We start from the raw sequence: 1153433 nt of genomic DNA on the forward strand, positions 1-1153433 counted from the left end.
TAAAAATTGTTGGTAAAATAGGATTGGCTTCAAAATTATCAGTTAAATATAATTCAGTACTTGCTTGATTTGACTGCAAGCTTGTGTTTTTGGTTGAGCCTCTGGATTTCAGAGTCTGAGTAGGTGGTCATTGTGAGGTATGGGGACATGTTCTCAGTACCTAGACCAGCAGCTATAAGACAGAGACAGGCCCACTATGGACCCTTCTTCCTTGACTCAGCTTTGCCTCCTGGCTATTCTGGGAGGGTTTCCATCCTCCAAACATTTTCTCCCTGGCTCTGTCTTTTATCCTGACCTCAATAACTGGTATATAAATACAGGACTCAAGCCCTGCTTTTCATAGTCCTCTTGGGTGCCACGTGGCTATTTGGAACCCAGGATGACTAGGAAAGACATTGGGTAGGGTATTTGTGCTATAGTTTGGAGAGACAGGACTAGCTGGATTTCCTAGGTTGACTAAGAATCCCTAAGTCTAGCTGGGAAGGTGACTGCATCCACCTTTAAACATGGGGCTTGCAACTTAGTTCACACCCAACCAATCAGAGAGCTCACTAAAATGCTAATTAGGCGAAAACAGGAGGTAAAGAAATAGCCAATCATTTATTGCCTGAGAGCCCAGCGGGAGGGACAAGGATCGGGATATAAACCCAGGCATTGCAGCCAGCAACAGCAACCCCCTTTGGGTCCCCTCCTTGTATGGGAGCTCTGTTTTCACTCTATTTCACTCTATTAAATCTTGCAACTGCACTCTTCTGGTCCATGTTTGTTACGGCTCCAGCTGAGCTTTTGAGCTTTCGCTCACCATCCACCACTGCTGTTTTGCCGCTGTCACAGACCCGCTGCTGACTTCCATCCCTCCTGATCCAGCAGGGTGCCCGCTGTGCTCCTGATCCAGCAAGGCGCCCATTACCACTCCTGATTGGGTTAAAGGCTTGCCATTGTTCCTGCATGGCTAAGTGCCTGGGTTCATCCTAATCCAGCTGAACACTAGTCACTGGGTTCCACGGTTCTCTTCCATGACCCACGACTTCTAATAGAGCTATAACACTCACCGCATGGCCCAAGATTCCATTCCTTGGAATCCGTGAGGCCAAGAACCCCAGGTCAGAGAACACGAGTCTTGCCACCATCTTGGAAGTGGCCTGCTGCCATTTTGGAAGTGGCCCACCACCATCTTGGGAGCTCTGGGAGCAAGTACCCCTGGTAACAGTTTCAAAATTATTTTCAGTAATTTAAAATTTTAAAGTCAACTTTTGTTAAATTAATAGTCATAAAATGCCTGAGTCATTTTTAAATAAGGTAAAATACTGAAATATTAGTTATCAGGCATGAGTTTAAGTCTATATACCTTGACATATTATTTTTATGCAGTATAGAAAAGCTAAATATATTTAGATCTGTTAACAATAATTTAGGAAAATGTCTTTCTAAAAAACTATAAACTTGTTTTTATCTATAAATACTGATATAAAACAGTTCAAAATTTCTTCCTAATATTTTCACTAGAAATTAGGGTTACTGAGAGTTAAAATTGGAGTTAATGTAATTAAAACTACTAGATATGAAAAAAACAATTATTTATACAGAATGTATAAACAAAAGCAAGATACGCTTTTGGTGAGGAAAGTTGTAAAGGCATAAAAGTGTGTGTTGACATAAAAATAATTTTGTCTAGTGTAGAAGTTTCTTAAAAATTTCAAATTGAATACGAAATAGGTAAAACTAAATGAATATAGAGAGTTTGGAAGAGCTAGAAAATGTAAAACAAAAAAGGGTGTATGAAAATATTGTGTGGCTATAAGATGACAGATCTGATAGATTTATAAGGTTTTATTAAAATTAGCTTTAGTGTTGATAATATACTAATCCAAAAATAAAATTTGGTTTTCTCTTTTGAACAAAAATTTTATGTAGTGTTATTATGTCAGTAAAATGTTTTTGTTCACCTTTTGAGTAAAAAGCAAAAAATAAGAAACAGTGATGAGAGAGAGACATATTCCATCTCATGCTCTATCTCTCAGGTATTTTGATTGTTTGGGAAACCGGGTCTTCTCTCAAAGAGTAAAGGTTTTTGCTTTTTTTCAAAATCTTTAAATTATTATTTCGGCTACATGGATGATCATTATTTTACAGTGGCCTGTGATTCTATTTTGGTTAAGTGTTTTAAAACACATATTTGACAGGTTTCCTAAAATCAAATTTCATCTTCATAATTAAGTCTTTTTTTTTTGACCTCTAAAGTTAGGATGCTAGAGAAGGTCCCTGCAGCATCCAAAAGCGAGAGAAATAGAATTATTTGATGTGTTAAATTACATGGGAAGCCTTATCAAATAAGAAATGATGTTTAACCTTCTTTGAGTTGTATTTCATAAATATGTTATTAATATATGTTCCAAAATTGTATGGGACTCCTAAAATTCTGATATGTCTGGGTATAGACTATCTATCACTCATAATTATGGTTAATATGTTAAATTATTGTAGGCCACAGAAATAACCAAATTTCCTTGTGGATTGTGTCCTTATGCCTATCTTAAGTCATTTCCACAGTTAATTGCTTAATTCTGATGCAGTTTCTGAAAACTTCACAAGCAAGCAAAATCCTAGAATATTGTGTCTTCAAAGAGGTTTGTGAAAGGATGGAAAGGACACTGATAAACATTCTTGAATATAGGTTTCTGGTAACTACATGACCATATAATTTGAACTGGGTAAAAATTCCCTTTATGATTCATTTTATAATAAACCAGTAAACTAAGTAGGTGTTTTCCTCAGTTTTGTGAGCTGTCCAAGCTGAACCCAAAGAAGGGCTTGTGAGAATCTCAGTCTCCAGCCAGTCAAAGGACAGGTGACAACCTACTACTTGCAATTGGCATCTTAAGTAGGCTAAGTGTTGTGAGACTGAGCCCTCAATCTGTGGAATCTACACCATCTTCAAGTAAATAGTTTCAGAATTGAATTGAATTATAGGATATCCATTTGGTACCTGCTTGGAAAATTGATGGGGTGGGGGCAGTGAGGAAACCTTTACATTTGGTCACAGAAGTGTTCTATGTTGAGTTTGAGACTAGAAAGCAAAAAAAAAATTTGTCTTTTCCTTTACAGAATCTAAGCGCTCAATAGAATGACACCACTGTGTGGTCAAGAATGGAGAAACCCAAGAAACTTAGCATCCCAATATTCAGGTGTCTTCAGTATCTAAAAATTCTTTTACATCCATGCTTTAAAAGAACTTAAAGTCATTTGATAATGAAAACAATACTTCCAGTTTGGTGTCTAATACTTTTACTTCCCAGCAGCATAATACCACTTTGGTCAGGTTGAACCACTGCACAATTTTGCAGCTCTTTCAGAAAAATAATGAAAACAATTGGAAAGACATGATGTACATGCAAATGGTGAGAAAATGATACTATTGTCCAATCCTTCCCCGTAAATGTAAAATATCCTTAGTTCATCTCCAAACTGTGTATTTATTATAAGCCCTTACATCAGGGATTTTGTTTCTTTCAGTTTTTGTAGCACCAAATAGACACAGTGGCTAACAAGAAATAAATCTGAAAAGTCACTGAAATATTTATCACATGTCAGAAATTTTCTGGTCTGTACCTTTAACCATGTTCCTGGCTTCACACATTCTTCTTAAGAGTAAGCTATAACATAAGATTGAGTTCTCACCCTGTGTTTGCTACTGATGTGATTTGTTTACCATGAATAATACTTTGTTAATATCTTTTGTATATTACTTTACAATTTCCAAGTATTTTATATACAGTGACTCACTTAGTGACTCATTCATTTTAATGTAATGGTGTCCCCCAAACCACAGATAATGATTAGACACATGAACTCTTGTGTCAGACTGCGTGGGTTCAAATCCCAGTTCCACCTGCTAGCTGTGTGACCTTGGACAAGTCACATAATATATCTGTGCTTCAGTTTGTTTATCTATAAAATGGAACCTACTGAATAGAGTTGTTGAAGGGATTTAGTGAGATAGTCCATAAAAGCACTCAGCACAGTAGCTAGAAAATAGAGCTGCATAAATGTTAGTTATGAATAAATTACTTACCTACCTCACTGGGGTATAACCGTGGTTTATAGATAAACTAAGCAGCATTTTTGAGCAGTGGTTTTAGAAAAGCAAGCTCACACAAATCTGTGCAGGGAGTATTTCATGACTTCCATGGGGTGAGGAATTTTATTTTTTCTATCAGGTGTGAAGAGGACCCAATGGACAGTAAACTCTCTAGTTATTGCTAGGGTAAATGTTGGAGAGTTTCTCACAGTAAGCTCCAAGAGGGATTGTGTCTGTCTTGTTTGCTGTTGCATTTCCAGAACCTAGCATGCACTAGGTACACAATAAGTATTTGTTAAATGAATAAACACATGGAAACATCTGAGTAAGTATGTGATTAAACTTCAGCTTAGTGTATTCCAGGAATCAAATATGAAAGGATAAATGATCTTTTGAAAATAGGAAGAGATTTAGGGATGGTGTCTCCAATTATTATGAATTTCTTAGAGAACAGTTGTTAATAAATATCAAAGGGGATAATATGCCTGATGATCTTTTTATATAAAAATGAAAATATCTTTTATAAAATTTAAAAATGGGGTTTTATGTTTGAATCATTCCTGCCAGATAATTCAGGAAGCTTGTATAAAGAACTAGAAAGGTTGAGTTCAACTCAGCATAAAAACTCTGTATCCCCAAACATTGTTCCTTATCCACCGTTCAAATGTCCTCAAATCTTTGAAGCCTTTAAAGTAATTAATGAAATTTCAAATTCATACATCTAAAAAGTTTTTATATAGACTCAAAATATGGTTCTAACCATGAAACTTAGAAATCATAGTGACAATCAGTATAATATAAGCTGGTAAAATTTGTGAGATTTTCAGAAGGCAAAATCCATGTTTTTTGTCTATTCACTGATTCAGCCATTTATTCATCCAACAAATACCGAGTGCCTACATTGTGCCAGGCAGCGGTCAAGGCAGTCACAGCCCTTTCTCTATAGTTTTCCAGCTAGAGAGGGATGAGATGGGTCGGACCACCCCATATTTTGGAAGATCTTTTTCTATGGTGGCCTCCCTGAATCTTCAGAGCATTGAGTTCTACGTTGTCTAAAGCTGGTCTTATGAACAGGCTGTGTCTGTATGATAAAAACAAACTAGTTAAAAGATGAGAAATTTAGGCATTATTCACACATCCACACATATCTATAGATGTTTAAAATAATGTAGACAAAATATTCCACCTCTTGGGGTCCTACGGGCACAGTTGAGTAACATGAAATGAGATAAGATCAGTTTGATGTCACAGTTGAAAACTGCATTTGTAAATCTGTGTAATCCATCTCTAGCCAAGTTCTTTGGAGACAGTCTAAAATCCTTAAAAAGCCTCTGCATGCTAGATTTTGCATTTAGATCTAAGTATTGTCTTAAAAGATTGTGATTGTTCACATAACTGGAGAATTCCCTATTGACTACATGATTGAGGAAACACAAAAGTCTGTTATTCTTTCCAAAGTCAATTGTAACTTAAGCTCATTATCTCCCTGCAGATGTTCTATTTCAAATGACAACAGAATCAAAATGTAAATGCTCCAGTGAAAAGGCTTGGAAACTCTTTTACTGAACTGTGCTCTATGTATTTGTCTTCAAAATCATAGCAGGAAAAAGTTTAGAAAAATCTATCCCACCGGCCACTGACCTAAAAAAGGGAAAAAATTAAATTTCACCAGGATTTCTGGTGATATCATAGCAGTTTTTAAAATTATAACGTTTAATACCTAATTTGTTTATTACATTGAATTGAGCTTCATGTCAGAGCAATGCAGGTTTTTATTTTAATATAATTTGGGACATGTCAGTAGCTCTAATATGATCGTTAATAATGAAGATAATTAGTGTAATACAAGTTGTGGTAATTTCCTTCTTCTTCTGGCTTCAGTGAAACTTAAGAGAACCACAGGTGGCTTAAGTCTTAGTGATGGCTACCTCTGATTAAAACTTTAGGAAAAGACTTACATTTCAACCAACAATATTTTACTGAAGGAAAATGGTCATTTGTATATGAGACCACTCTGACGTATAATCCATCCTTAGATGTCCTAGGTGTGATGGATTGCTTCCTTACTTTGACAAACAATCTGGTATGCCTTTATCAGCACTTAACATTAACCAAATGAAGCATAAATACAAAGGCTTCTAGAAAACACAAATGTAAACTATCTTACCGTTTGATAGTTGTTTCTGTAACACTGTGACAATATTTGTATTGATGTGAAACCATATGATAACTTTAATTTTGACCAAACATTTATGACTAAGTGAAAACATACTCACTCACCTTAAGCTCCAAATTTATACAATGTATTGAAATGTGTTGAAATGACCATTTTCTCATGACAAGGGTTCAGTGATTTCCCTTCATGAGAATCCTGTGGCATTGCCTGAATAGCTTTAATATATCTTTGTTAAATGATAACTAAAATATATGTTTTATTAAATTTTTCTTATAAAAATGTGAACTATCTCTTTCAAACTGAATAATACATCGTCTCCATTCATTCCCTTTTATCATGCTTGTCCTTTTTGTAAATCTATTTTACATAACATACAGGGTCCTAACTGCCCCCACCTCACCACCCCCGTTCTCTCTAGTAAAAAATGATATGTATTCAAGGATGGGAATCTGTTATCACAGGGGGGCATTGTTGAAATTAGCAATTGTCCTAGTTTCCTTGCTGTTTTTCCTCTGGTGAGGGATGCATTGTGAAGAGCAGGGAAAACCTGGTATTGACAATACTATCACCCAACAGGGCATAATAAAATGTGCTGGGTAGTTTTGATTGGTTTTGTTTTATTTTCAAGAAGACAGTCTAAACTGAGCTTCATACATTTCTATTTTGGGGGATTATCTGAAGTGTCAAATTGTATTGTATCTTGGGGAATCAATTTCTGTATTTGAGAAAAGGGAACATTCAAATATTTGCCTGTGGTTTCCTGATCTATTTTGAATACTTCAACTAAGCAATTATTCTTTTCTTAGGTTCATTTATGTGCTTAAGGTATTCAAATGCCCAAACAATTATTGCTTCCTATTTATTTCATAAAGTAAAATCAGACTTAGGTGCCTAGATTTACCATAAACCAAAAATTATGACCTGTAAATGTAGTTCTAACAGATTATTTTCCAGTGAATGATATTTTCTGAAAGATGATATCTCATTGTCTATTTACCTATGGGAATATATTAACAAAGTTGGTGATTTTATTTTATTTTTTCTAGAGGAAGCAGCATCTGCCATTCACAATATTGATATCACTGGTTTCCACCTGCCCAATTATAAAAGAAATAATACTTGTTTATCTTAGAGTGCCAAAAATATCTAGCTTATATTTGGGGAAATTGACCTAAACTTTGTGTGACACAAATATTTGAATATATATGCACATATAATTTAGTTTTGCTAAGCTTTAAAATATGAAATAGGCTTCTATGACAGCACATCAGTGTGAGTAGAGTTTAGATTTCTTCAGTGTTTATCAATCAAAAAGTATAAAACTCAACAAAAAATATTGAGAGTGGGTTTATGTATATAACATACGAGAATCTGTTCACGGGGCTAGGTCCTTTGCTAGTATTCTCTTACTAGATTCTTAATACTTGGTAAGAAAAGAACCTAAGTTGTAACAAATGCACTCTGATAATATATATTTTATAGAATAAATATACATTGTACTCTGTTGGAATTAATAGATACAAGCAATAATTAAAAACTACAGTGCTAGAGTTCCTACACTTGCTTCTAACAAACTAAAAGTTGAGCTAAAATTGGTCCATTCTATTAATGCATAATAAAATTCGTGGAAACAAAAGAAAAAGCCGATTGCTTCTAGAACCTGAAGAAAATATAAATATAGTATGATACCTTGCGATTTTCAAGAGGAAAACAGGTTGAACTTGCAATTAACTGGAATTCCAATTCAGACAACTCAGCACTATGGATTGTGGAGCAGGTGAGGGTAAGGAGCAATGTGTAGGTTTCACTTTGAACTGATGCAGTTTGAATTATAGCCTAATGAGGGGTTTGCTAATACCTGGAAAAGCTATGGACCCAAGATTCACTCAATCTTGGCCCTGGTGATTTATTTAAAAGTCATAGACTTTATTCTTCTTACACTGTTTCAGTTTGCAGACTAGAAAACCTCTCCCTCTGCACACTGAGAATTCCCACTGCAGTGAATGGAAGGTCAATGTATGTAAAGCCCACGTGAGCAGTGGCGGTTCAAGCCCAGAGAAAGAAGGTGTCGAGTTGCCTTGGTAAAGAATTTATACACCATGTGTTCACAGCTTCTTGACAGGTATAATTATCAGTGTTGTCTTTTACTATGTGCTGGGATTCTGAAGCACGGTTTCAAATTTGTGACTATCGGATGTTTGATCAAGTAGCTTTCCCTCAAGGGCCTGAAAGAGAAAAAGAGTGAAGAGAAATCAGTGATTAGTATTCATTTGTCAACTACAATATGCTAAAAATATCAAAAGAGCATATGCTATGTGAGAACAGCAAGGATTATTTTGGGTGCTATCATTCATGCACCATCTTCCACATATGAAAAAATTCGTTTGATGTTTGCAAAGGAAGTAATTATCAAATGAGGATGGAAAAGCCACAGTTGTTCCCTAAAATGAAATAAAGAACACCAGTTTGGAAACATTTCAAATGTAAAACATTTCCTTCTTCCATTTCCAGATGATTCTATTTTTCCTCATGAAGGCAAAGAATAACCAACATTTATGTTACGACTCTTAGGGCTTTTAGTAGTGCTTTTGTTGAGGTAGAAGCCAGCAAAACCTCTCTCTGCTAGGCTGGGAGCACCAATATTCCTTCTCTGACGTGGACATTAAATCTGTCTCTCTTCATAAGGTCAGTCTGACACCACATGAAACAGAGTAGGCAATTACCTCTATGGTCAGATTTTGGGGAGCAGTCTTGCCAGATACTACCCCCATACCTGCCACTCTTCCACTATTAGAGGGTCATTTCTTTCAGAGAGAACAGTGATTTTTACATCTTCGTTCTCAAAGCTGCAGATATTTTTATTTCAATGAATGCCAAGCACCATATTGAAAACAGATTTTAACAAAATTGTTCTGTTTACTTTGCATCAACACTCTCCAGCTGTCATGCTTTAAAGAGATGTGCCCAACCTCCCCTGGGGCCTACTGAGTGGATTGAAAACCGTGCATAAAGCCATTGTGTTTCCTCAGGAGTCACCAACGAGATATTATATAACAACACATGAGCATTAACATTTTAACTATTATAATATCATCACTCCAACTACTACTTCTATCACTAATGAAAATTTATTGAGTGCTCACTAAGTGTCACATATTTTGCTAAGAGTTTCACATTTTTTTTCATATTTAATCTCCACAACAGACCATTTTACTGAATCTTAGATTGAATAACTTCCTAAAGGTCATTTAGCTACAAAGTGACCAGAGATCTAGACTGAGTTCTTTTTTTTTTTTTTTTTTTGAGTTGAAGTAAATCTTCACTTCCCAGACTCAAGTGATTCTTCTGCCTCAGCCTCCTGAGTAGCTGGGACTACAGGCATGTGCCACCACCCCCAGCTAATTTTTGTATTTTTAGTAGAGATGGGGTTTCCCCATGTGAGCCAGTCTGGTCTCAAACTCCTGACCGCAGGTAATCTGCCTGCCTTGGCCTCCAAAGTGCTGGGATTACAGGTGTGAGCCACCGTGCCTGGCCTAGAGGCTGAGTTCTTAATGAATTAAATGATAATATAACTACATGTCCTGAAGGAATGGGACTCAGAACAGGGGAATTTTAGTAAGTCTTGGATCTCTTCATCTATCCAGGGCAGGAGTCAGCCTGAGAGAGATCACTGGGCATTCAACATGTGGGCCACTGACATACCTGTTGGGAAGAACCAGCTGCAACAAATGTTAGTATTGCCCTCAGTCATGATTTATAATTTAACTGATTAACAATTTATTTTTAAGAAAAGCTTCTTTTCCATATTAGTGTGTCTTGTTGATCAAATTGCCTACTAACTCTTAAAAGAGCCATTGTGGTAGGCAGAATAGTGCCTCCTCATCCACTAAATGTTAAGTCCACATCCTAATCTCCAGAACCTATAAATATGTTTGATTACATGACAAAGGGCAGTTAAGGTTGTAAATGAAATTAAGATTGCTAAGAAGCCTATGTTAAAATAGGGAAATAACCCTGGATTATTTAGTTCAATCCAATGTAATTAAAAGTGGAAGAAGGATGAGTCAAAGAAAAAAAATCACAAGAGAAATTTAAAGAATATTTTGAACCAAGTAAAAATAAAAAATAAAAATGTTTTGATAAGTTGTGGGAACCAAAAAATCAATCATCTATGCTTCTTCCTTAGGAAACTAGAAAAAGGGCAAATTAAATCCAAAGTAAGCAGAAGAAAACAAATAATAAACATTAATGCAGATTAATTTTTCATTAATAAAAATTAATGTGGAAGAAATCAATGAAATTGAAAATAGGAAATTAATAGAGAAAATCAATGAAATCAAAAGCTGATTATTTAAAATGATCAATAAAAACCAAGCACTGTAGTCCCAGCTACTCAGGAGACTGAGATGGAAGAACTATGTGAGCCCAGGAATTTAAGTCCAGCCTAGGCAACATAGCAAGACCCTTCATCTCCAAAAAAATAAAAAGACGGATAAAATCAATAAACTTCTAGCCAAGCTAACAAAAAGGAAGAGAAGACACAAATTATTACCTCTATTAGAAATGAAAGCAGTCACATCACTACAAATACCATGGACATTAAAAGCATAGTAAAAAAAATACTATGAACAACTTTATATCCACCATTTTGATAACCTAGATGAAATGGACAATTCCTTGAAAGACACAGTCTGGGCTGGGTGCGGTGGCTCACACCTGTAATCCCAGCATTTTGGGAGGCCGAGGCTGGCGGATCACCTGAGGTCGGGAGTTTGAGACCAGTCTGACCAACATGGAGAAAACTGGTCTCTACTAAAAATACAAAATTAGCTGGGCATGGTGGCGCATGCCTCTAATCCCAACTACTCGGAAGGCTGAGGCAGGAGAATTGCTTGAACCCAGGAGGTGGAGGTTGCAGTGAGCTGCGATCGCGCCATTGCACTCCAGCCTGGGCAGCAAGAGTGAAACTCTGTCTCAAAAAAAAAAAAAAAAAAGACACAATCTGCCAAAACTCACATGAGAAGAAATAGACAATTTGAATAGGTCTATATTTATAAAAGAAATCGAATCAATAATTAGTAGCCTTCCAAAGCAGGAAGCACCAGACCCTGATAGGTTCACTGGAGAATTCTACCAAAATTTAAGAAATAAGTTATACCAATTGTCTATAATTGCTTTCAGCATATCAAATAGAAGCAGAGCGAATATTTCCTAACTCATTCTATATGGCCAGCATTACATTAATACCAAAGCCAGACGAAGACACTGGAAGAAAAAAAAACCAACTACAGACCAATATCTCTCAAGAACATAAATTTAAAAACCCTCAACAAAAGTTAGCAAATCAAATCCAACAAGATTTAAAAATGTTAATGACCTTAATGTCCATTCAGAAGAGATTGATTATTGTATACCTAGAAATTAAAACTTTACACAGATATTTAAAATGTAGACCTAAGTCTACTAATGTTAACCATATTGTTTAATTTTTAAAAATCAGGTTATAATTTAGCACATAAAATATGAGTGAAAATAAGCATATATATATATAAACACATACATATAAACATACATATATAGAAATAACATTTCTGGAGAAAAACAATGTGTATTAAAATGAAGTGAGATTATAGCTGAAAAGTTAATTTATTCTTTATACTTCTCTACTGTCTAAAAATTTTGCAATGAAAAAGTGTCACTTTCATACACAAACATCAAATGTAAATCAATAGAAATAAATTAACAGTTTTACAAGCACCAAGACAACAACGAAAGTGAAAGAGGGGGACAGAAAACAGCGTTGTGATGAAGGCAGAGGTCAGAGAAATGCAATGTGAGAAGGATTCCACTACCGCTACTCGTTTTGAAGATGGAGGAAGGGCCCAGGAAGCAATGAATTTTCCCTCAGAGCCTCCTAAAGCCCAGTAAAACTGTGTTGGACTTCTATCCTACAGAATTACAAGATATATTTTTTAAATTGTATATTCAATTGGCAAATAATAATTGTATACATTTGTGATGTACAAATAAATTTGTGATGTATAAATATATTGAATTGATGTTTTGATATGTTTAAAATGTGAAATGATTAAACCAGATAAAATAATTAACACATTTTATCACCACACATACTTATTTTTTGTGGTGGAAATATTTAAAAGCTATCCTTTTAACAATTTTGAAATAGATATTATTATTTAACTCATCATTCTGTGCAATAGATCACTAAAGCTTATTCCTCCTGTCTAACTGAAACTTTATACCCTTTGGTCAACTTCTCCCCTTTCTTTCCCTGATCACCCTTCTCCTCTACCTCTGATAATCACTATTCTACTCTCTACTTCTATGAGTCTAACTTTTTTTTTTTTTTTTTTTTTTTGAGACAGAGTCTTCCTCCGTCGCCCAAGCTGGAGTGCAGTGGTGCGATCTCGGCTCACTGCAACCTCCACCTCCCGGGTTCAATCTATTCTTTTGCCTCAGCCTCCTGAGTAGCTGGGATTAGAGGTGCACCACCACACCTGGCTAATTTTTGTATTTTTAGTAGAGACAGGGTTTCACCATATTGGCCAGGCTGGTCTCAAACTCCTGACCTCGTGATCCACCCACTTCGGCCTCCCAAAATGCTGGTATTACAGGTGTGAGCCACCGCACCTGGCCGAGTCTAACTTTTTAAGATTCCGCTTATAAGTGAGACATGTGGTATTTGTTCTTCTGTGCCTGGCTTATTTCACTTAGCACAATGTCTTCCAGGTTCATCCATGTTGTTGCAAATGAAGGATTTCCCTCCCTTTTAAGGCTGAATAGTATTCTGTTATGTATATCCATTTAGCTGAAGCTGGACACTTACGTTGCTCCCTTATCTTAGCTATTGTGAACAATGCTGCAATCTACATGTACTGCAGGTATCCTTTTAACATGCTAATTTCAATTCATTTGGATATATCCCCAGAAGTGAGATTGCTGGATCATATGGTGGTTCTAATTTTAGTTTTTGAGGACCCTCCTCCATATCATTTTCCAAAATGGCTGTATTAATTTACATTCCCACCACTGGTGCACAAGGATTCCTCTTACTCCATCCCTTGCAAACACTTGTTATATTTTTTCTTTTTTAAAATTTAAAATTTTACTTTTTTTTTTTTTTTCAGAGATGGGGGTCTCACTGTGTTGCCTAGGGTGGACTCAAATTCCTGGACTCAGGCAATCCTCCTGCCTCACCCTCCTCCTCCTGTGTAGCCAGGACTACAGGTGCTTGCTACCACATCTGGCTTTGTCTTTTTTTGACAACAGCCATTCTAACTGGTGTGAGGTGAAACCTCACTGTGGTTTTAATTTGCATTACCCTGATTATTAGTGACAATGAGCATTTTTCATGCATCTGTTGGCTATACCTTAGGCTTCTTTTGAGAAATGTCTATTAAGTCATTTCCCCATTTTTGATTAGGTTATTTGTTTTCTTGCTACTGAGTTGTTTAAGTTCCATACATATTTTGGATATTAGTCCTTTATCAGATGTATGGTTTGCAAATATTTTCTTCTAATCCATGGGTTATTTCTTCAATCTGTTAATTGTTTCCTTTGCTGTGAAGAAGCTGCTTAGTTGGGTAGAATCCTGTATGTCTATTTTTACTTTTGTTGCCTGTGATTTTGGGAAGGTATCCAATAAATCTTTGCCCAAACCAATGTTGTGGAGCGTTTCTTTCATTTTCGTCTAGTAGTTTCACAGTTTCAAGTCTTACAGTTAAGTTTCCAATCACTTTAAGTTGGTTTTGTTATGGGGTGAGATAAGGGTCCAATTTCATTCTTCTGCTTTGGATATCCAGTTTTCCCAACACCATTGATTGAAGAGATTGTCCTTTATCCATTGCATGTTTTTGATACCTTTGTCAAACATCAATTAACTGTAAATATGTGGATTTATTTCTGGGTTCTCTAGCTTGTTCCATTGGTCTATGTGTCTGTCTTTATGTCAATAGCATGTTGTTTTGATTACCATAGCTTTGTAATAGACCCTGAGGTCAGGTAGTGTGAAGCCTTCAGTCTGGTTCTTTATGCTCAAAGTTGATTTGGCTATTTCATGTCTTTTGTGGTTCCATGCAAATTTTGGGATTTTTTTTTCCTACTTCTGTGAAAAATGACATTGGAATTTTGATAGTAAGAGCATTGAATTCTACAGCATTATAGGAAACAATAAATTTGTGTTATTTTAAGCTACTATATTTGTGGTAATTTTTATGGTAGCCATGGAAAGCTAATGCATCTTTGAGGATGAAGTAATTTGAAGTATGGGGTACTATTTTAAAGGTAATCGATAAGGGTGATTTGGATAACTGCATAAGACTGAATCCCCAGACAGTTCACAAATATGTCTGTGAAGTGGGATCAGGAAAAGTAAGGGTGGCAACATGAATAAGAGCAAGAGGCTTTAAAGCCCATGTTCCTGGGTTTGAATCATGGCCCTATTACTTGTTATAATAGCTGTGAAATGTTAGGTACATTGAAAAAACTCCTATATGCTTCAGTTTCCTACTTTATTTTTAAATTTTTTTAATTTTTAATTTTTGTGTGTACATGATGTATATATTTATGGGGTCTATGAGATGTTTTGATACAGACATGCAATGTGTAATAATCACATCATGGAAAGTGGGGTATGCATCCTCTTAAGTATTTATCCTTTGTGTTACAAACAATCCAGTTGTACTCATTTAGTTATTTTTAAGGGTATAGCTAAATTATTATTGACTATAGTCACCCTGTTGTGCTGTCAAATACTAGGCCTTATGCATTCATTGTGTTTTTGTACCTGTTAACCATCCCCACCTCCCTCCCCACTCCTCCACTATCCTTCCCAGCCTCTGGTAACCATCCTTCTACCCTCTATCTCCATGGGCTCAATTGCTTTGATTTTTAGTTCCCACAAATAAGTGAGAATATGTGATGTTTGTCTTTCTGTGCTTGGCTTATTTCACTGAAAATAATGATCTCCATGTTATTGCAAATTTCTGATTTTTTTTTTTTTTTTTCTGAGACAGAGTCTTGATCTGCCATCAAGGCTGGAGTGCAGTGACATGAACTTGGCTCACTGCAACCTCCAGCTCCTGTGTTCAAATGATTCTTGTGCCTTAGCCTCCAAAGTAGCTGGGATTATAGGCATGTGTCACCAGCTCTGGCTAATTTTTTTTTCCTTTTTTTTGTATTTTTACTAGAGATGGGGTTTTGCCATGTTGGCCAGGCTGGTCTCAAACTCCTGGCCTCAAGTGATCCAGCCGCTTTGGCCTCCCAAAGTATTGGGATTACAGGTGTGAGCCACCGTGCCTGGCATGAATCTCATTCTCTTTTATTGCTGAATAGTACTCCATTGTGTATAAGTACCACATTTTCTTTATCCATTCATCTGTTGATGGACACTTAGGTTGCTTCTAAATCTTGGCTAATGTGAACAGAGCTGCAGCAAACATGGGAGTGCAGATATCTGCAGTGGGAACCTCCAAACTGTTCTCCATAGTGGTTGTACTAATTAGTTTACTCTTTAAAACAAGATTAAACATAGTACCTAATCTACATAAGGCTATTGTAAAGATTAAGTAATTTAATATATATGAAGCACTTAAAAGAGTTCTTGGCACACACTAATTGTTTAATAAGTGTTAGTCAGCTTTATGATTATTTCTGTCCGGTGTTCTGCTTGGAAACTCTGGGTTCCTTGCATTCGATTTTATTGGAGTCATCCCCTGGAACTTGGTTTTCTCAGTGACTAGGCTGATAGTTTTGGTAATAATTCCCTGGATTAGATCATCAGGATCATGCATGTGGTAATGCTAGAAGAAGGTAGAGAAGGGTTTTAAAGGCAGGCAAAATAAAGAAAATGGGGGGTCTTTAGAGTAGGAGGAAAAAGAGATTTGGTGAGGCCACTGGCAAATGCCAGCAACTTTGTAAATTTAATAAGATACAGGCTGGTTTTGACTGGAATGAATTCTCCACCCTAGATCCAGCCATGGAGGTCAGGGACACGATTTTGGTCTTGACTTCCTCAGAATGTTGATATCTCCAGAGATATTCCTCTTTCTTCTTATTTTTATTTTTTGAGAATCTGGGTGAAATATTATATACATGGAGTCACAATAAAAAACTGAGGTGCTTCAAGCTGAATAAATATAACACTCTGACATGGTTTGACTGTGTCCCCACCCAAATCTCAACTTGAATTGTATCTCCCAGAATTCCCATGTTGTGGAAGGGACCCAGGGGGAGGTAATTGAATCATGGTGGCTGGTCTTTCCTGTGCTGTTCTTGTGATAGTGAATAAGTCTCACGAGATCTGATGGGTTTATCAGGGGTTTCTGCTTGTGTTTATTCCGCATTTTTCTCTTGCCGAGACCATGTAAGACGTGCCTTTCAGTCTGGGCATGGTGGCTCACATCTGTAATCCCAGCACTTTGGGAGGCTGAGGTGGGTGGATCACCTGAGGTCAGGAGTTCGAGACCAGCCTGACCAGTATGGTGAAACCCTGTCTCTACTAAAAATACAAAAATTAGCCAGCCATGGTGGCAGGCACCTGTAATCCCAGCTACTTGGGAGGCTGAGGTAGGAGAATCGCTTGAACCCAGGAGGCAGAGGTTGCAGTGAGCTGAGATCGCACCACGGCACTGTAGCCTGGGTGACAGAGAGAGACTCTGTATTAAAAAAACAAAAAACAAACAAAAAATAGTGCCTTTCCCCTCCAGCCATGATTCTGTGGCCACGTGGAACTGTAAGTCCAATTAAGTCTCTTTTTGTTCCCGGTTTTGGGTACATTTTTATCGGCAGCGTGAAAATGAACTAATACAACTCTTTCTCAAAAAAAGTGGGTATAGCATGAATAAAACCCGAATTCATATTCTCTGTTAACATTTCTAGCATATTATTGTACAACAATAATTTTTTTACATTTTAGAAAATGTAATGTGTATCCTTCAATATTATCAAATATAGAAGTTAGGGGAAAAGACGATTGATTTTTACTTTAAGAGAGTTTACAATTAAAAGTAAGCATAAGAGACAAATTTCCTGCACAGTACTTGCATTAAATCTTTTTTCCACTTGTATTCACAATTTACCATTGCTAGTTGCTTTATAACTTTTACCATCTCAGATAAAAAAAAACATATTATTTCTAATTTCAGAGTAGAAATTGCATTTCATTTGATAAACAATAAGATAATATCAGACAAGTATTTTGATTTTACTTGGTTTTTGCTTGACTGGTTAAATTTTATAAAAACCTGAGATGCTTAAAGTCTAATAGTTCAAATTAGCTTCAAACTTTTCTCAGAAGCAACTTAGTAAGAATTAGCAAGTGTGACAATCCCATTTAGTCCTTAAAAATCAAATTAATTAAAATGTAATTAAGAGCTAATGTAAGTCTCTTTGACTGAAGTCACCATAAAATCCATGAATGACATGACTTGGATGTATTTTATTTGTACCTGAAATGGTCACTACAGTTTTATCTCAATGTGTGTGTATTGCAAGTGCCATCTTGGCAGGCACAAATAAAAATTTCATGTTCACTTAAATCGAACTCTACTATATCTCATGCCAGAAATAACATAGTTTGTATAATAAATGCTTTTTACTAAAAATACTAGTCTGTGGTGGTGAAACCATAGGAAATTTAATGAAGATGGAGTTTTTTTTTTTTTTTTTTTTTTTTTTGACGGAGTCTCGCTCTGTCACCCAGGCTGGAGTGCAGTGGTGCGATCTTGGCTCACTGCAAGCTCCGCCTCTTGGGTTCACACCATTCTCCTGCCTCAGCCTCCTGAGTAGCTGGGACTACAGGCGCCCGCCACCACGCCCAGCTATTTTTTTTTTTATTTTTAGTAGAGACGGGGTTTCACCGAATTAGCCAGGATGGTCTCGATCTCCTGACCTTGTGATCCACCCACCTTGGCCTCCCAAAGTGCTGGGATTACAGGCATGAGCCACCGCACCTGGCCCGAAGAAGGAGATTTAATTAAGATGGATGGAACTGAGAAATGGAATTGAGTAATATGGCTGAGCAAATAATTCTGGCCAAGTCGCATACTTTTAAAGATGATTGAATTAGCATAATATTGGAAGTCTTTAGTAAGACCTCAGAAATCTGAATGGGAACATATTTCTTTCAAAATACTTGCGCAATTTTACTATGGACCAATGTGGCAAATCAATTAGGAGAATTGGTATAAGTCTATATTATCAAGGATGAGAGACAAATGAGTTAGCAAAAAGAGTGTAAATGTTTAACTAAGGAATAATGCGTTGTCATTACCACAAAAGAGATCTTTAAGAGTTCTAAAAGTACAAATGTAAAGTGGCTTTACATTTGGAATGGATAACAGAGAAGAAGGATGTGGACAAAATGACTCGTCCTTGTCTGTCTATAGACTTCTGTCTCAACTACATCATCCTAGACCAAGTCACCATATTTCCTGCCTGGACTACTATACATTAGCCTCCTAATTGGTCTCTGCTTCCACTCTCAGTCTGCAATAATCTATTCTCACAGCAGCCAGAGCAATCTTTTTAATAAATCCAACCATGTCTCTCCTGTGCTTAAAAACCTTTAGTGGCTTCCAGTGCAATAAAATCTAACTTCCCTCAGTGGCTCACAAAGCTCTCTGTGACCTGGTCCCCAGCTATCCTATTGACCCCATAGCCACCACCACTGTTCTTCTGACTCACTATTCTCTAACTACTCGGGCTTTCTTTCTGTTCCTCAAACATGCCTGTCATAGAGCTACTGCATTGGCTATTTCTTTCTCTTTTTAGTCTCTTTTCCTGGCTTCTTGTGATTCAGTCTCATCTGCAATGTTACCTCCTTTGAGAGATCTTCCCTGATCACACAGTCAAGTTGCTACCAAGCAGTTCTCTATTTAAACCCCCTATTTTTACTCTGCAAAGTACTGGTCCCAATAGGATATTTTTATTTACTTGTTTATTTGTTTATTAACTATCTCATGCAACCAGAATGTAGGCATGAGGGCAAAAACTTTGCATTATTCATGCCATTTTTGCAGCTCATGAAACAGTGCCTCGCTTGTAACAGTGTCAAATAAATAATGTGCAATAAATGTATTTCTTTTTTTTTTTTTTTTTTTTTTTGAGACAGAGTCTCGCTCTGTCACCCAGGCTGGAGTGCAGTGACGCGATCTCCGCTTACTGCCAGCTCCGCCTTCCAGGTTCACGCCATTCTCCTGCCTCAGCCTCCTGAGTAGCTGGGACTACAGGCGCCCGCCACCATGCCTGGCTAATTTTTTGTATTTTTAGTAGAGACGAGGTTTCACCATGTTAGCCAGGATGGTCTTGATCTCCTGATCTCGTGATCCACCTGCCTCGGCCTCCCAAAGTGCTGGGATTACAGGCATGAGCCACCACGCTTGGCTCCCAATAAATGTATTTCTTAGGATAGAATGCAATTTTAGATAAAGATACTAAAATATGGTACATATAATAAAAAATAGCAGCCTATGAAAGATAGATAGATTGTTGAATTCCCAGGATTGTTGTAGGACAAATCCCTATCTTTTCCCCCTTTTTCTGTGTAGCTTCTTCTTTTCATTTTTTTTTGTGGTTTTTGGAGACAGAGTTTCACTCTTGTTGCTCAGGCTGGAGTGCAATGGCTCGATCTTGGCTTACTGCAATCTCCATCTCCCAGGTTCAAGCAATTCTCCTGCCTCAGCCTCCCAAGTAGCTGGGACTACAGGAGCTAATTTTTGAATTTTAATAGAGACGGGATTTGACGATGTTGGTCAGGCTGGTCTCAAACTACTGACCTCGTCATCTACCCACCTCAGCTTCCCAAAGTGCTGGGATTACAAGCATAAGACACTGCTCCCAGCCTGTAGCTTCTTCTTTTCACAAGTGTCACAAACAATTAAAAGCCTCATGTTATATCCAATATTTCTGTTTGTGCAAATAGTAATCTGATGTTGAATGACCTAAAACCACTATTACCCACAATCATTTTTCCAAGAATATTTGAAGTTCACTTCAAATACACATTCACAGACATCATAGTGTAAAGGTAGCTAACAATATGAACTGTCTTCTTCAAAGGATAGCAAGGAAAATTTATATAACTCCAGAATATCTGATGTTGGCAGATGAAAACCTGATAGAGTAAAAAGGGAAAGAATTCTATGTTTCTGTAAATGCCGTCATGGGAAATCCACTGAAGCTATTTTAGCTTCATATTTTCATCTAAAAAACTTTTTATTGATACTTGCCTTGAAGGTTTTTTTCTGAGGATTAGGGATAAAATGTGATAAGGGCATAGGGCATAGTAGGAACTTCTAAGATGGGGTCTCTTAACATTTTTTCTTCCATTTTCTTGATAATATACAGCAAAACCTGATTTAGTGTTCTTTGTTACAAAGTGGAATTTAGAAAAAGGCAGGAGAATCTTAGACACATTTTATTTCAACTTTACAACTTTTTCAAAACTCTTAAAGTTTTATTTTTCATTGACAAGTAATAATTTTATATATTTATGGATTATAATGCGATATTTCAATGCATGTATACATTGTGGAATGATCAAATCAGGCTACCAAAGTTGTCACCACAAATACTTATTGTTTCTTTGTGGTGAGAATATTTACAGTCCATTCTCTCAGCTATTTTGAAATATGCAATATAGTATTATTAACTATAGTTACCAAGTTGTATAATAGATCATCTTAACTTATTCCCCTTCTACCTAACTGAAACTTGTAACCTTTAGCTAAGACCTTTTCCCTTTTCTCTGTCTACCCTCCTCCCCCAGCCTCCCAGCCTCTGGAAACCACATTCTACTCTCTACTTCTATGAATTAAAGTTTTTCAGATTCCACACATAGGTGAGATCATGTGGTATTTGCCTGCCCATGCTTGGCTTATTTCACTTAGCATGATGTTCTCTAGGCCCATCCACGCTGACAAAAATGACATTTCCTGCTTTTTAAAGGCTAAATATTAAATGGTATATGTCTGTGTGTGTGTGTGTGTGTGTGTGTGTGTGTGTGTAGGTAGATATAGATATCTATCACATACTTACCACATTTAAAAAATGTATTCATCCCTTGATAGCACTTCAGTTGTTTTCATATCTTGGCTGTTGTAATAATGCTGTATTGAACATGGGAGTGCAAACATCTCTTTGACATATTGATTTCAATTCCTTTGAATATCTCCCCAGAAGCAGAATTGCTGGATCATATGGAATTCTATGAACTTTTTTGAGGAACCTCCGTACTGTCTGTCAAATTGGCTGTAGCAATTTATATTCCCACCAAGAGTGTACAAGGGTTCCCTTTTCTTCATATCCTCATAGCACTTGTTATCTTTCCTCTTTTTGATAATAGCCAAATTAAAAGGTATGAGGTGATATCTCATTGTGGTTTTAATTTGCATTTCTCTGATGATTAGAGATGTTGAGCATTTTTTCATATAGCTGTTGGCCATTTGTATGTTAGACACACTTTAAAGGAGCATCCGCAGAGAACTTCAGAATCTCTTACAGCATAGACAGTGGCAGGTCTCAGCTTCATTCTTTTCGGTGGGGCACTTTTCCAATAAATTGCATCTCAGTATTCTAAAGGAGATCTTTCCAGGGTCAGCACTATAAGGTTGTGCAGTTAATACACTGTGTAAAGGCAACTGGCCAACAGGGTGAGTGAGGCCTGGAATCCAGCCCACACTCTTCTCCTTAGGATCTGGGTTTGCACAGAGGCTGCATTTTCTTAATTTGTATAAAAGCATCCTAGAGCCTGTACTTGCCCCTTTCAAAGTATATCATTTTCCAAATTATCTTATATTTGTGGAGAATATAACTGAATGGCACATAAACTATCTTGCTTATATACTTTTAGATAACTGTCTTTTGTTTGATTGATTTTGTTTGGATTATTTAAATCTAATGATTTTGTTTCAGCTAAGAAAATATATTTTAGAACATATCTAAAATATATTTTAAATATATTCATATATACATATATAAATACATATACATATGTGTGTGTGTATATATATATACTCCTTGTATAGAATAAGTCACTTCTCACCTATGACATGTGGTTTTGTTGTGTTTGTTGCTGCTGCTGCTGTTGCTGCTGCTGAATTAGCAATTGCTGCTGCTGCCGACGCCTGGCTGTTCGTAGCTTTTCAAAGCGAGCCTCCATTTCTTCCAGAACTTTTGGGGTGTATCGCACCACCAGCTTGACGCTGTCTTTAGCAGCCTTGAGTAGTTCCACAGCTTTCTCATGGTGTTCTCCTTCCACACTCTGAAAATACAATGACACTTCTTAAAGGGAGGAGGTTCAATGTTCTTTTCCCTGGAGACAAATCTGAAATTAATATCACATTAAGAACCCAAAATTTAAAATTTTAAGAAAACATGGCAAATGAGTTATCTTACCATCATCGTTATTATTTATTACATTGTGGTTAAACTATAAGCAGGTTAGGCTGCACTGGGTCACAGAATGGACTGCATGGGGATTCAGGTCATGAGGGTGAAAAGCAATGAAGACCTAAATTATAATGCTGACATTAGGAATGAAATTTCCAAATTTTATCTGGAAGAGTAAATGCACTAGTCAACAAAATTTTGAAAAAAATTAAAACATAGTAACAAAGAGGAAATTTCTCTATCAGATATTAAAATTTATTAAGAATCTACAATGATTAAAGTGGAGTCTTATTGTGTGTATAAAAGAGATAGTAGAACATAGCACAGAGTCCAGAAGGAGAGTCATCACATGGAAAGCTTTATTTATTATTAATGTGGACTTTAGACCAAAGGAGAAAAGGACTATTAACTAAATTAAATAATACAAAATAATGGAGACCCAATCTCATACGCTAGGCTAAATATAACAGATTAATTAAAATTTAAATGTAAAATAAAAACATAAAGTAACTAAAATAAAAGAAAGGTGAACATTAATCATCTTTCAATAGAAAAGGAATTCTTAATTTAAAATGCCACAGGAAAAATAACCACAAAATCAGATGTGCACAGTGTAAGTTTCTATGTCTCAAACACTGTAAAAAAAAAAAAAAAAAAGGCAAATAAACCAGAAAAACAGTTTCAGTATATGACTGTCATATACTTAGTGCAAAAGGGTTTTTTTTTCTGGTTTATTTGCCCTTTTTTGTTTTTTTTGAGACACAGTTTCACTCTTGTTGGCCAGGCTGGTGTGCAATGGCCCGATCTGGGCTCACCGCCATTTCCGCCTCCTGGGTTCAAGAGATTCTCCTGCCTCAGCCTCTCGAGTAGCTGGGATTAAAGGGGTGCAACACCACACCCGACTAATTTTATATTTTTAGTAGAGATGGCGTTTCACCATGTTGGCCAGGCTGGTCTTGAACTCCTGACCTCAAGCGATCCACCTCCCTCAGCCTCTCAAGCTGCTGGGAGTACAGGCATGAGCCACCGCACCCAGCCTGCCCTTCATTCTTCTAACAAGTCAATAAAGATCTAAGCAGAATGAGCAGTTGACATGCATGGACAAAAAATAAAAAATATAAATGGACAATAGACCTCAGAAAAGATATTCAAACTCCCTAGTAATCAAAGAAGTATAGACCAATATAAAAATAAATATATAGATTTTTTTTTTTTTTGAGATGGAGTCTTGCTCTGTTGCCCAGGCTAGAGTGCAATGGCGCGATCTTGGCTCACTGCAAGCTCCGCCTCCCGGTTTTATGTCATTCTCCTGCCTCAGCCTCCCGAGTAGCTGGACTACAGGTGCCCGCCACCACGCCCAGCTAATTTTTTTCTATTTTTAGTAAAGACAGGGTTTCACCATGTTAGCCAGGATGGTCTCGATCTCCTGACCTTGTGATCCGCCCACGTTGGCCTCCCAAAGTGCTGGGATTACAGGCGTAAGCCACCGTGCCTGGTCAATATTTCATTTTTAACTTAAAAATGATAAATATATATTTTAAAATTTGGTGTACAGACAAGGATGTAGGAAAATTGGACTCAGACTGCTAATAACTTAACAAAAACTGGTGAAATTTTTCTGGAGGGCACTATCGTTATGCATTGAATAAGCCCTTATTATAAGTGAATAATTTTATATTAAGAAAAATCTATTCAGGATACAATCAAATAGGCACACATACTTATAAGATAGATATAGAAAACAAAAAACAAATCAATTCTTGGCTTTTGAGTTTCAAAACAGTCTTTTGAACATCATGGCATAGACAATACTTGGAGAAACTATGCTTCCTCTAAGTAAACACAATGCTGCTTTTTTCCCAATCTTCTGAAGATTCTCCAGGTTAGGATGATGGAGAAGCAAAAAGAAGAAAGTTGTAATTAGACTTTGTAGGACCCTACATAAGGAAACCCTGGCTCCTGCCCCTCCGAGCGGATCACCAGGGCAGATGACAGAACCCTTAATTTACAGGATTGAACTGCCAAGGCCTTTTTGCCTTGCTTCTTGGGTAAAGTACAGAGAAAAAAAATCACTGTGCAGTGTGATAGATGGAGACTGAGATAAGATTAAAGAGTGTCAGACCACCTAGGAGTCACACTGAAGAGGCAGAGAAGGCCACCTTCAATTGTTTGACATTACATTTTCACAATCCAAGCAGAAGGGAAACTCAAAAAGATACTAAATTGAGTTACAGAAAAATAAAGGAAGTGAAATCTTAAGCACCCTTGAATTATACCTTCAGATTCATAATTTCTACTGCAGATTTGGAGACTTAAGGGATCATTTGATCATTGGCTTAGCCACTCAACTAATATGTTTATTAAGCATTTATTCTATGAATTATAGTCTACTATGTTTCTTGAGAAAACATGAAAGGAAGGTAAACTTTGACAGCATCGTGCAATATAAACCCTATTTTCAGTATGTTTGTAATTTCTTTATAACTGGTCCCACGATGATTTGTTAATGCATATAATTTTCCTTTGAAAGGAAAACTTGGTGATTTGGTTGTCTACATACCCTTCTCTAATTTCTTTTTTAATATTAAAACTTACATGTTTATGTTTTAATAATAATGGTTCACCCATTTTCTAGGCCAGATCATCAGTCTGTAGACTTCTTCGTGGCTTTTGTTCTATTTGCTTTTATTTAATAGGGTTGGAGATTCTAGGCCAGACCTTTAGAGGCCCATTATCTCTGTTTTGGCACTGTGTCTGCGATTCAGTTGCTACAGGAGGGCTGTGGTACTAATGTGTGTGGGCCATTAGGCTCTCACGGTGGTGGTGAAGAGTTGAGAGAAATACGGCTGGCTGGTGCACCACACACCAGGCCCTGCAAAACCATCAAGGTTATCCACTTCCAGTCTCTGCTCTGCCCTCTCCCACACAGTTAACAATGTATCAAAAGCAGACTCCACAGTTTTCAATTCCAGAAATTTTGCCTTCATGCTTTATCTTCAGTTTAGACAAGGACTCAGATTCTCTTTAAGGCTCAACAGAGTCAACAGGTCTCTTTGTTTGGCTCTACTGTCTTTCCCACCAGGACACAGAGCCACTATGAGAGATCTGGGCAGTGTCACAGTTCCTCATTTGTACTACTGAAATGCTTTACTAACATCCTACAAATTATATAATTAAGCAGCTAAGAAGTGAATTTTAGAAAGATATTAAGAAATATAAGCATACTTGAAAAATTTTTATTTCAAACACTCCTCAACTTTGCTTTTTAATTGTTTTCAGAAGCATATCTTAATTCTTGTCTTAAAGATTATTTTTGTGGCCTTTTTTTCCCCACTAGCTTTGCCTACTTTGTAAATACTTTTGAGTACATATGCTTGTCTCCTTAACCTATTATTTATCTCTGGAGTGCTTTTAGTCCGTCAGTATAACTTTGTAATAAGAATAAGGCAGTTTTCTCTTCTTCTTTCTTTCCCTTTTAAGGTAAGAACAAGAAATCAAACCATCTTGCCACAGAAGTCTTGTTGCATGAATAAAAAGAAGCCAAAAGATCTACTCAGTTAGGGTATAAATGTTGATGTGCAAGCCCTTCACAGGTATTCCTTGAGCCCTGAAAGTTCAGCATCTATTCTTGCTTTTGACTTAGTCTGTGTCTCACTCTTAATGAAAGTATGCATCATTTCTAGCTAAATATTTAAGACATATTTTGAAATGTGATAGGTTATTTATAAACAGTTAAGCTATTTTTATCAAAGCTGTATATACAAGCACTCCTGATTCAGAGTTGTCTTTTATAAGAACCAGTGTAAGTTTGAGCAATCACTGAAAACTTGTAGCACCAGCTTCCTACATAGGCTGAGAAGGTGGTTCTTATATGACTTTAAGAGCTCTAAAAAGACTTCTTATTTTAAAGTGAAACCCCCTCCTCCATTTAAAACCTGAAATTCTATATTTTTAAGTTTTATCCCCTTGCTTTAAGAGTTTTGTTGTACCTATTGCATTAGCATAAATTAATTTAACAAGGCCTTGCAATGGACATCTGGTAAAATTGGATTTTATTAAGAAGGTGAGTAGTGATGAGAACAGCCTGAGAGTATATGGTAGGTACCCAGGAAATATTTTGACCAAAGAGAAGTATAGCCTAAAACAGAAAAACCCCTAAAAAGAAATGTTACCTACCCCACAATTATGCCTAGGCTGGCCATGAGCATACATGAAATGAATTAAAATGCACTATGAAGACTGTACTTTCCTATCCTGAAAATGCTTCTATCTTTAGCTGATAAATCTTTTAACAATAAACATAAAGATTAATATGAGGTCAAGCACAGTGGCTCTTGCCTGTAATCCCAGCCATTTGGGAGGCTGAGGCAGGAAGGAAGATTGCCTGAGCCTAGGAGTTCAAGACCAACCTGAGCAACATGGCAATACCCCATCTCTACAAAGAATTTTTATTTTTTAAATAGCTGGGGCGAGTGGCACGTGCCTGTGGTCCCAACTACTTGGGATGCTGAACCAAGAGAATAGCTTGAACCCAGGAGGTCGGGGCTGTGGGGAGCCATGTTTGCATCACTGCACTCTAGCCTAGGCAGCAGAGCAAGACTCTGTCTCAAAAAAAGAAAAAGTATACACACACACACACACACACACACACTATTATATACATTAGTTATTATATACAATAGTTATATATATATGGAGCCTTCAAAAAGTTGTATTACAATAAATACAAGCTAATAAAATACTAAACTGATATAAAAACCATACAAACTGGATCTCCTATAATATTGATATACAAAGAAATATATTTTCATTTAGGAAGCTGGGAAAAAAATAGCTCAGTAGATAACCAAAGGCATACTTGTTTCATCAGCAATCTCATACAGCAGTAAGCTCTAGGCAGCTTTCAAATTAGTTAATTTGATTGAAGTTTAGCAAATCAATGGCTGGTAAATGAACCAAGGTTTTCTTTGCTTCGTTTTGTTTTGAGATGAAGTCTTACTCTGTCACCCAGGCTGGAGTGCAATGGCACGATCTTGGCTTACTGCAACCTCCATCTCCCAGGTTCAAGCAACTCTTGTGCCTCAGCCTCCCGAGTAGCTGGGACTATAGGTGCCTGCCACCATGCCCAGCTACTTTTTGTATTTTTAGTAAAGACAGGGTTTGCCACATTGGCCAGGCTGATCTCGAACTCCTGGGCTCAAATGATGTGCCTGCTTCAGCCTCGCAAAGTGCTGGGTTTACAGGAATGAGCCACCGTGCCCAGATTCAACCAAGTTTTAAACATGGCTGCATTCTGTTCATTCAATAGTTTTTCTATTCGTATACACTGTGAGATATTAAAATGGCAGCTTATTTCTGGTATGCTCGTATTTCTGGTATGCTCAACTTCCTGGTTGATTAAGGATCATCCCTTATAAGAGAGAATTTGAATTGCACTACATACATGAATTTGCTCATGACATGTGCTCTCTCTCTCCCGCTTCCATAGAGGGTTAAATTTTGACCCTGGCTAGATCTCAGATGGAAGCAATGCCTGCCCTGGGAAGCAATCATGCGATCTGTGCACCATCAGTCATCAACTGGCTAAGTTTTTAGGCAGGTTTTTCTCTGTGGGAATTACATAGATATCATCTTGATCCAGTTTTCTGATGTGTAAGTTACTTAAACACTTTGTTGGACAACAAGAGTTGGCTAGACCTTGTAGTTATTCAAGGCATACCTACAGCCAGGTTTATGCATAGATTCCTAAATAACATCAGTCATTCCTTTAGATTAAAGGCCAAATGATGTTATCATCATTTGGAGTAAAGGACATCAAGGGTATTAGGTAATTATACCTTAGTGAATTAGATAGCTCAGAAACACAGAACATTATACCTAAAAAGACCTTTAGAAATAATCTCATTTATGTCCTTATATCTTAATACTTAAGGAAACAGACACCTAGACTGGCTATGACTTACTCCATTTTATAAGTCCGTTAGTTGTAGGTCTGGGTTAGAACTCATTTTTCTTGATGACTGCTCTTTCAACAACCCTATGCTAATTTTCTAGCTTAACTAATCCCGAAATGAAATACATGGAGTGTCATTTTTGTGTGATGCAAAAGGATAGGAACTAATGGCAAGAAAAAGATCTGGCAACTCCTAGCTCAAACGTGTGAGCTGGAGTGAAGGAACAGCATGGGGCTACCTGAAGGACTCACTACTACTAGGATTAGGGGGTTATGATTCTCAACTTTGAAAAGGCCCAGTATAACCAAGCAAAGACCTATTCCTTTCCCACAAAGATAACAGTGATTATTTTTTTCTTATGATAGTTTTACTTTTGTTCCATGAAGTTCTTTTGTTTGTTTGTTTGTTTGTTTTCTTTTTGAGATGGAGTCTCGCTCTGTCGCCCAGGCTGGAGTGCAGTGGCCGGATCTCGGCTCACTGCAAGCTCCGCCTCCCCATGAAGTTCTTTTACTATCATTTTATTTTAAGAGTGTGTGTGTTCATACATATAAATGTGTGTAAACATGCTTGTGTGTATATGCATACTGTAGTTTTTATTGACCATTTATTAAGTAAAAGGCTGTTTTCTGTGCATTTTATCTAATCCTTGCAACATATCTGTTAAAAAGGTAATGAAAAGGTTAAGAAATGTGTCCTAGGTCACCAGCTAGTAAGTCGAACAGATCAACCTGAAATGAGCTTTATTTGTTTCTAGAGTCGAGGCTCTTACCTACCAATCCTTAATCTTAAATAAAATAATAAAGAAAAAGTAAGTATCACATTGGCAGTTTTGCTTACTCATAGAGATGTTTAGGCCAGTCATTCTTAAACCTTGACATACATAGAAGTCAACTGAAGAACTTTTTAAATATAGAGACCTAGGCTCTTCCCAGCCTTGCCATATTAAGATCTGTAGCAATATGACCTAGGAATATATAAATACAAAACTCTGGTCCAGCCAGTCAGTCTCTGACATGTAGATTTGTGTTTGGACACACTACTCTAAACCCAAATAGAACTAATCAAAATAGTAAAAGTCATCTTAAGGGTTTCTCTACAACCTTACTACAGAAAAAAGTGTTGGTTAGATGAGGGAAATCTTATGATTTTGCCTTGATGTAGCTCTATAGTTGGCATTTTTGATCATTAAAGAAAAACAATGTTGATTGGGTATTTAATTAAGAAAGAAATATCTTTGAATAAGCTACAGGATATAAAATAATGCCTCCTTATGCACAGTTTCAGTTACCCAGGGTCAATCAATGTCCAAAAATAGGTGAGTACAGCACAATGGGATATTTTGAGAGAGAGAATGAGACATCACATTCACATAACTTTGATTGCAGTACATTGTTATAATTGTTCTATTATTGTTAATCTCTTACTGTGCCTCATTTATAAATTAAACCATCCTAAATATGTATGCACAGTAAAGGAAAAAATGTAGTATACATTATTCATAAAAGAATTTTATGATGTTTCATCTTTCCCTTTTTTCAAATGTGTTAATTTTCCTGTTCTAAATGTAGTCTTTTTTGATTAAGAAAAGTGGAAAATGTATTAAAAGTATCACATTTATCTCTTGGAAAAATATGCTAATGATCTCCCATAGTACTTTGTTCTTGCTTTATGCTAATATCTATCACAAGTGCACTATAATTTATCAGTTCACCATCATTCTGTTGCCACCAGACTGTCCAAGAGCAGGATGAGTCTAATTTATTTATCTGTGTGTCCAGCATTTATTATGAACTCAATAAATAGTCAATGAATATAACATCAATATAAAATATAAAGTCTTACAGGCTAAGGAACCAGTATTGCCTGGGTTTGAATCTGAGCTTCTTCCCTTACCAGCTCTGTGAACACAGACAAGCTGCTTAATATTTCAAAGCTTCACTTTCCTTGTCTGTAAATTGGGCATCATAGTGTACTTAGTTTATAGGATTATTATGAGCATTAAGTTTAACATACATAAAGCACTTGGAACAGTGCCTAGGATTTACAAAGCGTCCAACAAACGTTAGTTCTTTGTTGAACTATTTTCTTGTTGATGGTGTTGCTTAGGGCTTTAGATGTTTACAGACAGCAGCAACAAAATATGATTTTGCCTTTGGTGTAAGTAGAAGTTTTCTTTATATTATTTGGGAAGCAAAAGTTTACCAAGTAAATTAATAGTGTATGGGGCTTGTTAGAAGAATGTTTAAAACTATCTAGGTGAATCCACTGCTGTTAATCATCCTCAAGTAATTTAGTGGCATCATTTCCATTCATACAATTGATATGCTAATTACAAATGATCATTAGTTATTCATTAAAACTGTTCCTCTCAGTCCCTCAACAATGTCATGCTCTGTTAGGTAAAGAAGGAACGTGCAGGAGATTTACCTGATAGGAGCATGCATAATGTGAGGGAACTTGAGAGGGGAAAATCATCAAATAACTAAACACCACAAAAGAGCAAGGAGGTTAATGGGAAAAAAAAGTGTATATAATTATACATATTCTTATCCTGTGAGAGCAGTTAGAAATAGAATTTTTGAACCATGAAAGTGGAGAATGCAGAGCATTATCAGTAAGCCTGGGGGCAGAAAACTGAAAACGAGCAAAAAAGCTTTAGAAAAAGATCAGTGCCTTCTAGAAATCAGATATTCACAAATCTAACATTTGGTTGACCTCAGCCCACCTTTCAGATCTGGAGACTAAAACTGGAAACAATTGCAGCTACTACATCCCGGTGGTAATGCTTTATAGTAACTGCTTGATCCTTGATGTCTGCACCAAAAGGGGGGAAAAGTCCTGATGGTTGTTGGAATGAAGATTAAATACACACACGCACACACACACACACACACACACACACCTTCAGGAGTATAAACATGAGCTTTAGAGGTCTGAAAACAGAACAAAGCTGCCTGGGAAAATATTCCTCGAAAATGATACCTTTAAATCAGTCTACTAATTCTTGAGTGGTGGGTTTCACCCAGGAAGCAGGGATAATAGAGAACACTTACCAACTGTGATTCACACTGGTTTATCTCTGAGATGCAGGCTGTGCACCCCCGTGCTCTCCTAACCCATGACACTCTGTGACACTACACCCCCAATGAGCAAAGGCTTAGAAATGTACATATTCCTAAGCAGAGTGTTGTGACCGCCAGTTCTCATTGTTTGCCTCCAGGTCTGCAAAGGGTTATGGAAGTGGTGATCACCACCATCCCCTACATATCCGCCAAGAACTACCTCCTCCATACTCACCCCATTACAGCTCCACTTACAAAATGCAAATACATCTTAGCCACTAAAATTCACTGTGACTTCTTAAACCACCAAAGCCTTAGCAGAGCCAGGGTGCCAGGGCAGAAAGGCCAGGGATTGGGGTCAGGAGGATCTGGATTTGAATCTTAGACAAGTTGCTTATTAACAGTGTGACCTCTCCCCTCTCAGATAGGGACTGTTCCAGTTTTAGCACTGAAAGTCCCAGGAAATGCATCAGGCCTGGGCAAACTAAGATAATAAGTCACCCAAGACACAAGATGTTGCACATGTGCACAGTGCATAGTAGTGCCTGGTAAATTTTCCTTTTTTTTTTAAATTAAAAATACTTTATTGTTAGCAATGCTAATGATCATCTGAGCCTTCAGTAAATCATAATCTTTTTGCTGATGGAGGGTTTTGTCTTTATATGGATGGCTGTTGACTGATCACAGTAGTGGTTGCTAAAGATTGGGGTGGCTGTGGTAATTTCTTAAAATAAGACAACAATGCAAATACATGTGATGGCAGCTGCAGCCAGTCTGGAGTGGACACTGTGAAGACACCAGCTACAGTGGGGGAGGTGCTGCAGGGCTGTGGGCTTTAGGGAGCCAGTGGGAGCCAGCAACAGGCGGAAACCCCACCCCTTCCAAATTGGAGGGGTGAGAGCCCCACCCTCTTGGGCTCAGCTGCAGTTGCCCAGCTGCAGGTGCAGACCCAGGCATCTCTGCATTCTCAGGGACCCATGAAACCCCTCTCCCCTTGCAGGCTCAGAAGTGCCTGCTCCTGCTGCCTGGCCTCTCCCAGCTGCCTGTGCCGGCTGAGATTTCAGAGCAAAGTTGATACCAAGTGCAGGCACTGTTGCAACCAGGCCAGACGTGTGTGCACTCAGGGGAGCACTGACAAGCCAACCCCCTGACACCTCAGCACTCTGTGGACTTTGGGCACTGATGAGCCCAAAGTATTAGTCCGTTTTTACACTGCTAATAAAGAGACACTTGAGACTGGGTAGTTTATAAAGGAAAGCGGTTTAATTGACTCACAGTTCCACATAGCTGGGGAGGCCTCACAATCATGGCAGAAAGCAAGAAGGCGCAAAGCTACATGGCAGCAGGCAAAGAGGGAATGAGAGCCAAGTGAAATGGGAAACTGCTTATAAAACCATCAGATCTTGTGAGACTTATTCACTACCACAAGAACAATATGGGGGCACTGTGTGCAGTGGCTTGTGTCTGTAATCCTAGCACTTTGGGAGGCTGAGGTGGGTGGATCACCTGAGGTCAGGAGTTTGCGACCAGACTGGCCAACATGGTGAAACCCCATTTCTACTAAAAGTACAAAAATTAGCTGGGTGTGGTGGCAGGCGCCTGGAATTCCAGCTACTCAGGAGGCTGAGGCAGGAGAATTGCTTGAACCCAGGGGGTGGAAGTTGCAGTGAGCCAAGATCACGCCACTTCACTCCAGCCTGGGTGAAAGAGTGAAACTCTATCACACACGCACACAAAATAAAAATAAAAGGGGTAACTGCCCCAGTGATTTAGTTATCTCCCACTGAGACCCTTCCACAACACATGGGCATTATGGGAGCTACAATTCAAGATGAGATTTGGGTGGGGACACAGTCAAACCATATCAGGAAGGAAAGCCGAGGGGGCCTAAGGGTGGCTCGGCACAGGACTGTAGGTGTCTCTCAGCACAAAGAGCCGGGGTGCCACGGGCATCAAGGATGGCAGGTTAATGGTGGCAGGAGGCAGGCAGACTCCTGGGTGGAAAGGGGTGGATTGCTGGTGAAGCCCCACCTTCAAGCCAGGGACAGCCTGAAGCCCGGGGGCTGGGCTGCCTGTTCAACGGACCAGAGTGAGAACTTATGGTGCTTTCTCTTGGTCTGCCTATGGACCAATCAGCATGCACCTACTCCCTTCTGAAGCCCATAAAAACCCCAGATTCAGCCAGACTCATGCAGATGATGGGTCAACCAGTCTACAGAGAGGAGCTACCCACTGTGGGTCTCCTCTCTGCTGAGAGCTGAGCAGATGGTGGGACAACCTACCTGCAAAGAGGAGCTACCTGCCGTGGGTCTCTTCTGAGCTGTTCTGTTGCTCAATAAAGCACCTCCTCGCTTTGCTCACTCTCTACTTGTTTACATACCTCATTCTTCCTGGACATAGGACAAGAACTTGGGACCTGCCAAATGGCAGGGCTGAAAGACCTGTAACACAAACAGGGCTCAAACATGCCCCTTGCTCATAACGTTGTGGGTGATGAGAAGGAGAGAAGAGCTACGGCCTTTTGGGGAGCCCAGACCTAAGAGCTCCCCGAGCCAGGGTTGTGACACCCTCTTTGGGGCTTTGCAGTTCCTGGCTACTCCAAGCTTCCAGGCACCACTGCAGTCCCTGGTGCCAGGCATGGAAGCTGTTTGTGGTACACCTGGTCCAGCCACAGCCTTCTAGGGAGCCAGCCCCTGTGCCAGCGCCTAGGGCTGCCCACCCTGCCGCAGCCAGCATGCCTGACTCTGTGCAGTGGCCGGACTCCATGCTCACTTGCTCACACACTCCTCACCACTCTGCATCTGGCTTGCTCCTGGTAGGCATAGGATCCAGGCGAGTAGCAGAAGCTGGGCACAACTTGCCAGGCTGAATGTGTGGAATGAGCCCAGCAGGCCCGAGCAAAATTTGGGCAAAGGCGACAATGGACACAGAGGCTTCCAGCCAGAAATGTGACACCCCAAGGATTCTGTGACACATGGAAATTAAATAATCTGCTCCTGAATGATTGTTGGGTCAACAATGAAATCAAGATGGAAATTTACAAATCTTTGAACTGAATAATAATAGTGACACAACCTATCAAAACCTCTGGGATACAACAAAAGTGGAGCTAAGAAGAAACTTCATAGCATTAAATGCCTACATCAAAAAGTCTGAAAGAGCACAAATAGACAATCTAAGGTCAGACCTCACAAAACTAGAGAAACAAGAACAATCCAAACCCAAACCCAGTAGAAGAAAAGAAATAACTAAGATCAGGGCAGAACTAAATGAAATGAAACAAAATATACAAAAGATAAATGAAACAAGAAGCTGATTCTTTGAAAAGACAAATAAAATTGATAGTCAATTAGTGAGATTAACCAAAAAGAGAGAAAATCCAAATAAGCTTAATTAGAAATGAAACAGGAGATATTACAACTGATACCACAGAAATACAAAAGATTATTCAAGGCTACTGTGAACACCTTTATACACATAGACTAGAAAACCTAGAGGAGATGGATAAATTCCTGGAAATGTACAACTTTCCTAGATTAAACCAGGAAAATATAGAATCTCTGAACAGACCAATAACAAGCAGTGAGACAGAAATGGTAATAAAAAACATTGCCAACAAAAAAAAAGTCCAGGACCAGATGGATTCACAGCTGAATTCTATCAGACATTCAAAGAAGAATTGGTACCAATCTTATTAACACTATTCCACAAGATAGAGAAAGAGGAAATCCTTCCTAAATCATTCTATGAAGCCAGTATCACCTTAATACCAAAACCAGGAAAGGACATAACAAAAAATTAAAACTACAGACCAATATCCTTGATGAACATAGATGCAGAAATCCTTAACAAAATACTAGCTAACCAAATCCAACAACATATCAAAAAGATAATCCACCATGATCAGGTGGGTTTCTTATCAGGGATGCAGGGATGGTTTAACATACATAAGTCAATAAATGTGCTACACCACATAAACAGAATTAAAAACAAAAATCACATGATCATCTCAATAGATGCAGAAAAAGCTTTTGACAAAATCCAGCATCCTTTATGATTAAAACCCTCAGCAAAATAGGCATAGAAGGGACATACCTTAAGGTAATAAAAACCATCGACAACAAACCACCAGCCAACATTATACTGAATGGGAAAAAGTAGAAAGCATTTCCTCTGAGAACTGCAACAAGACAAGGATGCCTACTTTCAGCACTTCTATTCAACATAGTACTGGAAGTCCTCGCCAGAGCAATCAAACGAGAAAGAAAGGGCATCCAAATCAGTCAAGAGGAGCTCAAACTGCTGCGATTTGCTGATAATATGATTGTATACCTAGAAACCCTAAATGTTATTTCTTTATAAATTTTTTTAAAAAATCAATAGCCAGGAAGGGAAGGGGTTTTATCAGAGAATGCGTCATTGCCAGCATGAAGAAGGGGAAAGGAAGGAGAGATCTGAGTGATAAGAAAAGTTTGAAACAGTTAGGTTCGAGGGCAGTTAAGTCATTTTTGCCCACTCTGCAATTCTGCCAAGACCCTAAGGGCAGACCTAGTGCCATGGGGCATTATCTCCTTCTGCCACTGCAAAATCCCAGGGATGATACAGCCTGGTTTAAAATGTGAAACTAGCTTAGAAAGAGTACCCAGAATCAGATGAAGACTTTAAAATGTTTATGAAGCAGTGTTGTGTACCGGGATACTGATTGAGATCCCTCAGAATAAGTAACAAGGCCTACCCTTCAAATTGTTTTCCCTGACTTTTATGACAGGTGGGCTGTTACAGTGATGGAAATAGGGCTGAAGCTTGGGAGTTCTATAAAAGATTTGCAACCTAGAAAAAGGCTTAGCCTATAGGAAGTTTTTGAGAAATCTTATTTCCCTAAGCAAGGAATACATCATCCTATCTCCTCTTCCAAGATGACAGCAAGTATCATGGGCAATGACATCTCCTAGAATTCCGTCAATCAGAATAGATTTTTTTTTTCTGTAAGTATCCTACTCTAGCGAGCTCACAGAGATCATAGTTTTTCAAGTGGTGTCATAAGACAACAATAGATTGCTGAAATTATTCAACCAAACCCTTCAAAAGATACACTTTAAATATCTAGCCTGTTTTATAATCCTAGAAGCCCAGGCAATTTAATATAAAACATCAGGGGGAAATACAGAAAATCTGGGCAGAAGTTGTCTGAGCCTGGCACTGTCAAATGTGTTTCCTATAAAGTGTAAAATGGCATGGACATTTATGTTGATGTGTACCATGAATAATAAAACATTAATAATAGCTATAACATTTAATTTAATTGGAGAGATTCAACATTGCAGATGCTTTCTTGCAGGAGAAGTCAAAATTTAAAGGCTATTTCAGGTTTATTGTCCAATATCTCTGTAGCTGTGCATATAAATGTCTTTTCCAATTAAATGTACACCCACAGAATATCCTTTGCTTTTGTCACCATTGATTTATACTAAGATCTTTTGCTTATTTTAAATGCTCTAACTGGCTCTAACCTCCAAAGATTCTTTTCAACCCTCTTCTCTAGTTCCTGCTATCACTAGTCATGCAGCCACCCAAGTTGGACCCTCCTGGGGACATCTTCCCTCAACCCACATCCAATTAACCACCAATACTGGCTGATATTAAAGCATCAATTACCACAATTGCATCTCATCCTCTCCTCCCTCTTATTTCTTATGATTTCTTGCCTGGATTTCCTCCAGCTTCTCTCTTGTCTAAATGCTTCTACCTATTCCAGCCAGAGTTACTTTACTCCTTTTTTTTTTTAGATGGAGTCTTTCTCTGTTGCTCAGCCTAGAGTGCAGTGGCATGGTCTTGGCTCACTGCAACTTTCCCCTCCTGAGTTCAAGCTATTCTCCTGCCTCTGCCTCCCGAGTAGCTGGGACTATAGGAATGTGCCACCATGCCTGGCTAATTTTTGTATTTTTAGTAGAGACGGGATTTCACCATGTTGGCCAGGTTGGTCTCGAACTCCTGACCTCAAGTGATCCTACTGTCTCAGCCTCCCAAAGTGCTGGGATTACAGGCGTGAGCCACCACCCCTGGCTGAGTTGCTTGGTTTTTGCATGTCCTTGCTTAAAATCTATTGATGAGTAGAAAGAGCACAACTATGATAGGCACTGTCCTTGAGGGCAGGGACCTTGCTTCATTGATGGTTTATCCCTGATACCTAGCACAGTGCACAGTACTCATCCAATGTTTGTTTAGCTAATCTGAAGAGGGCTGACTTTAAAGCTTAGGTCAAAGATTACTGCTGTAAGAAGGTTATTTCATTTCCCTGAGCCTCTCAGTTCCCATATATGCAAAATGGCATTAATAACATCTCCTTCAGGGCTGGCACAGTGGCTCAGGCCTGTAATCCCAGCACTTTGAGAGGCCAAGGTGAGCAGATCACGAGGTCAGGAGATTTAGACCATTCTGGCTAACACGGTGAAACCCCATCTCTACTAAAAATACAAAAAATTAGCTGGGTGTGGTGGTGGGTGCCTGTAGTCCCAGCTACTCGGGAGGCTGAGGCAGGAGAATGGCGTGAACCCGGGAGGCGGAGCTTGCAGTGAGCTGAGATCCTGCCACTGCACTCCACCCTGGGTGACAGAGTGAGACTCTGTCACAAACAAAGAAAGAAACAAACAAAACATTTCCTTCACAGAAGTCATTTAGGTTTATATGGACTACCTGTGTAAAGTGCCAAGTACTAAACCTGGCTCACAGAATGTACCCAATAAATGCATTACCCCATACATATTTTTCAATTTTCTAGAAATGAAAATGAAAACATCCTGTATCGTGCAAAGCACTTCCCATGTACAGGCAGGTCCAATTCTATTTCCTAATATTAATCTTCAACATAGAAGCAACACTATGCTTTTGATTTCAGCATGTGTTTTCATGTTTCTATAATCTCTCAGTTTTATTCCCTCAGTGTAGAATGTCCTTCCTCCACTCTGTTTTAATAACCCCCCACCCATCATTCAAAGCCCATCCCAAACAGTACTTATTCTCTATTATGTCACTTTCTTGCTCAAAATAAATAGCAAACACTTTATGATGGTTTACAAGGACCTTCACTCTTCACTCCCAGCTGGCCTCTATAACCTTATGTCTAATACTCTCCCCATCATTCATATTCAAATCATTCTGGGCGTTTTTTTGTTCTTGCTTATACCTAGTTCATTCCTGCCAGAATTTTGTATGACTAGCTTCTTCACATAAAGTTCTCAGCTACAAGATGCTCAACTCTACTATCAGTTAGGGAGATGCAGATTAAATCTAAAATGAGATCAAAATCATTCACATGCTTAAAAAAAGAATGTATCCCCAAGGATTTGGTGAAATTTATATCTTCATAAAACATAGAAGTATAAATTGATATAGGCCTTTTGAGTCAATTTGGCAATATCTATTAAAATAAAGTATATCCATATCTTCCTATCCTGGCTTGCATATATTAGGATCTACCTGAGAAAAATAGTTACTCATATACATAAAGATTTTCATTCAAGCAGTACTCAAAATAGCGAAACAAAATTAAACAAAAAACCATTTGGTTAACAAACTAAATGTCCATCAACAGGGGAATAGTTAAATGCACCATATATAGAATATTATATAGAAGATTTAAAAAGGTCTATGTACAGATGAGGCAAAATCTCCAAGACATTATTAACCAAGAAAGCAAGTCATAGATAATACGTATATGTAAAAATAGCAGTGCATTTAAGAAAATTACATATAATAATAATAATAATAGTAGCTTATATTCATTGAGTATTTACTATCAGGTACTGTTTCAAGGGCTTTAAATGTAGCAAAATAGTGACTTCTCATAACAACACTGCAAGTTATGTAATGTTATCATCCCAATTTCATATATGAGGAAACTGAGACACAGAAAGGTTAAGTAAGTTTCCATGGCCACACCGTTAATGGGTAACAAATCATTGTCTGGAGGCTGACCTCTTAATCACAGCCCTGCATTGTCTCATATGTTTGTATTTAAAAATAAATAAATAAGTAAATAAATGTGGTGTGTGTGTGTGTGTGTGTGTGTGTGGTGTATGTGTGTGCTTGAATACAAAAAGAAACGTTCAGATGTATGCTCACTACAATGGTGTTTCTACGCGTGGAGAGAGAGAGGAGCTGGAACGGATTGAGGAAAACAGTTAAAGGGACTCTTTAAAAAATCTGATTTTAGTCTTTCCATACTGAATTATTTAAAAATTTGCTAAGAATGCATTTACATATTTATTGTATATTTTTAAATACAATAGCCCAGTATCATCCCATAAGGATCATGGGAGGAAAGGTCATTCTAGAACAAACCAAAGAAGGTGGGACAAAGGATAATTTTGTTTAAATAGTACTTTCAGGCAGAGCTTTCAAGTAGTTTGGGCAAAATAAGTCCCCCAAAACAAAAGCAAAAATCCCTACAACTATAATTCTATAATTGCCTGGGTAACTCAGGTGAAATGAAGGGATTTTAGCAAAGTTACCTCAAAATTTACAGATGTAGAAGTATAGTCTGTGGGAGCTTCAAAACCTCAGTCACAATGTAATGCCAATGATATTCTGTTTGAACTTTCATGACTGAATGGTTTTTCTCCTGACATTGTTAATTTGCTGAAACCAAAGTTTTCCTTTCCTATATTTCCTCTCAGTTGTTTATTTGTCGGGGCCAGCATATCACTTATACGGCATGGCAGATCATTCATGGTTCAATATATAGGCTATAAATCCATGTTTTCAAGGAATAATGTTCAATGGAAAAATCATAAGGAAGGATTATGAAATACTTCATGTTTAAAATTTTGCTTTTCATCTAATGGCTCCTGAGATTAAAAACAAACAAACAAACTTGCAGTGATCTCAATCTTGATAGATGTGAGATTCCACAGAGAGTAATCAGTTGACCTAGGAATTTTTCTGAAAATGAAATGAGTTGGCTTTGTCTTTCTTCTTTGGTACAATTACTGTTGATCTTATCCCCCTTCCCCAAATAATAATGTGTCATAACAAAGAAACATCAATATTCTCTACATAATAGATCATAATGAGATAGATAATAATGAGATCTGTGTTTCTCTCACTAAATATTAACTTACATCCACATCTGGTGGCCCTGCCTTTAATTCTGGCCACTTCTAAACCACTCTTCACATTGCAATCATAGTAATCATTCCAAAATGCACTCTCGTGCTTAAAATAATTACATGTGCCTGTATTGCAGATACAGGCCGAAGTCTTTCAGCCTAGTGTACCTCACCCTTTGTGATCTGGCCCCTGTGTATATTTTCACCCTCATTTGCTAATCCATGAAGGTCCAAACAGGAGAACATGCAATTTTTTCTTGTCTCTGGGCCCTTCCTTGTGATGTCTCTTTCACCTTCCTCACTGCCTCCGTTCACCCGCTTGCTTAAATCAATGGCTTGCTGCCTTGATTATAAACTGGCAATGATTATAAGCACTAACATTTATTTAGTACTTACTACATGTTCAGGAACTGTGTTATGCCATTTAAACACTAAAATAGAAAAACTAAGTCGCTTCTTATATTATCATCTTTTAGCAATGAGAAAACTAAGGTTCAGATAAGTTAGCAAATTATTCACCAAACTCCACCAATGACATTGAGTTTGTGCCCTATAGGGATTTACTGAGAACTAAAGGGCCCAGTGCATTTAGAGTGCTCTGCAGACGCTTGGCTTAGAAGCCCTGGAAGGAAGTATTTTCCATTACTTTTGTTACCAATGTTGTTACTACATTTGGGGGTGCTTGCTTTATTTCTAAACTTAGTGTCTCGGGATTTAAAAATTACCATTTTAACACAATGGCACATATAATTGAGTAGAAGATATATTTTTTAAAAGTTGATTTTTTTTAATTAGAAAAAAACTAAAAATTGAAAATGAAAGTGAATTACTAACACTGAACTCATTTCCTCCTCCCCTCTACTCCAATCCACTCCAGTTTCACTGGTTTTTCGTTGCTTCTCTCGAATGCCAGTGCCCTTCAAACCTTAAAGACTTGGTGTTGACGCTTTCCTCTGATGGTCACAGGAGAATGATCTGAATGTTCTTCCCTAGGTGTGGCTCACTCCCTTATCTCCTTTGACCTCCACCTTGAATATCACCCCCTAACTGAGGCTACTCTGACCGGCACCACACTCTCCCTGCCATGGCATCCCCTAGCCTCCTTACACTGTACTGATTAATTTTCTTGGCACTTGCCATCTCTAACACTATATGGATTTCCTTATTTATTTTGTTTATTGCTTATCTGCCATACTAGAATGTGAACTCCACAAAGGTAAGGACTTTTCTGTCTCTTTTTTTTTTCATTAAAGAATCTTGACTGCTTCAAATTGTACAATGTAGATGCCTAATAAATGCTTATTGAGTGACTGAGTGAATGACTATTGAAACTGGCCAAGCAATGTTATATAGCCTTGTTTGGCTACACAGGTGCTTTAGATACAAGTTCATGTATATTTTGTCGATTTATTGCCCCATCTAACATCTCTCAAACTAAGGCTTTGGTGGAGTCACTGAGCAGTTAATATATTACTGAAAGCAGATGAATGTGCTTGGATCTAGGCAGAGTAACAAAACAAAGACAGCTAAAGTTAAAAGTCTGACCCAAGGTCTCACATTCCTATAAATAATTGATAATGCATCAGGGGAATTTTAATGAATATATTTGATTTGTTTTATTTACAAAATAGACATACTAAAAGTTGCACATAATTATTAATCCTTTTCTAGAAAAGTAAACAAATTTATTAGAGACCAAGCAGACTGAAAGTGATTGGGCTTCTTTGTGAAACACTGCCAATATACGCAAAACTATATCCAATACAACTGAAGGAAAATATATTTGAAGCAATTACAAATCCTGTCCCATAACATGATGTGTGGTGTGATAACCAACATCATACAACTTTGCATTATCCCTCCTGCCAATTTCATCTAATAAAACACGACTCATGTGAAATGGTGTGTGCCCTAGGTTCCTATGGTAATTAGCTCTGTCTAAATTGCTATAACATGGGCAATGATATTTAAAGTTGCTCTTACATTGCCTAAGAGTGCATAGCAAAATAATAATTATCATGTAATTTAGATTTGCAAAATGTAAACAGATCATGGCCACAAAAATAAGGGGAATTTCAGGATGAGTGGCTGTGCACTGTCTAGCCTGGTGGCCAGTCTCATTTCAGATCCATTGTAAAACTGAGAGACAGACAGCATTCAGGTACCCTGCATGTTTTGGTTACAGACTTTACTGAGTGGTCAAATAGATACTGTGTCTTCTAGATTTAGGCAAAAAAGAAGAGTGGTGAGGCTTTGGCATATTTCTGTTCATGACATATTGGCACAATATTTCTACAAATCACTCAAAGCTAAAGCTAAGGCAATTAGGAGTAGTGCATCCATTTCTACTTATGAAAAACTTAACTTGGTGTTTCTAGGATAATTAGATCAAAGTAAGCTCCCTTAGGGTATGATCTATGTTTTCTTTAAACTGTTCCTTTCCCAGTGCCAGACATGGTACCATGGTTAATAAATCTTATTAGCAGTCTGACTGAAGATTTTAAAGTGATATTCTTACAATAATGTTTGCCTGTAGAGACAGATTCAATACCAAATTTAATAATGGCAAGCTGTCAATTGCTTTGCCTTTGTCATCCATGGTAATTGGGATCAACTCTGGTGCTCCTCCACACAGAACATTCGATTGAGATCAAGCCTTGGATGAAATCTCTTTTCCAGAATGCTCCTCATTTATTGAATCAGAAGGAGCCTGGACTTACCATTTGAAGGTGGTAGGAAATGGCCACCTTCAAATGGGAAGTCTAGGCTCCTTATGATGGCTCACGGTAGCTTCTGTGACATGGCTCCAGCCCATCCCTTCAACTCTACTCTTTAGCTACAAACATGTTGATGCTATGACTTGGTAGAAGTCCATTCTATTCATATTTATGGCATAGTGTACAATGTGTGCATTTTTCAGATTTTAATATTGTAGCTACTATATGATTTGGAACTGTTTTCATGAAAATGAACTAATTTAGTTTAAGATAGTGATTCTCAACCAAGGATGATTTTGCTTGTTAGGGGACAGTTCACAAGGTCTGGGGACATTTTTTATTGTGGTGACTGGATGGGGAGGGTGTTACTGGCCAGGATAAACATTCTACAATGCACAGAATGGCCTCCCCCAGAAAGAATTATCCCATTCAAAATATCAGCAATTTCAAGGGTGAGAAATCCTGGTTGACAAATGTAATTGAGTGAAAAGTTTACATAATATAATTTTTAAGTGTTCTACTTTGAAATGCTGTCAGTTAGATAGAGCTCAGTTAATTAAATTTACATCTTGGAAAAGGCAAAACTAAATTAAAACCTATGCCCTTGTTTATGTTCATATGGCTGAGCCACAGACAACACAACCTCCAAGTACTCAGCTGCTCACTCTCACCTGAACCATCTTTTCTGCTGTGTCAACAAGAGGCAAGATCCTTGTCAGAAACCCAAGAGTTCTTGGTAACTTCCTATTCTTCACCTTGCATATCCAGTCAATCACCAGTTCTTGTTTATAGTCCCGTTACATCCAAAGTCATTTTCAAATCTTTTCCTTTCTCTCCAAATTGCCCCTCTTCCAGTTAAGACCTCCACCATGTCCCTCCAGAACTTCTAAGAGTGTCCTGGTTGATCTTCCACCTCCAGCTTTTCCTCCATGCCTTCACACACCCTATGCCCACATGTTGGCAATTGCCAGAATAACCTATAAAAATTCATGTCATTTTGGCAATTTCCTACCACTTTCAAATGTTAAGTCCAGGCTTCTTGTGATGGCTTATGGTGTCTTCCATGACGTGGCTCAAGCCCATCCCTTCAACCCTACTCTTTAGCTACAAATATGTTGTTTCTTATATGTTTCTGTAGATGTTGTCCCTCTGTCTAGAATGCCCTCCATCAACCTATTCATTCTAACATTCCATAGATAACTACTATTTATCCTTTAAAATGCTTCTTATTATATACCATTTCCTCTACAAAGGCAGAAGTTGTTGTTTGCTTATTTTTAAATTCTGAATTATCGCTACACTGTCCACAGTACCAAATGGCAATAACCGGCTAGAATTGTAATAGGGCATTTCTCCTCTAGATTGCCATCTTTCCCTCTTGATTATCTCTGCTCACTTATCTAATCTCCTTCTGGACCCTAAAATAGTCAAATTTAACCACTCCTACTTCCTGGATAGCCTTTTGCAAAACCAAATCTAGTACAATGTCATGTTCCCTTGACTTTCAGAGGTAGAAGCTCAGAGACTGCCCAGAATCCTCAACTCTTCTGATGTCACATTTTACTTGATTTTTAAGTATGTAAGGACTACCGCATATATAGTGATTAGTTCAGAATGAAAAATCTATGTTGAAATGGTAGTGCTGGGTGATAAGATAGGTTCAGGCTGATGCTAGATTAAATCTTATATACTACATATACAGATTTTGACTTCAGGATCTAAAGTCTTATGCTTTGGTTCTTATTCAAATTTATATTCTTAAAGCTTAAGATATGCTATATATTTACACAGTTGTTGGTGATAATAGGCACCTCTGTAAATAGAAAACATGACTTCTCTTGAGAAGTGATTTGGTGTCACTGAAGGGCAAGGTCAATAATTTACATTTCAGAGTAAGGTTGGCTGTGATAAAATTAGCAACTAATGATTTTGTATCTATGAGAGTAGAGAAAGAAACCCAAGTAGGAAAGGCCTATGATCAAATGTGATTCATTTGCAAATTTATTGAAACAGCCCATACCTCCTCGCTGAACTTAGAAAGATGTAGTTCTAATACCACAGTTGCTGATACTCATTTCCCATATCTGAGACTCAGCAACCAACATTTGAGTTAAAGTTTGGTTATCTCACATGAACCTGTCAGCAATCACATGTGGTTTGTGACATGTCATCTGATTGCCATATGTATCAGTGTCTTCTGTTTTTGAGAATATAATTAAAAACAGAACAAGATATAAATCCATTATGGAAAATTATATAAACCCTTAGACTTACACTTGGCTTGCATTTCACTAGGTATACTCATGTAGCTGTGGCATATTAACATTCCAACCTTGCTTTAGGCTAGTGCCAACAGTCTGTAGACCAGCATAAATAAGTTAGAAGAATGTTCCTCCCAAGTTAGGCTTAAATTGAATCATTGGCTTTTCACTAATGTTTAAAGCAATCACTGGTAATTGGGCTTGGTGAGTTCCACAAAATATAAATGATGCTTTTTTGGACCAGCACAGGATTTCAAGACAAATATTCTATTCATTTGAGATAAACCACACATTTCTCAGCTAGAACAGAAGAAGGATCATTACTTGGTTTACATATTCTGTTTTTGTAAATTAAGGAAAAATGTTGCAATAGGAAACATGGAGAGATGCATCTGGAAGTTTGGTGAAAGGCTGTTTAATAATAATATACAGCAACAATGCTGTGTAATTGTGGAAGCATAAGTCTTATCTTTTAATGCTGTATTCATCATTTCTCTTTTTTATCCTAATTACTATTAGGAAAGGTAGACAGGACAGGTGTTGTTACATCAGTCCTGCAGATATAAAGACACCAAAAATTCCAATGACTTGCCCATAATCAACCCACCAATGACAAGGATCCAATTGCCTCTGAAATTAGAGTATTTAATGGGGGACTTTTATTGTCTCTTGAAGATAAACAAAAAGCAGAGGAGATGACTTAAACTGGGTGGAGAGTCTAACTCTATAGGGAGATAAAATTATAAGAAAGAAAAGACTATTATCTGATTTAAAAGAAAAAATTTATAGTTACTGGGTATTTAAAAGGTATCCAGCATAATGCCAGACACTCTTACATACTTTCTCTTATTTAATCTTTGGATTAAACCTGTGAGAAAGATATTGCTATTTTTGCTTTACGTATGACAAAATAGAGTCTCAAAGAGTAAATAAACATATTATGGTTAGAATAACCTTAACTCCTGAGAAACCATAAGAACTTGAATTTGAATGAGTCCCTTTTGAAATGTTGAAAATATCAATTTACAATAAAGTAAAAGTTTGTAATTTTTCATTAAATATGATGACAGAAAAAAAGGGAAAATTGCTCTTAAGTTGTTATCATATGCAATATCCTAGTCAAGTGATTTAAGGATATAGAAAGAAAATTTCAATACAAAAAATAATAATAAGCTAACAGAAAAAAAAAGTAGAATACATTTCATTTCGTAATGAACAGCCTCAGGATGTATTAGAGACTCTTGGCATATCATCAGATTTCAGAATGGATTTCAGATTCCTAATGCACTTAGAGTAAAATGAAAACTTTTGGGTACCAACCTGAAAACTCCATTGGTTGGCTCCCAATCAGTTCTTCAGCCTCATCTTATCCCACTATGTATACTTTAGTCACTTTGTTCTTTCAGCTGCTCCTACATGGCAAATCATGGACTTCCTTATCTCAAGACCTTCATACAAGCTCTTTCTTATGAAAACAGACTCTTCTCCTTAATCTCAGTTTAAATGTCACCCTTCAAAGAGGCCATTTCTAACACTATTAAAAGTAGCTCCTGGCATGGTGGCTCAACATCTGTAATCCCAGCACTTTGGAAGGCCAAGGCTGGTGGATTGCTCGAGCTCAGGAGTTTGAGACCAGTTTGGGCAACATAGTGAAAGCCTGTTTCTATCAAAAATACAAAAACTAGCTGGCATGGTGGCATGTGCCTGTGGTCCCAGCCACTCAGGAGGCTGAGGTGGGAGGATTGCTTAGTCTGGGAGGCAGAGTTTGCACTGAGCCAAGATCACGCCACTGCACTCCAGCCTGGGCCACAGAATGAGACCCTGTCTCAAAAAATAAATAAATAAATATGTATATATATATTTTAAAAGTAGCTTCTCTTGTTCCATTACATGGCTCCTTGTTTTCTTCTTTCCCCTCTGTAACACTTATCACAGTGTTTAATTATGAGGCCATGTTATATTCTGAAGTATTAATTCGTGTTCTTTGTGAATTTCCCCTCCCATTCTGCTTCCTTCAGCCCACACCTTAGGAGTAAAAAAGGACTGAAAAATATCTGAAGGTCTTTGCTGTGCAGCAGAATGTTTTGGCTGCATGTTTTCACGTACATTTTTTTTTTTTCTCATCAAAGACCAGGCAAGATGGGGGGCGGGGAAAGAAGGAAGAGGAGTCTGAATGGCTTTATTGACTGGATAGGCAGAAGTAGAAGGAGAAAAGTCTGAAAGTGAAAAGGGAAGAAACAACTTGCATTGTCAGAACTAGGAGTAGAGTGGAAAATATTCAGTGTGTGCTGTTTTGAGACTAGAAAACCATTGTGCCCATGCTCTGTGGACAACTGGTCCCATTCCATAGCTCTATACACTTGTAAGCACTCTAGATTTAGGATATTTACACATTGTAGAGGACTGGATAATTTCTCAAAGATATTAATATCAGGTCCTATTCCCCAGAACCTGTAAATATTACCTTTTATAGAAAAAAAAAAAAGGTCTTTTCAGATACAATTAGGTTAAGGATCTTGAGATGAGGCGATTACCCTGCATTATCTCAGTGGGCCCTAAGAACTCACAAGTATCCTCATAGAGGGAGGTGGGAGATTTGGCGCAGAGAAGAAGGTAATAATGTTACCATGGAGATAGAGATTGGAATGAGGTGGCCACAAATCAAAGAATGCTGCAGTCACCAGAAGCTGAAGGGAGCAAGGAACAGATTCCCCAATAGCACCTCTAGAGGGAGCACAGCCCTGTTGATGCCTTGGTTTGGAGCTAGTGAAACTGATTTGGGATTTTTGGCTTCCAGGGCTGTGAGATAATACATTTCTGTTGTTTAAAAACCACCGTGTGTGGTAATTTGTTATAGCAGCCATAGGAAACTAATATACACATAATGGAGTTAAAAAATCCTGTTACTGTGACCAGTGTGAACCTGAACAAAATCATTGGGAGCATTTCCCTTAGGCTGGGATAACTGATGGATATGTTACATTTATATGTATGTATTTATCATCATCATCATCCTCATCATCATCATCATAATGTTCTTACTCTCTACCAGATTATAACCCTTTTTTTTTTTGTTTACCACTCCATATCCAAGACTTAGCTCAGTAGCTGGCACATAATAATTTCTCTACAAATAATTGTTGAATGAAAGAAAAGCATTGCTAAAATAACAGTACAAATAGAAGGAAAACACAAACAATAAATGGTAAAAATAACTATGAGAAAGACTGCACCAGTAACTAAACTGAATAGTCAAATACCCATTACCAGCAATCTAAATAGAGATTTAGGTCAGTCTGATCCCATGTGTGGGAATGCTTCCCTCATTTAGAGACTTGCCCTTTAGCACCAACTAACTGTGAGTGTGTTCTGGCACTGGTACACTATCAGCACAATCTCGTGTATGCTCAAAGCTCAAGTTGGTGTATGAAGGAATGAGAGACCTGGTGCCCATTCTTGCAGGCTGAAATCACAGGGTGGGAATGTAGTTGTTCTAACCTGTGAACTATAGTTACCTGTGCTATTGAGAGAGCATGATATTTCCCTGTTCTGCTTTTTAAATTAAAAGATCTCTTATTGTGAGCCAACTCAGAATGAAGGGGGGTAGAATACTGCCTGCTCAGTGTTGCAAAATATACCAGATCATGCTGCATTGTTTGTGCTCTTCTGAAAGTGACTGGGATAAAACAACATAAATGTACTTCTCTTGGCTTCTTCATAAATGTGAGTGAAGTGTCACATGATGTCATGCCGAGAATAAAAATTTTCAGCACTTAGAACTGAAATTTCAGCTTGCACTCCTATTTAATTATAACCTAAACAGTCCCCCACTCAGCTTCTGAGAAAGGTAAAGCATCTGCTAACGACTTCTAGGAATAGAGAGATTGTGAGAATAGCTTTACTTGAGGTCTCTTAGCTGGAATTAAGCTGGGGATCTGTGTGCCAGGCCTATAGGGGAACTGAAGACTGAGCTTCTGTCTTTCCCCTCTTCATGCAAGCACCTGCTCCCCTCTAAGGGCCAAGTGGCTTTAGAGAGTGCTTGTGGACCAGGGCTGTTCAGTTAGCCGGGAATGCAAAGTGCCTGGTGCAAACTGGAATAATGCAGATATGGAACAATTCAAACACATTCAAACCAAACTCTTCACACATCTGCAGTGGTGAATTAGAGTACTGAGCCATTTGAATCAGAGTAAATTCCTTTTCAAAACCTTACTATCTTTAGAAGTGGTTTTTAACTTTTTAAAGGTCAAAGTCTCTTATGAGTAGTTAAGAAAAACAACTGATCTCTCTCCACCAAAAATTTACTTATGCAAACCCATAAAGGCTAAGAAAACTTGATCTTTTCTACATTGTACATGAAAGTACTAATTTATTAATGGCTAAGATATTTATTTACCTTAAATTATGATTAATAAGGCTAGACTGCCTGAGTTAGAATCTCCAGTTCTGCCATTCAGTAGCTGTAGGAGATTGGGCAAGTTGCTTGATCTCTCTCTTCCTCAGTTTCTTCATTTGTAAAATGGGACTGATAATAATAACACCTACCACTGAGGATCATTACGGGTAAATAATGAATTCATTATGTAAAGTGCTTACAGCAGCGTCTGGCATTCAACAAATATATATAGAGCTTTGACCAAATACAGGGACTGTTCTAAGAATTGGGATAAGGCAATGAATACAAATTACTGCCATCATCGGAACATGCATTTTATTGTGGAACTTAAATCTTGCAGTGTAGTTCATAGCAATTAAAAAAACTTTTTGTTTATGTTTTCTCTTTGTTCCGACACAGATAAATAAGATCTTAATACAGATTTCCCCTCTGGGATGCTGTAGCTTCACAGAGCTCGAATCTACAGTTCTAATTTTTATTTCATCTTCATCCCACACCTGACAGCCATTCTGCATAAGTAATTTGGGCTGTGAGTACTTACTTTCAACTTGATATAGGTATTTATAAAATGTAAAAAAAGCCGATGGCAGGAAAACAATTTATTCTGTCCCATCCCTAAACTTTTATTCACTCATCTGTTATGCTTAAAAATCAATTAGCAATCTGTATACACTGTATAGACAATTTTATTTAGTTTTAACTGTAAAGCTAGGTAAATTCAGCTGCAATTTCCCACCAATGGTGCTCTAAGACAATGTTTGCATTTCAGAAGCAAATGAGGGCTTCTTTTCAGTATGCCATATTTTTTTTAAGTCCTCATGCTTATATTTTATCTTTCTATCCTTTTCTTTCCTGTTCCTCACCTGCCTCTCTCCCATCAGTACCAGTAGAATATCACCTTTTGGACTTTCTTGCTTTATAAAAATAAATAAATAATTATAGATTTAAGAGAAGTTGAAAAGTAATGTACAGGGACATCACATGCATCCTTTACCCAGCTTTCCCCAATATTAACATCTTACAAAATCATATTAAACCAGCGAATTGGAACTGGTACAATTCAGAGAGCTGACTCAGATTTCAGCGGGATTTGTTTTTAACATAACCAGTTATTACATTTGGTAAGCATCAGTTATGATTGCAGTAAAGGTTGAAATCCACTTTCTCACCTGCGTGCACGTGTGCACGTGTGTATTTGGATGTGAGTTCATGTGTGCTTTTGTGTGTATCCATTGGGTTGTGTGTGTGACAGAGGGACAGAGAGAGAGAGGGAGGAAACACTCCTGGCCCTACTCTTTCATGAGACTGTGTTTCTGAGGAACAAATGAGAGAACATAATGTAAATACTGTTAAAAAAAAACTATAAAATACTAAATAAATAAAACATATATTGTGTTAGATTTCTCATCTTTCCATTCAGAAAAAAATGTCTTATGAATAGGGTACACAGAGCATAGGTAGAGCCTACTCATCTGCCTCAGAGTGTAAGGCAGCATGTGTGTGTTGGTCAGGGGAGGGTTATATGGTACTCTCAGCAAAATCCCATTGGAAGACATAGAATCACATAGTTACAGACTTAGAAGGGACTTTGGGGCCAACCATTCCAACTCTGTACATGGTACTCATATTTTGAAATACTCTGATCAGGTGGTCTCCTAATCTCTGATTAAAACTTCAAATGATGAGCAAATTCTGCCTTATGATTTAGTCACTCTCCATTTAGAGAGCTTTAAGTGTTTAAAAGCTCTTTATTATAATAAGATGACTACCCCATGACTTTTACACACTGGTCTTGGTTCTGCCATCTGGTGCCCCATACAATGGATGATAGCTGAAGACAGTCATCATTCCCCTAAATATTCTCTTCTCCACTATAAACAATTCAAGTCATTCTTTAACATGTTCCTCATATACAAGGTTGCTCTTCTCTGGGTGAGCTTATTTTTCTTTGCAAGGATGGAATGAGCACAATAGGGTGTGAGCTTAAGCCCAGGAGGCAGAGGTTGCAGTGAGCTGAGATCATACCACTGCACTCCAGCCTGGGCGACAGAGTGAGAACATGAGAAAGAAAGAAAGAAAAAAGAAAAGAAAAGAAAGAGGGAGGGAGGGAAGGAAGGAAGGAAGGAGGGAAAGAAAGTACGAACAGCACCCTCAAGAGCTGGACCAATCTCTTTCTGTGTTCTATACAAGATATTTATATCAGAGCCCCTACAATCACATTATGCTTTGTCCCCCTCCCTCAACTTGCTTTATATTCCTCTTGAAATCAACATTAAAATTCCCCAAAATTTTTTTCCCCAGGCTTTGATATTTAGTTGTTCCTCCCTGATTCTGCATATATGTAGCTAGTTTTTTTGGGCACAGGAGCAGGACTTCATGAAGATTCTTATTAAAATAGGCCTATTGTACCATTCTATTGAGACTTTTTATATCCTGACTCTATCACTAAGTATATTTACGGTTGCCGCTGGCTCCACATTGGCTGCAACCCTTATAAATAGTCCTTGAGTTCTCTCTTAAAATTGCGGAGAAAACACTTGAGCATAAAAGGGTGAAAAGGAGATCATTAGAAAGCTATAAATTCTTACTGTAACATTTTGACCTCCTATTAATGTTAAATTTTAATTCAGCATTCAGTTGTAAGGTTTCACTGAGGATTGATATAAGAAGTAGCCATACACCAAAGGCCTCTGTATTTTCTATGGAATTGTATTAGGCAGTTCAATGTCTCATTTGTAACATTCCCATGGGAAATTTCTCTTGGTGCCTAGGGATAGAAAAAATTTTCTGTCCCAATGATTGCTGAGCTGACATGAGTTTCCATCTGTTTTTGACTTCTAAGAAGCTAGGAGGAAAAAATCAATTGTTCAATTACTGTATTTTGTCTTTATTTTTATTTATTGATTCCCCCCCCTTTCCATCACACTTTATAACCTAACATTCCATGTTAATAGTTCTGTGTGTGTATATATATATTTCTGTCCTATTTAAAAAGTAAAGAAATTATTCCATGGACATTTAAACATCTGAAAAGACATCTGATGTGTTGTCCTGCTTATCTTTGATTGTTTGTCTAGTTTTATATTTTGCCTGCATTTAGAAAAAGGATATGTCATGGATCTGCCTAAATATATATATAATCTAAAGTTCAGAGAACTTATACTAAAGTAGTTAAGGTTTGTTTTAGCCCTCCAAAGCACTTCCTTTCATAATTTCTCAGTTTAGAATGGCATGTTCTGAAAATCTTCCATATTTAATCTCCTGAAATGGTACCTTATTTAAAGCCAAAAATATAAATCATTCAATCATTTGCTAATCTTTTCTTTTTTGGCCTTTCCATTACAGAATTTTTTTTCATTAAATATTGTTACCTGCCTAGAATTATTTACACTGATAAAACCTCTGGGCTCAGTGTTTGTTAGAAGCCCAGAGTTCTAGAATTGGATTAACTATTATTTGTGTGACTATGAACAAGTCACTGGGTCATGAAGTCTCTTATTTACAGAAAACTGCTTTTTGATGAACACCTGGTCAATATTAGGCATTGTTAAAGAGCACATAACTTACTTTTAAACAGTTTAAAATAGGTAGTTTATAATATATAGTTTGACTATATGAATGTGTAATACTTTAACCTTCAACTTTAGGAGCTTAATAAACCAGTCTAAGGTAGTTAGCCAGCATTATATTGGAAAGGTAATACTCTAGAGGTGGCTACTATATGAGTAGCTGTTTCACCTACTTCAATGAAAAAATGATGCTTTACTTATTAGCAAGAATATGTCAGAAATGGATTTTCTTTGGTGAAATTAGTAGCCCATTAACTAGCAAAATAAATGTTATAAATGGAACTTAATTGGTAAAATGAGAGGTTTAAATATATGTGGGATATTACAATCTTGGAGACATTCCTCACCTTTGCATGAAGAGGATATAAAAATCTTAGGGAGGCCCATGGCCTATACCATAGGATTAATGACCAAAGTTTGATCACTAAACTACCCTATTTTCAGCTGTCAATCTAATAGGATTTCTGATTGTCTGATGCTGAATATAAGGGTAACAAAGTTGTCTCATCTGCCTCACGTGAACCTTTTTCTAAGGTTATGATTAGAACACCTAAATGGACAGAGACCTGGGGTTGTATCAAATTTATGGAAGGGGTTGTGAGTCGAACACTGCCTTCTTGCTAATTAACGTTTGCTAACATATGCTTATATATGTAGCAGAGTTTGCCATAAGACTTACTTTTAACCTAACTAGCAAAAGCAGTACCACTGGGAGGTTGTTAATCCTCACCAACCTCAACCTTCACCAGTAGCCACATTTACCTGTCAAAGGTTTGTATGACCAAATTAACACAGGATAGCTCTCAACAAACATTTTGCCTCGTTTTATTCTTCATCAGAGCCCTTCAAATTAGTTACTATTCCCTTTTTTCAGATAAGGGGATTAAAGTTTAGGGGATACTAATCCATAATCATATGAATATTGAGTGGTAGAACCTTATGTGTTTGATTCCAGATAAGGTAACTGCCACCTCCCAGGTATATCAAAACATCATTGCAAGGAATGGGTAAGTAATTATGAAATGCGTACAGTGTGTTCCCTGCAAATGTTTATGCTAAACAAAGTCTGTTTAGCTCCCTTATAAGAAAGTTCAAAGTCAACCACGTATTAAATTTATTATATATATATATATTCTTACTTTACACAATTATAATTACTGTTAATATACTTTGAATTTTTTTAAACTTTTCATACTGTTCTTAAATCTATACCTTATTTGATTTATATAATATATTCAGAGAAATTGCAAGTTCATACTCTGGGGCATAAGCCTCTACGTGACACAATTGTGTGACCTAGCTCTAGAGTCCTCTACCAGAAAGTTAGACTCTGAAATTATCACTTGAAACATGCTTTGAAAAAGTCACAGTTATCTAAAGGTCAATAAAAAGCTTATCTCAAAACATTATTACATAGAAAAAAGTAAATAGTAATTGGAATGCTGAAGTTATATAAAATATTAATGGGTTGAGAATTTTGACATACATTAGAGGACAGCAGAGTTGAAGGAATAGTTTTGGGTTCTATGAAACTACTAGTCAGTCTAAAAATAAGAAACATGAATAAAATTCAAGATATGAATACAGAAGAATTTCATTCCACAGTTACCAATAAAATATCATGTTCCAATTACATTTGATTTTGGATATTGTGTCCCAAGCATAAATCAATCTGGCCACAAATAACTGAAATTGAGTTTATATATTAAAATCCTTAAGTTCTTAGAAAAAAGATCTTAGGTTAATCGAAAGGTAACATTGATAAGTTTCTGTTTATATTTCTGAAATGTATGCTTTTAGGTAATTTATGTCTAATATAAGTGGATGTTATAGGGAGAAAATGTTTGTTTCATAGGAAACAATTTCTTTAGCAACTCCTTATTACAAGTGGAAGTGGTGGCATCCAGAGAATATAAGTTATGAGAAAATGTATATTCATACTTTTACTTTAAAATGTTACATATTTTAATTTACTCTAATTTCATTTAAAAACGAAAGCATATATTATGAATAGGTAATTTAATCAAACTCTTTTTTGGAGGAAGGCTAATATGTTTTTATTATACTATAGCTGTAGATCTGGCTTCAAGAATTTTGAGGCTGGGCGCGATGGTTCACGCCTGTAATCCCAGCACTTTGGGAGGCCGAGGCGGGCGGATCACGAGATCAGGAGATTGATACCATCCTGGCTAACACGGTGAAACGTCGTCTCTACTAAAAATACAAAAATTAACCGGGCTTGCTGGCGGGCGCCTGTAGTCCCAGCTACTTGGGAGGCTGAGGCAGGAGAATGGTGCGAACCTGGGAGGCGGAGCTTGCAGTGAGCTGAGATGGCGCCACTGCACTCCAGCCTAGGGGACAGTGTGAGATTCCATCTCAAAAAAAAAAAAAAAAAAAAAAGAATTTTGAGTGCATTAGCCTTTTCATATGTGTTATTATTATATAAACATTAAAATTACCCTTCCTCTGTAATTAAAATGAAAAACCCACACACATTACAAAGTAAGGAGCTATATCTTTATTCTTAAAATGTATGTATTTGCTTATAGTAACTTAGGATAAAAAGTATCTTGAAATTACTGTATTCTTGTAAATGTTACTTGGAGTATTATGGGAAGAAAGTTAGCTAGTTGGATTAATTTCCTGGGATGTTTTTTCAACTCACTGATATTTATCATAACTGAACATAATGATATGAGACATAAAAATTAGATCGCAGCTTTTATAGGTTTAATATCCATCAATGCTTAGAAAGCTGGTTAGACATAAAATGAATATTTGTTCTAGGATTTCAACCTTGACTTCAGTAATAGCAGGGGGCAAACAAAAGAATGTGCTTAAGGAGAAAATCTCTGGTTATTTTATAAACATACCACTCCGTTCACTGATAGCAGCTGGTCTCCTCTTTTGAGGCCTCCGTGTCTTTCAGCCACCCCTCCAGGAATTATGCGAGAGATATAAATGGGGGAATTTTGCTCCTTTCCTCCCATCACATTAAAACCAAGGCCTTCATCAGTCTTTGGCAGTTCAACTACTCGAGGGTGGGAGTGGCCTTCACTAGCTGCAAAAGCTGCAACTGTTGCCTGAAAAAAAAAAAAGATGGTCTTTTGGTAATAAAATGAGGGAAATAAAGGCTAATCATATGCTTTGCAGTGGGTAGCTCAGGCAACTTCTCATATTTTTATAGTATTCTCCTGTGAAAGAAAGAACACAAAAAGCAGAGGACTTTTTTCATTTAGATGCCATCTAGGATTTCTTTCTTTGGTAAAGTCCCACTCATCTATTTCCAGCTTCCTAGGGCTTATCTGGTATGACAGAATTTTCCTGTCTTCATAAAAATCCTTTCCAGTTACCTTGGTTAGCTGCAATTCTTCCTATTCCTGGAGTCCAAATAACTTTGTTATATGTACTATCTGCTATTATAATTATTTTATACATGTGTTGACTATGAGCACCTTAAGAGCAGAGATGGCGTCTTGCACTCTTTTGTATGACACAGAGTCTAATCTGGTGCTTGCACATAAAAGTTCATAAGTATTTTTTTAATAAATTGAAGAGCACTTGTATGTATACATACTTTTGAATACATACGTAATCTTGCTATTGCCAACCCAAAAGCTTAGCAAATTTAACTTTTTTAAAAAATTAAGGATGCCTTAAAGAGAATGAAAACTAAAATAAAATAATAGATTCAAACAGATTATTGTTAGCTTATACCAATATTCCATATTATTATTCCATACTGAGAAATCTTATCTGGAACAGGATTTTTCTTCCTATATTATACATTAATATTTCAATTATTATAACAAAATAGGCAATATGAAGTCAATGATTTTATACCTAGATATACAAAACATCATTTAATATGGACATAATTTGTTTTAAAATTCATGTACTGATTTCATTAAATGAGTTCAAGAAAACAACTTACCATTAGTTCCCACTAACCCCATAGAAATAAAATAACAGCACTTAGGTAGTTTCTATCAAGAAATGATTCTGTGCCTGCTTATTTTTCACTTTTATTAATTCACCTTGATCACAGTTGATTAGATGCCTGCTATAAAGTGACTTACTCAACACTGTGAAAATATTTATTCCCAACGACTGTACCTTCTTTTCCACACACAGCATTATCACATCAATTTAGCATTATGCTACTGTCTGCATTTAGTGAAAGGTAGTGAATGACATGAAAACAATGGCTTGTTTTTAGCTACATGCATTTGCTCATGCAAACCTCGTTGTCATGCATAGATTTTAATGGCTGACATGGATGCAATGCAGACAGCCCAGAAACAACCAGAAAATACTGTGCTATTGCAACATTATGCTGCTATCCTGCTGTTCTACATGAATAAGAAATGAGAATGGTAAAACACTACACAATTCACTTTCCCCTTAATTAAACCACGTAGGGATCATTTTTCTGTGTGTGTTCCACTTCAGTACAAGCAAAGCATGACATAATGATAATAACACCCTCTTTTTTTCCCTGAGTTTAAACAAAACAAAACAAAACAAAAAAACCTTACAAATCTACAGTGTTCAGTTACAGAGTAAAAACTAAAAAATCAAGAGAGAAACTAAACAAGCGTTGATGTAACACAAAATAATTAAATGGAAAATTCTACTCATTTTCAATGGTTATTTCTTATACATTATTAGAAAAATAAAGTATTTTTAAAAGCAAGTCATGTTTCTATTATAACATTTGTGTGTTTGTAAAAGAAGAGCTGCATCAGTGATTTTAGTTTAAAATTGGTATTTCCTAATGGCCTATTTTCCTGATAATTTCCTGATCTTATCGGTATAACATTTCCATTAGTAGGGTCTCTACAGTCTCTGGATTTGAGTCTTTAAAGGGCAGATGTGGTCACTACTGCAAAAGGTGACAGGCGTTTTCTATAAGGTCTATGCCACATCCTTTCAGCAAGTTACCCACTGCTCAGCTGAATACACAGAAGTATCCTAGATCAGTGGGTGTCAGGTGAATTCTTTTCCTGTCTATTTGAAATCAAATCTTTAGACCGGTGCAAATAAATCTTCATGCACTGAATATGACACAGGTTCTTTCGGATCAGAAGAATGTGTCTGAAAATCATATAGTATTTCACACAATGAACCAGTAGATTTGCTTGTGCCAAATGGACATTAAGTGAGTTTAATGAAATCATTCTCCTTTCTTAAGCTACAGAAGCAGCAGAAACGTTCAATTTTCCATTAGGATTTTTACCTGAGAAGTAGTACTGGTTCTAGACTCTGGGCTGCCACTGATGTCTAAATTCTCTTACAGTGTACACACGAGAATACCTGAAACACACACGCGCACAATCAATTACTAGATAACTGGGGTCAAGTATATTTTTAAAGTTACTCAAGCCTTACCTTTGCTGTTGCCCTCGCACGGAATTCGGGACAGCCATTAACAGTTATCGTTTCATGCATATATTGATACACCTAAAATGTTCACATAAAAAGAAGAATGTGTAAGAACATGAAGAATAATAATTCTTTTATTGCAGAAAGAAAATTATATTTTCACTGTAGGAAAAAAATTCTTTATTGCAAAATAACATAGGTCTGATGTTTGGGAATGTACCTGATAGCACTCCTTAAACAGCAGATATTATTACTCATTGTGATTTTAGATACAATTACAGAAATCATTAAAATGTAGTAGAAAAAAATTGTTTCTTATAAACTTCCAGGGATGGGATTATAAAATCTTTGTATCTATGGTAAAATAAATAGCTTAATCTTAAACTAAAGTACAGAAAAAAAAAAACTTAAAGGATGCCTTGAGGAAGATGTTTGGAAAAAAGTAACAAGGTTAAATGTGTTGGACTATATGTTCATTTTGGATTTAAATAGTATACGTAAAAATTTATTGCATAATGCATAGCAATAAAAGTCCATTTGGTACTAGGCTAGAGTATTTTTGGGGAGTGATCCATTAGCTATTTCAGTAAAAAAGGAAAGGGAAAAACGGCAATCGAAGGTTGAAAGGTTTTTTTCTTCCTTTATATTAATCTTATTTTACATGCTTAACTCAAAAATTAAATAAGTGAATCCAACATTTGATTAATTCACCCATTCAACAACTATTTGTTGAGTGTCTGGGACTAATCTCTTCCCTACATTTTTGACTGGCTCATAATTTCTCAAATACATTTGGTTGAATCTCCACTAACGCTGACTCATCTTTCCCAGGTGACATGGTTAGAAGGAAATTGACAAAGTAGTCTGTACTAAAAAGGCAACAGTGGAATTCAGAATCTAACTTTTAGCTCTGAATCTCCACTTAACAATTATGAGGTGTTCAATTTCTATGGGAAATCTGAATGGAGACAGGAACAAGTTTCCAGAAGATCATTTATGGAATCTGAGATATGTTACTGCAAATTCTCCAGGTTACCTGAACAGCTGCTAAACGTACTTCCAGATTATTTCCTTGGAAATGCATTATTTTGTTTCATAGAGACAGCCTTTCCAAAAATAAATTATACTATTTGCTCTAATAGCCCATTTCAGAGGAGGATTTTCCCTGCCCTGCTTCTCTTGTAATAAACTCTCTCAAATCTGACCCTTCATTCCACCCTAGCTCATTATCTCTTGCTGCAAGCATTGCATTAGTGACTTAATTGGGTCTCCCTGCCATCAAACAATATACACTTTGGTGATCATCAAGTACCTACCTGACCATGTCCCTGCTGTGCTCTTGGCTGTCTGCTGCCCTTACTGCAAAGGTGATAAGGGCAAATACCTACAGGAGTCAAGCCACAGATAATAATGCCGAACTCAGCCTTCTCTCTAGTTTTATTTTCCTGTTTTCTTTTCTCCACCCCCACCATTCCTCAAACATATTGAACTCTCCAAGTTACCTAGGTCTCTGCACATGCCGTTTACTCTGCTAGGAATGCCCTTCCACCTGGCAGATTCTTATTCATCCAAATTTGATATGATGATAAAAGGTCAAATTCAAATATTGTCTCCTCTATTAAATGTTTTCTGCCTCCCTCAAGCAAAGTGAGTCTCTCCACAGTTCCTGGTCATCTGAATTTGTTTGAAGTTATTTTGGTTAACATTGCCAGGGAAAGTGACTTTGCCTGCATCCAAGGATGTTTATGAAGACAATCATTTAGCAAATAATTGGAATATTGTCATCAATTGAATAAAACAAAAGGTGATTTTGTAAGTGCTGGAGATAAATACCTGTACCTAATAAATATCACAAATTAAGAATAATTAGCCTTAAGACCCCAAATTGATTTTGAATTAGAAAGTGGGATATTCAAGGAGCAATACTGTGTAGTAGATAATTTCACAGACTCTGAAGATGGCTTGGAAGCAAACCGTAGCTGTACCATTTAATTGTATGATGTTTGTCAGTCACTTGATTTCTCTGATCCTCAATTTCCTCATTTTAAAAATGTGCCTTAAAATAGTAAGTAACTTCTAGGTCTGTTATGAGGATTAAATAAGATAAGAACAGTCTGCCATGTTTAGTATGTTTCCAAAAGTTAGCTATCATTGTTATGCTGTTGCTGGCATTTGATGTTTCTCATCTTATTTGACCATGGATCTTTTGGGGAAAATCTCCTAAGATGAGCAGTTCATGAACACTGTTTACATAGAATTGATCAAGGGCTGTAGTTATCAACTGGGGACAATGTTGCCCTTCAGGAGACATTTGGCAATGTCTGGAGGCATTTTTGGCTGTCATAAATGGGATGCTACTGCATCTAGCATGTGGTGGCCAGGGATGCTGCTAAATTCCTACAATGCACAGTGAAGCCTCACAGAACAAAGAATTATCTGCCAAAATATCAATAGGGCTGAGATTGAGAAATCCTGATCTAAGGAATTAAGCTATACCTTTTCTTCTTACATGCAATGATTGGTAAGCTGTAAAAACAGACTTGGATAGCACTGAGTAAAGGCTCTTGTAAAACATTCAATAAATATTTGTTGGAGTAAATTACCATAATTCTGGTATATATTTAATGAGAAATCACCATGGGCCAAATGTAATGCTAACCATTTTATATCCATGAGCTCGGTTAATTATCCTAACTTCTTATTTAGGCACTCTACACACAAAGACACTGAGTCACAGAGGTAGGAACATACCGATGACCACACAGCTAATTTGTTGCAGATTTGGTACAGCAACTCATCTCTATCTCCCTTCAAAATCTTTCCTCTTTCAACCATATCAGACTTTCTTATATTAAAATAGCATCAGATCATTACTATTTTGGCAGTATCAGTGTGAACAAAAACTTGCAGGTGTTATGAGCATTTCTTTATATTTTGAATAAAGGAATCTAGGTTTTATACAGTGGCTACCATTAAACAAGTGAGGGCTGCAAATATACAATGCAACAATTCTGAAACCAATAAATTCATTAGTCCAGAGTGAAATATCATTTTAATCTTCCTTATGATTATAATATATGAAGATTTAGTGGAATGAATCCAATATAATTGCTAGTCTTTTTTTTTTTTTGTCTACAAAACACAATAGATTCTGATTAGCTGGTTTTCAAAAGTGAGCTGAAGAGGACATGATCTGGTTGTAGAGTCAGGTCAAATCCTGGAGATATTAATTCTATTTCTATTAGCTGTGTCACCTTATGAACTTCCTTAGCCTCTCATTTCCTAAGGCGCAAAATATATCCATGCCTATCTTACTTTTCAAGGACAATTTTTAAAGTATTTGTAAAAATCTGAAGCAAGTTTTCATGGAAAGCCAAAGTATTTTACCAGATACCCTGAGAGAGTTCTTAAAGGGAAAATAGAAAATAGTTGTATGTGCTTTAATGAGGGGCTTATACGTGGGGCTTACAGACTCCTGAATTATTTGGGTCCCAGAATGTATGACAAACTTCAGCTACAGCATTTGTAAGTACATTTCATTGGTAAAATGGGTTTAGTTCCTAGTGTAAGTCAAATAATTCATAGAAACTCATAGGGGTTTTACCTTATATCTCAGTATTATTAATTTCCTAACCTTGAATAAATTGCACAGATTCAATAGCATTTTGCATGTTTAGAACTTATTCCAAGCTACTGAAAATTGAAAAAGATTAACTTAAAAAAGCAACAAAATTATAGTGAGTTGGTTCAGAAAGTTCATTTATTCATTTGTTCAGCTAACATTTATTTAGGAGCAATTCTAGTCAATGTATTAGGCATCTGGGCTAAATTATGAAAATAAAAAATAATGGTTGTTTTTAATTAATGTTTGAAACAAAATTTTCACTATAGAAGGGCTGTTTTCAGTTTTTTAAGTGAAAAATTTCCATTTTATTTTTCTTTATATTTAAATGAAAATAGTATACTTTTTCTGGATGGAAATTTTATCCCTGAGAGAATAACAAGTATAAATGAAGTACAAGCTTCACTTTAATTTATTTACCAAGTTTACATACACAGGTCATGCAAACATTATCACAATATAAACTTTACATTGCATAGTTCCTCTTGATCTTGAAAACCCTAATTGGTACAGAAAGCTAGGTAAGGGATGACAAACCTTTATTGTGAGTTTCTCATTCTGGATCTCTTTTCTACATGACTTCAAGTAACCTACTATCTGTGTACCTTAGTTGTCTATTATGTAAAAGCCTATATTCAAAGAGGCAATCAAAGAAGATAAAGTATGTGACTTCATAAACCATAACCCATTATTCTTATTATGCTTTTATTCTAATAGCTGCTATTATTTCTATTATTACTATTATATATATATATATATACACAAGATGCAATTGGAAAAGTGCCTTTAGAATTTAGTTGCTTAGCCAGCAGCAAGTTTGAAAAAACTTTGAATTTAAAGCTAGATTTTGATTGTTCTCTCTTCTACTTTTATAGTAGAGGTTTATTGCCTTTTGTATTTTGATGTTATTTAAAACTTTCTGCTGAGGCAGACACTAGACAGACTCATCTCACACAATCCCCAGTTTCAATCCCCTTCTCCCAGTATTGTCTGACCATATGACCCAGTTCTGTCCAATGACAATTCAATCGGAAGCAGGTGAGAAGCTGCTGGGAAAGCATTGCTCTCGTGGTGCAAGTGCTGTCTTTTCCCTGTCTTCTACTTCTTGTCTTGTGTGTGGATATTATCAGCTGTAGTGGCAACCTTCAACTTCACAGAGAAGGACCAAGGAAGTGTACAGATGTCAGTTCTGATTACATGGAACTTCTAAGTGCATGCAAAACACCTGCCTATCTCTGAATTTGTTATAACGAAGAAAAGCATTCTTGTTTAAGCCACTACAGCTGGACTTTCTGCTACTTTCAGCCAAAAAAGTTCCTGATTGCTATATTCCTCAAGTAAATGTTATATAGAACTATGCTATCTTTAGGGTCTCTTTTCTTCTGTTCCTTCCAATTCTGAAACTTATAATTTTGTCCATCAGAAATTAGTGCAAATTTGTTAATATGAGGGCCTACAAACCAAAAAGATAGCCTAAAATAATAGTTAAAAAAAAAAAGAAACTCTTTGAAAAACACTGTTAAAAAAATGAAAAGACAAGCCAACTGGCAGAAAATGTTTGCAAAACATATATCTGATAAAGGCTTCATATCCAGAATCTATAAAGAACTGTCAAAAGCCAAAAAGTAAACAACACAGTTAAAAATGGGTTAAGTATTTGAACAGGTACATTATCATGGAAGATATATGGGTAGCAAATATGAAAAGATACTCAACATCATTAGTCACTTGGGAAAATTCAAATTGAAACCATACTTAGATACACCTACACACTTATTAGAATGTGTAGGTTAAAAAAAAACATACTGACGATATCTAGTGTAGGTGAGAATGTTGGAGAACTAGAATTCTTTTTCTTTTTTTGAGACGGAGTCTCACTCTGTCACCCAGGCTGGAATGCAGTGGCACTATCTCGTCTCACTGTAATCTCTGCCTCCCAGATTCAAGCGATTCTGCTGCCTCAGCCTCCTGAGTAGCTTACAGCCGTCCACCACCACGCCCAGCTAATTTTTTTGTATTTTTAATAGAGACGGGGTTTCACTATATTGTTCAGGCTGGTCTCGAACTCCTGACCTCAAGTGATCCGACGGCCTCGGCTTCCCAAAGTTCTGGGATTACAGGCATGAGCCACTGTGCCCTGCTGAAGAACTAGAAATCTTGAACATTGCTAGTGGAAATACAAAATGGTACAGCCATTTGAGAAAACAGAGTAACAGTTTCCTGCAAGATTTAATGTAAGATCCACTCATCTGCTTCTAGCTATTTATCCAAGATAAAGAAAAAGTTATATTCATACAAAAACAATATGGAAATACTTATAGCAACTTTATTCATAATTGGCACAAACTGGAAACAACCCAAATAGCCTTCAGGTGTGAATGAATAATTAACTGGTGGTATAGCCATACAATGGACTACTTGGCATTAAAAAGGAACAACTGGCTGGGCACAGTGGCTCACATCTGTAATCTCAGCACCTTGGGAGCCTGAGGCAGGAGGATCACTTGAGCGCAGGTATTCTAGACAAGACTTGGCAGCATAGTGAGACCCCATCTCTACAAAATTTATTCAGAAAGGAACAACTACTCATATATACAGCAGTGTAGATGAATCTGAAATGCATGTTGCTAAGCAAAAAAAAAAAAAAAAAAAAAAGGCCAGACGTTATAATGATCTTATGTGACACTTTGAAAAAGACAAAACAATACGGATAGAAAGCAGATCAAAGGCTGCCAGAGGCTAAGGGTGGGGACCAACAGATTAGACCAAGTATGATGAAATTTTTGGGAATGTTGGAACTGTTCTATATATTCATAATCATGTAATGATTACATGATTGTATGTGATTATTACAGCTCTTAGAACAACACACTAAAAGGTAGAACTATTACTGTCTAAATTATACTTCGAAAGACTGACTTTTTAAAAAGCAAAAAATATTTTTTAAGACATAGGAAAGCAGAAAATATTTTAAAGAGACGAAAATATTCAGAAACTTAATCATGATTTCAGAAGCTAAAAGTAAGGGTTTGAAACATAAAGACATATATATCTAAGAATATATTTCATATAATAATAACATGACATTCATCCTCATTCCACAAAGTTTATCAGCATGGAAAACAGTAGATATATTTAATGGATAAGAACATCTCTTTAAAACATAGGATGCTCCAGAGATTTTGTAGTGCCTCGTTATAGATGGGTTGGCTACTAAAATGTCAATAGAATTACAATTAGCATCATATAAACCCCTCTCTATCAATGACTGGAGAAAAAAAAAGTAAATGCTTCAACAACAAAGTGACATTAGACCAAGTTATCTCAAGAGGGAAAAAAGTGAAAAGACATATAATAGGTATTATCAGAGCAAATGAAAGGACACATGGGAAAATGATGAGGTCTAAATCTCAGCACATTATAGTGTGCATTAAGCCTTGTTAAGTGTATGGCTTTTCTTAAAAAGGAAGTAAGAATGGTTTTTTAATAAGAAAAACTGTAAAAATTAAGATTAATATCTATACCTATTTACACTTTTTAAATGGATTTCTTGATTTTTCTGATTGGGAAACTCAGATAAGAGTTGAATAAAGAAAAATTATTTGATGTGGTATCTGACTTTAAAATATTTTAAAATCTTCATTACATTAAAAATAAAAATTTAGCTCCCCACACTCTTTTACAATTATAGGCCACCTGGGTAGTTGGACAACATTCATAATATTAAGCCATAATGTATTTATCATAATATAATAATACTGCAGGCTTCTTGAAAGAAGATTTTAGGCCAAGGGAGGTATCTAAAATAAATTTGGGGATCATTTGAGGCTCTAAGTTTAATTGCATTCAGTGGAATGGAGTCCATGCCTGCAAAATTAAGTGCCCTGATGTAAATGTACATACTGTACTTGATATGACTAGAATAAAATAGAAATAGAACTTAAGTCACCAACAATTTGGTCTGCTTGTTTTAGGAAGTTTTGTGAAAATAACTGATTCATCTACTAAGGAAGAGATGTTTTAAAAAATCTATTTATTGTCTTTTATCCTTTCATTTTGAAAACCTGGCAGCCACATATAAATTTTATATATTTTAAGCTATAGCTATCCATATAGCTTTCATATATCTTTTCTATATGCTTTTGTAACTGTGGAAAATATTGTTTAAAACTGTAGTGTTAGAATTCCTATAAACTAAAAAATTTAGGTTATGGAATTCGCTGCCTGCGGCCAGCCATTTTTTGCAAAAAAAGAAAAAAGAAAAATTAAATGGCAATCGTACAGACTGTATACAAGTCATGTCTACTACAGTAAGATCATCAAGGCTCAAATCGACCCAGTGAAAATCCAAGAAGGATAGAATTTCCAGAGTACTATCTTTCTACATTTCTCTGCAGCCATCAACTTCGATGAAAACATGTCACCCGTCGGACAAGAAAAAATACTGACAGGTATAAAGAAGCAAAGGACAACATCTTTGTTAGGTCGAAATGAGTTATAAAAGAGGGCTCCACCATTAAAGCAGATATTTGGTAGTATTACTGGTAAAATAAATGTGGCAAATTGGTTTTACCAGTTGACAAACTCTAGGAATAGGTCAAGGTCTTGGAGAGGAAGCATTCCTCCTAGGTTCAGTGGGAACTGTGCCATGTGACATACTCTTTATGTCCTCAAACAAGGACGAAAAACAAATGAACTCTCCAGTTTTTAGTCACAAAGGACATACAAGACCTTCGTGTAGGCTATTAGCTCCATTACTTTCATTGGTATTTTAAACCATGCTGATGCAGTGTAAAGTGCCTTTGGCTACAAAGTGCTTCCTTTCAGCACTGAAGAAGAAACTTCAGTTAACACTCATTAATATATCACTATTGTCTTCAAGAAACAAAATCAGCCTACCTCTAGAGCCTACTACTTCAGTCGTATCCTGACAAGATGTATCTGACAGCCAAGTTATTAATAGGATGGCAATACTTATAACTAAAAACAAAACAAAACAAAACAAAAACTCCACTGAATTTGACGATTGAAAACAAATGTGATGCAAACGTGATACTTTGGGATTAAAAACTTCCTGCCCATTGGCACACAATTTAGCCTCTGCACACCTGTTTATTAGTTGCCCCAATATCCTTATGGAAGGAAGATCTGCCCGTGTGGTTGATCAGCATGCAGGAACTGTACAAGGTCATGGCTTTACTAGTGGTATTGATAGTGTCTCTCAAAGGTTGGCTCTGTGAGATACACCTTCTTCTCTTTCTGCATCCATGTCACAAGAACTTAGGTGGGGGTACCTGCTTGCAGCCGACATAGCTAGTCTTCTCATTTTATATTCCACCTTCTAGGCCAAGCCAGATATCTTAGATTCAGAGTGGAGTAAAACAGATAGTTTACTTAGGCATCTGGGCCCAGTCTTCATTTTCCAATCTATATTTTATCAGAAAAAGCATCACTAGAGAAGATCTTGGTGCTTTCCATGCTGATAGCAAAGTGGTACTTTGTTTCCCATTTGGTTATGGCCCTTGTATCTGGCTTCCTTTGGTAGTAATCCCTGAGAAGGAAGGACAGAATGTGGAAGAGGATTTGAGCACTACTGGGCGCCTGGATAGAATACCATCTTAATAGCACTGAAACCTCATGTTTACTTCTTACAGCCCACAAGCATATTTCTGAGCTCAACTACATGACTCAGACATTTTGCTTCAATGTGATACATGCCATTTATGATTTGCTTTAAAGGACATTAACTAGACTGCAGATATAGAAAAGTCAAATTGAAATTATTCATAATTTATGACCAATCTCATGTCTTAAAGCCAATTTCTGTGAAAATGGTTTTACCAGATTGAAGAAAAATGTAGTCTCAAGTTGCAAGTCATCTCCAATGCTCAGATTAGATGAAGATGAGAAGGATTTTGGACACAGTGATGGCCTTAAATATCTAACCATCTGCCTAGCCAATTTACAAAGAAACTGGGCCTTTTTCTGAAATGATGTTTATAGATTAAGTTTAACGAGAAGGACACATGAGAAACGTCTCCAGCACTCTACCTCTTAAATGATGAGTAAAGGATGGGGAGACCCTCTAGGATGGTATTCTAGAAACACTTAACAGAGATGATTAAATGTCTCCTTGTGCCTGACAGTAAATGGCACATCCTTTTATTTGATTCTGGCTTTGTGGGAGCTCAGTAGGGAGGCATCAGGACTATAGGTACATAATATAGCACAGTCTTCAAAAGTGTCTACCAATTTTCAAATGTCCAGAAGCTATTTATATCACTTGTTTTAGGTGAATTAAAATGACCATGCCACACACTTAATTTTCCAAAGTAAATAGAATATACTTTGCTCAAATTTATAGTTTCAGAACTAATTATTCTATTACATAAAAGCAGAATAATTAGTTGTGAAACTATAAAACTGAAGAATGACTATAATTTTAAAGCTATGCTATTAATCTTAATTTCCCTACTTATTTTTATAATTGGTTTATATTTCCTAGTGGCTCTTAACATATATAACTTTAATAAAGTAGTTCACATTAAATAACTTGTACAAATCATTTAATAACTTCAAGGAAAAAATGAGATCACAAATAACAGGGTGTTTCTACTCTACATGGCAGGTGGCCAAGCCACCAAGAAGAAATTTTTTTTTTTTTTTTTTAAGTTGTTCAAAAAAGAATTCCCTTAAGGCAGCTGTTCCCTGTCTTGTCCTTGTTACACAGTCAGAATCCTCTGTGACAGGAAATGCCTGAGCAAAATTTTGGGAAGATGTCATTTTCAATTAGCATAGCACCATTAAAAGTGACTGAATTATCTTTATTTGCTTATTTTCGGTAAAATTCAAACAAGGTTTGGGGCTTCAAATATGCCTTAATTTTCACTGTTTGGATTACGTTGATGTGAAATTTTATGAAGGATTGTGAAGTGCTTAGATATTGGCTCAGCAGACTTGAAATTTACTAGTGTACTTAAAAGTTTGCTATTGTGAATAATGCCGCAATAAACATACGTGTGCATGTGTCTTTATAGCAGCATGATTTATAGCCATTTGGGTATATACCCAGTAATGGGATGGCTGGGTCAAGTGGTATTTCTAGTTCTAGATCCCTGAGGAATCGCCACACTGACTTCCACAATGGTTGAACTAGTTTACAGTCCCACCAACAGTGTAAAAGTGTTCCTATTTCTCCATATCCTCTCCAGCACCTGTTGTTTCCTGACTTTTGATTAAGAAAATGTGGCACATATACACCATGGAATACTATGCAGCCATAAAAAATGATGAGTTCATATCCTTTGTAGGGACATGGATGAAATTGGAAACCATCATTCTCAGTAAACTATCGCAAGAACAAAAAACCAAACACCGCATATTCTCACTCATAGGTGGGAATTGAACAATGAGATCACATGGACACAGGAAGGGGAATACCATACTCTGGGGACTGTGGTGGGGAGGGGGGAGGGGGGAGGGATAGCATTGGGAGATATACCTAATGCTAGATGACGAGTTAGTGGGTGCAGCGCACCAGCATGGCACATGTATACGTATGTAACTAACCTGCACAATGTGCACATGTACCCTAAAACTTAAAGTATAATAAAAAAAAAAAAAAAAAAGAAAAAAGTTTGCAAGGGTTGTAAAGTAAGGTTTACTTTTTAAAATACGTCTTTATCAGGTGAATATATTATCTAGGAACAATTAGGGATACATTGTCATTGTCACAGGAGTCATATCAGCTAATCAAATGAATGCTGAGGAAAAAATTTAACTCAGTGAATAAGAGCCAACCTGATTATTCAGTTGATTGAATTAAAATTATTATAGCTAATAATAAGGTTGCCAGATGTAGCAATAAAAATATTGGATGCCGATTAAATTAGAATTTCAGATAAACAATGAACAAATTTCTAGCTTAAGTGTGTTCCATATAATATTTGACACACAGTTAATACTGCATCATAAATGAATTAAGGTTAAAAACAAGACTTATAGTTTGGGAGGTGAGAGATGTTAACAACAGTGAGTATAATTAGGGAGCAAACAATGTAATTTGATGATGGTAGGCTCAGGTTGCAAAAGGTAGAAGAGGTCCAGTTTGATGTCATGGTAAAAGATGTGGGTTAATAAGTTTGATTTCAGACAATGTTGTTTGAGTCATTTTGTGATCTCTAGAAGGAGATGTTCAGTAGACAGCTGAATATGCAGGTCTAAAGCTCAGAGGGAAAATGTACGCTATAAAATATAATTTGTGAGTTATTTCTTTGTCAGAAGAAGCTTTGTGTATACTTTACCCTCTAGGAGAGATTGAGAATGAGAAAATGAGAGAATTTTGAGGGGCTCCAACATCTATTTATGTCATTTATAAGCCCAGCCTTAATCATATTGAACCTATTGAGCCAAGACATCTTTTTAAAAAAATTAAATAACTCACATGTACTCCTTTTTAAATGGATTATATTTAGGGGAAAACGAATACAATAAAACCCCAAATTTTTAAGAAATGATTTTAAAGTAAAAGTAATTCCTACACGCTATAGAAAATATGTACAATATAGATACATATAAGCAAGAAATTAAAATGATTTATAATTCCATGCCAAAGGACAACCACTATTAACAATCTATCATACTTACTTTTAATCTGTTTATTAGTTTTTCAAATCAAGCCAATCATTACATACTTTTTATAATCTAATATTTTGTTTTCTTTATTTTTTACACTATTTGGAAATTATGACATGTGAGTACATATTAATGCTTATTCTACTTAAAGCTTCATATTAGTCCAATTTGGATGCATCATAATTCATTTAATCAATCCTCTAATGAGGTGTTTTTTTTTCTTACAATCTGTAGAGCAAGAAATAACCTTGAATATCTGTGTTTTGTAAGTGTGAGAACATCTCTTTATGATAAATTCACTGAAGTAGATTACTGAGTCAAAAGTATATGCATTTCCAGTGTTGATAGATATTGGTATATTGCCCCTTTGGTAGAGTTTTGGCAGCCCAGTGTGTGCCAATAATAATTATTGCATCTGTTACCGCACAGACTGCAAGAAGTTTAGAATCATGTTCAATACTGAAATAAAGCTTAGTATTTCAGAAAAATTGACATCAATGAAAGAATGGATGTGAGACAAGTCATTCAAATTGCAACACAAAATGTTGCCAAACTCATAGTCCGGATAGATGCCAACTACTCTGGCCTTTTCCTTTAGCAGAAGGATGACTAAAATAGTGCCTCAAGCAACAGAGTTACCATTCTGTAGCTCCGTTGTCCAGCATCTGTCTGTTCTGATAGAGATCACTTTCCTTTCCTGAAGAGGGAGTCTTTACAGCCCTCAAGAGTTAATTCAGGGTGGTGAATGGACCACTTCAGCCTCTCAGTAATGCTGGCAGGAATCAAAGTCTTCAGAACCCAGAACAACAGGATAAACTACATCATTCTGGAACCCAGAGCAACTGGATAAACTGCACAGGAGTGAATAGAGAGCTGAAGTTTTCAGGTGTTCATGCCTGTTGCAGATACTCTTGATGCCCAGCAGCACTTTCATTTCTGACATGACACTCTTTTCTGCCACCTCCTTTAATAGATCTTTGATTGTGGAAATGTCATCTGAAAATGCTATGTTTGCATTAAGTTTCTTTTGAATGTTCTTCTCTTCATCAACTAACCTTGAGAGAACTGCCTCTTGCTCATGATCCACAAATATGTTCAGGTGCTCACATTTAGAGAAAGATGTCTGTATCTGGTTTTTCACCCTATTTCTCAGTTGTAAAGGTTTTCTATCTTGAGTGGCTACTAATTTTGCACTGTCTACAACTTTCCTTTCCAGAGACTTAATGTAACTGCTGAGCCTCTTCTGGTGATGAGAGGCAGCTTTCTCTCTGGGCCTCAAGTGGTGACTGACCCTGGTGGTCAGAGGGCTGAGTACACAGGAGACGTCGCACCTCTAGGTCTTCCTCACAGAAAAGGGTCAGGATCCGATAGTGCTCCTTGCACAACACGTTGGTGCCTGCCTCTTCATTTTGTTCCCGGTGATGTGGAGTATCTCGGGAGTTTCAGTCGTCCTTCCCTGCAGGGTGTTGCTCCTGCAGTGGCCCTCTTGGCACTGGTGACACCGGACAGGCAAGGGAAGCTGTCCTATAAATCCACCCAGCGCTGCTTGATGGAGGAGTGACAGAAGTTGTGCCCACATTTGATGGTGATGGGGTCACTCATGTAATCCCGACAGATGGGGCAGTTGGCTTCTGCCTGGAGTCCAGGCCTGCTACAACCACCACTGGGCCATGAATGAAGATCTGGACTAAAGTGAGTTTTCTTCAGGAAGGTTTAGTTGTGCAGATACTCTGCAGTGAGAAGCAGATACACCCTGAGATGCCACTGCCTTTACTGTCCTGACTGTCTGCTTGTCTTAATTAGTCAACACTGATGTCCCAGGGAGCCACTGATCCTTGGTTGCAAAGCGAGGTGCCCAGAGGAGCTCTGCTCATAACCTGCAGACAATCTCACATTTCCTGGGCAACTAGCTGCCCTTGGCAGCCCAGAGGATATAAAACCAATCTAAGCAATTATCTTGGTCAGAAAACAGACATGACTTAAAGATGACTAGTTCCTGGAGCAGGCAGCTCTGTGAGGCAGGTTTTTGAGAGTTGTCTCTGAAGCCAGTCTTGCACCAGATTGTATGTAACCTGATTTTTCACTTAAAATATTGTGAACACTTTCCCCACTAATTAAATATTCTTTTACATTATTTTAAAGGAGCCATCATCAATGTGATGGTATTAGAATCATTTGAAGACTTTTAAGATAATAGTTGTGTGACCCTCAAAATATATCTCAAAATAGAGAAATAGATGACTTGGTTATTTTCCAAAGAACTTACCAGATAGTTGAGGTTATAACTGTCTCAACTATCACCAAGTCCTTCAGCTTATACTAACCCAACAGAGAGTGAGTCACAATTTGGTAATCTGTAAAGCCTGCAAAAAGAGTTTCATCATATTTCACAATTTCCAGGAATCCTTTAAAATTATGGATCTTAACCTTTTATGTGATACAACTGTATACCTAGGTCTGACCTCTTTTCTTCAATTGATTATATTGAAAATAAGGACTACCACTGATTCTTTTTATTTGCAGGAATGTTGTATAAAGTCCCTGCAAAGACTAAATTAGCAAATTCTGAACCACTGTTTCTAGAGAAAATACATGGTTAGGTTTCTCTGAATCTCTGGTTACATTTTCACCAACAATCAATTCATAACAGTTTTATGAATGTTTTTTGTTTAAAGACATCTTATTTAATACATATTGTTGATTTGCTAACATTGAACTCAAGGCCAACAGCGCTATAATGCATGTCTGAACAAAGCTTATCTAACACATATTTTCTCTCTAAGGCACATCATCAACTTCGTGTACTGACAAACAGTAGATAGCACTTCAGCACTATGATGAGGGGCCATTTGAAACAGCAAAATCACCAAGAAAAGGCACAACAATGTGATGAATAAGGCACTAAATAGATGGCAAAAAGCCCACTTCATTACAAGTTGTTGTAACAGGAAGGCAGAGCATTGCCTTGTTCATCCTCAGCTGGGAACTTGAGTGCATACATTAGATGACTCAAATTTTTCTACAGAAAAAGAAGGTACAGAATTAAAGATTCCAGATTGGGCTTACCTTTACTAACACCATCCTGACTCACTGTTACCAAAATGCCAGACTATACTCTTCACAGAGAGGAGTTTTCCATTACATCTTTTCTCATGTGTTCTGTTACATTCAAGTTATGGTAAATGCACCACGCTTGGCTCTGTATAATTAATTTCACAAGATGGATGTCAAGACTATAAAACAATCACTAGGTTCTGATTTGTAGCCTAAGATGGGCTCTAGCTCTCACGCATGTGCAGCTTTGATAGAAAGAAAGAGGAAGGAAAGGAAGAAGATATTAAGGATGCTGACTTAAGGCTGATTTCTATTAGAGTTCTATTTCAAGTTCATTATTTCAACGACTGAATAGACTCTCACAAATAATGATTTAGTTCTCTGCTTTCTTGTAGATTAAACTAGATAATTGATATAGAGGCAGTAAATATGCATAATTAAACATACTTTGTTTATAGAGGTAGAGTCTAAATCAAGTTCTAAGGTTTGATCTACAAAAAGACAGTCAATGTGTCGGCTTAAAGAAGGGAGAAAGAGAGCACATAATCACCTATCCAAAGGTGCACATAAACTTAGCCAAGCCGCAATTAACCATAGCTTTTATTTGGCTTGAATTATCCAGATTTCCCAGGCCCTTTGACCTTCTATTCTGATGAGTGTTTAATTATATGTCCTAATGACCATAATGGCACTGTCACCCAAGGAAGAGAGAAAGAAGACTCATAATGACCTCATTGGTAGCAACATGTGAAAACATATCTTGATGTAGTCTATATGATGTGGCATTTTGACATAGTCCTCTTAACATAGAAAAATTACTTTAAAGCATTTTTTTAATGATCAAGTTATAGACACAACAGACATCTCTGGTCCTCACCCTATCCTATACCCCATCTGGTGGTATGGGTTATGATGCTTAACCATAGGGTAAGGACATTTCTTTTGCATATAAGCTGGAAACTCTTTTTTAACAGCTAACTAATGAATGATGAAAGGCTTGTTTGTTTGTTTGTTTTTTAACAACATTAAAATGTTCCTTTGAAGAAAAGGCAGCACCAAATATTTACTCAACCCTCAAAATGTATCTGGAATTTTGTTTTTGCAGAAACCTCACTGAATTGAGTGAAATTTCATGTAATTTTTAAAATAAAAAGATTTGTTAAAACATGATTTATACAGATCTTTTTTCATTATTTATATCTATAGAAGTCTCAAAAGACAAAGTTACACTCATAAGTTTAAGGGCATAATACTTGCAGCAACTGTTATTATTTCTGTGTTGAAATGAAATCAGCTGACCCAGACATAAGGCTTAAGATGACATGGCAAATCAACTCCAAGACTCAATACGCAAGGCTTGACCCCACTGCTCTAACCATCTCCACTTCACTTGGGATCTGCATAAGATTTTGTTAAAGTTGTTTCCACATCAAGATGAGAAAAAAAAAGAAATGAATCACTTTATTGCTGAAAAAAAAAAACAGCAAAAATGATGTGGAGAAAATAATGGCTGTTTACATTTGCCATTTTAGGATGAAAGCATTTGAATTTTTTGTTTTGAAAAATGATTTTTTTTATTTTCCAGGAAGTAGACATGTGTTTTCATTAGGAACATTGTTGGAAAATCCCTGCAAAGAGGAACATCTGCATCATTATCACTACTGTCAGAAAAATTCCCTGGCATGCAAAGCACTGAATGCGGCTTGTCTCAAGTAGCAGAGATGCTAACTCATTAAAAAGCCCAGACCTGAAAATGAACTAAACTTCATTTAACTTTTGGAAGTGATATGCCAGGTTCAATTATAGTATGGAAAAAGGCATCAAAACGCAACATTTTTTAATGTGAATAATATTTCATAAGACATTTTCTCTCTAAAAGAGAAAGTAGGTCAGTTTTATCAAAGTGAAAAAAGATGTGAATTTGAATACATTATTAACCTGTCTTTGGGGATGGCAAAAATCTGCCTTTGTATTTCCATCACCTTCAAATTAAATCCTATAAAAATCTAAGTTAGTTTGTAAAGGGGGAAAGGAAAGCTCAGAAAGTTTTAATTAGGTTGAAGTGCTTCATTAGTACTTACCCTCCATCTGGTATATGCTATCAATTCATGTAAATGCAAAGAATCTCTCAGACACTGATTATTCCTCTCACATTGCTCATTCATTTTTATTGGAGATAATTGTCAGCATAGCTCAGCATTAAAGAAAAACAACCTTCTGATTCCATGCCTGTTTCAAAGTTTATGGTGTCTTCTTTATGTTCTTACTGCCTATCTAAATGCATATTTTAAAAAGTCTTTCACCTGAATGAAAAGATTGTGTAGTCATATTTCTCATCTGTTAAGCAAGTTATCTCTGTGTATTACAAAATTAAAGAAATTCTACACTGATATGACCTATGAAATGCAAAGCACATTCATCTGTCATTTTAAAAAACAGGTTTGTTTTTTAAACTGAGTGGCCTATCCTGCTGTTGGATAAGAATAAGGATGCCTGCTTATATAATATCTACCCAGTTTTTATCATCTTACTTAAAGATGAAGTAGGAAATCAAGGCCTACATCTAACAACTGAGCAATGGAGAAGAGGATGAGATTAACAATAGCTGTGAGAAATCAAGGAGGTCTTCCTTGAAACTGGTAGTTTAGCAGCTGTCATATTAGATAACAATGTAGTGTGATCACAAACATGGTCAGGAGTTACAGTGCTGAAATGTCCACTTTGGGGCTGAAAGGTGACACAGATTCTCTGCAAGATGATGGATCCAGTGCATAGTGTTTTATGTGAGAAAGGACAGGCAGCTTCCCTCTGTATCTCAGATAAGGGAAAGGATTTAAGACATCGCTATGTGATCTGGAGAGGTAGATGATGATAAGCTCCCCTCCTCAAAATAAGTGACATACAGCCTTTCAGAGGATAGAGAATGTTTCTTCTGTAAATTGGGTGAGTCAAAGAATTGTTACCAGGATTCACAATAAGCTGTCAGGTTTGTGGCCTATGTCTCCCATGTGGAGTTTAAATCACTATGGGCCATTTCTTAGTTAGTTTCCTAAATTATAATTCGTGGGTCAGACAAGAGGTAAGGTATTAAAGGGCCTTAATCAAGGATTCAGCAGTGGTGTTTTAAAAAGGGTGTGCATGTGTTGTGTGCAGGTGGGGGGATTTGTAACAAGTGACAAAGATAACTAATCTTCCTCTCTTGAAATTAGATATAATAGAATCTAATATTTGTTTCTGTTATGTAGACATATTCTTCAAAGACTAAATTTAATAAAGGTGAAAGGAGTCTCTCACTTTTAATTATTTTACATAAATTATACTACAGGATATTTAATGGATACAAAGCTTTATCAAAGGAAATAAGCAGTGAGACTACTCCATCAAAAGTAGTAGGTACTTGATTACATTTGAATATGGTTCAAACTGATCTCTAAGTAATTGACTTGGAGTCCCTTTTGAAAACTATGAAAGCATTTTGTTGACTCTATTTTACTCTTCTTAATTTTTTTTTCTGTCTTATTATCCAGTGAACCTACTGGCACAAATAATGTTTTCAGTCTGGATTTTCTTTTTTAGTTTTTGTTGTTTCAGTTATGAAAATCTCAGATAGAAATGAAAGATATAATTCAAAATTGCTCAAACCATATGGTTTCCAAATGTTGCTGCATAATGGAATCACCTGGGGATTCTTAAAACATAGTGATGTCTGGCTCCCACCCCAACATTCTGATCAAATTGCAATGGGCTGAGAGCTGGGCATTGAGACTTTCAAAAGCACTCTATGTGATTCCCATGTGCAGCACAGTTTGGGAACCACTGGCTCAAACACTGAGAAAAACTAATAACATGAAAGTTCAAGGTAAAGAAAATCTAAGGAATTAGTTCAGAGACCATTTTTTCATGAAGAACACTAGGTTTTTACACCTCTGGAATTCTTAGAATGCCAGCTGTGTCTTTGGAGGCTTGTTCTCCTCACCATCTTCCAAAGGCTGCTGCAGTTCCAAAAATCACATGCAGAAAAGACAACACCCAGTGGAAAAGAGGGCATTACTGGTTCCCATGTCTCTCTTTTTTTTAATTTTTATTTTAGAGACAGAATCTCGTTTTGTCACCCAGGCAGTGATGCTGTCATAGCTCACTGCAGCTTCCAAATCCTGGCTCAAGGCATCCTCTTGCCTCGCCCCCCAAGTAGCTGGGGTTACAGGTATGTACCACTGTGCCCAGCTAAGTTTCACATTTTTTGTAGAGACAGGGTCTTGCCATGTTGACCAGTCTTGAGCTCCTGGCCTCAAGCGATCCTGCCACCTCAGCCTCCCAAACTGTTGGGATTATAGATGGGAGCCACCATGCCTAGTCCCATGTCTCTTTTAATAGCCATCATATCTTTGTCAGAAAGTCACCCTTGGACTTCCACTCATGCCCCATTGGCTGGATCAGCTTCACACCCTCACTCCTGACAAGGGAAATTAGACCATGACCCCTGCCTTAGATTAATCCAGTCAGATTGACCCACCTAGCCGAGGATAGAGTCACCCCTTCCCTGAGTCAGACAGGGGCTAAGAGGTGGGGGTATAAACCTGAACAAAATCATTATACCAGTTAGAGAGAGGTGAAAGAGACTGTTGATAGCAGCTCTGGAGTATCTGCTGTATTCCTTTTTTTTCATGATCTAACAGATAGCTTTCAATCTACTTGGATAAGTTTTCTCTTATGCAAATCTTCTATGAGTTTTCTTTTGACACGCTTTCTGTATGAACATTATGCTCCATAATAATGAGACATCATGAAGATGACAGGGTTCAGAGAAATATCAACCATAAATAACCCCATTCCTAGAGCGGGATGTAACGTCTTATAGTAAATTTCAATTGTTTACTTTAAAAAATGTTTTTCCCTCTTAAAAAAATTTATTGTGGTAAGAGCCCAATATCACTAAACATCAAGTATTTTCAATTTGTGCCTCGCTAGTAGTACTTCAACCCATCTCCTTAATACACAGAAATGTATTAAAAAACTGCTACATTTATTATATCTTGTCAATTTAACACAGTAGTATTTCAATTTTCATTTAAGTATAGTTAAGGTTTAGAGTCCACATAAAAATACTTATCCCTGAAATGTTACTACACTGACAGCAAAGCAAAGTGAAAGCTGGAAGCAGCTATTTCAGCTTCCTATAGTGAAATAACGGATGATTAGCAACTTGACTGCACCTTGGTAGCACTTCTTTTACTGATAATGTTTAAGTTGCCTCCCACAAGAGTGTAATAATCATTATGAGAGGCCATCTGCCTAGTACCAAGGTAATCATTCACAAAGTTCTTCCAGCATGTCACTGTTTGCATGCCCAAGGATAAAGAGACATCTGTCCTGCTGGTAAAAGAGGAAATCAACTGGCCGGGAACGGTGGCTCACACCTGTAATCTCAGCACTTTGGGAGGCCAAGGCGGGCAGATCACCTGAGGTGGGGAGTTCGAGACCAGCCTGACCAAAATGGAGAAACCCCATCTCTACTAAAAATATAAAATTTGCTAGGTGTGATGGCGCATGCCTGTGGTCCCAGCTACTTGGGAGGCTGAGTGGGGAGAATTGTTTGAACCTGGGAGGTGGAGGTTGCAGTGGGCCGAGATTGCGCCATTGCACTCCAGCCTGGGCAACAAGAGTAAAATTCTGTTTCAAAAAATCAATCAAACAAACAGATAACAACAACAACAACAAAAAACAGGAAAGAAACTGCAGGACTTACCTCTTTTCTTCATAGCCATGTGTTACGTGTCTTTTGATGTAATTCAGGTCAAAGTTTTCAGGAAGTAATTAATTCAGAAACCAGGAATGTTACCTGCCCAGCTGCCCAGCAGAGACCATTGCTAAGCTTTAATTAACTGAAGATAAACTATGTAGCAGATAAGATCACTAAAGACCAGTACTTGCCTCTGGGCTGGTTTCAGGCTGGGGGGCCCATATCAGATATGACTACTCTCAGGTAGCAAAACAGGATCACCCTCACAGAAATCCTAGAGCAGAGACTTTTCCAGTGTTAAAAGCTGGACCCACTGCATCTCAACTGCTCTGCACTTGACACTTAAGAAAGATGGATAAGAAGGCAATATGTAATCTAAACCATGACATGATTGCCAGCAAGAAGTTGCAAAGTGATGTAGAAGGTGAAGCTAAGGTGGCCTAAGTTTTGGCTAGGTGGAGAAAAGGCATTGGCATGTAGCACTTTAAACCAAAGTATCTAATATATACATATATATATATATTTATTTATGTGTGTGTATATATATATACATAAAAGGTTGTGTGGTATAGTTCATGAAACAAATGAACAGAATTCTAGGCAGCTCAAGTGAACACTTTGTGGGAACTCATGTTGACAGTTTAAGATGCATATGTTTTCTGGTCACACAAAAATATAGCATTTCTATCTGACTTGAGAAGATTCTGTAGTGGGGGGAGTTCTGTGGACCCATGAACATGTTCTATCACACTTCTAACCAGCTCAAACTGCCTGGTTGGATTGCTTAGTTGGCTGGGGGTGGATTCATCTTCAGGCAGAAGGCACTGCACTCCATCTGAGCACCACAGGAGAGGCTTGGCAAAGATCTGCAGAAGTGTGGGCAGAAAACCACGTCCATTGGCACCCTCTGACTTCTTTTTATCACACCTCAGGAGACCTCAGAATAGACATATACTTAATTTAAAAACTGTTGGGAATCATTTCATGGAATAACATGTATTTTTGAGGATTCTAAGAAATAGATGTCCAAAAATAGTATAGGTATTGTCAGAGATTTAAATGTCTATATAACTACTAAAAGCATAACTCAACCACATTACGCCAATGGTTTTTTTTTTTTTCTTTTTTTGCAAATAGTCTTCTTTTTAGTTTAAGAGAAGGCAACACTTGAATGCTCTCAACTCTGGCTCAACAATTGGGTAACTGAACATGACTTACCCTAACAGTGTTGCATGGAAACCTATCATACAAAATATACAATTATTGAGTCAGATACTTCCAAGAAGAATTTCTCATGAATTTTGGAGATCATGGAGAGAAAGCTAGCCAGATGTTTTAAAGGATTGGAAACCATGACATATGAGGAAAGTTAAAAGAAAGATACGGTATATTTAACTTAAGGAGAAAAAACTTGCCAGTTGCAAGGCTCTGGAAACTTCCCTAATTCCTAATACAGTGGGGCTTCTCCTAGGATCTCAATGCACATGGTATGTCCTCCCTGTGATAAAGGCACAACATAACAAAGAATATGTTAGGGAAAATCTTGTTCCATCATTATCACAATTAGTGCATCCATGCATATTATAAAAAGCTGGTCCTTCCTTAAAACACTGCCATTTGCCAGGGAATTTAATAATAAATATTTAAATCTTGGATGAATACAAAATGAACGACTCCCCTAAAGTGTGGATTAAATAATATTACTTGGTATCCTTGAGAATTTTCAGAGTTATTACTAATGTAAGTATACTCTCTCTTTCAATAAGAAGAAAGGTGAATTGTGCAAGTCCACATGATTGGAACTGATAGACATACAAATACTGGGCATGTCCTGGGCAAAGCATGGAGAACAAGAAGTTGTAAGATGAACAGAAGTGGGGAGCACAGAGGTCTCATCACTTCCGTTCTTCTTATAAAAACATGGAGGACTGAATAAATGTTCCAAAGATACACTAAATCATAACTTCCATCACAAATACCTTCTATATGTTTGGTACCCTCATCTACAGATTACTGGGAGACCACAAAGGGGTAGACAAAGTCTCTTGTAACCAGAAATTATGAACAGGAGAAAACTGTTGAGCCAAGACTATGGCCAGACTATATATAGTGGAGTCAAGAACATCAGATTGCTCCTCCAGGTGCTAGCTCCAAGTTGAAAGTTAATATTTCTTTGCATAGGGAAAGATATTTTGTTGTACTATGGTAGGTACATTCACATTCACAAATTTTGGGCCAAATTTACCTTTGTATGTGAAAACTTCAAATGTAATATGTTCATATTATTTAAACAGCAAAGATGCTAAGGAATTATTTGTATACCTCAGGGAAAGGTCAATGCAAAATTCTGCTGTAAATGTAAAAAGCATTCAAATAGAAATGATCTAAGCCCCAAGGTCATAAAAGTAGTAACTGCTACATTTTGGAAGGAGTCAGTGTTTGTTAGACAAAATTAAGACATCTCAGGCTGAAAATAGTGCGGGAAATATACCCATCAAATTCAGCTTTTTTTCCTCTTCCTGCCACATTAGAGGATAAAGAATGGGATGAGAGGTAGAAAAGAGAATATATCTGTGGTTATTTTGTTTTAAAAGACCAAGTCAAAGGTGAGGTAATGGAAAAGAATGGGTAATAGGAAATGTCCCTTGGAGTTAACACACAACATATACTGAGTGTATTTCCTAAATAACTTGTTACATTAAAATGAAATTATGTATATTGAATTGCAGTGTCTGAAATAGTATCTGTAAAAGGTATTTCTCTATTAGGAAAGCAAGTCAACAAGCTTAATTATATTGCAACTGCTTTTAAATCCAATTAAATAGTTTTATATATTCAAATTAGCTATTGCATTGAGGAAACCTACTCATCTTACTTTTTTTTTAGTTGTCATTATGTATATCAATCCCAAACACACTGAAATATACTTCAATAAGTATGTTTTTCTAACCATTATAAATATTGCTTTATCAAAAGAAAACCAATACTTTTAAATATCAGAATATTTGGCATTGAATAAACAAAATAGCCAGATAGAGACTAATTCATAAATATTTTGCTTGTAAACTCGTTTTGAATTAAGCATTTATTGTAAAGCAACTTTCACAACTAAATATAAGTATTGATGGTAAAAATATTTCTAGAATCTTGTAATAGACAAATGTAAACCTTTTTATCACTAGGATTTCAATGAGGAAAACATTTTTTAACTTCTACAACATAGAAATATTTTATAAAATATAAGAATATCAGTTGATATTTAAAGTATTTTTCTCACTGTTAGCTCATTATGCCTATTTAGCCAACTAAAGATAGCATAACTGTTTTGACAATTTTTTAAAGCTGTAGCTTAACAGAGTTAAATTTTCATTACATAGAAATTCAAGTTGAAGAAAATATGTTTGTATAGTTATATCTTAAAATACTGGACACTTCAATTTTTTTTCTTTGCACCTGGCAATAAAAGCATTATAAAGCCATAATTGGAACAATAATCAATTTCATTTATTTTTATGCCATTGTGATTAAATCAACATTTTAAGTCAACTCTTTATTACCCAAGTTTATCATTTCTAAGATGAAAATTTGAATATAAAGCATGACTCAGCAATTCTATTACTTGCAGTCCTTAAGTCATGGAGATCTTGAAAAAGTCCTCCCTCAGCTATAATGATGAGCCAAAATTAATTAAGGCAAATGAATATTCTAAATGAATCTCTTCCTCTTAACTATTGTTTAAATAATTGCTTATGCTTGACAAGATATTTTTCATGAACTATCAACAATGTGATTTGAATCACACTCATAATTACAAACTCCTCAACCATAGTAATTTATAAATTACTGCCCTCTCATGGGACTGTCTTCAAACATTTAAAACATTTATTATTGAGAAGTTCTGTTGAGCTATTATAGTGTATTCATAATTTTCTAAGACCTTAAATTTCTTCCAACCTTGTCATCTGGCTATTTTTTTTTTTATTATACTTTTAAGTTTTAGGGTACATGCATCATCTGGCTATTTTAATTTTTAGTTTTCATTGAAATATACTTGACAAAATTCTTTGTCACATTTGGAGGAAAGACATATTTTATAGCTTGTTTAGAAAAATCTAATTTACTCAGTTAATGTCTAGCATTCTCAATTCTCTCAACATGCGGCAGTAGTTGGCTCTGTCCTGGAGACAAAATAATTACTGTCCCATATATGAGGAGATCAAATTATTTTCAAAGAAATTTTTATAGAATCCAGTTGCAATTCACTTTCTAAAATACGGAGTCAACAATAACTGACAGCTAAGCAGGTGGTCACAGAGGAAAATTAACAGAATATCGTTTTGATCAGATGCACTGTAAGGTAGAATTCCTTAATTTTGCTTGACTGCCAGTAAACTTCTCCACATTGTATCCATATGGGCTTATATTCCTCAGAACAGTTAGCCCTGAGTATTCTTTAGAAAGATGTGTGTGGCACTGTTCTCTTTTTATGGCTGCTGTGCCTGTTGAGAGCACCAGGTTGGTAAGACCTGAAAATTGTGTAGGAAGAGGTGTGAAGCAATCGTTAGGGAAATCAGTGAAAGAAAAATAACCTAATCTATTTGGTGTTCCAGAAAGGCTAATCCCCTCTCTCCTTTCCTGACCTTAAAACAGAGGAACAGGTCAAGCACAGTGGCTCACACCTGTAATCCCAGTACTTTGGGAGGTAGAGCCGGGTGGGTCACTTGAGCCCAGGAGTTCAAGACCAGCCTGGGCAACATATCAAGACCTTGTCTCCACAAACAATTTTTAAAAATTAAGCGGGGCATGATTGCACAAGCCTGTAGTTCTAACTACTCAGGAGGCTGAGGTAGGAGGACTGCTTGAGCCCAGGAGTTTGAGGCTGAAGTGAGTTATGATGACACCACTGCACTCCAGCCTGGGCAATAGAGCAAGACCCTGTCTCTAAAAAAAAAAAAAAAAAGAAAGAAAGAAAGTAAAAATAAAACATTCTGATTTGAAATAAGAGAGGAATATCTTTGCATTTAACATGAAAAATGTACACCTGTGCATTGTCAACAAGGTTATGCTTTTGTTGGCTATCTAGACCTCAATGATTTATCTGTCATTAATGCCACTGGTCACTGGCCCATGTTTCCAGAAGCAAGATTGAAAAGAGGAAGAGGTATGTTACTGGGGTGTCTCTAATCCCTCACCTGGACTATTCTAAGGTAAATGGTATCTTATTTTTTTTTTTATTGTTTGGATGGTTACTTGTTTATCTGATTTTTATGTTTGCTTTTTTTTTTTTTTCACAGTCCCTGAAACACTGGGAAAGATGCCTCTTAAATTACTGCTATTTTGCCCTACAACTGGTAGGGCTGGGTTCTGTAGCTGCATTTCTAGGTGCTAGCAAATAGGGAATAGGCAGCAAAGTACTCTTGGGCTGGACTTTAGGCAGTAGGATACGTCTGAGATGTCCTACTGTTGATCTGGGAAATAGAAAATGTAGTTCAAAAGTTTCCAAGTATCAGGCTTAATAAAGCCTAGGAGTCACTTATTATATGGTGAACAGGTTGACATGGGAAAAACAAGGTAGTTTGGGATAACAAGATTACATGTCACAGATTTCTTTTCTCTCTATTTAAGAAAATAGGCTTTCTTCCTAACTCTGTGGCTATTGGTTGAAAATGGTTTTTCTGCCTTTAGTGCTAACTTACTAAGAAAAGAACTATGGGCACATTTAAATAGACATGCATATTTGTGGTAGATCCAGAAATACATTTGCTAAAGTTTGGACTTAAAAATACTAAATTATTCCAGAAAGGGCTGAAATTTTCTGAAAATGTCATAACTGTTTTGATGAAATAATGCCAATTATACAATGATTAGTAACTAAATTTTTTACATTGTTTCTTGAAAACTTGAATAACAAATATATGAGAAAATAGAATACCAAAAGACAATACATTGTGTTGTGTTAACTGAGGCAAAGAAAGGACAAAGAGGCATATATTTTAAAAATCATTGTTGTTGGTACAAATGGAACATATATGAATAGGTATTGTGGAGATGGGAATTATGGTGCAATTTTCCTATTTTAACTCATTACTGACAAGCATTAAAATAATGTTTCGGCTGGCCGCGGTGGCTCACGCCTGTAATCCCAGCACTTTGGGAGACCGAGGCAGTCAGATTATGGGGTCAGGAGATCGAGATCATCCTGGCTAACACGGTGAAGCCCCGTCTCTACTAAAAAATAGAAAAAATTAGCCGGGCATGGTGGCGGGCGCCTGTAGTCCCAGCTACTCGGGAGGCTGAGGCAGGAGAATGGCATGAACCTGTGAGGCAGAGCTTGCAGTGAGCCGAGATGGCGCCACTGCACTCCAGCCTGGGTGACAGAGCGAGACTCTGTCTCAAAACAAACAAACGAAACAAAAACAAAATACTGTTTCATTATTCCCACATTCCAGAATGTTCTGTTGTAGCTATTACCCATAACAAGTAAAACTAGAACTAGACTGGGACCTGGGATACTTTGGTTCTGGTGCTAACTCAGGCACTAACTAGGTTGAAAGACCACTTAAACTTTCTGTATCTTATTTTCTCATCCATAAAATTACATTTACAGTAGGTGAAGGTACCAAATGGATCAGTCTCAGATTTACCAACCCCCTGAATTTTTAATGAAAATATTTGCACATGTACATTTTTTCTGGAAAAAAAAGCCCATAATTTTACCTGATTCACAAAGAAGTTTATGATTTCCCAAAGACAAAGAAAGCATAGCACTAGGTGCTTTCTGTGGTTCCTTTTGACCCTGTATACATTACCAACTTTTATACACTTACTACACAAAACTCATGTGTTACATATCTGCACATTCATAAGAACGTACATATTTATGCAAATACATAAAGAACCCTGAAAATTTGGCTCTAATTACAGATCACTTTTCAAGGGTGGAAGCCATTTTAATGTAAGACGTTATTCTGAACTAGAAATGTTAGCATGTTTTGTCTGCGATTTCTATGAGCTCAGAGTCCCATTTGATAATACAAGATTGATGAAAATCAAAGATATGTTTGCCTACTAATAAAAATGAGTCATCTTAAGGAATTCTTCCATGGACCCAACAAATATTTATTAAATGCTTATTATTTGGCTGATATCATGCTAGGTACTAATTTTCTGTTATGATTAAAATAGACATTTTCTACCTTCAGTCTAATAAGGTAGATGACTATTACTTAAATCTTTAATTAACTTTAATAAGATAGATAGAGATCCACAAATTATAGATTTGAAACTGTTCTGTTTTGAGAGCAGTAGGCTGTATTCTATTACATTTTTGCCCCCTTTGGATCTCATGTGCAAAGAACAGAATTGGAATCAACATGACCTTTAGTTTATGGCACATACTCATCATTATACATTTATCCGTGAGTTCCTTGGTTTTATTATTTTTATACACACACACACACACACAGAGAGAGAGAAAGAGAGAGACAGACAGAGAGAGAGAGTGACAGAAACAAATTGAAATCTCCCACTGAGACAAAAGCTGGGATCACAAGTAGCTAGGATCAAAACTATGTGCCACCCCTGTTCCCCAAACTCATTCCCTTGGCTCTCACAGATGAGTTAAATAGTAATGAAGGGATCAGAACCTAGAAACAGATTCCTATGTGGAGACTATGATGGATAGTAAGGAGACAGACTAGGAAAACTTCAGTACGCAATAAAGGTAAATATCTTTCAGACACTGGGGTAGGGAAAGATTTCTGAAGTGAGATACCCAAAAAGCATATTTTAAACAAGAGCAATGTGAGCATTTAAAATTGAGAATTTTATTCATGAAAGATACCTTGAAGACAAGTTACAAAGGAAGAGAATATATTCACTATATAAACCACCCCAAAAAAACTACAAATAAGACTACATAAGAATATGTAAAAGCCCAAGTTAGTAGAAAAACACATGAAAGGATGTTTCACAGAAAAAGAAACACATATGGCCAAAAGGATATATTCAACAATCGACTGATCAAGTAAACACCAATGATAACTGTAATAAGACCCCATTGCATTGTACATTCCATTGGTGAAAATTTAAATGTCTCATATACAAGTGTTGGAGGTAATATGGATCCACAATTATACATTGTTTGACTGTGTATAAATTGGACTAATCAAGTTTGAAAACTGTTTGACATAGTCTCTTAAAGTTGAATATTCTTGGCCGGGCGCGGTGGCTCATGCCTGTAATCCCAGCACTTTGGGAGGCCGAGGCGGGCGGATTACCTGAGGTCAGGAGTTCGAGACTACCCTGGCCAACATGATGAAACCCCGTCTCTACTAAAAATACAAAAACTAGCTGGGCATGGTGGCACATGCCTGTAATCCCAGCTACTGGGGAGGCTAAGGTAGGAGAATTACTTGAGCCCAGGAGGCAGAGGTTGCAGTGAGTCGAGATCATGCCACTGCACTCCAGCCTGGCCAACAGAGAGAGACTCTGTCTCAAAAAAAAAAAAAAAGTTAAATATTCTTATACTTCATGACCCAGAAATTCCACATGTACACAAATACCCCAGAGAAGCCTTGGTCATCTAACCAGAGACACATGTATGTTAATAGTAGTACCAACCAAGATAGTGATAACCTGGAAATAACTCAAATGTCCATCTATAAGAGACAGTGATTTTATAAACTGTGATATCTTCACACAATGGAATATCACACAGCAGCCAAAGCGAATGAACCACAATGCAAAAATTATGGAATCTTAGCAGCATTATAGTAAGTGAAAGAGAACATTCCCCAAATATTTCAACAGTATGGTTATCTCTTTATAACATTTTAAACAAATAAAATTAAAATAAATATATTTTAGGAAAAAATACTGCAATCAGACTATATACAAATAAAGCAAGGAAATAATGAAAAAAGCTGGGATCAGTTTTCAGCCCTAAATCTATATTTCCCTATGAGACAAAAAAAGGAAGAAAGGAAGGAAGAGAGGGAAGAAGAAAGGAAGAGAGTAAGCTAGTAATCGCCTTACATATATTTGAATTATGAATGATACTAAGTTCATTTCTTTTTACATGCAAATTACCCCCAGGGAATAACAGCAAACTGGCTTAAAAATGTCTATTTGTAACTTAACATTCATTTTAGATGGCTTGTACAAATGAACTTCTTTCTCTCCATTTTTGGTGGCAACATTCAAGCAAGAAAAGGTTAAATGACTTGTGCACTGGGAAGAAAAAAAAAAAAACAGTTGTCATCCGTGGTGCCAAAAATAGAAGTTCTGATTTCCAGTCCTGTGATCTCAACAGAATGTTCACTCTATCTGACTGATATAAAATACAACTTCTCCAAGGACTCTATTATTTTAAACTACTGTGTAAGTACATGTAATTATAAGCTTCTGGAAATACGCACTGTTTATCATTTGTAATAGCAAATAGAAAGGCTTGGGCTGAGCATTTACCCAATAATGACACTAACAGCCTTCAGAGTCATTATAGACGATTTTTAAGAGTCTGTTTAGATATCCTTAAGATCACTGACCCATTAGTGCAATTATAGTTTAAGATGGTTCCTGTACTTGCTGCCAGAAAGTGACAAGTTGATGTTACAAACACTCTCTACACATCATTAAAAATGTGTCTTTACTCAGAGAAAGCTGCAGAAATAGAACTATAACTATACTTTAAAATTCTGTTCCCCATGGGTGATGTAGTCATTCTCTTTTTGTAATTCCTCTGATAAAATGATAAATTATATTCTCAGAAAATTGAATAAAACAAGTGTGTCTGGAGTTTGTTCCTGCTGGTGGGTTTGTGGTCTCGCTGACTTCAAGAATGAAGCCATGGACCTTTGCGGTGAGTGTTACAGCTCTTAAAGGTGGCACAGACCCAAAGAGTGAGCAGCAGCAAGATTTATTCTGAAAAGAGAAAGAACAACACTTCCACAATACGGAAAGAGATCTGAGTGGGTTGCTGCTGTTGGCGGACGTGGCCAGCTTTTATTCCCTTATTTGTCCCCGCCCATGTCCTGCTGATTGGTCCATTTTACAGAGTTCTGATTGGTCCATTTTACAGTGTGCTGATTGGTCCATTTTACAGAGCACGGATTGGTCCATTTTACAAACCTCTAGCCACAGAGAGCTGATTGGTGAGTTTTTACAGAGTGCTGAATGGTGCATTTTACAAACCTCTAGCTAGCCACCCAGCACTGATTGGTGTGTTTTACAATCCTAGCTACAGAGCACCGATTGGTGCATTTTACAATCCTCTTGTAAGACAGAAGAGTTCTCCAAGTCCCCACACGATCCAAAAGTCCAGCTGGCTTCACCTCTCACAAGTACATTTATTCTGTAGCATTATTTTTATCAATTTAAAAATCTTCATAGTACTTGTCTTTCTTACCCCATTCACACAGTCTCACACAGTTACATATTCCAAGTATCCATACATGTTCAGCCTTTCATGTAGATGCAATCTATGTGAAGAAAAACATAGATTGCTTGCTATGTAACTATAGATTCACAGAACCGGAAGGATCACAGGAGACTGACTACCTAGTGGAGCAGTGTTTCTCAACTGATATTATAGTCCCTTATTAATTAGTCTTTATTTGGGGGTAGGAGGGGGTGGGAGAGAGAGGAGATATCATGGACGCTAGAAAATCTAATGAAGTTTGTGAAGTTATCCCAAGAAAAATCCACTCATGTGTGTAAATGTTCATGTCATTTATTTATTTGTTTGCATTTGACATTGAGTTATTTCACATTTTACAAATAATTATGTGACTCATTTTTCTTGTAAAAATTGACCTCTTTCTAAATAAAACATAAATGCAAATTACTAACCAAATCATATAAAAAAAGAAAACATAGATTCTGCTTAAAATAGTTTTCAATGAGAAGGCTGTTTTATTTGGCTTAGTAAGAAGTTAAAATTTAGGCTACTCTGGAACACTTTGCCTATGGGATAGCCCTGCTGTGTCTATGGAGCAGCCCCCCCAAAAAAAAAAAAAAAAGGAAGAAGTTAAAATTTAGACTGAGCCTTCCTTTATAGGAAAATATCGGTGTTATTTTTAGTATCCAAACAATTTTTTATCTGTTTTAATAGCACTATGTGCTCAAAGTTGCAGCTCACACAGCTTTCAGTATCAAACAGAATTAAATTCCCTATCAGTCGGAGCAGAGCAGACTTTTATCAAGACACCTGAGCTTTCTCCAAGCTACTTCAGGGTGAATTCAGGTTCTATGAAACCCTTTGTCCTCAAGTCAAATGAAATTATTTTTGGAAAGCTAGTGTCAACAATGCAGCCTTTGTCAGCAAGGGAAGATGTTTGAATGCTTTCAATTTTATGTAGTCTAAGCAGAAATAACCTTTAAAAGAGTTTTGTAGTCTTTACAGATGTTTGTAGATCTTCTCCATGGATAAACTGACATGTCTTTCTCATTTTCAACTCCCTTGCCCTCACTAAAGTCTTTCTTTCAGCACTTTCATGTCAATGGAAAGGTCACAAGATTTTACCTCTAATTTCTTCCTCCAAAATGACAGTTGTTTCCAGAGCCACCCTACTAGACCAGAAAATCTGAAATTGAATGACTAGCCTCATTTTTTTTTGACCTAACATCTACAAGGAAGTCCATCCATGAATAAACCTCTCTTGTCAAATTGTTTTAAGATTCAGCTCTCTTTTACTTAAAAAATAGATAAAATGAAATTTCTGACCCAAGTTCAGCCAAGTGCATTAACATTTATTCATTGGAAAGCCAAAAAACTTCTGATAGTAAAAATAATACATTTTGCTTCATTCCCAAATAAAAACTTTTGAAACTCTAGATTTCTGGCTATGTCTGTGAAATTATTTTAACAGAGCAGGCAAAGCATCTTTTTAGAATAATTATCAGTGTCTTTCACACGAATGCATGCTGATGGTGAGGGCAATATGTCTCTATGAAAAGTGGAACCTCTGTCTTCACCAGATTAATTACGCTGGATGTTGCATAAAGAAACTCCATATGTACTCCATATGTACTTGCAGTATCAAGATTTTTGTTCCATTAGGAGTTTTGCTTGATAGACTCTGTTGGGAGGAGACAACACACACACACACACACACATACACACACACAGACACACACACACACACATCGACATTCAGGTGAGAGATAAAAATCAGAGTTTTACTGAAACAATCATAGTTTTCACTCAGTTGCATGCCAAATGGGAATGCCACAGCTGTTATTTTCACTATAACTGGCTTTGAAATATTGGCAAAATACCAGAGTTCAAGAGTAGGTTCTATCAAGTGAACAGAGGTGCTATTAATTTTTTTTTATTCTAACCAACCAACCAGCTCAAGCATTTCTAGAGTACTTGAAATGATAAAGCTTTCTCCAGTTATTTATGGTTTCTTTTGATTGGAAACATGTCAAAAGTTTCATGTTAGTGCAAATATAAGTTTTGGTAAATTTCCATCCTTTTAAAACTGAACTTCTTCTCCAGGGGAAAAAAATCTATATTGTGTGATTTATTTTCAGGATGCTCAGAAATAAGCTTCCTTGACTTCATCCTATCATTGGCAGGAAACTTATCACACAAGAAACAGTCTGGCTTTTGTGTCCCATCACATTTAGCAATGCAAATAAAATCAAAGGATATGTAGGAGCCATCAGCTTTCTTTTCTCTGACATTTGCCAACTTAAGCTAAGTTTAATGTGAACAGAAAGAGATATGCACAAACATAATGTCAGATGCATTTTCATTAATTCTGATGAATGCAATGCCATTCCAGATGTCATTGTGCAAGGATAGTAACTTTATGTGAAAAAATACATGCTACTCTGTCCATGTTTAAAGGAAAACATTAAAATATTTTAAAACAATAAAAATATTAAAACAATAAATACATTAAAAAATATTTTACCATAAACAATTTTTTTGCACAAAAAGCAAAGAAAACAAAATAAAGCTAAGTTATATATATATATGTACACACACACATATATATATATATGTTTGCTCTTACTTAACCTACAACATAAAGTCTGTATATGATCTTTAACTAAAATATCCCTTTTATAACGTGATCTGAAATACAGCGTCTAATCTCTGCTGTTGTTATATAGGAAGTTTCCTGTATTACAAATGAGCCCATTTGTAATAGTTATGTATTTCTAGTTATCCTTGGTTATCTGGTCATCCTTGGTTATTCTTCCATTTTTCATCCAGTGTTCTGGCATGGTTAATTCTCTTGCCCTTTATCCCATCAACTATTGGGTGGTAAATCTTATGTTACGCATTACTTTTCTCTTTATGTGGCTGAATATCACCAAGTTCTTAACTTCTTGTCATCTAACAAGGTATCCAGATCTCTTTCTATGCTGGTTGCCTTTTCCTACAACCACTACAATGTGTTAACATCTATCTGAAAATTTGGAGCCATCCATTTAAAAATATTGCATTTTTTGAATGATCAAGAATTACATACATAGGTATATATTTTATTGAATATATAGGAGTGAAATTATATAAAGAAATGCAATGCTAATGGTTTCTCTAAATATTCTTTTGGATTTTATACATATATGATCATATCATCTGTGAGTAATAACAGTACTATCATTTTTCTTTCATTCTAATACTTATACCTATTTTATGTTTTTCTTGACTTATTTTAGTAGCTAGGCCATTCAGAATAATAGTCAATGACAATGGTGATTCTTAACTATTATTTCTAATTTTAGCTTTTTATCACTTAATCCATCAAAATTTTTACAATAGCTACAATTTCTTAATTGTCAACTCTTTAAGCTAGGCACTGTATTAGTCAAGGTATGTAATCCGCTATCTCATTTTATTTAATCTTTCTGACAATCCTATGTAGTTATTATTGTCTTATTTTATCTTAAGAAAGAGAATAAGCAAAACCAAGATCGCAGAAATTAAGTAACTTGGCACTAGATTACAAAATGATGTGGTCAAGCAAGGATGTGAATCCAGATTTGTCACCATCCATTGCCAATATTCTTTCTGCACTTTTCTATTATATTACAATAAGCTATGATTCAGTATCAGCTTTACTTCCCCCCCTCCCTCCTTCCTTCTTTCCTTCTTTCTTCTCTCTCTTTCTGTTTTTCTCTTCTTTTTCCTTCTTCTGTTTTTCTTCCCTACCTCTCTCCTTCGCATCCTTCACTCTCTCCCATTCTTTCTTCCTCCAAATTCCTCTTTCTCCTATTATCCTTATTTTATCTCATATTGTCACTAATGAGCCAAGTATGTATTTTCTTAGGGTAATTCTGAATCTAAGTTGTATCACCCAACCAAACATTGACTCTCTCATAAAGCTGATTAAGTTTTCCTTCTATGTTTTCATCCACACAGTAGATTAAGACATTAATAGGCATTAATTTGAAAAGCATCAAGAACAAAAACTTGTGTCGTAATGCTACTTCTCATATGGTTGTGGAATTAGGGTGCAATAGCTCAATTTATTTTAATTATTGATGGTGGGGTAATGAATATAAATATACCAGTCTTGTGTGTTTTCTTCGATTCAGCTTATGGAAACCACCATGTCTCTTCCTATCTGTTATTCATTCCCTAACTTATCAAAACACCATACTTAGGGATACTGTGGGATCCTACTCTTTAATAATGATAAAATCCATTGATTGTGTAATTATTGGCTACCACACACTGTACTAGGTAGCTGCACATACATGATATTTAATTAGCAGGATCAGTGCAAGACTGGTGGTATTAGTCCATTATTTTAAACTAAAAAATACAATTTTAGAGAAGGGAAAAATAGGTAACCAAGTTGGGATTCAAACTTTGGTCAATTTGACCACAACACTACTCTAGGAACTTAGCTTCTGTCTCTGATCTGACAGAATGTCTCACAGTGACCTTTCCCACATAGCCCTCTTGGGAGGCATTGTGGTGAAAATTCCCATTCCCTTCAAAAAATAATTCTCATTGGGGACCAGGAGCACTTGAACAGTAGACGGATAAACTCCAAATATTTCTCCTATCTTGATTATATCTTTAAGTTCATAAGACAAAAAAAAATCTCTTTATAAAGATAATAATGAAAGTAGGAGAAAATGAGAGATAATCAAGAAGCAAATAAAATTTGTGACCTAAGTTTCTCAAAATTTTAAAAATTGTGAACCGTCTAATGGCTATAGGTACTTATATTGGTTACAAATTTCATATAAGTTTTCAAAGATGTATCACAGTTTATACAACATAGTTTTAAAACATTTTGTTTTACAGCAATTAAAGGATTGATACTGCTTATAACCTTTTGCCAAAGTAAATTTGGTTTGATCATTGTGTATCAATGTGTGTCAGGAGAGCCTGGGTAATGCTGATGTACACTAATCTCTAAGTCTTGGAGATTTAGAGTAACAAAGATTTATTTCTTGCTCAGACTACATGTTCATAAAAGGTTATCTAGAGTCTCTATTTTTTATTTTCTCGTTCTTAAACCAGACTGATTGATAATTTATCATATAAAACATTACTAGTCGTCTAGCAAAAGGAAGAGAACATGGCAAATTATTTACTTATTCATAGGCTCCCATGAAGAAGTGGAACATATAGCTTCTTCCACTCACATGTGATTGGCTAACGCAGTTATCATAACCATAGATAGCTTTAGAGAGGACGGAGAAATTCAACTGTAGCATGCACCAAGAAGTAGAGAACTGGCCCAGTTTTGAAATCCTATTATCACAAAATGACAGTCATTCCATATAGGGTTGATTTATTTTCTTATTCTATACTTCTACTACTTTAGAAAATACTAACATTCAATTTGGTGATTAGCCAAAGAAGGCAGTTCTTGGTGATTATGACATTGTGTTCTGCGTTTTTGCTTCAAACCTGCAAATAGCAGTTATAAATGTGAGAGTAAGTCCTTACAACAGACCACTGTTAGCAGCACATCATCCTCCAGGTCAATGAGCGCATCATCCTGAAAAGCAGGAGCATGAATATTTTACAACTTGGAAGATGATGATAGTACATAGATTTTTAATTTTTTTATTACTTTGGTTGCCACAAGAATTCCTTTGTACTCTGTATTCTTTGTATTGTTTGTATTAGATGTCTTCTTAAAATATGATCACTTATACATTTATTGATTTCTTTCTCTGAGGTGCAAAGAACATGAAGTTTTGGGGCAAAGTCTAATTCTTGACAATTGAGCTATTTGCACTGCAATTCAGTTGTCTTCGGGAATTCTCTTATTAAAAAATCAACATTTCATAATCGTCATATTTCAAGTCTATTAATAAGTTTAGGCTAATCTAGCTAATTAATACAGCATGAAGCTAAAACTTGAAGTCACTTGAAATCAGGGAAATGATCTTTACTGAGAATATCGGTACCATAAAATATTTATTTCATCTCTCATTCAAAAACTTGTGTAAATGTGCTCTTATCAGCCAGCACATCTCATTATAGAAAAGTAGTATCATGTGTCAGCCCATTTCTCTGCCATGTTCTTTAAAATCACTTGCACTGATTAGAAGCAATTTAAATATTGATCAGGGGTCTTTAGAGATCCTTCAGCAATAAAACATGACTAAGAAAAGTGTTGCTTACCACTATCTGTATTCTGTGAATGAAGATGTGTGAGGATTTGCATTCAAGTGTAAGTTATTTCTTGATAGAGGAATGCCTTTCTTAGTTGTGTATGTAGATGGTCTTCCTTCAGTACTGATCTCAGCATATATTTTCATGCTTCTTACAGGTTATAGAAAAAAATAGTTAAGGGAGCTTCGAATCTCTTTTAAGGCCATCTATTTCTAGTTAAAAAAATAAAATTTTTATCAAACTATTCTCTTCATACAGGTGCTGCACATATGCCAGGAGCTGATTCAGTGGTTTCATCCAAATGTAAAGCAAAATATGGAATTATTTCAACATATAATAATAACTACTGTTACACTTATGTAAGGCAATAAAAATATTTTTGGCAAAAGCTTGTCCTGCTTTCTTTTTTGAGCATAATTTATGTTTTACAATCTTGTTGGCAAAAGTGTGACCTGTGTCTGTTTTTGCTCTGGTGAGTGCAACTAAGAATGATGCCACTGTCATTTTTGTTCTTTTCTCTGTTTTGCATGACAACATTAATAACTTTCACAAGGAAAAGTATTAACTAGCAAATATTTCTGAAAAACTCAGATAACCACAAAGATTCTGAACATTATTTGAATAAAAAACTAAAACTTCAAAGTTTTTTTTTTTGCCAGTATTACAATCAGTACCCAAGACACCAGAAGAGGAAGTATTCTAGGCTCACTGTAATGCAACTTTGAGACATTTATTATCATACTTTATAGCTGCAATTTTCTTTACTGGCATTTGGTTTCACCTGCCTGGCAACATGCATTCATATTTTATATTTTAATTGAAGAACTTTTCACTAGAAAGATTCATAATATTATTCAGAATTGTTGTTTATATATTGCTACTATTATTATTTCCCACAGTAAATGTAAATCAACACAATAAGAATAATAAAGAAAATTCCAAACTTAGTTGAATGGTCCATCCCACCACAAGTCAATACAAAATTCAAATAGTCATTTCAACATACTTGTTTCACCTTAGTCTTCTTGAAACCATTAGTCAAGAAAGGATTACAATGCAGATTTGCTAGAAAGGCATACCAGCCTATCTGTATATTTTCCATTGCCTTAGACAGTAATGTTTAGTCAGTAGGAGGTTGCTACTTCAGATTTACCTGGGAGAGAATTAGTTAGATGTTCTTTTTAGACAAACTCAGCCCCCATTAATGATAACTATTTCTACCTGAATTTCTAGGTGGCTTCATGTGACCACTAAATAGCATAGACTACATGCAACAGTCACCTGTTAGGCAGTCCCTTCATTGGTACCAGAAGATCAACATTTCGTTTTATATGAATGATAAATCCTGGCTGGATCTAATTTAGCAGGCTAAATTATATTTTATCATCTGTCCAAGTAGCTAAAAACAGAAAATTAAAATGTAGTTCCAATCTTAACAATTTCAACTGTTTGTGTAGAGAAGACATGTTTTCTATGAAGAAGACATATGGCTGAATTTAGTTATTAAAATTTTAGTGCCATACCTCTCGAATAGCTGTACAAAACTCACTCTGAAGCACTTTTTTGAGGGATTGTAGCTTGTGCACTGGTACTTCTCCAGATTCCTGTAGTTTTTCCAGTAATTCAATTGCTCTTGCAACATCTGAATGAAAAAAAAAATGAAAATAGAGAAACCTAGAATAAATTGTATCTCATCAGCTCAAAGTACTATTATTCCAGTTGGATTATGGCATTGAAAAGCAAGTGGAATTAAACTGCATAATCAGAACTTATATTCATAGCTTTTTGGTCTCATCTTTTGGTAAAAGGTCATTTTAATTTGTTCCACACATTTGTCACTTCATACATTTTCTTTGATGGGATTTCATGTAATTTGTGTCATACAAATTAATTTGAATATTATGTCAGTAAAGAGTTGGACACGTCTATTATTTATTCTGATACTCCAATAACAAAACTAATTCATCAATTTTGCCTCTGAGGTGCTTCCTTTCAGTTCAACTTTTCCTTTCCCATTTCAGTTTGTCATAGCTACAACGTTACATGTATTACTATGATGAATGGATTGCTGTGTATCTCCGCAGTTTGTCTATAAACTTCTTGAGGGTGGGAACTTGTCTGGTTTGGTTACCATTGTATCCTCAGGGTATGGTATATTATAGTGATTAAAATTAATGCACTTTTTCCATTTCACTGCCATTGCATTATTTCAGACCCTCATCATCTCCCCTCTGTCCAATTGGAATTATTTCTTCTCCTCCAGCCTCTTCAAATAGTCCACACAGTTATTTTCCTAAAATAAAAGTCTGATCATGTGCCAATCTACCAGCCTTTAGAACAGTACTAAGCAAGAGTTTTCAATAACAATTATTTTAAATGCTTCTCTTTCACTTAACAATATCAAAGGTTAATGTATCAAGAAACATGTAGTCTTTTATAGACATAAAATTTAAAATTCCCTGGATTATTTCATATTGCCAAGAGAAAATAATTCAATAAAGAGTCATTTAAAAATACTTATGGGTGATCTCTTCTACCCTTGTCGCTACAGTAAATAACTCACTGAAAAGCCACTTAGGCATTTATGTTATAGGACATGAGGTTTTCGATTCCTAAGTGCCTAGCTCCAGAAAGCGTCCCACATCCCTGCCATCAGCTTATAAATTTATCCATTCACTCATCCATCCAGTATTTTGAGTTTCTGTTATCAATGCTTGGTGCCAGCTTAACAAGAGTATGATACTCCCTTTCAAAGCTCACAATCTAATGAGAAAGAAATATAATAGCACAGCCACCTTCAATAAAATTGTTAGCACCTCAGAATCTGGGTGGGGTTAGCATAGGTGTAAGTATCTAACTGAATAAAATAACAAAAAGTGACTTGGATGGGGACTGTCTTTGAAGTAGTAATTTTGACTGCCAATCGTGGGCCAAAGTAGCACAAATCATTAAATCAATGTGACACTGCCAGTTTCCAAAGTCTGTCTTTTAGTACATAAACAGGAAGTCTACATAGTCAACCGGACAAAACCAGACACTTCCGTAATCAATAAGGTACCAAGCTGAGATTTTATGCATTTCTAACTGCAAAAGATACTCTACCTAGGCTGCAGTAAGCCATGATTGCACCACTGGACTCCAGCCTAGGAGACAGAGTGAGACCCTATCTCTAAAACAACAACAGAGACAAAAATTCTACCTAGATGCCCATGGATGCATGGAACTCTCAGAGCTCTTTTTTTTTTTTTTTCCCTAAAACTCGCTCTTCATTTCCTTGGTTCCATATTTCTAAAAATTTCTTCCCCCAAACAAGCCGTCCTCTCAAGCAAAACTATGGTGTTTTTCACACTCCCCTTGCATACAGATAGTCGGCAAGTGCGGTAGATTCTATCTTGGAATTGCCTTTTGTAAAGAGCCCTATCACTCTCATGGAAGTCTTCATCATTTCTCACTTGCAGTACTGGAACATCTCCTAACTGATCTCCTTTAAATTAGCCTTCTTTTTTCAGTCCATCTGCCACATTGCTTCCATAGTAATTATCCTGAATGGTAAACCTAATTATTATTCTCCTGCACATCAAACCTTCCCTGGCTTCCCATTCCCTACAGAGTAAAGTTCAGAGCACTTAGGGTTACATATAAGGCCCTTAACAGCCGACTTCTTCTTGCTCATCTCAGAACACCTCCTCCTGTCCATCCTACAGTGGGGCCATCCCAAATTTTTGCTATTTCTAGGACATGCCACAGAATTCCACACCTATGTTTCGGCACATGTCATCACCTGTTCCTGAAATGCAATTCATTCATTTACACAGTAGTGCTAGCCCTGGGCTGTGCACAGGAGACAGTGGTGAAGGAGATAGCCCCTTTCTCTTGCTTTCACGGAACTCACAGGCTTGAGGAGCAGGGGTCACAGACATGCAATAAAGTGGGTGTGTTCTATAAATGAAGCACTACAGGCTTGTCCATGGAGGTATAACAAAGACATTTATCATCATCAAAGAAGTCAGGGAGGATCTATTTGTGGAAATAACTGCTAAGCAGAGTCCTAGGTAGGAGGTGTAAGTGGAGAAGGAGGGAAGAATGTTCAAGACAAAGGGAATAAATGCAGATCAAAGGCTTGTTAAGAGAGTGTGGGATATTCAAAGAAATAAAAGGCGTTTATTATAGCTAAAGCTGAAAACAGGGTGAGAGTAGAAAGAGATGAGTGGCGAGAGATGAGGTAGACAGAAATCACATCATGGTGGGTGTTCAAGGCCATATAAGGGCAGACTTGGCTTAAAAACTATCTCCTCAACAATGTCTTCCCTGACTCTCTGAAGCAGCTTCAGTTGCTATCATGTCTGCATTTCCACAGTTCTTTGTTCACTCATCTATTATAATAATTACTACCCTCTGTTTGCACGTACATCTCCCTCCTTTATCTCTGTGAATGTATACACTTCTTCAGATGTCAGAAACAAAATATCTCATTCATTGCATCCACAGAATTCCACATCCCTGTGTCTTGGCACATATCATCCCATGTTCCTAAAATGCAGAATACCTAACAAATATCAAGTGTTCAATGCATATTCGTTGAATGAATGAGGGATTAATTGAAGAGACTGGCTCAGGAAGGCAGGTGTTAGAGGTCTATGTCTGTGTGAACCTGTAACTTCTCATGAATCTAGAACTCCAGATTATTATCAGCCTTGGTTAAGCCTTGCTTGGATCTGGACTAGGAGAAAAAGGCAAGCCTAAATCTGCAGGCTGAAGAGAATTAGAGACTACACTGGGTGAAGTCCAGCAAAATTGAAAATGATACTATCCTGAATATTTTTAGTAGTTCTCAACCTGGGCTGTGCATTGAAATTATCTAGGGTGCATTTAGAAGTTATTAATGCCTGAGACCTATGCCAAACAAATTAAACCAGAATCTCCAGAACAGTGGTTTTCAACCTTAACTGCACATTAAAATCAACCAGAGAGGCTTTAAAAAAACACAAATGCCTGGGTCGGTCCCACCTGGAGAATTTCTGATGTGATTGGCACAGAGTGGGGGGCTGGGCATGGGGCTTTTTAAAGCCCTTCAGGCGATGCTAAAGTGCAGCCAAGGTTGAGACCACTGCTCTAGTTCGCATGGGTAATTTTAAAGCCCCTGTGTGATTCGAATATGCAGCCAGGGTTGAGAACCTCTGACACATATTATTGGTTCTAAACACGAATGTGTTTAAGAATCACCCAGAAAAGATTATTGAAATGCAGATGCCTAATCCTTACCCCATTTGAGAGATGTTGATTCAGAAGGTGTGAGGATAAGACCCCAGAATATGCCTTTTAAGCACAAGTTCAAAGTGATCCTTAGTGATTGTTAGTTTACAGACCCCAGAGAGAGAAAAGTGAACGAAATGATTTTTTTAGGTTTCTTTCATTCCAGAATTCCAGAAACCCTTGTACTCTCTATTATTCTTTAATACAGTGTGTAACATGGTGCTGAATGGGATTCTTTGAGGAGTTTCAGAATGATTCATAAAAGCCCACAGATGACAGCAATTAGTGCTAAGGAGGTCGTTAGCAAAGGCTGCTCATTGGAATCACCCGTGAAGTTTTTCAACCTGACCTACTACCACAGACCAATTAAACCAAAATCTCTAGGAGTGGAATCTACTAAACAAGTTGTTGTTTTTTTAATTTTTGTTTTTTAGCTTCCATATGATTTCTAAGACCATCAAAAGCTGAGAAAAATATTGTTCAAAAAAGAGCCATCAAGGAAACCAGACATGTCTCCATTAAGACTTATAAAAGCTGAGCCAACCCTTTTTTATTACACCACAGGCCTTTCCCAGTCCTCATAAGAGGTCATTGGGAGATAAGAGAAAATTCAAGAATTGTTAAATCATTAATTTGACACAGTACTGGGTCTTTTGCTTCTCTTCCAACAACTAAGTAAGGAAGGCTCTGACAGAAACAGTTGTAGCTAGTGGGCATGCCTGAAAGAAGGGAGGCTAGCATCTCTTTCCTCGTGGCATAGGCAATGAACTTGGTGACCCGCTTGCCCTCTCTGTCTGAGCAGAGGGAGACAGCTAAAAAGCAGTGCCCAATGGAGCCTAAACCATCTTGGGGTACCCCTTAAGCCATCTAGTGGGTACCCCTCCAAGGGAGTCTTGTAGTATAATGTCAGGGATACACAGCAAGTGGTAAAAGCCAACGGAAGTCTGAAAACCAGAAGTGGGAGAGATCAAGTTCCTCCAGCCAGGCCTAGCCGTTTTGGAAACAAATAGGTGGGAGTGATAAACGGATGTGAGGCTGGAGTTTTAAACAGAATTCTGATTCCCTTAAGTTCTATAAGAATATCAGAAACCTGCAAGGCTAGGTTCCAGAAGGAAGCAAAAGAAGGCTTCGAGTCAGCAACATACTTTTATTCTTAAATCCATTGGAATAAAGTGTGTGTGGTTTATTTATAACAGTTCCCTTAGGTTCTTGTTCAGAACCTCCTGATGCTTGTTTTATGAAACTCTTCTATTGATTAGTAACAAGAAGTTTGCGTTTACTGGTATAACTGGTATAACTGGTATAACTCAGATCAAGAGGAATATTAGATAAGAATTGGGGAGGCTGCCAGGTAAGCACAACGAAAGCAAGAAGGATTATTTTCCTAGAACCTACTCCTCCTATTGTCTGCCACCTCTGATGAATACCACTCTCCCAATGCATGAGGCAAATACTTGCATATTACACTTGCCCCTTTGCTCTCCCTCACACTCCCTCACACTTTCATCACACTTCTCAGAATGGTGCACAATTTAAAATTTATGCATTGCTTATTTCTAGAATTTTCGATTTAATAATTTTGGATTGCGATTGACTGAGGGTAACTGAAATTTTGGAAAGTGAAACCACAGAAAGCAAAACTACAGATAAGGGGATATTAAAAATTGAGATTAAAAAAAGAGAGGGAGAGGTGGAGCCTTAAAATCTGTTCTTTTAGTACTCATCTCAGATGATTCTGATGGAGGAAGTGGTTCACAAATGCACTCTACAGATCACTGAGTTTAATACATGGTCCAGAACAAAATGAGTTAATGGCCATCATTTAGTCAGTGCTTACTTGTCTTACTTAGATCACCATGTAAAATCCTTACTATTATATCAAGAGATTACTATTATTTATACTGCACAGTTAAAGAAAAATAAAAACAACTAAGGCTCAGAAAGGTGAATCATCTGGCCCAAAGCTATACACCTAACAAATGGAGAGGCCAGAATCCAAAACCAGCTGTGTCTGACTCCAGTGCCTGTGCTCTTGTTTATTCCTCTACCCTGCCACAGAAAAGGGATTCAAAATAAAATAATAAAGATATGGCAAATTCATTTTTTAGATACTGCAACATGGACCATTGTGAGCTTGGGCAAACAGTTATAACACTGCCGAAAGCCTCATAATACATAGTATTACCAATGTGTTTATAGTGATAACAGTGGATCATTGAAAGATGATCACATCATCATCAACTGCCTGATAGTAAAGTGCCACACTGTCAAAAGACTTCCTTCAAAATAGCTGGAACATTATAAACAAAACAAAAACAAGAATAAAATATTGGAACTTAAAAATATTAGAATTTAAAAGGGATGAGCTTACAGTGATCTAAAAGAGTTCAATTATTTTTTCATTCTCTTTTTTTTTATTTTACTTTAAGTTTTAGGGTACATGTGCACATTGTGCAGGTTAGTTACATATGTATACATGTGCCATGCTGGTGCACTGCACCCACTAACTCGTCATCTAGCATTAGGTATATCTCCCAATGCTATCCCTCCCCCCTCCCCCCACCCCACAACAGTCCCCAGAGTGTGATATTCCCCAGTTAGAATGGTAATCATTAAAAAGTCAGGAAACAACAGGTGCTGGAGAGGATGTGGAGAAATAGGAACACTTTTACACTGTTGGTGGGACTGTAAACTAGTTCAACCATTGTGGAAGTCAGTGTGGCGATTCCTCAGGGATCTAGAACTAGAAATACCATTTGACCCAGCCATCCCATTACTGGGTATATACCCAAAGGACTATAAATCATGCTGCTATAAAGACACATGAACACGTATGTTTATTGCGGCATTATTCACAATAGCAAAGACTTGGAACCAACCCAAATGTCCAACAATGATAGACCGGATTAAGAAAATGTGGCACATATACACCATGGAATACTATGCAGCCATAAAAAATGATGAGTTCATGTCCTTTGTAGGGACATGGATGAAATTGGAAAACATCATTCTCAGTAAACTATCACAAGAACAAAAAACCAAACACCGCATATTCTCACTCATAGGTGGGAATTGAACAATGAGATCTCATGGACACAGGAAGGGTATTTTTTCATTCTCTAATGATGAGTTTTCATGAACTCGATTGACATTTAGACTGTGGAATTTGACTTATGACTCATCCAAAGCTGGAACATGGATAATGATGCAGCTGGGTCATTTAAAGTTACTGTTCACTAATTCCACAAAATGTGTTGAGCACTCAAGCTAACAATATGAATTATCTATCCCAAAGCCATCCACAACCCTCTAATCGCTTGCCATCTTCTACTACAGAAACTGAAAAGAGAATGCACTTCTTTTTCCAGACTCTACTGCAATTTTGCAAAGTTGTTTTAAGTGTAAAGTCACTGGGTATGGCTTCCAGGAAGGCCTTTGAAATGTACAAACTTCTGGCATAAGCTTTCAACATTTTCATCTTTGCACCCTTCCTCTTTCCCCTTTCTTTTGACAGATATAATGCCTTGAAGTGCCTTGGAGGTAAAACTCCCATTTTGTGATCACGAAGATAACTGCCATGTGCTAAGGATGGTGGAGTAGGAAGAAGGAAAGGACACAGGCCTAATGTCCTCGCTGAGCTGTTGTACTAGCCCTGAACTGTCCAACCCCATGATTCTTGTCTGTGAGAAAAAATATATGCTTCACTATTTGGTTATCTGTGGCTTTCAACCAAATACAAGCTAGCTGCCAGGGGAGCAGGTGACTTTAAAGGTGCTTTTCTAGGTTTCCGGGATAATATTGATGCTATAGAGACACTGGAACAACCTACAGTGGTCTTTTGATTAAGATCGTCATGGAAGCCAATCTGGGAAAGGTCTGGAAAATGACCTTTGGACTGAGACTGGAAATGTCAGCCATGTAAAGATCCAAAGAAGGAGCATCCAGACAGGAGGACAGAAAGGGCAGAGATGCTAAAGTGAGGGAGTAAGCCTACATGTGGAAGGTCAGACAAAACCAGTGTTGGTGGAACACTGTAATCAAGGCGACAAGCGATAGTAACAGTGATGTTCTGGCAAATAAATAACACTGGCTACTGACTTATTACTAGTTTTTTGAGGTGCCTAAAATTTTTACCAAATAATGTTCAGTTTAAAAATCTAATACAACGACAGCACATGTGTACCAACAACATAAAATAAATGGTAAATAATGCTTTGTACTTCTATCACTGTGACATGAAAGGAAACTGTCAATTTAGAAGTTACTAATGAGACATGACAATCGATGTGTCCTACTCATCTGACCCTCATCTCTGCTTTAATCTGCCAACAAGTTGCCGTGTTCCTCAAATGCAGACTAATTGGCAAACCCAGAGAAGAACTGGTTCAAGTTAAATGTGTTCAAATTTTAAAAATTTACTCAGTATGCTATTGAAAATACCCAACTTTATATTTGTTATCAAAAACTAAATGATCATGGGATTTGGGACAACACTGAAGTGTATCACAATAAAAGTCTGACAATACTAGAGTCATGAATTTATATAACGACAAAATCCTGGCATTGACTGCTCAAAGTGTTTGTCAGACCTACTGCAACAAACAATATATGATACAAAATGAAAAACTATAGTTCTTAAGAGATTCTCTGGAGGTACTTATTTCATTTGAAATTGATTACCTACCCAATAAGCAAATCTTTAGGTGTACAAAGCTTAAGATGCAGCCTTCTTTGTTAAACAATTGCTGTTATGTGGTTAAAGTCAGTAATGCATTCCCAGTTTTCCTAGGAACTATATTTAGCATTTTTTTCTGTTTCTTCTTTCCTGTTTTTTTTAAAATCCTTCTTATTTTCTTTCCTAAACAGCTAAAACTGAAGTTTGATTTGCCTACTACTACCCGAGACATCATGAAATCAAGTTTTACCTTCCTTTCTGTTTCAGCTTTCATTTTTTCTTATTATATTTGATGTCTTTCCTTTTTTCTGTATTTTTACCTCACTTTTGTATTTAATCTTGTACATATGTTTTTACATCCTTACAGCCAACTATAGCCTTATTCCTAATCCCAGTGAAATTAGCTTATTTTATTTTTTCTTGTTCCCAAAAATGTAATCTGTTTTTACACATCTGAAGGAAGTTGAACAATCTACTGCCTGCCCTTGTTAGGCTAAATACTAGAACACCTGTTTCCTATCAATTTTGGTGTCCAGCATAGAATCGTGACAATTGCAGACACCTGAAAATTGTTTGTTGGGGCCAGATGCGTAATCCTGTAATCCCAGCACTTTGAGAGGCTGAGGTGGGTGGATCACTTGAGCCCAGGAGTTTGAGAACAGCCTGGCCAACATGACAAAACCCCATCTCTACTAAAAATAGAAAAATTAGCCGGCGTGGTGGTGGGCACTTGTAATCCCAGCTACTCGGGAGACTGAGGAGGAAGAATCACCTGAACCTGGGAGGCGGAGGTTGCAGTTAGCCAAGATCGTGCCACTGCATTCCAGCCTGGGCGACAGAGTAAGACTGTCTCAAAAAAATTTAAAAAATTGTTTCTTGAATATAATTGATTGCATTAAGTCAAATATTAAATATTGATTTATTATTTGCAAAATCAAAATATTGCCAATATTTTCTCTGATTCTGTAAGTTGTTTGTTTACTGTGTTGATAGTTTCTTTTGCTGTGCTGAAGTTTTTTAAGTTAATTAGGTCCCATTTATTAGGTTTTGGTTTTGTTGCAATTGCTTTTGATATCTTTATTATGAAGTCTTTGCTGAAACTATGTCTAGAATGTTATTTCCTAGATCACCTTTCAGGGTTTTTAAAATTTTAGGTTTTATATCTAAGTATTTAGTCCATCTTGAGTTGATTTTTGTATGTGGTATAAGGAAGGGGTTCAGTTGCAATCTTCTGCATATGGCTAGCCAGTTATAACAGCACCATTTATTGAATACAAAGCCTTCTCCATTGCTTGTTTTTGTCAACTTTGTTGAAGATCAGATGGTTGTTGGTGTGCAACATTATTTCTGGGCTCTCTATTCTGTTCTATTGGTCTCTGTGTCTGTTTTTGTACCACTATCATGCTGTTTTGGTTTCTATAGCCTTATAGTATAGTTTGAAATTAGGAACTGTGATGCCTCCAGCTCTGTGGCTTTTTTGTTTTTGGTTTTGCTTAGCATTGCCTTGGCTATTTGGGCTCTTTTGTGGTTCCATGTGAATTTTAAAATAGTTTTTTTTTTCTAATTCTGTGAAGAATTGTAGTTTGATAGGAATATAATTGAATCTGTAAATGGCTTTGGGCAGTATGTCCATTTTAATAATATTGATTCTTCCTATCCATGAGCAGAGATTGTTTTTCCATTTGTTTGTGTCATCTCTGATTTCTTTGAGAAGTGTTTTGTAATTCTGATTGTAAAGATCTTTTTGCCTCCCTAGTTAGCTGTATTTCTAGGTATTTTATTATTTTTGTGGCAGTTGTGAATGAGATTGCATTCTTGATGTGGCTCTCAGCTTGAATGTTGTTGGTGTATGGAAATGCCACTGATTTTTGCGCATTGATTTTGTATCCTGAAATTTTGCTGAAGTTCTTTATCAGATCAAAGAGCTTTTGCACACAGTCTATGGGGTTTTCTAGAATTATAGAATTATATAGTCTGTAAACAGGGATAGTTTGACTTCCTCTCTTCCTAATTTGGATGCCTTTTCTTTCTTTCTCTTTCCTCATTGCTCTGGCTAATCCAGTACTATGTCAAGTAGGAGTGGTGATAAGGCATCCTTGTCTTTTTCTCATTTTCAAGAGGAATGCTTCCAGCTTTTTCCCATTCAGTATGATGTTGGCTGTGGGTTTTTCATAGATGGCTCTTATTATTTTGAAGTACGTTTCCTCAATGCCCAGTTTGTTGGAGGTTTTTAGCATGATGTGATGTTTAATTTTATCAAAAGCCTTCTCTACATCTATTGACATGATCATATGGGTTTTGTTTTTAGTTCTGTTTATGTGTTGAATCACATTTATTGATTTGTGTACATTTGAACCAACCTTGCATCCCAAGTATAAACCTTTTTCGATCGTGATGGATTAACTTTTTGATGTGATGCTGGAGTTAGTTTGTTTACATTTTGTTGAGGATTTTTGCATTTATGTGTATCAAGGGTGTTGGCTTGAAGTTTTCTTTTCTGTTGTTGTGTTTCTGCCAGGTTTTGGTATCAGAATGATGCTGGCCTCATATAATGAGTTAGGGAGGAGTCCCTCCTTTTCAATTTTTTTGGAATACTTTCAGTAGGAATGGTACCAGTTCTTCTTTATGTATCTGGGAAAATTTGGTCATGAATCCATCTGATCTTGGGCTTTTTCTGGTTGGTATGCTGTGTATTACTGATTGAATTTCAGAACTTCCTATTGGTCTGTTCTGGGATTCAATTTCTTCCTGGCTCAATCTTGGGAGGTTGTATATTTCTAGGAATTTATCCATTTCCTCTAGGTTTTCTTTTCTTTTCTTTTTTTTTTTTTTGAAATCGAGTCTCGCTCTGTTGCCCAGGCTGGAGTGCAGTGGTGCGATCTCCACTCACTGCAAGCTCCGCCCCCAGGTTCACGCCATTCTCCTGCCTCAGCCTCCCGAGTAGCTGGGACTACAGGCGCCCGCCACCATGCCGGGCTAATTTTTTGTATTTTTAGTAGAGACGGGGTTTCACCGTGTTAGTCAGGATGGTCTCCATCTCCTGACTTCGTGATCTGCCCGCCTCGGCCTCCCTCCTCTAGGTTTTCTAGTTTGTGTGCATAGAGCTATTCATAGTACTCTCTGACGGGTTTTTGTATTCCTGTGGAGATGGTGGTAACATCCCCTTTGTCATTTCTAATTGTGTTTATTTGGATCTTCTCTTTTTTTTATTTATTGGTCTAGGTAGCACGCTTTCCATCTTATTCTTTCAAAAAACAAGCTCCTGAATTTGTTGATCTTTTGTCTGTTTTTTCATGCCTGAATTTCCTTCAGTTCAGCTCTGATTTTGGTTATGTTTTGTCTTCTGCTAGCTTTGGGATTGGTTTGCTCTGGTTTCTCTAGTTACTCTAGGTGTGATGTTAGGCTGTTAATTTGAGATCTTTCTAACATTTTGATGTGGGCATTTAGCCCTATAAAATTCCCTCTTAACACTGCTTTAGCTGTGTCATAGAAATTCTGGTATGTTATATCTTTGTTCTCATCAATTTCAAAGAATTTCTTGATTTCTGCCTTAATTTCATAGTTTATCCAAAAGTCATTCAGGAGCAGGTTAATTTCCATGTCGTATGGTTTTGAACAATTTTCTTAGTATTGATTTCTATTTTTATTGTTCTGTGGTCTGAGAATGTGGTTGATATGATGTTGGTTTTTTAATTTGCTGAGGATTCTTTTATGGCAGATTGTGTAGTTGATTTTAGAGTATGTGTTATGTCTGGCAAGATTGTTTGTTGAATAGAATTGATTGTATTAAATCAAAATTTCATATTCTATTTATGTAAGTATTTGTATTCACTAGTTAACAATGATACCATGTCAAACTCTATTTAACAACATTTAGAATTCTTACAAATATGAATTCTAAGAAGATGAGGATTTAGGAACTGGACTCCATCTTTTTATAATGATTAAATATAATTGTCTAAGTGAAGCAGAAAAGAACCGAAGGGTATGACTTGAAAATAGATTGGAGTTCATTTTATTAGCACTTATGAAAATTTTTAGGGAAGTAATTTTTTAAGCTTTCTGGGGAAGATATTTTAAAGTACATTATCCAAACTACAACAGTTTACATGCAGACAAACTTTTTTAGAAAATGAATATGATGGGCACTTAGGCACTACCTAATTAAGTACACTAGAAGTACAGCTGTAGGAATAAAATAAAACCACTATGTAACAGATTAGCAATATGATATAACTCAACAGTGCACTGCTGGCTTCCCATCCTGTCCATCCACACTATTCCTTATTTACATTCCATCTATGACCTCAATTGATTTTAGATGCAGCTAGGTGGAAAAACAGAACACCTTTCACAGAGCTTCAAGTTTAATTTAATTCGAAGTCTATGTATTTTACCTTTTCTTCCCTAATTTCTTATCGGTCTAATGATCTCTCAATAAGTTAAATAATTATTGCTGGCATGTTAAAATGCAAGCCACAAATATATACCAGTTGTAATATTTCCCTAACTTAGTACATAAAAAACAAACTACCTTTTATATTGGTAGTGTTCCATCTGTGCGCATTGTAAAACTTGAGAGATTTTTTTCCCTGTAATTATTATCAGTAAATCCCAGTACCCTTTTTTAGTGTTCAGGGAATTGGAAGAGAAAACCTATCAGGAAATTGCTGAAGAGACACCCCATCAATTGGGGTGTTTTTGGAGAGTTTGTTATAAAGAAACTACAAATTTAACTTTTCCTGTCCTCAAATACATCCTATACTAGCAAATGGATGAATATTTTTATCTAAACTGACACTTTGATATATAATTCTGCTGTAAAGCTCCTTAATAATGTTTCCTCTTTTACCTTATCATTACTATATCATACTGTCATCCGTTTTCTTCATTACTTTGAGAGTTGTATGATGAGGTTAGTGTGGTGCTATCTACATCTTTAAGAGGTAATTAGAGGGCAAAGTAAAGCTTGATGTTTGCAGAAGTTGTTACGGTGAATAGTACATCTATTTTGTTGAGAACATTATCACTACAGGGCAGTATAAAAGATTATTTATAGTTATTTTTTGTATATAGTGAAAGGCAGGGGTCCAGCTTCAATCTTCTGCATATGACTACCCTGTTATACCCAGGACCATTTATTGAAGAGAGTGTCTTTCCCCCATTGCTTGTTTTTGCCAGCCTTTTTGAAGATCAGACGATTGTAGGTGTGTGGCTTTTTTTCTGAGTTTTCTATTCTGTTCCATTGGTCTATGTGTCTTTTTTTTTTTTTTTTTTTTTTTTTTTTTTTTGGACCAGTACCAAAATGTTTTGTTTAATGTGGCTTTATGGTATAGTTCAAAGTCAGGTAGTGTGATGCCTCCAGCTTTGTTCTTTTTGTTTAGGATTGCTTTGGCTATTTGGGCTCTTTTTTGGTTCCGTTTGAAGTTTAGAATAGTTTTTTTCTAATTCTGTGAAGAATGTCATTAGTAGTTTGAGACGAATAGAAATGAATGTGTAAATTGCTTTGGACATTATGGCTATTTTTATGATATTGATTCTTCCAATCTACAAGTACGGGATGTTTTTCCATTTATTAGTGCCATCTCTGATTTCTTTCAGCAGTGGTTTGTAGTTCTCCTTGTTGAGATCTTTTGCTTCCTTGGTTAGCTGTATTCCTAGGTATTTCATTTTCTTTGTGGCTACGGTAAGTGGGATTGTGTTTTTGATTTCACTCTCAGTCTGGACATTGTTGGTGTATAGAAAGGCTACTGGTTTTTGTACATTGACTTTGTATCCTGAAACTTCACTTAAGTCATTTATGAGCTCTAGGAGACTTTTGGCAGAGTCTTTAGGATTTTCTAGGTATAGACTCATATTGTCACTGAAGATATATAGTTTGACTTCTTCTTTTACTATTTGGATCCCTTTTATTTCTTTCTTTTGCCTGTTGCTCTGGCTAGGACTTCCAGTACTATGTTGAGTAGGAGCAGTAAGAGTGGGTGTTGTTATCTTGTTCCAGTTCTCAAGAATGGTTTGACCTCTTGCCCATTCAGCATGATGTTTTTTGTGGGTTTGTCATAAATAGCTTTTATTATTTTGAGGTATGTTTCTTCAATGTCTAGTCAACAAACATTGAAGAAACATACCTCAAAATAATAAAAGCTATCTATGACAAACAGACTAGCCATCAAAGAAATGTACTGCTTTAATATTTAAACATTATCAAAACATTAAAACATTAAAAACCAAGTGGAGTACTTTATTTTATAATAATAAAATAAATTAACAACTGAGAGATAAAAAATTAAATGTAAGGGGCACAAGTGCAATTTTATTACATGGATATATTGAATAGTGGTGATGCCTGGGGTTTTAGTGTAGCTATTATTGTCTGATTGATGTATGTTGTACCCATTAAGTAATTTTTCATCACCCACCCTCCTATCCTTTCAAGTCTCCAGTGTCTGTTATTCCACACTCTATGTCCATGGGTACACATTATTTTAACTCCCACTTATAAGTGAGAACATGTGGTATTGACTTTGTTTCTTAGTTGTTTCACTTAATGGCCTCCAGTTCCATTCATGTTGCTGCAAAAGACATGATTTCATGATTTTTTATGACTGAATAGTATTGCATGGTGTATATATACCCCATTATCTTTACCCAATTATTCACTGATAGACACTTAGGTTGATCTTTGCTATTGTGTGATAAACATATAATTGCAGGTATCTTTTTGTTATAAAGATTTTTTTTTCCTTTTTGTAGATAACCAGTAGTGGGATTGCTGGATCAAATAGTAGTAGAGTTCCATTTTTGGTTCTTTGAGGAATCTCTATACTGTTTTCCATAGAAGCTGTAGTAAGTTACAGTCCTATCAACAATGTATAAATGTTCTGTTTTCTCTGCAGCCTCATCAACATCTGTTATATTTATTGACTTTTTAATAGTAGCCATTCTGACTGATGTATGATATATCTTACTGTGGCTTTAATATGTATTTATCTGATGATTAGTGATTTTGAGCGTTTTGGGATTTTATAGAGTAAGTATAAATCCTAGTCCTAGACTTTAGATATTTTTCTATGTTTATAACAATCTTTTAAACTTTTTTCTATGTGGGCAAGACCATCACTAAGCTTTTGTTTTTCTAAAATTAAAACGAAAACTTATGAAAATAACTCAAAATAATATAACTAAATTAATAATTTTAGCTTAAATAAGAGCATATAGTTGTAAAATTTATTTATTTTTAATCAACAAAAAAATTGCACACACATTATATACAACGTGATGTTATGAAGCATGCACATACTATGGAATGGCCAAACTGTGCCAATCCACATATGCATCAACTCACATGCTAGTCATGTTTTTGTGGTGAGAACACTTAAAATCTACTCTCCTAGTGATTTTCAAGAACACTATACAATGTTACTAATTAAAGTCACCACATTTAACGATAAATTTCTTAAAGTTATTTTTTCAATCTGAAATTTTGTATCCTTTGACCTAAATCTCCCTAGCCCCCACCTTCTAGTAACTACCATGATAGTCCCTGTTACTATGAGACGAATTTTATTGTACACATAAATGAGATCATGCAGTATTTGTTTTCCTGTGTAGCTTGTTTCCCTTAACATCATGTCTTTCAGATCCATCATGTTGTTGCAGGTGACAGGATTTTCTTATTTTTCAAGACTGAATAACACATGAAAATGTGGTATACATACACAATTGAATATAGGTTGAATATCCCTAATCCAAAATTCTTGTGACTAGAGGTGTTTCAGATTTTGGATATTTTTGATTTTGGAATATTTATATATACATAATGAGATGTCTTGGTGGTGGAACCCAATTTTAATCATGAATTTTTTTATGCTTCATATATACCTATACATGTAGCTGAAGGTAATTTTATGCAATATTTTTAATAGTTTTGTGCATGAAACAAAGCTTGTGTACATGAGATCAGGTGTGGAAATTTTTATTCACATTTTTTTTTCAAAGATTCAGCAATTAGTTTTGTGAAACATCTTTTGCTCCATGATCATTTACTTATTATTACTTGCTTTTATCTGTATTTTTTCTTTATAGTTTGACTAGCTGAGTGTGTGTGTGTGTGCGTGTGTCTTTTAATGATCCTACATTTTTCACAATTCCAATCTAGTGACATCTTGCTTCTTTTCATATAGATATCATTTCTTTCTACCACTTAATTTTGATATCTTCTTTAAAGTAAGTGTTGTTTATAATTTTAAAATTTCCAAGGATTTTTTTTTCTTTTGAGGCAGAGTGTGGCTCTGTCACCCAGGCTGGAGTGCAGTGGCGTGATCTCAGCTCACTGCAACCTCCGCCTCCCGCGTTCAAGCAATTCTCCTGTCTCAGCCTCCCAAAGGATATGGTTTTAAGAAGATTATACTTCTGCATTTTATATTTTAATTTTGTTATACATTGGTCAGAGAAAATTACCAGTGTTATTTCTCATTTTGGATTTTAATAGCATTTTTGGAGTTACATATGGTAAATCATCCACAGATGTTTAAAAATAATAGATAATACAGACACAAACATATATAATATATATGCTAAAGTTTGTTAAATGATTTAATGAAGTCTCAAATAGCCTTATTTTATTTTATCTCCTTGAGCTGGCAATCTTTGAGAAACTGGTTGAATTGCTAATTTTTCCCACTAACAGTTTTTGCCTCATACACATGTATTTCAAAGCTATGGGGCTAGGTACATAGTTGGCTCTAGGTTTAGGATGCTAATGGCATCTTGGTAACATTTCTCTAAGTTAAATATCACTCTTTCACATTTAATTTTGGCTTGAATTCTATTTTGACTGATATTTTAATATTATATTGCTGTATTTTTGTGTTAACTTTTTCCTAGTATTTCATTTTCTATTTCTTTATTTTCAAACTTTCTTTTTATGATTGTCTCTTTTTCATAGCAGCTTATTATTTTCTTGGTTGTCTCTGGTATTTATTTTCTAAAGCATATAATCAAATCATTCCATTAATTTTATATTCTTGGGGATAATTTATTTTAGATAAGTTCTTTCATAAAGATTGGAAGTCCTCAAAGAGCTAGTATTTTTTTGTTTTTATTTAATATTTGTACTTAAAGATTTAGATTAAATTGTATACCTCCATAATAAAATTGGTATTTTCATTCTCTTGTCAGTAGATACAGTTTCTAATAATAAGAACCTGTTTCTAGGGCTAGGTGTGCAGGTGTCTAAAGAATGGAGTGTTCTGCAAGGAAAAATGAAGAGCTGGTTTGTCACTGGGTGTGACAGTACAGTCACTCCAGGTCTTTGAAAATTGTCTGAGAATATTGCTATGCCTCTTTTCCTATCTCAGCTCTCACTCTACTATTTGCATGTCATACTTCAGAGAAAAAGCTGGGGCTTTAACTAGCAGCAAGTGCTGCTGTTTCTCAGTGTAAAGAAGTGAGAGACGATAGAGTGGATTCACCTAGTGATTCCAATTCAGTTATCAAGTGTTTGATCCAGGACTCTCTTTCACCTGTTGTCTTTGAGTTTATGGTTTTTCTTGCTTTCGTCGGGAGTTGGGGGGTTTGCCTTGCACTTGCTTTCTCAGGTTCATGCTTTGGGGTTCCTTTTTCTAAGAACCACACTTTGTGTCTGGCTCCTGTCTAATCACTATGGCATCCTGACACAGTGATTAGAAAGGAGCCAGACGCAAAGAAGGGAACATTAGACACCATGGCCTTCCTGAGGGTGCAGGGTGGGAGGAGGTGAGGATTGAAAAACCACCTATCAGGTACTATGCTGATTACCTGGGTGACAAAGTTATCTGTAAATGAAACCCCAACGACACGCAACGTAGCCATGTAACAAACCTGCATATGCATCCCTTGAACCTAAAATGAAAATCGGGAAAAAAAACAAAGCAAAACAAAAAAGAACGGAGCTAGGAACTAGAAAGGTGGGGAAGCTAAGTTTTCAGGACAGATAATTAGGAGGGTGTCTCAAAGATCAGACTTCCTGGCTCCAATCTCAATTCAGTATTTGCAAATTGTGTCTTTTCAGACAATTCAACCAACCTAAGTTTTATTTTCAGTGAAACAATGATCATAATAGAACATACCTCAGAGTGCGTGCTCTGTGTGTGTGTGTGTATGTGTGTGTGTGTGTTGAGGATTAAATAAGAGAATACATGAAAATACTTAGCATTGTGCCTGGCACACAGTGAATGCTTAATTCATTTTACTGTGGGTGATAATTGCCATTATTTTCACTCATCAGTCTGATTTTATTGTGTGCTATCTTTCAGGAATTCTTCAAAATGTCTTGTGTGCAGTAACACCCTTTTTATCTCCAGTGCCTTTTAACATTTATTATTTGCTTTATATCTTTTTGACAGCTATGATGTTTGGAATGGGAGGCAATAAGGACATATGTGCTTAACCTACTATCTTGATTCAAATCTTCCTTTCATTGGCATCCACTTACTTGGAAAATGCATTATAACATTAAGGAAAGAACAATGGACTTGGAAGTCAACAGTCCTTGTTTCTAGTCCTAAAATTGTAACTGAAATTTTTGAAATTTGTTTAATTTATCTCAGCTTCAGCATCTTTATCTATAAAATGAGTATTTGGACTAGTTTATCTTTTCTGGCTCTAAAGAATAAATGCTCTGCCTAAAAGGATTGTTCATTTATCAAGAGAGCTATTAAATTAATAGAACACAAAAAAAGGCTATGAAAAAAAGTGATAGAGGGCAATGTGAGTTCTAGAGAGAATGGATTCCATAGAGTGTTACACCAACCTGGCTTTTTAGAGGAGAATGGAAAATGAAGAATGCTTAAAGAGTAGGAAGAAATAAAGAGGATCCCTGTTTCAAGGGAAACTAGTAATAAATATAAGAAGGTAAAAGAAAAAGAATTATTTAAAAGTGTTCCAGATATACAGCCAAATTTAAATTCTTCTGTGTGCTTGATATTAATCAATCTGTATAGAATAGACAATTCAAATTGAAGCTACCCCAATGATAATCAAATCAGTACTCATAAATTTATAGATAAGCAAACCAAAACCAAGTAAGATAAAGTTATTGCCCATGACCTAAAAGTTGAGCATTTCTAAGTACTTAGCCTGAGATATCAGTGATGAAGTTAAAACCAGTACAAAGATACTCTGAATCCCAGGTCAGATCTTTTCCCCACTGTACTACTCAATATTTAATTAAAATTTTCCAGACTTGCTTTTTCCATTTTGTCTTAAATATAGATTTGTTTAGTTAAGATTTAAGAAATATAGACTTAGATTTAGTCTTAAAAATAGATTGCTATATATACAAACATGTACCAACCATGAGAATGATTCCAACATTTTCTAAATCAATACTCACATATCTACTATATCGATGTTAAAGGGTTATGAAATTCATATGTATAAGTAATACGAGTTGTAATAAAATTTGACCCAGGGGAAAGAGTCATTAAAATGACCTAAATAAATGCTACATTTTAATATATATAATTATATGGGAAGTATGTCTTATCAGAGTTAAATATCTATACACATATATGAGAATTTATTATCAAGTAAAATATAATTACTGGAGAGAGATGACTTAAGGTATTAAGACTAATAAGAGAGCTTACTGATGCAAGAAGAGCCATTTCTATACTTTTCTGCACTTGAGACAATAATGATAGATAATAAAGTTTACCTTTTTAAAGCTCATACACAAAAGGTGATATTTTAAAAAACAACATTCTAATAGAATGATCTCAGTGTAGTTTCAATTTGCTTTTTTCTTCTAAATACTAATGATGTTGACTATCTTTTCATATGCTTATTTGCCACCTGTATATCTTCTTTAGTGAAGTATCTATACAAATCTTTCATTTGTTTTTTTTTAATTGGTTATTTTCTTTTATTGTTGAGTTTTAGAAGTTATTTATATATTTTGAATACAAATACTTTATCGACATGTTTTGCAAATATTTTCTCCTAATCTCCTTGTCTTTTAATTTTCTTAATGTTATCTTTTAAAGACTAATACTTTTTAATTTATCATCCTTTTCTATTATGATACGTGCTTTTTATATTTAACCTAGGCAGTTTTGGACTAACTCAAGGCCTCAAAGATTTTCTTATACTCTCTATTGTAAAATAATATTGGTTTAGGTCTTACATTTACATTTTTGGCCCATTTTGAGTTAATTTTTGATTATAGTGTAAAGGATTGAGGTTCAATTTTTTGCATTTGGTTACCCAATTTTTACAGTACCATTATTGAAGAAAGCTAGCTTTTCCCCAGTGAGTTCCCCTGGTACAGTTGTTCAGTATCAATTAAGCACATATTTGTGGGCCTGTTTCTGGACCGTATTCTATTTCATTGATCCTACATATCAATACTTATACCAAAAATCACACTATATCTTAATTACTGTATCTCAATAGTAAGTTTTGAAATAAAGCAGTAGTGTGAACCTTCTCTGTCTTAGTCCATTGAGGCTGCTATTGAAAATACCATAGGCTGGATAATTTATAAATCATAAAATTATTTCTCTCAGTTCTGGAGGCTGGGATGTCAAAGATTAAGGTGCTGGGAGATTCAGTGTCTGGCGAGGGTCCACTTTCTCACAGATGGCATCTTTTGCTGTGTCCTCGCGTGGCAGAAGGGGCAATGAAGCTACTTGGGACCTTTTTTATAAGAGCATTAATCCCATTCATGAGGGCCCCACCCTCATAACTTAATCGCATCCCCAAAGGCCCCACCTCCTAATAGTACGGCCTTGGAAGTTATTATTTCAACATACGAATTTTGAGTGAACACAAATATTTTTACCATAACACCTTTCAAATTTGCTCTTGCTTTTCAATTCTGTTATTCTATGTCCTCTGCATTTTTGTAAATTTTACATCTAATGACAATTTTTACCAAAAAAAAAAAAACCCTAAAAACACCTGTTGGCATTTTAATTGAGATTGTCTTACATCTGTGTATTAGGTTACTGTGAAAGTAGTTGCAGTTTTTGCCATTACTTTTAATAATGATTTGGGAAAAATTGACATCTCTACAATATTCAGTTTTCCAATCCCTTGAACAATGGTATATTATTTCATTTGTTCAAGTCTTTAATTTCTGTCAACAATGTTTTGTACTTTTAGTAAACAATTTTTGCACATATTGTGTTAAATCTGACTCAGTACTTTCCTGTTTTGATGATATTGTAAATATTACCTTTTAAATTTAGTTTCTAATTGTTTATTGCTATTATACAGAAATACAACTGATATTTTTAAGATAACCTTATATTTTCTTCCATTACTAAAGTCACCTATTAATTTTAGTAGCTTTTTTGGCAGATCCCACCGGATTTTCTCCATAGACAATCATATTGTTGGTGAATAAAGACAGTTTACTCCTTCCATTCAAATCTATATTACATATGTATTTCTTTTGTTTACCTTATTGTACTGACTAGGACACCTCATAAAATGCTAAGTAGAAGTGATGAGGGCAAACATCTTTGCCTTGTTCTCAATCTTAAGAGTAAAGAATTCAGCCTTTTACCATTAAGTATGATATCTACTATAGGTTTCTTGCAGAAACCCTTTATTGAGATAGCTTTCTTTTATTTTTACTTTGCTAGGTGTTTTAAAATCATGAATAGATATGGAATTATTCAAATGCTTTTTCTACACCTATTGAGATGATGATATGATTTTTGTTATGGTAAATTATTTGGATTGATTTAAAATATGTTAAACCATACTTATCTTCTTGGAATAAACTCCACTTGATCAGAATACATTATCTTTTGTATGTGTATCCTTTTTGTGTATCTTCTGCTGGATTTGAGATGTTAAGATTGTGTTAGCCATTTGTACATTCATATCCATGAGAAATATTTATCTTAGATTTATTTTCCTATATTGTGTTTGTCTGGTTTGGGTATTTGTTAGGGTAATTTTGTACAACTAAAATGAGAAAAGTGATCCCTTTCTAGTATTTTCTGAAAAAGTTTGTGTTGAACTGATAGTATTTCTTTGTTATATGCTTGGCAGAATTCACCAATGAAACCGTCAAAGCAGGAATTATTCTCTGTGAAAATATTTTTAACTACAAATTAATTTTTAAAAACAGATTCTATTTATTCCTTTGTTGAGTTAAAACACCTGTCCAGAAGATGGAGGAAATATTTTGGGGAAAGTTTGCCTTGCTCAGTGCTATTCAGTACATATGTTCACTGACTCTATAATCAAAATTCAATCTTTACATACATGAAAATGTGTCAGAAAAATTTCAAATGTGATTTTAAGGAGGTTCTAGAGGGTGGAAGTTTGTCTATTTTTTTTTTTTTTTTTTTTTGGTGGGGAGAAGATGAGGTCTCACTATGTTGCCCAGGCTAGACATGAGCTCCTAGGCTAAAGAGATCCTCCCACTTCAGGCTTCTGGCAGCTGGGAATACAGGTAGATGCCACTGGGTCTGGCTTGGAAATGCAAGCTTGGAGGCTGGGTTGTAGACTCTAAGCATAAGGGATTAATTTTAAAATTTATAAACAAGACATTTAATCATATGGAAAGGGATATAACACCTTAATATTTGACCAAATAACATAGTATTTACTTGCCAAATGAAAACAAATATAATCTTAGACCACTAGATTTCCTGAAAATTATTCTTGTACCTTTTCTAGTTGGAGAGTCATTAGGATCTAATTGACTCAAAATAAACAAGCAAATGCAATAAATTTGAAATGGCTCATTCAACAAGATTTTGAATTTATAGTAAATAGCTTGGTATTGTTCCATTTGAGAGAAGATTAAATAAGCTTAGCTTTGTTTTATCTTTTGAACAAGATAAGATCCCAGTACTTAATTCACATTTTTTTAATGCAAGACAAATTACTCATACATAAACAAGTTTATTTGGAAGGCACTATTTTTCAAGTGGTATTAACATGAACTATTCCTGTCATAATTTACTGAGTATTTCTATCTTATCTTTAATAATACATACGTTGAATACGTTAACTCAGGTGCAAGTACTTCATCACATTTTATTAATGCTTTAAACATATTTATTTTTCTATTTATTAACAGATAAGAAAAAATTTAATAAGCCTTAGGAATTCCTTCTCTTATATGTGCATCTCAATGTCAACACTTACTAATGCATATACACAATGCAAATGAAACAGGAAATTAGTATGCTGGTTTATCAAGCACCAATTCAGGGCAGCCTTACTATCTTTATCTGACATTTCCATAATGGAATGCAAATTCAAATGCCAAAGAAGTTTGAAAGCAGTGACTGAGAAAAACACATTGTTTACCTGAAAATCATTAGTTATATAAAAGGCATTATGTTCTTCTCATGTATGGGGGTTGGGGGGGATATATAATACCTAATATAATAATTACATTCAAGAAACATTTGTAACTGAATTAGATATAAAATCAGTGTGGCTATTCTTATCATTAATCATAGATCTCCTTTTAAAAATAGACTCTAGGCCGGGCATGGTGGCTCACACCTGTATTCCCAACAATTTGGGAGGCTGAGGTGGGCAGATCACCTGAGGTAGGAGTTTGAGACCAGCCTGGCCAACATGGTGAAACCTCGTCTCTACAAAAAATACAAAAATTAGCTGGGTGTGATGGCTCACACCTGTAATCCCAGCTACTCAGGAGGCTGAGGCAGGAGAATCCCTTGAATCCCAGAGGCAGAGGTTGCAGTGACCCGAGATCGCGTCACTGCACTCCAGCCTGGGTGACAGACTGAGACTTGTCTCAAAAAAAAAAAAAAAAAAAAAGAAAGAAAAGAAAAAGAAAACACTCTATAGAAAATATATGTTATACGTATGTTAAAATGGAAAAGATCTTAAAGGTTACCCACGCCAGTCTCCAGAAAAATGCAAAAAGAAATCCTGTATGTGAGCTCACCTCCATACCTGCATAAGCATTTTAGAAATTCTAAAACATTAATTTCATTCATATTAAAAATAAGGACAAAACACTCATGTTTCTTATTAAAAATGTTCAGAATTTATTGTTTTTATTTGCAATTAAAATGTCAAATGCAAGAATTCACATGGCAGAGAGTGAGTTGAAGAAAACACAGGTGCCTAATTCACAAGCTACAAAAAACAGTATAAAGGTGACCATCTGGGGAAAGCTGGCTGACTTAATTTTCCTATGAGCTTACCGTCTGTTCCTTATTTCTCTTCCAGACTCCATATTCTGACCTTGAAAATGCATCTACATATTTTGCTACATGCATTTCCTTCTAACCATAAATTAACAGGTATTAAATAGATCTAATTATGCAAAGGATATAATACAACAAAGGACATATTGTGTTGCCTTTTTCGTAATCTCAGTTTAAAAAGGTTTTGTTTCTGGTGATGACGCTTTTCAGCCTTTTAGCCATTCTATAAATTCCTACACTTTCCATGATACGCCTGCAAGTGCAGACAAGCACAGTTCTAAGAAACAAATGCTGCTTCTAGGAGGGTGGTTTACAAGGTGTAGAAAAAAGTTATATGTCTGAGAATGTGGAGACGAGGAAACGGGAGCCTGGGATTGTGATCTTGATGTGTTCGCAATGAATTATGAGGCAATACCAGCCGGAGAAAAGAGAAGGCTAAAACAGGGAGGAATTCCTGGCTTATCAAAAATCACCGACTGCTCAAGTACCCCGAGTATGCCAGGATTTCAGAAGGAAGCATCACACTTTACTGCCATAGCGAATACATATGCTGTGTTTATTAGGTTTTCTTTTTATGTCTCAGTCTGAACACTGACAATGATGCTAGTCAAATAAAACATACTTACTTTCAACTATTTGTTGCCACAGCTTTTCTTCAAGTAGTCTTTTGTTCTATTCTGCATTATTTTCTGAAAAAAATCTATAGCTATTACTTCTGTAATGTTGCTAATTCATGCTCTACTTACTTTGAGATTATTCTCTATCATTATATATTATTTGGCGTCTATGCTTCTGAAACTTGCCTCTAACTTAGAACACTTTTCATATATCAGAGTCCCAATTTATGCTTGGTTGTTTCCCCCACATCTTAAAGCTCATTAAGTGCTGAGCTAAACTCATCAACTTCATGGACCAACATGTTTCCTCTTTGACTTTTTCCTTTTCCTCATTTTCACCTCATATTAGTCAATAAAGCATGCCATCAAGATCTCTTTCTTCCTTTCATTCCCATTACTCCTCCTCAAGTTAAGATCAGATCATCCAGATTACTATAATAATAGAGTCCAATATCCTCAAACTATTCCAAAGAATGATCGGGTTCCATGAACAGAGTTTCATCGTCTGCATATTATGTACCATTTGGAGATTCACAAAGTATATTGTAGCCTACAGTAAAGAAACACCTTCAATTTTGTTTAACCCAGTGTTTGGGAAACCCATTATTTTCTAATTTATTTTACCATGAAACTTTTGTTCAAGGACCATCCAATAAACTCTCTCAGAGTACTGTTTATAAAGCACGAATCTTCCCCATACATTCAATCCCGCAACCAATTTTCACATTAGTTAATAAATACACCAGTCAGATTAGTTCACTTCCTTACTCAGAATTTTCAAACACTCTCAATCAAACACTCCCATCAAAAGAAGCTTATTAATCTGCAACCTGCATGTTTCACGTTATCTTTCATGACTTTCTTCATATTGATAGCTGCCCAGATGTTAAGCTTAGCATCCATTGTACTAAAACTGCCCACAGTCATATCAAATAAATAGGTACCATCACTTGGCAATGAATTAACTTTTCACACAGAACTGTGAGACTATGGGCAACCTCTATTAATAGTTTCTAATGGTCAGGATTGTGGCTCATGCCTGTAATCTCAGCATATTGGGAGGCTGAGGTAAGAGGATCTCTTGAACCCAGAAGCTTAAGACCAGCCTAGGCAACATAGTGAGAATCTGACTCTACAAAAAATAAATATTTTTAAAATTAGCTGGGTGCGGTGGTGGGCGCTTGTGGTCCTAGCTAGTCAGGAGGCTAAGGTGGGAGGATCACTTGAGCCTATTGCAACAAAAACAAAAATTGACAAGTGGAATCTAATTAAACTCAAGAGCTTCTACACAGCAAGAGAAACCATCAAGGGAATAAACAGACAACTTACAGAATGGGAGAAAATATTCACAAACTATATATCTGGCAAAGGTCTAATATCCAGAATCTACAAGTAACTTAAATCAACAAGCAAAAAAAAAAAAAAAAAAAAAAAAAAATTAACCCCATTAAAAACTGGGTTAAAAGACATGAACAGACACTTCTCAGAAGAAGACATACAAGTGACTAATGAACATGAAAAAATGCTCATCATCACTAATCATCAGAAAATGCAAATCAAAACTACAATGAGATACCATCTCACACCAGTGAGAATGGTGTTTGTTAAAAAGTCAAAAAAATAACAGACATTGGCAAGGCAAGGCTACAGAGAAAAGGGAACATTTATACACTGTTGGTGGAAATGTAAAACAGTCCAGCCATTCTGGAGATAGTTTGGGGGCTTCTCAAAGAACTAAGAGTTGAGTTACCATTCAACACGGAAACTCCATTACTGGATATATATCCAAGAGAAAATAATTCAACCTACCAAAAAGACACATGAACTCTTATGTTCATCACAGCACTATTCACAATAGCAGACACATGGAATCAACCTAGTTGCCCATTGATGGTGGATTGGATAAAGAATATACGGTACATAGACACTATGGAACACTATGCAGCCATAAAAAAAAAACAAAATCATGTGCTTTGCAGCAACTGGATGGATGCAGCTGATTAAGCTATTATCCTAAGCAAACTAATGCAGAAACAGAAAACAAAATACCACACGTTCTCACTTATAAGTGAGAGCTAAACATTGAGTACACATGGACATAAAGATGAGAACAACAGACAATGAGGAATACAAGAGCGGGGAGGGAGAGAGAGGGGCAAGAATTGAGACTGCCTATTGGGTACTATGCTCACTGCCTGGGTGATGGATTCATTCATATTCCAAATCTCAGCAACATGTAATATATCTTTCTAACAAACCTGCACATGTTCTCCCTGATTCTAAAATAAATGTTGAGGGGGAAAAAATCCTGTTTACTAAGGCTTCCAAAGGCAACCAGAATTTGATCACTTGTCATTATCTTTTCTGCTACTAGCCTGATCCCAACCACCACCATCTCTGACCTGAATTTTTTCAATAACTTTCTTACTAATCTGTCTGTCTACTCTTTACATTCTATGATCAATATAGCTGAGTGAGTTTATTCAAACAGAAGTTGGATCATGTCACTAATCCACAAAATCCCTCCTGTGGCTTAGTATTTTAGAGTAAAAGCCAAAGTCTTTAAAATAGTAACCCTGAGCCTCATGCACCCCCTGCTTTCTCTCTTTCTCCTTCTCTCTCTCTCTCTCTGTTTGACTTCATTTCTTACTGTCCTTTGCCTTGTTCCCTCTGCTCCAGCTCTACTGAGCTCATTGCTGTTTGTCCAACACTTTAGAACATTACTGCCTCAGGGCATTTACACTCACTGTTTCCTCTGACTGGGCCATGCTTCTCCAATTATCCTGCTTGTTTGCCCCTTGTCCCCACCTCACTAGAATAGAAGCTTCCTGAGAGTTGAGACTGTGTCTGTTGTATTCACTGCTGCAGTCCCAAAACCTAGAAGAGAGGTTGAAATATATTGGGCCCTCAATAAGAATTTGTTGAGTGATAAGTGAATGCATTTACAAAAGAGTATACAAGTGCTTTGGAAGTAAAAGCAGAAGGATATAACCTAGGTTGCAGGAATAGGAAAAGATTTCATGAGGATTTGGAAACTGAGTGCCAAGAAGACAAGTAGGCATTTGCCAGATAAAGACAAGAAGAAGAAGGGAAGAGCTTTCCCGCAGAGAGAGAAACACACCAAGACTCTGAGGTAATTCTTATTTATTCAACAAATATTTGATAAAAACCTACAATGTACCAGGCTGTGTTCTAGCATTTGGGACATCTTAAGTAGAGGAGGAAGGCTATACACAAATAAACATTGGCATATGGTCAGTTAATAAGAATGTTATAAAAACAAATTAAGCTGGGATACAGAATGAAGAATGATGGGAGTAGGGAAAAGACAAATTAGATATGGTGGATAATACTTCTAGGGAGGTGACATTTGGGTAGAGACTGAATGAAGCTCAGGGTAAGTTATTATCTGAGGAAAAAGCATTTCTGGGCAAGGCAACAGCAAATTCAAGAGGAGAAGGGTATGCTTATAAATGTGAAAAATTAAAAAATACTTAAAAAGTGGTGAAAGGGCAAACTGGAAAAGAAACCATGGACCCAATTCCATAAAACCCAGCAGGCCAGCCATATTAAGAATATTAGACAATGGGAAGCCACTGAAGATTTGAATGCAAAGGATGACCAGATCAATGTCTCAGGAAATAAAAGCCAAACATAAACTGGCTGTTTTAATACTTAACTCACAATAGCTTCCTTTTAAGTTCAAAAGTCATTTCAGAAATAAGGCTATAGCATCAGTTTAAATGAAAATGGTGCTATTTTTTTCTGTGATACATAAAAATGGTATTATAATTTAAAATGTTTGTTTTTTTAAACTTTAATATAAAATTTGATGCCATTTTATTTGTAAAAGTATCTTTCTTCAGTATTCTTATATTTTTAAATAATCTTTTTTCAAATTTACCTATTATTATTTCAGTGTTATGCTCTTACTTTATAGTTTCTATTCTTTCACAATACATACTTTTAATAATTATAAATATGCTTATTTTATAGTCTCTGACTTTTGTGTCGAGATCTCTCCACTCTTCAAACATAACCTTTTCCCTCCAGATTTCTGTTCCCTTGGCCTGAAACACAGGCCTCATTCACGTGTTGGTTTGTTGTGTACACTGATTCACCCCATATTCTGGCTCCTCCTCATGTGTTTTTAATGTTTAATTGTGAGCACACTTTTGGAAGGGACTGTTTCTTCTATGGGAAACCAGTGTAAATAAATGTTTAAGAGTGCTATCTTTCATTTTACCATCTCCAGTATGCCTTGGCCTACGATTCATTTTACGTACATTTCTTTCTTTCATTGTTTTTCTTTTCTTTTTCTTTTTTTTCTGAGACATCATCTCCCTGTGTCATCCAGGCTGAAGTGCAGTGGCACAATCACTGCTTATTGCAGCCTTGATCTCCCAGACTCAAGTGATCCTCCCACCTCAGCCTCCCTAGTAGCTGGGACTACAGGCATGCACCACCAGGTCTGGCTGATATTTTATTTATTTATTTTTCAATTTTTTTTGTAGTGATGAGGCTGGTCTCAAACTCCTGAGCTCAAGCAATCCTACCCATGTTGGCCTCCCACAGTACTGGGATTACAGGCATGAGCCACCGTGCCTGGCCTTATGTATATTCCTTGAAAGGTGGATTCCTGAACCAAGTAGGTGGCATATATTTAGATCCCAAACTAGGTAATGCAGTTTGGCTTATGGGCATAATGCAACTCTAATGTCTCACCTCCAGTTCTGTATTGACCTCAGGCATAGGGCTGTCTGGGACCCCTTGCTCCCTTTTCATCTCCCTTCATCTACTTTTACTAAAGTATCAGCTCACACCTCTCCATTCCAGCTTTCACTTTCCCTTTAATTTCAGACACTTGGAGATTCTACTCCCTCATTTTCAATCTAAGCTATAGTTTTTTAATTGTTAAATTTTATCTGGCACGTCTTGATATTTGTAATGGAAGAGTTTCTGTGTTGGCTCAGTCTACCATATTAGAGACTCACTTAAAATTCATCTCTAAATTGGATTTTAATTTGAAATATGAGCAACAACAGAAAAATAGTTTGCATAAGCAAATACAGTCATGGACTACATAACAACATTTCAGTCAATGAGGAGCTGCATATATGATAATGATCTCATAAGATTATGATACTGTATTTGCACTGTACCTTTTCTATATTCAGATACACAAACACTTATAATTGTGTTACAACTGCCCACAGTATTCTGTGCAGTCACAGCCTGTACAGGTTTGTAACCTAGGAGCAATAGGCTATACCAAACAGCCTAGGTGTGTAGTAGGCTATACTATCTAGGTTTTTATAAGTACACTCCATGACATTCCCACAATAAAATCACCTAATGCTTCTTTTCTCTTAGAATGTATTTCCATCGTTAAGGAATGCATGCCGGTAGTTGCTGAGATGTACAAATAAGCACCAAAAATTAACCATGCTACAAAAGTGCTTTCTAAGTCTGTCTTCCCATCTGGGAACACAGTTTCTTACTCTGCTAGGTGAGAATAACTTATAGTTCATATTGTATGAGTTAACATTGCAAAACAGTAGTAGTAAAAGGGTGTAAAACCCCTCTAAGAGGAGTTGGAAAGGGAACACAGGCTCCCTGACCTGTGGGAGAGCTGGGAAGAAGAGACAGTGAGTACTATTCCAAATAAGTGAGAAAAATCCAGCTAAAATGTTTAACAAATTCAGGAAGGGCCAACTGTGAGCAGGGATGAGTATATAACCTTTGAGAGTGGCAAGCACTCACAGATTTTTTTCCACAAACTTCCACCGGGTGCTTCCTAGAAAGAACAGATCAGGGTGGAAAACAAGAGGTGAAGACCCATTACAACGGGGAGAAGGATAAAAGCCAAAAACCCTCTATCCCAGGAATGGGGTGGGAAAGAGAGGGCAGGAAACAGTCCTAGTCCTAAAATCCTTTGATAGTATATGTATATTATTATAGATTTCCTACCACTGGAAAGGGGCAGGGAACTCTCCCACATAAGACTCTCCATAGACAGAAGGCTGAATTTAGTCTGGCAGACCAAAGAAAGGCAGGATCCTGAGAAAGCCCTATGCTTGAGACCCAGACACACAGGGGCTTCCTAAGACTGAGGCTGGACCAGGACAACAGAGAAACACCTTCGTCTCCACCACCAAGCTCGTTCACTATCAAGTCACAAGCAATTGCAGTCTACCCCTGGGGGGAAGGTAGAGGGCAAAGAGACAGAATCTCTCGGTGACACAGGTGCACAGTGGAGCACCTCAAATGGTTAAGTTGAAAGTCAATATAAAATAGAACTTCTCTTTTTATTTTTCTTCAAGGCTTTATAAGCAGAGGTTGAAAAGTATTAGGCACATATAGTAAATAGTTCACAGACCAGTCTCCGTCCCAACTATTCAACTCTGCAGCTGTAGCAGGAAAGCAGCCAGTAGACAATTTGTGAGTAAATGAGCATGGCGGTGCTCCAATAAACTTCACTTATGGATGCTGAAATTTGAATTTAATATGATTTCCATGTGTCAAAATATATTCTTCTTTCATGTTTTTCAACTATTTAAATATGTAAAAGCCATTTTTAAGTCTCAAGATATATTTGATATCAGGACTGTAGTTTGTGACCTCTGGGTTAAGGTAAAATTGGTAGCAATAATTATGGGTTTATAGATACAACAATAGCACCGAAGATGGAAGGGAGCAATGGGAGGTATATTGTAGGTTATAAGTGATATTATTAAGAAAGACTGTGTTAAATTAAGGATATATACTCTAAACCCTAGGGCCACCATTACAAACAATACAAAAAAGACAGAGCAAAATAGGCAAAGGCTCACATCAACATTAGATCATTAAAGTATTATTTGAATATAAGCCAATTGATTAGAGCTCCATCACATTTGGAAAATTTACAGTTTACAAAGAGAAAATCTCATCTTTAAACATATTCAGGAGAAACTTAAAAAATATGCATAATTAAATTATATTCTTTAAAGCTCTGAAAATAATGGAGAGTGATCCAAGAGAAGTTTTGAAAACTTGTTAGTACATGAAAGACAGAGATTTCTAAATGCAGAGACGAAAAAATAAATAAAACTAAGCAAAAAAACAGGAATACCTTAATATGTACAATATTAAGTTGTAATATTGGCCAGATAATGCTATCTAGTTCTAATATCCATGTACATCTATCTGGCCTATGGCTAAACTGTTCAGCTACTTAAGACAGAGGATTGCTGAGGCCAAGATCATGTAATGATTGCTACACTCTCTTAGCTCCAGCTGTGGTACGGCCTGAATGTGTCCCTCCAAAATGCCTATGCTGAAGCCTAATCACCAATGTGATAGTGTTAGAAGGTAAGGACTTTGAGATATGATTAAGTCAAGAGGGCTCTGGAGATTAGGCCTCAGAGAGCTGCCTTGCCCCTTCTACCACATGAGGACACAGCAAGAAGGTGTCCTCTAAGAACCAGGAAAAACAGGCCCTAAACAGACATGGAATATGCTGGTACCTTGATTTTGGAATTCCCAGACTCCAGAACCATAAGAAATATATATCTGTAGTTTATAAGTGACCTAGTCTATGGTATTTTATTATAGTAGCCCAAATAGACTAAAGCAGACTGCTGTAACCAAATGCCATACACTGAGTGGCTTAAGCAACTGATGTTTATTTCTCATAGTTTTGGAGGCTGGCACTTCCAAGATCAGAGTGCCAGCAGATTCTACCTGACGAGGGCCTTCTTCTGGTTATGAACAGCAGCCTTCTGGATCTGTCTTCACAAGTCAGAAGTGAGAGGGAGATCAAGTGAGCACGAAGGCGTTGGGGAGGGTGGGAGGGAGCATGCTCTGCTCTCCTCTTCTTAGAAGGCTAATAATCCCATCAGGGAGGCCCCACCCTTCTGACTTAATGGAAACCTAATTACCTCCTAAAAGCCCACCTCAAATACCATCACATTAGGGGCTAGGGCTTCAACATATGCATTTCCGGGGAACAGAAATATTCAGCCTATAACATACACCCATCTTAACATTTTCCTATTGGTAGTTACCATGTGATGCCAAACTGGCAATATTTGAAAAATGTGTGACATCAGAAGAAATTAATGTCTGCCTGGTCACAGAATATCTCATTCATCCAGAGGCATGTATCTGTCAAACTCAGCTAAGTAGGATAGGTCTGAGAAGCCAGAAGGACGCAAATATTCCCTTTGAGTTCACAAAATAAGCATCTCAGCATTCCTTCAGTAATGTGCATTAAATTCTACTGCCTTATTTGTTTTATCTTCCACTGTTTACAAAAAGCCCATTTGCTAGAAAACATACGCTGTAATGAAATAGGAAAGGAAATAAATCCTATGCTTAGGTTAAAAATGGTTAAAAATAAAAGTTTTGGCCTACAGGAGTAAACATCTGTTATCTGTAAGTTTACTTAGGTAGAACATCTTTTCCAGATCGAGTGCTAGAAAAATATAGCATTACTTGGTCCACTTAAAATCCATATTAAAACCTCAAGGCATGTATTTTAATGATGATGGATAAGAACAGTCTATGTCTTTTAGGACATTCACAAGTAACATTAAAGGGATGTCACGATTCTCTCTTCATGACCGAAATTCAGGGCCTGCTACATTCCCAAATGCCTTTCTCTCCTTTCACTAGGGGGCCTGCTACATTCCCAAATGCCTTTCTCTCCTTTCACTAGGAGGCAAAGACTATCAGGAAAGAAGACTTGGGGCACTATTACCACTTTTCACTCACTTTTGTGAGCCTGTCAAAATTCCAGGTCCATATAAAGAAGTTTTGTCTGTGTATTACAGGCCACTGAAAGGTAACCTGAATGTCACAGTCATGATCTCTTGGTTCACTAGCACAGCCTGGGAAGAAGGATCAGAATATGCTGGTACTTTCTTATAATTTAATCTGAGATAGTTAATTTTAAGTGTCAATTTGACTGAATTAAAAGATACCCAGATACAGTAATCCCCCCTTATCCTCAGTTTCGATTTCTGTGGTTTGGGTTACCTGCAGTCAATCTCTGTCCAAAAATATTAAACGGAAAATTCTAGAAATGAATGATTCATCTATTTTAAATTGTGCTTTGCTCTGAGTAGCACAATGAAACCCCTTGCCTTCCATCTCTGTCCGGGACATGAATCATCCCTTTGTCCTGTATACACTACCTGCCCATTACTGTATAAGAAAAACAGTATACAGAGGGTTCACTACTAACCTTGGCTTCAGGCAGCCCCCGGGGGTCTTGGCACATACCCCCTTGCAGAAGGGGGGGCACTACTGTAGTTGGTAAATCACTATTTCTTGTTATGTCTGTGAGGGTGTTTCTGGAAGAGACTGGAATTTGAGTCAGTGAACTGAGTAAAGAAGATCCACCCTCACCTAATGTGGGCGGGCACCCTAGCTCAGATAAAACAAAAAGGCAGAAGAAAGGTGAACTTGCACTCTTTCTACCGGAGCTGGAAAACCTTTCTACTTTTGTCCTTGGACGTCAGAACTGCAGTTTCTCTGGTTTCTGGACTCTGGGATTTATACCAGCAACCCATTGGGGTTCTCAGGCTTTCTGTCTCAAACTGAGAGTTACACCGCTGTCTTTCCTGGTTCTGAGGGGCCTGTGGGTCTTCTCAGCCTCCATAATTGTGTGAGCCAATTCCTCTGATAAATCCTCTCTCTTAAATGTATAGCTGTATATCTTGCTGGCTCTGTGTCTCTGAAAAACCCTGCCTAATACACTGTCTATGAGTATTTTTGCCTTTTGTACTAAGAAATTAATAACCACTATTAATAAGCACAATCATTTATTTAACATCTGCTATTTTTCAATAATTGTGCTGGACCTTAAAAATATATTACATTTTTAAATTGCTTTACCAACATTGCTACGTAAGTTCCTTTTGTAAGAACTGTACAAAGTTCCGTCCTTTTTTTCTCATACAACATACTCTCCTGGTGTGCCTTCTACCTGTCTGTTCTTTGAAGTCTTTGCAAGCACCTGTGCCTCAATTGTTCCTTGCAAGTTCATGTTCCTCAGAGCTTGCTATAGATTCTATTACTGACCTATGCACTTGCTGTTGATAGTATAGTCTAGTGGTTAAGCTTAAGTTCTCAAGAATCAACCAGACTGAGCTCCATTCCTCCTTGTTTAGCCTCTTTATGCCTCAATTCTCAATTCTTCAAAATACAAATAATGTTTTGTATTTTGTTTGTTGTGAAGATTAATTGAAATGAAAGTTTGTTGTGAGGCTTGTTGCCTTATAAGTTTATTGTGAATATTAATTAAAATGAAACATGAAAAGTGCTAAGCACTATGTCTGTCATGTAGTAAATATTCAGTGTATGTGAGCTGTTGTTATCCTACTCAAAATATGTTATTCTAAATTATCTGCATAATAACTGTCTTCTTCCCTAGAATATTAGCTCTTTCCCTACCCCTGCCTTGGTACTGGGCACTCATTAGGCTATCATTTACTTTACATTGAATGGCTAAGCAAAGGAAATAATAATCAAAGGACTGTGTCACCATGCAAACTGGGTGTCATAATTCCTATATTAAAGATGAAAGAAATACAGTGTGGAGAGGGTAGCAATATTCAAAGCTTTCATAGATGGTAAGTGGCAGAACTGCAATTCAAATCCATATGTATCTAAATCTGAAGCCCATGCATTCTTTCATTTATTGCATTGGGGAAAATGCACCCCTGGGGAGAAGAAGTGGAGAATAAAATAATTGTTGAGCACTTACTATGGACTTGGTCGTGTTCTAAGCACTTGCATGTGTTTTCTCATTAGATATTTACAGCAACCTTATATGGCAGAGACTATAATTATTTTCAGTTTTACAGAGGAAAACTAAAGTACAGAAAGGATAGTAGCAGGTCAAGGTTATATGGCTAGGATGAAGCAGGGATAGACAGGACTGGGACTCAGCCATCTGGATCCAAATCTCACACCCCTAAAGCCATGTTTGCCTGTCTCAGCATTATGTGATGCATTGCAATTAAATAGAACTAAAAAGAAAGTTAAAAGTCACTCTTGGTTATATTTACCCCAGTCAGTTACTTAGTACACATTTGATATCTGTATATGATTAGCTTATCTTAGAAAAATAAAATAAGACAGCTGAACATCTACATAAACTCTAACTCCTGTCCTGAACTATCACTGAATCTCAAAGTCCATCTGTAACAACTTTTACGAATTGTTATTGAATTTTGTCTGTCCATTTCCACTAATATGATGTTCATTAATTCCCAGAAGGCACTGCCTGAGTCTAATTTTAAAGAGAATAAATGTAGGAAATTTTTTTCTTGAATAAAAAATGTCAGTTTATATCCTTCGCTCATTTACCTAGTTTTACCCTCTAAAACTATGCAATATTTGAAGACAAACCACTAATTTACTCAGCAAATGTTTGAGCACATATCTTTCAAGCACTGTGATAGGCAATGAGTACGGAAAGATATATATTAAAACATATTTTTAGGGTGACAGCCATATAGAAGAAAATTTCAACCTCATGTGGTAAGTGTTCTAATAGAATTATTTAAAACGTGTTAATTGAAACATCAAGAAGTATGTGATTTGGGGCAACAGCAGGATGGCAAATTAGGTGAGTATACAGGGCAATTTTTATTTGAACCTCCAGGCATCTCCAAGTGCTTCCTGCTTCTGGAGATACCAAAATAAACTGAGCCCTTGTCTCTTCATATAGCCTGAAGGCAGCAAACATTCTCTGTCCTTGTCTGTTGGCAGGAGGGTGGAAGCACATGATATCCAGGACTCAGCAAAGAAATAATTATCATTGTTGGGTAGTTACTATATGTCAGGCCTGTTCTATGTGCTTTATACACATTAACTCATTTAAAACCAACAATTTTATCGGGTCAGTGCTATTATTACTATTTTCCATTTTACAGATAAGAAAACTGAGACTTATTCAAGTAACTTTGAGGGAAATTGGAGAGCTATTAAGTAGAAAAGCCATGATTCAAACCCAGGCAGGATGGGCTCTGGAGTGTATGTTTTTAAATACAGAAAGATGTGACTTCCCAAACAATACAATACTCCAGAAATGAATTCTAGTGCAATAGAAACTTGAAGAAAATAGTATTAAAATGTCACTTTACAGTTTGCACAGTATTTTGCTGTCCATTATCTCATTTAATCCTCACGACAATCTTGTAAAATAGGCATTAATACCTGACTACCACCCTCTATCCATCTGTTCCATTCTCCTCTTTATTTTCTTTCTTCTAGTTACTGCTTGCTATTGCTTGCACCCTCCAAGATGATGATCATTGCACTAGCTCTTTCCTCTTCTCAAAGTGTTCTTCCAGATCGTCGCATGGTTGTTTCTGCTGTAATGTCACCTCCTTGGAGAGCCCTTCCAGAATCTCATGGTGTAGCTTTCAGTCCTATTCCACTGTTAACTTTTCTTCTCTGCACTTTGCTCTCTGGAATCATACTATTTGTTTACTTATTTAAATATTTTATCTGTTGACTTAACTAGAACATAAGCACAATCACTAACAGAGAATCTATCTTGTTTATTTCTGTATCTCCCTCCCTAAACATAGAGTAAACGTGACATACAGAAGGCATTCAAAAATATAATTTTAGCTTTTTTTGTTCCTATTTTCATTCCTATTTTTAAAATTCCTTCTTTATTATAAATTACTTTTCCATCAATTTTTAACTTATTATTTGAATATAAGGGATTGATTTTTTTTGGACACTATTTAGAAATAGGATCATTGATTTGTGCATATGAAAGGTTGTATAACCTTAGCAAATTCACTAATATTATCTAATAGCTTTGTAGTTGACAATCAATCTGGAAATAATTACTTTGACAGTTTCTATTTAATATTTTGTTATTTATTGTTTTATAACATTGGTTAAATCATTTTTGTGCTTTGTTTGATGTGATGTAAACAGAAATGTTCACTCTCTCACCTATAAATATAATATTTGACAATCCCAGCACTTTGGGAGGCCGAGGCAGGTGGATCACGAGGTCAGGAGATCAAGACCATGGTGGCTAACACGGTGAAACACCGTCTCTACTAAAAATACAAGAAATTAGCCGGGCATGGTGGTGGGAGCCTGTAATCCCACCTACCGGGAGGCCGAGGCAGGAGAATGGGTGAACCCGGGAGGCGGAGCTTACAGTAAGCCGAGATCGCACCACAGCGCTCCAGCCTGGGCAACAGAGCGAGACTCCATCTCAAAAAAAAAAAAAAATTGACATTGGCGGCATTTCATGCCTAGTGTTTGTCAAGTTAAGGAAGTCCTCTACTTAGAGATTACTAAAAGTTGTTTTTTAATCAGATATTAATGTTATCTTTCATCACATGCCTTTATCAATATATACTAAAATGATATGGTTTTTCTCCTTTAATCTGTTAGTGTAAAGAGTTACAGTAAACTATTTTCTTTTCTTTCTTTTCTTTTTTTTTTTTTTTTTTTTTGAGACGGAGTCTCGCTCTGTCACCCAGGCTGGAGTGCAGTGGCGTGATCTCGGCTCACAGCAAGCTCCGCCTTCCGGGTTCAGGCCATTCACCTGCCTCAGCCTCCCAAGTAGCTGGGACTACAGGCGCCCGCCACCACGCCCAGCTAATTTTTTGTATTTTTAGCAGAGACCGGGTTTCACCGTGGTCTGGAGCTCCTGACCTCGTGATCTGCCTGCCTTGGCCTCCCAAAGTGCTGGGATTGCAGGCGTGAGCCACCACGCCCGGCCACAGTAAATTATTTTCTAATGTTGAACTATCCTACTTTTTTGGACACTGATGGTTCTCAACTAGATGGGATAGAACTGCCTTTAAAAAGGGAATGTGGAAATTCATTGGGTATTTTCAGTTAACACAGTGTGATTCAAGCTGGCATTTAGCTCCTGGGAACTAAGGATACTAAACCTCTTATATGACAAATAAACTTAGCGCCCTAACTACCAATGGTGTCTCAGTTGAGAAAAACTGCTAACTGTGAATTTGTTTTTCATCATTTTTTTAAAATTATACTTTAAGTTCTAGGGTACATGTGCACAATGTGCAGGTTTGTTACATAGGCATATATGTGCCATGTTGGTTTGCTGCACCCGTCAACTCGTCATTTACATTAGGTATTTCTCCTCAAGCTATCCCTCCCCATCCCCCCACCTCCCGACAGGCCTGGCTGTGTGATGTTCCCCACCCTGTGTCCATGTGTTCTCATTGTTCGGTTCCCATCTATGAGTGAGAATATGTAGTGTTCGGTTTTCTGTCCTTGTGATAGTTTGCTGAGAATGATGGTTTCCAGCTTCATCCATGTCCCTGCAAAGGACATCAACTCATCCTTTTTTATGGCTGCATAGTATTCCATGGTGTATATGTGCCACATTTTCTTAATCCAGTCTATCATTGATGGACATTTGGGTTGGTTCCAAGTCTTTGCTGTTGTGAATAGTGCTGCAATAAACATACATGTGCATGTGTCTTTATAGTAGCATGATTTATAATCCTTTGGATATATACCCAGTAATGGGATCGCTGGGTCAAATAGCATTTCTAGTTCTAGATCCTTGAGGAATCGCCACACTGTCTTCCACAATGGTTGAACTAATTTACACTCCCACCAAGAGTGTAAAAGTGTTCCTATTTCTCCACATCCTCTCCCACATCTGTTTCCTGACTTTTTAATGATCGCCATTCTAACTGGTGTGAGGTGGCATCCCATTGTGGATTTGATTTGCATTTCTCTGATGACCAGTGATGACATTCACGTGTCTGTTGGCTGCATAAATGTCTTCTTTTGAGGAATGTCTGTTCATATCTTTTGCCCATTTTTTGATGGGGTTGTTTGTTTTTTTCTTGTAAATTTGTTTATTTGTAGATTCTGGATATTAGTCTTTTGTCAGATGGGTAGATTGCAAAAATTTTCTCCCATTCTGTAGGTTGCCTATTCTCTCTGATGATAGTTTCTTTTGCTGTTCAGAAGCTCTTTAGTTTAATTAGATCCCATTTGTCTATTTTGGCTTTTGTTGCCATTTGCTTTTGGTGTTTTAGTCATGAAGTCTTTGCCCATGCCTATGCCCTGAATGGTATTGCCTAGGTTTTCTTCTAGGGTTTTTTATGATTTTAGGTCTTACATTTAAGTCTTTAATCCATCTTGAGTTAATTTTTGTATTGTATTGAGTTTAATTTTCATCATGTTGTAAAACTTATTATTAACATGATTAATATACCAATACAGCTATTCTAATATCTTTTAAATAATCCCTGCTAGGGTATGCTGTATTAGTGTTTTTCTACATTATTAATATTAACTAGTTTTATATTTAATTTTCCAGAGAGTTTTTATAATATTTTGATAATTTAATCACACTGCTCATGGTGAATTTATTATTATGTTGGTGCAAAAGTAATTGCAATCTTTGATATTACCTTCAATGGCAAAAACCTCAATTACTTTTGCACCAACCTGATAAATAAAGTCCTCAATCTTTTCCAAATAAAATACTCTTAAACCAGATTATTCCAGTCAGACACCAGTACAATCAATATGCAATCAGCATTCTAATTTGATTCAATCTAATAAATGAAGGCTACATTCATTTCCTCTAAATTTTATCTCTTTTATTGTAACCTGCCATTCAAGCTAGGAATAATTTTAGGATATTGGCAGGGTTGGCCAAATTATTTGTTATTCCTCCTAGCTTAGTCACCTGTAAAGTTTGTTAAAATATATTCTGTGGTGCTCATTCAAAATATTGGTAACAGTGCCGAACAAGACCATGAACCAAACTTCCTTGGAGAAGTGTTTCTACTAGAAATCCAACAATGCAATCATCCACTTTATGTATTTCCACATTTTCCACAAGGTGTCTGTGAGAGTTGTGGGGTCATGAATATATAATGACACTATGGTATATGTCTGAACTTCTGCAAGGTCTACTCTTAGTGATTTTCCACGTAGCCTCTGGGATCACCACTTTCTTTTCTAAGTGCCAATATCTCATTCTTTTAAATATATATATGTATACACACACACACATTTTATATATATTTTAAAATATATATATGGGCCAAGAGGCAACAAATAGATTGCCCTATAGTTTCCCAAAACACCTTTGTCATCTTTTTGGAAGCCAGGTTATTTGTCCATCAGCAATTACTGCTCTTCTCCAATTTTTCTCAAAAATCACTTTCAGCAGTCCCTCAACTACATTCCCCATTTTTTCTTCATTATTGTTAAATAGACCCAGCTGTGATTTCATGCTATGTTTCTCCATCTATCTTATGGGTTTAAATCTTATAGCCATGTTGTGACTCCCATTATTCTATCTTTTTTTAGTTAAAGGTAATCCTTTAATTAATTTAAAAACAAAAGATCTTATATTTAAATATAACTATCTCCACACTGGGCAAGTAAACAAAAGTTGCACAAACAGACTTGGACTAGCTTTATTGTTTCTAAGGAAAATTACCATCAATGGAAATTAGACACCCTAGCTTTATGTCCAAGATAGGTAGATACTTGAATATAACTACAAAATAAGTTTCAATCCCTCATGATTTTTTTCAAGTGGTTTTCAGGCATATTTATTTTTATTGGACAAGTGTTTGAATTCAGTTAGTATATTACTTAGCAAAATTCAATCTTTTTTTTAAAAGATCTCAATTGAATAAACCAGAACTAAAGCATGGATGAAATTAATACAATTTTTAAGGTTAAGTTCACATTTGGTAGTGCAGAGTGAGTTCAAGTTAAATCCATTTTAATTTGTTTATTAGGACATAGTTCTGACATTCATGTATTTATGGTTAAAAAAATTGAAAAGCGTAGCTTATATATATGTGTGTGGAGGGGGGCAATTCTATAGCAACTCCACCCATTTAAAAAACCTTTTCAGTTGTATTCTGACATTAGCTTGTGCGATTCAATTCATAAGTTAAAACAGCAGGGTAAATGCAGACAACTGAAACAGGGCTATGACTATCAAAACCAACACCTCACATTCTTTCTTGGCCCTGGAGAGCACTACACTTTTAGGAGCCAGCTACATACACAGAGAGGCAAAGTGACATCCTAAGGTAGCCATTACTTTTGCATTATTTTAGGTTAGAAGGCTTTTGTTTTGTTTTGTTTTGTTGCATTAAGAATAATCCATGACAGCTAAGTCTTGCTAAGCCAATTTTATTCATTCATTCACTCATTCAATCAACAAATATAAAGAGCGTGCCAACTATGTGCCACACAATGTGCTGGGTTCTACATAAACAAACCCGACATGGTCTCTGACCTGATGGAAAGTATATCCTAACAGGCAAATGTCATGACTTTAAGAAAAGAACTCAAAGAGATACTGGCATTGTGCATATAACACCATCTCTAATACCCAGGACAACTTCCTATTTGATAGTACTCCCTAGATGTTTTCTTTCCTCTACTTAAGAGCTAGGCCTTAGTTGTGATCCCTGAAAAACAACACTCATAAGCAAGAGCATTAATTTCATAACTGACAGGAGCACACCAAATACATTTCAGGGCTCGGATGAATGACACACCAAACTAGAAAGGATTCACCAAATTTCTTATTTTTGTAACCAAAATGCTTTAGAGATTTGAGTCATTCTCTTTGTAACTTTTAATTATCAAATAAAAAACAGGCTGGGTGCAGTGGCTCTTGCCTGTAATTCCAGCACTTTGGGAGGCTGAGGCACGCGCATCACCTGAGGTCAGGAGTTCCAGACCAGCCTGGCCAACATGGCAAAAACCCGTCTCTATTAAAAAATACAAAAACATCAGCTGGGCCTGGTGGTGTTGCCTGTTGCCTCCTCGGGAGGCTGAGGCCAGAGAATCACTTAAACCCAAAAGGCTGAGGTTGCAGTGAGCCGAGATCACACCACCACACTCCTGCCTGGGCAACAGAGAAAGACTCTGTCAAAAAGAAAAAAAAAAAAAAAAATGGAAAACTCCTGGAGTGTTTTGTAACTATATAGTGTGAAAGGAAACACTCATTGATTTACAAAGAAATAAAAAAGTTCAGTTCAATTTTTTAATATTTGCTGGAGCCCAGAGAAAATATGAGAGAGCAAGCAAGCGCTTACTTGTTTGTACACTAAAACACATGCGGCTGCTGCTATGGGAAGGATTTAGGACAAGAGACATAAAATATAGTCAGCCCTCCTCTTTTCTACCCCTGATCAAAACACCAGGGCATACATCTTGAAAACGACATAAAGACTAACCTAATTTTTATTTTCCTTCTTCCTTAATCTTTCTCCGTGTCAAATTAAAACAAACAAACAAACTAGGAGTAAGAGAAGGGGCAAACCCCTCTGGAGTGTAAGCAAAAGCAATTTTCTGGCAAATACAGATTTTATAAAAACCGGTGAATAAAGCTGATTAGAAAACCTATAGGCTTCCCAGGGCTTGAATCGGAAGACGCATGAAGTAATAAGCTCTGCCTGCCTTGAAAAGTGAAAAGGGAAAAGAGAAAAACTGTAATGTATCACAAATTCTATGACAAGTGTGGCACCCATGGGATAGTTATTTGCATTCAATTTTTGTTCTTATGCTTGTTTTCCATAAGGTTGAAATCCACAAAATAAAAGTTCTTGGTTTTATAGCAGATTTTTTAAAGGACAAAAGTTTGATTTGTCTTAAATGAAAAGCACACTAGGATTTGTTTAATCAATATTTTAAATTACGACTTATTTTAGAAGCCAAGAAATAAAGATTTCCATTTTCATTTTTGCAACTTGTCCAAAATGAATTTAACTCACGGAAAAGTTAGATGATAGTAATACCAACCTTGTATCTTATGTAAGCATTTAAATGCAGATTGGAAGCTACTAATCATGTCATAAGGAAAGTATTAGAAATGTTTTAATTATTCATTTTTCTCCAAGAGTTGGTTTTGTATTATTCCTTCATAAGCCATGAGTATTCAAGAGCCATTTGGCTTAAAAATTAAGGGAACAGAGTAAGCAAAAGTAAAATTTGAAGAGTTATTTTGTATTATCTTCTCTGACCTTGAGATGAAAAGTGAAGGAGAATTGGAGCTACCATACTTTAGAAAGTCCCTAAATCCATGCGGTCTTTAATTCCTGAAGCATTTCTATGTTCTTTAATATCCACGTGTTAAGTATTAAGGATTGCATTCTGCTTTGTTCCCTTGAGTTTAGCTGAAGGTCATTCCTGGTTTTAAAGATTAAAATCTGAGCAAACTAACCTCTGATGTAGAGAAGAGTTGCTATGAACATTTTAAGGTCTGGAAGAGAAGAATTCCACACTAATCTCCTTATCAGTATCTTCTCTTTGTTACAAGGGTAAATGACATGTACTACTTTCTATACCACTGTCTAACATAAAATATTGGACTAAAATTGAATATATCTCCTCTTATGACCACTTGGATTCAACATGTAGATTTATGCATAGTGACATGTAAATTACAGTGCTCAGTATATTTCTAAAAATCGAATTATAATATATGATGTTTTAGCCTTGTAATACAAAGAAGCAAAAAGCTGATCTATAGATTTTCTTGGCATATATAATTAAATTTCTACCCCAGGATGCATAATTAATGCGTTATTATTTCTTGGTAATTTCAGTTTTTGATCATTTTCTTGGTTATAAATGTAAAAACTGAAAGACAGATAAGTTGTGACTGTGGACCTGCTTTTATGTATACTCTTCACTCTCTCCAGAATGCTTTTCCTAAGGATCTTATTAATCTAATACACCAAAACATAGTTTAAATTTTGCTTTCTCAGCGAGCCTTCCTCGACCAATGCTAACCAAACAGGCCCTTCTCTGTTATTCTCTATTCCAACCACATGTTTATTTTCTTCAGAGCACTTCAAATTTCAACTAATCTGAAATTCTAATTATGAGTTACATCATCTGACCCCCGGCTACCAACTTTACACATCCCATTTTTCATATTCTTCCCTCTCTCACTTTTTCACACTGACCTTCCTGGGTGTTCCCAGTATGCACAGGAGTTCCCCCTCCTGAAGACATTTCCCCAGGTATCTGCAACTTTGCCTCCTCACTTTCTACAGGACTCTTCTCAAATGTCACTGATTCAGGAGGGTGTTCCTTTACTAACACATCTAAAACAGCAGCCCCCATTTATAGCACTCTCCTTTACCCAGTTTTATTTCTTCTCCTTGGCACTTGTAGTTGTATATGTATGTGTTCATTGTGTGACTCTCATTAGCATGCAAATGCCATTAGATTTTATTTATTTTGTTCATTAGCACTGGCACAGTGTATAAAACAATGTTTGGCATAAGTCTGGTGCACAATATTTATTTGTTAAATTAATTAATTAAGCCCTTACTTATCATCCGTCTCTGCCATTAGACTCGTAAGGACCACAAAAGCAGAAACTTTTGTTTCTGGTATTCCTCCAGCATCTTGCATATAGTAGGTGATAAATGAATATTGAATGAATTAATATTTGCCTCTGTGTGTATTTTAATCTCCCTCTCCTAGTAGGTTCTAATTACCACAAAAAGTAGAATTATGTCTCTTTATCACACCAGTGTGTACCAATCCCACAACAGGGTCTGGCTTATGATAGGTACTCATTAAGTGAAGGATATCAAGGACTGGGACCAAAGCCAATAAGAACTTACAATGACCATAGCCACCCAGAGGCCTTTACAGGGTTGATCTCAGGTCTTAATGGCAGATCAAAAAGAGTTTTGGATAGGCACAGGGCCATGAAAATCTGAAATCACCTTGTTCATCCTTTTGGGGCCCAGCCTAGACCTTGAAAAAGCTTACTTCCCAGAGCAGACCCAAGAAGCTAGGTGCAGACTTCTGAGTTTCTTACTTTCAGATATATCTTTCAAATTTGGAAAGCAGTAAATCTAAATTTCGATCCCTAGCTTTGATTTGTTTGCTTAAAACATTTGCCCTGAAGACTATATCCATGTATGATGTCAAAAGGTAGCAAGCAAAAATAATTCAATTGTAATATAAAAATCTCCACTAAATAGTAGAGCAACTTGAAAATATCTCTTATCATCACTTTTTCATGCTTTTTCATTTGTAAAATGAAGATACCAAAAAAGAACTATCAGCTCTAAAATTGTGGATTATATATTCAGATTTGCTGGGATGCCCTTGGGAGGCTTTGTCAAGCACCTTCTTCCCTTCCTCTCCTTTGCCCACCTGCCACAATTCCTCTTGGTTAAACATCACAGTTTTAGTGAGCTATTGTTACTGACGGCAATCCATCAAGTGTATAGGGGAAAGCTAGGTTGAGAATCTCTGGCCTATGTTATCACTATCATCCTTTCCATGGTTAAAATACTGTGAATCTATGAAATGCACCTCAGTTCACTAGGAAATCACTATATTTTAACATTGCTTAAGTTACTGCTATCCTGAGTTTACTTACACCAACTTAACATTATTTTTTTATTGTACTGTGAGTCAGGGACTATAGCAGACACTGAGAATTCAAAGATGAATTTAGAAATGGTCTCTTCCCTCACGGAGTTCTATCCAATAGGGATAGACAAATGCAACAGAGTGTGATAAATGCTTTAATGGGGCCAAAGCAGCAAGTCAATTTAGAGCGCATCAAAGGGTACCAAAGCAGCCTGGGAGAGAGGTGATCTGGAAAATCTCCCAGTAGGTGACCAAAAACTGAGTCCTAACTCTAATTAATTGAATTATAGACTGCTAAAGCTGCACAGTGTTAGAATCATCTAATTCAAACTCCTGATGTGGCACAGAGAGAATCTGATGTCCAGAGAGGCTGATGTATGCAGAGTGAGTATCAGAGTTGCAGCTAGGACCCAGATATGTAATACTGGGTTGCCTCTTTAAAAATGCACCTTTTTTGAAGGGAAATTTTTAGAAACTTTTCCTTCATCAGTTTAATAATGAAAGTAATTAATCATATTTGAATAAGATACAGAGAACAATATTTATATATATTGACTTTATGCTCAGTGGTGATGCCAATAACCCATCATCTCTTGGTTATAGATTTTCCATGAGCTGCTGATGAATTTTTTTCAGACTCATCCACAGGGTAACCCTGCTTGTCTCCTGAGCTACTGCATGTACGTAATTACACTCAGAAGGACAAGTAGAGTTTGGCTGTGAACAAGAGCAAACTTTAAAAATAAATCTTAGTCCGATTAGCACCTCCTCTCATCAACTGACTGAGGCATCTAAGGGCTAAGGTAAAACCCAACATTGAAATATTTGTATTATTAGTAGTAGTGGTAGTATATAAAATGACTCAGGTATGCAATCTTCTTGGAGTTTTTGCTCCTAACATAGTCACTTGATTTGGGATGTTTAACGACTGTGATTTTGTAATGGGACAATATAAGAAGAGCTCATTACATTAAAACATAAACACTTGGGAAGCTCATAGTTTCTGATAGCTTGCCATCTGTTTGGTTCTTACCGGCAATGGATTTATCCTGCTTAGTGCAGATGATGATATTGTGGGTAAAATCATGGATTATACAATGGATTTCTGAGGTCTTTAACTACTGTTATTAATTTTGCCAGCTTACAAATCAACATCTTCTAATATAAAATCAATTACATTTTATTTTTCAACTCTTACCCTAAGAAAGGTTGCTATGGGCACCACATAACATCTGTTCTGGCGCCAACAGATTGCGTTAAAGTCACCCACAGTCTCTCCAAATTAAAAACCTCAAACTGAGTTCACTGGCTTTGTTACTGTACTCTCAGCAGGATGCTCTTTTGCCTTGCCCATCGTTCAGTTTAATCCTCTAGAAAGAAAATTTTTAGAGGTACATCGGACTAAATCATTTTCTTCTGAGTACACCATTTCCAAATGGCCGCCCAGGGTCCTAAATCCGGCGGCTGCGGAGAGGGACTAGAGGGTGTCCTCCTCTGCAGAGCCGTAGGACTCGAGCGCCTTCATCACTGGACGCTGGAAGCCAGGAAGGAAACCCACACACTCAGGGACAGGTATAACCCCACAGGGGTGCACCAGTGAGGCCCCGATCGCAGCAGAGGACTCCATCCCTGAGCTTGGTGGGGGCGTCCTGGGGAGGAAGCGAACACTTTCCCCGTTCAAGTCAGAGAGCAGGACTCACTGGGTGGCAGGTCAGAAGTTGAATTTTAACCCGACCTGCGCTTTGTCCCCGCGCCTTCCGCAGCCTGGGCGCCGCGGTGGCACCGAGCTGGGAGAGGACACGAGAGGCTGGCGCGGGAGAAGCAGAGAGTTGCTACCCACCGGGAGCTGCCGGCGGCAGGAGCAGACGCGACCCTCGCCGCTTTCGAACGCGAAGCCGCGGAGAGCCGATCTCGGCTGCTGGGGCTCGGCTCCCCGCGCTCTGCCTTGCCCTTTCGGCAGAGGGCAGCTCCCTGCCTGCTGCAGCCCCGCCACTGTGCACCCGGCAGCCCAGGGGTGCGCCCAGCCCGCCCCCCGAGTGGCCGCCGGGACTCCAGCAGTTGGACCGATCCTCGCCCTCCGGCGCCTGGACAAACTTCCTTCCTCCCGGGCCCCTGCGCCAAGCAGGCTGACAGGCGGCTCCCTCGCCGGTCTCCTCTGGGCTCCGGCCGGGCGAGCTTGCTCTCTGTCCCTCTCCAACCCCGAGCCCCTGGCGCCTATAGCCGTCCCCGCGCAGCGGCTCCAACAAAACCAGAGGACCGGAGACGACCTGGCGAGGGTCTGGGAGTGGCAGCGGGGACCCCAGAGCCAGAAGGAGGCGTCCCCTCGGCGGGGCGAGTACAGTGGGAAGGGGCAGCGGGAACGCAGCGGGGAGAGAAAGGGGAAGAAAGTGTTCTGTTCTCGGCGCGAACGCCTTCCTGGCTCGTCCTCGTTCCCCTTCTCCTCCTGCCTGAGCGCGTCCCATGTCCCGTTGGGAATTGGCAGGCGGGGGAGGGAGGAGGGGAGAGGGGACGCGGTGGCCTGGCGAGCGAGCCGCTCCCTTACCTCTGTCCAGGGTGAGCGGCTGGACCACTGTCAATGTCGCCATGTCTGCCGTGGGAGCCGAAGTGACGCTCGGCTTCAGCATCAGCAACCGCTCGTAGTGAGAAAAAAAGGAGGAGATTGGGGGCGGGGGTGGAGAGGGAAGACGGAAAGGAGGGGGAGGAGGGGGAAGGAAGGAAGGTGGTGGTGGTGGAGAAGAAAGCTTGGGTGGGTTGGTAGCCAGATGGAGACGCAACTGTTCCGCGGCGGCAGATCTTCAGTTGCGGTGCGGAGCTGAGCAGGTATCCGAGAGCGACTGCATCGCCGGGCTCTGGGAGGGAAGGCTCTGCCCTAGAACTTTGCTATTCCACCCCCAGGAGCGCTGGGTGGGTGTAGCTGGCGGGCTGCTTCCTTTCAACTTTCCACTCTAATAAAATGGTCAGAATATACGTGTGTGCATGCGTGTGCGTGTGTGTATCAGGGGAAGAGAGAGGATGGAAAGGGGATATGGGGAAGGGAGTGGGAGATGAGTTTTCTCAGATTAAGAGAAATTGCCAATCCAATAATCCCATCCCCTTTAGAGAGAAAATGCTTCCATTATCAGAAATGTTTGGGATGTAATTACATTTGCAGTTAATTTCTGTTGAAGTTTTTCGGAATGTTGACCTATAACGGCATATAAAGATAACTGACTAAAGGCCAGCGTTCCATCAGTAGGTGTTCATTTAGGACCTGAGTATATTGCCTGGAGAAAAAAAAAAGGCAAACCTCTTAAAAGTGCTTCAAAATAAAAAACGTGTAGGTAAGTTTCGATCGCTAAGTTTTTCTTTTTCAAGCCACTGTTAATACATTACCAATTCAGTAAATGTAGCTCAGAAACAAGTACAGTGTTCAGATTTTCTCCGAATTTTTTACATACCACATCCTGTAAACATGCCCCACTCCCCCTCACCCACCCAGCAACAAAAACTTTGCTAGTAATGTCCAAACTGATTTTGGTTGTCTATGACTACGTTTGAAAAATATGTACCTAGCACTTTTCATGTTGATTTCTAACCAGTGGTTCAGAGATGCCACTTATCGATTGATTAACATATATGCCAGGAATTGAGATAGAAGAGTTACATTGCCTTGTGCCACGCCTTGATTTAGGAGTTCGATTTAGTCTCCGACTTCCTGTAGCCTGTAATCTAGTGGGAGATGGTGTTATTAAAAACCTGACTTTAGAGTCAGTTGATCAGGATTAAATTACAAGAGCCTTCAAATACTGGCTGTGACCTCTTCGCCCCAATAAAAAGGCTACTTTCACTATCTTGTCATAGTAGGGATTCATTTCCTGACTACGAAATCAAGAAACATAAAGAAACCTTCTATAAGCTGAATAGGGGTGACTGTGGGTGCAGGATTGGAAATGACAAAGCTGCCTCCATCTTGTTTCCTGTGACAGAGCTGAATTGTTTGGGCTAGCAATAAACTCTAAAAGGCAGATACTGTTTTATAGCAAAATATTTGCATATAATTGATGCCATTTTCTTCTGATTACAGATAGGATTTCTGAAGGTCTTTTTCATTTTATAGTCTACAACTGAATTTTAAAAAACAACATTTCACCAATGTGGGAAAGCCAAAGATGATTGGCCATATATAGACTTAACAGACCCTAAAAACAAACCTAAAATAGTAGTTCGATATGCTTATTTTTATTTAGTATTTAAGAAAGAATGCTGATCTTGACATTTGAGTCTTAGTTATGTACTCTTCGGAAGTCACACAATCTCTCACAGATCCTGTTTCCTCCTCTGTCATACAATGGAAATAATATCATTCAATGTCACAGAGATCTGTCATATGAGGAAACTAATTCTACCTTGCAATCTCACTGAGTTTTGTGAGGGTCTAATGGAGTCATACATGTGACTGTGCTTTGAAAACAGTAAAGAATATACAAATTTATTTATACAAGCATACATCCCCTGGAACCGTGTGGTAAGCTCTGTGCTAGGTGCTAACCATGCAAAGATTAATGAGATGGCCCCCTTTCTGCCCAGTCTTGCTTGGGAGACAGTGAGCAAACCATAAGCTTCTGTGCAGTAAGTACTCTAAGCACTATTAAAAGGAAGTGCCCTTGGTGGGCAGAGGTTGCAAAAACAACTTTGGTTTTTTACCATTATTCACATGCCCTGAATTAAGCAACAGAAAGAAGTTGAGATGAGCGCAATGATACCAGAGTGTGTTACAAGCTTTTGCACAAAATTATTAAACCTCACTCAGTAACTGAGGATAAAAGAACATACAAATCCCTTGACTTCTAATGTAGTTATTTTACAACATCCTTTATTAGGGAATATGTATTTAAGCAACTTGATTCATCAGCCCAAAAGTCATAAATTGTACCCATTCCAACACAAATCCCTGATTGTGGTGTCAGTGAAGGTAGAGTTTTCTTTGTCTTTTTGTTTCCTGATGCATCCTCAGGACTAAACATTTCATAGCATATTTCTGGACTTCTGCCTTGAGCTTCCTATTTGAAATTTGCTCTGTCATTCTTTCTCTGTGTTGACTCTGTAGGGTTGTTGTTGTTTTTAAATCAAGATTAAAAGAGAAATTAAAAGGAAGCATAAATCACCATAAATTCATATGTTATTATTTTTAGTAGTGGAAAGTTCATTCCCTTTAGCTTATGTCTACACAGGTGTAGAAAATTACTAAAAATTCATTATCCATTAGAATTTGTTTTTATGAATAAATACTATCTCTCCAATAATATTTGTGAATTTCGTTTTGAGACATGCAGGGATATACTTGATCTAGTCACATGCCAGTTGCTTTGCTGTGTATTTACCTGAGAATTGTTAAAATATTTGTAATTATGCTTTTATCTTAGCTATTTGTTTACAAAATCACTACACTCTTTCATTAAATGATATGTAGAAATTTAGTTTAATGGTAACTATATTTTCATGGAGTTAACTAATTCAATAAATACTTATTGAGCACTTATATGTGCCAGACTTTGTGCTAAGTTGGTCTCTCCCTTTCTTTCCAGCCCAGAAAAGTAGGTATTTTTATGCCGTTTTGAAGATAAGTAAACTGAAGCTCACAGAGGTTACACAACTTGCTTAAGAATAGTAGCACCTGGCTTCACAATCTCCTGTGCTTTCCACTAAGAAACATCACACTTTGTTCTTTTTTTTTTTTTTTTTTTTTTGAGATGGAGTCTCATTCTGTCGCACAGGCTGCAGTGCAGTGACGCGATTTCTGCTCACTGCAACCTTCGCCCGCAGGGTTCAAGCGATTCTCCTGACTCAGCCTCCCAAATAGTTGGGCCTACAGGCGCCCGCCACCATGCCTAGCTAATTTTTGTGTTTTTTATGGAGGCGGGGCTTCACCATTATGGTCAGGCTGGCCTCGAACTCCTGACCTCAAGTGATCCGTCTCCTCAGCCTCCCAAAGTGCTGGAATTACAGGCATGAACCACCACGCTGGGCCTCATCACACTTTATTCTATGTTGTTGAAGATTTAGTGATTTCAGCCTTTTATTTCAGAATTCCAGATAAGTATATATATGTTTATAAAATCTTTTAAGAGATATATCAATATATATCTATTAAGATATATATCTTTTAAGAGATATAAATATATATTATAAATCTATTTTAATATAATATTAATAAATATATTTAATACATGTGAAATATATTTAATACATATATATGATATATTATATGTATATATACACACACACATCTTTTCTCTCTCTCTTTTATTTTGTGTGTGTGTTGGCTTGAGACATACTCAAAGAGAGGAATGGATGAAGGGAAGTTAGGTCAAAGGACAAAAGAACTATGATACTGGTTCCATTATATATACATATAGGTTAATATTCAAACAACTGCCTATTTGATATATAAAATCTGTTCTTAACAAAATCATTCAAAGCTATGTTAAGGTCGGTTTCACTTAATTGAATTTTTAAAAATTATATGACAAAATCTAGAGAAGGTTTGCATAGAGCATTAGCATACCAAGGAAATGTGTTTAGTTAGATTATAAATGAAGTATAATGAGCACAGTTTCATATGAGAAAATAGCACCTTCAAACTGGAGTTCTTTCAGCCTGGGTGTTAGAAATTGTTTTTGACTGATTCAAGATAACATATTATCTTTCTTAATTCATACAGCTTTGTCAAAATAGCACTAGATTAAGATGAAGTGCCAACCAATACTTTGAAATTTAAATGTTTATTTTTTAAAACCATCATAGAATATCTTACTATATTTAGTTTATCTTTTTTTTTTGATAACTACTTATTTGTCTGTTCATTCAACAAACACTTAATATACTGACTATATGCCAAGCACTGTACTAGGCATTGGGGTATTGCAATGAAGAAGAAAAAGTTCCTGTTCTTACTTGGCTTGTATTCTCTAAGGAAGAGAAAGTCAATAAACAAACAAGAAAGAGAGCAATTAGTGACTAAGTATTGTGCAAAGAATGAATAAATTGATGACTAAACTAGATCTAGAATAATGTCAGAATTACAAAAGACAGGGATAGGGAGAATGGCCTTATAGGGAGCAGGAGAGAAAAGCCAGGGATGAGGGAGCAGGCACAGTGTGTATTTGGGTAAAATCGGCAGTTCATTTTGGAGTATAATTAAAAAAAAAAAAAAAACAAGCCTAAATAGAGCTATTGAGAGTTAGGTGGTGGAAGGTAATATAATTAATGAACAGAAATACAATGAACCTTTCATTAATTTCTTTGTGCCAACCATACAATAAAATGTATGAATACAATCTATGCTAAGAAAAATATTTGTATCATAGCATCTGCATTAAAAATTACTAACTTCAGAATGAAGAGTTACTAATTCAGAGTTAGATGTTAAAATATTTAGGATGAAATTGAAATATTAAAAGTAAATTCTAAGGGTGGGCGCGGTGGCTCATGCCTGTAACCCCAGCACTTTGGGAGGCCAAGGCGGGTGGATCACCTGAGGTCGGGAGTTCGAGACCAGCCTAACCAACATGGAGAAACCCCGTCTCTACTAAAAATACAAAATTAGCCAGGCATGGTGGCTCATGCCTGTAATCCCAGCTACTCGGGAGGCTGAGGCAGGAGAATGGCTTGAACCCAGGAGGCAGAGGTTGAGGTGATCTGAGATCATGCCATTGCACTCTAGCCTGGGCAAAAAAAAAAAGCAAAACTATCTCAAAAAAAAAAAAAAGTAAATTCTAATTATTATTATTTTTTATTTTCTCCGAAAGAAATAACACTTCTCTGTTTTCACAGTTAGAAGTTATGACTGATCTTTTAATAATGAAATTTAAATTCAAAGCTTAGTTTTTTGTTTTTCTTTAGGCATCCCAAATTCATATTTACATCTCTCGGGAATGTCTAGAAATACAAGAAATATTAAACAAACTAATTTTTAAAAGTAAAGCAGTCTCTTCTCACATTTGCTCAGGAGATGATATTTCTAAACTATTAGAACTCACAAACTTTAACAATTTAAAAAAACATGTTTATTACCATTGTCATCTAAACATTTTAAATATATTTAACACTGAGTAAAAAGTTACACTTTTGTCCAACAAATTAAGCACCTGCAATATGCTAGGCACTATTCTGTGCCTGGAACTTAGTTTTAATGAAGAGAGACAGATAAAATACAAATTAGCCATTCAATCAGATAATCTTAGATATTGATTATCATGAACATTGATGTGTTGAAGCCTATTCACACTGTATGTGAGACCCAATAATGTGCATTTTGTCTCAACATCACTTTCAGTTATATCACATTGGTATCTTTTGATTGACCATGGTGGCAGTATTTAAACCATTGGGATTGGTAAATACTCTATTCCAATTTATTTTTCTCCCTCTAGAGAGCCACTTGTTAAACATTTACCAGCATACCACAAAGTATATGACGACAATAAAATAGGATGTTGTGATGAAATATACAGCAGGGAAAGAGGCTACTTTAGAGTGGTCAGGGAAAATGTCACATTGTACTTAATAGAACATTTTTTAAAATAACAAATCTGCACTGCACTTGATGTGTATGTACTGACTAGGACACAGGACTAGAGATGGAGTTAGAAGTAGGAGACATTCATATTTTTATGGAGTTTACAAAATAATTGGAAAATAAAAGCATAAAATTAATTACAAAATGATATATCAATAATAAACAATACTATAAATTTATATGTGTTAAAGGGATACAGAAATAAAAAAGGTAAGTGTGGATTGTGATGACTTTCTGGAGGCAATTTATGTTGACTTCCAGAAGAAACTTAGAAATATTTACTTTCTTGCCTGTAGATAGGAGAATGTTTTACCTTTGAGCAGAGAGAGCTACTCTTTGCAACTTTGAATCAGAGGATTGCTAAGTAGACCAGGAACTTCTTCTTCTTCTTTTTTTGCATTCCTGTATGTGTTTTATTTCATTTTTATTTTTATAAAATAAAAGGAATCTAAGGAATTTCATAGAAAACTAAAGAAAGAGGAGGGGCAAAATGAATATAATAGAGTCTCAGTGTGGCTGGGGAATCTTACCATGGTGAAGGGACGACACTGCCACCTGATACTTGGAAAGGACATTAATGATAGCTAGGACTTGTTTGTTTGGGACTCTGGCTTTATTTAAAACATGGTTAAAATGGCTTTCTCTTGAGGAGCACCTCAATATCTGACTTCTATCCCTTTAAATATAGCTTAACTTACTCCTTCCACCAGCAAAATTTATCTCTAATTTTGGTAGTATGGAATTAATGAAAGATATTAGGAAGAAACAGATGAACAGGCCATCTTCAAATTCTTCACATTCTTACACTGAACAGTAATTGGGGCTAGTAACAGAATTTACTCTAAGTGTGCTGGGAAACATACATGTCAGTAATTAGCAAGTTTAAGAGCTAAATGCACAATTAGCATGGACAGCACATTCAGTAGAGAATTCCAAACTCTCTTTAGTTTTTATCCTCCAATGCTCTAATTTGGAGCAAAAAAATGCTATAATTTTAGTTAGTTTATATTTAAATATCATCTTTCTGGGCCCAGCCTAAAACATAGAGTGCCCTTTTCTCAAAACTAATTAGGAGGATCAAATTATGCTCCTCTAAAACTGAGTTCCTTACTCTCAACTTCTGTGGTTTCCTGGCTTTTCTGGTCCTGGAGGAACTCTTACACTCTTGCCCCTCAGGTGGGCCTTTCTGACCCTGTAATCTCCTTATGCCATTCCTGAGTCTATGCCATTACACAAGGCAGATCCACTTCCTGAAATGCAGTATCTCTGAGAAGTTTCCTCTTCTAAAGTTTTCTTAATTTTGCTTATTGCTTTAAGCATTTACTCACATAATAAATCCAGTTGTGACTTGATTGTAGTCTTTTAGGGATTTAACTAGAATGGGAGCAAATGAGGCAATTGAAGATGGTTTTAACTCTATGTTAGTATCTCAAGGCTCCTGTCACCCAGAATATTGCATAGATTAATTGTGGTAAACCAACCTGAATATTTTTATTTAGACCTCAAATCAAAGAAATCCCCAAAAAGTAGAGACAGCAAGCAAATCTCTGCCATCTTTATCAAGGTAAGATAAGCAAACAAACTATTAACTCTTTTATATATCTTATATATTCTTTCCTTCACAAGAGTTTTTGTTTTGGAATTTTAAACATAAGACAATGCACATGTCAAACAATTCAAAAGGTACTGCAGAAACCCACTCAATCACAAGTCATCAATGTTAAGAAGGATTTTTTTGGTATATTTAATACCATATATTGTATGAAATATATATAACATATATTACACGTGCACATATCTTTTTAAAATTCCAAGTAGAATTCTACTGTGCACTATATTTTGCATATTTATTTATTTTATTTTAGTGATATTTTCATATCAATACATATAGATCTATATAATTCTTCTTAACTACTTCATAACATTTCATTAAACTAGCCTGTCATAGGTGTACTCTCCGGTTGTTTCTAGGCTTTTGCTATCTCAAACAGGGCTATGAATGAAAATCAGTCTTGTTTATAGCATCTTTATAAACATGAACTCCACTCAATTATGGCCTTGTCATTTTGAATAATCCAGTGCTAATGTGGCCATTTTCAATTTTGTGCTTCCAGATTATAATACCTGCAATGGATTTATTCCTGCTTCATTGCATGCATTCTTTCATATGCCATTTGTTACCACTTATTTATAAAAATGTCATATTTAATTGAATTTATAAAACCTAAAGTGATTAAAAGCAAAAAACTAGTCACCATAGACTGATGACAATTTTTCCATTTGAAATACGTGGTATCATGCACTATCCAGCTGACTATTCAGTAAGTCAAGAGATCATGACAATAATTTTCTACTAAGAAACAAATGGTATATATGTCTGAAGGAAGATAAAAATTAAAAGCCTGAAAGTACCGCTTTTTGCAGTGACTCAGGCCTGTAATCCCAGCATTTTGGGAGGCTGAGGCGGGCGGATCACAAGGTAAGGAGATACAGACCATCCTGGCCAACATGGTGAAACCCTGTCTCTACTAAAAATACAAAAATTAGCTGGGCCTGGTGGTGCACACCTGCAATCCCAGCTACTCAGGAGGCTGAGGCAGGAGAATTGCTTGAACAGGGGAGTCGGAGGCTGCAGTGAGCCGAGATCGCGCCACTGCACTCCAGCCTGGTGGTGACAGACCGAGACTCCAACTAGGAAAAAAAAAGTATGTATTTATCATGTACCACATGATGTTTTTAAGTATATACATCACGGAATGACATGTCTAGCTAATTAACATATGTATTAACTCATCATATTATTATTATAGTGATGAGAACACTTTACATCCACTCTCTTATGTCAAGAATACATAGATTACTAACTGTAGTCATTATGCTGTACAGTAGAGCCACTTTTAGATATTTGTTTTATTGAACATTTTATTTCCATTAAATGAAATAGTATAGGAACACAATGAAAACACAAAGAGATGTTTAAGTACTTTCATTTTCAAATAAAATGACATGTTGATTCATTAACTGAATTAAAAAGCTAAGTACAACTTAAAACAATAAATACTATTCTTTCATTAAATTTTATTAGTAGTTAGTAATGCAAAGACTATTTTAAAAGCTAGTGCATATAGTGCTCTCTACTGGCCTTATCTTTATTACAACTACAATCAGTGTCGAGTTTGTAGTTATATGGGAACCATCATGAAAATCTTCTATACTGCAACTACAATCATCGTCAAATTTGTAGTTATGTAGGAAACATCATGATAAACTTCTGTCTCCGAAGACTAATAGTATTTTAATTTTAATTTCTTTTTGTTTTCTCCTTTAGGGGTGTGTGTGTATATGTATGTGCATTCAAAAACATTCATTCTTGAACTTCTATACTGAAGTCAGTTGTGAATTCTGCAAATAAATTGCTGGCATACATCATCACAAATAATCATGTAATAAAGAGAAAATACAAAAAAGATGGATGTAGAACAATAACCAAACTGAAAACATTATGCCTTACATAAGTCAGTAGCAGCTACAATGCTTGCTTTTATTGTCTTTGGAGAAAACAAGTGAAGGCCTCCCAGGAGTAGAATGGGTGTGTGTGTATATTTAGGAAATCATGGTGGACAGTGACCACCATCATAAGCTCCTTTCTTTCTTTCCTCCAACACTCCTTACTTCCTGCACCATCTTCTAAAGACTCCAGAAATCTTACTGGTGCTTTTTTAAAGCTTAGGAAAAAATGTTGGAGTGGTTATGAAAGACATTTGCTTCAGGAGAAATAGAGAGAGAGAGAGAGATTGGTTCATTTATTCTATAATTTCATATCTAGTTGATACTAAGTGCCACATGCTGTGCTAAGCACTAAACATTGAGCAGTTTTCAAAACCACCAATACCCAACTGGAATTATTGGTATTTGTAGGAATTATTCCTCAATAATATAAATGCAATTGAGGAAAGTACATCGTGCAATGAGAAAGCCTGTAACTGGTACATAAACCGATCTGGGATTCAGAAAGGATATCTCCAGAGCAGTAACACTTATGGTATAACGTGAAGAATGAGTATTAGATGTTAACCAAACAAAGGTGAGGGTTGTAGAGACCATTCCAAGATCAGGTACCCTATGGGGTACCTTAGGCATGAAAGCACTTGGCCCTTTCAAAAAGCAGAGAGAAAGGTCAATGTGGCTTAAGGAAACAGAACCAGAGAGTCTGCCAAGCTAAGGTAAAAATAACAGGTCTTGAAAGCCACATGAGGGATTTTGGATTTCATCCCAAGAGAAATGGGAAGTTATGGAAGTAGTCTTAAATAGCAGAGTAAGTGAAATAAAGAGATTTGTATTTTCTTTAATATCTGAATGCAATGTGAAGAGTGATCAGGGTGCAGGGAGCAGGTATAAATTAGAAGTGACCATTAAAGAGGCTATTCAGCAATCCAGGTAAGAAAGTACAGTGGTTTGGACTACAAAGATGGAATTGAAATTCAATGAAGTGGATGGATCCCAGAAATGCTTGAAGGATAACACCCATGGCCTTTGGTAAGATTGTATGCAAGTGGTAAAGGAGACACGATATTAAAAAGTGCCTCCTAGGCTTCTGACATGAATGAATGGATAAATGGCGGTAGGAAATATTGAAGGAAAAATTGGGAAGAAAAGTTAGTTTTCAACTTATGAAGTTTGACATCAAAGCTTGACACTTTTGAGATGTCAAAATGGTTATGTCATAATTGATGAACTATGAGTCTGTAGCTAAGAAAAGTCCTGAACTAGAGGTATAAACTTGGAAACCATTTGAATTATAATTGAAATTACTAGAGAGGAGGAAACCACACAAAGAAAGACTACTGAATGGGGAGTGTCTCACACTAAACCCTGATGAAATCCTACATTTAAAGTTCATATAAAGGAAAAGGATCCAGGAAAGGAGAAACAAGAGGTAGATGGAAAACTAAGAGAGACTGATAACATACACAGCAAGGGAATACAAAAGAAATGGGCACTGTGTCACAAGCGCTGCTGAGAGAATAAGAGCCAACCTGAACAAAGACCCCTGGGTTTAGTGATATAAGAAACAAAGCCATGTACTGAGACCAAACTAGGTCTGAGAAGAGTACAGAGTATTGAAATAAATATTGCATAGAGGTTTTTTTTGTTTTTCTTTTTTTAAGTGTGTGTGTATATATATATATATATATATACTTATATATATAAGTGTATATATACACATATATATGTTTTATATATATATAAAACTTATATACACATATATGTGTATATATAAGTGATATACATAAGTTATATACATATAATGTGTATATATATGTTATATATATAGAAGTTATATATATATAGAGAGAGAGTTAATAAAATATATATATATATATAGAGAGAGAGAGAGAGAGAGAGAGTTAATAAAAGTGGATCGAGGTCCAGGTTTAATCAGTTTTTGAAGGATCTGCTTCACCTGAGTTGATGGATACTGCCTTGGACATATAGGTTCTTCCATTCTCAATCCTCTTAAATGCCAAAATATGGACTCTATGAGTAGCTTTGTGAATTACTTCTTTTAATAGTCTTCAAAGTAATGCGTAACACTCTATAGTTCGGCTATTGCTTAGTGGCCTCAATTTCTCCATAGAGCACTGAACTGATTTGGAGCAGATGATCTTTCCCATCATGACTGCCTGACTGAGTAAACGTGGATGGAGGAAACCCTCATGACTCCAGGAAACTTCCTGGTCAGGATTTTCCAATGTGGCCATCATTTTTCTAAAGCAATACACTGCTAATTCTATATTGTTTTATGATTAATGTTTAGTACATGATTCTAGGCCTACTAAAATATTTGAAGCTGATTTTTACTTCTTTATTTCTATTTGATGTTACTTACTATGCACCCATATACATTGATTCTGTCTTTGGTGCACACAGAGAGAAAGCAACTCAAAAAAAAAAAAAAAAGAAAAGAAAAGAAAGAAAGACAGCCCTGATATTGACAAATATATCATAGAACAAGTTGCATCCATCTGAACATGTTGCTCCAGAGTCAAGACAAAATATGAAAACATTTTTGAGCCATAATGGAATTTGATACTCATTACGAGTATCAAATTTAACCAACAGTGGAAAATGAAATGAGACCCAGAGAGATTATATCAACTGCCCCACTATTCCTAGTTGGTGAGGAACAGGGCTGAGACTGAAGTCCAAGTTTCAACCAGTCCAGTGCCCTTTATACTACACTGTGTTATTACACTAGATTGTAAATTCCACAAGTAGAGGGACAATGTTTGTTTGCCACTGCATATTCATTGCTTGGCATTTTACTGATACCCAATAAATATTTGTGAATAAAAGAATTAGAAGGCCAGCACAGTGGCTCACGCCTGTAATCCCAGCACTTTGGGAGGGCGAAGCAGGTGGATTGTTTGAGCCCAGGAGTTCAAGAACAGTCTGGACAACATGGTGAATCCCCGACTCTACAAAAAAAAAAAAAAAAAAAAATACAAAAATTAGCTCAGCATGGTGGTGCGGCCTGTAGTCCCAGCTCCTTCGGGTGGGGTTTGAGGCAGGAGGATCACTTGAACCCGGGAGGTCAAGACTGAAGTGAGCCATGATCACACCACTGCACTCCAGCCTGGGCAATAGAGCAAGATCCTGTCCCAAAAAATAAATAAATACATAAATAAAAGAATGAGTAAGAGAACAATATACTGCCCAGCAAATAATCTCCATTTAAAATACATTTTACAATGGAAAATCAGTTCAACTACAGTTATTAACTGCTCACTTTGTACAAGATGTTTTATCTACTATGTTCTATGGAGATTTACAAGAAAAAAATAAATAAAATGTGGCCCTTGCCTTACAGGAACTTAACATTTATCACAATTCTCTGCAAAACAGGGTAGGACATGGTAAGCACCACCATATATAAGAGATATGAACACAGTATTACATGGAACATGGAACGCTTCATGAATATGGTGGTATTTATGCTGGATCTTTTAAAACAGAAGAGTTTTTAGGTGGAGATAGGATTGAAAAACATTTCAGTTGAACTAAACAGAATGTCTAAATGTACACTCAGGAAATGATGGTATGTGTTTTATTATTGAAACAGTCTACCTGTCTGGAACATGGGAGACATGAAGGAAAGTGGAAACCTGTGAAAAGTAGAAAGAAGCTGGTAGAAAAGGGAAAAGAAAGATACCATAGGGGGCTCTGAGAGTTACCTTAAGGAGCTTAAGATTCATTCAGTCTAAAGCTTTTTGAGCAGGAAGGTGACAGGAGGTCCTTCTTGCCAGTGTATTAAAACTTATTATAGAAAAATGATGACGAATTTTAAAAAGGTATAATTACAGAATGTCAAAATTATCCACATGAACTAATGATATTCTATGTTAATATGAAGAGAAGAGATTCATTCTCAGGTCATGGAGACAGGACTTCACACCACACTACAGCTTGACTCATTGGCTGGATGGCCGTCCATACAATTTTCTTCAATGTTCGCTATGGCAGAAATGAAAAAAACATTACTTTTTTGAAGATTTATAAGTCTGACTGTAGAAAAATCAATGGTATACAAAGGAAAGTATGCAGTGGCCTAAGTGTAAAATTCTGAAGACCCACGTTTTCTTAACATCCCACACCTTTCCTAAAGTGTCCCTTTATATACCCCCAAATAACTGTATTCTTTTGTGAATACCCTTTAATTATAGTAGCTTATCTGATCCCAGGTAGTATAAAAACATGGTAATAATTAAGTCTCAAGATGGCTTAAGTATTAACAGACTTATAAATAAAGAACAACTATGAAATAATGAAAAAAAGCATGAGAGATTTTTGACGGAATAGGATATAAAAAATATTGGTACTACATCAGTGATGAGAGGTTCATTCTGGGAAGCTTTGGGGGAATTATTAAGGATACCTATTTATTTCAAGATGAGTTCTGAAATAATGATGATGTATTCATTTAGTTGAAATGTTTTGAGAACAATGAACTAGATGAAGAGAGAGAATGGCTATGGAGATTTAAACGGTGGTGCGTACACTGAGTCATTTATGTCAGTTCTGTTATAATTACCAATAATCCCAATTTTACAATAAGAGACAAAGCCTAAAGAAAATGTAAATATCATGGAGCCTATAGAAATGACAGAATATTATCACATGGGAAGAAGTTCTTCCCCCTTTCCTCAGGTCTTTATGTGGATTACATTGCCCCATAGATTTTTAGCATCATAATGTTTTAGTACATAATGACTGGCATTTTGATTCAGACTACTGGAAATATAAGACAAAGATGTGTGTAAGACAAATATTAAACATACACATGGGATTTATCTACCATTATCATGTGGGATGTATGCACATGATATAATTCTTGAAACAGAGTGTCTACATTTGATGTCAGTGGAACTTTCACATTAATAAATGAGATAAAATATTTAGGGAATAAGAGAGATGGTAAATGAGCAGGTTAACAATTTTGTGTTATGTGCAGCTCATAATTGTAGCTTTGTGAAGAGCTCCTACTGAGTCAATGGGAAGTGTGGGTAGAGGTTAGTGCCAGGTTAATTGTTGTATTCAACATCTATCAGGAGAAAAAGTGGAGATAAAATTGCAGCATTTATGTTTTTTCCTTTCAATTTTCCTTCATCTCAATACTTGTTAGGTTTTCTTCCCTTATTATTTATATCCATGTGTGAATTTTTTTCTTCCCCTCTCTCTTTGGTTTACTGAAGAAATATATGTCATAAAATTGACTTTCAAGGTGTTTAAAAAAATAAAGACAATGTCATTCATCTATTCATTTTCAATATAAAGTTGAAAATATAGTTCCATGGAAAATATTACAAGTAATCTGATGGAAAAATAGATTTTGTAAGGAAAGAAGTGTTTTACCAGCTGTCTCTGTGGCATGCTTGGGATTGTAGTACACCAACAATACTAAACCTGCAGGTAATTTTAATTATCATCTGACAAGTCATTTTTCTTTTGTAGTAGTTCTCTAGCCCTTTGGGATTCACTCCTCTCAATGACTATAGATGTTTCTTCCATGTAGTGAAAGAACTTGAGACTTCAAATGTGCAGCTTTCCGATTCTCTATGAATCTTCATCTTTGCAATGTGATTTAGAGCTGAGTTATAGTATAATTATATGTCAAGGGTACTACTATCTAACCTTTCATCAACTCCAGGTTGACGTCTTTAAATTTGAGGCTTGAAATTACTATACTATTTTTTTACTTCTTTCTTAATTCAGAAAATTAACATTTATGTAAATTAAAGAACATCTGCATTTTACTACTAGTCTGATTTTACTTCTCACCTACTTATTCTTTCTTATAATCACCTTCAAATTTTCCATATCTATGTTTGTTTTTACTTTCATCTCTTTTATCAATATTAATATTGCCTTTCTAAATTTTTACTTTCTGAGACATTCCATTACTAAATTTGGAAAGAATTTACACAAATCCTGAGGGAATTGATAGCAAAAAGAAAAATGAAACAACCTTCTGTGAACTGTAAATTTTCATGTTTATTAAATGCAAAAAATCATTCTTTAAAGAGGAATAAACAAAACTACTTTTGCTTTGTGTCTTCACCTTTTGAAGAGAGCTCTGAAAAAAAATCCATCAGATTACATACGTTATTGAATATTTTAGTGAAAGAAACATTCAAATTAAATTAGTAAGCTTTGATGTCATGTATGTGTTTAAAATCACTGTTGAATGCTTACCTCACTTAAGTTTTTTGGGAAAGAAGTCTATTTTGACAAAATAGTTATTTAAAATTGTAACTTATTTTTTATAAGTCTGAGTACATTCTATGGCAAGCATATATAATTATATTTGTTCATAGGCTTATTGGTGATTTTGAGGAATTTTTCTTTTATCTCTATGAAAACCATTAGTCATTCATTCATTTTCCTAGATATACAAAATCCAAATTCATTTTAAAATTTAAAATAAATTAAATTAAGATATCTTCCTGCAACTTGGTAACATCATTATCTCCATCAGATGAGATATTTTCAGGAGGGCATTACCTTATTGCATTGAAGGGATTATAAATGTGTTATTTTCAGAATGAGATAGATTTCTGTTGCACTTCTTTATCCTCTTGGTCTGAAATCCCTACTTAAGAATTCATTTAAACAATAAGAACACATGGACACAGGAAGGGGAACATCACACACCGGGGACTGTTGTGGGGTGGGGGGAGGGGGGAGGGATAGCATTAGGAGATATATCTAATGCTAAATGACGAGTTAATGGGTGCAGCACACTAACATGGCACATGTATACATATGTAACAAACCTGCACGTTGTGCACACGTACCCTAAAACTTAAAGTATAATAATAATAAAATTTAAAAAAACAAGCAAAAAAAAATGAGAACACATGGACACACTGAAGGAAACAACAGAACTGGGGTCTTGAGCATGGAGGGTGGGAGGAGGGAAAGGAGCAGAAAAGGTAACTGTTGGCTATTGGGCTTGATACCTGAGTAATGAAATAATCTGTAAAACAAACCTCTGTGACATGAATTTACCTACATAATAAACCTATATGTGTACCCCTGAACCTAAAATAAAAGTCTAAAAGAAAAAAAAAGAATTCATTTAGTAATATTCTGGTGTTGCTAATGGTTTAGAAGTTTTCCTTTGGACACAATAGCAATTGGTTATCAAACCACTGTCTAATTCTATTTGTATCATTGGAACATTTAGACGTTAAAAATCCATGAATACTTTTTCAGAAGATTTAAAATGTGAGAGTATAAAAATAGAATATAGACAACTGCAATTGATCCCTCAGCTTGACAACAGATGGAAATTTTTAGAGCTAAACACATTATTTCTATTATCTAGCCATAAAAGGAAAATATCATGATGACAAGTGCATTTATCAATTTCAAACTAGATTCTCATAATCCTCACCTTGTACCAGAATTTTTTCTGAGTTCTAAAATATAAACATCAAGACATACTTCTATTCATCTTACATTTTTAAATAATTTTAAGGAAACGATTCGGTTCCATTGATTAATACTTGACATGTTTCTATGAGCTAAATGAATGCTGAGAAAGTGAAAGCTCCTTACTCATTTAAAGTGCATAAGCTGCACATGGATAAGGCCATGTTTGGATTTGTTGTTTTGCTTTGTTTTGTCCACAAATCTGACATAGTGCTGAATGAAAAATGAATAAATGGGAAGAAGTTAAGGGAAAGAGGAAAGGGGCAAATGGATGAATAATACAAATATATTTCTAAGTGTTTATCTTATATCTCAAATTTTGTACATTAACTGCAATATAGCAAGCAGACTAGCGTTGCCTAAAAAAGTCTGAGTCCGAATGAATTCCTATGTTATCTGTAATTAGCATATCCAAGCACCCTGTTAGGGATGGCTGGCTTCTACTTACATTGTCTTTGCTTTACAGGCTGTCTGGAATTTTGGAAGTTACAGCGAGATTACTTCTAAAGGGTTAAACTATAAAGTTATCTACTAAGGCAAAATTTGCCCTTGAAATCCCTTATATTACCCATAAAACTTGATTTGGAAGATCTATACTTTTACATTGTAATTTGTAAATGCATTAAAATTTGAGGAGTACTGTGCTGCGCTTGAGGCAAAACAAAGTCAAAACTCTGGGTAGTGAGTGAGTGACCCATGTGACCCGTAGTGCTCAGTGACAGTATAGTTTAGAGATTAAGAGTCCCTGCTTTGAAATCGGTGTGCTGACTCTGAATCCCAGATCTATGGCTCAGCAGCTGTGTGACCTTGACCAAATGACTTAATATCTCTTGCTCCATTTCCACATCTGTAAAATTGGATTATAATTGTACCTATGGAGTAGATTGTTGTGATAATCAAATGAGATAATCTGTGTAAATGGTTTGAAATAGGGTCTAGCGTGTAGTGAAGTGTATTTGCTATTCCTCCTGACTTTATGGTAACTATAAAATTCCTAATAAAGAACAAATGATGGATGAGAATTATAAAATGTTTTTGTTTGCCTGCAGAATTTACTCCATTCTATTTTCATAAATCAGCCTCTGCAAACTTAATGAATATAAATAAATAGTTTCCTGGGAAGAGGTAAGGAGATAAATGTCACTGACACACAGTAGGTAATGCTTACTGGATATTAATCTAAATCTTGATTGAGCAGATAGATGCACATGCTATTCTTGGAAAAGATAGAACAATTACCTTGGCTGCCCATGTCCTATCTTTCCAGCCTGTCACTACCTTTGGAGGCCCTACTGAACAGGAATCAATCTTATGCTCTTAGGTATCAAATGCAGATTAAGTGAGAGTTACATTCTAAGCCCAGCTCAAAAGTTAAATATACCTGTAATGTAACTCCTTATCACTAAGATCTACCAGTTTAGTCCTCCTGAATAAATCTTTTTGGCTCATTGGCCAAAAAGCCTTTCCTGTCATAATTCCTGGCCACACCTCAATAGCATATCCAATCCCGGTTAGAATCACCAAAGGAATGGTTCTTCCAGGTGCTCTGCCATGAGGCCCCCAGGTTCACTTCCATACATACACACACACACCACACACACACACACACACACATTCCTTTTGTACCACCAGCTATTTAAACTTTTACCCCTTCATTACCATGATCTGAGTCCTTGCCTCCGATTAAGTAAGGGCAAGCTGTATTCTTTCCTACTGAAACAGTGGTGGCAGATGTATTCTCAGCATGTCCAGCTAAATATCTCATTAATTTAACCAATTTTTATTCAGTATTGCAGCATGTCAAAGATTATGTGGTGCACTTAATATACTAATAGGTGAGCAACATACACTGAATTCATGACACCTATTATCTCGTAGGGAAGAATGAACATTATATTCATAAATATTTGCTGCAATATATGAGATTGATACAACTCTGTAGCTAACTATTCTTTGTAGGATGGTCAGAACAAAGTATATCCTACATAAATTTGAAATATTTGTGTGCATTCGAGTATACGTATATTTTAATTTGAGTGACAAGTATAGTCATTTGATAAATAACCATTTTCATCTGTTTTACTTTTCATCTGTGAAAGAGAGAGGGTCAGGAGGAGTTTGATATTTTTCATTGATTTGTCTCATTTTACCAGTGGCTATATTATCTTTTTGAAGTGAATCTTTCCATTTAACTTTAAGCTGGAAAATGAGGGAAACACTGTTTCACAAACGCTGTACCTTTGTACTATATTTAAATAGAGATAATTATTTTTTCATCAACCTCATCTGAATATGAGTCAAGTTGCTAAGACATCAAAGCATGTTGGCCAAAGCTTATCATAATGATTTATAAATATTTGGACATTCTATAATGTCACCACAATGTTGCTTTTTTTCTGATGCTTTTCATTACTATAATGTAAAATAGGATTTGATAATTACAGAAGTAATGATAGCTACATTGATTGAGGGCCTACTGTATGTGCCAGGTACACAAAGGATATTTATTAACATTATTTTATTTCATCTTTCCTGTACCTTTATGAAGGTATTGTTTTCTATTCGCAGGTAAGGAAATTCGTACAGAGAGAGGCGAAGGAACATGACCACTTTCTCCAATAAGCCAGACTCCAAACCCCACCTTTCTTCTTTTCAAGAAACGACATTAAGGAACCCATCAGGGACCATAGCAACTTTTATTCACTGTTCAAAGGCTAACTCAACTATCACCATCCCAGTCTGTTCCTTGTTTATAGTTCTGATATTAGTATTCAAGGTTGGCAATTGTTTAAACACCAGCAGTTTACCTTATCACCAGGATTTGAACTGATACGACTACTTCTTTGAATAAAACTCTAATATGGACAAAGCAGATAGAGACACCATAATTAAAACAATGAGGCTAGAGATGGATTTATTTGATGTTGCAATGTATTTCTTTTAAAAACTAACACACTCAAAATGGTTTCTTTAGGTTTTCTCACAGATATAAATAATTGGCTATGAGAATTACCTAGTGGTTTCAATGCACCACGTATATGGAAAGGAATGTTGCTTCTTTTTCATTGAAATCTCTTTTCTTTGTGTATATGAACTATGCCAATCTTTAGATTCTCTTAAAAAACCTTCAAGCATTCTCAAAGCAGAACCAATATCTTAAAACATATTTACATTTTACATTTGGCTATTTCAATTACTGTGAATGGCTCCCTTTAGTTTTCACTGTCTTCATGCTTTGTTATGTTATTCCAATGCCTTTGAAAAAAAAGGCATTAAGAAGTTTGAGAAACAGCAAAAGACCATATGCTTTAATCCTACCTGGCTCTTTTTATCTTAATATTTCTTGCCTTGTTACAAAGTAATTTTTAACATATTTTTATTTTCTAAAATGATAGCTTTAAACCAGTGTAAACCAAGAACATCTATGTAATACCTCTAAGATGTCTGCAACCATTTCTTCATACAATCCCTGAGCTCCATATCTCCCCTATTTTATTTTTTATATTCTTTAAGGGAGATTTTACTTTGAAATGCCATTAATAAAACATTCTACCAACATATTAAAACTTGCTAACTTGTACCCAAAATTATCTTTCCTGTAAACCATTCAAATTTATTATTCTATCCTTTAATTTTTTATTATTTATTTATTTACTTATTTACAGACAAGGTTTCACTCTGCCGCCCAGGCTGCAGTGCAGTGGTGCAATCACAGCTCAATGTATCCTTGACCTCTGCGGCTCAAGTGATCCTCCCACCTCAGCTGTGACTACAGGTTCCCGCCACCATGCCTGACTGATTTTTGTATATTTTGTAGAGACAGGGTTTCACCATATTGCCCAGGCTAGTCTCAAACTCCTGGGCTCAAGTGATCCAACTGCCTCAGCCTCCCAAAGTGCTGGAATGACAAGCGTGATTTACTGTGCCTGGCCGAAACATTTTTTAATAACAATTTCATTGAAATGTAATTCACAAGCCATAAAATTTATCCATTTAAAGTGTGCAACTGAGTGGCTTTAAGTATATTTACAAAGTTTTACCACTGTGTATCTAATTTTGTAATATTTTCATCATCCTAAAAAGAAATACCATGCCCTTTAGCAGTCACTTCCTGTTCCTACTTCTCCTAACCCCTAGAAACTACTAATTTTCTCTCCAGATTTACCTATTCTATATATTTATATAAATGGAATCATACAATATGAAATATTTTACATCTTCCTTTGTTTATTTACTGTGACATTTTCAAGTTTCATCCATGTTGTAGCATGTACCAGTACTTCCTTCCTGTTTGTGACCAAACAAAATTCCTTTGCCCTTTTATTTTTATTTTTTATTATATTTTATTTATTTATTTATTTTGAGACAGAGTCTCATTCTGTAACCCGGGCTAGAGTGCAGTGGCACAATCTTGGCTCACTGAAGCCTCCATCTCCCGGTTTCAAGCGATTCTCCTTCCTCAGCCTCCCGAGTAGCTGGGATTACACATGCCCACCACCACACCGGGCTAATCATTTTGTATTTTTAGTAGAGATGGGGTTTCACCATGTTGGCCAGGCTGGTCTCATCCTGACCTCAAGTGATCTTCCCGCCTTGGCCTCCCAAAGTGCTAGGATTACAGGCGTGAGCCACCACGCCCTGCCTCCTTCGCATTTTTAAAAACTACATTTTAAAATCCATTTTTCAGTTAATGGAGGATATGTGGGTTGTCTCTACTTTTTTTGCTACTGTAAGTAATGCTGCTATGGATATTTGTGTATTTTTTGTTTGTTTGTTTTTTGTTTTGAGACAGGGTCTCACTCTGTCACTCAGGCTGGAGTGCAGTGGCACAACCATGGCTCACTGGAGCCTCAATGTCTGGAGCTCAAGTGATGCTCCTACCTCAAACTCCTAGGTAGCTGGGACTATGAGTGCAGGCCACCATGCCTGGAGAGACAAAGCTCTCACTCTGTTGCCCAGGCTGGTCTTGAACTAATGGATTCAAGGGATACTGCCACCTCGGCCTCCCAAAGTGCTGGGATTACAGGTGTGAGCCACCACACTTGGCCCATGTATGAGTTTTTGTGTGAACATAGGTGTTCCCATCTCTTGGGCAAATACCTAAGAATAGAATTGCTGAATCGCATGGTACAATTTGTTTTCCAACTGTAGCTACACCAGTTTACAACCTCACCAGCAATGTATGAGTATTCCAGTTTGTTTTCTTTTTATTTTCTTTCTTTTCTTTTCTTTTCTTTTTTTTTTTTTTTTTTTTTTTTTTTTTTTTTTTTGAGACAGAGTTGCTCTGTAACCCTGTAACCCAGGCTGGAGTGCAAAGTCACAACCTTGGCTCACTGCAACCTCCACCTCCTGGGTTCAAGTGATTCTTGTGCCTTAGCCTCCGGGTAGTTGGGATTACAGCCATGTGCCACCATGCCCAGCAAGTTTTTTGTGTTTTTAGGAGAGACAGAGTTTCACCATGTTGGCCAGGCTGATCTCAAACTCCTGACCTCTAGTGAACTGCCTGTCTTAGCCTCCCAAAGTGCTAGGATTACAGGTGTGAGCCACCACACCCAGCCCAGTCTTCCAGTTTCTCACCTCCTAGCCAACACTTGTTTTTGTCGTCTATTTTAGTCATAGAAGTAGGTGTGAAGTGGTATCTCACTATGGTTTTAATTTGCATTTCCCTAACAACTAATGAGGTTGAGTATGTTTTTATACGTTTTTTGGCCATTTATATATCTTCTTCAGATAAATTTCTATTCAAATACTTTACCTTTTTAAAATTAGACCTTTGTCTTTTATTGTAGAGTTATCTCTACAAGAGATGCAAAAGAATGAATATCCAGTTTTTCTAATACCATTTGTTGAACAATTATTTTTTCCCATTGAACTGTCTTGGCACCCTTGTTGAAAATTAGTTGACCATAGTATAAAGGGTTATTTCTGTAATAACAGCTCTACAATACTGGAATTCCCTTATTAGATATGTTATTAGCAAATATTTTTTCCATTCTGTTTTCTTTTTACTTTCTTGATGATGTTCATTGAAACACAAAAATTTTTAATTTTGATGCAATTCAATTTATTTATCTTTTTCTTTTGTTGTTTATTCTTTTGTTTTCACATCTAAGAAAGCCTAATCCAAGGTCACAGTGATTTACTCCTACATTGTCTTCTAAAATATTTAAAGGTTAAGCTCTTATATTTAGGTCTGTGTCCATACACATATAATATTTGTATATGGTGTGAGGTAGGAGATATGTCTTCATTCTTTACATGAACTCAATGTTTACTATTTTGAAGAACTGCTAAATTTTTGTCCAAAGTTGCTGTATCACTTATAATCTCATCAGAAATTTAAGAAGATTTCAATTTCTGCACGTGCTATTCAATACCTGTTATTGTCATTGTCTATTACAGATGCAAAAGAATGAATACCCAGTTTTTCTAATTCTATTTGTTGAACAATTATTCTTTCCCATTGAACTGTCTTGGCACCCTTGTTGAAAATTAGTTGACCATAAGTATAAAGAGTTATTTCTGGACTTTCACTTCTATTCCATTTATTTATATTTCTATGCTCATGCCAGTACTATACTCTCTTGATTATTGTAGCTTTGTAGTTAATTTTGAAATCAAAAAGTGTGCATTCTCCTACTTTATTCTTTTTCAAGACTTTTATCTATTCTGGTCCCTTGTATTTCAATATGAATGTTAGAATTCTAGGGGACAGCAAATCTCTTCAGTTTTGCTGAAAAATCAACTCTTGAAAGGCAGATTAATAGCAGAAAAGGCATACAAATTTATTTAACATGTATATGTGGGATCCTTCAGAATAAAGAACTAAAGATACAGGGGAAATTGTCCATTTTTATGCTTAGAATCAACAGAGTATGGACAGCTATGTAGAAATGTGATTGGACAAAATGGGTTTGATCTAATTTTCATGGACTGAGTGGGGAAACCCAGCAAGGCCTGTCTCTACATTTGTCTTGGCCTCTCTGAGCATGTATTCCTTTCTTCTGAGTATAGGGAATTCTTCTCTGGAATGGGGGTCTTATGATCTGTAGTCAAACAAAGTAAGACAGATAATTTCTTTATGTCCAGTTTTTGCACAGAAAGGGAGAGGAAAAATTAGAGTAATATTTTTAAGTTTTATGGTTCGTTTTCAGGAAGAGAGAATTAGTTTCTAAGGCTAGTCTTGGGGAAGAATGGGACTGAGACTCATGAGGGCAGGAGAAGGTCAAGGAAAAATGTTGCTTCTGAGGTCAGGGCTGAGGCCCTCATTTCATGGTATTATTTTCTGAGCCCCAGTTTCTGCAAATAAAGCAGTTGAGATTTTGATGGGAATTGTATTAAATCTACAGATCAATTTGGGAACTATTGTCATTTGATAATATTAAGTGTTGCGATACCTGAAGGTGAATATCTTTTCATTTGTAGTTACCAAGTGAAGTCATTTGGGCCTGGAATTTCCTTGTGGAAAATATTTTAGTTGCTAATTAAAACTTTTTACTAGTTATAGGTTTATTCAGATTTTTTCTTGAATTAGTATTGATAGTTTTTGTATTTCTAGGATATGTCCTTTTCATGTATGTTACCTAATGTGTTAGCATTCCATTTCTTGTAATATTTCTTGTTAATCTTTTTTATTTCTGTGAGGTAGGTAGTTGTTATTCTTGATTTTAGTATTAAATAATAATTTGAATATTTTCACATTTTTCTTTAGACAATCCAGCTAAAATTTCTATAAATTTTGTTGATTTTTTTCAAATTACCAACTTTTGGGTTTGCTGAACTTTTTTTTTTTTTTTTTTTTTGACATTGAGTCTTGCTCTGTCCCCAGGCTGGAGTGCAGTGGTATGATCTCGGCTCACTGCAACCACTGCCTTCCAGGTTCAAGCGATTCTTCTGCCTCAGCATCCCGAGTAGCTGGGACTACAGATGCATATCACCATGCCCAACTAATTTTTGTATTTTTAGTAGAGATGGGGTTTAACCTTGTTGGTCAGGATAGTCTCGATTTCTTGACCTCGTGATCTGCCCTCCTCGGCCTCCCAAAGTGCTGGGATTACAGGTGTGAACACCGTGTCCAGCCGGGTTTGCTGATTTTGATGACTGTTTTTCTATTCTCTGTTTCACTAATTTCTATTCTAATACCTATTATTTCTTTTCTTCTTCTTGCTTTGAGTTTAACTTGCCTTTTTTTTTTTTTTGGTTTCTTAAAATGGAAAGATGGGTTATTTTTCTGAGACCTTTTTTCTTTTTAAATACAGACACTTGTAGATATAAATGTACCTCTAACCACTATGTTAGCTGCATCCTGTAAGTTTTGATATGTTGTGCTTTTGTTCTCATTCATCTCAAAGTAATTTCCTTTGGGATTTCTTCTTTAAGTCACTGGTTACTTAGGAGTGTGCTGTTTATGTTCCTTTTATTTGTGAATTTTACATTTCCTTCCGTTTCCTTCCTTCTGTTATTCCATTTCATTCTAGTTGGAAAGCAAACTTCGTATGGTTTAAATCCTTTTAAATATACTGATAGTTATTTTATGGCATAACAGATAGTCTATACTGGAGAATGTTCCATTTATACTTGATAAAAGTGTGCATTCTGCTTTTACTAGGTCAGTGTTCTGTAGATATCTATTAGATCAAGTTTGTTTATAGTGTTTTTTGAGTCTTTTATTTTCTTGTTCTTCTGACTAGTTGTTCTATCCGTTATTGAAAGTTGAGTATTGAAGTTATTGTACTTTTCAACTCCAGAAATTCTATTTTGCCTTTTTAAATAATTTCTGTTTCTTCACTCATATTCTATTTGATTTCTTTTAGTTCTTTGAACATAATCATAATAGTTGATTTAAAGTCATTGTCTAGTAAGTCCAAATTTTGACTTTCTTAGGGCCAATTTTTAACTGCTTTTTTTATTTGTTCAGGCCCTGCTTTCCTGTGTGTGTGTGTGTTTTATGATTTTTCAATTTAAAATACTAGACATGTAAAATAACATAATGTTGTAATTCTGAAATCAAATAACGCCTCACTACCCAGGGTTTGTTACTGTTGCCATTTGTTGTCATTTTTTTTGTCGTTGATGCTGAGCAAAGCAAAGGACATTGCTTGTTTGATGACTTTCTTGGACTAATTTTGTAAAATCTGTGTTCTTTGTTGTTCCAGCCAGTGAAATTTCTTCTCAGTTAACTTAGTGATCAGTTAATAAATACACAGAGATTTCCTTAGAGGCTTGAACCAATAAGTTTCCAAATCTTTGTCAAGCTGTACTGTTTGTATTGTGGTCTATACCTTAAATGTTCCAGCACACATTTAAAACTCTGCCTTAGTCTCTACCTCCTGCTTGGAAAGGGCATCAACATCAGCCAAATGTGACAGATTAGAATTTTCTCAGGTCATTCCTGTATATGCACAGCCCTTCATATGAATGTGACCTTCTAGATTTTTAAGAATATGTTGGGCCTTTTCAAATCCCCCAGTGGGCATTTCATTCCCTTTTTCCCTTCTAAAATTCTTAGTCTGCCTCTTGCTAGCTACAACTGTTATCACTCCCTCAGCCAGCTGCAATGTTAAACAATTGTCATTATTTTCTACAACTTCCCTGGAGACAATACTCACATAGAGGGAGGTTTGAGTTAGGTCATATAAAGGCAAGCTCTAAGAATGGAGCTTTACTTAGAACCTGCTAGAAAAGTCAAATGGTAACATTTCTCTGGGGATGGCACTTTTAGGAAGCTCCAAACCCTCCATTGGCTGGTAGACTGCTGGTTGACCACTAACATAGTTGTGAGCCTGTTAGATTTCAATGCTGCTATGGAATAAGAAAGAGGGTAGTGGGAGTAGTGCAAGTTAAAATGTCAAAAAGTTCATTGTTCTTACTGAGATTCAGCCATTTTTCTCGCGTAAAAGCTGCGATTGTTGCACGTCTTTGGTTAATTTTCAGTTTTTAAACAGTTGATTTTGTCTATTATTGCCAGTTTTCCCATTTTCTCATTGCTTTTATGAGCAGCATTGTTTTATGACCTATTTTCAGGGATTTTTACTCTGCCATTATGGAAGTGCAAATTCTCCGTGAATGTCTCAGTGCTTTATTAATATCTCAAAATGGATAAATTCTACTCCACATCATTTTCCCCACATTTTAATGATCTTCTTATCTCAATGAATAGTCAAAATATTGATGAGACTTTATTAGCCAGAATCTTAGAGGCTAATTTTTGCACCTGTTTCTATTTCTCTCTTTTATTCCCCTATCGCATATTCAATCCATTACCAAGTGCAATGCATATTATTTCCTAAGTAACTCTCAAATCCATCCACATTTTGGCTCCATAGAAAACATGATGGTTTACTTATTATCTGACTCCAGGATACAATAACAACCCTTTAACTAATCTACTTGCATCTAGGCCAGTCCCATTTAATCATTTATCCACATTGTAGACTGCATGACATTTTTTTAAATGCAAAAGATGGTCATTGTCACTTTTGGTTAAAACTCTTAAATACATTTGTATCCTCTTAAGGAAAAAGATAAACTTTCTTACTATGATTTTTAAAGCTCATATATGGCCCAAACTGTCTTTCACCATAAGATATTAGCATATGTTCTTCCCTCTACTTGGAAAATTTTCCCTCTGCCCTTGGTTGAGTAAAGTTTTACTTAGTCTTTATTTATATCTTGTGTGACTCCCCAGGAGATTTTTCTAATTCTCCAACTAAATCACATAGCACCATTCACCTGTTTTTCCTAGCAGTTATTCCAAGAGCAATTTCACATTTATTCATGTGATTATTTAATTAATATTGGTTTCTTCTATAAGACTATAAGCTCTATGAAGGCAGAGACTCTTTCTGATTTTGCTTACAGTTGTATTCCCACAGCTATACCATAATGACTGATGTAAATTTTGTAATCAAGAAATATTTATTAAGTAAATGAATGTTGGTAAGTGATTATGCTAAGGCTATAATGGGACAAGAAAAATTAATTCCTTCCCTTTTAGCCGAGAAGTTAAACAGAATAACTATCAAGCAGCTAAAGGAATTGGTCTAAGTTTGTTTCTCCTTCACTATTTTACTCTTCATTGATAGAAATATTAGTTGTTTGTTTTTTCAAAGATCCAAACAATGATATCAGGCTAAAGCAAACATGTGGAGAATCTATATGCTCAATTTAGTCAGCATAATCACATTTTAAAAATTATTTTGACAATGAAGTTCCTAATTGCACAATATTTAAGTATTAATATATAGCACTGATAAGCTAACAAATATTTTCTATATAACAGACATTTTCTGATCTAGCATTATGGAATAGATAGATTAAATAATTTAATTATCTTGAGTTGTTTGGGAACTATCCGTTTTTAAAAAGTGTTTTCAAGGCAAAGGAAAGGTGATTTTAAATATTTTTCTACTATATTGGGGAAAGCCTTTGATAACACTGATCTGTGGTTAACTATATTCTAAGTTAAGATATAAAAATGTGTCTTTTAGTGGAAATATCATCAGTCATCTAAATTAGGGGTCCCCAACCCCCAGACCACAGACTTGTGCTGATCTCTGGCCTGTTAGGAACCAGGATGCACAGCAGGAGGTAAGTGGTGGGAAGAGGCATTACCACCTGAGCTCCACCCCCTGTCAGATCAGTGGCAGCATTAGATTCTTATAGGAGCACAAAACCCATTGTGAACAGTGCATGTGAGGGACCTAGGCTGCTCGCTCCTGATGAGAATCTAACTAATGCCTGATGATCTGAGTGACCTGAGGTGGAACAGTGTTATCCAGAAATCGTTCCACAATTGGAATCCAATCCATGGAATAATTGCCTTCCATAAAACTAGTCCTTGGTTCCAAAAAGGTTGGGGACTGCTGATCTAAATGATTGACTTGCTTTCTTCTATTTGTATGTATTTTAAAAAAGATTTCTTGAGGATTGAATTGGGGGTTTATCACTTTGCTTTTACCATCAGAGGCCAAGGGTGCCAATAACCCCCTATTTTGACATGACCTGACACAGCCCTATTGTAATATCAGTTTCCCTTTTAGAAAGATTGCCACCATGGCTTCATTTGTCTTAGAACTGTCATTTTATAACTAAGTATGTTGTCATGGATTTAAAATGCTTCAGATGACAGCTTTGGATTTCTTTGCTTAACTTTTTAAAGCATTCAAAGTTTAGCAATGTCAAGGATGAACTGTATGCCAATTTTAGATTTATTCTTGGCATAGAATTGTCCTTGCTGCACATTTGCTACCTGGAGATAGCTATTTCCTAGGAAATACATTTTTAATTTAGAGTATTTTTTCCTTCAAATGTAGAAAAAAATAGTTTTCTTTCTTATGCTGATTTTTTTTTCTCTAAATATACAAATCAACTGCTATGCCATTGTATTGCTCACTATAATTTCCCAGACATCATGCTAACTCTCTTACTGCTTTTGGGTAGTTTCTAAAATACAATACTCGAATTAAATATGTTCCCAGTAGATTTTACCCTTTAACTGTGTCCTTCTTTCTTTTTTATACTACTATTATATAGAACCTCTGAATGACTTTATTATATTCAGAGCATGACTGTTATGTCTTGCTATTTTTGTCTTTTCTACTTGAAATAGAGTTTTGTATTTCTCTAGCATTTCTGGGATAGGAGCCCATTAGTTGTAAATGCAAAATCTTCAAAAGTTTTCAAATAAAACACTTAAGCATAGAATATTACTGTAAGAGAATAAGCATATTTGGAACTTGTTTATTTTAATTTTCTTTGTTAGATCCATGGCGAAATAATTTCTACATCCGAATGTGTAAGAAAATTGTCATGAAATGTAATAACTTTTCAGATGTTTTCTGCCAAATATAAAAATAAACTTATACTTTAAAATAGTTTTAGGTTTACAGAAAAATCACAAAAATAGTACAGAGAGTTCACATATACCCCATACCTAGTTTCTCCTATTATTATCATCTTATATTAGTATGATAATTTTGTTACAATAAATATGACAACAATATTGGCACATTATTACTCACTAAAATTCCTAATTTCTTCATATTTCTTTAGTTTTTACTTACAACATTTTTCTGTCCAGGATTCCATCCAGGAAGCCACGTTACATAGTCATGGCTACTTAGCCTCCTCTTGGCTGTGACAGTTCCTCCAACATTCCTAGTTTTTGATGACCTTGACAGTTTAGAGGAGTACTAGTCAAATATTTTGTAGAATGTCTCTCACTTGAGATTTGTCTGATAGTTTTCTCATGATCAGAACTGTATCACATATTTTGTGGAGGAAGGCAAAGTACCAGTCTTATCACACAATATCAAGGGTACGTGCTATCAACTTGACTTATCACTGTTGATGTTAACTGTGATCACCTGGCTGAGGTAGTGTTTGTCAAGTTTCTCCACTGTAAAGTTACTCTTTTTTCCTCTTTTCAATGCTGTACTATTTGGAAGAAAGTGAGCATGCACAGCCCACACTTGAGGAGTGGACAGTAACGTTCCACCTCTTTGAGGGCAATGTCTACATAAATTATTTGGAATTCTTCTGCACTAGAGATTTGTTTGTTACCCCCTTATTTCTTTATTCAGTCAGTCATTTATATCAGCATAGACTCATGGACATTAATTTAAACTTTAAGTTATAATCCAATACCATTTTTATTTGTTTATTTATTAATGTACTTGAATTGCTCTAGCTTTGGCCATTGGGAGCACTTTCATTTGTGTCCTTTATCTTGTTGACATATCTCTGCTTTTTTTTTGGTTTTTGTTTTTTTAGCACCTCTTTACTTTCTGGCTTTACAAAATGCTCTGCTCCAGGCTCATCTTGTGTATTTTCTTTCCCAGTCATAAAATCAGCTATTTTTCCAAGGAGCTCTGGTTTGTTTTATTGGAGATCACAGTGCTAAGTGTTCTGTCATATTTTTTCAAACTAAATGGAGGGGACTGATCTTTCTTGAGCTTCTACTATAATCTTAAGCAGAGGCCAGCAAATGTTTTTTGTAAAGGGTCAGACCATAAATATCTTAGGCTTTGCAGACATATGGTCACTGTTACAACTACTAAACTGCTTTTGAAGCAAAAAAGAACTATAGACAATATGTAAACAAATGGGTGTGACTGTGTTTCATCAAAACTATTTTCAAAAGTAGGCGATAGGCCAAGTTTGGCCCACATTCCGTAGTTTGCTGCACCTGATTTAAGGGTGTATATGTGGCTTGTGAGTATGTAAGTGAAGGACAGAGTGCAAGGGAGAATGAAGGTGAGAGTGAAGGAGGAGGAAAGAGAAAGAGAGAGAGAGAAATACACTTTAGAGGGGAAAAAGTTGGGGATTAATTTTAAGTGGTATGATTATAAAACCAGTGTTATTTTAATTTTATTCTACTATCTTTCAGTCAACAGCTCTTCAAATTATGTTCTAGCAGTTCTCTGTATTTTTTTCCAGCTCCCAGAAAGTAATAGACTATCTCATGTAGACTAATCAGATATTGTAAGTGGTACAACTGTAACAGTGATGCTGGTTCTACATGTCATACCTGTGTATTGATCTTATTTATTTTTGGTCACATATTGTACAGTTAAGTACTATAGGTTATCAATAAAAAGAAGTTAGACTGGGCATGGTGGCTCATGCCTGTAATCTCAGCACTTTGGGAGGTCGAGGTGGGTGGATCACGAGGTCAGGAGCTCTAGACCAGCCTGGCCAATATGGTGAAACCCCATCTCTACTAAAAATACAAAAAAACTAGGTGGGCGTGGTGGTGCATGCCTATAGTCCCAGTTACTAGGGAGGCTGAGGCAAGAGAATCACTTGAACCCAGGAGGCAGAGGTTGCAGTGAGCCAAGATTGTGCCACTGCACCCCAGCCTGGGCAATAGAGGGAAACTCTGTTCCAAAAAAAAAAAAAAAAAAACTAGATTAATAAAACTAGCTTTCTTGGCTTTTTAAAATAATTTAATATAACTAGCCCAAGGAAGCTGTTTGATGAAGTATGCTGATTGAAAGCGTCATTCAAAGTAAATACATTTTTCAGTTAACATTGTTCACAACCAGCTACAAATCTGCGTAACTGTTTAATGAGAAGTCTTTTGCTTGCCAGCAAAAGCCGGTATACTGAGATGACAAGTTTAACAATAGTCTTCTCCAGAGTCTAAAAGAGGTCAATGAGGAAAAATGGATATGACAATTTAAACACAGAACTAAATCTTTAAAGAAAGAGAAGAATAAGGACCAAAGAAAAATTAAGGGACCTTAATGTGAATCATACTAATCTCTTACATCATTTAAGTCAATTTCTGAGCCAGATACTTTCCCTTTATATCAGTTCTATCTTTTCTGGATCTTTTTTTTGAACTATTCTTCAGTTTTAAGTCCTCATATTCACAAATTCTTCTGTGAATTTATAGTTCTGGATACTAAATTCATTGATCAAAGTTTCACTTACCAAGGCAGAACGGCTACTAAAAATAAACTTTGCTTCAGCTGTAAAACAAGGTTACCTGTGTAGTATATATTTTCTCCTTCAAACTGTTATAAATCATGGGTAATCAATACAGAGCTGGAAAAAAATAAAGTGTTCAAGGTACATCACACAATGTTTCTAGGCACGTTTTCTTTATGTAGGACATAACAGCTCTCTGTTATTGATTATACATTTTTATAATTGTTTAAATCTATTCTCCAAAATAGAACTCCAGCGAACTTTCTTAGACTGGCTTCAAATGAACTAAATCTCTCCTCCCATTAGGCCATTGATCAGTGATGGAGCTAAACCTACAGTGGAGTATTTAGATGAAACACCAGTTCATACAACTATTGACCACTCATTATATAATACTTCTGGGACAAGGACAAAGTCTGTGGGGAAACGTATTAGAATAGTGGAGTGGAAAAATGGGTATGAAGGTTAAATTGTTAGACTTTTTGGTCCAGGGTAATATTTCAGAGGATAATAATAGCAAGATTACTCTACTTGAGTAGTAATAGCAATAGCTGTGTCCATCAGTAAGGAAAACAGGAACCACTCTAGATATTTCAACAGCAGGGGGATTTAATGCAGGGAATTAGTTATAAAGTGGTTGGAAGGGCTGAGTGAACCAAAGAGTACAGGGAGTTATTCATGGGTATGGAGTTGTTATAACTCCTGGGCATGGAGTTGTTATAACTCCTGGGCTGTAGTACACCTTGCCACTTCTTGGCTGGTGGCTCTGCTCGTGCTAGTATTGCAGTTTACTGAGCACCTGGGAGCCACACTGCTGCTGAGGAGCTCATCTGACACTGCTGCTATTTCTGCTGAGGCCATCTCCAAAGGTAGGAAAATGGTATCTCTCTTCCTCTTATTTTCCAGTCTCTGAACTTAACTAGTAAGGGAAATGTAGTTTGCAGGCTGTCACTCTTACAATTCAAAAGTGAACATAGGGCATCAGAAATAGCACCTATGCCAAGAGAAAAATAATCTAAAAGCAGACAATATAACAGACACTATTTGAAGATAGATGATAGATAGATATGCATTTAATTTTCATAACAACCCTGAATGGTAGATATGGCTTTACCCCTCTTTTACTGATGGGGAAACTGAAGAATAAAGAAGCTAGGTAATATGATCAAAATTGACATAGCTATTAAGAGGTGGAATTAGAATTTGAACCCAGGTCATATGATTCTAGAGTTCACACCTGCAATCATTGTGATGCAAGAGAGGCAAACCACAAAATTGGGGCTTAGCTGGGGAGTGTTCTTGGCTTCACCCAGAGAAGAATTAAAAGGCAAACCTGGCAGTACTAAACAGGAACTTATATTGAAGCACCAGTGTATAGCAGCAGCAGAGCAGGACTGCCCCACAGCCAGGGAACCCAGAGTAGCAGCTGAGAGGCAGTTCTGCACTCATACTTACATCCACCTTAGACTATATGCAAATTAAGGGACAGTTTATGCAGAAATTTCTAGGAAGATGGTGGTAAGTTCCAGGTTTTGGGGTCATTGCCATGGAAAGGGGTAATAACTTTTGGGTGTTGCCATGGCAGTGGTAAACTGACATGGCAGGCTGGTGGGGATATCTTGTGGGGAGGTGCTTCCATCCAGGACCTGTTTTAGCTGCTCCTCAAATTGGTCTGGTGTCCGCGCTTCGCCTCCTACCTCAATTATACTACAATTCAACAAGTATAGGTGCTCCGGGCCCTCCTTCATATATCCAAGGGGAAAAGCCAGTCTTTTCCAGGGTCCCCTTCTAAATATTTCTGGTAAGCACCTCCCTAGTTTTTCATATGACCTGATCTTCGTTTGCCACAGCCATTGGCCAAGCTGGACCTATATGACTCCTCTTTTTAATGCACCCAACAATGTTAATAAATAATTTCATATAGATTTCCTTCCCTTGTCCTCCCTTAAGCCACTGACTGCTGTTACCATCATACTGGCCTCAGTGTGAGGACAAACACTGTCTCACCTGTTTCTCTGCATGCCATAAGTGAAAATACCTCACCCAAACACGGAATGGACCCTTGCTTTAATTTCCCACAACACGTCTAAAGACAAGACTCAGCAGAATTCCATTAAAGTCTAGAGGTGATGAAAACACAGAATAAATTACAGTTATCACGATATAAGGCTGCTTTGGAAGAGTACTAGTCCAGGGCCATCCTTGAAGAGTCCCAGTCACAGGGTACCTCCTGGTCTGGTTTCTGTCTTGCCTCTGTGTGGCTGGGGCCAGGTTACTCTTACCACATAGAATGTTTTCAAGTCTGTCTATTATCAGAGCCCTGGCTTGCTATCCAAGTCTCATTTAAGGAAGGAGTCCCTTGCTCACTTCAGCTTAAGACTGAATTTCCCAGACTTATTTCCTTTCCCTCGCTAAGAAAAAGTATTTAAAATCTAGGATGTAAAAGGATGACTGCACCTTCTTCTTGAGGCCTAAAAAAGCACTAACAGGTCTGCCCCAGGTTTATCTAATTCTCTAAGATTATACAGTTTCATTTGATTTACTATTTACTATTGATAGAGTACCAGACTCTGTGCAGTAAGATATTAACCTTCAGAAGGCTGTTAAATTGCAAATGATTTTTATCTAGTTGAGTTGCAAATAATTTCTATCTTATAGAAAACATAACCCTAAAGGTTACTTGTTTTGGTCCTGGGGCACATTAAATCATTTTGTATTTAATTTAGCAACATAATTTCAGCATTTTTTCTCTTTCTGTAATTATACATACTTTGGTCTTTTCTATACTACTTTGAACCAATTTATCCTTTGGTTTAATTCCTCCTTAAGGTTTTTAATGTGAGCTCACTTTATGTTTTTTGAGTTACATTTTTATCTTTTAGAAAATTATACTTTGACTGTCGTTTTTTCACATGATTAATAAAAACGGAAATGGTCACTTTCTTCAGAGCAAATATCACCACCAGGTTTACAACTGATATTTGTGGGACCTGGAGAACATTGCAAATGTAGGAGGTTCACATACAATATGACTAAATAAGTACAAGTTAGAAATCCGAACTTCAGACTACTACATGAAATATAGTACACTGTTCTTTTTTAACAAGCATCCCTTTATAATGAACACATTGAAAAATATGTATTAAACTTTAGTAACTCTTTATTATTAAAGGTCAAAAAATGTTTTAAATGACCAAATTTAAATTATTATAACATGTTCCTGGCTGCTTCATTAAAATGAGTAAAGTATTTGAAAGGTTAATAAGCAAAGCATATATACATATATTTATCAGTCATTAAGTATTTATTTTACATATTATTTTTATTGCATTCATGTCAACAAAGTTACTTATATATTGTTATAATCATGGCTTTCACATAATTTGTATTCTTTTGACAGTAAGACAAAATTAGACAACCTTTTCTGAATCATCAAAATGCTTAGGGTTTGTTTTAATAACTTCGTTTTGAAAAAGTATCTGAAATTGCTAATAAAGCTATAAAGCAATATTTATATTTGGAACTACCCTATAAAATTATATGTTCAAACATTGTAATAAGGGTAACATTTGAAAAATTAACACTTTACAGAAACTATCACATAAATAGTTCAATTATATACTTTTATACTACTTATATCAAGATTTTTACCCTCATAATGCATCATCTAAAACTATACATGTTTCTTCTTCCTAATTCTTCAATGCTAGAATAGTATAAAGAAAATTTAAAATAGAACTATATGACTCAAATCTTCCTGCATTAGGAGTATACCTTAAATTTATAATAGAAAGCTTTTTTTTTTTTTTTTGACAGAGTCTCACTCTGTTGCCCAGGCTGCAGTGCAGTGGCGCCATCTCGGCTCACTGCAAGCTCCGCCTCCCAGGTTCACGCCATTCTCCTGCCTCAGCCTCCCGAGTAGCTGGGACTGCAGGCACCCGCCACCACGCCAGGCTAATTTTTTGTATTTTTTTAGTAGAGGCAGGGTTTCACCATGTTAGCCAGGATGGTCTCCATCTCCTGACCTCTTGATCCACCCGCCTTGGCCTCCCAAAGTGCTGGGATTACAGGAGTGAGCCACTGTGCCCGGCCTAGAAAGCATTTTTTTAAAATAGAAATTAGTTTCAGTTTATTTGTACATGAATCTTTTTCTTCATCATCATGCAAATATTTTTCATTTATTTAATTTCTTCCTATTTTATTAGAAAATCAGTTTTGTTGACATTTTCTCATGCATTTTTTAAGTTTAGAAACAACATTTTCCCTAAATTTTTACATAGTGTACCTTACCCTGTCAAAAATTGAAGTAGCCAACCTTAGATTACTTACCTTTTTAATTGATTGCTGACATTATCAATGGCAAGCAACAATTTATACCAAACAATGACAGATAGTACAAACTCAAGGTTGATTTTATTTTTTTCAAAGACCATAGTTCACTATTTTTTTGTTGTTTTTGGCATTTAAAAGATTGTTTTAATATGTCTAATAGTCTATCCAATTATTTATAACAAGCCCAGTGGGGATTTTTGATACATGATAAACATACTCTGCAATTAAAGTTTATGCAGCAAATATACAACAATTTTGAGCACCACCTGTATAAAATTACAGGTAGATTAAAAATATTAACAAACCTTGAAACCTCAAATTTTCACCACAACAATATACAATTTTTATACTATTTCAAAGGTACAATCCCATACTTATATATATTGCATGAGATTCTCAGACGTATTATGGAATTTGTCAAGGAAGAATTCTGTGCTTAAGGTAGGTTCTTTATAATTTAATCTTTCTGGGTCAAGGCATGGACTAATGAGCTTCATTTAACAAGATCATGGTTTGGTATAATAGTTGGATAAATATATGAAATATAGAAATTCCACAAATTCCTCCCAAAACAGAATGAGAGCTTTAAGTATCCCCTTTTCTCAGCGCTTCTTGAGTTTAGGGTGGTTTCACTATTCACTCCTTATTTGAGAACCTTCTGTCGTTTTCTTTAATTCCTCTAGCATATATTGTTTTAACAGCACATACTTGATATTTCCATAGTTTGTCTGAGAGTGATAATAATGTGGCATTTGGTATTTTTATTTTATGAAATATGTCAAAAAATGTTTACACTGTTGGCATAGTTGAAGCCACATTTCTTTCTAGGAGGTCAAAATAAGCCATATATAGCACAAAGAATGATTCTAGCTTTTTGTCTACAATTCTAGAAGTACATGTTTGTTTTTTAGAGATGCGTTTAGCACTATTTCATGAGCTTCCCCTTGACAATTTTTTAACTAATTTAATAAAATGAAAAAAATCAACCATTTTTGAAACTTCAATTAAATCCCACTAAATATTTTTATAAAATATAACTATTTTGATTTCCAATGTTCAGTGTCCTGCTTAGTACCTCTGAAGATTTGGTATCACACTTTACCCATATTAGGTCTACTCAAGCACTGTCCACTAGAAATACAATGTGAGCCACATAAGTAGTTTTGAACAAATGAAAAAAGTAAAAATAAGAGGTAAAATTTTAATGATATATTGTATTTTAGTCAACATATCTAAAAGCAATGTCATTTCAACATAAAATCAATATAAAACATTATTAAGATCGATGCCATTCTTTTTTTCTCACAGTAAGTCTTCAGAATTCAGTGTTTATTTTGCACCTACAGCACTCTGGGCCAGCCTCACTTCAAGTGTTCAGTGGTCACATTGGCTAGCAGCTACCATATTGTAAGTATAAATACAGACCAATGTGAATTCAAATTTAAGAGAAATATGAGTGGTATTATAAAATGTTTTTCAGCCTTCATTGGTGACTCTCACAAATACTGCACATTTTGAAAGTACTGCTGAGGCTGCAAACTGGAACAGGGGGCAAGTAAATGGACACTCAGCACTCCAGGGTAATAGTATCTTGTTAGGCAAGGTCTCGTATGCCTAAGAAAAGGGATTCCACAAGTTAGTTAATTTATGTTTTCTCTTTCCGTTTACCACTCTTCACCCCTCAATTTGTCTCCTCAACTGTCTCAACTTCAACAGCAGCATCACTCATAAGCCTCCATACCTACTAAGAGCAGTTGTCTTTGTTTTGACAAGAGGTGTGAAGGAGCCTTTCTTGGGGCTTGACTAGTGTTTGTAACATGTAGAGCCCTCTTAAGTGCTGCATCCACCATTTACTCCTGGTTAAACTTGAAATAATTCTGATCCTCAGTGTCTAAGGCTCTGCTTTTTATTTTCCGAGTAACTGTCCAAAGAAGAATACATGAACTTTACAAAAACAAATACTTTGCTACTGCAAATCATCCTGCTGAACCAGTTCTCTCTCTCTGTCTCTCTCTCCTCTCTCTCTCTCTTCTCTCTCTCTCTGTGTGTGTGTGTGAGAGAGAGAAAGAGAGAGAGAGATTTTGGACAAAGAAAAAAACAAGTCTTCAGAAGTAGAGCTGTTATAGCTCTGATTAAAATGGACCAATTAATTGTCCCAATTTTCTTCAAGAACGAAACAGGAGTTAGAGAACTTGCTTTATTTGTGTGTAACAAAATAGCCTAATAAGATGCTCCCTCTTCCCCAACAAAGCAATCAATTCAAATTCCACCATTTCTCTGAAATTCCTTTCCAAACCTCTGTTTTCTCATTTTATCTGACCTCAGACTATAAGAACAGTGACATTTTTCTTTTTTAAAAAATTATTTTTATTTTAAGTTCTGGGGTACATGTACAGCATGTGCAGGTTTGTTACATAGGTAAACGTGTGCCATGGTGGTTTGCTGCACCTATCAACCCATCACCTAGGTATTAAGCCCAACATGCATTAGCTGTTTTTCCTAGTGCACTCCTTACCCTCACTCCACCCCACGACAGGCCCCAGTGTGTGCTGTTCCCTTCCCTGTCTTCATGTGTGCTCATTGTTCAGCTCTCACTTGTAAGTGAGAACATGTGGTGTTTGATTTTCTGTTCCCGTGTTAGTTTGCTGAGGTTAATGGCTTCCAGCTCCATCCACGCGCCTGAAAAGGACATGATCTTATTCCTTTCTATGGCTGCATAGTATTCCATGGTGTTTATGTACGACATTTTCTTTATCTAGTTTATCATTGTTGGGCATTTGGGTTGATTCCATGTCTTTGCTATTGTGAATAGTGCTACAGTGAACATATGTGTGTATGTATCTTTATAATAGAATGATTTATATGCCTTTGAATCTAAAAGAAACATAAACAAATTTACAAAACAAACAAACAAACAAAAACCCAAACAACCCCTTTAAAAAGTGGGCAAAGTACATGAATAGACACTTCTCAAAAGAAGACATTCTTGCAGGCAACAAACATGAAAAAAACCTCGACATCACTGATCATTAGAGAAATGCAAATCAAAACCACAGGGAGATACCATCTCATGCCAGTCAGAATGGCGATTATTAGAAAGTCAAGAAACAAAAGATGCTGGTGCAGTTTTGAAGAAATAGGAACGCTTTTACACTGTTGGTGGGAATGTAAATTAGTTCAAGCATTGTGGGAGACGATGTGGCGATTCTTTAAAGATACAGAACCAGAAATACCATCTGACCCAGCAATCCCATTACTGGGCATATACCCTAAGGACATTTTTCAAAATTGATATCTAAAGTGGTTAATGAATATTTTTCCAAGTAATTCATTTATTCACATAAACATATTTTATACTGCATTTGTTCATTTCACCACCATTCTAGTTGCTAGGAGTAAAATCATACAATCCCTATTTTTGGTCTTTTAAAAAGATGCATGTCATTGTCTGGATTATTTATTTGTCCAAGTGAAAGTATTTCTGTAGACAAGGTGACTTGGGAGAACAGAAGAAGGATGTATTAGTCAAGCAGGCATAGCATCCATTCCCAGTGCTATTTCTCCAGGGTAATAAGAATTAAATTCAGTTCCCCATATTAATCTGTATTCATTTTCCAACTATTGATGACCTTGAAACCATGAAACCACAATTCAACTGGGGGCTGAACCCAGCTGAAACTCCCTTCTAAGAATATGCTAAAGCCATAGAGAAAAATAAATTCAACCCACTTGGAGCCACATCTTTACAATTCCCACAACTGTCCCTCTTGCATAAAAATGCTGATTCTGATGGGGGGATCAATGCATTATCTGTTATTTCATATAACGTGCATCATCACTCCTCTTTATTTATGGGCAAAATGGTGGATTGAAAACAGCACAATTAATATTAAAGATAGTAACACAATGACTTTTAGAAATTGATGCTAAGAATACAATTTGTTAACTTCACACAGCCATTGACTTAACTGTCTATAATTGTAATACAGGAAAGGAGGGTGTGGGTGTGTTTCTGGGTTTGGGCGCCACAGCTCAGAAAATACACCAGTGAACCCTGGCCCATGAGGACTTACTAGAGTGTTCAAAAATAATGAACTCAAAAGGACAGTGAAGAGGAAAAAATCAACAGTATTTATTCTGATTTACTTAAATCAGAGGTGTGGTAAATTAATGTTTTTTTAATTGAAAATATTTATGAAATTTTTTATGTATTTAAAATAAAAATTGTATTAAATGTTCATTCTATAGTTCCTCAAAAACAATGTTAGCTAAATATATATATATACACACACATATATACACACACAAACACTCTCTTTAAAGTAGCTCAAAGAATGTTCACATATATTTTCCCATTTATCTTCATAAGAGTCCCTATGAGATACAGAGGGGTTATTATTATCACCTCCTTTGAAACAGGGAATGTGAAAGAACAATAGGTTAAATTAATAGTGGCAACCATAAATTGATTTATAGCTTTGAAACCTCGCAAAATAAAATCATGCTTAGTTTACAATTTATTTTTAGAAATAATGGCTTCCCGGGTGTTTTAAAGGCATTATTTATCACCTTAGACTTTATCTGATAATTGTAAAATGTAGAGGTTTTTCAATTACCCTAGAGGCTCATATTTTATTTCTCGAGATATAATCCACATAAGAAAATAATGCCTGAATGAAGTATGTAAATATTAATAGAATTTTGGTCAATAATTAACCGTTGAAGAAAATTCAACAATTTCTACATACGCATGAGTACTTGAGGAATTAATTTATGGACAAACGTCAAAAATGCAATTCACGTTTCCTGGTACAGCTTTACTATTCTAAACATACCTCACAAAATCATTCACTTTAAACTGTGTCATATTGAAATATTTCATGAGGATGTAAAATGGCTAATATACAATTCAGATTACTTTTATAACTTGGTTCAAATGGAAATATGGGGTGGGGGGACGTCCAATATGTTTTCGTTACAAAAAGAGACAACAAAAACACAGACAATAAATTAGTCTCTAAACCTTGCCTTAATAGACTGTCTACTCTTGTAGGCAACCGTTGGGAATGGTTTAATTTATGTCCTAGCCTAAGGGGGTATGCCAGAGAGACTTTCACATATGTTACAGTATTTAGCTTTTCCCTCTGTCTTCTCCCAGTATTGACATTATCTTTTCTTTGCTAATCTTAACATATAAAAAGGGTTTTTTTTAAAAAAAATAGGAGGCAAGATGATAGAATCATTTTTTTTGCTTTCTTTCCTCATTCTTCCTTCTTTATTTTTTAAATAAAGAGATTTTGTATGTATAATTTGAATACCATGAAAATGTAGGGTTCTTCATCTCCTGAATATAGTTCCTAGAAGAGAACTCTGTAAATGTGCTTCTTTAGCTCCCTTTAAGAACATGTATTTACTTCTCTTGTGAGGGTATGCACACTCCACATACAGTTTATCCTGTACTGATAAACTATATCTACAGCCATGGAGCCACTGCTATATCCCATTACATGTTGCAGAATTACTTGAACATAACTGAAGGTTGTATATCAAGGGCAGAATTTGATGGCACGTTGGAGATCGAAGCGTATCTGGAATGAGGAAATACATGTAAAGTATCTGGCACATTGCCTGAGTAGCACATCAAAAGCACTGAATAAATCCTGGTTACCTTTTCCTTCCCTCTTTCATATTACAGGTGTCAGCCAAGTCATTGTCCAGCTTGTAAAGCATTACGGTCTGTATTAGCATGTGTGAGAAGCACAGAGGGAGAATTTCTAACTTTCTGGGCTCTGAGGCTCAGTAACTGCCCTCGACAACAATGAGAAGCTCAAACCAACTGTATATTAGGCTTGTTGACCATTTAAACTGCACACTGTTAGTTTTTCTGAAGAGCTGTTTCATTTGCTGTCAACACAGAGCAAAGTGTCTTTGATACTACAAGGCACTTGAGCTTCTTGTCATTGACTCTTTTTTAAATTTAGTTTTGATAAGAATAATTCTCCTTTTCATAAAAGCATTGTGATAAAATGAGGATGTTTAGTGAACACAATGCTGATGACATTTTCAGATCTGAAGTGAATAGGCTTTATATGTCTCCATAACTAGATCATCACTCAGAGCCAAAAGCAGAAAATCAGATGGTCTTGTGATTCATCACAGTCCTGAACCCATCTTGTTCAGATGCAAACTATTTTGATTGGATTTGGACCAGGCTTGAATATTGGAGATGGAAGATGGGGGTGTGTGGAAAACTGGAGGGAGCTGATCAGATTCTCTGTCTGGAATCAATTTGGTTTACTATTTGGTTCTTCACAAATTCACTGACATCTTTGAGAGCAGTTTTCTGTCTTCTGCTACTTTTGTTTTTGTTTTGTGCAGCGCCTATTACAGTATGAGCTCACCTGAAGGAGCCCACTAATATTTCTAAATCACACTAGTAAGATAAAAAGTCTCCCCTGAACACTCAATCTAAGGGGACCCCCCAAGCACTGCATAGCCCATCTATCTATTATATTTCACTTGTTGCCTTTATCACTTTCTGACATTTTCAGTTCATTTGGTTTCCTGTTTATTACCTGGTATCCCCATGAGGGCAGAGCCCTCAGCACATAGAAAACTGCCTGAATTATTAAAGATATTAAATAGTATAAGTATTTGTTGAATAAATAAATAAATAAGTGAAGAATGCTAAGGTACTTAAGGATTTCCTTTTTAGGAAAGTAATTACCACTGCCAGGCTGGTGTATTTAACTTAGTTTTGAACTATAAACACACCCCTAGAAAATAATGAAACAGCTCTGCCCCGTCACACCCTTGAGTCTCCTGAAATAATACAAGGAAAAACAGGCTTAGTCTCCTAAAAATCTATGAGTAGTTCCAGCTAATCTTTAGTTCCATGAAACTGAAACCAAAGTAACTCTGGAATGTATCAGATATTAGGAGTTTGGCTCTAATTGAGTCAAATTAAGAATATGATGAACCAAACAAAGTGCAATTGATAGCATTATTTTGGGGACATAAAATTATTTGTTAGAAGGGTGCTGAACTAGGGATAAAGTCTTTGCGTCATTAGAAGCTACTTTTCATCAGGAGAAGAGTTAAAACAAATAGAAATAAAGGCTATTCTACTGTTGGTTGTCATCCACCATAAACCAACAATCTCCTAGATCAGGGGTCCCCAACCCCAGGCTGCGGACCAGTACCAGTCTACCGCATGATAGGAACCCAGCTGCCCAGGAGGAGGTGAACAGTGGGCCAGTGAGCATTATTGCCAGTGCGCATTATTGCCTAAGCTCCGCCTCCTGTGAGATCAGTGCAGGCATTAGATTCTCAGATGCACAAATGCTATTGTGAACTGCCATGTAAAGGATCTAGGTTGTGTGCTCCTTAAGAGAATCTAACTAATGCCTGATGATCTGAGGTGGAACAGTTTTATCCACCCCCACAACCCTGCCAGTCTGAAACCAGTCCCTGGTGCCAAAAAGGCTGGAGACTGTTCTAGATTATTACGGATAAATAGGATATGGAGCCTAAAAACTATTCCTTGTAATTCACATGCATAGTTGTTGGTAAAGAATTTCTGTTACTATACTGAAAGAGAAGCTGACCAGTAATGTGTGATCAGACTAAAACTCAATGTAGCAATGACCTGCATAGCCAAAGTAGTCAGCCTGATGAGGAATACATGTCTAGAAAATTATTCTTCTCTGTTTGATCACAAAGAGGTTGATATAATAGGGTCTTTCACTGGACTGAGAGGCCTAATGTCTATTTCAGGTTCAATGTGCCTAAAGAAAAAGTGTATTTGTATTATACAGGAGGTTATTTGCAGTAGTGAACACAAAAATGTTAGTCATTTAAGATAATGATTACTTCTCACTTGTGTTGTATGTCACCAAGGGTTAGCCTCGGAGCTCTGCACATCATGGTTACTCAAGGACCTAAATTGAAAGTAATTTCGTTAATTTATCAATAGGGTTGCTATTTCAACATCATGCCTCCCATTTGCCTTAGCAGGAAAGGTGAGCATGAACATTTGTTCTCCCCTCTGAAATGCTTCTTTCAAAACAGACAAAGAGACTGTCGTCCCTGCTCCTCACATTTAATAGACCTGTGCAGGTCACACAGGCATTCCTAACTTTAATAGAATATAGTTTCTTCTTGTCCATCCAGTAAAGCTTTAGTTATGTCTGCTACAACAGCTCTGAGTACGAAAAAAGTGTTACAATGGAAGCTGAGTGCAGCAGGGTGTCATAATGCAAAAAGAGAACAAAAGACTTAGCAGAAAATCTAGAGATATTGGCAGCAGAAAAAAAATGGGTATGGTGTAGTCAGTAAAAGGGAGCAGTGTCACCTCCAAATCTCCCTTCCTTTTCCTTCATTTAACTTTTGATTTCTCCTCTTTCTCTCCTTTTTTCTCTCATCCAGTATCTCATGCACACCACAAATAAAATTCTAAGGTTCCCCCTGCCCCAAACATCTGAATGGACCCAACCTCTTGGCCAAGGGCATTCCAAAATTAACCTGAAAAACTAGATCAGACCATGATGGGAAGGAGAGGTCCGATATGCCTCATTATGCCCTTCTTCCTTTTGGAATTCAAGAAAACCCAACCAGTATTAACATCAACATAGACAGTAAGTCTGATTAGAAACATTTACAATCTATTCTCTCTGAAGCCTGGAGGCTTCATCTGCTTGATAAAACCTTTGTCTCCACAACCCCTTATTATAACTTAGACATTCCTTCCTATTGGTAACAACTCTTTCAACCAATTGCCAATCAGAACATTTTTAAATCTACCTATGATGTGGAAGCCCTCACCCTCACCACCCCCCGCTTCAAGTTGTCCTGCCCTTCAAGATTGAACTAATGTAAATCTTACATATATTGATTGATGTATTATGTCTCCCTGAAAACAAGCCCTACCCTAATCACCTTTGGGACATGTCATCAGGACCTCTTGAGGCTGTGTCATGAGTATGTCCTTAGCCTTGGCAAAATTAACTTTTTAAATTGATTGAGACCTGTGTCAGATACTTTTGGGTTTACACGCATGTGGGATTAGGATATTGCTAAAAACTTGGAGGTAAAAAGATGGCGTATTCTGAATACCTAATGATGTTACTCAGATCACAGACCTGGCTCCACCATCATCTCAGGTCCTTTCAGGTTTTGGGGTGATAATGACAAGGCACATTCACATGTACTCATTTTCAGGTTAAGAATGTGAGGGCACTTTATCGCTGGCTGTCACTGTGGGTACAGAGTATGGGCTGATCTAATAGAAGGAGCAGGAATTAGAAATTTATCTCAACAGTCTGTAACACCCCATTGTATCATTTTCTTCCTTTCAGTGAAAAGATGTATATTTATTGACACATCATGGTAGCCAACAGACAGGCAAAGAGCATGCGTGGCTCCACCAAGCTATTCTCAAAAGGAGGCCAGTGGCTTTACCTTTTAAGCACCTGAGCTATTGAAAATATAGTTCTTCTCTGTCATCACTAGAGAGGCTCAGCTGGTTCACTTCACTTCTTCCCAGTCATACTTATTTAAATACAAACCCAAATGTACATCATCATAACAAATTACTCATTTTTTAGTCTAAAAGCTTTTTCAAATTTGGTTTGGTGATCATCTAAACAGGATCTTCGTCTATAAGCCATGCCTAAAATATTCACAGGATTTTCTCTGATTATAAGTACAAGCTGTATCTAAAATAGTTTACTGTAAAAAATGTAGAATGATATAAAATGAAATGCTATAACACAAAATAAATTACAATGTGCTAATTTTATTTTAGTAATAAAATTACAAAAGTAATAACTAATGTTTTGATGAGCATTTCCTGTGTGCCAGGCATTCTGTTGAGTCTTTTATGTAGGCATTCTTATTTAATCATCACGAGAAACCTATGACAGAGTTTCTGTTATTGTCCCCAAAGTGACAAGGGAAGAACCGAGAAATTAAATAACTTTACCAAAAGTTGGAGACAGGACTATACTCTTTGATATTCATCATGATATATAGCTAATACAAATGCACAAGAAGCAATGAGAGTAGAGGCGAAGTTCTGTCTAAGTTTTCTGGAAGAAATCACATCAATAAAACCTTTACAGAAAATGTGATATTTTGAGGCAGAACTTGAGAACCCTTAGTAGTTTGCCTGTCCTATAAGCATTCTAGGCTGAGGGAAAAACATGTTAGAATAATATGAAGTTTAGAGGAAGTAAAGGAAACTAAGACTCAATAGGTTAAAAGATTAAATTGCAAAGTGCCTTTTGAGCCAAGCATAAGAGTATATGGATTGTACAACGTAGGTGATGGGGAACTATTGAAGAATTATGAGCAAAAGGTAGCTCTGTATTATTTGCTTATGAAAAAAATAACAGCCTGTGGCAATGGAAGATGGATTGGAATAATATGGAAGGGAACTGTGGTGCTCACGCCTGTAATCCCAACACTTTGGGAGGCCAAGGTGGGTGGATAATTTGAGGTCAGGGGTTTGAGACCAGCCTGGCCAACATAGTGAAACCCTGCCTCTACTAAAAATACAAAAATTATCCAGGCACGGTTGTGTGCACCTGTAGTCCCAGCCACTGGGGAGGCTAAGGCAGGAGAATTGCTTGAACACAGGAGGTGGAGGTTGGAGTGAGCCGAGACTGCACCACTGCACTCCAGCCTGGGCGACAGCACAAGACTCTGTCTCAAAAAAAAAATATGGAAGGGAACTCTAGACTCTTTAAATATATTGCACAAATATAGGTCTCAGAATCAATTAGTATAAAAAAATATGAATTACAGAGCCACACAGACCTGGGTTTGAAACCTAGTTGTACTATTAATACATAGTAACTCTGACTGCTATAATATTTTTTAACTTTTTTAAAGTCTTTTTTTATCAGTAAAATAGAAATGACCACAATACTTACCTTATTAGAATTGTTTAATGATTTAGTATAATAATGATTATCAACCCCTTAGCATAGTGCCCTAAATATACTATGCACTAAAAGCAATAAGCTATTATTATTATGAAAATGCTTCCTATAGTATTTGGCATGAAGTTGGTTCTTGGGAATTGGTAGCCTTTTTCTGTACCCATATCATCATCTTTATCAATGTACTTACCTACATACCTCAGTTGTAGTACCAGAATGTATTGCAGATAATGAATTAGACCACTGACAAGAAACATAAAGAACAGAAAATAACTTTCTGTGAACTTTTTCTACAGGATAAATAATAGGAACCAAGACCCTTTCTCTCTATATATCCTCTTTCAAAGACCCGGTTCTCCCAGAGGGAATCAGAGAAGATCCTACATATTATACATGGGGAGACAGACATCTGATGAAAGCAAGAAGAAAATGTTATGGGCTGTGGTTTTTCAGGAGGTAGAAAGTAGAGCTTATTATGCCACAGGCCCTAAGATGGTGGCCTCAGTAAAAAGCAGGAGTGAAAAAATTTCCTCTTTTGTAAATATCTCAGATGAAGCTACAGCAATATCAATGCAAGGGACATGGTAGTATGAGAAAGGAAAATAAATTTTGATAGCTTCCTATAAAAGTTAATGTTTAAAGAATCTCTTATATGTATAATTTTGATTCCATAATACTTAAAAATATGTGTGTGGCATATCCTTCAACATATATATATATATATAATTTACACTTTAATTAGAAAAAACAAACTCTCTAAGTAATGCAAGAAGGAAAATAGCTAACACAAGGAGCTAGAATATTGGGAAAACATTGAGTATGTTGAAAGAGCAGAGACTGAGAAAAGCCACCTTAACTCTCAGGTCCACTGCAAGATTTCTGAGAGTCAGGCAACTGCAGTAAACAAGAATTCACTGTGTGTGTTTGTAGCTGCCTCTAGGCCAAAGGCAGATAATTTTTAGGAGAATTCCCAGAAGCCGTTTCAAAACTTCATATCTGCTGAAGCTCACATATATCCCACTGATGCCCCAAGAGCAATAAGACATTTTTAGCCTCTCTTAAGCTTTCTGTTTCTCACATGAATGCCTCTCATTGGTAAATCTAGGCCACAATCCAGTTGTGAAAACAGAATAAAAGGGAAAAACAGAAGAATTTCTAAATAGTGCTAACATGCCAAGAGTCAGAGATAGTGATGGAAAATAACTTTTATACTAAACTTGGTAGTATATTATTCCACTGAAAATAAGATATTCATTAAAATTTTAGCCTAGAACTTTTTAGTTTGTCAAAAGATTATGGAATTTATTTATAATGATATGTGTACTTTCAGCATATTTCTTTATACATTGTTTTAAACATATGCATACTTCATAGAAGATTAACATGCAAACAAATGTAGATATCAACTAGAATAGTCTTTTCAATGAATGATGCTAGAACAAATGGATCTCCACATGTAGAAGAATGAAGTTAAACCCTACCATACACCATATACAAATATTATTCAAAATGGATCAGAGACATAAATATAATATATAAATGATAAAAATTACCAGAAGGAAACATAAGAATAAATCTTCATGACTTTTGGATTAGGTAATGCTTTTTTAAATAGAACACCAAATGCACAAAGAAGTAGGTGAATCCATCCTCATCAAAATGAAAAACTTGGTTTCAAAAGACAGCATTGATAAAGTAAAAAGACCACTCAAAGAATAGGAGAAAATATTTGCAAATTATAGATATGATAAAGAACTTAATCGAGAATATGTAAAGGAGACTTATAAGTCAACAACAAAAAGATAAAGTCCCAACTAAAACACAAACAAAAGATGTAAATAGCCATATCTGCAAAATAGAAACAAATAAAAATATGTACACATGAAAAAAGATTCAAATTAGTTATCAGGGAAATTGAATCAAAACCACAATGAGATACCAAATCACATACACTGGGATGGCTAAAATAAAAGACACAATTTGAGCATCTGTAATCTGAAATCACTAATTCTCCAAAATCCAATTTTTTCTGAGCACCAACATAATGCAACAAGTGAAAAATTTCACGCCTGACCTCATGTGATCGGTCACAGTCAAAATGCAGGTGCACAATACATAGATTATTCAGTATCCTCAAGGGGAGAATGACATTTGCAGCTGCCTTCAGATGTGGTATATTTTTTCCACACCTGCCCAGTTCCCCCCAACAAGCATGTCCACAAAAGGTAAAAAAATGGCATGTGTGCAGGTTGGACAAACCAAATGACAAGTTCCCCATGATGCCCCAGGTGGGGCCAAGACCTACTTGCATTGCTCACAATGGTTTTTTGTGTATTCTCTCCTCTGTGGTGTAAAGGTGTTGTTGAAAATGTCAAAAAGGCCTGAAGGTACCCCTATAGATAACAGTGATAAGAGAAAGAGAGGCTATTTATGTTTTTCTATAGCACAGAAAGTCAAGCTGGTTGAGAAACTGAACAGCAGTGTAAGTATGAAACATCTTACAGATGAGTATGGTATTGGAATGACGTATGTCATGTAGCTGTATGACCTAAAGAAAGAGAAGGATAAGCTGTTGAAGTTCCATACCGCAAGTGATGGACAGACATTAAAGAAAAATAGAAAAACACTGCATAAAGCTAAAAATAAAGATCTTGATTATATATTGGAAGTATCGATCCATGAGTGTTGTAGTGAACACATGTGTAATGGTACACTGATCATGAAACAAGCAAAAATCTATTGTGATAAACTGAAAGTGGAAGAGAATTATGAATATTCAGGATGATAGTGGAAATTTAAGAAAAAACACAGTTGGCCAGGCGCGGTGGCTCATGCCAATAATCCCAGCACTTTGGGAGGCCAAGGTGGGTGGATCATGAGGTCAAGAGATCGAGACCATCCTCGCATACATGATGAAACCCCATTGCTACTAAAAATACAAAAATTAGCTGGGCATGGTGGCACGCACCTGTAGTCCCAGCTACTTGAGAGGCTGAGGCAGGAGAATCGCTTGAACCTGGGAGGCGGAAGTTGCAGTGAGCCGAGATTGTGCCATTGCACTCCAGACTTGTGACAGAGCTAGACATCGTCTAAAAAAAAAAAAAAAAAAAAAAAAGACGCGGCACTACTTTACTACTTTTTAAAAGATTATTGATGGTAAAGCATCTGCTGATCACAAAGCAGCAGAGAAATTCATTGACAGGTTTGCCAAGGTCATCAGTGATAAAAATCTGCCTCAGGAACAAGCCTATAATGCTGAAAAAACATCACTACTTTGGCCTCCTTATACCAGAACGATACTGACTACAGCCGATGAGACAGCACCTACAAGATTTAAGGATTTCAAGAACAGAATAACCGCTCTGCGATGTGCTCATACAGCAGACACATATCAGTGTAAACTTGCTGTGATAGGCAAACTTTTGTCTTAGCTGTTTTCAAAGAGTGAGTATCTTAGCAGTCCATTGTTATGCTAACAAAAAGGCATGGATCACTAGGAATATCTTTTCTCATTGGTTTCACAAACATTTTGTACCAGAGGCTTGCGTTGATTGCAGGGAAGCTGGACTGGATAATGCCTGCAAGATTTTGTTATTTCTTAAGAACTGTTCTGCTCATTTTCTAGCTGAAATTCTCATCAAAAATAATGTTTGTGCCAGGTCCTTCCCCTGAAGTGTGACTTCCTAATTCAGCCTTGTGACCAGGGTATGCTTAGATCAATCAAGATTAAATATAAAAACACTTCCTTGAACAGCCTGTTATCAACAGTGAACTGAGATACGGGTGTGGAAGGTTTTCATAAGGTGTTTATCATGAAGGATGCCAGATAAGCTGTTGCCAAGGCTTGGGCCACAGTGACTAAGGACAGAGTTGTGCAGACTTGGCACAATCTCTGGTCTACAACCATGTTCACTGATGATGATGAATATGGTGGTGACTTTGAAAGATTCCACATGTCAAGTGAGAAAAAATGTCTGACCTCCTTACATATGCAAAGAGTATACCTTTAGAGTCCATCGGTAAGCTGGAAGAGGTGGATATTGAAGAGTTCTTAACATTGATAATGAGGCTCCAGTTGTTCATATTGACCAATGGTGAAATAGCCAAAATGGTTCTGAATCAAGGTAACTGTGATAATAGGGATGATGAAGATGATAACACTGCAAAAAAAGTGCCTATAGACAACATGGTGAAAATGTATGACGGGCTTATTGAACTAGAGCAGCGTGCATTCATGACAGAACAAGAAATAATTTCAGTTTGTAAAATCAAAGATTTCTAAGATAAAAACTGTTAATGAGGCAGATGACTTTGGAGGAAACATTTTTAAAAGCCATCCAGCAGATTGCCTCCTCATGTGCCGGTTGCTCAACTGCTTCTGATGTTCTCACCTAAAAATAAGATGTACAATAATCTTATAATCAAAACACAGCACCGTAGGTGGAGTCTGAAAGCCTGCTGTTGTTTGTTGTTTTGTTCTTTAAGAGCTGATACAGGTATTCTGGCGATGCTGCTGTGCTGCTTAGTTACCCTGAATACATTATTTTTTCGCTGTATGAATGGTATGTCATTTTTTTTTTTTTACTGTGAAGTACTTACATGTGATTAAGTGTAAGAAAATGATTGCTTATATGTAGCATATAAATTCAGACTCAGAAATGATGGAGATGCCACACAAGCACAGTTTATCCACATGGGTGACTAAGATAGACGCCTTTGCTTTCTGATGTTTCAATGTACACAAACTTAGTTTCGTGCATAAAATTATTTTAAAATATTGTATAAATTATCTTCAGGCTATGTGTATAAGGTGTACACATAAATTAATTTTTGTGATGCTACTTGGGATTCCTCCTGAACATTTCTCACAATGTATATGCAAATATTTCAAAATCTGAAAAAATCCAAAATCTAAAACACTTCTGGTCCCAAACATTGCAGATAAGGAATACTCAATCTGTTCGAAATGTTGGTTAGGATGTGGAGAAATTGGAATCCATAGACATTGCTGACAGGATTATAAAATGGTTCGGTGGGGCACGGTGACTCATGCCTGTCATCCGGGCACTTTGGGAGGCCGAGGGGGGCGGATCACCTGAGATCGGGAATTTCACACCAACCGGGCCAACGTGGTGAAACACAATCCCCTCTCCACTAAAAATACAAAATTAGCCAGGCGTGGTGGTGGGCGCCTGTAATCCCAGCTATTCAGGAGGCTGAGGCAGGAGAATAGCTTGAGCCCGGGAGGTGGAGGTTGCAGTGAGCCGAGATCATGCCACTGCACTCCAGCCTGGGCAACAAGAGCAAAACTCCGTCCAAAAAAATACATAAATAAATAAATAATAAAAATAATAAAATAAAATGGTTCAACCATTTTGGAAAAGTTTGCCATTTTCCCAAAATGTTAAATACAGAGTTACCATATGATGTAGCAATTCCACTCTTAAGTATATACTCAAGACAATTGTAAACATATGTCCATGCAAAAACGTGCATATGAGTATTTATGGCAGTATTATTCATAATAGTCAAGATGTGGAAACAACCCAAATATCAGTTGATGAATTGATAAACAAAGCATCATGTATCTATGCAATATTATTTGTTCATAAAAATAATTTAGTAGTGATACATGTTACAACACAAATGAACCTCGAACATCATTGTAATGAATCAAACTAGACAAAAAGGCCATGTAGTGAGTGATTCTATTTATGGGACATGTCCAGAATAGGCAAAATAATAGAGAAGAAAATAGACAGTACTTTCTAGGGACTGAGGTAAAGGGGAAATGGGTAGTGAATGCTATAGGGTTTCTTTCGGGTGTGACAAAAATATTCTAAAATTAGGTGGTAATGGTTGTTCTAAAATTAGATTTTGGTAAATATGCTAAAAACTACTGGATTGTGCACTGTAAATGGTTTAATTTTATGGTATGTGAATTATATCTCATAAAAAGCTATAATTTAAAAAAATGACAGAGCAGAAATGTGAAAAAGAAAACCCTAAGAAGAGAATGCTAGCAATTTAACCTTTTATGTTTATAAGTATTATAAGCTATGAAATATTAAAGAAACTATAAAATAATATATAAGATGAATTATTTTAAATGTAAAGGTATAAAAAATGAAAAGGGATTTAGGGTGGTTTATGATTTAAATGATAAATGACCCCATGGCAATGATCATTGTTGCTTTGCACTGTAACCAACATAGTCCCAATACAATGTAAATGCCTACTCCATACTTGTTTCTTTCTTTCTTTCTTTCTTTCTTTCTTTCTTTCTTTCTTTCTTTCTTTCTTTCTTTCTTTCTTTCCTTCTTCTGCAACCTTGACTACCAGTGATTCTGCCACTCAGTCTCCTGAGTAGCTGGGATCACAGGTGCGCACAATCACGCTCAGCTAATTTTTGTATTATTTGTAGAGACAGGGTTTTGCCATGTTGCCCAGGCTGGTTTCAAACTCCTAGGCTCGACTGATCTGCCTGCCTTGGCCTCCCAAAGTGTTGGGATTACAGGCGTGAGCCACCACACCTGGCCAATACATACTTTTAATTATACTTCTCTTTCAGTTTTAGCATTGTTATTTTAAGAATGTGTAATGGCTAGCACTTAGCCTTAGTAAAACTAAAGACCTGGAAATGTATTCTATTGTTTTTTAAAGGTCCCAGCAAGGCCTTCAAAAGGGATTCTAAAATTTAAAATTCCATTACATGTACATTATAATAAAATAAAGGTGAGGCAATAAAGGTAAGGTAATACCATAAAATAAAGATAGTAAAATGCAAAATTCAAGATGCTAAAGGAATTAGTAAATAATGCTAAATTAGAAGAAATTTGGAAGAAAATATATGTTTTGTATTTATTAGGTTTCATCTAAAGCAAAGAAAGTTATTTTTAGAATCAGTGATATCTTTCTTATTTATAACAGTGCATGAAGATAACTAAATTTACTAGGAGAGAATGATATTGAATTATTCAACAGAAATACTTTAGGTTTTTTTCACAACGATGAAATGAAGAAAACGTAAAAATAACGAATCGGCATATTTGAGTTTTAAGTATCTAGATAAAGATGAATATTGGCCACATTTAAATTTCAAATAAGATCTATGATTTTCTTGGTTCAGCACTGTAGCAAAATGTTATTTTTCTTATGTACCAGTAATAAATACTTTATGTACAGTGGATATTTTCTCTTTCATACTTGCTAATTTAAAAAGAAAATGAGTGATAATAAAGTAAGTTGTGAATAGATTGCCATAGTATTCTATACAATCATCACTTCTTTTTTTACTTTAGCTATACTTATGCCTCATTTTCATTATATTTCTCTAAAATTCATTTTTACTTCTACGAACTCATCTTATTTCCTCTGTCCTATGATCTCATCTTATTACCTCTTGTCATTTTATGTGTCTTTTAGCATAATTCTCCTATTATATATTTTACTCATCTGCTTTGTTTCATAAATCTGTTTATTAGATATGAAAATATTTTCCTTTATCACCAAATGTTAAATCTTTCCTAAAACACTAGTTCACATACATGAAAAACTATAACCTGTCTTTGAAGTTAAGTCAATTAGAAGAGATTACTAGTAGCAGTTTTCTTTCACTTACCGGGATTATTTTAATTTTCTACCTCTCTACAGGAATCTGAATCATCTCCCCAACCCATAGGATTTTGGGTTCACTACACTGATGATATCTTTTTAGGATCTGGTGGCAAGAATCAACAAATACCCTAGATGCCTTGGTGTGACATACAATGTGCCAGATGGTGGGAAGTATTCCCCATGAAAATTTGGGCGCCTGCCACCATGGTGAAGTTTCTAAGTTGCCAGTGGTCTATGCCACATTAACTCATTCTCTACAAGGTGGAAGTTAAGTTGCTACACCTTACACACCCCTGCCATTGAGAAAAAGACCCTTTAGAGTCTGCAGGCAAAATGCATTCCCACCATTCCTACAGCCTGTACCTGTGATCTCATGGGAAGTTTTCTATAGCCAACTGTATGAGAAAGCTAAAAAAATTAAGGCTGGTTTACACATTAAAAATAGATTTGCAACAAGTAACAACTACACAACTATAACATAACAACTCCACTCACTGGGGCCCTAGAAGACAGCAGGGGCAGAAACTTGGGCAGTGCACTTCAATGGTAGTGGAGATGACTAGACATATTGATACATACCCATGGATGGATGGATGGTGTCAGTAGATTTCCTGAACAGTCATAAACATGAAAGGAAACTGACTTGAGGAGTAGTGACAAGGAAGTCAGAGGAAGAGGTAAATGGGAAATCAGCAAAAGACCTCTCGGGTCGTTACTTAGTGCAAATATATTTGTATCTCACATACACACTGCCTTGGCACAGGGCATACACTGCAGAGGAGTCTCAATAATCACATTGACAAGGTGACCTGCTCTGTGGATGTTGGAAGTCAGGCTGCCTTAATGCTCTTTGTTTTTAGAGACAGGGTCTTGCTCTGGTGCTCAGGTTGGAGTGCAGTGGCATGATTACAGCTCAGTGCAGCCTCGAACTCCTGGGCTCAAGCAATACTCCTACCTCAGCATCCTGAGTAGCTAGGACTATAGGGGCAAGTGCCACCATGCCTGGCCCTTTTTTTTTTTTTTTTAAGTTTTTTGTAGAAATGGGATCTTGTCATGTTGCCCAGGCTGATCTTGAACTCCTGTCCTCAAGCAGTCCTCCCATCTCAGCCTCCCAAAGTACTGGATTATGGGCATGAGCCACCACGCCTGGTCAATTATCAGTCCTTTTAAACAACCACCCCACTGTTTGCCCAATAAATTCAAGAACGAGTTGTTCAATGCAGCTTAAATGGAAATTATGCAAGAGTTAAACCATATGAGTGTAACCATTTCCAAGGCTAACCTGGCCAGGAAAGTTGCTAAGTAATGAGTTTGCCGAGAGCTGAAATGAAAGCTGAGTCGCCAATATGGTACCATTCTCCGGGACATCTGGTGGCAAACTGATTACATTGGATTTTTATGTCATACTAAGGGTACCAATTTGAAATCACTGAAATAGACACCGTGGGTATGGATTTTCCTTCCCAGTCCCATAATATTCTGTCAGAAACATCATCCTTGGATTCACTGAATGACTTACTCATTATCTGTATTTGTCTGTTCTCACACTGCTAAAAAGAACTACCTGAGATTGGGTAATTTATGAAGAAGAGAGGTTTATTTGACTCACAGTTCTGCAGGCTGTACAGAAAGCATGGCTGGGAGGCCTTAGGAAACTTGTAATTATGGCAGAAGGTAAAGGGGAAGCAAGCATGTCTTACCATGGTGAAGCAGGAGAGAGAGCAAAGGGGTAAGTGCTACACACTTTTTTTGAGACAGGGTCTTGCTCTGTCCCTCAGGTTGGAGTGTAGGGTTGTGATCTTAGCTCACTGCAACCTCTGCCTCCTGGGCTGAACCAATGCTCCCACCTCAGCCTCCCCAGGAGCTGGCACTACAGGCAGGTGCCACTACACCCAGCTAATTTTTGTAGAGATGGGGTTTTGCCATGTTGCCCTGGCTGGTTTCAAACTCCTGGGCTCAAGCAATCTGCCCGCCTTGGCCTCCCAAAGTGCTGAGATTACAGGCATAAGCCACTGTGCCCGCCCATGCTACACACTTTTAAACAACCAGATCTTGTGAAAACTCATTATCATGAAAACTAGAAGGGAGAAATATGCCCCCATGATCTAATCACCTCCCACTACGTCCCTCCCTCAACACTGAAATTATAACATGAGTTTTGGGTGGGGACACAGAGTCAAACCATATCACTGTCATTGGATCCCAAACATTGTTTCTGACCAAGGAACTCATTTGCTATGAGATTAGTGAGAGGATAAACTAACACAATGAGATTCACTGGTTTTACAAGGTACTCTATCACCTTGAGGTACAGTGAGAACACATAGGTCTGGAACCAGTGGAAGAAATAATAGTGGTTTGTTTTACTCTTAGTATCCTAATTCCTGTTCTAACAACTTTGGACTCTTGTTCCTAATGGAGGAATTATTCTACCATGGAATAAAACTAAATGTCTATGCAACTAGAAGTTGAGATTGCCATCATAATATGTCATATAAATGAACTAACAGGCAAATCAGGGGTGTACTGAACAGTTTGGGGTAAATGATCCTGATTATTAAGGGAAAAGAAGGTCACTGCTACACAGTCGGGTGGAATGTGGAAAACTCTTACTGCTTCCATCTACCATGGGAGAAATTGAGGGACAACTCTAGCAACTGAATGCAGGTAGGATCACCAAAGTTTAGGGCACTCCACCAAGGAAAAAACCATAGCACCTTAGGTGCCAGCTGAGGACATAGAATAGTCACCAGAAAGGGAAGTTCTTAATATTAATTATTGCTTTATATCTAGAGGCAGAAATTACTATAGTACTCAGGCATGCTTTCTTGCTTGATTTGCTGTGAATATATTTGTGTATATTAACCTATGTAATTTTTTATATCAAGTATTTTAGTGGTGGATAACCTGATAGTTTAGCATTTAGGTTAAAGTTTATCAAAAAGGATTGTTACCAAACTGAAATTTTACTAATTTGGGTAAAATAACTGATAGAATTTGTGATCTTTTCTTTGTATTGAGAGAGTAAATTTCTTTTGAATAAGAAATAATTCCAATATGTTAGGTTTTAGACTGTTGCTATTTTTTTTGGTGTTTGTATGTTTAAATATAGATAGAAAGATTTATATGGATGCTAAATGGCCAGAGGACTGACTGCTGCATATTATTTCTTTGAGAGAAGCCAACATGCACCCTTATTTCTTTTTCTGGTTGTCCTCAAATCACAGTGACTAGAAGCCTAGAAAATACATTCCCCAGAATCCTTTGCCAGCAGGTTTCCTGATTAGAGTTCACCAAGCAGAGGTTACAAAGCCTGAAAGTTGAACGAAAAGTGGAAACCATTATTCTTTATTCAGTGGGGAGATGTCTTGGGCTTCAACAGATGTGATGCTTTGCAGCTCCTCCGGATCCCCTGGAAGTTGTTCACCAGGTGCTATGGTGAGCTAAGATCCATGGTGAAGGGCTTCCTGTGATTCCTGAAACTTCCTAATCCTCTCATGGCTGGTGATGAAACTGAGTGTTCTCTATGATCGAGTAATAGCGAGTGTTCTTTATGATTGCTGCTCCTCCAGCCCTTTCTATGCATTTTTGAATCACTAAGTTCACTGTATTAAATTTATTCTTGCTTTAAATATCAGAGAGTTAAAAACAATTTTTTTTCTAATAGAACCCTGACTAATACCATGACATTGCTCAAATGAATCCTGAAAATTTTAGATTTGGCAACACAATTTGATTTAGCCTGCACTTTTTCAAATAATTGACAGGTCGACTCTTTTTTTTTTAAATTATACTTTTAGGGTACATGTGCACAACGTGCAGGTTTGTTACATATGTATACATGTGCCATGTTGGTGTGCTGCACCCACTAACTTGTCATTTACATTAGGTATATCTCCTAATGCTATCCCTCCCCTATCCCCCCACCCCACAACAGGCCCCAGTGTGTGATGTTCCCCTTCCTGTGTCCAAGTGTTCTCGTTGTTCAATTCCCACCTATGAGTGAGAACATGCGGTGTTTGTTTTTTTGTCCTTGCGATAGTTTGCTGAGAATGATGGTTGACTCTTAACACACTGAGCGAAATCCTTAAACAGGCTTTACAGGATGGGAAATGAGAGAATATGATTGATCATTGAGGAAAATGTAAAATCTATGACACAGTGCATACAGGATGGTGCTTACCTAAGATTATAATGGAATAGAAAAATTCCTATTGCCTACCACATCGTGACCATCCTAAGGTTGTGACACAACCTATTACTTTTCTATATTTAGATATACAAATATGTATCATTGTGTTACAATTGTCTACAGTATTCAGTATAGTCATATACTGTACAGGTTCACAGCCTAGTAGCCATAGGCTCCTATATATACCATATACCCTCAATGTGTAGTAGGCCATATCGTATAGGTTTGTGAAACTACTACACTCTATGATGTTTGCACAGTCAATGCCTAATGATGCTTTTCTCAAGATGTATCCCTGTCGTTGTCACGCTGTATTTTGAAATAACATTTCTTGAGTGCTTAGCTTGTGTTAGACTTTGTTCTGAGAACTTTACGTGCATTAGTTTATTTGATCCTGACAACAAACCAGTGAGGGAGGCATTAGTATTACTCTTACTTCAAGGATATAAAAACAAAGGTTTACAGGGGAACTTGTCTGAAATAGCATAGCTTGAAAATGGTGGAAACTACATTCATATCCAGGCATTCTCACTCCACAGACCTTACTCTTAAGTACTGTAATGTGCTGCTTTGTAATACAATTTTAAAAGGTCACTTCAAAGATACACAATCAATAAAAGCGATTAAAATGAATAATGCAGATGAACATAGGTCTTATATAAATTAAAATGTTTTCCGAGGCTTACTGTGTGACATGAATATGCTTCTTTTTGTCTCTTATCTTTTCGTGCACTCTTATTTCAACCACTGTTCTGGTTTTGGCTGTCTGCTAAAAAATAGTGATGATGGTTATGTTAATAACTAATATTTATTGAGCAGATATTCGTCAGGCACTGTACTAAACACTTCACATATGTATTTCATCCATTCTTCACAATAATTGCACTCTTGGCTACATTTTACAGCCTGGAAAGTTGAGGCTTAGGTGATTAGGTGATTTGTCCATGCAGAAGACAATATAAAATTATAACCCCACCTCCTTGCTGCAGGCCTGTCACTTACTCACCAGGTGACTGCATTTAGGAAGCTGCCAGTCTGAAGAAAATGCATTCATGTTCCTTGGAAAAAGCCCTGATCTCAGAAGGCGTTGATGAAATTCAAATTTAAGCTTCTCTCTCCTTTCTTCTCTCTATAAATACCTTTGTGAAAACAAGCTCATGCCCAGGACCTAAATTAAACTAAAGTGTCAAAGGAAACGAGGCCAGTAGCCTACAAGAAAATCTAGTTTCTGCTTTGTGACTAGTGGATTTTTATAGGACTCTATGTTTCTTGAGAAGAACTCTGGTTTATTTCCTGCAGTTTAAAACTTTTAATCTCTTAGTTTAAAAGAAGATAAAACTAACTGGGAGAAGGAGATGCTGCATACATTTAAGGCAGAGTTTTGCAGGTAGCTTGATGTTTGAAGTAACCTGAAGGCATTTATTTGCCTTTTCATCACTATCTTTCCCAAGAGATACGAACACCTAATTGGAGCTAGTGAGGGGAGAAAGCCTGGACCTAAGCCCTTTGAGGTTTCAGGCTCCAGAACTCTAAGAGGAAAAGAGGATTAATAAAGCTTCTTATGTCAGCAGATTGACATAGTACACATTACTCTGTGCTTCAATTTGATCTGCATTAAACACATCAGCTGGAGAACAGCCCTGTATCTGTTAGCTACCAGTCTTAGTGTGATCCAGATTCCATCTTTAGTACACTTCTGAAAATCCTGTTGCTTCTTTCAGAGGCAGTTATCTGCCAGGTGCTTTGTTATGCGTTCTCATAACACCCTATTAAACTTTGTGGCACTTACCACATTTGTTATATATTTGTAAAGCTATCCATTTTATATTTGTCTTCCTCCTTTGCCTAGAGATTATGTTATATTGTAGATTAGAGAAGTTGACTTTGTTGTAATTGTAAACTAACAATCAAAGGCTGTAAGCTACAAGGTAAAAAAAAAAAAAGGACGAGGAGGGAACACTTTTTAAAGAAGGCAAATCAATAAATGAAGCTTTATGTTTTAGAACTTCAGTGGATACAAGTATGAGCAGAAAAATATAAAAATATCCTCAGGTTAGGGAAGGCTTTGTCAATAATTCTAATTCTATTGACACACAATTATATGGTGTGGGAGCTGTTAAGCCATTGGTTTGAAACAAATTTAATTTGGAGACATTTGCTCCATTTAGATTGTTATGGTGTAAAGAATCAAAAATTTTAAGCTTGGAAGAAATTTAAATAACAGTCAAATATTTTAATTTTATAGGTGAAGAAGGTAGGTGCTCAAAGTCATACAATTATTAGTTTAAAAGCTGAAATTACAAGTAGACATATTATCAACATCAGTACCCTTTCCAATAAATGGAAGAAATTACTAAGTTTTAAAAATTTACATCAGCCAGTGAATGCCCTCTCTTACAAGCAATAGAAATAGACTGTGGTTTCTTTTAATAGAAATAAAATTTACAGAATCATTTTAGGAACTTGTTAAATAAAATCCCTATCAATTAGGCTTTAATTGACTTAACCAAGTGGCAGACTTGGGTCAAAACTCCACCAACTTTCTAACTGCAGTAAACTCCCATTCTTACTGGTGATTGCAATGGCAGTGTGGGAAATGGGAATTAACATTGGCTCAGTGTACCAATTCCTTTAAAGGTCTGAGCAAATCCCTTTCTCCTATTACATCCTATCATAGGATGTAAAATCTGTCATCAATAATTTTATATTGCTTATATGTTGAAATTATAATGATTTGGGTACATTTCATCCAATAAAATATAAAAGATAATTTTATTGCTTACTTTTACTTTGTGGCTATTAGAAAATTTAAAATTGCATGCAAGGCACATATTTGCAGCTCACATTGTTTCTATTAACAGCCTTCGCCAAAGCACAGTAATGTGGGTAACTGGTAAGTCACTCTAGGAGAGCCAATAATTAGACCCAATATTTGAGGTAACACATGGAATCATGAATCTCTAGGAGGTGTGTTTATATTGATACCTTCAGCCCAATTTTAAATAATATTACTTCCTCCTTTGTTACATGCTTTCAGAATTTATTTTCATTAATATTTCCACACATTTGCAGAAATAAGAACCAAAGTTCTGAAATTCTTTGAGCCTGTGAGTCTATAATTTTGAAACCATGTTGATAATGGCTTCAGCAGGAAGTATGGAAACAATGAAAGATGTGCCGTCGTTGGATATGAAAGATACTGTCTTAATTTCCCAGATAACACTCATGTAAGGAAGTTGCAGCATTTTAAGTAAATGGGAAGGAGTTTCTTTGTCTGGCAATAGAAGGTTAGTGGGATTGAGGAATGAGGGTATTTCAAGTCTTCCAGAACCTCTCTCATTTACCCGTCTCTTTTGTGTCCTCACTCTTTCTCAGTCAATGCCGTATATCTCATGTAAGAGAATTAGCAAGACCATGATTTTAGTGATATTATAATTTGGCAATCAAATTTTGGTATTTGGCTAATTCAGTACCAATGCTGTAAGAGAAATATTTTGGTTTTTTTTAAGTTTTAATTTTTATTTTTTAAGTACATTAATAGAAAATACCAGAGTTTCAGACTGGCCCTCACGTTGATGGTTTAGGGAAGTGCTGTTAATAGAAACAATATGAGCTGCGAGTATGTGCCTTACATGCAATTTTAAATTTTCTAGTAGCCACAAAGTAAAAGTAAACAAATAAAACTATATTTTATATTTTACTTAATGAAATGTACCTAAAATATAATTTCAACATATACGCAATATAAAATTATTAATGACAGACTTACATGTTATTATTCTTAAACAACAAGTCTTCAATATCACTGGTATATTTAGCCATATGGGACTAGAGGGTAGAACAGCGTGGGTTTCATTCTCTTTCTCTCTAAGCTTTCTGTTACGACTATAAATAGCCACCTGTCTTACAGTCTTGAATTCCTCCTGCCTTGTATACCTTAGTTGCTAATTGCTAGATTTCCAACTGTTGATAGTTACAGGAGATTTTTATTTCCCTTCAGTACTCTTTAGGCAAGAATCCTCATTTCTCTATCTACTGCCTACAGTCTATTCCCAAATACCAATTTCTTCACCAGAGTTTCTGTAGTAAGCAGCAAAGCCAACTCTTGAGAAGTTAAGCAGAAATTGTTTTCTGGATGAATAATGATTAGTTCAGAAATTCACAGGAAAGCTAAAGATTCAGTCTGAGAAAATAAGCATGCGCCGAAAGGTTAGGCATCAATGAACACAACCAAGGTCGTGCTAAGGATACCATTCTTGGCACCTCTGCAAGACTCTCTCAATATTGCTATGCTAGAGTCGATTGGACCTGCATCTTTGCATCACCACCTCAAAATTCAAAGTTGAAGCTGAAGCACTTCACTGGTCAAGCATCATGATCTGGCAGCCAAGAGAGTCATGGAGATGAGATATCTAGATGCTTCCATTTCTGTACTAAGAGGTAGAATTTTCTCATTGCTTAAATCAGGGGAATTCTTCCCAAATAAGATGGCTGGTAGGATATGAGATAGAAAAAGAAGTCACTCCACTAAAAAATCACCCAAGAAATAAACATAGTAGAATAATTATTTCCTTGTTTAAGGCAAATAATTTATAGTGTCATTAATGTGCTCAATAAAAACTAGGGGCCTACTGACTTCTTTAAAGAGAGAGTTTATTCTTTTTTGTGATTAAAATTATATTGTCAAATATTTTAAATTTCAAAAAGTAGTATTTCTGGTTTAATAAGTCAAATTTTAAAAGTCATAATCTTTCCTAAAATAACAAGAGTTAACAGTTTGATGTGATTTTTTTTCCCATTTGTGTGTGTGTGTGCGCTCACACACGTGTGTGCCAGGAGTGATATTTTAGAAGTTTCTCTACCTGAATTGTTTTGAAATGGAAAACAAAATTCCATCTATTCTTTTTTTAAAATTGATACTATATTTATCTTAGAAGAGTCTATAGAAATATAATGATATTATACATCTAATGACAGTGACTGAGATTTAAAAATTTTTGTTTTTTTATTGTGGTAAAAACAATTAACATAAAATTTACCATCTTAACAAATTTTTTTAATTATTATTATACTTTAAGTTTTAGAGTACATGTGCACAATGTGCAGGTTAGTTACATATGTATACATGTGCCATGCTGGTGTGCTGCACCCATTAACTCGTCCTTTAGCATTAGGTATATCTCCTAAAGCTATCCCTCCCCCCTCCCCCACCCCACAACAGTCCCCAGAGTGTGATGTTCCCCTTCCTGTGTCCATGTGTTCTCGTTGTTCAATTCCCACCTATGAGTGAGAATATGTGGTGTTTGGTTTTTTGTTCTTGCGATAGTTTATTGAGAATGATGATTTCCAATTTCATCCATGTCCCTACAAAGGACATGAACTCATCATTTTTTATAGCTGCATAGTATTCCATGGTGTATATGGGCCACATTTTCTTAATCCAGTCTATCATTGTTGGACATTTGGGTTGGTTCCAAGTCTTTGCTATTGTGAATAGTGCTGCAATAAACATACGTGTGCATGTGTCTTTATAGCAGCATGATTTATAATCCTTTGGGTATATACCCAGTAATGGGATGGCTGGGTCAAATGGTATTTCTAGTTCTAGATCCCTGAGGAATCGCCACACTGTCTTCCACAAGGGTTGAACTAGTTTACAGTCCCACCAACAGTGTAAAAGTGTTCCTATTTCTCCACATCCTCTCCAGCACCTGTTGTTTAGAAAAAGAAGGAATCCTCCCTAACTCATTTTATGAGGCCAGCATCATCCTGATACCAAAGCCGGGCAGAGACACAACCAAAAAAGAGAATTTTAGACCAATATCTTTGATGAACATTGATGCAAAAATCCTCAATAAAATACTGGCAAACCGAATCCAGCAGCACATCAAAAAGCTTATCCACCGCGATCAAGTAGGCTTCATCCCTGTGATGCCAGGCTGGTGCTATATATGCAAATCAATAAATGTAATCCAGCATATAAACAGAACCAAAGACAAAAAACACATGATTATCTCAATAGATGCAGAAAAGGCCTTTGACAAAATTCAACAACCTTCATGCTAAAAACTTTCAATAAATTAGGTATTGATGGGACATATCTCAAAATAATAAGAGCTATCTATGACAAACCCACAGCCAATATCGTACTGAATGGGCAAAAACTGGAAGCATTCCCTTTGAAAACTGGCACAAGACAGAGATGCCCTCTCTCACCACTCCTATTCAACATAGTGTTGGAAGTTCTGGCCAGTGCAATCAGGCAAGAGAAGGAAATAAAGGGTATTCAATTAGGAAAAGAGGAAGTCAAATTGTCCCTGTTTGCAGATGACATGATTGTATATCTAGAAAACCCCATCATCTCAGCCCAAAATCTCCTTAAGCTGAAAAGCAACTTTTCAGCAAAGTCTCAGGATACAAAATGAATGTACAAAAATCACAAGCATTCTTATACACCAATAACAGACAAACAGAGAGCCAAATCATGAGTGAACTCCCATTCACAATTGCTTCAAAGAGAATAAAATACCTAGGAATCCAACTTACAAGGGATGTGAAGGACCTCTTTAAGGAGAACTACAAACCACTGCTCAATGAAATAAAAGAGGATACAAACAAATGGAAGAACATTCCATGCTCATGGGTAGGAAGAATCAATATCATAAAAATGGCCATACTGCCCAAGGTAATTTATAGATTCAATGCCATCCCCATCAAGCTACCAATGACTTTCTTCACAGAATTGGAAAAAACTACTTTAAAGTTCATATGGAACCAAAAAAGAGCCTGCATCGCCAAGTCAATCCTAAGCCAAAAGAACAAAGCTGGAAGCATCATGCTACCTGACATCAAACTATGCTACAAGGCTACAGTAAACAAAACAGCATGGTACTGGTACCAAATCAGAGATATAGATCAATGGAACAGAACGGAGCCCTCAGAAATAACGCCACATATCTACAACTATCTGATCTTTGACAAACCTGAGAAAAACAAGCAATGGGGAAATGATTCCCTATTTAATAAATGGTGCTGGGAAAACTGGCTAGCCATATGTAGAAAGCTGAAACTGGATCCCTTCCTTACACCTTATACAAAAGTTAATTCAAGATGGATTAAAGACTTAAACATTAGACCTAAAACCATAAAAACCCTAGAAGAAAACCTAGGCATTACCATTCAGGTTATAGGCATGGGCAAGGACTTCATGTCTAAAACACCAAAAGCAATGGCAACGAAAGCCAAAATTGACAAATAGGATCTAATTAAACTCAAGAGCTTCTGCACAGCAAAAGAAACTGCCATCAGGGTGAACAGGCAACCTACAAAATGGGAGAAAATTTTCGCAACCTACTCATCTGACAAAGGGCTAATATCCAGAATCTACAATGAACTCGAACAAATTTACAAGAAAAAAACAAACAACCCCATCAAAAAGTGGGCGAAGGACATGAGCAGACACTTCTCAAAGGAAGACATTTATGCAGCCAAAAAACACATGAAAAAATGCTCACCATCACTGGCCATCAGAGAAATGCAAATCAAAACCACAATGAGATACCATCTCACACCAGTTAGAATGGCCACCATCTTAACAAATTTTTAAGTGCACAACATTGTTAGCTAGAGGGACGATGTTGTACAGAGATTCTCTAATTTTGATGTTGCCAGTCTTAAAGTCCCTAAGAAAAGGAATCGTTCAGTTCTTAGAACTGCTTAAACTGTAAATTAACATTTCTGTTAATGTCAATGTCACTCTGCTTGGATTTAAAACACATTTTTTATTGCCATTTGTCATGTCATCATTTTAAAGGTTAGAAAAAATGATTTATACTATACTGCAATCTTTCCCATTTCCATTTTCTCTATGTAATGAAAGGTGAAAATGGCAAGACAGTTTAAATGAATTCTGTGGGATCAAGGGACTGTGTAGAACCTTGTCATAACCAACCAGTAGAGCCTCTTAATCAAGAGGAATGTATGCAGGACACAACACAGCTGAATTTCAATCCAGGAGCTGGCAGACACAGAGCAACGGAGAACTAAGGAAATTTAAAAATGAGTTGTAATCTAATTTTGATTGACTCTAAATGGAGATTGACACAAGGAAAATCAGGTGCTGACTGTTCCAGGTTGCCATCTATTATTTCTGAGAAAACTCAGAAATTATAATGTATTATTTCTGAGAAAACTCAGAAATAATAGATGGCAATCTGAAACAGTCAGATTTTAGGCTAATCAAAAACATTTATTAAAGCTAACAGAGTTTTTGATTAGGACAATATTCTAGTCATAATGTAAAGGTAAGCCTAACTTTACAAAAAAATCAGCTATGATTTCATTTGTTCTATTTCCTCCTCTGTACATTATAATTAACATTTGTATTAAGTGCCTACTATGAACACATACTGAACACCTAATATGAAGCCATATACCTACATGATCAATTCAACTTCCGTATAATGATTTGAAATGCCAGTTTTGTAAATGTGTCCCGGCTGATTATATTGGAAGCAATTTGATGTAATCAGCCAGCTAAGTGACTTATCTCCACCTGGCATATTGCTACTTTCTTCACCCTGCATCAGTCACTAGTGCCAAAATGAGCTATGACTCCAGCTGCTCTGGCAATGATGCCCATACCTACTCAGTTATAGAGCACTTTGCTTCATTAGACACTGAGGAGCACTTTAAATAGTACAGCAACCAACTATATTTAGGGTCTTTATTTCCCAGAGTATTATACATGCCAAAAGATAAGGGGGGAAATCAATAGAGACAGACTGCCTTATATTTTTCCTGCAGAGTATTCTTGGCAATGAGAAGCAAGTCACCATGAGGATGACTGAATGAGATACCAGAGCTCAGGGTAAACAGAAGCAACCTATTACTAGCACATCCGGTTTTGTTTTCTAGCTTCTAGCATATTTCTACTCATTACAGCACATGTTCACCTCATCATTTCACTGATCTTTTAATATCTGCCCTGTGAACATGAATCCCGAGTACTAAGAACTTCATTCATATTTTCTGTTTCAATATTCTGCTAAATAGTATGCTCTACACAACTGCATACATATTATGAGGGAGTCCAGAAACTCATATAAACTTACTTTTGTTGGCAAATCATGTTAAGTGCTCTTGAAGCTTACCTGAAAATGTATATATACCTTCTTCTATAATGTCCACATCATTTTAGGATTTAAAAAAAAAATTATTCAACAAATATTTACTGAGAACCTATTACATTCCAGAAATTCTTCTAGTATCAGTGGTTAGATCATGAACAAAGTTATATAATATCTCTTATATGAAATTTACATCCAAGTGGGGTGAGGCAGAAAACAAACAAAATATAAAACATGAGATGGTGATAAGTGCTATGGGCCAAAATAAATCATGCTAGTGGGTAGCGTATATTGGAGGTATACTGTTAAACAAGATGGCCAGGGAAGGTCTTGCCAAAAAGGTAACATTTAAACAAAGACCTGAAAGGAGAAAAGGATCAAACTTTTTAGATACACAATCAAGTCATTAATAAGAAAATGGATGACTGGGTTTATGTGACTGGAGGTGAGCTACATAAAAATGCATTAATGTAGGCATCATGTAAATTATTAATTCAATAACTTCTGGGGTAGTTCTTTTGACAGAAATAATTAGCTTACTCTTAGAAGCAGATTCCACACAGTGCCTGTAAACTATTAATCAAGTAATAATGGGAGGTTAGAATAAAAACTGTGAAATATGGTGTGTTCAAACTTTTAACCAAACTATAGTGTTGGAACTTAACCAAGCAGAAAGTAGCAACTTTTAGAAGTAATGATATATGATATATGATAGTTCAAAATATGCATGCAATATATATATATGTGTGTGTGTATGTGTGTGTGTATATGTGTGTGTGTGTGTGTGTGTGTGTGTGTGTAGAGAGAGAGTGAGAGGAGAGAGAGACAGGGTGTCATTCTGTTGCCCAGGCAGGGGTATAGAGGCATGGTCATAGCTAGCTGTAACCTCAAACATCTGGTCTCAAGCAGTCTTCCCACCTCAGCCTCCCAAGTAGTTGGTACTACAGGTGTGCACCACCACACCTGACTAATTTTTATTATTATTATTATTTTTTACAGATAGGGTCTTGCTTGTTGTCCAGGCTGGATTCGAACTCCTGGCCTCAAGCAATCCTCCTGCCTTGGCCTCCCAAAGTGTTGGGATTACAGGTGTGAGCCACAGCACCTGGCCCGGAGGAGGTACTATGAAACCATGATGAATAAAACGCTCACATGTAGAAAGCCACAGATTGAAAAAGAGTGGGTCTTCTGTATTGATCATCATTTAAAGCCTATTACCGAAAACATGAAAATTAGGAACTGGATAATACTTTTTATTGAGATATTTTTTAACTTGCATTAATAAATATTAGTATTATTCCTCATTTCCTTTTTAACTGGAAGGCTTTTATTTTATATTTGAAAGCTAAAGGAGTATAAGAGTCAAATTTTGATTTGATCATACCATGCAAATTAATTGAATTAAACTTGTAAAATAAGTCACAGAATAGTTCATGAGGCTTATAAATAATTAATGAGTCTGGTTTAAAAAAAGGGAGAGACTAATTTAGTGATTTACTTTTCTAAATATTGAAGATATTAAAATAGATGGCTTGCTGCATTTTTCCTTGGATTCATTTTATTTTTTTCATTATTCTACAAAATATCTTATAATCCAGTTATCACTGTTGGTGATTCCCTAGATATAAACTCAATTTAACAATTAAAATTTTAATTACACAATGAATAGACGTAGGATGCTTGAACATTAATTAACTTAAAAGTAGGTTAGTTCATGAAAAAGTTTAATTTAACATTAACTTTAGTAGAGAGGAGATGCTACAGAAAGTATATTCATATATTTCAGTGAGCAGAGACTTTAGCAGAGAGAAAATATCCTTTCTGCCATAGCAGATTTAAATCACTATAAATATTTTACAATCTCAGTTTCCAAGAAAAAAACCAAAACATAGCAATGGCTTAGTTACTTATCTTCTCATTGCTCTCTCATAAAAAGCATCAAGGAAAATGGGAGTGGGGGATGCAGAGTTCACAAACTGTATCTTAGATACACCAAATGTTGTATAAACTACCACAGAATAGAAAAATGGAAAATTGTTTTCTATAATTTTCAATGTTAAAATGCTTCTGAGTTCAAATAAAGATTCTCTTTCTCATTGATGCAAATCTTCTTAGGAGTATGTAGAATAAAAGAGCCTATGAAAGTGATTAAAAATCAATAAACTAATAACCTACCATAATCACATAGAGTTATTCAATATTATTCACAGTAATTCAAGGATATATTGATCTTTTAAAATGTGATTATATCATCAATGCATTATGAAATAATATAACAAATTCAACAAATAACCAAAAAGGCATAAAATAAAATTTAATACCTAGAATTGGTGAATGCGGATAAAAATTAGGCAAATGTGATATCATAGAAAGCTCAAGAAAGAAGGATTTCAATATCAGGTTCGGTATTGGTATTATGAGTTGGAATATGATGAGAAATTTTTTAAAAAGCCACTTTATTCAGTAAGATGGAAATCACTATGATGTTGATTAATGGACTTTCATGGAATACTGGGAGCAGTGGAAGGAAAGAATGGGCAGTAGGAAGTCAGTAAGTACAGACAATCTGGTGGCGTTTGACTATGAGGTCAACAACATAAATAATTAGATTGTGTGGCAAACAATCCAATTTCTTTAGAATCTACTTTCAAATAACAAATTTCAAAGATTGTGCACTCATGATTCTATTATTTATAAAATTTGTTATTTCTTTCTTTAATTCACCAGTAGCTGAGCAGCTACAAGGTAGAAAGCATTGTACCAAAGGATTCCAAGAAGATCTAAATTCCATTCTATCTATGAAGAGTTTGTATTCTAGTTCTGGAAATTAAAATAGTTAAAATAAAGAATAGAAGGTTTAGGGCTGCAATAATTTTTTGTCCTGACAAAAAAACACATAGCAGCAGTATATTTCCCATAATTATTTCTTGCAGGCCATAGTTTAAAGCTGATCCCAGCAAAATGCACACTAATGCTTTTTAAATTGTATCGTGTCTAGAATATAAAGGTAGGGATATTAAATATGTTATACCATGATAATGTGTAATGTCACTAAACAAAAGGCAATTATTTAAGCACTTTAGGAAGTAATAAAATGAAACTGTAAATCTTTCAAGAAAAATTGTTGGTTATTCAGAATTCCTGTTTACATATCACAAGTCTCATTCCTTCGGTAAATATCGACCTAGTTTTAGTAACATTTTTGGAGAGTACAAATAAATCAAAATCTTCAAACTTCAGAAAGAACAGAACTGGATTAGGAAAACAAAACTTGCAAAAGTAAAGTTGGAAAATTAAGTATTGATAGTTCAGACAAATTGGTGCAAAACTGTTAATTACAAATATAAATTTTTAAAAAATTTTTTGACTACCGACCTTGTGTAAGTTACTATGACGTGAATTGGGAGAAATACATAAAGGAGTAATAACAGTCTGTCCAATCACATTTCATAGTCTAAAGTCTCAAGCATTTCTTGTAGTGTGGATCTCTGGGATGAATTATCTCAGTTTTGGCTTATCTGAAAAAACGACTTGATCAGTATCATTGAAGAATATTTTTGGTAGACATAGAATTCTGATTTCTTTTAGCACATTAAAGATGTAATTCCATTTTCTTCATTTTTTGTTCTGATGAGAAACAAGTCCACACAATTCATACTGCTGTTCCCTTTAATGTAATATATATATTTTCCCTCTTGCTACTTGAGATACTCTCTTTATCTTTGATTTTCATTAGCAATTTGATTATGATGTCCCTAGATGTACTGTTTTTGTATTTATCTTATGTGGAGTTAGCTACGTTTCTTGTTTTTCATCAAACTCGTGAAAATTTTGAAAAATTTATCCAATATTTATCTCTGCCCTATTCTCTTTGTAGAACTCCATTCACCTGCATGTCAGACCTCTTAGTTTATAAGACTGTGCTCATTATTTTATAACCTTTTTCTCTTTCTTCAGATTGTAAAATTTCAGTTGATCTATGTTGAAGTTCACTGGCCCATCTGTTACCTCCAGTCTGCTTTTAAGTTCATTGAAATATATTTATTATAGCATCTTTAAAAACTATGTCTATTTCCAATATATTGGCCATTTCCAGTGATTTTCTATTGAATTTTAAAATTTATTGACAATGGGTCATATTTGGTTGCTTCTTTGAAGTCTAGCACCTTTTGTTGCATGTTAGACATTGTGAAGCAAAGTTGCAGAAACTGTGCATTTTGTTATCTTCCTGTGAAAGTGTTTTTGTATTCTAACAAACAGTTAAATCACTAGTCACTCTCTTGATTTTGTGGAGGTTTTGTTTAATAATTTGTTATATTGTTTTAATATCTGAAATGTATTCTTTCACTGACTGATCTTTTGCTAAATCTAGCTGAAATATAGTGGGGACTGGCTATAAGCCAGAAAAAGAACCGCTCATGAATTGAAGAACTTTAAAAATGTACATTCAAACTGAGAGAGCAGGGAAGAAAGCAAGCCTGCAGCTGTTCCATTGCCCACAGGATTAAACACATTCTCCTGAGACTGAGATACATCACCCTTCGTATTCTCATGCCAGGGAATCTTAAACAGATTTCTCATCCCTGTTATATTCTGCTAATATCCAGCGGCAGAACCTAACTCATTGCAAGACTCAGAGCTTTTGCAATGCTGTTTTCTACACCAGGGATACTCTTGTAGCTAATGTCTTTCAAACACTGTTCATATTATTCCCTCATGAAACTCCACCTAATTCTATCAAATTAAATCTTACACCCTGAGATCTTTCACAATACTTTTTTAAAAATATCTTTATTACAGGTTTTAACTTACCTTATTAGTTCTGGAGTTCTTGGTGAGCATTAATTCATTTATTCAGCAACAACTATTGTGTGTACAATGTATCTGGCATTGGTCTGGGTTCTCAGAATGGAGGAGTGAAAACAATAGAAACAAATTCTGGCTGGGCACTGTGGCTTGTGCCTGTAATTCAAGGTGTGATTGTGAGGCCGAGGCGGTGGAGGGGTGAGGTATCATTTGATACCAGGTGTTCAAGATTAGCCTGATCAACATAGGTAGACCCCATCTCTCCAAAAAAAAAAAAAAAAAAAAAAAAAGCCAGACGTGTTGGCACGCATCTATAGTCCCAGTTCCAGTTACTAGGGAGGCTGAGGTGGAAGTATCGCTTGAGCTGGAGTTAGAGGCTGCAGTGAGCTATGATGGCAACACAGCACCCCTCCCTTGGTAACAGAGCCAGACCATGTCTCCCCACCGCCAAAAAAAAAAAAAAAGAAGGAATAATTTCTGTTCTCAGTCTAGTGGATCATGTAGGTAGATCTTTTCTTCAGGAGTACTAGCTAGTAGTTACAGCTTATGTGAGAATGGACTTTGGAATTAGATTGCATTGCTTGAAGCCCATCTTTACTGTTTTTGAGGTATGTATCCTTAAGCAAGTTACTTAGATTCTCTGTGTTCCATTTTCACCACTTGCTAACTGTGGGTAACATTTGGTAGGTTTTTTATGAGGATAAAATGAGTTAAAATGTGAAAAGCATTTAGAATGGTGCTTGGCATATTAAATCTCAATACATAATTGACATTATGAGTTTTGTCTCTCCCACACCTATATAATTTTTAAAACGTAATAGGTGATAACTACATACTGTTGGATGAATGAATAAATAAATGAATGAATATCTATGCTTCTGGATTAAAAAATACACAGCATATAGCAACATTTTATACTGCTTCTCTCTTTTCTATGTATTATAACAGAAGCTCTGGCTAGGAGGTGTTATAAGTAGAAAATGGCTGAACTACCTTAATTTTATTTGTTAATGTAATAACCGAATTGACCCCTTCTTTACTGCTATGGTCATATTTGCTCATCTATTCTTTCAACAAAATTGTTTTTGTGCTCTTCCTCATTAAAAACAAAAATGTGACATTCCTTTACATCAGGAATTGACATGCCAGATGAGAAAGTGATATATATTTAATTATATATAATAAAATCTAGTATACAAGGAGTACATGAGGGAATAGAATGAATCACACATTTAAAAGCATACATAAACTACTTTAGCATATATTAATTTAAATAATATGAAATTACCAACATTTTTGACTATTCAAATGGCAATTTGATACAGGTCAAAATAACAGACCATGAAAAATATATTCCATGTATCAGAATACTATGTCAGTTTAGAAGAGAGAAATCTTTCAACCAGGATGATCAAATAAGACTTTAGAAAAGGAGTCAATTAGAATAGATTTGAAGAAAAAGGTAGAGGCGGGGCAAGTGGTTGAAGGCAGTGATTCACCAAATGTGGTTCCACAATTTTAAATGAGCATAGGAAATAATGACCAGAAAACAGCTAACCTGAAAAAATAATGGTCAGGTATTTTTGTTAAATAGTTATTTTCAAGGAAGATGGTGGAGAGAGGGTTCTCATGTTTGTATGCTGGATAACAACCTATCACAAAAGACTGCAGAATTTACACCTTGCACAAAGGCTGTTGCCATCTTACACAAGAAACACTTCTGCAAGGACATCTGCCCAGCAACTGCCTGTCCAACCTCTGACTGACATCACCTTTGTTACTGATTTTTGTAGCCAAAGATAATGATTTTAAAACAATTATGTAACCCTCTTCTTTTTTCCTTTAAAAACTTTTGTCTTTCTCTACCTCCCTGAAAACACACATAGTTTACTATGTGTATTCCATTGCAATGCTTTATTCCCCAATAAATATCTTTTCTTTTTCAAAACAGTTATTTCATTTCATTTTCTTTATTTTTCCCACAGTATCTAACTCTCTGAAGTTGTAGGGATAAAAAGGAGAAAATAGCAGCTCAAGGCAAAGTATCTCCAACTAATGAAGTAAACATTCCTACAAATTAGGTTTTACAAACCTAATAGTAATTGCAAACATCTTATTATGTGTTCTATGTGATAATATTTCCCACAGGAAAATTTTACTTAATATAACTTGTAAAAGTCCAAGTGACTAATCTGGTTTTTCAGTATTGTATTGCATAGCACTAAAATATTCTCTATTAAGTCAGCAAAATTAAATTTTATTTTCTTGATTTACTTAGACAATTCATTTAATGAAATTCAACAGCATACATTTTTTCAAAAAACTTTTATACTAACAAGGTTTTATTGATCAATAATGAAACAAGCATTGAATTCTAAAATAAGCAAAATACATAAACATCTGTTCAATAAAGAAGAAAAAGCAACTGCTAATTAACTTGCTTAAAGCAATTTATTTTTATTTTTTATTTTGTTTATAATTTCAACTTTTATTTTAGATTCAGGGGGTACATGTGCAGGTTTGTGACATGGCTGTATTGCATCATGCTGAGGTTTCTGGTACAAATGATCTTGCCACCCAGGTAGTGAGCATAGTACCTGACAGGTAGTTTTTCAGCCCTTAACCCCTCTCCTGCTCTCCCTACTACAGTAGTCCCCAGGATCTGTTGTTCCCATCTTTATGTCTATGTGTACCCAACATTTATATCCCACTTATAAGTGACAATATGTGGCATTTGGTTGTCTGTTCCTATGTTAATTTTCTTAGATTGATGACCTGCAGCTCTGTTCATGTTGCTGCAAAGGATACAATTTTGTTCTTTATATGGCTGCATAGTATTCCATGGTGTATATGTACCACATTTTCTTTATCCAAGTCCACATTTATGGGCACCTAAGTTAATTCCATGTCTTTGCTATTGTGAATAGTGCTGCAATGAAGATACAAATGCATGTCTTTTTGGTAGAATGATTTATTAATATTTTCCTTCAGGTATATACCCAGTAATGGGATTACTGGGTTGAATGGTAGTACAACTCTTACTTCTCTGAGAAATCTCTAACTTCTTTCCATAGTGACTGATCTAATTTACATTCCCACCAACAGTATATAAATGTTTCATTTTCTCCACAACCTTGCCAGCATCTGTTCTTTTTAAAATAATAGCCATTCTGACTGGGGTGAGATGGTATCTCATTGTGATTTTGATTTGCTTTTCTCTGATCTCTGATGATTAGTGATGTTGACCATTTTTAAAATATTTTTGTTGGCTGCTTGTCTGTATTCTTTTGAGAAGTATCTTCGGGTCCTTTGTTCACTTTTTAATGGGATTGTCTTTTGCTTGTTAATTTAAGTTCCTTATAGATTCTGGATATTAGATTTTTGTCGCATGCATAGTTTACAAATATTTTCTTCCATTCTGTAGGTTATCTGTTTACTCTAACTACATACATTTCAAGGAATCAGCTCTTTGTTCAAAATACTTCATTTAACAGGAAAATAATAGAACTTCAGGACGCTCATACTTAAAGCACCGCATGAAGTTAAAAACAGTGTGAATTTAAAAGAATAGTATGCAGTAAGCTTTCATGCTTTAAAATACAAGAAATTTGAACACTAAAGATAGATTGCTGATATTTCTCACTTGAAGGCTTGGGTTTATGATTTTTTGAAATGGAAATTTCAAATGATGTGTATGTTATTTATGATAACGCCACTTAGCTAAGGGAGAATTATTATTATATTTTCACATTAATTGGTATGCCTTTAATACTGATAGTTATTTTTGTACTTGAATATAATGTGAAAATAAGCAAAATACCTATTTATTTTTTCAAATAAATTTTATTATGTATATTTGGGATTGACAACATTATGTTATACAATATAAATAGTAAAATAGTTACTAGAGTATACTATATATATTAATATCTTTCATCTCATATAAGTACAAGGGCAGCTAAAATCGACTTATTTAACAAAAATTATTAATACTATACTATTTTATTAACTTTATCCTCATGTACATTTGATCTCTAAACTTGTTCAACCTACATATCTGCTGCTTTGCATTCTTTGACCTGCATTTCCTCATTTCCTTTTCCCCCATACCTGCTCCTAGTAACCACTGTTTCATTCTCTATCTCTGTGTATTTGACATTTTAAAATATCTATCTATCTATGCATCTCACACATAAGTTTAATCATACAATATTTTTCTTTCTGTGTCTAGTTTATTTCACTTACATAATGTGCTGCAGATCCATCCATGTTTGTAGCAAATGGCAGGATCTCTTTTTTTAGGCTGAATAATATTTCATTTCATATATATATATATATATCACATTTTCTTTATTTTTCCCCCATCCATGAACATTTAGATTGTTGGCTATTGTGAATAATGCTGCAATGAACTGTAAATGCACTTACAAATTGATAATTTCATCTCTTTTGAATATATATTAAGAAGAGAGATTGCTGGGTCATATGACAGGGTTTATTTGTTTGTTTTTTGAGACAGAGTCTCTGTCACTCAGGCTGGAGTGTAGTAGCATGATCATGGCTCACTACAGCCTCGACCTCCCAGGCTCACACTGTTCTCCCACCTCAGCTTCCTGAGTAGCTGGTACCACAGGCGTATGCCGCCATGCCTACATAATTTATTTTTTTTAGTTTTAGTAGAGAAAAGGCCTCGCTGTGTTGCCCAGGCTGCTCTTGAACTCCTGAGCCCAAGCTATCCTCCAGTCTAGGCATCTCAAAGTGTTGGGATTGCAGGCATGAGCCAGCACACCCCTGCCGACAGTTTTATTTTTAATCGCTTTAGGAACCTTCATACCGCTTTTCATTATGACTGAGCTAATCTACATTCCCAGAGTTCCCTTTTCTCCACATGCTTGCCAACCTTTATTATCCCTTGTTTTTAATTGCCATTGTTATAGGTGTGAAGTGATATCTTCTAGTGGTTTTAATTTGCATTTCCCCTATTAGTGATGTTGAGCACCTTTTCATACATCTGTTGGTTATTTTTGTAACTTTTTTGGAGAAGTGTCAGTTCAGGTCCTTTGCGCATCTAAAAATTGTGTTGCTTTTCTGCTATTGAGTTGTAAGAATTGTTCATACATTTTGGCTATTAACCCCTTATCAAATATGTGGCTTGCAAGTATTTTTTCCCATTTCATGCATTACCTTTTTTTCTGTTGCTTGTTTCCCTTGCTGTGCAGAATACTCATTTTTTAAACAAAATGTCATATTACTGCTAACATAATATGCCCTGTCTAAAGTAGTAATTCAAAAATTATCCCAATATGCCAAATAATCTAAACATTGTTCTCTATTCCCTTACAGCTAACAGTTGTAGTCCTAAAAAAAATTATAAATAAAAGTGAATCTACTTGCTATTGGTGATTTTATAACAAACTAATGAGATAACACTATTTTGATGTTGTGGAATCACCTTTAAACTGAGATTTAAGGGACCTTTTTTCACCACCTGGGCAATGAGGGGTTTAGATTAGATTGTCTTTATCAGATCCCAAGTTTCATGATACTAATGTTAAATTCGCAGAGATTCTGAAGCTACTGTAACAATGGCTTAATAGAAAACACAAAGCTTCAGCAAGTCACCATGACACGTGTATACCTGTGTAACAAACCTGCACGTTCTGCACATGTATCCCAGAACTTAAAGTAAAATTAAAAAATTTAAAAAAAGAAAACACGAAGCTTATCTTTGCCAGAAGAAAAGCTAGATGTCTTCTCTATTTCTTCTATTTCTTTTGTTTCTCATAGTTTATCCGCAGTCTGTACACAAATCTTGTATTTGGAGAAAAAATCTATTCCCATGACATGAAAGCAAACCCTCTAAGAATTTTAAAGATTCAAAGTTATATGTAAAATATACAATGTGTTATCATGACAAAGAAGGTTTTCTTTCAGTAAAGGAACATTGGTTTAATATTAGAACCTTTATCAATATACTTAACCACACAAAGATAATCAAGAATAAAAATAATATGACCATCTCCATAGACGCATAAAAATTATTTGACAATGTTCAACATTCATTAAGGATTAAAAATTTTCTACAAATTAGCAATGAAAGGAAGTCTTTGTTATTGGGTAAGAGATATTTACAAAAAAAAAAAAATCCCCTCATGGTTAACATCATACTTAATGGCTAAATATTCAACACATTCCCCTTAGGTTGGAAGAAGACAAGGATGTCACCATAACCACTCCAATTCAACATTGTACTATAGGTTCTATATAGTACAAAAATCATGAAAAAAGCATAAAAATTGATAGTAGGGAGGTGAAACAGAGGACATGATTGTGTATACATAAAAATCTATTAATATTTATAAATAAATTATTAGAAATTAATCTAGCAAGGTGGCTAGATCATATTTAATACACAAAACTAAATTGTATCTCTCTATGCTAAAAACAGGATAACTCTAAAATATTTATAACAGCACAAAAATATCTAACTCCTAACCATAAATCTTCCAATTGATGTGCTAGACTTCTACAATACAAGTTACAAAATATGGCTGAGAGAAGTTTAAAATAACAAATGGACAGAGAGAACACCATGTTCCTGAATTGGAAGACTCAGTACTTGTAGTAGGCAGAATTGTATTTATTAATTTATTATTTGAGACAGAGGGTTGCTCTGTTGCCTAGGCTGGAGTGCCGTGGCGCACTCATGGCTCACTGCAGCCTCAACCTCCTGGGCTTAAGCAATCCTCCCATATCAACCCTCTGAGTTGCTGGGACTACAGGCATGCACTACCATCCATGCCCAGTTAATTTTCTTTTCTTTTCTTTTCTTTCTCTTTTCCTTTCTTTTCTTTCTTTTTTCCTTTCTTTTCTTTCTCTTTTCCTTTCTTTTCTTTCTTTTTTCCTTTCATTTCTTTCTCTTTTCCTTTCTTTTCTTTCTCTTTTCTTTTTCCTTTTCTTCTTTTTTTTCATTGCCTTTCCCTTTCCTTTCTTTTTCTTTCTTTTTTTTTTTGAAACGGGGTTTCACCATTTTGCCAAGGCTGGTGAGCTTCAACAATCCACCTGCTCCTGAGCTCAAGCAATCCACAAGCTTAAGCCTCATACCTGTCACACTGGGATTACAGGTGTGAGCCACTGTGCCCAGCCTAGTAGGCAGAATTTTCAAATGAGCCCTAATGATTTACAACCTTGCATAATCTACTCTTGACTGTAGGCAGGACCTTCAACCTGCTTCTAACTGTTAGAATATGGAAAAGGTGATGGGATATCACAGACATAATTATGTATTGCTGAGTGACAAAGGTGAAGGGATTTTGCAGATATACTTAACTAATCCCAAATTAGCTGAAGCTGAGTTAAGCAAAAGGGTGATTGAGGCAAACCTGACTCATCAGGTGAATCCTTTAAAGAGGGTCTTGATGACAGAGAAGAAAGTCAGAGACTCTTCTGATCATGGAGAAGCAAGTCGCCATGAGTTCTACGTGTTCCAGAAGCAAATACTGACAACAGGACCATGAGCCTCAACTGAGACCCCAGACCCTGCCAGCAATGTGATTGAAAGTTTGTGAGCCCTGGACAGAGAATCCAGATAAATTGTGCCCGGATTTCTGACTATGGAAACTGTGAGATAATAAGTGAGTGTGTTGTTTTGGTTTCCTAAATGTGTGGTAATTTGTTCTGTAGCCATAGAAAATTAAAACACTATTTAAAGATTTAAAACCTAACCCAAATTGATCTATGGATTAAACACCATCCAAATCAAAATCCTAGTATTTTAAAATTAAAATTAAAATTCTAAAATTTATAAGGAAATGCACAGGATTTATGTGAGTCAAAGACATTTTAAAGAAGAATAAATCTGGATTACTAATACTACCAAATATCAAGATACATCATAAAGCTACGGTAATTGTGAATGTGTGGTACTGATGCAAGGATAGATGTATAGATGAATAAAATACAATAGACAGTCCAGAGATGGGCCCACACATGTATGTTCATCTGTTTTGCAATAGAACACCACTGAAATTTGTGGTGACAATTATTGTCTTTTCAATCAATGGTACTAGGTCAACTGGATATTCAAAAGTAACATTAACCTTTACACATAAAAAATAATTTGAGATGTATCATACATATAAATGTAAATGGCAAGATAATAAAGCTCCCACAATGAAAACAGGAAAAAGTTTTTATGTGCCTGATGTGTACAAACATTTTTGAAACAGTTCACAAAAAGCAAACCATAAAAGAAAACATTGATAAACTGGTTTTTTATGATACTAAGATATATGTTCCACCAAGGACATTATTATGAGAGTGAAAAGATAAGCCATTGACTAAAATAAGGTAATTGCCTCACATACATACATCAGATAACTAATTTACAGAATATATAGCCTGTTCAATAAATAATCAGTCAACACGATTAAGATTAAGAAAATCAACCAATAAGAAAAAGATAGATCTCAATTTTATAAATGGGAAAAAGAAAAAACATTACAAAAAAAGAGGAGGTTCAGGTGTCCAAAAATTAAAACACGAAAACATGCTCAGCATCATTAGTCATCAGGGAAATGCAAATTAAAAGTGTAATGATGTAAGGAGATATCATTGCACAGAATCTAGAATTGTTAAAATTAAAACAAGGACAATGCTAAGTACCATCTTTTTGCAACTTGCCTCTTAAAAAGAACTTGGGTATAAGGTATGATTCAGGTTCTTGATTTGCAATTGAATTTGAGTTGGTAATATTAAGTCCTATTTTTCCTCTTTTTCTACATGTTAATATACGCATTGGACATTACAGATATTAACTAGTTAGCCTATTGAAAGAAAATTTGTGTTTCCTCAGGTTAACAACAGAAACTATGGTGCTCTTCAGTACAATGAAGAGAAGAATCAAACATGTTAGGAGAAAAAGCTCATGAATATCTTTTGATGAGACAATTCACTTATAATGTGTTACTTTCTATGAAAAGATGTGAAGAAATTTTTATAGATATCATGTCCTGGGAACTGATTATTGCACTTCTGTGTAAGAGTTCTTAGATTTTTTATTGGTAGTAGTGCTGTTATTTGTTTTCATTCTCTTTTCACTTGTTTGCTTGTATAAAGGACATTAAAAAAAAAGGAGTAAGTATAACGGCAGACTACTTCCACAGAGAAATGTCTTATTACTGCAGTAGTCTATAAGGGCTGCTACTTGTGTGTTCTGCCCTCTCAAAGTATAAGAATCTTAACCACAATTTCCATGAAACTCCCTATCCTCATAGGAGTCTAAAATAACATTAGAAAGTGTTCTTTGATTAAAATTATGAGAAATTGAATGAGAACGATTCAACTGGCACTACAGATAAAAAGTTTGCTACACAGTTAAGTATAATTAAGTAACCAACTATAAATAATTTACGGATTTCCCACGCTCATTATTAAAGCGCTTGCTCAGGTCCTTAGACATAAAGATAGGGAACTGTGTTTGTAGAGTGTCTTTTCTCCCCTTGTCCAACCTCTGCCGATCTCTGTATGTTCCATTTCCCTCCAGTCCCACTAAGCTCTGATATAGTATTGCTTCCTTTTATAAGGGCTTTTATTACTAATAGCAAAAGTGATACATCTATGATATATTTTATCCTTTTTTTGAACTATAGGATTCTTTCTCTTGGGTATAGCTGGGTGAATCATTCATAGTCATTTAACTTCAGCTGGTACATTAGATTCTATTTTTCAGGAACTTGAAACTGTGATTCAGAGACAGGTAGGCAGTCTTTGTATGTAAATCAATCTGAAGCTATAAACTCAGGAACAATGAGGCTCCTGTGTTTGGAAATTCATGCTAGTTGAAGAGCTCTGGACATAGAGCATAGTAGGGGTGTGTGTGTATGTGTGTGTGTGTGTGTTAGGGGATGATATAAATATTGATTCTTGTAGTGATTTATTCCAACTATAAAAATAACTTCTTTAAACGTTTATTGCTATAAAATGTAGGCATACTCAGGGGTTCCAATAATGTGTGCTACTACATTTGGGAGTGTAAAAATCGTTTTTATAAGTAACATCATCATTTTTAGGATTAAAAGAGTTAATATAGATAAAAGACTTAAAACAGTTTCTGACAAATAATAGACACTCAATAAATATTGTCTAATATTATCATTATGGAAAGCTGAGTTGATTGAAGTGACACAGAACCTCTTAAAAAAGCGATAAGGGGAAATGGAAATGACAAGACAAGGAAAAAAGAGACATGATGTGTTCATTAGAATATGTGAACATTTTGTCTTGCCAGTGCATGAGTGTCAGAAGAGTAGAAAATAAAACTGCACAGTGGCTCAGTACCTTAATAGATAGTTGAGTACTATAAAAAAGGAAGATTTCATCCCTTCAATTTTCTGAAATGTGCTTTTTTTAAAAAAAAAAACCACTTTCTTTTAATCCCTTTAAGTATAGAGCCAAAAAATGTTGCGTTGGAAAGTGTATCAGGAACACATGCAGCCTGAGAAGTAGAAGTGTTTATTCAGTTCATTTGATAAAGTAGTTTGTGAAATTGCTGGACTGTAGTTTACACTGCCAGATCAACTGTTGCTGAATAGTTAGTTTATAAATTTTTGCATGGGAAAAACGAAGGAGGATAATAGCAAAGAATTGTTTGGACCAAGATACATGATTTGGCTGTCCGTACAAGCCAAACTCAGGACACAAAATGGCAATGCTCTAATTCAGTTACGTAGAACAAATATCCTAGAATTTTTTTTCTAAGTTACAGCATATAATCTTGCCTTCTATATTTTAGATTGTGTACTAATAAAGTCATCAAATAAAATGCAAATAAAGCAAAAATAGTAGAAGAGAAATATTATCTAACTTTTATTTATCTTTTATTGTGTCAGAATCTCTGCTAAGTGCATTACACATGTTACTTCTTTCAATTCTACAGCCACTCTTATAAGGCAGACTGCAGAGGATGTTGATTTTGGCATCCCCAGCCATGATTTCTGTCTCTTCCCCCATTGAGAAGTCACTATGTGGTTTAAGACTGAACCTACTCCAGATGCACACTTTGGTCTAAACCAAAATAAGAATACTCCTTTCCATTCTTATTTTCTTTCTGCCATAGTATCTTTTTTTCTTTTTTTTTTTTTTTAATTGAGACAGAGTCTCTTTCTGTTGCCCAAGCTAGAGTGCAGTGGTGTGGTCATAGCTTACTGCAACCTTGAGCTCCTGGGCTCAAGCCATCCTTTCCCCTCAGCCTCCTGAGTAGCTAGGACTACAGGGATGCATCACTACACCAACTAATTTTATTTTTTAATTAATTAATTTTTTTTTTGGTAGAGACAGGGACTGACTGTGATGCCCAGGCTTATCTCTAACTCGTGGCCTCAAGCAATCCTCTTGCCTCAGCCTCCCAAGCACTTGGATTACCGGATAAGCTGTAGACATGTTTTTAAAGGTGGGTATGTGCCTGTAGGTAGGTAAATCTGGATGAAACTTGGGGCCTTGTATTTGAGGGTTGAGGGAAGAGTATGTCTCCTTTACTCTAAAAGGAATAGTGTGAGATATGAGGCTCACAACTATTGCAGCTGTTTGGCTTCCCCTTGGTGAGCCAGCATTGGCACAAACCTTAAAAAAATGAAGCCAAGGCCAATGATGAAAGTGTTCTTGAAATTTCTGAACTCTCTACTTACATGAGCCAACACATTTTGGTTATATCTGGTTTGAGTAGAATTTTGTGAAACTTATAACTAAGCATCCTAAATGAGTCATAGGCATATTCTTATCCCTACTACACACATGGAGAAAGCAAGATTCAGAAATGTTATGTCATTGCCTAAGAAAATAAGTCCTAGAACTAGGGTTTGGATACTGTAAGTCTGAACTACAGAGCCATGGTGCTTAACTGGTAAAGTAGATGGCCTTCCTTAATGATAATGGGACACATTATAGAATTTACTATCGGCATATTCAAGGAATTTTAAAGAACTGTTTCTTATTATTTCTTTACCTAGTTGATAACATTTTGATGGTGAGTTTTTAAAATTTAGTTTCTTTGGGTGAAGTGAAAGAAAGGATTGAGATAATTATTTGGATGTATTGAAATGTAAATACTTGGGTTACTCTGTTTAAAAAAGGAATTTTGAAAGCATGAATGATCACAATAATTGTTCCATATATCTAACTTGGAATCATTGTTGGGCTCCTGAGTGTTCTCTATATTTGATGCATTGAACAGTCTGCTTGAGGAGGTATGGAAACAGTAAGAGTATAGAGGATTAGAAGTTTGGAGGTCTTTGATTGAATTCGGGTAAGTCCCTGAAGGGCTCTGTGATACTGATCAGTCCATGAGCCTCTTAGTATTTTCTTCTGTTAAAAAATTACTTAATACTTTCCTCACCTGCTTGTTGAACAGATGAAATGTGATACTAGATTCATGATTGGCAAAAAAATAATAACTCAATAAATGATATCTAAATCAAACCATCAAAAATTTTGTAAATTATTTACATTATAGGGCCTATTAGAGTGCCCAATATTTAAAAATTCTTCAAGCACTTGTGTTCTTCAGATAAATGATGTTGGTAATATATTCATGCCTTCTCAACAACATAGCATAGCACTAAGAGCAAACTGATAGTTTTATTGGCTACATTTGCATATTTTATCACCCTTAAAATTCCATTTTTATTTTATTTTGTTGCATAGTTTATGGGAAAGGATATTGACTTTGTAATCATAGAACTTATAAAGTTTAAATCTTGACTCTGACTCTTACTAACCATACACATTTAGCAAGTTGCTACCTTCTCTTGCATGGTTTTCTGCAAATAAAGAATTTTTTTTTTATTCTGTGGAGTAAAAGAGGGAATGACAATAGATGACTTCAACCACAATAAAAACATAAATAATCTGTAAAATGCCTTACATAAATTAGTAGTTACTTTGATGTTCATTTCTGTTTGTCCCTCCTGCCTATCTTCTCATTGTCACTAGACACCACTTCAGAGTATTCTTTTATGTATGGAGGGATAAGCACCTTTTAACTTATTCTCTTTGAAATCTGAGAAAATTGGGAAATCTAGAGTATGTCCCATCAGAACGTGCTGACAATAGTTCAAAGTGAGGTTTAAAACTGAATCAAACAACATTTCCTCCTATGTTTCAGACAAATTAATTAAATTCTCCTAAATACCATTGGAAAATATCTCTTCAAAAACCTCACCTGGCTTAAGAAATTCAGGTCCTTTTGGAAGTCTTTGTTTAATTTTTCTGCAAAATTTAAAACCAAACTTTTCATAATCACTAGAATGCAAAGATTATAATTGTATGTTATTTTGCTGCATGTGCATGCTTACACACACACACACACACACACACACACAGAAACCATACCCGATATAATGTATCTAAATTATACAGAATCAAAATATTTTATTTATATATATATTAGAATTTTTATCTTAAAAGCATGAATAATTGCCTTAGTTCTCCATTTTTCATGTGCTTCAATCAACCTTAAATTTCATTCTTTAACTTTTATTGCCATTATAATAGACTAGGACTACATAGTATATGTTAAAGAATTTCATTCTTTAACAGTTATTGGCATTATAATAGACCAGGACTACATAGTATATGTTAAATATGTTTTAAAAAGTGCTTTATAATGCATTATCTTCACCAAGGTAAATTGTAGTTCTCTTTTAAACAAAAAAATGATGTGCCGAATGATAATAAGTTAAATGTTTATTTTTATGGTGTCCTATTTCTATTACAAACAACAAAGATCTTGAGAAATAAAAGATCAAGATAACAAAGCAGTAGTCTAAAAGAAAAGCTGAGCAGGTGCAGAGTAATACAGTATTCAGGGCAGGGTAATGGTAACCTTTTCCTTTGGGCATTTGTGGCTTATATATTAAGCATTAGTGCAGTGTCTGTGAGAGATTGACTTATACAAAGAACACCAAATTGGAAGTAAAGGCCCACTTAAAGGAAGTGTATATTGGGTAGGGACTATCTATCATCTGTGCTCCCGAGATCGGTTCTAACAAGGGACGATATTAGTATGCAGGCATTTGTGTTTCATTTCTTTTCCAGGTTTTGTTCTTGGAATTAGGTATCCCCATGAAACTCATTAAACCTCCTATTTCTGCAGCCAACACTCCACTCAGGATGAATAATCTAAGGGGTAAATGGAATGTTGATATAAATATGCAAGCGTTTTTGATGAAACATAACATAATAGTAACTAAGAAACTGAAAGAGACTCATAAGCACGAAAAAGAACATTATATTACTTTATTATGTGTAGTTATGGGAAACTGTAATCTGAGTTTTAAATGCTTGTTGAAATACATGTTAGAACTCTCTAAAATTGTTGAGTGCTCATACAGATGTAAGACAGTATTAATATAAATACTTAAGCATGAGGATAAGAAAAATCAAATAAATAATTGTAAATTTATTTTCCTCAATCACCTTTAAAACAGGGTCTTACATACAAGGTAACCACAGGAGAAGGAGTCAGTATTTAACACATTCTTTGGGGATATTTGGATATCACTCTGAAAGAAATTATCAGGGATTCACATATTCGTGAAAACAGAGAAAGTGGACCATCCACTCTGAATGAGTAATTGTGTAATATATCTCAAGGAAACGAATTCCAAAAAAAGATTTTGTAAAGTGACAATTGGCACAACAATTAACACTCGTCACGCTGGCAAAAATTAATGATTCATAACACTCGTAAGGAAGTAGAACTCATACTTTGTTGGTGATAGTGTCAATTTGAAAAATTCCTTAGGAGAGTAATTTGGCAATAGCCGGTGAATTCGAAAATAAGCACACTCTTCACTTCGGTATCTTCATTCTGGGTGCTGCCATAGAGATTCATGTGCTCATCTGAAATCCAGTGAAAAATTGGTTTCAGTGTGGATGCTGACATAACAAAAATAAATGAAATCTATTCCTTGTGGATTAAAGATTCAAATTTAAAAACCAAAGCTTTACCAAATGTTAAAAAATGCATAGGACATTTATTTTTCTTAATGGGCAGAGAAAAAAGCGCAACGAATACCACAAAACATATATGAAAACTTGTGGAAATATACCATGTTAAATTACAAGTTTTGTTTCAAAAAGGGAACTATCAACTAAAAGATGAATCTTAAACTTAAAAAAAAGAAAATACACAAGATATTGTTTTCCAATATATAAGATATATAAAACATATGAGCAGATAATTCACTAAAAATGATTTAAAAATATATTAAAAATGCTAAATCTTTAAAATGTTCTTACTATATCAAATGATAAATATGTGAGGTGATGGATATGCTAGTTAGCCTGATTTAACCATTTAACAATGTATACAGGTATCAAAACATCTCATTGTACTCTACTTATATATACAGCTATTTGTCAATTAAAAATGAAATAAAAATTTTCAAAATAAAAATGCTAAACCTCATTAATAAACAGAGTTAAAAATTTAAATAACATTTCTGTACTATTTCACCTCCAATAAATTTGCAAAATTGAAACAGTCTAATAATTAAAATGTGAGTAAATATATGTAGACTATTAATTCTCCTAAGATATTAATGTGAATGTAAACTAACACAACAATTTTAGATAGCAATTTGGCAACATTTAGCAACTTTAAGATGTGTGCACACTTTAACTAATTGCACTTCTAGGTCCCTCAGTAAAACTCTAGCACATGTGCTCGAAGTTACAGATACAAAATATTCATGAGTACTTAAAAAAAAAATCTGATTAGCTTTTTAGTTATCACCTTATTTCTGAGTTTTTCTAAATGTAATTTCATGTTGTATTTTTCATGTATGTATCTCTTAAGTCATTTTTGGTGTCTTTTAGTTCATTTTAAAATAGTAGGTGTAGTTTTGGTATTTATTTATTTGCCTATGTATATAGATATATATTATGTGTGTATGTATGTATCTAAAGCATGTCTTTTCTGGGGTCCTTTCATTGCATATTTCGTTCCTTATTTTATTTTTACCTATGGAATTCAGGTTTAATATTTTTGTCTCATTTATTTTTGTGTGAAATTCATGTTCCTGGACTTTTAAAAGGCGTTTGATTCAGATGGGTTTTCTAACTTCGCAGAGCTGCCTCTTATGTAGTTTCCTGTAGTAGCTGTAGTTCTGGGTTTTCTTTGTCTCTCAGTGCTTTCCAGTGGATACCTATTGGCTGTCTGGGTGCTCTTCTCTTCTCACACCCATCTGTGCCCTCACTGCTTTGCTCTCTTTCCCCCTTTCTTGGCACCCACCATTACAAACACACAGACGCGTGCACAGATCTTGTGGCTACTGCTGATTTATCTCCCAATGCGTTTATGTGTCTTTCAATATACCTTGTCACCTGGTATTTTAATAAAAATTGCCTGTGGATTTGGTTTTGTTAACTAAATGCTTTTTCTGATTTTATGTGAGGATTTGGGAAGATTCAAAAACTAAGCTGTCACTGAAGCCTTTAAAAATACTAACAAAGGAAAAATTCAGCAAAGAGGAAAGTGGATAAATTGTAATATACAATAAACTACCACAATCTTTAAAATGAACTAATTAAATGTACCTAAATCAATATGAAGAAGTTGTTTTAAAATGCTGGTCTTTAAATATCAATCTGACTGGGTACATCATATAAATCTTTCCCATCTCTTTCTTGTCACTTCTAAGAATAATTTAAAAGCAAAAAGGAATTTTAAACAATATGTGCATTCATTAGCTGCATAACAAACATAAAACTCAGCAGCTTAAAACTACAGTCATTTATTATTGCTACCACATCTGTAGGTTGGCTGGGCTCATCTGTGCAACTCTGCTTCAGGCTGTGGTGACTGTGAGAGCTCTGCTTCTCCATTCATGTCTTTGTGTCACTTGAGGTAGTTATCCTTCATGTGTCTCTTATCCTCCCTGGACCAGCAAGCTAGCCAGGGCATGGTAATGTCAGAGGCTAAAACATGAAAGTGGGAACTTGGAGACTGTCGAGATCTAGGCCTGGATCTGGCAGAGTGTCACTTCTACCCATACATCATTGGCAAAACCAAGTCACATAGCCAAACCGCAGGTCAATAATGCCTATGACAAGAGGGTGGAGGTGGGGACAGATGAATAAGTGGGATCAAAAATCCAATCTACCAAAACCTGCATATTCTATTTTTGGCAAATATATGCTATAAAAATAACTCTCAGATTTAATATTTTATGTAAATCCTCCTAAAGCAATTGAGGTCAGACGAGAGCTTCATGGAATAAATCGAATAAGAAACATAGTGGATCCAGTGGCACTAGATCTCAGAGGGGGGAAAAAATCCTGTAGGTAAGATTTATTCCCAACTCTAACAGTCAGATCTTTTCTTTGCCACCGAAGGTGTCAATAAATGCTCTCAAGTTCTCATTTAATTCTAAAGAGAAATGGAGGCATAGCCTCAAAATGAATCACAGAAGCAAGCCATAATTGCAGGAAGCAGTCTGTCTCTGTCGCAGCAGCAATGAAGCAATCTTTAGTGTATGGAAACTGGATAGCCTGCAACTCTAAAGAATGCCAAAAATTTTAACAATTGAAGAATACTTACCAGAAAAATGTATAATTACAATGCAGGTGAAAATTGTGGCCTAAAATTTTACCATACATTTAAAAAATAATAAAGAAGTGACCTCTGCGAGGAATATACAAAAAATATTAGTAAAAAGTCTACCAATGAATGTAATTATCTATTGTATTCTAAAAAATTGCTAATAGAAGAGATTTTATGTGTTCTCATCACACACACACAATGATAAATATAAGATAATCCATATGTTAATTTGCCTGATTTAGCCATTCTACAATGGATATATATTTCAAAACATGTTATACATGATGAACATAAAGAATTTGTATGTGTTAACTTAAAAAAATAGTGCCAAAAATAAATAGAGGATTTATACTGTGAGGTTTTCTAATGTTCTCTTGCTCAAGTAACAATTATATTTCGAAGTTTCAAATTAGATCTTCCTAAACCATATAACATTTGAAAATGTATTATGCTGAGATTATTCTAACAATAAAACTATAGCAATGCAATTATATAAATATTTTAAATTATAAATGCCAATGTCTTTTTATAAAAATAAATACTTGTCTAGAATTGTTTTCTATTTTAATACTAAAAGTCAAATAAGTGGTAGAAGAAAACCGTAGAAAAAAATACAACAAGAAACTATGGGAATGCTTTTTCAATAAGTATTCTTTGAAATATCACAGAAAACAAATGACTCTATTAAAATAATGAAGCTAAGATAAATATTTTATAATACATAAGATGAAATGTACATACTTATCTTCAAGATATACCAATCTAGAAGATATTACTTCAGTTAATAACTTAAAAATTATTTTGAATTGTTATTCAACTCATGTCACAAGCCCCAAAGCAAACACAACGTTTATGTTCATCACATATTTTATAAAGACAAAAAAAAGACAAAAAATATTAGAAATCAAATGAGACAGCAGAGCTCAAAATCAAAGTAGGAATAAAAGAGCAAAATCATTTTAAGAATGTAGAAAAAAATGGGAAAGAAGGGAAATAGAAATCATGAAAAATAGAAATGAGAAAAATAAATACTATAGAATAGAAATAGAGACCTACTAGATATAGAGGGCCCAAGATATGATTCATGATAGCAATCTCTGAAAAAGAAAACTAAATTAATGGGTAGAAGAAGATATTTAAAGGTATAATTCAAGAAAACTTTCCTGAAATGAAGATTTGAAATCTACATACTGTAAGGGCAAACTCTGTGCCGGAAAAAACAACTAGGAACAAGCAATAATGAAATATACCAGTGTCCTAGCAAATTCACTGTACTGCAGTGATAAAGAAATCATCTTTGGGCTAATAGGTAAAAGATCAAGTAATGTATATCAATCTAGGCACCCAGAAGTTGTTATTGTTATAAATATCTAAACAATTAGTGTAGCATCAACATTTGTAAAGAAAAAAGAAAAAAAAAAGAAATCCATTAAAAGCACACAGGAAAAAGATATTAACTCAAACACACTAGAGGAAAGAGATGTTAATTCAATATTCTAAGTCTTATTTACTCACATGTATTTGTTGCTATGGATTTTCCTCTGAAAATTGTTTTATCTATATGCTATAGGTTCTGATACGTAGTGTTTTTATTATTGTGGCTTTCAGATAATTCAGTACATTTGGTTTATAATTTTTCTTTTTCCAAGAGCTTTAAATGCTTTTTATCTTTAATATTTGATTGGGAGAGGCTTTGGTTTTCTGGTGTTATTATTAATTACTATTTTCATTGCATTGTAATCAGATAATCAGACAACATTGAGTGCAGTATTCCCACTTGGAGATATTCACTGAGTTTTTATTTATGTTACAGTATGTAACCAATTTTATTATCTTCATGGTGCAGGGTTATATATCTATACATACACATAGACATGTACACATAGATACATACATAAATATACATACATATAATATCTGTTATTAATGTTACTAGGTTTAATAGATCTAAATACATAAGGGAATTTAGTAATTTTTTAGATGACATCTCAAATCAATGAAAAAATATATAGATTATTTAGAAAATGGTGTCAGGACAACTAAAAAATAACAATGTTGGATCCATTCCTCACACACTATATTATGATAAATTCCAAACAAATCAAAGATGAAATATAAAAAAGATAAAAATTTAGAAGAAAATATGTAGAATTTCAAAATAAACTGCAACAGAAAAGATTGATAAGTTTGACTAAAATTAAAATTAAAAAATTCTCCATAAGAAAAAGTCATAAGAAAACTCCAAAGGCAAATGATAAAGTGAGAAAAATATTTGTAGTTCACAATATTGACCAAGGGCTTATCATCTTAAGACATAAGGTTTTCCTGAACATTGATATGTCAAAATCTAATAACCCAATAAAAAATTGGGCAAAAGTGATAGAAAATACAAATGGCTCTTAAATATATGGAAAAATACTCAAGCTTGGTTATGACAGAAGAAATTCAAATGAAAATACATATAGATAGATTTTTTTCACCCTTCAAATGGGCAAAAATATTAAAGTTCAATAATACAACAGAAATAGTAACATGTGGAAATTGGTATTCTCACATACTTCTGTTGGGAGTGCAGAGCAATTTAGCAATATCAATTACAATTCATACGTATATACCTGTTGAACTAGCAGTCTTATTTCCAAGAATTTATCCTGTAAATATAATCATGTAGGAAGCCCTTAATATGGGCCCCAGTGATCCTGCCTCATTGGGGATTTTCACACCTTTGTATAATTATCATTCCCTTGAGTGGGTGTTGGACTTACTGACTTATTTCTAATGAGTAAAATATGGCAAAACCCATGAGATGTTGCTTCCAAGATTAGGTTACCAAGAATATGACTTGGGCTCTATCTATCTATCTATCTATCTATCTATCTATCTATCTATCTATCTATCTAATTTATCTATAATCTGTTTCTATCACACTCCCCTCCCTCTGGCAGAATTATTAATAGCTCTGGAAGAAGCAAACTGGCATGTTGTGAGTGGTCCTATGGGGAGATTCATCTGACACAGAAGTAAGAAGTAAGACCACCCAACAGACAGTGAGGAGCTAAGACCATTAACCTCCAAGGAACTGAATTTTGCCAACAACCACATGAGTGAGCATGAAAGCAAATTTGCCCCCAGTCAAACCTTCAGATGAGAACACAGACATGGTCAACCCCTAATTATAGCCTTGTAAGAGTTATTGAGACAGAAGAATATACCTAAACTAAGACTGAATTCTTGGCTCACAGAATTCATTATACTACAATAGCTAATTCATATGTGTAAAATTATGTATATATTTGTTATATACTGTTGCATTATTTGAAATTGCTAAAACACAGAAACAACATAAATATCTATCAGAAGAATAGCAGTTGAATATGTTAGGGGACATTCATAAGATGAAATGTGATACTACACTTAGAAAAAATAAGAATGTTCTTTATGCACTGATATGAAAAGATAATCCACATATAATTAAGTTATAAAAGCAATGTACAGAACAGTGTGTATACCATACTACCATTTGTTTATGCATTTAAAACATTTCTGGAAGGATACACAAGAAACTAGTAACCATGGGTACCTATTTTTGGGGACTGAGGTGGGTGGAAACTGGGTGTCTAAAGTACAGAGGTGGGAGGAGGACTTTTAACTCTGTAACATTTTTCACTTACTGACTATGAAACCATGTAAATAGATTAGCTATTCCACAAATTAGTTAATTGTTTAAATGCTTAAATGGAAAAATAAGTAAAATATATGTAACAGAAATGAACTTACTTTTAAAAAACAAAACATAATGTTGAACAAGAAATAGAATACAATTGGGTATACATATATACCACATAGAACACAATTTGCTTTTTCTTGTTATTGTTATACAATACAATTATATAACAATAATACAATTTGCTTTTTCTTATTGTTATATAAGCAAATATCAATAAATTACATATTACTGATTTCCCTGCTATTAAAATTTATACAAATATGTATAATTATTTTAATATTTATATTTTAATATAAATATCTGTATATATTGAATAAATACATATTCCATATACTAAATATATATTAAAATGTATTTTAATATCAGGCAAATAAATAATATGTAATTTATTGATATTTGCTTATATAGTAATAATTCAGAAGTATAATGGTAATGATGCTCAATTTCAAATTTAGGTTCCTGATTATTTTTGGAAAAAGGAGGTGAATAGGATTGGGAAAGGGGACCCAGGGAACTTCCACTGTATCTTTTATATTTTTATTTCAAATTAGGGCATATAGATTGAAAAAGTTCAGGCCAGGTGAAGTAGCATGCCCAGTGCTTTGGGAAGCCCAAAGCCCAGGTGGGAGGATCCTTTGAGCCCAGAAGTCTGTAGTGTGCTATGATCAAGCCACTGCACTCCAGCCTGGGCAGAAAGACCTCATCTCTAAACAAAAAAGAAATAGGAGAAAGCTCAAAGAAGAACAGATATATGGATATACTTAGTGATTTAAGGTAAATAAATTATTTTAGGAAAGTCATTTAAACATATTTTATATTTTAATGATATTAACATTATCTGTGATTCTGTAAAAAATCATATAAAATTTAAAGGTGGTTATAAATGGAATAGTCATTGGACCTATTTAAGAGCCTTCATACAAAGAAACATAAAAGCTCATGTAGCCATCTTCAATATTAGAGACTATGAAAGTAAAAATGCCAGTGTGATTAGGACCCATTCATTTTTAATTACTTTACTAAGGCAGTTTTATTTTATGTTCAAATTAGCAAATGAATCTATAATGTAGCTGAAGATCACTTAGGATAAACAAAGCATTGTAAGCTCACTATAACAACAAAAACTAACCAAACCAAACAAAAAAGTATAATATTTCAAGCAAAGCAGAACCAATAATAAGTATACACACTAAAATATGAGTAATTCTTATAACACCAACTTAATAAAATCTGGGTATTTTTCTGGAAATCAAGTGTCTTCTTGTTCAACCTATTAACCCAGTATAAGAATAGTCTCTATAAGACCCCTGAAGGATGGTGTTTCAGTTTTTATTTCTACTCAGTTGGTTCTAGTTATGCCCTCTTGGCTATGCAGAGCACATTCAATTCCTCATTGTATAAACCCTTTCAAATATTTGAAAACTGTTTAAAATATCTTCTACGACTTCCATTTCAAAGCTATACATACATAATTCTTAATAATTTTTTTGATAAGTAGTCCTGGTGTTGATAAACCGTCTTTTAAAGTGCTTCAGTTTGTCAAATTCCTTGTAAATTTGGTCCTCAACATTCACTCTGTGACTACTCTACAGGCAGAATTTAGGAGTCAAAGAGTCAGCTGCTTACAGGTATTAGATACATCAGGCTTGGTGTAGATCATAGTGAATTAGACTGCCTACCATTGTTTAAATACAGTACATTAGTCAGATTAACTGCTGTAACAAACATTCCCCAAATCTCAATGATTTAACGGAATAAACATTTATTTATTTTTATGTTGCAATGAAGATTAGCATGGGAACTCTGCTCCATGTAATAAATAGCTCAGGGGTGCTGGGTGCGGTGGCTCACGCCTGTAATCCCGGCACTTTGGGAGGTCGAGGCGGGAGGATCACGAGGTCAGGAAACTGAGACCGTACTGGCTAACATGGTGAAACACCGTCTCTACTAAAAATACAAAAAATTAGCCAGGCTTGGGGGCGGGCACCTGTAGTCCCAGCTACTCGGGAGGCTGAGGCAGGAGAATGGCGTGAACCCGGGAGGCAGAGCTTGCAGTGAGCCGAGATGGCGCCACTGCACTCCAGCCTGGGTGACACAGCGAGACTCCATCTCATAAATAAATAAATAAATAAATAGTTCAGGGGTCCAGGCTCCTTCCTGTACTGCCCCCATTATCTATTACATCTATTCATCTATAGTTGAAGTCTTCCAATTAAATCCTTTGTATGAGTCTGGCTTACAGGATAAGAAAGTGGTTATTGATCATCTTATAGGCAATTTTTTCTGTGGTCATTCCTCAAAGTGACATACATACTTTTAACTATATTTGATTGGCTCGACTCAATCAAACAGCCATACCTAATTTATTGGGAAATTCAATCTAGTTCTGTGCTCAGAAAGGAAAAATAAATAAGATTCAGTGAGTACATAGCATTGCTTTTCTCCAGAGGATGACAGATAGCCAGCTCAAAACTATTAATAGCACATGGGTGTGTTGGCTCAGTGTTCCCATATCTTTAAATTTTCAAGAGATACTGAAATTTTGTTTTTTTCGTTAATGTGACCTCTCCTAATTTTTAAATGTTGACAACTAAATTACTCTTTTGAAGACCTTGTGTGAGCCAGAAGAAAATATATGTCTATGAACTAGATCCAGTCCATAGGTCAACAGTCTGCAAACTTTGGACATACTACAGCATTCTAAGAGTGAGCATTGAGGGTTATCAAAGTTCAAGATCTCTTCTTTTATGGACTGCAGGCACACAATGTTTTAACAGTGTGCTACCATGATAGTTGGAACCCATAAGAAGAGTTAGTGCATGGTGCCACAGAAGCCAAGGAATGGGTGAGATTTTTGTATACAGCAGTAGTCAACAGGGTCACATCCAGTAAAGTAGGATGAGAACTCAAAAGTCATTGGATTCCACAAATCAAAAGCTGAGGCCAGCCACAACCCCATAGTCAAGTCATGCTTCCTGTCCTCTTGAAAATTGCAGTACAGTTGGAGAGAGGCTGCATACAAACAGAAGTGCCTTCAAGATAATACAACCTGCACTTTAGGAGGCCGAGGCAGGTGGATCACCTGAGGTCAGGAGTATGAGACCAGCCTGACCAGTATGGTGAAACCCCATCTCTACTAAAATACAAAAGTTAGCTGGGTGTGGTGATGGGTGCCTATAATCCCAGCTACTTGGGAGGCTGAGACGGGAGGATTGCTTGAACCCAGGAGACGGAGGTTGCAGTGAGCCAAGATCATGCCACTGCATTCCAGCCTGGGTGACAGAGTGAGACTCTGTCTCAAAAAAAAAAAAAAAAAAAAAAAAAAAAAAAAGATAATACAACCCAGAATTTGTGGTATAGATTGACTGCAACAAAATCCAGAAAGATAAATCATCATTCTGAAGTGTGATAGTTAAGAAAAGCTTTATGAGGTAGGAGAGACTTGAAGTAGGGCTTGGATAATTTAATAATGGAGAACCTGAATATATTCACATAAAAGTGGACATGTGGTAATAAAAGAATGAACAGGAATTCTAAAAAGCTCAAATTAACCCTCAAGTTCTGCCTTAAGTAGCTTTCTGGATGTCAGAAGCTGTTGATTATTTACCAATCACTATTGATACTTTATTTTCTGTTTTTAGATTGGCACAGGACTTGCTTGCTTTAGGTTTGACCATATGTCTAAATCCTAGCTAGTGGATATAAGGAGAATAAGGTATGCAACTTCCTTGAAATGCTTTCAAATAGAGCCATTTTAAATCAATCTCTCTCTCTCTCTCCCTTCTTGCTGGTTAGAATGAGCATTTAACTGCTGAAGCTTCAGCAGCTATTGGGGCCATTGAGGTGGACTTTGAAATGATAGCCCCTTATAGCACAGAAGCAAGAATAAGGAGCCTGGAATAGAAACATTTGGACCCCTTGAATGGGAGAAAGAAACAACTTGTCTCTTGTTTATGCCACAGTTATTCTGTTTGTTTATTGTTATTGTTTTCTTTTTCTTTTTGCATTTTTTTCTATTTCTGGACATGTGACTTCACCTCCCTGAACTGGAATATCCTTAAAATGAGGGACATGAATTTATTTAGATAGCCCAAATGATGACTGTAGTTTAGCACTCTGCATGCTTCAGCAGAAAATTGTTTAAGTCTACTTCAGTAATTGTACCATGTCACAGATTTCACCAAATCTTGTGTAAAATGTAAAAATTTAGGTATTTGTTTGGATATTTTCAAATAGATATTTCTCTTGAGAAAATATGTGATGATATACATCATACTTTATATTATAATAGGAATTAGAATAGAAAAAAGATTCCAGTTCTACTCATTCATTAATATCACACTAAAAACCAACAATTACATCATTAATGATGGTGTTAAATTTTTTATAAATGATTCTTTAAAATTGGTGATTAACATTAGCATCCGTGAAGTCAACATTTCCCAAAGTCAGTTCATTTGAATACAAATCTTGATAAGAAACTAACAAAATATGCATACTGAAGTAAAATAATTGTTTATAGCACCTTTTTTGGAAGTCAACAAATAATAATTGTATATATTTATGGAGTACAATGTAATGTAATGTTTTGATATAGGTATACATTGTGTAATGATTCAGTGAAGCTATTATTTATATTTTTATCTGACAGATTTACCAAAACACATTATAATAAAATCTCTGAGGCATTTCAAACAAGCATATAAACAAAAACATTTATCTTTGTTTAATCAGTTATTTCTCTGACATATTTGAACATAACAATATTTCTTTTCGAAAGAGGGCTTGGGAAACAGTTCTAGGTGGTATACTTTTCCAGAATTCTTTCTTTATATCCTGCTGCTTCTCTAGTAAAGTAAAGAAAGCCCCAAGGTAACAGATAAGTTAAAGTTAGTTTGGTATTTCACAGTACATTCCACAGGAAAACGATAAACTACAGCTTCAGGTTCTTGGAGGAAAACAAGAATGATCAGCGAGATCCATTTAGACACTGCACATTTAATTTTGCCTTTTGGGCTGTGTTTCTTGGAGGCAACGCTGAGTTTTGATTCAGAAGTACCATTATCGTATTATGAGCATCAGTCAGACATTTGACATAGGCCAGGGGCTTTATGTCTGGGGAGAGAAATTTTAAGAAGAGAATTTTTTTTAGTGGTTGCTTCTAGGCTTTTTTTTCTTTTTTCTTTTTTTGGCTGTAAACCTTACAATCTTACAATGTTACACAGGCTATCAATTTTTTATTTTATTTTATTTTTTTTTTTTGAGACAGAGTCTCGCTCTGTAGCCCAGGCTGGAGTGCAGTGACGCGAGCTCGGCTCACTGCAAGCTCCGCCTCCCGGGTTCACGCCATTCTCCTGCCTCAGCCTCCCGAGTAGCTGGGACTACAGGCGCCGGCCACTACGCCCGGCTAATTTTTTGTATTTTTAGTAGAGACGGCGTTTCACCGTGTTGGCTAGGATGGCGTCGATCTCCTGACCTTGTGATCTGCCCGCCTCGACCTCCCAAAGTGCTGGGATTACAGGTTTGAGCCACCGCGCCCGGCCTCAAATTTTTTATTAATCAGTAAAAAATGGAAGCAAGAGACTAAAGTGAAAAAAAGTACAATAGAATACAAAAAAAAAAAAAAGCAGTTAGTGATTGGAAACACCTCCTTTGTGGTACGGCATAATTTTTTTGTTGTTTTAAATGTTTTGTCTACCAAGAGACCTTCCACAGGGACCAGGAGATACCATCTGGTGATTTTATACAGTATTACTAGAAAAAAAAGCTCTATTTCTCCCAATTGTAATATGTCTAAAGATCAGTTTTTTTGACATTTCAGTAATTGTGCCCAGGAAAACAGGTTTTTTTCTTTAGTTTCTTTTTAGAATTTAAGAAAATAGTCTAAAAGCTATTTTCATTATTTAAAACACTAAAGCTATTTTCATTATTTAAAACACTAAAGCTATTTTCATTATTTAAAACACCTACACAAATTTGTAGTACCAAAGGAATGGAAAGTAAAACTGATACATATCAAGAATCATAAATCCATAAAGTTGTTGAGTCCAACACATTTTGAGAAGTGCCCTCAGAAATTAACATTAATATTTTTCATCTAGAAATCATGATAGCTATCAAAAACTACAAAGGGCCATGTTACAAACATGTGGATTTTGAATATATAGAACCGTTGGTGGGTTTTCATTTATTCAATTGCTTTACAAATGGGTGAATCAAACATCCAGTAAGGTTTTCATTTTAATTTAATTAGGACTTATAATTCTCATTATAGTAAAATGGGTGCTAAGAACACCTAACAGAATGCCTTTATAGACACATAATGATGACAATGTAGGATTACTGATTCAAAACTGCTCTTCCTGGGGAAGGCCCAGAAATCAGTAAGTGGCAAGTAAAATGTGAAACATTTGCTTAGAAACAATTTGTCAACTTCATGCTTCAAAATATATAAATGATCATGTATAGATGTGTTTGGTAATGATAATCATTGAGTTATGTTGATAGGTAAAATATGGGATATGTTGTGCAGGGAAAAAAAGAACATCTGTAGGAGGTCAGACACGAGACTACCAATTTTGTTTTTTACCCAAATTGAATTCCACTGGGTTGTTAATAACTTGACTAAGAGGTGACCATTTCTGTTTATTTTTGGAACCTGCATATTTTACGTGATTACAAAATGTGATAATGCATATGCAACTCAGACTGGAAAATACACTCAGCTATAGACCTAAGGGTTGTATTTTTAGTTTGGATTCAAATTTTTATTTGCCCTTCACAATATTTCATGAAGACCTTGAACTTATGAACCCATACCATTCTACATGGCTGGTTTAACATGTGCAATGTTTGATTGCTTTTCTGAATGGCCACTAATATTAATTTGTGTATACAGTTCAGAATATTCTATTTTGAAATCCAGCATAACATTTCATTTCAATCTACTGATTTAATCCTCTAGAGAGGACAGAGGCTATTAAATTTTCAAAGCCTCTCGATGCTATTCCTGTATCTAATAGAAATAGCCAATTGAAAATAACTACCGTGGTTTCCCCAGGGATTCTAACTGTACCTCATTACATAATGTTCATTTTCTGAGACATAATGTAATCATAATTAATTTGGGGCTTATTAAATTGCTGTACTAGTCTTTATGGATGATTTTTTTATGAGAATAAATCCTTAAAGTTTCTAAAGAAACAATGAGGTCCTGCTTGTTGTTACTGTCATACAGCTGCTATTGTGAAATGCAGTGCTTTCAGTAAGTGAGTTTCCTAGGTGACAAGTTGTTTCTTTAAGTATCAAACATGACATTTTTAATAACATGTATTTTAAAGTCAGCTATAGACCTGAGGTCTATATCTAAATTAACATTACAATTAATAAAAGTAAAATGAAAATAAAATAAGCATTTTACTTAAGTAAACAGTTACCTACTTGCTTTTATAAACAAAAAATATCAAGCGTAATCTCGCTCTTAACAATTTAGAGTCATTTTCATGACCATCGATTTTTGGCTTAGCATTAATATTATTGTTTTTCTATTCCCCCCTTATTGTTATTTAGTTATTGTGTAATATTTTAGTTTGCCAGTGCATTGCTGAGCACATGGGAAGTTTTTAAATTTTATGGAATGAATATATGAATTCCCAAGTGAAGCTTTCAATTATTCTCCTTTTAACTTGACATAGTCAGCAAAATAAGATAAGCATGATTGCCAAAAATGTGTATTTATTATATTGAATGTTGAATCAAAGGACCAGCCAATAAAGAAGATACTCAAATCTTGAAATACTTATTATTTTGTTGGGCCAGAATTTTTTTCACTTCCTGTAAAGTTCTCAGATTTCTTACAGGTGTTCAAGTTGCCAAAGGTTGAAGTCACCACTGAATGAATCAGATTTTATTTCAATGAGAAAATGACATGTGGAAAATAATGCATTGTGCCCTTGGGCAATACCAATATTTTAACAAATACAGGTTGAGTATCGCTTATCTGAAATGCTTGGGACAATAAGTGTTTTGGATTGTGCATTTTTGCAGATTTTCGAATATTTATAGGTACATAATGAGATATATTGGGGATGGGACCCAAGTCTAAATATGAAATTTATTTATGTCATATACACCTTATGCACATAGCCTGAAGGTAATTTTAAACGTTTTAAATAATTTTGTGCATGCAACTAGGTTTGTGTACATCAGATAGCAAAGGTGGTACTATCCCAGCCACCCATGTGAACAGTCTGTGGTTGTTTGGCATCACCATCATTCCTGACCCTGAATTTATATGCTACCCATAAGCAATCATTTTCTTGTACTTATTCACACATAAATACTTAGCAGAAAAAAAAAAGATAATGACAAACCACTCATACAGTGAAAAAATAATGTGCTCGGTGTAAGTTAGTAGCACTGTAGCATTGCCAGAATACCTACATCAGCTGTTAGACAACAGCAACAACAAACAAAGGTAACCTTTTAGTTTCTACCTGCAATGCCATGTTTTGATTAAAAGATTACCGTACATTTGTTTTTTGTTTATAGATGAGAATAAACGTCAGAAGTAGTTGTGGGATCAGGAAGTGGGTCCTCTAGGGTTGAGGTGGCATTCTGCTGGATGGCTTTTTAAAATGTTTCCTCCAGATTTATCTGCCGTATTAACAATATTTTTTGTCTTAGAAGTCTCTTTTGATTTTATAACCTGACATTATTTCTGGTTCTCTTATGAATGTGCACTATTCTAGTCCTTCAGTAAGCCCATCACACATATTCACCATGTTGTCTCTAGACACTTCTGCAGTGTTAACAAGGTCATTTTCACCATCGATATTATTATGATCACCTTGATTTGGAAAAATTTCAGTTATTTCATCATTGGTTGATGAATGAACAGCTGCAGTCTTATTATTGATCTTAAAAACTTTTTTGATATCCACTTCTTCCAGCTTACTGATGACGCTGAAGGTATCTTTTTGGCATATGAAATGAGGTCAGACTTTTTTCTCATTTGACATACAAAATCTTTCAAAGTCACCACCTTGCTCATCATCATCACTGAATATAGTCAGAGGCCAGAGGTTGTGCCAGGCACACACAATTGTGTCTTTAATCTCTGTATTCCAAGCAGTGGAAACAATATATACAGCATAGTATTCTTCATGCTAAATGCCTTATGAAAATCTTCCTCACCCATGCCTCTGTTAATGGCTGCTAGCACACTATTGAATAAAGTGTTTTTGGTCAGGCTTGGCGGTTCATGCCTGTAATCCCAGCACTTTGGGAGGCCGAGGCAGTCGGATCACTTGAGGTCAGGAGTTCAAGACCAGCCTGGCCAACATGGCGAAACCCCATCTGTACTAAAAATATTAAAAAATTAGCCAGGCATGGTGGTGGGTGCCTGTAATCCCAGCTACTCAGGAGGCTGAGGCAAGAGAATCATTTAAACCCAGGAGGTGGAGGTTACAGTGAGCAGAGTTAGCGTCACTGCACTCCAGCCTGGGTGACAGAGGGAGACTCTGTCTCAACAACAACAACAACAACAACAACAACAAAAAGTGTTTTTATATTTACTCTCAGTGACCTAAAGTTTCCCTGGTTATATGACTGAAATAATGACATTAAATTTGGGAGAAAGTACGTGGCACAAACATTATTTTTGATGAAAATTTTGGCTAGAGGATGATCAGAAAGTTGCCAAGGAATAACAAAATTTTGCAGTCATTATCTAGTCCAGCTTCCTGTTAGTGAGTATGAGCTGTTGGTATAAAATATTTGTGAAACTAATGAGAAAACATGTCCCTGGTGATCCATCCCTTTTTGCCAGCATAATAATGGACTGGTAAGAATTCACTCTTTGAAAACAGCAAGAACGCAAGTTTTGGCTGATCACAAGTTTACACTGATGTGTGCCTGCTGCATGAGCATATCCCAGCGCAGTTATTCTGTCCTTGGCATCCTTAATTCCTGTAGAGGCTGTCTCATCAGCTGTAGTCTGTGTCCTTCTGAGACAATAATGCCAAAGCAGTTATGTTTCATCAGTACTATAGACTTGTTCCTGGTCAGATTTTCATTAGCAGAATGATGAATGAATTTCTCTGGTGCTTTATGATCAGCAGATGATTTATCACCACAAACTGTAAAAATAAATGCCATGTATTTTTTAAAATTTCTGCAACCATCCTATTGAACAGTTACCATTCCCTTCAACTTTCAGTTCATCGTGATAGATCTTTGCTTCTTTTATGATCAGCATACCATTAAGTGGCATGTTTTCACTGTGATGTTGATGGATACACTTTTTCAGTATGTGATCAAGATCTTCATTTTTAAATTTATGCAATGTTTTTCTATTTTTCATTGGCTTCTGTTCATCACTTTCAGGATAGAACTTCAACAGTTTATCCTTCTGGTTCTTCAGGTCATATGTAGGGGTCCAACGCCATACTCTTCTGTAAGACATTTCACACTTAACAGCACCGTCCAGTTTCTCCAACAGCTTGATTTTCTGTGCTATAGATAATCATAAATACCTCTTCTTTTTCTTATCATTACTAGCAGGGTATCTGCAGGCTTTTTTGACATTATCAACAATATCTTTACATCACAGAGCAGAGAATAAGCAACAAACAAACAAACAAAAACCACAATGAGTATGTCTTAGCCCCATGTGGGGCATGATGGGAAGCCTGTGGTTGCCATGTCTGTCCACACATATCATTTTATTATCTTTTGTAAGCGTGTTTGGCGTGGAGAAGATTGGGTGTGTTTAAAAAGATACATGGCAGCTGAAGGGGGATAGGAGGAGTTTTCCCTTAGGATTAATAAATAAGTTGTATGTTTGCACTTAAGTTTTGACTACGGTCTATCACATGGTTGGGTCAAGTATAAAATTTTCCACTTGTGTCATGTCTGCACTCTAAATGTTTTGGGTTTTGGAGTATTTTGGATTTCAGATTTTCAGATTAGGCATGCTCAATCTTGTATGTGTTGCCTTGAGTGGTTACTATATTTACTCATTGTTAGATATAGACAAAATGTCACACATAAAAATTAAAATCTCTTCTCTTTCCACATATGAGGCTAGAATCAAGTCTAAATAGTAGTTCCCTGAGAGGATAATATTGCATATGTTAAAAACTGTAAGATTTGTGAGTGTTCTGTCGGAAAGTCTCCAGGTTTCTTTATATATTACCAAACTGTTCTCTATGATTTGGTTATTATTGATATTTCTTGGGCTGAATACATTGATACTCTGAATATATATGTATACACACATATATGTCTAGACATGCTATTGTATCTATACTGTGAGAGACTGGGATGTATCTCTAAAACTCATTGTGTTCATATACTTGGAGTCATTATTTCCAGCCTCAATGATTTAATTAAGCTGGTAATAAATTAGACAATGATAAAAAACAAACAAACAAAAAGTAATGTTAGATAATCATTTTTAGAAAATATCTGGACTCTTTTGCAATGATTTTTTCATTTACATTGTTGAATACTTTATAAAATATGATTACATTGGGACAATTATTATATTTCCCTTTTTGTGTTTTCTTCTCTTAGTTTTAGAATTTTTTGCCATAAAGTTTTGAAGAATCAATCCTAAAAGATGCTTTAATTTTAATCTACAATTCTGATTGTAATAATTTTATTTCATGATTCTTCCTGAAATTTTGAAATAAAATGACAGATAATTAAGAAATAGGTATATGTTTTTAAGATTTTTAAATGGATTTCAGTGAAATGTGTTTTATGAAGAGCAGCACAGACTTATTTTGTGGTACTGATGTAATCTCCAGTTGACAGGCTGTCTTGGATTTAGATGGCACCTGTCTAAAAGCTGGAAAGCTTTGTGCTCATAGAACCTTAAGTTAGAGTCTGCAGACTCCTGAATCTGAGGATATTTTCTATGGTTTTACAATAGCTTGATATACACATTTTAAAATCTGTGCTTCATTTGTATGTGTATGCTGAGTAGTAATTTTCTTATTAATAGTTTTAAATTCAACAAATAAAAATTCAAGACTTAGAAAAAAGAGACATCAATTCCCTACATTATAAAGAATGCCTGAGAGGATATGATCCCCTTGAAGCTGATTACAGGGTAGACATACATCTCAGCCATTCCCCATTATTAACCTAGTCTCCATCTCACCCTCAAATCCACTTAAGCAGAACTCCAGGGAATAAAGGGAGTAATTCCAAATTGTGAATTACTAGGCCATGGAAAAGCATTGTGGCTTTCCCCCTCTTTGCTTTAAGACTGGGGACATCATGCTTACCACATCCAAGAGAGAAGGCCTCAAGAAGTAACGTTCCCAGAAAATAGAAGCCAACATTGGTATCTTATTGCTCAGTTTAATGTTTCACATGCAGCGAACATGGAGATTTGTGCCTATCTGTGCAGAGGTAAGAGTATTAGAGAAATTATGAAAATAAATTGGATTCATTAAACATTTCCCCAAATTATAGGCTTAATATTTTTTTCTGAACCTTGCCTTTCTTTCTTTCTTTTCTTTTTCTTTCTTTCTTTCTTTCTTTCTTTCTTTCTTTCTTTCTTTCTTTCTTTCTTTCTTTCTTTCTTTCTTTTCTTCCTTTCTTCCTTTTTCCTTTCTTCCTTTCTTTCCTTTCTTTCCTTTGTTTCTTTCCCTTTCTTTCTTTCTTTCTTTCTATCTTTCTATCTTTCTTTCTGAGATGGGGTCTCTCTCTGTCATTCAGGTTGGAGTGCAATGGCGCGATCTCGGCTCACTACAACCTCCACCTCCCAGGTTCAAGTGATTCTCCTCTCTCAGCCTCCCGAGCAGCTGGGGCTACAGGTGCACATCGCCACACCTGACTAATTTTTGCATTTTTAGTAGAGACGGGGTTTTGCCATGTTGGTCAGGCTGGTCTTGACTCCTGACCTCAGGTGATCCACCCACCTTGGCGTCCCAAAGTGTTGAGTTTACAGGTGTGAGCCACGGTGCCCTTCCCTAGTTATTTCAATAAGATAACACAATTTATCTAAACAATTTAAACATTGTATAAACGTTAATAAAAGTAACTTTAAAAGTAAAATTGTATTAGAAATATATAAATATTATTTTTTAGAAATAACTTTTTTAATGGGATCAAAATATCCAAAAGAATTAGTTCAGCTATGCAGAGACGCATATTACTTAATGTCAGAATGCAAAAAAGTCAACATTAATTCCATTCTATTTTTCATTTTTATAGTTATATAGGTGAAAAATACTTTCATAAATATGCTGATATTAATCACAGTATTTTTAATATAAGTATCACTTAATTATTTGAGTCCTATGTTATAAGCAAAAAATAACATAGTAATTTATAATAATGATTGTTAATAACATATTAATGGATAGCTCCATTAGATCCTCCTTCAATTTTGTCAAAAGCAAAGAATTTGAAAGCCACTGATTCCCAAAAGAATCTATTATGTAGTGGTCAAAGTCATTTATTTTCTCCATATCTAGGAAGTATTCTGAAATGGCTTTACTAGGGTTTATCAAATGACAATTGTCTGTAACTATTACTCTTTCACTAATATCTAGTTTAGCTGAAGAATAGCTAAGACTTAAATAATATAGTCTTTAGTCTTCACCATGTGAATTGGAAGAAATATTTCTTGATATGACTTGACAAAATAGATTTTAACTACCTTGTTGCATAAGCATAGAAAATCAGAATTTATAAAAATTTCATCCATGGCCTTTTTCCATGGATAGTTTTTGATCATCTCAAAACATGTTCAAATTGTACTTAAAAAACCTACTTCCTTAACCTACACTGCTTCAACTCTTCAAAGCTTTTCTTTTCAGCTAATGTCATGTCCCAAAGGTGAGTGTTGAGAATACCTGAAGAGAACTGCTTACATTTAGATACACAGAAAAAGCTGTTTTCCATACTCAAAAACTTTAATAATATGCTGTTGGCTTTCCTCTGGTGGAATTCTCTCAAAATTAACACATTCTTTGATAGTTGTAGGAAGATGGAGAAGTGAGGTCTTTAAATATTAATTATCAATGCCAATCTGTTTTAAATCCTTTTCTTTCACCTTTAACAGAAATATCTATCACATAGGGAAAACACAACTCCTAAGATAGTTTATGTTTCCTTGGTTATCTATTAAAAGTGATTTCTTTTCTTAGACTAATATTTCATATTAACTTTGTTTTATGTCTGGAGACGTTTTGAGGTGTGTGCCTTTCTTTTGTGAAGCAGGATAAAAGAGATAGGAAGAGGAATGTGGAAGAAGGAAAACTACCTTAATTTCTTCCACAGATTCACTCTCAGATAGATCAGTCTTAGGAAAAAACGTATATGAAATTGAGTATATGGAAATTGATATTCTTAAAGCTATCTTTCTCTTTTATTCCTTTTAAAGTTTGGCGTTATAGGTATTTCCAACCTGAGTCTGAAGACTGACCAAAGGGTATTGCAAAAGCAGGGACTGGAGAAAACTCAAACTCTTTTTGTACCCCACCAATTCAGATTCATCAATAACCAGATGAATAGATGGATGGATAGTTGGATAGAGATGGATGTATGTATAAAAATTTTTTTGACAATCGGATAGATTCCTTTATAATCATGCAACTGCCTTGCAGTTTCAACATGTTTGTGTTTATGGTCTTATTAGTCCAAGATAAGAAACTATGTTTAGTAGTTAATGGCAGTATTTTCCAATCTAGGGTCCATACATCCTTGGTGATCCACAGATAACATCCTCAATTTTCTGCAATTTTTCATGTCTGAGAAATCCTGGCTAATAGACGTGGTCAATAAGAGCTCAGGCCATCAGAGCTAGTCACACATGAGTCAAATTATAGCTCCTCCCCTTACTAGCTGTGGATCTTTGGGAAAGTTACCTTCCCCGTCTGAATCTGCTTTCTGATCTGTAAAATGAGAAATGTAATATAAAATGTTCACTTCCTTTTATGTTGAATTAAGAGAAACATTTCATTCACCCATGAAAATCAGAGAGCCAAATATGCTACTTCAGAATAACAGAAACTCCTTGCTATTCTGATGTTTGGGTTCTGGATATAATTAGTAAAAATAAGGTACAATACTTCAAAACTAATGGTACTAGTTTTGCTAGCCATTGTGATAAAATTTTTTTTGTACACTTAAAGAAGGAGAAATTTTTATTGCTAAAAACTAATCAGCCCAGCAGCTAGCAAGTAATTTTGTTTTGTAATAGAAAGTAGAAAATATATTCATTTCATCAGATAAATTTAGATGAGGATTAATTCTAATTGGAATATGTATTTTATGATATGATTTCATAATATGGCTTTTAACTATCAACACAGCTTTTCATTAAATCAGACTCCTTTGAAGCCCAAATTGTTCTTTTTCTATGATAGGAAATTGTCCAGTAGAAATATATTAGCAGAGAATATGGAGTATGTGGGAGAAGAAATTATTAAAAATGAGCAAAAAAAATTTTATTTTATTCATTATTATTATTATTATACTTTAAGTTTTAGGGTACATGTGTACAACGTGCAGGTTTGTTACATATGTATACATGTGCCATGTTGGTGTGCTGCACCCATTAACTCATCATCTAGTACTAGGTATATCTCCCAATGCTATCCCTCCCCCCTCCCCCCACCCCACAACAGTCCCCGATGTGTGATGTTCCCCTTCCTGTGTCCATGTGTCCTCATTGTTCAATTCCCACCTATGAGTGAGAACATGCGGTGTTTGGTTATTTGTCCTTGCAATAGTTTGCTGAGAATGATGGTTTTCAGCTTCATCCATGTCTCTACAAAGGACATAAACTCATCATTTTTTATGGCTGCATAGTATTCCATGGTGTATATGTGTCACATTTTCTTAATCCAGTCTATCATAGATGGACATTTGGGTTGGTTCCAAGTCTTTGCTATTGTGAATAGTGCTGCAATAAACATACATGTGCATGTGTCTTTATAGCAGCATGATTTATAACCCTTTCGGTATATACCCAGTAATGGGATGGCTGGGTCAAATGGTATTTCTAGTTCTAGATCCCTGAGGAATCGCCACACCGACTTCCACAATGGTTGAACTAGTTTACAGTCCCACCAACAGTGTAAAAGTGTTCCTATTTCTCCACATCCTCTCCAGCACTTGTTGTTTCCTGACTTTTGAATGATCGCCATTCTAACTGGTGTGAGATGGTATCTCATTGCGGTTTTGATTTGCATTTCTCTGATGGAGAGTGATGATGAGCATTTTGTCATGTGTCTTTTGGCTGCATAAATGTCTTCTTTTGAGAAGTGTCTGTTCATATCCTTCGCCCACTTTTTGATGGGGTTGTTTGTTTTTTTCTTGTAAATTTGTTTGAGTTCATTGTAGATTCTGGATATTAGCCCTTTGTCAGATGAGTAGGTTGCAAAAATTTTCTCCCATTTTGTAGGTTTCCTGTTCACTGTGATGGTGGTTTCTTTTGCTGTGCAGAAACTCTTTAGTTTAATTAGATCCCATTTGTCAATTTTGGCTTTGGTTGCCATTGCTTTTGATGTTTTAGACATGAAGTCCTTGCCCATGCCTATGTCCTGAATGGTATTGCCTAGGTTTTCTTCTAGGGTTTTTATGGTTTTAGGTCTAACATTGAAGTCTTTAATCCATCTTGAATTAATTTTTGTATGAGGTGTAAGGAAGGGATCCAGTTTCAGCTTTCTACATATGGCTAGCCAGTTTTCCCAGCACCATTTATTAAACAGGGAATCCTTTCCCCATTGCTTGTTTTTTTCAGGTTTGTCAAAGATCAGATAGTTGTAGATATGTGGCATTATTTCTGAGGCCTGTGTTCTGTTCCATTGGTCTATATCTCTGTTTCGGTACCAGTACCATGCTGTTTTGGTTACTGTAGCCGTGTAGTATAGTTTGAAGTCAGGTAGCTTGATGCCTCCAGCTTTGTTCTTTTGGCTTAGGATTGACTTGGCAATGCAGGCTCTTTTTTGGTTCCATATGAACTTTAAAGTAGCTTTTTCCAATTCTGTGAAGAAAGTCATTGGTAGCTTGATGGGGATGGCATTGAATCTGTAAATTACCTTGGGCAGTATGGCCATTTTCATGACATTGGTTCTTCCTACCCATGAGCATGGAATGTTCTTCCCTTTGTTTGTATCCTCTTTTATTTCGTTGAGCAGTGGTTTGTAGTTCTCCTCGAGGTCCTTCACATCCCTTGTAAGTTGGATTCCTAGGTATTTTATTCTCTTTGTAGCAATTGTGAGTCAGAGTTCCCTCATGATTTGGCTCTCTGTCTGTTATTGATGTATAGGAATGCTTGTGATTTTTGCACATTGATTTTGTATCCTGAGACTTTGCTGAAGTTGCTTATCAGCTTAAGGAGATTCGGGGCTGAGACGATGGGGTTTTCTAAATATACAATCATGTCATCTGCAAATAGGGACAATTTGACTGTCTCTTTTCCTAATAGAATACCCTTTATTTATTTATTTTGCCTGATTGCCCTGGCCAGAACTTCCAACACTATGTTGAATAGGAATGGTGAGAGAGGGCATCCCTGTCTTGTGCCAGTTTTCAAAGGGAATGCTTCCAGTTTTTGCCCATTCAGTATGATATTGGCTGTGGGTTTGTAATAAATAGCTCTTATGATTTTGAAATACATCCCATCAATACCTGGTTTATTGAGAGTTTTTAGCATGAAGCACTGCTGAATTTTGTTGTAGGCATTTTCTGCATCTATTGAAATAATCATGTGGTTTTTGTTGTTGGTTCTGCTTATGTGATGAATAACATTTATTGATTTGCGTATGTTGAATTAGCCTTGCATCCAAGGGATGAAGCCGACCTGACCATGGTGGATAAGATTTCTGATGTGCTACTGGATTCGGTTTGCCAGTATTTTACTGAGAATTTTCGCATCAATGTTCTTCAGGGATATTCATCTAAAATTCTATTTTTTTGTTGTGTTTCTTCCAGGCTTTGGTATCAGGATGATGTTGGCCTCATAAAATGAGTTAGGGAGGATTCCCTCTTTTTTCTATCCATTGGAATAGTTTCAGAAGGAATGGCACCAGCTTCTCTTTGTACCTCTGATAGAATTCAGCTGTAAACTGGTCTGTTCTTAGGCTTTTGTTATTTGGTAGGCTATTAATTATTGCCTCAATTTCAGAGCCTGTTATTGGTCTATTCAGAGATTCAACTTCTTCTGATGGTAGTTTGTATTTCTGTGAGATCATTGGTGATATCCACTTTATCATTTTTTATTGCATCTATTTGATTCTTCTCTCTTTTCCTGTTAGTCTTGCTAGCAGTCTATCAATTTTGTTGATCTTTTCAAACAAACAAATCCTAGATTCATTGATTTTTTAAGGTTTTTTTGTGTCTCTATCTCTTTCAGTTCTGCTCGGATCTTAGTTATTTCTTCCCTTCTGCTAGCTTTTGAATTTGTTTGCTCTTGCTTCCCTAGTTATTTTAATTGTGATTTTAGGGTGTCAACTTTAGATCTTTCCTGCTTTCTCTTCTGGGCATTTAGTGCTATAAATTTCCCTCTACACAGTGCTTTGAATGTGTCCTAGAGATTCTGGTACATTGTGTCTTTGTTCTCATTGGTTTCAAAGAACATCTTTATTTCTGCCTTCATTTCGTTACATACCCAGTAGTCATTCAGCAGCAAGTTGTTCAGTTTCCATGTAGTTGTGCGGTTTTGAGTGAGTTTTTTAATCCTGAGTTCTAATTTGATTGCACTGTGGTCTGAGAGACAGTTTGTTGTGATTTCTATTCTTTTATATTTGCTGAGGAGTGCTTTACTTCCAATTTTGTGGTGAATTTTAGAAGAAGTGAGATGTGGTGCTGAGAAGAATGTATATTCTGTTGATTTGGAGTGGAGAGTTCTGTAGATGTCTATTAGGTCCTCTTGGTGCAGAGCTGAATTCAATTCCTGGATATCCTTGTTAACCTTCTGTCTCGTTGATCTGTCTAATGTTGACAGTGGGGTGTTAAAGTCTCCCATAATTATTGTGTGGGAGTCTAAGTCTCTTTGTAGGTCTCTAAGGACTTGCTTTATGAATCTGGGTACTCCTGTATTAGGTGCATATATATTTAGGATAGTTAGCTCTTCTTGTTGAATTGATCCCTTTACCATTATGTAATGGCCTTATTTATATCCCTTGATCTTTGTTGGTATAAAGTCTGTTTTATCAGAGACTAGGATTGCAACCCCTCCTTTTTTTTTTTTTTTTTGCTTTCCATTTGCTTGATAGATCTTCCTCCATCCCTTTATTTTGAGCCTATGTGCGTCTTTGCACATGAGCTGGGTTTCCTGAATACAGCACACTGATGGGTCTTGACTCTATCCAATTTGTCAGTCTGTCTTTTAATTGGGGCATTTAGCCCATTTACATTTAAGGTTAATATTGTTATATGTGAATTTGTTCTTGTCATTATGATGTTAGCTGGTTATTTTGCTCGTTAGTTGATTCAGTTTCTTCCTAGCATTGATGGTCTTTACAATTTGGCATGTATCTGCAGTGGCTGGTGCCAGTTGTTCCTTTCCATGTTTAGTGCTTCCTTCAGGAGCTCTTGTAAGGCAGGCCTGATGTGACAAAATCTCTCAGCATTTGCTTGTCTGTAAAGTATTTTATTTCTCCTTCACTTATGAAGCTTAGTTTGGCTGGGTATGAAATTCTGGGTTGAAAATTCTTTTCTTTAAGAATGTTGAATATTGGCCCCCACTCTCTTCTGGCTTGTAGAGTTTCTGCTGAGAGATCAGCTGTTATTCTGATGGGCTTCCCTCTGTGGGTAATCCGACCTTTCTCTCTGGCTGCCCTTAACATTTTTTCCTTCATTTCAACTTTGGTGAATCTGACAATTATATGTCTTGGAGTTGCTCTTCTTGCAGAATATCTTTGTAGCATTCTCTATATTTCCTGAATTTGAATGTTGACCTGCCTTGCTAGGTTGGGGAAGTTCTCCTGGATAATATCCTGCAGAGTGTTTTCCAACTTGGTTCCATTCTCCCCGTCACTTTCAGGTACACCAGTCAGACGTAGATTTGGTCTTTTCACATAGTCCCATATTTTTTGGAGACTTTGTTCATTTCTTTTTATTCTTTTTTCTCTAAACTTCTCTTCTCGCTTCATTTCATTCATTTGATCTTCAATCACTGATACCCTTTCTTCCAGTTGATTGAATCGGCTACTGAAGCTTGTGCATTCATCACGTAGCTCTCTTGCCATGGTTTTCAGCTCCATCAGGTCCTTTAAGGAATTCTCTGCATTGGTTATTCTAGTTAGCCATTCGTCTAATCTTCTTTCAAGGTTTTTAACTTCTTTGTGATGGGTTTGAACTTCCTCCTTTAGCTCGGAGAAGTTTGATCGTCTAAAGCCTTCCTCTCTCAACTCATCAAAGTCATTCTCTGTCCAGCTTTGTTCCATTGCTGGTGAGGAGCTGCATTCCTTTAGAGGAGGAGAGGTGCTCTGATTTTTAGAATTTTCAGTTTTTCTGTTCTGTTTTTTCCCCCTCTTTGTGGTTTTATCTACCTTTGGTCTTTGATGATGGTGACATACAGATGGGGTTTTGGTGTGGATGGCCTTTCTGTCTGTTAGTTTTCCTTTGAACAGTCAGGACCCTCAGCTGCAGGTCTGTTGGAGTTTGCTGGAGGTCCACTCCAGACCCTGTTTGCCTGGGTATCAGCAGCGGAGGCTGCAGAGCAGCAAATATTGCTGAACCGCACATGTTGCTGCCTGATAGTTCCTCTGGAGGTTTCGTCTCAGAGGGGTACATGGCCATGTGAGGTATCAGTCTGCCCCTATTGGGGGGTGCCTCCCAGATAGGCTACTCAGCGTTCAGGGACCCACTTGAGGAGGCAGTCTGTCCGTTCTCAGATCTCAAACTCTGTACTGGGAGAACCACTACTCTCTTCAAAGGTGTCATATAGGGACATTTAAATCTGCAGAGGTTTCTGCTGCCTTTTGTTCGGCTATGCCCTGCCCCCAGAGGTGGAGTCTACAGAGGCAGGCAGGCCTCCTTGAGCTGTGGTGGGTTCCACCCAGTTCCAGCTTCCAGGCCACTTTGTTTACCTACTCAAGCCTCAGCAATGGCGGGTGCCCCTCCCCCAGCCTCACTGCCTCCTTGAAATTCGATCTCAGACTGCTGTGCTAGCAATGAGCGAGGCTCCGTGCGCATGAGACCCTCTGAGCCATACATGGGATATAATCTCCTGGTGTGCCGTTTGCTAAGACCATTGGAAAAGCGCCATATTAGGGTGGGAGTGACCTGATTTTCCAGGTGCTGTCTGTCACCCCTTTCTTTGACTAGGAAAGGGAATCCCCTGACCCCTTGCACTTCCCGGGTGAGACGATGCCTCACCCTGCTTCGGCTCATGCTCAGTGCACTGCACCCACTGTCCTGCACCCACTGTCCAACAAGCCCCAGTGAGATGAACCCGGTACCTCAGTTGGAAATGCAGAAATCACCTATCCTCTGCTCACTCATGCTGTGAGCTGTAGATTGGAGCTGTTCCTATTTGGCCATCTTGGAACTGCCTCCCGTTCTGTAGGTTTTAACATGTTTCTTAAATACATCTTTCTTTAAAAATAAAAATAAATATCTTTTTAAAATATTTTAAAATTTTTTTGCAGAATCATATTTTCAGGATTTAACATTTGGAATTATAAAGTTCAGGATTATATATTTCAGGATTTTGATTGGCTCATATCTGTAAGCTACAAAAATGAAAACTTATTATCCTATAAAAGAGTTAATACAATATTCAAATTGATTAACCTAAGGAATGGATTATTAATTGATTCATCTATGCTATCTGGAAATAATTCAATAGCCCTAGTATGCTTGAAGTTTTTCTCCTGATGTTAGGTTTCAGAATTGTCTGTTTTTGTGATTTTCTACCTAGGAAAGATTCAGCCTACTAGTTACGATCATGCCCTGAATGACTTCCACCAATCCTTTCAGATGTTGAATGCCTTCCTTTATCTTCAGCTGCTCCCAGACTCTTCTTATTCTCTGCTTGGATATTTGCCCAAATGATTAATTCAGTGTATGATGTTCATTCATTCAGGTAGTCTCCTTAACAAAGAGCTATTAAATGTCAATTCTATGTCATGTATTGTATTAGTCCGTTCCCATACTACTATAAAGAACTGTCAGAGACCGGGTATTTTATAAAGGAAAGAGGCTTAATTGACTCACAGTTCAGCATGGCTGAGGAGACCTCAGGAAACTTACTGATATCATGACAGAAGGCAAAGAGGAAGCAAGGCACCTTCTTCACAAGGCAGCAGGAAGGAGAAGTGCTGAGTGAAGGGGGAAGAGCCCTTTATAAAACCATCAGATCTCGTGAGAACTCACTCACTATCATGAGAATAGCATGGGGAAAAGCACCCCCATGATTCAATTACCTCCACCTGGTCTCTCCCTTGATATGTGGGCATTATGGGGATTATGAGGATTACAATTCAAGATGAGATATGGGTGGGAACACAAAGCTGAGCCATATCAGGTATATATGAATAGAAAGGTCAAGAGAACAGACAGTTTTTTGCCAGATATCATGATGTTTATCTTCAAATGGTCAGATATAGAAAATAAAGAACTAGCACACTGTAACACAGTAAATAAATATTATTCTAAATAAGGATGTGTGGACTAAGATGAAAATAAAACAACGTGACAATCAAATCAATGATTTCTGTAACGAGGTGATATTTAAATTAAGATGTGAATTATAGGAAGAAATCAGCCAAGCAGATATCTAGGAGAAGAGCCCTTTAGATAGAGGGATGAAGGGACCAGTAAGGGCAAGGTCTGCATGGTGGGAACAAGCTTGGCATACATGGGAGTTAGAACTAAACAAGTGATGTTGGAGCATATTGTGGTTGTGACATGCAGTCTGATAGATAGAAGTGGGTTGATTATGAAGACTTTATATACTATGGAAAGAAGTTTAGATTTTATACTAAATTCAGTTAAGAGTGATTGGATGGATTTCAAGAAAAGAAGAGATATTATCTTATTTATACTTGTAAAGTTTTGGGGTTCTAACCCTCCTTATTATAATCTTTACTAAAACCATTTGCTACTAATTCTGACATTTGTGACCAACATCTCAAAAACAGAGATAACTGCACCTTTAATTTCCATTTTAATTTCATGGAACTTCAGTACTGGATCCCCCCTTAATTCAAGTTCAGGAAGCCCTTTCTTCTAGAATCTTTATTTTATTAATAGTTTTACTTGTGGGTTAAACAGGCACTTAATTTCTCAACCATTTGCAGTCTTTGCTCATTTCCTTTTGAATTCTGCTTTTGGGAAGTATCTACCAACAATGACAATACAACTTTAACACCTCAAGCCCCATTTTGAACTTTTTAAGGAGTGGGTTGGGTCCTATACAAACATCTACCAACAATGACAATAAAACTTTAACATCTCAAACCCCATTTTGAACTTTTTAAGGAGTGGGTTGGGTCATATACAAATCAAAACAATTTTAATGTGGTCAAATGATACCAACTGTCCCTCATTTACTGTCACAACATATAATTATTTTACAAACTGGAGAACAGTCAATGGCTATTCTAGGCCCAGGGCATGGAGCCTGCCCAAGAAATATCTTAACCTTAGTAAAATATCAGTTGCTTATTAAAGATATCCCTCTCTCTCCCTCCTTCTCCCTTCTAAAATATAGCCTCCTTATATTATCAAGATCATGTCTTTCCCATGTAAATTATCTGCAGTAGAGAAACGTTAAACAGAAACAAAGAGGGGTATTCCAAGATGGCTGAATAGGAACAGCTCCAGTCTGCAGCTCCCAGCATGATTGATGTACAAGACAGGTGATTTCTGCATTTTCAAATGAGGTACCTGGTTCATATCAATGGGACTGGTTGGACAGTGGGTGTAGCTCACAGAGGGCAAGCCAAAGCAGGGCATGGTGGAGTGTTGCCTCACCTTCTACACACTGCTTTAAATGTGTATACACTTTGGGAGGCTGAAAATATACTGACTTTCAGGGCTTAAAAAAAGCCGAAGTGCAAGGGGTTGGGGGATTTCCCTTTCCTAGCCAAGAGAAGCTGTCACAGACTACCTGGAAAAAACGGGATACTCCCGCCCAAATACAGTGCTTTTCCCAAGGTCTTAGCAACTGGCAGACAAGGTGATTCTCTCCCATGCCTGGCTCAGTGGCTCCCACGCCCATGAAGCCTTGCTCACTGCTAGTGCAGCAGTCTGAGATAGATCTGCGAGACAGCAGCCTGGCTGGGGATGGGGCATCTGCCATTGCTGAGGCTTGAGTAGGTAAACAAAGAGGCCAGGAAGCTCGAACTGGGTGGAGCCTACCACAGCTCAACAAAGCCTACTGCCTCTAGACTCCACCTCTGTAGGCTGGGCGTAGCTGAACAAAAGGCAGCAGACAACTTCTGCAGACTTAAATGTCCCTGTCTGACAGCTCTGAAGAGAGCAGGTCTTCTCCCAGCATGGCGTTAGAGTTCTGAGAACGGATAGACTGCTTCCTCAAGTGGGTCCCTGACCCCCATGTAGCCTAACTGGGAGACACCTCCCAGTAGGGGCTGACAGACACCTCATATAGGTGGCTGCCCCTCTGGGACAAAGCTTCCAGAGGAAGGATCAGGCAGTAATATTTGCTGTTCTGCAGCCTCTGCTGGTGATACCCAGGCAAACAGGGTCTGGAGTGGAACTCCAGCAAACTCCAACAGACCTGCAGCTGAAGATCCTGTTAGAAGGAAAACTAACAAACAGAAAGAAATAGCATCAACATTAACAAAAAGGTCATCTACACCAAAATCCCATTTGTAGGTCACCAACATCAAAGACCAAAGGTAGAAAAAACCGCAAAGCTGGAGAGAAACCAGAGCAGAAAAGCTGAAAATTCTAAAAATCAAAGTGCCTCTTCTCCTCCAAAGGATCACAGCTCCTCGCCAGCAATGGAACAAAGCTGGATGGAGAATGAATTTGACAAGTTGACAGAAGTAGGCTTCAGAAGGTCGATAATAACAAACTTCTCCGAGCTAAAGGAAAATGTTTGAACCCATTGCAAGGAAGCTAAAAACCTTGAAAAAAGATTAGATGAATGGCTAACTAGAATAAACAGTGTAGAGAAGACCTTAAATTACCTGATGGAGCTGAAAACCCTGGCACAAAAACTTCACAATGCATGCACAAGTTTCAATAGCCGATTTGATCAAGTGGAAGAAAGGGTATTGGTGACTGAAGATCAAATGAATGAAAGGAAGTGAGAAGAGAAGTTCAGAGAAAAAAGAGTAAAAAGAAACAAACAAAGCCTCCAAGAAATATGGGACTATGTGAAAAGCAAAAATCTACGTTTGATTGGTGTACCTGAAAGTGATGGGGAGGATGGAACCAAGTCGGAAAACACTCTTCAGGATATTATCCAGGAAAACTTCCCCAACATAGCAAGGCAGGCCAACATTCAAATTCAGGAAATACAGAGAACACCACAAAGATACTCCTCGAGAAGAGCAACCCCAAGACACATAATTGTCAGATTCACCAAGGTTGAAATGAAGGAAAAAGTGTTAAGGGCAACCAGAGAGAAAGGTAATCTGCCCGCCTTGGCCTCCCAAAGTGCTCGGATTACAGGCATGAGCCACCACGCCTGGCCAATATGTGCTAGGTAATCCCAGCAGTTTTGTCACCACCAGGACTGCTCTAAAAGAGCTCCTGAAGGAAGCACTAAACATGGAAAGGAACAACTGGTACCAGCCACTGCAGATACATGCCAAATTGTAAAGTTGATGCTAGGAAGAAACTGCATCAACTAATGAGGAAAATAACCAGCTAACATCATAATGACAGGATTAAATTCACACATAACAATATTAACCTTAAATGTAAATGGTCTAAATGCCCCAATTAAAAGACACAGACTGGCAAATTGGATAAAGAATCAAGACCCATCAGTGTGCTGTATTCAGGAAACCCATCTCACGTGCAAAGACACACATAGACTCAAAATAGAGGGATGGAGGAAGATCTACCAAGCAAATGGAAAACAAAAAAAGGCAGGAGTTGCAATCCTAGTCGCTGATAAAACAGACTTTAAACCAACAAAGATCAAAAGAGACAAAGAAGGCCATTACATAATGGTAAAGGGATCAATTCAACAAGAAGAACTAACTATCCTAAAAATATATGCACCCAATACAGGAGCACCCAGATTCATAAAGCAAGTCCTTAGAGACCTACAAAGAGACTTAGACTCCCACACAATAATAATGGGAGACTTTAACACCCCACTGTCAACATTAAACAGATCAACAAGACAGAAGGTTAACAAGGATATCCAGGAATTGAATTCAGCTCTGCACCAAGAGGACCTAATAGACATCTACAGAACTCTCCACTCCAAATCAACAGAATATACATTCTTCTCGGCACCACACCACACCTATTCCAAAATTGACCACATAGTTGGAAGTAAAGCCCTCCTCAGGAAATATAAAAGAACAGAAACTATAACAAACTGTCTCTCAGACAACAGTGCAATCAAACTAGAACTCAGGATTAAGAAACTCACTCAAAACCACTCAATTACATGGAAACTGAACAACCTGCTCCTGAATTACTACTGGATACATAAAGAAATGAAGGCAGAAATAAAGATGTTCTTTGAAACCAACAAGAACAAAGACACAATGTACCAGAATCTCTAGGACACATTCAAAGCACTGTGTAGAGGGAAATTTATAGCACTAAATGCCCACAAGAGAAAGCAGGGAAGATCTAAAATTGACACCCTAACATCACAATTAAAAGAACTAGAGAAGCAAGAGCAAACACATTCAAAAGCTAGCAGAAGGCAAGAAATAACTAAGATCAGAGCAGAACTGAAGGAGATAGAGACACAAAATTTCCTTAAAAAAAATCAATGAATCCAGGAGCTGGTTTTTTGAAAAGATCAACAAATTGATAGACCACTAGCAAGACTAATAAAGAAGAAAAGAGAGAAGAATCAAATAGACGCAATAAAAAATGATAAAGGGGATATCACCACCGATCCCACAGAAATACAAACTACCATCAGAGAATACTATAAACACCTCTACGCAAATAAACTAGAAAATCTAGGAGAAATGGATAAATTCCTGGACACATACACCCTCCCAAGACTAAACCAGGAAAGGGTTTAATCTCTGAATAGACCAATAACAGGCTCTGAAATTGAGGCAATAGTTAATAGCTTGCCAACCAAAAAAAGTCCAGGACAAGAAAAATTCACAGCCGAATTCTACCAGAGGTACAAGGAGGAGCTGGTACCATTTCTTCTCAAACTATTCCAATCAATAGAAAAAGAGGGAATCCTCCCTAACTCATTTTATGAGGCCAGCATCATCCTGATACCAAAGCCTGGCAGAGTCACACCAAAAAAAAGAGAATTTTAGACCAATATCCCTGATGAACATCGATGCAAAAATCCTAAATAAAATACTGGCAAACCGAATCCAGCAACACATCAAAAAGCTTATCCACCATGATCAAGTGGGCTTCATCCCTGGGATGCAAGGCTGGTTCAACATATGCAAATCAATAAAAGTAATCAAGCATATAAACAGAACCAACGACAAAAACCACATGATTATCTCAATAGATGCAGAAAACGCCTTCAACAAAATTCAACAGCTCTTCACACTAAAAACTCTCAATAAATTAGGTGTTGATAGGACATATCTCAAAATCATAAGAGCTATTTATAACAAACCCACAGCCAATATCGTACTGAATGGGCAAAAACTGGAAGCATTCCCTTTGAAAACTGGCACAAGACAGGGATGCCCTCTCTCACAACTCCTATTCAACATAGTGTTGGAAGTTCTGGCCAGGGCAATCAGACAGGAGAAAGGAATAAAGGGTATTCAATTAGGAAAAGAGGAAGTCAAATTGTCCCTGTTTGCAGATGACATGATTTTATATCTAGAAAACCCCATCATCTCAGCTCAAAATCTACTTAAGCTGATAAGCAACTTCCGCAAAGTCTCAGGATACAAACTCAATGTGCAAAAATCACAAGCATTCTTATACACCAAACAGAGAGCCAAATCATGAGTGAACTCCCATTCACAATTGCTTCAAAGAGAATAAAATACCTAGGAATCCAACTTACAAGGGATGTGAAGGATCTCTTCAAGGAGAACTACAAACCACTGCTCAACAAAATAAAAGAGGACACAAACAAATGGAAGAGCATTCCATGCTCATGGGTAGGAAGAATCAATATCGTGAAAATGGCCATACTGCCCAAGGTAATTTATAGATTCAATGCCATCCCCATCAAGCTACCAATGACTTTCTTCACAGAATTGGAAAAAACTACTTTAAAGTTCTTATGGAACCAAAAAAGAGCCTGCATTGCCAAGTCAATCCTAAGCCAAAAGAACAAAGCTGGAAGCATCAAGCTACCTGACTTCAAACTATACTACACGGCTACAGTAACCAAAACAGCATGGTACTGGTACCAAAACAGAGATATAGACCAATGGAACAGAACAGAGCCCTTAGAAATAATACCACACATCTACAACTATCTGATCTTTGACAAACCTGACAAAAACAGGAGATGGGGAAAGGATTCCCTATTTAACAAATGGTGTTCGGAAAACCGGCTAGCCATATGTAGAAAGCTGAAACTGGATCCCTTCCATACACCTTATACAACAATTAATTCAAGATGGATTAAAGACTTCAATGTTAGACCTAAAACCATAAAAACCTTAGAAGAAAACCTAGGCTATACCATTCAGGACATAGGCATGGGCAAGGCCTTCATGTCTAAAACACCAAAAGCAGTGGCAACAAAAGCCAAAATTAACAAATGGGCTCTAATTAAACTAAAGGGCTTCTGCACAGCAAAAGAAACTACCATCAGAGTGGACAGGCAACCTACAGAATAGGAGAAAATTTTTGCAATCTACTCATCTGACAAAGAGCTAATATCCAGAATCTACAATGAACCCAAATTTACAAGAAAAAAACAAACAACCCCATCAAAAAGTGGGCGAAGGATATGAACAGACACTTCTCAAAAGAAGACATTTATGCAGCCAACAGACACATGAAAAAATGCTCATCATCACCGGCCATCAGAGAAATGCAAATCAAAACCACAATGAGACACCATCTCACACCAGTTAGAATGGTGATCATTAAAAAGTCAGGAAACAGCAGGTGCTGGAGAGGATGTGGAGAAATAGGAACACTTTTACATTGCTGCTGGGAGTGTAAACTAATTCAACCATTGTGGAAGACAGTGTGGCGATTCCTCAAGGATCTAGAACTAGAAATATCATTTGACTCAGCAATCCCATTACTGGGTATATACCCAAAGGATTATAAATCATGCTACCATAAAGACACATGCACACGTATGTTTATTGTGGCACTATTCACAATACCAAAGACTTAGAACCAACCTAAATGTCCATCAATGATAGACTGGATTAAGAAAATGTGGCACATATACACCATGGAATACTATGCAGCCATAAAAAAGGATGAGTTCATGTCCTTTGTAGGGGCATGGATGAAGCTGGAAACCATCATTCTAAGCAAACTATCACAAGGACAGCAAATCAAACACCGCATGTTCTCACTCATAGGTGGGAATTGAACAATGAGAACACTTGGACACAGGGCGGGGAACATCACACACTGGGGCCTGTTGTGGGGTGGGGGTAGGGGGGTGGGATAGCATTAGGTGATGCACCTAATGTAAATGACGAGTTAATGGGTGCAGCAGACCAACATGGCATGTGTATACATATGTAACAAACCTGCACATTTTGCACATGTACCCTAGAACTTAAAGTATCAGAAAATATATATATATATATACATAATTAAAATAAAACGTACAGAACACATTATAGGCCACTTTAAGCAATAAAACAGATAACAATAACATATTTTTTGGAAGCATAAACACTAAGATATACTAACAAAATTTGCACAGGTATAACAGTTATAAGAAGATGAACCATATTTGTAAAGAAATAAGTTAAAAAGCAAAGTGTATAAATGCATGCCAATATGGTTGGTAATTGTGTGCACCCAAGTTTCTAACTTTGGTATTTGAAATACTACAACAGACAACATAAGTCTTTTTGCAAGATCAATCAAAAACTGTTATGAGTCATCACCACATATGCAGTCACCCAAAGAGTTGAGATCTTGAGAAATTTTATCTTTCACAAATACAGTTTTACTAAGTGGACATCATTCCATTTATTGAAAGAGTTTTATTGTCTTTATGTACACAACCAATGCTTACACACAGAGTCAAAGATTTTAATGTACTTTGTGGAGTCAAATTAGCAAAAATAAATACAACAAATTTGATCTGAACTCTCTAAAAGTCTTTAAACAATTATTCCTCCTGTATTGGAAATGATAAACGAAAAATACACAACATAGAGAATTGTAAAAATCAATGCTGACCATTTAAAATAGTGGGAGAGAAACTAAAAAACAGGAAGAATATAATACCTAGGAATATATTTAATCAAGGAGATGAAAGATCTCCACAAGGAAAACTAGAAAACACTAATGAAAGAAATTGTAGATGACATGAATGGAAAACCATCACATGCTTATGGATAGGAAGAATCATTATTGTTAAAATGACTGTATTAACCAAAGCAATCTACAAATTCAATGAAAATCCTATCAAAATATTGATGTCATTTTTCACAAAATTAAAAAAATTCCCAAAATTTGTATGGAACCAGAAAGGAGCCCAAATAGCCAAAGCATTCCTAAGCAAAAAGAACAAAGCTGGAGGCATCACGTTACCTGACTTCAAATTATACTACAAGGGTGTAGTAAGCAAAACAGCATGATACTGGTATAAAATCAGACACACAGATCAGTAAAATGAATAGAGAACCCAGATATAAAGCAACATACCTACAGCCAACTGATCTTTGACAAACTTGACAAAACACACACTAGGAAAAGTTCACTCTATTGAAAAAATGTTGCTAGGAAAGTTGGAAAGCCATATGTGGAAGAATGAAACTGAATGTCTTTCTCTCACCATATACAAAAATTAACTCAAGATAGACTAAAAACTTAAATGTAAGACCTGGAACTATACCTATAAAAATACGAGAAGAATTCCTAGGAAAAATTTTTCTGGACATTGGCCTAGGCAAAGAATTCATGACCAAGACCTAAAAGTAAATGCAACAAAAACAAAAATAGACAAATGGGACTTAATTAAACTAAAAAGTTTCTTCACATTAAAATAAAGAATCATCAGAGAAAATAGACAACCTGTTGAATAGGAGAAAATATTTTCAAACTATGCATCTGAAAAAAGGACTAATAACCAGAATCTATAAGGAAATCAAACAACTCAACAAAACAAACAAACAAGATATAAATAGCCCCATTAAAGAGTGGGCAAAAGAAATGAACATATGTTGTGTGAAAGAGGAGATACAAATGACCAACAAGCATATGAAAAAAAATGCTGAACATCACTAATCATCAGAGAAATGTGAATTAAAACTACATGAGATGCCATCTTATGCTAGTCAGAAAGACTATTATTAAAAAGGAAAAAAAATGACAGATGTTGGCAAGGATGTGGAGAAAAGCGAACACTTATACACTATTGGTGGGAATGTAAATAGTACAGTCTCTCTGGAAAACAGTATGGCGATTTCTTAAAGAACTGCAAATAGAACTACCTTTCGATCCAGCAACCCCACTACTGCCTATAATCCCAAAGGAAAAAAACCACTGTATCAAAAAGATACCTGCATCCGTGTGTTTATCACAACACTATTCACAATAACAAAGATATGGAATCAAGCCGAATATCCATGAGTGGATGACTGGATGAAGAAAGTGTGATATATCCTACCCTAAACACATAAACACATACACACACACACACACACACACACATACACACACACACACACGCATATATAAATTGGCAACCTAAATTGTTAAGCAATCAACTACACTTTATGAAAAATATTATAACAAAGGGCATTTCTTTTTCTTTTCATAATCTGTTACCATGATAATGAGATAATTTCTTATATATTTAAAGTTATATTGCCAGTATTTGAGTACCACACAGTGGTATTAGTTAGGAATATGAAACAGACACAGAAACGAGATAATTCTTTTGGAATTATCTCTGCAAAAGAGTTAAAATCACCTTTTAAGGATTTGGGTTATTTGATTAAAATATTAGTAATTTTTATTGAAAATATTTGCCTACATCGTCGTTCCCTTCATGTTTTTCTCAAATAGAAGTAACTAGATATGGTTTTTTTTGTTAGTTCTTTTTTTTTTTTTTTTTTGAGATGGAGTTTTGCTCATTGCCCAGGCTGGAGTGCAATGGTATGAACTTGCCCCACTGCAACCTCCACCTCCCTGGTTCAAGCAATTCTCCTGCCTCGGCCTCCTGAGTAGCTGGGATTACAGGCATGCACCACCAACACACTCGGCTAATTTTGTATTTTTAGTGGAGCCGGGGTTTCTCCATATTGGACAGGCTGGTCTCAAACTCCCGACCTCAGGTGATCTGCCCGTCTCGGCCTCCCAAAGTGCTGGGATTACAGGCATGAGCCACCGCGCCCGGTCAATATGTTTTTTAATTAGAAATAACTTTCAGTTGTTTTGTTTTTTCAGAGATAAAAATAAGATTAGTGGAGGATATTTGGCTGCTAGAATGAACTGGAGTTGTAGAATGCCTTCCCATCTATTGGAATGTTACATGTTTTAAAATGATTCTTTCATCTGCCTTTTTCTTCTTCTTTTTTTTTTTAACTGCAGTTGCTATTTGGGAATAAAAAGAAAGTTTCAAAATAGGAGTTTACAATTTTATTACTATGTATGATTTCATTTTAGACATTTAAAAACTATTTTTTAAGCCCTGAAAATCAGTGTATTTTCCAGAAACCCTTTGCTAAATCATAATAAACTTGCAGTGTTTCTGCAGGGGCAAACTTCAGCTCAGCCCTGCTGCACAGATGAAGTACTTTATGCAAACCCCTCCACATATACTTGCTAAGTTTTCAAAATATTCAAGAAACCAGAAGCATGGAAGTTACAAGCAAACCTTTTTTTAAATTTTTTTGCGACAGAGTCTCACTCTGTTGCCCAGGCTGGAGTGCAGTGGCATGATCTCGGCTCACTGCAACCTCTGCCTCCAAGGTTCAAGCGATTCTTCTTCTCAGCCTCCCGAGTAGCTGGGACTACAGTTGCTCAGCACCACGCCTGGCTCATTTTTGTATTTTTAGTAGAGACAGGGTTTCACCATACTGACCAGGCTGGTTTTGAACTCCTGACCTTGTAATCTGCCCGCCTTGGCCTCCTAAAGTGCTGGGATTACAGGTGTGAGCCACTGCGCCCAGCCACAATCAAACATTTTAGTAGCTCTAATACTTGTAGTTAGACATTTGCCTCTTAAAATATTTAGGTGAAAATATAAATTTTGTGGCCAGCAGAATGCATTATTTTAAAATTGTTACAATTTAACTACTTTCTCTTTCTCTTTCTCTCTCTCTCTCTCTCTGGTAAAAACGTTAACCTCTACTAGTGATGACCAAACCTGGTAAAGATTGTAAAGTGGGAAAAACTGGATTGTAGGATCCTTATATCTTTTCTCTCTTTTAATTATAATTCCACTCTGTTCTTCCTTTGTATTTCAGCATTTTTTCCTTAGGCATTAGTATTCTTTTTTTTTTTTTTCTTTTGAGATGGAGTCTTGCTCTGTGGCCCAGGCTGGAGGCCCGATCTCCGCTCACTGCAACCTCCGGCTCCCGGGTTCAAGCGATTCTTCTGCCTCAGCCTCCTGAGTAGCTGGGATTACAGGCCTGCGCCACCACACCTGGCTAATTTTTGTATTTTTAGTAGAGATGGGGTTTCACCATGTTGGCCAGGCTGGTCTCGAACTCTGGACCTCAGGCGATCCGCCTGCCTCAGCAGGCATTAAGTATTCTGACTCCAGTTTTCTCCCCTCCCTTCATTCTTTCTTGAGCAAATTTCCACACCTTTTTATTCTCTCTGATCTTCTTTCTCTGCACTGTCTCCATTATTTTGCTCTTTCCATTTGCTAGAATGCTTCTCTTAAATAATTTTGTCAATAACTCTGCTTATGATGTTTTAAAATGCCATCCTGAATAGCATATTAATTATACCATTATGACATACAATGAAATAAATACTATGCATTAATAAGCTGGAGTTTTAGCATGCTTAACCATTGAAAAGATTGTGATTACCCTGTACCTCAAATTAATTAAAAATATAATTTTATTTTTTGAAATAATACAGAATTTATATGCATGCTTAAATTAAAATTGTTTCTTTTGAGAGGTTCTGTTTGTTACATTTTAGGTATGTTAATTTGCAGGGTTGAATTTTTAGATTATTTGGTTGTTCACTGGCTTGGCTGCTGTCCTAAATTAGCTTGGCTTGCTACTGACCCAATGCTAAGCAGTTTACACATATTTGAACCTTGCAACAATCCTGTGAAGTAAGATTATCAGCATGCAGAAACTGCAGTTCAGAAAACTTAATTAACTTTCCAAATTTTCACACCTAATAAGTGGCAGTAGTGTAATAAGATTCAACCTGAGACTTCATGGCTCATGATTTTAATCTTTTCATATGCTTAATGAGCAATCAACAGGCTCTTGGTGTCTTAATTTAAAGGCTAATAGTTTATCCTGAGGTACTGACTTGCATTTGACACTATTTACACTCGTCTGTCTGACTGTTTGTCCAGTACAATCTTCTAGTTCCACTGGCCTTGCTTGCTCTACCTGTACACTGAACACTCTCCAAACCAGACCCGCTGCATTTCATGGATTATGTCTACACTTATGCTCTCCCTTCAGCCTGAAATGGATCTTACAGTAACAATCTATTGTATACAATTACTTTCAAAAGAAAAAATGGTATACTGATGGGTCCAGAAAAAGTGGTTTCATCTGGCGATACGGGGGTCTAACTTTGCCTCATGTGATCTTGTAATCAGTTCCTTGTTTTTAAGCTCTGAACTTCATACTTCCTTCTGAACCTTCAGAGGAACCCAGCACCTCCAAAACTTGAGACATACCAGGTTCCTAAAGAGAAAATGGATTCTCCTTAGGAAAATCTATTTTCTCCTCCACAAGCTCCTCCTCCCACTTTTAAGTCGTATTCCACAGATTCATCTTCTTTCTATTCTTTCATTTGGTTTCTTTTCTTTTCTTTTCCTGTTCTCTTTATCCTTGTAGGATTTTTACCACGACCACCGCCCTCTTTGATTCTCTTTCAGTGGAGTTTCTTCAAGGAGAAGAATGAATGTGGCTATTCAATTTGTCATATTTTACTGGAATTCTAAGATCTTTTTTTTTTTTTTTTTTTTTTTTTAAAGTAGAAGATACTCAGCCTGGAATTAAAATCGTGGACTTTGGAGTCAGATTCCCCTCCTTGTTCAAGTTGTGGCACAGAGATAAAATGATCGTATTTGCACAGTATCCTGGAGTGAGTGACAGGATTAGAGTGGGTTTTCCCCTAGCCCTCCACCTTGAGGTGTCAGTAAATTGTATCACGGCATATCTGTAATTCAAAGCATCTGGGCTTTGAAATACTGGGCATCCATAAAGTTTGAATCCTGACTGTTTCACTTGCTAGCTGCGTGGCCTTGGGCAAGTCGATCTATCTCTATACTAGCTCCATTTGTAAACATGGGATTATGGTTCCCACTTCTTGGTACTTTCATGAGAATTACAGGAGCTAACATTTGTTTAAAGTGCCCAGTACAATGTGAACACATACTAGGTGCCAATAATAAATCTGTCGTTCTGGAGAGGACGAAGAGGTTAAATGGCTTTGTAACTTTCTCTGGATTTAAATGGTAACTGTGTCTTTGGCCATTCAACATTATTTGATTTGAGACCTTTGGAAGGACTAAAGTAGACTGCAGATGTCAGGGAAAAGTCTAGTGCCTTGCCTCTCAGTGGAAAGGGAGGTGGTTATTTAAAGAAATATTCTCTGTTTTGCATTACACTTAACCTCTGTTCTGTTTAGCCTTTATCTCCACATTATTCTTTTCCTGCAGAATCATTTGTTTACGGATTCTCAAGTTATGATCCTTCCCAAGGTCAGGGGCATGCCACTATTTCTCACCTCAGATTTGGAAATACGTATCTTTACATTTAAACCTGCAAATACTGTCACACCAAGACAGAATGTGTTTGGCGCAATATTAAGGCAAAAGATTGCATCTGAATCTCGCTAAAGCATGAATAATAGCGGAGCTTGACGAATGTTAAACCTAGACAGTACTATATACCACCTTTCTTTTTACATTTTCCCAGTTTCCTCTTTTGATTCATCTTTACTTACTTCCTATTTTTGTTTTTTGTTTATTTGTTTGTTTTGTTTTCTCATTAGAAAAGCCACAGAAACTCCAAGCAGGCAAATTAGAAGGGAGGCAATGCAACAAGTCCTATCTGTTCTCTGTCTAGATCACATGCAGAGTCTGGTCAGCAGGTGAATCCGCATCCCAGTGGGGTCACCTTTCCTGTGGCCTGTCAATCACCCCAAGAAGCTCTTCCCAATTTGTCTGGCACAACCTCCTTCCACTCCTCCTACCCTCTCAGTGGTCAGGAAATCCCGGAGCAGTCCTTGCCCTGGAGCTGCTTGTGTTTTTAGTAACCAGGGACTGAGCTGATTTTGAAAAATCAATCAATCAATAAATAACAATCAAAGAGCCTTGCCTCAACGCACCGAGTTGCTGGTTTCCTGCAGGTCAGAGGCGATGCCACCTCCACCAACGACCTTCCAAAGATTAAACCAGCCGTGTACAAACTGCTGGATTGAAAATGGAAAGAGATGGGCCGTTGGCCTCCTCCTAGGAGTACTTGTTTGTTGAAATCGGAAGGACGTTCTGGAGTTTGAGCGCGATTTTTCCGGGAAGGCTGTGGGGTTGGAAGTGCGTGTTGGGGTTTGGATCTCGTGCAGCAGCGCAACTAACCTGCTGCAACGGCGCTGTGACACCCCTGTCCCGGGGCCCCCACTTTAGCCTGTTGCTTCTCTGGTCGCTCCAGGTCGGTTTTTCCCGGCGACTCTAGTGTGGCTTCCAAACTTCTGGGCTCCGGGCTCACTTCGGAATTTGCCCCCGCCCCCTACTCCCTTCCCTCAGGCCCCAGGAAGTTGCAAGAGTACCATTTGTCGCACGCTCGGGGACCGCGGGTGGCCGGAGGAGATGAAACCGTCTTGGCTGCAATGTCGTAAAGTCACCAGCGCCGGGGGGCTCGGAGGGCCCTTGCCTGGGTCCTCTCCGGCCCGGGGAGCCGGTGCGGCCCTCAGGGCTTTAGTGGTCCCGGGCCCGCGGGGCGGTCTCGGGGGCCGGGGATGCAGGGCACTGTCCTCCGGCAGTGGCAGCGAGTACAAGACCCACTTCGCAGCCTCGGTGACCGACCCCGAGAGGTTCTGGGGCAAAGCTGCCGAGCAGATCAGCTGGTACAAGCCCTGGACCAAAACGCTGGAGAACAAACACTCGCCCTCTACCAGTTGGTGAGTGACTTCTGTGCCAACCCTGATCCCCCATCCCTGGTAACTTTTTGGGCGCCAGGACCTCCCTGGGACCTGGAATCTGGCATTCTATCACGAAAGAAAATTGAAACTGGAGATGTGTTCAGACCCCTCAATTCGTGTTTCATTTCAATTTCATAGTCAGTTCTCTTGCCTTCTGCTCTTGAGAGACCCTGTTACCTATTGTGAACACAGTGTCCCATAAACGGGAGATTTACCTGACTGGCAAGGTTCTGCTTTGGCAGTGGGAATATTAAGAAAACTAAAACAAGATCCTGCCTCCAGGGACCGCACAGTCTAGTAAGGGAGATACTAGGTAAACAAAGCAAACGGTACAATAAACTAGGGAATTATAACTAAGTGTCCTCCTACTATGGGGAGGGAGGGTTAAGAAAAGACTTCAATGAAATCGCACCCCATAAGGGTTTGGAAGGATGGGTGTGTCTTCTCGAAGTCGACAAGGCCCTAATTATCAAAGTTCTAGAGGTGAACAACAGCTTGAACTGTGACTGAGACAGTGACTGCCAATGATTGTGTTGGCTGGAGAGGTGGGAGGGGAAGTGGTGAGTCAGGGGCTAGGTTGGGAAGGGATTTATGTACTGTGCTAAGTAGCTTGGATCAGATCCATAGGCCTGTTGTGTATATGAAGCTGCAGTATGGGGTACCCAGAAAGAATACAGATAGATATAGGCCAGGTGATGTTAGAAGTCATCGTAGGAGTAAAGTCTTCTACCTGGAGTTGGAATTATAAGAAGTTATAAGCATTATTTTTTTTTGCGTTACAACAAACACAGACACATTGTAGAATAAATATCAAGCTTGCTAAGATACTGAGGGTGAAGCACAGTCAGTGATACTCTTAGAGTGTTGCTCCTTATGTGTCTGCCCTCTGGGGGTGTGATTGCTCTCATCTGCCAGCCATTAGAGAGGATGTTTCCCGTAAAAGTTTGAAAAACACTGCTCAGCAATGAGATGAGGGGAATGATATGGTCAGGTTTGCAGTGGACGAATGGCTCTATGGTCAGAGCAAGAAATCTGGAATGGAATTGGCTAGAGCCTGTTCTGTGTCTCCACCATGCCCAGTCCTCTCAAAAGTGTGTGGGGATGACATGGTGTTCCCTTTAGAATCTGAGCACCTTGCCCCTTCCTATCAATTATTTTTTCAATAGTATTTGATCGGTCCTCTTTTCTGTGCCAGACAGTGAACAAGATACTGGGTGTTCAACAATGAGTAAAACCTAGTCCCTGCTTTCTAGAAGTCATAAAGATTAAAAGCATGGACTCTGGGGCCAGACTACCTGGTCTGAGTTTGGCTTCTCGCAGTTACTGTGTGTTCACAGTCAAGTGACTTAATCTCTCTGTGTTTCACTTTCCTGAAATGCAAATATGGAAATAATTGGAGGCTTAACTTAGTAAAGGATGAAGACTATGTCTTTATACACTAGACCCTATACATGTTAGAGGAAGAATAGCTCTCTTTGTATTCTCAGACCATAATTATCTTAGGAGCAGGAAACTCTCCTAGTATTCCTCAGATGAAAGCACAGAGATTATTGCATCACTGTTTCTCAAAGTTCTGTGTACAAATATCTGTCATAAAATATGGTACTATAAATGATTTTATGTGGCCATCTCTATTATAAAACTAATGTGCAGAGAATTCAGTTAAGAAGCCACAGGTATATTCTAAATGAAAACCAGTGAGGGCCAGACCTAAGGCAGTGGCAATAAGAATGGAGGAGAAAGGACAGATTGGAGTGATTCGAGAGGACAATCGGGGATCAGCAAAGGCCCAGGAGAGAGCTTTGGAAGTGAGTGTCAATGTCCCAGCAAGTAGAGCTTAAGACCAGGAGATTTCCTTTTCAATAATTTGCTTTTTCTTTGTAATATCTAGTTGCTTGTCTACATTTTTTAAAATGGTGTGTATAAGATGTGTTTAATGAGAAATTTTGTGAAAGGGTCACTATATTTTTATAGATCACAATTTGATAACACTGTATCTGAATTCTTTATCTTTTTAGTCTTGAACTCATGCCCAGAAAATCAAAGTGAAGAAGTGATAAAAGTTTGACTCTATTTATTTCAGCAGTGCGATTCGATCTTACAAGAATTCTGGTTGGGCAAGCAAGGTTGGGAGGGAAGTAGACGTAGGAGACCAATCTTAAATTTCAGTTAGTCAGTAGTTTCAATTTGAATCTATGACTGCATTGGATACCTAAATGAAGATAGTCCTGATTGGTTAGCAATTTTCCACAAAGCAAAACAGAAGGGCAGACTGAATTTACTTTTATTTTGTTTGGCTTTATATCCGCAAGATCTAAGGCAGAGCTGGCATATAAATTTTTAAAGTGAGAGTCAACTAACTGGATACATAGCTTTGATGATTTTTGTTGCTATAAAACAAGACACCTCTTTGGGAGGTGATAAGTGGATTTAGGCACAATTTGGTGTGAAGGAGCTTTACTTACTTTCTTTGAAGCTGGGATCTGGAGAAGGGAGATATTGACAGCCAAGTGCTTAAGCAAAACAAGGCGAGATTACTATAGCTAATTGTTCTCTCCTCTGTGGATCTGGCATATGTGTAGTCACAGTCTCTGATGCCCTTTGGCTTCCCAGAGGCAAGAGGGATTCTTCATTATAAGCTTGTCTGTTTGTTGTTCACAAAAGTAAACTCCCCTCAGAACCCACAGGCTTATCAAAAGTCTCAGCATATAAATAGTATTGGATATTAGCTTTCACAATGACATAAGCTATGCAATATTTTATGCGTGCAGTAATATAGACATGGAGAATAAATCTTTAAGGGTGATATATGGAAGGGAACTTCCATTGTAGTGAATGACTTTATTAAATGCATTTCCAGTCCTGTAATTTCTAAGACCTTCGAAAAACAAATCCAAATTACGGGTAGGTGCTTTAGGGATTTATACGTAATTGCTTCTCCTCACAGTTTGGTGGTTACTCCATATTGTTAACACCTGGCTCTTTGGGTAATAAAGTCTCTATTAGAGAGACTTCAGTGGAGAACTGCAATCATAGTAATTTCTTCAGTCCTGGAACAACAAAGTGGATGTTTCTGGTTATTTTCTCCGGATAGACATCCTGCTGCCTGTCCTGAAATTGAAATCCAGCTGCCACTCTCTGAAGGATTAGTCAATTCACTTTTCTATTATATATTGTGGTTGACTCTCTGGGCCATCAATTTATCTCTTTCTATGGAAGCATTGCAATCCAATTTTAGTTTACTTTTATTTAAACAACATTCAATGATAGGATTCTCATATACCATTTGTTTAGAAATCAATATGTATTAACAGTGACTATAAACCAAAAAGGAAAAGACTAACTAAATGCAGATTATTAGAAAATAACTTAAGCTTGGCTAACATTTCTGTAGTCAAAATACTGTGGGTTTCTCAAAATGCAGGATCTGAATTCCTTACTAGCTGAGATTAAGGTTGTTTAATCCTGCCAAGTCTTAAAATGGCTTTTAAGAATTAAAGGACATCAATCATTCACCCACTGCATGTACAGTACAGAGAAAATGATGAAAGAGATAGTGAAGGAACTCACCACACAGCAGCGCGAAAGACATGCATTAAATTATTACAAAAGAGACTAATTTTAAATTTTAGATGCAGGGGTACATGTGCAGGTTTGTTATATGGACATATTGTGTGATGTTAAGATTTGGGCTTCCATTGAACTCATCACCCAGATAGTAAACACGGTACCTGGTAGGTTTTCGACCCTGCCCTCCTCTCTCCTTCCTTGCCTTTTGGAATCCCCAGTGTCTATTGTTCCCATCTTTATATCTGTATGTCTCCAGTGTTTAGCTCCCACTTATAAGTGAGAACATGCGTATCTGGTTTTCAACATGATGAACACTATTTAGAGTTGCAGTAGATGCTAGGTAATCCAACCTTTATTGGGGGATATGATACTGTCTTCTTTAGAAGGATCATGAGAGGGGTCTAGAGGAAATGATGTTTAAACTGAGATCAAAATGAGTAGGAGTTAGACATGTGAGAAGTGGGGAGGAACATTCCAGGGAAAGAAAATAGCATATGCAAAGGCCATGAGGTAGACATGTTTAGTAAGTTCCAGAAACTTAAAGAAGGTTTACGTGGTTGGGGCTTAAGAAATGAGAGAAAATTATCTTGAGATGGAAGGAGAGAGCCATATCGTGAATGGTCTTTTGAGTTATGTTAAGGATTTTTAAATTTTTTCCTGGTATAATACCTGTCAGGTAATACATGACCAAAATGTAAATTTCCTATTCCTTCTTCTTCACTGGGTCAATACAGGCTTGAGTTCAACTGTAGCTTTGCCGCTTACTCTGAGAAAGCTTCAATACCTTTATTTGCAAAATTAGAATCATGACGGTATCTATTTCTAAGGATAAAATTGGGTGAGAGAAGCTTGTAAAGTGCCTAGGACTGTCCCTGACACATACAACTAGATATGATTATCTTTGGAATATGAAAGAAATACTCCTATGAGCTAATGTGGTCCAATAAGTTTTGAGGGGAAGTGGTAGCATTTAGAGTGAATCTTAAAGTAGGACTTAGGAGGAAAGTCATTTATGTTCAGGGAACAAGATGACAAAAACATAGAGGTAAGAAAAGCCAAGTGTCCTTAGAGGATAGTTATAGTAGACCAGCTGGCTTTTAGTGGCTTGTCTGAGTTGCTGGGACTTACTTTCAGAAAATAGTTTCAGCCTGCTTTTAAAAGGCTTGGAGTAGCGAGCTAAGGCATTTGCATTTACTTCTTAGGTCACAGCAGGGCTGAAAGCCTGCAGGTAGGCTTTGTTTGACCTACAAGTTTTGTTTGTTTAATTTGTTAGCATTTAAATATTGGAAGATAAAAATCTAAATTTCCTGTAAAAAATTCAGCTTTTGGTCTTTTTTTTTGAGATGGAGTCTCACTCCGTCACCCAGCCTGGAGTGCAATGGCATGATCTCCGCTCACTGCAACCTCCATCTCCCCGCTTCAACCATTTCTCCTGCCTCAGCCTCCCGAGTAACTGGGATTACAGATGTGCACCGCCACACCCGACTGATTTTTGTACTTTTTTTTAGTAGATTTGGGGTTTCACCATGTTGGCCAGGCTAGTCTCGAACTCCTGACCTCGTGATCCGCTCACTCGGCCTCCCAAAGTGCTGGGATTACAGGCATGAGCCACCGTGCCTGGCCCTTGGTCTTCTCCTTAAAGAATAAAAAATGGGCAGGGCGCAGCAGCTTACCCATGTAATCCCAGCACTTTGGGAGGCTGAGGCAGGCAGATGACGACATCAGGAGATCCAGACCATCCTGGCCAACATGGTGAAACCCCGTATCTACTAAAAATACAAAAATTAGCTGGATGTGGTGGCACACACCAGTAATCCTAGCTACTTGGGAGACTAAGGCAAGAGAATCGCTTGATCTAGGGAGTCAGAGCCAAGATTGTGCCACTGCACTCCAGCCTGGTGACAGAGTGAGACTCTGTCTCAAAAAAACAAACAAGAACAACAACAAAAACCCGGAATGTCTGTCGGCGATGGGTCAGTATTCCTGCACAGCAACACTTGGCTGGAACTGAGCAGCTCTGACCCTTTAAATGGTGCATGTGCTTGTTTGTTATTCACTCTCCTCACCCCTATTGCATTATACTTTGCCTGTCCCAGCCGTTAACTTTTCCATTGTGATCATTTTTGTTTGCAGTGCCTCGTAAGGCAGTAATGATCCATGGAAACATTTTGTTAAGAAGGTGATAGGATGAAAGTATTATCAGAAGCCAAGTTTGACTTCAGATTTCAATATTTCTTGGTAGGTTGGGAAATGAGGGATATTGGGAAACATGGAGTAATGAGAACATAAAATAATGTGACTAATGAACTAGGGTAATAGCAGGAGGTGTAGAAAGAGAGGAACTTCAGGAATAAAAATTAAATTACACATAGTGACTTTTTGGCAGTGGGATGCAGGGAAGTAAAGACATGGTAACTGTAAGAATCTGACTTAAATGTCCAGATGAGGAATTGATGGGGCAATTAAAGTTACGAGGCTGAAAACTGGGAGAGAGCTTGATGTAGAATTATAGATTTTAGTATAAATCTTAAAGAGGTGAGAGGTAGAAGCTTATGAAAGTTGAAGTGAAAGAGAGAAAGAAAGGGAAGAGAAGAGAAAAATAGTAAGGACTGAACTTTGGGAAAAAGTGGGAGAAAAAACTATGGAAATGGATGGACATTCAAAGAAAGAGGAAAAGAAAGAGCAAGATAGTCTAGTGTCATGCATTGTAAAGGAGAGAAAAGATAAAAATAGTGGTCAAGGGCTCTAGAGATGCTTTGAGGCTATTGAAAATCAAAAAAAAAAAATCTGCTGTGACTCAGAGATTCTTGATGACTTTCTATAATATGATATCAATGGTGAGATGAGGGCCAAAGCCAGAATAGCACATTACAGAGTGAACTGGTATAGGCAAAAACATTCCATGAGGATATTCAACAGTGACAGGAAGATGAAACAGGATAATATATGGCAGTATGGTGGTATCTAGGTCAAGTAAAATATAGTTTCTTCATCATTCCTTATTTCCTCTCCTCCCTTTAAGAAGAAATCTATGTTTAAATGCAGAAGTGAAGAAATTATGAAATAGGAATGAAGGGAATTTTGCTTGTTTTGAAGCCTACTGCTCAACAGGACTCCTTGTTTTTGCAAGTTGAACTTTGTATGGTTTCTTATGTTATTTTTTTGCTTTTGCTGCTAGAAGTTACTGAAAGAAACAGGTTGCAAAAGTCTCAGAATTGGTTTAAAGAGTACTCAGTGATCTGTTTGTTCTTTTTAAATATTACAGTGATTCTAGTGAGCTAAATATCTCAATATTTGTTTGTGAGTCTGACAGGGAGGATAAGGAAGCAGCTGGAAAGGGAAAAGATAATGAATATTTGTTGAGTCCTTTCTCTGAACTATCAACTATACAATAGAGTCATGTATTTCCATTTATTCCTTCCCCAGATGCTGCAAAGTTAGTATTATCATGCCTTTTCTACATATGAGGGAATTGAATCTCAAGACCACACAGCTAGTTAGTAGAGGCTAGACCTGGGTTAGTATTAATAGCTCCAGTGGCTAAGCCCAGAATCTTTTCCTCCAAATATCAAGGCAACTGTTCCAGAAGGCAGGTTGCCAAATCTTGGCCAACCTGAAAAAGATTTTTGGCTACTAAATTGAAGGAGACCAAAGAGATATGAATTAAATGCAAAAGGTAGTTTCTGAATATTTTCACCATAATTGATATTTTTGGGGACAAGTAAGAAGCCAGAACAGGATTTCAGGATTGGATGGTGGTAATGTGTCAATATTAGTTTCCTGAAGTTGATGGTTATAGTATCGTTCTCTAGAAGAATGTCCTTATTTATAACAATTACATATTAAATTTTTCTAGGGTTCTTGGGTATCATGTCAGTAAATGTTTCAAAGGGAAAAAAAAAAGTACTTTATCTTGTAATTGCAAATTTTCTGTGAGTTTGAGATTGCTTCAAAGGAAAATAAATACAAATATAATGGGGATTTTATGTATCCAGAAAGCAATTTAATCCCCCTATTGAACTTTGGCTCTTTGGCAAACAAATGCTCAGCTACATTAAACTGTTTGAGAAATTCAGTATTTGTGAGATATTTTTAAAATTACATTTAATTCTGGTTTGAAGGTGAGAGTGTTATATAAAGAGGAAGAATTTTTCTCCTTTTGACAAACTCTAAATTAAATGAATTTATTCATAGCATTGTACACAGTAAAGGTATATTTAAAATATAAAATCATCATTATTTTATAGATTTAAAAATATTTTAAGAAGGTATCTGGTTGGCATGAAAAATTGCCTGTTAGAAATAAGGCCTCTCAAAATAACCTCATCAAGAAAGACCAGTTTTAAAAGATGGGCCTTATTTTATATTCTGAAGGTCAGCAGCTTGGTACTGTGCCGTATCTAATTTTCTCAGCCTGTCATGCTGCTGAACCTTCAGGACAGAACAGAGTGAACTACAGGAATGCTGCAATTACATAAGCAAGATGGATTGCCTGGCAAATGGCGCAATCAATGAACAATGGAAATTCAATCGGCTGTGACTGATCAACTACTAGGTGTTGGGGGAAAATCCACACTCTTATCACCTCCTGAAAGGTGGCTTACTTTTCTTTTGTCATGCCACATATTGTATTAGTTGAAAGGACAAAAAAATCCAGTGGTTGAAGTTATTTGCTTGTTCTTCTTCTTCTTTTTATTTTTTTTATTCTACTTTCATAAGCAACAAGCTGCAACTCCATGAGGGAGATCATTGCTTTCCACTGTGGTGTGACATTTGTAGGAAAAATATGTAGGAGGCTAATGAATCTTTGCAATTATATATATGAATGTAATAACCTCTCTAAATTACAGTTTCAAGTATATGTGAATGTGGAGCTCAAATCCTTTATCTAAACTACGTGGATAGGGAACTTGTTATATTAAAGGTATTAATTATATTTGTTTTTGTCAGTATTTTAGTTGAATGAGGTAAGGAACAGTGCATAGAAAGGATAGGTATTATTTTTATAATATCTTAGGAAAATTAAAGTTTGTGAATTTTGAGTTTGAAGGAGTCCAGTTGGAAATATGAGGATAGTAAAAAACAGAAGGTCTTTCAAATACTAAATTAGAGAGGGATAGAGTTTAATTATGTGGCTTTAATAATTTAAAACATTAATTGCCTTAAGAGGGAGGAAAGCAATTAAAGTCTGTAGGTCTTTGACTTATGACCTGACTCTGGACAATAGGAATACCTTCTCTTAAGGTGTTTATGGTAGAATAACAACACTTGCCAAGTATAATCTTTCAAGGTGTCATTCCTAAGTGGATGCAGCAGTTAAATAAAATAAATTTGGTAAGATGAAGAAGAAGGAGCAGGCGAAGAAGAAGAGCAGGAGGAGGAGGAAGGAGGAAAGAGGAAGAGAAGAAGAAGAAAAGAAGGAGGAAGAAAAAGAATGCTTAATTTCTACTGTAGATCTGGCCAGTATAGATATCTGTAGAAAAATTTAGTAAGACTAAAAAAAAATTAGTCACTCCGTATTATTGTCCATTTGCTAAATAACTTTAATCTAATGAGTGCATGGGAGCTTAGAAAAGTCCACTTTTGCACTAATCTCACTTTGCATTCTCTCCATACATTTTTTCTTATTTTCATAGAATTCCATTGATTTTCAATTGAGAGGCAAGTATTTTTCTATAATAAACCACAAATACCTAGACTGTGCCTTCCTCTAACTCTCCCTCCCAACTCTCCCTCCTTAAGTACAGATGAAGTTTGCCACTCTTATCAATGGGGTTTGTTGGATACCCTAATTTTGGTGGTTAGGAGGAAAAGGTATTGAGAATTAGTGGAGAAAACAAACTGATTTCTGGTTCAAAATCTTGGCTCTACTCTTTGAACAGTATCTTGGTCCAAATAATTATAATACGGAAGAATTATAAAATGCATACTGTGATGGGTATTACTATTTTTTGTGTTGTTTCTTTTCTCATCTGTTCTCTTCTGCTAGTATGTAGGAAGATTGGTCTTCCCCACATATACGTGATTATGCGATTAGCTTTGGCCACTGCAATAAGAGGAGCAAGGCTTTTCACTTAGTTAATTGCCAGAGCTTCAATTATTAGTTCTTTCTCATCTGCCATGGCCATTTGGAAGTACATGTAGAATAGAAGCAGTTTGGATTGCTAAGCAAAAACGTATAGATGACAATGTTTTGGGGAGTCTACCTGAACCCACAATGGAGTGGCATGAGTGAGAAATAAACATTTATTTTTGCAAGTTACTGAGATTTTGCAGTCATTACCGTATGGCATAATCCAGCCTGTCCTTACTGATTGACGGGTAAATAATAACTTTTTGACTGTTGGGATAATTTAGTCTGCTAAAGTACATAAACATTGTCAGGTATATCATAAAATAGCTAACCTTTTTATTATCTGTTATCATAAAAACAGCTGTTATGAAAACAGCTAACAACTAAGCTTTTTATTGTCTCCATAGTATGCGCTAGATACAATACTAAGTGTTTTAATTTATTTAATATTTATAACAACTCTGTGAGGCAGGGCCAATTTTTATTCTTGTTTAAAGGGTTTGGAAATATAGTTTCTTAAGAAACTTGCCTAAACTTATAAAACTAGTAAATAGCAGAGCTAAGATTTCAACCCAGGCTGGCTGAATTTAGCATCTGTGCTCCTAAATATATTCTATTGCTTGTTGAAAATAGTCTCAATTAATTTTAGATTTTTAAAAATTTTTTAACTCTTCTCCTCTGAAACTGTTTAAAGTTTTTACTTTTCTTTTTAAATAGTGATATAAGAAGAGTTTTTAAAGTTTGGGTCTACATCTTAAAAACATTCTAGATATGGAATAAAAAATAGCTGTTCTTTGAAAAAATAAACTTTTAATTTTTTATTGTGTATGACAGTCCTAAAGGTGGGAGGAAGGGAGCTTTAAATGAGTTGACAGCTTCTTTAGAAATGTTTCCTGGGCAGTAGAAAGCAATATTAATCTCTTCCTTAAAACTACTCTGTTGATTTTCTGGCTTAAGGAAAATCTATAATGACCACATTATTCATTGCTTATAGTATGCTTTAATGTTATTTTTATAAGAACATGATAAATAGCCTAATTAATGTATCTAATTATGAACACTTGGAAATTTATTCCTCCAACCTCTCAATAAAAAAATAGGATTTCTTTATATGTTAAGTTGTTGGTTTTATTTACTTTTAAATGCGTTGATGTGTACTATTTCTTTTTATTTTTCTTTCATTCTTTTTTATCTTGATCCTAATTCCCTTCTGCATTTTCAAGCAGAAGATATGCAGGTGGGGAAACCTTGATTAATGACATATGTTAAGTGCAGAGATATATTTCTTGGAAATTGCATTGCAACTGGCTCCCTTAGTTCTAATAAGAATATCCCATTTTTTTGGAATCCAGGGCAGGGTCAATGAGTTGTAGTGTCTCTCACCTGTGTTATTCCATAGACATTGCCAAACTTTGGAAAACAAATGATCTAGAAATGTTAAATGCTTCCTTTGAGTGTTTATGGGATGAGTCAAAAATATATGTGGAATAGAATGAGAAGGAAACTAACATGTGATTATTCTCTAGCTTGTTACTGAGTCATTCCTTTCTGTAACCTGATGTATTATCGTCAATAATGATAATGGTGATAGTAATAATAACAAAACAATGACAATTGCAAAGACTATAGTACTGCTGTTTTGGTACTAATTATGAAGAATTTGATTTGTGTCGGGCCCTATGCTAATCACTATATGTATATTATCTCTTTGAATCTTCCCAACAACTCTTATAATGCATTTTTATAACACTGTAAACAAATGCACAGAAAGATAAGTGGCTTGTCCGAAGTCATACAGTGGTGGACTTAGTTTTTTCAACCCAGTTGGGTCACACTGTAGAGCCTAATTTCAGTTATAAGTTGTAATTATGCTCTCTACCTTCTGTTTTACATAGCAGAACCTAGAGAGTGAAAAAGCATGAGAGCAATGTAGCATTCTTAAAAATGTTAATCGGGATTTAACTTCCCTTTGCTTTATTTGTTCTCTGTGTTTCTGTGTGTTTTCCACTCTCCTCTTATCTTAGAGAAATGTAAGTCCTCACTGTTTTCCCAGAGCCAACTTGCACATGTCTTTTTGATTTCGTCGCCTTTCAATGTCTCTAGGGATTTTATCTTAAAATCTTTAGTGGTTCTTTCCTAAAAAGCATTTCAATCTTGTTTTCTTTTAAGCAAATTTGGCAAAAATGCTCAACGCTCATCTACATTTTGTCACTTCACATCTATTATGTGAGCTCATACTCTATTGATACTTCTACCAATAATTTGATACATCGCCACTCAGTAATAGGAGAGTAGGGTTCAGGTCTAAATTACATTTGTGATCTTCGCAGCAGAATGCACAAAGCCTTCTGTATATATCAGTTGAACTGACATTAAAACTTCATCATATACAGATTTACCTTCTAATCCATCTCCTAAATCTGATTTTTTATATAAATTGCAGGTAGATACTACCTGAATCATCTATCCAATCAGAACCTCAAATAATCCACAAATCCTCCATCAAGGAACCAAAGAGTTTGAAGTTTTGTCATCTAAGCTTTGGGTCTAAGCTTTATTTTGAGGCAGTTGGCTTCCTTTGCCTCTCCTTAGCTCATTCATTGATCCTTAAGCTGTAGTAGAGGATATTTTATAATCCATGGGTTTCCATTTATCAAGACAAATACATATATACTGCAAGTAGGGAAAGTAGGGAAATACTTCACCTATGTGGGGGATTGGTTCCAGAACACCACCCACTCCCTGCAGATACCAAAATCTGCAGATGCTCAAATCCCTTATGTAAAATAGTGTAATATTTGCATATAACCTATGCACATGCTCCCATATACTTTAAATCATCTTTAGATTACTTGTAATACCTAAAACAATTAAGTGCTATGTAAATAATTGGTATACTGTATTTTTCAAATTTGTATTTTTTAATTGTTATATTGTTATTTAAAATTAATTTTTCTCAAATATTTTTGATTCACGGTTGGTTGAATCTGTGCACGTGTAACCTGTGGATATGGAGGGCTGACTGTTCCTATATGAGAATGAACTGGAAAAGTTGCCTCTTAGGCACATATGAGATTCCAAGGATCTCAGATTAAGAGTTGGGTTGATATTATGTTATCAGATTGTCATCTTTTAGTAAATATGTTAAGAAAATTAAAATCACAGAATGAAAAAGTGATAGCAATTATATAAAAATGTTGAATTAGAATGCATTTATGTTATCATAAATTATGATAAAATTTTAATATATTAGAGTAAAAGCCTATCTTGATCTGTTAAAAGCTTGAATTTTAGAAAAAATATAAAACTGATTTTATTATTATTTAAAAATATTGGGTCTTGACTGCTCAAGATCTCCTACATATGTCTAGCATCAGCATCATTTTACTTTGCTAGAATATTTCAAGAGCAGTCTGAAAATGTAATTTGTAATTACAGGCTTAGTAGACCTAATTTGATGAAATTTTCTCTTACCTTGGTTTACTTAATTTATAAAAATATTAATTTTCAAGTTTATCATTAGTAAAAAATACTTTAATAAGGAGGGTTTTAAAAAAATTAAATATTTCAAAGACAATATTTGATGGAAATCATATAATACCACTCTTAGATCAAAATCTCTTAAATTCTAAAAGATGATTTTACTCTAAGTGTGCATACCTGTGTATGTGTATGTTAAAATGTTACAGGATACAAAACATGTTGGTACATAATAACAGCATCACCTTTTACCATAGTAATTTAACTTCTTAAAAGCATCCTGAGTTCTCAAGAATTTAAGGAAAGTTAAGTAACTTGCTAATGCTCACTTGCCATGCAGAGATAGCAGATCTAGGATGAAAAAACAGACTTACTATGCTTGAGAATGTATCAGTTTCTCATTGTGTCACGTTTCCTCCCCAATTAATCCTATCTTATCCTCATAATACCAGTGTTACAGATTTAAAAACGAGCTGTGCATACATACATATATACATACACATATATGTTTGTTAGCCTTTTATATTTATAAAAGTGGGTTTTATTTTGTTTTTTAGCTCTGGAGTTTATTCATTTGTTAATGCATTTGTTTCTTCTTTATTTTGTTCATTCATCCAATATTTACTGAATGACCTCTATGGACCAGGCACTATTCCAGGTGCAAGATGAGAGTCCAGATAGAGTTTAACTCTAAAAACAATGTTATACATCAAGCGAGGAAAAAGGGCATTTTGTTTATAGTAAAATAGCATTCATTTTCCTGTTCAATAAAAGAAGAGTAATAACAAGTGATATGGATTATCTAGCTATTATTTTCTGAAAATAAGAGTAACAAAATCCATTTTATTCTACAATCAGTTCTACTCTGAATTGCCTTTGATTGTTGAGGTGTGAAAAACTAGAGCACATAGCATTCCATTTTGGTGAACAGTGGCCATTTTCTAACTAATGAATCCTTTAATAGATTAAAAAAACAACTAATTTTAATTTTATCCCTTTGTGCAGCCTCTCATTTTTTGTTGGAGGTGAAAACAAGCAGGAAGGCAAGGGAAAGACAAATCAGAAAAGAGAGAATAAAGGGAGATAGTGGGTTTCTTAGCACCAGCTAGATAATGAGATCTTGGATAATTGAGCAGGCTGCACTGTATTCAAGTTTCAAATTATCAAAATGTTAATGGGAAACGTTTCATCCAGGAATGTGGTTGGAGATAGTGGGGTAATTGACAAAAATATAATAAAGATGTACTTTGTAACATTGTTCTCAGATTATTTTGAGTATAAGGCTAGGAAAAAAAGGATAAAAGTTTTATGTTTTGCTTAGCATTAAAGTTATGTCCAATGGTGTCTATTTAGTGTAGTTGGATTTATCTTTGAGGCTATGTCTAGGTTATGTTTGTGTCTGTGTGTTTAAGGTTTTTTTTGGGTGCAAGGTATAGGTTGGACATTAGATGGAGATGTAGTGTGATTTAATTATCAAGGGAGAGGTTTTATAAATGCAAGGCCTAGGATTGAGACTTACGTTTAAATTGCTTTCATTGGCATTTATTTATTCAGAAATAATTCTGAGCCAGACGCAGTGGCTCACGGCTGTAATCCTAGCACTTTGTGAGGCCGAGGTAAGCGGATCAATTGGGGTCAGGAGTTCGAGACCATACTGACCAACATGGTGAGACCCCATCTCTACTGAAAAATACAAAAAAATTAGACAGGCATGGTGGCTCATGCCTGTTGTCTCAGCTACTCAGGAGGCTGAGGCAGGAGAATCGCTTGAACCTGGGAGATGGAGGTTGCAGTGAGCCGAGACTGCACCACTGCACACTCCAGCCTGGATGACAGAGCGACACTGTGTCCCCACCGCCACCAAAAAAAAAAAAAAAAGAATTCTGATTAAAATGTAGGTTTATGCCTTTTTTCCCACTGTAAAAATAGGTATTACTTTACATTTTAATTAGGTAAATGCAGGAAAGTCAAATATCTTGCTATATTAGGTATAGTTCCCTTCAGTGTTTTTTTTTTGGAAATAATTATAGACTTACAAGAAGTTGCAAAAATAATGCAAAGAGTTCATTTGTATCCATAATCCAGCTTCCCCCAGTAATAACATCTTACATAACTATAGTACATTATTAAAATCAAAATTGTCATTGGCATAATGCAATGAACTAAGCTATAGGTCTTATTCAGATTCACCAGTTTTTGCATTTATTTATTTATATTTTATGTGTAGATGTTATGCCTTTAAAAAATCAAGAATCTATGTCTGTCAATCTGTTTGACTCCCTGGATCTCTATTTCTGTTCTTATAGAGAAATGGAATAGTACTATCCATCCACATTATTTGGTAGCTCATTTTTTTTCACTTGTAAGAAGTGTTTTTTCCATTTTTCTAATTCCTTATTTTTAATGTATACAGAATATTTAACATATTGAGTGAATATATAAATATTTCCTAATCCTTTCATATTGGCATTTAGATGGTTTCTCTTTATTTGCTATTATAAATCGGCAGATAGACTTGCATCTTTGGGCTTGGCATTCCAAGGATATATTTTTTTCCTCTCTCTCTCTCTCTGTCTCTGTGTGTGTGTGTGTGTGTGTGTGTGTGTGTGTGTGTGTGTTTCTCTTTCCTTCCTTCTGGTAAATTCTTAGCAGATTTCAATGTATATTATCCAGCCATTCTCCAAAAGAATAATAAATATTGTAAGTTCCCACCATCTTTTTCCTTATGAAATATTTGAAGAATAAAGATAATAACTTAGAGGACACTCAACACTGAATTCTGTGAAATCTTAGTATTTTGTCACATTTGTTTCAGATCTTTTTATCATAAGCAGTAAAACATTACAGACACAATTGACGTTCCCTGTGTATCTCTCCCAATTACATGGTATTTACAGAAACAATCTTAGAATAATTTGTAAGGCTCGATGGAAAGGAAAAGTTCTTTTTGGACATTCTCAAATGATTGATTGTATTCCCTCTTTTTAATAGGAGCTCATATTCAACATCTCTCCATGGACATGAGCTAAGTGTTGAGCAGAATGAGTTAATGTATATGCTCTCTGCCTTCTGGGAGCCTCGACTGTAGAGGAGCATTTCATCAGAACATTGCAGCATGTTGTTTTGCATGAGTTATAAGCTGAAAGAGAAAGAAATGGATAGTTAAGATAAAGATGTAATATGAAAAAATGAAAAAATATATAGTCCTAAAGTTCTCAGGTTTAGAGAACATTAATTTCAATCCTTGTCTATTGCTCTCCTGTCTTCCTCCCATTTCTCCTTAACCAGAGCAACATTAACACCAGGTCAGCTAGTTGGGGTCCTCCTCCCCTGCATCGTGCTGCTGCTGCTCTTTCTCTTTCTTCTCCTTCTCCTCATTTCCTTCTTTGTTCATCATTTCATTATTGTTATCATCAGGAATACATGCTTGTGTTTTTTCCAACAAATACTAGCTGTCATTAGGCAGAGTACACCCTCCATTCCACTCCCTCCTGGTTCTCTGGATAACTCTGAGGTTTCTTCAAAGTTACACACTTGTGGCCCTGGGGGCATTCTGGATTGTAGGTCTGGTTTCTAGGAACCTGCTCTCATTTGGAGTTTGGTTCTTTACAAGCTCATCATGACATTTCTGAATTGGTTGACTGGGGACCACTGTTCCTAAGAGAGTCCCTAAAGTGTTATGAAAAGGACTGACTGATGAAGCATGCTTTCCTTTAAAAACTCTACTTTTAAGTTTATGTTATTAGCACTGTATTTGAATTTAATATGCTTATGCTTTGAAACCTAAATGTTTTTATCTTTTACTTTGAACCTTAATATTAATCTAATTATCATTTTACATTTTCCACTTTTTTAGATTAAACCAAATCCTATGTCCTTTTACTTAACTTATTGGTTTTTCCTGCATTTTCCTCTAGAATACAAATAAACAAGATAAAATGTATCCTTAACGTCTTTGAATTTACTGTCAGGCATGACTCACAACCGGAGAATCTTTAAGATCATTCATTCATGTCTTTTCATTGACAGTGGATTCAGTTCAGATAACAGGCATTGATTTCCTGAAAGCTTTTCTTTCTATTCTTTTTCCTGTGGGCTGCATTTCTCACCACCGGCAATTCACCTAGCTTTAATCCGAGATGATCTGGCAGGGCTGAAGATGTCTATGTTGTCCTTTCATGTCGAGATGGGACAATCTGGCTAGAGATGGTGTGATGGGGCCAGATTCTGAGTATACATACTCATGTAGGAAGGATCGTTGGGACTAAGGAATGCCTCTGTCTTTACATCAGGTTTCTCTGTTAAAATAATTATCTGTGCTATGGAGAGATGTGCTTTCCAAGTACTTTCACAAAAACAATATCCCCAGTGGTAAATTAACATAAGGCTATTATTCTGTTCCAAGTAAGCAATTACCCAATTTGGAGAGCTTCCTGGAACAGTCAGTTGATACTTCCCAAAGGCCAAGTAGCTGTAATTCAGATGGGATATCACTGTGTGAATAAAGCAAAATGTTGCCCTCTTAAAAATACTTAAAGCCTGCTCTGTTTCTGTGCAACAGTAGTCTTTTGAGCTAGTCATTGTTTTTGCTGAGCGCTGACTATTTACCTTATAAGAGTCTTTTTATTATTTGTCAGAAGAGAATGTGTCAGGAGAGAATTTGTAAGGAGAATGTGTCAGGAGAGTATATTACATTTCACATTTATTCACACTTACAAACTTTTATTTTAAAATAATCATTGAGCATTTGTTGTGTGCCATTAATGAACTAGCATGTGGTCCCTGCCTACAGAAAGCAGAGAGTCTGGGAGGACACAAAAGTACACAGAAAATAACATGGATACTTAAAAGCGGACATGCACTCGTACCATTTTCTTTTTCTTCTTCTGTTATTATTATACTTTAAGTTCTGAGATACATGCACAGAAAGTGCAGGCTTGTTACATAGGTATACATGTGCCATGTGGTTTGCTGCACCCATCAACCGGTCATCTGCGTTAGGTATTTCTCCTAACGCTATCCCTCCCCTTGCCCCCAACCCCCTGACAGGCCCCAGTGCGTGATGTTCCCCTCCCTGTTCCCATATGTTCTCATTGTTCTACTTCCACTTATGAGTGAGAACATGTGGTGTTTGGTTTTCTGTTCCTGTGTTAGTTGCTGAGAACGATGGTTTCCAGCTTCATCCATGTCCCTGCAAAGGACATGAACTCATCCTTTTTTATGGCTGCATGGTATTCCATGTTGTATATGTGCCACATTTTCTTTATCCGTCTATCACTGATGGACATTTGGGTTGGTTTCAAGTCTTTTCTATTGTGAAAAGTGCTGCAATGAACATATGTGTACATGTGTCTTTATGGTAGAAATTTAAAGTTGTTTAATTTAATTAAACTTTAAAAATCAGTTTCTCAGTTGTATTAGCCAAGTGTGGCTATTGAGCACTCGTATGATGGCTACTGTGGTGGAGGAACTAAATTTTAAATTTTATTGTATTTTAGTTAATTTAAATTTAAATTTAGTTAGACACATGTGGCTAGTCGTTACCCTACTGAGCAGCAGAGACATAGAACATTTTCATTGTCACAGAAATTACTAGACAGGGCTGCTCTAGAGAAGGGAGTGGGAATGCTTTTCTTTTCAGGACCAGATTGAATATTTTTGGCTTTGCAGGCCAGACCAGTTCCATTGCAACCTCTCAGTTCTGCTGTTGTAGAGCAAAAACAGCCACAGAGAATACACATAAATCAGTTATATGTTCCAATAATGTTTTCTTTGCACAAACACATAGTGGACCAGTTTGACATGTGAGTTGTAGTTTGCTGACCCCAGCCCTAAAACTTTGGTTTCTTTGGTATTTGTTTTCCTTACTCTTTTCCTGTTTGCCTCTAAAATTTTCCTTTACAGTATTCCATATTTCTCAAACACCTCCCTGCTTCCATCTTTGTTATCACAACACACTTCATTGTTTCAAAACACTATAAATGATCACCCTCCACTTGTGTCCTGCTCCTGCCCATTCTACCTGTGACCATAGAGCTATGCCCTCCTAACTCACCTTAGCCAGTCTGCTCATCTGTTAATGTGTGTAATAATAGTAATTGTCTGCTGTGGTTATTGAAAGGAGCCAATGAAATGTGTATAAAATTACGATCGTGGAAGGCATGAACACTCTCACATTAACACAGAATAGTTGAGACTCAGAGCCCAACTAACACTAATACCAGTGTGTCACTCATTGCGTGTGGACCTCAGGTAGGAAACTTGTCTCTACCTCAGCTTCCTCATATGTAAAATGAGGATTATTGGATGTAGTAGGTCCTTGAATAACGGCATTTTGTTCAACTTTGTTTTGTTGTAATATTGAAGTGGAAAAAAAAAAAAAGAACAATTCTTGGGCAGGGCCACTGTCTGTGTGTGTTGTTTGCATGTTCTACCCATGTATGGGTGGGATTATTCCGGGTATTCTGATTTCCTTCCACATCCTAAAGATGTGCACGTAAGGTGAATTGGCATATCTAAATGGTCCCAGTATGAGAGAGAGAGAGTGTGTGTGTGTGTGTGTGTGTTTGTGTGTGTGTGTGTGACTGTGCCCTGCGATAGGATGGTGTCCTGTCTGGGGCTGGTTCCTGCCCTGTCCCCTGAGTTGCTGAGATAGGCTCCAGCCGCCCACAACCCTGAGCTGAATAATTGGGTAAATAATGCTCTTAGTGGTTGTTATTTATCTTTTTTAAATGTATGGATAGCTCATATTTATTTCAGTGTTTACTATTAGAAGTGTTTTGGGTCCTTATTTAGAAATTTGATGATGTTTTTGTGACCAGAAATATGCCCTAGGAACTTAACACTTGTTTATATCAATTAGCCTGTGGTGAAATTAGTTTCCTTGTATGTCATTTTGCTTAAAGTCTCCATTTCCAAAATCCTATTGATGATGTTAAATGAAGACCTACTGTATTTACCTCACAGAGTCCTCATGAAGATTAAGTGAGTTAATTTGTGTTAAATGCTCATAGCATTGTCTTGATACAATTCTTTAAAATTTTCCCCTAAGTTTTATAGATGAAAAAAGAAAGTCTTAGACATGTTAATTTGTCTGCAGTCATTTAAATAACTAGCAAATGACATGGCTAAGATTCGAACTCTAGTCTGTTGGCCTCAAAGCTCAGGCCTTAACATTGTACTACATTCCTTTTCACATCCATCAGCTCCTTACCACATTCCCTAGTTTAGAATTAATCTCTTTCTTATTATGTGCTTTCATCATGCTTAGTTTGTACCTCTGTCAGGAAATTTGCCACATTTTGCATCTTATCATAGTTATTGCAAACCAGTCTTCGTTTTGAGAGTGGAGAACATGTTTCCAGTTATAATGTTTCCCCTTCCTTCACAGTCTCTGGTCTAATCAATAGAAAATTATTATGAAATGTATTAAATAGAAACACTTTTGAATAGAAAAATTATTATAGTTAATATTTGGGATTCTAATCTGTTGTAGTCTTCTTATGAGATAATGAATTTTTTTATAAAGATTATATATTCACCTTTTTTTAGTATATAGATAATCAAATGTAGCCTTCATCTTTGAATTGTTTCCAATATGTTGGCTTTGGTTGATTCTACTTTAGAAAAAGAGCCTGAAGTTCTTTTGTTTTATTGTTTATTTATTTATAAATTGTGATGAAGACCCATGTATATAGGAGGTCATCAAGGAAATAAATTGTAATGTTATTCTAAGAAGGAAGCTCATAACAGAAAGTAAATATAAACCTGAACTTTTCAGTTATTTAATAATAAATACATGCAAAGTGCAGAAATCAGTGACTGAGAACACAGATAAAGTTGCAACATTATGACTACTAAATATGGTTGTGTTGAAGGAAGCTTTCAACAGTTATTTCATACAAAGTGCGATATGGCACTTTTTGAGAATTTCATATTATAGGCCACACTGTTAAAAATATATTAAGCTTTGTTCTTGGAATGGGAGAGGATGGTGGAATTGAGAGAAACATTTTAGATTTTACTAATTTAACTTTCTGTAGCTCAGTAACCAAATTTGCAGATTAAAAGCTGTCCGTTACTCTCTGAAAAAAGGCTATCATTCACTCTGAAAGAAGACTTTTTTTTTCAGTATCAGTCTTATTCCCTTTTATAATATTTGAATAGTAAATACATATTTAAATTAAAAATTTTTAGCTCTCAGAAAAGGGAAGGATGGAAATTGGCAGTGATGAAAAAATTGATGGGAAGAGAAGAATCATGTAAACATTTACTACTAGCCACTTCTGGCACCCAGAGATCAAGACCATGGAGGACAGGCTCCCTACCTCTTAAAAACCCTTCAGATATCCACACACGTTCACTGACTTAGCTCAATGTGTGAACCAAATACATGCCCCAGTCTCACTTATTTGATAAACAAGGCCAGAGTCAAACACAGAATGGGTGAAGTTAACATTAGGAAAGACAGCGAAGACTCAGGGTAGGCTAAGGTGACGAAGAGAACAAATCAGATTCAAGCAAGAGTCTCTCAAAGGGCTGAGTCCAGGTTTTTATGCTGGATGTGAGTTAGCAGGCATTAATGAGCAAGGGGCAAGGACAAATGCAAAATTACCTGTTTGTTTTTTTTTTTTTTTTTTTTTTTGAGATGGGGTCTTGCCATGTTGCCCAGGCTGGAGTGCAGTGGCTATTCACAGGTGTGATTATAGGAGAAAATAGAAAATTATGTAAAATGAGAAGTCCAAAAGGAATTTTAAAAGCTATCTTCTTTACAGATCGCTTTGGGGAGGCCCTCAGTCCTGTCTCTGAGAGCTCACATGATGAAGGTGCATCTTTGACTTCTTTACAAGGACATCTAACATTTGTGTAGTGACTATTTATTTATAGGAGCTGAGATTCTTCCCATTTCATTTGCCCTGGAGTGCATCCCTCTGCCTCTTAAATTATGAAATACAACAATTTCAAAGTTTATTTGAATTTGCCGAAACTGATAGATCTTAAGAATTTTATATCAGTCAGAATAGCCTAGGATATGCTGCAGAAATAACCCCCAAATCTTCCTAGTACATCATAGCCCAGGTATTTCTCGCTCATCCTACAAATTGATCTTGGGTTATTAGGAAGATTTGCCCCAGGCCATCCATCCTCACTCAGAGATATAGGCTGACAGTACAGTCAACATTTGGGATGTCACAGGCTTTTGTGGCAGGGAGGCAGGGAGGAGGATATGTAGTAAGTACCCACTGGCTTTTGGAGACTACTTTGCCTGCATTCCTTCTCTTGTTAGGCCCTGGGCTACAGAAAGTGACATGGCCATGCCTCATTTCAAGTGGGTATGAAAGTGCAATCTTACAAATGCCTAGAAGGAAGGCAACCAAAATCATGATAGACAGCAGGAATGATGATTGATAGCATATCTCTCTTTGTGATCTGAAGGTTCTGTGTAGCCAGTTATTATTGACTTTTTAGCTGCTTGAGGTTGATTCTGTTGAGAAAATAAAAGGCAGAAGCAAAATTTTTATGGCCCAGATTTTAGTTTCATAAAACTGAGTTTAGATGTTGTTATAAGTGGAAGAAATGCTTCTTTTTACCAGAAGAAAAATTTAAAGTTATATTTTTACTTAAATATTTTTATTTGATTATAATTAAGCTGACTATTAAGGTAATGAGTCAGTTAAACCAAAAGCTAAGCAAGCTAGACCATTAAAATTTATATTTTTTATTTAAAAAAATTTAAATCACCCATTCAGTATGTAAATACGTGCTCAAATAACTCAAATAACACAGAAGTTTTATTACATAAAAATACAGACTATCCCTTTTCTATTACTGCCCTCCAATTTTTCTCTTACCTGGAGTTTACCACTATTATTTTCTTAAGCATTTTTCCATACTGCTTGTGCATTTATATAATACAAAACATAGATAAACACACAGGCAACTTGCTCTGGCTGTGTAAAAAGCTAATTTTGATCATTGTTTCATATTGATATATGTATATATCACATATACATTGCATTCCTTTAACGATGCATAATATGTATTTAAAATATTAATAGATACTGATTTTGAGCCCTCCTAAGTTGCTGAACAAATTTATTTGCTCACCAACATTATACGAGAATGCTGTTTTCTCTTCACTCTCACTATAACTATGTATGATTTTTTAATATCAAGTCAGAGGGGCAAATGACATCTTATAATTTTAATATTAATTTTCTTGACTGTTAATAAGGTTGAGCATCTTTTTTTTTATACTTACTGGTCATTTTCATTTTGTTTTCATCAGTGGATATCATGCTGAAATTGTTTGCCTATTGGATTTTTAAGTTTTTTCTTATTTATTTGTAGAAACACTTTAAATATTGCAAATATGTCTTTCCCTTGTTAAATATGTTGAAAATATGGTCTCCCCATACCCTGGCTTTATATTCTCTTCTATTTTATGCACACGCACACACACACACACACATACACATATTCTAGCACATATATATACACACACACACTTATATACACACATGCACTCATCTGAGTGTCAAGATATTGGTAGTTGAGTGAAGTACATTTCAGAATCTGAATAAAGATCCTTTTTCACTTGTCAGTTAATGGAGGTTTTGGTTACTAAAATCCTTCTTCCTATGAGTGTTTAAGGAAGAAGAGGCAATGAGAGTAGGATTTCTAGACTTTCCGGAAGTCATATAGAGCCTTGTTCCTGTTCCACAAGTCTTAAATCTTGTACAGGATCCTCTATGGAGAAACTCCTCCTCTCTCAGAAAGTTACACTCTAGGCCCAGAAAAGTTTGTGTGATGTCTGTGCATGTGCATGGGCGCAGGTGAGGGTGCAGGAAGCATAAGTGGGGGAGGGTATGTGTGGCTTAATAATAGTAACCAAAGAAACCAAAATTAAAACTATGTTTCACTTTTCAAATTGGAGAAGATTGGCCATGTGCAGTGGCTCACGCCTGTAATACCACAACTTCGGGAGGCTGAGGCGGGCAGATCACCAGGTCAAGAGATAAAGACCATACTGGCCAGCATGGTGAAACCCCATTTCTACTAAAACTACCAAAAAAAAAAAAATTAGCTGGGTTTGGTGGTGCACACCTGTAGTCCCAGCTACTCAGGAAGCTGAGGCAGGAGAACTGCTTGAGCCTGGGAGACAGAGGTTGCAGTGAGCCGAGATCACGCCACTGCACTCCAGCCTGGCAACAGAGCAAGACTGCATCTAAAAAAAAAAAAAGGAGAAGATTGAGAGTCATCTGCATTGAGAGGAGTTAGATGCTCATGTTAGATTCAGGGAGTGCTGATGATAATATAGATTAATTCAGTATTTCCAGAAAACAATTTGATTATTCAATTTTAATGTGCACACATGTGTTTGATTGTGGGAACGTAGCCTGCTAATGTAATTAGAAAGCAGTGTGACCAATATTTGTCTGCAAGAAACATCATCCTAGGATCATTTAAAATAATGACAGTGTTGTGAAAGGCAATTAGTAACAACACAGGATTAATTTTATTATTGAATAGCCATTGAATGGAATATTATGCCATCATTACCATAATTTTTGAGAATTCCTCAGGCCCTTGGGAAAAACTCATAATGCAGTCCTCAACACAGAGGCAAACTATGAAACTACGTAACAAGTGTGTTTGTATATAGAAAGAATAGAAAATACTCTAAAGTATATTTTTTAGTATTTTTACAGTGAGCATTAGTTACTTTTATAATCTGGGGAGACAAACCATTTAAAACCTGCCCATGAATTTAGAAGGAACAGTAGAGAGTCAGCACATAGAAGGCATTCAATTGACCTTTACTGAAATGATTTTATTTAAAATGAAATAAGAAACTTGTCATAGTAGAATAATCAAATCTTTGAGCTGGGCAGCTTCTTGCAGGTCACTTGGTCTAGTCAGTCGCAGTAAACCAATCTCTAAGCTTAGCCAATTTATATTGGTAGATTCATTACCTGTAACTGCCTCTGGACCATGCTGATTTGCTATCTCCTGCAGCAGTTCTGTGTAACATTGCCTACAGAACCTACCTCATTTGGATCTTTATATTGCCTCCTCCAAAAGGTACTCTTGTTTAAAAAAAAAATTGTCTAAAGGTACTTTTAAAAAAGAAAATCCTAGGATGTTAATATTTTCAATATTAAACTACTCTAAAGTTGCCACCAATTGAAAAAAAATTCCAAGTTCAAGTTTTTTGAGTATTGTTTATAGAAGTAGTATTGTATGTTTGAGGGTTTGGTTCTGTAATCAGACTTCCGTGAGCAAGTTGCTGTGATGAGTTTCCTTGTATGTAAAATGGGATTAATAATAATACCTGCTTCATAGGGAAAGGTTTTTTAAAATTAAATTTGTTAACATATATGATATGAAGTCTTGGACTACAGTAAAAGATTGATAAATGTTATTTAGAGACTTCTGTTTTCAAGACAAGACAGAGAAAATATACTTCCTGCCAAATACAATAAAAAACCTAGGATGTTGTATATCAAACACACATAAGAAGACTGAAAGGTAGAGCGAAGGTCAACCAGCTAGGAAATTTGGGGATGTGAGGAATGGCATGGCCATGAGTTCCCTGGGTTTTCTTTTTTTCTTTCTTTTTGTAACCCACACTGGGTCCTTAAGAAGCTAGCAACCGAGAAGCACCAATAGGCACAGATTTTAAAAAGCCCCAATAAAAACTTTCTCTCTGTGACTACAGAACCAAGAAAGGGACAGCATGGCAAGACAGAAAACTTTTAGGTGAGTGCTGTCCTAATCCAGCCAAACACTCCAGAAAAATACTGTGGCCTCAATTTCATCCTTACCAGTAAAGACCTGCTGAAGAGTCTAGATTTCTGCTCTTGCCAAGGTGTAGCAAGTGCCCCAGACATTGCCTCCTCCCTTGGTGGGGTCAGATTAGTTTATGTGGGGAGCTGAAACTTTCATTCTGGCTAAGGTAAGGAGGTAAGAAGGTCCTCCCACCCAGCCATGTGGGAGGACATGAAGGGTATGGGGGAGCAGTCACAAAGTGCCCTTCTCCTTTCATCTAGGATGAAAGGTTGTAAAAACCTCTTGGGAGCTTGAATTATTACCCTGACCCATCATTCATGAGCCATCCCCCAGCTGACGTGGTATCAAGGGAACCTGGAGATTAATTGGGACTTATACCTGTGCCTGGTAGTAATGAGGTGGCTCCCTGCCCACCAGCACAGTGTCAGAGAAGACCTGCTAAAACAGAAGATTTAAATCAGATTATTATTTTTGTTTATTTTTTAATTTTTATTTTTATAGATTTAGAAGGTACAAGTAGAGCTTTGTGACATGCATATATTGCATAGTGGTGAAATCTGGGCTTCAGCATAACCATCACCCAAAGAGCGTATGTTAAATCAGATTATTCAGTAATCTGCAGACCCGAGATGTAATATAAGACCCGAGATGTCTAGATATGATTTACTCATTACACAAAGATCCAAAAATTATGTGTTATGCAAGAATCAGGAACATTTCACTCTGAATAAGAAAAACAATCAATGGGTGCCAGCACTGAGATGATACAGAGTTTGGAACTACCTGACAAGTATTTTAAAGCGGCCATCATAAAAGTGCTTCAAGGAACAATTATGAACACACTCAAAACAATTTTTTTAGAAAGTTTCCATAAATAAGTAGAAATCATCAGCAAATAAATGAAATGTATAAAAAATAACCAAATGAAAATTTTAGAACTTACAATAATGATAATGAAAACTCAGGAATGGGCTCAACAGCAGAATGCAGATGACAGAGAAAAGAATCAATTGAACTGGAGCAGAGAAAAAAAAGTAAAATCATCTATAAATGAATGAGTGAATATGATGTTGCCAACTATAACACCAGTTTAGACATCTAGACTTGGGTTTCAGGTATGGCTTTCTCCAATTCCTAACCACGTGCCCTGGGTATTCTTCTTATCTCTATTCTCTTGACTTTAAAATGGAGAGTAAAAACTTCCCTAGTTACTCTGTCTGGGTCCTAAATCCTATGCTTCTTGAAAGTTTAGTAACATTCTCATTCATTCATTCATCAAACAAATATTGAGTGACTAATACATGGCAAGTGCTGTATATATTCTCCTTGTAATCTTAGGATCTAAAACAGTGTCATATTCTTCTTGTAGTCTTTAAGATTCTTTTTAAAGAGTCTCTGCATTCAGGTAGATTACAGTGTAATGAAGGAAACATCTGAGTGGAGCAATGCTCTAAGTTAAGCTGTGTGGTAAGTGCTATGGTGGAGAAACATACACAGGTACACAGGGCTTTTGAACTACTTGGGGAGGGTGGTGGTAAAATGAAGGACAGCCACAGAAGTGGAAGCTGACTGAATTCAAGGAACTGCAAACTTTGTAATCAGTACAGCTGGAGTTGTGAAGTTGGATGAGTGGAAATGAAACAGAGTAGATCAATGGGTTTTGAATGTCATCTAAAGCAGGGGTCCCCAACCCTAGGGCCATGGACCGGTACCAGTCTGTGGCCTGTTAGGAACTGGGCCACACAGCAGGAGGTGAGCAGCAGGTGACTGAGCAAAGCTTCATCTGTATTTATAGCTGCTCCCCACTGCTCACATTACTGCCTGAGCTTCAACTCCTGTCAGATCAGGGGTGGCATTAGATTCTCATAGGAACACAAGCCATATTGTGAACTGCACATGTGAGGAATCTAGGTTGCATTCTCTTTATGAGAATCTAATGCCTGATGATTTGTTGCTGTCTTCCATCACCCCAAGATGGGACTGTCTAGTTACAGGAAAACAAGCTCAGGGCTCCCACTGATTCTACATTATGGTGAGTTGTATAATTATTTCATTATATGTTATAATGTAATAATAATAGAAATAAAGTGCACAATAAATGTAATGCGCTTGAATCATCCTGAAACCATACCCTTCCCCCACCCCAGTTCGGTGGAAACATTGTCTTTCATGAAACCAGTCCCTGATGCCAAAAAGGTTGGGGACTGCTGATCTAGAGGTATATAGATTTTATCTTGAACTTTAGAGAAATATATTAAATAATTTTGAGCACTATTTGAAATATTTTTGTTGACATATTTACATAATATTTACAATGAACAAAGCCATTATAGCAGCATATGGAGATGGCTTGAGTGAATGGGGTCAGGTCTAAAACAGGGAGATTAATTAGGATGCACTCATTGTAATCAGTGAGAGAACCAAACCATTACAGAGACAATAAAGGCTCTATAAGATGTGACATTACATATAAATGAATATGGAGAGTGAGGGTACAAATCTGACTTTGGAGTTTCTAATTCAGGCCACTGGATGCAACATAGTTCCTTGAAATTTAGAAAACAGGAGGAGGAGCAAGTTTGCAGTTGTGATGGAGCTGTGGGGGTGGAGGTGGAGTGAAATGAGTATAATTTTAGACAGGTTATTTTTTTTAAGTAGAGATGTCCTGCAGACTTTTGGCTATAAGGTATGGAGCTCAGAAAAGAAGGTTAGGGCTGGAGATCAAAGTGGAAGTTGAAACCAGAAGAGTATAGGCATCATCTAGGGAGAAACTGTAGCGTGAGCTAAGGGATGCATATGGAACATGAGATATCACAGCCAATAAAAGATGAAGCAGAGAAAACAAGATGCAACAAACATATTGAAAAAGAGCTGGCAAAGAAGTAGGAGAAGAATAATGCAAATAAATGACAAAGTAAATTCTGTGGAATTGAGGGAAGCCCCTTTTTTGGGTAAAATATCATGAGCATAATTGAATATTGATCACAAAGAATGGTAGAATAGAAGTCATAGATAAAGGAAAAGAGAATAATGATATTATCAAGAAATATTCTAGCAAGTAAATAGTTTCCCTGTCAGAAATGTTTTTTTTTTCAGGTACAAATATATATATATATATATATATATATATATATATATAAATGTTTTTGTGGGAAATTCTATAAAACACCTTTCCTTATTTCCACCACAGAATGACAACTTTACCTTTTTGTTGGTGTGTTAGATATTTATGGCCACAATTATACTATATGACCAGGAACCACAAAAATCTCCATAAAATGAACTATTAAGAGTTTATTTCCATGTGTCTGCAGGTGGTCAAGGCATCAGCTGATCTAGGTTGGGGGTGGTTGGGAGCATTGCTTCAAGACATAAATCTAGCTGGTGTGGGCTCCCTGCTTCTTTGGGCTCTGTTCCCACCTGCAGGTGTTCATTCTTGGTGCCATGTTGAGGAGGGAGCAGTTATATCTGGGAGGCTGTTCTCCTGGAGAAGGTAGTGGTGCAGGAGAGCTAGCCTCTGCTTGCATCGTGTCTGCTGACATTGCATTAGCCAAAGCAAGTACATGGATGAGCCCCAAATCAAGACAGAGAGTCTCCACTCATGGAGGAAGGGCCGAGGAAAGAGACAAAATACTTTTGCTAAGAGTAGGATGCTGGGAAGAGGTAATATTTTTGAACAAACATGAGATCAGTCACAGGGGAATTCAGAATCATTATATTAATTAATTCTGTGCTATGCTGTAGGTAGTCAAATTTGCTATTATTGAAATACATAGGGTCATTTGACTTTGATTAAATGATTCTTCCTCCTGTTGCTTTCTGTGGCTATTATTATTATTATTATTATTATTATTATTTTGAGACAGAGTCTTGTTCTGTCACCCAGGCTGGAGTGCAGTGGTGTGATCTTGGCTCACTGCAACCTCCACCTCCTGGGTTCAAGCAGTTCTCTGCCTCAGCCTCCCGAGTAGCTGGAATTTCAGGCACCTGTCACCATGCCTGGTTAATTTTTTGTATTTTTAGTAAAGACAGGGTTTCACCATCTTGGCCAGGTTGGTCTTGAACTCCTGACCTCGAGATCCACCCACCTCAGCCTCCCAAAGTGCTGGGATTACAGGCATGAGCCACTGAGCCCGGCCTCTGTGGTTATGATTTTTTAATGCTGCCACTGTATCTGTAGCTGCTTTTAATCCACTGCTTCATTTCACACAGGGCTCTTTGAGTGAATACCTGAAAGTGATACTCAGCTATTTAACAAGAGCTTTTTTATTTACTTCAATATATTTTCCTGTTATTTTGCATGGTTACTATATTTGGTAGTCTGACGTTGGAAGAAATGGACCATTACTGTACTTGCATATTTTATTCTAATTCCCATTTTACTAAAAATGTGGCATATGTAAAGCCTTTTCTTTTGGAAAAATGAGTTATATTTCCTTAAAAAATTATTCCATGTATCTACATGGTTTCTGTGTTTTCGAAGGAAAACGTTGATCAATTAAGAGATGAAAAGCACTGAATTGCAAAGGCTTTCAAAAATAAATATTTTATATGCATGTCCCTTCTTTATTCAAATTATGAAGCATTTCAAACATGCAGAAAAGAGCTTATCTATTCTTTGTGAAATTGAAGGCATCACATTTAACTGAAATAAAAAATACATATAGCTCTTTCAGAGCAGAATAGAATTTTTCGGTAAGTTTTTCTATTTGCAGCAGGTACCAAAACTTCAGTCACACATCTGCCATTTGCCCTTTCACAATCCCCAACGCCTCTGCACTGCACTTACATACCATTTATTTCACCTATGTAAAAAGGCTGATTTTGGTGCTTTATACCCTAGTTTTATCCTAAGCAATAAAATCCACAAAGTCGCCAGCTGGAAGTGTGAGGTATGTATTTTTTTAGTGCACATCAAAATAAATACATGTTTATTAAAATAAAAAAGTATACTGTGTACCATCTTAAATATCTAGTTTACAGCTGTCATTACTTGACATAGAATGCACTAGGAAACATTGTTTTAAGGCCAGCTCTATCAAACTAGAAATATAATAACTTCATTAAGTGACAATATATTTTTAAAGCAATCATTCACTTTTACTTTTCAATTATTTTTCAGGTTTGTGGAAGGAATGCTTAACATTTGTTACAATGCCGTTGATCGTCATATTGAAAATGGTAAAGGGGATAAGATTGCTATCATCTATGACAGTCCTGTTACAAACACTAAAGCAACCTTTACCTATAAAGAAGTTCTGGAGCAGGTAATATCATAAACTTTATATATGTATATATGAATTCATATAGAAATTACTTAAATAGCATACCATCTCATTGTAGAGCCTTCAATTCTCTAATGCATTGAAATATGTTGCCATGCTTTTCTTTTGATACACATTGGAAATGAATACAGGTGTGTTAACTCATGTAGACAGTTTTTATAGCCTTCAATTTATGTTTCACAGTGCTAAATGATGCTCATTTTACAGGGAGAGGATGGCAAATCCTGAGAATATGTGTCAGTCTTCCTCTGGTCTTTACTCTTCATCCACATTACCATCACCTTTGGCTGCTCCCCAGATCTTGTACTATTGAAACAGTCTTCTAACTGCCTTCCCTGTCACTAGGCTCTGCTCATATTAGATGATCACCAGGGTGTTCTTCCTAAGAAACAACATATTTCTCTATGTCACTTAAAAATCTATTTCTTAAAAAATGCTGTTATTCAGAGAGTAAAATCTAGATTGCTGTGGTGTCTAAGACACTTTGAAATCTGGTCATAACATTCCTTCCAAGCTTCATTTTCCAAAATTCTTGACTATGCACACAACCCTTTCTTTTACCCTAGATGTCTTGTTATTGCCTTAGATACTCCTGGGCCTTTGTAGCTCTTTGAACATGTTCATTCCTTTGGCTTATTTGCTCTTTTGAGTTCTTTCCCATCTGTGCAGTTCTTAGGTGGATCATGATATTAAGTGATGAGTTATGAGATTTTTCTCTTTTATTAACATTAGGGTAGAAATAAGGCCTCAGAAGTAATTATAAAAAGTATTTGGGAATTGTGGACTGTGGGAAAGTTATTCAAGCTCTGTGGAACATTTACTAAAAATGATTTAAAGAGAGGTAATGGTGCAAGGCAGGATTTCTCAACTTTGGCACTGTTGATATTTTGGATCAGATAATATTTTGTTGTGGGTGCTGCCATGTACATGGCACGACATTTAGCAGCATCCCTGCCTCCACCTTAAAGATGCTGGTAACACAACCCCACCTCCCTGAGTTGTGATGTCTGCGCACATAGCTAATGTCTGCTGAGTGGTAAGATTGCCACTGGTTGAGAAACTGAAGTTGAGCAGAGTCTGTCATGCTAGGGTTTGGAGGCATTTGCTTTGACATGAAGGCTTTTAAGATTGCATTCTCTCCTTTTGCTTTTTGAACCCATTTAAGGGTTCCATTCCATTTTTAGAAAGTTTCATCAACTCTCCCTGACTCTTTGAAATCATATTCTTTTTCATCAGCAAGTTCTTATTTTGCCTTGTAAGAAATTTCAAGAAAGGCAACTCAGACTAAAGAATGACCTTTCCAGTCCTGAGTTGTTGCAAATAAGAGAGAAGAGTTAGACCAGTTTGCTAGGCTGGGTATCAGCCTGGTTGTAGCAACAAATTCCAACCTCAGCTGATTTAAACATAAAAAAAAGACCTTATGAAAAGGGTAGACTGAAGAGCCAGGCTTAGAAAAATGGTAAACCCTAAGGGAGAAAGAGCAGAAGTGAGGAGTTAAGAAGAACCCACAAATTGTCCAATAACTAGACTCGCTGCCTTGAGTCAGTCTTATAGATTGAAAGACAGAGTAGTAACGTCTGTCGTGCTGAACCCCTATTGACTCCAGTGGGGATGGCACCAGGTTCAAGAGGCCAAAGAAGAGACCCAGAGCCCCATACAAGACATGGGGTTTTACTGGAGCCTTACATCCAGGGGAGAGGCCACTGGTGGCAGGCTGGGCAGGAGAACTGCACGACTTGCAAAAAGCATGCAGTTTCTATAGCATCTTCACTTAGCACCATCCCCCTAACAGTCTCCATCTGGCTACTTCCATTTAACCTAAAGCAAAGGGCCTCGATCCCAGACGGGATAGGACTGACATACTCCTCAGAAATAAGGAATGGATGTGTGGATTGGCCACTCCTGGATTTGTATTCCCTAGCTCAGAACTCTGAACACATATTCCAGTGTGCCTGTCATACAGGGTCTTTCTCAGGGTATGGTCAAGTCAAGTCATTGCTGTCAAGGCGTCTATCATACAGCACTAGTTGGCCAAACTTAGGTGACTTGCCTAAACAACCAGGCAGTGGGGAAGAAATATCTTGTCCCCCTTTGATTTAATAGTAGGAACTGGGGGCCTGTCTCCCTCTAGGATGCAAACAAGGGGAATTTCAGTCTAATAAGAATGGGGTTCAAATGCTGGGCAGCTCAAGACAGAAAAAAGCAAAATAATGCTGCAATATATCGTTTGGTATTTTTTATTGGTCTGTAACTGAAAACTGTATTTTTGGGTTTAAGTATACAGAGACAGCTCTCACATTGGGATGAGTTAGAAAGGCACTCTGTTACCAAATGAGCTTGTTATTCTTACGAGGCTGCGTTCCATTATAAGAGATAATGTCGATTTCCTGAAAACCTATTATAATCTATGTTTTGTTTTAGGATTGCATTTCCATCTTAGAAGAGGTTTAGTCTATGATTAAAAATCATGCCTGTGATTTTGGCATATTGCTGCACTCTCATGAAAATACTGGCAAATTCTTATTGGTATACAAATACGTAAATTTACTTAAATATTGTAAAAACATTACGTATATCCACATATTTAATTTGATACATAATCAAACATCGGAGTCAGGGAAAAAGCTTTAGGGAAACCTAAAAAAAGAAGAGTTGTTGACATTCTCATTTTCTGTTGTTGGTTTTCAATTAATTAATTACATAAGTGTATATGACAATTATACACATATGTTTTGCTTAGAAGCTTTTCTGCTAACTCATCTTTCAAACCCTTTCTGTGTTTGTGCTGGCTCCCTGGTTTCAGTTTAGCCTGACATCAAAGTAGTTAAAAGGACTGTTTCTCTCACCTGCTGACAGCCTCTGATTCCCCAGGCTTTTCTTCTCTAAAGTACTAAAGGAAGAACTGTTAGGAAAGAGAGAAGCATTGTGTGCTACTTTGATTACTTGCTTCTGATTCCTTCTGGCCTTTATTTTATTAAGTAGAGAAGACAGAGAAAGAAAGATTTAATGGGTAATTCCATTGAGAACAAACGAAAAGAAGTGCCTTTGTACATTACTTGTTTTACTCTCCCATGCTTCATTTCTACCAGAAGTTTCTGGCAGATAATACTTGATTAAATTTGTCTGTATTTCTTATTTAATTAATGAGCCAACAAGACAGACTACCTTGTCTTAGTAACATGAAAGATCTGAAAATTTTACAGAATGATTCAGAAGCAGAGGTTTTCTAAAACTATCATTTTTTCTATAGATCTGAAAATATTTTAAATAACCCTTTATTAAGGTTTTTGTACAGAGATTTGGGCCTAGTTCAAGATCCATCATTCACTCAACAAATATTTGTTTTGTATGCCAAACCCTGATAGGAATAAGAAATACAAAGTAAATGAACCCATTTCCTATTGTCAAAGAGATAAGAAAACATGTAAACAGGCAATTTCAATATAACCGAATAAGGGTCATGATAGGGGTTAATGTTATATTCTGTAGGAACACAAGTGAAGGCAGCCAACTCAGCCAGAGGTAAATAGAGTCTAGGGAGATTTCTGGAAGAGGTAATGCCTAAAATTATCCCAATTGTCTACCCTCCACTAGAAATAATTTTTCCTCCAGATATCTTATGGTCCATGTTACCTGAATGTTATGTTCTCAGTGAGATGTTTTCTGACCATACTAAATACAAATGTTCCTTTCCACACCACTTCATAAATTCATTTTTTCACTTTCTCTTTAATTTAGCATTTATTACTCATTATCATTCCTTACATTTTATTTGTCTGTCTTTTTTAGTGTCATTTTCTCTTCTAGAATGTAAGTTCCACGAAGGCAGTGACTTTGTATTTGTTTGCAGAATGGTGCCTTGCATGTAGTAAATAGTTGTTGAATGATGAATGAGTCAATGACAGAATAAACGAATGAAATACTTTTTGAAATTTCCAAGTGACTCTAGCTTCTTTTACTGCAGGAATGTCTTAGATTTAAGTTGTATCAGTAATGGAATTGGATTATCTTTCCAAGTAAATTCCATTTCTATCTGTGAAGGATTTTAATTTATTTACATTCAGCTTGGTAGTTCAAGATGAATATATCCTCCTTGGATTTCCCACACTTATAACTCAGAAGATCTGCATTCCAGAGGACATGTATGTTTTTATTGTATTCTTGCTCTTGTTAGCTCTTTTCAAGTTAGTCGTTATATTAAGCCTCAGTGAAATAAAAGGTATGTGTAAGAGTGTATTTTATGTGTATGTATATCTTATATATATAGTACTAGTCATTTTAAAGTATCTTTATTTTCACCATCACTAATTTTATGTTGAATTTACTTCTGTGTGTGGCAAGTGTGCTCTGTTTTTTATTTCAACAATTATGAATTTTTATGTATTTATTCACTAAATAAGAACGTGACCCCTGAAGGGCGTTTGAGCAATTTTCATGAATACATGTATACTGGGAAAATTGATAAAACCAATTATGTGTTAAATTTTCCTGATTTAATTCAAACTGCAAATTCCTATTATCTTAACTAAAGGTAATTTTTTGAAACATAACTATGGCAGTAGTTGTAATTATAAAGGTCAAAAAATTTAGAGGAGAAAATTATTCTGAAATCAAGGGCCATGTCCCATGAGAATTCTTCCTTCCAACCCCGGCCCTGTAGGATATTTTCTTCAAAGTATGTATTCCATCTGCTCAGACATATGTCAGAGTAAGATAATCTGACATTTTTTCATCTGTCATATCAGTATTTCCTTAAGCAAACACTTAAGACACAAAAACCAGGACTTGCAGAAATTCAGCCCTGTCAATGGTTGTCTTTGTTCAGGGGAAAGGATGCAGTGGCTTTTATTATCTGTTTCCTTTCCTTAAATTTCCTAAATAAACAATAAAACCTTCATTTATATTATGGTCAGTGCCACTAAAAAGTGTGTCTCTGTAAGTTAAATTACCTCTTCCATGCTTGGTAAATAGGGGAATGATGCTAGTGTGAGATAGAAGTTATAGTCGTTCATGCATTTCTTTTCCTGGCATGCAATTTTTGAACTTTTATTGATATATAATATATATTCAGATAGGAGAACAGATCACAAGAATAAATTTTGTTAGATTTTCACAAACAGAATAATTCCATGTAAGCAACAAAGAAACAGAATATTTCCAGGCCCCCAGAAGCCCTTGTTGTGCCTCTATTTAGTCATCCTCAGCCCCTACATGATTGCTATTCAGACATCTAAAGGTTTACCTGCTTTTGAGCTTTATACAAATTGAGTAATACAATGTACTCTTTTGTGTCAGGATTTTTTCACTCAACTTTCTGGTGATGAGTTTCATTCATTTCACTGCAAGAGGTTGTAGTTTGGTTATTTGGGTAATGTCTGGTTGGGACTATTACAAACAATGTTGCTATAAATATGTTTGTACACAAATTTTGTTGACAATATTTATGCATTTGTGTTGGGGATGTGCTTAGGAATGAGATGAATTGTTCGTAGGGTATGCCCACGTTGGACATGAGTAGATAGTGCCAAACAATTTTCCAGAGTGGTTGCACTAATTTATATTCCTATCTGCAATTTATGAGAATGCCAGCTGTGAAAACAGTGTCGACAATTCCAGATCTTTCAAATTTTGCCCTTTCTAGTGAATGCATAGTGGTATTGCATTGTGATTTAATTTTTTTTTCCCTGATGACAAATGAAGTTGAACTTCTTATCCTGTGCTTAATGGACATTTGTCTTGTATTTTGTTTTATTTTAAGTTTGCCGAGATGATATCTCGCTCTATCCCAGGCTGGTCTCAAACTCCTGGGCTCAAGCAATCCTCCTGTCTCAGCCTCCCAAAGTGTTAGAATTACAGGTTTGAGCCACCACACCTGACCAAATGCTGATGCTCTTTTCTGAAATACCATTAATATCTTTTGTCCATTAATTTTTCTATTGGATTGTTAGCATGCCATGTTTTGAAGTTTTGGAGAGAGACATTCTCACAATTAAAGAGAAGACCTTATCAATATTTGAAAACCTTAACAAAAATAATAAAGATTCTTTAGTGAGCTGATGGTGAGTTAAATGATTTTAGGAATCAAAGTTGAGAAGACATTTGCCCCTGTTTAAAAAATAATTAATGTTAAAGTCTACACTCTCTCAGTTTCTACTGGCCATTCTTTGAAAGCAAATTTGGAAATGAAAGCTTGCCAGTAGAATATTATGCAACAGGAAGCACCAGTGCCGGTGTTTAAGGATCTACAGAAGATGATGCTGTGTTAATGCATTTATTAATGTTAAAATGTTCTAGTCACATTTAAGTGGTCTGACCCAACCATATGTTTCTGTGAGCTATGTTGTATAATGCAAGTATAATGTATATATTGTATAATGCTTATGTACACATAATGTACACAAGCAGAAAGGCTTGTATTTCATTTTAAATAGATGAGTATATCCTAAATACTGGCTTAAATTTTTATCAAAATTGTAACTGGAACTTTGGTTTAAAGTACTTTACAACTTACTAAAATTTAGGTTAAATTTTGAGAGGACTCAATATAAAGAAGATAAGCACTAGACAAATTTTAATAGAAAGTATAGGGAATTATTAAATGATGAAACAACAGTTTAGTATTTCCTAGTTTCCCCATTTATTCACAATTATAAGTGTCTAAAGATTATTTCATACTCAATCCAAAAGAGCAACAATACAACCAATCCCTTGAATATTCTCAGACAGATCTTTAGAAATTATATTGTCCATGAAATCAAGACCACTGTTGGAAGTATAAACTTACTTCTTTTCACTCCCCTCCATACCAGAAACTATTTTACCACTCTTTGAAGTCCAGAGCACTTTGCTTACACCTTCTCCTAATGTACTGGTTCATTATTGCTTTTTTAATCCAGTTATTAGGGTACCTACATGATCTTCCTACCAGAGAAAAAGCTCCTTGAGATAAGGGTAATATTTTATTCAGTTTTTCACCTACACAGTAGCTAATGTAGGCCTCATAGTACATGGAGTCATATTATGTAGTGAATTAGTTTGTGAATAAACATTTAATAATTCATTTATAAGAAAGTAAAATCTAATCATTATCTAAGATAAATGATTATTTCCAAAATTATCACTTGCCATCACATTGTGATTTTTGTTTTTATATATTAGGACTTTTTATTTTTAAACAGGGTGAGAATCTTTCTCATTTTAGTTCATTTTCTGACTTTGAAGGTCTGTGTGCTGTCTCATTTAAAGCCCTGATTAAAACATTTACCTTACTTTGCCATTTTAGAAATTGGAAATCTGGTCCATGGCTTTTATTCTTACATTTGCTTAATGCATTTATCATTCACTGATAGGTTCTTACTAGATTTGAATTATCTTCAGGGTGGCTAAACCCTGGTCTTTTAGAAAGTTATCTGAAAATCTGTAGGCCATCTGCTTTGAATTTATTTTCTTGGACTAGAATGATCATGGTGTGAAATTTATTTATTGAGAACATGCTTGTGGAACACATAGTATATATTTGACACTACTAGAGACACCATGGGTTTCAGTAGCGCATAAAATAATCTTTAAGAAAATTGCATTCTAGTTGGGAATATGTACTATGAATAAAAAGATAATACAATATAAATTAGGTATAAGTGAAGAACAATAAAAGGCTAGAGAGGGACTTCACCTGCCATTTGAGATAGGCTTGTCAGGGAAAGTACCTGTCACTTATGAAATGACATTTGAGCATAGACTGAAATAAAGAGTGGGATAGGAACTATGTGAATATTTGAGTGAAAATTGTATTAGGGCTCTGAAACAAGAGTAGATTCAGACCATTGGAAAAGCCATGAGGACTCAGAGCTCATGAGAAGAGAATGGTAGAAAGTGAGGTTAGATGAGTATCCAGGAGTCAGATCATATAGAACCTTGCAGGCCATGGTCAAGACTGTATCTAATTCCAAAGATGATGGGAAGCTCCATATTGTCAAAGAAATCACTTTGGCATCTCTGAAGATGAAGAGACTGTAGTAGGTAAGATTGGAAACAAGGAGATGACAAATGAATCGGCACCCCATAACATAAATCCCCTTAGAACAGCAGTATTTACTTACATGTGGGAAATTAAGGGATAGGATAGATACAGTTTGTGCCGTGAGATTCTGGAAGCTATTCTGCATATGTTTCTGGTCTTGGATCCCTGGCTACATCTAGTGTGTTTGAAAGAAGTCTGATTGAACCAATTATGCAGCAGTTACCTGTAAATGCCCTGCTTCCTCCCCATGTTTTCAGGTCTTTTGTGAGCATTCTAAGAAATTGTTTCTGTATAATTTTCAAGTAGAATTCTGGGAAAAGAAGATTATCTGTTGTAAGTATTTTAGTTCTATTTTTTTCACATACACACATACACTTTAAGGATGATTTTCATAATTAAACATTTACTTAATAACCGATACACTATCCCCCCCTCCACTCAAATTTTTAAATGTTAGGTCAAAGGCTAAGCTGCTAAAATAAGGATGTGCAGTAAAATAGTGGCTTAATTTTTTAAATAATGCATTTGTCTTTTATAATAATCTAAAGATTATGAGGTTTAGCTTGGCATGACCCAAGATTATGAAGTCTTATTGTACCTTCATCTTATAGCTCATTGCCTTCATCTGCATCACTGAAGCTGTGGCAAAGATATGTATGTCCCAACTCTTGGGAAGGTGGAGGAGGATATAGAGGAATGGACATGCTATTTTAATATCCACACAGAGAAATGTCATATATGCTTTCTACACACATCCCATTTGGCCATCAGCTGCTAGGAAGGCTGGAGAAAGTAGTGTAGGTGGAGGCATCTTGATGGGGAGTTAGGAGTTCCTGCCACAAGTACTCTTTCATTTCACAGGCAAAATAAATATCAGATCTTACATGTAAATAATTGTAACCTGTTAATGTCAATAAATTGTAAGTCCAGGGAAATAAATAATACCTGAAATTGAAGTCTCATAGGTGGCATGCTAGAGATTAAGAACAAAGTCTTCAGTGATGTATTCCTCAGACACATACTGAATGCTTATTTTGTATTATTTATTGATTTAGGCAGTGGGGCCATAAAGATGAGCTAAAACATGATTCCTGAATTTCAGGAATTTATAGTTTGCCCAGTGAGAAATACACAAAAGCTACTGAATGGTAGTGTGATAATGTAACAACAAAGCTTTGTGCATTTGTAGCATGGAGAAAGGACCAACCTGGCCACAGCAGTTCAGAGAAGGCTTCACTATTGGGGGAACCCACCCCCAATATTTCGTAGGTTCTTTCTATTTTCCCTAAGTGTCGGCCGATCTGAGAAATAAAGAGAAAGAGTACAAAGAGAGGAATTTTACAGCCGGGCCGCTGGGGGTGACATCACATAGCAGTAGGGCTGTGATGCCCACCTGAGCCACACAATCAGCAGGTTTTTACTGAGGATTTCAAAAGGGGAAGGGGTGCAAGAACAGGGAGTAGGTCATAAGATCACATGCTTCAAAGGGCAAAAAGGAGAACAAAGATCACATGCTTCTGAGGCTAATAAAGATCACAAGGCAAAGGGCAAAGCAAAGATCACAAGGCAAAGGGCAAAATCAAAAACTCCCGATAAGGGTCTATGTTCAGCTGTGCACGTATTGTCTTGATAAACATCTTAAATAACAGAAAACAGGGTTTGAGAGCAGAGAACTGGTCTGACCTCAAATTTACCAGGGTGGGGTTTCTTCCCCACCTAATAAGGCTGAGGGTACTGCAGGAGACCAGGGTGTATTTCAATCCTTATCTCAACCACATAAGACAGACACTCGCAGAGCGGCTGTTTATAGACCTCTCCCCAGGAATGCATTCCTTTCCCAGGGTCTTAATTATTAATATTCCTTGCTAGGAAAAGAATTTGGTGATATCTTCCCTACTTGCACGTCCATTTATAGGCTGTCTATGCTATATGGCTCTATTCTGCCTGACCCCGCAGGCAGTCAGACCTTATGGTTGTCTTCCTTGTTCCCTAAAATCACTGTTATTCTGTTCTTTTTCAAGGTGCACTGATTTCATATTGTTCAAGCACACGTTTTACAATCAATTTGTACGGTTAACACAATCATCACAGTGATCCTGAGGTGATGTACATCCTCAGCTTATGAAGATAACAATATTAAGAGATTAAAGTAAGACAGGCATAAGAAATCATAAGAGTATTATTAGGAAAGTCATAAACGTCCATGAAATCTTCACAATTTTTGTTCCTCTGCCATGGCTCCAGCTGGTCCCTCCATTTGGGGTCCTTGACTTCCCACAACACTTCACTGTGGAGGTGATGTAGAAGCTGGGTCAAGTAATAAAAATAGAAGTGTGTGCCCCACACATAGGTGACTCTTCCACAGGTGTCCCCTGAAGGTCTGCAGAAGATTTATCCAAGAGGTGGAGTTGACATAGTTAATAATGAAAATGTGCACCCTGAGAACAAAACCAACTGCTTTTGTTGGCTTAAGTTCTAGGACAACAAGACAAATTAAGTAGGAAACAATATAGAAAGATTGTTGGAGAATAAAAGAAGGAGACAGGCAGTCTAAGTTTAGTAGGAAGAGAATAGAAGAAGAAAAAAAATGTCCTTACAAGTGGAAGTGAGGAGAGCTGGTCACAATGAACACTTGTACCTGTTATACAGCAATGTAAAGACAGCTGAATGCATCAACAATTTTCTGTTTCTGACCTTTAAAAATTAACATATGAAACTATAAAATCATTTAATCTAGCACAATTTTCATAACAAGTAGAGGATAAAGCTAACTAACATAAATTGAGGACACTGAGTGGCTAAAGTGGTGCAAATTAATATATTAGAATCGCACTCTGAGTATATAAGACAAAGTATTTTTCATATAAGGATTTTTGAAATAGATAAATACATAGCTATGAAAAATGATGCCACTAAATTATTTTAATTCATTTGGAAGTTTTATGCTCACATTTGTGCACTATGTAGATATATGTAATACTTAAGTAAATGAATCTGAATAAATCAATATAGGTTGCATTCATTAGAATTATTGTCAAGATTAGAGACCTTGGAGATATTGACTGTTCATTGTCTCATGCCAACCTTGATTTAAAAGCATTTCATTTCCATTACAAAGCTGAATAATATTAACTTTATCATGTATAGGTTTTATGGGAAATTTGATATATTTTAGAATATTTGTCATAAATTCTTGGCACATACCATGATCTATGTTTGTTTTGTTTATTAGTTACTAGTGTATGCACTGTATTTGTGAATTTTTCTTCTCTTTAAATGTGTACAGCTCCTTTGGTTGAGCGATGTAAATGTTGTTAAAACTGACCCAGCTATTGCAATGATCTCATGTCTTTGTACCATTCCTGGGATATTTGGCAAGTTCTCTATGAGACCTTCACATATATTGATTGGCTTTCGAGATGTATTGATCAAAGAAACCGTAAAGGTTAACAGGAACATTGCCCAATCCTGGGAAGTGTGGTTGGTGTAGTCAGGGTAGTTGTCATGTTTTATGTACTGCCAGTGGAAGTGCTGGGGGTGTTTGTTTAATTAGAACTTTGATTAAATAATCACAGCAGAATTGATCTAAACAATGCAGCAGGATTCCTGTTGACATCTTTTGCATCTTTTATATTTGTCTTTCTTTAAGAGAAAAAAGCCTCTAAGAAACCAATTTGGCTTTTTTTTTTCATGAAATAGTGAAGCATATAAATACTTCATAAAGGCAAAACATTTTTACACACTTTTGGTGTTTACTTAAATTATTTTTATTTTAGTGTATTATTAAGCCTAGGCCTTAATGTTCTCTTTTTACAGCTTAGTACATAAATAAAGCCAAATATGAGTTATAGGCAGGGTAAGAACAAACCCACAAAGCTAATCAAGCTCAATATGACAATATTAATTTACTATAATGAATGATATTGCTCTACTGGAGCTGAATGACTGATTGTAAAGTGTGTTTGATGCTGTGACCCTGGGGCTTTGAGTTCGGTGACATGTTCCCTGTGATGCCTCAATTCTCTTGTCACATATTAGTAATTGAACTTCCATAGAGGCTTCGATTATACAATGTGCCATAACCTTATCTGACCTTTACGTATTCTGGGTGAGATTACAAAAATAAACAGTGAAACTGCATGAGTGCTCAGATAATCCAGAGTATGCTATACTATTATTATTATTATTATTATTATTATTATTATTATTATTTTGAGATGGAGTCTTGCTCTGCTGCCCAGACTGGAGTGCAGTGGCGTGATCTTGGCTCACTGCAGCCTCCACCTCCCGGTTCAGGCAATTCTCCTGCCTCAGCCTCCAGAGTAGCTGGGACTACAGGTGCATGGCACCACACCTAGCTAATTTTTGTATTTTTAGTAGAGATAGGGTTTCACCATGTTGGTCAGGATGGTCTTGATCTCCTGACCTCTTGATCTGCCCTCTTTAGCCTCCCAAACTGCTGGGATTACAGGCAGGCATGAGCCACCGCGCCCAGCCTATTATTTTTTAATTTTATCAAAATGAAAACACAACGTTAAAAAATTCTCACAGAGAACTCATGGGCCCTGAGAATATCTCTACCGACTCTACTTGGAGAAACACTACAATAAAGAATTTATTAGATCAAGAGAAAAGGAATCTGGCCTTCATTAACAGTAGAAATTAATGTTCTTTAAAAAATATTATTCGCTAGCCCTTTAATGAAGTGTATATAGCAGACAACAGTGACAGTTTTAAAGTAACAACTTGGTTTCACATTTTGCATGTTTATTATTGTATAAACAAATATGTGAGGCAATTATTACTATCATACTATCATATTATGTTCACTGAAGGAATATAACCTTATCTAGATAACTTACATAAACTTGTGTTGAATTGAATAGTCTTTTTTAATAGAGTGTGGTAGATTCTGTACCTTTTCAAACACTCATTTGGGAAAGTGTGTACATTAGCCACAGAATTATGTTAGATTTTTCAGAATGCTTGTATATGTGAATGCATAACTGTGAAAAGTTACCTCTCTAATAGTTGAATTTTCTTTTTCATTTTAGTCCAGGTGGGTTACATATTTTTTATATGTAATAAAGCTTTCTTCAGCACTTGGGATATTTTCTTTACAAATACTCTAGGAAGCGTACAGAAAGTAATCAACTTTGAATTGTGTTATGTTTTAAAAAATCATTTGAAAAATTTTAAATAGGAATTTGTAATCTATTTCTCTATATATCTATCAGTGGTACTTTCTGAGTGGTGTTTGGGTTCCAGTCTGGCCACCCAACTGCTTAACATATAATATAGTTGAAATATAATGCATTTGCAGTAAAAAAAAATCAATATTCTTGCAGTACTCATAAGGGAGGGAAATAAATGAATGTGAATTAAAAATTATTGGAAATGTTAGTTTTAGAGAAAAACAGATTCAATTAAATATCTCTTGAGGTGGGATAAATTGAATCCTGCGGTGAATGGTGGAGGGAAAGGGGCAATCATGGATATAATTTCCAAAAAATTAAAGGAAGATTTTGTGAAGGCTAGCTGGAAACAGATACATGAGAAGATCCTACGGTTTTGCTTTTTTGGTAGATAGAAGGTGGAGAAAGGCTAGAGAACATATGTAAATTAGGGCTTATAACTTTTAGAGTGTCTATTTTAAACCTCTCATATTCTTATACAGTGCAATAAAACTACATTTTTAGATAGCATGCATTTTTAGACACAATACCTATTTAAATACCACAGGTTTTTTTTGAACTTTTATTTTAGGTTTAGGGGGTACATGTGCCGGTTAATTACATGGATAAATTGCGTGTTGTTGAGGTTTGTTGTTCAGATGAGCACAGTACCTGATAGGCTTTCAGTTCTCACCCCCCTCTCACCCTCCCCTCTCTATAGTCCCCAGTGCCCAGTGTCTATAGTTCTCATCTCTATTTCCATATGTACACAATGTTTAGATCCCACCTACATGTGAGAACATGCCATATTTGGTTTTCTGTCTCTGTGTTAGTTTGCTTTGGATGACATCCAGCTGCATTCGTGTTGCTGCAAAGGACATGATCTTGTTCTTTTTTGTGGCTGCATAGTATTCCGTAGTGTATGTACCACATTTTCTTTATCCAGTCCACCATTGGTGGGTATTTAGGTTGACTCTATGTCTGTGCTATTGTGAATAGTGCTGCAATGATGGAACATATGAGTCCATGTATATTTTTGGTAGAATGATTTATTTTCTACCAAATATTTATTTTCCTTTGTGTATATACCGAGTAATAGGATTGCTGGGTCAAATGGTACTACTGTTTTAAATTGTTTGAGAAATCTCCAAAGTGCTTTCCACAGTGGCTGAACTAATTCACATTCCCACAAACTGTGTGTATGTGTTCCCTTTTCTCCACAGCCTTGACAGCCCCTGTTGTTTTTTGATTTTTTTTTTAATTATTATTTTTTTTATTATACTTTAAGTTTTAGGGTACATGTGCACATTGTGCAGGTTAGTTACATTAATAGCCATTCTGACTGGTGTGACATGGTATCTCATTGTGGTTTTGATTTGCATCTCTCTAAAGATTAGTTATGTTGAGCACTTTTTAATATATTTGTTGGCCTCATGAAATACTAGTTTTAAACGATTTTGATGGTGTGTAGTCACTAGGTAAGGGTCTCTTCTGTGTTCACCTTTCTGTTATCCGGGTTAGGTTTTTTAGTTTAACCACACAACTTGTCTCTTACCAGTGTCCTCACTTCTCCTGCATATTGTTGTTCCATTTCACTCTGTGGCAAAACTCCAGACCTGGATCAATCCAATTTCTTATTGTCTTCATTACTGTATCTGATACGTTGAATTCTGTTAAAGAAAAATCACATAACTACAAATATAGATTTATATAAATTTATGGTCTCCAGTGTCCACTGGGACTTCAATGCTGCATTTTCTTTTTTTCTTTAGCATTTCTCGAGTAAGTTTCTCTTTTACTCTCCAAAGGCCATTTTAAACTTTTGGCTTTCCTGCCTCTGTGCCTCAAGCTTAACAGGGTACATTGATTCAAACCTAGCAATGATTATATAAATTTATTATCACCAGACCAACAGACTTGCCTGTATCCACACCCATTGTTTTCTCTTTCCCTCCTTTTAAAATAGAAGGTAATCTTTCTTTGGTCTACTGGAGCCATTCTATCAATTCTTTTTAGGGCTCTTGTTCTGTTAATCTATCTTATACCTATCTCACTGCTGGCTCTTTCTCTTAAAAGCATGCATAAATGGTCCGGGCTTGGTGGCTCACGCCTGTAATCCCAGCACTTTGGGAGGCCGAGGCGGGCAGATCACGAGGTCAGGAGATCGAAACCATCCTGGCTAACATGGTGAAACCCTGTCTCTACTAAAAATACAAAAAATTAGCCGGGCGTGGTGGTGGGCGCCTGTAGTCCCAGCTACTCGGGAGGCTGAGGCAGGAGAATGGCATGAATCCGAGAGGCGGAGCTTGCAGTGAGCCGAGATTGCGCCACCGCACTCCAGCCTGGGCAGAAGAGCGAGACTTCGTCTCAAAACAAAACAAAACAAAACAAAACAAATGCATAAATGTTTCTACTACTAGCTAGTTTCTTATCTATTTTCATTCACTGATTAACTTCAGAAAAATGCCTTTTAAATTTCCTTACCACACACATAACCAAAATCCTCTAAAATATGCTACTGCCTCATTTAGCTAAGGTAATTAATGCTTTCTTCTTATTAATTCCAATAGGTGTTCAATATTTTACTTCCTCTCTTTATTATGTCTAACATTTTTGTCCATTCTCTGCCAGTCTTCACTTAACTTCTATATACCATTCTGCCCTCATTTTCCTTTCTTTCCTGTGTTCATTTTGTCTAATTGTCCTTCTTAAATGCTTCTTTTGCCTGTCCCTTCACTACCTGCTTCTAGGTTGCCTTCTTTTTCCATTTTACACATCCCGCCTGGGTGATTGTATCTGCGCCAATGGCCTTTTTTGCCACATATGTGATGGTTACTCCCAGTGGCAACGCTGGCTATTCTCAGTTCTGTGTCATCAGCCCACATCTTTCTTCTGATGTTGAGATCATATGCAGGATTGCCGAGTAGGTGTCTATACATGGTTGTTCCACTAGCATCTCAAATTTAAACGTGTCCAATGTGAATGGCATCACTTTCCAATCAGTTGCTAAAACCCAAACTGTGGCCCCATCCTTAATATTTCTCAAGCTTATTTATTTTTACCCCATTACGCAATAATCGAGTTTATGCAATAATCATTACATTATTGATTCTAGTTTATGCAATAATCATTACATTTTAAGAATGTGGAAAGCACTTACTTTTAAAGAGGATGAACATTTTTCAATTATTACACATTGTTTTTCGGGTTAGTCTAAACTCGATGGGCATAACAAGACTCTGTATCATATCTAATATTGTTTCTTCATACCTTTCCAGTTCATCTCACAACCCACTTCATCCTGAATGTTTTCTCTCTCTATACTAAACTGCCTTCACTTTTTCAGCCAAATGGCACATGCTGTGATGATTAGAGATATTGGCAGTAACTCTCCAGTGAGTAAAAGCAGGAGAAAGTTACAATTACCCAATTATTAATGTCTATAGTGGAGAGATGTTAAAATGGTAAAAAGTGGATGCAATCCTTAATTATTCTTTGTCTGTGTATTTTCTTTCTTTTTTATTGCATGCACCCTAGTCCTGTTGTGTGTTAATAACAGGCATCAATTGCATTTTCCATTCTTTTAGACCTTGGACTTCTCCTTGACGTAGAATTATTTTCTCTGTCCACAATGGCCTGTTACACAGAAATACTGTTTTAAAATTAACAAAATATGCTTTACAAGATATGATGAATTCTGATGATTTTCTTGTAAATTTTAACATAAGTATCAAGGAAATGGAAGACAATATTCCTTATCAAGACTGAGCACATATACATAGGGAAATACAGGATTTAACTAATTTTCTGTGAAATTACAGTCTGAAAAATCACGGTAGTCTTGAAAGCAAAGATTATTGAAATATTGATTATTTTGAGCTTGAACTAAAGGGATTAAATAATTATCTATTTCACTTTGCTTGTGAATACATAGTCTGAAAATGACTAAATATTGATTGAAACCCATGTGTGAAGAAACTGGTAATGAGAAAAATGATAATTCTGAGTAATGGTATTTACTCTTTCATTTGGAGAAAATTATTTGAGAAGAAATGTGCTAGTAAATGTTTTCTAGACCACTATCAGATAACTATTTTGAATGTAAGATAGCATTTTGTAATTGTTCTTGAAAAATTTAATACAATGCCATTCTTAAATATAAAATAAGTATTCCTCTGTGTTTTAGATAAATAATAATACATTTTACTTGTAAGTGTAAATGTAATGTTTTCATCTTTAAAAGAAAGATTTTTCTTTTTTAGATAACATCTCTAACTTTCCCGGTTTTAAGAGACATATCTCAAAATAAATTGGCTTAGCATAGTATCATCTTCAATGAAAATTATTTCAATGCTGTATCTAATAAATTGTAACTGTCTAAAAATGTTACATTTCTAGAAGCTTCTTATGTTATATGAAAATATTTATATTCCTGAAAAATTCTCTTCCAAAAAAAGATAGTTTTACTATCATTCCAGATCTTAAGCAGTTTTAGAATAACTGATTATTTTCACAGATATTTACCTGAATGCATAGTTAATGCATGGACTAAAGAATAAGTTATTCATTGTAGTTAAAATTTTAATCTTTTCAATGGCTGCCTGTATGTGTACAAGTAAAACAAACAAAAATGTGTATGATTAATATGTTTAAAAGTAAGGTGCAAGTATTTTATATAACTCTTTCTATGGAAATTATACATATTCTCAAGAACAATTCATTTATCCATACTTTTAGTAATCTGTTTCCTCAGATATTATAATTGGTTTTTAAATTAGTTTTATTTTTTGTTACGGTTTAGACCAGGGTTTGCAATGTAACATTGTGGCATTTTGAAAATATGCATTCCCTGTCTGCTTTTTCATACAGTTTTCTTTGATGTGGCTTTGAAGTTGCCCATGATCACTGCATTTTTACTACAATTTGGAAACTAGGGAACTATCTTTTTTCGTACAAGCATGATTTTCCTTAGGTGAGCACACTTGCTATTTGTGAAGCAAGTGATAATTTGTTCTGTAGAACATAGCTTTTGGCCAATTTTGACTAATCTTTATATTTGAGCTATGAGCATCTGGTCACAAAGTTATACTACCCCAAAGACTGTTTTTGAAAGATTTTCCAGAATGATAACATACAATTTTTTATTAATTTAGTTTTCATTATTCATAGCAATATGTTTTCATTTTATAACTGAAATTTAAAGCTTTTACTTCTGTCTGATGCATTATATGTTATATTTATGTTATATATAAACCAAATATATGTACATACCATTTTATAATATATAAATTTCAGTTGTTGCATTTTCTTTACAATTATTATTCCTGTATGTGATTTTTTTTTTTCCAGACTCCAAATTTCTTTGGTTTAAGGACCAACCATTTCCTTCTTATTTTTGTATCTGTAGACTTAACCTCAGTTTAGGACATACAGCTGATACTACATAAATTGAACCAATGACAGGACATTTATGTGTTAAAATGGCTTTAAATTAGTACCAAAATGATTCATCTAATTTCTAGTGGGAAGAGTCACACATTGTTATATCTAAATAAATACATTTATTTCATTTCCTCTAGGCTTCCTTCGCAGCCCAGTTATTCACACATTGGTAGCATAGTATCCTCATGCTAGCTGGCCTTGCTCGCCTGGGATCTGTATTGCCCTTGATGTCAGACTGAAAATCAATTTTACTGGTCTATCCTTGTGTAAAACCATCAAGTTATTGACAAATTTAAAAACAAATTTGAGAAGGTGCAAAGATGAATGTGAATTGGGTGAACAGCACATGGTTAACTTTTCTTCAGTTGAAAAACTATTTATTATAAACAACCTATATTAAAATATTTTCCCTTTTGCTAATAATAGAAATTGTAACTCTACACTCAGACATTTATGGTAGGATAATAATATGTCATTCCATAAAAATAATACCTGTTTTCTTCTTTGATAATTTTCCACCTGAAGTTGATAAAAACTAGGTGAACCCTGAAATAGCAGTATCAAATGCCTTCTGTTTTGGAGTTCCAATAATACTTTGAGTGATTATGAACTCATATGTTTTCCCATGCATATTCTCATACATATATATTTAGATTTACAAATTATAATGGAAAATTTTACCAGAGTGACATTTAGGCCTGAAAACTACTGGAAAAGAAAATCGTACTATTGATTCTGTAAACCTTTTGTCTGTAGACCAGCTCTGGTGTGGTTATCAGGTTATCAAAACATTGAGGAGCAGCTGAAACAAGCAAGGCCAAATAGACTCCATCTAGTGGTTACACGGGACTGGTGCAGCCTAATTTGACTAAAACTTGTTTTCAGGGCAGTGGTTGACAACTCAGATGCCTACAGAAGAGGGTGGATGGGAGAAAAATCAATTGTCGGTATGTATCATACTTTCTGTATGGTTAGGCAACTATGGTGTAAGCATATAACATAAAATAAATAAGAGGTAAAAAATGTATTTTAAACTCAGAATGAAAAAAAATGCAACCTGTATGATAAATGCCCCTGGGAATAGTGAGTTCTATGGCAAACCACTAGGCTGATCATCTGGTTCAATTGATTGCTGTTATTCAAGAACACAGGCCTGGTGCTGCTAGACTTCACAATTTTTCTAGAGAAACTGGAGATCTAGATTTGTATGTGAAACCTACTAAATTTAATATGCTGGTTCATTTTCTTAAAATGTGATATGGCCCCAACTTAAATACATCTTGGTCACATTTGGCTGTGACCTGCCATTTTGAGATCTTTGTTTCACACAAGGTCTTGAATTTTTTTTATTATACTTTAAGTTCTAGGGTACATGTGCACAATGTGCAGGTTTGTTACATATGTATGTATGTACCATATTGGTGTGCTGCACCCATTAACTCATCATTTACATTAGGTATTTCTCTTAATGCTATCCCTCTCCCCTCCCCCCACCCCACGACAGGCCCCCGTGTGTGATATTCCCCGCCCTGTGTCCAAGTGTTCTCATTGTTCAATTCCCACCTATGAGTGAGAACATGCGGTGTTTGGTTTTCTGTCCTTGTGATAGTTTGCTTAGAATGATGGTTTCCAGCTTCATCCATGCCCCTACAAAGGACATGAACTCATCCTTTTTTATGGCTGCATAGTATTCCATGGTGTATATGTGCCACATTTTCTTAATCCAATCTATCATTGATGGACATTTGGGTTGGTTCTAAGTCTTTGGTATTGTGAATAGTGCCACAATAAACATACATGTGCATATGTCTTTATGGTAGCATGATTTATAATCCTTTGGGTATATACCCAGTAATGGGATTGCTGAGTCAAATGGTATTTCTAGTTCTAGATCCTTGAGGAATCGCCACACTGTCTTCCACAATGGTTGAATTAGTTTACATTCCCACCAGCAGTGTAAAAATGTTCCTATTTCTCCACATCCTGTCCAGCACCTGTTGTTTCCTGACTTTTTAATGATCGCCATTCTAACTGGTGTGAGATAGTATCTCATTGTGGTTTTGATTTGCATTTCTCTGATGACCAGTGATGATGAGCATTTTTTCATGTGTCTGTTGGCTGCATAAATGTCTTCTTTTGAGAAGTGTCTGTTCATATGCTTCACCCACTTTTTGATGGGGTTGTTTGATTTTTTTCTTGTAAATTTGTTTAAGTTCTTTGTAGATTCTGCATATTAGCTCTTTACCAGATGGATAGATTGCAAAAATTTTCTCACATTCTGTAGGTTGCATGTTCACTCTGATGGTAGTTTCTTTTGCTATGCAGAAGCTCTTTAGTTTAATTAGATCCCATTTGTCTATTTTGGCTTTTGTTGTCATTGCTTTTGGTGTTTTAGTCGTGAAGTCCTTGCCCATGCCTATGTCCTGAATGCTATTACCTAGGTTTTCTTGTAGGGTTTTTATGGTTTTAGGTCTAACATTTAAGTCTTTAATCCATCTTGAATTAATTTTTGTATAACGTGTAAGGAAGGGATGCAGTTTCAGCTTTCTACATATAGCTAGCCAGTTCTTCCAGCTCCATTTATTAAATAGGGAATCCTTTCCCCATTTCTTGTTTTTGTCAAGTTTGTCAAAGATTGGATGGTTGTAGATGTGTGGTGTTGTTTCTGAAGGCTCTGTTCTGTTCAATTGGTCTATATCTCTGTTTTGGTACCAGTACCATGCTGTTTTGGTACCAGTACCATGCTGTTTTGGTTACTGTAGCCTTGTAGTATAGTTTGAAGTCAGGTAACGTGATGCCTCCAGCTTTGTTCTTTTGGCTTAGGATTGTCTTAGCAATGCAGGCTCTTTTTTGTTCCATATGAACATTAAAGTAGTTTTTTCTGATTCTGTGAAGAGAGTCATTGGTAGCTTTATGGGGATGGCAATAAATCTATAAATTACCTTGGGCAGTATGGCCATTTTCACAATATTAATTCTTCCCATCCATGAGCATGGAGTGTTCTTCCATTTGTTTGTGTCCTCTTTTATTTTGTTGAGCAGTGGTTTGTAGTTCTCCTTGAAGAGGTCCTTCACATCCCTTGTAAGTTGGATTCCTAGGTATTTTATTATCTTTGAAGTAATTGTGAATGGGAATTCGCTCATGATTTGGCTCTCTGTTTGTCTGTTATTGATGTATAGGAATGCCTGTGGTTTTTGCACATTGATTTTGTATCCTAAGACTCTGCTGAAGTTGCTTATCAGCTTAGGGAGATTTGGGGCTGAGATGATGGGGTTTTCTGAATATGCAATCATTCATCTGCAAACAGGGACAATTTGACTTACTCTTTTACTAATTGAATACCATTTATTTCTTTCTCCTGCCTGATTGCCCTGGCCAGAACTTCCAACACTATGTTGAATAGGAGTGGTGAGAGAGGGCATCCCTGTCTTGTGCCAGTTTTCAAAGAGAATGCTTCCAGTTTTTGCCCATTCGGTATGATATTGGCTGTGGGTTTGTCGTAAATAGCTCTTATTATTTTGAGATACATCCCAACAATACTTAGTCTATTGAGAGTTTTTAGCATGAAAGGCTGTTGAATGGTGTCAAAGGCCTTTTTTGCATCTACTGAGATAATCATGTGGTTTTTGTCTTTGGTTCTGTTTATGTGATGGATTATGTTTATTGATTTGCCTGTGTTGAACCAGCCTTGCATCGCAGGGATGAAGCCAACTTGATCATGGTGGATTAGCTTTTTGAAGTGCTGCTGGATTCAGTTTGCCAGTATTTTATTGAGGATTTTTGCATCGATGTTCATCAGGGATATTGGTCTAAAATTCTCTTTTTTTGTTGTGTCTCTGCCAGGCTTTGGTATCAGGATGATACTGGCCTCATAAAATGAGTTAGGGAGGATTCCCTCTTTTTCTATTGATTGGAATAGTTTCAGAAGGAATGGTACCAGCTCGTTTTTGTGCCTCTGGTAGAATTTGGCTGTGAATCTGTCTGGTCCTGGACTTTTTTTTGGTTGGTAGGCTGTTAATTGTTGCCTCAATTTCAGAGCCTGTTGTTGGTGTTTTCAGGGATTCAAATTCTTCCTGGTTTAGTCTTGGGAGGGTGTATGTGTCCAGGAATTTATCCATTTCTTCTAGACTTTCTAGTTTATTTGCGTAGAGGTGTTTATAGTATTCTCTGATGGTAGTTTGTATTTCTGTGGGATCGGTGGTGATATCCCCTTTATCATTTTTTATTGCGTCTATTTGATTCTTCTCTCTTTTCTTCTTTATTAGTCTTGCTAGCAGTCTATCTATTTTGTTGATCTTTTCAAAAAACCAGCTCCTAGATTCATTGATTTTTTGAAGGAAATTTTGTGTCTCTATCTCCTTCAGTTCTGCTCTGATCTTAGTTATTTTTTAATCTCATTTCTTTCAGAGGACAGAAAATTGGTGGGCATCTTCCAGCAACACTGTAAAGTGAGACTGGATTATAAAGTTACTGAATTATTGGTAGTGTGGGCCTTGGTTGAATGTCATTTTTATTCAACTGGCATAATTCAAGATGCTGAAGTCACAGCTTTGGCTATGACTAGCTATTCTCGTTGGTCTCTCTCAGTGTGGTACCTTAAATGATGTACCTAGTAATGTGATCATGAAGCATGGTCACTTTCTGCAGGGGTTGCACACTGAGATGTTTGGATATAACTTTCCAATTTTTGTCTTGTTTTTTTGAGTTCCATGTATAATTCAAGTTCATGATTTTTATTACTTTGGTGTATCTTTCTCATAATCTCTGCTAGCGTCTTTGAAGTTCTTGAAACATAGCACTCAATTATAGAGTTTGCAATATAAAGTAGAATAAAACACTAAAATCGTGGTTTTTTTCTTTCTGTCTTTCACCAGATCCCTTAACCTTCACCACACCTGTCCCCATCCATACAGAGGAAGTGAATAAATAGAAAAGAGAAAAACGGCCAGGATTCAGAATTCTTTAAACTTGTCCAGAAAGTAGGAGAGACAAAAATGAAAGGAGCCATAAATAGACATGTGACCTAATTTCTTCTCCCAAGCCTCCTCTGTTCATTGTGTTGGACAGTCACATTCAAAGGCAAGCCATGGTCCTTCCAATTGCCCACCATGCCCCTACAGGCCCTTTGGCCCCCTGACCTGATCGACAACTGTCTTTTCACTTGTTTCTTCTCCAGGCCCCTGGTTTCCTTGCTGTTCCTTGATCGCATCACATATGATCTCCTTTACCTCTTACATGTTTGTATTCCACTGATGTTCTCTTTGCCTGAAATAGTACATTCATAGATATCCACTTTTTTTCAACTTCTACATGTCTTACAAAACTGTTGCTTTCTTAGTGAGCTCCCGGTGAGAATTACATCCACCCCTTCCCCTGCACTCTGAATCCTCTTTACTCTGCTCTACTTCCCTCCTCCATATGATTGAAGATTTTTTACCACAATAGATAATTTACTTATTTATTGTGTTTATTGCTTATTGTGAGTATTTTCTCTGCTAAAGTATAAGTACTTGCAGGGTAGAGATTATTGTCTTGTCTTGTTTACTTATCTGATGTATCTGAAAACAGTGTCTGACATATAATAGATACTTAATATATATATTTTAAGTAAAAGAATGTTGAACTACTTATTCATTAAGATCTGGGAGTACTTCCCACAGTCCTCTATAATTGCCCATGGGAAGGATTCTTGCAATAAATTTTATCATGTGTGGGCTTATAATCTGTTTTGTCTTTATTGCTAGAAAGTACAAAAACATGTTACGGGGAAGAGACATTTATATGTTGAGGTCTCAAAAACAGAAAAAAAAAAGAACTGTGTATGTTGTATCCAAATACAGAGGAAAGTCATTTTGTATAATAATTAGTGTAAAAAAAACTATAAAGGCAGTAGAAAGAGCAAAGAATATGAGGTTGGAAGACCTGTGATCGTGTCCTGTTACAGCATTTGCTAGTTCTCTGACCTTGGTTAGCTGTTTATTAGCTCTGAACCTTATTACCTTATCTTTAGATGTAAATAATAATATAGTAGAATTTGTCTTATTTGCTTTATTAGTGTTTAGTGATATGTTTTCTTTATGAATATATACTTGCTTCCTTTAACAGTTACCCAACATCTATCTAAATTTGTAATTATTTTGTTTTTCTGTTCACCTGACAGATTCACCTTTTGCAATATATAGGCTCTACAGGGACAATTCTGTGTCTTTCTTTTATCAGTGTTACGTTCCCAACTCTTACATACTATGTCTGATATATAATAGTTGCTCAGTAAAAATGTTGTGACATGAATGGTTAAGCAATCTTAAGTCATAAAGTTTATGTGACATAATAATAGTAGGTTGGTTTATAATCAATGATTATAATACAATTGTTATTACTCTCACCATCTAAAGCATTATCATCATCATCAAATATGTGTTACTTAGGCTCCTTTAATCTACTACCAAGCGGGTGATCAGCTTCTAATATTACTGCCTTAAGTTAGAAGTTTGGTGAAATAATACAAAATACATTTTACTGATTTAATGGTCTTGGCATAGGTCTCCAAGCTGGCTGGTGTCTTGGTCAAGCATGGCATCAAGAAAGGTGACACTGTGGTTATCTACATGCCCATGATCCCACAGGCAATGTATACCATGTTGGCATGTGCAAGGATAGGTGCCATCCACAGTCTCATATTTGGAGGATTTGCTTCCAAAGAACTAAGTAGTCGCATTGATCATGTAAAGGTAAGTGCTTTATTTTGGGAAATCAAGTAGTAGCTAAGTATAATTTAGTCATATTTATCTGTGGATGAATCATCTGAGAATGCTCTATAGTTGTTAGATCTTCTCTTCAAATAGGATGGTTGATAAATACTTTTCCTAGAAATCATTACATTAAATATCAAAAAGATGCCTACATGCATATGTTTATTGCAGCTTAATTTACAATTTCAAAGACATGGAATCAACCTAAGTGACCACCAACTGAAGAGTGGATAAATAAAATGTGATATATATAATATGTTATATATATTATAATATATATTATATATCACATTATATATTATATATTATAATATATTATATATCACATATATAATATATATCACATTATATATTATATATAATACAATAATACTTAAATACATATAATAATATATAAATATATATAATATATAATATTATAATAATATATAAAATAAAATATATACACACACACGCCATGGAATACTTCTCAGCCATAACAAAGAATAAAGTAATACCTTTTGTAGCAAATTGGATGGAACTGGAGATCATTAGCTTAAGTGAAACAACTCAGGAACAGAAAACCAGATACTTCATGTTCTCACTGTTAAGTGGGAGCTAAGCTATGTGTATGCAAAGACATATAGAGTGGTATAATGGACACTGGAAACCCAGAACGGGGATAAGGGATGAAAAACTACCTATTGGATACAATGTACACTATTTGGGTGACAGGTACCCTAAAAGTCCAGACTTCAAGCTATTTAAATAAATACATAAATAAAATGTTTTTTATTTCACATACACCTGTTAATCACACATTTGTTTTAAAGTCAGTCCTATGTGAAAGACATCTTGCTAGGTGCCTTGGGGAATATAAACTATAAGATAAGGTGTCTGCTTTCCAACTTAGCTTGTCATATATTTGGGTGTATAAGACATACAAGAAAAGGACTAATAACTAATTTGTTCATTCAACATATATTTTATTAAGCTCCTGCTATGTTCCTGATACTGTCTTTGCAACTGGGTAATAAGTAATACGTATCAAATGGATGGGACATATAACTAGTTTTACAATCCATATACTTCCAGGAAGTATATATGTTTGAATGGGGTACAAAAATAACAATTTAGTGAGTCTGTTGTGAAATATCATTGAGCTATTTAATCTAAAACAGCACACTGTCTGGCATATAGTACACATTTAAAAATGTTAACTATTATTAATATATGAATTTAGTGCAGGAGTTAGAAAAATTTTAATGGTAATTGACCAGATAGTAAATATTTTAGGCAGTATGGATAACATGATCTCTATTGCACCTACTCAGCTTTGCTGCTGTAGCACAAAAGCATCCTTAGACAACATGTACATGATAGGTGTGCATTTTTCAATAATATTTTATAGAAACAGGCTGTGTGCCGGGTTTGGCTCACAACCATAGTTTGCAGACCCCTGATTTAGAGGAAGAGGCATTTTCTTTCAGTCGGGTGGCCAAAGAAGGCTTCCTGAAGGAGATGAGATTTGAGTTAGATCTTGGCTAAGATTCAGCTAGTTGAAGAGAATGACATAGTAGGATCCAAAAAGGCAGAAAAAGAATCTGAGTCAAGCAGTAGAGACAGGAAATGGTAAAATTCATTTGGAAGGACAGTAAGTAGACCGATGTGACTAAAAGGTGAGAGAAGGTGAGCTTGCAAGGGTAGGTTTTGTCTGAACTGGATTCTGTTAATGAGTAAAAGTTTTTGAACAGGCAAGTGTCATGTTTTAAACAATGTTAAGAAGAGGCAGGTCTTGCAGTATGTAAGTGGGAGTGAAGCTGGAAGCTGTAATAAAAACCTTTGATAGGTGGTCTGTTTGTGAAACAGTGGGCAATATGAAGGGGAAAAAGGACTCTGGGAAGATTAAGGAAGGAAGGTGCTTATCAGAGCAAGAGATGGTTGAGCTTTAGAGTTTTACAAGCCCAAGATGAGACATTCTTAATGGGAAGAGAGCTAATATATACTGAAGGCCCCCTGAGTACTAGGTATAGAGTGAGGCTTTGCATATCTCACTTTATCTTGTAATAGATTAGTTATTAAAACAAGAAAGCTGATTTGTGGACAAACCATCTGGGTCCTTTTTTATCTTTTTTTTTTTCTTTTTAAACATGTTGAGTTAATGCCTATGAAGAAAATCTAGGGAAAATATATCAGTCACTGACCTGCAAAAGAAACTGTAAAAATTTTTGATAAGATATAGGGAAATTACAATATGTAAAACAATAAGGATTTAAAAAACTTCTGGTGTACCACTTAAGGAATTTTCATCCATCTCTCTCTCTCACACACACACACACACACACACACACACACACACACCCCTAATACTCCTTTGTTAAGGGGTTTATGCAATAAATGCTTTTATGGACAAGGCAATTGGGCAGGTCAAATGTAAGGAGAGAAGATGGAGATATATATATCTGAGATAGTTGGGTAAAATTAGTGTGTAGTTGAAATTAGGAATGATTTTGATGTCATGATCTTCAAATAAATAGGCTAAAGAAAAAGTTTTATTTTAACAGAAGAAGATGGAAAAGATGTATTCTAACAAGTCAGTCTAGACTCAATAAGATCTCCCATAAGACTGTTAATAGAAATGTGAAAGGAATTATTTTTTCAGAGGAAGAGTCTAATTTTGACTTTATTAAATTATTCAAGCTTTGATATATTCTATATATGCTCCTAATTTGATATGTAGCTTGCTTTTGTTTATTCAGAATTCTAAGGAATGCTATCTCGAGCTATTTTTGTGAGTATTATAGATATTAAAATGTGAATTATATTCAAATGTCTGACCTTTAAAAATAAATAAAAGGAAACAAGACTTTCTGCTTTTTTTTTCCTTTTTGTTTTAAGGCAGCTTGATATGGTGGAAAGAGGTTCTGCAACCAGACAGAACTGGCCTTCCTTCTGCCTTCGCCACTTGTAACCTGGGGCAAACTATGTAATTGCACTGAGCCTCCGTTCCATGAATATTAAATTATATTCAAAAAGCAGGCAATACTATATATGCATATATTTAGCACAGTATAAACCTTTCCTAGATGAAATGTATTATAACTAGAAATCAGAATTCAGGAATACATGCAATACTTTGGGTCAATTATCTGCCTTCCGAATAATTTATTATGTGTCTCTTTTGCTTTGGATTTCTTGGTGAAGAAACAATGTACTTAAAAATATGAGGACTTATTTTTCTGCAAATTAATGAGTTCTGCAAACGTTTACTGAAAGCTCATGACATGCCAAGCACTGTGCTAGGTATAGGAAACACAAAAATAAATGACATCCAAACTTGGCCTTATAGAGCTTACTGTGCAGTAATAGAGATTTATGAACACTGACTATAGCTGAACATTTGAGGCATGTCCAGAATGTACTGAAAAGAGAGGTTAACATAAGCTGTGGTTCCCACCAGGGATACATTTTGCCTACACCTGTGTTTGTCTTGAAGAATGACTTAACAAGTTGGCAGGTAAAGAGTATAAAGTGTATCTTAAGGACAGGGGCAGGTCTAGGCTTTGTGAGGCTTGAAACTTTAATCATTTGGGAGCCTTTTTAAGAAAATAATATAATGTAATATTTGGTGAACATGAATATATATTTAGAATGAGAAAAAATTATTACAAATTATTGGAGATTTGGGTCTTTTTCTGCTGTAATCTCTTTAGGCATTTAGTAGAGAAATATATAGAAAACCTATGAAATTCTACTACAACCTCAGCAGCAGCCAGCTCTTATTGGGGCCTTTGCAAGTAAGGGGCCTCAAGATTTGCATTGTACTAGTTTATGGCAAATCCACCTGGCTTAATGGATTATTTGAAAGGGATTTATACATTTCATACATATGAGTCAAAAACATCATTGAGTATGCAGTTTTGAACAGGTAAGTGAGATTTGTGTAGAAGTGATCAAGTCTATAACAATTACAAAGGGTTTACTGGTTTTCAGACCATTCAATAGAAAACAGAAACATTCAGACATTTCTTTAGAAATGTTGAATTGCCAGTCTGCAACTAAAATATTGTGATTACCTAATTAACATTGTTAAAGCTTTCTCTCCATTATTATTTTTTAATTGTAGCCCAAGGTGGTTGTTACAGCATCATTTGGCATTGAACCTGGAAGGAGGGTAGAGTACGTACCACTTGTAGAAGAAGCGCTAAAAATAGGACAACACAAACCAGACAAAATTCTCATTTATAATCGTCCAAATATGGTAATCTGAATATTGAATTTGGTTCTTGCTTATGGTAATATGCTAAGAATGAGTTTAGTTTTTACCATTTAAAAGAGACATTTGATTTATAAGCTATTAAGTATACTGCTGAATGTTATTGTTATTTCTAAAAAATATATGAATAAGACTTACTGACTTCATGAAAATCTAGCTTAAAACCAAAAGACTGAAACACAGAAAGATGTGTGAGATTAATGAATTGGATTCTATGTATATTGCTATTGTTGTGTTTTTTATTAACTCAGATTATATTAGCAATAATAATAACAAACACGAAGTGACTGCTTACCATATGATTTTTAAGACATTCTATTAATGAATATATATATATAAAATAATAATAATAATAATAATTTTTTTTTTTTGAGACGGAGTCTCACTCTGTCGCCCAGGCTGGAGTGCAGTGGCCGATGTCCGCTCATTGCAAGCTCCGCCCCCTGGGTTCATGCCATTCTCCTGCTTCAGCCTCTGGAGTAGCTGGGACTACAGGTGCCTGCCACCACACCCGGCTAATTTTTTGTATTTTTAGTAGAGACGGGGTTTCACCGTGTTAGCCAGGATGGTCTCGATCTCCTGACCTCATGATCCGCCTGCCTGGGCCCCCCAAAGTGCTGGGATTACAGGTGTGAGCCACCGTGCCCGGCCATATTTTTTAATCTTCCTGGTAACTCTATTAACTAGATGATAATATTATTACTATTTTAATAAAAGAAGACTCCAGTGAACATGGAGATAAAGTAACTTGCTCAGTTTGAAAGTGCCAGAGTCAAGATGCGAATGCATGCGCTCTGACTGTATGCTTAATCCCTCAGCTATCCTGACTCTTGGAGTGGTGTGATTAATTTGCATGCAAATATCTTCTTAAAATTTTGAAGAGTATTTAGGCCAGAAATAAAACTATGCTTAGGAAAACAAAACATGAATATTCTAAGTAGATAAATTATTCTGTGATCTATGAAGGAAGGGAGAACAGTATAAGATATCAATGAATACAATTTACCGTACTTTTCCTGTAACTTTGAACTCATGATCACCTTACTTCTTCACCCAAGCAAATCTCTAGCTATTTATGATAAGACCAACTTGGGTTTCTAGCAGATTAAATTTTTTTTTTTGCAGAAGTGAAATTGCAAGACTGCAAAGAATCTTGTGCAATTAATTTATAGAACTCTTGACAAGTTTTCTTTGAAAATACTTAAATGACAAGATATGAGAACAGAGTGTTAAAAATATGTCATTTTGATTACCACCTAGCAATTCCCATTACCACATTAAATTCCTGTGTAAAGTTTTAGTAGTCTGTGGTTCATGAACTGCTGCACTTAATGATTTTAATGTTCTTATGATCTTGAAGAAGAATTTTAAGTTTCTTTCAGAAGACCTCAAGCACTTTTTTTAAAAAAGCTTCTTTGCTGTTTAAATCAGGTAATGCAAAATCAGTAATATAGAAGGCTTTGGGTAAGAACAGTTTAGAGGAATGGCAGGAACACACACACAATGTATGCATATGTGAGTATATGTGTGCTGTTTACATTCATATGTAATTTGTTCAGAACTTATGATGTACTAAGTTCTAGGCCCAATGCTGAGTACTTCCAAATATTTTTTCTTATTTAATTCTAACAAACAAATGAAATACATGCTGTTTCTAGCCTTATTTTGGAGATAAAGAAACTGAGTAATGGAGAGGTCATAGCCCAAAGTCACGGCTACTAAGTGGCAGAACCAGGATTTAAACTCCGGTTTAATGATTTGTAACCAACAAGATATATGCTATTTCTTTCACTATAAACACATTGGATATGTGCAAGTCTCTTCTCTTTTCTTCTTAATAGAGATTAACTGCCTGCTCCCCTCCAATAACTAGCTTACTTTCTCAGCTTCTCTCTTTTTCTGCAGGCCCTTTCCTCTATTGTGATATAGATGAGGGCTGTAGAAATCTCTTGTTCTTTCTATTAGACCTGCTGTTTTGGCAGTAACTAAGCCCAGTGGAATGGCTTTGCTTTGAATTTAGAGAGACACAAATTATGAGGCTCAGTGGTGTGTCTTATTAACCAGGATTGCATTTTTGTAAGAGGAGGTAAAAACTTGGCTGCCACACCTAAGCCTCAGGCAAACAATGATGGAATCAAAGGATATTGCATCAATCACCCCTATGCTCTCCCAATACCGCCTTTTAAGAATTATAAGAATTAGGAAACACATATCTATAGAAGTAAATGCATATATGTGAAAATGTTTTTTTTCCCTCTCTTTGTCAGATCTCCTTTGCACATACCTCTGTTTCTTAGCCTGAAGAATAACCATTTATTGAAGTCCTAATTTCATTAGAGTCCTATAAAAATTATCAACCTGTAATTATTTTTGTGATCCTCAATTTGATGTTTGTATTTTGCAGTGTGATGATTTTTATAGATCTCTGTGTTGTCAAAAGTTTGATAATTTGCAATTAGTTGCTTTTATCCATTGTATAAATAGAAATGGAAATGTATGATTTGGTCATAGTCAACTATTTTATTTATCTAAATGGCAGAGCCAGTACCTATCAGAGTGGGGCTGGAGAAAGCAGTTTGGCCTGAAACTTCAACTTGATACAGGGTCTTCGATTCAGCTATAAATGTGTTAGCTATAAATGTGTTTATTCATACAGGTATCATATTCATACAGGCATCATATTTGTGATATTATATTGAAGTATTAATTGGTAAATGTACCTATTTAAATATATGAACAGTTTTTACAACCCTGATTAATGTATTAAGCAGCCTAGAAAATGGAAGTGGCTTGTCTTTTCTAAATTTTTCAATCTTTGGGCTTATCTCAGGAATCACTTTAATGAAATGGTTACATACATCTCTAGATAGTAGATCTCATTAACTTTCATTGAGTGTTATATAACTTTGCTTGTGCTTGTGCTAACATGTTCGCCAATTATAAACTTCCTGATGTGTGATCTTGAGCTCAGCTAACATCTAAGAAAAAAACTAGGCTTTTAATGGGCATTAACTCTACTTAAATAGCTGTAATTCCCCATCAGAGTAACTTTTCCATCAGCCACTTCCCTGCTTTTCACCCATCTGGCCATTTCATTGTCACTGTTGTTAAAGAAGACTATTTAATTTCTTTAAAGGAGTATCTGTTTAACTCATGACTCTATTATCACAAAGTTTACTAGAAGGAGGAAAACTTGGATCGTGTTTTAGATATATCACAGACTCTGACTAAATTTCAAAACTGGATTTTAGTCTTCAAAAAGGAATAGTAGAATTCTTCCCTACTCCTGAAGAAGAATTAATGTTTTCTTATTTGGAAAGGTAGCTGTGGTATTACTCCTACAGGCCATTGTATGAAGAGAAATTTTAATAGCTTAGTTGACACATCATTGTAAAGATAATAAATGCAAAATAAAATAAATAGGCTATGAAAAATAAAAATTAGTTTATAAAGTTATTAGTGTACATACATCTATAAAAACATGAAACGTTATTTAAGCCATGAGTGTTGATGGAAAAATTACTGCATTATACTGAATTTCTAAAGGATATCTCTAGATTTAAATGAAACATGCTTTTTTGTCAGTTTAGTTGAAGTGAATATAAAACTTTTGGACTTTTTATAAACATTTATGTTAAATCATGAACTTGAACTTTTTAGTCATAAATCTGATGTTCAGTGCCATATAGGCCTAGATTTTCAGTCAGATGCTCAGACTTAAATAGATTTAGCTACTTTTTGTTCTCTTGATTTAATCTCCTTATTACAGTACATATTCTTATATTTTTGCTGTGTAGGAGGCGGTTCCTTTGGCTCCCGGTCGTGACCTTGATTGGGATGAAGAGATGGCAAAAGCCCAGTCACATGACTGTGTTCCTGTTCTTTCAGAACACCCATTGTACATTCTTTACACATCTGGCACAACGGGGTTACCTAAGGTACTCACTCTCTTAGAGATAACTATCTATAGCAGTAGATTTACTTTGCACCAAGAATGTTTGATCACTGACTGGAAATGTTTGCAGACTTTACTTTGAAGTTTAGAGAGTTACTTCATTTGCTTTTATTTTTTTTTCCTGTGCCCAGTCTGGAGTGCAGTGGCGTGATCTCACCTGACACAGTTACTCCATATCTTAAAGAGATTTTGTGTTTAGTGCTAAATAGAAAAACATTTATTATTTAACATCAAATATTTTGCTCTCATTTCTTCCAGAATTGTCTCAAATGCTAGAAATATACAATTGCTTTAGTAGATGTTTAATTGAATATCAGTTGGTTTAATAACATTATATAAAAATATATTTTAAATAAAATATTTTTATTCTTTTAGATTGAGGTATAAGTTTCATGCAGTATAGAATTGATTTTTTGATCTAGGGGAATTCAATTATTTATTATGAATGTGATTTTGAGAATTGGCCTAGGCAGTTTGAACAGAGGCAATTTATCCAAAGTATTGAACTATTTGATTTACAGCATGGAAGACACTCAAGGATTTTTAAATCTGTTTACCATGAAATGTGTTTTTACAAAGCAAAGTTGAAAGCATCAATATTCATTGATGTGTCAAATAGCAACAAATACCACTTTTGCCTGGTATCTCCAAATAACACTGTTTCTTCATAGACCCTTATAAAAGATAACAGTATCATTTTCCTTACTCATCTTTATTAGGTGGTTTAATATTCATTGAGTTGTAGAATTTTAGTAGGGGACGGGACTTTCATAATCATTCTCTTCCTTGAGGACAGTGGCTTCTTTATTACTGTTAGATTACTATAGCCTCAGTGTTCTGAAAACTTCATTTCTTAATCTTCTTAGAATAGTGGTTCTATTTGATTAGTTAGCTTTTTAAAAGGAAATTTAAGATGTTCCATATAAACCTTGCTTGTGAAAAGGAACACTTTTGGTAGGGGAATATATTCTCTCTGAGGACACAGGTTATGTTTTAGTATATTTTGGTCTACCATTATGCTGTATGTAGTTGGTGCTCAATAAATTTTTGTTGAATTCATACGTAGATACATGCACATGAAGATATTTGTTTCATTGTAGAATTGAAGCCTTATGATTTTGTTGCAACTCTAGTGACTTGAAAAATATTTCTGCATATTGAAGATTGGAAGATTTATTTATTGAAGCATGCCATATAATCTGCTCGACATAATTCTCAACCTCCACTTTTTCCAGTTCTGCCTTGCACACTAGCCACCTGGAGTCCAACTGAACATTTGGCTATAAAATAAGAGGGGACTCAGCAAAGTTATGATCTAATATAAAAGTATCAACATGAGAGAAAACTCCTGACCCTGAAAACACAGTATAACTTAATTTTTTAAAAATTTAGTTCCTTAAAAGCCTGAAGAAATCTTATAAAAACATTTGTGCTACCTCAAGACTTTAAGTCACTGAAATTCACTGTGACCTGGAATGGGATCTTATGGGAGGGGCAGAAGAAAAGGTTTTCAGAAATTAAAAGCTGACTTGCCAGTGTAGTAGAAATCAAATAAAAGCAATACACAGAGCATTATATTGAAAAGTGGTTCCAAATAAGGATGGACCCTAGCTATTCCAGGTTTTCTTTTTTTTCTTTTCTTTTCTTTTTCTTTTTTTTTTTTTTTGAGACAGTCTCCCTCTGTTGCCCAGGCTGGAGTGCAGTGGCGCGATCTCGGCTCACTACAAGCTCCACCTCCCGGGTTCATGCCATTCTCGTGCCTCAGCCTCCCGAGTAGCTGGGACTACAGGCGCCCACCACCACGCCTGGCTAATTTTTTTTTTTTTTTTTTTTTTTTGTATTTTTAGTAGAGATGGGGTTTCACTGTGTTAGCCAGGATGGTCCTAATCTCCTGACCTCGTGATCCACCCGCCTCGGCCTCCCAAAGTGCTGGGATTACAGGCATGAGCCACTGCACCCGGCCCAGGTTTTCTCTGAGAGGTTCTTTTCTGGATTCCTTTCAATGCCTAAATGGAAGATCCTTTGATATTTCTATCATCCTCATTTTCCTCCTAATGTACCATCCTGAGACAATCTATTTCAATAAATTTGAGAGGGTTTGAATTGTGTGGAGATTTCTGCATCACAGTGAATTTGACTCAATATAATGTATTTGTATTGAGTGCTCAACAGATACAACTATGAGTAAAGTACAGTCCTTCTAGTCTAGTGGGATTGAACTAGGTATGAACATAGGGGATGCAAGATAGAAGGTGATCCTTTAGTTGGGAAGATAGGTGACTACACACAATGGAGACAAAGAAATTAGTTTTCAGGCTGTTTAATTAGTTTGGGACTTTACATAGGACAGCATGCTTAACAGGGAGGAATCAGATTTGGTTCAAAGTTAGGAGTCTAAGACTTTGAGAACATATGAGGGTGCTTTTGAATATTCATTGAAATAGAATCAGAAGGATGGTTGGAGGCTAGGGCAACTAAAAGTCTTTGACATACTCATCATGATGTGTCTTCAGGACATTTAACATGAAGATGCCCAGTCAAGAGTTGGTGATGAGAGTCTGAGCCCAAGAGTTACACATATGGGGTTGGAGATAGACACTTGTAAGTCACTGGGGTACAGGACTGGTGATTAAATTGTGTGCGTGAGTGAGCTTTGCAAAGTTAACACATACAGAATGGCAAAAGAAGGTAGTTATCTCTTTAGGTCCCTCTTCCTTCCAGTGGACTTTAGGGTTGAAATTGCTTTAAATTTTACATTACCAACAGACCTTCATGGCACTTATTTTAACCTATCTTATAGATATTAGTTTTTATGGGACTTATTTTAACCTGTCTTATACATATTAGTTTTTATTTATTTACTTTTATAACAATGAATGTTCTCTGAGGTCTTAGAATATACATTATCCTTTTTGGATCCACTGTAGCACTAACGTTAAAATTTGACCCAGGTAGAGCAGAATATTTGTTGAATGATCTCTTACTTCTCTAGTAAGTCAGCTTCTTGGACACCTCCTTATTCATACAATTCTCGTTTCATTTTTCATAGGTATAATCAGGATTAATAGTACCTAAAATCTTAATATGGGATCCACAGAATGTAAGTATAGGAAAAATAAACACACATGCATTAATGGAGCATTTAGATATAAATATGATGTCATCATATGGTTTGTTTCCTCCATCCTTGATCTTCATGAGGAAAAATAATGTTGTGAGCTCATAAAACTCTTCTGCCTAAAAATGCTTGTTTCTCACATATAAAACACACATAAGGCAGTCTGTTCTTTGGTTAGAATTTGTAGATACATTTAAAGCATATTTGCATATCAGCATTTGCCAACCCTGGAGTTGTCAAGTTGCTGTATGACAGGTTAATCTGTTAGCTGCTGTAAATATTCCAGCAACCACATGTGAGCTTCTTTGCATACATTTCTGTTTTGTTGTGGGCTTCTATTCTGTTTGGTCTGGGTGCCTATATTTGAGATAGTTCAAAGCACTACATGATAAAAGAATCCCTCATCTGGATCAGATGTCCTTTTAGGCATGGGAGATTTAGTGATTATAATATTTATCTTGTTTAGTTTGATATCATAAAGGGATCATGATAATAAAAAAAGGAAAAATGTTCAGTGTCAAAAGAGAACAGGGGGAAAGAAATCAAAAGGAAAAGATTGAAAAGAAAGCATGACAAGAAAGTGGTAGATAAGGCCTTTTGTCCTGATGGGCACTTACTTCCTGCCCCAGAAAAAAAAAAGAGTGAAAGTCAAATAAAAAACAGCAGTGAACTTTTTTGTTTGATCTGTGGTACGCTCTTGCAGTTAAAGTGCTGAACTGGTTGCACCCTTGCCCCTTAGCTCACAGTTGTTCAGATCGACAAAAAATTATACAACTGCCAAAATATCCTCCATGGACATAGCTTCAGAATCATCTGAAAACCTGTATCAAGATATTTCATGTTTGATTAAATATCCCGAATAGAAACTTTTTATGCCTTCTAAGAAGATTCAAGATTCACTAAGTTCTACAAGTGTCAAGGGTTTCTCCTGAACAAAGAGTGTTTGTTAAAATAATTGCATTGTTCACACGGGTTTATACACTCAACTGTTCACTCATTTAGACAGTCAACAAATGTATTAAATGCCTATTCTATCCCAGACACTGTGCTGAAGATACAAAGATGTTGTCCTCACTGTGCTCAAAGTGGTGGAGAAGGCACAGCACTAGGTGGGGATATCAGTCCTCTGATGAGGTTTGCAGGCCCTGAGGGCTGTGAAAGAGGACCTGAAAGACATTTGACACAAATAACAGGATGGGGTGAAACTTCCCAGAAGAGGTGGTATTTTTGCAATGTCTTGAAGTACTCCTGGTGAAGACATTGGAGTTCACCAGGTTTAGAAAACAGTTGGAGGCTTACTCTAGAAAAAGGGGATGCCATTTGTCAAACCACTATCGAAACAAGCTTTAGTGCTGACGTGTTAGATCTTTTAAACAATCAGAACCATTCATTTTTTTCTCTGACGCCTGCCATCATCTGGTGATGGGTTTCTTTTCTTTCCTTCAAATAAAATTTATTTTCCCCCTTTATTGTTTCTTGTCAGGCTGAATTGATACACACACACACACACAAACACACACACATATATATATACATATACATAAGCATATAAATATGTACACATGCATGGATACATGGATATGTTTACATGTGTGTATGTGAATAGACATTTTACATATGTAAATATATATATATTTGCCTTGTATGATTCTTTATTACAAAGTAAATGATAGAGGGACTTAATGTAGGAAATAGGAAGTTTTGTCATGTACTCTAAGCTTTTCTACTCTCAGTATTTTGGGATTTGCCTGTCAGATATTTAAAGACCATTAAAAAAAAAACTTACATTTTTACAATGAAGAATCCCAGATTCTTAATCTTACCACACACTTCAGGCTTCCTTCCTCTTCTACAACGCCTATTGTTACAATTGCATTTTTCTTTTTCAAGTTGTGGCAGCCAAAACTGCACACAACATTTATACCAACATGTTTTCTGTTTTACTTTAATAGCCCCATTTATGACAATCTGTGAGTTTACTTGTCTTCAAAAGTAGCTCAGTAAGCTGGAAATTATAAAGAACTATCTGTGATAACTTTGTGGTCCCATTTCTGAGTAACTAACATTCACCCTTTACTTTTACTTGCACTGATTGAATTTTTTACACACCATAAACATTGTATTTGTCCCCCACTCCCAAAAGAGAGCACCTTCATATTGCTTCCATTGCTATGTCTGAGATAGGATTCACTTTCATGTCTTTATTCAGGGCACAGAGTGCTAGTCCCATCTGGATATTTTTCAAGTTCCGCAGACATCTTTAAGAATTATGACTGATCCTACCAAAAGATCGGAACAGCATATTGGCAGGTTACAGGGTTTTTATGAGAATATATTAGATCATCTAGTGACTTTACTTTTAAGGTAGGTAGAGTATAAGTACATAGAGAGGCCAGGTGCAGTGCATCATGCCTGTAATCCCAGCACTTTGGAAGGCCGAGGCGGGCAGATCACGAGGTCCGGAGATCGAGACCATCCTGGCTAGCACGGTGAAACCCTGCCTCTACTAAAAAAAAAAAAAAAAAAAATTAGCTGAGCGTGGTGGCATGCCTCTGTAGTCCTGTAGTCCCAACTACTCGGGAGGCTGAGGCAGGAGAATCGCTTGAACCTGGGAGGCAGAGGTTGTAGTGAGCGAGATCGCGCCACTGCACTCCAGCCTGGGTGACAGAGCAAGACTCCATCTCAAAGGAAAAAAAAGAAAGTGCATATAGAAGGTAATAATAAATAATAGAGATTCAAAAGACTAAAATGAAGAAGGTTTGTGTTTTAGGGGTAAGCACTGGTATTAAGTATTTTTACTTCATATTCAGATATACTGTAAAAGTGCTATTTTTAGTTTACAACTAAATTTGCTTAGTTATAGTATAATGATTTGTTTTCTGGAGCATAATTTATGTGTTTTCAGAGGCTGAATGGTGTTTCTCTTTTGCATTTTAATTATCATTACCTGGAAAATGTGATTATAAACAGGAAATAAAAATGCTTTATCATCTTATTTTTGTTACAAATTAATATTTATGCTAAAGAAATTCTCTTGAAATGTAACCTTCGTGTTTTTTATACTTTCAAACCTCTTATAAAACGTGAACCTGGAGAATATGAAACCATGCATTTCTTTTTTCTGCACCATATCAAATACTCAGAAATTTGAAACTGTATTATCTGAGCATTTGAGAGGCAAGACCAAATTGCAGATCTAGAGTCTAGATTAATAAATGGTAAAAAGATGCTTGATTAAAATTTTTATACTCATTCTTTAAAAAATAAAAGTAAGTGGGTATCAAAGACTAATGAAAATCAGAAATTACGGCTCTTCTCACTCCTTCAGCTTCATTTTAATTGTTTTAAATGAGAATATTTGATGGCAACCTCTAATTATTTTGACATTTATGCCTTTTGACTGATAGGAGCACAGGGTAAAATAAAAAGCAATAATTGCTAGAACCAAGGAAATAATATCGTTAATGAGATTTTAAATTTTAGTCTTTACAACTTTTAATGCTTTTTCACGCATGTTCTCATTTTTAAGTCTCCTTTTTTTGGTCAGATGGGTTTAAGTATTCACTAATTTACAGACAAAGTGACATTGGTAAATGTCGTTTGAAGAATTACTCATCTGAGAGGTAAATAGAAATTTGTCAGCTTATCCTTTACATTTATGTTTCAGGTTTTACAATTGAATTACTACTCAGTTATGTCTTCCCTCACCTTTTATTTCTTGTCATCATTTCTAGTCAATGCATCTTACCCTCTGTACCATATGGTCTAAACATTTACCTAGTTTTAATAATATTTAGAGTTACTGATAAAAATGGGTTCTAAATGCAGGGACATGTAGGATGGAGAGAAAATTTTAAAACATGTTTAATTGAAATTATTACTGATATTAAGTATCACCATCTGTCATAACACATGGACAGCATATTGTCTCCAAAAGCTACTTTTTCTAGTCTGTAAAATGAATAGTTTTTATAAAGTGTTTGCAAATTGATTAATATCAGATTCATCAATCTGTTGAGCCATAGGAAAAGATCTTCTCAATAGAACAAACTAGCAAAGTGCATGGACGATAGGATAGGATACAGTGGAAAAATAACTGTTTCGTTTACATGGGAAGGTGCACGTGTAAAGCCTACTGGCAGGGGGCTTAGAATTTCTAATGTTCCCATGGAGATCAAGAGGGCCAGCTGCATGCTAACCATGTCATACAATCTAGAAAATAGCTCTCAAATACCAACAACACTGCATCTGATATTTGCTAAGAGACCAGGTGTTGTTACAGGTGAATAAAATAATGTTCCACAGCATGATGCCTATGTTTTATTAGTGGCACCTGAGGAGAGCAGCAATGTTAGTAACTAACGGAAAGTCAATTTCTGTTTCATTTTCCTGATTTGTGTATGTGTGTTAAGGTGCAGAGCTATGCCAAAAAGCATAACTAATAGCACAGTTATTGATTAGATCCATGTTTGCCCTTTCATAAAAAACAATTTTTTTTTGCATAAGAGCAGTTATGATTGTTGTACTAAAAGATGCTTCAAAATACATGTGAGTGGAATATACCTTCTATCTCTTAGCAGGTGTTCACCTACTCATTCTGAGTATTCACTCGGTTATGTCTTATTGGGCCAATGATGATTAATGTTTTTTAAAACAATAAATGAACTTAATTATTAAATTTTCCATTAGTTCTTATTTATGGTGACATTTGTACCCAGTGTTCAAATATTAATCTTGCATTTAGGTTGAATATGTTCCCAGTGTTGGGGAGAGCTACTTGAAACTGATTTGTGAAAACTGTACTACAATGATATAATGATCCCTACTTTTGCCCAAAATGCAATATAAGACAAATTTTTTAACCTTAGATTCAACTCACTGGAATTCAGCCCTAAGAGTTCTAGAGTTCATAACTAAAGAATTGCTCAGCTTTAAAGTGTGCTTGCATGATCCTCAGTGAAGCGTTGTAATGAGATTCCAGTTAGAATATGACTTTGTTTCCTCCAAGCAGCTATTATTATTTAATCATCTTAAGAAATAGAGGTCCTTATGTTAGCCTGCATTTGAGGTGTATAACTACATTTTACCTTTCTTCGCATTAAATTTTGTTCTGGAAATACGTCTGAAAATGTAGTGTTGATAATGTGTGGTGCCATTAGAAAAGTTTGTATTGCATGTAATTTTGTGAAATCATGTTTTCTTTAGAAGACTAATAATGTTATGTGAGAATGGATTCTAAAAATGGAACTAATGAGGACAAATTATTTTGTGTTGACTATTGAAGGACCCAAAGAAATAATGATTCAAAGATAATTTTATAAAAGCCAAAGTAACTTGTAGCTAATATATAAAATACTTTTGACCAGGAACTTTTAAAGTGGATGCTATGAAGATAGAGAGTGTTTTTACACATTGTTTATTGATTTTAATTTCACTTTTTCTCTCCTTAGGGTGTGATTAGGCCCACTGGGGGATACGCTGTCATGCTACACTGGTCAATGTCTTCCATATACGGACTTCAACCTGGAGAGGTAATCGTGGTTTTAAATTTACATTACATGACATTTTCTGAATAAAATATATTCATTTTATTATCTTATTTTTTAGGTGTGGTGGGCAGCTTCTGACTTAGGCTGGGTTGTTGGACATTCCTATATCTGCTATGGACCTCTTCTCCATGGGAACACAACAGTTTTATATGAGGTAATAAAGTAAAATTAATACCACATATAAATGATATTTATTTTACTAAAACTTTTCATGAAGCAGTCCTGAGTAGGATCAGAAAAATTGGGGTGGGGACAGGGGACATTATTATATCTTCTTCCAGTTAAAAATATAATTTTGAAAGGGAAAGGGATATGTATGAAATATTAGCCAGTTATTTAAATTTTGTTGAACAGTCAGAATTAAATTCTGAAGAACATACAAAAACAAGATTTATATCTATCCCTAACAAATTTCTAGAAATTATTGGCTGATACTGATTTTAGAGTCCCAGAAAATAGTTATCATAAAGCAAGCAATGTAGATTCACCTTTTTTATTTTCATAGGATTAATGGATTTCCAAAGTCATGTTGTCTCAATTTTAAATAAATACTTTCCTTGGTTTCTAATAAAGCTCTGTGTATAAGACATAGGAATATACACTGACCAGATTTATAGCTGAATAAATAACTGTTTAAAAATTCGATGAATATATCAGTGTCACCTAGGAATAAGATTTCTTTGCATATAGGAAATTTACTTCATATGCCTATTCCATTTAACTTTATCAATGTCTTGTATAAAGACTTAGAAAACATACCTATCAGATCTGTAGAAGATCAAAGTCTTGGAGGGATAACTAATATGGTAGTTTGCTAAATTATCATTCAAAATGGCCTTGGACTTTTGGGACAAATTTAACAAGATGGAAAAATACATAAATATTTACAGTTCTATATTTAAATTAAAAAATACAGAAATAAAATAGGGAAAACTTGGGTTAGTTGTAGTTTATGTAGCCAAATCTCTGGGTATTATAACATCCATAACTTAAACATAAGCTATCGGTAGGACTGTTTTTAAAAAATACTTACCATGTGCAATGATGTAATCTTACTTTACTCTTCCACATTTGAAAATTTGTATTCAGTTTAACTGAGATGATAAAAAAAATCACTAAATTACTAGAAAGCATCTGAAAAAAGGGAGTAGCATGGAAATAATGTATACAAGAAAGAGGTGGGCTGGGCGTGTTGGCTTATGCCTATAATCCCAGCACTTTGGGAGGCCGAGGCAGGTGGATCACTTGAGGTCAGGAGTTCAAGACCAGCCTGCCAAACATGGTGAAGCCCTGTCTCTACTAAAAATGCAAAAAATAGCCAGACCTGGTGGTGCATGCCTGTAATCCCAGCTACTCAGGAGGCTGAGGCAGGAGAATCACTTGAACCTGGGAGGTAGAGGTTGCAGTGAGCTGAGATCATGCAGCTGCACTCCAGCCTGGGCGACAGAGTGAGACTCCATCTCAAAAAAAAAAAAAAAAAAAAAAGGTGAAGAAATTGGGAATGGCTAGTCTGACAAATAATACACTTAAAGTGCAGATATTATAAGTATATTTTGATGTTTAAAAAGTTGCTACATATAAATTATGTAGTCTTGAATGCGGAGTTACAGAGGGTTATATTTTGGGAATAATCAGAGACAAATTTAAATGCTTGGCAGTAGAACAAATGGACAACTTCTCAAATATAAGGCTCTCTCTCACATAAGTGTTCTGTCAATACCAGACAAGGATTGTGAAGTAAAGGGAATTTTATATGTGGGGTGTGGAGAATAGTATTAAATGATTTCAAGTTAATTTGCACTCTTAAATTTCTGCAAGTCAATGAATTTGAAAACATGAGAGGCCATTCTCAATCTTTCTGGAATACTCCAGGCCTCATCATCACTTAAAGGCTATTTGTGTTCTTTCATTTTTAACTGGCTGATTTTCTGTCTCTGAATGCTAACAAATATTAAGGTAGACTTTGACACAAGTATTAAACCATGATATACTACTCTACACTTTTGTATCATGCTTTTATATCTTGCGGACTTGATATGCATTTGGGAATTCATCTACTACTCTGCATCTTTTGTATAGTGCTTTTATATCTTGCATACTGAATATGCATTTAGGTATTTGTAATAATTAAAACAAAATAATCTTGAGAAATCATTTTGTACCATTGTCTTTGCAATATAATGTTTTTAATTTAAAAAATTATTTCTCTTGAAGTAAACAAAATAAACCTCTACACTGAATAGTTATTTTGAATTGTGGCATTGCTTACATAAATATGACAAAGCCAAAGATGCTAACATATTTATGGTTATAAGCATTAAGCTGCTTTAGAATTGAGATACATACATATTTTGCGCTATTTACCATGGGCTTTTATTGTTTCTCAAGTTTATTTGAAACATGATATTAACACTGTGATGGAGGGTTGTTTGTTTCTATGTTGGAATGATTTGCTCAAGAAGAGTGTAGATGCTCTATAAATATTTGTTGTGTGAATAATTGACTGAAGTAAGCTACTATTTAAAACCTTTTCTCTGCACTCTGGCTTGTTTTCTACAACTTATAAATGTCTTTAACTTTCTCTGGTCACAAAACCAAGTCTTTTAGACCTTTGCCTGCTTCAACTATGCCATCTTTATTTTCTTCTCCACTAAGTTCCTTGAAAAAATATCCCGCCCAGATTCCTGAACCTCATGTTGTTTCAGTTATTCCTCATCTCACTGTAGTCTGATTTATGTTCACATCATTTCATAGAAGCTGCTGCAGCAGGGGTCACCAGTGACTTCATAAGTGACAAAGTCAAAGGGCCTTGTTTAATCTGATTTTATTTTTTCTCTTACTAGAGTTCAGCCCTGCAGACCATTCCTTTAGGTCATCCTTTCCTCTCTCTTGAGCTCCAGGCTCTTTTGCTAATGTTCATGTTGTTTCTTTTTTCTGTTGTGACTTTCCTCCTGTCTTTCCTTTCTTGGTTAACTCCTACTCTCCTTGTAGACTCTGCTTAGATGTTATAATTTCTTGAAAGTTTTCTCTCACGTTCTTGGGCTGTGTGCAGTGCCCCTTTTTGTGGTCCCGTTGCTTTCGAGCATATGTCTGTCACTGAGCTGGCCACACTGTACTGAAATGATACATTTACATCTAGAAGAGGGTATCATCTAGAAGAGGATAAAAGCCAGTTTCACAGCACAGTGCATAGCACACACTACACAATTAATAAATACTTGTGGAACTAAATTATATTCTACTCCTCGTTTTCTTTCTTCCATCCTGACAGCTTGTTCTTCTTTTCTTCTCTTTGTTTCTTTCACTTTGGTCCTTAACATTAGAGTTTAGCAGGATCATAGTCTTTGCTCTATTTTCTTATTCTGCTTACGTTTCCTGGATAATCTCCAAGCAGTTTATATTTGAGGATCATTAATTAAATCATGGCTTCTAAATCCCCTTTTTATATCTGCCTTTCCTGCTGAGTACTAACCTATTGTTAGACATCTCTGAATAGTCTGTGCACATCTTATGCCCAAGATGACATGAACTGAGTTCTGTATCTCCACCCCACCCTGCAAACCATATTTCCTTCAGTGCACTCTGTGTTTCTGTTAATGTTACCTCCATTCATGTAGTAATGCAAACTGAGAATCTGCAAGTGATTCTTAAGTTCATTTTCCTTGCATCTCACACTCTGCTGGTCATTACAGTTTGTTGAATCTACTTATTCAGTACTTATCAAAAGTGTCCTCTTTTTTCCATGCCTCTTGACATGTATTCAAGGCTGATGTTCAGCTCATGCACAAATATGTCATGTTGACTGATGTCCATTCTATGTTTTGGCTTCTGATATGATGTGTGCCTATACATTCCAGTTACATATTTCAGGTTATCATTAGATACACTCCTGTCTTAATATTGATAAAACAACAGACAGAAAATCAGTGAAGATGTAGAAAAACTTGACATCATCAACCAACAAGATTTAATTGACATTCATAGAAAACTATTCTCGATAGCAGCAGAATACACATTCTTTTTAAATGCCCACAGAATAATTACCAAGATAAACGAAAACCTGGGCCACGAAACAAACTTCAACTAATTTAAAAATATTTGAAGTCATGCAAAGTCCATTTTAAGACCACAGTATTTTCAAACTAAAAATTAAAAAGAGTTAACAGGAAAATCCCCAAACAATTGGAATCTAATCAATATACTTCTAAATAAATAATCCATAGGTCAAATAGGAAATATCCAGGAAAACACACACACACACACACACGCACCCCCCCACACACACACACACGTCTCTGGGTGTATATATCTCAAACTGATTGAAAGAGAAAGTACATCATATAAAATTTTGGAGGACACAACTTAGGCAGTTCTGAGAGGGAAATTTATAGCACTAAATGGATATACTAGAAAAGAGGAAAACTCTCAAATCAAGAATATAAGCTCCTATCTCAAGATCCTAGGAAAAGAGGAACAAAATATACCTAAAACCAGGAAGGAATAATAAAGGTAAAAGCAGGAATCAATAACATTGAAAACATAAAAACATAGAAAATTAATGAAAAAAGAACTATTTCTTTGAAAAGATAAATAAAATGGACAAACCTCTACAAGCCTAGCAAAGAAAAGAGACAGAAGACACAAATTACCAGTACCACACGTGAGACAGTAGATATCACTAAAGACCCTGCAGACATCAAAAGTGTAATAGGGGAATACTATGAGAAATTCAACACACATAAATTTGACAACTTAGATGAAGATGAAGTAGACTAATTCCTCAAAAACCATAAACTCACCAAATGAGAAATAAATTACTAGAATAGCCTTATTACTATTAAGAAAATCCAATATGTAATTAAATAGACTCCCAACAAGAAATCTCCAGACACAGATGGTTTTACTGGAAAATTCTACCAATGTTTAAAATAGAAGAGGAGGCAGGGGGCTGTTTGGTATTTCTGTATTCCGTGTGCCATCTACTAATGTTTAAGGGAGAATCAATACCATTTCTGCACAGTCTCTTTCAGAAAATAGAAGAGGAGGGAACACTCTCCTAATCATTTAATGAAGCTTGTATTGCCCTAATAACAAGTCAACGACAAAAAAAAATACTACAAACGAATGTCCTTCATAAACATATAGATACAAGAATTCTTGACAAAATATTAGCAAATATTTTGAATTCAACAATTCAGCAATCTATAAAATGAATTATACACTGTGACCAAGTGGAATTTATTCCAGAGTAACAAGGCTGCTTCAATATCTGAAAATTAATCAAGGTAATCTACCATATTAATAGGCTACAGAAAAATTATATAATCATATTAATTGATGTAGAAAAAGTTGTTTAATAAATTCAACATTCATTCATAATGAAGAGCTATCAGAAAACTAGTAATTGAAAGGAACTTCCTCAACCTGACAAAAGATCACCTATGAAAAAACCTGCTGCTAATATCATACCTAATCATAAAAGCCTGATTGTTTCTCCTCTGTTGTTCAGAAACAAGGCAAGTATTTCCACTCTCACCCTCTATTCAACATACCTGTGGAAGTTCTAGCTCATTTAATAAAGAAGTATAGGGAAGCTGGGCGCGGTGGCTCATGCCTGTAATCCCAGCACTTTGGGAGGTCGAGGCGGGCGGATCATGAGGTCAGGAGTTCAAGGTCAGCCTGGCCAATATGGTGAAACCCCATCTCTACTAAAAATACAAAAATTAGCCAGGCATGGTGGTGCGCACCTATAGTCCCAGCTACTCGGGAGGCTGAGGCAGGAGAATCGCTTGAACCCAGGAGGTGGAAGTTGCAATGAGCCAAGATCACAACACTGCACTCCAGCCTGGGCAACAGAGAAAGACTCCCTCTCAAAAAATAAATAAATAAATAAATATAAACAGAAATATAGAGGAAGAAAAGGCATACACACCAGAAGGGTAGAAATAAAATTGTGTTTATTTGCAGATGGCATGATTATTTGCATAAACGATTACAGAATACACACACACACACACACACACACACACACACACACACACACACACACACAAATCCCGTAACTAATAAGTGAGTTCAACCCAGTCTCAGGATACAAGATTAACATACAAATATTCATTGTGTCTCTATAAATCAGCAATGGCCACATATGGCCATAAAGGGCATCACGAAGGATCCTTGTAGAGATGAACTGGTTTGTATCTTGACTGTATCAATATTCTGATTGTGATAACATATTGTAGTTTTGCAGTTTTTACACCTGGGGAAAACTGGTTAAAGGGTACACGGTATATCTCTGTATTACTTCTTACAACTGCATGTAAATCTGCTTATTTTCCTGATAATTACATTTTCAAACAAATTCATAAAACTACCTCATTAAAACAAACAACAACAAAAATCTCTAATCCCTTATCTCCTGACAGCTACAACATTCTCTCTTTAAGGCCTTGTCTACACTCAACAGCTTCAACAGCAATTGGAGAAGATTGCAGAGTAAGTTCCTGATTAAGAAATGGAATTTACTCTGCAATCTTCTCCAATTGCTGTCACCATCATTCCATAGCTACAGCTTTTCCTAACATCCCCAGTCATCTCTACTTTTCCAAAGTCAATGGGCATTTTCAGTCTTCACTGTGCTTGACTTCTCAGCATTTGAAAGTGTTGGCCATTTGCTCCATCCTAATCATTCTCTTTCCTTCCAAGGTACAACATGCTCCTGTCTAATGTACCACATGCTCCTGTTTCCCTGCAGTTATTCTTATGCTCATTCCTGTCCCAGGAACATTGCCTGAAATATATGCTACTTGTCTGTTAGATTTCAGCTGGTGTCACTTCCTCAGGGAAGCCCTCCTTGACCTCCCTGATTAGGTCAAATCCCTTTATCATGGTCTTTTAGCACATTGCATTTTCCCTTGGTGGTTTGTATAAAAGTTGCAGATTCATATTAGTCTTTAGGCTCCTTTGATGTGTTTGTTTGCCCTTCTTTCCTGTAACTCTACTAAGGAAGGAGTCATCTGAGTTTGTGTCCACCATCAATTCTCAGCTCCTTGCCTTAATGACACATATTCAGTATTCAATACATATTTGTTAAATAAATGCCTGAATGACAATATCAGAAGAAAACTTGATTTATACGTAAAGATTTTTTCTATCAATGAGTAAGAGTAATTTAAATTTTCTTTTTTTTACAACAGGACTGCATGAGCAACTTATATAAGTCAGGTTATATGTTTTATAGACAGAGATTTACTTTTATCCGTGGAATTGGACACATTTAAATACAGAACACCTGTATTTAAGTAGTTTATTTTCTGAGAGGGAAATTTATAGCACTAAATAGATACATTAGAAAAGAGGAAAACACTCAAATCAAGAATATAAGCTCCTATCTCAAGAACCTAGGAAAAGAGGAACAAAATATACCCAAAACCAGGAAAGAATAATAAAGTTACCAAATAATAAAGGAATAAGTCAGGATATATGTTTTATAGACAGAGATTTACTGTTATCAATGGAATTGGACATATTTAAATACAAAACACCTGGCCGGCTCAGTCAGGGCAGTATGAGATGTTTAAAGTATGCAATTCTTGAAGGAAAATTGGATTGACCAGTTAAAATATGGAAGCCAATTCTGAATAATTTAGTCTTTACTTTTGAGAGGAAAAAATTGAATGGTACTTCTTTAGAAATCTACTTCATTAATAGAGCACTGATTCCAATAGATCTAACCCTAACCGTGTATGAACAAGAACGGATATTTGGTAGGATGGTTTTGCCAAAGAGAAGGGATAAAACACAAGCAATCTTTTCACATAGGAATGCAATGTATAAACAAATTTAGCTAACAGCCTAGTGTGTATGTGCATTCATGTGTGTGTGATGGCAAATGGTGATTATACAGAGATATGCTCCCTTGCCTCTCTCTTCTCTCTAGTATTTCTTCCCTTTACCAGACTGTCATCTGCAGAATCAAAATCCAACACATTTCTCTAAGGCAAATAAATCTTTCCATGTCCTGCCTTCTCCTTATCTTTGCTGTCTACCAATGTGCAAAAGTGTGTGTTGTACACATATTTCAATTTCATGATACAGTAAGCCCAGGCTTCCACAATGACAGTGGTGTGGTTAAGCAAGAAATGAGATTACTGTTCCTTGGCTAGAATATTACGTAGGTCTAAAATGGAATGTTAGTAGTTACTGTTTCTCCTTAAATCCGGCTTGAGAGTAAGCCATAAACTGGTTGGTATAATTGGTCTTGATATAGCAGTTGTCATTTTTATGTAATAACAGTCTTCTTTTCCAGTCAAGGGATATAAGTTTGCTCTCATTTTACATTTGTTTGTATTTCACATATGGTATACATCACAGCAACAAGCCTTTTCAATAAATTCTTCAGTATGTTTACTAGATTAGCGAGGGCAGATGGCCATTTGTTAATAATTCAACAATTAACTTTGAAGGTATATGCCATACTCTGCCTTCTCAGGCAATAAATTGAATTAGAGAAAGTTGAGGATTTAAAATTCTGAATGATGGTACAAGAGTATGGTCACTGGACTAGAAATACTAACATATGTGTGGTTATCTTGCTCTGCCTTTATGTACCTATATGACTTAAGCAAATTAATTAAACCTCTTTGGTAGTTCATTTTTTAATCATTAAAATGAGAGGGTTGACACATACTGTCTCAATTTTCACTTTTGTGAATCTTCTTCACTTTAATTGGTTTTCTTGAATAAATATATTATTTGGTAACTTATTTTATTTTTTAACTCTGGAATTTATTCCAATTTGTTTTCATAGTTAGGGAATGCTGATTCTTCAAATATATTTACTGAAGAAAACTTTCACTTTAAATTAGTGAACACTTTTAGTGTTTGAGAGGAAGCATACTAGTTAAGGCTGCCATGGTATGATTTCTGACACTTCTGTTTATTAATTGTTTGGCCTCAAGCTGCTTTACTGCTTTCTGCCTTAGTCTTCTGAACTCTAATTATCAGTAGTAATAATACCTATGGCATTCAATTGGTTAATCTGTGAATAAATATTTAGAATAATTCCCACGATATAATAGTGTAATCAGTTCTGGATATTATAAGCTATAGTTATTATTCAAAAACACAAATGTATTATTTCCCAGAATAGAATTCTAATATATAAACACTAAACATAAATTCTCCTGTAATCCAGTCACTTAAATGCTTGAATATTACTCCACATTTCTTCTTTCAAAGTCTGTTTGTCCTCATAACATTGAAGAATTCAAATCAGAGCACTAGAGGCAGCTCCCTTTGGAGCCCATTAATTCTCCTCTCAGCACCAAGAAAAAAGAAATCAGCACACAGGGATGTGTTGATTCAGCTACTACCAATTTTGAAGAATGAGCAGAAGATGTAGAAGAAAACTCGGTGGTCTCTCCCCTTGTAGATCTATCCTTTAAGTGTAGGACTTGTGAGTTAAATAAAAGTGAACTCGAAGGCTTTAATCAATGAATAACACAGAGAATTCCCTGGCTCACCATTACCAAGCATTTTAATGTTTCACTTCTATTTTTTTGATGGGCATTATCATTACTAGTTTTTCAACTTTGCATAAAAGTTTGAAAACTTCATAGTATTCAGCTTGATAATCTCTTACTGAATGCTTTTTCTTAAATTCATAGACAGAATGGAGAGTTTAGATAACCCTAATGTCACAGGACCCTTGGGATGTTGCTTTTCCAGCCAGAAGCCTCTGCAGCTGGTGATGCTTTGTCTTGAGTTTTACTTGAGCCTGCTGGGCTCTCTCTGCCCACTTGTCCTGGCAGGCTGTGCTCAGCTTGTCCTACTGGCCTGGATCCCATGCCTGCCAAGGGCAAGCCAGGACCAAAATGGCAAGGGGTGTGTGAGCATGCAAGCATGGGGTCCAGCCACTGCACACAGTCAGGCACACTGGTTGTTAATGCTGGTTGGGCAGCTCCAGGAGCCACTACGGACCTGTGTCTGGATGAGGGAAACATGGTGGCACATGGAAGCTTGGAGATGCCAGGAACTGCAGAGCCCCAAAAAGTTTGTCACAGCCCTGGCTTGGGGAGCCCCCAGGTCTGGGCTGCTCAAAGGGCCACAGCCCTTCTCTCCTTCTTGTTACCCATAACATGACAAGCAGGGACGGGGGCCGTGTTTTAGCCCTGTTTGTGCTATAGCTCTTTCAGTTCAGCCATTTGGTGAATCCTGAGTTCTTGTCCCATGTCAAGGATGCACGAGTATGCAGACAACTGGAGGGTGAGCAAGGCAAAGAGGTGCTTTAATTGAGCAACAGTACAGGTCTCTGAAGACATGAAGTGGATAGGTCCTGTCCACAGGCAAGAGGAGACCTGGAGAGGGTAGCTCCTATCTGGAGGCAGGTCATCCCAATATCTGTGCAGCTTGCAGCTGAGAGGACACCTAGAGTGGGTAGTTCCTATTGGCAGGCAAGTCATCCCATTGAGTCTGCAGCCCTCTGGAATGGATAACTCCTATCTGCAGGCAAGCTGTCCCTCAACTCTGTGAGTCTGGCTGAGTCTGGGGTTTTTATGGGCTTCAGAAGGGAGAAAGTGCATGCTGATTGGCCTATTAGCAGCCATGGATGACCTGGAAAAAGCACCATAAGTTCTCACTCTGGGTCTGGGACCCCACCCAGAACTGACAGCCCTGCTCTCAGGTTTCAGGCTGTCCCTGCCTTGAAGGTGGGGATTCACTGGGGACCCACCCCTTTCCACCCAGAAGCCTGTCTACTTCCTGCTGTCATTAACATGTTGTCCATGGCACCCTGGCTGTCCATGCTGAGGGGCACCTGCAGGCATGCGCTGAACCATCCTTAGCCCCCTTTGATCCCCCTCCTGTGCTCGTTGACACCCAGAGTTCAGAGGGGGCCAAGGAGGTAGGGGGCTGGCATGTTTGCAGTGCCCTGAGTGTGCACACACTCGGCTGTGTTGTGACATCACCTGGACAGGGCCACAACTTTGCTATGAAATCAGAGCAGGCACCAGGAGCAGGGAGAGGCCATGCAGCAGGAGCAGGCACTTCCAAGCCTGTGTGGGGACAGGGGCTTCCTGGGCCTCCGAGAGCACAGGGATGGCTGGGTGGCTGCAGCTGTGGCCTGGAGGGCTGGGATCCTATCCCACCAGCTTGGAAAGTTGTCTCCACAGTAACCATTCCAGATGGGCCACTGCTGCTGCCACTAACCTTTCTTTATAGAATGATTGGTATAGAAATGAACTCTGTAGTCTTTATATTTGTTTAGTAATCAAATGGGATAGTGTAGTTGAAAGTAGTTCAAACGTTTCAAAAATATTATTTTTTTTATAAAGTCCAATCATATGTTACATAAAAATATTTTGGTCAATGATAGACCACATATACATTGTGGTCCCATAAGATTATAATGGAGCTGGAAATTTCCTATCATCATAATGTTGTCGCACATTGCATTTCTCACGTTTGTGATGCTGGTATAAACAAACCTACTGTGCTGCCAATGGTGTAAAAGTATAACACATGCAATTATGTGCAGCACATTAATACTTGATAATGATAACAAACGACTGTGGCTGGTTTGTATATTTACTATACTATACCTTTTATCTTTATTTTAGAGCGTACTCCTACATATTAAAAAAGGTTAACTCTAAAACAGTCTTAGACAGATCCTTCAGGTGGTATTCCAGAAGAAGTCATTATTGTCATAGGAGATGACAGCTCCATGCTTGCCCTAGTAGAGCTTCCAGTGGGACAAATTGTGGAGATGGAAGACAGTGATACCAATAATCCTGATCCTGTGTGTAGGCCTAGGCTAATGTGTATGTTTGTGTCTTAGTTTTTAAACAAAAAAGTTTAAAGTTTTTTAAAAATTGAAATTTTTAAAATGGAAAAAACTTATAGAATGAACATGTAAACAAAGAAAATAATTTTGTTCAGCTGTACAATGTGTTTGTCTTTTAAGCTGTGTTATTACAAGTCAAAAATTTAAAAAACTAAAACATTTATAAAGTAAAATAGTTACAGTAAGCTAAGTTTAATTTAGTATTGGAGAAATAAAACTACTTCTTTAGAAATTTAGTGTAGCTTAAGTGTGCAGTGTTTATACAATATGTAGTATTGTACAGTAATGTCCTACACCTTCATATTCATTCACCACTCACTCACTGACTCACACAAAGCAACTCCTAGTTCTATAAGCTCCATTTCTAGTAAGTGCCCTATATAGGTGTAGCATTTTTTATCTTTTATACCATATTTTTACTGTTATTTTTCTATGCTTAAACATGTTTAGGTACATAGTCACTTACCATTGTGATACAATTGTCTACAGTATTCAGTACAGTAACATGCAGTACAGATATGTAGCCTTGGAGTAAGAGGCAATACCATATAGCCTCAGTGTGTGGTAGGCTTCACCATCTAGGTTTGTATAAATACACTCTGTGAGGTTTTCACAATGCTAAAATCACCTAAAGATACATATGTCAGAACGTATTCTCATCATCAAGCAACACGTGATTGTACATTTTATACATGTGTAAATAAGAGTAATCATTATCATTTTATATGTGTGGACTAAAACTTTAAGCCATTTCCAAATATGCAAGTCTCATATTTGAAAATATTGAGGGTAGGAACTACTCGCAAGTTATTTTTTGCATTTAATACTCTTGCTAAATTATCCCCAAAGTATCTTCAATGAACATCTCAATTCTGTATTTCCCTGTATCTGTAATCTCCACTAAGTCATCCTATACTGTATTTTTCACATGTACACCTTCTGAATACTTAACCCCTCCCAGGCTTCATTTTCACAGTGTAATTTTACCTACATGGATGTAGTTATCTTCTCTTTGCAAGAATTTTGTATTTTTATTTATATTAACCAGTTTAATTTGTTTATTCCTTTTTCAAGGACAGGGATTTGCTTCTTTTAAAGACAGAAATATGCTATTTCCTTTTAAAACAAGTAGCCATGATTCTGCTAACTAGTATATTCAACTGGACACATCATAGTCCTTTTCTTCCCTTCATGTAATGGGAAATAACATTTAAAAAAATCTAGTATATAGCAATCTGCCTTCTGTGTATATAGAATGAGAAAAATGATGACTCAGCTATTACTCTGATTCAGGCTATATAATTTGATCTTCCCAATTGGAAAAGATTATAAAGCTGATGCTAGCATCTTTTAGATTTTTCCCATGACTAGTTGTTAAAAAATATTTATTTTTGAGTTCCTTTTTCCCTTTATGTACGTCTATGTTTTATGTTGGAGCTAGCAAGCTCAGTTATTGTCATAGCTCCATCAACAATATTTACTAATGTCTATTGTCAGCTCCAAATCATGCTAGAAGGTGATGGGGAAGCAGAATAAATATCAGATATGGCCTTCCACCAAAGGCTCTGACAATATATTCAAGGAATTAAGATTAATATAAAGTACAGAGGCAGGGCGCAGTGGCTCATGCCTGTAATCCCAGCACTTCGGGAGGCCAAGGCAGGCAGATCATGAGGTCAGGAGATCGAGACCATCCTGGCTAACACAGTGAAACTCCGTCTCTACTAAAATACAAAAAAATTAGCCAGGCGTGGTGGTGGGCACCTGTAGTCCCAGCTACTTGGGAGGCTGAGGAAGGAGAATGGTGTGAACCTGGGAGGTGGAGTTCGCAGTGAACCAAGATTGCACCACTGCACTTGCAGCCTGGTGACAGAGCGAGACTCTGTCTCAAAAAAAAAAAAAAAAAGATTAATATAAAGTACAGAAAGCAAACAAATCAAGACACACCTAACAAACTCTTACACTGTGTAGAAGATGACAATTTATTTGTAAACTACATGGTGTCATCACCTATGATAAATACTCTACATTTAACTCTTGCATGCTGGCTCAAAAATCTGCACTAGGTTTTTAAGGGATGTTTGCAACTAGTAGATAGGAAGAACTTTGTGAATGAGACAATAACAATTAATAATTATTATTATTGATTGAGTGCTGAGTGATCAGAACTCTTCTAAGCACTTTTTATACATTGTTTTAATTATAAGTACAAACTCATGATGTAGATATTTTAAGTACCCCATTTACAGCTGTAGAAACTAAGAACAGAGACCGCAAATAAATTTGCCAGTGACACAATGGGGCTGGATCTGGGATTTGAAACAAGCTTCTCTGGATTCAAAAGCAGGATTCCCTTGCCATAATCTGGAGAGGGACAATTGGGAAGTCCAACTGGACTTGGATTGTTGTGTAGTCCAAGATATGTGGCCAGGACTAGAATATCAGTGATCAGAATATTGAGAAAGAGGTTAGGGTGTCAGGTGGCTATTGTAAGAGATGAAAAGGGAGCTGAAAATGGCTCTGATGTCTTCAGCTAGGACAACCAATATAATGGCAGTTATCAACGGAAGTACTACAGTAGGAGGAACAACTGGTGGAGAGGGAAGCAATACTTTTTGTTTTGATAATACTGAGTTTGAAGGTTGTTCTCAGATGTTTGTATGACATTGTGAAGTAAGATTTGATCAAGTTACCCAGGTGAAGATTGAGAACAGAAACTTAGGAAATTCTTGAGGCTGAGGAAGAGAAACTATATAAACTGAGAGTTAGAAATTGGAGTCAACAGGAGAATCAGAAAAGCAAAGTGTACTAAAGAAGGGTGACGAGAAGGTTTTTCAGAGGATGAGGATCAACAGTGCCAAGTGCTACAGAGAAAAGACTAATAAGACAACTGAAGAGCACTTTGGTGATCAGGGTATCATTAGCCCCTTTCATAAGGGCAATTTCACGGGAAAGTTTGTTGTTTCATTTTTGACATGGAGAAATCTGAGCATGTTTGAAAGTTGTTTTGGACAAAGAATTGGATGTTATGGAGGGACCAGGTTTTGTGCAACCTCAGGTTGAATCGTAGTATGCATATGGAATAGCCACACTTCACTTCCTGGGCAGAAGTCTGGCAGTGTGATTAAGCAAGAACCCATTTAATTTCTCTGCTTGCAGCAAAGTCTCATTAATCACACTGAATAAGAAAAACCTTAATTTGTCCCTCCAGTACAGGATGGCAGAGTGACTGCACATCCACATGAAATAACTTAGAGATGAAAACAGTCCTGCTAGAAGCAATGAGCTACGAGCTGTATACTAGGGGTAAATGCTCTCTGTGACTACTGAGAATGTTAAATATGTCAGAGTCCCTAATTTGCTCAGCACTGCATCTGCAGAATTAGCAGTTTCCGTTCTCTGCTTCATTTACTTGACATTAATACTTCCAAAGGTAAACATTTTTTAAAGGGGATTAGATAGACTCTTATCTGCTAGATAGAAACAATGGCTTATTCATTGGGGGTTGGCTTCATTATAAGACCCCAAATTGTCAACTCTCAGAGCTAGGAAAGGACGAGAGAAGAACCAAACCAAAAGGATAGATCTAGACCATTTAGGATACACACCCTGCCCTAGTTTGTTTTATGCTGCTATAACAATACAACAGACGGGGTAATTTATATAGAACAGAAATTTATTTCTGAAATATATAGAACAGAAATATATTCTGTTCTATACAGTTGTGTAGGCTGTGACATTCAAGATCAAGATGCTGGAAGGTTCTGTCTCTTGTTCCAAGATGGTGCCTTGTTTCTGTGTCCTCCAGAGAGGAGGACCGTGTATCTGCACATGGCAGAAGAACAGAAGGACAAAAGAGAACAAACTCACTCCCACAAACCCTTTGTTTTAGCACCATTTGTCCATTCATGAAAGCAGAGCCCTCCTAACCTAAGCATCTTCCAAAAGGCCCCACCTTCCAACACTGTTGCACTTGGGATTCAATTTTCAACACATGAATTTTGGGAGGCATGTTTCAGACCTTAGTACATATGTATCTTCAAAAATAATAGATTTATAGATATTTGTGTCTTGGAGCTTTAGCCATGGAGAAGTCTCACCTTCTCAGGCCTGGACACAGAGTTGTATCCTTAATTGAAGAAAGGAAATGACTCAAGCCTGAGGAATTGCAACTATGTGGGACCTACCACAAGGAGATAGTGAAGAGGGATTGTCAAAATAGCAAACTGATAGAAAGTATTAATCTGAACCATGTGACATTGCTGATATTTGCTTTGACTTATGAAAATGGTGATTCCATATGATTAAAGTAATGGGGAGTGGGGAAAGAAGACAGGTTGGTTGGAGACCTCAGATTGACCAATAAATTGTTGGTTCTTTGAGAATATTTATAACTCTTTAATAGAAGTGCATTAAAAGGGTAGTCTTGGCAATTTACCTATCTTGTGGAACAGAAAATGAAGGGATGTTATGGTCTCTACATGACCATCTGCAGTCTTGCTTCCTCCAAGCTGTTTCTGAGACCAATAGAAAATCTTTAAGGAGCATTTTGTGTTTTGAGAGGCTTTCATATACTTCGACAATTTTTGTTTATAGACGCTTATTAGAATCCCATAGAAGCTATTGACTCCTCTTCCACAGGAAAATGAACATATGTACATACCTTAATTTAATTTCAGAATATCCATGAACTCCTCTGAAGTTCGGGTCAGGAACTCCGTATCTATGAAATTAACATATAATCTTCTCAAGTAGTGATACAACCAACAAAAACACTGGATGAGAGTGATACTCTTTAAAGGTCTCTGGGTAATACATAAAGAGCTTCTGGGTCAGAGCTAATCCTTCCATCTTTGGAGAAAGGTCAGTTGTACTCAGGATACTATGTCCTATAAATCATGACATTTATGTCCAGTCTAGAGTCTGGTTTATAGGGCAAGGCATAAATAATTAAGGACAGTGAAGCATTTCTCCCCAGTAATTTCCCCTGTATGTGGTCATAATCAGATTTCAGTTATCATTATATTCACTTGTTAACACTTGGATTTAGCTCATTTATTTATAACAAATGGAGAAAATTAGAAACAGCTAGTGTTACATTCTAGGCTCATCCATTAGGGCAACCAGGCAGGTTGGTATTGAAAAATAGCCTTGTCTGAGATAATGTCTATCGAAGGACCATGTATCAGTTCTAAATCCTGGCCGCGGATTAGAATCACTTGGCTGCAGATTAGAATAACTAAAACACAACAGTGCTCAGCCCAAATCAAGGCCAATTGAATCAGAATCTCTGGAAGTGTGACCAGACATTGGTTTCATTCAAAATCATCCCAAGAAGTTCTACTGTACATTTAGGGTTAGTAACCACTGGATTTGAGTAATGTTAGATGGTGGTGTGAATAAGAGGAGAAAGGCAAGATGGCAGCCTATCCTTACAGGTGAGGCCTACAGAATGATAGTACATCTCTAGCAAGTAAGAATCAAGGAAGTCAGTCTGATCTGAATCAGATTGTATTTATAAGTAAGTTTTCAATTATTAAAGGAGCATCTGCCATAACACAAAGTCCTTCATCTGAGGATCTTAAGGCATAGGACAATTATCCCATTTGGCTTTAAAGCAACATAATGTTTTGAAAATTGGAACAAAATAATGTGAGTTATAGAGAAAGGGGCATTGAGAAAGAAAAGGCCCATTTTTGAAGAGATTGTACACCCTCTTTTTTCATATTTTAAAACTTATGAAAGGGAAATTGGAAACCTCACCATCCCCTGTTCCAGTTTTACAATTTATCTCCCTTGAAGGTTGTCAATCTTATATGTTGTGATAGTTAATTCATATATGAGCAATGTATTTTATTGTTTTTTAATACAAATGGAATTGTACAAATGCTATGCATACTATTCTGCATTTTAATTTTTTTTCACTAAATAGTATATCCTGGATAATTGCTTATGTTTTAACAAGTTTTAAGTTTAAATGTTGCTGTCCCAAGCACTCATCCCTTGATAAAGACACATGACCTATAGTAGAAACTCAACAAATGCTATTTCTAGTTTTATCACTCTCCTGAAATAAACAAAACAACTCTCTGCATCACCTATCTGCTGAAATAAAATTTGCTACTAGTCGATAAAGGATGCTGCTGTCTTCACCTTAGAACTGCTGTGGAAACATGCCTTGGGTGACATTTCTCAAAAGTAGTGCTCAGAAAGAGACTAAATGTATTTCTAATCCTGCCACAAAAAAAGAGGCAAAACTGCAGTTGACTCAAAAAGTTTTATATCAGTGTCTGGGAAATCACAAGTAGTCTTAACCTCAAGACCTGAAGAAATGGAATCATAGGATTAATCATAGGATTAATAATAAAGCAAATTTTTCACCCAAAGATTTAACTCGAGTGTTTAATTATAATTTTATTTTGCTAAGTGGTTGTATTTCACTGCTTTCCTGTGTTGAAAACTTAACCTCAGTAGCAAATATGTGAGAAGGTGAGACAGTAACTGGTTTTCTAACTGGGGCCTTGTCATCTACAATACATATTAATACAATGAATCATAACTGGTAGAAAAGTATATATGGATGTTAACATTAAGGCATTTTGGTAACTGTTTTGGTTTCTGTGCTTTGTACCATTGTTAGCCACATTATAAATCTTGCTAATATTAGCAACTGATGTTTTATAAATCTCTGAGGTTAAATTTTATAATTTCTAACAGCTGAAAGCTTAGAATTTTGGCTTCGTCATTGTAGACATCCCTTTCTGCCTTTATTATCTAGGAAGCAACTAATAATGTAGACTTAGTTTGGGAGAAAGGAATTAAATAAACAACTGGTAACCACATTGATTTGAGTTTGAGGAGCTTTAAAGTTGGTATTTTTGGCTGCATTATTGCTTTTGGTGTGTATGTTGTTTGTTTAAAATCCCTGTATTCTTAGAATCTTCTTATTTTTAAATTGAATATTGTCTGGGTTATTTCCCCTTACTGAAAACCAAGTTCTGGAATCAATGTCTTTTTCTTTAGGCAGTTCAGTATGCTTAGTGTGTTACTGGCTACCTTTAAAAAGCATTGTGAAGAGATTTTATTGCTTATGTGTGCATGCTTGTCTATGTGTGTGTGCGTGTACATGAAGGCAGGAGAGAATTTTAAACAAAATAAATAAGCCATTGAGCCACTTTTATTTACCGTTAATAATAAAAGATTCTTACAGGCTTTGCTTCAGCTTTCTGAAGCTACTAGTGGTGGTAGGTACTGAGAACATATAAGTCCTCTGTTTATTACTGCATTCTTTCTGTTTATTGGACACATATAGCTTGCAGCATATATTATGCAATTTCTAATAATATTATCCCATACACATGAGAATGTATGTTCCGTTAAAGCAGGACCTTATCCGGCTTATTGACAAAATCGTTCCCAGAATATTTATTAAATAAATAAATATACCAGTGTTGCTCACTTTATTATTATTTGTTTGTATGTAAACAACAGTTTCTGATGAAAGATCTTGTTCTATGCTGCATTATATTACCTGAGGTGTTTACATTATTCAGGGCTTAATATATATGTTAATCATCAGACTATTTTTGAAACAGGTAATTTCCTTAATATCATAATTGTTTTAATTTAATTTGACATTGAATAGAAGGTCTTAAGAAAGAAAAAACTAAAGTATATAAATATTAAGTTAATTTTAAATAGGAAAACATTTTATTCATAACATTGAATTATCTTCTGGGGAATGGACAATAAAACACAAAGCAATTGAAATTTTTCTATGTTCAATTAACTTATGAAAGAACATTGTGGGATTTTATGAATCGCTTCTTTACTATTCTAATAGTAATGCTACATTATCATGATTTTTATAATCCATAAGTATAATATTGATGAAAATTAGTTTGGTACAGAGTCAGACTTGCAATAGAAGTTAAAATCCTATATTATAAAAAGTATGATGTAGTTTTTTTACTAATACAGTCATATATTACTTAACAATGGAGATATGTTCTGAGAAATGTATCCTTAGGAGATTTTATCACTTTGTGTACATCATAGAGTATACTTACACAAACCTAGTGGTATAGCCTACTACATAGCTGGACTACATGGTATAGTCTATTGCTCCAAGGCTACAAACCTGTACAACATGTTACTGTGTTGAATACTGCAAGCAATTGTAACACAGTGGTATTTGTATAGCTAAATATATCTAAATATAGAAAAAGCGCAGTAAAACTATGGTATCACGCCTGTAATCCCAGCACTTTGAGAGGCCGAAAGCAGGCAGATTGCCTGAGTTCAGAAGTTCAAGACCAGCCTGGCTAACATGGTGAAACCTAGTCTCTACTAAAAAGACAAAAACTAGCTGGGCATGGTGGCAGGTTCTATAATCTCAGGTACTCGGGAAGCTGAGGCAGGAGAATCCCTTGAATCCGGGAGGCAGAGGTTGCAGTGAGCCAAGATCCTGCCACTGCACTCCAGCCTGATAGTAAGGCTCTGTCCGCCCCCCCCCAAAAAAAAAAAAAGGCCCTGGTGATCCATGCCCTTTTTTTTAGTGTAACAATGGACTGCTAAGACACTCGCTGTTTTAAAACAGCAGACAAAATTTTGCCTATCACAGCAAGTTTACAGTGATGTGTGCCTGCTGTATGAGCACATCCCAGCACAGTTATTCTGTCCCTGGAATCCTTAATTCTTTAGGGGCTGTCTCATCTGCTGTAGTATTTCGGGCATGCACCTGTGTCTTTCTGGCGTGCACCTGTAGTCCCAGCTACTCGGGAGGCTGAGGCAGGAGAATTGCTTCAACCCAGGAGGTCGAGGTTGTAGTAAGCCAAGATTGCACCACTGCACTCCAGCCTCCACGACAGAGCAAGACACTGTCTCAAAAACCACCAAAACAAAGCAAAAAAATATGATGTCATAATTATCTAAAACATTGCTATATGGTATAGGACTGTATTTTCAATATTTGATCTGCATTTATTATCATTAAACATAAGAAATTGGAGGCACTGTAAAATACTGTGTCCTCCTTGTAGGTGATCTTACATGGTATATCATTTTAATTATGATATTAATATCACCCTTTAATGAGTGATTATTTTCTCATGACACTGGCACTGTTGTGGAATTCAATTTCAGTTGGCTATAAAATATCTTTCTTCAGTGGAGGTTAAATTATCCTACCTTATTATCCCAGTGCCTTTAGCTTATTGAGAAAATATTGGCAAAATGATTTATTCTTATTTAGCAGGCAAGTAAATGGAAGCATAGACAGGGTAAGTCAGTTGCACAAGGTCAATTAATAAATCATTTTCACTTGGGTGAGATCACGTTTTCTAAGGCACTGTGTCATACTTGAACTGATCAGTGCCTGAGACATATCAAAAATGTAAAACTAAAATGTTTACCTTGTTTGTGAGAAAGAATAAAGTTGTAGACTCATTTCAGACTGATGTACTAAAGCCTTCAAAATTTGTGAGTGAAATTATGTACATGTGTTGCCAGGCTGTATTTTGCAGCTTTTTATATTATTTGCATGTGTTGATTTGTATGAAGAGTAATGAAATAATTTGAAATAGTGCTTTAGACTAAACAGTTGTGATAATAAAAATGAATTTCCAGCTGCAGGAAATACTTCTTTGGTATTAAAAGAGCAAAATAGAAAGCAATAGAACATAAAACAGATTGAAATAGTTTTTTTTTTAAGAAAAGAGGAACATAATTACACTAAATAATATTAAAGAAAACCATTTAAAAATAATTAAAAAAAATAGTGTCCTATCAATGATCTAATCAATGAGTATTGAATCTAAATTATTGGACAACTATCTTATACCTCACTTATAGTCCATTCCTTTTTCTAAATTAAGAAAAAATTAATAGGTCTAACTGTCATGATATCATCATTTTTTTGTTGTTCCCTATTTGGGGACATTGTTGAGTTTGCTACTAGCAAATCCTTTGCTCTTTTTACCTTAGTTCAGTGTTTCCTAAATGTCATTTACAGAGTTTCATGGGAAACAGAGATCGAGAATTTAATCATGGAGGTTGAGGAAATATTAGATACAGTTACCCTTCTCGTAGAAATTAGTAATACATCTTAACCCTTTTAAGGTTTCAAGAAATGATCTAAGATTAAAACACCCTGTTGCCATTTGTTTGCCTCCAACTTCCACAAAAGGAATTTGGATATATATATATCCAAGACATTTATTAACATTCCAGGCATCTTGCTTTAGAAACACAGGAAGAGGTAGCAGTGATGAGGATTGATTATGGAAGAAGGGGATGTAGCTTGGCCAAGATAGGTTTTATGAGTTAATTAGAATGTTTGGAGAGTTAATGACTTATTTCAGTAACTTGCCTATTTTCCACTTTTCGGAAACATCAACTAAACCTTTCTTTGTCTTTTGAATTGTATGGCTTGCCAAATTGTGAGATTTTTATGCATGATTTTCCATTGAACATAAACAATGTTATTTTGAGTCTGTGGAAAACATGCACTTTGGCACATCTTATTGGATTATTTTTAATTCATAGGAGTTACTTTTCTTGGAGTGAGACATTTAACTGAAAAGGTCATTGCTCAGGAATCACTGCTTTTTCAGATTTTTCTTTTTTCTCAAATGTTTTGAGAAATACTGTTGTCATTTTTAATAGTGATCATGAAAAATACATTAAAGTTCAAAATTCATGACAACCATATATAGTTTTTTTGGCAAATACAAGAATGTTTTATATTCTTAATTTGAATGTGATATGTATTTTTAATTCTTTATTTTTCAAAACTTGATGAAGAAAAAATTGTAATTTGAAAGGTTTTAGGATACTAAAATGGAACAAACAGTCTCTCTTATGCCTGGGTATTTGGTCTGCTTTATTTATGATAGAACATGGAAATATTTTAAAACTAAGATTTGTTGAAAACCCCTTATTATTAATATTGTTGTGTTAAATGTATAACTATTGAACTGTCAGTGAAATATGAGACATTTTACCCAGTGACATTTTAAATGAATCTCATTGTAGGGGAAGCCTGTGGGAACACCAGATGCTGGCGCTTATTTCCGTGTGCTTGCAGAGCATGGAGTAGCTGCCTTGTTTACAGCACCAACTGCAATTAGAGCAATCCGTCAACAGGACCCTGGGGCAGCTTTGGGGAAGCAGTACTCTCTGACAAGGTGACGTTGGGATGCACAAGGCAAATGACATTAGAAAGTGCAATCAAAATGAATAAGTGAACATTACATTTTTTTCTGGTACTGGAATACTCTTATAGGAAGAGCCAAAAGATTCAGAGAGTTATTAAGAACAACTTGTCTAAATATAATTTTGAAATAGTTGGAATTTTAACTCTGCTTAGAGATTTTAAAATATTATATCATGTTAATTTCAGTTCAAATATTATGAAAATATTTCTTTTTAAAATCACTCTTGTTATATTTTCCTTAAAAGGTAAAATGCCAATTCTGACTTAAAATGCACAGATAGATGGATACAGATATACTAGCATCTGCCTTTTGAAAATAGAAGTATGGGTTAAATGAAGGGGCAATATTTGAATGCATGTATACAGATAAAATGTGAAAAATTATAGTCCAAATTAAATATATTTAAAAAGTGAAGAACAAAGAGACTTAGGTAAACACAGAATAATAGTGGGAGACATCAGGACCACACTGACAGTATTCAATAGATGACTGAGGCAGAAAACTAACAAAGATATTTGGGACTCCACACTCAATCAAATGGACCTGACAGACATCCACAGAACACTCCACCCAACAACAACAGAATATTCATTCTTCTCATCTGCATATGAGAAATACTCTAAAATCGACCATGTGCTCAGCCATAAAGCAATTCTCAACAAATTAAAAAAACTTACCATTGACACTCTCAGACCACAATGAAATAAAAATAGAGATTAATATCAAGAAGCTCTCTGAAAATCATTCAATTACACGGAAATTAAACAATCTGCTCCTGGGTGACTTTTGGGTAAACAATGAAATTAAGGTAGAAATCAAGAAATCCTTTGAACTGAATGAAAACAAATGTACAATATACCAGATTATCTGGGTCATAACTAATGTAGTGATAAGAGGAAACTTTATAGAACTACATGCCCATAAAAAAGTTAGAAAAATCTCAAATTAACAATGTAATGTCACACCCCGAGGAACTAGAAAAACCAGAGCAGACCAATCCCAAAGCTAGCAGACAAAAGAAATCAACCAAATTAGATCTGAACTGAAAAAAATTTAGATGCTAAAAAACCATATGAAAGATCAACAAAACCAAAAGTTGAGTTTTTAAAGAATAAAAATCTTGATAGGCCACTAGCTAGACTATTTAAAAAAGAGAGAAGATCCAAATAAACACAATCAGAAATGACAAAGGGAACATTAGCATTGATTCAACAGAAATGTAAAAAATCCTGAGACAATTACAAATACCTCTATGCACACAAAGTAGAAAACCTAGAAGAAATGGATAAATTTCTGAAAACATACAATGTCTTGAGATTGAACCAAGAGGCTGGGTGCTGTGGCTCATGCCTGTAATCTCAGCACACTGGGAGGCCGAGGCAGGTGGATCACGCAGTCGAGACCAACCTGGCCAATATGATGAAACCCCATCTCTATTAAAAATACAAAAATTAGCCAGGTGTGGTGATGTGGGCCTGGCCTGTAGTCCCACCTACTTGGGAGGCTGAGGCAGGAGAATTGCTTGAACCCAGGAGGCGGAGGTTGCAGTGAGCCAAGATCGCACCACTGCACTCCAGCCTGGCAACAGAGTGAGACTCCATTAAAAAAAATAATAATAGTAATACAAAAATAAAAAAAAATTGAGCCCAGAAGAAATTGAAACCTTAATGAACCAATAAGGAGTTCTGAAAATGAATCAGTAATAAAAAAAACCTACCAACCAGAAAAAGCCCTGGATGAGATGAATTCACAGGTGAATTCTACCAACATAAAGAAGAGCTGGTACCAAACCTACTGAAACTATTTCAAAAAGTTGAGGGGGAGGGATTCCTTCCTAACTCATTCTATAAGGCAAGCATCATTCTGATACCAAACTCTGGCAGAGATGCAATGAAAAAAGAACTTTAGGCCAGTATTCCTAATGAACATAGATGCAAAAATTCTCAACAAAATACCAGCAAACTGAAACGAGCAGCACATCAAAAAGCTAATCCACCATGATCAAGTAGGCTTTACTCCTGGAATGCAAGGTTGGTTCAACATATGCAAATCACTAAATATGAGTCATCACATAAAAATAACTAAAAACAAAAGCTGTGTGATTATCTCAATAGATAAAGAAAATGATATAAATAAAATTTAGTATCCCTTCATTTTAAAACCCCAAACAAGGCATCAAAGGAACATACCTCAAAATAATAAGACTCATCTATAACAAATCTAAGCCAACAATGTACTGAACAGGGAAAAGCTGGATGGATTTCCCTTGTAAACCACAACAAAACAAGGATGTCCACTCTCACCACTCCTATTCAACATAGTTCTGGAAGTCCTTGACAAAGTAATCAGTCAAGAGAAAATAAAAAAAGGCATCCAGAAGGAAAAGAGGAAGTCAAACTATCTCTCTTTGCAGATAATATGATTCTATACTTAGAAAACCCTATAGTCTCTGCCCAAAGGCTCCTAGATCTGATAAACAAGTTCAGTAAAGTTTCAAGATCCAAAATCAAGAGCTTCTGCACAGCAAAAGAAACTACCATCACAGTGAACAGGCAACCTACAAAATGGGAGAAAATTTTCACAACCTACTCATCTGACAAAGGGCTAATATCCAGAATCTACAATGAACTCAAACAAATTTACAAGAAAAAAACAAACAACCCCATCAAAAAGTGGGCAAAGGACATGAACAGACATGTCTCAAAAGAAGACATTTATGCAGCCAAAAAACACATGAAAAAATGCTCACCATCACTGGCCATCAGAGAAATGCAAATCAAAACCACAGTGAGATACTATCTCACACCAGTTAGAATGGCAATCATTAAAAAGTCAGGAAACAAGAGGTGCTGGAGAGGATGTGGAGAAATAGGAACACTTTTACACTGTTGGTGGGACTGTAAACTAGTTCAACCATTATGAAAGTCAGTGTGGCGATTCCTCAGGGATCTAGAACTTGAAATACCATTTGACCCAGCCATCCCATTACTGGGTATATACCCAAAGGATTATAAACCATGCTGCTATAAAGACACATGCACACGTATGTTTATTGCGGCACTATTCACAATAGCAAAGACTTGGAACCAACCCAAATGTCCAAAAATGATAGACTGGATTAAGAAAATGTGGCACATATACACCATGGAATACTATGCAGCCGTAAAAATGATGAGTTCATGTCCTTTGTAGGGACATGGATGAAATTGGAAATCATCATTCTCAGTAAACTATCTCAAGGACAAAAAACCAAACACCGCATGTTCTCACTCATAGGTGGGAATTGAAAAATGAGAACACATGGACACAGGAAGGGGAGCATCACACTCTGGGGACTGTTGTGGGATGGGGGAAGGGGGGAGGGATAGCATTAGGAGATATACCTAATGCTAAATGACGAGTTAATGGGTCCAGCACACCAGCATGACACATGTATACATATGTAACTAACCTGCACAATGTGCACATGTACCCTAAAACTTAAAGTATAATAATAATAAAATAAAATAAAAACATTTCTATACACCAATTATATCCAAGCTGAGAACCAAATAAAAAACGTCATCCCATTCACATTAGCAATGAAAAGAATAAAATACCTAGGAATACACCTACAGGTAGGTGAAAAATCTCTACAATTGGAATTACAGAACACTACTGATAGAAATTAGTGATGACACAAATAAATGGAAAAGCATTCCATGCTCATGATTAGGAAGAATCAATATTGTAAAAATGGTCATACTGTCTAAAGCAATTTACAGATTAAATGATATTCCTATCAAGTTACCAATGACACTTTTCACAGAAGTAGAAAAAAACTATTCTAAAATTCATATGGAACCAAAAAGAGCTCAAATAGCCAAAGCAATTTGAAACAAAAAGAACGAAGCCAGAGGCATTATACTACCTGACTTCAAACTATACTACAAGGCTACATTAACTAAAATGGCATAGTACTGCCTCTGAAATAGACACATAGACCAGAGGAACAGGTTAGAGAACCCAGAAATAAAGCTACAGATGTACCACCATCTAATCTTTGACAAAGTTAACAATAACAAGCAATTGAGAAAGGACTCCATTCAATAAATGGAGCTAGGATAACTGGCTAGCCATATGCGTGAGGTTAAAACCAGTCCCCTTCCTTTCACCATATACAAAAATCAACTCATCATGAATAAAAGACTTAAATATAAAACCTAAAACTATAAAAACCCTAGAAGAATTTATACAAAATACCATTCTGGACATAGGCCCTGGCAAAGATTTCATGATGAAGACTCCAAAAGTAATTGCCAAAGGAAAAAAAAAGAAAAAGAAAAAAAACACAAAAAAAACCCCAAAAACTGACAAGTGCGATTAAACTAAAAAGCTTCAGGACAGCAAAAGAAACTATCAACAGAGTAAACAGACAACGTAGAGTATGGGAGACAATATCTGCCAACTACACATCAGAGAAAGATCTAATATCTGCAATATATAAGGAGCTTAAAGAATTCAACAAACAAAAACCAAACAACCCCATTAAGAAATGGGCTCACGCTTGTAATCCCAGCACTTTGGGAGGCCGAGGTGGGCAGATCACGAGGTCAGGAGATCGAGACCCCGATGAAACCCCATCTCTACTGAAAATATAAAAAATTAGCCAGGCGTGTTGGTGGGTGCCTGTAATCCCAGCTACTCGGAGAGGCTGAGGCAGGAGAATGGCGTGAACCCGGGAGGTGGAGCTTGCAGTGAGCTGAGATCGCGCCACTGCACTCCAGCACTCCAGCCTGGGTGACAGAGCGAGACTCCGTCTCAAAAAAAAAAAAAAAGAAAAAAAAAAAAGGGCAAAGTACATTGTATTAGTCCATTCTCACACTGTATAAAGAAATACCTGAGACTAGGTCATTTATAAAGAGAAGACGTTTAATTGGCTCATGGTTTTGCAGGCTGTAAAGGAAGCATGATGCTGTCATCTGCTCAGCTTCTGAGAAGGCCTCAGGAAACTTGGCAAAGACATGTGATCAAGCTAAATGCCCATCAGCGGTGGACTGGATAAAGAACATTTGGTACATATACACCATAGAATACTACACAGCCATAAAAAGAGTATCATGACCTTCACGGCAATATGGATAGAGGTGTAGACCATTATCCTAAGCAAATTAATGCAGGAACAGAAAACCAAATACTGCATGTTTACTCTTCTAAGTGTGAGCTAAACATTGAGTATGCATGGACACAAAGAAAGGAACAATAGACACAAGGGGTAGAGTGTGGAGGACCAGGATCAAAATACTACCTCTCAGGTACTATGCTCGTTACCTGGATTACTTGATAATCTGTACAGCAAACACCACAACACACAATTTACCCATGTAACAAATCTGCACATGTGACCCCTGAACCTAAGATACAAGTTGGATAAAACAAAGTGAAGAAAAATATTTTATTTTTGTTTTGTAATAATGTGCTTTGAATAGTCTAGGTATTTTTCTGCTGGCTTATGGATATATCTATATCTGTCTATCTATCTATGTATCTATCTATCTATGTATCTATCTGTCTATCTATATTTTTAAATTGAGACAGAGTCTCACTGTGTTGCCCAGGCTGGAGTGCAGTGGCATGATCTTGGCTTATTGCAACATTTGCCTCCCAGGTTCAAGCGATTGTCCTGCCTCAGCCTCCCAAGTAGCTGGAATTACAGGTGCCTGCCACCACGCCTGGCTAATTTTTGTATTATTAGCAGAGACAGGTTTTCACCATGTTGGCCAGGCTGGTCTCAAACTCCTGACCTTTGGTTATCTGCCTGCCTCAGCCTCCCAAAGTGCTGGGATTACGAGAATGAGCCACTGCACCAGGTCATGGACCTACATTTTTATTTAATCTGATGCATAATCAAAGATAATTATAGCAAGTTGCATCTTCAAGGAGAATGCCAACATCAATCTCATTGAACCTCTTTGAATTAGTTTACTATCCTGTAACTAAAAGAAGAGATTTATAGTTTACTCAAGTCAAAAAGTGGGCTTGAATTAAGGCTGCTTATATTGTATAAGTGAAATGCCAGAGTATTTTACTTTTATGTTTCTGTGGCCCAAGGGAATTAAAATAGATATTATGCCCTGAATCCCAGTGTCACTGTGACTGCCTGTGAACCATGTCAGAACCAATATCAACAAAGGCCTCTTCAGCTAAGACTTCCCAGTGTTAGAAAGACAAGAACAGTAGGATCTCTAAAGCCCTTATCGTAATAGCCTACACAATCAATATCACTGCCACAAAATCATGCAGCCAGGTCACTAAGGCATCTGCAGTCATCACTAACACTGATCTCACCTGGAGAAGCTGTATGGAGACTACACCACTGCACCCACCTAGTACCAGAACAACTGCACTCTGCCCAACCGATGCCCTCCAGCCTGTCGTCAGGTGAAAGTTTTTCCCTATGAAAGTCATTCTCTGAAGTTTGGAAGAGGAGACTGTAACAGAAGATGCACAAGCATTAATGTGGGAATACCAGAAACATGAAAATGCAAGGAAACATGATGCCACCAAGGGAACATGAGAATTTCCCAGTATCTGACCGCCAAATTTACAGAAATTTATGAAGTTATTGAAAAGGAATTTAAATTAATGATCTTAAGAAAACCAAGAGAGACAAAATAGTATACAAATAGAAAATTCAATGAAATCAGCAAAGTAATTCATGATCTGAATGACAAATTCAACAAAGAAATAGATATCGTAAAAAAGAATCAGAAATCTTGAAGCCAAAGATTTCAATCAATTAAGCAAAAAAAAAAAAAAAAAAGCAATAGAGAGCTTCAATAGTAGACTAGATAAAGCAGAAAAAGAATCTGTGAACTTCTTGAAAATCAGTCTTTTGAAATGACTCATTCACAGGAAAAAATGAAAAAAGAATGAAAAGGGGTGAAGACAGCCTATGAGATTTATGGGACATCATTAAGTGAAGAAGTATTGCATTATGTTATTTAAGAAGGGAAGAGACAGAGAAAGGGACTAACAGCTCATTTAATGAAATAAATTCTGAAAAATTCTGAAAACTGACTAAGTCTTGGGAGAGATATGGATATTCAGATCCCTAGAGTGCACAGATACCAAAATAGATTAATCTAAAGAGGCACATTATAATCGTATTATCAAAAGTCATATACAGAGAGGATTTTAAAAGCAACAGAGAAAAGCAACAAATTACATATAAGGGAATTTCCATAGAACATTAGCAGATTTCTCAGTAGAAGCCTTACGGGCCAGGGGAGAATGGCATGGTGCTGAAAGGAATAAGAATAAAACAAACACAAAACTGCTAGCCAGACATGCTGTCCTTCAGGAAAGAAGGATAAATAAAGTGTTTCAAAAATAAACAAAAGCTGAAGGAATTCATTATCATTAGACCTGCCTTATAAGAAACATTTAAGGAAGTCCTTCAAGGAGAAACAAAGGGATGATTATTACTAACATGAATACATACGAAAGTATTCTTCTAGAGGTAATGGTGGTGCATAAATCATACATACACCTAGTATGAAGGTAGAAATCAATTAATTCATTAATAATAGCCAATACATTGGTTAGAAGCACACAATGTAAAAAGATGCATATTTTGACATCAAAAACAAATTGTGTATCAGGAGGAGCATAAAAATATAGAGATTTTGTATGCAACAGAAGTTGAGTTTTTATCAGCTTAAAAAAGTATATTATATCTGTAAGATTGTAACCAAGCAGCTTAGCTTCAAACTGCATTTTAAAAACTGTTTTTCTTTCTTTCCTCTTCTCTCCCCAGTCTCAGGACACAGCATTGAGACAAACTACAAATGCATTTTCTAGAACGTGCTGTGAACCTCCATTCTCTTTCCCTTTCCACTTTATCCAACCATGCCTTATGCACATTTATTTACCTAAATGCTTGTCAAATGCACATCATGCTCACTTATCTGGTCATGTATTTTCTTGGAAGCTTCAGGACATGAATACTGACACAGAACAGACACCTCCAGTATTCTCTCCCCATACAGACCACTAAAAATTTTAACTGGCAAAGGGTCCAGCTGCTCACTGCTTGTAGAAAGAAGCCAAAATAACAAGAGTGAGGTGTGATAAAAAGAGAGGAGACTTTATTATCCATGCTGGCAAGGGGAAAAGTGGAAATTATTTTGGAAAAATTCCACCCACTTTTCCCCGTGTTAGCACAGACAATTAAAACTCCTCTCTTTTTATCACACTTTGTTTTGTGATTTTGGTTTCTTTCTACAAGCGGCAAACAGCCGGAGCCTTTGCTGGTTACAAGATGTTTTATGTAAATCTCATGGCAACCACAAAACGAAAATCTACAACAGATACACAAATGATAAAGAGAAAGGAATCAAAGCTTAGCACTACAGAAATTATCAAATAACAAAGGTAGACAACAAGAAAGGAAAAAGGAACATAGAAGCTACAAAATAACTAGAAGATAAATAAAATGGCAGTAGTAAGTTTTTACCTATTAATAATAACTTTGACTGTAAATGGATTTTGTTCCCTAACCAAAATCATGTAGTTGCTGAATGGATTAAACATGATTCACTGAAGTGACCCGCTTAGGCCTTAAGGACACATGAAGGCTGAAAGTAAAAAGATGGAAGGGGAACATCCATGTAAATGGTATCCATAAGAGAGCAGGAGTGGCTATACTTACATCTGATAAAATAGACTTCAAATCAAAAGCTGTCACAAGAGACACAGGTCATTTTTTAATAATAAAAGGGTCATTCATTAAGATAACTCAACCACTGTAAATATTTATACACCCAATATTGGATGAGCTAAATATATAAAGCAAATATTAATGAACATGAAAAGACAAATAGATAGCAATACAATATGGTACTTCAAAATCCCACTTTCGACAATGAATACATCAAGCAGACAGAAAATTAATAAGGTGATACTGGACTTAAATTGAACTTTTGACAAAATTGCCCTAACAGACATATACAGAACTTCCCTTCCAACAGAAGCAGAGTACTTATTTTCCTCTAGTGTACACAGAACATTCTCCAGGATAGATTGCATGTTAGGCCACAAAAAAAGCCCTAACAAACTTAATAAGATTGAAATAATATTTAGTATAATTTTAGACCACAATGATATGAAACTATAAGTTAATAACTGGAGTAATCTTGTGTGGTTCACAAATACGTGGAAATTAAACAACATGCTCTTGAACAATCAATGGGTCAAAGAAGAAATCAAAAGAACAATTTAAAAACATCTTCAGGCAAATGATAATGGAAACACAATATACCCAAACTTATGGGATGCAGCAAAAGCAGTTCCAGGAGGAAAATTTATAGCAGTAAATGCCTACAATTAGAAAGAAGAAAGACCCCAAATAAATATTCTAACATTACCCCTCAAGGAATGCAAAACAAATAAACAACTAACCAAAAATTAGCTGATGGAAATAATAAATATCAGAACAGCAATAAATCAAATAAAGTACAGAAAAAACATAAAAATAATTAATAAAACTAAAGTTCACTTTTTGAAGAACAACAAAATTTACAAACTCTTAATGAAAAGAAAAGACTGAAATAAATAAAATCAAAAATAAAAGTGAGGAAATTCTAACAGGCTTCTCAAAATAAAGAGGATTGTAAGGGAATATTACGAAGAATTATTTGCCAACAAATTGGATAAACTAGAGAAAATGGATAAATTCCTAGAAAAATATAAGCTACCAATATTAAGTCAATTAAAGTGATTTGAGAAGTAATCAAAACCCTTCCCACAAAGAAAAGCCCAAAACCGGATGATTTTAGAGCTGAATTTTACCAAACATTCAAAAATAATTTATATCAATATTTCTAAAACTCTTCTGAAAAATAAAGCTAGAGGTATACTTCCAGACACATATTATGGGGCCAGCATCATCTTAACACCTAAGTTAGATAAAGATATCACAAGAAAACTATGGTTAATTTCTCTGAGGAACATTCATGCAAAAATTCTTAGTAAAGTATTATCAAAACAAATCCAACAACACATGAAAAGATTATACATTGTGTTCATGTGAGATTTTTCCATGGCATGCAAAACTGATTTAAAGTACATAAATCTATCAGTGTGATACATCACATTAACAGGATCATCATAATTAACACACAAAAAAGCATTCAACAAAATCCAACATCCTTTCTTGATAAAAACCTTCAACAGTTTAGGTATAGAAGGAACGTTTATAATAATAAAGACTTTATGAAAAACCTACAGCTAACATTATAATCACTGGAGAGAACTGAAAACTTCCACTAAGATCTGGTAAGGCAAGGATGCCTACTCATGCCACTTCTATTCAACATAATACTGGAGCACTAGCAAGAATAATCAGACAAGAAAAAGAAATTAAATGTATCTAATTGAAAAAGAAGAAGTAAAATTATCTCTATTTGCAGATGATGTGGCCCTATATGCAAAAACCTCCAAAGATACCACAAAAACGTTATTACTAATAAATGAAATCACTAAATTGCAGAATACAAAATCAGCATACAAAAATCAGTGGCATTTTTCTACACAAATAATGATCTAACTGAAAAGAAATAAAGAAAAACCCCATATACAATAACATTGAAAAAATAAAATAAAATACTTTGGAATAATTTTAACCAAGGAGGTGGAAAACTATATTGGTATGGTAAAACTTTACATTAAAACTATAAAATATTGATGAAAGAAATTGAAGAAAACACAAATAAGTGGAAAGATAGCCCATTGCTCATGGATTGGAGGATTTAATGTTATTAAAATATCCATACTATCAAGAGCAATACACAGATTCAATGCAATCCCTATCAAAATCCCAATGGCATTCTTCACAGAAATAGTAAAATTATCCTAAAATTTGTATGAAAACATAAAAGACCCCAAGTAGGCATAGCTATTCTGAGAAAGAACAACAAAGTTGGAGGCATCACACTTCCTGATTTAGAAGTATATTACAAAGCTATAGTAATCAAAACAGTAGCTTACTGGCATAAAAACAGAAACATAGATCAGTGTGGCACAGGACAGAGACCCCAGAAATAGATCCAAATGTATATGGTCAACTAAGTCTTGACAAGCACACCAGGAAGACACAATAGGGAAAAATAGTCACTTTAATAAATGGTGTTGGTAAAACTGGGTTTCCACATATAAAAGAAGGAAATTGGATCCTTAACCTACATTATACACAAAAATCAACTCAAAATGGATAAAAGACCTAAGTATAAGACCAGAAATAACAAAACTTCTAGAAGAGAACATGGGGGAAATGTTTCTGGCTGTTGGACTTGGCAATGGTTTTCTGTATTTCATATCAAATGCTCAGGCCACAAAAGCAAAAATGAATAAATGGAATTACATGAAACTAACAAGCTCTGCACAGCAAAGGAAACAGCTAACAAAATGAAACAGCTGCCTATGAAGTGGGAAAGATGTTCACAACTCATATATCTGATAAAGGGTTAATATCCAAAATTTTATAAAGAACTCATACAGTTCAATCGTGGAAAAACTAATAACCTGATCAAAAAATGGGCAAAATACCTGGAAACACATTTCTCCAAAGAAGGCATAAAAATAGCCAGCATGCATATGGAAAGGTGTTCAACATCATTAATTATCAGGGTAATGCAAATGAAAACCACTATGGGATATCACCTCATATCCATTAGATGGCTATTATCAAAAAGCAAAAGATAACAAATGTTGACAAATGTGTAGAGTAAAGGAAACTCTTGTACTCTGTTCTTGAGAATGTAGATTGTTACAGCCATTTTGGAAAACAGTATAGAGGTTTCTAAAGAAATTAAAAATAGAACTACCATATGATCCAGCAATCCGTCTTCTGGGTATATACTCAAAGGAAATGAAGTCACCACATCATGAACATATTTGCATTCCCGTGTTCATTGTGGCATCATTCACAATAGCAAAGGGATAGAAACAACCTGTGTCTGCTGATAAACAAATGGATAAAGAAACTGTGTTACATATATACAATGGAATACCATTTCGTTCTAAAAAAGAATGAGATTTTGCCAGTTGCCACAACATAGAGGAAGCTGGAGACACTACGTTGTTAAATAGGTCAGACACAGAAAAATATTACATCATCTCATTTATATGTTAAACTTTAAAACAACAACAAAAAAAATTTTAAAATACAGATATACAGAAGAAAACCATGGTTACCAGGATTGGAAGAAAGGGGAAATGAACAGATATTCAGATGAACAGGTCAGAGGATACAAAGCAGCAGGTATGTAGGATGAACAAGTCTAGAGATCTAGTGTACAACATATAACTTTCCAACTTTAGCAACCACCATTATTAAAATTAAACAAGAAAATGTACAAGCAAAAACTTAATTTCTTCATAAAGTTACCAATATTTATTTCTAAGAGCTCTTAGAGATGCCTATGTCTTATCTACTGCACAAATATGACTCATATTCAGAGCTAATACTCCGCTTAGAATGATAAAATGACAATGCCTGTATGTCTGGCTGTCTTTGAGTTTGTGGTGGAGTTGCATATAAGCATTTCAAATATCCAGCTCTCATTATTACTAAATCATTTTTTTCATATAGCTACCAATTACCACAACAGTTGTCAAATCAGACAAGTAAATAATATAAACCCATTTTGTGAAAAAATAAAAAAAATTATAATTTATACAAGTTAAAAAAGCATTACCTGTATCTGTTTCCTATATTTTAAAGCAACAAGGGTTGTTTGAGTATATTTTTATCCCTCTGGCGCTTAGAATAAAAATTTTAGTTTAGGAGGAAGTTTTTTATTAAATTGAGAAAGCAAGTTGAGGCTGATAGCACAGAAATGGTTGCTATCTTATTTGTGTATGTATGACTCAAGGTTACGCAGGTAAGTCTGAGGCTACATAAATATGAATGTGCCCAAATCTGGAATGATTTTAAATCCTCTAATGATGTAGAAAGCAGGAAAGCAAATTAGAAGGATGACATTATTGCTAAGCAAATTTGAGAATAGGATACCTCTAAAGGGAAGTAAATTATATTCACTGGCTAAAAAAACTTATACTTTTTTATTTAGTATTTTTTTGAATTTAGAGATATTCAGAGTATCTCTTCTGTGATATGCTTGATAAAAGATATTGAAAAGTGTTGTTATTGAACAAACCTAAAAATTTAAAGGTGATATATATCTCTGATATGTTAGTAAATAATGAAACTGATCTAGCCTTAGGAATATGAGAATTTTCATGTAGTATATCAAAATAATATCTATGGTTTCAAGTTTATGTCATTACTTTAAAAAATATTTCATATGAAGTAGAAGTAATTTAATAGGGAACTATGCATACATTTATATTTTAACTTTTATTGAGGTATATATACAGAAAAGAACATAAATCAGAATTTTAAAAGTTATAATTATTACAAAGTGAACATATCCATTGAACACATCCAGATCAAGAAATAGCACATATCCTGCATCGCAGAAGCCCTCCCTTTTGTCCTTTCCCAACCATTATCTCTTCTTGGCTTCCCCAAAATATGCCTTATCCTGACCTGTATCACTGTATATTAGTTTTGCTTGTTTTTTTGAACTTGATATAAATGGAATCATACAGAATGTATTCTTTGATACCTGGCTTCTTTCATTTACTTAATGCCTTGAGCTTCATCCATAAGTTTGCGCGTCAAAGTGGTTCTTGCATTTTGATTGCTGGTTAGATCACTCTTCATGAGTATTTCAGTTTATTTACCTATTTTGCTGTTGAAATAATTTTTACTTTTATTTTTTAAGTTGGCAGATACAGTCATACATTTACTCTGTACAACATGATGTTCAATTCCAAAGTATAGATACACTGTGGAAGGACTAAACCTAGCTAATTAACACATGCATTACCTCACAAAGTTACCATTTTTGTGGTGAGAACACTTTACATTTATTCTCCTAGCATTTTTCAAAAAGAATATATTAACTTTAGTCATCATGTTATTCCCAAATCATCTTGGAGTTATTCCCCCTATTTAACTGAAATATTGTAGCCTTTGGCCAATACCTCCCAACTACCCTCTCCCCCTCCAACCACGCTGGCTGCCGGCAACCACCATTCTATTCTCTATCAGATCAGTAGTTGAATTCTTTTTTGATTGTTTCTAATTTTTTGACTCTTATACAGTTGCAGCATTAATAATACATGTCTTTTTGGTGTCCGTACACATATATTGCTGTTGAGCATATATAACTAAGGTATAATGGTTACATTACAGAGTATGTCAAACAGTTTTCCAAGGTTATTCACCAATTTACACACTCACTTGCAGTGTGTGATTGTTCTAGAGTTTCCATGTCTTCACCAGAACATGATATTTTCAGTATTTTAAATTCTGGCCATTCTGATTGTCATGTAGTGATATCTCATTATCATTTAATTTTCATGTCAAAGTTGTTAATGAGGTTGAATGAGGTTGATCACCTTTTAATAATTTTTTGGCCATTGGAAGGTCCTCTTTTATAACATGCTTATTCAAGTCTTTTGCAAATTTTATTTTCTCTTTCTTGTTAATTTGTAGGAGTTTCTCATACTTTATTTTGGATCCAAGTCCTTTACTGACTTATATGTATTATAAACAATCTTCTCCAACTTCTGACTTAAATTTTCCTTTTACCATCACAGTGGTGACTTCTGATAAAAAGATGTGCCTTCTTATCAATAGTTTTCTTTTTGATTACTGCTTTTCAAGTCTTATTTAAGACATAGGTGTTTTTCCTGTATTTCATTTTCTAGAAATTTTATTGTTCATTTTACCTTTCATACTTACAACTGTAATCTATCTGGAATAGATTTGTATGTATGACATGAAGTAAGAGGCTGAGTTTTATTTTTTTCCTTATGTATATCCATTTGATCAATTTCGATTTATTTAAATGGCCGTCCTTTTCTCACTGCTGTGCAGCAACACTTTTGTCATGACAGTGCCTACAAATACCTCATTTGCTTCTTGATTCTATTCTGTTCCATCAGCCTACTTGTTTGTATTCACATTACTCTTACATTGTCTTTATCACTATAGATTTATAACAGATCTTTATCTACTATTAATATATCAAGCTTATTCTTTTTCAAATTTGTTTCAAATATTCTTGGCTCGTTTTATTTCTGAACAGATTTTAGTATCAGCCTAGCAGTTTCAAACACAAAAACATAGAGATAGAGAGAGAGACTTTACATTGAGTTTACAGATTGATACAGTGAAAAAGTCCATGTTAACAAGTATATCTCTTTGTTTATTTAGGACTTTAATTTCTCTCATTAATGATTTTTGGCTTACTGTGTGAAAATCTTGCATATCTTTTTATATTTAAGAAATTTTATTTTTATGCTATGGTCAATGGTATTGTTTACATTTGCATTGTTTGGTCCTGATATAACAACATGTAACTGTTTTTGTATAATGACCTACTTTCTGAAGCTCTTCCCTAGGTCACTTACTAATTGTAGTAGTTTTAATGTATATATGTATGATTGTATTATGTACAGAGTCATGTAGTTTGAGAAAAGTATCAATTTTATTTCTTCTTTTATGCCGTTTATTTCTTTTTCTTACTTTATTCCTAGGATCCTCCAGTAAAGTATTTAATAGAATTGGTGGTAAAGCTCATTTTTGTCTCATCCAGATTATCAGGAAGAAAGCTTTCAATATTCATTATTAAGGAAAATGATTTTAGCGTTTTTTGTTATTAATGTATTATTTGTTTGGAGAAAAGCTATCAAATTAACAAAGTTTCTATTTTTGGTGTTTGGGGATTTTATCTATGTTTTTTCTTCATCTTCTGATGACCATGTGACTTTTCCCCCTCTTATTGTATTAGGAGTTAATGTGGTGAATTATAGTGACTGATTTTTTTAAGTGTCAAATAATTCTTACAATCTTGAAATAAATACATCTTGGTTAATATATTATGCTTTTTAAATATAGCTGAATTTAATTTGCTGACATTTTGTTGAAGATTTTTTTTTTTTGGTAGACCTTGTTTTTAGAGCAATTTTAGATCACAGCAAAATCTTGTGGAAAGTTCAGAGCTTCTATATAACTTATGTTTTCATACATGCACAGCCTCCCCTACTATGAACTTCTCACATTACGGCTGTATCTCCTTTAAAATTGATGAACCTATATTGATACTTCATTATCATCCAGAATCCATAATTTAAATATATTTTCATTCTTGGTATTGAACATTCTATGAAGTTTAAGAAAAGTATTGGGACATGTATCCATCATTATAGCATGATTTTACCTGCCCTAAAAATCTTCTATGCTCCACCTGTTATCCCCCCCTTCCTTTCTATTTTTGGAGATTTCTTTAAAATCTAGATTTTTAGTCAAGATTGATCTCTTATTTTCCTTTCTTATACTCTTACTGGTTTTGGTTTCAGGGTTTTGCTTGTCTCATAAAATGGGCATGGAAGTCTTTTTCCCCACTATTATCTGGAAGATTTTATGTACAATTAATTTTATTTAAATGTTTTGAAGTATTTAAAAATCAAATAAAACTCTCTGGGCCAGAAGTGACATTATGGGAAGGTTTTTAAGTTATGAATTCAATTTCCTCTGATGCAGACTGCTTCTTAAATCTGTGGCTTGATATCTTTCACTTATTTTCAGAACTTTTCCGTCTCTTCAAATACTTCTACTTTATTTTCCCTTCTTAAACTTTGATACTTTAATGACACATATGTTAGAACTTTATACCATATCACCTATATTTCATAGGCTCTGTTTGATGATTTTTCTGCTTTTTTTTCACAGTTGCATTTAGATGATTTTATTGTAACCTCTAGTTGTATCTAAACTTTCACTGAGTTTATAATTCCTTAACATTTTTCAGTTTAAATATTTTCATTTGATTCTTTATTATAATTTCCAGTTCTCTGCTAATATTCTACGTATATTTCCTGAACATATTCATCCGAGTTATATTTAAGTCTATAGCAAAAATAACTGATTTTATGTGTATCTTTCTAATGTCTCTTTTTTCTCTTGAGAGTTTAATCATATGGTCTTGTCTTCCATTATATCACTGTTATAAGAAAATAGCTATTTTGGCCGGGTGCGGTGGCTCGTGCCTGTAATCCCAGCACTTTGGGAGGCTGAGGCGGGTGGATCACGAGGTCAGGAGTTCGAGACCAGCCTGGCCAACATAGTGAAACCCCATCTCTACTAAAAATACAAAAAATTAGCCAGACATGGTGGCGGGTGCTTGTAATCCCAGCTACTCGGGAGGCTGAGGCAGGAGAATGGCTTGAATCTGGGAGGCAACGTTATAGTAAGCCGAGATCGTGCTCTTGCACTGCAGCCCGGGTGACAGAGCAAGACTCCATCTCAGGAAAAAAACAAACAAGCAAACAAACAAAAAACAGAAAGAAAAAAGAAAAGTAGCTATATTGAGATATCAGATGTTTTGATATCCCCACAGAGTGATTCTTATTCTGACAGGCAATTGTCTTAAGGGAAGATCACTTCTATTCAATTAGGAATGGAGCTGACTTGAAGCTAGACTCCAATATTTGAGAGGGTTGGTTTCTTTCCAGTTTACCTCCATTATTAGATATACCTCTTCAGGTGTGCAAACTGAATACCTGGGTGTTTTATGTCACCTTTTTTCCATTGTGAATTTTAATCTTCGATTTTCCTTTCCCAAGAAATTATTATGACTGGATTTACCATTTAGTTTCAACACCTGTCAGTCAGCCACATAGTTTTTTTTCAGTTTCTCAGCTCTTCAATTACTGTTTCCAATTAGCAAGTGTCCCAAGAAGGAAAACAGTGAGACAATCAGTCTTATGTCTCTCTACATTTTTCTTTTTAACCTTTTGATGCCTTAAGTGCTATTGCCTTTGAGTTCTCTGATGTGTTCAAAAGGTATTTCATTTTTATATTTTTTCCAGCTTGTTTGGTTGTACTTGAGAAAAAGAGAGAGATAGAGGGTTGTACTTGAAAAAGGGAGAGAGAGAGAGATGAGAAAGAAATGAGAAATTGTTGGGCAAAATGCTAGTCAGCCATTCACAGAAGAGTCAAATACATGTGTGATATTAACACTAGCGTCTTTACATTTTAAAAGTGAATTCTAATGGGGAGCAAATAGAAGAAAATTGAATGTAGGGAAAAGGAAGATAACCATAGGTATATTGATGGCAAAAAATAATGATAATCTGTCACGTGAACTGGAAGTCGACGAGGCATCACTGAAATAATCTGTTTTTATTTAACATCTGTTGGCACAAGTGAAGAGTAATTTTTGCTTGTTTGGTAGTTTATGGACCTTGAAGGAAATATTCACTTTTATTTTTTATTTTTTTGCCCTCACTTTATTCCCTGAAAATTCTTCATCAGATTTGTCTTTAGCTTTTTATTCATTTCTATTTTGGACAAAAATTAATTTGACAACATTATCATTTTTCCATTTCCCTTTTGCTTAATTTTCAGCTTCATTTTAGTCTTGTGTTCAATTTTATATAAAATTAGGGAAAGGTGCATAGGTCTCATGCCCATTCATTTTCTCTCCTCTCCTTTTTTTCTATTCTGAATATTATTATTTTGTTTAGTTTATAGTATTATAGATTTTAAAGTAGATAAATCTTTCCATGTGTTACCATCATCAAAAATTATCTACACATTTAATAGTCAATAATAATCTATGACAGCATTCTCCAGTAAACTAATCTCTACAATATGATAGGCGCATGTGATTATTAAACTCTTGAATTGGGTTAGTATTACTGAGAAATTTATATTGTAAGTTTTTTTTAATTTTAACTAATTTAAATTTTAAATGGCCACATGTGGCTAGTAGCTACTATATTGTACAGTCAGATCTAGAACATATATAATTAACTTAGGTAAATTTACCATCCAGAGGGCCCAAACTACTCTACAAAAATGTCTAATTTTAACTTTTGTAAAATGTATATTTACACAAAATATATTTTTGAATTTTCCACTGTAGACATTTATTCCTTTGTATTATTAATAAAATAATGTCAAGGTCATTAATGAGGAATTTAGCTGTTGAAAAGGTTACTATTTTTTTTTTTTTACAAACCACTATACTTCTTGAAACAATAAGAAGATACCTGATGCCTAAGATAACTACAAAATATAGATTTATACTAAGATTTGTTGTTTCAATTATTATCATGGTTACAAAAAGGGCAAATCACTTAGTGTAGTTTTGTTTACTAAAAGGAATTGAGAGTTAAATTATATTTGATTAAATATTTATGATATATTGTTTCATTAATTATATCTTATTCCTAAATTTTATTTAGATTTGTATTCTGTTTATGTTCATTAGTGTTATACAATTAGCAGTCTGTAATTGATAAAATAACAATAACTTTTTGATAGTTTGAGGAATTTTAATACAAAAATAAATGGATAGTTTCTAGCATATTTAGGGAAAGAAGTCATCCGTAAAGACTTTGACATTTTTCTAAACCACTAATGATCTCACAATTTTTCCTTTGCATTCAATAAATAGTAAAGTGATTTTAATGGAAATGGAAGGGATTTTTCTGACTTTCAGAGACGAAATCACTTTTATCATCCATTGTGGAATATTGTACCTTTCAATTTATTAGTGCCAGCATGACGATTGCTATAATAATGATATTAAAAAGAACAGTAAACAAGTTTAGGAACAAAAGCAATAGAAATATACTGCAAAAACATAGTAATAAATACTAAGTTTTAAAATACATAATAGTGAAATTTGCCATCAGATAAGAGCTCAATGATAATGCATGGTTTATTATTATAATCACTTACTTAGATTAATTGTAGTTTATGTGGTAGAGACTGGGAGATAGTCAAAAAAATTACAACTTGCAAAAATGCTGGTAATATCAATATATCAGGTGTCCCTTGATTTGCTAAAAATCTGTATTTTAATTTTTTAATTGACAATGTTGTACATCACGTTTTTAATAGTGAATGTTTTTGAAGTTCTCGATCTCTAGTTTCATATATAAGCCAAAGACATGGGCATTTGAACCATCTAGATTTCTTTAAACTAATTTATGGCTTAACAGGCATTGGAAATGTGATATTAAGACCTGTAAAATTATTCATTTTGGTTGCTGTTTGCCTACACTGCTGGGATCAGCCAAACCTATCATGTTATAAATTTTAATGTGTTATATAAATGTATGATGTCTTTCATCATAGGAGTTTTCTAAAATATCAGAAAAGTGTTTGAATAACATATGATTAAAAACATGGACCTACTTTTCAGTCCTAGGATTATCAACATTATGGCCTTTATGTTTTTTATTTTGTCTTGTTTTTACATAGCATTTAAAGTTATAGGTATATCAACCTCATTTTAAACATTAAAACTTTACACTAATCTTTGTTATACTTTAACCTACTTTTAATAATTTAATGCTTAAATAATTTTTTCATTCTGCTATAACAGTTCCCTCAGATGAGGTCATTTTTGATCATCAAATTTTAATCTCAAATTATAAATATATACATTTGATTACTTAAATTTTATCTCAAATTGAAAATGGATATGTAATTTGTCAAAAAAATTGTGTGGTTTTTTTTTCCTAGTCTCTGTCTCTTATTCATTCTCTTCCTTGCTCTCCCATTTTCTTCCTTACTTTTTGTGCCCCTTCCTTGTTCTCAAAGGTTTAAAGATTACCCTAGCAGCATTGCATACTGTTAGAGGGTACTCACAAAAATTATTCAAATAATTTCTCAACAAAGACTAGTAATAGGTTATTCTCTTATCTGAAATTTAAAATGATGCTTCTGTGTCTATATCAGGACATGCAAATTTTACCTTTGGCATTTATTGTGCTAAAGAACTGCTCCTAGATAATTTTGAATATGCAGTTGAGAAATATACCAGTGGGCAGCTACTCAAATATTATTTTTGACAGTGGATTGTACCATTATGTGAAGTCCTATAACGATGCCTAATTATTAAACCAATCATACTCTAAATTTTGGGAATCTGTTCAGATAACAGTTTACTCATAAAACATTAAGTAATAGATTGTCTTAGCTGCATTTCGTGACACTTGCATACCCACACATATACATGCATAAAGATCCATGTCAGAATAAATTATTAGCATAATGATTTGAGCAGGAATTGAGTATGTAGTATTAAATTAAATTTTTTCTTCATCCAGGCCAGTGTAAGAATTCTGTTGTTTCTTCAGAAAGTCATGATCTACCTCTACACTGTCCCATATGGTAGCCTCTGGCCTCATGTGGTTATTGAACTCTTGAAATACCCTCACGTGGCTATTGAGCTCTTGAAATGTGGCAAGTCCAATTTGAGATTTGGTATTTAAAAAAGACTGGAAGATGTCTCACCAGTAATTTTTATATTCATTGCATGTTGAAATAATAACATTTTGGATATATGTATTTTAATAAAATATATTATTAGAGCTAATTTGACCTTATTCTTTTTTTTCTCTGAATGTGGCTACTAGAAAATTTTAAACTAGATATATTTTTTGGATTTGTAGCTCACATTACATTTCCATTGGACCATGCCAATTGTATTAGCCCATTTTGCATTGTTGTAAAGGAATACCTGAGGCTGGATAATTTATATAGAAAAGAGATTTATTTCGGCTCATGGGTCTGCAGACTGTACAGGAAGCTCGATGCCACATCTGCTTCTTGTGTGCCCTCAGAAAGCCTACAATCATGGTGGAAGGCTCAAGGAGAGCAGGCATCTCCCATAGCGAGAGAGGAAGCAAAAGGGAGGAGAGGAAGTGCCTGGCTCTTTAAACCAGCTATCATGCGAATAAGTAGAGTAAGTGAGAACTCACTTATTACCATGGGGAGGACATGAAGCCTTTCCACTAGGCCCCACCTTCAACACTGGGGGGTCACATTTCAACATGAGATTTGGAGGGAACAGATATCCTAACTATATCACCAATTTAGTTCATCCTCATGGCTCCAACTACATTATTACAAAAAATAAAATGTAATAAGGTAATTTTATTCTCTGAATATCTTTATATTAGCAGATTTTTTTAAAATTTTCTCAGAAAACGAATGTGGATTAGTAACAGCACATTGGATGTTTTATCACAATTTAACTAAAACCTTTTTGACACCCTTATAGATTTAAAGGTATCATCTTCTATAGATGAAAATTACCATGAATAATTCTAGGTGATTGCACTTCACATATAGACATCATTTATCAGTGATTCATTTATACTCAGAAATTAATTATTGTGTATTTTCAATCACTGTTTAAAACCTCTATTTTCTGTAGAATAATTAAACTGTTACTTTTTTCTCACTACTGCAGTCAAATGCACCTTCAGGGCCAAGATTATCTATAAAAGTTGGGGAAGATGTTAAAATAAAATTGGTAACGTGAGAACTTGAGAATTTTCTTTGTTTTGTGGCCCATCTTCTGTTGAAGTTCATGCTATCTCTTTGTAATACCCTCTCCCCACTCTTCAGACCTCCTTTAGCCTCTTTAATCAACAAGTCACAGACTTTCTTTTTACTCTCCACTGCTATGATACTTGAGTGATTTTTAATACTATCTTGAAGAGAATCCTTCTATGAAAATACTCCTCTTTCCCTCTGTGTCTTTCACTGTTAGACCTTGTCAGCTACCATAAACACTATCATCCTTCAGAACAGACAGGTTTTCAAGATCTGTAAGTTTGAAATTGCCTTCTGTCTATGACACCCTATTTTTCTCACCTTGCCTTCATTTTCATCAAACTTTTTCTTATGTGACTTCTAGTCATTTACCTCACTATTTTTCCTTGTATTTTTCTTTTATTCTGGTTATTACTGCCTTGCCTTCCTATAATTCCTGCCTAGTCTAGAGTTTACAGACAGCTTTTCCAGCATCGATTTCCCATCCCCTGTATCACACCCCAATATGTGCTACCCCCGCTTAGCCTCCCAGGTCACTGATTGAGTCCATAAAAAACAACTGGCTGTTCTCAAGTCTTTTCACATTTATGTTGTGTACTGAAAATATCCTAGATTAGTAATTCCAGAATTTTGCTCTCCTCAAGGCACTGTTCTTTTTTTCTCAATTTCCACACTCTAAGAAACCAACATGACTCTTCTTTCACTTAGAAGAACAAGTCAAACTGGTGTTAATTTTGCTAACTCCCCACCTCTGTACTTTATCATTCTGAGCATCTAGAAATGTTTAAATACCTAAAAATTTCATGTACTTTGATTGGTCTTGGGGTTATAAAGATACATGTTCCTAAGGAGCTCATAGTGCAGTGTGGGAAATAGACAAAAACAAAAGAAGTCTAGAATGAGATACATGTTCATAGCAAAGACAGAAACAGAATGTTATTGGAACATAGGAGTGGAAGTATTTGAATCTCCATGAATCTTTATGAAATGATATGAAAAATTAAGGGAATAGTAAAATATACCACATTGTTCAGGATCAGTAGACAGGTTTTTGTTTGTCAACTGTTTGTGTTTTACTTTGATGATAAATGAATTAACTCTTTGAACACACACACACACACTTTTTATATATATATAAACAGGTCCTGAGGGCATTTGAAAATGAAAAAAAAAAAACCATAAACACCCATGCTCTCAATGAACCACTAATGGGGTCAACACAATTGTATTTTCCTATTTCATTTTTTCCATTCTGCGATATGGTGCTTTCTGCCAAAGATGGTTATTCTCCTTCATCTTTTAGTACTCTTGTATTCCTTTTGATTGAAGAACCTTTTTGACTTCCAAGGCCACAGTGGCATTTACTTCTTTACCAGCTATTTCTCCTACATATGTCCTTGGAATAGGAAAAATATATACTCGAAATTAGAGTAATCTTTATCATAGGATCTCACAAGAAGTAACAAATTCATATTTATAAGAATATTTGCTACAAAGGACACGAACTCATCATTTTTTATGGCTGCATAGTATTCCATGGTGTATATGTGCCACATTTTCTTAATCCAGTCTATAATTGTTGGACATTTGGGTTGGTTCCAAGTCTCTGCTATTGTGAATAATGCCGCAATAAACATACATGTGCATGTGTCTTTATAGCAGCATGATTTAGAGTCCTTTGGGTATATACCCAGTGGACATGGATGAAATTGGAAATCATCATTCTCAGTAAACTATCGCAAGAACAAAAAACCAAACACCGCATATTCTCACTCATAGGTGGGAATTGAACAATGAGATCGCATGGACACAGGAAGGGGAATATCACACTCTGGGGACTGTGGTGGGGTCGGGGGAGGGGGGAGGGATAGCATTGGGAGATATACCTAATGCTAGATGACGACTTAGTGGGTGCAGCGCACCAGCATGGCACATGTATACATATGTAACTAACCTGCACAATGTGCACATGTACCCTAAAACTTAAAGTATAATAAAAAAAAAGAATATTTGCTGCCTTAGCCAATACTTATGTATGTATGTTTTGTGTATATCCTTACTTAGAATATAGCAATCAAATTTGAAGCTAAAATTAGCAGAGACAATGTCAAGGTGAAATATATTTTATCTTTGATCATTAGATGAACATGGCAGATCGATTACAGAGATCAACTCAATTGCTCTTTTAAAAACTGAAAAGCACTAGCTGTGAATTCTACTTTGGAAGTACCTCACTCCAATTCTGTGATGTATGTTTGGTTACATTTGGGCCCAAACAAGAAATGACTCTCATCATTATACAGTGTGATGTATTTGTTATATTGCTGTATTCCTCTGACATAATGAGTGTGGTTAACCAATGTTTTTAAAATGTAAATACAATTATTTAGATTTATTTTCCAGGAATAATTTGAATTCACTGTCTCATATTCAGGTTCAAAACATTATTTGTGGCTGGAGAACGATGTGATGTAGAGACCCTGGAATGGTCCAAAAATGTCTTCAGAGTACCTGTCTTAGACCATTGGTGGCAAACTGGTGAGCATTTTCCTAACATGTACATAAATAGTAAAGAAATGTTCCAAAAAGCTGTAAGGATTGGAGGAAACTTTTGAGCTACGACCAGCAGATCAGACACAAACTCAGGATTCGAGTGGTTCAGGTTTCAGTAAAAATAAGCAATTTTTTTTATTGATGTGTTATTAATAATGTCTTCATAAGTGACATTGATGCCACCATTCTCTTGGTCCCTAGGTATAAAGCACTAAAGACCTCTTTATCTTCTCTTCTTTGTTTCTTATATCTGGTAAGTTACTAAGTCTCAGATTTTCCTTTGAAGTGTCTGTTGGGTTCATTCCACCTTCAGTATTCCCCTTGCCTTTGAGCTCTGGCAGCTGCATTATCCTCTGTCCTGATTTAAAGTTTCCTAATCACTCATCTCTATTCTCTCTGCTTTTTGATACACCCTGCACACTGCTCCCAGAGTCCTTTTATGAAGCCCTGTTCCTCTCATAGGACTCTCTGGCCACCTTCTTGTGTTCTATAATATCTAATATATTCTGCCTAGCATTAAAGGCAGAGAAATTTATTTTTCTTCAAAACAATTGTCATTACATATATAATTTGTTCATTTAATTTATTTTGTTTATTCCCTATAGTCCTCCCTCTAAGTGTTCCCTGGGAAACAAATTTTCATATTAAATGGATCAACTATAAACTTTGGAATAAGCAGACAACCACCACAACAATAACTCTTTCTGCTTCTTCTTTTGAGGGATGGCTATATATATGAGAATGGGTACATTGTCTAGAAGCCATTTACCTCCTCACAAAGTACAGAGATTTAAAAAAAATTTGACTCACTGAAAGCAGCTATGAGCCATGGGAGCCCTACAACCTTCATATGTACATATTTTATTTTAGTCCCACTTAGTTCAATGAATTAGATCAACCTTTTTATATACATATTTTCAGTATTCTCACCTTCTCTGCATCTGGGGCAGAATATCAAATTTGGGTTAAAAATTAGTGAGATTACTTTGCAAAAAATTAGCTCTGATTGTAAAAATGATTTTCATGTAGAAGATTAACTGAATGACTAAGTCTCAAATGCGGTGTTTGATACTTCAGAGATTTCTGATTCTGACAAGTTACACTTTTTATATTATGTCCTTGAATATTGTTCTTTAAAAATGTGTTTTCTGACTGGGCACGGTGGCTCACGCCTATAATTCCTGCACTTTGGGAGGCAAAAACAGGCAGATCACTTGAGATCACTTGAGGTCAGGAATTAGAGACCAGCCTGGACAACATGGTGAAACCCCATCTCTACTTAAAATACAAAAAATTAGCCAGGCGTGATGGAGCGTGCCTGTAATCTCAGCTACTCGGGAGGCTGAGAATTGCTTGAACCCAGGAGGAGGAGGTTGCGGCAAGCCAAGATCCTATCATTGCACTCCAGCCTGGGCAACAGAGCAAGACTCTGTCAAAAAAAAAGAAAAAAAAAGAAAGAAAGAAAGAAAGAAAGAAAGAAAGAAATGTTTTCTACATCCTTTCTAATATGAAATATAAAATGAATAATCAGAGCAGAGGACACTTTCCTTACATAAGATGAAAATCAGAAAGAAGCTTTCTATTCCTTCCAGTTTTATTTACTAAGGGGAAAATTATTTAAACTCAGATTTGTAACTCTTTAGAAAATACAAAGTATAAGAAGGAATTTTGAGAACAATCAATGCTATGTGTAGAAATACATAAAAACAAGTGAAGAATTATTGCATCTGCAAGAAGAATGTTTACAGTATTTATGTATCCCCTATTAGCCAGGAAAGCTTTAACAGTTATTTTCTTGGTCATGAACTAGAAAATGTTTTGTCACCTTTAACATAATTTCTCTTATCTGTTCAAAATGGGGGACTACTTTCCACACAAACGTGACCCGACACAAATGCTTGCAGAAAAGTTGTTTTTCCCTCTTCAAGGTGACTGTGCCAAAACTCACTGAAGAAAACTAGCACATTCACAAATAAAATTATAAAATTCTTTTACTTTTTCTTATAGACACCTTTGTACATAATAGCCTGTGTGGGTTTATGTAGTTAGTTTATTCAGGCTTACAAAAAAGGTCACTGAAGCCTGTGACAGAAGCATATGAGGCCCCTGGTGGATACTCAGTTCCATGAGAATTTGCAATTTTTCTTTAATGTATTGTTCCAAGGGAATTAATAGCTACATTGTGTCAGTGTGCTGTCACTGTAATCAGGTTGGAGTGACTGTTAATTGCCATGGAAAACATGTGGAGTTTACTAATAAAATGAATGATTCTTTCCATTTCCATTGTCCTCATCCCGTTTGCTTTTACAGCCTTTGTTTGGTATTCTGTCCTATTAAACTACACAAATATATTTGAATGGGTAGATGGGTAGCTAGTAGCTAGATTGCTAGATTATTTTGTGCTTTGTAAAATAATTTCACTATAGGTGATGCAGAGGTTGGCTAACAGGAAACTAGTTAGGATCTCTATACGTTTGCATAGAAAAAAATCAATTTATCATTTTCAAAGTTGTATGTTGTGGTGAGTAGTTATAAAATGATACTGAAGGGCTGGGTGCGGTGGTTCAAGCCTGTAATCCCAGCACTTTGGGAGGCCAAGGTGGGCGGATCACGAGGTCAGGAGTTTGAGACCAGCCTGACCAACATGGTGAAACCCGTCTCTACTAAAAATACAAACAAATTAGCCGGGTGTGGTAGTGGGTGCATGTAATCCCAACTACTTGGGAGGCTGAGGCAGGAGAATGGCATGAACCTGGGAAGTGGAGCTTGCAGTGAGCTGAGATCGCACCACTGCACTCCAGCCTGGGTGATAGAGCGAGACTCTGTCTCAAAATAAATAAATAAATAAGTAAAAATAAAAATAAAATAAAATTTCAACCATTCTTTCCTAAGGTGCTATCAAATTGATGTTTGATTCTGGGTGAAAGGGCAAGTATGTTATGAGTTATTATGAAATATTACAAAAAGATAAACATCTGGTATTCCAAGTGCATTAATGAGTTTCCTAGTTTTGTATATCAAATAGATGGTGGTACATTTCCCCAGGAAGTATGCTAGGAAACACATGTTAATGTTTAAGAGAAGGTTAGCTTTAACCAAATAATACTTTGCTTTATTTCAAATTTCAAGTTTTCTACAGGGTCCCTTTTTCTTGTTATTGACTTAGAAGTTGATATTTTTTACATACTTGCACACTTTTATGAGCCTTTCATATAAATTCATATGTATATGAATAATTCATGAATTTGCTCTCTGATTACACTGATACATGTGTACAAATGAGCTGCTTAGAAACTGTGATGTGTAATTTGAAATTAGTAAGGGATATGTTAAGTAACTAAAACGTATGAATAAAAATTAAGTAGTTCCTGTGACTTGAGTTGTAAGAAGGGACTCCGCAGTCAGTTCATTTATATGACCATGTTTTGTTAGTCAGGGTTCTCCAGAGAGACAGAATTTGTAGATATAGATACAGATATATGAGAGGATACTTTTCAGAGAGATTGACTGACATGATTACAGAGACTGAGAAGTCCTGTAATAGGCCATCTGCAAGCTGGAGACCCTGGAATTCTGGTAGCATGGCTCAGTCCAAGTCCAAAGGCCTCAGAATGAGGGAAGCCAACGAATGATGTCACTCTTAGTTTAAGACCAGAGGCTTGAGAACTCAGGGGGCCACTTATATAAGTTCTGGACTCCAAAGATGGGGGAGCCTGGAGTTGTTGTCCAGGGATAGGAGAAGAAGAGTGTATTCCAACTTCAGCAGTTGGATGCACACATTCACCTTTCCTCTGTTCTTGTTCTTTCTGGTTCTGCCTGCTTGGATGGTGCCCACTCGCACTGAGGAAAGATCTTCTCATCTTGTCCATTCAGACTCACATATTAGTCTCTTCTGGAAACATCTTCACAGACACAACCAAACATAATGCTTTACCAGATTGCTAGGTATTTCTTAATTCAGTCAAGTTGACACCTAAAATTAACCATCACACATTATTATTGTTACTCTAGTGCAACTTGTATTAGTACCAACTGATTTTAGTGACTAACATCCTCTTTATTTCATTAAAAAGACATTATTTTATATCTGATTCAAATAATATCTAATAATCTAAATTGAGAAGTAATCTGTAGAAAATACAAGAACAGATTAGCACCCTCCACCCCTCATAGGAACATTTTAATAAAGAATTGTTGTTGTTCAGCACCACTGAAGCATGAATCTCTTGCTTTGGAGTATAATAATGTAAATATTTAATGCTGTCATGAAGGAAATTGGTCTTGTCAAGTTTAGAGCGGAGAGTTGTCTCTATTTGTTTCTAAATCTGTATAAAAGCCAAATTGTCATTCACCCAGATGTATTATCTTCACAGTAACTCATCCATAAAAAGCTTAAAAAATCTGGATTATTGACTGAATTTTTCATTTTATTTTTTACCCAGAGATAGAGAAACAGAGGTTTTACAATCATAATTTAAAAAGGGAAAACAAAAAGATAATGGTTTCATTAAAATATGGTAATCCATGTGCCAAAAAAAAAAAAAAAGAAATGAACAGCCAGAACTTCCTTATCCTCAGCTGTACGATCCCCAAATAAAACACTATATTGTTATAGAGGTCAGACAGGAAGCACAATTTTAGAAGGAAAGAACTGTCAGTGCAGTGCATGGTGGCCTTCGTGGGATTTTTTTTTCTTGTGATTTAAGATCACTGTAAAGGAATTATTGTTTTTATGAGTAAATGAGCTAGTACAAAAAAAAGATTTGTTAAAGTTCAGAGACTTACTGTTAAATCCTAAACACAGTAGATCTACTTTTTTCTATTCTTCCTTCCTCCTCTTCTTCCTTCCTTCCCTCCCTTCCTCCCTCCCCCCTCGTTCTCTTCCTCCCTTCTTTCCTCCTTACCTCTCTTCCACCCTTCTTCCCTCCCTCCCTTCTTTTATTTCTTCTTTCCTTCATTCATTCCTATTTGCTATAAGATATGGTATTGGTTTAGAAATGATTGTAACAAAACATCCTGGAGTCCCAATGTTTAATGTTATTTAATCCTAGATAAAAACGCTTTGTTCTTTCTCTTGCTATCACTCAGTTAATTCATGACAGCTACAAAGATAGAATACTCAAATTCCACAATGGCTTTTATAAGGAACAACTTAGTGAAGGGTTTAGTTCAACAAAATTCAGATTATTTTTACCTGTTGACAGGACACTACCTGTGTACTTACCATCAGAAGATCTAGAGCTTATATTGAAAGTGTTTCAAGTGTCCTTATGTCCAGGTACTGATGACATAGTTGAAATGAAGTAATGACCACCAACTTGAGCAGCACTAGGTGATTTTGTTGTTTGTTTGTTTTCATCACTTTAATGGAGGAATAAAATTCTTAGATAATTCACAGAATTTGTTAAACTCTAAGGAGGAATTTCAATGAGAAAACTGTAGTCATCTAATGAACTGAGACATTGGTGATGATTGAAATGTTTGATCTTACTTTATCTGCCTTGAGCCATCTTTGTGGAGTTCTTCTATCTTGGTGTAATCTGAGTATTTCACTCCATAATTGATTGAACTGCTTCAGTTTTAATTGTAACTGCAGTTCTGAAGTAACTATAGTCTATATACAGCCTAACTCTTCCTCCTTTGGGGAATAATCTGATAATTCTGGATTTTGTTAAAGTGGACCCAAAGGCTCCTGCAAACTTCAGTCATGCCAGCTCCTAAATCTAAACTATTGATTCTAAGGGTACACATACCCTTATACTATGTTATTAAAATGTGTCAGGGCTGCTTGTTATGATTTCTTATTTTTGCATAGCTTGGCAAGTTAGAATTCCTGACAGTAGACAACTGAGGCAAGACTTTTAACTACAAAAGTTGACGAGGTTGATCGAATTTAATCCTTATTCTTAGGGATATCTGGAGAAGATTCACTAGCCCAGAAATTGTTTAAGACAGCAATACATTCTATTTACAAAAATCAAAACCACAAAATAGAATAATTACTAAGAGTTTGATAACAGAGATCTCTGTGGGAAATGTTACAGGCACAACTACAGCCCTGTCTCATTCCTCCTAAGTAAACACATTGTAAAACACTTAACTAGGATTTGAGGATTTGCTAGGTAAGGTATCAAAGTCTAAGTCGCTTTTTTTTCCGTGATCATCCTCTTCCATTGTTCCTCCTGAATTCTCAGACATTTTTCTTTCATGTGTCCATGTTGATACACTGAATTGCAGATGGATTTAATCTGTCAGCCTGCAGTTCTCTATATTTAGGCTATAATAGGGAATTTTATATCCCTGGAATCAGCATTGAGAACATTATGCCTCTTGTTATTTTTACACTTTTTAAAACGTTTCACAACTGTGTGTTAGTGTGTGACTTTCTTCGAATTTACTTAGCTTGTGTCCTGTGCAAAATCTTGTATATTTACTGCAAAATACATTCCTAGGCATACCTAGGCGTAAGAGGCCCATATAGCTGATGTGACAATGAAGAAAGCACTTTCTTGGTGACTTGAGGACTCCATCTTGATTTAAAAACCTGTTTTATGTGGTTTGAGTACCAACAGCCATTAGCAAATATTCCTCTGTCTGCAGATCAGGGAGCAAAATATTTCCATGTGCTATCAAATACTGCCTTCTGGATTTTGCTTTTTAACTACTTGTTATTCTCTGCTTCTGTATTTTACTCAGTAATTTCTGAGTCTATCAAAATTGCGCTATGGTGGGAGGGTTTCTTTAAAGTACATGTCTGTGTTTCAAAGATAATGGATTGAGCTAGTGTGAAATGCAAACTGTAGAACTCAAAGAGTTGGGTTGTACTGAACCGGCAAAACATGACCCCATGAACCGGGTTACCCAGGAGATACCCTAGGCTACTTTCAAATAGTAAAATGCAAATAATCTTTCAGTAATATGAATGACTTAACTACTGTCTGATACATCTTTGTTTTTCACAATTTAATGGTCAGAAATACATTTATTTTTTTTCTTTCATTCATAGAAAAGATATTTTTTGGTAAATTTAGCATGAGAAGTTGTGATGGGGGAAAAAGCAGTTATATAGACACAGTGTCATCTCAGCAACGTGTAACTAGAGATGGCGTGACAGCATCCATCTGGTGAGAGAGAAAAGAAGCCCTATGTCATTATTGTTGCCTGGCAACAGCATTTTTTCTCATTTAGAGTAGTCTTCATTAGTTTAAAGTAGGTGATTTTTACTGATAATTTGAAAAGCCGGAGCTTAGAAGTAAGCTACATGAATTTGGTTTGTGGAAAGAATAACCTTTTGTCAAATGTAAGGCATGCTTAATAAGGCTTTCTCTTTCTGAAAGTGAATAACTGTTTACAAACTGCTAATCCACCTGAGAATGAATTCCCAAAGCAAACACCCTCATTGAATCAGACATTTCATCTTTATAGCATTATAATGTAAAAAGAACATCATTTTAAAAAAATATATTACACAAATTAGTTCAGAGATGTAGAATTGTGTTTTGGAATCACTATTTGTGCTCATTATTATATCAGTGACAATGCTTTGGCAAGGGACTAAACGCTGGGAAATTGATTAATAACATAAAGTTGTTTTGGCCTTTGAAATATCTGTTCTATTTCTCCTCCTACTCTGGGCAAGGATCACGTATAAACCATGTTAGAAAGTTGAAAATATGTCATGTTTTTATAGATCTTCACAAGAGCAAGAGTTATCTATACCTTCCCTTGACAAACTTTACTGTCTGGAAATTTGATTCCCCCTGATACATGTAAACCCCTGCACTGGGCCTACTGCCCCCACAAAACAATTCCCAATCCCTCTTTTGCTGTGAATTTTAATTTGGAAAACAGCAGGTGGCTATTCTCCTTGGAGAAACAATGTGGGTAGCAAGAAGTGATGCAGAATCCAGTAGGACTGCCTTTACATCCCAATTCAGCCACTTACTCTATAGCCAAGGGCAAATACTTGATCTTAAGTTTCCTCAGGACTAATTGAAAGCTTTAAGTGAAGTGAAATATGTACTAACAACCTAGAAGAATTCCTGACATATAGTCAGCACTCAAAAAATATTATTTTTATTTTCCTTTCTATAAATAGCCCTTCATTAATGTAAAGGCCATCTTTAGAATCTTGGCCTGTAAATAATTCAGATTCAAAAAAACTTAGACTGTAAAAGCGGAACTTACGTTTGAGAAAATGTAACCGTAGAGATTTTACTTTCCTTGAGTCAACTAGCTAGTTGACATTAGAACCAGAACTCTCATTCTTCTGTGCTGTCCTGGGTCCTCTCCCCATAGCTTTTATCTCATGCCTTCATTAACTCAGTGTTTCTTATCTAGTTAAACACAGGGTTATTTATGGGCTTCTCCATTGAGTCCTCCACAGTTAGAGGCAATGTGCTATAAGGGAGTAGGATAAGACCAGTGTCTCATAGCTCGAATTAATGGTCTTCTTCCTATACAAAGAAGCAACCTATAGGTTGCTTTGAATTAACTATTTTAAACTAAAATCCTACCATCTCCTGAACACAAAGATTACATTGATTTTCTTTCACTAGTGTACATCTCACTGTTTCTGCTTTCTTTCTGCTACCTATTCAAGTTATTTATAGTTCACTGTAAAGATTCAGAGGTGGGGAGAATGGTTTCTTTACAAATTGCCTCTATGCCCATCGTGATGCTGTGATTAATATGATTCAGCAGTACTAGGTTGCTGCATTGATTTATTCGTAAGTCTTCCGCTCGCAGCATGGGCTACCGACTTCTAAATCCACATTGTTTTAATGTAGTTTCTGGAACCACTGTAAAGGCAGAATGGCAGATTGCCAGATGCAGCGGGAGCTCTGATTTATAGAGCTGGACTTGTGAACTTGCCACCACATCTTCCTCTTAACCCTCATTCACATCTAGTTTTCTTTAACTTTTGAGTCATATCCCAGGGGGTTAACTTGGCCTTTTCCCTCTTGCTTTTGCCCCATATCCAGACAATCACCAAGACCTTTTGATCTTGAGTATAATTAAAATTTGGTCTTATCTTCCACTGCCAGTCACCTGCACCAGACCATCCACATCTATCTGATTTATTGCTTTGGGTTGGGATCATCAGTTTAGTGCTCCAGTTAGCAACTGAAGAGATTTTTCTATAATGCAATTCTGAGCAAATCGCCTTTACGAAACCCCCCATGTCTCCCATTGTTCCTGGAACAATATTCAAATTTCTTAACATGGGATTTTCATCCCGCTGTTTACTTCTTTCACTTGGTCTCTCATCATCTCCCTAAGTACACTTGCCTCCCGCAAGCTTTGCTCTGCGGAATAACTCACAGTCCTTTGATGGTCTAACTTCTGAACCTTTATACATGCTGCAATTTCTATTTGGCATGTTATTTATACCCTCAACACTCCCTTCTCCCCAGAAGAAATACCTTTTAGTGAATAGAATATATTCAATAAATACTTATTGAATGACTGTCCTTTGACTATCATTCTTGGAATAAGAAAATGTTGTAAAGGAATCATAATGGTAACATATAGCTTTTATCTTCCTGGAGTCCTCTATTTTTTTTCTCTCTGGTTCATTTTGGGATTACATTCTGTGATTTGCTACTTATTTTTTTTAGGCCCCTGATCTTTATCATGGGAGCCTAAAATCATGTTAGAAGTATGCATTAACTAGTCAGCAAACATTTCCCAAGCACAGAATGTCAGGGACTGGACTGTTGGTCCTGCTGATACAAATGACTCTCAGGCACACAGGCTGATTTCAGCTGCAGGCTAGGAGAATGTTTTTTGTTAACTATATGCACTTTTTTTTTGAGACTTGCACTAAATCTTTTTAAAAAGGTTATATAACATTTTTAATGGGAAATGTTCCAAGTATTTATTGCTATGTAAAAAAAAAAAAAAAATTACTCCAGAACCTGGCAGCTTAAAACAACAACCGTATCTCATGATTTTGTGGATCATAGGCAGAAATCAGCCAGGGATTCTGGTGCTCCAAGTCTCCAAGTATTGTTGACTAAAACAACTCGGACAGTATTCAGTGATGAATTTGTTACCTGAAAGAGCTCCTGATCCAGACCCCAAGAAGGGGTTCTTGGACCTCACACAAGATTGAATTCAGGGCAAGTCCATAGAGTAAAGTGAAAGCAAGTTTATTAGGAAAGTAAAGGAATAAAAGAGTGCTACTCCATAGAAAGAGCAGCCCAAACGGCTACTGGTTGGCTATTTTTATGGTTATTTTTAATTATATGCTAGACAAGGGGTGGATGTTTTATGAGTTTTCCAGAAAAGGGGTGAGCACTTCCCAGAAGTGCGGGTCCCTCCCCTTTTTAGACCATATAGGGTAACTTCCTGACATTGCCATGGCATTTGTAAACTCATGGCACTGGTGAGAGTGTCTTTTAGCATGCTAATGCATTATAATTAGCATATAATGAGCAGTGAGGATGACCAGAGGTCAATTTCATGACCATCTTTGTTTTGGTGAGTTTTGGCCAGCTGCTTTACCTCTTGCTGTTTTATCAGCAAGGTCATTGTGACCTGTATCTTGTGCCAACTTCCTGTCTCATCCTGTGACTAAGAATGCCTAACCACTTTGGAAAGCAGCCCAGTAGGTCTCAGTATTATTTTACTCAGCCCCTATTCAAGATGGAGTTGCTCTGGTTTGAATGCCTCTGACATATTTTCCCCTTCCCTTTTATAAGAGAACCCTAATCCTAAGGGTTGTAGACAGATTAAAATCCATCTTCTGTAACTTCTTCAGGCTGAATGGGGTGATGATATTCCTGCCTATTAGGGTCTCTCGTATTCAGGTTAGAGAGGAGCTTCGTCAGAAAGCATCAGTATGTTGAGGACCACTCATAACTCTTGGCTTCCATCAAAAGGTGATATCTGAAAGATTAAAACGTGTTCAATTTAAGAGGACATTGAGTAAGCTTATCCTGCATTCCCACACATAGAGTACAACAGCAATATATTCCACAATAGTATAGCAAAATAAGTAAAAACTATCCCAAGTAAACGGAGTAAGAAGGCTTTCTATGAACTTGGCAACTGTTGGAACCAAACTGATATGGGGATGCTAGCTGATTCCAATATATACCCAGAATTAGAATACTAATCTGGAATTTTACGTTACCCATCTCTGTTGTTTCTTCTGAGCTGCAGTCAGAGATCACTGATTGGTTCACAGGAATAATCAAGGTCAGTCTAAATTACAGGAAAACACTCAGAAACAACTGATGAGACTGGAATCTAATAGCAGGTATACCGTAGTTCTTGAAAAATAAATTTCTCTCTCCAGTCTCCCATTTTTACTAAAGATAAATCATGATAAGACTGATTTGCTTGTAAAAATAAGCTTTAGTCTTATACTTGGCCTAATTATTTGTATAAAGTGCAGCAAGAATAATTATTTTTCACATAGGCTTTTAAAATTTGGCTTTGATTGAATTTTAATTCATTTTTAATTTAATTAATTAATTTGCCATTGTTGTTGTTTTGAGACAGGGTTTCACTTTGTTGCCCAGGCTGGAGTGCAGTGGTGCTATCAGGCTATTGAGTTCACAGACTCAAGTGATCCTCCCACCTCAGCCTGCCCAGTAGCTGGGACTACTGGGTGTGCACCACCATACTTGGCTAATTTTTGTATTTTGTATTTGGTGTTTTTGTAAGATGGGGTTTCACCACATTGCCCAGGCTGGTATCAAACTTGTGGGCTCAAGCAATGCACCTGCCTTGGCCTCCCAAAATGCTGGGAATGCAGTCAGGAGCCTCTTTTTTTTTTAATTTTTAATTTCAATTTTTGTGGATACATGATATATATATTTATAGGTTGCATGAAATATACAGGCATGCAGTACGTAATAATCACATCATGTCAAAATGGGTAGATTAAGGATTTTTTATAAGAACTGCTAAATTCTCTTTTAGAAATGTATCAATTTTATGCATGCTCACACTTACATAACAAAAGGGATTATCTTTGGTTTATGTGGACCATCTACCCACACAGTCTGTCTGTCATCTGCCACCCAACTGGGCCCTAGTTTTTCTGTCAGTCTTGTGAATTATCATGTGAATTGGTCCCTGATGTTTAGAAAGCCACAGAAATCTATTAACCAGTTATTCTAATACAGCCTCTGTCTGTCTCTGCATTTCCTACTACACATCTCTCTTGCAGCCCAAATAAATTAAACATGGACATAGAACCTGAATGGTGTGTAACTATTTAAATAAATTATATTTACATTGTTATGATTCATTAATTTTTTGTTCAGAAGCCCTCATTAGCTTACAGTGTCACTCAGACTAAGGTCTTAGGATGACTTTGAAGTATTCCTGCATGATCTGCCTCCTCACTATTTCTCTGACCTTATTTCCTATCAATACTTTTTGTTAATTCTGTGATTCTATTTCAGTCACATTGGCTGCCTCACTGTTCTCAAACACTCTAGGTATGAACCGACCTCAGGACCTCTGAACTTGAGTTTCCCTTCTCTTATATTCTTTTCCCCTAAATATCTATGTGTCACATGTCTTCTCTTCTTTCAGATGTTTACTTAAATGTCACCTTCTCAGGGAGGTCTTTCCTGTTCAATACAAAATTGAAAACCCTCTCCATGACATTTCATACTCAGTTTATGTTTCCTTTTTCCGTTAGTATTTATCACTCTTTTACACACCACACATTTTACTCTTGTATAATATGTTGTTCATTATCTCCCCAGTTGGAAATTGGGAGGTCTCCATGCGGGTAGAAATTTTGGCTACTTTTGTTTATTGTATCTCCAGTTCTAACAACAGCACCTAGCACATAATAGCTGCTCAAAAACTATTTGCTAGTAAGTGATTTGTACCACCAATAATGCTATTTGCAAGTATGGGGGACTGGGCTCACTTCCTGCCACAGGGATTTTTCTTCCTCTACTGAGACACAGTCTAGGTGATTTTATTCCTTTCTCATCCTCTGTCTGTTACTTGAGAGCTTCAGAAGTGGTACTTGTCTATTCCATTCTTCTCCTTCTTTGAAAGAACTATGAAAACTAGAACAAGTTATTTAAATTTTCTTGGCTAATCCTCAGAATTTTTCATCAGTAAAAAGAATACTCCCTTTTCTCTCTGTAGTCTTGTAGTAGTGGGAATAAATGCAATTATATAGATTAAAAGCACTCGACTCTTGGTATATAGCATAATTCATATTGGAAAAATATGTATCTAGTTGTCTTCCCTGTTTTTACTTCAGAGTCAGAAATTTTAAAGTAAATTCATTTAGGTAACAGCTTATTATATAATAAAGTAGAGTGAGTCAGTAAAGACATGCAGTAAAGATACCATGAAGTTTGTCCTTTTTTAAAAACAAGGAAATTTCTCTATTAGCTTCTAATGCAGGGTGAGTATAAATGTGCTAAGGTGACATTCTTCATACCCTTCAATTCCCTGTTCATCTTCTTCCTAGCTGTCTCTTATCTAAAGAAACTATGCTGGTGATTTGCTGAACATTTTGTGTTTCTAAGGTGAGGTGCTTTTGTAAAGTTTTCTCTAAATGAAGTATCCCATGCTCTTCTACAAAGAGAATGCTCTAGTTTGTTTATTGTAGCTATTTCCCAATTGCAACATGACATCTAGATTTCTTGTCTCCATAAATAACTGCTAGCCACTTAATTACAGCCCGGGTAGTGTGAAGCAGATGTTTTTAGAACATCCTTGAAATGGGGCTTTGGGAGTTCATAGGATTTCAGTTAAGGATTGCAGCATGCTTAGGGGTTGTCACTAATCAGAAGCCTATTCTGCACATGGACCAGTTTGAGAGCAAGAGTGTTTATCTTGACTGTGTGCATAAGTGTGTGAGGAAATATGTATATGTTTATATTGAAGATGCGTCAGTCCTTGGGACCTAGGATGTTCAGATGTACAAAGAAGGATAACCAAAGTATCTGTAACAACAACTACGGTCTTTTTCAGCTCACTTTTGTTCTACCTATGATTCCTTAGTATGCTTAGAGTCATAGGAACTGCCATTTTGTCTGATTGTATTTTCTACAAGTCACTAGCAATAGTTCTCTTTCCTCCTCTCCTCTCCTCTCCTCCCCTCCCCTCCCCCTCCCCTCCCCCTCCCCTCCCCCTCCCCTCCCCCTCCCCTCCCCCTCCCCTCCCCTCCCCTCCCCCTCCCCTCCCCCTCCCCTCCCCCTCCCCTCCCCCTCCCCCCTCCCCCCCTCCCCTCCCCCTCCCCCCCTCCCCCCCTCCCCTCCCCCCTCCCCTTCCCTCCCCACCCCCCTCCCCTCCCCTCCCCTCCCCACCCCCCTCCGCTCCCCTCCGCTCCCCTCTGCTCGGCTCCTCTCCTCTCTGCTCCTCTCTTCTCTCCTCCTTCTCTTCTCTTCTCTTCTCTCTTCTCTTCTCTTCTCTCTTCTCTTCCTTTCTTTCTTTCTTTTTTCCTTCCTTCCTTCTTTCCTTCCTTCCTTTCTTTCTCTTTCTTTCTTTCTTTCTTTCTTTCTTTCTTTCTTTCTTTCTTTCTGTCTTTCTTTCTGTCTTTCTTTCTGTCTTTCTTTCTTTCTGTCTTTTTTTAATGGAGTCTTGCTCTGTCACCCAGGCTGGAGTGCAGTGGTGTGATCTCGGCTCACTGCAACCTCCACCTGCTGAGTTCAAGCAATTCGCCTGCCTCAGCCTCCCAAGTAGCTGGGATTGCAGGTGGGTACCACCACGCCTGGCTAAGTTTTGTCTTTGTAGTAGAGATGGGGCTTCACCATGTTGGCCAGGCTGGTCCCAAACTCATGACCTCTGGTGATCCACCAGCCTCGGCCTCTGAAAGTGCTGGAATTACAGGCATGAGCCACTATGCCTAGCCAGCAATAGTTCTTTTTCTAATCCTTTGAATGAATCAATCAAAATAAAGTCAACAAGACACTTGAATTACTAATGTTCAAAGTATAAACATATATTATCTACTTTAGGCAACCTGAATGAATAATCATTTTCAGCACCCTAAAGTTTAAGACTCAAATTAATTATATAGAAAAATAAGCTTTTAATAGTTGTCTTATAATCATAATGTATAAAAAAGATGAAGAATAAAGGTTATAAATAAATAATTACTATAGAAAGATGCTTGGGAATCTCAGGAGGTTCGTATATCAGCTTACTTAGGCAGTGAAGATGGACAACGCTTCATTAATCCTTTCTTGCTGTCTTGCAGCTTTATTTAAGACTAGGTTATACTCTCACCTTCTTTTCCTACATCCCCCTTCTCCCAGTGCGATAGGAACAACAGAGTGATAACGTCTTTCATGAGAATCCACACTGTAAGAACTGTAGAGACTCTGAACTCTAGGTAACTGGTGTGCCCCTATTGACAAACTGAACTTAATAAGAATACTTCTAAAATAGATTTACTCTAGCAGCTTCCTTGCACCAGGTAGTAGAAGTAACAAAAGCATCTTGAAGGTGGTATCTCCTTTCCTAATGTGTCTGAGAAGCTTCTCTTCCTATTATCATCTTATTTGTTCTGTGTACCTTCTTTTAAGCACCTCACTCTACAAGACTGCTTCCTGTCATCACCCTGCTCTGGTCTCTCATATCCATTTCGAAGGATAGCTGAGGTGAGCACCTGGACATTTCTGAAAAAACAGAGGGGGAAATGCTGTTAACACTTCTGACCATGCAGATGTCCTCCCTTGCTTTGATTATGCTGTGGGGAAAATTGGCAGGAGTATTAGATGGCTATGGATTGCCATTTCATAAAATACCTTCCCCCCTGCCCCCCGCCTTTTTTTTTTGGTCATGCTTGGAAAATACTTTAGAACTCTTTGTTAAACATCAGAAATGTCTGCTCTGGTTACTTGCCGATGATCCTCAGCAGTGACCATACGGCTTAGCATCTTGAGCACTAAACTGTGACTTAGGAACTGTGTTTTGATGTTCAAAAGTTCATCTTCTGTTATTGATGCCAGCTGAGCCTCCATCCATAAAATGTGAATAATAAAATGAACTACTCTGGAAGGTAAAGAGCAGTAATAAATTCTTCCCATCATTCTAAAGTGATATCAATATGTGATAAATTATGGTAGAGCCCATGGTAGAAGGAACACATTCTGAGTACTTTAGAAGATGGATGTCTTTAATTTTTTTGGATTACTTTAGATATGATGGGTTTGGCAGTTAATTCCTTGGGTATATGTATGTGTAGGTTATGTGTATAATACTAAGCAAGTAATTCCCAAACTTTTCACTAACCAAATACTATTTTCCTGCCCTTTCGTACATATATATTTTGTATTCAAAAGATTGTGTTAACTCCAAACTTGCTTTTATGAATGTTAATAAGTGCATCCCTCCATTAAAAATAACCACTTTCAGAACTTGTGGTAATCAGGTAATAGCTAATATTCTGGCTGTTACAACTTGAGACACAGAAAACAAATTTAGCATTTTTGTCAATCATTGCAGGCTAGTTGTGAGAAAGTTCGTGGTTTTGATGAAATAGTCAGCAGAGTATGGTCATCTTCCTCCCTGTGTTTTGGGGCTTCTAACATCCAGGAACAGCAGACTGAACAACTTGAAAAAGTATTGCCAAAATTAGCTTTAAATGCAGGTTCTCTAGGCAAGTGTAGCTCTTAGGAAATTAGAGCATGATATTATCCATATATATTATATATATATTTTAATTTATAAAGACATTTTATTAAAATGTTTTTTTCTGTGTGTAATCTTTTTTATTTTTATTATTATTATACTTTAAATTTTAGGGTACGTGTGCACAACATGAATTAAACAATGAGAACACATGGACACAGGAGGGGGAACATCACACACCGGGGACTGTTGTGGGGTTGGGGGAGGGGGGAGGGATAGCATTAGGAGATATACCTAATGCTAAATGACAATATTATCCATATATTAAAAGTAATGGCAGAAACCACAATTACTTTTACATCAACGTAATAATTTCAAAAATCTTTGGGTTACTTATTCCGGAGAATGAGCTAGAAATAACAAAAATGTTTTGACACAGCTGTAATTAACAATGATAAACGAAATAACTTTAGGTGAGTCAAGAGAAAGCATCTTTTCTAGTGTTCATTTTAGCTTTTAGTGTGTGTTATGGAACAGTCCAAGTCACATAATTTTCCATTCTTCACGCCTGCTGATCCACAATTGCAAACACTAGAGCAGCCTTTCTTTTCTTTAGAAGAAACACTACTATATAAATTTTTCTAATTATGAATTCTTAAGTTTTAATACTGTGGATATGTTATAAGTTACTAGATAGCTTTAAATTTTTAAATAATATATTTGCGCTATTCATCTATTCCTAACGCAGCTACGTTGTATGACAAACTAGGGTGGGGTAGAGTGTGCATGTACTCAAGAAACATTATGATTCCAAGTTAAAACATGAAGTGATAAATAACATTTCTTTTTCCAGAGACTGGATCTCCAATTACCGCGTCATGTGTTGGATTAGGCAATTCTAAAACACCTCCACCAGGGCAAGCAGGAAAAAGCGTCCCAGGATACAATGGTAAGGAATGACCCTGATAATACGTAAAGTTAATAAATTTGGCATTTTCTTGCATCTAGTGTGTATTATGTTGCATGAAACAAACTAGGGGCTTAATTAGAATCTGGTTGAATGAATGCCTTGTATTAAAAATGAATGCCTTAATTTTTGCTATCAAAAGTATGTTGTGGATTTCCAGGATATGTTCTAAATGACTGTCATAACCACAAAAATAATATCATTAATAAGGTATGTTAGGAATATGGGTGTGAAATTACTATGAAGGAAACACCTGCTGGGAGCCCAGTACTTTATATATGTCTTTTCATTTCATGCTGAAGTATATTTAATTCAGAGCTATCATTACTATTTTAGAGATGAGTTAACCAACTGGTTAACAGACTAAATAATTTTCTTGAGATAACACTGCTGGTTAGATCCTGGGGACAATGCAAACCATTGTCCTCAGAATTTGCTTGCTTTGATTTCAAAAGCTGCAATTTCTTACTGTATATTACACATGCTGCCTTTTAATTTAGGAGTGAGGACAAAGTTTTTAAACCTTATTGTTTAATAATAAAAACAGGCCAGAAGTGGTGTCCCATGCCTGTAATCCCAGCATTTTGGGAGGCCAAGGCAGACGGATCACATGAGATCAGGAGTTTGAGACCAGCCTGGCCAACGTGGTGAAACCTCGTCTCTACTAAATATACAAAAATTAGCCGGGTGTGGTGGTGTGCGCCTCTAACCCCAGCTACTTGGGAGGCTGAGGCACGAGAATTGCTTGAACCCAGGAAGCAGAGGTTGCAGTGAGCTGAGATCGTGCCACTCCAGCCTAGGCAACACAGCAAGACTCTGTCTCAAAAAATAAATAAATAAATATAAAAATAAAAATAAAAACAAAGGGGGAGGATCCCAAAAGAAAACATTTCTTTGATGCTGGCTTTATGTGACTAGAAGCTATAATATCCTGTCAATTTCTGTTTTTAAATTTATAGTAGTAACCATTATTATTAAACAATTTATCTTGGATGGCTCTCTCTAGGTGTATAAATTATACAAGTCACATAACTTTTTGAACATTGTTTCCTTATTTCTAAATAAGAGTAACATTTTTACATGCTTTCCAGGGCTTCTGTTTTGTCATGTTATGCAATAAAGCATTAACACGGTGCCTACCAGTAGAAAGGCAGAATATGGCTTAGATAGTAGTGCTACTAATATTTCAGAAAAGTCAGAGGACTGACTTGATTTAGACTAACACATTCATTTTACAGACAAGGAAAATGAGGCACAGAGGTTTTGTAATTTGCTTAAGGTCACACAATTTGGCTTAGTAGACCTATGAAGAAAACCTAGCTTTGGGAGACAAAATATGATTCCTAACATATGTTTCTTATTTGCATATAAACTGCAAAATTCAGAGATTTGTCTTTTGCTTCTCTAACATAAAAATATTGGATTTCCCTTCTAGGACAATGGCTAGTTACAAAAACGTGGATCATTTGGTTTAACCTAGCAGATACATTTATAAAAAGATACTTTAGATTTTTTTTTTTATTCAAGGCGGAAATAGATATTCTGTGAAGTCAGTGACTTCTCCAGCCCTGGAAAGGTGAACCCAGATTTAGTGAAATCCTCTGTTTAAACAGTCTGTCATCTCTGCTCCTTTTATCAGAAAAAAATGTTTTGTGTTGAGACATTTTTAGGGGTTTCTGATGGTGGAAGATGTTAAACACATTTCTCTGTTAGTATTTCAGTGCCATTTTTATATCTAGTTGTAAGAAATAGTTAAGCTTTGTTCCCTCATGTAACTTAAGTACAGAAGTTTCTCAACTGGCTTGCAGACAGTACAGGTTAAACATTTATAACCAAGGAATCAGTGACTTTATGACTGATAATTTTTATGTTTTGTGATTGTTTAGAGATTAAAATCATAATGTAATATTAAATAGTATAATAATAAAAAAAGGCAGGATCCTTTTAGGAAAGAAAAGAAAATCCTTTTTGTCTAAAAAACATTTAATTTAATATAACACATTTATTGAGTACCTTATGCAAACTTGTCACTTTGCATACATTTTTAAAAATACTTCTTGCATAACCACTATGAGAAAGAGATTTCTCCCATTTCATAGACAGGGAAACTGAACGGGTTACAGAATGCGCCCGGGGCATATAGTGATTTGGCCACTGTACTGAGATTTAGGGAAACAAAGATAAATTAGCCATGGCCTCCATGATCTCACAATCTAGTTAGATACAGATACTTCTACTAACTGTCAATACAGAATTTTAAAACAAAGTGCTCCAGGAACACAAAGAAGGGAACAATTAATTTTTTTCTGAGAGCAACAACCTTCTTTTCTCATATCTGCTTAAGGTAGAATTACCTGGATGAATGAGGCCACATAAATAATCTATTAAAGCCTAGAAGATGATGACTTATCTTCATATTTAGTTTGCACCAAGGGTTACTGAATGTGGATACAAGCTTTAATCTCCTAAACTCTTTTAGGATTCTATCAGGACAGCACAGAAAGTATTGAGATAATATTTGGGAAGATTAAATTGACCAAATTTAAAGCTCCTAAGTGGATATTACGCTTTAAATCAGAATAAGGGGTTTTTTGTAACTTGTAAGTATTTTATTTTTGTCGCGTATAATATTTTTTGGTGTGTTTGAAAACTTCATTTCCTTTACTTTTTAAAAAGCTGAACATGTTTTTAATGCTTCTAATAGATTACAAGGGTACATTTAGTGGACATAGACATAGAGATGAAATTACCACATGTTTGAAATATGATGTCTTCATTTAAGGGATATTCTGAAGGAAAATTTCTGATGTTGTTAGGAATCAGATACATGTGCTCTTTATTTTTTTGTAAGATATTTTAGTTTATATTTGTTCATGGTCTCACAGGAATTAAAAGATTACTCTCTTAAGCTAGAGTTTTTTGGGTTGAATATAAAAATATAGAAAAATGTTTAAGCTTTATGAATTTTTATTCAAATATTTATATTTTACTTTGTAGTTATGATTTTGGATGACAACATGCAAAAACTGAAGGCTCGGTGTTTAGGAAATATTGTGGTAAAGTAAGCAAAAATTTCAATACTACTATATTAAAGGGCAAAAACTGGTGTATATACTAAGAAAAAATGGGGTCATTGCAGTGTTACTGCTACTGAGGAAGTTGTAGAAAGAACTTGTGTGTTGCTTAAGAACTGTGTCAGCTGTGTTGTAATTTAAACATAGAAGCCCCATAAAATACGACCAATTTAAATGCAATTTTCAAAAACCACAAATTTTGCATATTTTTAAATAACTTTTTTTTCATTTTACAGGTTATGTATAGATGATAAAGTTAACTTACATACAAAAAAATATGAATAAGTAAATAAAGTTCCTGTACTCTCACCTCTCAGCAATTACATTATTAACTTCATAATATACATGACTATCTACATTTTTTTGGTATAGATTCAGGGGTACATTTACAGTTTTGTTTCATGGGTATATTGCATAATCCTAGGGTTTGGGTTTCTAGTGAACCCATCACCCAAATAGTGAACATAGTACCCAATAGGCAGTTTTTCAACCCTTGCCTCCCTCCCTCACACCTTTTGGACTCCCCAGAGTTTCTAGTTTTCATCATTATGTCCATGTGTACCCATTATTTAGCTCTCAGTTATAAAAGATAACATGCAGTATTTGATTTTCGGTTTCTGATTTGACTTTCCACTTTTTGACAAACATTTTACAATGGTGAATCAATTTATTTTTGTGTATTGCTGTTTTCCCTTAACCTTGTCTCATAAGCGCGTTTAATTTTTACTCTGTTTCTTAAAATTTTCATCCCCAGTATAGGCTTCTTAGCATTTTTTGAATTTTTATGATTATAAATAATACTATATTAAACATTTTTTCATCTTGTTTTTCTGCTTTTCTGATAATTGCAATAGTATTGAAGAGATTTCTGGAAGTATAATTACTGGGTCAAACAGTATCATCTTATAAAGTTCCTGACTTAGCAAATATCCCATCTTCTTGTTAACATTTTTTTAAATTATTGTTCATTTGATAGGCAAAACTGCTACCATTTAAAGTGAAAATATTTAAATTTACTTTAATTACATCAAGACATGTACTTTAAAATTTATATGCTAGTGGAAGCAGAAATGGAAGTTGATTAAGTTAGAAGGTTCGCAGTATGTGACATTTTAATAATTGAAAGAGAGATTGCTTTAGTCCCTCTGATTAACATGATATTGACATCTTTACTGATAGAGTTTAAGTAGTAGAATTCACCAGATTGAGCTACTATAAATACAGAGCATCAGGTTTTAAAAATGATTTGCTTTCCTATTTATTTCTATTGGAAGTCAAAAGAACTCTTATTACTTGGCATTCTGAGATTGGTATAAGATTGCTTCCTGTAAAGAAGATATTTTAAATTCTATGAAAATTACATGAAAAACAGTAGTTAAAAAGAGGATGTTTCTTCAGGTAGAGATATTTTAACTATATAGAAAGCTAATAGAAAGCATGCAAGTTATGATGTAATTCTTCTCATGCTTTTATCAGTAAACATGTAAGCACCATATTACTTTGTTAAAAGTTTCCATTTTAAAACAACATATCCATCAAGATGAAAAAATTAAATATTGAACATACCATTTGTATTCACAGTTCTCTGAGCCAGAATCTGTGTTAACATAGAGCTGGTTCAAATTTGACCTGTTCAAGGGAAAAGCAGCAGGGGAAGAAGGGAAGGGCTGCTAAAGAAATTAATAATTTGAACACGTTTGTGGGTGGATGTTTGGCTTGCTTAGGGAATAGAATGGTTTTTGAGAGCTTTTCAAAGCACTTTAGCAGCATACATTTTTATGTAACCTCCTAACTTTGTGAGTCATCTATTTCATAAAACAAACTTTTGCAAGATCTCAGAGGTGGCATTTGATGCCAGCACAGTTTTAAACTCCTCATGGGTTTTGTCACTCTAATTATGGGCTGCTTCACCCCACATCCATTCAGAGATAATAAAATATAACAGTGTCCCACATAAACTGTAATTTTTTTCTTATAGCCATTAGTGTTATTTCAAATACTTAAAAGTAACAACTATTGCCTTAAAGCATTCTATGGTTTAGATTGTCACCAATTCACAATTATTTTTTCCCTCTGTATTCCTAAAAGAATTTTATTGTACAGATCCAGGGTTCTGAGATTTCATTATAAATTACTTGATGATGTAATATGTTATGACAAACAGTAGAATTTGATTCCTCTCTTAGGTTAACAGTGAAACTAGATATTTGAATGTATTATAAATCTTTTTGTATTAGAAAGGTAAGGTAGAAATAATCGGAAAACAAAGGTTACCACCAAGATTTCTCTCTCTCCTGCTCTCTCTTTAACAAAACAGATTTTGAAACCTTTTTTCAGAAACTCCTTTTATCTATAAGAGCAAGAATTTCTTTTTGAAACCCACATTGCCAGCAGCCATTCCACTCTAACTTATCAACTTGAAAAGGATTCACATATCCCAATGGCTGCCTGCAGTATGTGTAGGATGTTTTTATATTTAACATCTATAACATTTCACATTATAGATCTTAAGACTCATTTGTGTAGGTTCATATTTACAAATAGTAATATGTGGAAACAAACAAACAAGTAAACAAAAACCAAAAAACCTTTTGATCCACCTAGATTTTTCTACATTCTTCTTTATGAGATTCCGCAAATCACTGATTTGTTCTCCTGGGGACCCCTTGACTAGAAGTTGGCCGTTTTAGCACTTCCTAAACTACTATAGGTCTTAAGATATAATAAAAAGGAATCCTGCAATTTTAGTGCTTTATTAGATTACTTACATTCATAGAATTTATCTTTCTAGTAGAAGCGAGAACTTCATGTCCACATGAATGTTAGAAAATTCTTTTGATTTGGGAACCTACTCCAGGCAGTTAATTTAGTAAGAAAGTTAAGGGATCTGAATTCCTATGCATACAAAATACTGATGAATTTTAGAAGGTATTCGTGTAATTGCATCCAGAGCTCCAAAGCGCAGAAATAAAACTATGAGTCAGTAATTTCCAGGCAACAGAGAACAGGGCATGAAAGAAAATTTTAACTGCAATTGCCTTTCTTCCTAGCACAGTGCTCACTGTTATTAAAGCCATAGGTCTCTGGCTCTTTCTCTCTGATGGACAAATGTTTTTCTCTGACCAGATCCATTGTTGCTATTGGAAGTGTGGCCTGTTCACCCTGTGCTGTGTCCTGCAAGCCATGGTGGGGTGCAAGGGAGTTGTATGGAATTGTCTGAGTGGCTTTTACTTTTGTGCCTGACAATTTCTCATTCTTCAGATATGGTTAACGATGCCTGTTCACATATTTACAGCTTCACGTAAATGATTCAGTCACTGCGTTGCCATCTTGGGAAAGAGCCAAGGAAGCTTTCTTTTCATCTGGGTATCCTTTGAGTATAACTAAGCATGTCACATAATTATAATCCTGCTCCTTTCTAAATCTCATATACAGTTTTGAGTGTGATATTTTATTAGCCTTATAACAGCACTATGAGTTAGGCAATGGGCAGACATTATCCTCCTCATTGTAGACATGACAAAGTATGCAACATTAGTAGTTGCACAGCTAGAACTCACATTATTGCCCAGTCTTTTGTCTGCCCTGAGGGAAAGAAATTATGGTCAATCTCTTCTGGGGAGATAAAAATAACTTCATATGAAAATCTCGAGAAAATCCTAAGGACCCCATAGGAAATACTGAGAGTGCAAAGTTGGGATTTAACCCAGATCTCTCTAGGGAACAGGCTTCAATTTATTTCTATTGCTATGGAAATTCCAGATGGAGCAGTGAAAAATAGACCATCTTTTATCTAGGATAGGAGGCATCTAGGAGTGTAATATTTCGATTGGCCAGGAATGTATTATTTTCCAGGGTGATGGACATCCTTTGTCCTGCCCTAGCTATTTAAGGATTGCTCAGCACTCTAATGCTTCCCTTCCCACATGGCTGTCACTGCTGCCTCAATTATTCACCTTTCCCCTTCAGAATGATCTTTTAGGAAAGGGAATTCTCTAAGAGGACTCTCAATTCATAATTGGATGAGTTGTACCAAAACTCCCTCTTTCACTCTGCTTGGCAGAATTGGGGAAGGTATCACGTGGTGACAGCATTTGCTTTCAAATTTGAAGGATGAGTATAGGTATTAACTAGTTCATTTCTTAGTATTTTTGCATCTTTCCCTTCCTTCTGCCAATCCAATGCACTTTTACATTCTTATAACTACAGAAAAAAAAATTCTTTTTCTATAACTTTAGAAAAAGAGCTCCAGTGCACCCACTGTTCCAGAAGGAAGACCTTCACTTAATGTGTAATAATCCTTAGCAATAAGAAGAAAGGTGTTAATTTGGAATACTGCAACAAAAAAAATCTGCTGTAGCTCATATGCACCTAATGTCTATCTGGATCTTATTGCTTCTTTCCCCATGTTTTCTTTCATTGATCACATTTTCTTATCACATGTTTAAATATATATATGTAAATATATATATGCATATACATACATACATATATATATACACACGTGTGTGTGTGTGTGTGTGTATGCACATGCAGCAGTCCCTATTATCCGTAATTTCACTTCATGCAGTTTCAGTTACCTGTGGTCGACCATAGTCCAAAGTTATTAAATGGAAGATTTCAGAAATAAATAATTCACCTTTTAAATTGCACACCATTCTGAATAGGTGATGAATTCTTGTACTGTCCTGCTTAGTCTTGCCAGGATGTGAATCAGCCCTTTGTCCAGTGCATCCATGTTTTCTACGCTACTGCCCGTTAGTCACTTAGTAGCCGTCTTGGTTATCAGATTGGCTGTCTAGGTGTTACAGTGCTTGTGTGCAACCAACCTTTATTTTACTTAACGATGGCCCTAAAGCACAATAGTAGTGATGCTGGCATATTGTTCTAAGTGTTCTATTTTGTTATTAGTTGTTGCTGTTCATCTCTTACTGTGCCTAATTTATAAATTAAACTTTATCATAGCTATATATGTATAGGAAAAACCTTATTATATGTAGGGTTCAGTACTACCATGGTTTCTCAGGCACCCACTGAGAGTCTTGGAACATATTCCATGTAGATAAAGGGGAACTACTTTGTGTGTGTGTGTGTGTGTGTGTGTGTGTTTCTGTATGTGTGTGTCTATTAAAAACACATGATTCCAATTATGAATCCTTTTTTCTTCTCCCCTTTTCTTTAGGAATATTGTATGTCTTCCTTTATGAGTCTTTCTTTAGAGATTTTTCTCAATATCCAAATTACCACATCTGATTTTTTAAGATACCACATCTTGTTAGTGAGGAACAGAAAGCATGCACTTATTTTATCCTATCAATTACCAATTGCAATTTCATATCTTGCTTTTCAGGCTGATCCTCAGTTAGACTTGTGAGTGATGAAGTAGTTTTCTGAGAGCATCTCAAAAATAACTTGGGACAAACACATGTGCTATTTCCAGCAGGTCCACACCTTGGATGGGGATAAAAACTTCTCTTCCAAGCACTACTGGCAAGGCAGAGTTTAACTACCTTCTGTAAAGTTCACCTGATGAACACTTGAATCGTTGCATTTGATGTCATTTCATTAACTTAATGGAGTAGACATCATTCACTATCTTCCCTATCAGTATTCAAAAATACTAAATTTCTTTTTCTTGTAGTTCACAAAGTGCTAGGATCTCCACGTGTCTGTGATCATAGTTTATATCCTTGTATCGTTAATGTGTAGCACAGTGCATGAGGAATACGAAACACCTAACAAATATTGATCGAAGGAAGAAAATGAATGTTTGTGTTAACGCATAAATAAATGAATAAATAAACAAGGCAATTGAATAATTACTCTGGTGTTTTCTTCTCTACTGTTCAAATCTCCATCCTCTCTCTCCACTGGCTACTTCCACTCAAATCTTTCTCATACTAAATCAACCTGCCTTTGTGCATTAAGCCACTGACATATACATCTCCTTCCAATCGCCACAAATTTTAAAAAGTATAGTCTAACCTTACTGTCTCTACTTACTTCCTGTTTATTTCTTAATCACTCCAGCTGTTGCTTTCCCCACTCCATTGAAATGACAATCATGAGAAAACTCAAAACATCTTAATTACTAAGTTCCATGATCACTGTTGCATCTGCTTTCAAACAAAATTTACACTTCATTTAACCTTGTTTAATACTAGGTCATTATTAAAACTGTATTCTAGTGGCTTCTTAGATACTACTTTCCCCTGGTTCTCATAATATCTCTGATTTTATTTTCTTTTTTTTTTTCTCAGTGGAGTTTTTTCTTTGATATTTCTTTAACACTGATATTTAGCCGTAGAACTATTTTTCCTTTTTTATACTCTCTCCACGAATCATCTCACCAATTTCTAAGATTTCTGTATTACCTAGCTACACATAGTGAGAATATCAATATATCTACCTAGGCTCATCTGTCTTCTGATTTCAGACATGTATTTATTGACATATTACTTGATAACTCCATTTATGATGCCACAGGTTGCTAAAACTCAGTAACTAAACAAATTATTTGTCACCTCTCTACTTCTACAAATCCCAAAATGCCACCTCTCCTGAAAATACTGCTTTTACTACATTGCGCTCTCTGCGTTGGCATCACTATTGATCTAGAATAGAAACTTTCTGTTTCCATCTAGAATAGAAATTTTCTGTTTCCATCTAGAATAGAAACTTTCTATAGAAACTTTCAAAGAGTCAGCTTTGATTTTTCTCTTTTCTTCAACCCTCACACTTAATTTTCATCCTCTTAAACTGTGGCTTCTTGTTATCCAATTCATCACACCAGCTTTAGCACTCTTTCTAGAACAAAGATCCAATTACATCTTTTGTTTTTAAAACACATTTGGTAACTTGGCTTTAACATGTCCTATTGTACTAGTCAGGGTTCTCTGAAGAAATAGAACCAATAGGATTTACACACACACACACACACACACACACACACATATATACATACACACATATCTATAGAGAGGGAGAAATATTTGTTTTAAGGAATTAGCTCATGCAGTTGTGAAGGCTAGCAAGTATAAAATTTGCAGGACAGGCCAGCAGGCTGAAGACCCAGGAAAAGTTGTAGTTTGAGTCTGAAGGCAGAATTCCCTCTTCCTACTGGGAGGTCAGACTTTCTTTTCTATTAAGGCCTTCAACTGATGGGATGAGGACCATTCACATTATGGAGGATAATCTGATTTACTCTAAATCTACTGACTTAAATGTTAATTTCATCTAAAAAATACCTTCACGGAAACACCTAGAATGCTTGACCAAATATCTGGGTACCCTGGTCAAGCTAAATTGATGCATAGAATTAACCATCACACCTATTCATAATGTTGAGGACTATTTACACACACACACACACACACACACACACACAGAGTAAGTGTTGATTAGACTGAGCAGACCATTTATACTTGTGCACTCATTATTCACTTCATTTTGAAGCCCTTATTGCTATACCTTACATATTTTAAGAAATCAATATCTATTTGCTGATTAACTGACTGAATGGAAAGAATGAATGAAACAAAGAAACACATGAAAGGAAGGAAGGGTTTAGGTACGTTGGTCACACAGTGTGAAGTGTCTTTCCTTCTTATTCCTTTTTCAGCTTCATGAACCTATTCAAGATCGAAATCATAGATTAGTTTCTGCATGTCAAATTCTTTGAGCTTACTCCTTTCTCATGTTTTCTTTTGTACAAAATGTCTACCACATATTGCATATATTGAATTCTTTGTTAGATGCCTCTACAGGATGATTTGAATGATACCATCACCTGCTTTTATCCTTTCACTATTCTGGGACCTCATTCTTTTAATTTTATCTCTTTTATTTCTTCCCCCACTTCTCACTCTTTTTCTTATTCTCTTCACTGCCATTTCCCAGCACCATGTGTCATATTTAATAGCAATCACCTCTGTAATCCAAAGGGAACCAGCTAGACATATGATGTCCCTCTATAAGGGTGGCTTTAATTCCAGAGAGAAAGTGAAGAGCTGAGATTTTCTATTCTTAATGATTAAGATTAACTAACCTGCACAATGTGCACATGTACCCTCAAACTTAAAGTATAATAAAAAAAAGATTAAAGGTACTTTTTGATATGATTAGGATGACCTATTTTTACCACTGAAGTACATTTTAGGTTGGGCTTTTCATTGAACAGAGGTTTTAATATTTGGTGATTGTTACCAACCTTCGAATAATTAGATGAAAGCCAAAGACATTCTCCTGGGAAACATACAGACAAGTTCTACGTTAAATTTCAGGGGGTTCAAAAGAGTCCTCAGTGTTCATGCACCCCATGGTGTGTTATTCTTAATCCCCAGGGTCTACAGGTATATACAAACTTACTCAGACCTTTCTTGTAAGAATGAGTGATGGTATGAAAATGTGTATTGTCCTTGTTCTTCAGGAACTTTGTGCAGATATTTAAAGTTTTGTGCAACAGCTCTGGAAGCCTGTGTCCTTAAGGCTTAGTTTTTTCTGGGAGATGGCTACGTATGCTTTCATCCTGTAGGCATCAATTAATTATAAGAATATATTCTCTCTATTACAAATTGCTAGCACCTTAATTTTTCTCAGGAAGCAAGAGGAAAGGCAGGTTAGCAGGAAATCTTCTTTTAAAAATAGAAGTTGCTAACATAATTGACTTCTGGAAAGAATGAGATTTTCCCTTTCTCTCTAGTAATATTCTTTCTGTAAAATGCAGTCCTCTTGGTCCTATCTATACACTCTGGATTAGGTACATACTAGGCTACCAGGACACTCAGCTGTTGTAAAGAGCACTAAATACTAACTCATTTAGGTTATGATTGCGAACAGTTAGGAGTCTTTGCTGTGAGCAGATAGTGTGTGGATGCTGGTGGACCAAAATGTTTGATTTGGGGTACATAAAATGGGAAAAAATGCCTGTTTAATATATATTTTTTGATATGCGTAGCTCTCATCATGGGCAATATTACATGTTCAGATATTTGGATCAGCACTCCTGTATACCAGCAATCAGGTGGAACTAAGAAACAGCTGTCCCCATTGTACCTGGCATGTAAACTGTAATTTGCTTCAGACTCCACCATTCTCTATTTCCCTCAATCCATCATAAATGTCGGCTGCCATTGATTATCACAGATACCTCTTCTTTTTCTTTAGTATAATAGAGCAATAATTTCCAATACCCATGTATATGTCAAAAATGGCACCATAAAATACAGAAAAACCCTATATATCCTTATATTTTTCTTGGGAGCAACTGAAAATTGTCTCTTATTTAATATGCAAGCAGAATGCATCTTCATCAGGTTTATTATCATTTATTTTACATACAATTTGCTTCACTCACTAATGTTATCTCTCTTTGTCCATATTGACATGTGATTTGCCACTTTTTTCCTAAGATCCTCTTCACTTTTTCACCTTCAGCATCCTGAAAGTGCTGCTAAGTTGATTTTTAGTATTTGTTATAGTCATATTCTATTTCAATGCTTAAAAAATTGATGATTTTACACTTTTCTGTAAAATATTAACAATTAAAACAAACTGATGTAGTGATGTTATCTGTATTGTTATTTACAAGTATTTACATAATAAGCTCAGTTAAGAGAACCCGGAGGGATTATTGGCTTCAACCTATTGCCTTCATACAGATTTAGCAAACAGTAATAATCACAACAGCAACAGCAAAAACACAACAGCATTTCTTTGGATTATTTTACAGATTACAAAATACCCTTATGTGCATTTTATGTAATTACATGAAGTCCAGAAATGCTGATGTAGTATATTTCCTCTGTCTTAAAATAATTTTAAATAAAGAGCATCTAGCAAGGGAGAACTCCGCAGGATCGCTACTGGGAGGCTGGACATTATAGAAGTGGGCGATATCTGCTGGGCTGCCCAAGGAGGCATCGGCAGCTGCTTCCACTTGTAACAGCATTTTGTTCCTGACAGAATGTGAGAGTAAAATTCAGTGCCATGAAGTTCTAATGTTGAGGTGGCCATGTGACCACACTGCTTTCTTTTGTACTGTCAGACCCGAAAATTCTGCTTGTGGGGAATGTGTGAGATGTCATCTTATGTGTACACTAGCCATCTGTGCTTCATTTTCAATTTTCTCAGCATGAGAACTACGAATTTACAACTCCATTTAGTATGTTTTTATTGTGTAAATATGGGAGGGTAGGTTTTGAAAGCCCCTATGTTTTACAGTATTGAAAATTCCAAACTAAAGTATCTAAAAGGTTTCTGTGTTCAGAAAGCAATTTGAGTGGTTGTCTTTGTTAGTAGGCACTTCCTACAAGGAATAAATATGAGAATTTCATTTATTTATGTAAACATAGGTAGATACATAGATAGATAAACAAGTAGATAGATAGAGGTTAAGCCCTTGCCATGCATATAACACCTGTTTGACCCTATAAATGAAAGAAGTATAAGGAGGAAATTTGCTGAAAACAAAAGATACATAGTTCTGTATATTTTCTACGCTGAAGCATTTCCATGTGTTTATAGAAGTGAGAAATCGCATAAGTCTGGATGATTATGAGAAGAAAAAAGAGGAGGAAGCAGTGAGAGAGAATTCCCAGCGGAGGGAGGCATATTGATTATGAAATAAGTTTTTACACTGGGTGTTTAATTAGAATATTTTCTATTACACAAACAGACAGGCAAAGATGACAATATCTTAGTACTTCAAAAAATGAATTAACTTTTCAATGGTGAAATAATAGTTTTCTAAGAAAGTAATTCAATGACACGTTTTTTGGTTCTTTTTTTTGCAGATATTATGTTTTTCACTGAAGCAATGCTTATTGCTAATAGTTATTTGATTTCCACATACTTGTGCCTTTTGTGCACTTTCCAGAGACTAAAGTCATTCTTCAACAATTCTGCTGTACAATGGTCAGCTACATAAACCTCTGTTAGACATGATCTGTCCAGCAGATTTAGGGGTTATATTTCAATGTAGGATTTGAATTGTAATTATCTGTCACAGTAGAAAAATAATAGTTCTAATCAACCTGTGTTTATTACCACTTTTATCATAATTTTAACTTCTCTGTTTTTATATAAGGTTACCATTGCCACCTGGGGCTTTTTCAGGACTCTGGAAGAATCAGGAAGCATTCAAGCATTTATACTTTGAAAAATTTCCTGTAAGAACTTTAATATGCTTTTTTATCTTCTTATGTACTTTTCTATAATTCTTGCCTATTAAATTGAGAAACTTGCTCCTAGAATCGTAGATCAAAAAGAAACTTTTAAAGGTTATCTGGACCAGTTTCCAGCTCCCAGGGATAAGAATGCCCAACTCATAATTATCTAAATACGTCAATTTTATTGTTATTGTCAGTCTCTAGACATAGAAATTTATTGGATTTTCTTAGCAGCTTTTCCTAGAGTTTAATAGTCTTCAGTATCAGGACATTATTTGTTACATAAAAATATTTTTTGGACTTTCTGTATGTTTCCTCTACTGGATTCCTCTGTATAAACAGACAGAGAGCAGCAAATCAGAATTATATAATGCCATTAGGACCCTTTAACCTCTTACTGGTTATATGAGCAAAATCCATTCAGCTTGCCCAGAAGTTGTATTTTTCCACTTCTTTATTTTTGACACCATTTTTTGAATGTTCTCTGAGCTCTTTATTTTTAAATCTCATTTTAAAAATACAGATACAGGACAGAAACAGTGTACTCAAAGCCCAACACCCAGCGTCCTGGATAACAAAAAGTGCCTTCCTGTTTCACATTCTGTCATTGTGTGAAACTTGTTACTCCATGCCATGGTGATGTGTCTTATGTTTATAACAGCACTTCATTAATAAAACACATCAGGTTCTGCTCACATCATCTTTCTGTTGTCCCTCTACTACCACCCCCCACCCTCACCGCCTAACCCCAACAGGGACACCTGGTCCTCATTTTTCACTAAGTAAAATTCTGAATGAACAGAATTTCACTAAAAAAGTTTGCCAAAGTACTTAGCATTTTATCTTTATTATTTATTAGTGAAGGACAGATAACCTAATCAACGAAATGAAAATAATTAAAATAGCTTTCTTTAGAAAGAAATTGCAGCATTGAATGTCCTCAATAGCCAAGATTAAACATCCCCTGATAGAGTGTGGCAGGGAAGATTTGTCAGTATAGTTGACTGCAGTAAGCCCAGTCTATCTGCATGATGGGCCACAGTTAAATCATCAGAGTGCAGGTGGTGAGATGATTGATTATAGCCTGACAATGGCAAATGATATGTGCATGTAGTATTAACATGATCACCTTTAACACTAAAAGCTCCCTCAAAGCCCCTGTTTATGTCTACACTATGTGAAGTGACTCTGTACTCTGTCTTTTTACCTGATCTCAAACCTGTTATTTGAGGAATAATAACAGAATAATAACAGCACAGAAGGGTTGAGTAACTTCCCATGAGTTCAAATAAGTGAGAAGCGATGGAACTGAGATGAACCAAAATAGTCAGGCTTGAGAGTTCATACTCTTAACTACTACTCTAGACTGCCTCTCTAATATTAATAAAAGTATTAATTGCAGTAAAATTATTGAGAGCTCATGATGTGCCAGAGTCTGTCCTTTTTCATTTATATACACTGTTTCATGCATGCTTCACAGAAGCTTTAGAAGGCAGGACTCATTTTCCCATTTAACAGATGAGAATACTGAGTCTCAGAAAGTCTAAGAAACACAATAGTGGCTTTCCAGGATTTGTACTAAAGTCCATGTTCATAAACATAGGTATCAAAATAACTCAGAAGCATTAGGAAAAATAATATTTATTTTTTCTACTTTTTATTCTTATTATTCTTATTCTACTGTCATTTCTAGACCAGCAAAAATGTTTTACTTTGAGTGACTAAAAATTAAATTTCATACTTACTATTAAATTTCACTGAAGCTTGAGTCCAATCCTAACCCATATTAATAAACTACTGCTGTATTGGGAAATTATTCATTGGGAGCTTTAAAGATTTTAAAAGTTAATACAATTAAAGAAGAAATGTATCAAAGAATTACTTTGCAATATCGAAGTATATTAGAATTAGTATTGAGCTATTACTTCTCCATTAAAAAAAGAAATTGGATTCATAAACTTTACAACTCTATATTCAAACACTTAAACATTTCTAAAAACACTTCAACTTATTCTTGGCTGTTAGAGGAGCAAAGAGATTCTAGTACAGTTTCCAGATAAAAAGTAGTGTAATTTCCTAGTCTAGTTACGAAAAACGGCAAATGTTCACAGTAAATCCATTTCTATTACATTGTATATTTTACCAAGTTTAAATTGATTACGTTACTTAACAGTACATGCTAATCAAATGTTATTTTTTCTTGTTTTCAGGGATATTATGATACCATGGATGCTGGTTACATGGATGAAGAAGGCTATGTGTATGTTATGTCTCGAGTGGATGATGTAATAAATGTTGCAGGTCACAGAATTTCTGCAGGTGCCATTGAAGAGGTATTGATGAATATTGGTATTCTATTCCAAGTAGTGCTTAGGCACAGAGCTGCACTGAAGACAATATTGAGGTTATTTCACTTGGAAAATTACCACACCCTTCATTTGCAGCAGAGGCTAGGTTACTCTTACATCTCTCCCACCTCACTTTCTCTTTTAGATATTCATATTCCCTACACTCCCACATCCCTGGGTGGTAGTGAAGAGTTTTAAACACTTACATATATTTTTTGTTTATGGGAGAGCCTGTGTACATTTGCTTCTTAATACTTGCTACTTGAATGCCTCTAGCTTCTTGATTTACTCGTGTTTAATCATCAGGTTTGCACATGGTCTTTAAGTGGTATGGGATTAAACATTTTATTGTACTCTTAAATCATGAGAATTTTCTTCCAATGTAAGTCACATAAAGTCTCCAGAAGAGGTTTTTAAAAATGTTTTAAAAACTTACTCCTATGGAGTAAAATCTACATTATTGTTATACAATACTATGAGTATTTATACTAATACAGTTTCTTGTAACCATCACCACAGAAAGGATACAAAACAATTTCAACGCTGTCAAATAATTCCATCATAATGTCACCTGTCTATTCTGACTCTGGTACCCCTTATTTTTTTCTTTGTTCCTATGTTTTAGTCTTCTCTCCAATTTTATATAAATAGATGATACAGTATTGTAACCTTTGAGACTGGGTTATTTCATTTAGGAAAATACATTTTAGATTCTTCCAAGTTGTTGCATTTATTAAGAATTTGCCTTTTTATGTTGCTGTATAGAATTTCATCGTGTGGCTGTACTAACAAGTTTATGTATCCATTCATGCATTAAAGGACATATGGGTTATATCCAGTTTGCAGCAATGATAAATAGGGCTGTTATACACATTCAAATACAGGTGTTTGTGTAAAAAAATATTTTATTTCTCTAGGATAAATACTTAGAGTGGGTTTTCTGGGTTGTATATTAAGTGTATGTTTAAGGTTATGAGAAACCACCAAAGAGTTTTCCCATGTGACTGTGCTATTTTACATAGCCACCAGCAGTATTTAAGGGTTCATACTTCTTCCCATTCTTTCTAGAACTTGGTTGTGTCATTACTCTATTAAACTGTTCTACTCGGTGTATAATAGTATCTCATTGTGCATGTGATTTGCATTTCTGTAATAACTAGTGATATTGAGCATCTTTTCACAAGCTTATTTGCCATCCATATATCTTTTTTGATGAGGTATCTGTTAAAATCTTCAGCCCATTTTTTTAAATTGGATTGTTTCTTTTCTATTGTTCAGTTTTGTAAGTTCTTTATATATTCTATATACAAGTCCTTTATCTGATATGCAGTTTGCAATTTCTTTTTCTAGTTTCTGACTGATCTTTTTATTTTGTTAAAAGTGCCCATAACAGAGAAAAAAATACTTTTCATTTTGATGAATTCTAATTTATCATTTTTTTCTTTTACGGATTATGATTTTGGTATTGTATATAAAAATGCTTTCCTAACTCAGCATCACAAAGATTTTCTCTTTTGTTTTCATCTAAGAGTTTTATAGTTTTATGTTTTATATTCAGTTTTATTGTTTTACATTTATATCATTTTAAATTTAAATTTGAGTTAATTTTTCAATATAGTGCAAGGTGTAGGTTGATAAATAATTTTTTAAGTGGATGCCAGTTGTTCCAGCATCATTTGTTGAAAAAACTGCCCTTTCTCTATTGAATTGCCATTGCAACTTTGTCAAAAATCAGATGATAATATTGGAGTGGGTCTGTTTCTAGAATATCTTTCTATTTCATTGATCTACTTTTTTTTATGATGATCATGGAAAATATTTAATAGATTTTTTATGTAGGTCAATATAATTGATCTACATTATATTTTTACGAATATACTGCCTTGACACTGTAGCTATGTCGTGTATCTTAGAGTTGAATATTGTGAGTCCTCCACATCTGCTCTTCTTTCTTAGTCTTGTTGTAGCTATACTAGTTCCTTTAGGTATTCCATATACATATTAGCATAAAATTTTCTATAGGTACAATGAACCCATGCATAAATTTTGATTGAGATTGTGTTAAATCCATATATTGATTGGAGAAAAATTGCTATTTCAAACTTACTGAGTTCAGTCCATGAGTTTTGTGTATTTCTTTCTTTAGGACTTCTTTGGTATGTTTCTTAAATACTTTGTAATTTTTAGCATACAGATTCTGAACAAGTTTTGTTAAGTTTATATTTAAGTATTTAATTTTTTAGCTATTATACATTTTTTAAAAACTTTGGTTTGACATTTTTCATTGCTAGTGGATAGAAATACTACTGACCTTTTTGCAGACTGATATGTAACCTATGATCTTGTTTAACTTGCTTGCTAGCTCTAGCGGTATTTTTGGTAGACTTGTTGAGACTTTCTGTGTAAACAATTATGTTACATGTGAATAAAAACAGTTTTATTACCTCCTTTCCAATCTGAATGCTTTTTATGTCTTTTTCTTGCCTTTTGGAACTGGCTAGAACTTGGGATAGGATGTTGAACAAGACTGGTAAGAGCAGACACCCTTGTCTTGATCCTGATCTTAGGGTAAAGGCAAGAATGGTGCTAACTGTAGGTATTTCTGTAAACACACACTTCATCAAACTGAATAATTGTTTTTGTATTTCTAATTTGCTGAAGTGTTATTTTTAATTATGAATGAATGTTGAATTTTATCAAATGCTTTTTCTGCCTCTATTAATAGGAATATGTGATTTTTCTTTTTACCCATGTTACGTGAATTACATTAAATAATTTTCAGCTTTTGAACCAGTCGTGCATTCCTGGGACAAACTTTACGTGATTGCAATGAATTACTGTTTTTATACATTGATTTGTATAATTAATAATTATTATTATTAATATTATTAATCAATAGTAATTTTCCTTATTCTGAAATCTACTGTTTGTAGTAATCATATAGCCATTCTTTTCTTTGAATCATATTTGAATCATAGATCTTTTTTCATTTTTTCATTTTTAATCTATCTGTATTATGTTTCATGTGGGTTTCTTGTAGACAGCACCTACTTAGTTCATATGGACAGCATCTATTTGTTTTTATGTTTATCCAATCTGGCAATCTCCATCATTTAGTGTTTTCAGATAATTTACATTTAATTATTGATATAGTTATATATCTGCCTACCAGTTTATTATTATTCTTTTTTATTCTTCTCTTTTTCATTCTCTTATTTCATTCTCCCCCTTCTCTCTTTTAACTTATTTTGGTTCTTTTTTTGTAGCTTTTATTAATTTGCGAGAACGTCTATGATTCCATTCATACCAAGAGTTTTTGCCCATTCTTCTTGGGCCATGGTTATTGTTTGGTTTTTAATATTCATCTTTGACAGTTTTTTTTATAAGAGTGTCATTTCCACCTTACCCTAGGTCTTATTATGACCCAATGAAAGCCAATGGCAATTTTTCCTACGTGAGTAGCCAGATTCTCCATAAATGAAAGTTTAAAAAATGATTTTTCTCTACTTAAAAGGGAGGGAGGCAGCCGTCCTTCCTGAAGGCTCTTCTTAAAAACATAATGTCTTTAATCAAAACTGTAATTCTTTAATATATAAGTAAAATAGCCCCAGGAGCCAGAGCGCCCTGTGCATCTCCAGTTTTACAACGTGGAAATGTTTCTAACTCCTGGGAATTAATCTCTTTTTAGCAGGTAAATACCCAAGAAGATAGTGAGCCAATCTCCCCAGCTTCTTGGGAGTTTATACTAGGGATCTAGTCTGGACTATACACATTCGGCCTTGACAGATAAATTAAAGTTTTATTATCCTTTAAGATCTGAGCAATTCATTAGGCAAATCACTATAGGTCTAATTTTTCAGATGTTTCAAGAGTCTCAGGAGGCTAGGGCTTTTATAGGAGCACTGGTAAATTTAGAAGTTTATTTCCCCATAGTTATAATATTTAAGTTAAATTTTCTGATAATTCTGATATTTAGGTAATGTTGGGTTTGGTATCTAGCGATTGTCTTTTTTCTTAAAAGATGTTTAGATTTTCCTGATAAATGTCTATTTTAAATCTTATCCCGAGTATTTTGAATATTACATCATGAGGTTCTGGATCCTATTTAAATCTTCTGCATTTCTGTTCTTGTGGCTATTTATTTTAGGAAGTGGTCAGCCCAGTTAGGATCAGACTACATAGCTTTACCCACTTTCTGTGGACTGTGGTTTCAATGTTAATTTGTTTTTCAAAGCTTTTGTCTATTTGGATATTCTACATATATACGATCAGGTTGTTTGCAAACAAATACAGTTTTATATCTTCTTTCTCAGTCTGTATACATTTTATATTCCTTTCTTGTCTTATTGCACTACCTAGTTCAGTGTTGTCTTTCTTGTCTTGTTACACTAGCCAGTATGATGTTGAAAATATAGTTGAAGGTAGACATCCTTGCCTTGTTCCAGATCTTAGTGGGAAAGTTTTGAATTTCTCACCATTGAGTATGATGTAAGCTCTAGGTTTGTTTGTAGATGGTTCATCACCAAATTGTGGAAGTTCCCCTCTATTTGTAGTATACTTAATATTTTTATCATGAATGGGTATTGGATTTTGTCAAATGTTTTATTTTTTTCTGCATCTACTGATATGATCATGTAATTTTCCTTCTTCAGCCTATTGATGCGATGGATTACTTTGATTATTGAATTTCGAAACAGCTTTGTATACCTGGGTTAAATTCCACTTGGTCATAGTACATAACTCTTTCCACACATGATTGGATTCTATTTGCTAATATTTTATGGAGGGTTTTGGCATCTATGCTCGTGACAGCCTCTGTCAATAGTTTTTTTTAATTGTCTTATTTTAGTATTAATACAATGGGAATATTTTCTAACTTATTCTATGGGGCCAGCATTGTTCCAGTTCCATAGATTGAGAAAATATTCCCATGACTTCTGTCATTGGAAGGGCAGATTGTAGATAATTGGTCTAATTTATTCCTTAAATGGTAGAATTAACTGATGAATTGGTAGAATTCACCAACGAACCTATCTTCACCTGGTACTTTCAGTTTTGGAAGGTTATTAATTGTTGATCTAATTTTTAATAAATATAGGCCTATTCAGATTGTCAATTTCTTCCCGTGTGACTTTTGTCAGATTGTGTCTTTCAAGAAATTAGTTTATTTTGTCTAGGTAATCAAATTTGTGGGCATAGACTTATTCATAATATTCCTTATTATCTTTTTAATGTCCATGATCTGTAGTAATATGTCCTCTTTCATTTCTGGTTTTAGTAATTTGTCTCTTCCTTTGTTTTTCCTTAGCCTGGATAGAGGTTTATTGATTTTATTGATATTTTAAAGGAATAGCTTTTGGTTTTATGGTATTTTCTATTGATTTATTTTCAATTTAATTTATTTCTCCTCTAATTTTTATAATTTATTTTATTCTGCTTACTTTGAATTTAATTTGGTCTTCCATTTTCTAGTTTCCTAAGGTGAAAGTTTACATAATTGATTTTAGATCTCTCTTCTTTTCTAATATGTGAATTCAGTGCTATAAATTTTCCTGTGAGCATGCTGTTGCTGCATCCCATAAATATTGATGTTATATTATAATTTTCATTTAGTTAAAATATGTTTAAATTTCTCTTGAAATATCTTCTTTGACTCATGTGTTATTTAGAAGTGTATTGTTTAATCTCCAATAATTTGTGATTTTACACCTATCTTTCTGTTATTGATTGCTAGTTTAATTCCATTATTACCTCAGAACAGATGTTGTATGATTTATATTCTTTTTAAATTTTTAAGGTGTGTTTTATGGCCCAAAATGTAGTCTGTCTTGGTGACTGTTCCATTTAAGTTTGAAAAAAATGTGTAATCTTCATTCAACAATTTCATTCAGAGACAAGGAAAAAACATAAATCAGATATTTAGATCAACAAAAATAAAGGAAGAGCATCAGAAATGAATAAATGAAGGTGTATTAGTCTATTCTCACACTGCTAGTAAAGACATACCTGAGACTGGGTAATTTATAAAGGAAAGAGGTTTAATTGACTCATAATCCCATATGGCTGGGGAGGCCTCACAATCATGGCAGAAGGAGAATGAAGAGCAAAGTCATGTCTTACATGGCGGCAGGCAAGAGGGAGTGTGCAGGGGAACTCTCTTTATAAAACCATCAGATCTTGTGAGACTTATTCACTATCATGAGAACAACACCGAAAAGATTCGCCCCCATGATTCAGTTACCTCCCACCAGGTGCCTCCCATGACACGTGGGAATTATGGAAGCCACAATTCAAGATGAGATTTGGATGGGTACACAGCCAAACCGTATCAGAAAGTAAAATAAAACATTTTAATTTTCTTGTTCTCAATTTATCTCAAAAATAACAGTTTGTTCATACTAATAACAGCAACAATATGTGTGCATATATGCACATACATATATATATGCTTATGTATAAGCAAAATAGATGACAGCAGTGATACAAGGGCTAGAAGGGAGGAATTAGGAATTTTTGTTATTATAAGGTACTTACTCTGTCTGTGAAGTGTTATTTGAGTGTGGACTTTTTTTTTCTTATTCTTAATTATTAGTTGTTGAATGAAGTGGCCTATTGATGTCAATTTTATTCACTTGATTGATGGTACTGTTGAACTGAACTATGTCCTTACTGATTGTGTGCCCAGTGGATCTGTAAATTTCCAACACAGGAGTGTTAAAGTCTTGAACTATAATAGTTGATTGATCTGTTTCTCCTCCCAATTCTATCATTTTTGCCTGACATACTTTGATGCCCTAAGGATCATCATGGCTTCTCGGGTTATTGACCTCTTTATCATTATGTAATGCTCCTCTTTATTTTTGATACATTTTCTTGCTCTGAAGTCTTCTGTGCTTGAAATTAACATAACTACCCCTACTTATAAAAATTAGCATGGTATAACTTTCTCCATCCCTTTACTTTTAATCTATATGTATTGTTATATTTAAAATGGGTTTCTTTCAGAAAACATATAATTGAGTCTTGTTTTTGATCTACTCTCTGACATTCTGCCTTTTAATTGGTATATTTAGATCATTGATATTAAATGATCATTAATATAACTGAATTAACATTTACCATATTTGTTACAGTTTTCTATTTGTTGCCCTTACTCTTTGTTTCTATTTCTGTCTTTCTTTCTCTGCATTTTGTGGTTATAATTGAACATTTTATATTATTTCATTTTGCTCTCCTTTCTTAACATATTAAATATACTTCTTTTAACTTGTTTTGGTGGTTGCCCTAATGTTTGCAATATATGTTTACAACTAACCAAGTCCAGACTCAAATAATACATATTACTTCATGGGCAGAGAAAATACCTTATAATAGCAAAATATTTCTTTTTTTTATTATTATACTTTAAGTTTTAGGGTACATGTGCACAATGTGCAGGTTAGTTACATATGTATACATGTGACATGCTGGGGCACTGCACCCACTAACTCGTCATCTAGCATTAGGTATATCTCCCAGTGCTATCCCTCCCCCCTCCCCCCACCCCACAACAGTCCCCATGTGTGATGTTCCCCTTCCTGCGTCCATGTGTTCTCATTGTTCAATTCCCACCTATGAGTGAGAATATGCGGTGTTTGGTTTTTTGTTCTTGCGATAGTTTACTGAGAATGATGATTTCCAATTTCATCCATGTCCCTACGAAGGACATGAACTCATCATTTTTTATGGCTGCATAGTATTCCATGGTGTATATGTGCCACATTTTCTTAATCCAGTCTATCATTATTGGACATTTGGGTTGGTTCCAAGTCTTTGCTATTGTGATTAGTGCTGCAGTAAACATATGTGTGCATGTGTCTTTATAGCAGCATGATTTATAGTCCTTTGGGTATATACCCAGTAATGGGATGGCTGGGTCAAATGGTATTTCTAGTTCTAGATCCCTGAGGAATTGCCACACTGACTTCCACAATGGTTGAACTAGTTTACAGTCCCACCAACAGTGTAAAAGTGTTCCTATTTCTCCACATCCTCTCCAGCACCTGTTGTTTCCTGACTTTTTAATGATTGCCATTCTAACTGGTGTGAGATGGTATCTCATTGTGGTTTTGATTTGCATTTCTCTGATGGCCAGTGATGGTGAGCATTTTTTCATGTGTTTTTTGGCTGCATAAATGTCTTCTTTTGAGAAGTGTCTGTTTATGTCCTTCACCCACTTTTTGATGGGGTTGTTTGTTTTTTTCTTGTAAATTTGTTTGAGTTCATTGTAGATTCTGGATATTAGCCCTTTGTCAGATGAGTAGGTTGCAAAAATTTTCTCCCATTTTGTGGGTTGCCTGTTCACTCTGATGGTAGTTTCTTTTGCTGTGCAGAAGCTCTTGAGTTTAATTAGATCCTATGTATCAATTTTGGCTTTTGTTACCATTGCTTTTGGTGTTTTAGACATGAAGTTCTTGCCCGTGCCTATGTCCTGAATGGTAATGCCTAGGTTTTCTTCTAGGGTTTTTATGGTTTTAGGTCTGACGTTTAAGTCTTTAATCCATCTTGAATTGATTTTTGTATAAGGTGTAAGGAAGGGATCCAGTTTCAGCTTTCTACATATCGCTAGCCAGTTTTCCCAGCATCATTTATTAAATAGGGAATCCTTTCCCCATTGCTTGTTTTTCCTCAGGTTTGTCAAAGATCAGATAGTTGTAGATGCAATAAAAAATGATAAAGGGGATATCACCACCGATCCCACAGAAATACAAACTACCATCAGAGAATGCTACAAACACCTCTATGCAAATAAACTAGAAAATCTAGAAGAAATGGATAAATTCCTCGACACATACACTCTCCCAAGACTAAACCAGGAAGAAGTTGAATCTCTGAATACACCAATAACAGGAGCTGAAATTGTGGCGATAATCAATAGCTTACCAACCAAAAAGAGTCCAGGACCAGATGGATTCACAGCCAAATTCTACCAGAGGTACAAGGAGGAACTGGTACCATTCCTTCTGAAACTATTCCAATCAATAGAAAAAGAGGGAATCCTCCCTACCTCATTTTATGATGCCAACATCATCCTGATACCAAAGCCGGGCAGAGACACAACCAAAAAAGAGAATTTTAGACCAATATCCTTGATGAACATTGATGCAAAAATCCTCAATAAAATACTGGCAAACTGAATCCAGCAGCACATCAAAAAGCTTATCCACCATGATCAAGTGGGCTTCATCCCTGGGATGCAAGACTGGTTCAATATATGCAAATCAATAAATGTAACCTAGCATATAAACAGAACCAAAGACAAAAACCACATGATTATCTCAATAGATGCAGAAAAGGCCTTTGACAAAATTCAACAACCCTTCATGCTGAAACCTCTCAATAAATTAGGTATTGATGGGATGTATCTCAAAATAATAAGAGCTATCTATGACAAACCCACAGCCAATATCATACTGAATGGGCAAAAACTGGAAGCATTCCCTTTGAAAACTGGCACAAGACAGGGATGCCCTCTCTCACCACTCCTATTCAACATAGTGTTGGAAGTTCTGGCCAGGGCAATTAGGCAGGAGAAGGAAATAAAGGGTATTCAATTAGGAAAAGAGGAAGTCAAATGGTCTCTGTTTGCAGACGACATGATTGTATATCTAGAAAACCCCATTGTCTCAGCCCAAAATCTCCTTAAGCTGATAAGCAACTTCAGCAAAGTCTCAGGATACAAAATCAATGTACAAAAATCACAGGCATTCTTATACACCAATAACACACAAACAGAGAGCCAAATCATGAGTGAACTCCCATTCACAATTGCTTCAAAGAGAATAAAATACCTAGGAATCCAGCTTACAAGGGATGTGAAGGACCTCTTCAAGGAGAACTACAAACCACTGCTCAATGAAATAAAAGAGGATACAAAGAAATGGAAGAACATTCCACGCTCATGGGTAGGAAGAATCAATATTGTGAAAATGGCTATACTGCCCAAGGTAATTTACAGATTCAATGCCATCCCCATCAAGCTACCAATGACAATGACTTTCTTCACAGAATTGGAAAAAACTACTTTAAAGTTCATATGGAACCAAAACGGAGCCTGCATCGCCAAGTCAATCCTAAGCGAAAAGAACAAAGTTGGAGGCATCACGTTACCTGACTTCAAACTATACTACAAGGCTACAGTAACCAAAACAGCATGGTACTGGTACCAAAACAGAGATATAGATCAATGGAACAGAACAGAGCCCTCAGAAATAACGCTGCATATCTACAACTATCTGATCTTTGACAAATAGCAAAATATTTCTAATTCCTCCCTTGTAGCTCTTGTATCACTGCTGTCATTCACTTGCTTACACATAAGCATATACACATGCACATATACACACATTGTTGCTATTATTATTTTGAACAAACTTATCTGTGAGGTAAATTGAGAACAAGAAAAATAATTTTTTTATTTTACATTTGTTTATTCATTTCTGATGCTGTTCCTTTATTTTTATTTATACAAGTTTCTGACTTATTTTCCATGTCTCCAAATAACTTAACATTTCTTGCAAAGCAGGTCTACGGGCAACACATTACCTCAAGTTTTTTCTTTTGTCTAAAAAAGTCTATTTCTCCTTAATTTTTGAAGGATGATTTTCCACAATATAGCAATCTGGAATTCTGTAATTCTAGAATTAATGGTGGTTTTTTCCCTCTTGACACTTTAAATATTTCACTCCACTCTCTTCTTGTTTACATGGTTCCTAAGGAGAAGTCACATGTGATTCTTATCTTTGCTTCTCTATAGGTAAGGTGTTTCTCCCTCCACTCTGGCTTTCTCTAGGATTTTTTTCTTTATATTAGATTGTTTGAAATTTGAGTATGATATGCCTACATGTAGGATTTTTTTTTTTTTTACATTTATCTTGCTTGATGTTTTCTGCAATTCCTGGATCTATGATTTTGTGTCAGCATAAATTTGGGGGAAACTCTCAGTCATTATTTCTTCATATATTGCTTCTATTTCTTTCTTCTCCTCTCATTACCGCTATTATGTGTTTGTTACACCTTTTCTATTTGTTCTGAAGTTCTTGGATATTTTGTTCTGTTTGGAGATTTCTTTTCCATCTTTTTTCTCTTTGATTTTTGGTTTTGGAGGTTTCTATTGATACATCCTCAAGCACCAAGATTCTTCTTTCACCTACGTCTAGTTTACAAATAAGTCCATCAGAGACATTCTTTATTTTTGATACAGTGATATTGCTTTGTAGCATTTAAAAAATTCTTTCTTAGAATTTCAATCTCTCTGCTCAGCTTACATTAATCATCTATTATTGCAAGTTGTCTACTTTTTCCATTAATGCCCTTAACATATTAATCGTAGTTTTAAAAAATATCGTGTTAAGATAATTCCAATATTCCTGTCATATGAAACTCTGTTTCTAATGCTTCTTCAGTCTATTCAAACTGTGTGTGTGTGTGTGTGTGTATTTGTGTGGTTTGTTGTTGTTATTTATTTTGCCTTTTAGTATGCCTTGTAATTGCCTGTTGAAATACTGACATGATGTACTGTATAAAAAGAACTTCAGTAGGCCTTTGCTGGTGTATTGGTAAGATGCAGGGGGAGGAGAAGTATTCTGTACTCCTATGATTAAATCTTAGTTGTTTCATGAACATGTATCCTTGGACTGTGAACTTCATCTGTTCTTTGCAGATTTTTCCCCTCTTAAAATAGGATGAGGCCTGGCGCAGTGGCTCACGCCTGTAATCCCAGCACTATGGGAGGCCAAGATGGGCGGATCACGAGGTCAGGAGATCGAGACCATCCTGGCTAACACAGTGAAACCCCATCTCTACTAAAAAATACAAAAAATTAGCCAGGCGTGGTGGTGGGCGACTGTAGTCCCAACTACTCGGGAGGCTGAGGCAAGAGTATGGCGTGAATCCCCGAGGCGGAGCTTGCAGTGAGCCGAGATCGCGCCACTGCACTGCAGCCTGGGTGACAGAGTGAGACTCTGTCTCAAAACAAACAAACAAACAAAAAATAGGTTGAATAAAGGGGGCTGGAATTGGATATTTCCTTTCTCCTATGTCAGTTAGGCTCTGAGAAAACTCCAGCAGTTAGGTTCTGTTACAGAATAGTTTCTTTTAAGGGTAGGCCCTGGAAAGAGGAACACAGTGTTTTGTCATACAGCTCGGGTTTTCCAACCTTGGCACTTGTTCCTGTAGAGGTTTCTGCTCCAATAAATTGTGTTTTTCTCTATTTACTTGTCTGCCTCTACAGTTTTGGGGGAGTGGTTTTCCCTGTGAACTTCCTCTCTGACAAATCTAAGAAGAATTGTTTCTGTTTAATTGTTTTTTATTTTTTTTTCAGTTTGTTTAACTTTCTACTTGTTAGAATGGAGTGGTGAATTCGAAGCTTCTTACTTGTAGTGCCAAAACCAGAGGTCCCTTTTCCCTCTTTGGTTCACAAAACTCTCCTTTGCTGTTCTTATGGGTAATGAGTCAGGGCTTTGTCTCCCCACAGTTACCAGGATTCTTCCTGCAATATCTACAGGAACAGTGCCTCTGGGGAGAGGAAGGGGTCTTGTCTCTTTGCTGGCAGTTGCCTAACACATGCCAGGGTAAGTCAACAGCGAGCCACTCTCAGGAGCAGCATGGCTGCTGCTGCAGACAGCAAGTGGCACTGATCCTTTCTGGGTTCTCTTGGTTTAGGGCAGGAGAGTACCCAGGGCTCCCTCCTGCAGGATCTGTTGTACAGCTAGTGTGGAGAAGGGAAGGGGCACACCTTAATTGCTGACATTTACTTGGTGTAAGGTGTGGAGAGGTAACAAATTTTCTACAGCTCTGTAGAGAGAGGGGTGGGCCCTGCTTCTTTGTTGTCACTCATCTGAAGTAGGGAGGACAAAACCTGTTTTCTGACTCCCCTACTTGTTTTCCTGGGCCTCTGACCAGACACAGCAGGCTCTTAGGGCTTTTTCTGTCTGTATTCATTGTCAGTTACACATGCTGAGCTGCTTTAGTCCTCGGGCCAGATTATACAGAAAGTAAAGCAAACAAATGAACAAAAATAACAAAATCCGCAAACTCCCAAATGACAGTGAACTCATCACCAAGTTGTATTTCAAGTTCTTATGTTCTGACTGAGTCTTCTAATATATATTTTAGCCCAGAGTTTTTCATTGTTATTGTGGAAGATATAAGTTACTTCATTTTTTTCTAGAAGCAAATCCCAGAATAGTTTTTAAACTGAATGGAGCAAACAAACTACAATTTGAATGAAAGAAAATGTTTAAAGTAACATGATTAACAATTCACTGTGATCAGAGTATGCAGAGTCAAAGGTTTATTTCCTCTTTCTCTAATTAAAAGAGGATCAGAAAAAATAGCTATTGGGTACTAGGCTTAGTACCTGGGTGATGAAATAATCTGTACAACAGACCCTTGTGACATGAGTTTATTTCTATAGCAAACCTGCTTATGTACCCCCAAATTTAAAAGTTAAAAAAATTAAAAATTAAAAAAGTTTGTACCTATCTTCAGTTCAAACTTAACAGCTTAATACTTCTTGTCATGTTGGCATGTGTTTCTTAAATGTGATTTTTTTTGAGTAAAAGGAAGGAACTTTATAAAATATTTTAGAACATTTGACCTTTGCGTGCTATTATAATGTTATCTTGTTTTTAAACGACTCTAAATTTTGTGATAACCTGAAATTGAAATTTCATGTCTTTTGGTGTGTTGGCAAAAGATGGTTCTGGTTGCATGAACTTTTAATTTCTTCCTTCTAAGAGATTACTTCCAATATTCACCTGCATTTCCGGCAGACTCAGTCATTCAAAATATGAAAATTATGTACGCATAGTTATTATTATTAGTCAAAAACCTTAGTCTTTTTTTGTTTTTAGAATGAAAAGAGGAGTATCAACCTATTCAAAGATATGTTATGCTTTAATGCTTCTACTGAAATCCTTCTCACTGTATGTAACAGCAGAATGAGATAGGCAGAAAATAGGCAGTTAAAATGGAAAAAGAGAAAAACATGCTAGAATTATTGGCATCTAACAGAAACTTTGTCACTGGGTCTTGGAGTACTTAGGGTGCATAACAGGAAACCATTCAGACCTTAAATCTTTAAGTTAACTTCTCTCTGTATATGAATTAAATGACTAAGTTTTTATTAAGTATTTATATTTAATAAGAAAATTCTATCTCAGTTTAAATCAGATTTGTCTTCTCTGTCTTTGAAATCTCTTAGAGAATTGTGAACTGATACTTTATACTGACTTTTTACTAGCTCCTAGCAAAATTGCTTAGCAAATTGATTATTTCCTTCTGAAATGTTTGATGATATATCCAGCTCTTATTAAAGTGCCCAAACCTTACTATTTAACTACTTGACAAGGGTTGCCAGTGGTGAATACCATATTCCACTTTAACTTTTTGGAATAGGAATTGAGGGTCTTAATCCAATGAAAGTTTTATTTGTAGAAAAAAATAGACTGAATATTGTTTTTAAGTACAGTAAAAATATCTACACTTTTCCAGTTTCCCTAAGTAAACATTTTATGAGTAATTATTAGAAAGACAAAAAAGTGTGTAAGTTATTGTTAGAAAGTAATTCATGCTTGCAAGGATGTAGAGAAAAGGGAACTCATACACGGTTAGTAGGAATGTAAATTAGTACAGCCATTATGGAAAATAGTATGGAGATTTTTCGAAAAACTAAAAGTAGAACTACCATAAGGTCTTGCAATCCCACTACTGGGTATTTATCCAAAGGAAAATAAATTAGTATGTCAAAGGGCTACATTTACCCCCATGTTTGTTGCAGCAGTGCTCAAGTAGCAAAGATATAGAATCAACCTAAGCGATCATCAACAGATGAATGCAGAAATAAAATATGGTAAATGTGCATAATAGAATAATACTTGGCCATAAAGAAATATTAAAATCCTGCCATTTGCAGCTATTTGGATGGAACTGGATTTCATTATGTTAAGTGAAACGATCCAGGCACAGAAAGACAATATCTATCCTCATTCATATATGGGATCTGGGATAGTTTATCTTACAGAAACAGAGAGTAGAATGATACCAGAGGCTGAGAAGGGTATGTGTTTGTCAAGTGGTGAAAGGACATGAAAAGAGATTGGTTAATGGGTACAAATACAGTTAGATAGAAGGAATAAGTTCTAATATTCAGTAGCAAAGTAGAGTGTCTATAGTTAATAACAATGTATAGTTCAAAATAGCTAGAAATTAGGACTTGAAACGTTTTCAACACATAGAAATGATAAATACTCGAAGTGATGGATACCTTAAGTACCCTGAATTGATCATTACACACTCTATGCATGTAACAAAATATCACATGTACCCTATAAATATGTACAAATATTTGTACCAATAAATTTATAAAAAGAATTTCGAGTACAACAAAACCGTAAAATTTATATTACCCAAATCAAGCAGATATTCTATTAAAATTATTACATCAAAAATATTTCAGGGAACTCTATGTTCTTTTCTGTTCTCATCATAAGAAAATGGAGCTCTAGAATAGCTTTTTATCAATTTAAGAGGACAGTATCCTTGCAGATCCAAGTAAAAATGAGGACCTTCTTTAACTATTAAGTAATAATCAAGTCTATTTTTAAAGTGTTGATTAGTTTTTGAAAGCCCAGCATTGAGCTAGACATTTAGGAAACTTTGATGGAGGTTAAGGAGTTCTTAGAAAAATTGTGTCTAAAATCTGCTAGTTCTGCACTTGTAAGCTAAAATTTGCAGAAGCTAATATGATTGTTCTTGCTCAGTTCTCTTTGACTGCTGTGGCTTTTCATGTGAAGAAATCTTCAGGCCTTTTCATACAAAGAAATGTACAGGAAACAAATTGGGCTCTCTAATTTCACTCTTTCACTTGTAGCTTAAGTGTAGGTTGCTTAAATAATCCCACTAATATTTGTAAGAACTTGGAAATCTGGTGTTAACATACTGCCTTTAAAGCCTACTTAGGACACGGTTCACATGCCTTTTGCCTTTTTGAAGGTTATTCTAACCAAAGTGTCACTATTTGTTTTCCAAGGTAGCTATTTTTTTTGCTATTTTAGGAATGATTCTTCAACATTGAATATATTTCCATAAAGTGACTGTGTATCCAACTAAGATGCCTTGCCATTTCAATTCTACCAAGCATTAAATGACTATTGGATTTAAGTAGTTGCAACATTGCTGAATATTTCCTGAGTATTCACATGAATATTGATGAGTATCTGGAATCTCTCTGACAAGTTTCCTAGATTACTTCAGTGTCAGAGGAAATTTTTTAAAAATCTGTCTTCTTCGAACCATTGCATAGACAATATCGCACTGCAAACTGGCTCCTCCCATCTTATGAGGGTGTTTGATTTGAACTGATTTTTTAAATTAAGATTCTTAAAAATGTAATTGAAAAACCTGTGTAGGTCAACTCAGTGAAGCCTTAAAATATTTTAAATTCATTAAAATCTATGCAAAATTGGCAATACCTAAGAAACAACAGATGACAGGAATTTACTAGTCCTAATCTCATAACATTTATGTACTCAATTGTGGTGAGACTATTGCCTTTTAAGTTCCATGACTTTTTTAGGTACTTAAATGCCAGTTAATCACAGATGCTTCGTAGATTTTATTTGGAGGGAATGCATTAATGTGGTTTTTGATATTTTTCCCCCCATAGGACATTTGGTTGGCTTCTGTCCCTTGAATGTTGCCAAGACATATTTCAACGCTTTCCCTTTTAATGATTCAGTTGTTGAAATCATCACTTGGCATGCAAATAATATTTGTGGGGCCAACATAAAAAGCTACCACCCTTCCTTTATGGCATTTTAAAAACTGATAGATGAATAATATTTGATGTCACTTAGATATGACACATAATTCTTGAAAATGATTTTGCATCTCATAATTTTTAAGAATTTATCTGCAGTAGGCAAAAATGGGAAACTGTAATATTATATTATAGGAAATGTTGTTGTATATTTCTTCTGATTTTAAAATACTCCTTGCTTTTATAGAAAAACAATCAACATTTTCCCATCCGCTTCTAAAAGCACTAAGGATAAAAACTTAGTAAAATTTAAAATAACAAAGTGAAAGAGTGGCAAACTAGATGTTTTGACATTAAATTTAGTTAAAACTCTAGTCATATTGGTTAGGTGACAAAATATGTGGGTGATTTATTTTTTAACAGTGATTTGAACAGATACCTTGGCATTTTAGGAACTCAGGTACAGAGAGACATGGCACCAATAAACACTAATAATTTTTGATGATTAAAACTCTGGCTAGCCAAGAAAAAGAGATGTTCTTTACTCATTAAGGGAATACCAAGTCAGAATTCATAGCATCTAACTTTCCAAGTCTATATCCTATCTGGTACAGCAAAGTATTATTTTTCATGACTAATGACTGACTACAGTAAGTACTAAAACATACATCTGGCAGTAAAAGTTGTCTCTCTGATCTCACCACATCTTTTTATTCTTACTATCATGACCTTAACCTACTGTAGTATCCTTTCAGGTGGTTTTCCTATATAAGCTGTGTCACCCACTCTCAACAATTCTTTATTTATTTTCCACGATGAAACTAAAATAAGTCTGTGCTTTTCAGAATCCACTCTGAAGTGAAAGAAGCTAATCTGAAAAGGCTACATACTGAGTGATTCCAATTATAACATTCTGGAAAAGGACCTTGAAGACAATATAAAGATCCGTGGTTGCCAAGGGTTAGGGGAAAGGGAAAGGATGAATGAGCAGAGCACAGGGAGTATTTGGGTCAGTAAAACTATTCTGCGTGATACTATAATGGTGCATACCTGTCTTATACATTTGACAAAACTCAGGCATGTACAGAGTAGACCATAATGTAGTAATGTAAACTATGAGCTAGGATGATAATGATATGCCAATTTTGGTTCATCAGTAGCAACAAATGTATCGCTCTGGTACAAACTTTTGATAATGGGGGAGGCTATGTATATGTAGTGGTAAGATGTATATGAGAATCCTACTTTCTTAGTTGATATTGCTATGAATCTAAAACTACTTTAAAAAAATAAACATAGCTGGGTGTGGTAGCTTATGCCTGTAATCCCAGCACTTTGGGAGGCTGAAGCAGGTTGATTGCTCGAGCCCAGGAGTTTGAGACCAGCCTAGGGAACATGGCGAAACCCCATCTCTACAAAAAAAAATAAATAAATAAATACAAAAATTTAGCCAGCCATGGTGGTGTGCACCTGTAGAACCAGCTACTGAGGAGGCTGAGGTTGGAGGATCACCTGAGCCTGGGAGATTGAGGCTGCAGTGATCTATGAAAATGCCAGCGCACTCCAGCCTAAGACAGAGTGAGATCTTGTCTCAAACAAATAAACATACAAACGAACATAAAAACCCAATATTAAATCTGCTCTGATCTTGCATCTCCTTCTCAACTACTGAAAATGATTTATCACCTTCCCAGGAATGCTAAAATGAGTTGGAAGTTCCTAGCACAGTACCTATCCACCTCTGTAACTCCATCTCCTCCATTCTCACTCTTTTTGTTCTCTTCTTTCCAGCCACACTGGTCTCTTTGAGGTATGAATGGTACCTATGAAGTCCTTCCCCAGGGTTTTTGCCCCATCCCCTTCTCCTTGCCTAATAAATATCTACTCATCCTTCAGATCTACTCATTGTTATTTCCTAAAGAAAAAGTTTTTGAGGCCCATATCTTTCTGCAAAATTGGTTGCTTTTGCTGTATCTTTCATATAAAAAAATTCCCCAGAGCCCTTATCACTTTTGTATTTAGACATTTAGAATAGATATTCATAATTATTTATTAATATCTGTCTCCACTACTAGACTGAAAGCATCTTGAAGCAATATGCTGACTATTTTTGATCACCCCTGAGCCCAGTGAATGTTTGCAACACAGGAGTCATTTAGCAAATATTCATTGAATGAATGAATAGAAGAAAGAACAAGGACTGCCAGATGTGCTGTTGGTTAAAAGTTTGCTCACTGTTTTCTCTAGCTATTAGAGCTAGAGAGTCACTGAAATAAAGATTATTGGGGTCACCAAAATAACTATTAATCTTTCAGAAAAAAAAATTCTGAATATGCATTTTTAAAAGTCTCGTCACCATATATATATATATGTATATATATATAAACCCTAAGCATCTGTATTTCATGTGGTTACTCAACTCTGTGGGTTTTTTTGATTTCAGATAGATACTAGCTTTGTGAACTTAAAGCGAGCAATATGAATATAGTTCTTCAACAGTGGGGATTATCTGATGTCAGGGCTTCTCTCCATATCCAGCCTCTTGCAAGTCCTGGAAAATCATCTCTGGATGGGTGGCCACTAGAGGAATTTCATTGTTCACTAACAGACTCAGAAATAAAGTTATTATTTAGCCATAGGGAAGCCTCGGATTCCTTTGGAAGGTATGCCTATGGCAGCCAGCATTAAGACCAAATCGCCATGAGGCTGCCTGTTTGCAGAGGTTTGTTTACATACAGTATCCACTACACATTTTCTCTGACTTCATTAATAAACAACTGAGACAAAGAAACCATTTCCTTACTTTCCAGGTTAGCTGAGTAATTTATCTTAATTACTGTCAACCTTTAGTGACTACCATGGGGATTCTAAGCATTCACTTCACTAGTAATGATGTAAATTACTTATGAATTTTCAAGAGGCAGCCATGGATTTTTGACTTGTCTTACATGCACTTTTTTCCCCAACTGAAATTATATGTGTTTGTATATCTATATCTGTATCTATATCTATATGTTGAATACATGTATATGGTAAATAAATATATTCTAAATGAATGCCTTTCCTTATTACAGTCAATCCTTTCCCATGGTACCGTGGCAGACTGTGCTGTTGTTGGCAAGGAAGATCCCTTAAAAGGTCATGTCCCCTTAGCACTCTGTGTATTGAGAAAAGGTGAGAGATCTTTTTCTCCCTGATTGCTTGGGACCTGAATAATTAACTAAGGTTAATTCAGTGCTTACCATCTGAACTTTCTCTCTAGATATAAATGCAACAGAGGAGCAAGTTTTGGAAGAAATCGTGAAACACGTTAGACAGAACATTGGCCCTGTGGCTGCTTTTCGAAATGCAGTGTTTGTCAAACAGCTACCCAAAACCAGATCTGGCAAGATCCCCCGATCAGCTTTATCTGCCATTGTCAATGGCAAGCCATACAAGGTAAATTACCAAAGATATTTAATCCTGGGTTCTCAGATATTTTTCTTCATTTCTTTGGCATTAGCAAAGCTCTTAAAAATGGTTCTCAAATGTGAATTGCATCTCTAGAAAACACGTAATAGTACTATTTTTTAATGTTAAGGGAGAGATTATATAGCCATTCCTTCTGTAGGAATGAAGGTTTTGGAAAGAAACTCAGATTAGTTAAGAACATATGCTTTAATGATAAGAACCAATGTGTGAAGATATTTTTATTTATTTATTTTAATTTAGAGATAGAGTCTTGCTTTATTACCCAGGCTGTAGTGCAGTGGCGCAATCATGGCCCACTACAGCCTCAAAGTTCTGATCTAAAGAGATCCTCTCACATCAGTCTCATGAGTAGTTGGGACTACAGGTGCATGCAACTGTGCCTGGCTAATTTTTTTCTTTTGTATTTATAGAGGTAGTGTTCTCACTATGTTGCCCAGGGTGGTCTTGAATTCCTGGGCTCAAGCGATTTGATTGCCTCAACCTCCCAAAGTGCTGGGGTTACATGCCTGAGCCACTGCTGCCTGCCAAAATATTTTTTCTCTTAGTAATTGTCAGTTAAATTCAAATAAATTTGTGGAAACTTAATCCTATTGAATTAAAAGGTACATTTTCCTTATTATAGTAATTAATGGCAATTAGTGAATGAGAAAGCAAAATAATTGAGGCTAGCGGCAGTAGATGTTTAAAATGCTCTAACTGATAAATGCTAATTTTGTAATTATTTTAGGAAATCTTAGGCTTATTCAATCATATGTTTTCTTTTAATTTGTGTGTACATTATGTGTGCAAAGATATACCTATTTTTATCATTAAGATAATAAAAGGCAATGCAACAGTAAGGAGTAGTTATGTGAACAAGTGACAAAAAAGAAACATTCTTTCTACAGAAATATATAGAAGACTCTTAAGAGGAACTCCAACTCTAGAGAAAATACCATCTAGGTCCAATAGTTTTGCTAACTGAACTGTTTATTTTTTTACTCTGGAAAGCTACAGATGAGTATTAATATATTAGGTTCAAAGTTCCCTATTTTTAAACTTTCCATATGAATATTACAAGACAATGGGGAAAACAACATTGCATATAATTGTTTAATTATAGAAAGAGTAGAAGAAATTCAAGGAAGAGTATTCACCTGACCCTAATTTTTTTTCCAGATAACTTCTACAATTGAAGACCCCAGCATTTTTGGCCACGTAGAAGAAATGCTGAAGCAGGCATAATGAGTTTGTCTTATTCCTATTTTGAGTTGATTTAATTTCTTAATTGAAATTAAATTATTTGAGTTGTTTCTCAGAAATAAATATTTCAGTAGAAATTACTTGCAAAATGAAATGTGAATTGTAAAACTTGGCCTAAACAAATCTAATGAAAACATGTGAAAGACCTATGCCTTTTGTTTGGTTTGACCCTGTTAGCATTGTTATTAGTTATCTATAACATGCCTTATTGAATGTCATCTACTGCTTTAGAAAAAACGTATCTAGTGTATTATTTTTAAAATTGTACCTCCCAAGAAGAACACTTTAATTGAAAGCAACACTAATATAGAGCCACTTCCTGAAACCAAGAATCTGTAGTTTTGATCCAAAATCTAAAACTTAAAGTCAGAAAATAATTAAAATTTTTCTTGTAGAAATTTTAGATATTTTCTAGTATTCTTTAGATGCTCACATTGTTTTAAATAAAATAGATGAAATGGGAAGTTTAGGTAATCATCTAGACAGATGAAATTATTATCTAGGTAGGAGGGCTTTTCTATACATTTTCTGAGGGAAAGCAGAACACCGGGGTTATAGCTATACCTTCAGGTCTTTTGTTACTTAGGCAAGGAAAACCACATGTCTGACCTGGTTCAGCATGTAATCCCAGCACTTTGGGAGGCTGAGGCAGGAGGATCACTTGAGGTCAGCAGTTTGAGACCAGCCTGGCCAACATGGTGAAACCCTGTAGCTACTGAAAATACAAAAATAAGCCAGACGTGGTGGCGGGAGGCTGAGGCAAGGAGAATCACTTGAATACAAGAGGCAGAGGTTGCAGTGAGCCAAGTTCCCCCACTGTACTCCAGCCTGGGTGACAGAGTAAGACTCCATCTCAAAACAACAAAAACAACAAAAAAACCACATGCCTGGCAGAGAACAAAGAGATCATTCAGTCCAATCTCTTCATGGAGATGAGGGCTCCTGGGAGCCCCTCTTCATGTCTCAGGTTCTTAGTTGACTACGTTTATCCAAATGATTCCAGATTCCTGTGGAAACAAGGAATCGATGTACAAATGGGGTAGGGTGGCAAGGAAAACTCTTAAGGAAGAAACATCAAGGTTTTTACATTAGGTTAAAGACAAGAAGATTTCTAGGTGGGTAGTGTAATGTCTAGGTGATTTTGAAGTGAACTTAAGCCACTAGGTTTGAGGGACAGACAGTAGAAAATGGTGAAGACTGCAGATCACCTGCTATACCTCAAGGAGCAGCGGACCCAGCAGAATATGGCCCAAAAAGGAGGCAGGTCTCCTGTTGCAAGAGCCTCCGTTTTTTTAAAGAGAAAACAAAGAATCCTGGTTTTTATGTGAAATCTCTAATTTTAAAATAATAACTCATTAAGAATATTGTAATGTCCGAAAGTATCTTTCCATTTAACTTCTAAAAATCTCTTAAATGTTTTTTTTTAAATAATTGTAAAGTGAGTTTTTGTTAAGCTTATAGGAATGGGCCAGTTAACTAAGGTAAACAGATGTAGGAAATTAAATATTTGATTTACTTAGGGATCTATATGACATCAGTTATCAAAGAATACATTTTAACCCAAAAGTATACCATGCTCATTGTATCTTTGATCGTTCTTCAAGTATGTCTCAATCTTTTAATCTATCAGGAACATTACTATCAAGAGCAGATTGTTGTAACATAATACTCAGGATACATGAAATGTATGTGAGAGATAAATAGATGATAGAAAGTTTATTGTTATAAAAATGACCTACAACTTATATAAAAAATTCTGAAAAGGTTGACTTTTTTTGGACTGAAGGCTGCAAAATAAATGGCTTCTCAAAGTAAATTCCTATTTACTTAAATTGCCTTCTTGATTGTTACACCTGGAAAAATATATTCATCTACTTTTTCCTTTTAATTATGTTAGTAGACTGAATTAAACCAGCTACATAGACACTCTCTCATTTGAAGCTGTTGGGATCCTTGAATTGCCTCTTTCATTGGTACATTTTATCCATTGTCACAACTGTGGTCTTCATTAATAACTCATTTTAATGTCTTAGGAGTAGAATGTGTTTCCTTATTTTTTTTTTTTCAAATAAGAGTCAGTTAATTTGAAATGGCAAATTATTTACCTGAATGTGTATCATTGTTCATTTGCAAGGTTTAAGCTCAGGCAGATCCAAGAATTAGGTAAAGGTTGCATCTTTTGTCCTCTTGCACATTTTTTCTGGTAATCAAATCTGAAGCGACATCTCAGCAAGCAGACTTGGGTTATTTTCCAATAGGATGGGAATGGAAAACAGTGCTGGAGACTGGGGAAGTGGCTAGTTCCTGTGTCTCACTGGGGAATTGCAAAATCAAAGAATGTTGTTACTTTTATGTGATGAAAAAATAGGGCAAGAAAGATACACCTGAATCATCAGACTGCTTAAAATTTGGGAGGAAAAAATTCTATTTTACTACTAACCATAAATCACTTTTGCTAGATAGTACTTCTGAATTAAATGTATTTTTAAAAACAACAATATAATATTACTAAAAAATGCAGGCATACTTAAACTTGCTAGAATAAATTCTGTGAGGTCTTCGTTTGGTATTTTCATAGGATTTCTTACTGTAAGTTATTGGAAAATGAAAATATAAAGTGCTTTCAGAATTTATAGTATTTTCCAATTCATTGAATTACTTTGCTTGTGAAAATATATTAAACATATTTAAATGAGACCTATCCTACATTTAAAAACCAGTTTTGTTTATATAAAATTGAAAGGTCCTGAACATTAAAAATGTGAAAATTTATAATGTTGATGATCAAAAGGTAACGTGTTGAGACTCTGAGCTTAATCCATTAAATGGATTTTAGAATCTAGTAGAAGTTATCTTATAAATTAAAACATATTTTATGCTTTTTTGAGGGAAATACCTGGATCTTTTGCATCACTATATGTTAGTGTCTATTATAGATGATTAATCTTTCTAACTTGATCTTTAAAAGAAAGAAATTGATTTTAGTGATTGAGTGGTATATAATAGTAGATACAAATCTAGTTATGGCATTATAATGTCATAGTTCCTATATTCTATTTCATTTCTATGACTCAAGATGCCCATGTTTAGATGAGCTTAGAAAGCTCCTTCTCATTGTTCCTACTCAGGCCACATTTTTAGAAAAAAATTTAAGATCACTCCCATAAGCAAGTTTAGATCTCCCTCTTGTGGCAGACTCAATTTTGAAGCTAAATATTTGGGTCACCCAAAGAACACATTTCCTGATCGTTTAAGTAAATTGTCGAGCCTTATGTGACTAGAAAACAAAGCTTAAACAGAGAACTGGAATTATTATTGTTTTTTTATTGACAATGGAAAGGGTTTCTGTTATCATTACCTTTTGACTGAATCTGTTAAATAAAAATAGACATCAAAACAAATGTAATGTACGTGCAAACATAGCAAATTAAAATACAGAAAAGAAATTACTAATGACAGGTCTTGCGCTTAATAAGATCAAGCAGCAGAAAATCAGCAGTTAGATAAATGGTATTATTAAATAGGCTTTACTTTGAATCTCCCATATAAACAAAGAATAAACAACAGTAACACCACCAAATAAAGCCACAGGGAAGAGATTACTCTTCTATACTTTTATACACTATATATGTTAATCATTCTGTCTTTCATTTATTTCCTCTGATAAAACTGACTTCAGGGAAGTCGCAACAAGGCCATCTCGGCTAAAAGCTTATAACATTAGACATGAGTCTGGCTAATGCCCTGTTACATTGACAAAAGGGAAAGGTATCTTGGGTTTTGTTTTCTCTAGTGGAAATGAGCCTCAGACTCTGCGGTGGTTGACATTCACTGTCCAGTACTGGCTGGCATTTCAAGATATTTGAATGAACATGTGGTTCTTAGTAAATAAGTTTTTTTTTCTTTTTTTTTTTTTCTTGGTCCACAGGTAACAAGAGAAGATTATGGTTTTTTTAATATAAATTTTTAAATAATTGCTTTTGACCCTTGTAAACAGCTTGGCTTTGTTTTGTATTGAAAAGGAGATCGAGCCATCACAGTGCTATTTCTAAAGATATAGGACATCCCTGATTGCCTTTAAAGCTCTATTTTTGGCTCCGGTTCCAGGTTAAATCATTCTTTTTTACATGATCAGAGGCAGGTTGTTCAGCTTTAAGTATTGACAGACTTGAAGGAGAAACACGTTGAAGCATGAAACATGCTTCAAGGAAACATATTGATTTGACTATTAACAATCCAAAAACTGTAAAAATGGTGGAATGGTAAAATACAAACAGTACTTGGAATTGTCAAATGTTTGCACTCGAGACTCCATGAACCATATATTTTATTTTTTAAAAAATCATATTTATATCCATTTACATAAGACTTACACATTTAAAAAGAAATGCACGGTAATACATAAATGCCTAGTATATTACAATAAAACATGAAAAACAACTGGCTTCATTTCATAAAAGCATCTGTTGTACAGAGTTTATGATGTAGATGATGTTTTTTATTCAAATGACTTAAGCATTTTATTACAATTGTAGTAAACTAATCAAATGTAATATCTGACTCCCCCCAAAAATCACATTTTTCAGCTTTTAATAAGTCATGACGTCATTATTTCCTTAGAATTCAGTTTTCACAAAGGTTTTCACTGCTCGTCTTCTTAGATGGTAGTGCACTTTAGGTAGAGTAGACTGAAAAGACGCCATCTAAAATATACAATGGATAGCATTAGTTCACTGAAAAGTCCCAGACTGGGAAATCTCATTCTACTCCTCTGTGGTGTACCTCCACGCAGCCTGCTTACTCCTGTCCTAGAAGATCATGAGAAGGAAATCATCTAGGATGTAGCCAACAGCCGTATGTAATTAACATTTGCTTTTCTCCAATTTGGTGCAGGGGAGCTTAACAAATAATAGAATTTGCTCAACTTTGTGGAAAGTATGGCAGTAATGTAAACAAAGGTAGTTATGCAAAATGTTAGCATGCCTTCTGAAAAATTTACAACTTGCTAATTAATAAATTGGGTTGAATTGACCTATTTCATAATGTAGATTTATATTCTAGTTCATATATTTTAGAGTTCTTAAAAAATACCTTTATTTGTTACAAAAACATAACAATAATAAGTCACCTATTGTAAACGTTTGTGTCAGTAGTATGGCATTGCTGATTGTTTTCAGCCATAATGTACTTAGAAAAAGCTCACAATTGCTATTACTGACACAAAAGAAACAGCAAGTAGTATGCTCTGGGTTATTTTAATAACAAAAGTGTTATTGTTTCACCAAAACAAAAAATGGTTGTCCTAGATTGAATTATTGTAAATGAATACTGTTATCCCAATTAATGGTAAAAACTAGGAAATATGAACTAGAATGTCATACACAAAAAACAGATTGCAAATAGAGTAACTCTACCCATCACTTAAGAGCTAAGAAGCAAGCACTACTGAACATATTAAATAGTCATCTGTAAATTAGTGAAGTGTTCATTTCCTGAAGAAATTATAATGCTATGTGTAGAATCTAATATAAACAGTATTTTGGGAGACCTCTTATTTAGCCAAATTATTATATACTTTAAATCATGTCTAATTAGGTGCCAAATTATATACCATAATTAAAATTTTAATGTATGGGTTGTACATTCTGAAATTAAATCTCTTATCGGGATGCTTTTTATTTTATCAGCTTCAAATAGTGATCCAAATAAGGCAGCATATCTGCTCCCATCTTAAGCCCAAAAGACCAACAATAAATTGTGTGGCACTTTTAGTTCAAGGCAATGAAAACAGCACAAGGTGAGTTGTTCCTCTGTCTATAACTGGTTTCTCTTATCCCCGTGCACACATTTTGTTCTAAATATCGCTCTTAAAAAGTATTTTTCCAAAATATTGATTCATCGAAAGTGGTTAAATATTTTGGTAAAGCATAGTTTTAGGTTGAAAAAAATTATGAACATTTGACATTTATAAATCTAGGAAACCACAGTTTTACTATTAAGACTGTTCTTCAATAAAACCTCATTTTTATATGGATTTTAAAGTAGCTTTCATTAATTGGTATTTCCTTAAAATCAAATGCTTGGTATTTATGGTTACATAGGAAGGTTTTGTGCTGGTCCTATCCTCCATTCTTAAAGTAATTTTATTTTGTTCCTATATGTCTTAAATACTTAAAATTTATATTTGTTTTTAGCAAGTGTAAATCAGATTGATAAGAAACAATGTAATAAAGGTTTGAATTTTTCACAGTTTCTACTATTTATTTATTGATTTATTTTAAGACGGAGTCACGCTCTGTCACCCAAGCTTGAGTGCAGTGGCACCATCGCTCACTGCAACTTCTGCCTCCCAGGTTCAAGTGACTCTCTTGCCTCAGCCTCCCAAGTAGATGGGATTATGGGAGTGCAACACCATGCCTGGCTACTTTTTGTGTTTTTAGTAGAGATGAGGTTTCACCATGTTGGCCACGCTGGTCTCTAACTCCTGACCTGAAGTGATCTACCTGCCTCGGCAAGTTTCTACTTTTTAATATGAAACCATCTCTAAATCATTTTCCTGTCTGTTGCTATTTGACTCGGTGAACTTGCTTAAATCCCTATCCGCTACCTTGGCTTCCTTATATAAAATATACACTTAAAAAGATAGGATTTTTTAAAGTGCTGAATTATTATCAATAAAATGCTAAGTTACTCAACAGGAAATGGTACTAAAAAGTAGAAAACAGTGTAGTGGCAACCCATTGATGTGTAATAATACAGTGATAGGCCTCCAACAGGCAGACCTTAAACCATAGGAGACAGATGGTGATAGGAAATGCTAGACTAAGTGTTACAATACGAAGATTTCTTTTCCCCTGAAGCAATTCAAAAGGGTTATCTCATTTCTGTACTGCTAGGGCATACCAAAGAGTATAGTGTATATTTATTAGTCTATGTAGGTTCCATTTTTTTATCTTTTTTTTTTTGTCAGCCAAAGGGAAACTACTCACAGCAGGTCAGTGCTGCCTCCTTTGAGTGGCTGGTCAACATGAGTATGTGCGAACAGTGGAGTTGTCTAACCTCTGCAGTCTTGATGAAGCAACTGCAAATGGAGAAAAGGGCTTTAGAGGGACTTGGATGATTGAGTACAAGATTTCAGATGAGAAAGATTTATTTTCCCTGCATACAGGGATTCTGAACATAATAGTAGACCTTCTTTCTCTCAGATATAAGCCACTCACATTCCTCTTCTCTAGATCAAGTTCCTAATGAAAATTTATCCCAATGTAATTGACCTGAGCTTTTGAGTTGTTATGTATTCTTCCTTAGATAAAATCGGTAACAAGAGCAGCTCCCCAGGGTGCTTCTGATTTTGATACGGAGATTGCTCTTAGAGAACTCATTATAGTGGATTTTTTTTTCCTCTCCAAGTATTGAAGAACTTCTACACTAATTGTAATGATGTTAAATTCCTCATGAATTTCACTGACATGTTCCACCGTATTAACAAGTTGTAAGAAATGTAGATCAAGATCACAGTTTATGCTGGAACTAAATTTGAGCTATAATAACTGTGACCTTGACAAGAAATAATGATGCTAGGTGATTATCTTAACAAATAGCATGGGATTATTTTTCTTTAATGCCTCCCAAACAGAAATAATTTTGTGACTACTATTTCAAAGTTGTCTCTCCTCTGGAATGACTTTTCTTTTGTAAATTAGATAGCTTAAGTCTAATGTCCACAGAAGGAAATAGTAATTGGGAAATTACTGTGTTTTGTGTTTCTTTAATTCTCTTCTCATGTTCATGGCTTGTTTATTTAAGGGCTTCTGCTTTGGCTAGAGGGAAAAATATTTGATGAGTGAATTTCTAAGATGACACATAAAACTCGCAGTATTTAAACATGTGGGGAGACAGTGGAGTTAATTTCCATTTACTATGGATCTTTAGTCCAAGTCCAACCTCTAACTTAAACAAATTGTTACTTTTGGGAATAGAAGACTAAAGAAACACAAATCCTGCAGATGTTTATTGTTCCTCCTAGAGGTGGACATTAACCAAATTGTTCTTTTTAGGATGTTATAAATTATTTTGAAAATGTGAATAAAGTGCCATGAGTTCATGCAATAGCAGTGTAAAAAGGAGTCTGGTTTGTGATGAGAGCAAAGTAAATTTCAAGCAGAGCAAACCAACTCAAGAAAATAATTCCAAAAAGCAAGGTCAGAGAATTATACTAGCTTTGGCTAAACAAGCTTTTTGCTTGATAAGCAGCAATGCAAAACTACTGTACCATCTGTTGTCATTTTTCTTGACTGCCCAGAGGTTGTGGTTAACCTAAATCCAGCTGGTAATGTTTCTGAGGACCCAGGCATCATGCTGATTCCATGTACTTCACGAGGAGGAAACTGCCTTCTCCAGGTTGATCCACGTCTGAAGTTCTTGTCATCACTCTGCCAGTACAGTTTTAAGGTGATGTTACGAAAACAAGTAAACTAGTCCATGTGCTTAAAGCTCTGTGCTTAGAAACATGTAACATAGATGATTTACATTTAGTCTGTCAAGTATACATATGGAATCATGCTTTATCAAGATAGTTCTATGATTCCAAAACAAGACTATAGGAGATTTGATATATAAATTTTTAAATAAAACTTTTCATACGATTTCAAATTTAAGGTCTGACATCTATACAGTAAATATCCTTGAAAGCCTAAAATAAGCCACCAATGTTTTCCAAAATAAATATTGGATATACATTGTTCCACTTTATGCCTACGGGTTTTATGGAATGAGATGATATACTGAATTGAATTAGTTGTTGAGTAGACTACATTTAACTCACACACTTGAATGAAATGACTTCTATGTACACAAATACAATGTAGGTATTTATTTTGGGGAAATCTATATTTGAGATGGCATGGCTAATATGACACACTGTAGCCTATTATAATATCTGTACAAGAAACTCTTAAATATGTGATTTGTGAAGTTTTAGGTGACACAGAATTAACTTGCAATTTGTTGAAAAATCTGTGTAGCCTGGACACCATCATTTCAATAAATACATGTGGTCTTTGGGTACCACCAAAAGCATAATATTACCCTGGTTACATTTTAATAATGTGTATTTTAATATACACAGAGGCAGAGAGTCACATCCCATTTAATTGGCCCAGTAGACTTTTTCTCTAGTTCATTACTATCAGGAAGCAACATCATACCCCACATAGGCTAGTGTCTCTACTTGGACAGATCCTAGGGTGAATCCACATTTTAGAATGTAGCATAGCAATTATATTTTAATTCTGGTTGCTGATTTTGTTATGCCTTAATGAAATAATCTCTTCCTTCTCTTTGTATACACAAAGTACTTTTACAGACATAATTATTTTCCTCCAAATTGGCAAGTAGCAATATATAATTCAGCAGTTAATGAATATTCTGTGTCTAATTCTAAGGAAAATATGAATCATTCCACATAGGTCTTGTCTTCTCATCTCACTGTTTCTTATCTAGGGAAGGACTGTCTATGCCGTAGACAGTTATAGCCAAGTATATGTTGTGTATCCTAATATCTCATTTGATTTCATTCTGGCATTTGGAATAATAAGTCTATATTCACTCAACATAGTAATTCGTGCTATGTTATAGTGAATAATTCTATAAGGTAGGCTTTGTAGACTACTATATTAGTTAAGGGACATTTAAAGTCAATCAGGGAAAAATAAAATCATTTTTATATAATAACATATATCCACTGTTTCAATCCTTATCATTAAAATCTACATTTTGTTTCAGTGTGGTAGCCATTTTGCACATTAAGAGATGTCTGCTACTCTTCCCAACTGCTGTGTTTTTCATTGCCCTAGATCTCCAAATGTGTGTAAATGTAGAAAAGAAACAGAATTTCACAGTTGCAGCCTCTACGACTTCTTGATTCTTGGAGAAGTTTTTGCATTAAGCATAAATAGTCTTCAGTTTTATAAAACACTATGTTACACTGTAGAGCTACACAACTCCTTACAGTGTCGTAGCTAGGGGCTTAAAAATAAGCCAGTTTTGGCTGGGCGTGGTGGCTCACGCCTGTAATCCCAGCATTTTGGGAGGCTGAGGCAGGCGGATCATCTGAGGTCAGGAGTTCCAGACCAGACTGACCAACATGGAGAAACCCTGTCTCTACTAAAAATAGAAAATTAGATGGGTGTGGTGGCACACGCCTGTAATCCCAGCTACTTGGGAGGCTCAGGTGTGAGAATCGCTGGAACCCAGGAGACGGAGGTTGTGGTGAGCCGAGATCACACCATTGCACTCCAGCCTGGGCAACAAGAGGGAAACTCTGTCAAAAAAAAAAAAAAAAAAATTGCCAGTTTTTAGAGTTAAGCGTTTGAATTATGATTCCTGACTTCTGTTCTTTCAACATATTGTTACTGCAGAAAGTTAATAGAACTATAAACAACAACATCATGGGGAAAAGTTTTCATGAGATAGGGTTAATTCTTTTAATTGGGGTCAAAGTCTGTATAAGCTTGTTGACACCTCTCAGATTATTTCAGTGGAATCTGAATGTGATCAGCAAAACCTCAGAAATAAGTCCACTATTGTTCTAAGTAAGTTGGCTATTTTTTCTCACACTAAAAAATAAAATAAAATTGAACAAAAGAGACTAGAGGGTTTAAATGACAAAATTATATTTTGTGCTTTTAAAAATAAGAAAAAGCAGCAGTATAGTTTAAAGACAACGAGTCGCATCTCATTTAATTGGCTCAATAGACTTTTCTTCTAGTTCATTACTATTAAGAAGCTACCCCACACCTGGACAGCTCCTAAGAGAATGTAGCAATATGACAACTCTTCAATAATTTTTTATTAGAAATTTTTGCAACTTTTAAGTAAGAATAATTGTATTTTAAGATGTATGAGTTTATAAGACTACCTTTTTGAATCAATAATTTCTAGTAAGGATTTAAAAGACTGTCATGCAACTTATAAGACTAGGCTTTTAAAAATATTAATCATTATGCTGATTGAATAAGAGCATGAATTTATCAGAAGTTAGCTGAGTTCAAGACTGTAGAACTTATCTCTCTATAATCCCCACCATAAAGGACAGAGTGGATTTTATAATACCAAGATTATCTGTCCTGCCTATTTGAATATAGAATGATTGGTCCATATTTGAATTTGCTGAGTTCTTCACAAAATAATTTTAATCAGCTTGTCTTTGTAGTAAGGAACACCTGTACTTTGCAACACAGAATTATGCATCTCTTTATTTTCTATTTCATGCTCAGGTTTCCTTCCCACTTCTTCCAGAAAGACCCTGTAGAAAAACTCAGAAAGACTATTAAAATGTCTACAGTCCACAGCATTTGCTGATATCCCTTGTATTCATTCAACTCGGGAGGCTACTTACATGTTTATTATTTTCCAAATAACTTAATATGCACATATTATATAGCGATTCTTATATTCAATATAGCTTTCAAATTCTATGACTGTTAAAATGTTATTAATCTGTTTTGAAGGAAAACTCAGTATCAATATATAAAATAATAAAAAGCTTTCCATTTATTGAAGCAAGTTTTATCCTTATTTTAATTTTCTAAAATTTCCTGGCAAGATATACTGATATTTAAGAAATACATGCACTCTTTATTAAAAAGCTGAATTTATCAACATTAGTGTTTTAACTTTTTTCTAATTTTTAAAAATAATGTTGCCCAACGTTTTGCAGTCACGACTCATAACAATGTTTTGTAAATTACTGTTTAGTATCTCTACCTGCTGAAATGATAATATTTATGAATTAATATAGCTCTTTCCAAAATTAAGTAATAAGATTGAATATTTAACAACAAACCTGGAGAAAATTATTGATTCTAACCATAGAACAGTCATTTGATTAATTTCCAAGCACTATTCCTTAAAAACAAAGATGTTCTATCATTTTTCTTTTACTCTCTCAGATCTCTTTTGAATAACAGGTGGACTTACTTCATCCAGTCGCCTTTCAGTTCCCAGGGCCAAGAGGTTATTGTATTCCCTTTCAAGAATCTGCCTTGCCTGTTGACGTCAAATTACAGTTACCATCACCGAAATCACATTTTATTTTAAAAATCATGTAGCTTATATTTATCTGATAATGTATTATAAACCATACTTTATTTATGGGTTTTGAAGTTTTTAGCCCTCCATGTCTGTTATTAGCCATTGTAAATTTTAACTACAAAAAAAATACAGGGCTTTTTTTTTTTTTCTGTGAACAGTAGAGAGACAGTCTTGCATAAACATCTGAGGTCAAGAGGCTTTGGTCTCACTTCGTTACTTTATTTCAATTGAGTATTTTGTTTAATCTCTGAAATATGTAAAAACAAAATAAAAAGTGAAACGGGACTGCCAAATTTTTATTGAATCTATGTAGGTAGTTCTCAAACCTGGCCAATGATTATCATTTGAGGAAAGTTTTGATAATAAAGATTCCTATGCCCTATCTCTTGATAACTGATGTCTTAGGACTATGATGTGGGTTGGAGGTTTTATTTTTTATTCATAAGGAACTATACTGATTCAAATTATTATCCAGTTTTGGGAATCACTGACATATCCAATGCTAAGAGTCTGTATAATTCATACATGTAAATAGAAATGACTGCCTCTCAGAGAGGCAGAGACTGATGGCCATCTGCCAGGGATTTCATTTAGTGGAATCTGGCATTCAGGTGGGAGACTGGGCCACATAACTTCGAAATCCCTTTCTTGTTTAATTGTATGATTTTTTTTTTTTTTTTTTTTGGCTAGAAATCCACTAGCCTGAAATTAAAACCCCAGTGACATATTTCAAACATTGAATTAACTTTCATTAACAATCATGAATACACAGCCAATTTTTTTCTAAAAGTTTAGTTTATCATTATATAAACCAGAACACATTGAGACGACAGCAGAAAGTGACTTGCCTGGGTGTTCTGTGTTGGAATCTGTAATAATAAAGCTAAGCTGCTGTAGTCAAAGTTTTCATCCAGGGCTATAAGTGAGCCATGCACACCGCTCTCAAGTATATTATTTGCATATTCTCGAAGTCCAATTGCTTGTATCCAGCGAATAACTCGGTCATTGCTCCACACCAACACGTCTAGGAAAAGAGATGCATCATTTTAGGATGCATTATTTTGCACAGTAGAACCACTGGCTGAAATGAGCCATGGGTATCTGGCCAGGTCACATTTATGCTGATTTATCCACACTCTAATCCATCTGGCTCCCTTCATTTGTGTGTAGTTACTGTTTTAATAATTAATCTTTTCGAGTCTCTATTTTAAAAAGTTGTTATTTTTCAGAGTGTTTGTTATAGCTAAAATGACAGCACTTCAGTCGCGTAGAACACGATGTCTGTGTTTCTTGTTTTCATACTAGAGCCCTAGGTGTCTGTCTGAAGTTCAATATTTTTACCATCAGAGGGAGACATTTCTTATTTGTGTCTTGATAACACACCTCTTCAGTAAACAGCAGACGAGATTGTAATACTGTCTTTCATCAGAAGTGTTTGTTAACCACTACCTAAACATTGGCATATAGACTAGAAGATTTTTTTTTCACCTGAAGTAATATATAAGAACAGAACGGTAAAATAATATAAGGCATCAACAGATGGATACTTACCTTAGTATTATATTTCAATATAATCACATGCTAATGCAAAATTCAAGCACTCAGTCACATGTCAAAAATTATTTCCACTCTATTGAAAGTAGTATTCTATTGAGGAAAAAATTTTTTTGATTTTTATTTTCTAAAAATAAAACTTTCAGAGAAAAATGTCGTTTCTTTTTTTTAGATAAAAACATCAAATTATGTTTTATCATTTATTTTCTTCAATATCTTCCCATTAAAAGTTGGCAGAATGCTATATAAAATGAGTAAAATAGTCCGAAGGACTAAAATTGTCCATAGAAAATAAAGAATTTTAAGAAACTTAAGGGGATATGAGAAAAAAATTAAAACATTTTTACTACCCATAGAAAGGGAAAGGAAACTATAATTACTATTAAAGTAAAAGTAAGTTTTCCTGTCCGTTTTTTTTTTCTTTCTAATGAAGTGCCTAGCTTTTTCAGACAAAGTATAAAAATCTTTCAGGAAATATTCTTCAACTTTAACTGTTTTAAATACCTGTTTCAATAAGCCTTTGAAAAGCATGTTTTAAACAACTATTTTGATGAGTCTTTGAAAATCCTTATTTATCTTATTTTATTCATTTATAACCAACTTAGATGTTCTTGTGTATAACTTTGAAGCAATACAGTGATAGCACAGACCCACTGAGGTCCCCTCATGCAACTTCTCAGGCACCATTCTCACCTAACAGTAACCAATATTCTGACTTCTTTCATTACAGAATCGCCTTGCCCGATTTATTTTTTTTTAGCTTTTCATACATAAAATCACCCAATATGTACTTTTTTGTCTGCCTTTCATTCAATATGGAATTTATCTACGCTTTAGCAAATAGCAGTGGCGTGTTCACGATCATTGCTATCTAGCATCCCATTGCATGATTATGCTGCAATGTATCCATTCTACTGTAGATGGACATGTGAGTAGATTCCACTTTGGGTTATTAAGAATAGTGTTCCTTTGAGGGGGAAAGGGTGGGGGATGGCAAGGGATAAAAAACAACACATCGGGTACAGGGTACACTGCTTGGGTGATGAGTGGACCAAAATGTCAGAAAAATCACCGCTAAAGAACTTGTTCATGTAACCTAACACCACCTGTTCCCCAAAAACCTATTGAAATAAAAATAAATAGTGCTGCTTTGAATATTGTTATACATGGATTTTGTTTTGTATATTTACATGTTGCAGTAGAATAAATAACAAGGAATAGAATTGTTATGTGTTTACTTGTTAGCAGATATTGCTAAGCAAATTCCACTCTCACAATTTAACCTTGCATTATTAATGTCTGAACATCTTCATCTGTACCGATGCTTTGTATTTCTCATTTTTGTTCTTGTTTTGTCTTGCTTTTTTTTAGCCATTATGGTAGGTGTGGTATTATGGGTTGAATTGTGTTCCCCAAAATTCATGTAGAAGCCCTAACTTCCAGTACCTAAGAATGTAACCTTACTTGGATATCAGGTCTTTATAGAAATGATCAATTAAAATGAGTCAATAGAGGGGGCCCAAATTCAATGAGACTGTTATCATTCTTGAATGGCAAAATTTGGAAATAGACATGCACACATGGAGAGCACTATGTGACTATGAAGGCAGGGATCGTGGCGATGTTCCTACACGCCAAAGAACATCAAAAATTGCCAGCAAATCACCAGAAGTCAGGGGCGAAGCGAATAGCAGATTCTTTTCAGTAGGAACTGACTCTGCTAACACCTTGGTCTGGAACTTCTAGTGTGTAAAACTGTGAGACAACACATTTCTGTTGTTTAAGACACACAATCTGTGGTACTTTGATACAGCAGCCCCGACAAACTAATACATGGGGTGTCTCATTGCAGTTTTAATCAGTAACACCCATTATGAACTGAAAACGTCTGCTATTTTTAAGGTTTGTCAGTTTTTACTTTCCATATTTTAAATCTACATATTAGATGTATACTAATTTGCTATATCTTTCCTTCTATTATTTGAAAATAGCCAACTTATTTCTAGTATGTTTCCTGCCTTAAAGTTTATATTCTGATATTAGAAGAATCACAGTAGCTTTGGTTAATATTTGCATGTATACCTCATTTACTAATACGTTTTCTATGTTCTTATATTGAAAGTGTGTCCACTGTATACAGCATATCATTGTTTTTTAATCTGTCCTTAAATTGAAGTAGTTAGTTCTTCCCCACTTAATATTATTACTTTGATATTTGTGCTGAATTCTACCATCTATTTGTCCTATCTGTTCTTTGTTCTTTTTCTCTCTTTCTTGCCATTTATTGTTTTCTTATTTTATTCTACCACTCCATTAGCTTTCTTTTTTCTTTTATTTTTTGAGACTGAGTCTCACTCTTGTTGCCCAGGCTGGAGTGCAATGGCATGATCTCTGCTTACTGCAACCTCTGCCTCCAAGGTTCAAGCGATTCTCCTGCCTCAGCCTCCCAAGTAGCTGGGACTACAGGCATGCGCCACCACACCTGGCTAATTTTGTATTTTTGCTAGAGATGGGGTTTTACCATGTTAGTCAGGCTGGTCTCATCTCCTGACCTCAGGTGATCCACCTGCCTTGGTCTGCCAAAGTGCTGAGATTATAGGCATGAGCCACCATGCCCGGCCCTCTATTAGCTTTTTATATTTACACTTTATATTATTATTTTAGTAGTGACACTTAAAGCTTATAATATGTGTTCTTATTAGAGTCTACTATAAATTATTCCTTTTATTATTTTCTAGATAATGCAAAGACTTTCAAATAATTTAATTTCACTTATTCCCTTCCTTTTGCATTATAGTTATGTATTTTAATTCTATGTAAAATTTAATCCCTGCAGATATTATTTTTACTATTATTATGACATTTACCCATACATTTTTCAGTTCTCCTCCATCATGTGTGCATTTTTTTTATTATCTTTATGATCATTTCCATCTGCCTGAATCACTTATTCTAATATTTCTTTTCTATTTGTTTTTTTTCTGGTGAAATAGTCTCTCAGATTTTGTTTGTCTGAAAGTTTATTAATTCTCTCTTTAATATTGATGGACATACTTCAAAGTAAGTTAGTTTGATTCAGCATTTTAAGGTCATAATTCCATTTTCCTCTAGCATTATTTAGTTGAGCAATATCAGTTATATTATGTTGCTCCATTGAAATTATTGTGGAGTTTACTCTGGCAGATTCTAAGATTTTGAGGTGTGGGAAATCATGGTTTTCAGTAGCTCTATTGTAATGTGTTTAGATGTGTTTTTATTTCCCCTTTTATTTTTAATCTCACTTGGGGTCCATCGAGAACCTTGAGTCTGTGGTTTATCATTTCAATTATTTTCTTTTTATGTCTCCACCAGTATCTTTTCAAATATTGCTTCTTTCTTATTGTCTCTTACCTCACCATGTCCAATATGTCTCTAATGATGTTTTATATCATTCGTCCTTTTTGTTTCTTGTCATATGTGGGCTAGATGTTTTCAAGTGATCTTTTATTTCACTAAACTCTCTTCTACTGTTAAACCACCTATTGTGTTCTCAATTTAAGTCTTTATACTTTTCACTTCTTCAAATTTCCATTTGATTATTTGTTAAACATATTGATTCCAACTATATTAAATTCTCCATTTTGTCACTTATATTCCTTACATAATTTTTAATAAACACTGTCAGGGTCAACTATGGATATGTTTCTTTTTTCTGATTTTATCATCGTGGTTTTCCTCATTTTGGCCATTATCTGACATGTCTGAATTTTTCTTTTATTGGCTCTCACATAATATGATTGAAAAATTGCAGAGGCTCTGAATGTCAACTTCTTCTTGAAATGACTTTTATGTTTTTCTGAAGTTATAATAAGGGCAGATCAACTTAATTCCAATTAAAGATTGAGATAAATCAATGCTAGATTTCAATTTTAACATTTCAAAATAAAGCTTAGGAATCTCCTTCACTATAGTAACCATTTTACTACCTATATGTGTTCTGTAAAATGTTCTAAACCTCAAATATACATAATAAAATTTATTTTTAACATTAATAGACATAATAAATAGCCTGATCTGTTTAAGTTTACCCTTAGTCCTACGGTGTGTTTTATCAGAGACCTCAAATTAAAGTATATTTGGTGGTTATGACCTTTGATTTTTTTTGCTGTATTATCATGAGATTACAACAGTTCTCTTCCTAGATTTATTACCCTTTGGCTTCAGCTTTCTGTTCAATTTTTAGATTATAATTCCATCCTTCTTGGAAGTCCACAAATGTCTCTAGAGGAGTATTGTATAAATGGTCAGTCTTACTTATTTTATTATTATTATGTTTTACAGATTCTTTGCTCCTGAAGGCCCGGCAGTTTTGGCACCTCTAAATTCCAATCCCCACCACCACCCCACTCCGTTCCCTGCTTCTCTGTTAGATAGAGGAAAAACAGCAGAGAATGACAGTTTTACTATTTCCTTACATTTTTCTTTTTTCCAAGATCATAACCTCTCAATTCCTGTCCCTCTTAATTGGTTTCTACTGTTTTCATATAGCTCTTTATTACCATTTATTGATTTATCTAGCCTTTCTATTTCTTCTTAGTGGAAGATTGGTCTGACTTATTAAGTTCTTCAAATTAGTTGGTGTCCTTTCTGTCTGTGCCAATCCACAGTACTAGCAAAACATTTGTATATGAATCTGGAAGCTGAACATGTATCAGCCTCACATCTCTCTGCTTAACTCCTTTTGTGGATAGAATGATCTCATTTCAAAAGAAAGGTCCTAGATCTTTCTTTGGATTTAGGTAATAAGGAACATGAGAGGAATGCCCACATCCCACAGTCTTATTACTATTAGCTGCTCCATTCTAAGCAGAATGAATTTCTGCACGAAGTAGGACATTTATTGTCCTCCCCTCAGAGTTTTGCCTCTTTCTCCCCGCCCCCCCCCCTGCCCCCACCCACTGGTCTTCAGCAAAGCAAAGGATTTCCTTAATATTCTTTACTATATAAGGAAATTTCATATTATACATGTTAATTGTCTCTCTGAGTCAGTTCTGAAGTGTAGCTTTTCCTCCGAGTTTTCCTTAGCCTATTCCATTGAGGTTTTCAGACCTCAGAAAATGGGATGTGAGTTGGTTAGCATCACATTTTGGCTATGTAATCAGCTGCTGTTGATAGTTACTGATTCATTCTAACAACTGGTTACCCTACACTTGAATCCCAAAAGCTAGGCAAGTCCTTGTGGGTGGCAGCAACAGTTCTCCATTTAATTTTATTAAACACACCGTTTTTTAAAAATGAACGTGACAATGCTCTCAATAATAAAAATAAATCCAGTTTTCCTTGCACTAGATGGATTTGTAAATAGGGAGTATTTGTTTTTTTTCTAGACTTAGGTTTATATTTTGATAGTCTAAGACATATTATGTGGTCGTGATATTTCTGCAAATATGTGCCCATCAAAAATTCCATCGTCACACCTGTAGTTAAGAGTGATCAAATATTTAAAATGACCTGTTTATGAGGTAAAGGCAAATAAAGCATGAATTCAAATGTTTCCTCCTCAGAACAAAATACTTCTTTTTTTTTTCATTTTTAAAGTTAGATGCCTTTCCATAAATCTGTTTCCAAGCAATGTACGCACTGACTTTAAAACTGTGTAGAAATCTTCTTGACCTAAACAATAAATGGCTAGAGATCAGTGTTGACTGCTTCTTAGCAACAAATTAAATGTTAGTAGGTTCTTGATATTCACATGGTCTTTTCACTTCAGAAAACTATTCATTAAGGTCAGGGTTAATTCACACTTCGGATAATAAGAGACCCCTAGTCACTGTTGAGAATTCTTCCTGTAAATGTCACCAGATCAGTCACAGGAAACAAGCTATTTATGATCTCATTCACAGCTATTTATCAGATAGAGTTGTGTGTGATCATAGTGAATCATGGCAGTTTTTTTTTCCTCAGAGCTACACTCTAATCAGCAATTGCCAGATACTAATATAACATTTGGTATAGGGCCAACTGGGTAATTCCTCTCCTTTAGATCTATCTATATGTGAAACGTTTCACGTGGTGAGCTGAGGCATAATAAAATCTAATTGGATAAAAATACTTCAGAAAGGAAACTACAAAGTGGTATCCCATGGGTAAAATCTATCTGTGTGCTAAGACATTCATTGTGTGGTCAAATGCAAACTTCCTTCTGGGGTCTATCTTTGGTCCATTAATTCCCAAATTTCAATTCAACTGAACAGCAATGCACTGAAAACAACCTGCAGTTTCCTGGGGCCCCCAAATAAAGTGAAGTCAAACAACTCAATTTTGATAATGGAAAAGCACTTTCGTGCTTCGAAGTAATGCATCAAATGAAGTGTTACAAGAAATCCATTGTGAGTCTGTCTACTCTCTGATGAGACATACGTAGAAAACTATTTTTAACCAATCACTTTCACATGCATTCAAGCCCGTTCCATTAGAACTAATGTACTTTCCAAGACCTGCCAAAGATAAAAGTAATTTCTGACATTGTTTATCAAAAATGTAAATTATAGAAACCTAAAAAAAATCTTAAGAATAAAACAGCACTAAACGTTAATACTGGAGAATGTAATATATACCACTTTCTTATCTAAATTAAGCCTTAAAAGGAGTGAAGATGAAAACAGAGATTCATGCCTACCCTTGAACCATTAATGTAATGTAGAAACACCCATTAAATTTGATGTAATGCTTCCACATATCAACTCTTGGATAATAGGAAATGGAAATATAACTAATAAGTATTTTAATATCCAAAATTTTCCTTAAAAGCTTTGGTTATATTTTCCTTTTTTTTTTTTTTTTTTTGAGACAGAGTCTTGCTCTGTCGCCCAGGCTGGAGTGCAGTGCAGTGGGGCAATCTCGGCTCACTGCAAGCTCTGCCTCCAGGGTTCATGCCATTCTCCTGCCTCAGCCTCCCGAGTAGCTGGGACTACAGGCGCCTGCCACCACGCCCGGCTAATTTTTTGTATTTTTAGTAGAAATGGGGTTTCACCATGTTAGCCAGGATGGTCTTGATCTCCTGACCTCGTGATCCACCCGCCTCGGCCTCCCAAAGTGCTGAGATTACAGGCGTGAGCCACAGCACCTTGCCTTTTTCTTCTTTAAACAACAAAAGTGGATTGATTATTTTTAGCAAAAAAATACCCACGTATTATCTTCAGTGAAACAATTCAGAAACAAAGTCAAATACCTCATGCTTTCACTTACAAGTGGGCAATAAATAATGTGTCCAGGTGAACACAGAGTATGTACTGATAGTCATTGGAGTCTCAGAAGGGTGGGAGGCTGGGAGGGTGGCGAAAGATGAGAAATTACTTAATGGGTACAATGTACATCATTCAGGGGTTGGGTACACTAAAACCCAGACTTCACCACCACAAATATATCCATGTAAGAAAACCGCACTTGAACCCTTTAAATTTAAAACAAAAAAAAAACCTTTACCTATATCTTTTTCCAATCATGTATTTTTTTCCTTCAACAACAACAACAATAAAAATAGAATGGTCTCTAAGAATAGAATCTAACATATTCCTCTTTGAAATTATTCTTTCTCGGGTATATTAAGGTACTTCTCTTTTGAAATTATTCTTTCTCAGGTATATTAAGGTACTTCTCTTTTGAAATTATTCTTTCTTGGGCATATTAAGGTACTTCTCTTTTGAAATTATCCTTTCTCGGGTATATTAAGGTACTTCTCAACATTTAGATGATTAATTTTTAAATACAGTATTTTTTCTAACAAACCTGCAATATGGAGTGTCTTTTCTTGTTATTCAAATAAAACATTTTTCTGCACATAACAGCTGCAGCAATTTACACTGTTCCTGATAATATTACCAGCTAAAATTATTAATGAACTAGTTTGGTTTATAGGGGAAAATCCTGATATCATTTCTGCATAAAATCACCATATAATTTCTTTAACTATACTGTTACAAAAATAAAATTGCTGGGGCACTGGAATAAAATTAAAATGATATAAACCAAAGATGAACTGCCATAAAAATGATATACCATGTTTCTCTGAATCATACTGAGAATGTTCCATTAAAAGTCTGACAAAAATATCTACATGGAGACATCTTTAGTCCAAGCAGAATGTATAATTAATAGGTTCACATAAATAAATCTCAATTCAAAAACTCAAGATTACTCCCCAAATGGGATATTCACCCTATAATATGGAGATACCCGTTTCTGTATTTTAATTAGAAAAGAATGGAAAAAAAAAAACAGTAACAATTCTAGCCAAATACTTATGCTACTTACTGACCATTGTAAAACATATAACATTTTAGGTTAGTAAAAGTGAAAGCTAAAAACTCCAGAATAAAGGCATTTCATATGAAAGAAAGATGTATTACCTTTTATTTCATGTTGGCTTGCTTCCCGTCTTCTTTCTAGTTCTTTTCTGTCATAATTCAACCTCTTTAAGCACATAATTCCATATTGTAAACTTGTTCTTTTTTTTATAAAAAAATTAAAAAAAAAACACAGTGAGTCTACCTTAGCAGGTGGAGAAAGTTTTGTGATTAGCCATAGTCAACACTATGCACTGCTTCTTAGGGCAACAAGTTAATAAATTACATTTGCAGTCAAATCCTTCAGTATTGGAGGGAAATACATTTATAATTATTCTAAGCACAAAATGTTTCAAAGTAACAGAAAAAAAGTTTTCAAAATAAGAAAAAACAGTTTTAAAATCATCATGGATTATATTGTTCATCTATGTGTCTTTGTCTTTCATTTAGCTATTCCTACATTAGGTGCAGGCAAATTAATATTTTATTCACTTGAAAAGAATTTAAAGTCCCCATTATGGAGACAGTAAGGAATTTATTAGAAATGGATACTCTCTTCTTAAGCTGATGAGAAAAATAACACAAAACATAAGTAAGTTAGGTAATAGGATAGAGGACCAAATACTAAAATGAGTAGCTCATAACTCTAAATGATACAGAAGTATGTAAGAAGAACAAGTCAGCAGATATTGAAACTGAATGAAAAGGATATGTGGAATGAGCAGAAAATTGATTGATCCTTAAAGTATCAAGTAGCAGAGACAGGTTGACTCAGGAAAATGGGGCATCATGAACAAAAGATTGCAGATGGAAATTTAAAGGTGTGGTTAGCGAGACACACATTCCAGAGCTGAAAACCCATGCTAGGAAGTAAGGAGGAATACAATTATACATGGAGAATAGGGCATATTAAGGAAAGCCTTAAATTGTGTTTAAGTATGAAATACATATAATCGATACAGAATTATTGGACAATTTTCGGAGGAGGAAGAGGTTACAATAAAGTTTTCTGTTTGGCCAGGCACGGTGGCTCACGCCTGTAATCCCAGCACTTTGGGAGGCTGAGGTGGGTGTATCACGTGGTCAGGAGTTTGAGACCAGCCTAGTCAATATGGTGAAACCCTGTCTCTACTAAAAGTACAAAAATTAGCTGGCTGTGGTGGCACATGCCTGTAGTCCCAGCTACTCGGGAGGCTGAGGCAGAAGAATCGCTTGAGCCCAGGAGGCGGAGGTTGAAGTAGCCCAGATCGTGCCACCGCACTCCACCCTGGGCAACAGAGTGAGACTACATCTCAAAAAAAAAAAAAAAAAAAAAGTTTTCTGTTTAAGGAAAAATAATCTCATAGCAAAATAGGAGATGGAGAAATAAGTAATCAGAGAAGATAGAGAAATCAATTCAGGGTTCAGTTCTGCCAAAATAGGCACAACAGCCATGAGCTTGAAAGGAAAATCGATAAACCAGGCATGTTCTGAGAGAGAAAATGAGAAGGTTTAGTGACATTATGTATAAAGATTCAGAAGATGTGATAGGAAAAAATAATCTGTAGACTTCAGGAGTAAAGATCATTGATTATCAGTGATACTTTACATGTTTAGGAATATAAGCAAATTTAGACATACACATTGGCCAGGTTACACTTACTTGCTAGATGCATTTCTAAGCCCCGCATTTTAATAAAAACATTGTTGAGTCAAATATTTCAGAATCAGAGAAAAATGGAAAGAAAATTGCATTAGGCAGGTGTTGTGGTTGAATTGTGTTCCCTAAAATTTACATGTGGAAGTGCTAATTCTCAGTACTTCAGAATGTGATTGCATTTGGAGATAGTGCCCTTAAAGAGGTAATTGAGTTAAATGAGGCCATTAAGGTGGGCCCTAATCCAAACTGACTGGTGACCTTATTAAAAAGAGATTTGGACACTTGGTGACAACAGGAATATATATTCACAGAGAAAGGATTATGTGAGGACACCAAGAGGTGACCATCAGCAAGCCCAGGAGAGAGGCCTCAGAAGAAACCAGACCTGCTGATTCCTTGATCTTGAACTTCTAGCCTCCGGAACTGTGAGAAAATGAATTCTGTTGTTTATGACACCCATCTGTGGTCTTTTGCTTGGCATCCCTAGCAAACTAATTCAGTGATATACTAGATAATACTGATATAATCACTATCACAGATATTGGGCAGCTTGAGATTAAACCAATGCTTCTTGGTCAGTTTCTGCCAAGTTTTGATATAGAATACAAAATTATACTATACAGAGGACATATAATATTATGAAAATGTCTGTCAGATGGAAAACTGTGCCGAAAGGACCATAGGATGCAATATACAGTCAGGTACTAGTTGCTTTAAGTTGGAGATTAGCATAACTTAAAAATGAAGCTTGGGCATTTCCCAGAACAAACAAAAACCAAGTCATTTGAGTATTTTTTTAAATTTGATCATTATAGAAAACATTTTACTAAAGTAATAAAACAGTATTAAATGTCAATCTAGTGAAGAACGGAAAAACTGGACCCCAAAAATCTAATGCAAACATGTGAAATATGAAGCCCTAAACTTCCCGTGACAGGGAGCTCACTCACTACCTCACAATGTATACACTACAAGGCAGCTGAGAGTGGTACAAAGTTGTTTCTTCTATTAACTAGAAGTCACTCACCTAGGATCTATATCTGTGTTAACTAAAAAATCACGTGCTCAACAGAGAAAAAATAATTCTTCTATCACATAATAGTGATCTTAAAACCTAAGAAAACTTACTTATTTAAAATCTTCCTTCATCCAATTTAAATGTATTTAATTACTTCAACTTTACCACTGGACTTCTACCACCTTATAACAATTTGATACCCATAAATAAATGCAATTTCTTTTTGTTACGTCACTGTATGGTAGCACTTTTGTTGTCTCTGCCAATAAACACAGTCTAAACATGCCTTGTCAAGCCATTAACCAAAATGGAGAGTTTCGTACTAAGGATAAATTCCTTATATTTTTCACACAACTTTCTGTTAAATTATGGATTCTCCATCCAGCACTTTAATGGGTTTTTAAAAAAACACTGTTATATTTATCTTTACCACATTTAATTCAACAGTGTCAACAACTGCATTAAAATTCAAAATATCACCATAAGTTGGAATCAAAAGCCCCAATTATCCTCTATTTATCCTAATTTTATGTCATCAACATATCTAATTTTTATACCATCTTCACTCCAGTCACTGATTAAATGTTGGACAGGAGAGAAGCAAATACAGTCTCCCAAGCCAAAATCATCTACGGTTATATTTATTAACTTATCACCACAATCAACTTTATGTGAAAAAAAAACCAAAATCCAGCTGACATTGTTTCACCTAACATAAACATAGCATTTATGATATGGTATTATAACAGACCCCTTTTTATCTGCTGGATGGTAAACAACTTGAAAAAAGACATTGCCTTTTGCTCAACTGCATCCTCACAGTTATCTAACACAGTATATTTTTTGTTCTGAAATTAATATACAAATAAGCAAACTCATAAAAAGACATAGAAAAATAAACACAAATATGTCTTAGAAGAACAATTTCTTCTCAAAATTTTTCCTAGAATGTTCCTAAATTATAAAATTTATAACCACCTATTTGTGTAGAGTTGAAACTGTGAATATTTGTTTATTCTTCCTAATTTTCTAATATAAACACATATAACTATAAAATTACCAACATGGAATTTTCAAAGAATCTCACAAAAAAATAGACGTATGCTCTATGAGGAGAATTTTGTACACATATATTTCCATAAACTTTGGGCACATAATATGCACATAGCTCTAAATTAGAAAGTCCCTGCAATTTGCTGGATGAAAATATTTTTCCAAGTAGATGTATACAAACGATGTTTCAAATGACATATATTTTCTGTCTTCTAGACGTCCATTTTTGTTTTACTAAAGTATAGGTAATATATTGTTTCATTTTAATTATTCTTTGGGGAAAAAAAAGAAAAAACACCTACCGATGGAAACTATCCACCATTTTTAAATGGACACGGAGATCTTTTTTTGTTAGGTGATCTAACATTCTTGCATCTACCAAGCATTCCATAAAGTAACTTCTGTACTGAGGTAACCCCAAGCTGGGAAGCCATTCATTTCCAATCCACTCATGGTTCATATCTCCATAAGCCAGGGTCTGTAGAAAAACCGGACACTAGAATTGTTTTATAGCAGTCAAGTTTCTTAACCAATCAGATAAGATGGTAATTGGATAATATTACCTATTATTATAACTGATATTTAATTACTATGATATGTGGAAACAAAGCAAAAATAATATTCAGATAGCATTTGATTTGATTTGGTATAAAATGGAACTCTGCATACATTTATTAAAGTATCTGCGTATTGAAAATGATTGGCTATTTACTTTGTATTCTCAAAAGGAATTACATTTTGTCCAAGTATGTATTTTATTAATAAAGAAATTATTATACAAACACTGAGCTTTAAGATTCTGTCTTTATATTGATAGGTTTGTTTTATTTGTATCTGTCATTTCCCTCTTGTCAATGACATTATTGCCATTTCCCACTTATCAATGCCGCTACTACCATTGCTATATTGTAATGGCAAATGTTGATGTGAAATGGAAACCTCAGTAAACAGAGAAAGGAATAAATGTTTTGGAGAGACAGAATTTTGAAGCTTTTTATGGACATTGTTGTTACTTAGCAAAGCAGGTCGTCAGCTTTCCAAAAAATCATTGGAAAGAATCAGTCTTTTCTAGAAATTAATCAAGATAGACTCTAAAAGAAGCAGGACAGGATCAAAAACTAAGACAGATAACCTAATTCTTTAATATAACAAACAAACTATTCTTACCAATACTGTTCAAAACAGCTAAAATGAAAACCCAAATCAACCATTACCACTAAACCAATATTTTAAAAGAACTATTACTCTCTATTATTTCTACAGAATTCCCATTTAGTTCCTTATCATGCCCTAATTTCTCAATTCTAATATGCATTTCTAGGGAAAATCTAACTGCTCCTCTTCTTTTGTGTGTTCTCAAGAACGATGAAATTTTTATCAAAATCAAAATCAAATACAATCCCACTGTGTGTTTAAATACAGGTCCTAATATAACTACCAAAATTTTTCTTATATTGAAAGGTTTCAATCAGATTGAATATAACACAAATTTTCTCTTTTGGTCATCCAAAATGTGGAAATGTAGAAAAAATGCACAGCTTCCTTGCAAAAGTATATGTCTGTTCCAAGTATAGACACCTGTCTCATACAAACAGCTCAATAAATGCTAATGACTCTGTGGTCTGCAACGCCAACATTTGCTCCTCCAACCCCTCTTCATACACTTTGCATTATATCTGAAGGCATGTGCAACTCCAAATAAGTCTTTTCTTTCTTTTTGTTCCCCCTTTAGATCCAACTTGAATGCTTCCTGATTAAATATATACAGGAGTGATTTCAGAGGAATTTAAGTTTTGGATCATTCTTTTGAGAAAGAAAGAAAAGTACCCTTTTAAAAGAGGTAAGCTATGAAACGTCAATCATCTTATTTTAAAAATATGGTAATTTAAAAAGACATATAAAGTATTAAACATAATCTACATTTACCTATACACATCAGCCTAATATTGAGCTAAGTGAAGGTTTACAATATTGTGACTTATGACAGTTTCTTAATTTATATTCTCATTGCCTACTAAATGATATTAAGGGTCTTAAAGCATATGGATTTCCTACCTGGGCCCAGCTTCCTTCCTCAGATTCTTTCTGTGTTAGCAGCAGGAAATGATTAATAAAGCAGGTAAATATAAATTAATTTCAAATCAATACAGTAAAATTTTTCTAGCAGAAGCAAAATTGTTATACAAAATATTTTGTATAACAGGCAGAATAAACATACAGATTCATAGACCGACAGTGATCAATTTTGCAGTTCAAAGGCAATTAGGCAGCAACTACATCATTTTCAATTAATTCTAATTTAAATGTTAAATTCATAATTTTGTGAACATTTGATTTGGTCATTACAAACCTTTTTTTAATTCTTAAATGAGTGTAATTTTTAAAATGTAATGTGCTATAATAAAAACTTCTGATGACAAATATATATATGTATATATGATAGAGAAATCTTATACAAAGTAAATTAGTGAAGTGAAAAAACTGACTGTATCCCTCCAACAAAGCTTTGTGATAATCAAATAGATTTCAACAACAGCCAACAAAACAGAACAAGACAAAAACCAAGTACAACAAAACTAAACTAAAAATGAAATTAGTACATGACATTGGTGTTTTTATCCTTAACAAACTTGTAATCAATTTTCAAATAAGGATAACACTGAAAAGACATTAAATTAAAAAGAAGTTGATAAAGATAAAATATATGATATGCCCAACTTTGTTACTTTACATGAAAAAATGATTTTTATAGCATTTTATTTTTAAAAGTGACAATTAAAGAGTCCCCAAGAAATTCTTTAAAATTGTGCTTTTCAGTACCAAATTAACATAACACTTTTTTGGTTTTTTGGGGGTTTTTTTGGTCAAGCTTGTATCTAAGATGGTAAAGCACAAGAAACCACATGATCATATTAAAAATGAATATTCAATCTAATCTTTTCTATTACCAATTTAATTTGGTTTAGAAACATGTTACCTGTGAATATGTCCAATACTAAATATTTGTTACAAAAACTTCCAGTGTTGCAACATGAATACTATTTATTACTTTCTTCCTTATTGTTTGTGTACTATAAGGTCTTATGATATTAGCCACAATCTAACACTATTTCATTAAAAAATTTCAAGAGAGTGCAGTAAAAGAAAACTGTAAAAAATGTTAGTTATCATTGCATGTAACTATAAAAACACACCCTATTACTCTGGTCTATTGTAAACAGATTAGTTTCCTCATCCAAAGAGCAGCAAAGTCACTTTCCTTCAGGTTCAACAAAGCCATTAAGACTAACCGTTTTTGCTGGAGCTGCAAGATTTTCCATTTCTTCATGAGTCACCCAAACGTTGCCTGAAGGCTAGTGAGGAGGCCCAGAGGGAAGCAGAGGAATCCATGGGAGGCAAGCAGTGGTAAAGAAGAAAGGCAGCACCTCTGTGAGTTAACAGCAACACAGCAATACCACAGTGCCCTTGCCCCTACCGTGTGAAAGAGATAGCATGGCTGGTTTGCTCAGAGCTCCCTGTTTCTTCTACTCAAAAAGATTAACTAGAAAGAGGCATTCTGTGAAGCTCTTGGGGGTGTAGATTTAAAATGACATTTCTGCAATTATTAATCAGAAAAAGAGCATCATCAAAATTTGCATTTCAATGGTATGTGGCTATCAGATCAATTTTTGTAATAACGGTGAACTGATTAAATTTGAACTGTAGAATAATGTAATTTTAATTTTTTACTCAGAAAACAATGGCACATGCACTTTGTTGTGTTATCAAAATTTCCTTCACATAATTTTGATTCTCGATATCCTTTGAAGGAAAAAAAATGGTTGTCAATATAAAGCGGAAAGCATTATCATAACTTATCTGGAAACCAGCATCAGCTTTTCCCAAAAGATTCCTTTTACTTGGTGTGATTCAGTAAATAGTAAGTGTCCCTGAATTCTTGCAGCTGAGAAAGAAGTGAAATGCTATTTTTAATTTAATAAAATGTATTTTTCAGCCACACTAGTAACTGTCAAATTATAAAATCCATATATTTCCTAATTCTTCACCAGTATCTGATACCATTATAGAGAAGAACATAGTGTAAAATAAATTTTTTTCTCTAGCAGGCAATATTCTGTTATAAAGTCCCATTTGCTTTCTAAATAAAACACCCCTTGGTATTAGTTCTATACACTTAATAACGTACAGTTTCGAAACCAAAGTCCACTTAGTAACATACAGATCAGGCATATCATTGAAGGTATTGGCCCCTGGAAACCACTTGCCATCAAATTCCATCATTTCTTTATGAACATTGCAAGGTTTTCCAAGCACATCAATGAAATTTACATCCTACGTATTATCTGCTACTTGTTTTGGGGAGGGTCCAATTTTTAAAGAATTGGTGTAGCAAAGTTGTTACCCAAACATTACAAGTCATCACCATAATTCACTTTGGGTTTTTCTGCCATTCACCTAGTACCATGACTTTTCCTGTATTAAAAACAAATGTAACTACATATAAATTGATGAGTATAATTTGATGTAAGTGAAATCTTATATATGTATATACATACATATATACAGTCATGCACTACATACCGACATTGTAGTCAAGAATGGGGTGCATGCACAACAAATGGTCTCATATGATTATAATGGAGCTGAAAAGTTCCTGTCACCTAGTGATATCAGAGCCATTATACCGCTGTAGTGCAATGCATTATTCACATGTTTGTGGTAATGCTAGTGTAAACAAACCTATTGCACTGCCAGTCGTCTAAAAGTATAGCACGTGCAACTACGTGCAGCCCATAACCCTTGATAATCATCATTAATGACTGGGTTATTGGTTTATGTATTTACCACACCATGATTTTTTAATCATTATTTTACAGTGTACTCCCTCTACTTTTGTTTTTTAAAGAGCTAACTGTAAAATAGCCCCAAGTAGGTTCCTTGGGAGGCATCTCAAAAGAAGGCATTGATATCCTAGGAGATGACAGCTACATGTGTGTTACTGCCCCAATGACTTTTCAGTGGAACAGAATATGGAGATGAAAGACAGTGATACTGATGGTCCCAATCCTATGTAGGCCTATAGTGATTTTTGTGTTTGTGTCTTAGTTTGTAACGAAAAAGCTTAAAGAGGGGAAAAAATAATGAAATAGCAGAAAGCTTATAGGACAAGGATATAAAGAAAGATATTAATTTTGTTCAGCTGTACAATGTATTTGTGTTTTAAGCTAAGTATTATTTTAAAAAGAGTCAAAAGTTAACAAAAAAAAGATTTATAAATTACAAATGTTACCATAAGCTAAGGCTAATTTATTACTGAGGAAATAAAAAGGTTTTTTTATGAATTGTGTGTAGTATAAAGTATAGTGTTTATAAAGTCTACAGTAGTATATAGTAATGTCCTAGGCCTTCGTATTCACTAAGTGCCCTATTCATGTGTACCATTTTTTATCTTTTATACTATATTTTTACTGTACCTTTTCTATGTTTAGACATATTTGGATACACAAATACTTACCACAGTGTTACATTTGCCTACAGTATTCAGCTTAGTATCATGCTGTGCAGGTTTGTACCCTGGAGCAATAAGTTATACCACATAGCCTAGGTGTGCAGTAGTCTATACCATTTAGGTTTATGTAAGTATGCTCTATGGTATTCTCAAAACGAAGAAATTGTTTCATGACTCATTTCTCAGAACATATATCTGCATTAAGTGATATTTGATTGTATATATACTTAAGTAACAAATGGAAATGGGTGGTAAGGATTCATAATTATAAGCAAATTCAAGGCACATAAAAATTCCACAGGCTAGACATCAAATATATGTATAGAATTTGTTTTCTTCTACTGTTTTGGAATTTAGAGTACAGATGATGTTTTTTCTATAAGATAAATCTGTGTACACCTATTAAATAAATTTAGAATATAAAAGTCATTTATGTCCTTAAAAGTCCCTTCCTTGTATTCCCTGCTTCTAACAATGATGCTCATTATAAACAGAAAGTTGCATATGAGTATATAAATCATTACTTTACTTGGAATAAATTGTTTTTATTGACTTTAGGAGGAGAGTGCTGTGCTGAAAAGTACTTTACATGCATCTGTCACATTCCCTTTACACCGAGTTATCGTGGTGCTTTCTTGAGTGGGTGTACTGTTGGTTCAAAGTGAGTTTCAGCAGTGATTACCTGAGAAGAAATTCATTTAAGCCAATCTTAAACGGCTTAAGCTTGCAGAACAGTGTAAAATCAATTGTACACTGATTTGTGTAGCTTCTGCTTTGAATCGTAATCCAAATAATGAAGATCTCATTACTTCTTTAAGAAACTACCTGTATTAATTATCTCATACTAGAATAGATACATGCATAGTATCTTTCACAGATTATCTTTAAGTCTGTGTCTGCCAGTCTGTCACCATATTCTGGGATGTGGAACATGCTGGAAGCTATGGTTTTATCTGTTTCATTCCTCACAAAATAAGCATATACCCAGGACAATTTTCTGAAGTATGACTGGCAAACTTTCAGAAGTTGTATGTTAGTTGTTTCTGTTGGATATGCAGTTTTATTGTGAAGACCACTGCCAGCCCTATAGTCTTGTAAAAAGCCGACAGAAATAGTTTCTACACAACCTAGTCAAGTAGACATTAACTGAAGTTTTAACAAGTTTATTTTATAGGCAAGCTCATATGTAGTAAGTCAATTATTCAATCAGATTGCTCTCTCTCCACCACCACTTTAGGGGATGGAACTTGCATCTAAGTACATTGTGAGGGAGTAATTTAGAGCATGAGAGTTTCAGAGCAAAGCATCCCTACAAGATAGCTAGATTGGGAAACTGAGCAATCAAAGGGCATAAAGATATGAGTGCCTTGGGATTGAGGATACAGTACAAAAAGTAGGTTGGAAAAGCATAAGAAACAAATATTGTATAACTTGGTTGTGGTTCTCTGAGATCCCCTTAAAATTATCTACTCACTGCCCTCGGTAGTCTGTGCTGCAATCTCCCCCAAAAATGTGCGAGCTAGAAAATGCAAACCAAGGGTCATTTTTTTGTGGCTAATATCATCTGAGTCTAACATGAAATTTATAAAATTTCAATTATATTATCAAATTAGAATCAAGGGGCTTGAGTTATACAGTAGCACTTACTAATGACTACCCTAGGACATTTCCTAAACCTGTCTAAATTTCAGGTTCTGCACTTCTTAAGTGGGACTAAAAGTGCATGCTCCAGAATAGAAAGAAAGGCTAAAAAGTTTACATTATGATACAACATGTTCTTATACAGGGCTGGGACTAGGATGAGGCACATGAGGTCCTGGGAGGCTATCATTTAAGGAAACACTCACTTTCAGGGTTGACATCTGACAATGAGAGCCTCTTTAAATTTTATGCTTGAGATTATCTTGCTTGTCTCCCCTTAGTACCCATGGAATAGAACTTTGAGAAAGTATCAAGGGAGAAGGAGAAGGAAATTTCTAAAAAATGATCAGAATTAAAGAACTTACCTAATGAAATCATTCTGGAAAGAGTTAAGACAGAAAAATAAATATTACAATGAACTTAAGAAATAACTTGTGAAAATTAATCAGGTGAAAATAATGAGTAGTCTTGCTGTCAGAGATACAGTATAAGTAAAGCAGCCAGACCTCAGAATAATCCTAAATCTTACCTAGTTAAAGTAACTTTTATTACTACCTAGGTCATTTAAAGTGTTTTTTACTTTGTAATGGAATTACAAAGTAGTAACTTGAAATTACTTTTCACATTCAAATGGCCTGGATCCACATTTCTCCCTTATCTGAATTTTTGTCTCTCATTATAAGATAAATCCTTCTCATTATAATAAGAATGGTATTTACACCTCACTCTCTTTTCAATAAAGGTTAAGGTTTATAAAGACAATTATACCACACCCTCTTTTCAATAAAGGTTGGGGCTTATGAGGTAAGTAATAATGAAAAGAGGAATCAAACAGACTAAAAGAATGCTATAAAAACAAGGAAAACTGATAGAGTGCAGGAAGCAGAAGCAGGGGAATGTGCTTGTTAGGAGCAAACCCACATAGGAGTATGACCTTAGGTGAGTCAGTTTACTTCTTTACATTAGTTTTGCCCATTTGTGAAACAGCTATAATAAAAGTACCTTTCTCATAGCTGTAGTTGTGAGAGTCAAATGGGCTATTACATATAAAGCGCTTAGAACAGTCCCTGACAGTGAGCATTCTGCTGATGTTGGCTACTACTGTAATTATATTAGATATTCTGTTAGGTAGTCTCCATTCAAGCAAATCTTTAATTCAAGAAATACTCTGTAGGTCTCTGTATTACACTGAGCTGACTAATGCCTATCTTACACCTTACATTTATGTTCAATCTTGTTGAATTATATGGTTATCAAAAATCACTTTGTTTAAAACTTTTTATTTCCACTGCACTTGCTTTTAAAATGTTTAATTCATCAATTTAAATAAATGTTACATAAAGCAAAATATAAAACAAATTTGGCTCCTATATAAACACTAAGTTGAATTAGTTGGAAAAACCAGAGATAGGCAAATCTTGAATGAAACACACTATCAATAAAATACAATTTTGTCAAAGTCTGGGGAAGGCATTGTAAATGTCCAGAAGGATTCCTCATTCAAATGGCTTTTTGAGTTATCTTGAAGTCGTCACTTTAAAAAGAAACACCAACTAGAGAAATTAAACATGTTTCCAGATAAGATTATCTAAAAGGATAATGTGGAACTCCAGACATTGGAAACATACACAAAAATAGTTTTAGGTGCTCCATCTAAATTTGCAATGCTTTAGGATTTCCGTAATTTTTACCTGAGATAAAGTATTCAAAGAATGCACTTATTTTTGTTACATCCTTCTTCAACCAAATTTCAATTAACTGGTATCTCCATCTCCATCCTACTAGGTAAGAGACTTTCTGTAGTAATAGTAGCTTGGAGAAAAGAAACAGAAAGCTGGAAATTTAGGGCTGGCCCAAGGTAATCATATATGTGACATTTAAATTTTCCTTTTTGATGGTCCAGCCCATTATATCTAGGCAGGAAAGGAGGCAGAATCAAATAAAGTAGTAGAAAAAATAAATAAATAAATAAATAAATAAATAAATAAATAAAAGTTAAAAAAAAAAAAGCCCTGAAGTCCAAGTACCTTGTCTTTTTCTCCTCAGAACTTCAGTTAATAAACACGAAATACCTGGCTGAGGAACCCAAGCCCAAACCTCAGTGTGCAAAATAACTTGTATAATCTAAACAAACTGTAGTGTTCTTGAAGACATGATAGAATAACTTTGTTAAAAAAAAAATCTGCCTTTGTGTTTTGTAAGTGTGAATTCTAATACATAATGTTAGGTTATGACTTTATGTAGTGGATTCATTAACAGTGATTTATGTGGAATTTTCATTTGCAATGCAAATTGTATTGGAAATATATTAGAAATGAGTAAATGCTACCATGTAGAGGGAGTAGAAGGAAGAGGAAACATTTAGTAGATATTTTTAAAGCCTAGAGACACAACTTGTCTCATAGAATTTGCATCAGTATCTGGCAAGAGGTACATATATTACGTGAATACAGAGCTATTACACATTAGTAAAAAGATAAATATTCCTATAATAATATAGATAAGTTGGAAAGGTTATGAATAGAAAATTAATATAAATACCAGATTAATAAGAATATAAAAATTTGCACATTTAGTAGTGATTTTTAAAATGTAAATTAAGCAAGGAGATAACCAATGTTGACAAAGGGAGAAAAAATAGCAACACAACACAATTTAACAATTAAAGTTTAAAAGTATTAAGAATATGCATTCCGTATACACAAATATAGCAATGGAAATAACCACAGTTTATGCAACAACATAATTACAAGCACATATTTTACACACAACAACAAATTGTGTTACACAAAACAAAGAAAATGTCCAATACTAGGAATTTGATTAGATAAATTATCACATTTCTACAAAGGACATATTCAATAACTAAAAGTGATGTTGCAACTGCATATTTAATAAAATGAAGAAAATGCTTACACTACATTACTAAATTTACAAAAATGTACAAATTAATATATTATGTGATATAATCCATTTATATAAAAAGATAATGAAAAAAGAATGACAAGATCTTCATCAAATGTTTTCAATAGTGAAAAAATTAACATTGATTATCTCTAAAATCAGTATTTTTTAATGTTTTAAATTATTTTGTTGTCATCTTTGTATTTTTCTGTATTTTACAAATGTTATACAGGATCATGTATTAGTTCAATAAACATATAAAACTTAAATGCTATAAACAATATATTTTTTATGTTTCAAATGTTCATTTTTGTTTGAAGCCTTATCCAGCTTGTAGTGATTTCTCCTTTCTTGAAGCTCCATCACACTTCACTTCTATTGCACATTTTGGAGTTAATCTATATAATCCTGTACTAAATCTACCAGTCAACATGCTTATTTTCCTTAGTAGAGTTTCCCTTTCTGATCTCAAGGCCACACGTTTCTTATACTTCAGCAGAGTATATGAAATATGTGGGTAGAGTGATCTATACAATGATTATTTTAAGGTGAATATTTACATAATATCTAAAATTTGCCAGGCACTATTGTTAAGGCTTGGGGTTGATGGAAACCTGATGCTATCTTTATTTCGCCTAGTGTGAGATAAATGAAGAAAAGAACTGTAAAATGTTGTTTATAAGTACATGGAGTGGTAACTCAGGAAGGAAACCAAACCCAGGCTTTGGGGGCTCAGCAAAAGCTTTTCAGAGGAAATATTAAAGGAATCGATAAATGAATAATGAATTGGAGAAAATATGATGACTTTGAAGTAGGATGAAAGTTTTGGGCAAAGGGAAGACCAACTACAAAAGCTCATAACTGACCAAAAGGAAAGATGTTTGAAAAACTGAAAGTAGTTCCTGACCTGGGAAATAAAGCCTTCGAGGTGAACTGAGGCTAGATCATAAAGCTTTCTTTACTTCTCCCCATTCTTTAAACAATCGAATGTTAATTAATATGGTATAATTTAAATTCCTTCAGGTTGGTTAAATAGTTTTAGAAAAATAGTTTTAAAATTTCCTGTTGTTCATTAATAAATGAATTACACTGGTAAATAAAAATAATAAAATGTATCATATTTTTCATCTGGAAGTTGGGACTTCAAATTTATTTTTGCAAGATTCATAATGTTCAATAATTTTGTTTGCATTTGCTCTTGGGAGGAAAATGTGGATATAAACCATTTATGATGCTTCTCTCTCAGCTGGAAATTACTCAGCAAACTCTTCATCAGACTTAAATTCAATTTACAATAACTATTTTAATGGTCTTCTCAGTTTCTTATTTTAAATATACAGGTGGCTCTTGAACAACACAGGTTTGAACTGCATCATTCCACTTATACACAGACTTTCTTCTGCCACTGCCACTCCTGAGACAACATGACCAATCTCTCCCCTTCCTCCTCCTCAGCGTACTTTCAACATAAAGACGACGAGGATAAAGGCATTTATGATGAACTACTTCCACATAATGAATAGTAAATATAATTTCTCTTCCCTATGATTTTCTTAATAATATTTTCTTTAGCTTTCTTTATTGTACGAATGGAGCATATATGTGTACATATAAAACACATAATACATGCTTATCAACTATTTGTGTTATCAGTAAGGCTTCCAGTCAACAGTAGGCTCTTAGTAGTTAAGTCTTGGGAGAGCCAAAAATTCTAGCTGATTTTTTGACTGTGTGTGGGGGGTCAGCACCCTTAACTCCTATCTTGTTCAAGGGGCTATTGTATTCTAAATTGTCTTTTAGCTTGAGTCATAATCCAGGTATAGTGAAAAACATTTGTGTCTATTTAAAAATAATATAGGTAAGAATTTTAAAAATTATATATTTTTCCTACATGTCATTTAGGAAGAACTTAAAATGGAGTTATGTAAGAATTATATAAGCCTTTTAAATTTGACCTTTTATTTCTGGCATTAGAATCTAGTATACTGGGAAGGAAAATGTGTAAATAGAAATGAAACAAACTATTCACAACTGTTTAAGATCATGTATAAAAAAGTTATACTTGTTACTTTTCTGCCTGAAAACTGCAATAAAGTAATAAGACTTTTTAATATTTTACCTATTGCTAAAATTTATCTCATTCTCCCATATTTTATTATGCTATATAAGATATGAGATTTGGGAAATCTAGTAATTATCAGAAATAATATACTTTATAAACAAAATATATAATTTAGGAATGGAATAAACAAATAATTAAATACTATTTGGGAGTTTTTGGGAATTTGTCGTCATGCATGCCTTTTTTGTCACATTTTGTTCTTTTCTAGGATTAGAATAGGTAAAAAGTTATGAGATGATTAGGAATTTATAACTGAAAAACAAACAGACTTTGAAAGAAAAAGATATTCCAGATATTCCATTTGGTATTTGTAAAACGTCAAACTCACATAATTTCATAATTATGGAAACTTCTTAAGAAATAGTGAGTTACAAAAGAACACATACAAGTGTCCAACAAACATATAAAAAAGCTCAATATCACTAATCATCAGATATATGCAATTAAAACCAAGTGAGATACCATCTCACCTCAGTCAGAATGGCTATTACTAAAAAGTTAAGAAAAAAAAAAGATGTCGGCAAGGGCACAGAGAAAAGGGAACACTTATACACTGTTGGTGGGAATGTAAATTAATAGAACCTCTATGGAAGACAGTATGGAGAGTTCTCAAAGAACTAAAAATAGAATGAGCATTCAACTAAGTAATCTCGCTACTTAGTACCTACCCAAAGGAAAAGCAATTGTTATATCAAAATAATTCCTGCACTCATGTCTTTATCACAACATTAATCATAATAGCAAAATCATGGAATGAATCGAAGTGTCCATCAGTGGATGATTGGATAAATAAAATGTATATACACACCATGGAATACTATGCAGTCATAAAAAAGAATAAACTAATGTCTTTTGTAGCAACATAGATGGAACTGGAGACCATTATCCCAAGTGAAATAACTTGGAAACAAAAAAAAATCAAATACAACATGTCCTCACTTGTAAGTGAGAGCTAAACAATGGGTACATGTGGACAGGTAGAAGGAAATAACAGACATTGGAGACTCCAAAAGGGAAGAGGTTGGTAGGGATGAGGTTTGAAAAATTACCCATTGGGTACAACGTTCACTATTCGGGTGATGGGCACACTGGAAGCCCCAAAATCTCCATTACATAATATACCCATGTAACGAACTTTCACATGTACCCCCTGAATCTATAAAAATAAAAATATTAAAACTAAAAAATGTAGTCACTTAAGCCTTGCATCTTTAGTAATCACTAATGCTTATATCTTATCTTCTGAGAAATTACCTGAGGGAAAGAGAAAGGAAGGAAGGAAGAAGGGAAGGAAGGAAGGAAGGTAGGAAGGAAGGAAGGGAGGGAGGGAGGGAGGGAGGGAGGAAGGGAGGGAGGGAGGAAGGGAGGGAGGAACAAAGGAACGAAGGAAGGAAGGAAGGAATTGAAAAAAGAGTAAGCTCAGAGTCTTGTCGCTTGGGAGAAAAATCTAAACTTCAGATGCTAGCTCAAAAGTCTGCTATGCTAGCTTTCACGTCTGATATGAATCATAGTTCCTCATTTGAAAACCTATTAAAAGTAGCAGCAAGGTTAATAAAGAGCAAGCTTAATCTCTTGAGAATAATTCAAGCTGACATTGAAATGTGTGCTGTCACAATTTTGCTCTGTAGACTTAGACACACGGCTATTTGCCTAGCACTGAGGAAGGGGAGGAGCAGAAACTGACTCACAGTTCGAGATGTTGGAGGAGCTGAAGGACTTGTTAGGGAAACCATCTCCTGGATTGCTAATCGAAGTTTTAAGCGATGCAGTGGATTGCTGATTCCAATTTCTCTCTGGATCTCAGTGTCAGATAAAGCAGACATGATGGCACCACTCTTCACGTTGGCTCGGCAGGCTGCCACGTACCACGCAGGCATTCCCAACCAAAGCTGTTAGATAGGAAAAAATACATTAACAAATTATAATAATAGTTATCATTTTAGTGTCTCATATGCTAGGAATTATTTTATGTATCTTACATACATGACCTCACCCCATGAGATAAAATGTTATCATTATTTTCCCTAGAGGAGATAGATGCACAGAGAAATTAAATGATGTATTTAAAAACACCAGGGAGGGAGGGATAGAAACAAGATTTGAAATTGAGACATGCTAGCTCCAGAGACTCTATTTTAACTAATTCATATTACTAGTGGTAAAAGTAATGGCTGCATGGCACCAAGTTCCCCTTTGTATGTAGGGACCAGAACGGCTACAAGCCACATTTGATAAGGGACTCAATTAATGTTTGCTTAATGAGTGGCTTCAATTTATAATGCTTCTTTGGAATTCTGAGTGAAGAGAAATTCTGTCACAGAAAGAGACAGCTGTGCCACATCCAGCCATGTGATTTCGATCAAAGCATGCAGTGTAGCTAAGCCACATTTCCACCTACCTTCCTATACCATGTGAAAGATGTGTGAACTTAATTAGATGCTATATATGAAAATGCCTTTTAGAGAGTGAAATGATGTGCTAAGAAAGAAGTTAAAACTCAAATCATTGAAAAACTAAAGAAAGCAACAAAATTAATAATGCATCAGAAATTAGAGATTTTAAGACTGGGCACAGTGGCTCATGCCTGTAATCTCAGCACTTTGGGAGGCCGAGGTGGAAGGATCACATGAGGTCAGGAGTTCGAGACCAGACTGGCCAACTTGGTGAAACATCATCTCTACTAAAAATACAAAAATTAGCTGAGCATGATGGCGGGTGCCTATAACTCCAGCTACTCGGAAGGCTGAGGCAGGAGAATCACTTGAAACTGAGCAGCAGAGGTTGCAGTGAGCTGAGATCAGGCCTTTACACTCCAGGCTGGGGACAGAATGAGACTCTGCCTCAAAACGAAACAAAAGAAAACAACAACAAAAAATGAGGCCAGGCGCGGTGGCTCACGCCTGTAATCCTAGCACTTTGGGAGGCCGAGATGACTGGATTGCCTGAGCTTAGGAGTTCAAGACCAGCCTGGGCAACATGGTGAAACTCTGTCTCTACTAAAACTAAAACAAACAAACAAAAAAATCAGCCAGGCGTGGTGGCAGATGCCTGTAATTCCAGCTACGGGGGAGGCTGAGGCACGAGAATTGCTTAAACCCGGGAGGCAGAGGTTGCAGTGAGCTGAGACTGTGCCACTGCAATCCAGCCTAGGCAACAAAGTGAAACTCTGTCTCAAAAAAGAAAAGAAATTAGATATTTTGATTTTTCAACTTTGCTGTGAGACTCTTGAAAGACAATTAAACCAGCAGTGCTATTTACACAGCACAGGTCTCGTGCACATCTCAAGCACTGGGTGAATGCCAATCACAGGCATTGTATTTCAGCACCTGAATAACATCACTTAAAACAGGAATACTCTCCCATTTTCCCTCCATCATTAGTTATGAGTAAGAAGTAGAAAACACAACAAAAAATTAGCAGCTTACATATTTGTTTTTGAATGTCCAAAAGATTGACTGATTTTTTTTTCTATTTGTTGAAATAAACAGATTGAACAAAGGAGAGAATTGTGAGAGTGAGAAAAAGTGAGACAAAGAAGAAAAACTATAAATCAGCAAAATACAGTGCCAAGAGCTCTGGACCACAAATCAGAAGACCTGAGCCCTAATTCCTTTCCAGTCATTGGTGAGTCATGTAACCCATCTAAACCTCAGCCATATTTTCCTCATTTGTAAAATGAAGGAATCAAGCTTGATTATTTCTCTCTACCTCCTGATATCCATTCCCTTCTATAATCTCCTTCCTTTGGGGGTAGGATTGGCCCAGTGATTTATTTCTAATAAATAGCTGATGATAAAAGTGATGGGATGTCACTTTCCAGTTTAGGCAATAAAATGACTGTGGTTTCATTCCTGCTAGTCCCCTCCCGCTGTCTCTTTCCCTCTGAGCTCTCACTCTGGAGTAAGTCAGATCTCAGGAGCCCTATGGAGAGTCCCATATGACAAGGAACTAATGTTTCTGGCCAACAGCCAGCAGGAAACTGAATCATGACCCTGACCACATGAATGAGCATGGAAGTGGATTCTCCCCAAGTCTAGCCTTGAGATGACTGCTGCCCTGGCTGATACCTTGATTGCAGCCCTGTGAGAGACTCTGAGCAGAGGCCATCACAAAGCTATTCCCAGACTCCTGACCCATAGAAGTCATGAGATCATAAATGCCAAATTTGGGGGTAATTTGTAAACAGCAATAGCTAACCAGTATAAACATCCTTTTAGTTTAAAAATTCTACAATATTAAAAGACTATTTGTCTCTTTTGAAAAAAAAATGCCAACAACGAAACTCTTTGAGTCAGTGTGGACTGGGTTGTGATAGAGATAAGAGAAAAGAAGGGGAAGATCTAAGTACAGTGTGTGACTGTACAGATTATGCTTTCTTCCAGCAGGTTAGGCACAAATAATTGACCTTGACAGGTACATTATATATGACAGAAGATAGTACTTGAATATTTAGTTTATAAACTCAAACTGTTCAAAATAACTAAACATCTAAATATGTCTTCTTTGGACCCTAATGATTTTTTTACCTTTGTCTTCTAAGATATTTGGATTTCCACACTAGTTAACATCACCCAAATGCCTGCCAATACATTGTTACCAATGTCATCCATAATTAGACCTTAAAGAGTCTTTGATGTGGATAAATGGCATGTGAAGCATGGAATTCTCGCGTACACAAAATTCTTAACAGGCTGTGCACTCAAGGAGGAGCGAAAGGAGATGAAGTTAAAGTTTCATTCATTGGATCACTCAGCTCATTCATCTTGTTTATTCCATTTTATAATTTAAGTTGCATTAGGAATCATAGGCAATTTCTGTGTACTCAGAATAGGTTTAATTAGCACAAACTTCACGGTCTGTCATCTCCTATCACCTTAATGTCAGTAAATCTGTTTTTTTTCCTTTTTATCTGAAGGATTTGTTCGTCGCTTGCCAAAACAGCAGCGAACTCTCTGTCAAACTGCAACTCATTTTATCGGAGCAAAAACTGAACAAAGAACTGCTATCATTTCTGAGGTGTGATTTCTTAAGCATTTTGTCTTGTGATTGATTTTTTAAATATAGTAATTTTAAAGACACGGTTGAAAGAAGCAGCTGATCGCTAATATCTGATGGCTAATATGCTAAATTTCCCTGTCTGATGTGAAAGAATAAAGTAAAAGCAAAATACAGGCATTTTTCATTCAGTGCAAGAAAAAATACAAAGCGTGTTTCTAGATCTATCTAAGTCTATTTTTAAAACTAAAATGGGCTTTAATGTTTCTTTATTATTTATTTACTTAGCTCTGGCTATAATAAAATGAAGACGGATAATTTTATACTCCAAGACCATTTAAAACAACATGTGTAATTACCTCTGGCAGGCAAGGAAAGCCTGGATTCTTCTTTGCCCTGACACAGGCATATCCTAGCAGCTACTAGCAGCTCACATAGAGAACTGAATAGAAGGGGCAGTGAACAGTACTGTTAAGTGACATGAAACAGCCCTTTGTAGTCAAATATGTAGTTCTGTCAATGTCAAAGTCAGTTTCTGCTGCCTCCTACCCTGTTCAGATATTCCCTTATTTTTCCAGAACACTATGTTGTACAGGAAATGCTGAAAATAGTTCTTCTTTTATTGTAGCATTCAGTTTAGACACAGAAGGGAATAAGGTGTAAGTCTTCTGTTTAATCCCAAGTGTCTAAACCTAGCTAGTCCATAGGCTTTAGAGAACTAGGTTCAGGAACTAAATTACAGGCAAAGGAATGTCTCTCTGTACATCTAGGTGATCTTACTACCTTGGATTACAGAAGTGTTGAATATAGAGAGGGTCTTCTCTGTAACCTTCTAATCAGGAAGGGCCCTGGCCTAATGGATGGGAATGGATGTTCTCTTGCAACAATAAAATTTTGTTTCTTCTCTTGCTCTAGAAATGAAAAGGGTGTGATTTAGAGACACTTCCTTTTATCCCACTGCATGATTTCTTCTACTACGATCACAAAAAAGTGTCAGCATAAAATCATAAATTTATTCCCTAGTAAGCAAATAGTCCCTTATGAGCAATTCCAGACTAAGGGGATGCTGTGATTTCAGAAACTTGCCTTTACCTGTCTCAAAAAAATTATCAACTTAGTAGTGATTGATTCAAGGGCCTCCTAGTTTCATTCTCTTACCTCTAGCCATGCGACCACAGTCGGCCCATCCCACTGGGCAAAAGGTAATCCCTTTCTCCGAGCTTCTTCAAGAAGTTCATGCCTGAAGTATATAGCAAAGATTATTAGGCAGGTATATGGAAAAATATGGCTGTGATTATTTTTAATGATAATATTTTAAAATAACCAATCATCCTTTACAAGATTTTTTATGATACAATATAGAATAACAGAATTCCTTTTTCCTTTGAGTAACACACACACATCCATTGATTTTATTACGAATGAAGCATTGACATAGAAAAGTAATTTTCCCCAACATTTATTCATGAAAATTAGAACATTAAGTGCTAACGGAATTAGAAGTGGAATTATATTACCAGCAAATATCTTATCCCTTTAATGAGAAAGTGGCCCAAATGTTCATATTCAAGTATGCATTATGGGATCTAAATGTGGCTTCCACCATCTGCCCTGCCCTCTTTGCCTTACTATCTCCATGGCAAAGAAAATGCTTATATAGAGAGGCAGAAGATAAATTTGGTCCTTTTAGTCACATTCTAGTGATGTGGTTGATTTTAGTATGCCCTGTGGGTCCAGGGATCTATCTTAGGAGTTAGTTATTTGTCTAGACTATAAAACTACATCTCATTTGGAGAAAACTCCAAGGTAAATTGATTTCTAACACTCAAAAGCAATGTAAGGTATCAAATTCAATGGTACACTTGTTTTTATCTATAATCACTACTGTTTTAATGAAATTAAAATATCTTAATAACAACAAATGGTTGTTTTGATAACAAAAGATGCAAAAGAACTCTGAAAAATGCATCTATAATTTCACTGACCCTCTTACTGATTTTTAGAATTGACATCCACTTACAAAGCCAATTTGAGATCACTCATTGTTAAGATAGTAGCTATGTGCTTTCACTGAAATTCAAATTGATATATACTTGGCCAGGAATATATTGGAAAATACATTCTCTTTACTTTAGTATGCCTTGATCTTACACATAGATGATAAAAACATGGTATAATAATTGCTTTATTTTGAATGCATATGTTTTATGCTTAGGAATATTTCATGAAAATCATTTATGAACTCCCAAATGGATAATTTGATTATTTTCTACTATTAATCAATTAGTTACTGTGGTAGACTATATTAATACATTAAGATATATAATGAATAAAATGCCTTTCAACACAGAGTTTTCTGTGTTTGTAATAGATGCAACCAAAAATTCATTAAAAAAGGGGCAAAATACAAATTTAAGTTATAGTGGCTGAAGAGACATAAATCAACTGCTGTTTCATTTGAGGGGATAGAAGTGTTAAGTTCTGCATGTAAGCTATTCAGCACCTGGGAAAGGGAACAGCAATACTTGTGCTCTGAATCTAAAAAAGTAGAGGCACTTCTTCACCTGGCTTGCTCGATCATCTTCCATTCCCTCAGGTCTCCCAGTGACATTCCTTTAGTGAAAACCAGTTTCAAATAGCTTAGCCTCACTGTGACAGATATATATATAGAAATGGATTGAAGGATCAAAAACAAATAACCTATTAGGTACTTATCGAACACCTGTTGTGGACTGAGACTTGTGTTTGGTGTGGAAAATAGATATGGGTCTAATTTCCCAGGATATCCCGTTAGATGGGCAAAACAAACACATGAAACTGTCTGAAAATACAATACAATACAATATAATACAATACATTACACAAACAGCTGCTAACGTGAAAACTTGGTGATGTACCTTGTGAAGTATGTCATTTTAGAAAAGGGGTTAATAGCCATTGAAGGTGTTGTGAAGGCATTGTGGCAATGGAGCTGGCTTCGAAGGGCAGGTAGGAAAGAGGTGGGGATGGCATTCCAAGCAGGAGAAGCACTAATGGGGAGGTATGGAACTTAACATGAAATATGTGGAAGAAAATTTAGGGTAGGCCTTCACAGAGTTAAAACATGTTGTAGGAGTTTTAATGTTACATCCAATAGGGAAAGCGACACTTCTAGTTATGTCATAGGTTTGTGACATTAAAAGGGAAGAAATAAATTTACATTTACAATTAGTTTTTGCTTCACATAGTAAAAAAGCAAGTAAATATGCACTAATAACCTAAGGAGCACGTAACATTTTCAGAAGTGTATTCTATGCATTGCACAAAAGCTATTTTTAAATATTAGAACGCTTTCATTTTGAAACTTCTGACTAGTTCCCTAATAAAAATTCCACTAGAAAGGCCAGAGTGATCCTGTTGAGTCTGATCATGTAACTTTTCTGTTCATAACTCTCCAATCACTTCCTGTCTCACTGGAAATAAAAGCCAAAACAGCTGCTACAATCTATCCTACCCGCGCCATCTCTCTGACTAAACTCCCACCTCACTCAGCAACACTGGCCTCCTTGCTGTTCTTTGGAAACAACCCAGACCTCTTTTCTGTCTCAGGATCTTGGCAGCTCACCTGGAATGCTCTTCCCCTCTATCTCTACATGGCTAACTCTCTCAGCTACTTTAAATCTTTACTCAAATGTCACCTGTTGTCTGAATGTCTCCTCCCCTACTCCCTGAAAACCCCACCCGAAAACTCCAATAAGGAATTTCTTATCCTCATTGTTTGCTTTATTTTTCTCCAAGGTATTGCCCTTCTATCGTAGTATATTATTTACTCCTCATTCTGTCATCTGCCAATAAAATGTAAGCTCAGGGAGGATCTGTGTTTTCATATGCTCTGTTCAGAGATGAATTTGAAGTCTAGAACAAGGTCAGGCACAGAAGAGGTACTAAAGAAATACTTGTAAATGTTAAACAAAATGCCAATCAGTGTTTATATTTAGGTGCTTCTTGTTTCAGTAAATTGTGTCCTATAATGTTTTGTTTTTGTAGTCCAAATAGCTTTTTCTATTTTACCTTATAACCATGTACAACATTTTATATTTTAAAGAACAATTTTTTTTCTTGCATCTTACCTCCTCTTAAGCTTTTATTTCCCACTTTCTCACAATAGTACTGATTCTAGCTGATCCCAAGAGTCTGATCTGTTTGGGATTCCTGGTGAGAATATGGTTAAGAGGCAACCCAATGTGCTCAAATAGTTCTGTTCTATGAACAGAAGTATTGATAACACAATTGTTTGGGAAATTATTGAGCAATCTGGCCACTGAAAAAGTTTTATTTTCTTGGTTTTTGTTTTGTTTAAATCACAAACTCTAATAACAGGATGACTTAAGTAATAGCAGTCTAAGAAAATGAGATAAGGGAGCTCAAATCCTTTGGTCTCCAACTGTTAGGGCAAAATCTCTAGCATCTGTCTTAGGGCTGACATACTTGAGACTGTGGAAAAACGGATCAGATGGGAGGGATGGCTACGTTTTACACCAGGACTGTGTGCTACATGATGGTAACTCCAGATGTGCTTCTCCTTAACCTGAGAGAAGTAACAATTATGTAAAGAAGAACAGCATTGAAATTTCCAAAGCAATATTGCCTTGCATTATTATTTTTAATTATAAAATAATCGGCGCCATACAAAATTTATAAGAGGCATATATCTAGGCATGTTGGCTTGAGAGAGAAGCAATGCTAGAAAAATAAAGCAATGTGGGCAATGCTATAATAGTTGGAAATAACTGAATTTAATACATGATGATATGCTAATAGATTATTAAGGGTAGCACTAATTACATAAGGGCATGCTTATTCTCATCAAGTTTTGGAGTTACTGTCAGAAAAATAGTGATCTGAACTGTATAAGAAATCCTAAATGACAAACTGATTTGGCACAAAGAAGTCTTTTGGATATACTGCTCTTCTCCGTTCAACCTGTCAATGTATGTAAAGGGATTTAGTCTGGAATGGATTTTCTTTGTAGCCAGAATTCAACTTTTTTTAAAGGTCAAGTGACGGTTCTTCCAGAAAAAGAATGTGATCACTTACCCCAGTACAAATTTAACTCTGAAAATTACTCTCTTTCCCTGTTGGCCTGAAGAATAATTTTAGTGTGTTTTTAAAAATAATTTCAGTCAATCAAATATTTGACCATCTTTTCCCAAAGGATCACCTGTACATCACTAAATTTTGGGGCATACATTTCAGGTTTAAGATTCAGAATAGATTTTACAGGGCATCAGCTGTACTTCCTTTTAGAGGAAGTGTCAGGCATGGAGGTGTTATCACTTGTGTCAAAACACAAACAAGCAAAGTACTAATTGCAAGAAACAGTTATTTTGATTCAGTACAACTTCTGAATCATTGTGCATTTTCAAGAAACACTCTTCAATAAAGAATGCTGTTAGTATCTTCCATAGGCCTCAGGTTCTCCTATTATTGATATCAATAAGTTACTGTGACTAGAAAGTGATATTTTAGGAGGCCCAACATGTGGTGAGCACTCAGATCTGTGAATAATTTGCAAGTCCATATCTAAATGTGCAGAGGGAAGTCTGCACTTGCTATGCCTGAACTGAAGACAGGAGCAAACAAAGGGTGTGCAATCAAGAAATGACTAGACAAAAATTTCTAGATAAAAGATCAATAGGGTCTAAAAAATGTATATAAATTAGAAGCATTGACCAAGCTACAGATTTCCAACTTTTAATGCAGACTAATTAACCAGGCGGGTGCAACTTTGGTTAAATGACTAAATCCAGATGGAAATGCCTGGATTTTCATTCTTAGGTTTTAAGTTTCTCCTTAGCGATTGTCGTTGTGGTCTAATTGGTATATGAGTCGAGTCTCTGGCTCCCATCTCTTGCATTTGCATGCCATCCCATGCCTCCCTGCCTTATCTCCCCACATACTTTGTCTTGATTTTCATGATTCAACAAAAATGCTTCCTTTCTATATCCATCCTTCTCTTGCCCTGGAGGCATTATCTACCACTTTCATACATAGGCCCCATAGTACTAAGCAATTTTCTCTATAGTATCTTTTATGTTTTATTGAATTTGTTGGTTCACAAGTTGTGATCCCCAACTCCATGGGCTTGACAGCAGAGACTTTGTATACTCTGTGTCTGAGTTGATTAGGGGGTCAGTCATCTGATTTGTATAGACCTACTATGTGCCAAGTTTTGCAGCAAGCAAAGAATAAAGCCAAGTGAATCTCTGACCTCAAAGACCATACATTCCGGTGAGGAAGGAAGATTTGTATAAACACATATACACATAAATAAACAAAATAAGTTGAGCCATTGATATGTGTTCTACAGGAGGTAAAATAGACTAAGGCAGTAAAGTAGGCAATGCTTATAGTGTTCTGGGAACATAGATGTCTATAACGAGGCAACATTTGAGTAGAAACATGTACGTTGAAAAGTGGCAGGGAGTAGGGGTATGGTGGGAATGTTTTAGCAGAAACATAGTATAAAATTCCTATTAAAGGAGTGGAATTAAATGTTTGAGCAACTCATAAAAGCCAAGAAGGGCCAGTGTGACTGGAGTGAATTGAAGGACACGGGAGTTGGTGGTGGAGGAAGATGAAATTGGAGACGTAGACAAAAGAAAAGCAAGATCATGTTGGGCCTTGGGAGCTGAAGAGGAGTTTATTCTAAACGTAATAAGAAGCCATCAGAGGGTTTAAGCACAAGAACATAAAATAATTTGTACATTATAAAGACATTTCTGGCTGTTGAGGATAGCACGGACTTGAGTCAGGCCAGAGTTGTGATCTAAGGATACAAGTTAGAAGCTTGTTTCAATTTTCAAGCAGAAGATAATGGTTGCTTTGTCCTGAGCTGTGGCAGTAGAAATGGTGAGAGGTTATTGGAATAGGGATTCAGGCACACAGCATACATTCAATAAATCATAACTGAATGAATGAATGCATGGCAAATTAACTTCTTACCAGCTATGTGTTTTTTGGCTATGTACTTAATCTCTTTGAGACTTAATTTTCCCATATTTGAAGATAATTATAAATTGATCTCAATTTATAAGAACTAAATAAGATAATACTTACAAAAGCACCTAGCAGCCAATATGTATTCAATAGATACTAATTTCCGTTCTCCAATTTTTTCTTATTTTCCCAAAGCAATTCATTGTGTGTGCTACCATCAGATTAACCTCCTCAAAGTAAACATTTATTAGCTTACTATATAACTCAGTAAACATATTTATTAGCTTACTATATAACTCCAATTTCTATAATGGCTTTTAATTTACTATTGAAAGAATGGCCTTTAAGGTCATTCTTGATCTGCCCCTAAATTGCATTTCCAGATTTACCTACTGTATCTCTTCTCTCTAGCTACAATGGATACTCACCATTCTTTGTACTTTACCTCTTCTGTTCTACTGACTTTCTCTCCATTTGGAATGGCCTTTCCTCAATTCATACCATTCAAATTTTCTCTATCCCTTGAGTGATGCCACTCATATCACGTGCAAGACTCTGGTAGGCGGTTCACCGTATGTACACAGCCTTATTTCCTCTACACTATAATCTCCTGCAGGCATGAGCCATGTCTCAACTATTTAAAATTACTTATTAGACAATCCTTTCCATAAATAGCTATCCTATTGGCAACTATATTGGAATGGTAAAACTTGAATTTGTTAGTATTTTTATTTGCAATTCTGAAAAATGAAATTCATTAGTTACTCAAAAAAGTCACAGACCATAGGGGACAGTATATCTCCTCCTCATTCTTCCTACTGTGGATGGTTTATCTCTGTCAGTGAAAAGAGACTTTATTCACAGACCTCTCACTTTAGCATGCTATTCTGGGATGCCAATTTGTGGTATGACTGTCCAAATACCATACAGCACTGTCCCTTCTGTCACTCATGATGGCCATTTCATTCACCTTCTATTTGATGCCTGTCATTTTCCCCTTCATACTTTCTAATGTATCTTCCTTTACTTTCTATTGTCACTTCTACCACAGTTTTTTTCTCAGCCTTTAATTGGTCCTTCTCTCCAGGCTTTTTACACTGACATTAAAGAAAAAAAATCTGCCTGGAAGATAAACTTTATGGCAGAGTGGATGAGAAAGTGGCTCCCAAAATCAAATTGCTTGAGCTTGATTCCTTTGCCTGTCCTTTTGGGCTGCGCATCCATAACAAGTCACTGTATTTTGCTGTGATTCAGTTTCCTCATGTGGAACATGAAGCTGATAACCCATCTAATAGGGTTTTTACAAAGGTTTTGTAAGAAAATATGTGTAATATGATTACAAAAGTAACTCACACAAAAGGCAATGGTCAATAAATGTGAGCTTCTTTCTTACTGTTTTTGTTTGTTTGTTTGTTTGGCAGAGTTTTACTCTGTCTTCCAGGCTGCAGTGCAGGGGCGTGACAGCTCACTGCAACCTCTGCCTTCCAGGTTCAAGCGATTGTCCTGCTTCAGCCTCCTGAGTAGCTGTGATTATAGGCACGTGCCACCACGCCTGGCTAAATTTTTGTATTTTTAGTAGAGATGGGGTTTCACCATGTTAGCCAGGGTGGTGTCGAACTCCTGGCCTCAAGTGATCTGCTCACGTCAGCTTCCCAAAGTGCTGGCATTACTGACATGAGCCACTGTGCCTGGCCAGGTTTTACTTTAAATAATCATAGCACTGTCCTCTAAAGCCCCTTCAGTCTTTCCTCAAATGTCTAAAAGATTATTTTTAATCTTCATTATAAAGAGATCCCTGGTTTAATCTTGATTTAATTATCTAATTACCTTTCCTTCTAACCAGAATTGAAAAGTACTTTCACAGTTTGTGCATTACCAATTCCACCTTTGCAAATAGCACTTCCCAGAGCTGGTAAGTTGATCGCTACTTTTTCAACTATCAACAACCTTGTGTTTACTTAACTCCTGGCTTCCCTTTTATATGAAATATTTTGTGATCAGCCCAATCTACAATTATCCTCTTCTCCTTTAAAATCTGGAAGCCTGTAGTGTCAATCTCACTCATAGAGATCACTGGTTACCACCATGTGCCTGGGGCCTCATCTCCAACCCAAGAGAGTAAAATCCTGGAAATGAGAGTTTGTTTTTCAACCGTATCATGCATCTTTCTCTGGATGTTCTAGTCAAGAACATCTTTTGAATGACTGCTAAATTGTAATCCAAAAAACTCACAATGTTGACAATCACCTAAGATCCTTGATTATAGGGAATTTTTAAAGTATTCTATATTTTTATAACTTCCAACTGTTCATTGCATCTTAAAAAGAAATAAGAATTCTGCATCACAGTTACCCAGGTTGGCTGCAGAAAAGACTACAATGTTATATCTAACATTCAGAAAGACATTTTGTAGACTGACTGAATACTGCCAAAGCTTTTGTTTAAGCCCTCATCAATTGATGATGATGGTGATGGGCTCCTAGAATCTCTCTATCTCTCATTTGGTAACTTGTCCCTTCCAACCTCCACTGAGACCTTCCTAAACACAAATCTTTTTGTAAGACTCACCTACTTAAAAGCCTCCCCCGCTGTCCTCAAAATAAAGGCCAAATATCTTACACAAAGACGCTTCGCAATCTGGCTGTCTCCCTGGCTTTTTCTGCTCAACTAACACAAATATTTGCTATTACCCAAATACCTCATTCGATTTTACCCCTCCATGTCTTGCTATATGCCCTTTTCTTCTGCCAAGAGCATCCTTCTTCACATCACCATCATAACAACTTTAACTTATCCTTCAGACAGAACTCATGCTTTATTTTTTCTATTAAGATTCTAAGTCCTCTCCCAGGCAGAATTAACTCTCTCTTCTATGCAAATACCATAACTTGTATCTATTATACTTGTACTTATTATACTTTCACTTAAAATTTAAAATGTAATCTAAATATAATTAAATAAATTGTATTACAATTTAATACAGTAAGTGCTATAATTGAGATACATCTAATGCGCTCTCCTGTTCATCTGAACCAGTTCATATTCTTATAAGATGAAATATAGTGGTTTGAAAGAGCAAAGGTTCTGGATGCAGACAAATTAGGCTTTGGATCACACAAAACAATAACTAATGTGCATTTATCACTTATTACCTATGAAGCACTATCCTAAGTGTTTTTATGTGTATTAATTCATTTAATTTTCATAGTAATCCAATAAGATACATATTGACACACATTTGCAGATGAGAACACCGAAGAACAGAGGCCAGTTGGAGTCATGGAACCGTCGAGGTGCAGAATCAGAATTTGAACCCCAATAACCTGTCCACAGAGTCAGCTCTCTTAACCTCCATGCCATCTCTTAGCCAATTAACATTTCTGAAATTTTTCATAACTGAAAAATGAGGATAATAGCACCTTCCTTATTGTAAGTGTAAAATAAAATAATGGACCCCTACTTTTCTTTCTTTTCCTATGGTTCATTTGTTTTTAGAAGTGGCATACATTTATTTGACTTCCTGGTTAATACATAAGGTCTTTACCTTCTTATTGTCACACATTTCAATCCTCAGCATTATAAAAGAACAAACGAACTGTGGCTTTTCTTTTCTTGTTATTCCCTAGTAATATCAGGTTGTACATCTTGGCCAGAGAAAAGTTAGCCTAGTTTAAATGAATGAGATAGAAAAGTTGAATTTGTTGCCATTCATTCCATTTCAATTGATTTTGTAATAACCATACAAAATAATTCTCTGGGTGAAAAATTTACCTTCAGAGCTACTGATTTACTATGGCACATAAGAAGTACTTACTGATAAAACCAGAAGAAATACATATGTGGCTTGATAAGAATGAAGAATAAAATATAAGTCAAATAATGTGACAATGCAATATACTTAATTTTGCATCACAGAAAATAAATCTTCCTTACAAAATAGTAGCAGGAAATGTACACAGACTTCACACTATTATTAATTGTAGAATGCATATTGTTTCACTAAAATTCAGCTTTCAAGAGGGTAAATAGGATGTAACCTCCTCAAATTTCAACCAAAGAATGGACTTATTATTCAGGAATCCATACTTGATTAAGTCTGTAAAAACTAAAACTACATATTTGAGAAGCTAGTTGAAATTCTGGTCAGCAAATGCAAAGTATGGTGCCAACTCAATTATTTTTTTTAACATCTGCAAGCTGAACATGTATATCTTAGTTAACATAATTATTCTAAACAGAAATATGTTACAAATTCCAATCAGTTGCTTCAGAAGATTGATTATCTAACTATACATATTTAGCTTCATAAAATTAAGAGTTTCAAATTCAACATTAAATTTGACTTGATTTGAAAGCAAAGCATACTGTGATTTTGTGTATGTGCAAGTGCAAGCGTGTGTGCCTGTGTATCCTATTATTGCATATTTTCACATTTGGTGAAAATGTATGAAAATCCATGACATATTTAAGTAGTGTTTTATTCAGATTCCAGTAAAACATGCTAGGCTGTTTAGATTTCAAATAATTTCATTACATTGGAACTAAAATTCATTCATATTTAAACCGTTTATCTTCAAGCTTCTCTGAAATATAGGGCATAGTCTCAGGAAAGAAATGTATTTGGGAATTGAGTTGCGAGTTATGTAATCTCCTTCCTTACTGTATTTTGAATTTAAATATTTTCAAAGCCATTAAAAAGGTAGAAATACCCCCTGACACACACACACATACACACAAATATGATTGAATCATACAATTATTTATGCTGTTATTGAAAATGAGAGGGGCTTATATTCCTCCCCATTAAACAATTTCACTTTTGCAAGACACCATAGTCTGTACTTTCCAGTCACTTCCTAATAGTAATTGGGGACCTACTGGAGAATATTGTAATTTTTCAGGTTATATGAATACCACTTAGATTACATTGCTCTAGTGTTTCATCTAATTTTAAGCCCTCTTTTACCCAGTTTGGAAGTTTATAGTTTGGATGCTTCTGAAGGTACAGACAAGTAGATAATAATATTAGTAAGTACAAAGAATATGTCAGTCACTCAGGGCCATGTAGCAAGTAAGTGGGGAAGATGGAATTTAAACTCTATCTTCTGATTCCTAATTCAGTGTTGTTTGCTCCTCACATCTTCCTATGTCATCTTCACTATGTTGTACTATCTTCCCTGATATTATATTATCCAAAGCTTTCTTTTAGTAATTGTACTAGGGAAATGGTGTTAAGGTCCTAAAATGTTTAAGTTCGAGGAGCTTGTGTAAGACAATAAGAAACCGAATTGTAGAATGAAGTCCATTATATCAGTTTCTTACAGTCCATTAATAAGAATGCATCATTCATTCATTGTTTTTCAATATTTAATTCAATAAGGACTCAGGGGAATTAAGTTTTATTTCTTGAAATTATTTTCCTCTGAAAAATTAAAAATCATTAGAAAACAGAAGACAATTTATATGATGACATGAAAACTGTGTTTTAAAACTCAATGTCTATAATATTTGTTATTTTCAAAAAGAGCTTACAATATTCATTTGGCCAACATGGTTGACGAGTACTCTAAACAAAACCTGCCTTGCATTTTTAAGAACACCTTACTAGAGCTTTTCTTAATTCCTCAATATTGTAAACCATCCTAACTGAAGCAAATAATACATCACTAAGTCATTTTGGCAATGGCAACTGTAACTTAAAATTATATTAAAAATAATATAAACCTTATTAGTTAATAAAGTAATATTACAAAGTACAAGAATTTGCATTGGCATACAATATATTTATATAGCCAACTAGTAATATGTTTAATAGTTTCCTGGATAATTGTATCTCATTGCAGTCATTTTATTGATAAAAAAATAACACTGCTTTAAATTTAAAAGCAATACCTTCTTCTCAGTCCAAAGTGTTTTAATGAGCTCACCATGTTACAAATGCAGTAGTCTACACCAATGTAAATATTATGCATATTTTATTTTACTTTTTTACTTTGAAGTCAAATTTCTGTTAGGAAAAGATAAATACTCTAATTTTAGCTCAAAGAAAAGGATTTAAAATTTGAAGCCATTATCTGAGTAATTCAGGTTTTTAAAGCTTTAGAAATCAACCAGTAGTACAGGAAACAATGGGAACAACATACATTCAACCAAAACCAAGGATTATTCTTGGCTCTCTATATGTAAAAGCTCTCCAGGGAAGAACAGCATTTAACCCTTTTCAGATATGTGCCATTCTATTCATTGATGAATAAGTTTGTCTCTTGAACATAACACAGGTGGAACATTAAGAAAGGTAGAGGCGGCCCGGCGTGGTGGCTCACGCCTGTAGTCCCAGCACTTTGGAAGGCCGAGGCGGGTGGATCACGAGGTCAGGAGATCAAGACCATCCTGACTAACACGGTGAAACCCCGTCTCTACCAAAAATACAAAAAATTAGCCAGGCATGGTGGTGGGCGCCTGTAGTCCCAGCTACTCGGGAGGCTGAGGCAGGAGAATGGCATGAACCCAGGAGGCGGAGCTTGCAGTGAGCAGAGATCGCGCCACTGCACTCCAGCCTGGGCAACATAGCAAGACTCTGTCTCCAAAAAAAAGAAAGAAAGAAAGGTGGAGGCAATTCAGACAGGCAGCACAATCAGTAGTACCTGAGTGGTCTCAAAGTATGACTTGAGCCTGGCTGCTTGCCACATTGACCCTTTAGGGAATTACTTGAAAACTAGAGGGAAGGAGTCTAGAATGTCTTTTGACATGTGTATAATAAAACTGAAGAAATACAAGTGCCCAAAAGCTTACATAATTAATTAAAATGTGAACATTTCTCTGAACCAATGATTCCTTTTACTGTGTGGAAATAAATATGCTTCATGATTTTCATTTCAGGTCAGAGGCAGTGCAGCTTGTGTTACAACTCAAAAGAGTAATACTCTGAAAAAAGAAAAAAAAAAGATGGCGCTGAAAATAAACATGTTCAGCAGCCATTGTGATTCAACTTACCCAGATGTGCTTTTCATGAGATGGAGAAGGACGGATGGAAAAGAAAAGCACACAAATGTTAATGGATACAGTTCAATCCAAAGAAAACCATGGAATAAAACAAGAGCATTATTTAAGATGTGAGAAAGCTCAGGTATGAGAAAGACATGGTGCCATTTTGTATTTCATCATGACACACATACTCACTGTGTCGAAAAGCATAGTCAGGCTGAGGGTAGTTCTAATAGTTGACCAATAAGTCTATGTCTTGAGTATGAGCCACTCTGAAACATGCATGACCACATTTTCCCAGCCTCGAGTACATCCCAGGAGGAAATCAAGAAATCTTGGTAAAGGACATTCTTTACCTCAGGCCACTTCCATGCTATTTTACCAGTAGAAACAATAACTTATTAATTGGCACTTAGATTTTTATATAGCTTTATAAGCCTACTGCTAAGGCCCAAGAAAAAAGAACAGCAGACATTAGAATGGGCAGCAACTTGAAGTGAAGAACGTCCTTCCTAGTTTGAGGATCTGAAAATCTAGATTCTATTTCTCATACACAATTTGGTCAAAATTATTAGCAGATTCTGATCTTCAATTTCCTCAACATAATCCCTGGCAATATAAATGTGTAAAGTCCATTCCAGATCCATAATGTTATTATTCCAACCAATGCTGTAATAATAATTACTATTTTGGTAAACATATATGGCTAGTAATCAGAACATAAGAAAGTGTAAAAATGTTCTATTCCTCTTCTTCCGTGGCCATATTACTTCCTTCTCTATTTGACTGGCAAAATAAACATCAAGTTTGTGTCTATTGTGGCTCTTTCAGTGGTAGAAATATTTAATTATTTGAATAGGTGTTTATAAATGTTGTTTTGGGGGAAACATCCATAAATTATATTGGTTCACCAATATTACCAGAAATCATTACTAAAACAACACTGATACACATATAGCTTTTGAAGAACCCACTTGCTCCCTGGATGTAGTAGAGGCATTGAGAAAATATGGAAGTTAAATAATTCAACAAAAATCCATGAGAGTATTGTTTTAAAAATATATTACAAGCATAATAGCCTAATTATTAAAAAATAAAATTGTTACTACAACTCATAAAACATGTTCAATATAACAAAATAGAAAGCAGAAATTCCTATGTCAGAAATTAGGCAAGTTAGAACATCTTCTTTTTTATCGCACAATTATTATAAAGAAAAGACTGATGTGCAATGGAACACCCTGCACATGCCTCCTCTCAAGGCATTCATTCAGAGAAACCGTGTACTTTTTATTAAATCGGCACTTTGAAAAAAATGCATATTTTTGGCCTTAACTCCACAGCATCTGTGGGAAACTCCTTAAATTTTCACATAAACAAAAACATAAATGTTCATAAACACTGGCACTACACTGTCCCAAGAAATTTATCATATTTTTCACATCATACACCCCACAGAAATGAAATTAAGACCAAAAGGAGATAGTTTTTAGATTTTAAAATGGTTTTCTTGTCAACATACCTGTGAACTCTATGATGAGCTCTGAAAAAATAGGCAATTTCTGAGCTTTCCAGGAAAATTGCCAAAAGCATTTGGGACTAGTTATCACCATGGACAACATAATCTTTCTGAGCCTACTAGCTATCTAGGAATCACTTCCCTATAAAACAAGTTGATTAAATTTGCACATAGTGAAACATTAATATTTATTAGATGTTCCTTGATCATTTTTCAAAATAGAAAACTTACACAGTATAAATACCTTAAAATATAAAATATAAGATAAAATATGAAAATAAACAGAAAACACAAATTTAAAAGATACTGCTCAAAAAGCATTGCACAAATTTCTAATATTTTTGTTATCAATTTGTATAAATTATCCGATTTCTCATAGTTTTTATGAGCTTTCTTCTCTTCCATAGTAAATAAAGTTAAGAACAATTTCAAGCAGCTATATCACTTTAGAATGTTAAGAATTTCACCTCATGACTTTCAAACAAATGTGTTCTGCAAAAGACAAAAATCTATAGTTATAAATGACCCATATTTTGTGCTAATATATTATAAACTTCATATAGGAGGTAATATATATTTGCAGAGAAGTTTTTTCTGATTAATTTTTCTTATTGTAAATATTGATACATTCTTTCCTACAGATATTTATTTATAGTAGCATATAGCCTCATTATTTTTTTCTCCATGTCAGACGTGTCATGAGGCTACGTTAATAGTAAGAAAGATTCTGTCAAGAATAAATATGCTTCAGTGAAAGACCATTGTGAGTAATTGGCAAGTAAGTTTTAATTAACATAAAAAATAGGTTATGTTACCATCTAATGAATTAGATCAGATCCAATTATTGACATTATGTTTTCCTTGCCAACATCAGCATATATTCAGTCAGGAGAAGAAGAAATGACCAGCAAACATATGTCTTATATTTCAAAATGAGAGCCTTCAACTTTTCAGTTTCCTCACCTTGATCTTCCAGATCTCCTACAATTGAATGAACCTTCTTCTGTTATAAACTAGTCAATTCTGGATTGAAAACTTCAAATAAGAAACAATTCATTAAATGAGTTTTATATTTGGAATATAATTGACTCTTGCTTTGTAAAGTTCAAGTTGGTGATTCAGACATATTTTTAAATTAGTTATTAACACCAAATTGAGTAGTTAATGGCTGGTAACTGAAATGGAAAAGTAAAATAAATAAAGATTTTTTTTTTAATAGGTGAAAGTTGAGAATGTTTAAATGCTGATGGGGAAAAAAAAGACAGGAGCAGAAGTTGAAAGCAAGGGAGAATTCCGCACAAAATGACTAAGAAAATGGAAAGGGATGATCTGAGTAAAAGAATAGCCTAGTTTTCTACAATAAGACAGATGGGACAAGTGTTAGTGTATATTTGGCATCAAGCAATTCAGGGCACTTGGATGGTTTCTCTCTCTGTCTCTCTGTCTCTCTAAGCTAGAATGTAAACTCATCAGCAGAAGATTCAAGTTTGAGGAGAGTGGAGGTCTCTAACAAGAGTTGCAGAGAGTAGAACAACACTAATGAAAGAAAACTCTTGGGATTACTAGGCAGTGCTGAATTTCACAATGAAACTATTTCTAATTTCTCTGCTGTAGTTTTCTCCACAGCACAGATGTGCCAAAATGTACACATGGAGAAAGAAAATTCATCGTTGGGGGTGGTTGCTATATGTAGATGTGACCAAATGAAAGTGGAGTGAAGAAATTTAACAAATTTTGAGGGTGTTGAAATTATGGACGTGATCTAAGCTAAACCAGGAGAGAGGGGAAAAGAGAAAGGGGATAATGCACTGGGAAAGGATAGAGGTTAAATAAAGATGATAGAAGAAAAAGTTCATAAAGCAAGATCAAAGGTGGGAAGACTGTGATTAGCAAGAAACGAGATGCTTGAATTGGTAAGTTTGAAAGAAGCATGATTTGTGGTGATGACAAGATTCAGAATAGGACCATGAAGAGTGTCTGACTTGGGGTAATGAACAACAATGGAAGCAATAAAGTTGTAAAACCAAAAGGTTAGTTTTTGAATGGGTGATCTATTTGGATATCGGAGCATACGAGGGTGACATCAAGAACTGCTTAAAATTCCTACTTAAAGACAGATGATGGGGCCTTTAAAGATAAATATTTAAGCATGTTTCTAGTGATTCTTACAAATGAAAGAAATGGTTCAGAAGTTTAAATGTGGTTCCTCATCACATTAAAAATAACTTTTCTTTAAGTTAATATTGACTTCAAATAACTAAAATATTTGAGACTACTTAAAGGAGTTTAAGAAATCTTTATTGCTCTAAGAATTTTGTTATTCATCTGCCTAGCAAACCTAATACAGTTAAGCCTCAAATTAAAATTTCAATTATGGAGAATCTGAACCAAAGATATTTAATTTTATGTTTGTGTGCGTGTCTACGAAAATATACTTAATACACACACACACACATATGTGTATATATATGTGTGTGTATATATATACATATATACATATATACACATATATATACATATGTGTATATATATGTATATATGTGTGTGTATATATATATATATATATATATATATATATATATATATATGAAGTCTTTTTGTATTGAACTTTTTATCTGTAAAATCCCGGCAAGAGAGAGACTATATGTAATTACTGCCCTTCTTAGAAGTGTGGAGACAGATACATTTGCTTCATGAATGGCTCATTTGAAATAACTATGGGAAGAAACTAAATCTCCAAAGATCTTATAAAAAATACTATACAAAGCTTATATGAAATTTTATATTAACAGGAACAGATGTGGAAAATTCTAGATTAAGATGTCAGCATTATATTTAAATATGCTTTAATTTGATTTTTTTATTTAAAAAACCATAATTATTCTTGCTATTAGACACTCTCTTGTAAGTTTTACTGGAATGAATAATTTAGATTGATTCAAGCACACATTTAAATTCCTTACATGGTTTATTTATTAGGGAACATTAGCATTATTATATCTTATTATATCAAACATTGGAACATTATGTGTGGCTAATTATATCAGAAAAAGTCAATTTTATAAAACAGCCACATCTTGTGTTTTGAAATCCTCCCCATCCCCACTCTTTAAAAGCATGACTGGTTTGAATACATTTGTTGCTCATTTTTAAGGATAGGGTAGGGGCAGATAAGAAACTAATTATTCTCTAGAGGAAAAAAATATGCTACCCTTTCCAGAGTATAAAGAGACTGGGGAATTCTTCATTCACTCCCTATATAGACCATTAACATTAAAAGTTATATAGTATATTCTAAGTGCAGTTGAGATTGGACTACATATTCTTTAAATCACAGCTCTATTCTTAGATACTAAATAATTCCAAGGAAAACTGGGCTCTGGAGATCTACATTTTTGTATAACACAGTGCCTGGAAAGCTATATTTCTTGATGCATAAAAGAAAATAGCAGTTTTTATATTAAAGGCTTTGTGAAAAATATTAGAGATAACACATGTAAAATGCATAGAACAGTGCATTGCCTAGCACATTACAACTAATCACTGTGATTATTATGTAGATATTACATATAAAACAGATAATGTCATTAGCACGCAAAGGATGAGGAAAAAAATGAAGCAGAATATATGCACACAAGGAGGTAAGAGTAATCAGGAACAAAACAAATAGATATTAGGTATATCAAGACCATGAAGTGCAAAATGGGAAGCAAAGAGAGATAAAGCTGGTGAGATACACAGGGAGCAGATAATGTAGGGATTTATGGACTACATAAAGCCATTTGAAATTAATCCTAGGGCTGTTAGGGAGTGATTGAGGGGTTTTAGGCAGCTAAAAAATAAGATTTAGATAGGTCTGTTTAGCTTAAGCGTGACTAATGGATTATAGGAAGGCAAGACTAGAAGCAGAAAGACTATTGTAGTATGATGGCTTGAGCTGGAAAGAAGAAAATCAACAGATTTGAGAGATTTTTTTTAAAAAATGCAATTGACTACATTTGGTAATAGTACATGGACGTGTGCAGAGGAAGAATTAGGACAAGGAAGAGCAGAAGCAAAGAAGAAACCCAGGTTTCAGGTTTGGTCACCTGGGTAGAAATCACTGCCCTAACTCCTATTACATTTTCTCAGGTTTTCTTCTTTATCCTAGAGTTCTTTCCTTATCCAGCTTCTGTTTATGCATTCAATTATTTGAGAAATGTATTTTAAATACTTACAATATGCCAGCATCTATATGTTAAAAATTCAAAGATTCTCCTCTGTTCAGTTCTCTTCTGAATTTTACAGAAGATCATAGAATCTCAGGGCAGGGACAATTTAAAAAGCAGGTAGTTCAGACTCTCAGCCAAACGTTGAATCCTCGATGCAATAATCCTATTATGTACATATGCCTGTCAGGTCAATATTAGACATAATTATGGTGAACAATTCCCTTTCAAGGTGGTCAATTCTTTCTTCCTACCTCTGTGATTGCTAATAATTCTCCTACAGTCAGCTCAATTTATCTGTACTAACCCCTGACTTCTGGCCCAAGGTCTTATCACAAGGCCATAGAGAACACGTTTGGTTGTTCATTCTGTTGGCAGCATCTATATCTTTGTTCTGTATATACCACATATTCCTATTTCTACCAGTCTTTGAAGACATGGCTTTGTGTCATCTCACTAGTATGGTCATGTTCCTCTGAACATATGCTGGTTTTAAGACATCCACTTCAAGTATCTTTCCCAGAAACGAACACAATACCCAGCTACAATCTGGTAAGTGCATCGAATTTTGACCCTGTTACTGCTTTTACGGATATTGAAAAACATTAAATTATTTGTCAGGCATTGCTCATTTGCCTACCTTGTAGAAAGTTTTTTCTTAGGAGCTACAGGTAAATTATATATGTTCCCCTATATAGAAGAAATCAGTAAGTATAGTCCTAAAGCTGGCTGCAGTATTATAAAAATTCCCCTATAAAATTTCATCTTGTCAGATTTGGATGCCTCTGTAAAAATCATCCTTAAGCATATTCTTTATCTAAAAACTGAGCTATGCCTTCTAGCTTCGCACTTTGACAAATCTGATGTTCTTATTTAAATCATGTGTGAAAATGCTGGGTTATGCCACCTTCTGTTTCACTTAGTCATCATCAATTCATTTGTGAAGCCCCTTTGGTTATCTGTCTTTAGCTGGGAGAATGTCTTATAAATAAGAACATTAGGGTGCCTTTGAGTTTTCGGCACTTTTCTCATTCTCTACAAAGATTTAAAAAGTGATCATGAACCCTGAAATACTTAAATGCAATAATTAGTTTTCATGCCCATCTCTCTACAAGCTCTTTGAAGAACAGAACTATCTAATTCAAATATCAGTAATTTAAAACATTTCTTGGGACATACTGAGCAAAAGAATGAAAAATTATCATTTTCATGTTCTATTAATATTAATCCAGGATTTACATCAATTAAGATAAATGATAAGAATTTATTTAGAAAATGACATTATCTTCTAGTATATGTAACTATCTTGATTTTAATTTTTCATTTACTAATTTTTATTTTACTCTTTCCAGATCAAAAATGTTTCTCCTGGCAGAAATTATGGAGCCAGCACAGGGCTTCTGTTCTACTCACTTTGTTAATATATTAACATTGCACTGCTGGCTCAAAACAGCAACTCTATTCCTTTTGTGCTGTTTTCCTTCCTCTAAATAGATCAAATATATCTAAATATATCTAAAAGAGAACACTTTGGTTTTCCTTAGCTTTCTTTTTACTAACAAATTTCAGTGCATTCTGACCCTTATCCTTTGGATATTATTATTATTTACGTTCAGGGAATTCTTATAATCGTCCTTGGTTGAAGGTAGGTAGGGCTATGCATGATCACATGGCAAAGCAACAGCAGCTCTGTTTTAGTGAAAACAGAGAAGACAGGCTTCTGGAGTTCCAAGTAGGAAACTGGGACATATTTTTCCAGAGAAATTTTGAAAGCATTGGTTTTAGGTTCTAAAATGTTGTATATTATTATATTCATTGAATTAGTTGCCGAGGAATTTTCCCGCAGTAATTGTGTCTGTACTAAATAAACCCTTGACTAAAATAAACAAACTGATCCAAGCACAAATATCTGTTCCAAACTAGGCCATAAAAGGATTTCATCTAAGGACTTCATTTTTGGAATGGGATGAAGGATAATATATGTGTTTGTGACAAGACTGGGAAAATCTCTCATGATCTCTTATTGTCAAAGTTTTGGGAATATCTTGGCTCTATTGTTTCTGGAATCTGTGAGATATCCTGGCTCTGTTGTTTCTGTAATCTGTGAGATAATCTAATATCATGCAAGTGAATCCTTCTTTTTGCTTTATCTACCCACAGACAGTTCCTACTGCATGCCTACAAAACAAATTTTTGTGGGGGAAGCACAGACTTTTACTTCCTGTGTATATAGAATACTCAGATGGGAAAATGTACTCAGAGCTTCTAACACATCTTACAAATTAAGTTCTGGAATACAGTTCATTTATAAGTTTAATTTGGCATATAGGCACTTAACGAATATGTATTAAATGAAAGAATATTGTGGAATTTCTGTGATACCTTCACATATAAATATTTTCCATATCATTTATTTTGCTTACAGATATGTACACTCTGAACCTGCCAAATGCCAAAGATTAAAAGTGCAGTCTCAAAACACATTAAAGATTACACACTGAAGGAGACCCTCAGGATTGTGATGGGAATAAATTAAGTAAATCTATAGAGCTTAACTTTTATGTCTTTGATATTCTAACATAAAGATTTATTGGTAGTAATTAAGTGTGACTGCTTTGCTTCAAGGATAAACTGCTTCTCGAGAGAGGATGCTGCTGATAGCTGAGTCGGGGTGTTAATTTCATTTTAGTGATATTGAAAAATTAGTTCACATATGAAATCTATTTTCCTTTAGCAGTGTTATCCATTCAGAATACATAGAAAAGTCTAACATATAATAATATATTATTTGTATTGTAACTAAAGATTGAAAATGATAAATTAGTCAGTATATTAACATTCGTATGATATCTTTCAACTTTAGTTACAAAATAGAGAAGATTTCAGCATGGACATATGCTTTACTAAAAAAATTATATAATGTTAAGAGGCAAGAGAAAACATTAGCAGATAAAGAATTAAGTTAAATATTTCATCATTTATATTGCTGGAGATAAATAACAATTCAATGGATATTCTATCAATTTTAATATGTTCACTGCCTATTCAGGACGGTCTTGAGAATTAGAGAGGTGAATTACTGTTGAAACAGACATCCTCATCTTTAATCCCAGAAGTTTCTATAAGACTAAGGTTCTTGGAATCAAAATTGAGTGTAGAAATGTGAGTCCTCTAGAGTAACAGTTGTCAGATAGTCCAGCATAACAAGTCTTCAGTTTGAAAGAATAAAGTAGAAAAATGAAACAAAACATTTGAATAGACACCTACTTACGGCATTTCTGAACACCAAAGATAAAGCAAAAATAAATAAATAAAACACTCAGAGAGAGAGAGAGAGAGGAAAAAGAAATCCTACATGTTATATACAAAAGAATGGCAATCAATTGATCATTAGCCATAACTAGAAGCAAGAAGAGCCGTAACTTCAAAGGTCTGAGGACAAATTATTTTTAACCAATAGTTATATGTTTCGGGCAATTATCAACTGATGTTAGGTGTAAAATATATTTTCAGGTCTCTAATGACTTAAGGAATTTGCCACTTGCCCTATCATCACATTTCTAGAGATGCTGACATGTGAAACTGACAACTAAATATATTCCAGGGGAGAAAAGTAAGAAATTTAATGAGATATATAATAAAAATATAATTAACACTGGTGATTCAAAACTTGCTTAAGCAAGAATGTTGATGACATTAAACTTTATTAATTCCCTTGTAAGCTCATAGTTCTTGATTCTAAAGTAATATTATGTGGGGCTTATACCTGTGCAACTTGAAAGTCTGTGACTAACCAAGTCTTTCTGTGTCAGGTAGATTTAACTATTTGGAGCTTCCAGTTATGCTTTTTTTTCCCCACTATTTACCTAAGCCATGTTCTACCAGCTTTACTGGAAATATGGCTGACAGTTTGATTTCTAATTGACTATTTTGTCAGTCAACAAATAAATTCTGAACTTAGGCAAAGAAGAGAGTTTCTATTTATTGTGCCCTAAAATACTCAGATATGGTCTCTAAGTACAATTTGGTGAGTTGAACCTTATTCAGAAACACAGGAATTTCGGGGGGCCGGCCCATGTAGGTTTTAAATCTGAAGGGACCATCTATCATTCCATACAGTGTAATTGTAGCTCACTGTAACCTCGAATTCATAGGCTCAAACAATCCTCCTGTCTCAGCCTTAGGAGTAGCTAGGCTACCTGCACATGCCATCATGTCTGTCTAATGTATTTTTATTTTTTGTAAAAACAGGGTCTCACTCTGTTGCCCAGGCTGGGTCTCAAATGCCTAGGCTTGAGCAGTTCTCCCACCTCAGCCTCCCAAAGTGCTGGGATTACAGGCATGAGTCACCATTACTGGCCAGTGTGGTTGGCTTTAATCGGCTATCCTGAACTTTGAAGCTTTTAGGTTAAAACATAGGCTGGAGAGCTAAGAATGGGAAATACGTCCTTAAATATGAGGGCGAAAGGTATAAAAGAAAAAGGGTGAAATTTTCAGGTCTGGTTGTTCTAAACGTAATAGTAAAAGAGAAGATATTTTTGTTAAATAAGAAGAGGTGCCTGGAGTTCAAAGAAATCCAACAGAGAGTGATGGATAAGATCTCAGAGAGTCATGGCATCCCCAGATGAAGTCCACATTGAATAAACTATGAAGAATTATAATATTAATACGGAAACTAAATATTGAGAATAAATGACTCACCCCTTAAATGTCAGGAGCCTACAGAGAAACTGCTCAAATTTTAAAAGGGAAAACCAATAAAATTACTGTGAAGCATTCAAAGAATTACAAGCTGAGTTTTAGTTTGACACAATTATTATAGGTTAACTATACTCTACATAAACCTGCTGGAGAAATTTATGGAATTGATGATGCTTTAAAGAAAAGTACAGCAAAGATGAGGCATAGTAAAGGCAAACTAGGCAGAGCAACAATAGATTGACTTTAGGCGGAGGTTACATGTTACTCTGATGAAACAACAACAGCAACTGTTTAATAATTCTCAGGAAGGTAAAGATGGACAAGACAAGATTTTCATGACTAGTGGGTGGTTTAGCAGATTCAATATTGTTGATTTCCTATTTCTCATAATAAGACAATAGAGAGAAATATAAGCAAAACTAATGCCTGGATCAGAAAACAAAGAAAAAGTAGGATTAAAGTAGGAAAACAAATCTTGTAAGTTGTTGTAACCTACGTGTGTTAAATTTACTGGATGGTAAGTGTGCCTCAAATTAAACCTTTGTTTAGGACTGCCAAGTTACAAATTTCTGAACTTTGCAAAAGTTTGGAATGTCTTAAATGCTGCTCTCTGAAAGTAACTCCCCCATATGGCTTTTTAAAAAATGTACCATAATTAACTCCTCTAGAGATTTCTCCCAATTAAATTTAAAGTTACAGATTGTCAATTCTAAATAGCTGCTATCCTAGCAAATTTGAAAATAAGATATTGTCTAGTTCTGGCTATCCTTGCAAAGACTAATGAATCTCTGCTATGAATTATGGGATAGTGAGCATAGCTCTGTTAAGTACTAAGTCTTGGAAACACCATTTTGCCAGTCCAATGGATAGAATTTAGAAACAACTGATAGGATAGCACAGGTTGCAACTGTGTACGTACGATCTGTAGTGTTCAACATTATGGAAAATGTTGCTTCATTTATTGTTTTTATTTATCTTTAAATAAAATTTACTTAAAATTATTTTTCATCTTGATAGAAGACTAGCAAACATGAAATCGGTACCCAGAAAAGAGTGTAACTCATTAAAGTGCACTGAAAGAGGATCCAGTTTCTTTAAAAAGAAAGAAAATTGGAATTGTTTAAATGAAATTTTAAACACTTGGAAAAATCCAAGAATAGGCTGTCAACATTTAATAATATTAATAATTAACAACGTAAAATTCAATAGAAATAAAATTTGAAACCATGTAATTTAAAAGTAAATTGTCTATCTCTAATAAAACTCATTATATGAAGACAACTTACTCTCTGGTAATCCAGAAATCAAGCCACGGTGGCATGCAAATTCCGAATAGGTGTTAACAATTATTCATATAAGTCCTTTGAACACTGATTGCATATTTATGCTCACAGGGCTATTGCTATGGGATAATCAATAATAAGGGAAATACTTTTGTGCTTTCATTAATTAACTCTGACTTGCCTTGTTAAATCCATTTGAACCTAAATACCTTTAATCCATGGGAAATAATCGTACTAAGAAATGTTAGCCATTTTTGCCTTATAGAATGTTCTTAATATTCTTCTTAATATTAAAAGCAAGTATTCTACATAACACATCTTACAGTTACATTTTGCCAATACATGTTGCAAAATAAAACCCAAAGTCAAGCATGGTAACATATTTAAGGGAAGAATTAGTATTTTTTTCTGACTGTGAGGGTACTTAGTAGTTGAGAAACGAGTCTATAAAATTATTATCAAATCAACCCAATAATGTATAAGGTTAATGATAGCTAAACTTTAAATATGTTATTTTAAATCACTGTATAATTGAAATGTTTAACTTTAGTAGCTATTTAAAAAGATATTTCAGTTGGCTCCATCAACAACTAATGAAGTATGCAGTGCACTGCCTCAATATCAGACTTATATGCCATTGTGAAAGCTGTTCAGATTGCCATTCTTTGTCAAGTATTTCTCTGGGAGAAATGAGAATTAACTTTCAAGGGAAATATACCGAGTCCATTAGTCAGGCTGGGTTTTGATCATTTATATATTTTTAAACTGGAAATCAACTGCCAACATTTAAAAAAATTAACAAAGGAAAGTATTTTTTAGAAGAATGTTTTTCTCAATAAATAGTCATGAAATAGAGTATATCATTAATTGGTAGGACTAAACAAAATGAAGACATTTGAAAAAGATTATGATAATATTTAAATATATTTTTGAGTGATCAGTAACTAAAGAATAAATATATATTATTGATTATGGCTGAGCATTTGACTGTATTGTAGAAATAATGATGTTCTCAAGGTCATTTTTTCTGGACAATATTCCTACTGAATTGGGATATATGTACATAATTTTTAGTAACTAGCAAACTAATAAACAATTAGGTTAGTGAGTTGTTCTGCAACTTGTAAGTATATACTTCCCTATTATTAGTAAACATTTACAAAGCAAGTGAGAAAGCAAAATATGAAGTCAATTGATTAGCCTGTATATTATAATCCTAAGAGCCTATCTGTTACCATGATGATGAGGGCAGTGAATATTCTTTCATAGGAAAGAAGGAAAATGTGAAAACCAAAAACACAATGTAAGGAATATTTGAGAAGAAGGAAAAGAAATAATCAACCAATAGATTCTGGAATAAAGAGAAATTGATTTACATTTAAAGAACATGTCCTAAAGGTGCCATTTTGTCAATGAAAATGTTACTATGTATTTTTAAAATGTTATTTTGGGACCTACTTGCTTTCCAACAGCTGCTGCAACTCAAAATTGGCCAATTTTGCAAGTCATTTAAATGTCCCATATTATATATGAATGAAAAGATACACTATCAATTTCCTGACAGATGCAAAACAATCTGTTCTGAGTCTAAAATAAGTTTATATTCAATCAGTCAGAGAAATGTTTCTCCTTTACTCCATTTCAAAGAGTAGATAGTTATAATTGCCATGAGAGAAAACAAAGCTAGATGGCATAATCTCATTTTATCAAACCAATCAGGTATTAATTTTGAACATCAATAGCATTGCATTACTTGTAAGGGTTTTGAAACAAATCTATGGATGGTTACGTTGAAGAAACTGCTTATTTCAACTACAGGCCAAATATTTTTATACTCTTTTAAACAGTAGCTCATTATAACCAGGAAACATAAGCCCTGAGTGTTTTAGGTAGTATCTGGAAAATATTGGCTTCAATATAGTTCTTTTGTTTCCAACCACTATCTTTTTAATTCCCTATAAATAATAATAAAGAATTGATAAAAGTTAGAAAAAGAGGGAAAAATCCCCAAACCTACTTTTTCTTTAGTCTTCGATCCTTCTCAGCTTGAGTTCCGAGTTTGCCTAACCCCAGGGACTCCTGAGCTGCAGCTTCAGTCTCCATAAAGCCTCCTGTGAAGAGAAGTAACTAAGTATTCAGATTATGTTGCATAGGTTGTGTCAATTCTGAAGTCAGGTTGTTAAAGGTTTAGTTGAGCAACTGTTTAGTATCACATTTTAAAATTTTCCTTATATTACTAACCCAAGATGCATAAAATGGCATGGGTACATACATAAACATACACTGAGAAAATGAAAACAAAACAAAACAGTACCTATGGGGATATAATTTGTTGCACCCAGTGGCAACATAATAAATGTGGCCTGTTCACTGACAAGACACTTAAATATACTGTCCCCAAGTCTTAAAGTCTGTTTTTATACTTTTCTTATGGAAAATAAGAGCAAATATCTACGCAGTGTGTGAGATTTGTTTATTTTTTCAACATGTGAAGTATTTGAAATATTTCACATATAATGGGATAAATGATAGCCAATTGGGTAGGAACTCAAGTATATGTTTTCTATTACAAGTTGAGAGAATGGAGAAGCATTTGCTGACTTCTAAGAGCTCTTCATAGACTGCTCCTGGAAATTTGTTCTGCTCTACTGGCTGACTCCTATGTCCTTCACTATAAATCTTACTTCCAGAACTTGATGTGTTCTGGGCAGGTTCTTGTGTTGTTTTTTAAACTTCATAATATTTTTTGGAAAAAGGCTAAATTTCTTCAAAAGAGCTTGATAAAAATAGTTATCACCAAGTAGGTCATAAGTTCTCATTTAGTGTCAACATATAATATGTATACCTTATATAACTTTGTAATAAAAGGAAGGAGAAAGAAAAGTATAATGTACATTAAACACATATCACAGGATTTCTAAACTTACAAAATTAATTCATAAATTATCTATTGTAATTGAAAAATAAGGACTTACTCCTATGTTCTGAAGTCGAGCTAAATGAAAGTGCTCACTATTTTTAAATGAGTTAAGGTATATACTTTTTTTAATAAAAGAAAATTAAACTCCAGTTAAGGTCAAGATTAGGTAGAAAGATTTAAGCTAATATAAACTCTCACAAAGACTATGGAAGAAATTTCATCACTATATCAGTAAATAACTATTGAAGACAACTTTTGCTCTTCTCTCATTGTAGTGGACACTTCCTTACTTAACATTTGCAGGACTCGACCAAGATATGGTTTCTCTTTAGCAAAGTAAAATATCTTACCAAGGTGCCAGAAGCAAATTTTGATGTTACTGTTTTTAATAATGTATTTTACCAAATAATTTATAGTACTGGATAATATTAACTTGGGAACATTGATATAAATAAATTAATCTCATTCCTGATAACCTTTTTACTGAACTATATAATTTTTTAAAAGTCTCCTTTAATTAAAAACACATTTATTGCTGTATAGATCTAATTCAGAGATGTGGAGTTTGAGGGCCAAAATTTGTTTTAGTTATTATTCACATTTAATGAATACGGGTACTTAAATCTTTTTTTATTATGAAAGATTTTTCTTCTGGGTATGGATTAGGAAAGCCTTCTACTGGTGACTAAAGTACTCTTGGGAAACATTTTCAAATGGGAAATTTTCCATTATGTACAGTGAGTGCATATTTTCATTTTATTTCTCTCATCTGTATATTTGCCTTACTGTATATCAATAAATTATTATTCATAGTCTTCAAATAATAATAAAAATGTTTTCTTGAAATGTAAATGAAAATGAATGAGTCACTTAAAAGTTATAAAATTCTTGAATGGTCCATATAGGGACATAGAGATTGATGAGGCAGACATATTCAATAAACAATGAAACATTTTCAACCACCAGGTGGTTAGATGAATCAGGCTTTTATTCTTCTGAGCAATATAAGAACATTTAAATTATGATTTAAATTTATTCATGTACCCAAAATTTTAATAGAAAAACATCACATTTTTAAATAATAAAACTTGAAATAAAAGCAAAGAAAAATCCAGGAATATTTTGTGAGTTAAATCTAGACATTTTATTTTCTCATAAATATAAAATAAAAAGCATGAAGAACTTAGAAATACTCGGAGAATTGTAAAATCTAGTATCTTTTTTCAAAGCATTTGATAGATAATTGGAACTACATCCTACTCAAAAAATGCCAAGTACAAATGGGACGTAAGGCCATTGTAAGTAAAGCTATTTTTAAGCAACACATTCAGGCCAGTGCGCTTAACCAGGAGAAAAGTCCCAGCAAGTGCATATTTTCAGCCTAATTAAAACACTTCTGAGGGAGGACATTTTTTCACAGAATTGACCTAGCTGCTTCACTCATCTAATGTTTATCTTTCCACATACTTGATCAACTAACTGGTAAGGGTGACCTTAGCCAAACCAGCTTACTAATTATTTTACTCTATGGATGATTATCTAAATCCAGTGAGAGTCTGTCTCATTCTTTTCTAGGCATCAGTGGGCTCATATGGCTATGTGAACTTCAGAAATATCTATTTATCTATACCAATATTTTATTCACTCCCTACATGTGACTATTAAGCTCTTGAAATGTGCCTAATTCAAATGATGTATTATAAGTGTAAAATACACACCAGGTTTTGAAAACGTGGTAGAAAAATATATGTAATTCATAAATTTTAAGTGATCATGTGTTAAAATGAGATTATTGTTTCTATATCAGGTTAAATAAAATATAGGATTAAAATTAATCCCACCTATCTCTTTTAACTTTTCTTAATGTAGCTACCAGAAAATTTAAAATTACATATGTGGTTCACATTTGTGGCTTATATTGTATCAATGTTGGCCAGCACTATATACCAGAATTTCTACCTGGATACAGTACATCCACAGAGGGAATGTAAATGTTTGTGTATGTTGAGGGAGGGTGCATTTTTTTGGGTATTATAATGATTGGCACATATTGGACAGGGGACAAGGATTCTAAACATCCTTCATTAAATAGAGAACCTGCAGCTTGTTTCTTTTTTCTTTTTTTCTTTCTTTTTTTTTTTTTTTTAAACAGGGTCTCAGTCTCTCTCAGACTGGAGTGCAGTGGTGCCATCAGAGCTCACTGCAGCCTCAAACTCCTGAACTCAACCCATCCTCCTCCCAAGTAGCTGAGACTATAGATGTGTGCCACTATGCCCGGCTAGTTTTTCTATTTTTTGTAGAGATGAGGTCTTGCTATGTTGCTTAGGCAGGTCTTCAACTGCTGGCCTCAAGGGATCCTTTGACTTTGGCCTCCCAAAGCACTGGGATTACAGATGTGAGCCACCATGCCTGGCCTAGCTTGTCATTCTCAAAATGATGAGTGCCTCAGAGGAGAAACACTGGCCTGTGGAAACTAGGGGTTACTCATTCTCCAGGAGGTCTATTAGGAAACTATGTGGAAAGAACACAATGAACTCCACCCCTTTCATGGCCTGAAGTGCTTGGGCTTGAAGGTTTGAGTCCCATGATTCAGCAGACTACTTACATAATAAATTGTTTATCACCTTGTCAGGGTCTGCCTAGTGGTTGGGCATGAGCAAGGCAGCATTCTTGCCCTCAAAGTTTTCTTGGCTATCACTCAGGCATCTTTACTTTTGTGAGGCCTTCGAGGACTTGAAATTATTGAGGGCAAGACCACTCCTAAGGTGTGACAGGCACTGTCAAGGATTTTTTTTTGCCAGCCCCTCTTCCTGTGTAAACAGTTTTGAACCACCAAAAAATCAGTGGGACAACGATCTACGGATTCAATCTCATACAATACCATTCTTGCCAGTGGGAGCGAGGGATCCAATTGCCAGACCACCCTCTTGAAAACAGGGTCAGACCACTGGCTCAGGATGACTCCATAGATGCGACTCACTAGGCTCCCTTGGGCATCTGGTTGAGTGCATGCGTGGCATAGAGTGTCAAAGAAAACCCTGAAGGGGAGACACAGGGACCCAGGCTCCTGCTGTTTGGCTGGATCGGGCAACATGTCCAGATGGCACTACTTCCCTTCTGGTCCCAGTGTCTGAATGGTAACTAAGAACATTTCGATGTTTCCAGTGATTAGACCCCGGGTCCGGGTCTCAGCTGGGGGTGCCTTGCCCAGATGGCACTGCCAGCCCTGAACTTTCCCAGACATCAGAGGGAGTCTTAAAATTTTTCAAGGAAGTTGCTACAAAATGTAGGGCTTGCGAAGGCTCAGGGCTCAGGGCACAGGAAGGAGACTCACATGCCTAGATCTGTGGATGGAACTAGTTGGAGGTATCTATTCATTTGGATTGTGAAGGTGTGGAAGTTGTTAGAATCAAAATGGAGTCACTATTGTTAAGAAAATCCTGGCAAGTAGAGCCAGGGAAGGCCATGAACAGAGGATTCTCATGCTCCTACGCATGATAGCAACAACAACAACAACAACAACAAAAGACCCTACGAAAGCCACAACCTTGCACGAAGGCCATTGCAATCCCATGCAAAAAAATATTTTTATAGGTATATCTGTCTGGCAATTGCCTGTCCAACCTCTGACTGGTGGCACTCTTGTTATTAATTTGAGTAGCCAAAGATAATTATTTCAAAAAATTATGTAATCTTCTTAATTTTTTGCCTTTAAAAATCTTTGTCTTCCTTTCCTTCCCTGAGTATACACATAGTTTATAGTTTACTATGACATACATATTCTTATTACAATGCTCTATTCCTAAATAAACATCTTTTCTTTTAGAGAGCATCTCTATTTGGTATTTAGGTCAACAAAGACAAATATCTCCCCATCTCCCAGTCCTTAAATTTCATTCAAAATCACTTATTTCATATTGGCCCTTGAGATACAAGTCTGTAGAAATTGCTTGACAAACCCATATTGCAAGGCCTCTGTCCTTCCATTTGTCCAGCAGAGGTCTCTGTCATTGTGTGAAAAAGAGATCTCTAACTACTACAATCTGCTGATGATTGGTGGCTTCATCTTTCTTTCAGTAGAACTGTCTTCATCATTAATAAATAGCACATGGTTTGTATTTAAACACATTTGAATTTATAAATTGTTACTTAATTGTTCAACATCTGTTAGTCTGTTAGCTATCTGGAGACTGTATTTATACACAGTGCCTGGCTCATAAAGGGTATGTAACAAATACAGTCATAATTGGAGCTAAATACTACTTTATTTAAAGAAAGACCCTTTCACTATGCAGAGCATGAGTCATTTCTAATGGACACTTTGTGGAATTTACATTGTAACTATTGGTTCCTTAGCATCAAGGAACAATCTAAATTTTGGCGTAAAGGCCGACACAGACACCCAAATTTTAGATGTAGAAAAATACAGTCATGCGCCACATAAAGACCTTTCTGTTAATGATGGGCTGCATTTATGACAGTGTTCCCATAAAATTATAATAGCATATTTTCACTATACCTTTTATGTTTAGGTACACAAATACTTAACCATTGTGTTACGATTGCCTATGGTGTTCAGTACAGTCACATGTTGTGGATTTTTTATAGCAACAGGCTATACCTATAGTCTAGGTGTGTAGGTGGCTATTCCATACAGCCTGGGTAGGTAATAGGTTATATTATTTAGGTTTGTGCAACAAAATCCCCTAAGGGATGCAATTTTTAGAATGTATCCTTATCATTGAACAATGCATGACTGTACTTGTGAAATAATGCTGGTGTACTGCTGAAGCTGTTTTTGTCACTGTGAAATTATTTTTTTATTAAGCCTATTATAGTAGGTCAATGAGTTCAGACAATTATAATACAAACTGGCAGATAACCATAAAAGAATTGCCATTTAGAGGCAAAAAAAGCTCTTTAAATGTGTATATTGCTTTTCATACGCATTTAAAGGAAACTTGCTAAAGTAGCCTTAACCTAATAATATATGCATTTTTATATATGCAATTGGGAATTCTGCTTATTCATAGTTAACATACTTTTCTGTTTTCATTGTTTTTTTCATAGCTTTGTTGTTTTGGCTCTATTTGATCACTCCCTTGTCTTGAATATCTCTTTGTCTTAGATTTGTTTCATCTTTTGCTATGCCTGTCAATAGCCTCTTCTTTATCCTAACCATTCACTATTGACATCAGCTAAGTTGGTCAGATGTGTTCTTTTTTCTTCGTAGTAATTATTAATAGAGCTCTGTGAAGACTCAAAAGAGTTGGCGTTTCTCAGGTGGCAAACAAATCAGTATGTTAAGATGGTATAGAGCAGTTAATTTCCCTAGAAATAGTAAATGTTTAAATATTTCTGTCTCTTCTCCACACACTATCATCATTTTTCTAAGCTGACAAACTGCCTCTGGAAAACAGAGCTCGTTTGCTTTAATCCTTAACTCTCACTTCTGCTTGGATGCTTGACCCTGGAACTCAGATCATCTTATTTCTGTGGTTGGCTCTGCTTCAAGATGCTGCCTCCCAATCTCTGCAGTTCCAATCTGTCTGTGGCTGGGTAACTTGATCTTCGGTGCTAATCACTTCCTTTGCTTCATAAGCTGGCATCACACTTCTGACCCAGCCAGTACCCACTTCCTATTTAACCACAGAAAACACCATTTCCATGACATTCGCTCTGGAGCTTGCTGTTTCACATAGTTTCAATACCCTTTTCTCAAAGATAGGTCCCGTTTGAGACTCTACCTTTACACCTTTTCAAATATGTAGGAAGATTGCACTTAGATGATCCTAGTAGAATCAAACATATACAGGGAGAGAAAGATTAACCCAGAACTGTCTCCAAACATTATGTCTGTATCTTGTATTAGAAAAATAATGTTTCTGTGTGATTTTTTTATTGTTGCCTTGAGTTATTACTTATTCATTTATATGGGATATCCTCAAGACGTTATATACTTCTTGAATAATCGTATTTTTAATTTCTTTATGTGCCCCCACATGTTCCACAGGGATAGGAACTCAATGAAGTATCTTTTGATTGAAATAATCCCAAGAGTTTCCTTTCCGGAGCATCAGACCAGGAAGTAGGAGCCAGGATTCACTATCAACTCTCTTACTAAGTAGCTGCTCTGTCTTCTGAAATCATCTCAGTTTCTATATGTATAGAATGTGGACAACTACATGATCCTCACATATCTTCTAGAATCTTTAGGCATACAGCTCTAGAAGTCTGTAATCTTAAAAGCAGAAATTTATTTTCATAGTAAATATTTTGTGGTGTTTGAGTTGTATAAAGAAGAGTTGCCAGAGAAAAGACTTAAATGTTAGAGATTCATAGATTCAGTATTCCTAGGGTTGAAGTAGATCTTAAAGATCATCCAGTCCAATCAGCTTTCCAATGCTTGGATCCTCTCCACAACAGCTCTTCCTAGTATTTGCCTAGCTTTTGCTCGGCAATTTCCAAGTGACAAATAACTCACTACCTCATAAGCCAGCCCATTTTGTATAGAATTCTGACACCCCACTGTTCTTTCTTACATTGAGATGAAGAATAATTTTGTACAACTTTAATACTTTGGTTCTAGTTTCGTATCCTTACTTACAATGAAAAGGACAATAGCTCTTATACAGAGCAACTCTTCAAATGTTGTGATCAGCTACTTGGTAGGTCAGCAAAGGGAATAAACACACCATTTACTTATGTTCTCCGAACGTGATTCCAATCCTCCACAGGTGCCTAAATTTCTCCTCCAACCTTCCTCCAGGTTGATGATGTGCCTTTAAAAGTACAGTAACCAGGATGCATTCCATTACTTGGCTGTTCTTTTATCATAGCAGAGTAGAGTAGAAAAAACTTTCATATCAACTCTTATGTCTGTTAATGTGGCCTAAACTTATTAATCAATATTGACTTTAGAGTCACATGAATTTTTTATTTTTTTTTCTTTAAAAACTTGCTTCCAAGAACTATACTTTTAGAGTAGGAGAATTTAGATCCCACTTACATCCATTCTTTCTATTTTTGGTGGGGGGGATAGCATTTAGGGGTAATACTAATCTTTTCACTTAGGATTCCTCCCCTTATTAGTAATCCATCAATCAGATACCTGAGCTGTGGAAACATTCATATCCAAGTGATTTTGGATGTGCTGATCAAGAACAGAGTGAGTCCTAATCATGCCACGAGAAACTTTGATCCCAGGTGACGTTACTCCACTCATCAGTGGGCAAGGATTATTTAACCAGTTATAAATCCCACCTAACTGTTCCATCACTCAGGCCCCATTTTGACATCTTGTTCCCAGGGATGTCATGAGTGATGGCTTGCTCACCACCTTTCATTATCTGTTACTAAGTAAAGTTGCCAAACAAACAAAGGGCATTAGTCTGACACTGCTATTTTTAACATAGGTTAATTTACTTTGTTTCAAAATAGATTAATGCCTTCAGATAAAATTAAAAGTCAAGCTAGTCAGGACTGCAATTATTTATGCATGATCACAGATCTTAGGGTTCATAGCCACTGTTCCTAGTTCTGACAGGACAGACAATGTAGCAGATAAAACTTTTCTGGGCCAAAAATATAGTGAAGTTTTAGTTTTAAGTATAAAGTTTGTATTTGTTTACGTACTATCTTTGCTAAAGTGAAAATTCCTCGATGCCGATAGCCATGTCTTAGTCATTTTCCTAAAGTCCATAATTGGTACTCTGCATTTAAGAGTGGTTCAATATATGTCTATTCACTGAAAGTAGGAATAAATAAATTATTTTGGATTATCTATGTCTTCTCTCCCTCCACCAAAAAAAAAAAAAAAAAAAAATCTCCTCAACTCTGGGTCATAAATGCCCTCTTGGTAATGCCTATATTCTGGTTGAACTCTTTCTCTTCAAGTAAACAGATAGAAACAAAAATGAGTTTTTGAATGGTTCCACTTATTTGCATATTCTATTCACATCAGATAAATCTTCATTTCATTCATTTTCTCTAAATTTATACATTACTAAACAAAAGTAACAATATAGATTCTATAATTCTCACTTTGGTCTTGGTGATTTTTCCAATTGTCTGTCTGTTTTGATGGATGGCATTCCTGCCACTGCTTTTACATGTCGATGCCACTTGCTTCTATCTATTATTTGTCATATTCTCATTTTCCAATTTTTGTAACAAATCATTTCATATCTGTTTTAGGCAGAAAACTCCCATTTCAGATACATTGCTTCTTCCTTAATCCACATCATCATAAATATAATTGTGTGTTACCATCCTCTGGAATTGCTTTGACAGTACACAGCCTTTGGTGTCCTAACTACCTTTCCATGTTAGTTAAGACTGCACCTATTTCTAGCGTTTCAGTAGCGGTGTGTTTGGAATTGATGCTATGGTAGGTCGTAAAGTGATTGACAGATGAGGAAGGAAAAATGTAGTTGTGAACAACTCAGTCTTGTACATTAAATGCAGGGTAAAGATAAGTCAATATTTGGAGATAATGGCAAGATCAAGTGATAGCTTTTAAAAGTGTGAATTAGACATGAGCATATTTGAGCAATAATGAAAATATCAGAGATGCATTGCATATGGATGCATAAATTGAGGGGTGGGGAGAGATCATGGTCATTGTGCTGTCAGGTCTTAGCAGGATGCTATTACATCCTGAATCTATGTTCCAGGAAGTCAGCAGAAGTACATATTGGTCCTGTTGTCATGGGGATACAAACCAAACCTGTTTATTTAATTTTTCATCCTGGGATTTGTGACATTGAAAGACAATAAATGGCCAGGCACAGTGGCTCATGCTTGTAATCCCAGCACTTTGGGATGCCAAGGCGGGCAGATCACCTGAGGTCAGGAGTTAAGAGACCAGCCTGGCCAACATGGTGAAACCCCATCTCTACTGTAAATACAAAAATTAGCCAGGCGTGGTGGTGGGTGACTGTAATCCCAGCTACTAGGGAGGTTGAGGCAGGAGAATCATTTGAACCCCAGGGAGGCGGAGGTTGCAGTGAGCCGAGATTGTGCCACTGCACTCCAGCCTGGGTGACAGAGTGAAATTCTGTCTAAAAAAAAACAAAAACAACAACAACATAAAAAGACAATGAACAAAAATACAAAGAAATAGAAATGACTCTAAAACCAGATCCCCGAGTAAGCTAGAAGGAATGCTTCCTCTGTTAGGTGGGTTTCCCTAAATTCAATTGTGGCCTTCAGGTAAACTTGGCTTATATTATGCTTTATTTTTCCTGAATAGTACTTACAAATGGAATTTGAATTCTTTACATGGAAGAACAAACCCTCACTGATTCATTTGAGTCTACATCACTCCTGTTTATTTTCTGCCCATACACTGATACACATTTCAGTTGGGATATCTTGCTCCTACATTATAGGTAATAATAATCTAAATGAGAACTGTAAACCCTAGTAAGAACAGAATATTTTTTTCAAAAGATATATAAAAACTTGAAATCTCCTATTAGTACCGCAGCTTTTTCTATCCTACTTTTGTAATTTGAGTGAACTAACCATTTGAAAAGGATGTCATAAGAGAATTTTAAAATAAAATAATTTTGGTTGGTTTCTGTTAGGTTTATTCAGTTGCTTTTCAATACAGTGCTTCCTTTGAGTTTTGGGGTTTCCATACTGATATTGTCTATGCTAGTAATACATTAGTAAGAACAGACATATTGTTGCACATATTGAGTTTGATTCTTCATGGGTAGGAGTTATCCATACAATCACATCGACTGATCCTTCCTATCTGAAGTTTATGTTATTACCCTAGCATTTTGAAATATTATATAAAGCAAACAAGATATCCTCTCCAAATATTTCCCTTTGTGAATTACTACAAACATCTCCTTTGCTGTTCATCATTTCTGATAGAACCAAGGAAACATTTTCATAGTTTCATTTATACAGCTTTCCCTTTCCACACCATATTTCTTTATAGACATGTAGTATAGCTACTTTCAACTTAAGTCATGTGTCTCTGCTCTTTTGAGTTAAACCTTTTAAGAGTTATAAATCTTAGCACATGGTTCAGAATTTCAAATTTGGTACTTTGACATCACTATCTCTTTCCCATAGTTCTTTCCCTGGCATACTATTCTATTTTCTAGTTCTATTTTTACTGGTAGAAGAAAGAACATTGGCAATGCTCCTGTGTTTTAGAATTTTCCAGATCAAGACATTAAAATCATAATCACTTGAGATTTTTCCCTAGGTTCCTCAGATGCATGAATAAGCAGTACTAGGTTGTAGTCCCTGGGTTTGAAAAATGTGCATGGTCTTTCCATCACAACTTGGATACCCCTTCTAGGACCAAAGCAGACCTAAAATTGGTAGCCCTTAACTAAAGTATCAATGGGGCCCATGTATCATTTCCTTTGGTGCAAATATGGTTTTCTGGAACCTGTTTAGACCTATGTTTTATTTTTATTTCTTCAAGTCCTATTTTCAGTAAAGACTTTGTTCTTTTTCCTGGAAGCTTTGATTCACCATTTATGTAGCTTCTACCTAGTTTCATAGGTATAGCATTTTGCTCCTGTCTTCCTCATCCATATTGCAGTCCTTAACAAGCTGCTGATTCTGGCTTTGTTTACACTCTACCTCTGCTGTTCTATGAAATAAAGCAATATTACTCAGAGCTCAGAAACTTTCCCAGGTATAAACTGTGACCTGAATTAACTTTTGCTAGTTTCTGACTTTGGTGGGGTTGACGAGAATATAATAGTAATTGAGTTAATTCTTATCTGCTCTGACCTAAAACACACAGTCAGTGAAAATGAGTAATAAAGGCTAAGTTTCTCAAAGGTTCTATACTTTTCTAGACTTTAACTTATATCTTACATACCTTGATTTTGATAGAATATTGTTGGCAAAATTTCTAATGATTTAGGAATTTCTCATCAAAGTTAAATATGAAATAAAAATATAAAATTTTAAATGATAAGGGCAATTAAATATATTTTAAAAGTAAAGTGTCAATTATGGCAACTAAGATGAATATATATGTTGAAATATAAATAAATATGATTATGATGTTAGCAAAATTAATACTCAAAAATAACCACTCACACTATAGTGACTGACACTGTAATATATTGGATATGACAGATCATTTGGTCAACCACTAGTTGTCAAATAAGATAAAACAAATTTTAAAATAATGTCTGGCATGTATATTTTAAATACAAAATAATCTGTGTCTCTCTTTTTTCCTCATGCAATAATATTATGTATAGCCTAAGGAGTTCCTCTACTGAGAAAGAGGAATACAAAAAGATTTAATTCCTTTGCTAGAGAACATATAATCACACACTGGCCACACATCAGTTTCCTGTAGCTTCCGATGCTTTGTGTGGGTTTCACACTATGGAAGCCAGGAAAGGCATTTTTGGATACTGTAGTCATAAATCTGCAAACATGAATATTGCAATCAGAAATTCTTTTGATGGTAGGGCAGAAAACTAAGTCCTGGAGTTGGGTATTCCTTGCAAATAATTATTACTCTATTTGAGAAACCAAAGGATGTACTAAGAAATTTGGATCATTCCATTCAGCACTTACCACTGTAGGTAGGAGTTTAATTCTTTCCCAATAATATAACTCTAAAAATTAATATATAGAAAGACAACCCCCCATAAGTGAAGGATATATATAATCATTTCAGAAATATCACATATTCTTCTGACAATTATGTAAGTATGTATCATGTATGTATATCTGCTTATTTCTAAATACATATTTAAGTAGTACCATTTCAAATGTACTGATCTATATTTTTATTCTATTAGTCACTGACAATAACTAATTATAACACAATATCTATTGCCCTATTCTTTTCCCCACATCCATCCCTCAACTATACACCATAGAGTTTATTAGGGGGAAGCTATGATAGTTTTAAGCAAAAAAAAATCATGTTCTTTACATTTTATGTAACATATTATAAAGCTTTATTCTAACTTTTTAAAAATTCTTTTTAATTTTTTGTAGGCTTATCAATTCTTTCAACAAAAAAACCTTTAAATCTACATAACTAAGCTTTTATACACATTCATGCTCTAAGTGGCAGTATACTCAATGGTTTTAAGCTGATTTTGAAACATTGGCACCACGATGAATATCACAGTTATGCGATTTATGAAGACATTATTTACCCATTAATAAAATAAGGTTTATACCACTAACATTTACTTTGTAGGTAACTGTGCCTGTCACAAGAGTTAGCATTAAATAAATTCTAGCTATTGTTATAAAGAGAGAAATAAAATGACTGAAAAGTTCACAATACCCTTTCGCTAAGTTTTATTAAGCATTATTCAGCTAAATTGAACATTTAAAGCTAATCAAAATATAAATTTTGTCAGGTAGAAAAGAGAAGAAATGAAAAGAAGAGCAATGAAATGAAATGAAAGATAGATGGATACTGTGACGTGACTAAAATGAGTGGCAGTGGAAAGTCTTAACACATGCATACTTACGGAGCTGCCCAAGTCGAGCTTTTTCTTTTTTACCAAACAAACGTCCTATTGAAGACTTGATTCCTTTCTTCTTGGGGGCTTTGTGAAGAGAGTCTTGGCTGCTGTTGGCACTACCAAGCCCGAGGCTTTCTGGCTCAAGAGAGACAGATAAACTACTGCAAAACACAAAAGAGGAAAATACATGCAACACCCACAAGGTACACAAAAGTCATTTCCTTTATAAAATGCACCAAAGGAGGAACAAGCAGACCTGTAATTTCATTTTTTCCCCTATTTTCCCATGTTTCCTTTTAAGATATTAAATGCAGGTTTTTTTTTTCAGCCTTTGGGCCCTGAAACTCCAAATTTCCATAAGATAAATTCATTTTCGCTCCGAATGGCTTTTTTTCTTTACTTTTTTGGTATAATCTCAAACTAATCAGTGAATATAGGCTGAGTTATTAACTGCATGATAAATGGCCTTCTATTATGGAGCACTTGATCCATTGTCTATTTATTTCTCAGAGTCTGTTTTTCTAATCTTAAACATAATGACCTACAGCAAGGAACTGAAATATAACTATTGTGAAATTGAAGCTGCTCTTCTAATCTACAGTTTTACTTGATTTTCCTCTAGCCATCGTTCCCTCTCTCAGTTTTGGAGCCAAATTCAGTTAATTTAAAATCATCTGGGTGCAATTTGGAAGCAACAAACCATGTATCCTCGTGATCAATGTATGTGTTTTCCTAATTAGAGTTCTCAAATATTATTTTAAATACATGTTAAACTGAAATGCTTTTCAAGCTGTTGGTTAAGTTTCAATTTCTGGTCAATATATTTGACACCGTATTAATAGGATGGGATCAATAGACATTGCTATTTGTTTCTATAGTTGTTAATTTTATAACACCATGATAAATTACTTACTTTTACTTACTCATGTGAATTAATTTGAACTCACATTCCCTAACCTTCAAGCAATAGCTTTTTATATGTTGAAATATACTCTTTTTTGGAGAGTGAAAGAAGTAATATTTTGAAGCTGAAGTAACTGATTTTTCCACATTAACAATAAAAAATAGTTGGAAAAAAGAAATGACTGCCAACACAGAAAGCCCTACTTTTAAAAGCATTTATTGTAAAACATAATATCTAGAAGATAGATATTTTTATTGAAGCATTCATCCTTAAGTCATTATATTTGGTTATATTAATTATGTGTCTACAGATGCTGCAATTGATGAGACAATAAGAGAAGATATATTTCAGATATAAACTACATGCTTAGGTATATTCATATCATCAGTGATTACAGAGATCTGTTTGCAGTGCTTTATGCATATGGATAAGACAGTATAAAGAATTGTGATGACAAATGACATATTTCTCCATCTAGACTTATCTTTTTATTTAATATTTTAGCCAAGGACTTTTTTATTTTCTAATAACTTTCTGACTGAGGAGTTATTACTGCTGGCAGCAGCAGTACCCACAGGATGCACATACCTGTCTGCTAAAAGGCACAATCATATACTTTTCAGACTTTAATTACGCTTATACTGCAATCCAAATTTATGATCTTGTCCTACAGTCTCCTTAGTTTTTTGTTAATATTTCTAGTAAGTCCTTCCTCTAGCCTGATCTCATTGTAATAGAAAATATCCACTAAAAAATAGAAGAGTTATTCTTATCTATATTGACCAATAATAAGACCACAAAGATACAGTTAACTTTAAAAATACAAATTTGATATCAAAGTTGAAATTTGGTTATTTCACAAGTGATACTGGGAAAGGGAAGCTGGAGAATTCTGGCTCAAATAATGTAAATTTTTAAGCAGTCTATTCGACAACAACGAAGGAAGAGGAACATTTTTGGAAGGAGGGCATTCAATGTGCAGTGTGCCTGCAGAGTCTTACCTTCGAGCATCATTGTGGTAGGAAGAAGGGAGAGTGTGAGTCATTCTGAGGGCTCTAGGGGTAGGAGGAGGAGAAGTTTCACATTTAATTGTTGCTTTGTCCTCTCGACCATCTTCTTCCACAACTGCAATCTAGAAGCAAAAACAATACATTCAAATAAACCCTTTCTAAATTTCAGTTGAAATTGACACAAATGGAGAATCATGAGAACAAGGCTGTCGAGTAATTTTAATACAAAATAAAACAACAAAACTTGGGGCATTTAAGTCTTACATACATAAATTCCCATTAAAGAGTTGGATTTTCACAAATATTTAAATTGGACACATTAAAATTAAAAAAAATCATAGACCCACTACACAAAAATGTTTGATTAATAAACACCATAGATCAAGCTTTTCCAACCCACAGCCTGCTGGAAACATATAGCCCAAGACGGCTTTGAATGCAGCCCAACACGAATTCGTAAACTGTCTTAAAACGATTTATGCACGGACCTTTTTTTTAAAGTTCATTAGCTATCATTAGTGTTAGAGTAGTTTATGTGTGGCCCAAGACAATTCTTCTTCTAATGTAGCCCAGGGAAGCCAAAAGATTAGACACTGCTGCCATAAATCAACTAGTTGCTGACTATTGATCTATAGTGTTTATTGACATTGATCTATGATATTTTATAACATCAGAATATAAACTCTTTACAAAAAGGTATTAAACACACATTTGAACAATTCACTAACATATAGCATTATACATACTCAGGCTATCATAATAAAGACATCTTTTAAGTAGGGATTTTTGAAATGAGAAGTTGATAAAATATAACTTTATCAGATAAAGTGTTTTAAATCAGTCAGCCTAATGAAATTTATTACAGGGTATTTAAAATATGAGTTGTGGTTTGTAAGAAAAAAATCTCTTTTTAAAGAGAATAATAAAAGGTAAGATGGTAATGTTTTCAAATTGTTCCATTTTACTACCATGATGGGAAAACTGGCAAAGACATACAGAAAACCAAAAGAAGATGAGATGGGAGGGATTTCCTTAAAGAACAATTTAGTACAGAATCCAGAATGACTCAGGATACTATCCATTTTGTCAGAGATGAAGATATAGAGCTAACTTAAAATTTTTTCCAATGTCAAGTTAATTGTAGAGACATAGTTTTTACAACAATGCTGCATATTTTTCATGGCATCGTTGTGTATCACAATATGGAGAGATCAGGATTGTAGAAAACACAGCTAAAGACTTATGGCTTTAGAGTTCTGATGAAAAAAGTTCTTAGTATGGCTAAACAAAAATTTTTAAAGTTCTAGGGAAATATTTTGTTTGTTTTTATGTAAAGCTATTATGCATAAATGTGTTTACCTATAATAAAGACCTTGTAACTTTGAGGAACTTCATGAAATTGTCAGGACTTTTGTCACCCAATCTTAGGTTCCTTTTAACAGCTTAGGTAGGTAGGCATTTTTATATAATTCCTTTGCTCTATTCAACTAGCATATTGCCATCAGGAGAATCTTTTTCAATAACTGCTTTCGGATTGATTCTGATGCTGTGGAAAACCTTTTTAAACCCACAACCCAGCTAAACTCTTAAGTGTGTTTCTGAACTATTCCTAATACATGTTAGTGTTTTCACAGTTCTGTGATCCCACCATGACTCTTCTCTGATGGTTTCTGCTAAGCATGGCCATTTTTGCTGTCAGAATTTTGCTTCTGAAACATCTTATAAAATACCCTCTTTGTCCTCCCTGCCAGCCAAACTATACTTATTCCCAATAACAGCTTCTAAAAACAGCATGGCACATGTATACATATGTAACTAACCGGCACATGGTGCACAGGTACCCTAAAACTTAAAGTATAATAATAATAATAATAAATCATGTACAAAACTTTCCTCTGAATATCACTTAGAGTTTTGGAATCAGAGAGGGATTTGAATTCTGATTTTTCTTAAATGTTGAATAAATAGGCTGATTACTTACCTGCTCTAATATTACATTTCCTCATCAATAAAATGGAAGTGATATAATACTTTTCTTAATGTAGTCTTTTGAAGTGTAAATACCATCATTTATTTAACTCGTTCCCCTGATACACAAGATTTTTTTAGTTTGTGGTCCCTCTTTCCATGACTTTTCTCACAAATTATGTTGTTACTTCCTGAATTATTTGAGACTACATTTTCGTATAGAACCTTCCATCCTACCTTTCTATTTCTTACACCCATTAAACTTATATAGTCCTTTTAAGGTGATGGAGGTCAAAGAAAATAAGGACATTATACTTGGTAAATTTGGTAAATAAGAATGAACTGGTAGTGTTAAGGAGAAGAGGCTATAGGTAGATAGATAATAGCCCAGGAAAATAAAATGGTAATTCCATCTATTCAAGCCATGTAAGAATAATATAGATTCCTTTATTTTTTTTTAAAAAAGGACATAAAAGTTATCTGGTTCCAGGAGTGTTCCAATGTTTGGGTGTAAGCTGACTACCACATCTCGAAGATGCTGAGGAATAGATTTTTGCACTGAATAGAAGTTTGAATCTTTGAAATCTTTTTCATCTGATGTCCCATGAGTGCAAGCTCTACTCAATTATCTAATAAGACGTCATTTTGTGAATCAGAACTTCAGTTCATTTTGTTTCCCATATTCCATATTTATTCTCTTGATTTCATTCCAAACAGAAAAGCGGTGTTTCGAACTTTTTTTTTTTATTTTGCATAGTCTTGATGCTCTGGCATCTGGAGAGTATGCTCCTCTAACCCTAGGGATAGTTAAATCCTGGAAATAGCACATCACTCACCTGTAAGTACACCTTTCACATGCAAACCAAACAACTCACAGCCCATACTCTAAATCATCTTCTCCATCTGGCTCTTACTCTCCAAGAGGCAATATTCCTCTGCCCTAATCACCTGTGGGCCAGGCTGAGACAACTAGAGAGAGTCCCTACATCCTGAGGCCAGACAAAATTAATCAGGCTATCCATCCTAACCTGCTTATCCTGCCTTGTCTTGCCTTTCCCTAAGAGACCTCAGAAAACCTTCTGCCCTGCTCCTTCTGCCTCCTGACTGACGCTGGTGCTGTCCTGAGGCACAGAGTACTCTCTCCTCTTGGGAACTGTGAGTAACAAGCCATCTTTTTTTGACAGCTTTCTCCCAATCTGTTGTCCTCACCCTATCAAAATAATAATAATAAAATATTTGAAAACAATGAGCATTATTTATTATATATTAAATATTAAAACATTTGTACTATATTATATTAATAAATATAAATACTTATATTAAAATTTCAAATTACACCATCCTTGGTTTAAATATTCAATGGAAAACAGGATATTATGGTTCTTATAATCTAATTATTGCTCCAGAAATCATAAACAATTTTATCTTTGAAGTATTTTCTATTATAATCAAATTTAAACAATTCAATACACTTTAAATACTCTCAACTTTTTAATGTTTTATCAACATTCGACTAGAGGGAATATTATTTTAAAGCTTTCATAGAATAAAACAGTATTCAATTCGTAATGATGTAAAAGTTATTTACAGTACCTTTCTCCGATGTTTCCTCAGATCACTTGGCTGTGATTGGCAGTAATAAAAACATAAAACACAATTAATTAAGAATTAACAATCATTTGACCAAGTTACAATTTTAAATAGTGTCTACAACTTGACTATCATTTTTTTCTTCATTTTGTTATTTTCTAAATAAACATTTTAATTACTATAAAAGCACTCCGCCTGGTAGTTAAATTTAGAGAGGGAACTTCTCAGGTAACATAAGTCAGATGATTGTTTCCATAATGGGGCCATGTGTACAGGCACTGGATACGAGGCATGGACCCTGGGAAAGAGAAACTGTGGAATGAGTGAGTGAGTCTAGCTAGAAGAGTGAGCTAGCTAGAAATAAACGAGACTGCATCTTTTCAAGAAAATATTATTGGGAGTGAAGATCCAATGCATATACAAGGAGTTTATAAATTCTTGTTTTTGCCCCATCTATGCAGAGCTTTGGGCCTCCTTTGGGCAGATGTGCTGTTCCTGTGGGATCTCAAAATTTTGGGCATCCTAAAATCTTTCTCTTTCCCACAAATGCCAAAAGCATTTTCTTCAGGTTAAAAAAAATTACCCATATTTTATTTAAAAAAAATACAATTGGTGACAGAATTATATTAGGTTTAAGTTAAGGACTTCCTGGATTTCATTTCTTGCTTCTCTGACTTAGATATAAAACACTTTAAATATTTCTTTACTCTTCTAAAAATGCCTTATTTTTCAGTACTCTAATTATAATGTAATAATATTCATATTCCACTGATTTATTTATTACTAATTGTTCAAGAAAATTCATGAAAGCACTGGCATCTTTCTCTCTCTCTCTGTCTCTCACACACACACACAATCACATCTAAAGGATTATAAATATTTTATTGCTATGAAAGTAATAGCACTATCAAGAGTTATGATGCTTATGTTTATAAAAAGACTTAAAAGTGTAAAACTGTGTTGTAAAAATGTCAGAAATAAAAGCAATACAAAAATAATCAAAGTATTCCTGCCTTGAATGCTGACTAAATTTTATTCTGTGGTCCAGGATTCTTACTATAGGTTTGGTACTAAGTTGCTCATTAATACTATGTAGCATATCTTATATAGGCAGAAACTAAGCAAGAGACAATAACACTTTTGACTAACAAAATCAGATGAATGGTTCCTAAATTTCTAAAATAAGCAGATCACAATGTAGTTCCATATGTTTGGTTAGTATATCTCAGCACATTGGCTAAAAGTTTGTACTGTATCCAAGTGGAATCAGTTCTGATTAGCTGGGCATTTTTTCTGGTTGGCCATTGTCTATTCTATTTAAAAAACATTTTTAGTAGGAAGTTTTGGAAATGAGCAGAAAATAGTGGACTCAGCAGCTTAAAGAGGTAACTGTCTTCTTTTTAAAAAAATTCACAATTTTTCTTTTACATAAGTTTTATGGCTTGGAAGCCTCAAAATTGTTAAGTATGCCAATGCATATTCACTACAAAATCATAATTTTACCTCCATAAACAGTTCAGAATGTTTTAATCTTCATCATTGGTGTCATTTCAACATACTATATTTCTAGGTAATGACTGAAACAGAAAGACATGGTAGTACATGCTTTTAAATTAGGCAAATTTGTGGAAAAATCCAGCTCCATTTATTAGCTGTGTTGAATATGGGCACTCCATTTATACTCTCAAAACCTCCACTCTCTGTTGAGATAATGCCCTACTACCTCCAGTTTTGCCACGAGAATTAAATGACTAACATCATGGTATTCAGCAGTCATCACAATCATATTTTCCAGAGGTTTTATTATATATAAATATATATAATGAAATATATTTTATAATGAAATACATATATTATATATTAATAAATATATTTTTATAATAAAATTTTTTAGAATGGGGAAATTTGACTTTTTCTCAGTTGCATTCAGGAGACTTCCTAATTTAGGCTTCCATCTTCTAATCCCAAATATAAAGATAAATGAAATAAGGAATTAATGTATACATGTGAAAATGTGAATATAAAATCTAAAACAAAATTAGGAATTAGTAGCTGTTGCTTTTTATGGCTCTTAACACAAATAATGCAAGAAATTTATGTTATATATTGAAAAGTTATAAAACTCTATCTTGGTGTATTGAAGCAATTATAATACTAAGTTTTGTTACTTATGATGGTAAAAACACACACACACAGAGTCCAAAGTGATTTCCTCCGTATGCCATCAATAAAAATATACTTAATGGTTTAAGTCATTCAATTTTTTTAAAAAAATTATTTTATTTTATTTTTTTCAAGAAGGAATCTCACTCTGTTGCCCAGGCTGGAGTGCAGTGTTGCCATGATAGCTCACTGCAGTCTCAAATTCCTAGGCTCAAGGAATCCTGCTGCCTCAGTATCCTAAGTAGCAGTGACTACAGGTACAGACCACCAACACACCCAGCTAATTTTTTTTCTTTTTTTCTTTTTCTTTTCTTTTTTTTTGAGATGCAGTCTTGCTATGTTTCTTAGGCTAGTCTTGAAATCCTTGCCTCTAGGTAATCCTCCTGCCTCAGCCTCCAAAAGCGCTAGGATTATAGCTGTGAGCCACTATGCCCAGCAATTCATTGACATTTATAATGTGCTATTTAGATTTCTGCTCTACCATTGACTTACTATTTGACCCTTAGAAAGTTACAGCACCTGTGTGGGTTACCATTTCTTCATCTCATAATGGGATTCATAAATGTACTGATCACATAGGGATGTTGTGAATAAGAAAAGATATAAACAATAAAATACACAGAAAGTACTTAGACTAGAACAAACACCCAGTTAAGTTTTAGCTAAAGCATCATTAATCTTAACAGGAGGCAAAGGTTCTCTGGACACATCACCATACCAGTGTCATGACTCCCATCCGATCCATTTCCCTGGCAGGGCTTCGAGGGGTGAGCTTTGGAGTTGAGTGTCCACTGGGGGGAGATGAACTGGCCAGCGATGAAGCTGTAACAGAGGCAGTAATGGAGGTACCTGGGTGGACCCTTGCCAAATTCAGGCCTTCGAGGCTCACACTAGCCACTCTATTTTCAATTTCTTCAGCACGCAACTCTGTAGATTCTTTTTCTTCCTGAATTAGCCTGAAAGATACAGTTTAATTATGATCCATATATAATTTAATATGGATCCATTATATGCTGCTGTAAGGATCATTGGAATTCACATAATAAATCAGTAGAAACTATTCTTGAACATTTTACATCAAATCTAATTTTTTCATCTTTTTTTTTTCTCTAAATAGTGTAACTTTCAGTAAATTCCAGGGACTTCCTGGCTGCAGTTTAGAAAATTGTTTTCAAATGATACATTTTTTCCTGACAACTTCCAGTTTTACCTTCTTTGTATACTACCACCTGCTAAAACTATTTAAAAATCTTGAACCTAATTAATTTCTACCATTAATCCTAACCTTACATTTGACCTCAGGAACCACTAAAAGAGACTTTAGAAACTCAGCCTTGAGATGGCAAAGGACTAGCAATAGCTTAGAAAAAGTGAAAGATTATAATTACATGTAAATATCCCTCTTAAGATTCAAAGTCATTGAATCTTACCTCCTACCTAATGAAAAAGTTTAAATGATAGTATCTTCAGTAAATGGTCATTCACAATTAGCCAAATAAAACCCTGAGTCTTTTCTTAATATTAATACTTAGCCAAGCCTCCTTTAAATAAGTACCAGAAAAGGTAATAATGTGAAAATATAGTTATATAGATAGATGATGAATACATAAATAATGAAAAAGTAACTTGGAAATAAAACTAGGCCGGGAGTGGTGGCTCACGCCTGTAATCCCAGCACTTTGGGAGGCCGAGATGGGTGGATCATGAGGTCAGGAGTTCGAGACCAGCCTGGCCAATATGGTGAAACCCCGTCTCTACTAAAAATACAAAAATCAGCCAGGCATGGTGGTGCATGCCTGTAATCCCAGCTACTCTGGAGGCTGAGGCAGGAGAATCGCTTGGACCCGGGAGGCAGAATTTGCAGTGAGCCGAGATAGCACCACTGCACTCCAGCCTGGGTGGCAGAGTGAGAAAAAAAAATTATATAAATTATTTATTACAAAGGCACAAATAGGAAAGAGCTTTAGCTAGGTTGTGTAAAAATCCTATTTGAATCCTGAATTAAATCTATACACATTTTGTATGTTGTTATAATGAAACTGTGTACCAGTATAGTTTGATAAGGGGGTCGTAAAATTCTCCTGAGCTATTTTGTTCTTGATTACAAATGGTTTATTGGGATCCCCTCTTATATAGAACCTGTACCTTCAAGTTTATGATCACTTCAAAGTTTTCTTTTTACATATTTAGAATGGAGAATGTAATTTATTTGCTAAATTTATTCGCTAAATTTATTCAATAGGAAATACTTCTCTGGTGTACGTTTACTATGGGAAGTTGAGCTACATTTACTCACCTGTTTTTATATGTTCACCAGCTCTTTGATTATTAACTCACTGCTTGTGTCTTCACTAACTATTCTGTAAATCTTTCAGTTTTTAAGTAGTATGTGTTTGCTGGCCAGGCAGAAAGTACTTTGGTAGTCTACTTACATGTCATTGGAATAAGTGATCTTTGTGATTTTAATAGGCTGTTTAAAAATCTTACAAAGTATGGACTTAAAATCTAATCATATATGTTTCACAAAGATTCATTTTGGTTAAAACATTATGAGGCACATTTACACTTAATTATGATCTTTCACTTAGAAAAAGAACATGAATTCTGTTACTCTTAAAGTTTATTTTCATGAATGCATTTTTTAACTTCACCCCAAGGTCAGAACTCCAAAGAAAGGTTTAATCAAGTAACATAGTACATAGTAACATAGCTTAAAACACATTTGAAAGAAAAAACTATCTTCACCCTCAAAAAATAAAAATGTAAAAAAAAGAAGAAGACATTTTGTACTTTTAAAATACTTAGTAGAAAAATGACTCCTAGAAATTTTTTCTGGTGAGATGTAACATGGTTATGCTGTACGCAGAAATTTTGGTTATTAACTTTAGGTATTCTATAAATTGTACAAGACAGCCAAACCCAGAGGAACAAGTTGGGTAAGAGAGTACATTGAAGTTTAATTTAACAGACAATAGTAGCTAACTATAAAAGCACAGATGAATGAACATTGCTGTGGCAAATGAGTTTGAAGTAATTTGAATCAGTGAGCTGTGAAGACAGAAAACATGCATTTTTTAATGGCTAGATTAGTTTATGAAAGAAGAAAAATCTTAATCACAGAAAAATTCTGGTTGTTATTAGCAGTTCACCTGGTTTGAATCAAGATGACTATTTCTTTTAAATGTGATATAATATCATTTCATGTATTTTTAAAATCTTACAAATAAACAACTATATTAACCTACTGGCCAAGATTGTTACTAGAAATTACTACCCTAATGTTACAAAGCTAAGAGTCACTGAAGAGAAATAGCTTGTTATGGAGGGTGTGTTGATCTCTTTGGTGAAAATAAATATCACAAGAATATAGACTTGATTTCAAACTTAATTTGGTAAATTCGACCATTAGCTGAACAGCCTCAGAAAGTGTTATTCCGTTAATACTTGTTTTACATTATTTTTCTATTTAGAGTAATCAAATATTTATGAAGCACTTTCTAAATATCAAGCGAAATGCTAAGACCTACAAATAAAGGTGAGCAAAGCCAGATACATTTCTTGCTCCTGTATAAAAGTTACAATCTAGTGAAGGTAAAGAACTGAAGGACAGTACAACGTTCCTTGAAGAAGTGATGGAGGAGCTGTCCATGGTGAGTAAGGGTAACATGAGTGAAATGTTAGGGTAGAAGGGTGTGGAATGACAGGAATGTTCCAGAAGAAAGGGATGACACAACAAAAGAAAGAGCATGGAACATCAAGGAACTAGAAAGTAGGCAAGGTAAATGGTTAGAGAATGGTGAGACAGGTGAGGTACTGTAGACCATATTAAAAAGTGTGGTTGGTATCCTAAGAACAATTGAATGGTTAGAAAAAGGGGGATTACATAAACACATTTGTGTGTTTAAAAGTCTTCTCTGGCTGTAGTTAGGTTGGTATATGGAGAACTAGCATACTACAAAGAAACCAGACAGTAATGGTTATTGTCACACAGGTAAAAAACTATTCTAAAGTGCAGTAGGGTGATGATAGGTAATTTGAATAATAGTAGAAGGAAGCCAACTGATTTAGCTAGAGCCAGAAAGAAAAAAGAAAGGCATTGTTCAAAAGACTTAAAACCTGTTCACCCGTTGAAAAAACAAGTTAAGAATGGTTTGTTGATATTCAGAAGAACACAAATCTACCTGACACAATTGGGTTCATCACTGGGGTTAGTCAAGGAAATGACAGAAAAAGCTGATGTCATTGGAATTCAAGAAACCATATATTAAATTAAAATAAAAGTATCAGAGTGCCAACATTTCTCAATATTTGAAATGTTAATTTGTCCAATTTCAATTGTAATGAAAACCATCTATTATTAGGGTAATATATAGCAACAGTACATTTTTTTCATAACTAGTATGAAATAGTTCATATCACCATATGTTTTATTGCCTTTGAAATGAAAATATAATAAAGATATTTGTTAGGCTATAATATTAAATTATGTCTCACAGATATAGTAAGGCTTTTATATTTAAAGAATGCAGATGAATTTGGTCCCCATTTACTTAGAAAATGTTCACACATATGTCCCCAAAATGCTAGGGGATTTTTAATGATCAGCCTGATTTGTTATAAACTTCAGCATTAATATGTGAAAAATGTATTTTCACTGATGTAAGAATATTAATCATAAAAAACTCTATAAGAATTGTGTCTCAGTTTAAGATATGGTAGCAGCCCAACTTCAAACGCAAGTTTTAGGCACCAGTGAATACAATTAAACAGTCACAAGCACTAAGATTAACAATCTGAGGCTGGGTGTGGTAGCTCACACTTGTAATTTCAGTATTTTGGGAGGCCAAGGCAGGAGGATCATTAGAGCCCAGGAGTTCAAGACCACCCTTGGCGAGGGAAACTATGTCTCTACAAAAAATTAAAAAGAAAAAAAAAGACAGGCATGGTGGCACATGCCTATAGTCCCAGCTACTTGGAAGGCTGAGGTGGGAGAATTGCCTGAGACTGGGAGGTTGTGGGCTGCAGTGAGCCAGATCTGAGTTATGGCACACTAGCCTGGGTAGCAGTGTGAGACCCTATTTAAATAAAAAAAAAATCTGAATTTTCATGCAATATATTAATACAGAAATGTAATTTTTATTACTAAGAATAGTAGTAATATGTTTGGTTTATCCCATTTAAAGGCATTAACTTTTATTTTTTCTCAAGTGTTCCAGGCAGAGAAGAGGACTCTATCCTGCTTTCTGCATTTGCTTTGCTATGAACTGAATTTTATCTCCCACCTTCAATTCATAGGTCGAAGCTGTAAAGGCCAAAGTGACTGTATTTGAAAATAGGATCTGGAGGAGGTAATTGAGGTTACATGAGGTCTTCCATAAATCTTTCTTTAGTAAAGGCTCTCAGATCCCTTAAAAGTATTTAAAAATTGGAGTGAAATTAATTTGCTGTTCTGAAAAGTTCAAGATCAAGGTTCCAGCAGGGTTCCGTTTTTGGTAAAGGCTCTCTGTTCCTGGCTCCAGGAAAAGGGAAAGGTGGGTGGGCAGTGCAGGGCAGAAAGAGAGAGAGAGAGAGGCTTAATTCCATAGAATTAATATATTAATGTTCTATCTCTCTCTCCCCCCACTCTCTTTCTGCCTCCCACTGCCTGCCTCACTTTCCCTTTCCCTGGAGCCAGGAAGAGAGCCTTTACCAAAAACTGAACCCTGCTGATACCTTCATCTTGGACTTTCCAGCCTCTAAAACTGTTAATGTTAATAAACTTCCAAGAAACACGCTGTCCCTGATATAAATGGCATAAAATTGACAAAAAGAATGGTAAATTAATTTCACTCCAATGTTCAAATATTTTAAGGAATCTGAATGCACATTAATTTGCATACTATTTGGTACCTTTACTGCAGTATGTAATGTATCTGAAGAATGTACGTGATTACCACACACACTTTCCCTTTAAGTAGTAAATTTTAATTTAAAAAGTGCTTTAAAATTCACTGGAGAAAGTTTTGCCTTTAACTTATTCTTCTGTATTGTCACTGATGTCATTAATCTTATATGTTTCATGTATGTTCCTTACAAAGGCTGTCCTAATATTATAAAGGAGATATACAATATCCTGGGAATCTTCTGAAAATACACATTCTGATTCAGTGTGTACGGGGTGAGGTCTGAGATTCTGCAGATCTATTAAGCTCCCAGTTAATGCTAATGCTTCTGATCTAGTAATTACATTTTTAGTACAGTATCAAGGTCTTCTAATTTCTTGAAATCATCAGTACTAATTGAAGTTACCTGATTTCTTTGTTGATGGCATCCAATTGTTCCTGAAGCATCATGGCTAGCGTCTGGGCATCGGAATGACCACTTGGAGAGAGAAGATCCATTGAGCTAAAAATTGTTTCTCTGTCATCATCATCAATATCAGACATTTCAGTGTCACTTTCAAAAGGGTGGCTGCTTAGTACTCCAATCTGTTGAGTTCTATTCCACTCGTGATCCCCAAGAGATTTCACCTGAATGGTGAATGAAAAAATGCAGAATATTTATCATATTGCTCATTTTCAAAGCATTAATCTCAAAGACAGCAACAACAACAACAGGCATGCTTTTACAACTGACCTTGCAAAAACTGAACCAATTATTAACATTTTAATTTATTTGCTTCCATAAAATAGTTCCTTGACATCTTAAGTAATGTGAGGGATTGTCAGTATAAATATCAAGATTTTAGTAGAAATAAAGATGATAAACTTCTATATGATTTATAGTTCAATCATATTCCAAGGTAACAATTACTTTAAAGCATGTATTTGTAATACTTTTCCTTATTTCCAAATATAACAATCTATTTATTTGTACTTAAGCACTCACGACTTAAACTAATTAGTCTTCCTATATTTTCTTATTATAAGCTCAGACCACAAATATTATCACATAAGAAATTACACAGGAATTCTCTTCACAACATTTATTTACATCGATTCTAACAAAATATTATTTAAAATATTGCAAAATGATGTACAGGTATACTCCACAGAGATTTCAGGGTTAGTTCCAGCCCACCCTGATAAAGTGAATATCACATTAGAGTCACACAAATTTATTGGTTTCCCAATGAATATGAAAGTTATGCCCATTCTCTACTGAAGTCTATTAAGTGTATAATTGCACTGTGTCTAAAAAATGAACATACCTTCATTAAAAATACTTTATAGCTAAAAAATGCTAATGATCATCTGAGCCTTCAGTGAGTTTTAATCTTTTTGCTGGTGGAAGGTCTTGCCTTGATGCTGATGGCTGCTGACTGATAAGGGTAATGGTTACTGAAGGTTGGGTGGCTGTGACAATTTTTAAACATAAGACAACAATGAAGTTTGCCACATTGATTGACTCTTTCTTTCATGAAAGATTTCTCTGTAGCATGGAATGAAGTTTGATAGCATTTAACCCACAGTAGAACTTCTTTCAAAATCGGAATCAATCCTCTCACACCCTGAAACTGTCTTATCAACTGTGTAATCTAATATGTTATATCCTTTGTTGTCATTTTAACAATGTTCACCAAGAGTAGTTTCCATCTTCACTGGGAGTAGATTCCATCTCAAGAAACCACTTTCTGTTCATTCATAAAAAGTAAATCCTCATCTGTTCAAGTTTTATCATGAGATTGCAGCAATTTAGTTTCGTTTTCAGGCTCTACTTCTAATTCTAGTTCTCTTGTTATTTTCACCACATTTGCAGTTACTTCCTCCACAGAAGTATTGAGCCCTTCAAAGTCATCCATGAGAGTTAAAATCAATGTCTTCTTAACTCTTATTAAGGTTGATTTTTTTTTTTTTTGAGAGGGAGTCTTGCTCTGTTGCCCAGGCTGGAGGGCAGTGGCTTGATCTCAGCTCACTGCAACCTCTGCCGCCCGAGCTCAAGCTATTCTCATGCCTCAGCCTCCAGAGTAGCTAGGAATGCAGAGGTGCACCACCACACCCAGCTAATTTTTGTACTTTTAGTAGAGATGAGATTTCACCATGTTGGCCAGGCTGGTCTCGAGCTCCTGACTTCAGGTGATCACCTGCCTCAGCCTCTCAAAGTGCTGGGATTACAGGTGTGAGCCATTGAACCTGATCAAGGTTGATGTTTTGACCTTCTCCCATGAGTCATAAATGTTCTTAATGGCGTCTAGAATGATGAATCATTTCCAGAATGTTTTCAATTGGCGTTGCCCCAATCCATCAGAGGAGTCACTACCTATGGCAGTTATAGCCCTATGAAATGTATTTCTTAAGTTATAATACTTGAAAGCCAAAATTACTCCTTTATCCATGGGCTACACAATGAATGTTGTGTTAGCAGGCACGAAAAAAACAATCTCTTTGAGCATCTCTGTCAGAGCTCTTGGGTGGCCAGGTGCATTGTTAATAAGTAGTAATATTTTGAAAGGAGTATGTTTTTCTGAGCAGTAAGTCTCAAATCTGTGTTTAAAATATTCAGTAAACCATGCTGTAAACAAATGTGCTGTCATCTAGGCTTTGTTGTTCCATTCATAGAGCACAGGTAGAGGAGATTTAGCAGAATTCTTGAAGGCCCTAGGATTTTCAGCATAGTGAATGAGCATTGGCTTCAACTTACAGTCACTAGCTGCATTCATTCACCCCTGTCCTCTGAGTCTTTGAAGCCAGTCATTTACTTTTCTTCTCTAGATATGAAAGTCCTAGCTGGCATCTTCTTCCAATGGAAGGTGGTTTCATCTACATTGAAAACCCATCGTTTAGTGTAGTCATCCTCATGAATTATCATAGCTAGATCTTCTGAATAACTTGTAACAGCTTCTCCATCAGCCCTTGTTGCTTCACCTTGCACTTTTATGTTGTGAAGATGGCTTCCTTCCTTAAACTTTATGAATTGAACAACCCTCTGCTAGCTTCAAAGTTTTCTTCTGCAGCTTCCTCACGTCTCTCAGTCTTCATATAAATGAGGAGAGTTAGGGTCTTGCTCTGGATTATGCTTTGGTTTAAGGGAATGTTGTGCATGCTTTGATTGTTTATCACTAAATGATCAAATTTATGTAGACCACTAAAACGTTCTCCATACCAGCAGTAAGGCTGTTTTGTTTTCTTACTTGCGTGTTGTTTCTTATTTTCCTTCAGGAACTTTTCCTTTGTAGTCACAACTTGGCTGTTTGATGCCAGAGGCCTAGCTTTTGGCTTAACTCAGCTTTTGACATGTCTTCCTCACTAACTTTAATTGTTGCTAGCTTTTGACTTAGTGAGAGATGTGCAACTCTTCCTTTCACTTGAACACTTAAGGCTATTGTAGGGTTATTAATTGACCTACTTTCAATATTGTTGTGTCCTGGGGAATACAAAGGCCCAAAGAAAGGGAAAGCAGTGGGAAATGGCTGTTGGAGCAGAAGCACACACAACATATAGATTAACTTCACTATCTTATATTGGCATGGTTCGTGGTGTGCCCAAATGATTACAATAGTGACATCAAAGATCACTGTTCACAGATCACCATAACAGATATAATAATAATAATAAAAGTTTGAAATATTTCGAGAACTGGTAGGTGCAGTGGCTCACGCTTATAATCCCAGCACTTTGGGAGGCTGAGGTGGGCAGATCACTTGAGCACAGGAGTTTGAGATCAACCTGGGCAAGATGGTGAAATCCCATCACTACAAAAAATACAAAAATTAGCTGGGCATAGTGGTGCCCGCTTGTGGTCCCAGCTACTTGGGAGGCTGAGATGGGAGGATTGCTTGAGCTCAGGAATTCAAGGCTGCAATGAGCCATGATCGTGCCACTGCACTCCAGCCTGGGTGACAGAATAATACCCTGTCTCAAAAAAAAAATATTGTGAAAATTGCCAAAATATGAGACAGATAAAGGGAGTGAGCACATGCATTGAAAAACTAGCATCCATAGACTTGCTTGAGGCACGGTTATCAGGAACCTTCAATTTGTAAAAAACTGACAAACAAACAAACATAATGCTTGTGAAACACAATAAAGCAAAGCACAGTAAAACAAAGTATACCTGTAATTTTTAAGCCCAAGGCATGCTAATTTACATGGTTATGTTTTTTAAATGGATACTAGAAATCTTCCATTTGAAGTAAGCAATTGACCAGTGTTTTTCAAGCTGTTATCTGAATATATGAGGAGGCTGAGCATAAAAGCCAGATCCTAGATCTCTTTTATTCTGCTTTTTAAAAAATTGGTTTTTATTTTTGTGATCATATAAAATGATTTCTATGGAAGACCACATGATACTTCCCTGAGCATTGAGTTAAGAATTGAGAACCAGAATTAGTATTTGTGTTACAATTTGTTTTGGTATCAAGTAGCACTAATTAATTTGTCACATAATAATGAGAAAAGAATTGAGATTAACTTAATTTAGTCTTCATTTGCTCATTTATTTATTCATGTATTCAACAGATATTGAATGCCTACTATGATGGATTAATACATGCCATACTGGTGCCAGTTCAAACCCAAAAGTCATCAAGGGCCTGTGTACAAATATGGACAAATGGATTATATAGTATTTGGGGTGCATAAAAGTGGTTGAAAGAATAAACTATGCTTAGGCACCAAAGGACTATTTTACTTCTCTATAAAATACAACTACATTATTCAACAAACAGCTTGCAAATTTTAAATTAAGTTATTGACTGAATGGAAGGCTAGCACTGCCCCTTATCATTAATAGTTCTTTATGAACACAAGGAATAGGCTATGTACATTTTCTTCAAAGTGTTTTTAAAATACCAATTTTAATTAAGTTAATTTGAATGAACAACATGAATGCCATTGCTCAAGTGCCCAAGAAAATCAAAAGACTACATGTTTGGCAATGTAGTATAATAGTTAATATTACACTACTAATAGTATTGGAAACTACACAAATATAGGCCCAAGTTTTGACTCCATTACTTTGCTACCTGTGCAATGTTGAACATTTAACTTTTCTGAGCCTCAGTGTTTTTATGTCTGAACTTAGTATACAAGTAGTACCCACTTCATAATGTTATATGAATAAATACACGGGAAATGCTTATTCAACTTTGGGCCCATAGTCGGGGCTTTATGTTACTTACAGTTTTTTTTTAAAATGTCATACTCTGTGTTTCAAATTAATAAAAATGCTAGCATTTTCTAATTATCTCAGTGTTAAAATTCTATCAAAAATGAAATTATCTATTTAAATAAAACTAGAGAAGAGTTGAAGTTAAAAGATTAACCTTTGGCTCATCTCTTCGCACACCCATGCGGCCTCTCCTTGGTCTTCTTATTACTTTAGTTGTTCTGTAATCAGACTGGCTGTCCACTAGGGATCCCACTGAGTACCGCAACTCAGCTGAGGTGTCTAGATGAGTTCTGGAAAAAAGGAAAAATATAAAATAATCCAATCTCAAAAATTAAACTTACCAGGAAATTACTATCTGCTGTTTTACTGGCAATAAAGCAGAAATCCTCAAGGAAATAAACCTCAAGAAAGATAACCGATAAATTGTCATGAATCTCTGAGGCCTCTTTAGAGACTTATGTCAGAAGCTGCAGTCTTAGGTCCATTCCTGAAGGTCAAGTGCACTTTCTTCTTTTAGAATATACAGTGCTTATAACCTTTCTGTTTATTATCATTTTCAAATGCAGTAGTAAAATGAATCATAATAAGACTGATAATCAAAATCCATTAGGTTAAATTCTGGCAATTTAGTTTGAGCTCTTTTGTGTATATCACAGTATGTGCTATTGATTACTGTATTTGTTTTAAATATTTCTTATACATCTAGCTAAAAATGTCTGAAATTTGAGGGTCCCAGAACTTTTCCAATCTTAAAATTTTTGGAGAAATTTATTCACATTGTCTATTTTTCACATTCTATTTTTCAATTTAGAGAATCAACAAAATGCTTAAATTTAGATGGACCCAAGGCTTATGGTCTTATTTTTATAAAAGAAAATAGGATATACTACCAAAAGGATTTTTTAAGTTTTTAATAAGACATTGTTTCAAAAGGATGAAGAAAAATCTTTTCATAAGCACATTTGATTCTTAAATCTGCTTAAAGATGAAAGAGTCGGAAAATTTTAGTTGGAAAGTATCATTACACTAGTTTTCAATAAACATGGTAATAAAGTACCCTATAATCAAAGTGCAGAAAAGGCTTCTCCAGGCATATTACTTATATGTAGATTTATAGCAAATTCATTTTATTGTTACAATAATGATGATAATAACAGTGACATAATGCTGTCCTATAAAATGAAATAACAGATCTATCATCAGTAGGAAATATACTTAAAGCTCTTAGTTCTATTGAATTTGAGGCTCCTGCTGATTGACTATACTCTCTTTTTCAGTTATTCTTGTGAACAAAGACAAGCACTTCCAAATATCTGGTAACATTAAAAAGGGGAGGTGAGGTTTGGGTGTTTGCAACAGCGGAAGACACTAACTTAAGAAAGTTCTTATTTTGCCAAATGGGGCATTAGAACAAATGAACTAAAACATTTTCCATCAAATAGGTGACAGCTATTGTTTTTGTAGCAATGTATTTGAGACTTAATCAAGTAAACAGGTTTTATCATGGATAAGTTACATTTAAAAAAAAACAACTAGGCCATATTCATAAAGGACACAACTCTGTCTTTATCTCTTGGGCAGAGGCTCTAAGTTTCATGAAGAACAAAGATCAGATTTTAGTCACCTTCCTATGTCCAGGAAGGCATTCCTAGCATATAATAAGCACTTCATAAATATCTGGCAAGATGATAAATAAAAGAAATGATTATAAGACAGGCTTAAACTGTCTTGTTGTGATCAGTCTGGGTTCCTTTTTCCTGTGGCTGCTTACCTTAATGTCCCTTTAGGCATCAGGGTGAAGTTTCTAACATTATAACTCATCATCCTAGGAGCATTGTTTTCTTGTTGATTTATTTCACAGCTCCAGATAATTTATTTTTAAAAAAAAGCAAAACACAGATCTAATCATATCAATTTCCTGCTTAAAATTATTCAATGTCCTTAAAGGCCCTCTATAACTTGGGCCTTTGCCACTTTCCAGTTTCATTTTAAGGTACTCTCTGCCTAGCTTTTCATACAGCTGTACTGACTTTCTTTCAATTCCAGTAACTCACACTTTTCATTTCTTTGAACATGCTTTTGTTTTTGTTTGTTTGTTTGTGTTCTCCTGAAAACAGTCTCAACACATGTGGTTAACAGTTTTAAGGTCTCAGTTTAAAAGTGCTATTGCCATCTACCCTTCTAGCTTCTAGTATTCTTTTTTATTGTACCAGTCCTCAAACTCATCTCTCTCCTCTTTTTTCCAGTTCTCTGAGCTAGTTCTCTAAGAGGAGAAAACAGGCAATATTATCATACTAGTTCAATTTTTAAATCATTCTAGGTGTTCAGTATTTTGAAAGGCTTTTGGAAGGTCTAAGTAAGTCACAAAATAGGCATCAGTTCCTTCAAGCAATGAACCCTGTAGCTTCTCCTCCTGAATCTCCTGTGACTCTTGCATGTAATCTCATTAAAGAACTTGCATAAATAAGCCAGGTAAGAATTTTTTTAGAGAAAACCTATTACCCATCGCTCTGCTTCCTGGAGTGTTCTCTGTTGTCCTTTCCAATTACCCAGAGTCTATCTTTTTTCAGAGTTGAGCCAAATCAAGCCCTTTCTAGTCACTCTGGAACTCATTTTACTTTCTTCTTAGATGAGATATTAAGAGAGAAGAGTGGTCACTGATATTCACTCACCTTAGCTTATCTCTCCTCACCTCCCCACCTATTAGATCAAAACTTAGTAGACTGAGTTCTCATGCACCTCCTATTTCCATTATTGTTTTTACGAAATTACTTGTCCTCAGAAGCATGAATGTTCTATAAATAATTGTTGTTTAATAAATATTCAGTTATCCTGTAACTTATTATAATAAGTTCTATCTGTTTAGCTAGCTTACCTTAATTATTTCTATAATACTTTATACTTGTGATATGATTTACTATACATATAATCCCTACTGCTTACTTGTCTTATTTTATCTGCAAACCAAGCCTGTGATATAATCAGAAAAATATCATTTATGCATATTTAGGTACAAATATGTATTTATTTAGAATGTTATTAAGGAAAACAGGTTTCCAAAATGAAGCAGCTTGTAATTATCTGTGAGTCCTAGGAATGTGGATTGTCTTATTCTTGGTCTAGGGTTCCTTCCACTACAATCTGTTGATCAAAGAATAATTGTTCTATATAGGCCAAATCATCCTTCATTGTAGATACATGTCACATTGTTAGGCTGCCCATAATGACTCAGTGCAGTGATAGACTTTTAGACAACACTTTGAAACTCTGTATTTTGAGACATAAGGTCAATAAAACAAGGAAATGGCCATTTATTCTTAATCAAATATATTTAATCTATTGATTTGATAATGCTTATTCTATGCATTGACTCCCTTGATATTTTACCAGTTCTTCTCCTTCTCCTTCTCCACCATCCTCATTATAATCATCATAACCATGTGAACACATAACATTGAAATAATAATTTCAGTTCACATGTAAAAATCAGAATCTTAAAAATGTGAAAAATACGAATGATTTTCTCAATTAATGACTTACATATGTAAAAGTTCTTTGAGTGTTTTTATGCCTGCCGAACTTTTTCTCATATACAATTGAGTATGGAAGTACTTAAAATATTAAATATTGTTTTTCCTTACATTTATATTGAAAAGAATTTAAGACACTTCAGGATTTTTTCAATTTGAATTTTTATTTGAGCATCTGAAAAATGCTTTACCAGATATTCATTTATTCATTCTATAATATATCTTGAGAGCATACTATATGCAAGATAGTTTTTTAGGTGTTGAGATTATGGTAGTTATCAAAACAAATACAAACCCGTCCTCTGGTGGAGTTAACTTTCTAAAGATGAACATAACACCCAGAAAGATGAGCTTCTACTAAAAGCCTATGGTAGTGGAAAGTTTCAAACGGCTGCTATTATTCTGTGTTGCCTAGTAAATAAGTGACTAAATGAGTGAGTCCTTCTAGGGTTTCTAACAACTTTAAATAAAACATCTCAAACACAAAAGGAAATTATGTGTGAATTATTAACATATAGATCTATCTATCTATGTACCTATGTATCTATCTATCTATCTGTCTATCTATCTATCTATCTATGATCTATCAAGTAAGCTGCCATCCATTGCTTCTTTTTCTTAAGATGAGATAGTGAATCAAAGTAGATGAGTATGGCTAAATTTATTTGAAGTTTTTGTTTTCTTTTCTTTTATCTGATTCATTTCTCTTTTCCTCTTCTTTTTTTTGCAATTACTTTACCGAAATAGGTAGATGCTAAGTGACCATAATCAATAATATTTGTTTAGTCACATAAGCATTGAACATATTTCTGCATGTTTCTACACTGAACACATATAGAAAATTTTATGTCGAATTCAATTTCTGTATTGAACACATATAAAGAGAAGGGCTGACACCTCTTCTTGAATGAGATGCAATCTCCCTGTACACAGTTCAATTTCTTCAATTAAGAATCTTTTAATATATTTATATATATAATGAAATGCAGAATACAAAAGGTAACATTTTAATTTTTTATTGATTATCTACAGAAATAATCTCTAAGTTAAAAAGTTATTTTTGAATGTAAAAACTGTAAATCAGTGAAGAGTCAAAACATGATAATGACTAGTGAGCAATAGGAAGTACTGATTTATTTTAGTTGAGGACATATGAAACCATAAGGGAATTCATGTTGATTTTCAGTGAATTATAGATAAGTTTTTAGTTTAATGTTACCTTGGTATTGTGGGTTCAATTAAAGAGCCAGTTCTCATTTTCAATTGGTCAAGTTCAGATCTCAGCTTTTCAATTTCTTCTGCTAATCTTTCCTAAAAAATCAAAACAGTGTTACTCAGGTGCCAGTAATATCAGCAAGCAATTATGATAAATGAGTCTTAATGATTTTTTTAAAAAGGAAAAACTGAGGATATATTTTTATTAAATGTTATTACACATAATAATAAAGCACGCCAAAATTTTCCCCTTGTAATAAAAAATGTGGATAGCAGAAATTAATAAAAATTTATCTACAATCTCTGGCATTCACTAATCCTGAATATTTGAAAATTCATGGGAATATTAAAATTATGACTAGCTATGTAGACGTCACTTAAAAATGCAGAGTAGAAATCATATGCAGTTTTGAAAATAAAGAAAATGTCTTATTTATGCAGTAAATGAAGAATTTTCATTATTCTATGAGGGTTAAAGGACATATGGGTGAAGGAAAAAGATGATCGGATTGAAAGAAAAAGGAAAGTAAACTCTCTGGCTTTTACTCTGCATGAGATAGGCAACAATTGGAGGATTTTTTAAAAAATATTAATTAATTAATTAATTTATTTATTTATTTAAAGACAGGGCCTCACTCTGTCACTGAGGCTGGAGTGCACCTTAAAAAGTAAAGTTAATAACCAATTAGCTTGATATTGTCACAATTATTTGTACTTAATGATAATTTTCTCAAATTGGCATTATAGGTTCTGGTCTATAAATTTATGAAGATAGGGGTTGTCTTAGAGCTTTAATTAACTGCTCATGTAAGCATTCAATTTGGTTTTAATGATTATAACTGTTATATTGTTTTACAGGTCTAAATGTATCATTCTAGATTTTTCTATTACTGTTTTTCCCCTTCCCAGTGGCCAGTGCTTGATATTTTACTTTACTCAAACTTTTCTCACCACATTTTTTTTTGTCAATGTGGCCTTTGCAATGTTTCTCTTTTCTGTTCTTTTTATTCTCACTACGTCACTACCATCCTACTCTAAGCCCTTTTTATCTTTTTCCTGAATGATTTTTACCAGCTTCAGTCTCTTTCCTACACATTTCTCTGCTAGACATATAATTTCAAAACACATGTACAATAAACTAATGTGTTGCTTTAAAATGTTCAATAGTTTCTTATTGATTTGTAAATATCTTTGTTCATTATTTTCACAAAAGTGCGCTGAGTACCTCTTGTGTGTCAGGCACCTGAGATACAGTAGTGAGCTGACAAATGTCTTGCCCTCATGCAATTTAGAATTTAGTAGAAAAGATGAATAATAAACAAGAAGTAATATAGAAATATAGCATGTTGTTAGAAAGGAGAAAACAGGGGAGTCATGGAAGGGTTTTTCAATAAAGTGATACTTGGACAATGACCTAAATAAAGGAAAAATTAAAAAATGAGACTCTTAGGAAAAGGCATGGCAGATAAAAGCAACAACACGTGCATACGCCTCTTAGTGGAAATGGAGTAGAAGGTAAGGAGTCCAGTGTGGCTGGATTGCAGAGGTTAAATTGACAAATAGAGGATACTTTTTTAAAGTATGATTGCAGAACTCAGGAATGGTAGTCCTAAAAGAGGTTGTAAACCACTTCAAACTCTGGCTTTTACTCTGCATGAGATAGGCAACAATTGAAGGATTTTAAAAAATTCTTTTATTTATGTATTTATTTATTTAAAGACAGGGTCTCACTTTGCCACTGAAACTGGAGTGCAGTTATGTGATCACAGTTCATTGCAGTCTTGAACTCCTGGGCTCAAGTAATCCTCTTGCCTCTGCCTTCCAAGTAGTTAGGAGGACTACAGGTGTGCACCACTGCACCTGGCTAATTTGTTTTTAATTTTTACTTTCGTAAAGATGGGGTCTTGCTATGTTTCCTGGATTTTCTAGCAGAGAAGTGGCATGATCATTCCAATGGCTGTGAAATAGATTGTCAAGTTGAATTGGGAGTCAGAAAAGAGAGGAAATTTTGAGGCAAGAGAGTAATGGTTTGGACAAGAATGGTGTTAGGGTAAGAGTGGCTATATTTTGGCTGTATCGTGAGAGTAGAAATAAGAGGATTTGATATTGGACTAGATGTGGGATATGAAACAAACATAGGGGTCAAGACTAAGTCCAAGTTTTTTAGCCTGAGTAACTGAAAGAAAGAAAGAAATTGTAATTATGATTGACTGAGAAGACTGCTGGTGTGTTAGGTTAGATGGTGGTGGTGTTTGATGTGTGGGAGTGGGGTGAGAATAGATTGGCATGTTACATTTGAGGTACCTAGGTGTCCAAATGGAGATATTGAGTTGGCAATAGAATATATAAACTCTCTCAGGGAAGAGGACCCAGTAGGTAATCTAAATTTGGATGTGCTCAATTTATAGATGGTATTTAAATCCAGGAGATCAGATGAAGTCACTAGGGGTGAATCAGAGAGAAGAAAGGAAAGCTACCTAGAAACTTCAAATTGTAGAGATAAAGATGGAAAGGGAAACACTGAGAAAAGAGTTTGAGCCTACAGAGGGTTTTGCTGATAATGGACTGTGAGTACAGTTAGTTTAGTGGAAATTTGAGGAATTATAGAAGATGTGGTCAGATTAGTGAATGTGCCCATCTAAATGGGATGATAGTTCAGACATGAGATATGATCTGGGATTTACTCTCTCTGGAGACTGACATAAGCAAGGATGCAAAGCATGGCATGATTAGTACTCTTGGTTGCTTAGGCAGATTGTTGGAGTTACAAGGCTTTGGTAGGTGGTGGGGGAGTGGGTTCTGGGGATATTGCCAGGAGCACACAGAGCTTTGGATAACATAACATGCATAACAGCATCACGTCCAAAATTCACAATCTGCTCAAAAACTACTTCTTTAAATACATACCAGTCACAGTAAACTTCTGATGATTCATCAAATCAATCATCTTGATTTTCTTTGTGCCGTTGCAGAGGATTCATCCTCTACTTAGAATGCTCTACCTTTATTAAGATCATATATGTCTTTAAGAGGCTACTAAAAATGTAATCTCTGTGTTGTCTTTGTGAACTACGTCAGAAAGAATCAGATACTATATTCTAGGCCCCACATTACATTGTTCTAAAGACCTATCTTTCAGGAGATTGTGGACACCTTGACTGTAGAATTAGTTATTTTTAATTGCTTCATAATACGCAGCATCCAGTAGGGTTAAATGTATAATTGTTCTCTTTCCTTTATTCTTCATCTTTTCCAATACCTTCTATATCCCATACTATCCCTCCCTCCCTTCCTTCCTTCCTTCCTTCCCTCCCTCCCTCCCTCCCTCTTCCCTTTCCTTCCCTTCCCTTCCCTCCCTTCTTTCTTCCCCCTCTCCCTTCTTTCCTTCATTCTTTTTCCCTTCCTTCTCTCTCTCCATTTCTTCTATCTTTTCTCAACATACAGTTATAGATCACTTCTTAAGTTAGCAATCCTATCTTCTTTAAAAAAATAAGATAAAATTGCTAACAATAACTTTAAAGGCTAATGAAGAAGGAAAATACTATTAGCAATTACCATTAAAATTTCACAATCTGCCCTTAGTTTCCTCTTCTACCACATACTCTACAACAGGAATAATTGATTCCAGCCAAATAGTTGTGCCTATTATTTAAAATGTCACACTCATTACCCATCCCCTCACCCCACCAAGCACCTGTGATCATGCCACATGCACTATGTTTGAAAGCCTGGGGTCAGAGTCCTACTTTCCCTTAAATCTTCAGTCAAGTCCCTCCTTCCTGAAGTCTTCTTCACAGCAGCAATATATCATGGTCTTTCCTACCTGTAGCTCTTACTGCCTACTTCACTAATTTGGCACTTGGCATCTGCTACCCTGCATCCTCATTGGTTTGTAAGGGCTGTGTTCTCTCTCCTCAGTTAGATTTTTTTAGCTCCCTTGGAACTAGGATTATGTTTGGACATATATAACTTAGCATAATTCTATTTATAACAGTATTTAATGTATTTCTACTGAAAGAATATCTAAAACTGACATAAATTAGCGCATATATTTTAATTCTATTTATATAAGGCATAAAGCAAGGCAAAACCATTTTTTAATGTTATAAGTCAAGATAGTGATTATCCTTTAATGGAACAGTATGAGTATAGACTAATTTGGGGGGAGTTTCTGAAGTGCTAATTTTTGGTGAATTTGGGTTACAAAGATTCATGAAGCTCTTCCTCTCTATGTAGGCTTTTCTGCACATATTTTAAAAAGTTAAAATTGTTTTACAAAGATAGCATACTAAAATTATTTTTTCAAATTTATTTTACAACAAAACATTCATCAGTGGAATAGAAAATAAAAATAGAAAAATGGGCCCAAAACATAAGTTTCCATTATACCTTATCATGTAAAGATTCTTCAAGATTCTTTCTGAAAGTTTCTGATTCTTGAATTAAAACATTCTAAAGAAAAGAAAATAGCAGAAATAATTAATAAATTAAACATAAAATACTTAAAAATATATTGATTAATATCTTATCACTCAAGAATCCTCTTAGATTCCTTCCTTAGTTCAGGTATTTCTTGGTTTCCATGGAAACCATGCTTTGATGAAATTTTCAAATGTGAGACCTTCACATTTAAAAAAATACATAATTTAAATGGGAAATGTTATTTTGTAACACTTGAATGAACAAATGAAATAAATATTGCATTTTAAGCTATTTCTGTTTGCCTTTTCTCAGACCACATTTTAAATCAGAAACTATTGGTTATTCTTCAAGTAAGAAAAAGTGAGCAACAAGCTAAATCTTAGAGGTGTTATAAAAAATTCAGAAGAACTCACTTCTATTGTCTGAAGAAAGAAGAAATCATGAAATCATATTCTTAAAAATTTCACTTTCTGGACATCTACTGCAATGTGGAATTAACAATTTATAATGATACTTAAATTATTAGAGAAATAACAAACTCTAGCTATTCAGAAACCTAATATTACATGTCACAAAGTCAGTGGAAATAAGTTGGCATCATAGATACTTAAAATAAACCTTGCCAGAAAATTATTTTTGTTGTTAAAAATTATTTATTTTTCTACAAAACACACAAGTACTATAAGGCATTATTTAAAATAATGTATTCTTTTTCAAAGTTATAGAATAAAATTAAACTAAGAGTGTAGTAATTGCATAGGGGCCATGTATTTGAAGTTGTATGAGAGGAAGTCATGTCTTATTACTTTCTAATGGGTAAATTAATCAAACTACTTTAACTTTTTGTCAAAACATTTTCCCTATTTTGGTTTATTTTATGTACTAATGGAAAATGTCTAGCTAAAATAGTGATTGGCATTCAATCTAGATTTCTAAAATGATGTGATCATCCGGGTTTTATACCCTACCTTAATTTATGCTCTGGAATTGGTAACCAGCTCTCATAACTCTTGCTGGTCTGGTAGCTGCCAACTATCAATGAGACATATATAACTGTAAATCACATTGCAGACTGTACAGAAGCACTATTTCTGAAATAATGCAGCTGAAAATACTGGGTTCCTAAACCCTCTACTGGGATTGATACTAGTTCTTTTGATGATATAAACTCACTTAATTTTGACTTTTAGACTGGTGTGTAGGTATCAGTCACTTGACACGTGAATATTTCAAATCACCTCCCCCCCAAAAAAGTATTGACTTGTGTCTCATCACTTTTTTATTTTGCATACCAGGCAGAGGATAAATAAAATATTTTCATCATAAAAGCACAGCATATTTTAATACATTTGCCTCATATGAACATGTGAATATAAAAGATTTATATATCATGCAAATTTTTTATTCATCCCAAATTTGATCTTACACTTTTTTAAATAAAAAATATGCATTCCTTTCTAAGAATATACCAGGCATTTTTAAAAACTAAGTAAATGGATCATCTGACCATTACAATGATTGCAGCTGTATATAAAACAAACATGAGCATTGCAAAATATTCATGTGATTTTACCCTTCTATCGTTTTACCTTTTCTTCTAGAGCAGCCATTCTTTCCTTTAAGTGTAGTTGTAGGCGTTCATTGGATTCAGTCAGAAGTCTATCAACCGTATCCGATAATCTCTTGTTATGCTCCTCATTCATTTTCTCTCTTTGCCTAGCCTTACATTTTAAAAAATGACATAAAAATCCATTCAAAAACTGTTTGAGATTATTTTTATAGTGTTGCTAGTTTTAAATTGAATTTAATTTTACATCTGTTTTGATTAAAGTGGTGGAAACATTTTATTCAAGTCAACAGGTCATATTTGTAAGTTTTAAATATAACCCATACTCAGTTAAAGGCTTTCTTCTTATATACAGAATACGAATTCATAAACCAATGATTGGGGGGTAATAGTTCTTAATATACATACTCTTTGAAGTTCTTGATTCTTCTCTTCAAGTTGACCCTCTAAATGTCTCATACGTTCTTCAATATTTCCATGTCTCTCTTCAGCCTGTTAAGAAATATGAAGAATACACCTGAAATGTAAGATTTGGTTAACACTTTTCCTCTAAATAAATTGAAATAAAATGTAAAGCAAGCTACTACCAACTGCAAACATAGTTTTTAAAAAATAAACTTTCTTCAAACAGGCAGCTGAACAGCATTGCTTGAAATGTGTCAGCTACAAAGGCCTGTTACATCCAAGCATCAGCAAAACATTGGAGTTATTTATGAGCAATGAAATCAGCCAAATGTAACATGCAGACTGTGCATGGTTTGAACACAAACCTGCCATTGTCCAATCTTAAGCTCCTGAAGCACTGAACTGCACAGATGGTTGATTATCAATAAATAAAAGTAACATAATTTTTATAAATGAAAAGAAAAACTTAGATGGATTCTATTTAGCAATAGAAAGTAAAGTCCAGTAGGACTACCTTCCTACGTATGGAGATCATTTCTTGTAGTTTAGCTTCCATAACATATTGATAATCATCAGATGAGGTAGAAGAGGTTGGATCAGACTAACGAGTCAAGGAAAAGGAGAGGGACAAAATTGAAAAATCAGAACTAAAGACACTGACACCAAACAGAACATAGCACAGAATGCTTAAAAGAAAAGTGTGACAGCAAATTTAATACTTTAATAGACAGAATTTTATGTGGAAAGAACTACATTGATATTTGGTGAACGCGATGCAGTTGATGGTTTTAAATAAAAAAACAATAATATACTAAAATAAAAAGCTATCAACCTAAGATATGAAAGGTTAGTGATGGCTGGCAATGAAAGACTACTACAGAATGAATAAAGCAACTCTGAAAGAGTTATATAATAATTGGAATTATGGGAAACCAAACACCAGAATATGTCTCTGATAGATTGTTAAAAGTTTGTATTACGGTTTGTTTGTCTATATTACTTAAAAATAATGGAAACAGTAGTTTCACAATGTTGAGGAATATGCTAGACAATGACTCAGGTGTAATTAATTAGGAACAAAATTTATTCTAAACCTTGCTCTGTAGAAAAAAGATTAAAAAAACTAAGTTTATTGTGAGTAGTCCCCAATTCAAGCAAGATTGAGTTTCCTCAGCAACAGGAAAACTTATGAAATGACTTCTGGTCTCTGAATGCACACTATGGTCATTGGTCTAGAATCTAATGGCCTACTCTCAGATACTTGGTCTCAAATATTGGTCTAACAGTCCACTCTCAGATATTGGTCTAGAATTTAATGGCTTACTCTCAGATAGGTTTAATTAGAAATTTTAAATGAAAATGATTGAAAGTCCTCAAATTATCAATTGACAACAATGCTGTGAGAACAAGAAATCTTGTTTGTGACTCTCCTAAATGACATTAGGGGCCAATCCCAAACTGTTTCTGCATTGATTTGTTGCTGTGGAAACAAAATAGTGCCTAAAGTGAATAGGCAGCACAGTTTCCTTGTAAGCTCATGTTTGCCCAGTGCCAAGGTTAGATACATGTCTTGGAGGTGACCGTCAGGTTACCACAGGTGCAGAGTGTTCAACACATGTGACATTGCTGATAGCAAAATTGTTAGTATGTTATGCAAGGATTACATATGAAGTTACATCAACATTTTAATCATTGCAAGTTAAGTAATTATTACATTTAAAGGATTCTATGTCAGGACTACAAATTTAACTCCACAGCATATTCTGTCACATTTTATAAGCTCATTCTGAAACAGTGAAACTCACTTTATGCCAATATAGAACTATATATAAATATGTCATGCAGTAACTGAAAAGAAATAGTAACCTATTCATTTGATTCAGATGCATATATACTATTTTATGCAATAAATTCAAATTTAATCTATGAAAGCAAACATTTAACATTTCAATTCTGGTGTGCTTATGCAAACTACAATTCAACATTTACATTTTGTAAGGCTTTCCTTCTGATATTCTTATTTTATAAATGTGGAAGATAATAAAGACATAATAACCAATTTCTTTCCTCCAAGTCGTCCTCAAATTTCCAATTTAGAAGCTATACAGAGTTATCATGGTCCCCAAATGCCATAATTTTTTAAATAAAATTATTTAAATTTTAGAGTTCTATTAAGAATACAGTAAGTGGGTCAAAATGTTGTTGAAATTATATAATATAAATTCATAAAGGTATCTGTGATCCTTCAAAATTACATTTTAACATGCAGTTAGTAGTGTTTAAATTAATTAGGTGACTGACTCAAGACACTTGAGACATGAATATTTCAGCTGCCAAAACTGTGTCTTCAAAAATACAAGTTTTTAGAGGTCTTTAAAACTTCTCGTTGTTTCTGTTTACTTATTAAAAACACATCAAACTTAAAAAGAAAAAACACACAAAACACCAAAATTGTGAAAATTTCTTTCAGAGATAAAATAAGAATTTGGTCCTGTTTAAATTCCTATTATTGCTGATACATTTTATCGGTACTAGAAATACATAAAATACCCCATTCAAGATGAATTGTGTCCTTGCTAAAGGAATATGCATTTTAATTAAAAAGTAGATATAATAAATCATAAGACTGGGAGCCCAAAGTAATCTTTATTGGTTAATTGCGTATAAACTCACCAAAGCAAAACTTTTAGTTGTATCCATAACCATTAATCAATCATTCTGACTTTCTAAAAGACATAAATAAGCTTTGCCTATACACACACACACACACACACACACACACACACACAAACACACACACACACACATTAGAAGGAGAAAAATAGTTTATCAACCAAAGAATGCATTCAGACATCCCATCTAAATAATATATACTGGGACCAATTTTCAACCAACACTACTGATTTGCATTCTATGTGAAAACTATAGTTTTAGCAATTGTTGTAAATACAAAGATCACACAGAAACAGTCTGCTATTTTTTATACTCCTTGGTGAAAAACTGTTTATCTTGGTTTCACTCCTTAATATGATATAGGAAAATTTAAAATATACTAAAGTTTTAGGATGAACTACAGGCAGAAATGGTTTTGAGAACATGAATAAACTCAGAAAGGGAGAAGAAATTAAATTTAAAGAGAAAGACCTAGAAAAAAGAAGAAAAAAAGGTGACAGTAAAGTAGAAAAACGTATATTGGTGAAATAAAATGTCTGAGGGGTTATTAAGAATATCATTCAAAATATAGGAGGAGGAACCCATGTTTAAGCTAAGAAGAAATATTTTTACTTTAGTGAGTAGTCAAAAGGTTAATGAACAGAAAAAGACTATGATGATCCATAATAAGGAAATATCAGAAACAAATTGAAACAGAAAAAAAAAAAAAACAGATATAAAGATAGACCCTAAAGGTCTTGAGAACAGAGTACAAGAAAAAGTACAAGGCTGTTGAAACCACAAAACTTGGGAAAAGGAATGAAAGAGTGATCCTCAAATGTTTAAAAAAAAAATGACAGGCAAAAGGAATGTGTTCAGGATAAAATCTCAGTACTTAAGGAGCTTTCATAATGAATAAAATATGGTCATAATATAAAAAGTATATATTTAAAATATGTTGTTGACATAGCACCAGTCAGAAAAGAAAGTGATAAAAAGGAGAGTGAATTAGAGCATTTGAAGACTTTTTGGAAGAATTCCAATTTTCTGAAAAATGAAATCAAAGAGGTTCAGAGACAGTAAAGGGAGGAGAAAGCTGAGGGGAGCTATTTGTTGTGCCCAAGGTAATATTGTGCCCAAGATATATATATATCAACTTAACAGACTAGACAAGATAAGAGGAAAAAATATAAAGCACCTAATTCCAGTTATCTTTATATATTCTAAATCAATAATTCTTGGGAATATTTAATACAGTGTTTTTTATGTCAAATATTATATTTTAAATTGTTTTTATTCTCAGTCTATCAAAGGTTAATGTGGGGCAGTGATTTTCTGAATTGTAAATTGTGTTACTTGGGGGAAATTGCAGATTTTCTTGTGTTTTAGTCAAGATAATATTGATAATTATTTTAAGCTACAATTTTACAAAAGTTATTTTTCTTATTCAGTAACTCATCTAACCCCCCAAAACAGTGCAATGGAAAAAGATAACTCTTTTTGAAAGTCCTTTATGTTCTTTAGATGAAAGGCCTAATTATGCATATCTTAGTCTAGGTTATAGTGATTTAAGATCTGTGTTTGCAAGAAAAAATGAAATAATATGAACATGTTTAAATATTTTTTCAAATTAAATGATAAATTAATCTTTATCTTAGAAATCACATATTCCTGAAATTGCCAGAGTGGTTTACTGGTATGGTTTGTGACTACAGAACGATCCAAATTATAATCCCATCTTAATCAGTTTTATCCAACTAGTTACTCCAACACTCTGTAAACAAGCAACTATTTAAATGCTCTCTAATCCTGCTCTACGCTGTCAAAGGTTTGTCTTTCATTACCTGGTTAATTGTCCTATTTTAACCAACAGGAAGATCAGTCTACTGTTCATTTTTAATTATTTGCTTTTTTAGAAAATCAGATGTGTGTGTCTAATTCATTGCTGCATCAATTATTTTGGGTAAATCCTAATCCCGTAATTTTAAACTTAAAGTCCAGATACCTATCATACTCACTTATTGTAGTGGCCTTGAAAACTTAGCAAATATTAATGATTGTATAAAAATATAAATTGTGTGATTATTTTTGAAATCATATTAAATGTCAAACATGCTTTTAGTGACAAAATGTAGTTTTATATAACTTGTGACATATATATACACTTTGAAATGATGCCATTTCTGTTTGATTGTCAGAGGTCAGAATAGTTCTTTTTAACATTATAATGCTTGTAAAATTCTAAAATATTCAGATAGTTGCAGAATCTACCGGCCATATTATACAGAAAATTTTGAACACTCTTCAGCGTATTATTGATTTTAATTTTCAGATGAAATTACAACTATAAAGCCGCTTTCTGATTTTTAATTGTTTTAGACCTCAGAATTTTATAAGTCTAACTTCCCACTTCTAAGAAGTTTTATACTGTAGTTGGAGAGGAATCAAGAAGTTATGATATTCTCTATACTTCTAATAGCAATTGATGTGAAGCCTGTTAAATTGTTATGTCTCATATAACATTATCTTTTTTTGTTTATCTCCAGGATTATTATACAAATATTACCATGGAAAATTAACTATAACAATGACATGAAATTTTACTTGTTTTGTTAATGTTTAAATAGGCAGGGGGATCATCACATTTGTATAACAATTATTCCTGCTCGCATAAATATGTATGACAAGAAAAAAATTAACTTAATAACAGATCAATATAATGAAGATTAAATAAACTTAATTTTCATAAAGCCTATAGAAAATCTTAACACATTTCATTTTGATTACAAGTCCTTTCTACAAATATATCTAGGTTGACCAGTTGTTCTAGTGCAGTACCTTGGTTAGGGCTGCAATTCTCTGAGCCAGTTCAGCCTCTACTTCAGGCAAGGTTTCAGCCTTTCTCATGGTCTGCTGCAACTTTTGTTCAGCTAGCTCAAGACGTTCTTGTAACTGTCTGTTTTTCTCTTCCATCTGAAATGGGAATGGGAGCAGAGACACTTAAAGAGTCAGAGTTCGGATAGCAAACACCAGTCGCCAGGGGCTTTGCACTTCAGCCATGATTCTAGATTTAAATCAGCCACTACCACACCTAAATGTGCAAAGTGTTGATTGTTGTCTTGTTATCATATATTGCTTATCTGTTTCCTTCATACATTTCAGCACATTAAAACAATGAAGAAGCTCTTACCACTGGCAGCAAAAAGGAAAGAAATTACTCATGAGTATACATTTTAACAAAGGGAATATAGCTGAGTACTAAGACATCAGATATACCACCGTAGCAAAATATTGAAAATCATGGTATTTAGACTGGAGTTGGAGAGGTAATGTAGCATGATGATCCAGGCTCTAGAGATAAGGTTGACAAACATTTTCTGTAACAGGTCAGATAGTAAAAATGTTAGGCCTCCTGTATCATATGGCCTCAATCCCAAATACTCAACTGTGTTGTAGCACAAAAACAGTCATAGACAATGATTAAATGATTGGGCATGGCTGTGTTCCAATAAGACTTTATTAACAAGAGCAGGCAACCAACCAGCTTTGGCCCACGGTATAGTTTGCCTGTTTCTGCTCTAGAGCCCAATAAACTTAGTATTCCATTATTGGCTCTGGTGTTTAGTAGATGTATGATCTTGGGAAAGTCTAACTGTCTCTGAACTGTAGTGTCTTTACTACAATAACACTACCTACTTCATAGGTGGTGGTTAGAATTAAGTGAGGTAATACATGAAAACTGTTTAGCACAGATTCTGGCTCATGCCTACATGAAAAGTAAATCAGAGTCATTATTTGTATTACTATTAAGATAAATAATTTATCTTTCTAGAAAGTAAATTTCACACTGAAAATCGTATTTGTTTTGCTAGAGAATTTCAAATTTTAGAGAATGATTACTCAAACATCTGTCAAGAAGTACCCTATTTTATTTACTCCGTTTTGTGAGAATGATGAGAACGCATGGACCAGAAGAAAACCAAGACAGAGATACTGAACCTGCCGTAGGATAGCTTCTTTATTTGCTAACTCATTTTCTAGTTTATCATTCATGTCATGTATGGAGGTAGATTCTCTCTGAGCACTGAGGTAACGCTTTTCAAGGGTTGTAATTCTTTCTTCCATATCTTCCTTTTGTGCCATGGCCTACAATTAAAATAATTAAAAAAAAGCAAATCAGATTCTCAGATTGTTTAATTATTGTCTTGTTAGTTAAATAAAAAAGAAACATAAAAACTACTGCATTCTTGAAGTAAATACTCATTCCTTTCTTTTCATTGAACGAATGTGAGATTGCAGGTGCATGTTCCCAACTTGGCTATCAGAATTATTTTTGAATCTTCGGTTAACCAAAAGCTTTCTGCTGTCTAAGAATGCAATGGAGTAGCTTTTGAAACTCTCTACTGTAGAACTGGCATTCTTGTAAGACAAGTGGCAGATAAATTAGTTCATTATGCAGTAAAATTAAGTACAATTATGAGTAGAGTTGCAAATCATAAAATTGTTAAAAAGGTGGCTACAGTTCTAAATTGTAAAGCAATCTTCAAATAGATAACAAATACCATCCGTATTCTTACCTTCACATTAAGAAAGAGGAACTCTGTGGTTAAAAGGGCAGGCCAAAAAAAAAAAAATAGTACATTTGGATCTTATTTACAAGTTTACCAACTGACTTAGAAACTTAGCCATTTACCTAGTTATGTATGTTTCAATTACATAAGATTTTAAAGAAGTCCATGAACACATAAATATAGGAAAAAATCAAGTTCAAGTGGAGAAAATCATGGCATTGATAATATTTTAAACAGTAATTTTTAAATAATAGAATTTATAGATAGTAATATGGAGATAATTTTACCTTACTCACAGCTTACATGGAAATTTATTGGTAGTTAGATAACCTACTTTATTGACAAGATGTTGGGTGAAAATCAAGTGCAGAAGTGAGGCTCATTGGCCTGGAATTGTTTCCTGAGAATGTGGGAAGCTTCTTTGTATAAGGATCCTGGAATTGAGGAAATGGCTATAGTTTCCATATCTTATTATCCAGAATCATTTCATCACTTATTCTTAATCAGTGCCTTTGTCACTCTCCTACAGGGTCCAGACCCAGTCCTGTCACATATAATAATCAGATAAACAGACAGCCTTTCTTCCAATTTTCTTTCTTTTTTTTTTCAGATGATAACTCTAATGAAAAGATAGGTTGAATAAAAAGTAAAATAAGAAATAAAATAGGTAATGTCCTAATCTAATATAATAGCAAGACATAAATTTTGTTTAAATAAAGAGAGAAAATACCAGAAGTAGTGGATAAAAGGGTTGAAATTAAGAATTTCAGGGAAATGGGATGAAAACTTGAAGTGAGATGCTGTGTGTGTTTATACATGTACCATATTTATACATGCCATTATTTGACTTTGAGAATTTTTGTATATATAAAAAATTAAAATTAATTAAAAAGTAATAGATCAGCCAGAGGCGATGGCTCACACCTGTAATCCCAGCATTTTGGGAGGCCAAGGTGGGCAGGATCTCTTGAGGTCAGGAGTTTGAGACCAGCCTGCCTGGCTAACATGGTGAAACCCCGTCTCTACTAAAAATACAAAAAACTTAGCTGGGCATCATGGCGCATGCCTGTAATCCCAGCTACTCAGAGAGGCTGAGGCCTGAGAATCGCTTGAACTTGGGAGGTGGAGGTTGCAGTGAGCCGAGATCGCACCACTGCACTCCAGCCTGGGCCACAGGACAAGACTCCATTTCAAGAAAAAAAAAAAAAAAAGGAATAGATCCACCATGAAACTCATCATGTTGTCCCTAGTCTCCTGCCCACCCACAAGTTAACTCTCTCTCTTGTATTTTTGTCTTTTATTCTCCTTACTTTTCCTCCACGCAGCTGCCCGAGAGATATTTCTAAATGATCATATTGCTTCTTGGTTTCAATACTTTTATTTCTTCCCCTCCATCTTCAGGGTAAAATCTGAGCTACAAAGCCTGGAATAAAAGTGGTTTTGTGACCTGATACTTCCTTGCTTCAGTGTACTGGGGCTAATAACATCCCCCCAAAATTTGTGTCCACTCTGAACTTGTGAATGTGACCTTATGTGCAAATAAGATTTTGTTCACATAATCAAGTTAAGATGAGGTCACACAGGATTAGGATAGGCCCTAAATCCAATGACTGGTGTTTTTATAAGGAGGGGATTTGGGGACACAGAGATATACCGGGAAGAAGGAGGAAGTCAGTCAGAGAATTGCGTTATACGGAGTTGTACTGCTACCAGCCAAGAATGCCAATGACTCCCAGTAACCATTAGAAGCTAGAAGGGGTGAAGAAGAAATCTCACTAGAGCCTTCAGAGAGAATATGGCCCTGCTGAAACATTGATTTCAGACTTAAAGCCTCCAAAACAGTGAGTGACTAAATTATGGTTGTTTTAAGCCACCCAGTTTGTGGCAATTTGTTATGGCAGCTTTCCAAAACTAATGCACTCTGACATCATGTCTACCTGGAATGTGTGCTGTCTTCTTTGTCTAGCTCAATCCTACTGACCATCAAGACCCAGTCAAAAGCTACTTGATTAATTATGTTGACATTAAAGTGCAAACATAAAAAATTAAATTTAATCTATGAATTCAGCAAAAACTAGCCAGACTAATTTTTAAGAAATATTATATACATACTCCTAGATTTTAGATATCCCAAATAATGCCTACTATTTAAAAAGCTTTTTATTTTCACTTTTGACTTTTTCTACTTTACATATTTTTTATCTCAATGATGGTAGAGTTTTTATCTTAGAGGATCTTTTCAGAGTGCTTAATATTGTATTCTGTCAGTTTCATTTGCAAACAGAACTCTGGAAAAATTTTGTGGTCTGAAGAGAGAAGTCTAAAGCTAACCTGTGTAAATAAACTTCTTACTAAATTTTAACAGCAATAAAGTCAATAAAAGATATACACACATTTCTCAAGAACGTGAGCACTGAAGTAGTACATACTTGCTCCAAATGCTAGTTTGGGACACTTATTAACTCTGCTATAAGGGATCAATATTGGTCACCTTTTCTGTGCTTCACCTTCTTCATATATTGTGTGGGTTGAGATTCTAATATGTAGCACATAGCATTGTTGTTAAGAATCAGGAAGTGCTTTGTATGGTGTCTCATGTAGAAAACACCCTCGATGAATAATAGCTGTTATTTATTATTAATTACTATTATGTACACAATTAGATGATCTCACTCTATGACATAGATTACATGCAGGAATTTTTGCATTTTGTAATTTTGGTACTGCATTTTTTGATTCAGTGATTCATGTGGGAGATTCAATTTTTAACTGCAGGCTGTGTTGCCAAAAATAAACTGGATTTACAAGTCAGAGAAAAAGCTTTTCCCTCTGTCATTTGAAAAATTCTAAAAGAGGAAGCTTTTTCTAGTCCCTAAAACTTGCTAACTATAAAAAAATGAGAAAAAATAAAGATTCAATGATCTCTTGACCTGAAGTTCATGTATAAATTGGATTTTGTTCATATTTAATAAATATAACTCTCTGGTAATTTAGATCTATTAAAGTGAAAAATATAACTACATGTTTCAGATAACAGAAAAGGCAACACTGAGATGTATTTAATTCATTTAATCACATAGTGAAATTCTGAAGAACTGTTAATAGGAAGTTGGAAATACAGGATGGTTTTATTCACAAAACAAAATGTAATTAAAATACTCCACTGAAAATTTTAGCTACTGGCACAGCTATGTATTTGATATATCATTATCCATACACAATTAATAATCCTTTTGATTAAAAACTGGAGAGATAATCCACTTGTATGAGATTGTCTATTTTTCTAATTTGAGTGCTGTGTCTAGCTTTAATCCAATTCACGTATTCTTCCTAGATCAAAATCAATTTAAGGAGTTTTGTTTGAAGACAAAATGTAAAATGAAATTAAATTTTGGATAATTTCTTTTTTGACAAAGAAAAACTACAAAAGTATATTCTGAAGCCATCAGTGGAACATATTTATAAATTAGATTGGTGCAAAAGTAATTGCAGTTTTTGCTATTCAAAGTAATAGTTAATTTTAGATACCTTAGAATGTCCTCACATGCAAAGCAAATTATCTTTCTGTTTTTTATTATATGGTTGTTTTTTCTTATTTCCTAATTTTTATTCAATTATTACAACAAACATTTATTACCTGTACAATTTATAAATCATACTATGCTAGCAATGCTATAGGAGTATCAAGAAAAACGAGCTTATTTTTTTCTACTAAGAAACTTGCAATCCGTGGCTTATGCCTATAATTGCAGCCCACTGGGAGGATGAGGTGGGAGGATCCCTTGAACCAGGAATTTGAGACCAGCCTAAGCAACACAGTGGGACCCTTTCTCTACAAAAAACACAAAAATTTTCCAGACATCGTGACATGTGCCCTGTAGTCTTAGCTACTCCAAAGGCTGAGGTGAGAGGATTGCTTGAGCCTAGGAGTTCGAGGTTGCAGTGAGCTGCAAACACTACTGCACTTCAGCCTGGACAACAGAGCAAGACTCTTTCTCTAAAATAAATAAATAATATTTTAAAAGAATAATTAAGAAAAGGAAAAGAAACTTGCAATCCAGTTGACGCTGTGTGACCATAACCCGGAAAAATATTATTCAGGAAAATAAAAGCTTTAAGTGCTAAGTAATTTGTTTTTTAAGTACGTGATTTTCACATCTTCCTGCTTATTGAAAAAAAATAACCAAATATTGATTATTTAGAGGACAGTTATGTTGTAGCTGCATTTTATGATAGTTGCTATCACTGAATTATTTATTGTGCTGTGTTGATTTTGGAAGCAGTTCATAGTGGAAGAAGCACAGGTTTTGAAGCCATGCTGATCTTATTTCTCTTCCGTGCTGCCGAGGAGGGAACTGCATAGACCTTTGGCAAGTTACTTTACCTCACTGAGCTTTGTGGGTCTCATCTGAGAAAAATGGACATAATAATTAGCATTGCCCCTTTTGCCAGTTGTGAGAAATTTGAGACTTTCCATGTAATACACCCGTAATAGTTTTCACATGTGACTCATCCTTAAAAAATTCTTCATAAACCATGGGCCTGGGTGTTGAGACCTGAATATTTCAGAATTAGTTTATTTAGCTTTCACAGTGCTCTGTGTGTGTGTGTGTATACAAAAAAAAAAAAAAAAAAAAAGTGATGCATCCAGTAATGCAGGCTGAGTGTAGGCCCTTTCACAGGTTTCATCAACGCCATCAGTTCCTACAGTCTTGCACCTGGCACTTTACACTTTTCCATTGCCAGCCTGGCTCTGGAAACATTTGTGTTTGCAACCTCCCTTCAAAGGTGGATGATGAGAGATATTCCTTTCTCAGGAAACTCTTCTAAAATATATACGTAGAAACGATGGGGCTGATAAGAGTAGTTGTATTTTAAAATAATTCCACATGAAAGGAGAACGTTTTGCCCGTTAGAATGGATTCTTAATAAAAGAACACCTGGTATCATAGAAGTGACATTTTCCATCTGACTGGGTGTTTTGTCACCTACATTCAGAGGCTATTAGTATCAAGGAGTTATTTTTAAATAGGCAGTTAGAAAATGGGGATTGGATGTTGGGCCTTACCTGTAAGTGATGCTGGATTAGATAAGCATTAATAAAGCAATGAGTACTAAGATGAAAGGAAATCATCTAAATCTCCAGAGCCAAGAGAATGAAGATGGAGAGAATGAACAACAGACCAAGAAGTGAGCCCGGTGATTTGATAGCCAGAAATCCTAGTAATTCCTTAACAGTGATACAGAAGAGGGGTTAAACTGCCTTTACTTTATGAATTCTCTGAGTTTGAATTGTGGGGAGTAGTGAAGAGAAGAGATGCATCCATGAACTATTATATTAATTCACAAAAAGTTGTATCATTATCTGTGCTGCAGTGGAGCAGTCTACCACTTCATGGTTCATCTATCTCTTTTCTGTTTTGTTTTGTTTTGTTTTGTTTTGCTAGCAGGCATCGTCGTAGTACATATTCTGATATCATTCACACCTTCTGATATTTACCTATAAATATCTATTCTTTCAGCAAAGATTTTTTGAGTGCCTATTATACAATCAATAGCTGCGCAGGTTCTCTGAAGACAGCAGTGAACAAAACAAGAAAAAAATCCTAGCCCTTATAGATGTTTACGAATAGTTGGGGAGGGAGGCATATGATAACCAAGTATATCAGTAAAATATACATTGTGTCAGGTGATAGAAAGTCCTGTGGGATAAGCAAACAAAAGAAGAGGGAGAGTGTATATGTGTAAATAACAAGGTCAGGGCACATTTCACTGAGAAAACAACATTGAACAAAAGGCAGAGAGAAAAGAAAATGTAACAAAACAGGTCTGGCTTGCTTAAGAGGTCACTCCAGTTGAGCAGAGCATGTTAGGGTGAGACAGTAGATGATCTCCAAGAGGTCAGGAAGGTGGTAGTAGAGAGACTGTACATGGCTTGTAGACCACTGTGAGGGTTTTGATAATAGTGTAAGTAGAATAGGTAGTCATTGAAAAGTTTTAAGCAGAAAAGTGACATGAACTGACTTATAGGCAGGCTGCTCAAGCTGCTGTGTTGAGCATAGACTGAGGTGAGCTGAACGCATGAGCAGGAAGACCAGGCAACAGATGAGCATTGAAATAATCCAGTGAGAGAAAGTGATTGTGTAGAAAAAGCAAAAGCCATGAAGATTCTGAGAAGAGGTCCCATTATGAATATTTTGAAATTGTAAATAACAGGATTTACTGCTGAATCAAACCAAGTGTGAGAGGGGAGAGATCTTAAGGACAGCTTCAAGATTGTTGGCCTGAGCAACAATAATAATGGATAAGGAAGACTGCAGGAGGGTCTGGTTTGCTGAGAAAATATCAAGAAAAGAGTCTGAAATGCTAATTTTGAGATATCCCTTAGTGACTGAGAGAGAAACATCTGGAAATCAGGAAAGAAGGACAAGTTGGAGATATTAATTGGGAATCCTAAGATGATGGTGGCTTTTGGAGCCATGAGACTGCAGAAATTCACCAGGGAAATAAAGGTAGGTAGAGAAGGGAAGACACTCCAAGGTGGGGGAGGAGAAATAGAAGCAGTAAAGGAGCCTACGAAGAGGTAAGCAAGTAAATACGGATGAAAACCAGAAGAGGATAATGTGCTATGAGCCCAGTGAAGAAGTCCTCTGGAAAATGGATCAAGTGCTCCAGAAGACTGAGAATTGAACCTTGGATTCAGTAACATGGAGGTCAGTAATGACTTTTGTGAGAAGAGTTTTGGTGGAACAGTCAGGGAAAAAGTAAGATACAATTGGCTTACGAGAGAATGGGAAGAAAAGAATTGGACACATAGAATAGGGCCAACTTGATGAACAACTAGCTAGTTATATACAAAAGATACTTTTAAAAGATAAAAATACATTTAAAAGAATATGTAAAAATGGGAAAGGCAGAAAGTCAGAAAACGCAATTTCCACAAATATAATTTTCTTTTTAGTTGTGACTGAAAAGGTGAAAAAGTGAAAATATTCTAAACTTTCACCTTAGCAGGTAAAATGATTTGACAGTGTTACAAATTAAACATCTCCTAGTATTTTTTTTTAGTAACTTAAAGTACTCTCTTTACTTGATATTAGCCAAGAGACTGAGAAATGACTAAAGTACTCATTTTTTTAAGTAGAAAAAGGGATGTTATGTCTAACAGGAATTTAATACATAGACAAAGAAAGGTCATGTTATACATATGCATGCATATGTATATTAACAGAGCTACATTCCCCTTCATGACACAAAACCAAAATAAGCAATGGAACAATTTAAGGTATTTTTGTAGTATTCCTATATGCTAAGGGTATAGCAATTCATGATTCATACACATATCTAGAGTTATTTAAAATTAAAAGTTTACATTTAAAAAATTTTATTAACAGCTTCAGAATGTCTTTGTTATATCTGACCCTTGATAGCACAAATTTCTTTCCATATATATTTAAAATGCTCATGAAGTAAACTATGTTTGCCCTATTGAACAAGTTTCATAACTTATATAATGCATGCCAAAGTATGGTCTTTTGAGAAGTAAAAAGTGTATGGTCATTACGGGAAATTATGGAAACAGTATCTCAGAAGCAGCATTCAGAAATCAAAGACTGAAAGTGGCATGAATCACTTACCTCCCTAATGTCCCTTTGATACTTGGTGTTCATTTCTTCTGTTTTAATGAGATCCTTTCTTGCTGTCTCTGCTTCCTGTTCCACCTCTCCCACTCGGGAAGAAAGGGCTGCTAAACGTTCTTTCATCTGGGCCATTTCATAGTTTTGCTTTTCAAGCAATTCTTGTAGTTCAACTATTTGACTAGTTTCATCGGTTGAGTCTATAGAACCATTGGACAAACGCTGCAGAAATAGAAAAAGAAATGGCACTTAAGAATTTTCATCTTTAATTTAAAATTTAAAATAAACTTAAAGAAATTAAACTGACACTGCTTTCACAGTGAGAAATAAGAAATTCTGAAAAGAACTAGTTTTGCCGAAAAACTAAGTTTCTAAGGAAACTGTTAATTGACATTAAAATACGAAGGTAGATCAGTAATTTTCAAACAGTTTAATAGATGTATTTGAAATATGCTATGCTATGCTCTCTCTCTATATAAAACATAGCATAAAACACTGATGTATCCTAAACATTTAAGTGTTAGCTACTATTTTATCAATTAGATATATAATTTATTAATTTATAATACTATGATATAACACCACACATTATTTTTAATTAATGGGTAAGGACCTATAAGGTGTACAATTTTAAAATTTTTCTTCAAGATCCCTTGTAAATTTTTAAGTTTTATTTTCAATCATGCCCAGAAGAATAACTTACCAAATATATTTTATCACAGATTATTCCTGCTGTGAATCTGACCTAGCTGGAACAAACATATAGTATAGAAAAGTTTTTATTTCTATATTGCTATTAACATAAAATCATGTGTGCACACAGCTCACAGGAAGGAGGCTGAAAGGGGTTAAATATTTTGAGAGCTCATTTTTCTTCTTTCCGAAAGGACTGCTTAGAAACCAGGGTTTTCTAAAAATATGTCTTCAGAAGTATGCCCTACGGCTAAAGTCCAAAATATATAAACAACTCAAACAACTCGATAGAAAGAAAATAAATCCCCAGATAAGAAACAGGGAAGAGACCTGAATAAACATTTCTCAAAAGAAGACATACAGATGACCAGCAGATATATGAAAAAATGCTCAATACCAACAACGCATCAGGAAAATGCAGATTAAAACCACGATGAGATATCACTTCATACCTGTTAGAATGGCTATTAGCAAAAAGCCAATAAGTGTTGGTAAAAGAATAAGAATGTGGTAAAATGGAACCCTTGTACACTACTAGTAAAAATGTAAATTAGTATAGCCACTACAGAAAAGGGTATGAGAGTTCCTCAAAAAATCAAAATTATCATATGATCCAGAAATCTCACTTCTGGGTATATAACCAAAGGAATTGAAATCAGTGTGTGGAAGGGATATCTGCACTCCTATGTTCAATGCAAAATTATTTACAATAGCCAAGAAACGGAATCAACCTAAGTGTCTATCAACGGATGAATGGATAAAAGCGAATGTGGCATACATAAACAATGAAATCCTATTCAGTTTCTAAGAAGAAGGAAATTCTGTCATTTGTGACAACATGGATGAGCCTGGAGGACATTATTCTAAGTGAAATAAGCCAGGCACAGAAAGACAAATACTTCTTCACCTCGCTTATCTGTAGAATCTAAAAAGTCAAACTCATAGAAGTTGATAGAAGAATGGTGGTTGTCAGAGGCTGGAAAAAAAGGATAGCTGTGATGAGTTAATGGGAGATGTTAGTCAAAGAGTAAAATAATTCAATTATACAGTAAGAATAATGGTCTATTACACAGCATGATAGCTACAGTTAATAATAAATAATACATTGCTAGAAGAGTAGATTTTAAGTGCTCTCACCACAAAAATGATAAGTGAGTGAGTGATGGATATATTAAGTTGATTGAATCATTCCACATTGTATACATATAGCAAAACATTACATTGTAACTCACGAATATGTACATTTATTATTTGTCAATTAAAAATTAAAAGGCCTGGTGTTGTGGCTCACTCTTTTAATCCCAGTGCTTTGGGAGGCTGAGGCAGGAGACTGCTTGAGGCGATGAATTTGAGACCAGCCTGGGTGACATAGCAAGGCCTCATTTCTAGAAAAAAATTAAAAAAAAAAAATAGGGTGTGGTGGCATGCAACTGTAGTGCTAGCTGCTCAAGAGGCTGAGGCAAAAGGATGGCTTGAGCCTAGGAGTTTGAGGCTGTAGTGAGCCATGATCATGCCACAGCAATCCAGCATGGGCAACAGAGCCTTACAACCTTTTAATAAATAAATAAATAAATAAATAAATAAGAAAAGAAAAGAAAAGAAAGTATGGGCTGTATACGGTGGCTGGCTCTTGTAATCCCAGTATTTTGGGAAGCTGGGGTGGGAGAATCACTTGAGGCCAGGAGTTTGAGACCTGCCTGGGCAACATGGGGAGACTCCATCTCTAAAAAATAGGAAAATTAGCCAGGTGTTGTGGCACGCACCCATAGTCCCAGCAACTAGAGAGGCAGAGGTGGGCGGGTTGCTTAAGCCCAGAAGGTCCAGGTTGTAGTGAGCCATGATTGCATTAGCGCACTCCAGCCTGGGTGAAAGAGTGGGGCTCTGACCAACAGTAATAATGATAATAATAATAATAATGATAAATAAAAGTATGCTCCTCAGCCTAGCTACATTGGAGAAGCTTTGTAGTGAGGACGGTGCAGCAATTTGGGAGAAATAACTAAGAGAAAAAGAACATAAGTAGAAACAGAAAGTATGGAGAGAAAATACAGAAAGTACAGTCATTTCCGCTCATGTTTTCAGCACTTGTTTAAAAACATGAATTTGTTTCAACATGATAGATATATTATAAAACAATTTCAATGTAATGCAAATTTTTTTTAATATGCAATTTTGTTCCTGAGAAGCACTGGCTAAATACAGAAAACCACACCTGGCTGAAACAAGCCACATAGGAACACATAAAATGCACACATGCCCATTCCTCAAATATCTAAAACTGACCTCAATGCCCCATGTATGTCATAAATTTGCCCATCGACACCTGTGTTACAACTTTCTGATTTCAGATACCTTTCCTTCTACCACTTCACAAGAAATGAAAGCCTTTAAGTCTTCTAACACTTCCACAAGCAAACTTCAGTTCTTTCTCGGGGAAAAAAAAAATACTTATCACTGGATTTGTGCTATTTCCAACTATTTAACAGGTGGAAAATTGTGCTACCATTTTTATTAGCTTTTTTACTTTTATTTTAATGTGACACTGATAAAGTTTTTAGTGTTGTGCCATAAACTTCATTACCCCCTTAAGCCCTGTGATTTTTATTGCACAATATTGCATAGCTCATGATATTTAGGAATGCAAATGACACATAGAGCAGAGTGGACTATAGGAGAATGAGAAGAACAGAAAGCATCATGAAAGCAGTGAGAAAGATAAAACACAGAGAAAGGAAATGCAGGCAAATGGCAAGAAGTACTGTAAGTCCAATAACCTAAACAATGTGAGAGTGTGGAGAAATAGCTGAGCGAATCAAAATTAAAAGTGCAGAGAACGATAGAGACAATTGCCTTTTTAAAGTTGACTAGAGGAATTTCTCAATGTGAAAAGGTAGAAGTTCTAATAAATCTTACGCTGGTCTAGTTACTTGTAGACTGTATACAGGATTTGAAGATATTTAAAATTATGGCAAAATCCCTCTAAAATCAGTTATCATACCTCAGTTATCTCAAATTTGGAAATAACTGACTGGCAATTGGTTCCACCCGTCTTCCCTAATCCAGATCTTGGGTGCTGCCTAATGATTATAAACTGGCCTTTCTGAGTTCAGTGTACAGATAGTTGTGTACTGTAGAAGTTCACAATTCCCTCCCTCTAAGAGCAATTCCCAGAGAAATGTTCAGCTCTGATCCTTCAACCAGCAACATTTCCAGCAGAAAGGGGAATAGAGACTCTAAAGGGAGATGTGATTAATGAACTGCAGTACGCACTCCAACATTCCCACATATTCGTAACAGCACTTACTCCTTTTATTAAATAGAATTTGGCACCCAAAATACAGGAGTTCTATGTTCAGATATGGAATGATATCTTCAAAGAATTAGGTCTGTAGATTCAACTTGTATCTTAAGAGATAATTTAGTAACCAACAGAGATTTCTTGGAAATAACATTTACATACTATGAATAAAAGTACAATGCAATCATACTAAATAATTAAATTCAAACACACTTCTTAAAAATAGAAGAAACTATTGTATTTTTGGGGTAAACAAATATAACTTGATATGTTTGTACAATGAAAACAAATATATTACTGATCTCTCCAATAAAATGAATGAATCACAAAAACATTAAGCTGAGAAATAGAAGCTAGATACAAAAGAGTACATAATGTGTGATTCAATTTATTTGAAATTCTAGAAAAGATCATCCTAATCTATAATGGCAGGAAAACAGATTGGTTGTTGCCTGGGCTGGGAGTTGGAATGGGGGACGTGGGGTTGACTTCAAGGGGGCATGAGAGCACTTCTAAGGTTTATGGGGATGTTCTTTATCTTGATTTGGGTGTTTACGGAGGCACATATATTTATCAAAATTGACAGAATTGTGCACTTAAATTGTATGTTACTTGTACGTTAATAAATTTGCTTAAAAACCTATAAAAACCTTGAAAAACAAATTTTTATTTTGAAAAATGTTTCAAAGAATTGAAAAATCATATTTAAGATTCTAGAGCTCTGAAGAATTTTGGAGAAACTGAGACTCAGGTAATCACATAGAGGTGATCTGAATTAAAATGCAGAACTTTTATTCCCAGTTCAGTTAGTTTACCCTTTACCATATTGCCTCTAATCAGAACATATAAATCAACCGGATAAAATTATATATGATGCATGGTATAGGCATGTACCAAGCAGGTACCAAGCATCCACACACCATTATATATATATATCACTCACACACCCCCAGCCCCAGACAACCACTAACTACTTTCTGTCACACAGATTCACTGTTCTGGACTTTTCATAGAAGTGGAGCCGCTGAACATGTGTTCTTTCGTGACTAGTTTTATGCACTGAGCATGATGTTTTTGAATTTCATTCAATATTTTATATATATACATACATATATATGTATTCAGTGGAGTTTATATATATACACATATATATTATATATATATAATATTGGTAAATATTTATTCAGTGCAAATGAACGATATTTATTTTCTAATTTGAAAAATGTTTGTTCTAATTCTGTGCACCTGCGCTCCATTAAAATCTTGTTAATGCACTTAACAAGAAAATTGCATACTTTTAAATGGGCTCAAGGTAAGAGAAATTTAACTAACTATAGATAGTAATCAGGCAATTAAAATAAAACACTTTTAAAATGTTAACTTTTTAAATTCCATTAAGCAGTAAATGTTCACTGCATAGTCTTTATGCTACTGTGTTGGGGTTACCCATGAGGAGATTTTAAAACTCTCAATTTTTATTCCGTAGTGTTTATGAAACTTGTATTTGCAGAAAATATATAATCTTTTATTTATTCTCATTACCTTAAATATATTGTATGGTGAGCTTACTGTGTGTCTTAATAATATCAGAATAAAAAGTCATATTAAAACTGTGATTTATATCTTAGAAAAAGATCTTATTTTTGTTCCAAACGATTGTTAACTTGACTTACCTTTAAAATAAATTGTGGCACTTTAATTTAAATGACAAATGGCTGTATTAAAAGTCAATACTTATTTTAAGCAGCTTTACTGGGATATAATTTACATGCTATAAAATGCACCCTTTAAATATAAAAAGTTCAGTGGAGTTTAGTATACTTACAGAGTTGTGCAACTATCAACATCAGTTAATCTCACATTTTTTCACCCTTAGTGGAAATCTCATAATTATTAGCAATCACTGACACACCCCCAGCCCCAGACAACCACTACTTTCTGTCATACAGATTTGCAGTTCTGGACTTTTCACAGAAGTGGAGTTGCTGAACATGTGTTCTTTCGTGACTAGCTTTATGCGCTGAGCATGGTGTTTTTGAATTTCATTCAAGTACCGTAGCATGTTATCCACACCTCATTTCTACATTGATGAATAGTATTCCATCATGGGGATATATTACATGTTATTTATATATTCATCAGTTGAGGGACATTAACGTTGTGTCCACCTTTTGGCTACTATAAATAACTGCTGTGAACTTTTGTGTATAAGTCTTTATATGGACAAATGTTTTCAGTTCTGTTGGATCGATTCCTAGAGTAGAATTGCTGGACCATATGACAATTCTATCTTTAACATGTTGAGGAAATGTTTTCCAAAGTGGTTGCACCATTGTACATTCCTACCAGCAATGTATGAGAGTTCTAATTTTCCACATCTTCACCAAAACTTATTATTGTCTATCTTTTTATTTCAGCTATTCTAGTGGGTGCAAAGTGATGTTTCCTTATGGTTTGGATTTGCATTTCCTAATAACTGATGAAGTTGGACATCTTTTCATGTACTTATTGTTCATTTGTATATCTTATTTGGAGAAATGTCTATTTGAATTATTTGCCTTCATATTAATTGATTTACATGTATTTTTATTGTTGATTTACATGAATTCTTTACATATATTTTGATTCAAGTATTTTATGAAACATATGGCTTGAAAATAGCTTTTCTCTATTCTGTAGACTATCTTTTCACTTTCTTTCATGATGGTATTCTTTGAATTTCAAATGTTTTTAATTTTAAGAAGGTCCAGTTTATCATTTTTTTTTCTTTGTGGCTTGGGCTCATGGTGTCATTTCTAAAAAATCAATCCCCAACAGAAGGTCATAAAGATTTTCAATTTTTTAAAGCAGTACAAGTATATATTTGAAATTATTAATGATCAAATACAATGAAGTCTCATATGTTAAATTTTAAAATATATATTTATATTTACTCATTCATCAATATTTATTAAGCACCTACTTTGGTGTCAAGTGGAAGATAATAAGTTTTAGAATGTTTTAAAAGGTGATAATACTTTTCTGACATCAAGGCAATTCTATCAAGCAAAGAAGTAATACACAAATAGGCAAGTATATGCATTGCAATAAAGTATTATCATAAAGTTTTATTTTGCTTCATATTTATGTGTGGGAGAAGAAAGCAGAGAATATCTTTGTGATATTCTTTGAGTTGGGTCTTCAAAGATGAGTTATTATATTTCAAGTAAAGGAAAGGAGGGGAGTACTTATTCTAGGAACAGAAAATAACATGAGCAAAGGGAGGGGGACATCCCTGAAGAATAATTGTAAGTCGTCCTGTATGCAGAGCAGGAAACATGTGCTATAAGGAAATGGTAAAATATGAGACTTGAAAGGGAAGGCCAGCATAGATTACGATGGCCTTTGTTTTTCCATACTGAATAGAATAAACTTTGGGTACCAGATAGAATGACAAGGAGCCATCAAAGGTGTTTGAACAGGGAAGTAACATGTAAAACTGTGCAAGTAAACTGTTACTCTCTCATCATAAACCCGGTAATTCAGATAAAGCCATTCCTATCTGTAATGGATAATTTTTGCTTGTTTGTTCAATATCCTCACAGCTAGGGTTGCCAGATGAAATATAGGATGTACAGTTAGATTTGAATTTTCAATAAACAATGAAAAACTTGAGTGTAATGATGTCACATGCAGTATTTGGGTCAAGCTTATACTAGGGGAATTGATAATGAAAAGAAAGCATTGAGCTAAACCCTGCAATACAAGCATAAATCATGCAGTTATCTGGCAGAGGAAACAGAAAGATCAAAGACAAAGCGACACAAGTGGGTTTAGGATTTTCAAGGAGACCATTGTAGCTAGAACGGACTGGACTAAATAAAGCAAGAGGGTGGGAGTGGATATAGATGGAAATACGATGTGTGTTCTTGAGATCATTTTAAGACTGGCTTTTGCTCAAGGTGATATGAAAACTACAGGAAGGTGTTGAGCAGAGGAGTGACAATGATTTCACTTACATTTTCAATGGATTCCTCAGTCCTCTTATAAAAGACAGGACAAAAAAAAAAAGGAATTTAAGAAAATGAATTAAGAGGTGAAAGATTAACGTTGGCTTAGACCAGGGTAATGGGACTAAAGGTTATAAAAGGGGTCATATTCTTTGAATGGATTGAATATGATATGGGACAAAAAGCATAGACTCAAGGATGACTGCAAGATTTGTAGTCTTCGATTAGAAAGATGGAGTTGCTATTTTTTGAGAAGAGAAAATCTGTAGGAGAAACAGATTTGTGGTTAGGACGGGGCAAAATCCTGGACTGGGTTTTGAAAACAAAGTTTGAAATGACTAATTAGATGTCAAAATAAAGGTGTCAGGCAAGCTATTGTATAAGCCCACAGTAAAGAGTAGTGAGTATATGGATGCTTTCTGCAAGCAGCTATAACACTGGATGAGATCACCTGTGGAGTGAAGTAGGGGGTCGTCAAAGATGACTAATAACGTCTTTGTAGAACTCTCTTCAATTGTTACTTTATCAGAAAGGTCTTTCACCCCTGCCATATAATATATTTACAAAATATGTTTGTTGTCTTTCTCACCTACCAAAATATATATTCCTAAAATTTTTATCTCTATTAAAACTTTAAATCTTAACTTATATATTATTGTACATTTGACTGCGATACAATTTTCACACTTGGCTGTCAAACAGACTTTCCAAACTCAATATGTTTAAAACCTGTGTTCAGAACGTGCTTCTCCCCCTAATATGTTTTGCTTTAATTCATCCCCAACTCAATTAGTGAGAACTTAAGTTTTTCACTTTCTCCAAAAACGGTGGAGTCATCCTTGAGTTCTCTCTTTTTCTCCCATCTTTTATACAATCTATGAGAAACACTTGTTAGCTTTCTTTTCACAAAATATGTGAATGTGACCCACTGTCATGACCTCCACCATTGTCACCCTTGTCTGGGTCATCTACTCTCCTTTGAATTACGGTAACAATCTTGTAACTGGTTCTTTTTTTCTAACCTTGTTTCTTATTTTCATTCTTATAGCAGTCAGACTGATTCATGGTGATCCTGTTACATTGCAGTTAAGTGAATATTCCCATGATAAATGTTAATAATTATCAGAAATATAAAAAATAGCTAGGTCCCACATTACAGCAGGAAATAAACATGTTAATGATTGATACAGAAAAACATTCATCTGTCAAATTCTTAATCTGTATAGTTTGAAGAGATGAGAAGTGTGTATATTGAGTTTATTTTTCGTTTATTGAGTTTATTTTTTTCTTTAGAGAAAGTCATCAAATTGAAAGCTTTCAAATGTTTTGTTGCTATTGTTGTTGTTCATCTATAAAATAAAGAATCAACACTAGAGTGGATCTTTCTTCCTGGATGAATTACCAAGTAGTCCTTTTAGATGTGTAAATATAAGTCAAGTAGGCTCCCACATCCCAAGGAAGAATATTTAATAGAATCCTGACAAAAAGTGTCTCTTCTACTGTGTCTTGATATTAAGAGAGTGGAGGAGGAAGATATTTGACATAAACCAGGAAACTTCAGGAAGGAGAGGAAAAAACAGATTGCTCCCCTTTCAACTGTGAAGTTCAATGTTTTTCTTAATTCTCTGGTAGACTGACAATTGACTAGATCACAAGGAGTATCAAGAGTCCACAAAGAGAACTTACCATGAGGGAAGTAAGAGTATGAATGTGAACTATGGTCCAACACCCAGTGGTGGTTCTGGCATGGAATCTGAAAGACCTTCCTGGCTCAGTCATCTTGATGAATTTGGGAACATGAGTATGAACCTAAACTTCAACTGGTAAAACTTGGAGAATGGAAAATTCTTCCTGAAGAATCACTTTGGTAGAGGTTGTCACTACTGCTGGTGGAACCAGTTTGGAAAAACTAGGCCATTTATTGGCATAAGATGGTTTAATTTGGCCTGTATGACAGTGGGTTATTGCAATGGTGCATGGATGGTGTTGGATTTTGAGAGAACACTTGTTTCAAAAGTGATACTTTGAGGGCTAAAAATATGCAATAGCAGTTTTTTAAAAATTTACTCACTTGTTACTTTATCACATTTTCCAGTTATCTTTTCATGAATTGTAAACAAACAAAAAACAAAAACAAACAATCAAACAAAAAAATTCCTTTTTGGTCTGATCAAGTTTTGAAAGTTTTTAGATAACTTAGGCAGAACAACATTGGCTCCAAGAGGCTGGTACCAGACTTACTGTTATTTGGATTACTTGGGCTCTTATATATTTTAGATAGTCAAAAAAGAGCTCAACTTGCCTGTATCCAGGTCACAAAAATTATGTATGTAAAGGATTAATGGTAGGCATAGAAATAATGAACACTAATCAAGTACAACAGAGTTTCATTTATTTTCTATTTTTAAAAATGTCACTTCTGTCAGAGAATCATGCATACAAAAGAAAAAAAATCAAGTTGTTTATCCCTAGGAAAAGAAAAACAGTTCCAAAAGAATATGTGCCATCATTCTCAGCAAACTAACACAGGAACAAAAAACCAAACACCGCATGTTCTCAGTTATAAGTGGAAGTTGATCAACGAGAACACATGGACACAGGGAGGGGAACATCACACACTGGGGCCTGTCGGGGTGTTGGGGGCAAGGGAAGGGAGGGCATTAGGACAAATACCTAATGCATGTGGGGCTTAAAACCTAGATGACAGGTTGATAGGTGCAGCAAACCACCATGGCACATGTATATCTATGTAACAAACCTGCATATTCTGCATGTGTCCCAGAAGTTAAAAAAAAAAAACTGTCAATGAAATCCACTACTTTTGAAAGATGAGTATATTGTATTCTGAAAATACTTCTTAGCAAACTTGTAAATGAAATTCCAAACCTGATAAAAGCTATCTACCAGTTACTATGATAAGCATCACATTAATGAATAGCATTATTATTAAAGTCTATACTTTTACAAGCTTTATATGTCTTGGACAATAACAATAAATGAAAACTGAAAAGGAAGAGAAGAGAAAAGTAAATCCTCCCAATCTGTGTAATTACTTAGAAAATACCAAGAGTATAGCAAACTCTTAGAACTAATAGTTTTGCAAGTTTGCTGTAATCCATATCAATATTGGAAAATCAATAGCATCTTTATATGCCAGTATTAATTTATTAGGAAAAACATATAAAGGAGATAACAATCACAGTAACTATAAATGCCTAGAAATAAATCTAATCATATATAAGATCTCTATGGGAAAAATTAAACAATTTTATTGAAGAACATAAAATAATACACAAATGAATGGAGACATAAGCCATATGTACACATGGTAAAACAGTATACAATAGAGGCAATAACTTCCCGAAGTTAATTTATTAATTTAAGCAATTGCAGTAAAAATCTTGTTGGGGCACAGAAAACGATTCCCCCAAATATGACTTTGGCTTGTTGAGTGCTTTGAAAATTGAAAGGCCTCAGAAATAATCCTTAGAACCAAGATCTGTCTCTGACCTTCCTCTCCTCCCTTTCTCTCTCTCTCTCTGGAATTTCCTTATCTGACTAAAAACACTTCTTTCCACAAGGAATGTAATTGTCTTAAGATTCCCCTCTTCAGGAATCCTGTCAGATTAACCACTAGAGAAGAGCAGAAATTGGGAGTCGTCATGACAAGACAGATTTATAATCTGTTCTTCAGAGGACAGCTCCCAGAGATTACCCAGGGGACTTAATCTGCAATAATAAAGCAATATTTATTCCTGCACAGTCTTTCCCCTTACTTTCCTTTAATTTGTCAGTCCCACCCAGCTTCCAAAAAGAATCATTTGCAAAATGTCTGCCTCCTGAATCCATACATATCTCCTATGTCGAGAATATTTAAGCATCAGCCCTCTGGCCCCTCTTCCAGTCTAATACATTGTAAATGGCAGTTATATCCATATGCGTGTTAAAATAAGTTTTGTGTGCCTTTTTTCACATTAATCTGCCTTCCCTCAATTCATTTTCAGCAAACCTTTAGAGGGTGGAAGAAAATTTTCTCCTTGGCCCCTACAATCTCAACAGAGTTGAAAAATGGAATTTGAAAAGTTGATATTATAATTAAGCTCTAAGAATCAAGATTTATAAAGTTAATCGTTAAAACAGTGTGATATTTATTTCTTATTCTTGAACACGTATTTATTAAGTGTTCATCATGTTCTAGGAACTATTCTAGGTACCTGAGCTTCATCAGGAATAAAACAAGGATCCTAACTTTTATGGAGGTTATTATCTAACTGGGCTGGCAGACAATACATTACAGACATTATAAATAAGTAAAGCATATAAACACATGCTGTGCTATAATACATTACTATGTTAGAATATGTTATGACATTTGAACAAAGACTGGATGGAAGTGGGGAAGTTAACCATGTATCTGGAGGAAAGGCATTTCAGACAAAGGAAAGAGGAAATCAAAAGTCAACAGGAGGCCAGTGTGGCTGGGGTGGATTTGGATGTGAAGTCAGAAGATAAAGACAGTGAGATTTATGTAGAGCCTTGTGTAAGTGGAAAGAAGTTGCAGAGTTTTGAGCAGACGATTGATGTGTTCAGATATATGGTTTAAAACATCACTCTTGTATCAAAATATCACATGCACCATATAAATATGCATAATTAGAATATATCCATAGACATTTTTTTAAAAATGAAAATGAACAGATTACTCTGATTCATGCTGTTTTAAAAATAGACTGGAGATGGCCCATGGGAGAAGCAGAGAGACCTCATAAAAAGTGATTGATTATAATAATTCAGCTGAGAGATGACAGTGGTTCAAAACAGAGTGATCAATGGAAGTGGTAGGATTCTGGATATATTTTGAAGGTAGAGTAAATCAAATTTCTTTATAGTTGGATGGGAGGTGTGAGACATAGGGAGGATGTGAGAGTAATTCCAAATTCTTTAGCTTGAGCAACTGGAAAGGCAAAGTTTTCATCATGTAAACTGGAGATGATGGATCAAATTTTTTAAGGGGGGATATCAAATACGTAAGCTTTTGATATTTTAAATGTGCAAAGTCTTTTAGATATACAAGTGGAGATGTTCAATTGTGGCTGGATATATGCATTTGGTTGTAGGGTCTGAACTAGAGGTAAAGATTCATAAATTATTAGCATATGAATAGGATGAGATTGATTGGAATCATGGAGAGAGTGTAGGTAGAGAACATGCGGAGGGCTGAGCCCTGGGGTGAAGAAAGAAAGAGAAGAAGAGAAGAAACTGGGAGTTGTCATGCCAAGACAGACTTATCATCTGTTCTTCAGAGGGCAGATGCTCCATCATTCAGAAGTCAGAGGGAGGAAAACAGATGGAGATGTAGCCACTGGTAAGTAAGAGGAAAACAATGTAGTTTCCTGTAATGCAAGTGAAGAAGTATACGAAGGAAGAAAACTATTAACTATGTCATATACTGCTGAGACATCAACTATAGCAAGGCCTGAGAATTGGCCTTATATTTAGCACTATAAATTTAGTGATGACTGTAGCAGGAGTGGCTTCTGTGCTATGGTGGGGCAAAACCTTATTGAAATAGGTTTATAAAGGAATTTAAAATGTGGGGCCAAAAGATAATTTTTTTTTAAGTTAGGGAAACTTTGTATATTGTAAGAATACAGTCGACCAGGGGTGCCCACGCTCCAAGCCATGGACATGTATTGGTCTGTGGCCTGTTTGGGACCAGACTTCTCAGTAGGAGGTAAAGGTGTGAGCAAAGCTTCATCTGTATTTACAACCACTCCCTATCGCTTGCATTACCGTCTGAGCTCTACTTTCTGTAAGATCAGTGGCAGCAATAGATTCACAAAGGAGTGTGAACCCTATTGTGAACTGTCCATGTGAGGGATCTAGGTTGTGCACTCCTTATGAGAATCTAATGCCTGACTATCTGTCACTGTCAGACGGGACCATCTAGTTGCAGGAAAACAAGCTCAGAGCTCCCACTGATTCTACATTATGGTGAGTTGTATAATTATTTCATTATATATTTCAATGTAATAATTTAAATAAAGTGCAAAATAAATGTAATGTGCTTGAATCATCCTGAAACCATCCCCAACCACACCCCCAGTCGGTGGAAAAATTGTCTTTCACAAAACTGGTTCCTGTTGCCAAGAACTTTGGGGACCATTGGAGTAGACAAAGAAAAGAAAATGATGGCAAAGGAAACAGCAGTAAAATTTGCTGGGGAAATATACTTGATTAAATGTTTGCTGAAGACATTACACATGGTGTAACAAAGTTTTCTTTGACTAGGCTTTTTTGAAATTTTTGTAAGCCTCATGCTCAGTCTAATAAACTCTTCCATCCTCTTAGAAACATGGACAGGTTTCAGACTTTGCTTAAAGTAAATAATCTTATATTTTGAAATCTATAAAATCAGGTAGTTTTTACGCTGCCTTTTCCCTCCATAGTTCACATTTATTCTTCACTTACTTGTTACCTGTTTATCTCCAATCCCCCTGTTCATGAGCTACATTACTTTGAGCCATTGATCCTTGCTCTGCAAACCTCACAGGGTTGTTGTTACAGAGATCAAATAAAACAACTCACATAAAGGACTTTATGCTGGTTACTTATCTCATTCTTAAAGACCCGTAGCCGCTTTGTTAATGAGGTTTCCAGACAAGTTTGAAAAACAATTTGGCTAACTTTAAAGGTTAAGCACCAGCATTCCTTAATTCCATATTAAGGCATGTCCTGTTGAATTCTCATTCTGGGATACTCTATTTCCCTGTGGGTAAAGAGCGTCTCTGGAAACACTACATACTGTGTTTCTTTCTTGACGCTCGACAATACTAAGAGTTAAAATATAAATACTGTAGTACTTACACCAGTTAAAAATTGTACACAACAATATTTCCTAATCTACTTCTCCTGGGAATTTCATTTGTTGGGTGAGTGGGTCCTATCAAACACCCACTAAATTTCTGGGGAGCTTGTGTTTCATGAGAAATGATGAAATAGATAAATTCTACCAAAGTGAAAAAATACAATTAGATCAACTGAGGAACTTCTGAATGAAAAACTAAACATTCTCCTAGCCTTGCTTAACAGATCGCACAAAACAAAACAGAGGAAAAAGAACTTATTCTTGTGTACATCACCAAAAGACAACAGATTCCTTGGCACAAAATGAACCCTCCAATTATGTTAATAAGATAAAGGTAAATGAACAAATTTCCAGTCAGTCAGTCTTTTAAAGTCTTTGGAAATATCCTTCTTCACCAAAAAAAAAAAAAAAAAAAAAAAAAAAAAAAAATTCTGAGTCCCTCAAATCCTAGCTAATACAAATGATACTTCTTATTGAAGACAGCAGAGTGGATTTCACTTCATCTTTCCATCTAACAAGGTCTTAGTTAACACACAATAACCCAGTCACTGCACCCAGAGCGATTGGTTTTGAACCTAATGAGTTTCCATACAGCATTAGAAGACTTTTATTTTTGCCATTGCATATAGAAGATTCCAGACCTTTCGTTATGTGCTTCCTCGCCAACTCAGCTTCTAGAAAATTGATAAAACTTCATGTATATATGGATAAGCCATGGAAGATCCTAACCTTACTCTTTTGGTCCCTTTTCTAGCCAATCATTGAACCTCTGGGCCAGTCCAGCCCATGTATATCTTTAGACCTGCTCTTTCCAAGTTGGCAAATTCATAAACTCCATTCAGTTTGGGGTTTCAGTGCTTGACAATTCAATTGAAGAATAAAGGAGAAACATTCAAGTCGTTATGTTTTGTAAGGAATTAGAATACAATATATGGGATCAATACACAGAAGAAAATATTCTGTGAGTGCAATCCATTTGTAAATAAGCCCAATTATATTTTTGAGAGAGGGAATCAATAATGCATAAAATGAGCTACAGTTGACAAGACTGAATCTTTGAAAGAATGGTTGTTGGCCGTAGTTAACATGTATTGATGAACACAAAAAAATGAACAAAATATAGTCAATATATTGAAGACATGCCTGTGGATGATGACTTTTAGTCAGAACTTAGTGAGAATGATTAAAAGAATGGCATTTGTGATAAATGATGTTTATTAGTATTTTAAAATAGGATGAGATATTGATAAGCCAAACTTTTAACTGGACAGCTGACAGGTTTGCATGAGAGTGTGCAAATCTCCACACTATGATATCTCAATATTTCACAATAGCATGATGGAATGAAATCCTTTGTCTCCACTGAGGATCACATTGCTTGTAGAGCTATGTTGGCTTGTTCTAAGTACCTATTTTTGTCATTGGTTGTTCATTCTAAAACAGCATTGTGTTGCTAAAAGTCCACAAAACCCTTAATTTTGATAAAGGCACATCCCGTATTCCATTTTTATCACTTTGGCTCAATATTCTTCATGAACAGTAGTTCTATAATAAAAATACTAGACAATTATTTATTAAATTTACCGATCTGAGGATTATTCTTGCCACTGATTCTTCATTTTGCTTTATGTACTTTTTTGTCCATAATTCTTCTATCTGACAAGAACTAAAGAACTGAAAACATGCAAACAAAAATCTATTTCTGATTTTACATTTATTCAGCTTTCACATTTCCATATTACTGTTGCTTAAATTGTTATGTTGCATTTTTAGAGAACAGTCACGAATAAATGTTAGATTCAAAGAGGAGAGAAGAATAAGAGCAACAACTTAAAAAAGGAAGCTTTAACTTAGTTCACTTAGTAATTAAGCTCAAAGTGGGAATGATAAGCAAACAGGCCTGGGAGGCGAGAAGAGGCCGGCCAGCTTGGGAAGAACCTCATGTGACATGCCGAGGATGTGCCTCATTTGTTGTATGGTCATTGAAGGATCAGTCAACTCCACTCTTCGATCTATGAAGAACTAGTGTCCCAGTCACTAATACATGACACGTATAAAAATTCACTGCATATAGTTAAGTGTGACTACTGTTTTGTGAAAGTTTTTCATATTGTTGACTCCTGGTACTTTTTCAGGCATCAGTTCAAATCCCACCATCTTAAAAAGATCCCTTCTTTAATGTCTTCACCACTCACCTTGTACGGGTCCCTTGATCATATCTATGCCCTTTTACACTGTGTATATTTGTTTATTGCCTGTACCCTCAACTGTCTTATCATCATTATATTCCTACCACCTAGAATAGGGCCCATTTCTTAGCACCTTTAATAAGGTTGCCACTAAATATTTATTTGATTGAAAACACAGGATTAATAAATAGAATAAGCATTTATTGCTTCTATACAATATGCCTAAGATGATGTAATTCATTGAATATAGTGTTTCTATTCTTATAACTCTGTAAGTTGGCAAGACTATTTCATCTGAAACTCAGAGTCAGCGGTGTTAAGGGTAAGGTTCATACAGCTGGTAGCTGGCAGAGACGGGAACTTCAAACAAATCGCTATTCCACATTGCCTCTCTGACACCCCTCAATGAGGATTAATTAACCTTGTTTTTAAACTCTAATATTATTTTTGATACCACAATATTTATCATGTTTTATGATATTAATTTGGGCATGTTTATTTCTCACTGTAGATTCTTATCAAATTTATTACAGACTATATCTTCTGAATCTCTAACATATCTAATATTCTACTGATTCACATCAGTTAGCAAATACTTGCAGCTGAAAAAATAATTAGAAGTACAGATTATACAAGTAATGAGCATTATTATATCCTTTACAAGAGTAGCATGTTTACTTTTTAAAATTCACCAATTAACTTCCATCTAGAAAGAAATAGGAAAAAGTTATTAGAACCTGGCTCTGAAAAGGTGGAATTTAGTGTTCTGAAAATTTGTATTATCCTGTGAATATTTATATTCTTCTCAATCAGTTAAATTTAAGACCACACAGAAATATTTAAATTCGTTTCAGTTAAGTGTATTTTTTCTTTTTCTTTTTTCTTTTAAAAAGGCTGATAATAATTACCAGAGTTTTCCATGAATAATAAGGCCTATTTCAGATTGTGTTTTTGTGAGGCTATTTTTGTCAACTATTTTGTCAACAGAGTTCTCAATCCACCGACATAAAACATCTTCTTTGGGCTAATCACCCACCCTGACTGTGTAACTTAAGCAAATTAACTGCCCTAAACAAAGGGTAATCCTTCCAACTAGGGTTTAGAAGTCACTTTCTTAGTTCTATTAGTATCTAATAATAGTTTTACATTTTTGTCCTGATCAACCACTTTTCAATTTACACACTAACACTATAGTCATCGTTGATAATCTGCCAAAATAATAATTTCCTTTCTTTTGTTTGAATATACCTTTTTAAAAGTTCTCAATAAAAAAAATAAGTATTAGGCTTTAAATTACAATCCTTTGACAACTTGTTTTATGGCATTAATATACCTTGAATAATCATGTCATGGAGGATGATTTTGATAAGAAAAATGCTCTATAATATTATATGTGTGTAACTTGGGAGTATTTATATAAGGACAATGAAAATAATAATCAGGATACTGTTGTATGTTTTATCAAGAAATGTCAGGTAAAAAAATGTGGTATAGCTGAGCACGGTGGCTCACACCTGTAATTCCAGCACTTTGGGAGGCCGAGGTGGGCAGATTGCTTGAGCTCAGGAGTTCAAGACCAGCCTGGTCAACATGATGAAACTCTGTCTCTACAAAAATTACCAAAATTAGCCAGGCAGGGTGGCTCATGCCAGTAATGTTAGCTACTTGGAACATTGAGATGGGAGGATTGCTTGAACCCAGGAGAAGGAGGTTGCAGTGAGCCAAGTTCATGCCACTGCACTACAGCCTGGACTGTCTCAAAAATATGTAAATAAAAATAAATTTAAAAATGTGGCATAAATAAAACTTCTTATTACAACACTTTATTGGAACATCCTGAGAAATCAATCACAGGATTAATATAAATTGAAACATGTTTACATATTTTTAAATTTAGACTAAATATATATGATATATTATACACATTTTAGGTTTACACCAAAGGATATGGGCATGATATTATGCATGATAATAATATATAATTATTCTAAAGCATTTAGAAATCACTGTTTTAGAAATTCAAGGAAGCTGAAAAAAGCAAATGAATACCAGTAATCATAATGTTTAAAAACCTTTAGTTACACCAACACAAGAAGTGAATGACTTAGCATTGGCACACAATTTCTTTTCTCCACTGGCTGAAATGCCTTCACTAAGAACTGGAAATCAAAAAAAGTTAAAGACAATTGCTTTGGGTCACCAATGTCTCAAAATCCTCCATATGTGCACTTATATCTGTGAAGATCAGTAGAGACAAATATCAATTATGCATAAATCCTCATCCTAATTCTGTAACCAGTTCCTGAAAAATAATCTGTCATAAACTGTCTTACATTCTCTAATGTCTGCATATTCAAATATTTAGTGGTTATATTGTTAGAGTAGGTAGTTAGGCAACCAATAGGTGATGGTCAGGTAGTTGTTAAACTCTCTCTGTAAAACAATTATTGGTTGCTGCCAGTGCCAGGGAAGACAGACTGTAATAAATAGAAAACATTGAATCTGGTGATCAGCAGTTTCCAGATAAGATCTCAGGAGTTGGGCAAGTGGACTCAAGCATGTGCACTGAGAAGCAAAATGGCAGCATTTAACTGGTATAGGAATAGAACATTCCTCTAGGAACACTCAACTGGTAAGGGAAAAATGCCTCCAGTAAGCATGTATAGGACTTCAGTAAACATGCTGTGCATGCGGCCCCTCCCAAGTGCTGACAGGCCACCGTGCATGCAGACAGCCCACCTCAAAGGAAGAATCAGGGCAGAGGTACCACAACTCCAGAAGCATGCCAGTGTATAAATCCCCAATTCAGAGGTCAAATTGCACACTTGAATCTCTCAAGTTGCCCATTTGGCCCTTTTCCAGCTGTACTTTATCTCCTCTTGTTCCTGCTCTAAAACTTTCCTGCCCTGAAACTTGCCTTGGTCTCTCCCTTTGCCTCATGCCCCACAGTCAATTTCTTTCTTCTGAGAAAGCAAGAATTGAGGTTGCTGCAGACCTGTATGGATTTGCTGCTGCTAACAATACCTTGATGAAAAAATATTTGAAAAAAATATATATGTATGAGCATTCCCTGCCCTCCTCCTCCATAAGAAGAACACTTCAAGTATGAAATAACCTGTTAGGGGATAAAAAAAATCTGAAGTTGTTCATGTCTGAGAAAGGTATATTTCTTCATTTCTGGACTAGATTAGCATAAATACAGCATTATTATAGAAAACAATAATTTGTAGCCTTTTATGAAAAAGACTAGATGACCATAAAATCCATTTTTATAACCAGCCAATTGTGATTCTATAATTCTCTGAGGAGAGGTATACTACTAATGACATAATTAAAATGAAAGAGCAATATCAAATTACATGTTGGTTTCCTAAACTGAGTGCTGAGTGAAAATGCCTTATTAAAGAGCTTGGTGGTGTATCTACTGAAGCAGTATCAGTTTATTTAGTTGAAGGAAAGATAAATAATGTTATTCTAATCTCAGATACAGCTAATGAAATACGTCAAATTGTAGTTTATGTTTTATATTTAGCTTAAGATTTCTATAAAATACATGGATAAAGGCTAAATTCGTGGTCTTATGTGAAGATCTGTTCATTTGTCAGCCACCAGAATTGAAGCTTCTTTCCAGAAATTCATCTGATTTACTTACTTTATTTTGCTTTTCTACTTGAAGGAAGAAACATAAGAAGTCCCTCTATTTTTTCTAACCACATAAGTGAGGAAATGCTAAACTTAATTTATAGTAAGAATTCTAGTGCTATTTATTGTATTGTCCAGTCACTTGCTTCTTAATCGCTAGGTTTTAGAAACTCTTGACATTTTCAATTACAGCAATTTAGCTAGCTGATTCATGTGGTCTTCATTTAGGAGCTTAAGAATCCAAAGATATAACTTGTTACAGGCAAATGATTCTCCTGAGTTTCCAACACAGGATGTGTGAATGCCTCTATGTAATTTTCATCTGATTCTAGACCTACCAATAACTTACCTTCTTCCTCTTCTGTTGGAAAGAGGTGGTCCAGCACAGAAAGCTTTTGTCTTTTGCTAGTGGAGCAACAGAGCGCTAGTTTCCTTTGTGTGGGACTAAACTTCACCCAAAAGGAGAATCATTCCATTATAAAAAATGTAAAAGTCCCATGACTTCACATTTCATTTTATGTTATCTCTCATTAACAAGAGTACTGCTGAGGCCTCAAACAATGCAAGAAAAATACTAATCAAATAAAAGATTACCAACCATTTTCGCAGTCATAAACAACAAATAAGTTACCAATTGTATATTATATCACTTACAATTCAAAAGTGTTGTTTTGCACTTAAAATAGTCCTGCCTATATATGTACATATATATACATATGCCATATATACACACAATGTGTATATATGTACTTTAAATTATATTCTTTATACATATTATAAATTCAATTCTATATAATTGAAATACTTTTAAGAAAATCAATTAAGAGCAGGTAAAAAATTCAAATATGTGTATATGCATACACACAACATATACACATATGTATTATATTTAAGAGAATCAAAATAAGAACAAAAAATGAGAAAGGAAATCACCATAAACCTTGAACCTTTGACCAAAGAATCAACAAATCCTAAAAAAATGTTCATTATGTGGTTTTTATATTTCCTGTCAAATGATATAAGAAGTAAACATTTCCATGTAAGAGCATGTGGGGTGTGTCATACCTTCTCATGGACTTTCTGTCCAGGTTCCATCCCTTCAAGATGTTCTGACTCTGTGGATCCCTCGCTTGATGCCATTTTTCTTTGTATATGAACATTTTGTTCACGCAAGGCAACAATCTGCAAAATAAAAGCACTATGCCTTTAAAGTCTAAATAGGGAATAAAATATAAAAAGAAAATGAATTTACTTCAATGTGGTTAAGAACTAATGAACACTAACAAATAACCAGAAAGTGAACATTACATTTTACTGAATTATTATTCAAAATATATGTTTAAATGTAGGTCACCATTTTGAACAATATTTACAAAAATTCATAATATCTCTACTAAGAAGAGGTTAAAGCACTATAAAATTTACCTAAGAAAATATTTTCTTAGAAATGTATCTAAAATCAATGATATATTTGTATTCACGTGATGTTAATTCAGAAATTATTTTTTAAATTAATTTGTAGGATGTAATAAAAATGTTTTTTTGGTCTGTATTTTTAAAGTATACAAGAAACATAAAAGATTGAAGGTTAAAGACTAATTATGAGCACAGCAATTTCGCCTACACTGATAGCCCATCTGCAATTTAATATAAGCAGATACACAGCTGAACTTAAAAAAAAATTTGTAATGCTGTCATGAGCATGTATTAAATTTGTTTTATTATTATAATTTTAATGTCCATTATTTTACCAAATTTAGTTAATTTGCAAACACAAATTAAGAAAGCAGTTATTCTTGCAAACTTTCAGCTCAATTTTAATGACATAATTATTTCAATTAAAAAACAAATTCTCTGGTACTTATAGCATAAGTGATCCTAGTAATAGAGTGAAAAATAGTATTTCAGTCTTTTTAAAATGATGTTTTAAAATACATTTGCTAAATATATATATATATATCACTTTGAAAATATTTTACATTATATTAATGCTGTAACTTATTTATTCCATGGCATATTTTATTGTATTATCAACTCAGATAGTAGTCAATATTAGTTCTGGGAGAAATAAATGTACATAGTATTTAATGCACAATAAGATCTGAATAATATTAAACTTACATGTGGAAATTACAAGACCAACATGTCACAAGACGAATAATCATTAACTGAAAAAAACATGATATCAAGGGGTTGGGTGTTTGCCCTGCTACCTGACACTATTTCAATGCCATATTACCACCATGTGTCCATGACATCAGTTGATCTAGCTATTTGATCTCTGGTATTTGAGCATTTGGTATATCCTTCTCTAGGTATATGTTCTTTTCTCTCATATAACTGTAAACACCAAATAATTGGCTCCCTCACGCTTACTCTTGTTCATCTACAATCTATTATCCACAAAGCAGCCAGGTACATCTTTCAAACTTAAATTAGATTGTGTAACCCCTCAGCTTTCTAACAAAACTAACGTTTGGCCCAGCGCGGCAGCTCACGCCTGTAATCTCGGCACTTTGGGAGGCCAAGGTGGCCAGATCACTTGAGGTCAGGAGTTCATGACCACCCTGGCCAACTGGTAAAACCTGTCTCTACTAAAAATATAAAAATTAGCCGGGCGTGATGGTGGGTGCCTGTAATCCCAGCTACTCAGGAGGCTGAGCCAGAAGAATCCCTTGAACCTGGGAGGCGGAGATCGCAGTGAGCTGAGATTGCGCCACTGCACTCCAGCCTGGGCGACAGAGCAAGACTCTGTCTTAAAATAAAATAAAATAAAATAAAATAAAATAAAATAAAATACTTTAAAATTTTGTTGTAAAAAACCTAAAGTTTTCCCAGCTTATTTAGCCAAAATTTAAACTTCTTAACAAAGTCTATACTGTCCTACTTGAGCCCTTTGCTTCAGCGACACTGGCCTCCTTTCCATTCCTCAAACATACCTGTCTCTTTCTTACACAGAACTGAGGAATTTGATGATCTTCCTGTCTAAAACATTTTTCCTCAGCTATCACAGGGGACACAATCCCAGCTTTAAAAACAGTTGAGATACAACTCCTCAGAGTGAATGTGTGTTGTCATCAAACACTTTTTACAATATATCCCTATTTATTTTTGTGCATGTAGCACTCATTAAAGTTTATTATTCCATTTCTCCACTTCCTCATTTGCTTATTTATTTAGCTAGCACAAGTCCTAATAATATCTCCTGAGAAAATAATTTTCAAAAGAATGCTTCATTGAAAACAGCATTTTCATATGAAGTAGCACATCAAATTATTATGTGCAGGGTATTCACTAAAAATGTGTTGAATTAAATAATACATGGATATGGGAAAACAAAGAATCTAAACCTAATTAATTCAAAAAATAACAAAAGATAAAGATTTGGAGTGTACACAAAACTTCAGAAACATTCTTTTCACATTAGTCAACATGGAAATAGATTACATCAAAGGAATGACAAGAAGAATAAAATAGCTCCTAGATATATCATTTTTATATTACACTCTTAACTTCTTGCTTTTTGCATAAATATTATGTTACAATTGATACATGAGATTTTATGAATTATAAATTTTAAAATATTCAAGTATCATTTGTTGACATTCCACTAAGAAAACACCTATGACTAACAGAAATGCTAATACAAAGTACCAGGCCATTTAAAAATTACATGCTTTGTTCTATTATTAATCTACTCAGAAGTGAAGGGAGACATTTAAAAAATATTTAAAGAACAAATTTAACTCTCAGCTTACAGATTAGCTTACATTTGTTTAATAAACAGATGACTTTCAAATATGTCCTGGTGCCTGAAATAAAGCAGGCCATCTATAAAAGTTTATTGAATGAATCAGTGAAAAGATGAATTAATGTCCCTATTAAAAAATAATCAAAAAATCAAATTCATTCAGAAAAAAGTACAAATATAATTGAGCCACTATGATTTTTAAAATTCTAAACTTCAAGTTTGCTACAGTGTATACATGACAATTAGTTCCAAAAATGACATAATTTTCAACCACTAACATGCAAACTTTGTTTTGTAAAAATGAATCAAGGCTAAAAATGTTGGCTCTTGATACAGAAGAACAAATGTGACATATTCTATATTCTCTACCACTGTAATATGCTATTTTCTCCAATAACAAATTATCCTGGGTAGTTATGAAACCAAAGCTTCAGCACCTGATTTAATTGTGGGTGTTAATAAGTGGATTATTTTTGACACTGGGGAAAGGGGGAAAGTTTGTAGTTCTCTTTTAAAAATCCCCCTTTGGGTGTTAACCATTTTCTTCAATCTGTTTTAAAGAGTGAAGGGGTCACCAATAAATAACTGGAGCCTAAGGTATCACAGACTTCTTTAGGAAATTCTCTTAGCTGGTTTGAGAAGTGAACACAAGAGATGGCTAGGGAACCAGCTTGGGACAATAAATAGAATGAAAAGAAGCTAATGGCCTCAAAATATTCCCTAGGCTCTCACTGAGAGGGAATGTTGTCAGAAGGAGGGCCCAAGCAAATTGCCTACAAGAAAACTAACGTAGGTCTGGATGCCTCACCACTAAACAACATGGCCTACTTGCTATGGTTTAAATGTTCCCTCCAAAACTTATGTTGAAATGTAATTGCCTTTGTAATGGTATTAAGAGGTGGGACCTTTAACAGGTTTTTACGGCATGAGGGCTTTGCTCTCATAAATGGATTAAGGCTGTTATCTCTGGAGTGGGTTATTTATCATTGGAGTGGGTTCTGGATAAAAGGATGGAGTTTGCCCCTCATCCTCTCTCTGTATCATCTCACATGCTTTTATGCCCTTCCATCCCTCTACTATGGGATAAGGCATCATAAAAACTCATGCCAGATGCCAGTGTCATGCCTTGGACTTCCCAGCCTCCAGAACTTTCAGAAATAAATTTATTTTCTTTAAAAATCATCCAATCTGTGATATTCTGTTATAGCAACACAAAACAGACTAAGACACTACTCCAAATATGATTACATGTTGAGTAGGAGGAACCACTTATGTACAAGTCCTGTTGTTTACCCAGTTCTTATATAACTGTACTGAAAAACTCACTATGTACAAGTACTGTGCTAAACTATTTTTATCTGCTAAGGGGGTATGATTCATATTTAACAAATGATCAGATTAAGATAAAGAAAGATTAATGGGGACAACTGCTATGGTTTGAATATATGCCCTCCTCCAACCCCCAACATTTGTATGTTGAAACCTAGGGCTCAATGTGATAGTTTTGAGAGGTAAGGTCTTTAGGAGACGATAAATGGAATTAGTACCAATATAAAAGGCCTCAAGGGTACTAGCTAATTAAGCCTTTTGCCAGCCACCTTCTGCCATGTGAGGACGCATTGTTCAGGGTGCCATAATGGAAGTAGAAGGCAGTCCTTCCAAATCTGCTGATGCCTTGATGTTGGGCTTTCCTGTCTCCACAACTGTGATACATATATTTCTATTGTTTATAAATTATGCAGTCTCAGACATTTTGTCACAGCAGCACAAATGGACTAAGAAGTAAGAGTCAAATAAAACTTAACTCCGTATCCTTATACTTCCTAATTTGTAACATTGGCTCAAATGGCTCCCCTTTTAAATTTGGGGTCTACTAAATCAGAAGTTAATAGCTGGCTGGGATAGGAAGCATAAACATTTTATTTCCAAGGGCTGATACCCTTGCTGGAATCCTTTGTATGTCATTAAGATTGGACGTCTCCCTGGACAGATTCATATGGCGGCAAAGTTTTGCATATATTTTCAGTGAGTTAGCAACCCACTGAAGGCTCATGGAACTCTGTTCAAGATAAACATTTCACAACTGTTTTTACTCTTCAATCATCATTTATCAAGTGTCTGTTGACATTTGCTTTTAGGTATCCCTTCACATTTCTTTGATAATAACATCTTATATTTTCACTGGAGACTTTTCCTTTCTTATTCTAATCCCACAGAGACTGTCAATGAAGGAACCAAGAGCCCATGGCAAATGGGTGGGCACATGATCCAAGCCAGGGAAATCAGAATATTATTACTTTACATGTTTCTGGCTGAGCTATGGGAAACGATTCTCTCTATCTACTAAGGAAGGTAAGCTGGTAGAATATGAAAGGGGTACTCTTTGCCATTAATTCCTATTCATGCAGAAAACACATGGAAGAGATGAGGCCCTAACAAATTGCTTCTGGTCCTGATTCTAGGCATCCTTAAATCATTCCTATCCTTGGCATTTTAGTAATATGATCCAAGCCCCAAATTTCCCCTTTTGTGCCCCAACTCATTTGAAATGGTTTTCTGTCACTTGCAACTAAAAGTGACTTGCAAATGCAGCAGGAAACATGGAAGACAATACAGAGTATGCAATACCTAAGTGAGGATTTTGGAGAATGGCTAAGAATTTACCAGACAGACATGGTAGAAGACTTTTTTAGGTGTGTAGAAGATCACAGGCATTTTGTGTTTCTACAACTTTGTGTTCCTAGCACTGTAAGTTGTTTAACATTCCTGTGGCAAAAAGTACCTGGAAAAAATTGGAGGAATGATGGGACTAGCAAAGCTAAAGTGCTTCAACTAAATCTCAGGCATCTGTGTGCTTTTTCTCTCTGGCTTATTGCTTTGTCTTGATCCTTATTTGTGTTTTCTGGTTGCTCATAAGCTTATAACAGCCTGATCCATTCCTTCTAGGCACTCTCAAACACGTTATATTTTCAAGCCAATCTTCTAGGTTTCATTCATATCCTTGCCTCTGTCAGGTTGATTTTGGCTCTGACAAGCTCTGACCCTACACAATAGACAACTGGTAGTCTTGGCGGCTGGGCCTCCAGTCTGCAAAATTCTTTAGCCCTCATTTTTTCTTTCTACCAGCTTGAACACTACTATGTCTTGCAACAGACTCTCTTCTAGCTCCTTGCCTGTGAACAACTGTTTTTCTTTGATATCCTGGAGAGATTCATTTATCTCAAAAATATTCATTCAGCACTGATGACATACCAGGCGTTAGGGAAACACAATGGGAGGAAAAGGCAGAAATCCTTCCTAACGGAAATTGTACTCTCATTGGGGAAAATAAGTTATAAACAAAAATAAGTAGAGCATATTTTTAAATGGTGATAACAGAAAAGAGAAAATCAAACCAAGTGAGGAATGCTGTGAGGTATAATTTGATTACAAATTAGGTGATTTCTGAGTATGGGCTTGAGGACAAGAGGGAACAGCAATGTGGATATCTGGGAGAATAACTTTCTAGAAAATGTAAATAATTATTGAAAACAAATATTGAGATTTATAACAATATTTCAGGGAGTTCTTTCAATGATGTAAAATGTCCTCCCTAAAAGAGAGGTAAAAAATCAGTGCAAGTTGATGCCCTGGAGAGTTAAGGAAACATATTATCATGAAAAAAATGATTTGGGCGAAAATAACAAAGACTATTAAATATCTTTTTATGCTAAAATTTTAGGATTTCTTGAGGGTTTAATAAATATTAATACATTTATTCAACAAATATTCATTTGATCACTGTTCTAAGTATCACAAAATACTGGGAAAAATGCAGACAGTTTCCTTCTCTTGTGTAGATTACATTCTAGTTAAGGAGGCAAAAAAAAAAAAAAGGAAGCAGTAGGACTACAATAACAAAATAGCAATTATTTATTTAGCTCTTATAATATGCCAGAAACTGTGCTAAGTACATTATATAAATTTGCTTCTTTTCATAAACTTTGCATCTACATTATCTTTTCTTTCCAGGTTTGAGATTTCTTGGTATCAGACCCTGAGACTATTATATTTAATGGCAACAACCACAATTGCTTTTGCACCAACCTAATAATAATCAGGTACAAGTAGTTTGAAAGGTGATTCCTGGAAGTGAAACATTTCTTAAATATGCTTGAAAGGCTGAGGATGAATCCTGGCCCATGTAGTTGTTGCTGGTTATACGATCTTGTACAAGCTATTTAACCTCAAGTTCAGGTTCTTCTTATATCAAATGGAGGGCAAATAATATCTACTTTATATTGTATTTGTTTGTAAAATACTTAGTCAAATTTGATGTACATTAAACACTTGTTATGTAATGACAATGACAATAATGAATTGACTTCCACTTGCCTCTTCAATTTTATGTTTCTATTCATATTGCGTGCTCTAGCTTACTGAAAGGCTTCGATCACACACATAAAAAGTGCCGTCTTGGCTGTGAGTTTTTATATTCACCTGGGTAACCTTTGTTCCTCTTTAACTGCCTCTTAGTCACTTAGTTTTTTAAGTCTTTCAGATGAATTCGGGGACAATATCTTCCCAAGGAGTTACAGAATGCCTTAGTAATCTCCAGTAACTCATGTCATGCAAGTGATTCTATCACAACTGGATGTTAGTTTTCTCACCAACCATTTTGACACAGTGCCTTGAGACTAGAAACTGTTTCTGATTCATTACTTATTCTCAGTTCTTAGGACACTGACTGACAAACAGGAGGCACTCTAGAAATATTTGTAGAATGTCAAATGATGACAGGCTACATGAATGAAAAAAAAGCATATGAGGAGTTGGAAAAATTGGACAGAAATGTTCACAGGATGTATACATGGAGAAGAAAATTAGTTATCCACATAGAGGAATATAAGAACTTGAAGGTCTTTCAAATGTTCATATTATAGGCTTCAAGGTTAAAAAGGATTCTGGGTAGAGCTCACTGGGGAAATAAAGAAATAAAAGAATGGGAAATACTGCAATGGCTTTGTAGGAAAGTCACTGCTCTAGAGTGAGGAGGCAGATAAAGTAGAAGGCATAAGCAACTGTAAAGGAGGCTAGCAGCAGGATCATGGAAGGACAGTTTAATGAAAGTCATCAAGAGTTGTTTTGTAAACTCAAAGTAATAGGCAATTTCATTGCATCTTAAAATATAACATTAAAATGTATTCTCAAGTATGCTGCAGCTTAGGTAATATGATTCACATGCATTGAAGCACATTGTGTATTTGCTTTAGATTTAGAATGAATCAGTGTTTGTGGACAGAAAAATGGAATTCTAAGAGTGTCTCTAAGAAACTAATTTCTGCCAATAGAATTTGCCAATAAAAAAGGAAAAGCAATGTAAATTGATTTAGTATTCACTTCATTTTCCTTTATCTTTCTGAAATATTAATATACATGAAGAAATGGTAGTTGAGAAATTAAATTTCTAATTAAGAACTTCTAGCTGTAATAATAGCTATGTCTTGAACATTTATTACATGCCCCATATGAAATAAAGCAATTTACATACATTACCTCATTTAATCTTTCCAGTAACCTTGTAAATTTGGTATTTTTATTTTCATTTTACAAATGAGGCAACTAACACAGAGGAAATATGTAATATACTTGAAGTCATACAGAAAAAGACACAACAGAGATATTTCTGATTCAGGTCTGATTCCTTCAAAACATTTAAAAAATATTATGCTGTAATGCCTTTTGGTAATCAGTGAAATGATTCATTGCATACACAATTTAAATATTTATCAAGGTCAGGACTACAAGTTTGTGGTCTGATTGCAGGGGGATTTACCTGACCTGCGTTGGCAAACAATTTAGAAGATGTCTTCAAAAACATTTAAAAGGTGTCTTCATATATTCCCCAAAATAAAAAAGTCATGGTTTTTACCTTACTGATTATTTTCATTTATAACTCTTATACAGCATAAGCACTTAAACTTACCCTGAAAAAAATTTAACTACTTTTTAAAATAAACTACATCACATAAAATCTTTCATGCTATTTCTACAGGGATTTTCATTCTCATGTTTTTAAATTAATATTTGTCTCTACTTATTTAACAACTTCCAGATAGTGCCCACATCTAATTAACAAAGATTCTTTTCATCTATTTTTATCCCAAATTCAATTAACAATTCCCAGGGTGACACTTACTGAAGTCTCACTACACCAACACATAATTTGCTTCTACACAGATACTTATTCTACTTCTAGCTGAATTCCATGCTTAGATTATAATGAAGTTGAAACACACACACAAACAACAAGAAAAAACTAGTAAAACAGTAGGGATTTACAATTTAAACGTAAGCAACTTTCAGTCACAATAGTTTGCATTTGTGTTGCTATTTATTAATTGGGAAACCATAAAGGTTGAAACACTTATTTAAATAGAATTAAGAAACCCAAGCCAGTAACTATTTCCTTTTCTAGCTCTGTGTTTGGAAATAAGATTTATAAGCATCACTGAAGCATGTTAAAACCAATGGAGAGCAACTTCATGTAGTCTGTGCAGTTTGATCAGCTTACATGTAACATTCAATTTAAATGGCTTTCATTAACCATGGGCAGATTTTGAAAGCTTGTGACACCGAACTGTTCCAGTGAATAATCAAATTGCTTTGAGGTAAGAATCAGAGGTTTGCATTGTGACAATTTATCTTGGTTCAGGTAAAAAAAAAAAATTATATATATATATATATATATATATATATATATATTTAAGAATTTTTACTACATAAAATACTTCCACTCAGTCAACTAATATTTATTGGATGAATAAGAATATTCTACATTTATTTATTTTAAACTTCCCACCCCAAATTTGGCTGACTAGTACTCCCAATTCCTATACAGATAAATTACCTAAGTCCTAAAATTTAAATGCACATTACCAGTAACTTTCTGGTGACCTTTTAATTGAAAATACATCATATAAAAAGTACATAAATTTGGCTATTTCCAAATTTTACATCTAAACTAGTCTTTCTTATATCTAAATACACATGGAATTCAAGCTCAGTTAGTTTATAATGATTAAAAAATCCTCTTTAAATTAATATTTAAAGGTTTTTTTAAAAAAGAAATCTTCCTAAAACAGTAACTGGAATTCAAAACTGTTATTTTTAGTTTTAAGTTTAAAACAGAATGATTCCAATAGCAAAAAAAAAAAAAAATCAAATATATTCTTAGGTAGAAAGTTTTGCTTTTTTGCAGGAGATGTTTACACTATCCATTTAACTTAGAATTATAATATTCAACAATAGTAATTTTGACAATAGCTATACAATTACATGTTATTAACATGTAATTCTAATGAAAATTACAACTTTGTACTAGCATCTCTCTTCTTTTTGTCTAATCAGTATTTCAGTCAATACATTTTCTGATGCTTGATAATGCATCATTTATTTTAACCATCTACGTAGTTCCCTAATAATTAAAATGATAATAAAATAAAATACCAGCATCTTCATTAGAGGCATGTAAAAGGCTACAGAATATACAAAACAACTTATATTGGTCAGAAGAATTAGTGGACATTGTTAAGGCAAGACTATTATTTTACTAGGTTAGCAACTAAGAGTGGCATAATATGGAAGAATAGTAAGAAAAATAGCCAAGGAAGCTGTTAATACCGGAAAGTGAAAGAATTAATCTAGAGAATGAAAGCAAACACCAATTTCTAAACAGTTTTTCAAAAGTGTTAGTGGTAGGAAAACACATTCTTAACCACTTGTATGTATCGCTGCATGAAAGCAAGACTCAATTTAGAATATATATAAGCAGATAAATAAGGAAGGGTAGAGAGTATTCATTAAGGTAAACAATACTGAGAAGTGCACTACCAAAGATAAAGAAACTGCAATAATTCAGTGTTGAGTGCTGACAGTATTGGCAGTAATTGCGTTAAAAGTTTTGAATTTCATAAAAAAATATGGCAAAATCTCCATCACCAAGGAAGATGCTATTGCTAATAACTTCTCACCTCCTTGAACAAGACAGAAAAATCCTATTCAAAAAGGGAAATAGGTGTCTCACAGTGAAAACAGCAAACAGAACTTACTGAAGGTATTGATTATTATAAAGTACTTCTTTGTACAGAATGGAGGCTATCTTGATTCATACTCGTTTCTCACAATCACTCCCACAGGGCTCTTTGCCCTCTAAAGTCAGAGGTATCAAAATCTGCTAACTTGGTTTAGTTTCAGCTAAGGGCATAAATGACAACTGATTGCAGTAATTAATTATCTCCCCAACTACAATAAAAAGGAAAAGCAAAATTAAAGATACTGAGTTAGGCTGAGAAGAGAGTGAATGCAAACTAAATAATCCAATGTGTGCGTACGTGATCATTTTATAAAGCAGGAAACATGCTCTGTGAATGAGAGCATTTGTTTTCAAAAGTCTCAATAAATATTTATTTTTAAATAAAATGAAATGTTAATATATGACTAAAAGTTTATATTTCATTTACTTTATGTATGCTAAGAAGTATAAAAATACTTTGAGCAAACACTGTTAATAGTATTAAATTTAAAAAGATAAATCTGCCCTATTCTAATCGTGTCTTTGTCTTCTGTTTATTCAAGTGTATTCCATTTGCTTTCGGGAATATTTGAATGTTTTAGAACTAATATTCTACTTTAATAATCCAAACACACTATAATTCCATCAATTTGAGTCTTTTAAAATGTTACACTGAAATGAATCTCTCTGAAGATGGACTTATTGATTTCTATATTCTTCCTCTAGCATCACGAAATTTGACCTCTTCAGCCATGCATGGTTAACACTGTAAGTACACATGTGTTTTTTTGTTTTTTCTCCAATCATAGCAAATGTGTCGAAATTATAGGCTGTGTCCTAGATCTATTATTTTAGTTCTATTATGGCAAAGAAGAGAGTTTTAGGGAAAAGCATTTCAAAGTGTTTGAAAAGTGCTTGAAAAAAATATAGAAGGCAGAAACAATATTCATTAATCAATCTTGCATATAACAAAGCAAGCTAGGGCAATAAAAAGGATTTATTCATTTAGTTCCTTTCTTAGAAATAACAAAAGCATACTAAACCCATTGTTCTGGCCAATTCCTTTTAAAGTAATCCATTTACTTGAGTTCTAATGGTAATTATCATGTTACATTTATCTGTACCCATTTCCATTTTATTTTTATGTGATTTTTAAATGTGCACATATCAAAATAATGTCAGTATGAGAAGGAAGCAGAACTTAAGTGGTCTTTACACCCTTACTATTATGAATAAAGAAAATGAGATTTACAGAGAATAGTGATAATTCTATTCTATTTGTCTCCAACAAATTGCCATCTAGTCAGTCTCACTGTAGACAGGACACTCTGCCTCCCTAAATCTCAGTTCAATTATCTTTAAAGGAGATGGATAGTATCATATCTAAAAAGACCACAATGACATTACCAAAATCAATAATAATCATAATATTTACTGAAAGACTCCTTATGCCAACCACAGTTTCATGTTGTTTGAATGTATTAATTCATTTAAAACTCACAACATCATTATAAGTTATTATTATGGTTCAGCCAATTAAGGCAAAAAGAAAAAGGAAATTGCCTATGGTTACAAAGCTAGTGAATAGCAGAATGACTTAGGGAGAAAGTAAGTTTCACTTGGTGGGCTTTAAAGCTCCTCTTTGGAGTAGGTTTGTCTCTTTCCTTAGCCTTCTATTTCCAGAGTAGAATATATTTACTGGAACCAAGTAAATACTCTATTTAGAATAAAGGTTTTTTTATTTACCACTTTTCCTTACTTGCCAACGCTAATTTCTAACTACTCAAAGCTATCCACTTTCCATAAAATATTTCATACTTTTATTGCTCCTTATTTCTGTTTTTGTGAGACCTGCAAGCTAAAAATTGTTTTGACATTTTTGAATAGTTGAAAAACATTAAAAGAGAATAATATTGTGTAAATTATAAGAAATTCACTTTTCAGTGTCCATGAATAAATTTTAATTCGAAAATGGCCAAACTCATTTGTTTACACATTGTCTATGATTGTTTTCACTACACAATGGTAGAGTAGTTGTGACAGAGACCATCTGGCTCATAAAGCCAAAAATATTTACTAGTTGGACTTTTACAGAAGTTTGCTGATACCTGGTCTAGTGGTTCTTGTCTATCTCTTTAAGGAAAAAAAAAAAACTGTTCAAATGGATACAGTTAAAGTCAGAATTATAACTAAAATTCCTGAGTTTTAGGTTTATACATTGTTTCTAATTTCCTTCACATAAGTACAAAGAAAAAATTACCCCTGAAAATGAAATTATTTGATAGTGATAATGTGTTTTTTCACATGCTATTTTGTCTACTCATGTCTAAATAGCAGAGATTCAGATAATATAATGATGTTGGTTAATATTAAAATGGAAACAGTTGAGAGAACACAGAAATAAAACAGTTTAAAATTGAATGTCAATTGCATTTGCAATATTCTCCTTCCATAGGGGTGAAATTTATTTCACCGAATTTATCAGTACATAAAAATAGTTTTTAACTTATATATTTCTAATATAAGACCCTTAAGGAAAGCAGTTTATTCTTTGGTTACTGATATGCCCTTGACATCCAAAACATTGCTTGGTATCCACCAAGTAGACAGTATAAAGTACTGATTAAGATTATGATTTGTGTGGTGGAATTCTGGTTCTACCACTTACTAACACTGAAATTAAACCAGTTGCTCAACTACGCTCTGCCTCAATTTTCCTATCTATAAAGTAATGATGTTTGCAACATCAGTCTGAAATGTTATTCATGTAAAAAGAAAATCAGTTAAAATATATAAAGTACTTACAAGAGAACCTCACATGTTGTAGGGAATCCATAAGTGTTATTATTGATGTTTTTATAAATATTTATTGAATGAATGTTCTTACAATAAACATAAAGTCTCATGATATTGCCCTTGTATACACGTTTTGATTTAATCATGTTACATGGTATTCATTTTTTCTGTTTTTTTTAATTGTAATAAAAATTTTAACTTTTCTAAGATGGAATCCCAGTTTTTCTTTTGCTGTACCTTGTATTGTTTGAAAGATGTCAGTGTATTATTTCAATACAAATAATATTTCATTCTCTAGTTATAATTTCACTTTTTATATTTAACTCATTTTTCACCTTATTTATGTTGGATATTCAAGTTTGAGAGGGAAGAAAGAGTATATACATGACTTCTGGATATAAATTAGCTTTAAAAATGAAGTGGTTTGGCCATGTGCATTTGCATCCATATCCAAATCCGTAGCCATGCCATATGAACCTGCATTCCAGACCTAGTACCACCATTGTTCGATGTATGTTCACAGTTCAGACACAGGCACCAAGAAGAATCCCCTCTACTACAACTTCTCCTGTGGGTGAGAAGGAAAGCAGGAAAACTTCAAAAGCTTTCATGACTGGGGATCCTGCAAGCCATTGCTGCCTTTGCAGACACTCTCAGCCTTGTCTACTAAAAACGCCGTAGTCTTCACTAGTGCTGACCTCAGCTGATGGAACTACCTGGAGTCTAATTGCTGCCCACTCCTGGAGCTGGAACAGCCACTGTGTCATTCAGAGAAGAACCTACTATGCCCACCCAGTTGGTGGCTTCATACCTTCCCATAGGTGAGGTCTTTCCTTACTGAAGCCAGTACATAAAGTTTAAAGAGGTGACAACTCCTTCAAATGTGCAGACATCAATGCATGTCTATGAGAATATGAAAAATCAAGAAAATGCCACAAAAGGAACACAATAATTTTCTAGTAACTGACCACAGAGAAATGGAGAATAATAAGTTTCCTGACAGGGAATTCAAAACAATTATTTTAAAGAAGTTCAGCAAGCTACAAGCAAACACAGATACACAACTTGAAAATAATCAGCAGAACAATACATGAAAAAAATAAAAGTTCAATAAAGAGGTAAAAATCATAAAAAAGAGTCTAACAGAAGTTCTGGAGCTGAAGAATAAAATGAAAACTACAATAGAGTGCTACAATAGCAGACTTGATCAAACAGAAGAAAGAATCTAAAAATTCAAGGACAGGTCTTTTGATCTTAACCAGTCATAGGAGAGAAAAATGAAAAAAAGTGAAGAAAGCCTATCATATCTATGGAACACCATCAAGTGGGCCAGTTTATGCATTATGGGAGTCCCAAAAAGAGAAAAAGAAAGAAAGAAATTGATATAAAGCATATTTAGAGAAATAACAGCTGAAAAATCCCCAAATCTCAGGAGAGAAATGGCATGCAAATTCATGAAGCTCAAAAGTTCCCAAATAAGATCAACCCCAAAAAACTGCACTGAGACAAATTATAATCAAATTATCAAAAGTCAAGGACAAAGATATTAGAAAGCCACAAGAAAAAAGCAACTCATTATGTGAAAGAGAATCCCTGTAAGACTATTAGTAGATTTCTCAGCAGAAACATTGCAGGCCAAGAGACAGTGGGATGATATATTCAAAGTACTGAAAGAAAATAACTGTCTACCAAGAACAATATATCCAACAAAATTATTCTTTAAAAGTGAAGAAGGGATAAAGTCTTTCCAATACAAATGAAAATTGAAGGAGTTTTTCAACTATAGACCTGCCTTAAAAGAAATGCACAAGCAAGTTCTTCAAATTTTAACAAAAACATGCTGAGTAGCAACATGAAAGCATGTAAGAGTACAAATCTCACCGGTTAAGGTAAACATATAGATAAATGGAGGTTAAAGTAACATTATAATTGTATTGTATAAATTACTTTTAATCCTACTGTAAAGGTTAGAGATACAAAATTGTTAATGGATACACAATATAAAAAGAAACTCTGACTACAAGAACACAAATTGGGCAGAGTAAAAGGGGGAGTAAAAGTGTGGAGGTTTTGTATTCAATTGAAGTTAAGTTGCTGTTAACTTAAAAAAGACTGTTGTAACTACAAGATATTTTATGAAAGTTTTGAGCTAATCACAAATAAAACACCCACAATATACATAAAATATACAAGAAGAAAAAAAATCAAAGCAAATAACTACAAAAAACCATCTAATTAAAAAGAAGACAGTAAGAGAGCAGAGAGAGAAAAATCAATGGCAAAATGTATAGGAAGCAATTAACAAAATGAAATTAGTAATTCCTCACCTGTCAATAATTACTTTAAATATACATGAATTAAAATCACCAATCAAAAGGCACAGCATGGCTGAATGGATTTAAAGGAAAAAAATAATATAACAAGATCCAGTGGTTTATTTTTCATAAGACACTCATTTTACATATAAAGACACACACAGTTTGAAAATGAGGAGCTGAAGAAAGTTATGTTATGCAAATGGTAACCAAAAGAAAGCTAGGGGTAGTTATGCTTATATCATGAAAAGTTATGCCATGCAAACGGTAATCAAAAGAAAGTTGGGAATGGCTATGCTTATATCAGACAAAATAGACTTTAAGTCTAGAACTGTCTCTAGAGGCAAGGTGATTATATAAACAGGTATATATATATATATATACACACATATGTGTGTGTGTGTATATATGTGTATATATATGTGTGTATATATATATATGTGTGTATATATATATATGTCATTTTCATGAGCTCTCAGATGAAAACGAGAAACAAGGTATTGGAAACTAAAGTAAATGCCATCCTGTTACACCTCTGCAAAGACTAGTAGAATTGTGTCTATATTATTGGACTTTATGGAAGGAAGAACTTAAGAGTGAGGAACTATGATATCTGGTGAAAGAAATATCTAAGCAGCAAAGCATTCACCCTGCTGCGTGACTACTTTTAACTGTTTACAGTGAAGTGTGACAGAAAAGGATTGTCTTAAGGGCAGAATTTATAACTAAAAGGAAAGCAGAGTGAAAAACCTTGGCAAATTCACAGCGTGGGAAGGTAAAATGTGAAAAAATGTGGCCAAGCAACCATTTGCTAAAGAAATTACTAAAGATGGAAGGGAGTCAAGGGCTACTCTTTAAGATAAACAAGTCACTTCTTACATGGATGGCAGCAGGCAAAGAGAGAGCTCATACAGGAGCTCTTATAATAACCCTCAGATCTAATGAGACTTATTCACTATCACAAGAACAGCACAGGAAAGACCTACCCCCATGATAAAATTACCTCCCATTGGGTCCCTCCCACAACACGTGGGAATTCAAGATGAGATTTGGGTGGGGACACAGCCAAATCATATCACCACTCATTAGGCTCTACCTCCCAAAACTGTTGCACTGGGATTAAGTTTCAAACCTATGAACTTTTGGGAGATGTATTCAAGCCATAGCTTTCTGCCCCTGGTTCCCAAAATTAATAAAGTTAATAAAATCAGACATGAAAGAGGAGACATTACAACGAATGCCTAAAAAATATAAAGGATCATAAGAGACTACTATGAACAATTATAACCCAGCAAACTGCAGAGCCGAGAAGGAATGGATAAATTCCAATAAACATACAATCTGCCAATACTGAATCAAAAGGAAATAGATAATCCGAACAGAAAAATAACAAATAAGGGGATTGAATCAGTAATAAACCAACCCAAATATGTCCATGAACCAATGCCTTCACAGATGAATTCTACAAAACACTGGAAGAGGAATTGATACCAATTCATCTTAAGCTCTTCCAAAAAATAGAAGAAGCAGTAACACTTAAAAGGTCAGGATCCCCTAATTCCAAAATCAAAGATACTACAGAGAATAAAATTACAGGCCAATATTTCTGATGAACAAACATGCAAAAATCCTCAATATAATACTAGCAAACCCAATGCAACAGAACATTAAATAGATCACATATCATGACCAAGAGAGATTTATCTCTGGAATGCAAGGATAGTTTAACATACACAAATCAATCAATATGATACAACACATCAGCAAAATTTTTTAGAAACAGAATTATCTCAACAGATGCAGAAAAGGCAAATGAAAAAGTTCAACATCTATTTATGAAAAATATTCTCAACAAAATTGGTATAGAAGAAAATTACCTCAGCACAATAAAGATCGTGCGTGAAAAGTACATAGCTAACATCTTAATCCATGGAGAAAAACTGAAAGCTTTCCTTCTAAGATCCAGCACAAGAAAAGGATGCCCACTTTTACTACTTCTTTTTGACATAGTACTGAAGTCCTAGCCATAGCAATTAGACAGGGAAAGAAAATAAAAAGCAAACAATTGGAAAGGAAGAATTAAAATAATCTGTATGCAAATGACATGACCACAGACATTAAAAACTGTAAAGGCTCACTGTTATAACTAATATCTATTTTAACTAATAAACAAAACAGTAAAGTTGCAGAATACAAAATCAACATTCAAAAATTAGTTGCATTTCCACACACAAACAACAATATAAAAAGGAAATTAAGAAAACAACCCCCTTAATAATAGCAATGAAAAGAATCAAATACTTAGCAATAAACTTAATCAAAGTGGTAAAAAACTTTAAAATATATTTTAATATCTGTGCATTCTAGGAAAACCCCATACTCAACAATCTTTAATTTTCATAACATTATTAAATGTTTTACATTAATATTTAATAAGGAAATTTCAGAATTATTTTATTTAAATCTCAAAACCATTATATTATAATTTTGATTGAATTACACCTATAAAATAACTTGGGAAAAATAGATATCTTTACAATATCTAGCTCCAGACACAAAAATGAAACTGTTGTTTCCATGTATTTAGGACATTTTTTATTTCCTAAAACAATGGGTTTTGCTATTTTAGCTAAAAATTTCTAAACATAATTCAGTGTTTACATATAAAATACATCTATATATCTATCTTTATAGTTATTTGAATGAAATATGCTTTTCACTAATGCTTTCTATTTATTGCTGGTGTGGGAATACTACTGATATTTACATATACATTTTTATATTACTTTATTAAGTTAATTAATAAATTCCAAACATTCTTTATGTTTTATGTGTTCTAGAGTCTCCTTTTTGCACATTAATATTCATTCTCACATTCTTTAGCAATAGAACTTTTGTATATGGCCATGAAAATAGAGATTGCATGTCCTGGTCTCTTTTACAGCTTAGAGTGATGTGAGACCAAGTTTTCTTCAATGGCATGTAAGTAAGAGTCATGTGTGCTACTTCCTGATCTTGCCCTTAAAAGTTTCCTTTATATGTTTATTAGCTCCCTATAATACCTGCTGGCTGGAAGTAGTGCCATCTGTGACAGGCACTTTAACCCATACAGCGTATTTATATGTCCCTCAGCCCACTTGTTCTGGATACAACAGACATATCAGTGCAGGTGCAAATCCATCTAATTCCATGGATAGATAAAAATGTATGCTTCTTGGAATAAGTGTTGATTAACCAAAACCTGGAGAAAAGATTTTAAAAGGAGAGATTAGAAGAAATGAATACATCCAAGAAAAGGGAAATGGCTCAGGCATTTACTAATTATGTGATTCAGGTGAATTACTTTAAGCATTAGAACCATATTTTCTGCATCTTTAAAGTGGTGATAGTACTTCCTGTTTTAAAGGTGATTAGATAATTGCAATATCTCAATACATTTTCACTGTTAATAACAGCCATAACCTCGTAATGTGGGGATCCATAAACTTGAAGGTAAGGAAAGGTAAGTAAGTGGTTGGAGCTTTCTGAGAACGATAAAATAGCACTTACATAAATATACTTGACTCAGCCTCATGCCTCAAAAACACTAGTTGCCTTTCCTAAACTTGCTAGTGACAGTATTTTATTTTTTTATTTATTCTTTTTTGAGATGAAGCCTCACTCTGTCGCCCAGGATGGAATGCAGTGGCGCAATCTTGGCTTCCTGCAACCTCCACCTCCCAGGTTCAAGCGATTCTCCTGCCGCAGCCTCCCAAGTATCAGGGACTACAGGCCTGTGCCACCATGCCCGGCTAAATTTTTGTATTTTTATTTATTTATTTATTTATTTATTTATTTATTTATTTATTTATTTTTAGTAGAGAGGGGGTTTCACCATGTTAGCCAGGATGGTCTCAAAGGTCTCGAAATCCTGACTTCATGATCACCCAACTTGGGCTCCCAAAGTGCTGGGATTACAGGTGTGAGCCACTGCACCCAGCCCCTACAGTATTATTTAATTGTTTTGTAATTTTCTTTTAAAAGACTCTCTCTCTCTCTGCACTGGCTTTACAAAACTTCCACGACACATTTTCTGATTCTACTGTAAGTTATTTTCTTCCTTATCTCCCAATGACACTGTTTTCTACATGAAAAATACCATTTTGGCTTTATCAACATGTTATTAATTCATAATATGAGAGATCTATCAGCACTATTTGTAAAAATATTCAATTAAAAAAATTAAGATGATTTATAGTTGTGTGGTAAAGAATTTGACCTTACCCAAAGGAGGTCAGGCTTTTGCCCTCAGCCTTAAGGAGATAATCTTGTCATACCCAATAAAAGTGTTATTTTAAGGTGAGGCTGACTACACCTGATAATCCAGCTTGAGGGACAATTATGCCAGTTTGACCAACTAGATGATTTAGGGAGCTTTCTCTCCCAACTTCAAAGCTGTGATGAATCAAACAGGTAATTAATCGATCATGCTTATGTAATGAAGCCTTGATTGAAACTTCAAAGATTGATTGACATTCCTTGGTTGGTAATACTCTGTCATGTGTCAATTCTAGAAGGGTAATACGTCCTGAGAATAACAGAAGCTCTGTGTTTGGAATCATCCTGGACTCTGCACTTTGTTTCTCCTGCTTTGGCTGATTTTGATCTGTAACCTTTACCTATAATAAACCATAACTATAATATAATAGATTTCAGTGAGTGCTGTGAGGCTTTCTAGTGACTTATTGAACCTAAGGGTGGATGTGAGAATTTCCTGAACTTGCAGTTGGTATCAGAAGTGAGGGAGGTCCTATGGAGGACTGTGCCCTCAGATGTTGCAGTTTGGCTAAACTCAGGTAATAGTATATGGTAAATACCAACTGATAAGTTATATTTGTTTTTTGCTACCAAGTTTTTAAAAGTAAAATCATTAGCAGTCAATTATCAATTAAAAAATTAAGGCAATTAATGTATATCTTTTTCATCCATCTTATTTATTTATTTATTTATTTATTTATTTATTTATTTATTTAGTGTTCCAAGAGTTCAGTTATTTGGAACTTCCACAGTTTTCAATACTTGAGAGCTATTGCACTTTCTTGTTAAAAATGACATGGGAACAAATAGGTACTGCAGAAATCCTTTCATCTTGTTTAATACGACCTGAGGTGTCACATTTTCTATATTTAAAACATAGTGGCCACTGTAATGTTCTCATGCTATTTATTACTATTATACTGAAGCCTATACTGTGATATAATAATCAAATGTATCTTAAAAACTGTAAATATCTGGATGCTTTAATCTTTTATGTATAGTTAAATGTTAAATTTTATCAAAGTATTTGGCATTTTTAAAGGTAGTTTAATTTGATTAATTGATTTAATACATGCTTTATTAATTTACACATTTTATGTCTCTTTCAGTGTAATGGAGTTATAAATTTTGAAATAATTCATGTATATATAATAGATATGAAGATATCATGATGGATTCAAATTACTGAAAGATGAGGAAACTATACCAGTTTTATACAGGAGGAAATATTGTTGGGAGAAAGGCCAGGTGACATAGTAACTACACCGAAATTGAAAGTCAGACATCTTGGATTTGGATTCCTGTCGACTAGTGATAACACTCAGAACAATTCACTTAGGTTCTATATGACTCAATTTCTTAACTTTCAAAATGCTAGTAATAATTATCCTTTTCTCATACATTAATTATGATAACTAAAAAATGTGTGTGGGTTTGGGGTATTGTTACAGTACTTACTGTAGTACCAAGCACACAGTAACCTCCTCTAAAATTGCAGATGCTATTATTTTTATCAAACATGTGAATAAGTGAAATGCAATATCATTTATAAAATGCATATAGTGCTACAGAATTATTCTATGAACAACTAAGGTATTTGTTTATTCACAAGAAGAAGATTTCAAAATACAAAAAAAAGGAGATGTAGTCGTGGGTATAACATAAAGTACAGAGTACTACTATCATTTCATTTTTTATCACATTCAAAGTATCAACAGAAAAGTATTTTCATTTGCTCAACTAATAACTAATGTTGACTTTTGAGTCCAATAATAGCAATACAACTTCAGTATGTCAAGTTTACAAAGTGCTTCCCTGTATATTGTCTCATCCAAATATTACGACTTCTTTGAAAGATACATCCAAAATTTACTAATACATTCTGTTTCACAGATGAAAAAGAATGAGGCACTGAGAAGTTGAATTAATTGCCAGGTGCTATGGAATTAGTAAATGATAGCTCTATAATTCAATCTTGAATCTTCTGACTTAAAGTTAATATTCTTTAACTTTTTATCTTGCCTCTCACCAAAGTTCAATATTTCATCTAAATTTCTATGCAATAAGTAATCTTTCTCAAAATGTTAGCTTAAAAACAATAAGAATAAATATGGGTAAAATAAAATAGGTCAATTTATGATGCTTATGATCAAAGTATTAATATCAAACACGATCTTATTATTAATAGAGAAAAAAAGCATTCAAAATCTCCACATGCAAAAATAAAACAACTATGTCTGCTACCACAAATAAAAAAAAACCTTATGCTCTCATCAAAGAAAATATTCTAATCAAAATAGGAGAGAGTCTGGAAAGATTTGCAAACAAACTTCAAATGTCTTATACACAGTAGGTGACACTTTTAACTTCTATTTTAGATAATTGCTTCACACAAGACTTGGAACTAGTAAAATTAGTGGAAGTAGCAAACAGCAATTTTGTTACCTATCTTCTTTGTTGGATTTTAACAGGTATTGTTATAAAACACCTTGATTTTTTTTGTCTGGGAAAGATTCTTTGTATTATAACAGTACAATCATCAACAGCAAAAGATACATTTTCTATTGATGATAATAACTTGGACAATTTACAGTTTATTCATTTATCTTTATAATACAATATCATCATAAAGGATAATCAAGAGGTACAATAAGAAATCATAGGTCTTTGTAAATAACTACTGGTTTAGCAATACTGAAACTTTTAGTTTACCAATCTAAAATTTTAAAAAAATCCATTGTTCAACCATTATTCAACTTTTCCAGAAAATTAAAATCTATACAATCTTCTAACCAAAAATGATACATTTCCAACAGGAATAATACTTTCCCAATAAGTGGGTCTTTTGGAATCTCACAACTGTTGGCAGGCAAGCTAAAAGCATAGCATCAGATAGTTTTGCATTATCTTTAAGGAATATAAGTTCAGAGCTCCAAGGGTGTCACTGTCCTATGCAAACACTGTTGTCATTAAACGCATACTGTCATCTGGTAAGTTTAGTCATGGAGACTTGTTTCAATTGTTAATAAAACAAACAAACAAAAAATCTCTTTTATCTGACTTTCTGTTCGAATGTTAACTGAAAATTGGTCATGGAATTTACTAATATGATTCCTAATGTTTAAAATAAGCTAATCAGTGGAATTAGAATATGTAGCATGCATAAACATGTGGAAAATTAGAAAGTCATTATGAGAGTAATCATTTTTATAAAGCAGTGATAGACATACAAAATTAAATCTGCTTTCATCTCACAGAACTGAGAAAGAGATAGAATTTAAAAATACAAAAGTGAGTAATTTGCAAAGGCCCCTCAAAATAAATGATTCTTATTTTTAGGATTCTGAAATAATTTAACTTAAGAGCTTTTGCAGTGGTCTCTTTTTCTACATCTGGAGCTTTCTACTCACAGATATGGCAGTTTTAATTTGAAGAGAAAACTGACTTAGTCACTTGATTAATTTTTCAAATAAATGATCCTATAACTTCAGATGAGTATTTCTATTACTTACCTCTAGGCAAATTCCTTAATAGAGTATTGTTCAGCAAATCTCCTACTTTCTCCATGTTTTTCTGCATAATTATCAGCTATTTAAGTTTCTTTTAAACTATTCAAATATAGCTGAACTACTCATGGATTTCAGAAGTTCCCTAATTTTTACCCGTGTCAAATTTTAGGGAAAAGTTATAACACTGATTTTATTCTAAGTGGCCAAAGCAATCAAAGACAACTTTAGCTCAATATTTGTATCTCTTCCTTTTGAATTATGATGAATAAAATAACTTTATAGATTTAAATAAGGAAATACCATTGGAGAATCCATGTTGTTTCAGTTGATAAGAGCTGTGAAATACTGGCTTTTATTTAATTTGCTGGGGTAACTTAATGAGAACCTCATCTGGGTCCACCATCCCATACTAAAATTTCTTCGCTTAGTCTTATTGGTTCCTTGCTATGTTCTATGTTGTCTCGTTTACAGTCTCCTTAGTTCCTAAAAAGTAACTCTGTTCTCACTTTCCTTAGCAGATAACCCATTTCCTTGAGAAGAACCCCTGATAAAAAAGAAATCCTCTCCAAATCAACATCTTCATTCATCACTATACTACATGTTCTATTTTCCTTCCTCCATTTCTCAGAGGAAGGAGTTCTATTACTTGCCATTGATCTTAAAATTATAGATATCCTCCACTGTGCTGCCATCCATAATTTCATGTCCTTCATTTGTGGCTTTGTTTTCAATGGCTATAAGCATTTTCAATTCTGTCCCATTATAATAAGGCTGTCACTCAATACTGTCTGGAATCATTCAGCATATACTCTCTTCTTCCCTTCGTTGCTGAATTTCTCAAAAGAGTATTACCTTCTTTCATTTATCTGAACTCATACATACTTTTAATCGCAGCTATTCTACTTTCATTACAGTTTACTGCAACTATCTCTGTAAACATTTCCAGTGACCTCTTAACTATAAGTGAAATCATTTCATATCAGACATAATCCTCCATGCCTTCAAGAAACATTGAACACCTCCAATCTTTATGCTTAAAACTCTCTCTCTCTCTCTCTCTCTCTCTCTCAATATCTTGCTATCTCACTACTTCTATCTCTAATTTGGTTCAGTGACTCTTGACTTGCTTGAGTCTCATATCTCTCCTTCCTTCATTCCAGCCTTTTGCTTTTAGAATAGCTTCCACCTTTGCCTGTATCTATTCACCTTTTCCAGTTTTCCATTTATTTCCATGCATTTAACAGAATACTAGTTGTTAACCTAACTCAAAGGATTTGGGGGATGATTACGTGTAATAATGTGTATGATGCAATGGCTATGATCCATGGGCCTGTAATGCCCCCAAAATGTGTGTTGCTGCCTCTAGCTCCTTTCAACATCCTGATGCAATATTTTTCTAAATGTGAATGGTACTTAATACGCCCATGCAAGTTCTTTAATTTTTCCTTAGGAAAATAGACTTCAGAGATAAAGCTGGTTGTAGATGAGGTACAATAATTGTTAATTTCCTTGGAAAATTCTAATTGAAAGTTGGCAAATTCAGTGGTTGGAATAAGTATGCACAGAGTAAAGGCAATAAAAAATATAGTTCAGCCTGCAACTACACTTGCCAGTTCTTTTTATGTATAATGTAATCATGTGGAAAGGCTTTTAAAATAAGCACGCCTGTGTATTCACTGCAAATTAGTCTGTCAATTGAATTTTTACAGGTGCTTCTGAATAATCCATTTCGTCTGGCTTAATTACATAATTTTAAAAGTGTACAGGTTTCTGATAAAAGAGAACACATTGTTAGGATGTAATCTATTTATTCCCCCTTGTACTTCCCTTTATTGTGCTTTTTTTTTGGCTTTCCAATTTTAAGCAATAACAACAATACTCTGCAAAAAAATAAAGACTTTATTGTATTTTCTGTTTAATTTGTATTTCTGTTTAAATTGTCTGGGCTCACTTTTTTAGGACGATGGCCTGGAACATGTATTCAACGTTAACAATCCAATCTGCCTAAGTGGGGCCATTCAAAAAGGCCTAAAATTACAACACATTTTCATTATGTATATATTTATTTACAATATTTTGTTTGATTTTTAAAATTTATATTCGCCATTACTAAAAGAACATAAGAAATGCCACACCAAGCAATACCTGTGGTCTACTCAGTGCTGTATTTTCTGACACTGTCCCCTTGATTCTTTTAAGATCATGAAGATTCTTTTAAATCTATCTTTAAACACAGTACCTTGACCATCTAATACATTTTTTACCTTTAACTTTTTAAGATACCATTAGTCTATAAAACTGAAAATCCAATCACATCTCTTCTCTTCCTAAAAATTCTGTTGGCTCACTGTTGTCTGCAGGACAAAGCCCAGCTCTAGCCACCTCTCACTCAGATCTGCCTCTCTCTGTCACCTCCTCCCCAATCCTACCTCTACCTGCTTCTATTTTCTTTCACCAAGTCCATCTGGTGAGCTCTTTATAGTCACTTTTGTAGCACCATCTGTTTTTCCTATTCATACCCCTACAATGAATTCCTCCCTTTGGTAATATTACTAAACCTTGTACCTACATTTATATTCACATTAGTCATATTGTATTATAATTACGTTTACTGTGATGAAACAAGATAAATAATTAGTGTTTTTTTTATCATTTTTAAGTGTGCCCTTTAAGTACTACTCAATGGCATAAAGTACATTCACATTGTTAATCAGCCATTACCATCATCTGTCTTTCGAACTTCATTCATCTTCCCAAACTGAAATTCTGTACACATTAAATACTAACTCTTCATTATAATTGCTTTTTAACAAATAGGGTCTCGCTTTGTTGCTGAGGCTGGTCTCACACTCCTGAGTTCAAGCGACCCTCCTGCCTCAGTGTAATGAGTAGGTAGGATTTCACATATATGCCACCACACCCAGCTTACAATTAGTTTTTAACAGGTCTATCTCATATACTGGCCTTCAGAGCAGAACTAACTTTTTTTTTTTTTCAATACAGAGTCTTGCTCTGTCACCCAGGTTGGAGTGCAGTGGCGTGATCTTGGCCCACTGCAACCTCTGCCTCCCGGGTTCAAGCAATTCTCCTGCCTCAGCCTCCCGAGTAGCTGGGATTACAGGCACGCACCACCACGCCCAGATGATTTTTGTATAGAGACTGGGTTTCACCATGTAGATCAGGCTGGTCTTGAACTCCTGACCTCATGATCCACCCACCTCGGCCTCCCAAAGTGCTGGGATTACAGGCGTGAGCCACTACGCCCGTCTAGAACTGACTTTTTACAAATATGAGTTTGTTAACATATTTATACCCAGTACTTAATGAAATGCCTGGCAAATGGAAGATGCCCAATAAGTATTTGTTAAAGTACCATGATTAAAATCACATATTATATTATTATGCTAACCAAACGCATCAAATTATGCCAACTTTCTAGTTCTTTGCCACGTCAACCTTACACTTTACCAAAAACAAAACATTAACAAAAAAGAAACACAAAAACATACTTTTAATGGTTTTCACTTTACCAAAAATTAGAAACAAAAAAAACAGAAAAAAACCCATCATATTACCTTTAGTGCTTTCTCATTTCATAAAGCACAAAATCTACAAATTTTTAGCTCTTCAGAATCTGGATCCCATCAACCTCTTTACCCTCCTCTTCTGTATCTTTTCACACCCTGACTTTTATCAATGCAACATTCCTTATTCTTGAAACAGCAGTTTCAGATTTTCTTAATCATTCTGTCTCCTCAGCCTGAAATACTTCCCACAGTTTTGAGGTTAAATCATAGCCTTCCTTCAAGGATATGCTCAAATGCTGTCTTTTTAGGTTGAAGTCTTCTCCGATCCTTTGGCACAGAATACGCTTCTTCTCTGTTCCCTTCTGTATTTTGCTTGTGCCTGTATTTTGTATTTAGTTAGTTTTGCACTAAATTACATCTTAGTTATACGTGTATACGTCTGTCTCTTTCACTAGAGGGCAAGTTACATGAAAATTTACTTAATACCTCGTTTATTTTCTTTCTTTCCATTTCTTGCTTTCAGAGACTCTCAAAATTTTCTGCACATGGTAGAGATTAATTAAATTGAAAGAAGAAACAACTTGTTCATTTGATACATATGATCAACATATTGCTGTTTATTGAGCATACTGAATGTTGTTCAAATGGTTCATTAAGAGAATAGTCAAAGAACAACATGAAAACACTAGTCAGAATGAAGTGTAGATAATGCAATTTGACAAACATATATTGATCAAGAGGTTCATATCACTGTTACTGAGTGAAATAAATATAAAGGAGAGAGATGAAGTCTATTTTCTCAGTAAACTAACTACACGGGCTTACACAAGTATAAAATTAACCCTAATACTTGTTGAACAGTCGTAATACAGGCTGAAGTAATGAGCTTTAGCCATTAATTAATTAGCCTGTTGGCAAAGAATTATAAAATAGTTCATTAAAGAGGTGACATCTGAGCTTGAGCTTAAATGAGGAAATATGTTTTCAATGAGTGATTTGGGGTTGTGGAGGTATTCCAGGAAAGACTTTAGCATAAATAAGATTTAGAGTTAGGAAAAATGTTGGCTTCTTTAAAAAACAATACACTCTATGACTTAAGGCCTTAGAATGACTCAGGCAGAGCAGTAGGGGTGGTGGAGTTAAAGTAGAATCTGTAGGTTAGGAACACTGAAGAAATTTTTGATGGTATGTTACAAGTCTATGTAACATATATCACTATATTGTTAACATATATTAATATAGCATAATAGATCATTATGTTATCAGTGTACTAATACGGCATATATCATATATAAGTATATATTATAGATGAGAACATATTACAAAAATAATCATTATAATTGGGGCTTCACTTAGCAAGTTTAACCTTGCAGAATTACACAGCAAAAGAGACAAGCAATAGGAACAGATAAAAGCCTACTGTAATATTTCAGGTGAGAATGCATGAAGACCTGAAATATTGTAATTTTAATACATATGGAAAAAGATGAGAGTAAACAGATATGGGGAACATTATAGACACAATTATATACATAAATTGAAACAACCTGAAAGCAGAGAGTTAAGACAAATTCAAAGATAAATACATTTTCAAGTAGGAGGGAATAGTAGTACATTAGGAGAAATAACTTCTCTGGTCTCATCTGTAAAATAATAGTAGTATGTACCTTCCAGCATTAGTGTACTGACATATATGTATTTAACAATAAATATTAACTATAATTACTATTAAGTGCTCCATAAAATGATCTAGTATTGATGTCATTATGGACAATAAAATCTGACTCTAAAACAACTTTATTATTTTATTTGTTTATAAGAATAATGAAAAGTTATTAAAATTTCAAACACTACAGAAACATATGGTATATATACTTGCAAACAATGGAGAAAACAAATAATAACAGTTTGGCACTTATATCTAAAACTTTTTCTATTCCTGTCATAATGAATTATTATTATTATTTATATTTGAAAAATATTGAGATTATTCTATGCAACTTCATTCTTTTTACATAGCAGAATGTTTTGGGGCTTTTTCCAGAAAAGAACATAGAGTAGTTTTGTATTCTTTTTAATGAGGCAACTCACTTTATTACATTAATGTGCCATATAGAATCTAAGAGGACATCAGGAAAACTAGGTGGCATTTCAGACCCACCAGAGCATAAGGCACTTTTGTTTAGAGTAGAAAATGTACTCCTTGTAGGTGGCTATGTGTTCTGGTGCGTGTCTGGATTAGCAAACCCTGAGCTATATTTCAGCTCCCACTGACCCCCCCTGCTGGAAATTTGTAGGAGAGAATAATCTATACAATCATTAACAAAGCCCTATGGAAATGCCAAAGGGATGTTTGAAATCTTTTGTGGAGCTCAGAAGAGTATATAAACTTTGAGCTATAGATTTTAGTTTCTTTTCTACAGAAGTCATGGTTGAATTCCTGGATGTCTGGGAAGAATAGACGAGCGATCAATGAAAGAGATTATATAAAGAAAAGATATTAGGAGGTGATAACTCCAAACCCATCTGTGAGAATAAGACAAGTGGTGGTGGTGGGGGGAGGAGAGAGAGAAAGAGAGAGAGAGAGAGAGACTCTATATATAATAATGATAGATGAGAGAATAAAGTCTATTAAAATCATATAATGATGATAGAATAAACTGTATGGTCTTTTCAGATTCTACATATGCATATATGTGTATGTATGAATATATCAAGATATCATTCACAATCTAAATCTCTTCTCTTAATTCTCCATTCTGAATTTGGGAATTGAATTAATTCAGAAAAAAAGTTTGGATAAGATTTTATATCTAAACTGTCACTGTAACAACCAGAAACTCAAGAACCAAGCAGATTATCATAATATAGCACCCTTACTCTTCAAGATGGCAATATGAACTCAGAAAACAAATAGATTTGAATGTTAAGGGACACTTGTAAATACATTTTAAATTTAATTTAAAATCTGAAACGTTGCCGGGTGAGGTGGCTCACGCCTGAAATCTCAGTGCTTTGGGAGGCCGAGTTGGGCAGACTGTTTGACCCCTGGAGTTAAAGACCAGCCTGGGCAACATGGCAAAACTCCTCTCTACAAAGAATACAAAAAAAAAAAATTGGCTGGGCATGGTGGCATGCAACTGTAGTCCCAGCTACTCGTAAGGCTGAGGTTTGAGGATCACCAGAGGCTAAGAGGTGGAGGGTGCAGTGAGCCTTGATCGTGCCACTGCACTCCAGCCTGGGCAACAGAGTGAGACCCTGTCTAAAAAAAAAAAAGTTAAATCTGATGCATCAAATAAACGTTTCTCCAGCTCCTTGCTCATTTAGTCATACGCAGGACTTTTGCTCTGGTTCCTGATTATTCGGCTCTTAATAATTTTTTAAACTTTTTCATGAAAATTTGCTCTTTTTTCAAAAACTATCTTCTTCAGTTATTACCTCCAACATTCAAAATCACCTAGTTCTTATCCTAAAGCTGCTAATAGTATGAATTTTTCTAAATGTATTTTGTCAGGTTTCTAAATATATCTTCTTATCATCAATACATGATGCTTTACTTACAGTGATTTCTTATACCAATTGCTGTTACTATAGAGAATCAACAACTCAAACTGCAAATGTCTTCTGATTTTTTCGTATTTCATTTTGAAATATCAATTTTATTAAAAAGTTAAAGTTGACTCTTTTCTAATTACTCTCTTAAAAGAATCACTATTGATAAGTGATTTATTATTAGAAAACTAAAGTAAATTTTCTTTATCGCTGGGCTTGTGAATTTCTAAATAGGGATTCGAGTTAAGCCACATGGACATTAGTTAAAATCAACAACAAAACCAAAATGGAAGTTAATAATGAGCACGATAATTACTAACAGACATGATTTTTACTTATGCAAGTGACTCTTATTTGTACAAATGATTTTAAACAAAACAAATGGCATTCAGAAAAGTCTGCAGTAATACACAGGAATGCTAAAAAGTAAAAATTTATTTTATCTATGTAAAATCAATCAAATGTACCACCCCGCCTATAGGAGACTATAATAATACTTGAGGGATAAAACTCTATTCCAGAAAACAGTCATAAATCTTTCCTCCACTTTTGTTCTCAAGGGCTGCTGTTCAATTTTATGTATAATTGAAGTAACTACTTAGTCGCTATTCCTGGAGCAAATTTTCAGAGCCTCACTTTGAGAGAGTCTGGCTGTGTTGCCCAGGCTGGAGTGCAGTGGCGCGATCTCGGCTCACTGCAAGCTCCGCCTCCAGGGTTCACGCCATTCTCCTGCCTCAGCCTCCCGAGTAGCTGGGGACTACAGGCACCCGCCACCACGCCCAGCTAATTTTTTGTGTTTTTAGTAGAGACAGGGTTTCACCGTGTTAGCCAGGATGGTCTCAATTGATCTCCAGACCTCATGATCCACCTGCCTCGGCCTCCCAAAGTTCTGGGATTACAGGCGTGAACCACCGCGCCTGGCCTATGGGACACTTTTATTTCAGCTTACTTTAGCCAAGTGGTCTCATCACACCTTTGTTTATGACAAACAGAAATTCTATCACGGTCATATTAAGCCATGCTTTTATATTAGTAGCCACCAAACTTTTTGTTTGTTTGCCCTTATCAATGAAATATTTTGAGAAATGCATCCAAAATGAATGTATATTTTATCACACATAAAAATCACAATTAACATTAATAAAATATAATATGAATACACATTTTACGTTTTTTTCTGATAGTTCCAGGAACAAGTGCACCCCATCCTGAAGATAATTTATCAACCCCATCTCTTTAAAAGACTGTGTACTCCTTCTCATTACCTATTATTCCAGAGGTTCTTTTCTTCTATGATGACTGAGAGGTACTAATCTCTTATTTCTTTTTTTTTTTTTTTCCCCCCAAACCATCCTGTTTACTAAGCTGAATCTGGTCATCAAAAAGTTTTCTTTCCTTTTTAAAAATGGCTATTTCATCATTTATGGTTTTAACACTACTAGCCTTTAATTCACATAGAGTTTACACTCCTACTAGCTGAAAGTCCATTATTTCTAAAGGTTAAATTGTTATGGCTGGGACAAAGAAAAGCATATATACACTCATTTAATTAATCTAGCTTATTTTGAAGAACAAAAGAGTGGCTGGGAGTGGTGGCTCACGCGTGTAATCCCAGCACTTTGGGAGGCCGAGGCAGGTGAATCACGAGGTCAGGAGTTCAAGACCAGCCTGACCAACATGGTGAAACCCCGTCTCTACTAAAAATACAAAAATTAGCCAGGGGTGGTGGCACATGCCTGTAATCCCAGCTACTTGGGAAGCCGAGGCAGGAGAATTGCTTGAACCCAGCAGGCAGAGGTTGGAGTGAGCCAAGATCGCACCACTGCACTCCAGCCTGGGTGACAGAGCAAGACTCCGTCTCCAAAAACAAAACAAAAAGCAAAGGAGTTTGTACTGAGAAGATTTATTGACTGGTTTGAAAATGTGTATTTGTCTGTATGCATAATATATATGTAAACATTATCTTGTTATAAATCCCTTTATAAGACTTATCTTTACTGATATTAGCCTCATATATTGTTATAAATCTATTTATATTTACTTATTTTTTATTGATCCATAATAGATGTACATACTTTGGGGGTACTTGTGATAATTTGATACATTCATATAATGTGTAAAGATCAAAGCAGGTTATTTGGAGTATCCACCACATTAACTATTTATCTTTACTTTTTACTAGGAACATTTAAATTCTGTCTTCTAGCTATTTTGAAACGTATATTAGATTAATGTTAACTATAATCAACCTACTGATCTAGATCTATGGAACACTAGGTCATATTTCTTCCATCTAACTGAAAATTTGTACCCATTAATCAACCCTCTTCATTATTCCCTCCCCTCTACCCTTGGTTATTTAAGAGTAAGAAGATTTTGCTAATTTATATTAGTATGTCCAATACTAGTAATACCAATATTACATTACTGGAATAAACTTGTAGGAAAAATGCAGCCTTATAAATGTCAGAGAAAAAGAGAGATGGGACTATTTTAATTAATGGCTGACACAGGTTAAACTTCTCTGTCTCTCTCTCTCTCTCTCCCTCTCTCTCTCTCTCTCTATATATATATATATATAATTTTATTTTATCTATGTAATATCAATAAAATGTACCACACTGTCTATAGGAGACTATAATAATACTTCAGGGATAAAACTATATATATATATATAGTTTTATATCTTAGGTATTATATACATACATATTTAGAGAGAGATAAACAAATATAGATAGATACATGTATATATAAACAAATTTATGTACTCTCTATATATACCTAATTATCCAAGATAATTTGTGCGTTAAAACCCAAGAGAAGTAAAATCTTCCGAAGATAAAATAACTCTTTAAATCTTAAAAAGATGATTGAAAAAACTTTTTTGGGGGTTGTGAATAGTAGCAGAAGTGGATTCAGTGACGTCACTAAATATGAGTACAGTGCTTTTAGAAGATAAGAATAGGCAGGACCTGAGGGCAAGTATATCTCTCCAAGGAGTTCACTTTTATTTGTAGCATTTTCTAAGTTTAACAGTTATTTGATATGTGTTCCAATTTTGAGCTGTGTTTTCCTTCTTGAAACGACTGATGTTCTGCCTGTAGTCTTTCTAAATCTTCATCTCACTAGCTCACATGTCACTAGCTTTTGATAATTTTCCTTTGGTCTAGTAGTGACACATATAAATAACCAAAAATCAGAAAACAAGACTCCGGCAACTAATTTCAACAAGCCTTGTTCAATGGCATAGACAGAATGTAATTTATTTTTTGTGACAGTTATAATAAAAGTGACGTGAAACACAAGGGATGTAATGTCAGCGATATTGCACCTCAAAAGAGGAGAAAGTGTGGCATGTTACCTCCTGATTAGCAGCAGCTAGTTCTTCTTCCAGTGCAGAGACTCTTTCTAAAGAAACCCTCAGTCGCTCCCTTACCTAGAAGAAAAATCAAAATATGTGCAGTAATGTACATCCCATACATATTAAACTGTGCTGAATCCATAATTAACATCATCAGAGACAGTCAATTTGGCAAATTATTAAAGTATTTATATCCCTGCGTGGTCAGAATACTAAATCTGGCAGAAATACAGTGAATGTATTGTCACCTCGTATTGTCACTGTATCAAGGGATTTCCTTGTAAGCAAATGCTTTTGGTAGTTCCCTGATAGAGCTTCAGGTGGGGTTGGAGATTGACTTGTCTTGCTCTGAATTCTGATTCATAGTAAGTGGAGACAAAGTTTAAAAGTATATTATGAATTCATCTAAAAAATAGTCACTGTTTAAGCATGACAAATAGGAAAAAAAATACCCCACCTTTTTCTCTACTTCTGTAAAATAACAAGTGAATTTTCATTTGGTACTTAGTATCTAATTTCAAAAATTATTTGCCTGAAGGAAAGGCCTTTTAAAACCTGAAAAATGTTCTTCGCTTCTCTGTTTTTTATTAATTAGAGGTCTACTTTGTTTTTGAGGAATTGTAAACTACTTAAGTATCTTGGAATTTCCAACTAGCTTCCAGATACCAAAGGTTAAACCATTGTATTTTATAGAACAAAAATCTCTGTATATTTTAGTTTGAAAGTCATAATTTATGCTTGTTTCTTACATAACTGAAACTCGAAGAAGTATTTCATTGATTCTTGCCTTCTTAGAACTTTGTTTTCGTTGTTTTATGTTTAGATCTATATATATGTCCTGATATATATATATATAAAACAATTCAGAGAAAGAAATATTGCTGAATTAAAATGAATGACTATAGCAGTTTAATTTTCCTTAAAAAAATCAAAAAACTTTATAGCTTTAACTTAAGATGCAATTCATGGTGGGTTTTCGATTATTTATAAATTAACTTAGATTTTTCTTGGGAATGCTATAGTATTTGTGCAGTTAAGATGTGTTTTAACATATAATTATATTCCTATGAGCTTTCATTTTATTAACTGACAGCATATTTTAATAAATGGTATTTTTCTCCTCTAATAAGATTTAACTGGGAATATAGATTAAATTTATAAAATACGTAAAAACCCAGATACATAAAAAATTAAATTGGAATTATAATATTATTTTTCCAGTTAGCAAACAAACAAAAAGTCAGTAATGTCCTATTAACCTAGAATCCTATTAGGAATTTTTAAGAATCTAAGTCACATTTTAGTATTGTATTACAATACCATGTATATTCAGATGAATGGATGCATTTAATTCCTGAAATAGACCTTGAATCAGCAATAAAAATATCCAAGTAGGGGTTTTAATATTAATTATATTTTGTTATGCTTAAATTCTCTAAAAACAATAATACACACATAAATGGAGACTTGATGTCTAAAAGAGTTGCACAGGATCTTTCATCATATTGAGCTAGAGATTAACTGCCAAGTATCATTCCTGTTAGACAAATATCCAATTGTTAACAAAATACATAGGATTAATGCTGATTAATAACCAAACACTAGTTACATAGCAGGAAATCTTCGATGATTTGATTTGGAGAATACTTTTTTATGAATTTTGAATACATGAAAAAGAAGCAAATATCCCGAAGCCATGAAAATGAGCAGGACAGCTGATGTGTGGAATGCATATATCAAAAAACATTTCAACAGACGTGTGATGTTTAACAGGGATTCCCATATTCTAAAATACCAACTGTAAAATACGGGTGTCCTGAAGAAGGCCTAGTAAACCTAGTTGATGAGAACAGCAATATGAAGCAATCTAAATATGTTAATAATCTCTCCATACACAACGTTGATCATATCACACTTAAGCTGCTGTAGAGAGAGGAAGTTACCATATTTTAAAATATCAACACATTAAAATCTTTCTAAAAGTCATTCGCATAATATAAGAAATGGTTGAATCTAGGCTACATGGTAGGTTAATATATCTTTCTTTTTTTAAACTTAAACTCTTAGAACTGTTCCAAACTGTTTTCTATTTACTACAAGTTAAGCATTTATATTTTCATTATAGTGAGTTTTTAAGGAGTAAAAGTTATCGAATTTATCCAACAATATGAAAATGAAATAATCATCTTTCATATATTTAGAATAGTGGTTTACAAATTGAGATTATGTTGTCCACGAAGTAATAAATCTAAAACTGTTTTACAAGAAAATAAAAAAATTCTGAATATATTTTGAGTTATGTTATAAATTGAAAAATTGATGCTGTGAATATCAATAATGCAAACTGAAATTAATATAAGGCAGGGTTGCATTTGGGGAATTATCACTCCTACAACAGAAAATATTCTTGTGGAAATCTCCTCAGACCAGAAGCTCTAATTCATTTTTGACACTAAGATATTTGATAATAAAAATATATAGGGAAGGCATATATATTTAATTTGTTTTGGTTTACATTTCCCATACATGTCTGATATGTTATTTTTAAATAGTCAATGATTTCTGAGTAATTGAATAACACAAGTATATTTCTCATGTTCTCCAACCCTTGGAATTGGTAAATATATTGTAGAGTAATTTCAAAATTACTGATGGTCTTAGCTAATTATGAATATTCTATGCTACAACTTGGTGGCTGTATAAATAATTGGACATTAATGATGAAAATTATGAATCACTGCAACTCTCTACAGCTATGCTCAATCCTTGTAGAGTTTATTTAGTTCTGCATATGTACTAATCCCTCTATGATAAAGTTGTTTGTTTCCTGTCCCCAAGGCATGGTTAATTGCATCTGTTTCTGACTATATATATATATATATATATATATATATAGTATTACTTGTTTATATATCTATATCCACATCCCTCCTCATCCCTGTGAGAAGCTGTGAGTTACTCTTAGGGAAATTGTCTATGAAGGCACTTAGACACATATGAGTCCCTCGACAACTAAATGAAATGCTATTGTAAACAAGCATCTGGATCAACAGGTTTGAAAGTTTATCAAATGCTGATGTTTACTCCTGCTAATAATAATATTCATAAACGTTCACTAAGGACTTGTCATATGCTAAGCACTGGCTGAAAGCTTTGCATATCAGATCATATCTAATCCTCATGATGACTCTGAGGTCAGTACTAGGATTATCTTAATTCAAGATAAGAGGTAATTGATGCTTTGAGAATGAATGATCAAGTCACTTCTCCAGATCTGTCTGACTCCAGAGCCCCAACTCATTTCTTCTTTAGGCCACTGAGCATTACTTGTTGATAATTAGTCCAGTTGTCCCTGAACTCACCAATGTTCAGAATACCTATGGTGAGTTAATACATATTATTATAGCTCCTAGGGTCATACGATGGAACAACTCATATAGTTATGCTAAACCCACTGAACTTCTATAAAGTAAATTATTTCTAGATTACGTTGTACAACAACCATTTTTTTCTTAAATGTACTCACACGACCAGGTTATTTGTCTTAAGTGCTGTTTATTACCTCTATTCTGATAAAGAATCATTCTTTTGTAAAAGCATCCCTCAAGTGATATGGGAATGCTTATGGGACCATCTCAAATCATACATTCTCTAGTACCTTCATTTAAGTCACTTAAAACTCTTGAATTTTCTCTGAATAGGTCCTTCTCTTCTTACAGCTATGGGTTATTTTCTGTGTGGGTCCTGCTGCTTAGAGTATCTTTCTCTGCTTAAAAAACCCTTAATCATTCTTTAATACCTAGATCAAATGCCACCCTTTCTTGAAGACATCCTTGTCTTTGTCATTACTCACACAGTCACAGCTTTTTCTGTGGCTACATATTGTGATGGAAATACATCTGTTTTGAGTTGTTTTTCATTGATATGTGAATTCCTAGCACTAACTCTGAACTTCTCAGTCATAGTGAGCATATCTTATTTATCTCTGTGTGTCAAACATGTGCTATGGAGTCTGACACATACTAAAAATTCTATACATATAAACTCTTGCAAATTCTTAGCACTTTTATAAAAAGAGAGGAAATATAATATGAAACTAAATATTGAATATTAAATAATTATTTGATGTCATATTTAGCAAGAATTTTTATATAATATTCATTTCTGTTTTATTCAAAATAATTCTTATACTAATTGCCTCTCGTTGCTAAAATAAAAATAAGATACAATTTCTTCTTAATACTCTAGAAGACAGAATTATAGTTATCCTTACATACACACTCCACATAATCCCCTGTTCTCAGAACATCTGAAAGACCAATGATAAAAATATAAATGTATATAAATATTAAATAGAACAAAAATATTTGCATGCTTAAAAACTAGATATAACTGGGAAATAATCCCTAGTTTGGATTTTAATGCTCAGAACTTGTCGGATACTTTACAATGAAGTGTCCCAATTTCCATTCTAACTCCTAAAGATTTACTAATTTTTAAAAGTTCAGTCTTTGAAATTTCACGAAATTGAAATACGTCATAAGCCTTCCTAATCTCCTAAGGATATTATCATCATATTGGTTTATATATGTCAGTAGAACTTATTTGAGTAACAGCTAAGAGAAGCTTACAGCTACTTTTAAAAATATCTAAATACAGGTTTTTCTACTAATACTTTGTGATGTTACATGCAGAGAATATTCAAATGAATATTTAAAACTATGATATTAGAGACATTAGAAAATAAGATGCTTCTAAAATAAATGTCTAAAAGTTAAAGTACATCCAATTTGCATATCAAAATATACATAATTTTCAGTTAGTGGTCTCTTATTTTGGAATCTATAAAGAAAGACCAAGTTGGGGGGGTGAGGGGAGAGAGAGAGAGAGAGAGAGAGAGGCTCAATAATATTAAATGATATAACATTTTGAATGTCATCTGAAGTAGGGTTATAATGTACCATAATAGAAGTCTAATTCTGATAAGCCATAGATTCAGTGGTTTAGAAAAAGAAGATGTTTATGAATATTACCAACATCCACACAGTAATCCATTTTCACTTTTAAAAAATGATTTTTCATATAACTCAAAAGTGTTCCTCAACTGACTGACTTTAGGAGTCAGGTGAGTCAATGGATGAAGACAAAGAGCTTGATGCTGATGACAGAAGTGTAGTTAAGCTTGAACTCTTTTTCCATACTATACCTTTTCATCCAAGGCCTTGTGGTGCTCAAACAAAGATTTCAGTGCCTTGAGAACTTCAACTTCACTGGATACTCCTGAGGGAGACTGGGCTTGCCGTTTTACCACTGTCATTCTTAGTGATCTTTCATGTCGTGACACAAGGCACTCCAAATGCTCCAGTAATAGCTATTGGGTTTAACAGAAAATGCAATTATCTTATGAATACAAGTCATAAATACTTACAAATGACTTCCCCCTTAAATTATTGCAGGCTTACATAGTATCTAATGTTAGCTGCAGGTTACACTGCAAGCAGCAACAAGGAAGCACAGACCTGTTTAAAACAGGGTTTATAAAATACATTAAAGATAAATTGTATTTGATCATTTAACAAGTTACTGAATTTAAAAATGTAATGCAAATGTAATGCAGTCCTTTAGCAAATGTAATAATTTCAGTACGAATTCAGCAGAAATAGAACACTTGGAAAAATATGTATGATAATGATGAAAGAACATTGCTTGATGCATCATGATCTTTTTAGAGGATCATAGTGACAGTCAAAATTTATTTCATTTACATATGGCCATTAAAATAATTTGAATTGAATAAAATGAGCATAATCATTATAATGTTACTTTAACTTAATCACATGGTTTTATTCACAATTAGTCTTTAGATTAATTATAGAAAAATATATGCAACCAATTAGAACATACTAACTGAGATTCTCAATTGTCAGTTCAGGAAAGGAAGTTAAGGATACAGTTTTAAATTGCCTGTGTTAGAATCTATGATTTCCCAGAGTAGCCTCTGGGGCCATGACAGAGGTGGAGGGAAAGTCCCTGAAGACTTTCCAGGCTGTTTCAGGCTTTACACTCTTAGCTTTTGCCAGAGGAGTTCTGCTTTGAAATGTTTTGTGAATTGGGGTTTCATATTTGCTTTCATTTCAGAAGGAAGTTCTACTGCTAAAAAACAAAGATATGCTTCACTTCGGAAGCATAGTGAAAAGCATAGGCTAACAAGTGGTGTCTACTTATGCAAAATAAAGAAGAAAATAAAGCAGAAATTACCCAAACAAAAGATTTAAAAACAGATATAAGACACTGAAGGTGGAAAGAATAAAGAAAACAACTTTATTTTTTTCTTTTCAAGATATTTTCTAAAAGTTTAACTGTAATGAAAAATTTTGGTTTTCACTATACCACTGTTAGATTCATTGTCACGTATTAGTATCATATTTTTTGGTTGATTTCTCTACATTTGCTGTCACTAATTATGACTCAAAATGTTAGAAAACTTTGCCATTATTGGGCACAAAGAACACCAGCATCTGAGACACTAAACATGCATAAATCAGTAGATAAGAGTCACATTTAAGGATCAAAATAATCGCCGGGCACAGTGGCTCACTCCTGTAATCCCAGCACTTTGGGAGGCCAAGGCAGGCAGATCACGAGGTCAGGAGATTGAGACCATCCTGGCTAACACAGTGAAACCCCGTCTCTACTAAAATAGTAATAATAATAATAGTAGATTTTCAGTATGAAAATGACCTGAAATTTTCAAGGAGCCCTTTAAAATTTATCAATCTCTGATTATATTATGGTATTCTATTCTCTCAAATTCTTTAGATACATGTATTCATTGCATAAATCCAAGCTGTTTTACATAGGTTGTGGAGATTTGCATGAACTTAATAATGTCTGTTTTTCCAGTGGCATCTGATGTCAATCTTTCACTGGCAAACTATGTTCCAGACTTCTGGCCTACTTTTAGCTCCTCAGTATGTCAAGCCTTTGCTTATGCTGTACCCTCTGCCCAAAGCTCTCCTTCTTTGGTTCCTCATTTAACCAGCTCTTTCTCATTCTTTAAGTCTCAGCTTAAACATCATCTCTCAACAAGGCATTTGCTCACTACTGTCTAAAGTAAGTTTCTCCTTTTCCCCACCTCCGCAAGTCTCTATTTCAATCCCTTACTAATTTTTTTCACAATATTTTATGATATGCAATTTAAACAAATTTTTCTACCAAATTTCATTCTATTTTCCCATTGCAATAAAAACTCCATGAGAGTTGGCACAGTGTCCGCCTTAATCCTCTTGATCCTCTCTGGATTTGGGTGTTAGCTCAATTCCCAACATCTATAGGTATGCAATTAATACTTGTTGAGTGAACTGAAATATTAAATGAGTTAAATTTACATACCTCATATAGTTTTATATATCTCATACAGATTTGGCCTATATGAAAGCTAAGCCTGTGGCCATGGTTAATTGGCATTATTTCCTAAAAGCTTAGGCTAATTAACATTATTATGTACATCTATCCTTCAATCTGATGACAAAAATAATGAAACCTTTACAACACAATGAAAACTGTTTTTTTCTAATTGTAAATTAGAGTCATCTTGCATAATATAGTCATTCAATAAACATATCAGCATCCAATTTTGCACAATACAGTGTAAGATTTAGAAATATAAAATATCCACCCTCTAGGAAAAGAAACACAATAATGATGCTATAAAGGATATCTGTTATTAGAGACTACCTAAATCTTTTGATCACACTCTTCACATTTGGCAAGTGGAACTTTTTAACTGCTTCTCCCTACCCTCATGTCCTCATTGTCTCTTTACCCAGCTTAAAGTTAACAATTCAGTATTTGTAAGCACTCTCTTTCATGCTCCCTCAGTTTCTAGAACCTGATCACTTGCCACTACAGCCACTGCTTACATTTGTGTCCAAGACCTATAATCTCCCCCTGGATTATAATGGCTCCTTAACTGGTCCTCCTCCTTTCAGCCTTTCATCTTCAGGCTATTCTTAAAACACTATTTCAGTTAAAATGTGAGTTAGGTCATTTATACCTCTGCTCAAATTTTTAATGTCTTCTTATTGAGCTCAAGTGAAAGTCAAAGTCCTTATACATCCCAAAGGGATCTAAATTTTCTGAACTTATCTCCTATTTTTCTTCTTGCTCATTCTGGTATAGCTACATTGGCTGCCTTGCAGTTTTTTGTTTGTTTAGTTTTGTTAGTTTTGCTTTTAACAGGCTAAACATCCATGTCCCCACAACAGGGGTTTTGTACTTCTTCTTTTCTCTAACTAAAACATTCTCTTTCAGAAATCTGTATGACTATCTCACTTCACCTTCTCTTTCATATTTTAACTCAAATGCCACTTTTCAATGAGGCTTTCCCTGGTTACCTACAACATTGGATATCTCCTTCCTAGCATATTAAAATGTTGCTTTGTGTCATTAAGTTTTTGGATAGTTTGTCATATCATGATAGGTAATCAGAAAACCTTCTCCCAGAGGATCTGTAACTATTTATTAGAGTCATAGTACTATGGACAATAAAATATCAAAGTTTCTTGAATATTACCTCTGAGCTAGGAGTAATTTTCTGATCCTCACTCTGTAAGAGTCTTCAGTAACCTGGTGGACAAACTGATTCACCTTGTAGATATCAGCCTATTTCCCTTGCCACCATGTCATATTTCTCAATGTGCATAAAGAAGTGACCATGGTTTCAGGGTTATAAACCTGACAAAATGGGCTTCCCACGATTAAGACTGATGGAGATACCACCATGGCTGAATGGCCCAGCGGCAAGCTGCAGCCATTTAACTTGAGCCCTGTCATGATAAAGTACAGCTGGAGACCAGCTGTTCACCATGAAGCAAGCATATTATATCAAATACTTTCTATTAAAGAGAAGGCAGTTTTTCCTCACTATAATAACCCCCCTTTTTGGATATAGATTTGCTTTCTCTAATGACCATACTTCTACCAGAAACACCATCTTACCGAGTTTTTGCTTACAGTCATGTTATCATATACAACATTACTTCAGACAAAAAAAAAAAAAATCTGATTTTACAGTGAAAAGAGTAATGCAATTGATGGATGCTCCCAGGGACCCCTGATTTTTATCACACCATTTAGAAGCAGCTGAACTTATAGAATGGTTAAATAAGCCAAGACTTTTTTTTTTATTTTTTATTATCATACTGTAAGTTCTAGGGTACATGTGCACAACGTGCAGGTTTCTTACATATGTATACATGTGCCATGTTGGTGTGCTGCACCCATTAACTCATCATTTACATTAGGTATATCTCCTAATGCTATCCCTCCCCCCTCCCCCCGACCCCATGACAGGCCCTGGTGTGTGATGTTCCCCTTCCTGTGTCCAAATGTTCTCATTGTTCAATTCCCACCTATGAGTGAGAACATGCGGTGTTTGGTTTTTTGTCCTTGCAATAGTTTGCTGAGAATGATGGTTTCCAGCTTCATCCATGTCCCTACAAAGGACACAAACTCATCCTTTTTTATGGCTGCATAGTATTCCATGGTTTATATGAGCCACATTTTCTTAATCCAGTCTATCATTGATGGACATTTGGGTTAGTTCCAAGTCTTCGGTATTGTGAATAGTGCTGCAATAAACATACATGTGCATGTGTCTTTATAGCATCATGATTTATAATCCTTTGGGTATATACCCAGTAATGGGATGGCTGGGTCAAATGGTATTTCTAGTTCTAGATCCTTGAGGAATTGCCACACTGTCTTCCACAATGGTTGAACTAGTTTACAGTCCCACCAACAGTGTAAAAGTGTTCCTATTTCTCCACATCCTCTCCAGCACCTGTTGTTTCCTCACTTTGTAATGATTGCCATTCTAACTGGTGTGACATGGTATCTCATTGTGGTTTTGATTTGCATTCCTCTGATGGCCAGTGATGGTGAGCATTTTTTCATGTGTCTGTTGGCTGCACAAATGTCCTTTTGAGAAGTGTCTGTTCGTATCCTTCGCCCACTTTTTGATAGGGTTGTTTGTTTTTTTTCTTGTAAATTTGTTTGAGTTCTTTGTAGATTCTGGATATTAGCCCTTTGTCAGATGAGTAGATTGCAAAAATTTTCTCCCATTCTGTAGCTTGCCTGTTCACTCTGATGGTAGTTTCTTTTGCTGTGCAGAAGCTCTTTAGTTTAATTAGATCCCATTTGTCAATTTTGGCTTTTGTTGCCATTGCTTTTGGTGTTTTGGACATGAAGTCCTTGCCCATTCCTATGTCCTGAATGGTATTGCCTAGGTTTTCTTCTAGGGTTTTTATGGTTTTAGGTCTAACATTTAAGTCTTTAATCCATCTTGAATTAATTTTTGTATAAGGTGTAAGGAAGGGATCCAGTTTCAGCTTTCTACATGTGGCTAGCCAGTTGACCCAGCACAATTCAAGCTTGGACATAACACATTGCTAAGTAGGAATTCTATCATCCTGGAATTAGTATATCCTCAGAACTACTGATAGAAGTAAGATAGAGTTTCTTTCTTGGAATAGCTATGGGTCCATGTATGTAAGTCCAGAAACCAAGGTTTATAATTGGAATTTATAATTGCCAACTAGGACCTGTGACTAGTGGAGAAAAGAGTATCATTCCTTTTTTGTTGACACACACACACACACTCACATACAGACACACACACTATATATACACACACGCATGCATGTTTGTGTGTGAATATATATATATAATGTACATTAATACATTATTCTCTTTTCTGTTTTCTGTACCCTGTTACCATATTTTACCCATTAATTATCCCCATTTTCTACCCCTCCCCCTGACTGTTTGATAGTTCCTCACAATCCGAATCCCATCTTCCCAGTAACATTTCTTGGGAATGTTTACCACTAGGTGGCAGACCTGTGACTTAAGATCAGTCAACCAGACCTGACCACCCTGGGAGTTAGCCTGAGGGGGCAGAGAGGAAACATGCTGGGAAGGGGTAGTGGCAGAGGCTGCGTGTTTCTGGGACTGGGCTTGTGAGAAAAATTGACAAAGCTAAGAAATGTGGTCCTAGAGACTGTCTGAAAGCTCAGTTTAGAGATTTCTTATATGCTTTAATTAATGTCTTTATTTAAACAGCCAAGCTATATACTCTGTTTCGTGCAATTAGGAACTCTCATCTACATGATAATAAAAACCAAATATGTTTGTATTAATATAAACAGACTCCTTAAGGGATGAACAATTTCACTTATCCCCAATACCAAGGAAAATATTCTACATAATAAGTACTTAATACTTGTTGAATTGGGTTAATGATAAACATCAATTATTCTGGTTGAAGAATATGGACAAAAATGTTCTCATCTGGCATATATATATGGCCTAATTTAAGGTTAAAAATAAAAGTAAATAAATTAAGAGTACAAAAAGTGATACTTAGCTAAGATACCATTAACAATCTACTAATTACACACCTTCACTGGGAGCTACAACTTTAGCCTAATATTTAATAATTCTCACAGAAAGTACAAATGGAACTCTCTTTGGTATACTCAAAGGATTGTAGAGACTATGTGAATGGCCATGAATCCTATGTTTGAATTTTCTTTAAATGACCACAGGTTCTATGTGTATACACACATATGTATCATATATTCACACACAGACACACACACACACAAACGCACACATCATGTGTCATTGGGAATTTTTTGGACTAAGTTTTGCCTTGAAAAGCAAGATGGCCTAGGTAATCTAAATCTTTTATTTTACTATGATTCTGTAAGAATTTCTAAAACTATATAACTTCCTATTAGATCTTAATTCAACAAAACCTTGTGAACATTTATTTCCAATTATAAATGGCACTGAAACAGAAACACATTCTTCCCTGTAGACTAATGTGGCTGCTGTAATATGGTCATATAGCATGACATTAACATCTGAAAACAAAAACCTTTAAATTGGTTGCCTTCTTACTCAACCCACTCCATATCTTTTACCCTCAAATATCGTTTAAAATCCCATATGTTTCTTATGCCCATGTTTGATTATGAAATTGAAATAGCTGTTGGGAGGGCGTATGTCCTATCCTATTTACTCTTGTACTGATCATATCCTATCATAGAACTTTCATAAAAAACTATATACGCACATGCATGTACACACATGTAGAATCTTTATCTGCTTTCAGCTGAGAAGGTCTTCCTTTTCTGAATTGGACCGTATTTTCTACCCACTGATGAAATACGTTTGGATGACATTATTAACTTGTATAGGCAGAGATTTGTCAATAAGAAAAAATTTTTCTTTAGTAGTGATGGGTGTCTAATTGTATCTCAATATCTGTTAAGATAATTCCTTTGGCTCAAAACAAAAGTGAGGGCATGGTAAGAAATGTGTTAAATGCAATTATGTCTTCTTTTTAAGTTTATGATCCATGAGATTAAGTTACAGCTTTATTATTTATAACTAGGTATTAATACTGTTTCTTGAAATCATAACTTAATATGAATACTGTTTCTCAAAACCATAACGTTTTTCTTTTTTTTTTTAATTTTTTTAAATTATACTTTAAGTTTTAGGGTACATGTGCACACTGTGCAGGTTAGTTACATATGTATACATGTGCCATGCTGGTGCGCTGCACCCACTAACTCGTCATCTAGCATTAGGTATATCTCCCAGTGCTACCCCTCCCCCCTTCCCCCACCCCACCACAGTCCCCAGAGTGTGATATTCCCCTTCCTGTGTCCATATGATCTCATTGTTCAATTCCCACCTATGAGTGAGAATTCAAAGTCACACAATAGTTACATTCTAAAACATTATGAACAATTTAAAACATCCTTTGAGATCTTCAGCTATAAAAATAGTTGAAACAACTCCGACAATAAAAATGTTCTTCACACTGACATTCACAGGCAATAACTATACAAAAATTCCCAGTTTTTCTTTACCTCTTCATTAGTTCAGATAACTTTGTCAAAACATGTCTTATTGATCATTTTGAGTTGAAATAACATCAGGAATAAATTATTTTCTATAAATATAACCTTCTGTAAATATATACTTGCCAAAGTATGGTCAGAAGAGTTTTAGGAATAACAAATTTTGTTTCAATATTTTTTCTATATTTTTATCAGTATAAAAATATTGAACAAAAGCTTCTTTGTATGTTTCTATAAATATCCACTATAATTTTTTGAAATTTATATTTTTGTATAATTGTTTATAATATTATAATGATTTTATTGGGATATTCTTAATTTAATAACTTGAGGCAGTTGGATTTAAGAACAACTGCAGTGATGACTGATTTTCTTTCATTCACTCAAATTTTTGCAATGTCAACGAGGTGTTTCTGCGGAGAAAACATAATACATGGCCAGGCCATGCATTTCAGCTTTGACCTCAGAATAAAAACATAGCACATTGACTTTCCACATGACTAACACAAAATAAAGTAGGATTGAATTACAAAAATTTAAATAGGCCAGGAGCAGTGGCTCATGCCTGTAATCCCAGCACTTTGGGAGGTGAAGACGGGCTGACTGCTTGAGCCCAGGAGTTCGACACAAGTCCAGGCAACATGGCAAAACCCCATCTCTACAAAAAATAAGAAAAATTAGCTGGGTATGGTGGCATGTGGCTATAGTCCCAGCTACTTGGGAGGCTGAGGTGGGAAGATCACCTGAGTCCAGGGGACTCTAGGCTGCAGTGAACCATGATTGTGCCACTGCACTCCAGCCTGAGCAACAGAGTGAGACCTCGTCTCAAAAGAATTACAAAAAGAAAAAAATAAATTTGAACAAACTGTATTCTTCTTTGAACATAATACCTTTGCATCACATGTGAATTGTGGGTGACATAGGAATATGATTTCTTAAATACATAGTCTGTGGGTAAACTGAGAAGGAAGTAGTGGACTCTCTGGGTGTTTCATTTATAAGCCATTTATAGGCCTGGGACAAGTTACTTACTACCTTAGTTTTCTCTTGAATTAAATGGGGATAATGAGATTGCTGTGAGAATAAAGTGAGTTAAACATGTAAAACATTTATAAAAACATTTAGATTTTAATGTTAGCTATTATATTATCATTATTACTCTCTATCTTCATTCAATTCCCACTGGAACTTCTATTTTCTATTTTGGGAGATGGTATAATTCATCCAAATATCATTATACAGAAGGACTTTTTCTGATCTATTGTTTTTGATAACATTCAAAATTAATACAAATGACCCCATCCACACATGGTTTCATGGACTGGCTTTTTATGTTATTTAGCTCAGTTCATGAACATATCCTAACTACTCGATGTAAAGTGAGCCACAAGTTGATCAGAACTTTGGAAATCGGAATGCTCAATTACACTTTATATTTTATTTTATTTTATATATTTATTTATGTATTTATTTTTTGAGATGGAGTCTCCCTCTGTCGCCCAGACTGGAGTGCAGTGACACGATCTCTGCTCACTGCAATCTCACCCTCCTGGATTCAAGCGATTATCCTATTTCAGCACCAAGAGTAGCTGAGGTTACAGGCATGTGCCACCATGCCCAGCTATCACTTACGCTTTAAATTTGCTCACAATCTGACACCAATTAAAGTTTCTTTACATGTGAGAAGGAAACACTAGCTTGTTGCTTTGTCTCTATGACCAGCACACAGATATTTATAGCAAGAAGAAAAGCACAACATCTAGAAAGAGAAACAACTATAAAATCTATAAAAATGGTTTTATTTAGCAACATTTGATAAGGCATCTGGTGTGAAGAGAGACATATTTGATTTTCAGCTCTGGATATACTACTTCTGGGGGATGGAGGAGGGTGAGAGGTGGTTATGTAACTTAAGGAGTTATTATATAATTAATACTGTGTACAAGGGGGTTTTCATAAATCTGTTTTCCTTGATGTAGTCAACAACATCAACAACAAAATCCTCCACATCACTGCTTTAAAGAAGGTAGAAATGTATTTTCCAGCCTTATTCATATTTTCAAAGTAACTATTATGCATGGTTGAAATCAATGGCTTCAATATCTGTTATTGTTATTTTAAAGGAACTTTGTATTTTTCTAATTTTGACTCCCGAATAGGTACTTCACATGTGGCTCACCTTCCTCCCTTTATTATCCAAGACTCCTTTGCAAACACAATAGCCTCGGGTATTTCTGGTTCTCATGGGGTTCAATATGATGAAAATTGTACGGATTCTGTCACCAAATCTCTTAGCTCTCTAAAATTCATCACAATTAGATACTGTGGTGGTCTGACTGTTAAGCAATGTCCTCTCTAGCTGTAGTAAGTATTTGAGTAATAATGCTGATGGCCTCATGGTTAGTGCATGGGCTCTGGATTTAGACTGCCTTACCTTTCAAATTCATTCTTTGCTATTTACTAACTGTGTGACTTCTGGCAAGTTATCTGACCTTTTCTGAGCTCACTTACCTGGTCTGTAAAATTGAGATAATTATAACATCTCCAGAGGGGTGTAGAAAGGAGTAAGGGGCTGAAGAAAAAAGGCTAGATGAACCTACACAGCTAATAAAAGAGTGTCTGATGCATTTTAAATGTGAGCATTAGTTATAAACCTAACCAAAGCTTTGTATTTCCCTGCATTCTCAGCTTTCTGCTCCTACTTTTACATTTGAGTGTGCTGTGTTAAATCAAGGAATGTAGTCTAAAGTACTAAAATATAACATAGTGGAATAGGGCAGAATAAATGTCATGGTATAAATAAATTTTAAATTTGCACGAAAACACAGTGTTAAGTTAAAAAAGTCAAGGGTAGGAAATATATAGAGAGGAAGACAGCAAAAGAAAAAAAAATTGTCTGATACCTGATAATATGATCTAAACTGCCCTTGTTATGCCCTGTTTGAGGCAATCCATTCGACGGGTTCATCAGAGTATCATTGAAAACCAATTCAATGTATGCATGTATGTGAATTCTCTTTACCATAAAATAAGACCTTGATAAATAAGGACATAAATTCAGTTTGATCATGTAACCATTATGCAAGCAACCCTATCTCTCATTAAAGGCACAAGCTCCCAGTTAGTAGAACTGTATTTTATATTACTCTCTAAGACTCATAAAGTGAATAGGCCATTAGCTATACCTATTTTTTTCAGGATTGATCTATTATAGCTATAACATTTAGACTATTTTTCACCAACTTCGTATTTAAATTGAACTTACATCCACATAGAAGTGGTTTTTTTCTACTTCCTTTTAGTAAACTGTACTCCTCTATGGGTAATGTGGTAATTTACATGTTTATAAAATTTAGTGATTTTTTTCTCAAAGAAAATATAGCATGTTTATCAAATTCTGAACTTTAATGTTACATGGCATGTCATATGCTTGATGGAAATACATGGGTTTCCAAAAGTAGAATCTAGCAAATTCCATGAGTTTCATGAAATCAGAATATCATGGCTGGACATTCCCTTGGAAATTTATTAAAACATAAAGGCACTCCTCTTTTAATGGGCAGATTTTTTTTTCAGTTTTTTTTCTTGACACTATTTTTTGTTTCCTTTTTATTTTATTTATTATTATTATTTTTTTGAGACAGAGTCTCACTCTGTTGCCCAGGCTGGACTGTGGTGGTGCAATCTCGGTTCACTGCAGCCTCTGCCTCCCAGGCCCTCCCAAGTAGCTGGGACTGCAGGTGCGTGCCACCAAGCCTGGCTGACTTTTGTATTTATAGTAGAAATGGGGTTTCACCATGTTGGCCAGGGTGGTCTCGAACTCCTGACCTTAGGTGATCCGCCTGCCTTGGCCTCCCAAAGTGCTGGGATTACAGGCATGAGCCATCGCGTCCGGCCTTTTTTTTTTTCCTTTTTAAAAAAATCTTCTGCTGGGAGGAGGTGAGAACCAAACCCAGGCCACTCTTTTGTAGCAGCCCTTAATTTAAACTCTTCCTCTTTTCCAAAACTCTCCTCTTTTGCCCGTTTCCAACCTCTGAGGGATTACCCTACCCCCAAAACAACCTTTTGAAAGTTTGAAACCCATTATTGAAATCCAGATCTTCTTTTTAAAGCCAAATAAAGTAAAGGCCAGAAGGAATGTGAACATTTTGTAAAGCAACATAGTGATTTAGTAGCTGTGACTATAATTTAGGTTTCCTGTCTTTTTGTTTTAAGTTTTATAGTATATCCTCCTTTACTTTAAGTAACTGTGAGTTACTATCTGCTTAAAGTAATTCTAAAGTTTTAAAGTGCATATATTTTCTTCTTATATGTGTGTTAGATGTAATGCATTGAACTACAAATAGAATTAATTCCAAAAAGGCTACTTTACACTTACTCTTGTGTTGTTTCTTTCAGCTTTAAGTTCAGAGATTTCTTCTTCCTTTTCTAGAAGTTGTTCCCTGCAGGCATTTAATTCTTTTGTCAGTGCAGCAAATTCCTGGAAAAGTAATAAAAATATTTGAAGAAATATTCAAGATCTAAAAGCAGAAAAACATTCAAAATATAAATTTCAAAATGAAAAGAATGGGGAAAAATGACCCCATTGACTGGTCAACATATGTTGCTCTTATGAAGTATCTTAAATTCATTATTCAAAACATGCTAATCCATAATATGCATCATATGCATTTTATTACAGTACACTGCTTAGATGGGTGTATAAAGTATATTTCAAAATATATCAGATACATCACACTGAGCCTAACGTTAATATGATAACTTATTCCTAGAGTAAATTTAAGTTTGGCTAATTTTATGAACAGCTCCCAAAATCTTACACTTTAATTCCTATACAGCAATGTTTATACAGAGTACAGTGGATCTTCAGAACAACCGCAAAAAACCCTGCTAAACGTGCTATTTTGAGATTAACAAATTTATTTGTTAACAAGATGAAGCAGGGGAATCTACCTTTTTTCTTTTTACAAAATAATAAATATGCCTAAGATTTGATAGCATTATCTAAGATTTTCTTATTAATTTGCGTATTGCTCAGTCTTTCTAAAAGGTAAGCTCCATGTGGACAGGGGCTTTGACTTGTTCACGGTTACACCACCAGTGTCTAAGACATAGTGGGAGCTCAAATGGTATTTATTTTTAGTTGATAGAAATAGGTCATATTGTTACCAAAAAATTGGGGATTCTGGAGTAATTCTGTCTTCATGTGGTTAATGACACTGTGAAGGAATCTTCATTGGCCTCCTTCCCCTAAATGGGATCAGAGATCATATGATATGGTATTTTCACCAATAGGTGGAGAGTTTGTTAACACACAGAAAAGGTTATTTAATAAGAAGACCAAAAAATTCAACTATTCTGCTATTCTACCTTATAAATAAATATTTATTTTTTTAAATATAGTAAATAGATCCATATTATCACCAAACCCTTTAGAGTGATTTTCAGTAGTAACACTGATGCTTATCAAATATTTAAGTATTTGGGAAAACTTAGGTCCATGCTGAGAAGTCACTCAGAAGATTAAAAAACATAAAATGAAGGAGACAGGTTTGGTTAACCTAACCTCCAGGGAGGTAAATTTAATAAAAAGTAAATGAATATGATGATTATGCAAAGCTGGGGAAGGTTTGGAGTTTATATTTTTGTTTGCTTCAAATCACTTATTTTGCTTAGTTTCTCTAAAGGGCTTCAGCCCAAGTGAGTACTTCAAAGATCTCAGAGTAGGCTTCAGGGCTTAGATTCTAGATGACAGAGTTTGTTGTTGCTTTTTGGCTGACATAGGGATAAATGTTTTCTTCCCTGATTGCCGCATGCTTAAATGTTGCTAATACTCTGAGCATATTATTTAGGTGGTAAATGGAAATAAAACAAATAGAAAACAATAAACCTTTCTCTAGAAAATAAAATTTTCTTCATATACGGTATAGTTTTGATAGAGAAAAGAAGTGATACCTGAAGATTCTTTATTGCACATTATTAACATGTAGGCATTCAGAAAAAATCTTACTTATGTATATTATAAACATTGACTAAGATAAAACATAACATCTGTATATTTATCATACTAATTATAAAAAATGTATGCATCTATTAGAATTTTAACATTAGATATCTCTAGGTGGTGAAATTATGAATGAATTTTGGTTTTTGGCTTCCACCGAAGTATTTCTATCATCAAACTTTTTACAATGGAGAAATATGTTTTCGTGCTTTGAAAATAAGAGAAAATATAAACCTGTAAGTGCACTGAAACAATGAAGTTTTTAAAGCAGAGGGGAGAAATTAGTGAAGATATTATAGGCCACAGAGAGCTCAGCCTTTTTTATTATCATGGCAATGATTCTGAGTAGGCTAGTGACTCCATGTATTAAGATTAGTCTTGCATTTATTAACTTCCTAGCAACTTTCAGGCACTACTTTCACATTTATTATACCACCTTGCTCTCTAAATACCTAGTGAGGAGGTCTCACTCCCATCTTATGGCTGAGGATACTGAATAATGGTAAGCTGTAGGTCTAAGTTCACAAAACTCACAAGCCATAGGGAGTGAGTTAGTTCTGAGCATCATTCTCCACTGCAAGTTTAGTGCTTTTCTACTATTTCATTTTGAACCTAGTTGTTTGTTGGGTTTATATTATTCAGATCTGGAGTACATTTATAGGTACCCTTTTTCCTTATCTGAAACATTAAATAATATTACTACTGATATGGTTTGGCTCTCTGTCCCCACCCAAATCTCACGTTGAATTGTAACAATCCCCACGTGTCAAGGGCAGGAACAGGTGGAGATAATCGAATCATGGGAGCAGTTTCCCTTCATACTGCTTTCCTGATTGTAAGTTTGAGATCTGATGATTTTATAAAGGGAAACCGCTTTCACTTGGTCCTCATTCTCTCTTGCTGCCATCATGTAAGAGGTGCCTTTTACCTTCCACCATGATTGTGTGGCCTCCCTAGTAACATGGAGCTGTGAGTCCATTAAACCTCTTTTTCTTTATAAATTACCCAGTCTCGGGTATGTCTTTATCAGCAACGTGAAAAAGAACTAACACAACTACAATTATCTTGCATGATCCCCCTTAATTAGTCCAAGAGTGTGGGGAACTAGAAGGTCCAAAGTATAGTATACCTTCCACACAGAGCAACAAGTGTTAGACAAGTTTGTTCTATGTATCTGAGACTGTGTAGAGGCAGATATCTCACATGGAGTTAACCACCAAACATTTTAACACTTTTCCTCTGACAGTTCTCTTTCCTATACCTATTCTCCTTACCGTGAACATGAACTGAGCCTTACATCATCTTACAAAGATACCACTAACAGCAAATAGGGTTAACATTGATTGCAAACTTACAGTATGTCAGGTCCTCTGCCAAGCAATTTATATTAATTACCTCATCTATCCTAATAACACACCATAAGAAACTACTAAAATCTCACTGATGCCTAGAGAAGTTAAGTACATCGTGCAAAGTTACACACCTAGTCCATGATGGAGCTGGGCTTTGAACCCAGACAATCTAACTCATACTGGGTGATTACGATAAGTTGCTTGTTTCCCCTGACCACAGGCTTTTCCCTTCTGATTTGTGTTTCAATTTTTGGAAAAATTATATTTCCCAAGGTCATCAAACTTTCAGTGCTTTTTACCTTCAAATATATCAAATTTAAACCAACTTTAACTTTCAAAATTCAAACCACCCAAAACATAACCCTTTCATAACTAATTAGCTTTATTACTTACAGAACAATAGCAACTATTAATACCACTTTGAGCAGTTGGCACTTTGTTTTGCCATGCCTCAAGCTAACCATTTTACATGAATAATTCCATCGACTCCCTATTTTTCAGATGAGGACACTGAAGCTTAGCAGTGATGAATAACTTGTTCAAGGTCACAGCTCAATATGACCCACTTTGATTCTAAAACGTTTAGATTTCTGCAACTCTGCCTCCTTCTGGCTAAAAATGAAGTCTCTTATCAAATGTCTCAAGCATTCCGGGATTATCATCCGTCTAACTATCCAGCCATTCATACAACATTTGTTGACCACTTACCACATATCAGACCCTGTGCTAGATGCTGAAGATATGAAGATAACATAGAACAGTTGTTGCAGTTGACCTCATAGAAATTTCAGAATTCACATTTGAGGCCCATCAGGGATCTCCATCATTAACCAGCACTCAAAACCCATCACCAAAGTGCCACACACAGAGTAATACCAGTGTATGCCCTTTAGAAGTCATATGTCCCTCAAAAGCCTCCTTCTTAGACGGTCTATCTTCTGCAACTACTGTGAAACATTTCTCTTTCCTGTTTCCATTTCTACCTTTTCATTTTTTTCAACTTTTTTTCTTGTTTCTTTTACAAACTACCTACTGTGCCTCAAATACTCTTCATCATCCCTCTGCCTAACTAATTCATTTTTAAAAGCACTAGTTAGCCTTCTTAATGCTTTAAAATACCTAGTTGTATTGTTTTTATAATAACTGAATTATGTGTTCGTCTCCTCCACCTAAACAGTACAATCCTTTAAGGCAAGGTTGTTAGCGTATTTTTATATCCTTAGGTCTTAGCATAGTTCCTGGAAAATTAAGTAAACAGTAAATCCTTGTTGTGATAATAAATAAATGGCTTACTTTCCTCAAACTTTGGACTTTGATACCAAAATAAATTTAGAAGATATTATTGGAGGTTTTTAAAAAATTTTTCTAAGTGAGATCACTATAATTTGCTTAACATATAACAGATATAATATTCTTTTTTACTTTGTAGCTGTTGTTTTGTCTATATTGAAATATTCTATATTCTACACGGCAATGACATTATTGTCTGCCATGCTTTTCTGACATATATATATATATGCACACACCCATACATATATATGTCATTTTGCTCTTTGTAGTTGTGACTGATCTAATTCTCTTATCTCACTGATTCAAACACACTTAGATCTTTCTACAGATTCCTTTTAATTCAGACATGGTGAAGTATGAATAAAGTTTCCTTCTAAGATTTCTCACTGCTTTAACCTTCTGATAATACTCTGTATTATATATTGTATTCTGTTTCTTACCTTTTTCACTCATATATATGTATGTATGTATGTATGTATATGTGTGTGTATATATATGTATATATATATACACACACATATATATATAATATAGTGATTACCTGGAAACTGCCAAATTCAACAAATTATTCAGAAAATCTTCTCTGATCCTGGTAGTTTCTTCAAAGAGATCTGCAGTATACCTCCCACCTAGGAATAGGCTAGCTCTAGTGCTGAAGCTCACTATTATGAAAGCATAATTTTGTGATATAAATATTTGTGTTGAATGCAAAGATACTAGAATGAATGACAGCATATGCACCTGAGAGAAAATGAATGTGGCAGGAGAAATAATGAAAATATTTTCTATTCCGTAGTGCTTTGGGCCTATTGCTCTGAATAATTCATGCATTTAAATTTATCATTTGTTCATTGGATCTATCACGTTGGTCTTATTCATTCTTAAAGTGAAAGTATGTATTTAACTAATATGGTATTTCTCTAGTCTAGCATTTCTCAAATTATGATTTTAGAACAGTATTTCCACAAGATTCCCAGAAAGGAATTCACTGGGAACAACCTAGATTTCCATATATAGAAAAGTGTATGAATTAAATATAGTAAATGTGCATGATGGAATATTATGCAAAGGGAAGAATAAACAGGTTAGATCTTTGTACAGCAACATGGAAAGATTTCAAAAATATAATTTTGAGTGAAAAAGGTAAGAAACAGAATACAATGTATAACACAGAGTATTATCAGAAGCTTAAAGTAGTGAGAAATCAATGTTAGAAGGAAACTTTATTCATACTTCATCAAGTCTGAATTAAAAGGAATCTGTAGAAAGAGCTAAGTGTGTTAAAATCAGTGAGATAAGAGAATTAGATCAGTCGCCAACTACTAAGCATACTCAATAACTTTTCAGACTATTTTGTTCACCAACCTATGCATGGCAAATACTTTCTTTTTCCAAAGAGCAAAGTGACGTTCCCCACTCTATATTTTGTCCTTTGGAATTTTAAAGAACAGTCAAGATCTAGACCACACAGTGCTACAACAGTACCCTCAGCGCGAAGGGAGGGGTGCCCTTCTCTTTCTTAGTGTGTCCTCAGGCACATCACAAACACATTTATATGAGCACTCACTATGTAGTGGACCCTGTTTTTAGTGCTGGGAAGATGACAAGCAAAGAAGCAAGTTAAAGTCCCTGCTCTTGATATGTTTATATGCATTCAGGGAATTAATAATTCAAACTACTTTTCTCTGAAATTAATCTTTTCTAGCCATTTCTATCCCTCTCAATAGTAATTCAGCTCATGGTGTAAAGCAATAGTTTCTTTATTTAAAAAAAGAGGAAAATAAAATAACTTTTTTTTCTGTTAATATCTTAAAATTTTGAAAGTATCATTTCTTATACACCAACATAGGACATCTAACTTCTGTGCACTCCTGAATTTGTTACAAGTCTCTTAAATTACATAAAATCTAAAGCTCTTCTATTTCAGCTAATATTCCCAGTTGTTACCTTTTTACTTATTTTCTTCCCCCCTCCCATCATTTTTTTCTTTTAAAAACAGGGTCTCACCTGTCTTTAAAAAAGGACAGGGGTCTTGCTATGTTGTCCAGCTTATCTCAAACTCCTGGCCTCAAGCAATTCTCCCACCTCCACATCAGCTTTCCAAAACACTGGGATTACAGGTGTAAGCCACTGAGCCTTGCTGTTTACTTACCTATCATTTCTTAAGTACTAAGTATACGCTGGGTACATTGTTATGAACTTTACCTCTATTATGTCGTTTAATCATTATAGCAGTGTTATTATTCACAGAACACAGATGAGAAAAGTAGAAGAGATTGTTTCCATCAAAACCCATTCTATTATATGGCAATGCTGGTGCCAACATCCCTGAAACCTGTCATATCCCAGAGCAAAGATAAGCTGTCTTGTATCTTATCAGTGGTTTCACTCTTTTGTGCTGACTTCTAAGCTAAGGATGAGCTTGAGTAATTCAAGTGTCTGTGCTGCAAATATCTCAAATGACAGGCCTTAGGTCAATATGTTGTTCTTGGTGAGTTTAATGAAAAGAGGCTTCTCTTGTTTTGATCTCTGCATATGTTATTTCCAAAGTGAAAAATACAGGGGCAAAGCATAGATTCACTCAGTTCTTGTGCCTATTTACATTCCTAGACAGGAAATTAAAGAGTGTATAACCTCTTCTGGTTAACTTTCCTCTTGTTTTTAACGTATGCCTTTTCCACCTGGTATATCACCATAGCCTATCGGGCTACCCATTCTCAGACAGACACAGAGCATTCTATTTTTATACAGGTTCATCTTTAAACTCATTTTCTGATATTTAATAATAAACATAATAGAGCTTGAAAAAAAAAAAACTTCTAACTTCCCTGACTCATTTCAGATGGTATGCTTACTTGAGGAGGTTTAATTGAGAAAAAAAATGACATATTTTCTCATTTACTAAATGCTTGAAAGGCTTTGATTTAATAGGTAAGTCCCCACCTCAGGAAAGCTGGTTAGGAGAAGCTGCATGATAAGAGGAAAATTCAGCCTTTCAATTTCAAGTCAATGACACCAGACAGTCTCCAGAGAAATCTCTGACAATGCATTCATCTTGATTACAATTTTAATACTCTTTACCTTTCAATTAAACCTGCATTTTCTAATCTTGTGGGCCACTTAATTAATGAACTGACAATGGCCTTATTTCTGCAGCCATCTATCTGAGTAAGTCCTGCCTTGAAGAATCGTGAGTGCAAACCAGTTTGAGAGAGAAGAGGAAAAATAAATGGTGAGTTGGAATTCAGCTTCACTAAACACTGCCAACACCCTCACCAACCACAAAAAAGCATCTTTTAAGTTTATTCTTCAACCATTTGTGCAAATCAAAAATAGCTCTCAGGAAAGCATATGGCATGGAAGCATGCTGATTTGACCATCTAGCATTTCAATTAGACAAAATTAACTGCTTCAAAATGCTTTTTTTATAATGATTTCCTTAGGCTAGGCCCCTCATTTACTGTAGTTTGGTGTTTCCTCCTTTGAACTTTAATAATTCTTCTAGCAATTCTATTTGTAATACTCAGTGGAAAGCTTTGGATTTTAAATCTATTTTTATTTGCATATAATTTCACATAAATTTACATGTAAAAAAATATGTATTTTTCCCCAAACCACAGGACATACTTTCTAGAACCGATTAATAACAGAAGTATTACATTTGAGAGATATAAACAAAGCAACAAAAAGACAATATATTTCTCAAATTTTATATCTACACTTAGTATATTTGCTGGTAAAAATTCAGAGGAGTCTTTAGAAATTCAGTTTGGAAATCATTTAGTTTGGGAAGAAAGGCATATAGAAATTAATACGTAATCATTATATCACTATGTATATGCAATATTTTTATTTTATTATGTAATCAAATGCAGTGTTAATGACCTCTGTTTTTATAATTGCCTTCTGGTCTCACATGAGCCCAGGGAATGCTGTCATCCAAAATTACTGTGCAAAACAGCCCATGTCTCACGGTCAGCCCTGGGCTAGATAGCTTGAAGGTAGAATCGCCTGCATAACTAATGCAATGTGACAGGCACAACTGGACTCAGAATTTTCACAAAAATCATTGGGTAAGATGGCTCAAGTTAAAAGAAAACTGGGTTTAAATTCCATGTGCATTATATTTTGTGCCCCCTTGAATTTTTATGTATCTATATTCTAATTAGAGAGCATTTTGGTCTTTTTCCTAAAACTGCATAATAGAAGACTATGTTAATGTATCATGGTGACTTGGGGGATGCAAGCCTATTTAAAATCCAACATGCTACAAAAGTCATTCTCTTGGTAGATGTGTACTTGGATACTTAGTAACTTTTGTTTTCAAAATCTTCTAATCAAGGTACTTAGAATCTTTCAAAAAGTGGATGTTTGTGGAAATCAAAATTGTCAAGCAGTCTCAGGCTGTCTGTCCATCAAGCCATGAATCATTCACTATGCTCCTACTGAAATGTACCCATCTTATATCTTATTCCCACTCTGCTTTGCTTTGTGGACACCAATTTCTCAATGTATATAGAGAGCTGCCCCAGGTATTAGGCTTTCTTTGACAATAGCTTGCTAGAGATGAGTCAGCTTGTTTTTAAACCCTGGAGAGCCGGTACTACAGATTGTTTTTAAATCCTGGAGAGGTCACTACAGATTGGTTGGGAACGTATTTGGAGGCAAGGTAGGGTTTTCTCAGTATCCCCACAATGGCTGTTCTGCTGCACTGCATTGCTTCTGTAGGCCCTAGTCACATTTGTCTTCTTGGGCCCATTCATCTGTTAAATATATATATAATTTTTAATATATATAATATATTATATTAAATATAATATATAATAAATAATATTAAATATAATAAATATAATAAATAATATACATAAATATATATATATTAAAAACCATGCAGTTTTTTTCTTTAATGGTAACTGAAACGTAACTCGAGATTCACCTACCTAAGGCTCATTTTACTCATTGCCCTTTTTCTTTGGAAGGCACTAATACTGAAACTAATTTTATATCAGGGACAAGAGGATTATCTTCAAGCATAATAATAAAAAAGAGAGAGTTCTACTATATCATTAGCAAACTAGCATGGCAGAAGTGATTGACATTAGTGTGATACAGTAAAAATACTCAGCACATTTTTGGAGAGAATATATCTTATTGTACCCCTCTGTTCCTGTGTTCCTGCAGTAATTCTTGCTGATCAAAAATTTACATTACTACTACCTAAGACACATCAAGTGACATTCTATAATGTTAATGTATATAAGGGTAGAGCCTATGAGGAAATTCTCTAGATATCATAAAACAGTTCTTAAAAGCTTTCTTAAACATGTCTCTGGCCAGGCGTGGTGGCTCACGCTTGTAATCCCAGCACTTTGGGAGGCCAAGGCGAGTGGATTACCTGAGCTCAGGAGTTCGACAACAGCCTGGGCAACACAGTGAAACCCTGTCTCCAATAAAATACAAAATAATTAAAATTATCCCTCAGTATCTATGGAATTAGAACATGTTACATTATTTGAACATTTGATGACACCATGTCATGTCAGTGTGTCCTTTATCTTCTATTATCCTCTCCTCCTCTCTCTGATTGCATCTATTATCACCAACCCAGGGCTCACACACCTCTCAAGATGTTTTCTGTGTCTGAAATGCAATGATAGCATAAAACATATTTGAGAACTTTTTAATGAACCCTTGCATTGCTTGTTCTGAGATGCTGTTTGAGAGGAGCCCAGCTGCCAACAAGTCTGACCAGAATCCAGGGTTAAAGCCTGAAGTCTTTCACAGATTCCCTGACCCAGGTGAAAAGGATGCTCCCTATTGAATGCAGCTCCCACCTCACCCTTTGGGCTCCTGCTCTAAGTTTGAGTAGCTGCCTTGCTCCCATATCCTGTCCCTCTGCATAATATTACTAGAATGAGAAGGAGACAAACCCAATGGCTTAGAACCAAGACTGAAGTTACTCACTCCAAGTTTCCTTTTCCTTTGACTTGCTCCATCTCCCCTTCATTTTTCTCCAAATAGAAAAAAATAAAACAAAACCTTGTTCTGGTCTTATTGTATGAAAGAAGAGAGAGGGAGGTCATCAGGAAGCAATTCTAACAGAGGAACCAACCTACTTCTTCAGCCAATTAATGCTCTTGTCCTTAATTCTGACTCATCTTTATGGAGGAGAGGGAAAGAATCGTCAATCTCTATAAATGCCCAAAAGATATATTTGCTTATTTGATGCTTCATGCATTTGTACATTTATTAAAACTCGACATTCTAAGTACATTAGTACAATCACCTGGCCCAGTAAGCATTGTAGTTAAAGCATGTCAGGGCTGAGTCATTGCCAACCAAAAACTCTTTTGGCAGGAAAAGCCAATTTTCAACAGCTCTGACAGTGTAAAGCAGGAGGCATGTTTGACAAGATGCTGCATATTAATTTAAAAGGCTTTAGCATCTGGTTAGGTAACACCTGCTGTGGCAAACACTCCCAGACACACAAAATAGCATTCGAGCTGAATATTTAAATCTCCCAACATAGCTCAACAAAGCTCTAACTCTAAACAAAACAAAACAAAACAAAATCACATCTCTAGCAATCAGTTATAATTATATAACCAAAAATATTTGGGCTACAACATTGTTTGCTGTTCACTGAGCTGAAATGCTGTAGTGGGTGCTATAAAAGTTGTAAAATCTATTGAAACATATTTTCCTGCCTTGAAGAATTTAACTGTGTACAACATTTAAAATTGCACACTGTACCTCAGAAAATAGCACTTTGTGTTATAATATGTTATATCAATATACAGCTAAGAAGTTTATCACTGGGGGTGGGGGGTTGAAAGCATTAAATAACAGAGTAAAAGAAGCAAACCATGAGAGAGAAATCTGGAAAGACTCTTCTAACCACTCTCTCTGTGAAAGTACATCCCAGCCTAAGGATTGTAGTTGTCTGGCAATAGAGGTGTATGAGAGTTCTGGAATTGTTAGGACACACTAACATGACACGGTGTCATCAAATGTTCAAATAATGTAACATGCTCTAATTCCATAGATACTGAGGGATATTTTTTAATTACTCAATTTTTTTATGTCATTTACTGTAGAGAAGGAGCTTGCCCTTGTCAGCCTAGTTTGGATACTGGCTCACTTGACAATGCATTTCTCTCTGCAAATTTTAAAAACTGACACTTTGATTATTTCTCTATTTACTCCACAAAATATTATTGGATGCCTAATATGTAGGAGAGCCTGTGAAATTTTTCAGACAATACAATGTGTACAATGGTGAAAAAGACATCGTAAATAGAAGTAAGTGAACAATAATTACAATAAAATGTGATAAACGCTGTGATGGGGTTATATCCAGGGTGCCCCGCATGCACCCCTGTAGGAGGGTATGTGCGTGAAGGGGGCATCTAAGATGAAATGTGAAAAATGAGTAAGAGCCAGGCAAAATGTATGGTGAATGAAAATTCTTCCAGATAAAGGGAGCATCATGAGCAACTTTCTAAGATCCAAAAGAGCCTAAGCATACTAAACCTATAAAATTCTTACAGAAATACATAGAGGTAAATCTTTGCAATCTTGGATTAGGTAATTGTTTCTTAAATGTGACGCCAAAAGCTCATACAACACAAGTTAAAATAGACCAGACTCCATATGCTATGACTGAATTGTGTCACCAAATGCATATGTTGAAGCCCTAATCCCCAACACGGTGGTATGTGGAGATGGGAACGTTGGGAAATCATTAGGTTTAGATGAAGTCATGAGTGTAGTGCTCTCCAGCTGGGATTATTTCCCATTTTAGAAGAGGAAGGGACACCAGAGCTCTCTCTCTGCTATGTGAGGGCACAGCGAGAAGGCAGCCATCTGCAAGCCAGAACGAGGTCTCAGCAGAACCCATCCATGTTGAAACTCTGATCTCAGGTTTCCAGCCTCCAGAACTGCGCGGAAATATATCTTTGTTGATTAAGCCATCCAGTCTATGGTATTTTGTTATGGAAGCCAGAGCTAATTAATATACCATAAAGTTAAGATGTTTACACTTCAAGTAGTATCATTAAGAAAGTGAAAGACAATCCACAGAATGAGACAAAATACGAGCAAACTATATATCTGATAAAGGACTGGTTGTCAAAATATATAAATAACTATTACAATTCTATAATAAGAAGACAAATAACCAAATTTATACATGAACAGATATTCTGAATACACAGCTCTCTAAAGATAAATAGCCAAAAAGCACATGGAAAGCTGTTCCACATCATTAATCGTCAGAGAAATGAAAGTCAAAAGCACAGTGAAATACAATTTCACATAACCTAGAATGGCTATAATCAAAAACACAAATAAGCATTGGCAAAGATGCAGAGGAGCCTCATACACTGCTGGTGGGAGTGTAATATGGTGCAGCCACTTTGCAAAACAGTTTGTCAGTTTCTCAAGTGGTAAAACATAGAGTTATCATATGGTCTAGCAATTTCTCTACTAGGTATATACCCAAGAAAATTGAAAACATATGTCCACACAGAATCTTGTACATGAATGTTCATAGCAGCGTTATTCATTATATCTAAAAGGTGGAAACAATCCAAATGTTCAACAGTGGAGGAATGAATTTTTAAAATGCATATACTTTTTTGTTGTTTTATTTCATATCGTTTTATTTTCTGTGATAAGAACATTTAACATGATATCTGACCTCTTAACAGATTTCTAAGTACACAATACCTAAATTGTAAACCAAAGGCACTATGTTGATCAGTACATGTCTGGAACAAACTCATCTTGCACAATTGTAATTTTATACCCATTGAACAATAGCTACCCACATACCCCTTCCCCCATCTGCTGGTAACCAATGTTCTGTTGTCTACTTCTATTTCTGTAACTATTTTAGATGCCACATATGTGAGGAATCATGCAGTAGTTGTCCTTCTGTAACTGACTTATTTCCCTCAGCACAATGTCTTCCAGGTCCTTTCATGTTGTCACAAATGGTAGGATTTCATTCTTCATTTTTTTGTCTTTCCTTTATTTATTTATTTATTTATTTATTTATTTGAGACAGAGTCATGCTCTGTCTTCCAGGCTGGAATGCAGTGGTATGATCACAACTCACAACTTACTGCATCCTCTACCTCCTGAGCTCAAGGGATCCTTCCACTTCAGCCTCCAAGGTGGCTGGGACCATAGATACACTCCACTACTCAAAGGTAGTTTTATTTTTATTTATTTATTTATTTATTTTGGTAAAAAAGAGATCTCCATATATTTCCCAGGCTGGTCTCGAACTCCTGGGCTCAAGGGATCCTGCCGCCTCAGCCTCCCAAAGTGCTGAGATTTCAGGCATGAGCCACAGTGCCTGGCTTGGGTTTCCTTTTTGTTTTTTTTAAGGGTGAATAATTTTCTATTGTTTGAATATATCACACTTTCTTTATCCATTCATCTATTGATGGACATTTAGGTTGTTTTAATTTCTTGGTTATTCTGAAAAATGTTACAAAGGACCTAGGGGTGCAGATGTTTCTTCAAGATTCTGATTTTAATATCTTTGGTTATATACCCAGAAGTGGGATTGCTGGATCATATGCTCATCTTATTTTTAATTTTTTTGTGAAACCTCCATACTATTTTCCATAGTGGCTGTACCCTATTACATTTCCACCAACAGTGAATATGGGTTTCAATTTCTCCACAACCTTGCCAGCATTTGTTTTCTTTTGCTTTTCATTTTTGAAAATAGCCATTCTAACAGGTACTAGGTGACATAAGGAAATTTTTGAGGTGATGAACATGTTTATTACCTGAATTCCATTGTGGTGATTGTAACATGAGTGTATACATATGTCGAAACTCACAAAATTGTATACATTAATTATATGAAGAGTTTTTTTAAACAAATACACACAAGGAAATATTCAACAATAAAAAGAAATGTAGTATACATGCTATAATATGGATGCTCCTTGAAAAATATGCTAAGTTAAAGAAGCCAGTCACAAAGGACTATATTGTTGTATGATCCTCTTAATATTAAATGTCCAGAATAGGCAAATATACAGAAACAGAAAATGAATTAGTGGTTACCTAGGGCTAGGGGAGTTGGAGCGATTGGAGGAGGTGAGAGCTAAGGAGCTCTGGATTTCCTTCTGGGGTAACAAAAATATTCCAAAATTAATTGTGATGAGGATGCACAATTTTGCGAATATACTAAATGCCAATGAATTGCATTTTTAATGGCTGAATAAAATGGTATGTGTTGTTGCAATAAAGCTGTTTAAATAACAGTAGTTCAGTTTGGATGGAATGGAGGGTAAGCTATGTTAGTTATTTTGGTCTTTGGTAAAAGGCAATAATGGGCACCATGGAAGGAATTTAGGCAGGTGAATGACATTATTAACTTTATCCTCCCTATTATTAGTTTAGCAACCACTCACAGAAATTTAAAACACTAAATTTCTGGACTTGCCAGACTAAGGGCCAGACTCTGGACCTCACCAAATTCATCAAGGTAATGTAACCCTGAAATATTCTTTTTAGTAACCAGTATGCTTGTGGACACTTAATTCTTTTAACATCAATTATTTAGCATTTATTGATTGTTGCCATTGGAAATTTTTCCACCCCCATCCTTATGACCATCTTAACATCTCCTTCCCCAGCAAAACAAACAAACAAACAAACAAACAAACAAAAACAACCTAAAAACAAATAATACTTTACATTAAAAATATGCCATTTTCTCTCCTGTTCCTAGGGGACTTCCCTTGCTATGAGTATCTTGCTGGTCAGTAGAAGCAGAAAGAATCTCAGATGACTCTGTTTTCTTGGGAAGCACTTTGTAAAATACAATTTTCAAAAAGAAAAAATATATAAAATTACTCACATATTATCTTAATCTTTGCAATTGTTCATAAGCAGTTTGCAAAGACTCAAAGTAGGAATAACTCTTGAATCCTCTCTATCCTGTAGCTATTTACTCATTTATGGAACAAGCCTTGTAAGTATTGAATTGCTACGGAAACATATATGTACATAAAATTGCATGTAGGGCCGGGTGCGGTGACTCACGCCTGTAATCCCAGCACTTTCGGGGGCTGAGGTGCGTGGATCACCTGCTGTCAAGAGTTCCAGACCAGCCTGGCCAACATGGTGAAACCTTGTCTCTACCAAAAATACAAAAATTAGCTGGGCATGATGTGGGGGCGCCTGTAATCTCAGCTACTAGGGAGGCTGAGGCACAAGAATGGCTTGAACCTGGGAGGCGGAGGTTGCAGTGAGCCGAGATTGAGCCATTGCACTCTAGTCTGGGCAACAGAGTGAGACTCCACCTCAAACAAACAAACAAAAAAATTCCATATTGGTAGCAAAATATATAACTGGGTATATAACAAATTGAATTTTTGCTATTTTATACCATCTTCCTATAGCTTCATCAGATAAACCACATGTGTGATAACACTCTGTACTCCTTCGCCTGAGACATGAAATTATCATGACATTTTTCCTGAAGCAGCCGCATAATATCCCTTGATGCTGGACTTTAGGCAGCAACTACTTAATAACCCAAACTGGCACCCAAGATGAATTTTATTGGCCATGCTGTTCTGGAATTGTAAATTTTTTACATCTCCTTCAAAATATAAAGTATAGCTGATAGTCCAAGTTAGAAAAATATCCTACCAAAAATTGTCCAACTGCAGAACCATGACTTAGTTTATTATTTACTTATATCAATAAATTACATTAGAATGATTGACTGTTGTCCATGTTATGCACAGAAATCAACATAAGATAATCACCTTATTTGACTGCAGGGCCATAGCATTCCTTACTCATTTTTATTTATGTAATAAATAATGTTACCTGGGAAAATGGAAAAACGGCTATGTGTCAAAGTGTGTATTCAGATGTTCTTTCTTCTCACATTTTTCTTTAACAATATATTTCAAGAGAAAGACTATATTTCAAGTAAGAACTCCAATCTTTTTTTAATAGGAAAAAATGTTTAACACCAAGGTAAGAAAATATTCTCAACATTTCCTTCGTGTAGAATTGTATTCTTTATTTTTAAATTTTAATTAACTAATTTGTTTTGAGATACAGTCTCACCACTTCGTCAAGCAGGCTGGAGAGCAGTGGTGCTCTCTCGGCTCACTGCAACCTCCACCTCCCGGTTTCAAGCAATTCTTGTGCCTCAGCCTCCCCAGTAGCTGGAATTACAGGCATCTACCGCCAAGCACAGCTAATTTTTGTATTTTTAGTAGAGACGGGGTCTTGCCATGTTTTTTGGGCTGCTCTCGAACTCCTGGCCTCAAGTGATCCACTGGCCTCAGCCTCCCAAACTGCTGGGATTACAGGCATGCACCACCACACCCGGCTAATTTTTGTATTTTTAGTAGAGATGAGGTTTCACCATGCTGGCTCCACTGGTCTTGAACCCCTGACCTCAAGTGATCCGCCTGTGTCAGCCTCCCCAAGTGCTGAGATTACAGGCATGAGCTATTGAGCACGGCCCTCTTGTGGAGTTTAAAATTTTTCTTTTAATCAATCCCAAATTTGTAAATACATACTAGCACCAGTATCATTTTGGTATAACTTAACTACTGTGAAATATAATTATTGCTTTTTAACTGTATTCTTTAAAAATCCTGTATTACACTTCATAAGCAAAAAATGTTATTATTTCTAAATGTTTTTCCATGAATTAAAGAAGGTTTATCCTTCTTCTAATGAACCATAAGTTTGCTAATTTTGCCCTATTGTTTTGTATACATCACTCTTAGAATCATTTAGGTGATAAAGTCACTAGCAGATACAAAAGAGGGACCCTGACCGATTGAAAAATCTAGATAGATGTTGAAAATGTGAATTATTTATAATAGAATAATACACAACACAAAAATAAAATGGTATTTTAAGATTAATGAGATTTCTAGGTGAATTATTTCCAATTTTAATTATTCATACTACTCTTTCTTTGATTTTTGTTAGTAATCTTGGATAGTCAATCTTCAGATCCCACTAAGACAGAATACTAGAAGCTTTAATTCTATCCTGTCATACAAACCTCTGTATCTAGATGATAGACTCTGTGAGAACCAGAACTAAAACTTTCTGGCCTTCGTTATTTTGCCAGCTCCTTACATGGGGCCTGAAATAGAGACTGTGTATTTGTTAAAGGACCATGGTAAAACGATTACATTTAGTAATTAAAGTTTGATGCAGATTAGTAAGCATTTTTATTTAAGTAAAAATAAGAACAAAAAACTTGTTCCTGATAAAGCTATTGGTGAATGAATCTTAAAACATGGCATATATGTTTCATTATTTTAAAAGTGTTATTCCGTAAACATTTTAAACTTATTTTATATAATGTGTTTTATAATTTTAAAATTCGAGAATACAATTTGCTATTTATTATTTCTTCTGATTCCAGCACAAGGAAACATAGTTCTTCCTGTGATTTTAAATATTGACTTGCCCTGAGTGACCTACAAAGAGACTTAGACTCCCACACATTAATAATGGGAGACTTTAACACCCCACTGTCAACATTAGACAGATCAACGAGACAGAAAGTCAACAAGGATACCCAGGAATTGAACTCAGCTCTGCACCAAGCGGACCTAATAGACATCTACAGAACTCTCCACCCCAAATCAACAGAATATACATTTTTTTCAGCACCACACCACACCTATTCCAAAATTGACCACATACTTGGAAGTAAAGCTCTCCTCAGCAAATGTAAAAGAACAGAAATTATAATAAACTATCTCTCAGACCACAGTGCAATCAAACTAGAACTCAGGATTAAGAATCTCACTCAAAGCCGCTCAACTACATGGAAACTGAACAACCTGCTCCTGAATGACTACTGGGTACATAACGAAATGAAGGCAGAAATAAAGATGTTCTTTGAAACCAATGAGAACAAAGACACAACATACCAGAATCTCTGGGACACATTCAAAGCAGTGTGTAGAGGGAAATTTATAGCACTAAATGCCCACAAGAGAAAGCAGGAAAGATCCAAAATTGACACCCTAACATCACAATTAAAAGAACTAGAAAAGCAAGAGCAAACACATTCAAAAGCTAGCAGAAGGCAAGAAATAACTAAAATCCAAGCAGAACTGAAGGAAATAGAGACACAAAAAACTCTTCAAAAAATCAATGAATCCAGGAGCTGGTTTTTTGAAAGGATCAACAAAATTGATAGACTGCTAGCAAGACTAATAAAGAAGAAAAGAGAGAAGAATCAAATAGACACAATAAAAAATGATAAAGGGGATATCACCACCGATCCCACAGAAATACAAACTACCATCAGAGAATACTACAAACACCTCTACGCAAATAAACTAGAAAATCTAGAAGAAATGGATACATTCCTCGACACATACACTCTCCCAAGACTAAACCAGGAAGAAGTTGAATCTCTGAATAGACCAATAACAGGAGCTGAAATTGTGGCAATAATCAATAGTTTACCAACCAAAAAGAGTCCAGGACCAGATGGATTCACAGCCGAATTCTACCAGAGGTACAAGGAGGAACTGGTACCATTCCTTCTGAAACTATTCCAATCAATAGAAAAAGAGGGAATCCTCCCTAACTCATTTTATGAGGCCAGCATCATTCTGATACCAAAGCCGGGCAGAGACACAACAAAAAAGAGAATTTTAGACCAATATCCTTGATGAACATTGATGCAAAAATCCTCAATAAAATAGTGGCAAACCGAATCCAGCAGCACATCAAAAAGCTTATCCACCATGATCAAGTGGGCTTCATCTCTGGGATGCAAGGCTGGTTCAATATACGCAAATCAATAAATGTAATCCAGCATATAAACAGAGCCAAAGACAAAAACCACATGATTATCTCAATAGATGCAGAAAAAGCCTTTGACAAAATTCAACAACGCTTCATGCTAAAAACTCTCAATAAATTAGGTATTGATGGGACGTATTTCAAAATAATAAGAGCTATTTATGACAAACCCACAGCCAATATCATACTGAATGGGCAAAAACTGGAAGCATTCCCTTTGAAAACTGGCACAAGACAGGGATGCCCTCTCTCACCGCTCCTATTCAACATAGTGTTGGAAGTTCTGGCCAGGGCAATCAGGCAGGAGAAGGAAATAAAGGGTATTCAATTAGGAAAAGAGGAAGTCAAATTGTCCCTGTTTGCAGACGACATGATTGTTTATCTAGAAAACCCCATCGTCTCAGCCCAAAATCTCCTTAAGCTGATAAGCAACTTCAGCAAAGTCTCAGGATACAAAATCAATGTACAAAAATCACAAGCATTCCTATACACCAACAACAGACAAACAGAGAGCCCAATCATGAGTGAACTCCCATTCACAATTGCTTCAAAGAGAATAAAATACCTAGGAATCCAACTTACAAGGGATGTGAAGGACCTCTTCAAGGAGAACTACAAACCACTGCTCAAGGAAATAAAAGAGGATACAAACAAATGGAAGAACATTCCATGCTCATGGGTAGGAAGAATCAATATCGTGAAAATGGCCATACTGCCCAAGGTAATTTACAGATTCAATGCCATCCCCATCAAGCTACCAATGACTTTCTTCACAGAATTGGAAAAAAATACTTTAAAGTTCATATGGAACCAAAAAAGAGCCCGCATCGCCAAGTCAATCCTAAGCCAAAAGAACAAAGCTGGAGGCATCACGTTACCTGACTTCAAACTATACTACAAGGCTACAGTAACCAAAACAGCATGGTACTGGTACCAAAACAGAGATATAGATCAATGGAACAGAACAGAGCCCTCAGAAATAACGCCACTTCCCTACAACTATCTGATCTTTGACAAACCTGAGAAAAACAAGCAATGGGGAAAGGATTCCCTGTTTAATAAATGGTGCTGGGAAAACTGGCTAGCCATATGTAGAAAGCTGAAACTGGATCCCTTCCTTACACCTTATACAAAAATCAATTCAAGATGGATTAAAGATTTAAATGTTAGACCTAAAACCATAAAAACCCTAGAAGAAAACCTAGGCATTACCATTCAGGACATAGGCATGGGCAAGGACTTCATGTCCAAAACACCAAAAGCAATGGCAACAAAAGCCAAAATTGACAAATGGGATCTAATTAAACTAAAGAGCTTCTGCACAGCAAAAGAAACTACCATCAGAGTGAACAGGCAACCTACAACATGGGAGAAAATTTTCGCAACCTACTCATCTGACAAAGGGCTAATATCCAGAATCTACAATGAACTCAAACAAATTTACAAGAAAAAAACAAACAACCCCATCAAAAAGTGGGCGAGGGACATGAACAGACACTTCTCAAAAGAAGACATTTATGCAGCCAAAAAACACATGAAAAAATGCTCATCATCACTGGCCATCAGAGAAATGCAAATCAAAACCACTATGAGATATCATCTCACACCAGTTAGAATGGCAATCATTAAAAAGTCAGGAAACAACAGGTGCTGGAGAGGATGTGGAGAAATAGGAACACTTTTACACTGTTGGTGGGACTGTAAACTAGTTCAACCATTGTGGAAGTCAGTGTGGCGATTCCTCAGGGATCTAGAACTAGAAATACCATTTGACCCATCCATCCCATTACTGGGTATATACCCAAATGACTATAAATCATGCTGCTATAAAGACACATGCACACGTATGTTTATTGCAGCATTATTCACAATAGCAAAGACTTGGAACCAACCCAAATGTCCAACAATGATAGACTGGATTAAGAAAATGTGGCACATATACACCATGGAATACTATGCAGCCATAAAAAATGATGAGTTCATGTCCTTTGTAGGGACATGGATGAAACTGGAAACCATCATTCTCAGTAAACTATCGCAAGAACAAAAAACCAAACACCGCATATTCTCACTCATAGGTGGGAATGGAACAATGAGATCACATGGACACAGGAAGGGGAATATCACACTCTGGGGACTGTGGTGGGGAGGGGGGGAGGGGGGAGGGATAGCATTAGGAGATATACCTAATGCTAGATGACGAGTCAGTGGGTGCAGCGCACCAGCATGGCACATGTATACATATGTAACTAACCTGCACAATGTGCACATGTACCCTAAAACTTAAAGTATAATAAAAAAAAAAAAGAAAAAAAGAAAACAATGACACTCTCCAACAATCAGTTTCTCAAATGAAATCTTTCATAACAGAAATAAATAAATAAATATTGACTTGCAAGCTCATATTTGGTTATTTTAATCCGTCGAGATTTCTTCTGTAATGTCCACCTGAAGGCACTTCAGAGAGAATATATATTTTCCTTCTGCTAGGCACTATGAATCAAGGACTACTTTAAGTTAAAAGGGTTAAAAATGTGAACGCTGATCTTTTTGTTGTTGTTTTGAGACGGAGTCTCCTTCTGTCGCCCAGGCTGGAGTGCAGTGGCGCGATCTCGGCTCACTGCAAGCTCCGCCTCCTGAGTTCATGCCATTCTCCTTCTCAGCCTCCAGAGTAGCTGGGACTACAGGTGCCCGCCACCACGGCCGGCTAATTCTTTGTATTTTTAGTAGAGACGGGGTTTCACTTTGTTAGCCAGGATGGTCTCAATCACCTGACCTTGTGACGATCATTTTTAAGGACAGCAATGTGGTAACTTTTTATTTTCCCTCCACCTTAGCTCAGGCTTATATTAATGGTCAAACTGATGTCTTTTTGTTGATGATAAGTTTCTTCTAGGCTAGTCTATGTCTTTCAGAGTGAAGCTCCTCAGAGGCTCTGGACTTATGCTGAAGTTTTAGTTTGACCTCCTTTCATTCCTCAAATTTCTAGTTCCTGGAATCAGCAAATATCTACAGGGTGCTCCAGCTTTCAGAATACACTCTGCTGGTTTTTAATGATTTGGTTTTTCATGAAAGTGATGTTGAGAGTTTAAAAGCATTTGTGTTGCATTTAGTCTAGGTTTTTGTAGTGAGAAGTCTTTCAGACTTTCCTATTTGCCACACAGTCAAAAGCAGAAGTTGAATATGATGAAATATTTATAGATGTTAAGCTCCAATACTGAATTAATATTAAAAGCAATTCAAGCCATTGCAGAATCATCCCTGAAAATTTGTATTTATTTTCTCTCTGCCAGTTACCTAGTTTGTGAGACACATGATTAAATGTGACATAAAAATTAAGTTCATAAAGAAAAATACAATAAATCTATATTTATATCACATAAATAAGAACTGTAAAATAATTCAGTCAACTAAAACAGATTCACATTTCAATAGTGAAAGTGCTCTCTGTTAAGAAGTTTGGTCTGCATTGTGGAAGACAGTGTGGCGATTCCTCAAAGACCTAGAACCAGAAATACCATTTGACCCAGCAATCCAATTACTGGGTATATACCCAAAGGAATATAAACCATTCTATTTTAAAGATACATGCACATGAGTGTTCATTGCAGCAGTATTCACAACAGCAAAGACATGGAACCAACTCAATGCCTATCAATGATAGACTGGATAAAGAAAATGTGGTGCATAAACACCATGGAATAGTATGCATCCATAAAAAGGAGCGAGATCATGTCCTTTGCAGGGACATGGATAAAGCTGGAAGCCATTATCCACAGCAAGCTAACCCAAGAACAGAAAACCAAACACTACATGTTCTCACTGATATGTGGGAGCTGAACAATGAGAACACATGGACACAGGGAGGGGAACACACATTGGAGCCTGTCTGGGTGGTAGCAGGGGAAGGGAGAGCATCAGGAAAAATAGCTAATGTATGCTGTGCTTAATACTTAGGTGATGGGTTGATGGGGGCAGCTAACCACCACAGCACACATTTACCTATGTAATAAACGTGCACATACTGTACATGTACCCTGGAACTTAAAATAAAATTTAAAAAAAGAAAAAAAAGGAAATTTGGTCTGAAGAAGAAAGACAAAACCTCAGGATTGAGAGGAAAGGAGGAGAGAGAGCTACTTTCAATTATTTGAAAGGCTTTCACCTGGAAAGCCTTTGACAAAGTTCCTTTGACAGAGAATGATTATGAAGAGGTCAGGAACACATATTTTTACAAAATGATAAATTCCACCATTTGTTCATTGAATGTTTTGAAAGTGATGGCCATGTGTGAAAATCTGTGCTGGTCTTGTGCCGGTCTTCAAAGGGAATGCTTCCAGCTTTTGCCCATTCTGTATGATATTGGCTGTGGGTTTGTCATAAATCGCTTGTATTATTTTGAGATCCATTCCATCAATACTTAGTTTATTGAGAGTTTTTAGTATGAAGGAATGTTGAATTTTATCGAAGGCCTTTTCTGCTTCTATTGAGATAATCATGTGGTTTTTGTCATTGGTTCTGTTTATGTGATGAATTACGTTTATTGATTTGCATATGTTGAACCAGCCTTATATCCTAGGGGTGAAGCCGACTTGATCGTGGTGGATAAGCTTTTTGATATGCTGCTAGATTCGGTTTGCCAGTATTTTATTGAGGATTTTCGCATTAATGTTCATCAGGAATATTGGCCTGAAATTTTCTTTTTTTTTTTTTTTAATGTATCTCTGCCAGGTTTTGGTATCAGTATGATGCTGGCCTCATAAAATGAGTTAGGGAGGAGTCCCTCTTTTTCTATTGTTTGGAATAGTTTCAGAAGGGATGGTACCAGCTCCTCTTTGTACCTCTGGTAGAATTCGGCTGTGGATCCATCTTGTCCTGGGCTTTTTTTGGTTGGTAGGCTATTAATTACTGCCTCAATTTCAGATCTTGTTATTTGTCTATTCAGGGATTCGACTTCTTCTTAGGTTAGTTTTGGGAGGGTGTATATGTCCAGGAATTTACCCATTTCTTCTAGATATTCTAGTGTATTTGCGTAGAGGTGTTTATAATATTCTCTGACGGTAGTTTGTATTTCTGTGGGATCAGTGCTGATATCTCCTTTATCATTTTTTATTGTGTCTATTTGATTCTTCTCTCTTTTCTTCTTTATTAGTCTGGCTAGCAGTCTATCTATTTTGTTAATCTTTTCAAAAAAACCACATCCTGGATTCATTGATTTTTTTGAAGGATTTTACATGTCTCTATCGCCTTCAGATCTGCTCTGATCTTAGTTATTTCTTGTCTTCTGCTAGGTTTTGAATTTGTTTGACCTTGCTTCTCTGGTTCTTTTAATTGTGATTTTAGGTTGTTCATTTTAGATTTTAGATCTTTCCTGCTTTCTCCTGTGGACATTTAATGCTATAAATTTCCCTCTAAACACTGCTTTAGCTGTGTCCCAGATATTCTGCTACATTGTGTCTTCGTTCTTATTGGTTTCAAAGAACTTATTTATTTCTGCCTTCATTTCATTATTTACCTAGTAGTCATTCAGGAGCAGGTTGTCCAGTTTCCATGTAGTTGTGTGGTTTTAAGTCAGTTTCTTAATCCTGAGTTCTAATTTAATTGCACTGTGGTCTGAGAGGCAGTTTGTTATGATTTCCTTTCTTTTGCATTATCTAAGGAGTGTTTTACTTCCAATTATGTGGTCAATTTTAGAATAAGTGCGATGTGGTGCTGAGAAGAATGTATATTCTGTTGATTCGGAGTGGAGAGTTCTGTGGATGTCTATTGAGTCCACTTGGTCCAGAGCTGAATTCAAGTCCTGAATATCCTTGTTAATTTTCTGTCTCATTGAGCTATTTAATATTGACAGTGGGGTGTTAAAGTCTCCCACTATTACTGTGTGGGAGTCTAAGTCTCTTTCTAGGTCTCTAAGAACTTGCTGTATAAATCTGGGTGCTCCTGTATTGGGTCCATATATATTTAGGATAGTTAGCTCTACTTGTTGCATTGATCCCTTTACCAGTATGTAATGCCCTTGTCTTCTTTGATGTTTGTTGGTTTAAAGTCTGTTTTATCAGAGACCAGGATTGCATCCCCTGCTTTTTTGTTTGTTTGTTTGTTTGTTTCCACTTGCTTGGTAAATATTCCTCCGTCCCTTTATTTTCAGCCTATGTGTGTCTTTGCATGTGAGATGGTTCTCCTGAATAGAGCACACCGATAGGTCTTGACTCTTTATCCAATTTGCCAGTCTGTATCTTTTAACTGGGGCATTTAGCCTTTACATTTAAGGTTAATATTTTCACGTGTGAATTTAATCTTGTCATTATGATGCTAGCTGGTTATTTTGCCTGTTAGTTGATGCAGTTTCTTCATAGAGTCGATGGTCTTTACAATTTGGTATGTTTTTGCAGTGGCTGATATTGGTTTTTCCTTTCCATATTTAGTGCTTCCTTCAGGAGCGCTTGTAATGCAGGCCTGGTGGTGACAAAATCTCTCAGCAATTGCTTGTCTGTAAAGGATTTTATTTTTCCTTCGCTTATGAAGCTTAGTTTGACTGAATATGAAATCTGGGTTGAAAATTCTTTTCTTTAAGAATGTTGAATATTGGCATCCACTCTTCTGCAGAGAGATCCGTGGTTAGTCTGATGGACTTCCCTTTGTGGGTAACCCGACATTTTTCTCTGGCTGCCCTTAACAACTTTTCTTTCATTTCAACCTTGGTGAATCTGATGATTATGTGTCTTGGGGTTGCTCTTCTCGAGGAGTCTCTTTGTGGTGTTCTCTGCATTTCCTGAATTTGAATGTTTGGCCTGTCTTGCTAGGTTGGGGAAGTTCTCCTGGATAGTATCCTGATGAGTATTTTCCAACTTGGTTCCATTCTCCCCATCACTTTCAGGTACACCAATCAAACGTAGGTTTGGTCTTTTCACATAGTGCCATATTTCTTGGAGGCTTTGTTTGTTGCTTTTCATTCTTTTTTCTCTAATCTTGTCTTCACGCTTTATTTCATTAAGTTAATCTTCAATCTCTGATGTCCTTTCTTCCACTTGATCGATTTTGCTATTGATACTTGTGTATGCTTCATGAAGTACTCGTGTTGTGTTTTTCAGCTCCATCATGTCATTTATGTTCTTCTCCAAACTGGTCATTTTAGTTAGCAATTCCTCTAACCTTTTTTCAAGGTTCTTAGCTTCCTTGTATGTGGTTAGAACATGATCCTTTATCTCAGAGGAGTTTGTTATTACCCACCTTCTGAAGCCTACTTCTGTCAATTCATCGAACTCATTATCTGTCCAGTTTTTTTCCCTTGCTGGTAAGGAGCTGTGATCCTTTGGAGGAGAAGAGACATATTGGTTTTTGGAATATTCAGTCTTTTTGCACTTTTTTCCTCATCTTCGTGGATTTATCTACCTTTGGTCTTTGATGTTGGCGACCTTCGGATGGGGTTTCTGTGTGGATGTCCTTTTTGTTGATGTTGATGCTCTTCCTTTGTATTTGTTAGTTTTCCTTCTAACAGTCAGGCCCCTCTGCTGCAGGTCTGCTTGAGTTTGCTAGAAGTCCACTCCAGACCCTGTTTGCCTGGGTATCACCAGAGGAGGCTGCAGACAGCAAAGATTGCTGCCTGTTCCTTCATCTGGAAGCTTCCTCCCAGACGGGCACCCACCAGATGCCAGCCAGAGCTCAGCTGTATGAGGTGTGTCCTCTCTTACCACTCCTATTCGACATAGCATTGGAAGTTCTGGCCACAGCAATCAGGAAAGAGAAAGAAATAAAAGGTATTCAAATAGGAAGAGAGGAAGTCAAATTGTCTCTGTTTGCAGATGACATAATTGTATATTTGGAAAACCCCACAGTCTCAGCAAAAAATCTCCCGAAGCTGATAAGCAACTTCAACAAAGTCTCAGGATACAAAACCAATGTGTAAAAATCACAGGCATTCCTATACAGCAATAATAGAGAAACGGAGAGCCAAATCATGAGTGAACTCCCATTCACAATTGCTACAAAGTGAATAAAATACATAGGAATACAACTCACAAGGGATGTGTAGGACCTCTTCAACTAGAACTACAAACAACTGCTCAAGGAAATAAGAGAGGACACAAACAAATGGAGAAATATTCCATGCTCATGGATAGGAAGAACGAATATCGTGAAAATGGCCATACTGCCCAAGGTAATTTATAGATTCAATGCTATTCCCATCAAACTACCATTGACTTTCTTCACAGAATTAGAAAAGACTACTTTAAATTTCATATGGAACCAGTAAAGAGCCCTCATAGCCAAGACAATACTAAACAAAAAGAACAAAGCTGGACACATCATGCTACCTGACTGCAAACGATGCTACAAGGCTACAGTAACTAAAACATCATGGTACTGGTACCAAAACAAATACATAGACCAATGGAACAGAACAGAGGCCTCAGAATTAATGCCACACATCTGCCACTATCTGATCTTTGAAAACCTGACAAAAACAAGCAATGGGGAAAGGAAATCCATATCTCATCAATGGTGCTGGGAAAACTGGCTAGCCATATGCAGAAAACTGAAACTGGACCATTTCCTTACAACTCATACAAAAATTAACTCAAGGTGGTTTAAAGACTTGAATGTAAGACCTAAAACCATAAAAACCCTAGAAGAATAACTAGGTAATACCATTCAGGACATAGGCATGGGCAAAGACTTCATGACTGAAACACCAAAAGCGATGGCAACAAAAGCCAAAATTGATAAATGGGAGCTAATTAAACTAAAGAGCTTCTGCACAACAAAAGAAACTATCATCAGAGTGAAAAGGAAACCTACAGAATGGGAGAAAATTTTTGCAATCTATCCATCTGATAAAGGGCTAATATCCAGAATCTATAAAGAACTTAAACAAATTAACAAGAAAGAAACAACCCCATCAAAAAGTGGGCAAAGGACATGAACAGACACTTCTCAAAAGAAGACATTTATGTGGCCAACAAACATGAAAAAAAAAAGCTCATCATCACTGTTCATTAAAGAAATGCACATCAAAACCACAATAAGATACCATCTCATGCCAGTTAGAATGGCAATTATTAAAAAGTCAGGAAACAACAGATGCTGGAGAGGATGTGGAGAAATAGGAACGCTTTTACACTGTTGTTGGGATTGTAAGTTAGTTCAACCATTGTGGAAGACAGTGTGGCAATTCCTCAAGGATCTAGAACCAGAAATACCATTTGATCCAGCAATCCCATTACTGGGTATATACCCAAAGGATTATAATTCATTCTACTATTAAGACACATGCACATATATGTTTACTGCAGCACTGTTCACAATACCAAAGGCTTGGAACCCACCCATATGCCCATCAGTGATAGACGGATAAAGAAAATGTGGCACATATACACCATGGAATACTATGAAGCCATAAAAACAGATGAGTTCATGTCCTTTGCAGGGACATGGATGAAGCTGGAAACGATCATTCTCAGCAAACTAACACAGGAACAGAAAACCAAACACTGCATGTTCTCTCTCATAATGGGGAGCTGAATAATGAGAACACATGGACACAGGGAGGGGAACATCACACACTGGATCCTGTCAGTGGGTGGGGGATAAGGGAGGGATAGCATTACGAGAAATACCTAATAGCTGTAGCTGATGGGTTGATGGGTGCAGCAAACCACCATGGCACATGTGTACTTATGTAACAAACCTGCAGGTTCTGCACATGTATCCCAGAACATATATATACTGTGCTGGGATCACAAAGAATAAACAGTGTTCCAGTGCTAAAATTCTGCTTACAGTTTAAGAAGACACAATTTTAGGATATACTATGATACATATTATTTGTGATACAAATTGAATTGTGTTTTATAAATGTGAGATAGAATAATTCTGCCATGACAACTGTGCATATTAAAAAGTTATGTAGAACCCTACATTAAGCAATTCATCATTGCTGGCAGAACTGCAAAATGGCACAGTCACTTTGAAAAATAGCGTAGCATTTATTTGAAATGTTACAGTTACCATATAACCTAGCAATTCCACTTCTAGTTATACATACAAGGTAAATGAAAACACATGTCTATAAAAAAGCTTTTATATGCGTGTTCATAGTAGCATTATTCATAATAGCCAATAAATGAAAACAACCCAAATATCAATTAACTAATGAATGGATAAATAAAATTTGTACAGCCATGCAGTGGAATATTAATTGGCAATATGAAGAAATAAAGTATTTATAAGCTATAACAAAGATTAATCTTGAAAGCAAAAGACCCCATATTGTAAAATTTCAGTTACAGTATATGAAATGTCCAGAAGAGCAAATCCATAGAGGAAGAAAGTAGCCTGGTAGTTGCCAGGGCCCTGGAGGTGGGGCAAGTGGGGAATAACTGCTAATAGATAAAGGGAAGAGGGTGATGCACATGATCTAAAGTTAGATGGTGGTGAAGGTTGTTCAACTCTGTGAATAAGCTAAAAAACACTAAACTATACACTTTAAAAGGTGAATTTTATGCTATATATTTTTTCTTAATACAGTTGTTATGAAAAACTATAAGGAAAAAACTATATAAGGTATTTAAAAATCAAAATGGAAAATAACTTTCATAGAAGGTTCTATTTCTGAAGTTTAATATTTTCAATTCTATAAGATATATACTTCAATTTTAATGAAATTTCTGCTGTACACTTGGGAACTTATAACATTATAAATGTAATCTTTTCAAAGTACTTTATAGAATCGCCCTTCTCCCCTCTCCCTTTTTTTTGGGTTTTGTGATCTATAAAAGTAAATTATTTCTTGCCCTTGTGCAGAAGTTTGAAGTATCCCTTGGGGTAGGAATCACTTTTAAAATGCCCTACTGTTTCACTGATGGTGCTGTATTCTTAAAGGACACTGACAAAAAAATAATGTGGCATTACCTGGGCGAAGGTCATTTCCTTATTAATAATTCTACAATATCCTGGTACTTTCAGAGTTTCATTTTTCTGCCCTATGAAAGACCAAATAAAAAGCCTAAAATGCTGACAGAATAGAAGTAAAAAACTCTTGAGGTGGCTGTAATGGACAAATAAAAAAAATAGTCCACATTATTTTGAGTCCAGCACTATGCTAGACACTTTGGAAGAAGGGGTGGTTTTAACCACAGTGATGCTGATTACCTAGTGTGGAAAACAAAGCACGTAAATAGTTATATACAATGAGACAGAGGCTAGTGATGAAGATGTGTGCAAAGTGTTCTAGGAACACTCTGGAGGAGGTGGGATTAATGGTGACTGTGGGAGGCAGAAATACCCTCAAAGATATTAATATTTTCATGTTGTACAATAATATTCGAAATTTTTCCAGGCTTCATTTGCCATAATGATTTTATACAATTAAAATTCACATTCTGTAATTGAAGTATACTCCCATGAATTCACATAATAGCAATATTCATTAGAGTACTACGGAAATGAATAACCATTAGAATTGAGAATATACATGATAGGCCAGACCCTTATTCTAGCAAGAGAAGCATTTGACCAAATTTGATCTCAGCTTTTAAATCTCTACTTTGGCATAATTTAAAACTTCATATGTTAAATATCTTTCATTAAAATAAAAACAGCATTGCTAATTTTAAATTCCCATATTTCTATTAAGGCTGTAAGTTGTGATGATTTTCATATAACTAATTTTGGAGATGAAATTTAACTACATGTATCAAAATGTTTTAAAATATTTTCTTTCTTTGAATCAGCAATTCAAAGAAAGTGATTCAGTAAGTGATATGATAAAATTATTAACAATATAATATATAGCTACAATATAATTATTTCAAGGATATTTAGAGACATAAGAAAATGCTTATTTTATATAGTAGGTGAAAATTATAGGCTAAAAACTACTTTAAAATTAAAGATTCAAATTATTTTTAAGGCCAAAAGAAAATCATTAGCTTGAGCTATATTTCAAAAAGCCAGGCTAGTAAATGAGTGTAGGAATTATGAAGTTTTTGCTTGTCTTCAAATTTCTAATTCAAAGTGATACTTCCATAAATGTGAACCCAATGCATTATCTAGTCAATATATGCACTTTTAAGAAGACATCTCATTTTATTTTAGTTGTTCTCTTATTTATATCGTTTTTGTACAGGTTATGTTTTTCTTTTCATCATCATTTAGTCTTTTTTTAACTCCTTGATACACTTTATATAACTATTTTTACATATTACATACTCAATAAATATATATATTTTAAAAATCCTTAACCTATAAGTTAGTTGTACCTGTGTCACTTCCAATATATTTTTCCTCTAGTGCTAAGAAATAAAAGAGTACTTTCCCCAAATAACTCACTCAGATATACAACTCTCACCTCAAATCTGTCAACCCTTTTGTGAATGAAAAATATTTATTTTAAAATTCTGTGCTCTATTAACTTCAGCCTAGATCTAAATGTTGTGTGCTAGAACACAAATGAATCACAAGTTCACATGAAAATTTGTTTTAATAAAGGTATTTCAAATTTTGTGCAAGAAATGTATAACACAAGTCACAAAATAGTAAACAAATCACTTAAAATACAAGTTTCTATGAGACAATAAAATGTAAATTTTTGTCATTATTGATTGCAAAATATGAAAGTCTGAAACTGCAAATAATTTGGCACCCTTTAAGGAACATTGAATGTTAAATGTATAATAATATAAGTGACATAATTTTTGGAACTAAATGACTTGGCAAGTTCAATTAAAACAGACTAAGTACTCCATCTGCAATTAAATTTATTAAATTATAACACAGATAATTCCAGCATATATGAGGTCATTCTGAAAGAACATTCCTATTTTGACTTTACTTTTCATTTAGCTCATTGTACACAATCTCTGATATACTATCATACATTTTTAGCATTATAAATTAATTTTTAAATGAAATGTAACACATAGGATTAATAGTAAATATAATTTCACTAGATTTCAAGCACTGTTCTAGGCACTTAATATGTATCAGCTTATTGACTATAAACAATAACCATATGGTGTTGCTACCATGATGATCCCATTTTACATGTAGGGAAATAGTGGCACAAAGAGTTTAAGTGATTTTCTCAGTGCCTTACATGCCTTACTGTCTTATGTGGCAGAATTAGTACTCGAACCCAGCTAGCTGGTAACAAAAGTTCAGTTTAATCACTAAGACTGTACTTCTACTGTCATTTTATTATTATAACATGAACATTGCAACATAAACTAATATGCCATGCAGAAAACTTTCAGGATATTAACACATATAAAACATTTAAAAACATAGTATTTCTAGAAATTATATTATTGATAGAATTTTCAGGTACAAATTGCCTTAGGAAAAAATTCTATTTACGATAAACATATGCCAATTTTTTTAACTGCAGATTTTTAGTGATAGATCTATTCAATAAATTTGCACAAAGATTTTCAAATTTAGATGCTGGATATTTAAATCAGCTTGTCATTACACCCTAAAACTAATAAGTATGCCATGCTTTATCCATGTAACTCATATCATCAACAGTAGGACATCAGCTACACAACTTCAGTTTAGAAAAGTAGTACTCATATCCACTCTTGGCTGATAGTAATCATTAAAACAATAATAGATGATAACATTTTTTAGTCCACCTCAAGAAATAATTTTTATATAACTGTCAACTCCAATTTTTTGATGAGGAAATAAAAAATGAAACTAAAAGAAAAATATAAGATCTTAATTGAACCTGAAAACATATGCCAATCAACTCCATGCCCTTCTTATAGTCAAATAATAAACCATATAAAGCCTTGGTACCAGATTTCTTTTAAAAATACATTAATTCCTTTGTTTACTCAATGCATATTTACATTTTGCAAAACACAGTGTGATTTCTGTCCTTAGAAAGCTTCCCTTAGGGAAGAAAAACACATGATCATGCATAGCACAGTGTGTTAAGCTTTGGAGCATCTGGAACCTCAACTTGCCTTGACTGGACTGGCCTAGAATATCCACTGGAGTGAGTTGGTTATCTGTCTATTTACATGAGGGAGAAAGGTGACCCCTGGAAAGACGAAGTAGCAAGGAGGTTAAAGTCTCCAGCTCTCGAAGCAACTGCTTGTTATCTGAATTCCACCTCCATCTTTTTTAGCTGTGTGTTCTTGGGAAATTTAGTTTACCTTTTTTGTGTTTTATCTTATTAATCTGTAAAACACGGATAACAGAAACAAGCAAAGTCTTACTGGGTTGTTGTGAGCCTTAACTAAGTTATTCAGGTTAAGTGCTTAGACAAGTATGAGCACTTGGTAAGTGTTAACAATGAATTATTATTATTATTATTATTATTAATTACTGGAACAAACTCAAAGCTTGTATTTTTAAGGGTGGGAGGGCCTTGTCACTGGAGATTCTAGGAGTAAGCTGTATGTCTCCAAGTCCCGCCAATCTATAGGTACCGATATTGCCACATAGCAGTGGCAATAATCAGCTTCCATGGCTGATATCTCACACCCATGTTTTCAGAATTCTATCAGGCCCACTCTTAGGGTTATTTCACAGTCAATTCCAGTTATTTCTTTAAGGCAAGAAACAAACAGTGTAGGCATAATATCATTAAAATGACAGATGTTTAATGGCCATTGTGATATCTGAAAAAGCTGACAAAACTATATGGAAAGAATAATTAATATAAATGACCATAGAAGGCAAAAGAAATATATCATACTTAGAGGTAATTTGAAATGTGTGTGAGGACAATGAGGCCCATAATCTGATTTTATGTTTAACATCTGCATTTCCATTTAATTTTTTATTCATTATCACTTTTAAAGTATTGATTTAAAAAGCCATGTAATATAGTTACTTAGTGGATACATTAGTTGTGGCCGATAATTCCTTTATTTAAACCAGAGAAAATAGTTTTCCTATGTAACATTACTATACATAACAATAGGGAGGTTTGCTGGTCTATATTTTATTGTCTGTTCCTGTTATTTTATTATTCCAGTTTCTTGTTATATTTGCCTTTGGAGAATAGAATCAGACAAACATGAAACCTTTGTCATATACAGAATAGGACCATAATAAAGCCAGAATCAACTCCAATTTTTATTGACAAGCGAGTTAAGTGTACTACGTTCTCATCTGTTTCCTCTCTCTACCACCACAATTCTTTTCACCTGACATTTTGCCATTTTTGGGAGGGTTTTCAAGGATCATATCCTATGCCTCCCTGCTCTGTCATAACAGGGGATTTCACTGAAGTTACCCCCAACACACACACAAACACACCCACAGAGAGACAAAGGACAATACAAAGATATCTCCCTCTCTTTCTGTCACCATATCCATTATCATGGCACCTGATAGCATCTGAGTGAATTCTGTCACTCACTCAAAAGCCCACGGGCCTTACAGCCTACTCTTAAGACACTGATTTTACTAATTTTGCATTGTTTCTTCTGTTTAAGGTGCTCTTCCTTGCCCTGTCTATTTGGAAAACTCTTCTTCATTCTTTAGGGCTTTGATGTCATATCCCCTATTCTAGGAAGCCTATGATCTTCAGACAAAATTTGGAAACCCCTCCTCAGGTTTCCCATTGATGAGAATATATATTTATGGTGCTATAATTGTTTGTACAGTTGTCTCGTTCCCATACGAGAACACATGACTCTGAAGGGATGGATGGTCCTTTCATTTTTAACCTTCTCACAACAATGTGTCTGAAAAGGGCAGCGTCTTAATGTGTTAGAATGAATAAGCTACTTAATGGAATATATGTATACAATTAGGCACAGCGCAATGATTCTAAGACTGCAGGTTAGCCACATAAACAAGTATCTGTCCTATTTCGACACATTAGGCCAGATCACCAATGCCCAACTTTTCTTGGACCAGATATACCATTTACCATATTCTCAATATGTGCTGACTTGGTAACATTGATACAAAAATAATGAACTACAGTAATTGGAATTATTAGTGACTCAGGTATTTCATTAATTTTCAGGCAAAGTATCCTTAAAGCATTGGAAAGAGTTTAAAATTTAGTTCCCTAGTTGCTCAGTATTCTAATATCAGTTTCTGTATCTATATATACATCTAATAATATATATGGGTGTATATATATTATTAATAGGTAAAATATTCATAATAGATAATTATTTTTTCAGTATTTCACAAAATGCTTTGGAAGGAACCGTAAAACTCAAGATGCATTCCCTATGATCAAGGACATTACTTTTAGCTTTCTTTATTTGAATGTTTGCATTTGCACATGTTTCAATGCACCGGTTGAAAGCAACCAAAATAACACAGAGAAAAATCATTAGACAGTTTTGATTATGAACTGGGAGAAAAAGAATGTAGTTTAAAAAAGTAACCTTTTCCCTACTTTTCTCTTAGTTACTATACTCCACTGCCACACAGTACAGAGAAGAAAAAATAAATCTATCTTTGAGAAATGTTTCATTTTCACTTGAAATGATGCAATTAGTCACTGCTCCATATATTTGTGTTTGAAACGTTTCTATCAAGTATAATCTTAGCCAGAGCACCCTATAGTGTACAAGCTATACATGAATAGTGAAAGTATTGTATTTGTTATTTGAAATGTGTCAATGCAGCACACTTCATTCAAAACATTTATGAGTGGAGGTTGACAAGTCTGTCCTTCTAACTCTTATGGCATAACTTACTATTTATATGCTACCTGTATTTCAAGATCCATTCTGTGTTCTAACACTATAGAGAAGGCTAATTGGATATTCCCTCAGAGGGAATAAAAGTTCTCTCTCTGTCCATCTATCTATTTTTATATCTCTTTTTCTTATTATTACAATCTTTCTTTTGTATGTATCCACTTAACCCATTGTAACATTTTCCCCATTATAAGACCTAGCATTCCTCCTCTTATTAAGAATAAACACCTTAGCAGTATTGGCTACATGACTGATGTTGAATTAAGCTAATTAAGTTGTTGGAAATACACAATTCAAATTTACTATGTTTGTGAATCCAAAGATAGGTTTACTCGTGGAGTTTTAGGAGCTATAAGGTCAGCCTTTGGAAAATTCTGAATTCGTTTTTTAATTATTTCCTGTGAATATTGCTTTGTAGGATATTTCTAGAAATGCAACCCACCGAAAATAGCCAATCTAAACATTACAATCTCAGCATAAACATTTGCCTCAGTGGAAGTCCTTAATTACCAAATGGAGAGAAATGCATGCAGGCTGTCAGCATCATGTTTCTCCATGGTAGTGTCTCTCACCATTTTGCCACCACGAATGTTTCTAAATGGCCAACATACTACTTCTTCTCATTTGAATGTTTATGTTTGAGAAAATGCAAAAGTAAGAGCACTAAGTGCAAATAGAGGTTTGCTGAAGTTTGTGTATTTAGCTCCTATGGCGTTCTGGATGCCAGATTCACATTCATTAGACATAAATTGATGTTAAGCAGCCTTGACTGCAGGAGGAAAAGCAACAACAAAAATCTCTTCATACCTCTAAGACTTTCAGTCAGATTCTTTTCTTACAGAACCCTGTTCTGCCATTCCAGCACCCTGTTTTCTGTTCAGTCTTATCAGTCTTTTCCTGCTTTATTCTTGTTTTTTGACTGCTGTTTATGCCACTTAAGCATTTGCTTATACTGGTCCCCATAGATTTTCCTCCTGTTTAACATTCACAATGGACTCAACTTTCTTTGAAGCATACCTCGTCTATGGAAGCAAATGACATCCTAATTTGTTAACTCTAAGGCATTACAGAACTTTATTTCTTCAAGGCCTCTAACTTTACTTTTGGCCTTATCTTCTGCCATGTCCCATCTGAACACAATGCTGCTTTTACCTGTTCCTTTATACTCTCCAGGAGGACTGTGCAATTGTTTTCCTTCTGCCTGAAATACTCTGTTCTATGTCATCTTCTGAGATAAGGCTTCCCTTTTCATCCACTCTACAGTAGGTTTCTGCAACTCATTTTTACCAATTATGATCTCTCTCTCCTCTCATGTTTTAAGACAGTTACCTTTTAATGTTTCTGGAATTACTTTTTTTTTTTTTTTTGCTTTGTCTCCACTGTATTGAAATAATTGCCAATCCAGGTTTCTTACTTTCAAACCTTCTTATATTTAATTCATTTTACAGGTAGATTATTACTTATCACAAATCCTTGTTTGGCCATTTTATTTCCTCATCTCCATTTATTTCCTCATTCTCCCAAAAAAAAGTCACCCCACCATTTGATAAATCCCTCATGTTTAGAGGATAAAATGAATTGTCTTTATTTATTGCTAGAGAGTGAATGTGAACCCTCAAAATTCATTTGTTGACGCCCTAAGCCCGATTTGATGGGAATTTGAGGTGGGGCCTTTGGGAGGTAATTACTGTTAGATAAATCCATGAGGGTGGAGCCCTCATGATGAAAAGAGGAGACATGAGATATCGCGCTCTCTCTCTGTGCCACGTGAGGATACAATAGGAAGCAGACTCTCACCAGACACTGGATCCACCAGTGCCTTGATCTTGAACTTCTCAACCTCCAGAATTGTGAGAAATAAATAGCTGTTTAAGCCACTCAGTCCATGGTATTTTTGTTCTAGTATCCTAAATTGTCGAAGACAGCACTTTATCAAGGTCATCATGTACTAGTCTTTACCTATACCCCTAAACCAAAATGTCTAATACTTCTCTAAAAGGAATACTCTGCTTCAGGGAAGAAAGAATGTTTACAACATTTCTGCTGTTCAATTTAGCCTCACATCATTTCTCTTGCCTGGAACATTATCTTATTCACCCTTCAATGTTTCTAAATCCTATATACTTAATTTAAGGCCTAGTTCAAGTTGTAGTACTTCACTGAATACTTCTCCAATTGATAATCTTTCAATTTTTATTTATAATTACAAGATCTAGGCAGAAAGAGTTTTGTGTGCCTGACTTTGTAGACTTAGTAAAAATAGCTTCACCATTTTTTTTTTTAGGAAATAGAAGCATAATGTAAGTACTACACGGCTTATGTTTGATATAATAACATCTGCACAAAAAAACCCACAAAAAGTCTCAATTACTCTTTTTTTTCAAAAGTTTATCACATTCCTTCATGCATTTACTAATTCAAACACATTTATAGGTTTCCTTGAAGAGGTCCAGGCATTCTGCCAGAAAATGGGATTATAGCAGCAGACTAAATTTAGTCAAAACAGATCAAACTCCTTGCCCCTAGGGAGCTTACATCCTTGCAGGGATGATAGTGGGGTTGGAGAGGAAGACATTAAAGAAGACAGGCAAATACAGAGTGTGTTACATGGTGGTAGGTGCTATAGAGTAAAATAAAACGGGGAGGGGTGGAGCTGCAATCTAGATAGAGATGGCAGAAAACACTTAGGAGGAGTGTGGCATTTGAGCAAAGGCCTAAAGACAGCAAGGGAGTGAGACATGTGAGTAGATAAGGGGTAGTTGGAGTATTTCAGAGATGACAGAGTACTTGAAGCAGAAGGAGCCATGAAGAGGAGACCACATCTCAGAGGTAACTTAGGACTCAAGTGTGCAGGACTCTATGGGCTATTATGAGAACTTGGCTTTTGGGAAGCAAATGGAAGATTTTGAGCAAAAAGTGACATGGTCAGATTTCTGTATAAATGTAATCCTTTCAGCTGCTATTTGAGGAACAGACTTAAGTGAGGCAAAAGAGGAAGTAGGAAAATCAATGAGAGGACTATTGAAAGAATCTGGAAAAAGATAAAGGTGACTTGAACCTAAGTGTTAGCTATGGAAGTGATTGAAGTAGATAGATTATGCATATGTTTTCAAGATAATGTCATCAGGTTGAACAATTATATGTGGGTGAGAGATAAAGAGGAAAGTCAGAGATGATGGCAGATGACTCAGAGTTTTTGCCAAAGCAGCTGGAACATAAGAATAGAGAATGGAAAAATTATGAGAAAAGGTTTGGAATGGGAAAGGGAATTAGGAATCAGTTTTTGATGTGTTAAATTGAGATGTCAATTAGATAACTAAGTTAAGATACACATTTTTGGTGTCTGGAGTTTGGGAGAAGGGTCCAAGTTGGAGACGCTAATATAGAAGTCATCACTTATAAAAAGGTACTTAAATCTCTAATTCAGCCCAAATTGCTAAAGGTATGAGATAGACTTAATACACAGAGAAGAGGTTCAAGGACTGAGTCTTGGTACACTTCTCAATGTTCAGATGCTGGGAAGACAAGAAGAGAGCTAATGAAAGATACTGAGAGAGTGGCTATTACAGGGATGAGAAACACCAGAGAAGTGTGTTACTGGGAGCATGGAACATGTTACAAGGAGGAAGTTACTAACTCTGAGAAATAGCCCTGAGGACTTAAAATCTGTCACCAGATTTGGCAACACAGAAATCACTGATGTTCTTAATATTGTCAGGTTCACTGGAGAGATAGGGGGCAACAGCCTGGGAAGATACAGAAGAGAAAAATTGGAGATAATAGGCATTCAAAACTTTTTGAATCACTTTGCTGTAAAGGAACTGATAGAAATCAGGATGGAAGGTAACTAGTAGCACAGATGGAATTGAGTGTGTGTGTGTGTGTGTGTGTGTCTATATATATATATATATATATATATATATATATATACACATTGGAAAAAATAACAGCATTTTGAACATAGAAACATACATGAAGGCAGGTGGGGAGATATGATGTTCAGAGATGCTGTTTTCTCAGAGAAAGAAGCAGAGTCAATAAGAGAATAAACATGAAAAAGTTATTATTAGAAATTTCAGAAAAAGCAAAGTTGAAAAAGTGTCATTTAGGTTAGACCTAAAACCATAAAAACCCTAGAAGAAAACTTAGGCATTACCATTCAGGACAGGCATGGGCAAGGACTTCATGTCTAAAACACCAAAAGCAATGGCAACAAAAGCCAAAATTGACAAATGGGATCTAATTAAACTAAAGAGCTTCTGCACAGCAAAAGAAACTACCATCAGAGTGAACAGGCAACCTAGAAAATGGGAAAAAATTTTTGCAACCTACTCATCTGACAAAGGGCTAATATCCAGAATCTACAATGAACTCAAACAAATTTACAAGAAAAAAACAAACAACCCCATCAAAAAGTGGGCAAAGGACATGAACAGACACGTCTCAAAAGAAGACATTTATGCAGCCAAAAAACACATGAAAAAATGCTCACCATCACTGGCCATCAGAGAAATGCAAATCAAAACCACAATGAGATACCATCTCACACCAGTTAGAATGGCAATCATTAAAAAGTCAGGAAACAACATGTTCTGGTGAGGATGTGGAGAAATAGGGACACTTTTACACTGTCGGTGGGACTGTAAACTAGTTCAACCATTGTGGAAGTCAGTGTGGCGATTCCTCAGGGATCTAGAACTAGAAATACCATTTGACCCATCCATCCCATTACTGGGTATATACCCAAATGACTATAAATCATGCTGCTATAAAGACACATGCACACGTATGTTTATTGCAGCATTATTCACAACAGCAAAGACTTGGAACCAACCCAAATGTCCAACAATGATAGACTGGATTAAGAAAATGTGGCACATATGCACCACGGAATACTATGCAGCCATAAAAAAGGATGAGTTCATGTCCTTTGTAGGGACATGGATGAAATTGGAAATCATCATTCTCAGTAAACTATCGCAAGGACAAAAAACCAAACACCGCATGTTCTCACTCATAGGTGGGAATTGAACAATGAGAACACATGGACACAGGAAGGGGAACATCACACTCTGGGGACTGTTGTGGGGTGGGGGGAGGGGGAGGGATAGCATTAGGAGATATACCTAATGCTAAATGACTAGTTAATGGGTGCAGCACACCAGCATGGCACATGTATACATATGTAACTAACCTGCACATTGTGCACATGTACCCTAAAACTTAAAGTATAATAATAATAAAATTTAAAAAAAAGAAAAAGTGTCATTTAGGATATCAGTCTTCAAACATATTTGTTCAATCATCCCCTAACAGAAATTTAGCAACTGTACGTCCTCACACATCTGTAAATTAACATCTAAAATTTGTTATTCTATGTTTACCTGAATGCCAAGTATGGAATTTCTGATATAATGTAAATTTTGGCATATATCAAATTGAATCATAACATTTTTGCTATTCTACCCTCATCATTTTACATGAATAAATAAAAATATAAATTCTGCTTTAAGATAGAAAATTTATATTTTTTATTTTGCCTAAATTGTAGTTCCTTTTTTTATAATACAGAAAATATTTTTAAACTTAAAGCCACTTACTGATCACCTAACATAATTCTCTGCAATAAACACACTTAAATACTTTGATTTTAAAATGCGTAGGGCTAGGTATGATGGCTCATGCCTGTAATGCCAGCACTTTGGGAGACTCAGGCAGAAGGATTGCTTGAGCCCAGGAATTCAAGATCAGCCTGGGAAACAGTGAAACCCCATCTCTACACAAAATACAAATACAAATAAAAATTAACTAGGCATGATGGTGAGCATCTGTAGTCCCAGCTACTCAGGAACCCGAGGCAGGAGAATCACTTGGGCCCCAGGGTTTGAGCCTACAGTGGGCTATAATTGTGCCACTGCACTTTTAGCCCAGGCAACACAGTAAGATCCTGTTTCCAAAACAAAACAAAAGTATAATATTATAAGTCTCCAATTTTAAAATGTTCCTTTGTGTTTGAATTCTCATAAATTATTATTAATTGAAAATGTTAAAAACACATATTATAAAGTTTAATGTTTAAATATGAAAGACAGGAAGTAAATTTTATTGGCAATATATAGTGTAATGACAAAGATAAGAAGTGATATTATGACTTAATTGAGAACTACTTCACAGATAACAATGCAGTGTTTTGTTGTATTGTTTGGAGACCCAGGAGTTTTTATAACTTAGAGCCATGCACAATAAAAGAATTTGGGATGAATGAAAGTGACGCATCTCCTCCCTCCTCTGCTTCTCTCTTTTATTTGAAGGAGATAAGCATTTTAAAATGGATCTGAGAAAGGTGAATCAGCTGGATTCTTCAATAGGCAAATCATTTTTAGGAAAGGAGCTCTTAGAAGTTTTAAATTATCCACAAGCAATGTGTGATCCTTGATTTAATTTTGGAGTGAATTAACAAAAAACTATAAAGAAGAAGAATATTTTTGGAGACAATTGCAGAAAATTGCCAATATATTAGTAATGCTATTATATCATGTGAAATTTCTTGGGGTAATAATGGTATTGTGGTTATTATAGGAGAAAGTCCTCATGAGACTTTCTGAAGTCACTGAAGAGAGACACTGAAGACTTTAGGAGTGATAGATCATATTTTCTGCTTTGTAGTTTCAAATATGTCAGCAAAATGTGTTGAGGAAAGAAATAGATGAGGTAAATGTGGCAAAACAATCATAAATCCACGTGAATGAAAGGAATCAATAACAATACTTTCTGTATACTCTGTCAGCTTTAATATACAAGATCAGAGAGTCCAGTGTTTCTAGGCTCTAACCCTCTGGGATAGAATGGGAAAATTCAACATGTAGAAATAAAACTGAAGGAATATGCTGAGTAAATGTATAGCATGGGAGGTCAATATTGTTACATTTATATGAGTAAAACCAGAAGGATGGTTTAATATGCTAAAAATGGGAGCCAACTTTGAGGCATAAAAATAAATCTGAGAAGTTGGATATCCTATGCCACAGACCACAGTCTACTCTTCTTGAGTATGACATGCCCCAGAGCAAATAAAGCAGACACGAGAGACTCTAAAATGGCTTTAGCCCTACTGAAGCTCCATCTACCTGGAGGAAGGGTTTACAATTTTTTTAAGTCAACAATCAGTAATAAAAAGTTGTCATAATTAAAATTCCCAAATCATAAAGGTCAACATATATGTCCTAACTCATGCTTGGTTCTTCATGCAAATGAGCTGCTTGCCAGCAGTGCCACCTCCCTAGAGACAACCAAATGTTTAACTCACCAATGACAAGTGTGACTTCAGAAATAATCCTCTTACTGATTGTTCTTTGTGATAAATTAAAATGATAATAGAAGCAATTGCACCAAGCCCACATTTTCAGATCATTTTATGATTATTTGTGGCTCACGAGATGCTTCTAAATTTCTAACTGAGACCAGTGTCTTCCTTCTTTATCTTTCCAAGATTATTTGCAAATTACTCCTTTCTATTAATTGTCTCTTCATTAGGGCAAAGTTTTCTTATATACTTTTGGTATATGAGTTAACATAGGAATATATAATAGAGACAGAAGTAGAAAAAGGGTCTCCTCCCTTCCTCATGTTAGTCTTTAAGTGACATCCCTATTTCATTGATGTCTTTTTTTTTTTTTTTTTTTTTTTGGCAGAGTTTTGCTCTTATTGCCCAGGCTGGAGTGCAATGGTGCGATCTCGGCTCACTGCCACTGCAGCCTCCCAGGTTCAAGTGATTCTCCTGTCTCAGCCTCCTGAGTAGCTGGGATTACAGGCACACGCCACCACGTCCAGCTAATTTTGTATTTTTAGTAGAGACAGGGTTTCTCCATGTTGATCAGGCTGGTCTCGAACTCCTGACCTCAGGTGATCTGCCTGCCTCTGCCTCCCAAAATGCTGGGATTACAGGCATGAGCCACCACACCTGGCCCTCATAGTTGTCTTTTTTGATGTTCTGAAATATAATCTAAGTTCTAGTTCTAAAGAGTTTCCTTCACCTTCCATGAGCAGTGCTCAGTTTCCTTTTCCATAATTTTTCCTTTCCCAGGCCTTTCAATTAAATTGGTTTGGAAAAGACACAGACAAGGAGGAGGGCACAGTATCCCAAATGCTGATAACAAACCAAAAACCTTAAGGGCTGCTGTTCTGCCAATTTACAGAGTTGGCATGGTGCAAGAAAGCAAGCTGTAGTCTGTGTCACAGATTTTTTTCTCAAATTTAGTTTGAAATAATTTTAGATGTATAAAAGAGTTGCAAAGATACTACAAAGAGTTCTCATATACTCTTTACTCAGCTTCACCTACTGTTTGCATCTTACATAATCATGGTACATTTATCAAATATATTAAAATTAATGAAAAACTATAGACTGTCTTCAGATTTTTCAATTTCTACTAATATTATTCTGTTCCAGGATCCAATTCAGGATACAGATGAAATGTTCTATTTCATCAGGTCTCCTTAGTCTCATCTAATTTGTGACAATTTCTCAGTCTTTCCTTGTCTTTCATGATCTTCACATGTTTGAAGAGTACTGGTCACATAATCTGTAAAAATGTCCCTCAGTTTGGATTTTTCCGGTATTTTTTCATGATTACTCATGATTACACTGTGAATTTTTGGAAGAGCAGCACAGAGAGGATGTGTCCTTCTTATTGCATCCTTTCAGGGAATACAGCCATGGGGATTTTATTTAACTTATTAATTTATTTATTCATTATTTATTTATTTATTTATTGAGACGGAGTCTCACTCTGTCACCCAGGCTTGAGTGCAGTGGCGTGATCTCGGCTCACTGCAACCTCCACTTCCCAGGTTCAAGTGATTCTCTTGCCTCAGCCTCCCAAGTAGCTGGGATTACAGGCACACACCACCATGCCTGGATAATTTTTGTATATTTTGTAGAGATGGGGTTTCACTATGTTGGCCAGGCTAGACTAGAACTACTGACCTCGTGATCCCCCTACCTTGGCCTCCCAAATTGCTGGGATTAGAGACGTGAGCCACCACGCCCGGCATCATGGGGATTGTAAAATGCAATGTTTCCCATTGAGAAAGTGAGGTAAAGAAAAGAACTGTGCATCAAGCAATAGAAAAAAAAATCAATATTCTGTTTTCACTGGCACTTTTGGCCTGCTGTCCATAAGCCAATACTATAAACTAGCAGGTAGGGTGCTGCAAGAATGTCAATACTTCTGCCACATTTATCTTTGCAGGCTTGCCGCCCCTGCAGTTAACTCATGGAGCATCCTTTGTCAGGACATACATCTGCCTCTGTACCATGCCCCTGTAATGTGTCTTCAAAGGGTGCACCATTCCACATCTGTTCTCCATCTTTTATGACCAACCACTACAAAAACTAGAGAGAATCCCCAACTGTTTGTTTTCTTTCGTTCCAGTTAAGAAAATTGATGATAATCTTAAAAAGGGGCTATGAACTCTCATTATCTCTTTCATTTTATCTTCTTCCTCTCTTTTACCCTACATCTGAGCAGGGGGCCATAGTTAGAAGCAATGCCTTCAGGAAGTACGCACTCTTTCCTAAATTAATTCTCAACATGGAGGTATAGGATCAGCTAATAATAATTATATTTTTGAGGAACAGAGAAAGAGGACAAAGGGGAGAGGAGTCACCACTTATAATCCCTACCAGGATAGCTTTGTACTGTGCTAAACACTTTTTGTCAGATCCCATTTAAATCTGAGATGCGTATAAGGTAAGTATCATTTTCTCTATTTGACTGATGAGGAGAGTGGAGTTCAGTAGAATTTAAAAAATTCTTCAAGGTTAGCTGGTTAGTAAATGAGTAGAGACCACAGGTCATAGTATTTTCTCTCTCCCTCACCTGGAGGAATAAATCATTCATACCACCTCGTATGGGTTAAAGCCAGACATCTTGTCAGTGCTTCCTAAAAAAAAAAAAAAAGAAAGAAAAGAAAGAAATTGTTTTTCATATGAGATTCTGTGTCTGGGTCCCTGATGATTTCCTATGCCTAAGTATCTACTTGATAATCTCTCCAAAACGCCACTCTTCCAACACTCTGTGTTGCTATTTTCAGTCCTCTCCAGGAACTCTTAAACTAAAGGACATGATCCTCATGCACTGACAACTACTTCAGCCACCTCAACTCTGACCAGTCCCTCAAAGCAGGGAGCCATCTGTTGTTATTTTCACCACTAACAAATATTCACGGCCTCATGTTTTCCCGGCACATAGTGAACATGCACTTATCTTCCCCCTTTGAAACTAGGTGTGGCCATATTCAAATCAAAATCCTACCCTTTGGTAGTTATAAGACACACAAAAAAACTGAGGCAGGTATTAGAGTTAGAATTCTAGTCTCTCTGGCCCAAACTCTGACCTCATAACCACTGCAAGATACCCTCCCTATCCTATAGAGCCTAGTACTACACTACCCCCTCCCAACTTTAGCCTCCACATATAGTAAAGTGCTTGGAACACAAAAAACACTTCATAAATTGTGCTGAATGAAATCATTTCCATGAGTGTTTATGGATTTTGAGTTCATTTGTACCTTTTACCTAAAATTCTAGCCACTTTAATTTGGAGAGCTTCCAGAGCAAAGGGCACAGATCCCAGGCATAACAACGCTTTGCATATACAGCAACCAATATCTTGTCAACCCAGGAAAGTTCCTCCATTGATACCTAGTAGAAATAGCCCAGTTTTTAAAGTCCTCAAAACTATAACAAATTATTTGTTTTTAAAATTTAACTTAAATTAATACAATCAGATTTTTGTGTTATTTGGGTATTAGAGTATGTTAAAGCACATATATCCCAGGGACATAGAGTTTCCGTTTCAAAAAGTCATGCATTCATGTGTGCTAATGACGATCCTATCCTGACCCGCTATGTGACTTGTATCTCTAAACCATAGGCTTTCCTGAATTTTATCTGTTAATTTAACCCTGATTTCTCAGCAGCAGCTTCTCTTTGTAAATAGACTTGCCTCTTCTGTGTCTGACCTCTGCTCCTCATAATCAGATTAACTCAGATAAAGCTGCTTCAGGGAAGAGGTCAAAACCGTTGCCAAAAATAATAGTTGCCCTACTTCAGTCTATTTTCAACAGAGTAGCCAGGAGATCCTGTTCACACCAAAGTCCAATCAGCCCTACTGTTAGCACTCTGCTCACAAGCCTCCAGTGGCTTCCGACCTCACTCACAGTAAAAGCCAAGTCATCCTTTAGCCTATGATGTCCTACATGATTTGAATTCCCTTCCATTGATTTTTGTCACTGATTTTTAAAAATCCGAATTCATTCTCATGTAGCTGAATTGTCCTCTTTGCTTTAAGTATGCCAGGATTATTTCTACCTCAGGGCCTTTGCACTTGATATTCCCTTCACCTTTTCCAAGATAGTTATTCCCTCACCTCAGTCAAGCCTTTATTTAGATGCCCCCTTCTCATCAAGGCATTCTCTGATCTCCTTATTTAAATATATGACACCCCTTCTTTGCTTTACATTTAATCAGAACATGTATCACTATCTAGCATATAATAAATTTGCTTGACCTCTTTTGTTTACTGTCTATGCCTCCTGAATACTGTGTAAGCTCCATGATACAGGCACTTTTCTCTATTTCGAGCACTGTTGTATTACAGAGCCTTAAAAGTACTTGGCACTTACTAGATTACCAAAACACATTTATCACACGACTGAAAAAGTAAATGAATAGACACATCATTATCGATTTTTGCAAATGTTTGAGGCATGTATTATTATTACCCAATAATGCTAGCCAGCTAATACAGCTAATTTTATGTGGTCATATTTACTAAAACTTTACACTTTTGTTAGAGGTTTATCATTAGTATTTTTATTTTTAAATGAAAATTTAAAAAGAATATGCTAAAGGCAGTATTCTTTTCAAGGTGAAAGTTGGCTCTTAGGCATATGTAATGCTCCTAACACTGCTATTGTCAATTTGTTGCTAAGAAAGATCAAAGGAGAAATTGAAAGCCAAGGATGCATAGAGCTAGGAGATATTAATGTGGCTTTGAAGAGGAATATATCCGAGCCCTGGCAGTGGGAGAGTTTCATAAAATAGGGCATTTTCTCTCAGAAAAAGGGACGTGCAGTTTTCGGAACACTTCTCTGTTTTCCAGTGGAACACCATATTTTCACAGAAACCATGCCCTGACCTGATTTATAATTTTGAGAAAATAGTTCAAATGCCCTTTTCTCATTATGAGAAGATCATACTGCTGCCACCACAAGCATTTCACCACTGATAATTTTAATACTGACTCTCAGAGAACCAAGTAAGTAGTTGAACTTAATTCCCCAGAAATTATTTTGCAAGAAAATTTACCAGCAGTTGCTGCCTACATAAAAATGATATGGAACTGCAAACTTGCCATTTAAGAATCAGCCTTTTCCCTAAAACAAAGGAAAATTGGTTATAGATTAAGAAACATTTGTGCAATGTAGAATCAGTTTTTGGTTCTGGCTGCATGTTTACCTGGGAACTTTTGAAAATATTCGTATGTGATATTTCATGTCTATACTTCTCCCACTTCCAAAGATATTCTAATTTAGTGAGTCTTGGTAGGTCCTAGTAATCACTATTTTTGACAAGTTCATCCAAACGATTTAATGTGCAACTAACTTTAAGGGAAACATGTAGTGGGAGAAAATGTATACAGGCATATCTGCCTAATACTCTTCACTGATGATTCATTCATTCATCCTAAATTACATCAAGTACCCACTATGTGCTAGGAACTGTGCTAGGGGAAAAAGGTGATGGGGTTTAGACTGTAGTCTAGAAAAAATAACATTGAGCAGAAGAGCAGAAAGTACTACTCAAATGTTAATACCACTGCTACATTAATCTCAACAACACACTATTGATAATTTCTTTCCTTTTAGCCTCACTCAAGTTAATCTAATTTATTTGTAATCATTTATCTAAATAATATCTAAGATCTAGTATAACTAGTCATCTATAATCTAATGCAACTTGTACCACTCCACTGCTTCCCTGTTTGGAATGCCTCCTCTAGGACAAAACACACCCTCCATCAAAAGCCGTATGTCTATGGAAAGTTTAAGAGAGACAGAGGAAGAGAAAGAGAATTCAACTTCACTTCAAAACCAGACAAAAACTCTCCACTTCAAAACCTTGCATATGGATTCTTTTCTCTAGACTAAACATTCCCACTTTCCATAAATAACACTTCTTTCTCTCTGATGAGTCCTTTCCGCCTCTCCCTCCCACTGCCACTGCCCTGGTCTGGACCAGTTCCTCCGATGAGGACTGTGGTAACAACCTTCTAACTGATTTTTTTTAATTTTTTAATTTTTATTTTTATTTTTCCTTTTAGAAGCTTCACCCTCCAAATAGTCCTTCACTATTCCAAGAATATCTCTGATACCCAGATCTGCTCATCCACACTGTCCAAAAAAACAAAACAAAAAACAAACAAAAACTCTGTCAAATTTCCACCGTCCACATGATAAAGACCAAATGGTTTTCCCACTGACCACATCATAAGACCAAGTGGTTTAGCATGACACACACAGTCTTCTAGAACTTGACTCTGGTCAAATTCTCCAGTGCAGCTCTAGCTAGCCAAGTCTAGATATACAGGATTACTCATCCTTTTGTTATTTTGCTAAAAAAAAAAAAAAAAGTTTCATTCCATGAGGAAATAAAAGAAAAAAACCTTTTTAGTCATTTATGTAAATTTTTATAAACTTATAGATAAACTGTGAATTAAAATCTATTCTTTGTACAGTAATTAATTATCTCTGGTCCCTAATAAGTTGAGCACGTTGCTTATTTTTCTCTAGTTATAAATTTTATATTTAAAAATTGACCTAAAAGCCTAAATAGCCATGTAAATGCATATGTATAAACAAGGCAAAGCTATTTTAAGCAGAATCTACAATGTATGAAAAACTGGGGCAAACTAAGTAATGCTTAGTCTTAAAACTCATTAAAAACAAAATTCTTTTTGTTATTGTAGCATTTAAAAAAATACAATTTTTAATTGTATTTGAGCAAATACAATTTTTAATTGTATTTGAGCAAATACAATTTTTAATTGTATTTGAGCAAATACAATTTTTAATTGTATTTGAGCAAATACAATTTTTAATTGTATTTGAGCAAATACAATTTTTAATTGTATTTGAGCAAATACAATTTTTAATTGTATTTGAGCAAATACAATTTTTAATTGTATTTGAGCAAATACAATTTTTAATTGTATTTGAGCAAATACAATTTTTAATTGTATTTGAGCAAATACAATTTTTAATTGTATTTGAGCAAATACAATTTTTAATTGTATTTGAGCAAATACAATTTTTAATTGTATTTGAGCAAATACAATTTTTAATTGTATTTGAGCAAATACAATTAAGTACAATTAAATAAATTTAATTTAATTTGAGCAAAACAATATATTTAAAATAAGATGATTAAAGTTAGACAGTGATATATTGGAGACATTATTATTTGTTTTGAGATACTTTCATGTGCAGCTAATGAGAAATAATTAAATTATAAAGTAATTATAAATAAATTAGGTATTTCCCATATATTTAAAAGTCTTAATCAATGCAAAATTCTCTTCCTTGTAAATTCTTGAAGCTCAGAGATAATGGAACTATGGAAAGAACAGGCAATCTATAGAATGGGATAAAATTTTTGCAATCTATCCATCTGACAAACGGCTAATATCTAGAATCTACAAGGAACTTAAACAAATTTATGAGAAAAATCAAACAACCCCATCAAAAAGTGGGCGAAAGATATGAACAGACACTTCTCAAAAGAAGATATTTATATGGCCAACAAGCATATGAAAAAAAAGCTTATCACTGGTTATTAGAGAAATGCAAATCAAAACCACAATGAGACACCATCTCACACCAGTTAGAATAGTGCTCATTAAAAAGTCAGGAAACAACAGATGCTGGAGAGGACATGGAGAAATAGGAATGCTTTTACACTGTTGGTGGGAGTGTAAACTAGTTCAACCATTGTGGAAGACAGTGTGATCATTCCTCAAGGATCTAGAAATAAAAATACCATTTGACCCAGCAATCTCATTACTAGGTATATACTCAAAGAATTATAAATCATTCTACTATAAGGACACATGTACAGCTATGTTTATTGCAACACTATTCTCAATAGCAAAGAATTGGAACCAACCCAAATGCCCATCAGTGATAGACTGGATAAAGAAAATGTGGCACATATATACCATGGAATACTATGCAGCCATAAAAAAGGATGAGTTCATATCCTTTGCAGGGACATGGATGAAGCCGGAAACCATCATTCTCAGCAAACTAACACAGGAACAGAAAACCAAACACCGCATGTTCTCACTCATAAGTGGGAGTTGAACAATGAGAACACATGGACACAAGGAGGGGAACATCACACACCGGGCCCTGTCAGGGGGTGGGGTGCTAGGGGAGGGATAGCATTAGGAGAAATACCTAATGTAGATGACGGGTTGATGCATGTAGCAGTGGTACATTCCCACTTCCAAATATATTCTGATTTAGTGAGTCTTTTTACATCCCAGTAATCAGGATTTTTGACAAGTTCCTCCGAATGATTTAATGTGCAACTAGGTTTAAGAGAAACATGCAGCAAACCACCATGGCACATGTATACCTATGTAACAAACCTGCACATTCTGCACATGTATCCCAGAACTTAAAGTATAATTAAAAAAAAAAAAAAACAAAGAAAAGGGAAGAAAGGGCCAAACTACTCAAAAGAATGCTGAAAATAAGGGGCTCATTGAATATGTTGAAAGTAATGGTAGAGGGGCTGTTAATGCTTCATCTTGGCAAAGACATAGAAAATCTTGGTGATTAATCAAAAGGTCAGAATCCGTTACTCTATTTCCTTTCCAAGTGTTTTCCTCAGGATGGTTTTTGTTTATTGTTTTATTGAGCTCTTGCTTCCTCTGCAAGTGAGCCTAATCTATATGCAGCTCTGGAGCAATGTCTAGCAATTGATTGTTATTTTCTGGACTCTGGCTGCAGGCTTGTCCATGAAAGTTGGAAGGTCTACCACAAAAGTGCAAGTGGAGGCTCAGTGCTGTCCCCCTTCTTTTTCCTCCACCTCTGTTCCACACAGTGAGTTCCCTCTTGTACATGTGTATGCCCTGAGCCACATGAACCAGCTTCTCAACTACAAGCAGTCTCCTTTTGGCTCTATGGTCCTAAGGATGCACATGTCAGAGATGAAGTTTGCAGACAAAGGAGGAGGCCCATTCAGTCCTTAGAAATAGGCTGAGAGAATTGGATTAGGGATTTTCAGGGTTCCTGGTACATGCAGATGGTGTAGAAGAGGTAATGGGATACTGAATTGGATCTAGATTCTTGGCCTCAGGAACATCTGTTCTAGTGGTAAGGAATGAGACCAAAAGAAGACCAGAGCAGGGCTGAAGCACAGAGCATCCGACAGGGTTGCCTCGATTTTCTCACGTCCCTGATGTACAGTAAGGATTTAGTACCAATAAGTCATTTAGCAGCTGCTGTATCATGAAAATGTTTCCATGCTGGTGGAAGGAACCAGAATGAGGATGTCAGAAGTTATCTGCAAAGTTACATTAGGCTTATACAATATTTTTTGTACTCATATTTCTACAAAGACCTCAGTTATAACTTTTATTATTTGCTTATGCCTATCATTCCATTAGAATACTTCTTTTCTTTCTTGTCTGCCTGAAAATTTTGCAAGTTTTCTTTAAAAGCCCAGGTCAAACTTATACTCTGTATGAAACTTTCCCCAATCTTCCATCAGCAGAATTAACTTATGTTTAGATAGCACTTTATACATAATTCTAACTTAACACTGCCACACAGCATTACATTTAGGTATACGTATTTTCTCTATTAGAATATAAATTCACTGAACACATGATATTTGCTCATTCTTTCTTTACCCCAAACCAAATACAGTATTTGGTATATACAAAGGATACAACTAACTTTTGATGAATTGAATTAAACACATATGTTAAGTTTCCTATTCCTACACTGTTTTGTTTATCTTTTTCTTGAAACTAACTTTCATCAAGATCTTTCGTGGAAAATGTGACAGAATATTCTAGGTATTATATAACCAGGATGGTCTAAAGTAGGCAAATTATCTTTATTGATTCAGCCAATCATTTGGAAACCTTTATTTCTGCAAAGGGCCAGATAGTAAATAATTTAGGCTTTTCTGACTATACAGTCTCTTTCCTGCCACTCAACTCTGATGTTATAGCACAAAAGCAACACAGATAATATGTATACAGCAGGCATGGCTGTGTTCCAGTAAAACTTTATTTACAAAAACAAGTAGCAGGCCAGATGTGGCCCTGATCTATACCAGGACTTCTTAAACATGGTTACACAAGAGAATAAGTCCTAATGCTTTAAAGCATCCAATTATACACTAACTTCTCTCATACACATACAGAATGGTGATAGTTATGTACTATCTTAAGAGAATTGAGAAAATAGTTATTCAAATAGTATTATTTTTTTTCTATGGTTCAGATGAGCAATGCTGGCTGACAGAAATGCTTATCTAGACACTAGACTTCCATTCATAGATAAGCCTAAGACTATATTATATTTTTAACACAAGCTATCATTGGTTCATATTGATTTTCTTTCCAGACAAATCCGCTTAGGTCTTTTATACTTCAGTTGTTTTATTATATCTAAATGGAAACTGCATATTTATCATTATTAATTCTTTTCTTGTGGGTTTTATAAAGAAAATCTCCCATTTCTTCCATAATAAAGCAGTATTTTTTTCAATCTATATCTTATGAGCTTGAAATTGTATAGATACAACTAAAATCCAGAACATAATTATTATTAAAATGTCTGGGAAATTGTTTTTAATTGAGTTTTATATGTACCTCCTAAGTGACTTTTTGTATCCAATACTCCATCCAAGCTCTGTAGATGTTATCAAGGCCCAAAACTTGAAATCTCAATTAGCTCCTCTCTTTTATTTTTTATTCAGTTTGTTAGAAAAGTTTGTTGGATTTATTTTTCAAAACACATCCAGCATATAACCACTAGCAACCATGCTGGTCTGAGTCACCTTTATCTTTCCTCTCAATTACTATAGTAACCTCCTAACTGATCTTTGCTTCTGTCCCTGTCTCCTTTAGTCTATGCTAGGCATACTAGCTAGAGGAGTCCTTTTAAAACATAAAACATATTTGTCTCTCCTTTGTTCAAAACCCAAAGAGTAATCAGTTTTAGATGGAGAAAAATTTATGAGAAACTGGAGAGACCTGTCCAATGTCACACAGACTGGTAGGTCTGGGCACTAGAGCAGAAACATCTATCATTGAATCTGAAACCCTATCACATAACCAAAAGTTTCTAAATGTAAATTCATGTGCTATTTGTTTTCTTAGTATTAGACATTTAAAAAAAAATACCAAAGAGTGTCTACTCCTACTTCTGACATAAATAAGTGCTAAGTTCCTTAGATCTCAATTCTAGTAGTCACATTGTATTAAACTTCAGGGTGGGGCATTAACTTTATTATAGGTACGCAACATATAAATATATGTATGCTTCTTCATCTCTGAAATAAAGTTTATAGTATAAATACTATATCCCTCGTGTATTATCTGCAAGGATCAAATGAGATAACATTTATGGTAAGAGCTTTGTGGGGCCGGGCACGGTGGGTCACGCCTGTAATCCCAGCACCTTGGGAGGCCGAGGTGGGTGGATCACCTGAGGTCGGGAGGTCGAGACCAGCCTGACCAACATAGAGAAACCCCGTTTCTACCAAAAATACAAAATTAGCCTGGTATGGTGGCACATGCTTGTAATCCCAGCTATTCGGGAGGCTGAGGCAGGGGAATCACTTGAACCCAGGAGGCGGAAGTTGTGGTGAGCCGAGATCATGCCATTGCACTCCAGCCTGGACAACAAGAGCAAAATTCCATCTCAAAAAAAAAAAAAAAAAAAAAAACCAGCTTTGTAAAACTTAAATAATTATAAATAGCAAGAGTTTACTTTCTTTTTTTTTGTTTTTTTTGTTTTTTTCTTTTTTAATTTATTTATTATTATTATACTTCAAGTTTTAGGGTACATGTGCACAATGTTCAGGTTAGTTACATATGTATACATGTGCCATGCTGGCGCGCTGCACCCACTAACTCGTCATCTAGCATTAGGTATATCTCCCAATGCTATCCCTCCCCCCTCCCCCCACCCCACAACAGTTCCCAGAGTGTGATGTTCCCCTTCCTGTGTCCATGTGCTCTCATTGTTCAATTCCCACCTATGAGTGAGAATATGCGGTGTTTGGTTTTTTGTTCTTGTGATAGTTTACACGTGCACACGTATGTTTATTGCAGCATTATTCACAATAGCAAAGACTTGGAACCAACCCAAATGTCCAGCAACGATAGACTGGATTAAGAAAATGTGGCACATATACACCATGGAATACTATGCAGCCATGAAAAATGATGAGTTCATGTCCTTTGTAGGGACATGGATGAAACTGGAAATCATCATTCTCAGTAAACTATCACAAGAGTTTACTTTCACAGGTACTTTAAAGAATAGAAACAACATTACTTCATTGGGATCCAAACCAAAACAGAACCTTTTGTCCAATTATTATCAGTGAGATATTTAGATGTGTAGATGGTGAAACTCTAGATTATGCCCCTTCTCAGTGGCTCACAGACTTCCAAATATTACACAGAAATTAGAAAATGGTAAGAGAAAGAAGGTTTTCCATTTTAGCCATCATCTTGATGACAAAAGACCTTCAAATTTTATTATTGAAGGATTCCTATTTCATCCTCCTCCAACTTTTGGACTAAAAGTTGAGACCAGGGTGAAATACCAGGTATAGAGCCCAAGTGAACAAGCTTTTATTTGCAGGCATTTATATAGGGTCTTTTTTCTGTCCCAAGGAGCTTAGGGGCCTTGGTGCCCTTGAAATCTCTGTCTTCTTCACCCATATTTTCTTGCTTCAGGAAAATACTTCAAGGTCTTGCTTTCTGAACCTGCTCACTCCACCTAACCTTTTTTTTTTTGCTCTTGATTCCTGACTTCCTCTGTGGACTCAAACTATATAAAGTCTGTCCCCATCTCAAAGTTGTGGATCACCTCTACTCACTTCTACAACCACATATGCTTTCTGTGGACCTAGAACAGGTTGGAATTCTGGGAATCTAGCTTGAACAAGAAAGGAACTTGGACGTCATCTTTAAAGAAAATGTTCTCCTTTTTCCCTGAATACAAAGGACTCAGCATCATTTTGGTGAGAACTCAACCTTGCCTTTCTTCATCAGAAGTAAAAAGTGAATGTTTTTGAAAGTTCAGAACCATTCTATGCTATCTGTTAGATGTTAAAGGCAACTGGAATTTAGAAGAGGAGAAAAGAACACACACCAAAGATAAAAGCAACCTCACCACTCCAACTGCTTAATTTCCTATGCTTCACGTTTTGGTTTCTTCAGTTGGCAGGTTCCAAAAGTTATCTTTACACATATTCAAAATGTCAATTGTATTTCAGAATCCAAAAAATTAATATTTTCCAAACAGCTATTATATATATTTATTATATATCAATATTTTCCAAGCAGCTATTATATATATTTCCTTAATAACATATATACAAATAAACAGATGAGGCAGGCAGATGCATACAAATGTGTGTGTTTCTGTATGTGTGTGTGAGCTCCAATCACACTTCCCACAGGAACCATACATTTCTCATGAGCTCCTGTAATTTGAACTTTACCACACTTGTCTTCATATTAACTTTTCCAATTAATCACATAGAAACTCAAACTCGTTTTACATTTGAATCTGGTAATTGTGTAATCTTTATCAGCAGAGCAAAAAGCTGAAATAAATTTTAAAACAGGTATATACAATATCATATCTAGAATGTATTAATTACTTAGGTATGAGACACTGTTCAAAGCTCTTTACAGATTTTATTTCTTTAATTCTAAAGACAACATCATGAGATAAGTTCTATGATTGTACCAATTTTAGCAACAACAAAGGAGATATGGAAAGTCACAAATGTGTGTGGCAGGCATAGCAGGAATTTAAACAGATGATCACCCCGAGTTAAGAATAACCTGTAGAATTTCCGATTTGTGGGTGGAAGAAGAATTCTCGCTCTTAACTGTTTTTTAAAAAATTAATATAGTGATGTACTAGTTTTGTATAGTCATCATAAAAGAAAAAATCTTCAAAGAAATTGCTATTACAAACAAAATATTCATGACTAACAAGCATAAAAATAAGGCCATGTCTGAAATCATGTTCACCCACATGAAACATTAAACTCAGAATCAGCCAGGGAGGCTGATGTGCAACTAATTAGAAAACATTCTGATTAGTTTTCTTTATAGTTTTCCTTGTTTTTCATCTTTATCCTTTCCTTAATCTTCAACTGGCAGCTGGGTAGATGTGGTGAAGTTACATCCACAACAATAAATTACCAGGAAAAGGAAAGCCATGTTCAATAAGATTTTCATTGCAAGATACATAACAAAAAAAATCTGTTAATTTTCAAGCAAAGCAATGAAAGCTGAAAACTCCCTAGCATACAGAGATGATTCTGAAAAATATTGGGTCAATTTTGTGACCATTTTTGACCCATATCTGGGCATTTTCCAATAGTGTCAAGAGACATCATTTACATTTGAAAATGCGTATACAAAGGAAAAAAGAAACCTCTCACCACTGCCAACAGACACTTTGTGATGGGAGTGTCAATTAGCACAAACTTTTGGAAAATTATTAAGAAAATAATACATCTTCAAGGAAAACATTATAAGAAAATAATTAGAAATGAACATCAAGATTTATAAACAATAATATCCATAGGTAAAATTGATTAAAATGTAATTTATAATCATGCAAATTTGGATAACATAGGAAAATATTTCAAATAATAGTACATTTTTAAAAGGCACTGTACAGGATTATATCTACTAGTAGATTTCAAATACATAAAAATATATTCAAAGTTGCATCAAGCTATTTCCTCTATACTGTAGGTTCTGTGAGGGGAAAAACAAAAAACAACCCTGATGTTTACTTTCATACCTTCGGCATCTACATCAGTATATGGAACATAATCAATGCTCGGTGCAAAAAAGAAAGTTAAATGATGAATGAATACATATATTTCCCTTCATATATATTCAATATATGCCTGGTAAGCAGTCCTTTAAGAACCCAACATTTCCAAGTCCTGAGCTGATTGTCTAACTGAATAGACCAAACATTTCTACAGGAAGCAGACAGTGTCTATTCAAAGAAAGAGTCCTTTCTTCTACTCTTAATTTTGCTAAATTGGGCAGTACAATGTTTCTGTTTGTTAATTTGAAAAAAAAAAGATAATAGTCTAACAACTTTTTAGGTTTCTTGTGCAGTTTATGTGACACAAGGCATGAAAAATATTTAGCATATAAACACATAGCACTAAATAAATCAGAGGTGCAGTTACTCCAGTAAACGGAATCTCTCAAGGCCTATAGAGATGTATTGTGTGATTTTCTTTTTCTGCCTGCTTTTAAGTTTTTTTCTGTAGTGTCCGTCAATGTCAGCATGTTAGCTAACAATGTGTTTAATACTTAGCAGATGCTGTCTTATCATCCCTTACTTAAAGTCCCTTAACGGCTCCCCAATGCCTTCATTACAAAATCTAAACACCTCATGCTGACACAAAACATACCTGATGTCCTGGTCGGCCTCTGCCTCTCCCTTCCCATCTCCCACTGCTATCTCTTATGTACCTGCAGCCAAAACAAATTACTTACATTCTCTGAGCATTCTACCTTCTAAACTTTGTGATGCTGGACCCAGCCTAAAATAGAATTTTTCTTTAATCTAAATTCTAATCTTCCTCTAAAGTTAACTCATTAGTTTTTATTGCACTTACAAATAATTTTAGCTTTTCTCAAAAATATTTAATTTCTAAACTTTTTATTGCTTATTTTTATTTCAAAATATTTGGGGTTCAGGTGGTTTTTGGTTACATGGATGAGTTCTTTGGTGGTGATTTCTGAGATTTTGGTGCACCTGTCATTCGAGCAATATACTGTATACTCAATATGTAGTCTTTTTTCCCTCACTCCCCTCCCATTCTTCCCCACAAGTCCCAAAAGTTCATTACCTCGTTCTTATGCTTTTACAGCCTCATAGCTTAGCTTCCACTTATAAATAAATGAGAACAAAATATTGTATTTGGTTTTCCATTCCTGATTTACTTCACTTAGAATAATCACCTTCAGCTTCCTCCAAATTGTAGCAAAAGACATTATTTTGTTCCTTTTTATGCCTGAGTAGTATTCCATGGTGTTAAGTAAAAAGCTTCTGAACAGCAAAATAAATAATCAGCAGAGTAAACAGACAACCCACTGGGTAGGAGAAAATATTTACAAACTACGCATCTGACAAAGGAATAATATCCAGAATTGACACAGAACTCAACCAAATCAGCAAGAAAAATAATAATAATCCCATCAAAAAGTGGGCAAAGGACATGAATAGACAATTTTCAATAGAAGATATACAAATGGCCAACAAACATGGAAAAATGCTCAACATCACTAATTATCAGGGAAACGCAAAGTTAAACCACAATGAGATACCAACTTATTCTTGCAGGGATGTCCATAATTTAAAAAGTCAAAAAACAATATATGTTGGCATGGATATGGTGAAAAGGGAACACTTTTACACTGCTGGTGGGAATGTAAACTAGTACAACCACTATGGAAAACAGTATGGAAATTCCATAGAAAACTAAAAGTAGAAATACCATTTGATCCAGCAATCCCACTACTGGGTATCTACCCAAAGGAAAAGAAGTCATTATACGAAAAAGAATCATGCACCTGCAAGTTCATAGCAGCAAAATTCGCAATTGCAAAGATATGGAACCAACCTAAGTTCCCATCAACCCAGTGGTTAACTTTTTATTTTGAAAGAATTTTAGATTTATAGAAGAGCTATAAAGATAGTACACAGAGTTCACATGTACCTTTCATCCTCTTTCCTCTAACGTTGACATCTTATGGTATGTTCACCATACTAAGAAATTAATATTTGTGTAACAGTTTACTTTTATTTTTAAAGATGATTTCATGTAGTTTTAAAAATCTATGCCACTTGAAATTGGTCAACAATATATAATAAAGGTAGAACAATCAGGCATACATAGGTGGGTAACCTTTCTCTGAAGATCAGTGTCATAAGAATGTTTTCTCTATATTTTCCATTAGCAAATTATGAAGTGAATCCAGATTTGTCATCTATGACATTTAAATGGCAATAAATTAGCAGCCTGCTTTGTATATGATTTTCCCCTCAGTGCCAGAATTAAACTGCATTGCTCTACAAAAATGAACAAGCAAAGAAACCACAAAGTCATATTCAAGTATTTGTTTTTTATCTTCTTGTTTACCCGTATGATTATTTCTTGAATTAATACTACATGAGCAGATTGATTTGGAATTGTTACAACAGACAAAAAATCTTTTATCTCTGCCTCACTAGAACTTCCAGAATTTAATTAAAATTTATTCATTGATTCTGCCCTCTTCTATCCCAGTCAAGTTCCTCCCCTGAACAAATACAGTATATAGGGTCAGTGCAATGAGCAGAATTGCTCAGAAAATGTCCTCTCTCCTATTAACCTTACCCACATGTGAACATCTACTGATGTTAGCATTTAAAACACCTTATCCTTCTTTTATTCTAAAAGAAAATTAATTTAAGTAATAAGTAAAATTCAGAATTAAGGTCTTCACTGTTACATTCTATCATAGTGCAATTCACATATTAAGTTGCTAAATAATGACAACACCTGTAACTTTTCTTCTGTAATCATCTGAGCAAATGAATTAACTGTAAGTTAAGTTACTTTATTTTGACACTTCTAAGAGTGCTTTTTTTAAAATTAGGATTTTCATACATGTAACTTTAGGACATTTTTGGAGGTATGCACTGTCTTATACTGTATCCACATGCAAGTAAACTCACTTACTAAGGCTGAAATTAGAAATAAAACAGTTTAAGGAAATTTGGTATTCTTAAATCATGCAATTCTGATACAACTAAATGATACTCTTTTTGACACATATGACCATTCAAAATAATTACTTTTATACAATGATAAAGTTGATGTCTGTTTTAAAAAATAAATATACTAAATTATCCTGCATGGGCTACCTTTATTCCCTGTTTAAATCCACTGTGCTTTCCTTGATACAAGATTGGTAGAAATAAATTAACTCATTTATTATTCTATGACATTTTATCATTTAAGCTGTAACTTATGCTTTTATTATAGAGAAGAATCTCTGGTGGATTCTTAGAGACTTTCTTCTTATCCACTTTTTTGCATTCCTTAAGTGTTGTTTTCTGCTATTATATTCAATCTTTAAGATCATATACAGCTAAAATAAATTTAATGAGAGAGAAAGTATGTGTTTCTATTACTGGCATTGCCGTGAATTTTATATCACTGGTTTGCTTTGGTATTTTTACACTGAAAAATGAAGATACATAAAATCATCATAATAAAAAACAAACTGCCAATTAAAATTATACTTTATTTATAATGAACAGTATTTGAGAGGTGCTGAAGTAACTAATGCTAACTCAAGTAATGGGGGGTACAAGGTTACCCCTTTCTTTCCTACCAGCTACATGTACCAAAGAGTAAATCAAAAGAAACCTTTCCTGTAGGATAAAAAGCCTGCTGTGTTTCCGAAATCTTGAAGATTACCCAACATAGATATAAACACACTCTGATAAATGCAAATAACATACAAATCTAAAAGCATATTATTTATATTCATAAATACGCTGTGTTTACACAAATTAATAAAAATGTAAATAGCAAAAATTCTAAAGATTTTGCTACAATTATTTTAGCTTTATCATCAATTTCTCTTTCTGACTTGGGTTTGGATTTAGCTGCTCTTCAACTACTCTGATGGCCAGTCTAGGCTACTGAAGACTATCACTTGCTTTATTCATCACCTTAGATGCTTATACTACACCTTCTCAGTGAGTGTCATCTGGATGTTTTAAAGTCAACTCAAATTCAATGTCTTCAAAACTTACCTCCCCCACATTTTCTCTTTTTGAATATTGTTTGATAAACACTGGATTATTTAACAAATCTATTTTCAAATCGGAAATCTGGGAGTCATTCTACATTCATTTTTCTCATGAGTACATCCGGTATATCACCAAAGCCTAAAACTTCTACCCCAAATAGATTTCTAGAGTCTCACTCTTTTCTCTCTTTTCTCACATTTGATCATCTCTTACCAAAACTCTTTCTTGAATTTCCACTATACCAGCACATCATATACTTGGAAAGACCTTAAACTCCCAGCATGCCAATTTTTTTTTGTATCTCATGGTTTAAATGGTTTTAAAGATATTATATTTTTTCCACATGGATTGTGGGAATTAAGGAAAAGATGCTCTCCAAATTTATAATTCTTATATAGCTTTTCTATTTGGGGAAGAGTAGAAGAATGGAAAAGCATATTGGATTTGTTTCATATAGATTAGTTTTATCATTTCTAAGTTCAAATAATGTCTTTATGCTTGTTTAAAGTTGGCCAAGTTATTGTAACTACCAAGAGATAGATTCTACTTATTTGTAAGAGGAGGATAATACTTCCTGAAAGAGCTGTTGTTGAGATTAAATCAGATGTAATATATAATGTTCCTGTCTTCATTTATCAACTCTTCTATCCACTTAGCTTTCAGTTACCAGACATTTCCAATTATAATTTGATATATAAAATAAAATTTCACTTTGTTGTTATGGGTTCAGTTGTGTCCTCTGCCAAATATGTCGAAGTCCTAACCCTAGTACTTTAAAGTTTGAACCTATTTGGAAATAGGGTCTTTGCAGACGTTAAGAAGAAGTCATTTGGTTGGGTCCTAACCCAGTATGACTGTGTCCTTATAAGCAGGAGAAATTTGGACAGAGAAAGACACATACACAGGAAGACAATATGAAGACACAGGGAGAGGTCATCTATAAGACAAGGAATCTGAGGCAATCAAAAGTTCAAAGAATGGACCAGATTCTTGCAAAGAGCCTTCAGAAGGAACCAACCCTGCAAACACCCTGATTTTAGACTTTTAGCATCCAGACTGTGAGATAACAAATTTCTGTTGTGTAAGCCACAGTGGTACGTTCTTATGGCAGCCTCAGCCAACTAATAAAGTTGTTTTCTTATGTTTTATATAAATGTGCCCACTCTTATGTTAACTTTTTTGGAAGGTTAACTAAGGAAAGATCTGAACCAGAAACACAGATAACTTGTCATATCACTTAGTGAAGTACCCCAGGAAACTAGGCAATTCATGAAAGATGTTGATAATCTTAGACATGAAACCAAGAGGAAAATATGTTTAATGAATTGCTCTCACATTCTACAGAACCAAAGAGAAGGCTTCATGATTAAAAGACAAGTAAAATAAAATATGCAGCATTTTTCCTTAACCCCACATTGTAGCTTTTTTTTTTTTTTTTTTTGGCTGTTTTGCATTGTTCAGAGCTCTAGTAGAAGACAACAGAATCCACTCAAACTAGTGGGCAATTTGTCACACATGTTAAATGTCTTACCGAATCACTGGTAGGGATGATTAAATAGACTTTAAGCCAAACATTTAGTAACTAATCCAAAAGCTACCCGGCAGAACAAGGATCCAGGAGAATTACTGTCTCTTCCACAGTTAGGAAGTCACCAGCTTCAGTTCTCCACCACTACTGCAACGATGAGGAAGGATATGTAGCCGTAGCAGCTCCAGAAACCCAGCATGTCTTCTACAGCCTGCACCAGTGAAAATCATTCCACACACTTCTCAAGATCCTCAAAGTTGCTGACGAGGTGCCGAGACCTCGGCTAATGCTGCCAAGAAAAACTCCACATGCCTTTGACTGTGCTTGTTGGCAAATAGAGCAGGAGCCACTGAAATACGGCTATCTGAGAAAGGTTAAGATTGACTGAACCTCGATCACATTGAGAACACTAGTTGCAAGAGAATCTTGAAGATGTAGATTGTAGCTTTCCATATTCTGCAATTCTTCAAGGACCATTAAAAGGAGATTGGTATGGTGTTGAGCACCAAGCCACTATACTCACCAAATAACACAGAAACGTTGGTTAGTTATGAAACTCTCTTAGGTACCTGATGCAGCCTCGACTTTAGGAATTCTTACTCTTCATTACCACATACAAGCTATTAGCCTTTCTCTTTCCTGAAAACATACAGTTTTGAGGCTGCTACTCTCAGGTGACACTGCCTGCTACCTTTCCATGTAATAATTTACAAATGCCCCAGATTGGCCTGTCGTGGGGTGGGGGGAGGGATACCATTAGGAGATACATCTAATGTAAATGACGAGTTAATGGGTGCAGCACACCAACATGGCACATGTATACATATGTAACAAACTTGCACGTTGTGCACATGTACCCTAGAACTTAAAGTATAATAAAACAAACAAAAAACAAAACATACACACAAAAAATGCCCCAGATTTACTTCCTTAAAGATTTTAACACCTGGATCATGGCCAATTTCACTATTCCAGTCAAAATTCTTGATGATCCAATACCAACATGGAAGGATATTGACCATCTCTTTTACAATGACTTGATCCTGAATCATATCTCAGCCATCTACTTTCAAGGTCATATCTATGTCCTGATAATAACAACAAGTACACCCCAATTCCATAATCTCAACCTTAACCATCTCATTCTCTATCTACTAGTTTTCTCTATTTCCAATGCTTTTACTCCCTCAAATAGCCAAAATTCGGTAATTCTTCAAAGCTAGGAGTACCAAGCTTTGTGATCCACTGCAGATCACTCCTCCACACTTTCTCATGTTCTCACATCCCTAGCTATTCATCTTAGATAGTACAACCCATCATGGTAAGCACTTTCTTACTGACACCTTCACCTTTCTAAGCATTTCTTTCTCTTCCCCAGAACTCCCTACAAACTTTCCCTGCCTTATCATTTTTTATAATATCTATCTATCTATTAATAGTTGCCTCTTTTCCTACTTGGCCATAATTTCCACAAGGGCAAAGACTCTTTTGTTTATTGCTATTGTCTCAGATGGTGAAACTGTGGCTAGTATGTAATAAGAGCTCAATAAATATTTACTGAGTAAATTAATGACATAATATTTTAGGTTAACTAGAATATTGTCCGTCAGGTTAAAGCTGCTCAAATATTTTACTGAATAAATGAGTCATATAGAATAAACCCTAAGATAAAACAAACCTTTAAAGCCTATTTGATCTACTCATTAAAGGTAGAATGAAAAATCAATTGTGTAAAGCCAATAATATACAAAATAAACAAATGTATTCTATTATTTTTGTCATATAACATACTTTGAAACTTTTCTTCCCTTTTTAAAAACTTTTCCTCCTAAATCTCCTACCTTTTAAATGGAAATTACCTCAATTAAAGCAACAATATGATTTTCAAAGATTAAAAATATATGAGATAACTAATTGAATAAACTCTTACATTGGTCCATTAAAATAACTATAGGTTATATTAATATTGTGCTGGAACTGATTATCTTCAAATTGATTCTATTCTCTTCAATCTGTCTTTAAGGAAGGATATTAAAAGACTTGAAAATACTTAAAGACTAATTTTAATGCTGTCTTTCAGCAGTCACAATGTAGTTCCCAAATTATTAATTACATCAGGTAAATCAACCATGACAAGCTATTAATAGGAAATGGAGAAGAAAATTACAATAGTAAAAACTATTTAAACTGATTATCTAATTATAGAGAGACCCACATTACATAAGCATGCAATAGGACAGCCTATAGAGGTACAGTTAGTCGCAGGTCTGTATCTTTGACTGTTTACAGTGATGTCGCTTCCGTTACTATAATGAACCATTAAGTGACCTACAATATATCAAATGGCATGGAATCGTGTACTTAAAGAAATGTCTCAAGACCTTGTGTAACTAACATGCTCCTAAAGCCTTCACAGCATTTAGCTATAGAAGCAAACAACACAAATTGCTATTCAGAACTTATAATAATGTAGAAAGATTAATTTTAAAATGGAATTTTCAGAGTTTATATACAGTCCCCCGTTATCCATGGAGGAATACATTCCAAGATCCCCAGTAAATGTCTGAAAACAGGTAGTACCAAATTTTATATATGTCTTTCCCTGTATATATGTACATGTAATAAAGTTTAATTTGTAAATTAGACACAGTAGGAGATTAACAAAAATAAAATAGGACAATTATAACAATATACTATAATAAAAGTTATGTGGATGTGGTCTCTCTTTCAAAAATTATCTTACTGCACTGTTTTCACACTTCTCCTTGTGATGATGTGAGATGATATAATGTCTATGTGATAAGATGGAATGAGGTAAAAGATGTAGGCATTTAACACTGGGTTACTTGGCCCTTCCGACAATATGTCAGAAGAAGGATCATCTGCTTTAGGTGATTCTGGATCACTGATCTATCATGATGTTGATGGCCGGATGTCAGGAGTAGATGATGTTGATGCCTAACGCGCAGGTAGTGCAGACAGCATGGATATGCTGGATATGGGGAGGATTCATGTCCCAGGCAGAATGAAGCAGGTTGGCGTGAGATTTCATCACACTACTCTGAATGGTGGGTAGCAATTTAAAACTTATAAACTGTTTATTTCTGGAATTTTCCATTTAATATTTTTGAGCTGTACAACTGACCTTAGGTAACTGAAACCACAATACTGAACTGAAAGTGAAACTATGAATATGTGGGGACTACTGTACTTGTAACTCACAAAGTATGCAATAAACACTTGTTCTTTCCTTCCTTCACTTTGATTCTTCTTTTCTTCTTCGTTTCTTCTTTTGACATATATTACTTGTCACCTACTACAGGCCAGGTGCTTTGACATGTCTGGCAGAATAGTACATAACAAGACAGACAAGGTGACTGAGATCTGAAGGATAGGAAGTAGTCAGTTAAGACAACAGCTGAGAGGAAGAGGGTCAGGAGGTGGTGACCACCCTTCCTGAGAGCATCCCCACACATTTCTGTTGGTGAGAAATGCATGGTATATTCTAGGAGCCAGGGTGCTGAACACAGAATCAGTGACAGTGCATGTGTCAAGAGGAGAGAGAGAGTAAGTAGGCAGGATTTATACCATGCAGTGCCTGGTAGCCCAGGGAGAGGGTTTGTTCCTATTAGAACTTCAATGGGAAATCATTATAGCAGATTTTTTTTAGGGGGGGTGAGGAAGGGAGGTGTCATATGATATAAACATTGTAAAACATAATAGCAGAAATGTCTATTTATATGTTGCTCTATTTTGTATATAGTGCTAGGGAATCATATAATTCCAAAAATTATGCCATGTTTTAACAAAAGTAAGGTCCTAAATATTCACAAAAGAATGACTAAACTGTAACTCAATGATTAGAGTCAATGGAATACAATTCATTCTTGACTGTTTCTAGAAATTTCAGGAGTCACGAGAAAAAAAAAAGTGCGGTCTAAAGATCACTACCAAAAGATCAAGGTGAGTTTTGAGCCTTCTGCATGCCCTCTTTAACAGCCCCTCACAAATGCAGTTTAAAATAGTAACTGTCGTGAGTGATAACTAGACGTATTTATCATCTAATTGAGCTGGTGATGGTTTATTCTGATATTTACTAAACACTTATTCTTTGGAAAAGATTCATCTGCAATGTATCATCCACAGTGGTAAGTACAGTGTACATATGCAGTAAGTGCAATATACTAACATTTTCTTATTTGAGAACAATTTTGAAAAGTAATGTCATCCAAAGGAACAGTGTTTGAAGTGTTCACAGCCTTTTGTTAAAATCGTTGCCCAGCACTTTGGGACGCCGAGGCGGGCAGATCACGAGGTCAGGAGATCAGGAGATCGAGACCATCCTGGCTAACAAGGATCTCTACTAAAAATACAAAAAAAAAAAAAAAAAAAAAAAATAGCCAGGCATGGTGTCGGGCGCCTGTAGTCCCAGCTACTCCGGAGGCTGAGGCAGGAGAATGGTGTGAACACGGGAGGCGGAGCTTGCAGTGAGCTGAGATCGTGCCACTGCACTCCAGCCTGGGCGACAGAGCAACTCCATCTCACAAAAAAAAAAAAAAAAACTTTGCACATTTTTTGTAAAAATCAATGATCTTGTATTATGAAACTAAATTGCATCCAGGACTGCTCAATTTTGTATTATAAAGTTTACATTGTAGATTGTTACATAAAGATAGCAGCAAGGATTAATTTTTGCTATTGTTCTTTTTCCAACCAAACATGATCATAAAATGCATTTACCTATGGGAATAAAGATGAATCAAATAAAATATTTGAAATATGGCATTGTACATATACTTGTTCCATAATAGCTTTTTGAAAGTATTAAATCTATAGATGTGAAAGAAGCAAAAATATAAAAAATCTGAAACTGGACAACAAACATTCATTATGCAAGATATTTAAAGCTAGCTATTGAATTGCTTCAAAATAATTTGTTGTAGGCTACTGTTTTCTTCTTGATTCCACTGCCTACACCTTAACAGGGAATAAATAAGTACTCTCCTATGTGTACAAACACCTTCTTTTTAGAAATATTAACCATCTACTGTGGATTTTATAGATACACTACAATGTAAGGAAAATTGGATGCAAATATATATGTCTTGCATGATCAGAAAAATATGATATATTAAAAGAATATTCTTTCTGAAGATTCACTCTCTGAAAAAAAAAAGTTCTAAAAGGGCTTATACAGAGCGATTTAAATACAAAAATTTGAATCAATCAGCACTATATCTCTGTAAGTATACAATAGGAAAATTTCTGAATGAGAAATTACACATGCTTTCTGTCATCAGGCTCCTGCTAGCTCAGTGCTATAATTCATCCTACACTGCTGCAAATATATCTTTATAAAAATTATAGCACTACTACTAATATTTTGTGCTTCATTTCACCAAATTTTAACCTAATCACTTCCCTGCCATCCAAATTTTTCCTCAGAAGTCCTTTTCCATGACAAATAACTCTTATCTACCTTGATTCTTCACAGAACGGTTTTCCTCCAGCTTGCTTTGACTGCAAAAACTTTATTTAGAGTGCATCACTGCCCTATGATCCTCACTCACAGAGACAATATTGTGTATTGGTTAAGGTAGTGGTAGCTTCTGTAACAAATAAATCCTGAAATCTCAATAGAGGTTTTTCTAATTAGTGGACTGGGGGAATTTTCTCCCCACATTCACTCAAGGACCCAGGCTGATGGAGGTTCTGCCATCTTTAACATGCTGCTTCTAGTTTGCTCAAAGGATCAACACTCATCTATCAGAGGATTACATGAGATTGTTTTTTTGGCCAGGCCAGAAACCTATGTATGCTAATCTTGCCACTATTTCATTGGCGATAAATCTGTCATGTGCTGCTCCTGACAGAAAGGGAGGATGGGATATACATTATAGCCAAGTGCCCAGCAAGAAAGAAGAAGAGTTTTGCTAAATAGCTAAATAGTCTCTCACAGTCCCACAGACTTCACATATACTAGGCACAGGAGTTTGTTAGCATTTTTCTAGTTAGTAAATAGTTCCTTATTCCTACGACACTTGTACAAACTACATCTTCCTTAGAATTGACCACCCCCTATATTCTTATCCCTGTGAGATGTTTTAATCTTCACATGGTTGACCCATTCCAAAACGTATCTTCCTAATTAAAAACACAAAAGTATTTCAACATAAATGTTCTTTACTGTCTACCTGCTAGTCATATTCAAGGACATGCATGCACCTCACTTAGCACATTTTTGTCATTAGAACACTTGAATTATTATTAATTATTGAATACTGCATCCTTTTTTTCATCTACATGCCTCTGGGAAATATTATTTCATTAAATAATAGAACCCTCTAATAAAATCTTCACTAAACTACCCTTCTCATTCCTGGGGGTGGTATCTGTACACTGTGCTGCCAAAAAAACCTAGAGCTTACCTCTACAATGTGAGGAACGCTTAGAACACGAAAATTTTCTACTAACTTAACAAGACCTAAGGCTAAACTTTTCCACCCATACTTCTTGCTAAACTCAAATTAACCCACCAATAGCTGCTAAACCTTGGTCACAGTCTTGCTTTTTCTACATCTACTACCATGGTTAATGAAACATCAGTTTGCCCATACCTTCCAAAAATATAAACAATGAAAAATTCTTAGAACAAAACTGAACCTTTAGAACTTTGGACCATCTAATTACCTAGATGCCTTTCCCTCCTTTATCTGTCTTACAAAAGTTCTGTTATTTTCCACTACCATACTTACATGTTACACATTGTATGATGCCTCTGCTGCCCCCAGCAAAGCTGTGGGAGTGACTGCCTCCATCTTGTTTTCAAAGGAAGTCATGAAGAACATCAGTGCCCAGGAAGAGAACTGCCATGAGAGTGGGGTCACTTCAGACAGTCCCCACTGAGTCAATGCCCAGTGGAGCCATAGGGTTGGTTCTACCCTCAAGACTGGTAGAGCAACCAGAGTTCTATTCCAGCACAGAAGAGCGCTGGTGTGGGCTGCACCCAGCAAAACCAAGCAGGGATGCCTGGAGCCCTGGAGCCCATTTGCCCAGTAAAGCTGAGAAGATGGAGCCTCTACCCCACTGTGTCCACAAGGAGACCTCTGCCCCAGTGGGCCTCAAGGGCAGACAACTGAGTCAAAGAAGATTCTTCCACAACATTTATGTTTTGGACTTGTTCAGGACCTATCATTTACTTCTTCTTTCCTATTTCTTTATTTTCCAGTGGGAATGTCTTTCCTTGCCTGTCCCACCATTATATTTTGGAAGCACATAATTTGTTTTATTTCACTGGTTCACAACTGGACAAAAATTTGCCTCAGAATGAATTATATCTTGAGTCTCATCCATATCTGATTTAGATAATATTTAGATGAGATGTGAACTTTAGACTTCTAAGTTGATATTAGAACAAGTTAATACTTTTGGGGTAATTGAAATGAATGCATTTTAGATTTGAGAAGGACATGCCTTTTTTGGGGGATGGGGCAGAATGAAATGGTCTAAATATATCCCCTTAAAATTCATATGTTCAAACCCTAACCTCCAAGGTGATGGCATTAAGAAATGAAGCCTTTGTGAGGTGATGAGCTGATGAGGGCAAATCCTTCATGAATGAGATTAGTGTCCTTATTAAAGAGTCTGAAACTCCTCACCAATTAAAGCTGCCATATGAAGTTACAGTGAAAAGACAACTATCTATGAAATAGAAACCGAGTCCTTACTAGACACTGAATTTGAGGGTGCCTTGATCTTGGATTTTCAAGCATACAAACTGTGAGAAATAAATTTCTGCTGTCTATAAGTTACCCAGTTCATGGTATTTTATTATGACACCAAAAGGATTAAGACACGTTCCTTAATAATTCTCTACACCTTTAGATAGAGTCAATTTGGCTCCTGTGATGGATAGATCCTATGGACAAGGTCAAGACACTGGTATCTTTTCCTCTGGTGTTCACTTTCTATACATTCCCTCTTATGTTACAGAACTTGTGATTTGCCCCTCACCAAGGTGAAGAGGTGAAAAGATTTTTGCACATGTAATGAAGGTCCCAAATCACTTGCCTTTGGGTTAATCAAAAGGAATATTATTCTAGATGAGTTTGACTAAATCAGGTAAAAGCTCTTTTGAAAAAAGATATGAAGCACCCTGCAGGTAAGGGAAATATTCCTGCTGAACTTGAAGGAAAGTGTAGGTGACCCCTAAGAGCTGAGGGTCTCAGTACTACAATCACAGAGCCTAAATTCTAGCAGCTACCCTGTGAGCTTGGAAGAGGGCTCTGAGCTCCAGTTGAGGACTCAAATCTGGCCTCTGAAACTTTGAGCAGAAGACTCACCTAGATTGTGTCTAGATTCCTGAACCAAGGAAACTGTGATAATGTGTGCTGTCTTAAGTTGCTAAATGTGTGGTGATTTATTTCCAAGCACTGGAAATTAATGCAGAACCCTTATATATGTTCTCCTTATATTGTTTACTAACTCCATTACAACACTGGACATGAAAAACTGTTGCTCATCAGTGACTTTCTTCCCAGTGAGATTCCAAATTCCACAAAGGCAAGAACCATATCTCATTTATAAAATTCAGTAATCAGAACATATTTTATTTTTGGCTAGAATAATATAGATACACAACAAAATTCTTAGAAATTTTCCCACTATTCTAGTCTAAGTAATCTAGTCATTGGTTAAAAAAATATAAAATTAGAAAATCAAAAACTCCTTATTAAAAATCCAGGTCTCAGGTCTCAATAGCAGACATTAATGAATCCTTTTTTCCTTTCCAAGTACTTAGATATTAGACTAGGTATTTAGCCTTTTACATGCACCCCTGTAGTTTAAGGAAAGCCAATTAATCTCCTACCTTCAGATAACTCTTTTAGCTTGAGACAGCATTTTTTATTCCCCTAATCTCAAATGTCAGCATAGGGATGTGATTTCAGTGAATCTCTTACTTGGAATGCCAGAAACAGAGTGGTCTTTTTCCTGATAGTTGAGAATAAGGGTGCATGTGGCCCTGATTGCTAATGCAGGCCAATTTGTGGCTGTGAGCTTTTGCCTGTTTGGGGATGGAAATAATATCATGAACTGAAGAGCAGGGAAACACAATCAATTGTGTTTAATGACATGATTGAAGACCTGTACCACCATTGCTGAATCCTGCCTTATTTCTGGATTTGAGTCACCAGTAAATCTCTTTACTGTTTAAAGCCAGTATTAGTTGGGATTCTGTTGCTTTAACATATAGTCCTAAATGAGGCCATTTCTAAAACTATATTATCAAAGAATCACTAGGATTGGTATAAAGCAAACATTTGGTCATTCAACTAATTATTTACAGGATTTCAAATAGCTGAATGGACAGTTTTGTTAATACATCCTCATATTTTATGATTGTGGAAATAGAACATTATGACTTTTTAGATTAATGTTGATTTGTAAAGATAGAAGAAACAAATTTTTAAAATATTTAACATTTTTGCTTAGTATTTATCTCTAGCCCCTCAATACCCAGTGGTTCTGAGTAGGTTTAGTTTGCATATCATTGATACCTATTTTAATTGGTAGATACAGTTACTCATATATTAGAATTCTCATAACAGATTTGTACCTATGCTTCTAGCTGAAGGTATGACCTAAAAGTTAAAATACAGAATTATTCTCTGGGAGAATTTAAATTAGCCTTTGATCAGAACCAATAGGGTCACATAATACCAATACCAAGATGGTGGGAACTTCACATAATTGTAAAGTGGTGATGGCAAGGAGGATTAATTTTGCAAAATCCATGCCAATGATACAATAAAAATATTTGTGTCTTAATTTAGTCTTTGAAACATGTCATTTTCTTTGCCTTCAAGAATTCAGCTAATCAATATTTTATTTTAATAGGTGTCAGCACTGTAAAAGTAAGACACAGAAACAGACCAAGAAACCAGCATTGGGCATCTGATGCATCATTACTTTTCTTTCTTTCCTGAACCATTCCCACCATGCCACAATTTCAATCATCCTAAGAAATCATATTATTAATACTCTCGTCTTCCATTTTCTAACACTAGGTATTTACTCCTACTATATACACCCCAGGTAGCTCCATTTTATGCTTCTATTTAGAGTAAAATTCTTTGAAGAAGTTGTCTCTTCATTGTATTGACTTCCACTTTTCTTAGTCTCTTTCAAAGCCTTCTGACTAATCTTAGCAAGGTCCACATGAACACATCCTCCCCTCCCCCTACTCAAATATATGCATAGTTCCTTCTTTATTTCCTTTTTTGAGTTTTATGTCCAAATGGAACCTTCTCAGGTAAGCCTTTCCTCATACCTTCAGTGTTCCCTGCTTTATTTTTTTCTTTAGTGCTTAATGCTTATTTAATTACAATTTATTATACATTTCTGATGGACTGAATTCTTATGTTCCACCCAAATTCATATGTTGGAACTCTATCACCTAATGTGATGGTATTAGGAGGTGGAGTCTTTGGAAGGTAATTAGAATTAGATGATGTCATGAGGGTTTAGTGACCTTACAGGAGTCCTAAGAGAGCCTGCTTCCTGCTTCCATCATATAAGGACACAAGGCACCACCTATGAATGAAAATCTGCTGGGCTTTCACCAGACACCAAATCTGCTGACACTTTGATCTTGGACTTCCTAGCTTCCAGAACTGTGAGAAATAAACTTCTGTTGTTTATAAGCTACTCGGTTTATGGTATTTTGTTGTAGCAGCCTGAACGAACTAAGACAACATTTATAATCGCCACCAATCACTCCTACTAGAATGTAAGTTCCATGAAAGAGGGTTTTTTATTTATTCTATTAACCTCATTATTTCAGTTCCTAGAATAGTACCTACCCCTTAGCAGATATTCAGTATTTTTTGAATGAATGAGAGAGTGCCATTGATCAAGTGAGCAAAAATTAGGGCAGTCACCAACAGTAGACAGAGGATCTGAGGGTACATCTTGAAGCAGACAGATCAATTAAGAGAAATCAAGAACTCAGATAGTGATATGGGTAACAAGAATTCAGAAGCTCAACAAAATGATTAGGTAAAATGCACAGAATTCCATGTTACAGAATAGAATTAGATAAAGTGTCAGCTTTCTACTGAAGAAAATATCCGTACGCACTTTATATAGTCTAGAGACTGAATTTATTTCAAACCTGGCTGATTTATAAGTGGAATCAGGCAAATATAACTAACTTCTAGGTATGAGGGGAAATAAAACGAGTTCCTGACAATAGAATTGGCTTTCTATTCAAATTATTGAGTACATGTGTTCATCCCTAAGCAGCAATGCTTTATAATTGTCTATGACCACAAAATATAATTTAAGTTCATGAATTTATAAATATATTTACTAATAAATACACAGAAAAATAACACCAATATTAGAAACAATCTACAAATGTGTTGTGAAAAGCATTTCCATAGCAACATCAGAATAATTATCGCTATAATCAGCAGTAGAGAAAATGTGCTAAAGCCAAGCTTTATTTTTCTCAGAATCATGGGACTGCAGTGCTCACCCACACAACCGAATCAGCAGCATGAAAAACAACAGAAAATTATATTTTATGTATAAAACAGTAATTGAGCACTCTACAATTATATAGAAATCAATGAGTACAAAAAATAGATTAACAGCTATGAAAAGAGACAATTATGACATTTTTAGTGTCAGTAAAATGTATCATATTCTAATATGAGATTATTTTTCTAAAATTAATGCACTGTAGCTGGAGACCCAATTTTAGAAGAAGAAATGAAAGCTCATATCAAACATCTTAATTTGTAACTCATTAATGCAACTAGCATGACTTCATCTGGAATCAAGAAAGGCACAGTCTCTCAGAGTCAATGTGTCAGAGAAAAGATAAAACTGACAACCCTCAAGAGAATTATTCTTATTTTAATGGACTACATTAAACCAAAAAAAATACTACAAAATACGTACTTTTCTGTGTTACATAAAGATATAAGCCATGAAGTATAAAAACGAAGTCATCATAGATTTCTATAGTCAATCAAAAAGACACTTGAGTCTATTTGCTAATATTTTATTTACTTTTTCAGCATCAAGTGATAAAGTAATATCTTAATTTTCTTGCATTTATATTTTTCTGCTATTTTCAATCTTCTATGAGAGAAGAAAAACCCAATCCAATAGTCCACCAGGAAGAAATAACCTCCCAAGGAGAATATAAGCTGTATATTTATTCCAAGTAAATAGAGAGAGAGAGAGAGAGAGAGACAAAGAGTGGCGGGGGGGGGGGGCAGTGGAAAGAGAGAGAGAGAGAGAGAGAGAGAGAGAGAGAGATCCATATACCAGGATTGCTCCAGGCACTAAAAATACAAAGGCAAGCAAGGCCATTTTTTGTTCAATGTCAGCTGAATGCCTTGAAAAACTGTAATTTTTCAATGGGGGTTGGCTAACTCCAGCTCCTCTGGTTAAATACAGCTGACTACTTGTTGCATGGTCCAGGTGCTAAATATGTTTTTTATACTTTTAAATTGTCCAGTTGGAGGAGAACAACACACATTGGGGCTACTGGAGGGTAGAGGGTGAGAGATGAGAGAGGATAAGGAAAAATAACTAATGGGTACTAGGCTTAATACCTTGGTGATGGAACAATCTGTACAAAAAAAAACCATGGCACAAGTTTACCTGTGTAACAAACCTGCACATGTACCCCTGAACTTAAAATAAAAGTTTTAAAAAAAAGATGTAGACCAACACATACAATGCTATAAACTAAAATAAGAAGAAAAAGAACTTTCAAAGATTATATGACTTATGAAAATTATATCAAATTCAACTTTCAGCATCCATAAAGATGTTTTATTGGAACACAGCCATGACCACCCATTCCTTCATGCATTGTCTGTCACTGCCTTTGAGCCACAAGAGCAGAGGTGGGTAGCTGACACAGACTCTATGACCTCCCAAAGCTCAAAATATCAACTGTCTGGCTCTTTACAGAAAATTTTGCTAACTACTATTGGGTTAAGCAAAGATTTGACAGATATTCAGAATACAAATGAACACAATTTTAGTATCCTGAAAATTTGGAGCTTCAAGATAGGAAGAAATTTAAAAAGAAGGCAGAATTCTGTCAGAAGGTGAATAGAACTTAAATACTCTCTCCTAAGAGCCAAAGAAATGCAAGAGCCCATCTAGTGATGTAATAGCCTAGGTCAGGAATGTAAGCTTTGTGAACAGACCTGGAGTTTGTGAACTGCAAAATGCAGTAGAGCAACTTTTAAAAAAATTGTTCAAGTTTATTATTTTAAAAGAGGGCAAAGTGTGGCAACTGGAATGAACAGAAAAACCACTTGGAATGTCCACAGCTATTCAACTCCTGCTCAGCCACAATCTCTAGTTGAAAAGTCAGCACATCAGCTGAAAAGGGTACAGTCTCCTTAGTAGTACACAGTAAATAGTAAGCCTGGATAAGCCCAGAGAAAATTGAGGAGGATAAAAAAGAGAAAAAAAAAACACATTCTATTAATATATGTGTTTAAAAAGAAATCTCTACATATTTGGAATATTATGTATTTGCAATGTTTTAGACATTCTGTCCTTATTAGAGATAGAAGTCAGGCTTGTGATTGAAATTTAAAATGATTTAGAATTGTGACTTTAAGCAGAAATCTTACTATGTTTGTATGCAGTATTTACATAATTAAGAAAACTCAGATTTCAATATATTATCTGATTTCCCTTTTAATTATCTAAGTTGTTTGACAGACAACATCATAATAAATTTTTTAATGTACTCTTAAACTTTTATAAATTCAAGATGCAGGAAGTTTCAATTCTTTGGTCTGAGTTACAAAAATAATTTCAATGCAATAACTTGAATTACTTTGCAACCAGTTTACTTATTCCCAGCGAATAGAAGCCATCCCAGTAAATCAAATTGGCAAAAATAGTACAAAATTTATTCATCCAAAAATACCTATTAAGTAGTTAGTTGTAATTTGTCTAGAATTCAATGTGGCACTACATATTCGAGATGAATGATAATATCCCTGCCCTTCAGAAAACTAAAGAATGGTGGAAGAGACAGATAATTAAATCACTAGGGTAGAAGTATGATAATAGTATAAATGGAGTGTACCATGAAATCACACATGCAGAAAAAAGGAAACAAAACCCAACATCAAGAGATCACAGAGGACTTTCTGGGTGAATTAAAGCTTACGTGGAATGCTGAATAAAAATGAAGAATCCCCTAGGCTATAAATAGATCACATTTAGTCAACTTACAAAGGACAAAACAAAACAATCATGAGGAAGAGAATGATGATAATTAATAACGAACAGTGATAAGGATGATTGAGATATTGGCATGTGAGGATATAGCAAGATATGAGATAGAATGAAAGACAGGGTCTACTGTACCAGGAACATTGTAGAATATTTAAAGGATAGATTTTCTTCTAAAGGTAATGAGGAGGTTTTAAAGATTATTTTATTTCTTTAAACAAGAGAGTAACACAGGTAAGGTACCCTTGACTGGAGTAGGACTGGAGGCAAAGACATGAACTCAAAGGCTTTGATAATAATGGTACTGGTAAGAAATAATGAGGACAGTAGAATCTGAAAATGAGAAATTCAAAGACCAAGGTTTATTAAATCACTTGTGGAAATAATTTCGAATTAATTTGATATTAATTAGAAAATAAGTATAATGGACACATTTCTTGATAAATGAGCTGCTCAATTCCTAAAAGGTCAGCATGATCTCAATGCAATCCATGGCTGCAACCCCTAACCACAACCTCTGGCCACAGTTACTTGAATCAAAAATTGTCTTTGGAAATAAAAGCAGCCGTGACATTTGTTATACAGAAAACTTTTCACTTTGGTGGCCTGGCTTTAACAGATGAGCAAATCCAGTCAAATTAGAGATTTAAAGATTCCCACTAGCAAGCTGTAGACTTTGCAGCTGGAAGATTATATACCCTTGGGTTGTGGGGTGGACATTTTCAGATTTGTGCAAGCTGATGACTAAGTCTATTTGTAGAAATAGGAGGATAGGGCAGAGCAGAGAGAAAAAAGGAAAGTGAGATGAAAATCATATAGTCCCTGAGAGACTATCAGAGCAGCTCAGCTCCCAAAATCTTGCCAGTTGCCATGAGGTCAAGTAGTCCTTTCACTACCATCCTTGGATTTTGTGAGGCCCTTCAAAGCTTTACAATTTACTGTCTGTTCTTGATCTAGTTTACATGGGTTCCATTGCTCGCAAACAAAAAGGCTCTGGGTAGAAAATGCAAAGAACCACTAATGATATAGACAAAATACTATACAGTTAGAAATCTCTTTTACTCTACCTACAAAAAAATTTTTTTAGCTTCTCCTTGAATATTTTCAGTGACCACATGCATAACTGTTTCTGATTACAATCTATCCCATTTGCAGAATTTAGATATTTGCAGCTAATTCTTTTTATTATGATTAAATTTATCCTGATTCCCATTTTATTTTTAAAGCAAGAGCTATGACTCTTATTTGTTTCTTTGTTTTCCTCATGCCATAACCTCCTTCTCTTAAGCAGAGTGCCTAAAAATGTTTTTAAAATTATTATTTGCATTTCCCCTCTCAACATATTAACTGAAGCAGTTTTTCACTGATAGAATAAAATCCCCTTTATCTCAACCAAGAAGGCATCTTCATTTAACAAATATCATTTAATTTTTTTTTTGTTAGTAATGTGTTTCTTGTGTATCTGGTTTTTGGCCAAAATGCAGCTGTCAGTGCAACTTTGTATCATAATGTTGGTGAGGGGCACTTAACTTTCTGAGTAAAGTTTTAGAGCTCAGTTTCATATCCAGTGTTACCAATATCTTGGTAGAAGAAAGGGATTTAATAAAATGAAATGTTTAACCATGATGGAAAGGGCATTGGATAAAATGTTCAAAATGCATTTACGTATTGAAATATATAATGGTTACAAATGACATCACAACGTTTTAATATAAAAGGGTGACATCACAATATTTTAGTATAAAAGGATATTCTATAAAGGTACTCACATTCTCCAAAGATTACTTACGATTGTATAATTTATCAAATTTATGCATATATTTTTAAATAATTTGTATATTCAATGCCTTTCTTATCCTATTCTTTAGGCCTAGGTTATTTAAAAAAGTACAACCTAGAAGATCTCAAATTTATGCCAAATTAAGTGCTGGTAGATTACACTGAGTTACAGACTTTCTGCAGTGATTTTCCACAACTTGAAATTTTCCACCTTTGAAAATTCGTGAATTTTGGGGGGCAGAAACTGAATTTGGGTGCAAAAATTGCTCTGAATAAGAAATAGTTTTATAGTTATGAATATGTGAACAATGAATTAGAACTTATCAATGTTATACCGAAACTCCTCTTTGATTGTAATGGTTTCTAAATTCACAAATCAATCTATCTATCTATCTATCTATCTATCTATCTATCTATCTACCTACATATATATATATATACACATTTGTGTATATACAAATGTGTATATATATATATATGATAATTTGTGAATTATCAGGATATATATATATTTCCTGAAGTCACTGTATCATCCTAGTAAATTTGCACAATAATATCATATTTGTCTTTAAATTATCACTCCCTTGCTAGTTTTTTTACCAAAATAAAAAAAATGAATGGGTAAAGAATATGTGATATATATACACAATAGAATACAATTTGGCCATAAAAACATGAAATCCTGTCATTTACAGCAACATGGATGGATATGTAGGTCATTAGGTTAAGTGAAATAAGCAAGGCACAGAAAGACAAATATTGCATGTTCTCACTCATATGTGTGAGCTAAAATTTTCCTTTCATGGAGGTTGAGAGTAGAATGGTAGTTACCAGAGGCTGGGAAGGGTGTGTGTGTAAAAAGAGGGAGATAAAGAGAGGTTGATTAATGGGTACAAACATAGAGGTAGATAGAAGGAAAAAGTTCTAAAAGTCCATAGCAGAGTGGGGTGACTATTACTATAGTAAACAAAAATTTATCATATATTTCAAAATGTTAACAACTAGAAGATAGGACTTAAAACGTTCCCACCACATAAAATTGAGAAATTCTCAGGGCGATGGATATCCTAAATGCCCTGATTTTATTATTACATGTTCTATGCATGTAACAAAATATCACAGGTACTCCATAAAGATGTACAAATATTATGTATCAGGAAAAAATATTTTGAAACTCTATTAATGCATTTTCCCTCTTGGAAATTATACTGGTTTCTTTTTACTTTTCATTCTTTTAAAAAAGACTACAAGGGACCCTAAGCACTAATAATTTACTGCTAAACTTTGAGTTTCAAATTTAACTCAAAAATTCATAGCAAGGCACTCTTTCAAGAGGGAGAAAAAGAACTTTTCTAGAAACAACCCAAGCACACTTCATATACATCAAGAACCAAAGCTGAAAAGACAGTTCATGAAGTCAGAAGTGAGAGCAGATAAAGTAATTGCCACACAAGAACTCTTTCAGAAGTAGAGGAGGGAAGCAAGAAGATGAGAAAAAAGAGAGTAGTGCTGATATGCAAATGGCTTGCTCCCCAGTCAGTGTTGAAATTCTAGGGAGGGAGAAGATGGAGTAGTTTGAAAGATTCAGGTTGATTGGAGAAATGGATAATTAGGGGGAGGTTTCCTGCTTCCCCCAGTACAGTCCCGGCAAGTTCTAACATCTTCAGAGAAGTTCCCATTTTAGCAGGTGTTATGGCCACCATGCAACAAGAAGGTTTCAAATATGTGAACAATAAATTTGAACTTATTGTTATAGCAAAGATCTTCTTGGATTATAATGGTATATACATATATATGTCTCCATATAGGCAAAATTGCCTATATTGGGTGAAATGTTGCCTAGTTGAGTAGACATGAGAGCAGCCTCAGATGGTCTGGTACACTACAGCTTGGAGTATGAAACGTGTAGTTGAAATTTTAAGGGCAATGGACAGCAGAGCATGCACAAGAAGTTCTGAGAATGCTGGTGGATTTCAAGAGGACTGGATTCAGGAAAAGAGGGTTCCAGAGTTTGGGAACTCTTGATTATTGGCAAAGGCCAGATCTACAGTCACCAGCACTGGATTTCAGAACAACACTTGAAAGACAAGATGGTACCCACCATATCTCAGTGGACACTAGGTCATGATGCTCAATATCCTGAAAGGCAGAATCTCACTGTAGCAGGTGCCATGAGATCAGGTTGAGACACCTAAAATGAAGAACATCTAACTCAATAACACAAAAATACATACATTTCTCTGTCCTTCTAGATACTACCTTGGCAAGGGAGGAAGGAAAAAAGTTCATAAAACAGAACCACCCCACAGCAAACACACACACACACACACACACACACACACACACACACACAAAACTAGTGAGAGTGTTTCAAACTAAAAGAGACTGAGATCTCTTTTATGACACTTATGTGTTACTTTATATGAGGAAATGAAAGTTCAGGAGCAAGAAAATATTCATCATAGAAAACAGGAAAATTTAGAGGAATTTATTTTCTTTTATTTTTAGGAATTGCATGAAAATTTCACTTGTTATAACTATAACTTGGCAAACTCCTTCATTCATGCTGCCTTTGTGGTAACTGTATATATCTACCTTTTCTAAATAAAACCAGAATATAACACAAGGTAACATCTAGGAAGAAAGCATTAGCAAACCGTGCTATTAGCCACTTCATTAAATCAGGCAGGTCATAAAAAACAAGCATAGCCACATTTTCAAATTTGTTCCTCAGATTCATTTTCACACATCATCAAATCTAAGTCTTCAGTGAATACATGAGTGTTATAAATATAGTCAGCATCTCAGCCTGCAAAGAATACACTATGAGAATTAATTACTAAAGCACTTAAAATTCATCAAAATCACAACAAAGCTGACAACTATTATTTACTTCCATATCAGATCAGTTGAAGATTAACGTGAAACAAGATAAATGTATCATCTGTTCTGAACTACCTACACAGTAATCATCTCTGGCTCAGTATAATTTCCAAATTTCACTCTAACATACTCATGAATACTTAATATTACATATAGCCTGTATTTTATCTGAAACTTTCATGGTGCTTTACCATAAAAATAATCGCTTTCAATTATATTTTCCAAGCCATTCAAATGCCACACTAAGAAATATCAACAACCTTATTTTAGATACCAACGAAAGACAAGTATTGTTTCCCCAAATATCTTTATTACAGAAAATTAAAAAAAGAAAACTTTTCCTTAAAGTTCCAAAATTTTAAATTTTATATTGAAAAAAATCAATTTGTTCAATTTCCCAAAGGGAAACCAAAAAAAGTGAACAGCAAATTGACTATTGAAGATTAACCAATTAGTAATAAATATATTTATTGAGTTTATTGCAGATTATTCAATTAATATATACATGCTATATATATAGCATGTAATATACATATATACACAAATATATATACATAAACATATATATATATATAGTTTTGAAGAAAAATATAAAATAACTTCTCCATTAGAAAATTATCTCTGAGATGTGGTAAGGAGAAGAGGAAATGAAGAATTTTTTTTTTTTAGGTTAACATGACATAGCTAGAAAAACACGCTATATTTCAAATATAGCAGTTAAGACTGATGGGAAAGTAAACATTTTTTAAAATTCATGATAAGTTCCCCACCGGTTATTGACAGGTTTATGGTTTTACGTTAGTAAATATTGATTTATTAAGTATATACTCTTTATAGAATACAATACAGCCCTAAAGTCTGAGTGGAAAGCAGAAGGAGAATTACAAAAGAAATGAAAAATAAGCATCTTCCAATGAAGCACTTAATTATGTATGTATGTTGTAGGCAAAATGAAAAATTTAATATGGAACACTTGTAGAGAAACCAGGCAACAGAAGATAATTCTTTGATGTGTTTAAAGTTTAAAAAAATTCTGCTGGGACAATTATGTAGTATATGAATTTCAGTATTTAGACATTGGACTTTTCCCATTATCTCACAAATCCTCCCCACTGGCAATGGAGACACCATCTCCTTATTTCAACACTTATAAGTAAAAAAGAGAGATAAATAAAAGAGGAGAAAGAGTTAAGGGAGGAAGTGAACAAAAAGAAAGTATGGCCCTAATTATAATCAAAGGCATCCAAAAATACAGAACTGAAAAATCAATTATTCCTTACTGTGTGCCTTTGCCATGCAATGCCAAATAAAAGAACTGAGTGTACTTGGATTCCCTCTTGCCCTTCACACCAATGTTTTGTGGACCACTTACTCATCTAACCTAATACCTGAGATGCCTCCCTTATAACTCTTGGTAAACTTAGATGTTCTCTACAGACCGCGTATTCTAATGTCAACATGCCTCAATTAGAGTGCATATCAAGACGTATTTTAAGAATCCCTTCTTCCTATTAGACTGTTAGTGAGTTCTTCGTTTTACCAATTTTTCCAGGGCCTGACACCAGGCCTGGCCTGCCCCATGTCTGACCTCTGCAAATGTTCAATCTGAACAAAAGATGAGCTCTAAGGGAGAAGAGAACTGGCTGGCTAAAAGGGATCTCAAGATGTAACATTTTCTTACTGAATATTCCCTAGATCAGTGCCTTCCCCGCAATCTTTTGGGGTTAAATATTTGATTTTGTTCAGGACACTAACAGTGGATCAATCTCTCAAACGTAGACTCACATTATCCATGTTTGCAATCTGATAATAAGCAAAAGTCCCAAGAAATGAATAGCAAACCTCACAGTATAGTAGGTGAGAGCACAATTCTTGGATTGAATTGAATCAAATGTTACCCCCACTAGGTTGTAATGTTAGAAAGTTATTATATCCCAGTGAACGTGTTTCCTCCCTTGCAAAATAAGCATAAAAATAGTCACCTCAATAGTTGGTTGTGAACATTAAAAATGATAAGGTATGGTGAATACATAGCATAATTACTGCATATTGACAATAAAGAACAAATGTTGATATTATCATGACAATATTAAAGAAAAGAAGTTGTAGATCTTGATGATCAATCCATTCCTCCATTACATGCATGTTCATGGGTGTCAGACACTATTCTTAATACATGGATATATTATTATATAAAACATAATGGAGTTTAGGTTCTAGTGCAGATAGAAATAAGCAATAAAAATACACAATAAATATGTTTTATGTAACAGAGAGAAGATATATGCTTTGGAAAATATAATAGAGGATGTTCGGGAAGATTGGAAATGCTGAGGATGAGGGAAGGGGTATTGCCATTTTAAGTTGGGAAGTCCCAGTAGGTATCATAGAGAAGATGCTATTTCAACAAAGACTTGAAAGAAGTGAACATGTGGATATCAGGAGTAAAAGTATTTTATTATAGAAAACAGCAAATACAAGGGCCCTAAGGTGTAATGTACTGTTTTGTGGAACAGGATGGGGGCTGGTGCAGACAACATGGAGTGAACTAGGGAAAACATAGTATGAGGTGAAGTCAGAGCATGAGTCGTGTCCATGGGTCATTCTAAGAATGTTGGCTTCTATCTGGAGTAAGACAGGTAGTCTGGAGGGTTCTGAGGGCAATAATAACAAAAACTGAGTTTTAGCATCACTTTGGCTGCTGTGTTGAGAACAGACCATAGAGCGACCAGGGTAGAAGCATGGTTTAGGATATGTAGTTAGAGGACTATTGTAATAATCCAGATGAAAGATGATGCTCAGACCAGGGTGGCAGCAATAGAGGTGGCGAAATGTGGTCAGATTTCTGTATGGGTTATATTGTGTGAAAGAGAGAACTCAAGGATGATTTCAAGATTTTATACTAATCCACTGGAATTGAATTGTTATCAATTAAGGTGGGGAAGACTCTGGGGGGGAGCAGTTGAGAGATGAAGTCCAAGAGTTCTACTTTAAGATACGTCAATTGAGATGCCTATTAGATATAGAAATGGAGAGGTTGGGTAGACATTTGCATATATGTGTCTGAAGGTCAGGGGAGAAATCTGGGCAGGAAATATACATTTGAGAGCCTTGGCCTACAAAATGATATTTAAAGTCACGAGGTTGGGTGACATTTGATGAGATCACCAAATAACCAAGGTCTGCATTTGCAGTATTCCAGTCTTAGGATGTCTGGAGAGGAAAAGAAGCCAGCAATGAAATTTGAGAAGAAACAAGTGATGTAGGAGTAAAACTTGATGTGGTTTTCCCACAATTAGCATCATTAGCATCATAGCAGACCTTGCTAGAAATGCAAACCTCTTACCCCACCCATGCCATAATGAATCAGTGGGGCCCAGCAATTTGTGTTTTAATAACTTCCAGGTGATTCTTATACATGCTAAAGTTTAAGAACCACTGCTGTAGAGGGGCAGTAGAATTTGGGGTAAAAATTAAGAATTTTAATTAATCTCCTTAAATGTTAATACAGTGTCACTGAACCTCTTTGAGGAATAACTCAACTAGATACAGAACGAAGCAGTCCCTCATTGAGCTCAAACTCAAGCACTCCACATTTAGATGCTACCACCCTTAGATTAATGTTTTCACACACTCTATATTTCTTATTTTCTCATTTTCCATTGCTGTTAGGTGTGATTGCTTAGAATAAGTTTTATTCCCTCAATTTGATTTCACTAAGTTCAATTTCTTTCCATTAAATCTGATTAAAGAAACTCAAATTTAACTAAGGTTTTAAACATCCAGGCATTATTAGCATTCCAGAAGAGGGGTTTGTTTATCTGCAAGAATTCCCACAATGTGGAAAAACAGAGAGAGAGAGGAGACAGAGAGAGAGAGAAAGAGAAAGAGAAAGAGAGAGACCAATAGATATTTGTGTTTATAGCCAATTTCAGGCAGATTCTGTACTTCTCACCAACTCCTGTTCTCTTGCCCTACCAAAGCAAACAAACCAAAATAAAATGACAGTTAACAAGGGAATAAAAACACCAAACCAGGGAATAAAGAAATAAACCTTTTAAAGTCTTCTTTAATATTTAAATAGAAATATTTATCATAAGACTTAGCAATTAAGAATGGAAAGAGCTATGTTTTATATCAATTCAACAACTGATTTGGGGAAAGTGATTTAACCTCTCAGAGTTTCTGCATGTTTAACGATACAAATGTGTACAGAAAGTAAATATTCCCTGTAAACTCACCACAAAGACTGGGCTTGGTCTCTTATATGGGAAAATGCTTTGTCAGCTGAAGAACTAAGTAGAGATTAAATTGATATTAAAATAAATTTTTAAAATGTGTCTTTTATTAAGGGAAGAAACTTTAGGACAGGGAGAATTTATCAATTTTAAATTTTAAATAAATATAGCTCTTTAACTAGGAGTTTAAAAAATATTTCAAGGGAAGATTGCATATATATAGTCTTGATATACATTGTTGGCATTGTTTTATTGATACAAATGGAGTATTCAAAACAAAAATTCATATACTTAAATCATTAATTATCTATACTCAAATATTATTGCAGTTTAGAATTCTAAGCTATTTTGGCCTATTTAAATGAAAATAACATAGAGAAGAGTAGAAAATAAAATGACATACCCTATATCTATCATTAAGATTTAAGAAGTATTTTCGTACTGCTATATTATATTTAGATCTCTCTTTAGCAAGACAAATATGTCACAAAAACAATTAAAGTTGGTGCCTCCGCATTCCATTTCTCTTTATCTCTTTCCCCAGGGGTGCCTGCTATCCTGAAACTGGAATCTATTATTCCCATGCAAATTCTTGCACATTATATACATAGGTATATACTCATAAACAACATATATTATCATTATGTGTTTAAACATTTGCATAAACAACTTACTTTTTAAACATAACATTAAGTTTTAAAATTTATCAGTGTTGATACATGTTGTTAAATAGTCTTCTATTATAAGAATAAAACTATTTAGGCTCCTACACAGAATCAGTTAGGCTGTTTCCACATTTTTCCCCATATTATAAACAGTTCATTGGCAGGCATTTTCTTTTTTTAATGAGTGCTATTCAAATGAATTCAGCTGTGGGAAATTGTTCGTGGCTCATTCACATCTGATAATTCTGTTCATGGGCTCCTCCTCAACAGCTGTCCCTACTAATGCAAGATAATTTTATGTAAAATTAATGTTTCCATAAGAAGGCCTCATGAGAGGAGTTGTCTTCTGTGGTAGGAAGTCAAGAACCAAAGGAAAATCGTAAACTCTAAGAAGAAATATGCAACAAAGTAAATCAGTTTTGGTGATTTCCCAGGTGATTTTACAGGTTCTATGCCAATTTGGAAAATGTGTTGTCTTCTTTCGTTGAAAAATAAAAAAACACTTGTGAAAAAATTGTTACTGCTCAACAAATAGTTCTCTTTCATTATATTAATTAGACAAATTATGTCTTTAAAGCAATAAAAAAAAAACCCTGCTAATATTTCCTTGAATATTTGGCATTTTTGTGATCAGACTGCTGGACTAAAAAGACTTTTATTTCTTGAGTTGTCTTCCTCAGGAGTTGACTTGTTCCAGGCTACAAGTGAACAATTCTGAAACCACTATACATGTATAATGGAATTGGACAATTAAGTAAATGGTGACTGATGCTGGGAGCCAGGCTTCTCATATTGGAGTTGGAAGTTACAGACAAGCAAGCTTTGAAGACTAGAATGATTGGTATATTACTGGATTAGGGTTAGAAACATCAGGATGAACTCATGTTCAGTTTAATATAGATGTAGATGGATACCGCAGTGAGCTGATTGGTGACTTCCAAAAAAAAAAAAAAAGTATCTGTTCTAATCCCTGGAACTTACGAACATTACCTTATATGGCAAAATATGTGATTTAACTAAGAATTTTGAGAAGAGTTTATTCTGGTGTACTTGGGTGGGCCTTAAATGCACTCACATGTATCCTTTAAGACAGGGCAAGAGAGAGCTTTGGGACAGATGAGCAGGCAATGAGACCATGCAGGCTGAGACTGGGGTGAGTGCAGATACCATGGAATGCCTAAAGCCACAGGAGGCTGAAAGAGGCAAGGACTATATTCTCCTCTAGGAGCCTTGGGAAAGGAGCATGGCTCTGCCAGCACCTCACTTTAGGACTTCTGGCTTCCAGTCTGTGACAGAATAAATTTATATCGTTTTAAGCTGCTGATTTTGTGGTAATTTGTTACCACAGGGCAGACACAGGAAACAAATAAAATAGATACATACAAGTTTTTATAAATATGTGCATATACAGGGGTTAGAGTGCACATATGTTTACTTTGCTCCATCTGCTGAGTGATCCTAGAAGTAATGGGACCCCAGTAACAAAGATAATGCTGACTAATATAACCTTAAAGTTTCCCTCAGCTGGACTAAATTTTAACAGACTTTTTCCTGACTCTAGGCTCCTGACCTCTTTTCTAAAGCTTTTACCTTAGAAAATTTGTGAATATAAATATTTCTATGTTCCTTTGAGATATAAATCTTTTAAACAGCCTCTAGCCAGCTTTATAGCCAGGAATGTCTTTTTCAGGAATCTGGAAGCCATTCCTTTGCAATGTAATCATAAAATAGTTTCCTCATCTCCCAGACTCTGGGAGAATGAGCCCCCAACTTCCTAGGGCATGATGGTTCAAGCTATAAAACTACCCTCAGTCATGAAGATCAGAGAAAGTTTACTTTTCCATTGGATAAGGAAAATTAGAAAACAAAAGTGGCCTAGGATTCCCCTATCCCAGCTCTTAAAATTTCTTCCGCCATTTGTTTTAAGGAGAATTAAGCTCAGATTAACTTGTGGCCTCTCTCCATGTCTGCAGTTGCCTTGAATGAATCTTCCTTTTACTGCTTTTACTGTTTAAATTTGCCAGGCACAGTTTTGGCTTTGACAATACCTAGAGCCTAGCTGTTGGTTTCTAACACCATTCTCCAATAAAAGAAATTAACGATCCATGGAGAAATAGCTGATTCTAGGACTGGGTTGGGAAATATACAAGACAAGCCTGGAACATTTTGTAGTGCCAGAAGTGCTAAAAACAACAGCAACATAGCAATAAATAAACCACACACCAACACACACATAAACACACACAAAAAATGATGGGGTCTGTCAAAAGGACAGCAGTGAATAGAGCTCCTAATGACCAAAGTGTGCAAATTTTGAGCAACAAAAAAGGCAGAAATAAAGTAGTATTGTATTACAACTTAAAGGATAAAACAAATATCCATGAATCCATAATCACATAAATAAATGATGATATAAATAAATAAATGTGAAGAATATAGAAATCTTACAAAGGTTTGCAGAATTCAAAATAATTTATATGGATACTCTTCCTTAAGTAGGTGGAGCATAACTCCCTACTCTTTAAAGGTGGACTGTCAATAGTGACTTTCTTTCAAAGACAAATGGAAGTGGAATGAGTTCACAGAGTATGGACGTGGGCAGGAAAAAAATAACTTTATAGTGAAGAAACCCGACAAACACTTCCTCAGTCAGGTGATCAAGATTAAAATCAACAGTGATATGTAATATTGACAGTATGTACTCTTCATATGATGTGATGTTAATGGCACTTTACCTCTGTGGTCTTCTTCCCCAAACCCATAACTCTAATCTGATCATAAGAAAAATATCAGACAAATACAAGTTCAGGGATATTCTTCCCAACACGTGACTAGTATACTTCAAAACTGTCAAGGTCATCAAAAACAAGCAAAGTCTGAGAAACAGCCAAGATAAATATTATGTGGTATCCTGGAAGAGATCTTTGAACACAAAAAGGACCTTAGGAAAGAGCCAAAGAGATACGAATAAAGCTTAGACTTTAGTTAATGATAATATATCAACATTGCTTCATTAGTTCTGACCAATGTACCATACCAATGTAAGATGTTAATAACAAGGGAGACTTGGTGAGGGTATATGCTTTCTGTGCTATCTTCACAATTTTTCTGTAACCCTAAAAGTATTCTTATAAAAGCTTATTAAAAAAGAGATCTTTATTTTTGAGTTGATTTTCTCAGCAGATAAAGAAATAAGGTCCAGGTTTCCTACAAGAATGTTCATTATCTTCCCCAGAACTGGTGGTTATAATCCCCAAGATGAGAATGTGCTCAGGCAGCATGGTCTTAATGGAGTGATAGTGTACCTCATGCCCAGTCTCCAGAGCAGTTTTTAGGCAAATGACTATTGCCATTAGGATGAAGAGGAGCTGTTCTAGCTAATGGGGCAGCCCAACATACTTCCAGCATAGCTTTTGGATGTCTCTTTGAACATTCACTTTGTTTATAATTATCTGACTGTACCTAATTTGATTCTACATGAAAATTTATACAATTATGTAATTATTCCATTTTAATGTAAGACTGAAACAGACTGTTACCACTATTCTTGAGATTCCACAGAGAACTGCATGCTTTTGCTATTAAAAGACCACTGTTGAAGTATTTGAATATTATCTCTTAGGAACTGATGAAATATAGAGGTTTCAAGCATTTCCATCAGCACACAATCATTCACAACAACCTTCTAGATGCTTATTTTCTATCTTTTCCTATACAAGGTGCTTCCAAATCACCGTCATCACTACTGAAGAATTCAAAGTCCTGAGCTCAAAAGCAATCAGAACCCATAAGGTAGCATAATTAATAGTATAAAATTTCAGTTAAATGCTTAAAGCATAGCAAACTACAAATAATATAACACCAAATAGAATATTATTGTCTGAATGAGGTAATGACTCATCAACTAAAACCACCTAAGATAGAACTTTTTGGTATCTGCTTTCTATTGGTACAATACTTTCATTCTTAATGTTTCTTATGGCTTCACAGGTTTTAGAAATAAAAGAATACATTTTCAGCCTTCCACAGTAATCAACACTTTCAAAAACTGAGATACACATATGCATGCTACACTAACTTACAATAGACAAGTATTTGGTTATATATTAACTCTCAAAGAACACAACTGTTTACTATTCCCTTTCCACAATTGTTAACAGGATGCACTTTCTTTAAATATAAAGTGAAGAAAAATCAGAAATTTTGCAACCAATATTTTCCTTCAGTTTTCTACTTTATCATCTTCTGATACCACCATACCCTGAGGCAGTTCTTGTTCTCGGGTCAGAGTTTGACCTGGGCCTCCACTAAGCAGTAGGATGATTATTCCATGTGCTAGAGTACAATGGAGGATAAGATGGGGGGCGGGTGCCACATGTCTAAAAAGAGTGCTGCTGATATACTGCTGCCAAACAAATACCCAATATTCCTCCAGTTCCCACACCAGTCCAGAATCCTGGTCCAGAATTTTCATATCCTTGTCCTGCAAAAGGACAGTCAAAAATAGAAGTTGCACCATGGCTAGAATTCTGCAGTCCTGTGAATGCAGAATAAAGACTGGGATCAGGGGTCCTGCTCAGTTGGTGAATTTCTGACAACGGTGGGAAATGCACAATACTCAGAATATGGTGGCATAGAATATTGACCATTGCTTAGGAACAGTCTATAAACTACAAGGTAGAAGCACCACAGTGGTAATCAATCCACTGATGCCACAGGAATCTGCAGAGTACCACTAATAAAAATTATCTGAGAGGCCAGGCGCCATGGCTCATGCCTGTAATCCCAGAACTTTGGGAGACCGAGGCAGGTGGATCACCTTAGGTCAGAAGTTCGAGACCAGCATGGCCAACATGGTGAAACCTGTCTCTACTAAAAATACAAAAATTGGCCAGAGGTGGTGGCATGTGCCTGTAATCCCAGCTAGTCGGGAGGTCGAGGCAGGAGAATCACTTGAACCTGGGAGGCAGAGGTTGCAGTGAGTCAAGATCATGCCACTGCACTCCAGCCTGGGCAACAGAGTGAGACTGAGTCTCAAAAAAAAAAAAAAAAAAAAAAATCATCCGAGAAAGAGGTAAAACTGTGGTGTTTTCCAGATTCTGAATTTCTTCAGGCCAAGTTCCAAGACCATACAACCTAAGTTATATTCCAAGCCACAGGAACCTCTTTGTACACACAGGTGTTCGGGGGATTCATAGCATTTACAGCTTACCACCATTTTTTTCTAAATTTGTGTGCAATATCTAAATCACTCTCACATTCCCATGGGGTCTTTCCAGCCCAGTGTAGAGCTTGCAATTACTAGAGGCAAATGCAGGCTGTGGTAGTGCATGCTGCTGTACAGTTACACCAGGAGCTCCAGTAAAAGGAAAGTCACTTCTACAGTGTTTTAACATACATGAATTTCACTGCCGTAGAATTACCATGTATATCTAGGATAAATTTATTTTATTTAAAAACATTTCGGAAAGTCCCACTACCAATCGCCCAATTTGTCAATATAATATACCCCATCTATCACACCCACAGAGATCTTAGGTATAAGTAAAAGCATCTAATGAATTCACTATGATTGGTCATGCCTGAACATTTACATATTAAAATATGTGCTATTTATTATGCATTGACTTTCTCTTACCTCCTTTTTTTTAACATTTCAGAGAAACTGGGCTTTTAAAAAATATTTCTTCTTTAGATAGATCATGTTTTTTACGTGTTTAGATTTAGGAAGTAAAAGAGCATTGGCTTAGAAAGCAATGGATTTATGGTAAGTCGCAGCAGTTGGGCCCAGAAAGTGTGAGGACCACTTGTCCAGAGAACTTCTGATTCTCTGCCTGTCTTCTTCTCTCATAGGGAAAGAGTTAGCAGGACGTCACTTCTCAGTTCCTAATCATGCCCTAAGCCTGGCAGTGAGAAGGGTGGCAGATGCTAGGGGTGGGCGTACTGGAAGGGAAAAGAAAATAATATTTTCCAGTGCCTAGATTTTGGTGTTGGCAGGAAAATTATTTGCCCGTGACAAACTGCATTTATCTTTTATGGAAACTGTGCTCAATTTATGAACTACACTCACTTTAAATTAACTAGAAACCAAAGTTATATTGTGTAAATTTCAGTTGAATTCCAATTTTACTACCCAAAACTCCTATTGGTTAGTTATACATTTTACATAATATTGAATTCAGATATCAAAAGTCGAGCCTCAATCTCTCAATCTAAAACAAAATTCAGCACACTTCACTGTAGGGTAACAACTGTTAACTTATTGACTAACTTATTTTTCTTTTCTTTTTTTTTCTTTTTGAGACAGAGTTTTGCTCTTGTTGCCCAGGCTGGAGTGCAATGGCATGATCTCCACTCACCGCAACCTCTGCCTCCCTGGTTCAAGCGATTCTCCTGCCTCAGGCTCCTGAGTAGCTGGGATTACAGGCATGAGCCACTACACCTGCCTAATTTTGTATTTTTCATAGAGACGGGGTTTCTCCATGTTGGCCAGGCTGGTCTCGAACTTACTGACTAACTTTTAAATGAATCAGTGCTACATTTAATTTGAAGAAGTAACAAAGAGTTAGAGAAAAAACAAAGATAATTGGGGAATTGGGTGCAAGTCCACCATAATCTGTTGACACTCTATAAAAATTCCATGTGACTAATATTTTAACCAGAAAAATAGGAATAATGACTGTTCTCTAGAGCAACCATAACCAGTACCTAGAAAATATGTAATAAATAAGGAAATGGACTAGAACACTAATGTGGTTTTCTGGCAAAGAACTATCCTTACTTAAAAATAATGAGAAGAATATTCAAATACTTACTTTCCTTTAAATAATGAAAACTTTAATTCATGACTCCCATAGCTGTTGTTAGGATTTATGAGTGAAGTCACTAAACTAACATTCATTGAGCACATGCTAGGTAATATAGCAAGTGCTTTGTATATTGCATTTCAATCAGCTTTCCAAACAATGGTATGAGGTTATTGCTACTATATATCTTAATTTCCAAGCCAAAACTTAGAAAAGATCAGTAATTTTTCCAAAGTCTATATAATCAAGAAACACCAGGGTAGGAGATAGAACCCAAGATTGGTTGACTCCAAAGGCTATTTTTCTAAACTCTAAGCTCTATTTACTGCCTATAGTAAGAGGGGATTAGCAGCAACATTGGAATTTACACAGGGAAATACACGGGGAATGTTTGATCATCTAAGGCCTTCCAATAATTTTTCTTTTTTTCAAAAGAAAGCAAGAGCAAGTTTATTTTCTGTTTTAATTAATATTTCAAAAAAGTCCATCAAGAAGTCTACTTGTTTGAATTTCTAAATTTTCACATCAAGATTCTGATTTTTAGGTTTGTCCAAAGCTGGAGAATAATAAAGTTTGATATATTCACAACAATGTTTTCCTTTGTAGGTTTTTCTAGAGATGGGAGTCTCAATATGTTACCTAGACTGCACTTAAACTCCTGTGCTCAAGCAATCCTCTCACCTAAGTCTCTCAAGTAGGTGGAACTATAGACATGCACCATCCCACCTGGCTTAAATTGGGATATATTAATGTTAGTCAATGGTTCATCTATAAATGAATTTTCAAAAGCCTCATTTATAATATTTAAAGCTTGTATGTAAAAATGCATGTAGCCTTCAGAATTTGACGTATTTCCCAAATTCAATGTAGTGCCAGATGATAAAAAAATCCAAAAGAATGCAACAGAATAAGTATGTTGAATAAATGTTAAGCAGATTTTATTTTGCATTTAAAAACATATTCTTTTTGCCCATTTGGAATAGACATCATGATTTTAAACAAAGAAACTGCAGGTACTTACTATGGAACTATACAACTAAATATGCAAAGACAATATTTGTGTTATTTCAAAGCTTTCATTGGTAAGCTTTTTATTAGCAAAAATATAAGGAAGCTTAGTTTCCTGCAAGAGGAATAAATAGTAAAAATTAATGTCTCTGAGCCATAGTTTGCCTCCACACAAGCAGTGAATCATTTCTCCCATCTGTCCCAACCTGAATATATCCCTTAGAGATATCTGCCTTTCTGGGAAGAGCGTTGGCATGTATATTTATTATTACTTTCATTTATATACAGTTCTAGCTTTGCTGCTATCTTCCTAGAGCCTTCAGTTCTTCTGTGATGTTGAGTAAGAGTTATATGTTTTACTGGAAAGATATCAGTCACTAATATTCATAATTAGAAATAAAATCTTTGAATTGATTAGAAGATAATTAATGTATATTCTAAGAAAAAAATCTACTTTTAAGATACATAATGATACACATTAGAGACACCACAAGAATGGATAGAACTTTTGGTTTCTCTAAAAATATGACCTAGATGTCAACTAGAGTCTTCTTCATTTTGATAGTTAAATAATACTAACTGCTGTCCCCATATCATGGCCTATGGGAAGTCTAATGCATTCCTCTTTGATGCTTTTAAGTATACAGGAGTTTTCATTCTTGCAACAACCTGGTTGCTCCAATGTTCTTATCTCACTAAATCCTTGAATATGTCCTATTCCATTAGACATTCTCAAAACATCACTCACATAAGGCTTTTGTGTGCTTACGAGGTAATAAACAATAATCATAGATCAAATAGTAATATCCATAAATAATAGCAATCAGAATATAAGGCATTCTTATTTTAAGATTTTCTTTTTTAGCCATGTTTTCTACTCACTGGCAGGTCATTTTGCTGTCTGGCTGGTCATTTTCCTGCTGGGGTCTCTATTCTCTCTCTACATCCATATATCCCAATTAACATATTATATGAAGCTATTTTTTTAATCTCTATTTCCCCTCGTTTGACTAAACCATCCCCAAATAATTTTTACCTTAGCAAAAACAAAAACAAAAAACTAAGATTTTTAAGGTATATTCCAAAGCAAAGATAGCTTTCTTTCTGAAAGGACCCTTTAAATATTCTATTACAAAAACAGTTTAGTCTAAATATTGTCTTTAATCTCAAATAAATTGACGAATTACCTAGCAGGAGGCACTACAGACTTAGAGTAAATGACAAAAATCTCTGCCCTTTTGAAACTCTGTCTACCTGGGAAAATGTACAAATGAAGAAGGTTACAGACAATGCACTAAGTGTTATAATAGAGTTGTATGGGTTTAAGGAGCAGGGAAAATCCGGGGATTAGAGGTGTAGGGGCTCACAGGCAGATTCACATAGAAGGAAACATCTGAGCTAAGACTTTCAGAATGAATAAGAATTTGCTAGGCACTTGGGAAATTAAGGCATTCCAGATCCAGGGAAAACATTTGTCAAGGCATAAAGATAATTTATTTGAAAAAATAGTAATTGGATATCTTTGACAGGGTATGTATAGAAGCGATGTGATCCAATTAGACAGAAGGTAGGGGATTTAAGTGATATATTTTGAAGGTCTAAGTAAGACAGGCTGTGGAAGTAAACAGTAGAGGATCTGAAACAGATTTCCTGTTGGGAGTTTGGTTTCAAGGAACTCAGGTTTCTGGTGGAGGCATCTCTGCAGAACAGCATTAAAATATCCAATGGTGATTTTTAGTTTGACATTTGATTTATGCTGATATTGATGTGCATAGGGGATGTTGAGGTTAGTTCTTTAGTAGAACTAATCAAAATAAACTCAAGGTGCCATTAAAACAGCAAAGGCAAATATGTCAATAAAGATACAAGGGGAAATCATTTAAGGGAGAAGACCAGTGGACTAACGACTGAACTCTGGGGAGGGGGGGGGGAAATCTATATTTAATGGCTAAAAAGAGGAAGAATCTGAGATGGGAAGAGGTCTCAGAAGGAAATTGGAAGAACCAGGTGATAGCGCTTTCTTAGAATCCTAATGAAAGAATTTAAGAAGGAGGGAGTTATCAATGGTGATAAATGGTGCATTATGATGCATTGAGATCAAATAAGAGAGTAAAAAATAGTTATTGAATTTGGCAAGTAGAAGAACAGAAAAGATAGAGAAAGCAACTTTATTGGCATGACTAGGATAAACACAGATTACAGTGAGTGGAAAATGATCAGGCTAGATATGTACGCTCAGAATTTGGTGTTGCTGCCAACACATCAAGGTCAGACAGCAGGACTTACTTAGCATGTAGCAGATGTTCAATAAAGTTTATGGTATAACTGAATGAAAAGATGAATGGCAAATGAAATTCTGGGGTGAGCCATATCCAAAATGAAATATGAACTATATGTTTTACTACCAGGTGCTGCATTATTAAATTTAGTTAATTTCATTATTTTACAATACTATCATTTTGAAAGGAAGCTATTCTGTCATTAGAAAGTACAGTCCACCTTCCATGTCCAAACAGATAAAAAATATTCAGGAAAAAACAATTAAAAATATCAATAAAACAATTTAAAATACAAATAAAAACAAAGCGACTATTTACAAAGCACTTACATTGCATGATTTACATAGTATTCGCATTGTATTAGATATTATAAGCAATCTAGAGATGATCTAAAGTATAGTGAAGGATAAGCATCCATGGATTTTGGTTTCTGAGGGGTGAAATAAACCCCCCATGGATAGCAAAGGATGACAGTAATCTATTTTTGAAATCTTATGTTTTTATAGTTACTTATTTGTGTACTATCATATTTACTTCTGAGGGTGTGAAACTGTTATTTTAGAAGTGATTTTTGTATTGTATATATAAATGTCTTTTCAAATAAGCATATTTATGTATCCTTTTACCACCTCCTTAATTACTTACAATCTCTGTTTTATTCACTCATTCTCAAAAAGAACAAGGAAACAAGGTGATACTGTGGAATCTTATTTTTTATTAGATAACTACAACTGGATTAATTACTTTAATTTCTCTCTTATTCAAGATGCTTTTTAAATAAATGCCTATACTGAGGCCTAGATGAATATTCTGAACACAAAAATTCTAAGAAATTATTTCAGTATAACCAATTTAAAGAACTTAATTATTTAACTTACATAATTTTAATAGATAAAATTAATAATTAATTTAAAAACAATGTTTATATAATTTCAATAATATTTATCACTATTATAGTAACCAAAATAATATTATATAATAACGAAAATTATTGAACTTTAGAAATAAATGGCAAAATTACTTTATAAGGTTAATCAGAACCTCAGAAATTATGGATTGAAGAATCAACACTATTAAATATGTAAGCATAGAACTCTATGCAGGAGGAGAAAGTAAGAAAACCTTCTGATTAAGTGAATGATTTCATATTACATTGTGTCCCCTTCTAAGTGTAAACTGCACTGTGTAATATACACATTTTTTTTTCTTGAACAGACTTAGTCATAACAGTTAATTACAGAGACAGGTATTTACTTTGTAAATATAGATGCAACTAAATTGAAAGTATTATTCTGGAACCAATGTATAGGTTTCTGACTTGCCAAACATGTTACAATTGAAATGTCAAGAAACAGTACCTTCTAGTATCTAAGTTATCAATCATGATGACTATATCAATAAAAGCTTATTATATGTTTGAACAATATAATGAAAAATATGAATCTTTTGTTATTTAATGTTTGGTGGTTTAAATATCAAAAATTCATGTGTGTAGCTTTCCAAAATGATGATAATTCAAATAAACAACTCAGTTCAATTAATACTCTAAATTCAATTTTTGACTAAATTTTACATAAGTGAAAACGTAGTTTCCTATTTAGAAGATATGATCCCATTCACGCTAAACAGTAAAGTAGCTTTAGTCATTTTTGATGATGTAGGTTACCCAGAGAAGCTATATTACAGATCTATGCCACCTACACTCAGTCCATCGACAACAAAACAAGCAGTTGTAATGTAGCCTATTAAAAATCAAATAATTAATTCACATTTTTTCCATATAATAAATAGTAACTGAGTCCTCTGCCATTCACTTTGCTCATCACTGAGGACACAGAAATCAAAGACCGATTTTTTTCCCCCTAATGAAAGAGCCACAGTTCATGTACAGAATGTGGTATGACAGGAACACATGGATACATGAAATTCCAGAGAAGAAGCATTAATCTCACGGGCTGAGAGGCCAGAGAAGGTATCTTAGGCGAGCTGTAATCTGAGCTAAGGTTTGAAGAATGAATAGGAGTTAGCCAGATAAATAAGGGAAATAAATTGAAGCATTCTGAGCAAAGGAAATAAAAATAGGAAAAAAAAAACAAGAAGCATTAGAATGTAAGTAACTCAGGAATACATTAACAATTAAAACTGTGCCTGTAATATTAATGGTGGTAAATTGTATTTTTCAAAGATGGATACCAGAAAATATCCTATCTTTGCATACTCTTTTGAACGTTAGCTTGTCCTACTCCCATCAAGATGAAGACTGGACTTCATTTCTTTGAATCTTAGTAGGCCCTGTGAGCACTTTAACCCATAGCATGTGGCAGAAGTTGGTAGCATAAAAGACACAAGCATAGCACTTCAATTACCTAACAACTTCTACCTTCTGCTTCTTGTAGCCCTAATCCTGGACCTCATGTAAGAAGTTCAGGAACCACAAGACTCTGCTGAAGAGAGGGGCCATAGAGGAGCACTGAGCTGCTAGACATGTGAGTGAAGAAACCATCCTTGCTTGACACCAGCCCATCAAAGACTTTGCATGATGCTAGTCCCATCTGCTTTCCAATTGGAACTGCACTGAGAGACTCTGAGTGAGAATTATCCAATCAACTCCCCGGTCAGAAAAAAATAGTGATAAGGTGGTGTTTTAAGCCTCCATATTTTGGAGTTTTTGTCAACAACAGTAAATAACGGAGATATAAAGTGTCTGTTTTGATGGTGATGATGGAGTAGGTGGTAAGAGCTGGATAAGGGACTTGGAACCAGATTAAGAATGGTTTTTATGGCATTTAAGATTTTGGTTTTAGTTTTAAGGGCAATGCTAAGGCAAAAAGAAATTAATTGATTTAATACAACTTTTTTTTTTTGCTAGAAATGGGGATTTGATCCAATTTATACTAAATATCACAATATAAATTAAAAGAGGTGAGCACTAGAATGAGGAGACTCAGTTGAAGGGTGCTTCAGTAATTGAAGTAAAAATGATAAGCCTGAACTAAAATGGCAACAGTAGGAAGAAGGGGATACAAGTGATGTCAAGATTTACCTAGGAGATAAAATTTGTAGGACTTGATCAGTTGTATAGGAGAGATGTAATTTTAGGTACTTAATTAGTAAAAAGTGATGGCAACTCAAATTTTCCTAAGCCAAAGTGGGATATGTTTTCAGGATAATGGTGCTTCTCTTGGAACTCAAAGACTGGGATGTGTCTGGGTCTCAGGGACAACTGGAACTGGGAACCGAAATGTCACTTTCCACTTTTTAACTCTGCTCCTACCTAAATCTTTATTTTCTTTCTCTGTACCATGGCTTCTTCCAATTTTCTTATTATAATGGAGGAACACATGGCCTCCATATTGACCAAGATTTACATCTAATAGTTTTAAGATCCAACAAAATCTACTATCTCTTTCTCAGATCCAGGAACAAAATGTTCAAGAAATCTTCTGATCAGATATTTGAAAAGAATTGATTTTAATTTGCTCATGTCCTCAAAGCAACAAGGGGAGTTTGAGGTGTAGTGAATAGTTTCTTAGAAGAACAATGATTGTATTCCAATTAAGGGAACATAATTCTTGATCCTAGATCAGGTGGACATTTATAGTTCTGGGATTTGAAATATAAATGTTTTCTGAACTAAAAAGGTATACAGTTATTTCAGCACAAGAACTGAAGGCTGTTCAGAAATGTATACCAAAGTTTTTCTTGTTCAGTACCATGTGAGATCATTTCAAACTCTCAGTAACAGAGATGAGTCAACCTTCTAATAAGTATTGGTCTTCTCTTTCTCTAAAGATAGACATTTTTGGGGGAATAGGATCTCAGAGTACAGTTTGTGATCAAATCTCAAAAAAGTTTATTGCATTTACAACAGCATTTTTCAAAGAGAACACCTCTAAATACGACACACAGTTTTGTGGTCACACGAATCCTCAAAGTGCTATATTTTATGTCTGCCTTCAAGGTATTCACTATATAGATTAGAAGATTAAAAGCTCTAAGAAATCTGTAAACACACACACATGCTTCTAAAACTAGTATTTTCTAATGTATTTGACAACCTTTTTAATAGTCTTTCTAATATCCCATATTATATGTTGTAGGAAATTCATATAAAGTAATATTGATTTAGATATCTAAGTCCATGATTTCAAAATGGAAAGTTTTTGTCCCAATTTAAGACATATGGTATGTAATATAGCATAAGATATAATAATGTATATAAAACATCTTCACTGATACTCTTAGTCAAATGACATTTTATTGATATAACTTTAATTAATGAATGATGTTGGCACATTAATCCTTTTCTGTTTCCCAGTAGATATAATGCTTTATTATTCTGCAATTCTTGAAATTGATAATTTATAAATCTTAATAGGCACAATTTTCAAACAGTGACAGACTTTCATGAGGAGAAAAGACATATTTAGTCATAGGTTTGTTTAAATTAATATTTTCACCATTTGGGATGACAAAGCACAAAAAATTACAATTTCTTTTTATAGAGGATAAGAATAAAATTAGAGCACAAATCTGTAAGTCAGTAAATTAATAGAGTTGAGATTTTTAAAACATCTAGTATTTTAATGCAATGAAGAAAAGAAAACATACAGAATCCCACAACTCATGTCTGCAGATCAATAAAAAGGTACAGACTTGATACATATTACTGCTATGCTTCTTCTGGGTACTTAAATATGGCTCTAACAAAATATAATAGGCCACTGTCAAATTCAGTGTTTTCTGAACCTTGTCGCCCATCAGGATAATTCAGAGTTTTTAAAAATAGAGACCCTTGGGGTTTCATCCTCTAAATTAAGTGTTAGTTGGGATGGAACTAAGAAATGTTTATGTTTAAAAGCATCTCTGGTGATTCTGACATCACTGGTCTGTAACTAGCCATGATATGTGGGAAACACTGGACTGGGTGTTCCTGGATCATTTGGCTACTATTTCCAAATACTGTAAATACTGTGTGTTATATTATATATTCCAACTTTTCAATTATCTTTACTTATTCATCAAAATGAAATGTTATTAATTAGACCAATACTTTGAAGTGATGGTAGCCTAATAATATTCCTTGATAAATGCATGGTGGTCATTTTACCAAAATTAATCAGATGAATACATAAAAGTTTATGGCTGTCAATTGAATAATACTTCTTATCATGAATAATGCAAATGGGTTTATTGGGGTCCTAACATTTTAAACTACATACATGTCAAACTTAATTAACTCTGCTTTTATAACCACCTACAGAATGTCTTACCCTTTTTTCATGCACATTAAAAGATGCAAAACTCTGAACTGTTTTCCACAAACTAACATAACATATATAGGCTATCTTACAAGTGAAGGCTAATTGCTAAAGGTGAGATTAGGTAAGTTGAAAAGTGGTGCTGGACATCAAACAAGTGGGAAAATTTGTGCAAGTTTTTAATCAATATTTTGATAGGTTATTATAGTTCAATATATCTACCCCCTACATTAACTTCCGTGGTTGTGGAGTATAAAAAAAAAATCAAGCAAAACTTTATCAGTGATAATCAACCAATTTAAGAGAGAAATTCCACATATGGCCTAAAACCTGGGGGCTACCCATTGTTGGGATCCTTATTACTGAAATTCACCATCAATCTAATAGAAGCTAAAATATAAGATGTACATGAGGACTGCACATCTTTCACTTTTTGCACTTATTTGCATTTTTAATCAGCAAGAATGTTGAAAATTAATTTTTATTTCAATAAAAATTCAAAATTAGTTTCAATAAAAGTCAAGCTGTTAATTTCTTACCTGCTGAAAATATTTTTTAAAATATTTGTAGAAGTGATCTAAGTTATCTTGATGACTGGCATTTTTTTTTCCCTCAATGAGACCATCAGCAGTAAAAGGAGGAATTAAACAGGAAGTATTTATCAGGTCTCATTCTTATATGCTTTTACTGAAGTGTATTTCTCTCCCTGATCAATAGCTATGCATTAGAGAGGACAGATATAGATCTTATATCTATACACACACACACATACACGTATACATATATATAAAAATACAGATATTATACGTATGTATATGTATAATAATATAAAGAGTAGTTTCTAAATAAATATTTGTCTAGAAATTTGACTGAACTCTGTGGGTGGAGGGACAAGATCTTTTATTCATCATGATATTCCCAAATCCCAGTTTCTGATAGAGTAAAGACTCCCCAAATCCCCATATCTTAAAGGGATATTTATATCCTTTCTATAGAGGCATCCAATTTCAAACTTACTTTGGTTAAAATCCCTGCATATTTTCTTTCCCATTGACCAAAGTGGAGAAGTATCTTTAAAACTGGTCAACCCTAGCAAGCTATTTAATAGCTACAGTGAATGCTTTCTTACTCAAAGATCTCATCATTAAAGCTAACAATTGTTCCAGGAATCAGCATTATTTCAGCAGTTTTCACCAGCTATCTTTAAAACTAGTCTTTGTATAGGTGAATAGGTATAGAAATTTCCTTTCTCTATAATTTAAGCTAATTCATAAAAATACACTAAGCTAGGTCATTACTCAGAGTTAAATACTTTCAGATTATAACTGAGCCCTCTCAAATTAAATGGCATTTAGCTCACTAAATGTGTAATTTACTTAAAAGTATTAATAGTCTTGAGAGAATTAGTGCTTATGCTAAAATATAATTACAAACTCTCTGGCCATAAATTATTTTTCTAATACCATCTGAGACTCAGAAAATGTGTCTAAAGGCATGCCATGGCCTAATCTGGGTAGCAAAATTATAGGGGATTATCTCTGGAATTGGTGGTCCTGTCTCAAATCTACCATTATAATAGGGAAAGTAATGTTTAAACAGTTTTTGCATTATTCTTGTTCTTAAGATACTCCATTTATACTCAAATCACCCTAAAAAGATAAGAATCTATCAAGTTTATGAAATAAAACTTTCTGAATTCCCAGGTTGTGGCTCATTTCTCAAAGGGGATGTAGATGACTCATTCTGCCTAGTGTATAAATAATATCATTGCATAATGCCCAATTCTTCTAGCAACTAAGTTGAAATATATAGAGAATCATATTCATGCTTTTCCACATTTTCTTTGTACTTCTCAAGTTGTGGAGCTTGGACTTAAGCCAGTACTTAGAATGAATGGAGGATTGATCAGTAGTTACTGTGATCTACATTTCTTTATCCTAGGGCAACTATATTTTCATACACATTACAATTTGATACAAGCTTGCTGACAATAATTAGAAAATTCAGGCAATCAAAATACAAATAAATCAATAATAGTTACACTACCTGGAGAGAACATTCCCGTGCTTTCACATGGAATATAGGATGGCCCTCGCACATTGGTGGTAGTGGAGACAGCCCATCCCAGTGTGATCACAGAGCTGTAGAACAATGCACATCAAAGAAGCCAGAACAGCAGAAGGAGTTAACAGTCTCTCAAAGGATTTGTTTAGGAGGACTTCCAAGATATCTACAGGGACTTGAAAAATACTTGAAGAGGTGGCTACGTATTTCTGATCCTGTAATGGCAGGTGTGGGCAGAGCTGGTGAAAAAGGGATTACTACTTTCTAATTTCCACTCTGGCTGGAGTGGCCTGGGGAAGCACACACTATAATATATGTTATGAATATGTGTGTTTTTCCATTCTATATCACACAATGGCATTAGTGTCATTTCTAGAAGAGTGTATTGTGTATTCAAAAGGCCAAAATATAGTCCCTTCTAAACTAGAACAAGTATAATACTTATTCTGATAAGTTCTTGAATTACAATATATGGCTACTTGGCTAGCTTAATCTATTTTCTTAAATTCATTTCAGAGTTAATAGCCCTGAAAATTAAGAAATCTTTGAACCATTTGAAAAAGACATACTTTGTGCAATAGCTGAAACAATTTTAAAACACACGGAGAAAATACTACCCTTCATTTATTTAAAGGAGTTAAGAATTGCTTCAAGGTACTCTAACTGATAGAAAATGTGGGTAATATCAGCTAATCATATTTCAACAATAAGAGGGTTAAAGGACCTTGATGCTCATTATTAAAAAGGAATGTGGGTGTGGTAGAAACAGCGTGTGCATTTGCACGTGTGGATGCATGTGCATGCACGTGCATGTGTGTGTGTGCACATATAATAGTTAGCAAGGATATTATAGGACAATAAAACATGACACAATATTGTCATTCCAGAGTTGTTGTGTGTTATGGGTCCTTCAAAGGACTCAAATTTTATTTTGTTGTATTCTATTGGGAGAAAAATAATTTTTATTCCAAAGCTAAGTTAATGTTTTCATGTTGCGTAATCAAAATGATGACTTTGATCTAATGAGATTTTATAAGCACATTAAAAATTATACCCTTATAATTATAAACGTACCATTAGAAGACTCTTTTTCTTAGAAACTCCATTATAAACTTAAGAATGGGTTCAATTGCTATTGTGTCAAGGATTTCTCAAAAACATCAAAAGGAAAACTTTTTTATATTTAGGTGAGATCTTGTAAACCTCTTTGAAATTATAAATGCAAGATACTTATTAAGTGATTTTACACTTCATTTATTTTTCTTACCCAATGCTTTTTACATGATGCTTAGTTGTTTTGTTTTGTTTTGTTTTTTTGCAATCTTCTGTCTCATTTCCCCCAACCCAAATAATTTGACACACATCGTTTCAAATAAATTAACATCCTATCTCAGTGGACTCCTTTGGCCAAAATAGAAAGTTCAAATCCTAATTTGTGGGCTGACACATGTGGCCTCCTCTATCCAAGATATAACACGTTATTACACTTTGCACTAACAGACACTGAAGAGCTATGAGCCTTCTTTCTTATTCTTGTCTTTTAAACTGAGGTTTGAATTGACGTATACCTGTGATCCTGAATAATACAGGTACTGTAGACTGGAATGTAAAAGAGACAAAAATAAGGTCCAAATGGTACAGATACTAGAGGTAGTGTGGTAAAGGTGTTTAAAATATTATCAAAAGTACGGGCATGTCTTTAAAAAAACAGAATTGTGGTGGGGGGTATGTGTGTGTGTGTCTGTGTGTATGTGAGAGAGAGAGAGAGAGAGAGAGCTAGAGAGAGAGACAGAGAGAACAGGCAAAGGAGAGAAAGAACAAATCCTAATTTAGCTTTAGATGTAGAACTATATGTGAAAGGTGGTAGGTAATCATGTCATTAGTTTTACATTGTTACATGACCTCACCATCTGATTGTTTTTATAGAAATACTAGCAGAGTCATATGTGTTTTAAAAAAGAACTAGGAGAATTCATTAGGATGACTTACTTCTTTCATAAATAAAAACTGGATTGACTTATTTAATACATGTCTTGTAAGAGCCCATGTGTCAGGCAGAAAACCAGACTCTCTCTCAGAGAAGACTTCTTCAGATCTTAAAATTTTGGTCTAAATATTTTAACTGAGCTTAAATGTGTTCAAAAATTTGCCTTTACTGCCTTTCAACATCATGTAACCCTAGATTTATAAACACAGAAAAGCATGGAATAGAAGAAAAAGGTCGTATTTGGAATCGCAGACATGTAAGTCTATTTCTCAGCTCTAGTACAGGTGCCTCTGATTCTATTAATATGGGAATAAGTTATTAATGAACATACAAGCTTAAATTTATAAAATTTAGAGAAATAAATCTATCTGAAAACAGCTGATAATTTTTAATCTATTGAAACTTCTGATCAGGGAAGAATAGATATCAACAAATCACCTTTTATGCAAAAGACTTTCTGCCCACGTTTTAAATCAATGAGCTTTGTTCCTAAATGAAAAACTAATTGTGTATGTACGTGTGTGTGTATTTATATATAATCTTAGCTATTTTATGCAATGATTTACATAACTCACTAAGTTTAAAAGTGTAATAGCATTCCAAATTTTTTCCTATGATTCATTTAAGATAACAGCATCTATTTCTATTGTAGTTTACATGGGAAGAAAGAAAGACCCAGGCTGTGTATATGATATGAGATGGCAAAGAGCAAACTTCATGAACAGAATATGCTGTCTCCTATGTTCCACTTTTCCCTTATGATATTGCAGCAAATTTAATCTTACTAGTTTGAGACATAACATTTCAATTAGCATAGCTAATAATTTAGAAAAACAATTTTGGAGGCTTTTTAATATGATAGGCAACTATGATAGTATAAGTAAGAATTAGACACAGTTCATGCTTCAAAAACTTACAATCTCTCATGTGAAGCAAATAGAAATACAGTAATGAATTAATGAGGTAAGTGTAGAGATTGTGATGTGCCAGGGTAATACAGGAGGGAGTCCCCCCCAAAAAAAAAACATTAAGCAAATCTGTTGGTATGTTAGAAAAACTCCTGTCCAAAGGGCTCATATAGCTATCTTCCTATTACTTCCCCTCTCTCTGATAAATAAATTTTATATTCTCTGGAGTGCTGTCTGGGGTAATTTTACAAATCACTTTTTTTAAATTATAGCATAGGGTTCAGATGGAATTAGTAACAGACGCAAGCTGCCAACTTCGGTTTCCTATGTGAAAGCCACTTGTTCTCAAAGGGTCTCCACTTTCTAGGCTTGCTTGGTTTTTGTTTTCTGAGTCTGGTTCAAACTTTACCATATGTTCTTAAAAAAATTAACTGCTTAAGAGTTGATTTATCTTGTCTGCATTGAATAGCTTATTATCTTTAACCATGCATCTACCTGGAGTATTCTTTTGATGAAGTTTTACCAAACAAAATGCTAACTAGACTTTCTTTTAACCTTAACAAATACTTCATGTTCACATTTGTTTTGCTAATGTCAGAAAACAGGTATCATCAAAGATAAAAATCATTTAATAAGTTAATATTGACAGTACTTCTTTTATTCTAAAGTTTTGTTGTCTCTTAAAAAGATAGGCCTTTATGTTTTTCAGATCTAGTTTTATAGGTCTGTAACAGATTGTCTGTTGCTAAGCATTCCAGAAAAAGAAATGTAACTTAGAGGGTACAAAAAGAAAATTATAAAATCCAGTGAAAGAAACATAAAAATTGAATACATCTAAAAGTAGTAAGTTATAAGAAGAATAAATTATGCTACTTTAAGCCAAGGGTTAATTGTCTTGATGTTCTTTGAATATAAAATTATAATTTAAGCCAAAAATAATTAGGCCAGTACATAAAATGAAAATAATTCTGAAAATGGTACCCTATTATATTTACTGCCAAGTGTTTATTTTTATTCTACAGATAGTCACAGAGAAAACACTATTAGGGGAAAACATTGAAAACTTACATAGTTAGAACTGAAGATGATAGGTAAATAAGTTTCACTGAGGAATATTTCAAGAACATGTAGGCATTTTGTAAGAGAGTATGTTGAATGTACAATAACTACTTACAGTGAATATTTCCAATAGGATAATATAACATTCATTCTTTCAGGATATTAGGCAAGGAAAGATATTCTTGCAAGTCATTGCCAATGTCAATAGACAACGAACATTGTCTAAACAGAGATGTCATGGCCCTCATTTTTTGTCTTTCTTTTTGAGGAGTGAATGTCTCCATCTTGTCCTCTTTTCTATATATATGTTCTTCTTGTTTTTAAATTATCTTTCCTAAGAAACTTCACTACATATTCCTGCCCAAGTATATCAGTTTGTCTATGTCATTGCTTCTGTCTTTTATCTCCTCTGGTTTGTGACTCCACTACTTAGTCTGGGTCCCCCTTTCTTCTGGCATCTCCACTAGATCCTGAGCCTGAACTTCAAACATTATACACTATTGACGGCACTTAAGGATTTACTAACACGTGCTTTTCATACATGTACAACCTCTGTTCTACTGTCTTAGATTTCTCTTTTCCACAATTACCCTTCTTAAAGAGGTAGTCCAACTTCACTGTTTCCACTTGCTTTTCAAGTGCAAAAGCTTGTGGAACTTGCTTGTGGAAAAACGTGTTTACTCCATACTCATTGCAATCTGGTTTCCTTTTTAGTGAATTAAATCCAAAATCCTCTTCTTAGTTCACATCTAATCTTTTAAATATATGACATAATATGTGACATAATATGACTCAAGAACAACCCCTCTACTCAGCATGGAGGTCTGTTGAGAAAACAGACTACAGCTCACCAGAAGAAATCAACACATGCTGTTAAAATCAGCTAATTGAACTGCTTTACTCTAAATATAAATGTCTTAAATCTTAGCATCTATGATGATACACTAGTCAGTCGTTATTCATTAATTTGTGTATTTAAAAGATATAAAGCCATTATCATGCAGCAGGCATCATTACAGATGCTAAGTTATAAAGCTGAGAATCATATGGTCCCAGCATTTGTGAGGGGAAAAAGTACACAAATAATTGTAATAAAATGTGTTATGCTATAATAGAGATATTTGCCATTGAAGTATGATATCATAGAAGATGAGTCACTTACAAAAAACCTTTAATACATATCATTGTGTCCAAGTATAAAAAAACAACAAAAAGTATTCAACATAAATCTTTTTATTTAAAAGGGAATAAAAAATTGGCTTCTAAAGATTTTTGTGTCAATGACATCAAACATCACTCACTCATTTTGCAAAATAGTCATAAGTATGAAAAACAATTATTTTGAATGTATTATTAATTCTGATTAACATTGTACATAGAAATCATTCATCTTCATTGAACATTCATGACATTGATCATTCAAATAGCACTTCAAAAGCAGAGCATTTGAAATGAGAAAATTTACAGAACTATAGATTTTTCAAGCTGAAGGAAACTTAGAGACTATTTGGTCCACACTCATCATTTTACAAAGAAGGAATTGATGCTCTGGGAGACACTTGCACACAAATTCTCTGAAGCATAACTGAAATAGAAGCGAGCCTGCTCTAGTGCGAGTGACCTTTCTACCAAAATGCAAACTGACCAAAATAGGTTGTCTGTACAGTGAACTGCTATTAAGGATGGAGTTCTTTTGTTGGTTTTGAGGTTTCCGGAGTTGGCTGCTTAATATGATTAGGCCCAAAAATGCTAAGGACTTTACTTCCAATAGTATGTAGAACACTGATAGTCCTTGGTGTGAACTGTTTAGAGAGTTATGCAAAATAAATGCATTTAACATTCCTGATTCACTGCTTGTGAGAGGCAAGCAGTTTAGTGACCCTATACCTAATACCTTTGACCATATGTGGAGAACCAAGGAACATAATGAAGCTGGTTGGTTGTTTCTAAGTTCAGTGGACAAAGTGATGAAAGAAAATGATGTACTCAGGGATGCTAACTCCCGGCTTCAAAAGCAGATACTGAGCCTCAAATCTGCTAAGACTGCCCTGAGTAAGAGTCTTATCCTCTCTGTAGAGAAAGAGTTGAAATTGTGGAAAAACAGACACAAGCTCTTATCATACAAGTGGCTGACCTGCAAGGAAAGGTGCATGCACAACCTCACCAGCTGTCTACTGTTAAAGTGAGGGCATTGATTGGAAAAGAATAGGACCCTGCAACTCAGAATGGGGATGTGTGGGAGGACCCTGATAAAGCTGGAGATACTGAGTTTATAAACTCTGATGAACCTTTTTTGCCAGAAGAAACAGCTTACCCATCCCCAGTAGTGGTAACATCCCCTCCCGACCCATGCTGCCATCAGCCTCTCCACCTTTGTCTGAGGAGATAAACCCTGTGCTGCCTGAGGCAACAGTGATGACCTCCCCTGAGGCAGTTGCCAGGCAAGATAATGTTGATTCTCCTCAGGAGCCACCCCCAACACCTCTGTTTGCTTCTAGACCTATAACTAGACTGGCCTAGCCTCCCAGCCTACATCTTTCTCCCGTGCTGGATGCTTCCTGCCCTCGAATATCAGACTCCAAGTTCTTCAGTTTTGGGACTTGGACTGGCTCTCCTTGTTCCTCAGCCTGCAGATGGCCTATTGTGGGACCTTGTGATCATGTGAGTTAATAAACTCCTATCTATCTATCTACCTATCTATCTATCTATCATCTACCTAATTCGTTCTGTCCCTCTACAGAACAGTAACTAATACAACTGCATACACTCCTTTCTGAAAGTATTTACAATAGCCTGAGAAAAATATTTTAATGAGGACTGTGTGTGTTTTGCCACCACTTCATTTTCTCCAATTATAAAATTATAGGCCAACTCCTAAACACAGTGTTAAACTCCCAGGAATCCTCAAATAGATATTACTTAACATAACTGAGATTGTGTTGCCCTAAGAAATGAAAATAAGGAAATCAAATGCCTAGAAACAGCTTTCATATCTTATAAAAATTACAAGCTGTGCCCCCAAAAATGTCATGGATAATGCCACAAATATTTTCTTTATCTGTCATCTGATCACTTCACTTTAGGACAAATCTATAACTATTTACTTTCCCTTGTAATAATTACTTGCCAGAGGCAGACCAGAATTTGATGTATTCAAACCTGTCACATATGCATATTTACAGGGAAAGCACATCTTCTCCGTGGGAGAGAATTAGGTTTTAAAGTTAGTTCATAAGGCAAAAGTCAATGTATTCAAAACCACCCTGGATGGTCCCTCAGGGAAGCACCAGTCTGAAGATCAAATACTGAGTCCCACTATGTTCACTCCAGGCATTTTTCTTCAGAGTTAGAATATATCACTCCTCCTAGGCAAGAGGACCCAGTAAATGACCTGCCCTGCCATAAGGGCTTTGTCTTATGAAAAGTACATGTACGTTTTGGCCGGGCACGGTGGCTCATGCCTGTAATCCCAGCACTTTGGGAGGCTGAGGCAGGTAGAGCATGAGGTCAAGAGATCGAGACCATCCTGTCCAACATGGTAAAACCCCATCTGTACTAAGAAAATACAAAAATCAGCCAGGCTTGGTGGTGGGTGCCTGTAGTCCCAGATACTCGGGAGGTTGAGGCAGAAGAATCACTTGAAGCCGGGAGGCGGAGGTTGCAGTGCACCGAGATTGTGCCACTACACTCCAGCCTAGCAGCCTGGTGACACAGTGAGACTCCAACTCAAAAAAAAAAAAAAAAAAAAAAAAAAGAAGAAAAGAAAAGAAAAAAAGAAAAGTACATGTACTTTTTAATGTATGAAAAGTGTCTTTATCAACTAGGATTACATTCAGCATTACAGAGTGCTCACTTCATGAGAAGCACACATTTTTCAAGTTTCCGTATTCACATTCTCTTAGGGGGATATACACTCATTGCAATGGATTCCTGTAAGATTTCAGTGGTTATTTGTGTCCCATATTTTTGTTGTTGTAGAACATGTGTGACTGTATTTATACAAGATACATGTGCAACTGATGCCATTCCACTTACTACATACACTTTCTCATATATCTATGTTTTTACACTGACATAGATGTATATCAGTACTCAACTGTACATATATGTGTAGTGTAAGAAATGTTTTATGGTATAAGTTTGTTTCAGGAAACAACTGCATTTTGTAAGAATAAAATTATAATAGTAATGCAGTTTATAAAATATGTAATTGTTGTATAATAATTTGTCTGATCTTTTTCCCTCCCTGGGAGAAACTTTCTTTTTTTTGAGACTCAGCGGCGCTCTGTCGCCCAGGCTGGAGTGCAGTGGCACAATCTCGGCTCACTGCAAGCTCCGCCTCCCGGGATTCACGCCATTTTCCTGCCTCGGCCTCCCGAGTAGCTGGGACCACAGGCACCCACCACCATGCCTGGCTAATTTTTTTTTTTTTTTGTATTTTTAGTAGAGATGGGGTTTCACTGTGTTAGCCAGGATGGTCTCGATCTCCTGACCTCGTGATCCACCTGCCTCGGCTTCCCAAAGTGCTGGGATTACAGGTGTGATCCACTGCGCCCAGCCAGGAGAGACTTTCTAGACCGTTATAATTGATAGGAGTGTTTTTATTATTAATACCTGATTTTGTGCTAATAAAATGACTTATGCTGGGCCTTTAGGTAGTTTTAGAATAAGAGATGGTCATGTCAAAAATATGAAGCATGTGATTAGTGGATTGGGGCTTTGATCCATGTAATATTTGACTAAACTCCTGACTCCAGTGAGAGGAGGGGTCTACAGATTGAGTCCAATCACTTGGCCAATGATTCACCTAATCATACCTGCATGATAAAACTCCAATGAAAACTTTGGACACCTGAAGTGAACTTCCTGGTTGATGATATGCACTGATGTGCTGGGAGTGTGATACATCCTGATAACAAAGAAGCTTCGAATTTGGGACCCTCCCATTCCAGGGCTTATGTGTCTCTTCATTTGGCTGGTCCTGATTTGTGTCCTTTCTACTGAAACTGTAATTGAAAATATAGCACTTTCCTGAATTCTATGAGTTGTTCTAGTGAATTATTGAACCTCGGTGGAAAATGTAAACCTTCACATTTATAGACACTTGATCAGAAATGTAGGTGGCCTGGCAACCTCAGAGCTTTCAACTGATGTTTGAAGTGAGCATAGTCTTGTGGATGCCTGTGTCCTTAAACTGTAAAGTCTTCACTAATTCCAGGTAGTGTTAGAATTGCATTGCAGTAATCATGTTCCTAATCTGACTAACACTAGGTTTAAATGAACAGATTAAGTTGCTTGTTTAATATGCAATTCATGTAAACTTCCTCAAGAAGCTGTACCCACTAGGGGGTGGATAAAACATTAATTTAATCCAATCTGATAATTTAAACAGTTTCTTGAGATAAAGGACTTCCATATCTCCTGCTCTGGCTACTCTCTGAGATGACAGTGCAGGGTACAGGTCATATATAAACTCATGAAAAAGGACAAGAGTCAGAGGCCTAGAATGTGCTATCTTTTGCCTCTTCTGTCACCAAGGCACTGTCCTTTGTTTGTCTGATGGTGGGTCTCCTTTCTTGTATTCAAACATTTGTCTGGGGTTAATATAACTTGGGATCTCTGTTGAAGCCTGGTTGCCATTGCCAGTTAGACTTTCCTTAGCTAAGCCCCTAGCTCTATAGAGCTTCCTGAATGGGTGGCCGGCCCTCCACCTTTACTGCTGGGTTAAGTTGCTTTTTCCCATGGCTGGCCCAATTGCAGGCCTTCAGGCACTCAAATCTGCAGCTTTCAGCGTGTCCTCTCAGGGAGATTTGATCTGAGAACTCATAAGTCTTTCCATCCTACAGGGGATACAAGGGAGTGTCTTGTCTCATATACAGAACAAGAATGCATGATGAGAAACCATCCCTCCACCTTGATATGCCTTTCTTTTTATCAAATATGTCTTACATCAGCTTCATGCCTGGCCTTCCTTTTCTTTCATTCCCCATCTTGATGGAGAGGAATAGACTCTCTACCCTATTCTCTACAGTGTTACTCAGTGTCAGAGGTCAAAAACTACATGGTATAATGGGGAAATTAAAACAATTCAGATTAATTTCTTCAAAATGGTATCTTTTGTTAAATAAAGATAAATATTCATATTTATATATTTAAAGAATTAAAACATGTATGTGGCCAAAATAGAAAATCACTGTTTTGATAAAAATATATTAGATATTGTTCTACTTTTCTTCATAATGGTATTCAAATAGGACAGCTAAAGACAAAACAGTATTTAAACTATTTAATTTAGTTATCAACATGCATTCATTTTGAATCATGATTTTTAAATAATATTGCTGAAAATTTAAAGTAGTGTGGTTGGTGAGAATCATAGCTTCTTTCTATGTGTTCATATTTCATTGAATAATAGAGTTGCTTTTTTTATCTTTAACAAATAAAAACATGATCAATACCTAGCATTAGATTTCTTACAGTTTGAAGAAACTTTATACCATATTGGTTCTGCTGTACAAATGAGAGATAAAATTGCTATTTTAAGATGAGAATTGTACGTAACTTTTATCTTCCCTAACAAAAAGTAATGTGCATTTACTCCACAACGATTTGAAAGTGTGAATAAAAAGTGAAATAATCTAAACTCCGACTACTCCAACAAAAAAGCCTTTAGTTTCCAATACGTAAAATCACTGAATCCTATGGTTCAGAGAAACAAAACTAGTTGCTAATATCTTTCCAGGTATACTTGCAGATTTTTCAAAATGCATTCATTGAAAAACATTTATAACAATAATATTACACTGTAGAGGAATATTGTGTCCTATATTTTAAATTTAACACCAAATAATAAACAAAATTAGAATATTAAACAAGTTTGGAACATTGTCATTGTGGAATTAGGAAAGAACTATATAATAATACCAATAGCTTCTACTTACTGGCACTTAATCAATACAAGGATACTGCAAAGAGCTTTATTTATATATGCTAAAATTTTATTTAATACACAAAATATAGGAAGTAAGTGATATTATTGTTCCTTTTACTGATTTTTTTTATAGATAGGTTAGAAATGATTATGTCAACCATCCAAGGTTACAAAGCTGGTAATAGGCAGTGAGGGCATTTGAACTCTAAACTATCCACAATTTAAACCCCAAGTTTGATAACTGAGAGAATGAGCCATACCTATAAGCTCTTTCTCCCTGTTTCCAAATCTAGACACAGGCTAGCCAGTTATCCTGAATTATTTCAAAACCCAGCAAAGCAAGTGTTCACTCTTTTCCCTTCCCCTTATTTTCCAACCTATGCTCATTACTACTTCCTATTTCTCAAATATATGATGGCTAACCATATGGTTAACATCATATATATTATCTTGGGAATCAAAGTTGATGTATTGAAAGACAAGTTTTCACTAAACCCAGTGATAATAGAACAAGAGATGCTGTTTTTTGACTTGACAATTACATTTAATATTGATTTGTATGTTTTCCTCAAATGTTGATAATATTTTTTTCAAAATTCATTGGCCCCATTTATTCCTTTGAAAAATCCACACTAAAGTTTTTTTCTCCTCCCCCTTCACTTATTGCCAGACTAAATTTAGAGAAAGACAAGTGCTGTGTTGCCAAATCGTGAAATGTGTTTGGGCGAGGTGATGAGAGTTGGTTTGTGAGCAGTAAGGGCTGCTGCTATTTTTGCCAAGAGAAGTATAATATACATGACTCTTTAAAAATTATCTATTGTGTGTCTTTTAAGCAATCTTGGTTTTAAAATCTATTGTGGGTCTTTTATGCAATCTTGGTTTTAAAAATTGAAGCATTCTTTAACATTCATCAGTTGTGAAAATTTTTCTTAAAAAGGGGGAATTTATCTCATTCCTTTAAAAATAATTTTATAATTACATAAAAATATAATATTTTATAATATATAAAATATATCAATTAATAAAATTTATAGGTAAAAATTTATGTATTAATTTCAAAATAGTAACTGTAATGTGGATTATAAAAACAGTTTCACCATGTCTACCAGGAGATATCATCCCATCATAGAAAGCCGGTTCGAAACTAACTGAAGATATGATCTCTTACTGGTTTATATTCTTCTAAAGTTTTGACTGGCTAGATTCATTGAAATCTAGATTCACAAGGTATTTTCATTTATATGGTCATATTTAATTGCATCCCCTAGTAAAAAAAATCATCTAGAATATTTATTCTATTCATTATGGTGTAACAACTTGCATTTGATTTTTTTCATACTGAGAATTTTTTTCCCTACTCTACTGTGCTATGATTACATGAAATAGCTATGATACCAGCATTTATAGAATCTAATTAGAGTATGCCTATGTGGAGAATGATTCCAGGATTGAAAATTTCTTGCGTAAAATGCTTTAAAATATTCTTCCAAATCAACTCTGATTTTGAATTTAATTGTGGTGGCCCATTACTGCTTTTAACATTTCTGGACTACATTCTTGGCATTAAACTTGTCTTGGGAGTGGAAGGAAGAAGGAAAAAATATCCCAGTAACTAGTAAACAAAAACAGGCAGAATATTAGAAGGAAAATATTCATATTCATCCTACCAACTCTCCCTGCTGCCATTTGCAACGTAACCGAGCAGCTTATTTGAAGAGTCTATTATACTGGTTCAAGGACTGGGAAGCAGACTCCTTGGGTTGAAATCCCAGCTCTTCACTTACAAGTTGTGCCATCTTAAGCAAGTTACTCATCTGGAAGTAGTTTAACAAGCAAATAACCTAGCATGCTGGATTATAATAAAGGTCAACTGGTTAATATGCATGGGTAAACCACTTAGGACAGAACACACAGGGTACACGAAATATATGTGTTTCTAAAGTAAAATAATCTCATTCCTTGTGTTTTATAACCTTGAAATAATTATATCCATTTAATAATCTACTCATTCACATATTCAGAAAACATTTACAGAGTACTATAACTGTTTTTCACTTTTTTTCTGGGCCTAGAATAATTTTGTCCAATGTGACAAGCAACAATTTTTGTCAACACATTGTAGGTATTAAGAATTGAATAAAAGAGAAATCCAGTGTATTCCATCTACTTCTTTCATATACTGAAGTGGCATTCCAAATGAAATGTTGTCTAATTCCGTATCTGAGCCAAAGTGGTAAACCCAATGCTGGATCATGTAGTCTTAATATGCAAGAGCACTAAAGAGAGAACCTGTTTTAGGGTATCCCCCAGGACATAACAGATATGCAGATCTGTCTGATCACCTTGTCACTCTGCTACAGCCATACTGGTCTCCTTGCTTTGTTAGGACATGTCAAACAGTCTTCCACCTCAGGAGATTCATATTTGCTGCTCCTTGTCTAGAGCACTACACTTCTCCTAATCTCCCTACTTCTATCCCTGCTCTGACACACAATCTGCTTGACCCATGTCCTCATCTCCTTCAGGTCTCAACTCAAAAGTCAAGTTCTCAGTAAGCCTTCCTTGGACCACCCTTTATAAAATAGCAACTTCTCCCATATACTCAGCATTTTTGTCCTGCTTTGTTTTCATCTTTATCACTATCATCTTGTAATATAATAAATATGTGTTTCCTTAAGTATTGTTTTCATTTTACATGTAAAGACATATTTATTTTCTTTATGTATCCTTTCCCATACAGTGTAAGCTCAATTAGAACAGTCACTCTATTTGTATACTCAATGCCAAAAACAGTGCCTACCACATTTCACATGTCCAAATGTTTAATAAACTTTAGAATAAATGTAGTTACTTTATCTATTTGCCTGTGTCTTGGGCTATTTGCTTTCTTTTGTGCAAACTAAATAGAACCTTCAGCAACCTGGAGTTATGCCCAATGAGCACTACAAATTAGTGGTAGTTCTCTAGCAGCAATGGGACATCCTGGTGCTCGGATCTGTTTTTTAAACATCTTTTCCCATTAAAAGGAACTGAGATCCTTTGAAGAACTGGCTGATTTCAGGTCTAAAGAAGGCGAGTCTGAGATAGTTGTGTGTTTGTGTGTGTGTGTGTTCAGAAAATACGCATACAAAGACTAATGGAAGTATGTCAAAGGACATATGGATCAACTTGAAGGAGCTTTCACTGGCAAAATTTGGGATGACTTGTGTACTAAAAAGAAGTGAGTGTAATTTATTTTAATGCAACAAAGAAAGAAAAACACACAAGTGTATTAATATTGAGAAAGAGAGAGAGAGAGACTGAGACTCATTTGCAACACTGGAACTAATACAGCTTCATTGGTTTCAGAGAAGACAATAATAAGTTAATTAAATGACATGTCCAAAATGTCAAATATGACTTCAGATTTTCAGAGCGTGTTGCAGATTAATTGGCAGAAACAGCATGTGTGTACTTTCTATAAGCTCTCAACATGAAGGGTGGAGGCCACAGACTTAACAGAAGAGGGAGCACCACACAAAACAGTAGCATATCTTATTCTGTATTTTTTTAAATTAATGATGCCCTACAGAGTGGGTACAAAGCTGTCATTCACATTCTCTGCAGTGGTGAGAAAATAGTCAATTTCTTGCTAATAACAACACAAAAGTGGTTTATACTTAGCTTAGATCACCATTCTGGAATGCTAACCATCTATGTTGAAAAAAATGTTTATAGACATCCATTCTTCTGCTTCTCAAACCACATTTGGTATTAGCAAGAGTACATTCTCAAAGAAGGAACTGCAGAATCAGTAACTACGTTCCATAGGCAGTCTCTATTTCTAGGTTATTTCCGGTAAATGTGAATCTCCACACTCAGATTTCAGTGCTTTCATCTTGTGATTCTGATATTTGGTTTAACCACCACAATCATGAAGCACGCCTCTATCTCCCCAACTATGAATGTATACTCCCCCAAAGAGAACAGCATGTCTTTAATCACTGATGCCAGGGGCTTCAAAATTGTTAATTAAAATGCTCCTGTAGAACAGCAGTTAATCCTAGTCCTCAATGATATTAAATTATCTTTAAAATATTTATTGTGGTTAAAGAAGCTTTTATCGACTCCAAGGTCCTACTGTGGTCAGTAGTTCTTTGTAACCTAAAAACAGCCTAATATCATAACTGAAAGAAAAAAGAAACAATTTGTAAACTGCTCTATGCTGGAAACACTCAAAGTTGGATTTGAATCATTGACTTTCACCCTGTTATTAGAGTTTTACTTAATATGTCCAGATCTCAGATCATAATTTTGGCTTACAACTAGACAGATGGTACTCAATTACACATTTAATGCTACATTTTCTAATGTAACAATACAAAAATAGTTATCAGGGGCTGCATATCCATTTTCTGTAGACACCCAGGAGAAATAACTTTCACATTTCCTCTTTTATCATCTACTTCTATGCAGCCAGAAGGTTGCATGCCACTCCTTACCATCTGTCAATGTATTGCTTGCTAATATATTTTTCTTTAATCAGAGAGTTGATGGGAAATTCTGGATAAGATTCTATTTAATAGCAAAAGATGATCTTTTTTAAAGAATTAGATTATACTTGAGTACTAAAATTACATGAAACATTATTGACTTTCTCCTTAATATTTCAGATGGCTCATCAGAGTTTTGATATTCCTTGTATTTTTTTTAAAGAAAGAGCTTACAAAAATCCCATAAAATAGAAAATGATCAGAATCAGAAGAGGTGATCCTTATTTCTATGCCACTATGTTCACCATCCCTGGTGTAAAAGATTGCATCCTTCTATTAAGACCAATTGAATGCAATAAAAAATTGCAAAACCTACTAAGTACCTTTTTAGTCATATCTCCAGAATACCCCTTGACTTTTCAGTTCCCATGAATAACACAGGTGTAAATAAAATTTTGCCTGTAGTTACCATGGTGTTTTTATAGATGTTTTATTATTATTGGGAAAAAAAAACACCACTCTTCTGATAGGGCTTGCATGCAATTAGTCACGTGTATTTATAGAAACAAAGTCCTAATTTAACTGATACTTTTATGGTTCACCTTACTCTTACAGATGCAAAGTTTAATTGTTTACTGCTGTATGCCTTTGTGTTACCAAGGGTTAGATAACATGTAACCAAAAAGATTTTGACTTTTCTCCTCTTTTCATGGAATTGTATTAAAACTAATTTGAATGCTAAATAAATTGATGTTTCTCTTGGTTCTGAAAACTGGCAGAATATTTTCTGTGAAGCAAAAGAACACACACTCACACCTCTGCAATTTATGCAGAGGATGGTTATATAATCATTTCACACAGATGAACTCTAAAATTTAAAATGCAATATTTGTGAGACCACTGACTTTTAAATCACCTAAGAATGTTACATTTCTATCTTGTTGTTGATTTGTAAATGCACGTTTAATCATTACTTTTCAATATCCCCTTATCCACAATGGAAATAGTTTCTGAAAGTGAAGATATATGTATTTAAGATATCTGGAAACTATAGATGGTGAATGTAATCGTTCCACCAAATGATTCTCACCACTCCTCTCATCAGTTAGGTTTTATGACAAAGCAGATAGTTACAAATTCATTACTACTGCTGAACAGCCAACCAATGCAAGCATAGTGCTGTATAATAATTTTTATTCAAAGTGTTTCATGAGAAATTTAAAGTCTCAATTAAGCTTATGAGTCTTAGATTATAAATATTGGCAATGTGATCAGACCATATTTAACAGGTATTTATGAAACATTTATTTCGTCATCAGCACTATGATAGACATCGGTGATATAAAGGTGAACAGAAAGATACATGGGCTCTGCTCTCTGGAAAGTTCCATTCAAAAAGAGAAAAAAGAATATATATAAATGTATAATTATATACTGAGATAACCTGTATGAAAGAAAAAATATGGGGTTATAAACCTATAAAACAGAGCAACATGATCATATCTATTTGGTCAGGAAAGGCTGTTATATTAGCTATGATGAGGTTCAGTTGCATATGTAAGTATCACGAAATAAGAGTGACAGAAATGAGAAAGAAGTTTACTACTCTTTTATAAAAAAGACTACTGAATATAGGTGTTCCAAGGTCATGCACAGAAGCTGCAAGTTGACAAAGGTCCATACTCCTTCTCTTTTGTTTCTGCCATTTTAAGCATGTGCTTCCACTTTATAAACAAAGATGGCTGGTTGAGCCCCAGCAATCAGCTTTGCATTCCAGTTAGCAAGTAGAAGGAAAGCTTTATGCAACCTGTTCCCTTACATTAGCAGGTGAACACTTAGTCATACAGCCAACCATAGCCATCCCATTTCACGTGACCACACCAGCTTCCCTTCAGTTTTAAGTTCCCTTACAATTGAAGGGAAGCTGGTGTGGTCATGTGAAATGTGCCTGATTAAGAATGGGGTGTCCTTCAATAAAGTAGAAGAAAAGAATGGATATTTGGAGGCAGGTAGCAGTACCTATCATAGATGTCTTGAGAAAATGACTTTGGATCTGAGATTTGAAGGATAAAGAGATGTTAGCCAGATGGAGTGAGGAAGGGAAGACTGAAAAGCAGTCCAGACACATGGCTGCACCAGCCTCACTTGCAACTGAACTTGAACTTCCTGTATCCAGCAGTCTTTATGTGGGAAACAAAACTTCTTTCAGTCAATGCCATTTTGTGATTTTTAACATATGTGATTGAACTTAATCCTACCAAATAAAACAACCTTTGCTGACCCTTTAGATAAGGCCTACTTATTCTATTTTTACTGTTTTTCTGGGTCTCATGCATGACTAATGGTTTTTGTTTTGTTTTGTTTATTAATAATAGCAGGTTTACTCTTACCATGAGTTTATGATAGCATCTAATATCACAAACCCAAAAGTAAATAAATCTCTATCAAGGCTATATAAATGTCTTTAGAATGCATACAAATTTTATAAGTAGCTTCTTGAAGTATTTCTTATTGCTGAACTATACCAAAGATTTTGAAAACTTTTAGATAATCACGTCATATTTTAGGAAATTGGAAAGCATTTTAAAACAAGTTATTCAACTAGTATGATTTCATCTGAAAATATTCCCTGTATTTTTTTTTGGAGGGAGGGATTGGTAATTTATTCAAAATAATTTCAAATGCTGTTAATCCAGTCATTTGTTTTTGACACATCCAGACTCAGCATGAATTTTTTTATAATACAGCTGAAGATACTAGAATTTCACATACATATAATATTTCAAGTATAAATTAATTGAGCTGTAGAGATAAGAAAATAAATGTTTATCTAATTTTGTTACTCAGGATAATAAAGTGCTTCACTAAACAGGCTATTTTCCTTTGTAGATTTACTTAATAGGAATTCAAATTCTTTCAACAGAAAATGTTTCCAAAACAGACAAACATTAGAATATCTTGTCTTTCATAAAATAATTATCCCAAATAATGAGCTTAGTAAAATTAACATTCCTCTGCTTAGAGGAAAACCAGACATTATAGTAAAATATTTCACTTTTAAGAAGAGCTTTTAAAAAGTTTATTCTTTTATTGTTTTCCTCCACATTTTCTCTTTGGATTGGTTCCCTCCTGTATGAAAGGTTCCTATCCTGTGCACAGTATTAGCAAGTAGATATAACCGTCAAACATATTTTTCCTACTAAGAAGAAGCCATTGGCAAATGCCAGAGAGCATTCATTAAACCACCATAATAGGAAATATAACCATATGAGTGAGTTGTTCAAAACAATTCAAAGAAGAGAAGGTAGGACACCTGTTGACAAACAACATAGAAGTATATAATGTAAACTTTTTAGAAAAGATTTTCAGCAAGAAAGTTTCATTAAACTGATTTAATGTGAAAGATATTGATGCCTTAAAATTAGAGTATTTATGACAATAAAGTATTTAGGTAAAGTGAGGTGCAAAGATAAATTGGGTGGAGAGGAAGAGCAAGTTGGTTTAGCTAGAAAGGCCGTGTTAGCAGTAATGAAATATAGATGAACATAATTGGTTACTGTGAACTTGTTTAGTGACAACAAAGCTGACTTTCAACTTTGGCAGTTGTATCAGTTAACTATTGTTTTATAAGAAATTATCCCAAAATTTAGTGGCTTATGGCAGTGATTATATTTAGCCTGTTTTTCTGGTTCAGGATTTGGGGGTGGCTTAGTTGAATGGTTCAACCTTGGGATCTCTCATGAGGTTTCAGCCAGTGGTCAGCTTGAGAAGTGTCATCTGGAATCTTTCTATTACTAGAAGATCCACTTCTTTCATTCTGTGAATGAAAAAAGTGTTTCATTCACAGGACCAGCAATTTAGTGCTGGCTACGGGCTGGAGGCCTTAGTGACTTTCTATGGGGGCATCTCTACAGGGCTGTGTAAGTGTCTTTAAGCATGGTAGCTGGTTTGTGAGCAATTTCAAGAGAGGTAGGTAGAAGCTGAAATGCCTTCATGATCTCATTTCAGAAGGCACACACTGTCACTTGCACCATATAATATTCACACAAGGTGACCTCTAATGTAATGAAGAAGGGGTCTACACAAAGGCAGACATATCAGGAAGTGAGGGTGTTTGGGGTTGTCCTTGAGGTTATCAACCAAATTAGGTATTATTATTATCATCATCATCACCATAATGATGAACATTAGAATATCTTGTCTTTCATAAAAAATTATCCCAACTAACCAGCTTACTAAAATTAACACCCCTCTGCTTAGAAGGAAACTGTAAGTTATAGTAAAATATCTCACTTTTAAAAAGAACTTTTAATGAGTTTATTTTATTTTTATTTAAAAAGTTTCATGATGAGGATGATGATCAACATTTTTATTATAGAAAAGCTAATACTTAGTAGCTTACATCATTTCTAATCTTCATAAAATTTCTTTATATCATTTCCAATCTTTATAACAATTCTGTGAGATAGGTTTTATTATTTTCATTTTGTGGTGAGAGCATAGTTAAATAACTTGCCCAAAGTCACATGATTAGTAAATGGTAGCATATCTGTCCATCTGATTCAAATCTCACACTCTTTTAGCCATATCATGATGCCTCTCAGGAAATATTGTCTGCTCTGGGTTGATTTTGCTAGATATCATAAATGCCTGTATAGTGATTGATACACCTCTTAAATGAAGCACAAAGTACAGGAGAAGGAGACACTAATCAACATCAATAATTCAGGTACTTTAAAGTATTGTTTCCCATAATAGTTAAAATACATTTAAAAATAATGCTCATTTTACAATATTAGAATAAGATTGCCAACTTTCTTCTAAGTGAAGCTAAATTGAAAAAAATCTTGAGACAAGTTATTAGTGAATATTTAGCTGGTCATAAACAAGTGCTTTCTTTACGACATTTCTAATATTACATTTTTGTATCAATTTGTAATTTCGAACTTTTATAAAAGCAAAAGTGACACTCATAATAGGCCTTATTATTGAGATGTAGCTAAAGGTAAAAAGATAATGACCAAATCCACTAGGAGGGATTGTGTACTCGAGGAATAGCAACCACATAATACCCCTCTAGTAATGAACATTAACTGTTTTAATCAAGCTCTAATTTGAAATCAGAATTTTAAAAAACTAATCACATTTATTGTAGTGGATAATTTAAAGCTTTTGTTTCATTTTAAACAGATTCTCAGTGACAGATAAATCATTATTTAGGAAGAGATGAATATCATTCCTGACATGGCAATATATTAAGTCTAAGTCTGGAAATTCCTGGACAAACATATGCCCTAAAGGAGGTATAAGCTAAAGGTCATTATTACAGAGGGCTGTTCCACAATTTAATTAGCTTATTTTCATGTGAAAAAAGTAGTTTGGTATCCTCACAATGCATACATCAATTGGAGTTACAAATTGGCTTACGAAGGAAATAATTAAATGACTTCATCACACTAATCAAAGCACATCTTTCTAAAATATAATTATTTATAACTGAAGGAAGGCTCTGTGAATATTTAACCTTCCATTCACCATTCTTCACATAGACGGTACCGTTTGTAGTGCTAAAAATACTCCATCTCTTATACACTATTTTCCAATTTGTGATATTTTTGCATAGGCATCACCTCAGATTCAGATTAAAAATGCTAATTCATTTTCTCCTACATATTTTCTGCATCATCTCTGGAGGTAGTCTTGGTAGTCTGCATTTTGGATAATTATGCATTCTGAAGTTCGAGAATCACTGTAACAATTCCAAGGATCTTTTACTCTGATCCAAGAGAGAGAAGAGATAAAATAAAATGCAGCCAATAAAATCTGAAACTCACAGGCAATTTCTAGAGAGAATTTGAATTGACAGTAACAATTAATTATATTATTAAGAAACAAAGTATTTCATTTAAATATTTGATACTTTAGTAATGATATTAATAAAATAGTACTGTAAGTACACCTGTTTTGCATTCGTGCATGTCAAGCCTCATGATGGGTTCTTTACATATGCAGTATCTCAGTTCACCTTGATGACAATCCCTTGAGGTTGGTATTCCTATCTACCCCATTTTACAGATGTAAAAAGTGAAGTTAGAAAGATTAAATCCCTTGTCCAGAAGGTGGTAAAGAATGATTAACACTCAGCTCTGTATGACTTCAAATGCTATAAGGATTCAATACTAATAACTTTAGGGAAAATGGTTTGCTATTAAAAGAAAATTGAAGCTGATTTGAATAGCACGGTATTGTTGAACATCAAACAGATTGAAATGGAATATCTATATTTTATATAGTATTTATATAAAGTACAGGTAGCCTGATATTAAATACACATTAAATATAAATAAATATATTTATTTTAAATTTTAAAATATTTTAAAACTTTAATGTTAAAATGCTTACAATAAATTATTTCCCTCACTTATAACTTCTCTCCACCAAATAAACAAAAACATCAACAACTACACACATGCATAAATGATAATTATATCCTGTTAGATACTTCATATTCTATAGAAACGATGTCAACTTTAATGAATATATCGCCAACATAAAGCTTGGTACAACATGTGCTTTGTGCCCTTTGAGATAATTACATATATCCTTTATATATTTAGACATTTATTGAACACCCACAATTTGTTCACCTAAAAAAGTGTATTTTTTTCCTTAAGGAACTCACAGAATCATGGGAAAACAGATATGCATAATTAAATCAGATTTGTGGTAATTATTATAATTGAGGTAAGCACAACATTATATGCAATCTCAACAAGAGTAATGGTGAACCTAAATTGAGGGACTGTGACACATTCATATATTGCACCGGACTCTGAAGAAACAGTGAGATTTTAGCACACAGAAGTAGAAAATGGGGAAAGGATGGCACAGAAAGAAAGTGTTAGAAGAAGTGAGGACTGTACAGATGTCATAGACACTTTTTTTTTTTTTTTTTTTTTTTGGTCTTAAAGGAAATCTAAAATCTCCTTGAGCACAATCTGTGGTGTACCTTGTTATAGTAGGTGGGACAGTGTTGGGACAGGGGTTGAGCAAGCCAGGCACAAGACCAGCAGATCACAGCACATACATGATTAAATGAGGTCCAGATTGGGCCAGCCACATTTTCTCTGCCTTGAGTAGAGGGCTGTGAGTACAGTTAAACTATCTAGTGATGGATGACATTGTAAAGAGACTGCCCTTCAGTGCATTCTAGTACAGAGATCTCCAAAGCTGCTTTGATTCCTCCAGGACTTTACGCGCAGGTGCTCTTCTCTGTGAGGCCTCTCCTCCCCATATCATTTAAACTGCACACTCTAACACTCCCTTCCCACTTCCTATGTTCCCTATTTCTCCTTAGCTTTTATCACTGCCCAGCATGCTATACATCATCCTATTTATTTTGCTATTATCTATTTTATCCTATTAGAATATAAGTTCCATGTTTCACTTCTTTGCCGTAATTTATCCAGTAACTAGAATAGAACTTTGTACATAATAGTCACGTGAGTCAAACAAAACAAAACAAAACAAACAAACAAACAAAAAACCCTGATATTTTTGGTTTTCTTTCAGTGTTTCTGTATCATTCTGATACATTTTTATTTTGTTTAATGTGCCCATAAGTTTCTGCTGCTTTCAACTGCAAGCCTCAACTGAATGGTATTTTAAAATGTATAAAATGCCTTCCAATATATTTTCTCTTCAACCTTGAGAAACATATTTACTATTTTTATTACTTTAAAAATAAACTGAACCTCGGGGAAATTCAATATTTGCATATTAACGTTTCAAGTTTAGATATAAGGCCCAAATTTATATTTCCTGCTCCTTGCATTTTGTAGTCCGCCTCATCTAGAAAATCCCCAATATCGAGATTTGACTAAGATTCCATTTTTAATGATTATTTTACTCCAATACTTATTAATTCATATTTATATCCAATTGAAACATCTTGTTTACATTCACTTTTATGTATTCCCGCAGGTTTCTCACCAGACATGGTGAACAATAATAATGTATTCAAATCAAAGAGTCTTGCTTTTGAATAGATGGAATTGAGTTTCTCTTCCATGTTCTTTACCTCAGGCTACATAATGCCTGTGATTTTCTTCATCCTTTCTTCTTAAGATCTATTTTTCACTTAGTAAATTATATTGGCAGCATTTCATATTAAATATTTCTCTATATTTTTTGAAAATGTAATATACTAACTGGCTATATTAATAAAATTAGATTAACACAATATTAAAAATAAGGCTAATTATCTAGGCCTGTGAGTGTATTTGACCTTTCTCTACAAAAGCACAAATTCTCCTACCTTTCGTTTAGCTTATAAAAAACACTATGACTGTCCCTCTCATCATTATCTACAATGGTTGATGTGCTCACACGTCCTTCAACGCATGTTTTATACTGCTACTTATTCTTTCTTATTAGATATATGTAAAAGTTAAATTTGGGGATTACTTAAAAGTGCAAAATACATTAACTTTATTTCAGTTACAATATTTTACAAGGTAAAAAAAAAATCTTCAAATTTGTATTACCAAATAACATCTATTCACTTCACATATATTTTTGGAGTGTCACATATGATGAAATGTCCTGGGAATCATTGTTGAATAAAATACATTTTCTTGGAATTTATGTCTGTAACATGGTACTATAATAACATTAAGCAAAGTACAATTTTCCGGGGAGTTTTTCTATTTTTTTGAGAAGTGAAATATATTTTCAATAAAAATATCACTTCCTATGTTCATTACCTAAAGACTAACCCATATTCAGTCAGTTCAACATTACTCATTAAAACCTTGAATTCCTTGCCTCCTTAATATTTTGTGGCATCTGCCAATACGTATTTCCATTTCAATTCTGTTTAGAAAGATAATCACAGAAATCTACTTAAAAGACAGCTACACATCTATGCTTCCAATTGCACCTTGACTCTCATTGCTGCTAACATCTATTATCCCCCAAAAATACATTATTTCCAATATTTCCCACTCTCCTGAAGCATGCAACGTCATTCCTGTGCCATTTACTTTTGGTACAGTGATTAGGATAAAGCCATTTGATGTAAACTGTTTCAAAATGCTTTCTATCAAGTTTTATTACGTCTCTTTACCCATCTTCTCTTTTCCTTTTTTTTTTCTAAGAAAATGAAGCATTAGTCACTACAAGGTTTATGTTCTAGCTCTTAACCTCACCCTTTTCAATTTCTTCAGCATTCTCTGCCTTCTATCAATAAATACAGTAAAGATCAGAGAAAATACATATTTTCCTTCTTGTCATGCAAATAACCTAGAAGAATATTTAAAAATAAATATAGGATGTTTAAGATTTATTAAAACAAATTGGCCATTGCTTTTTCCAGTAAAACATGCTAAAACAGAAACTAGCCTGTTCTAAGAACAAGGCTCTTAGCTGATGGAGTATTCTTCATAATTACCATCACCAATGGGTTGTACTAAATGAGTGTGTCTGTGTGTGCGTAACACAACATGGAGACAGGGAATGGCATCACTAAAGATCTGGAGGCCTAGGGTCCACAGTATGTTTTAGAACTTCAAGAAGGTAAAGAAAACAAAAATTCTAGGGAATGTCTGCCATGGAGAAGCTCTGTCTAGAATGGTCCCTCAGTTCATGGCCCATTGGCCAGCCATAAACCATGGCTGGTATGTATGTATTAATAAAATACTTCTTTACTTATGTTTTTGTAATATAATTATTTCAAAATTCCTCATGACTTTTTAAAGAATAAAATTCTTCCTCAAATTCTTTCTCAATTGACACATTTGGAATTAACTGATTCTTTTAGCACAATATAACTGCATCTTACAATCGTCTATTAAAATATTTGTTTTAACCTCTTATGCTTTACAAAAACTGCTCCCTGAAAATATACTTCACATCTAAAGCAAGTTCTTGATAAGTGTTTCCTGAATGAAAGAACAGTGTATGCAAATATTTGAAATATATTGTTGTTAAAACATGTGATTCCTTATATATTAAATATTTAACATTAAACAAAATTGTGTTAAAACAAATAATGTGGTCAGTGATAAATTATAATGCTCGAAATACAGTTAATGTATAATATTTTATTTATGATGCCATATATCATTTAGGATTTCAAAGATGGCTTCATTTTCAGCATCTGTGTAACATCAACCAACTACACCTATGGCTTCTTATAGTCCTATTATAACCTCAAAGCTGGATCATCTTAAAAAGAGCAGAATAATAATGTGCCAAAGAAGACAGAAGTACAGGATAAAGTATGCTACGGTTATACATCGTCTAATGACTGGCTTGTGTTCTGAGAAGTGCGTAATTAGGTGATTTTGTCATGTAAACATCATGACACAATACATAAATCTAGATGGCGTAGCCTACTACGCATCTAGCCTATATGGCATAGCTTACTGCTCCTAGGCCACAAACCTGTACAGCATGCTACTGTAGTGATTACTGTAGGCATTGTAATATGGTAGTAATTGTATATCTAAATATATATAAGGCCTATCTAAAACATATGGTAAATATATAGCATAAAAGAATAAAAAGCATTATATATAATATATATATTTATTATATATAATAAATGTATTATATTTACACATTTTATAATTATATAATATAATATAATATTATATAATTATATATTAATTATATTTATATATAATATATATAAAAGAATAAAAAGCATAAATATATAGCATAAAAGAATAAAAAAGAATAAATATAGGGCACTTACCATAAATGGAGCTTGCAGGACTGCAAATTGCTCTGGGTGAATTGGTGAGTGAGTGGTTGGTGAATGTGAAGGCCTAGGACATTACTGTACACTACTGCAGGCATAGTAAACGATGTACACTTGGGCTACACTAAATTTACAAAACATATTTTTCTTCCTTCAGTGATAAATTAGCCTTAGCTTACTGTAACTGTTTTACTTTATAAACTTTAGGTTATTTTTTTCACTTTTTGACTCTTCTGTAATAACACTTAGCTTAAAACATAAACACATTGTATAGCTGGACAAAAATATTTTCTTTCTTTATATCCGTATTCTATAAGCTTCTTTTCTATTTGATTTTTGTTTTTACTTTTTAAACTTTTAAATTAAAAATAAGACACAGACATGCACATTAGCCCAGGCCCACAGAGGCTCATGATCATCACCACCATTGTCGTCCACCTCTACATTTTGTCTTACAAGAAGGTCTTCAGGAACAATAACACCCACAGAGCTGTCACCACCTATGATAATAGTGCCTTCTTCTGGAATTCTTTCTGAAGTACCTGCCTGAGACTATTTCACAGTTAAGTTTTTTTTAATAAGTAGAAGTACACTCCAAAATATCAATTAAAATATTGTATAGTAAATGTATAAACCAGTAACATAGATGTTTATTATCATTATCAAGTTATTATATACTGTACATAATTGTATGTGCTATACTTTTATATGACTTGCAGCATAGTAGGTTTGTTTACACCAGCATCACCACCAGCATGATGCATTGTGCTATGACGTTATGATGTGTATGATGTTATGATGACTATGATATTATGATGGCTATGATGTCACTTTGTGATAGGAATTTTTCAGTTGCATTGTAATCTTATAGGACCACCATTATATATGCACTTTGTCATTGACCACAATGTCATTAAGTGGTTGTATGACTGTATATACAAACATTACATTGTAGTTCAGAACTGTTGCTTTTGCATTAATTTTATTTTGTAGAAAACAACCAATAAATACAATGTTTTCTATGAATCATGTGTCTTTTCTTCACCAAAATAATTACAATCAAGAATATTTACGATACAATAATCAGGTTACGTTCATTGCTTCCTAGTGTCATTGTCCAGTTTTCTATTTAAAGTTGCTGAGGTTTGCTTTTTGATATAACTTAAAATATCAGTTTGTGATATTCTTTTAACATGCCAGTAATAGCATTGACTCTTTTTGACTCCCAGTGATACAAATTTATTTAAATCTTTACATGTTGTATGCAGCACTTAGCATACAAAGTCAGCTATTCTCTTTTAATTTGTAGATACAGTAAGTTATATTTTAAAATTAGCTAAATTCAGAAATTGGTAATTTTAATGTACATATTTATGACTATAAAACTAAGATGGTAATAAAAGTCATAACAAAGATTCAATATGGTAAACTTCAAAATGAATTATATAACACAATTTAAAAATACACAAGAAATGCATTTATAAAAGAAATACAAGAACACTTTCAAAAGGATACTTAGTATTCTGAAAACTTATATTATATAAGCACAAAATAATGTATATATTATAAGGATCTTGACAAGTCAATATATTTTACTGAGCTTCCCTAATTGATATATAAAATACTTAAAGTAGTGCCTGTGCTCACTTAACATTACATTTCTCTAAATTTAAGATAAGCCAATAAAAAGATTATTTGTAATCTTGAAATAAATTATGCTATTATTTAAAAAGTACCTTCATCATTAAAACAATAGTTAATCTTGAGTTCCATCTTTACTGGAAGTAAATACTTTTACAAGATTCCATATATATTCCATTGAGCTTTTAGAATAACCTTACGACCTAAATATTTTTTTTTATTTTCCAATGGTTTAGGGAAGTAAAAATAGAGAAATAATTTCACTTGCTTATAGTCACACTCTAGCAAATCATAGAACCTGTTTTTGAATAATGTATTTAATTCCAATGGTCATTGATATGGTTTGGATCTGCTTCCCCATCCAAATATCATCTTGAATTGTAATCCTCACATGTAGAGGGAAGGACCTGTAATTCCCATGTGTCGAGGGAAGGGAGTGATTGGATCATGGCGGCAGTTCCTCCTATCCTGGTCTTGTGATAGTGAGTTCTCATGAGATCTGATGGTTTTATAAATGCTTGACAGTTCTTCCTTCACACTTTCTCTCTCTTGCCTGCCACTTGTAAGACGTGCCTTCTTCCCCTTCCACCATGATTATAAGTTTCCTGAGGCCTCTCTACCCATGTGGAACTGTGAGTTAATTAAACATCTTTTCTTTACAAATTACCCAATCTTGGGTAGTATTCTTTATACCAGTGTGAAAATGGACTAATACATTAATGCTCTTAACTATTATGAATTTTTTTAGAATAATTCTTGTTATTTGTAAAATATTTTGAAAATATAAAAGGAAAAAGCAATAAAAATGGTAGCAAAGTTAAATATGAACTAGAATTAAAAGTAAATTTGGAAGTAGAATTATGTAATTGAAATTACCCAATTTATAATAATATTGTCTGTATGTACATTTAAAGTCAAAGCATTTCTGTTTATCTGTCTACTCTAGAGAACAGAATAATATGCTATTGTGACTTTTTGATAGTTTTCCTTGGGGTAACTCTAAGACCCTTGAGTGCAGAGGCCTAGTGTTTTTCTCAACATTGTTGAAGTCTGACATAATGGTGCCTCACAACAAAGTGTGTCAAAGTTAGCAAACTAATTTTAGTCTAAAATTTAAATATGAACTCATTTATTCATTCAAAAAGCATAGAAACTTTCTATATGACAGGAATTATGCTAGGTGTCAATAAAAATGTGACCAGTTAAGTGAAATAAATTATATGCTCTCTAGGAATTCCCAATCTAGTCGTGCAGAGAGACAAGCAAAAAACTAAGGTTAGTATAATAATGCGATACACATATATTTATTATGGTAAGGAAGTATAAGAACAGGAGAATTTATCTTGAATTAAGTTTCAGGGATAATATTCTAGGATGGGGTTGAATGGGAATATAAGCTTCCAGAAAGTATTTATAAAATAAAGCTAATACACACATTTAGGAGTCAGGAGTATCTAATTAACTTCAGGGGTAATATTCAAGGAGGGGTGATAAGGAAAACAACTTCCAAAATGTACTTACAAAGTAAACCAAGCACACACACTCAAAATAATGATAATTCTGTGTAAGTGAATGTGTCCAGCCCCACCCTACTCCCAATCTCCTCATTCTCTGCTAAAGCCATTTCATCTACTTCCATGGCTTCCTCTACCCAGTAATCAGATGTCTCCCACATTAACATCTACTACTCAGACAGACCTCTTTCCTGAGAGCCAAACCTGTGTTTCCAGCTGTCTAATCAATCTGTTCAAAACTGAACTTAATATATTGTTTTCCAAACGGCTCCTTCTCCATATTCATCTCTCCTTCACTAGAAATATTAAAGATAAACCTGACCTTTCCTCTTTTGCCTCTTATAATATTCAGCAACTTTATAAATTCTTTTGAATTATATTTATTATACCTATTAAATATGTTTCACTTTCTCTTTTATTAGCTCACATCCTTGCCAACTCTAGTGTGATCTATGGACCATACCATACCACTGAAACCACTGTTTCAGTAGCTGCTTTATTGGGCTCTTTCTAACCACCTGGACTGTACTCGGTGTATTAAATACTTTATATCAAGAACTTGCCAAGTCATTTACATACTTCCAATTTCTTTCCCCTCCAGATGATACCTGAAACATAGAGTTATTTTAGCTAGGTACAAGTGAAATACATTTGTATGCCTAAACCTGAGAATCATAAAAGCATTTATGTGATTTTAAGGAGGTTGCACTAAATCAGAATACCAGCAATGACTATATGACACTAAGTAAAACATTCTTCTTTTTAATTTGTAATAAAATTCATCACCTATTTACTAATCATGGTTTTGTATTAGGCAATCTGCTTGATGTCTGTGAATTAACAATGAGAATAAGGATGCAGCACCTGCCCTCATATAATATACAGCCTAGCTAACTTGTATTAGGTAGAGACTTCTGCAAATGGAAGAGTTATAACTTACTATCTGGAGCCCCAAAGACTACTCATTGATTTCTATGGTCGCTATCACTGATATACAGAACATTCTTAAAAAAACAAAGGTGTGTATTTATGACAGATGTTTTCCTCGAGTTGCCCTTTATATCTTTCAGTGCAATTTCAGGATATAAGTTTATTGGAAATTTGATTATAATAAATATGTATTTGCAACTAGGAAAATACTATCAGTAATGATTACATGAGGGGGTGTAGTTAAATAAAAGCCTTAAATTTAAAAATCCAGTGAGGCAATGTTTTCAAGTTATGGAGACAAATTTCTGTAAATGTCTGCCCTAATAGGTAAACAGTATTGGAAATTACATAGTTTAGAATACTTTTGTTGCTGCATGTAATAATTAACAATTTAGGCAGCAGAATATAATGGAAAGAGCATGGATTTTTGTGTTTTATAGCTCTGGATTCAGACAAACTATATTACTCCCTCTTTGCATTATTAAATGCTGATTTGGGTACCTTTATGGACCTTCATTTTTTCATCTCTAAGTGGGAAATCATGACAACTCATATGCATTTTTTTTAAAAGCTACTGAATTGTTCCCTCTGTTCTCGTCCAAATCCCAACCAAGGAAACATCCAGTATTCTAACAGCAAATCCAAGCTTTTTTTCACTCCTCACTGAAAATTCTTAAATCCAAATCCAAGGTCTTAGGGATTACAGTTAAAGCTATCTTTGTATTTTGGAGGTTGCATACTTTATTTTCAGCCATTTCCTGTCTCTAGGTTATGTTCCAGTTATTTTAAACATCTCTTGTATTATCTCTGCCATTCATAAGCATGAATGCATACAATTGGGTGACAGAGCAAAATACTGATTCTCTCTCTTGGCTGGGAAACTCTGCCTATATTACTAGGTAATCTTGCAGCTAAGAGGTATTTTGTATCATCTGTATATTGTTACTTTGTCTTCATTAATTTTATTTGAACACATAACACATGCCAAGCATTCTGAGAGGTATTTCCAGATGGATTTAAAATTTATCTACCATAAGAAGTTATATGGTCCTCCAAATAATAGAAAAATAATGGCAGACTCTTAGGTAGCAACAAAATGATAGAATGTAGAAAATCTTGTTCTTTGATGAAAAGCCAGAATTACCTCAACCTCATTTGATTACAGAGATATGATGCTATCCATATACTAATTACCATTAGTATCTTTTTTTCTTTTTCTTTTTTATTTTCTTTCCAATTTTATTTATCTATTTATTTATTTTTGAAACAGGGTGATAGGGTTTGGCTGTGTCCCCACCCAAATCTCACCCTGAATTTTAACTCTCTCAATTTCCATGTGTTGTGGGAGGAACCCGGTGGGAGGTGATTGAATTATGGGGGTGGGTCTTTCCTGTGCTGTTCTCGTGATAGTGAATGAGTCTCACGAGATCTGATGGTTTTAAAAATGGGAGTTTCCCTGCCCAAGCTCTCTCTCTTTGCCTGCCACCATCTATTTAAGATGTCATTTGCTCTTCCTTGCCTCCCGCCATGACTGTAAGGCCTCCTCAGCCATGTGGAGCTGTTAAGTCCATTAAACATCTTTTTCTTCCCAGTCTTGGGTATGTCTTTATCAGCAGTGTGAAAACGGACTAATACAGTAAATTGGTACCAGGAGTGGGGTATTGCTGAAAAGATAATTGAAAATGTGGGGGCAACTTTGGAACTGGATAACTGGCAGAGGTTGGAACAGTTTGGAGGGCTCAGAAGAAGACAGGAAAATGTGGGACAATTTGGAACTTCCTAGAGACTTGTTGAATGACTTTGACCAAAATGCTGATAATGATATGGACAATAAAATCCAGGCTGAGGTGGTCTCAGATGGAGATGAGGATCTTTTTGGGAACTGGAGCAAAGGTGACCCTTGTTATGTTTTAGCAAAGAGACTGGTGGCATTTTGCCCTTGCCCTAAAGATTTGTGGAACTTTGAACTTGAGAGAGATGATTTAGGATATCTGGCAGAAGAAATTTCAAAGCAGCAAAGCATTCAAGAGGTGACTTGGGTGTTGTTAAAGGCACTTAGTTTTAAAAGGGAAACAGAGCACAAAAGTTTTGAAAATGTGCAGCCTGACAATGCTATAGAAAAGAAAAACCCATTTTCTGAGGAGAAATTCAAGCCGGCTGCAGGAATTTGCATAAGTAACAAGAAGCTGAATGTTAATCCCCAAGACAATAGTGAAAATGTCTCCAGGGCATGTCAGAGACCTTTGTGGCAGCCCCTCTCATCTCAGGCCCAGAGGTAGAGGAGGAAAAAGTGTTTTCATGGGCCGGGCCCAGGGTCCTTCTGCTATGTGCAGTCTAGGGACTTGGTGCCCTACGTCCCAGCTACACCAGCTGTGATTAAAAGGGGCCAAAGTTCAGCTCAGGTTGTTGCTTCAGAGGGTGGAAGCCTGAAGCCTTGGCAGCTTCCACATGCTGTTGAGCCTGTGGGTGCACAGAAGTCAAGAATTGAGGTTTGGGACCTTCTGCCTAGATTTCACAGGATGTATGGAAATTCCTGGATGCCCAGGCAGAAGTTTTCTGCAGGGGTGGGGTCCTCATGGAGAACGTCTGCTACAGCAGTGCAGAAAAAAATGTGAGGTCAATCTCTACTGGGGAACCACCATTGCTTGCCTCCAGACCCCAGAATGGTAGATCCACTGACACCTTGCACTGTACACCTGGAAAAGCCACAGGCACTCAACATTGGCCCATGAAAGCAGCCAGGAAGGAGGCTGTACCTGTAAAGCCATAGGGGCGGAATTGCCCATGACCATGGGAACCCACCTCTTGCATCAGCATGAATGGATGTGAGACATGAAGTCAAAGGAGATCATTTTGGAGCTTTAAGATTTGACTGCACTGCTGGATTTCAGACTTGCATGGGGCCTGTAGTCCTTTTGTTTTGGCCAATTTCTCCTGTTTGGAATGGCTGTATTAACCCAATGCCTGTGCCCCCATGGTATTTAGGAAGTATGCAACTTGCTTTTGATTTTACAGGCTCATAGGCAGAAGAAACTTGCCTTGTCTCAGGTAAGACTTTGGACTGTGGACTTTTGAGTTAATGCTGAAATGAGTTAAGATTTTGGGGGACTGTTGGGAAGGCATGATTGGTTTTAAAATGTGAGAACAAGACATTTGGGATGGGTCTGGGATGGAAAAATATGGTTTGATTCTGTCCCCATCCAAATCTCATCTTTAATTGTAACTCCCACACTTCCTACATGTTGTGGAAGGAACCCAGTGGGGTGTGGTTGAATTATGGTGGTGGGTCTTTCCTTTATTATTCTCATGATAGTGAATGAGTCTCATGAGATCTGACGGTTTTAAAAAGAAGAGCACAAGCTCTCTCTTTGCCTACTGCCATCCACTTAAGACATGACTTGCTCCTCTTTGCCTTCCACCATGATTGTGAGGCCTCCTCAGTCACAGGGAACTGAAAGTCTACTAAACCTCTTTTTCTTCCCAGTCTTGGGTATATCTTTATCAGCAGCATGAAATCGAACTAATACACAGGGTATCACTCTGTCACCCAGGTTGGAATTCACTGGTGCGATCTTGGCTCACTGCAACCTCTGCATCCCAGGCTCAAGCGATCCTCCGACCTCAGTCTCCCAAGTAGCTTTGACCACAGGTGTGTACCACCATGCCCAGCTAATTTTTTTGTATTTTTGATAGAGACGGGGTTTCTCTGTGTTGCCTAAGCTGGTCTTGAACTCCTGAGCTCAGGAGTTCCACTTGCCTCGGCCTTGCAAAGTGCTGAGAACACAGGCATGAGCCACCATGCCCAGCTAAGTATCTTTTTGAATAAAATTTCTTCATGCAATTGAGATTTTCAGTTTACATATCAGTCTCCTATTTCAGGTGCTAATCCTATCTGCCAAGTATGAGACTATATACAATAAAAATTTAAAGTTCTCTTGGTAAAATAAGAAAAACCCCAATTAATAAAAATGGTAAAGAGGTATTAAAAATCCTCAAAAAGGCTTTGGCTAGCTACCATAGAAATATTAAAAAACAATAAAATTAAAAATTTTCCTTGGTCACTCATGTATCTGTTACATATTTTAAATAATCTTACTTTGTGTGGTACACAAGCAAATTTACATTTATACATCTTTAGATACTATCCCTATTAATAAATAGTTATGTCTCACTAACTGCCTATATAGTTAAAAGAAAAATAATTAGTTGCTTACTGTGTTAAATTTTAATAGGTAAATCATTTATTTTTGAAATATATTTTCCACCTTACACACATATTATTGGTCTCCATGTATGAGGAACACAGCTTAATAAAATGGTCTTGGGGATTATAACAAAGCATAAAATTTGTTTTGGTAGCAGTATGAACAAATAAAGAGGATTTTTTACAAAAGGCATTTAATACAGTGTGCAGGAATGGGTGAAGGCTTCACAGAGGAGGTAGCATGTGAGATAAGTCTTTAAGAAAAATTTTCCAGTGGGCACTTTGAGTGAAGAGGCAAAGACAATCACACAGAAAAGCATGCAAACAACTTTTTTAGGAAAGAAAGTAGAGTGTGTCCCATATCAGGAAGGTCTTTTTTATGCCAAGCTGGGAAGATAATTTCTATCACTTAAGGCAGTGATCCCAACTGGTGGTACCTGTCCATGGCCGGTTAGGAACTAGGCTGCAGAACAGAAGGTGAGCAGTGGGCAATTGAGCAAAGCTTCATCTGTATTTACAGCTGCTCCCCATTACTCACATTACCGCCTGAGCTCTGCCTCCTGTCAGATCAGTGGTGGCATTAGATGCTCATAGGAGTGTGAACCCTATTGTGAACTGTGCTTATGAGGGATCTATGTTGCACCTGCCTTACAGAAATCTCATGCCTGATGATCTAAGATGGAACATCTTAGATCCCTTCCCTGAAACCATCCCTTCCCGTCCCCTTCTCAAGTTCATGGAAAAATTGTCTTCCAGAAAACCAGTGTCTGGTGCCAGAATGGTTGGAGAAGAGAAGTATTTTAAGCACGGAAGCAGGAGGTTACTATGTTTCCAAACCTATAGTAAAGTTTCTTTCTCTTGTTTTCAGTAGGTATGAAGAGTTAGCCACTTCTATACATAGTTCTGACAGATAATGTTATTAATGCTAGGATTCAATGGCTAAACAAATAAATAAATATATCTTAAACAGAAATAATTCTTCTATGGGCCCAGGAGATATAATGCCTTCTATCAGAAATTATTCCTTTGGTTTGAAGAAATGGGTTGCGAACTTCATTTTGTTTTGTATGTGATAGTAACACACTGTTGTTATTTATGAAAGTTTTCACAGAGAACTCATGAATAAAAAATGTAAATGTAGAATAGAGAAACTTTGTGAGCCTCAAAAGAATGTTTCTTAGCCTGGTGGGGTGGCTCACTCCTGTAATCCCAGCACTTTGGGAGGCCAGTGTTGGAGGATTGCTTGAGCCCAGGAGTTCAAGACCCTGGAAAATATAGTGAGACTTCCATCTATACAGAACATTAAAAAAGTAACTGGGTGTGGTGGTGTGTGCCTATAGTCCCAGCTACTTGTGGGGCTAAGGTGGGAGGATCGCTTGAGCCTGGGAGGCTGAGGCTGCAGTGAGCTTTTATTGGGCCACTGTACTCCAGCCTGGGCAACAGAGCGAGATGCTGTCTAAAAATAAAAATAAAATAAAATAAAAATCTTTTCCCTGCTGTTGCTAGCAACTACTGACAAACTCCCGTGAAAGTTTAGGACTGTGCGGATATGGTTTGAAAACAGCTGAGTGAAGGTACTTAATTTCTAGGAAATGAGGGGAGCCATGGTGGTGGCCAGGATATCTGGGAGGAGGGACACATTAAGTCATGATTAACCACTCAGTAGGGTTAGTAGAGCAAATAGATGGTGTTATTTACAAAGATAAAGCTATGAAAGAACAAATGTAGAATCATGTTGAGACATCATTTTTATGGACATAAAGGTAACAAAATTCACTGTGTTTATATATATATATAAATATATTATATATTTATATATATATATAAATTGTTTAAATATACTTTAAACAAACATATATATATATGTTTGTTTTAAAGTAGGTTTTCCATTTGTATATATTTGAGTCCTACAAATTGACACTTCTAATGCATAAGAATACTGCAAATATTATTTTCCTCTAGTAGCTCTTAATTTTAACTTTTGTCAATTAAAGGGCATTTTAGAAACTACACTCTAGAACTTGACTTTTGATGAGAAGTCATTCATTAGACATACAGTGCAAATTGAGTGCTGGCATCATCCAGGGTCCAGGCACCTCTGAGTAGAAAACTGCAGGCACAAGTATATTCACAGTAATATAAAACTGATGATTCACACATAAGGGAATTAGCTTAAATTGAGTGTTACATATTCTATTAAAAAAGGCATATGTGTTTGCACAGAAGCATGAATGTGTTTGTCTAAATTAAAGATGCAATGAAGAGCAAGGTCTTGTACTAAGAATATCCTTCAACTTCTTATTTGTTGCCTTTTCACCTTTGAACTGCTTAGGTCAAATACATTCTAAATCTTACTCTTAAAATGTGATAGCATACCATGTCAGAAAAAAATGACAGGATAGTTTGGATGTTTAACGAGAATATGGAGCTAAAACACAGTATTATTCATGCTAAGCTCTCTTAAATATATTTGCATATGTTAACTCCTGTGCTAGAATTATTTTAAGGAAGTAAGCATTAAAATCCCAACTCCTTGATGCAGAATCATTTTAGAAGTACATTTGCACCATTTCATAATGACAACCATTTTTGAAAATTTAATCATTTTCTCAAGATACAGTTTTTGACAAATGGTCTGTTACTTTACAGCATCTCATTTGTTTTTATAGCATTTCAACCAAAGAAAATATGCTGCCTCAATATGGGTTAATGTATATAGGTAAGAAAATCATTTAATTCTTTATAATCAATATATAATTCCAATAATCATTCAGTATAATTGTAATAATCATTTAATTCTTTCTTTTGGAAAAAAAAAAGCCAAGAGTTGACTATTATATACTTTAATCTTTGTGCTTTAAAAACCTTCTTTCTCTCTTTCTTCCACCAAAGGCAAAAACAAACGACAATAGCAACAAAAAGATAAACATCAAAACTTAAACACATATTGTCTGCTATAGACCTCAGGATCAAATATTTTAGGAAATTAAAAATGTAGAAGAACAGAGTTTATGTTTGGTAAAATTTATATCTTATCTTAATTCATACGGTTTTTACAAGAATATGTTATTATCGACAAAAAGGGGGTAGTTAAAAATTGTTGCAGTGTGTTTTCAAAGAAAGTCACCTGCCAAGAAAGGTGTCAGTAAGATCTTTTCTGAAAGAATTGTAAAAAGCCTCTGTCATGACCGAGCATATGGAATGAACTGACCCTTAAACTTTAAGAGACTGAAGTAGAATACCTAATGTCAAATGCTACCCAAAGAGCCAGCTGCAGGATATTGTAAGAGGTGTTCATATCTCAGTGTACAGAGGAGAAAAAAAAGTAATAATTCTGTACAGCAGCCCCAGGGCACTTGCATTTTGAATCACTGCCACAATAAGCAGATCACCAGTAGGAAGAGAATATATTTTGTAAAACCACAGACTTGCACTATCAGTAGACATCAGTGTAAAACAGAAGAGGCAACAGAATTAAAAATAGAAGTATAGAAAGGGGAGAGAGAAAGAGTAATTATATCTACTGCCTACAGTTTGCAAAGGCAAGAGACTTATAATTCAGATGTGCATTTATTTAGAGATCCCTTCAAAAAATTCTGACCACCTTTATTATATTAATTCTCTAGGCCGTTATACTTATTTTTTCCAAGTATGGTATAATTATACAGCCAGAATAATTAAATGTCAGGCTGTTTATGTTTCTATAATGTATAATATACAGGGAAAAGAATATCAAGTTCCTTTTTCATGTAACGATGATATGACTGAATTACAAAGTAAACCTTAGGAATGAAAGGCACAGTTTGAAGATAAAAAGAAGATAGAATCTGATCTAGTTTAGACTTAGCCATTTTCTAGACTGATGGCTGATTTATTCACAGGCAATTGAAATACATTTAGTAGGTAACAGCTTTGTAACTCACATTTATATTATAAATCATTTTGACTTTTCGATAACACAGAAAATCTTCCATCTTAATGAGTTTCTACTCTATTTCAAATTAGAAAGCATACTAAACTTGGTTCTTAAACCTCCTGTATTGTTTATTGTCCTTATGTTATACACATAAGAAAATTAAATAATGGGAATTATGTTAAACTGTGTATATGAAATGCAAAATATTTTTCTAAGCCAAGAGGACTTAGTTTGCAAAGTTCATAAAATCTTACTCTTTCTGCGACGCACAAGGAAAGTAACTCTACAATGTTTACCATATTATAACCATAAATAACAATATCAGGAAACACATCACATCTCATTAACCTTCAAGGATGACACTGTAGCAGATTTAAAAATTCCTGTGGAAAATTGTGTTCACTATTTTTTTTAATTCACAGAGACTCCTAATGCCATCCTATACCCACAGTTTAAAGTAGATTTAACTGACATGCACATTATTCATTCCATACATTTTCTTCAATACTTCCAACCTTTTTAAGTCTTTCTTCCTTTATATAGCACTTTGTTAAAAGTTTGACAATACATTAACTTACTAAGTAGTGAAGCCATTTAAAGCACACTTACTTGAAAAGTGTAAAACCGGGTCCCATTAGGAGGATGCACTTTAGGGGAGCCAGAAACGGTGTTCATATCCGAGAAAATCATTTCTGATCACTGAGACAATATAATCCACAAGGAGCTACAGATGCAGAGCAGAGAGCTTAGCGTACAGATAAATCCGTGCATGCATTGAGGGAGACTAGAGGGTAAAATGAAATCTGCCCCATCCTTCTTACATACACAGTGATAGCATTTTGAATCGTTCTTCTACATTTGAAATCTTAGCTGAAAGATCATCAGCCACCGACCTTTTGTGAAGCTAGTTCTCTAGAACATACAATGTTTTTTAAAAAATTAAAAACACAGAAGGAAAAAAGCAAGAACCAACGATAAATGGAGCTTGTGCAGAATCTGGCAGTGCTGTGGACCTGCCCATCTGTTCTCAGTGATAATCACCTCCCTCCACCACAGTCTAGCAGAGTGATTATGCTAAATATCCTGGTTAACCAATAACATACAGTTTCATTTCAGGGAAGCATGCACAGTGTATTCAGAGGACCTCTTCTGACTAACCTGAAGCATGTTTCATATACTGTTTAAAGCTCTACTTAGTAACAAATTGCTGTTTTATCACTCTTATTTCTGTATCTTTCTAAATCTTTTAGTCACTCCCAGACTTTTCAACAAGATGTGATTTTTTTTTTACAAAGCCTTTTTTTTTTAAAAGGGAGTTCTTTTATAATTTATAGATCAAAGTATATTACAGCTGTTACAGCTGGCCCGGATATTGAGAGGCAATTGCATACAATTCAGTAAGGCTGTATATACTAGGAGTACTATCAAATAAAATGTACCAAATATTTTCCACTTTTCTGAACTGCTATAGAATGTCATGAATACGAATGAAATTATTATTATCTCTTTTCCCCATCTTAGCTAAAAAATCATTATGTTTGACAATCAGTGCTTCAAAAAGTACCACATATTTGTTTTAAATAATCACAACCTTATTTCATATACATATATACACACAAGAATTAATAAAAATATTTAATACACATGAAGATTTTCAACTCAAAAATCCAAAAATATTGAATGCAAACATGTAGGTTTTGTTGCAAAATATGTTCTTTTTGTATATCTTTAACAAATTCTTCAATTTGTATAAAAGATCATATTCAGATGACTTGACAACTTTTAGAGGTAAAAATAAATGTTCCATTTACACATCGTTCAAATGTGGAGACTTCAGTAGGATAGGAAACAGAATAAGCCAAAAGTGGTGTCTTTGTGAATGTATCTAAGATGACATAGTCATACATAATAAAAACCACCTACTTTAAACCTGAAGGCTATAAAGGATGATGATTTACACATACAACCTAAATTATTATTCATTAGTATTTCTGATTCTCCAATTATGCATGAAGTTTATAACATCAATGGAAAGGATGCAGAAAAGTGATCCTCAATTCTTTAGATGAGACTCCTACATTCTGATAAATTAAGTGTGTAGGTAATTATTTAACTAGCAAACTGCTAAATAAACCAGAAAATTATTTTAATAAAATTTTAATTTGGGAATAATTTCTGATTTATAGAAAATCTGCAAAGAAAGTACAGAGAATTCCTGTATATCCTTCATTCAGTTTTTCTAACTGTTATCTTACATTAACTATGGGACACTTGTCAAAACTAAGAAACTGATGTTAGTATATTATTATTAACTAAACTCAATACTTTACTTGGATTTTACTAGTATTGACATTAATGTGCTCTTTGTATTTTAGGTTCAAATTCAGGGTACCATATTTACTTAGTTGTCATGTCTCTCCAGTTTCTTTTGGTGTGTGACAGCTTTTCTTTGTTTCTCATGACCTTGATGGTCTGGAGAGGAACTGGCCAAATGTACCATAGAATATCCCCTAATCCCACGAAATCATACATGTTTGCCTGTTTTCATCCTGATTACACTGGGCTATGAATGGATAAGCATACCACAAAGGTGAAGTGTCCTCAATCACATCATATTAGTGGTACATGACATCCAGATAACATTATTAATGATGTCAACCTTTGTCACTTGACAAACAAAGTTTTTGCCTGGTTTCTCTACCATAAAGTTACTATTTTCCCTTTCCCATACTCTATTATTTGGAAAGTAGTATACCCTCAACAGGGTTGGTAAGAAATGGCGTAAATTAAGCTTGGCCCCTTGGAAGACAGAGTATCTACATATATTAAATAGATTTCTTCTGTAATGGCTGGCCTCTTTTCCTTCAATTATTTACTTTTTCAGTTATTTACTTACAACAGTATAGACTCATGTATATTTACTTTACACTCTGGTTTGAAATTTAATATTACATAATTTAATGTGTTTTTCATATTGTCCCAGCTTTAATCATTGGTAGCTCCTTTATTTCAGGTTGTCTCCTGTGTCCCTTGACATGCTCCCATCCTTTTGTTTTTAGAGCACTCAATGATATATTTTTAAAATGGTTTTCTCTTGCATAAATCACTTATGATTTGCTGAAACTATTTATCTCCTTAACTATAACTCTAATTATTATTGTGAGTAAACTTGAAAATTTATGTTTTATTTTCCAGTAATTTTTAAGCAGCTATATTATTCAATTTTTTCAAATTAATATTTTTCCCTTCTGATATCTTAGTCCACATGGGATTTATTCAAATGATAATCAAATTTTTTAAATGACTATATAGATTTCCTAGCTGTGGAAATAAGTTATATATGTGAAATATTCTAGATACGTGTTAGGATCTTACTTCCTCTTATGGTTAGCGAGGCCATGTAACTCATGTTCCCCACAGAGTTGTGAGTAGAAATAATCCCTCAAACAGAAACCTCAAGGTTTAAGAGCGAAGTTTTAAGAAAAAAAAATGTTTGTCAAATAGATTTTTACCATGCAAATATAAACTCCATGTACTTTTATGTTTGCCTGTAAACTGGGTCTAACACAATTGAGATCAGAAAATTCACCAGATCCCTTGTTATTGTAGAGCAACTCATAAATCAAATGTTTTTGGTAAAATATCACATATTCTTAATATAATCTCATGTATTTGCTGCATTTGCATCAGCCAGAAAACTATTTTATTTTAGCTGGGAATTATGAATCTTTCCAGCCAATAAGAATACACTTTCTTTTTCATATTTCTTTGGTGGGGGAGGAGATGAAAATAGTATAGATTAATGTTAAAAGAGGCAGGAGGGAGAAATAGTACTACTAATATATAATTATTTTAAGTACAATGCTTTATTCTAAATGTTACTGAAATTGCCAAAGTATACAATTTTTCCAGATAATTTTTTCCTATGATTATTTTGATAATAATGTTATCTCGTAATTCTGAATGTCTATTTGGAAACAACTCAATTTTCTCTTCTGCCTGGTAGCAATAGGAAAGGTGTTGTCCAGGTCTAAAAATTGCCAAGATTTAGAATTATTCATTGTCCATTGTGGTTGAGGCCAAAGCTTATATATCAAGGTACGGTCCCATCATTCTCATTCTGAAAAGCCATGAGAGTTGGAGTTGCTGGAGGATGGAAAAGTTTCTGTCTCACTAAAAAACACATCCCTTTAACTCATGTTAACTGCCTAAAGGAAATAATAAGTATTAAATTTAGTCAGGGACATTTGACACATTTTTTTTCTGTAGGGAAGCCCCATTCAGTCAGGCCCAAGAAGTCCTAATGGGCAGGAACTGAACAGTCTTGGAGCAGGCTCAGAGCTGTGCTAAGTTCCATGCCCAACATTTCATCTAGTACTGTACTTTCCAAACCTGGTTGGTTTGTACCCTTAGGTACATACAGTTTGAAAAACTATGAAGCCTCTCTTTGTCAAAATTTAAATATTTTAAGAGATTTAAATTACAGTACCTCATAGGTATTGACAGATGATACTCATTTAAATGAATCAAATGGAATAAAGACGATCTAGCAATTTAATGCCCATCTTCTATTAAAAACCTCAAGAGCTCTTAAAAATTGAAATTTTATACCATCCCTTTTATTCCTTCAACTTTTTTCCTTTTCTCCTGCACATAATTTTATTTTACTATATTGTACTATCTTTCTATATTGTGTGCCTTAAAGTATTTTATCAGTAATATTATATTTTGTTGCTGCAAAAATATATAATATACACTTAAAATATTTTTCTTTTTAAATTTTAAATGACTATATGGTTGTAAGTGTTAAAACTTGTCTCTTGAAATGAGCAGTATTCACAAATATTATTACCATACAATGTACAAGAACAGAATAAATATATTAAAATGCTGAAAAACATAGAAAATACAATATTATGTCTGGATAACACAAAAAAAGTATGTTTGTATGATACAACTGGAGTTTTATCTTTTTTAAACTAGCTTATGTTTCAATTCAAACATCCTATTAGAATTAGACAGAGTTCTAATTTTCAGTTTTGTAGATTTATTGTTGAGAAACTCTGTTCCCAGAAGTAAGTAGATGGAAAAGAAAAAAGGTTGTGTTGTTGTTATGGTTTTTATCAGCAATATTACTCAAATTTTCTGATTTCTTCTGCATATATACTAGAATAAAGATATATTTTATAATAATCATTAAATACCTTGATTAAATCAACCTCCGATTTTGTTGAAAGCTAACAACCAGAAAACATCTGGCTTTCAAAAAGGATTTCTTATGTAGCTATTAAAGTCATTCACTTTCCTAACACCTAAATCTATAATTTGAGTGGTTTCTTATTTTGGTCCTTGAAGTTTTGAGACCCTGGGGTAATGCGACACAGTTAAGATTCATGAGAAACATACACTCTGAAAGAGAAGATTGATTTAAATGCAGACAGAACTCCTTAATTGCGGCACTGTTCTCAGAATAATAAATTTTAGAAAAGGGTACATATAGAAGAAGAAAATGAATCCCTTGCAAATATCCATGTCCTTGTATTTCTTGGACAGTCTTCATACCTTAATTTTAAATAATTATCAAACATCTATCCCTGCAATCAAATACGTTTCAGGTGGTTGATAAATGTTGACTCAATGAATGTGCTGCTTACACAATATGGCTAAGTAATTGCTTTAAACATCATTTCTAATCAATATAATCAAAAATTAAAAATCAGCTTGGTCATAGTCTTATTAGAAATTCAAAACTTCAGCATATGCTCAGAATGTAAAGGAAAAAATTCAGTGACCACGCTGAGTTCATTGTTCCTTAATAAGCCTCAATCTCCTCACTTATGAAATGGGGATAATATTGCCTCACTCAAAGTCTTCTGTAACATTTAAATAAAATTAAGGTAGTAAGACCCTAATTTGTCTCCATTCTCTGCAATGTCTTGCATTAATTGCAATGTCTCATTAATTGCATATAGTAGATAATTTATAGTGTAACTGGCACATATTTGAGGGGAAAAGAAGAACGATCGATCATTATTTCAGACAATAGACACGAAGACTGTTCTTGGTAAACCAGAACTTGGTCTTTTTTTTTAGAGAGAGAGGGAGGGTCTTGCTCTTGTCGCCCAGGCTGGAGTGCAGTGATGTGAGCACAGCTCATTGCAGCATTGAACTCCTGGGCTCAAGTGATCCACAGTGTCCCTAGTAGCTGGGACTACAAGAGTGTGCCACCACACTTGGCTGTTTATTTTATTTTATTTTTTATAGAGACAGGGTCTTGCTATGTTGCCTAGGCTGGACTCAAACTCCTGGCCTCAAGAGATCCTACTGCATCAGCCTCCCAAATTGTTGGTCATGAGCCACCGCACCCGCCTGTTCTTCACCTTTATTTACATGAAATATACAAAGAATACATTCTCAAAAGCAGCCATATTCTCCAAATTGCTAGTGCTATTTGATGTAATGGGTTTCAGGAAGTTCCAAATTTCACAAGAATAAAATAATAAGTAAATACAGTGTTTACAAACTATGTTCAGTTACTCAATTAAAAAACTAATTCTTTCCTCATAAGTTTGTGTTTAAGATTTTATTAAATTTTTTTAAATGAATTGGTAATTAAAGATAAAGGTGTCACCATAAAAGTTCTGGAAATGGGGACTTGCTCAAACCATTCTCTGGAATAATTACTTAGAAAAATGAAAATATGTCAATTCGAACATGTAATTTCTATATATGTAGTTTTATTCATTCATTTTAAAATTATAGTTTTTGATATTTACATTTAGCAAAATTGATTTTAAATGTGTTTTGTTAAATAATACATTTTAAAAAATAAAACAGTACAGTTATCCCTAGAGAGCTATGGATATTAATTGCATATAGTAGATAATTTATAGTGTAACTGGCACATATTTGAGGGGAAAAGAAGAATGATCAATCATTATTTCAGACAATAGACACGAAGACTGTTCTTGGTAAACCAGAACTTGGTCTTGTGTTTACCATGGTAAACTCATGGTACTCATGGTAAACACAAAAGTATGTTTACATTTGAGGAGCTTTTATTATATTGGAGGAAAAAAACAGATACACTTTTTGAAAAATTACTTTAAGAGCATTATATATACCAAATCCATTCTAAAGAATATAAACAAATATTTAGGCTTATTAATTAGGGTGACTTCATGGGCTACATTACCTGAAAATCTAGAAAGGAAGAAATAACTAACATTCAGTACTTGTGTGTCAGACATGGACATATGGCATTTAATTTGAGCCATACACTGTCATTTGGCCTGAGTAATATATTGATTTTACATATGAGAACATTGATATTTAAGAAAGTAGAATACCTTTTTCAAGGACAGAATCACTATTCTGACAAAAAAAAAAAAAAAAAAAAAAAAAAAGCCCTGTCCACTACACCTGTCCCTTACTGTTTTCCTTTCTCTTCCACATTTATTCGTTTATTTATTTATTCAACTATGCATTAATCAAAGACTAATTACCAAATGCCTTAAATTTGCCTGGCATTGTTTCCAGGCTTTGGGGACAGGAATATCAGATACAATATCAGTGCTTTAGGAACTTTAAATTTTGTGGGAGAGATACCAGCTAAGGAGAGGTAGTTAAGTAGCAAAACAACTGCAATGTAGTTTGACAAATACTAACCATTGACTTGATGTAATGTATACTGAGTTCATCTGGAAATCACTGAACTCCAGGCATATGTCAGGGTGACCATGGCAAAAGCAGGAGGTTAAAGGCTTTCCAAAAAGAGAATCAGTGTTTGAAACAAAATGAAATGGCATGGAATGGTTGGGAAAATATGGCTGAAAGCATTTCAGGACATAAGAGGTAACTGTGCTAGGTGTGTATTTGTATTTACAAGCAGTTTTTTCAAGTAAAATTAGTAAAGACACTTAATCTGGTCATCATCCTTTTCCTATAAAATCAAATAAAATTAGAACATTCCTGTTTGGAAAAAAAAAGATATGAAATGTTGAGTCACATTTTCACACTTTTGGTTAGTATATTTTAACATCTTTCTTTAGTTTGCCAAATAGCTTTCCAAGATTATTTTTGGTTGTGAAGAAACTTCATTCTTAGTTTGATTGCTTTCAATTTATCATAAAACTATTTCAATCAAAAATTATATATATATATTACAATATCACACCTCAAATAAAATTTAATGTGCTTATGTTATCAATCATTGGTTTTCAGGCAATGGCTACCACTTTACGTGAAGGGTAAATAACATACCCATTTTAATCGCTACAGACAGACCACTACCAAAAATTTCTTAAGATGTATCTTTTCCAAGAGAGGTAAATTATGAAGTTGAGCTTCATGAAATTTAATATTAGCTATCACAATCACCTCAATTTTTACAGAAAGGAATTGAAAATGAAACAGTAAAAGTATGACTAAACTATACTTAACTTAAAACGGAGTAAATTAAAAATCCTGAAGCCAGACATTTGCTCTTAATAGAATTAAGAGAAGACCCCAAGAAATTATCTAATACACCCTTGTGCCCTTAGGAACAGTTACTCCTATGCCATCTGAAATGCATGTTATCAGCTTGGTGTTAATCAATGTTCCAAAAATACTTAGAGCCTATGCTTTCATATCAGGAAATTCAACTCACATATTTTTATAATCCTGGAAAATAATTTTGTTTTAAGAAATAGTTGTGAGATATATTCTGTTTTAAGACCAGCAATTTGACATAGCCTTTCTTTCATTCATTTGTGGGTAAAGCTCAAAATTTTGCTAAAATGATAAGAATTTGGGGATTTAAATACACTGAAAAGGCTGCTTATTTTACATTAATTTTTGATAAATGGTCAGGGGAAAATGGTCATACTGAAAGAACAATGGGGTGAAGAAGGAAGAGAAGAACATAGTGGTGAAAGAGAGAGACAGATGAAAGTAGGTAAATGGGAAAGATGAAGGTGAGAGAGAAAAGGGAGAGAAGAGAGGAGGCGAGGGGAGGAAATAGATATTACACTTTGCATGGTAGCATTACAGGATAACAAAGCATTTTCCAAGCAAACATTCAGTTAAAATTCATGCCATATGGAATGAAATTTGCAGCCCAGATGGACAATACATTCTAGTAAATTTATATGGATAACATATGAACGCTAGTTAAGTATGTAATATCACTAGCCTGTCTGTCTGTCTATCCATCCATCCAGCTATCTATCTATCTATCTATCTATCTATCTATCTATCTATCTAATCTGTCTATAATCTCTCTATCTCTATTTAATCTATCTTCATATTTATCCACTTCTAACAGTATCTGTACCCTTAGCTTTATATCATGAGTTCTACAATATGTAGCAAAAATGACCCTTTACAGATAGCCAAAATCCTGAGTTTACTCTATGATTTATTTTCTCAACTTTTATTTCAGATTCAGGGGGTACATGTGCAGATTTGTTACATGAGTGTATTGCACCCAGGTAGTGAGCATAATAGCCAATAAGTAGTTTTTCAACCCACGCTACACTCCATCCCTTCCCACCATAGTAGTCTACAGTGTCAATTGCTCCTATGTTGACGTCCCTGTGTACTCAATGCTTAGCTTCCACTTGTAAGTGAGAAAATGCAGTATTTGGTTTTCTGTTTGTGTGCTAATTCACTTAAGATTATGGCCTCCAGCTCCATCTATGTTTCTGCAAAGGACAAGATTAATTATTTTTATATGGCTGCATAGTATTCTACAGTGTATATGGAGCACATTTTCGCTATCCAGTCCACCATTGATGGGCACCCAGGTTGATTCCACGTCTTTGCCATTGTGAATAGAATGACACTGAACATATGAGTCCATGTAACTTTTTGGTATAATGATTGATTTTCCTTTGAGTATATACCCAGTAATGGGATGGCTAGGTTGAATTGTAGCTCTGTTTTAAGTTATTTGAAATATCTCCAAACTGCTTTTTACAGTGGCTGAACTCATTTACATTCCCAACAATAGTGTATAAGCGTTCTCTTTATCCACTGCATCACCAGCATCTATTGTTTCCTGACTTTGTAGTAATAGCGATTTTGCCTGGTGTGAGATAGTATCTCATTGTGGTTTTCATTTGCAATTCTCTGATGCTTAGTGATGTTCAGTATTTTTTATGTTTGCTGGCCACTTGTATGTCTTCCTTTGAAAAGTATCTGTTCATTTCCTTTGCCCATTTTTAATGAGGTTATTTGTTTTTTGCTTGTTGATTTAAGTTCCTTAAAGATTCTGTATATTAGACCTTTGTCAGACACATAGTTCACAAATATTTCCTCCCATTCTGTAGGTCGTCTGTTTACTTTGTTGATAGTTTATTTCACTGTGCAGAAGCTCTTTAGTTTAATTAGGTACCATTTGTCCATTTTTGCTTTTGTTGTAATTGCTTTTGGGGACTTGGCAAAAAATTATTTGCCAATGCCGATGTTGAGAATGGTATTTCTTCAGTTTTATTTTAGGATTTCTATAGTTTGATGTCTTACATTTAAACCTTTAATCCATCTCTAGTTAATTTTTATATAAGGTGGGAGGTAGGGGCCCAGTTTCAATCTTCTGCATGTGGCTAGCCCGTTATCCCAGCACCATTAATTGAATAGGGAGTCACCTCCTCATGTCTTGCTATTGTCAGCCTCATCGAAGATCTGATGGTTGTAGGTGGTATCTTTATTTCTGAGTTTTCTATTCTGTTCTATTGGTTTATGTGTCTTTGTACCAATACCATGCTGTTTTGGTTACTGGAGGCTTATAGTTTGAAGTAGAGCAGTGTGATGCCTCCAACTTTGTTCTTTTGCTTAGGATTGCTTTGGCTATTTGGGCTCTTTTTTGGTTCCATATGAATTTTAGAATAGTTTTCTCTAATTCTGTGAAGAATGACATTGTTAGTTTGATAGAAGTAGTTGAATCTGTAAATTGCTTCAGGTATATGGCCATTTTAATGATATTGGTCCTATAATCCATGAGAATGGAATGTTTTTTCCATTTATTTGTGTCATCTCTGATTTATTTCAGCAGTTTTGCAGTTCCTCTTGTACAGAACTTTCAACTCTGTGGTTAGCTGAATTCCTACGTATTTCATTTTCTTTGTGGCTACTGTAAATGGAATTGTGTTCTGAATTGACTTTTAGCCTAAACATTATTGATGTATAGAATTGCTACTGATTTTTTAACATTGATTTTTTATCCTGAAACTGTGTTAAAGTCACTTATCATTTCTAGTAGCCTTTTGGCAGAGTCTTTAGAGTTTTCTAAGTACAGAACCATATCATCAGTGAAGAGATATATTTTGACTTTTTTTCATATTTGGATGCCTTTTATTTCTTTCTCTTATTTGAATGCTCTGGCTAAGACTTCTCGTATTATGTCAAATAGGCGTGGTGAGAATGGACATCTTTGTCTGGTTCCATTTCTCAAGGCGGACAGTTCTAGTTTTTGCTCATTCAGTATGATGTTGGTTGTGTGTTTGTTAAAGATGGCTCTTCTTATTTTGAGGTATATTCCTTTGATGCCTAGTCTGTTGGGGGTTTTTATCATGAAGAGATGTTGAATTTTATCACAAGTTTTTTCTGTGTCTATTGAGATGATCACATTGTTTTTGCTTTTAATTCTGCTTATGTGATGAATCACATTTATTGATTTACATATTTTGAACCAACCTTGCATCCCAGGAATCAAGCCCACTTGATTGTGGTGAATTAGTTTTTTGATGTGCCATTGAATTCTGTTTTATAGTATTCTGTTGAGGATTTTTACAACTATGATCATAAGGGATACTGGCCTGTAGTTTTATTTCTTTGTTGTGTCTCTGTCAGATTTTGGTATTAGGCTGATTCTGGCTTCATAAAATGAGTTAGGGAGGAGTCCCTCCACTTCAATTTTTTGGAATAGTTTCAGTAGGATTGGTACCAGTTCTTCTTTATAGATCTGGTAAAATTCAGCTGTGAATCCATCTGGTCCAGGGCTTTTTTGATTGGTAGGTTTCTTATTACTGATTGAACTTCAGAACTTGTTATGGGTCTTTTCAGGGTTTCAATCTCTGCCTGATTCAATCTTGGGAAATTATATGTTTCCAGGCATTTATCTATTTCTTCTAGATTTTAAAATTTGTGTGCATAGAGTTGCTTGTAATACTCTCTGAGAATCCTTTGTGTTTCTGTGGGATCAGTTGTGATGTCACCTTTATCATTTCTGACTGTACTTATTTGGATCTTCTATTTTTTTTTCTTTGCTAATATAGCTAGTGGTATGTCAACCTTGCTTATTTTTTTCAAAAAACAAGTCTTGGTTTCATCAATTTTTAAAATATATTTTTGCATGTCAATTTTATTGTTCTCTAATTTTAGTTATTTCTTTATGTCTGCTAGTTTTGGGGTTGGTTTCTTCTTTTTATTTTTCCTAGGTCCTTTCAGTGCAAAGTTAGAGTGCTAATTTGAACTCTTTCTAACTTTTTAATGAAGGTATTTAGGGCTATAGACTTCCCTCTTAACATTGCTTCAGTTGTATCCTAGAGATTTGGATAAGTTTTATACCTATTTTCATTAATTTCAAAGAATTTTTTTATTTTAATGTTCACCCAGGGATTATTCAGGAATAAATTGTTTAATTTTCATGTATTTGTATACTATAGATTTTTTTGCTATCAATTTCTATTTTTATTGCACTGTGATCCAAGAATGTAGTTGGTATGATTTTAATTTTTTTAATTTATTGAGATTTCCGTTATGAGTAAGCATGTCATCAATCTTAAAATATGTTCTGTGTGCAGATGAGAATAATGTATATTCTGTGGTTGTTGGGTGGAGTGTTCTGTAGATGTCTACTAGGACCAATTGGTCAAATGTTGAGTTTAAGTCCACAGTTTCTTTGTTGTTTTTCTGCTTTGACAATCTAAGGCTGTCAGTGGGGCGTTGAAGTCTCCCATCATTACTGTGTGATTGTCTAAGTCTTCTCATAGGCCAAGAAGAACTTGTTTTATTAAACTGGGTGCTCCAATGTTGGGTATGTATACATTTAGAATGGTTAAGTCTCCTTGTTCAATTGTACTCATTAATATTATGCAATGCCCTTCACTGTCCTTCTTAATTTTTATTGGTGAAAAGTCTGTTTCATCTGATATAGAAATAGGGACGCTTTCTCTTTTTTGTTTTCCATTTGCATGGTAGATCTTTCCTTATTCTTTTACTTTGAACCTGTGGGTATTGTTACATGTGAAATGGGTCCCTGGAAGAAAGCAGAAGGTTGAATCTTGTCTTTTACACAGTTTGCCACTCTGTGTCCTTTCAGTGGAACATTTACCCCATTTACATTCAAGGTTAATATTGATATGTGTGATTTTTGATCCTGTCATTATGTTGCTAGCTGGTTGCTATGTAGATTTGATTTTACAGTTGCTTTATAGTACCTGAGGGCTATGTACTTAAATGTGTTTTTGTGGTAGTAGGTTTTGTTCTTTTGATTCTAAGTTTAGCACTCCTTTAGGGATCCCTTGTAAAACTAGTCTAGTTGAAAAAAAATCCCTCAATATTTGCTTGTCTAAGAAGGATTTTATTTCTCCTTCAATTATGAAGCTTAGTTTGGTGGGATTTAAAATTCTTGGTTGATTTTTTAAGGACACTGATAACAGTCTCCCTATCTCTTCCGGCAAGTAGGATTTCTGCTAAGAGGTCTTTTGCTAGTCTGATAAAGTTACTTTTGTACCTGACTTGACCTTTATCTCTAGCTGCCTTTAAGATTTTTTTGTTAAAAAAATCTACATGCCTTGGGGACGATCAACTTATCTAGCTGGGGTTATCTGTATCTCTTAGATTTTCATGTCAACCTCTCTAGTGAGATTAGGAGAATTTTCATGGACTACATTTGCAAATATATTTTCCAAATTGTTTATTTTCTTTCTTTCTCTGTCAGGATGCCAATGAATCATAGATTTATTCTCTTTACATAATCCCATATTTCATAGAGGTTTTGTTCATTTTTCCCAATTCCTTTTTGACTTAGTTGCTTCAAAAACTGGTCTTTAAGCTCTGAGATTCTTTCCTCAGCTTGGTCTGTTCTGCTGTTAATACTTCAAGTTATACTATGAAATTCTTGTAGTGAGTTTTCCAGCTTTAGAAGTTCAGTTTGGTTCTTTCTTAAAATGGCTATTTCATATTTCAAATCTTGGATCATTTTACTAGATTCCCTGGATTTTTTGGATGGGTTTACTTTATCCTGAATCTTGATGAGATTCTTGCCGTCCAGATTCTGAATTCTATGTTTGTCATTTCAGTCATTTCAGACTGGCTAAGAACCATTGCTGAAGAGGTAGTGGACTTGTTAGAAGGGGATACTGTCTTTTTGAATTGTCAAGAGTTCCGGAACTGATTCTTTCTCATCAGAGAGTTTTGATGTTCCTTTAACTGTAGTATAAGTTGAGTATAGTCAGTTGCTTTGTTTCTGGATGCTTTCAGAGCACCAGGGCTTTGTGCAGGATTTTTGTTGTGGGTGAATTCTTGGGCTTGTTTTCACAGGTGTATATATTAAAAGGATAATTGTTGATGCTGTAGTTTGGACTGTGATACTGTAGATGGCACTTAAGAGTAATGGCTGGCAGCTAGGCTGATACCTAGTCCCCGACTCTTCTACTTCCTAGCATTCGCGGGGAGGAATAAAGATGGCTCGCTCACCATGTCTGCTCTCGGGCCTTGTGGGGAGCCCTCTACAATCACCAGCGCTGTGCCTCGGTTTCTTTTGGTAGGAGTTCCAGGCCATGAGCCTCTCTTGGGCAAAGGTTGTGACAGGGAGATATGCTGCACCGTTTATGAACCAGCTCTTCAGAGGGAGGCATACCCCACTCCTACCTGGGGCCCGGGACCCAGCAACTGGCCCCTCTCAGTGTTCTGAGCTGGGGTTTCCTCTCCTGCAAGGGGGGTTCCTCCCCTGCCTGAGTGCTGGCCGCAGCACTGAGCTCTTCACTGCAGCCCTGGGGAACCAGGACATCCGTGGTTCATGGTTGGGTTCTAGCTGTGCCAGGGTGTCTGTTGTGTTCCTGTGCTGTCTGGAAAGTACTCATATACAGCAACACATTCAGCAGGGCCGTGGAGGCTGTGGGGTGCACCCACTCCTGCAGGGCAGCTAGGCACAGGCCCTGCGGGGGTCAGGGGACAGCATGTGGAAGGGTTTGCAGAACAGATGTGCCCCGGTCACATCTGTTGCAAAGAAAGTTCAGCTCTCTTCTGGCTCAGAAGTCAGCTGGGGCCAATGCCTCTGGGGGAGCGGGGAGGCGGGCCCAAGTGATGGGCGTTTATGGCTGCTTTTCACTAGAGCTGCCAGCACACAAAAACTCCTGGGCTCCATGCCGTCTCAAGGCCTGTCTCTGCCTATTCCCTGGAGAGATCTCCTGACATCTCACATGTCCATAGGGGATGCAGGGTCCCCTGTCACTAAGTTCCCAGAGGTCCATGGGGAGACTGAACCAAATCTCATTTCCCTCACTCACCCCTCTCCCACGAGCCATTAGTGGCTGGGAACTGGCCCTAATGATCAGGTACCCTAAGTAGGGCTGCCAGCTTCCTTTCTATTCAGCCTCAGTTTCAGAGTCACATCTCCATCCACTATCAGCTTTTTCTCTCCCAATATCTGCTCAAATTATGGTGGCTGACTTAATAATTTGGTCTCTCTTGGTGGGAGCAGTGCTTTCTGGCTGCATCTAATCAGCCATCTTGTCCTCCTGAGTTTACTCATACATCCTACTTCTGGGCCTTCTACTTCCTGGGCTTTTACTTCCAGACAATCCACAGCTGGCTATGCATAGGATCATAGTGCTCATTCTTTCACTCACTCACTTGTAGTGCTCATTCTTTCACTCACTCACTTGTTCAACAAATCATTATTGAGGAGCTATGATGTGCCAGATAACAGCTACAGTTAGAGCAGAAATGATTCTGCAGGTGAACTGGGAGACAAACTCTGCATTTTTTGGCACCCAAATGAGAAACTCCATTCAGCAAGTGTTGTCAATTTTAGCAGTTAGATATTGGATTAGAGGATCCCAAGAAAAAGAAAAAAAAACTTCGAATACCTCAGTCTTTCTTCCAAGATCAAGAAATTTATTTTAGCTAACTCACCATTCATTGAGGATGTCACACAAATGAAGACATTTTTTAGACTCCACTGGGGTAACAGGATATACAGGCAAGTGAACAAAAAGGCATGTCAAAATTGAAATTTAAAACTTCTGTTTATAATAAGACAAAATTAGTAAATCTGGTTAAATTCACATTTTGATGATGTTTTATTTTTACATAATTTCATAAAATATGTATATGAATGTACATAGATGTGTCATATATATGTATGTATGTATATGTGTGAACATTATCTACATAAATACACGTGCATAAACATACACACACACAAATTTAAAATGGTGTTTTCTTTCCATATTTTATTTCTTCTTATTTGATAACTGTTTTTCTCTGTGCTTAAACCAAATTTTTCACAAATTTTTACATGTATTATCATGGTGATAGCCCATAATGACCTTTATGCTTAAATTATAATGTTAAATCATATAAAATACAGGATTAAGAGTTTTGTTTTTGTTGGTCCTTTGACAGACATGTTAGTTGATTAGAAGAACTCTAATATCATAACAGAATCATTTTATTATATGCTGTTAGGTTTATTTCATGTTTTGAAATATATGTCATCAACTAGTTTTATAGAAATTACATTAAAGCTCTAGAGCGGAATGTTATTTCTTCACCTATCACTCTGGATACCAGATGCCTACATAGTTCCAGATTTTAAAATAATACCTGGAGGAGTTTTAAAACCATGACTTTTATAAACACAAAAAGAGTTACCTGAGCAATTTGGGGCCCACTCTATGACATGAGAACCACATACAGATTATTAGATGTTGAACTTCAACTTGCACACGCCCTCCATGCTCATCTATGTATTATGTAGTGCACTTTTGTCGTTAAATTTCAACCACTTTTTGTTAGCAACTGTTAAAATTCTTAGACATTCCTGACTCAATAAAATATTTCTTCTCTGGATAAATTTAAATTATCCACTTTATTTACTGTTCAGCGTCCATGTAGGTTCTATGATACACTGTGCAGTAATCATTAAATCAAGATACAAAGAATTCTCAGTCTCTCATACATAATTTGGATTTTTTAAATCTACAAGCATAATTCCTAGCCACAGTTTAAGAGATAATAAGTTTCCTTAGTGTGCAAAAGTTATGGAATCTATGGAACTTCTAGTGTATCACTGCTAAGGACTAAAATAATGCATAGCATGGAGTTGGTATTCAATAACTATTTAGGAAATGTTAAAGACATCTTCCTCTGGCTGTTTTGCTTCTCTGTGAGTGTGAGTTGCATTTTAATATTAATTATCTCATTAGACTTGCTGAATAGTCTTGAGAATTAGAAAATACTTATTCTAAGATTATTATAGTTAGTATGTGGTACATCTAACACTTAAACTTTGGGCTGAATGCACTACTTGGTACTTAACAGGCTAGATTTTGGTGACTGAATGAACAAGCAAAACCATGACCAAATCAAGATATTCTAACCACCAAACTATATTATTTCTATGAATTTGTACTGTCTAGTAGGTTATATTGTTTTAAAAAAAGATTTTTATGGATTGTTTTTAAATATAGGGACATGCCCCTTTGCATAGCTACATACATCCACTTGCCTAAATGCACACACAGTATGCTAATCCCCCTGCACATATTCACAGAGTATTGGGGGAAATATGACATTAATGAAAAGAAATATATGGTCTAAAAAACAGAAAGCAGATGTTTTCATGCTCTTCAATGTATGCTTTAGCATACATTTTATTTATAACATCTCAGAAGAAACAGATGTAAATGATAAGATGAGAAGAAAAGAAGAATCAGGATAATAACGAATTATATGCAAGGACTTTAGGATAACATTTACATGGGTAGCATAGAATCATAGAACAAAATTTTAAAACCCAGTAATTTATATGAATGGACATTACATTCAAAATCCCATGTTTAAGATGAGAAAGATTATTGGTTTTACAGGAACAAGACAATATTAGGCAAAACTGTGGAGTAGACTAACACAATGTTTAGGCCACCTTATTTCTTACTCATCAAGATCTCTACTGCCACTCTTACCTTGCTAGCAAATACAGTATTTTCTCCTTAATTTTACTTTTTCCAAGAATTTTATTTAAAGACAAAGCCAATCACTCTCTTGTTTTATTTCTACTAAGAGCAATAACAATGACCTCATAGTTACCATTTATTGAATATTGTATGCCAAATATGAGGTTGCCCTTTATAAAATATTCTAGTAAATCTTCTAGAATAGTAATAATAATGATAATAATGATAAACCTTCTATTTATTCCTCAATTATGCATAAGGAGTCTTAGATAAATTATGCAACTTGTCTAATATCACGTAACTAATAAGTTGGAAAGTCACATCCTTTGAAATTAGATCTACCTGATTACAAAGCCACAGTATAAATTAAAATTACATCTTGGTACTGCTTTGTGTGACACGGATTTTAAATCTGTGCAGAATATGAAAAAATAATTGATTTCATACATAAAACAATTTTTAGGTGACTGGCTATCTGATTAAGTCTTTAATTTTATGTAATTTTTCAGATTTTTCTGATGGAGCAAATGGGTTGGGAAAGATAGAAAGGTATTAAAGACAGCTGCAAGGGCTTTGGTCTGAGCAGTTGCTCCCGTTTTTGGCCTATGCAATGGAAGGATAAAATAACTGAGATGGGGAAGGCTGCAGGAGTAGTAGGTTTAGGAAAAATTCAAGTGCTCACTCTTGCACATGTTGAGTTTGAGGTTTCTATTAGTCATCTAAATAGAGATGTCACATAGCCAGGTGGATATACAAATCTGGACACCACATTAGCATATAGACTGAAATTTAAAAGACCGAAATGAGGTCATCAAGAAAGTGAATGCAAATAGAGAAATGGTCCAAGCTGGAGGCCCTAGTGGATTCCAACAATTAGAGCCCTGGGAGACCAGCAAAGAAAAATCTGTAGGAGCAATTGCTAACATTGGAGGAAGACCAAAAGAGCAGTGTGACCTAAATTGCTCACGTTAATCCAGTAATTAACCTGAATATTTCTCAGAGGTCATCTAAGATGAGGACTGAGAACTGACCATCAGATTCAACAATGTAATCTGGCTTTATTGGAGGGTTAAGAAAAAAAGCCTGATTGAACTAAATTTAAAAATAAATGGGAGGAGAGAAATTGGAATCCATATTCTTATGCAACACTTTTTTAGCACATTGTTTCAAAGGGAAGCAAAGAAATGGGCAGCCCCTGGCAAAGAAAGGAGGAATAGGAATAAGAGCATGTTGTGCTGAGGGAGAGGCTCCAGGAGAGGATGAAAAACTGATGATGTAGGATGAAAAGTGGATAATCACTAGAGCAATGTCCTTGAGTAGATGAGAAGAGAAAGAATCTACAAGAGAAGAGACTGGATTTGGTGAAGAATGGTACTATCTTTGATAACAGATGGAAAGGCAGAGCATGTGGGTTTACATGCTGGTAATTGTGGTGATGGGAGTCTGTGCACATTTTTGGGAAATCAAGAAGCCAGGATATCAGCTGAGAGTATTGTTGGGGGAGAGAATTTTGGATGTTTAAGAAGTGAAGGATTCAATTCAAGGCTTCAGCATCCTTCTCTGTCTATATCAGTATATTGTAGAAATAACATGATTTTCTATCTGTATCATGATGTGAGCAAGATTGAAAAATTGATCTAGTAGAACGTTATCCACAAAATCTGCTAACTAATATTTCCTTTTGAGAGGTCATTTTACCTTTTTCTCCGTCAAATTCTATGATTTTATGCTGATGGTCTCTTCTAATTCCAGGCCATGTGACCAGTTTTATATTATTAGGCAAGTCTAACAAGTATATTATTAATTAAAATGACTAGGTAAGAAATAAAGGGGTTAAACATCACTTAGAGAGAGAATGATCCCAGCAAAACTTCATTTTTACATATTGACACTGAATTATTAAGAACGTCATGGATCACAACCACTTAACTGGAAATGTAAACACCTAAAATACTATGATCAAATCACAATTTTGCTGATTAGGAGGCCATGTAGATACAGAATTAAATTTATTACATCATGGTAAATTATGGGCATACATTAATTTCTTTAATTTGTCTTTCTCTACTTGACATTCACCACACATTTACTTAAATGAAAGAACCATAAATATTAATATTTCATAATAAATTCAGAAATTCTTATTACAAATGCTTTCCTTTAATATCAAAAGGGCACACATTCAGTAACATGATTACAGTGCTTTAGACAGCATTATACACACTGGCAGTCACAGTCATGCAAAATTAATATTAATTTGATTGAACTGATTAGGTGCAAAGAGTCAGATATTTCTCTGAATTCTGATTGCATTATTATTAACTCAACAACCCAGTATAACAGTTAAAAGCATGGGCTCTAGTGTCAAAGAGATTCAAATTCAAATTGCCACTCTTCTGCTTTCTAGATGAACAAAACTTTGAGTTAGCTTCTCTGAGCCTCAGTTTTGTTCTCTAAAAAGTGGGAATTAAAGTAGGTTTTTAACTTACTAGGGCATTTGCAAAAATTAAAGGAAATAATGTATGTAAAGCACTTTATGTCATTGCCACCCTCTTAGTCACTCAAAAGAAAAAAAAAAACTTCATCTTTCTAAATTTATTTTTGCCCAGTAGATTGTGTTGAATTTGTCCCTTTCTTAATTGTTTTTCTCTTGTCCAAAATTATCTTTTCACATTTATCCAAGATCCAGCTCCAGTGTCGCCTCTGTCATGTCATCCCTTCAGTCTAGAGGAATGGTTCTTTTTATTTTCCCACCACTAGTCTGTAGATCTTTTGTATCCCTTTTAAGGTCTGCAGTAGGCAAGTTATTCACATGTTATTGTGCCTGCCCCTTCAACTTGGAGCTCCTAGAGAACTTGAATTGTGTTTCTCCTGTTTCCACTTGTTTTCCACACAGTAGCCTATGATATCTGTAAACATGTAGATCAGGCCACTCCATTTTCCTAATCCCAATCCTCCAATAGTTTCCTGTCACATTTCTGAGAAAATCCAAAGTCTTATCCACAGCCCATAAGCTGTACAATATATGACCCTGGTCCTCTCTCTGTCCTCACTTTATTTCACACTATCTCCTTACACACTACCCTCAGGCAACATGGGTGTCGTTGCAGTTCACAAAGCATAATGTCAATTGATACATAAAAGACCTATTAAGTACCAGCTATAAGTTGCACACTATTCTAGGCATTTAGGATACATTAGTGAACAAAATAGACAAATATTCTTCTGTGTAGTTTCCACTGTAGTGGGAAGAAGTGCAGAAAAACATGTAAAAAGTAAATGAAACTGTATGTGACAGTGGGGAAAGGAAAATGAGAAGAAGTAGAGGTGGTGTGGAGGGACAAGAACTAGAGCAAGGGATAAAGGGATTCGTGAGTTGTGATTTTAAATCCTCCATTAAGCATGTTTTCTCAGGGCATTTGCAGTTGCTGATTTTTTTTGCCTTGCTTTCTCTCCAGTCCACCCAATGGTTCTCTCCACCAGTTAAGTGTCTGTGCAAACAGAAACATCTGTCAACACTTCTGAGAGGCCCAGTCTAAACAGTGTAAAAAGGCATGCCTCCACTCCCACATTACAGCTCTCTACTTTCTTAATCAGCTTTATTTTCTTCATTGCATTTTTACTATGTGTAAATCTGTGTGTGTGTGTGTGTGTGTGTGTGTATTCGATGAGGAAATATATTTTTTTCTGTTTTATTAACTGTTTCATTCCTAGTATGTAGGAACAGTTTGGCATAGAGTTGCCAATAAATATTTATTGAATAAATTAATGTAGGTAATAATTAGCTTTAGCTAATGATTATTAAATTTAAAAGGTAGAGAAAAGAAAACTGAAATTTACTCATTAATGTATTATTTCTGAATAATTAAAAGAACTTTCATTTTAAAATCTGCTTTTGATACCCACGGCACTTTTTTTTTTTTTTTTTTGAGATGGAGTCTCGCTCTGTCGCCCAGGCTGGAGTGCAGTGGCGCGACCTCGGCTCACTGCAAGCTCCGCCTCCCAGGTTCACGCCATTCTCCTGCCTCAGCCTCCCAAGTAGCTGGGACTACAGGCACCAGCCACCGCGCCCGGATAACTTTTTTTTGTATTTTTTAGTAGAGAAGGGGTTTCACCATGTTAGCCACGATGGTCTCCATCTCCTGACCTCGTGATCCGCCCGCCTCGGCCTCCCAAAGTGCTGGGATTACAGGCGTGAGCCGCCGCGCCCGGCCCATGGCACTTCTATTCATTCATTAATTCAACAATTATTTGTTGAGTGAGATTATTCATTCATTAATTCAACAATTATTAGTCGAGTACCTATAGTAGTCTAGGCTTTATATTAAGCATTGGAATACAATTCAAAGGACAAACAGTTATTTTTTAAAGTCATTCTTAATTATTAAAATGCTCTATCTACATTATTATAAAAATAAAACACAAAAATTGCTTGTGAAGATCACCACACTGTCTTTGAGTTAAATCATCATTCAGTAACGGCCTTAGAAACTTGATTTTTTTGTGTGCTATATGTTACTTACTACATTCTTCTCTTTGGACTACAAGTGAAGTAAAACATCCCTCTCTGGTAATGGGTTGGGAACATGTGAATTGGCAAATGTGCCTTTTATTCTTAGGAGCTCTGTTCCTGAGGCCAGTGACACTCAAGTGATTAATGAAATAGATCTATAAAGTGTGGTTAATCATACACGTTAGATATGTAACTTTTCAATTCAAGTTGTCATACAACCCAGCAAAAGCAGTCCACTTAAATGCCATAAGATGTAAGTATCGTTTTTTCTTCTCTAAGTTTCTACCTGGACATGACCTGATTTCAAAAATGTGCCCATTCAGGAGTGAGTAGGACTAGTTTATATCTTCACTTGGTATCAATTTACTGCAAGATAGTAAAAAAATCTGTTACTTCCTACTTGGGAATATAAATAAATAATTTTTCTGGAACAATAAATTTAAGTAAGATCTTCATTATTTTTGCCAATAAAATGCTAAATACATTTTTCTGGAAATTTTAGAGTTTCTCCTAGTTAGATAAAATGCAAACACATTGGAAAATGTAAGCTTTAGCTACTCAGCTGTTAAGGTTTAATATTCCTGATACTCAGCTGCAAAGGTTTAATATTCACGATACTAAATATTCACAATATTTCCTTGTGGTCACAAACAAAATAAATCTGACCATTTAAGAAGAAAGGCAGGCCAGGCGCGGTGGCTCACGCCTGTAATCCCAGCACTTTGGGAGGCTGAGGCGGTCGGATCACGAGGTCAGGAGGTCGAGACCATCCTGGCTAAGGCAGTGAAACCCCGTCTCTACTGAAAATACAAAAAAATTATCCGGGCGTGATGGCGGGTGCCTGTAGTCCCAGCTACTCGGGAGGCTGAGGCAGGAGAACGGCGTGAACCTGGGAGGTGGAGCTTGCAGTGAGCCGAGATCGCGCCAATGCACTCCAGCCTGGGCCACAGAGCGACACTCCGTCTCAAAAAAAAAAAAAAAAGAAAAAAAAAAAAAGAAGAAGAAGAAAGGCAATTCTAGTAGAGATAAGTTGACTGGATAAATAAAAAGTAATTTAAAAAATTAAGACTGGCTTATTGAAAAACGATAAAACAGATGTATCAAAAGTAAAATATGCTACAGCTAAATCATAATTTACAGTTTTAAGGAAAAAAGTTTATTCCAGGAAAACTCCAAACAATAATGATTCACATCGTTCAAAATTTTCCTCTGGATCCAGAAGGGATGTTATAATGGATGTTTTAATGCATCATTTTTTTTGTATTTTGGTAATTAAACTATAACTAAAACCCAGAAACATAAAGATATAAAGAAATGTCCAAAGCTTAAGGTGAGAGACAGCCAGAAAGGCATATTCTGGGGCCAGAGAATGCCTAACGAACTGTATGCACTTAGATATCTACTACTGATTTTAAACTGATGATGTAATATCTTGTGCTGACCTAAAATTAGCAGTGAAAGTCTGCATTAGTGACACATTGGGGAAGAAATGCAATGGGATGCATTCGTGCAAACATTAAAGAGGCTCAGCAGAGGACAGAATCTGGTAGGAGTGGGGCTGAGATTATCTAAGGTAATCAGAATTGAGCTTGAAGTATGAATCTGAAGTAAAAGGTTTCAGGCAAATGTAAACACTCCTCTGACATCTTCTAAAATATTAAGGTCACTGAGATACCCATGTAAAATCAATACACTGTTTAGACATTAAAGGGAAAAATAAAATGATGTTCAAAAAGTCATGGATTCATTTACCAAATATTTTACTGAGTTTCTAAAGCTATATGAATTGGTGTGGAATGAAATGTGAGCAAAACGGGAAAAAAATTGTCTTCATAAAGTTTATCTGGCAATAGAATAAATAACCAATTTATCTATCATGGTAGAAGAAATCAGTGAGAAAATCAGAGAGAAGGAGTAGGGGAGTTGAAAAAATATCTTATAGGTAATTAGGGAACCCCTCAATGAGAATTTAACATTTAAACAGATATGAGGTGAGAAAGGGAGTCATAGAGGGCTCAAAGAGCATAACAGGCAGAGAATAAGATGCAGATCCAAAGGTGCTAGGTAGGCAGTATAGTTAGGGTGTGACTGAAGAACAAAGAGGGGTTTATCCAAACTGAGTAAGTGAGCAAGGGAGTAGTAGGTGGTGAAAGCAGAGATATAACAAGAATCCACATTGTGTTGGTTCTTGCATGGCATTAATTGGACATTGATTTTTATTCTAAGTAAGATCAGCAAGTAGGCTGAATGAAACTTTGGAAGGATCTGAGCAGTGGGATGCCATAACTGAATAATTGACCAAGATTTTGAAAGGATCATTTTAGCTTTTGGGTTGAGAATAGTGGATGCAGAGGGTTAGTTAGAGGGGAAGAAGCTAGTTGGCCATGTAGATGAAAGCTAATTGTGGTTTATACAGGGTGGCAGTGGTGAAGGTAATGTGAGGCATATCTGGACTCCAAAAATATTTTGAAGGTAGATTTGGATATGAGGGAAATAGGAGTCAAAGATAACTCCAATAATTTTCCTAAAGAAATGAAAGAATCAGGTTGTCATCAGCTGAGATGGAGAAAACTACAGAAGTATCAGGTTTGGAGGGAAGATCCAGAACTCAATTGTCAACATGTTGAGTTTGAGATATCCTTTAGACATGTACATGGAGATGTCAAGTGGGTAGCTGTACATATTACCTGGGATTTCAGTGGAGAGTACTGGCTATAGATATAAATTTGGGAATCCTCAGTATCTAGACTTAAGGGAGTAAGTATAGGGAAAGAAAAGAAGAGGTCCAATAGCTGAGCCCTGTAACATCCCAATATGAAAGACCAGAAAAATAAGGAAGTAGCAAAAAATCATATTAAAAGGAGGGGCCAGTAAGCATTAGACGAGGATTTGGTGTTTCACCAGTGAAGCAGCCCTCTTTTAGGCTCCTGACTGAAGCACATTCCTCCACTATCCGGATAATTTGGACAGCAATCCAGATGGAATGAGAAAGAAGGTGATGTTTCCCAGGCCAACCCAATTGGGTGTATCAACTTGGGTGACCAATGAAGTGACAAATTACCACATAATAATGTTCATATTCTGACTTTAAGCATAATAATAAACAACATGTGCTTGCAATTTGATACAGGGCTCAATAGCAATACCCCAAATCATTTGGAGCGCTGGATGTCAGTAATAAGAAAAATGATATAGCTTCCTAGAGTAAAATTTTGACATAAGCCTGTGCCCAGTAACTTTCAGTTTTTTTTTCCTCAGCATAAGAATGAATTTTCAATTAAATTTATATGTAGAAGCTCAAGATATAAGGCATATAACAGTGGAATGTGTTTGTTTGAGGCAGAGGTAAAATAAAAAATCAGAAAACAGGCTGCTCAGAGTTCCCACTGGAGCTATCCTTGAGGCATCTGGACATATCCCTAGAGCCTGGGTAAAGCTTATGAACATAGCTTTAAAACTACCGAAAACCTAAAAAGAAAAGAGTTCAGAGATGAAAATAACTGATATTGGAAGTACTCAGAGAAGGTTTACATAGTATTCAGGGAAAACCTGAACCCAACAGAATAGAATGTGCCCTGGCTTTCATTTTTATGTTCCTCCTTCTGCCCCTACCCCCCAGATTAAATATTGGTTGAAATACCTCTAAAACTACACATATCATCATATTGGTGATAACCAGAGTCCTTTAGCAACAATTTTAAGTAGATTTTGTTTAAAGAAAGGTAGGAAAGTTATAGTCCAGAAGAAAATTAAACTGATGTAAATAAGAATATACACATACAGCAAGGTTTACCCATTATAGGAAAACATTAACTGTATGATAAGGGGGAAAATGTGTTTACATGTTTTTGGTTTTGCTTTTCAGAAAGAGAAACAAGATAGTGACTATTCTCTTCTATAACTATCTTGGGGAAAGAAGAAGTTGAAACAAAAAGCAGGCATAACAATGAATCTACAGTGATATCTGATATGTATCTATTTTAATCAAATGGAAGATTAGCCTTACAGATAGCATTAAATAGAAGTGTGACTAGGAAAACAATCTTGTACGGTCCCTCAAGAGGAATATGCCAGTTTATTTAGATATGTGAGCCTTTCAAGAGGCATCCAAAATAGTGAAGAGATGCTAAAAATGTATAAAATCAATTAAAAAGAGAGAATACAAATAAGTGTCATGAGAAATACAAACTGGTATTAATAATGCTCATTAAAATGATGAATATCTTAGGCAATTTTCATGACCTAAAATGATGTATCATTGGCCTCATCCATCTACTACCTAGAATTGGGACATATTTGTATAAGACTGAAAGATGTATCACTAGTTTACAAATGTAAGCAGTTAAGTGATCTCCCCAAAATGTTGGGGTAACTTACATTTAGAGTGTAGGACTCTCACCGCTTCCTTTTTTCAGAGCACATTTGTAATATATTCATGATTGTATCCTTATAGTTGTGTGGGTAAAGTTCCTTAAACCAGACACTCGAAAGATGAACAAATTATTACATGTTAGCTAAGGATATTATGTTTTTGAGTTTTGAGTTTATTTTGAATAGTAAAGTATTAGCACTCAATTTTCCACCTAAGATATAGTGAAAGTAAGAGCATGATACTGGGGTCAAAAAAGGGCAAATTTTACTTAGTATTCTTTTATGTCCTATAAACAAGGCAGCTACATTTTGGGTACTACTTAAATAGCTGCAAAAAAACAAACACCCTACAACAAAAAATAATTTTCATTATTTTTTTATCAGAAAATTATGCCAACAATCCTTTATAGTGAATTACCTGTTATATTATTTTGTACTAAATGCTTTTTGCAATTAATCTGTCTTTCCCTTGCCAGAAGAAAAGATCCCATGTGAAATGGTGAATAGGAAAGCACAGGTGCAATGCAAGGAAGAGGTGTTTTGAAAAGTGGGTCTCTACATCTGTAAGCACTTAATGTCAAAAGATGCTCTTCTTAGAGTAGTTGGCATCTATATATATATATGTATAAAACCTTGTATATATAATCCAGATGCTTGCTTTATGTTACTTATATGTCAACTTGTAAATTGAGAAAATATAGAGTAGATTCATACAGTTAATCTCTATATACTCCATTCCTTAATTATTAACTTCTTAGGTTCAGGACCAGTCCAATCCTATAATCTGTATGTTACTCTAGCATTAATCAGTCCCAGGTCACTATAAAATATATATACTGATTTTTATATTTCATTATAAAATATATATACTTATTATATACATATATTATATATATAATTATAGTGACCTGGGCATATATATATATCATACATTAATGATACTATATATTATTATATGTATAATACATATTACATATGTATAACACATATATAACAAAATATGTATCTTATAGTGACCTGGACAAATATATATATATCATATATTAATTATAATATATAATTATATGTATAATATATATTATATATGTATAACTATATATAACAAAATAATGGTTTTGAAGCAACTTGGATGGAGCTGGAGGCCATTATTCTAAGTGAAGTAACACAAGAGTGGAAAACCAAAAACTGTAGGTTCTCCCTTATAAGTGGGAGATAAGCTTTGAGTATGCAAAGCCATACAGTGATATAATGGACTTCAGAGACTCAGAAGGGGGAGGGTGGAGGGGGACCAGGGATACAAAACTACACATTAGGTACAGTGTACACTACTCGGGGAACAGACACACTAAAATCCCAGAATTCACCACTATGTAATTCATCGATGTAACAAAAATCCACTTGCACCCCAAAAACTATTGAAATAACAAAACAAAAATAAATCAATACATACATTACTAAAAATTTACGGCAGTATGGGAAATGTCACTACGATCCCTAAATAAACTGATTTTATTATATAAAGACTATATTATACACACACAATATGTTTGTATGAATAGATATAAATTATACATGTGTGTATACATATATACACACATATATATCTGTATGACTACATAAGTATGCTGTATATAAAGAAGAGCATGGATGTCAGAAATGTATCTTTTCAGCTCATGAGAATCATGAGGTTCCTAGTTGCTAAAACTATGTACTTACACACTTTAAATAGGGTCATGATCAGGGCCTAAACATATTAATCTCTGTAAGTCAAATATGTCGAGGTTGTCTATAATGTGTTTGATTTGCATGGACATGTTCTAAGCACTTGGAAAGAGTTGTGAAGGAGGAATTTTCACAAGACAAAAATAAAACCACATATAATAAATAGTATGATATATATGTGTTGACCTGACTAGGAATTTGATGGCATGAGTTGAATCCTGGCTCTGATACATTGTGTAGTTGAATCCTGGCTCTGATACATTGTGTAGTATCTATTATGTGTCACTAGGTAAGATACTTAACTTTTGAAATCATGATTTCTAAGGCTGTTAATGAATTTTAATGACACAAACCTGAAAGAAAAGATTCTTGCAACCATTATATTTGGACATCTAATTTAAGGATAATTAGTATTGTAGGTATTAAAATAAAATATTGATTGATTTCGTTTATATATTACCTCTGCTATCCTCCAACATTTTTCTAAACATTATTATAATTTCCTGATTTATTTGCCCTTCCTTCTACTTTTACTTTCTGTAGCTATTTTATATATTATTAAATATATTATAAATATAGTATATTATAGTATATTATTTATACATAAGATATAGTATATAGCCTTTGGTGTCTGTCAAAGAGAGAAAAATGATGCCTAAGTCACAGAAAGAGAAAGGGATAATTCTCAATAACAAAAATTGTCACATTTCCTTAAAAAACCTCAACCACAGGGCTCTACTAAGTTGACAGAAATGTCCAGTTTCAAAAGCAAAATATATAAAGCTCATATTTGTTATTCCTTTTCTAAATTTGATTCATAGGTCTTCAAGTTATCAATTCATGCTGTTATTTACAAGATTGTAGATTAACTTTACGTATATTTCCTAATTAAAGGAACATCAAACTACATAGAGGATTCATACTAGGTTAAAAAAAGGGGGTGGGATGGGGGCTCTAAAGCTATCTAAAATAATAACTTTCTGTAAGTTGGAAAATAAACTATTTTCAAGATTTTTATGTTGTTCATCAAAGGAATATTTTCTTCTAAAGTGGCCTATTCCAACTTATAAAACCCCAAATTTTAAGGCTACATTATATGATCTGAGGCATCATCCAAATATAATTGCATGATATATTTGATCCAATATTATTAAAACCTTATTAAATTTAACAAATGGCATAATCTTGAAAATTAAGGCATGTAACCAAATAAACACAATGTTGGGATATGAATAGAATTTATCTCTTGTGCTGTTTGAGTCACCCTGCAGTATGTCTGGTAGGATGGGCAAAGTACTGCAAACAATGACAAAATTAATAAAACTGGAATTGTGTGCTGCACATTATGTTCTTGGCAGGAAATAAGGTGATGCTATTATAAAGGACACGTGCTTCCAGAAATTCAATTAGAGGACTCTACTGCATTATTTTCCTAGGAACAAAAGTTAAAGTACATTTTGGACGATGTGTATTATTTTGGGGATTGTTGGGGTGAGATGTTAGGGTGAGCAAGGATTTTTGAGATACTCAGTATGCCAAATCATTCTTTATTCTCTAGACACTTTTTCCTCTTGATGTAAAATTTAATCATTTTATGCTACACTACCTTGAATCATAGAGAAATACACAAATTAGTAATTGATCTATTTTACCTATCAAAACTATTTTAATCCATAAAGGATACTTTTTTGCCTCAGGTCCCATTTGATGTGCTTGAAAGCAGGTAATGGTATTATCAATGATTATGCAAGGTCTCAAAATCCATGACTATCTTTAAAAAGCAAGAGTCATTTTGATAGTTGAAAGAAGAATGATGGTTATCAGAGGCTGACAAGGGTAATGGGATGGGGAGGGACAAAAAGGGGCTGATAAATGGATACAAATTAAAATGAGTATCTATTTATAATAGATAATAGGAATAAAATCCAAAGTTTGGTAGTACAATAGGGTAACTGTAGTTAACAATAAGTTATTGAATATTTCAACATAACTAGAGGAGTGGGCTTAAAATGTTTGTAACACAAATAAATGATAAATGTTTGAGGTTATGGATTTCCCAGTTAGCCTGATTTTATCATTATACATTTTATACTTATAACAAAATATCTCATGTACCCCATAAATATGTGCAACTATTATGTACCCATTAAATTAAAATTGTTTTTTAAAAAACAAAGAATGTCACTCTCCTAGGAAAGTACTGACAGTCTGTTGCAACTGTTTTTCCAAGACATCATTACTAGAAAGATGTCATCTGATTCCCGTGTCACACATGGGATATATCTATTACATAACTCTCAATACCGCAATCTAAAGGGCAATGTAGACATTAATTTGTCTCAGTTGATTTTCCAGTTTGAAAAAAATTGAAATGGAACTCTTTTATACATTCTGACAATAATGCTAAGTTCATGATCCAAGTCACCTAAGACGCACATATTAAACGTTGCAGAGGTTTTTCCTTGGAATTTCAATTACTTTCATAGGTTGCCCTCTTGTGGCCATCTGTAAAGCTACTAACAACAAAATGAAAACATTGTATGTCTTTTTTTCCATCTAGTAAATGCTTCGAGGGTTTGTTAACACATGGTATCTTAAAATTGACTTAATAATATGTCAGGATAAAATTGAAATGAAAAATCTTAAATATGAATTATAGACAAAATCTTGATTGCTGAAAATTCAGTATTGGCTACAATAAAATTATTCAATAAATACAATACCTAAGTATATGAGAGTTTGCTATGATTATTTATTAATTTTTAAACCATGGGCATTCATTGATTCATGAAGTTGATATAAGGCTTTCATTTCCTAAAATAAAGTTCCAATGTTATACTTCATATAATTTCAGGAGAAAGGATATTTTAAGATATCATAAGATGATTTAAAAAATTCTTTTTTTGAACTGACATATTTAATCAACCGAGCACCTCTATCATCAAAGATGGTTTAAGTAACAACACGAATACAATCAGGCATTTAAGGTATTAAGCATCAATTGATCCCAAGCTACCTATTTAAGCTTTCCTCATTTGTAAAAGAAGTTTGAGCCACATGATCTCGACTAAATCCACAATCCACTTTCTTTTACCTTTTTTTTTTTTGTTTTTTGATATGGCTCACTCTGTCACCCAGGCTGGAGTGCAGTGGCGTGATCTTGGCTCACTACAACCTCCAACTCCCAGGTTTAAGGGATTCTCCTGTCTCAGCCTCCTAAGTAGCTGGGACTACCGGCATGCACCACCACGTCTGGCTGATTGCTTTGTATTTTTAACAGAGACGGGGTTTCACCATGTTGGCCAGCCTGGTTTCGAACTCTTGACCTCAAGTGTTCCATTTGTCTTGGCCTCCCAAAGTGCTGGGATTACAGGTGTGAGACACCACGTCCAGTCATAACATCTACTTTCTATGTGTCCTACTTCTAGTTAGCAAGAACTGATTAGCAATCAATAGCTCCTTTCTCTTTTTTCTTTTTTCACTTCCTCCAACTGATTTCTAGAATGCAAGTCAAAATATCTATTGAGTCCTCTTTGTTTGAAGCTGCTGTTTCCTGGTCACATTTGCAGGTTTCAGAAGCCATTCTTTTTAGAGCAAAGGGATCCAATTGTACATAAGGCCTATAGCCTCCTGTTGTTTTCAGTGCTCAAATACTGAGGAGTGGCCCAGAGCCAATACAATGGAGGAAAAAGACCACAGGCAGAGAGATGCTGAGCAGACTGCCCTGGGTAATCTAAATTAGTTGACCTTTCTACCTCTTCCAGAAGGGATATGTGCCAAAAGATAAGGTAAAACCAGCTCAGTATGCACCATCACAATGAGAAATGAACATAAATGAGATCATATGAGCTTTGAAAATGTTTATGTAACAAGGATTCAGGTTATTTATATATAATATGAATTTTTAAATTGTATAATATAATCAATTACTTTAAAAATTTTAGATTCCATTGAATGAGCTTCAATATTATATTCTAACTAGGTAGAAATTTAAAATGTAGGAATCATTTAAAATACATTTTTGGTATGAAAAGGCTTTAAGATTAAAAATAACTGATTAATGACCACTACATTTTTTCAGTAAATCAATAATTAGTCTTTTTAACAGTTAGAAACTCTCTTTTAATTTTTTGGGGTTGGGGGAGGGCTGGATCTTTCATCTTCAAACATCACCTCTCTCATCCATTCATTACCATCTATACTCAATGCCCTCTCTTCCACAGATTCAGGTTTGTGATTAATCAGTAAGGAACTTATGGAAGGAGTGCTTAATAGGTCACAGAGCTACCCAAAACCTGAGAAACCTGGCTTGGAAAATAGAAACAAGGATGAAACGCTTAGGAGTAACTTGGATCACACTAAACATTAACCTTTCATTCCAGCACCCATCAAGTGAGGACACTTGTCACAGAACACTAAATGTCACTGATTTTCCAACTTCCACTGCACCCTACATGGTCCCACTAGGCCCTAGGTCACTGTTGCCTTTAAGAAATGAACACTGCTGTTGTTGGAGAGCCACTACACAGGATTTTTGTGATGGGCAGAATTATGGCTTCTCAAAGAGGTCCACATCCTAATCCCTGAAGCCTGTAAATGTGTTACTTTATATGGCCAAAAAAGTTTACAGATGTGATTAAGTTAATGATCTTGAGATTGAAAGATTATCTGGGATTATTCAGTGGTCCCAATGCAATCACAAAGTTTCTTATAAGAGAGAGGCAGGAGTTCAAGGGTGAGAGAGTGATTTGAAGATGCTTATCCTGCTGGTTTGTGGCTGAAGGGACCATAAACCAAGGAATGCAGGGAGACTCTTGCAGTTGGAAAAGGCAAACAAGTAGATTCTTCCTTAGAGTCTCCAGTGGACCACAGCCTAGCTAACGCTATGATTTTAGCCCAGTAAGACCAATTTCAAGTTTCTGACCTCCAGATAAATAAGATAATAAGGTTATGTAGTTTTAAACTATAAAATTACAGTAATTTGTTGTAGGTGCAAGAGGAAACATGTACAATTGCCCAATGCAGATGCTTCTTTGATCACCAGCTTTCAATTCCAGTCCTTATTGGGTGCATCAGACTTGCCAGGCCCAAAAGATGCAGCTACTCCCTAACTACAAGAAAGGCTGGAAAAGCCAGTATTTTTGTAGCTTCTATAGAACATACAGGTTACACTTCCCCTAAGAAGTATATGATGAAGAATTCCCTGAGGATACGGAAGGTATTGAAAAGCCCCTCAAAAGGACAAATATCTCCTATTATCACACTTTCTTATTATCATTACTCTTTGGACTCTGATATAATCAGCTTTTGGAAGCCTAATAGTCTTGTCCTGATGACTCTGATAAACTATTTCCATTCCTTCCCAGATTAATACCTTCAATAGCTCAAAGCAAGACCAAAAAACTTCAGAAACTAAGACTTTTGATTTAGCTCTCAGAGATAAAGGCTAATTTCTACGGTAGCTCAACCTAGATCTATTTCAAACATAATATAAAAAGAAAAATAAATTTTTTCTATATAATTGCGTAATGCTTTCTTTAAAAAGAATTGTGCTTCCAGGCCCTGTAACATTTTTATGTAAAGATGTCTATGGAAAGGCTATATACATATATATATATATACTTTTTTCCAGACAGAGTCTAGCTCTGTTGGCCAGGCTGGAGGGCAGTGGCACAATCTCAGCTCACTACAACCTCTGCCTCCCAGTCTCACCATCCTCCTCCCACAGCCTCCAAAGTAGCTGGGACTACAGGCGCTCGCTACCATGCCCGGCTCATTTTTGTATTTTTTTGTAGAGATGGAGTTTTGCCATGTTGCCCAGGCTGGTCTCAAACTCCTGGGCTCAAGCGAGCCACCTGCCTCAGTTTCCCAAAGTGCTGGAATTACACGCATGAGCCATAGTGCTTGGCTGGAAAGTCTATCAAATTTTTTAACCTGATTCTTATTATTAGATATTGATTTTAATGCTACTAGCAATGTTATACTAACAGAACATTTCCAGTTATTACAGTGAATATAAAATTTGGATTATGGAATTGAATTTGTTGGTGTTGTCTGATGAAAAAAAATACTGCTCGAGAGTCAGGATCTAAATTCTGGAACATTGAATGAATGAATGGCCTTGTGAAAATTAATTTTTTTGAGCCCAGTTCTTGTTAATCCTCTGTCTTACCTAACCCCAAGGTCCGATGATACACTAAAAGGAAGGGAAAACAATTTAAAAGGTTGTATAAAATTATAAATTCTTATATAGAAATACAGAGAAAAAAGGAAAGTTCAAAGTATACGTTTTTCATTCTATTAAAACATTTCTTCTGTTGATACATGGGGATCTAACTCAAGAATTCTAGAACCTTGAAATTGGAAGATACCATTTCAACTAAGTTGCAACATAATTTCCACAGTGTCTACTATTCAGTGTTCATGCTTCCGTAAGCGAGTTCATCATTTGCAAATATATCCAAGAGCAAGACTGGCTCTGACCTATTGGACTTACAGTCGCCAAACACCTCGCCTCAAGTATAAAGTGATAGTAATCATCATATTTTCCTCATGGGTTAGTAATGTGTGATGTAGTGGCATGACATAATGCCTTTAGTGACTTGGCATGGCATCTGGCACACAATAACTATTTAGTACATCTTAGCTATTAATATCAATAATAAGGACAAATTAAATATGTATTAAGTGTATAGCATTTGTATCAGTTCTTGGGGAAATATACTATGTTCACTTATTCCATATATTTTACTTTTATAAACCATTAACATATACAAAGGGCAGGTATTTTAAATATACTTCTTATCAAAATACAACTTTAGAAAATATTCATTAACAGAAAATGCAGAAGTGAGAACTTGGTTTGTGTTTTATAATTTTAAGTATTTTGTAGACCATGAAATACTCTCAATATAAAAGGAAGGTAAAGAAATCAACAGTGTCATAAACTACAGTTGTATTTTTTTTATTATAGTAATCACAGACATCACCCCAAATCATTCTGTAAATATTTGGCAATGCTAGTTTTGTTACTCCATCAGATGAAATTATTCAATTTCCCTTAAAAATCATCCTTACATAATTTGAAAAACATATAATGAATACCACTATATATATATGTAAATATATATATGTTGTAGATATTGAGAGACACAAAATATCATCTCTTATCTAGAAATTTTCAAGTGTACATTGCATTAAAATTCTTAAAATGCAAAAGTAGTTTGCAAAGAGATCAAGTCCACATATACATGTAATAGTTTGAATGAAGGAAAAACTCTATATTGAGCTGAAATTCTTTGCTCCTTCATTCTTGCCCTCTTTGCCTTTCCAATTCTCTTGCTGTATCATTACCTTTCTTTAACTCCTGGTAGGAATTACACAATATGTTTAATTTCTCACCTCTGTCAGGAATAAGAAAGGAAATATGCAAGCTACAAATGCAGTAGCTGTTTTAGTGTCTGAGCCAAAAAAGCAAATCAGGATGTGTATAAGGGGTCCCGTTTTAACTGGCAAAAGCAATCTGTGTCCTAAGGGGATTTACATGGCCATGGATACTCTGAGCTGCTGTACTCTTCTGTTCCCAGCCCTGTGGACCCTGGCATTCTGATAGGGCTCTAGTGTAGTTCTCCATATACTGATTTTCAGTGGCATTGGAGCCCATACTGCAATCTCAGCTTAGTTTCTGCCTGACTAGGAAAAGTAATGATTACTGTCGTTGAATCACTCTGCGTTATATCCACTTGGATTATCACATTGAATATTCATGCCCACCCTTTTGATGTAGTAAAAACTTGATCATAATCACGTCTAGTAAACGATGAATGTGGCATTTGTGCTCAGGCTTCTGTCTGACTTCAAAATCTGTGACTGTGGCTATTTTTATTACAATGTCCTTCCACCTTAATGGAGCTATAGGAAAAGGAAATATTTTACAATCTCATACACTTTGAATACATCTGGGATTTCTCTTTCTTATCCAAAAGATACATGAGTAGCCTGCAGAGAGGCTTAGGGATGACTAGACAGAAAGAGTATTGAAATATTTAATGAACCACATGCTGGAGTCATGTGCTAGGTACAGGGTTGGGTACGGGAGATTTGGTGATAAATTTTTCATTGTCCCCACCATTTAGTTGCTGGCAATGTTCTTGAGAGGCAGACATGCAGACAATGTGATACAACATATTCTGAAGTTCACCTGGGGACCCAGGCAAGACAACTGCACTATAATCATGGCTAGGTTAGGCAGGACAGCAAAAAAAAATACCCAAAGAGGCAACTTCTAAATTGGTTCTTTAAAGTTAAAGAGGAGCTTGCCAGGCAGAGAAAGGAAAGTTAGATATAGGAATAGAACATTTCAGGCAGGAGAAATTTTATGAGCAAAGGAAACAAACTAAGGATCGCATTTATATAGTGAAAATTGTATAATTATATATAAGTAGATAATGAGATTAAATGGAGAATATTAGACAAGATAGGAGAGTATAAAATTAGCCATAATTCCTTATTAGGATGGTATTTAAGGTAATTTTGTTTTTGTTTTGTGTTTGGAGCAGGGAGGAGAGGAAGGTGGGTAATAGAGAGGTTGCTTATGTTTATATTAGGAGCTCAAGAAAATATGTGCCAAAACTGAGAAGACCAGGTACTTAAAACTCTGTCAGACAATGCTTTGGCAATGCTTGGAAGTGAACAGCTATTCAAAAGCACTCTCTTGTGTTAAACTGGTGTTAACTTTGTAATGGCTTAAAATATAAGTTAAAATGTTACATTAATTTTTTCCAGTAATGCATTTTTTGTTTGCCTCACCCAATATAGATCCAAATAAAAGAACTTCTTGCATTTCCAGAAATGTCTGTAACATTGCAATAGCAGGTTTTGTTCTTATGGGCTGCTCTGTATAATTGGTTAGTTTGAAGGTCATATTGCATCTTTTTGTAGCTTGCAATATGAATTTTGGAGCTAAGGGTTTAAAAATGTGGATAAGGCAAGACGTCCCCTCCATTCTTTCTCGAAATGTTCCTGCTTCAAGTGACTAATCCTATTTTTGTAATGAAACGAGAATGATTTCTGTAAGTTTATTTTGTGGAATGAAAAAAATGTTTGAGCTGTTTCATTTTGTATTCTTTAAAGCACAGAGCACGTTTCTGGCCTTTGGTTGAACTGATGAAGCATCCCAATCCAGCTGTAACTTTGCTATTCTGCAGAGTTGGAAAATCTGTCAATATCTTCCTGCAAGTGAGCTGTTTTCATGTCTTAAACATTAATTTTGTGTGGTTAAAATCAGTTCATCACACCAGAGGCTTCTGTATTGACCTCTTGTGAAAAGTGGAATAATTTTTCTTGAAGGAACAATGCTGCATATTATAATACAAGTTTCAGAGGCATTATTTGAATTATCATAATTAGTTTTGAGAACCACATGAGGCACTGTGATCATTTTTGCTTCAACCATTAAACATAATTCTGAAAATTCCAGAGGTAAAGAGAAGTCTATATTATTTACCCATATTTTCACCCTTGCTTGTTTTTTTCTTCTTTTCTGGTGTTCCAAATTTCCTTCTTTTGTTATTTCCCAATAGTATGGGTAATGTGTCCTTTAAAATTTTCCCTAAATATTGTCTTTATCAAAGAACACTACATAATAGCTCTAACTTCCAACATATCTTCATTGTCATTAATAGGTACTAGGAGACATTATTTTAAAACATCTTGCTTGCTTCTCAGTATGTGATACAAAATTAGGATTTTATTGCTGCATGATTGGCTCAGATTTTCTGATGTGAGACAATGGGAGCAACGATGAAAGTGTTTGCATTTTATTCTAATAAATTTCAAATGGAAAATCTATTGAAATGTCCCCTTTCCTTCTAGAATCTCTACTGCTTATCTGTCAAATATAAATCAAGGTGGGCATACTTTAGAGTAAGAATCTCCTGAACCTTGGTGACTTTCTTTATAACTCTCTTTGCATTTTAGGCAGTATAATTATTAAATTTGTTGCTTTGACTTCAAAAATAAATAAGAGCTGTCACTCATCAATACACACATTATTCTATTAAAGGAATATATACACACACTCACTGTTTCACTTACTATGATTGTATAAAAATATGTGACAGAAAATAATAATTTTATTAGGTTTATGGATTCTTTGGGTCAAGAATTTTGAAAGATCACAGTAGTGATGGCTTACCCTTGTGCAAGAATGTCTGCAGCCTCAACCAGGAAATCATGAAATGACCTCACACCTGGGGTCTACAGCCTCAACCAGGAAGACATGAAATGACCTCAGACCTGGCAGCTGAAATCACCTGGAGGTGTCTTTATTCAGATGTGTGGTGGCTGGTGCTGGCTTTCATTGGGGACTCCAGCCCTGCTGTTAGCTGGAACAGCACCACACCTGACTTGTCCATGCGGCCTCTTTGTATGTGTTAGTTTGAGCTCCCTCACAGAAAAAAAAAGCTAAGTGGAAGCTAGATTGCCTATAATCTAGCCTTGGAAGTCTCCTAACATAATTTCTGCCGATGTCACAAACTCTCTCAGATCAAGTTGGAAGGAGTATCAAAGTCACACTTTAAGAAGAACATGTGGAATAAGAGATACTACTGTGGCCATTTTGGGAAAATGCAATCTCTCTCTCTCTCTCTCTCTGTCTCTCTCACACACACACACGTGAAATGTTTGAATTTTAGAAACAAAGATATCTTGTATTAGTATTTATTTATGCAAAACATTTTACCATTAATCTCTACACCTACTTAGATTTCTATGTTTTTTAATCCTTTTTTCTGTTTCTGCCAAAAGTAACACTCACTGTTAAATGTGAAAGAATATGGAAATATGTTACAAAATAATCTTTTTCTCAGTCTTCAATAATAGCTTTTGATCTTATCTCATACCTCTGTTCTATCCTCTAGACATTAATCTCTATTGGCGCCAGTTAATAGTCCTCAAACCTAAATCTGATCGTATCAATCATAACTCTCTGATATTAAAAAAAAAAGTAAAGGAAAAGAGACAGCTCACAAGATTATTTTCCAAATCCTTAGAATGAAATTTTGTTTTGTTTTGTTTTTTGTTTTGAGACAGAGTCTTGTTCTGTAGCTCAGGCTGGAGTACAGTGGCGCAAGCTCAGCTCGCTGCAACCTCTGCCTCCCAGGTTCAAGTGATTCTTGTGCCTCAGCCTCCTGAGTAGCTGGGATTACAGGCATGTACCACCATGCCCAAGTAAATTTTGTACTTTTAGTAGAGATAGGGTTTCACTATGTTGGCCAGGCTGGTCTCAAACTCCTGACCTCAAGTGATCCTCCTGCCTTGGCCTCCCAAAGTGCTGGGTAGAATGAAATTTATTAAGACACTTCGAAATTGTCAAACTACCTTTGTTCCATTTTTCTTAAAATGGAATTTTCTCCCTCTAACCATTCACTGTTGTATAACTTACTTCCTAAGAACACATCTTATAATTTAATTACTCTATATCTTTTTATTTTTCTTTTTGTGAGACGGAGTTTCACTCTTGTTGCCCAGGCTGGAGTGCAATGGTGTGATCTCGGCTCACTGCAACCTCTGTCTCCTGGGTTCAAGCGATTCTCCTGCCTCAGCCTCCCAAGTAGCTGGGATTACAGGCATGCGCTACCACGCCAGGCTAATTTTTTTTTTTTTTTTTTTTTAGTAGAGATGGGGTTTCTCTATGTTGGTCAGGCTGGTCTCGAACTCCCGACCTCAGGTGTTCCGCCCGCCTCGGCCTCCCAAAGTGCTGAGATTACAGGCATGAGCCACCGTGCCCAGGCAACAATTTCCTTTTTTCTAGATTGATCTTCCTTTTCCTAAACTGTATTTCCCTTTATCTACCTGTCAAACATTTGGATTCTTCCATACCTAGCTCAAGGTATGGCCATCTCTACCCCTACCTCCCCTCACATGGAATCATTTCATACAAATAATCTTTCAGAACTTACAGCATTGTAGCATTTGCTTACCTGCCTGATTCCTCTGTTACACTATGAGCCTTCTAAGGGTAGGAATCAAGCACTAGATAATAACATTTGTTCATCCATTTATACTGAGTATTTATATGCCATGAAAGATGATTAGCCATGGCAACTGATGGCAATTGGTTCCAGTCACCTCAAAGCTTGTAGGCTAATGCGGAAAAGAGACAACAGTAGACATATTTTTTCTTTGTCCTGCACATGTATCATGTGCCATATACCATGGTCTACTCTTCCACAAAAAAGCACAGTTTCAAATTATCTGGTTTTATTGAAAACAAAGAAAAAGGACATACATATCTTTAAAAGGTATAGGTATAGATTTTAAACGAGATATAATAATAAAATACTTACTCCCTTTCCACGAGCTATACGCTATCTTTTGCTCAGTCACAGAAGAAGAAAACTTGTATTCTTTTTCCCCATTACCCGACTATTTTTCCTAGTTATTGCTTCAAATGTCCTCTGCTTTGAAATTTATACATCACTATCTATTTATTCCTCATTATTCTTCCTTCTTCTTGTCATCTCATCCTTTTCCCATTGCTCTCTAGTCACTTATGTCATTTAATATTGACTTTAACTCTTGAATAACTTCCTTATTTCAGCATCAATTCTTATCACCACCCTGTATGACTTGAAAATCTACTCAAGATCATCTGACTGCATGGCAGAACTATTTACTAAAATATAGAATGTAGGAGAAAAATAAGGGTAGTAATGAATTTGTACTTCAAGGTCTTATGTTCCATCCAAGTAAAGTGGATCTAGAGCTCAGAAAAAAACCTAAGGAATAAATAATATAAATATTTATAGATAAAGAGATAAGTTTATCTTCCTAGGAATTGATAATTATTATAGCTACAAATAGAGCCATAAGTTAGATGATTTTTATGAAGAGAGAAAAGTAAAGAGTTGAGGATGAATCTTAAAGCAATGTTTGTTTGATCAATATAAGATGAATGCAAGATGATCACTTTATAAATTTGGGATATGTACATAAGGATTTCTTAGGGTTCTGTACCTAGTATGGTAAAATAGAGACTGTAATTTCAGATTTTCTTGTTTTGTCATACATTTTCTTTCCCACTTTAATATACTTCAGAAATGTCTTTCCATATTTCTTCTCTAGTGTCCTGTCACTTTTCTTTTCCTTCCTTTGAAGGAAGTACTTGTTATTAAGGGAATTGTCCAAAGTCTTTAGTATGTCAAACATGAAAGCCAGTAATCTTGTTCATCACTCAGTATCTCTCTCATGAAGAAACAAAATAAAACTGGAAAAGCAATAACAACTACCAGATGAGTAGTGTAGGAGTATGCTTAACTAGTATCAATTTCCCCCTACTTTTTTTTCTTTTAAAACATGTTGCTCTAGATCAAATTTCCAAATACCATCTGCAAGAAAAACAACATTTAGCACATCTCTGACAAAAGAAAATAGAAACTACAATAGAACACTCACTCCCAAGACTAGAAATATCCCCAACATATCAAAATACTACCCACAGCCTAGAAAAATAAAACACAACCACCCACATTTCTTCCCACCTCCAGCATGACTCAAACACACACATTCTTTTTAACCACAATTACAATTACAAAGAATATCTACTCGGTAAAAAAAATATATATATAGTATTCCTAAAGTCAGCAATAAAATATTATGTATTATGCAGTTACAACAGGTGAAATGTTTTTGGATTTAAATAAAGAAAGCTGAGATATATGTGTTTTTCATAAAAGTTATAAATGTTTTCTTAATTGATAAACAATATCATCTTTCACATAATATATGCTAAATCAATGTCTGTTGAATAGGACTGAAAATAATGATATAATATTTCACTGTAGAATTCACATTGATATCGCAATACTAAATTATATACGTGAGGACAAGGTCGTTGATAATCCAGACAACCTCTGCCCTATGGTGAGCCATACAGGAAAGAATCTCCATTTAAGAAGCAAAACACATCACCTTAACAAAATGAATATAAGTTTGCTTTTGAAGGCAGCAGAAGATGCCAAAATTTCTTATATAAATTGAAATTATTATTATTTATACCTGCTAGTACTAAGTGTATACTCACTTATGAGGAAGGAGTGTTAGTTTTTGAAATATTTGAAGTTTGGGAAAACTTAGCTATATTTAATGACCCTCAAATATGAATATGATTATACATAAACATGCGTGTAGGTATCTAAATTTAATGTCTGTGTAATATTTGAAGGACTATCATAAAATTTTGGAGTGATTTATATTATGAATCCTGCATCTTATTGTTATTCAGTGAAAATACTCCCTGAAGAGTTCTTTACCTATACGATACATTGCAATGAGATAATCAAACACAGAAAGCAGGAGATACAAAAGAAGTCTGTAGAGGAATTGGATTCTAATAGTTGGTGATGATAGGAGTGACTGACTAGAAACAGGATGATCCAAAACTCAGAACGACAAACAACAACAAAATATCGTCTTATCCTACATATCTAATCACACTTGCCAAATAATAATTTAATTTTCAAAATTCCTCAATATTTAGTTTTGGCTGCTTACTCTTTTCCTTGCACAGACTTTTGCTCCATATTTTCTTTATTCACAACTTTTCAACTATCTTCTTGATATGGGGATCTTTATCTATGACTTCTATCTAAAACTCCAGTTTAAATTTTCTAGTGCCCCATCATCCATTTCCATTGACAGTACGATTAAACTTTGTCGAAAACAGAATTAATTTCAAGTGAGTTTTTCCTTCTGAGATGTGCTTTTGTTATAACCAGGATACTATTCACAATACTACCAAGAAAATATAAATCCTAAAAATAATAAACTCATGCCATTTTGAGCCCCTACAACATTAAGTATATAGTTATTTATTTTGATTGCATTATTTCATAATGCTCCTAATCACCCAATGAGCTAGCAACGATCATTTACAGTTTTTTTTGCAAATGAAGAAACACATGAGACCTTAAAAAAAATTAAGTTGTTTGCATAAGCCCAGTTTTTAGGGAAGGGAATTGGTGATAAAATGTTTGCATAAGCCCAGTTTTTAGGGAAGGGAATTGGTGATAAAATGAAATCTATTCTTTATTGATACATAATTGTACATATTTATAGGATACATGTGGTATTTTTATACATGTACATAATGTGTAATGCTCAAATCAGGACAATTAAGGATATCCATAACCTCAAACGCTTTTCATTTCTTTGTGTTGGGAACATGTCAAATCTTCTCTTCCAGCTATTTTGAAATATATAACAGGTGTTAAATATAGTCTGGAATGGGTTTTAATCAAGGTCAACTTCACCGCAAGTATTTAACCACATAAATTTTATTATTTCTCATTAACTAAGTCACCTAGTTAAAATAATTTAACTAGGCTTTTCTCCCTTTGTCACTTATTTCATAGATTCCAAATCTCATTGATTATTATCTCACCATATGTAGCATTTCCACTTCCATGGCCACAATTCAGATTACAGCAAATTACAAAAGTGACCACAGTTCTTTACTGATCTGCCCATTGCCAAGGTACGCACACCTTGAATCTAACCTGTCCGGTGATTGACTGTGGCCCAAAGAATGCCCCAGAAGTGAGGCTGTATGAGTTCTGAATCTGTGTCTCAATAGATTTTCATCCACTGCTCTCAGTCTTGAGCCATGGGCCACTGCTGCCTATTGAAGACACCTGGTCCAGCCTGTTGGAGGACGAAGGACCCCACAATATGATGAGTCGTCTCAGCTGAACCATTTTAGAACAGCCAGGTTCCTTGATCTGACAACTGACGACAGTCATATAAACAAGCCCAGCCAAGTTCACCTGAGCCTTGCCCACATCAGCAGAACTGCCCTGTAGAGCCAACCTCAAATTCCCACCCCATAGAATCATAGGTGAAATGAATATTTACTATTTTAAAACACTAAGTGTCTAAGGAGAGCTAAGTGTCAGGGTGTCTTATTATGCATCAAAATGTAGCTTATCCATTCAGGAAAACTCTGCTCTAGTCAAACTGAACTTCTTACTATTCTCCCACTTTTGTACTTGCATACTACATTTTAACACTTTCATATTATCTTCTTGCATTGATGTGTTACTGATTAAATTCATTGAATATTTTGTCCTATCATATGACACAATTCTAGTTATCCCAGGCTTGCAGTATCAAATAATGGAGATGATTTCAATGATTTATATCATTGATATATATATGTAGATATATACATATATAGATAGATAGGTGATAGATAAATGTATTGATATTTCAACTATATATGATTTCAATGATATATACTTTATCTCAAAGACTCTGTTATAAGACATACACATATATACACACAAAAGCTTACATATCTAAAAGTTAAAGAGGTAAAACAAAAAAGTAGGAAAAATAGCAGATTAGCTCCAGTTATAGAACAACTTCTATGCAGAGTGATGTAAGATTTTATGTAGTTATTTTATCTCTCTGGCCTTAGCTTTCACATCTGTCAGAAAACTTATCACCCTCCTATGTTCCTATTTGTAACAAAAGAATTTTCTTGGAATGTTAATAATAATGTTAATAAAAACTGAAAATATATGCAGTTCCTTCCATGTTGCAACTATTGTACTAAAGAATGCTGTGTAATGTCCTTAGTACAGTGTTACAATAAGGGATAATGGATATAAAACAAGCATTGCCCCTTATTATAAAAGTATAATAATATATGTAATATATATACACACATAATAGATATTATATATAATATATACATATATGTATAGGTATGTATATATAATATATACATATATGTATAGGTATGTATATATAATATATACATATATGTATAGGTATGTATATATAATATATACATATATGTATAGGTATGTATATATTATAGATACATGTATGTATAGGTATGTATATATTATAGATACATGTATGTATAGGTATGTATATATTATAGATACATGTATGTATAGGTATGTATATATTATAGATACATGTATGTATAGGTATGTATATATTATAGATACATGTATGTATAGGTATGTATATATTATAGATACATGTATGTATAGGTATGTATATATTATATACATGTATGCATATGTATGTATATACAGTAGTGTGTTGTATTATACCTTTTACATTATGATAAAATTTACTTTTGCTAAATAATCTATACCTCAGTATAGGTAAATGATGCATTACTATATTCTATTGTCCGAAAATCCATCAAGACTCACTCAGGCAAATAGAAATGATGTTTACATGAATATAGCTATCACATTGCTGGTTATATGTAAGTTGGTGAACACACTAAATACATCCCCTTAAGTTTGGATTCCTTATTTTTAAAATAAAGCTTTTCTAGATTAGGTTATATTCATAGTTCCTGATAGCTCTGTTATTTTAAGCTAAATCTTAGTTCTAAGATAATTAATACTTATAAAAAAGTAATCATTAGCAAGTACAATTTTGCAGAAGACTTGTATTGAGTCATAACATGAAAAACTGACAAAATTTTCAAATTCTATTTTCTACCTTTTTAGTTTTTTCTTCAGAAGTAGTATGGTGCTTTCTTTCTACACTAATTTAAAATAAATAAACTGTCAGTAATTTAAAACATTATTCTGTTAATATTTGTTTTCCATTTTCTGTAACATGGTTAAGCATGTGTTCCCACAAGGTGGTGCTCTTTATTTAAAAATTACAACAGGAAGCAGTTTTGTTCTATATAAGCATAGTGCTCAATGATGATACAGATTGAGCATGATTTTAAGTGGCTAAATGAGCAGTGAAAATGCATTTATTACTGAAAACTTATTTTCATTTGATTTTTATTTTTTAAATGCTAAAAGTATAAAACATTTTGGTAGCAATTTCAGTTATTAAGAATTTAGAGGTTTTAAAAGTTCAGTGTTAAAACTGAATAGGAAAATGCATAGTAGCCATAAACAAAAACACAAAGGAGGAATAGTAAAAATAAAATTTTGGCTGGAACAGAAATTCTTCTCTGGAAATAAAGAAAAGCTAGAATATAACATAGAAATACTATATTTAAACCTTCTAATATTAAACTAAGTACAGAGGAGTCATATACTAAGCACACTTTATTAACCTGAATTCAGGTATTCAGAAGGAAAAGGAAATAAAGAAAGAGAGATAAAGGGAAAGAGAGAAGGAAGGAAGGAAGGAGAAGAAAGAGAAAGAAGGAACTTTTAAAAAGAAATTGAATAGTGATATTAATTTTACTCATCATATTTTTCAAATATTATATTTCCTGACTGTCCGGTCCCTCAGTTCCTTCAAGACTCTTAGAGTTTTACATCTCACCCTGCTGAGGCCCAACTTAATGTTCAATATTTTACATGATTTGCTTACACCACCCCTCAGCATAAACCGAATTATTTTTCTGGTAACCACCTAAAGGAAGAATAATATGCACCAATACTGAAAAAAAATAGATAAGAGTTTTATTTCTACTTAGGATGTAAAAAGTGTGAAGGGAATATTGATCCCGGGCTAAAAATGAGAAAGAGGTAGGTAATCCTGAAAAGTATTATTTTTTTCTTAAACATTCAGAAAGCTGAGTACTTAAGACGTCCGTCTGAGATGAACAAAATTCCAAAGGTTGACAAGCTCCTTTGAGGAAAGACAGGACACACAAACTGTTTAATTATCAGCAGAACATGGAGCCAAGTGAAAGCAGCCATAAAAGTGGGTAGTAGGGAGGCAAGTAACATTTTAGAAATTCTTAAGACCTAGCGTGGGCTATCATGAGAAGTCAGAATTCCTGAGGGCACCATTCCAAGGGGAGCCTGCACCTGCTTGGACACCAGCTCTTTTACAAGAGGGGTTCAGCTACTCCTGGAGATAGGTAGGAAAAGAGAAAAAGACAATCTGCTGCTAGGGGAAGGGCAAGATCCTGTCTAGCATCCAACATTTAGTCCTGTTTTGATAACCAAAGCCATCTGCCCATGGGAGAGAGACAGGAAACCCTTCCATAAGACTCAGGCAAAGATTGGCTGCACTGGCAAAGAGACAGGAGACACTCTTACCCCTTCCTCCTAGGCCAAGGTCAGCTGCTATGAAGAAAGGTATAGAAGTCTTACTCCTCCAACCAGCCCTTTACAGTAGGAAAACCCACCTGCTACTGAGGGAGGAGTAAGACACCAACTTAATTCCAGAATTCTACAATGATATAGTATATTGCTACAGGGGAAAGGCAGGAAATCAGCCTGTAGAAACACCCAATCATTCAAGGCAGAGGTCAGCTGTCTTGAAGGAGGGCTAGAAAACTTGATTGCACCCTAGACCCTCTAGAGAACAGGAAGGGAAATGAAGAAAGACCCAGTGCTGAGGTTTGGTGCAGAGAGCCAGCATAAGACTGGGGCTGGAGGAGAACTATGAAGTTCCAATCTCCCCTTTCCTTTGCTCCCACCGTGAGACTGGCAGTAAGTAGGAAGCCACAATAGTCTATTGCTAGGGAAGGCACAGGAATGCAAAGAGAAAGCCCTCACTCCTCTTTCAACACAGGCATGAAAAGTCTTCTGAAAGTTAAAAATGGAAGAGGAACATTTTGACAAACCCTCTGACATTGCAATACTCATACAAATTATAACATAGGTGCAGTCCATAAATGGAAGAATTTTAAGCCTCTGTTTCACTGAATGTGTCCATAGTGACACTAAAGCCCAAAACAAGCTCAACTACTTTCTGCTAACTCAAACTCCAAGTTACTGGCCTGTGAGATAAAGGGGAGTGGACATTCAGGAATACAAATATTTACCTCAGTGTCTTCTGTGTTTTTTAACCAATGCAATGTTTGGTATGGAAGGAAGGAGGGAAGGAAAGAAAGAAGGAAGGGAGGGAGATGAAGGTTGGGGGAGGGAAGCAGGGAGAAAAGGAGGAAGGAAAAAAAGTCCTAGTGTAAAGCAACAAAATAGTCCATAGAACCAGAAACATAGAAATTCAGGATGATGACACTTTCAGGCAGAGATATGAAATTAACAATTATGGATAATTTGAAGGAACTGGTTTAAAAAAAAGGGGGGGGGAGCATGTATAAACAAATGGGGAATTTCAACACAAATTTGGAAACTATAAATAGAAGAATCAAATACAAATACTAGAAATTAAAAATTAATTATCAGAGATTTAAACATTCCCTTAATTGGGCTTAGTAGCAGACCAGGCATAGTAGAGGAAAGATCAGTGAACTTGAAAATGGGTTAATAGGAGTTATCCACACTGAAGCATATTGAGAAACAAAATGGAAAAACAGAAAACAGAACATCTAAAAGCTGTAAGACAGTATCAAATGGTCTTATATGCAAATATATTTTCCAAAAATAATGAAAAAAGAACAAATCATACATTCAAAAAGTTCAGAGAATTCTAAGAATGATAAGAGGAAAAGCATAACCAGAAAAATCCTAGTAAAATTATTAAAAACCAAATATAGCTGGGTGCGGTAGCTCACTCCTGTAATCCCAGCACTCTGGGAGGTCGAGGTGAGCAGATCACGAGGTCAGGAGATCGAGACCATCCTGGCTAACATGGTGAAACCCTGTCTCTACCAAAAATACAAAAAATTAGCCGGGCGTGGTGGCGGGTGCCTGTAGTCCCAGCTACTCAGGAGGCTGAGGCAGGAGAATGGCGTGAATCGGGGTGGTGGAGCTTGCAGTGAGCCAAGATCGTGCCACTACACTCCAGCCTGGGCAACAGAGCAAGACTCTGTCTCAAATGTGTATATATTTATAATATACATATAATATATATATTATATAATATAAAATATATAGTATATATAATATATAATATAATATATCACATATAACATATAATATAATATATAACATAATATATAATATATAACATATATAATATAATATATTATATATATATAAAATCTTGAAGATGTCATCAAGAGAAAAAGAGGAACTATGATTAAAAATTAAAGGAGGCTTCTTGTCAGAAGCATTGAAAGCTAGAAGACAAGGAAGCAACACTTAACCAAAAGGAAAAAAAACTCAATCTAGAACTCTATAAATATAGAATATACTTTTATCCAGAATTACAGAAAAAGTATAATATCTCATGACCCATTATGTTTTAGTAAAGGAGTAAGGTTAGTTCAACAACTGAAATCAATTTATACAATTCACTGGAAAAGAAAAATCACATTATTTTCTCAATCAATAAAAAGCAAGAAAGACAAATTAATAAAATTAAAATCAATTCATACACACAAAAAAACTTTTAGCAAACTAGGAATAGAAAAGAACTTGCTCAGTTTAAAAGGGGAAAATTATTAAAATGAAATGAAACACAACAAAGTATAAAATTTCACAGCTGACATTCATCTATGTAAAAAAAGCTATTAGAACTAATAGTGTATACAGTAAGATTGCATGATACAAAGTTAATATAAAAAATCAATAGTAAGTTGATATACTATCAACAAAAATTGGAAATTAAAATATTAAAACAATTTTGAGAAAATTTTAAAAGACCTAAATAAATGAGAGGATATTCCATATTCATGGATCAGGAGATTAAATATGGGTAAGATATCAATTCTCCTTAAATTGATTTATATATCCAATGTAATCTCAGTGACTCTCATGCAGGGTTTTTCCTTTTTTTGTTTATGTAGAAATTGACAAGCTCATTCTAAAATTTACTCAGAACGTGAAGGCCTTTATTAAGTAAAACAATAAGGAAAAATAAGAACAAAATTGTAGCTCTTTCAAGGATTAGTATAAAATTGCAGTAATAATGACTCTAGTATTGGCAAAAAGATAGACTTACAGATCAATGGAAAAGAAGAGAGTCCAAAACAGACCAAAACATATATGGTCACTTGATTTTGGCAAAATAGTATGGTAATTTAAGGAAGAAATCATAGTTTTTTTTTAAAGAAATATAACTAGGACAATTGGCTAGCCATATGAGAAAAAATAAATATTTACATGCCATACACAAAAATTAATCATTCACAGATCATAGGTCTAAATGTGAGAGTTAAATTCATAGATTCTAAAAGAAAAAGCAGGAAAAAATCTTTGTCACCTTTATTTAGAGAAAAATTTCTATATAGGCCTCAAAAACAAGGAAAAAAATAAATTGAACTTAATCAAAATTAAAATTGCTCTTTGAAAGGCACTGTTAGAATAAATAAAAAGGCATGCAACAGATTCAGATAAAATATTTATAAAACACATATCTCATAATGGATTTGTCCACTCACTACATAAAAGAACTCTGAAACCTCCATAACAAGAAGATTAAAAAGTAACTTTAATGGGCATATAGACAGCCAATAAATGCATGACCACATGTTCAATGTCATTACTTAACAAGAAATGGAAAGTGCAAACTGAATAAGATATGACATATCCACTAAAATGACTAAAATTAGGAGTGACAATACCAAGTGCTGCTGAGGTTGTGGATCAATTTAGAATTCTCATACATTATTGTTGATGATGCCAAATGACATTTCATTTTGGCAAATGGTATGCCATCTTCTTACAAAGTTAAATATGCACTCATCGGAAAACATAGAAATTCTACTTGTAGGTATCTGCTCAAGAGGTTTTAATATATATTTGAATATTCAGAGCAGATTTGTTCATAATATCTGAAAATTAGAAATGGCCTTAATAGCTATCAAATGGCAACTGGATAAACAAACTGTGGTATATGTATATAATAGAAAACTATTCAACAATAAAGAGGAACTATTTTACACTACTGATACATGCAAAACCATAGAAGAATCTTAAAAGCATTGTGCTAAGTGAAATAAGTCATATTGTGTGATTCCTTTGATATAAAATTCCAGAATTGTGAAAACTATCATGACAAAAAGTAGATCATTGGTTGATATGGTATTAGTGTCAGTATAGTCTGACTCAAAAGGGGCCCAGGGAAATTTTTAGGGCCATGGGAATGTTCCATATATTGATTGTCATGGTGATTAAAGAACTACATACATTTTTCAAAACTAATCAAATTATGTTTTGTTTTGTTTTGTTTTTTCCTGAGACAGAGTCTTGCTCTGTTGCCCAGGCTGGAGTGCAGTGGCACGATCTCGGCTCACTGCAAGCTCCGCCTTCCGGATTCACGCCATTCTCCTGCCTCAGCCTCCCCAGTAGCTGGGACTACAGGCGCCCGGTACTGCGCCCAGCTAATTTTTTTGTATTTTTAGTAGAGACGGGGCTTCACCGGGTTAGACAGGATGGTCTCGATCTGCTGACCTTGTGATCTGCCCACCTCGGCCTCCCAAAGTGCTGGGATTACAGGCGTGAGCCACCCAGCCCGGCAAAATTGTGTATTTTTAAAAATGTGGATTGTACTCTTTCTCTATTGTACCTGAGTAAAAAAATTAAATATACTGGATAACTTGTACTATTAGTCTTTAACATGCCTTCTTTCTAAAGGATTTTCAAAAATAATTTGAGTATTTTTCATTTTTTTCTTAAGGCTTTCAAATAAAATCCCTACTGCATAAGAGCAAATCTACCATGTATAGACTTATATCCTATAGGAAATAAGAGAAAGAGAATGTTCTGGAGCAGGGGAATGAAATTAAATGTATAATTTAGGGAGGTAAAACTAGATTAGGTATTCAGAAATGATTGCTGAGGTCGCAGGGTAGGCACGGGTTTAAGTTTAGAAACCTATGCAATATTTCTCAAATAATCAATTTTTTCCTCTTTAATTCCAAGTGGAAGATTAAGAATCAAAAGAAATATCTGGCCTGAAGCCAGAGATTTTAGATTTAGCTACCTGCAGTGGAAGCTATGATTGTTCTTGACCACTGTAAAAATGTAGGTAGGAACGAAGAGAAGCATATGGCCAAAGACTGAATTTCAAGACATGCTCACTGAATACAGTGGGAGAAAGGAGTCTCCAGGCAGAAACAGAACAGTTTTAAATTCTACAGAGAGGGCAAGAGAAGTGAAGAATGAAATTAGGTCACTGGATTCAATTATTACAGATACAGATATAATTTTCAAGCATTCTGTTTTAGATGAAGGTTAAAAATCTTTTCACATAAAATGGAGGGAATCATAGTTGAGACACTGTAGTAGGAGATATAATGTACTAATTTGAGGAATCTGGCTATATAGTAAAGCTGTAGACCCCAACTGGGAGGATATTATAGTTTCATAAAAGGATCTTCAGCATAGGGGACATTCCAAAGCAGAGAAAAGTGAGTTAATGGAAAGGAAGAGACTGCTGGAGGGAAAAGGAATATCTGAAGGTTTAAGTTCCCCAAGGAGCTGGGAGAGAAATGAGAGCAGTAACATGGGTAAAAACCAAGAGAGATGGAAAAACTGTTCAAATCTATTAAGATGTAAAACAGAGATTTATTCTTCCTGCAGGCAGAAACATTAACAAAACTTTTTTTTTCAAAAAAATTTGAGTAAATAGTTGAAAGTCAATGTATCTGTATTGTATTACACTTACATGACCAAAACTTAAACATGCTATTTTCTTTTTGTCTTTTCTTTTCTTATTACTCTCTCTTTCCCTCTACTTGACTCTTTCCCTCAAGGTCAGCTTCTGATGTAATGATTCAAAATTGTGTTACTTCAGTGGTGTTATGACTGAATGCTACAAGAGTCTTAAAGTCTTAATTATAGTTACCAAAAGATTATCACAAATCCTCACATAACAGTGAAATGCAAGTTTATTTTTACAGATGAGAAAACTGATGCTCTGTGAGAATAAGTGGCTTGTCTAAAATCAAAGAGCCCTTAAGTGATAAAATTGGAATTAAACTCTTGGGTCATGTCTTAGGACTTCATTCCTATCTCACAGAACCACAATATTCAAGAAATATTATCTGTTTTGTTCTTTCCTTTGGTATTATTGCCTTTTGAAGATAGCATCCCCTTGTGATTAATTACAAAGAGGAGTTTCCACAGTTGACAGTTTTGACCAGCCAAAAGAAAACTAGTGATCTTAATTCCATTTCTGCCAATAACAAGATACGACCATAGGCAGGTTATTTGCTCTTTCTGAACGTTGATTTCTTTATTTGTAAAGTAAAGTATACAGTTATACAGCCTGTAAGGTCTTTTCTAGTTCTACATTTCTATGAGTCTAAAAGTAGGATGACTGTGAAAGACCAGTTCTACCTTGGAGATGAGCCAAATTTGAAATTGGCTATTTGTTCATAGCCTTCTTCACTCTTCACTTGGATTTTACATATAAATGCTATTTTTAAAAAGTCATACTAGATAAACTGGCTGCAAAATTTAAAACAGAATACCATTGAGGCTTTCGGCTCATGAAGCTATAAAAAGCAGTGTGAACTAGAATTGTGGCCTTACAAAGTTATCATTGGCGATTTGCTTCAGAATTTCATTTCCATCTCATCTTACATAGTAAAAAAAAAACAACACAAAGACTAAAGACACAGAAATCTCAGAGAGCTACTCAGAATGTATTGCTGAGGAAAATTTTCCCTAAGATATTAATTAGGTAAAAAGTCCTGAACGCAGTCATTTGACTAATGAATCCTCATTTACATAAAAATAAATCAGTTATATCAATTACTGTGGGGCAATAGAATGTGGTTCCCCACCTCCCCGTCTTTCCTTCTGTAATATAAGATTCATACATTTTCCTCCTGACAGCTAGTTATTTAGTGTCCTTTATTGCACATTTTTCCTCTAATTTGCTTCATTGTTGGTTTGGTCTTAGATTTCTTTCCTCCCATCTTTCTACTTGCTCTTTGTAGATGGTCTCACTATTCCCATATCATTATATATTATTTACATACTGTTATCCCTGAAATTTACATCTCAATCCACATGAAGAATTCACCTACGCCAAACTAAAGAACATTCCCCTTTTCTTCCCACTTCCAACCCCACCCAAATCTGTCTTATGTTCTCTGTTTTGGTAAATGTCATGAGCATCTATCCAGTAGTTCCCCAGACTTAGGAGCCATCTTTAATTTTCCTCAATATACAAATCCAATCCATCAGTAAGTCCTCAATTCTAACTTCATAATATATCTCAACCCAATTCACTTCCCTACTGCTATGACCCTAAACCAAACTCCCACCACTTCTTACCTGAACTCCTGTATTAGCCTAGCCCTTTACCGGATTCTTTTTGGTTCAGTCCTTGTTCTATTTCACTTAATTTTAAGAGCAACCAGCATAATATTTTTAAAACATAAATCTTGCCATGTAATTCCATAGTACTTCCATCATTTTCCATAGTACTTGGAATAAAATCCAGACTCCTACAGGATCTAGCATGATTAGCTGTTGCCTCTCACTCCAATACCATTTTATGCCACTTTGCCTTTAGCTCACTACATTTCTGTCACAGTTAGAGCCTTTGTTCCTTGTCTTAGTATCTTAGCGGTGCTGTAGCAAATTACCACAAATGGATCCCAGACGTCCAAAACCAAGTTGTCAGTAGATTTGTTTCCTTCTAAAAGCTCCAAAAGAGGATCTCTTCCATGCCTCCCTCCCAGGTTCTGGTGGTTGTTAGCAATCCTTGGCATTCCACAGATTGAAGAGGTATCACTCCAATCTCTGTCTCCATTTCAGATGGCATTCTCCTGCACCAGTCATTAGATTTAGGGCCCAACCTAAATCCAGGATGATTTCAAGATCTTTAACTAATGGCATCTATAAAAATCATATTACCAAATAAGGTCACATTCTGAGGTTCTAGGTGGATATAAATTTTGAGGGGACAATATTTAACCCACTGCATTTCTTCTGCTATTTCATCTCCCTGATCTTCAGATGGTCCATCTTCTGAAAATCACTTCCTCAGAGAAGTCTTCCTTGATTTCCTTCCTTTCTTCATCATAGCTCCCTGTTGTTTCCTTCACAATGCCAGCCAAACAAGTATCATTTCAGTGGCATAGTTTGTATATAATATATGTATATGTGAATACATACTAAATATAGATATGAGTAAACATATAAATATAGTAATATGTGTGTATAAGTGTATATACTTTGTGTTATCAGCTAAGAATATGGGAACATTTCTTAATTTAACTGTCATGGCATATACTCAAAAAAAGCCAGTAAGCAACTGGAGTATTCAAGGAATGGAAAAAAATAAAAAAAAATCATCTGTAGAATGAAAAGTACTAGCGAAGAAGAAAAAAATTTTAAAAATCTGTGAATTTAAAAAATAATAATAAAATATGAGAAAGTAATGTAAATGTAAAGAAAAGATACAGAATGATAACACCTTGTATTATATAAGATGTTGGAAAAAACATCTATTTTATACTGATTTTTTTTCTTAGGCTGAGAGATAGTAAGTCCCAATATTAACAAATGTAAAATAAACAAAACATAATTATAAGTAAAAACTATGAGACACTTAATATTTTAAAAGCCCACTAACATAAAATCCTAACTAATTACTATCAACGATGTATGGATCTTGGTGATTTGTTTATAGAATTAAATTTCTGCACAGAAGAACAAAACAAAAAGAATTGCTTCATAAGTCTTCCTCCTAGCATGTTTTTCTGGCTATATAATGAGTATATAGACCTAGCATTTATGGAATAAACCCAACTATCTCCTGAGGTCATATTCTGTGTATTGCTTCATTTAATTAACTAATTATAAAATAAACATGAGCTCCAAAGGAGACCGTAAGCTCCAGATCAGAAAGCAGCCACACCAGTACCTTAATTGCAGTCCATTAAACACTAAGCAGAGGATTCATCTAAGATGTTCCCAGACTTCTGACTCCCAGAAACTGAGATTGTTATTTTAAGTCATTAAGGTTGCGTCAATTTGTTATACAGCAATAGAAAACTAATACACCTAATAAAACAACTTGGGAAGCGCTTCTTCTTTTTAATTGTCTGTTAGAGCTTTTAATAGGTGGTATAATTCCTTCTTTAAATGATTGTAGAATTCACTGGTGAAGCCATCTGGTCCTGAAGTTTTCTTTGTGAGAGGAGATTTTTAATTGAAGATTTTCCTTCTTTTATGTGAAGTATCACCTGAATTTTTTATTTCTTGAATTAACTTGGTTGAAGTGTGTTTTTCTAGGAATTTGTCCATTTCATCTACAATTTTAGATTCATCAGTATAAATTCTGTTGAAAATATTATCTTATCTTTGATTGTCTGTAGGACCTATAGTGATATACTCTTACTGAGTTCTGCTATTGTTTATCTGCACCTTCTCACTTGTTTATTTGATGAATCCGCCAGAGAGTTGTCAATGTTAATTTTCCCCAAAAAATCAACTTTTGCCTTTGTTTATCCTCTATATTAAATATTCCAATATATTTTATTAATTTCTGCTACTAACACCATTATTTTTTTCTATATATTTTAGGTTTTATTTACTTGTTTTTCCCTAGGTTCTTAGGTTAAATGTTTATATAATTGATTTTTAGCCTTTATTTTTTCTAATACATATTTTTAAAAATATATTATAAATTTCTCTCTAAGTTGGATTTTAACTGCCTTCCACATGTGTCAATATGTAGTATCTCAAAATGAATAAAAAAAATTCTTATTTGTACTTGAATTATTTTTTGGCCAATGGGTTAATTAGAAGTGTCTATCTTGTTTTCCAAAAATTTTAGCACTTTTTAGTTATTATTTTTAAAATTTTCATGTTTAGTGTTAACTTCTAGCTGAACTCTGCTGTTAAAAGAAAATGTATTCTATATGATTTCAATTCTTTGACAATTATTGTGTTTATCTGTATATGGCCTTCATTTGGTCAATTTGGGGAACTAAAGTAAGCGCTGTATATATCACCAAGGCCAAGCTTATTTATCACATTGCTCAGATTATTATCTTTACAGACTTTATATTCTAGTCCAATCAGAGCTGTGGAGAAGTAAAATAAAATGTTCTACCATGATTGAGGCTTTTCTATTCTCCTTTTGATTCTGTTAATTTTTGTATGTATATTTTAAATGTATGTTATTAGATGTATAAACATTAAAAATTTTTCTACCTACCTGGTACACCAACTTCAATATTGAAAGCTCTCTTTTTATATTTATTATTTTTTGAAAGACCATGGTTATTGACATTAATGTAGTTATGTAGGCTTTTTAGTTAGTATTTTATGGTATACCTTTTCTAACATTTTAGTTTCAACCTTTATTTAATTATCATATTTGTTCTCTCTTATCTATTATTGTCTGTAGGATCCAGCTGTCTGTAGAGTCATATTTTAGAATTTTTTTGTAAATACATGGTTTCAAAAACATTCTTGAATTTTATCTTGAATTGACCATTTTTCTACTTATATTTAATGCAATTTCTTACATGCTTTTGTTTAAAAGTTAGAATGATGATGTTGGTTGTAATCAGTTTTTATTTAAATTCTTGACCTGTTAGAGAATGGTGATTTAAATTAGGTGAAATCTAGTATTTCTGAATAGGTGTATGAGGAAGATTTCTCCAGATTTCGCCATGCACAATATGTCCATGTAACAAAGCTGCATTTGTACCCCCTAAATCTATAACTCAAGAAAATAAATAAAAATAATTTTGCAGGAGGAGTTGTCAATAGAAGAAAAATAGTCATTCATGTAGATTAGCCATTGTAATCTGCGATAAAGAAAAATTTTTTAAAATAGGATTTTCTATAAAAGTTCTCACCATGCTTCAATCAAAACATAAATTATTTCTATGAGTAAAATATAAGAATATCTAGAGAATTTATTATATAAATGATTTAGTTACTTTCAGAGAACCTTGGTGAACTCTTTTGGTAAAATATTAAATATTAAATATATATAATTTTAACTCTTCTTCTCTTCCTATAATACTTATAAATCTTCTAAATGTACTTTAATAGATTAAAATATCTCTTTGAAAAATAATTTAATAGCCTATCATAAAATCTTTAGGGCAGATTCCTATTATGTGGTATTCTTGAATCAACATAGATTTTAATTGTAAGTAATAATTCTGCAGAATCTCAACTTTAATTTATTATGAATATACAATCAGATCCGTTTTTAAAGTGCCTGTAGTGGTTCTAATTAATGTTAAGTGAAAAAAATGCATAAATTTCACGTTTTGCTGATTAATGTTTCCCTGACTGTAAGCACTTGAAAAGACTGTCTAGTTACAGAAGAAAAGCTAGAACAAGTTATTTTCCTTCCAGATGAGTGCTCCTTAACACAGAGACACAGCTCCCCTGGGAAGGTTAATGCTGCCGCCAATCTTCTGGAGACCCAGAGAGGGGAAAGAGAAGAATCCCAAGCCAAAGAGGTTTGCAATTTCCTACAAAGCCAAAGTTTAATGAATACTAATGACAGAACAGGGATGGATCCTTGGAAAACTAGCTCATTTCTTATCTTGCCAAAAGAGATAGAATGCAGTACCAACTTACTGGGGTCCATGGAGAAGCAACAGAAGCTACCGTGGACCTGTACACGTACCGTTGCCTTGGGCTATCCTGGAGATTGGCCTTCAGACTCACCTTCTTAGAGAGCCATCTTCATTCTTTCTGGAATGACTAAGAAAGTCTCAACCCTAATATAACTGAGATTGAACAGGCTATTAGGCTACACAGTCACAGGGAGGATGTTTAGGGTTCCCTAGAAAAAAGTAAATAATTTTGAAAAAGATTTCTAAGAATCAATTTCAATTTTATTTTCTAAATAAATTTGGCAATTAAATGCAAACTGATGTACCTTAAACAGTTGCAGTAGCTAGCTTTTGTAGTTGCTAAAGTCTGTAGAATTGAAATACCTTTGGACCAAGAAAAGAAAGATCCTTGATTTATTCCCATTCATAATGAAGATCTTAATTTAATGCAAATTAGTTATTTAAGACCTGGTTCACCATTTACCTCTCAAAACAAGTCTTCCAAAAAAATAAAAATAACCCCCCCAAACCCAAATTACCATGATTATTTCCATATAATGCAAAATTAATCATTTATTTATGTACTAATTTTTACACTTGTTAATCATGTGTTAAAAAGAAATGATTGCTGGCTGGGTGTGGTGGCTCACACCTGTAATCCCAGGGAGTGGGAGGCCGAGGCGTGTGGGTAACCTGAGGTCAGGAGTTCGAGACCAGCCTGACCAACAAGGAGAAATCCCATCTCTACTAAAAATACAAAATTAGCTGGGCATGGTGTCATATGCCTGTAGTCCCGGCTACTTGGGAGGCTGAGGCAGGAGAATCACTTGAACCCAGGAAGTGGAGGTTGTGGTGAGCCCAGATCGTGCCATTGCACTCCAGCCTGGGCAACAAGAGCAAAACTCCACCTCAAAAAAATAAGAAAAAGAAAAGAAAAGAAAAAAAAATGATTGCTAACCAATTAGAGTGCAAAAATTTAAAGTAAAGGGTCAATATTTTTTATTTTTTATAAAGTGCTAAGAATAGTACTAAGTGTACAACAGACATTACTAATACGCTTTCTCTATAAGCCTTTATCTTTACTTCATATTTTTCACATTTTAATGAGTAATTATATGTATAAAGCTGTATTCATCCATCTGTTTTTTCCAGAAAAACATCTATCTTTGATAAAAAGTAAAAATAGTTTAACTTTATTGTGTTAGATGAGAACAGTCTAATTAGAAACCAGTCTCTTGTTTAGTTAAGAATTTAAGAGATCAAGAAACCTGTTCTATTTGCTGTAGAAGAATATACGCATATATGTGTGTGTATATTATATGTGCATACATATACATATATGATATATAAAAATATGTTACATATGTTTTATATATGTTTAAGGGTTGTATATAAATGCCTTCCATCTTACATACAAAGAAACAAATGTACGTCTAATAAACATAAATAGAAAAGGAAGGGAGAAAAAAAGAACAAAATACAAATATTTGCAATTTCTATGGTTAAAATGATATTTCCATTTTTGACAAAACTATGGAATTCTGGGGAGCAAAAACACTTGAAGTAAAATAATTTATATTGCACTTTAAATAATTTAACCAGGAAATTGAATATACATTAATATTTATTTTGCATATTTTGCCCTATTTCATTAACACTGATTTTCCTTCACAAGCCTTTCTTTAAATACCTTTTTCCTTTAGATTAGTTATAAATTAACAGTACATCGGAGGGCGGTTCCAAGATGGCTGAATAGGAACAGCTCCAGTCTACAGCTCCCAGCATGAGCAATGCAGAAGACGGATGATTTCTGCATTTCCAAATGAGGTACTGGGTTCATCTCACTGGGGATTGTCAGACAGTGGGTGCAGGACAGTGGTGCAGTGCACCAAGTGTGAGCCGAAGCAGAGCGAGGCATCACCTCACCCGGGAAGTGCAAGGGGTCAGGGAATTCCCTTTCCTAGCCAAGGAAAGGGGTGACAGACAACACCTGGAAAATCAGGTCACTCCCACCCTAATACTGCACTTTCTTAGCAAACGGCACACCCGGAGATTATATCCTTCACCTGGCTCAGAGGGTTCTACGCCCATGGAGCCTCACTCATTGCTAGCACAGCAGTCTGAGATCAAACTGCAAAGTGGCAATGAGGCTGGGAGAGGGGCACCTGCCATTGCTGAGGCTTGAACAGGTAAACAAAGCGGTGGGGAAGCTAGAACTGGGTGGAGCCCACCACAGCTCAAGGAGGCCCTGCCTGCCTCTGTAGACTCCACCTCTGGGGGCAGGGAATAGCCAAACAAAAGGCATCAGAAACCTCTGCAGACTTCAATGTCCCTGTCTGACAGCTTGGAAGACAGTACTGGTTCTCCCAGCATGCAGCCTGAGATCTGAGAATGGACAGACTGCCTCCTCAAGTGAGTCCCTGACCCCTGAGTAGCCTAACTGGGAGGCACCCCCCAGTAGGGGCAGACTGACACCTCACACGGCCGGGTACCCCTCTGAGACAAAACTTCCAGAGGAATGATCAGGCAGCAATATTTGCTGTTCACCAATATTCGCTATTCTGCAGCCTCCACTGCTCCAGGCAAACAGGGTTGGAGGGAACTCTGGCAAATTCCAACAGACCTGCAGCTGAGGGTCCTGACTGTTAGAAGGAAAACTAACAAACAGAAAGGACATCCACACCAAAACCCCGTCTGTACATCACCATCATCAAAGACCAAAGGTATATAAAACCACAAAGATGGGGAAAAAAGCAGAGCAGAAAAACTGAAAATTCTAAAAATCAGAGCTTTCCTCCTCCAAAGGAATGCAGCTCCTCACCAGCAACGGAACAAAGCTGGATGGAGAATGACTTTGACGAGTTGAGAGAAGAAGGCTTCAGATGATCAAACTTCCCGAGGTAAACGAGGAAGTTCGAACCCATGGCAAAAAAGTTAAAAACCTTGAAAAAAGATTAGACGAATGGCTAACTAGAATAACCAATGCAGAGAAATCCTTAAAGGACCTGATGGACCTGAAAACCATGGCACGAGAACTACGGGACAAATGCACAAGCTTCAGTAGCTGATTCGATCAACTGGAAGAAAGGGTATCAGCAATGGAAGATGAAATCAATGAAATGAAGTGAGAAGAGAAGTTCAGAGAAAAAAGAATAAAAAGAAAATAGCAAAGCCTCCAAGAAATATGGGACTATGTGAAAAGACCAAATCTACGTCCCACTGGTGTACCTGAAAGTGATGGGGAGAATGGAACCAAGTTGGAAAACACTCTGCAGGATATTATCCAGGAGAACTTCCCCAATCTAGCAAGGCAGGCCAACATTCAAATTCAGGAAATACAGAGAACGCCACAAAGATACTCCTTGAGAAGAGCAACTCCAAGAAACATAATTATCAGATTTACCAAAGTTGAAATGAAAGAAAAAATGTTAAGTGCAGCCAGAGAGAAAGGTCGGGTTACCCACAAAGGGAATCCCATCAGACTAACAGTGGATCTCTCGGCAGAAACTCTATAAGCCAGATAAGAGTGGGGGCCAATATTCAACATTCTTAAAGAAAAGAATTTTCAACCCAGAATTTCATATCCAGCGAAACTAAGCTTCATAGGTGAAGGAGAAATAAAATACTTTACAGACAAGCAAATGCAGAGAGATTTTGTCACCACCAGGCCTGCATTAAAAGAGCTCCTGAAGGAAGCACTAAACATGGAAAGGAACAACCGCTACCAGCCACTGCAAAAACATGCCAAATTTTAAAGACCATCGAGGCTAGGAAGAAACTGCATCAACTAACAAGCAAAATAACCAGCTAACATCATAATGACAGGATCAAATTCACACATAACAATATTAAGCTTAAATGTAAATGAGCTAAATGCTCCAATTAAAAGACACAGACTGGCAAATTGGATAAAGAGTCAAGACCCATCTGTGTACTGTATTCAGGAAACCCATCTCACGTGCAGAGACACACATAGGCTCAAAATAAAGGGATGGAGGAAGATCTACCAAGCAAATGGAAAACAGAAAAAGGCAGGGTTTGCAATCCTAGTCTCTGGTAAAACAGACTTTAAACCAACAAAGATCAAAAGAGACAAAGAAGGCCATTACATAATGGTAAAGGGATCAATTCAACAAGAAGAGCTAACTATCCTAAATATATATGCGCCCAATACAGGAGCACCCAGATTCATAAAGCAAGTCCTTAGAGACCTACAAAGAGACTTAGACTCCCACACAATAATTATGGGAGACTTTAAAACCCCACTGTCAACATTAGACAGATCAATTAGACAGAAAGTTAACAAGGATATCCAGGAATTGAACTCAGCTCTGCACCAAGCAGACCTAATAGACATCTACAGAACTCTCCACCCCAAACAAACAGAATATACATTCTTCTCAGCACCACACCGCACTTATTCCAAAATTGACCACATAGTTGGAAGTAAAGCACTCCTCAGCAAATCTAAAAGAACAGAAATTATAACGAACTGTCTCTCAGACCACAGTGCAATCAAACTAGAATTCAGGATTAAGAAACTCATTCAAAACCGCTCAACTACATGGAAACTGAACAACCTGCTCCTGAATGACTACTGTGTACATAAAGAAATGGAGGCACAAATAAAGATGTTCTTTGAAACCAACAAGAACAAAGACACAACATACCGGAATCTCTGGGACACATTTAAAGCAATGTGTAGAGGGAAATTTATGGCCCTAAATGCCCACAAGAGAAAGCAGGAAAGATCGAAAATTGACACCCTAACATCACAATTAAAAGAACTAGAGAAGCAAGAGCAAACACATTCAAAAGCTAGCAGAAGGCAAGAAATAACTAAGATCAGAGCAGAACTGAAGGAGATAGAGACATAAAAAACCCTTCAAAAAAATCAATGAATCCAGGAGCTGGTTTTTTGAAGAGATCAACAAAGTCGATAGACCACTAGCAAGACTAATAAAGAAGAAAAGAGAGAAGAATCAAATAGACGCAATAAACAATGATAAAGGGGATATCACCACCAATCCCATGGAAATACAAACTACCATCAGAGAATACTATAAACACCTCTATGCAAACAAACTAGAAAATCTAGAAGAAATGGATAAATTCCTCGACACATACACCCTCCCAAGACTAAACCAGGAAGAAGTTGACTCTCTGAATAGACCAATAACAGGCTCTGAAATTGAGGCTATAATTAATAGCTTACCAACCAAAAAAAGTCCAGGACCAGATGGATTAACAGCCGAATTATACCTGAGGTACAAGGAGGAGCTGGTACCATTCCATCTGAAACTATTCCAATCAATTGAAAAAGAAGGAATCCTCCCTAACTCATTTTATGAGGCCAGCATCATCCTGATACCAAAGCCTGGCAGAGACACAACAAAAAAAAGAGAATTTTAAACCAATATCCCTGATGAATATCAATGCAAAAATCCTCAGTAAAATACTAGCCAACTGAATCCAGCAACATATCAAAAAGCTTATCCACCATGATCAAGCGGGCTTCATCCCTGGGATGCAAGGCTGGTTCAACATATGCAAATCAATAAATGTAATCCAGCATATAAACAGAACCAACAACAAAAACCACATGATTATCTCAATAGATGCAGAAAAGGCCTTTGACAAAATTCAACAGCCCTTCATGCTAAAAACTCTCAATAAATTAGGTATTGATGGGACATATCTCAAAATAATAAGAGCTATTTATGACAAACCCACAGCCAATATCATACTGAATGGGCAAAAAATGGAAGCATTCCCTTTGAAAACTGGCACAAGACAGGGATTCCCTCTCTCACCACTCCTATTCAACACAGTGTGGGAAGTTCTGGCCAGGGCAATTAGGCAGGAGGAGGAAATAAAGGGTATTCAATTAGGAAAAGAGGAAGTCAAACTGTCCTTGTTTGCAGATGACATGATTGTATATCTAGAAAACCCCATCGTCTCAGCCCAAAATCTCCTTAAGCTGATAAGCAACTTCAGCAAAGTCTCAGTATACAAAATCAATCTGCAAAAATCACAAACATTCTTATACACCAATAACAGACAAACAGAGAGCCAAATCATGAGTGAACTCCCATACACAACTGCTTCAAACATAATAAAATACCTAGGAATCCAACTTACAAGGGATGGAAAGACCTCTTCAAGGAGAACTACAAACCACTGCTCAATGAAATAAAAGAGGATACAAACAAATGGAAGAACATTCCATGCTCATGGATAGGAAGAATCAATATCATGAAAATGGCCATACTGCCCAAGGGAATTTATAGATTCAATGCCATTCCCATCAAGCTACCAATGACTTTCTCCACAGTATTGGAAAACACTTCTTTAAAGTTCATATGGAACCAAAAAAGAGCCCACATTGCCAAGTCAATCCTAAGCCAAAAGAACAAAGCTGGAGGCATCACGCTACCTGACTTCAAACTATACTACAAGGCTACAGTAACCAAAACAGCATGGTACTGGTACCAAAACAGAGATATAGACCAATGGAACAGAACAGAGCCCTCAGAAATAATGCCACACATCTACAACCATCTGATGTTTGACAAACCTGACAAAAACAAGAAATGGGGAAAGGATTCCCTATTTAATAAATGGTGCTGGGAAAGCTGACTAACCATATTTAGAAAGCTGAAACTGGATCCCTTCCTTACACCTTATACAAAAATCAATTCAAGATGGATTAAAGACTTAAATGTTAGACCTAAAACCATAAAAACCCTAGAAGAAAACCTAGGCAATACCATTCAGGACACAGGCATGGGCAAGGACTTCATGTCTAAAACACCAAAAGCAATGGCAACAAAAGCCAAAATTGGCGAATGGGATCTAATTAAACTAAAGAGCTTCTGCACAGCAAAAGAAACTACCATCAGAGTGAACAGGCAACCTACAGAATGGGAGAAAATTTTTGCAATCTACTCATCTGACAAAGGGCTAATATCCAGAATCTACAATGAACTCAAACAAATTTACAAGAAAAAAACAAACAACCCCATCAAAAAGTGGGCAAAGGATATGAACAGACACTTCTCAAAAGAAGACATTTATGCAGCCAAAAGACACATGAAAAAATGCTCATCATCACTGGCCATCAGAGAAATGCAAATCAAAACCACAATGAGATACCATCTCACACCAGTTAGAATGGCGATCATTAAAAAGTCAGGAAACAACAGGTGCTGGAGAGGATGTGGAGAAATAGGAACACTTTTACACTGTTGGTGGGACTGTAAACTAGTTCAACCATTGTGAAAGTCAGTGTGGCAAGTCCTCAGGGATCTAGAACTAGAAATACTGTTTGACCCAGCCATCCCATTACTGGGTATATACCCAAAGGATTATAAATCATGCTGCTATAAAGACACATGCACACGCATGTTTATTGCAGCACTATTCACAATAGCAAAGACTTGGAACCAACCTGAATGTCCAACAATGATAGACTGGATTAAGAAAATGTGGCACATATACACCATGGAATACTATGCAGCCATAAAAAAGGATGAGTTCATGTCCTTTGTAGGGACATGGATGAAGCTGGAAACCATCATTCTCAGCAAACTATCACAAGGACAAAAAACCAAACACCACATGTTCTCACTCATAGGTGGGAATTGAACAATGAGAACACATGGACACAGGAAGGGGAACATCACACACCGGGGCCTGTTGTGGGGTGGGGGGAGGGGGGAGGGATAGCATTAGGAGATATACCTAATGTAAATGATGAGTTAATGGGTACAGCACACCAACATGGCACATGTATACATATGTAACAAACCTGCATGTTGTGCACATGTACCCTAAAACTTCTAGTATAATAAAAATAAAAATGAAAAAAATTTATGGTACATCAAAAGGAAGACTCTATTTCTAACCCAGAGTTGCTTCATTACTCAGAGTTTCTCAAATAATTTGACAGATACAGCAAAAAATTATTTCTAAAATGTTTTCTATCACATTAATCATCAGAATGATGAAACAATATGTGAAGATATTTCCAAAATGCTTCCCACATTTGTAACACATAACACTCAGTGTTATCATAAACTTAACTTTCAGGTCTTTCAGGTGTTAGTCTGAAAGTTCCTATTTCTTTGCTCACTTCTATATTTAACATAATTTAAATTTTTGATTATGGAAAACTACATCTGCATGTGCCCTCTAAGTAGTTTGATTGTGTTGAAATATAGATGCTTAAGTAGTTCTATATCATAGCAGTTACAGTGGTAAACATTTACAGAGGACTTGCGTTTGCCAGGCAGGTTTGGAGCACTCTACATTGCTGGCTCATTAAATAGAACCACCTTGTAAAAGATCCTGTTTTCATCATAATCACATGGTTTAAGAAATAGAGGCAGATCAAAAGCAATGGCAACAAACGCCAAAATTGACAAATGGGATCTAATTAAACTGAAGAGCTTCTGCACAGCAAAAGAAACTACCATCAGAGTGAAAAGGCAACCTACAAAATGGGAGAAAATTTTTGCAATCTACTCATCTGACAAAGGGCTAATATCCAGAATCTACAAAGAACTCAAACAAATTTACAAGAAAAAAACAACCCCATCAACAAGTGGGCGAAGGATATGAACAGACACTTCTCAAAAGAAGACATTTATGCAGCCAAAAGACACATGAAAAAATGCTCATCATCACTGGCCATCAGAGAAATGCAAATCAAAACCACAATGAGATACCATCTCACACCAGTTAGAATGGTGATCATTAAAAAGTCAGGAAACAACAGGTGCTGGAGAGGATGTGGAGAAATAGGAACACTTTTACACTGTTGGTGGGACTGTAAACTAGTTCAACCATTGTGGAATTCAGTGTGGCGATTCCTCAAGGATCTAGAACTAGAAATACTGTTTGACCCAGCCATCCCATTACTGGGTATATACCCAAAGGATTATAAATCATGCTGCTATAAAGACACATGCACATGCATGTTTATTGCAGCACTATTCACAATAGCAAAGACTTGAAACCAACCCAAATATCCAACAATGATAGACTGGATTAAGAAAATGTGGCACATATACACCATGGAATATTATGCAGCCATAAAAAATGATGAGTTCATGTCCTTTGTAGGGACACGGATGAAGCTGGAAACCATCATTCTCAGCAAACTATCACAAGGACAAAAAACCAAACACCACATGTTCTCACTCATAGGTGGGAATTGAATAATGAGAACACATGGACACAGGAAGGGGAACATCACACACCGGGGCCTGTTGTGGGGTGGAGAGAAGGGGGAGGGATAGCATTTGGAGATATACCTAATGTTAATTGACGAGTTACTGGGTGCAGCACACCAGCATGGCACATGTATACATATGTAACTAACCTGCACGTTGTGCACATGTACCCTAAAACTTAAAGTATAATAAAAAATAAAAAAAAGAAAAAGAAATAGAGGCACAAAGAAGAAAGTAAATTTGCTCAAGGTTACAAACAGCTATCAAGAGATGGAGCCAAAAATCAAATTGAGGCTGACTTTCCAGAGTCTACACTCTACACCACTACATCTTATGCTATTTTGCAAGGATTACAAGAAGATGAAATCAAAGGTTTATATAAAATATGGTTTGCACACAATATTGTATACTTTCTATAATTTTATTAACTTTTAATAAATTGTAGTCTGAACTCACTCTATGTGTACACTTGACACTAATTATTTTGGAAACTTTCCTAGCAGTTACCCTTTATCATCTTTGGGGCATATACAAAATGTTAACCGTTCTACATCACCAAGCTTCTCCAGCATGTTTATCCTAGTGTTCTGTGCTTTTTCTCTTTTACCTACTTTCCACTATATCTTCCCCTCAGACTTTTCACTGTGCCTTTGAAACCTCTATTTTACATAAAACAATCTTTCCTATTTTATCACTTTGTTGAAGGAGCCTATCATCACTTTACCTCAATGAAAATAGATTTAAATGGCGTCATAGGTTGCACCAATAGGATGCTTTTCCAAATTCCTCAGCTCACTTAACTTCAGAAAGTAGTGTTAGCACCTTTCTTGAAAACCATTAGAATTTCCAACCCATTACTCCTCCATTCTAAAGTAGAACCATCTCTACTTCGGTGCTCACACCATCTGACTATTCCTCCTGTTACTCCTCCCCATCATTAATAACTAAAAATGGCATGGTCTTTTTAACAATGTAAATGAAGTTAGTTAATGAAATGACTTCAATTCAAACAAGCAACTAAAATCAAGTAACATATCCCAAATAAATAATACCTTCATCTTTCATCAATCTTGTTATTAAACAGGCTTTGTCATATATTCCCTCTACATGTCTGGACTTCAGCTTGAGCAGATTTATAACTTTCCAGTCACTTAGAGTTACAGGAATAAATATCATTGTGGATATCCAGACCATTTTCAAGTTCAGAATGTCCAGTACAGCCCACCACCAAAATTTAAGTTACTTATTCAACACAGAAATTTTCTGATCACCCCAACTTGAACTACTAGAAAAGAGGAAGATGATCCACTTTTTCACCTGCATTCTGTCTGCTTCATAGGTCTTTCTTCTAGGTTGGGGCAGGGATACGAAAGTGGGTTACAGGAAAAAAGGTAAAGTTTTATAAGACTGGTGACTTCTATGTTCCAGGTGCCAAAATACTGGACTTCTAAACTGGGACTCATTAGAGGATTCTTTGGAGGTCCTCCCATGGGGACATCCCATGCTACACAGATCATTGACGTAGGCAATTGCTATTTGCTTTCTGACTAACCATTTGCCTCCTGCCACCACCTCACATTTCAGTTTATATTCTTGGCAGAACAGCTGACATCCTATTAATTCTTAATACTGGATCCCATTGCTCTAGAAGGCAGTCATCATATAAAGGGTTCTATTATCTTCTACTTCATCAGTCTGGCCCATGGGAAGCTCATGTACCTTTGACACACCAAATTCTTGTTGTAAAGACCACTCTTACTGCTATTCTTTCTCACTGGCATAATTTAGGTTAGCTTAAGCAGACTTCTACCTCCCAAATTTACTGGAGAAGAAACAAACATCTGATTCAGTGGTCTTACATGTCTGCAAACTCCAAGGAATGCACATTAATTTATTTCTTCCCTTACCTTACATCTAACCCATGGAAGTACTTGATGATATATTGCTGAAAAAATATCAAAATACGAAAATACCACTGCTTCTTTCTATGAGTCATTGCTTTGGGTCCACCCTCATTTGGCTAAGGAGAAGCACACACTTCTCTCCACAGAGTAAAAACCCTGCAGTACTCCCTACCAGCTGACAGCTCTCTGCTAATGAGTCATCTGGTCTTCTCTAAGAGAGAATAATAGTGGTGATTCATAGTGGCAGGACTGATGCTGCCATTATTACAAGTCTGTGGTGAATATGTCTAACACTTCTCCAAAGAATGTGGGGATACTTATCATCAATGGCACTATGTTTTGGGGTTTTAAAGATAATTATGATTCAACAATGGAAACCTCATTTCACATTTTTTAACTCCTGCATTTTTTGAAGTTTTCAATTACTGGTTCACACTATTACAATCTGAGACCTGTTATCATCATCATTCTTGTTTAATTTATGTTTATTAAATACTTATTGAAGGCATACTATGTGCCAGCGTTGGTGGTCCAGCATTAAACCAGACAGAAATTTCTGCTCTCATAAGGTTTCTATTCCAATGATGTTAACGTAACTAAGACATACGGCATTCTAAATTTGTCCCTTTGATTTTCTCTACTGTTATTTCTTCCAGTGGTCAACATTTAAAGGTTTCCTTGGGTCCCATTTCTTTCCCTACCATAAAATTCTATTAATACTGATTTTGTAAGTTTTTTCATTTGCTATTGTCATTTTTACTACCACTACTATAGTCTGAAGTTCACCTTTGTAATTTTATTCCAGAATTATTATAATATCCTCAATCTCCTTTTTCCATGCAGTATGCTGCTAGAGTTATCATTGTGAGCACATAAATATGTCCATGTAAATCGTGTGCTCATTAACATCTGTTCTAATTCATTCATTCAACCAATAGTTATTGAGGAACTCATATGCCAAGTATTATAAATCTTTATTCTATAATAGTGAAAGAAAGAGACAAGGCTTGTAACTATGTAAAGTTTATATTCTAGTAGAAAAATATAAACAATCATCCTATAGGGTCAGAAAAAATAATATTGGGTGTTCATGGAAAACTCTGTTAAAGTGACAATGAAACAAAGACCTAAAGAAAGTGAGGCAGTAAGCCATGAGGATATCTGAGGGGACAGCATGGCACAAAGAAGGAAAAATGGCAAGCGTATTGTCCCTTACCAGTAATAAACTTGTCTGGGTAAAGGGACAGCAATGGCTAGTGCAGCCTAAGTGGATGAGCTATGGAGAAAAAGGTAGAAGGTGAGTTCCTAGAATCATCGTAAAGGAAGGAAGTAATGAAGAGTCTCAGAAACCACTCCATGAGCTTTGGGAATTTTATTGTGATGGGAAGCTAACATCGCTTTAAGGCTAAATGTAACATATTGCAATTTACATTTCATAAAACCTGTCCTTGGTTCATAGAGACTGGACAGATGAAAAAGAATGGTGGCTTTAAACACAGTGGTAGTTTTGGAGGATTCTAAATAAATTGTGAAGACAGAGCCGAATTATGACTTTAAGTGTTTGGCTTTTGAGAAGGGTAGCATGAAGTAGCCCTTAACTGAGAGGGGAAAATAGCAGGAGGTTTGTAAGAGTGATAGAGGGAATCAGAAGTTCAATTTTTAACTTGTTATGTTTTAAATTCCTATCAGATATACAAGTGAACATGTCAAATGTTTAGTCATATACACAAATCTGAAGTTCAAGGGAGTGATCTAACCTGGAAATATACATTTTTCAGTTATTATTATTTAAGTAGAACTTATGCTGTGAAATAGATTGGGCCATCAAGGGCCTGAATGTAGATAGAAAACATTGCAGGGCCCACAAAAATGATTCATCCAACACTGTGGCCTCCCGGTTCCTTAATATCATCAATTCCAATTAGCCTCAGTCCCTCTTTATTTCATCACCCACGTCTATGACCACAATCTGGAATTTACTAGTACCTGGAAATATTTTGGTTCTGAAATGCTTAAACCAAGCACACAGGTAATGACAAAACACACTCAAATCTTATCTCCTTAAAATAATTGTGCCTCAACCCCATCTCCTCTATTGGCTATTGCTTCCTCTGACTTCCTGCATAACCAAGCTCTTAAAATAGTTCTCTACAGTCACTGAATACAGTTGTTAGTCTTCCATTTAATCTCTCAGGCCCCTGGAAACTTGATTTTACCTAAATTGCTCTACTACAATTACTCTCACCAAGATAATTTCTTCTTGTTAAATACAATGAACATAGTTTGTGAACTCTCAACATCATGAAACTGCTAATAACCCTCTTGCCATCCTCTCTTTAACTTGGCATTAATGATTCTCACATTTCTGGTATCCCATCCTTGGACCCATCTCTGTTTTGTCTTTTTTGAGGCACATTCTTCCTCTGACCTTTACTTAAGTGCTTTTCTTTCTCAGGCTTTATTCTGAACTCTCTTATCTTATAACTCTATATACATGTTTTTTGGGAGGATGATGTCATCAACTCCAATAGCTTTAATTAAGTCTTCTACATGTCCAAATAAATAGCTTTAAATGAGACCTCACCTTTAAATTTCCAAATCATTCATATATTCCCAACTCAGCTCAACTTAACATGTCTAAAACTGAATCCCTCATTTCCCCCTTGAAAATGCTCTATCTCGTTGGTTTCTTGTCACGATGAATGGTACCTTCATCCACTCAATTGCCAAACCAGAAAGTTCCAATATCAGCCTTGACTTCTCAATAGGCCTCAGTCTGCTTCCAAACAACCACCTATTCTTGTATGTTCACCACGTTCTCAGTATCTCATGAGTCAATCCATTCTTCTCCATTCTTGTTGTCACCTTATAGGCTTTTATTAACCATCTAATTTTTTAAAAAAATAATGTTGAGTTTCTCCTGTGATATTGCCCTCAGTTATTGTTATAATCTAGGGAGACAGACAAAAAAAAGTCACCATGATCATTTTCATCACTATCCTTTGGAAGAATGACTGCAAGTCTTTTCATAGGTCTCTTTGCTTTAGTCTTTTCTCTAATTCGCTCTCCAACTGGTAACAAGAAAATGTTTCTAAAGGGAAGATCTCATTGACTCTTCTGTTTAAAGACTTCAATGCTTCCCTTTGGTCTTTAGTATAAAGTACAAATTCCTTCCATGTAATTTATCATATTCTTGCCCAGGCTTAACTTTCTAGCCTTCTATCTCACCTTTATCTGCCATGCCCAGGTTATTTTATACTTTACTACATGATGTTATTTTCTCATTTTTTACTTATGCAGATGCTGTTTCCTCTGCTGAATATACCATGGTCCCCCCATCACTTGGCGAACATCAATTCATTCTACAATTGGCAAGAAAGAAATTATTATTTTCTATTTGCCTTGCTTGTTTCTCCAGCCCCTTTCTATTCCCATCAATTGGATTATGTGATACTCTTACTTGCTTTCATCTCATCTTGTGCTTACATGATATTATAATTGGTTTTTGCCAAACTGTTCATTCAAGTATATTGTAAGATTCTGAAATGAGTAACTGTGTATTGATTATCAGTGTCTCCAAAACCTAACCAAATGCTATAGTATAGCCTAGCACATAGTGTACACTCAAATATATATTGAATTTGAAATAAACAAATAGGAAAATGAAAGGAAATAATATAACAATATAAGGTTGAAATATAACAATATAAGGTTGAAATAATTTAAATTAGGACACGATTCAGATTAATATTATTTTATTATCTTATCTGTTGAAGTAAATGAGTAGAACATTGTCACTTTTGAATAATCAAATTAAAATCAGTTTTGTAGATTTTTAAACTCTAAGACCATTTACAATTTAAAATATATATAATTTGGTCTAAACAGCACACTCAGAAAATTGAAATTGTTTTAAATTCTGTGGTGTGTTTATCTAAATTGCTAAGGACCATCAGGAAGACAATTAAAATGAGAACAGAAAGTACAATTCTGTTTCCTCAGTGGGGAAAAAAAACCTAATAGAGCTTAAGAATGTTCAGGACAGTGTGCATAGCAAGCCCAAGGATATGAATTAGATGGGTAATCACTTATTCATCACACTCTAGAAATAAAGAGAACCATTAGCATTTAGGAAAAAAACCAAACTTAGAACATTTAAAAGTATTAAGTTCTATAGGGAGCAAAATGTATAAATCTTATTATTCCAAAGAAATAAATAGAAAGAAAACAAGGAAGAAACTGAATACCTTCAGTGGTATTCTTGCTATAATTACTATATGAGGCAATGAAGTAGATTTAATTTAAATCCTGATAATAACATTTTGTAACATACAATGAAACATCTTCACATTTGACCAATGTATGTTACAACGAAAATGCTCTGGAATGTCTCATGTAGTCTCTTTATTAGATTTTTGTCAATATCAGCCCTTAAAAACATCAGAAATAATAAGAAAGTAAATAGCTACATAACAATCAAAATATTTTCCTAAACCAAATTGCAAAGAGAAACACCTTTCATTGTGTATATACAGACTCTGCTTGAGTCTGTTATCACTAAACTTAACTCGTATGGCCAAGCTGATCCACTAAATCCTACCTGTTGACTTACACCTAGTCCACAGTCTACAGACAATTCTGGCACCAGGGCAGGGGTTGTCTTAAAAATTACACCTCTCCTACTGGCTCATGGGTTCAACACAGGAAGGGATCCTTCACACTGCTGGTTACACACTGACCTGCACAACTACAGCTCTCCAGATAGCAGGTTCATGCTTTACAGATATATAACAGAGTTCATGCATTGTACCCCAGTACTTCAGTATTCAAAGTCCTCTTGGCCATAGGTACCAGACATGGATATACTTTACCCTGGCCTTGCCAGGGGTTGGCTGACAATGTGGGGCACTTTGATTCTTTACAGTTCCCAAGTTTTTTACATTTTAATATTGCTCATATTTAAAACATAAAACACTATGACAAAGTGGTATATTTACAAAGCACTATTTAATTTAATAACGAATTTTGCACTTTCAATTTTGATTATCTAGTTTCTTTTCCTTTGTACTTCTATGTAAATATAAATTCTATGCTCTTATGCTGGAGGTTAATCTGTGATCAAATTTTTATGAATGGAAACATATGCCAAATATAGAATATCTTTCGATGTAATTTTCAAAGACAGTTTTAAGTTAATATTTAACAGATACTATTTTTTTCTCCAATGATAAAAGCATTTATTTTCTAAAATAATTATGTGATTTGGAAAAATCTGCAAGTTGTGTTTGCTGCTACAATTAATTTACAGTTTCTGAATTAAAATCCTTTTCAGAAACAGGCCATTTGTAAAATTTTGAATCACCCTTGAAAATCATGAATGAGTGATTTTCTTTTTCTTTATTAACATTAAAACTGAGAATTTTCAATAAAATCTATTTAACACTTATTGTTAAAAATATTAATACAAAATTCTCCTAGAGTTCTCAAATTTATTCTTACTAGATATGCAAATTTGCTTATAATGACATTTGCAAATTTGACACAACCTTCTATATATGCCTTACCATTTGAAATAACAAACTTCACTCTTTTTTCTAATGCTTCAGAAATAACATTTATGTGTACCCACAGCAAAATTTGCAATTTTAAACATACCATTAACACTTCAAGATACCTCTGAGATTTCTATTACACTGGCAAAGAAATTACTTGACAGCTATGCATCCTTATGAGAGATCATTCACTCAATACTTGATGTATTCTGTTCAATAAATGAAAAAATATAAGACTTTGAATTTCTTACCAATGAAAACATCATCATAGAATGGTTTCTAGAAAAAGCATAGCTTTTGAAGTAGACAATAGTATTTTGATGATCTATTAAAATGACATTTTTTAGAGAAAGGAAAAAATACACTTTGGGAGGCCAAGGCAGGCAGATCACTTGAAGTCAGGAGTTCAAGACCAGCCTGACCAACACGGTGAAACCCTGTATCTACTAGAAATACAAAAATTAGTTGGGCATGCTGGCGCATGCCTATGATCTCAGCTACTCGCTAGGCTGAGGCAGGAGAACCCTTTGAACCCAAAAGGCAGAGGCTGCAGTGAGATCAGGCTACTGCACTCCCATCTGGGTGACAGACAGAACAAGACTCCGTCTCAAAAAAATTTTTTTTAATTTTAAAAAGGAGAAAATAATTTTTAAAACTTGAAATTGATTTAGATTATGTATAATTTAATCTGACTTTCAGTTTTCTAACTTGGAGGCAAAAACAATTGCTTCATTCATTGCTTTATTCTTAAATAATGGAAGTAACCCTAGATACTATTGGGCTAAATACCTAGATACCTTAGATACTTAGGGCTAAAGAAAATGACTGTTACATAGCTCCCGGCAGTATGTTCTAGATAGCTCCTTAACAATGGGAGACACTAAATTAATGTGTACTACTGAACCCCTAGATTAGCTAAGCCCTTATGCACTCTGAAATGTTCATAATGTTTTCCACTCTACAAAATGTTATAAAACAAGCACAATCATTGAAACTTCAGAAAACGTAAGTATAAAATAACCATCATGGTATAGCACAGCCAAGAAAGAACTATCCTCTTCACAATATTATAAGTTGTTTTAAAAGAAAAAAATCTATCTATCTAAGTATACATATATAGATTGATATACTATACACACACATACACACACACACACACATATATATATATAGAGAGAGAGAGAGAGAGATAAAGTTGTATAACTCACGCCTATTCACTTTTATTTATTGGGAATGACATTGATGTCGTTTGCCTTCAGGATACCATTTTTCCTTTCTGTGACCTTTATTTTCTCCCTGCAAAAGGATTTTTTCAACAACTAGGCCACATACCCATTCAATCTTTCATGTTTGGAAACATGCTTTCTTAGAGGGTATGACAAACTAACTTATTTTAACATGTAAATAATGGATAAGATCTTTATCAGTACTTGGCAGAAGACAGATATTTTATTTTGCTTTGAACAAGAGACAAATCCTTTGAAACCAACTAATATCTAACTGTAGAATTCTTCCAGGAATCAGTGAACAGTTGAGGGAAGTATTTTGAAGGTAGTAGATCTACTTTTCTGATGTAAGTTGAATTCTATGGGCAAGCACTGTGCAAGGCAGAAGGGTAAAATTACATCACATAAGCACTCACCTGCGATACTTAGGTAAAAGACTGGCCATTAATCCTGCCAATATACTTTCTGGGTTGACTTACATTTCATCTTGCCTTACATTGTAATGTAATAGGTCTAGGGGATAAATACAAGCAGCTGTCTGCAGCCAATACATTTTCCACATAAATACTTATTATAAAAATAAAAAGAAGGAAAAGGACTATAATATGTTTTTTAGTCATACTTTAGGAGCAACTTGATGAAAATTAGATAACACCGTGAGACATATCTGAGTGAGAAAGAGCTAGAACAGAAAGTTATCTCTTTAACAACTCACTGGTGTTTTAATGGAGTTAAAGTACTTCACCTACATGCCTATGTGAAGAACAGCTAAAAAGTGATAACATTGAGTTCTGTATGTTCCTCATTAAATTTCATTTTGCTAAACAAAAAGCAAGTAATGACAAAAATGTATGCATTGACTATTTGTTGATATAAGTTGAATCTGTCTTATTACTTTAGATATACTTTGAATTTATTTTGGATCTCAAGCATGAAGTCATAGGGATGTCATCTCTATCAGTGTTTTCTGAAATCTGACATCACAGAAAGGACTAAGATGTTCCAATAATAGAACATCAAGCTTTTGTTGCTGCTTTTAAATTATAATTCATAGAAACTTTAGAACACTTTATAAACTTTAATTTCCTGGAAGCTTCCTGAATTAAGTAGAAAAGAACAATATCCAGAGTCAATACTATTTATCACATGGACATAATTTTTCTCAGTAACTAGAAAATATATTGCAACCCAAATACTATACTCATATTTAGAAAAACAAACTCTCCAGTTAGTAGAATACAAATTACTGAGATATTCTAATAAAGATTTTATTCCTATTTTTAAAGCTAATAAATTGAGATAAATTTGTATGAGTTGTTAAAACTTTTTAATAAAAACACCAGCCCACACCTCAAAGCAATTTCATACTTCTGTTATTAGTTTCTATAATAGCTGTATTTATAAAAATTACCTGCATATGACAAATAATATACAAGCAATCAACTGATAATCTGGTGTGTACACAATTCAATTCATCAACAGTTAAATTTAATGAAGAATCTAACTTACCGGTGGATCAGCCCCCTTAGAACCAGCCAGCCCTCCTGTTAGAGATTCGATATCCTGAAAAGGGGAGAGGTGTTGATTGTAAAGTGCTACTCAACAGCATGAAGAATCCCCCAGTCCCACAGTGTAATAATTTATTTAGCTGCAAAGTTAGGGCACGTCAGCTATTTTATTATTTTTTTGCAATCTTGGACACTGTAGTACTATACAAATAGTCTGCATCTAAAGATCTAGATATTCTCTCCAACTCTGGACAGTCTATAAAAAGAAAAACATGTAAACAGATTTTTTTAAATATGCAGATGTTTCATCTTTGAAGAGCTGAAGTGAGAGCAGAAAAAAGAAAATTTAAGAAAACTTCAGTTTAACGTACTATTTTGAAAAATATTAAACCCATGGAAAATGTTTAACCTAAAAATATTTAATTTTTTATTTTTTATGAATACATAATAGTTGTACATATTTATGACATATGATATTTTGATGTAAGTATTTGATGTGTAATAATCAAATTTAAGTCCATCACCTCAAACATTTATCATTTCATTGTTTTGGAAACGTTCCAAATATACTCTTCTAGCTATCATGAAATATACAGTAAATTATTGTTAACAATAGTCGCCCTATTGTGCTACTGAACATTATATCTTATTCATTTTATCTAACTGTAGATAAAAATATTAACCAAATCTTCTTTTTTCACCACCTCCCAACTAGCCTTCCCAGTCTGTGGTAACCACCATTCTATTCACTACCTCCATGAGATCATTTTTTTTATAGCTCTTACATATGAGTAAGAACAGGTGACATTTATCTTTTTGTGCCTGGCTGATTTTACCTAATATTCTCCAGGATCATCCATGCTGTTGCAAATTTTAAAAATTATAACTATGGTCTACTCTATTTCTACACATAGAGTATAAAAATATAAAGAGATCGATTTTTAATCTTTAATAGGTAACCACAGAAGGTCATGCTTGAGTAATAACTATAGTTGTTAAATTTATAAATGGAGAAATAGGAAATGGTGTGATAAGCTGTAGAGGCTGTGACCTGTTTATAGGGACAACTACAACTCAGCCCTATCAGTTCTAAGGCTTTGGTTCCAGGGTTACTAATGATTATATGACTTATTCAAAAGAAGTTGCAATTCTAGGTTTTAAAGTAAAATCACCCAGGTTTTTAGTGTTTGCAACTGATTTAAGTTGTAAACCATCCCTCATCCCTCCCAAATGAAAAAAACACAACTCTCTGCTAAAAGGCTGCTGGAAAGGAGTTTTGGGTTAAATCGAATGGTTACACTTCTTGGCTAAAAATGTTCTTTCTTATGACTCTGATCACCTCTTATCTGTTTGCATCTAGTTGGAAAGACAGGGATGAAGAGGGGGGAAATATAGTTGCATTAAGAAAGCAAAGAAGAAGGATAATTAAGTCCCAATTGAAGTAATGGAAATTTAAATGCCTATGATGAGGAAAAAGGCCAATATTTTGATATAATTAAGAGGACTTATGCTACTAATTCACTTAGGACTTAATCAGATGATTTTCCCCTTATATTGAAAAAGGGAGGACTCTTAATAATACAATATGGGGCTGGGATGAGCATGTGATGGAAACATTCAAGGAAGGGGACAGGGAAGGATGGTATTATAACTGTTTCTATCTGAAATGCTAACTGTGAAAAGGAACATAATGGGTAATGAATTTATTCATGCATAGTCTATTAAAGGTCACAAATGACAAGGAGTACTTACCAAGAAAATTATTAAATGGTCTTCTTTCTAATGGAAATATATATATATTTTTTTCTCTACCCAGAATCCTTTTGAGAAACTACTCCTTCCCCTCTCCCATTCTAGCTACAAAAGAGGCTAATAAAAATTGCTTCAAATATTGTAGGGACCTGCCAGAGAATTAAGGCAATATAGAATCTGAAAAACATAATGGTAGAGTTTAAGTCCTTGATTGTATCATTTGAGGAATGTTTGAAATGAGATGTTCTCTCTGCCTGCAATTCAGCTTAAAATAGATTTCTGGCTCTGAAAAGTAAAAATATCCTAATTATATCAGCATTTTTGGGTCTATTTGTAAAAGGCCCACCCTCTCCATCCTGTGCAAATGCTTTATTCCAACATCACGCCCAACATAAAAAAAATCAACTCATCTAAATTACCTGACCTTACATGTTCTTTAGCATTCTTATTGTCACTTAAGTAAATTTTGTCTTTGTATAATTAAAACAAAGCATCAAACACATGTATAAATTGACAAGGAATATTAATATCCTTATCAAATCCAAAGATAAAACATAAAATTGTCTTCAAATCTCATGGAATGAACAACATTAGGTAGTAAAATGACTAAAATATTAGATTTACAGAAAATAAAACACACAGCTTGCACTGTTTGATAATATTTCTGCTATGACCATACTGAAACAAGTTTCTGTTCATGTAAAATGTTATTTCCAATTATACTTAAAATGAAAAAAAGATACCAAGTGCATTTGGAGTTAATACATGTCTTTCTTTGTAGAAAGGCATATAAGTTATATTAATGATATAATTTTTAATGAAGCTATCAGAGGGATAATAGAGAAACTGATGTGGATAACAAGTATTTTAGCAATTTAGTCAATGCATTTTCTCATATTTTGTAAAGTTTGATCATTAAGATTTCTTATCTAAGTAAGTTGTGCCAAGTTTCAGATTTTTAAAATTTTAAGCTCTTTGTGATTGTCATGTCTTGAGAAAAAATGAGAAAGAAGAATGTAGAAGATGAATGAAAAGGGCAATAAATTTTGTAGTTTTTAACAAATTGAATTCAAAATAAATTACGAATTCATGGCTCTAAATAGTATACAGATGTATATTCTTATCTCTAAATGGGTAAGTTGTAAATTGAATGTAAATCATTCAATTGTAAAAAAATGTTTGAGTTCATGTTCTATTTTGAGTGTAAGTTGAAAAGGAGTGTCCTACTTGGAGAGAGGTCCAAGTTAAACACGGCTTATCAGTTCATGCAAAAGGAATTTTCTCAGGTGTGCATAATGAACATAAGTGCGCATGGATACATTTATGTTGTAAAATAATAGATAAAACAAATACTTGAGGAACTCTGGACATATGATTACTACATAGCTTTCAAATGATAACTAAAAGTGAGTCAATATTTTTGATGGTTGTTGAATATTTTATCTGCAAAGTATAAGTAAAATCTTTGGCAAATGTGTCTATTTTCTTATTTCAATATATTTTATATAGATAACAACAAAAGGGGACAACAAATAGTATAAACATTGACTTCCTAGAAAGTTTTTTGACTTACTATTGTAAAAATATTATTTGTTTAATTAAAACACTCAAAACATCATTTTATTTTTAACTAGGCTACAGAATTTATTTAACCATATTGCATACCATATTGAGGTCATCATTTGCATCTAATAGATAATAAAATAGCTACTACTCAGTGAACAGTTGCTATGTGCCAGGTACTTTTATAAGTGCTTTGTAGATATTAATGCCATAATAAACTTATGTTAGTTAATTATTTTCTCACGTAAAAGGTTAGATAGTTTACATAACTCACACAGTATCATAGAGCTATTAAGAAATGGGTTATAAAACATATACATAGGACTCCAAACCTGTATTTTTTTAATTATCAGTCCTAGTGAACAGTTTCACCCTGGTACCCTGGTGACACTGCACATATCTATGTTGGCGATGCAGGTAAGGCTAAACCACAGGCTGGTAAATCTTGGTGGAATATCCCGTGACCCTCCCAGAACATGACAAAGGAGGCAGTCTTATGAGGAGCTTTTACATAGCTATTTCTTATTTGCCTCCCTCACACCAGTGAGGCATGGGACTTCCCACACCTCACACCTCCCTACACCAGGTCCATCTTCAGGATATCAAACTACTTAGGTGCAGTATGGAATTGGCTCCTCCCTAACAATACAGCCCACTTCTCTTGTTGCCTGTCATTTGACCCATCCAGTTCAGTGTTGTCCAGTGGAAATTGGGACCAGGGTCAGAATTAGAGCAGGTAAGTGAGGTGCCTATAGTGCAAAATTTAAGTAGGTGCTGGTTCTTAGGGTCATACAACTGCTGACCTGCACTTGTATAATCTTGATAGTGAGCACTTATTAAATTTTGTGCCCTAAGCACCTCACTTGTCTCATCTGAATCCTGGCCTTTCTAGGGACCTGAGGAGCTGAAACAATGGTAGCCTTCTTTATGCTGACTGTGTAAGTAACAAACATAAAACCATTTGGATTCATCGTCTCCTTATCACTCGAATCTGTAGAAGTGTAGCAAGCACCTACGCCATGTGGTTGCTCAGGGACTGCATGCTGCTTCACACTGGTATCCTCAATCATATGAATTTTTATCATCAATGCTGAATGAAATAAACTAGTATGTATTAATTATATAAGAAACTTCATTTCTTAAACATCATTTCAGATAATGAAAGCTTCATTTTCCTCTCCAAGGTGTGAAAAACCTAAGTGGGGTTATTAGCCAGTCCTTAACACAGCTGTGCAGATTCAGTTTTTCAACACTGGAAAGTTCTGGTCCTGGCATGAAAACCCAGTAAACCAAGGATGGCCAGTGAATCAGAAGTCTTAAAGCTTGGGAAGGTTGAGCTCCAGGAAGAGTGAGGTGATCAGTGTCAGAGCTCTAAGTAGAGTGAGACTTAGGGCATTCTCAGACTTGAGGAGTCTACATTGCACTGCATTTGTACTAGTGGTTGTTCGCCTGCACCTTTGCTCCCTGGCCTCCTGCTCCAAGAATTGGCATATTTTTCCCTTGACAAACACTTTGAATGATGGAGCTATAGGGATTAATAATGTGGCTCTCAGTGTAAGCCATCAAGTTCAGATACTGTAAGTCTTGCTTCCTTTGTGTGCAAGTGAAAAAAAAAAAAAGGATATTAGGATTTCAGGTCTTTCTCAGAGCTGTTGCTGGATTCTTATTTTTATCCCTGAAGAGCAGGATCAGCCAATTATGTTAAAGAAAAATATGATCAAATAATTTGGCTATCGAATACAGTAAGAATGAACAAATAAAATTCTAAAGAGTTAGTTGACTCTTGCATCACATATGCCACAAGACCCAAGATATCTTCAAACCTGAGAGTTATATTTAAAGTTAATATCAGGTTTTAAGCTTTCACTTGTTCAAAAAGTCACTTAATGTAATATGAAAATACTTAAAACATTATAATAATTGTCAGTTATGGGCATTTTAAATTTTCAGATTTATGCATTGTTATGGGTTAAATTATGTTCCCTGAAAATTCAGATGTTGAAATCTTAACCGTCAGTACCTAAGAATGTAACTGTGTTTGAATGTAAGGTCTTTAATGAGGTGATTAAGAAGAATGATCCAATATGACTGGTGTCCTTATAAGAAGCGGAAGAGATAGCAGGGATGTGTGCACACTGAGCAAAGGCCATATGAGAACACAAGAAGAAGGCAGCAATTTCTAAGCCATGGAGAGCGCCCTCAGAAGAAATAAAATCTGCAAACACCTTCATCTTGGAATTCTAGCCCCAGAACTGTGAGAAAATACATTTATATTGTTTAAGTCACTCAGTCTGTGGTATTTTGTTATAGGAGCCCTAGCAAACTAATGCATGCATATTTGTAATTTGGGACTAGTTTACAGATTCTTTGGGAAAAGTTATCATATTTCAATATAGAGTACATAACAGTTCATTAAGCAGTCTATAAAAAAAATCAGTATCAGTGGAATCAATGTGAAATAGTAAAATGACCATTTCTGTCTAATGGTTATATTTAAAATTATTTCAAGTCTTTAAAATATTTAATGAAGTATTATGTATATGTTAAAACTTGACAAAATTTATTGTATTCAAAATATTGAAATTAAGCATTTCTCTCATCTCCTTTATAGAAAAATTTCTCAAAATTCCCCTCTCCCAATACTTTCTGTTGATATGCCCTGTTGTGCCCACCACATCACTGCAACTCCTCTTATCAAGGTTGCCAATGACATCCTATCGTTCAAATTTAATTTTTCATGTTCTGTCATCATATTTCTTGATCGCTAAGCTTCAGTCGACACAGCTGACTACTCCATCTTTATTGAAATACTTTCCCCTTTTGGCTCTCATTTATTTTCACCCGCTACATGATTTTATTTAGTACTGTGGCTCTAAATATAATGCATGCTGATAAATTTTGAATTTCTATCTTCAGCTTCAACTTATCCTCTGAGATCCATACTGCCACTTCAATCTCCACTTAGATGTATTATAGCCATGTAAAATGCAATAATGCAAAATTAAACTCTTGATTCCATCACAACTCTTCCCTTAAATTAGGTTCCCATCCCAGTGATTGCCATCTTATTAAATGACATCACCATTCACCCAGTTGCTCAGGTCCAAATCCATCAGCAAACCCCACTAAGTCTATTGTAAAAATACTACTTGAATTTGACTACATCTCATTACCTTCATTTCTGTCATCCTAATCCCTTGTACTATATCAATAATATCTATCACATAAACTGAAAATATATATATATATATAGCTTTCTAACTGTTGTCCATGAATTTGTTATCTCCCTCTCCCCTATATATTCTCCACATAGTAGCCGAACTATCCATTTAAATTGTAAGTTAGATCACATTGCTGTCTTGACCAAAACCCTAAATGGTTTCCCAGCAATCTTAAAACAAAACACAAACTTATTGCTATGCTCTGTCATGCCCTGTATGATTTGGCTCTTGGCTATCTCTCTGACTATATCTTTTGCCGTTCTCCCTCTGTCCTGCCTTCTCAGACACAATGGCCTCCTTATGATTCCAAAAAAATATTCAAAATTTGGCTTCTATCTCAGGGCCTTTGCCCATGCTTTTCCTGCTTCTTAGGGTGCTCATTTCTAGATGTCCTCATCCATTTTGTGTTGCTATAAAGGATGACCTGAGGCTCGGTAATAAAAAATAAATAAAGAAAAAAAAGGTTTATTTGGTGCAGAATTCTGAGGCCAGAAAGTTCAAGATTGGACTTCTGCATCTGAGCAGGGCCTTAGGCTGCCCCCACCTATGGCAGAAGGCCAAGGGGAGCCAGCTGTGTGAAAGAGTGAGGAGGTGCCAGGCTCTTTGTAAAAACCAGCTCTCATGGGAACTAATAAAGAGAGAACCCACTCACCCCCAAGGGAGGGCATTAATCTATTCATGAGGGATCTGTCCCATGACCCAAACACCTCACAGTAGGTACCACTTCCAACATTAGGTGTCAAATTTCAACATGAGGTTTGAAGGGGACAAACATTAAAACCATAGCAGTAGGATATCCTCCTATTTAACTCACCCACTTCATTCAGGTCTTAGCATACCAAAATTCTGAATGACCTTCCAAAACTAATTATCTAAATCAGTCAAGGTTCCACCTGAACAAACTGACAAACTCGGAGACTATACAGAAGAACATTTAATAAAGGTATGATTTATAGAGGTATGGATAGTTTACAGGGTCCAGAGAAATGGTGGTACACGGGGACTAGCAACAGCTAGACGCTGTAACCACCCTTAAACCCAAAGAAGGTGCAAGAACAATGTAGTCAAGAGTCCAGCAAGAGGTGAATACCTATCATCAGCCTATAGAACAGCTTGCCACACAGTGGAGACTCAATAACTACTTATTGAATAATACAATTACTGAATGAATGATGTGATACTATTTTTACATATATAAAAAGCTGAATCTCAGAGTACATATGGTGAAGTGTGTCTTATTTTTGTATAACTGTATCACTTTGAAAGCATGGCTGAAAGCAATAATGTTTGCACAATAAATCTTTATAAAATGCCTGAGTGAATAAACTAATAAATGACTTGCCCCAAATCACACAGCTGGTGAATGCTTGAAAGAAGCTTTGAAATCCCAAGTGTTATAACTCCAAGCCCAGCATATTTTCTGTTCCATCATATATCACTAATGAGACATCCTCCTGAAAGAAAAACTCCTCAACTCTGTATTTTCTCATCTCTTGAGGTACTAAGTTTCTATATATTACATGGTTTCTAGTGCATCAGAAGGAAAAATGCAAAATTATTTAATAGTCAATAAACAATACATTAAATTCATCCTCTGGTTAAATACTGCCAATGCTTCCAATTAAAGGTCTGACACCTTAATCATTGTACAATCAATAAATCAATGCTTGAAAATTTGACCTAACATGTATGTCTGGCATTAATAAATGGTTCAAATATGTTAAACTAAAATCAGTAATGTTTATTTTTATGTAACATCTCATAGTGTGTTGGTTCACAGCACTGGGAATAAGTAATAGAAGACAAAATTTATTTTAAACAAATCATTCACTTTTTCACACAAGGCTTAATGGAAACAATCTTTCATCACCAAATACCAGCTCCTTAAGGCAAGCATCCAAATAATGAAGCTGAGTTTGTTAATGAGGCATCTTCCTCCTCAACCAGACTTAAGCAGTTAGTGTTTCCTTGACAACATTATAGGGTAAATTTCCTGGGAGGCATAGAATAAGCAGGAAACATACAGACCAATTTTATAAATCTTTCCTGTGTAAGCCAAAAGGTGTCCTTTTTAATTATTCTTTAAAACAAAAAAAGGGGAAATATCTATTTCTTTACTTTGAGTATAGGCCAGCCTGAATCTGAATTTTCCTTAAGCCACACAATTAATTCCTTCAAAAAAGAGCAGTTGAGCAAATTTTGTGGCTGAGGCACTGTACTCTTCATGGGAGGACACAATGAGGAGTAAATCAAGGTCACAGGTTTCATAGCATTCAGAGTCATGACATGCTCTCTGACTTTAAGGATTTTTCAGTCCAAAAGCACATAAATCTGCAGAACAGCATGAGGAAGAATTTTGAGAAATGTAGTGTTAAAATTATAACAGACAGGGGTTGTGGTGTTAAATTTTATAGTGTGACAATTAGTTTGGGTATTTCATATCGCCAGATTGTACTTTATTTTTGAATGCATATTGGGTAAGTGTCTCCAGGAACTGGTTGAGTAACATAATAATTAACATTTATTAAGCATTTACTGAAACAGACACCATGCTAAGAGCTCTACTGCCGCATTAGGTAACATCCTAACTCTCTTAGCCGTTATTATTTCCACCATTTCAAGATGATGAAACTGGGTCTTTCAGAGTTTAAATGACTTAACAAAGGTCACACAGCTAGTAAGTATTCAAACCAAAGAGGCTGATTCCAGAGGCAATGATTTTTAACAATGATGCTCTCTTGAATGAATTGAGGTATGAGAAAAGAATAGGGAGAACTTCTTGGTATGCATATGGTGACTTGGAAAAAAACATAAATACTTATTCACTATCTGAAGAAGAAATGCAACAAATTGCAGGCGGAATAATTCTGAGGTGGCTGATATCCTCTGATGGGAGGATGATTATCCTTGATTGACCTGTAAATGTAAGAGCTGAGAACATCAGATTTAGCCAAAAAGTAAAATTCCCAAAATCTTGGCTATATATTTCTAATTTCAAAGTCTTCTACCTGAATTCAAACCTAACTAGGAAATATAATGTGTATCAAAGGCACAAGTGTTTCAATAGTGCATAAGAATAGGGCTTTCTGAAGAAAGTGCCAGAGATTCAGGTTTTACATTTTCCACTTCATAAATTTTGTGTGTCGCTTTTTCTTGTCCATTCCTTTCCATATGGCTGAGGCGATAAAGGGAATGTTTTGCTAATTCCTGACTCAGTCTCAATCAATTTCGCTTTTCCAACTTTTCCACACTGATGCATCCTTGCTATCTCAAACTCACTATATCCAAATAAGACATCATCTTCTTTATCAGCCATTGCCATGGCCAACCGCCAATTTCCTATTCCTGTTGATGTTTTCAATAAGCAGTTAGTAATCCAATCTAGGTTTATGGATGTTAATGGAGTTTTCCCTTACTCTGGTATCCATATACCAATCCAGTCTAGTTTTCCTTGTAAATATCTGCTTAGTTGATTGCCTTCTTTCATTTACCATTGCATTTACTAGCTTAGTTCAAAACCTCATTTTATTTTCCCCTGACCCCTGGCTTTTTCCAAAACAGTGTCTTTGTTGAGTTCCTTTTTCCACTCTCACTTTCATATCATCTTTTCTTCCAACCAGTTCCGAAAGTGTGGCCTGAGGACCACCACCAGCAGCAGCAGCAACATCACCCAGGAACTCATAAGACATGCAATTTCTTGGGCCCTACCTGAATTCGGCTGCATCTGAAACTGTTTAACACACCCTCCAAGTGAGTCTGATGCAGGCTAAGGTTGGAGAACTACTGCCCCAGAGTGATGTATTTTAAATGCAAATACAGACAGGTTACTTCTGTACTCAAAATACTTAAGTAAGGTCCCCATTCCCAGGAAGGAAAGATAATCAAACCTCTGTACATGTGGTTTTCCATTGTCATCATACATTTCTGAACTACTTTTTTCACTTCACCTTTTACCACTTTCCAAAAAAGAAACCCTGCACTCTTATCATAATGAATCCTGCACTTCCTTATTGTGACAAGTGTCTTCTTTTATGTTTCTGCACCACGGATTCTTATGTCTAGAAAGCCACCCCTACCTTGTGGGTGAATGTAATTCATCCTTTGAAACTCAGTCTAGGCACCATCTCCTCTGGGGAGGCTTTCCTGAGTCCCTCAGACCAAAGGGAGGGTTCTACTCTAGCACAACAGAGGTACTGTCCCAAGAAACTTTGCCTGAGGGGTAGTCAACAGCTCTCCAATTTTACTTCAAGCCTGCAAAATGTAAGACACATGCAAAAATAGACAGCTTAGTGATCCAGAGAACAGGTTCAAGCCTGGCTTTACTACCTACTATCTGTGTGACCTTAGGCTAATTGCTTTATGTTCTTTACAGAAAATAAATCAATCTATGTCCTAGTACACAAATTAGAAAGGTTTGGAATATTTATTATAATAATTAATATTAATTTTGATAATTCATGGAAAGCTACCTATTGATAGCTTACAGTAAACAATATTAATTATTATTATTCATGTAATAATACATAGGCACAGTCTAGTTACACATGTGTAAATTAAAGATAGGCTATGGATACGGATTACATAAAGATATATGTTAAAACAGATAAGCATTAGAATACATGTAAATAAGACCCAAATATAGACTAAACTTAGGTATAAATCTCCATTAGATTTCTAGAGATTATTTTGCCTGAAAGGGAAGGAACCCTAAGATTCATTTTATTTCCCCACATAGCCTTATAACTTTTATGCATTTCTATGGCTTTGGTTATTATACATTTTTCACCAGTCATATTAAAGCATATTATTTTCATTCTTCCTAATAAAAAAATGAGTAATCTTTTTGCTGTACATTAAAAACTATGCATTGGGTAACATGTATACCATAAACCCATACAAATTTATTCCTCTTTAAATGTGTTATTTGATATCACAGGTTTATATACCATGATGTGGGAAGCTTTAAGTAGGTTAGAAATGTGCTATAGCCACTGAGAAGAAGAATTCAACATTTAAATGAGAATATCAATATTATAATCCTAGATACACATAATTTATGGGAGACTCACTTTTGTTTGATGGATGGGAGGCTCAATTACTGTAATTCTAATTTATAATTAAGTCTTCAATTACATGATGCTTAGATCTTCTCCTATCTGACACAAAATGCAAACAAATAACTAGAAAAATATAATACCATATAATTTAATTTTAAAAATCAGGTTTTATTTTCAACTCAGTAAATAGTAGCCTAAAATACTGGCTTAAAAAAAAAAAAACTTGGAGATTAGCCTATTGGAAGTGATTTTTGTAAGAGGGAAGAATAAAATACTGTCTTTTCCAACTGTTAATAACTGCAGTTCCACTGACTGTGGTACCTTAAGGCAATTTATCGGTCTGATTCATAAATAACCACAAGGCAGAATTTTTTGTGAACTGAAAGCAAAAACAGGGCAAGTGGTTTATGAAATATCTATATATATCTATCTGTTTTTAAAATAGATACTTCTAATAATAGATATTTCTAATACATATTTATTTAACCATATCTCTCCCTTACTAGAATTTAGGTATTAAGCCAATTAATATAAACAGTTTCAAGGTAATCATAAGCTGGCAAGAAAACAGATGATCTATATTCAAATTCAAGTTCACACTTCTAGAAAAAATTGGCATAGGATTTTCAGCTGAATATTAAGTATTTTATGGTCATACATTAATTTTGGAAGTAATAGCCTTGGAGGAATTAGATAGAGCTAGGGGGAGATATGAGATCTTAAATTAAAAAAAAAGAACAGCAATTAGCAACACTATCCAAAATCAGATATGCAAAATTTGTGAAAGGAAGTCTAATTTGGAACCTAAGAAACATGCAGAAAAATTCCCTTTGCATTGCTGTTTTCTTTGGGAAAGAAATTCATCAAGTTCTAAATCATAATTAGTTAATTTCAAATTTATTTTTTATTTTTTAGTTCAGTTTTTGAAATAAGTGATGATCATAATGTTAACAAGAAATAGCAAAAGAACATATGATTTATCTATTTTTCTTCTGGGCAGCTCCATTTCAATTGATGCTACCAGGATTCTATTATGAATAAATGTTTATAATACCAAATAATACTATTGAATGGAAATGTAACTGACTGATATCAGAGCATAAAATGCATTGATGTTATGTTATTCAAGTAATTGAGACTATAGCATAATGTAGGAGTCGTAGAGCACAGCATAGAGCTGGAGATTTAGAGTCGATCATAGAACATTCTATAGTCATTACATGTTCTACAGACAGTCTTGTTCTCCTTTTCATCCACTCAAGCTCCCCCTCCCCAAAATACAACTAAAATAAAGCTTTAAAGTTTATAATATTCTTTCATTTACTGGGATCAATTTAGAATATTTTATATCCTTATCTCTCCTTTCCTTAATATTTCTAGGACATATTTTTCATTACTTATACTTCCTCCCAAATGTAACTGACAGCATTCAAATGAGCCACACCACCAGGTAAGAATTTCAAAGTGCATACAATGCTAAGTTCCTTGGGGTTAGTGCAGTGGCAAAGTTTGGATATTTCTTTTGTTTGAGAGCAATCAAAACAGACAATACAGACAGTCCTTACTTGGCACAGTACAGTGTTAACTGTCTTTACCTTGCATGGCTCCATGAAATCAGTTACTATAAAGCAGGGACATGGCTCCCCTGGTTCTGATATGTACTGGTTTCAGTAAATACAGTACAGTACCACTCAAAGCAAGAATATAGTGGCATTTTAATGGTAGATAAATCTTCATCCCTTTGCCTCCAGCATCCCTTAAACTGGATTGTGAATCTTGAATGCATAGTGCAGTGGCTATGTAACACAATATTAAAATTGGAATCTTTCTCAATTTTAGCTTTGGTCCAAAGGCCAAAAATAATGTGGTGATGACCAGTATTTCCATATCCTTAAGCAAGGAGCTACATCAAGCCATGTGAAAATATTGTAAAACAGATTCTGCCAGAATTGATAAACATTATCTCTTAATGAGAGCATTATTGGCAAATTAGGCAGGAAATTTCTTCATGGAAAGTATACTAAATTTGCATTTCAGGATTTTTCACATCTTTACACTTAGGCACCAAAGTCTATTCCTGTCTCACTCCTCACCCTCCCACTCCTCCTCCCCCAACACACAGAGGTGACTATTCCTGAGGACCAGATTTGAGCTGCAGAGTGGGCAGTGCATCTTAAAGTGCTTGACCTAAGAGGACTGCTAGAAAAGTAAAGCAACGTGGCCCATGGGTAAACTACTAAATTCCATTCCATGTGAAGAGTATATTAATTTCCTATTGCTTCTGTAATGAATTTCCACAAATTAGTGACTCAAAATAACACAAATTTATTATTTTACAGATTTGAAGGTTAGAATCTAAAAATCAAGGTGTTGGCAGGGGCTATGTTCCTTCTGCAGACTTCAGAGGAGAATCCATTTCCTTGCCTTATCCAGCTTTTAAAGGCTGCATGCATTTTTTGGCTTATGGCCTCTTCCTCCATCTTCAAAGAGCATTATTTCAATCTCTAGTTCTATCTTCCCATCTCTTTTTCTAACACTAACCCTTTTGCCTCCTTCTTATAAGGACTCTTACATTGGATGCACCTAGCTAATTCAGAATTATCTCTCCATCTCAAGATTCTTAACCTAATGTTCTCACACCCACAATGTCCCAAAGGTAACATAGCCACATGTCCTGGGATATAAGATGCAGACATTTTGGGGGTTCCTTATGCAGCCTACCACAAGGGGTAATTAAAAACGTAAGTCAGAACAGGCTTGGCCTGAATGTAAGAATACCTTGGATTCAGACCAAATTAAACTTTCTTGACCAGCCCAGGCAGGAGTGACCTCTCCATCCACTGAACTTCCATTATACTTATTTTCATCTATATATTGCCTGATATTATCATTCTATGTGTTTTCTTTCCATATAAATCCTAACTCTCTTAGCATAGGTTTATCCATACCTCTCTATATTCTGTAATGTTTCAATAAATATGTTGATTCGAGAAAAATACATGGAAAGACAGTTTCAGTGGGCAGTTTCCTGTGTGTGGGAGGACTCTGCCTTAAAGTATCCTATTTCAGTACCTGAAATTCCTTTTATTATATACTGCTTTCTGTTCTGTGGCATTGAATGCTCAGGCACAATGACGAGATAACACCTTATTGGAATTAGTCACCAATACTAAGTGAATCATTTCAACAGATTTTGCCTGAACCTCCACTGCAAACTCATTAGGAGGAAGTATATTAAGTTAGTCATTCTTTTATTGTACAGATTGCATTTGCCAAGTGTCTTTCACATAAGATTAATTCAACAAGGACCTATTAATGGATAATAGTTAGCTAAAAGCAAACTTTAATTAGCTGTGGAAAGGAGATATGTAACTTTTGACCAGGGGAAACACCAAGAAACAGTATTTAGCAAGGAAGAAATTGTCCAAAAGAGAAAGAAGAAAAAGATACATTTTATTTTATAATATTCTTTAGAACGTCTTTGGAAATTGTGATAGGAAGACTCTAAAATGGTTCCTAGTGATTTTTACCTCCTGGTATTCACACCCTTGTGTAATCCCCCTCTCTTACATGTAGATGTTTAGGCCTAGTAAAAATATGGTTAAGTGTTGGGATGTCTTCTTGTCTCTTCTGAGATTAGGTTACTATAGACTGACTTTCTCTCTTCCTCTCTCTCTCTCTCTGACACACACACACATACACAAACACAGACACAGACACACACACACACACACACACACACACACACACAAAACCTGTCTGGGGGAAGTTGCCACATTGTACAGCTTATGGGAAGATCAAGGTAGCAAGAAACTGATGTCTCATGCCAACCACTAGCCAGGAAAGGAAGCTTGCCAAGCTCAGGTTAATTGAATTCAGAAGTTGCTCCTCCCACAGTTTGAGCCTGAGCTGATGTCAGCCCTAGCTGATACTTTGATTGCAGCCTTGTGAGAGATCTGGAGTCTGAGGACCCAGCTAAACCGTGCCAAATTCCTACCCACAGATATTATGAAATAATATACATTGTTTTAAGCCAGTAAGTGTTCAGGTAATTATTTACACAGGAATAAATAACTAATTTTAGAGTCAATATTCATATATTTCTAATCTGTTATTGAGTTTTCTATGTTCACCATACAAGTGCTCATTATAAAATAAAAATATTTTACAGGTTGAATCTTTTTAGACCAATGAATCCATAAAAGAAATAAGCAATTTTCTTCCTCTGGATTTTATGGTCTGGTATTATAATTCTAATTACACTTCGAAAAGCAAAGCGATGTTAGAAAAACAATAATAAATGATCAATCAATTGATTGATGTTGACAACTATCAATATGAATCATAAAATTGTACACATAACTTGTACTGTATCTGCTTCCACACATATTTTCATAGTATTGGTCAATTTTGAATGTATAAGAATCATTAAATTTCTAAGAAAAATATTTTTGTGGTGATAAATTCTAGGCAGAGTTTTGATACCCTAAAGCCATATAACTATCAATAAAGATATAAAATTCTATGACGAAAAAGCAATTATTTTTAATTATTTATAAATAGCTTGGCCAAGTTGACAATAATGTTTAAAAAGCAACTAATTTTTAGTTGCTGAATATATCATCACAGTAGATGATTTATACTTTTTTAAACCTGAAATACTTTCTAACATAAGTACTCCTTAGTCAATATCTCTGACCACATAATGAAAATATCTATCCAACTCATTTTTACCTAGTGTTTTGGAATAAATGAGGCAGTTTAAGTCTCTTTTCAGGAAGCATTATAAAGTGTATAAGAGATAATATGATATAGTCTTATATATCATAAGGTTAGATGTTTGTCCCCACCCAAATCTCATGTCGAATTTTAATCCCCAGTGTTGGAGGTGGGGTCTGGTGGGTGGTGTTTGGATCATGGGGGCAGATCCCTCATAACTTCGTGATGTCTTGGTAATAGTGAGTTCTCATGAGATCTGCTCATCAAAGAGTGTGTGGAACCTCCCCTCTAACTTTCTTTCACTTGCTCCTGCTTTCACCATGTGATGTCCCTGTTCCCCCTTCACTTCCCACCATGACTGAAAGCTCTCTGAGGCTTCTCCAGAAGCCAAGCAGATGCCCACACCATGCTCCTTGTAAAGCCTGCAGAACTGTAAGCCAATTTAAATTACCCAGTCTTATATATTTCTTTGTAGCAATGCAAGAATGGCCTAATACAGAAAATTGGTATCAGGAGTTTGGGGCACTGCTATAAAAATACCTAAAAATGTGGAAGTGACTGTGTAACTGGGTAACGGGCAGAGGTTGGAAGAGTTTGGAGGGCTCAGAAGAATACAAAGAGATAAGGGAAAGTTTGGAACTTCTTAGAGACTGGTTAAATGGCTGTGACTAAAATGCTAATAGTAATATGGATGGTACGGTCCAGGTGTCAAGGTCTTAGATGGAAATGAGGAACTTACAGGAACTGGAGCAAAGTTCACACATGTTATGCCTTAGCAAAGATCTTGGCTGCATTCTGTTCCTACTATAGGGATCTGTGGAAGTTTAAACTAAAGAGTGATGATTAGGGTATTTGATGAAAGAAATTTCTAATTAACAAAGTGTTCAAGATGTGGTCTGGCTGCTTTTAATAGCCTATGTTCAGATACAGGGGCAAAAAAAAATGACCTAAGATTGGAATTTATGTTTAAAAAAACAGTGCATAAAGTTTGGAAAATCCACACCCTGGCCATGTGATAGAGAAAGAAAAGAGTTTTTATTTTTCCAGGAGAGAAATTCAAGGAGGCTGAAGAGCAACCACTTGCTAGAGAAATTTGCATAACTAAAAGTGACCCAAGTGCTGATAGCCAAGGCAATGGTAAAAGGCCTCAAAAGCATTTCAGAAAACTTTGTGGCAGCCCCTCACATCCGTCACAGGCCTGGAGACCTAGGAAGAAAGAATGGTTTCATGGGCCAGACCTGGGGCCACCACTGTCCTGTGCAGCCTTCTTGGCATCCTGGTTGCTCCTGCTCCAGCCTTGGATCAAAGGGTTCCAGATACTGCTAGTGCTGCCAGATACTGATAGTGCAAAAGCCACTGAAAGCCTTGGTGGCTTCCATGTGGTGTTAAGCCTGTAGGTGTACAGAGTACAGGAGTGAATGAGGTTTGGTGCTATCTGCCTAGATTGCAGAGGATGTATTGAATAGCCTCAGTGCCCAGGCAAAAGCCTCCTGCAGGGGCAGAGTCCCCACAGAGAGCCTCTCCTAGGGAAGCTCCTATGGGAAAAGTTGGATTGGAGCCCCCACACAGGTTCCCCACGAGGGCACTGCATAGTGAAGCTATGAGAGAGAGGCTACCACCCTCCAGATCAGAGAACTGTAGATCCACCAGCAGCTTGCAACCTGTGCCTGGAGAAGCCACAGGCATTCAACAACCTCTGAGAGCAGCCTGGTGCTTAACCTTGCAAAGACACAGAAGTGGAGCTTTCCAAGGCCTTGGGAGTCCACCCCTTGCACCAGTTTGCCCTGGATATGGGATATGGAATAATAGATTATTTGGGAGCTTTAAAATTTAATGACTACCCTCTTTGGTTTCATAATTGCATGAGGTCTACAGCCCCTTTCTTTTGGCCAATTTCTCCTTATTGGAGTATGTTTGCCTAATGCCTATAACTGCATTGAATCTTGGAAATAACTAATTTGTTTTTTATTTTTCAGGCTCATAGGTGGAAGGGAATTGCTTCATCTCTGCTGAGACTTTGAACTTTTGAGTTTACACTAGAATTAGTTAAAAATTTGAGGGACTTTTGAGAAGGCATGATTGTATTTTGCAATGTGAGAAGGACATGAGATTTGGGAGGGGCCAGCAGTAAAATGATATAGTTTGAATATTTGTCCCCACCCTACTTTTTTGTGGAATTGTAGTCCCAGTACTGAAGATGGGGCCTGGTGGAAGGTGTCTGGATCATAGGAGCATATCCTTCATGGCTTGATGGTGTCTTTGTGGTAGTAAGCTCTTGCGAGATCTGGTCATTTAAAATGTGGCACCTTCCTATCCCCTCTTGCTTGCTCCTACTTTTGCCATGTGATGTGCCTGTTCCCCCTTCACCTTCTGCCATGATTGAAAGCTCCCTGAGGCTTCTTCAGAAGCCAAGCAAATGCCAGCACCATGCTTCCTGTAAAACCTAGAAAACTGTGAGCCAATTAAACTTTTTTTCTTTGTAAATTACCCAGCCAGGTATTTCTTTGCAGCAATGCAAAAATGGCCTAATACAAGATACTTTTTTAAAAAACAATATAAATTATTTCCCTTTTCATAAGCATTTGCAAATGATTCAGCCTTACTCTGTTCAGAAAAACACCAGCCAAAAAATAAAAATATAGTTTCATTAGCAAACTTTTCTGCTCAAATGATCATCTCTATACAGCAATTGTTTTTGGCTTCTTCTGAATGTTTTTGCACTTTATATTTCCCAACTCTGGTTTCCTTTGGCAATTCCCTGACCTCATTTCTTAATTCTCAGTGCTATGTTATATAATTGTCTGAATAAGCAGCGTCCCCCCAAAATGAGACAAATTTATTGAGAATTTTGCAATCAGAAAATCAGCAAAAAGGCTAATTTAATATTAACATACTGTGATTTTTGTGTTGTGTAATTGAGTGTTGGTATTAATACAAGAGCTTTAGGCCTAGGATGCCTGGATTTGAATATTGGCTCTGACCCTGTACAGATATGTAACCTTGGGCTAGTTACTTAAGAGTTTTGTGTTTTAATTTCCCACATATAACACTTACGTAACAATAGTACCTGCCTCTGATGATTCTTGGGAAGGTAAATGTGTACACACAGCAAATGCAAATAAGGGTTAAGTGGCAGTAGCACGAATAGCAATAGTAGCAGCAGTAGTAGACAGTGAAATACTGACTTGATGTGCTTTGTTTAAATTTTGATTTGCACATTGGCAGGAGGATAAATCTGGTCTTGTCAATTCCTCTACTGGTTCTGTGGCTGCAGGCTCTTAACTCTCATCATCCAGTCATGAAGAATGTGGTAGCATAATTTCATCAGGAAGTATTGGGACCCAGTGAAGGGTGAGGAAAAAGACTGACATATTGCATATTTGCATATTTAAACCTTGCATATTTAATTTACACACTTATGAAGCAACCTAGTCTTGCTTATGAAGCAAAGACATAAGCCAAGTTTAACAAATCTGACAATATTTTTACAGATCAAATGGGGACCTCATTGAACAGGGTCTCTTATACTCATCCTGTGCATAATGGCCTCAGCGAAACTTTTTCTTTATTAAACATATTGCTGTTTTCAGTTGTTCATACTTTGCTTTTGATTGAGCAGTTTATTAAGATATGTGATGAATTCTTCACCCAGTAAAGGAATTAAAGATTATTTGACACTTCCTTGGTGATAGGCAGAAAATAAGTTAACCTATTAAAATGCAATCCAATTAGTCTTGACTTATATGATCCCCCGCTACTAGATGAAAAGATATTCTCTGATCCTTAAACCTTATGCACTTGAAAAGAAATAGAGTCCTACCTTTTGACCTTAATTTCTTTTCTCTTGAGAGATAGGTTTTTTTGACATGTGAAGTTAGAGAATATTAATCTTAAACTCAGGTTTGTTATGAGTCTAGCAGCTTCTTTGTCATTGTTGAAATGAATCATAGACAGACAATGCCTAATGAGAGAAATGGCAGGATTACTAGAAAATGTAGATCTCCCTGAATTTCTAAATTTTGCTTAATTAATATGTTTAAAATGTGTAATGAATTAAGCATAAAAAGTAAAACATCTTTCCCATTCTCTTTCAATTGAAAGGAATTATCAGAAAGTGTATACACTCCAAGTGACATATTTCTCAGTAAATCTTTTTTAGGCCCTTTAGGCTATTCTGATTCATTAAATGTCACACAGTATGAGAAATTACATAAATTATGATACATTATTTAAAAACTTATTTAGAGACCAAAATTAAGTATTCTATTTATAATTCCTTTCCTTTGCAATAACTATCAGCTCAGACTGGATAAGTATATCTAATTAATCTGAGGAAGGAAAGGGGAAAAAGCCATGGAAATTAAATAAGTCACATTTAAGATTATTAAAGTTTTATAAGCCACTTCAGCTAAAAAATCTATACAGAAATATGTCAAACTATTTGATTTAGATTTACATTATTCAGAGCAAGACAATTCAAATTATTTAGTAATAACATTCGTCCAGAAACTACAAGATAGCATAGTTTTCCTTAGTAAACTGAAAATCAATCAGTAGAAAAACTTTTCCAAAATGTTACAAATGCTCTCATATGTCTGTCTCCTTCACTATTTAGAACATTTCCTCTAGACCAAGACTTTGCTTTGTTCACTGGTCTATTTCCAGGCACCTGGATCAATCAGTGTCTGCATATGATAGGCTCTCTCTCAATAAGTAGAGTTGAATGCCTAGATGAATATACTATTTCAATTCAAGTCAGGCTAGAATGATCAATCAAGGAAATATCCAACATTAATTTTTAAGAAAACAAACTAGATATCATGTTTGGAACCTGAATGCAGTAATACTATAGCCAATGTGATAAGAATAATCCTATACAGACACATTTGTTGAGCAATATTTTTAAAGAAGCCACTTAAAATGTAGTAATATAAATGTCACCATGGATATAAGTATTCAAGAACAGAAACATTAAGGTGACAAAAGTAAAGATTCCAAGACTTACTCTGAGAATTTCTGATTCGATAGGCCAGGAGTTGAAAAACTTTGTTTCTAAGAAAGAAGATTTATTCATGTAGAATTGCTATGAGTTGAATGTCCCCTCCAAAACTCATGTTGAAATGTAATTACCATTGTGATGGTGTTAAGAGGTGGGACCCTTATGAGGTAGTAAAACCATGAGGGTTTTGTCCTCATAAATGAATTAGTGCTGTTATTGCAGGAGCAAGTTTCTGATAAAAGTGAGTTTAGCCCCCTCATGCTCTCACTCTTAAACATGCTTTCTTGCCCTTCTATCTTCCACCACGAGATGACACAGCAAGAAGGCCCTAGCCAGATGAGGACCCCTTGACTTTGGATTTCCTAGCCTCCAGAACTGTAAAAAACAAATTTCCCTTATTTATAAATTAGCCTGTGTTATGCTGTCATCACAGCACAAAATGAACTTAAGAGAAGAATGGTTGTGAATAAAGAGCCAGAGGAAAGAACATGAAGAATTAGAAGCCTCAGGAAATAAATATTTTGTTTATCATTTGAAGTAAACCCTTTGTTGCAAATGAGTTTGCATATATTTTGGCCATTCCCTATGCCTGTGGAAGAAGGGTAGGTATGAGATGCACAGTTTAGTAGTGTTACTAATTTCAACCTATCTAGTCCTTTATACACACACACACACACACACACACCACAAACACACACATCTAGTGGAAACAAAAAGGTTCATTGATTTTTCTCCTTTAAAGTAGTGGTTTTGAGTAGACTGAATATGAGTTATCTATTGTATGTTCCATGACAATTAACATTTGTTGTAATAAAATGCATTTTAGCACAACAGACTTTATTATAAGCATTGGTAGAGCTAAGATTTTTACTATCTATGAGTAGCTTTGAAAGAAGACATTTCTACTAACTCAGAAAAGCCTTAGATCACATATTTCACTATCAAGTAATATGCAGAATTAGGCCATGCATCTATTATAAAACCACAGAAAAATTTTAGAAATAAAACATTATAGGATTAAAGAAATTGTAAGAAATTACTAAAGGAGATATAGAGAGTATAGCACATTTCATGTGATCTACTCATGTCCTCAAACATTAGTAAAAGATAAAACAAGATGACTTTAATGGTGACTTAAAATTGATTTGTTTCTATAGGGGTTTAAAAGTTTGATAGTGTTGAGTAAAGACTTTACTCTGGTAAACATTATACCAAATTATTTTGATAAATATATTAATACATCAAAAGCATTTTTAAATTTTCATGATTTCAATATTGTACAATTTTTGCAGAGATATTTGCTTCTTAGTATAAAGGTTTTTTCACCATTTATCATAAAAATTTCATGTAACCAAAATTATGTAGTGGTAAAATTGCTTTCTTCATAGTCATAGTAATATTATAAGCTCTTATTGAAGACATATAAACATAAAATAATAATATCTTCTCTAAAACAAAAAAAAACAGCTTCTTTCTTGACTATTTGAATTATATTTAAGTTAGTTAAGTATAATCTAAATGAAAGAAAAAACAAATTATTGCATTCTAAGATTATGCCATAAACCTAAATGTTTGCTTTTAGTGGATTTCATCACCATGGTTGATCTCTATCATATAATATTAAGCAATTTCAATTATTCTCTCTGAATACACATTTCTTAACCCTGAATCATCCTCCAAGTATCTTCCTATCTCTCTAGTCCATGTAGAACTAAAAGAGTAATACACATTTATCTTTCTCCATATCTAACTTATTCAATTCCTAACCTGTCTCTGCATCCACATTTCTATTGAATCTTATTTTGCCAAGAGTAAAATAACCTTAATATATTGCTAAATAAAATTCTTACTGGATGTTCATAGTACATAATATAGTTGACTCTTCAATCCTTGAAATTTTAACCCATGAAACTTGTCTTCATCTTTCATGAAAATATTGGACTTTCCCATATCCTATGACCATTTGTCTTCATACTGCTTCATGGATGCCTCTTCACCTGAGCTCCCCTGAAATGGTGGTGTTCTTCAGAGTTTAATCCTTGACCATATATCTTCATACTCTGTAATCCTTTTGGATGATCTCATCCATTCAGAGAGTCATAATCACTAGCAATGATATATACTGATGATGGCCAAACCTTTATCTCTTCTAGTGTTTATTTTCACTGAGACACATAAAATATAATGTTATATATAAAATATGTAAATGAAAATATTTTTAAATTAGTTACTAATCAAATGCAGAGTTCTACAACTGTATGTCTACAGCTTTCAAATTAAAAAACAAAACTTAAAATTCCCATTCTCATGCTTTACAAAGATTTTTGTCTACCAAATATAAAATCTGTCATAACATGCAGAAAATTAAATGATGAATTATAAGAATAAAATGTGGAACCTGGAAACCCTCTCTGACCAGAATAGGTTTGGTTTTTGTTTTGTTTTAACAAATTCCAAAGCATATGGTTCTGGGAAATGTGTTTCCAAACAATTTTCTAGCATTATTTAAAGATTACTAGTTCCACTTCTGGCATTGTGCACTATGTCTGAATTTATACATTGACTGCATACGGTGTTTAGAAGGATAAAAAAATAAAATGATAACCAAAAATTATCACAGAAATATTCCAGAGAACAGTTACCAAAAAGACTATGGAAAAAACAAAAACCAAAATAACTAACATCGGTTGGATATAAATATTGATTAGTTGGATATAAATAAATCAGTTGGTTATAAAACTGAGTGAAAATAAAAATTTTGTGTGGAGATAAACTTTACTAAGAATGCTCATCATTTAAATTTCTTTTATTTATATACTATAAAAATTATTTTTAATGTTACTGACAAGTTGCACGCAAATTTGGATTAAAAGGTTTGGAAGATAAAGAAGAAACAAACCATGGAGAAGTGAGTAAATTCGGTAAGAACTTTGAATAAGTAAAGGTATACAAGATTTTAAGACTGACAGCTTGGGTTCCAGAATGAAACCGCTTCCTTCTGCACATACAGGTTATATGGCAAATTAGTCAGCCTCTGTGAACTGCATTTTCTCATCTGTGAGATGCAGGCCATCATGGTGCACAATACAAAGGATTGTTGGAAAGATTAAATGAAATGTTACAGTGCTTGACATTTAGTCATCATTCAGCAAATGTCACCTATAACTAAGTGTAGCTGCTGTAACTGCTGCTATTACTGCTCATTACAGGTGGGTAGTTGACCTGCTGCCTCCATATTAGGGCTGGGGTCAAACTGATTCATGCATTTAGAGAGAGTTAGGAGGGTACCATCTTGAAGAAACCACACAATGTTGGAACACTGTTAATACATCCATCCACATAATTTTGATCCCTGAGACAAGAAGAATTTATGGGGTTAGAGGCAGTAGAATTTAGGGGTTAGAGCCTGGGCTTTGTGTCAGGCTACTTGGGCTCAAATCATGGCTCTGAAACTTTCTAAATGCATTATCTTAATTAAGTTATGTAACCTCTTTATTTATCTGTAAAATGAAGATAAAAATTATAGCTGACTAAATGGGTTGTGAAATTTAAAAAGCACATTTTATATAAATCACTAGATAGTTTATGAGACATAGTGCTCAATAAATAAATATCAATCAGTGCCTAATATTCTACTATTCTTTCTGTCAGTATGTTGTAAAAAATAGTAATACAGTTCTCCATTAAAAGTATACAAATAAAGCTTATTATTTGTGTTTCATTTCGTCAGTCACACAACTGTTCCGATGAACCCCGAACTGAACTCTTTGTCTCATTTAAATCAACCCATAAGAGTAAACTATACACTTTATGGGAAGACTAAAAAAAAAAAAAAAAAAAAAAAAGTAAGAAGAAAGTGGCTGCAACTTAGATTTACAAGATTTAAGTAAGTGAGGAAAGAGAAAGAGAAACAACAGTAGGCTGAAGACTGGAAAAAGTGAGAGAAAACGTGGGATGTAAGCTGGCATTTCTTATCACTTGCTCCTAGCAGCTGGCTGCTGGAGAGGAGTAAGAAAAACAGGGCAGCCAGCAAACACCCAGGGCATAAGTTCTCATTCTGAGACCTACCCCCACCATCAATGACACTGTGGCTGCTTGTATCTAGTGCCACAGCACAGATTATGCTGATGTAGTTCCACACATGCATCCCTTCAGTACACAAATGTGTTGTAGCACTTCCCAGTCCAAATGTGTCTTTTCTTGGTCCATTTTCTTTCCCCAGTTACTATAAATTTTTCTATTGCCATTGACTGCCAAATTTTTAATGTTGTCTTCACTAGTTTCTCCACTATATTACCCACTTCACTCTGACCTAGCTTCAAATCCCATCACTCCAGTGAAATCAATCTTGTCTATATCACCAAATTATTTTAATCCACTTCATTAAATGTCAGTAGCAATTACTGAAGTTGTCTACACTCTATTTGTCAAAACAGTGGCGTTGATGATCACAGTAAGGATTCTGGGTTTTAATTAAAATGTACAGAAAGCCACTGAAAGGATTTTGGCAGGGGAAGGCTCCAATGACACTAGGTTCTTTGGGCTTTATTCTTACTTCTCTGGTTTCTCCTTGTCAAACAAAATTCTAAATTCCAGTTGTTATAGACTAAATGCTGTGTGCCCTAAAAATTCATATTTTGAATCCCTAAATCCCAATGCGATCATATTAGAAGATAGAGTGTTTTGGAGGTAATTAGGTTTAGATATGATTATGAGGGTGAAGCCCCTATTATCAAACTAGTGCCCATATAAAACAGGAAAGTGGCACTGGAGCTTCTTCCCTCCCCCGTGTGAGGACACACCAAGAAGGCAACTATCTGCAAGCCAGAAAGAGAGCTTTTACCAAGAACCAAATCTACCAGCCTTTAATCTTGGACTTCCCAGCCTCTAGAATTATGAGCAACAAATGTCTGTTGTTTAAGCCACCTGGTCTGTGGTATTTTGTTACAGCAGCACAAGTAGACTAAGACGCCGGTGTTCCCCAGAGTTCAGTCCACAGACCTCTTCTCTTTTTTCTCTACACTTCTTCTTGAGGGGTTTCTACCCAGTTTCATAACCTTATTAAAGGCTACTTACTGTCAATGAGTTTCATATTTGTACTTTTGCAAATTCTCCTCTGAGCTACAGATTTTTATAGCAATCTGTTTATCAGACATCTTATTAGACATCTCACAGACACCTCATACTAAATAAGTTTAAAATTTCTCTTTTTTACAGCCCCAATTTTTTCTCCTTCTTAGACTTCTCTATCTGAAAAAAATAATTCCAACAAAACCAGAAAAACTGCTAGTCTTCCTTGATTTTTATTCTTCCTCAATCCCCAAGTCCTATCCCTTAAGTAGTTCTATCAATCCAATGTACAGAATCCAATGTATAGCATCTTCTTTTCATCACTACTGCTGCTCAACTGTCCCAACCCACTAACTTGTATCAGAAAAACTAAAATATGTCCCTCATTGTTATCACATTCACCCTCTTGCCCTCCTTCTCCACTTGCTTCAGCAGACTTCTCTGCTAGTATGGATCATGCCCTTCATTACTCCATACTTTTGAAATAAAGCCCAATTTCCTTATTGTGGCCTAAAAATCCCACCATAATCCCGTGCCTTGGCTACACCTCACCTCCACCTCACCTCACTCATGGCTCTGACGAGCTCACTGAGTCCCTAGATGCACCGAGCATCTTCCTAATGCCACTGTGTACCAAGCTGTGTCTTACATATGATACTCTTTCTCTCTGGAACGCTCTCTCTTCTGCTCTTCATAAGGCAATTGTTTATTAATCCTTCAGACCTCAGCTTAAATGTTGCCTACTCACAGAGTCCTTGTTCACTTCAAGTATCTTGATTTGACTTATTATTCTATTCCTCAACCATTTGTTCCTTCATTGAATTAAGATAAAATTATTTTATACCTATTTGTTGTTTACCTGTTTGTTGTTTGTATTTCTGCTAACACAAATAACACAGACATAGGATCTTGTCTCTTGTATTCACTAAGGGATGCTTAGTTCTAGTACATTTCCTGGACTTTGCAGCACTCAATATGTGAAATGAATGAACTCAAGAATGAAAGAGACATTCAATGTACACTTAAATAGTGAAGTAGGGTGTGCAAATTATAACATTAAACAGGTTAAACTGTGTTGTTGTGTAGTAGAGTTTCAATATTAAACATAATTGTCATCCAAAAATATTATAGCTCAATTAACAAGTATTTATTGAACCCAGTACCTATTCTGTGCCCAAAATACTGCCTGGTGTTATGAAGAAGGTTGAGTAAAAAATAAAATGGTCACTGATTTTAAAGGTTATAATATTTTAGAGGAGCTAAGGTATAAACACACAAAACAACTTGAAAAGGATATATAAAATGACTTCATGATGAGAAAAACACCTGTGAAATATGTCATAAAACTTAATGATAGCAAATGAAACTTATCTTTGATGGGAGTGACCTCAAAAACCCAAGGCCCTTCAGAAAGGGAGCATCAATGAGAACAGATAAAATAAAAGACAAGTGCAGACTTCACTAAAATAGGAAAATTAAATTACCCATATACATGCACATACAAGGTTCATTTGCCTTGGGAAGTTTTAATACCCACAATTCTGAATTTTTCTATAAGTTATATTAAAAAGCCAAGGGACATTACTTGAGGATAGCAACTTAAATATAATATATAAATATTTATTAAGAACCTATCTTGTGGGCCGGGCACGGTGGCTCATACCTGTAATCCCAGCACTTCGGGAGGCCGAGGCAGGTGGATCACCTGAGGTCAGGAGTTTGAGACCAGCCTGACCAACATGGTGAAACCCTGTCTCTACTAAAAATACAAAAATTAGCTGGGCATGGTGGCACATGCCTGTAATCCCAGCTACTTGGGAGGCTGAGGCAGGAGAGTCACTTGCACCTGGGAGGCAGAGGTTGCAGTGAGCCAAGATTGTGTCATTGCACTCCAACCTGGGCAACAAGAGTGAAACTCTGTCTAAAAAAAAAAAAAAAAAAAAAAAAGAACCCATCTTGTGTCCAGCCTCTACCTGGTGTATTGTTACAAAAATGAAAGATACGGCCGGGCGCAGTGGCTCACCCCTATAATCCCAGCAGTTTGGGAGGCCGAGGCGGGTGGATCACGAGGTCAGGAGATCGAGACTATCCTATCCTGGCCAACACGGTGAAACCCCATCTCTACTAAAGAATACAAAAAAATTAGCTGGGCTTGGTGGCGGGCGCCTGTAATCCCAGCTACAGAGGAGGCTGAGGCAGGAGAATGGCATGAACCTAGGAGGCGGAGCTTGCAGTGAGCTGAGATTGCACCACTGCACTCCAGCCTGGGCGACAGAGCAAGACTCGGTCTCAAAAAAAAAAAAAAAGAAAAGAAAAGGAAGATACAGTACCTACTCAGAGAGTGTCCATAGTCCAGTTGGAGGGAGAAGGAAGGAAGATAATCCTATGAACCTCAAATCAATATACATTGCAACAGGTGGTATGTAAAAGATACAAGCACAATATCTCAGTGAATTAATACAATAGATTCTTGGGGAGTAAAGATTTTCTCCACACAGAGCCAAAGACCCTTACTGAAAGGTAAAAATGCAAAAACTCAAACCAAACAAGGTGATTCAGTTGATTATTTTGTCATGATGCATGACTGTCTCATCAGCCAGTTGAATTTTCCACTGTAGTAATCATTTTTACTGAAAAATAGGTTCTCTTTTGTAGAAACTGTAGTTTATAGGAAATCATTTGAGTCACACATTAAGTCATGTTCTAAAGTTTCAGTGTCCAATTCAGCAGCTACTAGTCACAGATAGGTATTTAGCACTTGAAATGTGGCTATTTGCCACGTGTTGAAATGATATTTTGGATATATTGATTTAAACAAGAATATACTATTAAAATTATTTTATTTATTTATTTTTCTTATTTCAAAATGGGACTTTTCAAAAATTTGAAACTGCATGTGTATCTCACATTGTATTTCTACTGGGCAATGCTGCTCTAAAAAGTTTATGAAACAAGTTAATACTATTTTTCAGGAATAGGATGGGACCAACTTAGAAGATTAGACATTGTCCAATACGGAGTTTGCAAAATTCTTTCTAAAACAATATGTAATATAAATAAGGAAGCATAAAAGTTTAACACTATGTACTGCATAAGTATTGTCTTATCCATGTGGGAAAGCACTGAGCACTTTTAAAAATATGGTTCCATCTAGGGAGGCTATATTACATATTTTCAATTAAATTTGAAATGCATTTACAGTATTGTGCTACTGTAGCAGAGAACTTCATAACTATCTTTACTTTTACTTTTATGAAGCTATTTATTATGCTACTTTTGTTGCTTCCACAACCTTAAAAATTATTATACAAAAATGCATATATTTTTTATTTATGTATAATACTTTCCATTTGAATTTATTGATTTCTAAGAGAACTTTTGTATAAGTTAAAGCTAAAGAGAAAAGTCTAAATAAACATCAGGTAGAAATGTATAGTAATACCCGGCCGTGTGAGGTGTCCAGTCTGCCCCTACTGGGGGGTGCCTCCCAGTTAGGCTGCTCAGGGGTCGGGGTCAGGGACCCACTTGAAGAGGCAGCCCGCATAGCCAAGACAATCCTAAGCCAAAAGAACAAAGCTGGAGGCATCCTGACTTCAAACTATACTACAAGGCTACAGTAACCAAAACAGCATGGTACTGGTACCAAAACAGAGATACAGATCAATGGAACAGAACAGAGCCCTCAGAAATAACACCGCATATCTACAACTATCTGATCTTTGACAAACTTGAGAAAAACGAGCAATGGGGAAAGGATTCCCTATTTAATAAATGGTGCTGGGAAAACTGGCTAGCCATATGTAGAAAGCTGAAACTGGATCCCTTCCTTACACCTTATACAAAAATCAATTCAAGATGGATTAAAGACTTAAACGTTAGACCTAAAACCATAAAAACCCTAGAAGAAAACCTAGGCATTACCATTCAGGACATAGGCACGGGCAAGGACTTCATGTCTAAAACACCAAAAGCAATGGCAACAAAAGCCAAAATTGACAAATGGGATCTAATTAAACTAAAGAGCTTCTGCACAGCAAAAGAAACTACCATCAGAGTGAACAGGCAACCCACAAAATGGGAGAAAATTTTCACAACCTACTCATCTGACAAAGGGCTAATATCCAGAATCTACAATGAACTCAAACAAATTTACAAGAAAAAAACAAACAACCCCATCAAAAAGTGGGCGAAGGACATGAACAGTCACTTCTCAAAAGAAGACATTTATGCAGCCAAAAAACACATGAAAAAATGCTCACCATCACTGGCCATCAGAGAAATGCAAATCAAAACCACAATGAGATATCATCTCACACCAGTTAGAATGGCAATCATTAAAAAGTCAGGAAACAACAGGTGCTGGAGAGAATGTGGAGAAATAGAAACACTTTTACACTGTTGGTGGGACTGTAAACTAGTTCAACCATTGTTGAAGTCAGTGTGGCGATTCCTCAGGGATCTAGAACTAAAAATACCGTTTGACCCAGCCATCCCATTACTGGGTATATACCCAAAGGATTATAAATCATGCTGCTATAAAGATACATGCACTCGTATGTTTATTGCGGCACTATTCACAATAGCAAAGACTTGGAACCAATCCAAATATCCAACAATGATAGACTGGATTAAGAAAATGTGGCACATATACACCATGGAATACTATGCAGCCATAAAAAATGATGAGTTCATGTCCTTTGTAGGGACATGGATGAAATTGGAAATCATCATTCTCAGTAAACTATCGCAAGAACAAAAAACCAAACACCACATATTCTCACTCATAGGTGGGAATTGAACAATGACAACACATGGATGCAGGAAGGGGAACATCACACTCTGGGGACTGTTGTGGGGTGGGGGGAGGGGGGAGGGATAGCATTGGGAGATATACCTAATGCTAGATGACAAGTTAGTGGGTGCAGCGCACCAGCATGTCACATGTATACATATGTAACTAACCTGCACATTGTGCACATGTACCCTAAAACTTAAAGTATAATAATAAAAAAAAACAAAAAAAAAATGGAAATTTAACAAAATAGAAAAAAAAAGAAATGTATAGTAATAATATACATTGTGTTTATTTTTATGTTTTTAATTGGAAGAAAAATTTTAAAAACAGAGGGTGGTATATAATTTAAAAGCAAATTGAAAATGGCTTCAGATGTTCAGCATCTATTTGTAAACCAAACTAAAGATATGGAGACTCATCCACCAATTGTTGTAAAATTTTAAAGAATGAAATTAGAATTTACTTGTAACTTAGTGAACCTCATGCAAAAAGTTTTCTTAAGTTATTTTGAAAAAAAAGTATTACTTGTAAAAGAATTATAACTGAGATTTATGTAGCTGAGTTAACATGAAGCAATAGTGACATGCGATAGCATTAAACTAAGTGGATAGTTACACTAGTTCTGTGAAGTGTCTTAAAACTGATTGTTACTATCTACTTTGTTTAGGGAATCTCTGTTAATATAAGAGACTCAGTTTACAACCTTCTTCAAATGATTAGGAATAACACAGCTGTTAAAATGCATGAGATTACACTGTAATAGCATTCTTTACCTAATAACAAATCAGGCCACAAATACTAATAAACATAATCACTGGGCCCTTAATGGAAGATGTCTGCTAATTTTGAAAGCTTTACAATTAGCTGTGATTCAATGAACCTGAATCCATGTTAAATTAAACTGTTAGGGAAGACAAAATAGTGTTGTTTCAGGCAGGCAATGCTAAAGGTTCTAACTGAATTTTCTCAAGGCAAGGTAATTTTAAAGATAAAATTGTTCTCTTCTTTTGTTACTGTAAAAGTGAAGCTCTGCTTCATTTATAAATTGTACTCAGATTAAAAACCCCCTTTTATTTTATTTTTTAAATTAATGACCTACCAGAGCCATCAGACTGCCAATGTTTCAAACCTTCTCTCTCATCTTTCTTATTGTTCAGGTTCCTCACATAGGGCTTCTTTCTGCCCAGCTCTGCAAGCCTATTCCAGCCTTAGAATCCTTACCCTTACTGTTCCCTCTTCCTAGAAGGCTCTGCTCCTTGCTCCTCTCATAAATGGCTCCTTTTCATTTAAGTCTCAGTTCAAAGACAGCATTCCAGAGTTTTCTTTTAAAGTGCTCACCACTTCCCCTAATGTAGGAAGGGAATTATTCCTTTCTTTTTGTCAGATCCATCATCAAATTTTGATTTATTTTGTTAATTTTTTTGCTTGTTTATTGTTGGATTTTCCATTATGGAAACTACACTCCATGAGAGCATAAACCATTATTTAGATAATAACTGCCATAAACAAACTACCATTAACAAATGGTTGGTACACACACACACATGCATGCATACCACACATACACACACACATAGACTCACAAATAAATATATTTGTAAATATGTCATATATATTTTACAAAGTTAATTTTTTTGCTATTTGCTAGCAAGGTTTTTTCTATTAAAAATATATTATGAGAGCTTTCAAAGTCAATAAGCAGATCCCTGTAGCAAATTTATAACAGCTATAGGGTGTTCCACCATTTCAGTACACTAGATTATCAAATCTCCTGTGTTGAATACTTATATTAGCACCATACTTTTTTACTACTATAAATAGTAGTTTGTCTCTTATTTTTTAAATAGATATTTTTCACTTGCCTGATTGTTTTCTCAGGATAAATCCCTGTAAATTAAATTGCTAAATAAATAAGAATATACATATTTTAAATTATGGCTCATATTGCCATACTGTCTTCCCAAAATATTTTACCAGTTTCTTCTTAAATAAACATTATATAAATCTTGGCCATATTGAAATTATGAATACTTGCCAATTCAATGGGGGATAATATATAATTTCTTTTTTAACAAATTATGGCCTTTGCCTATTCTTCTACTGGAAAGTTTATTTTTTGTTGATTTCTAAGATCTATTCACATATTAAGACTTTAATATCTATAGTAAAATTACTCTCAGTTATAAATACTTTTCCAATATTTATATGTATTTTATATATTTTGGGGCATATATCTTTAGTTGCTTTACAGTAAAATCTGTTTTCCCTTCAGGATTTTTGAGTTTAGTATTAACTTTAAAAATGGGCACCTTCCACCCAAGACTATGAAAATTGCACACTCTCTCTCTCACACACACACATACACACACACAATGTACATCTAATACTTATCACACATGTACATGCTATATATTGTATTTATAAAATATTTTATATTTCCAAAAACTGTTGTAATGTTTTAGATTTAAATATTTAATCAAGAAGTTTTAAATTTTGTTTAATCAACATGTAATAATTACAGTGACATGTAAATGATGTACAGTATAATACATGCAGGTATAAATATAGTTTGAGTATTTCTTATCTGAAATGCTTAAAATCAGAAGTGTTTCAGATTGAGTATTTTTTAGGATTTTGGAATATTTACATATACATAATGAGATATCTGTGATCAGCACCCAAGTCTAAACACAAAATTCATTTATGTTTCATATACATCTTATACACATAGAACTGAGATATTTTCATATAATATTTTAAATAATTTTATGCATGAAACAAAGTTTTGACTGTGTTTTGACTGCAACCTGTCACATGAGGTCAGGTATGGAATTTTTCACTTGTGATGTCAGTCAGCACTCAAAAAGTTTTGGGTGTTGGAGCATTTGGGATTTCAGAATTGCACATTAGCTATGCTCAATCTGTATGTATATCCACCTGAATTTTCTTTAAACACTACTAAGGTTTTGCTACTTAGAAGTAAAATCTTTGGTCAAGCACAGTGCCTCACACCTGAAATCCCAGCTCTTTGGGAGGCCGAGAAGAGAACCACTTGAGCCCAGGAGTTCAAGACCAGCTTGGAAACATAGAGAGACCTCTTCACCATTAAAAATCAAAAACATTAGCCAGGTGTGGTGCACATCTGTGGTCCCAGTGACTTGGGAGGCTGAGGTGGGAGGATTGCTTGCACCCAGGAATTTGAGGCTGCAATAAGCCATGATTGCACCACTGCACTCTGCCCTGGACAACAGAGTGAGATTCTGTCTCAAAAAATAAAAATAAAAAGAATATGAAATATTCAACCAACATATAGTTAATTGTTATGGGAGCTATAAATAGAAAGTATTATCTCTCTCAATTGGCTTTGATCATTATAAACACACACATACACATAGAAACACACACATCCACCGTTTAACCCACAGAAATGAAATGCCAAGATTTTCATGCATTGTAAATCCCCATATAAACTAAACTATATGAACTAATTATAGAATACTATCTATCTATTTATCTATCTATCTATGTAGTCATTTCTAGATTCTCTATTATCTCCTATTGTTTTTTCATTGATCCCAGTATAATTATTGTGCTATAGTAATAACACCTGTATACCTGGTGGTGGGCAATTCTACACTTACCACTCAGAATTGTCCCATTTCCACATAGTTTTTGTTTGTGAATGAATACAAATAAGAATGGTTTTCTACTTAATACTTGCCTATTAGTGCCAACATCAGCTTGACTCTACTAAAAGGCACACAAGTGTATCTTTCCGTCTCTGTGGTGAAGCTTCTCTTTTGGGATGGGCTATACTTACATTTTTTTTTTTTAATTAGGAGGAATATTTCCAAATGTCCTTCAGCAAGCCAGTATGGTACCTTATCAGTGCCCCAATGCAAAGCTCCAAAGCAAACAAAGGAAAACTCTACTGTAAGTGCTCAAATAACCATTTCTTATACTTCTGATACAATGAAAAAAAAAATTTCTTCAAAATTTTTCAGTTGCATGAGAAAATAATAATTCAACATTTTGCAAAAGGAAAGAAGACTGTATTAGAATATTTTACAAAAGTCATTCTCATACATTTTATACTTACAGATATATTTTTAAAACATTATTTTAAAGGAGAATTAACATCAATTATACTAATATGTTCAGTGTAAAACAACTTAGCACCACTTTTTTAAAAAGGCATTAATTCAATAACTACTATGCTGGTTGAAAGAAAAAGCAAAATTTGAGTTTCACATAACATTGGTCTCATTTCCATCCTGAATTTTAAACAAAAGTCTACAAACAAGATTAGAGAAATCGTTTTATAAATTTGAATGTTGAGATTTATATAAATATGCCATTATAAGAGTTTGATACAAAGTACTTAATATTTTCTATTGATATGTTCCAAAGAGAACCTCACAAAGAATATTTTTTCTGCATGGCAGGAAAAATGCTAAAATCCCTTAATTGCAAATGTGAATTTCCCAGCTGACATTAATTTTGGTTTATAAGGATGCACATTAAAAGCAGTGTTGCCTAAGCTCCTAAATATAAACTTAGAGTAAGAGTTTAGTAATAAGTATCAGTTATAGAGGCTATGTGTATAGGTTGCATTTTAGAATTCCTTGGTGTTTTTAGTCATGACTAATGAACAGCCCACTCTCAAATATATTCTGAAGGTAGATAGTTTGAAACATCGTGATTTAACAGGTGGCTTACTGGGTGACTCAGCCCCTTCACTCTGACTCTAACAATAACATAAAAGGATTTTTTTTTAAGTGGGACATCACTTTTTTTTTTTTTTAATCAAGCACAAAAAAAGACTCTTACGCTTTCAATTGTGCTGTCTTTAACTTGGATTATGGAACTGCCACCTCGTCAGTTCTCAAGTTCTCTTTAAATGTTCTGATATTTTCAACCACATCTCCAAGAGAAGTGATGGTGTGACTAGAGTCTCACTAAATAATGAAAGCTTGCTTTATTTTATAAGTTAACTGTTCTAAAGGCAAGGGCTGGAGCCTACATCTCAAAGTCTAAAATGTCACGATTAACTTTTTTCATTTTCTTTGTCTTCTTTGCTCATAATACAATTAAATATTATGCCAAATTTTTACCTGTGTGATACATAGCCATGATTAATATTTTTGAAATGATTTTAATACTTTAGTACAAAATTATTAGAAAATATGATAAATAATAATACAGCTTTTTTGGGGGGTCTGATTGAATGCTAAGAGCTTTAAGCACATTAATTTAATTAAGCTTCAAAGCAAACTTATGAGGCTGGTACTATTTGTATTCCTCTTTGACATATGAGAAAATTGACACACCAAAAAATTAAGACACTTGCCCAAGGCCACCCAGCTAAGAGTAACAAAATTGGGACTCAAAGTCAGGAAGACTGCTTTTGCTATATACTCTGGAAGAATATGATCTCTAGTTAGATACAAAGTGCTTAATAATTTCTATTGATAGGTCTCAAAGAGAACATTACAAATAATGTTGTTTCTGTATATGAAAAAAATGCTTTAGTACCTTTAATTAACTAATACTCTTCTACAGCTTCCATAGTCTGCAATTATGGCAGGGTCATAAAGAAAATAAAAGAGACACCATTTCCTTTACCCAGCAATGCCAATTCCTACAGTTATACAGCAACCCCAATTCAATCACTCCTAGTTCTGGAAGTCCCAGTGTGCTAGTGGTGTCTCATAGGCTTGCTAATGTAGTTATCCTATAGCATATTGTTCAGGTCACTACTATGAAGTTTATTGCTGTCTAATTTTACTCTTGGGTTAACCTGATTCACTCATCAAAAAAATTGATTGTGTCTGTAACTATTCCCATCACTGAGAAAATAGCAGAGAACAAAACTAAATCCTTGTTCTTATAAAGCTTATATTCTAGAGAAATGTGAACAGTGACAATTTGTCTGTTAGTAATAAATGCCGTTGATGAAAAAGTCGAAGATAGAGGATTTCATTTTATGCAGAATGGTAGGGGTAGGTCTCAATAATAAGATGACATTTGGAACAAAGACCTTAATGAAATGAGGAACGATCTGTGAAGATCACTGGAAGAAGACTATTTTAGGAAGAGTTCTGAGGACCATCCAGGGGACCAGCGTAATTGGAGAAAAGAAAACAAAGAGGTAAGTAGTACGTGGTCAGAGAGAGAGAGGTGGTCAGACCAGATGGTAAATATGTATAGAAGCATAAATATGTCCTTATATACATATAATAAGTAGATACATTCATACACACTTTCATGCATTCAATTCTACGTATTGAAGGTAGAGCAAAGATGATTAAGTGCTGGCTGATATATTTTGGGGGAGAAAGAAAATTAAATCTAGGATGACTTCGAACTTCTGGCCTAAGCAACTAAAAGAATGGGATCTATTACCAAGGTATGAAAGGCAGCTGAGTGAGCAATTTCTTAGAAGGTGAATGAGAATTAGGTATTCAAGTTATAAATATTTTAGGCTTGATATTCCTATTTAATGTCAAAGGAAGATATTAAACAACCAGTTGCCGATGTGAGTCTTCCTTGAGGAGGAATAAAACATCTGGGGTTGCCACGTTGTGAATTATATTGAATGCCCTCAAATGGATAAGCACACCCTCAGAGTGGTTATAGAATGAAAAGGCAGAAGACTAGCTTTGGATATGTTGATATTTTGAAGCTGGGAAGATATGAAAGTGGTTATTTTGTTAGACTCTGAAGAAATAGAGGGTCTGAGTATCCTTCAGACAATATCCCATAATATGTTTTGCAAAAACAGTTTTCATAAAACATATGTGGTTGATTTCATGGAGATATTGTACTTTAATTACAACTGTGGTAAGACCCTTTGACTTTAGCAATGAACCAACATGAATATAAGGGTATTCTTTTATGCAAATAAAAGCTCTATTTATGAGGACATATATGTTAATGCTTGATATGGAATTGCGCTAGCAGCACATGTCAGCTCTTAACATTTCGAGGAGGTAGTGGTAGAGGATTTGATATATAATTATCTGTAAATAGTCAATGGGTGTTAATGAAGTGGAAAGTTTGTTCCAAACTCCCTATGTCATTCTTCTTCATATTAAACTGGCAGACAAGAGGAGGTCAAATTGTTAAAGAAATAGATGTACTCCTTGGTCCTAATTTTACAAGATGGCACAAGAACCCTGGAACACATATTCAAATTTCTCAATATACAGAGTACAAAATAGAAATAACACAATTTGTACATAGGATTCTAGTCCTAGGAATACTCTTTGTACATTTGGTAAGACTGTGTGAACTGTTTATCTTCATTCACTTCTTTTCCCATTTATTAATCTTAAGATAATTTAATTATATCAATAGCTGAATCTACTACATGTTAATACTTACATATTAATAGCGAAATCGGTATGTGTTCTTAAATTTGTGCTTGTGCTCTATGGTTTGTATACAGAATAATTTATTTTTTAAGTAGGAGATTGCAAATAAAATTACATTTTCTCAGATGATATCAGGTTAAGCCTCAGGTGAAGAAAAGCTACTGGATATGAGCAGGTTAGGATATGGTCAAGCTTTACATGCTTTTTCTCAGCTTTTTTCCCCCAGTAAGATTAAGGTGATGTCCATAACAATGGCCAGAGGAATACATTTGCTCTCAGTTTCCATGAATATAAACTTTAATGCTTGGGTGAATAATGAGAAATATATTCGTAATTTTAGAATGTTTTGCAAGCTGGATGTATAAAACTTAGTCAAGGAAATCTGTATCACATAAAACAATTGTACAATCACGATAAAAGTATATTCCCATGAAATTTAGAAAAGCTAATGGCATATGCTCCCTTGATTTCATATTATCTTGTCTTTTTTACTATTAAAAATTAAATAATTAAAATCAAATTTGGACTATTATTGTGAACACAATTATAGTTTCTTACAAATGACTGACCTTAATATACAAACAATTTTTTTTAAATTTTAACTCACAGTTCAATTAAAAACTTTAATTAGAACTGGAATAAATTTCTTTATTAAATTCTCTGTAACAAATATTTAATATATTTATTGAGTAAATAAATTAATAACGTAATATTCATATAGTTTCAGAAATACTTTGTTTTAATATTAATAGGTAAGATCATAACTAGTAATAATGGCTAATTGTTCATTTATTACCATTAAGTTTATATTTATCTACATATAATGTAGAATAACAATTTTTATAAGTATTAAATTATAATCTAAATACATAAAGTTTGTTCTAGAATGTGAACCAAAGCTACAAAATTAATTTTACTGATTTCATCCACTGTATTGCCTTATTTTCTATGTGAACAAAGAGCTGGATCAGCAAAACATTTGGATGAGTTGTAGTTTGTGTTGCCAAAGAAGAGCATAGAGCTAATTAGCCTATACAGGAAATAAGCTCATGCTTTTCAACTCTTTAGAACTATAGTCTAAATACTGAGATAGTAAAATTGCCAAACAGTCCATAAAATTTTCATGACATTTATTTAAAATATCAAGTATAATCCATGGTGATTGAGATTCTATTTCTCACCCAGAAGTTCTTCAACTAGATAGTAAAATACTTGGAAAGTACCAACACACACACACACACACACACACAAACACACACACACACACGAGCACACACATAGGGCGTTCTCTTCTCTTCACACTGTCGGTGGAAAACACGAAAGCAAAAATAAATGCCTAAAAATGCATGTTAGAAGTGATGCTTTAAACGTAGTTTTGTTACTGGACTTACACCTGTGAAGTCAGAAAAACTTCTTGGAGGCTTTTGTTACATTTTCATGTATTTCACCGTTTAAAATTATTACTTCTGTTAGCAGATTTGTGCTAAAAATGTCTTCCTAGGTAAGACAGAAAATGTGCTCAGAAAGAGGTGCGAATGCTTTGGATAAATAAATGTTACCAGCTAGACAAGCAGCAGCTGGTAACCAGAAAAAGGAAGTTCCCACCAGGAAAGAAAAAAAGATTTTTCTGAATAGAATAAGTCAGAAAAAAAAAATGACAAGGTATGGCATCATAGGCCTTGTTGAACTAAAGACATTTCATGATCTGAAGTAATGTAATTGTAAGAATCCAAGAGATAGTGGGACAACATGGGAGTTTAATCTGGGGTCAGCAAGCTTTTTCTGTAGTGGGCCAGATAGCAAATATTTTAGTCTATGTAGGCTACATACTCTCTGTTGCAACTATTCAAATTTGCTTTTGTACCAAGAAAGCAGTCATACACATTATATAAATGAATGATTATGGCTGAGTTCCAATACAACTTTATGGATGCTGAAATTTGCATTTCATATAATTTTTATGTGGCATGAAACAGTATTCTTCTTTTGTTCTTTTCAACCCTTTTAAAATGTAATAAGTGTTCTTATCTTATGGGTGATGTCCAGATTTGGCCCATAGATCCTAGTTTGCTAGCTTCAGGCCTAAATCATCATAGAACTGCAGGAAGTCCAACACTGGTGGATAATAATAGTACATTTATATTAATAAGCCTCTTTTTAATTGAATTGTAAGACGCTTGCAAGTGAAGAGGGTAAAGGTGCTGGATGTACTTATTTTCCTTTGTTATTTGTTTATATGACTATCTTCACCCAGAAGCATAATGAGAGCTCAAATAAACCAGTGTGCTGCTCTTCCTAAAATAGTTAGGGCCTTCAAAACTAATACAGTCATTCAAAATTACTTAATTGAGCACCAATATATGCCAGGCACTGTCCTGGGTGCTAGGAAGACGGTAGTGAATGAAAGAAACAAATTAACCTCAAGAAGCTTACCTTTCAGGATTGTGTCTTAGGACAAGTTCCATGTAAGGAGAATCTGAGATATGGATTCTTGTATATGTGATGCAATGGCAAAGTGCTCTCAGGAGAAGGGGAATGGGGAAGAAGGACAAGGCAAAAAATAAAAAAAACCTAAGCAAGAATATGTGGACTTAGCTTCAGACTACCGTCAAATTGATCCCATGGAGAAAATCTGAAGTGGAAACTGTACCACAGTTAGCTGTACTCTGAGGCAAGGGGGCTGGACTTTTGTACTCCTGTCCCTCACTGGAGAGGCACCTCCTATTTGGCCTGAGGGTAATGCTTCCAAGGGAGACAGGAACATTCCTGAGTGGTCATTAGAGAGATCTGGGCATAAAACTAACATCATCCACTACAGAAGGGTGACAAATAATAAATATAAATATTAAACATTTTTAATATGTCAGGTAGTGACATGGCTTTGTGGCTAGAGGAAGACAGAGAAAGATATAGGTGGAGGGATTGATTACTCTTTTACATCAAGTGGCCAAGGAAGTCCTCTGTGATAATGTGAAATTTCAGAAGAGACCTGAGGAAACTGAGTCCCAGTCATTCAGTTATCTGAGGGAAGAGGAGAACTAGCCTTAGAATGTTCTAGAATGTGTGAGAAGTGGGATGTGGCTGAAGTGTTAAGGATGAGTGGAGAGGTAGAAACTGAAGCTAGATGAAAGGGGTCATGACAGATTATATAGGGCCTTGAAGAACACTGTAATGTGTTCAGCTTTTACCCTAAGAAACAAAAGCACCAAGTGCTACAAGTATGTGCATTATACTTGTAGAACCCAGACGGGCTCTCAAAAACCATCTGGTCTAACTTCTCAATTTTAGAGATTTGTACAGTGGAAAATCTCTTTGAAGATAAAAGACAAGGATAGAGTTCTAAAATGTATGGAAAGTGATTTCCCATTTAATACATTTGAAGAAAATGCTGCTATAAATATTTGAACAGTTTCTACAGATTATGTTCATTTGTTTAAGTCCTGAATCTTAATGTCATCCCATCAATGGCAAAACTGTGAGAGGATGAAAGACAGCTGGCTGATGCACAGAGGATGCATGCTCACTGTCTGATGTTGGCTTGGCATTTATTCTAGCTGTAATTTCAGCACGTTGGGAAAGGGAAATAGTGATAATAATTTCAAGCAAGTGAGCTGTATTTTCTTTACATGCAGTGGTCAGCTACTGCCAAGATGACTATAGCTCCATAAATTGTTATTTCCACCAAATCCAATGCAAAATATTTTATGTTTAAACTGACAAATAAAGAACAAAAAACTATTCTTGGAAGATAATCATTAAGTAGTTATAAAGCAATTTAAAAATAACATAGCATATGAATTCCCATTAACAATATTGGTATCTTGTGACTTCTATTAGTTTGAAAGAAATATTCCACTTCATGTTAGTACTGGACTTCATAGAAATATTTATTAGTGGGTTCAGCCCTCTGTTGTTGGTGTTGTTCAATGTATAGTAACTATACCCAATGTTTCTAATAATTCAAAAATATTTTTATGTTCCAATGCAAAGCCATATCTTATTTTCTTGAAAGAGAATTTCTTACATTTCCAGCTCTACCTTAAATGGTCCATATCCTAGCTCTGATGTCAATTCTCCTATATGCAAGTTCTGCTCTTAATTCTGCTTCCTGATTCTTTGCTATTAAAAAGTTCTCTGGGGTGATGATTACCCCTGACAGAGGAGATGTCCTTGAAACAGAAGCCTAATTTTCATCTCCTGTGTCATACTTCTTCTTCCTCCTTTTAAATATGTTGAACTACCAATGACATCAAAAAGAAATTTAAGCCAAAGTGAAGCATTTGGAGGAATTAAAAAGTTTTAACTGAACATCTTTATATATCTTAGTTTAATTAAATCTATAATTAAAACAGCATTGAAGCATACATCTTAAAAAGATCACAGATGAAAAATTCAGTTCTTTCCTGAAATTTCAATAATATATACATATTCTAATATCTAGGTGAAACAAATACATTTCAAAATGTGTTAAGTTCACTGACCTTAAAAAAGCAACATATTGCTGATAAATAACATCATGACATACTTAGCTTAATTTACATAAATAAGCTTTTAAAAATATATAGAATATTTCAGTGTAAGGGAACATTTATTCCATTTGCTTACAGTTAAAGAGTTATGTTTGTCTTATTAATAAATTATATCCATTCTATCTGTATTTAGAGTTAGTAAATTTAAAAAATATGTAATTTAAACATAGTCTGGCAGTCCCTAACTTAAGAGGTCAAGTGTGATTCTTGTGAAATAACCTGTAAAATTGTATCCATTCTATCTGCATTTAGAGTTAGTAAATTTAAAAAAATGTAATTTAAACATAGTCTGGCATTCCCTACCTTAAGAGGTCAAGTGTAAATTCTTGTGAAATTACCTGTAATATAATTGGTGAAGAAGCATGGCCTACATCTGCCCAGGTTTTAAATTTCAAATAAAAGCAACTCCCTAATTGTTACTCTCTTCTGTGCAGAAACACTTGCTCTCAACAGGATTCTTTAATTAGGAAAATAAATGTTTCTGTAAAAGGCTCTTACTGATTATACAGTAAAATGCTTTGGGGGAAAAATTGCTTTAAATTACTGACACTAAATACATTTGGATCTGCATGTCAAATGCACATACTAACTTCATTCTTGGATAGCCAAGAGCTACACACATAAGTGGACCTAAAATGGATAGAATATAAAACTTCAGTTAGAATGTCATCTGTCACTTTCCCTGGTTTCCCTGCACAGCACTTGTTTGCCCCTTTTGGTAAAGAGATCTCAACTTCTTTGGGATGCTACCTGTCTTCATCATACACAATAGGACCACCAATTAAAGAACTGCACCCTTCTAGCCAAGGTATGGCCCTGTGACTCAAATTAGGCTGCCTCAATTCTCTGACCTGGGAGTAAATTTTGAACAGAGTTCCATGAAGGTGGAAAACAATTAGAGGTAATTCATCTTATGTACAAACACCTTATCAATTGTCCCTTAGTTCCTGCTCAATCCTTGATCCCCATTTTTTTCTGGAATATAACTATTGGGTTCCCTTTTTGTGACTGAGCTGACTTGTATACACTTAATAAATTTTTGTTTGTTTGTTTTTTTTTTTTGGCTTTAGTTAGCCAGAATCAACTTTTGTTACTTACAACCAAAGATCCCTAACTAATAAAAGCTCATAAAAATGATTAAATATTCCATGTTCAAAAGCATTTAAATTGAAATGTTTGAAATGTTTCTAATAACAAATCAATTAAAATCGGCACATAAGATGAACTATAAATCTTAAGTTGGGAAGCACAGCAACAGGCAGGCAGGTGATTATGAAATGGATGAATGATAGCATCCTAGCCAAAAAAAAAAAAAAAAAAAGGTGGCCGTTTTTATTGCCTAGCTGCAGCTATCAGAAACTACATTAATATTACAGAAAAGGGGAAGTGTAAAGCCTCTAGTGAAACGAAGAAAGGGGTGCAGAAAGGGCCAACTGTGGAGAATCTTTCATGTCGACCCCAGAGGTTTTCCTAGAAAAATTTCCCTGACCAATTTTCTTTAATGATGGTTCTACTCTCTAGGACTATATATTTTGCTTCGCATGTATTCTAAGCTTATTGCATTCCTCAATGCATTTATAAACTCCAATTGGGAAGGGACTATGGTTACTATTTTTTCTATATCTGGTAGAGTGATTGTTCAGAAACTGTATTCCATTAACACCTAATACACACACACACAAACACACACACACACACACAAACATACACACACATATGCATACATCTAGTGGCAATTTTATCTCTACAACTTCTCCCAGTGATTAGCTATCTGCTATTAAGACATGATTTCAAAAGAATTGGGGGTCTCACAAAGCATAAAGCTTATCCCCCCTCACCCCTGTTCCACCACCTACACATGCTAATTCAACCTGAGAGTGACTAAAAGTTTACGATGAGAAAAATATTATTTTTACTACAAGCCTTTTATAAAAGCAACTCAACCTTTTTTGTCATAATTTCATGACAGAGCACTGATATCATAGCAGCCACACATTTTTTAGTCACATAAAACTGGCTTCATCTTTAACTGTTTGTTTGATCTGGGATAAAACAAGCATTCTCTCTAAACATCTAGAAAAAACAAGGTAATAATAACATCAACCTCATAAGGGTTTAGCAAGGATTTCAGTGAGATATAACAGTGTCTGATATATTATAAGCACATAATAGATATTACTATTATTATTATTTAAAACAATGTGCTGTACAATCATAATATATCTGCAGTGGTGGTGTAGGACATTAGTTTAGATATCTGATTTCTAATTGTTATTAGTGTCCAGGAAAAAAAAATCAGTGTTTCATAGGACACTTTCCTCAGGGCATTTAGATCTAAAATAATATTTTTTATTGTACAACTTCATACAGATGATGCAATATATAAAGTAGATATAACCTAGGAGTATTCAATGTGACTCATTCCTCAGTCTTCCCCAAGCCCCACGTTTCTCCCAGCCAAGATTAATCTTAACAAAAAAATCAAGTAGTCACATACCTTGCCATAATATTAGAAGACAGTGTATGACAATCATCATTAAGAACTTGATGTCAAATATATCAACTTGTCTCTGACAGATTTTTCTCTAAATGAGATTTACTGTCCATCAAGTCATATATTTATGATCTTAAATGTACTTATTACTAAGTATCTTATCCCCAAATCTAAATAGGCTAGATCTGACATTGACCTTTATTAAAATTACAGGTAGTTATGCTTTTGTAGTTTCTTCCTAAAATTTAAAAAGTAATTTCTCCTTAATCAACAAAGGTTTGTCTGACATCTTAGAACCCCAGGAGAGATAGGAGATAGGAAACCTATCTCAATTCCATATTAAGCTTCAATTTCCCACAGCAAAATCCCTTGAGGAATAGTTCCTGTATTTTCCTCCCTTTGCCTTCTGGAATGCAAATCAGGACGCTACCTCAGGGAGGTTCCAGTTCCTACGAAGGAAGTTTTATATTATCAAAATATTAAATTTATGTTCCAAATCACCTCATTTCAACTCTCCTAAGGACAACTCCTCTTCTGAAAAAAAACAAAACAAAAACAGTTCAAGGGATGTTTATCTAAGCACGCTGTGCTACCTTCATACAATATGATTTTTATTCAAAATTTCTCTTCTGAAGATTCATGAGGATGCATTTTGCAAAGTATAAAAGATATTAATTACCTGTTCAACTTGTCAGGTTCAGAAAATACATGAATAACACATCAATTAGCAATATATAACACCAAAGAACAGGACATAACCTAAGAATTTAACCTCCTATGATCTGCCTAGCTTCAATTTAAAGTCTAAAGGCACAAGTGCACATATTAAAGCATATAAGCAAATATATTCAGAAACCTAGTGTTAAGAATATTCTGTGTTTTTACCTTGCTGCTTCATATTTCTCTGCTCTATTAACTGCATGCAAACCCTTTAAAACCTATAACTAATATCTCAAAATGCTAAGTAGTTCACTGCACTCTTCCTGCCTGTATTTAAATATAAAAGATAAAGGGGACACAGTTTGCCAGTCTACAGAAAATGCACAGCCAACCTGCACAAGCTGCCACATAATTTATGGTGAGGATTAAATGAAATGATATATGACACATATACAATTAGTTCAGACACAGACAGCTGAAAGAAAGTTAATAAGTCAAAAGTCAATGAACTTTCTTAAGATTCATGAAAACAATGACCAAATATGTAACTGTAAAAACTATCCATACTGTGGTTTGGGGGGAAATAAATGAAATGCATTCTTAGCTGTCATTATAGTCACCTATTCTGTCATTGGTATTTTAATTCTAACACACTTCCCAGGTGTCCATGAAAAGAATTACACTTCTTTCATAAAAAACGATGTCATCACTTTATAGAACACAATTATCTATACACATTGAAAAGCTTCCAGTTGAGTTCATTAAATTCTTGCAAACACAACTATTGTAATGCAAATTAGAGAATATAAAGACACTCTAGAATTTCTGTCTACAAAGCAAGCTCACTGAGAAAACTCTGCATATTATAATGGGATAATTCCCCTTTAAGTTGCTTTATATCTGAAAGCATAAATCAGAGGGTAAAATTAAGATACATTTCTCCTTCATGACTGTAAATAAAATAAATTGTAAATGGTATTACCTGTTAATTTTATCTAAATTATCAGCTAAAATGTTTGAGATTGAAGTACATTTTGGGATATTTCAAAATATTATTACTTCACTCATTTCAAATAATCAAGCTATCTACAAATATAAGAAAAGTGAAACAGGGAAAGATGACTGTTTCATAAGAGAATATTCCCAATCATCTTTTGGCTTGGTTACAATGCTCTATCTCTAAATGTGAGTAATCTTAAGAAACAATATTAAAAGATTTATAGGATATCTTCTTTTAAAAGGCCATATTTGACATTGTTAATAGTGATTGTTAATCGTTCTACATAAAGTTTCCAAATAACATTGTGTTATGCCTGACTGATAATGTAAAAGCTCTATAATTATAAGCAATGACAAGATGTTATTAAATTGCTTATGTAATTTTGAGCCTTCTATTTATTTATTTATCATTTTTATAAATTTAGGGGGTACAAATGCAGTTTTCTTACATGAATACATTGTTTCATGGTGAAGTCTGTGCTTTTAGTGTAACCACAACCCAAATAATGCACATTGTACCCATTAGGTAACTTTTCATCCCTCAACCCCCTCCCACTCTCTCACCTTTCTGAGTCTCCAGTGTTTATTATTTCACTCTCTTATGTCCACATGTATGCATTATTTAGCTCCCAATTATAATTTAGAACATTCGACTTTCTTTTTTGGGTTATTTCACCTAATTTAAGATAATGGCCTCCAGTTCTATCCTTGTTGCTGCAAAAGACATGATTTCATCCTTTTTTTATGACTAAGCAGTATCCCATGATATGTATATATACCACATTTTTGTTTACCCAATCATCTATTGATGGGCACTTAGATTCATTCCATATCTTTGCTATAGTGAATAGTGCTGCAATAAACATAAGGGGGAAGGTGTTTTTTGATATAATGATTTCTGTTCCTTTGGGTAGATAGCCAGTGGTGGGATTGCTGGATCCAATAGTAGTTCTATTTTTAGTTCTTTGAGCAATCTCCATACTGTTTCCTACAGAAATTGTACTAATTTACATTCCCATGAACAGTGTATAATAGGTCCTTTTTCTCCACACCCTCATCAGCGTCTGTTATTTTTTGACTTTTAATTATAGCCATTCTAACTGGTTTAAGGTGGTATCTCATTGTGATTTTAATTTGCATTTCTCTGATGATTAGTGATGTTGAACATTTTTTCATACACATGTTGCAAATTGCCTATATAATTAATTCAGCTTTTTTTCAGTTATGTCAGATCAAGGGAACAAAAATAATATCATAATTTAGAAAAACTTACATAATAAGATTAGGTCTACATAATCTATATATTAAATTCCATACAATGAGTAAGTTTTTTTCCCCAAACTCCCTTAGAAAATACATACATTTTACCATAATAGAAGACACATCAAGAAACAATTTAAAAATTGGAGCCAATAGAGACCACAGTTTCTGATCACAGTGCATTAAAGATAACACTAATAAATTTAGAAAAGAAACAAAACATATTCCCATCAGTAGGAAAGGAAAAACAATTAATCAATTGTTTAGTTCTTTTAAACTACAGAATATTAATACACTGCCTATCCGAACCTATTAAAAGGAAACCAAAGAGTTCTCAGAAAAAAATTAGGGTCTTAAAATCCATGTTAATGAGAAGAAAAATTTAAAATAAATGAGTTAAACATCTAACTCATAAAGTTAGAAAAAATATATAAACTTAGAGAAAGTAGAATAAAGTATTTTAAAATGATAAAAATATAAATTGATAAATAAGAAAACATACATTGTAGAGATGATAAAGGAAATAAAAGTAAGTTGAAAGAAACAAGCACAGACAACCCTTTGAATAATCTAATCAAGAAATAAGGGGGAGAAGAAAGAATGGAAGCATAAAGTAAAAGAGAAAAATGACAATAGGTAAATAATAGATACCATAAAAACCTTAAGAGGACCTAGAGTGCTTTCCAGTAATCAATACTATAAAAAACCTTAAGAGGACCTAGAGTGCTTTCCAGTAATCATACTCTATACCCTAATCATATTTTCTTTCACTCTCTTAGGAAACGATTTCACCTCTTCTAGACTCAAACTTCCAAGTCCTCTCTCATATTCACTTTCAATGGATGCCCTTGCTCCCTACTTCACTGAAGAAATTGAGTCAACCAGAAGAGAACTTCCACCAACTCCCCAATCACATCTTCCCACCTATTACCATCTCTACTGATATCCTATAACATCTCGTTAACTATCATCGAAAAAATAATGTATTTTTCTACTAAAGCCATTCCATACCTTTCCTCTAAAACTACTCGAAGACAGTACTCCAGGAAGTCTCATCCCTCTCTCATAAATCACAAATGTATGGTTCTCAAATAGATTATTTCTATCAGCATATGTCCTTGAAAACATCCTGATATCTGTCTGGAGGAAAAGAAAACTTTCTTTCTCTTAACCCCACTTTACTCATCAGCTACCACCTGTTCATCTCTTCCCATTTTTTAGTAAAATTCCTTGAAACAACCCTTTATACTTGAAATCTTTTCTCCTACTCCTCTTCTTTTAAAGTCACTGAAACCTGGATTTTGTCCACCTTGAGTTACTGAAAACTTGCAGAAAGAGGGTAATATGCTAGACAGTGTATAAGTTTGGGAATGTTCATAGTTGAGTTAGACACCAGCTTTGCTTCTGAGAAGTTTCTAATGTAAAACAGTAATCACCTTCCCTAGAATTACAAACAATTCAAATCAACAGAGAAACTACCACTAAGTACCAAAACAAAACAAAACAACCCACAGATGGCCCATGTATTGCTATTTGCTCAAAAAAGATTATATGGCCTGCCTCTTATTGTGTGAACTGTAGTATCTGCATCTGGGGTAAGTGAACTTTCCACACCATTGCCTTTAAGCTTAGCTTTGGCCAACAGAATGTAAGTAGAAGTACTGCTGTGATGCAACAAAATCCCTGAGAACCATTGAATGACCTGCCAATTGCTCTTTTTAGTTCCTACTGCTTTAAGAATGGCATGTCTCTGATTGAAGCTACTTTTTAGCTGGGTCTTAGAATAAAGAAGACATGTGGGACAGAGCCAAAGCCAAGGTGGCCAATATGGTGCAAAAAGGAGAAACAAATCTTTTTTGTTGCAAACCACAGAGATTTGGCTTTTGTTGTTATGGCAACATATTCTAGCAAAAGCTAATTGATGCAGCCCAATTTAATGGTGCCTGAAAAGCATTAGGCCAAGGAATTCTGGGTTCCTTCCATACATTTCAGACCATGTCATATCAAATCAAAATAATGCTATTTTTCTCCATCACAAGCTTATTTATATAACTAAAGGTTCATGAGCACCTTCTGAATTCATAGTACTAGGAGTCAGAAATAAATTTTTTTCAATTGTATTTAACTTTCTATTGGCTCATTTAGTTCTTCTGTTCGCCACTTCTTGGCTGTTTTGAACATTAATTTACAAAAGACAGTTTTTCACTAACCACCAAAAGAAGAAAACTTAGAATGATAGAAAAGTAATATAATTTCATTGCCATTTAATCCTATTAACATAGTTCAAGTATTTCTCCTTGTTTCTATGCTGTTTCTTTGGGGATCTCTACTTTTGCTACTCAAATAGTCAAACAGAGGCATCTGAGAGCTTGTTAAAAATGAAGGCTCCAAGGCCCCACCCCAGACCTACTGAAACAGAATCTACATTTTAACAAAGTCTCCAGCTGAGATGCACATTAACATTTGAGAGGCTGTGGTTTATAAAAGAACAAGTTCTCCTTTTTACTAGATGTTCTTTTTCATAGATCTGGAGTAGTTAACAGCCAGGATCATTTTTTCTTTTTATGAAACTTTCAGGTGATCCTGATGTAAGAGATTTATATAATACATTTTGAGAAAAATCAATTTAGGCTTAGCTGAGTATGTCTGAATCTCCAGTTTTGACACTTAGTACTAGTTGCATGGCTCTGTGAAAACTACTTCTCCAAAATTCATTTCTTCCATCCATGGTGAAGTTACTACCTATTTCTATTTCACGGGTTTATAAGGTTGTATCAGATAGTGTACAAAATACCTCACTGTTAACTGCAAAGGAGACTAAAACAAATGCAAAGTTGAAACATATTAGGAACATAATAAAATGTGTTGATTAATATGATGAATGTGTAAATGAATACTATTCAACTCTAATGCAATAAGAAGAAATAACACAAAGGAATGATATTAGGTTATGGGAAAATACTGCCAAAGGCTGACACAGTCTCTGCTGGTTTGGACTATTGCCTTCACTTTTGGTTGTTTGTTGTTTGTATTTGATATCTCTCCACCAAGTCCAAGAGCAAAAAGGCTAAGAATGGTTGACAGTATCTTTTCTTATAGGGCTATTTAAAATAGTCATGACTTTCAATCACATAAACATAATATTAAAAATGTCAGTGGCAAAAAATAATTCAATATAAATACAAAGTAAAAATCTTCCTTCCCCAAACATCTTCATGCTCAGTCTCACTCCCCACTTTCAATCATTTATGTTTCCAGGTTTTCTGTTATTTTCCACCACAGCATAATTTTAAATAGTGCAAGATGAGAAAATTAGTACAACTATACTTCCTTCTACTTGCTATCCCCCTCTCCTTCTCTCAGCTTCTATTATCTAAATTTTAATAAAAACTATAGTTTGTTCTGTAACTATATCTAGATTTTCCTTGTATTTCCTATAGATTACAATTTTTAAAAATAAGAACATTTAAAATGCTATAAAATTACTGTTGTTTTGCAGAACCAAGAAAAAATATTGAACAAACGCAGAAGACAGATTTCCTTGCCATTAAAACTGCTTTTTAGTAAAGCAGTTGAATTTGATAACCCAGAAAAAGAATTCTAAGGTGACTACCAGAAAAAGAGTAAACTTATTTCAAAACATTCTGACCTATTTAACAAAATTCAGCAATGTGATAGATGGTATTGAGAGATAGGTGGACAGATGGGTAAATGGGATGGAGGAAGAAAGGACATTTTTAAGGAAATTCTCAACTCATCTATCTGTAGTCAACTCTGAAAAGATAATAAAACCACATATTTATACCAAAAGAACGTACAATTATGGGCTACATATATGTAAACATCAAGACACTTTCATTACGAAATATCAAAATTGTTTTGGAAGTGAATGGACCCTTGACCAAAAAACTGTTAATAATTTTATTAACTTAAATAAGTATTACAATAAAAAATTAGGAAGAGAAACAAAAGATCTGTTTTTTTATAGGGTCCAAATAGTGTTATATCTACATTTTTAGAATGACTACATTAGCATTTTCATCACTGAACTTGAATAAATGGACTCATTTAAATAATTAGCACTTAGAAGGCACACTAACCATGGTCACACAGAAAAATTTCATAAATGATAAAACATTCAAGAAATCGGGATTTATTTTTAGAGCAAGTCCTCTGGATACTTTTGAAATGCATCAAGCCCTAGTGACAACGTTGGACATACTGAAAACAATTGTCTTTCTGTATCCTACACTGTACTTTGCAGTGAATTCCTGACTTTGATATTGTGAATAGTTTCAGATATGCAGCACATACTTTATTATTGGAGATATTTTTAAAAGTAGCCTCAAGTGCAGTAAACAGAACAGCCCCCCAAGGATATCTACTCAGTAATCTCTGGAACCTGTGAATATGTTACATACATAGCAAATGGAACTTTGCAAATATAATTAAGGTTACGGAATTCAAAATAGGAAGAATATCCTGGATTATGGGTCTAATCACCTGAGGCCTTAAAAGTAGCAACATTTCTCCAGCTGGAGTCTCAGAGTTGCAGCAGAAGGAAAAGTAAGGAGATCTGAAGCAAGGGAAGGAACTGATCAGACCATTGTTGGCTTGAAGACAGATGGGGAAAAATTAGGATGAATGCAGCCCACTTAAGGTATTGAAAAGTTGCCCACCATAGCCAGTAAGAAAGCTGGGACTTCAGTTCCACAACCGCAAGGATTGAATTCAGCCAACAAGTGGAATGAGCTTGGAAAGGGATTTGTCCCCAGAACTGTCAGAAAAGAATGTAGCCTTTGCTGACACCTTAATTGTAGCTCTGTGAGAGTCTAAGCAAAAGACCCAGTTGGCTCAAGGTCTACCTGAACTTCTGACCCACAGAATTGTGAGATAATAAATGTGTTAAGCCACTAAATTTGTGATCACGTGTTACAGCAGCAAAAGGAAAACTAATACGATATGTTCCTTTCCTCCTTTGCATAGAGAAAGTTCTACACATTATGCTCCTATTTTGAATATACCCATTTTCCATGATAAATTGAGCCTGGCTAAATTAAATGAATATTAAGAACTATTCAAATCCAAGTGTATTAGTCTGCTCTCATACTGATATGAAGAAATATCTGAATCTGGGTAATTTACAAAGGAAAGAAGTTTAAATGACTCACAGTTCCACATTGCTGGGGAGGCCTCAGGAAATTTACTATCATGGCAGAAGGCAAAAGAGAAGCAGGTAACTTCTTCACAGGTGGCAGGACAGAGTGAGGGCAAGCAGGGGAAATGCCAGATGCTTATGATACCATCAGATCTCATGAGAACTCTCTCATTATGACAAGAACAGCATGGGGGAAACCACTCCCATGATCCAATTACCTCAACCTGGTCCCACCCTTGACATGTGGGGATTATTGGGATTATAATTTGAGGTGAGATTTGGGGGGGGACACAGAGCTATTATGTCTGGTTTCACAAAACAAACACTTGGACCAGAATTTATTCTGTCCTCAAATGGAAAAGCAACTAACCTTGATATGTCTGCTATATGTTAGATAACAAATTAGGAAATTTGTAAATAATATTTTATGTAAAGTTCACCATGTTCCAATTAAATGTTATTACCCTAAACCTGAGTTAATCTAACTACAGGGTAATAGTTGTTTATATGAGAATTGGTCTAGAAGGCACGAAAAGAGAAGTATAAATGAGTTCTTGTTATGACAAAAAAAAACCCTAGAAATTTCTGAGTTAGGTGCATTAGTACCCTTTATAAAGAATGAAGAATCCCTATTTAAAAAATGTAGTAGTTTTTGATTAAAACTGTTACATCTCTGTTGCTCCTCCCATCCTGGTACTGCTGCTCTTATTGCAACTGCCAGAGCTTCCACACACTAACATCACTTCCACTGCTACGCACTACCCTACTACAAGGCTCAGTTGAAACTCAGCCTTGGTCTTCAGAAGCCCTGTTTTGGATGCTGTTCTATGGGTCCTACACTGGCTGTTCAAAATGCTTTGTTCTCTTTCATCCCATTTTCTTCTTTTCTTGTCTGAACTCAGCAGTTAAAGGAAGGCTATATCTGGTCTGTCTGGAGAGATTGAGATGGAAATGTAACTTTCCAGTGTTTTTTCCATTTCTGCACATAACAGTGTGAAATACCTGAATCTGAAGGTTTAGCACTTTTTTTGTAATTTCTCTTGGCTATGAATGTGGGTCTCATTTACTTTTCAAAAATAAAGATTTGAGACACAGGGAGGTTCAGTGGGTTGAGGTAACTTGAAACCCAAACTTCAAATATTGCGAGCAAATGCATTTTCTGTCTCAAGTTTCACAAAAGAGCCTTACTGTGCTTATATCTCACCATAAAAATCTAAACATTTGCTTTTAAAGACACTTCAGTTAATTAAAAATATATAAGGTTGAAATAGTATTAAAAGTGATATATCAGTATATGAGTATATCAATTTAGAGTGCTGGTTAATGTGAGGGTTCAGAAAACAGACAACCTTGGGTAGAATTGGAACTCTGCCATATACTATCTTTGCAAACTAGAGAAGGTGAGTTAATCCCTCTATGTCAGTTTCCTTATCTGTAAAAGGGGAATAATAATAGTACCTCTAGTCATAGAATGGTGGTTCAGATTAAGTTTGTTATATATGTAAAGTCCTTAAAACTATGCCTGGAGTTCAGCAAGCTCTTAAACATGAGCTATCAATTCTGGTTCTGATTCTAGTCACTAAAGAGTCAGCAGTGCAGGGGTGGGTGGGGAGTTCTAAATAATTGTATTAAAGAAAGCATGATGAAAAGATGAAAGTTAATTCTTAAAGCCTATGTCACAGGATGATATGAGAAACACATGTGAATATAACATGGACTGTGACAATATATAAAGTAATTAGAAAATATTATATGTGTAAGGGCTCAGAAAATGTATCACCACTCAAATATCTTTCTTAAAATGCTTACTTAGAAATACATTCCTTCAGGCAAAGTGATGAAATCAAATGTAAAATATAAAAATGGACAAATGGTGACTGCAAGAATGATAGAATCATTCAAATTAAACATATTAATAGCATTTAAATAATTGCTAATAGCTTAATTTCAAATCTGAATGCAACTTTAGACTGGATTTTGCAGTAAAAATACCGTATAAAAGTTTTTAATAATAAATAACACTTTATGTTAATACAAATTGGAAAGTCCAGTATGGGGAAAAGAGCAAGGACAGAGAAGTATTCAATTCTTCCTCTTTATATGTTGGACCAGAAAATGGAATGATTACTTTCCTGGTTATACCAAATAAAGAAATATGGATGATGTTTTTTTTAAAAAAAAAAAAAACACTCACACACACAACAGGTTCCACTAGTTTAGTTACAAACAATGTGTATTTCTTACATATACGGCAGAAGAGAAAAGGCAACAAAACCCATTTCAACAGCCAAAGCAAAAAAGCAAAATAATATCAAGGAAGGAAAAAGAGGAAATAAAAAATTAATGACATAGATAATTGCTCATGATATGTTAAGTGAAAATGCAGTGTATAAAATTACATATAGTATGCTTCTAATTTTGAGAATAGCATCTTTCTCTTAGTGTAAAAGATGATAAAGACCATCGACCTAAATTGAACTTTAAGTAATTATAGATGCAGAAACTTGAATATTTTCTACAAAGCACATAAAAAAAGCAGTACAAGGAAACAACTTCCAAGAACAGACCCAAAATTAAACACAGTCAATATGTAATTCAAAGTAGAAAATCACCAAAATAGGTATTATAAACTGTGTTGAAAATTAACTTAGAGCAGACCAGTAAAAAGCAAACAACTTTCTTAGTTACGTCTGGTCTTGTATTTTTGATAAATTTATTACTGAAATATTTTATAAATTAATACAACAATCTTTTATTGTCTCTATATAGTAGAAATATATATATTATGGTTAAGTTTATGATGGTAAAGTACACAAAATTCCAGTTTTAAAGTGTGAGACATAGTTCTTAAGAATATCTCTCTTTTTAGGTTTTAGGTTAAATAACTTCTCCAGAAATACAAAGCAACTAGTACGCATCAAGTGTTTAATCCTTGTTCTTGACTTTCTTTGACTCTAAAATCTTAAATGCTTTAAGGAAGATTGCGTTTTAAAAGTGCAATGGATGTAAATTTTCAGTTATGCAGTATGAATAAGTTCAAGAGATCTGCTGTACACCATTGAGCCTACAGTTAATACTGTATTGTGCACTTAAAATTTTGTTAAGAGGGTAGATCTCATGTTAAGTGTTCTTACCACAATAAAAAATAATAAAATAAAGTGAAGGAATCTTAAATTTAAATCTTGTCTCTGACACTTACCAGTAATGTGAGAATAGGAAACATACTTTTCTGAGATTTTATCTATATATAAAATGGAATTAAAGAGATTGCTTTTACAACTCTTATGAAGATAAAACAAAATATTTAAAGAGGCAATGAATATATTGATCAACAGATGCTTCTTCCTATTCTACTACACTGAGTTCTTTGCTCTTATTCATTTTCTGTCATACTTCTATCATTGTCATATTTCTATCACATAGAAGTGTAAATATTGGTTTAATCATCAGTCACCTCAAATAAGCTAAGCATTCCTGAAAGGGAGAAGCATTTTTCATCGTCTTTTTTTGTTTCTATAAGCCATCAGGATAAGCTACATTTTATCCTGTAACCTACATGTTACATTGCCACCAGGATAACCTACATGTCTATCTTTTGTATTCTCATAAACTAGATAACGTGCCTGCTACATACATATTTTATTTAAAACTTCTGATTTGAGGGCTGTGTCTTCTGAAAATGTGTAAGACCAATGAGCACAGGAATGCAGAAGATAATCAGCACATGTCCCAGATAATCATGGTCTCATATTACCACTGTTTCCTATTTCAGGGTGCATACTGTGCCCAAATCTGAGAATGCTGTGGTGAAAGTGATAGGTGCTGTGGAGCTCACAGTTGGAGTTTGTCTCTAACCCCAGGTGAACCTCTTCAAACACCTAACAATTGTTGAGTCTAGATAAAGGCTCACACAGCACTGTGTTTGTAGTTTGGGAAGATATGCACATATAAGGAAAAAATCTCTTTGCTCTGAGAGATTACATTGCATTTGCAGAAAAAAAATGCATACAATGACACTAAGCAAGCCATCATTAATAACCAGTTTAGACTTGTATTTTAAGTTATGTGACAGAATAGAAGAATACAAAGGGGGAGAGAGGCAGATTAGAGGTCAGGCTTGAAGACATAATAAGAAGCTTAATCATTTATTTTCCAGATTAGCATTTTACAAATGTAATTCTATGAATTACCTAAGGTGATTGTTAAAACTATGAAATCAAAATTTCCAGAGAAGATGTCATTGTCAACAAGCACTTTGAGCAATTCTCCTTTTCAGTCAAGCTTGTGAAAACTTCTCTAGGTGATTGGGAGCCACGGAAAGTTATTTTTTAACATCTTAATTGAAAAATAATTTACATATCACAAAATTCCTTTGTGTTTAGTGTAGAATGCTATGATTTTAATAAATGTATAGAGGTGTGTAATCATCACAACAATCCACTTTTAAGACTCCCAAAAAGATCCCTACCCATTTGCTGTCACTTCCTATGCCCACCTCCAGCCGTAGGCAAACTTTAATCTCCTTTCCATCTTATAGCTCTGACTTTTCTGGGTATTTCATGAATAAGGAATCATGTAATAAGTAATCTTTTATGATGGGCTTCCTTCATTTAGCATGATGATTTTTAAAGTTTCATTCTTGTTGTAGTGCTGATAGTTTGTTACTTATTGCTGAATAGCATTTCATTGCATGAATACACAATATTTTCTTTACCACCTGAGGGATATTTGTTATTATGAATAATGCTGCTATGAACATTTGTGAACAGGATATACGTGAACATATGTTTTCATTTCCCTTGGTTAGATTTCTAGGAGTAAATTTTTTTAATTAAATAAACTACTAGATTATTTTTATGGTAGTTGTACCATATTACATGCCAATTAGCAATGTATGAAAGTTCTTAATTCACCACAATGTCTCTAATTCTGGGTATTATCTTTTGATTATAAAAATTCTAGATGGTGTGAAATGTGGTTTTAATTTGAAATTCCTAATGACTACAGAGATTGAGCATATCTTCATCTGCTTATTGACATCTATTTACCATCACTGGTGAAATGTCTATGCAAATTGTTTACCCATTTTTTAATTGGGTTTTCCTCTTCTTATTGACTTGTGAGAGTTCTTTATAAATTCAGAATATATGTCCTTTAACAGAGATATGTCTTGAAAGCATTTTCTCCTAGTTATCTTAGTATTTTTCATTTTCTTACTATTTTGAAGTATAAGTTTTTTTTATTTTGATGAAGTTCAATTTATAATTTTTTTTTGTGGATTGTACTTTTAGTGCCATGTTTAAGAAATATTTGCCTAATCCAAGGTTTCAACAATGTTTTCCTATTATTTTCTTCTGAAGAGTGTATCGTTTTGCTCTTACATATTGGTCTATGGGCCACTTTGAGTCAATTTTTGTGTATGATGTTTGGTAAGGTTCTAAATTAGTCTTTGTGCATTTGAATAGCCAATCATCCTAGCCTAATTTGTTGAAAAGACTATCTTCTCCACATTGAATTGGTATATTTGTTGAAAATCAATTGACCATAAATCTACGGGGTTATTCTTGTACTCTCTATCATTATACTTGCTCTATATGTCTATCCTTAAACTAACCTGATTACTGTCCTTTTAGAGTAAGTTTTGAAATCAGTAAATGTTAAATTCTCCAATTTTGTTAATGTTTTTCAAGATTGTTTTAATTATCCTTGGTCCTTTGTCTTTCTATATAAATATTAAAATCACCTTATCCCTTCCTGTATAAAAGCCTGCTGACATTTTAATAGAACTGTGTTGAATTTATAGACAAATTTGGGCACATATGACATCTTAATAATATTGAATATTTTAAAACATGAATGTCTCTACATTTGTTTAGATATTTTTACATTTCTCTTAAAGTCTTCACTATACAAGCCTTGCATGTATTTTGTTTAATTTACTCTTAAGTATTTCATTATTTTAGATGCTATTATAGATGGAGTTGTTTTAACTTCATTTTTTATCATTCTTCGATACTGTACCAAAGTACAATTTATTTATGTATGTTTATCTTTTATCCTGTGACCTTGCTGAATTGGTTTATTCATTCTGTTGGGTTTATTTGTGGACATAGACGCATTTTAATAAAGGCAGTAACACAGTCAGATTTTAATAAAGGCAGTAGCACAGTCAGATTTGTATTTTAAACAGATAACTCTGCAGCTGTGAAGGGGATGCATTTGAAGGAGGAAACGCCGGAGGAAGGAAGAGTTTTTCAACACCGTTGGGACAATTACTGACATCTAGAATACTCAAAGGAATATATAACAAGACTAGGAGTATACCAGAAAAAAAACTGAAAATGGTAACTGCTTATTTTGTCATAGAAATGGACATGTTTATTTTAAGAAAATCATTTTAAGCTATCTTTTCTTTGTTTTTTAGACAAAGTCTCTGTCTGTCACCCAGGTTGGAGTGCAGTGGTGTGATCAGTTCACTGTAACCTCAAACTCCTGAACTCAAGGGATTCTCTTGCCTCTGCCTCCCCAGCAGCTGGGACTACAGACATGTACCACCACACTTGGCTCATTTAAAAAATAATTTGTAGAGAAGGGGGTCTCACTTTGTTGCCCATGCTGGTATCAGGCTACTACATTTATCGTGCTTATTAAAGTTGCGGACTTCTTCCAGGAATGGCAGACTGTGTAATTTGGACCAGCTCTATTGATAAGAACAACTAGAAAAATTGGGTAATTTTTTAAACAAATTTTAATTCACTTTTGAAGTGAATTAATAAAGGCAAAAAAAAAAACAGTGAAGATTTTAGAGTTTGGGATCTAGGGAAAACTAAGCCCTCAGGCATTTGGACCTGCTTTTTCCCTAGTTGTGGAAAAAGGAGAGGCTGGCTCAGCACATTTGGCAACTTCACAAGGCTGAAGAGATGGGAATTGAGATCAAGTCCTTTCAAGATGCAGTAGCCTTAATGAATCCTCCTCACTTGGAGGTGAGACTCCTAAGAACTGTACCCTAGAAGAAATAATCTCTGGATGACAGATCTTCCCAGGGATTATCTGGATTGAGGTAATTAAGATCACTGTTTTTCCAGACATCTGGCCAAAAAAAATAAATGTTCCCTCTAGATGAAGATAATATTCTCCTAGAACTAAAATGACTTCCACTGATGATTTTACAAATGAGATGACTGTCACACAGTCAAAAATAACAATGTACATGATATAACTTGACAAAAATGAATAATAATTCACCAAAAGACAAATGAAACAGATAAAAGGAATTCCTCATATTCAAGTTATCAGAAAGACTTAAAATGGCCATGTTTCAACTGTTAAACAAAATTAAAAACAAAACAAATGGAAAAGAATGTTTAAAGATAGTAATCACAACAAAAGATTAAATATATAGATTCAACAGCAAATTAGAAACAGCAGAGAAAATTAGTGAACTAAAATGTCAGTACAAAAATAAAATTCCAAATGAATCACAGAGCAATAAGGGGATGGAAAATATAGAAGAAAGAGTAAGAGGAATAGAAAATAAAGTGAGAACTAGCATATAGGAAGTGGCATTCCAAAATGAGGGGGGAAACAGAATGTGATGAGGCAGTATTTACTGAACAAAAGTAAATATTTTTCCAAACCAATAAATGGCAGTAAGTCACAATGTTAATAATCTCTATGGACACTAAGAAGAAAAAAAGGAAAATAAAAACAAATACGTTTTAAGTACATTATAGTAAAACTTCTTGTAAAGAAAACTCTCTAAAGTAGCCAAAAAGATTTTAAAAAAAAGGACAGTTTACTCTCAAAGAGGAAACAATTAAATTGACAACTGCCTTCTCAACAGCAACAATGAAAGTCAGAATAAAATAATATGTCTTAGTGCCAAGTGAAAATAACCACTAACGTAAAATTCTATCTCCAGTAGAAATACCTTTCAGGAATAAAGGTGAAGTAAAGATATTTTCTGAAAAACTTAAACCAGAAAAATTACTCATCTGCAGACGTACAGTAAAAGAAATATTCAAGTTTATTTTTCAAGTAGAAGAAAAATGATCCCAGATGAAAAACCAGAAAGAATGAGATCCAGAAAGAATAACTGGTAACATAAATGGTATACGTGTGAATAAATCTAAAGGAATATTGCCTGATAAAAATATAATAATATATTTCACATCCTACACATGGAAGTATAAGGCAGGGAAAGTATACATTAACATTACACTTTGCTAAGGATGCACATTGTAATTTGTAGGTTAACAAAAGAATAGCAAGAGTGTAAAACTTCTAGATAACAGAGGAAAAAAATGCAATTCAAATGGTGGCATGAAAGGTTGATTTAAAAAAAAAAACACAGAATAGATAGGAAAAATAGAAATCCCTTGGTAAAATAGTAGACTAAATACAAATATACAAGTATTTACAGTAATTATAAAGATACCAAATAATTTAAAGAGAAAGATTATCAGTCTGCATACAAATAAAATTCAGAAATTGTTTATTATTTGTGGGAAACATATATAAGAACACAGACACATTGAAAGTAGAAATATAGAAATGGCACACAATGCAAACATTAACAGAAAAGAAATCTGCTCTAATACCATTACTACTAGTAATAAAATCAGATTAAATAGAATTCAAGGGAAAATACCAGTCCAGAAATAAATGGGTCACTTCATGATGATAAAAGGCTCAACTGGCCACGAAGTTATACATATGATATAGTCAAATAAAACTGATAGCAGCCTCAAAATATATGCTAAAAATAAAAGAATTGCAAGAAGTAGAAACTCTATAATTATAGCGTGAGACAATAAAACTTGTTATTATTCTAACACAGAACTTTAGATGTGGAAATGCAAAATGAAGTTACATTTTTAAAAAAACAAATTAAATATATTTGACAGTTACTAAAACTTATGATTTCAGAAGTCACATTTTCTATAAAAGGAATACTAGCTGAAGAGATTTTCTAACTCAAGCAACATCAACTGCCACAGATTATTTGTCCAGATGGAATATAGTTCATAGTACTGTATTCTGATAGCATGATGGATCAGACAATTGGCTAACATAACTTTTAAATAACCTTTTTATAAGCATTTTAAAATAAACTTTTCTATATACAAAATTAACAAAGATAATATAATTTTGATATTTAGAACTGATTTTATCTCCTTTATCTTAGAAATAGATCATGAAATAATATTCTTATCATGGAAAACTTTCAATTCAATTACCAATTTTTTAAAAAAACTTGGTCAATTAATCTATTATCGATCAGCAACATATCAATGCATCTTATAAACTCTTATAAGAATTAATAAAAAATTTTGAACTATATCACGTATCTTAATTGAAGCAGATTACACTAAAAGTGGACATGAAAAGAGAAAATCATAGGTAAGAATAATACATGAAAATTAATTTACCGTACATAGAACAAGATAGTGTCAAATTCTAATCACATAAATTCCTAAACAATTTCTTCCAGGTAACATCAATATTAACATGGGCTTATAGATTTAAAAAAGAAAAAAACAAAAACAAAAACCTCTTCAAAACAGAAACCTTCTTCTGGCAAATATCTTAGGAATAACTATTAGTCTTTGTACTTGCCTGGAAGACAACCTGGGGCTTCTTGACCTAGGAGGGAAAGCAGAGCTGGGAGCCAAGAGCAATGAGATTTCATTTTCTTCCTGTAGCACCTATTGCAAGTTCCAGGGCCAACAATCTCACTTTTTGAAAAGCAAAAATGATTTAAAATATTCATTTTTGGGGAAATTTGTTCTAATTCAAGGCCCAAGGAAGAAATTGCCAGTCATTCAGAATCTTACTCAATAAATTTAATCATATTTGAGAGAAAATAGTAGAGCCTTATTATGAGTATTTTTTAAATTATCAGTGTCACAAATAAAACTCTGATTGCAATGCAAATTGTAACTTAAAATTCAAGCCCTATGTACGTTTGGCCTATGAATCTTTTCTTAAATAACTTAATTGTTATGACTCTTAAGTAATCAAACAGCAAGTATTAAGGGTTTACTAAGAGCCAGGCAGCCTTAGCTAATTCAGAGATACTATTTTGTAAACTAATTTAATTGCAGAGATCAATGCAAAGGTGTGTGATCTACTTAGAGTGTGATAGTCATGTTTTAAAAGAAGATGTCCACAACCACAGTTCTAAACTCTCCTTTTCACAAACTGAGGAATCGTGATGGTTGTTGCTAACTTACCCTCGAGCTGTAAAGCTCTGAAGTGAACTATTCAGGAAAAGTAAATAGTGTGAATTTCAGTGTTTCTGTTACTGCATATAGAATTTCTCATCAAAGATTCATAAAAATAAATGAATCATAAACATGGTAATATTAAGTACAACAAATTAGACTATAAATTTTAGCAAAAAATCTCAGGTTAAATAGAAACTCATCTTGATAATACTAATGACTATTTTTCTGTTGGTATCATTCCTTCTGACAGAATAACAATAAGAGCAGGCCAAAAAAAAATAGAATAATTCAAATATAAACTATTCCAAAGTGACAAACTAATCAAAATATTCTACTGTTCATTTTGTCCTTCCACAAACTGAAAGTCGGATATAGATAATAAATAGTGGCAGCAGTATTATGAAGTCATATAACTTCATATTCATACACTTTTTTTGTGTCAAAAGTGGCTTAGTTTAAGAAATAAATTCCTTAGTGAAAAAACATGAAGAATGTGAAAAAAATGGAATTTCAAATCCACAGAAATTGTGTCAATATCTCTTAAAAATTCCTTCAAAGCAAATCATATACATTCTGACCTCAGTGCTATGATTGTAACATATTCACAATGTCACCACCACCTCTTGATATAAAACCCACTTCATTCTTGAAGGGGATTTGAGGTGCAGCATTAATGCTGGTCTCATACATAATGACACTCGTGTTGTAGACACTTGAGCCATAAGGCTCGATGAATTATATTTGTTTTCTTGTTTTCATTAAGATTTTTAATATATGATAGTTTTTTTTATGATTGCATGATTTGCTAAACAAGCATAGAGTAGATATAGAGAATGTACACAACAAGAAAAAGAATAATTTTTGTTTTCATTTATTTAGTATTTTTTTTAAACTCCAGCTAAATGCTAGATATTGCAGACAGAAAATACAGCTATGAACCAAATATAAAAGAATCCCCTGACTCAAGCTTGTCCAACCTGGGGCCCACAGGCCACACGTGGCTCAGGATGGCTTTGAAGGCAGCCCAACATAAATTCGTAAACTTTCTTAAAACATTATGAGATTTTTTTGGTGATTTTTTTTTTTTTAGCTCATCAGCTATCATCAGTGTTATTGCATTTTATGTGTAGCCCAAGACAATTCATCCTTCCAATGTGGCCCAGGGAAGCCAAAAGATTGGACACCCCTGCCTGACCTCAGAGAGCATAGAGCCCAATGGAGGAAGAAAGAGAAAAGTAAGATAAAGAAATAAAATATACACTATACTAGATGGTTATAAGTGCTTTGGAGGAAAAGTAGAGACGAGAGGTTGGGTGTATGAGGAAGAGGGATGTAATAATTTCATAAATTTAAGCAAGATGATCAGGCATGGCCTTACTAAGTAAATATTTGAGTAAAGACCTGAAAAGGTAAAGAAAGCAAGCCATATGGTTATTTAGGGGACAACTTTTCCAAGCCTAGAGAGCAGCCGCAGCAGTCCCTAAGGCAGTTGAATCCCTGACCCGTTGGACAGCAAGAACACCAGGATGGTGGGATAGAATGAGTGAGCTGGAAAACAGTAAGATATGTTATCAGATAGGTAAAGGGGAATTGCAAATGTTAACATTGTAGGCCTGGTTAAAGACCTAGGCTTTTTCATTAAGACGTTAAGTTATTTCAGAGATTTGAGCAGATATGAAACAAACTCTGACTTACTTTTTATCCGAATCAGAATCTCTTTTATGGCTCTGAATTATATCGATGAGCTACAAGGACACAAGCAAGGAGAACAGTTAGGAAAATTTCATCTAATTCAGGTAAGAGATGGTGACTCTGACTAGGATGGAGTTGCAGAGGTACTTATAGTGGTTCAATTCTGCACATACTTTGCAGGAAACACTGAGAGACTGCTGCTAGATTGCACAGAGAATATGGAAGAAATAAAACACTGAAGTTTTGGGCCTAAGCCAATGGAAGATTGATGTTGCTATTAATTGAGATGTCAAAGACTAAGTGAAGATCATGAACTCAGTTTTGTACACGTTAAGTTTCTACATTAGACAATAAGTGTCTGAAAGTTGAAAGAATGTCTGGAGAAGAGGTGAAAATTCTGAAGTCATCAACATTTAGATGATATTTAAAGCCAGCAGATGGATGACATTATCAATAGTGTCAATAGAGATGGAAAAAGACAAGGTTCAGGATCCTGGCCCTGGAGTAATCAAGCATTAAGATGCCAGGAAGATGGCAAGTGAACGATAATAAAGACTGAAAAGTGGCCAAAAACAAAGGAGGAAAACCAGGCAAGTGGGCTATCCTAATGCCAAATGAGGTAAGTGTGTCAAGAAAGAAGGGGGATCCACTGTCTAAAGTTGCTGATAAAGTAAGCATGAATAAAGACTGAGAAGTGACCGTTGCATTTAGCAATGTGGGAGATATTGCTAATCTTCACAGAGCAGTTTAGATGAAGTTGATCTAAATTCATGTTCTCTTAAATCCACTCCACTCAGGGTGAATTCAGGCTGAATGCCTGAATCCAGGAGTTGATTCAAGAGAAAATTTGGGGAGAAAAATAAGAACAGATGTAGCCAATTAAAAAAACAAACAAGGCTGGGCATGGTGGCTCACGCCTGTAATCCCAGTATTTTGGGAGGCCATGGTGGGTGGATCACGAGGTCAGGAGATGGAGATCATCCTGGCTAACACAGTGAAACCCCGTCTCTACTAAAAATGCAAAAATTAGCTGGGCATGGTGGCACATGCCTGTTGCCCCAGCTACTGGGGAGGCTGAGGCAGGAGAATCATTTGAACCCGGGAGGTGGAGGTTGCAGTGAGCCGAGATTGTGCCACTGCACTCCGGGCCACAGAGTGAGACTCCGTCTCAAAAAAAAAAAAAAAAAAAAAAAAACTTTTGCTGTAAAGGGAAAGATAAATGGTGGGGTGGCATCTTGGTAGAGTGGTGGGGGGGTGTTAATAGCTTTTTTAAAAAAAAATAAGAGAAATGTAAGTACATATTTTAATGCTTTCAGTTATAATTTATTAGAGATGGACCGATTCATAATTTAGGAAAAATAATGCAAACGTTTTGTCCAGGAATAGCAAGGGGGGATGAGATCTAGAACAAAAGGGAAAAAGTTGACCTTTTCTAGGAACATGTACAGTTCATCACAGTAGAGGATAAAAGGCAATAAGATCACTAAAAATAACAGCCAGTTTCACTGAATTTACAAATACATGTGACAGTCAGCAGAATTTAGGCAGTGCCTTCTTATTTGCCATTATATATTCCTAGAAACCATAATTGACAAGATAAAATAAAATATAGATAGCAACTCTATGCCATAAGCATAGAACCTGACACAGAATAGGCCCTAAAGTATTTGTTGAATAAATAGTAATTATTTATGAAATGGTTATGATAAAATTAATACATCTAAAATGTTTGCCCTTCATAATCATTTAAAATTAGCAAAATAATACAACAGATTAGAGAGACTATAATTCTTTTGTATGTAAGACAATAGAAAATAGTAAATTCTTTTGTATGTATGTAAATAGAAACCTCAGAAGTTCAGTGGTTTTCCAATGTCACAGGGTTTAGCAAAAGTTGAAGCTGAAATCCAAGTGTTCTACTTTCTAGTTAAATACCCTTTCATGTAACCTACAGTTTCTGGCTGATAAAAAGGATCTTATAGTCTATAAAATATGCTCAGTGCATAAAAAGGTAAATGTATAGTATCATAAATATTAGACTGGGGATCCTTAAGTAATTAAATTCAGTATAATTATATGAATTCTAACAATCATTTCAAATTTCATTAATAATAATTTGTTTGCCTTACTAAAACTTAGAGGTAGTCATGAGAAATATGAGAAATGCTTCCTTCTTTTTTTTTTTTTTTTTGAGACAAGAGTTTCACTCTTGTTGCCCAGGCTAAGTGCAATGGCACGATCTCAGCTCACTGCAACCTCCGACTCCGGAGTTCAAGCGATTCTCCTGCTTCAGTCCCTCAAGTAGCTGTGATTACAGGTGCCTGCTACTATGCCCCACTAATTTTTTTTGTATTTTCAGTAGAGACGTGGTTTCACCATGTTGGCCAGGCTGGTCTCAAACTCCTGACCTCAGGTGATCTACCCACCTTGGCCTCCCAAAGTGCTGGGATTACAGGCATGGGCCACTGCGCCCAGCCACAAGAAATGCTTTCTATTGTCCATGTCTTTTAAACAGGGTTTCCAGAGGACTTTAATACTTCTTTTAATCTAGATGAACATAACAAGATGAAGAAGAGGGCTCAGAGTATAAACAAAAGTATGTCATTAATGGGATCCTGGTGAATACCACTTACAAATTGTGTGGTGCTGAAGAAGTTACCTAACCTCTCTGTTCCTTAGTTTTATTATCTGCAAAATGGGAATAGTAATAATAACAGCCTCATTGGAATGTTCGGAATATTAATTGAGATGATACCTCTGCCCAGTTTAATGAATAAGCTGAATTTAGTAACCATTTTATCTCCTCTGATTCCCTCAGGTTAAGAAATTAATATGAAACAAAATTTCAGACAGCCGTCCTAGCTTCTCTAGCATGATTAGACAATAAATTAATTATCTTTTGTTTTATAATGAAAATGTCTAGTCTAGACTAATGATATTATAGTTTTGGTTTGAAATAGGATTATAAAAGAGACACAGCCCTAAGGTCCCATCTAACCTAAAGTTTCTCCCCTTACACTTGGTTCAGGCTTACTTCAAGCCCTGAAGTCTGCACTGGAGGGTAGGAGTCTGGTGGTCTCTCTTTATTCTCACTTCACCCACTCACAGCAACTGTTTCTGACCACTTCAGACTCAGGGCCTGTGAAAAGAAACTTGGAGGGGAAAGACCACAGTGGCATGTGGCTGACCCTTGTGTCACCACTGTCTGGGACTTCTGGAATGGCAAATGTGGAAGCAATGACCTTTTTTTCTTCTTCTTCTGGAGTGCATCTGTGGCATTCTCAAAGAACCCCTCTGTCTGTTCTCTTCTCTGGAATCAATCCTCCAAATTTGTTGCTCATAATTCACCACCTTGGAACCTGGGCTTCTGCGAGTATACTCACCTATGGGCTTAAGATAACCCTAAGCAAGCTCCCCTCATGAGGACCGCAGTTGCTCTTCAAACATTGCCAACCTTTTTCTTGACCTTGGAGAACTATGAGGACTTGCCTGCCTTGAAACTCCTTCATCTGCTGTATGGGCATCCACAGCCACTGTGGCTGCTTTTAGATTTTAGACTCTATATCCTTTACTCTCTAAAGGAAACTTGTTAAGCTCTCTGAATGTTTTTCCCGAAGCTCTTCTCACTTGGCTAAGGTGAGCAGGAACTGCTCTCATTTCTCATACATGGAGTGGTAGACTAGGTACAACAAACAAACAGCTTTCCAAAACAAAAGTATTTCTCTTTTAGCTTTTCCAACTCAATCTTTGTAGAGTCCGAATATGGAGTTTGAGTTAACACAAAACTTACTGGTTGGACTATATCTTAGCATCTCCTGCAAATAAAGTCTTGTGCCTCACTTAATTAGCTTCATCTCCAACAGAGAGAGAGGAAAACACTCCCACTTTAATATCTGGGTGCTTAAATAAAATACTGAATGGCATAGTGGGAGTGTTCAGAAATGTTAGCTATTACAATTAATCTTATCTTTGTTATTGAACACTTAAGAAGTAACTACATAAGGAATTGGCCACAAGAAAAAAATTGAGAGGAATAAAACAAAATATTTAAGAACTAAGAGAGTATGGTATCATGAAAGTTAAGGGGATAAGATTCATTTATCCATGTTTTTTGGAGAAGCACAGTGTCAAATAAAACAAACCTACTACAATTATTAATTGGTTATTGGTGATAGCGAACATTCTGAACAGGGAGTTAGAGGAAAAATCAGACTGCAGTATAGAAGTCGAAAAAATTGAGACAGTGAGAGCAAGTCTGGAGAATAAACTTGGAGAATAAGTTTATAGAAAAAGAAAAAATAAGTTGAAAACTAAAGGGAAACACAGAGTCAAGGGACTTTTTTGTTGTTAAGTGTACTTGTCATCATTTTAATTTTAAGAAATATATTTGAACATCTTGCAAAATAGCCAGCTTAGAGGAAAAGTAATTGAAGACACTAGAGACAGAGGGAAAAAATAATCAAAAGAGGAGGTAAAAGGGAGGGTTCAGGGATTTAGAGATAAGTATTCATATACCAGAAGGGCAATGCTTAAGACTGGAGAATGTAAGTAAATGAAGACAAGTATGGGTATAGATAAGTGTGTGAGAGGAAAATAATGAGCATTGAAGGACAACATACCTACTAGCCTAGAAAGGGAATGTTTATGGAGAATTAAGAGCATGGGAATTTCAACATGAAATAATTAATAGCATTGCTTAACACAAAGAATTCAAGGGACATGGAGAATATGAAAGCATCACTAGATTTGCAAAATATTGGTGACATATACGAGTGTACTTTATTTTAGGAAAACAATGATGATAGAAGCCTGATTGCAAGGGTTAAAAAAAGAAAAAGAAGCAATGAGCAATACAGAAAGCAAGCAGATATTTTATTTGGCCAAAAGAAAAAATAACTAGAAGAGAGAAATACACATTAAGAAAATAGGATGGCTATAACAGGAGGTAAAAGATGGAGCATGCTTCTCTTTGACAGGTAAGGGATAAAACAGTGTGCTGGTATTAGGTTTCACAGAAAACAAAGGAGCCAGTTATAATCGCAGCACAATAGGAAGGGATGTTGTTTGATGTAATCAAGGGACATGTGTGACTGGCCATGGTGGAAGTGGAAAATTTAGGAAAATTTAGTTAAGAACTTTTTAAAAAGATAAATCAAAAGACCTTTAAAATTTGATAAAGATTGAAGAGAGTAAGGATTTTTAGTGCTCTCAATTTGTGCTAGTGTTCATTATTACCCAGTAAAATTGTGCAGTTAAGGTTGGCTAAAGATAATGATGACAATATCTACAATGATAATATCAGCAACAATAGCTACATTTAACATTTATTGAGCATGTACTACCTGTAAGGCATGGAATTATCATTTGACATATTCCAACTCATTTGTTCCTCATAACGATCTTATGAGGCAGTTTCTATCATTATTTGAAGTAAGCACTTTGACCAAGGTTATTGAGCTAGTAAGTAGCAAGTCCAATTATACCTAGGTAGTATGCATTCAGAATAAAAGTGCTGTCAGGGCATAATCTGTTGCTCTCTATAAGATTTACTCAAATAGTTTGAATTTTAGAATGTCAAAAGATATATATGTCCTCCATAAGTAGCCTCTTTTAATTTCTCATCAAGACGTACACCAGCACATCCCAAATTATACATATAAAAACCTGGTATTTTAAAATGCTCAGGGTTTCTGAAACACATTCTCATACCTCCTTTCAATCACTCTTAAGGGTAGATATTATTTACTCTTTTCAATTAAGGAAACAGAGTTTGAGAGAAATCAAGTGACTTTCCAATGGTCCTCCAGTTAACAAAGGAAGGAGCCCCAATTCAAATTCAGATCTTCTGACTCAAGTCCAAAGCCTTGGCCATTCAGGACATTACCCATCCCTGACCATTCTTTCTCTTCAATAGTCTTTATATTTCAATTATCTTTTCTAGTTTTCTGGTCACATTTCTATTTCAAATCTCCACACTTCACCAGAAGGTTATCACAATAAGCTTTCTCTAACATGAAAATGACCAAAATGACTCTTTTAGTAACATTTGTGTAGGTCAGTTGCAGTAATAATCCCAGTGTTTCATTTATCCTGTAGCCATACCCTTTGCCATTTAATTCTGTTCTGCTTTCTACTCTCTCTAGGTTTGGCCAAGGGACATTACCAAAAATGACTTAAGCAGAAGTTTAAGAAGCATCTGCTTATTCCCATTTGGCTCTTACTCCTCTTCCATGATCATGAGAACCTGCCAGGGCTAGCCCATTACAGGATTAGACACATGGTATAGAGGTGAATGGCCCCAGTTGGCTCAGCCAAGGCTGTCCTGGATCAGAATCAGACAACAGCCAATTGACATGAAGCTGACACAGCCAACATTCAGCTAGCCAGTGACATAAAGTTAGTCCAGCCAAGATCAGCCAATTCAAGATCAGCTGAATTCCACAAACTCATATTTTTGTATGTTATTGAGGTTTTTGTGTTGTTTTATAGCATTATTTAAGCAATGGATAACTGATGAATATTATGTAATCCATCCAAAATCAAGATTGTAGAATAATTTTTATTCATGATCTGGTCATCAGTTCACCCCAAATTCTCCAGATTATACCACATAGAAATTCCTGTCTTTATTTTGCACCACACATAATAACAGCCTACGCTTCACAGCCACTATATAGAACTTCACTTTCATCCTATAACCTTTCATCAAACAAATCTTTTTTTCATTATCGATTGCTATTTAATCTTTTAAAACTAAACAAACAAGATTCCCCAAAGAGTCTTCTTTGTGCAAAGTAGGGACCCTAAGCCTAGCCTGGGAAGCACAGCATATGCTGAATTTTGGTTTCCCATATGTCCTTCAGCAAAGTTCTATCTGCACAACTTTACTGCCCCACATGGAATATCTCAGAATCTTTACCAATCGTTTCTCAAAAATAGCTCTTTAATATCACTTTCCACATGAAACTTTTTGTAGTGAATCACATATCAACTTCATAATTCAAATACTTTCAGTACTTCTATAATCTTCCAGTACTATATTTATTTGGGCCCATTTATGTATTTTTTCCAAGCAACTCTATTCCCTAAACTGTCTAAGAGCCAAACTTTTTTCCCCATCCCCTTTACAAACATATGTAGCTATTTAATAATGCACAGTGGACCCTCAGTGTATGCTAAAAACGGTGATGAAAACAAATTTTAAACTTCTACATATGACATTTTGCAACAGGAAGCACATTCCCTTTACCTCTTCTCCAAACATTCTTAACAAATATATTAATAAGTGACAATTATTCCCCCATTCTCAAAAATGTGTAGGATTATTTTGTCAATATTCCTAGTAAATTACTCCAATTATCCTAATGATTATTCACATATATGTATAGAAATGATCATCTTTTAGCATTCTGGATAAAACAAATGCAAGTAATTCCATATTTAATTTTTTATACATTAATTAGTTTTTATTTGTCTCATATTCTTTAATCATCACAAGTTACCCTATGAGGTGTTAGTATTAAACACTTTTTGTAGCATGGAAATCTGAAGTTCTGACTCAAACTGGTGATGTGTAGTTGGGTCACAGTACAAATCTGATCTTCCTATTTCAAGTTTATTGTTCTTTCTACATCAAAATGCACATATATTTACTTCTGCATTTACTTTAAAAGCCTTTTTTATGGGCCTAGTACTTTGGCAGTTCAGAGGGTTTTGCATTATTGAGATCTGCTCCTTTTCTCAAGGAGCTTATAGTTTAGGTTGGGGAACAGGCACAAAAACAGACAATTTAATTACAATATGATAAATGATAAGAGTAAGGCACACAGAACAAATGTACTTAGGGTTCAGAAAAGACTTCCTGAAAGAGATAAACTTTTGGCTGGGATGGGAAATTAACCAGACAAAGACATTGAGGAAAAACATTATAGGTAGAGAGATGAAAATGAATGAAGGAAAAAGAATGGAGTTTGCTGGGACACACCAAACAGTGTCGTATTATTCAAGCATATAATGTGACATATTTACAACACCAGAAATGTTAGGAGATGCAGCAAAGAATTTCAGGGTCAGGTGCCAAGAAAAACAGAACAGTAGAGAGATTTGAGAATTATTTAAGAGGTACAAAAAGTGTGGCCCACTGAGGACTGAATTTAGAGAAGGAAGAAAGCACCAACTATAAGGACCCTTAAGGTGCCTAAGTAAGGAGTTAGAGCACACTTAGGTTGTGAATTGGAGGTAGATGATGACTGGGTTTGGAGCATGTTGAATCTGAGGTTCTGTGGAACATAAAAATGGATCTGTGCATTAATAAGTTAGATAATTGAGGGCATAGCTTAGAAACGTCAGGCCTGGAGGTGTGGAATGATGTGAAATTATCAGCACTTTTTAAACGCAGATATACCCAAAGACATAATGAAAAACTAAACAATACGGCTATAAAATAATTTACATGGTTAAAATTGTTAAAAATTATTGTTGCATTCTTTTATAAAGAAATAATAGGAGAGAAAGTGACTAAAGTAAAGCTCCAATCACCAAGACCTAATAGCACTGAATAGGCAATTTAAGACATCTATGTCATAAAGTTTATCTCTGCTTTCAATTCTACCCTGTGTTTGCTGAAATAATTTTCATTTTTCTGTTACCCTAGTGGTTTTCAATTTTACATGCTTTATTTCTGCCCCAAAAGTCACATTTATGGTAGTTATTTTCACCTTCCAGCTAAATGTCAAGTGCAATGCCACCAAACAGTGGCACATTATTTACAAAATATTCATAAAGTTTCAACAATAGCAATTGATGAAGAATATTCCTCTATTACTTATAGAAAACTTATAGCCCTAAAGATACAGAGTAGGTTATTAAACACTTTCTTAAAAAAAAAAAAAAGATGATTATCACTGTCTAAGGACCTGTGGATTTCTAGGGGTACTCAGATATTTATAATAGCAACATACAAATTGATATTGAAAAAGATATCCTCAAAGTATTTTTAATTTAGAATGGAACTATAGCCATCTAAATGTATAGGCTCATAATCCCTAATCTACAATTCCAAAATCCATACACTCTGAAATTGATATTTGATTTGTGAATATGTAATGAATTTGACGGGTGGGAAAATCAGACCTATACTTATCATGAGACTATTTACAGTCTTTTTTTTTTTTTACCATGCAGTAGGAATATTCATAGAATTATCTTCAGAAAAATTTCAGAAATATTCAGAAATATGGGTGCTGCCCATAGTCCTTCAGGAGGATTGTTCTATAATATGCTACACACACACACACAAACACACACATATACAGAGAGAGAGAGAGAGACAAGAAACAGAGAGTAAGAGAGAAAGAGAGAGAGAGAGAACCAGAAAACTTCTGAGCTCCAAAACATAACTGGCCCCAAGGGATTTAGATAAAAGGCTGGGCAGTATATTTAAAAATTAAAACTTAACATTTTAAAGGCAATCATAATTTAGATACTCCATACAATTGAATAGCTAGAAATAAAACATTTTCATTCTTGTACCTTTACAAAGAGATTTACCTCCACAATCAGTTACGTATAAAAATATTTTTCAGTTTTCTCCTTTTTTTCCTGAAGTATCTTGTTCTAGTGCTTTATTTTTACAACATTTTTAAGTAAAATAGTCACCTTTTTTTTTTACAGAAGAGGAAAAATTTAAAAATCCAAATTACTTTCAGATGTAAACTGAAAACTTCAAGCTTGAATAAAATCTAGAAAGACAAATGTAAGAGGGATTCATGCAGTCTTACATGTAGGATCAGAATCAACTTCCAAGAAGAGTGGAAGGGAAATGGGAACACACTGCAGCATCTATGCAAGTCAATTAGAAACTTCAGTTGACTGCTGTCCCAGTACACATTGAAGGTATGTTGAACTTGTCTCCAAATATAATAAAATCCTAGTGTAAACTAATGAAACACTGTATCCAGAAGAAGAAATGATTGCCCCATTTTCCACTTTTACAGTAGATAAGGAAGAGTGTGACTGGTTCTGGGACCACTTTAACAAGAGAATTAACTAACTCAAATAATCCTCCAAGAGAGTAAGCAGGATGGTGATAGTTCTAGAAATCACCTTATGAAGAGCAATTGCAAAGACTAAAATATTTTCCTTAAAAAATATAATATTTGGTGTAGCTATCTAGCTGCCTTTTGAAATGAGTCAAAACATTTTGTGTGATGACACAAACCAGGGTACCAAGAAGTGAGAGTTATTAAAAACATTATTTCATCTCAATATAAGATAAACTGCCTGAAAATGAAAAGGACTGGGATGGCAGTTATTCACACAGGGTTATGGGTTTACCTATCAGGATGTGACAGGGGATTCTTAGTGATCCTTTCCATTTTGAGAGTCATAAATATCTCTATGAGTTAATAGTACAGATAGCTTTAGAATTTTATCAACTTTGAATATATAGTTTTCAATATTTATAAAGATATCTTTGCTACAAGCCATAACTTTGTGGAGAGAATTCAACTCTTCAACATTTAGTACACTGTCTTTTAAGGAGAGGGCCAATCAACCTTGTATTTAAAAGAAAGTTTTAGTTTAATGGGGGTGACTATCAAAAATTCCATTCATTTTTATGTTTCTTCTCATACCTAAAAGAGGCACAATTATGCTTTTCATTTTTTTTTTTTTTTTTGGAGGTGGAGTCTCTTTCTGTCCCAGGCTGGAGTGCAGTGGTGTGATCTTGGCTCACTGTAACCTCTGCCTCCGGGGTTCAAGCAATTCTCCTGTCTCAGCCTCCCCAGTAGCTGGGACTACAGGCGCATGCCAGCACGCCTAGCTAATTTTTTGTATTTTAGTAGAGATGGGGTTTCACCATGTTGCCCAGGCTGGTCTCGAACTCCTGAGCTCAGGCAATCCACCCACCTCGGCCTCCCAAAGTGCTAGGATTGCAGGCCTGAGCCACTGCGGCCAGCCTATGAGTTTCTTAAACAAGTAAATTGACTTTCATCATTAACTTTGTATATAAATAGGCTGGCAGTTCTTAAAATATCTTAGGATTTTTTTTTTCTGTAAAATACAAGGATTGACAGAAATATATTTAAATATAGCTAACAACGTTAAGTTAGTGAGGCTTAACTTTTTCCCTTTCACCAATCTTCAAAATGTTTTAAAAATAAAAAGAAACCAGTTAAAGTGTTTTTTTTTCCAAGGGAGAGGATAATACATTAGTAATTCCAAGAATTTTAAAGCAGATATTAGGCATTTAAAAAAAAAAACAATAGTTGGACACGAGACTTCCAAAGTACGGTCATTTTCAAAGACCACACAACTGAAAATGAAAAATACATATTTCCAAATGTCAATATTGTGTTTAAAAGGTAAGAAAGATAAAACTATCTCCACATTCTGGTCATTAAAAGCTGATCCACAAGTGGTTTTCTACCCCACTAAAACACATAAATACAATTTTTAACAAAGACCGGATAAGAACTCTTGCTTCTCACACAAACCCCCAACCACCATCAGTAGTCCATGATTTTGTTTGAGGCAAGGTTTCAAGTGAACTAATCATCTATTCCTAAGTTGTTCTCACCAAAACGTGTGTATCACATATGTTAAGTGGAAAAGTAACATTAAGAATGGGAGTAAAGTGAATCTTATCAAATGTTGAATTACAAGAGGAGAAACAAAGGCTACCAGGAAGCATACCTGTGGCAGGGCTGAATTGAGCTGTCTCTGGAGTGAGTCTCGGTCATAGATGACATCCTGAAGTCTTTGCTGGGCAAGTGAGAGGCTTTCCTGGGTCTCCCGAAGGGTGTCTAGAAGACGATCCCTTTCATCTAGCATATTCACCATCAGCTGCTCAAAATGGGAGTCTGAGTCCGAGCCACTGCTTTGGGACCCCCTTTGGCTCATTGGGGTGTCCTCATTAATCGTGGGCATCACTTCACACATCATTGCTTAAAGAAAGTAAGTGGGAAGGAGTCTTAGTAAAGAAATGATTTCCAATAATTTCATTTGGAGAGCAATTCACTAAATATTTTTCAGCTTATTAGCCTATTTGTCTCTATTTCCCCTACCTGTTGCCCCAAATCCAGCCAAGCAAAATCAATGAAATATGATCCATTTACTTCCTTCAGCCTAAGTGCTTTCTCTTTCCACGATATCACATTTATCTCACCTCCCATATGCAACTTGGTTTCACCTGTTTCTCAAAATTGTTGTTCATGATTTATCCCACCTAATTCAATTTACATAAACATGTGATTTCTATTATTATTTCATCACCTTTCTTATCTGCAAGTTTACAAATCTCTTACAGCAAATACTTTTATGTTACCCTTATTTGTTATTACTGTATATTATTAATAGCAAGCACAGTGTCTGGCATTTAACGGGTAGGAAGTAAATGACTTGAATGACTTAGGTAATTCAATGATTTAAAGTTTACTCTTTCTTGTGGAAAATATACAAATCATTGAGTATTTATTTTATATAATAATCAGCTTTTACTTTGTTTTTTAGTCAACCGATTTTTTTCAAACTGACTAGTTTTAAGCTTTCTGACATTACATTTTCCATTTTATTACTTTTATATGCTCTCTCCCTGAATTCCTACGTGGTCTACCCAGAGCAGATAAGTGATACTGACTGAATTAGACCAAAACCTTATGAAATAAACTGAGGTATATAAATTTGTTTAGAGCATTATACTCATCATTACACTTAATATTCCCTTTTTCCTGTTAACTGCATGGTCTGGTTTTCATCCAAACAATACAAACTAGCACTCTTTCAAATATTCCGCAAAACAGATGTCATAAATTATATTAGCTAATGTAGTAACTTCACATCTCAGCTGCCAATCACAAGTTCTCAGTCGTGAAATAAATGAACTGTTTTCAGAATATTTTTAAATTTGATTTAAAATAGACAAAACACACTTAGGTGCATGATTGAACAATTATGTGGCAACTTAAAAATCAGAAATTACCTCATTTTCTCTTTCATCCTCTAGCTAATGTTTCAAAGAAAAGTCAAACTCATCTCATTTTTGGTTGTTGTACTATGGCCAGCAGCTATTAATTAGATGGCTTGGTTTTGCAAAAGGCTGATGTAAAGAAAGGCAGGTTTGGCTGTTGATCCTGAAGCACTGTTTGGTTTTATAATGCAAGGTTAATTAATTTTTCTGCCTATACATTCCTGTCCTTGGGGAAAATATTTCTGGTGATATTTTCAAATAGAATGTCAAGATTTAACAGCTCAATATTTAATTACTTTTTATGTGAGTCTTCATATAAATTGGGTTATTGAGGAGCGAAATTCAATTATCTGTGAATGATCTGGTCAGGGACTCCTGAAAACTAAGAAAAACTTTTAAAAAGGATGTAAGTAAAGTATTTTGTGACTGATAACCTATATTAAAAAATTAAGGGGGTCATTGAATATTAGGAAAGTTTTAAACGCTTTGAAGTTTTGCTCATTGCTCATAACACTGAGCTACCTGAAGGCAGGAATTTAATTTGTTCAATTTTGTATGCACACTAAAATATATAACAGAGAACACACATAAAATGAATATAAGCACATACACCCTGATACCCACACTTGATACTACTGTTACACACTTAATGGATAAAACTGTTTCTTGCATTTATCTCAATTTGATTTTCATTCAAAGACTATCACAAAGATGGAAAATACAGACTCTTTTTAGATGCTTCAAATTTTCTTTATATTAATTGAAAAGGAATTGGAAAACAACAAAAAGTGTTCCAACACATTTGATTATTTAAAACGATTAGTTAGCAGGCCATGCATGAAATCTACACATTGAGCAGCTATGTCATTCTGAGAAATGATTACCAGGAGCCAATATGTTTACTTTTGACATTTAAGGTTAAAACAAAGTACTGGGAGAGCAAATCATAGCATCGTGACAATTTGTGCCCAAACACTCACAACGTTAGGGTTACCTAAACCCTAAAGGGTTTAAATTTTAGGGTTACCTATAGATTTAAATTCTTAAATCTATATTTTAAATTACGTCCTTCTTGAATGAAAGTTATTAATCCCTTTCCACCCTGAATCACTCAGAACAACTTTAAATTCCAAGGCAAAGCATAATAGCAGTGAATAACCCAGTATAATTTTCACCTGAAAATAATATCATAACAATCCCTTAGTTTTACCATGGGATATAAACATTCACAAACTTTAGGGTCTTAAATCAACATTAAAGGTAGTCTTCGATTTAGTCAAAAGATGCTATGATGAAAAGTGGCTTAGGGACTTAGAAAGTCTATTAAATCTACACTCAAAAGAACTTGATTTGATTCCACTCCTAAGGCAGGTGAACCAGGACAAGTTACTTTACATGTTAAAACTTTAGTTCTCTCTTTCATGAAAGAGGGCCAATAATCTATGCTTAGGGGAAAAAAAAGAAAATATATAATAGGTTACCTGACTGAGAACACACAGCAAAACATATAAAGGGCAATTACAAATGTAAGTATTAATTTCTATTATAAAGTGATCAACATTAATCTTTGTAGAAACAATATTTTACCTTTACGACTCATTCTGCTGCTCTGTCTAAAGGTTTAATTCTAGTAGATACTTTTGAACTCTTCAAATCCAATTTATAAAAATCAAATTATGCAAAATTTGCTTAGGAAATAAGATGAATATATGCTGCTTATACCTTGCAGTCAACCCAAATGAGTAAATCCAAAGTCTTCTTATCAAAATTAGAAAAAAATAGTCTACAAAAAAATAAGGCCACTTTCATGAACTAGCTTAGTTTCTTTCATTAGAATTCAGATTCTAACATAAATTACAAAATATTTGATTAATCCTTAAAATGCAGTATAACATTTCTTAAATGCACATTTTGCACATTTTAAGTATTAAAGGCAATTAAAGATATATATTCAATATAAGAGTTAAACACCCTTTTAAAAAATGGATGACATCTGAAGCAGCTTGCACAGTCCGGAAGGCTATGGTCATTCAATGTCTAGTGCGTTTCACCCAGATACATCACTTTTAACTTTTATAATCAGTTTCAATACTAAAAACTGCATTCATCACATAATTTCTGAAAAGCCAGAAAGGGCATTTTAAAAATTTGCCTTGATACTTGCTTTTTCATCATTCCCCCCTCAAAGTCAATTTGATATATAAATTATGTTATCTTCATCTAGATATTGATGCTTTCCTCATTAAATTACTGAAGGTTTTGAAACCTAGTCAGAGACATTGTTAATTTTGTTGAGAAAGAAAAAAAGTAATAATAAATCTGATTGGCTTAATTATCCCAGTGCTTAAATTTAGCCGGAAGAATTTTATATCAGGAAAATAACTCCTTTATTCTTAGCACATAACCTTGACTGTCTTTTAAATTTCTCAGATTTCAAAATAAAAGTTTGAATGCCCACTGGAGTCCTCACTCAAGGGCTTTCAAGATCCAATGTGTTCCTTAACAATATATGCCATCCAAGCAGTACCTCTTCAGATATGAGAGTGCTACAAAAAGCTTTTTTTCTTTTTTCTGTCAACAAATGACTTTATTTAATCATATCACTAGGAATTCGGCCCTACTAGAGGTAAGAATGTAATTATTATCCATAGTGAGTTTCTTCTGAAAATATTTAGTCTTAAGAACTATCCCAGCTCCACCTCAGTTAACCTACAAGGAGTAATTCAGTGAGAGAAATCCTAGCCATTGTCTGATTACATTACATGAATATTCTCCCTCCTATTTAACTCTTTGGAAGCCTCTGTCCTCGGGAAATATGATTATCACCTTTAATGGACACATTTTACACTTTCTTTACCCTAGTGCATTTACAGACAGCCAGAGCCAGCTCAACCCACACTACTGGACAGTTATCTCTCAGCCACACCCCCCACCACCTTGAAGAAGTTGACTTCATCATTTCCACACTAAAATTGTTCATCCTGCCCAACAGGACACAGCCAAGTAGGCAGGAGGTAGAGAGATAGGAGATGGAGAGGATGAGGTGAAAGCAAAAGGCACCTAACGGTAATCAACAAGGAGGAATTTGCATCTCATCTTCCCTGGGGGCGGGGTGGGGCCGGGGAGGTGGTCAAAAAATACAGCGAAAGGAGACAGTAAAACTCAAAGACAGCTTCTGTACCTAATGTCTGTGATTTCGGGTCCTTGCTTCTTCAATTGATCAGTGACAACCGCAGTCTCCGGCTTGAGGAGAAGGGAGGCTCACACCCAGCACTCTTGGACCATTTCCCTAGCAACGGGAGGAGAAAGGCAGCTCAGACACACGCGTGCCCCGGCGCCCTCCCGGAACGTGCCCCGGCCCGGTGGCGTGGCAGGAGCTCGGCATCTTCCCGTGGCTCCGTCAGCAGCCAAAAGGAGAAGCGTCCATCGGAAAAATGGCATATTACAAATTTTGCTTTGGGAAGCAGAGCTCGGTTCAGACCATTGTCAAAGGAGGAGAGGGGGAGGCGGCTCTTAAAGCAGCCGCGGCCCCTTTGCCAGAGCAGCCGCAGCTCCCCGCGTGCAGCTGGAGACCCGGGGCGGAGACCGGAGACCGGGGACTGGGTTTGACTTTCAGAAACTTAACCACGCGGCGCCGCTTCCCCTCCGCGCCCGGGCCACCCGGGGTGTGTGGGGCGTCCCTCCAAAAGAGAGCTTGGAGAAAAGGCGTGAGAAGTATCTGGGAGAGAAGTTCTCCACCCAGTCTCCCCTCCTGGAGCCCCTCTGGAGTTTAAGGCTAACCCTGGGAGTTAGAAACCTAAAGGAAAACGAGTCCCTAGGGATGCAAAAAGCAGGACAGGTCTCCTCCCGGCCCCCAGCCTGTTTCCGCGCGCTCCCGTGTCTCGTTTCACTTAAAGGAGGCGCTTTTTCTCTGGAAAGGCAAACATCACCCCCCGCCGTCCCCCGGCCCCCCTTCCCTCCCCCCCGCCGGCCCCCCCCCCCCCCCCCCCCCGCCGCCACAGCACACACACCCATTTTTCTCCTCCCGGCCTTTTTGCAAGCCTCTTTGCTTGCTTCAGTTGGCCGGAAGAACCAACCTGCTGGCAGCCGGTGAGGACGCTACAGCATCTTCTCTCCTCACTTGCCTCGTGCGGTGGCTGCTACTCCTCCTCCTCCGTCTCCTCCCCTCCTCCTCCTTGGCAGCCACCACCTCCTCTTCCTCTGGAACAAGGGCTTCCCCTGGAAGCTGCTGCAGTGGTTTCCACCGGCCCTTAAATAAATTCTGAAGTAATCACGTCTTTGCTCTCCTCCTCACGCACACGCGCCCGCGGATACACTCGTCTCCCCCAGAGCCGCTCCCGGGCTGCCGAGGCTCGCTCTGCTCCCAGTGCCCCCTGCGAAGGCGAGGGCCAGGGATGGGCAAAGTGGGAAGGGGGCACACGCTTCCCCGCCTGGGCTTCTTTCACACAATGGGCTCTACAGCCTTCGCTTGTGTCAGCCTGCGCTGGTGGGAATGGGAACGGACTTGGGCACCTTTTGGCTCCCCGGTCTTCTGTGCTTGTCATTTCTTTAAGCAGCTTTTTTCCCACTGGGCCAGGGCATGGTAGTCATGGTTGTAGGGACCTGAGCCAATCTAGGGTGTGGCGGCATCTGTCATTTCTCATTACCTCTTCAGTTCTTCTTCATTCGTATTGTTTTGGTAATGGGAATTGTATGTTAAGTATTCCCTGCCCGAGTAAATTTTAGCTTTGAGCAGAGTCTGGTCTCTCCATCGCGCTCCAGTCCCCCTTATATCTCCACCTCCCTTTACCTACCCTCTTTTCTTTCCGTTGCTGCTGTCCATTCATACAGACTGAGGAAGCAGGAGACAAAATCAGTACCTACTCTGAGCAGAAAGGGAACGTTTCTGTGAGGGAGAGTCACGAATCCTGGGTTTGGTGAAAATGAAGAGGACATGCATGAAGGAATTGGAGGATTAAACACTGAATATAATTTGGGGGTTACTGAAAATATTCTGAGTGTGCTACACGAAAGCCAAAAGACGTGTTTTACTTTTGTGAAACGCCAAGAGTCCAAAGTTAACAAAGAACTAGTATGTAAATAACTGTTCACTTAAAATTAACTACAATATCCAAGAAACAATCTTTGTTTCTGAGGGAAGTATTTAATTCAGTTAGCGACTTTACAATGGAAAGTGGGGTCAAGCTCATGTATTTACCCAACTTCTATTCTAGACTGTTATTTAAATTTTACAACACAACACAATCCTATAAGAAGTATAAAAATAATACGAAAATTCATTAGATGTCAACTGGAGCACTATTTCTCAGACATAATGTGCATACAGATCATCCATGGATCTTGTTAAGTTGTAGATACTGATTCACCAGGAATGGGGTGAAACCTGAAACTCTACCCTTCTAATGACTCCCAGATGGTACTACACTTGAGGAGGAAGGGTCTAGACCACCCAATCGACCCATAATTTGATGTGGCTTAAATACCCCTAACTACAGGAAACTCTTCACCTCACAGGATAGCCTAGTCTATTTTCAGGCAAACTTCATATTGTAATAGCTTCAACATACTAATCATATATCAGTACTCATAACTTTCACTCTCTAGAATTCTACACAAAACATAAAAATTCCTTATACATGAGAGATATTATTTTTACATATAGCTATTATGTCTATTTTTACAAGAATTCCTTCCTTATTAAACCTTGGTTTGAATTTCCTTGGCAATCAACGTTTGTTAATTACTGGCTGAGATGTTCCTACTGTTTCCAAGAAGAGTTTTGATTTCCTTGAGTCCCACTGGTATGTCAAATACAAGTTTTAATTGTAAGTATAATCCCCACATACAGTTGACACAGCATAGTTAAAGGCTAACCCATGGTAGGTATCACAGAAAGAAAAACTTTGATAATGGGAGGCAGAAAAAAATATCACGAGTTAAAGGATATTTTGTTAAGAAGATACAGTCTTCATAGTAAATTTCAGCTGAGAAACTTGACATTATCACTGCTAACTTCACTGCAAAGAGTGTAAATAATATATTAAAACTGAGAAAGACTGTTTAAAGTAGCAATTTTGCATAAGGCATTAGGTGAGCCAATTCACATGAGAAGAGTTACCACCTGCACCAGTTCCTCTAGTTTAGGCCCTTAAATTTAGCATACAAGAGACACTCCAGAAGGGCTTGTTACAACACAGATTGCTGGGCCCTATCCTTCGAGTTTCTGATTCATTACATCTGATTCATTACATTCCTATTAAGTTCCCAGGTGGTACTAATATTGCTAGGTCAGGGATCCCACTCTGAGAAACACTGTGTCGATACATCTGGAGAAATTTGGGAACAAAAGAAGCACAGAGCAAAAAAAAAAAAAAAAAAAAAAAAAAAAAGAACAGGTAAATATTTTTTATTCAAAGAAAAAACATCCCCCATACCAATATAAATCTGACTCTACTGTTTTTGATGCCCAATGAATTATTAAGATGAGATATGCTTGTCTCCTGAATAGTCAACCAGATTTAAGTAGAAGTAGTGAAAGCCATTATTAGTCTTAGTGCCTAATATCAATCAAAGTAGTCCACACCAGAATATAATACTATAGTAGCCACATGTACTAATGCTTCTTCTTAACATTTTATTTTAAATATGAGTTTTTTTGTCTACACACTCCTGTGATGGTTAATACTAAGGGTCAACTTGATTGGATTGAAGGATGCAAAGTATTGATGCTGGGTGTGTCTGTGAGGGTGTTGTCAAAGGAGATTAACATTAAAGTCAGTGGGCTAGGACAGTAAGACCCACCCTTAATCTGGATAGGCACCACCTAATCAGTTGATAGTGTAGCTAGAATATAAAGCAGGCAGAAAAATGTGAAAAGACTAGATTGGCCTAGCCTTCCAGCCTACATTTTCTCTTGCACTGGATGCTTCCTGCCCTCGAACATCGGACGCCAAATTCTTCAGTTCTTGGACTGGCTCACCTTACTCCTCAGTGTGCAGACAGTCTATTGTGGGACCTTGTGATCATGTGAATTAATACTTAATAAACTCATATATATATGTGTGTGTGTATATATATATATATATGTCTCTAGCAGGACAGAAGTATATATATGTGTGTGTGTGTGTGTGTGTATGTCTCTAGTGGAACAGAAGTAATAGGATGTGTATATGTACATACACATATATACATACACGTACGTATATGTATATATGTTCACACCAAGACTATCAGTGTTCTCCATACTATTATAAGTAGAGTCCTTAGCATTTTGGGGTCGAATCATATTAAGCAGCCAACTCCAGAAGCTCCAAAACCAATAAAATAACTCCATTCTTAATATTTTGTTCCTCTAAAACCACTCTTGGTACCAAAATCTGTATTAATCAGGGTTCTCTAGCAGGACAGAAGTAATAGAATGTGTATATATAATGTGTGTATATATATACACACATTATATATGTGTGTATATATGTATATATACGTATATACACAGGATTTCTTGTAAGGTAAGGTGCCAGGTGTCTTGCCAGGTGTCTACTGTTAAAGTGATGTTATTGACTGGAAAAGAATAGGACCACTCAACTTGGAATGGGGATCTGTGGAGGGACCCTGATAAAGCAGGGGACCCTGAGTTTGTGAACTCTGATGAATCTTTTTTGCCAGAAAAACAGCTTCTCCATCCCCAGTAGTGGCAACATCCACTCCCTGACCCATGATGCGGTCAGCCTTTCCATCTTTGTCTGAGGAGATAAACCCTGCACTGCCTGAGGCAACAGTGATGGCCTCCCCTGAGGCAGCTGCCAGGCAAGATAATGTTGATTTTCCTCAGGAGCCACCCCAACACCCATTTGCTTCTAGACGTATAACTGGACTAAAGCCCCAGGGTGTCCCTAGAGGTGAGGTTGAGAGCATGACCCATAAGAAGGTGTGCTACACTCGAAAAGAACTGCCTGAGTTTCCTAATTTATGTAAGCAGAAATCTGGAGAACAGGCATGGGAATGGATATTAAGGGTTTGGGATCATGGCAGAAGGAACATAGAGTTGGATCAGGCTGAGTTTATTGATTTAGGCTCACTAAGTAGGAACTCTGCATTTATTGTTGCAACTTGGGGAGTTAAAAAAGTTCTAATAGTTTATTTGCTTGGTTAGCTGAAATACGGATTAAAAGACGGCCCACTGTGAGTGAGCTGGAAATGCCTGATCTCCGTAGGTTTAATGTAGAAGAAGGGATCCAAAGGCTTAGGGAGATTGGGATGGTGGAGTGGATTGGTCACTTTAGACCTACTCATCCCAGCTGGGAGGTCCAGAAGATATACCCTTGACCAGTGCTTTGCGAAATAGATTTGTGAGGGCAGCATCTGCATCTTTGAAGAGCTCTGTAATTGCTCTTCTCTGTATGTCAGATCTAACAGTGGGAATTGCAGTCACTCAACTACAAAATTTAAATACAGTGGGAATAATTGGATCCTAAAGAGGGGCCAAGTGGCGGCATTCAACCATCAAAGGCAAGGTGGGCCTGGCTACCATAATGAACAGCAGAGGCAAAGCAGCAATCAGAAGAGTCTGACTTGTGTAAGGCTCTGACATTGGCTAACTAATCACGGTGTTTCTAGAAGTGAAATTGATAGGAAGCCTACTGCATTCCTACTTAATTTATACAAGCAGAAAACTTCTAGGTTGAATGGACAAAAGACTAATTTGAATTATAAAAACAGAGAATCATGGTCCCTCTATCAATTTCCAGACTTGAGCCAGTTTACAGACCCAGGACCCCTTGAATGGAGGGGAGGCCATGTCCCCTTGAGGAAGGACCCCACTACACTACTGACAATTTATGCTGTTGATCTTTCTCCCATCCTCCCCCAAGGATAACTCTGGCCTTTTACCAGAGTAACTGTGCAATGGGGAAAGGGAAATGATTAGACATTTTGGGGACCACTGAAGACTAGCTTGAGCTGACATTGACTCCAAGGGACCCAAAATGTTGTTGTGGTCCTCCAGTTAAAGTAGGGGCTTATGGAGGTCAGGTAATTACAGGAGTTTTAGCTCAGGTCCAACTTACAGTGGGTCCAGTGGGTCCAGAGACTCATCCTGTGGTCATTTCCACAGTGCCAGAAGGCATAATTGGTATAGACATACTTAGCCGCTGGCATAACCCTCACATTGGCTCTGTGACTGGTAGGGTGACAGCTATTATGTTGGAAAAGACCAAATGAAAGGCGTTACAGCTGCCTCTACCAAGAAATATAGTACAACAAAAATAATATTGCATCCCTCCTGTTCAACTCTCCTATTTGGCCTGTGCAGAAGACAGATGGACCTTGGAGAATGACAGTGGATTATCATAAGCTTAACTAAGTGGTGACTCCAATTGCACCAGATGTGGCTTCATTGTTTGAGCAAATTAACACATCTCCTGGTACCTGATATGCAGCCATTGACTTGACAAATGCCTTTTTCTCCATTCCTGTCCGTAGGGCCCACCAGAGGCCATTTGCCTTCAACTGGAAAGATGAACAATATACCTTTACTGTCCTACCTCAGGGGTATATCAACTGTCCAGCTTTGTGTCATAATCTTATTATTGGAAGAGAACTTGATTGCTTTTCACTACCACAAGATATCACACTGGTCCATTACCTTGATGACATTATGTTGACTGGATCCTGTAAGCAAGAATTAGCAAACACTGGACTTATTGGTGAGACATTTGCTTGCCAGAGGATGGGAAATAAATTTAACTAAAATTTAGGGACCTTCTACCTCAGTAAAATTTCTAGGGATCCAGCGGTGTGGGACTTGTTGAGATATTCTTCCAAGGTGAAGAATAAGTTGCTGCATTTGGTCCCTCCTACACCATAAAAGAGGCACAATGCCTAGTGTGCCTATTTGGATTTTGGAGGCAACACATTCCTCATTTGGGTGTGTTACTCTGGCTCATTTATTGAGTGACCTGAAAGGCTGCCAGTTTTGAGTGGGGTCCAGAACAGAAGAAGGGTCTCCAACAGGTCCAGGCTGCTATGCAAGCTGCTCTGCCACTTGGGTCATATGACTAAGTAGATCCAATAGTGCTTGAGGTGTCAGTGGTAAAAAGGGATGCTGTCTGAAGCCTTTAGCAGGCCCCCAGAGGTGAATCACAGTGGAGGACTCTAGGATTTTGGTGCAAGACCCTGCCATATTCTGCAGATAACTACTCTCCTTTCGAGAGACAGCTCTTGGCCTGTTACCGGGCTTTGGTAACTGAATGTTTGACTATGGGTCATTAAGTCACCGTGTAACCTGAACTGCCTATCGTGAACTGGGTGGTTCCTGACCCATCTAGCCATAAAGTGGGTCATGAACAGCAGCATCTCATCATCAAATGGAAGTGGTATATACGTGATTGGGTTCGAGCAGGTCCTGAAGGCACAAGTCAGTTACATGAGGAAGTGGCTCAAATGCCCATGGTGTCCACTCCTGCCACCCTGCCTTCTCTCCCCCAGCCTGCACCAATGGCCTCATGGGGAGTTCCCTATGATCAGTCAACAGAGGAAGAGAAGACTAGGGCCTGGTTTACAGATGGTTCTGCATGATATGCAGGCACCACCTGAAAGTGGACAGCTGCAGCACTACAACCCCCTTCTAGGACATCCCTGAAGGACACTAGTGAACGGATGTCTTCCCAGTGGGCACAACTTTGAGCACTACACCTGGTTGTGCACTTTGCATGGAAGGAGAAATGGCCAGATGTGCAATTATATACTGATTTATAGGCTGTAGCCAATGGTTTGGCTGGATGGTCAGTGACTTGGAAGAAGCATGCTTGGAAATTGGTGACAAATAAATTTGGGGAAAAGGTATGTGGATGGATCTGTCTGAGTGGTCAAAAACTGTGAAGATATTTGTATGCCATGTGAGTGCTCACCAACAGGTGACCTCAGCAGAGAAGAATTCTAATAATGAAGTGGACAGGATGACCCATTCTGTGGACACCAGCCTCTTTCCCCAGTCACCCCTGTCATTGCCCAATGGGCCAATGAACGAAGTGTCCATGTTGGTAGGGATGGAGGTTATGCATGGGCTCAGCAACATGGACTTCCACTCACCAAGGCTGATGTGGCTACAGCCAGTGCTGAGTGCCCAATGTGCCAGCAGCAGAGACAAACACTGAGCCCTCCATGTGGCACAATTCCTCAGGGTGATCAGCCAGCTAGCTGGTGGCAGGTTGGTTATATTGGACCTCTTCCATTACAGAAAGGTCAGAGGTTTGTCCTCACTGTAATAGACACTTACTCCGGATATGGGTTTACCTATCCTGTACTCAATGCTTCTGCCAAGAATACCATCCGTGGACTCACAGAATGCCTTATGCACTGTCATGGTATACCACACAGCATTGCCTCTGACAAAGGCATTCACTTTACTGCTAAAGAAGTGCATCAGTGAGCTCATGCTCATGGAATTCACTTGTCTTACCATGTTCCCCATCATCCTAAAGCAGCTGGATTGACAGAACAGCGGAATTGCCTTTTGAAGTCAGAATTATAATGCCAAGTAGGTGTCAATACTTTTCAGGCCTGGGGCAAAGTTCTCCAGAAGGCAGTGTACGCTCTGAATCAGTGTCCAATATATGGTACTGTTTCTCCCATAGCCAGGATTCAAGGATCCAGGAATCAAGGGGTGGAAGTGGAAGTGGCACCACTCACCATCACCCTTAGTGATCCACTAGCAAAATTTTTGCTTCCTCTTCTTGCGACATTCTGTTCTGCTGGCCTAGTGGTCTTAGTTCCAGAGGGATGAAATCTGCCACCAGGAGACACAAGAACGATTCTATTAAACAGGAAGTTAAGATTGCCACCTGGACACTTTGGGCTTCTCCTACCTTTAAGGTAACAGGCTATGAAGGGAATTACAGTGTTGACTGGGGTGATTGACCTGGACTATCAAGATGAAATCAGTCTACTACTCTACAATGGAGATAAAGAAGAGTATGCATGGAATACAGGAGATCCATTAGGGTGTGTCTTAGTATTACCATGCACTTTGATTAAGGTCAATGGGAAACTACAGCAGCCCAATCCAGGCAGGACTACAAATGGCCTAGATCCTTCAGGAATGAAGGTTTGGGTGACTCCACCAGGAAAAAAACCATGACCTGATGATGTGAACACAGAATGAGTAGTAGAAGAAGATAGTCATCAATACCAGCTACGACCACGTGACCAGCTGCAAAAAAGGGGTCTGTAACTGCCATGAGTATTTCTTCCTTCTTTTGTTAAAAACATGTTTGTGCATGTTTTCTTGTACTAAGAATATATCTTCATTGTATTTCCTTTTTTCTTCATCGTGTGACATAAGATTTATTGACTTTATATCAGCATTTAAATATTGTTAACTTTATGTAATAGTATTTTGAGTTGGGGATTGGTGCATTTCTGGTTTTCTGAAGGATATTTGCATTATGTTTGGCATAATTATGACCTTACTATTGTCTTTATTTGAAGATCATTTATGATCTCAGGAGATGTGTATGGGTTCAGGTTGACAAGGGATGGACTTATGATGGTTAATACCGAGTGGCAACTTGATTGGATTGAAGGATGCAATGTATTGATCCTGGGTGTGTCTGTGAGGTGTGAGGTTATTGCCAAAGGTGATTAACATTTGAGTCAGTGGGCTGGGAAAGGCAGACCCACCCTTAATCTGGTTGGGCACCATCTAATCAGCTGCCAGCATGGCTAGAACATAAAGCAGGCAGAAAACTGTGAAAAAACTAGACTGTCCTAGTCTCTCAGCCTACAGCTTCTCCCATGCTGGATGCTTCCTGGCCTCTAACATCAGACTCCAAGTTCTTCAGCTTTGGGATCAAGACTGGCTTCCTTGCTCCTCAGCTTGCTGACAGTCTATTGTGGGACCTTGTAATCATGTGAGTTAATACTTAATAAGCTCCCCTTTACATATATATATATATATATATATACATATATATATATATGGAGAGAGAGAGAGAGCTTCATATATATATGGAGCTTCACCTTTATATATATAAAGGGGAAGTATTAAGTTTTATATATATATATAATATTATATATTATATATAATATTATATATATTATATATATAATATTATATATATTATATATATAATATTATATATATTATATATATAATATTATATATATATATCTCCAATTAGTTCTGTCCCTCTAGACAACCCTGACTAATACAACTCCTTAAATGGAATCTGTTATACAACTTATTTTTACTATGGTAATCCTTTCCTCCTATCCCTCTAGATAGTCTGAATATCACATGGTATATTAGTAATATAGTAACATACAAATATAATAATGGTCACTTGTTTTTATTTAAATCAAGGGTGGATTTATTTGTAAAGATGAAGTTTAATGATATCGGGCACCAAAAAATGGGTAACTAAAATGGGCCATTAAAATAATAAAAATTTAGTAAATAGCAATAATTTTCCTTTTAAGTACAAGAATAATTTTCACGCAAATAGAATGCAAGTAATGTTAGTTGTAAAAGACATGTTGATCTCAATATTACACCATTTCAACTGTGTAGTTACCTATTTACCAAAATATTTTTCCTATAATGAAAATAGTTTATTAAAAACAATTAAATTTTCTACATTTACGCTTAAAGTTTAACTTAAAATTTAAGACGGATTTATATGCAGATAATAGAAGAAACTATCACAATACACTTTACATATAATAGTCTTGTAAGAACACAAATTGTATTTCCATTAAAAATAAAGTCATATGGCATTATCACACTGTATTATTAGGGTGGGCAACAAAACAATCCCAAATATTTAATATGTTAAACTCAAATGAAGTTTATTCTTTACTTTCTCAGTATCCCAAGGTAGAATTGATCAGCGGACTGCTGTCTCCTTTATAGTAATTCAGGCTCCTTTCTTGTCTGTGCCTTGCCATCCCCTTGGGTTTTGCCAGAGAGTGGGAGGGGAAAGAGGGTGGAGGCAGCATACTCACCTCATTAAAAACCTTGGCCCACACGTGACCAGACTTTTCTCAAGCTCCACTGGTAAGAACAACTCACATGGCAACATCCGATTACAAGAGAAACTGGGAAAGTAGTCTAGACTTAAGTACAGAAAAAATAAAAAGGTTTTGATTAAAACTTAGCCAGTTTCTCCCATATATTGTTTGTGAAAATAATAATGGAAATGAAAGGTATGTTAGAGAATGTTACGTTTTAACTTTCTGTGATGTGTAAATTTAAGAAACATATTAAATGCAATTAATTGAAAATAAGGATACAAAAACACCCAATTCTGTTTATTACAAAGGATAAGCATTGTTTATTATGTAAGTTTAGCATGTTTCTTGTGATGTTTATGCTACACGTTATTCTTCCTACCTGTCTAAAAAAGCAAACTGCAGAATATTAAAGCTATGCTAAGCACATCGTTACTGACTCTTGTGCCTCCACGCAAATTTATAAGCATCACTTCTCACAAGATAAATTTTTGTGAAAGGCTATATTAATCAGCCTTTTATCTATGCATTTATATGAGATTACTGTAAGCTCTAGCAACTTGACAAATATTTACTGACATTTCAATTTATAACAAAGGATATCTTACTGTTCTCAAAAAACAAAGACTGTTTGTTATATTTTGAAGTCAAAGTATGGTAGGAGAAGACAAGTTTCAGGGAATTTTGTTTTGCATCACTCAATACTATCTGGCATTAAATCTAAGAGCACTAGGAGAGAAACAACAAACAATAAAAAATGACAATGCCTTCTAAAATATTTTCTCTTTTTTAAAGGAAAATAAAATTTCACAGGAAAAAGTTTTTCATGTCCATCTTCAGACTTGGCGACCATACACTTATAAAAAGTCTGATAAAAAGGGAAGAGAAATGATGTAAATACAATTAACCGTTGTTTTTAAACAAAGAATATTTATTCTAACACGAAGCTTATAATAAAGGTTTTCATTTTTCACTACTCCAATTTAGAGACCTTCACTTTTTAATTAAAAAAATCACAAAGTTTTATACTGAGAGTACTAGTCTAATTTCAGTCTTACAAATTAGTAAAATTAAAACTCAGTAGTATAAATTCCTGAATTTTCCACCTCAACTACCTGAAGAAGCTGGACAGATACTGCATGACTTATAATACCTACTTTTAAACTTCTATCAAATATAAATCATTCAGCTATGACTCAAACTGATTTATGATTACCAAATTACTTTGACCATTGGCATTGTTGATGCCTAGTGAACATTTTACTTGATTAACTAGCAACACAAATAAACTGTATGAAGTTGAGATCAGTAAGTGTTACTGTTTTTTAGATGAGAAATCACTGGGAAAAAGTCACTAACATGACAATGACCCCTTCCTTACTGTTTACCATTCAAAGACATGTGCAAGCAGTCATGGACAGTAAATTAAACCATAAGAATAATTGATATGAGTAATCCTCACTTTGGACATAGTTTAAAGATTCATTGAACAATGAAGAATGCAAATGCATGCTTTACAAGGACAATAAAGAGAAGTCAGCAACTTCAATCCCAAATTAGTACTAATTTTAAGAAGTCCTAGACAGTTGAAATTATGTAGAAAAATTTCTCCAAAATTTATATAATTCATTGAGCAATTGGCTCTTATCTTCTTCTCCACCATAAATAGGGTGAACTTAAGTTCATATATTATGAATTTGAAGGCATAAGATATAGAAGATAGGTCAAGACCAGGTGGGAAAATGTTAGATACTCTACCGATCCATTACTGAGTAAAAAATCATGCCAAAACTTAGTAATTTAAAACAACAATCACTTTATTCTTAATCATGGTATAAGGGGGTCAGAGCCCACCTAGGTAGTTCTGGCTTGGAATCTCTTATGCATGTACAGTCAGACAGTGACTAGACTGGGAAGTGTTGGGGTGAGAGTCAACTAAAGTAGTGGGGGCTGTCCAGGAATCTCTCTTTTTCCCTGTGTATGTGTGTCATCTTGTGGATTCCCTATGTTGTATTGCAAAATGGGATAGCTTGGGCTTCCTCACAATTATGGCAGCCCAACGATAGTCAGACATGACAAGATAAGTCTTCAAGAGCAAGTAGTGAGCAAGGCAGAAGTGCAAGTAGTGAACAAGGTCACATGCAGTGACTTAAGCTTTAGAAGTCACATGTAATTTTTGCCATACTCGTATTATGAGACAGCCATCACAACCCACCTGGTTTCAAGGGGAAGAAACATAAATCCCCTTCTCTTAATGAGAGTAGCACCAAATCACATGGTAAATGTTGCTGCCATTTTTAGAAAATAAAGTCAGACACAGCAGGCTACCTTTGTGAAATGTGCATTTGCTATTTCAAATATTCAATTTTCATAGATAAGTTTGTAGTTTGTAAAAGATGGGCCAAGTCTTTTAAAATATTTCAAGAACGGATAAGTAGCTAGTAAGCAAAATGTTTGTTAGACATAGGCAGAATTCATGGGAATTGTAAAGTATAAAATAAAAATCAGGGCATGTGTGTGTTAAATATAGACAGAAAAGCACAGAAAGACCAGGGATATCCAGTGTTCATGAGACATGTGAGTAGTACATATTTGTGTATATATTTGTATTTATTATATGTGAACATACCTGATAACAAATACATAGGAGATTCTAAGTATTTAGGATACACTAGATATACATGAAAAATTAGCATTCAAGAGGTCTTTGGCCATCCATAGGTGACACTAATTATAACCATATATATCTTCTGCCCAAGTAACACAAATAAAACCCATCACTATTCATCCAGCTAATTAGAGAGCTACATCTACCAGCCAGATGTATCTGTCCCTGCGTCTCTAATAGAGTATGTGCCATTGACCCAGGATGTCTTCTGCCCTTTTGACCCCTAGCAGGTGTTTCAAGGCCCCTCCATTATGGGCCTTGTAACCACACCATTCATGTGGAAGGCTAATGAGACAGAGAGAGGAACAAGACATAAAAACATTGCGGATCCCAGATTTTAGGTAGTATGGTTTCTCCACACTGTTTGTGCCCTACCCTACATGTGTTAACCGACTCCATCTCTTTTCACTTGTTTCTACGTGTTTTTAGTAGACTTGAGAAAATGCATCATTTGATCATTTTAATTTGTTCTGTGAGCCTTTCTATTCTGTGACCTCTGGGATGTACTTGCTGGTAACGAACATGGAGGCTTCCATTGTATCAAGGTGATGTCCCACATGACACTTTATTTTGGGAAGTGGGAATGCAAAACTTGGGTTCTTATGACCCAAAATATTTTCTCAGAACTCCCTGAATTAGTCCAAAAACAAATACAAACAAATAAAAAGAAAAGAAAAGGCTGGGTGCGGTGGCTTGCGCCTGTAATTCCAGCACTTTGGGGGGCTGAAATGGGGGGATCGCTTGAGCCCAGGTGTTCAAGACCAGCCTGGGCAACATAGCAAAACCTCATCTCTACAAAATAATAAAAAAACAATAATTAGCTGGGTGTGGTGATGTGTGCCTGTAGTCCCAGCTATTTGAGTGGCCTGGGTGGGAGAATTGCTTGAGCCTGGGAGGTTGAGGCTGTAGTGAGCCATGATCATGCCACTGCAATCCAGCCTGGGTGACAAAGTGAGAAACTGTCACAAACAAACAAACAAACAAACAAAAACAAAAAAAGAAAAGCAGGTGCTAATCAAACACGTCAGCCAACTTCCTGACATCTCTGAAGTCCTATTCAGCCAAAGAACCTCAAATCATCTCAAAGATATGTAAGTTGTGGCAGACCACTATCACAAAATAATGCCAACCTGCAACTGGATCCAGGATAGATTTGGATAGAGGGAGCTTGGGACTCCTGGCAAGCTAGCAATAAAATCTCATTATGGTCTTTTAATTAATCTTGAAATTATGCAAACTCACATTTTATGTAATTAAATTTTAGTGATCATTTACCATAGTTAGCAAATATTTGTTACAGCATACATGTGTGTTTCTGCTTTATTTCCTCTTATTTTACTATACCAATCCAATTTTTGAGTTTTGGGATTATAAAATGTGTCTTGGGTATTGAGACTTATTTGATAATATAAATAATGTATTGATTTATAATTTGTGGTTTCCTTGCATCATGTGGGAACCAGCTACATAGGGAGTCAAGAGTCCCACATTGTGATAAAAAAATATAATGGAGGTGATATATTTAATCTATTTGTGGAAGATCAGAAATGAGGATGAAAATATGTTACCAAGGAAATTTGTGGATGAATGGCATGAAAGGGTAAAAGTGAGGACAAATAACTACAGGCAGATAAACTATGGCTTGCATAAGGAACGGTGGATGGTGAGAAGTTGGCTATAGCAGAGTGGTGAGGGAAGCTTTGACTGAAAGAAAAGAATAAAAATCTAAACAAGACATGAAAATCTTGTTCAAGTGTTTCAAGATGTATCCTGTGGGTAACAGGGAACCTATTAAAGTTTTAAATCAAGGGCATGTGGTGTATATTTTGCAAGAGGCAGGATGAAAATTGAGAGATAAGAAAGAAAGGATAGGTGATATAAATATTGAACCACCTTTCAATGGGATATGAAACAGAGATGAGTATATCTAGGTTGAAGCAAAATGAATTCACCTTTGATCATGTTAAGGGTTATTATCTGACCATGATCCACCTAATTAGAGATGTTCAAAAGCAGTTGAAATACCAATCTATCAAAGAGAAATCTGGGCTGTTAAGAAGTGTTTGCAAATCATTACTGGCATTTGAAATGATGGAAGAGAGGAACATTGGTAATTAAGAGGGTGTAGAATCAGATAACATGAGGAAAGGATGACAGAACCTCAGTGACCACTAATATTTAGGAAATGCTTCTAACAAGAAGTAGGCAGAGGTGAGGAGGGGAAGGAAGGAAAGAGTGCAATCATGGCAAGAAGTAGGGAGTGGTGATGAGTGTGAAATATTCCTGAAAAATCAAGTAAGATAAAAATTGGAAAACATAATTTGGATTTAGCAAGAACATATTATATTTATTAAGGGGCGTTTCAGTAAAATGGTGATTGCACTTCCTTTCTTTCATTCTCTATATCTTATTGAACATCTATGATATACCAGGCAATATTATAGATACTTAGGATGCAGCAATAAATAATAGAATAAGAGAAAATTCTTGTTTACACGAAGCTTACATTCTAGTGTTCACTCATTTAAAAATATTTACCACAGACCTTATTTTCATCAGACAATGTGTCAGTATTATGGTTTATCACTTGTAAATATCAATTATTATATAATGCTTTAAAAACCACAAATCCTGTGGGGAAGGGCGGGCAGGGAGAATTTTGACCCCAGAAACATTTCACAAATATTGTACTTTAAAAATTCACTTCATGTTGCCTCTGTTCCTATTATATCATGAAGAAGCTTAAATGCAAAATACACCTTTATTAAACTGTTTTTATGCTCCTGTTGGATTTATTTACAGTCATGCATGGCTTTATATTAAGATACTTCTACATTTAATGGTTGACAAGCAAATAACTTGGAAAATTATTCTGAAATTTTGTAGACACAAAATTTTATTAATGACTTCTAGCTCTTGTAGAACCAGAAAGTCCATTTTAAAATATTTTTTTCAGTTTATTTATTTGCTGCCCTGTGACTAGGGTTTGAATGAAGGCAGTTGATTTTAAAGATTAATTTCTGTCCAATTAGATTTCAGTGTTCTAATTAAATAATTCAGAAAGCAACAAAAAGTGCAGGGAAACAAAGAGAAACATGTTTTTTTGCTTTCTAAAAATATAAATTTATTAATTCATCAAATATTTTAGATGTCACAGGTATTAACAATATAACTTTTCCTAAACAAATTTATCAGGAATAAATCTCATAATCTCCTCTTTCAAAATGTCTTGTGAAAAGGATTGTGTAATAAGATACCTTATTAAAACACCTTAAAGTTACCTGCAATTAAAGCTTAAGCATTATTAATCAGAAACTTTTGGACTGATTTTTAATTTTACTTCAAAGTTATTAAGGGCACAAATAAAATTTATTGAGTATTTTTAAATTTATTACAGAACATCTTGAGATTAATTGAATATATCTGCAAATCAGGTTTTGCCTTAGTGGCAACGGTTGATTTAAAAAATATATAGTAACAATTGAGCATAGCACATTTAATTTGAGATGATTTGGCCTTGAAATTGGCAAAATTAGATATCAATCTACGCCTTAGGCTGATCATTACAATTCAATTTACAATGAACTTCCTGAACACCTATTATCTACCATTTAATGCAACTTATTGAATTCCTACTGTAGAAGATATTCAAAAATTAAAAGAAAAATCAAAATACCATGCATAATGAAATAATAAACTTGTAGACATAGTGATACCACAAGATCTCTCTTTGTATGTTTCTTGTTTGCATCAAAGTCAATGTATTTAAAACCAAAGTTATGGAGTTTTTGTAATTTTTTATCCTTAACTCCTTCCAGGTGTCTTTCTGTATGCCATTTTCATCCTCTGAGTAACTAAAATTCATAATTTTGTAATCCCCACTTAATTATAAATTTTGACCCTATAACTAGTATGATGGTAAGATTTGTTGAATTTTAACTACAAAACATTTCTCAATATTTTCCTTTTTATCCTACTGGGACTCAATATCTCAAGCCACATTATTACATAAGCCATTTAACCTTCTTTACTAATCTTGGAGCAATTCAGTAAGTATACAAGGAGGTTGGGATATAAAGAGGCTCTTGGGACAGGAAACATAGGAAGATGCACCAGTGAGGTATAATTGTAAATTATACATAAATATGTCAGCAAGAAGAGCATTTGAATCGTCATGTCCACACATAATATGTGAGACTTAAGCAGGCAAGTAGGGGGCTGCAGGCTGGGTTGCCTGACAGCATGTGAGGTTTACTCAGCTATAGACAGAAACAGGATTCCAGCCCATGAAGGGGTACAAGAACAAGATATGATACCTGCCTTAAACATTTCTGGCAGGGTATGAAAAGAATAGAACATAGTACTGAAAGCATCATCTAAGCAGACTGCCTGTTTTCAAACCCTGTCTCTGCCACATCACATGCTAGCTGACTTTAAGCAAATTATTAAACCTTTCTGTATCACCCATATCATTATGTGTAAAATAGGGATAAAATGATATCCACATCTATGGATGTAGGATTAAAGGAGATCATTCATATACAAGGCTTAATAAATGCCAACTATTATTAGCATCAGTAATTTCAGACCCGAGAAACCAGGCAAAACCTCATATTTGCAGCAGAGATAAAAATTAGAGGTCACTGTAAAGCTAATTTGTATAAGTAGATGAAAGTCAGGGATGGTCTTGATGGATAAACATACCTTCCTCTAACCTCTCAATTATGCAGTTTCATACAGAAAATACATAACTAAATTATATAGAATTTTTGTTAACATTTAAGCTGCCAACATATAAACTAAGCTAAAAATTTAGTTTATTAATACATTCATAAGTGCTTTCTAATACAGTTATCCTCATTGCCTGTTTATCAGGATTTAAGTGTTTGCTTAGGGGAGATTTTTAAAGTAAGTATAAGAATGCTTTATATGTTCATTTTGGGAGAAAACACATTACAATTACCCTTTTTGGACTTCATACCTAAATCCCATGGTAGGAAGCTAAAACAACTTTTGAGAAGGCAATACCAGCTTAAATTGTTTCCTCAGGTAATATTGATTTTCTCACAAAGCTATATGAAAGCTCTTTTAAAAAGCATAAAACACATGGCAAAATATTAATATAATTGATTTAGGGCTATATATTGTTTAGATATATGGAAAATTTCCATCTATTTAAAATAAAAATTACTTCATTCAACAAATATTTATTGTGCTGGACACAGAATATACAGCAATTAATATGGTATATTCTCTTTAAGCAATTATTGTAATAATCATTTAATTCAGATGAGCACCTTACCTGTAGATATAAGCAATACCTACTTCAATTGCTCTGAGGTATTAGTTTTACTTTAAAAGATAGGAAATTGTACGTGATGAAACAGTGCTCTAATAATGCAATAGAGTAGTTGACAAAACAGACTTAGTCAAGAAAAAAAAAATAAAATATTGATATTAGAGATAAATATGCAAAGACAAGTTGTTCACTTGAATAACTTTTCATGACTGCTTTTCTCTACCTCAGGGTAAGTATTATTTGTTTATTTGTTTATCCTACTTCACCAAGTTGTCATTTATTAGATGGAATGTTATAATAGTCTTCAGCCAACATCTCATACCATCAAGGATAATGGTTATGAGAAAATATTTTTATCTCCAGGTATTGGGATTTTGAAGGTCCTTAGAAAGGACCATTTTCAAAATCTCAAGTAAAACATGGGCTACCAAAACTGATTACCTCACAAGATACTATTTTTATGTTAAATGTGATTAATTTTTATACAAAAGTCATGTTACAGAAAGATAAGCAAAGTTCTCTAAGATAATTGGAATATTTGGGCTCATATCATCAAAAACTGAATATTAAAATTGTATTAGGAATAGAACTAGGAGTTTCTTTTTCTAATATGGAAAAATATAATTTAATTTAATTTATCATTCTTACCATAAGAATAAACAATATTTCTGTAAGAAGTGTTATATATCAAATGTTCTATCAATCACATGTTCTAATTTTCATAAGTTAGAACACAAGAAACCAAATCAAATGTCCTAGTTTTATATCAAATGTTCTAATTATAACAAATAAATTATAATATTCCATATGAATGTCCTTTAAATTCAGACCGTATATAGAGGATGAAGCACATTTAAAAATTGGACAAATAATTGAAACTATGACTAATAAAACGAGCACTGTCATAACATTGTAAAATCAGCATGCAGCTAAAGAATGATAGCTCCCATTTATCAATTACCATCTTCATAAAATGTTCACTCCCAATCACTCCAGGTTTAAACAACTGTTGTTTTAGTATAATATCTTTCTACCTATCCATCTATGCATCTCTCCCTCTCTTCCTCCACCTCTCTCTACAGTTTATGTTCATAAGAATAAGAGTTGTTATTTCCTACATGTACATTTATATTTGGAAAAGTTAGATCTTGCTGTATGTTATCTTATAAACTCACATTACTTGAAAAGCTTCCTAAGTAACATGCATACTTTTTTTATTTTCTTGTCTTTTACTGGAATTGTGTTTTAGTCATGTAAATTGCCATCAGTACTTCTGCCTAAAAGTCCTTCAAAAGACTCAATTTTTAATGCTTTCTGTCACCAGGAGACACTAAGTTATTTAAGTGGGAAAACTATTTCGAGGATCCTGGGTTGCAATGATGTCATCTATTTGAGAAACTTTAATAAAAACATATACTTGGTGAAGAAAGGGCACGTTTTAGGAAAGACTGACCCCATGGGCAAATCTGGCTAAGATTAACAAAATACCACTAGCTTAACACGCTGTAAACGTTTATGGACATCAACAAGAACAATCCAATATTATCTTTCTTTGTCAATTACTTCTTAAGGGACAAAAGAGCTTTACAGATGGACAAGTTGATTTAGTTTAGACTAACTTACAGTTATCATTTTGTAATAAATAGAGATTTAGTGTTAGATGAAGTAGTTTGTCCTTTAGAAATTAGATCAAGATATTGAGGTTAACCTTCAGATGGTGACCTTTGTTCCTCATCAACTGTGGCTGTTTATAAGTCTTGGTTTCAAGGTTAATGACATTATATTCATTATGCTGTCAGTTTTCTAAGATAAATCAATTCTTAAATGATATCACTGTAGTGCAAATTTTTCATATCAGAAGCCATCCTGGCCATGCACTTTACAATTTAATTATTGTAAAAGGAAAATGCATTAAAATGTCGTCATATTAAATGGCACCTTTAAATTGAGTGCTAACAATACATTTTTACATTCAGATCCTTGAAAGAAAAGAGTAAAGTGATTCTAAAAAAATAACTTAAAAATGCAAAAAAAAACCTACCTGATTTTAAAAACTTATTTGCTTATCTTTGTATCCTAGATTACAAATAATTGTATACATATATTTACGTAGATAGTATACATATCTATGGTTTTGTGGAAGAAAATAAAACTAGCTAAATTTATTGTCTTCATACAATTTCAAGTATTATCAGGGAAGTGGTAATAGAAGGTATGGTGGATGGAGGTAGAAATACATTTGTAAGTTTCTATTTCCTTCATGTGCAAATAATTACTCACATGTAAGGAATTTCAAACTATTATATGAACTTCATTGTAATGCCAATTCTTGCCTAACATGAATTGACACCATTTGTAATACCATTGTGAACTAAAAAAAAGATTCTTATTAATAAGAAGGTCATACTATTAAATTACTTTTATTTTCATATGGTGGCTTAGAATCATCTATGATTAACTAAGAAACACTTTCCAAGATTAGATAATAAAAAATTGATATGAAAAATCTATAATAGCTCAAAATATATTATGGAAATTTTCAAATGTCATGTTGGGATCTATTTCAAGAAGTTATTCACCGGGCTGGATTATGATTAGCTCATCATTATCATATTCCAGTTTATAGAATGTATACACGTTTTTTAAAAATCTAATACATTTTACCTGGGAACTCTGATGTGGCATTTTGAGAGTAAGGTGAGAGCTTTTTTGTATTTGAACATAATTTTGAGACCAATGGAAAAATTGTTGAGAAAAAGAGCATTCTCTGCTTGTGTACATCACCATTTGTTTGGCAGGTAAAAGAAAGATGAAGTTATGATCTTTGAAGATTTTGCTCTGGAGGGTTTTAAGTTTAGACTTCACATTACAACAATTGATTTAATCTATTATGTCACATTTTTATTCATCAATATAAATGATGTACAATTTAACTTCACCATCATATAATATTGTTAAATGTTATTTACTAATGGAGCCAATGTCCCTTGTTATTTTACTCCTTTTTAGAACATTTATTTTCTTCCAACTACAAGAAAGGTAACTGCATGTGAACCTGGAATACGCTTTATAATTTCCCTTCTATTACACAAACCAAACTTGACAAGTAGGACTTAAATAAACCAAAGAGCTCTGCACAGAAAAAAAAAAAAAAAAAAAAAAAAAAAAAACTCAACAGAGTAAACACATAACCTACAGAATCGGAGAAAATATCCACAAACTATGCATCTGACAGAGATCTAATATCCAGAATCTATAAGGAACTTAGTTCAACAAACAAAAAACAACCCCACTAAACATGGGCAAAGGACATGAACAGATACTTCCTAAAAGAAGACATTTATATGGCCAAAAAATACATGAAAAAAAATCATCATCAGTAATTATTAGAGAAATGCAAATGAAAACTACAATGAGATATCATATACCAGTCAGAATGGCTACTAACAAAAAGTTTAAAAAATAACAAATGCCTGTGAGTTTGCAGAGGAAAGGGAACACACACACTGCTGGTAGGAGTGTAAATTAGTTTGGTCACTGTGGAAAGCAATGTGGACATTCCTCAAAAAAAACTTAGAACTACCATTCTACCCAGGAATCCCATTGCTGAGTATATATCCAAAGGAAAATACATCATTCTAACAAAAAGACACATGCACTGATATGTTTGCTGCTGCACTATGCACGATAGCAAAGACATGGAATCAACCTAGATGCCCACCAACGGTGAACTGGATACAGAAAACTTGGCACATATACACCATGAAATACTATGCAGCCATAAAAAGCAATGAAATTATGTCTTTCGCAGTGACATGGATACAGCTGAAGGCCCTTATTTTAAGTGAACTAACACAGGAACAGAAAACCAAATACTGTTATTTTCTCACTCATACGTGGGAGCTAAACACTGAATACACATAGACACCAAGATGGAAACAACAGACACTGGGAACTACTTGAGTGGGGAGGGTGGAACAAGGCATGGGTTGAAAAACCACCTATCAGATACTATGCTCATTACTGGGGTGACAGGATTATTCATGTGCCTCAGAGACACACCATCTCAGAGACACACAATTTACCCACATGAAAAATTTGCACATGTACCCTAAACTTAAAATAAATGTCAAAAGAAAAAAAATGAGAAAATATAGATGATCTAGGAAAAGGTTTTGCTTAAAAGCTAATTGGTATGAAATGTTTAATATAAACATTACCCAAATGACAAGAATTTGTGAGAACATTTAGCTTGCAAAGAGCAAATTAAGTTATGAAAACTACAACACAAATGTTATCTTGCTGCTTCACTTTTTACCATGTCTTATGAAACCTTTTCAAAGGACTTTAAAATAAACATGTTAGAAATAAAAAAAGAGAGAAAACCAAACTTTACCCTTGGTAAAATTTATTAATTTAACATTTATTAATGTTAAAGAGTATCTTAATAAAACCTTATTGTAAAATATCCTTGCTTTTGATTCAGCTTGAATCTTTGATATTTTTCCCATTGGTTTGCCTTCTTTATTGTCTTTGTACATAGCAACCTGACAATATCTACCACAGATATATAAATTGCAGGTCCATTGATTGCAGCTATCCTTTTTATACCACATTTTAGGGACCATATTATTTTAACAATAAATATTCTAACCTTAAATATCTATCACAGATATATAAATTACAGGTCCATTGATTGTAGCTATCCCTTTCATACCACATTTTAGCAATAAATTATCAGCAAGGAATTGAAGCGAAGTGATCTCTGCCCCTGACTAGCAATAATAGTTGTAATAGTTGTAATCACAACATTTAAGCACCAGTACTGGGAGTTTGCCCTAATGTGTCATCATGTAATTCATTCTTCAAAATAAACAATGCTTCAAATTAGAAGTATTGCTTTGGTATAGGAATCTATATTACCTTTTGTAAATAAAAAAAATATTTTTAACCCATACTCACATAAAGTTCAGCTATCTTCGTTTTGTATTATATTCTATCATTTCACATTCAAATTATCTTGATATCAAAAAGTCCTGCTGTTTTGCCTTTCCCCACTAGAATAGGGAACTAACAATAGAAATGTTCAATGATGAAACCATGGTTACATTAGAAGAAGATTTTTATGCGTTAGTCAGAGATTCTATTAATTTGTGTTATGTCCTTCGTTCAAAGCATATTCCAGTATTTTAAAGGAGCCGCTAATCTTGGGGGAGAAATAATAAGTGAGAGGGTTTCAGAATATCAACTACTTATATTAAACAATATTGGAGCTTCCTAAGTAAAATAGAAATAAATAAAATATACTCTTTCATTTAACACATGTAAAATAGTAGCTTCCCAAGTAAAACTTATCACTTCAGTCTGATAGCACAAAAGAAAAACATTTCTCACAAATACAGAGAAATCTTTCTTCATATTCATAAGAAAATAAACAGTTTAAAAATACCAAAACCTTATATTTTCTAAACATAAAGCACATTCAGTAATTTTATTTGATGATATAAGTTTCAGACTTTTGACAATTGCTCATTAGCTACAAGGAAGAGTTATATTATTTATGTACAAAATTCAACTAAAAATAATTGTAAATGTATGTACTATTTTAGTTGTATGTATATAAATAAATGAATTGAAATTTAATGAGATATAGATAGGTATATTCATATGCATAATAGAAGATAGATGCATAGAAATAGATAGGCACACATATTTTATTTTGAAGGCAATGTATTGGATTTTAAAAAACAATGGCTTAATGTGTAGCGTTCCTTGACATCAGAGAGAATTGTGTAGATAGGCCTGTTTTACAGGAAATGAAAATCTTCTGCCCACTCTAACCTTAGTGGCCCAGCAGGGAGTGGGGAGAGCAGAGAACCCTAGCTCATCTTCCTCTTCCACTCAACAAGAGGCCAGAGGTCAAGAAAGCTTATGGGTCCAGAGGTCAAGAAATCTTATTTACAAGTCTAGGTAGCACAAAACTTGGTGGAGAGAGACGGGAGTGGATCTGGAGAGGCAAACTGACATCAAAAAATTCTGCTTATACCACATCTTTTTAAAAACTTGAAGAATATTAATTATATTTTAAAACCTTAATTTTTAAAGTAGTTTCTTCTGAATGGTCATTAACTTGTTTTTGGTGTTAACAAAGGTCCATGAGATCTGTGGAAGGAAAAGGGAGAGCTTTATTTTCCATTAAAAAAAAATCTGCAGACTGGGGAGACAGAGCCTTCAGCACAAGTGAAAATGTAAATGAACAAAGAAAGGGTCTGGCTTAAATAGAAAAACTTCTCACCTAAGTACTTAACCAGGTTCATTTATGCAAACGAAGGATTCAAACCTTTCAATTCTGATTGGTCAAAATAGTTAAGCCCTAATTGAGTTGTTTCTAAGCCCCAAACCAGAAGTTTCTGTCAGGTACTTATTTCAAATGGTCAGTGAGGTGTGTTTCTGGCCTGAGTTTATCTTGTCTCTGGTTACAAGAACTCTTCTGACTCTGCAAGGTAAAGCAGAATGTTTGTCAAGAGCCGCTTTTGCTAGGAACCCAAGTATATGCCAGGACTCTATCTCTTCCTGCTCTGCTACCTGTTTATGCTTTTAAATTTAGAGCATCTTTATTAGCCACAGGGAGTCTCTCTGATCTGGGGAGGTTTGGGTCTTATTTTACAGTTTTATTTCACATTAGTTTGACTATTGTAAGTACTGGCTACCTGTATGCATCTGTTCTTCCTCACTTGTCTATGTAATTGATTTCTACAAGCAGGATTTCTAGTTAAAAAAAAAAAAGTTTCGACTGGGTGCAGTGGCTCATGCCTGTAATCCCAGCACTTTGGGAGGCTGAGAAGGGCAGATCACTTGAGGTCAGGAGTTCAAAACCCAGCCTGGCCAATATGGTGAAACCCTGTCTCTTACTAAAAAATACAAAATTAGCCAGGCATGGTGGTGCAGGCCTGTAGTCCCAGCTACTTGGGAGGCTGAGGCAGGAGAATCGCCTGAACCTGGGAGGCAGAGGTTGCAGTGAGCTGAGATCACACCACTGCATGCCAGCCTGAGTGACAGAGTGAGACTCCGTCTCAAAAAAGAAAAAGAAAAAAAAAAGAAATAGTTTCAATATTTGCTGCCTTATTGATTACCAAAGGTGTTCAATCTTGTTATATTAAAACCAAATATTTGAGAGTTTCTGTTTTACTTAGCAGTTGTCCACACTGATGTTTTCAACTTTTTTTAATGTGTCATTTAACATAACTATATATTCATAGATTTATTGGTTATTGGCATGTCATTTTCTTATGTTAATCATTAGATAAGTCTTTTCACAGACTTGTATCACTTTATTTTCTTTTTGTATTACATAAACATATAATGTATTTATTTTAATTTTATAAAAGTAGGATCATATTATATTATTATTCTACAATTCTGACTTGTTTGCACAATAACCTGTCTTGTTCTTCTGCCCATATTAAGATGTATGGATTTCCTATATTCTTTCTATATGTTAAATGATATCCCAATATATTGTATCAAGAACAAAGCCATTAAATCTATTTTGTGTAACACATTAAATATATTTAATGACTTTGTTCTTGATAGAACATATTGGGGTATTATTTATGCAAATCATTATTTGCATAAATTTCAATATATATTTGGGATTTATGCAAATGAAGGATTCAAACTTATTCAGTTCTGGTTGGTCAAAATAGTATAGAAACAAAGCATATATGTAACAAAATAATGCCTCCATTCTTGCTAGGATATAGAAATTTTCAGTTATAAACAATCCCGAAATAGTCATTTTTACACATATATCTGCAATTTTACAGTGTTTGAATTTTTCCATCGAGTTATTAGTCTCTTTCTTAATTTGTATGAGAGTTTTGGCATAATAAGGAAGCTGACCCTCATCTGTCTTACGTATTGCATATATTTTTATTTGTTTGTTATTTGCCTTTTGCCTTTTTCCACAGAGTATTTTAAGTTGTTATGTAAATATGTTTATCAATCTTTACTTGAGGGCTCCTGTATTTTATGTCATGCTTATTAAAAACCTACCCATCATTTTGTGTAGTTCTTTTCCCAGCTTTGGGTAGTTTTCTTGTAGGCATGTGCTGATGAGTATTCTCTTGAATACTCCAGGGGAATCCACCGTAGAACCCTCTCCTGTCGGGTGTCTGACCTGCCGGACTCCATCCACCTCAACTTAGGGAACATGCCCGGCTCTACTTAGTACCCTGTCTTTGTGCAGCACAGCACAAAAACTCTATCAAGGCAATAAGTTGGGGAAGAACATATCTTATTTATCTCACAACTTTTAGGGATCTTTGTGCTTCCTTGATTAATGTCCAGTGTTTTGAATACCATTGTTTTATAGATTTTGTATGTTTATTTTTTAGTGGTTAGGGTGGGAAGGTACATCTAGTCTCATAACTTCATCTTGACCAGAGCAGAAATCTACATGGATTTTTGACTTTGGTTATTATTTTATAGAGATTTGCTCATTTTGATATTGATTTCCTCTCTGAACCAACAGATCTCAACCCCCTATGTTGTTGATTTTATACTTTACATGATTCTATTTATATTTTTATATATTTTATTACATATTAAAAATATATGCATATAAATGTTCACACACACTCTGGTTGGAGTACAGATTTTGTACAATTATTTCTGGTTTGTTTAAAGTTTTTGAAAACTTTTCACAACTCAGTTATAGGCATTGTATATTTCACTTCCTGCAGTGAAATATGTGGGAAATCAGCAATGTAGACTCTGGAATCAAGCTTATCAAGGCGTATTTTGAAGCTAGTACTTTGAAGAGATTTCCAAATACCATAGAGCTCTCTGAGCTTCATCCTTCTCCCCCAATTCTGTCTTTTCTACTCCAGTTCTTTGTTGTACTCTCAAATTTTCTTTATAGGTGGAGTTCTTTCCTGAAACTCTAACCACATGGCTGGTATCCAGACACTTTGTCTAGTATTTTCAGTTCTATTCTCCTAGAGTGGCTCCTGATCCCTGACACCAGCAGCTCTTTGTGCTGCAGGGAATTAGATGGCCCTAGGAGCCAGAAAATGACCCTTGCCTGGTGTGTAAAGATTGCTATGGACCAGAAATTCCTGTTGACAAGCTCTGCCCTTTGGAAGCCATCACCATTCCCAGTCACTTTCGGTTCACAAGCACACTTCATTCCTCATCTCCTCTTAGGATAGATGCTCTCCTCTATACCAATTAATTTTCCTGTATACTTCACACTCGAGTTCATCTAAGATAGGACATTTCTCTTAATATAGTGTAGAATGGAAGAATTAATTATTCTGTAACACAAGTCATGCTATCTTTCGAGTTACTTTTTTGCCTTTACCTTTATTGTATGAAAAGTCAGCACTGACAAACAAAAATATGCTTTGAGAATATTTGTTTTGTTTCACTACAAAAACAATTATTTAGCTCTGTGCTAAGTCACTGAGTCATTCTGTAATTAGGATTTTCAAAACCAAATTAAATGTTTTTGAACCAAAAAAGGATCAGCTACAATTCATATGTTACATAGCACCTAGTCTATTATAAGGATAATAAAACCATCACGTTGGTTAATTAGCATTTTTTATTAGAATATTCTACTTCAATTTTAAAGACATATTTGCTCACACAAAGACTTTGGGGCTGGGATGTGTAGGTGTATCATTATCAAACTTTATGACAAATCAAAATAAAATTTTACAGTTTTATAAAACCCTTCTTTTATGTTTGCTCTCCTAATTGTCACAAGTTTTGATAAATAGAATCACTCTAGCAATCTAGAAAAATCAATAAAAATATATTTGTATAGGGCTTTACAGTTTACAAAGAGCTTGCACACATGGATAATTAGTATATAAGAAAAGGACTAAAACAAAGAAAAAATTATTCTCCTTTAGTTTTTGTCATTTTTTTGGAGTTATTTTTAGTAATTAAACTGAAATAACACATTAAAATATTTCAGTTTAATTAAAAGACATGTATAAATTCAAAAGCCATCTTTATTCTTAATATGTGTGCAGATAGAGTATCTTTCACGTCCTTTATTTCACTGCATTAGAAAAATATTAGTTTCTGTCCACATTGTTTTTCTCAACTATGAAGTGAACCATATTTTATGGTTATATCTATATAAAAGTATAAACATAAGTTAAATTATTGTGATTCTATCTAAAGAGAAGTAAACTCTTTCATTAAAAATGTTTGGACATATTAGGTAAATAATGCCTTTAAATAGAATGTATCACCAATAGTCATGGAGAATCGGATGGCTAGTCTATGAAATTTTTTCTCTTGTTAACGTACTGAAAGTTGTATCTCATTCAGTTTCACTTGAAGAAAAGACATGGACTAATGTTTGTATTGTTACACAATGAGAAAGTCACAATTATTATTATTTTTTTTTAAGACAGGGTCTGTCTCCATCACCCAGGCTGGAGTGCAGTGGCTCAATCAGCTCACTGCAGCCTTGGCTTCCCAGGTTCAAGCAATTCTCCTGCCCTAGCCTCCTGATTTAGCTGGGCTTACAGGCGGGCGTTTGCCACCATGCCTGTCTAATATGTCACATTTCTAAAATGGAATATAGAGGATTTTTTTGTTTTTAGGTTTTCACTAGAGTCATCACATTATGTACCTTAATAATAAAGAAACCTTGCCTTTATCTACTGTGGCATATAAACATATTGACTTCAGTAGCAGGCATAAGTAATGGACAGACAGAATGACACAGTCAACTGTAGACAATAAAATAAACCTTTGTGGAGTTACACTGCTGTATAAAAGATGAAGTAATGACAGAATGAAATTAAAGTTTTTAAACAGATTAATTTTTCATTTGATATCTATATATCCAGTTTTATGGGTTTTCAAATATAAAACAAATTCAAGCTAAATTGACTTTCAAAAGTCTTCATTCAGAAACTGTAAAAATTGTTAGAATATTAGATTCTATAAAAACACTTGGGTGCAAATTTTATAGAGATTCAGAATTATAAATGAAAGCTTATTATTTTGTGCCAGAATTGTATTTATCTGAACACTTTAATAACATCTTGGTTACAGGTTCCATGAATATTTTGCATCTCCAACAATGATCACTTAAATTCCACTTGAAAATTCTAACCTAATTATAGCAGCATTTCATAAAACTTAAAACCCATTACTACGATGATCAACTTTTCATTTATTTAATGCATTTTGTAATGAAATTCCCTTCAAATTACTGAAGGTTTGCCTTCATAACTTATTATTTTATCCCCTCTTAATAAGTTTTCTTTTCTGTTGTTTCTGATTCACTTTAGCTTGCTTCACACATGTATAAATGTATTCTTTACAGAGTATTTACAATTGAGTATCACATCAGCTTCACATATATGCTGGTTCTCTGGAGCTCTTTTCCTGTTTTGTTGATTTTTCTCAACCTCTATTTTTATTATCAACCTCTCCTCTTCTTTTGACTCATTATTACAAATATGTAAACGTACTCAAGTCTTATCCATCTTTTTAAGCCCCTCCTACCATCCATATATTCTACCAATTACTACTCCATATCTTCTCATTTATAGCGAATCTTATTGATATACTACCTGTAATATCTACATTTCATTAGCTCCCTCTCATTCCATAATTCACACCAACACTTTCTAATCAAGCCCATCCTTGAACTTCATGATGCTAAACCAAATGGGCACTTGACAGGCTTCCTCTAAACTAAGCTCCCAGAAACATTTGACACAGTTAATAAATACTGTTTCTCACAACTCTCTCTTCCTTTGGATTTCCTAAAACCATATTATCTGACTTTACTGTTACACAGAGTGCCAATATTTCTTGGGTTTTTTTTTAAGAGAGTCTTGGATTATGCTTACTGATACGGTGTCATATCCAGTTTTATATTTGTTCATGATTTTTCATTTTGAAGTAAAAGGTAACCGTTAACTCTTACATTAAATATGACAAGATTTACTTGGTAAATTGGTACTTTAAAATTTCCAGATTCTGCTATGATCTTGCTCGACATATGAAAAATGGGTACATTAGACAGCATTCACATTTTAATAATTTGTTAAGCATTATTATTATGATATTGTCATATTAAAATATTCTTGAACATCGTCTCATGTAAACTTTAAAGTAAATTTACGTATTTGAATAGAACAAAAGATGGAGATTGCATGACTAGTCTCTAATTAATTATTTCTGTGCCCTCCCCAATAGGAAGCTTAAATTCTCAGAAAACATAGTATTAACTGAATGTTCAAAAACCATTGCTTTGGAATGTGCATGCTTTTAAGGGACTTAAAAATTGATTTTCAGAGCTTTTTATCTCTGAACTTTCTATCTATACTATATGTTTTGATGCTTTTACTTCTCTGACGTCCTCTGCCACACATACACTAAAAGGCTATCCTACTAGTTAACTTGTTTTGGGCCTATTATGTTTTACCACTGATTTCTTATAATAGAAGAAGTGAAAAATCCACATTTGATTTACAATTATTTATCTCCTTGTCAGGACCGCTGGGGGATAGAAACTGTGACTTGCAGGGCTCATATTTATTAGAGTTGATAATGAGCAGTTCACATTTGCTGACTTGGGCATATGACCTCGAACACACCATGTAAGGGTCACTTTTAATACCCAGATAATACTTTTTATTCTCAATGTTTGAGTTTAGAGTTCTGGAAACTCCAATCCCTTTCTGTGAAGACTTATATAACCATATTAATACTAAACTGATGCACTCAAGAGGCTGAACTGAGGACATATTTACTGTTTCTTCTTATTGCCCGGAACCTTCAAGGCTCTAGGTCAAATACTTCATTTTGGTTCTTTAAACAAAATATTGCCAAAAGATAGAATTATTCTGACCACCCTTTTTGTATTCCCATCATTCATCTAAAATGATTTGACAATAGAGACATTCTTAAAATTCTTTTTCCTTTTTTTTTTTTTTTTTCACTCTTGTTGCCCAGGCTGGAGTGCAATGGGGAGAGCTCGGCTCACTGCAACCTCCGCCTCCCGGATTCAAGCAATACACCTGCCTCAGCCTCCCAAGTAGCTGGGATTACAGGCATGCACCATCATGCCCAAGTAATTTTGTATTTTTAGTAGAGACAGGGTTTCTCCCTGTTGGTCAGGCTGGTCTCGAACTCTCGACCTCAGGTGATCCGCCCACCTCAGCCTCCCAAAGTGCTGGGATTACAGGTGTGAGCCACTGCACCTGGCCTCTTTTTTCAACTTAATACACAGAGATTGCAACTTTTGAGAAAATGAAATACATATTTAAAGTATATATTTGGAAATATAGGAAAGAGCCAATAGAAACTTACTGAAAATATGTATCACTGCACTTTGATAACTATAAAGTATTATGCAAATATAGAATAATACAGCTATTATTTTTACTCTGTTGGGCATTAGAATATATATCTTTTCTATATCTGTGAATGTAGGAGGCCTTGAGTTGGGGGAGGGCTAGGGTGTTAGAAGGGAGCAAATCCTGAGGTTCTTTCTGTGGATATTATATATCCCTTGTGAAACAGCCTGGATAAAGCTGTGTATACCCTTCCTCAGCTCTGCAGCTAAGCTACAGGCTTCAATTGCCACAGCTTCTTTGGTCCTGTTTTATTAAATTCAACACTAGCACCAGGGTGTGAAGTGGCTAGGGAAATAATTTGGAAAGATTCTTATTCATAGCTCCAATTGGTTTTCTCTGGATTTATAAGCAGCTCAATGCAATTTAATTTATTTCAAATCAATGATGCTACCTATCTATCTATGGAAAAACATTATGCTTATCTCTGTTTAGCATTTGGTGAGCGAATTACCTATTTGTGCTGCTTGCTCCCTTCAGTCCTTAAGTGCTTTTAATTCCAACGTGAACAGCATTATCTGTCTGTACAATTCCAGCTTGTTGTTAAATTTTTGCAATAGCTTTCTAACCTCCAATAGCCACTCCTGGTGTATTGCAGCAACTGCTGTTAAGGGGAACTGCCTAAGACAATGATTTCACTGTGGTGCTTTTGGCTGAGAAAAGGGCACTAGTTTATGAATGGTACTGAATCTTTCACTTGGCTTCTAAAATTCTCTAGCACTGATTATCCTGATTAATCATTTGGAAAAATTATATACTAATATATTGAATTATTTTCTTTGTTCCATATATCTCCCATTATATACCAAGCTACTTAAGGAAAGAGATTGTAGATTTTTCTTTTGATTTCTAGCTATCATTTAAATCATGCCTGCTATGTTCTAAGAACATTATCTCTAATTACACAGCACCTTACGCTAAGTATTGTTATCATTATCTTATATAAGGGAAACTAAGTCACAGAGAAGTATATGACTTGTCTAATTCCACTTTTCTGAGTAAGTGGCAAAGCCAGGATTCAAACCCTTGGCTACAAAGCCCTCTCCCCCCACAGCACAACATACTGCCTCCTAGTAATCTGTATTAGTGTTGATGATATTTGATGTCAAAATAAACATTATCAACAAGAGGATGAAAGAAAAACTACCGAGTTTGCTGCTGCTTTCTCTGTTTGCTTTATTTGCTTGATTATTAGAGCAAGGTAGGAGAAGCAAAGACAAGAATCGAGACAGATGGCAGGAAAAACATTCAGCAGAACTGTGCACACTGCACATTGCTCTTATGTGACACATTTCCCATAATTCAGTAAAATATACAGAACAAGTATTAATAATAATAAGCTTGCTGAACTTACATACCAATTTATAACGAAATTGAGGAGAAATAAGAACAAAGATAATTGTCACCTAATCATTGTCTCCAGGCTAATGGAAGAAGTAAAAAAATCTTGAAGCCATCTTCCTTGAATGCAGAATAACTTTTCCAACAGGAGATACCAATGCTTATCGGGGATTTTAGGTTGTGTTTTTTGTTTTGTTTTGTTTTTTTTCCATAGACACATGGAAGGCAGCATGTATAAAGAATTTCCCTAAAGTCCTAGGTTCATACTGTATAATAGAGGTGCTCAATACACATTTCCTACATGTTTATAGAGCATTATGCCTGATTTCCTGTGTAATCCATTAGGAAAAAAAATCCTTAATCCCACTTGCAATAGGATAGAATTTTCTTTTTCTTTTTCTTTTTCTTTTTTTTTTTTTTTTTGAGAGGGAGTCTTGCTGTGTCGCCCAGGCTGGAATGCAGTGACTCCATCCTGGGAGTCACTGACAGCATCTCAGCTCACTGCAACCACCGCCTTCCAGATTCAAGCAATTTTCCTGCCTCAGCCTCCTGAGTAGCTGGGATTACAGGCACGCGCCACCATGCCTGGCTAATTTTTTTGGTTTTTGTATTTTTAGTAGAGACGGGGTTTCACAATGCTGGACAGGCTGTTCTTGAACTCCTGACCTCATGATCCACCCCCCTCGGCCTCCCAAAGTGCTGGGATTACAGGCGTGAGCCACCGTGCCTGTCCTCTTTTTCTTTTTCCTGCTGGAACGTGGTAGACGAAAATTCCTCTATTTAAAAAATAACTCCTTTATTATTCAACTTCTATACTACCTAATCAGCCCTTGACAGCCAGCCAAAGGCAAAAATTAATTTTTTGGTTAGAAGATCCCACACAGAATAAGTTATCTGTCATTTTACAAAATGTCTGAGTTAACAACATCTAAAGTTCTTGATTTTGAAAACCTTTGTTGAAAGTCTAAACAAAGTATTACATCAGCACTCTACTTTTGACACTCAAAATCTCTGTGTCAATCATCTTACCCCTTCTCCACCTGCAGGGGCATTGGCACTCTTTCTAATTAGATCAGTTCTCACCCATGATAATAACAACGTGGACAACCTTTGTGAATGTAAATGTTACGTGAATTTTGCATGCAGTCAAAATTGTAGAAGTCTTGAAATTCTTTTTATAGAAATTTTATTCTAATGTCTTTCTTTTGTCAGGGCAGGATTGGTTTTATTCTAAGGTCTTTCTTTTGTCAGGGCAGGATTGGTTTGTCAAGAATAGTAGTTTAGTGAATTTTATTACTTTCTAACACTACAGGAGAGAAAACAGAGAATGAAGCAGGAGAAGAAAATCTAGTGGTATACGGCAATAAATACAGTTTTTGAATGTGAGTAATAGCACCAGTAGTATCCTTCTGAGGGTGCAGTATTCATTTTTTTTCCAGTAATACATGTCAACATTTAAGGCAGGCAATTATCAATATTACTATCAATTCTTACCAGTATTCATTTTTCTGGAAACAATAAAAACTAGATTCCCCCAGCCAAATTATGTTAGTGAGAGGAAAAACCAAGGGCATGGCTAAAATATGTCAAATAAAACAAAACCTACTTTGTAAACACAAGATGGCAATTTACTATCTCTATTATTAATGTAAATCTAAACAATAACATCAATTTGTTGTAGCAAAAAGAGAAAAATGACTAACCCAGTTTGGATATATTCTGGCATAATTCTTACATGGCCACAATTTAGAGAATTATAGCATGTTGAAAATATGATATCACTTTATTTATTCTAATAAATATATTGCTGCAAGACTATATCAACTTCTGAAATAAAAGGCACATAGAAAATTTAAATAAATGTTATTAAAGTGAGAAAAAACAGTTAAAATAATTGGGCTAACTTTTCGTTGTAAAGTATGATATCATAAAGAATAATAAATGATTTTTCTATAATTAACTGAAAATGCACCTGAAAATTGCACTGTGTAGATATGTTAGAATTGTGGATTTCACAGATGTGATGGGGTCCTCATGATCACGTTTGTACTTACTTGTGCCCATCATGCATCATCTTCAGAAATTTTTGCACATTTTCCCCTAAATTAGATACAATTCTAGGAAGCAACAGCTTGCAATGTAGACTTTATTGGGAGATTCACTGTAGCCATACAGCAGAAATTAATAAAAATCTAAGCACTTTCTGTTCCACCCTTTTCGCCTAACTTTCTCTTTCCTACAGGCATCTCCAACATTTAAAGCTACAGCTTTTCAAACTCTAGAATCTGTCAGCCAGGCTTCATTGTTTCATGGTTTCTTTTTATAACATAATTCAGTTACCCATCGACCTCCAGAGTCTTGCAAATTTCCTCATTCTTATCAGCCAGCTCAACAAATAAAGCATGTTCCTTATTGCGGCTTGAAACAGTAAATATTTTTATATTACAAATAAGCCATTTTAACTCACATATAAAATAATTATCTGAAAACAAAAATGTTTAAGCATTTGAACAGGAGAGAAAAATGAATTTATAGGACAGATTTATAGAAATTTATGGGCACAGATTGGTTAAACAAAAAATAAAAACAAAAACAGAACAAAACAAAAAACTCAGAAATACTGATGAATGAGAAATAAAATTTCTTACAGGAATCTTTATTAAGTTCTGCTGCATGGTAGCAATGTTTCCACATCTTCAATAAATTTTAATAACATTTATTTATAAAAAAAGATTTAAAGAATATAAAGCCAAGCTTCAGATTGATGATATTTGTAATATTTATTTCTAAAAGATAACTGATGTTCAGAATATTTTAAAATTCAAAAAAAAAAATCTACCAAGAAAATGATAGATGACCCTTTCGAAAAGGAGACTAATGACAAAACATCTCTCCACAAAAGAGGAAATTACAAATGGCCTTTAAGAATATGAAGAGCTGTTGCATATTCCAATTGATCAGGGAAAAGCAGATTAACAATGAGATACTATCTTACACTGAAAAGCATGGCTTAGATAGCCAACAATGAAAAGTGTTGGTGAGGGCAAGGAATATAACTTCAACTCTCAAACACTGATCATGACGCATAAACTGTTATAATCTCCTTGGAAAACTGGCAGTATCTAACAAGCTGACTATAGTCAGCTATACCTTGCATCTCCACTGTTCCACTCTAAAGTATACACATAAAATTAAAAAGTGAACAGAAATTTGTAATGTGAGATTAGTGCTACATATTCAAAGCAGCACTCTTCATAAGAACTCTAAATTGGAAACAACTCAACCATCAGCAGTAGAAAGGTAAACAATGTTACATCCTTAAAATGGAGAACTGCACATCAATGAAAAAGAACAAATCACTACTGATAGTGACAGGAGGCAGCCAAATGCCTAGGCAGACAGGGGCGGGTCCCCAGTGAAACCTCACCACCAAGCCAAAGACAGTTTAAAGCCTGAAAATCAAGCTACAAGTTAAACCCTTGGACTGGATTGAGAACTTCTCCTCCTTTTTCCTCTGATTGATCTCCACCCTTCACCTATTTTGCATATACCTACTCTTTCCTAATTGGTTTTCTACACTGTCATGTACATCTTTGAGTGGTTTATTCGCTTTAACCCTTTTTGCATACTCACAAACCAGTCAGCACACACACACCCCATTCTGAGCCCATAAAAGACCCCAGATCCAGCCATAGAGGGGGCCTTTCCCATCTTTGGGTAGGGGATTCCCTCCCCTACCATGCTGCATCCCGTCTCTGCTGAGAGCTGTTCTGTCACTCAATAAAATTTTTCTTGGCCCTCCTCACCCTTCAGTGTCCAGCATATCCTCATTCTTCTTGGGCACAGTACAAGAGTTCGGGAACTGCCAAATGCGGGTACAAGCTATAACACAGGTGAGCTGGGGCACGCCAGCATGGCTAAGTGAGGCCTGGGCAGGGCATCACTGACCAGGGGTTTCTGGTTTGCAAAGTGATCAAGAAGAAATAACCTGCATCAGTGCTACATACAACATGGATAAATCTCAGTTGTGCTGTGTTGATCGAAAGAATCCAGGCACAAAACAACACGTACTATATGAGTCCATTCCTATAAAATGCAAAAAAATTGACAAACCTAGTTCATGATTATGCAATTCAGAATAGTAATTACCTGTGGAGAGGCAACGCTAGGAGGAGGCATGAGAGAGGCTTCTCGAGACACCGGGTCTCTCTTATATTCTGATACAGGTAGTAGTTATAAAAATGTGTTTACCTTTTAATAGTAAATCAGGCAGTATAGTATGACTTGCTTTCTTTTATATGTACAATATAGTTTGGTTTTAAAAGGTTCAAAAACTTATTTAATAATCTTTTACATTTCTTTCCAATCTTGTATTTCCAGCAAAACCAAATATAAAGTCTGCTGCCTTGGTTTTCTGTGTCGAAGACATATGCATATCAATTTATTCACTTGTTGCTGTGGGCCCTATCTGAAAATTTACATTTGGCTGTGTTTATCTATGCTCTCATATTAATCTGACTTTATAAGTGATTGTAAAGGAAACAGTAGAGTCTTTTTTATTTCATTTTATTTTTCTTGCTTTTGTGAAGGATGATGAGCATAGTAACACATAAGCACATCAGAGTATGTCCTAGCTATAAAACACAATGGTATAACTGGAGGAATGTTAAATATTACATATTTAAAACCATTAAATTAAAGATTAAAAAATTACCCACAAAGAAAAAGTGTAAGGCTACTTCTGTCTTTAATATTTGTGGCTAATTTGCAAATTTTAGGATGGATGCATCAAAGAATCAAGATGTATCAAAATCCCATTTTGTTTTATTAAAAATATTGGGATGTGGGAGAGAAGGTCAGGGCAATTATGGGAAATCGATACACTATTATTGGTCATTTATTCTGCAAAATCATAGTTAACCTCTACTAAAACCTTTCTTGAGGGGGCCACCCCTGTGGTACAGTAAGCCTATGTCTATGTTCATTAAGGAGTCCCCACTGCCAAAGAATCCTACTATAGGACAAATATACCATAGTACTTTCAAAGCAAACTCACTTGTAAGTGGATATTCACATTTTGAAAGTATACTTTGAAAAACTAGAAAGCAGAAAAATTAGATTGATGCTTTCTCTCCACCACCATCACATTAAGAAATCCAAACCCAGTTTTTCATTTTAAGAAGATCTTAGGAAGAGTTTAAAGAGCTGTGTAAGGCAGATGAGGCACTAATATACCTTTTATACACAATTGTTTTGGTTTTATCTGAGGCATTGCAAAAAGCTGTAAAACTCACACGACCCAAAACAACCAAAAGCTTCTCAGCTCTAACAGTGTGAGAGATCTCATTATTCCTTGAGACCCTGAAGACTTACCAGTTGCCTAGAGCCGCCCATGAAAATGAGAACTGTTCTAATAAAAGAAGCACCTAATGTATGTTTTTCCTTCAAACTATTAAACCCAAATCCCCCTAGTGGCAAAAGAAGGCTAAGTACCCTAACAGTATGTGGAGGTATATATTAAATTGGCCCTGCCAAGGGACAACATTTCTTTGTATCATCATGTTTTACCAAAAATTTGTAATTTGGAAATATTCTACTGTACAGCATATCCATGTTTCTTTAAATATGCACCGTTTTAAGTTACTTAAAATTTACTTACCAAAAATTCAAAGCACATATTTTAAATTAAGCGCAAACTGATGCTATAAAAAAGGTATCCCATGTGTTTCAGATTCTGATGTTACCTACTCAATTTTGATTCCTCCCTTCTGTCTTCCAACACAACTCTGACTTTGTTTGTAGTAGCCACGTGCCAATTAAACATATTCACTTACCCCAGTCCTTCTCCCAGTCGGGGAAAGCCATGCAACCGATTTTCGTTTCATGTGCTATAAGAAGTAATTTAACAGTTGGGAACTCTGAATAAGTTATTATTTTCCTGAAAAACAGAAAGTGGGAAGGGAATGAGCTGTCATCATCTTTTTCTTGCTCTTTCCCTCTTTCCTGCATGGAGCATTGACATGAGGCCTGGAGAAGGAACAGTCACTTTGAGCTGAGGATTCTTGGACATCTGTACATAACGAATAACCTGGTAAGAATCTAGAAGTACCTTGAGTGTCACCAGCATGTGACTGCCCACATCTAATGCTGCTCAACGCAACTTCCTGCAATATTGTGTGCCACCCGATACAGTAGCCACTAGCCACATACAGAGCAGTTGAAATGCAGCTAGTGAGACTGAGGAATAAATGCTTAATGTATTTTTAAATTTAAATTTAAATAGCCACATGTGGCTAGTGGTCACTATATTAGATGGCACAATTACACCTATACCACTATTTGGTTAAACTAGATAGGCAAGTTTCTTTAACGAGTAACCGATGGCAGTCCTAATTAAACATAAAGGGTTTAAGTAGCTTCAAGTTCTCTCTTAGCCTCTTGTCACACACACCTACTCTGAAAACCTTTCCCTTAAAACACTATCAGATCACACCTTAGTGGGTCTGAACTACAGATAACTGAGAATCTCTTTACAGGGGGACGCAAGACGGAGCAGGAAAATAGAAACATGAGGTACTGAAGAAAGATTGATTAACCACAGGTAAGCGTGGATACCTGGGGAGAAGCTGCTTCTTCCTGAAAGCAATCAAGCTTTTCCATCTGCATTTCGCAGGCAGCCGGCAGCCAGACAATGCAGAAAGTGGGTGTTTCTGGCTGGTTCAGCCTTTCCTTCTCAAAGAAAACTGGGCCTCTGCTTCCCCTCAAGGGATATGTAAAATCCTACACATTATGCCGCTCTGATTTTTCTCACTTCCTGTCCAGATATAATACCTCTTCTGACTTGGGCTTTGCTTTATATTGGGGCAGAAGAGGACATTGAGTAGACAGAAAGCCTAGAATGATGATAAATAAAACCACATACTTTCAATTTCTTCTCATTTCCCAATTATTTACCTGGAACAAAGGAAGAACAGGGACCAACATGACAATCACCCAGAAGGAGCAGAAGGCTAACTTTGGAAAAATGAGAGGATTAACTACTGCTGCCATCCTGTAAGCAAGGAACATAGTATCAGAAAGTCCTGTCTTTGAAGACAATGAAGAGAAGGATCTGTTTCTGGGCATCCCAGCCATAACCGTAAATATGACATCTGTGAACACAAAGTAAACATCACTGCGGTGATCAGTTTCACCCTAGGCTGCTAAGGGAGACACAGCCCAATAGTTTTCTACAGGTAACTTGTTAGGAACTCTTCATTTTAAAACAACAGCAACAACAACAAAACCCTTACTGTATCTGTGAAATGGATCATTACTGTCTTCCATTTTAAACATACAGACCTCCCCCGACATGTTACCCCGGTCACATGTAGTGACCTGAAGAGTATTTTGCTGCTGTAGTGACTGTGTCTGTCTGCCTTCCTGACCCATCCTGTGGCAGTCATCTATGTAACTGCCTGTCTTCCTTTTGTAGTTGCTTATTTTCAATCACAGGGTTCCTTCTTATATACTCACTGTGTAAAAAATATTAGGGCATAAAAACATTTTTAAAGTATTTTTTCTTTATTTTTAAACTTTTTTAAAGCATAGGCTATGGCAAACAGTCACAAGTAGACTTATGAGAGTGTGTTTTTTTGCTTTTCAACAAATAGAACTCTGGACCTGGCCATTTCAGTGAAGCATACAACTAGAGGAAATTAAATAGATGAAGAAAAACCCAGCACTCTCTAATATGTAAATTCTAAATTACTTAATGATATACTGCAATTTAAATTACACTGTAAATGAAATGATACTGGGTAGATAAAATAGACATAAGGAATATATAAAAGCCAAAAAGAAATTTAGATAATTAAATGATTTGCTATAAAGGCTTCCTTAGCTGTGAAGTGAAGAGCAGCTCAGTTGACACTTATTAGCCACTTAATAAATAATGATAATGAAGTCTTATTTAGCACTTACTATGTGCCAGGCACTGCTAACCACTTTATATTTATTGTCTCAATTACTCCTCTTAATTGTTATAAAAGTGAATATAATCAAGGTAACATTTTATTAGCTTTATGAAGAATTTATATGATATCATAGTTCACCAAAAATATATTTCATATTAGTTTATAATTATTATTTAAGAATAATAGTAACCCCCAATGAGACAGTGGGCATATTAGAATTTTAAACTATAAGCACATAAGATTAACATCCTTATATCCACTTTGGGCTCTACCACTGATGTATCATGTTTTCAGCTATGGACAAGTCTTTGAAACTACCTGTAACAATTTGCCCTGTAAGTTATGAGAAATTGTCTGTATTGGTAATTGCACCACCATGTTTGCATGAGGAGGAAGAAACAAAGTAGAAAATACTCTTGAACAAAAAGTTGTTGATTCAAGATAAGAAGCACTGGACTTCATTATGTGCGGTTCTTAAAAATAACTGAAGTAGAAGAATAAATACAAAATAATTCAGTCCTTTTTCAGAGCTAGCGTAACTTTTGTCTGGATTCTCATGAAGAAATGCATAGAAACGAAGAAGGAGTGGATGGAAACTATGGAACAAAACAGTAAGAGAAGAAAATCGAATTAGAAACAACTTAAAACCACTTATTATGTGTCTCACAATTGCTTCACAGTGCTGGTTTCTGCAAAGAGAAAGAGATACAGAAATAGTGCAAAGCCTGAAGACAAGGGAACGGAAAGATCTTTTCCGTTAACTTCCCTGAAATCATGTGCTACAAAACAGGCATTTTCAGGAAGAGGGGTGGATGTGATGTGTCACAAGTGTATAAATTTTCCAACTTTGTGTGATAGTAGAATTTTTAAACAAGTTTGTGGCTTTTGTCTTATGTTGATGACTAACAGTTCCCAATGATAGACTCATTCACCTCCAATACTCAAATTACTCATGAAATCACAAGCATATAAATTTCCAGGGCTGTAGAAGAGAGAGTACTGATTGTGATTGCCACATTCTGGGAATAATTTCCTCTGCTACACACAGATGTGCCAGATTCAGCAAATACTCTGACCTGCCCCATATTTTGAGAAGTAAACCAAACACAGCCACATAGGAAGGTCACGAGTATAAGGTTCTGGTACAGTCCCACTGTACAGTGACCTCAGAAAGACAGGATTTGCACCAAAACAGTCAACCTGCTTTCTTCAGTTTCATGTCATTACTAGCCCCCTCTGTACTTTTAGCATTTGACCTAGAGGCTAAGCACTCAGTAATGTAGCTTGCCCCAGTGAGAACATTTCCAAATAAGGAAGCCAGCCCTGGGATAGGAACGCCACTGTAAACTGGGGCAGTGATTCTGAGGCTGGCAAATGAAATACCGTTTATTTCCAAATGTTCAGGGGAAAAAATTCCAGCCTTCAGAGTTGAAAGAACAGGCAAAAACGAGAAGGATAAGAGATCATTCCTTAATCTTGCAGAACCGCATTAGCTAAAGGCTGCCAGAAAATGGAAATTTGGCAAAGACTTTGCACATTGAACTGTCCTCAAGCTGAAGATCTGAGAGGGGTGTACTGGCAGCATCCAGGTGTACCGTGAGAGATTACAAAGGGAAAACACACATCTTATCTGTGCTGCACAGCAAACTACTGGAAGAGAGCACTTATTATTCCAGAGTAAGGAAACCGGCAGGGGTATTGAGACGTGGAAGTGGCCTTAGGCTAATGAAAAGACTACATAAACATAATGGGGACATTCCCTTAAAAATATACCAGAAAGTTTACTCTAGAAATATAGCACCACTGGAGATGTAAGAAGATGTCAGACAGCATTTACTATGTGTTATCACTAAAATATAAGCAAAAATATGCTATCTGAACTAAGAGGAAGAGAAAAAAAGGAGGAAAAATAAAACAGGCAAGATCAGCATGATGATAACTATATAGCATTTAGAGCTTGAAAATTTGGGTTTAATCCAGTCTCCGCCATACCGCGTATCAACTCCATGTTGCAGTTCACCATTTATCTTTATAGGATCATCAGTTTCCTCACAGACAATAGACGGAAACTAAAATAATGCTAACATTTACAAAAATAGTACAAAAATGCAAAATGAAAAGGACAGGATAATACCTATTAGAGGTTTAAAAGGTCTAAAAAAAAGTGACAAGAGAACATCTATATATAACAGAGTTAAAATAGTTAATATTTTTAGCTTTCTGAGAAAAGATAAATTTATATCCTAACCTTATTATTCTATAATAATACCAAGAAGTTTGAAGAATTATATGTGAGGTATATAACTGCAAAAGGGTTAGATGGCTTAAAAGTAAACGTGTGAATGTGATTACAGGGAAGGAGAAAAGCCAAAAATAAAAAGATAATTTATAACGGGAAAATGTACATTTTATTATATGTATTAGACATAATTACCTATTAAAAACAACAAAACCACCATAAACAAATTTAAAAGCAAAAACTAACCAAGGGAAATGCAATAATATGTCAGAGTCAAAAAGATGTTTTAATCTATGAAGAGTGCCCACAAATCAATTGCTAAAATCCCACTAATATCTCCAAGTTTTAAAAAATATATATATACTAGTAGAAAATTCATAGAATAAATATAAATGGCTAAGAAACAATAGTTTTCAATCTCATTTTAATGTAATTATGTAAATTAACACTTTATATTACCTATCAAATTCTCAAAGATTAAAGAATGATAATGTGGGTGAAAATACACAAATTTGGCACTCATTCCTGCTCTTTTCTGGGAAGCAATTTCATCTCATGTACTAAAAAAAAAAATTTAAAAATATTACATACCCTTTGGATCTAGTGTGTCCCTTCCTAGTATTCTATCTATTTAGAGGCAATAAAATTTCCAGCAAAGATTAATGCACTGATCTATTCATTGTGCCATTACTTTTAATAGCCAGATATTAGAAACAGCTTACATGTTTAACGTTTGGAAAGGGATTTAATGCATATTGGCACATCCACCTGCTGTTTGGGTGATGAGATTTGGCAAAGATTTAAGTCCTGATCTTCTCCCTTCTTATGTCTTACTTTTTCTAAACTATTTAACTTAGCTTTTGTTTCTTCAAATTCACAATGGGATTAATAATATCCATCCTAGGATATTTTTGTTGAGAGCAAATATTAATATGATTATAATTTTAAAGTGAGATGTGCTTAAGAAAAGTTATCAACATAATGTTTATCTGAATCCAATTGTATAAATTGGTCTGAACATTTCTGAAGAAAATTTGTATATAAAATCTAGACTATTATTTGTTTCTTCTGGTCTTGATTCTGCATTCATTGTTCCTCCCCTGTATCTAACCTAAATTTAGAGCTTGGATTCTGTAAACTGAGCCCCATCAGGTGTTTGGCTGGGAGTCATCATCACAAACAAAGCAACTTTCTAAAATGTAGAAACAAACTTGCACACAAGTGGAAATAGGAATTTTCCCCAGGGAAGCATGCAGAATTACAGAAGCCCCTTTATCACCAAGTACTGTTTGAGTGAGTTGAGTAAAGAGGCCATCTAACAGGGATTTTTTTTCCCTGTTGGTTTATGAGAGCTGGGCATCACTGTTTGGCATGAATAGTGTAGTGACAAAAGGGATATGACAGGCTGGAAGACACAGAAACACAACATCAGCTTATCCAGGTTTTCTCTACCCACCTGTAAACAAACATGACTCCACAACTGAAAGAGTGAGACTCTCAAATGTGGAACATAGGTTAGTGAAAGCAATTCTTTAATAAATAATATGAAGAATTTATGTTTACTCAGACTGTAAGTGATAGGAATGACTCTTCAAATTTTCATTTATTAACTAATTCAGTTGCTCCTATTAATACCATTTTATACAGGAATAAACTGAGACACAGAGCTGACAAATGACTTATCCAAGGCCATACACCTAATGTTTGGCTAAGCCATGACCATGTTAATAATAATAATAACAACGACTAGTAGGCACTCTTGAATGTTTACTATGCACTAGGCTCTGTATTGAGTACCTTACAAAACTTACCTTCCTAAATTTCTACATAACAAATTCTGATATATATGCACTATATGGGCTGAGTATCCCTAATCCAAAATTCTTAGGACCAGGAATGTTTTGAATTTCAGATTTTCTTTTCAGATTTGGGAATATTTAAATATGAATAACGAGGTACTTTGGAAATGGTACCCAAGTTTAAACAAAAAATAAATTTATGTTTTATGTACACCTTATACACAGAGCCTAAAGACAATTCTACGCAATATTTTAATCGCTTTTTGCATGAAACAAAGTTTGTGTACATTCAACCATCAGAAAGCAAAAGTGTCACTATCTCAGCCACCCATGTCGACAATCTGTGGTTGATTGGTATCACCATTACCCCTGACTCTGAATTTTTATGCTACTGAAAAGCAATAATTTTATTACACTTAATCACACATAAGTGTCATAAGCACTTAGCAGTAAAAAATAAGACACACCATTAATACAGTGAGAAAATAATGTGTTCAGGGTAACTAAGCAGTGCAGTAGCATCACAAGAATAGCAGCTGTTAACACCAACAACCAACAACGGCAGGCTTTCAGCCTCTACCTACAATGCTGTGTTTTGATTAAAAGGCTACCACATATTGTATTTTATTGTGTTAGGTGAGTGGAAACATCAGAAGGAGTTGAAGGACCGGGAAGTGAGTCTTCTAGGGATGTCTAGAAAGACTGGGTAGCTTTTTAAAATGTGTCATCTGCCACATTAACAAGAGTTTTTGTCTTAGAATTCTCTTTTTGATTTTATAAAATGACATGATTTCTTAACCTGTTACAAAGGCACACTGCTCTAGTCCTTCATCACACATTATAGGCACTTTTCTTTGCAGTGTTAACAATGTCATCTTCATCATCACTATTATCATGATCACTTTGATTCAGAACCATTTTAGCAATTTCACCATCAGTCAATGAAAGAACAACTGGAGCTTTATTATTGATGTTAAAAACTTCAATATTCACTTCTTCCAGCTTACTGAGGGACCCTGTAGGTATATATTTTTGCATATCTGAAGAGGTCAGACAGCATTTTTTTTCTCACTTGAAATATGGAATCCTTCAAAGTCACCACCTTATTCATCATCATCACTGAACATAGTCACAAACCAGAGATTGTGTTAGGCCTGCACACAACTGTGTCTTTAGTCACCGTGTTCCAAATGTTTGCAGCAGCCTATACAGCCCCCTATATGCTAAACTCATTTTGAAAAAATCTTCCACATCCATGCCTCTGTTTACTGCTGCTAGCATGCTGTTCAAGAAAGTATTTTTATATTTAATCTTTATAGACTTAAGCCTAACCTGGTAACATGACTGAATTAATGGAGTCATATTTGAGAAAAAATACATAGCATAAACATTATTTTGGGTGAGAATTTTAGACAATGAGCAGAATAGTTGCTAAGGAGTAACAAAATTTTGCAGTCATCATCAAATCCAGCTTCCTTGCAGTGAGCATGAGCCATTGGTACAGAATGTTTATAAAACCAGTCAGAAAAGATGTTCCCAGTGATCCATGCCTTTTTATGAGCATAATAATTAGACTGGTAAGAAATTGAGTTCTTGGAAACAGTAAGGATGCAAGTATTGGCCTATCATAGCAAGTTTACATTTGTGCATGCCTGCCGCATTAGCACATCCAAGCACAGTTATTCTGTCATTGGCATTAATTCTAGTAGGGTCTGTTTCCTTAGCTATAGCTAGTGTCTTTTTGGGAAATAATGCCAAAACAGTTGATGTTTCGTCAGCATCATACACTTGTTCCAGCATCAGATTTTCATCAGCAATGATGTTCAACTTATTAATGAATAGCTCTACTTCTTTGTGATCAGCAGATGCTTTATCATCAGAAATCTTTAAAAATTTAATGTCATGCATTTTCTTAAATTTCTGCATCTACCCTCTTGAATTTTCACAGTTCACTTTAATTTTCAGTTCATTGTGGTAGATCTTTGTTTCATTATCAGCTTATTAAGTGGCATATGTTCACTGCAACACTGATTAATCTACTACTTCAATACATGATTAAGATCTTCCTTTTTAGTTTTATTAAGTTTTTTAAAAAAGGCTTTCATTAACTTCTGTTCATTACTTTCCAAATAGAACATCAATAGTCTATCCTTTTGTTTCTCCAGGTTATATATGGTGGTCATTCCAACACTATACTCTTCTGTAAGATGTTTCACACTTACACCACTGTCCACTTAGTCTAACACTTTGATTTTCTGTGCTATAGATAAACATAAATGCTTTAACTTTTCCTTATTTCTGTTACCCACAGGGGTATCCATAGATTTTCTTGATATTTTCAACAATATCTTTATACCACAGAGCAGAGAATAAGCGAAAGCACCCAGTGAATAATGCACATAGGTCTTGTTTCCATGCAGGGCATCATGGGAACTGGCTCTTGGCATGTCAAACCCACACACTTGCCATTTTATTACTTGTTGTGGGTGTGCATGAGTAGGGGAAATCTTGGCATGTTTGAAAAAGATACATCACAGCTAAAGGGAAATTGGAGGTCTCTTTTTTTTTCCTTTGCGAAGCTAAATAAACTGTATTGTGCATATGCATTTGGATGGTGATTTGTCATTTGTCATATGAGGTCAAGTGTGGAATTTTCTACTTGTGGTGTCATGTTGACACTCAGAAAGTTTCAGATTTTGGAGCCTTTTAGATCGTGTATTTTCAAATTAGTGATGCTCAACCTGTACTTTTTAGCACAATTTAATGACTATCAATATCAAAGCCTGAATTTGTAAACCATTTAGCTATACTTTCTTCCACTCAATCCACAGGAGAATCAAGAGCATAGCCCTAGTGCTTGTAGATTTTCTTTAAGTAAAGAAAAGCAATGAGGGTAAATCAGGATCCTTGAGTTGATGGAATGTAGCTTTCTTCCCCTGGAATCCTATCATCCATACAAAGATCTTTGTGTACTTTCCCAATTATGGAACTTAAAGAATAAACTATCATATAGAATATGTGATTTGATGGAACATAAAAAGCTTGTTTACCCTCAGACATCTCCTTCAATTACATACTCCTTGTATGATATTACTATTAGAATTTGTCCTATGAGGTAATGCAGTACAGCTCCCCTAAGAATCCTATTAAAATTTAAATATATTACCTGATGTAGTAGTTTCCTTGGCTGCTATGATAAGTTACCAAAAATATGATGGCTTCAAACCGCACACATTTGTTCTCTTACATTCTAGAGGTCAGAAATCTGAAATCAGTTTCACTAGGTCAAAATCAAGGTGTTGGCATTGTCATGCTCCTTTCAGTGGCTGTAGAGGACGATCTCCTTCCTTGACCTTTCCAGCATCTAGAGCTGTATTGCTTGTATTTCTTGGCCCATGGCCCCTGCTTCAATTTTTAAAGCCACCTGTGTACCATCTTGCTTCAGTGGTCACATTGCCTTCTTCTGCATCAAATCTCTCTCTACATCCCAATTTGGATTTCATTTAGGGCCCATCTACATAATTTAGGATAATCTTCCCATTTTAATTACATCTGCAAGTCCATTTTGCTATATAAGTTTACAAATTTCCCGAGGATAAGTACTTGGTTATCTTTGGGGACCATTATTCAGCCTACCACATCTCAGAACAGTGATTATTTTTAGGAATAATAGATAGTAAATGAAATAAGAGCCTAAGAGAATGGGAGACAAAATAATGCATACTATTTAGAATTACAGCAGGTGATGAAACTGGTTAGGTCAGTTCAGACTATCGCAAATAAATAGGGGTTTGTGGTTACTAATAAGTTTGGGAGGCTATGAAGTGCTATTCTATTTCTAAGATTACCTTTTAAATTTGAAAAGCTAAAATTTAAATATTTACCTTGTGAAAAACTGGAACCCTCAGACACTGCTTGTATGATTTAAAATGTTACAGCAGCTTTGGGAAATGGTCTGGCAGTTCTTCAGAAGATTAAACATAGAGTACCATATGACCCAGTAATTCTCCTAGGTATATGCCCAGGAAAAACTAAAACATACATACACACAAAACATGTACACAGATGCTCATAGCACCATTTGATTTATAATAGGCAAGAGTGAAAACAAGACCAATGTTAATTAACTGAATAAATGGATAAAATATGGTATATCTATACAATGGAATAAATATTATGAGGCATTATAATGAAATGAAGTACTGATAAATGTTACAACATGGAAGAACCTTAAAAGCACTATGTTAAGTAAAATAAGCCAGTCACAAAGTACCACGTATTGTATGACTCAATTTTTAATAAATGTCTAAAATAAGGAAACCCTTAAAATACAATGTAATTAGTGGTTTCCTAGGGCTGAGAGGGGAGGGCTTTGGGAAGAAGTTGGGGAGAGACTGCTAATGGGTGCTAGGTTTCTTTTAGGAGTGACCACAATGTTTTATTTTGTTAAATGAAAACTCAATATAATGCCAACTGATCCTTATCATAGTTCTGCTTATCCTGAAATAGTTACAGTACATAATCAGATATATGATAATATATTAAACTACTTATGATTAAGAATATTACCTGTAGAAAAGAGTTAAATGTGACATTTTCCTGAATCGGCTTCATTCTCATTCATAAGTCTTGCCTTTTACTATTTTTGTATTCTTTCTGATGTGATGACAAAAGGATTTTTTCACTGAGGTTTAAATAGAATTTCAGTTGAAAAATAATGTTTCTTTTGCTTTTTGGGGAAATAATAAATGCAAACTACAGCTTTATATTATAATTGAAAATATTATCCGCTTACCATGATTTTGACTAAGAATTATTATCCCAATCCTTAAGAAATTTCCGTCATGATAGATCAGACTTAATATTTAACTATACTAGATGCTACATCGTATGTAAAAATTGTACATTACTAATTAATATGTTTATTCAAAAATCACAAACATTTGCTCCACAGGAAGTTTTAGAATTACAATGTAATTTATAATTATGAATGTAGATAGGAAAGGATAGTTTCAAAGTTCCTTTACTTTTGAACTCATGCTGAAAGATAACCTCATGTCAGTGTGTCAGATGCTGTCAGTTCACTCACTCACAACTCCTTGAAAGCCTCTCCTGTCTTCCTTGTCTTTGGACACTGGAAAGCTGAACACTTTACCCCGGTGTCCTTTACAACTGCCTTACAAAGTCGGCCAGGACACACAGATGCGACCAGTAGAATGTAGAAGGACACCTCAAGCTGTATTTCCTGAATGAAAAGTCAAAGTTGCTTGAAAAATGGCTTTGTCTTTGACCCCCCCTCTTTCTTTTTCCTCCTGTCTAGAATGTGAACATGATGCTCAGAAGTAGAGCAGCTTTCTTAAGGCCATGAGGAAGAAAGCTGTACGTTAAGGATGGAAGATAATGACAACAGAAGAAGCCTGGTTTCCTAATGACACCCTTGAGCAGCTTTGATAGCCCTGACCACCTACCTTCCAGATTTTTGACTGAAGAAATTTAATCAACTTATTATGAGGATGAAGCAAAAACATTATAGAAGTGTGATAGTTAGAAATAGTAGCAATGTTTGAAAAAGGGTTTTTAATATAAGGCAGATTCTTTCCCTTTCTTCCTATCATAGAAAATGTGATTAACTAAAGGGTGTTATTATTACTTTACTTTTAGAATGTCTTTACTTTTAGAATGACAGAATTTTGCTTTAGTATAACCAACATAAGTTTCGCTTAGTTAAATATGTATTAAAATGAATCAGAGGTATCGTCTGAAAGTTAGGCTGTAAGTTATGACAGATTGATGATAAAAATATAGTTTCCATTGTTTTTACTCATGCATAAGAGTTTCAATACTCTCACATAAATATGGTTTCTTCTTGAACTTCGGTCAGAAGCATTTCTTTGTCTCAGGAAAATAAAATTAGTTTTAAAGGTACTAATATTGTTTCAAGGGTACTAACGATGGGTGGGACAAGTTTTCACTTTTTAAATTAAAAAATATCAATTTTGTATTCCTTTAAGGTATCCTAGGGTTTATTTACATCATTCTTCTGTGTTCCCACCTGAAAACAAGGGTTGGGAATAAGGTAGAGGAAAGAAAAACTATTGAAAGACACAGTTTGTGTATTGTGGTTAATCTTTTGCAAATAGTGACCCAAATGCATTTTAATTTTCCCTTTAAGTCATGTTTGGTTTTCCATTTCCCATCTCTAGAGCCAAGCCAGGAAATTTATTACTTCTAGGGAAAAAAAGGGTAGGGCCTTACTCTCTTTAGCAAAACATTGGACTTGAAGACCTGGCTCTATGGAGAGAGGAAAAATTATCAGGCTTTTTGAGTGCCAATTTAATATTTTAAGGGACAATCATAAGGGGCATAGCCATAGCATCGAGAAGATACCACTTTGTCCTTTGACTGCTAGTCCTTAAGGCTTTTTGTTCATAGTAGAATGAAGCTGGAACATAGAGGATGGCAATAAGCCAGTCCTTCTCTGTCTCATGGGATTATGAAAGCATAATAAAGAAAGAGATAGAGAAGGAAGTGAAAGTAGTTAAATTTGTGTTCTAATTTCTCCTTTCTAGAATTTACGTGGAAGGGAGAGTCAAATAAATGAGACAGAGGAAATCCTACTCCATTTCCTGTTTGAAGTGTGCAATAAAACTGTCTCACGGGTGTTCTTCTCTCTCACATCAATCTTGGAGTGCCCATAGCAGAATAAGTGATCATACTTCGTGGTTAGGCAATGTAGCTAGAGTTTGACTCTCCAAAGTTCTTTTATGAACTGAGATGGAACTCAGAAAGCAGATGAAGATGCTGGCTGCTGAGTTTTCCTGGAGTAGGTTGGAAGGTCATTTAAGCAGATAAACCACCCAAGTAGGAAGTCACAGAGGCCTGGAATGAAACTAAGTCTTCCAGGGAGCACCATCTTTGCTTTGACAATACTGGAAGTAAACAGATGATGAGTTTAATTGGTCACTGATTTCAGACTTAATTCTCAGTAGTATTATGCCCCATAAACCTATAGTGAGACTACTCCTCTTTCTCTCTCTCTCTCTGTCTATATATATATATATATGTATATATATATATATATATATATAGTGTTTATGTATACATATAAACAGATTTTAAGATTGGAAGAATGTTTTCAAAGATTAGTTTCTGGCTCTGAATATTTTATACATTTTTTTCTCTCCACCACTACCCACCAAATACTTCTAGTTTCTGATGCCATAAAACATCTTTATTTTATAATAAGTCCCTTTGCTTTGTATCTTTGTATCATGAGTAGAGTGAGTTGCTACTGGAACAGTAAAAGTAGTTCTGGGAAGCCATTCCTACAATGGGAAACAACTCTATCCACGGAGAATGAAAAAAACCAGGGCGAGGTAACCGCCCACCCAGGAGCAACAGGGAGCCAAGGGAACACTCACCACCAGCCAGGGGAAGTGGTGAGTGATTGTGCAACCCTTGGAAACCATTCTTTTTCCACAGATCTTTGCAATCCATGGGTCAGGAGATCCCCTTGTGAACCCAATCCACCAGAGCCTTAGGTCTGACACACAAAGCTGTGTGGAGTCTTGGCAAAGCAGCTGCTCAGGCACACACAGAGACTCAGGAGCTATACCTACTCCAGCCCTGGGATTCCCAAAAAAAGTGTCTGCAACTCAGGCAAGGCAGGAGGTCTGCACAAACCCTCAGAAAGGGGGCGGAATTCAGGAAGCTGAGCAGCATCATTCTGTGGTCCCCAATTCACCAACACCTCAAAAGATAAGACCCACTGGCTTGGAATTCCAGCCAGCCACTGGCAACAGAATAGAGCATGCCTGAGACCAGAGGGAGCCCCTGGGGGGAGGGGCAGGGATCATCTCTGCTGTTTGATCGACTCAGCCATTCCTGCCTGTAGGCTTTGGAGAGTCCAAATTTTCCAGATTAGGAAGGGTCCCCAGAGCAACGCAGCACAGCAGCTTTGTCAGATCATGGCCAGACTGCTTCTTTAAGTGGGGCACCCATCCATTCCTTCTCACTGGGCAGGATCTCCTAGCCCAGTCCTCTAGCCACACCTGCCCACACCTATCAGGGGAAGAGCTATAATCTCTCCCTGGGAGAGAGTGCCCTGGGGAGTGGGGGGTCACCACCTGGGTTGGTTAGATGACTCAGCAGTTCCAGCCTGCATGCTTTGGAGAGTCCAAGCTGACAAGAGGCAGTTCCCCACCATGACACAGCTGTTGTGTCCAGGCATGGAAAGATTGCTTCTTTAAGCGGGACCCCAATCCACTCCTCCTTATGGGGCAGATCCTCCCAGCCAGGGACTCTGGCCACCCCGATTTGTGCTCTACCAGGCTGACAGAGCTCTAATTTCTCCCTGGGATGAAGTGTCTGAGGGATGGAGCAGGCCGCCACCTTGGCCATTTGGACTTCTCAGCTAGTCTAGCCTGTGGGCCCTGGAGAGCCCAAACCAATCAGGGGCTGAAGGAATCCTCAACACAGCACAGCTGCTCAACCAAAAAGCCAGGCTGCTTGTTTAAATGGGTCTCTGATCCTGTTCCTCCTGACTGAGTGAGATTTCCCAACCTGGGTCTCCAGCCACCTCCAATAGGTGCATTGGGATTGCCAACAGATCAGTACTCCCCTGGGACGGAGCTTATAGAGGAAGGGGCAGGCTGCCATCTTTGCTGTTTCACAGCCTTCACTGATGATACCTCCAGGTACAGGAAAAAGCAAGGCAACTAGGGTCTGGAGCAGACCCCCAGCAAACTGCAATGTCCCTATGGAAGAATGGCCAGACTGTTAAAAGAAAAACAAACAAACAAACAAACAAACAGAAAACAATAACAACAACCACAAGCCCACAAGGAAGTCAGCAACCTCAAAGATTAAAGGTAGATAAGCCCACAAAGATGAAAAGGAATCAACACAAAAACACAGAGAACTCAAAAAGCCAGAGTGCCCCTTTTCTTCAAAACGACCACAGCTCCTCTCCATCAAGGGCTCAGAACTGGGCTGAGGCTGAGGTGGCTAAGATGACAGCAGCAGGCTTCAGAAAGTGGGTAATAACAAACTTTGCTGAGCTAAAGAAGCTTGTTGTAACTCAATGCCAAGAAGCTAAGAATCATGATAAAACAATACAGTAGCCGATAGCCAAAATAGCCAGTTTAGAAAGGAACATAACTGACCTGGTAGAGCTGAAAAATACAACATGAGAGCTTCACAATGCAATCACAAGCATTAATTCACAAGCAGAGAAAAGAATCTCAGAACTTGAATACAATCTTTCTGAAATAAGACAGACAGACAAGAATAGAGAAGAAAGAATGAAAAGAAATGAACAAAACCTCTGAGGCATATGGGATTATGTAAAGAGACCAAATCTATGTCTGATTGGGGTGCCAGAAAGAGATGAGGATAATTGAACAAACTTGGAAAATGTACTTCAGGATACCAACCAGGAGAACTTCCACAACCTAGCAAGACAGGCCAACATTCAAATTCAGGAAATGCAGAGAACCACTGTAAGAATATCCACAAGAAGATCATCCCCAAGACACATAATCATCAGATTCTCCAAGGTCGAAATGAAAGAAAAAGTGTTAAGGGCAGACAGAGAGAAAGATGAGGTCACCTACAAAGGGAAGCCCAACAGACTAATAGCAGATCTCTCAATGGAAACTCAACCAGCTAGAAGAGATTGGGGGACCAAACTTCAACATTATTTAAGAAAAGAATTTCCAACCCAGAATCTCATATTCAGCCAAACTAAGCTTCATAAACAAAGAAGAAATAAGATCCTTTTCAGGCAAGCAATGCTAAGGGAATTTGTTACTACCAAGCCTGTCCTGCAAGAGCTCCTGAAGGAAGCACTTACTATGGAAAGGAAAAATTGTTACTAACCACTACAAAAACACACTGAAGTACATGGACCAGTGACAATATGAAGCAACCACAAAAACAAGTCTGTAAAATAACCAGCTAGCATTATGATGGCAGGATCAAATCCACACATAACAGTACCAACCTTAAATGTAAATGGGCTAAATGCCCCAATTAAAAGACACAGAATGGCAAGCTGGATACAAAGACAAGTCCCATCAGTATTCAGTCTTCAAGAGACCCATCTCACATGCAAAGATACACATAGGCTCAAAATAAAGGGATGGAGAAAAATTTACCAAGCAAATGGAAAACAGAATAATGCAGGGGTGGCAATCCTAGTTTCTGAAAAAATAGACTTTAAAGTAACAAAGATAACAAAAAGACAGAGGGCATTACATAATGGTAAAGAGTTCAATTCAACAAGAAGAGCTAACTGTCTTAAATATATATGTACCCAATACAGAAGCACCCAGATTCATAAAGCAAGTTCTTAGACACCTTCAAAGATACTTAGACTGTCACACAATAATAGTGGGAGACTTTAATATCCCTTTGACAACACTGGATAGGTCATTGATACAGAAAATTACCAAAGATATTCAGGTCCTGAACTCAGCTCCGGATCAAATGGACCTGATGGATATCTACAGAACTCTCAACCCAAAAACAACAGAATATACATTCTTCTTATCACCACACAGTGCTTACTCTAAAATTGATCATATAATCCGAAGTAAAACACTCCTCAGCAAATGCAAAAGAACTGAAAGTATAACAAACAATTTTTCAGACAACAGTGCAATCAAATTAGAACTCAAGATTAAGAAATTCATTCAAAACCACACAACTACATAGAAATTGAACAACTTGCTCCTGGATGACTCTTGGGTAAATAATGAAATTAAGGCAGAAATAAAGAAGTTCTGTAAAACCAGTGAGAACAAAGAGACAACATACCAGAATGTCTGGGATGCAGCTAATGCAATGTTAAGACGGAAATTTATAGCACTAAATGCCTGCATCAAAAAGCTAGAAAGTTCTCAATTTAACAATGTAACTTCACAACTAAAAGGACTAGAAAGTCAAGAGCAAACAAACCCCAAATCTAGCAGAGGACAAGAAATAACCAAGATCAGAGCTGAACTGAAGGAGATAGACACACACACATAAAAACAACAGCAACAACAACAAAAAAAACCTTCAAAAAATCAATGTATCCAAGAACTGGTTGTTGAAAAACAAAAATAATAAATAGATCACTAGTTACACTAATAAAGAACAAAGGAGAGAATATTCAAATAAACATAATGAGAAAAGAAAAGGGGAATATTACCACTGACCCCACAGAAATACAAACAACCATCAGAGAATGCTCTACACACCTCTTAGTAGATCAACTAGAAAATCTAGAAGAAATGGATGGATTCCTGGACACATACACCCTCCCGAGACTGAACCAGAAAGAAACTGAATCCCTGAATAGACAAATAATGAGTTCTGGAATTGAGACAGTAATAAATAGCCTACCAATAAAAAAAGCCCAGGACCCGATGGATTCACAGCTGCATTGTACCAGAGGCACAAGGAAGAGGTGATACCATTTCTACTAAAACTATTCCCAAAAATTGAAAAGGAGGGACTCCTTCCTAACTCATTGCATGAGGCCAGCATCATCCTGAAACCAAAACCTGGCCGAGATACAGCAAAAAACGAAAACTTCAATATCTTGGATGAACATTGATGCAAAAATCCTCAATAAGATACTGGCAGCCTGAATCCAGCAGCACATCAAAAAGCTTATCTACCGCAATCAAGTAGACTTCATCCTCAGGATGCAAGGTTGGTTCAGCATATGCAAATCAATAAGTGTGATTCATCACATAAACAGAAGGAAAGAGAAAAACCACATGGTTATTTCAATAGATGCAGAAAAGGCATTCAATAAAAATTCAACATCCCTTCATAGTAAAAACTCTCAGTAAACTAGGTATTGAAGGAACATACTGCAAAATAATAAGACCCATTTGTGACAGACCCACTGAAAAGGAAAAAGCTGGAAGCATTCCCCTTGAAAACTGGCACAACACAAGGATGCCCTCTCTCACCACTCCTATTCAACATAGTATTGGAAGTTCTGGCCAGGGAAATAAGGCAAGAGAAAGAAATAAAGGATATCCTGGCCAACATGGTGAAACCCCATCTATACTAAAAATACAAAAATTAGCTAGGCATTGTGGTGTGCACCTGTAGTCCAAGCTACTTGGGAGGCTGAGGCAGGAGAATCGCTTGAACCCAGGAGGTGGAGGTTGCAGCGAGCCAAGATCGTGCCACTGCACTCCAGCCTGGCAACAGAGGGAGACTCTGTCAAAAAAAAAAAAAAGAAGAAGAAAGAAAGAAGAAAGGAAGGAAGGAAGGAAGGAAGGAAGGAAGGAAGGGAGAGAGAGAGAGAATATTTATTTATATATGAAAAGAGAAAGTCAAACCATCTTTGCAGATGAGATGATCCTATATCTGGAAAACCTCATTGTCTCAGCTCAAAGATTCCTAAGCTGATAAGCAACTTCAGCAAAGTCTCAAGATACAAAATCAACGTGCAAAAATTGCTAGCTTTCCTATATGCCAACAACAGGCAAGCTGAGAGCCAAATCATGAATAAACTCCCATTCACAATTGCCACAAAAATATCTAGAAATACAGCTAACAAGTAAAGTAAGGGACTTCTTCAAGAAGAACTACAAACCACTGCTCAAATAAATCAGAGATGACACAAACAAATGGAAAAACATTCATGTTCATGGATAGAAGAACTGATATTGTGAAAATGACCATACTGCCCAAAGCAATTTATAGATTCAATGTTATTCCCATTAAACTACCATTGACATTCATCACAGCATTAGAAATGACTATTTTAAAATTCATATGGAACCAAAAAAGAGCCGTAATAGCCAATACAATCCTAAGCAAAAATAACAAAGCTGGAGGCTTCACACTACCTGACTTCAAATCATATTTCAAAGCTACCATAACCAAAACAGCATGGTTCTGGTGCAAGAACAGACACATAGACCAATGGAACAGAATAGCGAACCCAGAAATAAGACCACTCACCTACAACCATCTGATCTTCAAGAAACCTGACAAAAACAAGCAACAGGGAAAGAATTCCCTATTTCATAAATGGTGCTGGGAGAACTGGCTAGCCATATGCAGAAAACTGAAACTGAACCCCTTCCTTACACCTACAAAAATCAACTCAAGATGGATTAAATATTTAAATGTTAAACCCAAAACTATAAAAACAATAGAAGAAAATCTAGGCAATACAATTCAGGACAGACACAGGCAAAGATTTCATGATAAGGATGCCAAAAGCAATTGCAACAAAAGCAAAAATGGACAAATGGGATCTAATTAAGCTAAAGAGCTTCCACACAGCAAAAGAAACTATCAGCAGAGTAAACAACAAAACCCACAGAATGGGAAAGAATTTTTGCAATCCATTCATCTGACAAAGGTCTAATGTCCAGCATCTACAAGGAACTTAAGCAAATTTACAAGAAAAAAATGACCCCATTAAAAGTGGGCAAAAAATATGAACAGATAATTCTCCAAAGAAGACATATATGTGGCCAAAAGACATATGAAAAAAAGCTCAACATCACTGATCATTAGAGAAAATGCAAGTCAAAACCACAATGAGAGGCTGGTCACAGTGGCTCATTCCTGTAATCCCAGCAATTTAGGAGGCCGAGGTGGGAGGATCACTTGAGGTCGGGAGTTCAAGACCAGTCTGGCCAACATGGCAGAACCTCATCTCTACTAAAAAAAAAACTACTAAAAAAAAAAAAAATTAGCCAGGCATGTTGGAGGGCACCTGTTATCCCAGCTATTCAGGAGGCTGAGGCAGGAGAATTGCTTGAACCTGGGAGGCAGAGGTTGCAGTAAGCCAAGATCGTGTCATTGCAGTCCAGCCTGGGCAACAAGAGCGAAAGTCCGTCTCAAAAAAAAAAAAAAAAAAAAAAAAGAGATACCATCTCACACCGGTCAGAATGTTTATTAATAAGAGGTCAAAATATCAGATGCTGGCAAGGTTGTGGAGATAAAGGGACGCTTTTACACTGTTGGTGGAAGTGTAAATGAGTTCAACCATTGTGGAAGACTGTTGTAATTTCTCAAAGACCTAGAGGCAAAAATACCATTTGTTCCAGCAATCTCATTACTGGGTTTATACTCAAAGGAATATAAATCATTCTATTATAAAGATACATACATGGGTATGTTCATTGCAGTACTATTCACAATAGCAAAGACACAGAATTAACCTAAATGCCCATCAATGATAGACTGGCTAAAATAATGTAGTACATATACGACATGAAATAGATGCAGCCATAAAAAGGAACAAGATCATGTACTTTGCAGGAACATGGATGGAGCCGGAAGTCATTATCCTCAGCAAACTAACATAGGAACAGAAAACCAAAGACCACATGTTCTCACTTACAGGTGGGAGCTGAATCATGAGAACACATGGACAGATGAGGGTGGGGAACAACACACTCTGGGGCCTGTTGGAATATGGGAGCATGGGAGGTGGGAGGAGGGAAGGCACCAGGAAGAATAGCTAGTGCATGCTGGGCTCAATACCTAGGTCATGGGATGATCTATGCAGCAAACCACCATGATGCACATTTACCTATGTAACAAGCCTGTACATTCAGCACATGTACTCATGAACTTAAAATAACTGTTGGATATGAAAGAAAAGAAGAGAGAAATAAAGAAGAGAAAGGAGGTAAAGAAAAGAAAGGAAATGAAAAGAAAAAAAGAAAAGAAAAGGGAAAAGAAAAAGAGAACCTTCTACAGGAATGAGAATGAAGTTCAAAAATACCTCAAATCTAACCCAAACTAAACATAGTTCTAATTCAACTCCTCCTTTTCTGTAACTCCTAGCCACTATCCTTTCACACAAGCTATATTGGAAGTATTGCTGGAGTAGAAAAATACAGTGTTCTTAACTTATTGCATTAAAATATATTATAATTTGTGTCATCTAGATTTTTTTCATCAGTGTTTTGTAGTTCTTTTTGTAGAGATCATTCACCTCATTGGTGTATATTCACACTCCTAGGGGTATATTTGTAGCTATTATAAATGGGAATGAGTTCTTCATTTGGTTCTCAGTTTGATCATTATTGATGTATAGAAATGCTACTGAGTTTAGGCCGGGCGTGGTGGCTCACTTCTGTAATCCCAGCACTTTGGGAGGCCGAGGCGGGCAGATCACAAGGTCAGGAGATCGAGATCAACCTGGCTAACATGGTGAAATTCTGTCTCTACTGAAAATACAAAAAATTAGCCGGGCAGTTGGCGGGTGGCTGTAGTCCCAGCTACACAGGAGGCTGAGGCAGGAAAATACCCTGAACCTGGGAGGCGGAGCTTGCAGTGAGCGAGTGCCACTGCGCTCCAGCCTGGGTGACAGAGCAAGACTCCTTCTCAAAAAAGAAAAAAAAGAAAAGAAAAAAAAGAAATGCTACTGAGTTTATTCATGGACTTTGTATCCTGAAAGTTTACTGAAGTCATTTATCAAACCTGGGAGTGTTTTGGAGGCATCTTTAGGGTTTCTTTGGTAGGAGGCCATATGTTAAATGAACAGATCTCATTTGACTTCCTCTTTTCCAATTTGGATCCCTTTCATTTCTTTCTCTTGCCTGATTGCTCTCGCTGGGATTTCCAGTACTAGGTTGAATAGGAGTATTGAAAGTGAGCACCTTGTATTGTTCCAGTTCTTGGGGAAATACTTTCAACTCTTCTCCATTCAATATGATGTTTGCTGTGATTTCAGATTATGTTACAAGGCTATAGTAACCCAAACACCATGGTACTGGTATAAATGTAGACACTTAGATCAATGAATCAGAATGCAGAACCCAGAAATAATGCCACAACTTCAACAAAGTTGACAAAGATATACACTGGGGAAAGGAAACCTTATTCAATAAATGGTGCTGGGAAAATTGGATAGCCATAAGCAGAAGAATGAAACTGGACAGCTATCTCTCACCATATCCACAAATTAACTCCAGACTATTTAAAGAGTTAAATGTAAGGCCTGAAACTATAAAAATTCAAGAATAAATCCTAGGAAAAATTCTTCTGGACATTGGCTTAGGCCAAGAATCTATGACTAAGTCCTAAGTCCTCAAAAATAACACAAGACCAAAAATAGATAAGTGGGACTTTACTAAAAAGCATCTGTGCAGAAAAATAAAATCAACAGAGTAAATGTACAACCCTACAGAATGGTAGAAAATATTTCAAACTCTGCATCTGAAAAATGGCTAATGTTCAGAATCTACAAGGAACTCAAATAATCTAACAAGAAAAAAACAAATAACTTCATTAAAATGTAGGCATAGGACATGACAGACATTTTCCAAAAGAAGACATGCAAGTGGCCAACAAAAAAGAAAAAAAGCTCAACATGACTAATCATCAGAGATATGCAAATCAAAACCACAATGAGATACCATCTCACACCAGTCAGAATGGCTATTCATAAAAAGTCTAAAAACAACAGATGTTGGCAAGGATGTGGAGAAAAGGGAACACTTATACACTGTTGGTGGGAATGTAAATTAGTACAGTTTCTATGGAAAACAATACGGAGATTTCTCAAATAACTGAAAATCGAACTACCATTCAATCCAACATTCCCACTACTGGATATCTACCCCTCCAAAAAAGAAACTAATATATCAAAAAGACAACAGCACTTGTATAATGATCACAGGATTATTCACAATAGCAAAGTCATGGAAGCAACCTAAGTGTTCATCAACGGATGACTGGATTGAAAACTGTGAGATAGATAGATAGAAAGATAATAGATAGATAGATATAAATATATTATATATTTGATATATAATGTAGATAGATATAAATATATTATATATTTGATATATAATGTAGATAGATAATGACAGATAGAACAATGATAGATATAAATATATAATATTATATATATATATATATATACACACACACACACATACACACACATATATAATGGAATACTATCCAGCCATAATAAAGGATGAAATCATGTCTTTTGCAGCAACATGGATGGAACTGGAAGCCATTATCCTAAGTGAAATGACTCAGAAACAAAATAAAAACCCACAGGTTCTCACTTAACAAGTAGGAGCTAAACAATGAGTACACATGGACATACAGAGTGTAATAGCAGAGACTCCAAAAGGTAGGAGGATGGGAGGGATGTGATTTATGAAACTATCTGTTGGGTGCAATGTACACTATTTGGGTGATGAGTACACTGAAAGTTCAAACTTCATCACTGCACAATATATCCATTTTTGGATGTTCAGCAATAAATTTTGTCATAGAAACGTAAGTACCTGTGAAAAAATGTGCAAGCACTTATACCTCCTAAATCTAGGAAAATAAAAGTAAATAAATAAATAAATGCATTACTCTTATTTAAAAAAATAAATTTAGACCACATGAAAATATTGCAAATACTTTGCAATAAATACTCTTCTGGGTGAAAGACTAAAAAACATGAGAGACTGAGCAGTTATTTCTTTTCTATAGTATATCAGTCTCTTGAAGACATTTTTTAGATTATCTAAACAGAAGAAGGTTAAAGCTAGATAAATCTAAAATGAAACATTTTCTCATTGAACAATGAGTGTACATTCAGTAAGAAAACTACATTTGTTATAAAAAAATATGGTTTTAATTTATATTTTATCCTTAATGTGGAGATTTTAAACATTAAATACATCATTTAAATAAACTATCTGCCCTTCGTCTTATCTCTATTAAAATCTTACTCTTTATTTTTTAAGATCTGACATAATTGCCAATTCTTTGAAAACTTCCCAGATCACCAGGGAAAATTGAACTCACCCAATTATGAATTCCAATGATAATGCTTTGTATCAATTTTCTGATACTAACTGCTTGCCCGTTTCTACTTTAGTTATTGGTTTATTTGCATTACCTCTAGGGTGACCATATAATTTGTTGAACTATTAAGGCCACCTTTGATAATAAAAAAGACAGCTTTTTAATTAAACCAGGATGGCAGGCATATACAATTATTCCTTGATATCCACAGAGGATTGGTTTCAGGACCCCAGTGGATATCAAAGTTCACAAATACTCAAGTCCCTGATATAAAAATCACATAGTATTTACATTCAACCTATGCACAACCTCCTCTATACTTTAAATTATCTCTAGATTACTTATAATCCCTCTTACAATATAAATACTATATAAACATCTGTTATTCTGTATCATTTAAAAATTTCTATTATTTTTGTTGTATTATTTTTATTTTTTTCAAAAAATTTTAATCAGTAGTAGACTGTATCCATGTGGGTGAAACTTTGAATGTGGAACCTGCACATATAGGGGGCTGACTGTACTTAGACTGCCTTGAGGAAACTGTACCTTTACCACCTGTATTTGAATGAAAGTATTTAAACTACATAGGTTAGAACTTTTATTTCTTTTTTCCTCTATGATACTTATCAATGTTCATTAAAATAAAAAAGGAGTTTACAGTGTTTGTTAGATGATTGCTTTATTTGTTAATTTTAGATACTTCCTTTTATTTGAATTCTAAATAGTTTATCTTTCCAATTTATGGACAATAAAGTCACGACATGGACACAGTTTGTATAAACAAGAATTTCATAGACACCATAAATGAACAGAAATTGCTCAATGCTTGATTCGATACGTATACACATTCATATATGTAGACATATATCACAATGAACAAAGGTCACCTTGAATCCTGGAATAAATATTTCTTCTTTTAAACTTGATGGCTTGCATACCAAATTTGAAAGATTTGGACTTCAAAAAAGGGCAATGCCAACAAAATTTATTAGACTTAGAGAGATTAAGGAAAACAGGATTGGTTTAACACATTCCAGGGAATTGTGATTATTAATTTTAATATCAGAACCATTCATCATCTTAATTAATATACAAGAATATATTTCATATTTCTGTCATTAAAATGAACCATAAATTTTTTCCTGTATTTTATAACTTTAAAAAATGTTAAAGAAATTCAAGAATTATCAACAATTTCACATTGAATGCATTTTCCATTATTTGAAATTCAGCTTAGATTTTGCATAAGATTATAATACAAAGTCCTGGATCCATTATATAATATTTTTAGTACTTTTTTAAGCTAGGTTTCATTCATTCAATCAAAATTGATAGTTGATTGTAATTCAATGGAAGTAGGTCACTCATTGTACTAAACTCAAAGATAAAATAGTGAATATAATATATTTAATCAAAAAGAAATATCATCTTAATAATCACTAAAAAATTTTTAATTGAGTTTCAGTTTTACATTTAGGGATTAAAACCTATAAACAGAATCATTAATTTTAAAATAATTGCATATTGTGCTAAATACAGTAATAACACATTAAGTATAAACATAATTTTACTTGCTTTGAAAACAAACTTGGTTTTCAGTGGAATGAACTTACCCTATATTATAGCTGACCTTATTAGGTCAAATTGTATTCACTTTTCTTTAAGCTAGCAATTAATTTCAAAGCTTATAAGCTTCAGATTACTTTCTTTGGCTAAAAAAATTCCTTCAGTTATTTTCATATTAAGTATTATGCTGTAGACCATATGATTAGCATGGACATAAAATTTTGAAATTAGGCCACAATAAACGAAAATATGTAATAGTGTGTAAGTCAGGGTCCCAGAAGGTGTGAAAGTTGCAGATATCAGGATGAAATTACTTTTAGAAGGCCCAAACTAAACAGGGCTGTGAAGACATCAAGGAGAGGAGGCTAGTGCTTACATGTGTGAGATAAGAACTGTTTCCAAGGACTTTCTAAAATCCACAAGGAATCCCTTGACATTCTTTACACATCTCTTGCTATGCAGGCTTACACATTTTTGCACAGGTACTTACATTTCTACGACAAAATTTATTACTGAACATTCTTTAGGACTGTAATAATTGAGATAAAATGCTCTCAAAAGGACATTTGCCCAGTAATGTCATCTCCACCAACGAACTGAGGACTATTGCTTTGGTTCTTTGGAGTCAATGAACAATGTTTCTAAGCATTCTAAACAGCTTAAAGGCACCTCTTCCTTTTTGCTAAGAAAAGCTTTCCTTTACCTCTATCTCACTGGATGCACTTGTGACATCTTGTATTATAATCCTCATTTCTCTTTTTTCAAGTAAACTGAACAATTTTGCGGATAATTTTCTGGATTTTAACAAATTTGATTGACACCAAAAACAGAAAGTACAATAAATTTGAATCAATTGAGGAGGGTTTTTTTAAAAGAGGCTATTTAAAAGGTTAGGAGTGTGACCACCTTTCATACAGAAACTTCTAGGGAAAGAGCTGCTGTGCTGCATACTCAATGTTTCTGTCTTCCTTCCCACTACTCATCTGCTGGGGATTATTTTGTCCAAATTGAACTGGAAGTCAGGGGACAAGTGAGTCTGCTGAAACAGTCAATGCAAGTTCTTCTTTGAGGAAGAAGAGCCAGGTAGAGGCTGAATCTAAGGGAACAAATAGAAGATACATAGCACAGTTCATCCCTTTGTTTCTCAGCATACACTTCTGTCTTTGTCCTAGGTGATAGATGTGTTCCCATACGGGAGACATATAAAGTCCCACAGCACATCAATTCAATAATACTTCTTTCTGAAACCTAAAATATTAATTATAATCAGTGATTAAGAAAGGAAAGCAGAAGAAACCGAGGGGACCAACAGGACTTAACTAATGCAAAATATGGCTACTTCTTTAGCTACTTAAAAGACCTAGGTTGGTGATCCTGTCTTATCCATAATACAATCCATATTCTCCTTACCCACTGCCAGTAACTTTTCTGGGCAGGGTTCATTAGTATGGGGCTATGGTTTGAATGTATCCCCTCCAAAATTCACATGTTGTCAGTGTGATAGTGTTATGAGATAGGCCCTTTAAGAAGTGTTTGGGTCTTAATCTATTAATCAATGAACTCATGCTGTTATACAAAGGACTTGTGAAAGTGGATTCACTTTCCTTTGCTCCTCTGCCACATGAGGACATAGAACTCCTTCCCTCTGGAGGATACAGTGTCAAGGTGTCATCTTGAAAGCAGAGAGCAGCCTTCTTCAGACACTGAACCTGCCAGTGTCTTGATCTTGGACTTCCCAGCCTACAGAATTGTGGGAAAATAAATTATTGTTCTTTATAATTTATCCAGTCTATGTTATTTTGCTATAGCAGCACAATAAGAGTAAGACATTAACTCAAGCCATTTTTCATTTACTGTGTCACTTTGAATAAGAAATGGCTTGAGTTAACGTCTTACTCTTAGGTCCATCATTGTAATGGTTCAGTATGCTGCTCTGTGATTTCCTCATTATCCAAATCTATTTGGGCTTTATTGTGATACAGGGTGAGAGAGTTAACATAGCCCTGTGGCAAAACTGTAAATGCATATTGTCTAGCTCATGTGAAAGAAACCTGTTTCTGGTGTCCTTTAAAATTGGTATGATGAAAAAAAATGCATTTGTGAAATAAAAGACCACATACTATGTGCCTGAGTTATTATCAATCTTCCCTTGCAATGACATTATGCCTGACATAGCAATGGCTATTGGGGCTACTACTTGGTAAAGTCTGCAATAGTCTTAAGAATTTCTCTTGCATCTGTAGAGGTCACAATAGCAAATTAGATAGATATATGATCAGGGCCCACTATCTCTGCATCTTTTTTTTTTTTTTTTTTTGAGACTGAGTCTTCCTCTGTCACCCAGGCTGGAGTGCAGTGGCATGATCTCGGCTCACTGCAAGCTCTGCCTCCCAGGTTCACACCATTCTCCTGCTTCAGCCTCCCCAGTAGCTGGGACTACAGTTCCCGCCACCACGCCCGGCTAATTTTTTGTATTTTTAGTAGAGACAGGGTTTCATCATGTTAGCCAGGATGGTCTCGATCTCCTGACCTCTTGATCCACCCGCCTCGGCCTCCCAAAGTGCTGGGATTACAGTTGTAAGCCACTGCGCCCAGCCTTTCTGCATCTTTTTAAGTCTGTAATGGTGGCATTAATCTTCACCATATATCCCAAGAAAATATAGTTTTCTTGGATAGGGTTGGATGAAAAGGTAGTTTCAAAGGATTCTATTTGGCTTTCCCCAGTACAGTACCTCTTACTCCATAGACAAAGGACTCAATGTGGAGTCACTCCTACTGCCAAGTATATAAATTGCAATTATGTGCTCAGAAATTGAGAAATGGCCACTGAATAGGTGTGCAGACTTACTGGACGCACTGAGAGTCATACTTTTACCAAAACTCCATTTATTACCTGGGTCCCATTTGAACCAGGGAGAGGAAAGGAGAGCATAATAATACTTTGGGTCTCTCGGTATCAATGCCAGCTCAGATCCTGATTGCAACACTTCTTGAAATCTTTCTGAAGAAAGAGAGAGGTAGCTAGGGAAAAGTGGGAAAATTGTCAGACTGGAATGCAAATCTGGCCCCAAGTGAAGGGGAGAAGGAGAGATATATCTATATATCTATATGTTTATATATCTAAATATCTACATATCTAAAGTGATATATCTACAGAAATGACTCTCAAATATAAATCCACTCAGTGCTTTTCTTTACATTCCAGTTTCATAGATTTGATTGCATTCCCAACATCTCCATTTGGATGTCTAATAGACATTTCAAAATTAGTGTGCATTTTACTCCCAAATCCATTATCCTACATTCTTTCCATGTCAGTTAAAGGAAATTTATCCTTCCAGTTATTCATATAATAAAATCGTTGGCATTATGCTTAACATTTCTCTTTCTCTCATGCTTCACATATAATCCATACACATCTACCTTTGGTATATATCCAAACTCTGACCACTTTTCAACACTTCCTAACAACCACTGCCATCTCTTGCCTATATTTTGCAGTGACCTTATAACATGTCTTCCTGCTTCCACCCTTGCTCCCTGAAAATTGAATCCCAATATAAGTGAGAGTGATCCTTGAAGAATGTAAGACAGATCATACCACTTCTCTCCTCAAAACCTTCCAATAATGTCTACCCATGATATAAAGACTAAAAACCAGAACTTTTAAATTGCCTACAAAGCCCAACATAAACGATTTCCTTTTTGATTTCGCTTCCTACTACTCTTCTTATTTACCTTTTCCAAGACATACTGACTCCCCTTGCTATTTTCAAACTCAGGCATTTCTTACCTCAGGACTTTTGAACTGGTTTTTCCCTCTACTTAGAATGCACTTTACCTGAAGTGCTTGGTTTATGTTTTCTGATTCAACAATATGCTCAAATGTTTTCTTTTCAAAATGTGCCTCCAGACTATCATTTAAAAAATTGCAGCCCCTGCTAAGTCATTATTTCCTCTGCTATGTTTTACTTTTCTCCATAGTACTTACTATCTTATAATATATAATATAAATATATTTTATTTATTATTTGTCTATGTCTCTTTGAAATGTAGATAAGTCTCCCAGCCTCTTGCAAGTTTTACAACTTAGGAAAAGTAAAATAATCCAGTAGTCTTCTCTTTGAAATATAATTATTGAAGAAGATATCACCACTACCTCCCAGCTTCTGTGGGAGATAGAAGCCTCAATTTAATATCTCCAACTAGCAAACACAGATGGCCTTAACACATTGACCAACTTTCCCCCTAATGTTCTACAATACCTTCCCACTAGCTCACCCCTCCCACCTCTTGTTTTGGCAGAGTTGAGATCAGTCTCTTTCCCCTATTGCAATAAAGTCTTGAATAAAGTCTTCCTTGGCTGTTTAACTCGTCCGATGCAATTTTCCTTTGACAAAGACAACTTCCAATCTATTTGCTCGATATATTTGCCTATTTAGGACATTTCATGTAAATTGAATCATATAATATGTGGTATTTTGTGACTGATTTCTTTCATTTGTCATAAATGCTTTCTAGTTTCATCCATATTATAGCATGTATCAGTACTTCATTCCTTTTTTCATTGCCAAATATTTTGTTATGTTTGTGGGTGTATATGTATATATATCACATATATTTGTTTATTCATTTGGCAGTTGGTACAAATTTGGGTTGTTTTCACTTTTTGGCTAATATGAAAAATACTGCTATAAGCATTCATGTACAAGTTTTGAATGTACATATTTTCACTTTCCTTGGAGATATAGGTAGTAATGAAATTGCTAGGTCATATAGTTACACCATTTTAACATTTTTAGAAACTGCCAAATCCAAAGTGACTGCACTTTTCTACTAACAATAGATGAAGGTCCTAATTTTTCCATGTCCTGCGAACATTTGTTATTATTTGGATTTTTTTATTGCAGCCATTCAAGTGGATCTTAAGTGGCATCTCATTGTGGTTTGATTTGCATTTATTTCCTAATGACTAACAAAAGTGAGCACCTTTCGGTGTGCTTATCTTCTTTGGAGAATTGCCTGTTAAAATACGTTATAAGATGGTGTTTTTATTGATACACAATATTTGTACATATTTATGGGGCGAATGTGATATTTTGATGCATGCATAGAATGTGTAATGATAAAGTCAAAATATTTAGGATTTCCATCACCTTGAGCGTTTATCATTTCTTTGTGTTGGGAACATTTCAAATCCTCTCTTCTAGCAATTTTTAAATATAGACTATATTGTTGACTATACTCACTCTACTGTGCTATTAAACATTTGGGCTTATTCTTTTATCTAGGTACCAATTTACCAACCTGTCTTTATACCCCCAACCCTAACAAACACACACCCTTTCCAGCCTCTGGTAATTTTCATTCCACTGTATCTCCATGAGATCAACTTTTATAGCTCCTAAATGTGAGAGAGAACATGCAATATGTATCTTTCTATGTCTGGCTTATTTCACTTAACATAATGACCTCTCTTGTTCCATCCATGTTGTTGCAAATGACAGGATTTCATTCCTCTTTATGGTCAAATAGTATTTGTTCCTTTTTTTATTTAAGTGAAAGCAAAGGAATAAAAGAATGCCTACTCCATAGACAGAGCAGCCTGAGGGCTGCTGGTTGCCCATTTTTATGGTTATTTCTCGATGATATGCTGAACAAGGGGTGGATTATTCATGCCTTCCCTTTTTAGACCATATAGGGTAACTTGGCTTCTTTACTGCAACCTGTTTTATCAGCAAGGTCTTTAGGACCTGTATCTTGTTCTGAACTCCTATCTCATCCTGTGACTTAGAATGCCTTACCTGTCTGGGAATGTAGCTCAATAGGTTTCAGCCTCATTTTACCCAGCCCTTAATTAAGATTAACCTGCTCTGGTTCAAACGCCTCTGACCAATTTCCCCACTCCCTTTTATAAGAAAACCCTTATCCTAAGGGTTGCAGAGGGACGAAGATCCATATTCTATAACTTCTTCAGACTTATTCGAATAGGTGATTTCCTTTCTTTTGGATGAATATTCAGTAGTGAAGTTTCAAATTTAAAATGATCATACCTTAACTTTTCAAGTTTCAAAGAAATTTTCAAGAGGATATTTCAGTTGTCATTTAAATGCTGTTATGTGCATGGCAAAATAAAAATAAAAAAAGAAATTGATGTAGTTGTGGTGTTATTATATACATTTCATTGTTCCTGGCTCATAACTCACATAGCCCCTGTTACAGACTTTTGTTATAATGTTGGGTGTGTCAGGTCGCACGAAATGGAACCTCTCTGACCTTCTCTTACCCTCCTTTCTTCTGCTCTAAGGCAGGACTCTAACTTTTCCCCACCTTTCTAATTGTGGGTCATAGGACTGTCATTCCAGAAGGATGCTGATCTCAAAAAGCTTCCATAAAAATCCAAGAGGACTGGGTTCTGGGAGCTTCCAGATAGCTGAATATATGGAGGTCCCTGGATGCACCAGGGAGGAATGGCCCAGGCCCCATCCCCCATACCTGACCTTATGCATACCTTCATCTGTTTCCTTTATAATATCCTTTATAATGAACAGATAAATGTAAGTCAGAGTTTCCCTGAGTACTGTGAGCTACTCCAGCAAATTAATCAAACTCAGAGATAAGTGTCCTGGGAATCCCAAATTGAAGCCACTTGGTCAGAAGTTGCAGAGGCCTGGACTTGCCACTGGTAATGTGAGACTGCACACTCAACCTGTGGGATAAAACGCTATCACCAGGTAGATAGTGTCAGAATGGAACTGGATGACACCCAGTTGGTATCTGCTGCAGAACTGATTGCTTGCTTATTGGTCAGGAGAAACCACCATGTATTCTGAGGTCACAGAAGTCTTCTGTATTGATTGTTGTTGTGCTGGGGTAAGAGCACATTTTGAGAGAGTTTTTCCTACAACAGTGGTTGCGGGGAAATAGAAAGAATTTTTCTTTATTAATCATGCTATTTATTTTTGGATCTCTGCCAGTGTGGATTTATATAAAACCTTGAAGCATAAACGATGTCTTTGAAACTTAAAGCTGTTCACTAAAAGATATGCATACTTGAAATGCAGATATTCAATTTCTTGGTTACACAAAGTGATATGTTCAATTTCCTTCTGATAAGCTCAGGTATGCCTCACTTAAAAAAAAACAGAATAAAAGAATCTACATTTCTAATACTAATAAAAAAGAGGATAAAAATATATACAGTATAAAATATTCTTTTATCAAAAAAGTAGAAAAAATGATCACAGGATTCTTTTAAGACATTTATCCACTGGATTCAATCATCATTTGACTAATTAATATTGAGTCTTTTAAAAAAAATTATGACACATGAAAGGAAAAAGAGTTTATGTGTTTCTTTATGTACAAATTACAACATATGTAGAAATAAATACAACTGAAGCCTTCCCAGTAAAATTAAATCAGTCTGACTGAAAGTGCATTACTCTTTCCCCTGTGGTATAATGAGAATGGCACTAGAAGAAGAATCAAAAGAACTGAGTTAGCAATTGTAGATATGTGGCAATTCCAGAGAGCAGTTTTGCTTAGTTGCATGAATTTGGACAAAAGAGGAGAAAATACTTGGTGAACTCTATAAAGTTTTATCCAAATTTAAGGTGTTAACAGTTCAAAATCTGACAATTACAAGGAATATGAAGAACAGAAGACGGCAGAGAAATTGACCTAACAATTGTATAATAGGGCACTCTCTCTCTCTCTATATATATATCTCTATAGATACATAGATATATATATGGATATATATATATTTGTCAGATTATATATATATACATATATATACAGATATATAATTGTCAGATTATATATATTTTCAAATACAACATAATAAGATGCATTGTCAGATAATAATAAGATGTAATTGTCAGATATATATCTATAATAATATATAATAATATAACAATAATAAGATGTAATTGTCAGATATATATATATCCATATATATATATATATATCCATATATATATAGAGAGAGAGAGAGAGAGAGAGAGATAGGTATAAAGATATGGATAGATAAATATAGAAATCTAACTCCCTATATAACCAATTCTAAGTAGGTGAGAAAAAAATTGAATTTACTTTTCAATGACTTTTAATTATCTGATAATCTGTGTGCTTCATGTTGACAAATCCAAAACTTGCCCTTTGATCCTCATGCTACTTGATACTTTACAAATATTTTATAATTTTGGCTTACTTTGCTTCTTCAAATGTTTCTTTTTCCTTTTGATTCCATGGTACCACACTTCCTAATTTTCTTCTTACTTCTCTGGACTTTATTTCTGGATCTGCTTATCATTCTCTACTTGACTATTGTCTATTTAGTTCTTCAAAACTTACAACGCTTTCTTGTTTAACGCATTACTATCTCCCTAGGCAATCTCATTCATATTCACAGTTATACTCACTACATAAAATTTTAACCTTAATGTATTCAAATTCAGCCTAGGCTCACATTTCAAAACAATAAGACTGATGACTGAATCTAAGAAGAAGAAATTACAGCAGCCAGAAGGCAATAAAAAGAAATGTTTAAACTGGTAAAACAACAACAAAAAACAAAAACAAAAACAAAAAACTCTCCCTGTCTAGAATTCTATATTCATTAAAATTATCCCTCAACAATTAGGCAAGACAAAGACATTTTCAGATAAACAAAACTAAGACATGGAGTATTTACATGAGTAAATGGAAAAGTATGTTTGATTACTTGCAGAAAATGTGGCTATAAGATATTTTTAAAAATGTATATGACAGTGGAACACAGAGGCAGAAGCATGTAAATGAAGATCAATTGCTGTAAAAATTTTCATATTGCAGGAAGTAGGAAAAAATATTATATTAGACTATTATTAAGTCAAAGATTTATACTGCATTATGTGTTGCAACCATTAAAATAATATAATTTTTAACTATTAGATAATTTAAAAATAGGATAATAAAAATATTAATCTAAAACAAGGCAATAAGATAAAAATAAAGAAAAAGAATAGAGGATAGACAATTATAGCAAAACAAATATTAAATGGTATACTAAATCCAAATATCTCAAAAATTAAATAAAATTTAAATGGACTGAACACAATAGCTAAATTATAAGGTTTATTAGACTAGTTTTAAGACAATAAAATTATTTTTAAATATCCAACTATATTCTTGAAAAATTATACTCAAATAAATGAAAATACAGAATTTTAAAAAATAGAATGGGAAAAATATACACCATAAAGACACTAACAAAACTAAGCTGCTGTGGCTATATTAATACAAAAAAGTATAAAAATTATTACTTTAATTTTTGTTATTAATTTAACTTTAATGTACATGATTTAATAATATAGCTTGCACATATAAGCTGAAAACTCAAGAAATAAAAGTACATAAATCTATGAAAATAGAGATTTTTAACTCACATTTTTGAATAAATAATAGAATAACAGAAAACAAAAAATAGTAAGTACATTAAAAATTTGAGTATAGAATTAAATAACTTAACACAGAAAAAGTGGTATAATAACTGCAGAATGCATCTTATGTTTTATTTGGAAATAATTAGAAATGTACAGAGAAAATGCAGAATAAGAAAAGTACAAAGGACATCATAAATCCTCTACCCAGATTCATCTATCTTTAATATGTTACCCAAATTTTATTATTATCTGATTTATCTCCATAGACAGACTTATAGATACAGATATAAAAATGTATGCATTTGGCCCTCTATATCCATGAGTCTGACATCCACCAATTCAAGTGAGCAGATAAAAAATGTATTTTAAAAGGATTAATATTGCATATGTACTGAGTATGTATAGATGTTTTCCTTTTTAATATTCCCTGAAAAATAAATTATAACAACTATTATCACAGTATTTACATTGTATTAGGTATTATAAGTAATCTAGAGATGATGTAAAATATGTAGCAGAAGATACGTTGGTTATATGCAAATACTACACTATTTTATATCAGAGACTTGAGCAAGGGCCATATCTTCACATATCATCGCATTGGTGATTACAGTTTCATCATATAAATTTTTGAAGAACACAGTTTTAGTACATAGAAAAGGAGGTGCACAATAGAGAAAATCCACAGTCAAAAGTTTGTTCTTTACAAAGACCAATAAAAGTAATAAACTGATAGTTAAGATTTATAAAAGTAAAAAACACCTAGTTAAACAAATGAAATAAAATAACTGAACATCACCACAGATCCTGATAACATTTAAAAGGCAATTAGAGGGTTTTATAAATAACTTTATGCAAATAAATTTGACAATTTAGATAAAATTGACACATTTTTAAGAAAAGAGTCCACCAAAACTGGTATAATAAAAATTCTGAATAGTCCTATTACAGCTAAATACATTTAACCAATAATAATAATAATAATAAAAGCTTTCCCACTAAGAACAATTCAGATCCATTTCATGAAATCATGATTTCATGCCTGATTTTTAAAAATTGTTTGATAAAAAATTAATACCATTCTTATATAAACTGTTTCAGAAGATAAGAAAACTTATTGTCATAGTTATATGACAGTATCTCTAATAAGTATAGGAGCAAAATTTCTGATATGGTTTAGCTGTATCCCCACCCCAATCTCACCTTGAATTTTAATAATCTCCACGTGTCAAGGGTGGGGCCAGGTGGACATAATTGAATCATGGGGGCATTTTCTACCACATTGTTCTTGTGGTAGTGAATAAGTCTCATGAGATCTAATGGTTTTAAAAATAGGAGTTCCCCTGCACAAGCTCTCTTGCCTGCTGCCATGCAAGATGTGATTTTGCTCTTCATTTGCCTTCCACCATGACTGTGACGCTTCCCCAGCCATGTGGAACTGTGAGTCAATTAAACCTCTTTCCTTTATAAATTACCCATCTTGCATATCTCTTTATTAGCAGCATGAGAACAGACTAATACAGTAAATTGGTACAGGTTGAGTGGGGTGCTGCTGTAAAGATACCTGAAAATGTGGAAACAACTTTGAAACTGGGTAACAGACAGAGGTTGGAACAACTTGGAGCATTCTGAAGAAGACAGGAAGATGTGGGAAAGTTTGAAATTTCCTAGAGACTTGTTGAATGGCTTTGACCAAAATGCTGATAGTGATATGGACAATGAAGTCTAGGCTGGGGTGGTCTCAGATGGAGATGAGGAACTTCTTGGGAACTGGAGTAAAGGTTGGAACTTCTTGGGAACTGGAGTAAAGGTTACTGTTAATATGCCAAGAGACTGGTGGCATTTTGTTCCTGCCCCAGATATCTGTGGAATTTTGAACTTGAGAGATATGATTTAGGGCATCTGGAAGAAGAAATTTCTAAGCAGCAAAGTTTTCTAGAGGAAGCAGAGCATAAAAGTTTGAAAACTTTGCAGGCTGATGATGCAGTAAAAAAGAAAAACCCATTTTCTGGGGAGAAATTCAAGCCAGCTGCAGAAATTTGTGTAACAACGAGACGAATGATAGTCGCCATGACGATAGGGAAAATATCTCGAGGGCATGTCAGACACCTTCAAGGCAGCCCCTTCTTTCACAGGCCTGGGGGCCTAGGAGGACAATATGGTATCATGGGCTGGAACCAGGGTCCCCCTGCTCTATGCAGCCCAGGGAATTCGTGCCCTGCGTCCCAGCTGCTCTAGCCATGGCTAAAAGCGGTCAAAGTACAGCTTGGGCTGTGGCTTCAGAGGGTGTAAGCCCCAAGGCTTGGCAGCGTCCATGTGGTATTGAGCCTGTAGATGCTCAGAAGTTAAGAATTGTGGTTTGGGAACATCCGCCTAGATTTCAGAGGATGTATGGAAATGCCTGGATGTCCAGGCAGAAGTCTGCTGCATGGGCAGGGCCCTCATGAATACCCTCTGCTAGGGCAATGCAGAAAGGAAATGTGGGGTTGGAGCCCCCCGACAGAGTCCCTACTGGGGCACTGCCTAATGAAGCTGTGAGAAGAGGGCCACCATCCTCCAGACCCCAGAACGGTAGATCCACTGACAGTTTGCACCATGCCACTGGAAAGGCCACAGACGCTCAATGCCAGCCTGGGAAAGCAGCCAAGAGGGAGGCTATACCCTGCAAAGCCACAGTGGTGGAGCTACCCAAGATCACGGGAACCCACCTCTTGCATCAGTGTGACCTGGATGTGAGACATGGAGTCAAAGGAGATCATTTTGGTGCTAAGATTTGACTGCCCCATTGGATTCAGACTTGCATGGGACCTGTAGCCCCTTCATTTTGAACAATTTCTCCCATTTGGAATGGTTGTATTTACCTAATGCCTGTAACTCCATTATATCTAGGAAGTAACTAACTTGCTTTTGATTCTACAGACGCATAAGCAGAAAGGACTTGCCTTGTCTCAGATGAGACTTAGGACTGCAGACTTTTGAGTTAATGCTGAAATGATTTAAGACTGTGTGGGACTGTTGGGAAGGCATGATTGATTTTGAAATGTGAGGGCATTAGATTTGGGAGGGGCTGGGGTGGAGTGATATGGTTTGGCTGTTTCCTCAACCAAATCTCATCTTGAATTGTAATAATTTCCATGTGTTAAGGGCAGGGCCAGGTGGAGATAATTGACTCATGGGGGGCGGTTTCCACCGTACTGTTCTTGTGGTAGTAAGTCTTGCAAGATCTGATGGTTTTAAAAGTGGGAGTTCCCCTGCACAAGCCCTCTTGCCTGCTTCTATGTAAGACATGATTTTGCTTCTCATTCACCTTCCACCATGATTATGAGGTCTCCCCAGCCATGTGGAGCTGCAAGTCAATTAAACCTTTTTCCTTTATAAATTATCCAGTCTTGGATATGTCTTTATCAGCAGAGTGAGAACAGACTAATACAATTTCTGAACAAAATATAAGCTAATTGAATTCAGGATATATATTAAAAAGATAATAAACTTTAACTACATGAAGTTTACTTCAGGAATACAACGTGGGTTTAAAGTTTGAAAGTTTACCATATTAACAGAATAAAGAAGAAATATACAACTTTCTTACTGAATTAAAAAATTTTTTCTGATAAATTCAACACCTCTTAAAGATCAATAACTTCCAGTAAACTAGAAATAGAATGGCTTTTCTTAATTTAATAAAGGTAATGTGCAAATAGCCTATAGCTAACATTATACTTTGCGGTAAAAATTTTAATTCCTGAGCCCAGGAGTGAAACAAAAAGGAGTGGGAATGATGAAAAAAAAATATTGCAATTGGACAATGACATGTAAAACTCTCTTCATTTACAATTAATGTAATTGTATACATAAAAATTTCAAGATAATCTAGAAATAAAATTAATCTCATTCATAATTAAACTTTGCAGGTATCTGGAAACAAGTTCAATATACAACAACCAATTGTATTTCTATATACTTGGAACAAATAACTGGGAAGCAAAGTAAAATCTTAAAACACTATTTGAAATGGCATTTTGAAAAACCAGAATATGCAAAAGAATGAAACTGTACCCTAAACTCACATTATATACAAAAATTAATTTAAAATGGATCAAAGACCTAAATGTAATAACAAAAAGTATAAAACTCTTAGAAGAAAATATAGAAGAAAAGCTCCAATGACATTGGATTTGTAGATTATTTCTTAGATATGAAACCTAATGCACAGGCTTTTGTGCTGAAAAGAAAAAAAATTAATGAATTGAATATCATCAGAATTTAAAACTTTTTATATTAAAGGATGCTATTAACAGGGTGAAAAGGCAATCCACAGAAAGGGGTAAAATTGTTGCAAGTCATTATCTAATAAAGAATTAATGTTAAGAATATATAAAGAACTCTGACAATTCAACAACAAAAATACAAACAACCATATTAAAAAATGAGCAAAGGACTTGAGTGTGTGTTTTGCCAAAGAAGATATACAAATGGCGATAAGTATGTGAAACAATGCTCAATATCACTAAGCATTACAAAAATGAAATCAAAACCACAAACAAAAATTAATTGTTGACAGAGATATAAAGAAATTAGAACTTCTTTGCTTTTCTGATGGGAATGTAAAATGGTACAGCCATTATCAAAATATTATGGTAGTTCTTCAAAAAAATTAGCATAGCATTATCATATGATCCAGCAATTCCACTTTTGTGGGCATTTGGGTTGCTTCTTAAAGAAACTGAAAGCAGAGTTTTGAGAAGATATTTGTGCACCTGTGTCCATAACAACATTATTCCACAAGAGCTAAAGCATAGAAGTAACCCAAGTGTCCATTCATAGATAAATGGAATAACAAAATGTATATGCATACAATAGAATATTATTCAGACTTAAAAAAGGAAGTTCTGACATATGCTACAACATATATGAACCTTGAGGACATTACACTAAGTGAAACAAGCTAGCCACAGAAAAACAGAGAAGTCAAAATTATTGAGACAGAAAGTAGAATAGTAATTTCCAGGGGCTGTGGAAGAGGAGAATGGAGAGTTGTAGTGTTTCAGTTTTATAAGATGAAAATAATTTTGGTGATGGATGGTGGTGATGGTTACACAACAATGTGAATGGACTTAATGCCACTGAACTATACACTTAAAATAATAAATTTTCTGCATACTTTACCATAATAAATAAACAATATACCTAGGATTAAAGCTAATGCAAGATAACACCTGTGTCCTTACAACTACAAAGAAGAGCCGAGAAAAAGACAAAGAGACTTAAATAAATGAAGTGAGGCAAACATAAATTAGAAGACTCGATACTGCCAGAACAGAAATTCTTCCCAAACTAGTTTATAGATTTAATAAAATTCCAGTCAAAGTTTCTGTAAGTATTTTTGGAAAAATTAATACAATTTTATTTTTGGAAACCCAAAGATACTTGAATAGCAAAGACAATTTTGAGCATGTTCAACAAGTTATAGAATTTACACCATCAGATTACAAGACGGGTTATAAAGCTTTAATAATTAAGACAATGTGGTATTGGCCTAAGAATAATCAAATAAAACAATAACTACAATAGTTAAGAAGTAGACTTACACATACCAGGCCATTTTATTTATAAATAAATAGGCCAATGACAGTCAGTGAGGAAAGGGTGGTCTTTTTAATAATGGTACTAGAAAATTAGATATAAATAAGAAATATTGAATCTCTATTTTTATGTTCACCATAATCCAAAAGAAATTCAATTTGCATAGTCAATTCAATTGAATATGTAAAACCGTGAGACTTCTAGACAAGAACATGGGAATATGTCTTTATTACTATAAGATAGGCAAAGATTTTTTAAACATGACATACAAAAATAATTAAAAATTGCCAAACTGTACAACATTTAATTAAGAATATTTGTTACTCAAAAAGTATCAACAGAGTTCATAAGTAAGACACTCTTATAATTACAGGATATAAGAAAGTATTTAGAATAAATGTACCTGAGAAAGGACTCATATCTAGAATACATAAAGAACTATAACTAAACAATAATAGATAAATACCTTAATTTCAAAAAATAAATGGCCAAAAGACTGACCAAGCACTTCACAAAAGTGGTTCAATAAGCATGAAAAGTTCCACATCATTTATTATCAAAGAAATTAAAATTGAAATGATAAAACACCCATCACAGTAGCTAACATGAAAAGGAATGAACATTTCAAATGTTGTAACAGAGATGGAGTAGGTAAAACTCTTTCACTCTGCAAGTGTTAGTATAAGTTGCTACAACCACTTTGGCAAACTTTTGGCAAAGGTAAAACCTACATTTACCCTAGACTCATTACTTCCATTTTTAGATATTTGTAAGAGTGCATGTGTGTACCATATGATTTGTTCCTAGCAGCTTTATTTAGAATAGCCATGTACTTGTAAAAACATAAATGGCCACCACCAAGAGAACAAACACACAGATTATGCACATGCAAACTCATGGGAATGTTATACAGCGCTAAAAAAGAACAAATTAGTGATAACCACAACAGCATAGATGACTCTCACAGACATAATTTTGAGTAAAAGAAATAATATATACTGTATGATTCAATTCATAAGAAATTTGAAGACAGGTGAAATTAATCAATGTTGTTGAATAGGAGAATACTGAGTATCTCTGGAGGAAGGTATTGACTGGGACGGATTTCAGTACAAGGGCACCTTCTGGAGCTTGGTATCTTGATCTGGGTCATGGTTATTAAATTGATGTAGTAATACGTAAACATTTTTATGTTAAAATTACTCTAGCAATATACTTTAAATTAGTGCAATTAATTATTCATACGTATATCTCATTTTAAAAGTAAACACCTACACATGAACACAAGGTTAGGTATGATCAAAAGGCTTTGAAAATATGGAGCTGAAAACCATTCCTTTGGCCCGTAGACACTTAGTAAGCCCAGCTGAAGAAGCGCCTAGCTAAACAGCCCATCCTCATCACATGCTTCATCTGTAAGACTAAGCATAAGCAAGTCCGAGAAACACTCAGTCTGGTTAAATTTTTTATGTTGTTACACAATGACTTCCCCTTCTAGTTCCTTCATGCTTTGTAAGGCTTTGCTGACAAGACCATGAATCTTTTTAAACGTGTATCATGACATGATGAATTACTCTTGAAGATGGAAGAATTTTTAAATAATCTCCTTTCTGCACAATAATTACTAATTTATTCTATAACATGAGTATTCTTAAATCTTATTTCCTTTTCCTTCAAATAATGAGGCAGTTGTTGCCCTGGATGTGGTTTTCAAATAGGAAGTTAGTGCAGAGATTATATCTTCAGAAACCTACTTTTCAGGATACCCATGATTCTTCTATTTATTCCCATATTATTGATCTCTCTTAAAACGCTTACATTAGTTTTGTTGCATGCTTAATTTTTCAGTACTAATGGACTCCTAATTAAATTATATAAATGAATGAATTAAACATAGTTAACATAATACTTAATGCTAAAATTAGAGAGGAAGAATCTGTTATTCTATAAAACTGGAAATAAAAAGACAATGTAATCAAGTTCATATTTATTTTTTTATTTTTATTTATTTATATTTTGAGACAGGGTCTCTCTGTGTCACCTAGGGTAGAGCACAATGGCAGAATCATGGCTTGCTGCAGTCTCAACCTGCTGGGATAAAGTAATTCTCTCATCTCAGCCTCCCAAGTAGCTGGGACTATAGGCACACACCACCACATCCAGTTAATTTTTTTTTTACTTAATTTTTTGTGGAGACTGGGTCTCACTGTGTTGCCCAGGCTGGTCTTGAACTTCTGGGCTCAAATGATCTTGCCTTGGCCTCCCAAAGTGCTGATATTACAGGCATGAGCCACACTGACCAGCTCTGTACTTACTTTTCTAAGCACAGGTAAGTAAGAAAAGCTTTCAGCATCATGATATCAATCATCAAGTGAAATGTGTTCAATTTCTTAAACCTATGCAAAATCTATATCTTCTATCTCATATAGTTATATGGTTCAATTTTTTTTGTCTTTTTTTAAAACAGCTTCATTGAAGTATAATTAATACACAAAAACTGCACACATTTAATGTATACAATTTGATGAGTTTGTACATATTTATACATTGCAAAATCATCACCACAACCAAGGTAATAAACATATTCATTACCTTCAAGAGTTTCTTTATGCTTCTTCATTTTAAGAAATTTGCATATTGAGAAGCCTTTTTCTTTGATATAATCAAAACAAGAGGTTTTGAATAATAAAATAATTTTGTGAAAATAATTATAGCTATAAATACGATTTAAAGGATGTTAATTATTCTTTTCTTTTAAAACATTAGTTTTATTCAGTGTTAATGTGCATGAGATGAATAGAAGCATAAGCAATAAATTTATAATTTATAAATTGTGAGCAATGTGAGCAATTTCATTTGAATACCAAAAATAATCTGATTGAGTTTAGCAAAAATAATTAACCAACTGGCATATAATTTAGCTTTAGTTTTGTGAGCCAGCATAAAAATTCATTAATCTAAAATAACTTTAAAGATCACTATCATTTTAAAATGATTTTTCTCAATATTTGTCTTGTCTTCTCTTCAAAATGTGTTTTCTGTTCCAGTCAAAGTTTAAAATATGACATTAATACAAAATTAATTCTTAACATTTATCATACTTGTCTATTACTATGTCAAAGATCTTACCAAGATATAGAAATTAAGTGTAATTGATTTGAGCTGTAATTTTTAAGAATCTAGACTTTGAAACATTCATTGTCTATCACCATTGCCATTCATATTCACTGCCCCTCTAGAATTATGGCCATTAACTAGTACAATATCTCCTAGTCTCCTAAACTAAAATTGTAGTACTTCATTAAAAAGAGAAAACTCTAAGATATATACTAAACCAGATGGGATTACAGGATTTTTGATTACTTGATTACTGTAAATCAAGAAGAAGTGTATGTTTCTGACTGTGATCTTGAAAGATTCCTCACAGAGGTGGCACTACATTTTGGATTTAAAAGAGGCAGCAGTGTTTAACAGACAGAAATGGTAGTGAAGATACTGCAGACAGAGAGGATGGGTATAAGAAAAACTCAAAATCTGTATTTCTGTTAAGCAGACCAATTTTCTTGGTCTCTGTAGCAATACAAAAGCTCAAGATGTAATCAAACGTTTTAAAAAACACTGATGCTTTCCATACCAAAAAAAACCTTGCATGCATTTTCTTGATGCATTCCAATATGCAGGATAATACCACTGTTGGCAAAAGATGATTTTATGTATGTAAACACAATAGTAAATAATTAAGCCGAGTAATAAGACAAGTACTCTCTTCAATCTCTCTAATTACTTCAGAAAGAACATCTTTCTCTGTTACTTATTGTCTATACCTTTGTATAATTGACAATATATTTTTTCAAGTAACACCGAACTGGCAAAAACTTTATAATTGTTCAATCATAAATTTAATACAATTTATTAATTTGAATACATTAAAAATAAAATCAATTATATTAGGTATTACATTTTATTTGTGGAGACTGATTCGTTTTTATTTAAAGTTGTGATGTAGTTTTATTTTTAAATAAGTTTCCTTAAGAAAAAAGCAAGTTGACTTAAATACAAAATTTAGTTAATGTAATTTGCAAAATGGCAAAAAATATAAAGTTCCTACATAAGAATTTGAATTGGGGAAAGAGTGTGCTCAAGATTCGGAAGCAATAAAGAAAGTAAAATTTTGAGCTCACCAGAATAGTGACCAGACATTTCAACGTATCAAAATAAAGACCCCTTAAATTTGTTTTACAAAGACATCAGTTTTCCAGGTGTCCTCTAAAATGCAATATTTAATCCCAAAGTTTATCTCTTTATCTTTAACATGTAAATCCACCTGGGAAATTTTAGAGTAGTTCATATTTTTTTTAAACATTGCTCATGAATTCTACCATTGTTATATGATCATATCTGTTATCTGACCTCACCCTTCCAACTGAACATATTTTATACATATCCTTATTTGGATTTTCTCTCAAAATATTCTTCAGAAATTAGAGGAGAAATGTTATATAAAATATTTTTAGAGAATATTTAGTAAGTTAACTGTATCTGACTTTTATAAGAGCACTTTTAACTATGGTGTCTTTTTATTAATACCTGCCATAATAAATTTGGTTACTTTGGGTTGGACAAATATTTTCTACAGTTTTTTATTGACATAAAAGTATAGCTATTATTTATTTACTTCAGACCTTTATACATTCAAAAATAAGTTTAAGCATTCTGCAGCAACCACTTCCCTATTTTCATGCAATATTAACTGCATATATATAAAGGATATTTTCAAATGACACTTAAAAAACGCTCACTTGTGTTTTACTTCATGTACATCATTTGCTTGGTTAGAATGAAGGTTGTGCTAACATTTTAATACTAGCTACACTGTGATTTATTTATGAAAGCTTGTCAAGACACAACTCAACCATTACTTTCACTCCTTTCTTACATTAATTCCTACATCATGCCTTATGCTTCTAAATTGGGTTGGACGTTAACCTGCAAGCAAACATTCAGATAAAATTTACTGAACATTAATTATGAATTGAAGCAATCTCAAGAGTCACAAAAAAAACTAAATTGTTAAAAAAAAAAAAAAAAAAGAAGGAGGCAGAGTCTCTCCCCGTAAGTATTTAAATGCTACTTCAAGAAACACAAAATATAAGCATGGGAAAACTTTAAGGGAATTTAACAAGCAGCTTGCCATTTAACATGCATTAACTAAAATGGCAGTTGAGAAGAGAAGAGAAATTAAAAGGCAGTGCATTCTCAGTGAAAATCCCAAATATGCCACTAATTATTGTGTAACTTTGGGCAAGATTTTAATGATTCTATATCTCAGTTTCCTCATCAGTAAAATGTGGATAACATTAACATATATTAGACAGGGCTGGCTATCTCTTCAACAAAATCTGCTCTCCCCTTCTTAATCAAGTTTTGCTAGGAAGCATTTATTCATTAATGGACCCTCTTTCTCAGCTCTTACTGCAGCCAGATGTGGTCATGTTTCTAGCTCTTGTTGATGAAATCTGAATAGAAGTGATGTTTGTCTCTTTCAAATTAAGATTGTTAAGAAGAGCATGCTTTCTCTCCATGAAGGAAAGCTGCCTACCAAACAGGAATAATCCCCTTTGACTATATAATTGAGTCATTGTTTTTGCGCCATTTGCTACCTTAGTTTATCATATACTAACAACTGACCTAGAATTGTTGTGAAGAACATTTTAACACATAGCCTCACTGACAGTAAAATCTTAGTAAATGTTAGCAATTTATAAGTAATGCTTTTACTGGGAACTATTTGTTGATATTTACTAGTTCTGTTAACAATCAGTTCCTTCTATAAGAAGCTAAAAGAAATGTCAATCAACTTGATAGAGTATAAACACTAAATCCAACTTGTTAAGCCCATAATATGAACATGCTATTTGATTCAAAAAGTATTTTATATTATCTGAAGTAAACATGTTATTCTGTCAATAATGAAGTTCCAAAGTTTTTCACAATAAGTGCCTGCTTCTTTTATATTTATCAAGGTATTTATTTAATACATGAATACATGAATGATCCAAAATAGTAACTGTCTTAAAACCAGCTTATAGCAACTTTGTATACTGGTCTCAGACAATGCAGCAAAAATGAATGTATAGAGGTTCAGCAATTGTTTTCCAGCCTTCTTTAATGTTGAAGGGAGTCAATAACTAAAATAGCCCAGCTGTGAATCTGATAAACTGGTAGTGCTATATTTAGTAATCCATTCAATAATCAATAAGCTATGAATTGTATTGGATGTATAAATATAATCTAGTGTAAAAATTACTCTTTGACAGACTATATCAGAAATATTATTTCTTAGAAATTCTTTTTGACTCTTTGACAGACTATATCAGAAATATTATTTCTTAGAAATTCTTTTTGACTTGGTTAACATGTTCTCAGTCATTTCCACAATATCAGTCATCAGATTGTTGTTTTATACAGAAACAACCCCCCTTCACAAGCCATCATTCTCCAACTCTTTAAAATCATATAGGATTTCTGTGTATTTCACAACTAATTAAATGGCAAATTATCTTTACTTTCTGTTTTATTCTGTGGGAAGTATTATAAAATCCAAGCCACTGAAACAGATGATGAATTTGACTAAAATAAGAATGTATTTTTGCACAATAATGAAATATTTAAGTGCACTGTATTTGCTCCTTGACACTTTTTATAAGTTAAAAAATAATATTACCCAATAGGTGCTTTTTGAGCCCTCATCCTCCACCTTACTTCCCCCCTCTAGTAGTCCTCAATGTCAATTGTTCCCATCTTTATATCCATAGGTATTCAATGTTTTCCTCCCACTTATAAGTGAGAGCATGTGGTATTTATTTTTCTATTCTTGTGTTAATTTGCTTAGGATAATGGTCTCCAGCTGCATCCATGTTGCTGCAAAGGACATGATTTCATTCTTTTTATGGCTGTGTAGTATTCCATGGTGTATACGTACCACTTTTTCTTTATCCAATCCACGGTTGATAGGCAGGTAGGCTGATTCTATGTCTCTTCCATGTGAATAGTGCTGTGAAGAACACATGAATATATGTGTCTTTTTGGTAGAACAACTTATTTTCCTATGGGTATATATCCAGTACTGGGATTGCTGAGTCAAATAGTAGCTCTGTTTTAAGTTATTTGAGAAATACCCAAACTGCTTTCCACAGTGGCTGAACTAATTTACATTTCTACAAACGGTATATAAGCCTTCACTTTTCTTTATAACCTCTCCAACATCTGCTGTTAAAGTTTTTATTATTTATTTATTTATTTCAAATATTAAAGAGTTTATCTGAGCAAAAAGAATTCAAAAATTGGGCAGCATTCAAAATCAAAAGAAGTTCACAGAGCTCTGCTGCAACAGTGTGGGCAATGTGCTTTTAAGAAAATACATATGTAACTAACCTGCACAATGTGCACATGTACCCTAAAACTTAAAGTATAATAAAAAAAAAAAGAAAATATATTTGATTTATTAGAGTGGAAATTCTCTAGGTAGAGGTTAGTTGGTGGTTTCTGATTGGCAAAGTCTTTAGTTTTGTTTTACTGTTTACATTGGGCTTTTAGATTGCTTATATAGGAACCCAAAGTGTTGGAGTCATCTCAGCCTGATGACCTCCCAATTAAAAAAAAATTGTAACATCTTTAAGGCAATGGTCTTAAAAATTTCTATTTACTCTCTTTTTAAAAAAAAATGCATGCACAGGTTTGTTTTATAGGTAAATTGCATGTCTCAGGAGTTTTGTGTACAGATTGTTTTGTCACCTAGGTAATAAGCATAGTACCCGATAGATAGTTTTTCAATCCTCATCCTCCTCCCACCCTCCACCCTCAAGAAGGCCCCAGTGTCTATTGTTACCTACATCATTTCCATTTGAGAACAAATTTTAGCTCCCACTTCTAAGTGAGAACATGCAGTATTTGCTTTTCTGTTCCTATGTTAGTTCACTTAGGATAATGGCCTCCAGTTCCATCCATGTTGCTGCAAAAGATGTGGTCTCATTCTTTCTTATGGCTGCATAGTATTTCATGGTGTATATGTATCACATATTCTTTATCCAGTTTACCATTGATAGGCATTTAGGTTGATTCCATGTCTTTGCTATTGTGAATATTTTTAAATAATAGCCATTTTGACTGGTGCAAGATGGTATCTCGTTGTGTTTTTGATTTGCATTTCTCTGATGATTAGTGATGTCGAGCATTTTTTCATGTTTATTGGCCACTTGTATGTCTTCTTTTGAGAAGTGGCTGTTCATATTCTTTATTCACTTTTTAATGAGGTTATTTAGTTTTCTGCTTGCTGAACTGTTTAAGTTCTTTACAGATTCTAGATATTAGACCTTTGTTCAATGCATAGTTGGCACAAGAAAAAACAAATGTTGGTGAGGATGCAGAAAAAGAACACTTATATACTGTTGGTGGAAATGAAAATTAGTACAGCCAATTTGGGAAACAGAAGGTAAGTTTCTTAAAAATTTTAAACTAGAACTACTATATAATCCAACAATCTAACTTTAAGGTATATACAAAAAGGAGTTGAAATTAATATGTTGATGAGACATCTGCACTCCCATGTTCATTGCAACATTATTTACAATAGCCAAGATACGAATCAAACTAAGTGTCCATCAGTGAATGAATAAACAAAGAAAATGAGTATATACACACAATAGAATACTATTCAGTCTTAGAAAAGAAGGAAATTCTGTCATTTGTGACAAGGTGAATGAAACTGGAGGACTTTATGCTCAGTGAAATATGCCAGACACAGAAAAATAAATACTGTATGATCTCACATATACATGGAAACTAAAAAATGTGAATTCATAGAAGCAGAGAGTAGGATGGTGGTTACCTGGGGATGGGGGCCAAACAGAGGGGATGAGTAGATGTGGGTCAAAGTGTACAAAGTTTCAGTCAGACAGGAGGAATAAGTTCTGGACATCTGTTGTCCATTACGATGAGTATAATTAACAAAACATATTGTATACTTAAAAATTGCTAAGTGAGTAGACTTCAAATGTTCTCATTACAAAAAATAATAAGTATGTGAGTTAATGGATATGTAATTAGCTTGATTTAATCATTCAACAACATAGACCTATACTGAAACATCACATTGCACATAATATACACAATAAAAAATAAATAAAACAATTTAAAAATGAAATAAAATAATATTAAAACATTTCTCATGAATATACTCATGAAAGACAATTATCTGAGGAAATGTGAACTAAAAATAAGTAGTAAAATTTTCTTTTTTCCTGAGTCAAATTTGGGAGTTAGGGAAGCTTCCTCTGTTTTCTGTCAAGGATTAACATGGTTCTGTAGATTTCCCAAAATGATCTGCTTATGGAAGAATATATTTAAACCTAAATGGCAACGTAAACCAAGGATCAATGGTTATCAGTACAGTTTAATAAAAAGCAAATATAAATCAACACTATTTTCCAAAGATTTTTGTAATTAATTTATAAGTAAAAATTAATTTAAAAATTAAGTAAAAATTAATTATAACATTAATTTAAATTAACTAAAATAACCAAGTTACAAATACTTTGGTAATTTAACATTCAAAAATAAATTATAAACTTCCACACAGGCATATTTGTAAATGAGGGGCTCCTGACCAATTGTTTCTACTAGAAATGTTTTCTGGAAAATTAAACAACTTCAAATTTAATATGACTGAAATCTTCATATATAAGTTACAGAGATAAAATCATGTGTCCCTTAAAGAACAACAACAGAGTTGTAGTCCTTAAATATTGCCTTAATGTCTTGAAGATCACAAAGAAAGCAATCCCAAAACACTTCTTATCATAAAATGCAAGTCAATGTTCATGAATGCATGAATAATACAGCCTTTTGGTGTTTCAGTGTGAGTCTATTACATCTGAAACTGATCTATATAAGAAAACAAATTATATTATAAAACTAGATATCTAGAAGAGTTAGGGTAGTTAATGCACGATACATGCAATCAGATTATCTTAGTCTTCCCGTTCTTGCATATTCCAAAATCCAATTCTTTCCCAACATGAAGAGAAAATTGTGTTCCTGACCAACAAATGTCTGCATGCTGTTTTCTCATGTTATTTTATTCAGCATAGCCTGTTCCTAATGTAGTCAAATACAAAAAAAAAAAAAAAAAAACCTATGAGGAAAGCAATAATTTTAAAGAAATACACGGGGCCTGAGTGTTTATCTGGCTTCAATTTACAGAAGAAAACCAGGAAACATGAAAATATCGGGAGAAAATAAAATGTAACTAAATAGGAAAAGATACCTTTGATGGAGCAGTGATTCTGAATTCATTCAATGCTTGCTCTTCCACATAAATGGGCAGCTTCTGCTAGTCTGTCCTTTCCATCTGAACTAGATAATGGTAGCTAATATTTATTTCATATGCATTATATGCCAGGTATCTTTGCAAGCACATTAAATACACTAAATTACTTAATCTCTGCAGGAGCCTATAGAATAAATTATTATCCTGTTCACCATTTAACAGATAGTATTATATGAAATAATATGGAAGTTAATATTACACATAGTTATAGAGAGCATAGAATCTGTCATCTATTTTGAAATACTTTGAGAATGAAAGTATGAGTAATTAGGACAGATATTAGTTAGGGCTGTCACAGGCAAACCAAAACATATGATCATCCTACTTGTATTAAATAACGGTTTTAAGAAAATAGAAGTGACATTATAAATATTCTTTTGACATTTAAAAATTAGTACAATTTTGAATTTTTATTTTATTAGTTTCTAATACTTGAGACGGACTATATAGTATTGCAGTATTATTCACAATAGGTAGCAGTGTCGATAGAATTTTCAGCAATGTTTGTTTTATACTTCAAATAAGCAGGAAAAAAATTTGGCAGAGGACCCAGATAAGAAAAATACAGATAATTTTAGTTCCCTTTAGATGTACAGAAATTGCAAACTTTAAGATAAAATTGCTTAAGTCTTTATAGGAACCATATCTATTGCAAAGGTTTCTTGTTCTCAGAAATGTCAGCATAAAATAATTGCTAAAAGATATAATCCATTCACTCAACACGTTTGTTCAGGACATATATGCAATCTAATATTTCTTTTTACTTAGATCTAAATACTGAATAGTTAAGAGTCACAATTATTCAGAGAAATTGACTTATCTAACATTTATTGACTACCTACTATGTGCCTAGCATTTAAGGATGTTGAGAAGAAAAACAGTCAAATTATACTTAGGGGGATGCAAGTAGAGAAAGACAGAAGAGTCACTAGGTACATAATTGAACAATCATGACATATCAGCTATTAGTAATTGTTATAAAAATAGATTATTGAAATAGTGACTTAAAGGTAGCAGAGTTTTGCTGGGTTTTCAAGGAATTCCTGTCACAGGAGTAAACACTTGAGTTGGAATTTTAATGATAGGGAATGAATGAGAAAGTTGGGGGAAGTATTTGGGGCAGAGGAAAAAGCAGATGCAAAGACCTGAGTTGGGAACAAATCTAGGTAGGTGAAGGGGCGGAAGAATCCAATAAGCTAGAAAGTAGATACAGCAGGAGAGCATGGTTCCAAGTAAGGTTGGGAGTTGACCCAGGCCACAGCACAAGAGTTTGGGGACATAGTACTTACTACGGGTTTAATCGAAGCGCAAAAACAAATGCCATTAGAGTCTTAATCAGTGGGTACCATTATTTGATATCCTTTTTAGATGTATCACTTTGGCTACAATACAAATAACAGATTATGGGAGGGCAGAATGGAAACAGTGAAATAAGCAGATAGCTAAACAGTGGCTTCCGTTTGGGTGGGGGTATTGGAAATGGGAAGTGGTGGGTTCAGTTGGAATACATTTCCAAAATTGAAACAAGAAAGATTTACTGAAATCATAGCTCCTTTTTTCTGTCATAATTGTTGCCTCATTAATGAGCCCAGTTTTTTATTTTTCTGTTATAGTTTGTTTTGTTTTTCACCTGTCACGGGATTCAGGGAGTCAATTAACAGATTTCAGGTGTTCAGTGAACTCCCTACAATTGTATGCAAAATAATTGAGTGCATTTATTTATGTATACAATGTTAAGGGGAAAAGAGTTAATTACTGTCATCAGGTAATCAGAGGTCTGTGACCCAAAGTGAGGCAAGAACTATTGAGCTTATATTTCTAAATATTTCATACATGCTTTCCCATGACCTGGTTATTTTTCTGTTTTCTTCTCTTAATATCCCTGCCTGGTAATTTACATTTTAATAATACTGAACTGCCTCATCTCTTTCCAAATACACTGATATTTCTTTCTCCAATATCTCTTCTCTATCATAATGCTGTATTATTTGCCTCAGCATTTTTGGTTTGGCAAATTTTCCTCATCCTTCAAGTTTTGGCTAAGACATCAACTTCTGTTAGAAGTATCATCTGAACTCCTAAATTGAGCTTAATCATTCCCCTTATATGTCCCAAAAGTTTATTCAAAAGATACTGTGCTTTAAAGCTTTAAAATTTAGGTGGAATATAACGCCTGATTTGTGATACACTCTAGATGAAGGTAGCAATTATTTCATTATAGAATTCCCAAACAATAACATATAATTTCACATTATTTATTGTTCATATATGAAATACTTTATATATATATATATATACACACACATATATATATGTAAGGTATATATAGACATATACCTTGTTGTTCCTGTCTAATCCCTCTACTTCAAACTCATGTGATGGTCCTGTATTTCTTAATAATTTCAGTTTATAACAATTTATACCTAAATACAGGACAAGAACTGTGCTTTTAACCTGTGTTTGTTTTTGAGGCTTAAAAAATTAATTTTCAGACAATTCTGGTTATATTTCTCATTTGGTCTGCCACAGTGTATTCTCAATATGACTTTCCATTACAAACGAATGTACATAATTACCAACTTATTTAATATCATTCATATGGTATAATGTATATTTTAAGCAATTTTTGAAATTACAAAAATATTATAATCATTTTACAGAAGAGAGAAAGAACAATAAATGAAGTCACTCAAAATGCTACCAGTTTAATACACTGTGATGTGATGCTGTTCCTCAATTTAAGATTTCTGTTGTCCTTTTTTCCATACTTACAATATCTATCCCTTTTTTCAACTTAAAAAAAGTATCTTCCTTTTTAATGGAAATTTTATAGTGCTTAGTTTTGAATTGTATACGATATTCTTATGTAAATAAACTATTAATTATGTAAGAATTTCCTTATTAGAGTCTATTTGTGAATTTGTTTTCATGCTGGTGTTATTTCATTACACAAGATTCACAGTATTGGTATTACTGATCAAAGATAATTAACCTAAAATAGCTGTTGATACAGATTGCCTAATGTATATCCAATACAGTTGTACAATTACAAAGTCACCATCAATAAAGGATAAACCACTGTATATCACATTTTCCCATATAAATATTATTCACTATATCTTATTTAATGGATGCATAGAACATGATTTTTCATTTTCCTTTATTTTGCATTAGTATCATTGTGCAACTGAAATAGAATTTTTAAAATTATACATTTAAATACTAATGATATTTCCTCTTTTGTTTGTCTATTTCCCGTTCATCATGTTATTTTTTTCCTCATTAACTTGTAAAAATTATTTTAAAGACAAGCAATTACTTCTACCATACTTGCAATTTTGTCTTAAAATGTGTTAACACACTGAACACTAATTGAACTATTTTATGTCACAAGCACCATGACAACAGGTTTATATACACCGGCTCACTCAATTCTTAACAATAATTATGAGACAGGTGCTATTGTTAGCCCCATTTCATAGATAGGAAACTAAGGTATACAACAATTAAGTAGCAGTAGGAAAGCCGGATTCCAAAATCAAGCAGATTGATTTTCAAGCTCTGATTAGTTCCTCAGAAAAAATCTAACACCTTACAATGATATATTTCCTTTGGTTTATCTTTGAGCAGAGTTATTTAAGGCTCTGACTATGAAGAATTCCGTTGTGCTTAATTTATATTTTTGTCCTGTGATTAGAAGGGGGAATTACTAATTTCTAATCATATCCTTCTTTGTGAAATATATTTTTAAAAAATGTTACAATTCCTGGCCAACATGGTGAAACCCCGTCTCTACTAAAACTACAAAAGTTAGCCCGACATGGTGGTGTGCATCTGTAATCCCAGCTACTCAGGAGGCTGAGAGAATTGCTTGAACCCGGGAGGCGGAGGTTGCAGTGAGCCGAGATCATGCCATTGCACTCCAGCTTGGGCGAGACAGCGAGACTCTTGTCTTCCCCCCGAAAAAATGAAAATAAATAAATATAAATAAATTATAACTCTTTAAAATCTAAACTCTACCAATTTCTGGAAGCAGGTATACAGAAGTTAGATACTTATGTAATAGCACATCATCTCAGTTACATAGTATGCAACATGAAGAGTACCCACTAGCTTTGCGTACACACAATACCACAATTGCACATTGTGGCCCTGAGTTAGTATAATTTTATATCCAACTACTAACTTATAAGATCAGATAAAATAAATGTTGTGGCTTATCTATTAGGTACTTTTAGTGATGTCATGTGGGCTATTGAGACCTTAAATATGCACGGTCCCGGACTGTTGTTTCTATGCTATATGAAGACATAGAGAATTGCTTTGTTTCTCTTAAAAATATTTCTTAAATCAAATATGCAATGTAAATATTAGTTCCTCTATATAAATAATGAATTTAATAATAAGCCCATAGGAAGTATCAATATCACAGAGATTTAAAAAAAAAAAAAAACTAAGATTTTGAATTAGAAAGACTAGAATTCCAAAATCTGTCACTGTGTGGCCTTGAGCAGGTAAATACCTTTCAGTTTCCCTATGTTTAAAATAGGGATACGAAATCCACCTTCTCTCAGTTATATTTTGGGGATTATATGTGACATTTAATGTAGTAAGAAAACAAGTTAGAGATTAAGTGTTGAATAAATGCTGGTTATTAATGTAAAATAAGGCCAGAATTCAATAGTAATCTCAAAACAGTGCCTTTAAATGATATCTGGTTGGTTTGAATACAGAGCTTTTTCAGTTTTACTCTTGGGCCTCTGCCTTAAAGCCCTCTGAGGCCTTCTTCACTTCAGTGGGTATACATATAATAAATTAGGCCACTGTGAAAAATATACACTTGACCTGGTTGTCAGTGAATTGTAGCTTGTTTCAGTTGGGAGAATTTTGAGCCCCCTCCCATTAGCTGTTTTTCAGTTAAATCAAAACTGAAAACATAATTATTTCCATTTATTTTCCAGATTGCTAAATGTGATGACTTCATTTATTATTAAGAGCAGCAGTTGGTAACATCTCAGAGCGTGCAAATCAGTTAATCCACTGTGATTAGGTTTTCTTCTCTCTTTTCAATTGGACTGCAGTCTTCTTATTGCTCCAAAATGGAATTATGTTCAATATAAGAAAGAATCAGTAGTTTGTTTATCAATAATCAGGTAGATTATGCTCTAATAATAAGCTATAGAGGTAATAAGCTATAGAGGGCTTTGAGCTGATAAAATAAGAACTCATAGCATATTATAAGAACTTGAGTTTGATATATTTAGCTTAAACACAGGACAATGCTTTAGAAACACAATAAATGATTTTAATGCTGACTTGCTTACCTCTGTCATCTAAATTAATTGCAGTATAATAAAGATTAAGGCCAACAGTGGCAAACATTTCTAGTAAAGTACAATGAACAAACGTATATTTTATTTTTGATATTGACATGTGTGAAATGTAAGATTTAAATTTATTTTAAAAATGAAATAATTTTTATTTAACTAGTGGTCTAAAATCAAGATGGAAATTTTTACATAAAAATGTACATACTTGGCCAGATGTGGTGGCTCCCACCTGTAATACCAGCACTTTGGGAGTCCGAGGCAGGTAGATCACTTGAGGTCAGGAGTTCAAGACCAGTCTGGCCAACATGGTGAAACCCCGTCTCCACTAAAAATACAAAATTAGCTATGCATGGTGGCAGGTGCCTGTAATCACAGCTACTCTGGAGGCTGAGGCAGGAGAATTGCTTGAACCCAGGAGGCAGAAGTTGCAGTGAGCCAAGATCGCACCAATGCACTTCAGCCTGGGAGACAAGAGCAAAATTCCACCTCAAAAAAAAAAACTGACATACTTAATAAAATCATACCATATCCTTATTAGAAATCTCACTAAGTATATATTGATGGCATTTATATTGTTACTAGTAGAAACAATTGTTTTCTTTTCTTCATTTTATCTAGTCCTTTTACAAGGTGAAGAACCAGTAGGTGGTAGAATAAACTTTCAATCCCATTACGGAAAGAATAAATATTTCATATCCAAAAATTTTACTTTCCACATTTATCATCCACCCTTTGATTACAAAATAATTATAATTGCTACTATAAAATTTACAGCATAATATTACTCATGTATTCATAAGTATGTTTGTAAATGCAAAATTTCTACTGTTCTCTTGGGACTGTTTTGAATAGTAGATGTATATTTCATAAGGCTCTTCCAGTAAGAAAAATATTACTATTAACAAAGATAAACTCTAGTCTCTTTCCTACACTATGCCAATTATTTTATTCTAATTTTATTTTTCATGGCATTCTGGTGCTCACATTCATGATAATATTATCATGGAAATTCTTACTTTTAGAAAGTGTCATAGCTAAAACAGGAAATTATCACCATCTTAATCACACTTTTATTATGACTATGAGGTAAAACAAAACCCAGAATCCAAGATACTGCCAAATTTTCAAACTCACATAAATATTTTAAAAGCAGGAAACTGAACATTTCCATTTGGAAAGCCAAATGAGAGTTCTTAGTGGCCAAAATATTCCAAATGAAATTTGACCATATTTCAAATAAGTTGATTCTAAGTGTTATTCAACTGTATTGCTAGCTATTTTCATTTCAACTCATCCATGTAGTTGATTACTCATGTTTCTACTTTTTGTAAATTATTTCAGACCAGAGAATCTGGTGTTATTTTTATAATATTCTCTGAGAATAAACCGAGTTTATTTGAAAGTGATATAAAAAGTATTGTGAGATTGCTGGCTCATATGATAGTCCTATTTTTAATTTTTTGAAGAACCTCCATAATGTTTTCCACAGCAGCTGCACCATTTTACATTCCCACTAACATTGTACACGGGTTTCAATTTCTCGACATTCTTGCTAACATTTTTTATCTTTTGTTTTTAGATAATAGCCATCCTAACAGGTGATATCTCACTGCGGTTTGAATTTGCATTTCTCTGATGATTAGTGATGTTGACCATCTTTGCATGATATTGAGCATCTGTTGGTCATTTGCATGTCTTCTCTGAAGAAATATCTATTGAAGTATTTTGCCCATTTTAAAATTTGATTATTTGCTATCAAGCTGTAAGAATTCTTCAGATGTTTTGGATTGTGTATATCTCCTTGTGTGCTAATATTTCCTTTGAGTATATATGCCTTGAAATCTAATTACTGGTGAATATGTGAGTTTTCAATGTCAGAATACAATACCAAAATGGTGTGTGAAATAATTTATTCATTCAGAAAATTTTGAAAATATATTGTGCTAGATATTGTTTTAGATTCTTGGAATATATCGAAGAATGAAAACAGAGTACTGCCTTCAAGGAGTTTGCATTTTAGGTAAAGAGCACAATCATGTTAGTAAATTGCATAGTATTTTAGAAGGTGATAAGCACTATGGGAGAAAGGAAAAGTACTAATAAGTTTAAAAGGATCAGGAGAACTGCTGAACAGAGGCAGGTTGCATTTTAAAATTTCATTGAAAACTTATTTGAGCAATACTTGAAGGAGGTAAGGATGTTAGACATGCAGATATCTAGTAGAAGGACTTTTCAAGTAGAAGGAGCAGTCAAAGCAAAATATATTTTGCAAAGAATGCCATTGTAGCTGAAGGAGTGGTTATGTAGGAATTAAATCAGAAAAATAGTGGTCAGTGGTGGCACTGATCATACAGGAACTTGTAGGTCATTGTAAGGATTTGGGGTTCTTACTGAGGATAAAATGGGGTTTTCAGCAGATAGGAGACACGATCTAACTAGTGTTTTTAAAAGACCACCCCTGATACTATGTTGAGAATATACCACGAAGGGTCAAGGAAAGAAGCAGGGAGTCCAGAAAGAAGACTTGCAATAATTCAGGTGCAAGTTAATTGTGATTTGGCCTAAGGTTTCATGCTGGACTTTGTATAAAATGATTGGATTTTTGGAACATCTGAAAGATAGACAGAAAAAAATTTCCTAAGAGAATGTATGTGGTATATCCAGATTTTCAAAAAATCAAAGATATCTCCAATATTTTTGGCCTGAGCAACTAGAAGTTTGAGCTGCCATCACCTGAAATGAGAACTCTAGGATGAAAAGTTAGTTGAAGAAAATCAAGAGCATAGTTTTGGATGTGTTTGATTATTCAAGTTTTAAAATACCTATTTAGAATTTAAGTAAACATGTCAAGTACACAGTTTTATACCCACATCTGGAGTTTGAAATAGATGTCTTGGCTGGAAATATAAATCTGAGAGAAGTTGGAGTATCCAGGATAAGGCCAAAAGGATGTGAATGTAGGTAGAGAAGAAAATAGAATCAAGGAATTTGGGCATTTAAAGATTAAAAGGTCAAGGAGTAGAGGAGAGACTAGTGAAAAAGAGAGTGAATAGAGAGGTATGAAAAAAAGAAGAGTGGGGTGTCCAGAAAACTGATGACAGAAGTATATTAAGGTGTATATAGTGATTAACTTTGTCAAATGCTGCTGACAGGACACATAAAATGAGATCTGAGAATTTACCACCAGGCTCAAGCAATACACAAGTCACTGATGACCTTGACAAGAAAACTTTCACTGAAGTAATAGAAATTAAGCCTAATTGGAATGATAGCAAAGAAATACCAGTTTATAATTTCACCAACAGGATATGAGATCCAGCATGGTATGACAGAAATAGTCATGCCATTTATCACTTTAATCTGAGAAGTAACTTCCTATAAGCAGGAAGTTTATAGTCTAGGCCAAATTTATTTAGTATTTTTGTATCTCAGATTTCTCATCTATAAAATAGGGTATAAAGCATAATTTTTATCATTGTTATGAGTTATGATAAAAAAACAAGACATAACTATTGTAGAAACTCTACTACTCTACCTGGCACAAAGTAGATGACTGATAAATATTTATTTTCTCTCTTCCTTCCCAGGAGATGGAAGTAGAAGAGCCTCAACCACATCATATCATATTTTAGGAAAGAGGATGGACACAGGCATGAGTGAAACAAGACAAAGCTTTGAAGCTGATGTTCAAACTGAAGTTGTGAATGTGGAACTAGATGAACGAGATGATTGTTCAGAATCATGCAGAAATGCTGGTTAGAGGGATGGAGACTGGAATAAGACATTTGTAAATTAGCAAAAATATTACTGGAGTTGCAACATTTATCAATGAAATTTGAAAGATCAAGTAAGAACCAGGAGAGATGCAAGTTATAAATGGTGGGAAAAATCATGATAGAAACAATGTTTTGGTGAGAAAGCAGTAGATACGCAACGAAGTTTTAAGCCTCTTACTAACTTCATGACCTTGAGTTTATAGATCCCCATTTAGTCTCTGACCCTCATTTTACTCTACTCCTGTCTTTTTTATTTTTAACATAAATACAGTTCTATACAATCTTCAAATCATCTTATTTTTCAGAAAAAAATATGTCCCTTCTTTTTTCTAAGACATGTTTCCATTTCTGTCCTTGATGCCCGTGATTTTTTCATGCCTTTAAATGTATCCTCCCAAATGTTGTCTTCACTTTTTCTATCTGAATTTATCTTGGTAATTGACAAACAATGGATTCAGCTTCTTATGTCATGATTCCAAGGACAATCTCTAACTTCAGTGACTTTATCTTTTACCTCTATGATGGACGCTATGAAGTACCAGTCTCACTTCAATGAGAATTTGACTTGTTACACCAACTCCGAGGTGTGAGGTCAGTACATAGCCTTCAGTGATCAGCCATTTCAGGGTCTTCCTGTGGCGATTCCTCAAAGATTTAGAACCAGAAATACCATTTGACCCAGCAATCCCATTACTGGGTATATACCCAAAGGAATACAAATCATTCTATTATAAAGATCCATGCACACATATGTTCATTGCAGCACTATTCACAATAGCAAAGACAGGGAATCAACCCAGATGCCCATCAATGATAGACTGGATAAAGAAAATGTGGTACATATACACCAATGGAATACTATGTGGCCATAAAAAGGAATGAGCTCATGTCCTTTGCAGGCACATGGATGAAGCTAGAAGCCATCAACCTAAGCAAACTAACACAGGAACAGAAAACCAAACACTGCATGTTCTCACTCTTAAGTGGCAGTTGAACAATGACAACAGATGGACACAGGGAGGGGAACAACACACACCAGGGCCTGTTGAGGGAGTGGGGGCCAAGGGGAGGCAACTTAGGGGATGGGTCAATAGGTGCAGCAAACCACCGTGACACATGTATACCCATGTAACAAACCTGCACGTTCTGCACATGTATCCTGGAACTTAAAGTTAAAAAAAAGAAAGAAATTTGAAAACACTAAATAAGAAGCAGGAGAGATGCAAGTCCTAAAGGGCAGGAAAAATTATGGTAGGACCAATGCCTTTGGCAAGAAAGGAGTAGACAGGTAACCAATTTTTAAGCCTCTGCTTTTCCTCTTTCTAACTTTATGACCTTGAGTTTAGGATCCCCTTTGATAAAAGAGAGGAAGAAAAATTGCATAAAAAGAGATAATTGAGAGCTTCTTGAGACTTTTCCTCAGAAACAAGGACACGATCGCAAATCTGATGAAGGTAAAAATACCAAAGGAATGTCAGATAGTACTTTTGAGATAGTAGGACAAAGAAAGGATGGAAATGGCTGCTATGTCAAAGTAATCTAATAATAGAGGTTCATGAATGCTTGTGTGAGGAGTCTAAAGTATTTTTGAGGGGAGATTAATATTGATAAGCTTTCTTCCATATATCTTGCCTCATCTGGATTAAATATAGGTTGACAACAGTCCGTAAACTCATGTAAGCAAGCTAGTTGTTTCTTCATTTTTTATTGTATTAAACCACTGGACCCGATTAAGCTCAATTCTGAAATTTCAGAATCTTTTGATGTAGTGAGCCGCCACAACGCTCAGGGGTATTACTATTAGGATAAGCATGAAAATTTGAAAATGGGATTATTCTGTTTAAAAACTTTTAGTGGCCCTATTATTGCAGACAGAATAAAAGCATACTCCTTTAAGAAATGGAAATCCTTTGCAATCATTAGCTTATCTCGCCTTTAAGCTACTTCCTTAATACTCTTGGCCATGGTCCATAAGGAAACAGTACACTCACATTGGATAATTGTGGAGAGTTTAGTAGAAGTGTCAAATACATGTTAGGTATTATAATAAAAATAATTAAGAACTCCTTGCCGGAAACAGCATGATAAAAACATCAATAAAAATTGTAGTTGGCTTATGAGGTTTCTTATGTTAAACACACACATACACACACACACACACACACACACACACACGGCTAAATTGAGATGTAAATCCAATTCAGGGTAACGTGTAAATATTCAGTTTACATGCAAGGGATCAGGTCTGATAAAGCACGATGCAATTTAAAGATTAATAAAATTAACAAAATTATCCAGATCTATAAATTATACTCAAAACACAAGTGGACATAGCCATTCTCCTGTCCTTGGTAACCTTTTTTCTACCAAATTTTACTAGATAACTGGTCCTATAGAAATGGATATGACTTAGTACTGGTAGGAATAAATTTATTTTGTTTTTAATGAAAAAAGTAGGGAGAAAGGGACTATTTATTTTGCCACCAAAGTTTGGCATTGTAAATCTGAGCTCTATAGTTTAGTATCTGCTGGTAATGAAAGCTCCTGAGGTGGAGAATACGTGATTAGAAAGGAAGCAAAGCATTTATGGCAACCAACATGCTTTCACTTATATTACTGCACTAAATAGAACTTTGAAGTCAGCAAGGCAGAGCATGTTATAATCCTTACTTTACAGCTGAAAAATCACAGATTTAGGGCATTTGCAGTTGGTTCAGTGTCCCATAGTTTATTAATAGTACAGTTAGAATAAGAATCTCTAAGACTGCTAAAATCAGACTCTAGGAGTCTTTCATGCAATTCAGTTTAATCCAATCAAGCAGCCATGAGTATCAGGTACTGATGTTCATTTAAAGTTAGGTGAAAAGAAACTTTATGCTTTGGGAATATATAATCTGGTTTGAGAAAAGAAATTTACAAATTTAATGATACAACTTACAAACTCATTCTGAGGCTTAAAAATCTTTTAGAGGACACAGCACTGTAAATAGAAACACAGGTAAACCACTTCGATGAATTCATGCTGAGAGAGATTACCTGCAGTAAACAATGCATGGTAAACCTTCACTTAAAAAGTTTTCTGATTTCTTATCAAGCCTTTTCCCAAATAATTTATGGATTAAAGTGCTCTGCATTTTATAAGCATTTCCCCTTATATGCTAAGTCATATAAATGCAGAGAAAAAATGGTTATTATACGAATCTAGAGAAGATGTATATAATTACTTATATTACATGGTGTCAGTACTTAATTACAAATTACAGGTGTTCCTCAATTATGATGAGGTGACAGTCCAATAAACCCATCCTACATTGAAAATATACTATATTGAAAGTGCATTTTTGCCTTAAAATATTTTCAATTTAGGGTGGGTTTATCTGGACATACCTCATCTTAAGTCAAGGAGCCTATTGAATGCCTATCGCTTTGTACCATGGTAAAGTGGAAAATTGTAAGTCAAACCATCATAAGTCTGACACCATCTGTACATGGTATTTAGAAATATCTCTATATTGTGGTGAAATTACCTTTGAAATTTTAAGCTTTGGATATTAATATTATGTTCTTCAAGGCACTTATGGAGTAAACGTAGAGTATTTTGCCTTCAATATATGTGTGCTCAGGATGTATAGATATTTTTAAAACTAAGGTATTCAATTAAGGAAATCATAGGCATTTTGTTCCCTCCTCCTTACCCCCAGTACCCTAAATAACTTAAATATAATATTAGGCCAAAAGCTGATTATGCAATATACTATAATATTCCTTAGGAAAGATATGAGTACATATTTTATCTTTTTCTAGTGGTTATTAAAAATGAATACATACTCATTCAGATCAATGTAGAAGTGGAGATGAAAATTTTGTATTTTTCCTGAAGCCTCCTTTCTGGCTCTACTTCCATCAGTTACGAGTTAATGCTGCAAGGGACATAGATGTATGAAGTAAATTATATACTCAATTTTATTGAGCTTACTACTGTATAAAAAAATAAAAAAATAAAAGAAATATAAGTTTAATAATAACAATTATTGATTGCTTACCATCAGCAATATACAGTGTTTGCTAAGGTTGTCACTTACATTATCTCCTTTATTTAATTAACTACTTACAGTAAACTATCTCCATTTTTCAGTTGAGAAAAGTGGAGGTTACAAAAATTAAGTAATATACCCAATATATATGCAGCTGATGTGGGATTAAAACTCAAATTTTTCTAACTCTAGCATCTGACTTTTATACTCTATATCACCTCACAAGGTCTGAATAAGTACCTTTAACATTGCAGAAAATAATTTTTTTGAGACAGAGTCTCGTTCTGTCACCCAAGCTGGAATGCAATGGTGAGATCTAGGCTCACTGTAACCTCTGCCTCCCTGGCTCAGGTGATCCTCCCACCTCAGCCTCCCAATTAGCTGGGACTACAGGCGCGTGCCATCATGCCTGGCTAATTTTTATATTTTTTTGTTTGTTTGTAGACACAAGGTTTCGCCCTGTTGCCTAGACTGGTTTCAAACTCCTAGGCTGAAGCGATCCACCAAAGTGCTGGGATTACAGGTGTGAGCCACTGTGCCACACCCAGAAAATAATTTTTAATAAAAGAGTTTTCTTCCCTTTAGAATACTGAAGCTAACATGGACTAATTGTCCATACATACAAATTTTAAATTTTTTCACCTGTTTCTTGGGTCACCTTTGTCTAACAGAGATTATTTTATTTCATTTCAATACTATTAAAATATTAATACAATGTGAAGCCCTAGTGTAAAAATAACATTTTCATTCTCATAGCAATTCTTTCCAATGCCTGGCTGGATTTGTTGTTTGTCTTTTGATCATATTTCAAACTTTATCTTCCCTAAGAAAGCACATGCTTTATAGCAAGTATTGCCAAAATTAATGTTAATTAACAAAGTTAATCCAGGCAATGTATATTTAAAAACCAAGTTCCTATTTCAAATTATCATGCAAAATATTTTCACAGAGATATATTTAATAAGAAATGAATATCTCTGTAATCCCAGCACTTTGCAAGAACAAGGTGGGAGCAACACTTGAACACAGTAGTTCTAGACCAGCTTGAGCAACATAAGCTTTTTTGCATCTTTTTACGGACAAAATCAATTACTTAGCTTTGCCATGGGTGGTCTTCTCCTCTGGGGACAAAAAAAAAAATAAGCAAGACTTTTTAACTCTTCCTTTATTGCAAAATCGTAACCGTAAGTGAAAACATTCTTTTGTAAATTTCTACGACAGGGTAGGATTTATTAAAAGCTTAAAAAAGAATGGCAAAAGAAGAGAACCAAAGTTTATTAGGCACTGTGCTAAAATTCTTAAAATCGTTTCCTCATTTGCTGTAGATGATATTTTCTCCATTTTATAGATCAGTAAACTGAGGCCAGAGAAAGATCAACTAAGATAAAATAGCAATTATGCTGCTTCCTTAAAAATAAGAAGGAGCATGATGGTGTCCATTAGTCTACTAGTAAAGCTTGAAATTTGCTTTTAGGCCTTGAACTTGCCCTGGAGATCTTTAGCTGGCATTCTTCTTAACCCTTAAAGGGATTCTTGATCATAAGCTCCTGACTTTGCTTCTTTTAATATACTGGGGAATCTCTGCCACTACCAAGTAGTAAGGGCATGATTACATGTTTTAAAATTTTATTAGAGCATGTTTCAAAAGACATCAGGAAGACTCTAAGATTCTATATTGCATTAGTTACATTTTATAAAACATTTTAAAAAATACTTGCACTCTTTTACAGTTGGCCTTTTATTTCCCACGTCACAAGGTCTGAAACAAAGAGACAAGGATTCCTGCAGGGATTTGACCCCAGGAACCACATAGTTCCAGAATGTGTTATGCTCTCTGTTTCCCTCACTTAACCACACTCATGCTTCAATGGTTTGCAGACTTCCATGGGAACAACAACAACAAAAGTTATTGTTATGGGATAATCTGAATTTAACAGATGATCTGATCTGTGAAGAGAAACTGTCTCCTCTTTTGCAGAAAGTACATTAAACATTTGTCTCCAACTAACCCATCAAGCTTTTTAAGGATATCTCTATTTTCTCTCTTTTCCTGTACATACTCTGCAATTTCTCACATATGAAATATTCATCTAATTGTTAATATAATTCAATTTAATATCAGTAGCTAAAGATATTCAGTGATATTAGGCTTTTTGAAAATGATTTACTATCTTTAAGGATGCTTTTTATGTTATTTAGAATAAATAGTGACAGTTTTATTAGTTGCTATAGCAACCTGAAATTCCATTTAAAAATGTGACATTCCATTTTCTCATAAGGCATTTTAATTAAAACATATTTGTGTTTACTGAAATGAATATCTAATCTAACCATCATAGTAAGAGGTCATGTGATATAATTGATAATATCGTTACATAGCACTGGAAATGAATTGAATTTGGAACAAAAGTCTTTCTATTTTATAGATACACAATATTTTACATATTTATGGGGTACATGTGAGGATTTTTTACATGAATAGAATGTGTAATGACCAAGTAAGGATATTTGAGGTATCCATCACCTGAAGTATTTGCCATTTATATGTGCTGGTAGTATGTTGAGTCCTCTCTTCTAGCTATTGTAAAACATACAATATATTGTTGCTACCTATAGTCATCCTAGTCTGGTAGGAAACATTAGAACTTATTTCTTTTATCTAACTGTCAGTTTATACTTATTCAGTAACCTCTCTTCACTTACTCCTCTCACCCTCACACGCTTCCCCACCTCTGGTATGCTTTTATTTTATTTTTTTCATTTACTCAAGGTGCAATGTGAGATTGTTAATTTGAGATCTTTCCAGCTTCTTGATTAAAGTGTTCAGGGCTATAACTTTCTTCATAATACTGCCTTAGCTGCATCCCAGAGATCTTGGCAAGTTGTGCCCCTATTTTCATTAATTTCAAAGAATTTTTTGATTTCTGACTTAAATTTCAATTTTCACCCAGAAGTTATCTGGAGCAAGTTACTTAATTTCCATGTACTTGTGTAATTTTGAGAGATCGTCTTGATATTGATTTCTATTTTTATTGCACTGTGATTGGAGAGTGTGTTTGGTATTATTTAAGTTTTTTGAATTTATTGGAACTTGCTTTATGACTAAGTATGTCGTGAATCACAGAATATGTTGTGTGCAAGTAAGGAAAATGTATACTTTGTGATTGTTGGGTGGAGTATTCTATAGATGTCTATTAGGTTCAATTGCTCAAGTATTGAGTTTAAGTCCGAAATTTCTTCGTTGCTTTTCTGCCTCAATGATTGGTCTAATGCTTTCAATGGAGTATTGAAGTCTCCTACTATTATTGTGTGGCTATCTAAGTATTTTTGTAAGTCAAGGAGAACTTTCTTTTTAATGAATCTGGGTGCTTCAATGTTGGGTGCTTATATATTTATGATAGTTAAGTCTTGCTATCCAGATTGTGACTTCTGTGCCTTTCACTTCAGGCATTTCAGTCTGGTTAAAGGCCATTGCTGGGGAGCTAGTGGGCTCATTTGGAGATAAGGAGACATTCTGGTTTTTTGAATTGCCAGAGTCTTGTGCTGATTCTTTCCTATCTGAGGGGACTGGTGTTTCTTTAATTGGGGTGTAAGCTGAGTATAGTCAATTCAGTTTGTTTCTGAATGTTTTCAGAGGGTCAAGGTTCATACAGGATCTTTATTTGTGGGCAAATTCTTGCACTTGTTTTCAAGGGTGTATGTTAGCAGAATAATTTTTGGTGTTGTGGTTTGGGCAGTGATACACTAGATGGTATTTAAGAGTAATGGCCAATAGAAAGGCTCTTAGCCATGCGGCTCTTTTGTATTTCCTTGTGTTTGCTGGTATGCTCTGTAGTAGGGGCTGAGGGGAGATATGATTCCCTCACCAGCTCTTCTCCTGGGCTTTCAGGGAACCCCCACTGATCACTGGTGCCATGCTCGTGTTTCTTTTACTAGGTGTTCTGAGCTATGGGGTTCCCTAGGGCAGAGGCTGTGGCAGGGAGATAGGTCTCGTACTTTCTGGACTATCCTTGCAGTAGAATGCACACCCTGCTCCTGCACCAGCCCTTGAATCCCCATTTCTAACCCTTCTCAGTGCTCTTAGACTATGGGCTCCTCCCTTGCTTGATTGCTGGCCACAGATCTCCACTCAGCACTCCTGAGCTGCACATTACATCCCTGGGGCACGAAGTTGGCTCCAGCTACACTGGGGTATCTGCAGTGCTCCTAGGTCACCATAAAAGTACTCAGATGGAGCAAAGCACTCAGGATGGGCATTGGATGCTGCACTGTGCCCATGCTCCTACGGGATGGCTAGGCAGGATCCCTGGGAGGGGCTGGCATGCAGAAGGGCCTGCAGGACAGACATGCCCCAGTCTCACAGGAAAGACTGTGCTGTTCTCTCCTGCCTTTGTGGTCACCTGGGGCTAGAGCTTCTAGGAGGGAGATGGGGATCTCCGGGGAATGAGTGCCTATGGCTGCAATTTACTGGAGTTGCCTCAGGAACAAAAGCCCTAGGGCTCTGCACTAGCCAAAGCCTGATGTCTGCCTACTTCCTGGGCAGATCCTCCTGCCAGCTCATACATCCTTGGGGTATGTGAGGTTTGCTGTAGCTAAGATCCCAGAGGTTTGCCACAGGAGTAGACTGTCTCTCATTCTCCTCACTCACTCCTTCCCCAGGAGTTGTTTAGGGCTGTACAGGGTTCCCAGCTTCCTCTCTCTTCAGCCTTGACACCAGCATCACCTCTCTATCTACTCTTGGTGTTTTCTCTCTGTAGATCTGCCCAAATTATGTTGGTTTACTCATTAACTCCATCTCATTCTGTGGGAGCAGTGCTCACTGGCTGCATCTAGTCAGTCATTTTGTAGCCCATCTCTATGTCTTCTTTTGAGAATTGTCTATTCATGTCCTTTGCCCATTTTTAATGAGATTATTTGTTTTCCTTATTGTTGAATTAGAAAAAAATGTCATTTTTAGTTAACTGCTTCACTAATTAGGTTAACTTAGTTCTACCACCATTATCTATAATTTAATACTCTTATACCCTTGATTTACTAAATCTAATAAATTGCTGTTACTTGACTAACAGATACTATCAGATATTCTTCTTTAAGATTTTTGGACAGTTTTCCTCTCAGAAAGAATTGCTAACTCCTCTTTGTAGCCTGGGTGTTTTCTGTATAGGTTGCTAATGTGCTTAATTATTTCCTCTTAACTGGGTTGATATGTCTCAAGGGCAAGGCTGCATTTATTTTCCAACATCTAGTTCTAGCACTTAAAATCATGGGATCTCAATAGCAGTTTTAATGCCTAATGTATACATGTATGCAAGAATACATGAGAATAAACCAAATAATGAAAAGTGATAATTTATAAAGACATAAATTTTAAAAAGCTCATGAAAAGATGAATAGATTTATTCTCATCAACTCTCTTTGTATATCTCAACTTTGTCTCAACTATTCTCTTGAGCTTTATCTTTATTTCAAAATTCTGAAATACTATTTTAAAAGGGGTTTCTCTGTGTAGTTTAGAACATACTGTTGAGGGAAAAAGGTAGTTACAGAAAAGCACATATAACATGATATTACACAATATACTCTTATGAAAATAGTATGTCTGTGCATGTGTGTATACTTAGAGATCTTGAACAAGGTTGATCAAAGTATTAGCAGTTGTTACATCTGGGTGTTAAAATTTTATGTCTTTTTCTCTAATTTCCAATTTTTAAACTTATTTGAATTTCTAGATTGATCATTTACATTTATTTTAAAAATATATTTCCTAAATGAAAATAGATTATCAATAAGCAGAGTAAATGAAAATATATCAGTAAATATGCATAGTGTTGGAATTGGATAGTTTAAAATGATAATGGTATTTCCTAGATATCCTGAAGATTATAATTTATTTTCCTGTTTTATATATTTTCCAAAGAATTATTAAATCACAAAAGTTTCTCACAATGAGTAAAATATAACCTATAAAATTAACAACAAAAATTTCCTGGAAACAAAATTTCTTACCACGTTTAAAAAGTTTCTAACTGGTGACCTCCAAGATTCTTAAACAGGGTAAAGTGTACACAACCGTTAAAAAAAAAAAAAAAAAAAAAAGAAATCAAGAAATCATGTCCTTTACAGCAACATGGATGAAGATGGAAGCCATTGTCCCAAGGGGATTGAGAAACAAAACCAAATAGTGCATGTTCTCACTTCTAAGTGGGAGTTCAACAATGGGTACACATGGACATAAAGATGGAAATAATAAACACTGGGGACTCTAAAAGAAGAAAGTGTGGGAGAGGGGTGAGGGTTCATAAATTACCTATTGGGTACAATGTTCCCTATTTGGGTAATGGGCACACTAGAGGCCCAATCTTCACCAATATGCAACATACTCATGTAACAAATAAGAACATGCAACCCCTGTATCTAAAATCAATTAATTAAAATCCCCAAAAAACAAAACAAAAACCTTAAGCAAATATTTCTCAATGATAATGTTGGATTTCAGTTGATATGACAAATTTAGCCCACACCTCCATGTTCTTATGCAGAATCCTTTGGCTCTGAAAATACTAGTCAATGGAAACTGGCAGAATGACCACCAGATATTCGGCAATATACATGATCTACATATCTCAGACTATTGTTAGAATATTGGGCATTTTTTCTTTTTCCCCATTATTTCTTCCTTTACTGTACTAAATGAAGATTGAGGTCCATAACTTTGACCTGCAAGCACCTCATTGTAGCCACTTGTTCATTCTTTTTAAAGGTGCCCCCAGTCCTTGAGACAATGACACCTTTTAGGTTGAAACATTTCCTCAGAGATTTTGAATGCAAATCTATTTTCTATCTTCATAGATTAGACAGGGTATATCCATTTGAGTGTCCCCTTGAGCATCTCTAGCCATCTCAATAAGCCCCAAGAACTCCAGGTGGGTAGAATATTAAGAAGAAACTCCCAAATATATTTAGTTTTTAATTTTTCTTGGCTGGTCCTGTGCATGCTAGCAATGATCTCTTTTCCTACATCTATGGTTGCTCAATGGAGCAGCAAAAACATCGTAGAAGAAAAAAAAAACAGATTAGGGATACTGTTTTGCTGAGCTTCATGAAAAAAATCACGATTTACAATATACAATATTGTGATTATTTCCCGCGTTTCATGTCTGGACTCATGATCTAGGCTTGTGGCTACATAAGTTTTATCCTGTACAGACTCAAGCAGCAGGTCAGATACATTCACAGGAACAACCTATTCCCCAGCTGCTTCTTCCAAATTTAATTTCTTTTGTGAAATATATTTTTATTAAAGAAACATTCTAGTTATAAGTGCACAAGTTAGTGGAATTTTACAAACAAAACACACCTCTGTTGCAACACCTGGATCAAGAAACAGAATATTGCCAGCCCCCTAGAAACCCCTTGTGTCCCCTCTAAGTCACTGTCCCTAAGGCTATAATTCTGTTGAGTATATTTGTAGGAGTGAAATTGTTGAGACACAGGTTTACATCAATTCTAATATTTAAGAGATTAAATCACTTTTGCCTGTTTTGTGCTGTATATAAATGAAATCATAAAGCAAAAATTCTTTTATATTTTCAAAAAAGAGGCAAAGTATAATGTCCAGTAAAGAAGGAAGCATAGCTCACCAACATTCTCAATAATTTTTAGATTCTAGCAATAAAGATTGCAGTAGAAAATAATGATTAATGTTTATATATAGTTAATGTGGCCTTCTGCTTCCCACATTATCAGTGACTAAGAGTGTTGATAGACCATTCTGACTACAAGTCTACTATAGTACATCCTAAATAGAATTTTATCATGAGGCACAGTTGATTTAGTAAGAGGTCATGAGGTCTCTAATTACTCTCCTCACAGTGAAAACAAAAAGTGTGATTTGGTGCTGGAACAGTACATAGCTCTAAAGAAATGGGTTGCTCTGAGAACATTTACCACTGATGACACTGCTGAATGGATATTCAGTTTCAGTGGGGATGAAGTAGAGCAGCAGAGTCTGTGATTTCCCCACTGACTATGAATCTCTGAAGGCTGAAATGATCTCAGTTTGGATGCCAGCAAATGCAGAAGCAAATCCTCTCTGGAAGAAAGATTTTCCAATTTTTGTAATGCTAGATTCTCAATGGATAAAATAAAGAAATAAAATATATCAAAGATAACCAAATTATCAAAGGTCACCAAAAGAAGTCCACCCACTAACTCAGAGTTTGATTAAAAAATGAAAAGATGTTGTATTCAGTAATACAATAGGGTGACTATAGTTAACAATAATTTATTGTATATTTTAAAATAATAAAGTGAAAATGTAATGTTTCTAACACAAATAAATAATAAGTGCATAAGGTGATCAATACCCCAATAACCCTGATTTTATCACACACATTGTATACCTGTATAAAAATATCACATGTATCCCATAAAAATAGACAAGTGTTATCTGTGTATCCATAAGTAAAAGTAAAAATTTTTAAAAAGGTTTAGACACAAAAATTTAGATATACAGAAACTGCAGATGTTAGAGATCAGCTACAGATGAATTTTTTTAAAATTTAGTCTATAACAAAACAATGAGGAATTAACATCTAGAAATAATCATATGTAATTTTTCAAAATAAAAAGAACCATTGAATTGCTTAAATAGTAGATTAGAAAGAGTCAAAAACAGAATTAATAAACTGGAATATATATCCCAAGAAATGACTAAAATACGTCATGCAGATAAAGAGATGTATTAAAATGAAATTAATATTTATATAGGACAGAATGAGAAGTCTAGTGAGCATCTGACTGGCATCCCAGAAGCAGGGAATAAAAAAAGTAAGTAGGGAAAGTAAAAAATGTTCAAAAAATATATTAAACACATACTAAACAAAAGGCAATATTTCAAGAAATAATGGTTGTGTTTCCTGAACTGATTTTATATAAAAAACAAAATACATATCCAGGAAGCACATTTTATCTAAGATAAGAAGATATCACTTGCAAAGAGAAAACAGCTCATTTCTAAGCAGTTATGTCAACAAGATTAAGAATGGAATTCAGAAGGAAGCAAAAAAAAAAGTTTCCAAATATTCACAGTAAATTAGTGTTGCCATAGGAATATATAACCAGTCAAATTACCTTTAAAAATATGAAGTTGGATGGTTTCAAACATAAAGCAAAAGCTGAAAATGTGAAAATATATTAGGTATAAAATAAATAACCTGAACAGGGACAAAAATTTTCCCTATTATCATGAATGTAACTTGGTTAAATTCCCTATTATAAGACAAAGTGTGCCAAGCGCAGTGGCTCATGCCTGTAATCCCAGCACTTTGGGAGGCCAAGGTGGGCGGAGCATGAGGTCAGGAGATCGAGACCATCCTGGCTAACACGGTGAAACCCTGTCTCTACTAAAAATACAAAAAATTAGCCAGGCATGGGGGCACACGCCTGTAGTCCCAGCTACTCGGGAGGCTGAGGCAGGAGAATTGCTTGAACTCAGGAGGCAGAGGTTGCAGTGACCCGTGATGGCACGACTGCACTCCATCCCTGGGCGACAGAGTGAGACTCGGTCTAAAAATAAATAAATAAATAAAAATAAAAACAAAAATAAAAGGCAAGGTGTAACAAGTACTTTTTTTGCTGTTTTTGTTTATTTGTCTTAGTACTCAACAAATTACAAATATGAGAGAATTCCTTAACCCAATGTAACATCTAAAATATTCTCTCCCTGTACACCATCTGCTATTAAGATCAAATCATGAGGTATCATCCTTTCATATTTGTGTAACTGGTATTTATGCAAATTCGGTAACTATTACTGTCCATTTTGCTACTTTCTAGCCTTAGGAAAATGACTTTAGAACCACAGCACCCACTCCACCCTTCCCCAAACTCCAATTATTTCTAGAGATCACCAATGTGTATTGTATATGATCTCAACGACATCTGCTAACGTCTTGCTTATTCGCATCTTGACGCAAAGCTCTGTTGGACACTAAAGATGTGTCAGTTCACAGGGAGCCAGAACTTCAGTGTGCTCCTCATAGAAACTGAAATAATGCTTTTGCCTACTCGAGATCCCACTGGTCCCCAAGTCCTGAGGCAGCACTGTCTATATGCTGTATTTCCTAAATCCCTTTGAAACATTCATCTTCACTTTTAAACAATGGTATTCTTTCTAGAAATTTCCAAAGTAGCTAATGGGAGCAAGTTTGAGCATAAACCATCCTGTGTTTCTTCTCCTCATCGAGTCTATCAATCACTGCCAGCAGACATTTCTCACAAAATTTCCTCCTTCTCTCTCACATCACATAGTACCTAGATCCTAACAACATATCAATTAAAAACAAGCAAAAGAGTTTTAAACAATAATACTATTTAATGGTGTGTTATGAGAACCGATCAGCCAGGGTAAGTGCCTGAATAATCAGGAAACTCAGATGATATGCTGTATTTGCATATACTAGCTGTATTAGTCCATTTGCACACTGCTATAAGGACATACCCGAAACTAGGTAATTTATAAAGGAAAGGCGTTTAATTGACTCACAGTTCAGCATGGTTGGGGAGGTCTCAGGAAACTTACAATCGTGGAGGAAGGTGAAAGGGAAGAAAGGCACCTTCTTCACAAGGTGGCAGGAAGAAATGCTGAGCAAAGGGGGAAGAGTCCCTTATAAAACCATCAGATGTTGTAAGAATTCACTCACTATCATGAGAACAACGTGGGGGAAACTGCCCCCATGATTCAGTCACCTCCACGTGGCCTCTCCCTTGACATGGGTGGATTATGGAGATTACAATTCAAAATAAAAAGTTTGGTGGGGACACAGAGCCTAACCACATCACCAGCTGAGTCATACCTAGCAATACTCTTAAGTATTAACAAAGTTAGGTTTCATCTTATGGTGGCTGGAGCAGGTTGTTAATGTCTTTCCCTGCATAGTTTTCTTTTTGTCATTATTGATGGTTCACTATCTATCCTCCAGGATGCTGTCAAAAATGAGAACTCAGAAGTTTTTGATACTTTGATGGTAAAGTGATTTACAATTCCAGTAAAAAAAAAAATTGGTACAGCTTTATAGTATCTGTAGAAGTGGAAGCCTTTTTTAATTGGATCAAATATATAGTTTTTTATTTTCTGTAGAAACAAAAGACTATCACTTAAAATGGTCACTGGTCTCTTACTGTCAGTTCAGTGTGTGATAAAATAACTTTTTCAATTTTTGGCAATCATGGAGAGTGATAAAATTATATATTGTCTGGACATCAGCTGGCATAAAAAGTGGCATGGGCTATTGTCACTGGCACATTGATTGGTGTTATAAGCAAAATTGATTGTAGGAAGTAAGCATTTAAGACTCACATACTACTCAAGAGAAAAGAGGAACAGAAGAAAAATACATCCATGTAGTTCATATTTTGCTAAACGTTTATTCGTATCTCTTTGGACTACATCTCTTGTTACAAACGCAAATTTTTAAATTAATTAAATTAATAATTTAAATTATATACATATAAACATACACATCCAAACCTACTGGGTAGGTTTTAAAGGTCAAGGGTATTTTTAAAGACGAGTCTTATAATATATTCAAGAAAAAGATCATTTCGATTACATGCAAATTCTCTCTGAGGATGGTAAATTGAGTGAGTCCAACACACTTCACGAAGTTTGCATAGCATTGAGGCCCAAACCAGAAAATAACTGTATGAGAAAGAAAATATACAGACCAATCTGATATATAATCATAGAAGAAATATTCTCAGTAAAACAGAAGAAAATCTTATTTATCAACTCATTATTAACAAGTAATGCAAAATAATTTAACCTCTGAATGTCTCTTCATCTGCTTTACTTTAGTCATAAGAGAAAAAAGATAATAATTTCAATAAATAAATACAAATATTAAGCATGATTAAACATGCATTCTTAGTAAAAAAAAAAACTAAATAAATAATAGCAAACTTCAGAAAACTAGTAATAGAAAACTACCTTTTAAGTGGACAAAGATTTCTATATAAGCCCCTAGCAAACATCATATCCAATGGTGAAATATGGAAATGATTCCTTTTATTTAGTCTTCTTTCAGTCCTCTATCACTATTCATTTCAGCTATTTTCTATTTTTTTGTATTCTAGATAATGCTGTGAGAAACATCCTTTCTACTATAGTATATTGTCTATTCCACACTATTTTCTTATAATAAAGTCCTGAACATAAAATTGTTCAAAATGTATATAACTTCTAAGACTCTTGGTATATATTTCCCAGTTGCTCTTGATTTTCCTTGGACAATGCCTCAATTTAAAACATTTCACCATCTGGTTCCAATACCCTTTGGCAGCCTTATCTTTCCTCAAAATTATTTTCTAATGTTGTGAGTTTACTTATGGCCCCCAGAACCTGATGTTTGCTTTCATATATCCTTTTCCTGTTTGATAAAGTCACCGTCCTCTTTCAAAGTCCAGTTCACTGTTACTTCTCGCTGTTTTAGGGGAAGCTCCTGATTCCCATGGCAATATTAATCGACCCTTCCACTGTGTTCCCTTTGCGGTTGCCTCAGGTTATTTGTACAGTTATCACATTGTACTAGTTAGCTGTTTTTCTGCCTGGCTAAGTTGCCAGTTTCTTGTAAGCATTAACCATGTCCTCTTCACCTTAAACCCCCAGCAAAGACTAGTGTAAGAAACATAAAATCCAATCTTAATAAATGTTTTCGAATGAGTAAAAGGAGCAGATACTCTCTTTCCCCAAATTAGACCTAAATTCTCTGACCCAGTTTTTATCATCACTTAGGGCAGCAGACCATTCAGATAAGTGCTAACAGTAGTAAATCTCAGCTCCAAAATTATTTGAGACAATATTCAAAAAGTTGAATGAATTTATAGAAAAAAGTTATGAGGAATTTTTAAATATGAATTTAATTCACATCTTATTAGGGGCTGAATGAATGCTTCCATTACAAGTTTAGTCACGTTTGCTGTTGGAACAATGCCCAAAATCAACTAAGAACATCTGTCTTGAAGAGATAACAACAGATTTCAAAATTATCAAGAATAGCACGAGAATTAGAAAGCACTTTTGAGATTAAACTACCTTAGAATATCAAACATCGCACGTTTGTCTCTTTCTTTTTTTTTTTTAAAAAAAAAAGAGGTACATGTAAGCACATATTGAGTCTTCAACAGGCTCAATTGCTCAAAAGTCAATGTGAATAGCTTTATAAACTGCAACTAAGTGTTTGTTTCAGGTAAGGAAAGTTTTTTACATTAACTTCAGAAGTAAATTACTTCTGTTTCTTTCTATGAAGTGTCCATTTTGATTCTCCTCTCCACAGCCCAATCGCAGACTTCTGTGAAGACTGGTACCCATTGCTTCTGATTGCATCTTCTATGAACACTTAAATATCCTATGTGCCACCTTCACTTGGAACTCTATTCCCTATCCAATCTTTGTTAATGTGATAATGAAATTATTAATCTCTCACATGATACATATCTTCTATCTCCCTAGAAATATTATAGAGGTCATTTGGTTGGTTGGTGCAAAAGTAATTGCAGGTTTTGCCATTACTTTCAACCTAATATAAACAAAAAAGTCTTTATTTATAGAAATTTGATAGTAAAGCAGGCATGTTGAGCAATCATGTTGTGTCAGGTAAGACTTTGGATATGCCTAAAGATGTGATCACAAATTCACATTTTATAAAGAAGTCAGGCAAGGAATATATATGAGCAATGCAGACTTTGTGTTGCAGATTTGAGTGTGAATACCACATCTAGGGCACCCTGCAGCTGCTCCATTCCAAAAGATGTTGCCATGCAGGATAGCAAGCATGAAGCCTGGAATCCCAACTTTTAAAGTTTTGTATAAAATCAAACATTTTAAAGTTGTTGTTTAATAATTCAATATTTTTGCGATCTTGTGTGAACCAAAGAAAAGGTACCTCTAGGATGGATGTGACAAGTGAGCATCAGTTTGCAGCTTCTAGGACATAAATTGTGTCAAGCATATTCTGCTTCTGGGAGAACATATTCTAACTCCTAATCAGATGTACCCTTTGGGTTCAGAAATTTCCAGGTGAAGTGCTGAAGTTAGGAATCTGATCCAGTACCATGTCAGATTATTTGTAGCCATTTAGGGGTAAGAAGTTTGAGTTTGATATAAGAATTTAAAGGATACTGGAAAGGCTCAAAGTTTGTTTTAAATGTATGAAAAAGAGGTTGTGCTACAGAAATTTTAAAACAGTTGAAGAGAAACATTAAAAAAATCAGAGACGTGTATTTGACAATAATCTGAATTATCAGTTCTCCCAGCTCCTGCATAAATAGTTATAGGTTATCTTCACCTTTCTCAAATTATATGTCTAAACTTTAATTGGAAATGAAAAATGTTTAATAAATGTTATGTAATATTCTTAAGAGTTTACACCACTTTAATCATCACTGACATTATCTCTTGTCAGTAATAAGTACAGTTATAATCCTTACAAATTAACTTTTATCTTTCAATATTTTAAACACTATTTATCTATATAAAATGAATAAAATCTAATTACAGAAAATATGAAGATAAATTAATAAAGAAAAATTTAAGGTAACCAGATTAACCCCTAAACTCCCAGGTTAATCTATAGAGATATACACACATGTATCAATATTGTTTTAGGTTAGTAACTAAAAATATAAAACATTTTTTGAAATGGCAGAGTATCCAGATGTACCATCATTTTAAAACAGATTTTAAAACAGAGTTTCTAACTTATATACATTTACATTCTAACTTTTACTATTATGAATAGTGCTTCAATATGTATAAACTTGTGTATGCTTTAGCATAAAATATGGTAAACTGAATTTCATGGGCATATGTATGGGCATTTTGAAAATTTTTGATACACAGCAAATTTCCTTATGGAAATTCCTACCAATTTAAGTGCTCTGACAACAGAAGTACTCATTTCCCCATGTTTGACATTACTCTTAATCATTGGCTTTTTAATATGTAAAAACCAAGATCTTAATGTTGTTTCAGTGGGCACATCTTTGATTTTGTAACACTAAAACTTTTCCTGATATTTATTGGTCATTGTCTCTGACCTTTTATTTTTAGTTTTTGTTTGTTTGAGACAGGATCTTGCTCTGTTGGCCAGGCTGGAGTGCAGTGGCACAAGCATAGCTCACCGCAATCTTGAACTTCTGGGCTCAAGCCTCAGCCTCCTGGAGTATCTGGGACTACAGGCAAGTGCCATCATGTCCAGCTCATTTTTAAATTTTTTATAGAGATGGGGGTCTTGCTATATTGCCCAGACTGGTCTCAGATTCCTGAGCTCAATCAATACTCCCACCTCAGGTTCCCAAAGTAATCCTCGAAAACTGGGATTACAGGCATGAGCCACCACACCAGGCCTCTGACCTTTTATAAATCTCTTATTCTTGAGTCTCCATGGGCTGTCTTTTTACTGATAGAAGCTCTTTATGTATATTTAGTTTATCCATATAATACATGTCATATATGTTGCAAATACTTTCCCAAAGTTGTAATTTGTCTTTTATTATTTATGTGTGTTGTTTCACCATACATGATTTATATGTGCATGTAATCAAATTTATCAGTTCTCATTTAAATACAGTCTTTGCAGGATAATTAGAATTTCCCATCCCCCAAATATCTGGCTGTATATTCACTTTTATGTCTTTCATTATATTTGCAGTTAAATCTTTATTCTCTCTATAATTAATTTTCTTGCAAATATTGAGGTGTGGGTATAACTATACTTTTGAAACCTGTTAAATAGTTATCAGGGTTTCATTTACTTTTTTCAAATAGTTTTATTTCATTTTAAATGTAACAATCTAATCAAAAGAGGATTTAAATGATTTAAAACATATAAAAACATATAACCAGTTTTCACATCAATATTATAAATGAATTTATCCATCTTCTACTCTTTTAAAATACTTTATCATAGAAAATATTCTTACCTAGTGATCAAACCATATCCAGGTTGTGCAACTATGGGTCAGTTCCTTGACAGGATTGTTTTCAGGATTTTGGTTTAAGGCATGTTAACTGCTTAGGACAGTGTCTGGCTTATTGCAAGTGCTCAATACATGTCAGCTGTGGTGATGAAAGGGATGTCTATTTCTGCACTATATATTAAATTTAATTAAGCTCTCTATTCGTGTACATTTTAATAACAAAGTGAATGATTGCTATAGCTATCAACCCACATTTTCTTGCTTATTGTTGCCCCTTTGTTTGTCCAGAAGAAATTAAAGTTAATTAAGTTACATGGTTAATGGTTTTTTTCACGTTTTTCATATTTTCAGCTAGGAACATTGTGGTAACTTGTGTTTTTCTACAATATTATTCATTACTCAAATTATTTACAATTTATGAGAATACTGTTGGAAATAGTAATCTCTTATAATGTTAAAATATCTTATGTGATTATATTTCTTTCTGATTCTAAATTCTGTGCCTCTGTTTTCTCTCTTTAATATATATACATATTTCTTTATTATATAATTTTCATTTAATATTTAGGTATATTGAAAGTTTAGATTTTTATCACTTATTTTATGAATTATAAATAAAATTATTTATTGTATAATCTATTTTAATATTATTCCCTGTGCTAATTATCTATTGTAGGCAATTTAGATAGTGAAAAGGTAATGGTAGGTAAAATTATTGGTGCTTTAGTATGAATGAAGACATTGCTACCAAACTGTACTATTAATCTTTGCATTCTTTACTGGAATGTACTTGCAAAAAAAAGTCAGTTCCACTTAAGAATGTCTTAAATGAAGAAGTAAAAATTATTAATTTTATTAAATATTGATTAGTGAACGTGCATCTTCCTAATATTCTGTGTGAAGTATGCATACATGCATAAAATATTTTTGCTGCATACCGAAAGTACTATGGTTGTCTCAAGGAAAATAAAACTTGTACAGTTATTTGAATTGAGAGCTGAACTAGTGGTTTTATTATCAAAACAACATTTCCACTTGATGAAACAACTGGCAGATAAACTATGGTTATTCAGACTTAGGTACTTGGCAGACAATTACTTGAAAATGAATGGAGTAAGCCTGTCACTTCAAGAAAACAACTGACAGCATTTGTTGCCAAAGATAAAATTTGATCCTTCAGGTAAAATTTAAGCCTTTGGAAAATAGCTATTTTAGATGCTATGGGCAAGGAGGTATCATGGGAAGAGATAACATTTGAGCAGATATCTCAACAAAGTGAAAAATAAAGTTATATGATGCTCTGGAAGGAAAGCTTTTTATGCATAAAAGCATTAAAATAAGTGTCTTCATAATATCTACAATCAGTTGTAAACAATATAAATTACAAACATCTCTTGAAGATTAGCAGTACAACTGTGAACAATTGTAGTATCCCAGTGAACCATAATACTAACTGAAACATGTTTATAATATGAAGAAAACGAACTTTCCTCTTTGCATTTATTATCGCCACATCTAATGCTGTATTGATGGGTTTCAGCGTAGCTGTTAAGTTAGGTGGTCGGTATGCCTGCACTATGCCTGCTATCACTTGATTACTAGGTGTTTAGTTCTATTCTGATATTGCTGTACTCAGATATGTCACTGGGTGATTGACAAGCTATTTCCAGATCTCAAATTTCTTATACTTGCTAACAATTAAACCATGTATACATCATCTTGAACTATGGGATCAAATACTGTATTGATTTGCACAATTTCTGTTTCATGTCCCTTGATAGTTTCAGTGTAAACATATAAGAAAAAGACTACGCAGTAACAAATTACAAAATTCCTATTAAATGCCAAGCATTCAACTAGGCATGTTACATTTCACATTCTATTCATTTACCTTAACAAATCTATGACGTAATATTAACTCCATTTTGTAAATGGAAACTCAGATACACAGAATAGTTTAATAACTAATAAAGTGAACCATTGATATTACTGTCAACCCACATTTTCTTGCTTATTATTATGCCTTTGTTTGTCCAGAAGAAATTAACTTGTACTAGACCGTTTAGATTGTGACAGAGAGAAAAATAATATGAATCTAGATAAGATTGATACTAAATTTTACCATCTTTCTAGCTTTCCTTTTTCATAAAATTAAAAGCTTTTTTAACACAATGTTTATGCACTTTCCCTCTTTAAAAATTTGGAACATCTTTTCTACTGTCCTGGGGTTAAAATTAACATCTAAACATGTTTTACATGTTCCTTCAGATCCTAACCCTTCATTTGCCCCGATATGTTAATACTCTCCTTTCATGTGCCATGTTTCCAAATATGAAACATGTTGCTCTTCCTCTAATGTACCATGTTTCTCTCACGTCTTGGCCTTTATTATAGATTGAATCACAGGTCGAGTTATAAAAACAAGGAAGTCCTAATGGAGTGTTTTAAAGGTAATATTTCTTTCAAGTTTTTGTTTTGGAGCTCATATAGTCGTTATTAATAGGAAAAGAGAGTCAGGTAGCCTTTGTAAGTTCAACTTGTGCTTTAATCTCCTCACAAGAGAGAAGCCATCTATTTGTTCATGATTAATAATTCTATATTTTTCTAAGGCAGTGCTGTTCAATTGAACATTCTATGATGATGCAAATGTCCTATATTTGCATTATGCAGTAGAGTAACTACATGCGGCTGTTGAGCACTTGAAGTGTAGCTAGTGTAACTAAGAAACTGAATTTTTAATTGTATATTATCTTAACCAATTTAAATTTAAAGAGCCGTAAGTGACTAGAGGCTCTCATGTTGTACAGCTATGGTCTAGGGAAGTATAACATAGAAAAACTAACAAAGGAGAAGGATCACTTACGAGTGAGAGAGAGCAGCACAAGGAATTTTAAAAATACAGATAATTTCTTTCCTAGTCACCGAAAGCCCATGCTCTTTTTTTATGCGACCTCTTGAATTCCCTGGTAAAAATAGTAAACAAGTGATATTTAACTTAGAACAGCTTTTGTTAGCAAAATGAATCACTATTTCAAATAAATAATAATATAGATAGCAGACAATTTTCCTTCTCAAAATGTATTTAAGCTATGCATATTGGGATGATACATAATTTAGGAGATAGATGGTTAAATATAATTCCTGTGCTTTATAAAATCATGAACTTTCAACATTTTAAATTTTCTATTGGTATGCCTTCTTCAGTGTTTCCCTTCTTATTCTCATATCTTTGCCATTGTAAGCTTATATCAGATGTTATGTTACATCATAACAAAAAAATTTGTATGCAAAACAAATTAACTGCATGAAAATATATTTTAAAAAGGAAACATAAATGATCTTCAACAATGAATATTTACACAGTAATGATAATCTAAACACTGATTAATAACTCAAAATTATGATTTCCATATTGCATAGAAAAAAGGGAATGTCCTTGTCTGCCATCAAAGGAGGTCAATACGTGTTATGCAAAGTTATAAATTAAATAATGGCATTAGCATATTACATGAATATATGCAGGTAACTATCATAACAGATAGCTAAAAGAGTAAGAAGTGATTGACAATGGGGATTAGCAGTAGAGAGTGGGATTTTTAATATTATATATTTTTTAACTGTATGTCCATATTACCTTGATAAACATTTTTATGTAAAAGCAAAAATGTGGAAAGAATCACTGGCGAGAAAAATGCCACAGTCTATGAATCCAGTAAATATCTATGGAATGAAATGTTATACTATGCCTGACCTAGCAATCATTCTAAAACTTAATTTTATTACAATGGCTGGATATATACGAAGAGTATTGTCTAGGCAGAAATGGAATTAAATGAGTAATTTCATTTATAATCTCAGGCTTCAGACTCTTTGAGCTGAAAGGCACCATAGAGATCATCTATTCATTTTTCTTTGCACTTTCCAGTCAATCTACCATTCCCTTTATAGCACAAAGAGGCAGAGGCATGAAGACATACAGTACAGCAGAAGGGATGTACCCAATTGCTCACTGACTTGCCTATCATTTGGCAGGTGGGAATAGCCAAAGTAGGGAGTCCTAATTCTGTGAGGAGAAAATCAAACGATCTCACTAATAAAGTGTTTTTGAGTTAATAAAAATGTCAGATTTTCTTAATGACTACATTGTTAAGCTATTTTAAATACCAACACATTTAAATTAACTTTAAAACCTTCCATAGATTTTCATTGAACTTAGATTTGTTTTGTTTTGTTTTTTATGTTTTTCTTTTTTTCTTATTTTATTTTATTTTATTTTAAAGACCCAAGGTAAATGTGCAGGATGTGCAGGTTTGTTATGGAGGTAAATGTGTGTCATGATGATTTGTTGCACCTATCAACCCATCAGACAGTAGATAGCCAGAGTGCAATGGAGTTCAGATATTCAATAGCCCAGGATGCATTAGCTATTTTTCTTGATGCTTTCCCTTCCCTGCCCCCTCAACAGGTCCCAGTGTGTGGTATTCCCCTCCCTGTGTCTGTGTTCACATTGAACTTAGATTTTAAAAACCTCGTGGTTAATCCTTTTAAAATGCAGCTAGATTAGACAAATTAAAATGAACACCCACAACATTTATTTTACTCTAGAGTGGGAAATGTTGTTCATATTTGAACTCCCTGAAGCATAATGAGGCAGTTCCTTATCCTAAGTGATCTGTGAATAAATGGTACTTCTGGTCATTTTTATCATTGGAGTGGGGAACTGTAATAGCTTTTCATTCCCAGAAGTGTTTTTTTGTGGTGTGATATTATGGGTATTCATTTGGACTTCTTTGTAGTTGTAGTCAGATACATTAATTTCACAATAACATTGGAGGTATTCTTAGCAAACCTTTTTTGTAAGGTTTTCAAGTTACCTCTTTTTCCTATCCACATGGAAATCCTACTTCCTATCCTGCATAACTCCGCGGGAGCACTAAGCAGGCCCTGGAATTGTGCAGTGTGGATATGGGTCTGCAGATCTTTGGAGGGGAGATATTGTCACTGAACCAAAAGGCTTGGAAGAGATAAAAACTGAAAACAGCTGGTTGGACACTATATGCCAGGAGTGAAGAGATGTCTGACAAACAGCTTAAATATAAATCTGGAAGATAAATGTCATAGATAGTTGACACAGAAAAATTTGAATTAAATGAATTCATGGAATATGTAAGCTTTTTCACCTTTCACAGTTACGGTGGGTATAAATGAGAGAAAAGTAGATTCCATTTGAATTTATTTTATATGACCCAAGGGATATTTGGCCTTTAACAACATCAGCTTGACTTGGTATTATGTATTTTGTACTGTTGATAAAGAAATTAATATAGTATTGAAATAAAATTATTAATTATGCAGTTTAAAAAGTACAATTATTGTTTGAAATTAATTACATAATGTGCCCATAAAAATAAAAATTATTACTTTTCTTTTTGTGTTTATATCTGACCAAAGCCTATTTCCTCATTTGAATTTTATATTCCTGGCAACAGAGAGCTCACAGGACTCCCTATAGACATTGGCGTAATTATTTTCCCAGTAATTCTGCTCCAGCTCATTAAGAATCTTCTGGAATGCCATGTGGTCATTATAGAGACTATATCTTGCTTAGGTGTGAGCCTAAGAAGAATCCCAAACAGAAGACTGAAATGCTGGCCTATTTATCAGCAGATAATTTTTTAAAATCATTAATAGCATCATACATATTTACCCTCCTAAAAATTATATGCACTAGCATAAATTAAAGCAACACAGAATTTAAAGCCTACTTTTAAATTAGTTGTTGAACACCCCACAGCTTTAGATTTGGCTATATGGATTTTGTGACTATTGCCTGAATTTAGTAAAAATAAGCCCATTTATAGCAGTCTGAAACTCAGAGAGCTGACAGGTAATCACTGGCTATTTTTAGAATTCTTGTTCTATAATTTATCTTCTGGCTTGCATCATGAATTGAGCTATCTTTGAACTACACTATTGTACACAGAGAAGTCACTCAGTTAACATAAAACAAAGTGAATGTATTTCTACTACCATAGTAGGTTTTTGAAGATGTACTTGAATTTTTACGAAATGATAATAAATTAATCATAAAGAGCCACATCTTTAAAAAATTATTACTATATTATTTCCTAGTTATTGAAGAAAAAGCTGAAGCTGGAAAGGCTAGATATATGTAACAAAATGATGGATTATGTGCTATTAGTATTTGTGAAAATGTTATACTGTATACAAAATGCCACATGCAATTGTATTAGGATGTCAATGTTGATAATAAATCTTGGCCAAATAATAAGTACCATTTATTGAGCATTCACAATATGTCAGATATATACTGTTTTAAACATCTGATTTTCCTATAAGACACTTTTTAAAAAATTACGGTTGAATGCCTACTGTATCAGTCAAGGTTCCACTGGGAAATAGATGGCATACTCAAGTGAGTAACTGAGGAGATTTTGGTGAAGGACAAATTACAAAGGTGTAGGAAGGACTGAGGGAATCAAAGGAAGAGGGTGAAAGCCTAGGAATCAAAACAGAAGACTTATCCCTAAAGAGCAAGAACAGGAAGCAAGGAAGCAGTTACCAGAACCTGGGGATCCTAAAATGTTTGAAATGGTGTTATGGGACAGCTGTGGCTTTAAATAGACAAACACAGCTGCTAAGGAGGTGCTGCGAGAGCAACAAATACCTAACTTATGTTTCCTTTTCCCTTGATGCTCTGACAGTGCCTTTCATTAGCAAATTTCAGACAGTAGATAGCCAGAGTGCAAGGGAGTTCAGATATTCAATCCAGCCTTCCATAACAAGCACAGAACAGACAGGTATAGAACAGATCTAGTATGGTAAATGGAGAATATCTAGCAATATTGTAATCACCCAGCAGGTTATTCTTACTGGCTGTACAGATAAAACCAATTCACTAAGACAGTGCTATTGCAGTAGGGAAAGAGTTTAAATAATGCATGGCTAGACAAGTGAAAAGGCAGAAGCTTATTACTCAAATCAGCCCCCTTGAAAATTCAGAGGCTAGAGTTTTTCAAGGATAGTTTGTTGAGCCTGGGGGCTAGGGAATGGAGAATGCTGGTTGGTTGAGTCAAGGATGAAATCATAGGAGATTGGAGCTCTTTTCTTACACTCAGTCAGTCTCTAGGTAGGGGTTTACTGGTCCACGTACTGCCAGTTGGTCTGTACAGAATGCAAAGTCTGAAAAATATCTCCAGGCTAGTCTTAGGTTTTACATACCAATGTTACTTATAAGGGAAACTGGGGACTTTATAAATCTTGCAGCTATCGGCTATGTGACTTTTGAGAGGTACCTAGTAAAAAGAAGGCAAGTTATAAAACAGTGACTGGTTAAACAGTGACTGGTTAAAATATGCCTACATTCTAGCAGAAGAGACAATGGCTGGTAGGAATTTATATCTCCATCTTAGCAGAAAAGACAATAGCTGGTTAGACCTTAAGCATGTCTATATTTTAGCAGAATTTAGACCCTATCACAATTCTAGCCTGGTGGCTTTTCTTAATTTTATGAAGGTGGTTTCAGTCTCCAAGCGAGGAGCAGATTAGTTGTGGGAAGAGGTTGTTATCATTTCTGTTTTAAAGTATAGACTAAATTCTGCTTAGTTAACTTGTAATAAGCAAAGACAGCTTATGAGATAAGAAATAAGATGGATCCAGTTATGTCAGATTTCTCCTACTATCAGAATCTTTGCAAAGGTGGTTTCACTATGTTCCTGGTAATTTTTTAGGTTCTGCGGTGTTAGAAAGAAACAGAGGGAAAAATTCCTGCAGCAGGATATTTATATTCTAATAGATTTGTGAAGAAAATAAGCAAAATAAGTAAAATATATAATATGCAACAAGATGATAAGTTTTATGGAGAAAAACTAAAAAACTAAAATAATAAAGGCTAGAATAGGGAGTGCAGAAGTTGGGGGTAGGTGACTAGTTTTTAAATAGAATAATCAGGAAAGGTCTCACTAAGGAAGTGATATTTGAACAAAGAACTGAAGGAGGGGGTTATATAATCATCCAGGGAGTGCCAACCTAAAAGGAAGAAGCGGAGGCACAAAATAAAATTTATAGAATTTATTTGGGCCAAAGTGAGGATGGCTGCCCAGAAGATTCAGAGCCAAATAACCTTGGATATGAGCTCCATTTGTCCTTTGTTACATGAAGATTTTTTCAGGCAAAAAAAAAAAAAAAAAAAAAAAAAGATGGAAGAGGACACGGAGTAAGCTGATATGAAGTGATCAAGAATTTTCATTGGTTTACAGAAATAACATTGATTCATGATTGGCTATTGATATGGTTTGGCTTTGTTTCCCCACCCAAATCTCATCTTGTAGCTCCAATAATTTCCATGTGTAATAGGAAGGACTCAATGGGAGTTGATTGAATTATGGGGGTGGGTCTTTCCTGTGCCATTCTCATGATAGTGAATGGGTGTCATGAGATCTAATGGTTTCAAAAACAGGAATTGCCCTGCACAAACTCCCTTTTTGCCTGCTGCCATCCACGTAAGATGTGGATGGCATCTCCTTGCCTTCTGTCATAATTGTGAGGCCTCCCTAGCCATATAGAACTGTAAGTCCAATAAACCTCTTTGTTTGGTAAATTGTCCAGTCTTAGGTATATCTTTATCAGCAGTGTGAAAAGGGACTGATACAGCTACACATTATTAAGCTATAGAGCAGCATTATTAGGTTAATTCATAGCTACTTGTGGCAATAGCAAGAAGTTTCAATAGATGAACACGTAGCTTAGAAGGGCAGAAGTAGGACTGTCTCCTTTTAATGCCTCTCTGGACCCGATAATTTGAAAGGGCTTACATTTCTCAGATAAAAATTATTTTCTTTTCTTAGGACAAAACATTTGGAGTAGAGGAACTAACAAGGACAAATTTGTGGGTGAGAACATGATAATACGTTAGTGAAGGAGAAAAGAAAACTAATGTGGCTATAGAGAAAAAATAAGGGGCAGCTTGGAATGGGATGAGGCTGGCAAGATAGGTGGAAGCTGAACAATGCAAGACCTTGCATGTCTTGTAAAGGACTTATTCTAAAAGCAAAGAAAAGCTATTGAAAAGTTGAAAGAGGAGGTGGATGTGATTATTAGACCTACATTCCAGAAAGAACACTCCAGCTGTAGCAAAATAAGAGATGGGAATATTTTGGTCTTAGTAGGGGGCAGATAGCTGAGGAAATAACAAGGGAGAGAGATGTAGGTAGTCCAAGTGGCTGAAGTCGTGTAAATGTCAAATGATGGCAGCTTGGAGAATGGTGGTGACAATATAGATGGATAGATGGAAGAAGGCTCAAAAGATATATAAGATGGAAAGTAATGTGCCACCATAAAGTACTAGATATGGAGGCTGTCTGTCAAAAGATAGGTAGCACTTGGAAAGATTACATTTTCCTTTAATTCATCTTCCAATGTGTTGAATTTTTCAGACCCCCAAGAGAAGAAGCCAGGTAAACTGTTGTTATTTACTTTGGAACTTAAAGAACAGGCCTGGATCAGATATACAAATTGGAGTCACCTAGTCAACTTCCTTTGCGTGGTAAATAAACTGCAGGCATAGGTGTAATTGGATTGAGAGTGTATATATAGTGAGAAGCTAAGAGTGGAATTAGAGCCAAGCTTTGAAGAGCTTCACTTTGAATAGCTTCAAATTTAGTAACGGATAGAGAAGAATTAGTTTGAAAAGGCATATATATATATATATATATATATATGAGATATTTTTCAAATTTGTGCTCTCATACCAGAATGAATGATAAACAATAGCCTATTAATTTAAGCCTGAATGTCCACAAAATTATAAATACTATGAGGCTATACCTTTTGACTGATTCCAATATCAATGTTCTGTGTCTTCTTATTGAGATGTGGACTGGATCTCAGTCTTTTCAGAAAATAGCTTTTTTCCTTGCTTTCTGCAAGTTTTCAATCATAGTCCTTTGTTTGCTTTCTTATCACAGACATTTGCAGAAATAATTTCTGTACCTAACGAGCTATTCTTTTGTCTTGTAAAACTATACTTATTTTAAAATATCTTCAATTCCAACCTTTTGGTCATTATAAGAAAAGACAGGCCGGGCGCAGTGGCTCATGCCTGTAATCCCAGCACTTTGGGAGGCCGAGGCAGGTGGATCACGAGGTCAGGAGCTCGAGACTATCCAGGCTAACACGGTGAAACCCCATCTCTACTAAAAATACAAAAAATTAGCTGGGCGCGGTGGCGGGTGCCTGTAGTCCCAGCTACTCCGGAGGCTGAGGCAGGAGAATGGTGTGAACTCAGGAGGTGGAGCTTGCAGTGAGTGGAGATGGTGCCACTGCACTCCAGCCTGGGTGACAGAGTGAAACTCCATCTCAAAAAAAAAAAAAAAAAAAAAAAAAGAAAGAAAGAAAGAAAGAAAAAGAAAAAGACAATCTTATATTTTGTCATTTCTTTGTTCAAAAATACCACTCATTTTTCTGCTTCTCTCTTCCAAGGGATTTTACAGACCTCATTTTCCTTAGAGGGTTATACCAAGAAATTCCCTTCTGTACTCTTGCCCAGAAATAAACAAAACAAAAGAAAACAAAAGTAGTGGGTTCAAGAAGCAGCAAGTATAAAGTTTTAAGCCAAAAAAGGGCTAGAGCCTTTTGGAATGTAAATTGCTATCAATCATGATAGATATTCTTCACTGAATTGCCTGAAAGAATTTTTTGTCATGCAGTGGTTGCTTATGCCTTAGTTTACAACAATTTGCAGTTAGTTATGCCAACCTTCCCACAAAGAATCCTTGGTATGCAGAGTTCCTTTCTTATTAACAGACAAATTTATTACTTTCTTCAACAGTTGGGCTGCTCATTGCCTCTCATTACGTAAGAATACAGATTGGCTGCTTACTCAACCTGGGATAAACAGACCTCAAAGCATTTTTCCATTTAAATGGAGCCCTAGTTTTATGAAAGTGTGATGTTTTGAACTAGAACAAAGAACTAGAACTAGAACAGAGGGTCAACTCTGAGTTGGTAATATGTTACTTGTCCCTAAACACATTAAGAACATCGGTTACAAAATGTACCGCTGTTTTATGAAATCTTCATTTCAGGCCTAATAATTAAAATGTTGATAGATAGTTGACCAAGATTGCCTTTCCCTAACATTCCTCTCAGCTTGACTAAACTTTAGATAAGGTTTCTTCCTGGATGTAGGGCCCTGACCTCCCTTCTTAGGACATTTGTTATAGGAAAACTTGCCCTTGTACATTTCTTCTCTGTCCCTTTGAGTTGGAAATCTGCTACAACCCAGAAATGTCTCTCTCAAGTACCTTGGAGTCATCCTTTTGAAAGATAACCATCAAGAAAGATAGGGTTCCCACCTCCCAGTCTCCCTGGGCAGGCAGAAGCCTAACTACTGTTAGTGCTAATTAGCAAACACAGATGGTCTAATCCCATTGACTAATCCCTCCCCCTCCCAAGTCTTTCAATACTTTTTCACTCTTCTACCTTTTGCTTCAGTGGAGTTGAGTTCAGCCCTTCTCTTATACAGCAATTTTCTCTCTCTCCTATTGTAAAACTCTTGAATAAAGTCTTTTGTGATGGTTTAACTGGTCTGGTGCAATTTCTATTTTTCTTTTTCTTTTTTTCTTTTCTTTTCTTTTTTTTTTTTTTTGACACAGTCTCTCTCTGTTGCCCCAGGCTGGAGTTGCAGTGGTGCGATCTTGGCTCACTGCAACCTCTGCCTCCCGGGTTCAAGCGATTCTCCTGCCTCAGCCTCCCAAGTAGCTGGGACTACAGGCGCCTGCCACCATGCCCAGTTAATTTTTGTATTTTTAGTAGAGATGGGCTTTCACCTTATTGGTCAGGCTTGTCTGGAACTCCTGACCTGGTGATCTGCCTGCCTTGGCCTCCCAAAGTACTGGGACTACAGGCGTGAGCCACCACACCCAGCCAATTTCTCTTTAACATGGCAAAAACTACACAAATATTTGGGTCAGATCAGCAAAGATCCTACCTTGACTTGTAGCTTTCTGCCCCTCATTTAAGCAGTGCAGGTGCAAAATTTAATGGGACTATGATTCTCAAAATATTCCTGACCAAATTCATTGGTCTCTCATAGTCACACTGTAGTTTTAAAACTAAAAACAATAGTATGACATTGATCCATGTATTTTTTCTAAACATAGTGTCCAACCCTCTCTTTTCTTTAAATTCTTGCCACATGCATGATATATTTTACAAAGTACACACAATTTTTTTCATGGATATGTTGATTACAGCATTCTAAAAATTATCAATTGAATCAAAAATTAAAAATTATTTTAGCTTTGGGTAGTTTTCTTAAGTGACTCAGCTATAAAAAACAGGTAAAGATGCTATTAAAATTTTCACAAACAAAAGAGAAAGCACAAATTGAAAATAAAGACACATTAATATGCTCTAAAATACAAACATAACAATCAAATATTATTATAACATAAGAGAAGTAATTTTACCCTAGGCAATTTGACAGATACTGCCCATACTAGGAAACTTCTGAGAACCTAATTGTGATGGTAATATTGAGTGTCAACTTGATTGGATTGAAGGATGCAAAGTATTGATCCTGGGTGTGTCTGTGAGGGTGTTGCCAAAGGAGGTTAATATTTGAGTCAGTGGGCTGGGAAAGGCAGACCCACCCCTAATCTGGGTGGGCACCATCTAATCAGCTGCCAGCATGGCCTGGATATAAAGCAGGCAGAAAAATGTGAAAAGGCTAGATTGGCAAAGCCTCCAAGCCTACAACCTTCTCCCATGCCAGATGCTTCCTGCCTCAAACATTGGACTCTAAGTTCTTCAGGTTGAGACTTGGACTGGCTTCCTTGCTCTTCAGCTTGCAGACAGCCTATTGATCGTGTGAGTTAATACTCCTAATAAACATATGTATATATATCCTATCAGTTCTGTGTCTTTAGATAACCCTGATTAATACAGATTTTGGTACCAGGAGTGGTTCTAGAGGAATAGAATATTAAGGATGGAGTTCTTTTGTTGGTTTTGGGGTTTCTGGAGTTGGCTGCTCAATATGATTAGACCCAAAATTGCTAGGGACTCTACTTCTAATAGTATAGAGAACACTGATAATCCTTGCCATGAACTGTTTAGAGAGTTATGCAAACTAAATGCATTTGACACTTCTGATTGACCACACATAAGAGGCAAGGAGTTTAGTGACTCTATACACAATACCTTTGACCATATGTAGAGAACCAAGGAACATAATGAAGCTGGTTGGTTGCTCCTAAGTTTAGTGAACAAAGTGATGAAAGAAAATGATGAACTCAGGGATTCCAACTCCTGGATTTAGAAGCAGATACTGAGCCTCAAATCTACTAAGATTGCCCTGAGTGAGAGTCTCATCTCCTGTAGAGAAAGAGCTGAAATTGTGGAAAAACAGACACCAGTTCTTATCACGCAAGTGGCTGACCTGCAACCAAAGGTGCCTGCACAGCCTCGCCAGGTGTCTACTGTTAAAGTGAGGGCATTGATTGGAAAAGAATGGGACTGTGCATTTTGGAATGGGGACATGTGGGAGGACCCTGATGAAGCTGGGGACACTGAGCTTGTAAACTCTGATGAATCATTTTTGCCTGAAGAAACAGCTTCCCCATCCCCAATGGTGGCAACATCACTTCCCCGACCCATACTTCCAAGAGCCTTTTCATCTTTGTCTGAGGAAAAAAAAACCCTGCACTGCCTGAGGCAACAGTGATGGCCTCTTCTGAGGCAGTTGCCAGGCAAGATAATGTTGACTTTCCACAGGAGCCACCCCCAACATCCCTATTTGCTTCTAGGCCAATAACTAGACTAAAGTCCCTGCAGACCTTTAGAGGTGAGGTTCAGAGTGTGACCCATAAGGAGGCATGCAACACTCAAAAAGAACTGCTTGAGTTTTCTAATTTATATAAGCAGCAATTTGGAGAACAGACATGGGGATGTATATTAATGGTGTGGGAAAATGGTGTAAGGAACATAGAGTTCAATCAGGATGAATTTATTGGCTTGGGTCCACCAAGTAGAGACTCTGCATTTAATGTTGCAGCTTGGGGAGATAAAAAAAGATTCTAATTGTTTTCTTGCTTGGTTAACTGAAATACATATTAAAAGATGGCCCACTGTAAGCAAGCTGGAAATGCTCCCTTGGTCTAATGTAGAGGAAGGGATCCAAAGGCTTAGGGAGATTGGGATGGTGGAGTAGATTAGTCACTGTAGACCTACTCATCCCAGCTGGGAGGGTCCAGAAGATATACTCTTGACCAGTGTTTTGCGAAATAGATTTGTGAGGGCAGCACCTGCATCTTTGAAAAGCCCATAATTCCTCTTCTCTGTATGTCAGATCTAACAGTGGGAACCACAGTCACTAACTAAAAAATTTAAATACATTGGGAATAATTGGATCCTGACATGACAGGGGCCAAGTAGTGGCACTCATCTGTCAAGGGTAAGGTGGGCATAGCTACCGTAATGGACAGCAGAGGCAAAGCAGCAATCAGAATAGTCTGACTAGTGTAGATCTCTGGCATTGGCTAATGAATCATGGTGTTCCCAGAAGTGAAATTAATAGGAAATCTATTTCATTCCTACTTCATTTATATAAGCAGAAAACTTCCAGGTCAAATGGACAAAAGACCAATTTGAATTATAAAAACATAATCACATCCTCATCAACCAATTTCCATATTTCAGCCAGTTTATAGACCCAGAACCCCTTGAATGAAGATGAGGGTGGGTCCCCTTGAAGAAGAATCCCACTACACTACTGACAATTTATGCTGTTAATCTTTCTCCCATCCTTCCCCAAGTAGACCTCCTGCCTTTTACCATGGTAGCAGTGCACTGGGGAAAGGGAAATGATCAGATATTTTGGGGACTACTGAATACTGGCTCTGAGCTGATCTTGATGCCAGGGAACCCAAAAAATCATTGTGATCCACCATTTAAAGTAGGGGCTTATGGAGGTCAGGTAATTAATGAAGTTTTAGCTCAGGTTTGACGTACGGTGGGTCCAGAGGGTCCCCCAACTCATCCTGTGGTGATTTCCCCAGTGCCATATTGCATAATTGGCATAGACATACTTAGCAGCTGGCAGAACCCCCACATTGGCTCCTTGACTGGTGGGTTGAGGCTACCATGTTAGGAAAGGCCAAATGGAAGCCATTAGAAGTGCCTCTACCTAGAGAAATAGTAAATCAAAAACAATATCTCATCCCTTGAGGGACTGTGGAGATTAGTGCCACCAGGACCTGAAAGATGTAGGGGTGGTGATTCCCACTACATCCTGGTTCAACTCTATTTGGACTGTGCAGAAGACAGATGGACCTAGGAGAATGACAGTGGATTATCATAAGCTTACCCAAGTGGTGACTCCAATTGCAGCTGCTGTACCAGATATGGTTTCATTGCTTGAGCAAATTAACAAATCTCCCGGTACCTTGGTGTGCAGCCATTGACTTGGCAAATGCCTTTTTCTCCATTCCTGTCCATAAAGCCCACCAGAAGCAATTTGCCTTCAGCTGGCAAAGCCAGCAATATACCTTTACTGTCCTACCTAATAGGTATATCAACTCTCCAGCTTTGTATCATAATCTTATTCAAAGAGGTCTTGATTGCTTTTTGCTTCCACAAGATATCACCCTGGTCCATTATATTGATTACATTATGCTGATTGGATCCAGTGAGCAAGAAGTAGCAAACATACTGGACTTATTGGTGAGACATTTGCATGCCAGAGGATGGGAAATAAATCCAACTACAATGCAGGGACTTACCTCGTAAAATATCTAGGGGTTCAGTCATGTGGGGCCTGTCAATATATCCTTCTAAGGTACAGGATAAGTTGCTGCATTTCACCCCTCCTACAACCAAGAAAGAGGCACAATGCCTAGTGGGCCTATTTGGATTTTGGAGGCAACACATTCCTCATTTGGGTGTGTTACTCCCACCCATTTATTGAATGACCTGAAAGGCTGCCAGTTTTGAGCAGGGTCAACAGAAGAAGGCTCTGCAACAAGTCCAGGCTGCTATGCAAGCTGCTCTGCCACTTGGGCCATATGACACAATGTTACTTGAAGTGTCAGTGGTAGATAGGGATGCTGTTTGAAGTCTTTGGCAGGTCCCCATAGGCAAATCACAGCAGAGGCCTCTAGGATTTTGGAGCAAGGGCCTGCCATCTTCTGCAGATTACTAAAATATTTTTAAGAGACAGCTCTTGGCCTGTTACTAGGCTTTGGTGGAAAGTGAACGTTTGACTATGGGTCATCAAGTCACCCTGTGAACTGAACTGCCTATCGTGAACTGGGTGCTTTCTCCCCTGTCTAGCCATAAAATGGGTCATGTACAGCAGCATTCCATCATCAAATGGAAGTGGTATATACGTGATCAGGCTCAAGTAGGTCCTGACGGCACAAGTAAGTTACATGAGGAAGTGGCTCAAATGCCCAAGGTCCCCACTCCTGCCACCCTGCCTTCTCTCCCACGGTATGCACTGATGGCCTCATGGGGAGTTCCCTATGAGGAGTTAACAGACGAAGAGTAGACTAGGGCCAGGTTCACAGATGGTTCTGCATGATATGCAAGCACAACCCAAAAGTGGAGAGCTGCAGCACTACTGTCCCTTTCTAGGACATTCCTGAAAGACACTGGTAGAGGGAAATCTTCCCAGTGGGCAGCACTTTGAGCAGTGCACCTGTCTGTGCACTTTGCATGGAAGGAGAAATGGCCAGATATGCGATTATATACTGATTCATGGGCTGTAGCCAATGGTTTGGCTGGATGGTCAGGGACTCTGAAGAAGCATGATTGGAAAATTGGTGACAAAGAAATTTGGGGAAGAGGTATGTGGATTGACCTCTCTCAGTGGTCAAAAACTGAAGATATTTGTATCTCATGTTCACCAATAGGTGAACTCAGCAGAGGAGGATTTTAGTAATCAAGTGGATAGGATGACCCATTTGCTGGACACCACTCAGCCTCTTTCTCAGCCAACCCTGTCATCGCCCAATGGGCCCATGAACAAAGTGGCCCTCGTGGCAGGGATGGAGGTTATGCATGGCCTCAGCAACATGGACTTCCACTCACCAAGACTGACCTGGCTACAGCCACTGCTGAGTGCCCAATTTGCCAGCAGCAGAGACCAACACTGAGCCCTCCATATGGCACCATTTCTTGGGGTGATCACCCAACTACCTGGTGGCAGGTTGATTATTTTGGACATCTTATGTCATAAAAAAGGCAGAGGTTTGTCCTCACTGGAATAGACACTTACTCCAGTTATGGGTTTGCCTATCCTTTACACAATGGTACCTCCAAGACTACCATCCATGGACTTTCTGTTTCTCTAGAGAACACTGACTAATATACTCATAAAATTTCAATTTACATTACCTGAATATATTCCCAATCAGAATTAGACTTTTAGTGGAATAAACATTTAAATTAATAATTTTCTCCATTCATGGCTTCTCACCCCAGGTCACATTCATTTTCTACCTGCTGCTGCACAGCAGTGTGCTTCTGCAGTTTGAAGTCTGCAGACTGCAGGATCTTTTGACACTGACTTCCAGCTGGGCATCAGAAGACACCAGCAGGTGATTAGATGATGTCTCCCCTGCATGTGCATTGCCTCCTCAGCTCTGGCTCCTGCTCCCTGGTCCATTCCCAGGGCTCCAACTCTCATAGGTTCCAGTAACACTCATCCATTTCCTGCCCTTGTCCTTTCAGGCCAAGGGTGTTCATGGCTTCCACAAGTCCCTTAGGCTTCACCATCCCTTGGTTTACTTCCCTGTACACTCACCTCTCTAAATACTTTAGTCATTAAACTTTCATCAGCTAATCATTTTGAGCCTGCCATCTGTTTTCTGCCTGACAAGGTATGTGTCACATCAATATTACATATGAACTGAGTTCAAGTTCCTGTCTTAGATGATTGGGGATATTGACATTATGTTTTAAAATAGATTTTAAAATCCTTTGTCTTCAAAGACAGTGAAATATAGCTTCACAGGTATCTTGTCTCTTTATAAATGTATATTAATAAAATTTTCAAACATGCAGAATAGTACAGTAAAATAAACTCAATGATCTCCATCATTTAGCTTCAAAAATAGAATTTTGCTGTGCTTGTTTCAAAGTATTTTCCTTAACTTTTAAAATAATTGTATTGAATATTCACAAATTATAATTGTTTATATTTATAGGGTACAAAGTCATGCTACAATATATTTATATAATGTGGAATAATTGAAGCAGGCTAATTAGCAAATCTATCACCTCAAGTACTAATTGTTTATTCCTCCCATGTAACTGAAACATTGTACCTTTTGAGAAACATCTCCCCATTTCCCCCATCCCCCAGCCTCTCAAAAACACCATTGTGCTCTCTGCTTCTGTAAATTTGATTGTTTTGGTTTTGACATAAGAAAGAACATCCAGTATTTGTCTTTCTGAATCTCCAGATTCATCCATATGTCTCAAATGGCAAGATTCCTTTTTATTTTTATTATACTTTAAGTTCTGGGATACATGTAAAGAACATGCAGGTTTGTTACATAGGTATACACGTGCCATGGTGGTTTGTGGCACCCATCAACCCATCATCTACATTACATATTTCTCCTAATGCTTGCCCTTTGAGAGGTAAAGCCAGCTGGACTCCCTGGGTCGAGTGGGGACTTGGAGAACTTTTCTGTCTTATAAGAGGATTGTAAAATGAACCAATCAGCACTCTGTAGCTAGCAAGGGGATTGTAAAATGCACCAATCAGTGCTCTGTAAAAACACACCAGTCAGTGCTCTGTAGCTAGCAAGAGGATTGTAAAATGCACCAATCAGCACTCTGTAAAATGCACCAATCAGTGCTCTGTAAAACACACCAATCAGGAGGGTCCTAAAAGTAGCCAATCGCAGGGAGGATTGAAAAAAGGGCACTCTGATAGGCCAGACAGAAATGCTGAACATGGGAGGGGACAAATAAGGGAATAAAAGCTAGCCACCCCAGCCAGCAGCGCCAACCCGCTTTTGTCCCCTTCCAGGCTGTGGAAGCTTTGTTCTTTTGCTCTTCACAATAAACCTTGCTACCACTCACACTTTGGGTCCATGACATCTTTAAGAGCTGTAACACTGCGAAGGTCTGCACCTTCATTCTTGAAGTCAGCGAGACCAAGCACCCCCACCAGGAACCAACTCTGGACATATCTTGGGGGCTCGTCCAGGATAGCACCACGTGGTGAGTACCATCAGACCCCTTCCACTTGCTATTCTGTCCTATTTTTTCTTAGAATTCAGGGGTAAACACCGGGCATCTGTCAGCCAGTTAAAAGCGACTAGCACAGCTGCCAGACTAAAGACATTGGTGTCAGGCTTTCTGGGAAAGGGCTTTCTAACAACCCCCAACTCTTTGGAATCGGGAGTGTTGGTTTGCCTGGAACCACTTTTCCTGCACTTCCGAGCTGATACGAATGAGGGTCAACAGAGAGAAAAGCCATTCATCTCCGGGGTCCCAAAAAAAGTTGGTTGAGCCTGTAGCCATAAGCAGAACTCTCAGAGTTATACTGCACAAGCGAGACTCGCCCATCTATCCTATCTATCCTGACCCTTGCCTCCTGGGCCCTAACACCTGTCAGACAAACTTTCTCCCACCTCTCTTCTCTGAGGCTAGTCCTGCTTCTAAAAACCAGTCCCTGACCCTGGTGCTCTTCTAGTTTCTCCTATAAGAATGATTTCTAGTATAAATTTCAAGACTCTGTTCCCTTCTTTAGGCACCTGAGCTCACCAATCAGAAAGACATAATTTTAGCCCAAAGCCTCATCAGGGCAGGACTATCTGGAATTTTAGGATCCCTCCTCAGACTAGCAGGCCTAACAAAGTCTATTCCCAAAGCTAGGATATGGGGAGCCTCAGAAATTATAGACTTCAAAATTGGGGGGATAGCTTTCCTATTCACATGATGAGAAGTGAGGACAAAAGGTGTCACTCTTCCAACCCTGGAGATCCCTTCCCTCTCAAGGTATGGCCCTCCACTCCATTTTGAGGCATATCATCTTTATAGGACAAGGGTAAGGTGCCAATACCAACAGGAGAAAATGCTTAGGACTCTAACAGGTTTCAAGAATGCGTTGGTAAGGCCTACTAAATCCCTAAATCTGATTTTTCTCAGTCCTCTGTGTCTAAGAGGAAAGGCAAGGGTACAGGTTTTCAAGAAGCATCAGTAGGGGCCACTAAATCTGACCTTCCTCAGTCCTGTTTGTGGTCTAGGAGGAAAACTAGTGTTTCTGCTGCGCTTCGGTGAGCGCAACTATTCTGAACAGCAGGGTCTAGGGATGGTTGTGGGTTCTTGGGCAGGAAACAAACAAACAAACAAACAAATTAAAAGCATGGGCGGTTTTTTCTTTCAGACGGGAAAGACTCAGGCATCAACATGTTCACCCTTGAAATGCATCCTAAGCCATTGGGACCAATTTGACCCACAAACCCTGAAAAAGAAGCAGCTTATTTTTTTCTATACTATAGCCTGGCCCCAATATTCTCTCTCTGATGGGGAAAAATGGCCACCTAAGGGAAGTATAAATTACAATACTATCCTGCAGCTTGACCTTTTCTATAAGAGGGAAGGCAAATGGAATGAAATACCTTATGCCCAAGCTTTTTTACATTGAAGGATAATCCACAACTAACTATGCAAATCTTGCAATTTACATTCCATAGGAGGACCTCTCAGCTTACCTCCTTATCTTAACCTCCCTACAGCTCCCTTTCCTATTAATGAGAAGCCTCCTCTAATCTCCCCTGCCCAGAAGGAAACAAGCAAAGAAATCTCCAAGGGACCACAAAAACCGCTGGACTATCAGTTATGTCCCCTTCAAGCTGTAGGGGGAGGGGAATTTAGCCCAACCCAGGTACATGTCCCCTTCTCCCTGTCTGATTTAAAGCAGATCAAGGCAGACCTGGGGAAGTTTTCAGATGATCCTGATAGGTACACAGATGTCCTACAGGGTCTAGGGCAAATCTTTGACCTCACTTGGAGAGATGTCATGCTTTTGTTAGATCAAGCCCTGGCCTTTAATGAAAAGAATGTGGCTTCAGCTGCAGCCTGAGAGTTTGGAGATACCTGGTATCTTAGTCAAGTAAATGATAGAATGACAACTGAAGAAAGGGACAAATTCCCTACCAGTCAGCAAGCCGTCCCCAGTATGGATCCCCACTGGGACCTAGACTCAGATCATGGGGACTGGAGTCACAAACATCTGTTGACTTGTGTTCTAGAAGGACTAAGGAGAATTAGGACAAAGCCCATGAATTATTCAATGACGTCCACCATAACTCAAGGAAAGGAAGAAAATCCTTCCACCTTCCTTGAGTGGCTACAGGAGGCCTTAAGAAAATATGCTCCCCTGTCACCTGACTCCCTTGAAAGTCAATTGATCCTAAAAGATAAGTTCGTTACCCAATCAGCTGCAGATATCAGGAGAAAGCTCCAAAAGCAAGCCCTGGGCCCTGAATAAAATCTGGAGGCATTATTAAACCTGGCATCCTTGGTGTTCTATAATAGGGACCAAGAGGAACAGGCCGAAAAGAAAAAGGTAGATAAGAGAAAGGCCACAGCCTTAGTCATGGCCCTCAGGCAAACAAACCTTGGTGGTTCAGAGGGGACAGAAAATGGAGCAGGCCAGTCACCTGGTAGGGCTTGTTATCAGTGTGGTTTGCAAGGACACTTTAAAAAAGATTGTCCAACGAGAAACAAGCTGACCCCTTGCCCACGTCCACAATGCCAAGGCAATTACTGGAAGGTGCACTGCCCCAGAGGACAAAGGTTCTCTGGGTCAGAAGCCCCCAACCAGATGATCCAACAACAGGACTGAGGGTATCCGGGGCAAGTGCCAGCTCATGTCATCATCCTCACTGAGCCCCGGGTATGTTTAACCATTGATCGTCAGGAAATTGACTTCCTCCTGGACACTGGCGTGGCCTTCTCAGTGTTAATCTCCTGTCCTGGACAGCTGTCCTCAAGGTCCATTACCATCCGAGGAATCCTGGGACAGCCTGTAACCAGGTATTTCTCCCACCTCCTCAGTTGTAATTGGAGACTTTGCTCTTTTCACATGCCTTTCTTGTTATGCCTAAAAGTCCCACACCCTCATTAGGGAGGGACATATTAGCCAAAGCTGGGGCTATTATCTACATGAATATGGGGAACAAGTTACCCATTTGTTGTCCTCTATTTGAGGAGGGAATCAACCCTGAAGTCTGGGCATTGGAAGGACAATTCAGAAAGGCAAAATATACCCACCCTGTTCAAATCAGGCTAAAAGACCTCACCACTTTTCTGTATCAAAGGAAATATCCATTAAGGCCTGAAGCTCATAAAGGATTACAGGATGTTGTTAGACATTTAAAACCTCAAGGCTTAGTAAGAAAATGCAACAGTCCCTGCAACACCCCAATTCTAGGAGTACAAAAACCAAATGATCAGTGGAGACTAGTGCAAGATCTTAGACTCATCAATGAGGCAGTTATTCGTCTATATCCAGCTGTACCCAACCTCTATAACCTTCTCTCTCAAATACCACAGGAAGCAGAATGGTTCACTCCTCTGGACTTCAAGGATACCTTCTTCTGCATTCCCCTGCACTCTGACTCTCAGTTTCTCTTTGCTTTTGAGGATCCCACAGACCACACATCCCAACTTATGTGGACGGTCTTGCCTCAAGGGTTTAGGGATAGCCCTCATCTGTTTAATCAGGCATTGGCCCAAGATCTAGGCCATTTCTCAAGTCCAGGCACTCTGATCCTTCAGTATGTGGATGATTTACTTTTGGCTACCAGTTCGGAAGCCTCATGCCAGCAGGCTACTCTAGATCTATTGAACTTTCTACCTAATCAAGGGTACCAGGGGTCTAAATCAAAGGCCTAGCCCTGCCTACAACAAGCAAATATCTAGGCCTAATCTTAGCCAGAGGAACCAGGACCCTTAGCAAAGAATGAATACAGCCTATACTGTCTTGTCCTCACCCTCAGACATTAAAACTGTTGCAGGGGTTCCTTGGGATCACCAGCTTTTGCCAACTATGGATCCCCAGATACAGCAAGATGGCCAGGCCACTCTATACTCTAATCAAGGAGTATTTACCCAGAGGGCAAATACTCATCTAATAGAATGGGAACCAGAGGCAGAAACAGCCTTCAACACCTTAAAGCAGGCCCTAGTACAAGCTCCAGCCTTAAGCCTTCCCACAGGATAAAACTTCTCTTTATACACCAAAGAGAGAGCAGGAATAGCTCTTGGAGTCCTTACTCAGACTCATGGGACAACCCCACAACCAGTGGCATACCTAAGTAAGGAAATTGATGTAGTAGCAAAAGGCTGGCCTCACTGTTTATGGGTAGTTGTGACAGTGGCCATCTTAGTATCAGAGGCTATCAAAATAATACAATGAAAAGATCTCACTGTCTGGACTACTCATGATGTAAATGGTATACTAGGTGCCAAAGGAAATTCATGACTATCAGACAACCACCTTCTTAGATACTAGGCACTACTCCTTGAGGGACCAGTGCTTCAAATACACACGTGTGTGGCCCTCAACCCTGCCACTTTTCTCCCAGAGGATGGAGAACCAATAGAGCATGACTGCCAACAAATTGTAGCCCAGACTTATGCTGCCCGAGAGGATCCTTAGAAGTCCCCTAAGCTAATCCTGACCTTAACCTATACAATGACGGAAGTTCATTTGTGGAGAATGGGATATGAAGGGCAGGTTATGCCATAGATAGTGATGTAACTGTACTTGAAAATAAGCCTCTTCCCCCAGGGACCAGTGCCCAGTTAGCAGAATGATTGGCACTTACCCAAGCCTTAGAACTGGGAAAGGATAAATGTGTATACAGATAGTAAGTATACTTATCTAATCCTACATGCCCATGCTGCAATATGGAAAGAAAGGGAATTACTAGCCTCTGGGGGAACCCCCATTATACCACAAGGAAATCATGGAGTTGTTGCACGTAGTGCAAAAACCCAAGGAGGTGGCAGTCTTACACTGCCAAAGGCATCAAAAAAGTAAAGGAGAAAAGGCAGAAGGAAACTATGGGGCAGACACTGAGGCCAAAATTGCTGCCAGGCAGAACCTCCCATTAGAAATACCTATGGAAAGACCCTTGGTATGGAATAACCCTCTCCAAGAGATTAAGCCCCAGTATTCCCCAACCTAAATAGAATGGGGACATTCACAGGGGAATAGTTTTCTCCCCTCAGGGTGGTTAACAACAGAAGAGGGAAAGGTAATCATACCCAAAGCCAGGCAGTGGAAAATCCTTAAGACTCTCCACCAAACTTTTCATATGGGTATTAAGAACACTCATCAAATTTGGCCCTATTTACAGGGCCAAATCTCCTCCAGACCATCCAACAAGTAGTCAAAGCCTGTGAGGTGTGCCAAAGGAATAATCCCTTGGTCCATCATAAGGCCCCTCTCGGGGAACAAAGAATAGAGCACTATCCAGGAGAGGACTGGCAATTAGACATCACCTATATGCCTAAGTCAAGGGAATTTCAATACTTGTTGGTCTGTGTTAATACCTTTACAAATTGGATAGAAGCCTTCCCCTGCAAGACAGAGAAGGCTCAGGAAGTGGTTAAAGTCCTAATTCATTAAATAATTCCTAGATTTGAGTTTCCCCAAAGCTCACAAAGTGAAAATGGTCCAGCTTTTAAAGTCACGATAACTCAGGGAATTTCCTGGGTGCTAGGGATATAATATCACCTTCACTGCACCTGGAGGCCACAATCCTCAGGGAAGGTCAAGAAGGCAAAAGAAACACCCAAGAGGCACTTAAGGAAACTAACACAAGAAACTCATCTCCCATGGCCTACTCTTTTGCCCATGGTCTTGTTGAGAATCTGAAATTCTCCTCACAAAATAGGGCTCAGTCCATATGAAATGCTGTATGTATGACCTTTTCTCACAAATGACCTCCTACTTGATCAGGAAATGGTCAACTTGGTCAAGGATATAACTTCTTTGGCAAAATATCAACAAAACTTTAAAAACCTACCTGAAGGATGTCACAGAGAAAAGGGGACAGAGTTGTTTCAACTGGGAGATCCAGTGTTGGTCAAATCCCTCCCTTCTACCTCCCCATCTATGGATTCTTTGTGGGAAGGCCATACTTGGTAATCCTCTCTACCCCCACTGCAGTTAAGGTGGCAGGGGTGGAAACTTGGATTAACCACACCTGAGTTAAACTTTGGACACCCCTTGTAGAACCTGCAGCACCGTCAGCTCAGGAGCCCCAAGATCAGCGAGACCAGGCTCGATACATCTGTGAACCATTGGAGAACTTGTGTCTCCTATTTCAGAAGGAAACATCCCAGACTAAAAAGGCTCCTACAGCTGATCCTGAGGAAAAACTCCTTACTTAAAAAAGATAAGTGAAAACCTATATAATCTTTAACAACTCTCCTTGACCCTTTAGCAGAATCCTTTTACTGTTTCATCACATTATTAAGCAGTATACTAACCATACTCTTTGCAGTAGGAATATGTATGGTAGCTCTTGCCAGGACAAAAATCCTAATCGCATCAACCTTTTTTCTATCATCCTTCATTCTGACAGCAATTTACTCCTACCTTTAACTCAGACTGTATAAAATGATCTCACCTTCCAGGGCTACCTCTTTACCTTCCTACTTATTCTTTACCTATCTATCCCTCCTGCTTCCTTGGATACTCCACACAGTTGCCTCTCCCCTTCCACTAGCTCCTAATTACCTCTACAAGCCTCTCAACTTAATCCACTCTCTGTTAAAACAGTCCAATCCTTCCCTGGCAAACAACTGTTGGCTTTGTATCTCCCTATCAGCAACTGCTTTTGTTGCCACTCCCGTTCCTCCAAAAAACCGGGTCTTTACTAACTTAACTTACCACCCCCATTATGAAGGAAAAGACCCTTTCCAACTTCTAAATATGCAATTATTAGCTGACTTCCCATCTCTGATAGTACCAAAAATACCCTAACAGGATGCGAAATCCAGCTTTTATGCTCTTACATTTTCAACCTCACCTTTTACATGAGCAATAAAAAGCCCATACTTGGCCCTGTAACCACGAATACCATCTGAACTTTCCAAGCCCCTTTATGCATCCAACACAACCTGTTATCAGGCCTGCCCCTGGGGCACCTACTATCCCATCAGTGTAATTACACCCTACAACTTCAAGCCCCAACTGATCATAATAACTTCCAAGTCACCCAAACAGTTCCATTCAGATGGCTTGTCTGCTTCTCAGGGCCTCCAAAAATCATCACCTCCTCCCTGCTTAGCAAACAGTCTGGGTTTTGTAATGGCAAATATACTCCCTGCATGACCATTCACCCCTGGACCCCCTGCAGCAGCACCCCCACCAGTAATGAATGCCTTCTCATCCCCTCTTTCAATCACTCTCTTGAATGGTTCCTAGTAGATACAAAACAGTTTTTTCTCCAATGGGAAAATAGAACACAGGGAGCCACTAAGTTTGCTCTCAACACCCCTTTCCAGCCACTCACTGGAGCTACCTTGGCAAGTACTCTAGGAGTATGGGAAAATGAAAACAACAAACTCACACCCCTTTTTAACATACACAACCAGTTCTGTCTACACAGCCAAGGCATGTTCTTCTTATGTGGAACTTCAACCTATATCTGCCTCTTCACCAACTGGACAGGCACCTGCACCTTAGTCTTCCTAAGTCCCAACATTGACATTGCCCCAGGAAATCAGGCCCTATCAGTGTCCCTCAAAGCACTGGAATAGCCAGTTTATCTACTTCATTATCCTACTGGCACAAACTCTCAAAGGATTTCTCGGACAGTTTATAAGAAATAACAAAATCTATCCTTATGCTACAATCCCAAATACACTCTTGGACAGCAGTGACTCTCCAAAACCGCTCAGGCCTAGACCTCCTCACTGCTGAGAAAGGAGAGCTTTGTACCTTCTTAGGGGAAGAGTGTTGTTTTTACACTAACCAGTCAGGGATAGTATGAGACACCGCCCAGCGTTTACAGGAAAAGGCTTGTGAAATCAGACAACGCCTTTCAAACTCTTATTCCAACCTCTGGAGTTGGGCGACATGGCTTCTCCCCTTTCTAGGTCCCATGACAGCCATCTTGCTATTATTCACCTTTAGGCACTGTGTTTTTAACCTCCTTGTCAAATTTGTTTCCTCCAGCTTTGAGGCCATCAAGCTATAGATGGTCTTATAAATGGAATCCCAAATGAGCTCAATTCACAACTTCTACAAAGGCCCCTGGACTGACCCGCTGGCTTAGAGAGTTCCCCTCTGGAGGACACTATAACTGCAGGGCCCCCTCTTCACCTCTAACCAGCAGGAAGTATCTAGAGTGGTCATTGCCCAATCCCCAACAGCAGCTGTGGTGTCCTGCTTAGAGAGGGGATTGAGAGGTGAAGCCATCTGGACTTCCTGAGTCGAGTGGGGACTTGGAGAACTTTTCTGTCTTACAAGAGGATTGTAAAATGCACCAATCAGCTCTCTGTAGCTAGGAAGGGTATTGTAAAATGCACCAATCAGCACTCTGTAAAATGCACCAATCAGCAGCATCCTAAATGTATCCAATTGCAGGGAGGATTGAAAAAAGGGCATTCTGATAGGACAGAAACAGAACATGGGAGGGGACAAATAAGGGAATAAAAGCTGGCCACTGCAGCCAGCAGCAGCAATCTGCTCGTGTCCCCATCTGTGCTGTGGAAGCTTTGTTCTTTTGCCCTTCACAATAAACCTTGCTACCGCTCACTCTTTGGGTCCATGCCATCTTTAAGAGCTGTAACACTCACCGCAAAGATCCACAGCTTCATTCTTAAAGTCAGCGAGACCAGAAACTCATTGGCAGGAACCAACTCTGGACACACCTCCCCTAGGCCCCCACCCCCCGACAGGCCCCAGCGTGTGATGTTCCCCTCCCTGTGTCCATGTGTTCTCATTGTTCAACTCCCACTTAATGAGTGAGAACATGTGGCATTTGGTTTTCTGTTCCTGTGTTAGTTTGCTGAGAATGATGGTTTCCAGCTTCATCCATGTCCCTGCAAAGGACATGAACTCATCCTTTTTTATGGCTGCATAGTATTCCATGGTGTATATGTGCCACAAAGATTCCTTTTTATTTTAAGGCTCAATGGCATTCCATTATGTATATACACCACAGTTTGTTCCTTTTTATTTTTAAATCAGCTTATAGACACTTAGGTTGAATCCATAACTTGGCTATTGTGAATTATGCTGCAGTAAACATTGGAATACAGATATATCTCACATGCTGATTTCAAATCTTTTGGATATACACTCAGAAATCATATGGTGGCTCTATTTTTAATTTTTTGAGGAAACATTTACCATAATGGTTGTACTAATTTACATCCTGACCAACAATGTATAAGGGTTTCCTTTTCTCCACACCCTTGACAACATTTATTTTTCATGTTTTTTATAGTAGCCATTCTAAGAGGCTTGAGGTGATATTGTGTTTTCAATTTGCATTTCCCTAATAATTATTGATATTGAACCTTTTTAAATATATATCTTGGCCATTATATGTCTTCTTTTGAGAAATGGTTATTCATGTTCTTTGCCCAGTTTTTGACTGAGTTATTATTATTTTTTACTATTCAGTTGTTTGAGTTCCTTATATATTTTGGATATTAACCCTTTATCAGAAGTATGGCTTACGAATATTTTCTTCCATTGCATATGTTGCCCCTTTTCCCTGTTGTATTAGTCAGGGCTCTCTAGATGGACAGAACTAATGAAATATATATATAAAGGTGAGTTTATTAAGTATTAACTCACATGATCAAAAGTATATATACATTTTATATAATAAATTCCCCTATATGTATTTATTATATATATTATATATTTATATATTATATATACATTTATATATTTTATATATTTATATATTATATATACATTTATATATTATATATATTTATATATTACATATACATTTATATATTATATATATTTATATATTACATATACATTTATATATTATATATATTTATATATTATATATACATTCATATATTATATATATTTATATATTATATATACATTTATATATATTTTATATATACTTACATATTATATATATATGAAGGGGAGTTCATTAAGTATTAACTCACATGATCAAAACTTCCCACAATAGGTCATCTGCAGGCTGAGGAGCAAGGAGAGCTAGTCCAAGTCCCAAAACTAAAGAACTTGGAGTCCAGTGATGTTCGAGGGCAGGAAGCATCCAGCATGGGAGAAAGATATAGGCTGGGAGGCTAGGCCTGTCTCTGTTTTCACATTTTTCTGGCTGCTGATAATCTAGCCACGCTGGCAGCTGATTAGATTGTGCCCACACAGATTAAGGGTGGGTCTGCCTTCCCCCCCATCAACTGACTCAAATGTTAAGCTCTTTTGGCAACACTCTCACAGACACATCCAGAATCAATACTTTGATTCCTTTGATCCAATCAAGTTGACACAGTATTAACCATCACATCTGTTAATTATTTTCTTTGCTGTGCAGTCACCTTTTAATTTAATATAATCCCATTTGTCTAGTTCTTTGTTGTTGTTGCCTAGCTTTTGAGGACAAATCCAAAAGATTATTGCCTACATCAATGTCATATAATTTTCCATTTATTTTCTTCTAGTAGTTTCACAGTTTCAGATCTTTTAAGTCTTTTATCCATTTTGATTTAATTTTTGTATATGACGTGAGATCAAAGTTCAATTTTATTCTTTTATATGTGAATATACAGTTGTCCCAATATCATTTATTGAAGAAACTGTTCTTCCCTATTGCGTGTTCTTGGAAACTTTACCAAATATTTTTGTGTGTGTCAAAATTCAGTTGACTGTAAATCCATGCATTTTAGTGGGCTCTCTATTCTGTTCCATTGGTCTTTGTGTCTGTTTTTATGCTAGCATCATGCTTTTAAAATTACTATAGCTTTGTAATAAAGTTTGAAGTCAATTAGCATGATGCCTCCAGCTTTGTCCTTTTTGCTCAAAATTGCCTTGGTTATTTTTTTGGTTCTATATGAATTTTTGAATTTTGTTTGTTTTTGTGAGAAATTGGAATTTCAACAGAGATTGCATTGAATCTGTGGATTGCTTTTGATAGTATGAACATTTTAACAATCTTAACTCTTACAACGAATGAACACAAAATAGCTTTCCATTTATTAGTATCTTTCTCAATTTCATCAAAGTTTTGTAATTTTCTTCTTTTCATTTTTTTGCATAATTTATTTACCTTATTCTCTTACCTTTTAAACTTATTCTTTTATATATATATACTTTAAGTTCTGGGGTACATGTGCAGAACATGCAGGTTTGTTACATAGGTATACATGTGCCATGATGGTTTGCTGCACCCATCAACCCATCATCTACATTAGGTATTTCTCCTAACGCTATTCTTCCTCCAGACCCCCAACACCCTGATAGGCCCTGGTGTGTGATGACCCCCCACCCCGCATATTCATGCGTTCTCATTGTTCAACTCCCACTTGTGAGTGAGAGCATGTGGTATTTGGTTTTCTGTTGTTGTGTTAGTTTGCTAAGAATGATGGTTTCCAACTTCATCCATGTCTTTGCAAAGGACATGAACTCATCATTTTTATGGCTGCATAGTATTCCATAGTGTACATATGTCACATTTTCTTTATCCAGTCTATCATGGATGGGCATTGGGGTTGGTTCCAAGTCTTTGGTATTGTGAACAGTGCCGCAATAAACATGTGTGCATGTGTCTTTATAGACGAATGGAACACACCAGAGGCCTCAGAAATAACATCACACATCTACAGCTGTCTGATCTTCAACAAACCTGATGAAAACAAGCAATGGGGAAAGGATTCTCTATTTAATAAATGGTGTTGGGAAAACTGGCTAGTCATATGCAGAAAACTGAAACTGGATCCCTTCTTTACACCTTATACAAAAATTAATTCAAGATGGATTAAAGACTTAAATGTCAGACCTAAAACCATAAAAACCCTAGAAGAAAACCTAGGCAATACCATTCAGGACATAGGCATGGGCAAAGACATCATGACTAAAACACCAAAAGCAATGGCAACAAAAGTCAAAATTGACAAATGGGATCTAATTAAACTAAAGAGCTTCTGCACAGCAAAAGAAACTATCATCAGAGTGAACAGGCAACCTACAGAATGAGAGAAAATTTTTGCTATCTATCCATCTGACAAAAGACTAATATTCAGAATCTACAAAGAACTTAAACACATTTACAAGACAAAAGCAAACCACCCCATCAAAAAGTGGGCAACAAATATGAACAGACACTTCTCCAAAGAAGACTTTTATGCAGCCAACAAACATATGAATAAAGCTCATCACTGGTCATTAGAGAAATGCAAATCAAAACCACAATGATGCCATCATGCCAGTTAGAATGATGATCATTAAAATGTCAGGAAACAACAGATGCTGGAGAGGATGTGGAGAAATAGGAATGCTTTTACACTCTTGGTGGGAGTTTAAATTAGTTCAACCATTGTGGAAGACAGTGTGGCGATTCCTCAAGGATCTAGAATTAGAAATACCATTTGACCCAGCAATCCCATTACTGGGTGTATACCCAAAGGATTATAAAGCATTCAACTATAAAGCTTTGTAATTTTCTGCGTACAGCTCTTTTATCTCCTTGGTTACATTTATCCCTAAGTATAATAACTTTTGTAGCTATTGTAAATGGGATTGTTCTCTTGATTTATTTTCTAGATTATTCATTGTTACTGTATACAAACACAACTGATTTGTGTATATTGATTGTATGTTGCAACCTTACTGCGTTCATGTATTAGTTCTAACAGTTTTTTGGAGTCTTTAGGGTTTTCTATGTATAAGGTCATGTCATCAGCAAACAGTGACAATTGCACTTCTTTCTTTTCTATTTGGATACTTTCTATTTTTTTCTTGCCTAATTGCTCTGGAAAGGACTTTCAGTAGTATATTGAAATGGTGAGAGTGGGCATCCATGCCTTGTTCCTGACCTTAGAAGAAAAGTTTTCATCTTTTTACCTTTAAGTATAATGCTACCTACTGGCTTGTCATGTGTATATGGTTTTTATTGTATTGAGGTAGAGTTCTTCTATACTAAATCTGTTGAGATTTTTTTTTATCATGAATGGATGTTGAATTTTGTCAAATGACTTTTCTGCATCTAATGAGATGATTATATGATTTTTGTCCTTCATTCTGTTAACATGGTGTATCACATTTATACATTTGTTTTTATTTAACCACCCTTTCATCCCTGGGATAAATGATCATGGTAAGTAAGTCTTCTAATGTGCTGTTAAATTTGATTTGCTAGTATTTTGCTGAGGATTTTTGCATGTATGTTCATCAAGAATATTGGCCTGTAGTTTTATTTTTTTGTTGTTGTGTTCTTGTCTGGTTTTGCTATCAGGTAATACTGGCCTTGTAGAATTAGTAAAGAGAATTCCTACTGCTCCTATTTTTTAATAGTTTGAGAATAATTGTATTGATTCAATCTGGTCAAGCGGAAATATTGTGGTGTAATAACTGGCATCATAATTCAGCCCTGCAGCACTAGGTCTTACCCTTTGTATTTGTAGCCCAGCCATGGATGAAAGACCAATCGGTGACCCCCACATAGAATACTGGATTATCATCATCAGCCTTGACTTTTCAGCCACTTTAGCAGCCTTAATTCTAATATGTGATCCTCAATTCAGGAAAACTGCTACTCATGTATTTTGTCCAGTTTTAGAAATACTTATTATTCTAAATAGGTCCAGCACCAATCCAATTAGCCTATCAGAGCTGGAAATGAAAGTAGCAGAGATATGTTATTGAACAAAATAGAATCAGGAGCTCTCCATAGCATCACCATCACCCAGAAAAGATTTAGACCCCTGAAAGTCTAAATCTTAAGAGTAGGGACAATGCAGAGTGAGACTACACCCTAGGGGTAAAAATAAAACTGAAATACACTGCCCAGTAAAAAATAAAATTCTGATAAATTGAAAAGGATCCACCTAACTGCTTGCCAGAAATAAAATCAATATTCTTTTCTTCTAAAAATCAGCATAATCCAGTCTTCCTATAATGTGTCATCTAGAATGTTTAGCATAAAATAATTTATATGAATGTTTCTAATTGTTACAACTTGTGTTTTTGAAAACATCTCTACTCATCCCATATATCACTATATATGGTCTCATATATCACTATATATATATATATAAATAATATATATATGAACATTTTATTTTTGAGAAACTTTAGCATTTTTTTCTTTTTTTAATTTTATTATTATTATACTTTAAGTTTTAGGGTACATGTGCACAATGTGCAGGTTAGTTACATATGTATACATGTGCCATGCTGGTGTGCTGCACCCATTAACTCGTCATTTAGCATTAGGTATATCTCCTAATGTTATCCCTCCCCCCTCCCCCTACCCCACAACAGTCCCCAGAGTGTGATGTTCCCCTTCCTGTGTCCATGTGTTCTCATTGTTCAATTCCCACCTATGAGTGAGAACATGTGGTGTTTGGTTTTTTGTCCTTGCGATAGTTTACTGAGAATGATGATTTCCAATTTCATCCATGTCCCTAAAAGGACATGAACTCATCATTTTTTATGGCTGCATAGTATTCCATGGTGTATATGTGCCACATTTGCTTAATCCAGTCTATCATTGTTGGACATTTGGCTTGTTCCAAGTCTTTGCTATTGTGAATAGTGCTGCAATAAACATATGTGTGCATGTGTCTTTAGAGCAGCATGATTTATAGTCCTTTGGGTATATACCCAGTAATGGGATGGCTGGGTCAAATGGTATTTCTAGTTCTAGAAATCCCTGAGGAATCACCACACTGACTTCCACAATGGTTGAACTAGTTTACAGTCCCACCAACAGTGTAAAAGTGTTCCTATTTCTCCACATCCTCTCCAGCACCTGTTGTTTCCTGACTTTTTAATGATTGCCATTCTAACTGGTGTGAGATGGTATCTCATTGTGGTTTTGATTTGCATTTCTCTGATGGCCAGTGATGATGAGCATTTTTTCATGTGTTTTTTGGCTGCATAAATGTCTTCTTTTGAGAAGTGTATATTCATATCCTTCACCCACTTTTTGATGGGGTTGTTTGTTTTTTTCTTGTAAATTTGTTTGAGTTCATTGTAGATTCTGGATATTAGCCTTTTGTCAGATGAGAAGGTTGCAAAAATTTTCTCCCATTTTGTAGGTTGCCTGTTCACTCTGATGATAGTTTCTTTTGCTGTGCAGAAGCTCTTTAGTTTAATTAGATCCCATTTGTCAATTTTGGCTTTTGTTGCCATTGCTTTTGGTGTTTTAGACATGAAGTCCTTGCCCATGCCTATGTTCTGAATGGTAAGCATTTTTAACATTTTAACATTTTCAAAGGCCTGTTCTGTCTTGGTTACTTGTTTTGATTACTAAAAAAAGTGAGAGTCTGGGGTTGTGTATAATATTAGTAAGCATCTTTCTGTTATTTGTTTTAAATTATTTTGCAACCTGCTAACTTTACATATAGCAAAATCTCTTCTCATGATATATATATTTCTGATTTTTTTACTGAGATTTATCAATGTTAATAATAATTAGGCAAAGCAGAGTAGAGATTTTTCTTCAATTTATAATGATTTCTCAAGTATTTTTGAATTTCCTATATACAAATAATATCATATATGTATGTGCTAACATTACAGAAGAAAGGTCACAGATGTTGAATATGTTATGCACTTAAGAGTACAAAAGAAAATTATTGATAATTTGCAGAAATAAATATTAATCAATTTTTGTTAAAGCTTAGCTGTTGGTTTATAAATGACCATGTACTAATAAAATGACAGAATGCACAACTGATATTCTTATTGTAGACCAATAGAAAAAGAATTACTAGTATTCTACACAATGTAGGTAATTAATTTTTCACACAGCACTGTTATTTTTTGTTGTTGTTTTGTTTCATTTTTGAGACAGTGTCTCACTCTGTCACGCAGGCTGGAGTACAGTGATGTGATCACGGCTCACTGCAGCGTCAACCTCAAGGGCTCAGATGATTCTCCCATCTCAGCTTCCTGAGTAGCTGGGACTACAGGTGTACCACCATGCCTAGCTAATTTTTGTATTTTTAATAGAGACAGGGTTTTACTATATTGCCCAGGCTGGTCTCGAACTCCTGGCTATAAGCGATTCACCTGTCTCAGCCTCCTGAAGTACTGGGATTACAGGCATGAGCCACCGTGCCCGGCCTGCACTGTTTTTAAAATGCAAGATATTTTACCTGAAATTCAAAACTTTGTGAAGTTAGTGCCATTTGACATTAAACATATGGTGTGTTGGCAATTTCAAAAGTTATAAATAACTATTAGGCATCAAAATTGTGCAACAAAATGATGGAGTTAGCAAATTAAGACAAATTTTGAACAGTAAAAATACATATTAACTTCTAAGTTCCTTCTCTTAGGAATTGTCTGTTAAATACTTCCAGAATGCCAATGTGGTCTCAAGTTCTTGAAAACTAAAAATAGAAAACTTATAATAATTGCTTCAAGTCATTATCACGAAACTCATGCCCTAGGAAAAAATTCAAAAACATATTAGTATTCATTTTTCATTGAGATCAGTTTGAATGGGGTTTCTTGCATGTGATTTTCAAGTATTCAGGCAATGATGAGTTACGGCAAGAACATGGAATCTAAAGCCAGTCACACTTTCATTCTAAATTCTTACTTTGTCACTTCTAGGAGTGTGTTATTGTAGGCAAAGATTTTAAGCTCTCTGGCTCTTAATTTAGTGCCTAAACAATACGATAATGTCTTCATTTTAGAGGCTTTGTGAGGATAATATGTAATAACATAAGTAAAGTTTCTTATGAATCTCTCGAATGTAATATATATTCAGTAAATATTGGCATGTTTTCGGATCTTTTTTATTCCTCTTTTGTGAAATAAAAAATTTTTAAAAATTAGACTTTTTCAGAATTTTCAGGGAATAGGATGCAGATAGATATTCGGATGCCATTAGAGCATGTTCGTTCTTCCACCATGGTGTACCTCCATCTACTGCACCTACTCCTATTCTCTGCCAATCACAGGAAATGAACTCCTTGCACTTCTATCAAAGATTTATCTGTCACTTGTGCCCTAAATCCCATCTGCTTTTTATTTTTATTGTCTTCTTTTTCTTTTTTTAAACTCCTGGGCTCAAGTGATCCTCCCATCTCAGCCTCTGTAGTAGATGACACTACAGGCGCAGGCATAATCTACCATGCTGGCTTCATAGTATGGACATTTTATCCTACAATTGTTCTCTCTCTCTCTCCTTCTCCTTCTCCATTTGCTGTATTTCCCTTTCCTCCCAGACCATCATTCTTCTTAACATATAATCTTGCTATTTTTTTATAACTTAAAAAACAAATTTATCTTGCCCCACATTATTTTTCTGTATCATTTCTATTTTTTCCAGTAGAGCAAACACTCCAAAAATTTGCTATACTTGCTACATACGCTTGCTGATCTCTAATTCTATACCTCATCTAATTTTTTATATCATAACTTCAGATATTCAGTCATCATTTAAACTATTCATTTTGAGGTAGCTGATTCCAATGTTGAATGACTGGTTGTTAAAAATCTTCTTCCATAAAGTAATTAAAAATTTTCTTCTTATAATCCATACTAATTTTTCTTCCATATGAAAGCTCTCAAATCTTTGATGACAGCTATTATGTCTTTTAATTATTTCTTTTCCACATTAAATATCTTTACTTATTTTCAAACATTTCTTATGTAAAACATACTTCAATACTCCAATACTTTTCTTATGCTAATATCACTTTTCTATATCTGGTGAAATTAGACAATGCTTCTAATAAAATTTTATATTTTAGCTAAACCTATTCAGGAAATAATGTTTTAAATTTAATTAAAAATTAAGCATTTTATGATTTTCTTTAAAAATATGAATAAATTATACACGATTAACTTTTTTTAGGTTAGGTTAAGCCTACGGTTGGGCAAAGTCCTACTGAAAGTTATAATAGATTACCTCATCTCCAAAAAACTGATTTTGTTATGTTTAAGTAATTAGGTCAAATAAACACTGAAGATTTCATGTTCTAGATTTTTCAGACTAAGGGGAATATAAATATGAATTGAGTACCATAGTTCTACTCATGAAATTCCTTCCATATACAATTTTAACCAGAGGATTAGTAAAAACCAATCATGAAATGCACATAATTGATCATTAAAAAGCAGTAGTTTATCATGAAAAGTGCAATTTAGAGCTAAAGACAAAAATGAGATATGGAGAGAGGGTATAATGTGTTCATAATGCCCATCAGAATTTACCCTGTAGGATACACCACTCCAATTACCAGGTTGTCCAATTGGTTAAAGGCTGTAGATATAGAAAGACTTCCAGAAAGTGTTAGGGATTCAAATAAGCCAAATTTATTTGATGCGATAAATACTTTTTTTAGCTAGCAACCTCAGATTACTTTTGTATTTTCAGATGATATAAGGATTTAACAAAAAAAAAGAACTGAATTCTTTATCATTCATTTTATACCTTCTTTACTTCTTTATACTAAAAATATACTATGTAGTGGTACATTTTAGGATATTCGTAGCAAAATCTAAAAAGTTTTCATAAAATTTGAGATTATATTTAGTTTGAGAACATAATTACAGGATTTTTATTCAATGATTTCTTTAGAGGTAAAACTCTACATATTATGCATATGTAATACATGCTTATAAATTATAATATATTCTTATATATTATGTATGCCATATATACTTACATATATTATATGTAATCAAATTAAAAGAGAAGTTAAAAAATAAGTCAGCATATTTTATAAAGAGATAAATTATTTTTAAAAATCTAAACCCCACCCTAAGCTTAGTGTGACACCAAAAATAATCATATAATTTATTCCTATTTTTTAAAGTGTATAAAATATATAGCCCTTAGTTCAAATTAAAAGATAGTATTTTTTAAAATAGAGTTATCTAAAATGCAAATATATAACTAGCATACAGTTCTAAATAGTAAAAATTTTGAAGATATTACTCCACTGTCTAACGGCTTCCATTTGTGATGTTAAAAGTCTTAAACTGATTAACACTCCTTTTTCTCCTTTTCCCCACCAGCTGCATTTATAATTTTGTCTTTGCCTTTAGCATTCTGAATTGTCACTCAGATGTGTCTGCAAGTGTGTTTTCTTTTGCTTTTTATACTTAAGTTATGTTGAGTTTCTGGAATATGAAATAGTCTTTGATCAATTCAGGAAAATTCTTAGCTAATATTACGGAGAATATATTTGGTTCTTTTTGTCCGTGGGAATTTTTTTTTTCTATTTTGTGGCTCACATTTGAAGCTGGTTTGATGACTTACTTGCAAAATTTTTAAATATTTAACAATTTGTTTTTATAAGCCAGAAAGCTGGTTCCAGCACACCACTGAATATACTTCTATGTAGACAGTGTATTTCTGTCTGCACATTAAAGCTAATTTTTATACTTTCTTTTGATTTTTGATTTTAAGAAGAAGAGTTTACTATCTAAAAGCTATCCTTCATTTGTAACTGATCTGATTTCCCTCTGAGTTTAAGATCTCTTTGGTTTTGATGCTCTCAATTTTTACCACAATGGGTCTAGGTATGACTTTGATTTTTTGGTTTTCCTCCTTAGTAACCAATTTTGCTTCTGAATATGAGGATTTATGTCTTTCATAAATACTAGGAAATTAGCCCTCCAAATCTTACTGCTTCTCATTCCTTTTAGTTTCTATTTATGTAATTTCTATTCAATATACATTGAAATGTCTATTTATATTAATTTCTCAGAAATTCTCTAATTTTCAGTTCTGTATTTTAGGTAATTTCCTCCAATCTATTTTTCAATTCACTAATTCTATCTTGTGTTGTGACTAAAGGGCAGTTCAATCCATCTACTGAGCTTTGAATATCAATTACTATATACTTCAATTATGTAAGTTTTATTTTGTTCTTTTAAAAATACATTTTTTTTATGAAACATTGTCATTTTTTTTTCTTTTTGGACAGAGTCTCACTGTGTTGCCCAGGCTGGAGTGCAGTGGTGCAATCTCTATTCACTGCAGCCTCAACCTCCCAAGGCTCTAGTAATCCTCCCACCTCAGCCTCCCAGGTAGCTGAGACCACAGGTTCATGTCACCATGCACAGCTAACTTTTGTATTTTTTGTAGAGGTGGGGTTTCACCAAGTTGCCTAAGCTGGTCTTGAAATCCTAGCTCAGGCGATCCTCCCACCTCAGCCTCCCAAAGTACTGAAATGATAGGCGTGAACCACTATGCCCGACCTTAATGTTTTACTTTAAATTTTGTCTTTATTTTACACATACGTATTTAATAATAAACACCTGATAATTCTATTATTTGAACTTCCCATGTGTAATTCGTTATTTGTTGTATTGACTGACTCCCACTCATATGTAGTTGTTTCTTCTTGAGTTTTGTAATTTTTAAGAGTGAGTTCGCTTCATTTGGGCTTCATATTTGAAATACTGAGCAACCTTGAATTCCTCACAGATAAATTTTGGTTTTGCTTTGTCTGGGTGTCCTGAGACCACTTTTTTTTTTTTTTTTTTTTTTTCTTGAGATAGAGTCTCTCTCTGTCACCCAGGTTGGAGTGCAGTGGCGCAATCTCGGCTCACTGCAAGCACCATCTCCCGGGTTCACGCCATTGTCCTGCCTCAGCCTCCCAAGTAGCTGGGACTACAGGCGTGTGCCCCCACGCCTGGCTAATTTTTTTGTATTTTTAGTAGAGACGGGGTTTCACTGTGTTAGCCAGGATGGTCTCGATCTCCTGACCTCGTGATCTGCCTTGGCCTCCCAAAGTGCTGTGATTACAGGCATGAGCCACCGTGCCTGGCCAAGACCACTCTTAATATTAATTTCTTGGTTTCACCCAGGATGATTTGAGTTAGCTAAATTTGAACAGTATTTATTATGAATAAAGGACCTATTTTTTTCTTCTAGAGTTCAGGCTGAAACAGACACACTTTCCTGTCATCTTTTTATGTTGGAGAGGATGTTGTCCTAGTTTACAATGATTGCTTCCAGGTGTAGGCAGTTGTCTTACAATCACCTGCCCACCAAGGCTCCAGGTGCTGCCCTTTCTTTAAATTTAAAACCTCCATCTTCAATGGTAGGCAAATGATTCAGGTTTTGTTAGCCAATCAGTATATTCTGTCTTCCTTGATCACAGTGACTGGTTCAGAGTTAAGTCTTGTCATCTAAGCATGAAAAATAAAACTTAATTCTACCATCAGGATGCTTGATGCACAGATTGGTTTTCTTTGTCTGTTTGCATTGAACTTGCTAGTGAGAAGCTGATGAAGGCCTGAGCAGTGGAGGATCTAGCAAATTGTGAGAATATTGTTAACACAGATGGATGCAGAGGAGAAACATAAAGGATGGAAATTTAAAAAACCATTTTATTTGAGCCCCTAGGTTCACCATACCTGAATCACCGGATTTTCAATTTATGTGAGTTGAAGTCTGTTTGAATTGGGTTTCTGCAACCTGGATATGAAACTTTTATCTAGTATAATTGCATAATAGCTATTCTCAGTCTTCCCCCATATTTCTCCTTTTGGCAAGTGACAGAAAGTATGAATTTGAATGCAAGAGATAGAAAACAAGAAGTAATTTAACTACTATGTAGGCAACCCGGTGATATCTAACTCAGATACACCTTCTGGGCTGAAGGATTAATCAACTAGCTACTGGGCATTTTGTTAGATAATTCTCAGTTGTCAGCCTATATCAGTCAGGATTCAAACAGAGAAACAGAACCAGTAGTGTGTGTGTGTGTGTGTGTGTGTGTATGTTTTGTTAATAGATAATTCTCAGTTGTCAGCCTATATCAGTCAGGATTGAGCCAGAGAAACAATCAGCACTATGTATGTATATGTGTGTGTGTGTATATATATATATACACACACATATATATATACACATAGTGTATATATATATATACACACACACATATGCATACATATATATACACATATATACATATATACACATATATATACACAGATATACACACACACACGTATTTATCTCAAGAAAATAGTTTACACAACTGTGTGGGCTGTCAAGGCAAGTCTAAAATCTGTAGGACAGTCCATGAGGAAAGGCAGGCCAGATCTTCTGGGCATAATCTGAAGCTGCCTTTCACAGGTGGAATGTCTTTTTTCTCAGGGAAGCCTCAGTTTTGTTCTAAAAGTCTTTCAATTTATTGAATCAGGCTCAACCAGACTATCCAGGGTAATCTTTCTTACATAAGGACAACTGAAATCACCTTCACAGCAACACATTTGTTAGTGTTTGCATAACAAGACTATAACACAGACAAGGTAATATATAAAACTGACCATCACATAGTCTGCTTTGAGAATCGCCTAGGTTGAAGAGAGTCTCCTCACCCACGGTCATGGCCCCTTCCCAGACCACCATGCATTTAATGACTGATCTGTGCAGGTCCATTAAAGCCTCACTCCCTTGCTTCAACTCAGGAAAACCCTGAAGGGTCGTATCAACTTAAAAATTTCTCCTGGTTGACAGAAGCCTTTGTTGAGACTGCAAATCTTACCTTGAGCAATCTTACTTTCTTGCCTTCTTCCTCAGGCATGAAAATACTCTTTAATAAACTTTACATGCAAATCCTTCCAGAGAATATCACTCTTGGGAAGCTCAATCTGTAACATGACCCAAAATTCTCTTTATTTATCTTCCTAAAACACACATAAACAATACATTTTGTGTGCTCTTTTAAAACCTATTATGAAATAGTAAGACTGTAATCCCCAGTGTATTCTAATGCTGAGACTATATCCATGTGGTGTACCATTTTATCTCAGGGACACATACAGCATCTGGAGTATAATATGTTCAATAAATGAATATAAATAAATAAACTAAAGCATTAGAGTTGGTTACCACCAATAGTTAAAATTTCTATTTATAAAAATAGGAATCAGAAATTGTTTCAATCAGCATCTAAATTTATTATAATTGTACTACTGTTGTACAAAACATAAAACATGATGTTCATTTTAAACTGAGGGAAGATGATTGAATAAATTTTGCACCACATTAGAAATGACCGATATGTCAAGAATCCCCAAATTAGCTTGTGATGCTTTGTTTCAATCAATTTAGATTCTGATTTGCTGGAGTGGAAATGACTCTGAATTTAATGGTACTATTTCATTGAATTCTCTTAGAGCCTTTATTATGAATATAATAGCTTTATTATTATGTTATATTATTCCTACTTGAATGGAGAGGAAAGTTATTGGAACTTAAAAAAAAGAAGATGCGAGCATGCACACTGCTTCATCTTAGCAGAGGTGAGTATTGTACCAGTAATGTTGATGACAGACGTTTACATGTTCCTAAAAAATGCTGGGAAAGAATTATTCTGGATAAATAAGAACTTTTATGTAGATACATTCATTTACCTTTCCTGGTTATGGTCATTGTTAAATCAAACAAAACAACACAAATTTGGGAGGGAGTGTTTATACCAAAAATATTTGCAAATGCTACAAATCAGGGCTTTTTCCTAGGAAGCTGGTTGTTACTATGCACCAGCACACATCGTAAAGCTCCAACACTTACTCAAGGACATTGTTCCATCAATTTTTCTTTCTCCTCATCATGCAATTTTAATCAAATAAAAAAAGGATTTAATGAAAAATGCAGGATGAGTATGTTTACCAAATTTATATTAATTAATCTGTTCAAGGTAGTAAAACAGTTTTCAAGCATGTGGGGATTAGATAACAAAATCATCACATATATTCAGACATTAGCAATGCAAGTCAGGGATAAAATTGTTTTTTGCTAAGGAGTTTGTAACTTATGCAAAAACATTATATTTATTTGGAGGATTAGAACTAGAAAGGGTGACCAATTTTTGTTTGTTGCTTTATCTAGAGTGCAAAGAGTTTATTTTACTTATAACCGGCAGACACGATGTCATAAGTAAAGTTTAGACAGGCAAACTTATTCATTATGGAAGCAGGACACACTGCCAATTATGCTTCCACACACAGCTCTCCTGTGTTCAGAACCCTCCAATAGCTACTGATTTCCTTCTGAGGAAAGCAAAAGTCCTTACAAAGTCCCCATATAGAATGCAGCCTCTATGAAAATGGAACTTTGTTTGCTTTGCTTACTGCTATTTAATCAGCTGGTAAAACAACTCCTGACACACAGTAGATGCTCATTAAATATTTTTTAACAGTAAGCCAAACTTTTGACTAAAATGACCAAAGGCTTGTTGGAGTAAGATGTGAGTCCGTTATCATTTTTTTCCTTGATCATAGATTTTCTGTGAACATTATCTAGACAATCATTATAGTCACTCAATAGTTTCAAGACTTAAAATGTGAGTTCCGTCTACCTGAGGAGTTGAGATAATCAATGAATCTGTTGTCAAAAGAGAATGAGTCCCTCAGTATCTGGGAAATTTAACCATATCATGAGCCATGCTATAGGAAAAGCTTAGTGAAATTATTACACATTAAAATAGATTAAGATATAGAAAGAGATAAAAATAATAAACTTATACCAGGATTTTTTTTAGCTTTAAAAATCAGAATACTGTAAAAATAATGGAGGCTAATATTTATAAAGCGCTTATGATTTATCTGATATTTTTCTAAGTGATTTGATTGCACTCTCTGATTTTATATTCATAATAATACTATGATTTAGGTGTCTTTTATTATTCTCATGTTAGAGATAATTTAACTTACACCTAAATAACTTTTAAATCCCAGCACTTTGGGAGGCCCAGGCAGGAGGATTTCTTGAGCTCAGGAGTTTAAGATCAGCCTGGGCAACATGGTTAAACGTTTTCTCTGCAAAAACATACAAAAATTAGCCAGGCATGATGGTGGGTGCCTATAGTCCCAGCTACTGGGGAGGGTGAGGTGGGAGCATCACTTGAGTCCGGGAGACAGAGGTTGCAGTGAGCCAAGATCGTGCTACTGCCCTCCAGCTTGGGTAACAAAGTGAGACTCTATCTCAAAAATAAATAAATAAACACATACATACATACATACATGATTTTTAAAATGTGCTGTATCGGTCAGAATTCTCCAGAGATATAGAACTAATAGGACATATACATACATACATATTGAGAGATCTATCTTAAGAAATTGACTCTTGGAATTGTGGGTACTGGCAAGTCTAAAATTTCTAGGGAAGGCTGGCCGGCTGGAAACTCAAAGAGGAGTGGATATTGCAGTCTTGTTATGTCTTGTTTTCACTTGGTTTTGATTTTTCAGCTTTATTGAGATACAATTGACAAGTAAAAATTGTGCATCTAACAAGATGTTTTATCTATACATTGTAATATAATTGCCACAATCAAGCTAATTAATATATCCATCACTTCACTTGGTTACCTGTGTGGGTTTGGTGAAGATATTTAAGATCTCTTTTAGCAAACTTCAAATGTGTAACACATTATAATTAGCTATAGTGAACACATTGTACATTAGGTCTACAGAACTTACTCAATTTATAATTGCAAGTTTGTACTCTTTGACTGACATCATCCCATTTTTTCCCATCCCTGACTCCTGGTAACCACCTTTCTACACTCTGCTTCTATAAGTTTTTTTTTTTTTTTTTTTTTTTTTGTGACGGAGTCTCGCTCTGTCACCCAGGCTGGTGTGCAGCAGCGTGATCTCAGCTCAAAGCAACCTCCGTCTCCTTAGTTCAAGTGATTCTCCTGCGTCAGCCTCCCAAGTAGCTGGGACTACAGGCACGTGCCATCACACCTGGCTAATTTTTTGTATTTTTAGCAGAGACACGGTTTCACCCTGTTAGCCAGGATGGTCTCCATTTATGAGTTTGATTTTTTAAAATTCCACATAAAAGTGAAACAGTCCATTATTTTTCCCTCTGTAGCTGGCTTATTTCATTAGCATAAGGTCCCCCAGGTTCATCCATGTTGTTATAAATTATAGGATTTCCTTCTTTTTCAAGACTAAATAATAGTTCACAATAATATTGTGTATATATATGTGTGTATGTGTGTGTCTGGGTATATATGTATCACATTTTTTATCCATTTATCTGTCAAAGAACACTTGGGTTGATTCCATATCTTGGCTTTTATGAACACTGCCACAATGAACATGGTAATGCAATTATCTCTTTCACATACTTATTTCATTTCTTTTGGCTGTATACCCAAAAGTGGGATTGCAGGATCATAGGTAGTTCTATTGTTTTGTTGTGTGGTGTTTTTTTTTTTTTGGCAGAAACTTCATACTGTAAATCACAATGGTTGTACTAATTTACATTCCCATCAAAAATGCACAAGGGTTTCCTTTCTCCACAACCTCACCAACACTTATCTTTCATCTTTTTGATAATAGCCATCCTAACAAGTGTATGTTAATATTTCATGGTTTCGCATTGCATTTTTCTCAATTAGCGATGTTGAGCACCTTTTTATATGCCTGTTGACCATTTGTATCTTTTCTTTGAAAAAAAAATGTCTATTCAGGTTCTCTGCCCATTTTAAAATTGGATTATTCTATTTTTGTTTGTTTTATTGTTTGCTATTGAGTTGTATGAGTTAATTATATGGTTTGACTGCTAACCACCTAATGGATATATGGTTTGTAAATATTTTCTCCCAATCCATAGTTGCCTGTTCATTTTGTAGACTTTTTTCCTTTGCTGAAAAGAAACTTTTTAGTTTGATTTAGTTCACTTGTTTACTTTTGCTTTTGTTGCCTGTGCTTTTGTTGTCATATCCAAAAAATCATTACCGAGATGAGTGTCATAGACGTTTTTCCTTTTGCTTTCTCCTAGGAGTTTTACTACTTGGGGTCTTAGGTTTAAATATTTAATTCATTTAAGTTGATTTTGGAGTATGATGTAAGATAATGATCAAATTTCACTTTTTTTTTGCATTTGGATATCAAGTTTCTCTAACACATTTCTTGAAAAAGCTATTATTTTTCTCATTGTGTATTCTTGGCTCTTTTGTCAAAGACTAGTTGACTGACTGTATATACGCAAATATATTTCTGAACTTTCTATTCTGTTCCATTGTTGTATGTGTCTATTTTTAGACCAGTATTATACTGTTTTGATTACTATAGCTTTGTAATAATATAATTTGCAGTCAGGAAGTATATGTCTCCAGCTTTGCTTTTGGTTGATGAACATTCGTATGGGAGATAAATAGCACCATACTGCATTAGGAGTGGCTCAGGTAACCTATAACAAAGAATTCTCTATTTTCCTTCCTATTCCTTACTACCTTGCTTTCATTCATTTCACTTATTCATAGCTATAACCACCCAAAAAGGTGTCGCTATTATTACTGTCAACAAGTTATTATCCATTAGATTAATTTAAAAATTTATTTTTAATCTTCATTTACTACTTCCCTAATGCTCTTCCTTCTTTATGTAGCTCCGAATTTCTCACCTATATTGTTTTTTCGCTGAAAAATGTATTTTAATATATCTTGCACGGTAGGTGACAAATAGGTTCAGTTTTTGGTTTGTTTGAGAAAGTCGTTATTTCTCCTTCACTTTTGAAGTATAATTTTGCTGAATATATAAGTCTATATTGGTGGTCATTCATATTCTTTTTACTTGCATGTCTTTTGAGGAAAAGTCCAATGTAATTCTTATTCTTAGTCCTTATAGATAAGGTATTTTATCCTCTCCTGTGGGTTCCTTCAAGATTATATTTTTGTCTTTGATTTTCTGCAATTTGAATGGAATATGCCTACCTACAGATTGGTAGGTATCTTTTTTGCTTGGTATTCTCTGCTCTTTCTTGATCTGTGATTTGGTGTGTGCTATTAATTAAAATTCTCAGTCATTATTGGTTGAAATATTACTTCCATTTCTTTCTTCTCTTTCTAGTTTCTCCATTATGCATATGTAACTTTTTTTTGTAATTGTCCCACAATTCTTAGATATTCTATTTCAAATTTTAATCTAATTTTCTTTTCGATTTTCAGTTTGGGAAGTTTCTATAGACTTATATTCAAGCTCACCAGTTATTTTCTTAGTTGAGTTCAGTCTACTGAAAAGCCCTTCAAAGATATTCTTCATTTTTGTTTCCATCTCGCTGCTTATATTCCTCATCATTTGTACATTTTTCTACTAATAATAGTTATTTTAAATTCCTGGTTTAGTAATTCCAAAATCTCTGCCATATTTGAGTCTGGTTATGATGCATGCTTTGTTTCTTCAGATTGTGTTTTTGCTTTTTAGCATTCCTGTTAATTTTTGTTCTTGAAAGCTAAACATGATATTAGTGGAAAAGACACTCAGATAAATTGTCCTTAGTGTGAGATTTTATGTTGATCTCGGTAAGAGTTAAACTTTCTGCTATAACTTTGGAGTCAGCGGCCAAAATCTCCTCTAGAGTCCCTACATTTATCCTCTCTGCTTCCTTGGGTTTCCTAAGGGCTCGTTCTTTTTTTTTTCTTCTTCTTCTTTTTTTATTATACTTTAAGTTCTAGGGTACAGGTACACAACATGCAGGTTTGTTACATATGTATATATGTGCCATGTTGGTGTGCTGCACCCATTAACTCGTCATTTACATTAGGTATATCTTCTAATGCTTTCCCTCCCCCCTCCCCCCACCCCACAACAGGCCCCAGTGTATGATGTTCCCCTTCCTGTGTCCAAGTGTTCTCATTGTTCAATTCCCACCTATGAGTGAGAACATGTGGTGTTTGGTTTTCTGTCCTTGCGATCGTTTGCTAAGAATGATATTGCGGCACTATTCACAACAGCAAAGACGTGGAACCAACCCAAATGTCCATCAATGACAGACTGGATTAAGAAAATGTGGCACGTATACACCATGGAATACTATGCAGCCATAAAAAAGGTTGAGTTCATGTCCTTTGTAGGGACATGGATGAAGCTAGAAACCATCATTCTCAGGGCTCTTTCTTAAACAACATTTGAGGCTGGCAGTTCTTTACGTTGTAATCCCCTGTTATCATGCAGAAGCCTGATTGATTTGGTGCTAAAGTGTGCCATGATTAGTCTCTCAGTCTTTCAGTGAGCTTCCATATGTGACCTTCATAAGTGCTTCTCAGCTATCTTCAGCCGTTTTAGGTGAGACAGGAAGACTAGACAGGGCTGAAGTTGGATATTTCCCTTCCCCCAGGTCAGTTATGCTCCATTGTGTGCCAAATAGGTTAGGCTCTGGTAAAATAGTTTCCCTTGAAGGCAAGCCTTTGTTAAGAACAGAGTACTCTCAGAATGTTTAAAAATGATTACTTTTCTCCTCTCCTTGCCAGAGAAGCATGAGGAGATTATTGCCTTCATCGTAACAGAACTTGGTGGAACTCCTGGAGGTAAAACTCATGAAAGTGTGAGCCCTCTTTAAGGACTTTTTATCTCTCAAGCTGGTCTATGTTGTGTCCAGCATGTCTTCAATACCCTTTAAGTTTTCCTACCAGTTGCTGGCTCAAGCAGTAGCTTCTAATGTTAGTAAACTGGGATTTTCTGTTCTTGTGTGTCTCTCCAGTTGTGGGGGCAGTGGTTTGCCCTGTGACTTCTGTTCTCTAATGGTTCTAAGAAATTTAATGTTTTTAATGTTTTTCTAGTTGTGAAGATGGGAGCGATGACATCTGAGTTCTTAATATGTCAGACCAGAAAATGGAAGTAGTTAAAATAGAATAGAAGTGTTTAGGTCTAAATTACATAAACAGAAAAGAATTATTATTGAAAAAAGATAATTCAGAACAAATTTGAAATGCTTTCAGACAAAAAAAGGGAAATCACAGATAAAAATTATGAGAACCGTATACGTGTTTGCGTATATATATATAAAAATATATATTTATGTATATATAAGTATATATTTCTACATAAATATATATAAGTATATATTTCTACATAAATATATATAAGTATATATTTCTACATAAATATATATAAGTATATATTTCCACATAAATATATATAAGTATATATTTCCACATAAATATATATAAGTATATATTTCCACATAAATATATATAAGTATATATTTCCACATAAATATATATAAGTATATATTTCCACATAAATATATATAAGTATATATTTCCACATAAATATATATAAGTATATATTTCCACATAAATATATATAAGTATATATTTCCACATAAATATATATAAGTATATATTTCCACATAAATATATATAAGTATATATTTCCACATAAATATATATAAGTATATATTTCCACATAAATATATATAAGTATATATTTCCACATAAATATATATAAGTATATATTTCCACATAAATATATATAAGTATATATTTCCACATAAATATATATAAGTATATATTTCCACATAAATATATATAAGTATATATTTCCACATAAATATATATAAGTATATATTTCCACATAAATATATATAAGTATATATTTCCACATAAATATATATAAGTATATATTTCCACATAAATATATATAAGTATATATTTCCACATAAATATATATAAGTATATATTTCCACATAAATATATATAAGTATATATTTCCACATAAATATATATAAGTATATATTTCCACATAAATATATATAAGTATATATTTCCACATAAATATATATAAGTATATATTTCCACATAAATATATATAAGTATATATTTCCACATAAATATATATAAGTATATATTTCCACATAAATATATATAAGTATATATTTCCACATAAATATATATAAGTATATATTTCTACATAAATATATATAAGTATATATTTCTACATAAATATATATAAGTATATATTTCTACATAAATATATATAAGTATATATTTCTACATAAATATATATAAGTATATATTTCTACATAAATATATAAGTATATATTTCTACATAAATATATATAAGTATATATTTCTACATAAATATATATAAGTATATATTTCTACATAAATATATATAAGTATATATTTCTACATAAATATATATAAGTATATATTTCTACATAAATATATATAAGTATATATTTCTACATGAATATATATAAGTATATATTTATACATGAATATATATAAGTATATATTTATACATGAATATATATAAGTATATATTTCTACATGAATATATATAAGTATATATTTATACATGAATATATATAAGTATATATTTATACATGAATATATATAAGTATATATTTATACATGAATATATATAAGTATATATTTATACATGAATATATATAAGTATATATTTATACATGAATATATATAAGTATATATTTATACATGAATATATATAAGTATATATTTATACATAACTTACGTATATAAGTATATATTTATACGTAACTTACATATAAATATATAAGTATATATTTATACATAACTTATATATAAATATATAAGTATATATACATAACATATATAAATATATATACTTAAATACAAATATACACATATATACTTACATATATACTTATAAGTATATACTTATATATACTTACATATATACTTATAATTATATACTTATATATATACTTACATACATACTTATAAGTATATACTTATATATATACTTACATATATACTTATAAGTATATACTTATACTTAGATATAAACATATATACTTATATATAAACATATATACTGATATATATTTATATATGCTTATATATAAGTATATATAAGTGTGCGTATATATATAAATATATATGTGTGTGTGTATATATATATATGCAGTTGGCTAACTGCTAGGAAAATCTAATAATAAACAGATACACCTTTTAACTACAAACTATACACACAGACACACACACACACATATGTATACTGATGGGGCTCAGAAAGCAATTCCTCAAAGACTGGCACATTAGCATTCTGAGAGGCCTTAGAAGCTACCTCAAAATCAAGGTCCCTCTAACCTAGTTTGTTACCCTTCTCCAAGCAGAGGCAAGGACCCTCTGGAATTTTCTTATTTGGCCAAGAAAGCTTCTTTCCAAAATAAATGCACTTGTCTGACGATTTCCTCCCTTGGGACCTCATCAAATATGCAGATAACATTCATCCTCTGAGAAGAGAAGACACTGGAAGTCATTATCGTGCCCAGACAGACTTTCCATCTAATCTGAAGGCAGCTCCAAGAGATAACCTAAACATTTTTATCTTCATAATAAGACTAACTTTTTTCAGATGAACCATTGTCTAAGCGTTGGGTCTATTCATTTTTCCTGAAAATCATTCCCTTGTACACCTACCACTTCCTATTCCCTTATGAACAGGACATTTAAGCCTCAACTGTTTGGCCCCTCTTTGAGTTCATTTTTTGTATGACTCCCATGCACACATGTACATGTAACAGTAGTAAATGTATCATGCTTTTCTCTTGTTGACCTGTTTTTTGTTATAGGAGTGTCGACTGTGAACTTTTTCCATGAGCAGGAAAAGGATCACCCTTTTCCCATGCCTAAAATACTATGTGAATGCCTTGAAGCCCTAGATGCATATGTTATTATCACTAATTTATGGTGCTGTGAGTTTTCCCCCAAATAATAGAAGGGAAGAGTATATACATGTTTTCATCTTCCATGGCTCATTATCTCATCCATATACCATGTTAAAAATATACCAATTTGAGTTTAGAAGTATGTTTACTGGAAAAGAGATTGAATTGACATTTACCACAAAATTTCTATAAAAGAAGTGGAACAACAGCAATGAAAATAAATCTTGACAACTTAGGAACTGGTAAGAGCTATTCAAACTATATATGCAAAAATTTTCAAATATTTGTTGCTGGCAAAAAAGCCCATTCTTCAGAACAATGTAATACAGTAATACACATGAAAGGCAGAAAAAAGTGGACTGGCTCTGCTTAGAGCAGAAGAGGAGGCTCATAGCTATCCACCTTACATGGCTTCTTCTCTTTCTGTATTACATGTTCTCTTTCTGTCTTACATCCATGTGGTAGCACCTGCACATCTCCACATTTGTAGGAGCATCTTTTTAGAAAGAAATTATTGAATAATAGTCCAAATATTATTGGATAGGCCATTCATTCCTATCAACCTTGGCGATTCGAAGATCACATGTTAATACCATTAAAAGCCAGATTACTAACTGTATTATCTGAGAATTTGAATATTGTAGGATTTAGAAAATTAAGTATCTGCCACTACAACTGGAATATCACACACCCATCTCCTCTTGGGGATATAAGATTAGATTCAGTTTTGATCATTTATGTTTTCTTAAAGCTGTATGTCTACTGCTTTCTTGACTGCGATTTTGGGGGATTATCCTATTTAGATGACAAATCCTGTTGCAAGGCTAACTTTTTAATGCCTACACCAGTAAGTGTGTCTAAATGTGACGTCACCGAGAAAATTAAAATTATTAGTGTAATTTTTTCATCTATTTATCTATTTTCTGTCTAACTCTCAAAATGCATGTAAAGGTTAATGGTAGTTATCCCTGTCATGTAATTATGAGTAACTCATTTTCTTCTTTACATGTGCCTATATTATAAATATATGCAGTGGATATATTTTCTATTTTTTACATAAGACACTTAACGAACAGTAAATACTGTGCCTAATTTAAAACGTTAATATGTATGACATGAGACAGTTGGCCAACTGCCAGCAACATCTAATAATCAACAGATACAGATTTTAACTACAAACTTAAACAACCAAATAACCTCATGTAAAAATAATAGGCTAAGCCAATTAGAGGAAAACCATTGATGATCTAAACAAATTTCATATAAACCTGTGAAAGACAGTATGTCACATGCATCTTATAGAAAATTAATTTGACAGTTACAAAAAACTTCCTTCAAGAGGATGAAAAAAGAGACTCCAACAGTATTTTTATAGCACCATTGATAGGCAGTATTAAGCAACTATGTATACAAAATTGAAAAAAAATAACTCATGATGTGGAAAATCAATAACTTTTCTCAACCTACACATACTCGCCTTTTGAAGATGTCTCATTAAAGAATATAGAAATGAAAGCCATGTATAATGTGTTCAAGCACTGTAAGAATAAATTATAATAATTACTTATACTGACTTTGGTAATATTCCAATAAATGTTTGACAGACAAAACAGAAATTGCTCATTATCAATGATCCCCATGCAAACTGGCATTCCTCAATATTATACAGGATATAATGATAAAATTGTATTGTAATGTTATAGGACATACGATATCCAGAACAAAAAGAAACTGCTGATTATCTAAACAAATATAAATTTATTAAAATGAAAATAACCAGATTTTATTGTTGATAAAGCAATATAATCCATCTATCCATCTGTTTGCTTGCAAACATTATATCAGACCCTATCAAAATATGTTGATACTTGCTGATAGTGCCTGAAACATGGCATCACTCAACAAATATCAGTCACCTACTCCTCTACTGTGTTCTGGTTCTACATTCTCATATCTAAGCCATTTTCCTCTTTGAGAACGGAGATCAAATCTTTCATCTTCCACTTGGATTTTGCCAACATTCCTGGATCATAGCAATCTGGCCTTACTTGTCAATGTGCACTCCCTTTTTTGTTACTGTTTGTTATGTATCATCTATCTGTTAGATTTATGAATAATCACTCTCTCAACCTTCTTCTAAACATCACAAAGAAAAGAATTAGATGCTTTTGAATACATATACCTTAGAGTAGTATGGAATGCAAAATTGCTTGGTGAATATTTATTCATGAAGACTAAACATAAGAAAATGTTATTCATTTATATCTAAGAATTTACATGGAGCTTGGACCAAGACTTTTATGGTCCCCTAAGCAAGGGTATGTTTCTCTAGATCTACTTTCTCACTTGCTCCACTGTTTTTTCAAGCACTTTCAATGGTTCCTGCTTCTGAGCTTCTACTATGAGCCAAGCCTTTTGCATACATCATCTTTTAATTATCACAGTAATACTATGAGCTATAAATTACTAATCCTATGTTGCAGATTAGTAAATCAAGACTTAAAGTTAACAAAACTTTAGAGGCTCTTGGTAGCAAAACCTAAATTAGACCTCGGTCTGCCTGACTTCAAAGTATGGTTTCTTCTCACCATACTACAATATCTACGTGTACTTAAGCAGTCAAAGTCCAGTTTTCTTTCAGCTCTCTCTTTAGTGTGATTTGCTTGGCACAGACTTTTCATGATTTTTACCATCGTGCACTCTGGATCAAATACACATAAATACATTACTCCCCCTCCACACACACACACATGCATATACATATACTCACATACACAAAAACTCCAAGGAGTAAATATTTATTTTAAAAAACAATACAGTAATAAGAAGGGAAATATATACCTCAAGATTCCCAAAATGTACATGAAACTAGCAATCATAATTATGCAAATTATTTGTACAACAGTCTTATTCTCATTCTCATTTTAACTAGTACTTCCTTGGCCTTCCTGAGAATAAGCAAAAAGCCAATTACAAAGCCTCATCCGCTTCAAGGCTACTCAAATAGCCAGAGAAAATTCCAGTCAAAACTGAAATTATTGTCCATACATGTTCAAAATCTTAATGGCTAAAATGCTGTCAGGGGTGTGTGTGTGTTTGTTTGTGTGAGTGTCTGTTCGCTGAACCCCCAACAACGACTGATCTTTTTATTGTCTCCATAGTTTTGCCTTTTCTAGAGTGTCATATAATTGAAATATACAGTATGCAGCATTTTTAGATTGGCTTCTTTCACTTAACAAAATACATTTAAGGTGTCTTCGTCTCTTCATGGCTTGATAATTTATTTCTTTTTATCACTGCATAATATTTCATAGTATGAATGTACAACAGTTTGTTTATCCAGTCATCTAGTGAAAAACATCTTCATTACTTCCAATTTCTGTCAATTACATAGAAAATTGCTATAAACATTCATGTGCAGGTTTTTGTGTGGACATAAATTTTGAAATCATTTGGGTAAATACATAGAAGTGGAATTGCTGAATTATACATTAAGGCTAAATTTAGTTTTCTAAGAAACTGCCAAATTGTATTCCAAAGTGGATGTACATTTTGCATTCCTAACAGCAGTGAATAAGATCCTATTGCTGGCCAGGCACGGTGGCTCACACCTATAATCCCAGCACTTTGGGAGGCTGAGGCGGGCAGATCACCTGAGGTCGGGAGTTCAAGACCAGCCTGACCAACATGGAGAAACTCCGTCTCTACTCAAAATACAAAAGTAGCCACGCGTGGCGGCAGGCGCCTGTAATCCCAGCTCCTTGGGAGGCTGACGCAGGAGAACCCTTGAACCTGGGAGGCAGATATTACAGTGAGCCGAGATCGTGCCATTGCACTCCAGCCTGGGCAACAAGAGTGAAACTCCATCTCAAAAAAAAAAAAAAAAAATCCTGTTGCTCCACATCCTCACCAGCATATGGTATTGTGAGTGTTTTGGATTTTAGCCATTCTAATAGATGCGTAGAGATAAGACTGATAAGACTGAATTTTAATTAGTTTTTTGTTTTTGTTGTTGTTCAAAGTGTTTTTCATTGTTATCTCCACTCTTTTGGGTATAAAATTAGCTGTCTCTGCCAAGATTTCATGGCCTTAAGTTTCTGCAGTTTCTCGTGCTGTTAACTCTTCCTTGCAAACCCAGCAAGTCCTTTTTTAATCTCATTGCTTCCTACAACAACTGATGAAATGCAGTCAACGACCAACATACACATTAGTAGCCTGTCTTCCAACTTCATCCCCTAAAGCTAAGAGTTCATTGTGTACATGATCTGCCTCTCATGTTACCTTTGAAGACATGTTTGCCAAATATTTTTTTCCCATAACATAACATAACACTGATTGTTACTTTATTAGTCAGGGTTCTCTAAAGGGACAAAACTAATAGGGTGTATATATATATATATGTGTGTGTGTGTGTGTGTGTGTGTGTATGAGTTTATTAAGTATTAACACACATGATAGGCTATCTGCAAACTGAGAACAAGGAGAGCCAGTCTGAGTCCCAAAACGGAAGAACCTGGAGTCTGATATTCAAGGGAAGGAAGCATCCAGCACAGGAGAAAGATGCTGTGAGACTAGACCAGTCTAGTCTTTTCACATTTTTCTGCCTGCTTTATATCTAGCCATGTTGGCAGCTGATTAGGTGGTACCCATGCAAATTAAGAGTGGGTCTGCCTTTCCCAGCCCACTGACTCAAATGTTAATCTCCTTTGGCAACACCCTCACAGATACACCCAGGATCAATACTTTGCATCCTTCAATGCAATCAAGTTGACACTCAATATTAACTATCACAGGTCCACCCATTGTCAACTTGAACTCATTCACGTCTCGACATCATATATAATCTTCAAATAAAGACAAAAATAAGGTCATACTTACACCTAACATAATACAACTATCCTTCATACAACCAGAAATGCCCCGGTCCCCCGACCAAATACTATTACAAAAAGTTAACAATACTTAAATGCTGATATGAAATCAATAAATATTATGTCACACGATAAAGGAAAAAGGAAATAAAATGAAGATATTTTCTTCATACAAGTGTATACATGCACAAACATATATTTAACAAAAGTAGGAGGAAATACTCATGACAATTACAGTCCTCGTTTCTGCAACAGGACATGTGGTCATAGTTGGTGTTGATGACTACCTTCTTCAACTACCCATTCTGTATTCCCTTTGCCTTCACAAGCACCTCAGCAGGTCATGGTTTTTATCCTGGTGGACTGACCCAAACCTTCATTCCTAAAGGGTCTGGGCCATTTGTAGTCCTGCCTAGATTGTGCTGTTGTAGTTTCCCATAGACCTCAATCACAGGGCATGGTAATACTAAGAGATGCTCTAATGGATCTCCTGTACTCCTTGCATATTCTTCCTTATCTCCATTGTGGAGTGGTAGACTGATTTCATCTTGATAGTCCAAGTCAATCACCACAGCCAAAGCTGTAACTCTCATCTTAGCCTGTTGACTTAAAGGTAGGAAGAGCCCAAAGTGTCCAGGTGGCAATCTTAACTTCCTGTTTAACGGAATAGTTGTTGTGTCTCCTGGTGGCAGCATTCCTCCCTCTGGAACTAAGACCTGTAGGCCAGCAGAACATAATGTCGTGAGATCAGGAAGCAAAAATTTTGCTAGTGGATCACTAGGGGTGATGGTGAGTGGTGCCACTTCCACTTCCACCCCTTGATTCCTGGATCCTTGAATCCTGGCTATGGGAGAAACAGTACCATATATTGGACGCTGATTCAGAGCGTACACGGCCTTCTGGAGAACTTTGCCCCAGCCCTACAAAGTATTTTCACCAAGATGGTGTTGTAATTGTGACTTCAAAAGGCCATTCCACCATTCTATTAGCCCAACTGCTTCAGGATGATGGGCGACATGGGAAGATCAGTGAATTCCATGAGCATGAGCCCACTGCTGCACTTCTTTAGCCGTAAAGTGAGTGCCTTGGTCAGAGGCAATGCTGTTTGGAATACCATGACAGAGGATAAGTCATTCCATGAGTCTACAGATGGTAATATCGACAGAAGTATTATGTGCAGGACAAGTAAACCCATAACTGGAGTAAGTGTCTATTCCAGTGAGGACAAACCTCTGCCATTTCCATGATGGAAGAGGTCCAATATAATCAACCAGCCACCAGGTAGCTGGCTGATCACCCTGAGAAATGATGCTATAATCGAGGGCTCAGTGTTGGTCTCTGCTGCTGGCAAATTGGGCATTCAGCAGTGGCAGTAGCCAGGTAAGCCTTGGTGAGTGTTGTAAGTCCATGTTGCTGAGCCCATGCATAACCTCCATCCCTGCCACCATGGCCATTTTGTTCATGGACCCATTGGGCTATGACAGGAGTGGCTGGAAAGAGGCTGAGTGGTGTCCACAGAATGGGTCATCCTATTCAGTTGATTATTAAAATCCTCCTCTGCTGAGGTCACCCATTGGTGAGCAGTCACATGGGATACAAATATCTTCACAGTTTTTGACCACTAAGAGACATTCATCCACATCCCTCTTCCCCAAAATTCTTTGTCCCTAATTTTTCAATCATGATTCTTCCAAGTCCCTTAGTATCCAGCCAAACCATTGGCTACAGCTCATGAATCTTTATGTAATCACACATCTAACCATTTCCCTTCCATGAAAAGTGCACAACCAGGTGCACTGCTCAAAGTTTTGCCCACTATGAAGATTTCCCTTGACCACTGTCCTTTAGGGATGTCCTAGAAAGGGGTTGTAGTGCTGCAGCTGTCCACTTTTGGGTGGTACATGCACATCGTGCAGAACCATCTGTGAACCAGGCCTAGTCTCCTCTTCTTCTGTCAACTGATCATAAGGAAATCCCCATGAGGCGATTGGTGCAGGCCGGGAGAGACAAGGCAGAGTGGCAGGAGTAGAGCGTTTGAGCCACTTCCTTATGTAACTTACTTGTACCTTCAGGACCTACTCGAGCCTGATCACATATATACCACTTCCATTTGATGATGGAATCCTGCGTGCATGACCCACTTTATGGCTAGATGGTTCAGAAAGCACCCAGTTCATGATAGGCAGTTCAGGTCACATGGTGACTTGATGACCCATAATCAAATGTTCAGTTTCCACCAAAACCCAGTAACAGGCCAAGAGCTGCCTCTCAAAAAGAGAGAAGTTATCTGCAGAAGATGGCATGGCTTTGCTTCAAAACCCTAGAGGCCTCCACTGTGATTCACCTATGGGGGCCTTCCAAAGGCTCCAAATGGCATTCCTCTCTGCCACTGACACCTCACTCACTATTGGATCTGGGTCATATGACCTAAGTGGCAGAGCAGCTTGCACAGCAGCCTGGACCTGTTGCAGAGCCATCTTTGCAGCCTTTCGGGTCACTCAATAAATAGGCCACAGTAACACTCCCAAATGAGGAATGTGTGTTCTCCTAAATCCATATAGGCCCACAAGGCACTGTGCCTCTTTCCTATTGTAGGAAGGGCCAAATGCAGCAATTTACCCTTCACCTTAGAAGGAATATCTTGACAGGTCCCACAACACTGGACCCCTAGAAATTTTACTGAGTTAGCATGTCCCTGTATTTTAGTTGAATTTATTTCCCATCCTCTGGCACACAAACGTCTCACCAATAAGTCCAGTGTGTTTGCACTCCTTGATCACTGGATCCAATCAGCATCATGACGTTAATGTAATGAACCAGCAGGACATCTTGCAAAAGCAAAAAGCAATCAAAGTCTCTCCAAATAAGACTGTAACAGAAAGCCAGAGAGTTGATATACCCATGAGGTAGGACAATAAAGGTATATTACTGGCCTTACAGGTGAAGGCAAATTGCTCTGGTAGGCCTTATGAACAGGAAAGGAGAAAAAGGCATTTGCCAAGTCAGTGGCTGTATACCAGGTACCAGGAGATGTGTTAATTTGCTCAAGCAATAAAACCATATCTGGTACAGCAGCTGCAATTGGAGTCACCACTTAGTTAAGCTTACAGTAATCCACTGTCATTCTCCAAAGTTCATCCATCTTCTGCACAGGCCAAATGGGAGAGCTGAATAGGGATGTAGTGGGAATCACCATTCCTGTGCCTTTCAAGTTCTTGATGGCGGCACTAATCTCTGCAATCCCTCCAGGGATGTGATATCTTTTTTTACTTACTATTTTTTGAGGTAGAGGCAGCTCTAATGTCTTCCATTTGGCCTTTCCCAACATAATAGCCATAACCCTACCAGTCAGGGAGCCAGTGTGGTGGTTCTGCCACTGCTAAGCATATCTATGCCAATTTTGCATTCTGGCACTAGGGAAATGACCACAGGATGGATCTGGGGACCCACTGGACCCACTGTAAGTTGGACCTGAGATAAAGCTCCATTAATTACCTGACCTCCTGAATCAGTCTGTTTTCACATTGCTGATAAAGACATAGCCAAGACTGAGTAATTTATACAGGAAAAAAAGGTTTAATGGACTTACAATTCTACATGACTGGGGAAGCCTCACAATCATGGCAGAAGGCAAGGTGGAGCAAGTCATGTCTTGCATGCATGGCAGCAAGCAAAGAGAGAGCTTGTATAGGGAAACTACTGCTTAGAGAACCATCAGGTCTCCTGAGACGTGTTCACTATCACAAGAACAGCAAGGGAAAGACCTGTTCCCATGATTCAATAACTTCCCACCAGGTACCTTCCACAACACATGGGAATTCAAGATGATATTTGGGTGGGGACACAGTCAAACCATATCATTCCACCCTTGGCCACTCCCAAATCTCATGTCCTCAACTTTCAAAACCAATCATGCCTTCCCAACAGTCCCACAAAGTATTAACTCATTTCAGCATTAACTCAAAAGCCCACAGTCCCATATCTCATTCAAGACAAGGCAAATCCCTTCTGCCTATGAGCCTGTAAAATCAAAAGCAAGTTAATTACTTCCTAGATACGGTGGGGGTACATGCATTGGGTAAATCCAACCATTTCAAATGGGAGAAATTGGCCAAAACAAAGAGGCAACAGGCCCCATGCAAGTCTGAAATCCAGCTGGGAAGTCAAATCTTAGAGCTCCAAAATGATCTCCTTTAACTTCATGTCTCACATCCAGGTCATGCTAATGCAAGAGGTGGGTTCCTATGGTCTTGGTAGCTCCATCCCTGTGGCTTTGCAGGGTACAGCCTCCCTCCCAGCTGCTTTCACAGGCTGGTGTTTAGTGTCTGCAGCTTTTCCAGTTGCGGTGTGCAAGCTGTCAGTGGATCTGCCGTTCTAGGGTCTGGAGGACAGTGGCCCTCTTCTCATAGCTTCATTAGGCAGTGCACCAGTAGGAAGTCCATGTGGGGACTCTGACCCCACATTTCCCTTCCACACTGCCCTAACAGAGGTTCTCCATGAGAGCCCCACCCCTGCAGCAAGCTTCTGTGTGGCCATCCAAGTATTTCCATACATCCTCTGAAATCTAGGTTCAGGTTTCCAACCCTCAATTCTTGACTGTTTGCACTGGCAGACTCAACACCACATGGAAGCTGCCAACCCTTGAGGTTTGCACCCTCTGAAGGCATGGCCCAAGCTCTTCACTGGCCCCTTTCAGCCGTGGCTAAAGCAGATGGGATGCAGAGCACCAAATCCCTAGCCTGCACACAGCATGAGGACCCTGGGTCTGGCCCATGAAACCACTTTTTTCTCCTAGGCCTTTGGGCCTGCGATGAGAGGGGCTTCTGTGAAGACCTCTGGCATGCCCTGGAGACATTTTCCCCATTGTCTTGGTGAGGAACATTCGGCTCCTCATTATTTATGCAAATTTCTGCAGCTGGCTTGAATTTCTCCTCAGAAAATGGGATTTTATTTTCTATCACATTGTTAGGCTGTAAACTTTTCAAACTTTTATGCTGCTTTCCATATAAAACTGAATGCCATTAATAGCATCCAAGTCACCTCTTGAATGCTTTGCTACTTAGAAATTTCTTCTGCCAGACACCCTAAATAACCTCTCTCAAGTTCAAAATTCCACAAGTCTCCAGGACTGTGGCAAAATGCTGCCAGTCTCTTTGCTAAAACATAGCAAGAGTCACCTTTACTCCAGTTCCCAACAAGTTCCTCATTTTCATCTGAGACCGTCTCAGCCTGGACTTAATTGTCCATATTGCTATCAGCATTTTGGGCAAAGCCATTTAACAAGTCTCTAGGAAGTTCCGAAGGTTCCCACATTTTCCTGTCTCCTTCTCGTTCCTCCAAACTGTCCCAATCTCTACTTGTTACCCAGTTCCAAAGTCACTTCCACATTTTCAGGTATCTTTTCAGCAACACCCCACTCTACTGGTACCAATTTACTATATTAGTCCATTTGCACACTGATGATAAAGACATACCCAAGCCTGGGTAACTTATACAGGAAAAAGAGTTTAATGGACCCTTACAGTTACACATGACAGGGGAAGCTTCACAATCATGGCAGAAAGCAAGGAGGAGTAAGTCAAGTCTTACATGAATGTCAGCAGGCAAAGAGAGATCTTGCGCAGGGAAACTCCCGCTTATAAAAACCATCAGATTTCTTGAGACTTATTTACTATCATGAGAATAGCATGGGAAAGACCTGCCCCCATGATTCAATTACCTCCAACCAGGTCTCTCCTACAACATATGGGAATTCAAGATGACATTTGGATGAGGACACAGTCAAACCATACCAACTCCATAAGCCCCTAGTTTAGCCAGAAGAACACAATGACATTTTGGATCCCCTGGAATTAACATCAGCTCAGGGCTAGTATCCAGTAGTCCCCAAAATGTCTGATTATTTCCCTTTTCCCAGTGGACAGTTACCCTAGTAAAAGGGCACAGCTCTCTTTGGGGAAGGGTGGGACAAAGATTAGCAGCATAAATTGTAGGTAGTGTAGTGGGGTTCTTCCTCAAAGGACATGGCTTCCTCTGTTTTTATAATTCAAATTAGTCTTTTGTCCATTTGACCTGGAAATTTTCTGCTTATATATATTAAGTTGTAATGCAGTAGGCTTCCTATCAATTTCAATTCTAGGAACACCGTGATTAATTAGCCAATGCCAGAGCTCTACACTAGTCAGACTATGCTGGTGCCACTTTGCCTCTGCTGTCCATTATGGTAGTTATGTCCACCTTGCCTTTGACAGTGGAGTGCCGCAACTTGGCCCCTGACATCTCAGGATCCAATTATTCCCATTGTAGTTAAATTTTGTAGTTGATTGACTGTGGTTCCCACTGTTAGATCTGATATACAGATAAGAGCTATTACAAGGCTCTTCAAAGATGCAGGTGCTGCCCTCTATTTTGCAAGGCATTGGTCAAGGTTATATCTTCTGGACCCTCCCAGCTGGGATAAGTAAGTCTAAAGTGACTAATCCACTTCACCATCCCAATCTCCCTAAGCCTTTGGCTCCCTTCCTCTACGTTAAACCAAGGGAGATTAGGCATTTCCAGTTTGCTCAGTGGGCCATCTTTTTATCCATATTTCAGCTAACCAAGCAAATAAACTATTGGAAACTTTTTTTAATTCCCCAAGCTGCAACATTAAATGCAGAGTCCCTACTTAGTGGGCCCAAATCAATAAATTCAGCCTGATCTATGTTCCTTCCACCATTATCCCACACCCTTAATATATATCCACATGCCTGCTCTCCAAATTTCTGCTTATATAAATTAGAAAACTAATGGAGCTCTTTTTAAGTGTACCATACCACCTCATGGGTCACACTCTCAACTTCACCTCTAAAGGCCTGCTGGGACTTTAGTCTGGTTATAGGTCTAGAAGCAAACAGGTGTGTTGGGGGTGGTTCCTGAGAAGAATCAACATTATCTTGCCTGGCAACTGCCTCAGGAGAGGCCATAACTGTTGCCTCAATCAGTGTACGGTTTATCTCCTCAGACAAAGGTGGAAAGGCTGATGGCAGCATGGGTCGAGGAGGGGATGTTGCCACTACTGGGGATGGGGCAGCTGTTTTTCTGGCAAAAGACATTCATTAGAGTTTACAAACTCAGTGTCTCCAGCTTCATCAGGGTCCTCCCACATATCCCCATTCCAAGTTGCAGGGTCCTATTCTTTTCCAATCAATGCCTTCACTTTAACAGTAGACACCTGATGAGGCTGTGCATGCACCTTTTGTTGCAGATCAGCCACTCGCATGATAAGAGCATGTGTCTGTTTTCCCACAATTTCAGCTCTTTCTCTACAGGAGATGAGACTCTCACTCCGGGCAGTCTTAATAGATTTGAGGCTCAGTATTTGCTTCTAAGGTCAGGAGTTAGAATCCCTGAGTTCATTGTTTCCTTTCATCACTTTGTCCACTGAACTCAGGAGCAACCAACCGGCTTCATTCTATTCCTTGGTTCTCCACATATGATCAAAGGTATTACGTATAGAGTCCCTAAACTCCTTGTCTCTCATGAGCAGTGAATCAGGAGTGTTAAATGCATTTATATTGCATAAATCTCTAAACAGTTAATGCCAAGAACTATCAGTGTTCTCCATAATATTAGAAGTAGAGTCCTTAGCATTTTTGGGGTCTAATCATATTTAGCAGCCAACTCCAGAAAACCCAAAACCAACAAAGGAACTCCATCCTTAATATTTTATTCCTCTAGAACCACTCCTGGTACCAAAATCTGTATTAGTCAGGGTTCTCTAGAGAAATAGAACTAATAGGATAGATACATATACAAAGGGGAATTTATTCAGTATTAACTCACACAATCATATGTTCTCACAATAGGTCGTCTGCAAGCTGAGGAGCAAAGAGAGCTAGTCTGAGTCCCAAAACTGAAGAACTTGGATTATGATGTTCGAGGGCAGAATGCATCCAGCACAGTAAAAGATGTAGGCTGGGAGGCTAAGCCTATCTAATCTTTTCACATTTTTCTGCCTGCTTTATATTCTAGTCATTCTAGCAGCTGATTATATGGTGCCCACCCAGATTAAGGGTAGGCTTGTCTTTTCCAGCCCACTGACTCAAATGTTAATCTCCTTTGGCAATACCCTCACAGACACACCCAGGATCAATACTTTGCATCCTTCAATCCAATCAAGTTGACACTCAGTATTAGCTATCACAGTTACCATATAAAATATATTGCCTTTTATCCAGCCACCAGCTCATAAGTGAATATCATATATTACTTTTTAGTTTTTATGGAAGATCTCTACTTCCTTGTGCTAATTCCTGTGTATGTGAAAATCAACTAATTTTTACACGAAGCCCAAATCAGAGTAATTTAAAGCAAAGGCTTATTTTTCACTCATGCTGCACATTCATCTTGGGTCAGCCAGCAGTTTTTCTGTACTTTAACCTCTTTTAGGGTTGTAGGCTGCTAGAGATTCCACTTCCTGAAATATTGTGGTTTGCCACTACAGGAAGAAAAGAATATGACAAATTATGTTTCATTCCTCAAAGACTTCCACTCAAAGGTGATACATGCCATTTCTGCTCACACTTTGTTTGCCAAAGAAAGTGACACGGCCATGCCTATCTTCAAAAATGCTGAAAGATGCAATTCTTCCTTGTATCCACATTTTAATATTAAATCACATTAAAACTTAATATTAAAACTTAATAACATTCATTTAATATTGCCTAATTTCCTTCCATTTATCATATATATCTACCTCTTTTAAGATCTTATTGTCAAAGAGCAGTTACTCATTTTTAAAGAATTTCAAAGATCTTGCAGATTAGACTTTCCTAACAACACTGTGGACCAGCTGCAGTGGCTCATGTCTTTAATCCCAGCACTTAGGGAGGCAAAGGTGGGAGGATCACTTGAGCCTCTAGAGAGGCTCCAATATTATTAAATTTTTTAAAATTGCAAGCTTCTTTCCTTATCTCCATCTTTTTCCTCTAAGAAAGATAAAGGTAAACAAAACAATATTACCTAGGATAACTTTGTCTTGATATATAAATATAGAGGCCGAGTACAATTAACATAACAAAGCTAAACTTCTTTTCATCAATTTCCCTAAATATCAAAGTATCTCCAACCCTTGACAATCTGAAAACACATTTCAAGGAGTTTTTCTTTTTTTTCCCCCATTCATTAAAAAGAATGTATCAAACAGAAATAGGGTTCCAGGATATTTTAAGAATAACAGGGGATAAAAGCAGACAGCATGAAAAAAATTGGGGTGAACTAGGTAATCTATGAGACATATAATAAAATGCCTATTCTAGAGAGTTGCTTCTGGGTTTCCAAAAGAATCAGAAAATAGGAATTGTTCTCTGCTTGTTTTAAGAAAGAAAGAAGCAGAAGTCAAAGACTAACACTTAAAAAAAACCCAAAGGTTTTAAGCAAACAGAGCCCCATTTTAAATAATAGCAATGTAAATAAAGCACTGTGTTTTTAAGCCTAAGATACATTGCTTTAATAGTCATGCTCAATTTAAAACTTGCAGCTGTTCAATCCATGATAACTTACTTTAATAATGCTGGTTGTTCCAAAATAAGAAAATTGTATCAAACTACTTCAATTAATTCACATGGAAATGAAAATTGGAAGTAAACATTTAAACATATTCCCAATTATTATAATTCTTTATTCACCCAGGACACCATTCTGAAATTTAAAGGAAACTTAACAATGTAGGTTCCTCAACTATAACAATTAAACCACACTGGTGGGAGATTTTGATGGTAGGGGAGATTTTTGCCTGTGTGTGGGCAAGAACAGATGGGGAATTTCTGTACCTCCTCTTCATTATTACTGTGAACCTAAAATTGCTCAAAAAATATATTTTTTTAAAAAGAACACTAAATACCTATTATCTGATTTTCTTTTTTCTTTGTGGTATGTGACATATATTACAATCCATGCCAAGGCATATTGTTTCCTTCCCTGAAGAATAGACATGTTTCAATAGAAAAAGAAGTTCCTCTTCCCTAAAAGTTATCTGTCCTCTTGTACTCGGGATAATGGCCTCTTCCAATTTGTACGGATTATCCATTTATTCATTTATGTATCCATCCATTCACGTAATTTACAAAATTGAATTGACATCCTACAAAGTACTCAGCAGTGTGCTAAATATGCATTGAGTATATGGTAATCCTAAAGAACACGTTTGAGAAGATAGGAGAAATTTGACATATAGTGTAACACATAGGGCAATCAGCCCCTGGCTTCCATTCCAGCTCCCATTCTCAAACCGGAACAGATTAAAGCTTTCATTTTCTGGGAGGAAGGGAATACAATAGAAGGGGGTTGTAAACAGGCAAGAAAACTGCAGACGGTGGAAAATATTTTTGTGTTATTAGTATTTACTAGTCCCAATAGGTGAAGGGCAAAATAACTAGGAGTAGCCTTGGAATTACAAGTGCTGTCCTAGAAGTCACAGCCAGTTTTAGGTCCTAGAATCATTTTCAAACATATTTACACCAGTGTGAAGAGCCACTACCAGACGGTGACAAACTGCAGCAAGAACAAGATGGATTGGGACCTTGCAGACAGACCCCTGGAATTCAGTATCAGTAGCTGAAGACTCAGACTGCATCTCACTAGTTTTGCAATAAAGTAACCCCACATATTAGGTTATTTAATTGTTGGAACCTATTTATAACATTACGGTGGAGAAATTTACCAGAGAGTTCCTTTTTTTTTCCATTGTGAAACAATGCAAAGAAGGAAAAGGACTCTTGTTGGTGGCAAGGAATTGAGGAATTTTCTGCTTTGTGAATTTCATTTTCTCTGTGAATCAGGAAGACAGTTCATCTTACAAGAATGGGGAGGCAAATACATTAATAGATACTCAAATCATTAAGACTTTAAATCAATGCAAAGTAAAGCAAAAGCATTCCATTCTCTTCCTTACCACTCCCCAACAGATACTGTCTTTCTCTTCTGCTGTTATGACTCTAATTGTCTTTACTTTCTGAATTGTCCATGATTTTATTTCTATTTAGCATGTTTTCTTTGTTTTAACTAAGCCTGTCATATATGGTTTCTGTGTCTCTCAGTTCTAAATTTTAATGTCTTGGAAATGGGAATCTGGGCCAAGAGCGGTGGCTCAGGCGTGTAATCCCAGCACTCTGGGAGACCGAGGTGGGTGGATCACGAGGTCAGGAGATCAAGAGCATCCTGGCTAACATGGTGAAACCCCGTCTCTACCAAAAATACAAAAAATTAGCCCGGCGTGGTGGTGGGCGCCTGTGGTCCCAGCTACTCAGGAGGCTGAGGCAGGAGAATGGCATGAACCCGGGAGGCGGAGCTTGCAGTGAGCTGAGATTGTGCCACTGCACTCCAGCCTGGGCGACAGGGCAAGACTCTGCCTCAAAATAAATAAATAAACAAACAACAGCAACAACAAAAAAGAAATGGGAATCTGATGGGGCCAGCCTGACTCAATTGGAGCCACGTAAAACATGCAGCTGTGGCCAGAAGTCAGCATCCTATGGTCCAAATGGCCATTCCTGAGTACAGAGACTATTCCTGGAAATGAGGAAATTGCTATAAGTCAAATAGCCAGACAGTGCGTATCTATGGCACGCTCAGCTTTCCCTATGGCCTCTGTGCTCCTTGTACTCTTCCTTTTCCGGTAGTTCTTTCTGTTCTAGTTAGGCTTCTCTTCCTCCTAAACGCTGGTGTTTTTTGGGATTCTCTTCAAGGTCCTCTTCTCTTCTCTCTTGGACCCTCTCATGAATGATTTCATCTTTTCCCAAGAAAACAATTAACAGTTACCTGGTGATGACTCCTAAATCTGTACTCCTTATACAGATCTGACTCCTAAATTACAAGCTTGTAAAATATCACAGATAAAAGAGCTGAGAGATGAAGAGAAAAAAATTTTGGCATCAGAAGTGTCAAAATCATGGGTTTAGCTGGCCTGAAACTAATCTACTCTATGATGTTTTTAAATAAGAATTTTTTAATTATTATTATACTTTAAGTTTTAGGGTACATGTGCACAACGTGCAGGTTTGTTACATATGTATAATTCGTCATTTAGCATTAGGTATATCACCTAATGTTATCCCTCCCCCCTACCCCTACCGCACAACAGTCCCCGGTGTGTGATGTTCCCCTTCCTGTGTCCATGTGTTCTCATTGTTCAGTTCCCATCTGTGAGTGAGAACATTCGGTGTTTGGTTTTTTGTCCTTGCGATAGTTCTTTTTGCTTAAGCCAGATTGAGCTGGTGACTTGCAACCAAAAGCATATTTGACAGATTAAGAGATTTTTTTAAGAGGGATTCTTCCTCAGTGTTTTCTTTTGCCATTTGTTCACACTTCCTTTCTTGGTTTATCTCTCTCCTTTTCACCCAAAGTCAGTCTAATGTCAATTTCACAAAATATTTTCATAATCATTCTCATCATTCCCACCATCCCCACTGCCATCCTCATTTCCCAAACCAGCACACACACACACACACACACACACACACACACACTGCAAAATAAACTCGAAGTGTCAGTAATCATTTTATTCTTAATAACCTGTTAACTTTAGAGTGTGTAGTTATTAGAATTAATCCAAATTCAGGCCTCTGTTGTCACTAGAGAAAGAGACAAGGTTTTAATATGACCTGTAGTAAAATAAGAACTCAAGAAATCTGAGATCTAGTCCTGCCTATTTTGACAAGAAAACTAGCTGGGAAAACACATGTACAAAAAAAATTTCTGAATTTATATTTCTTCCTTAATAAAAACTATATAATCTTTTCCTAGTAGTGTTATTATTTTATTATTATTATTATTTTTTAGATGGAGTTTCACTCTTTCACCCAGGCTGGAGTGAAGTGGTGCAATATTGGCTCACTACAACCTCCACCTCTGGGGTTCAAGTGATTCTCCTGCCTCAGTCTCCTGAGCAGCTGGGATTACAGGCGCACACCACCACACCCAGATAATTGCTTGTATTTTTACTAGTGACAGGGTTTAGCCATGTTGCCCAGGCTGGTCTCCAACTCCTCAGTTCAGGCAATCCACCCACCTCGGCCTCCCAAAGTGCTAGGATTACAGGCGTGAGCCACTGTGCCTGGCTAATTTTTAAAAATTAAAAAAAAATTTTTTTTTTTGAGACAAAGTCTCACTCTATCACCCATGTTGGAGCACAGAGCATGCTTATGGCGCACTGCAGCCTCGCTCAACCTCCTGGGCTCAAGTCATCCTCCCACCTTTGCCTCCCTAAGTGCTGGGATTAAAGGCATGAGACACTGCGGATGGTCCACAGTGTTGTTAGAAAAGTCTAATTTGAAAGATCTATGAAATGCCTTAAAAGTGAGAAACCACTCTTTGACAATCAAATCTTACAAGAGATAGATACATATAATAAAGTGAAGGAAAATTAGGCAATATTAAATAAATGATATTTTAAAATAAATAAACATAAATATATATATATGCCATTTTTATCTTGGCATGCACAGGAATAACTGTATTCTTGCTCATACAGACCATAAGTTTGAAAAAATCCTTACAAATTATTTTCATATATTTACAAAACAGCAAACTACATGGAATACATATATGTTATGGTACCTTGACATATGTACAAAGGATTTAATTTAAAGGAACCCAGCCATTTTTTCAATATTATCCAGACATATTTGCATCTTGGGTGCATGAGTACTTATCTAACCTGAAATAAAAAGTTGGACTGCTCATAAATATACCCGTGTTTCTGCAGGTAGATTTATATTAAAGACTGAGTACAACAAGAAATATGTATACAGGCCCAGACAATGTTTTAGAATATACACAAGCAATTCCTAGAACATCCAGTAAAAATTAAATTTAATTTGAATTAAACGTAAATGATATATTTTACCTTGAATATATACATGTAGCATGTATCCCAAAAAATCCTGGATAAGATTTGCAATCTTCATAGCAATTGTAATTAAATATTAATTTCTTTTTTTGTTAATGTAAAATCTTATATAAAAAAGAGAGCTTTATGATTTGTACAGGATAATAATTCTCTTGCATCCATAAACAAATCCTTCTCAAAACCAATTTCTTTAAGTTAAAAATCTCATTCCTTTTAAAATGTACAATAAGTCCTTCCTCAATGTCCTCAATTGTTTCTTGGAAATTGTGACTTTAAGCAAAACGACATATATCGAAATCAATTTTACATAGGCTAATTGATACAAAACAGAGTTAAGTTTCTATGGCATATTTCTTGTCACAAAAGAATCATCAAACTTCAAAATAAATACCCCAAACACTTCTAATAGTAAACACTGAAATAAAAGTAAATGCAAACATTTAAGAAAGATTCATGAAAACAGGTAAGATAATTATTTCCTTAATTATTCCATTTCAGAGTTGAGGATGGCCACAGCGTATCCCCAAAGTTTAGGGAGCAGGCGAGGAACAACCTCCCTGCCCCCTGCCCGACCGGATGCCATCCCATTGCAGGGTGCACTCACAGGCACACCCACAAGAACTCAGACCGGGACCACTTAGACACTCCAATTCACTGATGTGTACATCCTAGGGATGTGGGAGGAAACAGGGGTACCCAGAGAAAACCCACACAGATATGGGGAGAAGCTAGCAAATTCCATACAAACCTTGGCTCCAGCTGGAATAGGTTTTTTTCTCGACATTGCCACCAAACAATCTTCAATGAAACAATGTTATTTGAGAACCTGCTGAATAGCTACCTTTGAAACAATTTGTTACATATAAGTATTCAGAAGGAAAAGACTAAGAAACAAAATAATATGAAAATTAGAGGCTCAGGAGAAAGAACATAAAGGAAAGAGACTGAAGTCTTAGTCCCTGGTTTAGTTTTTTCTATTGGACGGCTAAATAACCTTGTCCTAGTCACCTGCGTTCCCTTGGCTTCAGTCTTCTTAACAGGATAAAGGGGATGTTGGCTTTCATAAAGCAAACTCCAATTCACTCTTTGTATTGTATTGTAAGTGTGTCATTTATTATTTAGTGCCGTCAGGAAAGGAATTAATTGATACATAATGAAGGCACATGCTCAACCTTAGGCAACATTACAATGAAAAGTAAAGGATACATTTTTTTTTCCAAAGAGAAATCCACCCATCCTCTGAAATTATCAAATATATTTATGGAAGGGTTACTCCAGTTTATTCTCAAGAAAGAGGAAATTGTGGTTATTCAGATTATAGCTTGTGATGTTCTGCTGTATTTTTCTTTACTAAATTATGCCTTGTCACTTCCTTTAAATATTTAAAAATTTAAATAACTGGGCTATAGT

The 1153433-nt window shown here is 35.3% G+C and overlaps 3 protein-coding genes and 1 long non-coding RNA gene across 34 annotated transcripts; 1 reads left to right on the forward strand and 3 right to left on the reverse strand.

The window, feature by feature from the left end:
* Nucleotides 1-3268: 3268 nt before the first annotated feature.
* LIN7A (lin-7 homolog A, crumbs cell polarity complex component) lies at nt 3269-150923 on the reverse strand. Its single transcript, XM_003811659.6, has 6 exons — nt 147454-150923; nt 98292-98410; nt 59122-59193; nt 56604-56813; nt 22318-22536; nt 3269-8479 (listed from the first exon to the last, which is right to left on the reverse strand). Exons 1-5 carry the CDS (start codon nt 147533-147535, stop codon nt 22318-22320), a joined length of 702 nt encoding a protein of 233 aa, XP_003811707.1. The 5' UTR covers nt 147536-150923; the 3' UTR covers nt 3269-8479.
* Nucleotides 150924-278479: 127556 nt separating this feature from the next.
* Nucleotides 278480-463270, forward strand: ACSS3 (acyl-CoA synthetase short chain family member 3). 2 transcript variants are annotated; one of them, XM_003811658.7, is made up of 16 exons: nt 278486-279811; nt 310870-311014; nt 336211-336399; nt 340526-340660; nt 344473-344613; nt 353199-353279; nt 353356-353451; nt 376177-376328; nt 401267-401370; nt 418808-418903; nt 421919-421982; nt 433082-433163; nt 435374-435496; nt 455387-455486; nt 455575-455750; nt 456942-463270. In XM_003811658.7, the coding sequence occupies exons 1-16, from the start codon at nt 279501-279503 to the stop codon at nt 457005-457007; spliced, it is 2061 nt and encodes a 686-aa protein (XP_003811706.1). In that variant the 5' UTR covers nt 278486-279500; the 3' UTR covers nt 457008-463270. The 2 variants fall into 2 exon arrangements, with proteins under 2 accessions (XP_008962316.1, XP_003811706.1); XM_008964068.5 differs by lacking the exons at nt 336211-336399; nt 340526-340660 and having other exon boundaries at nt 278480-279811; nt 456942-458841.
* LOC117975492 (uncharacterized) lies at nt 408630-423673 on the reverse strand. The gene is made up of 3 exons (XR_004665760.3): nt 423562-423673; nt 416896-416999; nt 408630-412278 (listed from the first exon to the last, which is right to left on the reverse strand). It is a non-coding gene; the product is annotated as an uncharacterized LOC117975492 (long non-coding RNA).
* PPFIA2 (PTPRF interacting protein alpha 2) lies at nt 460330-963240 on the reverse strand. 30 transcript variants are annotated; one of them, XM_055095939.2, is made up of 34 exons: nt 963090-963240; nt 962195-962302; nt 957741-957991; nt 880475-880528; nt 658833-658934; nt 646723-646887; nt 641517-641591; nt 607422-607538; nt 585678-585899; nt 577469-577615; nt 576308-576442; nt 571332-571418; nt 570821-570904; nt 570435-570566; nt 568813-568875; nt 564428-564519; nt 559833-559968; nt 554879-555099; nt 549309-549546; nt 546431-546460; nt 542861-542991; nt 540962-541116; nt 527568-527661; nt 501036-501117; nt 496571-496771; nt 485997-486059; nt 484762-484791; nt 483009-483202; nt 479060-479157; nt 469967-470142; nt 469005-469073; nt 465298-465457; nt 464015-464106; nt 460330-461728 (listed from the first exon to the last, which is right to left on the reverse strand). In XM_055095939.2, the coding sequence occupies exons 3-33, from the start codon at nt 957987-957989 to the stop codon at nt 464048-464050; spliced, it is 3861 nt and encodes a 1286-aa protein (XP_054951914.1). In that variant the 5' UTR covers nt 957990-957991; nt 962195-962302; nt 963090-963240; the 3' UTR covers nt 460330-461728; nt 464015-464047. The 30 variants fall into 30 exon arrangements, with proteins under 30 accessions (XP_054951914.1, XP_008962305.1, XP_008962303.1 ...); XM_008964057.4 differs by lacking the exon at nt 963090-963240 and having other exon boundaries at nt 483009-483184; nt 962195-962429; XM_008964055.4 differs by lacking the exon at nt 963090-963240 and having other exon boundaries at nt 962195-962429.
* Nucleotides 963241-1153433: the final 190193 nt, after the last annotated feature.

Source organism: Pan paniscus, chromosome 10, assembly GCF_029289425.2.
Source record: "Pan paniscus chromosome 10, NHGRI_mPanPan1-v2.0_pri, whole genome shotgun sequence".
NCBI lineage: Eukaryota > Metazoa > Chordata > Mammalia > Primates > Hominidae > Pan > Pan paniscus.

What these genes read in the sequence shown, in the direction of transcription:
- PPFIA2 (XM_055095939.2), bottom strand. Translation starts at nt 957,989, where the DNA reads ATGATGTGTGAAGTGATGCCCACGATTAATGAGGACACCCCAATGAGC. An exon ending in ATCAAAGGGACATTAGGGAG is followed by an intron (nt 577,616 to 585,677) that starts GTAAGTGATTCA and finishes TTTTAATTGTAG; the next exon opens with GCCATGGCACAAAAGGAAGA. An exon ending in GCCATCAACAAAGAAATCAG is followed by an intron (nt 549,547 to 554,878) that starts GTAACTTCAATT and finishes TGTATCTTTCAG; the next exon opens with GCTAATTCAGGAAGAAAAAG.
- ACSS3 (XM_003811658.7), top strand. Translation starts at nt 279,501, where the DNA reads ATGAAACCGTCTTGGCTGCAATGTCGTAAAGTCACCAGCGCCGGGGGG. An exon ending in TTTATAATCGTCCAAATATG is followed by an intron (nt 340,661 to 344,472) that starts GTAATCTGAATA and finishes TTTGCTGTGTAG; the next exon opens with GAGGCGGTTCCTTTGGCTCC. An exon ending in ACGGACTTCAACCTGGAGAG is followed by an intron (nt 353,280 to 353,355) that starts GTAATCGTGGTT and finishes CTTATTTTTTAG; the next exon opens with GTGTGGTGGGCAGCTTCTGA.
- LIN7A (XM_003811659.6), bottom strand. Translation starts at nt 147,535, where the DNA reads ATGCTGAAGCCGAGCGTCACTTCGGCTCCCACGGCAGACATGGCGACA. An exon ending in TTTGTACAGCTATTCGAGAG is followed by an intron (nt 59,194 to 98,291) that starts GTATGGCACTAA and finishes TGAACATTTTAG; the next exon opens with GTGTATCAATATATGCATGA. An exon ending in TGCTATCAGTGAACGGAGTG is followed by an intron (nt 22,537 to 56,603) that starts GTATGTTTATAA and finishes TTGTATTTTCAG; the next exon opens with AGTGTGGAAGGAGAACACCA.